Raw genomic sequence first — 1,044,670 nt, forward strand, 5'->3', positions numbered from 1 at the left:
ATCATGTTATGCTCAACTAACACTTTAAAGTCCTTTGATTCTCCTTATGTCAGCAGCATGCCTGCTAAGGCCCAGGGACATCCTTGAAGTGTACCATGTACACATCAAGGTAAGTGCTTAAGTACTGTGCTTTTTGGGAACACTTAATGGTGGCCCCCAACTCTCAAGGTATCTCTGACTCAATATCAAACATATTTTGATTTTTAAAAGCACATTTGAACTAATAATAGTCTTAAAGGCTTACTTTCTGGGTAAAATTAAGTTTGAAATCATCCAAATCATCTTCATAGCTGCAGGAAGGCAGCTGAACTTTGCAGAGCTAACAATGCTGTCTCTGTGCAAAGTGTTTAGTAAGCTAGAAGAAGGCAAGGGGTGAGCCCCGTGAGCAAGCAACAGCTCAGTGACACACAGGGCCCTCCAAATACAGAGCCAACGGGTGTGGTTACACCATATTGAAAATCAAGGGAAAAGATTTAATCTTTCAGATCCTTCTCCCTGCTTCAGTCCACCAACCTCTCTTGGCATATATTTTCTGTGCCTGTGGGAGTCATTTCAATATTATGAATCAATAATCAAGACACTTTATCATCATCATCACAATCATACACAGTGCCTACTATGAACAAGATGCTCAACATAGACTATCTCGTCTAATCCCCATCACAACTCTCTGAGGCAGGTATTATTATGTCTATTTTAAATTGAGGAAACTGAAGTTGAAAAGTTATATAATTTTTCCAAGATTATTCTGATAATAACTGGTGAACACAATATTTGAAACCAAGACTTGTGAGTCCAAAGGCCATGCTCCTTCCATGTATCTACTTGTATTTTCTAAGTGCCAGAGCAATTATCTGCACTTAAAAATGCTTGACAAATTGAATTTACTAATGTGGGTGATGTATGATTCTTAAAAAATAATAGTTTTCTCTAAAGGTGAAATTGATCAAAACCATTAAAAGCGAGCCTTTGGTGTAGTAGCTGTTAACATGATTGTCTTTTTTTATTCTCACCTCCTTGAAGAGTGAAATTGATGAACAGTGAGGATGCTGCTGTAACTCCCTAACTCAGTTTGTAGTCTGCAGGCAGAAGACTGAGTCTAAAGTGCATACCAACAGACAGCCTTTCTCTTAGCATTTTGCTGTTGCAATTAATCAGCAAATTACTGTAAAAACAACAGCTAATTCTACATAACATTCCTTATCTCTTAGACCAGGTTCATCTGGTGGGCTGGGGACTCCCAGGCCAATCCTGGCTCACGCTGATGCATTTTGATATCTGCTTGCTCCAGAGTCCTAACAGTGTGGCAGGGCCATTGGCACCAGGAGTTACAAGTATGTAAAGTAGCCAGATATTATATCTGACTCCTTTTGATGAGGAAGGTGGGGCCTGGATTTTTCCTCCTTTGTTACTGTGATTCAGGCAGAATCACCTTATCAGAGAGTAGCTAGCTCCTTCTGCCTGACCCAGGAGGAGTTTTAAAGCTACTCCATGCCCCAAAGTGCAGGAGTAAATGTAGAATATTTGTAATGGGACAGTATAGTCAAGTATTACCACGGTGCATCAGCAGGTGTACTACTGGTAGATTATTAAGTGGTTGAATGAAAGGGGGCATTTGGATTTCCAATGCAAAAGGAAATCCATTATTTTTCTTAAGTGCTTCCATCAGCTTCTAACGTGGTCAGAGATAATGGTTCAGGGGTGTTGACTATGAAATGCTGGTATTTGGTACAACTAGGGAGTGAGAGGTAAGCCCTATTTGGACTTTGACTAATTTGTTCTGGTATGTCATCCTTTTGTTGTTGTTGTTGTTGTTATTAAAAGTGTTTCATGCTCCATTCTATGTATATGTCAAAATTTCTTAATTTCCATGCCATTAGCAGGTCTTTTTTACTAATTCCACTCCCAGCTAAATTCACAAGATTATAAATATCAAATGTTTTGAAAATCAGTTTTACCTATCAAGTTCAGTGCCATCTGTTTTACAGATGGAGAAACTGAGTCTCAGCCCTATTTTTTTTCTTTTTCTTTTCTTTTTTTTTTTTTTTTTTAAGAGAGACAGGATTTCTTTGTTGCCCAGGCTGCAGTGCAGTGGCTCACTGCAGCCTCTAACTCCGGGTTCCGGTGATCATCCCACCTCAGCCTCCAGACTAGCTGGGGCCACAGGCACATACCACCACTCCCAGCTAATTTTTTAAAAAATTTTGTAGAGATGGGATCTCACTATGTTGCCCAGGCTGGTCTCAAACTCCTAGGCTTAAGAGATCCTCCTGCCTCACCCTACTGAGTAGCTGGGATTACATGCATGAGCCACTGCACGTAGCCCTTGGTTATTTCTTAAAGCCCTCCGTCCTAGAAAACTTGCCATGACCTTATAATTGGCACAGTGGACTTAAAGCCTGGCAGAATTTTTGTCATCTGGTGGTGATGGTTAAGAATGGGCTTGAGGAAATGGGGAGCTGCTGTTAAAGGACAGAAATCCCAAAGCATTGTGGCATGGAGGAGCTAAGCTCCGTGCTTAGGTTGGTATGGGGCAAAACAATAGCAGCACAGGAAGAGGCCAGTGCAGACATAGAGAAGACCATGAAGAAGTAGGCAGAAGTCGTGGGGAAAAAGCTGTGAAATTGGGGGTATGTGCCTAGGGACGGGGAGACCCCCTGCTATCCAACCAAAGTTTCTTACCAGCTTGTGCTCCTTTGTCCCCAGGGACTAAGTGGCATCTTCACCCACCCCTAGTTCCCATCCAGCTGAATCTACTATCTGATTACTCCCAAAATGCCACAGCACAGTTGAGAATATGGTATCATTGTGCAGTCTGTACCAACGAGCACTAGGAAGCATTTTCACGTACTAAGCTGTACATGTGTGTGTCTGTCTGTCTCAGAGGGCAAGAAAGGAGGGAGGGGGCTGGGGAATACATAAATAAAGTGCTGCATATAAGCTGACAGAACCAGTGACGATGGCTTCCTGGTAAATGCATAGGTGAGTCACACTGGAAACAGATAAACAGTGGCTAATCAATACCGTGCTGGGCTCAGACATAAGATAATTTGCATTTTCCTGACAACAAGAGATAATGTCTCCAGGTCAATAAAAAATACCCAGAAAATAAGATTTTTGCCCAAAGGTTTCCAAACTTCCTAGTTGCAAGGGCCCCTTATTGACCCCAGACCATAGTTCCTCTGAAGTAGTCAGGCCCACACAACTTTTAATACATATTTATGTTGGCACAACTTTGTAGTTGTTTCCACAAATAATATACAAATTGCAAAAAATAGTAATATTTTTATTTTATTCTCAATCATAATTACTTAACAATGGAGTTTATGTGCCTGCTGAGTACTGCACGACTTCTCAATCCTTGGAATCAGAATGGTCATGACCCCTTCATTTTCTGTTCCACCTCAGTTTTCCTGCAGTCCTTGCTTTTTGTCATAGCAATTGCCAAACACCTAGCTTTGCGAAGATACGATGTCATCAAATGGAATACAGCCTTTTATAATATTAAAACTGTTAACTACCTTGAACTAATACTTGGCTTGGTGTTCAGTGGACATTGAGAATCACTGTGCTTTCCTCAAAGATCTAAACTAACTCGGGCCACCTCTGCATAGTTTGGGAATGACAGCCATAGCCTCCTGTTCTGACCCTTCATGTATGTTACCCTAAGAAACTAAAGTGGACATTCAATCTGACTTAGCAAATCACATATTTGCATTTTGCTTCTTTGAAGTAGAGGAAGCAGTATAAAATCCACAGGAAAAGCATAGCAGTTTCTAACCCTGTGGTTAAAGATTGGTAACTTTTATGCAACCGATAGTAATTTTCCAACTTATCTAGTAATTTTCTGTTGCTTAAGTTATATACTTTTTTTTAATTCACTTTCACCCACTGTCATCTACCTTCCCAATTGAGTCATATTTTCCTAATTCTTATTACCTGTTTCTTTCATAGTCAACTTTGATGAGTCTTTCCTCATTAAAATAATAATATTACTTCAAAACATTCCAACAAAGGAACTGCCAAATTTTTGTTGAATATCTGCATAAGGAGCAGTCACATTTTAAATGTTATTTCTGCATTTGCATGTGAAATAGCATTCCACTAATCAGTGGCATTAGTGCACTTTTCACTCTGATAAAATTTCCTATGATGTTATCAGTCACTCTGCCTAAATGTAAAACAGCCACTGACTAGAAGTTATTTTTACTTATAAAAAAGGGGAGGGGACAAAACTTTTTCTAAAAAAGCACACTTAAATTTTTTAAATCATTTTGGTTTCATATAGTTATCAATACTTGAAGGAGTGGTTCGAAGCATTAGTTTTTATCTGACAGTGAAGGTGGTATTTACACCGGGTGCCTCTGTGCTCACATTTTCTCCGGTTTGTTTTTCCAAACATGGGAAACAACTTGAATGGGACAATGGCGATATACCAAGCAGATCTGAACCAAAACATGAAAGAAAGAAACAAAAAACTGTTCAACGTGACTTTGAAACCTATTCTGTGCCTTTCTCTTTTCTTTTTCTCTCTCCCTTTCTCCCATCATCATTCTTATATTTCCTTCACTTTCTAAAAGACAACTTTTAAATACACATTGCTAGTTTTTCCCAGTGGCTCTAATTCCAAATATTCTGTAACTTTGTCTTCATAAACCCAAAATTGTCAAGGCAGATATCCACAAAGATATCAAATTAAAGAAAAATCTCCTGGAGATATGAAAATAATATAGCAAGATCTATTGAGGGGGCCTAGCATGTCCCAAGTACTGTGGTAAATGCTTTTTACACTTTTTTTTTTTTTATTTTTACAACAAACCTTGGAGACCAATTCTACTTCTAGCTTCATATGCGGGAGAAGGAAATGCTTTAAGTCATACTGCTGGTATAGCCAACACTGAACTTTAAACCCAGGCTCCGACTTCCTACCTGTCCCATGGAAAACCCAGAGAGATTTGCTGCTCAGAGAAGCCTCACTGCCTCTGGCCCACACTGAGTTACAGTGGTGGTCTGGGGAGACTTATGATTATGATACATTTGATAAGAGGTCATTTGAGGAAGGAATATTTAACTCAAGATATTAGCTTCCAGAAAATTTTTGCTCAATTAATTTTTCTAATTGAAACAGATATAAGGTTACGAATAATTCATTTTACCCATGAGGAAATCAACTCAAATATTTGTGCAACAACTATTATAGACCAAACATGTTGCTAGGAAAAAATAAGAAACAAGCCAAAGAAAATGCCCTTGGGAAAACATATAGCCTTATGCAGAGAGAAGACTAACTGATATGATCAGTTAATCAACAATATAATGCAGTCTTTCTTGTGGTGAACACACTGTAGTTCCTCCAGGAGTCAAGAGAAAGGCAAAGTGAGGAAAGGGCGGAGGAAGATGGCTGAATAGAGGCCTCCAGCAATTGTCCCTCTGCACAGACACCTAATACAACAATTATCCACCCAAGCAAGCATCTTCAGAAGAACCAAAAATCAAGTGAGTGATCATACTACCTGATTTTAACATCATATCAGGGAAAGAGGCACAGAAGAGAGTAGAAAAGACAGTCTTGCATTGCCTATGCCACCCCACCCCTATCCCCCAACAAGTGCTATACCAGTGTGCCAAGTGGGGAGAATCTCTGTTCCTGGGAGAGGGAGAGTGAAGTGACTATGGTGCTTTGCACTCAAGGCCGCCCTGGCACAGGGAAACACACCACAGGGCAACACAGCACAGGGCAGAATTCTGCCAGTGCCGTGGAGGGAGAATTTTGACTGCCCTGACCACTGGGAAATTCTCCATCCCAAAACCTGAGTTCCCGCTAGCCCCACCAGTGGCTGACAAAAAGCAGCCTGGGGCCTGGACTAAACTCCTAAGGCTGTCAGGCCACAAAGGTTGCAGCCTTTGGGCAATTCCTGTGGCTGTGCTGGCTCTGAGCCAGTGGCCTTGGGGTGCATGTAACCCAGTGAGACACCAGTAGTTGCAGCCAAGCCAGTGCCTGTGTCACTTCTCCCAAAACTACAGACAGCATGGCTCAGGAAGAGTCTTCTTCCACTTGAGGAAAGGAAAGGGAAGAGCTCAGAGGACTTACTTTGGCAACCTGGGTACCGGCTCAGTCACAGTAAAATAAAGTACCAAGCTGTCTCCTGAAGCCCCTGAGTCTAGGCCTTAGTTCATGGATGGCATTTCTGGATCCACCCTAGGCCAGAAGGACACACGCTGCCTTGAAGGGAAGGATCTGGTCCTGGCAGGATTCACCACCTGCTCACTAAAGAGCTCTTGGCTTTGGAAAACATCAGAAGTAGCCAGGCAACAGTCACCATGGGCTTTGGGTGAGACTGGGCTGGCTTCAGGTGTGACCTGACACTGGTGGCCACAAGGGAGTGTCCACATCACTCCTCCCCCAACTCCAGCAGCCCAGCACAAAAAGTGAGGAAAGAGAGCAAGAGATTTTGCCTGGCAATCCAAGGAATTCTGTATCTTACCCAGTCCACCAAAGCAGTATCACTAGGAGTCTACAAGAGTCACAGTATTAGTGGGCTTGGGGTACCCCCGGTGCTGATATGGTTGCAGTGATCAAAGATTTAGATCATAACACTTAATTCCCTTTGTATATCTGGAAAGCCTTCTCAAGCCCACACTGTGAAGATCCAAATAAATACCCAACTCTTCAATGTCCAAACATTGATGAACATCCACAAACATCAAGAACATCCAGGAAGACATGCCATCACTAAACGAACTAAATAAGGTATCATTGACCAATCCAGGAGTGATGGAGGTAGGTAAACTTTCAGAGAAAAAAATTCAAAATAGCTGTCCTAAAGAAGCTCAGTGAACTTCAAGACAACACAGAGAAGGAATTCAGAAGCCTATCAGAGAAATTAAACAAAGAGATTGAAACACTTTTAAAAATCAAGCAGAAATTCTGGAGCTAAAGAATTCAATTGACAAACTGGGAAATGCCTCAGAGTCTCTCAACAGCAGAAATGACCAAGCAGAAGGATTAGTGAGCTTGAAGACAGGCTATTTGAAAATACACAGTCAGAAGACAAAAAAAAAAGAATAAATATTGATGAAGCACACCTACAAGATCTAGAAAATAGCTTTTAAAGAACAAATCTAAGAATTATTGGCCTTAAGGAGAAGGTAGAGAGAGAAATTGGGGCAGAAAGTTTATTCAAAGAAATAAGAGCAAAGAACTTTCCAAACCTAGAGAAAGATATCAATATTCAGGTACAAGAAAGTCATAGAACACAAAGCAGATTTAACCCAAACAAGACTACCTCAAGGTATTTAATAATCAAGCTCCCAAAGGTCATGGATAAAGAAAAGGTCCTAAGGGAAGGAAGAAAAAGAAAAAAATAACATATCAAGGATCTCTGATACATATGGTAGCAGACCTCTCAATGGAAACCTTACAGGCCAGGAGAGTGGCATGACATATTCAAAGTGCTGAAGCAAAAAGCCTTAACCCTAGAATATTATATCCTACAAAAATATCCTTCAAATATGAAGGAGAAATAAAGACTTTCCCAGACAAACAAAACCTGAGAGATTTTATCAAGACCAGACCTATCCTACAAGAAACACTAAAAGGAATTCTGCTATCTGAAAGAAAAGGACATTAATGAACAATAAGACATCATCTGAAAGTATACAACTCACTGGTAATAGTAAGGACACAAATATAGAATACTGCTATTCTGTTGCTGTAATTGTGGTATATAAACCACTTATATCTTGAGTAGGAAGACTGAAAGAGAAACCTATCAAAAATAACAACTTTTGAGAGCTAGGTAGTATAAAAAGATATGGATGGAAACAATAAAAAGTTAAAAGTGAAGAGAGATGGAGTTAAAATGTACAATTTCTTTTAGATTTGTCTTTGCTTGCTTGTTTGTAAGCAGGGTTGTCATATGTTTAAAATAATTGGTTATAAAATTTTTTTGCAACCCTCACAGTAAACTCAAATCAGAAAACCTACAACAGATACACAAAAAATAAAAATCAAGAAATTAAAACACACTACCAAAGAAAATCACTTTTAAGAAAGGAAGACAGGAAGGAAGGAAGAATGAAAGAGACAACCACAAAACAACAAGAAATCAAATAACAACATGGTAGTAGTAAGTCCTTACCTAACAATAGTAACATTGAATGTGAATGGACTAGGCTCTCCAATCAAAAGACATAGACTGGCTGAATGGATTAAAAAACAAGAGCAGACTATATGTTGTCTGCAAGAAACCTATTCACCTATAAAGATGCACATAAACTGAAAATAAGGGGGTAGAAAAAGATATTCCATGCAAATGGAAACCAAAGAAGAGCAGGAGTATCTATACTTCTATCAGATAAAATATATTTCAAGACCAAAATTGTAAAAAGAAACAAAGAAAGTCATTATATAATGATAAAAGGATATATGCAGCAAGAAGACATAACAATTCTAAATATTTATGCACCTAACACTGGAGTACCAAGATACATAAGGCAAATATTATCAGAGCTAAAGAGAGAGATAGACCCCAGTATGATAATTACTGGAGACCTCAACACTCCATTTTCAGCATTGGACAGATCACCCAGACAAAAAAAATCAGCAATGAAGTATTGCACTTAGTCTGCACTATAAACCAGATGCACCAATTAGAAATTTACAGAATGTTTCATCCAACAGCTGTAGAATTCATGTTCTTCTCCTCAGCTCATGGATCATTCTCAAGGACAGACCACAAAACAAGTTTGAAAAAATTCAAAAACATTGAAATCATACCATGTATTTTCTCTGACCACAAAGGAATAAAACTATAAATCTATAACAAGAGGAAAATTGCAAAAATTATACAAACACATGGACATTAAACAATATGCTCCTGAATAACCAGTGGGTCAATGAAAAGATTAAGAAGGAAATTTAAAAATTTCTTGAAACAAATGAAAATGAAAACACAACATATCAAAATCTATGGGATATGGTAAAAGCAGTAATAAGAGGAAAGTTTATAGCAATAAGATAAGTGCCTATATCAAAAAAATAGTAAAGCTTCAAATAAACAACCTAACAATGCATCTTAAAGAACTAGAAAAACAACAGCAAATCAAACACAAAATTAGTAGAAGAAAAGAAATAATAAAGATCAGGGCAGAATAAATGAAATTGAAACCAAAATTTAAGAAATGCAAAATATCAACAAAATGAAAAGATGGTTTTTTTGAAAAGATAAACAAAATAGACACAATTTTAGCCATAATAACTAAGAAAAAAAGAGAGAAGACCCAAATAGATAAAATCAGAGATGAAAAGGAGACATTACAACTGATACTACAGAAATCCAAATGATGACTAGAAACTACTATGAGCAACTATATGCCAACAAATTGGAAAACCTAGAAGAAATGGATAAATTCCTAGACACCTACAACCTACCAAGACTGAACCAGGAAAAAAATCCAAAACCTGAATAAACCAAAAACAAGTAATGAGATAGAAGCAGTAATAAAAAGTCTCCCATCAAAGAAAAGCCCAGGACCCAACAGTTTCACTGCTGAAATCTACCAAGCTTTCAAAGAAGAGCTAATACCAATCCTACTTAAACTATTTCAAAACATCGAGGAGAAGGGGATACTCCCAAACTTATTCTACAAGGCTTGTACCACCCTGATACCAAACCAGACAAAAGAAACAACAAAAAAAGAAAACGATAGGCCAATATCTCTGACAAACATAGATGCAAAAATCCTCAACAAAATACTGGCAAATTGAATTCCACAATACATTAAAAAGATCATTCATCATGATCAAGTGAGATTCATCCCAGGGATTCAAGAATGGTTCAACAAGCCATCTAATCTTTGACAAAGCAGACAAAAACATACTCTGGGGAAAAGATTCCTTATTTAATAAATGGTGCTGGGAAAACTGGATAGCCACATGTAGAAGACTAAAACAGGACACACAGCTTTCACCTCTCACAAAAATCAAATCACGGTGGATAACAGACTCAAACCTTAGGTGGGAAACTATTAGAACTCTAGAAGAAAATGTAGGAAAGACTCTTACAGACATTGGCCTAGGTGAAGAATTTATGAAGAAGACTTCTAAGGCAATCACAGCAACGACAAAAATAAATAAATGGGACCTGATCAAATTAAAAAGCTTCTACACAGCCAAAGAAACAGTCACGAGAGTAAACAGACAACCTACAGAATGGGAAAAAATTTTCGCATACTACACATCAGATAAAGAACTGATAACAAGAATCTATTTAGAACTCAGGAAAATCAGTAAGAAAAAAATGAACAACCCTATCAAAAAGTGGGCAAATGACATGAATAGAAATTTTTCAAAAGAAGACAGAAGAATGGCTAACAAACATATGAAAAAATGTTCAACATCTCTAATCATCAGAGAAATGCAAATCAAAACCACAATGAGTTACCACTTAACTCCAGTGAGAATGGCCTTTATCAAAAAGTCCCAAAACAATACATGTTGGTGTGGATGCGGAGAGACAGGAACACTCATACACTGCTGGTGGGACTGTAAACTAGCACAACCCTTATGGAAAACAATATGGAGATACCTTAAACAGATTCAAGTAGACCTACCATTCGATCCAGCAATCCCATTATTGGGCATCTACCCAGAAGAACAAAAATCATTCTATAAAAAAGACACCTGCACCCGAATGTTTATAGCAGCACAATTCACAATTGCAAAGATGTGGAAACAACCCAAATGCCCATCAATTCATGAATGGATTAGCAAAATGTGGTATATGTATACCATGGAATATTACTCAGCTATAAGAAATAATGGTGATTTGGCATTTCTTTGGTTCTCCTGGAGACAGTTTGGAACCCATTCTATTAAGTGAAGTATCCCAAGAATGGAAAAATAAGCACCACATGTACTCACTAGCAAACTGGTTTCCCTGATTATCACCTAAGTGCACATTTGGGAATAACACCAATTGGGTATCGGACAGAGGTGGGGGCTGGGGGGAAGGGATGGGTGTATACTTACGTGATGAGTGCGATCAGCACTGTCTAGGGAATGGACATGCTTGAAGCTCAGACTCGGGAGGATGGGGTGGCATGGGCAATATATATAACCTGAACTTTTGTACCCCCATAATGAGCTGAAATAATAAAAAAAAAAGAATGGTTCAACATATATAAATTAATCAATGTGATACATCATATCAACAGAACAAATGACAAAAAAAAATGATGATTTCAATTGATGCTAAAAAAAGCATTCAATATCCCTTTGTGATAAAAACTCTCAAAAAACTGGGTATAAAAGGAACTTACCTCAACACTATAAAAGCTGTATATGACAAACCCATAGCTAGTATCATAATGAATGGGGAAAAACTGAAAGCCTTTCCTCTAACATTTGGAGCAAGACAAGAATGCCCACTTTTAACACTGTTGTTCTACATAGTACCAGAAGTTCTAGTTAGAGCAATCAGACAAGAGAAAGAAATAAAGGGCATGCAAATTGGAAAGGAAGATGTCAAATCATCCTTGTTTACAGATGACATAATCTCAAGTCTAGAGAAACCTAAAGACTCCACCCAAAAATTATTGGAACTGGTATACAAATTCGGTAAAGTTTCAGGATACAAAATCAACATACAAAAATCAGTAGCATGTCTATATGCCAACAGTAAACAATCTGAATTCCTAGAACCTGAAACCAAGAAAGTAATCTCATTTATAATTGCTACAAATAAAATAAAATACCTAGGAATAAACTTAAAGAAATGAAAGAACACTATAATGAAAAGTACAAAACTTTGATGAACAAAATTGAAGAGGACACCAAAAAATGAAAAGATATTCCATGCTCATTGATTGGAAGAATCGGTACTATTAAAATTTCCATACTACTCAAAACAATCTACAGATTCAATGCAATCCCCATAAAAATACCAATGACATTTTTCATGGAAATAAAAAAATAATAATCCTAAAATTTACATGGAACCACAAAAGACCCAGAAGAGCCAAAGACATCCTAAGCAAAAAGACTGAAACTGAAGGAATCACATTACCTGATGTCAAATTATACTATAGAGCTATGTTAACCAAAACAGCATGCTACTGGCATAAAAACAGACACATAAACTAATGTAACAGAATAAAGAATTCAGAAATAAATACACACATCTATAGTCAACTTATATATATATATTTTTTTTTTTTGAGACAAAGTCTCGCTCTGTTGCCTGGGCTAGAGTGCCGTGGCATCAACCTAGCTCACAGCAACCTCAAACTCGTAGGCCTCCCAAGTAGCTGGGACTACAGGCATGTGCCACCGTGCCTGGCTAAATTTTTTTTCTATATATATTTTTAGCTTTCCAAACCATTTCTTTCTATTTTTTAGTAGAGATGGGGGTATCGCTCTTGCTCAGGCTGGTCTCGAACTCCTGACCTCAAGCAATCCTCCTGCCTCGGCTTCCTGGAGTGCTAGGATTAGAGGCGTGAGCCACCGCACCTGGCCGAGTCAACTTATCTTTGACAAAGGTGCCAAGAACATACTTTGGGGAAAGGACAGTCTCTTCAATAAATGCTGCCAGGAAAACTGAATATACATATGCAGAAGAACAAAAGATGCTTATCTCTCACCATATACAAAAATCAAATCAAAATGGATTAAGGACTTAAATCTAAGACCTGAAACTATGAAACCACTAAAAGAAAACACTGGGGAAAAGATTCAGGACATTGGTCTGGCAAGGACTTCTTGGGTAATACCTCCGAAGCATAGGAAACCAAAGCAAAATTGGACAAATAGGATCACATCAAGCTAAAAAGCTGCATAGCAAAGGAAACAATAAACAAAGTGAACAGACAACCCACAGAATGGGAGAAAATATTTGCAAACTACCCATCTGACAAGGTATCAATAACTAGAATATACAAGGAGCTCCAACAACTCAATAGGAAAAAATCAAATAATCCAATTTAAAAATTGGCAAAGGATCTAAATAAACATTTCTCAAAAAAAGACATACAAATGGCCAATAGGTATATCAAAAAAGTTCAACATCATTAGTCATCAGAGAAATGTAAATCAAAACTACAATGAAATATCATCTCACCCCAATTAAAATGGTGTTTATCAAAAAGACAGGCAATAATAAATGCTAGCAAAAATGTGGAGAAAGGGGAACACTTGTATACTGTTGGTGAGAATGTAAACTAGTGTAACCAGTATGGAGGTTCCTCAAAAAACTAAAAATAGAACTACTATATGGCCCAGCAATCCCACTGCTGGGTAGATAGCCAAAGGAAGGGAAATCAGTATATCGAAAAGACATCTGCACTTCCATGTTTATTGCAGCACTATTCACAATGGCCAAGATTTAGAATCAACCCAAGTGTCCATCAGTGGATGAATGGACAAAGAAATTGTGGTACATATATACAATGAAATATTATATAGCCACAAAAAAGAATGAAATCCTGACATTTGTAGCAACATGGTTGGAACTGGAGAAAATTATGTTAAATGAAATAAGCCAAGCACAGAAAGACAAATCTTACATGTTCTCACTCATGTGGGAGCTAAATATTAAAAGCAACTGATCTCATGGAGACAGAGAGTAGAATGACAGCAACCAGAGGCTGGGAAGGGTAGTGGGGAGGGGGAGATATGGTGGGTATGGTTTAGGGGCACAAAAATTTAGTTAGATAATTAGATAGAATGTACAATATTTGATCGCACAACAAAGTGACTATAAACAACAATAAGTCAGGGTATGCTCTAAAATAACTAAAAGAGAGGAATGGGAATGTTCTCAACACAAAGAAATGATAAATGCCTGAGGTGATGGATACCCCAATTCCCTGATTTGATTAATTCACATTGTTTGCCTGTATCAAAACATAACATGTACCCTATAAAAATTTAACAATTATTATGTGCCCATATGGTTAAAATAAAAATACATTTTTAAAAAAGAGAAAGAAAGGCAAAGTCACCATGGGGTCAAGCAGCCACACACACCTCTATGGACCACCTCCAGCCCTTGCTCTCAGTGCTCCCAGACTCTGGAGCCCCCCTCCTCCCTTCTCTGTCCACTGAAGTCCTATTCATCATTCAAAACCTGGAGCAAATACTCTGTGTTGTTTTCCTACTGACCCAGAGTCAGAATTAGCACCCCTTTCTTCATGCTCTTATTATACTTTGTCCATAAGACAAACCTCTGTCTTAGTTAGCACTTTATACGGAATATTGTATTTATTTACTTTCATGTCTCACCTCTCCACTAGACTGATCACTGCTCTAGAGAAGGCATCATGCCTTGCTCATCCTTTGCACTCCCAATACCTAGCCTTGGGCTTAGCAGCACAGCAGCCACCCACCTGAGTGTCTGATGCCTGAATTAATCAGAGAATGAATCATAGAATCTGAGTTGACAGGATCCTGTAAGGCAGTGGTCCCCAAACTTTTTGGCACCAAGGACTGGTTATATGGAAGACAATTTTTCCACAGATGCAGCAGCCAGGGTGTCGGGAGGAAGGATCTGACAGGAGACAGAGCTCAGGCAGTGATGTGAGCAATGGGGAGCAGCTATAAATACAGATGAAGCTTCACTCTGCTCCCCACCCCATCACCTCCTGCTGTGCAGCCCAGTTCCTAACAGGCCGTGGACTGGTACTGGTCCATGGCCCAGGGGATTGGGGACTGAAGCCGTAAGGCATTTGATTCCATCCTCTACCCTTCTACATGATCTATTAGTCTCCTGCTTATGATATCTTCAAAAATTTGTCATCTAGACTCTGCCTGAATAGAGCTGACTTTAGAGCTTGAAATGCTGGAAAGTGCTTCTATTGAGCTAAAATGTGCCTCTTCAGTTCCACCGCTAGCCATAAGTCTAATCCTTCTCTCTGTGATAACCGTTCAAATGTTTAAAGGCAGATGTTTACATTACTGGGTCAGGCCCTTGGACAAGAGCCACTACTTAAATCCTTTTCTGCAAAGTAAACCCAGGGCAGTTCAGTTCCTTGCCCAAGGCCTCCATGGTTAGCTCACAGCAGAACCAGCTCCCTGGCTAGACCTCCCTCTTCCCCCAGCAATGGGAGCAAATGAGTTCCTTCTTACTGAACCAGCCCAGCACTTTCAGTCACCAGCGTGTACCTGAAACTGCAACATCCTCGGCAAGGAAATACACACCATGCTCCTTTCGACACCAGGAGCCCAGTCCTCCTGTCCAGAACACCTCTTCGGCACACCAGGGCAGGATGAACACTAGTAGCCTCTCTCCAGGGAAATTACCCCTTCCCTGCTGACTTCCTCTCTAGTTTCAGTGGAGCCATGCTAGGAAAATTCCCTCACCCTCTATCTATCTCAGCCTAGCTCTTGGAAATGGCTCCTCGCCCTCCCCTAGCAAAAGAAGCCTGCTTTGTTTCCTGTTGTCCTGTTGAGGGCATGAATGTCATGCTATGATCAGACCTGCTGTCTTTATAGAGCCACCATGCCTCTGTGCACAGCTACAAATATCATATGTATATCTGCAATTCCCTCTCTTTTTTCTTAGAGTCTTTTTTCCCATAAAAGTGGATATTGTTTATTGAATGCCTATTCTGTCCCACAAAAAAATGAATAGCATTATATCTCATCTCGCAAATGAGGAAACTGAGGCCTAAAGTGGATAAGCCATTTTTCTATGTCACTAAGTTGATTCATGATAGAGCAGGGATCTGAAACAGATGTACCCAGCCCCAACACCCACATTTCAGCTGCCTCTCTAACCCAGGGTCACTCTACTCCTCTTAGGCCCAGGAGAGGGAAATTACACAAAGTTCTTGATTCTGTAGTGTCCATCAGGGTCTAACGCATGAATTCCCCTAAAAGGAATCTACCAGCTCTTCCCTAGTAAACACAATCCAGTTGCTATAGGAAGAAACCAGCCCTACAACAATTTTACGCAACACTTGAAAAAAAAGGGAAGCTTTTCATTTCATTCAAAAAATGTTTATTGAGTATTTATTATACTATGTTCCAAGTGCTGCCCTAGACACTGGGGACACAGCAGAGAACAAAACAAGAGAAGTCTCTATAGTTGATCTGCTTCTCTCAGTTTCCCAATTCTAAAAACAAAAGATGCATATCATAAAAAGCAAAAGGAGAGAGTTCATCTGTGAAACGAAAAATAGAAAACATTTAGGAAAACTATGTCTTTGAGGATGCTTCACTGTGCTTTTAAAGCTTACAGACTTGGGAAGATAAAAACTTTGCCACAAAAACATATTAGGGAAAAGCTAACATCACATGACTTAATGCTAAATGTGTGTGCTATTGACCAGAAATGCTACAGAAATTAAAAGAATAGAGGCTTGTTGATGTGAAAGGTAGAAGACAAAACCAGTTCTGGGAAATGTTTTTATAGTTACAGTAACTTACAGTTATTACACACTTACTATGTGCCAGGAACCATTCTAAGACACTTTACGGGTGTTAACTCACTTGATTCTCACAAAACACTGCAAGGAAGCTATTACCATTTTCTTCCTTTTTATGATGCACAGAGGGGCTACATAATTTGTCCAAGATCACACAGTAGTAGCTGACAGAACTGAGATGTAACTCAGGCAGCCTGGATCCAGGCCTTGGTGGCTTAACCAGTACAATCTATTGCCTCTCAGTATTCTTACACGTCCATGTTATTGCACTTAACAGGCGGTCTCGTGTCAGAAGATTCTCCAGCCTGTGCCAATGGTGACCATGCCACCTGCCCTGGAGATGAATCAGTACCAGATTGAGGGAGGACAGATGGTTTTCCACGCCTGCCTTTCCACCACAAACCCTCACTGGCAGCTACCCTCCATCTCCCACTGGTGACCATCACTGGTGACCAGCAAAAGAGGGACACACCAACAGCACAGTGGGGCCCTGGCGGTGTGCCAGGGGCTGGGATCACATAGGGCAGGGCTACAGCAGCACCTGTGGCCACAAGTGTCTTGGCTGCTGGTCTAGCTCCCCACCAGCAGCTGCTGTGTGGCTTCCTGTGTGGCACCTGTATGACAAGGGGACCCTTTCCTGGTCTGCTGCTCTCTTCAGTTCCAGGGCTAGAGAAGGGAGGCTGGCGGCAGCAGCGCACTCCAGAGTGCAAGACTCTGTCTACCAAAGGGTCCCAGTCCAGCCACTCTGGCAGAAGCCACAGCCTCGATCACAACTGCACTAACACCGTGCTGTGTGAGGGGCGGGAACATACCAAGCACCGGGGTTAACCAGTGACCTGGACATCTCTCTTCTCACATGCACACGCCAGAGACCGGCCACAGGGGATTCAAACTGAGCAAATCCCTTAATCTTCTAAATTCTTTTCCCTGGTTTGTTGAAGCAGCCGAGGATGGGGTGGAGCTTCTGTGACTAAAAAGTTCCACTTCATTTTCCCCACACAGGAGAACATGGCCCAGAGAGTCGCAGTCGTGGGAGCTGGGGTCAGCGGCCTGGCATCTGTCAAGTGCTGTCTGGAGGAAGGACTGGAGCCCACCTGCTTTGAGAGGAGCGATGACCTTGGAGGGCTGTGGAGATTCACCGTAAGTGGGGTTTCAACGGCTTCATTTGCCTATTGGAGAATGACTTAACGGCTGGGAAATGATACCTGTATTTCTTCCACAGGACTGGTGGCCCCGGGGAAGGTTAGAAATATTTGCTGAACAGGGGGCAGGAGGGGTTACTGAAATTGTAAAAGAAACAGGGCACAGGCTGAGCTTGGGTGGGAGTCACAATTAGCCGACTTACAAACTTTATCCAAAGCCAAGAGGGAGAAATGTTTCCAAAGATGCCCACAAAGTGTGGAAGAGAATGGAGTGACTGACACAGGCCAGGAGAGCCCAGGACCGGGGGAGCAGGGCCAGAACCAGGGGTTGGAAGCAAAGCCAGAGACTGCAGTGTTTGGGGTGACAGCAAGGATTTCAGCCTCTGCCTGCAGGACTGGGCTGCTTTTACCAGCTTCTTTGCCCAGCCCTGCTCCATCTGCGTTAAAGCAACATGGGGCTCAGTGCAAGATAAGTTCCATAATCAGGGTCCTGCTGCTCAGGCAATCCCAGTCCAGACCAAGGACAATCGGCAGTAAAGAATGTGAGTTTGGAAGCTTTTTTTCTTCCTGTAGCAAAAGAGAAGTAATATTTTCAAGTCTCAGAGGGCTAGAGTCTGAATTGGAGAGGGGAACAGAGGAACGAGGGCTGAGGAGAGGGCACTATGAAGCCCACCCTTGCCTGGCCCGGGGCCCAGTGGGATTGCAGGGGCCCAGTGGGATTTCAAGGTCCCTGTCTGAGGCCACTGAAACCCTGAACCCAGGCAGGGCGAACCCTCTCTGAGCTCCACAGCTCATCCAGGGAAGCGTTTGCATCCAGTCTCCCCAAAGCTTTTCTCTCCTTCCAGACAAAAGCATTTCCCACCATCTTCAAATGTGCTAAGGAGAAAGCTGTCAGAAACAGCAAAAAGAAGCAAGTTGTCAGATGGCCTGGCCTCAGATCCCCTGAGAAGCTAAGACATTTCTCTGTTACAAAAGGGTGGAATTTGAAAGTGGAATAAAGTAATTATTTTCTAGCTCAGTGGGTGAAGGTCCAGAGAGGCCAAGGTTACTGGTTTAGTCACAGTCCTTCAGCATAGGCAAGCTTGGCTCACATAAAAAACTGCATATCTTAAAATGTACCTAACCATCATGTGTGATCATCAATTCATGGAGACTTTCCAAAGGGAAGTAGGTAAAAGGGCACATCTGTTCCCAGGATTTAAACTGCATGTGTTCCCATAGGATAGCAGAAACCTGACACCTGTGCAAAACTCTCTCCCCTCAAGCCCTTTGAAGATATTACTAATCAAGCATGATACCTTTCTACTAATGAGCCTCAGAATCCTTCTTAACACCATATTACAGACAAGCATACCTAATGGGTCAGAGTTGGCAGGTGGATTGAAAGATGATACTGCCCTATTAAATTAGCAGAATTATTTGGCTAAAGTAATCTCAGTCAAAGCAAAAAGCAAGCCCAAAGACCAACAGCTATACTTAGTCTCTTGGGACACCAGACAAAAATGCTCCTTATTGGAAGTCATATGCTGTACTTGGAAAAAAAAAAAAAAAAAAAGAAACAAAAATGTTCCTTATCTAGATCATAAACACCTAAGTAACACTAAAAGTCATTTATCTAAGAATCACGAGAAATGAGTCTTGATCCAGCTTTGCCCAACTGGCTGTGTGACTTGGGCAGGTCAAATGCATGTAGCACGAAGCAGTGTGGGGAACACAAAAATGAGACGGATTCACTCTGCTCTTTGGAGCTGTCAGGCAGGTGAAAGAAGCCAAGGATCTCACAAGGCAGAAATAGTGCTGTGGCCATTTAAAGGAGTGTAGGATGAAAGCCACTTTGGGGAAGCCAAGGAAGCCTTCTTTGAAGAGATGGTGTGATGGGCTTTGAAAAATTTTAACAGGCAGAAGAGACGGAGCAGAAGATACCAAGGAGGGAACCAGTAAAGAAAAAGTGCTGGGTATGTTCAGAAAATGAAAAGTTATTGGTGCATGTGGCACATGTAAGAGGAGTAATGGGAGGAGAGAAGGGTAGCTGGATGTTTGGGCAAGGGGTTTACACTCAGTTTAAAAAGCAGTGGATAATAAGGAGCAAAAATAAGGAGATTTCTTTGTTTTATTACGCTCGTTTCATTTGCATGAGGGAAAGACCCAAATATGTTTGTAGGTAAAGGGAAAATACCTGGATGATAGGAAATGATTAAATATATAAATCCAAATTGGGGAGCGGAACTGCAGGCACAAGTGGAGGGGCTAGGCTTGGAAAGAGGGGGAGAAAAGAGACACACCTTCCCCAGAGACTGCAGGGGAGGGAAGTGAAGGTGGAAGAGAAGTTTGAGGTAGAGGAAAGAAGATACGAGAGCACGTGCACCAGAGACCTCAATTCTTTCAGGAAAATATGGCACCTGTGGAGAGGAAAGAGGGTGTGCAAGTGGTGAATGGGGTTGGAGAATTAGAAAAATAGAGAAAGTCATGAAAAAATATTACGGGGAATGTGATGGGACATCAAAAAGATAACTAAGAGGAGTATCGAGCAGTAGCCAAGGTAAAATGGCACCCAATTAACAAGTCATTCCACCTCTATCACTTCATGTATAAAATGAAAACGTGGACCAGCTTGAAAAACAGATAAAAGCTGACTTTCCTAACCCGGGGGGCTTAGGAAAATCCTCCCCCGCTTTCATTAGGCAGCCCTCTCTTGACACAGCAGCCTCTTTAGGCACCACTGTAATACTTCAAGATTCCTCCAGAGCCTGGTTGGAAATCCCTAAACTAGAGTGACCTTGAAGGTGCCTCAGCTCTAACATGCTATGAGCCTTCTGAGCCTTTCTAGAGACATCCCTTTCTCTTCCTCCCCAACACACATACACGCACACATACAGACATGCACACATGCATGCACACACATACACACACACCCCCCACAAAAGATTGGCTAGAGGTGTCTTTGCACTCAAAGTAGGTGGCCCATTCAAAACCTGCAGAATTTAAAATTCTGCTCTAGCAATGGCTGTGCTTGCTAGAAAGTAAACAAAGGGGGACTCTTGGTGCCTTACGGGGAAGGGATCATAATGCAAAAGTAGAGAGGAAAAATGCAGAAACCCAGTAAAACACATGTGGAGACAGTTTCCATTTCCAAGTAGGGAAAGGGTCCAAAGATTATAGAGATTATAAATTCCTGCTCTTAACCGGACACTGACAAGAGCTTGACTCTGGTCTCTCCCAGCTCCCACAGCCTTAAAGGAAAGAGGAAGCAGAGAAAGGTTGCAATGGAGAGACAGGACATCATACAGTGGGGAGGGGAAGGGGATGGCAACAGTTACAAAGAAAAGGGACACATTGGTAAGGAGCCACTTCTGACCCAAGTGGAGGCAGAATACACATGTGGAACGCTTCTCAGACTCTTGAGAGGGAGGGGAGGCCTAGGAAAGTAATGCTATAGGTTGATTATGTCAATTATAATAAAGCAATACTTGGGGAAACAAAATTTGAGAAATTGGCTTGTCACTAAAAATTGTTACTTTTAGAGAATTTTAATATAGAAAGGGACCTTGAGAAATAGTCTTCAGGTAAAACTATGCTGACATCATCTAGAAGTGATGAACTTTGCTGTACTGGTAAGAACACTTTCTGCCTCATCCTTCACATCCCTGTAACATTCTGGAGCCTAATAACTCTCTCTGGAATTATCTCCTTCCTTGTGTACATCAAGGTCTTTTCTTCTGCACATGCATTCCTTCATTTATTCAACAAACGTTTATTGAACACCTACTATGTGCCTTACATACCAAATAGTTCTACATTCACTGAGGGTAATGATGAAGTGTAAGAATCCTTCGCCCCTTTAAATCATTGAGGAATGGTTCCTCAGCTATTTCTCCTTTAGATTTGGTAAACCTTATTCTTTAAAAGCCTTATTTCTAAAACTTCAGTAATCTTGGAAGGTTTCCTTTTATTCTTATGTTACTGCCCAACTGAGTCCTTTGCCCACTGCCCAGTAAAGGACAATTATATTGAGACAGCAGGAGTTGTAGCAGAGAAAGAGTTTAATATCACACAGTGCCAGGCGAGGAGATGGGAGTAGTTTTTTAAATCCATCTCCCCAAGAATTTGGGGGCTAAGATTTTTTTTTTTTTTTTTTTTTTTTTTGAGACAGAGTCTCACTCTGTTGCCCAGGCTAGAGTGAGTGCCGTGGCATAAGCCTAGCTCACAGCAACCTCAAACTCCTGACCTCAAGCGATCCTCCTGTCTCAGCCTCCCGAGTAGCTGGGACTACAGGCATGCGCCACCATGCCCGGCTAATTTTTTCTATATATATTTTTAGCTGTCCATATAATTTCTTTCTATTTTTAGTAGAGGTGGGGTCTCGCTCTTGCTCAGGCTGGTCTCGAACTCCTGAGCTCAAAGGATCCGCCCACCTCGGCCTCCCAGAGTGCTAGGATTACAGGCGTGAGCCACCGCGCCCGGCCTGGGGCTAAGATTTTTAAAGGTGGTTTGGAAAAAAAAAAAGGGGGGCCAGGGAATTAGGTTTGTTGATTGGCTGGGGGTGAACTCATAGGGTTGGGAAGCAGAAATTGAGTTCTTGCCTGGGACGGTCCCTGAGTAGGGCATTGCAAGACTTGTTGAATTGGTTCTCACACATGGCCATTGGTCTGGTTGATGTCAGTTGGTCCCCAGAATGCAGAGTCTGGAAGATATCTCCAAGACCAGTCTTAGGTTTTGCAACAGCAATGTTATCTATAGAATTGATCAGGGAAGTCACAAATCTTGCCTCTGTCAAGGAGACGTGACACTTAAGCAGTGAGCAGTTACAGCAGTAGGGAGGTTAGGGAACAACGGCTGGTTAACTTTTAGCTATATCTATACTTCTACAGAAATCAGATGTTTATCACTATTCCTGCTTTATGGCCTTACATTATTTTAATATAAGCAGTTTCACATACATTCAGTAAACATTTTTTAATTACTATTATCCATTGTAGGGTACACCTGACAGGCCCCTACCCTCACAGGGCTTACATTCTTGGAGGTTCCCCAAATTTCCTCTGGAATTTCTGCAGCTCTCCTGTGATGTAAATGCAAGAACTGGACACTGTCCTCCCATGAGAGTCTGAGTCTCACCAGAGAGAAGGGTGACAAAGTAAAATGGGTGCTGGCTATTCTAAGGAAAGGAAAAAGAAGAAGGAAATAATTATTTTTGGAGACAGGAAGTGTGAATGTCATAAGCATAGAGAAAAGGCCTCTATATAGGAGGGACTTTTAATATCATTTTACATTTATTTTAAAAACAAGAAAGAAAGGACAAAACTTTCTTCCTATTGACTATACTCCTCCCTAAAGGACACGATGCTCAAGAAAGTCAGTCTCCATGGTAGTTGTAAAAGAATAACACAAATAACGGTTAACATTTATTGAGAGCTTCCCAGGCACTGTTCTAAAAGCATGACAGCTATCATTTCAGTTTATCCTGGGGGGCGATGTTCTATTGTTGTTCCTACATGAAGATAAGAAAACTGAGGCTGGGCGTGGTGGCTCACGCCTGTAATCCTAGCACTCTGGGAGGCCAAGGTGGGTGGATCGTTTGAGCTCAGGAGTTCGAGACCAGCCTGAGCAAGAGCGAGACCCCATCTCTACTAAAAATAGAAAGAAATTATATGGACAGCTAAAAATATATACAGAAAAAAATTAGCCGGGCATGGTGGTGCATGCCTGTAGTCCCAGCTACTCGGGAGGCTGAGACAGGAGGATCGCTTGAGCCCAGGAGTTTGAGGTTGCTGTGAGCTAGGCTTATGCCACGGCACTCACTCTAGCCTGGGCAACAGAGTGAGACTCTGTCTCAAAAAAAATAAAATAAAATAAAATAAAAATAAAAATAAAAAAAAAAAGAAAACTGAGACACAGAGAGGTTAAGAAAATTCTCAGGATTACTCAGCTAAAAATGTAGAGGTTGATGGCCAGGCATGGTGGCTCACGCCTGTAATCCTAGCACTCTGGGAGACCGAGGCGGGAGGATCCCTTGAGCTCAGGGCTTCGGAACCAGCCTGAGCAAGAGCAAGACCCCGTCTCTACAAAAAATAGAAAAATTAGCCAGGCATGGTGGTGCATGCCTGTAGTCCCAACTACTTTGGAGGCTGAAGCAGGAGGATGGCTTGAGCCCAGGAGTTTGAGGTTGCTGTGAGCTATGATTGACACCACTGCACTCTATCCTGGGCAACAGAGCAAGACTCTGTCAAAAAAAAAAAAAAAAAATGTAGAGCTTGAGTATGAACCCAGTCAGTCTGACTTTGGAGTCTGTGCTGCTAAGAACTACATCCCAAGCACTTCTAGAGTCTGTTTCACAACTAGAGGATCAGGCAAATCTTGGACTGTGGCTCATGGAGTCTCCCCAAGTGTCCCAGTGGGTGATGGTGACCTTCCCACTGTCCTGCAGGACCAAAGTGGACCAGAGAGCCAGAAACCCCTCTGTTCGTGCTCTTTTTCTTTTCCCTCACTCCACAGTTCACCCCTCCTTTCCTCTTTTTTCTCTTCATGAGTGTTCAGGGGGACATGTGCTTCCACACTTGGAGTTCCAGGGTAATTGGCAGACCCACACAGGGATGATGCCCCAAGTGTCCACAGCTGGGGCGTGAAGGGGTGTGCAGGGCATGGGGTCTCACAGGGCCTGGGAGTCACTGGGAAGATTGCTTACTGAGGCGAGCACTGGAGCAGGGCGCTCCAGACTCACCAAAACAAATCAGAACAGGCATGGACCGTGCTCTCTGTGTATATGCTAAATACTCCAGCCCTTCTATTTTTCCAGAAGAAACAATCAGTGGGAGGAAAGAAAAACAAGACCAAAGAGTTGGTCTTGGATTCTACCCTAAGAGCTAAATTTCCTTTAAGCTGCAATTTCTCATCCGCTAACATCTGTGATACATTATTTCACAATAGGCTTCAGTGTTTCCTGGAAGCTTTTCTTCCTGCGTTTATAATTGTCTTTCTAAATTGTGCAAAACAGAAGTTTTTCTTCCTCTATTTTTGTTTTTTTGTTCATTTGCTTTAAGATCTCATACATGGTTTCTGAGATTATTCAGTTCCAACAAGTCCCCAGTGAGTTCCAGTAAGTCTCTGATATTTAAACATGCCATTATAAAGTGCTTTCAATTTTTTGAACTATTTTTATGGAAAACTTTACAAAATGTATTATGCATCTCTCTACCTCCTTAATGTCAAATTTAGCTTTGTCTAATTGCTAGAAATCGAGACTATTAACAACAAAGTGTTATTTACTATGTGATATTCTTGGATGCCAGAGAAAGGTGAGGGAACTTCAACTCTACATTAATTGATCCCAAAATGTTTATAATTGATGTTTTTTGGCTTATACTGCAATTTCTTTCCTTGCTGTTTGCTCTCATTTATCAGTACTATGGCTCTTTATATCTATTTTCTTTATTCCTATAACCCCGAGGAAACTTGATTACTGTTTTAATTAAATCAAATCAACTTTACATTTAGTTCTAATACCCACCTTCAGGTCTAAGGATGTTCTAAAACCATGCTATCCAATATGGTAGCCACTAGCCACATGTAGCTATAGAACACTTGAAATATAGCTGGTATGACTAAGGAACTGAGCTTTTTTATTTAATTTTAATTTTAAACTCCATTCAGTTATTGTAGAACTTCTAAGTATATTTAGATCAACTTGGATATGTGAATCCACTTTTCCCAATGAAAACATAGCATTTGACTATATGTATGTAAAATACACACCAGATTTGGAAGACAGGATGAGAAAAAGAATGTAAAATATCCCATTAATACTTTATATTGATTACATGTTGAAATCACAATATTATGAATATACTGAGTTAAAATATATTCTTAAAATTATTTTCACTTTTTAATTTTTTAATGCAGCTGCTAGAAAATTTAAAAGTACAAATGTGGCTTCTGTCACATTCCTACTGGGCAGTGCTGCTCTGACGCCTTCTCATTCAAAGTAGGGTCCATGGGCCAGCAACATCTGCCAGAGAACTTGTTAAAAATGCGGACTCTCAGGCACACCCAGACTACTGAGTCAGCACCTACGTGGTAATAAGATTCCCTAGGCCATTCTTAACAAGATTAAGAAGCACTGGTCTAGAGAGCTGTACTTCTCAAATTGTGGAGGGCAACCAGGTTTTTTTTTTTAATTTCCAATTAATTACAGGCTATTGTTTGTCAGATATAATAAAAATAAATCATTTTTAAAAATTAAAATGACACAAATAAAAATGTATAAAATATAAATTCAGGCCGGCCACAGCAGCTCACACCTGTAATCCTTGCAATCTGGGAGACCAAGGCGGGATGATCACTTGAGGTCAGGAGTTCGAGACTAGCCTGAGCAAGAGCGAGACCCTGTCTCTACTAAAAATGTAAATAATTATTTGGGAACTACTAAAAAAAAATAGAAAAAATTAGCCCGGCATGGTGGTGCTCGCCTATAGTCCCAGCTACTCAGGAGGCTGAGGCAGGAGGATCATTTGAGCCCAGGAGTTTGAGGTTGCTGTGAGCTAGGCTGACGCCACGGCACTCTAGCCTGGGCAACAGAGGAGATTCTGTCTCAAATATATATATAAATGTATATATATGTATATATACACATATATATGATTTCAAAATTTGTATAGAGTCAGAAGTCATAAAATTAATTTCAACAAATATCATTGAATAAGTAGAAATAAGAGGAAACAATTACAAGAAAAGGACACATTGTTCTTTGAAAGTGTGCATTAGGCATTGAATAAGTAGAAATAAGAGGAAACAATTACAAGAAAAGGACACATTGTTCTTTGAAAGTGTGCCCTAGGCAACTGATACAGAGAATCACCACTGTACTTGTACCTTTTTGGCAAACAAGCAAAACATGTTTTGTGAAATAGCAGTTCTTCATATTAAACAATTACAGGCACACTTCGAATGCACATTGTTTATATTACTATCTAAGGTTTTTTTTTTTGAAGACAGAGTCTCACTCTTTTGCCCTGGCTAGAATGCCGTGGCATCAGCCTAGCTCACAGCAACCTCAAACTCCTGGGCTTACGCAATCCTACTGCCTCAGCCTCCCAAGTAGCTGGGATTACAGGCATGTGCCACCATGCCTGGCTAATTTTTTTTGTATATTTTTAGTTGTCCAGATAATTTCTTTCTATTTTTTAGTAGATATGAGATCTCGCTCTTGCTCAGGCTGGTCTCGAACTCCTAAGCTCAAGGGATCCTCCCTCCTCGGCCTCCCAGAGTGCTAGGATTACAGGCGTGAGCCACCGCGTCCTGGCCTTATCTAAGGTTTTTTAACGTGACAGTTAAGCTTGCTTCTTGCTTGTCAATTTTTCTAATCTACATTGGATGGATAACAGTGCTCTTCGAGCAGGGGCAAGATGGCTGACTAGAGACATCAGTCACCAGATTGTCTCAGAAAGAAGGAAAAGTTTTAGATTTAAAAAAAAAAAAAAAAAAAAAAAAGCTCAGGTGTGATTCTGAGGTAAAAGTGCCAGACCCTACCAGAGATTCTATGGGAAAAAGTTGCGGAGCAGAACAAGAAGGAACAAGATTTTAGCAGAGATGGACTCCCCGTGGAAAGGGTAGGTGGGGGTTTTGTTTCTCCCTCCTCACATCTTTGGCAGCTGGCAGACTCCTGAGCTGCTGGAGAGCTTCTCTACCCTCACAAGCCCCGAAGCTGCTGCCGCCAGTGAACCGGGAGCTTCCTGAGAACAAAGCACTGGGCTGCCAGCCGCCTGTGGCCGCTCCCCCTCCCACAGACCTGAGCTGAGGCGGCGGGGCGCTACTGCTTCTCCAGCCATTGTGTGCCTTTGTCCTCCCCAGGGTGCTTCAGCCCTTCAGTTTTTTGTGTCACTGGTTCCCACACAAATGTTTCCCAATTCCTGTCCAGACTGTAATAAGACAAAGCGGACACCAACCCACACTGAGAAAAGGAAGCCTATTCAATAAGCGATGCTGGGAACACTGGATAGCCACATGCAGAAAAATGAAATGGACCCCTAATCTCTCACTGTATACAAAAATTAATTCAAGAGGTATTAAAAACTTAAATGTAAGGCATGAAACCATAAAAATTCTAAAGAAAACAGGGAAAACTCTTCTAGATATCAGCCTAGGCAAAGAATTTATGATTAAGACCCAAAGGCAAATATAGCAACAACAAAAATAAATAAATGGGATTTTATCCAATTAAAAATTTCTACACAGCAGGGACTGCAAACTAGTGCAACCCCTGTGGAAAGCATTATGGAGGTATCTTAAACAGATTCAAGTAGACCTGCCATTTGACCCAGCAATCCCATTACTGGGCATATACCCAAAGGAAAAAAGGTCATTCTGTAACAAAGGCACAGGTACCCAAATGTTTATAGCAGCACAATTCACAATAGCAAAGATGTGGAAACAACCCAAATGCCCATCAATACATGATTGGATTAGTAAACTGTGGTATATGTAAACCATGAAATACTACTCAGCTATAAGGAATGATGAAGATACGACATCTCTATGGTTCTCCTGGAGAGAGTTGGAACCCATTATATTAAGTGAAGTATCCCAAGAATGGAAAAACAAGCATCACATGTACTCACCAGAAAATTGGTTTCCCTGATCATCACCTAAATACAAATCTGGGAACGACACCAATCGGATATCAGACTGAGGTGGGGGGTGAGGGAGGGGATGGGGGTATGCCTACACAATGAGTGCATTGCGCACCATTTGGGGAGTGGTAACACTTGAAGGTGCTGACTCGGGAAAGGGGGGGTGGGGAAAAAAATATGAAACTATTGTTTTTAACTTGCACTGTTCACTTAATAATTTGTCATGAATATTTCCCATATTATTTCATATCATTGTACAAGAAATAATGTATACATTATGAGGACATACTGTATCTAACAAGATATACTGTTAGACTCTTTGATTCTGTAAAATTAAATTGAAAAAAAAAAAAAAAGAAAAGAAAAATTTCTACACAGCAAAGGAAACTATCACCAAAGTGAATAGACAACGTACAGAATGAGAGAAAATATTCACAAATTATGCATCTGACAAAGGACTAATATCCAGAATCTACAAAGAACTCAAACAAATCCATAAGAAAAAATAACAAACAATCCCATCAAAAAGTGGGCAAAAGGGATGAACAGTAGTTTTTCAAAAGAAGATAGACAATTGGCCAAGAACATGAAAAAAACACTCAACATCACTAATCATCAGGAAAATGCAAATTAGAAAATTGGTTTCCCTGATCATCACCTAAATACATATCTGGGAACGACACCAATTGGATATCAGACTGAGGTGGGGGGTGGGGGAGGGGATGGGGGTATGCCTACACAATGAGTGCATTGCGCACCGTTTGGGGAGTGGTAACACTTGAAGGTGCTGACTCGGGAAGGGGGGGTGGGGAAGGGAGGGATATATACCTACATGATGGTGCAACGCGCACTACCTGGGGAACAGACACGCCTGGAGCTCTGACTTGGGAAGAAAGGCGATACATGGGCAACGTATGTAACCTGCAATTCTGTATCCCCCATAACAATAAGATGAAATAAAAAAAAAAAAAACTACAATGAGATACCACCTTACCCTTATCATAATTACCATTATTAAAAAGTCAAAAAACAATAGACGCTGGTGTGGATGCAGAGAGAAGGGAACACTTATGCACTGTTGGTGGGATAGCAAATTAGTACAACCTCTGTAGAAAACAGTATGGAAATTCCTCAAAGAAAAATGTAGACTTACCATTCAATCCAGCAATCCCACTATTGGGTATCTATCTAACCAAAGGAAATGAAGTCATTTTATCAAAAAGACTCCTGCACTCAAATGTTTATCGCAGCCCATTTCACAATTGCAAAGATGTAGAATCAACCTAAGTGCCCATCAATTCATGAATGTATAAAGAAAATGTGGGGGTGTGTGTGTGTGTGTGTGTGCATATGTACTACCCAGCCATAAAAAGGAATGAAATAATGTCATTTCCAGAAACTTAGATGAAACTGGAGACCATTATCCTAAGTGAAGTATCTCAGGAATTAAAAACCCAATACCATATGTTCTCACTAATAAGTGGGAGCTAGTAGATGAGTACACACAAGCACAAAACGATATGAAGGACATGAGAAACCAAGCAGTGGGGAGGATGAGAGGGTGGGTGTGGGATAAAAACTTACCTACTGGGTACAATGAACACTATTCTGGTGATGGGCACACCAAAAGCCCTGACTTAAGTTTTATAGAAGGTATCCATGTCAGAAAACACTTGTACCCCCTTAACATTTGGAAGTAAAAAATAATAATATTAAATATTTTTAAAAAGCAATGCTCTTTGCAGGAGATAATGTATATCTAAATTATCTACATAGTGATTAATAACATTCAAAGTAGAGAAACTAGATTCACAGAGGTATGCTGATTGGACTGGAAGAAGAGATGTCAATGCAATCTCAGCAAGGTCAGCATATTTTTTTTAACTGCTATCCAAAATGAAGCAGATAGTGCTGTATTTGTAAAATTCATCTTCAGTCTTTTATCAGTAGCCAGTTCAAATAATGTATACTGTAAGGTTATAGTTAAAAATACATTATCTTTCAATGAAATAAAATGATTTCAGATTTTACACTTTTGGATAACAGTTTTCAAACTAACCTTAAAATATCACATGTTATAATGCAGTCCTACTACACATGACTAGTACATAGCTCAAACTCTTCTCACAAATTAGACGAAACCAAGACTGATCTATGTTCTGTTCAACAAAAAGGAGTCCACATGCTTGAATATTGGGCAATGTCAAATTATTGTTATAAAAGTTTCTAAGTGCTTACTCTCAATTTCTGTATTTATCTTGTAACAGATTAGCAACAAACAGTTCATATCAGTACTGCTCTGTAGACTGCACGTGACTAGCACTGCTTTATACATTCCAGCAGGATAAAAGATCAAGATTTAGTAGTCCTTCTCAGAAGCCTTTTAGCACCCAGTTTTCGAGACATATTCTGGACAAGTGAGGCTGTCAAATTTGAGGACACAGATACTCAGGTTGTAGTCAACTCTTATCAGTTGGTGAGATCAGTAACAGTAAACCACAGAGATATGCTTATAATTTTATTCTCTATTATTGATGTATATTTTACGCAGATCTAGGTTCAAACCCTTTGGGGAAAGAGGGTAAGCCCACTTCATATGTGAGGTTTATGTTCTTGTTTCCACTTGTTCACATAAATGAAATAATTTTTATTTACAGGAAAAATGACCTATTCATATCCAAGATGGTAAATAATATTAAAGTACTAAGGACCTTCCCCTTGAAATCAGGAGAATAATTCTCATAATACCACCCAAAAGACACAGGCAATGTATATTAAATACATTACTAAAGATGCTTATTATTCAACCTTGTGGTAGCTTTCTGAGATGTTGATACTTGCTAGTTAACTGAGTCGAAACTGGGGGTGGGAAATTGGTTAGTGTTAAGCCATGCACGCAGTAGTCCAGTCTGAAACCCTTGACTGTTCCTCTCATAATCCCTAAATCTAATTGATCTTGCAGTCCTATATATTCTACCTTACTGCCTTCTCTCAAATCCCACCTCCCTGGGTTCTGACAGTCCTTGCCTCTACTTGGGCCCTCGTTAGCAATCAAGTGGATTAATGTTTCAGGTTCTTAACTCACCTCCTTCCTTTTCTTCCAGCCCCCTCTAATTCATTTCTTTGTAGAACCAATTACCTTTCCAAAATTTAATGTGAATCACTTCCATGTTTAAAACATTCAGTAGACTGCCTTAACCTACCTATAAAACCCAAATTCCTTAACTTTGGATACAAGATCCTTCATAATCTGAACCCCTCTTTTCCATAATCATTTCAAGAATATCTCATGAAACCAAAGTACCTAGCAATTGTCCATCATCCAAATACTACTTCCTGGCTCTCTTCCATTTCCATATTCTCCTGTACTTTGTAGTGATACTATGTGAATCGGGACAGGTGAGTTCATCCCAGGTTTATTTCTTAACATGCAATGAATGCTCATGTGTGGGAACTGTTTGTACAGGAACATGTTGAAGAAGGCAGAGCCAGTCTCTACAAGTCTGTGGTTTCCAACAGCTGCAAGGAGATGTCCTGTTACTCAGACTTTCCATTCCCAGAAGATTATCCCAACTATGTGCCAAATTCTCAATTTCTGGAATATCTCAAAATGTATGCAAACCAGTTCAACCTTGTGAAATGCATTCAATTCAAGGTAAGACAGGAAACAGCAATTAGTAGTCAGAAAGTATTTTCTTCCCTCTTTTCTATTACTTCTCTATAGCCCAGCCGTGGACTCTGTAGATGAGATACTGAACTGGCAAGATTAATGACACTTGCCTGGATTTCTTTTCCTGTTGTATTCACTCTCCACCCCAAGTAAATCTGAAGATAGAGGTGTAAAGATTCACATCTATAAAATATTAGCTTGTCATATTTACATCCAAGTATCCTAAGGGACCTAAAAAATGTCAAACCACATTTTCAGCTTGGGCCAAATGCCTGCACACATGAACACTGACCACTGCTACCAGCCACTTGGGTACTCTCTTCTTGACTACACATTTTTAGGAATGGGCATGTGCAATGTTCCATACAGAAGAGAACCTCACTATTAGAAGGAAATCTTTTCTAGATATTTTTGGGAACAGAAAAATCTTTGAATATTGCTCTTCTCCTAAGCCCTCTTTTTTCCCATTTCAGAGGTTGGAGACAGAAGGACAGCAACAAAGGAATATATTCTCTTTCTCCTCTTTCTTTTTTCCTTTTTTTTTAGGGGGGAGGCTTTTTTTCCAAGAAACACATAGAAATCCATGTATTTCCCTTCTCCTATCTCCCTCCCTATCAGAGATGGGAATGATAAGGAATTCATAGGGAATTACACACAAAAAGCAACATAAATGGAGTCATTGACCAAAACAAGTGGCAAATAAGAGTCACATTCACATTCACAATTTTAAAAGCTTTCCTAAAATGCTCCACTGTCAAGGAATATTTTATCCCACTTCCTTATTTTGCAAGAGATGCAGTAAAAATAAAGTACTATTAAGTGAATGGATATAACCCACAAAAATTTTTATAAAAAGTACATCAGAATTCCTAAATCTAAAACATTTTTTCTGCGTGCTGCCCAAGACCATTCAAAAACAATTTTTAGAAAGCTTGATGTTCAACAAAATTTTTAAAAGTACATACAAGCAGCTGTCTCTAAGAGGTGATCTGTGGTTGATATTTGTGTGGTTTTGTTTATCATTCTTCTCTATGCATTCCAAATTTTGAATGATGAGCACTTATTATTTTATAATTACAAATAAATTTTATTTTGAAAGGTTTAAATTAACTGAAAATTTATTTTTAGAAAGACAGAGTTACTAATACAAATGTAGAAACCCAATCAGCACTTTGAATATTATAAACCAAATAGTGAACCCATTAGGAGGGACTTGAGAAGCCTATCTTCTTTAAAAACTTTGAAAAGAAAGGCAGAAAAGCCTCTTGATCAGTGAATAATTTATGCTTTTAAATTTGATTTGTATTAGATTATTTGTACATATATTTCCTGAATCAAATGATCGTGCTCATGGATAGATATATACTCGATAAGAACAAAAAATAGACTATTTGAAATCTGGACTGCTCCCAAAAATTCAGGCCATAAGGTTAGCACTTTTCAATAGTTCTGTAGATCTAGGTAAACTTAACAACATATTTTGTAAAATCTTTTATAAGCTAAGATACTTGGGACCAAATTCATGTTTTTAATTATATAATACTCACATCTCTATTAAAGGAATTATTGTTAAAGAAACAGACTGTGAAACATAAAGCTGTATAACAGAAAGAATAATGAAAACAACTTCAGAAACCTAGGTTATAATCCTAGTTTTATCACTTGCTGTGAGAATTTGAAATCACTTAAAATCTTTGGAAGCCATCACTTCTCTTAGATACCCCTCCAAGCTTAGAATACTTCCACCCATGAAATCATGATTAGTCTAATAGCCTGATTAGGTTTCTAGGATTATGCTTATTCATTATGTTTAGTCTGTGCTCCAGAACTTTTGAAATGCCAAACTAGTACATCAACAAGCAAGCCCTTAATGGAAACTTGACAACTGCTAATCATATCTGCGATTCTTTTTTCTAGACCAAAGTCTGCAGCATAACAAAATGCCCAGATTTTACTGTCTCTGGCCAATGGGAGGTGGTCACTCTGCATGAAGGGAAGCACGAATCAGCCATCTTTGATGCTGTCATGGTCTGCACTGGTTTCCTTACTGATCCTTATCTGCCACTGGATTCCTTTCCAGGTACAGCATTTCCTGCAACTGACCTTGAGTTGTCTCATGAGAGCCATCCTGATACTTGACTGGTCTGGGAATAATTCCATTACATAGATAAAGATGAGAGGTAACAGGAGTTTTTTCTAACCAGCACTTTTTGGCCAGTTTTTGGCTTTCATTTGTGCCAGACAACTTATGAGGGTAGAAGAGCAAAATGGATAATTTAATAAGCAGTTTTATGCTTCACTGAGATTCAATGTCCCTCCTTAAGTGACTGGCAGCACTCAGAAACTCTTCTAAGACAGGGTGCTTGGACAAGTTCCTAGCCTCAGCAGTAGCTGCACATTGCCAAAGTTGAGTTTAGAGGTTCCAAAAGTCAATCCATGGAAAAAGGAAAAAGGAATTTGATTTTTTTGCATTTGTTCATTTTATATGAGCCATATCAATTAGCTAGATCAGAGGTTTATGGCAATGGATTAATAGTCAACAGAGAGATTAGTTTTAGGAGACAAGTTAAGACATCTTTGGGTTTAAGTTTCTTTATCTGGCTTTTGCAACCATGAGTCATGGTAATCTATGCCAGATTTTAACTGGGTTTCAACTCAAGGGAATAGAAAATGCAATGGTTTGGTTTATTTCATCTGTAGTAAGCATGCAATGAGTTAAAACTTTAGGAAACTTTTTTCCAAATCATCTAGATATGGCCTAGAGTGATCCAAGTGGATAAGACAACAGGTAGCCTCTACTGGAGGAAATAGTGTATGGAGTCCAGTGCAGAAATCACAGCCTACATATGACCTGGAGTGATAGTAATGCTCATTTTACAGTAAACTCACATACCTCCTATGATCACAGAAATATAGGATCTGCCCCCAAAAGTCACACAAGTCATGTCATATTAAGATAAAACATACCCTGAAAGCAACTGAGTCAATGTCCTCAATTTGAATAGATGAGCTTGAGACCCAGGAAGGAAGAATTCTAGGCTGTACAACAACCTGGCTTATAATCTTGGGTCTCCCACTTAACCTTTCTAAGCTTCTGTTTTTTCACCCATAAACTGAGGAATTTGGATCACCACAACCAACAGTATATATCACAAATCAAGCAAAAGAGCTCTACAAGACTTGCAGTCTTTCTTAAAAATCCATCTTACCAGCCACTACCAGTTTAAAATCCCTGGATAAATGATTGTTAAGGAGACTTTGAGCTCTAAAATTCTGTGATTTTAAACTTGAAAATTTCTCTCAACCCCACCATCTCCCTCCCTCTCTTCAAAACATGCTTAGTCTATACATATTCCTTGAGGGGGTTGTTAACTGTCAAAAAAATTCAAATTCACAGAAGATATTAAAAACATGTATCACAAGGTCTAGAAACAATTCCAAAGGAGATATTCTAAAAAGTCTAAGAAAAAATAATAGGTATCGCAGTTAGAATAAATTATAATTTCCCAAGATGACTCATTTATTCATTCAGGTGAATACATTCTGGTGTGTACTAACACAGCCACATTCACCTAACATAAGTTCTTACTCTGTCCTGTGAGATAAGAGGGGAAAGCATTAGTCTGATAGGAGATTCAGCCACAGAGCCTCATTTTTGTCCATTTGTGAGTCAAAACAGTCCTGAGAGATTCTAAAATAATATAAGATCCAGAGGTAATTTTATTATTCTCCTTAGGCTTTTCCAGCTCTCCCTTCTCAGCAGTTCTCTGATCCATATTGGGTTCCTGTCCTGAGTTAATATTTGAACTTGGTTGCATCCTTGCTAAATTCTAAATGCTCTGGACTGTGGTTAGGTTTTAACTAGGATTCATGTTAGATTTCTATTGATTCAAAGTGAGCTAACGAGCCACCAGGCCTTAGTCAGGCCACTTCCCACAAGCATACATATTTCTCCCCTGAGAATCTATAAAGGTCTTACCACTTTTTCTAGAAAAAAAAAAAAAGTTCTTTGATTAGCACATACTACTTCTGAATGTGTAACATGGCCTCGAGAGTATTTCCAAACACTCTCCATTCACATTTGATGTCTCAATAATGTTTGGCATCACTGACTACGATATCCTATCAAATTATTAATCCTTGTGTAACTAATGTAATCCCTTTTTCTCTGAGCCAACTGTGGCCAACTCAGCAAACTCAGCCTGAGTTACCGTCAGTCACCAAGGTGAACTATCAATGAACTTCCCCAACTCATGTGAATCTTTGCGAATAGGGACTGCATTTCACTTATCTTATTTCCCCCACATCACCTAGCACAGTGCTGGGCACATAGCAGATGTACAGAAATATTTGCTGAATAGAGGCACTAACTCACAGTTCCCTTAAACGTCCTTGTTCTTGCTCCTTGCTTGTGAAAAGTTTATCTAAATCAAATATTAGTAAATAGATTCTTATTGTCCCATTGACTTCTATCAACCATTAAAATGATAATGACTCCTTATACTTTTGCTTAATATTTCTTGATGTCACAATATTTTAGCTTAATTGTTAATCATTTAATAAGTAATACTGGAGGCCTAACTAGTGAGATGGAGTAATTACTCCCATTAAATAAATAAATAAATACCAGCTAATACTTTTTTTTTAAGAGATAAGGTCTCATTCTGTCACCCAGACTGATGTGCAGTGCTGTAATCATAACTCATTGTAACCCTGAACTCGAGCTCAAGCACTTGTACCACCTCAGCTCAGCCTCCCAAGTAGCTGAGACTACAGAAGCGTACCACCATGCCCAGCTAATTTTTTTATTCTTTGTAGAGACAGGGGTCTCACTATGTTTCCCAGGCTGTTCTCAAACTCCTGGCCTCAAGTTATCCTCCCACCTTGGCCTCTCAACATGCTAGGATTATTTCAAAGCGTTGGGATTACAGGTGTGAGTCACCATGCCTGGCCATCCTCTAATGTCTTATAAAGTTATGTATTCATAATTTAGATTTCCTCAAACTTGAGTATACTAGTAAAAACAACCTAAACCATCAGTCAAAAGAATGTTATCGACTGAAAAATGTTTATGTTTCATTCAGTTATCCTGTAAATGCTCCATTTCACTTCTCTTTCATTTTTCCTATAGGTATAAATGCCTTTAAAGGACAGTACTTTCATAGCCGACAATATAAGCATCCAGATATATTTAAAGACAAGAGAGTCCTTGTGGTTGGAATGGGAAATTCTGGCACAGACATTGCAGTGGAGGCCAGCCACCTGGCAAAAAAGGTACATTCTTGATATTACTTAATGAAGAGCTTTATCTTAAGATGCATGCCTCGAGCAAATAGTGTTTGACGCCATGATAAATGTTAAAGGAATAAAAATATTTAACACACACACACACACAACAGATTGTTATTTATTTTTTGTCAGATTTTCATAAATTTTACTATGAATTCCATTTGTCATCATTCCTCCAAAACCAACTTCTCTTGTTTCTTTCTGTCATTTTCCCAGCCATCCATCAAGAGCTACAGGACACATCTCTTCTTTACTCAGTGTCATAGGTCAGAAAATCCTGGCAATTTTTCCTGGCTACACTCTCCCATTTGTTCCTTCCTTTCCTTATTAATTGGCACCACCCTCATTGGGTTCACACGGTGAGGCTATTGCATTGTTCGCCTAGTAATAACTGTAGGAATCGTTAATATTTATTGGGATTGCTCCGTGGCAAGCACTGCACTAAATGCGTTTTACTGCATTACTTCAACCAATCATCAGAACAAGCCATTGAAGTAGGTACTATTAGTATCCCTGACTACAAATGAGGAAGCCAAGGCTTAGAGAGGTTAAGGAAGCTGCCTAAAAGTCATACCACTAGCAGATAGTAGAGCCAGTCCTTAAGCCCAAGTTTCTTTAACTCAAAGCCCAAACTCCTAACTCTGCCCTGCACCCCTGCAGGCCTACCCATAGACCATGCTTCCACTCACAAGCCATCCAGACCCAGCCACCGACAAATCCTCAGAAAAGGCTGTTCTCATTATGATACCCTCATATTGAAAAATCTCTAATAACTCTCCTTATCTGAAAAAAATAAATAGCAGATATATTAGCTCTGCATCATAGAGTTTTCCATAATCTGGTCCAAATCTACCATTTTGATTTTAACCCTATTATTTCCTGCATGGTCATCAGCTACAGCCAAGCAGGTCTACTCTGTGGCCCTTTCCAGTTCCTGCGTCATGTTTCTCCTTTGCTCACACCAGCCCCCTCCCTTCCACAGAGCCCTTTTCTCTTCCATTACAATCTACCTTCGCAGTCCCAGATATCTCATCCCAACACCAAGTGATCCCTCCCCATTCAGAATATACATACTATTATAAGTTGCAGTCCTCAGCTGGCACTTTTTAATTCTTAGTATTGCTAATTACCTTTTATAGTATATATTTTCTTTCCAACTATGCTGTAAACTCATAGAGAACCACTCAGCTAACTAACATATATTAGTTGTTGGCTTCTAACGTGCTGAATGTTGTGTCAGACACTGGAGATAGACTGACAAACACAACAGCAACAAAAACAAGATCCCCATTGTCTTAGAGTATACAGTTTTGGGGAAAACAAATGCAAATAAATAAGTACAAATAATTACACCAATAATTTCAAGAGTAAAAAATAGCTGTGAAAAAAAAAGATTGAGAGTATGTACTTTATGTTGCCTTCTGGGACTTTTCAAAAAGGACTAATGATTGATTCACTGATTGATAGTTTTATTAATTGATTTGAAGAAACTTAGCGATTTGGTGGTGTTATCCTGAAAGAAGAGAAAGGAGGTCTTGAAACAACTATTAACACAGGCCCACTATGTTATTAACCAACTATTAACACACGCACTATGACTTGCTGAGCCTAAGAATACTGAGTTATAGAAACACCCCCTGTATTTCTGGAGATAAGATTTGATTTCAGAAGTCAAATAAGGCTTTGCCTTAAAGAAAAAATAAATGTGTTAGTTCAAAAGCTGCCTCTCCTCAGGAGGGCGTCTCATTGGTCAGTGACAGCTGCATTTCAAAGAGACAGCTGTAAGCTGGGCCTATGGTTCTCACCGGTTTTGAAAGACAAGGCAGGCTTCACCTAGAGCCATAGGTTGCCAGAACTGATCAACAAAGGCTGGCCGGAGATGAGAGTTGATCAAATAGATATGCTAATGCCCAAGCCAGGCCCAGAAGGAACCATGTGGTTAAAGTAATTAGCACAAGGCACAGCCCATGTTGACTTCTGAGATCATCTGTGTCTCCAAGAACACAATTACCAGAGCCAAAATGTCTCTGTTTTTTGCTAAAGTAATAGCCTTATCATAAAACTTAGAAGTTTGCCCTAAGAAGATTTTGTAACTCATTGTTCACCTAGATAGAGTTAGTTAAAGGATCTGTAGTAGCCTTTTAGAAGACTTTGACCCTAAACCAAACTGCCTGTTATTATGTAAATAAACGGGAGCCTGTATCTGCCCTATAAATACCCATGTAAAAAGTTCAGTCTTTGTTATATCTCCGCGGGAGGGATATATACCTTCGGACATCCTCCCTTTGTCTGTCTTTATAAACCTTTACTTTATAAACTATATCTTTGGCTCTGTGTATTATTATTTTTTATTTCTGTTTCCTACTATTTTTTCATCCTTTGCGACAACCCCTGTCTGAGAGACCCGACCAGAAAAACCTCTTTGTGGTGAGAGTAGCTAACTCCCCGCAATGACTACCACATGTGGGTAACATATTATTATTTCTATTTCTCTAATCATTTGGAAATTTCTTCAATCAAAAAACATGCGTTGGGGTGTGGTGGTAGTGTGGTATCTCAAGCCTGGCAAATAATAAGTGCTCAATAATATGTCCTAAGGCATTTTAATACTCTAAGTACTCAAACCATTATCTCAAAAAAATAACCTTAAAATAGAAGCTAAAAGAACTTCTATACTACAGGGATGTATTTTGAGAGTGGCAGACTTTTAAGTGCCTTTCAATTCATGACACTTCTCAAATCTCTGGCAGGACCGGCCCTGCTCACCATGTCATACTGAGGGATCTCTCTGATTGCTTCCAGGTGTTCCTCAGCACCACTGGAGGGGCATGGGTGCTCAGCAGAGTCTTTGACTCAGGTTACCCATGGGACATGGTGTTCATGACACGATTTCAGAACCTGCTCAGAAATTCCCTCCCAACTCCAATTGCAACTTGGTGGATAGCAAGAAAGATGGACAACCGGTTCAGTCACGCAAATTATGGCTTAATACCAGAAGACAGGTAAATATAATGTATCTGTCTAGGGCTATTAGGAAGAAGGAGCCTCAATGTTTTCAGTGGCCTATACAAACCAAGCAATAACACAGCAACATGATCCCGTGTGAAAGAACACTTGATATGAAGTTGCTTGATAAAGGCCGGGTACAGTGGCTCAAGCCTGTAATCCCAGAGCTTTGGGAGGCTGAGGTGGGAGGATCACTTGAGGTCAAGACCAGCCTGAGCAACACAGCAAGACTCTATCTCTACAAAAATATATATATATTTTTTTAATTAGCCAGGCATGGTTGCACACACCTGTAGTCCTAACTACTTGAGAGGTGAACACAATAGGATCACTTGAGCCCAGGAGTTCAAGGTTAGAGTTGAGCCATTGCACCACTACACTCCAGCCTAGATGACAGAGTGAGACCCTGTCTAAAAAAAAAAAATTTTTTTAAAGTTATTTGATAATAATAGCTAACTCTTCTTAAATGCTCAGTAAGTAAATTATGTATTTCATCTTGCTAACAATCCTTTAAGGTAAGTAATATTATAATTACCCTTTTATTGTGGGGAAACTGCAGCTTAGCAAAATTCAGTCATTTTCCTAAGCTCATTGAGTAGTAAGTGAGCTCTGTAACATTGGCAAGTTACTAGAGCCTCAGCGGAAGCAATCAAAAGAGGGTGATTTGTCTGTGAATTTGTTGCCAAAAGCAACACACCTGTCATGTTTCATTGTGTGGAAAAAATTGAATCCTATAGTTGCTCTTCACAAGTTGCTTCTCTATAGCTGCCTCTCTAATGGCAGTGCCTTCTTGCCATTGCCAAGAGGACCTTGGTTTCAGTCTGTCCTTTCACTTTACAACCCATGACTTATCCCCTTAACAAGAATCAAAAGTTTTTATTTCCTCATTCATTAAGTTTCTACAATGAAAATCCATCATCAGTTCACACCCCAGCCTGGAGATCCTGTCTGGTCTCCCTCTGGTTTTCACTCTGGCCATGGGTCGGGTGGCGCCCAGGCCACCACTGATGGCATGCAGTCCCCCCTCCACCACATGCACTTCTGCTTTCCTCCTGCTTCTTCCCTCTCTTTATTGTCTCCCTTTTTTCCTTCCTTATTCCTTATCTACCCTCTTCTATCTCCTATGTTTAGGCTTCTCAGGGTTTTTTACTCCTTCCAGTAGAGGTTTTGCTACCATAACCTTTATCTAGCCTGGATGGCGGCTCATGGGGCTATAAAGAATTTGGTTTAATCCCATAAATATTAGAACATATGGAAGAAATCTGAGAAATTATAATCCCTTCTCTCTTAGGTTAATCATTTACCATTTCCCAAGTTCTTTGCATATATACTATTTCCTGTGCTCTTCATCCTACCCGGTGAACTAAGGGTGGAAAGTGCTAGTAGCCCCATCTTATAGATGAATAGGAGAAAACCTATGGGAACTACAAGACTTGCCCAAGCTCTGTTAAGTATGAACATCTGGATAAGAAGCCACTCTTACTACCTGCTATTCTAGTGCCAATTCTATTTTACCACATAGTCTCTTTCTGTGCTTTCCCCATAAGCCAAAAATGGCTCAGCTTATACAAAATCCACTCACAAATTGTTTGTCCTGTGATTCCAAAGGTACAGCCAGAAAAAGATGATTCTTCCCTTGTTCCTTTAAACACATGCATGTTTTCCTTACACAATTGCTTCCTAGGAAGAGAGACTATGAGATGGAGCTTCCAGTAGCTCTCATCAGATATAGAAGTCCCTGGTTTCTCTTGTAGCCCTTCAGTATTCAGCTCTCACTAGAATGGCAGTAACAGCTGAATGCTGAAAATCAGCAAGAGAAACAAAAGTGAGAGAAAGCTCTGGCCTCCTCCTCAGGCTTCCAAACTCTAGAAAATGGTGAGCATATTGTATAATCCTTCTTGGACATTCTTGAATCTACTTCCACAGAGGTACCTTCTCCCAAGTCTGACATTCTTGTCCAACCATGGGGACAGCCCCAGAATGAAGGGAAGGTGAGAAGGGGGTTGGGGGCCGGCTGCACTGTTCACTGGCAGATCCCTTCCCTATTGGTGTCTGTTTAGGGCTCAGCTGAAGGAGTTTGTGCTAAATGATGAGCTCCCAGGCCGCATCATCACTGGGAAGGTGTTCATCAGGCCAAGCATAAAGGAAGTAAAGGAATACGCTGTCATTTTTAACAACACCCCAAAGGAAGAGCCCATTGATATCATTGTCTTCGCCACTGGATACACCTTTGCTTTCCCCTTCCTTGATGAGTCTGTAGTGAAAGTTGAAGATGGCCAGGCATCACTGTACAAGTATATCTTCCCTGCACATCTGCAAAAGCCAACCCTGGCTGTTATTGGCCTCATCAAACCCTTGGGCTCCATGATACCCACAGGAGAAACACAAGCTCGATGGGCTGTTCGAGTCCTGAAAGGTAAGTGTATGAGAAACAGCAGGGCATGAGGTTTTGTTTTGCCATGTGACTTTAGATACCAGAAATGTTGAGACTGTTAGCCAGCTCCTATTAAAAGATGAATCTTTTAAAAGCAGGGTCCATTCTACTGTTCACTGAATTATACCATCATAATGACTTGTACCATCACCATCATAAATGATAAATCAGGGATCAAAAATATAAGTTGTATCTGTGTCTACCTGTTATTTCTTTTTCTTTTCTTTTTTTTTAAAGACAGGATCTTGTTATGTCACCCAGGCTGGAATGCAGTGACTATTCACAGGCATGATCATGGCTCACCACAGCCTCAAACTCCTGGCCTCAAGCAATCCTCCCACCTCAGCCTCCAGAGTAGCTGGGACTACAGGCGCACACCACTGCACCCAGCTACCTGTTATTTTGACTAAGACAAAGTAACAGCTGAAACCTCTGGCAGTTGACTGAATCAACTGGTTCAATTAAAATTTTAAAATTCAAGCAACTGAGTGATAAAATTCAGGCAAAGCCAGTGTGGGGTTCTGCCATATCAAATAACTAGGGAGACATCCAATGCTTATCTTTTCAGCTGATGGTGCTATTACCAGGATGATATATTACCAGGAATATATCACCAGTCAGCTCAGGCTCCCAACATTTGGCAAGAGAACAGATGAGTAGCTAAGTACTAGAAATTAAAGAAGAGCAGTAGTAAAGCATCTTTATCCATAAGTAAACAGCTAGACCTAAAATTAAATTGCATTTTTTTTTGTCTTATAGGTGTGAATAAGTTACCACCACCAAGCGTCATGATAGAGGAAGTTAATGCAAGGAAAGAAAATAAGCCCAGTTGGTAAGTTAACTACTAATGCTTTATGAAATTAGTAACACAATAGCAGAGAGGTGAGAGTTACATTGGAGGAAAAAGAAACATCTGAAACTTAGAGGAAAAATACTAGAACAGCCTGTTTAAGAAGAGAGGAGGGAGAGGAAAATTGAGAGTCAACACTTCAGACAGACCATGGTTGTCTAGCATCATCTGGAGTTTGGATTCCAAACCAAGTACTATATAGCTAAACTTCATCTGCTATGCACATTATTCCATACCTTATGCATAATCAGCAGGCAAACAATTGTGCTTATCCACTGTTACACTAGAAGTATCTGCTCATTCTTTCATTCAGCAAGTTTTTATCAGCTCTATGCATTTATTAATAAATGCAATTTATAATAATTTGCATTATTATTTGTGCAAATTTGCAATATTATAATTAATAAATAATTTGCAGTGTTAATAATTAATAAACAAATAAACTGTTTTTTGCTTTTCATTTTTAAATGGTTGGAAAAAAAGAAAAAGAAGATTTTTGTGATATGTGAAAATTATATGAAATTTAAATCACATTGGCCATAAATAAAATTTTATTAGAACACAGCCATGCTCATTCATTTACATGTTATTAATATCAATGGCCACTTTCATGTAACAATGCAAAGTTGAGTAATTAACACAATAATATGACCCTCAAAGCCTAAGGCATTTACCATCCGGCCTTTTTTCAGAGTAAGTTTGTTGACCACTTCTCTAGAGGAGAGGCTTCCACTTGTGCTTTGTTTTGTGGCTACCACTCAAGAGCCAGGGATAACAGGAGGCAGATGGCCAGGAAGAAGGGAGTCCTGGCCCTCCACTCTCGCTATCAATAGAACCAAAACATTTCTGATTTTATCCACTTTACTGTTTTATCTGTTTGGGGCTTTGATATAAATTTTCACTTGAAAAAAAGATTCTGTGGCAGAAAAAAAGTTTTCAAATCACTGCATTCAGGGAACTTGTTATCACTTCTCTCATTCATATATATTCCCAAACTTCCAAACTTAGAACTATTAGTACTACATGGTGTAAAATCTTCTTATCACATAGGTCAGCCAATGATTTTAAGGCCTCATACTAGCATCACAGGGAATTTCACCCTATGGATTTTTGTGGCTTTTTATATTATTTTTACATTAAAATCTATTTAATTTTTGAAAGATTTAGAAATTGTAAAATATGTTTTCCTCTAGAAATTGCTAATCATTTCACAAAAGAACTAAAGAAATTCTAGATATGAGTATTCAGAGCACCCACTGAAAGCCATATGTATAAGGTATCTTTTGAAGGGACTCATCTTCTATTTCAGAAACAGAATGAGACCATCAGCTAGCTATGGCATAAAGGGGAGAATACAGAAACCATTCCAAATTTTGCAGCAGCATTTGTTTGGGGGGGGGGCACTTTTACTTGTTCAAAGATTATCATTATTTTATTTTTTTGTCTTCCCCTTTTCCTCCAATCTTCCTTTTATAAAGGTTTGGCTTGTGCTACTGCAAAGCTTTACAATCTGATTATATCACATACATAGATGAGCTCCTGACCTATATCAATGCAAAACCCAACCTCTTCTCTATGCTTCTGACGGATCCACGCCTTGCTCTGACTGTCTTCTTTGGCCCATGCTCACCATACCAGTTCCGCTTGACTGGTCCAGGAAAATGGGAAGGAGCCAGAAATGCCATCATGACCCAGTGGGATCGAACATTCAAGGTCACCAAATCTCGAATTGTACGAGAATCTCCATCTCCCTTTGAGAGTTTACTTAAATTCTTTAGCTTTCTTGTTTTGCTTATGGCTGTTTTCCTCATTTTTCTATAAGTAAAAGATTGGCTAAATGGCAGACGCACAGAGTAAGTTTACAATGCCCTGATTCCTCTGGTACAGCAAGATGGCCTTCACAGTTATAAACCATATCTGAGTAGTGAGGGCCACCCTCTCCCTTCCCTGGCTCACCCCAGGGCTACCTACCACTGGTATTCCTGAGCCTCTCCCAGCTCCACTTATGTCTAATGCCAGAGGATGATAACTAAGATTTCTGTGCACTTGAAGGCTGTTGGAAGGTTCCAGGTCCACTTATAGAAGAAAGCTGTTCTTGACAGCACTCTGAGCAGTCATAATTATTTTCCACATAAACTATTTTCATAGATCTCAACTAAAACCCTCTACTTTACAAAAGATTGGATTGTACTGAAATGGTGCTTTTATGGTATTGACTGATTAAAAAAGAAAAAGGAAAAAAAAGGAAACCTAAAAATTGATTGTTTCAAGTGGTCTTTTATTCTCTTTTTAAGGGTCAGGGAAATAGAGATGAGGATGAGGAGTCTAAGAATAAAGCCCATGAAAGGAGAGGGGGTTCAATGAGTTCATTTGAGAGTTTCCAAAGGAATGTACCTGCCTGAAACTGATCATTCCCCTAGAACACTCTCTATAATAAAACAGGTGCTCCAGCCGGCATACCAAAGATCCAAGTCCGATCTACTCCACAGAAAACAACCACCTCCACAGGCTTTTGCAGCCGGCCTCCAGCAGCCACAGGAAAAAGACAGCCTGCTCAGATACTCCTTTACAACACTGCTCTGAGAGGCAGATAGAGCTGCCTTCTCTTAAAGAGTCAAGCAGAACCAACCAAATTCTATTGGAATTTATTAGAGAAACATCACAGCCAAAAGGTCTTTAATAGAAAGAAAGCAGGGAGGGAAAAAAGGCAGGAAAAAGAGGAACAAAAGCAAACTCATGTCAAAAGCAGTTTTGACCAAACTAGACCTAGCCTACCTCACAGTTACACCTCATGAAGATGTGACTCGCAGCCAGGAAGGATTTTGCCTTCACTTCACCTCACTGATGGGCTTAGATGGCAAACCTCACCTCACAGAGAGGTCGGTGGTTTGGTTGGAGAGAGGGGATGCAAAAACTGTGGAGTCAGGAAAGAGTAAGCTTCGTAGGTAAGTACAGAAACAGATCTCTTCTCCTCCAGTTTGGTCTGCTCACTCCTCGGTATCATTCCACTTCTTATCTTTCCCCAGTCTATTTCACTTCTTAGCATAGAAATTCATGATGAAAATTTTCCCCACCAAATACAATCTCGATTACTCCTGAAAATGCTTTTCTCTCCACTGAAGCAGAGTTGATGTTTTATCATTCCTCATGAAGCTGGCTGGGGAGAAGTTTGGTGCCCAAGGTGAGACAGGGCAACGTAAACTCCTCAGGTCCCAATGTCAAACCAAGAGGACACAAGCTGGCACCTGAACTTAATGCCATCTGCTGTATTGGGAGACTAAATATACAAATGGACAATGGCCAGATCACCTACAGCAACAGAGCTCTGACCCACAACCTCTGCAGCAACGAGCTCACAACAGCCAGGACTTGGTCAATGAGCACCAGCTTCTTTAATTTTTGCTCCTGCTTCCAACTCAGAGCCAACCACAGAGAGCCAGTAAGCTCCCCAAACCAGTCCCACATGATGTCTAATTTCTAGTTATCCCATCTCCTCCTTCCCTATGCCAACAACCTCCAGTGAAAGTACACCTGAAGCCCTCCTTTTCTATTATTATTTTTAAAAAAACCTGCGCACCTTTGAATCTATACCAAATATTAGTGATGGTGGCTGAACCTTTTGCTGTAGCAAGCTCTGTCTCTACTTATTTCAGCAGTACAAAACGTGTACTACTATAGCAATAGTTGATGTTGCACATTTTACACTACTTTAAAACTAATAAAGTGGCAACCACTATCTCATTTCATCCTCACAATAATAATTATGTGGTTGGTAAGGCAACTTTACTACACAATTTAACACATAAGAAAACTCAGACAAGGAGATGTCAATTGATTTGTCCAAAGTAACAGAGGTACCAAGTGACCGAGTCAGAATATGAGTCTCCAGAATATACATCCAGGGCTCTGTACCATTTAAGCCTATGATTCCCAATGTTCAAATGACTTCGTAAGTCTTAGTAGTGATATCATGAGAGTCATATTACAAGAATGTTGCTCCTTAAAAGTATATGTAGGTCTCTCTCCCTTTCTCACTTTCCCTATGAGTGTGTGTGGACTCGTTTCTCTGCCTGTCTCTCTGTTGATGTATTACATCTTTCCCACTGTGTCTGGGATTTCGTATCTTTCCTTTATATACACCTATATGTTTCTGAATCCACATGCATCTTTTTCCCTGTTTATCCCTCCCTCTTTTTTTATGCCTATGACTATGCTAGGCCTACTCTGTGGCCATATTATAGAACAGACTCAATAGAAAGAAAGGTTTCTCATTTTTGGTCTAGAAATTATTCCAAACACCATACTGAGAGACAGTATCATTTTTCCCATTCAGAAAAAGAAAGAGAACTAATTTAGTTAGTTCCCAGAAATCTAGCAAAGGAGGAAACATATAAAACACTTCAGTGCTGCTAACTCTGTTTCTTATAAACCTTTTAAATCAGAAGAATTTGTTGAGGTCTGATTTGTGGCCTAGTATGTGATCAATATTGGAAAAAGTTCCATGAGCTGATGAGAAGAATGTATATTTGGCTTTATTTGGGTGGAATGCTCTGTAAAGGTCTGTCAAACTCTTTTGTTCTAGAACTCTGTTTAAGTCCATTATTTCTCTGCTTATTTTCTGTTTAGAAGATCTGTCCAGTTCATTCAGTGGGGTGTTGAAGTCCCTGCGATTATGATGTTACTGTTTATCATGCTATTTAGATCATACAGGGTTTGCTTTATGTATCTGGGTGCTCCTGAGTTGGGTGCATAATGGCCAGCAAACATATAAAAAAAAATACTCAACATCTCTAATCATTAGGGAAATGCAAATCAAAACCACAATGAGGGCCGGGCGCGGTGGCTCGCGCCTGTAATCCTAGCACTCTGGGAGGCCGAGGTGGGCAGATCGTTTGAGCTCAGGAGTTCGAGACCAGCCTGAGCAAGAGCGAGACCCCATCTCTACTAAAAATAGAAAGAAATTATATGGACAGCTAAATATATATATATATAGAAAAAATTAGCCGGGCATGGTGGTGCATGCCTGTAGTTCCAACTACTTGAGAGGCTGAGACAGCAGGATCCCTTGAGCTCAGGAGTTTGAGGTTGCTGCGAGCTAGGCTGACGCCACGGCACTCACTCTAGCCTGGGCAACAAAGTGAGACTCTGTCTCAAAAAAAAAAAAAAAAAAAAAAAAAACCACAATGAGATATCACCTAATTCCAGTAAGATTGGCCTTTACCAAAAAATCCCAAAGCAACAAATGCTGACAAGGATGTAGAGAAATAGGAACACTCTTACACTCCTGGTGGGACTGAAAATTGGTGCAGCCTCTGTGGAAAAGAATTTGGAGATACCTCAGAGAGCTACAAATAGAACTACCATTAGATCCAGCAATACCACTATTAGGCATCTAGCGAAAGGAACAAAAGACATTCTATAATAAAGACATCTGCACTCAAATGTTTATGGTAGCACAGTTCACTATTGCAAGGATGCGGAAACAACCCAAGTGACTGTCAATCCATGAATGGATTAATAAAATATGGTATATGTATACAATGGAATACTACTCAATTATAAAAAACGATGGTGATCTAGCATCTCTTATATTCTCCTGGATAGAGCTTGAGCCCATCCTCCAAAGCGAGGTATCACAAGAATGGAAGAATAGGCACCACATGTACTCGCCATCAAATTGGCACTGACTGATCAATACTAAGGTTCTCACGCAGTAGTAATAGCAGAGTAAAGTGACTACAGTTATCAACAACGTATTGTGTATTTCAAAGTAGCTAGACGAGAGGATTTGAAATGTTACCAAAACATAGAAACATAGAAATGATAAATACTCAAGGTGATGGATTACCCAAATACCCTGACTTGATCATTATACATTCTATGCATGTAACAAATACATGTGTCCCATAAATGTGTAAAAACTTTAAAAAGAGAGAGAGATCTTAGGTACAGACTTATGTGTAGCATCTTTGGAACAGTATATAATACAAGAATATTACAAATCAGGTAGATTCTTTACTATATGGCTTTGGGTAACCTTGCTCTTTATGTGGAAAAAAATAAAACTGAGTCCTTACCACACACAAAGGTGGACTCCAGATGGATTAAAGACCTGAATGTGAAAAGTGAAACCATAACAGTAATAGAAAATACTGGATAATATCTTTGTAACCCAGAGATGAGAAAAACTTTTTAAATAAAACCTCAGAAGCACAAACCATAAGGCAAAAGTAAGAAGAACAATCAGTGAAGTTGCTTATATTGAGATAAAGGAATTATGTTCTACAAAGGACACACTAGACAAAATGAACAGAAAAATAACATATTAGGAAACAACATCTTCAATGTCTAAATACAACAAAAAATTATATCCATGACACATAAGGAAGAAAAACACCCATTCTCCTTGATTCATTCCTAAAACACGTCTGTCATACCTGAATGCTCATTATTTATGTAAGAGAAGAAAGTAAAGATTATGAAGCCAGTGAAAAAGTAAAGTTTAGCTGAGAAGCATTTTTTTCTATTAAAATGCTTGTGCCAATAGAGAATATTGCATTAACTCAGGTCACAAGTCATTGAAACATTCTACATGTTGCCAAAACTTTGGTTAAACGAACTGATTTTTTTTCTTTTCCCATTCATTTTTATGGCACTAAAAAAAATAAACAAAAAAAGGTCTATACTTCCCAAAGCAATCTACAGATTCACTGCTATCTCCATGAAAATCCCAATAACATCATCTTAGTTCAGGCGGCTATAAGAGAATACCATAGACTGGGTGGCTTACACAGAAACAATTATTTCTCAGATTTAGAGGCTGAGAAGTCCAAGATCTAGGCACTGGTAGATTTGGTGTCTGACGACGGCCCTCTTCCTGGTTTACAGATGGCCATTTCTTATTATATCCTCATATGGCAGAGAAGATGAGTTCTAATCTCTTCCTTTTCCTATAATCTCTAATTCCATCCTGGGGGCTCTGCCCTCATGATCTCATCCAAACCTAATTACCTCCTGAAGGCCCCACCTGCTAATCCTATGCCATTGGGAGTTAATATTATATTTCAACATATGAATGGGGGGATGCACAAACATGTAGTCCATAACAGGTATTTTTTACAGAAATAGAAAAACAAACCTAAAAGTCATATGGAACCACAAAAGACTCCTAATAGCCAAAGCAATCTTGAGAAAGAAAAACAAAACTGGAGCCATCATACTTCCTGATTACAAAATACATTACAAAGCTACAATAATTAAAACAGTATAGTACTGGCATAAAGACAGACATATAGGCCAATGGAACAAAATAGAGAGCCCAAAAATAAACTCATAAATTTACAGTCAATTGATAAATGTGCCAAGTATATAAAATAAGGAAAGGATGGTGTCACCAACAAATGATGCTAGGAAACTGGATATTTTCATGCAAAAGAATGAATATTGTCTTATGCCATACACAAAAAATCGATTAATTATTGATCAATTAATCCACTATTAATACAGCAGCTTAAATATTTAAGTGTAAGACCTGAAACTTTAATACTACAAAACATATGGGAAAAGCTTCTTGACATTGGTCTTGGCAACAATTTCTTGAATGTGATGCCAAAAGCACAAGCAGTAAAAGCAAAAATAGACAAGTGGGACTACATCAGACTGAAAAGCTTCTGCACAACAAAGGAAACAATCAACAGAATGAAAAGGCTACCTGCAGAATGGGTGAAGAGATTTGCAAATCATATGTTTGATGAGATGTTAGTGGCAAAACACGCGCACACACACACACACACACACACACAAATAACCTAATCAAAAATGGACAAAACATTTGAACAGACATTTCTGCAAAGAAGACTTACAAATGGCCAACAGGTATATGAAAAGGTGCCAGCATCACTAATCGTCAGAAAAATGGAATCAAAACCACAAGGAGGTATCACCTCTCACCTGTTAGAATGGCTACTATCAAAAAAAAAAAGAAAAAAGATAAAAAATGTTGGCAAGGATATGGAGAAATTGGAACCCTTGTACACTGTTGTTGGTGGGAATGTAAAATGGTGCAGCCTTTATGGAAAACACTATGGCGAGCCCTCAAAAATTAAAAATAGAACTGCCATATGATCCAGCAATCCCACTTCTGGCTATATATCCAAAAAATTGATATTGGATCTCAAAAATATACCTGCACTCACATGTTTACTGTAGCATTATTCATAATAGCCAAGATATGGAAACAACCTAAATGCCCATCAATGGATAAACGGATAAAGAAAATGTGGGATATACATACAATGGAATGTTATTCATCCTTTAAAAAGGAGGAAATACTGCTATATGTGATAACATGGATGAACCTGGAAGAACCTGGAAATAAGCCAGTCACAGAAGGACAAATACTTCATGATCCCACTTAAATGACGTACCTAAAATGGCCAAATTCATAGAAGCAGAGAGCAGAATGGTGATTGTCAGGGGCTGGGAGGAGGGGGCATATGGGTATAAAGTTTCAGTTGTGCAAGATGAATAAGTTCTAGAGAGCAGCTGTACAACATAGTACCTACAGCTAACAATACTGTATTGTGTACCTAAATAAATTTAAAAGGGTAGACCTCATGTTAAGTGTTTTCACCAAATGCAAAACAAAAACAAAAAACAAAGGGGCATAAGGAACCTTTTTGAAGTGCTGAATTTGTTTATTATTACCTTCATTGTGGTGATGGTTTCACAGGTGTATTCAATGTACAAATTCATCAGATTGTCTAAATTAAATATGTGAGTTTTTATATATCAATTATACCCCAATAAAACTATTTTTTTAAAAAAGAAAAGGAGGCATGCTGGTAAATGTTTAACAACTGGCTCAGGGTGGGGGGGAGCCAATTTGTACTGTTTGCCAACTTTCATAGTGTAAATATTCCCAGCATGACCAATATCATGTGATATTATTGAACTCAGAGTTGAAAGAGATGCACACATTCTCTCTGTACAAGCTAGTGCCAGCACACCACTAGATAATGACATTTGGAGGACAACTGGAGAAATTTTAAAGTAGACCACATGTTGGATATTATTATATTTATATTGACTTTCTTGGATGTGGTAGTGGTAATGTGATTGTGTAGGACAGTGCCCTTTCTTGTGAGATACATGCTGAAAAATCCTGATGGCATCATGACATTTGCAGATTACTTTCAGATGATTTGGCAAAAAAAAAAGAGTGTATGTGTGTGTGTGTGTGTGTGTGTGTATGTGTGTGTAGGGGGGAGAGAGAGAGAGAAGGTACCAAGAGGTTAACAGTCGGTACCCTTTATTGTTACAATAAGAATATGGATGAAGGATACATTGGTGTTCATTAATGAAAACTGTTCTTTCAACTTTTCTGTGTCCTTGATATTTTTCAAAAGAAAAAAGTTAATTTGCTGCCAAGAGAAGATTCTATATTAAAATCTGAACTTTGCAGCTTCTATTGAAAAGAGCCTAAAGCCTTGCAATATTAGGTTCATGCTCTCAAACAACATTTAGCTGAACTGAATAGACAGAGGATGAGCCTTCCAGTCAGATCTTATCTGGTTCACTTTCCTCATTTATGTTTTCTCACTCCTGTAGGCATTTGCATTTGGGACTCCTGGCTTAGAAATTGTCCAATGAACCATGTTGGAAAATGTCCCTAAACATAAAACCTAAGATAGTCTGTTATGTTAGCTTCCAAACATAACAGGAAGCTAAGGAAAAAAGAATTGTGCCTACTTAGTGTATTCTATTGCTGTCACTGCTTCTGTAATTATTGCCCTCTGTGGGCCCTAGGTGAATATCTAAAATAGAGAGAGAGAGAGAGAGAGAGAGAGAAGAGCTTTATGCTTTGTCAAACACAATTTACCAGCTCCCTCTGCTGACCCAATCTGAACGATGAACCTGCTTAAATTCCTTGTAAATCTTGAATATTAAAATCACACTTCTGGGTTAGAGAACTCCAGGCATGGAAGAACTTGATGAGGTAATAGTCATCTAAATTACTTTCTCCTTTGGACAGCTCCTATGATGGTTCAGATAGGAGTCGGGGTTTTAAGGTTTTTTCCAAAAGTAGACCGCCTGTTTCACTGAGAAAGGTGATTTGGCGCCCTCTAAAGGCTGCAATGAGAAGAGCGCCGCTTACCACATGCTTTGCATAAGTGTGAAGGCTTTGCCAGAGCTGTGACGTCTAGGAGGGTGGGCGAAAGGGGCAGGAGGAGTTTATGTCCTGCCAATCCAACAGCTGTGTTCTGACACATCATTTGGCCCTCCCTTGAGATCACGGAAGTATCAAGGTGTCGAACTAGACAACTTTTTTTCCTTAGTGAGTATATTTTCTGCTGTCATCAGCATGGCAGAAAAGACGAGTGGCTTTTGTTTTAAACTGAGAGCACGTTGATCAAAGTCAGCATTCTGTTTATTTTTCTTTTAGAACAAAGAATTTGGGTTTCGAGTTTTTGTTTGTGTTTTGTTTTGTTTTGTTTTGTTTTCCTGAGACAAACACTATCTTTGGCTATTTGAATTTAAGTCAAAGTATCTGCTCTATGAGAACAAGGTAAGTGTCCTGGATTTTTTTTTTTTTTTTTTAATGGGGAAATGTTTCCAGAAACTGCTTTTGAAAAGGATGAATATTCTGCTTAGAGAGTGCATTCCTTAAGAAAGAATGTGATTCTCTACTTCTGGAGCCTCTTGATTAAGGTTAAAGCAGTGGAATTAGGAAAGAGTCAGATAGCAAAAGAAAGTTGTAAGAAGACAAAGTTATGTTGTGGAGGGAAACAATCCAAAAGGAAGGTGTCAGTGAGAAAAATAGAATTGTAGGACTTCTAGTGACTCTAGCCTCACCTCTGATTTCATCTTATGAATGAGATGGGAGTGCCAGGCACTGGGAACCCAGACTACTCTGCCGATAGTGTGGCAGGTCATCGTGTAGCAAAGTAAGAGCATGGTGGGGTGACAATAAGAAATATAAGCTAATCAGATTCCAAACTCGAAGAAATCATAATTGATTACATGATTTGCAAAGCACCCAAGTCTCTCCATGTCTCGTAAAAGACTCGTACATTTGCAGGCCGGTCAGGTATGGGGTAGGGTTTTCCTGTTGTTCAGAGATTCAGTTCAATGTCTCCCCCTGCCGTGGAAGTAAATGTAAGCAACCTTTGGGCCACAGAGTTTCTTATGGAGAGCACTTCATAATTTACAAGAGAGTGCGCACACACCTTTGTTCTCCCAGTCCTTCAAGCCTGCAATATGCTCTGCTACCCTTGAGTTCACATCTATATTTGGAGGCAGGGGCAACAAGTACTTGGTTTTCAGACATAAAATGAGTCCTTTCGGCCAGGCGCGGTGGCTTACACCTGTAATCCTAGCACTCTGGGAGGCCAAGGCGGGTGGATTGTTTGAGCTCAGGAATTAGAGACCAGCCTGAGCAAGAGCGAGACCCCATCTCTACTAAAAATAGAAAGAAATTATATGGACAGCTAAAAATATGTATAGAAAAAAATTAGCCGGGCATGGTGACGCATGCCTGTAGTCCCAGCTACTAAGGAGGCTGAGGATTGCTTGAGTCCAGGAGTTTGAGGTTGCTGTGAGCTAGGCTGACACCACGACACTCACTATAGCCCAGGCAACAGAGTGAGACTCTGTCTCAAATAAAATAAAATAAAATGAGTCCTTTCAAGCTGGAAGGAAACAACAAGAAAGCCACTTTAACCCTCCATTTTACAAATGTGGAAACAATGGCTCAGAGAAATCAAGAATTTTTCCCAGGTGTGCATAGCTGGGTAGAGGCTGAAGCAGAACTGGAACTCAGATCTCTCAATTTCCAGTGTACTCACTCCTTCTTCTTCCTGACTTAAGCAATTTTAAAATGGCTGCTCCTACTTAGAAATTCATAGCCTGTAAATATGGACTAATTTTAAAAGGTACAAATTCCCGATTTGTTTCTACTGCCTATAACAGTCTCCAAGTCAGTCCTTAAAAGACAAGGTGTTTTGCCCAGTACCTTTTTACCCCACAGCCCACTCAGTGCATCTACCTAGGTCTGCAGGCAGGACTAGACAGAACAGGGGGTCTGCGAGTGTACATGCCTAGAACATGCTGCTATTGTGGGACTTAGCACAAGGTAGCGTGTGCATGTCGGCCTCTCTCCATATAGCAGCATCTCCTTGAGGGCAGTCACCATATCATTTTTTTATTTCTAAGACATTATTACTATTATTTAGTTACCAGGTCTTTTTTTTTCTTTTTCTTTTTTTTTTTTTTTAATTTAGCTACAGGGTCTCACTATGTTGCCCAGGCTGGCCTTGAACTCCTGGCCTCAAGCGATCCTCCCACCTCAGCCTCCTGAGTAGCTGGGATTACAGGCATGAACCATCATACCCCACTAGTTAATTATTAATATCTTCAGGGCCCCGCACTTGGCTCAGTACCTGCACCTAGAGGTACCCAGGGCACATCTGTTGAATGAATTACTTTGCTGCCAGCCTATTCATTTCAGCATATTTTTCACTTTACCAATTCCATTAGCAGCCAATTCTTTTATGTTGTAAATGCAAAGAAAGAGCACAGAAGAGATATGCCAGCTCCAGGCCTCTCTACCTAGCGGCCTGGAAACTCAAGTGTTCTTACTGGTGGAGACCATTTATTTCTGGTTAGAAGCTATCTAGAACTACTACTCCTCAACCTGAAGGAAACCACAGGTACATCTGCCTACAGGTGTCCAAACTTGTTGATGAATTTTATCTGTGTGAGCTGTCTTTTCCAGGGGAAGGAAGGAGAAAAGTACAGAGGTAGAAAATGAACACTGAGTAAATATTTTGTGCTAGGCACTTTTGTGTAAGTAATACCACTTTGTTTAAAGCTCAAACTTTCCTTCACCGTGGGTATTTTTCTTATTTAACAAATATGTATCTAAGGGTCTTTCAGTAGGTTGCTCAGACTCATACGGCTAGTCAGTAGCAGAGACAAAGTTCAAACCCAATTCTGCTGCTTCCAAAGTCCTTTCTCATTGCAGCCCACATGGCTCTCCCAACTAAATCAAGATTGTTAAACAGTCTAAGAGTCCAATAGGAAGAGCGATACATTTTGCAGTAGATAACAAAGTCGGGTATGGAGATCTCAGTCTTACAAAGGGCAGGATAGCAAATAAATTTGGGAAAAGGCAGCCCTAGGAAATCCTTCTGATCTCATTACAAGTCCATGAATCTGCTCCAGGATCAGGTGAGTCTGAGAGGTCCCAGGGCTCAGAAGTCTTTTGCTCCCTGTGCTCAATAAATCCACTTTGCTTCTGTGCCTGTGTCTTTTGATCGGATTAGGAGGCAAGCTGCAAAGCCTTGGGGGACAAAGTCCCACAAGCCCATCCCAAAGGTGCAGCAGCAAACCTGAGCAAAGGAGAGGGAAGAGGCTTAGGGAGGAGAATGACAAGACACTTCAGGCGCTCAGACCAACATATGCACGTCTTGGCTTCAGAACCAGAGATCCACATTCAGTGCAAACTCTGCCTCTTATAAGCACTGTGGCCTTAAGTTGTGTCGAATGATGATGTTATGTGTTCCCACATACTCAAGGGGGTTGCAGGGAAAAGCAACATTTCCAATTAAGTCCACTTGATGTGTCAAGGACTTTAGCATGACATAAACCTAATTTACTGGAATTAACTCATTAGCTCTTCTGAGATTGAGATATGTGGAAGCCCAAATTATAAATTCAAGAAAAACTAGTTCTAAATCCCCATGACACATCCTCCAGTCTCCCCTGACAAGTATGAGCACCCTCGTTTCCACCTGACCTCATCTGGGACTCCAGATGCTTCCATATGACTTTCCTTGGAGACTTTGTTTTCTATTATGGTCAGTCTTGCCTCTGTGCAGGGCTAAGAGCATCCCCTCAACCCACGTAACAACCTTATTACATGGCAGGGCATGGCCATGACCAGCTATTCTTCAGGACTCTGGATGCTTTGCATAAAAACTAACATTTCTGCTGACTGTAATTCCTAGGATTCAGTGGCCCAAGTTGATGGCAAAGGGTTCCTTTAATACCAAGGGGATCTAGGGTCCTGGGGGTGAAGGGGGGAGTCAAGATACTGGCTATGCTAGCTAATAATAATACAGGTGGAATATCCTTTATTCAAAATGCATTAGATCAGAAGTGTTTTGGATTTCAGATTTTTTTTTTATTTAGGAATATTTGCATTATACTCATTGGCTGAACATCCAAAATCCAAAATGCTTCAATGAGCATTTCCTTAGAGAGTCATGTAGGTGCTCAAAAGTTTTGGATTTGGGAGCATTTCAAACTTCAGATTTTTAGATTTGGGATGCTCAACCTTTAATAGCTAAATTTAACTGAGCACTTACTATGTAGCAGGCATACTTATACAACTCTTCCAACATGTATTAGTCATTTAATCTTCACAACATATCTTTAAAGTAGTTGTTATTATTATTGACAACTACTACAATCATTGAAAAACTGAGGCACACAGAGGATAAAGCCCCAGGTCACACAGTTTCTAAGTGATGAAGCCAGGACTTAAACCAAAACAGTCTGATTTCAGAGCCTGCATTTTTAACCAGAATGTGATTCTGCCTCCACTCAAAGATTAAAGAAGTGCATTTATATCACTGTAAAAGTTGAGTCTTGTGAGAAGGGATGCCTTCCAACTTTGTCATCTAAAGAAGCTCTGCTTGACCTTCCTCTAACAGAGCACACCATGGCCAAGAGAGTTGCAGTGATTGGAGCTGGTGTCAGTGGCCTGTCCTCCATCAAATGCTGCTTGGATGAAGACCTGGAGCCCACCTGCTTTGAGAGAAGTAATGACATCGGAGGACTATGGAAGTTTACTGTGCGTGGTTCACATCCTCCCTTCTCCATCAATCGTAATTTGACCATGTTCTTTATCTCTGCTTAGAGGCGATGGCTTCTGCCTGCCTTGGTGATCAAGTAAGGGAGCAAGCTCACTGCAGCAACACCAACAAGTGCATGGTGCAGTGCTAAACACTATGCAGGATGCATCCGATCAATCAGTGAGGGACCTTGAAAATGGATAAGGCCAAGGACAGTTGGAAGAGAGAGGAGGAAAGAATAAGTCTGATAGACAAACATGGTTTTGGAAGTTTACAATAATTTCTGGACCATGGACCTTCTATTATAAGATCAAGTAGCAGAGTGTCACATCAGGTGAACTGAAGGGCATTGGTGACTGTGGAGCAGATTACACTCCAGGGAGGATGGAGGTTGGCATCAGGGAGTGAAGCCCCAGCCCCCTGGCATTGCTCAGGTCTTTGGGAAGAGAACTGGCAAGAGTGAGGCAGGACCCTAGACCTTGGAAGTTCTGAGGGGCAGGGAAGTAGCTTTCATATTATCAGAATAGAAAGAACCTAGGCACTGATGAATCCTTCTGAGAAGTGGAATATGCACCCTAGGAGACTACACTCAGGGCCAGGCCAGCTGTTAGGTGACTTGAGCATCAGAAACAGGGGATGTAAGTGGTTAATACCACCTGCCTCTGGGAAGGGTTGGTCCTGGTTACTGGAAGTATTAATAGCAGAGTATTCGGTGGGGACAAAGGGATTTGTCCCATGGTGGGGTATTAGAAGGGGTCGGAGGATGGGAGCCAGGCAGGCACCAGCACTAAACTCCGCAGGGGGAAGAAAAGAACAACATTCATTCAATGTATGTGAATGAGGGAAGTCTCCATGGAAGAGATGGTATTTGATGAATCTTTGAAGGATGGTGAATAAAACAGAATACGCAAATGTGTATAGCCAGGAGCGGTCATAACCTTAGGATTATAGCACGCTAGAAGGAAAAAAAAAACTTTGTCTAGTATACTGTGGGCCTCATCTGGCCACCAAATGTCAATGTGAAAAGTATTGGGTCTGCTTTGTGTACCTTCTGCGTTTGACCCCATGGTTGGTTTGATTTCCTTCTCCTATTCTAAACGAATACAGATTAGTTTTAGAAAATAATATTGAGTTAAACAAAAGGAAAAATACAAATTAAATATCATCACAATACTCATAGGTCAGCACTATTAAAATTTCAATATAGGCCGGGCGCAGTGGCTCACGCTTGTAATCCTAGCACTCTGGGAGGCCGAGGCGGGAGGATCGCTCGAGGTCAGGAGTTCAAGACCAGCCTGAGCAAGAGCAAGACCCTGTCTCTACTAAAAATAGCAAGAAATAATTTGGACAGCTAAAAATATATATATATATAAAAAAAAAATTAGCCGGGCACGGTGATGCATGCCTGTAGTCCCAGCTACTCGGGAGGCTGAGGCAGAAGGATTGCTTAAGCCCAGGAGTTTGAGGTTGTTGTGAGTGAGGCTGACGCCACAGCACTTTAGCCCAGGCAACAGAGCAAGACTCTGTCTCAAAAAAAAAAAAAAAAAAAAAATCAACGCAATTTCTTCTAGTCATATATAGTACTCCCTCAGTATCTGTGGAGGATTGGTTCCAGGACACCCTCCCCAGCCCCAGCAGATACCAAAATCCATGAATGATCAGGTCCCTTATATAAAATGGTGCAGTATTTGCATATAACCTATGCAAACCCTCCTGTATACTTTAAATCATCTCTAGATTACTTATAATACCTAATACAATGCAAATCCTATGTATACTATAATATTTAGGGAATAATGAAAAGAAAAAAAGTCTGTACATGTTCAATACAGATGCAAACATCCTTTTTTTATTCCAAATATTTTCAATCCTTGGTTAGTTGAACCCACAGATACTGTGCTATTTTTTTAAAATGTTATTATAATATTAATTGTCATTCATTCAACAAGTACTTATCATGTTCTTCCACCAGGGTACGATGTTGAACAAGATAGACAGGGACTCCGCCCTCCTTATGGTCTGGTAGGACACAGAAACAGAAACAGAAACAGTGAACAGATAATTCCAACACCATGTGATCAGCTCAGTGTTAGAAGTACAGGGTTCAGTGGGGCCATGACAGCTACCTTATTCAGGGTCACGAAAGGCTTCAAAGTGACAGATAAGAAGGAGACTTGAAGGAGAAATGTGGCTTAAGAAAGATATTGCATTTAATTATTCCAATCTCACCAATGATTTCTAATAATTAGAGCATGGGCACCCAATGCTGACTTTCCTGAAACTCTTTCAAATTACAAATGAAACACTAACTGCTATGACCGCCCCCCTCAGCTGGACTGGCATGAGCCACCCTGATCTCTGTTCTCTTTCCCCTGTCTCCATCACCCCATCAAGCTAACTGTGCCTTCACCACAGGAATCTTCTAAAGATGGGATGACCCGGGTCTACAGGTCACTAGTAACAAATGTCTGCAAGGAAATGTCATGTTATAGTGACTTCCCTTTCCGAGAAGATTATCCCAATTTCATGAACCAAGAAAAATTTTGGAACTATCTCCAAGAATTTGCTGAGCACTTTGATCTCCTGAAATACATTCGGTTTAAGGTAAGATACCTGGGTTATGGAACATTGATGAATGGCGGCTGGTCTGTTCAGCAATCTAATGGAAATGTGATGTTTAAGTAAATGTTTTCTTCATTTTATCTCTCTACATAAATAAGGCAGGTAAGAAAGACTCCTCACTTCTGTCTGCTGCTCATGTTTTACTCAAATAAATCATTAAAACACTGAATTTCCTGATGCCTCTTCTAAATGTCAAACTCTTATTCAGGGTAAGGAAAGGAAAAAGAATTTTGTTCATGACACCCATTGGGAAGAAATGACTAGAAGTCTGAACCACAGAAATTATAATAGGGAAGGACTCATTTTCCTAAATTTTCCAAAGCATAATGTATTGTAACTCGTCTCTTTCTCACTAGGAATAAAAACTGTTTTTTCCTTCCAATGAATAGATTCAAATGTGTTGGGTCCAAGTCTATATTATCACCTTTGAGAATTTGCACAAGGTACTTAACTTTTCTGAGGAGATGATAAAACAATATTTATAGACTTCCTATCATGGGATTAAGTTAACAGACATGGTTATCATACCAGTCATAGCAAGAGGTCTGAAGGCGTTGGTAGGAAGCGAGTGTTTGTCTTTTGCTTTTAGACCACTGTGTGCAGCGTAACAAAGCGTCCAGATTTCTCCAAAACCGGTCAGTGGGATGTTGTCACAGAGACAGAGGGTAAGCAGGATAGCGCTGTTTTTGATGCTGTCATGGTTTGCACTGGACATTTCCTGAATCCCCGTTTGCCTTTGGAGTCCTTTCCTGGTGAGTCATCTCTTCTTCCTTTTTCTTTTTTCTTTTTTGGCTTTATTTTGTTGTTGCTGTTGTTTTGTTTTTTTCTTGTGTGTATGCCAGTCAAATGTAGCAGTGAGCGGGGGCTGTATACCAACTTTAGAGACACTAATGTTAGTAAGTTCTGATAACCCACTACCATCGGACCAGCCATAGTGAGTCACTTCTATCTGAGACTATGCCTACTCTTCTGGGTTCTTCTAGAAGAAAAGTTATTGATTTATAATTAGAAATATTTCCACATGATGATAAACAACTTTATATTCACTCTCAGAAATAATATGTACAAAATTACTTTGAAAAGTATAAAGCACTATGTAGGCCTCAGTTCTTATTATTTACTTACTAAGTATAAGTATTATTGTTTAAGCTTTATCATGTGTGTCTAATTCAAATTCAGTTATCCATCACATAAGGCTCAAAACTAGCAGATCTGTCATAAAAAAAAAAAAAAAAAAAAACGAGCTTTGATCTAATGAAAGTGGTTCTGTGGTGACTTTTGAACAACAGGGAGGTCCCTATCTGGATACCATAAAACAAGACCCATACCATAACCAAGGTCTCTTTTTCTGCTGTGACAAGGGGTCCGGTCATCATCTGTGGTGTATTTATCTCGCTTTGTAAACCTATGTCTTGCTCTTGTTCTATAATCCTATCTTGTTCCCCATCAATAAACTTTACCTCATGCTTGCCTTAAAAAAAAAAAAAAAAAAAACAAGCTTGATTTTGGGGATCGAATTACAGGTCATTTGAGTCAAGACTAACCTGTAATTCAAAAACTTAAGCTCTTTTTCACTAACTTGATGCATTAAAAAGAAAAAAGAAGGAAAGAAAAAAGAAAAAAATCAAAAACTTAAGCTGGGTGTAATGGCACACACCTGTTGTCCCAGCTACTTGAGAGGCTAATGCAGGAGGATCTCATGAGCCCAGGAATTTGAAGCCAGCCTGGGCAACATAGTGAGACTCTATCTCAAAAAATAAATAAATAAATAACAACTTAAAGGAGGTAAGAGCATAAGAAAACTTAACAAATTTTTTTAACAGAAATAAACTGAAAGTTATGCATGTAAAGGAATATATTCACTCCTCAAAATAGTCAACATAATAATAATCCATATACCTTTTAGACCAGGGCTATCCATAAAAAGGAGTTTTAGAAATTCCCTTTTGGAAATGCTTTTGACTTCAACAGCACATTCTTTCTAATATTAGTATATTTACTCATGATTGACAAATCTCTACTTTTTGAGGTCAAAAGGGACTATTTAGAAAGCTAAAAGCTTTCTGATGAGGGAAATAAAATTAGTCAAATGAAGATTATTGATATGTGGTAAAGCTACTCTTCTGTCATGTATTAGTGGCCCTAAAGGCAACTGATTCAGTTAAGTTTTGGAATTTCTTTGAAGAATTGAAAGAACTTTTAAGGAAGAAAGAATGTGAAGAATAAAACTTACAAACCTTGGCAAGAAAAAAAATGAAAAACAAATCTTATAAACACAATCACAAATTAACAAAAAAATTTATTCATAAAACTATGTTTAGGAATCAAGTGCTAATTCAATACATAATTTTGCAAAGAAGCAATATTGCAAATCCGTGGTCCCCAACCCCCAGTCGGCGGCCCGGTACTGGTCTGTAGCATGTTAGGAACCCGCCGTGCATCACCACCTGAACTCCCCACCCCCTCTTCTGCCCCTCCCCCATCCGTGGAAAAATTGTCTGCCATGAAACTTACGAACCAAGCCACACAGCAAGAAGTGAGCAGATGAGCAAATGCTTCATTTGTCTTTATAGCCACTACAGCTGTTCCCCATCCCCCCTGAGCTCTGCCTCCCCACCCCCACCACACCTCCCCAGGTCCCCGAAAAAATTGTCTTCAATGAAACCAGTCCCTGGTGCTAAAAAGGTTGGGGACTGCTTTGTAAATGGTGGTTGAGCTTCAGGCTTGCTGCTGGTCGGGGACTAAACACAATTGTACAGTGCTAAAGGAATAGGTAACCACCTTTTGTAACAATGTTCCTATGGGAAAATGTGTTACATGTGCCAAACTATTGATATGGATTCTTTTGGAATTTATTGTCTTGTCAGATTTAGGATGGCATACTCTTTACATCCCACTACCTTCAGTTCCACACAGGAACTATATCTTCTTAAGATTCCTTTTTTGGTTTTGACTAATCACCACAGAATCTTTCACAAATAGCTTTAGGACCTCTGTTGAAATTAATGTTTTACTTGGGAGCATGAACTCTTCTCTGTCTAGAAAGTATCAGAGCCCTTTCTAACCTGTCAATTAGAAAAAATCCACTGAAAACACAAGCTTTGCCTATAAGGTGTCACTACAACTATTTGAAAGTTGAAATCGTGACAAACAACCTTTTTTAGAATCTCTATTGTTGAGCTAAAGGAAAAAGCTGAGGCACAAAGTATAATTTTAACGAGTTCACTTAAGTCAAAGTGAGGACAGCTGCGTGGGAAACACTTCGAAGCTGCCTTGGGAAGTGCTCTGTTGCACCTTTGCTACAAGTAGGGTTTAAAGACAACAGGGGAGTAGGCTAATACAAAGGTTTTTGACAGAAATTCTCATTGGTTTACAGAAATAACATTGATTAGTCATTGGCTGTACATTGTTGAACTATAGGCTATGAGTTATGGTGTCCAGTGTATGACATGGTTAGGTTAATTCATGGCTACTTGGCATCAGTAAGTCTAGAGCCTACATAGGAAGTGGCTTCAAGAAGTGGTTACTTAGCTCAAGGGGGGAGTGAGCCGTGACTGCTGTCCCATTTCAATGCCTCTCTCGGCCTGATCATTTACAGGGAGCTCACATCCCTCAGATAAAAAGTTTCTCTTATTTCTGAATATAAATTATCTTTTTCTTTTTTCCTGAATTAGTTTTTGATTTACCAAATAGATCTCTTTTTTTTTTTTTTTTCTGGCACTGCATCGACATAATCATTGACTCAGAACTACCTACATATTCTATATTTTTTTCGTGCTAATGCAGTTACAGAGAACCTATCATTTGCAAGGCACTGTGTTAGGTCACATGAAAGATACAAACTCCATGAACCAAAGTTGAGCCCTCAAGTTATTCTCTCCAGGAAAACCTCAACAAATGGCTGAATGCCCCACTCTCTAATGCATTTGATGTATATGCTGTTCCTAGATCTTGAAACCCTCTTAGTGCTCCCCTTTTCCAATTCCTAATCATCCTTCAGATTTGGTCCTTTAAAAAAGATTACCTCCTCCAGAATACCTTCCTGGCTCAGTCCATGCTGGATGCCACACGGGAGCCATCACAACACCGCCTGTTCTAACAGGCAGCGTAGTATCACGCCTGACAGCTGAGCTCTGGAGCCAGACATCCTGAGCTCCCTTCTGGGCTCTGGTACTTACTCTACGGCAAGTTTCTTCATCTCCCAGCACCTCAATCTCAGCTTTGGTAAAATTGAATAAGAATATGGCTATGATCACACTGTTGCCCTCCAGCCTGGGCAACAGAGCAAGACCTTGTCTCTGGGGGAAAAAAAAAAAAGAACATGGTCCACCCTATGGTGTTTTCATGAGGTTTAAATTAGTTAATATGTATAAGGCTCTTAGAAGAGCACGTGGAACTGGCATAGCAAGGGCTAAACATGTTAGCTATTGTCTGTTTACTTAACTATCTCCCCACTAAAGGACAGATTCCTTGAGGGTGGGGACTGCCCTTTATCCTTACATTCCTTAGACCTAACATAACACCTTGGGGTATGTTGAAAGGACAGGTTGTACAATCATTAGCCAACTGCATTTCTTCTTTTAATACCCCTGTGGACCTGGTCTGTGGGACTTGTCCTAATCCTGCCCCTGGATTAAATGAATCCAGTTTCCACTTTGTGCTTCATAGTCTCCAAGGGTCAAGGTCATAGTCTGGTCTCCTTGATCACCTCAGACCTGACTCCATGGCAACATCACAGAAAGTGACACAGCACTTTAAATTCCTTTCATGAAATTGTCCAACTTCCAACTCCTAGCAACTGCAACTTCAACCATTTTTAAAAACTTTTTTAAAAATTTATTTGTATTTTTATTTTTTTTGAGATGGGGTTGCACTCTGTCACCCAGGCTGGAGAGCAGCGGCATGAACATAGCTCACTGCAGCCTCCACCTTCCTAACATGAAGCGATCCTCCCTCCTCAGCCTCCGGAGTAGCTGGGACTAGAGGTGTGCACCACCAACCAGCTAACTTCAACCATTTTAGACTCTCAAATTGGGTGTGAGGCAAAGGATTGCAAAACTGGCCTGCATAGCCGTTCTCTGCAAATTCAGCATAGCCAGTTTAAGGCCTCACTTGGAATGCAATAACTTGTTATTTTCCCACCTTCTGGGGCCTTACCAGGCAAAGAATCCTATTAAAACATTTTGTTATGTATTGTAGCCATTGAATAGATGTTACTGAGTAAATGAATGAATCAACGACTGAATGGTATATTCTAGAAAAGAGTTTAATCTTTATACATTAAAACTTCAAAATCACTTGAAGCAGTGGGGTAGGAGGCTATCTAGTCCCCTAAACTGCTGAGCTTCCCTCTCTGATTCATCAGTGCTCCATCTCACCTGTCACTGGCCTCATCACCACTGTTTCCTGTCACCTCTCAATTTCCACTGCTGCTGCCTCCACCGTAAACAGCCCTACCGCCACTGCTCCCACCATTTCTTAGTGTATGTGAACCCATGGCTTATGTCTGCCAAGGAGATAATTACCAAAAATAAATCCAAAGGAGAAATATTTGATAGCCTTTGTTACATATATAAATATCATAATAGCTATGCTTCTGTTGAAAGAGTGCTAGAAGCTTCACAAAGATTAGTCAGAAACAAGTATAAATAATGTAAGAATAAAGTGCAAATAAGCATATAATGTAAAAAAGCATTAAGCATATAATAAAGCATAAAGTGAAATAAGCAGAAAGTAACATGAACCCACATTACAAGCATGATTTTTTACAAAAGAACTTGCCACACAATTTCTTCTGTGAAAAATTTTCACTGAATTAAAATTCAATTTGTAAACATATTATATAAACAAATCACATTCTAATAGAATATATCTACTGGGTAAAATAACATGCATCGACAACTTATCTTTTGTTTTTTGAGATGCTTATTCAGTATCCAAAATAAGATGTCAAGTACATATTTAGATATGAGCATACTGGTCCCTGGGAGAAATCACAGTTGGATACAATACTTAATGTAGATGGCTATAATGACATGGAACTAAAAACAATCTAATTCTTGTTTAGGATGTTCAGGGTAGTATATAAGATGTTTCTTATTATTTGTGTGCAGTGAGTTTGATTTCTCAAGTAATTTGCTTTCAAAGGGAACACTCACATGGAATATAAGATCACCTATATTTTTTAACAAGGCAGGTTATACTAAATTTATATCTGGGCTCACAACATCCCAAAGGAGAAAGAAATCATACTCTTGTTCTACTTCTGCAACTACTGGTAGGAGCAAAGGGCCGCCATGTTTCCGGGACTTCCTTTTTCCCAGACCCTATCCCTGCATATTGGGAAATTACAGCTTTAGATATTTTGGATTTTCTGATCCTTACCTCCCCTCAGGAATCCATAAGTTCAAAGGCCAGACCCTGCACAGTCAAGAGTACAAGATCCCAGAAGGCTTTCAGGGCAAACGCGTCTTAGTGATCGGTCTTGGGAACACTGGAGGAGACGTTGCCGTGGAGCTCAGCCGAACAGCAGCTCAGGTACACCATCTCGGAATCGGTGCCCTCACGCCCGCCATCATTTATGGTGGCTGGAGAGAGGTATTCAAGACTATAAAACACATTGGCCAAGTGCTCAATTTTGCAGACACAGACTAAGCAAAAAAATCTCTGAAAGTCTTAAAGCCACTCGTGGTCCTCCTTGAACTATTTAAAAAGCCACACTTTATAGAATTGAACCATTTCCAAGAAGGGCCTGGGAAAATTGTATGGATGCCAGACTACTAGGCGTTTTTCAGAAGTGCTCCTTAAGGAACAAGACTAAATGGGCAAATTGCTCCATCTAGGCCAATTATCTTTTCTTTTAATACTCACCCTTTGTCATTCTGGCAAAACCTCCAATAAGAATAGAAAGGGGAGGTTGTTTTTCTGAATGTCTCCAAATTTTCTACTAGAAGTCAGATATGTACCTTATTTTAAGATAAAAGCAACCTTTACCTTGCCCAAGAAGTATACATAATAATTTTAGAAAGTCCAAGCTGAGATTCACAAATTAGAAATCTATTCCACTTTAACATAAATTATAGGACAATGATTAGACCTGTTAAGACTAGATTTTTGGCCGGGCGAGGTGGCTCATGCCTGTAATCCTAGCATTCTGGGAGGCTGAGGTGGGAGGATCGCTCGAGGTCAGGAGTTCAAGACCAGCCTGAGCAAGAGTGAGACCCCCGTCTCTACTAAAAATAGAAAGAAATTAGCTGGACAACTAAAAATATACAGAAAAATTAGCCGGGCATAGTGGCACATGCCTGTAGTCCCAGCTACTTGGGAGGCTGAGGCAGAAGGATTGCTTAAGCCCAGGAGTTTGAGGTTGCTGTGAGCTAGGCTGACACCACAGCACTCTAGCCCAGGCAACAGAGCAAGACTCTGTCTCCAAATATAAAATAAAATAAGACAAGATTTTTATTTAATTCAGTTAAAATTGTTTTCCAAAACTTCACTTCAAATTCTACATTATTTACATGGAACAAAATTTCTAGTTCAATACCATATTTCTAGAAATATTACAATTCTATGTTTATAATTCTAGAAACATAATAAAAATACTTAACAGATATATAGATCAGGTAAAATGAGTTCAAGAACAATGACATATGAACAGATAGTCATATACTGATTTGTGTACAAATTCACCAGTCCTCTGTTGTTAGAAGACCAAAATGTTATAAAACCATTCCAAACACATTGAAAAAAATACTACAAAATGATGGACTTATATTTATCCTTCTTGCTTTACTTTTTTAGGTATTTCTCAGTACTAGAACTGGTACCTGGGTTGTCGGCCGCTATTCAGAGGGGGGCTACCCCTTTTCTATGATGGTTACAAGAAGATGCCATAATTTGATTGCACAAGTTCTGCCTTCATGTTTCTTAAACTGGATTGGAGAGAGGCGGATGAATAAGAGATTTAATCATGAGAATTATGGATTAAGTATTACAAAGGGGTACTTAAATCTTTTTATTCAATAGAAAAATTAGTAAATCAGTATTTCTCATTCTATTTTATTCAGAACTTAAAATGTTCAATAATTGTAATATTGCTTTTGTTATCCTGTTATAAACTTATTACCCTAAGACAATGTCCATCAGGTACCACAGCAGTTCTTGAAATAGGAATATTCTCTGTCTGGTAACAAAAGCAGTAATTTATGAAACTAGAAATGATTCTTGAAAAATCAGAAAACTTAAATTGGCTTTGAGCAATCTTGAAATTACTGCCAGACAGCAATATGCCACGCAGCACCAGTGAGTGCAGAGGGTCTGCTCTAGCTAATCTATAATAAAGGTCTATTCTGACTGAGTGATTTGAGGTGTGAGTTTCTGATAGGAATTCCTAAAATGATATATTTTAATATACATCTGTATAGAGTTGCAAATTGGCAAGAAAAAGAAAACATTTGAAATGCATGTAAGGTCATTAAATGTGATTTTATTATATGCTTGTATGTTTGACCCAAATATTTTATATTTTCCTCTGGTAAGATGTTTTTTTTTTTGTTTGTTTGTTTTTTTGCCTGTGTTCTGTTCCTTGAGCTACCTTTCAACTTATAAAGAAAACTAATGGCAAAGGATGATTCGATATGTAAATTTTATAAAGATTTATGTTTTTATTTAAAGAGTTTCTTGCTAATTTCTTCTTAGCCTAACATCATTCCCTGGAGGCCTAGGTGATGTGAGACCCAAAATTGATCATAGAAGGGATTATTGTATACTCTATCCTGATGCTCTGAGAAAAAACATTGCTCCAGAAATTAGTTGCAAGAGATAGAGAATCTTAAACCCCAGGCAGGAAATAGTAGGTTTAGTCATTTTCCACCTGTCTTTTACTGGGAGTGGGAAAACAAAACATGTTATAAACATAATAAGTCAGGAAGATGACTGAATTAGACACTGGTCAATTCACTTCCTTGGCTTGGCAGGTGATTTCCCTGAATTTACTAAATCATTAGCTGAAGTTTCTCACAGATATAATGACAGTGAATAATTTTCTCCTCTGTGTCCAAGGAAAAAATCAAAATTTATTGTCAATGATGAGCTGCCAACCTGTATCCTCTGTGGGACAGTCACCATGAAAACCAGCGTGAAGGAGTTTACAGAAACCTCTGCTATCTTTGAAGATGGGACAGTGGAAGAAAACATTGACAGTGTGATCTTCACTACAGGATATACGTTTTCTTTTCCCTTTCTTGAAGAACCTCTCAAAAGCCTCTGCATGAAGAAATTTTTCCTATACAAGCAAGTCTTTCCCTCAAGTCTGGAAAGAGCAACATTAGCCATCATTGGCCTCATTGGCCTTAGAGGGTCCATCTTAGCAAGCACAGAACTCCAAGCACGATGGGCCACAAGAGTATTCAAAGGTACCGTGACTCTATTTAAAGCCTCTCTTTGAATCTTAAAATTAGTGTCCTGCCATTTAGCTAAAATCAATCAGCTATGAACTAAAATAAAGTAACAAAATATTTTTTTAAAGTAGTGAACAATTAATTGTATTTGTAATATGATGGGTGTGCTATGTCATTTAATGTGACTGAGTGAAAAAAGAGGTTTTGACTCTGGATGAAATAAATTTGGACAACAGAACATAATCAAATTTCTCAGAGTAGCTGAAATTATTGGAAGCCTCAGGATCCTGGTCTGTTCCAGGCTATTCTAGTCTAGTCTACTTACTCCTAAGTCTTTTTTTTATTTTTTTTTTAAATTAAAACTTAAGGGCACCAAAGAGAATACTCCTAAGTCTTTACATTTATTACTAGAGGTATAATCTTATATTGCTTCCAAAGAAAAATATTGGAATAATGCATCATGTAAATAAAATTGAGATCTGAGGTGACAGTAATCTTTAAGAAGTGCCCATAAAAATATTTTAGACACTAGAAACTACTTGCTGTCAGTTATGTAGTAAGAGCTCAGATACTGGAGTGAGAACTACCAGGGTCCAATCCCAACCTTGAAACTCATTAGCTTTGTAAGATCCTGTCTAAATCTCAATCCCTTCATCTGCAAAATGGGGATAATAAACCCTCTTTCTCAAGAATTTTGTAAAATAGGTAATGTCTGCAAAGCAATTAACACAGTATTTGACACACAATAAATGTTCATTAAGTGACCGCTGTTGCTCTTACTGTTGCTATCATACCTCTTGACAGTAGGGCAAGGTTTAGATTAGTAAGCGTTTTAAAGAATTGCAATTGTATTATTTTAAATATAAACAGCAATCACAATAGAGTCAACCAGCTGTCCTGTAGCAGAATTCTGTCCTTAATGAATAAAAACAATCTCCAATAATTTATAAATAACATTTAACATAGTACTAAGTCATGTTGACTTCTATTGCACTGTACAAATGTAATAATATCAATCATACTTAAAAACCTTATGTTCTCCTAAATTGACAAAAATTTTATTTGAATAGAGGAGGGGCCAATTAAAGTGCTTTCACAGCATTATCCAATTATATTAAAACCACAAAGACTCTTAAGAGTGTGTTTGTTTAAAGTATATTATGATGAGCTCCAAAATACTTATTAGAATGATAAAGCTAACAAAACAAACTCATTTTAAATAGATATAGATATAGATAGATATTTTTTTTAGACAGGGTCTCACTCTGTTGCCCAGGCTGGAGTGCAGTGGTGCCATGATTACTCACTGCAGCTTTGAACTCCTGGGCTCAAGTGATCTTCCTGCCTCAACCTCCATAGTAGCTGGGACTACAGGTGTGTGCCACCATGCTCAACTATCAAAACTCATTTAGATCATGCTATAGAAGTAATTGCATCCTTCTCCAGAGAGCTTCCAAGAGGCAATCCAGAAACCACCAATTAAAGTCTCACAACTGCTTGGGTTGCAAGACCCCATCTCTACAGCAAGACCTCATTTTTACAAAAAAAAATTTAAAAATTAGCCAGGCGTGGTGGTGCACACCTGTAACCCCAGCTACTCGAGGGGAGGCTGAGGCAGAAGGATCGCTTGAGCCCAGGGGTTTGAGGTTATAATGAGCCATGATCAAGCCTAGGCAACAGAGGGAGACCCTGTCTCTGAAAAGACAAATAAATAAATAAAGCCTTGCTAGTTTTTTACAGGATAAAGTGAGCTGTACACTACAGAGCTGAGTCAGTCCTATCTTGGGTGAAGGGTAAACCTACACCCTGGGGTCAGCACTAGGCACCTGGCAATGGCAGGACTGGCCAGAATGGGATGGTGAACAGAGTGGACTAGCAAGGTCACAAGTGGCCTGAGGTTGGGGGTGGGGGGAGGGACAGGGTTCACATTACAAGAGGGGGTATGGAGGTTCCAGGAACCCAGAGGACAGAATGGGATTCTGGACTCTGGGGCAGCTGGGCAACTGTAAAGAATGAGCAGGGTCCAAACTGTAAGGCAAGAACAAGGTTTAGAATTCAGAAGAGCAAGAAGAGCAGAGTCCGAGTGCTGAGACTGTCTAGGTGGGAGACTGGGAATGAGCTGGTCCTCACGGCAACTCCAGGGGACAGAGGCTCTGTGAGATGAGAGCTGCCAGGCTCTTTCCACACTTGGGGCTTCCCATATAACAAAAATGAAGGTGTGTCGAAGTCGGGTTACAAAATGGGCTCATTTTAAGTGTTTACATTTAGCCAACTAATAACTTTCACATACACACACATGCGCAAAAGTATAATATGAGGATATACATACAATATAAATTATATTGGATGGATAGATGATAGATAGATAGATAACAGGTAAATAGATAGAGGGGAGAGAAAGAGAGCAGATGAAGAGGGATGGGGCAGACAAGCTGGTGCAGGAGCAGGTGACTGGTGAGCATGGCGCAGGCTGAGGGCTGAGCCACGGAGGTGTCTGTCCTCACAATTCTGGCAGTAGAGTACCCTGGTTAAGCGAGTTAGGAGGGAGATTTTACCTCCAGAAAATTATTCTCTGCACTCCAATTCCATACTGAGCTTTGACTCTCATATGTTCCAAAGGGAGGCCAGAAATGAGAGGAAGAAGAACTTAAATATTACTAAAAGAAAACTCATGTGTGACTTAAGTGTTGTTTGTGATTTTTCTCATAGGACTCTGTAAGATACCTCCATCCCAAAAATTGATGGCTGAAGCTACTAAAAAAGAACAGCTCATTAAAAGGTATGCAATATAGCTTGCTTTAGGGAAAACTTACAAATATATTCTGTTACCCTAAAAAAGGATTCAGAGTATAAAATCCATTCCTAAAGAAGCAGGGAGGCAGGTTGGCAATAACTCTACATTAGGAATCAGAAGAATATGTTCTTAGTCGTAACTCTGCCACCGTTTAGACATGTAGCCTTAGACATGTCATATGGGGACACGGTCTTGTTGGTGGAACACAGAACCTGGCCCTCCTACAGGTGGCAACCCTGTCTTCCGTTGACCCCCCAAAATCCATTCTGTCTTCATTCTCTCCCCACATTTCAGGTTGTTCTTTCTCTGTATTTGCTGGTATCTCCTCTTCCTCACTCCTAAAAATCAGTGAGTGCCAACCTTTGTCCTGAGACCTCTTCTGACTTTGTTCACACCCACTCCTAGGTGGCCTCTTCCAGGCTGGGGCTTTAAATACCATCATATACTCATGGCTCCAAAACTTGTGTCTCTAATCCCAATCTTTCCCCAGAACTCTAAACTCCTAATCCAACTCTCTCTAGATAGCTCCACTTAGATATTTAACAGGAATCTCAAATTTAATGTATAAAAATGAACTCTTGCCTCCCTCCACTTGCCCATGAGCCCTGTAAATGGGCCACTCTGAGACTTCCCCCCATCTCAGTTAATGGCTACTCATTCTAGTTAATCAGTCAAAAATCTTGGAGTAATCCTTTTCTCCTCTTTTCCTCTCACACTCCACCTGAGCAAATACTGTTAGCTCCTATCTTCCAAGTGAATCCAGAATTCACCCCAGACCAGGCCACCAACATCTCTTACCAGGACACTTGCTGCTGCCTCTTCTCTGGTCTCCCTTCTTGCACAGTAGCTATTCTACAGTCTGGTCTTAACACAGCAGCCAGAGTAAGCCACGCCACATTGCCCTTCTCTTCAATACCCTCCGATTGCTTCCCTTTCACCCCAGAAGCCTCCCTGCAGCCTCTGCAGATCTACAGAGCACCCAGCTCTCTGTATGCCCCCACTGTCTACTGTTCTCCCACCTCATCCGCCCTGCTTCAGGCACTGTAGCCTCCTCCCTGTTCCTCAAACACGCCAACCACAACCCCTCAGGACATTTGCACTTGCTCTTCCCTCTGCTTGGAATGTCCTCCCCCAGATACCTGCATGGCTCAGTCTGTTCAAAAGTTGCCTCATAAAAGAGAAGCCTTCGATGACAACACTATATTATATAAAATGGCAACACACCTAGTCTCACCATTGCCCTCCTTTATATTTTTCATAACGCCCATTACCACCTGAGACATTACATATCTACTTGCCATTGTTATTGTTGTTTTTAATAGTCTGTTGACTTCCACCATTAGAATGTAAACTCTTTGACAGCAAGGACTTTGTTTTCTTCACTGTTGGATCCCCAGCACCTAGAATGGTGCCTAGAATGTGACAGCCACTTAATATTTGTTTATTTATTCATTGAATGGATGAATGATTGATGTTCATCATGAAAGTTTACTAACAACAAAAATAAGTCTAAATGAAACCTTCACATACACTATCCCCCTTCCTGTAGTAAGCTCAGTCCTGGTGTACCAAGTATGGCCCTCTCAACTCACAGTTAACATCAGTAAAAAAAATTAGGTCCTTGTATATGTGATGCTTTCTGATCATGTTCATTCATTCAACAACTATTGCATTTGGACTGATCAGACTTTATCTTCACATCAAATTCAAGAACCTAGGCCGGGCGCAGTGGCTCACGCCTGTAATCCTAGCACTCTGGGAGGCCGAGGCGGGCGGATCGCTCAAGGTCAGGAGTTCGAGACCAGCCTGAGCAAGAGCGAGACCCCGTCTCTACTAAAAATAGAAAGAAATTATATGGACAACTAAAAATATATATATAGAAAAATTAGCCGGGCATAGTGGCGCATGCCTGTAGTCCCAGCTACTCGGGAGGCTGAGGCAGGAGGATCGCTTGAGCCCAGGAGTTTGAGGTTGCTGTGAGCTAGGCTGACGCCATGGCACTCACTCTAGCCTGGGCAACAAAGTGAGACTCTGTCTCAAAAAAAAAAAAAAAAGAACCTAAAACATTATTTAAAACTTCTCTTCCAACTGCCTCCTTGTATCCTCTCTAACAAAATTAATTACTCTCATAGCTACTGTAGATAAATTCCTTTCATTCTTTCTTTCCAACGTAGGAAAACTTTCTCAAACATGGTTCGATTCCCAAAAAAAAAAAACAAACTGGTGGGAGGAGGGGTGGATCTGATAACTTGAGAAATGCAGAGCAGGAGTTGTTAATAAGAGTCATCCATCTTCTTCCCTCTCAGGGGTGTGATTACAGATACCAGTGAAGACAAAGTCGACTACATTTCCTACATGGATGATCTCGCTGCATGCATAGGCACGAAGCCCAACATCCCACTTCTGTTCCTCAAGGATCCCAGACTAGCTTGGGAAGTTTTCTTTGGACCATGTACCTCTTACCAGTATCGCCTAATGGGCCCTGGAAAATGGGGTGGAGCCAGAAATGCCATCCTGACCCAGTGGGACAGGGCACTGAAGCCTTTAAAAACGAGAATCGTTCCTGATTCCTCCAAGCCTTCCTCCATGTTACATTGTTTGACAGTTTGGGGGGCACCTGTCCTACTTGCCTCTCTCCTACTCATCTATAGATCACCTTTTTTGAAATTGGTGCAAGATAGACTACAGGATAGAATTCCCCCTTACCTAGGAAGTATTTGGCAAAGATGAATCTGATTGGTCGTGAGGGTGGCACCAAATCATATTAATTCTGTCTCCAAGTATCTTGTGTATCCCTGCTCTCCTCTCCATCGTAGCTGCTATAACCCAAATTCAGATCCAATCATCTCTTATCTGAATTATCATGTAGTCTTCCTCTTTGTTCTCAGTACCTTCTTTATTGCCACCGACACCATTATTCTAAAATAAATATATGGTCATCGTTTCCATCAAGGTCTGGGTAGGAATAAGGTAGCACTCAAATTAGGCCACAGATGGAAATTTTAATAGAGAGATTACTATATTTGAAAAAATTTGGGCAGAGTGTAGAAAATCACAGAGATTATGAAATACTCCCAGACTAGTAACAATGAGGTACCTTTACTATCCCCAGACCTAACGAGGTAAGAGAAGAAAGCAATTACTAAAGAGAAAGCCAGAACTGTGTAGAGGGGGCCACCTAACAAGAGCTGTGACCTTTAGCTGAACCATAAAGGCAGTGCACTGTGACTGCAAAAGTAGAGATCTGGGGGAATAAATTGAATAACCATACCCTCTTCCCTCCCTCTGATCCCCTGTCAGTGCTCCCCACTGCCAAACCCAACCGAAAGTCAGAGGCAAAGTTGCCAACTGACGTCGTCCATGGAGGTAAGCCTCGTGGGGCACAGAGCAGAGCACAGATAATGGAGGCTGTGTGTGGAGGGGCAACCAAAGCGATCGGGTTTGGTCATGCTGCCTTCCAGGATAAACTTCCTCAGAATTTCTGTCTTGGTTAGAGATAATGCTCCAAATTCTTTAGCCTAGCAGAGGGGGCCCTTCGTGATCTGAGTCCCTTTGCCCAACTCACCAGAATCCTCTCCTGCATCTTCCCCCCAATTTTAAGCCCTACCATCCAGCACTACCGAACTATTAACCTCCTCACTCTGGCACAAGCTGTTGCCTTTGCCAGGCATGCGGATCTATACCGTACCTGACTGGGAAGCTCCTGTTTGTCTTTCAAGAGACCCAATTATCTCACTGTGTGTGGCCTTCCCTAAATCCCCAAAGCAGAGTTGATCACCCCTGTGTATCAGCTGCACCTTGTGATGCTCTGGTATTGCTCTTTTCTTACTGTAATATTTTCTTTGTGAATCTGTCTCCTAATAAATGGTGAGTTCCTAAAAGGAACCATATCTTGTTCATCTGAAACATTATCTGGTCAAGTCACAATTTGGTAGAATAAATAAAATAAATAAACAAACAAACAAATAAATAAATAAAACATTACCTGGGCCAGGCACAGTAGCTCACACCTGTAATCCCAGCACTTTGGGAGGCCAAGGTGAGAGGATTGCTTGAGCCCAGGAGTTTGAGGTTACAGTGAGCTATGATCACACCACCGCACACCAGCCTGGGTGACAGAGCAAGACCCTGTCTCTAAAAAATAAACAAATAAAAATAAATAAATAAACTTAAAACACTTGATACAAAGTATTGTTAAATAACTATATGATAAATAAACAGTGGCTTCATCGGCTGGCATTCCTTGTCTGCTGGCTCCTACCTACATTCTTTTCTTCTGTCAAGGTGATAAAGTACCTCGAATTACCTTAGTCTTACGAACAATCAAGGGCAGTCCACCAACAGCTAGTTTTATAAGTAAAAGACAGTCTGTGTGGCAATGATAGCAAATATAACTATACAGTCACTGGGTGCCAAGTGTGCCAGTTGAAAGCAGTAACTCTAGAATGAGACCTGGATTACAGTCTCAGCTCTGCCATTATCTGCGAGGCCTTGGCTTAGCCTCTCAAGCCTCAGGGTCCTCATCTGGAAAATAGTGGTAATAACAGTACATACCTTACAGTGAACATTAAGTGAGACAATGCAGGGTGTTTGGTACATGATAAATTAACTATTAATAGCTGCAGAGTCAGAGAACATTTCCTACGCTCTGAATTAAAAGATTTGAAACTGCCTGGCACTGTTTCTTGCTGCATCATCAGGAGGCATGGCCTTTGCTCTCCACGGATTCTCTGGTAGCACATTCCAGCTAGGATCACTCCTTTGTCCTTGTGTTCCCTGTCACCACACTGCCATCCCCACAACCGCCGCCTCGCGCACTCAGATAGCCCATCCAGAATGCAGCAGGCAAGCATTAGCTCAAGTGTTAGCAGTGCACCTCCTGAGTCCATGTGTCCAGGTTTTTACTGACAGCTCCCCAGTAGAAGCGTACCTGATTCTAAATCTCCAAAACCAACTAAAGCTAATAGGAGCAATTTAATATTTAACCTATCTATACATGAGTTCATGAGGGAGAGAGTAGAACTGAGATGTCTTAATTAGCTCATCATAGCTTAGATCTATAATATTCCTATTTTTTCTACATAAAAATTTTCAGATGAGAAATCAAACACTCAGAGAAGTTAAGTAATTTGCCCTGGTTCACACAGCAAGTAAGAGATACAACAGGGTTGTGAACTCAAATATATGCAACACTAAAGCCCAGGCTGTCTCACTAGTTGCCTTGAGAAACAACTCCCCAGTTTGCTTCTTGACACCTCAATTTGCTTGTCAATAAAGCCCCAATCTGTACACGTCCTCCTCCAGGAAGCCTTCATCTCCCCACTCACTCCTCCTTCCTCTATACTATCTACATCTTGGACAATCTTCTAAATATTGTGTTCATCACATTTGCGGGGACAAGAATGACTTTATTTTAAATGCTAATGCGCTGTGTGACTCCTGATGAACCCCGAGTCTCGGAAAGCCTCCAAAACGTCTAGTTGATGTATTAGTGTCCATGTAAAAACACCTATCTCCTGTAAGCTTTGCCTTGCCTTCAAACAACCCTTCTTGTTGTCACATACCTCACAGGCTTTGACACTGGCAGCCACCTACACATTCCTTCCAGAGCACGTTTACTTTCCCCCGAGATATAAGCCCTGGGTCTGGGGGATTGTGGTGCAGAGATCTACCAGTCTTGCCATTATCCAAGACCACACTTCTGTCCATTTGTTCCCCTAATAAATTAAATCACCCTATACCAAGAAACTGGATTTGTGTACCTCCTTCTTTGGTTTCTTGGTTCCTTCGGCATTTGGGGGCTGCTTTGCATATATGGCCCTTTCTTGGAACATCATTCCATGACCCCAGTTCTCAAAGAACAAATAGTACCAGGAAAAGGCCACTGTAAGTGAATTTATTTTAAATGAGAATCAAAACTTCATAGTAAATAGTAGGGGAAAAAATTAGGTTTGATCAAGACTTCAAGTTGAGAAATAAAACCAAAAAATATGAAAATAAGTTTGCTTTGCCCTTTATTTAACCAAAGTTTTATTATAATTGGAACTATGTGCCAACAAGAATTGCCTAATTGTCTGACAACTTATATGACAGCAAGATAAAACATCCTCCACCTCGTACAACATTCTTTACATTTGACTTTCAAAGCAAGATTACAAGATTGGCCATTTTTTTAAATACTCACAGTTTTCACTCATTTTGCCAAGTAATTCAAATTTATATTCTTTCATATTCATATCACTCTTTTTTTAAATTCCTCTCTTCTATCACACTTGCCAATTATCTCTATGTCATTCTTAATTTTTTACATGATTTAACTCTGCTAGATTCAGATTTGCCGATGGCTTAGCAGTTCTCCAATAGTACCTTCATCAACTTCATAAAATCCTTCCTATTTTGCAGGATATATAACTTCACTTTGCCATTAATTTGCATTTTATAGCCTGCATTTTCAGATAATCATCAGAGACTGACCACAAAGGTATATATGAGAATGATATACACACACAGTAGACTCTGCTGTTGAACAGGGATATGTGTTTGAGAGAAAATAAATTTTTAAGTGATTAGTTCATTAATTCATTCAATAAACATTTATTGAGCAGCAAATGCATTCCCAGCACTATTCTAGACCATGGGAAAAAAAGCAGTGAATAAAAAGAGATAAAGCCCTTGACTTCATGGAATTTATAATACAATGCAAGAGGCAGAAAATAAACAAGAAAATGTTGCATAGTGATCAGTGCCATGAAGAAACAGTAGGTTTGAGAGACAGAGGGTGATATGTAATGTACAGTATACGGTAATACACCTGTACCTAGTTGAGTTCTAAACAGGGTGGGCACAGGGGAAACCTCAGCAGATATTTACTAAAGGAAGAAGTAAATAAAGGAATGAATAATGTTTCATTTTTAAAACAAAGACAGGACTTAGAGGTTCTACAAAACTCTGACAATTGAGATTTTTTACTATGATTTACAATTCTTAAAATATTTATGTATCCTCCAGAAGCACTCTAAAAGGCTTTTCCTAGAGTAGCATGCTGTCTTTCTGAATTTTCTTCTTTATCTGGCCTCCTAGTCCCCTGATCAACTCTCTAATCAGTATAGATCCTTTTGTGGAATCCATAATGGTTACAAATGGCCCTAACATGTGCTGGTCACTGACTTAGCTTAGTGGAATCCTCAGTACATGGCTGGGGAACTTTTTCATGTTGGAAAGCCACATTAATTTAGTTACAATCAAATAAGGCCACATTCAAGAAACTTCAATTATATATACTTAAAAATGCACATTATTTTGTAAAAATCTGACTACTATGTTCTTCATAATTTCAAAATTGAAAACTACTGGTTAATTTTAAAGCTAACTAACTTTTTAATGACTTTGTTGTGTCTGCTTTTGTTGGAAAGCATTAGAATATTTGGTTGCAGCGTTAAGGTCCACAGTTTCAGTTGATTCTCTGGATGGGTATCAGTCGTTTGTGACCTTAAAGTCATCTTGATTTGGGATAGTAGGAGAATGTAGACTCACAGCAATAAGTGGTTGCAAAGCAAGAAAGCATTTTGGGGGCATGTTGCCAAAGGCATGAATATTCTACTGCATTTTTCATATTTCAATGGATCTTTTTTTAGCATCAAACAATGACTTTAAAATGTCATCTACTGAGAGCTCAATCAATTCCATCTGCAGTTCCTTAGGTGCCTTGATGATATCAACCAGGTAAGGCTGACATGCTAATTTGAGTGTGATGTCATGACTCTCAAAGTCAGTGAAGCTTTCATTGTATTCTCCAATAAATAGGTCTATAACAGCTGCCTATTCTTTAAATGATTCCCATATATCATCCTGCTCATCCATACCTTTGCTAACTGGGGAAAAGCTTCATCCAAAGTCTCTTTTTGAAGAACTATTTTTTAAAAAGATAGCTTTTTTGGAAATGCTTGGATTTTTTACCACATATCATATATTGACTTAGTTTTACCTTGCAAAGAAATAGTCAAGTCGTTTTGATTTGACTTGATATCACACAAAAATGCTGCATTCCTATTGAAATCTTCTTTCAATAATTCACATTGCTGTTTTCATAAAATTTATCTGATCTCACAGAGATAAAATTTTGGCTAACACCTGTCCCTGTGATAGCCAATACACTTTAGAATAATATGGCAAATCCACACTTAATATCTCATTTTTCAACTTTAGCATGTTAAGAAACTGACAATGCCATGTTGCATTTGCCAGAATATAGTTAACAATAATTTGTTGCAAACTGTCATTTAAAATAGTAGCTTTAGCACAGAGATTTTGCTAATGCAAGATACAATGAAAAGAAATAAGAGCATCTGGATCTGTTAATACTTTTTTTTTATCTGTGCAATAAACCCTTCATGTTTTCCTGTCAAGGAAGGTTCACCATCTGTACATACACTCACTAAATTTACCAAATTCAGTACAATTTCATGACATTTATCTTGAAAGTTGTCGAAGGTATCTATTCCCTGTGTTCTGTTTGCAAGAGTGCCCAAAGCAAGTAACTCTTCATAGCAAAGAAAAATCTGTTACAACCCAAATGAAGTATAAAACCTGCACCAAGTCAGCCGTATCAGTTTATTCATCCAAACTGATTGAATAATATATATTTTCCTTTTAAAGTACTGCATGAAATTGTTCTGTTAAGTTGAAGGCTAATTCATGCTGCTGATAGGTTATGGCTCTCCTTCAAAGAGGCAGTTGTTTGTACTTTGAAATATTACCAAGGTCTAAGCATCCTACAACTTCAACAATGAGTTCTTTCACAATTTCTACATGACTGAATGGCTTCCCTTTTTTCTCCGAGTACATAAGCTACTTTTTAAGTTGCTTCAGTGGCATTATTTCCAGGTCTTATTGCTGCTTGAAAGAATTCTTTGCTTCTTGGTTTCATCTTTTAATTTCTGCAGTACAACCTTTTGCACCTCTCCCTCCAATTGAATATATTTGTGGTGTGATATGCCTCCCTATAACTTTTACCATGTTGGCACATTACTCATCTGACATGAAAATAATAATAATAATAATAATAATTTGTATGAGAGGTCAATTAGGTATGTATGCAAGCACCTATGTAAATGAGTGAGGGTAAATCACCACATTCATGAGACTTTTTAAATGTGTGTCATCTAGCACTGCAGAATTCTTTCTGGCATTTTTGCAATTTCAACCTATGGCACAAGTATGAACAAAGTTTGACCTGCAGGCCATATGCTGTCAACATAAACTTACAATGCAGCTTAGTATCCAACTTCAAGAATCCTTTCTGAAGTGGAGAAACTGAGATCTGCTTAGATAAACTCAGCCCAGACCTAGTTTGACCCTTGCTGATCAAGTATTTCTGATCAGGTTTCTCAGACAGGGAAGGACCAATCAAGTGCAGCAGGCTGCCCTGCTATGTGTACAGTCCGTGAGGAGGAGTAATTAGAAAATTCAGTCTGGGCGCAGTGGCTCACGCCTGTAATCCCAGCAATCTGGGAGGCTGAGGTAGGAGGATGGCTTGAGATCAGGAATTCGAGACCATCAAGAGTGAGAACCGTCTCTACCAAAAATAGAAAAAATTAGCCGGGCATGGTAGCATGCGCCTGTAGTCCCAGCTACTCGGGGAGGCAGGAGGATCACTTGAGCCCAGGAGTTTGAGGTTGCTGTGAGCTAAGCTGATGCCATGGCACTCTAACCTGGGCAATAGAGCAAGACTCTGTCTAAAAAAAACAAAATGAAAATTCAGTCTGGGCCTGGACTTAGGCCTTTATGAGGGTTCATAGTTCAAGCTGAAGCTGAAGCAGTTTCTTTCAGAGCAGCCACTATGAGCCTTGCCACCTCCCCGGTTGAGAATGAAACACAGTCCCTAAGGATGATCCATGATCCCATAACATCTTTAATATATTTTAAAGTCATTTTATCTTCTATCACTTATCATAGAATTCATATATTTAAACATAAAATTATAGTTTAAATTAAATAATGCAATATTAAGAAGGATTATGAGGCAAACCATATTTTGCAAGGTCATTCAAGGAAATTAAAAATAAACCAGCTGTAAAAGTTTCTTGTGCAATATTAAAATGTGTTCAAAGCTCAGCATTATAATTAGAGACTTCTGTTATGCAATTTCTGAAAATTTATCTCCTAAAAAGGAAACTCTTCAAGTGAAGGAGAAATCATTAAAAAAAAAAAAAAAAAAAAAAAGAGTAAGCTTCACATATTGCACTTTCTAGTTTAATAGTAAAACATATAATAACTTAAGAGGAAATAAATTAAGCTCAAAACATTTTCTTATTTTCTTGGACTAGACATATGCATACATGTGCTAACACATCAACCTCTCTGAACTGAGCTCACAATAAGTGTTCGAGATGACTCATGAGTCCCCATGGGAACAGTAATAAAAGCACCTACCATTCACTCTGTAAGAGAGAAACAGAACTATACCCCCCTCTACAAATGCACAGAGTTCACTGGAACTCCTTTTACTTGTACCAGACAATCTGGCCTCCCTCGACCACTCTCAATTAATTTTCAGGTATCTGGCAGGTAAGCAATAGTTCCAAAAGTCAAATGTGGTCTGGTGTGGTGGTTAGTGCCTATAATTCTAGCACTCTGCGAGGCCAAGGAGGGAGGACTGCTTGAGGCCAGGAGTTCGAGAGCAGCCTGAGCAAGAAGGAGACCCCCCCACCCCAACCCCCTTTCACCCCCCATCTCTACAAAAAATATAAAAATTAGCCGGGCATGGTGGCGTGCGCTTGTAGTCTCAGCTACTTGGAAGGCTGAGGTTAGAAGAATCACTTGAGCTCAAGAGTCTGAGGTTGCTGTGAACTACAAGGATACCACTACATTCTAACCCAGGCAACAGAGTGAGACTCTGTCTCAAAAAACAAAAAAGTTGGCCGGGCGCGGTGGCTCACGCCTGTAATCCTAGCACTCTGGGAGGCCGAGGTGGGTGGATCGTTTGAGCTCAGGAGTTTGAGACCAGCCTGAGCAAGAGCGAGACCCCATCTCTTCTAAAAATAGAAAGAAATTATATGAACAGCTAAAACTATATATAGAAAAAATTAGCCGGGCATGGTGGTGCATGCCTGTAGTCCCAGCTACTCGGGAGGCTGAGACAGGAGGATTGCTTGAGCTCAGGAGTTTGAGGTTGCTGTGAGCTAGGCTGATGCCACGGCACTCACTCTAGCCTGGGCAACAGAGTGAGACTCTGTCTCAAAAAAACAAACAAAAAAAAAAAAAAACAAAAAAGTCAAATGTAATGATCCACCAGCAGCAGCAAATACAATAATAGCCCAAAGCAGAGAAGAGGAGCAACCAAGAAGGAAGAAAGAGAGAGGCAGAAACTCCAACCAGAACAGTAGAGCCCTCTGGGTCATGTGGAAGGATTAAACCATCCTCAATAACCCCTGAGAACACCACCAACTTGAAAGAGAAAACCAGCCAACCAAATAACACAGCATTCTGGGACACCCAGCACAGGACACCTGAGCCCCTTGAGCAGTGATTTGGGTCTGAAATGCTGCATTATAGCATAGATGTATAATCAAGGCACTTTAGCTAAACTAAACCATCATCTTTTGAGAGTAAATTTGATTTCTTTTTTTAAAATGTTTTATTTATTTTTCAGCATAATACAGGAGTAAGCAGAAATGCGGACATTTTATGAAACAGAATACACTGTTTGCATTAATTTTTAAGGTAAATCAGGAAACTTCAAAGCAATTAGGCCAGTTTGGGGCTTTACTTCCATCTGCTCTCAAGCCCCACTGGAGTACTTTTGCTCACTGCCCAGGGCTGCGTGGACTTTACTAATACATTAATAGTCCAGCCAGAAAGTTTGAGAAGCACCACCCAAAGTACATGAATATTAGCAAACAGCTCCCCCTATTGACCCAGTTTTAAAGCAGCTTTTAAAAGCCGCCCTCCAGGAGGGAGGATTACCTCGGAGTGATCCTCCCGGAACATCAGCTGGTCCTGCCCACCTGCTATGCTCATCCCCATCAGCCTCCTATCACTGTGGGCTGTATTAATATCCTGCTAGGTATTTGATGAAATTATCCACTGTATCTTTCTGAGGAATCATTTACAAATGTCTATATGTTAGTAGATGAGTTGTGTGCCTCTGTTTCTCAGCAGGGGACACAACTGTCCCAGGTGGAGGGATTAGACTAGATCAGTGGTTCTTAACTCCCCTGTTATCTCAGATGCTACCTCAGGGGACCAAGGATACTTGAATGGGAGGAAAAACTAAAGTATGGCTTTCCCCAACTAGACCCACACTCCTGCATTTTTTTTTTTACATATTGGGGTACCTACTAATATTTTATTGGGAAAAGTGATACCCTGCCAAAAAATTGTAAGCCACTCATTCCTACCAACTCTAATAGAAAAGGATTCTATGTATAAATGTTAAGCTCAGCTTATTCTTGTCCCCGGTACTGCATCCAAGTGGAGATGCCCAGTAGGTAGCTGGATATTCAAGTCAGGAGCTCTTAAGAGACAATGGGTTTTCATAAGGAGAGCACTGGGTGATAGAAAACAATGCATTTCTGCAATAAATTCAGCAGCAATATGTCTTGGTGTTCTGTATTTTAACTGATGGCCAAATCCCTAAAGGCAATTCTAGGAGGAACCAAAATAGCCTAGTACAAGTAAGCAGGTACCTGATGTTCTGGAAGGACTGCATATCGTCGTTTAGAAATCTTCCCTGGGCTGGTCTGATGGTAGTGGGTTATCAGAACTTATTAACATTAGTGTCACTAAAGCTGGTATTCAACCCCTCACTGCTAAATTTGACTGGCTTAAAAAAAAAAAGAAAGAAAGAAAGAAAAAGAAAACTTCCCTAAATAGTATTCCTCTCAAATGAGATTTTGGAAAGAGTTTGGCTCCCTAGAGATAAGTGATCAATTAAGGGAGTTTCCCTCACACTTTGACGATCAATTCTGCTAATGTATACAAAAACATTTGGACAACTCTGAGAACCCAAACTTCTATACCATAGAGCTTGCCTGTAATATCTTTGGCCTAGAAGATTCTCTAAGCTCATATTACCAATTGCCCAACTATTAAAAGAAAGGGAAAAAATTCAATGACGTGCTTGTATTTTCATTTTTACAGTATACTTTGAGGTGAACCTTCCAGGTATTCCGATTGCAGTATATAGTCTTGGGTAATTTAATGAATTTACCTGCTTGTTTATTTTGTACAAACCAATTAACTTTTGGAAGGTACCTACTGAAAATAAATATATAAAATAGGTGTGGTCCCTCCCCTCATAGAGCTTACATTCAAATGGAAAGATGGAAATTAAACAAATCATCCCAAAATAAATATATAATTATGGATTGTGAAAAACATTTTAAAAGAACAGTCCAGTGAGAGAATGACAATGACCTAATTTAAGGCGTGAAGGGGCGTGTCAAAGAAGATCTCTATGAGAAAGTCAAGCTTAAACTGAGACATAAAGGATGAGTCAAAGCTATCCAGATAAACAGTGGAGAATTAAGGTGATTCCAGGCAGAAGGACAGGAGGTAAGAACTCCTTGAGGCAAAGGATATCACATTGTTCAGAACAGACCCTGTGGGCTGGACATCAGCAGGCGAGGAGATTGTCAGGGGAGAATTCTGAAGAGTCAAAGCCAAATACACCAAATAAATTAAGACCTTGTAGTAAATTAAGACCATGGTAAAGACTGCAGATTGTACTTAAGTGTTATAAACAAAAAGGTGACATGGTTTGATTTATCTCTAAAATTTAAAAAGTACTACAGAGGGATTTTATAACAATCACCCACTTTAAGCCTAAATTTGTTGAGTTTTAGCAAATTTGTACAGTTGTGCAACCATCACTACAATCACCCAGAAAAGTTCATTTATGCCGTCGTTTGGGCCTGTTTGTTCCCACCACCAGCCTGAGGCAACCACTAATCTGATTTCTATCTCAATAGTTTTGCTTTTCTAGAAATTTCATATAAATGAAGTTATACACTATGTAGACTTCTGTGTCTGACTTGTTTTATTTAGCACAATGTTTCTGAGAATCAACAATGTCATGTGTATCAATTCCTTTTTATTGCTGAGCAGCATCTCATGGTATGCATATAACACATGTTGTTCATCCATTCACCAGTTGATGGACATTTGGATTGTTTCCAGGTATTGGCTATTATAAAAAGGCTCCTGGAAAAATTCATCTACAAGGCTTTGTGTGGATATGTGCTTCATTTCTCTTGGGTAGATTCCTAATGGTAGAATTGCTAGGTCCTATGGTAAGTTTCTTTTTAAAAACCTGCCAAACTGTTTCCCAATTGGCTGCATGATTTTGCATTTCTAACAGAAATGCATGAGGATTCCAGTTTCTCTAGATCCTCACCAACACTTTTTATTACCTGTCTTTTCTATTTTAGTCATTCTAGTGGGGTGTAGTGATATACCTTTGTGGTTTTAATTCACATTTTCCTAATGAATAAGTGTTGAGCATCTTTTCTCTTCATGTGCTCATTTCCCATCTGTATATATTCTTTGGTAAATTGTCTATTCAAATCTTTTGCCCATTTTTAAAGATTGGGTTGTTTGTCTTATTACTGAGTTATAAGAGTTGTTTATCAATTCTGGATATGAGTCTTTTATCAGATATATGATTGCAAATTTATGCTTCCAGGCTGTAGCTTGTCTTTTTCTTTTCTTGCTGTTTAGGAATTTGAATAGATGGGGATAAAAGTACACAAGTTATGCAAGTTATAAAGCTATTGCCCTAGTATCAGCAAAAAATGTTGGTTTAAAAATGGAAGCAATGAAGGTGGTGAACTGAGAGATTTCATATATGTTTTGAAGGGAGAATGCATAGGATTTGGTGATGGATTGAATGTATAATGTGAAGTAGGTCTCAAAAATACTCCTATTTTTGGCCAGGCATGGTGGCTTACACCTGTAATCCTAGCACTCTGGGAGGCTGAGAGAAGAGGATCATTTGAGCTCAGGAGTTTGAAACTTGTCTCTACAAGAAAAATAGCAAAATTAGCCAGGCATGGTGGTATGTGCCTGTAGTCTCAGATACTTGGGAGACTGAGGCAGGAGGATCACCTGGGCCCAGGAATTTGAGGTTGCAGTGAGCTATGATGATGTCACTGCACTCTAGCCAGGGCAACAGAGTGAGACCCTGTCTCCAAAACAAACAAACAAAACCTCCTATTTTCATACTTACCAGCATGAATACAGATTGAATAAAGGCACCATTTTTTGATATAAGGGGATAGGATGAAAGTCAGATTTGAGAGTGGGAATGTCAGGAGTACGGTTTAAGAAAAGTAAGATGGGGGACGTAGTTTTGAGATTTTTGTGAGACATCCAAATGAAGCTATCCAGTTACCAACTGGAAATGGAAATAAGGATCTAGAGCTCAGGGATAACCCCAAAAAAGTATACATAATATTATATACATATACATGTAAATAATTTTATAGGCTAGATTCCTAGAAGTGGGATTGCTGGGCCAATAGATAAAATTTTGCTAGATGACACCAAATTGTCCTCCAAAATGGCTATGACAATTTATACTCCTACTCTTTTCAGTGCCCTTTCCCTTACATCATTACTAAATCTAGATAGTATCAATCTTTTTTATTAGCCCTATTATATAATTTCTATCCTGTACTATAATTTATAAGTGTGAAAAACAGAATCTTCATTTTGATTCACATTTCCCTGGTTTCTAGTTGAACAACTATTTAATTAAATGGGCCACTCATATTTCATTGTTATGATTTCACAATTCCTATTGTTTGATCTTTTATTATCATTATTATTAATGATCATAGGAGTTCTTTATACCTTGTGGTTTTGATTTGCATTTCTCTAATGATTAGAGATGTTGAACATTTTTTTATATGTTTGCTGGCCATTATTCTTTCTTCTTTTGAAAAGTTTCTGTTCATGTCCTTTGCCCATTTATTGATGAGGTTGTTTGATTTTTTTCTTGTTGATTTTTTTACGTTCTAGATAGATTCTTGTTATAAGCCCTTTATCGGATGTGTAGAGAGCAAATATTTTCTCCCATTCTGTAGGCTGTATTTTTGCTCTAATGATAGTTTTCTTGGCTGTGCAAAAGCTTTTTAATTTGATCATATCCCATTTATTTATTTTTGTTGCTGCTGTGATTGCTTTGGGGGTCTTCTTCAAAAATTCTTTGCCTAGGCTTATGTCTGAAAGGGTCTCCCCAACATATTCTTCTAGATTTCTTAAGATTTCATGCCTTAGGTTTAAAGACCTCATATAGCCAAAGCAATCTTTTTTTTTTTTTTAGATTAGTATTTTTTTTTTTATTTCAGTTTATTATGGGGGTACAAAAGTTCAGGTTACATACGGAACCACTGCTTTAAAAGGAAAGTGTAAACTACATCACATAACATTTTACTGCCAACTAAATTATATATCTATTGACCCAGATTTTCATGATGCTATTAAGCAACAGTTTCTGCATTAGCTTCAGCAGCTTCAGAAGCTATATGGAGCTAAACAGCTAAGTTCAATATTGATTCCTGACCACAGAGGTAAATGTCAAGGAAAGATCAATAAAAGCTGCAAACAATTTGATGTTGTTTCTAAGAGATTTCATCATAAGGTGATAAATAAGACAGACAATGGTCAATAATGGAAGAGCAGCACCTAAGTCTCTCCTGCTTGTCCTGTAAACTATTTACCTGAGAAACTCCAGCTGAAATTTGTCCAGGAGGAAATTTACTAGCAAGTATTTTAGCTTTAATAACTAGTGAATTAAAGGTCTATAATCTGTGAGGAATGGAGAATTGACCTTTAAAAAATGAAATAGATCACACTTTAAGTCCCACCAGATGGGACCATCCTAATAGGGTTAAAATATAAGCAAATGATACAAATTAGAAACCATTATTCCACAAGCTTTGAATATCTTAGAATTAGGAAATTTCCACCAGACACTTTGTTTATTGGGGCCCTGCTGCTCAAAAGTGTGTTCTCAGACACAGTCAGAAAAAGGCTTAGGGTTGATTTCCTCACTTGTTTTGTTTTTTTTGTTTGTTATTTTGCTTGTTTTAAGATATGGGGTCTCGGCCGGGCGCGGTGGCTCACGCCTGTAATCCTAGCACTCTGGGAGGCCGAGGCGGGTGGATCGATCAAGGTCAGGAGTTCGAGACCAGCCTGAGCAAGATCGAGACCCCGTCTCTACTAAAAATAGAAAGAAATTATATGGACAACTAAAATATATATAGAAAAAATTAGCCGGGCATGGTGGCACATGCCTGTAGTCCCAGCTACTCGGGAGGCTGAGGCAGGAGGATCACTTGAGCCCAGGAGTTTGAGGTTGCTGTGAGCTAGGCTGACGCCATGGCACTCACTCTAGCCCGGGCAACAAAGTGAGACTCTGTCTCAAAAAAAAAAAAAAATTAAAAAAAAAAAAAAGATATGGGGTCTCACTGTGTTGCCCAGGCTGGAATGTAGCGGCTATTCACAAGTGCAATCATGGCATATTATAGCCTTCAACTCCTGGGCTCAAGTGATCTTCCCACCTCACCCTCCCAAGTAGCTGGGACAACAAATACGTGCCACTGCTCCTTATTTGTTTTCCCCTATTGTTATATTTGTAAGAAAATAAGAGCTAGGATTTTGAGTTGAGTCAGTTCTTCTAGCATTTTCATTTAAACTAGAGCAATTTACTAAATACCTTCTTCTCTAAATCTGTAATATCAAAATAGCTGCCATTTATTGAGCAATTAGTTTATATGTACCACTCAACATCCTAAATGTTATACATTTCTTCTTACTAATATTTACAACAACCCTATTAAGTATCATGGTCTTCCTTTTACACATGAGAAAACTGAGTCTCAAAGAAGTTAAATAACTTAAAACAAGTGTATGGCATGGCCATGGTTCAAATGTAGGTGCAGCTGCTTCCAGAGCTCATGCTCTTAACCTCTGTACTATAGCAGCTCAAAGAAGGAAAAGAATGCAGGGCTAGGGTAATGGATGTTAGATAAGTAGGTTGTCATCCTTTTGTGGCAAGGAAACTATAAGAAAAGGGATTTTTATCTAAATTTCTCTAGGAAGAAATGAGAGGAATAGATGTTTATTTTTACTAAGCACAGGTACATGAATCACCCTACAGCTGTGGTGCTTACTTCACTTTAAGAAGTTGATGAGTAATTTAGATGATATTTTTAGATTTTTTTCTCTTGTACAACAAAAGGCAGGCTCACTTAACCAATCTAAGTTGACAATAGTTTGGACAAACTTTTCATCCTCCTACCATAATGTCTCAATTTAGTTTCAAACTATAAATAGAAAACAGATTTTGTCATCCCATATTATAGTGAAAGGGGAATAAACATTTGTTTAGTGTTGGTACAGATTACATTAAGTTCATTTTAAGCATTTTTTAATTTAATGCTATTAAAGGTAAGTGACATCTATAGCACAATGTATGATTTGGTTTTGTGATCATATGAGCAGCAATTATGAGCTGTGGGTGTTAACCAGATCTGCAAAAGAGATCGCGTCACGTTATGTATTTGGCACAGGGGAGGGGGTAAATATTCAGAGTGTATCTGATTAAAAACATAAACTAGAAGTCACATTCAATGGAAAAAAATAAATACTTTTCTGAGTGGAATGATTTTTTTTAAGAGTGGAATGATTTTTAAAACACAAGATGAAATCCAGGACTGCCTAACTATTAATACTTTCAGATAAAAATGCAAAGAGATTAGAAGAAATAAAGAAAAGGCCAGGCGCGGTGGTTCACGCCTGTAATCCTAGCACTCTGGGAGGCTGAGGCGGGAGGATTGCTCAAGGTCAGGAGTTCGAGACCATCCTGAGCAAGAGCAAGACCCCATCTCTACTAAAAATAGAAAGAAGTGATCTGGACAGCTAACAATATATAGAAAAAAATTAGCCGGCCATGGTGGCACATGCCTGCAGTCCCAGCTACTTGGGAGGCTGAGACAGAAGGATTGCTTGAGCCCAGGAGTCTGAGGTTGCTGTGAGCTAGGCTGACGCCATGGCACTCTAGCCTGGGCAACAGAGCGAGTCTCTGTCTCAAAAGAAAAAAAAAAAAAAAGAAAGAAAGAAAGAAAGATGCCAAGATGGATAGGTCTCATAAAGTGGCTGCACCTGTTTCCCCAATTCCAAGTCAGGTATCTGAGCTATCAAGTCTATAGGTAGGCTGAGCACAGCAGCTAACACCTGTACTCTTAGCACTCTGGTGAGACCGGAGACAAGAGGATCACTTGAGGTCAAGAGTTCAAGACCAGCCTCAGCAAGAGTGAGACCCCCCCCCCATCTCTACTAAAAATAGAAAAAATTATCTGGGCATGGTGGCACATGCCTGTAGTCCCAGATACTCAGGAGGCTGAGCCAGGGAGGATCCCTTGAGTCCAGGAGTTTGAGGTTGCTAGGAGCCTGGCTAACAACATGGCACTCTAGCCTGGGTGACAGAGCAAGACTCTGTCTAAAAGCAAAAGGCTATAGGTAAATCCCACCATGCAGAGATAAATCCCACCACCACCAGGAGAATGTCTCTTTGCCCTGCAGAACAGCCCAAACTTGTTAAAGAAGAAGAGGTTTGGATTCACACCTCTAAACTGAAACTATTAATAGTTGCAGGCCGGGCGCGGTGGCTCACGCCTGTAATCCTAGCACTCTGGGAGGCCGAGGTGGGCGGATCATTTGAGCTCAGGAGTTCGAGACCAGCCTGAGCAAGAGCGAGACCCCATCTCTACTAAAAATAGAAAGAAATTATATGGACAGCTAAAAATATATATAGAAAAAATTAGCCGGGCATGGTGGCGCATGCCTGTAGTCCCAGCTACTCAGGAGGCTGAGACAGGAGGATCGCTTGAGCTCAGGAGTTTGAGGTTGCTGTGAGCTAGGCTGACGCCACGGCACTCTAGCCTGGGCAACAGAGTGAGACTCTGTCTCAAAAAAAAAAAAAAAAAAAAAATAGTTGCAACTGATCTCATTAATCTTTTGTTTTCCTAAACCAGTCAAATATTTGATTCAAAATATCAAATCATATTCATCACTTGTCTTAACTGAAACTCTGTTTCTCATCTATAAAATATGTTAGGTTGAATGATATATTGGTCTGATCTTGCTCAAGAGCTATATGATTCTATAACAGTAGAGTTATAGAAAAAAAGTTGGCACAATAGCAGTTCCTGAGGGGAAAAAATTATTTCACCCAGAATAATTATTTCACCATGAACTGAGAAGCACAAACAGGTTGATGAATGTAAGAATAGCATCTAAATCGAAGGAGGTAACAAGTTCGGGGCATTCTGTACTTCCCAGCCCGCATTCAGAATATCATAATCTGTTCTAAGATATACCTTCTAACATGACACTGATAGAGTAGAATATGATCTGTGGAGGGTGACAAGGATGGTGAGACATCAGGATATCATGTGCTACAAAAAACCTCAGGAGGAGCTGAAGGGTAGGAATTGTTTGCTTGGAGCTCTTGGTGAGATTATTCTTCCCACAGCCTTACCACCAGAAACTACCTAGGAATCCAAACCAGAAAAAGAGGCTATAAATGGACTGATTACCCACCTTCTCCTAAGAGATCATCAGGACTAGTGTCATTATGCCTCACCTCCCTATTTACCTTAGTCATCCACAAAAGTCCAAGCTTCCAGGTCATCCATCATCACTGGACTTTTGTCCCCACAGGACACTGTCCATGCTGAGGGACCAATCTTTCATCCTTCCTGAACCACACAAACCTTCCTACTGCGTCCTATGAGACTCACAGATGTCATCAGCAAAATCCCCTCTATCCTCCAACCCTTCTCTGAGTGTTCTCTACTTTGTGTGGCCCCCAGCAGCCCCTGGAGTATACTGCTGCACCCAGATCCTTCTCAAGTGGATGATATTTTGGTCCACATTCAACATATCACAGTGCCTGGGGATGGCGTAAGCATCCTTGCTCCTCATTCTCACACGAAAATTAATTCCCCTCCCTACTCCCACAAAAACTCAACTATTGCGGCCCAATTACAGAACAGGGGATGAACACATAAACATACATACAGACACACAGAAAAAACACACGGACACACACAGACGGTAAAGACTGCAGTACGGAAAGCAGCAGTCGCTTTATTTTTATACACCTTTTGTCCAGCAGCTACTTCCTGGTACATGACTATCTTTAGAGCCCTGAGGCGACATGTTCCATTTCTTATGGAAATTGCTCAAGGGAAGGCAAACCTTTGCATCTTAACCTTTGGACCTCGTTACCCCAGTGCAGGACAATGAGACACACCTTGGCTATTTGCCATAGGAAACAGTTTGTCTATTTCAATAGGCCATTGACCTTTAGCTCCAAGAATCATTCAGCAGTCAATGGGCCGTGTCCGGACCCATTGACTTCTGGCCTCAGGGAGTGTTCTGGACCCTTTGACCTTTGGACCCAAGAAGCATGTCCAGCTTCGCTGACTCTGAGCTCAAGCCAATTCTTGCTCAGGGACAATCCCTACACTCAACTCTTGAAAAGAACATTCCATTAGACTCTTGCATCCACTACCTTTTCATTATATAATCATCCATCAACTTCCCATCACCCACCTTCATTCCTTGAAGATTTGAAACTCTCGGATTTTTGGTTCTCTCTCTACCACAATTGCTGTCATCGATCTAGGTGATTCCACAGTCTGAATATGAGCCAACCAATTCCTTGGCCACTCAAGTTCTTGACCACCGATGATCATTTCTGTCTCTGAAATCTTCAACCATCCCCTTCTCAGACCACCACTTTCAGCCACCCTTCCCCCTCATCAATCCTTCAGCCTTCACCAGAAATCCAGTCTGTGGACTCCACTGCTCTCACTGTCCAACACCACCCTCATTTCTCTGCTGACCTAGCTTATCCTCTACGGTCTGTCATTATAATCACCCCTTGCATACACCATCAACTCGCTTGCCCCTTGCTTTATTTTTCTCAGCTAGATGCAAAACTTGGATCTGGTTAAAATCAAATATCCGCCCACCTGGCACCAAGCATTTACACAAACTGGATGGTTAAATTAACACACAGTAGCACCAACTGGTTTCAACTTTAAAATTATGCCCGCGGGTCCCAAAGGAGTCCTCAGCACTGTGGAGCAATCTCACTTCATGACCTAGTAAATTCACTTTTGCTCTCACCCAGATGTCTGTATCATATTTGTTTCTCCCCAAATTTCTAAAGCCCATTCCTATCTTTGCTGTCTTTTTCTTGTCTTCCTTATGGTTTTTTTTCCCAGCTCTCTTCTCTCTGTACTTATCACTCTCTTCTTTACCAACTTACCCGGGCCTATGGTTTTAATTACCAGTTATATAGTGATGGCTCAAAGATTTATTTCTCTTCAGAGCCCCAGATTTGTATATCCAACTTCTTTCTCATCAGCTTCTCTTGGTGTCCAATATGCATCTCAAATTTAATGTAGCCAAAACAGATCTCTCTATTTCCTACACCAAAAACCCGCATTTTCCCCCCATCTCAATTGCTGAGTCACTCAAGCCAAGCACTTAGGAGACATCCTCAGTTCCTTTCTTTCACTTACCCCCCACATCCAATTCACCAGCGAGATCCGTACACGTCATAATGTATGAATGGAAACTGACTTCTTAAAGTCGTCATAACCACCACCTGAGTGCAAGCCTCAGCCTTCATGTCTGACCTAGGCTAATGCAATGGTCTGCTTGCTCCCAGACTTGCCACTTAGAATCCATTCTGCCCTCAGCTGCTGTAAAACATGCACTTCCCTATTCAAAATTCTTCAATAGCTTCCCCACCCACTTAGAATAGATTTCAGATTCCATATAAGGCCCTTCATGCTCTAGTAACCAGCTTAATGCCCTGACCTCAGCTCCTGCCCCTTTCCAGCCCTCTCACTCCACTGCAGCCTCACTGCCCTTCTTTCGGTGACTTAAACATGCCAAGCTTTCTCCTCCTCCCGGCCACTATACTTACTGTTCTCTCCACTTGGAATAGTCCTCAAATTTTGCTTGCCATGATGCTTTATGTCATTTAATTCTCCACTGATAGGTCACTTTCACCGAGTAGTCATTTCTTTTTTTTTTTAACTTTTTATCTTTTTCTATTGATTCTCCCTGTGCACAGAGTAGTCATTTCTGATCACCATATGAAAAACATCCCCATTCCCTTTATTCTGATTTATTGCCTGAAAATATCATATGGGTCTATTTACTTTTTTAAAAAAATCACCTATTTGACCCACTAGAATGTAATCTACATGATGGCAGTGTTTGTATCCCATTCACTACTGTCTCCCACACTTGAGAGGGTGTCTGACACATGGCCAATGTTCAATAAATGCATCTTGAATAGATGAATGGGCCATTATTTGGCGATTAATATGTGGGCACCTTTTTTACTAAGAAAAAGTGACTTCCCCCATCTCCAGTGATAACTACATGAATTAAGCATATGTTGAGTATTTTGACTATCTGGAAAAAAGATTTGCTTAAGGGCACATAATCTCTGCAGTGACAATTGTTGGACATTTTGACTGCCTGGTATATTTCCCCTCTTTCAAACAATAACCCCAAATTTCCTTTAGAGAAAGGACCCTCTCCATTCTTTGTTGTTGTTGTTGTTTTGAGACAGAGTCTCACTCTATTGCCCAGGCTAGAGTGCCATGGCGTCAGCCTAGCTCACAACAACCTCGAACTCCTGGGGTCAAGCGATCCTCCTGCCTCAGCCTCCCGAGTTGCTGGGACTACACGTGCGCACCACCACGCCCGGCTAAGTTTCTCTATTTTTAGTAGACGCGGGTCTCGCTTTTGCTCATGCTGGTCTCGAACTCCTGACCTCAAGCAATCCTCCAGTCTCAGCCTCCCAGAATGCTAGGATTATAGGTATGAGCCACTGCGCCCGGCCAACCCTTTCCATTCTGTGTAGTCATGATGAGACGATAAATCTACGTTCTCTTGTCATCTTACCCCATCACACTATTCTCTTTCTCTTTCTCTCTTTCTCCTCTCCTTTCTCCTCCTCCCTTCTCCACCCACCAAAAAAACCTAGAAGGTGGAATTACAGCACAAGCCAGAATAATGAGATTTTTTTTTTCTTCCAGGACTTTGTCCATGAATGTTTGTGACTAAAAAGATTGAAAATGTGGAAAAAAACAAAAAGAAAGAAAATGTGTTTGGAGGACATTCATTCCAGCCGCCACAGTAAGACAACCAGTGCTCCCAACCCTGATTTTCTAGCTTTCCATCATGCATACAGACTATCCAATATCCCTCCAACAAATTGCCTTGTGTCTGAAGTTAGTCAATTTAATTTCTGTTGCTTAAAACCAAAGGACATTATTACAAAATTGCCTGAATTTCTCCAGAGATGAATATGGTATAAAAAGATATTTTCCTCTCAGGTTCCAAGTATCAATATAATTTATTCTTACATTAATACTTGAACTTTCTGATTTCTTTTCCAGAATCTAAATCTTTTCTAGTGTCTAGACTGTTCAAGATTTAAATATATTTAAGAGTCTTCGTTGTTACCAATTCCTTGGGAAGAACTAGATTGACATAAAAACCACTCTTTGTCCTTTATATTTAATTACATATGATAAATACTATATAGAGTTCTCATTAAAATGAACCATAGGGAATTCTTAATTAAAAAATAATTTACACAATATATTTTTAAAATAAGTACCCCTAAAATAATCTTATGTATTTCCATCAGTTAATTTTTATACATATGTATATAAATACACAAATAAAGGCCCAAAATGATATATGCAAACTAAAAACAATAATTGTGTAGAAGGAAAAATCTTGGGAGTCAAGGATAACTGTAGCTTATGTGAACTTAAAAACATAGTTTTAAGGAGAAAATTTTAAAACATGTTCAGAGACAAAAAGTCTGATTTTGAACTCCTTTAAAACTATGCAAGTGCAGATAAGAAAGCTCCATGGGGTGACAATAAAACTGTAAAGGTTTGTATACTATATAATGATTATAGGATGACCAACCATAGTGGTTTGCCCAGGATGGCTGGTCATCCTGCATAATGATGTCCCTTAGAGTCAAAAACTGTGCTTCATCTCAAGTTTGGCAGAACTGCTGGTATGTGTAGTAAATAAAGTTTTGAGGGATGTAGTCATTCATATATCTGGGCATTGACAATTCAATCAGTCTATATGGCATTTATTCATTAACAAATAGTAATTAATCACTTATTGTGTGCCAGTGCAGTGGTATTTCCTACAGATTCTATAATAAGTAAGAAAGAATCCTTGCCCTCGAACACTTTAACATTCCAAGAAGAAAACAGACAAATAAGCAGGTAATTCGAATGCAGTATTAAGTAACAGATAGGTAAATGGGAGAAGATATGGGAGCACCTAGGTGGAGCATATAACCCAGGCTCAGGAGGGCAGGGAAGTTTTTCTGGAGGAAAGCACACAGGATAAAACAAAAATTGGCTGGGCACAGTGGCTTGAGCCTATAATTCCAGCCACTCAGAAGGCTCAGGCAGAAGGGTCACTTGAGCCCAAGAGTTCAAGGCCACAGTGAACTATGATTATGCCACTGCATTCCAGCTGGAGTGACAGAGCAAGACCCTGTCTCTAAAAAAATAAAAATGTTAAAACTAAAATAAAAAATTGTAAATGATGGAGAGTATTAAATCGTATGACAGAAAGTATTTTTCTTTCCTAGTAGTATATAAGATAATGGTGTATCTACATTGGTGGCATCTTAGATTCAATTAAATCCAGTATTTTTAAAAGGATCACTCCAGTTACTGTGTTGAATAAAGCCTGTAAGGGGGTAAAGGGAAAGGGGGACAATGAGGAAAGCAGAGAGATGATTCAGGATGCAATTACAGGAGAGAAATGATGGTGGCTGGGACAAAAGTTAAAGCACAGTAGAAGGGAGAGATTGTGTGATTCTGGATATATTTTGAAGGCAGTTGATGAAGGACTATAAGAACTGGAGTGTGAAAGAAAGAGAAGAATCAAGGGTAATTCCAAGAATTTTGACCAGTATAACTGAAAGAAGAGAATTGCCATTTCCTAAACCTTCATGTGCGTAGCCGTAACTTTGTCACTAATACTCTGAGTGACTTTAGAAAAGTCATTGCCCTTCTCTGAGCCTCAACATTCACATTTGTACAATTATAAGAGATTTATACTAGATCAGAGGTTCTCAAATTGTGTTTGTTGCCTCAGGAGGCTTCTCAAGAGATAGGAGGGAAGTCAGGCAAAGTGGATTACGGCCTTTATATATTAGGAGTCTGTGTAAGGTCTTATTTTAAAACTAGAATCAAAAATATTAGAAGTAACTATAGCTACCATAATTTCTTAATGAATTACACAATATAAAAGATGTAAAGTGTAATACAATAGCATAAAATGGGGGGGAGTAAAAGTATAAAGTTCTTGTGTGTGATTGAAGTTAAATTGTTATTAACTTAAATTAGAATATTGTAATTATACTTCTTTTTTCTTTTTTTTTCCAACATTGAGATGTGAAGAATAGAATATTGTAATTATAATATGCTTTATGTAAGCCCCGTAATAACCACAAAGAAAAAAACTCTAGTAGATACACAAAAGATCAAGAGAAGGGATTAAAGCATACCACTACAAAAATTCAACAAATCAGAAAAGAAAATACCAAGATTAGAAGAAAGGAATAGAGGAACTACAAAAGAGTCAGTAAACAATTAACAAAATGGCAATTGTAAATTCTTACCTATCAATAACTACTTTAAATGTAAATGGATTAAATTCTCCAATAAAAAGACACAGAGTGCCCAAATGGATAAAGAAACAAGATCCAACAATATGCTGATTGTAAGAGACACACTTAGCCTTAAGGACACACTTAGACTAAAAATAAAGTGTTGGAAAAAGATATTCCACACAAATGGAAACCAAAAGAGAGCAGGGGTGGCTATAGTTAGAACAGACAAAATATATCTTAAATCAAAAACTGTAAGAAAAGACAAAGAAGGTCATTATATAGGATAAACACATCAATTCATCAAAAAGACATAACAATTTTCTTTTTTCATTCATAAACTTTGCAGAGAAGTATATAACAATTGTAAATATATATGCACTCGATATTGGAGCTCCTAAATATATGAGGTAAATATTAATAGATGTGAAAGGAGAGACAGACTACAACACAATGATAGCAGGAGGCTTCTATACCCCACATTTAACAATAGACAGATCATCCAGGCAGAAAATCAATAAGGAAACATTGAATTCAAACTACACTTTAGAACAAATGGACCTAACAAACATATGTAGAAGAATACATCCAACACCAGCAGGTGCCTCAGAATGCAAATCATTCTTAAGTGCACACAGCACATTCTCCAAGATAGATAATATGTTAGGCCACAAACAAATCTTTAAAAATTTAAGAGCCAGGCACCCATGACTTATACCTGTAATCCTAGCCACTTGGGAGGTGGAGGTGGGAGGATCACTTGGGGCAGGATTTCAAGACAGCCAGGGCAACATAGCAAGATCCCAATCTCTAAAAAAATAAATAAATAATTAGTCAGGTGCAGTGGCAGGTACCTGTAGTCCCAGCTACTCAGGAGGCTGAGGCAGGAGGATTGCCTGAGTCCAGGAGTTCAAGGCTGTGGTGAGCTGTGATCATGCCCTACTGCACTCTAGCCTGGGTGACAGAGCAAGACTCTGTCTCTAAAAGAATGAAAAAATAAAGAAAAGCCCAAGACATGATGGCTTCACTGCTAAATTCTACCAGATATTTAAAGAACTAATACCAATTCTTCTCAAACTCTTCCAAAACACTGAGGAGGAAGAAATACTTCCAAACTCATTTTACAAGGAAAATATTACCCTGTTGTTCTGATACCAAAGCCAGACAAGGACACTACAATGAAAGAAATTACAGACCAATATCTCTGATGAATGTAGATGCAAAAATCAACAAAATGCTGGCAAACTGAATTTAATAGCACATCAAAAGGATCATTCACCATGATCAAGTGGGATTTAGTCTTGAGAGGCAAAAATGCTTCAACATATGTAAATCAATAAATGTGATATACCACATTACCAGACTGACAGACAAGAATCATGATCATCTCAAGAGATGTAGAAAAAGTATGAAAAAATTTAACATTCTTTCATGATAAAAACTTTTCATGAATTAGGTATAGAAGGAAATGTACTTCAAGACAACAAAGGCCACTTATTGTAAGTTCACAAATATCACAATCAATGGTAACAAGTTGAAAGTGTTCCTTCTATGACAAGGAACAAGACAAGGATGCCCACTCTTGCCACTTCTATTCAGCTTAGTACTGGAAGTCCTAGTCAGAGCAATTAGGCAAGAGAAAAAATAAATAAAAGGCATCCAAATCAAAAAGGAAGAAGGAAAATTGTCTATGTTTGCAGATGACATGATCTCAAATATAAAAAACTCTAGAGACCGCACCAAAAAAAAAAAAAAAAACCCTATTAGAACTAGTAAACAAATTTAGTAAAGTTGCAGGATACAAAATCAACATACAAAAATCAATAGCATTTCTATATAATAATAATGAACTATCTTAAAATGTATCAAGAAATCAATCTCATTTATAGTAGCACTAAAAGAAAATACTTAGGTATAAACTTAACCAAGAAAGTGAAAGATCTATACACTGAAAACAATAAAACATTGATGAAAGAATTGAAGAAGACATAAATAAATGGAAAGATTTCCTGTGTTTATGAATTCAAAGAATATTGTTAAAATGTCCATATTACCCAAAGCAATCTACAGATTTAATACAATTCCTATCAAAATTCCACTGACATTTTTAACAGAAAAAACAATACTAAAATTCATGTGGGATCAGAAAAGATCCGAAATAACTAAAGCAATCTTGAGAAAGAAGAACAAAGCTGGAGGCATCATACTGCCTGGCTTTAAAATCTACAAAGCTATAGTAATCAAAACAGCAGCCAGGCACTGAGGCAAGATGACCGCTTGAGGCCAGGATTTTGATGCCAACCTGAGAAACATAAGACACTGTCTCTAAAAATGTTCTTTAAAAATTAGCCAGGTGTAGTGGCACACACCATTAGTCCCAGCTACTCAGGAGGCTGAGGCAAGATCATTTGAGCCTAGGAGTTCAAGGCTACAGAGAGCTATGATCATATCACTGCACTCCAGCTTTGGCAACAGAGCAAGAAAGACCTTGTCTGTAAACAACAAAACAAATTTTAAAAAATAAATAAAAATAAAAAACCAACATGGCACAAAAGCAGACATATAGACCAATGGATCAGAATAATGAGCCCAGAAATAAATCCACACATTTATGGTCAACAGATCTTCTACAAAGTTGCCAAGATAACACAATGAAGAAAGGAGAGTCTCTTCAATAAACAGTGTTGGGAAAACTAGATATTCACATGCAGAGGAATGAAATTGGACCTTTATCTCACCTTATATTTAAAAATCAACTAAAAAAGGGCCAGGTGTGGTGGCTCATGCCTGTAATCCTAGCACTCTGGGAGGCCAAGGCAGGAGGACCGCTTGTGTTCAGGAATTCAAGACCAGCCTGAGCAAGTGCGAGACCCCTTCTGTACTAAAAATAGAAAAAATTAGCTAGGCATGGGCATGTGCCTGTAGTCCCAGCTACTCAGGATGCTGAGGCAGGAGGATCGCTTAAGCCCAGGAGTTTGAGGTTGCAGTGAGCTATGATGACGCCACTACACTCTACCTTGGGCAACAGAGCAAGGCTCTGTCTCAAAAAAATAAAATAAACAAAAAATTAAAAAATAAAAATCAACTAAAAATGCATTAAAGACTTAAATGTAGACCTGAAACTGTAAAACTACTAGAAGAAAATGTAGGGCAGATCTTCTCGACGTTGGTCTTATGAAGAGTTTCTTGAATACGACCCCAAAAGCATAGGCAACAGAAGCAAAAGTAGACAAATAGGACTGTATCAAAATAAAAGGCTTCTGCACAGCAAAGGAAAGAATCGACAGGGTGAAGAGACAATCTAGAGAATGGGAAAAAGTATTTGTAAACCATATATCTGATAAGGAATTAATAACCAAAATATATAAGAAACTCAAATAACTCAATAGCAAGAAAACAACCCAATTTAAAAAATGGGGAAAGGACCTAAACAGGCATTTTTCAAAAAAAGACATACAAAGGGACATTAGGTATATAAAAGGGGCTTAACATCACTAATCATAAGGAAATGCAAATTAAAACCAGAAGATTTCACCTCATAGCTGTAAAAATGGCTTTTAACAACAACAAAAAAAGATAAATATTGGCCAGGAGAAAAGGGGACCCTAGTACACCATTGGTGGGAATGTAAATTAATAGAGCCATTATGGAAAACAATATGGAGATTCCTCAAAAAATTAAAAATGAAACTATCATGTGATCCACCAATCCCACTTCTGGGTATATATATCAAAAGCAAATAAAATCAGTATTGACACAGGAAAGGAATTCCCTATGCTGGGAATTACTTGAAGTTCAAATGGGCCATTGGCTTCATATAAGAAAGAAAGAATTCTGAAATGAGCAGCCAGTATAAAGTGAAATCAAGCTTTCATTTAGGAAATACAGAAAATCTACTCCACAGAGTAGAGGCTAGTTCTCCCTGTGGAAGAGAACAGCTCCCATGGTTCCTTTAGTCCCTCTATTTAAGCAATGGCTTAATTATAGGCTAAACAAGGGGAGGAATATTCATGTTATTTCTTGGAAAAGGGCAGTGTTTTCCTGGAATTAGGATGTAGCCCTCCTTTTGACTAAACATGGTCAAACCAGAAGTGCCATGGCATCAGGTGTATTATGGGAGTGGGAGGTTTCCTTAGAAACTTTTATGGTAACGAGGGGTACAGGCACACACCACCGCACCCAGCTAATTTTTCTATTTTTTTTGTAGAGATAAGGTCTGGGTCTCAAACTCCTGGCCTCAAGAGATGCTCCCACCTCAGATGCTCGAGACTTCCTGACTCAATTAAGCAATGCTTGCCAGTTCCCTATCTCAGTAAATCAAAGAATTATCTTCACTCCCATGTTTATTGCAGCTTTATTCCCATTAGCCAGATATGGAATCAACCTGAGTTCCCACCAATGGATGAATGGACAAAGAAAATGTGGCATATAACACAACGAAATACTGTTCAAACTTAAAAATAGAAGAAAATCCTGCCATTTGCAACAATATAAATGAATCTAGACAACATTATACTTAGTGAAATAAGCCAGATACAGAAAAACAAATGTTGCATGATCTCACTTATATGTCCAATCTAAAAAAAGCAAACTCATAGTAGCAGGGAGTAGAATGATGGTTACCAGGTGCTGAGGGTAAAGGTAGGTGGGGAGCGGGGGGTGGGGGGGAATGGGTAGATGTTGGTCAAAAGATTAAAAAGTTTCAATTAGACAGGAGGAATAAGTTCTGGAGATCTATTGTATAGCACGGTGTCTATAATTAATAATACTGTATCGTATACTTGAAAATTGCTACAGAGTAGATTTTAAATGTTCTCATCACAAATATGATAGGTATGTGAGGTGACACATATGCCAATTTGCTTGATTTAATCATTCCACAATGTATACATATATCAAAATATCACATTGTACATCATAAATACAGTTTGTCATTTGTCAATTAAAACAAATTAATTTTAGAAAAAAGAAAGAGAAACAGAAATCTGCTAAAATTGAGAAAAAATTATGATCATCTTACCTAGATGACCTGTGAAATCATTTTTATTCTTGCCCTAAAGTTATATAATCAAGTTAAAATTGTTGATTTATAGGAGTGGCATTAGTCCAGCTTACCACATCACTGCTCCAGGGAGCAGATTGATTGACTGGGTTTTGTATCACAGCATCGGTATCAGTACAGTAGTGGTTACTCTAATAAACCTTTCTGTGTGCTTGGTGACAGAGAGAGAATCCAGGTTAGGATTACTCTGACAAGATAGTACTGGATTATTTTAACAATATTTCATTATTTATCTCTCCTTGAAACTAAATTTGAAGTTTCAGCAGGGGGTTTCCTTTGAAGCTTGTTCAGGTTTCAGTTCCTTTCATGCCTGATTTAAGTCTTCTGGCTATAAAGGCAAACTTCTGAGTTATCTGAGTGACTCAGCTCAGGTGAGTGGGCGCAAAAGAGAAACAGGAAATAAGTATGATAAGAAGGGCCAGATATACACCCAGAGGTCATAAGACTACGTTTGGTAACAACCAGTGTCTTTGCAGGAAGCCAATTTCTCCTAAAACTGCTACATAATTTTCAGGTTCATCCGGTATTTTAACACAATGTTTTACTTTGGCATGGTCTGTTCTCATGTGACTAAAGAAGCCTTGAGTCCTCTATTTTATCTGTGCTGTTTTCCCTATAAGAAAAATGAGGGTGAAAAATGCTAAACTAACTCCACCCAAATGGTTAAAGTAACATAGAGTTGAACAAAATTAAACTTATCCTAAGATAATTTGACATTAATATTATATAGGTGCTCTTAAAGTGATCCAAAACATTCTTTGTATGGCATGCATAATGATTAGGGTACTTATTAGCTGTGGAACTTGGACAACTGATTTAACCATTCTGTGCATTTGTTTCTTTACCTGTAAAATGGGGCAATAACAGAACTTGCTTCAGAAGGGTATAATAAGGATTAAATAATTATAGCACTTGGAATAGTGCAGAATATGAGGTAAGGAGTACACATGTGTACTAGCTATTATTGTTGTTGCTGTGTCTATCCTGAAGAGTCATCAATAAGATAGAGAAACATCTCCAAAAAAAAAAAAAAAAAAATCTTCCAACAGCCTATGGAAAACTACCTCGTTTGTTTCCACTGAAGCACTTATATAGCCAAATGCTTCCAGTGTTCAAAGGCCCTTATTAAAATTGCTGATACAGGATGTTACCTAGTGACACATCAGTACAAAGTACATGGCTTACCTTTGTCTTAAGCCCTCTGTTAAGGTCCTAAGGCGCCCTAATGGGGCAGAGTAAAGGTAAATTTGGCTGGGATTCCAGGAAAGGTCAGGTAAGTTGCTGAAATGAGCAGAGAGAAAAACAGTCTGGGAAATATTGGAACTGTAAGGGACAGTGAAAGTGGGGAAGTGTTGAACTCTTCCTTCCTCTCTCCCCTTTCCCCTGAATCACAGAGGATGGGAAAGGAGTTCGTTTTATAAGAAAACTTGAGCTGCTTTTTCCCCAGCCTGCCAGAGTGATCACTTTAAAATGTAAAATTTTAAATTCTCCTACTTAAAACCCTTCAATGCCTTTCCATTTCACCCAATACCGTTGATTATTATTTTGGAATGAATGAATGGGGGAGGAGGTCTGAAATGCTGCAGAAAGGGAGTCCTTAGAGATAAATGGGTTTATGAAAACATCGCTGGCAGAAATGACAAATACTCTGTCCGAAGTTGCAACCTGGAATTTTCTTATTATTTCCTCTCAAAGCCCTTACATTTTCTCCACCCTACCTTTCCCCATTCTCAAAAGAATTTGATCCATTCAGGACAAGGCAATCCAGACCCTCTGTTGAGTCGGTCCCAGTCCCTCCTTTTTCCCGCCTCAAGGAGCCAGTGAAAACCTGTCTCCCAAGTCAGGTGCCTTACACACTTCAGAGCCGGCCTGGGACAGGACGTGCCGGGGGATCCCTTACTATGTAAGCACAAAGGAAGCAACATAGCCCGACAGTTAAGAGCACAGTTTCAGGGATCCAAAAATCAGGGATGGAATCTTAACTTGACCACATCCAAGCTGTTAATAAACCTTTAGGAACTCAGTTTCTCAACTGTAAAATGGTGACAGAAACACCTGCTTGAGGGTTGTTGGGATAATTAAATGCCTGGCACATAATAAGTGCTCAGTAAATATTGACTATTATTGTTAGGTAGATAATGAGGGATTCTGGGTCTCCTAAAGGTGTTGTTGTTTTGGTGAAATTGCCCCAACTGGGAAGAAGGCCCCCACTTGGTCCTGCCCCACCCTAATCTCCCAAGTGACTGCCATACCTGGGGGGGAGGGAATATCCTACGAATCAGCCAAAGAACTTAATATGCCAGCTGCAAAAGAATGCAGAGGACTCTCTAGCCCACGGGCCAAGCAGCATAGGTACCACAGAGTCTGGAAATTGACCTAGAACAACCCATATACATAGTAATGCTACTCTTAACTGTCCAATCAAAGTGGTTCCATGGTGACATCTGAATCATGAGGGAGGTCCCAATCTGGGCACCTATAAAACAAGATGCAGGCCATAATCAAGTCCCCTTTTTGTGCCCTTCCTGTTGCTCTCCCTTTGCTCCAACAATAGGTCCAGTCATCATCTGTGGCATATGTATCATGCTCTGTAAACCTGTATCTTGCTCTTGCCCTATAATCCTATCTTTCTCTCCTCAATAAGCCTCATTTTCATGCTTGCCTTACTTTGGTGTGTCTGGTCATTCTTCAGCCAGGAACTGACATTTCAGACTAAAACGTGACATTATTAGTATTACGATCTTAACTCTAGATACTAGACACAAAACCTCCTTCTCCCAAATCACACACAAGAAAGTGGAGCACAAATGTCATATTGTCCTATTAGTCATGATAAAATTCAAGTTTGATACAAATATGACAATAACCATAGTTCCCTTCTGTTCTTCTAACTTCTGACTGTGTAATAATGTATTTCCTCTGGGCCAGGACAGCCTGCAGATTCAGTTAGGAAGTTAGGGTTCAGTTAGGGTTTCTACTGCTTCTATCATATCCATCCCCTAGCCCTGACCCCTACATCCTTCCAACTCAGTCCTTTTTCTCTCCTGGAGGAAAAGGGAATCTTTAAGGGTGGGGGTATCTCAGGCACTTGGATGTTCTCCCAAGCCTGTCCTGCAGCTTCCCAGTCACTACGAATGTTGACCTCCTGCACACGTCCCTCCCTTATCACTTGCCCCCGCCTGACCATATTGCTCCACAACAGCGTGGCTTCCTGTGAGCCATACCCAGGTAGATCTGCCTCCTTCCAGTCTGTCACTAGCTGTTTTCATTGCGGCTGGTGCTGAGACTGAGGCGGAGCAGAAACTCCTCTTAGGGGTCTACTCGGCCCCCGAAGCATGGAAATAAAGAATCTTGAGTCCCATCATGGGAAATTCCAGGCACCTAGCGAGCTTTCAAAAGTAAATGAACAACTTGAACAAAATAAGCAAGATGATAGTAACAATTGTCTCCCAAGCAAGCCAGAGTCACAAGGTGTTTTGGTTCCCTGTAGAAACTAAAAGGTAACATCCTTTGGGTTTTATTTTATTTTAGAGACAAGGTCTTGCTCTGTCACTCAAGCTGGAGTACAGTAGTTCGATCACAGTTCACTGCGATTTCCAATGTCTAGGTTCAAGAGATCCTCCTGCCTCAGCCTCCTGAGTAACTAGGACTCCAGGTGCAGGTCACCACACCTGGCTACATTTTTTATTTTTTGTAGAGATGAGGATCTCCCTATGTTGCCCAAGCTTGTCTCAAACTCCTGGGCTCAAGCAATCCTCCCGGCTCAGCTTCCCAAAGTGCTGAGATTACAGGCCTGAGCCACTGTTCCTGGCCAAAGATGACATCTTAACATCTGTTCTTGAGTCGTTTTTCAGAAATCCCCACCGAATGGAAAATGCAGACTATTATCACATAGACCTTAGATAAGGGTGAACTAAGGACTGAACTCTGACTGCCATTCTGTGTTCTAAATTTCTTCCTGAGGGGCCTGAAGAGAGTCACACCCACAATTATCAAAGAATCTCTGAATCCACCTATGATCTGTAAGCTCCCCTTTTCAAGATACCCCTCTTTTTGGACCAAACCAATGTAAGTATAACCTCCATGTATTGATTTACAATTTTGCCTGCAATTTCTGCTTTCCCAAAATGTACTCCTGCCTTTAAAAACCCTTGTTTGTAAGCTATTGAGGAGTTTAGGTCTTAACCATTGGCTGCCAGTTCTCCTTGTTTGGTGCCATGAAATAAATGCCCTTTTCTCCCACAGCAAACCTCCCCAGCACTGTTTGGCTTTACTGCGCCAGACAGGTGGACCCCAGTTTCGTTTGGTAACAAGGCCTAGCAGTATGCTTGCCATGCCCCCATTTTTCAGGTAGAGCTTTGCTGTTTCTCAGAGTTCTCAAGCGTCCCAGCCTGGAATGAAATATGGTCATCCCTTGCTACTGATGGGGAATCAGTTCCAGGACTCCACAGATACCAAAACTTGTGAATGTTCAAGACCTTTATATAAAATGTGCTCGCTTCGGCAGCACATATACTAAAATTGGAACGATACAGAGAAGATTAGCATGGCCCCTGCGCAAGGATGACACACAAATTCATGAAGCGTTCCATATTTTTAAAAAAATAAAAAAAAAAAGACCTTTATATAAAATGGCATAGTATTTGCTTATAACCTATACACATCCTCCTGTATACTTCTTTCCCCCAACCCCCGCCAGAAACAGCCAGGAAGTACTCCTGTATACTTAAAATCATCTCTAGATTATTTGAAATACCTAATACAATGTAAATGCTACATAAATAGTTGTTATACTGTATTGTTTAGGGAACAATGACAAGAAAATAGTCTGTACATGTTTAGTACAGATGCAAACTTTTTTCAACTATTTTTGATCAGCAGTTGATTGAATCTATGGATGTATAACCTACAGACACAAAGGGCTGACTGTACATATTTTGGGGTCTTTATTTCAGGTTCCTGACACAGAGCTCCTACATATTCTCCTTAGTGATAAAGGTGGTAGGAGCATCTTTTGTTATATTTAGTTTTTGCACAGAGCTCCTAAAACCCTTGGAATTTCTTTTTTTTTTTTTTTATTGATAAATCATAAAATATTTATTGGGTATTATCACATTATTAGCACTGAGATAGGCCATTTTTTCCTTATGAACTCGGAGTGTTCCCACTAGATTATTTTTTTTTTTTAATTTAATTTTACAGAATCAAAGAGTCTAACAGTATATCTTGTTAGATACAGTATGTCCTCATAATGTATACATTATTTCTTGTACAATGATATGAAATAATATGGGAAATATTCATGATAAATTATTAAGTGAACAGTGCAAGTTAAAAACAATAGTTTCATATTTTTTTCCCCACCCCCCCCTTTCCCGAGTCAGCACCTTCAAGTGTTACCACTCCCCAAACGGTGCGCAATGCACTCATTGTGTAGGCATACCCCCATCCCCTCCCCCACCCCCCACCTCAGTCTGATGTCCAATTGGTGTCGTTTCCAGATTTGTATTTAGGTGATGATCAAGGAAACCAATTTTCTGGTGAGTACATGTGATGCTTGTTTTTCCATTCTTGGGATACTTCACTTAATATAATGGGTTCCAACTCTCTCCAGGAGAACCATAGAGATGTTGTATCTTCATCATTCCTTATAGCTGAGTAGTATTCCATGGTATACATATACCACAGTTTACTAATCCAATCATGTATTGATGGGCATTTGGGTTGTTTCCACATCTTTGCTATTGTGAATTGTGCTGCTATAAACATTTGGGTACACGTGCCTTTGTTACAGAATGACCTTTTTTCCTTTGGGTATATGCCCAGTAATGGGATTGCTGGGTCAAATGGCAGGTCTACTTGAATCTGTTTAAGATACCTCCATAATGCTTTCCACAGAGGTTGCACTAGTTTGCAGTCCCACCAGCAGTGTATTAGTGTTCCTGTCTCTCCACACCCACGCCAACATGTGTTGTTTTGGGTTTTTTTGATAAAGGCCATTCTCACTGGGGTTAAGTGATATCTCATTGTGGTTTTGATTTGCATTTCCCTGATGATTAGAGATGTTGAACACTTTTTCATATGTTTGTTAGCCATTTTTATATCTTCTTTTGAAAAATTTCTATTCATGTCCTTTGCCCACTTTTTGATAGGGTTGCTTGATTTTTTCTTGCTGATTTTCCTGAGTTCTAAATAGATTCTTGTTATCAGTCCTTTATCTGATGTGTAGTATGCAAAAATTTTTTCCCATTCTGTAGGTGGTCTGTTTATTCTCTGGACTGTTTCTTTGGCTGTGCAGAAGCTTTTTAATTTAATCATGTCCCATTCATTTATTTTTGTTGCTGCTGTGATTGCCTTGGGGGTCTTCTTCATAAATTCTTTGCCTAGGCCAATGTCTGTAAGAGTCTTTCCTGCATTTTCTTCTAGAATTCTGATTGTATCACGCCTAAGGTTTAAGTCTGTTATCCACCGTGATTTGATTTTTGTGAGAGGTGAAAGCTGTGGGTCCTGTTTCAGTCTTCTACAAGTGGCTAATCAATTCTCCCAGCACCATTTGTTGAATAGGGATTCTTGTCCCCAGAGTATATTCTTTCCCGCTTTGTCGAAAATTAGGTGACTATATGAGGATGGTTCTATATTTGGATTTTCTGTTGTGTTCCACTGGTCTGTGTCCCTGCACTTGTGCCAATACCAGGCTGTTTTAAGAACCACGGCCTTGTAGTATAGTTTGAGGTCTGGCAAATTAATGCCTCCCATTTTGTTTTTGTTGCTTAAAATTGCTTTTGCTATACGGGGTCTTCTTTGATTCCATACAAAGTGTATAATTATTTTCTCTATGTCTGTAAAGAATGATGTTGGTAATTTAATAGGGATTGCATTGAATCTGTAGATCACTTTGGGTAGTATAGACATTTTAACAATGTTGATTCTTCCGATCCACGAGCATGGTATATTTTTCCATCTATTTGCAAGTTCTGCTATTTCTTTTCTCAGTGTTTCATAGTTTTCCTTATAGAGGTCCTTTACCTCTTTAGTTAGATATATACCTAGATATTTTATTTTCTTTGTTGCTATTTTGAAGGGTATTGAGTCTTTAATTTGGTTTTCCGATTGACTGTTATTGGCATATATAAATGCCTCTGATTTGTGTATATTAATTTTGTAGCCTGAGACTTTGCTGTATTCGTTAATCAATTCCAGGAGTCTCTTGGTTGAATCCTGGGGGTTTTCCAGATATAACATCATATCATCAGCAAAAAGTGAGAGTTTGATCTCTTCCTTCCCTATTTGGACTCCCTTGATTCTGCTCTCTTGCCTGATAGCTCTCGCAAGGACTTCCAATACTATGTTGAAAAGTAATGGAGACAATGGGCAGCCCTGTCTGGTTCCAGTTCTAAGTGGGAGTGCTTTCAGTTTTTCCCCATTCAGTATGATGTTGGCTGTGGGGAATTTCTTAAGTAATCTTTTGTTATTCCTAGCAAGCCCTTAGGATCACAGCAGAGTTTATGCTAATAAGGTAACTTAGGGTGGAGCCCCTGGGGAGCTTCAGGATGGGGCCAATTACTGGAAAGACCAAGTGAGATGGGATGAGCTTCCAGGTTGTTGAATACCTGGAGGTACTGGGAGGGATGGTGGTGCCCCCAGAGAGGGCGTGGAAGCCCTGTGCCCCCTCCCATACTTTGCCTTCTCTCTCTCTCTTCTTCTGGCTGGTCATTGTCTACCCAAATAAGTGACTGAGGCAAAAATCTCAATCAGTGGAGGTTTATTAAGCCAAAATTGAATATGCACTTGGGAAAAACAAAATCCACAGACAAACCTGTTGTTGTTTTTTCCAAAGGGGAATTTGGAAGCTTTAGCGTTTAGAGGCATACAGAGTGGAAAAAAGAGGCAGCCCTCCCATCTCCACCATGGTGAGGCAAAATGGCTACATTCTTGTGAGGCCCAGGAAATCTACATTTCATATAAGATAGGGAGAATGTTAGAAAAGAAAAGGTAAAAAGGGAGTGAAAGAAGCATCAATAACGTAGATGTCCCTGGGTAGGTGGAAGAATTGTCAGGTTTCAGTGTGAAAATGTTGGTTCTTAGTGAACTCATGGCTGAAGTATGACCACATGCACCAAAGTAAGGCAAGCGTGAAAATGGGGTTTATTGAGGAGAGAAAGATAGGCTTATAGGGCAAGAGCAAGATACAGGTTTACAGAGCTTGAGACATATGCCACAGGTGATGGCAACCAGACCCATTTTTGCAGCAAAGGGAGAGCAAAAAGAAGGGTGCCAAAAGGGACTTGGTTACGGTCCACATCTTGTTTCATAGTGCCTGGATTGGGACCTCTCTCGTGGCTCAGATGTCATCATGGAACCACTTTGATCGGACAGTTGGGAATTGTATTACTATGCATGCAGGGTGCTCTAGGTCACTTCTGGACCCTATGGTACCCATGCTGCTTGGCCGTGGGCTAGAGTCCTCTGCACTCTTTTGCAGCTGGTGCACTAAGTTGATTAGCGGATTCATAGGGCATTCCCTCCTCCCCCAGGTATGGAGAGGATTAGGGTGGGGCACCTTGGTCCCTCCTTCTGCAACTGTTACCAAAAGCTCCACCATTTGTCCTCGAGGCCACATCAGAAGAATGAGAACAAGTGGTTTGAGAAGGAAAGAGAAGTTTTTTGCCAGCAAAGGAGGAGGATGGAGACTCCTGTCTGAAATGCCATCGTCCTAATAATAAGCAGAAATACAGAGCTTTTAAAGGATAGGTTCTCAGCTTCAGGCAATTACTATTCAACTACAGTTGATGATTCTGATTGTCCCATCTCCACTGAACACAATCTTTTTTTTTTTTTTTTTTCAGTCTCCATAGAGACTGTCAAAAATTGCCAATGCCGACTATATTTCAAGTCGTCGTGGCGGGGTATTGGGAAAAGTTTTCAATTAGCAATAATCGCGCCTTGGATAAACCTCATTGGCTAGATACTCCCACTGCGCAAAGCTGAACACAATCTTGTGACCTCCCTTTACCAAGTCTGGGCTGGGCCATCTCCTGCTGCACAAATAACAAAAGACGTACCTTGCCCCTCCCAACCACTGGCCTGAGACAGGGATGCAGGCTTTTAGTACTCAAAAAGGAGTGGAGGATGTTTTAAAGAGACAGAAAATATTTTTCCCATTTTTTTCAGGCCATTCCCTCTGTTACATATTCCCCGCTCTCAATATTTCCCTTCCATATCTATGGGAGGAGGGGTGACTACTCTGTTACACAACCCTGGGGTAAATAACATTTCTCCCTCCTTCAGTCAATCTTCCCTCTCCAAGAGCAGATGCATTCCCAAATAGCATCAGCAACTCTCCTTTGGGGATCTTGCTAAAACTGTAGTAATTACAACCCCCTTATTAGTCCATTTCCTTAACCCATACAGAACAGTCTACATTTAGTCCGTCTCCTCCAGTAATTTAGTCACCCTTGTGATTTTGTAAATTTACTGAAAAACTTGAGAGGAATCACATCACATGCAGTAGTTTTCCTCCATCTGATGCCTCCACCCTCTCACCTCTGGCTCTACAACACTCTCAAAAATCTGCAATCCTTCTGGGGAACTTCTCCAGGAAGTGTGTCTTCCAGGAGATGCACTCAGACTCCATCCCTAACTTCTTTTCTCCTGGGGAGTGGGGAAAGAGAATTGCCCCCAGGCTGACGTGTCTTCTCCAGTGCCACTGAACTTGTGATGATTAAAAGGACCTGAAATTGTGCCAATTTATGTTCTGTATTTCCCTCTCTTTCTCATGTGAGAACTGCCTTAAGATATAGTGTGAGTTCTGTGTCCCTCCTTTTCTTGTTCCAGAAAGAGGTTTCCAGGTCTCCTAGATCCGTTTTATTACTTTCTTCTTCCCTCTTGTCACTAGAAACTTCACTTTCCAATTCCAATTTTTTCTTTTCCTTTGGCCAAGGCCAGTTGTAGGGGCCAAGGGAAAGCTTTCCCTTTGCCCTCTGATGTTTTGCTAAAAAAAATCAACTCACAAAAGGAGATTAATAAAAATTTATTAATGTTTACATGGGGGAGGATCACAGGGTGATTATCCCCATCCCAATGGGGCTGAAATACTTATACAGCCTTATTTCAAAAAAGAGGCGGGTGATGGGGAATATTCTGTTGAGGGGCAATAAATCATTACTAGGGAGAATGAGTGAATAGTTGGGAGAATGAATGGATGGGAGAACAGAGCTTAACTTGTAAATGGTTCTTTCTGGAAATTGAATGATCCTGAGAGACAGACATTATTTTGTGAAAAGGTCTGATCAGATCTGGTTATGTGCTTGGTCCTCTTTTCTGCAGCAGATAATGAAGTAACAGGGAAGAGAAGGAAAAACAATTGTTCTCCTTCATGGGTTCCTCCAGTCTTTATGTAGATAGAGGAAAATCTCCTCTAGCATGTGTTGATCTCTAAGGCTTTTAACAAAACACTCATTATATCAGGGAACCATATTTTGGAGTGAAGTTCCCTGTGCTCCTTCATGGTCTTGTAGCATAGCCAACTGAGAGGGTGGGGGAGGGTGGTCTCCTAAAATAAGGATAAAAGGGGCTAAAATTTTTATAAGCTTTATCTTAGCCTGTCATTTATATTATTTACCTAATCATATAAAGATAATCTCAGTTACATTTATGTTTAGCAAATACCTAACACACACACACACACACAGACACACACACAGAGTACCATGCCAAGCACACTAAGGGATATGCTGGGGTGCAGAAAGTGACTCTTCAAAATATGGTGCTTGGGCATGCTGAGAGCTTTTGAAAATTGAATGGCTTCAGAAATAAGCCTCACAACCAAGATCTCTCTCTGACCTTTCCCTGCCTCCCAGTCTCAGATTCTCCTTCCCCAACCACTGGGAGGCACTCTGTAATCTCCTCATCTGATTAAGAAAGGGTCTTTCCAAAAGAAATACAATTGTCTTAAGGCTCCCTCCCTAGGAACCTCATCAAGCAACCAGGAAAGATCAAGAAACAGAGAACAGAACAGAAAAGAGAGGGAATCCTCACCAGTCCAGTCAGACTTTTCATCTAGTCTTCTAAGGGCAGCTTCAAGAGATTGCCTGGGGGATGTTATCTACATAGTAAAACAGCCTTTGTTCAGCCCCTAGGCCTTCCAGATAGCTTGTCCCATTCGCTCTGGAAGAGAATCATTTACTAACCATTGCCTGAGCACTGTGCCTATTCATTCCCCCATAAACCCCCTGAAAAGGATATCTAACTTCAGTACTCCATTAGGCTGTTGTGTCATCGGCCTGTGATTCTCCCCTGTGCACATTAATAAATTTTGTATGCCTTTTCTCCTATTAATCTACCTTTTGTCAGTTGATCTTCAAGAGCCTTCAGAAGAGAAGGGGAAGCTTTCCCTTGGCCCCTATAGATACAAATGAAAATGTGACTGAGACTGTGGCTTGGAAGCTGATAGTCTCATAGGGAAAATAAGACACTCACAGAAAATAGAAAACACAAAAGCCCAAAGCTGAAAACCCCATTTTAAAAGCTCATATTTCTGCTAAAAGGGAGGGTGATGGTACTTTAAGACAAGAGTCTGCCATCCTCTTCATTTGCTGGCAAATTAATAAACTCCTTTTTCTTTTCCTCAAACAGCTTGTCCTTGTTCTTTGTTCAGCCATGGGGACAAGTACCAAACTTTCAGTAACAATAGGTGGCCTCATCCAAGTGCCTAAGGTACAAAAGTATAGATGCCATCCATCTTGGGCTTTCCAAAGCTGCTCCTAAGGGAGCTAAATGGGACAAATTGGCTTTCCAAAGTTTCCCAATTTTATGTAATCTTCCTCTATTTGATGAAAGCAGAAATATGTAACCATGCAAGTACAGAGAAGCTCTAAAAATAAAAATAAAAAAAAAAAAGAAATATGTAACCAAACATAACTTACTTAGTGATGGAAAAAAATCACTAGATCATGTGGGACAAATGTAACTTACTTTTTGTAGACTTTTTATATAAATAAATTTAAAATTAAAGAAAAATATCTTTTGTCAAACTGTCAGTCCTAATTTTGGGTCCTTTATCCAGAAGAAACAATGTTGATTTATGACTGGGGAGTGAATTGGGGCCTGGGGAAGAGGGAAATGAAGATAAAGTGTGAAAAATTGTTGTCTATAAGAGAGTATATTGCTATTCACACCAACACTTACTACGAACCTACTAAGTTCAAGAAAAATGCAAAGTGATGGGAGCAGATATTATGCCTTTGAGTAAAATAAGCTCCCTAACCTCTGAAAGCTGATAAAGGAGTAGGGAAGACAGTTTATACAAACATTTTTAATACAAAGTAGGGCATGAGAAGTGCTACAATTAAAGTACCCATTGTTTTCAGTAATTAGGAAAGAGAGAGTTCCAGTTCATTCTCCATACCGCCACCAAAATGAACTTTTTAAATGCCAATTTCAACATGTTATTCCCTGGCTTAAAAATCCTCAATGACTCATCAAAACCCCCATGAAAAAGATTAAACTTGGGCTTATACAGCACCTGTCTCATCTCTGAACACCCAACCATTCCACCCCATTATTCTGAATTATTTGCAGACATGCCCATTCTTCTAAGCCTCTAGACATTTGCACCTTCATTTTGTTTACAATCTCCAATTTCCTCTTCTTACTAAACTCCCAATACCTCCACTCTACCCAGCTTGGCCAAAACCCAAATCATCTCCTGAGCCCAGATGAAGACCTCGATCATTGTTGTTCAATCACACTAGGTATCACATAGTTAGCATAATTGTCTAGCAAACAAAATATATTTTCCCCAAAACTGTCATTCCCATATTGTCCCATTATTTCTTTTCCTCCCATACCTGTAGCCTCACAGCATCTCAAACTTGTAGAATGCTACCTCAATCCCTAGTCATAACTAAGATTCAGCTTTGGCTTAACCAATTTTTCCCCTGCAGCCTAACTGAGGTGGTTAGCCATTTATTCACCCTTCTTACCTAAAGTTGGGTAGGTGAAGTTAAGATTTTTTTTACTGCCAATAGAACTTCTAGGCCTTTATTCTCCCTGAAGTGTCACGGTCCTTTTGAGAGTTACTCTTTCTCTGACATCTGCTTACTTTCTATGCTCATATTTTTGGAATACCTGGGAGTCTTCAGTGACCATGTGGCTAACCCTTCTGGCACTCTGATTTTCTAGTTTCTTGATGTCCTCAACTTCAGTGATGTCTATTTCCACTTCATTCAACTATCTATTCTTTTTTTGTTTTTTCCAAAATATTAAGAGGGTACAAATGTTTTTGGTTACATGGATCACTTTTGTAATGCTTGAGTCATGGCTGTAAGTATGCCATCATCCAAATAGTGTTCTTTGTACCCATTAGATAGGTTTTGCCCCTCCCGTTCTCCTCCCTCCCCACCACCAACTATCCATTCTTGTGATCATGCCTGGATCTTGTCATTATCTGGAATTGCCCCATTGATTATATTCTAGACTATAATAACTCATCTTCTGACTGGCGACTCTCATCTTTCCAGCGTTCACTAGACAGTCCTTCTACTGCTTGATCCTTTCATTTCTCCCAATCAATCTGTTCCTGACCTTTTTTCCTTCTGAACCCAGGATACTCTTACATGATTGATCATTTGCACAATTCTTTCATGATTACCTTTGATTCTAAGGCATACCTATCCTTATATTCTGGATCAATTCTATGATTATCTTCTCTATTCCTACCTTGAGACAATAAGCAAAATTGGATTAAATGATACCATTATGCAAATGGCACCACTAAAAATTAATGACCTTCAACCTCAGCTAGGTCTTTTGCAATTTCTGTTATTCTCCTTTAAATATTAATCTAGGCCGGGCGCGGTGGCTCACGCCTGTAATCCTAGCACTCTGGGAGGCCGAGGCGGGTGGATCGCTGGAGGTCAGGAGTTCGAGACCAGCCTGAGCAAGAGCGAGATCCCGTCTCTACTAAAAATAGAAAGAAATTATATGGACAACTAAAAATATATATAGAAAAAATGAGCCGGGCATGGTGGCACATGCCTGTAGTCCCAGCTACTTGGGAGGCTGAGGCAGAAGGATTGCTTGAGCCCAGGAGTTTGAGGTTGCTGTGAGCTAGGCTGACGCCATGGCACTCACTCTAGCCCGGGCAACAGAGCAAGACTCTGTCTCAAAAAAAATAAATAAATAAATAAATAAATATTAATCTAAACCTTAGCCATTTTAATCAATTCCCCATCCCCTTCACTTCTATTAAGTGATTTTTATAAAATTTCAACCAAACAGCACACCTACAATTTTACCTAGATTCACCCTAATCCTCAACAAATTCCCTCCAATTTTGGAGGATGAGATATTCCTCTTTCTTAATTGCATTCCCTTTTACCCCATAGAGAATGCTGCCCCTTCAGTTAATTACCTCTCTCCTGTATTACTAATCTCTCCATCTAAATTAGCTCCATTACCTTAGCCCAGAGGAGTATCAAACTTTTTCTGTAAAGGACCAGAAATATTAGGAACTATTAGTAAATGTTTTAGGCTTTGTGGGTCATACTATGTCTGTCAGAACTATTCAACTCTGCTGTTACATAGCATGAAAACAGCCATAGACAATACATAATGAATAAGTATGGCTATGATCCATTAAAACTTTATTTATAGACAAGGAAATTTGAATTTAACATTTCATATGAACAAAATATTTTTTTCAGCCATGTAAAAATGTAAAAACCATGTTTAGCTCACTAGTGATACAAAAACAGGCAATCAGGCATATTTTGCCAATCCTGCCTTATCCTGTAACAATGGTCCTCGGAGTGAGGTCCCAACAGCATCAGCATCACATGGGAATGTGTTAGAAAGGCAAATTTTCCTGCCCCACTCAGACCCAGTGAATCAGAAACTCTGGGCATGCAACTCAGCCATCTGTATTCTAACAAGCTCTTTAGGTGATTATGAAACACACTCAAGTTTAAGAACTACTGTCCTATAAACAAGTTTAAGTCTCCCTGACTTTGCATCTCAAACTTTTTCTCCTCATTTCATCCCAAATTCCAAAATGATCAGTTAATCCTTGTTGTCTCCATTTTCTCACCATAATTTACCACTTGTTCATAAAAAGAGTAAGAATACCACCAAGCAGTTGTGAGAACTATATAAGATGACTACAGGTGGAAATTCCACACGGGGCATTCTTCACCTAGTAAAGAAAGGTGGGGAGGATTTCAATTCCACATGCCAGAAGGGAGAAATATGCAAGAAACACTACCTACCTCTCCATACACATCTTGCTTACTCCTTCCTCATCATGGAAGAAGAGAGTAAGCTGATGGGTGAGTCTGGGAAAAGGCATGGAGCCTAGTCTGCTTACAGGCCCAGCTGGGACCTATACAACTCCTGAGTGCAAAGTGAAAGAGGAACCTTCTCAGGGGAGCACAGTCCTGTGGAGCAAAGATTGGTGATTAGAAGACACCCTGTGGAAATTATTACCCTGTGCAAAAGTAATTGCGGTTTTTAGCATTGTTGAAATTTGCTATTTGATATTGGATACATTCTTAAATAAATGTGGTTATGTTATACATTATTTTAATGTGCATTTCTCATTTTATGTTTTTTTGCTGATGACTTATTACTTGCTGTTTATTTTATATTTATTTTAGACTATGGAAATGATTTTAGACAAAAAGCAAATTCTTATTCAAGTTCAAAATGGATCGCAAAGCAGCAGAGACAACTTGCAACATCAACAACGCATTTGGCCCAGGAACTGCTAATGAACATACAGTGCAGTGGTGGTTCAAGAAGTTCTGCAAAGGAGATGAGAGCCTTAAAAATGAGGAGCGCAGTGGGCAGCCATCAGAAGTTGACAACGACCAGCTGAGAGTAATCATCAAAGCTGATCCTTTTACAACTACAGGAGAAGTTGCCAAAGAACTCAACGTCTACCAGTCTATAGTCGTTCAGCATTTGAAGCAAACTGGAAAGGTGAAAAAGCTCAATAAGTGGGTGCCTCATGAGCTGACTGAAAATCAAAAAAATCTTCGTTTTGAAGTGTCTTTTCTTCTCATATGCAACAACGAAGAACAATTTCTCCATCAGGTTGTGACATGCCATGAAAAGTGGATTTGATATGACAACCGATAATGATCAGCTCAGTGGTTGGACCAAGAAGAAACTAGAAAGCACCTCCCAAAGCCAAACTTCCACTAAAAAAAGGTCATGGTCACTGTCTGGTGGTCTGATGCCAGTCTGATCCACTACAGCTTTCTGAATCCCAGCGAAACCATTACATCTGAGAAGTACGCTCAGCAAATCGATGAGAGGCACCAAAAACTGCAACTCCTGCAGCTGGCATTGGTCAACAGAAAGGGCCCAATTCCTCTCCATGACAACGCCAGACCGCACACGCCCCACCGCATATTGCACTACCAACACTTCCAAAGTTGAATGAATTGGGCTACAAAGTTTTGCCTCATCTGCCATGTTCACCTGACCTCTCACCAACCAACTACCACTTCTCCAAGCATCTTGACAACTTTTTGCAGAGAAAATGCACCCACAACCAGCAGGATGCAGAAAATGCTTTCCAAGAGTTTGTGGAATCCTGAAGCACAGATTTTCCACTACAGGAATAAACACACTTATTTCTCACTGGCAAAAATGTGTTGATTGTAATGATTCCTATTTTGATTAATAAAAATGTGGGTTTTTTGAATTTTGTTTTGTTTTGTTTTTTGAGACAGAGTCTTGCTCTGTTGCCCGGGCTAGAGTGCTGTGGCGTCAGCCTAGCTCACAGCAACCTCAAACTCCTGGGCTTAAGCAATCCTTCTGCCTCAGCCTCCCAAGTAGCTGGGACTACAGGCATGTGCCACCATGCCCATCTAAATTTTTCCATATATTTTTAGTTGTCTGGCTAATTTCTTTCTATTTTTAGTAGAGACAGGGTCTCGGTCTTGCTCAGGCTGGTCTTGAACTCCTGACCTGGAGCAAATCCTCCCGCCTCAGCCTCCCAGAGTGCTAGGATTACAGGCATGAGCCACTGTGCCCAGCCAATAAAGATGTGTTTGAGCCTAGTTATAATGATTTAAAATTCATGGTCCAAAATCGCAATTACTTTTGCACCAAAGTGATAGACTAAGATACACCTTCTCCAAGTGGACAGAGCCTAGGTTACAGTCCACAGGGACACTGCCGAGCCCTGTTTGTTCAGCTCCTGCTTGGCTGACTTTCTTTTGGTCTCTGCATTATTGGGATCTGTTAATTTCCTAAAGTCTCTCTGAGTAGCCCCTCAGCCTCAATAAAACCAGACAATCTCTTTGATAGAAACTTTTATTTATTTATTTATTTATTTATTTATAGGGGAGAGCATGAATGCAGTCCCCAACTACCACAAATTATGCAGTCGAGTTTCCCACATTTGGGGAAATCACGGGGGTCAGCATATCAGTAGTGCAATAGGTAAGTCTCGCCCTGGGAAAACCACCTTCATGATCATGGTATCTCCCTTGTCAGGTAAGTATTGATAGAAATTTTAAACAGTCACAGGTGTTCTATTGCCAGTGGAGCCTTGTACTTGCCCAAGACTGTCAGAACAATTTTCCCCAATCTTCCCATCTGCTGACCAATATAGCAATGAAAAAAGTGTTATAGCATATGTTGTTCTAAAACATAGGTGCTTGAATTTCCATTTTCTCTGTTTACTAAGATGAGAAATACAGTATTTAATGCAGATAGCAATCATGCCATCATCTTTGCTTGTGGAAAAATTACTGGGGGGAAAAAAAAGCAGCTCTAAGAATATGCCAAGTTAGAGCTACATTTGAAGTGCTGGTGAAATGTTAGAGGAAGTAGGAGGATTAGAGAAGTTCTCAAAAAACTGTAAGGAATAAGTAGCATTGTTATAGATGGATAAGGAGAGAAAGGAATTTCAAGAAAGGGAATAACATGAAAAAAGTCAAAAAAAAAATCTGGTGTGGGGAGACCACAGAAATATTGAGATTGGCATTGGTGAGCCTGCCTTGCTAGCCAAATCCTGAATCTTTATGTCATATAGTCATCCCTCAGTGTTCACAGGGGATTGGTTCCAGGACCCCCTGCGGATACCAAAATCGTGGATGCTCAAGCCCCTCATAAAAAATGCTGCAGTATTTGCATATCCTCCTACATAATTTAAATCATCTCTAGGACTATCTTTTCTATTCCTTTGTTGTAATAATCACCAAACTGGATAAAACGATGCCCATTTTATCCAATTGTAACACTTAATACAGTGTAAATGCTATGTAAATAGTTGTTATACTATATTGTTTAGGGAATAATGACAAGAAAAATATCTGTACATGTGCAGTACAGATGCAACCATACTTTTTTAAAAATTATTTTCAGTCCATGGTTGGTTGAATCAATGGATATGAAATTCATGACAAAGGAGGGCCAACTGTGTGAAATTGCATTTACCCATGCTTAGTTGAGTCAGGTGGCCTAACACACTGTGCAGAGTCCCGGCGGGGAGTAAAATTTACGTATGAGTTATCATTTATTGCCTGATGAGCTCATCAGATGAGTCAGAAACCATTTTCCTGATGTTCTTGTACAGAGTCAGATGGCAAATACAAAACTTATTTGCTTCCAACAATTTCTTTAAAGGAAAAAGATTATAAAAATAAAGCATCTTCACTTCAGAAAATTTGAAATATACCCAAAAATTATAAGAATGTCTATTTAAATCCCTCCAATCTCACCAAATAATGATGTGACAGTATTGCAATAACATTTTCTCCTGTCATTAATGATTCTTTGAAAGTATGATTTTAATGTAATTTTCTGTTAATGCATACATCAAACTATTTCTATTTATTTAACTATTCCTCTATTATTGGACATGTAGACAGTTTCCAAATATTCACTACTCCTTTGTAAATGTGTCTTTAAATATATCTCTTATAATTGTCATAGTCAAGAGTCCTAAAAATGCTCTTATAAACTCTATTAAAAACATAAAATAGAGCCAGAAAAAGTAGATAAACTATGTTTTTTGTATAATAGCTTAACAGTAGAAATCTGTAGACTCTTCTAAAAATAACACACACACACACACACACACACACACACATATAATATACGTTTTCAGTCAAAATTCCAGCATGATTGAGAGGAATATGACAAATTGATTCTAAAATGAACAAAGAACAGCTAAGACACAAATAACTAAGGTAGTTTGAAAAAAGAAAAGCAAGATGGAGAATTACCAAATATTAAGACAAACCACAGTCACAGCAATGAGAAGAATTTAATACTGGCACAGAAACAGACAAATAGATTATCCAATAGAACAAAGCAGGGAACCCAAAAAAATGCACATGTATATGGAAACTTCATGTATGATAGAGGTGGCATCTTTAAGCAATGAAGAAAGGGTTGATTATTTAATTAATGATGTTGGGAGAGCTGGTATGTGTAGTAAAACCCAGGTGGATTCCTACCTCACACCACACATAAATGTTAACTGTAATAGATTAGATACTTTAATCTGAAATTGAAAGCTATGAAGATAAGGAAAGTGTAGAAGAATATCTTTGTGACCTTGAAATAAAGTAGGAGTTAGTAAAAATTGCCTAAAAATCTCACCATTAAAGGAGAAATATGTGGATTTAAATATATAAAAACAAGGCCGGGCGCGGTGGCTCACGCCTGTAATCCTAGCACTCTGGGAGGCCGAGGTGGGCGGATCGTTTGAGCTCAGGAGTTCGAGACCAGCCTGAGCAAGAGCGAGACCCCATCTCTACTAAAAATAGAAAGAAATGATTTGGACAGCTAAAAATATATAGAAAAAATTAGCCGGGCATGGTGGTGCATGCCTGTAGTCCCAGCTACTCGGGAGGCTGAGACAGGAGGATCCTTTGAGCTCAGGAGTTTGAGGTTGCTGTGAGCTAGGCTGACGCCACGGCACTCACTCTAGCCTGGGCAACAGAGTGAGACTCTGTCTCAAAAAAAAAAAAAAAAAAAAAAAAAAAAAAAAAAATATATATAAAAACAAGATTTCTTTTCAAAAAATGACATCAAAGACAAAATTAGCAGACAAATGACAGCCTAGAATATATTTGCCACCTCTAAAATTCAGGAATTATTATGTAGAATATATACAGAACTTGTATAAATCAACAAGTAAAAGGCAAGAAATCCAATAGAAAACTAGGCAAAGGATAAAAATAGGCAAATAATAGAAGGAGGAATATGAATGTCTAATGAATCTGTAAAAACATGCTCAAACTCCCTAGTAATCAAAAAAGGCAAGGTATAACAATGAGGGCCAGCATGGTGGCTCATGCATGTAATCCCAGCACTTTGGGTGGCTGAGGTGGGAGGATCACTTGAGGCCAGGAGTTTGAGACCAGCCGAGGCAACACAGGGAGACCTCACCTCTACAAAAAATAAAAAAAATCAGCCACACAATGATGCACACTGGTAGTACCAGCTACTCAGAAGGCTGACGCAGGAGGATTGCTTGAACAGGAATTTGAGGTTGAAGTGAGCTATGATCACGGCACTGTATTCTATCCAGGACAACGGAGCAAGACCATGTCTAAAAAATAAATAAATAAAAATTTAAAAAATAAAACAAAATAAAAGTAAAATTGTAGCCTTCAAGTGGACAAAAGATCTGAACAAGATGAAGAGAAGATCTGAACAGATATCTCACCAAGGAAGAAATACAGACTGCAAATCAGCACATGAAAAGATGGTCAACGTTGTATGTCATTAGGGAATTGTGAATTAAAACAATAAAAAATACCACTACTCACCTGTTGGAATAGCTGAAATCCAAAAAACTGACAATGCCAAATGCTAGTAAGGATGTAGAGCAACAGGAATTCTCATTCATTGCTGATGGGAATGCGAAATGGCACAGTCACTTTGGAAGATAGTTTGGCAGTTTCTTACACAGCTAAACACAGTTATATCATATGATCCAGCAATTGTGCTCCTAGATATTTACCTAAATGAATTAAAAACTTGTGTCTACACTAAAACCTACACATAAATGTTTATAGCAGCTTTACTCATAATTGCCAAAAATTGAAAGAAACCAAGATATCCTTCAATAGGTATATGGATAAACAAACTGTAGTACATCCATACAATGGAATAGTATTCAGTGATAAAAAGAAACAAGCTATCAAGCCACAAAAAGATATAAAAGAAACTTAAATCACATTTCTAAATAAAGAAACCAGTCTGAAAGGCTACATATATATAGATAATTCCAACTATATGACATTCTGTAAAAGGCAAAGCTACAGAAATAGTAAAAAGATCAGTGGCTATCAGGGGTTAAAGCATAGGAACAGATGAATAGGTGAAGAACAGGGGATTTTTAAAGTGGTGAAACTATTCAGTATGACACCATAATGGTGAATAAATAACAATATGCATTTGGCAAAACCCATAAAACTATACAACACAAGAATAAACACTAATGCAAACTATGAATCTTAGTTAATATTGATAATAATGTATCTCTGGGCGTGGTGGTGTCAGGTGCCTGTAGTCCAGCTACTTGGGAGGCTGAGGCAGGAGGATCCCTTGAGCCCAGGAGTTCAAATCTAGCCTGGGCAACATAGCAAGACCTGTCTCTAAAAATATATATATGTACATATATACATATATGTATGTATACACACACACATACATATATAATGTATCAATATTGGTTCATCATTTGAAACAAATGTATCACACTAATGCAAGGTGTTAATAATATGGGAAACTATGTTTGAGGAAGAGGGAATATATGGGAACTCTGTACTTTCTGCTTAGTTTTTCTATAAACCTAATACTTCTCTAAAAAATAAAGTCTTTTAATTTAAAAAAAATTGCAATTCTCCCTAACTTTTTAACATTCTCATTTTGATATAATATAAACTTACAGAAAAATTTACAGAAATAGATCAAGACATTTCAATATACTTTTTACCTAAATACATCAGTTTGTAGTCTACCCTTTTGGCCCCATTTGCTTTAACATCCCCCCTTGTGCACGAATATATATAGAGATATATATATTACAGATACATACGGAGATATTCTTTATATTTCATGTATTCTTTATATGTTATTTATATAGTATATATAATTATAATATGTCATAATTATCCAAATCTGAAAATTAAATATTTCACCAATATTATTATCTAATTCACAGTCCATATTTAAATATTCATATATCATCCATTATCCCAATGTGTCTTTTATATCAATAGCTTTTTCTCCCTAATCCAGAGCCCAACCCAGGATTATGCATTGCATTTAGTAGCCATGTATCTTTAGTTTCCTTTAATCTGGAACAGCTCCTCAATCTTTTTTTTTTTTTTTGTCTTTCTTCACCTTGCCATTTTTTAATAGCTCAGACCGGTTATTTTGTAGATGCCCATCAGTTTGGGTTTGTCTGATATTTCCTTGTGATCAGACTCAGATCATGCATTTTTGGCAGGAATACTGAAGACAGTGCACATATCAAGAGGCACATGATTTGGGTTTGTCCCAGTGTTGGTGATGCTACCTTGATTTCTTAATTAAAGTGGCATCCATCAAGCTTCTCAATAAAAGGGAATTTTGTAAGGTTTGTTCATTGCTATGTTTCCAAAGTCTAAAAGAGTACCTGGCACATAGGATGTGTTGAATGAATGACTAAATGATTTCAGCTCTGTGGAGCTGAAGACAAAGAGGAAGAAGAAAGAGAAGGAGAAAGAGGAGCAGGGGAAAAGTGGTAAGATTATGAAGTAAATCATCAGTCAGTCTGCACATTTTGGGCTCATAAATATTATCCAGAACACTTGTGTTAATTTATATTGTCAATATTTTGAAATTTTCAGGCTCATAATACTCTTGCTAATACACCAAACATACTTTCTAATGTATTTCTTAATGATGTAGACTTCGCCTCCCAAGAACAACTCATTTTATTTTATTTTATTTTATCTTTTTGGAGACAGAGTCTCATTCTGTTGCCTGGGCTAGAGTGTCGTGGCGTCAGCCTAGCTCACAGCAACCTCAAACTCCTGGGCTCAAGCAATCCTTCTGCCTCAGCCTCCCCACTAGCTGGGACTACAGGCATGTGCCACCATGCCCAGCTAATTTTTTCTATATATTTTTAGTTGTCCAGCTAATTTCTTTCTATTTTTAGTAGAGACAGGGTCTCGCTGTTGCCCAGGCTAGTCTCGAACTCCTGACCTCGAGTGATCCTCCAGCCTTGGCCTTCCAAGTGCTAGGATTACAGGTGTGAGCCACCGTGCCCGGCCAAGAACAACTCATTTTAAAATGATCCCCATTCTTAAAAGTTTTTTCAACTACTTCAGGAGAAAGGTTCCCAAATCATATGTTAGCGAAGCCTCAGAGGTCTGTTTTATAATCAACTTTCATTATAGTAAGCCTCTGTGGCAAACTTCCTCTTATGTAAATATAATTTATACTATTTACCTGAAGAAATCTCTAATTTGGTTAACAGTCTCTTGCAATTATAAAACAAGCAGTGTAAAAAGAAAAATGGTCACATATTCAAGTAATGTGCTAAGAGAACAACAGAAAGAAATAAAATATATTACCCTAAAAAACTTAATTTTATCAACTAAACAAGCAAAAGTCAATTTTGATTGGTTCAGCACTTACAATAAAAAAAAAAAAGGAAAATTGTTTGAACCATTTTGTTTTAAATCATATTCTAAAAGCAATGTTGGAAGTAAAAATTTTAAACTTGATTTTTAGTCAATAGTTCCATTTTGACCTGCACAAAGAGGTGTTTTTCTTTCAACTTCTTTTAAATTTTACTGAGAGGTTTATTTTTTTTCTGACCCATAGAAACTGTAAGATAAATTTTCCTGAGAGACTTAAATACTCTCAGCTCTTAACAGTTTTTTCCCAGCTTCCTATAGTGAAAAATAAATAAATAAAAAAGCAGCCTTTATAATGAGTCTATGAAATGACAAAATGGCAACTCTTTGGGAGTCAGTCTTTTTAAAAAAACAAAACAAACAAACAAACAAAAATGAGTTTCCAGGCTAATTGCTTGAGTCCAGCAGGGATATAGAATTTGTGTGTAGTTATTTCCTACCTGCCTTTTAGATTTTATTATATAAACAGATAATGACACACCACACTGAATGATGGATACGTTTTTCTCTTATTTATAAATTCTTTCATAGGAAAAACACCATTCTTTTTGTCTGACATAAATTCTAAGTCTTCAAGATAAAAATCAAATTTATTTGGTGGTTTGTGCAATTTGGAGCTAGGTTCTTATTTTCTAAATGTTTCTTCATGCTTCTTTGTATTTATTTGTTTTAGAGATGAGGTCTTGCAATGTTGCCCAGGCTGGCTTCAAACTCCTGGGCTGGTCCTCCCACCTCAGCCTCCCAAGTAGCTGGGACTACAGGTGTGTACCACCATGCCCAGCTATTATGCTTCTCGAAACAAATTAATATTTTATAGACAAAATTATTTTCCCCCAGTATGATTAGAAAGCAAGTAAACCTACAAGTCTCAAACACATACTCACAATTTCAAAAATTTACCATATTGACATGGTCAAAAGAGGAATTCCATTTGTATTCGTACATCACTCAGGGCAAAAGTCATCTGTATATGAATAGTTTACATTTAATGATGACATCTCACCTAAATGAATGATTTTGCTACACCAAACACTCTTTGATTTACACCAATTTCCTATGTTTGTGCAGAACTATCTAACAAAAGTGAAATACATTCAAGTCCTTAGCCTGCTCAAATACAGCCAGAATGATCAGCGATTCACTCCTGAAGAGGTTTGTCATATCCAAGACCAACATCATGGTTTTCCATTGAACAATATGCATAATGACGGACGACTAACATCCGGGAATCTTCCTTTCTACACTTTCCTGAACAAAAAATCAACCACTTCTTTTCCAGTTAGACACAAGCACCACTCTAACAATTTCAGTTTGCCATTTTTATACATAAACAGCCCACAGGGAGCAGCACATAATAACATCATCCTCCTCTCACCTCCCACTCTCTTCTAAGGGATGAAACACTAAAGAAAGTGAACAAGTGGATAAGCCAATTTGAGACATTGTGGGTGAAGTTTGAAACCTGTTTGGGGATGCAAAAGTTTCCAAACTGTCAGACCCCAAAACCATGAAAAACCTTGGTTCTTATCTGAAAAGTCATGGCACTTAGAATCTATACTAGCCAGTTTGCACTTAACCATATCATTAGGTGACATTGCTAGTTCTCTTTCCAGATGAGTATTCAGTTTCTCGGTCTTTAAAAAAGATGAAGACCTTATTTTGCAAAATAATTGAGTTTCAGGATTTATTTGTAAATTATATTTTTATAGGTAGACCATAATTGAAATAAACCATTGGCCCTAACAATCTAAAGGCATTTTGCAGTAAATGTAATCAATCACTAGAAAATATTTAGTTAGGTCTACTTAATGCTTTGTACTCTGCTGTCTGAAAACATATTTATATTTGTTCACTTTTTTATTATCTGTTTCCCACACCAGAATGAAAGCTGAATAACTTCAGGGACATTTTTATCTGTGTTATCCATTGTATCTAGAACATAATAGAAGTTCAGTAAATATTTACTGAATGAATAAAAATGTGCCAGCAACTAGCCAAATGTTTTCTCCCTCCAGACATCCACCTGAGTGTATCTGTTTGTCATAAAATCCCAAACTGCTTTTCCCTGACTCATTGTAGCATTGCTTTACAGAGATTAAACAGCAGTTCACTAATAAATTACCTCAAAGATATTCCCATGGCTACAGTTTGCTTATGTCATCAAAGTTATTCCTCAGGGTTCTCACATTACTCCCGTGATACAAATCTGAGACATGTACAAGAGGTAACTTTCGACTAGACGATGAGTCTTGAAAAACTTTACAAGTTGTTAAATTATTACAGTAAAATCAAGAATCCACAGTTACTCTGACATAGACTGAGTCACCCCGGTTCAAAATATGAGCATCAACAGATGCACAGAAGTGCTGAGATAAGCTTGTCATTCTTGAAAGCAGAGCCAAACAGGGATTTTCCTAAGATACAGTCAGCCCGGAAGGGAATTAGGCAATTTTAGCCCATCTATTTCATCCTCTCTCTCTGCCTGCATAGTGATTCACATAAGCAGGAGCTGCTCTGACAGATGGTGCTTAATAGAATAATTGGTTCACATGTATCTAACCTGCTCTTAAGCACCAAACCTCCCTCTTGCCATCATCAGTGTTTCTCCTGCCCCCAAACTCACCAAGATTTCTGGATGCTTCTTCTCTTATCAGAGACTATCCTTGATGTTATTTTAACCTTGTTTCACTCAGATGGAAATGATAGGAAGTGCTTTCCAAACATGCCTGATCCTGAGAATCATCTAGAATATTGTTTTGAAATGCAGCTTCCAGAGAACTACCAAAATAATCACAGCTGCATAGATCAGCATCCTGAACCTCCTGAAAAGCATACAAAGCAACAAGAAAAACAAAACTAAAGCACAAAAATAAATATACAATTTTTACACCAATGTTCATAGCAGTATTAATCACAATAGCCAAAAGATGGAAACAACGCAAGTGTCCAGCAACAGATGAAGAGATAAACAAAATGTGCCAAATACATACAATGGAATATTATTCAGCCTTAAAAAGGAATGCAGTTCTGATACATCCTACAAAATGAATAAACTTGAAAGACATTATGCTAAGTGAAATAAGCCAGACAGAAAGGATAAATATTATATGATTCCATTTAAATGAAGTACCTGGAATACTGAAATTCATAGAGACAGAAAATAGAATGGTGGTTGCCAGGGACAAGAGGAAGAAAGAATGGGGACTAAATGTTTAATAGGTACAGAGTTTCAGTATGGGATGATAAAAAAGTTCTGGAGATAGATGGTGATGACTGCACAATAATTCGAATGTAATTAATGCCTTCAAACTGTACACTTAAAAATAGTTAAAATAGTAGATTTTTATGTTATGTATATTTTACCACAATTAAAACACAAATACATAAAACATTCCATTTTCACTTTTTTTTTTTTTCTGGAGACAGGGTCTCGCTCTGTCACCCAGGCTATAGTGCAGTGGCGTCATCATAGCTCACTGCAACTTCAAACAGAAGGTGTCCTAGGCTCCAGCTATCCTCCTGCTTCAGCCTCCTGAGTAGTTGGGACTACAGGCGCATGACACAATGCCCAGCTAATTTTTCTATTTTTTGTAAGGACAGCATCTCACTGTTGCTCAGGTGCTCAGGCTGGTCACAAACTCTTGGCCTCAAGTGATTGTCATGCCTCAGCCTCCCTAATTGCTAGGATTACAGGCATGAGCCATGCACCTGGCCTCCATTTTCAGTGAAACTAAACACATACAATCTGCAGATTCTAAAACACATATCAGCATAAATAAAAACAGCTGGGAGTAAACCAAAGCCATATGGGAGGAAGTGAAAAGAAGAAATCTGAAGGGTGGTGAGAGACCCTTCTTATATTAGAGCTCAGAAAATACTGGGGGTCCAAGGGGAATCACTTTCTAAAGGTAAAGGGCTCAGCCTGCCATTCAAAGGCAATGTCATTTGTTTGCAAAGGGTGTTGTGGGAACTGAGGTAAGCAAGGCTCTTAGTGGAAGCCCTCCTTGACATTACATGGTCCAAAGAAGTAGGCATGGAGGAACTATCTAAAGAATTACACACATAATCCAAACATGTAGGAGCAGTATATTTTTGGAGCAAAGGAGAGAGTCTTTGGGTTATAAAGACACAAAGGCAGGGAGTAGGTGGAGAGTAAGATGGCCAAATAAAAACCTGCAGTGATTGTTCCCCAACAAGAACACCAAATTGAACAACTATCCATGTAAGAAGGCACCTTCATTAGCACAAAATGCAATTGTTAGTGTCTTCAAAAAAAAAAAAAAGCACCTTCATAAGAACCAAAAATCAGGTGAGTGATCATAGTACCTGGTTTAGCATCATATTAAGTAAAGAGGCACCAAAGAGGGTAGGAAAGACAGTCTACATTGCCTACGACACCCCTGCCCATCCATCCCTAGCAGTGCCACACCAGTGCCAGGTGGAGAGAGAATCTGTGTGCTTGGTGGTGGGAGAGCAAAGTGATTGTGGGACTTTGCATTGGAATTTAGGGCCACCCTGTCACAGGGGAACACAACAAAGGGCAGAATTTTGCCAGGCCCATGGAGAGAGCATTTAGACCAGCCCTGGCCAGAGGGGAATCCTCTGCCCCAGCAGTAGGAACCTGAGTTCCAGCTAGCACCAACACTGGCTGACTACAGTGGCCTAGGGCCTGGAATAAATTTGAAAGGTAGTCAGGTCAAAAGGGCTGCAATCCCTGGGCAAGTCTTTGTTCTGCACAGGACTCAGAACCAGTGGACTTGTGGTGCATCTGACCCTCTGGGACAACAGCTGTGGTGGCCAAGCAAGTGCCTGTGTCACCCCTGCCCCAACTTCAGGCAATGCAGCTCAGAGAGAGACTCCTTCTTCTTGGAGAAAGAAAAGGGGAGAGTACAGAGGATTTTGTCTTACAACCTGGGTATCAGCTCAGCCACAGTAAAACAAAGTACCAAGCAGACTCCTGAAGCCCCTGATTCCAGGCCTTAGTTCTTGGATGGCATTTCCAGACCCACCCTGGGCCAGAAGGGAACCTACTGCCCTAAAGAAAAGGAACCAGGCTGTGGGGAGCGGTCTAGGCCTCCTAGTGTATCCGCCCAGGACATGCATAGTCAGGCCCTCCACCTATCCCTGTGGGACACGCTTGTGGGACACACCTATCCGGGGCTATAAAAGCAGCTTGCATTTCCTGTTCGAGGTCTCTCGCCATGTAACTGTTGTAGATGCCTCATTAAACTACTGCTGGAAGAACTCCAACTGGTCGTGTCGTACTTGCTGGCAACTGCGGCGCGACACCAGGCCTGGCAGGATTCACCACCAGCTGACTAAAGAGCCCTTGGGCTTTGAATAAACATCAGCAGTAGCCAGGTGGTAGTCACCTGGGGCATTCAGTGAGATTGTGCTGTCCTCCAGTGTGACCTGGTAAAGCCCTATCTGTGGTGGCCACAAGAGAGTGCTCATGTCACTCCTCCCCCAACTCCAAGCAGCCCTGCACAGAGAGTGAGACACCTCCTATTTGAGGGAAAGTGAGGGAAGTGAGAGATTTTGCCTGGTAATCCAGGGAATTCTCCCATAGTTTACCCAAGCCCACCAAGGTGGTACCACCAGAAATCTGCAAGAGTCACAGCATTACTGGGCTTGGGGCACCCTCTAGTGCTGATACAGCTGCAGTGACCAAACACTTAGACCACACATTCAATTTCCTCTGAATTCTTGGAAAGCCTTGTCAAGACGGACAGGTGAAAACAAGCAAGCCCAGGATATGATGATTGGAATAAATACCTAACTCTAGGCCCGGCGCGGTGGCTCACGCCTGTAATCCTAGCATTCTGGGTAAGCCAAGGCAGGTGGATCGTTTGAGCTCCGGTAGTTCGAGACCAGCCTGAGCAAGAGCGAGACCCCCCATCTCTACTAAAAATAGAAAGAAACTATCTGGCCAACTAAAATATATATATAGAAAAAATTAGCCGGGCATGGTGGCGCATGCCTGTAGTCCCAGCTACTCGGGAGGCTGAGGGAGTAGGATCGTTTAAGCCCAGGAGTTTGAGGTTGCTGTGAGCTAGGCTGATGCCACGGCACTCACTCTAGCCCGGGCAACAAAGCAAGACTCTGTCTCAAAAAAAAAAAAAAAAAAAAAAAAAAATCCAGGAAAACATGACCTCAGCAAATGAACTAAATAAGGCACAGTGACCAATCCTGGAGTGACGGAGATAGGTGACCTTTCAGACACAGAATTCAAAATAGCTGTTTTGAGGAAGCTTGGTGAACTTCAAGACAACACAGAGAAGAAATTCAAGAGCCTATGAGAGAAATTTAACTAACAGATTCGAATATTGAAAAAAATCAAGTAGAAATGCTGGAGCTGAAAAATTCAACTGACAAACTGAGAAATGCATCAGTCTCTCAATAGCAAAACTGATCAAGCAGAAGAAAGAATTAGTGAGCTTGAAGATGGGCTATATAAAATTACATAGTTAGAAGAGAAAAAAAGAATAAAAAAAGAATGAAGCATGCCTACCTGACCAAGAAAATAGCCTCAGAAGGGCAAATATAAGAGTTATTGGCCTTAAAGAGGAGGCAGAGAAAGAGATTGGGGTAGAAAGTTTATTCAAAGAAATAATAACAGAGAACTTTCCAAACCTTGAGAAAGACGTCAATATTCAGATAGGTCATAGAACACCAAGCAGATTTAACCCAAATAAGACTACCTCAAGGCATTTAATAATCAAACTCCCAAAAGGCATGGATAAACAAAGGATCCTTAGAGCAGCAAGAGAAAGGAAACAACATACAAACGAGCTCCAATATGGCTGGCAGCAAACTTCTCAGTGGAAATCTTATAGGCCAGGTGAGAGTGACAGGACATATTCAAAGTGCTAAAAGAGGCCGGGTGTAGTGCCTCATGCCTGTAATCCTAGCATTTTGGGAGACCGAGGTAGGAGGATCCCTTGAGGCCAGGAGTTCAAGACCAGCCTGGTCAATATACCAAGACCTCATCTCTACAAAAAATTAAAATTAAAAAAAATACAATAACCAAAGTGCTAAAGGAAAAAAAGACTTTCATCCTAGAATATTATATTCTGCAAAAATATCCTTCAAACATGAAGGAGAAATAAAAACTTTCCCAGACAAACAAAAGCTGAGGGATTTCATCAACACCAGACCTGTGTCCTACAAGAAATGCTAACAGGAGTTCTTCTGTCTAAAAAAAAGGGAGCTAACAAATAGTAAGACATCATTAGAAGGTAAAAACAAAACAAAACAAAACAAAAAAACCCTCATTGGTAATGTTAAATACACAGACAAATAGAGAATACTCTATTGTTGTATTAATAATTGTGGTATGTAAACCACCCATATATTTAGAATAGGAAGACTAAAAGACCAACATATCAAAAATAATACTAAAATGGGTGTAGTGGCTCACACCTGGAATCCCAGCACTTTGGGAGGCTGAGGCAGGAAGCAGGAGGATCACTTGAGCCCAGGAGTTTGAGGTTGCTGTGAGCATGGCACTCCTTGAAGACTTCAATTATGTAAATAATAATGTAACAACAAAATAATGTAACAAACAATAGTTAAAGATATCCAAGAAAACTTGCCTAAAGTAAATGAGGATGTGAATGCACACAGAAAGGGCCCACCAAGCATCAGAGAAAATTCACCTAAAAAGACATATCTTAGAAAAGGTTTTGGACTGAAATATCAAGAATTCTGGCTGAGCACAGTGGCTCATGCCTGTAATCCTAGCACTCTGGGAGGCCGAGGTAGGCAGATTGTTTGAGCTCAGGAGTTCGAGACCAGCCTGAGCAAGAGCGAGACCCCCATCTCTACTAAAAATAGAAAGAAATTATCTGGACAGCCAAAAATATATATAGAAAAATTAGCCGGGCATGGTGTCGCATGCCTGTAGTCCCAGCTACTCGGGAGGCTGAGGCAGAAGTATCACTTGAGCCCAGGAGTTTGAGGTTGCTGTGAGCTAGGCTGATGCTATGGCACTATAGCCTGGGCAACAGAGTGAGACTCTGTCTCAAAAAAAAAAAAAAACAACAACAAAACAACCTCCTCTGACAACCAGACAAAAGATTAAATCATTTATAAAGGGGGAAAAAGTCAAGATGGCCTCAGATTTCTCCCAGTAACATTCAATTCCAGAAGACATTGGAGGTTTGACTAGATCAAGATTTTACTGCTGGCCAGCTGAGGTGGCTCACACCTGTAATCCTACCACTCTGGGAGGCCAAGGCAGTAGGATCACTTGAGGTCAGGAGTTTTGAGACCAGCCTGAGCAAAAGATAGATTCCATCTCTACTAAAAATAGAAAAAATTAGCCAGGCATGGTAGCACACACCTGTAGTCCCAGATACTGGGGAGGCTGAGGCAAGAGGATTGCTTGAGCCCAGGAGTTTGAGGTTGCTGTGAGCATGGCATGGTAGCCCAGGCAACAGAATGAGACTCTGTCTAAATAAATAAATAAATTTTTATTGCGAAAATTTTTAAAAATCATGAAACAAGAGCATATAATTAACCCCATGAATACATCACTCACTTTAAATAACTATGAATATTTTGCCATTCTCCATTCTTATTACATATGTATTTTCCTACTTTTTCTTTTTGCTTTGTTTTGTTTGGTGGAATTTTTTAAAGCAAAATCAAGACATCATATCATTTTTACCTATAAATATTTGTAAAAATATCCCTAAGAGATGAGGATATTTTAAACAACATAATCATAATAACTTTATCATGCCCCATAAAATTAACAAGAAATCTTTAACTAGGCTAATTTCTAGTCCAGGAGAAATTTAACATCATGAAAGTATTCATTAACGGATGAGGTTTTCTAGTCATAGTCTTTCAATAAGGCCAAGACTTCAAAAGAGGGAGGTGGATTTCAAAACTAAAGATTGCAATCTCATTTTCTTTTCTCATTTTGCTCTTCAAATAAAATCTGGGTAGTCAGATTCCAGAAGAGGATAAAAATAGGCTATGGAGCAAAACCACTAATCATATCCTGTTACTTTCAGTTATCTGTTTCTTCCTGATATTTTTTTTTTTTTTGAGACAGAGTCTCACTCTGTTGCCCTGGCTAGAGTGTCATGGCATCAGCCTAGCTCACAGCAACCTCAAACTCCTGGGCTCAGGCAATCCTTCTGCCTCAGCCTCCCGAGTAGCTGGGACTATAGGCACTCGACACCATGCCCAGCTAATTTTTTTCTATATATTTTTAGTTTTCCAGCTAATTTCTTTCTATTTTTAGTAGAGACAGGGTCTGGCTCTTGCTCAGGCTGGTCTCGAACTCCCAAGGTCAAAGGATCCTCCTGCCTCGGCCTCCCAGAGTGCTAGGATTACAGGCGTGAGCCACCATGCCCGGCCCTCTTCCTGATATTTTAACACAGCATCAGTTTAATATATTTAATCATACTTTTTTCAGGGGAAAATATTTTAGATCAATCATGGAAAATTTTGACAAAAAGATAACTTAAAACTAAAGCAGGGTGGTTGTCAGCACCTGTATCCATAACTTTACCTGAAGCACTTGGCCTCTTGCAAAGTTCTGTGTCAATAGTCTATCCTATGACTCAACTATCTGCCACAGAGATAGGACAAAACACTCTCAGAAAACTCATACCTGGAAAGTAAAAATCACAAAACATGTATAACAATTGGTGACAGGTCACATTACCCTCCATACTAAAAACAGACACTAAGGCTAGGCATGGTGGCTCACGCCTGTAATCCTAGCACTCTGGGAGGCCGAGGCGGGAGGATCACTTGAGATCAGGAGTTTGAGGCCAGCCTGAGCAAGAGTGAGACCCTGTCTCTACTAAAAATAGAAAAAATTAGCTAGGCATGGTGGCACGTGCCTATAGTCCCAGCTACTTGGGAGGCTGAGGCAGGATTGCTTGAGCCCAGGAGTTCGAGGTTGCTGTGAGCTAGGTTGATGCCACGGCACTCACCCGGATAACAGTGTGAGACTCTGTCCTCCCCCCAAATTTTTTTTTATTCTTTCTTTCTTTCTTTATTTTTTTGAGACAGAGTCTCACTCTGTTGCCCAGGCTAGAGTGAGTGCCGTGGCGTCAGCCTAGCTCACAGCAACCTCAAACTCCTGAGCTCAAGTGATCCTCCTGTCTCAGCCTCCCGAGTAGCTGGGACTACAGGCATGTGCCACCATGCCCGGCTAATTTTTTCTATATATATTCTTAGCTGTCTATATAATTTCTTTCTATTTTTAGTAGAGATGGGGTCTCGCTCTTGCTCAGGCTGGTCTCGAACTCCTGAGCTCAAACGATCTGCCCACCTCGGCCTCCCAGAGTGCTAGGATTACAGGCGTGAGCCACCGAACCCAGCCCAAAAATTTTTTTTAAATTTTAAGGTGCCTGAGTTTATCTTTTAACAACAGTAAATACAAATTGACTATCTACCATATACTTTGTATATGCCAGGCATAGTAGAGGATACAAAATCATTACAAGGTTTTTTTTTTTTTTTTTTGAGACAGAGTCTCACTCTGTTGCCCGGGCTAGAGTGAGTGCCGTGGCGTCAGTCTAGCTCACAGCAACCTCAAACTCCTGGGCTTAAGCGATCCTACTGCCTCAGCCTCCCGAGTAGCTGGGACTACAGGCATGTGCCACCATGCCCGGCTCATTTTTTGTATATATATATTTTAGTTGTCCATATAATTTCTTTCTATTTTTAGTAGAGACGGGGTCTCACTCTTGTTCAGGCTGGTCTCAAACTCCTGACCTTGAGCGATCCACCCGCCTCGGCCTCCCAGAGTGCTAGGATTACAGGCGTGAGCCACCACGCCCGGCCCAAAATCATTACAAGGTTTGATAGCTACCCTTGGATAGTTTTTACATTCAATGTTGGAAAGACAAAAGGAAGTATCATATCCTGTGCTGAGAATTTTTTTGACATCATCTTATTCATTCCATAGAGCAATTCTGTAAGGGGGGAAAAGTATTATCATCTTTATTTCACAGGTGAAAAAAACCAAGGCTCAGAGAGGTTTAATACCAGCTAAAGGTTATATATTAGCAGAGTTTGGATTTTAACTTCTCTTCTTTCTGACTCTAGAAACCAAGCTATTGGTGCTAACATACTATACAGGCAAGTGCAATGGAAATTTTTATCCACTCAACATCCCCTCAAGTAGTACATAATATGCATTTACAATGCACTAGGCCCTGGCATAGATGCAAGTCATACTTGGAATCTCTCACCCTCCAGCTTCTAGTTTCATTGGGAAGATGTGTTACCAAAAATTCGGCACTTATCCATGAGGCCTAATATTGAGGACAAGCAGTTTGAGGAGGAAGGAAAGAGAGAGTTTACTTTGCTGGCAAAGGAGGAAATATGGTAGTCCCTCTCATTTAGAAAAAACCAATTTTCCTGAACATTCACAGAAATACAGAGCTTTTAAAGGATAGGTTCTCAGCTTCAGGCAATTACTGTTCAACTACAGTTGATAATTCTGATCATCCCATCTCCACTGAGGACAATCTAATAACCTCCACCTAGGATCTCCCTTTATCAGGTGGGGCTGGGCCATTTCTTGTCGCACAAATAAACAAAAGACTTACCCTGCCCCTCCCAACCACCAGCCTGAGGCAGGGATGCAGTCTTTAAAGACAAAATATTTTTGCCATTTTTTTCCAGACCATTCCCTCTGTTTCATATTGACTTTTAGTAGTGAGAGCAATGAGTATAATAAAGGGAAACTGCAGGATGCTACACAGGAGCCTACAACTAGTAACTTAAAATAGAAAAAGTTAGCTTGTCAACTAAAAATAGAAACAAAAAATTAGCTGGGCATGGTGGTGAGCACCTATAGTCCCGGCTAATCGGGAGGCTGAGGCAGGAGGATCACTTGAACCCTGGAGTTTGAGGTTGCTGTGAGCTGGGCTGATGCCGCCGCACTCACTCTAGCCCTGGCAACAAAGCTAGACTCTTTCTCAAAAAAATTAGAAAAAAGGATAAGGGGATTTCTGGCTAAATCAAGTTGATAGGATTATTGCTGAAGGTAGGCCAGCATGATAAGATATTGAGGATGGTTAAATACCAAGGTTGGGGGATTTTCGCCAAGTAGGATTCTTACTCAAACTGGGTTCTACAAGCACAGAGAGGAAAGCACATGGTCAGTGTAAGATTTAAGACCGGAGTCCACGGGAGGGGCGGTGCAGCCAAAAGTCAAAGCACCCTCCAGGGTTTCGGCACCAAATGTAGGTTTTTTGGATTGGCTGGCGCCAGAGAAAGAAAGATGAGCAGAGTTGAAAGGGATAAGTAAAGAGGCTTTATTGGGGTGCCTCCCGGGTGAGGGTAATGGGTCCCAAGAGAGGGGCCCGGGCGAGATTCTGGGGTCGAGAGAGAGAGAGAGAGAGAGAGATATCTCCGAGAAGTCGCATCACCCAGAAGTTTCGAGTGGGCTTATATATGTTTTTACGGCTGGGGGATGGGGGTTTCTTCGGCGGGAAGATTTTGGCGGGAAGAGTGAGGAATTTCTTTGTTGCAGTTTTAGGGCGGGTATTGAGAAATAGGAGGGGCCGGTGGTATGTGTGGACTCCAGGAACTGAGACTCTTATCAGGGTAACCATCCAGGTGTGGTCGTCCTTTAACTTAGCTGGGCCTTGCAGGCATTGTCCTTGGCAGGTCTCGTGGGCTTCTTTTTCCATCAGGGAGGGGAAGGGTGCCTGCCACCAGCCTGACAGTCAGGTCTACTCAAGCAGAGGACTCAGAGGAACCTGATTAAAGTTTTAGTGAAAGAAGAGTCTTTTTTGGGACTATGGATTCAGCAAATTGCTGAATCCATCTAAACCAAACAATGCTACTTTCTAGCTGCATGAATTTGGGGAAGTAATTTTTGTCATCTGAAAAGTAAGGGTAATAATACAAATTGTACATTTTGTGAAACTTAAGAGACACAACGTATATAAAGCACAGAACCTGATAAAAAGTTTGATAATCATTAATTAGCAATTATTTTAAATACATTAATTATTAAATTAAAATATTCATATTAAAGATCAAGCCTGAAGAAAATTTAAAAATATGCAAAAGCAGTGGTAAAAGCAGATGGAAAAGAGCAGTCGAGGCAGAGGAAGGAGCATGGGCAGAGGCCCTGAGGCACAAGAGGCAAAGCATCACATAACTTGATGTTAAGGTCCAGTCCTGCCTTAGAAAATAGAAAATAGAAAAATAAGAAAATAGAAAACCCTTCAGAGGAAGGTGAAAAAATGGGTAAGGGACAGACCAAGCCTCTCTGTAAATACTTTTGTCTTTATTCTAAGGCAATTGAAACAACTAAAGGATTTTTTTTTTTTTTTTTTGAGACAGAGTCTCACTCTGTTGCCCTGGCTAGAGTGCCGTGGCATCAGCCTAGCTCATAGCAACCTCAAACTCCTGGGCTTAAGCAATCCTCCTGCCTCAGCCTCCCCAGTAGCTGAGATTACAGGCATGTGCCACCATGCCTGGCTAATTTTTTCTATGTATTTTTAGTTGTTCAGATAATTTCTTTCTAGTTTTAGTAGAGATGGGGTCTCACTCTTGCTCAGGCTGGTCTCAAACTCCTGAGCTCGAATGATCCACCCGCCTCGGCCTCCCAGAGTGCTAGGATTACAGGCGTGAGCCACTGCGCCCGGCCTAATTAAAGGAATTTAAGATGAGGAAGAAACCTATTCAGATTCAAATTTTAAAAGATTACTCTAAAGGAGGGTGAAGAGAATTTCTGTTTTCACTTCTTGTGTGCGTGTCTGTGTGTTTGTGTGTGTATGCAGTCAACCAGCTAGCACAGTTTTTATAATTTAAAAAAATAATAAATGTAGTGATCAATATCATCTTGAATGTGGTCCTCGTTTCTCAGGCATATACAGATGTCAAAATTTATTGACTTGTATACTTTAAATATACACAGCATAGTGCATGTCAAATATACTTCAATAAATCCACTAAACATAATGAAATTGTTGAGAATAAGGTCACTTTGATAAAGACAAAGACAGGAAGATGAAATATAGCAACCCTAATAGTATAAACAGTCAATGCAGAAACAACAACCAGGAAAGAACCACAGCAGTGGTGTGTTAAATTGTTGCCAGGGGGCCCCTCAAACCTAACTTCTCAGCTCTCTGAAGCCTGGCTAACCCTTCAGAATTAATGAGACCTTCTCTGGTATCATATGAGGATCCCTTCCCGTTGGTGGTCTCTAGCAAGGGCACCTTATCAGGCAGATAGTAGAGACCAATAGGAGATTTAATGCTGGAGAAGCTTGGGACCACGATCCACATCTCCACACCATTGTAGCCACCATGTGGTGACCAGCTGTCCTGTTTCACCCCGGACTGAGAAGTTTTCAGGCTCATGGTATCTTTGGTGCTAAAACCAGGACAGCCCCATGCAAAGTGGAATGGTTGGTCACTCTACCAGCATCTTTTCAAGGTTGGAAATGTAATCTGGTCACACGTAGCTTCACAGGTGGCACTATTTTATTCATCATTAGAGTGATTGAGACTTTCCACTTAAAAGTTTTATATAGATAATATTGAATATTGAAATGAAGAGTTTCATTTCACTGCAATTTACCCAGGCTGTTAAATTCTTTGAGAAGTTTTTTCAATTCTCTTTCAGTCACCATTTGCCTTTTCTCTTCTTTCTATCAAGACTGTGCCCTATGAAGTTAACAATGGTTCAATCCCTAGAGTATTGTACTAACTCCCATTTGAAGCAATTATCTCACTGAAACTCTCAGCAACTAACCGAAATATTTCTGAAATAACCATTTAATTAATCCCAGCAGAAATAAGAATGGAGAATACAAAGAAACAAACAAAAAACTGAACTAGGTATGAGCTACTGATAACTACATAACACATGAAATTCTCTCTTCCACCAGAAGCCTAAATTTTATTCAAAATACCTATTCAAGGCCGGGCGCGGTGGCTCACGCCTGTAATCCTAGCACTCTGGGAGGCCGAGGCGGGTGGATTGCTCGAGGTCAGGAGTTCGAGACCAGCCTGAGCAAGAGCGAGATCCCGTCTCTACTAAAAATAGAAAGAAATGATCTGACCAACTAAAAATATATATAGAAAAAATTAGCCGGGCCTGGTGGCGCATGCCTGTAGTCCCAGCTACTTGGGAGGCTGAGGCAGAAGGATCGCTTAAGCCCAGGAGTTTGAGGTTGCTGTGAGCGAGGCTGATGCCATGGCACTCTAGCCCGGGCAACAGAGTGAGACTCTGTCTCAAAAAAAACAAAACAAAACAACAAAATACCTATTCAAAATACTATTCACTATATCTATTCAAAATACTCTTCCAGTTTTAATGAAGAAATGTACTATCCATCTTACTTCTCTTAATAAGGAGCAATAAAAGATTTGAAACTGGGTAGTTTCATTTATGCATTGTATACATAATAAGTTAGGCAGCAAATATATAAAGTCCCTTATACTTTGAGAAATGCTAAAAGGCACAGCCAGAGTTAAAGTTTTAGAAGTAATTATTGAGCACTGCATTTATATTCATCAGCAATATCTCAAGGACCTATTTTCTGGCCTAAGAAAATTAAGAAATCACCTTTTCTTTATCTTCAATTATCACCTGGCTATTTTTCATTTTAAACTTTTTATACTCTGCATTTGCTAGACCTGACCCCTTTCCCTTTGTCTTCTTCCCCTCTGATCTGTGCCTTTTATCATTACTCACTTCCTATTCAGGTGAACTTACAACCTAAGGCAAAATTGGGAACCAGTAAAGTTTGTTTTCTCTATGTCCTTCCTCTTTCTTCCCTTCTTCCTCAGTGACTATCCCAGATATTGTTCTATGCTCATGACAACACTGATTGGAACCCACAGCTCCACGAACTTAGTTTCTCCTCTCAGCTAAGAAAATTCTGGGAAAAGTGTGGATGGACAGTAAATCTCAGTTACTCTAGACTTTATTAATTTATAACGTAACAAATGAATAACACTTTTAGCCAAAATGTACCTTTTATTCAATTATAAAAAGGGTTTGCTGAGCCAATCAATAATAGACTGGTAAATAAAAATTTCCTACTTTATATGTAATGTAAAATTTTATATATAACATATACATTATAATATATTCATTTATTTTTAAGAGACAAGGTCTTGCTATGTTGCCCAGGCTGGACTTGAACTCTGGCTTCAAGCAATCCTTCTGCCTCAGCCTCCTAAGTAGCTGGGACTACAGGTCCCTGCCCCTGTGCCTGGCATTATAATACATTCAGTATATAACTTTTTATAAGTTGGCCAGAGGTAATTTTTTGAAGCACTGGCAATATTTTTCTTATCTTTATTAGCAAACTTGCAACATCTGTTGACATTTATAAAGTAAGAATACATTTTATGTAGTATTTGGACATCATGGCTTTCATTACATGAGGCTTATCATGTTTCACAGTTTCGTTGTTTTTTATTTAAAACTGGTCAAGCCTTTATTTAAAGGCTGTCAAGTGAAGCAGTGGGAGTGGAGAAGGAACAAAGGACTCTGTAACTGGTTGTGATCAATTAGTTGTAAACACCACTGCACTTGGACCAACCTGTTTTTGTTTTTTTGAGACAGAGTCTCACTCTGTTGCCTGGACTAGAGTGCTGTGACATCAGCCTAGCTCACAGCAACCTCGAACTCCTGGGCTCGAGTGATCCTCCTGCCTCAGCCTCCCAAGTAGCTGGGACTACAGGTGTGCAGCACCATGCCCAGCAAAGTTTTCCTATTTTTAGTAGAAGATGGGGGTCTCACTCTTGCTCAGGCTGGTCTCGAACTCCTGGAATTTATTCTAAAGAGAAGGGTTTACCTTCTCTCAATAAAACCATTAGCAAATAAGGCTGGGCAATCACAAAGAAAAAGGTCCTATTTGGAGAATTAATTTGTTTTCAGTAAAAAACTAGTTTGCCTGATTGCATACCATCAATTGGCAATTTAATAATGTTACCCTAAAATTATTGTTTAAAAAGCAGTACTGGTTCCAAGTCATTGTAGAAGTCCAAACAAAACAAAACAAAAAGGCAGTACTAAAAATTAAACGACAAACTTTCATCTGATCTGTCATGAAAACATTTTTGTTATGACAACTTTAGCTACACTGATAGGGTGTTAGAAGAGGTACAAATGATCCAACACAAAGTAAATTTAAAAAGAATATTATTTGGGGCCGGGCATGGTGGCTAATCCTAGCACTCTGGGAGGCCAAGGCAGGAGGATTGCTCAAGGTCAGGAGTTCAAGACCAGCCTGAATAAGAGTGAGACCCTGTCTCTACTAAAAATAGAAATAAATTAACTGGACAACTAAAAATATATAGAAAAAATTAGCCGGGCATGGTGGTGAATGCCTGTAGTCCCAGCTATGTGGGAGGCTGAGGCAGAAGGATTGCTTGAGCCCAGGAGTTTGAGGTTGCTGTGAGCTAGCCTGACTCCACAGCATTCTAGCCCAGCAACTCTGGGCTACAGTCTAGCCCAGTAAGACTCTGTCTCAAAAAAAAAAAAGAATATTATTTGGCTTTAGACATTGTACCACTACATGGAGATTTCAGTCATATTTTCTCCAAGACATTGGAAATACGAGGAAATGAAACTGGTCTCTGAGAGTTAGACTTTCAGATCACATACAATGAATAGGAGAAGAATAAGCAAAGTCAACTTTAAGGCACAAACTGGCCTGAGTTAACTTTAACTTGATTTTTATTGAAAGAATATTGCTAAGATGTTTGGGTAGCCATGGAAACAGAGAAAGTAATATGCAGGGGCACTTCAGAGCCAGTGACCATCCAAGTGCTGTCAAGGAGAGAAGGAACACAAATGAACAGTTCAGCAGGTTGTCCCTATTGTATCGGAGATCAATGTAGAAAACTAGAACCATTGGAAATTGAGTATTTTTATCTTTGGGACAAAATCATCCTGTTGTGAAGATAGATGTATCAAGAAATGTCTATGCATATAACTCCATTTATTCTGATTCTGTGCTAGTCAAGCAACACTCTGATAATGCCTTTGGTTTCCTGAGCAGGTTTGGCTACATAGAAAAATGCACTGGCTTTGCAGTTGTGAGTATTCAGGTGTATAAATTACAGCTCTTGGAAATTAATAAATTAATATTTTGCTTGTACATGTCAGTCTGATGACCTTGGTTAAGGTAAGCTCTTTGATTGCTGGAGGTGTTGTATATTGCTCAAGAAAGATATTTCTGAAACTAGGACACTAGACCAGATCCTAGAATATTGTGGCAAATTCACTAAACGCTTCCCTGTCTTCTTGGAACAATCAGGAGGCTTCCCCCGGCAATGACCTTATATCAATCAGCCAACTTTTCCATTTCAAATGATCACCGGTATCAACAGGGAAGGAGATATCTGTGATTTACCTCTCTCTCTCTCTCTCTCTCTCTCTTGAGATAAGGTCTCACTCTGTCAACTGGGCTACAGTGCTCATTGCAACCTCAAATCCTTGGCTCAAGCGATTTTCCTGTCTCAGCTTCCTGAGTAGCTGGGACTACAGGCGTTCGCCACCACACCTGGCTAATTTTTCCATTTTTTGTACAGTGGGGGGTCTCACTCTTGCTCAGGCTAGTCTCAAACACCTGGCCTCAAGCAACCCTCCTGCCTCAGCCTCCCAAAGTGCTAGGATTATAGGCTTGAGCCACCGTGCCCAGCCGATTTACCTCTCTTTATTATTTTATTTATCCTAACGTTGCTACAGTGACAATTTCATGAACATATATCAGCTCCTGGTGGGGAAGATAGCTCAGATCAGGATAGGAGGTAAGAAATCCTTTGATTTCAAATATGCCACATATAGTTAATAAAGTAGACAAAAGTTACCATTTACTACACATATATCACATGTTCCGACACAGTGTTATTATTATCGTCCTTCACTTCCAGATACACTCATCTACCTAGGTTACACTTGCCTAGTAAAACCCAGCATGGGTAAATTTTACTATCCATCTTCTTTGTAGCTGTACGAAAGAGCTGAACAGTGCTGGAGAAATCATGTAAATAAGCTGAATGGCTTATTTTACATCCATAATCACAACCTTCCAAAGTGCTCTCAGTCTGGGCATGGTGGCTCCTGCTGCTCGTAATCCCAGCACTTTGAGAGGCCAAGGAGGGAGGATCCCTTGAGGCCAGAAGCCCGGGCAACACAGGGAGACTGTAAAAAACGGCAACAACAACAACAAAAACCCTTAGTAGGGCTTGGTGACACCAGCCTGTGGCCCCAGCACTTCCGGTGGCCCAGGCAGGAAGATCGCTTGAGCCTAGGAGTTTGAGGCTGCAGTGAGTCATGATGAAGCTACCGCACTCTAGCCCTGGCAACAAAGAAAGACCCCGTCTTAAAAACAAAAACAAAAACAAATTGCTCTTAGTATAGCATGCCAGTCCTACTCTGTTTCTCACACTGTTACTTTTTCACTCTCTAACTTTTAAATCTTCTCCTCAAACTCCTACACAGCAAAACACACCAAGTCTTCACAGCTTGCCCCCTACTTCACTGAGAACATACTGCCAAACTGCTGATTGAACCAATTTACACATCCACCCACCAGATACAAGAGTGTTCATTTTACCTAGGCTTATCAACTTGTAGTCGGCAATTCAAGAGTTCTTTGGCCCAGACCCGGTGGCTCGCGCCTGTAATCCTAGCACCCTCGGAGGCCACGGCGGGTGGATCATTTGAGCTCAGGAGTTCGAGACCCCCCCTCCCCCATCTCTACTAAAAATAGGAAGAAATTAGCTGGTACAACTAGAAGTATACAGAGAAAAAATTAGCCGGGCATGGTGGCTCATGCCTATAATCCCAGCTATTTTGGAGGCTGAGGCAGGAGGATTGCTTGAGCCCAGGAGTCTGAGGTTGCTGTGAGCTAGGCTGACGCCATGGCACTCTAGACTGGGCAACAGAGCGAGACTCTGTCTCAAGAAAAAAAGAGTTCCTTGGAAAGGTCTCAGATTAAGGCTTTGCCTTTCTTCAGCAGTAACTCTGATTTTGTAGGAACTCCCTCCTTCCAGCAGGAGGCGCCATCGCCCTCCTGCAGGGTTGGGCCGCCACGGAGGCTTCACGTGATCCGGTCGTCTCTGCACCAGGGGACGGTCCTTGCGGAGATTTGCCTTACGTAGATAGCGTCATGACGTTGTACGTAGGGGCTGGCTAGCCGCCATCTTGCTTCTTTTTCTCTCTCGCTCTCCCTTTCGGGAAGCTGCGAAAGTGCTTTGGCGGTTTGTACATCCGCAGCTTCGGTTTTCCCAGTCCGGTGGCCCCTCCGACCACCCCTCTAACCCCAGGTTTCCCTCCCCCTTCCCTTGGCCAGAAGTCGGCGGAGCCCTTCGAAGCGCACAAACTTGACACTCACACTGGCCGGTAAGGAAAGCGAGGACGTCGGGGCCGCGATCAAAGAGGGCCCCATCGGGAAGGGCCAACGTGGGGCGGCCTGGGGCGTGGGAGCGCACCCCGACCCTGGCGCCCGGACACCGGGGGTCCGCATGGAGAGGGCCTCGGATCTGGGCATCTCTTTTCTCTTTGGTTACCATGATCTCTGTGTCTGGGGAAGTCGGCCTCCTGCTTGGGGAGCGGGAAGCCGGAGTCAGCCGCATGTGGTCTGCAGCGGGGAGCTCTGGACCGGTCGGCCTTCCTCCCACCCAGTCCCCAGCTCAGGCCCTGCGGGGGGCTTACGCATGTTGCCGGGTCATCGAAGGGGATTTCCATCCAGCCGGACTGGCAGGCACGCGGTCTTTTTTTCCAGTATGGGGAATGCGTCCACCATACAACCGAAGAGCTCAGCCAGGGCCTTTACTGTCTACTTCGTGTGTAGTGAGGGTGGGTTTTACAGTGAGCAGTATGTGGAAGAGTCCGGGTTAAAGACCTGATTAGGTGAGAGGCACTTCGGGGTATCAGGACCAACCCTACTTCCGCTAGGGAAGTGCTACCCAACTCCGAAGGAGGATTCGGGTAGTTCTTTCGCACTGTAGGCCGCTCCATCCTCTAGCCTGCGTGGTGAATCCCAGTCGGCAGCTACTTGTCTTTGAGATAACATTAATATTATTGGTGTTAGGATAAAGGCCCCACTTTAGGACTGAAGAAAAGGGCACGGGGCCAGTGGGGACATTGATAGAGCCTTCCTTCCTTTGCGCGGGAGGATTGTATTTAATAACCTTAAGGGGATGTATATATGTGTAGACTTGATTTTAGAGCTTTTGAGGGTCTGACATGCCTGGTGTTTGCTGGTTCGTAAAGCTACCCGATCTCCGCATTGGCCGGTCTTCCGTCTAGGTTCATAGATTGATATATCTCGTTAGGGTACTTAGAATTGTACAGTAGGCCGCTCTGCTGTAACGCTTTCGTTTGGAATGCACCAGAAGAATCGGAGGATTCTTGATTTTAAGTGCTTAATAGTTTACTCCTGCAGACAAAAATGATAGAGTGATATTAAGTGCCTACCAAGCCTAACTTCAGCATTTTTTTTTAAGTATATTTAACCTCCCGTGTTGGTAATTAAGATGCTGCTTTGACTGAAGCCATTTTTAGGTGTGTGTCACAGATGCACTGCAGCATCTTTTCTGGCTCACCTCAAATGCATTGGTCCCCTAAAAAATTAGGGGTAGATTGAATTTGAGTTTTGTCTTTAGCATATAGTCAAATAGTAATTCTCCTTTTCTGTAATGGAATTTTTTGAATATAGGCTTCTTAAGCGTTTATGGGGGGGGGCATCTGGTGAGCTTCTGTGTGTGATTGTTCTCCCTCCACCATTAGTTGACCTTTTACAATGTACTGAGCACAGTCAGCCCTTTTCATGCATTATCTTTTTTTTTTATTCCTACAAGTCTTTGAGAGAGGTGCTATTATTAACATCCCATTTTATGGTTGAGGAGATGAAATCTGAGAGATTAATTTGGCCAGAGTCACACAGCTGTTATTGGTGGTACTGTATAGATTCAAACCCATGCAGTCTAAAACCAAAGGGGATGCTCCAAACTATCAAACTGCCTCCCTGTTCCTAGTAATTGTATAAACGGTAGTAACTAAGGAAGATACAGTACTATTAACTGGTAGCTTTTCATTAGCTTGACTACAATGTATGAACATTGTTGCATATGAAGGTTAAAGTGTTGCAAGGTGTGAAAACCAGTTATATTTACTTTGGAGGTGGAGTAGAAGCTATTTTGTGTGTGTGTGTGTGTCCTTTTCTATTTAAAGGCCAATTGGGTACTTAGAAATAACTTGTAACTCCGTAGTGTCACAGATAAAATTTTTAAAATTTGAGATCTGGCCTATATTATTGGTAGAATGTTCGCTCATCTGTAAAATGTGGATGATGAACTTAGCACCTCTCAAAGCTTTGCTATAGGATTAAAAAAGAAAATGGATAATGTATGTAAAGGGCTTACTACTGTGCTCAGTACATAGTAAAAGGTCTACTAATAATGGAGGGAGAATGGTAGAATATTGGTAGAAGAAAATACTCTCTTCCAATCAGTAATATGCGTATTCTCCGAACAGTGTATATATTTCTTTGAATACCTAAGGAATAGTTTTTCTTTCTCTTTTTGTCTTTCTCATATACACACGTTTCTTTTTTCTTTTTTCTTTTTTTCCACCATATTACAGGGGTACAAATGTTTAGGTTACATATATTGCCTTTGTCCCACCTGAGTCAGAGCTTCAAGCATGTCCATCCCCCAGATGGTGCACACCCATTAGGTGTGTATATACCCATCATCTCCCCCCTTCCATCTGCTCGACACCCAATGAATGTCATCACTATATGTGCACTTAAGTGTTGATCAGTTAATACCAGTTTGATGGTGAGTACATGTGGTGCTTGTTTTTCCATTCTTGCGATACTTCGCTTAGTAGAATGGGCTCCAGCTTTATTTAGGATAATACAAAAGGTGCTAGATCACCGTTGTTTTTTTGGCTGAGTATAATTCCATGGTATACATATACCACATTTTATTAATCCACTCATGTATTGATGGGCACATGGGTTGTTTCCACATCTTTGCCATACATTTCTTAGAAATTCTTGTTCATGCTGTAGAGTAAATATCTCTAGGATCAGTATCTTGCTCATAGCTGAAAATACAGAAGTTCTGGGTCATTCCTATCTCCTATCTCCTCCCTCTTCCCACTCCACCGTCCTTACTGGTAAAATGTCTTTGAAGATTATTTTATGTCACCATCACCCTGCAAATCCCACCACTCCCCACTTCAATTTGTCAATCTGTTTGGTAACTTGTATTTTGGATGCTATTTTTGTCATATTTGTGAAAGACAAGTATTGATCATTGATAAAATGTTACATAAATTGGTACAGAACCATATTCTTATAGTGAAGGAGATCCAAAAGTTGTGGCTGAGTTATGACTAACATACTTTCATTTCAGTAAAGCATGATTTGTCACCTTACGAATAGAGTAATAAAAGGAAAGCTTATCTCAGTCTGCTAATTGTTGCTTAGAAGTCTGAGAGTTAATATGTTAGTTTTCTGAGTCATAACACTTTAAATTCATCAATAATACCATTAATGCATCAGTCAGAACATTTTTGTAGACAAAGGTATTCTATAGAGAGGATAACTTAAGTGAATTTTCTTTTTCTTTTTTTTAAGAGATGGGACCTGGCTGTTTTGCCCAGGCTGTTCTAGAACTCCTGGGCTCAAGTGATTCTCCCATCTCAGCCTCTTAAGTAGCTAGGACTACGGGCATGCACCAGCAAGCCTGGCTTAGTAAATTTTCTATTTTATGTTTTTTCCCTAGAAAAGCTAACTATAAACCTATCTTTATGCCAGTTCCAGCTATATTCTCTCTTCTTCTTCTTCTTTTTTTTTTTTTTTTTTTTTTTTTTGACAGAGTCTCACTCTGTTGCCCAGGCTAGAGTGCCATGACGTCAGCCTAGCTCACAGCAACCTCAAACTCCTGGGCTCAAGCAATCCTACTGCCTCAGCCTCCCAAGTAGCTGGGACTACAGGCATGCGCCACAATGCCCGGCTAATTTTTTTCTATATATTTTTAGCTGTCCAGATCATTTCTTTCTATTTTTAGTAGAGACGGGGGTCTCACTCTTGCTCAGGGTGGTTTCGAACTCCTGACCTTGAGCGATCCTCCCGCCTCCGGCCTCCGGCCTCCGGCCTTGGCCTCCCAGAGTGCTAGGATTACAGGCGTGAGCCACCGTGCCTGGCCTAGAGCCAGGTTCTTGTTAATGCTACCCAGGCTGGCCTCAGATTCCTGGACTCAAGTGATCTTTGCCTCAGCCTCCCAAGTAGCTGGGACTATAGGCGAGCATTATTGCACCCAGCTTTGACTATATTTCTAGTCCTTATTTTGGTCAAGATTAACAAAATTCCAGTTATGTTTTGGGGCCTGTGTCTGCATATATTTGCTGGCAAATCCAATCAAACAGGGCTATTAGTTTCAACAGGAAACTTTTGTCTGGTTGGCAGACATGATTGGCATATACTTATGAGTCTAAACACAAGATAGCAATGAAATTATTACTGTCAATGTGATGTACTCACCCCTGTGTGGTGCTGTTAGGTGCTCAACATTAAAGGAGGATGGGGTATAATCAGCATTTGTGGAGCATGTCTAGTATAAAAAACACTGTTGGGTGTTATTTACGTAGCTTCTGTTTACTAGTCTGTGCTCTGCTATGTCTGTTTTCCTTGTTCTCATCACCTTATGTGGTGATTGACATATACCTAGAGTTTATATATTATTGAATGAATGAGAGTTGGAAACACCAAAGAATAGACCCTCAACTAAAGTTAACTGATGAATACCTTATTGGAACAGAAGAAAATTATCCTGTTTTTTTTCCCTTTACCCATTCGAATAGTGTCACAGATAACCTTCAAAGAATTTGTGTTTATATAATATGCATTGTGAGATTTTTTGCATCAGATATACCTTATTTTTTAGCTTTATTCAACAAACATTAAAGATTCTTTTAATATTGTAAGGCCCAGTAAATAAGACAAATGTTAACTTTTGGTTCCCACTGCCAAGATGTTCCTGGTCTTAAGGATTAATATTAAAAGTTATCTTGTAATCTTTGGATTCATGCCAGAATACAAAAACAAAGGTGTGCAAGTGAAAGAGGTGCAGAAAATCCGGATACGGAAAATTAGTACACATTGAGTGCCCAGTTGATTACAAGTGAAGGCATGATAGCTAAGAGAGATCAAGAACAGTTATAATTATTATTTGTTGAGCACTTAATATGCCAGGCACTAAGCTAAGAATATTTTATGAATTATCTCTTAAAATCCATACCTAGGAAGAAGAGATTTAATTAATTTATTGATGGTTACTTAGCTAGTAAGTAGTAGAAGTGACATTTGGATTATTGATCCAGAGCTTGAGTGCTTAACTTAACTACGTGGGTTTCCTAGTGGCCAGTATTTCCCAAATTTAAGTCATTCAAATTTTTGCTTTACCTTCAAACCATCTATCTGTTACTTAATATTTTTCTTTAGTTAACTTGTAATTGAGTAAATTTAAAAGAAATATTTACATGATTATTTGGTTCCCCCCCACACACGTTTTTAAAATAAACATAATTTTAAATAATCCATCCATGGACCACTTAAAATCATCTAACATACCACCAGCCTTTGTATTCCACCCTTTTGGACATAATTGCTGTAAGAAATAAAAACTGGATACAGTCAGGCAACAGTTGGCAGTTAATGAAGGCCAACAGTGATGAAAGCCTAGAATGGAATAGATTCATCAAACAGGAAATGGCAGCATTACAAGGAATAGAGATGTAAATTAAAGTCTTATAACTGCATACTTTGGACAGCCATTTTCATGATGAACTGCAAAGGACTAGCTTTATTTAGATAAAGAAATAGAATGTCTAGGACAATCTATGGCAAGGGAAGAACAAGAAAAAATAAGTGAAGATGGAAGTAACTATAGAAATCAGGGCAGGGGAGAATACACTAAAAATAGGATTATTTAAGCTAAATGTAGCAGAGTTCAGAAAAATATGTGAGAAGTGGTCTTTGGAGTTGTCTGAGAGATCCTTGGTGACCCTGAAAGAATTTAGGCCAAGTTATGAGAGTGAAAAGTTAAAGGGAGGGCCAGAAAGTAGTGAGATTTCTTGATTTTTAGGTACGTTGAACTCTGGGTTAAGAGTTTAAAAACAGGGTTAGACCTTTTTGTCACTTTGTACCAGCTGTTATCTTTGGGACAAGTCACTTGGGTTAAGTTTTAGATATCATCAGTGAAATTAAGAGAATACCAGTTTCCCCATCCCCAGAGGACTGTTGCAAAGTTCACATTAAATATGTATCTTTATAGCTTGTGAATTTAATATTCTTTGATCTCATGTGATATCAAGACATGAGTCTTGACCATATTTAAAGCATGACAAAGGGAAAACTAAAGATAAAGGGAGGATAGGTTCCCTGTGAGTTTGGAAGATCCCTTCCAAATAAGCCTGCAAGATAAGAAATGGATGCATATATGTGGTTGGAGAATAATTATCTAGAAAAGTTAATAATTGATTTTTCTTCCTTCCTTTTTCTTAGTGAATAATGTGAAAGTATATGGCTGCTGTATATGGTTGTGCAGTTTGTGTATTACACAAAGATGCCGGGCTGAGGGAGGCAACAGGAACTAAAATTCAGCCTATACTCTGCTTGCAGAGTTCTGTGCCCTGGCTTAGGCCTCTCCGAGGAAACTGCCTCTGCTTCTCCCCTGTCCTCCAAGGCATTAGCCCCTCACCAAAAGATGTGCCTGTGTCTTCTCAGAAGGATATATCTTTCTATTTACGTGGTGGCCAGTGGATGCTCTGAAAGGATTCTTAAGGAGACATATTAAGGATACATTTTAAACAACACCAGAAACAGTTGGGAGACTAGAGAAATGTGCACTAAGGAACAAAAAGCTTTGAACTTTTTACTAAGATGGGTTAAATGGTTGGGCAAATCCTCAATTCTAATTTATCCAGTGTATTTTAAAGATGTGTATTGTAGCTTATTAAATATTTTTAGTAACTGAGATACAATATGTCAAATACCATATGTAGTTTATCAAATTTCAGAAAGGAAAGAGATATAAGAGTAAAACTACACTTAATGCAATTTATTTATTTTTTTTCTGAAGGGGTGGGAGGTTGTGAGGAGGGGTGCTCAGTTCTCAGTTTCCTTGAGGTTTTTTTTTTTTGAGACAGAGTCTCACTCTGTTGCCCAGGCTAGAGTGAGTGCCGTGGTGTCAGCCTAGCTCACAGCAACCTCAAACTCCTGAGCTCAAGCGATCCTCCTGTCTCAGCCTCCCGAGTAGCTGGGACTACAGGCATGCGACACCATGCCCGGCTAATTTTTTCTATATATATTTTTAGCTGTCCATATAATTTCTTTCTATTTTTTTAGTAGAGATGGGGTCTCAAACGATCCGCCCACCTCGGCCTCCCAGAGTGCTAGGATTACAGGCGTGAGCCACCACGCCCGGCCTCCTTGAGGTTTTTTTTATGTTTTTATTGTTGTTGTTGTTGTTGAGACAGAGTCTTATTCTGTCGCCCTGGGTGGAGTGCAGTGGCCTCGTCGCTCACTGCAACCTCCAACTCCTGGGCTCAGGTGATCCTTCTGCCTCAGCCTCCCAAGTATCTGGGACTACAGGCACCTAACACCAAGTCTGGCTGGCTTTTGTTTTCTTTTTGGTAGAGATGGGGTCTCACTCTTGCTGAGGTTAGTCTCAAACTCCTGAGCTCAAGCAATTCTTCGGCCTCCCAGAGTGCTAGGATTACAGGTGTGAGCCACCAAGCCTGGCCCTTAATGCAATCTAATCTTCAAAAAAAAATGCTGTAATTTTCCAGGTTTAATTAAAATTTAGATTTTTGACACTGCGACTATTTTAGCTTGGTCTGTATTTTAAGTAACTTTTTAATGTTAGGTTTAAATTTTATACATCTTAGTTGAAGAAGCACAATATGGGAAGTACAGAATTACTTCTGAAGGTTAGAAAAATGGAACAGATAGAGCGATTTTATTTTAAAAACAGGAAGAAGAAATTGAAGTGAGGTTTTTGACAGAGGTGAATTTTAAATTTATATTTAAAAATGGGATTTTTGGTGTATAGTTCTGTGAATTTTAATGTGTATAGATTTGTGTAGCCCCCATTACAATTAGGATACATAATGTAGAAAGAAGAAACATCTCCCAGCCATAGAACTAGAATCTTCTGGCAATTTGGAGGCAGAGAAAAAGTATCTTTTTTGCTGAAGAAAGAACTATTGAACATGGATGGAAAAGCCAAGAATAGCTTACATATGCTGATTGGTTTCCTGATTAGAAAGAAAAAAGTATTTTGATTGTACAGTTTTATTTATGATAAACTTGAACATGGAAAAGCAAAAGTAGAAGTACAGGAAAGAAAGAGGGGTGTCTCAAGATGGACATTCAGTGGTAGAAGAATAGAGCCAGTGACTTGGGAGGAGGGATGCTAACCAATTCTCTAGACTTTAAGTTTAAACTTAAAATTCCAACTTGAAAGGCAGCCCTTTAGTTGTGTGAAAGATTTAAAGTAATTCATGATTCTGGATTAGCATCTGGAAGAGAATAATTGTGTTTTTCTCTGATAACATCCAACTTACTTGTCTTGCAAAAAACAAGGTTGACTAAAACTATGCTGTAGTTTTATTTGTAATACATTAGCTTTGGAAATATTAATTACCATTTAATAAGCTCTTATTAAGCTATATACTATTGTAAGAACTTTATACAGACTTTGTTAATTAAATCTTACAGTAGTATTAGGTAAGGAAATAAAAATTTGTTGATATTGTGTAATTTGCCTATGGTCACTTAGCTACTAAATGTTAGAGCTGACATTTAAATAAAATCAGTTTTAGGAGAAGTAGTTGTGTAATTTGAACAATTATTTATTTTTTTATTTTTATTTTTTATTTGTTTTGAGGCAGAGTCCCGCTCTGTCACCCTGGCTAAAGTCCCATGGCGTCAGCCTAGCTCACAGCAACCTCAGACTCCTGGGCTCAAGCAATCCTTGTGCCTCAGCCTCCCAAGTAGCTGGGACGACAGGCATGCGCCACCATGCCCAGCTAATTTTTTCTGTATATTTTTAGTTGTCCAGCTAATATCTTTCTATTTTTTTTTTTTTTTTTTGAGACAGAGTCTCACTCTGTTGCCCAGGCTAGAGTGAGTGCCGTGGCGTCAGCCTAGCTCACAGCAACCTCAAACTCCTGAGCTCAAGCGATCCTCCTGTCTCAGCCTCCCGAGTAGCTGGGACTACAGGCATGCACCACCATGCCCGGCTAATTTTTTCTATATATATTTTTAGCTGTCCATATAATTTCTTTCTATTTTTAGTAGAGGTGGGGTCTCGCTCTTGCTCAGGCTGGTCTCGAACTCCTGAGCTCAAACGATCCGCCCACCTCGGCCTCCCAGAGTGCTAGGATTACAGGCGTGAGCCACCGCGCCCGGCCTTATCTTTCTATTTTTTAATAGAGACGGGGTCTCACTCTTGCTCAGGCTGGTCTCGAACTCCTGAGCTCAAACAATCCGCCCGCCTTGGCCTCCCGGAGTGCTAGGATTACAGGCGTGAGCCACCGCTCCTGGCCAACAATTTTTAAATATTGTTAAGTTCTCAAAAAGAATGCCCTGGCAATCACCTCATCAAGTAAATGTTGACACAACAGCTTTACTTTTTAAAAACAGTAGTTTTCAGTTCAGAAGATTTGATAGCTATATTTTTTTTCTGATTGTTAAGGCTCTTTTCTGCCCTGGAGACAGTCTCAGACTCTGTCGCCCGGGCTAGAGTGCTGTGGCATCAGCCTAACCTAGCTCACAGCAACCTTAAACACCTGGGCTTAAGTGATTTGCCTGCCTCAGCCTCCCTGGCTAATTTTTTCTATTTTTAGTAGAGACAGGTCCTCACTCTTGCTGAGGCTGGTCTTGAACTCCTGAGCTCAAGCAGTCCTCCCGCCACGGCCTCCCAGAGTGGTAGGATATACAGGCGCGAGCCACTGCTGCCCCAGAAACTTAATTCACATGTTTCAGTTTTCAAGAATAGCCGGAGCCCTTCTACCATCCTGATTAGAACTCCCAACAGATTTATTTATATTACACTTAATTTTTTTTTAAATGACCATTTTTAATGTTTTTGCTGTAGTGCTATTTGTAGTAGAGGCATTCAACATATGGTGATAATCTTAGCTTTACTATTATAGCAGCAAAGGTAGTCTTAAAACTATTTGACTTTAGAATTACTAGTTGGTTGCAACAATTAAAAGTGGGAGAGATCTTAGAAGTGGCCAATCCAACTTTTTACCTAAAGCAAGAATTATCTTTATAATATTTCTGACAAAGGATGCATCTGGTTTTTGCTTTTGCTTGTAAGCCTCTGGTAATTAGGAGGAGGTCATTGCAGTCAACCCTTAACATTCACAAGGCATATATCCTAAGGTCTTCTAGATTTCCAAATTTAGCATTCAAACCTCTTCACTTTTTCTCTTCATTTCCATCATCTGCACTAGCACATTTGGCTTTCTTTTCAGAGCGCTTTTTCCCCCCACAAAGAAATAGATATTTCTTTTTTATTTTTGGCATGATCATTATCTAAGCAAAGAAATAGATATTCCTTCACAAGAATTACTGTATTCTGCCCTACCCGCCCCCCAAAAGAAAAGAAAACCCCGCAGATTTGGGCCCAGTAGTAGGGGTAGGAAGAGAGATCTTAAGCTTATTTCCTAGAAGCACCCTTCTAGAAGCATACCTCATGGCACTGGATGCAAATTTTGTGCTTCAGCAAAATTACAGATTGCTTCATTTCACAGCTCTTGGGGTTGCTTGGCATATTGTTAAAGTAGAGAATGCTGTGAGTTTTATTTTAAGATAAATTATTTACACTTATGGATAAATTGAACTGTTTTTCCTTATATTCGGTCTAGTTTGTTTGTTAATCTTTGTCTTAATGAAGCCTGTAATTGAGCATAATACTCTAAACATAGTATGATAAACCTAAAATTCAGTGGAACTGTATGATTCCAGATCTGTACATTAGATTTCTAATACAGAAACAATTTTTATAAAGCAGTGCTGTTACACTACTAGCTGTCGCCGAGCTAGAGCCTTTTCATGTGAACAGTCTGGGTCTGTATTCTGCATTATGAAATTCAGTTTTTGAACTGAATATATAACTAATTATTCTTTTATTTAATTCTACCTAGCATTCCAAGACCTTTTAAAATCTTAGTCATTGAATACATTGTTATTCTTTCAGACGTATATATTCTACTTTCCAGGTCGTTATCCAAGTTATTGACAAAAGACATGGAAAAGGACAGGGCCCAACATATTATTCAGGCAACATTACTTCACATTGACCTCTTTTTTTTTTTTTGGTGGTTTGTTGTTTTTTTTTTTATAAACCATGAGATTAAAAAAATTTATTGCACACTTGGACTATCTATCTCAGGATATGTTGTGTTTGTTGCCAAACTTTCACATAAAACAGTGTCTTTGATTAGTTGATGCCAATGCCTGGCAAATACAAGTCCAGTCATGTTTACAGACTCAGGCATTTTTAAGGTATAAGTACACTTGGCATTCCATATCCTCAGGTTCCCCATCTGTGAATCCAACCAACTGCCACCTTAGAAAATTCAAGAATATAATAGTACCATTCATTAACATCAGTGAGGATGTCATCACACTCACATAGCCTCTGTACACTTCCAAGCATGAGTGAAAAAGGCAGACATCTTGCTATTATGAAAATAGTTTGACCATAAAGACCTCCTTGTACTTAGGCAATAGGAATACAGCCATAAATGAGCATTGTCCTTCCCTCAAGGAGCAACCTGAGGCTTTCTGAAACCACGTTCTTTAGATAGGAAATTATTTTCCACTTCATTCTGTGATTGTCATTTGTGTTAAATTTATTTAAGGAGGAGTTTGTAATAACTAGTACTTTGAGTATTCTCTTTTTAAAAATCAAGAACAAGGAGGGAAGTAAGAAAATCTAAGCTTTTTTTAAGGTTTATAGAATAATTTTGTAGGTGCTGATTGGCCTAGACTAGGAGTGTGTTTAATGTTTGGGCTTCTTTATTTTATTTTTGCATCTCTGAGAAATATATTTTTAGTTTTGCATGTTTTCAATTTTGTATAAATAGAATCATACTTTAATTTTTTTGATGACTTGATTATATTTAGCACAATTTTTATGATACCAAGCATCAGTTTTTTGTTTTTTTTTTTATTTCAGCATATTACGGGGGTACAAATGTTTAGGTTTTAGGTTTCATATATTGCCTTTGCCCTGCCTAAGTCAGAGCTTCAAGTGTGTCCATCCCCTAGACAGTGACACACTGCAGCCATTAGGTGTGAATATACCCATCCCCTCCTCCCCGCTCCCACTTGCCCGACACCCGATGAATGTTATTACTATATGTGCACGTAAGTGTTGATGAATTAATGCCAGTTTGATGGTGAGTACCTGTGGTGCTTCTTTTTCCATTCTTGTGATACTTCACTTAGTAGAATGGGCTCCAGCTCTGTCCAGGGTAATACAAGAGGTGCTAGATCACCGTTGCTTTTTGTGGCTGAGTTATAACTCCGTGGTATACATATACCACATTTTATTATCCACTCATGTTTGGTGGGCACTTGGATTGTTTCCACGTCTTTGCAATTGTGAATCGTGCTGCCATAAACATTCGAGTGTGGATGTCTTTTTTATAGAGTGTCTTTTATTCCTTTGGGTAGAATGGGCTTCTTTATTTTAAATGGACAATTTAGTTAAAATTTGAGTGATAAACAATTCTATGCTATGAAATTAATACAGTAATCTCCCTTGTCTTAGCTCATCAGGCTGCCATAATGAAATACTATAGACTGGGTGGCTTAAACAACAGAAATTTATTTCTCACAGTTCTGGAGGCTAGAACTCTGAGATAGGGGGACAGTATGGTTCAGTTCTGATGAGGGCTGTCTACGTAGCTTGCACACTTTATTCTCATGGCAGATATGGCAAGCTCTGATATGTCTTCATATAAGGACACTAATCCCATCATGACACTCATGAGCTCATCTAAATCTTCCAAAGGCCCCATCTCCAAATACCGGCACACACAGGCTTTAGGACTTCAACACATGACACACACCAGTCCATAAACACTCCCCCCCCTCTTTTTTTTTTTGAGACAGTCTCACTCTGTTGCCCGGGCTGGAGTGCCATGGCGTCAGCCTAGCTCACAGCAACCTCAAACTCCTGGGCTCAAGCGATCCTTCTGCCTCAGCCTCCCCAGTAGCTGGAATTACAGGCATGAGCCACCATGCCCGGCTAATTTTTTCTCTATATACTTTTAGTTGTCCAGCTAATTTCTTTCTATTTTTAGTGGAGACAGGGTCTCACTCTTGCTCAGGCTGGTCTCGAACTCCTGAGCTCAAATGATCCACCCGCCTCTGCCTCCCAGAGTGCTAGGATTACAGGCGTGAGCCACCGGCCCAGCCAGTTTTTATTTTTAGTCAGGAATGGGTGTGTGCTTTTTCTGCATCTACAGTCATGTACTACATAACTATATTTCAGTTAACCACGGGCCACACATATGACAATGGTCCAATAAGATTATATTAATAATACCGTATTTTTAACGTGCCTTTTCTGTGTTTAGAAGTGCTTAGATACACAAATACTTAACATCATGTTATAGTTGCCTACAGTATTTAGTACGGTAACATGCTGTACAGGTTTGTAGCCTAGCAGCAATAGGCTATATCATATAGCACAGGTAGGCTGCTATATACATGTATGTATGTCTAGTAGGCTGTAACATCTAGGTTTGTGTAGGTACACTCTGTGATGTTTGCCCAATGACAAAAACATCTAATGATACATTTATTAGACCATATCCTCATCATTAACTGACTTAGTGAGATGGTCATGTAGAATTTCTACTTTGGTTTGTTAATGTGATAAATTACATTGATTTTTGAATGGTAAACCAATCTTGCATTTCCAAGATAGATTTAAGTAATTTTTAAAAATCTTACATATTACTCACTAAGTTCCATTTCTGGGTTCTTTATTGTTTCGTGTAGATTTAAATTTCAATGTAGTGTAATTTTTCTTCGTTTGAAGGACTTCTTTGAACATTTCTTGTAGTACAAGTATGTTTGTGGTGAATTCAACTTCCTTTTTTTTTTTTTTTTTTTTTGAGACAGAGACTCACTCTGTTGCCCGGGCTAGAGTGCCATGATGTCAGCCTAGCTCAGAGCAACCTCAAACTCCTGGGCTCAAGCAATCCTCCTGCCTCAGCCTCTTGAGTAGCTGGGACTACAGGCATGTGCCACCATGCCCGGCTGATTTTTTCTATATATTTTTAGTTGTCCAGATAATTTCTTTCAATTTTTTAGTAGAGACAGGGTCTTGCTCTTGCTCAGGCTGGTCTCGAACTCCTGACCTCAAGCGATCCTCCTGCCTCAGTCTCCCAGAGTGCTAGGATTACAGGCGTGAGACACCGCACCTGGCCTCAGCTTTCTTATGTCTGAGAAAAGCCTTTATTTTGTCTTCGTTTTTAAAAGATATGTTTGCTACACATGCAATTCTAGTGATGTTTTTTTCTTTCAATACTTTAAGCATGTGGCTCCACTGTTTCCTTGCTTGCATCATTTCCAATGAGGATTCTGCTGTTACTGTTTCTTTATACATAAAGTTATTTTTTTTTCCTCTTGCTGCTTTTCAGGTTTTATCACTGATTTTGAATAATTTGATTATGATGGGCTTTAGTGTCATTTTCTTCATGTTTCTTATGCTTGGGCTCTGTTGAATCTCTCATCTGGGTTTGTAGTTTTCATCAAATTTGTAACATTTTTGGCCGTTACTTTTTAAGTCTCTTAAGCTCCTCTGTGTGTAACACCAATTACACATAGTTTAGACTGCCTGAAGTTGTCTCAAGGTTAATTAATACTCTGGGGTGTTTTTTTGTTTGTTTGTTTGTTTGTTTGTTTTTACTTTTTATTTTTAGCTATCCAGATCATTTCTTTCTATTTTTAGTAGAGACTGGGTCTCGCTCTTGCTCAGGCTGGTCTTGAACTCCTGACCTTCAGCGATCCTCCCGCCTCGGCCTTCCAGAGTGCTAGGATTACAGGTGTGAGCCACCGCGCCCGGCCACTCTGGGTTTTTTTTAAGTTATTTTTTTCTCTTCATCTTTCATTTTGGATTGTGTTGATGGCTTCAAGTTCACTATCACTTTGATAGTGTCTAAAATACTACTAATCCCTTGCATTGTATTTTTTTATTTCTGTAAGTTTTGATATTGTTATATCTTTCGTATCTCTATTTGTATTTAGTCTTTAGCTTGTTGAATATTTAGAATACAGCTGCAAAATAACTTTTAACCTTATTGTCCACTAATTCTAACATCTGTGTCAGTGCTGTGTTGGTTTCAGTTGACTGATTTTTTTTTTCTTTAATATGATTCCTATTTTCCTGGGTTTGCTTGCTTGCTTGAATGATAATTTTTGATTGGATGCTACATTGTGGATTTTACCTTCTTGGGTGCTGGATATTTTTTAATTTTTTTATAAATATTCTTTTATTCTGGAATTCATTTAAGTTACTGGGAAATAGTCAAGTCTTTACAAGCATTGCTTTAAGATTTGGTAGACAAGATCAGAGCAGTGTTTACTTTAGGGTAATTGTTAACCACTACTGAGGCAGGCTTTTCTGAGTACTCTACCTAATGCCCAGTGAATGGTGATGCCTTTTTAGTCTGGCTGGTGAGAACAGGTATGATTCCCCGTCCTTTGTGAGCTGCAGGCACTGCTCCCCCCCCCCCCCCCCCCCCGATCCTCTCAGGTGGTTCTTTCCTGGCTCTGGGTAGTTTTCCTTGAACATACACAGATTGGTACTCTGCTGAATACTCAGGGGGACCCTTTGCAGATCTGTGGCATTTTTCTCTTTGTAGAGCTCTCTTTCCAGTATTATATCCTGGCTATCTTAATCTCCCTGAATTTTTAACTTCTTTTTTTGAACTTAGAGACTGCCAGCCTCTACTTTAGTTACCTTCTCACTGTCATGGCCTAGGAAATTTGCAGGCAATAAGTTCAGGCAACCAGATGGCTCACCTGGTTTTCCATCTGTCAGGGATGCCTGTTCTTTCTTGCCTGGTGTTCAATGTCTTAAGCTGTTTTATGTAGAGAGAGTCTAGTTTTTTTATTTTTTCAATGTGGAAAATAAATCTGGTCCCTATTAAATGTCATCTTGGTTTAAAGTGTAAGCCTATTTCCCTTGACCATTACTTGGAAAATCAATAGGTAACCATGATTCCTTTCATTTTAGGCATCCAGACAGGAATTAAATTTTTTAAAAATATTTTTAAATAAATTATACAAAGGGAAAGTAAGTCGTGGTGGTACTTTTTCTGGGTTGCTTTTGATATTTTGTCTGAAAAGTAATCTTTTTTTTTATTTATTTTTTTGAGACACAGTCTCACACTGTTGCCTGGGCTAGAGTGCCGTGGCGTCAAACTAGCTCACAGCAACCTCGAACTCCTGAGCTCAAGCGATCCTACTGCCTCAGCCTCCCGAATAGCTGGGACGACAGGCATGCGCCACCATGCCCGGCTAATTTTATATATATTTTTTTAGTTATCCATATAATTTCTTTCTATTTTTAGTAGAGATGGGGTCTCGCTCTCGCTCAGGCTGGTCTTGAACTCCTGAGCTCAAACGATCCACCCGCCTCGGCCTCCCAGAGTGCTGGGATTACAGGCATGAGCCACCGCACCCGGCCTTGAAAAGTAATCTTAATTTTTGAACAGGTTGCTAGCTTTTCTCTCAAGTATATGTTGAATCTAATTGAGAGTTTCAGGGTGTCTTCCAAGTTTCTGAGAAGTAAGACACCAGAAAGCAAGTAGGTGGAATTAAACTTTGTTTTTTTTAGAGACAGTGTCTCATTGTGTTGCCCAGGGGCTGGAATGCAGTGGCAAGATCATATAGCTCAATACTACAGCCTTGAACCCCTGAGTTCAGGCGATCCTCCCACCTCGGCCTCTGGAGTAGCTAGGACTACAGGTATATACTACCACAGGAATGAACTTTGTTTTTGAACTATAAGTGCCACTCTTAACTGGTAAACCATTATAGTGGAATTGGCCTTTCTGATGTACCCAATTTTGTTCTTTATGGCTACAAAATCTGTGCCTTAGAAATGCATATTCTTTTGTCGCAGTAGGTATAGTAAGTCATAGTTTATCTTTTGATTGGTCTATCTTTTGATGACATTTATACTATAATATGTGTATTTGTGATTTACCGTTTTTTTTGTTTGTTTGTTTTTTTGGTATAGTGGGTACTATAAAACAAAAATAAGAGAAACTCATAAGCCTCTGAAAGCATACATTTGTTCTCTGTTCTAGGCTCTAAGTAGCTGAATCCTTGTCCATCTTTCTTACCTCAGAGTATATACCCACTATGTGTTTTGTTTACCTCATTTGGGAAAGAACATATACTAAAGGGCATGTGTCGACTAGTTTATTCATAGTGGAAGAAGAACCCTTTTACAGAATTTTGAACCTTAAAAAGGACTAATCAAAAAAGAATTTTAGAATTTATCACTTGACCTTTGACCTTATGTGGAACCTTTATTTTTGCTTTTAGGGACAATTTCTTTTTCTTTTTTTTTTTTTTGTGTGTGTTTGGAAGTTCCTTATAAAGGAAAATTTTTTGTTTTTATTTTACTTTTTGAAGTTTTTGGGTTTTGCTGTGTATATTTAAGGTTTACAATGTGCTGTTTTGATATACATAGTAAAATGATTACTACAGTTAAGCAAATTAACCTATCCATCAACTTCCATAGTTACCTTTGTGTGTGTGTAAGAGCACCTAAAATCTACTCTCACCAAATTTTCAGTGTACAATTCTGTATTATTAACTGTAGTTCTCATGATGTATATTAGATTTCTATACTTGTTCATCCTAAATAACTGGAAGGTTTACCCTCTGGTCCGCTTATCCCTATTTCCTCCCCTTCCCTGCCCTTGGTAACCACCATTCTACTCTGTTTCTATGTATTCAACTTTTTTCTTTTTGGATTCCACATCACATATAAGTGAGAACATGTAGTATTTGCCTTTCTGTGTCCTCCAGGATCATTCATGCTGTTGCCAGTGGCAGTATTTTCACTTTTTTTTTTTTTTTTTTTTTTTGGTGAGACAGGGTCTCACTCTGTCACCCAGGCTGGAGTGCAGTGGTACAATCATAGCTCACTGTAGCCTCCAACTCCAAGGCTCAAGTGATCCTTCTGCCTCAGCCACTGAATATCTGGGACTTCAGGCATGCACCATCACACCTGGCTAATTTTTATTTTTTGTAGAAAATGGGTCTTACCACGTTGCCCAAGCTGGTCTTAAACTCCTGGCCTAAAGTGATTCTCCTGCCTCAGCCTCCCAAACTGCTGGGATCACAGATGTGAGCCACCGTGCTCAGCCTAGAATTTTCTTTTTATGGTTGAATACTGTTCTGTTTTATTTATATTTACCATAATTTCTTTATCAATTCATCTGTCAGTGGGCACTTAGATTGTTTCCATAGGGCTATTGTGAGTTGCATTGCAGTGAACATGGGAGTGCAGATATCTCTACAAGGTGCTAATTTCATTTCCTTTGAGTGTATACCCAGAAGAAAGATTGCACGGTCAATATGGTAGGGTTTTGTTTTGTTTTAAGGAGACAGGGTCTTGCTATGTTGCCCAGGCTGGAATGCAAGGGCTATTCACATGCATGGTCATGGCGCACTGCAACCTCAAACTCCTGGGTTCAAGAGATTTCACCGCACCTCCCAAGTAGCTGGGACTAAAGGAACATGCCAGGCTCAGTAGCTCTATTTTTAATTTTTTGAGGACTAGTTCCATAATGGCTGTTCTAATTTATATACCCAGTGACTGTTTACGACGGCTGACTTTTCTGCATGCCCTCACCAACACTTATATTATCTTTTGCCTTTTTGTTAATAGCTAACAGATGTGAGGCCGTATCTCATTATAGTTTTGGTTTGCATTTCCCTGATGTATAGTGATGTTGAGCACCTTTTCTTATACATACTGATCATTGTTAGGTCTTTTTTGGAAAAATGTCTGTTCAGACCCATTTTTAAAATAGGTCATTTAGGGTTTTTTGCTCTTGAGTTGTGTGAGTTTTCTATATTGTTTGGATATTAACCCTTTAATATTTTCTCCTAATCATATGCTGCCTTTTCATTTTGTTGATTGTGTCCATTGCTGTACAGAAGCTTTTTAGTTTGATGTAGCTATTTATTTTTGCTTTTGTTGCATGAGCTTTTGATGTGGTATCCAAAAAGTCACTGCCAAAGCCAGTGTCAAGGAGCTTTTCCCCTGTCTTACAAATTTTATGGTTTCAGGTCTTACTTTTAGGTCTTTAATCCATATTAAGTTGGTTTTTGGGTATGGTATAAAATAGGAGTCCGATCTCATTCTTTTGCAGTTGTCCTAGCACCATTTATTGAATAGACTATCCTTTCCCATTGTGTCTTCTTGATGGCCTTGTTGAAAACTAGTTGACCATATTATGTTCTTGGGTTTACTTCTAGGTTCTTTATTCTGTTCCATTGATCTATGTGTTTTTATACCAGTACCATACTATTTTGATTACTAGCTTTGTGATATAATTTGAAATAAGGTGTGATACTTCCAACGTTATTTTCCTTTCTCAAGGTGATTTTGTCTGTTTGGGGGTCTTCTATGGTTCCATACAAGTTTTAGAATTTCTTTTTCCCCGTAAAAACTGGTGACATCGGAATTTCAGTAGGGATTACGTTGAATCTGTATATTGCTCTGGGTAGTATGGATATTTTAAAAATATTAACTCTTCTAATCCATGAATGTGAAAAATCTTTCCATTTGTGCCTTCAATTTCTTTTATCAACGTTTTACAGTTTTCAGAGTATAGATATTTCACTTTCCTGGTTAGATTTATTCCTAAGTACTTTATTTTTGATGCTCCAGTATTTTTGACAGGATTGTTTTCTTAATTTCTTTTTATATTAATTTTTTATGAAGGGGTGGGAGTTGTGGGGAGGAGGGGTGTTCAGTTGCCTTGTTTGTTTTTATTGAGACAGAGTCTGACTCTGTCACCCTGGGTAGAGTGTAGTGACATCATTGTAGCTCACTGCAACCTCCAGCTCCTAGGCTGAAGCAATCCTTCTGCCTCAGCCTCCCCAGCCTCCTGGGTAGCAGGGACTACAGGTGCGTGCTGCAATGCCCAGCTGGGTTTTTTTTTTAAAACTTCTTTTTGGTAAAGATGGGGTCTCACTCTTGCCCAGGCTAGTGTCGAACTCTTGAGCTCAAGCAAACCTTCTGCCTCGGCCTCCCAGAGTGCTAGGATTACAGGTGTGAACCACCAGGCCTGGCTGTTTTCTTAATTTCTTTTTCAGCTAGATTATTATTGGTGAAAAAAAATAATAACTGATTTTTCTATATTGATCTTGTATCCTCCTGCTTTACTGAATTCACTAGTTAGTTCTAATAGTTTTTTGGTGACGTATTTAGGATTTTCTATGTATAGGATCATGTCATCTGCAAACAGGGATAATGTTACCTTTTCCTTTCCGAAATGAATGCCTTTTATTTTGGTTCTTTGTCTAGTTGCTGTTGCTGGTGCTTCCCCATAGTATGTCAAACAGAACTGGTGAGAGTGGGCATCTTAGCCTTGTTCAAGATCTTAGAGGAAAAGCTTTCCGGTTTTTCCATTAATTATGATGTTACCTATGGGATTTTTGTAAATGGCATTTACTATGTTGAGAAATTTTTCTTCTGTACCTATTTTGTTGAGAGTTTTTATCATGAAAGAATGTTATGCTTTTTCTGTGTTTATTGAGGTGATCATTTGGTGTTTATCTTTTATTCTGTTAATATGTATCACATTGATTTGCTTATGTTAAACCAACCTTGTATCCTAGGGATAAATCACAGTTGGTCAGTGTATAATCTTTTTGATGTGTTGTTGAGAAAGATTGGGTATTCATTGTTTTGATATTACATAGGGAGATTTAGATTTGTTTTATAATTCTAAGCTCTAATGTTCTGTAATGGCTAGAATTAAATCAGATAGTCTGTAACTTTGTGGTTAAATTGTGTATAGTTGTGGTGTTCTCCCTTCGTTAAGAGTATGCACAAGCCGAACCTGCTATCTTATATTAGTTTTTGTTTCATTGTAAAATTGAATATTTTTATACATTTGCTTACTAGTATTATGTCTATAGTGAATTGTCAGTTCAAAGCCTTAATTCTTGTATTTCTTCAATTTGTTGAGTTCTTATAACATATACATTTTGCCAAATGTTTTTCTTTTCTCCATTGACTCTAAATTTAATTTTTTAACTACTGTTTAACTCTTGTGCTGGACAGAATGTTTAATTGGCTTGTTTCTTTTTCTTTCTTTTTTTTTTTTTTGAGACAGAGTCTTGCTCTTTTTGCTCTGGCTAGAGTGCCGTGGCATCAGCCTAGCTCACAGCAACCTCAAATTCCTGGGCTCAAGCAATCCTCCTACCTCAGCCTCCCAAGTAGCTGGGACTACAGGCATGCGCCACCGTGCCCGGCTAATTTCTTCCTGTATATATTTTTAGTTGTCCAGATAATTTCTTTCTATTTTTAGTAGAGACTGGGTCTCGCTTTTGCTCAGGCTGGTCTGGAACTCCTGACCTCGAGCAATCTTCCCACCTCGGCCTCCCAGAGTGCTAGGATTACAGGTGTGAGCCACCGTGCCCAGCTTGGCTTGTTTCTTAAAGCCTTGTTATGAAATGGATGCCTTTGTTCTAGTTAAAGTTGAAACTTTATTCAAAGCAAAGAAGAAATGTTACTGGCAGTGGGTTACATTTCTCAGGAGTACAGAGTGCTACGCTAGAGATAACCAGTTAGTAACTGAAGCCACAGGAGTTGATGAGATTCCCTACAGAGATGAGAAGGGAAGTGGGGCCAGTATGGAGGACATTAGAGGATGGAATGGGAGGAAAGATACTCCTTTTATTACAGCGATTCTCAAAACTACTTATACGTTAAAATCACCTGAAGAACTTTCTTTATAAAAAGAATTGATGCCTTGCCCTTCCAACCCCCATATTGGTATATTTGAAATCTCAAGGTAATTTTAATGTATAGCAGGGGTTGAGAATCACTGCTTAGAAAGCATCTTTTTATAGTAAGTTAGTAGGTCTTAAATTTTTTAAGTCTCAGAATCAAATCTGAAGAACTTGATAAAGCAGAGTGCTGGGTCCCACCCTTAAAGTTTGATTCAGTAGGTCTGGGATGGGGGCTGATAATTTGCATTTCTAACAAGTTTCCAAAGGATGCTGAGAACCACTGTAGCAATAGGTGGAGGAAGGAAAACATGAGTGTAGATACGGGTGGGCTTGTACATTTGATACTAGCAATTTTAACGAGTTCTTTTCTCATGATATTGCTTTCTAGAGATGATGTACAAAAAAGGTCTCCACCAAGAGTGTTGCTTGAGTAATAGTGATTGATGTTAAGAGAAGTCCAAGATTTGAGGATTCTTAGGTGTTAAATAACTTGAGAGCAAGTTGTCTTTTTCTTGATAAATTAGTTGTCTTTTCTCATCTGATGAATGTCTCTTTGAATCTTAATTTTGTCATAGAGTGAATATTTACGGTCCCTCTTTTGTCACTGTAAATGAATATTCTTCTTATATCTTTGTCCATGATACTGGTGAAAGTTGGCCAGCAGGATTTTGGGAGTATATCTCTTCATACCATCATCATTATTAACACTCTTGGGACATAATTAATTGTATGCATTCTTCTACATATGATACCAAATTGTGTCTGTATCAGTGTAGTTCTTTTGGTTGCAGGTGAGTCCTTTTCCAGTTTGTCTCAAGGAAAGGTGGTTTATTGTAAATGTATATTTGGAAAGCTAAGCAGATATCCACACTGTTACATGGGAGAAGGCAGAACAGTGTAATGGATTGAACCAGAAGCCTTAGTTTCAAATCCAGTCTAGTTTAATCTTCATATGTGAAACTGGGATACTAACTATACCATAAGGTCATAAGACTGAAATGAGATAATAAATGTGAGAATGCTTGATAAATTTTATGGGACTATGCAAACATTGAACATAGCATTTCAAATGCATATAAAATGACATCTCTATGTGTAGTGCCTATTCTCTAATTAACAAATGTAAAACCAATATATAAAATTATTTTTATAATGGTAAAGTCTACACAAGCTTCACTTTAATACTTTTTGCATGATAATAACTATTGTATACCATCTTTAATTCTCATGATTCAGTTCTCAATGTTTTTTTTTTAGCTATTCACAGTTTCTATGGTAGAATTATAATAACTACCTTCTCCCCTACTCTCACACTGGCCCCTCAGAAAAATCCCCTAGGTTGATATGTATATAACCTCATTAAATTGGAGGGAAATAATATGAGAGATAATTTGTGTCTTGTCTTCCTATTTATTAATAGACTAGCTTTGATTAGGGTGTACCTCCAAGATTAGGGTACATTAGCTCCAAAGATGAAGATTCTCTTTGTTTATATATGAATGTTCGTTAATATACTAATTATTTCGAACAACTTCTCATATATAAAGGGGCTTCATATGTGTTCTGGACAAAATGCACACCATTTCTTGAATACTTAATCCATAGCCATGAAATAGGTTATTTTTATGTACCTTGTTATGAGGAAGTGTTCTACCCTTTACAGAATGAGAAGAAAATACAATGTTCTTTCTATTCTAAACTCTTAAATTTAATAAAGATTTGGTGGGCACATATTGCCTGAAAACACAGGTATGCAATTTATAGGGGAATGATGTTGTCCTCCAGTCATTTGGATTCCATGCACATAAGCTGATGATATCAGTCATTTCAAGCCTATTAAACTGAATGTCTTTATTAAATAGTCTCAATAGGTTTATTATATTTGAACTATTCATCTCAACATTGATTATAACCCTCATTCTCCATGTTATAGTTAAGCAGTTATAAACCATAAAATGTTTGTCAAGTAGATGGTAGTTTATTATGATTTTTTGTGTATTTGTTATTGGAGCTTGACAATAATAAAGAGGTCTATGAAATTATCATTATGAGTTATTGATTGATTTCTTCATTTCTCAGGGGTTTTTTTTTCCCCAGAATTTCTGTGAACATTTGAATTTACTGAGTTTTTAGTCACTTAATAAATTCTAAAATTTTCCTTCTTATTTTTCTTTCTTATGTGCATCTTAAAGACTGGTTGTAAGGGGTGTGGCAGGAGGTTTTGGACTCGATGAGTTTCCACCGAAATGTCGGAGAAGTCAGGCCAGAGCACAAAAGCAAAGGATGGGAAAAAGTATGCAACACTGAGTTTATTTAATACTTACAAGGGTAAATCATTAGAAACTCAGAAAACAACAGGTGAGTAAAATCAGACGACATTTATGTTTTTCATGGTTTTGTTTTGGTATACTGCTGTTAGAAGCTAGGACAAATCTAAGTTAATGCAACCCTATTTACATTTGCCTTTTTATGTATACACACATTTTTCAGGGAGTATGAATTAAATATCTTATATTGAAAATTTAGAGCAAGGTACAGTAGCTCATGCCTATAATCCCAGCTACTTGGGAGGCTGAGGTGGGAGGGGTCACTTGAGCCCAGGAGTTAAGACCAGCCTGGGCAACAAAGTTGAGAGCTTGTCTCTTAAAACAAAAGAAAAGGAAAAAGAATAAAAAATTTACATTTTTCACAGAGCCCTTTAAAAGTATTTTTATTTTTCCCTATTTGTTGTGAGCAGAAAATAAGTAGAACTGTATGGCTCCAAAGGGGAACCTCAGTCAATGAGAATGAGAGGCATGAGGGTGGGGTATATATTAGTGGGTACTTACTATCTCTTTAATCGTAGAAGTCCTCTGTTTATTTCTTTCTTTCTTTTTTTTTCTTCAAACTTGGATACCTTGAGCCCAGTATATACAGTGAAAACTGGACCATGTATAGCACATTAGCAATATTCATTATGAACATAAAAGTCAACATATTTATTCTCTAACATTCTAAGTTTTGAGTTTGAAACATTCCCTGAAAAAATTTCAAAACCAATATTATCAAGGTTGTGGTTTTTTTGCAGTGTATTGGGTTGCATTGTTGAAATTTTTAAAGCATCTGTTTAATGGCTTGATTGTTTAATATTTCTATGCTGAATTGTGTTGCAGCTGTGTTGCTTGCTTTAAAAATTCTTGTTTTAAAATGCTACGAATGACTGTTCAGGAATTCCACTGATTCCTATTGTTTTTCTTATTGTTTGAAGATTAAAATGTGTAATAAAATAGATATTCTAAGAAAGTTGATGTTATTGATCTTTAGTTGCAGCTCGACATGGATTACAGAGTCTTGGAAAAGTTGGTATTTCACGGCGTATGCCTCCACCTGCCAACCTCCCAAGTCTCAAAGCAGAAAACAAAGGCAATGATCCTAATGTGAACATTGTACCTAAAGATGGCACAGGGTGGGCATCAAAACAAGAGCAACATGAAGAGGAAAAGTGAGTCAAAGTCTACTAAAGTTTGAAACCCTTCCCTTTCTTTGTAGGGAACTTAGTTGAGTACTTGCTAGGTGCTAAGTGTTGTGCTACATGTATTAGTTATTTCATTACCCTTTAAAGTCTTTGACTGTATAGTAACTTTCCATTAATTTTTTCCATGAGTGGATCAAGTGACAGTATTTCTAATTGTCAAGGTAGAACAGATGCCAGAATTGTTAATCACAACTTTGCTTATGTCATAGCCTGTATTAGGCTCCTTCCTCTCCCAGCACCACCAACTCAGACATTTTTTTTCTAACATGTTTGAATTGAGTCTGTTACCTATACTCCATGATGCTTAGGATGTGTATCCGCTTGATTCGTCATATATCTCCAGCTTTGAATTGAAACTGTGCTTGATGCATTGTAGGTGCTCAAATAATATTTGTTGAATAAAGAGCAAGAAAGCAAGGACAAAATTAATTGTGCTGTCTTAATCATTATTCTTTCAACAAATACTCAGCCTTTTGTGTGTCAAAGATTGTGCCAGGCTCTTAGTTAATTGAATGACCAAACCAAACAGTGGTAATTTTAAAAAATGAAATAAACCGTTGGCACTTTTTTTTTTTTTTTTTTTGCCTGTGTTTTGACTACTTGTGCAGAAGTTTATATATATAGACAGGGACTCTCTCTGTCGCCCCGCCTGGAGTGCAGTGGCATGATCATAGTGCACTGCAGCCTTGAACTCCTGGGCTGAAGCGATCTTTCCGCCTCAGCCTCCCAAGTAGTTGGGACTACAGGCACACACAGCCAGGCCTGGCTTTTGTGCAGAAGTTTATCAAGGACTTATTATTCTCTGCTTCTTAGTTGTAGTAGAATTAGTTTAGTAATGAGTCAGTTACAGTGCTAAGTGTACTAGCAAATATATTGCATTTTGTGAGTCTCTTAACTACTTTTTCATTTTAAAGCACTACCTCATTACAGGGATTGAATAAAACTATACACCCTTTTAAAATATCTTTTACTCATGGGAATGGACCAGGTAGGTTGCTGTTGCTTCTTTGAATAACAGTAATAAGTGCAGTGGTGAACCTGTTGATTGCCAGATGGAGCATTTGCTTAGCCTTAGTCCCCAGCAAATTCTACCAGTCCAGACTGTAGGTATGCATATACTGTTATTTCTAATGATAAATGTTCACTTCTTCAAAACAGATTTTTGGCAACTATGTTTAGTCATAAGTGTTTGTGGTTGGTTTTTTTTTTTTGTTTGTTTGTTTGTTTTGTTTTTTTTAACCAAAATGGAAAATAAGCAATGCTGTTATCTCCTTGAGTTACTCAAGGGCAGAGATGAAAGGGACAAAAAGAACCATAATTCATTTAAAGGAATGTTGCAGAGGGAAAACATTTATGGTAGATTTATCAGTGGGTAAATATGTAGTCAAAGTAATTTTTACACAAATGTACCTTAAATATATTTGTTTTATTTTATTTAAACACACAATATCTGAAATAATGGATTCGTATTTTTTTAAAGAACACCAGAAGTGCCACCAGCACAACCAAAACCTGGGGTTGCAGCTCCCCCAGAAGTAGCACCTGCTCCCAAATCATGGGCCAGTAACAAGCAAGGTGGGCAAGGAGATGGTAAGTGGACATTAGCTGGAGAAACTAGTTAGGCTTGATAGTTACTGAGCAGCCATGCAGGAGATAAGAGGTAGACGGTTTTGGTAGAGGCAGAAAGAGCATTTCAAAGGAAATACTCAAGCCTGAAAAAGTGATCTTTTAAAAATCTCTTGGGCTAGCCAAATTACAGCATCAAGAGCCATGTATGAATCAATGATAGTACTTAAAAGGGGAGTCTTTAAGATAGCCTCTGCTCCACATTATTTTATCTTTACCACTACATGTCTGGACAAAAGCTGTATCTTCAGCTCTTTGAGACACAAAAAGCACCTAGACATTGCATAGATTGCTAGAAACCATATTCACCTCCAACTATGCCCCCAACCTCTCCTGTTTCAAACATGTTGTCACAATTTCCTGGTGGAAAAAGAACTGGAGATTAACCGTAAAGCACAATATCTATAACATCCCCACTCCCCCAAGGAATGATAGAATCCCCAACAGAATTAATTTTCCCATTTGCAAAACAGGAACTATCTATAAAACATTCTATGGAAGAAGGAATTGAGGCCCTCAACCTAATAAAATTTCTTTTAATTTATAGAAGTATAAAAATAGGTAGATAGGTGAATAGGTGAACAATGAGGTGCTATCACTATCTCTGGTAAATTAAATGAAAGCAGTAAATTAAATGGTGGCATTTTAGTCTCATGTTGATACTTGCAAACTTCATTAATAAAATTCTGTTTCACTAATAAGATTTGAAGTAATTCTTAGAAGTTTTAGCAAAGGAATTTGACGTATATTGAAAATGTAAGGCGTCATAATAAAAGAGAAACTCTCCTCACTTGCCTGATCATCTTAAATGAGTCTTCTGGAATGGTATGTGGAAGATTCCTTCCTTAGATTTTTTATCTCCTCATGGCTGTTCATTAACTTTTCAAAGAATTGTAGATAAATTTAAAAGTTTTATGACTATGAATAGTCATCATTGAAATGTGGAATGATTTATCAGAAAGAGTCAGAGAGCTCTGTCCTGGGAGGGTTATTTGAATTATTTTCAGTATAAAAGTTACTTTTCATGTGTGTGTGTTTTTTTTTTTTTTTTAATCTGTAGGAATCCAGGTGAATAGTCAGTTTCAGCAAGAATTTCCCAGCCTGCAGGCAGCTGGGGATCAGGAAAAAAAAGAAAAGGAAACAAGTGATGACAACTATGGACCTGGACCCAGCTTACGCCCACCAAGTAAGAGTACTTTCTCTTTAATAAAAGCACAGAACGAGATCATATTTGTGATTTATCTTGTGATTTAACCTCCTGCATGCTATTTTATATATGCCTAGTTTGAAAAAGCAGACTAATATTATAGTTGCTTGCTATTAATATTCAAGTGTGCTTTTTGCACCAGCCGTATCACTATAACTTGAAAACTTGTTAGAGATGTGTACTCTTAGGCCTAACATCCAACCTTCTAAATCAAAATCTGCATTTGAACAAGATGCCCAAGTGTCTTATGTATATTAATATCTGAGCTTTGTCACAGTGGTAAAAGTTTTAGAGCAAACCTCCCCAATATATAACTTTGTAAACCATATACATTTATTAATTACTATATTAATATTCAGTAATTCCTTGCTTTCTGAACTCAAACTGAGGAAACAAGTCATTCTGGATAGTGAGGGATACTTTATGTACATTATAAAGCTAAAATTAACAGAGCATAAAATTTTGTTCTTAAAATGTCTTATTAATAGTTATAGTTTCATATTGTCATTACCAAATATCTTAAAGGATCCTATACACATGGGGAGATTCTTCTGACCATGTTTGTTTACAAATGTATATTTCTAATAATCTGACACATTTCACATTTTGGGGGGTTCATTTCAGATCTGAACAAATCTAAATCATCTTTATTTTTTAATCATCTTAATGTCGTTGGTGAGTTCATTTTAAGAATATATGTGTCAGCTGTGCTATTTTCTTGTTCGGTTGAATTTTCAGCAGTTATTTATTGCTGCATAACAAATTTGACAACGTAAAGCAACAAACTGAAACAGTGCTTATGATCCCTCACAGTATCTGAGGGCCACGAATCCAAGATCAGCTTAGCTGGGGGTTCTGGCTAAGTGACTTTCTCACAAGGCTGCAATGAAGCTGTCATCTGAGGCTGACTTAATTAAGGCTGTACTTCCAAACTCATTTATGTAGAGCTATTTGCTCTTTTTAGTATGTTAGCCTCTCGGTGAGGCTGCTAATTACATGGCTTCCCTAGAGTAAGTGATAAGAAGACAGATAAATATTCCCCCACCCAAGACACAACCTCCAGTCTTTCATAACTAATCCTGAAAGGGACATGCTAGCACTTCTGCTGTATTCTACAGGTTTCACAGACCAACCCTGGTACACTGTTTGAGAAGGGAGTATACTGGGTGTGAATACCAGGAGGTTGAGACCATTCAGGCCTTCTTGGAGACTGGTTGGTTACACAAGGTTCCTCACAAAACCACTTTGCTGTTTTATTTGGTTAAGTGTAGTTGAACCAGACAATGTCAGTAAATTGGCTCACCTGGATGTATGTAATTAGCAAGAATAAACTGAAAGCAAACAGATGAAAGCATCACTGTCAACCCTTCTAGGTTGTACAACTCTGACTTTCCTTCCCTCAGGAAACCTCAGGTGTATCTTAGCCTGAAACATGACCATCTGACATGGATCACATGAGAACAGTGATTTTATTTTATTTTGTTTTATTGTTTCTTTAAAATTTAAAATTGTGTCATCCTTGCACAGGGTCCGTGCTAATCTCTGTATCGTTCCAATTTTAGTATATGTGCTGCCGAGCACGAGAACAGTGATTTTAATCTTTCTATAAAATATTAGTGAAGTTTCATGGAGAAGCTCTAATATTTTCCTCCCACCCCAGTATTTGCTTGTAGTGGCACCCTCTGAAAGTATATCTCTCTGCTTTGGAAGCCTCTACTCTAGACTATCTGAACACCTTAAAAACATTGTTAGGGCCTAGATTAGACTTTATTTGCTCTTTCACTGTGCTTGCTTGCTTATATTTTTTTGAAATGTGCCTCATTTGTTTTCACTTGTTTCCGTTTTCAGACTTTTTTTTTTCTTTTTTCTTTCTTCTTTCTTTGTACCAGATGTTGCTTGTTGGAGAGATGGTGGTAAGTCTGCTGGCTCACCTTCTTCATCTGATCAAGATGAAAAGCTCCCTGGCCAGGATGAAAACACAGCTGGAACATCAGAGCAAAATGATATCCTCAAAGTAGTGGAAAAGAGGATAGCCTGTGGTCCTCCACAGGCGAAACTGAATGGACAACAGACTGCCCTTGCTTCCCAGTATAGAGCTATGATGCCTCCTTATGTGAGTGTTGTTCAGTGAACAAGCAGTCAAATAATGAGGTTTTTGATCTGGGGACCAAGAAGAGGATTGGAATGGGGAAAAGTTTAGGTCTTTATTTTCATTAACATCTAAATAAAAATTAATGTTTTTTTAAATTATGACTATAGGAAATGAATGAGGAGTATCAACAGTACTTGTGTTTTTATCATTAATAGGGATTATAGATGTTTTCTTATCACATTACATTCAGTGTTTCCTGAAAATAATTATTAGACCTATGGATAGACCCACTTGTTATTAATTGTTTTAACTTTTTATTATAGAAAATTTTAAACATCTACAAAAATATAATACAGTGAATCTGCCTCTTTCCCCACCCCTTTGGATTACTAAAGTAAATCTAAGATATATCATTTCATCTGTAAATATTTTAAGTTGTATTTTAAGAGATAAAGACTTGGGGAAAAATTCATAGTGCCGTTGTCACACCTAAAAAGAAAACTAATTTCCTAATGTTCTCAACTGTCACGTCAGTATTTCAGTTTCTCTGAATATCTCATAATTAGGACCCAGGCAATTACCATGCCTTGAGTTTGGTTCAGATTTGTCCTAAGAATCTTGTTACCTAGAGGTACTTCCATCTCTTTTCTTTGGACTTTATCTGTTACAATTTATTTGTTAACCTGTGAGGTTTCTCAGAGTCTAGATTTTGTTGATTCCATCTTTGCAGTTCCATTTAATGTAAACTTCTAACCCCTGCATTTTCTATAAACTGAGATTCGGTACCCTCATTCTTTTGTTTGCTATCAGTCTACTGTGCAGTTACACACATGTGCCTGAGTAAATACCTTTAGTTTTCAGAAGACCCATTACTCTCATAGGGAGGAAAAATCTAGATCATATTTATTTAGTTTGTGGTTTAACTCCTAAGTATTCAAGTTCTAAATATCCATCACATTTTCTAGTCCTTCATTGTATTTTTTTTTTTTTTAACAATTCTAGAGTAATGGAAATAAATGGTTAAATACCATTGCTTGTTAAATATTTTCTAAAAGGAAGTTTGGGCATATGATAAAGATATTATATACTGACTTAGCCTTAAAAATTATTCATAACCAATAACTTTTCTCCTAATAATTTTCAAATTATACTTCCAAAGGCCCTGGAACTTCCAAGTTTGGGGGTAAGGCAGGACGGAGAAGGAAGACCTAGTAGGCTTCATTCCCAATTTCGTTGACGGATTTTATTTGAACAAAGTATTCCACTAATTAACAAAAACAAAAACATTTTAAAACCACTACTCTATATACTGAGAATTTAAAGATTGTTTCTACAGTTAATTTTGTGGCAAATGCCAAAATTTAAGCATTAAAAATCACATGAAATTAATCTTTATGTCTGAATGATCAAAAGGATCTAACCCAACTTTACCTATGAAGATTTGCCTCCAATAGTGTATTTACTAACTTCAGTATAGAAGTGTGATGCAACTGGAAATTCTCCAGAGTATTCCCCAAACAAATAGCTTCCCCAGCTGAGTTTCAGCTGTTGCTTAACTTAATTAACTTTGCTTCAACCCTATTTAGGAGAAATTTCTTCTTTAAGATAGCACAATCATATAGACATTGCCTTTTTGCAAGTGTAAGGTAATTTTCTTATATAACACAGCCTTTTTTTTTTGAAAACCTAATCTTGTTTTTTCAAGATACAAATTATGTGTTTAATGTCAAGTAATACAATTTCATATTATTTACATAATTTGACCTGGATATGAGCAAATAATAAATGACCAAGTACTCTTTGACACTTCTTTCTTTCCAAATCATAGAATGAATCCCTTGATGTTCTTGTTTTTTTTTTGTTTTTTTTTGAGACAGGGTCTTGCTCTTTTGCCCTAGCTAGAGTGCCGGGGCATCAGCCTAGCTCACAGCAACCTCAAACTCCTGAGCTCAAGCAATCCTCCTGCCTCAGCCTCCCAAGTAGCTGGGACTACAGGCATGTGCCACCATGCCCGGCTAATTTTTTTTTCTATATATATTTTTAGCTGTCCATATAATTTCTTTCTATTTTTAGTAGAGATGGGGTCTCGCTCTTGCTCAGGCTGGTCTCAAACTCCTGACCTCGAGTGAACCTCCCGCCTCGGCCTCCCAGAGTGCTAGGATTACAGATGTGAGCCACTGCGCCCGGCCCCTTGATGTTCTTTGTCTACATAATCTATCTGATGTCTTCTTCTGAGTTTAACTTCTCAAAGCCAAATTTCCACAGAGAGCGTCATCTTGACCTGCTTGGGCCTCAGTTTACAATTCTTTGTTCAGTAACTTGATTGAGAATACACCTATCCATAGAAAATCTCTAAGTAGCTCTCCTCCTCCCTTACTCCCTTGGGTTGTGGACTATTCATTAACTTATCTGAGCTGAGTCCCTCTTTATCAACAAACCTACCTCCAATTAGTCTACTCCTGCTTTAGGATGAAGGCTCACATTATTTTGCCTTTCTAGTGTCCCACTTGATTGAGGCTTTGCAGTTTTCTGGGGTGCATGTGTGTATGTATGTTGTCAATACCCACAATCTGTTTTATGTAATTTTGTTAATGAGAGACAGAAGTTCTTCATATCATGTGCCCTAGTTATTACCTCTATTTGTAAAGACTTGGTGGAGGCAGTGGTCTTGCACATGGCTTGTTACTGAGGGTGAATGATCTATGCTAGCAGATAAAATTGATTATTAATGGCACTGTTCATTTTAATTATACTTTCTATAAATCTTAATTTCAGACCTAGGCCTCATCAGATTGATTCTTTTGTTGTTGTTTTATAACTGAGTTGCTAAATTTACTGAAATTTTTTTGTTCCCTTCATTCAGATGTTTCAGCAGTATCCAAGGATGGCATATCCTCCTCTACATGGTCCCATGAGATTTCCACCTTCTTTATCTGAAACAAACAAGTAAGACTAATAAATGATTAACCTCTGCAAGGAATATAATGCTCATTAAGATTTTCTGAAGGTTGAATGTATTGTGGTAATAGAAAAATTGATCATTTTTCTGTCCTCACAGTACAATTGCCATTAAATAACTGGCTCTTATAAGACAGAACAAAAATACTCTATTCCTTTAAAAATTTGATTTGACATAAAATTCTAAAATCTGAAAATCATAGCCCTAAAATTGATGACATTTGTTTCTTCCTCCTTCCATATTAGTGATGCCTCGAGCTCTCTTTCACTCTCACTCAGTGTGAGACTTGAGCATCCTCTTGAATGATGGTTTTTCTTAGGATTATATATTTTGAGATTAGTTTTGAGCATAAAACTGGGCTTATCACAAAGGGAAAAAAGGTAAAACTTTAGTTTTTACTTGATAATTTTAGTTATATTGATAATTTCTGTTAATATGCAATAAAAATTATTTATATAGATCCAGGGCTGTATCAACACTAGGTCACAAACCCATCTCATTCATTGATACCTTTTTCTCCCAAAACCTCACACAAATAATTTTCATGTGCATATAGAGAAAATTCATTTATATTTGCATTGCTTATTTTCTATTATTCTTTAGCATATGTCTGTTTTATTTTAAATCTTTGCTAATTCTTTGAAAAACCCTGTCATCTATTAAATATGAATATTTATATTGTGCATTGTCCTGTAATTATGTATTAGCATTAATTTTTTCATGCACAGGTCAGTGCAAGACATTTTGTATATCTGGGCATACAAAACACTAATGTTGAATTGAAATGAACTAAATTCCAATCTTTTAATACTCTCCTAATTTAGTATCATTAAAACTTTGTCTTTTCCCACCTTGACCTCCCCTTCCTTAGAGGCCTTCGAGGAAGGGGCCCACCTCCTTCGTGGGCCTCAGAGCCTGAACGCCCATCCATCCTTAGTGCATCGGAACTGAAGGAGCTTGATAAATTTGATAACTTAGATGCTGAAGCTGATGAAGGTTGGGCAGGTAAGAGGCAAAACTAGTTAAGTACTTTAAATTGTTAGATGCTTTTAAGCAGTTAGTCTGAATTTTCCTTAATTTAATAGGTGCTCAGATGGAAGTAGACTATACAGAACAGCTGAATTTCAGTGATGATGATGAGCAAGGAAGTAGTAGTCCTAAAGAGAATAGTGGGTAAGTTGTTTTGATATCTTTTTTACTAATGCAGTATGAAATTGTTATTATATAACATTATGCAGAGAATTATTTTTTTTTTTTTTTTTTTTTTTTTTTTTTTGTTGAGACAGAGTCTCACTCTGTTGCCCAGGCTAGAGTGAGTGCCGTGGCGTCAGCTTAGCTCACAGCAACCTCAGACTCCTCGGCTTAAGCGATCCTACTGCCTCAGCCTCCCGAGTAGCTGGGACTACAGGCATGCGCCACTATGCCCGGCTAATTTTTTCTATATAGATTTTTTTAGTTGTCCATATAATGTCTTTCTATTTTTAGTAGAGACGGGGTCTCGCTCAGGCTGGTCTCGAACTCCTGACCTTGAGCGATCCACCCGCCTCGGCCTCCCAGAGTGCTAGGATTACAGGCGTGAGCCACCGCGCCCGGCCCTGCAGAGAATTATTAATAGACATTTGTTCCTTGTTTATAGAATTTCTCTATTCTCTAAGAAGTTTTACTGAGTAGGAGGCTGATTAATGAGTCAAATTAATACAGTACAGCTAAGCAAGGAATTAAGATTTTATCTTTCTTAAGAAAGTACATTAAAAAAAGATATTGAGATACTTGCCATCTAATTGGAGATATGTTGAGAATCAGTATCAGGCCATTTTAAACCATTACTTGCTTGACCCAATGCATATTTACAAATTGGAGAATAATTCCTTGGGTTACCACAGCTTCTTCAAGTCTTTGATTTATTTATTTATTTATTTTATTTATTTATTTTTTTAATTTAGCAAACAGCATTAGGGCCTTGGAAAATGGGAGCTTTTTATCTCTTTCCTTCTTGGATATGTGGGCATCAGTCAGGAATATATGGGTCATTAGCAAAAAAGTCGAGCTTTTAAAATACATAGAAGTTTTTATGCACATATTGGTGTAATTTCTCAGCTCTGCATTGTGACATAGTACACTGCAGTTTCACAATCATTTGTGAGATGCCTTCGATTTGTTGCATCTTTTAAACATACTGTAGTTTAATTTGTCTTTTTTATTATATCAGAATAAATTAGAATGCAGCTAAATAATATTTCCAGTATTACTCACTTGAATCTAGATTAGACTTCTTGGGTGGAGGAAATAGAAAATGATAGGGTTATATTTCTTTGCGAGGTTTTGTGTCAAATGTGAATGTCTAGATTTGATAACTACTGTATTATACTATATGCCTTGTGATAACCTGGATAAACCCAGTTCCGAACTCATTATAGATACATAGTATATATTTATTGAATGAACAAATTAGCAACAATAGGTCACAAACCCATCTCATTGCCTGATACATTTTTTTCCCCTGAAATCATACAGGAGTAAGTTTTTTTTTAAATATATGGAGAGATAGTACATTTACTTAAAATACAGTCTGTCCACTGTACTTTTATTATTTCTTCTGCATTTTGATTCCTCAGTGACGATCAAGTTTCCAAAGCCTCTGAAAACACTGAAAACCGAAAAGAAGCAGATGAAGTTTGCAACACTAAATCATCGTCTCAAATATCTGCCCAGGCACCAGTAACAAAAGGTCCCTATGGGAAAGGGCCTTCATTTAATCAGGTTTGTTGGACTCAAGGGCGGTCTTGTCATTTTGGTACACACTATGGATGAATTAATCTTACAGTTAGAAGGGGGCTCAGGAAAGGGAATTGTGTATTTTTTTTTAATAGCCCTGGATCTACATCATAATATTGATTGTAAATTAATAGGACTTATCAGTATAGTAACTAAAATAATCAGGGAAAAAACTATCAAGAAAAACGGTTTTACCTTCTTTTCCCTTTATGACATAGCAGAGTAGAGGAATAAACTTGTTTTTCCAAAATAAAAGAAACATTTCTGAAGTGTGTGCTTTATGGTTAACTGAATATTTTATAAATACTAGTCAGTCTTTGTGCATGTAATAGCACACTGTCTGTGTAGGGAAATCACACATAGTGAGTGGGGACAACTAAGCAGTCTGAATCATTTTAAAGAACATTGTGAAAGAAGAGAAATATGTGGGCAACAGATTTACTTGATCCACTTCTGAGATGGTAAATGGTAGCAAGAGCTGCATTATGAACTGGGAATAAAAAAGGGCTGTTTTCAAGAGAGCCCACTTAACTCTGTATTAAGGAATCAGAGTATAGTCAGCGTGTGTTTGTTGAATTCATACAAAACAAATGGAAGAGTTTGTCCTTTCAGAGAGCTAAAAGGAGGTAGGTAACAATCTCTTTGAAAGGAAAAAAAAATGCTAGTAAGCATCAGTTGCCATACAGTGTGCTAAGTGTTGTATAGAGGGCACATAGTGAGTTCTTAGAGACTTAGTACTTGAGCTAATTTTTAAAGAAGCAGGAATTAGCCAGTAAATAAAAGGAAGAGAGCTATTCCAAGCAGTGGGAACGTGTACAGAGTAGAGAAATATAAGAAAGTGTGGCACATTGAAGAAATACTAAGTAGTTCCTCCCACCTGAGCCTCTTGAGCAGCTGGGACTACAGGTGTGTCCCACCTCACCGGGCTAAAATTTTTTTTTTTTTTAAGACAGGGTCTTGCTATGTTGCCGAGGCTGGTCTCAAACTACTGGCCTCAAGCAATCCTCCTGCCTTGGCCTCCAATGTGTTTTAGATGTTTCTTTTTTCTTCTTTAATAAATCTCATATTTTTAGCTTACCATTAAGAAAAAATTCCAGGAAAAGAATTGTGCTTACATAAATAAAATTTAGTAATTGGAGGTACACCTCTCCCCAGCCAGGTTTCCTGGGTCAGAATTCCAGAATTGCTACACTAAAATTCTACTGATTGCAAAATGCATTGGAAATTCTGACCTTATGGAAATGGCAGAGTGATTCTATAGAAAGTAGTTTTGCAGAGAGTGATATGCTTTTATTAAGAGAAATGGAGAAAGATGGTTTATTTTTAGCATTCTTGCAGTCTCATTGAGAAAATCAATACATTCAGAAATATTTCCAATAGATATCTGATTCTTACCTGATTTTTTTTTGTTTCTAAACAATGCTTCCTTATATAGGAACGTGGACCATCTTCACACCTGCCACCACCTCCAAAGTTGTTGGCACAGCAGGTAAATTTTAACTGAATGCTGGTTTATGGTGTATATGTTTTATTTGACTTTTTTTTTATAGAAAGGGGCCAAATATTTTTATTTATAATTTCTATGAACTAATTATCACCTTTTTACCTTGTGGTTCTTGGGTTTCTTTTTTTTCTTTTTTTTTTTTTTTTTTTTTTTTGAGACAGAGTCTCACTCTGTTGCCCGGGCTAGAGTGAGTGCCGTGGCATCAGTCTAGCTCACAGCAATCTCAAACTCCTGGGCTTAAGCGATCCTACTGCCTCAGCCTCTCAAGTAGCTGGGACTACAGGCATGTGCCACCATGCCCGGCTAATTTTTTTGTATATATATTTTAGTTGTCCATATAATTTCTTTCTATTTTTAGTAGAGACGGGGGTCTCACTCTTGCTCAGGCTGGTCTCGAACTCCTGACCTCGAGCGATCCACCCGCCTCGGCCTCCCAGAGTGCTAGGATTACAGGCGTGAGCCACCGCGCCCGGCCGGTTCTTGGGTTTCTTACTCTTCTTTTCCATCTTCATTCTCAGCTGATAAGTATGCTTCACATTTCACTAAGGAAATAAGAAGTACTTGGGAGATAAAACTGTTTTCCTCATTTTAGTGCCCATATACTTTGATTTCCTTCTTGTTGTCCGTGCTAGTAAGGACATACTTTTACAACCAATAAACTCCACAAAAACCGCTCCCTTAACACCACCCTACCCCACCTTCCATCCCCCTTTAGTGTCTACCCTATTTCTGTTCTCCATCACAGCAAACTTCTTTTAGTGAACTATTTATACTTACTGACTTTTGCTGTTCATTCTCTCATTAACCCTCTGTAGACATGCTTTCATCTCCCACTATACCTTTCAATTACCTAGCAGTAATGCACTGATTACTTGCTACCAACTGTTATATTTCAGTAGATCCCCCCTCCTTTTTTTTTTTTTTTGAGAAAGAGTCTTTAGAAGGTAAAACCAAAACATCTAGAAGAAAATATAAAAGATAAGTCTTTATGAACTTGGGACTGACAAAGATTTCTTATCTATGACCTTGAGCATGATTTAAAAAAGAAGAGAAATTGGTCAATTGGAGTTTGAAAAACATGTCCCCAAAACAAAGATATGTCACAGAAAAAATATTCCTAATAGATCTGACAAAGGACTTGTGTCTGGGCTATCTTAAAAAAACCCAAAACCTTATAACTCAATAACATGAAAAATAGCCCAACAAAATAATTTGAACATTTACTTTACAAAAGAAAATACACAAATGGCCTGTAAGCACTTGGAAAGATGTTCAGTATCTTTTTTTTTTTTTTTTTTTTTTTTTTTTGTTGAGACAGAGTCTCACTTTGTTGCCCAGGCTAGAGTGAGTGCCGTGGCGTCAGCTTAGCTCACAGCAACCTCAGACTCCTCGGCTTAATCGATCCTACTGCCTCAGCCTCCCGAGTAGCTGGGACTACAGGCATGCGCCACCATGCCCGGCTAATTTTTTCTATATAGATTTTTAGTTGACCATATAATGTCTTTCTATTTTTAGTAGAGACGGGGTCTCGCTCAGGCTGGTCTCGAACTCCTGACCTTGAGCGATCCACCCGCCTCGGCCTCCCAGAGTGCTAGGATTACAGGCGTGAGCCACCGCGCCCGGCCCAGTATCTTTATTCACTAGGGAAATGCAAGTTAAAACCACACTGAGATTTTGCTACGCACCCAAAATTAAAAAGACTGTTGACACCATGTGTTTGCAAGGCTGTATAGCACCTGGCACCCTTATACATTGTGAAACCTTATAACCACTTTGGAAAACAGTTTGGCAGTGTCTTATAAATGAAGCATATATTTACCGTATGACTTGGGAGTTCCACTCTTGGCTGCTTATGTGAGAGAAATGAAAACATACGTTTACACAGAGACCTATGCATTGATGATCATAAATGTTTTATTCATAGTTTAAAAAACTGGAAGCAACCCACATGTCCATCATTGGTGAAATGATGTGCCTGTAATGGAATACCATCCAGCAGTAAAATGGAGCAAACTACTAATACACATAATAACATCAAAACCATTACACTGAGCAGAAGAACCTAGCACAAAAGAGAATGTAACTTTATGTATCTATTTATATGAAATTTTAGGGCAAGCACAATTACTCAAGCTCAGGGATAGGGATGTTTAGGGTCACAGGTAGGAGGGGGCAGCGGAGTGATGATTGAAGTGACATCAATCATTGATGAATCTATGTCTTAATTGGACCAGTGGGTACACAGGTGTATCATTTGTCCAAACTATACTCTTCAAATATATGTATCACATTTCGTGTAAATTATACTTCAGTGCAGTTGCTTTAGAAAAATGTTTACTCTGAGTTTACTGCATAAATTAGGTATTTTTGTATATTTTGGTTTTTCAGCTTGTTTTTGGGTTGTAGATAAAGAAATTCATCACCAGAGAGATATAGTGGTTTGCATAAGACAGCACTCTTGGTAAATGATAGTCTGCATTCATTATTAAAACCATTTAGTCAGATGTATTCATTGGACGATTGCTTTAACTTTTGTCAAGATTTTGACTGAGTAACATATAGCTTTTAAGGTTTCTTCACCCTAGTATCTTTTAAAATTAGTATGTTTCAAAAACATTATTTTTACCTCCTTTATGTTTCAGCCCTTTATGTGCTTTTTTTCATTCTGCTTAGTTTTGCATAGTTGCTGGTAGTGATTTTAAACCTTGTAGTCATTGTTTTTTAACACATTAATGAAAATTCAATCATTGAAACTTGGATTGCTCATGTGTTCCTCCCACTCTTCACTGTGGGTTCTAGAGATGTTTTCTGGATCTTTCATCCTAAAGATAGAACTCTCTCTACCCAGGCTGATTTGTAGGAATTTCTTCCTTGAGTGTCGTTAGAAGCACTGCTTCCATCTTCTTCACTTGCTTCTTTGGTTCTCTGCTTTTTCCCTGTAGCTGTACCTTAATTTTCTCAGGGACCATGTGCCATCATTTTGGGTATTTTTTGAGACAGAGTCTCGCTCTGTTGCCCGGGCAGTTCACAGCCACCTCAAACTCCTGGGCTCAAGCGATCCTTCTGCCTCAGCCTCCCAAGTAGCTGGGACTACAGGCATGCACCACCATGCCCGGCTGATTTTTTTTCTATATATATTTTTAGTTGTCCAGAAAATTTCTTTATATTTTTTAGTAGAGACAGGGGTCTCACTCTTGCTCAGGCTGGCCTCGAACTCCTGACCTCGAGCAATTCTCCCGCCTTGGCCTCCCAGAGTGCTAGGATTACAGGTGTGAGCCACTGCACCCGGCCCATTTTGGATATTTATGGCCTTCATTTCTCCTTTTTAGGCACTTCAGTTCTGGCAGCTGCTGCTAAAGCATTCATACTCGAAATTCCTTTGTCTCTAAATTTTGAATTTGAGATTCTGTGTTGTACTTCTAATTTTATTCAACAAATACTGAGCGATCAACAGTCTCTGGCACAACATGTAGATAGGTACATGGTCTGTAAATATTGGGTGGCTGTATTAATTATTGTGTTCTTAGTTTGGTGAATTATCTAAATTTATTTTCCATCTTATGTGTTTTGATTGTAATGTGTATGTTTATCAGAGAAAATTCTGATATTTTTGTGCAGTTATTTTCCTTCTCCATGCCTATGATACCTAATGTCAGTCAAAAGTAGTTCTCATACTCAACCTGAAAACTTGTCTTAATATTTCAGCATCCACCTCCAGATCGACAGGCAATACCTGGAAGACCAGGCCCCTTTCCCTCCAAGCAGCAAGTACCTGATGAAGATGAAATATGGAAGCAAAGACGAAGACAACAGTCAGAAATTTCTGCAGCAGTGGAACGCGCTCGTAAACGGCGTGAAGAGGAAGAGCGAAGAATGGAGGAACAAAGGAAGGCAGCATGTGCAGAGAAACTGAAACGATTGGATGAGAAACTTGGCATCGTGGAAAAACAACCATCTCCAGAGGAAATTAGGGAAAGGGAGCGAGAAAAGGAACGAGATCGTGAGAAAGAACTTGAAAAAGAACAGGAACAGGAGCGAGAGAAGGAGAGAGAAAAAGAAAGGGAGAGGCAGCAGGAAAAAGAGAAAGAGTTGGAGAAGGAACAGGAAAAACAAAGAGATATGGAGAAGGAAAGAAAGCAAGAAAAAGAAAAAGAATTAGAAAGGCAGAGGGAAAAGGAAAAAGAACTACAAAAGATGAAAGAACAAGAAAAGGGATGTGAGCTGGAGAAGGAAAGGGAAAAAGCAGAGGAAAAAATAGAACCCAAAGAACCTGCTTTAGAGCCTGTGGTAGAAAAACAAGAAAGTGAAAACAACTGTAATAAAGGTAGGATAGTCTTATTCTTATATAAACTTTACCAAGGGCTTCAGGTTAGTTATACTGTTGGTGCTTGTATAATTTTAATATGTGTAATCAAAATAAAAGTGATTGTTTTAAGATAGCATTTGCAGTTAAAAAAAAAATGGGCTTGAGCCATGATTCCTTATTTTATATATGAAGAGACATCCCTGAAGCTTTCTCAGTTAATAGGTGAGCTTCAATTCTGTTTTGTCTGCAAAACTGTATTGGCTTCCTATTTGCCTATACTGATTCTTCCCTTTTATCTGACTCCATGACATTAAATAAAATCTCATTTGCTCACGTGCATTAATACCTTTAAAACTGAACTGGATTAGAGTTTAATAGGAATGTTGGATTGTCATAATTAAGTGACTACACAAAGTTCATAATTTCAGATTTGTTTTAACAGTTTAAACATGTGAGTCCCATGGTATAGTTGATGTGCTATTAGACTATAATTTCCTATAGTAATTATACTTTTTTTAAAAAGTCTTTTTCTAGATTTAACGAACGTCTTTATTCTTCTTCAGGTTGGTTTATAGACTAATGAATGACATTCGAAATAGTATAAAACCTTGACTAACCTACAGTAAAGTTCAGTTTTAATGGACAGCTTGAGTTAAAATAGAAATATGATTTTATTTTATTGTGTTTTCTGATGTAGAAATACTGTAACTTTCAAACCCCACATCTCATGCTCTTGTTACAAGACCTTACTTCTTGAAATTTTAATACAAATTTGTGTTATAAAATAAAGTTTATTTCTATTCAAGGTTACCTTCAAACTTGGCTCTTAATGAAAAGAGTATCTTGGCTGAGTGCAGGGACTGGAGCCTGTAATCCTAGCACTGTGGGAGGGCGAGGCAGGAGGATTGCTTGAGGCCACACGTTCGAGAGCAACCTAAGGAATATAGTAAGAACCCATCACTACAAAACAATAGAACGATTAGTTGGGCATCGTCGCACACACCTATAGTCCCAGCTATACTTATAAGGCTGAGGCAAGAGGACCACTTGAATGCAGGAGTTAGAAGTTGCAGTGAGCTATGATGGCACCACTGCACTCTAGCCCAGCAACAGAGTGAGACCGTATCTCAAAAAAAATAGTATGCTGTATCTTTTTTTTAATGAAGTAAGGCCTATATGGACCATTTCTTTAGTTAAGATTATCAGATTTCATAAATTTTCTTCATACTAATCACTCTAGAGAGACTTTGATATTGTTAGTGGGCTTTTATTATATAAGTACTTAAGAAGATTGTTCATAACACAAAAAAGTGAAATAAAATTGTTCACAAAAGAAATGAAAACCATTGTCATACTTTAATATTGATGAATGTTAAAAGAGGTGAACCTTAGGGAATCTGATTGACTAAGAGTTACTAAGGGGACTGTAGATAAAAAATAAGGAAATTCATTTTTTCATTTTTAAAAGACAGAGTCTCGCTCTGTCACTCTGGGTGGAGTACAGTGGCATTATCATAGCTCTCTGCAACCTCAAACTCCTGGGCTCAAGCAATCCTCCTGCCTCAGCCTCCTGAGTAGCAGGTACTGCATGCGTGTACCATGTCGCCCAGCTAATTTTTTTTTTCTATTTTTAGTAGAGATGGGGTCTCATTCTTGCTCAAGTTGATCTCAAACTCCTAAGCTCAAGCAATCCTCCTACCTCAGCATCTGAGAGTGCTAGGATTACATGCATAAGCCACTGTGCCCAGCCCATGTTTTAACTTTAATGCTGCTACTGAATACATGTGTTGACTCTAATTAGTTAATTTAACTTTCATTGGTGACTATAAGTAAATTAATTATTTTCTTTTTAATAATTGTTACTTACTGGTACTTTTATTTTCATTCATATTTTATATATTCTCATGACGATTTAATTTTAGCTACGTTTTTCAGTGAGATGTATCCATATGTTTTCTTTTTTTTTTTTTATTTCAACATATTTTGAGGGTACAAAAGTTTAGGTTACATATATTGCCCTTGCCCTCCCGCCCCCCCCCCCCCCGTGTGGTGTGTTTTTTTTTTTTTAATTCTGACACTAGACCCATAGATTTTTCAACTTAGTGTTTTCATGGCTCTCTTTTTCCACCAGTATTTTATTTTCCCTTTTATAATATTGTTAACATTGAATGTAGTGCAGGCCGTAAAAAATGTGGTCTGTGAATCTTTCCAGCATGCTGTTACATTGGCAAAATAAATTTCCTTTTAAAATACATCCCTAGTCAACTGAGAAAAGAATTTGTAACAAGCATGGCTTTGTAATTGTGACATGATATGCTGCAGAATGAATATGACTGGTTTTCCTTGGCATGGATTTTTTTTTTTTTGGTATATCTGTTCTCCTTTTGGTGTAGCATATGTGACATCCTGTATATGGAATACTATAATGACGTATATATTTGAAGATAGCTAGTGATCAGCCTGTTGTGTTAAGACTTAAGCTTATTAGTTTTCTTTATAGACAATAGTCCCTTGATCCAATAAGTAAATAAACAAATATACCAATGGGCTCTATTGCTAAGTATTTATAGGCCATTTGTGTTTTCACATAGGTTCTAATGAACCACAAATGAATATTGACAGTTACATTGATAAGTGATTGAAATAAATGAACAGCAGTATCTGAAATGTTTTATCACTAAAAATCAAATATGTATTTTTGTATGGTAAAGCATTTTGGTCTGTGGTCTGCCTCTATCTTAAGAATCCAGCTTTGAGGAAGTCTAAAGTCTTGATAATATAATGTTACATCATTGATAACTACCAACATTAGATAAAATAATGTTTTGGAGTGTTGGGGATGCTTTCTTCTTCATTAACTTCTGTATACCTCAGTCTGATCATTGCATTTCAATACAAAAAGCATGTATTTGATAAATGTTAATAGATGAACACCATTCCTTTCACTTCTTTTGACAGAGGAGGAAGCAGTTTTCACTAGACAGGACAGCAATCGCACTGAAAAGGAATCCACACCAGTGACGCATGAAATGGAACCAGAATCAGGGTCTCAGCCTCGGCCTGCTGTATTATCTGGTTATTTCAAACAGTTCCAGAAGTCTTTACCGCCACGATTCCAGCGGCAGCAGGTAACAATAAAAACATTTTATCTTGTATGTCTGATTGTAAAGGTTTATTCAGTAGCCTGAGAAATTTGACATGAAACCTGAAATACCTAAAGTATACAAATTTCCCTTGAAATTCTTTTTTCCTTTTTAATAAAAATTTGTTGGTGGGGGTTTTACCTTGACCTTTTATCCTCTGCCTCGTTTATAGACACCATCTTCCATTTTATAGGAGATAGATTGCACAATACAATGAAATGAGTGATTATTTACCTTGAGTATAAGACAAAATGTTGTAACTTATCCTTTTTTCATCTTGCCAACTTTTCACTATTAAATGTCTTGAATTCTTACTTTTCCCTCAAGGATTCAAAATAGGCTATTACTTTCTCATATGATTGATCATATTAATTTATTGTGTGGAACTAAAATCTCAAGATAGGAGGTCTTACTTTTTCAGGAGCAGATGAAGCAGCAGCAGTGGCAGCAGCAGCAACAGCAAGGTGTACTTCCACAAACTGTTCCTTCACAACCATCCAGTGGTACTGTCCCTTTACCACCACACAGACCTCTTTATCAGCCCATGCAGCCTCACCCTCAACATTTGGCTTCCATGGGTTTTGACCCAAGGTGGCTCATGATGCAGTCCTACATGGATCCTCGGATGATGTCAGGAAGGCCTGCTATGGATATTCCGCCGATTCATCCTGGTAAGTTGGAATTTGGCATTGTCTTATGGCTTACTTACAGTTTTACAGAATCAGAGTTATTTGGTTTTGGTCATTTTTAGTCTTAATTACTTTGAGAATTATAATCTAGTAAGAACTTAAATAAGACCTAGAGTTTTAATCAAAAAAGTATAAAACTTTCCACACAGAGTAGTTAAATATCCAGTACTTGAACCACCTGTATTGCGAGACTAATATACTAGTTCTCTTCTATTTTGTAAATGTTATTTAAACCTTTTGAGGTGGAAATTATTTTGTGTCTTATTAACAGTATCTGTTGTTCATTGCATTGTTTTTGTTCTTTTTTTTTTTTTTTTTTTTTTTTGTTTTTTTTTTTTTTTTTTTGAGACAGAGTCTCACTCTGTTGCCCAGGCTAGAGTGAGTGCCATGGCGTCAGCCTAGCTCACAGCAACCTCAAACTCCTGGGCTCAAGCGATCCTCCTGTCTCAGCCTCCCGAGTAGCTGGGACTACAGGCATGCACCACCATGCCCGGCTAATTTTTTCTATATATATTTTTAGCTGTCCATATAATTTCTTTCTATTTTTAGAGGTGGGGTCTCGCTCTTGCTCAGGCTGGTCTCGAACTCCTGAGCTCAAACGATCCGCCCACCTCGGCCTCCCAGAGAGCTAGGATTACAGGCGTGAGCCACCGCGCCCGGCCTGTTTTTGTTCTTTGATGTATTTCAGCATTTGAATTTTGTCCATGTGTTATATATACCTGCTTTTCAATTTTCTCCATCATTTACCAGACTAACACTTGAATTTCTTCAAAGGTTAGCAAAAAACCAAATGAATTAGCCATCTCTTTTGAAATCCATCAGAGTAAATGCAAATAATCCATTATCAAAATGCTATAGAGTAAAATTTAGGGATGATAAAAAGCTGATCAAGAATCAAGGATTTTAGAATTTATATTGATGTGTGAAATTTAAGTGACATTTTGTAGAATATTGATTAATGAAAGTAGGTTAATGGAATTTGCTATAAATATTTTCTCAAAAATGTATCACTGTTGATATAATTCTCATGGTGTTTGTATTCATATATGTAGAGTCACAATACTTACTAGTATGGAATTTATAGGCATAATCATTTCTTTCTTTTAAACTAAAATAGGGTGCTCTTGTGGTTTTGCTTCCTCAAAATTTTATTTATTTGTTTATTTTTTTGATACAGAATCTCGCCCTGTCACCCAGGCTAGAGTGCTGTGGCATCAGCCTAGCTCACAGCAACCCCAAACTCCTGGGCTCAAGCAATCCTCCTCCCTCAGCCTCCTAAGTAGCTGGGCGTATAGCCACACACCATGATCCATGATGCCTGGCCAATTTTTTCTATTTTTAGTGGAGAAGGGTTCTCGTTCTTGCTCAGACTGGTCCTAAACTCCTGACCTCAAGCAATCCTCCTGCTTCAGCCTCCCAGAGTGCTAGGATTACAGGCATGAGCCACCATGGCCGGCCTCCTCAATTCTTAAAATCAGTTTACTTAACAGTACTAATAAAATCTCATTCATAGAATAATCCTTAACATAATTTCCACCAGTCCTTCATAGAATTACAGTTTTACTCAGAAAAAAAGAATACTTTTTAGTTTAAGTATGGAGAATGCCAAATAGCAATTAATAATCTATATTCTATGTCTATCAAGATTTTGTTGGCTGGTCCGAAGGTAGTGGGTTATCAGAACTTATTAACATTAGAGTCACTAAAGTTGGTATTCAACCCCCCACTGCTAAATTTGACTGGCTTTAAAAAAAAAAAAAAGATTTTGTTTCTTTTATTTTTCGTAATTCTTACTTCATCTTTTTCTGAACCTGTGTTACAGGAATGATTCCTCCGAAGCCATTAATGAGAAGAGACCAGATGGAAGGGTCACCAAACAGTTCTGAGTCATTTGAGCATATAGCTCGATCCACAAGAGATCATGCAGTTTCCCTTTCTGAGCCTCGAATGATGTGGGGGTCAGATCCCTATCCACATGGTGAGCCTCCACAGGCAACAACTCCGAAGGCAACAGAAGAGTCTGAGGATGTAAGGTAATAAATTATTTAAATTAATGGACTAAGCAGAATGTTGTGGTAAAAAGAAAACTGTATAGTGTCTCTGAAGATCATTCCAATTTAGGACTGAGCCATAAATCTGATTTTCTTCTATTTAACATGCTTCATTTTATCTTTGAATGTATTTATTTTCCTGGCATTTCAGTATTGATTAGGGCATATTTTAACCAGGTTCTGTGCAATAAAAACTAGACACTGTAATGCAACATTAGATGTTAAAAATGGCAGATTTTTACTGTAGATGAGGCATGAAGAAATTTAAAAGTATCTACCATGCTTATGTAGTCTGGCTAAAGTGTTGATATAATTCTTCCACCAGTGAGATGTTTGTCTAACAGTAACTTAGGGAAATTTCCAAGACCAGGATAAGAAGTACTAATTTACAAAGTTACTTTGAAGTGGCAGACAATTTGTGTTGACTATAGTAATTTAGGTTCACGTAGAACTTCTGCCCTTTTACAGGGTATATTTTTTGATAACATTTTATAATTATTTGTAATTAATTGGGACAGATAGGCTTTCTCTAGTTTACTCTTTCATTCTAGATCAAAAGTATTAGTCTTGCTGGATTAGAAATTCACATAATCATGGTCTACACTTTGTTTTTTCTTAAGGAATGAACTTCATTGATTTCTAATTGTGGCAAAAAACACATAACATTAGTTCTACCCTCTTAACAAAATTTTAATTGTACAGTATAATACTGTTAACTGTAAGCACAATGTTGTACTGCAGATCTGTAGACGTTTTTCATTTTACATAACTGAAACTTTATTCGAACAGAAAAGCAACTCCCCCACCCCCCACACCTAGCCCCTGATAACCACCATTCTACTTTGAGCTTTATGAGTTTGATTACTTTAGATTCTTCATGTAAGTGGAGACATGCAGTATTTGTCCTGACTGGTTCATTCCACTTAGCCTAATGTCCTTAAGGTTTATCCATGTTGTAGTATATGACAGTATTTCCTTTTTTTTTTTTTATCCCTGAGTAATATTCCATTGTTCGTATACACTACATTGTCTTTATTCATTCAGATGTTGGTCAGTATTTAGGCTTTTCCCACCTCTTGGCTATCATAAATAATTCTTTACTAAACTTTTTAGAGAGAAATAAAGATGCTCTTTATAATTAAAATTAGAGGAATTATTTTGGTGTATTCTTACATGTGGATAAGATTGCTTTGTTAGTTTATACCTTTGAATTCTCATCATCATAGATCTGAAGCTGCATTGAACCAGGAGCAGACTACTGCTACTTATCCTGTAGACCATATAGAACATAGTCAATTGGAGGCTCATCCAAAAACGGACTTTGTCAGAGAATCAAGTGAGACAGAAGTACAAAAATTTTTAAGCAGATCTGTGGAAGACATTAGACCTCATCATACTGAGTCAAATAATCAATCTGCTAGTTTTGAAGTAACTGATCAAAAGACCTTATCTGTGCCTCAAGAAGAGCGGATTTCAGCTGTAGAAAGTCAGCCTGCCCGGAAAAGGAGTGTTTCCCATGGATCTAACCATACTCAAAAATCAGAGGAACAAAGAAATGAGCCATCTGCAGGCATTCCTAAAGTAACCAGCAGATGCACTGATCCAAAAGAACCAACAGAAAGACCAGAGGAAAAACCAAAAAAGGAAGGCTTTATACGATCTTCTGAAGGACCAAAACCTGAAAAAGTGTATAAGTCCAAATCAGAAACTCGTTGGGGCCCACGGCCAAGCTCCAACAGAAGAGAAGAGGGTAATGATAGACCTGTGAGAAGATCAGGTCCCATTAAGAAACCCGTACTTAGAGATATGAAAGAGGAACGGGAGCAAAGGAAGGAGAAAGAAGGAGAAAAGGTTGAGAAAGTCACTGAAAAAGTTGTAAAACCTGAAAAGATGGAAAAGAAGGATCTTCTTCCACCCCCACCACCTCCAGCACCGATTCAGCCACAATCAGTTCCATCACCAATTCAACCAGAACCAGAGAAATTTCCTTCAACAGAAACTTCAACTTTGTCCCCCAAACCATCTCAAGATACTGAGAAGTCTCTGGAACCTATAAGTAATGTTCAGGTAGAGCCTGCAATTAAAACTGTAAACCAGCTGACTGTTGCGGCACCAACAGTCAAAGAAGAAAAACAGCCTGAGAAAGTCATAAGCAAAGACTTTGTTATAGAGAGGCCTCGACCAGATTCAAGGCCAGCAATTAAAAAGGAATCAACTTTACCTCCTAGGACCTATTGGAAAGAAGGTAGAGATAGAGATTGGTTTCCAGATCAAGGATACAGAGGTCGAGGCCGAGGTGAATATTATTCCAGAGGTCGAAGCTATAGAGGTTCTTATGGAGGGCGTGGGAGGGGTGGTAGAGGGCACACTCGAGATTATCCTCAGTATAGAGACAATAAGCCAAGAACAGAACATGTACCCTCAGGACCTCTCAGACAGCGAGAAGAAAGTGAAACACGAAGTGAGAGCTCTGATTTTGAAGTCGTCCCTAAAAGAAGACGACAGCGGGGTTCAGAGACTGACACAGACAGTGAAATTCATGAAAGTGCAAGCGACAAGGATAGTTTAAGTAAAGGCAAACTTCCCAAAAGAGAGGACCGGTCTGAAAACAAAAAACCTGTAAAGCCCCAGTCTTCTTTCAAGCCTGATAATCATGTCCGAATAGATAATAGACCACTAGAAAAACCTTATGTGAGGGATGATGATAAATCTAAACCAGGCTTCCTTCCTAAAGGAGAGCCTACAAGGAGAGGCAGAGGAGGAACATTCAGACGTGGTGGAAGGGATCCTGGAGGTCGTCCATCACGCCCTTCCACTTTACGAAGACCTGCCTACCGGGACAATCAGTGGAACCCAAGGCAGGCAGAAGCTCCTAAACCAGAAGATGGAGAGCCACCAAGAAGACATGAGCAGTTTATTCCTATACCAGCAGATAAACGACCTCCAAAATTTGAGCGAAAATTTGACCCAGCCAGAGAGAGGCCCCGGAGACAACGTCCTACCCGACCACCAAGGCAAGATAAGCCTCCTCGATTTAGAAGGCTAAGAGAGAGGGAGGCTGCTTCAAAAACAAATGAGGTGGCAGTGCCCACAAATGGCACTGTTAATAATGTGGTTCCAGAACCTATTAATACTGTTGGGGATATTTCTGGGAATAAGACACCAGACTTATCTAATCAGAACTCTTCAGATCAGGCAAACGAAGAATGGGAAACAGCTTCTGAAAGCAGTGATTTCAATGAGAGGCGGGAGAGGGATGAAAAGAAAAATGCTGATTTGAATACACCAGTAGCTGTGAAGGCTGCTGGAGAGAATGTTTTACCTCCAAAGAGGGAAATAGCAAAGAGAAGTTTTTCTAGTCAGAGACCAGTAGACCGCCAGAATCGACGTGGCAACAATGGTCCACCCAAATCAGGAAGGAATTTCTCAGGTCCTAGAAATGAAAGGAGAAGTGGCCCACCATCAAAAAGTGGAAAGAGAGGGTGAGTACTTTGTTTTAGATAAAATTATTTTTGCATCTTGAAAGACGCTGAAAGTAGATTTCTTGGTTGAATTATGTAAGGAGCCAGTGTAGATAAAGGAGCAAGACATTGTTCTTCCCAAATGCTTTTCTGTTTTTAAAGTATAAGGATGCTTGAGGAAGAGAGGTTAAAAGTATCTCAGGAGTCTTCACCTGCTAAGTTACATTTTCCAAAAGAGTTCTCTTGGTAATTTGTAGCTTTGGGAAAATCTGTGTAGCTAGGGAGGGATATGTACAATGTCCTCATTTAGAAAGTCATGGTACTGTTGATAAGTAGCCCTCTTTTCTTCCTTAATTTCTGCTTGAAAAACTGGTGGTGTACAGATGTCCTACGAGACATTAATATGTTGTAACCATATACCGCATCGGTATGTACTGGTTTCTTGAGAATCGGTGTTGAACCTTAATGAAAAATTGTATTTCCATCTCAATTTGCAAATCTACCATAAGTAAACCATCTACAAAGAGGCCCAGAAAACAAATCCCTGCCCAAACACCAAGGCCACAGTAACATAATAGGCATGACAATGGATTTTTTTAAAAAAGAATTTTTCTAAATTATGCTGAATTTGGCCTATTCTTTTAAATATTAAAGTGTTGGTCATAGTAACTTAGTGTTGATTTCTTTAGTATTAGAAAGCATTATAAAGTAGCAGTTAAGATTCAGAACATTCTAGTTGTTTCTTTACTTCCACACCAGTAAAAGGAGGAGAAAGCAATAGCACTTAGCGTGAAGATTACTGAGATGGTAATTGGTAATGATACATGTAACATAACACCTGGCATATAGTAAGCAACTGTTATGCCCTGTTTTTAGCCCAATTCCCAGGTTTGCAATCTGAGCTGATAAGAATTTATTTGGACAATATGGTGTTAATCTGAGTTCCTTAGTTACATATACTTGCATTTTAGGTTGTTACGCTGAAAGTGTCTTAGTCTGTTTTCTGTTGATATAACTGAATACCTGAGACTGAGTAACTTACAAAGAAAAAAAATTATTTCTTACAGTTCTGTGGGCTGGGAAGTCCAGGGTTGACAGTCTGCCTCTGGTGAACACCTTCTTGCTTGTGGGGACTCTGAAGAGTTCCAAGGTGGCACGGCCATCACTTGATCCCAGGAGTTTGTGGCTGCAGTGAGCTATGATTGTACCACCGCACTTCAGCCTGGGCAGTAGAATGAGACTGTGTCTCAAAAAAAAAAGAATATTTACTGTAACTGAACTATTAATATTAAGGCTCAGGGGAAATCTTGATCTGATTTTTGTGCCAGTGGATAGGTAGTAACAACTTTGAACCTATAGAAATAGCAATGATTGATTATATAGTTAAAGTGAATGTTTTATAAGAGTCCCATGTAGAAGAAATGAAATCATTCTTCAGATGTTTGAGGTCATGGCCAAGAACTTGGTAAGTTCTTGTTTTGAGTAATACTCTAGGCTTAGATGAAAATGAATTGGTAAACACGTTGTTCATGTTCTATTTTATTTTTAAAAAATAAGCCTGGGCCGGGCACGGTGGCTAATGCTTGTAATCCTAGCACTCTGGGAGGCCGAGGCAGGCAGATTGTTTGAGCTCAGGAGTTCGAGACCAGCCTGAGCAAGAGTGAGACCCCGTCTCTACTAAAAAATAGAAATTAACTGGACAACTAAAAATATATATAGAAAAAATTAGCCGGGCATGGTGGCGCATGCCTGTCATCCCAGCTACTTGGGAGGCTGAGGCAGTAGGATTGCTTGAGCCCAAGAGTTTGAGGTTGCTGTGAATTAGGCTGACACCACAGCACTCTAGCCCGGGCAACAGAGTGAGACTCTGTCTCAAAAAGAAAAAAAAAAGCCTGAAAATTATTCTGTTAGGAAACAAAAACTGTAGGAATATATTTGGTTTGTGAAAAGAATTATTTCCATATTGAAGGTGGTTTTAAAATATATTCACATCAATATATAAATATGATCGTTTAAAAAACGTACATAATGTAAACATAGAATGCTTTTTTAAAATTTTATTTTTATGAGCTGCCCACTTTGAGAGAGCATCCAGTTTGTACATACTTGAACTTGCTTGGATCACAAATTTTCTACCATAAACAATGTTAATTAACTCCTTTATAATATGATAGACAAATAGATACAATAAGAACCTTCTCGGGATAATTAGAATTCTAGAATTTAATTGCTGGAAAGAACTCTAGGGAGCTAGTGTATTTTTAGGAAGCTCTCAGGTTTACTGAGGTTGCACTAAACAAAAGACACTGAGGCTTGTTGGTATTAGAGTTGGGGTCTTCTCTCCCAACGCTATCTCATCTTAGATTGAACTTTACAAACTGCTAATAAAAGCATTTTTCTTTTGTTCAGGTATGTGGAGGTAGTAATATTTCAAGTTATTTTTTGTAGGCCATTTGATGACCAGTCTGTAGGCACAACTGGTGTTGACTCTGTCAGTGGCAGCTCTGCACACCACCAGGAAGGAGCGCCTAATGGTACAGCACAAAAGAACTCCAAAGATTCTACTGGGAAAAAAAGAGAAGATCCCAAGCCGGGTCCTAAAAAACCCAAAGAGAAAGTAGATGCTCTATCACAGTTTGATCTCAACAATTATGCAAGTATGTCTTAGGTTCCTTTCCTTTCCTTTTCTTTCTGTATTTATTTGTTACATTTTAAAATGTGGATGCTATAACTAAGTCTTCTAAGAAGATTTAGACATTCAAGGTAAGCATAGAGGCTGATTATGAAACACTAACTGATTTAACTCAAACTAACACCAGCTTTTAGCATAGCCTTGAATGCTTAATACAATTTTTGTTAAAAGTTATCCAACAGAGTTTCACTGTTCTTCAAGAAAAAAAGGAGAAAACTCTACTTTCCCAAACATCTTTCTGGAAGCACAGAAAACCAAGGGAAAATGCTTGGTTATATCTGTATAGAGGCGATGTCTTTAAAAACAAATGACAGAAAAAAATGATATCTAAGATATGGTAAATAGAGAATAAATAATAAGATGAGAGGCAGTATTGCTATGAATAAATATTTGAGGAAAGTCATGAAGTACTAGAGGATCAAATGTGAAGGATAACACAAGCAATAAGAAAATATTGAATGAGAAAATTAACAAGGAATGTCTATGAATTGATATTTATCCATGTAAAATGAGCTATTTGCTGTTCAAATGAGACTGAAGCTGGGAATAATGAATGCAATTAAGAGATTTACCAAGTTCAGACCAGATAGTGATATGGGAAAGTTAGGTTAGGTACTGTTATTTCAGTAATAGAGATATAAGTGAGGTTTTCCTTTCATCTGGTTAATGGTTATTTATATATATTAAACTCTGATTTGGGCCTGGCTTCTGGACATTATTTCTTGACCAGCACTTCTCAAAGTGTGGTCCCCAGATCATTGGCATCATGTGGAAATTTGTAAAAAATACAGATATTTGGGCCCTACCCTAGACTTCCAAAGTAGCAGTCTTGTTTTAACAAGTTCTCTAGCTGATACTGATGCATGCTAAAGTTTGAGAACTACTAATCTAGACTATCATTTCATAATTTATATAGAGAAGAAACTTAGTTACATATTTAAGAATTTTTAGATTATTTAGAACAGTGGTTCTCAACAGGAGTGATTTTGTACTCTAGGGGACATTTGGCAATCTCTGAAGTCATGTTTGGTTGTCACAGCTAGAGATAGGATGGTACTGACATCTAGCGGGTAGAGGCTAGGGATATTGGCAAAACATTCTACAATGCGTAGCCAACGTAAAATGTTATAGTGCTAAAGTTGAAAAACCCTAGGGAGCTTGAATGCTAACTTTATGGTGGTCCATGAGAGAGACACTAGCATCCATCTAAAACACCACAGTTAGAAGAATGACAAGTGAAGATTATAAAAAGTCCACAAAACAGGACAAATTTGTTTTCCCAAATATTTGCTTACCAATTTTACTTCTTCCAAAGAACTTTTGGAATAGAAATTTCCCAAAGAATAATGTTATTCGATTAAGACATAATATAAGAAGAGAAATTAAACTTTTAACTCATTAAAGTTATATTTAAAAGTTAGTCATCTTTAGGTTGTTTTCCTGATAATATTGGTTAAATGATATCTCTTTAGGCTAAAGTGTTCAAAAGTACCAAATAAGAACAGAATATTGGAAACAAACTGAAAGTACTGTTCAAATTTCCATAACTGCCATATGTAGTTGAGTGAACTGAAGAAGTTAAAATGACCCAAGGCATAGGTATGAAGATAGATTTTACATACACACACACATTTTAGTGTTAAGTGGAAAACTAAGATGATTTTGGAATTATGATGAGATCTCTTCACCAATCTGAAATAATGCATGCATGATATCCTTTGAAATGTTCGATTAAGTCATTTCATTGAAGCGAGCACGTGCTCCATTTTACGGTCAATTTTTTTAAAAGGATTTAAAACACAAGTAGAAGTTTCTTAGATAAATCAGAATCAATTGTTTTTCCTTTTGAAATTAATTTTTAATTAATTTAGAAATTACTATAGAATAACTGTAATTAATTTCTAAAGAGTGAAAGTTTTAGCATTCATTTTTCATTTTCCTTCTCAGTCTTTACATAAATGCTAGTTTTTAGCTATTTAAAAAGAATTATTTGTAAATAGTTTTCCCTACAAACCCCTTCCTGGTTATATATTCTTGCCATCCCTCACAGGTTGTCACCATCCTACACTGTATACTTATTTTTCCTAAGAAAAATATCTATTTTTATTTTATGTGTATACCAAAATTAGAACATATTATATATTGTTTGAAAAATTAATTTGGTTAAATTGCCCTACCCTTTCTTGATATTTATTTTTATTGTGCCAGTGTCACACTTATAAAGAAAAATCACATCACCTGAATTAAATTTTCTTTGAAATATTATTTAATGTATTTAGATTTCTTATATTCACTGGGATATAATATAATTTTAAGATAGCCAAAATAATGGTCAGTTGGACAAAGGTTGAAAATTGATGTTGATTTATTCATCAGCTAGTTGATTCTGATGTGTGTTTATGCCACTTTGCATTCACATGGAACTTTCATGTACATTTCATTTATTTTTGAAAACTACACATTGTAGACAAGGGTCTACATAAAATAGTGACAATAAAAGTCATTAGACCAGCTATGTTCGTCACCTTAACCTTTGACACATCAGCTTCTCAGAGCCTATTTCATGTTTTGAAAAAGGGAAATAATAGTAATACCCACCTCCTAGAATACTAGCTAGATACAAATAAGATAAAGTGCATTGTAGATCTTTAAAGCACTGTACAGATCGGAGGCTGAGGGGTAGAATTTAAGTCACAGGATAATTTTAATTTATTTTTTAAAAAGCATTACCTTTATATTGCCTGCAGGAGAAAAAAGACCTATGTCATTCCAAACAGATTTACAACTTTTGTTTTTTATCTTATTTATGAAATCTTTTCATGAATTTATGAAATCTTGTTAAATCTTTCCAGTGAATCGCTAGCATATATAGGGTGGGAAATGTGTTATACTGTAAGTTATAAGAACTAAGTCTTTGGCTTTTCGTTGTTTTCTTTTTAAAGCTCTCCAGGACTAAAGATAAAGAAAATGCCATTTTAAATCTTTTTATTAACCCACAGGTGTTGTTATAATTGATGATCATCCTGAAGTAACAGTAGTTGAAGACCCCCAGTCAAATTTGAATGATGACGGTTTTACTGAAGTGGTATCCAAAAAACAACAAAAACGTTTACAGGATGAGGAACGTCGAAAGAAGGAAGAACAAGTCATACAGGTTTAAACCTTGCTTCAATTTGTTGCTTGTTATTTATATAGTTGCCAAAGTATATTAGCAGATGGTCAAGGTTTCTCTCTACTTGTAAAGTCAAGGTGGTATTTTAATAAAATACCCTAAAGTGTTCATAACTTTAATTGATTTAACCAGAATTCAGGTACATTTTAAATGGAATACGATCCCTGTAGCTCATTGTGTGCCTTAGAGCAGACCATCTTCACTTTAGCAACATACACTGTATGTGTTAGTGCTGGTTTACTTTATTTGCCACATGGCAGAGTTGAGTTGATTTTTAAATTGTCTTGGAAATCTGAATTCAAATGCTGTGAACCAATAGATTGCATATTATTGGCCTATAGCAGTTTCTTTTGTAACCTAAATTAGTTTGCTTAAATACACAGTATGAAGCAAGATAAGTTATTGAGTTTAATTGAATATAGCCCTGGAACCAGATATTTTCAGAAGTTATTTATTTATTTATTTATTTAAGAAAGATAAAATAGTAATACATACACCCTCTGTAGCATATCACACTAGCCACACTCTCCAAACGTCTCTGTGGCAAACATGAGTTGAGTGAAGACAATAAGTAGCCTTTTGTCAGCTCAGGTAGAGTTTTGCTGCCAATGAATTTACCGCAAACTTCCTTAGTTTTTGAATTTCAAACTTCTGGAAAAGAAACTGTGGACCTGTCTAAGCACTTGGTAATCATAAAAAATAAACAAGAAATTGTGGACCTGTATATCAACAATGTGTAATATATACATGTCTTTTTTCTCTATATCATCTTGGCTTCTCACAATTTAAAATCTATATAGCAACCGTGACATTTTTGCTCTATGAATACCTACTTTGAAAAGTTAAGGAGCTAAATTAGTAGTAGGTAGTTTTGTGAGAAATTTGCATTCATGAACTGTCAGCTGCGTTATTGATGAAAATGATTTCTACTAATTTTTTAAGGTCTGGAACAAAAAGAATGCAAATGAAAAAGGAAGAAGTCAGACTTCTAAGCTTCCTCCAAGATTTGCCAAAAAACAGGCTACAGGGACCCAGCAAGCACAGTCTTCAGCCACAGCTCCAACTCTAGCCTCAGTTCCAGTTCCACCTTCATCCTCAGCTCCAGTTCCAGCCTCAACCTCAGCTCCGGTTCCAGCCTTAGCCTCAGCTCCAGTTCTAGCCTTAGCCTCAGCTCCAGTTCTAGCCTCAGCTTCCGTGCCAGTTCCAGCCTCAACCTCAGCTCCAGTTCCACCCTCAACCCTAGCTCTAATTTCAGCCTCAACCTCAGCTCCAGCCGCCACTTTGGCTACAGCCACAACCTCTTCTTCAGCTCCAGCCTTAGTCCCAGCTCCAACCCCTATCCTTGCCTCAGTTTCCACCCCAGCCTCTGTCCCCATTCTTGCCTCAGCCTCAATTCCCATCCTTGCTTCTGCCCTAGCAACAACTTCAACTCCAACTCCAGCCCCAGCAGTGTCAGTCCCAGCTGCCCCCATCATCTCTACTCCAGCTGCCCCAGCCTCGGCCCCAACTGCCTCAGCCCCTCTTGCCCCAGCCTCAGCCTCAGCCCCAGTCCCAGCTCCTGCCCCGACTCCAGCCCCGACTGTTCCAGCCCAGACTCAGGCACAGACCCACAAGCCAGTCCAGAATCCACTGCAGACTACAACACAGCCTTCAAAACAGCCACCACCTTCAATTAGGCTACCTTCAGCTCAGACACCTAATGGCACAGATTACGTAGCCACAGGAAAATCCATTCAGAACCCACAGTCACATGGCACTCTGACAACTGAATTATGGGATAACAAGGTGGCCCCACCTGCTGTGCTGAATGACATCTCTAAGAAATGTAAGTGTGCAATGGAGAAGTGAGGGATGGGGAATGCCATAGGAATGCTAGGATTTGTTTTCAGTTCTATCTATATACTCAGTGTTTTCTAGCCATCTCATTTTTTTCTTCACAGGAAAAAGTAATGGTAGGCCTTTCTTAGCTTCCTTTCTTAAAATCTTGGTTTCTAAAATGCCATGCAACATTTGGGGGAACTTATACAGGCATACCTCATTTTATTGTACTTTGCAGGTGTTGCATTTTTACAAATTGAAGGCTTGTGGCAACCATATGTTGAGCAAGTCTGTTGGTGTCATTTTCCCAGTAGAATGTACTCACTTTGTGCTCTGTCACATTTTGGTAACTCTCACAATATTTCAGACTTTTTCATTATTATTCTCTGTGTCATTGTGATCTGCGATCGGTTATCTTTGATGTTACTATTATAATTGTTTTGGGGCACCATGAACTGCTCCCAGATAAGATGGCAAACTTAATTGATAAATGTTGTATGTGGTCCAACTGCTCCACCGACTAGCTGTTCTCCCATCTCTCTCTCCTTTTCCTCAAGCCTCCCTATTCTCTAAGACACAACAATATTGGAATTTTACTAATTAATAACCCTGCAGTGACTTTTATGTTCAATAGCTAGAAATGATTAAGCTTATTGAGGAAAGCATGGCCGAAGACGAGATAGGCCAAAAGCTAGACCACTTGTTCCAAACAGTTAGCCAAGCTGTGAATGCAATGGGAACGTTCTTGAAGGAAATTAAAAGTGCTACTCCAGTGAACGCAAGAATGTTAAGAAAACAAAAACAGCCTTATTGCTGTTATGGAGAAAGGTTTAGTGGTCTGGAGAGAAGATCAGACCAGCCACAAAATTCCTGAAAGCCAAAGCCTAATCCAGAGCAAGGCCCTAACTTTTTAATTCTGTGAAGACTGAGAGATGTGAGGAAGCTGCAGAAGAAATGTTTGAAGCCAGCAGAATTTGGTTCATGAAGTTTAAGGAAAGAAGCCATAACTTAAAAGTGCAAGGTAAAGAAGCAAGTGCTGATGTAGAAGCTATATAGCAAGTTATGCAGAAGGTCTAGATTTCATTAATGAAAGGGGCCACACTAAACAAGAATTTTTCAATGTAAATGAAACAGACTTTTCTATTGGAAGAAGATGTCATCTAGCCCTTTAATGACTAGAGAGGAGACATTAATTCCTGGCTTCAAAGTTTCAAAGGAGAGGCAGACTCTCTTGTTAGGGGCTAATGTAGCTGGTGGCTTTAAAACCAGTGTTCATTTACCACCCTGAAAATCCTAGGGCCCCTAAGAATTATGCTAAATATACTCTGCCTGTGCTGTAGAAATAGAACAAATAAAGCCTGGATGACACCACATCCATTGATAGCATGATTTACTGAATCTTTTAAACCCAATGTTGAAACCTACTGCTCAGGAAAGAAGATTCCTTGCAAAATGTTACTGCTCCTTGACAATGCACCTGGTCACCAGAGAGCTGTGATGGAGAGGTACAAGGAGATCAATGTTGTTTTCATGCCTGCTAACACACATCCATCCTGCAGTTTGTGGATCAAGGAGTAATTTTGACTTTCAAGTCTTATTGTTTAAGAGATACATTTCATAAGACTATAGCCACCATAGATTGTGATTCCTCCGGTGGATCTAGGCAAAGTCAATTGAAAATCTTCTGGAAAAGATTCTTCATTCTAGATGCCATTAAGAACATTTTTTATTCATGGAAGGAGGTCAAAATATCAACTCACAAGAGTTTAGGAGAAGTTGATTCCAACAGTCATGGACGACTTCAGTGGAGGAAGTCACTGCAGATGTAGTAGAAATAGCAAAAGATCTCAAATTAAAAATGGGGCCAGAAAATAATGACAAATTTGCTATAATCTTATGATAAAACTTGAGCAGATAAGTTGCTTCTTATGGATGACCAAAGAAGGTGGTTTCTTAAGATGGAGTCTACTCCAGGTGAAGATGCTGTGAATACTGTTGAACCGAGGTCAAAGGATTTAGAACATATAAACTTAGTTGGTAAAGCAGTGGCATGATTTGAGAGGATTGACTCTAATTTTGAAAGAAGTTATTGAATAGCATCACATGCTACAGAAATCTTTTGTGACAGGAATACTCAATTGATGCTGCAAACCCTATTGTTGTCTTATTTTAAGAAATTGCCACAACTACCCCCCTGTCAGTCAGCAGTCATCAATAGCAAGGCAGGACCCTCTACCAGCAAAACGATTATGACTCACAGAAGGCTCAGATAATTATTAGCATTTTTAAGCATTAAAGTATTTTTAAACTGAGGTATGCACATTTGTTAAGTCTTAATAGACTACTGGATAGTATAAACATATTATATGCATGGAGAAGCCAGAAAATTTGTGTGACTTGCTTTATTGTGATACTTGCTTTATAATGGCTGCCTGCAACCCACAGTATCTCTGAAGTATGCCTGTATTTTGGTATGTGAGAATCTCTGGAAGTGTAATATGACAATTCATTGTTTAATTTTCTGGCTATCATTAGCCAGACAATAAGAGATTAAGAGAAAAGATTAAATGGTGTAGAGATTATTAAGCTCCAAATTTTAATTGTCACGTTTCCTATGACTTCTTTTCTTCAGTAGGTCCCATTAGTCCACCACAGCCACCTTCAGTCAGTGCATGGAATAAGCCCTTAACATCATTTGGATCAGCTGCTTCAGCAGAGGTAGGAAGACACTTTAAATGACATTGGGTGGAATAGTGTGGCAGGTTTTTTTTAAAACCTTAGTGTGCCTGAGAATTACCTAAAGGGCAATTAAAATGGGTTACTGAGCACCATGCCCAAAGATTATGATTTATTAGATCTGGATTGAGGTCTGAGTACATTTCTGAAAAGTTCCCAAGTGATGCTATTGCTGGTACACCTTTAAATTTATAAGCTGCTTCTCACTTTTAGATATATTAAGGTTAAACATTTGTTTTCATTGTAGTCTCAAGAAAAGGCTTTATGTTACAGAAAATACAGATGTAGTTACTATTTTCTGAACTTTTCTCCTGTGTTTCTAGGTTGAATGATTAGATAGTATAGTTACTTTGAAATTGTTCACAGGAAGTTGCTTTTTCAACATAGTATCTCAAACATGTTGCAGTATTAGTAAATGACTAATTAGGTCAATGCTTCTTCACTCATTCATTCATTCATTCATTGAACATTCATTAAGCCCTTGCAATAGTATTCTAACCTGTGTGCTTACAAAGCCAGGACTAAGTACAGGTAAGAAGCTCTGCCCTCACACGGCTTCCATTGTAATGTGAGTTGAAACCAACAATAAAGAACGGATAGTATGTTTAATGGTGATTAGTGCTGAGGAAAAAAGCAAAGCAGGGAAGCTACATACAGAATTTTCTAAGGGGTGTGGAGGCAGTTTAAAATAGGATGGCCAGGAAAGCCTACTTAGATGACATTTGAGTTAAACACTTGAAATAAATACGAGAGCATGCTATTCCCATCTGAGGAAGAGTGATTCTTAGGTTCAGAGAAGAGCAACTACAAAAGCCAGGAGATAGGAGGGTCCCTAGTGTGTTTAAGGAAGTTCAGAGGGGCACATGTGAAGTTGAAGAGATAATAGAGGGCAGATCCTGTAGGTCCTTTGGAAGAGGTAGTAAGGCATTGGAGGGTTTTGAGCGAAGAAGTGGTCGGATCTGACTTTAAAATTATTCTGGGTGGTCTGTTAAAAATAGTCTGTGAAGGGCAAGAGTAGAATTTAACATGCTATTGATATACCCAAATTGTGCTAACTTAAACCAGAGAAGTGACATTAAAGGTCATGAGAAATGGTTAGCTGACAAGAGTGAGAAAAAACTGAGGAGTCAAAGTTAGCTCCAAGTTTTTGACTTGAGCAATAGGAAGGATAGAATTCCCATTAATTGAGATTGGGAAGCTATAAATGGATCAGGATTGGGGAGAAGATCAGTTTGGTTTTGATATATTTAAGATGTTACACATATGATGATATATTTAAGATGATTATATATAAGATGTTTATTACACATCTGCATACAAATGTAAAGTAGATAGTTGGATATAAAAGTGTGTGGTTTAGAAGGCATAATCCAGATTTTGAGGATATGAATTTGAAACTCATTAGCATATAGATAGTTAGATGAAGTTACCAAGGCTGAATGAGTTAGGAGAGTAATTAGAAAAGAGCATCAAAAATTAAGTTGCGAGGCTTTCCAACTCTGGGAAATGTGGGAGATGGAGGAGGTAAGTGATTGGAGAAGTGTCCAAAAAGGCAAGTGAACGATAAGTTCAAAGAAAAAGGGATTGATCAAGTGTGACAGATGCTGGTGGTAAGACAAGTAATGTAGGTGCTGAATTGACAGTTGGAGTTAACAACATGGAGGTCACTGATGACTCTGATAAGGACAGTGTTGATAGAGTAGTAGGTGTGAATCCTGAGTGAATTTTAGATAAAAAGAGGAAAAATGAGTACTGTCAGTCATCCCTCCATATCCATGAGAGATTGGTTCCAGGGACACCACTGCTACCCCACCAACTGCCACAGAGATCTAACAACAACAACAACAACAACAACAACAACAACAAAAAAACTCTCCAGGGACCAGGTGCAGTGGCTCACGCTTGTAACCGTAGCACTCTGGGAGGCCGAGGCCGGGGGATCGCTTGAGCTCAGGAGTTCCAGACCAACCTGAGCAAGAGTGAGACCCCGTCTCTACTAAAAATAGGGGAAAAAATTACCCAGGCCTGCTGTCATGTGCCTGTAGTCCCAGCTACTCAGGAGGCCGAGGCAGGAGGATCACTTGAGCCCAGAGATTTGAAGTTGCTGTGAGCTAGGCTGATGCTGTGGTACTCTAGCCCAGGCAACAGAGTGAGACTCTGTCTACAAAAAAAAAAGAAAGAAAAGAAAAAGAAACCTCCAGGGATGCTCGAGTCCCTTATATAAAATGGCACAATATTTACACTCTTCCTATATACTTTAAATCATTTTTGGATTACATGTATCACCTAATACAATGTAAATGGTTGCTATACTGTATTGTTTAGATAACAACGACAAGGGGAGAAGTCTGTACATGTGCAGCACTGACACAGCTCTCCATTTTTTTCACCAAATATTTTTGATCCACATTTGGTTAAATCCTCAGGCGCCGAACCCACAAATATGGAGCACTGACTCTAATGTATAGAGAACATTAGTGTAGTTTTGCTATAAAGGAATACAGAGAAAAATGGGGCAGTAGATGGCAATATAATTGAGATTTTTCAGTCATTGGTGAAGCAAGATATTTTGGTGATATCTAATTTTTCTCTCAAACTTTTTTCTTCATCCTCTTTATGTTCTTTACATTTTCTGGCTAGAAGGTGATTTTTTGTGTGTGTGAGTGCTTGTCATAGATGATTTTGGAGTTTTCTGCATGGTGAAATTTTGAATCAGCAAAGTTGACATTTCACAGGATGGATTGAATTCCCTACTGGGACCTTTTCTAGGATGACTCTAATGAAAAACGGTTCTTAATGATTATTTTATTTAAAGCTATTAATGCTACTTACACCAGCTAGCCTTACAAAAATTGGCATTATAATATTGTCTTCTTATCATTTTTTGTATTATGTATATTTTATAAACATTTTTTGTTTCAAAGGATATATACTTTTTTTTTTTTTTGAGATGGAGTCTCACTCTGTCACCCGGGCTAGAGTGCCGTGGCGTCAGCCTAGCTCACAGCAACCTCAAACTCCTGGGCTCAAGCAATCCTCCTGCCTCAGCCTCCCGAGTAGCTGAGACTACAGGCATGTGCCACCATGCCCGGCTAAGTTTTTCTGTATATATTTTTAGTTGTCCATATAATTTCTTTCTATTTTTTTTAGTAGAGACGGGGTCTCACTCTTGCTCAGGCTGGTCTCGAACTCCTGAGCTCAAACGATCCACCCGCCTTGGCCTCCTGGAGTGCTAGGATTACAGGCATGAGCCACTGTGCCTGGCCAAAGGATATATTCTTAAAACTAACAATCTCTGGTAGTCATGTTAACTGTCGGTCTGTTTTCCTATTCGGTTAACTATGTACAGCTTCTTCATATTTTTGTACATACAGTAGCCTTTGTGGTCATAAATTGCTACATCATTTTGCTCTTCTAATATTAATACTAACTGTACATTTATTAACTGATTACAGTATTTTAACATTGACTAAAGCAAATTGAAAATTTTATTCTAATTTACATTACTTATATTTGCCTATACAGACATGTATCACTTAACAGTGTTGATACATGCTGGAAAATAGATCATTGTGTGAATACGATAGAATGTACTTAAACAAGCCTAAATGGTACAGCCTACTACATACCTAGGCTGTAGGGTATAGCCTCTTGCTCCTAAGCTGTACAGTATGTTACTGTATTGAATAGGCAGTTGTAACACAATGGTATTTGTATATCTAACCATATATAAACAGAAAAGGTATAGTAAAAATGCAATATTATCTGATAGGACTACCTTTATATGTGGGGTCTGTCACTGACAAAATGTTGTCATTGTGCAGCACATGACTACTTGATAGTGAATATTTAGTTATTAAAAAAATCTGAATTACATACCTTGTTCATATTGTTGACATTATTACCTTGATAGATATAATGTTAAACTTATGCAGCAATTAACCATGTTCAGTTTAGGAATGCCAAAACTGATATGAAGTAGTGATTCAATTATTAGACCAAACCTATAGTTGAACTTTGTCCCTAGTTTTATTTTGCCATGAAAAGATTAAGTAGTTGTTAGAACAAAGCCCTAAGTCTAACCTCCTGCTCGTCCGTCTCCTACTACTGTTCCCTATACCTGCTATCCTTTAGCCTCAGTGACCTTTTTTGTTCTTGACCTTTACACTAGGTATTTGCTCTTCTGAAACACTTTCTGTGGATCTTTTAAATTTAGTGTCAATATGTCCTCCTCAGAGGGTTTCTCTGTCTACCAGTCTAAACTGGCTAATCTCTTAACCCTGTTTTGATTTTTGCATGTCTTATCTGACTTTTCAGTTGTTTATTTTCTCTACCCACTAGAATGCAAGTTAGAATGCAAGTTCTACAAGCTACATTGATTGCTAGCATCTGCCTAGCATAATGAAAGCATTCAGTAAACTATCCATTTAATTGGTGGAGTGATTGTACCCTATGTTACCAATCACAAAGTAATGTATAAGTTTTCATTTTATTTTTAAAGCAAACTTCTGAGAAGTAGATGACACTGATATTGCTATCTTTCTTTCCTATTCATTCATCTTTTGTTGCTTTTACATTTGTTTTCAATGACAAAACAACTCGAGGCTGTTATTTGCCCATGATCACATTTGTAAGAGCCAGGACTTTAAAAACTTAAGTCTTGGCTTAGTTTTCATTTTATCAGTTGTTTTCTAGTACAGATCCGAAAGTGGCTAAGGGAAAGTTCTAAAACATAATCAACGTCAGATAATCTCAGTTAATATGTAGATTGCTTTAAATGTTTCTATTATAGTTTTAAAGCTGTATGGTGCTACATAAATCATTTAGTCAAATCTGAGCTCTGTTTACTTTGATAGTTTTTAAATACTCTTTTACTAGGGAACAAAGAATGGTCAGGAAAGTGGAGTTGAAATTGGAATTGACACAATTCAGTTTGGTGCTCCAGCATCAAATGGGAATGACAATGATGTTGTTCCTGTGCTTTCGGAGAAGTCTGCTGATAAGATACCTGAACCTAAAGAACAACGACAGAAGCAGCCACGGGCAGGACCTATCAAAGCCCAGAAGGTAAATATAATTTATAATCCTTATATAATTTATGGAAGCCACTGACACTTAAAAAGAGCAAATAATAGTTCTAAAATTGAATTTAGTTTTTAATGAATGTCTTTGATCATGATGCATTTTTGTCATAAGCATTTGACTTTAGCTTCCAGATTTGAGTCCAGTAGAAAACAAAGAACATAAACCTGGTCCCATTGGAAAGGAACGTTCATTAAAAAATAGAAAAGTAAAAGATGCCCAACAGGTGGAGCCAGAAGGACAGGAGAAACCAAGCCCTGCTATGGTCAGAAGCACAGATACTGTCACAACAAAGGAAACCAAATCAGTCTCAGAAATGTCTACTGAGATAGGAACAATGATCTCAGTATCATCTGCAGAATATGGCACCAATGCAAAGGTAAGCAGCATGCAGTGACTACCAGTTCAATAGATGTAAACCATAGGAAGAACAGCAACAGTATACTTTTACTTTTTTTTTTCTTTTGACTGAGTCATACAATTCTATAGACTTTGGGTTGTTATTTCTACAGAGAAAATTTTATTTCACTGAGTGCATGTGTGATCCAAAGAAATTCTAAAGTAAATTATATTTCTTTTTGTGGAAATTTCTTCTACTTTTAATTCTGGACTGTTTGAGTAGTTTAAAGTGAAAAATTTCTACACAAAATTGGAATACTTTTCACTGGGTTTATAGGCTTCTAAAGATGGCTCTGTTTTACTTTTAAGTATGTTAATACAATTACAGTAAAGTCTTATCTTGCCCACTGGTGAGCAAGATAAGGAAGTAAGGCAGACTTTTAGTAACTCCAGTATAGCCAGTTTTCTTTCATGGGTGGAAGAGATCACTCTTTCTTTGGTGGAGCACTAGAGGATATTGACTTTGCATTTAGGAGCAACATTGAATGAAACACATATCTCTAGAAATACTCATTAAGGCAAGATATGCTGAACGACTATGGGCACTGATACTTGGGGGAACAGCAAATTTATGTTTGCCATCTCATGTCGACTCTGGGACATACACTTGCTAAGAAGAAAGGTGGATGTAATCTTTCATATTATTTGAATATTTTTCTCTTTTTAATTGTTGCTGTACAACTGAATTCACGTTGAGTAATAACTCATGATCCAGCTCTACCAAATTTAAAAACATTGTGACAGTAAATGAGTATATCCTAAAATCTAATTAATTACGAAGTAAGATCTTGATATTTGCTTACCTACATTGTTTCATTTTGAAGATGAACAATAATCAGTAGTTGTTTGTAAGCTGTAGAGTAAGTATGGGAAACACATAAAAAGTTCTTTTAATGACCTAGAGAAATAAATATTTGGTTCTGTTGACAACCTAGTACTATGCAATGCATTTTTAACAATGTACAGGAGTTTAGCAATAGTTGAAATGTCATTTTGATGGTGGGTGCATGTTGTGTTTCCCCACTGTTTATAAACTAAGGTTTGAGTGAGCTGAGTGATAAGATCTCCTTTTGCTTTCTTCCCAGAACAACTTTACAACTGTTAGGTTATCATTAGAAAGTGATCCATTAATTCAGTTTAAAACATATTTTTTTTCTGTTACTACACAGGAGTCTGTAACAGACTATACTACACCTTCTTCTTCTCTGCCTAACACTGTGGCTACTAATAATACAAAGATGGAGGATACTTTGGTTAATAATGTAAGTAATCAATTTGAGATTGATTGGCAAGTTTGGATAGGAACTTGGCTATTGTTATCTAGTACTTTTTATATTTTATTTATTCATCAAGGAAGGAGTTAGTAGATTTTTTTTTAGGAACACTGCAGTATAATTAGCAAAAATAGTCAAAGCTGAATTTTTTGTTTTTCTTCTGAAAGTCATCAGCTTTCCATTGAAGATCGGATTTGTGGTGCTTAGGCTTGATTTCATAAGCACTAATCCTATTAACCTGGTTTTGGTAAGAATTTTTCTTAGCACTCACATTTACAAATGCAACATTTTATTTGGTTGGTGATTTTGTTCTTTTTTTTCTTTTTTTTTTCTTGAGACAGAGTCTCACTCTGCCACCCAGGCTAGAGCGCCGTGGCGTCAGCCTACCTCACAGCAACCTCAAACTCCTGGGCTCAAGCAATCCTCCTGCCTCAGCCTCCCAAATAGCTGGAACTACAGGCATGTGCCGCCATGCCCGACTAATTTTTTCTATAGATATTTTTAGATGTCCATATAATTTCTTTCTATTTTTAGTAGAGACAGGGTCTCACTCTTGCTCAAGCTGGTCTCGAATTCCTGACCTCGAGCGATCCACCCGCCTCGGCCTCCCAGAGTGCTAGGATTACAGGCGTGAGCCACCGCCCCTGGCCAGTGATTTTGTTCTTAAATGAAACTTTTTTTTTTTTTTGAGACAGAGTCTCACTTTGTTGCCTGGGCTAGAGTGAGTGCCGTGGCATCAGCATAGCTCACAGCAACTTCAAACTCCTGGGCTTAAGCGATCCTACCGCCTCAGCCTCCCGAGTAGCTGGGACTACAGGCATGCGCCACCAGGCCCAGCTAATTTTTTCTATATATATTTTAGTTGGCCAGATAATTTCTTTCTATTTTTAGTAGAGACGGGATCTCGCTCTTGCTCAGGCTGGTCTCGAACTCCTGACCTTGAGCGATCCACCTGCCTCGGCCTCCCAGAGTGCTAGAATTACAGGCATGAGCCACCGCGCCTGGCCTGAAACCTTTTTTTATAATGCAGTGAATGAAACCTAACTCATTTAAGACAATTAGAAATAAAAGACAAAAGAAATATAGTATTATCAAAGAATCAGATATTTCTTTTTGAATTTTTTAAAAAATATGGCCAGCGTTAACAACAACATTCTTGTTGTAAAGATTGAGCTATAATGTACACGTATGTATATCAGAAATTCTTAAATGCTCTAATATCAGCCAATGTTAAGTCATGTTGTAAATTAGGCCATAGTTTCCCACAGCAACCATGTGATAATTCAATATGGCATTTAAAGTCGGTGCAGTCTATCATTTTGCTTAGTTCTCTTACTGATGCATGAAAATTGTAAGCCCAAAAATGTTGAGTAAATTGCCATGGTCACAGTATATTTTAGAAGATGCTTGTATGGTCCTTGTTTTGGAGATCAGGTATGGTAGAAATTTGGTCCACTGCTCTCTTTTTAAATGTAGCCCTTACAATAAGCAAAGGCTATCAGACTAAAATGTTGATCATTCTTTTCAAAAATATCCATTACAGATAAATACTTAAAGGTCTCTCACAAAGGGCTTTAACTATCATTTTGAGTTTTAAAATCTTTATTTTTGTCTTCTTATATTTTTTTCCTGTACTTTGTATTCTTCCCTCTAGCCTCAAGTATATGGAATTTTAGAAAGGTGAGCTGCGTTAGAGGTTGCTTACTCTAATTTTTGTAGTCAAGCTGAAGGATTTTTGATATGTAGCTGAGTAAAAGGAATGGAAAGGAGTAAATTACACATTTTTCTTGGTGATATGAGAGAGAGCTCTCTACAAGCTGATTAATATGATTTGTTCAACTCCTACCCCCACCTTTCTGAGAGCAGTTTAAATTTTTTTTTTTTTTTTTTTGAAAGAGAGTCTTGCTCTGTTGCCCCAGCTAGAGTGCAGGGGCATCATCATAGCTCACTGCAACCTCAAACTCATGGGCTCAGACAATCTTCCTGCCTCAGCCTCCCAAGTATCTGGGACTATAGGTGTGTGCCACCACGCCTGGCTAATATTTTCTATTTTGCGGAGAAAACAGGGTCTTCTTGGGCTGGTCTCAAATTCCTACCTCAAGTGATGCTCTCACGTCAGCCTCCCAGAGTATTAGGATTACAGGTATGAGCCACCATACCTAGCCAGTTTGCTTTGTCTTTTTTGGTTTCTTGGGTTTTTTGTTTTTGTTTTTCTTCCTGTAAGAAATAATGGAAAACTTGGTGAAAAAGACTTTTTTGCCCCTAATGTCAGTATCTAGATTTTGAAATATTCAATCAGTAAAGTTTTATCACACTTTAACTGCGGTTTCTTTTCTCACTTTAAAAATATGTGGAATATTACTAAGTTATTACTATTTCAAGAAAGCATATGATACTTTCTGCCAAGCTACCCTCTGACAATATAACTTGCAAAATATAAATAAGGAGAAAAGACCACTATTCTCAGAACCCTTAAAAGTCATTGAAAATAACCAGATAAGCATTTTAATGGCTTCTGTGTGATCTATAAGGCTAATTAGTTTAGTGACTTGTCGTCACGGATAACGGCTGGAGGAAAGAGACCAGTCTCATGGCAGTGTACCCAGGGTATATTTGAAAGCAGAAAGATTAATTTGGGTCAGTGAGCATTATAAATAGTCATCACTTTGGAATGATTCCACATTGTTGCTTACTTGTGCCATGTGTGGTGGTGATTCTGAAGTTAATGTAGTGTTAAAAGCAAATGTCCTACCTAGGAGAATTTTTAGAGCATTTTGAAATGTCCTTTTATCTTTCATTTAGTCTGTTTGAAGACTACATTTTATACATACAGCTTTGGCCTTTTTAACAAGTTATACTTGAAAATGGCATACTTATTGAGGCTTAATACACTTTTTTACGGTCTTCAACTGATATTTATTGGTTAGTATTACCGAATATTATAATCATTTTGTATCTTGAATGTCGTGAAGATTTAAATGCAGGTGGCATTTTTAATTATTCTGGCATAGCTACTTTGAAGATTTATAAAACAATCTCCATTAAGTAGTCTGTGGTATTAGAAATCTCCATTAGGTAGTCCATAGTATCACAAAATGATTATCTTAAAACTCCCAAGCATCTGACAACTAAGTGAACCATCAAAAGCAAACATGTAGTAGTAAATAATAAAATCCGAAGATCCAGAGACTTGGAAAAAAATGAGAAAGGCAGTGAGTTTCTAGTGTCTCCAAATTTCTGACAACATTGCCATGATTATTACTGTATCAAAATAATTTGTTTAGTGTAATGAGGTGGGGCTATAAAGTTCATACTTTCTTCCCAAAATTACTTTTTTTCTTGCATCTAGTTAGAGAAAAGTTGACTATATTGCAGGAAGCAAATTAATTCTTGCATTTTCGCAGTCATGTTAAATACTTATGATAGAACCTACAGGTCCCTCATATGGTGAAAGTTACATTCCTTAGAGTTTTACTGTACAAAGTGTGGCCCATGGACCAGCAACATCAGCATCATCTGGGAACTTATTTGAAATATAGAATTTCAGGCCTTAACCCAGACCAACTGAATCAGAATCTGCATTTAGCAGCACCCCCAGGTGATTCATATACATATTAAAATATGAGAAGCACTGCCATCTGAGTATATACCTTATATTAATATTTGATGCAGACCTGCTTATTCAGAAATGAAAAGGCAAATAATATTTCTCCTTGGAAGTTTTATCTAAGTGGTCCATAATTATCAACTATTTATAAACACTGTAACTCTCAAGTAATCAGATACTACTGTTGGCACTGATAAAAGATAAACACCACCCTTAGAATACTTTAGCATTATCTTTAATGGGGCTTTTGTAGCAGACATAGTTAGATTGTGATATGTGTTGCCTGCCTTTTCAGGTGCCCCTGCCCAACACCCTTCCCCTCCCTAAGAGGGAGACTATACAACAGAGCTCCAGCCTAACTTCAGTTCCTCCCACTACTTTCAGCCTCACCTTCAAGGTATGTACGACATCCATCTCTAAGGGTCCTTAATTACTGCATGCAAGGGGACATAAGTTAACAATATTCTTTTGGCATTTTTACTAGTTTTATTTGATAAGCAGCAATATGAGGCTGAGGAAATAGTCATGTCAAATTATACTTTGAATTTTTATTAGCTTCTTATACCACTTAGCAATGACTTGATATCCTTATGAAGTAAGGCCTATTATGCTTGTGAATATTGTCTTAAAAAATATAGGATAGCATTTACGTTCTGTGTTTGTGATAAATTCCTCTTAGAGATCTTAATAATTTTGGATATATCAGTTGTGTACAAAAAATACTAGCTTGGTCCTCTATGCTTTTTATGATTTGTTACCTGAATCCTAAATACTGATTATGATGGTTTTCTGTCTGTCTTATAAGTCATATGTGAATTGAATGAATGCAGTGTAGTGATCAGTTTCCTTTATGAGAAGGAAATTGATTAGTACAAGTGTGCTTCATAGTCAACATCAGGAAATTTTTTGTTGATTTTTATTGGATATTTTTTTGTTGTTGAGACAGGATCTTGCTCTGTTACCCAGGCTGTGGAGTGCAGTGGTGTCATCATCGCTCACTGCAACCTCAAACTCCTGGCCTTAAGCAATCCTCCTGCCTCAGCCTCCTCACTAGCTGGTACTACAGGCACTCGCCACCATGCCCAGCTAATTTTCTTATTTTCTGTGGAGACGGGAGTTTCACTATGTTGCCTAGGCTGGTCTCAAACTCCAGATTTCAGAGGATTACAGGTGTGAGCCACTGTGCCAGCAAGTTCAATACTTTTTTTCAAATAATGGGGTGAAAAGAGGTTTTAGTGCTTTTTATTGTCAAGAAGTTTTGGCTTATTTTTAATCTCCTATTATGTTTATAATTTTAAGCCATGTTAGAGCTTTTTTACAGTTGTGTTATTTGAAATTATTTTAAATCCATTGTTCACCTCAGGATTAGTCAGTGGTTAAAAATACACAAACATGGAATTAAGTGAGGATTTTTTTAAAGTCCATTTATTTATCTCACTGGTGTTTTTTGTTCATAAATCTAGGCAAGTCCTTAACCTCTATTATAGCAGGGCTCCCCAGTGTAGCACTGGTTGACAGTGAATCTCTTTGGTGGTCTTCAGGAGGGTGGGGCAGAACCTAAGAGGTTTAACGATGTGGCCAGTGTTTATTTCTGGACCCTTTCTAATTGAGTTCCCAGCCTCCTGACCACTTGTCCTTTTACCCCCCACCCCAAACTTCTTTGTAAGAGGCTTAACAGATACAAGTTTGAGACCACAAAATTTCATGATACAACCTCTGCTTTGTGTTATCCCTGTCTTTATCCCATCCTTACTGTGTACTGCCAATTCCTGTTCACCCTGTGCTGTTGTCTTGCCACTTGAATGACTGTCTCAATATGTATTCCTTTACTTTGTCTTATTTGTATGCTTTTTATCATTATACTGTTGAGGGCAGTAATCAAATTTCATGTAAGCAAATTATTTTTTTAAGCCAGTATTTCTTTAGAATACTATTCGACTTTGCCTTTCACTCGTCTTCTTAACATTCCAAGAAGAAACAATATATATATTTAGAAATAAATACAAATTAAATTACATTAGTGAAATACATGTGGCCTATATGTTATACAAGGTTTATTAGCTATAATTTAATAATTGATGTGTTCTCAACACAACAAAACTGGTGTGAAAGATATTGTACTCTACTATCAAATTGCTCAAAACTGCAAAATCTTAGATGGTACAAGTAAATTGCGTTATGGCTAACTTCCTAATTTCTTCCCAAGAATTTTATTTTAAAATAAAATACATTTGAAATCAACAAGTTGATTGTGAGAAAAAGAAAATACTTGTCTTAAACATAAAAGTATGCTATGTTTTGAATGTACAATGATGACAGTCATTAAGAAAAGGTTAAATTATGAGTGGCATGCATTTTTAAAGGAAGGCAGGGTAAAAGTGCAGTAAGTAACTATAAATTAAAATTTTAGAAATTGGTGCTTCAAGGACCCACAGACTTCCTAACAATGGTATAAAAATGTTAACTTGTAAGAAGCTCCCTCATGTAAGTCATCATAACTGATCTTAATAGATTATCTTGGTTTTTCCTCTCAGTTCAGTGTTTTGACTGGTAGTACTGAAAATCTCAAAACTGTGTATCTCTGTTCTCCTCTTGTTAAAGTAGAGAGGTGCAAAAGTAATTGCAGTTTCAGACCGTGAATTTTAAATCATTATAATTAGGCTCAAACACATCTTTATTAATCAAAATAGAAACCATTACAATCAATACATTTTTGCCAAGGAGAAATAAGGTTGTTTATTCCTGTAGCATAAAAGTCCGTGTTTGGGGCCGGGCGCGGTGGCTCACGCCTGTAATCCTAGCACTCTGGGAGGCCGAGGTGGGCGGATCGTTTGAGCTCAGGAGTTCGAGACCAGCCTGAGCAAGAGCGAGACCCCATCTCTACTAAAAATAGAAAGAAATTATATGAACAGCTAAAAATATATATAGAAAAAATTAGCCGGGCATAGTGGCGCATGCCTGTAGTCCCAGCTACTCGGGAGGCTGAGACAGGAGGATCGCTTGAGCTCAGGAGTTTGAGGTTGCTGTGAGCTAGGCTGACACCACGGCACTCACTCTAGCCTGGGCAACAGAGAGAGACTCTGTCTCAAAAAAAAAAAAGTCCGTGTTTGGGGATTCAGCGAACTCTTGGAAAGCATTTTCTGCATTCTGCTGGCTGTGGAAGCATTTTCCCTGCAAAAAGTTGTCGAGATGCTTGAAGAAATGGTAGTCGGTTGGTGAGAGGTCAAGTGAATATGGCAAATGAGGCAAGACTTCCTAGTCCAAGTTGTTCAGCTTTGGAAGTGTTGGTTGTGCGACGTGCAGTCGGGTGTTGTTGGGGAGAAGAACTGGGCCCTGTTGACCAATGCCGGCAGCAGGCGTTGCAGTTTTTGGTGCATCTCATCAATTTGCTGAGCATACTTCTCAGATGGAATGGTTTTGCTGGGATGCAGAAAGCTGGAGTGGATCAGACCAGCAGCAGACCACCAAACAGTGACCATGACCTTTTTCTGATGCGAAATTGGTTCATTGTTGTTGCATAAAGGAAGAGAAGACGACACTTCAAAATGACGATTTTTTTTGATTTTCAGTCAGCTCATGAGAAACCACTCTATCAAGCTTTTTCATCTTTCCAATTTGCTTCAAATGCCAAATGACCGTAAAATGGTCGACATTGAGTTCTTTGGCAATTTCTCGTGTAGTTTTAAGAGGATCAGCTTCGATGATTGCTCTTGGTTGGTTGTTTTCAACTTCCGATGACCAGCCACTGCACTTCTCATCTTTAAGGCTCTCGTCTCCTTTCCAAAACTTCTTGAACCACCACTCACAATACCTTCATTAGCAGTTCCTGGGCCAAGTGCGTTGTTGATGTTGCCAGTTGTCTCCGCTGCTTTACAACCCATTTTGAGCTTGAATAGGAAAATTGCTCAAATTTGCTTTTCGTCTGACATCATATTAAAATGATGTATAATATAACCACATTTAAGAGTGTATTCCAATATCAAACAGCAAATGTCAACAATGCTACAGCCACAATTACTTTTGCACCAACCTAATACTTGAAGATCTACATCTGTCCTCTCCAATTCAGAATCTACTATTAAGCCCTTGTAAATGCGACTAATCCAAATTGAGGTATACTGTAAGTGTAAAATAAAATAAATGCTTCATCTGAAATTTTCATATTAAAAATAATATAAAATATCTTAATTTCATATTGATTATGGTTTCAGTTATTATGTAGGTACTGCGTTGAGTTACATGTTATACCACCTCTTTGTTTTTACTTTTTAAAATGTGGCTACTAGAAACCTTAAAATTATATATATGGTTTGCATTTACGTATATGTCAGGTGAACATTGCTGAATAGTACTGCACTAGATAGATTGAAATAAGCAATTTTTGCCCTTTTAAGAAGCTAAGAGACTACAGCTAAAACCAGGGGCCACAAATGCCAATGGCTGCAGCCAGTACATGAAATGCTTGATGAGGTCTGGATGTGAAACAAAAAGTGTTTCTATTGCACCCAAATCTAAAACCTATCTAGTTACATTGCCTTTTAAAACCAATGAAGCATGAAACAGCCGACCAAAAGATGCCTGCTATCTTCCATGTGAGAAGCATTGACTTAAAAAGAATGAGTGGAGAGAATGGGTATTTACTTTGGGCCTTTCCTACTAGAGGTAGAGCCTTAAGTCAGCCTTAAAGAGGCATGGTATTTCCTTTCCTTATTCGTTGGTAGAGATAGGGGTTCATGTTTAAATGATACAGGAGCCGTGACTCTATAGTTTACAGACCTGTTTCCTAAAGCCATCAATTAGTTCTCTGTAGAAACACAATTAAACCCCAGTGTCCCCAATTTTAGTAAAGGAGCAAAGATTAAAAGGTCAAGTGAAAGATTTGGTCCAACCAGCCATGATTCTTGGGGAAAAAAATAAATAAAAGAAGAAAACAGAAAAAAAATTGAAGGGAAAAAAAGATTTGAAATCTCTAGGGTCTTAATGTTTTATTTTTGTCATTTTTGAAAGATTGTATTTAGAATTTAACTGTTGATACATATCTATCAGACGTGTGTGTGTGTGTGTATTAGTTCTGTATTAACATCATTTTTTTGCTATAAAAATGTCCATTTTATTGCAGATGGAGTCTGCACGCAAGGCATGGGAGAATTCTCCAAATGTAAGGGAGAAGGGGTCTCCAGTAACTTCCACAGCACCTCCAATTGCAAGTGGAGTCAGCAGTAGTGCCAGCGGACCCAGCACCGCTAATTACAATTCTTTCTCAAGTGCGTCTATGCCTCAGATTCCTGTTGCTTCAGTCACTCCTACAACATCACTATCAGGTAGAACTTTTTTGTACATTTAAATATCTTGAATTAGTTAATATTTCTTATTCTCTTCTCTTATTCACTATCTCCCACCCCACCCCCCCCAAAAAAGTATTTTTACAAAAAATGTCAGACTATGCATGAGACAGTTGTCGGCTATTTTATAGAACTTCTTGCTACTCTCACCTCTTCCCTTCTTTACCCTCTCCCAATTTTAGTTAGTTTGGCAAATATTTATAGCTTACCAACACAGATTTTTGTAAGCCTGCCCATTACAGATACTACAATAATTGATAGAAAAATGTCATTTTCCTCTAAATTTTTCTGTGAAGTTCACCTTCTGATTATCATTTGTACCTATATATAGATAGCTAACTAGATCAGCTTAGAAATAACATAGAATCAGACTGCTTTTCAATGTTCTGCAATCTGTCTAATTTAAAGGAGGTATTGACCTAAACTTAATGAAGCAGCTTGTATATTTTCTGGTGAAGACTTAGGGTTAGAATTTTTAGCCTCTGCTATTTGAGTGATGAATCCATTCATTTGGGTTTGGTTTCGTTTGGTTTTTTGTTTTTGGTTTTGTTTTGCTTCATTTAAGAAGAGTCCATCAGCGCCCAAAGTTAGAAGGTACTTTTCTTGCTTCCTTACATTTTTCTTAAATTTTTACTAGTATGTAATCTTTTCTTTGAGCTATCTCATTTGGAGACTTTACAGTTCTTAAAGAAACACAGAAGATGTTTCTAAAATGCTTGACTCTAAAGTGAACCCTTTACCATACGTGGAACTACGTTTCTTCTGTTGAAAAAGAAATTTCACGTTTTTTCAGTATTCTCTGCTATTTCCAAAGCAGTGGGAAGCTCCTTTTCAATAGATACAAAATATATTCAGCATAGAATTGACTATTTTTCGCTGGTTCTTATTCAATATTATTTTTCAATATTATGGCCTACTGTGCTGGTTTTAGGTGCCAAAAAAACTTGTTTTTGGATTGTAGAACAGTTTTTTTATGTTATCTGTAATTAGAAGTATGCATTAAGACAAACCCAGAGATTATACACTGCATTAAAATTTCAAATCAAACTGTATTCCACTTATGTCTCTTCCCTCTTTAAAATGCTTTCAAACATTCCTCAGCACCCGTTTGCCAAAGTGTCTTCACTGATGCTTACTAAAGTAGCTTGGGGCCCCGGTCGACTTGGGTGGGATGGGTGGTGTTGAGAAGGAAACAAAAGGAGAGTGTGGCAGAAAGATTCAGAAATAAAGGGACTAGGAATGTTGCTAGTTCTTTCTTTGGAACTCATCTACCTCCTTTCCCCAGGTCTAGAATGCCTCCACTCTCCTTGACTAGGATACTTTTTAAACAAGTACCTTCTTTCCAGTCATCCTACTGGTAGAGACTCAACTGGAAAAATAGAAACATTATGAGGTCTGAAGATAGCAATAACCATATCTTCCTTTTTAATGAAATGCCAGTATTGTCATTTTGGTCCAGTATTACAGTCATTATAGCTCACTGATCAATAGAACTAATTGACCCTCCAAACCTAAGTTTTTGTAGTTCCATTTATTCATTCAGTAGTTTGTCTTCATTTGTATTTAAAGTATTACTATATACCAGTTTTGGGGGGGCAGGGCAGGGAGAGAAATCATACCTAAAGTTTAAGTTTATATGACTTTAGAAGCAATTAAGATATCTCAGGGCCCATTTATAGTCATAATTATTCCTATGGTACAACACATTGTATGTCCTACTATCTAATGCCTGGTCATAGGGGATGAAGCTTCATGATTATATATCCTTTTTTCCTTTGTGATGATTAAAAACCAAATAATAATTTCAGGCTAAGCTATAGTAGCCATTTGGCACTCAGCCTTATTTTATGAGTCTTGTGTTTTGTTTCTTCCTCATTTTAATTTTCTACTGGTTATATTTTTTTCAGATTTTATAGTCTTGTTTACACTTGATGATAAGTGTTCTTTTCTTTTGTAAGCCTCCTCCATATCCACTTTTGGCATGAAGCAATATAGAAGTACATGATGGGTATTAATTTTCCAGTTTCTGATTGGTACTGTGAACAACAGCACTTTTACATATGCTGGTTTTTTCCCTTTATCTCTCCCCCCATATAGGAGCTGGTACATATACTACCTCTTCTTTGAGTACAAAATCCACAACCACATCAGACCCTCCTAATATTTGTAAAGTGAAACCCCAACAGTTACAGACGAGCAGCCTGCCTTCTGCAAGTCATTTTTCACAGTTAAGCTGTATGCCTTCCCTCATTGCCCAGCAACAGCAGAGCCCACAAGTTTATGTGTCTCAGTCTGCGGCAGGTAATATTTTTAGCATTAACATAAGACATTTAGAAAATGAAGACTTTTTAAAATGCTCTTTTCTATTCTTAGTTACCCTTTCCAGTTTAAATATTTTTTGATCTGCTTTGCAAATATGTTCCTTTACAGAGTTGAATCCTTTCTCTCCATGACAAGAATTCTGGGGATATCAGCCTTTGTATTATTGACAATTGTTTCATTCATATATATATATGACATTAATATTTATTAATATGCAAAATAATTTGCGTTTGACACTATTCTAGTCAAATTCCAAAAGATTTTATCTGAAATTTGCAATTGATAATAAAAATTTGAGGGAAGAGTAAAATGCAAAAAAACGAAAAAATTATTTAGGGGTGAGGTAAGTTGTCCTCCTGGATATCACAACGTTAATCTGAAATGTTTGAAAAATATTAAAATTCACTAATAATTTAAATTCCTAATCAAAGAACAATGAGTCTATTTCTTGCCTTTCATAGATAAATTGATAATACTTTAGCATCTGTTAATACCTGGTATCTATAAAGATACCAGGTATTGTTAATAATAAGCTCTTATGGTAATTGATTTAAGTGTATAAATTGGCGTGATTTTTTTTAAGAAGTATCTTAGAAAATGTATGAGTGCATACTGTATGATAGTTTCAGAGCTAGGAATCTCATGGATAAACTTAGCCTATTAGAGATATATGTATAAGGGTATTCATTGCAGTAGTGTTTATAATAGTGACTAATTAAAAGCAATATGTAGAATTCTCCAGAATATACTACTATATAATTTGTGCATTTGACATATAATTTTATAATTTATATTTTAATATACTTATATTTTAATATAAATATTACAAATACATAAAATATTAATACGTAAATTTATATTTTACTATATAAAAACAGCAAGTCACAAAATGGTATATATCATACATAGAAAAGAAATGCATTAAGAATCTATACCAAACTCTTTTAAATGTCAATTCTTTTGAAATATTTTCTTAAATTCTAGTAGGTAGATTTAAAATTGGAGTGGATTGCTGGTTCAATGGGTAGATTCATTTTTAGTTTTAGTAGATAATGTGAAATTTTACCATTGGCAAAATATGAGAGTGCCTATACCCCATTGACAGTATATGAGAGTGCGTATTTTTTTGTATGTTCACAAATACTTGTTATATTTAATACTTGCAGATACCTATCTACTAGAAGTTTTGCATCTTTTTACATTTGCATCTTTTCACATTTCTAGTTTTTCCATGGCTGCATTAGTTTTCAAAGGGCTCACTTAATTTGAAATCTGCCACAAAAACGTGGTTTTTATTTACTATTTGGAAAATTCTGGAATTTGTACACTCATTCCTGCTTGTTTTTCCTGATGGTCTATAGCACAAATTCCAGCTTTCTATATGGATACAAGTCATTTATTCAATACCCAACATGCACGATTGGCTCCACCATCCTTGGCACAGCAACAAGGCTTCCAACCAGGTCTCTCTCAGGTAAATACTGAAGCCTCCTTCCATCCTGTAAGGATTCTTTTGCATTTTAATGCTTGTAATAGGTATTTTGGACTATAAATAATAGACTCTCTAAAGTTATAAGCTACTCATGATTACCTTGATATGTTATTACCAAAATTGTAAAATTTCCTAAGCTTAGTGATTAACAATGTAGACTAAGTAATGTGTTAAAAGCAAAGTTTATTTTTTTCATGTCTCAAAGTTCTGTTTGGCTGGGCATGGTGGCTCACGCCTGTAATCCTAGCACTCTGGGAGGTTGAGGCGGGCGGATCGTTTGAGCTCAGGAGTTTGAGACCAGCATGAGCAAGAGCGAGACCCCATCTCTACTAAAAACAGAAAGAAATTAGCTGGACAACTAAAAATATATATAGAAAAAATTACCCGGGGCTGGTGGCACATGCCTGTAGTCCCAGCTACTCGGGAGGCTGAGGCAGTAAGACCGCTTGAGCCCAGGAGTTTGAGATTGCTGTGAGCTAGGCTGACGCCACGGCACTCTAGTCCGGGCAACAGAGTGAGACTCTATCTCAAAAAAAAAAAAAAAAAGTTCTGTTTTCCAAAGTATTGTGATTTGCATGTATGATGTTCATATATAATATGTTTATATCCATGTTTTTTTGTTGTTGTTGTTGTTTTCCATTGCATTGCAGCCAACTTCAGTTCAGCAGATTCCGATCCCTATTTATGCACCACTGCAAGGGCAGCATCAAGCCCAACTGAGTTTGGGGGCTGGGCCTGCTGTTTCCCAGGCTCAGGAATTATTCAGTTCTTCACTTCAACCATATAGGTAAATACTTTAAAGGTTATGTTTATAACATTAAAAGCACTATACTTGCTGAGTCTTCTTGCCATAATCCCTATTGCTCCTTCCTTCTTCCCAAAAGGATGACCATTTTATAAACTAAATTAAATAATTTTAAGCATATTGATTATATGTCACGAACCTTAGCTTCTAGTAATTTCAGACTTTATTGAAGAAAGTCAATCCCCTGGCTGGGCGCAGTGGCTCATACCTATGATCCCCCAGCACTTTGGGAAGCTGAGGCAGGAAGATTGCTTGAGGCCACGAGTTTCGAGACCAGCCTGGACAACATAGTGAGACCCCATCATTACGAAAAATTAAAAAATTAACTGGGTGTGGTGTGGCTCACACCTGTCATGGGAGGCCGAGGCAGGAGGATCGCTTGAGCTCAGAAGTTGGAGACCAGCCTGAGTAAGAATTAGACCCTATCTCTAAATAAATAAATAATAATAAAGGAAACAAAAAAAGAAAGTCAGGCCTCAAAGGTACCTGAAGAAGTGGGCAACAGCAACCCCATAACTACTAGAGATCAAAAAATAGCTGCTAAAGGACATAAAAGTTGCCATGTATGCCATCTGGCTATTAACAATTATAAATCTAAGTCTCCTGTGTGTAAGAGGTAAGGTGTGGCAGACAGGTAACCGCAGTGTATTAGGGGTTAAAGGGCAGGGTGGAATATAATGGAAGAGAAAGGAGTAGAATGTCAGATAAAGAACAGAAGTAGTGGTAATGGTGGTGATAGTTATGTTTTGTAGTGAAGAGTGTTTTAAAGATTCACTCAGATGTACTGTAAGTTATCTTTGCAATTAGGAAAATAATGAAAACCTGATTTTTGTTGCACTTACACATGCTAGGTATTCAGCCCGTCAGGTACATTAACTCAGTTTTGTCTTGACACAACCACTTAGGTAAATTAAGTCATCCATATTTGACATATGAGGAAATTAGGACTTAGAGAGGGGTGGGTTTTTTTACCTAAGGTTACACTATAGGTGGCAGAGCCTGGATAATTCAACCCTAGGTTTCTCTGGTCTCCAACTTAATGGTGATAGGTGAGTAGGGATAAGAGTCAAAGGGTGGGAGCCGCGTAGCATGGCATAGCTGTCATCCGTATTCATACTAATGGCCCTAAAACAGCAAAAAGAAAAATAAGTTACATTCAGGTCATAGAGTTTAGGAAGGTTGCAGAGCTGCGCATTTTCTTTTAGGAATTTGTTTTCTTTTGTTTATAGAAGTAAGTTCAGATAGAATGTCCATACTTTTTAGGTTAAACTTGGCATCAATTGATATAGCTTATTTCTTTTACATTACCATAAACAATTCTCCTAAAGAAGCCAGGTTGAGCTAAATAAACTTTCTCAATAGAGAGCAGAATCATTAGTAAACTTGATGTGTGTTGCTTTCACTTTTGCTTGTTAATGATTCTTCAGTAGAATTTAGTACATCTGCACCATTACTTTTATACCCCCCGTCTTACTCTGTCGCTGAGTTCGGTTGTTCCAAGAAATTTTCTCCCAGTGGAAGTAAAACTATTTACTCCAACTAGAAGTTAGGGGTAGTCTCTTTCATATTGTTAAAATTGGGATTATCTTGGAATTTGTATTAAAACTTTAAAATTTCTGACCCAGGAATAGCAACTAGATCTCATCTCACAAGCCAATCTCCTTTTAATTGGTGGTATTGGCTGCCTGAAACACTATTGAAATGTTTGCAACCACTTTCCAGCCCTGTGAAAAAGAGTACAATAATTAATTAGTAATGTCTTCCATTACCATGGGAAATGGAATAGCAGCACACAGACCTTCTATATTTGTAAGCCCCATTTCACCAGTTGTCTTGGAAGATGTACTTTTTAAGACCAGACCTAGTCAATAGAAATATAATGTAAGACAGATACATAATTATGGCTAGTGGCTACCAGTTTTGATTTTGAAAGCAGTTATGTGTATCCCTAAGCATGTCTTGCCTTCTCCCTAACTAACCTACTCAGCACAGTGTTTATCGGGGAATCCCAGTTGGTTTCTGTGAGGACAGAATAGTTTATAGCCATATGTTCATGTTTTCCTATTTTATGTTTGAAACATAAAATATAATACAGATACCATGAAGCTTACTTATGATCCTAAACTTGCATTCCTGCTTAATGGCTTTTGTTCCTGCCACATAGATCCGTTCTGACACAGCATAATGATATTTATTTATAATGTTATCTTTAACCCACTACTTTGGTTCAATTGCTTATTCTTTATCTGGGGTTAGATTCCAGCATTGTGCCTTCTTTTTTTAAACACACACACATACACACCTGTGTGGGTAATCCTGATGTGAGCTACTGCTCTACTTTATTCCATAGAGGTATTGAAGCCACTTTTATGAAATATATATATAGAGAGAGAGAGAGAGGGAGAAGTAATGAAATAATAAATAATAAAAGTCAGAGCTATTTGTTCTCTACTTGATCTTAGCCAAAAGGCTGAGAAGTAATGGGCTATTTGTTCTGGACAATCTAGGTAGAATAGATTGTCACCAAAGAGAAAAATGAGTTTGGTTCTGAGCTTTGTGGTGAACATTAAAGAGAATCATTCTCATTGTTCAAAAGGAAAAAAAACAACCCGTTCCTCAAGGAGAGCAAGCTTTTTCCTAGAACTTTTACATGTAGAGCTTCACTGTGTACAGGGCTCTAAATCTTGAAATGATCCTGAAACAAGCTGCTTTAAACACAGTCTGTATTCTCTGCTTCTTGATTTCTGTGCAGAGTAGGGTACAGTCAAGCATCACTTAATGACAGGAATACATTTTGAGATATGTATTATTGTGGGAACATCGTAGAGTGTATTATACAAACCTAGATCATACAGCCTGCTATACACCTAGGCTGTAGAGTATAGCTTACTGCTTCTAGGCTACAAACCTCTACAGGATGTTAGCCGTACTGAATCCTGTAGACAATTGCAACACAATGGCAAGTGTTTGTGTATCTAAACATAGAAAAGATATAGTAACAGTACAGTATAAAAGGTAAAAAATGATACACCTGAATAGGTCACTTTCCATGAATGGAGTTTGTAGGACTGGAAGTTGCTCTGGGTGAGTCAGCAAGTAGTGAGTAAATGTAAAGGACTAGGACATTACTGTACACACTGCACACATAGGCTACACTAACTAAATTTATTTTAATAATTTTTTCTTAACAGATTAACCATAACTTACTATAACTTTTTGACTCCTCTGTTATAACATTAGCTTAAGACATAAACACATTCTAAAGCTATACAAAAAATTCTTTGTCCTTTTTCTCTAAACTTTATTTTTAAATTTGAGATTTGTTTTTGTGGTTGTTGTTGTTTTTACCTTTTAAGCTGTTTTTGTTACAAACTAAGACACACACACACACACACACACACACACACGTTAGCTGAGGCCTACATAGAGTCAGCATTATCAATATCACTGTCTTCCACCTCCATAGCTTGCTCTACTGGAAGGTGTTCAGAGGCAGTAACATTCATGGAGCTGTCATCTCTGATAACAATGCCTTCTTCTCCCAGGTGTCTTGGTCCATGCTTGTAGTCCCAGCACTTTGAAAAGCTGAGGCAGGAGGATTGCTGGAGTCCAGGAGTTTGAGGCTGTAGTGAGCTGTGATTGCACCACTGCACTGGAGCCTGGGCAATGGAGCCAGACCTTGTCTCAAAAAAAAAAAAGGCACTCTTCTGGAATACTTTCTGAAGGGTTTGCCTGAGGCTGTTTTACAGTTAATTTTTTTATATATAAGGGAGTACACTATAAAATAACAAAGTAGAGTATAGTAAAAGTATAAACCAATAACATAACTATTATCACTGTCAAATATGTACTATACATAATTTTATGTGCTTGACTTTTATATGTGTTGCAGTACAATAGGTTTATTTACATCAGCACCACCACAAACACTTGAGTAATGTGTTGCAGTATGACGTTAGGGTGGCTATGACATCCTGTTGACTAAGCAATAGGAATTTTTCAGCTCTGTTATACTCTATGGGACTGCCTATGTATATGCTGTCCATTGTTGACCAAAACGTCGTGCAGTGCATTATTATACTTGGTCATTCGGTATGTTCATTCTTAAGATTTCCAGATTCCTGATAAAATTAACTTCTAACACAAGCATTTTCTCTTTAATACTTACGTAGATCTCAGCCAGCCTTTATGCAAAGCAGTCTGTCCCAGCCATCTGTTGTCCTTTCTGGTACTGCCATCCACAACTTTCCAGCTGTCCAACACCAAGAACTTGCCAAGGCACAATCCGGCCTTGCCTTTCAACAAACTTCGAATACTCAGCCTATTCCTATATTGTATGAGCATCAGCTTGGGCAGGCATCAGGACTAGGAGGTTCCCAACTGATTGATACACATCTTCTCCAGGTAAGACAGGGGCTGGAACAGTGTATTTCTATGCACTAGATTATTTTAAGGAAAAAAGAAAATATGTTAAAAGACACAATGAAAAAACAAAGCCTTCCTTTTTATCTAATGCTAAAATTACTAGATTGTTTTGAAGTCATAACCTCCATCTCTGAGAAATTTTTTCAATCTTATTGCTGTTTTTTTTTTTTTTTTTTTTACAAAATTTTTTCTAGGCTAGAGCAAATCTTACCCAGGCTTCAAATCTTTATTCTGGACAAGTACAACAGCCTGGTCAGACAAATTTTTATAACACTGCCCAGTCACCAAGTGCTCTCCAGCAGGTAAACTATGGCATGGTAAATTTCCTCACTTTTCTTTATTATTATTTTTATTGCTTTTGTTATTGTTTGGAAATTTAAATAGAACCAAGTTGGAAAGATGGAGGAGTGGTTTTCAAACTGTTCACTGAGGTATCCTGGGGAATTCCATTGAGTCCACTGAAAGTAGAAGGGGCTGCAGTCTCAGAACACCCTCTCCTCACCACCACCTCTAATCTGTTTTTTTTTTTTTTCCTTGTAACCTTTTCTGTTATTTTTTTTTTTAACTGGGTTTCCATGTAATAATTTATTCTTTTAAAAGAAGGGATTCAATCAATATAAAAGTTTGAAAACCATTGTCCAGAATATACAGTTACATGTATGTGTGACAGGTAGTTTGCTCATTAGTGCTAAAGGGAAAAGGAAACTCTAAAGACCATCAGACAGGCTAATATACATGGGATGGTGTGGCAGAGTATGATAGTATAAATGACAAACACCTTAAGTGTATGAATGCAATAATTTTCAGTGAAAAATGTATGGTTTTTAAAAACCTGTCTCCTCTAGTAATATCATTAATCAGCTTACTCTTTAAAAGTGATGGAGGGCTGGGGTGGGGTAGCAAGTCATTAGTCATTTTCTCATAACTGTTTTAGGTTATTTTAGGGAGTGATAATTCAAACATATATTGTTGACATTCAGATTAAATACAGTTTTTATATGAAAAATGAAATGTTCTTTTTCCTCCTCATAGCTCATTTTAACTAGACCTAAAACTGCTATAAAAATATCTATTTGGGAACTTGTGACTGCTTTCCTAAATTGTGACCCATGTATTTTGTGATTGACATGTCCTATGGGTAAATTCAAAGATAGTCATAATTATTTTGGTTGTACAGTTCCTTCACTATAAGTAACATTAACTAAACTATTTTGTTGTTGCACCTTTAATAAACAAATGGAGATACAGGTTGAGAATCTCTCATCTGAAATGCTTGGGGCTAGAAGTGTTTTCAGACCCCTTATACACACACACACACACACACACACACAATGAGATATCCTGCAGATAGAGTACATGTCTAAACACAAAATGTATTTGTTTCATATATACCTTATACACATAGTCTGAAGGTAATTTCAAACATTGTTTTTAATAATTTTGTTCGTGAAACAAAGCTTTGACTGCACTTTGACTGTGACCTGTCACATGAGGTCAGGTATGGAATTTTCCACTTATGGTGTCATGTTGGCCCTCAAAAAGTTTCAGATTTTGGATTTTCAGATAAGTGATACTCAACTTGTAATCACTAAGCAAAAGATTTGTATGCAAAGTATATTTGTAGATTAATGTACTCTATTTAAAATCGTACTCAAATGTATTTGAAGAGTTGTATATAGTTATAGGGATATCTGTACAATGGGTGTAAGCAAATCACTGCAGTTTCTGTTTGCTTGTTTTCTAGGTTACTGTACCTTTACCAGCATCCCAGCTTTCCTTGCCTAATTTTGGATCTACAGGGCAACCTCTAATTGCTTTGCCTCAGACTCTTCAGCCCCCATTACAGCATACCACCCCACAAGCACAGGCTCAGAGCCTGAGCCGTCCTGCACAAGTAAGCCAGCCTTTCAGAGGATTAATTCCTGCTGGAACACAGCATAGCATAATTGCAACCACAGGAAAAGTAAGTGAAAAGACAGTTGCACAGCTTATTTGAGAATTTAAGTCCTTATGCTCAGATATATGCATCTTTGTCTTCTGTAAAAATAATGCTTCGGTTTTTACCACTCTCCAGAAAATCTCAAACTCCAATATATTTATGTTTTATCTGTTTGCTACTAATGTGTTTGGCTCCATCTAGTTTTTATTCAATAGCAAAGAATTCACAAATTTTTGGGAAGAATTGGAATTGAATTTACAAAGTCCCTGAGACTTGTTTCATTAAAAGTTCATATGGACTGATAATTCCATAATATTTGAAGCCTAACTGGGACTTTTGTAACTAAGGTTCTTTGCCCTTTCCTAGATTCTGCCTTCATATGTAGGACATTAAACACAGCACTTAGCTTATGGAATTGAAGAAGTGTTAAGTTTATTTTATGCTTTTTCTCAGATGTCTGAAATGGAGCTAAAAGCCTTCGGAAGTGGCATTGATATAAAACCAGGCACACCTCCAATCAGCGGTAGAAGCACCACACCAACATCTAGTCCCTTCCGGTAAAATAGCCACTTAAATTTGTTTATGAAATTTTAAAGTAATTGATCACTGTTTGTTTGTTAAACACTTCATATGTCATTAGTCCTGTGTTAAGCAGAAAAGGAGTTATAAGACATTGAAAATTTTTAAGGTTTTAAATTATTAAGAATATATTTGTTACACAATATTTTAAGTAAATTATTTAAATACAGGGAAAATCTAGCTAGTATCCTTTCTCACCTCTGCCTGTCCAATGTCTCCCTCCTATCACAATGTTTGGTAACTCATCACAGTAAATTTTCATCAACTACCAAAAACAATGTCTGTAAAAGTCTAACAGCATTATTTACTTGATATTACTGTACTGACCAGTGATGGCTTCTTTCCAAGGGCTACTTCCACGAGTCCGAACAGCCAGTCCAGCAAAATGAACAGCATTGTTTATCAGAAGCAGTTCCAGTCAGCCCCTGCCACTGTGAGAATGACACAGCCATTTCCTACACAGTTTGCACCCCAGGTGGGCAAATATAAGTGAGAAATAAGTATTAATTACTTGGAAATGATTGCTAATCTGGCTAAATTGTAATCTTGCCATATGTTAACCAGATAAGAATTACAGTTTTTAATGAGAAACAGTTTCTGATTTTAGTAGTAAATTATGATATTCAAATAGTGTTTACAATTTATAGCTAGACCCAGGTAGTAGCTATTTAGTTCTAAAGCAGACAATAGCAATAGTTAAGATTCCCCACACAGCTCTCATAATTTATTTGAGTCCTTTTATTCCCTTTTCTCTTTTTTGAAAAAGTTAGCTTTTCAGCGAAGGGTCCCAGTGCTTGAAGTTTTATAGGTTTAAAGTGGGGTTTTTTGGTTTTGTTTTTTAAAGGATATCTATGTGCAGCAAGGTAAAATATGTACCAGGATGTTTTAATATATGAGTAAAAATGTTGACTTCCCTTCCCTTTGCTGATCATGTTGAAGGACTAACTGAAATTGTTAAGAACTCTCACAAACTAGAATTGGTTCCTGAGAAAACTCATTTGTTGAATTAGTATTAATTTTCTCTTCAGATTATGTTTGTTATAGGTGTGTGCCTTTTCTGCAATTGTGCTTTTTTTTAAAGATAACCTAATAGTCTTCCTATCCTACCTTCAGGATACAGCTGAGATGCTAGAACCAATTGAAGTGCCATAGCATGCTTTGCCTTATTTTTTTCTGTTAAACTCTCCAAGCATGGCCTGTTTGTTCTTTGTCCCCATTAATAGAATGGCACATCCATACACTTCCTTTCACTGGCAGGATGGGCACAGATATACTCTGGGATAAGCCAACCTGGTCTAGTTGGCAGGATTTTTTTTTAACAGTTCAATGTTGTATGTTTTGTTTTTTCACTCAGATTCTCTCTCAGCCTAACCTGGTCCCTCCATTGGTAAGAGCCCCACATACTAACACCTTCCCAGCGCCTGTTCAGAGGCCACCAATGGCACTGGCCAGTCAGATGCCTCCTCCGCTGACCACAGGCCTCATGAGCCATGCTCGTTTGCCACATGTAGCCAGGGGTCCTTGTGGATCACTATCTGGAGTCAGAGGTAATCAGGCCCAGGCTGCGTTGAAGGCTGAACAAGACATGAAGGTTAGTACAGTGTTAACAGCCAACAGATCAAGAATCTGTCTCTGAACCATGTCTTAAAAATGCCTCTGGACCATAACCATATATCCAGGCATTCATTGTCTTAGCAGACTTAACCAAGCTAACCACTTTTATTCATTCCCTTTTTTTCCCCTTCTCCCCCTTCCCTATTCCCATTCCCTCACCTTTTTTTTCTTTTTCTTTTTTTTTTTTTTCCCCTATTTTTGCAACTATAGTCAGGAGACAAATTAATGTTTTGGACTCTGTGGCCAAATGAATTATTATAAAATAAGTATTTGAGGGAGATCTGAGTTTAGATAGCACATTTTTTTGGAATAGCAAAAAGTAATGTGGATTATTATAGGCTTCCCCATTTTCTTTCATTTTTTTTTCCTTTCATTTTCTTCCCCCTCTTTCCCCCTTCCTTTTCCCTCCCCCAGCTTAAAATATAAATCATGGTTATGTGAAAACTCTGGAATGGGTGAGACATACTACCTATCTTCATTTTTCTTCTGTCACAAGTCATCAAAGTACAGTTTTCTTCTCAAACTGTTTTCGTACCCTTTTTTTGCCTGCCACTTGAAGTGGCTGTATTTCACAATGGATTGTGCAGTTGTAAATGAAGAACTCAGAAAAGCACTTTGGGATCCTTCATGATGAAAGGCACTAATAAACATGAGGTTTGCTAATGCAGAAGAGTGCCTTTAGGAGTCTGTGTGGGGACAGTTTTGTAGCATAAACCTTACCTGTCTGCCTGTACAGCCAGTTAAATCAGCTTATTTCTATTGTTACATTAGGCTTGACTTTTCAGAGTTCTTAGTAATTTTGTCTGTTTTGTCACTACATATATCATCAGATCAGACTAGAACAAAGAAATGCCTACTGCTTTCAAACAGGGAAGCGTGCATAGTAATGCTTTACTCTGAATTAGAAACATGTTTATGATAATCCTATTAGAGAATTCAATTGACGGGCTAAAGTTTCTTTCTGGATTGAAATCCTTTGTGTTTCTGATCCTGAGTAATCAAATCAAAAAGACTACTCTGCAGTAAAATTTTTGTTACATATTATCTACTTTTATTAAGGCTGTGTGCCTAGGATTTCCATCTGTTCACTACTATTAAAAATACTCGGCCGGGCGCGGTGGCTCACGCCTGTAATCCTAGCACTCTGGGAGGCCAAGGCGGGTGGATCGCTCAAGGTCAGGAGTTCGAGACCAGCCTGAGCAAGAGTGAGACCCCGTCTATACTAAAATAGAAAGAAATCATATGGACAACTAAAAATATATATAGAAAAATTAGCCGGGCATAGTGGCGCATGCCTGTAGTCCCAGCTACTCGGGAGGCTGAAGCAGGAGGATTGCTTGAGCCCAGGAGTTTGAGGTTGCTGTGAGCTAGGCTGACACCACGGCACTCACTCTAGCCTGGGCAACAAAGTGAGACTCTGTCTCAAAAAAAAAAAAAAAAAGTACTCATGAGTAAAAATTTATGGAAATTATTTGGCCTTGTTTTCCAGTTCTACTCCTGGCTCTTTGACACTTCATTGTCACACATTCCCATGTTGAAAAAGACATTAGAGTTTAATGATCTTAATGGGGTGGGAGAGGGTACAAGTTTCTGGAAAATTGCTTCAGATCTTTGGATAGTACAGATTACCTGTAGAACATGAACAATTTTTTATTATGTGCAAGAGGTATAGAAACTTAAGTTTTAATTATGTATGTTGCAGTGGTAAAGTTAACAGATTGACGTAAGTATATTCTTTGGGACACTTAGTCAATAAAACTAAGAAATTATTTTACCAGCTCAGAATGTGGTAGGAGCTATCAGAACTTAGTGATCAAGTGAAGTTGTAGTTACTAATTTCTGATGCTCTTCCCCTGCAGAAGAGAGCTGTGGGAAGAGGACTCAGCCACAAGACATTTGGTCCTAGGTGTTGGTAATGCCACAATATAAGTGCTTCCTTTTCATTTTATTGTAGACCACATTGATAACTAGAAGTTTTAAGTGTTACATGTATGTTTTCAGATTTGCAAGCAGGCTCCCTAAATAAAATTTGATATCAATAAGCTTTGTTCCAGAAAAGATAAACCAGCAGCAATTTATATTTTATTATTTTATAAGAGGGCAGACTTTGGAAAGGTGGTGGGAGGTGGTCCTATTGTTTCAAATGCTTTTTAAAAAATCACATGGAATGTTTCCAAAAATAGGAAGAAATCTGTGCATTAAAAGCTGAAAGATCGATGAGGTACTTTGGTTTAGGCCAAACCAATGTGGGGAAAACTGATTTGTGATTGGTAAAAGAATTTGAACTGAGGTTGATTTGACAGGCTTTGGTAATGCTTCAGCATTTTCAGTTGTTGTTTCTTATTTTTTAAGGCAAAGCAGAGAGCAGAGGTTCTTCAGTCCACACAACGGTTCTTCTCTGAACAGCAACAGAGCAAACAGATAGGAGGAAAAGCCCAGAAAGTGGACAGTGATTCAAGTAAACCTCCTGAAACACTGACCGACCCTCCTGGTGTCTGTCAGGAAAAAGTAGAAGAAAAACCACCTCCTGCACCCTCCATAGCCACCAAACCTGTTAGAACTGGACCAATCAAACCTCAGGCTATCAAAACTGAAGAAACAAAATCCTAAAGGCTGTGGTTTATTGCAGGGGATTGGGGGGGGTGGGGGTGGGGAACAGGGAGAATGAAGTCAGATATTGCCAGCAGCCAAAGGGGTAAAATGGTCTGTGACATTATCATGTCCAGAGCTTGGAAATGCGCAAGGGACATAGGAGCAATTTACACAGACACACAGCTGCTGCACCAGTAAAAATGAGGCTTTGCAAGCTTGCACCTACTATATGACATGTGCTCGGTTGTTGGCCATGTATCTTCAGTCAGAACTTATATAGAGATATGTGCACTCATTTTTGAGTGCATATAATTCAGACCTAAAAATCTTTATGGTTAGATGAAACACCAGAAATACGAGGAAAATAACACCGCAGAGGAATAGCTCAGCCTGAACAATGTGGTGGTCCCAGCTAATACATCAGATGTGGTTTCTTTGCTCCCTTATGGTCTTTGGATATGGTTGTGGTGTTTGCAGGCTTGGAGGTGAAGAACTGAAGATAACTGGTGCTGGATAGAGGAGCCTTATTTTTTATTATGGCAGCTTGCTATTTTTGTAACATGGTGATTGAGTTGAACACAATCAAAGTACAGTAGTAACTGATCTCCCCTTCCTGGATGAGTGCACAGATGATTAAATATTGATATCAGCATCCTTGAACCATATCCAAGTGAGCGATGTTTGACTACTGCTTCTCTTTGAAATGATGCTGTGTTTTGGTTGTGATCTGCAGCTTTGAAGCGCTACTTGGTATCTCCTTTTTCCCATGGAGCTCTCACCATTCAAACATGACAGATCTGGGAAAATACTAGTTAGGCTGAGTCTTGCTTGCCTCCACTCAGTCATCTTTGTATGAATCCAATGGTTCCTTCCCCTTCCCCCCGGTTTTTGTGGTTTGGTTTTTTTTTTTTGTTTGTTTGTTTGTTTGTTTGTTTGTTTTTTAAACGGTTTTTAGCTGATGTTCATGAAGAACAGTGAATACCTAGAACTGTGCCGTGAGTGAAAGGAAATCCTGTCTAAGAAGGTGCATTTCTTTACAGAGCTGTGTCATACCATCCTTTGGGCCCTCTGCTGGAAAAGTAGAATCAAGTCTCAAATAATGCCTTTTTAATTGTATCCTCTAGTATTATAGATGTAGGACAGTACTGTATCATACCTCTGTGAATGTAAAATATCTTGTACCTGCTTTATGATATGTAGTAGTGACTGTGCTTTATCAGAGCTGTTTTTAATGATGTTACTCTAGAATGTTTTCTTTCCAGATGATGATTCAGAAGCTAATAAAAAAAATGGTGCCAGGTACCACAACAGTAACAGAACTTTGCTGTTTTCTGAGGTTTTGTTTTTTTTACCTCTCCCTCCTCCCCCCCTTTTTTAATGGAGTGTGCTGATATCTCTATAATATTGTTCAGATGACTGCAGAACCTGGAAAAGCTGTTGCTGCTATTGATGCATAACATACTGCTATTATTGGTCTTTTTATATAAAAATATATATATACATATATATATATATAATTTGAATTTTTGGAAACTTTAGCTGTGCTGTCAACTTTGGAAAAAGTATCCCAGTTTACTGTGTTGAGTTGGCATTGTACAGAAATTAACAGCCATATTGGTCTAGAAACGTTAAACTTAATTTTTTTTTCCCATTTGTACAGGGGTAACGCACTGTATTAAATATGTAAGGTCTTATCTACATGGGTTTGATTACAGAAACTAATAAAGTATTCTCTAAATAATGAATCTTGAAGTTTCTAATCCATTCCTAAAATCTGAATCAAGGTCTGTCATGTACTAAAACTAGTGATCTAGAGTACATTGTAGAAGAGATTATCATCCAAAGAGTTGATTTCTGACTTTTAAGAACTCTGAAGCTTATTCAACCAAAGTATGTATTGTCGTGGAGGATAATAGTCATGGCCCCTGTTCTCAGGGTAGTCAAACTTTTAGTGAAAACAGCCTACCAAAGAGGAAAAGAGGTCTTCTTGATGATGTTGAATGTAGAAAAGAATTTCACCATTCTCTGGACAGAAATTAAAGGACCAAAAATAGATCTCAGCATTATTTACATTTGTATTTTTCATGTTTTTGTTAGCACATCCATAGACATCATCACCTGCTGAAGAAGACTGTAGAGCATTTGTTCTATCATTTACTCAATTTGTGAAAGTGAAGTACTGAGGGATTGTAATTACTTATCCTAAAATCCCATACATGGAACACACATGGCTTCCAGGCCCAGCTTTAGGAAAACTAGCCATTCAGTCACTAATGATATATGTGCCTTCTTTACTTGTGGATACTGCAATTCTTAAACATTCAAAATACTCAAGTACTGATAAGCCTTGCCTTGATTCAACCTTTTCAGTCTAAGGTTTTCTTCAAAATATGTTCTAAATTAATTAAAAGCTGTGGTTTATTGCAGGGGATGGGGGGGCGGGTATGGTGGATAAGGGTGGGAACGCAAACTTCTGCCAAAGAGGTAGAGTCACCACGTATTTGCCTTCTTACCAGGTCACTTACATTGTCAGTATTTTTTGTATTCTAGTCCTTAAGTTTAATACTCCTAAATTTTAGAGCCTAAAGGGTAAGCTACACAGCTTGCATAGTCTCCATTAGCAAGCAGGCCAGCAGGTATGTGCTGCTTAGTGTTCTTGTATAACTCTTAAAATACCACTAATATCTTGGGCCCTTTGCTAGGATTTACAACAAAAAAATGGCAACAAAACTGTAAGGTATTTGTATAAGTGTTTCTCCCTAGTTTGATCATACACATCTTGTCTCCCCGGATTCTCTGACATCTGACAAGATAGCAGAAAAGATGTTGCAGTTAATAGTTGACTGTACATTTGGTCACATAAACTTGTGAACATTCTCTGCCCCTTCAGCTCCCCTGGTAAGTAGAAGGTAAGGGGAGTCCAGGTCTTTGTCCTTAGTTAATAACAAATTGTGCTTATGATTGAAGAGTGATCAGTGGGGTGGGGTTTGCAAAATCCTTTAATTTATCTGTTTTCACTATACAACTTACAGAAAGCCAAAATCCAACAAACTCTTGGCTGGAGGTAAGATATAGAAGGTAGAATGAGAATATTGTAGGTTATGAAGAGATACGAGTAGATTCCTCGTCTGTCAGAGCCTGTTGGGGTCTGTCTTTTGTAACCGGTCACCAGTGGTTTCTTCATGCTGCCATTGCAGCATATTTCATAGCTTCAGTACTGACTTCACATTCACTTGCAGTCTTTTTTCTGCCATGTGAAAAAATATAAAGCTTTTTAAAGGTATTGTAATTTGATAGACTTAAGAATTATTTTGTATGTGCTTTAAGAAATTTTAGCCATAATATTTCTACTTAAGAAATGAAATAGAAAAGAACAGGACAATGATGTTTCTGAGGTTTTGGGGGAAGTTTTTTTATTTTTCTTTTTGAGGCAGGGTCTCGTACCCAGGCCTGGAGTGCAGTAGCCCAGTCATAGTTCCTAGCAACCTCAAAATCCTGGGCTCAAGCAATCCTCCTGCCTCAATCTCCCAAGTATAACTAGGACTACAGGACACACCACCATACCCAACTAAAAAAAATTTTTTTTTCTTAATTTTAAGAATAAGTTCTCACTATGTTGCCTAGGCTGCTCTGGGACTCCTGACCTAAGAGATCCTCCCGTGTCAGCCTCCCAAAGTGCTGGGATTACAGGTGTGAGCCACCAGGGCCAGCCTAGGGCAATGATGTCTTAATGTTACACTGGCCCACTTTAGCATTTACATGTTGCTTTTCAGTCACCCAAGAGAAATGTTTGGCCCTTTTTCTTCATCATGTGCTGGTCTTCATTTATACCCTCAAGTATAGGATGAGTTTGTTTTTGTTTTTTTGAAATATCCAAAGCACAAAAGACAGTGACAACAAATTCCTAGCCAGAGTGCTATTGGTTTTCAGCATTTCTTGGGGTGTAACAAGTACACAAGTAGAAGTTCATTTCTCTGGCAGAGTAAACCTGACATGGTGTCACTTGGATTCTTAAGTAGAAGTCCTCAGATCTTTATTTTTAGAGTGGTGGATGGTCAGTTAAACTGGAAAATCAAAAAGTATGGGGACCCTAATTTTTTTTTTTTTGACATAACTTTTCCATCCAATCCCTTTTGATAAAGGTCTGTGCCATTTCTTTGAGATACCTGCTAACTAGAGTCTTTTGTATGTACATCATCTGTAGTTTTCAGTTTTGTCTTAAATATGAGTAGAGAATTCCCTTGAATTTTTACCAATCCTTTCTTTCCCTCAATTTAGCAGTTTCCCCCATACCTAATTTGATAATTTTTATAGTGAAAATTGTAGGATTTGAATTATACACACTTAACTAAACCACATACTAGCTATATGGGCATCAGTCAATATGGGTTACTTAGCAAGTGGTTGAATAAAGTTTAACAACCACTAATTTACTCCGTATTCTGATGTAACAATTTATTCCTTTCTGTCGGGAAATTTTTAAAAATGTGCTATAGGACAAGGACAACTTAACTGAGGAGAGAGTTCTAAGCAAGAAATGAGGCTCTTGTATAATTAGGCAAGGAATTAAGTATTAACTATGTGCCAGGTGCTAGGAATATAGAAGACAATTTCTTAATATAGTCTTGGACATAAGGGGTGGAGATGCAGGAGTGGCTTGAGGTCTTTCAGATTTTCATCACTGATACCTGGCCCTTATTTCATGGATGCTTTAAGCCAGTGGTCCCCAAGCTTTTTGGCACCAGGGACCGGTCTTGTGGGAGACAATTTTTCCATGGATGCAGGGGTGAGGGGCATAGCAACCAGTGGGGAATGGCTGTAAATCCAGGTCAAGCTTCACTGGCTAGCCTGCTGCTCACCTGCTGCGTGGCCGGGGGGTTGGGGACCCAGCTTTAAGCCATCTGCCAGTCTAAGCTTCCCATTCTATTTATATATACTGCCTAACTTTCTAAATGATTGAAATCTTCCAAGGGTTTTCAGGCAGTCCTGATCTGGCCTTGTTTCTCACCATTTCTTGACACACTAGCTATAAGTAGTACAATGATATGCAGATTTGGGCCTTCATTGGTTTATGAGCAAAAAAAAGCAGAAGTCTACAGTTTCCTTATCTGAGCTGAAAAATGCATTAATGTTCAGTGAAGAATAGAGCAGGTGAGTTTCATTAAGCAGAGCTTGTGGTTCCAGGTGAATAAGTCTCAGGTTCAAGGATAGTGTAGAGGGATAGTGTATAATGGCCCTCAGGTTATATTTGCCACAAGGTGAGCTGTTTAATTTCAGACAGTTTTGTGGAATGGTATCGTGGTTTACCTAGGTCAGTGATTTTCAAGTTGGAAGTACACACTGTTCAACTGAATAGTTTCACTTTAAAATTTTGTTTGACTAAAGGATTTAATGGCTTAAAAAAATTGCCAATGTGAATAAGGTTTATTGGTTCCAGGGAGGAGCCCCCCTTCCAACCTCTAGTGTGAGAAGCTGAAAAGAAGATTGTAAAGCCACGTTCTCCACAGAAGCTGATCGTGATACCCACTGAGGGGATTGCTTGGCTCTTAGATTTCTGTAAGTTGGGAATATAAATGGTGTTGTAAAGTTTCCTTTTACATGGAAAGGAATTTCCAGTTACTAGAATTGTATCTCCAGCTTAAAGACTAACTGAACATCACCCACCTTCTCCCACCCTACCCCAGTAGCCCAGAATCTGGAAATAGTTCAGGCACTTGAATTTTTTTGCCTTCCTCCCAGATGTGCGTTGAGATGTAATCAGGCCGGCAGAATGGTCACTGAGCAGGCCTCGCCCGTGGGGGCAGTCACATCGCTTTCCACGGGGAACTAGTACGTGGGCACCTCTGCGTTCCGGTGCACGCATGCAGCACCTAACATGGCAGGCATTGTCCTCGCTAGGTCCTAAATGTTTAAAGCTAAGAAAGATGTGATTCCACCCTACAAGGAGCTCATGGTTTAGTCAAAGAGAACAGTAGGATGTGATAAGACAGTAGCGGTACTTGACGTGGTCTTCCGTCGTAGCTTAGGTTACTGAGGGAAGAGGACCTGGCCACTAGTGCCAGAACTTGCTCATACTACTCCAGTTCCCTACCCACACCCCTGGTTACAATGGCTTCTCCCAAGTGTGTGTTGATCAGAGGTCACAGATCACAAAGCAAATGAAAATGCTCTGGCCATCCTATGTCCAAACTAGCCTTTTCCTTAGTCCTGCCGTTTCTGCATTAAAATAGCAAACAATAAGAAACTGTTGATTCTAACCTTCGTGGATGACTTCAGTGGAGGAAGTCACTGCAGATGTCGTGGAAATAGCAAGAGACCTAGAATTAGAAGTGGAGCCAGAAAATGTGACTGAATTGCTATACTCTCACGATAAAACTTAGATGAGTTGCTCCTTATGGATGAGCAAAGAAAGTAGTCTCTTGAGATGGAATCTACTTCAGGTGAAGACGCTGTGAACATTGTTGAAATGACAACAAAGGATTTAAAGTATTACATAAACTAAGCTCATGTCTGTAATCCCAGCACTTTGGGAGGCCCAGGCAGGAGGCCTGCTTGAGACTAGGAGTTTGAGACCAGCCTGAGCAACATAGCAAGAACTGCCCCCACCCCATCTCAAAAAAAAAAAAAAAGAAAGAAAAAAAATTAGCCAGACAAGGTGGTGCAGGCTTGTAGTCCCAGCTACTAGGGAGACTGAGGCAGGAGGCTCACTTGAGCCCAGGAGTTAGAGGTTGCTGTGAGCTATAATGATGCCACAGCACTCCAGCATGGGTGACACAGCTAGACAGTCTCAAAAAAGAAAAGAATATTACATAAACTTAGTTGATAGAGCAGGGACATGGTTTGAGAAGATTGACTCCAATTTTTGAAAGTTCTGCTTTCAAAAGTAGATGCTACCGAACAGCATCACATGCTACAGAGAAATCTTTTGTGAAAGGAAGGATCAGTGTGGCAAACTTAATTGTTTTATTTTAAGAAATTGTCACAGCCACCCCAACCTTCAGCAACCCCCCCCATGAGTCAGCAGCCATCAACTTCGAGGCAAAACCCTCCACCAGCAAAAAGATGATGACTCACTAAAGGCTCTGATGATGATTAGCATTTTTAGCAATAAAGTATTTTTTAATTAAGGTATGCACATATTTAAGAGAATGCTTTTGCACACTTAATAACTACAGTATGGTGTAAATGTAACTGTTAATTTTTTTTCTTTTTTTAGAGACAGGATCTTGCTCTAAAGTCCAGACTGGAGTACAGTGGCACAATCATAACTCACTGCAGCTTCAAACTCATGGGCTCAAGTGATCCTCCTGCCTCAGTCCTCCCAGTAGCTGAGATTATAGACATATGTCACTACACCTGGCTAATTTTTTAAATTTGTTGTAGAGATGAGGTTTCGCTATGTTGCCCAGGCTGGCCTCAAACTCCCGGCCTCCAGTGATCCTCCCACTTTGGCCTCCCAAAGTGCTGGGGTCACAGGTGTGTGCCACCATGCATGACCTATAAACAACTTTTATATGCACTGGGAAACCAAAAAACTCATGTGACCTGCTTTACTATTGCAATATTCATTTTATTGTGGTGATCTGGAATGGGACCCGCAATATTTTCAAGATATGCTTGTACTAAGTGAATGACCTAAGAAAAAATCACTCAGCCTTCATGTCTGTTTTCCCAGCTGTAGCATGGAGATGATTCATCTTCCTCACAGAATTTTAATGATCAAATGAAATAAAGGAGTTTTTAAAAAAGTATACAGTGCCTGTTGTTTGGTTAGGCTGCAATAAGATGATTACTTAAATGCCTTGTTCAGTACACATCGCACAGACTGAACTAGCATCTGTGCTCTCAGAAACTGTAATTTCCTAGAGTTAAATAACTTCTGTAAATATGAGGTTTAGGTCAGTGTTTCTCTTTCCTACTTCAAATTATACTACACTCCTCAGAGATGTCTCACAGTAAAAGAAAAACCATGTTGGTGGACAACTTAGGCCCTCTCTCCATTTTCATCCACGAGTTACCATGTAAGATTTAATTTCAACTTCTAAAAAGTGGTGGTTCTCTTAAGAAAAAGCTTAAGACCATTTAATCCTTCCCTGTTTTATGGTTTTAACTCCCTTCTCATTCTGAGGTGCCTGCCTGTGCCCCAAGTCAGCTCTGGATTGTTCCCTGGCATTCCAACACCCACAGGTCTCTGCTAGTTCTAGGGCTCTTCGCGCCATGTGGGTCAAGGATAGTGTGATACCCCTCAACTCCAAATAGCAATCGTGTATTTATTTGTTCAGCAACTACCATATTTGTCTTTGGTCAGGTGCCACAGAAAACAGTGCAAAAGAGATGTGTACAGGAAGTTTATTGGCATTGTATTTGAGATCAACACACGGGGAGTAATAAGGTAGGATTAGCAAAGGGAAGAATTGATCTGAGACGTTAACGCAACAAAGGCCTCAGCCATCTTGTGCGAGGATCTGGCGACTGGATGCTCCTTCAGGATGAATCAGGCCTTGCAGACTTGCATCCTCACGCCGTCCCGTTGCTGCCCCAGGATGGGGGGGCGGGGAGGGGTACCGCATCTTGTGTGACATTCTCCCCAGCTGAGGACAATTCCTGGAAAGAATTGTGAGAATCAGAGCCAACGTTCCCAGCAGCTGGGGAAACGGATGCCTCAGTCCAGAACGGAGTTCTAGGTGGTGCCCCACCACAACCACCATAGCCTATCCTCATATCGCTCAGATACGCTGGCTTCGTGTGATAAACTAGGAGTAGCTCCTCCAGACTCTGACTGGTCTCTTCCTGGAAAAACTGAGGAAGAGAAGTGGGTAAACCCTACCATTGTAGCTGATGTCTGGGCCACAAATGCTGTCCTCTTCTACCTATTCTAGACTTTCCCTCACCCTCAGCCAGCACCTGTGCTGGTCTTACCCAGGCCCTAATCTCTGATGGGGTCTGAGCCCTTGGTCACCTTGCTTTTTTACAAGTGGCAGCTGCATTTGTCTATTCCTGTCAAAATTGGACAAGCAAGAACTAAGAGAGCCCTCACAGATAGCCTGAGAGCCAAACATATTGTTCCTTGGCCCTGTTTTACAAGAGCAGCCCTATCTCCTGGTGACCTGCAGTCGAGTTCCCCTACTGTGTGGTAACTTCTTTCCTTACCTGCTGCTCTTCTGGCCAGATAAGCCCAGGGTGACCAGATGGAAGCTACAGCTCAAAGGTCTCTTCCTGTGTCTTTGGTGGATGTGTCCCCCTTCTGCAAACAAGAACTTCTAAACCCACAGGGCTCAGAGTTGGCAGGGATGAGGAATTCCCCAAGTGGGTCACTAGGAGCGATGGGAAGACACTTAATTCCACCCTTGGTTCCATGAAGGGCAATCCATTATTATCTATTGCTGTGTAACAAATTACCCCCAAACCAAGTAGCTCAGGGCAACAAGTATTTATCACCTCACAGTTTCTGTGGGTCAGGAATACAGGAGGTGCGTCTGGCTCAAAGTCTCTGGTGAGTTAGCCGTAAAGCCATTGAACCACAACTGCAGTCTCATTGTAAGGCTCAAATGGGGGAAAATTCTTTTCCAAGATCCCTCACATGGCTGTGGGTAGGCCTTAGTCCCTGGCACATTTGTCTCTCCGCAGGGATGCCTCACACCGTGGCTTCCAAGCAATCCATCTGCGAGACAGTGAGAGAGACCATCTCAAACAGGTCACAGCCGTCTTATAACTTAGTGTTAGAAATGACATCCTATCACTTCTGACATATTTTATTTATTAGAAGCCAGTCAATACATCCACACTTGAGGAAAAGAGATTGCACGAAGATGTGAATAACAGAAGACAGTGATCACTGAGGCTCACCTTGGAGGCTACCTACCATACCATGTCTGCAGGGTATTAATGTTATCTCCAGGTTGGCCCCTCAGTTGTGTCTGCAGAAGCCATTCCATTGTGCTGCCAGGCTGGCAGCTTCCAGGGGGTGCAGAATGAGATAGGACCACTGGATTCCCTGGCTGTGCACTATCTTAGTCTGTTTGCTGCTGCTGTAACAGAAGATTACAGACTGGGTCCTTTATAAAGAAAAGAAATTTATTTCTTACAGTTCTGGAGGCTTGGATGTCCAAGAGCGTGGAGCCAGCATCTTCTTGCCAAGTCATAACATGGTGGAAAGACAAGTGAGAGCACAGAGCAAGAGAGAGCTGCTGTTATAGCAAGCCCACTCCTGCGATAACTAACCCACTCTTGCAATAATGGCATTAATGCATTCATGACCTGATCACCTCTTAAAGACCCCACCTCTCAACACTGTTGCACTGGGGATTTAGTTTCCAACACATGAATTTTAAGGGGACACACTCAAACCATAGCATGCACCCACTGCCACATCTCCTTTGTTGTAATGTGGGGTCCTTGGTCCAATGAGAAGTTATGCAGGACCCCGTGAGGGTAGGACCAACACTCTCTAAGCCCTCTGATAGTGGTGCTAGCTGAAGTCCTGCCCTATTATATGTAATATATGTCCATTCCAGTCATCAAGTGGTTGGGTGGTCTTCAAGTTGTTTTCCTTTCAAGCCTCTGACCAAACACCTGAGTCATTTACCATTGCTCATGAATTTGTATATGCTCTTGCCTTGGGCCACTCCTCTCTCCACATGAAACATATGGCCAAATGCATTGCCCAAAACTGCCCACTGGGACAATTTTCCCTTGCTGCTGTCATTTAGGGCCACCCCTCAGAAGAACTGCAGTGCAGCAGCTGTTCAGTTCTGGCTTGCACCCACATACTGAATCCACAGAACCAAACGAGTTTGTCCTCTTTAAGCTGACTGCAAGAGACCCCTCGAGCAAACACAGGGAGAAGCTGAGGGAGAGGTGCTGGTGCAAGTGAGTGCTCTTGTAAACCCGGCTGGAGCCAACATTCTCAGCAAGCAGCCGCACACGTACCAAGCGCTGCAGCTGCTTCTTGCGGTAGTCCTTCTCCTTGAGTACTGCCATTTTCCTGGGGGCTGTGTGGTGAGTTGAGCTATGGTACAGTTGCAATAAAGGTCTCAGTGGCTCCTCCCGGTGGCCCTCGGGAGTCATCCCAAGTTGAGGCAAGGGGGCTGAGCCTTCCCACCCCCAGTCTCCGGCCAGTCATTTGGGCAGGCTACGCTTTGTCTCTAGGGGAGGGGCATGAACATGGCTGAGTCATGCTGGAGGCGTTCTGCAGAGAGCTGTGGCCACCAGCTTGCCCAGCAGCTGGGGGAGTGAGTGCCTTGGCCCGAAAGGGGAGCTGGATGGAGCACCCCAGCACCCACCGCAGTGTGCAAGCCATCGTTGCTGGCGTTGAGATACAGCAGTGAAGGTAGCAGACAAAAGCCCAGCTCTTTTCTACATTTTAAATGGAGTAGTCAAGGAAGACGTCTCTGTGCAGACAACACTGAGCAAAGACTTGGAGGAAGAGAGGGATCACGCTAGGCAGATACTTGGAGAAAGAATATTCCAGGCAGAGGTAACAGCAAATGCAAAAACCTGGATTGAAGAGAGAGTGTCCCTTGATGTTCAAGGAAGGGTAAGGAGGCAGATGTTTGGAACAGAGTGAGAAAAAGGGAGAGTAACAGGAGCTGGGAGATCAGGGGAAGGAGGGGTAGGGGAAGAAGGCAGATTATACTGGGCTTTGAAGGCCATTGTAAGCTTTTTGGCTTTTACTCTGAATGAAATGGAAAGCACTGGAGAGTTGGGGCAGAGGAGTAACAGATGTAGTAGGTTGTATCTTTGTCAGTAGAGAAGCGAATGTAACTCAGGTTGGCACTCAGCCAAGCCAGTTCAGAGAGAGAAGAGGAGTAAAAGGAGGAGAGCTTCCCTGAAAGACTCGTAATCCCACCTTAGTGCTGATCGTCCTGTATCTCAGATATGCACATATGTCTACAAAAAATTAAACTGGTCTCAGACACTTTTCAATTTGGAGACTGAGAATAACCGAATCACATTCACGCTAGTGCCATAAGCTTTTGCTCTTGTAGAGTTGACAAGGTAATGGGACTTTTCTTGTATTTAATTCTTGTTTAATTGTTGTATCTGGAGCCTTGTCACTAAAAAAAAATCAGTACAGTCACTGTAGCTCTTCTGAAATTTACATGCGATAATTGCTTCTGACATATTGAAGCACAATGCAGAAATTTGCCTATACTTTGAAAATCCTTCTCAATTTGGAGACTTTGGGAAGCAATGACTAAAGGAAACAGGAGCACAGTGCTTCTGAAGATTCTGGTTCAATTTAAGTACTTGTTGGGCTCCCACTAGGAGCTCAACCCCGCCCAGCCCTGAGATAAAGGGAGGCAAACATAGGGCTTCTGATTCCAAAAAGTATGTAATTGGGTTTGGGAGGACAAGGTTTACACTGATGGTATTACATGAGGGGAAATCTCCATATCTATCCATTCACACACACACATATATAAAAATAGATATTCATTTCAGGGCTAAGTGTATGTATATTTAAATATGCACTTAAGCATTTCAAACTGCAAAATAAAAAGGGCAAAATTAGGGGGTTTTGCAAACATTTTCTCAATCCTCACAACTGCCCTAGGAGAAAGATAGCATTACTCCTCTTTTACAGGTAAGAAAACTAAGGCTCATGGAGGTTAAATTACTCGCCCGAGATCACTTAGCTCAGCAGCAGTAGTTGTGCAATCAATCCCTTCCATTTGAAAGCGGAAGCACCTGCCACTTCAGCAGGAGCGCTGTGAGTTACTGGGAAGCGGTGACGATAACGGTGGCACTGGGAGGGGCGGCATGCATGACTTCGCTTTTTAAAGTGAAGTCTACAGATACTAGGTCAAGGTGTCACATTTACCAGCATCTGAGCTATGCTTCCCCGCTGCCCAAGTGACAGGGAGCTCTTCCCCTGCTCTGCACCCAAGCCCCGCCTCCTCCCTGCAACATCTGTGGGAATTCCTCAAGGCCATGTCTGCAGGGATAATCTGTGTCAGCTGCCACTTCCTAAGAATGCAAATCAATCCCATTAACTCAAGTTCCTGGGAGAGACTGACTGCAGGAGGATATAAGACTAAAAGGGAGGAAGTTAACATTGGTGGTCATTTTTTTTTTTTTTTTTTTTTTGGCCTTTTCGGAGGAGGTGAAGTAGCTGATATGTGGATACAGAGTATATAATAAGGACATTCTGAACAAATCCATGACTTGAATTGTAGAAGTGGTTACATGCTAAACTGATCTGAGATTAAAAGGTAAGTCAGTTGGGCGTCCTCATAAGAACGAACCTTTCCAGCCAGAAGGCCAGGCTAGGAGCTCAGGCCGTTGCAATTCATGCTCTAAGAACAGCAGTGTCACCACGTGAGTGTGACCTGGTGTCCAGGAATGGGGATTCAGCTCCATTCCTTTGGACGTGGTTTGGCACCGAATCAGAACTTGAGGGTTGCTTGGCTCTGTGGTGGGGAGAGCATTGTCTTTGAAGCCAGGCAGACCCAGGTTCAAATTCTAGCTCTGTGCCTCCTGAGGAAGCTACTAATCGCTCTGCTGCTCAGTCTCTGAGCAGTCTCCCTGTTCATCCCGTGAGGATCATAATACCTTGTAGGGTTACTGTGATTTCAAATAAAATAATGTAGAAGGACATCCCGAGGTGGCTGGCACTAACTGGGCGGCCGCTATTATTTCTGTTATCAATATCAAGCCTCCAGTATCTATGTCACGTGCACATCGGGACAAGCAGCCTGGCCCCATGCCCCAGCTTTGTTTGTGTCCCTTGCCTGTTTGTTTTTTTTTTGTTGTTGTTGTTGAGACAGAGTCTCACTATGTTGCCCAGGCTAGAGTGAGTGCCGTGGCGTCAGCTTAGCTCACAGCAACCTCAGACTCCTCAGCTTAAGCGATCCTACTGCCTCAGCCTCCCGAGTAGCTGGTACTACAGGCATGCGCCACCATGCCCGGCTAATTTTTTCTATATAGATTTTTAGTTGTCCATATAATGTCTTTCTATTTTTTTTTTAGTAGAGACGGGATCTTGCTCTTGCTCAGGCTGGTCTCGAACTCCTGACCTCGAGCGATCCACCCGCCTCGGCCTCCCAGAGTGCTAGGATTACAGGCGTGAGCCACCGCGCCCGGCCCCCTTGCCTGTTCTTTAGAAGGCAAGTGCCCTGGGAAGGAAGCTCTGGGCTTGTCAGTGATGCCCAACAGCGCTGTGGGGAAAGGGCTGTGCTGGAGAGGCACCGTTGGAGGGGAAGCAGCACCGGACAGGGCCTGCCTGCTGTGCTACCTGGGGAGAGTCAGTTCACCTCTCTGAGCCTCCACTGCCTCCGCGTTATCTGGGGGTAACAATAGCTGCCCTCGGCTTCCCCATTGCATGACTGGAATCATCTTGCCTGTCCCACCCTATGGGCCAGCAAGGACCTTGCTCTTCCCACCCACTCATCAGGGCAGGTATTCGAGGAAATGTCTGCTCTTGACTGGGGTGGGAGCGGGAGAGGGTGGGGACGGGGCCCAGGCTGTAGGGAGGACCCACTGAGGACATGGCAGTGAGGGCCTCCCCAGCCCTGCCCTGCTGGCCCTAGCTGGGGCCTCCCTCCCACACCTGAAGCCTGTGTGCTGCCACCTGTTTCACATCACAGGTGCGGTGAATCTAAATCCCTTAAATCCTGAGGGTACAAGGCCATGGCTCAGAAGAGCCCCGAAGTCAGCGCCATTAATCTCCCCTACAAAGACCTGGCCTCTGAAGTGACCAGGCGCAGAGTCACTATGGACACAAGGTACCCTAAAGCTCTCCTCCGGCTCACTTGCGGGGGCGGGTTGGTGGGATGGAGCGTAAATGCTGAGCTCACTAAGTGTGCGAAACTGCAGGTGGCGCTGGTTTATGTACGTTTGTTCATCCGCTGCCGGGAGCTGCATTTCGCGGATGAGGAGACTGCCTTGTGGAAACAGACTTTTCTCATGTGGCACTTCGGCGGGGATGGTACCCGTTTGTGTATGTTCACCGCGTGGATGCTGGGATGAGTGTCACATCAGTGGCTCTTAATGAGGAGGTGGGGAGCACTTTGATGATGTGCTGGAAGTTATGAAAATCCATGCCTTTACAGACAAAGCCTGGGCACCTGGACTCCCTGAAGCTCACCCTCATTCCCAAGGAGGCTGTCGGCTCCCTGCAGGCAGGGACTGTTTGCCTTCCTTACCTCTGTGTGCCTGGTCCCCGGTACTGTGCTAGTGGACTATGAATGAACCAGCGACCCCTTAGGAAGAAGAGACGTAGCCAGCTTGCTTGACCCAGAGGAGAGGGGTTTGCCTGCAGATGGAGTCAGTAGCTGCCTGTGCTGCGGGTTTCAGCTCTAAAAGGCATCAGCTGCCTGAGACCTTTCCCCGATGGTAGGGTTGGCAGATAAAATACAGAAAGCCCAGTTAAATTCAAATTTTAGATAAACAAAAAAAACTTTTTGGTGTAAATACATCCTTGAAATATTTGTGACATACTAAAAATTAGTTTGTCTGAATTTCAAATGTAACTGGGCACCCTATGTTTTTATTTGCTACATTTGGCAAGCCCATGACGGCCACTGTGGGGATGCCCTCTCCTCTCTCTGGTCTTAAGTCCCAAGATCCACTGGGGTGCCCAAGACACCACATAAAGGTGTTTAAGAAAAATCTTAGACTCCAATTTATATGAAAACTGAACTCTTGAAATTGCCATTTGGCTGGGCATGGCACCCTCACTGCATGTCAGGAGGTCATTGTGGGATCTGCTCCCCTCTTGATGGAGGGATGGGGCTGCCAGGATGGAGGAGGTCACGGGGGCTTCTTCATTTACTTTCAGCAAATGCCAATATGTTGTAGTTTACTTGGGTCGGTTAAACCAATTGACAAGTTATATTGTCTAGTCTTGGCAAATGTAACCCTCAAAAGAGACAAGTGGCCTAAAAAATTTTTGCCTAGAAATCTTGGATTAAAATAATATTGCAAATATGAATAAATGACAAAAATTGGCACAGCTGATGCTTCTAGCTTGAGCTCCATATCAGGAACAATATGAGCTTGAAATGATGATCTTACTAAATCTGATAAGAAGTTAGCCAAAAGATCCAAAATTATTGACTTGAAATACGGTGTTCCATTCACAGTATGAATTTCCATCTAATATTGTTCACGATGCCCCTTGACATTAGAGTTTATTAGGATGTAACATATTAGCAAATTGATAAAAATTATGAACAATTCCTTAGTTACCATGCATGTGAGTGTTAAGCCTTTGCTGATGGGGTGCATGGCCAACTTGACACCCTGATTCTAGATCATGAGAGTGGGTGTTGTCTCCGGGAGGCTGCAGTCGCTGTGCTCAAACATCCACCGAGAAAAAAGATGGCACAATCCTGAGGCCTCTCCTAGCCACCACACAATCCCCTCCACATCCCCTCAGCATCATTAGGGATCGGCTTCAATTGGGAGATGGCAGCAGTGAACGTGGCCAAATCCCAACCTAAGTTTAGTTTCTAGTTCTGCCTTTCACTGGCCACATGACCTGGATGTATCACCTTCCATCTCGGCTTCCTCAGCTGAAAGACTTATTGTGGGGTATGGCTGAGAATCTGCATGTAGGTAGTTTCTAGCTAATTTCCAGTCCCTGGAACATAGTAAGTGTTCAGGGATCAGTTAATCTGAATCTGTGATAGTGTGACAGGGTAGTCCTCTTCCCTTGAAGGCAGGGTTTTCCCAGCCCTGAGGAGGATGGGAAAGCCCTGGTAGACTTCAGCAGGGGGGAGGAGAACCCCGCAGGCTGGGGATGGGGACAAGTTAGGACCGGACTGGCCCTGAGAATGGCTGGAATGCAATGAAACATCAAGACAGAGCCTGCCCCAGGCCGAAATGTACAGAGAGCTGGCTGGTGGGGGATGGAGAGGGCCAGCTGATGGGAAGACCTCCTGCTCTAAGCCTAAGAAACCACTGGGGAATGGCTTGGGGTGAGGGAGTGGTTCCCACAGGATGATTGGATCCCCAGGACCAATGGAGGCAATTGAGCTCACTCTGAGAAGAGCCGGCTCAATTAAAGTGTGCGTGGAGTGTAACTCATTTTCCCAAGGGGATGGCTCTGTTAGTGTGGGTGGAAGAGTTTGGAAGGATGTCTCTAAAATGTTGACTGGTTCTCTTTAGGTGCTGGCATATGGGGTGTTTCTTTCATTCTCTCTCTCTTTTTTTAATTGCATCTGTATTTATATTTCTCATTATTGAATCCTAACATTCCATGTGCCTTTCTTCCTAGAGAGGAGATCATTACCAAGAAAAGCGATGAAGCTAAGGAGACGCTCTCACGTCTGGGTTCGGAACAAGCCCTTTCTCCTGACGTGGCCCACCGCGAGGTACCTCCCGTGCCACCCCCTTCTCCAGCTGAGTGGTCCACGGACTCCTAAGCATATACAACTTCACTCACTTTGAAGTGGACTCTCATACGGAACTCCAGAAACCAGTCTCCGGGACATTGGCATTCCTGGGGTTGTCCTAGAAGGTCTTTGTTCTTTCCTATTTTTCTTCTGGAGCCACCGTTGAGCATTGTTTATTATCACTAGTGCACTTGCAGTGATTCTGGGTTTTTCAAGCCAAGTCTCTGGTATATATACAGATTTGATCTTTAATTTATGCTGTGCTATAGAATACTTGCTGGAGCCAGTTGGATTTGAATTAAAAATATTATGAGGCCTTGCTGTGTATTACCGAATCTGAATCAGCGAAAAGTTCAGACCTCTGTGACTTTAAAGATCTGAAATCCAGAAAATCCAGAGGCATTTGGATTTTCAAGACTCAGCCGGAGACACTACAGTTCTATGGCCCTTTATACTAGTTTACCAGAACTCTAGCCCCATTCCCTGTGCTGGTGCTAGGGTGGTTGAGTTTTATATGTATAACAAAGTCTTCAAAGTTTGATTCTAGGAGACTGAAGTGATTTTCAGACTCTACAACAAAAATTCTACCCTGAAAAGCAGCCAAGTGCAGAGTGGTTTGGTTGGGGAGAAGTATATTGCATGGGTCCCCTGCTCAAACCTGTTGGCAGAGCCCAAAGTACCTCTATAGAACTACTTGGGCTCTTTTGAATGGCTTAAAAGCATTAAAATTGTGATAATTCAGATGTACATATGGAAAATGTCCCTACATGCCATCTTTTATTTCACCTTCTTCATAGTGTCCTTATCAGTGTTGTGTCTGCAGGCTGCCCTTTGAAATATGCTCTGGTCCTCCTACCCACAGAGCCGTGGGCTGTGCTATTGTGTGGAAGTCAGGCTCCCTCCCTGTGGCCTTCTGTGGCAGTGTGGGCGGGGAGGGAGCCTGCCCTGAGCACCTGTCACTGCCAGCTAGGTGCTCAACCTACACATCGCCTTATCTCAGAAGAGGAAACAGACCGGCACCGTCCAGTAGACTAGCCACTGGCCATGTGTGGCTAGTTACCTTTACTTTCATTGCAATTAAAGTCAATCCAGTTCCTCAGTCATGCTAGCCACATTTCAAGTGCTTAGTAGCTTCATGCAGCTAGTGGCCACCCTGCTGGGTGTTGCGTGTATAGAACATGATCATCATTACAGAAAGTTCTCTTAGTGCTGGAACAGAGGTTAAGCAACATGTCCAAGGTCACACAGGGAGGGAAAGAGATGGGAAAGACTAACTCTTGTGGCCATTGTATTTTCAGTTTTGTTTTTGAGCAAATTCCAGGATGTTCTTTTCCGTTCATTTGTTCAAAAATAATATTGAGTACCTACTATGTGAGCCAGGCACTATTCTAGGGATACAGCATTGTATAAAACAATCAGTCCCTGCCCTGATGTAGTTTTCATTTCAGTGAGGGAAAACTAATAAAAAATATATGCCATGTAAACACAGTGAATTATACATCAGGAGGTGATGAGTATAATGGAAGACATTTCAAAATAAAACAGAATAAGGGAGATTTAGAAGTGCCTGAGGAAACAGTAGGTTTGTTGAAATTTTAAATAGGGTAGTCTGCAGAGGGAAAGACCAGTGCAAATGTCTGAAGGCAAAAGTGTGCCTGATGCATCCAGGGACAGTAAGGAGGCTGGGGGGCTTGGCTGGAGTGAAGCAAATCATGGGACATTAGTGGAAGATGAAGTCATAGTGGTGGGGAAGGAGGAAGATCACATGGGGCTTTGTAAGGACTCTGGCTTTGAATAAGACAGGAAGCCAAGAGGATTTTCAGCAAAAGGAGAACAGTCAAGCTTGCATTTTACTGGGATTCTTCTGGCTGCCATGTTGACAATAGGCTGTAGGGATGGAGGGAACAGAAGCACTTCCACTGCTATTGAGGGAATCCAGGAACAAGATGATGGCCATTTGGACCAGTTGCAGCTGGGATGATGAAAAATGTGGTCAGATTCTGTATCTATGTGTTTGAAGATGGAACCAACAAAAGATGCTGATGGATTGAATATGGGGTATGAGAGAGAGGGGTAAAGGATGACTCCAAGATTTTTGGCCTGAGCAACTGGAGTTTCCATCAGCTACAAGGAGAGCAGATTTGGGCCAGGTACAGTGGTTCATGCCTGTAATCCTAGCACTCTGGGAGGCCAAGGTGGGAGGATCTGTTGAGCTCAGGAGTTCAAGACCAGCCTGAGCAAGAGCGAGATCCTGTTTCTATTAAAAATAGAAAAAATTAGCCAGGCGGGGTGGCGCATGCCTGTAGTCCCTGCTACTCAGGAGGCTGAGGCAGGAGGATCGCTTGAGCCCAAGAGTTTGAGGTTGCTGTGAGCTAGGCTGACACCACGGCACTCTAGCCCAGGTGAGAGAGCAAGACTCTGTCTTAAAACAAAACAAAACAAAACAAAGCAAAACAAAAAATGCAGATTTGATATATCTTGGGGTCAGCAGAGGAACTCCAGCAATTCAATTTTTGTTAGTCTGATTTGTCTAATACACATCTAAATGGCAATGGCAGTGGGCAAATGGATATGTGGATCTGACGTTCAGGAGTAATTACTGGTCTGGAGATTTAAATATGGGGCCAAGGGAGGAACCAGCAGGATAAACGGAAGGACAGTCAGTGTTGGAGGAGGAGTCAAGGGAAGAAAGAGTTTTCTTCTTCCTTATGTTTCTTCTTCTTTCACTCTCTTCTTCCACCCCAAAGGCCGGAGCAGTAGCTGTTGGCGAGAAGGAGCAGGAGCCGAGGGCAGCTGGGCAGCAGAACTTGCCTCACCTGTCTGTGTGCCCTGCTGGCTCACCCTCCACTTTTATTCACACGCCTGGCAGCTAAGGGTGCTTAATAGGACGGGTGAGTTCATGCATCTGACCTGTGGCTTTTCTTAGTCTTTAAGAGTCTGCTATCTGTGGAGGAAAGTGGTAACACCCAGATGTGACGGGCTGAACGATGTCCACCCCCTAATTCACATGTTGAAGTCTAATTCTAGTAGTTTAGAATGTGACTGTCTTCGGAGATAGGGCCTGTGAAGAGGTGATTAAGTTAAAATGAAGTGATTATGGTGAGCCCTAAGACAATATGACTGTTGTCCTTCTAAAAAGAAGAGATTAGGGCACAGACATGCACAAAGGGAAGATAATGTGAAGATGCAGGGAAAAGACAGTCATCTATGAGCCAAGGAGAAAGGCCTCAGAAGATACCAGCCCTGCTGACACCTTAATCTTGGACTTCCAGCCTCAGAATTACAAGGAAATAAACTGTTGTTTGAGTCACTGTGGTATTTGTTACAGCAGCCCAACATACTAATACACCAGGAAAGAGACTTGAGATATCATCCTCTCTCTGCCCATCATTGCGTGTGTAGTCTCAAGGAGGATTGACTCCAAGGGGAAAAGAAAAGTTAAATTCTTGGCTTTGCTTTCCAAAGCATAGTCTTTAGAACCCAGGTTAGGGAGAATTATCTTTAAAGTGACGCCTTTAATTTTTAAGATTTGGTTCTCTTGGAAATCAAAAGGCTGAGCCCTGGTACTATGAACAATAACCAGAGAAGATAGACATAGACTATCCCATCCCTGCAGTCTGAATAAAGTCTGGGGGAGCAAGGGAACTTCAGAGAGAGAGCGCTTAGATTCTAAAGAGTTCCTGACAGGACCACACGTGACAGATGGTTGGGGCATGTGAAAGCAGAGGAGATTGTGCTGTTTCCAGGTAAAGCCAGTGTAACAGGCGCAAACCTCTGGGAGAGGTGGCCCTGCACCAGCAGGGGGCAGCAGCAGGAGAGCCAAAGCGAACCTGTGTTCCCACGGTGCAGGCGGGCCCCTGAAGCGTCCCCATATCCCTTGTGGACACAGCAGGCTAGACTAAAGCCCCGAGTCTGACAGGTCTGGCCATCCAATGAGGAGGAGCCAGACCTGGAACCGGATACGGGGACATGGATGTCAGCAGCAAATGCTGGAATCTGCACTGATGGCCAAAACCAGGTGTAAGAAATTGTCTGGATTCTTCCCCCGCAGGGCCAGAGCGTCCTCACCCTCACTGTCTCAAGCACAGACGCCACCTTGAAGAGAATGGGGGAGAGGAAAACCCTGAATTGACCGACAACATGCTGATGGAATGGAGTCCAGGCTGAACTGGCAAGACAGTGTTGTACCATTAGGTATGATGGCAACTGCAGGAATAAGTTCAGTTATTAAAAAATAATGCTATGGGGATAAGGGAGGAATGGGGAGTTATTAAGGGGTATAGTTTCAGTTTTACAAAATGAAAAAAGTTCTGGAGATGGATAGTGGTGATGGTTGTATAACAGTATGAATGTATTTAATACCACTGAACTGTGCCCTTAAAAATGATCAAGACGGTAAATTTTGTTCTATGTATCTTACCACGACTTTAAAAACTGGAAAAGAATATAATGCTATAAGGCTCGCCCACCTGAGGTTGTGGCTTCAGAAATTCATACCCATGACAACAGATAGGAGCCAAAGTGGAGCTAGGGTAAAGAGAGGATGAGTTGGGGGCTGGGAGACTGCTCAGGGAGGGCAAGGGCACCAGGAGATGGAGCTGGGAAGGCGAGGACGCCACTGTTTGCTTGGCGTCATTCTGGGCAACACCTCAAAACCAGGCACAAGCCTCTCAGTTACACACACACCACCTTTACCATCCTGCAATCACATCTCCCAGCCCAAAGGAATTATCTGATGGTTGGAGTCTAAATCTTTGCTTAAACAAACATTCCCACAAAGTTCAAGGAAAAGGATATTGGATAAGATAATTTTATTTCACAAGGCAAAGGGTTATGTAACACCCAACTGGATTCCATCTGAAGCATTAGAAGCCAGTTGTAGTAAACACATCTTACATATGTTCAGTGCCAGGCACAAGAACTGTTCTGCTTCCTTTAGACCTACTGCTTTTTATGGTGGCTTATGGTACCCATGCAACATGCAAGAGCAATGGTTTTCATGAAACTACCGTGCCTTATAGCTGTTGCCCCAAATCACCAGAAAACTTGAACTGTCTCAGTTAAACATCCCTTTAAATGCTGATAGAAGAAAAGAATATCTACTGTAATATGCAATCGTCTATACCCTCAGATTGCTATTCCTGCATAGTCAGATGGTGACCATGCACATTCTTTGGATGAATGAAAGCTTGGAAAGCAGAGAAGGCTGCCTGGGCACTGGCTGGCTGGCTCTGCCTTCAGTCTGCTCCACGCTGGACCCTGAACGTCTCCTTATTGCCTTTGCTGGTATAGCTTGGAGGCGTTTCATACCTTGGAGAGCTCGATGTCATAGGTGACCATGTTGAAGTTGTCCCAGGCAAAGAGCTTCTTCTCCAGGGGGTTGTAGTCGATCATGCTGCTGTACTTGTAGCGGTTCTTGAATGGGATGGCCAGGGTCTTGCTGCTCCCTGTGCCTGTGTCATAAGCGAAGTTGACCGTAGCGTCGGCGGAGGAGTAGCTGCTGACGGTGTACAGGGTGCCGCAGATGATGAAGGCGTTGGCCACCGACTGCTTGCGGATGTTAGTCTCCCAGGTTTGTTCAAGTTCCAGATTCTCTGGGTTCAGTCTGGAGAGGACGATGGCGCCTTTGGCCTCCTCAGTGCTGTAGATGACCCAGAGTCCACCCTCGTCCACAGCCAAGTCGATGTCTGTGTAGCCACCCCAAGAGTACGGGAACTGCCCGTGGTAGCCGGCTCCAGGGATGTCCCTCTCCGCCCTCACTGTCTCGGCATTCAGCTCGTACCTTACCACGGTTCTGGACCTGGCGCCCTGGAAATAGAGGCTCCCCTCGTACACCACGGCGCCTGTGCTCTCCAGCGGCCTGGGCAGCACGTGCACCTTCGAAGGGTAGCCCTGCGCGAACTGGCTCCGGAGGTCGTACTCGAACACCTGGCGCACATCCGTGCCCACCGTGTCGATCCTCCACGTGGTCTCCCGGGTGTAGGGGTGGGTGGGCTTGGGGTCTCGCATCCACACGCCGTACTTGCCGGTGATGGTTTCCGCTGTTCTCAGAGTGAGGGGCTCTCCTACCCAAACTAGTTCTCCGCATCCTAGTGAAGTTAAGAAAACAAAACACCACTTGTCCGTAGTCTGTCCAAATACAGTGACCCCGTGGAAGCACGGCAGGGCCGGCAGAGGCGAGGGCCCCGGAGACCGACCGTCTGGGTTTAAAGCCAGGCTGTGCGGCTCCCAGTAAGTTACTCAGCTCTCTACGTCTCAGTTTTCTCATTTGTAAAGGGGGATAATAATAGTGTTTTGGGGGCTGTTATACGTAATTATACACATTAAGTGCTTGGTATAGACCAAGTGTTATGTGATCCATCTGTGACTTGAATTAACGTCTACTCAGCACAAGTTGTGAGCCTGAAAGTTGCACGGGGGACTTCAGCTGCAGGCATAATTCTGCTTCAGCTGGGCAGGGACTCAGGGCTGTTCCGTATATTCCTCTGTGTGGCTTTCATGCCTGACTTATTTCATTATTAAAAAAATAGAAAAATAAGCTCATTATAAGAATAATTGACCTATGACAAAGTTTTTCAAGCCCTAACTGATGGGCCACATATTTCATAGATCATTTTAATACAATAAAGCCTGATTATAATTTTTTAAATGTAGTGAAGAAATGGTTGAAAATTTAGATTTCAGAGAATCATGTTTTAAATATTTCATAACCCCATTCAGTGTAAGTGGTGATTGTCAATAACATGGGTAGTCCAAGTTTCTGGAAGCCACAGTCTTAGTCTTAAAGGCAGACTTTCAGGAATGGGCAAATTGTACTTTTCCTAAGTGGCCAAAGTTCAGAAAACATACCTTTAGTGACAAATCACATGCTGAGATGGGGCATGGTGTACACCTGTCCCTAAGATAAAGCAATGAAGGAGCTACAGTAAAATGTAACTTCTCAGATATAGTTAATTCTGTGACAATCAAGTGGGTGAAATAAACACATCTCTCATCTTCGCCTGTTCAGCCCAGCCCAACCCAGCCTCCCATTTGTGGGTGGTAGGATGTACGGCTCTTGGCTCTTCGCTAGGGACAGGCTGATTCCTGCAGACCCGCCCTGGCAAGGGAACAGCGGGGGGTTCTGTTCTGCTCCCCCTCCCCTGCCTCTGCTCCCAGGGAAGTTACTAGTTTCCCTCCTGGGCGAGCGTTTACTCTTTACTGACTCCGAACACAGAACTAGACATGGATAAAGACCACATGGGCACAAAAGGGAAGAAAGCTAACTTCATACCATCATCTCCCTCTTCATTCCTGGGATGGCCAGAGGGACTCTCCTTCAAGATTCGGGAAGCAGGAACCTCAGTTAACTCTGACTTCAGTTCCTGGAAGGCCAAAGTGTCCAGATTCCATTTAGAAACTGTATCGAAAGAAAGAGACAAATTGTACTGTGAAAAAAAAAATGGCCCAAGGCTCGACTATGTTGAGTATGGCATTTAAACAGGCGTCACCAAAGACATCATGCTTGAGATTTGCTGTAAAACAAGAGTGAGTGGGGTGGAGGACGGGGAAGGGAAGATAAAACAGGATTGGACTAGCATCTTTTTAGATGTCTGAATTTCAGCAATTAAAAATTCAGTGCATGGCTGGGCGCAGTGGCTCACTAGGATGACCAGTGTAATCCTAGCACTTTGGGAGGCTGAGGCAGGAGGATCACTTGAGGTCAGGAATTCGAGACCAGCCTGAGCAAGAGCAAGACCCCATCTCTACCAAAAATAGAAAGAAATTAGCTGGGCAACTAAAAATAGAAACAAAAAATTAGCCAGGCATGGTGACGCACACCTGTAGTCCCAGCTCCTCAGGAGGCTGAGGCAGGAGGATGGCTTGAGCCTGGGAGTTTGAGGTTGCTGTGAGCTAGGCTGACACCAGGTTACTCACTCTAGCCCAGGCAACAAAGTGAAATTCTGTCTCAAAAAAAAAAAAAAAAATTCAGTGCATAACTTAAAGTTTTTGTCCTTGTCATATGCAAGCACTCCTATAAGAAGTAACATACTGAGCTTTGCATGCTCAGTTGAAATATTCTGTCAGATTCCTCTCACTTTTGCATAAGGAAGAGTGGGCGTGTGCAGGGTTCCTACAGGAGTTCAGGGGAGAGTGTAGGTGACGTTGGTGAGAAAGTAAGCGTTCAGTGTCACACACATCTGCATTGCTGAGGACTGTGGCCTTACGGCAGTTGTTGAATACGAGGATGAAGCAGTAGCCACAAAGAACAGGCTTGGCGTTTTCAGACGTGGGTTTGACTATTCAGGTATGGTGAGGCCGACAGCTCAGGAGACAACTACCACTGAAAAGACAGTTTGAGGCAAAACTGCGGAGACAGTAAAAAGATAGTGATTGCTGGCGGGGAAAGGATGAACAGGCAGAGTACAGAGGGCTTTCAGGGCAATGAAAATACACTGATACTCTAATGGTGGATACACAGCATTGCATATTTATCCAAACCCAAAGAATGAACAATAGCAAAAGTGAACCCAATTGTAAACTATGGACTCTGCGTGATTATGGTGCGTGGAAGTAGGTTCACCGATTGTGGCAAGCGTGCTGCTCTGGTGGGGGGATGCTGTTGGTAGTGGGGGTGGCTGTGTGCCGGGGGCAGGGGCACATGGGAAATCCCTGTACCTTCCTCTCCATTTTGCTGTGAGCCTAAAACTGCTCTTTAAAAAAGCCTTAAAAATATTTAGCTTGCTGTACTCACAGATTGCAAAAGGAGGTGGGTGCACCAAGCCCTGGGGGCCACGTGGGGAAGCGCCAGGGTTGCTCAGGCAGCAGAGGGAGCCAGGAGAAGATGTGGGCAAAGCCTTTGTTTTTCCCGCAGGAAGGTACAGGGGAGGAAAGGTAGGCAGGCTTAGGATTGGCGAGTTTGAAGAATTTCAGCAGGCTCTGGGCAGACAGGCTGTCTTTGGTTGTCTGGTGTGGCCAGGCGGGTGTCTGGTACTTGAGGTGATTAGGCCGGTGGGATAGTGGCCTTGAGTTTGAAAGAGAGAGAAGAGGTGGGGTTGTGGGCTCTGGATTGAGTGGTTTGCATAGGAAAGGAACACTCACAGTTGAGTCCTTCATTATCTGTAGAAATCCGCTGGCCCTGGGAGGGACAGGCCCTCCAGTGTCATCAGAGCCCGGATGGTGCGCATCAGAACAAAAAGACATGCTTACTTAGCAATGGGCCTTTTCTCTTGCTGCAACTGTCAATCAGTTTATGCCCCTTGAGTGACGTGGCTCCCAGATCAGATTTCTCAGGTGTCCGGGACAACAGGAGGGAAGTTGGTGCCTCACCTGAGCCTAGACTCCCACACAGCTGAAGTCAGGAAGACGTTTTGTGCCTCGTACCATTTGTTGGCTCAACTCCCTTGAATGTAGGTTTCAGGTACAGAGGATCACAGTGACACACTTAACCCTTCTGGGTGTACCATGTTCCATCAGTCTTAAGCCACACATTCTTTCACATTTGCCCATCTTCGAAATCAGGGTGGCCTCTTAGAGTTTCTGGGATTCAGCTTTGAAGAATTACAGTACTATGATGATTACAACTGCCCAGCTACCGTCCCTCCTCCCCACCCCACCCGCCTGTGTGTGGCTGCAGCTGTTCAACTAGCCCCCGTAAGAGCATGACTGCCCTGCAGCAGGTGGGACCTCCCTCCCCTGGGATACCCCTTAGTCTAGAGTGGGCCATGCAAGCCATTAGGCCCCTAAGCCACAATGTGGAGCCAACTGAGGACATCCTTGCCGTGCATCCCAGTGGGACTTCTCCACCCATGGAGTCAGCGCCGCTGGAGGCCCCGTTAAGTGCCAGGCTGTGCTAGGCGCTGGAGACAAAGGTGAATAAGACACGGTTGGTCCGTGCCCTTGAGAAACTCATACTTTGGCGAAGTCCTCTTAGCTGAGGAGTACCACGGGTTCATTCCAGCCTGCTTTGCAAACCAGAGTCTCTCGGACAATCCAAATGGGCTCTGGAGGGTCCTGGAAAGTCTGTTTAGTTCTCCAACCAGGGTACCCAGGGCAGAGACCGACCCACTAGGGCAGAGGGAGGTTCCCTAGAGCAACCTGGGACCTGTACCAGCTGCCTCCCTTCTCCCCCAGCACAGGCAACCACACACCTTTGCCAGGGAATTGGTGCTGCCCTGTGGGTGGCATGGGAGAGGGACAGTGAGCCCGAGCTTCCCTGCTCTGTGCTGCCAGGGAGAGCTAAGAGAGGGAAACTCCCTTCCTATACCAGGGGATGCCACAGCTATTTGTAACTACCCTCTCTGTCTTTGCCCTCCCATTGCCACGCCCTCTCTCGTGGGCCTAAAACACAGTGACGGGCCTCGGACCCCTGGCTGTCAGGAGCAGCCCACCCCTGCCTTGCCCATGCGACCTCCTGCATTGAGCAGAGGCTCCTACAGTGTGGCAAACCCTTGCCAGGGCAATTTCCCAAAATCAGATCATTAAGCATATTCCTTGAGATTAGCTGCTTTCCTTTCATTTGTACCTTTTTGTTCTTTTCGTAGTCACTGACATTTATTGGGTGTGTACTATGTCATTTGTACCTTTTCTTGGACCATTGCAGACTATTCCTCAGGACAATTTAAACTTCTTTTCTTCAGTCATCTCAGTTAACTCTCAGAATATAGGAGCTGGTTTCGGGCAAGGTGAGGTGAGAGAAATACTGCGGTGGCACCTGCACATCTTCCCCCAGCTCCCTGCCCTTCAGCTGGGGGACTCATGGTTGCCACACGAGGGTCACTGTGAGCCACCCCTCCCCGCATCCGGCCCCTTCCTCTGTGTATCTGGTACAAAGTATTTCATTCTGTGAATGTAGCTAGGATGGTTATTTAATTTAGCAACGTGCTGAGAAAACTATGCATATGAAGAAAAGTAGGGGTACATGCCTACAGGTCAGAGAGAAGGAAATTAAGAGTGTCCTCTTTAGCCACAGAGGGAATAAAGACATTGGAAACAAACACACATATAAAAACACAGGCATTGCACAGGCGACTTCCTTGCAAATAGCTGAAGTATGTTCTGGCACTGAAATACTGAAAAAACTCATTTTTGTGAAAAGGGATGATTCACAGGCATTTATAGCTCTTTTCACATTTCAAAGGATTTTTTATGTAAATTTTTATGTGATGTGGTGCCTGCAAAGTTTCAGAGAAGCAGAATGAGGTTTCAGGACTGTATTCCATACCAAATACAATTTAGTTATTACCTATTGGGAGCCAGGTGCTGTGCTAGGAGCTTGCTATTCATCACTTGTCCACATAACAGTCCTGAAAGTGAACATTATTCTCCACTTTTGCAAATGAGGAAACTGAGGTTCAGAGAGGTTAAGTCACTTGCCCACAGCTAAGTGGAGGGGCCAGGGAGTTGAACCTATGTCTTCCGAGGCCGTGGCAGCTGTGACCTCTTCTACCCTGTGGTGGGGAGGAGTGTCGGTCATAAATGTGTCGCTCTCAGGGCTGAGTGCACCCTTTCATGTACACTGTCTGGAAAACACGACATTGCTCCTTTGGAGTGAGCACAGCGCTGAGCTATCTCAGTAGAGGGCACCGGAGGGACAGTGTGGGAGAAAGAAGTTTTCTCCTGCAGTTTTCCTGCCCCGGTCTGGTCAGCTGTGTGGTGTGAGGACATTCAGTGGAGTCCTGCCCCAGCCACAGACCCAGGATGAGAGTCTCCTGTGGCCTCGCAGCCTCCACCTGGCCATAACCTTTCCACGGCCCTCTCACCAAGGAAACCAGAGTCCTGCGCAGGGACCACAGTGCTCTGACGGCCTCCTGCCTGCGCCTGCACGTGACGCCCACCGTGTCCCCACCCCAGGTTGCCAGGCGCCCTCCCCACCTGTGCTTGGGAGGTGGCCTGTTGCAGTGGCACACCAGCCCAGGCCTGGGCAAATCAGCCACCTTCTCTGCTGTCTGAGGGCTGAACCCCTTCCAAGTCTGTCCTTCTTCCAGTACCCTCCCTCAGCCCTAGGGTTCCATATGGAGTTTACTTACATCTTCGAGTTGCTCTTTTATCATTGTTAGTAATTTTTTAGATTTCTTTGAGATAGGGTCTCACTCTGTCGCCCTGGCTAGAGTGCCGTGGCCTCATGATAGCTCACTGCAACCTCATACTGCTAGGCTCAAGCAATCCTCTGCCTCGGCCTCCCAGAGTGCTAGGATTATAGGCATGAGCCACCGCGCCAGCCCCTAGTTAATGATTCTCTATAGTAAACTTCCCTGGCTTAACCTTCTGTGTGGTTTCTATCTCCTAATTGAAACTTGACTGCCACTGGAGGCTTTCCAAGAGCCTTGAAGATGCTGCTCAGCACTTTGGGGGGTGACCCACTCCTGGCGCTGAGTGAGGGTCCCAGTGGTGGCCAATAAACATGCAGCTCCCGGGCTGTGCACCCGGGGAGCCCAGGGTTCCCATTAGCTCTTCCTTTGCCACTGCCACAGAAGAGGTGGCACAGGTGCCTGGCTGGTGCCGAGTTCCTTGCCTGGTCCCAGCCCGGCCCTCAGGGCTCTGAGCAAGAAGCCTACAGCTCCCGCTGTCTCTCTCCCCCTCTCTTCCCTCACTGGTCGCAGGAGCCACGCCTCATGTGCTTTCCGTGGGGTAAGCAAGAACCACAATAAAACAAAATGTCAGGCAGTGACTTCCAGAATGACTGCAGGGCCAATTCCCAGTTGGCAAGTGGGATGGTTGAGTTAGGAGCCTGCTGGCTCCTGCTTGGTCATGTCAGCCAGGAGCATCTGGCAACAGTCAGACTCCCAGAGTGGAGCCGTCTGGCACGAGGACTGGAGCCTGCAGTGGAGGGGAGGGTGCGAGGCCCAAGGGCAGGAGAGCAGTCATGTGAGGGAGCCAGAAATGACAGCTGCCTAGTTCGGCCCTGCCATTTGCCAGCTGCGTGACTTTGGGCAAATGACTCCACCTCTCTGAGCCCCAGTATACTGAGCTGCACAAATGTCTAAGGTCATTTTGAAGATTGCATACAAAACTATAAATGAAATAGTCCTCAGCATAGATGTGACAAAACTAAAATTTCTCTGGAAGATTTCAAAATCACTAACATTTCATTTTGAATGTGGAAGAAAAAAAGATCATGAAAATATTAAGGACTATATTATGTCCGATAACCTTTTTAGGGCTTTTAGTTTTAAAACTTTTTTATATTAAAATTCAGTTCTACGATTCAAAGGTTCATGTCTATTACAAAATTCTGGAAATTTTCTGCATGACCTGCCCTTCTGCTTTATAGGCTCATATTCTAGAGAGCTCAACCTAGAAACTGAATTTATTAACTCACTTGCCTAGACACACACACACACACACACACACACTACATATTTAGGCAAATGACATAGTAATGAATTTTGTAGATATTTTCTATCACTGTCCAAAAAGTTCAGTCCGTATTACGTAAATGAAGAGAATGAAGGAAAAGAAGGATGCCAACCTATCTCCAGGCTGTCACAAACACTCTAGGAGAGTGAAGATCAGCTAATAGACTATTGTCCTGCATGCTGTTCTAACAGACGCCATCTCTAGAATCAATATGTGTTATACAAACATTATGTACATGTTGACATTTTGACCACTGAATGACATTTTAAAACAATAGTGGCACTCAAGCAAAAGCAGCCCTTTGTGGTTATAATCTATTTACCAGGGCGGCCACTCTGTGCCCAGCACCGTGCTGATGCTAATCTGCATAATCACCTGGTGAGGGATCATCATTGCGTCCTGCTGTGGGTGAGCAAGGGAATCTCCAGCCCTTCTGCTGCACACCTCTGGCGCCCCTTCCGCCCCTCTGCACATCCTGCCCCCCTTTTCCCAGTCGTTGCTATGCAACCTGCCTCTTGCAGTGATCACCTGCAGGGACCTCACTTCAGCCACCCTGACCCAGCTTCTCTGACTTTCTGCATAGAAAGTCTGCAAGAACCAGCCTGCGATATACCCCATGGGATAGCCCCTGGCCAGCAGGGTATCAGCTTCATAGATAAATGGTCCCCTCTTCTTTTGCATTCTACACAGCCCCTCTGAAGGGCTTGGTGGGATGGAACCTCTACTGCCAACTGTGGTGACCAACTTGAGAAGCATCCCCCTGCAACCCTGCTGGCTTTCCTTCCTTCCCTGTCTCACTCTCCCCAGTTCTCTTCCCTAGGGTCATGGCCCATATAAAACACCTGCTCACAAGCCCTCGTCCCTGCCTCTCTTCCATGGGGGCGGCCAATCCAAGCCAAGGGCTAAATAAAGGAGAAAGTGGGGCTTCCCTTGTGACAGGAATAACCAACTCTAACTTATCTTTTGGTAAATTTGAACTATAGATGGGGTAAGGAAAAACCTTCCTTCTCTTCATCCACTCAGCCTCACTAAACCTCTCCCCAACCCTCTACACCCCAGTTCTTGCCACTCCTGCATAAGAGCACACCTACATTTACATCCCAGTTTCCCTGAGTATCCCTATCCCCAAATCTAGGACCTTGAAGCATGTCTTTTGTTCTAAGCATTTTTCCTTTCTTTCTTTCTTTTTTTTTTTTGGCGCAGAATGAGGAGCAATGTTCCAAGCATTTCTATACCTTTCTGTCTTTTATCTTTAGGGTCTATACACTAAAAGGTCAGCTGGGGGTCTGAAGGTTACTGAACTTCAGGGGGAGAGGCCAGAATTCTAGTCCTGGCTCTGCCACTAATGGACTAGGTGGCCCTGGTCTAGCTGAGTAATTTTTCTGGGCCTCAGTTTCCACATCTGCAAATATGAGCCAGTGGTACCAGATGCTTGTGGGGTCCCTTTTCAGTTCTACATTCTTGTACTAATGTAATTTCCTGCTCATGAAAATGATCCACTACTAGAAAACAACTTCCAAGTTTGGAGTTCATTATAATGAGATATTGCCCTTATTTCAAAAGCAGAGTAGCTGGAAAGGAGAAAAAGAAATATAAAATTAGAGAACATATCTAATAAATTCCCAAAGACGTACTAAATGACCACAAGACAATAAAAAGCAAAAAAGTAGTTGCCTCTATTTTCATACACAGACACACACACACACACACACACACACACACGGGTTTTTTTCTTGAGAATGTAACTTTATTCCGTCAACAGTCTGGAATACGTAATGCTTCCTAACACTTCTGGTACTGATGATTCTTTCATTTATTTGTCTTCGCAGACTCAGGTTCAAATCTCAGGCCCCACCATTGACCCCTGTGCAGCCTTTGGCCCCTGACCATCTTAGGATCTCACTTACCTTCGTTGTAAAATTCCGAGTTGGATCTCTTCCAATTCTAACGAGCTAGGATTTAAAGAATCCCTTACATCTAATAGTTACTTCATTTGAACCCCACAAAAATTATTATTCACATCTAGCATTTTCTTTATCATATTATGGACAAGAAATTAAGGTGCAGAGGATTCAATAACTTGACCAAGGTCATACCCAGGCATTAGCTCTTAGGTTGTCTAGACTCATATCTATGTAGATCTTGCCTTTCATGCAGGGAGGCTTTTTAAAGAAAATATGTTCCCATAATTTTATTTTATTTTTTTTTTTTGGAGACAGAATCTCACTCTGTCACCCCAGGTCATCATAGCTCACTACCACCTCAAACTCCTGGGCTCAAGCAATCCTCCTGCCTCAACCTCCTGAGTAGCTGGAAGTGGCTGGGACTACAGGCGCGCACCACGATGCCCAGCTAATTTTTCTATCTTTAGTAGAGATGGGAGCTTGCTCTTGCTCAGGCTGGTCTTGAACTCCTGACCTCAAGCGATCCTACCACCTCGGCCTCCCAGAGTGCTAGGATTACAGGCATGAACCACTGCACCTGGCCTCCATAGTTTTATTTTAAAGATTTTCAAACCTATAGAAAAATTGAAAGAATAGTACGGTAAATTCCACATACTCTGCTCACTTAGATCATTCACTAATTGTTTAATATTTTGCCACATTTGTTTTACTTTTCTTTTTCTCACTTTCTATATTTTTACAGTCTTTGCTCAACCACTTGAAAGCACATTGCAGACATCCTGATGCCTCACCCCTAAGTCCTTGAGCATCTGCTTATAACAAGGGCATTCTCTTTTGTAACCACAATACCATTATCTCACCCAAGAAACTGAACATGAATATAATAACATAATCCAATGAGCAGTCTATATTCAAATGTCCTCAATTATCCCAAACCTGTCCCTCGTAATTTTTTTCCCTTGGATGAAGGAGTCAATCAAGGATCACGCACCCCGTTTGGCTAACACGTCTCTTTTAGTCTAGAGAAAGCCCTTTCTCCACTTCTTTTTTCTTTCTATCTTGACATTGACATCTTTGGCAAGTCCAGACTCCTCTAACTGTCCCATAACTGGATTCACTTGCTTGTTTCCTCATGATTAGAAAACTTATTCAATGGCAAATATTTGGGAGCACATTTTCACAAACAGTGACATAAAAATGGTGTTCTCCGCTAATGAGAACAGTGTGCCTTCTCCCCAACACACACACACACACACACACACACACGCACACACTCACCTTCAAGCAAGCAGGCAGGGAACAGGGTGAACAGAAGAGCATCTCAGAAAAAGTCACCTTAAGAAGTTGTCTGGTGACTTAAAAGCAGAGGTTCTCAGATTGGACAAAAAGTAGAAAAACTTCCAAAACAACAAATCGAGGGAACTGACAAAGAGTTGTCACTTCTTTATTTTGCAAAGGAAGGACATTAAAAAAACAAAAACCACTTATAATCATAAATCTATTGTCATTTCATAAGTAGAGGCCATTTTAACACCAAAAGGTAGAACAGTCTCTGAGCAAAGATTTGAAACAGGATAGTTTTTCCAAAAGGACAGTTGGTAACTTTCTACTGATCATATACATATACATCTCACCTGATCCTTATATGTCTCCTTTGGCTATGGACGGTGCAAACTCTCTCATGCATGGGTAGGCACAAGAACTCGGAATCACTAACCTAAACAAAGCTATCCGGAGCTAGATTACTAATAATATTTGAAAGTGATTTCTTTATGATCCTTCATTCATCTGTCTTGTGCTAGATGTGCAGTCTCTGGGAGAAAGGAGAGGGCGGGCAGGGAGGTCAAGGGCACCATGAACCATGTTTCCTGCTGAACTCAGAGCCCCTCCACTTCTCATTCTTACCTTCCCTGGAGCCTGGTGGCACATCCTGAGTGGTGTCTCCGGTCTGAGGACACTGGCCCCTTCTCAGCCTTGCTATCTCCTGGCTGCTGCTTTCCAACCTCCTGGCCAGATCCTCAATCTCTTGCCTCAGTCGCTTCTTCTCTTCCTCCAGGACAGACTTGTCTCGGAGGAGGTTGCTATAGGCAGTCTCCAGCTCCCTGGTTTGGGTTTCCAGCTGGTCCCGCTCCCTTCTCAGGGTGCTCATCTCCTTCTGCAGCCCCTCATGGGTCTCCTGGGGCCCAGCAGCCTGGCCCAGGGTCAGGTGGTGGAGGCGGCTTTCCAGGGAGCGGAGCCAAGCTTTGGTGGACTCCAGGTCTGCGCGCTGGCTGCTGCTGTCTCTCTGCAGGTCATGAATGACTGACATGGCCTGGCCCTGCTCGGGGCAGCTGGATTCATTGGGGCTGGCCACAATGAAGGTGTACTGGCATCGGCCACCCCGGTCGTTGGCCTTCCGGAGCTGTGCCGTCCTTGCTCCCACGCCCCATACCAGGCAGGCCAGAAGCAGCAGCTGGACAGCTGGCATCTTGTGCACAGAAGAACCTCAGTGCAGAGGCTGGGTGAGGCTTCCTCTGGAAAGCTCCGCTGCACTGCGAGGTGTCTGGGTGGGTGGCCCTGCTGGCTCCAGAGAGGTTTATATATACTGGGGAGCCAGCCCTGCGTAGGGGGAGAAAGAGGCGGCCACGTGAGGCTGGGTGGGGTGGGGCTGTGCACAGGGGGGTTGCCTCCACACTGCCAGCATGATTCTTAGAAAATAACCTTCCAGAATTCTGTTTAGAATTTCTTTTTAAAAAGGATGTCCCTCTTTATGCACCCCACACCCCAATAATCGTCCCTATGCCCCCACCCGGTTTTGCACACACACACTTACACATGCCCACCTCATCCAACAGGACTATTTGTGTGCTGATTTCAACAAGGATATATTTCTAGCTTATGTTTCCATTCACTCTGCAAACTTCATTGAGAACCTGCTCTGTGCCAGGCAGTGCTCTGGGAACTGGGGATATAAACGTGCCTAAGACAGAGTTCTGTCCCTGTAACAGGGACAGAGACAAATAACAGCCAGCCACCCCACCAAGCCTCAGGGAGCAGCATTCCTATAGAAGCAGTTGAAAGCAAAATTCTTCCCTCACCCTTGGCTTTCAAATAAGCGCAGGTATATCTTTGAGAGAACTTTCTAATTTCAGTCTTGCATCTTAGCACCAATGTCAGGGTTACCCTCTAGGCCAGGTCTTACTCTGTGCACATGCCGTGAACCTCACTGGTGAAACCTATGAACCCGTCTCAGAAAGATGTTTTCAACTGGATATAAAATATGTAAGATTACAGAGGAAACACATGACATTGAAATTATTAAAATATTTAAAAATTTGAAATAAACATGTATGGCTTTATTAACACATTAAAAACAAGATCTAACGGGGGTCTAATTTCATAGTAGTTTGGAGTGTAAATATTTCATGATATCTGCAACAACTATGATGTATTATAATATAAAATGTCTGTGATTTCTCTTAGTAGGGACAAAATCACAGGTATTTTTAGTACAATGTCGAGTTTATGGCTTATATCCATAATGGAGAATGAAATGTAAAATTCAGTTAGAAGGTAGTGAAAATAAAAATGTTATTTTTTCCTATCCAGATTCACAGGCTTTCTGGCACATAGATTAATAACTCCCGCTTTACATTAATAAGCCTAGGAGAAGAAAAAAAAATAGCAAAAATACCAAGAACTGTAGGAGTTTGTGCAAATCAAAATGTGGGTGGTAGCCCCATCAGTAAAATAATGTTTGCATTTGAGCAATTATATGTTGTCAATACTAATAACATCTTCTATACTCGTGAAGTAAATATTTTAGATGTGCCCTGGCAGACTCACCTCCAGAATGGAAAAACACGGTTTGCTCCAAAGATCCTATTCTTGTTTGATTGGTTCTAAAGTTAAGCCTGAACTTGAGACACTTACAAACAGGTGTCTTTTTACAGCTGACTAAAGGGTACTGTGCTCAGCTCCTGCATCAGATAGCTAGCAATCCCTTCTCGGCCTTTGGGCTAAGTTCAAGTGTACCTGAATCAGATAGCAAACATCACTGGAATGATTTTTTTTTTAAATATATCATATAGTCAGCAAGAACTAAGTTAGAATCTGTTCAGCTTTACTCTTAGGAATGTTTTCTTTCTGTTAAAAGGGCTGAGATCATCCCCTCTGCTGCTAACTCCGTGGAGGAAAAGAGTTCCCGGAAAGAGAAATATAAGTCCTCTTACAGTCTCCGGTTGTGACTTGTGACTTGCTCAGGAGTGCTCTGCTTGTAAAGGAAGAACAGAGCGCTAGAAATCAGGTCTCTTGACTTCTTTTGAATTGATTTTCTGTCCACAATACAGTCCTGCCTCCTAGAACCCAGAATCACGCAATCCAGAATTGCTGTGGCCTTTCCCGTCAGTTCCCGCTGCCTTGTAACTAATCTTTGTCTTTTCCGCCCATATGCTTTCCCTCTGTTTTTCTTCATGTCCCCTGAGCTGTTCCCCTAAGCGAGCTCTGTGGCATGCATCCGCAGTCACTGCTGAGCTATGTGGGTGTGGTCAGGGTGAGAAGGTTAACAATCCCTGGCATTTTTCACTTGCTCCAGCCCAGTTTTCAAATGCCAGGCAAAAGCTACCACCGGTCATTCTTTACGTTCTTCGCGGTTCCTGGCAAAGACCATAGGACATGCTTAGGGGGAGGAAGTGTAGCTGTTTGGTTCATTGAGTTTCCTCAGTCCTTGGGGCTCACCGTCATTTCCCCAAACCCAGGCTCTGCCGTGGTCGGCAGGGGCTGACGGGGCTCCCCGTTCTGCCCGCAGCGGCTGCCCCATCCCATCCCCACCCCACGCCCGCTCCGCTGCCCCAGCTCTCCTCCTGCCCACTCCCAGCTCCTCCCTCTCAAATGCCATCACAGGGAAGTGGTCACAGGACACTAGAGACACAAGGGCTCTTACAGATGAGAAAAAGACAGCCCAAGGAGGGAGAGGGACTTGCCGGGGGTCACACAGCCAAGGCATGCAGAACCAGGAAGAAAACTGAGTCTCCTAATTCTGAGGTTTGTCACCTTCTCGCGTGAGCCAAGTCCACCAAAGTGCCCAGTAGTTGCCCAGAAGACATAAAAGACTCCAGTCACTTCTTCCATGAATTAACGCTCTAGGAAATGAGCTCGCTTCCTAGATTCCCATTAAATAAAGGCTTTCAGTGAGCAAAACTCATGTACACCCTGGAGTTTTTAGCAGCTAACTTTATGAATCTGCATCCTTTCATGAAATACACTTATTCTCCTGAAAGCGGAGAAAAGGGCTCACGGGAAGCAACAGGAAACTCCCAGCCCCCCTGAACAGCACTAAGCATCCGGGCAGCTCCAGCCTGCCCTTTTCACCTTCCTGCGCTCAGCGCCAGCATCTCCCCTCCCTGCGGTCCCCACCTCCTGGAATTCTCCTGGCCGTGGAAACCCCTTTCTCTCCGAGGAAACACTGTCCACACCAGATTCTCCGTTAGCCTAGGTTCCATCGCCATTTCCTCTCTGGAGCCTGGAGCCAGGGAGTCGCCAGCTCCGATGTGCCAGGAAGATGCTCGGGGAGGGGGAGGGGGGGCGCGCGCCAGGCCAGCTGCAGCGCTTGATGTTGGAACAGGCTCCGGGCACAGTGCAGGCAGCAGGGGGCGCTAGTGAGGCGGGACTCTTAAGGGGAGTCCTGCACAATTATTCCGGCTCGTGTTTATTTCCCTTCTTTTAGCACTGTGCTTAACCTGGCTGGCTACTGAATTTCTTATGCAGGTCTTCCGTGAGACTGACTGCTTTCCTCACCATTCTGTCCCCAGTTTCTGGCAGATATAAGCGCCCCGTAAATTTTCAATGGATGTATGGATGGATGAATGAATCACACAGAAATAGAAAGCAAAAGCGCCCTAAGGAATGACAACAAAGCACCGAGTGGCACCAGCTTGTAGGCTGCTCAGGACACTCCCATCACCTCCCTGGTATCTGTCTGCTTGTCTGTCCCAGCTGGAGAGGAAACCTGGGGTGAGCAGGAGGGGTGCTTCAAGGGATTTGTTTTGGGGGCACACCCTTCTCCACTAAACACACACAGCCCCACATGAAATTATTTTATGTATACCTTTATTTCACTAAGGATGAGGAGGCTTGTGTAAAAACATAGTGAATAAAAAGTTACTTTAAAGCATGAAAGTGAGGACAAGGGAAGGGCCTGATGAGGACAAGCAGTCCTGGACTGGGCAGCTCTGGGCATCATCCCCTGGAATTGTGAGAGCATTTGTCACGTCCCTGCTGGTTTAGTAAATCTTTCAAATTCTTCATGATTAAGCACCAACTATGTGCTTGGGCTGTGCAGCACGCACGCACATATGTGCAAGACACAGCCCCCCACCCCTGCCCCAAGGAGCTTCCAGCTGGAGCATTGTGTGAGGTGACCTAGGTGCTAGAGAAGTCTAGAGAGACAGGCTTCACAGAGCAGTTGGCATTTGTAAAGGACCGACTGACAGTGGCTGAGGCAGTTGGTTGTGGAATTGGCTACAGGTCGTACACATCCGGTCTGTGTGTGGGGGCCACGGAAGACGAGTCTGGAAAAGTCAGCAGGGGGAGAACAGCGATTTCTAACGATTTCTAACCCATCCGGAGCTGGGAAACAGTATCTCTATATGCCTGTCTTTACAAAATTGTTATCCTATGTCTAAATTGATTATGTATTACATGTTTATTTTATACTTCAAATGATTAAAATTAATTATCTTTCAAGAGTTTTTGCAGATTTCTTAGGAAAACTGGACTTACAAAGGCAAATGCCTTAGGCTTCCTGTGGACGGGGCCCTGCTGATGTGACTAAAAGTTCTAGTTGCCTTTTAACTGTGTCTTCTGTTTTACTCTCTGTTCTTTCATTTTTCCCTTAAAATACCAGACTTAGCCCAGTGATTGTTGTCTCCTGCTGTAGACAGGGTGGTGTTACGAAGGTGCTCACCCACCTAATTGCCCTTTTATTAAAGCTTTCCCAGGCCCCATTTGCTTCCTGCATTTGGGGAATTTGGGTTTTGCTGTTATTTTTATGTCCTTTACTGGCCTGACCTTCCTGCACTTGCCTCCTCACAGTGATGCCATCTGGTTTTTAAAATAATGATCCACTTTGGGATCTGATCAGATTGTGCTTTTTATGTTTTTCTCATCTTTCCTGCAAGTTCACATGGAAGTCCCTTCCTAAGGAACAAATACTTAATTTTGGAAACATCTTTACCTGAGATGTTTTCCTTCTTCATTGAGCTTTGGTTCTCATCTTTTTTTTTCCCCCTGAAATTAAAAGCAAGGGAAAAGTTTATTTTTCATCATTATTTGCTGTCCTGGCATTTTTCCTTGGACAAGTGCCCATCTCATTTCTGTTTCTTAGCTCCTCCTCAATGGATTTACCATGTGTGATCTCACGTTTCCTGAAGAGTAGCTGCCATCAGGAGCCACATCAGTCGCTACATTAAGAGCAGACAGAGCCTGAAAACTTTGTGAGCGCTGCTATTCCTGCTTCCTGGATCTTTGTCAGCCTGCCAAAGACGCACATCTGACCAAGGGCTAAAGAGTTTACAGGACACTTTCACATCTCTTATCTCATTTAATTTTCACATAGCCATGAGGCAAACTGGGCAAAGATCATAATTCCTCCTTTATAAATGAATAAACCGGATCAAAGTGACTGATTTATTGAAGGCCACGTAGCTGGTGAATATAGCTATGTACCTATATATATGAAAATATGATGTCAATCTAAAATGAACTACAGAGAGACCGACTCGCTGAACAAAGAGTTTATTCGGGAATAGCAAGGAATTGCAGCTCTAGATGCGCCATGGCAAAGCACAGGCACGGCCAAGGGGGTTGGGGCAAGGGGAGACGTTTAAAGCAAAAAGGAGAAGTTTGTGCAAGCGGTTTTGAAACAGAGACCATCAGTTAAGAGACTTATCGCAAGTGGTGGCATTTGTTCATTGGCGGTACTGGTAGAAAAGGATCTTCATAGAAGTGGCTTAACTGGAAAATTCATTTGGGAAAGTCCTTTGTGGCAGTTCCTGTTACAGGCATGTGTGTGTGAGGCCTCTTCCTTCTTGGCCTCCTGGCTCTATTTTGTTAGGATTTGATATAAGTGATTCCATTTTGGTACTGACAACTTTTACTATATACATATAGTAAAATATACACATACATACACATAGCTGTCATGTAGCTGAATACAGCCTCCTAGCTCCATCACATTTCTACGTTTTATGCTGTTACAGGGAAGCCCTCAAGAATGAACTTTATTGAAAAAGCTCTTCAGATATTCCACCCAATCTATTGACTAGTGACTTGAGGACTAGATTTACCCAAACGTCTGTGGGATGTCAGCTTTGGGCTCGCCCCATGGAGTGAGATTATGAATCCCATACTGTGCAGGATCAGAGGAGAAACGGGAGCGGCTTCAGGGTGCCCCATGATGGTGCTGGTGGAGTGTCGGCCCAAGCCTGAGGGACTCTGAAGACTCATCCTGAGGCTATGTGAGGGCTGCAGGTACAAATCTTCCTTAGGTAGAGCTCAAAAATTCTGTCTTGGTTTCAAGGTACAGATCCTCACTCAAGTTCCCTCAAGGAAAAAGGAAAAAGTGGTGTGTGGGTGTTGGGGAGTCATGTAGTAAGTATTCTCCCAAACTGGAACCAGAACTGGGCTTTTAAAAGAAGGTCAAGTGGGCTCCTCTCCCTGCCTCTCAGGAGCCGTGGAATCTCACTGGTGGCAGCTCTGCTTCTGTGTCAGAGCCATTCTCCGCTTTCCCAACATCCACCTGCTGACCTCAGGTTCAGTCCCGCCCCTTAAAGCCACCCAGCATATGGCCTTTCGGCTCATCTCTGCTTCCTGACTCAGTCTCCCTGTCTCCCAGACTCCTTCCTGAGAGAGCTCTGATCGGCTGAGCTCCTTCCCTCAAGTGACCAGACCAGGCGGAGGTTGTCTAGGAGGCAGCTGACGCTCTGCCCTGGGACAGAAACTCCACCTTGATCCCTGAAATCGTGTTTTGTGGAGCGGGCTGGAAGTTATTTGGAATAGAAAGGCCTATGGGCAAAGGAGACGGCCTTAGGAAGAGTTGTGGGTTGGTAAGAGATAATCAGCAACTCTAGTTCAGTGCCCGAAAGTAATCTCTTCCTTGCCACGTTTAGGCAACGTGTTTCTCACCACGGAGGGGAAAAGCTCGGGACATCCATTCGATGACTATTCTTGGGCCCTCTCTTCCTGGCACTGTCCTAGGCATAGGAAAGGTAAATATTTCAAAGGTTGCTGATAAAGGTTGTGGGTGGGAAAGGAAAAGGGGAAGATAGAGACAACGTCCTGATGACTTGGGTTTCCCTTCTCACCCACACATAGGAAAACAAGAAAAATAGCAACAGCGCACGTAAAATAGATTTTATCTTTTTGTGTGTGTGTGTGGGGGGGGACTCTGCCTTCCATTTACAGTTTTCTATGGAAAAATGCTTCTCATGGCTTGCATCAAAGAAGAAAAACATACTTCTTAAATGCACTTAAAGACTATATTTTTAGGGGAAAATTGGAGAAAAGAAGATGAACAATCATTCAGGCTGGGCAGGTGTTAGAGCCTGGCCCAGGAGTCCGGGTGTGAATGAGTATTTCCTAAATCAATACATATTGAAAGCCCAATAGTTATTCAAGTGGGGATCTGCAAAATATTTTGATGTTTACAATAGCTTCTCATACATTAAAAGTGTATAAATTACTGATCAAGCACAATCCACTTGCTGTCTTTGGTGTGGAATCAAGACTGTTCCTGCTGTCTTGGTGATTAAATGAGCAGCGCTCAGTGGAGGGCGGAGAGTCTCAGAGAGCCCCGAACCACAAGAGCAGTGCATTGGAGAACAGGCTGAGACCAGAGCTGTGTACCGGGTCCTGGTGTGTAAAATCACAAGAGCAAAAACTTGGCTTTTGGGAAAGTTCACAAAGAGATAAAATGTTGGTCTGTCTCTTTAAATAGTCCCTTGTACCTGACATATTTTCACATACCAATTTTACTGACTCATTTTAATTTTGAAACACCTGACCACCCTGTGAGATAAGTACCATCAACCCTATTTTACAAGGAAGAAACTATGGAAATTAAGGGAATTTAATCCACGAAAGGGTTAAAACAGAGTCTATACTGCCCCATGGCATCCCCTGGTTCCTCCCATGTCACTGCTTACCTCTCTTTCACCTCATCAAAATGTGATAAAAATTTTTAGCTCCCATCTGTGTTAAGATTATACTGATTTTTCCTAGGAGACAATTAGTATAAACATTAGTTTCAGAATAGCATCTATGCAGAATGTACAGAAAAGCAGAATATCTTCCACAGAATGTGACAAAAGGTTGTTCAAATATGCCCTCTTTATTGTTTTCAGACTGAGTAGGAGATTAGTAACCAGCCTGAAATTGTTTTAAGTGATTATTAAATAACTTAAACCTTTATCCATTTCTTCCAATCCTACTTTTTACTTATTCCATGTATTTCTGCCCTTTCAGGAGTCATTATATTAGGCAGAAAGAAGATGGGATCTAGACATCTCTGCAGTCTGTTCACTCCTCGTGTTGCTGGGGGCACCAGTCGACTGAACATGCCTCAGTTTCCCCAGATCAGAAATGCCCTACAAAGTTCGTGTGAAGATCAGATGGCAGATGAGTGTGAGGCCCTTTGAGCTCTGCAGCAGGGTCTCTAATGCTCATCCCTACTCACCCTTACCTCTAGTGGAAGATGAAAGTCCCTCCTGCATTCACTTTAAAAAGCATTGCTGGGGTGATAGAAGAGTTAAGAATCATTTCTTGATAAAACAGCCACCATTTATCATGGCCTGATTATGCACTGGGTGCTTTACATATAGTGTTTATCCTTCCCATTATCCTACTAGATGGTTCATATTTTCCCCATGTTGCTACTGAGCATATTCAGTTTTTGAGTCTCAAAGAAAGACATGTTGGTAAATATAAGAGCTGGGATGTGAACCCAGCTTTTTCCCAGGGCTCGGGCTCTCTGAGTGACCGGTTAGTTCTTCTTATTTGACTGAAGTTAAGTAAACTTACTGGTAGATAATACCTCAGTGTGACATGTATTATTAAAGAGAGGGATCTCATTACTGGAACATTTTCATCTATTCATTTCCTTTCTGAATTCTTTAATTCCTCGGAGAACAGAAAATCTCTTCCCTGCAGATCAGTTAAATCCATGTAACAGATTTCAGTAAGCACAACTCAAAGGGTTTTTAATTAAGAAAGCATTACAATATAATTTATTTTTGAAGCTGGAACTGTGATCTCCCACCAGCAAAATTAAGTGATGAGAGATTGCCAAGAAGGCAAGCACACGCACTCACTCAAAGTCAACAATTTGGCTTTAAGTGAGAACAGTTTGTCCTTTAAAAATACAGTTCTGGTAGGTTATATCCAATTTTCAGGGGTCAAAATGTCTCAAGAGAAGGAACTATCTTCTTTGTGGCTTTTCAGCGTGTGTACAAGTGGAATAACATCAGATGTGGAGCTCAGGAGATGTCATTAGTGAGTGATCCCTGAGCGTCTGCCTGGGAATTATGTGCACTGCAGATTACCTGTGGACGTAGCTCTGGTCCAGCTAGCTCCCCTCCAAATGCCCAATCTCCCAGGTGAGCCGCAGAATCTAGCCAGCCTGTGTTTCAGGGATTCAGAATGATTTGGCTATTAGCACCAGTAAAACTGAATTAAAAAGGAAATCTGTTAAAAACAAACAAATAAATAAACAAAACCCAAGAATATAATGTGTCCCAAGTTAAATATAACTTCAGATTTTTAAAACTAAAAAAAAATTAACAGTTTATATGCTTTTCTATCCTTGCAGCACTTAATGTTGGTTCTATACTCTTTCTAGGATCTTGCTTCACTCTTGTTGCAGCCACACTGACGTTGCTGGGTCTCTGGCCACCTCTCTGAGTGCTCTCCCTCTGTCTTTGCTGGGTTCTTTTCTTCCTTCTGATCCACGTCTTGGGGCGCCCCAGGGTTCTTTCTACAGTTCCCTGCCTTTCTCACAATACACGCAGGTGCTTGGAGGGCTCATCTGTGGTGCCAGCCTCCAAGATGGCCCTCAAAGATCTCACCCCTGGTATTCACGCCCTTCTGCGAGTCTCCTCCCAGGTTGTACCAGGGTTGGTCTGTATGGCCAAGAGCACTGGCAGAAGTGATGGCATGTCACTTCTGAGATTAGGTTATAAATGACTGTGGTCTCCTTCTTGGGCCTCTCAGGCTTTTCTCCCTCTCCTGGATCACTCACCTGGGAGGAAGCCACGTTGCGAGCAGCCCTTGAAGAGGCTCATCTGGTAAGGAGCCAAGGCCGTCTGCCAACAGCAACGTGAGTGAGCTCAGAAGGGGATCCTGCAGCCCAGGTACCTTGGTTGGAACCTCATGAGAGACCCTGAGCCGTAACCACCCAGCCACAATGCTCTAGGATCCCTGACCCACAGGCACTATAAGATGGTAAACGCTTATTGTTCCAATCCGCTAAGTTTTGGGGTAATTTGTTACATAGCAGTAGATAACATATCATCTATTCTCATGTCGTCAACTACAACCTCCAAATTTAATTTTCCAGTTTGAATTCTTCACTTACACTCCAATCCCAGATTCACAATTGCCTGAATGTCCTGCCAAAAACAAAGCCAGTATCTTCTTCTCAGATCATCTCCTATTCCCAGTGGCTCATTTAAGTCCTTTCCAAACCTGTTCCTCCTTCCAAGTACCTACATCATTTAAAGGCACCGTCTTCCTTCTGGTCATAGAACCAGTATCTGCTATCTTTGACTTTTCTTTCCATTGCCCTCATGAACATCACCTGCCAAGTTTTTAAAAAAATATTTTAAAATGCGTATTAATTCATTTTATTTTTTTAATTTTCTTTTTAATTATGGGCATAATAGTTGTATATATTTATGGGGTAATGTGATGTTTTGATACAGGCATATAGTGTGTAATAATCAAATATGGGTAATTGGGGTATCCATCACCTCAAGCATTGATCATTTCTTTGCGTTAGGAACATTCCAATTTCACTCTTTTACTTATTTTAAAGTATACCATAACTTATTATTGACTATAGTCACTTTGTTGTGCTATCGAGTATTGTTCATTCTACCTAAATAACTAACTATATTTCGCACCCATTAACCATCCCCACTTTATCCACCCCACTACCATTCCTACACTCTGGTAACCATCATTCTACTCTCTGTCTCCATGAGATAGACTGTTTTAATATTTAATTCCCATATATGAGCGAGAATATGTGCGATTTGTCTTTCTATGCTTGGCTTATTTAACACTTAACACTTAACATGATGTTCTCCAGTTCCATCCTTGTTGTTGCAAATGACAGGATGTCATTCTTTTCATGGCTGAATAGTATTCCATTGTTTATATGTACCACAATTTCCCTATCCACTCAACCTTTGATGGACACTTAGGTTGATTCCAAACCTTGTCTATTGTGAATAGTGCTGCAATAAACATGGGAGTCCAGATATCTTTTCTATACACTGATTTCCTGTCTTTTGGGTATGTACCTAGCAGTGGAATCGTTGGGTCATAATAGTTCTATTTGTAGTTTTTTGAGGAACCTCCTTACTGTTCTCCATAGTGGCTGCACTAATTTCCATTCCCACCAACAGAGTACTAGGCTTCCCCCTTCTCCACATCCTCAAATAGCATTGCCTGTCTTTTTTATAATAGCCATTTTAACTGGGGCAAGATGATATCTTGTAGTTTCGATTCGCATTTCTCTGATGATTAGTGATTTTGAGCATTTTTCATATATCTGTTCGTCATTCATATGTCTTCTTTTGAGAAATGTCTATTTAGATCTTTTGCCCATTTTAAAATTGTATTATTTGATTTTTTCCTATTGAGCTGCTGGAGCTCTATATATTCTAGTTATTAACCCCTTGTCAGATGGGTAGTTTGCAAATATTTTCTCCCATTCTCTGCATTGTCTCTTACTTTGTTGATTGCTTCCTTGGCTGTGCAGAAGCTTTGTTGCTTGATGTGATCCCATTTGTCCAATTTTGTTTTGGTTGCCTGTGCTTTGGAGTATTACTCAAGAAATCCTTGCCCAAATCAATGTCCTAAAGCATTTCCACAACATTTTCTTTTAGTAGTTTCATAGTTTCAGGTCTTAGATTTAAGTATTTAATCCATTGTGGTTTGATTTTTGCATATGGTGAGAGATAAAGGTCTAGTTTCATTCTTCCACATATGGATATCCAGTTTTCCCAGCACCATTTATTGAAGAGAATTTCCTTTCTCCAATGTAAGTTCTTGGCACATTTGTCAAAGATAGGTTCACTATAGATGTGTGGATTTATTTCTGGATTCTCTATTCTGTTGCATTGGTCTATGTGTCTGTTTTTATGCCAATACTGTGCTGTTTTGGTTACTATAGCTCTATAGTAAAATTTAAAGTCAAGTAATATGATTCTTCCACTTTTGTTCTTTTTGCTCAGGATGGCTTTGGCTATTCTGGGTCTTTCATGGTTACATATAAATTTTAGGATTTTTTTTCCATTTCTGTGAAGAATGTTATTGGTATTTTGACTGGGATTGCATTGAATCTGTAGATTGCTTTGGGCAGTATGGACATTTTAACAATATTGATTCCTCTAATCCATGAGCATGGGATATCTTTCCATTTTACGTGTCCTCTTCCATTTCTTTCATCAATGTTTTATAGTTTTCATTGTAGAGAACTTTTACTTCTTTGGTTAAGTTTATTCATAGGTACTTTATTTTATTTGTAGCTATTATAAATGGGATTATTTTCTTGTTTTCTATTTCAGATTATTTGCTGTTGGCAACTAGAAATGCTACTGATTTTTATGTGTTGATTTTGTGTCCTGAAATTTTACTGAATTTATTTATCAGTTCTAATAGTTTTTTTGTGGAGTCTCTAGGTTTATCTAAATATAAGATCATATTGTCTGAAAATAAGAAAAATTTGACTTTTTTCTTTCCAATTTGGATGCACTTTATTTCTTTCTCTTATCTGATTGCTCTAACTAGAACTTCCAGTACTATGATGAGTAACAGTAGTGAAAGTAGGCATCCTGTCATGTTCCAGATCTTAAAGGTAAGGGTTTCAGTTTTTCCCCATTCAGTACGAGACTAGCTGCGGGTTTGTCATACATGGCTTTTATAGTGTTGAGGTATGCTCCTTCTATACTTAATTTTTTGAGAGTTTTTATCATGAAGTGGTGTTGAATTTTATTGAATGCTTTTTCAGCATCAATTGAAATGATCATATGGTTTTTGTCCTTTGTTCTGTTGATATGCTATATCACATTAATTGATTTGCATATGTTGAAGCATCATTGCATCCCAGGGGTGAATCCCACTTGATCATGATGAATAATCTTCTTAATGCTTCATTGAATTCAGTTTGCTAGTATTTTGTGGAGAGTTCTCTTTTTTGTGTGTTCTTTGTCTGTTTGGTATCAGAGTGATACTGGACTCACAGAATGAGTTTGGGAGTATTCCCTTCTCCTTAATTTTTTGGAATAGTTTGAGTAGGATTGGTATTAGTTCTTCTTTGACTATTTGGTAGAATTCAGCAGTGAAGCCATTGGGTCCTTGGCTTTTTATTACTCCTTCTATTCTTCCTGGTTCAATCTTGGTCACAATTTTGTTTTGGTTGCCTGTATGTGTATGTGTCTAGGAATTTATCCATTTCTTCTAGGCTTTCCAGTTTATTGGCCATCAAGTTTTGATGTTTCTGCCCTCAAAATGTCTCCCATCATCCACCTCAACTGCATTTCTTTACCAGCCTCTCAGGGGCTGTCCTCAGCTCTGGTCTCTAACTCTTTCCACTCATCCCATATACTGCTGCCAGGCTAATCTTCCCTATGCCCTACTTTCCTTCTGTCAGTTGGCTGCTCAAAAAACCCACAGTGGATCCCTATTGTTTAGGGAATGGAATCCTAACCTGGTTCATTGAAAGGTTGAAGTCAGAAGACCTAACTGGGAGTCAGAGCTCTGCCACATTAGTAAGCTAGAGAACCTTAATTTACTTAGCCTCTCTGAATCTCACTTTTCCTGTCTGTGAAAGGGGTCACAATTACCTCACTGTCTACTGCATAGGGTTGTTATCAGGCCCAAAGGAGAGAATGAATACAAAATACTATTTAAATGCACGGCATCTTAAGGCACTTATCACTGTTACCCCCACTCCCACCAAGTAATTAGAAGCTTGGAAAGGATAATAAGATGCCCTGCCACATCCTTGACTCCACACAAGCCCATTTTGTTTGTGTGGCTTTCTGGTTTCTCACTTTCCTCTATCTGTCCCTACTCACTCTATAGACTTCAGCTAAGTCTTTTTTCAACGGACCCCTGTTCAGAGGCTTCAACATGTACTCCTCCTCTGTTCTTAAACATGGTGATAAACGCATCTCAAAATCATCTTGAATCTTTTTTTTTTTTTTTTCTTTGAGACAGTATCACTCTCTTACCCGGGTGAGTGCCATGGTGTCAACCTAGCTCACAGCAACCTCAAACTCCTGGGCTCAAGCAATCCTCCTGACTCAGCCTCCCGAGTAGCTGTGACTACAGGCACATGACCACACCCAGCTAATTTTTTCTATTTTTAGTAGAGACAGGGTCTCACTCTTGCTCAGGGCTCAGGCTGGTCTCAAACTCCTGAGCTCAAGTGATCCTCCCATCTCAGCCTCGCAGAGTGCTAGGATTACAGGCATGAGCCAACGTGCCCAGCAATCTTGGATCATTTTCTATGTATCAGTCTTATCACCACCACTAGATTGCAAGTTACAATGCACTTTATGTTTTGGGTGATAATTATTTCTTACCATGCCTAGCATTGTGCTGTATGCTTTACATGCAATTATCTGTTGAACTTCACTGCAGTTCTGCAAGCCAGATGTTTTCATCCCCAGCTTATTAATGAGGAAGCTGTGGTTTAGAAATGACAAGAAATTTGCTCAAGGTCACACATTTAGGATGCTGTGGAGCCAAGATTTGAACAGACAACACTCTGGCTCTTCTGCTATGCCATGTGCTTGCCTTGCCCCTGGGTGGCAGTCAGGTGGGCAATATCAACTCCTTAGACATTGACCTGAGCTATGTGTACGCAGCCAAAGCAAAGTGGAAGATAGGACCAGAAAAATAAACGGAAGGGGAAAAAGAAACCAAAGGCAATATCTAAGGGCTATTACTTTTTTTTAAGATGGAAAAAACTTAATGTGTTTATATGCTGAAGGGAAAGAGCCAACGGAGCAGAGGAGGTACAAGCTATGACACTAATAATAGCTGACATTTATTAAGCTTAGCCATGTGCCAGGAGCCAGGCTAAGCACTCTACCAGGATTACGTCACTAATCCTTCATAACACTCTCATAAAGTAGGTACTATTATTATCATAATATTTTACAGATGAGGAAAGTAAGGCTTTGTCCAAGATCATACAATGAGTGGTAATTTAAAAACAGGGGCTCTGAACTGCTGTGCCTAGGAATGAAGAGGTAGACTCCTTTCCTAGGATGGAAGCCAAGCTCCTGTCTGACAAGCACCTAGTAAATACAGTACCAAGTGCTTTATTGACATTAATTATGGTGCTCATAGTATCCTTCAGGATAAGTCTGTGCACATCCCATTTTAAAGTAAGAAAACCAAGACTCTGGCTAGGGACTTGCTCAAAGTCTTTATCTTTTCTCTTTAAACACTCATGTTTAACATGAATTATAATGAATGTGGAGGTCTGTGTCCTCAAACCATCTTCAGCCTTTTTTCCCAACACTTCTGATCTAGTGAACTGGAATGAGGATTCCTAGCTCAGGAAAGTGATGCACTTGGGAGCAGTAATTTGCGAGTGTTTGTTTGAACAACTCTTCCCAAGAGGCTTGACTCTCCTCTTGTGGATCTGGCAGTCACGCCTTCACTTTTGACAGTGGGACTCTTAGTCACACTTTTAATGATAGGGGCATGGTACTGTTTACAAAACTCATTTCACTGAATAAGGCAAATGGATTTTTGTATTTTTTAAAAAATTATAATCCACAGAATATTTTGGTTTAATCATATACATTTTTTAAAATAACTACTCAGCAGTATAAAATCGAAAAAAAATGTTGAAAGAGTATAGGAAATGTAATATAAACCCTTGATGAATGAGAAGCTTGGAGAGAAGTAGAAAAACAGTCAGCATGTTACTGATTTTGCATTTAACTGACCAGCGATATGTATGCTGGTCCCCATTTTATAAAGCACTATCCAGAATGTACCTCATTTGCCCTTCACAACAACTGCTATATGAGTTAGAAATGCTGGTGTTTAACCTGGCTTAAACAGATGGAGGTTGTCTTTCTCAGTTGACAAGAGGCCTAGAGGTGGCTGGCATTCCAGGGCTGGTGTGGTGGCCCAAGAGTGTCTTCAAGGATCCAGGCCTCTTAGATCTTCCACGTCACCACTGTTACCATGTTGGCCCTGCACGCTCATGAGTGTTACCTCACAGTTACAGTTACCACGACTGTGTTCACGACTGGAAGGAGGAGGAACGGAAGGAGCAGACACCACACCGGGCATCTTTGCTTTCATTAGAAGGCAAAGCTTTCCCAACAAACCTTTCCTTGGCCAGAACTCTGTCACTTGGCCATCCTAACTGCAAGGGGGAGTGAGAAAGCAATGATCTGGTTTTTACAGCCTGTCTGCAGTGGAGGTAAGCAAGAGAGAAGTTCATCAATGTACAGACGAGGAAGCTATATGCTAGTAGGCTTGCTTTCATTACCCCGTCACAACGGGGCAGGTCTGGGGCACAGACCCAGCTCCCACGATTCCAGCACCCGTATTGTTTCCCCTGCACTACTCAGCCTCTCTAAATCCTGCTAAGGAATTAGTGCTAATACACTAAGGGAGGTGTATGTCAGGAAGAGGACAATGCTCAGAAATATATAGCAACGGGGCTATATTCCAAATGGATCACTTCTTAAACCAGTAATTTTATATTACTATATCATATGATATCATTATTAATAAAAATCATTCCATTTTTATAAGTATGACTAACAACTCAGCTTTAAAGATATTGATTGAAGCATTATCATTGCAAAACACTGCAGGGAAAACTTTAGTTTTCAACAACAGGAGATTGGTTAAAGAAACTGTAACATATCTATATACCACGAAACAGAATAGTCAGAAGCAAAGTTTCGATGAATATTGATATTTAACAATATTGTGTTGAATGAAATAAGTAAATTATAAAACTGTATATACATCATCCCAAGTCTTTACGTATATATTTTATATATAAAAACTAGAAATAAATATAGCAAAATGTTCATAGTGATTATATTTTGGTAATGAGTATATATGATATTTTGGTTTCTCTCCTTACATATTTTGTAATATAATTTAATTTTTAAATGTCAGGCTTATTGAAGGGATATTTACATGCAGTAAAATTTACCCTTTTTAGGTGTATGAGTTTTTACCAATATATACAGTTATGTAACCACTACCACAATCAAAAATCAAAATACAAGATATTTCCTATGCCCCCAAAATTCCCTTGAACCATTTTGTGGCCAATTCTTTCCCTCTAGTCAATGGCCCTTGGAAACCACTGATTTGACTTTTGTCTTTACTGTTTTGCCTTTTCCAGAATGTCATATAAATGAAAATATACAGGATGCAATCTTTTGTTTCCGGTCTCTATCAATTAGCGTAAATGCTTTTGAGAGTCATCCATGTTTATGCATTTATAAATACTTCATTCTTTTTTTTTTTTTTAAAGAAAAGTCTCTAGAGGTTAATGTTCATACCTTTTTATTAATGGGTATTATTCCATAGCACGGATGTACCATAGTATGTTTCTCCTTTCATCAATTGGTGGACATTTGGGTTGTTTTCAATTTTGGACTAGTAATAATAGTTTGCTAGGGCTGCTATAACTAAGTACTACAAACTGGGTGGCTTAAACAACAGAAATGTATTGTCTAACAGTTTGAAAGCTAGAAGTCCAAAATCAAGGTGACAGCAAGGTTTGTTCCTTCGGAGGACTGTGAGGAAAGGCTCCATTCCAGGTCTCTCTGTTTAGTTTGTAAATGGCCATGTGCACGTTCACGTGGCATTGTCTCTGTGTCTGCCTTGCATGTGATCACTACAATAAAGATGAATGATGTTATTTATCATATGTATTTTTCTTTGGCAAAATGTCTGTACACATCTTTTGCCCATTTTTTAAATTGGGTTGCTTGTTTTCTTATTAGTCATGAGAATTCTTTATATATTCTGGATATGAGTCTTTTAGCAAACATATTGTTTATAAATATTTTCTCTCACTCTGCAGCTTGTCTTTTCTTTTTTTTTTTTTTTTCTTTTTTTTTGAGACAGAGTCTCTCTCTGTTGCCCAGGCTAGAGTGAGTGCCGTGGCATCAGCCTAGCTCACAGCAACCTCAAACTCCTGAGCTCAAGGGATCCTCCTGTCTCAGCCTCCCGAGTAGCTGGGACTACAGGCATGCACCACCATGCCCGGCTAATTTTTTCTGTATATATTTTTAGCTGTCCATATAATTTCTTTCTATTTTTAGAAGAGATGGGGTCTCGCTCTTGCTCAGGCTGGTCTCAAACTCCGGAGCTCAAACGATCCACCCACCTCGGCCTCCCAGAGTGCTAGGATTACAGGCGTGAGCCACTGCGCCCGGCCTGCAGCTTGTCTTTTCATTTTCTTAAGAATGTCTTTTGAAGAGCAGAAATTTTTAATTTTGATAAAGTCCAATTAACCTACTTTTAAAATTTTTGCATCTTACCTAAGAAATTATTGCCTGATTCAACATCCCAGAGATTTTCCCCTCTGTCTTCTAGAACTGTTATAATTTTAGGTTTTACATTTAGGCCTATGGTCCATTTTCTGTTAATTTTTGTATGTGGTATGAAATATTATTTTTTTGCCAAATGTTAACAATATAAGATTTTTGGTTCTGGAAAGATGACATATAGGTACCAGACATGCTAGATAAAATAGGACATCGGCAACTTTCAATGCAAAGCTTGATTTACAAGAAAAACAAGGAAATCTCATGGTGTAAAAGATAAGGAGGGACCTGAAAGCAGGGTGATGAGTATATGAATCAACACTCTAGCTGTCTATGGGGGTGGGCAGGGGAGGGGTTAGGGTTTAGTTTCTTTTTTTTTCTTTTTTGAGACAGAGTCTCGCTTTGTTGCCCAGGCTAGAGTGAGTGCCGTGGCATCAGCCTATCTCACAGCAACCTCAAACTCCTGAGCTCAAGGGATCCTCCTGCCTCAGCCTCCCGAGTAGCTGGGACTACAGGCATGCGCCACCAGGCCCAGCTAATTTTTTCTATATATATTTTTAGTTGGCCAGATAATTTCTTTCTATTTTTAGTAGAGACGGGGTCTCGCTCTTGCTCAGGCTGGTCTCAAACTCCTGACCTCGAGTGATCCACCCGCCTCGGCCTCCCAGAGTGCTAGGAGTACAGGCGTGAGCCACCGCGCCCGGCCTAGGGTTTAGTTTCTACTGACCTAGGGACTTGAGGTTAGCAATCACCTGAGCACAGGCGAGGAGTCTTGGGTTCACTAAAGGTAGTTCATTAATAGTAGCTGAGACTCAATATATTAATAAAAGAGTAATGCCTGAATTCCTGAAAGGGTACATTTTCAGAGAAAGAATGGCAAGAGGAAACAAAAATCATTCACCAACTCAAGGAAATGACAAGGAAGCTTGAATTTGTCTCCTGAGAAGTCTCTTGAGAAATTGAAACTGTCCTACACCTTGCACAGATTTGAGGGTTAAGTTGTTAATACCTGAGTGGTCCAGAAATCCCCCCAAATTGATTACCTATAATACTTTTTGAATACTTGGCAGAACTGATGTAAAACGGGAGAGCGACTTCTAAGGGATTCCTACAGGAAAAAATATTCCTGCTAAAAAAAAGTTGCAATACCAATAAAAATTTATAAAACAAGGCAGAACCCATTAGGCCCACCACAGATGTCTGCTTACTTTGTGTGTTGCACCCAGCAGGCGCACATGGATAGTGATGAGAACACAGCCCCTGGACTTTTGCCTTGGGGTGGCCCCAGAAACCATTTACCATCGGCAGGAACCAGCAGGCACTGCAACAGGGGGACTAGAGCCCAAGAACTTCCTATTATTGTTGCAACAATAATATCAAGGGGAACATAAAACTTGATTTGAAAGAAACACAATCCTAAGAAAATAAGGCAGATTTGAAAGCTTTTTGAAAAAGATAAATCAAAATATATTGCCAAGATTGCATCATAGAGAAATAAAAAGATAGAAAAGAAGTCACTAGGAGGAGAGTTGACTTGCTCTTTTAAGATGTGGCTGTTTAGCTGTTTTTTCTTGGTAGAAAGGGGACTATTACAGGGCAAGAAGCTCTTTGGTTTTCTCCATTTTCTGAGCTGAAAAAGATTATATAGAGTAAAATCTTAAGAAGGGATTTGGACTTTAGGAGTATCAGGTTAAAAAAAATCTATGAAAGGCTCTTTTAGGAGAGAATTAGAATTAATAGCAAGGGGATTAAATGCAGAATATAGTTGCTGCGAAGGCAGAAGTGGTTAGAACCAGACAGAAGGCCTGTTTAGGCATCTGGTACTCAAACTCTAAGTGGAAGAAGTTTTGAAATATCTTTATGGAAGAATGGGAGAAATAAGAATTAAATGGTGATATTTAATGCTTGCTTTCTTTAAGTCTTACTAAAAATATTTATCTCAAGCGAAATAGTTATGGGGAAAGTGAGAAAGTCATGTTCATAGTTACACTTTTCACTGTTAAATCATACTTCTGATTATTTCAGTCACATCTGGAATAAGTTTACAACTGGGGGCCACTGCCAAATGCAAGGATCCAGCGTTTAGTTGGTAGTATCAACTACAATCACAAGTAGAACGCCAGGAAGGAAATCGTCAGTCTCTTTAGAGCTGAACTTGTGCTTCTAATTAATATAGTACCTCAAGTATCTCATCAAAATTTCCTTTCAAAAATAATATGAGCTCCTGGTGAATGGATAAAATCAGGAGATACTAAGGACTAGACAGAGGATGAGGGCCTTTAGCTAGAGACAATCTGTTTACAAAAACAGGCCTGGACTGCTTTTGAAAGTTATCAAGCCAGAGTGGTCTTCAACCAGTCTTTCTTATAATAAAATAAGGAAGAACTCATTCCAAATTTTAAAAGTAGATTGGTTAGAATTTTAGCTGCATTCTTCTGGGAAAGCTATTTTCTCTCCTCCTAAACTCCCCCCTTAAGTAGGGCACACCGTCCAGAATCCAAAACCTGCTGGCCAAGTTTCTAGGATAAACAAGACTTTGTTGTGGCTCTAGAATGAGCCCTGTCTTGAAAGCTGATTTAGTTTGGAAATAGGGGAGAAGGGAGAGGAAGAGTTCTTAAATAAAAGGAATACGGACTTTAAAAACAAACAATGAGGTTCAAAATGCCTGGATTTTGTTCCTGGCACTGGTATTTCCCCAGGCAACTTTAGGCCCTTATCCTACTGAGCCAACTTGGCGGAGCTGGGAGCTGGCGGTGGACCTGAGGAAAGCTCCAGTGTGAAAGCCATCAAGAAGTGGGACTGGACTGTGTTTACAGAAACGGTCTTAGAAGACAATATAAGCTTTTTGGGAAACCGGGAAACAACTGACATTACTTGAAGGAAAAATATAGAAGGAAAATGCTCCATGGAATAAATTAGATAGAAGAATATGGGGTTAAGTATTAATATCAGAAATAAAAGAAAACTAAGAAAATGGTTGACTTTTTGTTGTTGTTGGCTGATCTTTGTCTGAAATAGAGGTTTAAAAAATTTTTTCTTTTATGTTATGTTGCCCAGGCTGGCAAAAAAAAAAAAAAAAATTTTTTTTTTCTTTTAAATCCATCTTTATAATGCCAAAGAAGCCCCTCAACTCAAGGAAAATAAAATGAGAAATGAAAGCAAACAGGTTTAGTTTAGTGTTTGCCAGTAAGATTGAAGGTTAAAGGGAAAAAGTTGCAAAACAGTGATATTTTCCCAATTTCTTATAGAAGAAACCATTGTTCACTGAGCTGCTAACATTTTTTAATTAAGAAAATTATATTTTTTATAATACTAAAGGATCTACTTTTTTGCTCTTCACTTTATAGAGGTAAAAAATACTTTGACTTGTAGTCATTTTAAATGCTTTGAACCATAGTTCTGATGATTGCAACAAATTAATATGTGAAAATTAATGTGAAAATTAGTGTGAAAATTAATGATGTTTTAAAAATTGTATGACTTGATGTAAAAGAGTCAATGGTAACCTAAGTTTTTCTTAGTGGTGCATTGTTTCCAATCCCTATAAAAGATTAGTTTACCTCGGGTTTATCAACCTTAGCACTCTTAACATTTGGGACCAGTTAATTCTTTGAAGTAGGGGGCTATTCTGTGTATTACAGGATGTTTAGGGCCTCCCCTAACTGAATACCAATAGCAGCTATGAGAACCAAAAATGTCTCTACACATTGACAAATGTCCTGTGAAGGGTAAAATCATCTCCAGTTGTGAACCACTGGTTTATCTTAATAGTGTTAAGATAAACTACTTAAGAGTCACCTTCTAATTACAATAGAAATAAACTAAGCATATTTGTTTAATTATTATCCTCAAGAAACAGAGTGTTTGTGACAAAGTAACTGGTGTTGAGGTAATGCATATAAAGCACCTGGACTGCCTGGCACTACTTCAGCACTTAAAAATATTAGTGATGACAATGATGGCTTGGGGGGACGGGAGGGGAGGAAGGAAACCGAGAGTGGGAAGGTGATGAGGACGGGGCATATATCACACTTTCCATGCTTGGAAATGTGCAGAATCAGCCGACTCTGATTCTCACTTGGCACTAGGTCAGAGCTTAGGAGCTGGAAGGAGAGTGGAGCAGTCAGGTGGAGGTAAAAGAATCTGATGGGTTTTTCAATCAAAATATTGGTTTTTCTTGTTACAATTATCTCTAAGGCTTAACTTCCTTATACAAAGGGCATTTTCTGGTACCAATGAATATCTACTTGGCTTTGTAAAAAATACACACCCATCCAGTAGGATTCATTTCCAGGGCAGATTTAAAGAAAACAGATGTTATATTATTCACTGATTCAGTAAAGCTTTAAACTTCCTCATATTACATTTAGATTTACTGAAATCCACACCCATTTTGCATATAGATTCAATAAATATTTCATGCACGTGACGCACTCGATAAATGCTAATTTCATGTCCTTTTATTAAATTTCCTGCAGTGAATACTAGCAAGGGTGTTGTGAAGTAAATGTCCTACACTGTAAAGGGTGGACGAGAGATTCAGCAAAGGTAAATTGCTGTCCGGGATAATTCAGGTTATCTGACACCTGAGCACAGGTCTTTCTTTCCATGGGTCCAAGGCTCTTTCTGCCACCCACAGCTGCTCTTCATGAACTCGTGTGCTTAAAACGAAACACAGTCAAACCACACAGCTCCTGAGAAATGGCAGATGGCATATTTTCTCCTCACCCGTCTTTTGTCTTTCTTGTCTCTTTTTCTCTACCCCTCCCCCTTTGATTCCTTAGGCCTGTCAGTAACACTCTGCTGTTTGCTCATCCTGCTACAGGGAGCCAGCGTTGAAGAGGTTGTAGTGGACGGCATTGCACTTGGGACCCAGCTGCTTGCACTAAGAGGTACCACCTTTTAGACAGTTTTAATAGAAGTGATGTATCATTGGTTTTGCACCATCAAAAAGAGCAGGTGGGAGGGACCCTCAGGGATGGCAACAGGAGCTTGCCTTAGGGCCAGGTTGCTATCGGCCAGTGGGTATACGTGAATACAGCTATACTGGTTTTAAGTTAATGAACTGCTTCCTTCTCTTTGGTAAATAGTTGCTGCCCTGAGCCCTGGGCCCAGCCCTCCCACCTCCTTGCAATGCAATACCGATTTTAAAATATTTTGAATATCACTCTGCCTCAGGCTAGTGCTTTTAATGCTTTTAGCTAATAATTGAGTTCTGTATGGAAATATATTTTACTGAGCTTGCAGATCACACAAGAGGACAAATTTGCAATCATATGGGGTAAATGGCTGGTAAAAATGGGAAGAGATTTAAGAGATGTACAGTGGAAATATGGTATTAATTTCTCTGCCCTTTGACAGCGATGATAATCATCACCATTCCTCAGCTTTGATCTAAGGAGAAAGGTAAGAGGAGAAATAAGAGCCCTGCTGGAGGAGAAGGGGGTGCCTGGCATAGAATAGATGCTCAATAAATATTTGTGACTAATAAATAATTGAATACACGACTGAGTAAGTAGAAGTTCCACCTCACGATATTTGTTTTTGTGAGGACTGAATAAGATAATTAATCATTGCAACAAATGTAAAACATCTGCTCTGTGTCAGGTTTGGGCTAGGATACAAAGTTGAATCAAATATGGTGTTATCAACCAAAGACTATTAATCAATTTAGAACCGAAACATAAGGTTGAGAAATGACACACCTATGCAGCTAGGAATTGATGGGCCAGAGAAAGGTCTGATATTAAAAAGAAAAAAAAAAATGATACCAGTATAAGCAGAAGTAGAACCACCAAGCTTTATGGGATGATTCTCCCACTACACTTGGCCTCACTAAACTTACACTCAGCATGGAGTCCTTGCCCTCTGCTTTCTAACTGTGATCAAAAAAGGGAAGTCTTAGCACCAGATCACACGGAAGAAAAGAACTAGGCCAAGATGTTTATTTCCCTGGATTCCTCCCTGTAAGATCACCTTATGCTGGCTGCATCCCTTGACCAAAAGTCAAGGCAGCCCTCTCCACGTGACTTTGTCCTTCCAGGTTTTGGTGACCTTTCCCTTCCCTCATCCCTTCAAGCATAGGTGCTTTACTGTCCCTTGTAGTTTTTTAAAGCTCTACCCACACCTTCAGTTAAACTCTCCGTGAATTATTTTGAGTGTGCTACGACCTAATACTGATGCTATCTTGGCAGCAACTGATGGGACCAAGGAAGGTAAGAATTTTAGCTTTTACTGTAAGTACAACAAGAATCCATCGAAGGGTTTTAAACGGAAGAATGAAGTGATCTGATTCTTTTTTGAACTCTCAATTTTGACTTCTTTCTTAGCTGCCTGTACTATGTAAGTTTTCCAATAATTTTTTTTCAAGAAAAGGAGATGCTACACTTTCTGAACCTTTATATTTTTAAGAATATTGTTTGTGGTTTTCATATGTAAGTGACAACTGGTTTGGTATAAAATTCTTGAGTCACAGTTGCATCCTCTCAAAACTCTACAGATGCTGTTCTAGTGTTCGGTATGTGGTGGTAGAGAACACTGAGACAAGCCTCACTTTTGCTTCCTTGTAAGTAAAAAATTTTTCTGGCCTCGACGTTTATAGCATTTCCCTCTTCTATTTTATTGAATTTTTTTTTTTTTTTTTTGAGACTGAGTCTTGCTCTGTTGCCTGGGCTAGAGTGCCGTGGAGTCAGCCAAGCTCTCTGCAACTTCAAATTCCTGGGCTCAAGTGATCCTTCTGCCTCGGCCTCCCAGAGTGCTAGGATTACAGGCGTGCACCACCACCCCCAGCCCACAGTACATCTTAATGTGTCTTTTCTTATATTTGACAAAACCTTTTCTTTTTTCTATAGGACTGTCTTAAAATTTAAGTTTTAACCAAAAAATACAACTTTTTGATGATTGCTTCCATTCCACTCTTCTTGATTTCTTCCATGAGAACACTGTGCAATTCTTAATAATTGGGTTTTTTTTTTTTTTTGTCTCCTAGATCTGTTATCACCCTCCCCATTTACATTTTTGATCCTTTTCCTCTGTGTTCTGTGGCAGCTTCTTGAGCCTCTTTCACATTGTTGATTTTCTTCAGTCAATTCTACTCCTTACTGCTTCAGTGAAGGGCTTCATGTTTGTCTTGAAGTTTGTTTCCCGGCAAATTATTTTAACTTGTTCTCCTTTTAGCTGACCTAATTATCTTCATAACACATTTAAATATATTTTTATCTCACTTTTTCTCTCTTTATGACTTTTTGAATTATGAAGGCCATGTCTTTCATCCTATTGCAGATACTGAGGTACTCTAAAAGTCGATTTTCATTCTTACAGTACATCATTCTCAAAATTATGATTTTCTGGCCGGGCGTGGTGGCTCACGCCTGTAATCCTAGCACTCTGGGAGGTTGAGGCGGGCGGATCGTTTGAGCTCAGGAGTTTGAGACCAACCTGAGCAAGAGCGAGACCCCATCTCTACCAAAAAAATAGAAATTATCTGGACAACTAAAAATATATATAGAAAAAATTAGCCAGGCATGGTGGCACATGCCTGTAGTCCCAGCTACTTGGGAGGCTGAGGCAGGAGGATTGCTGGAGCCCAGGAGTTTGAGGTTGCTGTGAGCTAGGCTGACACCACGGCACTCTAGCCTGGGCAACAGAGTGAGACTCTGTCTCAAAAAAAAAAAAAAAAAAAAAAAAAATTATGATTTTCCTTTGCATCTTCAAGATAATTGACTCATTCATTCAACAATTATTTGAGCACTCACTATGATACTGTTACAGTGAGTGGTTTGGGATATATTGGAGAACAGAAGAGAGAAAAATCCTTCTTATGAAGCTTACATTTGGAATGGGAGGAGAAAGACAATAAACAAAAAACAATTAGATACTACAGAATGTTAGAACTTTTAAATGTTCTAGAAAAATAGAGAAGGAAAAAGGACTGAAGTATACTCAGGGGAGACTTCACTGGGAAGATGAGATCTGATCACAGACTTGGAAGGCATTCAAGAAAATGATTCACACAGCTACCCGAGGAGGGCTTTTCTGGCAGGGGACACAAGCAAGTGCAAGGCCTTACTTAAGGTAGGAGCATAGCTGGTATGTCCGAGAAACAGCGTAGAAGCCAGTGTGGCTGCAGCATAGCGAGGAAAGGAAAGGCGAAGAGGTCAGTAGGTAACTTGGGGATGCATCATGAGAGACCTTGTAAGCCACTGAAGGGATTCTGGCTTTTACTCCGAGGAAGATCGAGAGTTTTGAGCAAAGAAATGGCCCGATCTGATTACATTTTGAAAGAATTATTTTCACCATTCTGTTGATAATAGACTATGGGGAGAATGGGAGTGGTAGAAGCCTGAGATCAGTTAGAAAGCTACTGCAGTATTCCAGGTAAGAGATGATGACAGCAAAGGACTGGGTGGTCACAGTGGAGGTAATGAGAACTGGTCAAATTCTAGATATTCATGTATAGTATGTATGTATGTAAGAATGAATAACAGGGTCTCGCTCTGTTGCCCAGGCTAGAATGCAATAGCTCACTGCAACCTCAAATTCTCGGGCTTAAGCGATCCTCCCACCTCAAGCTTCCATGTAGCTGGGACTACAGGCGCATGCCACCACATTCAGCTAATTTTATTATTTTTTGTACAGATGGGATCTCACTATGTTGCCCAGGTTGGTCTCAAGCAATTCTTTTGCGTTGGCCTCCCGAAGTGCTGGGATTATAGGCATAAGCCACTGCACCTGACCTTTAGATATATTTTAAAGGTAGAACCAGAGGCTATCCTGATGGATTAGAGGTGGGTTGTGAGAGAAAGTTAGGAGTCAGTGTGACTACAAGGTTTCTGGTCTAAGCAACTGGAAGGATTCAGTTGCCATCAACTGAGATGGGACAGAATGCATAAGGAGTAGGTCTGGGGGAGCAGATTGGAATTTTGATCTGGACATGCTAAATTAGAAACGAATAATAATGAAGATGTCAAAAAAATTAATGGATATGAGTCTAAATTCAAAAAAAGTAAGAGACAAACTTGAGATTTGTCAGCACATAGAAGTCATTTCAAATGACAAGATTAGGTAAGATTACTAAGGGAAAGTGTGTAGAGAATAGACTAAGGGCTGACTCCTGGAGCACTCCAATGTTAAGAGCTGGGGAGAAGAGGAGGAACCACCATTGAGGAAGAAGACACTGACCCTTGGAAGCAGGTATTAAGGAGAAGAGCGTAATCAGCTGCATCGGATGCTGCTGCTGTGCAGAGATGAGGGCTAAGAAGGGACCGCTGCATTTAGCAATGCAGAAGTCACTGCTGACCTTCATAAGCAGTTTGGTGGGGTGTAGAGGGCAAAACTAGACTGAAGTTTTAAAGAGAATGAACAACAACAAAAAACTAGAGACAGCAAGTATAGCCATATCTTTCAAGGACTGCTGCCATAAAGAGGAACAAACACATGGGGTGGATGCTGGCAGGGGAAGTGAGGAAAACGGACAGCTGGAGGTTTTTAAGAAGGAATAAGCAGCAGCAAGTTTGTATGTTGCTGGAATGATCCAGAAGGATGTTATCTTTCTCCCGTTTTTACAGTGTTATGCATCTTTTTGGACCTCCCCAGATGAGATCTGGCCCTATTGTTCAATAGGGTAAGTGTACGGCCACTGGCCCTGCTCAGTTGGACATGTGGCCACTAGTCAAAATCCCTTCTTATATCCACAGCTGAAAAGCAGGGTGATATTCACCGATCCGCAACAGTTTTTAGCATTTAATGGGCATTCACTAAGTTTGGCTCTGGCAGATTTGGGTAGGATCTGACCTTCCTGCCTGTTTTTCTCACCTGTTTCATGGTTGGATTACATGAAATGCTATCATTCTCAGAATGCATTTGTCAGGGCACGTCCCAACTCCATTCCTGACTACCCACTTTATTTGTAGAGACTATCTCAGTGTAAAATGTACCCCCAATATCACCCCACTCCCACACCTTTTTGTAGTATTGAGAAGACAAAGTTTGGTGTGTGGGTACAGGAAGGCTGGAGAGAACGAACGCTACTCTGGTTGCCTCTAAAAGCCGCACCATGCAGCTGAGGGACAGGTGCCAGGTTTTTTGATGGGGACATGTAAGTTTACAAGAAATCTGTCAGCCTGCCTCTCTTTCAAGTAGCGCTGCTGAGGTAAGGCACGAGTATGCCACCAGTGGTTTTTTTTCTGTAATTGAGCTTCTGATTTTACACTGAGAAATTTCTCCCAGATTTCATCAATAGGCTGCCTATTAGGCATAATTTTTCGTGGTAGGATGATCCCTTCCCTTTTCTTATTTTTCCTCCATGTACTTTATTGAGAACTGGGACAGATTAAATCAGGAGTGATTATCCAAATGTTATTGTTAAATAAGATATGCTTTGAAGTTAAAGCAACAGGTAACACATATTCAATACGCCAAAGTGTTTAATTTTTGTTTTCTATGAAATAGTTTATTTTACTATTCACTATGGAGGGGCGAAAAATACATATGTGATATTAACACAAAGCACTAAACTTTGTAACACTGTTAAAAATGGTCATGAGGAAGTGAGAAGCCAGAGAACAGGGCACATGACATTTACATTTGCTCATCTCCCACCGCACATCTTAAAACAGCAAAGGCACTTATCAGAACGGCTAAACAAGAGTGTGGAATTTAAAATAATGACACATACCCGAGACATAAAATAAAGTGCTTGATTTTCTTGTAGTTTGATTTCTGACATTTCACTAAAATCTCTGCTGATTTATATAATTTACTTTGTAGCCTCAAGGTATTTAACAGATGACTTGATTACAAGATCACTTCAAATTAAAATAACCTAATGGAGTACTATAAAACAGAATTTTTCCATACCCGATTACTTTAAAAGAGCACTCCTATCTCCAGGCAAAGGCGAAAGGCCCCACCCTTAAATCAGTCACGGCATCTCTCCAGGGAGCACCACGGAGTCACTCTCACTTATCATTAGCACACTGGTGTCTTTGTGACTTCCCGGGCACGTTCATGCAACACATATTTAGCTGGCATCTGCCAGACACACGGCCCTGTGCTGGGGGAGATAGAAACACAGTGTGGTCCTGGCTTTCACAAGCTTCCATTTACCCTCTGTAATTGGGTCCGTCATGTTTTTCTTTCAATTCCTACTGACTTGTTCCAAGCAGCTTCTTAGAATCAAACAGGAGCCAGAAGAAAAGAGTTTGTGTTCCACCCCTTATTCTACTTTATTTCCAAAAAAAAAAAAAAAAAAAAAAAAATCAGAGTAAGACAAATATCTAACTTATAAAAAAGGTCCAAACCCTACATCAGTCTAAAAGATGGTGCCCTCTGTCTACAACATGGAAAAAAAACAACAGTGGGTGGATCAAGAAGTAGAGCATCTATCAGCGCCTTAGAAGCCACCGCCTCTTTACATTGCTTTGTGGCAATTTCCTGCTCAAAGATAAGCACTATGGTGCATTCTAAAACAAATGTATAAATGCTTTCAGATCAACTAATGCTCTTACTCTCCATTCGCAGAAAAACAAAATTGACTCCACATTTCCATGTGAAAACACAAAATTAGATTAATAGAACAGTCATTCTTGACTTAGTAATACTCTGACTTAATACACTTAAGGACATCTTCTAATGGCATTCGTTCTCAACATGGAAAAACAATTTCTTGCATATTCTTTAATCACAGTGTATACACAGAAGTAAATACAGAGTCAATGTGAGGAACAATGCTGACAGAGCATCAAGCATGTTTCAGAGTGTATTGACAAGGAGAGACTTCAATTTCTTTTTATTCCTGCCTCCTCAGCCCGTACATGTATAAATCATTTACAGTGTAACCACTCTTCACAGAATTGAAAGATGCCAATTTTTGCTATAAAAATGCTGAAATTATAATTTTCTAATGTAGAATATTGGAATGTACAGAAAGACAATAGGAAATCTATAGGAGAGCTAACAAGGTATTTGTACATCTGATGTGTATTAATTATCCTTCCTCCATTTTAGATAATATTCCATCTTTGATATTGAACTTTCCTTTAATCAAGAAATCCCCCAGTTCATAAAATCTGAGAGCAATTTCCAGTGGTCTTTGTCAGGATAGAGAAGCTAAAAGACCACAGGTATTACTGAGTTATAATCAGAAAGAGAAACCAATTAATCTGTATTATAATCACAAAATTGCTGCAAGGCAACAGGCTTCTGCAATGAAACATAAATTACCAGGGTATGTATTTAGGCATAAAATTAGTGAGTTAATTTCAGTGAGTATCAACTACTATTGGCAAAGCTACTTGGATTTTTCTGTTCATCTTCATTGTTGTTAAATAATGATAGTTTTGATGGTGATAAAACTTCATTTTTCAAGTGCAGGATGATCTGAGCTGAATGAGAAAAAGAGTGATTAAGGGAGGGAATGAAGGTAGGCCTGGCATCCGGTTGAACAATGTATTTTTCTTCTGTTTTTGATCTTAAGGCTCACGTCTCCAAGTTTACCACCAAAAAGTCATAAACATGCCAGCCATTACAAGGGTCCCAAGATTAATCAAGACTAAGGAAGATGAAATGATAAACTGTGAACCAAGCCACCACTGCTACAAAGTTATAAGAGTGACACCAGTATTCTCAGCAGCAATATATTTAGACACAAAGACAACTACATATATACAATATTGTCATAAATATTTCCTTTATTTTATGATTAAAATTTTAAAAAATAATTTTATGATGCTTTTATAATTATTTCTTTAAAAGTGGCATACTTTATTAAAAGAAACACTGGAAAATGGATTCTTTTTAAGAAATAATCTTCATCTACACTGATATATTTAGGGAGAAACCAGATTTCTACATCAACTAATGGAAAATGAACCACTTATGAGTCTAGTTCCAATCCAAACAAAGGGCATACATACATATTTTAAGACTTTCTCTGTCCACTCAGTTAAAACATTCCCATTCCAGAGCTAATAGTTACTGAAATTCTAAAAATGCTCATTTTCCTGGGTATCCTATTTTGTCAAAGGATTTATTAGCAGCTCAGATGCTGTTTACATTAATTGACATCTACAAAGAGTGGAAAGAAGAGACAACACTCCATTATATGTAAGACCTTTATCTCCTTTTTAATGCTCTAAGCAAACTACAAAATTTAGCAATTATATTTAGATCTTCATAACCTGCAGGTGTTTTGAGTGTCTCCTAATCTGCTTTCTCCCTTCAAATTTCTTTCCATTTTGAACAGAACATTTTTGCCTTCTAGTACTAGTCCTGTAGAATTTTAAAACAAAAAAACCCCAGATTCTATGTTTCTTTCATTTTGAATTAAAATGACCAAAGAAATAAGTCCTATACAGAATCATTTTTTCCCCGTTAAATACTGATAATTTCTACTAACAGTATCTCTAATTTACATATATACACACTCAAGGTGTCCAAGTGCACAAGTTTCTGCAGAATCACCAATTTTATTATAAAGTTTCCTCTGCCTACAGATTAGGGGACAATGTATTTTCACTCTGATTTGTTTAAACAATACAAAGAGGTTAGCACATTTTAAAGTTAACACATTTTATCAGTATAAAAACAGGCTGAGATTAATGGTGACTATCCAGCATTTGGTTACTGACTGATTAGCTTGTATGTAAATTACGTAGGCTCTTGACTTTTTACTACTCATGACTGTGGGTTGATTTGACACTTGATTGTGCAACATGCATCTCCCCAAGGATGATCAGAGAATACAACGACATAAAATTCAAAGCAGATGATTTTGCTACTTTTAGCACTTTGGTAAAAGGGATAGTTGAAGTTAGAGAAAAAGCTATTAATGAAAATAAATTTGAGGAATAAGTTACCTACAGGTTTTATTTATTCATATTAGGACTGACCGGTCCCTTATTGGAATTTAACTGAAAACAGACTGGACCATGATTAGTAGCTATATATTGGTCATTTTCAAACACTCCAATGACATTCTTCAATAATTTTATTATCTCCAGTTTTATGGTGCCATACTATGTTTTTCACACTGTTTAAATTTCCCATTTCCATAATCCAAATGCCAAAAAATTACTACACATTCCCTTATACAGTCAAAAATAGGTTTACTGGAATGTTTTTAGTCATAGCTGAAGGCAGAAACATTTACAACATTTAGCGCTTTTGTTACACCCATAAACATGTAGAAATTGCTTGCAAAGCAATTATAATGTGAAAAGAATATTTGTGCAAATATTGACAGATGGTTATGCATCTCTTTCAGCATAATGACTTGGTACTCTCCACAGTCTTCCTGACCCCCAGCCTCACCCAAACCTTAATGCAATAATGCATGTCCTTATGCCACTAAAAATGCTAGTATGAAATACTGTCATCAGTGTTTAGCTATATACACAAATTATGAACTGGCAAGTATCTAGTTTCAAATTAGATTCTTGGAATATGGCAAAATAGAGGTTGGTTATCTTCACCTTAAACATAATTATTAAAAGCACATTTTGTTAGACGAAAGGAAGATAATTGGACATTCTCAATGCTCCAATTTGAAATGATACTTGCCTCTTAGTTTCTTGAAAAAGAAGTTTTCAAAGTTATATACATGGGTTTCACTTAAGTTATGCAGCAATCTTTTATTATTACTGTCCCAGATCTTGCTTAATGAAGATCTCTGTCATCAAATCAAGTATGATATTTCACAACTATAAGAACTGTAAGAGAAAAAAATGAAAAAAAGTTTATCAAAATCAGATTCATATGCTGTGTTGGAGGCAATATTCCTAAATGTAGCTGTGTTCACTTTTAAAGAAGTGGGTAAAAAAGACTGAACTTTTATCTGAGAAAACAGATAACAAACGGGAAAGGAGAAGCAATACGTATCATAAAACAACCTAAACCTAAATGTCTAGCATCTTGATCACAAAAATTAATGACATAACCATATCATACAGATGCTAAAATATTATTTAAAAATGCAATGGGAAAATATTCATAATATATTTATTAAAGAGTATACATATCTTAGTTCTTAAAAAACATGCTTATATATTAATAGGAGAAGACTAGAAGTATATATAATAGTTATAGTAATGGCAGCTATCTCTGTGTGGTAAGATCATAGTTGAATTTTATTTTCTTCCTTATGCTATTTCACATTTTACACATTGTCCACACACACATAAAAATTGAAAGTCACTATAAACAATGAACTAGCAAATACTGAACCACTGCACCTAGGGAAGATACAGGATTAAATTCCTGTGAGCCTCTGGCTACTACATTTTTGTCAACCAATCAATACATAATCTTCCTTTATGTGTGTTTCTATTCGAAGACATTTTATCTAATACATAGTGTTGATTCAGTAACACTGAACTCAAGGCCAACAGTACCATAACTCATGCCTGAACAAAGCTTACCTAACGTGCTTATTTTTTCCGTCAAGACACAGCACAGCCTTTTTGTATTAAGCACTTCAGCACTATGCTTGGGGGACATTTTATACAGTGAAATGACCAAAAAACACAAAAATATGAAAAATGTGACATTAAATACACTACAAAAAGCACATATTTATGTTATGAGAACTGAAACTAAAAGGCAGAGATGGCCTTGTCTGATGTCAGCTGGGAACGTAGGGGTTGGGAGAATCAAATTTTCTCTACTCTCACATCTGAGAAAGCACCATGAGTACTGATTTAGGCGTTACAAATAAATTTTAGCTGGTAAATGAATTTGCAAATGCAGAATCTATGAACAATGAGGATCAACTACATTTTTTTCCAATAAAACTTTTTTCTATTTAAAAAGAAAACAGGATAATAGAATCTTTCAAATGGTTATTTTTAGTGACTTTCCAAATCTTCATAAAATCTCTGTAAACACAGGTAAAGAGCCCTTGAAAAAAAAGAGATATTAAAAAGAACATTAAGGAAAAAAGGAGGGGAAGGAGTTATGCTTTAGTGACTAGAATCAAGCTCAAATCCAGAAAACAAAAACCAAACAAAAAAACCATAATCTAGAGAATGTATCTGGATTTATTCTTCCAAAACAATATTACAAGATGTAAACTTGCATACTGGAAAGTTAATAATAAACAGAAAATGAATGTTTTGGACTTGAGTGTAAGGGTGGGTGTAGGGCAGGGGTTCCCTTTGAGAATCTGAAAAAAGATACAGACTCTCTCCCCCTAAAAATGTACATTTGCATATTCACATAAAATTTTATATACAATTTAAGAGCATTTTCAGAGATCTGTAGATTCTAGGTTAAGGGATCCTGACTCAGATCAAAAATTATTATTTAATTGTGGCATTATAAATACTAGGTCAACTGAAAATAAATTAAAAAGGGAATTACAATGAACTCCAAAACAAGTGATATCCCCAAGAAGTAATGATCCAGTAAATACTTACTGATAATCACTAGCAAAAGGATAACTGCAACCAAAGCCATGATGGCTTTTATCTACAACACACAAAAGGGCACACAAAAATATTAATGTTCAACTTGTTAATAAAGTTAAGACTATCTGTTGTGCTATTTGCATCACATTATACTAAATCATCTCAATAGATAGGCACATTCCTTGAAAAGTTTTCAAATTTCTTTTCACATGAACTTGCTGGCTGTTTTGCATCCTTTTGTAAATTATCAGAATTCCCCAAATTTGAGGGTTTTTGCTTGGTTGGATTTTATTGTTCAAGGCTATACTGCATAGTAAACAGTAACAATCAAAGCCTTTATGGGGGCCAGGCGTGGTGGCTCATGCCTGTAATCCTAGCACTTTGGGAGGCTGAGGCAGGAGGATTGCTTAAAGCCAGGAGTTTGAGACCAGCCTGAGCAAGAGCAAGTCCCTGTCTCTACTATACGTAGAAAAATTAGCTGGGCATGGTGGCACATGCCTGTAGTCCCAGCTACTGGGGAGGCTGAGGCAGGAGGATCACTTAAGCCTAGGAGTTTGAGGTTGCAGTGAGCTGTGATGATGCTACTGCACTCTAGCTGAGGCAACAGAGCAAGCCTTTGTCTCAAATGAAAAAAAAAAAAAGGCCGGGCACGGTGGCTCACGCCTGTAATCCTAGCACTCTGGGAGGCCGAGGCGGGTGGATTGCTCGAGGTCAGGAGTTCTAGAACAGCCTGAGCAAGAGCAAGACCCCGTCTCTACTAAAAATAGAAAGAAATTATCTGGCCAACTAAAACATATATTTATTTTTATATTTATTTATATATATATATATATATATATATAAATTAGCCAGGCATGGTGGCGCATGCCTGTCGTCCCAGCTACTTGGGAGGCTGAGGCAGTAGGATCGCTTAAGCCCAGGAGTTTGAAGTTGCTGTGAGCTAGGCTGATGCCACGGCACTCACTCTAGCCTGGGCAACAAAGCGAGACTCTGTCTCAAAAAAAAAAAAAAAAAAAAAAAAGCATTCATGGGCCTGGACCTTTTTGTCTATGACTTTACATGCTTATTTCTTATTTCTAATGTGACACCAGGAAAAATACATGATATTTTCCAACTTGTTCTGTCCAAGTGTCAGGATATGATAAATAACATAGATGGCTAATTCAAATGGTTCAATATATATAATCTAAGATAGCATAATTTATAGCACTTATTCTTAAAGTATATGAGAATCCTGTTAGTTTTCTTCTCCCCTTAGTTTCTTCTTGGTGGTTTTTATCTCCATTTTGAGGAATATATTTTATATTTTTCATGAATAACCTCATTTAGTAAGTAACTTGCCTAAATGCATTCTGTATATTAAAAAAGTTAGTTTAATAGCTGAGAGGAGAAACCTTAAGATTAGTTCTTGATCAGCTGCTTAATATTTTAAGCTCATATTAACTTTCTATATAAAATTGTCACACTCATAATTTATCTTAAAATGCATAAATTATAAATTGATTTGATTTTCTTGATGAATTAAAACCAAGCCTTGTTTTCATCATTTTCACAAATAGTTGATTAAAGATGGTTCACTCAGTAAAAAAACGAGTTATTACAAACAGATGAAACATTGTAATGAGTATCACTAATATTAACAGAAACCAGAAGTAGTTAATGAAATGTTTTTAAAATAGAACAGCTGACATTTTAGTGGTATTACATTCATGACAATAACAAAGTGACCCAGAGAATATATGGAAACTCTGCAATCTGGAAATCAGTGCCTATTAAAATTATAAATTATGATAACCAAAAAATGTATAAATAAAACTCAGAACAGATGGAGATAGGAGCTAAATTTTCAGTAGGTGTCTAGGTCTACATTATACTATAAAGTACTTTAATCTTTTTTTATTAACCTAAAACATTTCTAAAGTAATTTGGAATTTTACAGTAGGTTTTCCAACTTTACCCAAAATGTCCATTGATTTGTGCTAGGCTTAACTTTAGGAGATTTAAATGGAAACGTCAATATCAATTTTAAAACACCACAATAAATAGAGTTTTCTTCCTTGGGTTTCTAACACTGTGAGAGAAATGTTTACAACTCCAAATGGCAGTATTGTATTCATGCACATCCAAAGCTCTCCTCTTCCAAATGACATGGACAAAAATTTGTTTATCATTAAACATAAAAGAGCTTCACAGTTCTCTAGATACATAAAAGAGGTGTTAGTGATTCTCCCCACGCTTTGGATAATTTTATTCATTTATTTATTTTTAAAGCTAGGTTTACTGAGGTACACTTTACATAGAATAAAATTTGTATTTTTAAAGTACTTTTCATGGGTTTTAACAACTATATGTAGCTGTTAAACACCACCACCACAACCAAGTACAGGACATTTCCACCATTACCCCAGAAAGTTCCCTTGTGCCCTGTTGTAGTCAATCTCCAACCCCATTCTATCCTCCTTAGCCACTGGCAACCCCTTATCTGTTTTCTGTCCCTATATTCTTTTTCTTAAAATCCTTCCAAAATCACCGTTATGGAAGTCAATCTAGGTAGGCATGGGGCAGCAGCCCCAGATAAAAAGTAGCACAATTAAGTACTAATGGTGTGCAGTGAGATTGAAGAAAGCTAAGCATTAGAAAACAATAACAAATGGGAAATACTTGCTGCTCTGAATGATCTTTGCTAAGTTATAGAACAATGGTTTTCATTACATAGTTGATGCTATTAGTGATGCTCAAAGGTCCTCAAGGTAATACAGAGAACATTTACAAATATAATTCAATAGGCTTTTCCCCCTTAAAAGCACACTATTTCTCTGATTCGAACCCCATAAAATACCAAATGAAAATCTTTAGATATAGTTAAAAAAGGCTAGGCAAAATGCACATTATGACCATCTTTTTGTGGCTACATGAACGAGTCATGTATGTGGCGGGGAGAGAAGAGGTGAATGGCCCTTGGACCTTTTGTTCTTCCGAACTAGTCTACAGAACAGAAAATTTCTATAGAAACAGAAATTTAGTCTTTAAAGAATAAAGAATTTAAAATAGAAAATTTTGATTCTAAACAAGAGGGAGAGCAAGAAACATGTTTCTTTCCTCAGTTCTACTTCTGAAAGTCAGAGGATTCAATAAAAATACAGACAAAAATAAATAAATTCAAGGCAACTCTTGGAAGAAATCATTAGCATATGGTAAAGTCAGATTTAGAAAGCTATTGCTAAACTTGAAAATGAGAGACTAAAAATAATGAGTTAATGTCTAAGATTTTCAACAAAGCCAAAAATTATACCTAGAATCAGGAGAAAAAAAGATTTGCTCACATGACATGGAATTCACTACAAAATCTTAAACACTTTCTGTTTAATGATTAGTAGCCACACATGATTTAAGAGGTAAACTCACTTCTATGAAATTTTTTTTCCAGGAATATATCAGAATATAGTTATTCTCATTTTTTTCCTTGTTAAAAATTTCTTTTAGGCTGGGTGCAGTGGCTCACACCTGTAATCCCAGCACTCTGGGAGGCTGAGGCAGGAGGATTGCTTGTGGTCAGGAGTTCAAGACCAGCCTGAGCAAGAGTGAGACCCCCGTCTCTACTAAAAATAGAAAGAAATTAGCTGGCCAACTAAAAATATATATAGAAAAAATTAGCTGGGCATGGTGGCGCATGCCTGTCGTCCCAGCTACTTGGAAGGCTGAGGCAATAGGATCGCTTGAACCCAGGAGTGTGAGGTTGCTGTGAGCTAGGCTGATGCCATGGCACTCACTCTAGCCCAGGCAATAAAGCAAGACTCTGTCTCAAAAATAAATAAATAAATAAATAAAATAAAATAAATAAATTCTCTTATTTCTTATTTCTCTGGAATAATGTGGAAGAGTGGGATTTTTTTTTTCTTAATTCCATTTGCCATAACAAATTCTGACATATAAGCTGCTTTTATTTTTTTCCCCTTTTAATAGAAAATCCTATTTATTTCTAGCTCCCGCCTTATTTTTTTAAAAATCTCTACATAATGCTATAGTGGTTGCTCCAAAAAAGTACTAATAATAAATTATAAGGAAAATCTTTATTTGTTATAAGTCTAGAGGTAGCTAAGTTATTAATAAAATGTGGATTACTTTTATGAAGAAATCTACAAAAATATCCTTTCAGGCACCACTTGATTCCTTTAGTTATTCCTATCCCAAAAGTAATTAATTAATTCAACAAAGAATTACTGAATTTCTACCATATCTCATGTTCAAAAGATATAACAAGCCAGACAGCTGTAGTCCCTGTCCTCACAGAGGTTATACTCTAGAAGCCCTTTTTCTTCATGTGTTTGAATACCACTTGAGATGCTGACCAATTGATCCAGTATCTTCTGATTTACTTACTTTGCATCCACGCCACCACATTTGCCTTCGAAGTTGTTTGGATCTGTTGCTAAAAGCAGTTGCATTATCCGATAAGCTTTCTATATCACACAGAGGATGGAGAGAAGGATTAAACGACATAACAGGATTCTTTTATCTAGTCACACAAAGACAAGAAAATATTAATTTCTACCTCCACAAATTTATTCCCTTTTAAGCATGAAAACAACATCCTTCCTTTTCTCTAACCACAAACTCTGGAATTCTACATTGTGAAAAAAACAAAAACTAAACACAAAAAACAGCTGCAAATCAATCCATTTTTATTATAAGATTAAGAAAATCTTCCCAGGGCTTCAATGCTTATAAATAAACTTATGAATTCTAGTAAGAAAATATTCTTCAAAAATTCAAGTATTTGGCATATCTCTGGGAAAAAAAATTACATGTGGAGAAGGTTAAATTCTCAAAAGATATCAAAAGTGAGTGATTTTAAAGAAAAACAATATGAATTTTAAAAGTGATTCAGCAAGTTTTTTTTGGTTGAGCAAGTCTGTCAAGGATTAGTCAGGTATTCAGCCATTTGTCATTCCAACAATATTTCAGTGCTTAATATGTGCCAGGAACTGTTACAGGTACTGAGGCTAACATCTGTTAGTAAAGAAAAGTTACTAAGTTGCCACAGAAAGCATAAAATGAAAATATTAGAAAAGTCTGAAATAAGTGTTGAAAAAAGTGATAGACCTTGTGATTATGAGAAACACAAAGCACATCAACATAATGGGGCAAAAGAAGAAATAGCTATACTCTTAACTCTTCAACAATGTATTGTTAAATTCTCCATTCTCAAGTAATTAAAGAAATCATATGACAATAAGATGATTCAAAGTAAAGGAAGCTAAAATTAAGCCATTAAAATCATAAACTTAAGAATCAAAGGCCAATTTCCTAAGCCAAGATTCCTAAATGTTGGCTAGAAACGTGAGAGAAGACATAAACTAGCAAAACATAGATTAGTAATATCAAGAAATACATGAAGTATCTGTACCTGATTTGTCCTGTAGTTCATCTAGTCTCTCCCCTCTCTCAATTACCTTTGTAATATTTTCTTGCATGACATCAATAACTTCATCCACCTGATTCTGAACACTAGTTTAAAAAAAGATTAAAAAATTATTCTTCTGAGAATGTTTATAATTTTTGAAACTTTCATTAGACAAGATAGAGAACAGCAAATTCTCAGAGAATTATTCAACTATAAAATTTAAATTTAAGGCTTTGTAGCAATGTTCTTCCATTTGTGGGCTTGAGTACACAGATAATTAAAAACATTATATAAATTAAAGTAATATTTAACTTAAAGATAGTTTATTTTTAGCCCTGCTTCTGACTAGCAATGTAACCCATAAGCAAATTAAATGTACTGTCAGAACGCTCAGTAACTACAGAATTTAGTCAAACAGCTTGACTGTAAATAATCAGTTGTATTTTCTCTTCAACGGGCTGTGGCGGCAGCACATAGACACAGTTTATAACCTACTTTTGCTATATATTTCATATATGAAGGCTAGCAAAGGAGTTTGCGTAGGTATGTTAGAAGCATATGAAAAATATCTAGTTTCCAAAACAGAAATGTAAGGCTACTCCAGGAGACACTAGTGCTCAATGGGTATAGTTCTTCACTGCTCATCAGCTTTCTCTTAAGCATAAACAGGGCTTAAGACAACCGGGGAACACCTGGGAATATTTTGAAGTATGCTTCAGGAAGCAAAAACTTTTTGCTGTCCTTCAAATTGAAAATATTTTTACTCCTTATATTAGGGGATAGGGGCCTGTTTTTACCAAATTTCAGACTGTTCAATGAAGATTTAACCTAAACTTAAAAAGTTAATAATTAGTCCTCAGCTACCTACTCTCACTCAGGAGTTACCTCCAGAATACACAACACAGAAGTGCTTAATTATTTTGAGTGTCTAGTTTTCTTCTGTTGCTCTAACCACAAGACATTATCTTAAATTACTTGATAAGTCACAACAATGAAATATTTAAAAGGAGAAATAAAGTAAACTCATGGTTCTTGTAACTCAAAAAATGTTCAAAGCACAGGACTACTAGCAACTACAGTCACGTGTTGCATAATGATGTTTTGGTCAACAATAGATCGCATTTACAATGGTGGTCCCATAGATTATAATACTGTATTTTTACTGTCGCTTTTCTATGTTTAGATACACAAATACTTACCACTACGTTACAACAGTCTACAGTATTCAGTATAGTAACATGCTGTACAGGTTTGTAGCCCAGGAGCAATAGGCTATACCATATAGCCTAGGTGTGCAGTAGGCTATACCATCTAGGTTTGTGTAAGTACACTCTATGATGTCTGCACGACAACAAAATTGCCTAAGGATGCATTTCTCAGGACATATTCCTGCTGTTAAGTGATGTATGATGGCATACAAACATTAAATATATATTTAAATAAATAAAGATATGCAACCGTGTTTCTAGTAGGGGAAAGAAGTGTGTCAGTTATCACCTAGGGGGCTTTGAAAAAATGATCACAATACAGATCTCTATTCTGCTCTCTATCCCACACTATTCACCAAACTAACCCCATAAGTCAGGCTGAGGCATGGTCATGTGTAATTCTGAAAAAGAATTCTATTCTTTCCCTATCATTGAGCTATTTCTTCAAAAAGTTTGCTTTAAAAACAAATGAATTCAACCTGAGCAAGCTGATTAAAAAAAAAAAAGAGGCCCATTTAGACATAGGTGGAGTCAGAATTGCTCTCAGATTCAAGTAGCAATTGCTGTGCTACAAAATATTAATAGTCACCTCCCTTCCATATTAAAGGCATCATGTATACCCACTGATTATCCACACATAGACTTGAGGGTTACTCACAATATCCCAGAGTTCTGTGCCTCCCACACATTATTCCACTAAAGGATATAAGAATGATGCTCAACCAAGCTGGGACATGCAGAATTTTCTTCTGCCCAAAGGGATCTGAAAGTATGCCTAAATTCCTAAGATATCCTATTGCAACTCCTGATCACCTAAGCTGAAAGCTAAAGATGCTCACCCAATGAAAGAACAATGGCACAAACACCTATGCAACTAATTAATTTATCCAACAAATAATTCATGAACCTACTACATACTGTTTTAGGCACTGGGAAAACAACAATGAACAAAACAGAAGATAATTCCAGCCCTCATGGAACTTATGTTTGAACGTACAATGAATGTACTGCATTAACCTTAGAACTATGAAACAACCTGCTCTATCCCAGTAATTATGGTACTTTCTATTTACTTATTTACATGCTTATTTTCAGAATCTCTCCACTAGAAAATAAACTTGCCTATTTTGTTCACCTTTGTAGCCCCAGTATCTACAATGGTGCTTGGGGCAGAATGGGCATTCCATACATATTTGCTGAATAAGTGAACAGTTTGGGTACAAATCCTGCAAAGCATACCCAACTACTTGAGAAAGAGATATGAAGTAGTGAGTGTAGAGCCTTCCATTTAACTATAACACAGAAGCAGAGCTGTTGTACATCAAGAATCAATTTTGAAATCCCCAGGTAATTATTTTTCATTATGTGCAAGTGATGATAATTAACAGCCTAAAGTAAGGGAGTACAGCAAGACAGGAATGGACAAAATGTTCTACAGTTCCTACACATGATCAGATTATAGCTATTATGAATATTAATATAACTATACTACATGTAATTTTAAAATAAAAACAAAAAGCTGAAGAAATAGTTATAGAACCAGAATCTCTATAAGCAAAAGACTCCATGGATATAGGCTGATTAATTGGAACAGAACCCATACAATTCCAGATTCTTACTATTATAGATTATCATAAATCTACAGGTGTTACCTCAACAACATGGCATACATGTAATAAATCCCTGTTGCTAATGGGAACTCCTTGACATTTTAATTTTTCTACTAAGTGATTAGTAAATTATTGTTGCTATCTCCTTCACACATTACCATCTGCTGGTGTGACATTCTTAATACAGCTACTGTGTAACCCTTACTTAATAATGGAAAATCTCATGATTGTGTTTCTGTATTCCAAGACTCAGACCAAAACTTTCATAGCAGAAAATGATCTACTTATTTACTTGAATATGAAAGACAATTTTGTTTATAAAACAAGTGATAACATACTTCCCCGTGATCTTTTACATTTTCATAGCAGTTACAATCATCTGATTTCTATTTGCATTTCACATTAGTTTTATCCCATTATACACACTATAAATGCCTTAAAATCAGACTGACTGATTCATCCTTTTATTTCCCAGGTCATATGAAATGTGCCTGGTACAAAGTAAACATTCAACAAATATTTTCTATTCTGAGATAAACATCTCATTCATTCAAAAAGTGTTTACTAAGAAGTTATTAATATTATGCTAGTCATCATGGATATCAATATGAAGGTAATGAGCCTGATATTTTGAAACATTACAGCACGCTGGGAAAAAGTGATATCCATGATTATACTATTTTGTGTTAAGTGCTATAATGGAAGGAAAATGGTATGAGTCATGTAGCCTAAATGAATTCAGCCTTGACCAGAGATGCCATCAAGACCCCGGTACTGAGTTTTGAGGGGTCAAGAGTAAATTGGGCAGAGTAAAGGAGGTAGTGGATGGTGGGAAAGTTCTAGGCTAAGGAAATATACATAAGAGAAGGGAATATTTTAAGAGCTAAGTGATTAACTGGAAGTGGGTGAAGGGATTGGGGAGAGAAAAGAGTAGAGGATTCCTAGATTTATAATTTGAACATGTGAGCAAGTAGATGATGGCCATTTACTGAAGTAGAAAATTATGAACTCTAAGGAAAAGCAAGTTTGTAAAGAAGAGATGGAGGTTTGTATCATGACCAGTTAAAGGAGGCTGAAACAGTAGAAGAAAGAGCACAAAAGAAAACATAACCAGGAAAAGATAAAGACATAAAGAGAGGGAAAGACATTTTCAATACTCTTTTAAATCCTCTTAGGGCCTGACAGCACCTGTATTCCTGAAATGTCTCTATTCTAATTATTAACAGAGAAGCTGCATGCTAACCTGTAGAGATCCTGGGTTCTATATGCAGAAAGACTTGGGTTTGCAATCCAGCTTTATCACTTACTATTTATGTGACTTTGTAAGTCACTATGCTAGCCTGTTTTAGAATCATTACCTCTATCTTACTTGTGAGAATTAAGTGTGATAGTATTTTTCAAACATTTAGCACAGTGTCTAATGCTTACCACGTGCCAGATAAATGTCACTGCTCTTCCACTAAGAGAAAAATGTACGCTCTGCAACACACACTCACCCCTTATTTTATAAAGAAAATATTTATTTTCATAGTTAACATCCCCATCTTGTGGCCTTTTAAGGTACTATTGACAAAAGAAGTTTTAAAGTTATGTTGTATTTTTGCAACTACGTATGTATTGCTGTTAGATCATGGAACATTCCCTTGGGGGCCTTATAAATGTTAAGCTGGTTGGACCAAGGCTAAAGTTGGGAGATTCCCTAATCCTGACACAGAATGTCTACAATTGGCCAAGGTGGTATTTATAATGCCATTTTAAATTTAAATGCAAAGGAAACATTCCAAGGAGAATCATAAATTTTATGTAGGTATGTGAATATTTAAAATATTTCCCCAAAAAAACTTCCCTAAAAAGTGACGTTGGATATTTTTGGTGTGATTAATCTGTTAACAACATTAATAATTAGTAACCAGTCAAATTCGAACAAAGCAAAAATGACACTGATCTGTGCAGTCAAGAAATACTCTGTATTGAAATGTCACAAATCAAGTAGTGATAACATATCTTAACTAAAGAAAGTGTCCAGTGCTAGCAATTTTGGGTACTAAACTAATGTTGGGGATTTGTTCTTGGGCAAGGTGTATGGTAAGTTGTGCTCTGCTATCTTGGGCACACTGATGAGTCCAGGCCTTGTATAGATAAGCACTCATGAGGTTGGACTATAATACATAAAGGTTTACTTTATATATTTGATGACCGACCTTCTTCTAACTAAATCTGGCAAGACTATGGTTCTAGAGTAAGAACCACTATACTTACTCAACAATCCCTTACTATTCTAAAATTCTGTGATTGCCAAAGTTATTGTGGTAGTTTAATATACACATATACATATTCATGTGTGCCTCTGTATTTGGCACTTACTAACATAGACATATATTCTTCAATGCCTACTCTTTACAACTGGTAGTGGTTTGGGGGTTCAGCTGGAAAGTCATACTCAAAAGACCCAACAGCCACACTCCATACTAGGCTCACTTTGCAGAAGGATATCAGACAGGAAACAAAGCACACTAGAAGGACAAAAAACAGGTATGTCATCAGTGGAGTCCTTTTCTCCAGTGGCAGCTTAGGTATAAGAGAACAAGACTATGTACATGGATACAGAAGTCACTCTGGCTCAGTGTAGGAGAATGGCTCAGCCACTACTCATCAGTACCCTTGCAGGCATTGACATATGCTACACAGGCTTGAACCACACCTAATCTGAGTCTTGGCAGAATGCCTTGTGAGCCCCCTGCAACACAAGAGAATGAGTGGCTTGTGAGACTTTCAACTCCCTGTCTCTCTTAGGTGACTGTCATAAGACTGTTTCTTACTACCTCTCAGGTTCTGATGAAGTATGAACTTCCTGCAGGCTCTGTTGGCAAACTATAAAAACCACAGTCTAGAAATGGCTCCTTTGCAATAGGGTATCCCACAACTCATACTGCAGCCACTGGTCCCTTTTGTTTTGGTATCATCATTTTGTTATGTGAGACAATGAGCCTGAGAACAGTTTCCTTTTCCTATGTAAGTAATAAATGGTATCTAAGGCCGGTCGCGGTGGCTCACGCCTGTAATCCTAGCACTCTGGGAGGCTGAGGTGGGTGGATCATTTGAGCTCAGGAGTTCGAGACCAGCCTGAGCAAGAGCGAGACCCTGTCTCTACTAAAAATAGAAAAAAATTATATGGACAACTAAAAATATATATAGAAAAAAAAATTAGCCTGGCATGGTGGCACATGCCTGTAGTTCCAGCTACTCGGGAGGCTGAGGCAGGAGGATTGCTTGAGCCCAGGAGTTTGAGGTTGCTGTGAGCTAGGCTGACGCATGGCACTGTAGCCTGAGCAATAGAGTGAGACTCTGTCTCAAAATAAATAAATAAATAAATAAAAATAAATAAAAGTGGTTCCCAACATCATACCTGGGGAAAAAAAGATAAAAGTAGCTCATTGTATCTTTATTAGCCAAATCAGAGGCTTGAAGCTGTAGAGATTCTCTCTTCTGTTGGCCTTGAAAAAGTAAGCACCATGAGCTCTACAGTTGCAAGGAAATGAATTCTGTCAACAACCACCTGAGCTTGGTCACGAGCCTCAAGGGAGACTGCACTGCACGCATGGCAACAACTTGATTGTAGGCTTGTGAGACTCTGAGCAGAGGACCCACCTAAACAGCGCCTGAACTCGATCCAAGGAAACTGTGAGTGATAAATTTGTGTTGTTTTAAGCTGCTGAATTAATGGTAATTTGTTACACAGCAAAAGAAAATTAATATACTTGGTCTGGTACTCTAAGCAATTTGTTGGAACTTTGATTCTGTATCTCTAAATCCATTAGTTAGAATTAGGCTAAGTATGGACATATTTCTTCACACCAATAGTATCTGACTAAAGCCCAAGCATCTCACCAATAACAAGATACTCCATTACAGTACCCTTCCCACTATGTGCCAGCTGTACCCAGGATTAGCGTAGTGATTATTATCCTTGTTTAGATCCTGGACCTGGGCCATTCAGTTTAACTTCCCTAGTTAGTCTTTATAGCTTCGCCAGTTTCTAGGGCCTTCCCTCAAGTGATTCACGGCTTTGTCCATTCCTTCTCGCTTTGTGTCAGTATTCGTATCTTTCCTACATTAGATACATTCACTACAGCAAATTATCCATCATCTATCACCAAATAATATATATAGCAAAGTTTTAAACTAAAAATTAGCCATAAAATTTAAATCAATGCATGGATTAGGTAAGTAACAGATATGAAAAAATTCTGGAGGTAGATAAAAAAGATATTGTATATCAACACATTAAATCAATTATATAACCACTCCAAAAATGGGAATCAAGTTATAGATTTAAAACCAAAATGGACCTTTAGATTGCCCTAAATAAGTAAATTTGACATGAGGTGATCAATTTAAGAAAAGCCAACAATGCTGTATTTCCTTAGCTATAATTCACAGGTAGCTTTGTGAAAATAAAAAGGATTAGGTTTTTATAACTCAGTAGTTATATTTTGTCTACATCAGGGGTCAACAAATTTTTTCTGCAAAGGACCAGACATATAGCACATATTTAAGATTCTGTCATAAAATCTGTCACAACTTGGTCACAACCACTCAATTCTGCCACTGTAGCTCAAAAGCAGCTATAGATAATATGAAAACAAATGGGCATGGCTGTGTTCCCATAAAACTTTATTTACAAAATCAGGCTGTGGCCAATTCCTGGTCCACGTAGAAATATAATGATCATTTAAACAAATTACTATCTCAGGAACTTACTGCTTAATTTTATCATTTCTAGGTCCAAATCTTGGTCCAGATGGTCCCCTTCTGAAAACAAAAATATCGAGCACATATTAGTAATGATAGCACTTAAAAAAAAAACTAAAACAAAACACACACACACACACACACACACACAAAAAAGCAAGCTAAATCCTAAACATGGATTAGTCATTTATCATAAGGAACCATATTTTACTGGTACTGGTGGAACTCAATATATGTAAATATATCTTTACTTAAATGGTACTTACTGTTGGCCACAATTAACCTAATTCTTCTGAATGTTAAGACTTTCAGAGATATTAAGGTTTATATAATCCTTAGTTTGTTCTGATCATTAAACTCTGAAATACCATAGCAACTAAACTGCCATACCTTTATGGTCAATTGTAGAAAGACTAAAAGTGCAATTCACTTTGAATTTAGGCTATGATGAAATGCTGATGGATAGAGATAGCTAGAAAAAAAATTCACTCAAAACTAAAAATTTTCAAGTATAATTTTTGATTATTAATCATAAACTTACCAACATAGCACAGGGGAAATGCAAGAAATTAAGAAAATATTAACATTCTCAAATTATTTTCTCTTTATTAGAGTCAAGTATATATCACCTTAACCTATGCATTTTAATATTCTCAAAATGGAAACTTTTGGATATTTTACATAATTATTATCCTTCTGAAGATAGAGAATAAGGTGTAAACCACAAAACTCAAAAGAAACTAGTTCTCAAATTTCTAGACATACACAATTTTTAAAGGAGGTGAAAAAATACAGCTACTGATAAGTAAAATTTTTGGAGGAAAAAAATCAAACTGTCTACTGAAACTTATTTAACATAATTTATGAATATGAATATATCATTTTGCCTTAACTCAGCTTTTTTCTTAAAGTCTTTAAAAATCCAACTAAGCTTTAGAATGCTGGAACAGTATTCCATTCAAAAATGATGTTAGGCCGGGCGCAGTGGCTCACGCCTGTAATCCTAGCACTCTGGGAGGCCGAGGCGGGTGGATTGCTCGAGGTCGGGAGTTCAAGGCCAGCCTGAACAAGAGCGAGACCCCGTCTCTACTAAAAAAATAGAAAGAAATTATCTGGCCAACTAAAATCTATATAGAAAAAATTAGCCGGGCATGGTGGCGCATGGCTGTAGTCCCAGCTACTCGGGAGGCTGAGGCAGTAGGATCGCTTAAGCCCAGGAGTTTGAGGTTGCTGTGAGCTAAGCTGACGCCACGGCACTCACTCTAGCCCGGGCAACAGAGTGAGACTCTGTCTCAAAAAAAAAAAAAAAAAAAAGCAGCAGCTATGTTTGTTTCATCTATTAAGTAACTTGAGAGTTTAAAATAGTTATAGAAGAAAACAAAACCAAAAGCTGGTTCTTTGAAAATTAAAAATTGATAAACTTCTAGCCAGACAAATCAGGACAAAAAAAGAGAGAAGACATAAATTACTAATAGGAATTCTGTGTGTGTATGGGGGTGGGGGGATACATCACTAAAGACAAATGTACCATGGTTATATAAGATTTATTAAAGGAAGCTAAGTGAAGGGTAAACAGAAACTCTCTATACTATCTATGCAACTCTTCTGTAAGTCTAAAATTATTTTAAAATAAAAAGTAAAAAAATACCACAAAGAAAATTCTAAGACTAGATGGGTTCAATAGTGAATTCTACCAAACATTTATTGAAGAAATAATACCAATTCTACACAAACTCTTCCGAAAAACTGAAGATGACAGAACATTTCCCAGCTCATTATTTGGGGCCAGCATTAATCTATGATGAAAACCAAAGGTATAACAAGAAAAAGACATAATTATCAAGCAACCAGTATTTCCTACGAATACAGATGCAAAAATTCGTTAACAAAATCTTAGCAAATTGATTCCAACAATGTTTTAAAAGGATAATACATGATGATCAAGTAGGGTTTATCCCAGGAATGCAAGAATGGCTTAAAACTCCAAAACCAATAAACATAATTCACAGACAAAAAAAGAAAAACCATATAATCATCTCAATAGATGCAGAAGAAATATGTGACAAAATCCAACATCAATTAATGATAACCACTCTTAGTAAACTAAGAACAGAAAGAAAGTTCCTCAAACTGATAAAAGCTATCTACAAAAAAACCTACAATAAAAGTTAAACTTATTGGTGAAATAATGAATGTTTTTTCATAAGGGAAGTCAGGAACAAAGGAAGGACATTTTCTCTTAATACTTCCATTCAATATTGTACTGGGAGGTTCTAGCCAAAGCAATAAGGAAAGAGAAAGAAATAAAAGGCATACACATAGAAGGAAGGAAAACTGTCTTTATTTGCAGACAACATAATTGTCTATATAGAAAATACAATGGAATCTACAAAAACACTACTAAAGGTAACAAGTGAGTTTTAGTAAGATTGCAGAATACAAGGTTAACTTATAAAAACCAGTTGTATTTCCATACACTACCAAGGAATAAGAAATTTAAAAGAAATTTGAAATGCCATTTTTAGTAGCATTAGAAAGTATGAAATACTTAATGACCAACTTGACAAGATGATTCTAAAATTTATATGAAAATGCTTAGAACCTCCAATGGCCAAAAGAACTTGGAAAAGGGAGTGCAAAGTTGGAGGATATACACTATACCTTGTGACTTAATATAGCATTATAGTAATCAAGATATTGTGGTACTGATATAACATCGACATACAGAGTCCAGAAATAGAGCCACACATATAAGGTCAATAAATTTTTTATTATGGTAAATCTATATAACATAAAATTTACTATTCTAACCATTTTTAAGTGTACAGTTCTATGGCATTAAATACATTCACATAGTACTGCAACCATCACCATCATCCATCTCCAGAACTTTTTCATCCTGCAAAACTGAAACTCTATACCATTAAACACTACCTCTTCATTGCCCCTTCTCACAGCCCCTGGCAACAATCATTCTATTTTGTGTTTCTATGAATTTGACTACTCTAGGTACCTCATGTAAGTACCTATATTTTTCCTTTCATGACTGGCTTCTTTCACTTAGCACAGTATGTCTTCAAGGTTCATCCATGTTGTACCATGTCAGAATTTCCTTCCTTTTTAAGGCTGAAAGATATTCTATTTCTGTATATTCCACATATTGTTTATCCATTCATCTGTTGATAGACACTTGGGTTGTTTCCACCTTTTGGCTATTGTGAATACTGCTACTATGAATATAGGTGTCACTTAGTTTTTTAAAGTTATTTCAAGAACTTTAGGGAGCACTGACCCCATTCCTTTGGAGTCTTTGTTACCCAAATGGGGGAAAAAAAGGAATTTGATTTGGTTTGTCTCCCTTTCAATACACAGAGGCACAGGGTGCGGAAGTTGCATTTTAAACAAGTGTACTAATTTGGTTGTCAGGCCTTTTGAAAGATATACAGAATTATTTGGGACCTCTAGTGATACAATGTTAGCCTGAAGACTCAAGTGTTTCTCAAAAGGGTGTCTAACTTACATTCAGGTAATCACTTATTTATCCAAAGCATCTGGCTTTCTTTTCAATACTGAGTTCATTTTAAACAGGTAGCTACTGCTCCAGTCGAAGGCTTCTCACCACAGTGGCTCTGTAAGGAATTAGCTTTGTGACTCTATAGAAATCTTATCACCTGTAGAAAATTATCTCCCTACGTTATATGACATTCCTGCCAAAAATGTTACTATTTCCTGTTACTGGATTTTCTTTCTATCCTGTAAACTCTTTATGACTTTAATTAATTCATTAATTAATTTTTAATTATTTGTAGAGATGTAGTCTCGCTATGTTGCTCAGGCTGATCTCGAGCTCCTAACCTCAAGTGATCCTCCTGCCTCAGCCTCCCAAAGTGCTGAGATTACAGGGAGGAGCCACCACGCCTGACCCCTGTAAACTCTTTTTGTTCACTGCATCATAGATTTAAATTAATTTTTATAAAATGTTTGCATTTGAGAAAAAAAAAAACAGTCTCTAAAAAAAAAATCTCACAACATTTTAACAAAGTAAGAGGTTAATGTTTCCTCTCAGGCATATTCCTCTACATCAATCCCTAGTGAAAACTCCCACAACAATTTTGTTCTTCTTGACTTTACAAATATAAACCAAGACCTGTATGAGAGCCCTTTCTAATCATAACTATAAAGGATTGATCAGGTCAATTAATTTTTGACAAGATACCAAGGTAATTCACAATGGGGAAAGGGTAAGCTTTTCATCAAATGCTGATGGAACAACTGGATGGCCATATATATAAAAAAAAAAAATCCTTCATCCTTACTTCAACCATATACAAAAATTAATTTAAAATTGGCTACAGGCCTAAATGTAAAAGCCAAAACTAGAAAACTCTTAGAAGAAAACATGGCTGAAAATCTTAGTGACCTTGGCTTTGGGAAAGATTTCTTAAATGTGTTACCAAAAACCCCAAAAACAGTAGAAGAAAAAAATTCAGTAAATTGATTTCATCAAAATCGAAATTTTAATCTTCAAAAGATACTGTCATAACAATGAAAAGATTAAGTTACATATTTGGAGTAAATATTTGCAAAACATTTATCTGACAAAGAACTTACATCTTGAATATATAAAGAACTCTTACAACTTAATAAAACAAATTTTTTCTTTTTTCTTTTTTTGAGGCAGAGTCCCGCTCTGTCACCCTGGCTAGAGTGCCATGGCGTCAGCCTAGCTCACAGCAACCTCAAACTCCTGGGCTCAAGCAATCCTCCTGCCTCAGCCTCCCAAGTAGCTGGGACTACAGGCATGCGCCACTATGCCCAGCTAATTTTTTCTGTGTATTTTTAGTTGTCCAGCTAATTTCTTTCTATTTTTTAGTAGAGATGGGGTCTCGCTCTTTCTTGCTCAGGCTGGTTTCAAACTCCTGAGCTCAAACAATCCTCCTGCCTCGGCTTCCCAGAGTGCTAGGATTACAGGTGTGAGCCACCGCGCCTGGCCTTAATACAACAAATTTTAAAACGAATAAAACATTTAACACATATTTCACCAAAGAAGGTATGAGGATGGCAAATAAGCACACTAAAAGATGTTCAACATTATTTGTCATTAGGGAAATGCATATCAAAACCACAATGAGATGCTATTATACACCCTCTAGAATGGCTAAAATGAAAAAGACTGACCCTATGTCATGTTGGTGAGGATACAGAGTAACTGGAAGTCTCACATAACACTAGTGAGAATATAAAATGGTACAACCACTTTGGAAAACAGTTGTAAACTGACACCAACCATTCCACTCCTAGGTATTTACCCAAGAGAAATAAAATCATATGCCCACACAAAAACCTGAACACAAATGTTTATAGCAGCCTTATCTGTAAAAGTCAGAAACCATAAACAACCCAAATATCCACACACAAGTGAATGCATAAATGAAATGCAATATATTCATACAACGGAATACTACTTAGAAATTTTAAAAACCCAACTACTGACACATGGATGAACCTCAAAATAATCATGTTGTGTCAAAAAGTCAGTAAAAAGCCAGTCAAAAAGCCAGTCAAAAAGCCAGCATGATCTCAGTTATATAAAATCTTAGAAAATACAAACTACAGTGATGGAAAGCAGATGACTGGCCTAGGGACAGGGAGAGTGACGGATTACCAAGGATTATGAGGAAACTTGTGGGGTGATACCTATGTTCATTATTTGATTTTGGTGATGATTTCACAGGTGTATAGTAGTACAGTAGTCCTTGCTCATCCACAGTTTTGCTGTCCAAGATTTCACTTACTCATGGTCATATAACCAAAAATATTAAATGGAAAATTCCAGAAATAAACAACTCAAAAGTTTTAAATTGTACACCATTCTGAGTGGCATGATGAAATCTCACATTGTCCCACTCTGTCCTGCCTGGCATGTGAATCATCCCTTTGTCTAGTGTATCCATGTTGGATAGACTACCTGTCCCTCAGTCACCAACATCATCTGCTTCTGACATCCAACCCTCAACACTGTCACAGCTGCACAATCCAAGATCACTGGAAGCAGATGATCCTCCTTCAGACATCGCCAAAAGGTTAATAGTACCTAACCTTACATCAATGCCTACATCGTTCACCTCATTTTAAATCTCATTACTTAGTCATTCTATCATCTCACATCATCACAAGAAGAGTGAGTACAACATAGTAAGACATTTTGAGAGAGAGAGAGAGAGACCATATTCATATTAACTTTTATTGTAGTATATTATTATAATTGTTCTCTTTTATTACTAGTTAAGGTCATTAATCTCTTACTGTACCTAATTTACAAATTCAACTTTATCACAGGCATGTATGTATAGAAAAAAACATAGTGTATATAGGGTTTGCCACTATCCATGGTTTCAGACATCCACTGAGGTCTTGGGACATACACCACGTGGATAAGAGGGGACTACTGTACATATGTCGAAACTTATATTGTACAGTTTAAATATATATGCATTTTATTGTATGTCAATTGCACCCCAATAAAGCTGTAAAAAACTTACAGAAAAAAGTCCTCTTCTTCATCTGAATCATCTTCCAAAAGATTTCTCTGTCAAAAAAAAAAAAAAAAAAGAAAAAGACTTGAGTTTTTCAGATTCTGAGGGCTTAAAAATGTCATGGATGAGTAACGAAGTAAGTTTTATACTGGTGAAATTTCTTAACTCCAAGCTTCCATATAGAGGGAAGAGTGATTACATATCCTTCACTGGAAGCTAAAAAATGTGGGATATTTGCAGTCTTTCCAAAGAAATGCTCATAATTCCAGAATCCTCTAAATGCCTAAAAGGTAGAAGAAGGCTCACTGAAGCTGCTGTGGGAGTGAGGAACTACAGGCATTCAGCAAGTCCCCTCTCCTTTCTCCTGCCTTCCAGTGTCTCTCCATTGGCAGAACTTAAAAGGGAGCCAGGTGGCAAAGAAGAAACGTAGTTTGCGGAGTCCCACTACAGCAGCAAAGAGAAGAGTATAGAGTATAGAAGGGTAGTTTGGAGCTGAGAGACAAGGGCTTAATAATTGGCACGGCCCACTCAATCCACAAACAGACCTCTACATAACTTTGAGCTTTCAAACAAAAGCAAATTTATATTTTTATCTTATAAAATACAACAATCTGGCCAGGTGCAGTGGCTCACACCTGTAATCCTGGCACTTTGGGAGGATCACTTGAGCCTAGGCGTTCAAGACCAGCCTGGGCAATAGCGAGATTTCCATCTCTACAAAAAATTTAAAAAGTAGCTGAGTGTGGTGGTGCACGCCTGTAGTCCCAGCTACTTGGGATGCTGAGGCAGGAGGGTCACTTGAGCCCTTGGGCCCACAAGTTGGAGGCTGCAGTGAGCTATGATGATGCCACTGCCCTCTAGTCCAGGCAACAAAATAAGAGTATGCCTCAAAAAACAACAATCTTCCTTAAAATGAGGGTGGGCTCACCTTCTCCACAAGGGGGTAAGATATAAAGTTCCAAAAGGAGGCTAACAAAGAGCACAACCCAGACTTTTCAGACACATAAGAATTCAAACAGAATACAGGCTGAATATCCCTTATTCAAAGTGTTTGGGACCAAAAGCATTTCAAATTTTGGATTTTTTTCAGATTTTGGAATATTTGCATATATATAATGAGACATCTTGGGGATGGGTCCCAAGTCTAAACACAAAATTCATTATGTTTCATATATACCTTATATTTTATACACACCTTATACACATAGCCTGAAGGTAATTTTATACAGTATTTTTAATAACTTTGTGCACAAAACAAAGTTTTGACTGCAACCTATCACATGAAGTCAGGTGTGGAATTTTTCACTTGTGCCATCATGTTGGTGCTCAAAATGTTTCAAATTTTGGAGAATTTCAGATTTCAGATTTTGAGATTAAGGTGGTCAATGTGCACTACCTGTTGCAGGCAGAATAATGGATCCCCAAAAATGTCCATGTCTTAATCACCAAAACCTCTGAATGTGTTACTGTGCATGGTAAAAGGGACTTTGCAGATGTGATTAAAGATCTTGAGAGGAGAATATCACTATGAATTATTCATGTGGGCCCAATGTTATAAGAACAAGGGAGGCAGGAGTGTCAGAAAGAAAGAAAGAGAGAGAGAGAGAGGGAAGGAGACTTGAAGATGTTACACTGATGGTTTTGAAGACAGAGGAAGAAGCATGAGCCAAAAAAGGCAGGCAGCGTCTAGGAGCAAAGAAAGGAAAGGAAACAGTTTTTCCGCTAGAGTTTCCAGAGGAAGGCTGCTGGGATCTTGATTTTAGTCTCATAAGACTCATTTTGGACTTCTGGTCACCAGAACTGTAAGATAATAAATTTATGTTGTATTAAGTGAAACTAATACACCATCTATGGATCTTTTCTGAGGAAATTACTCAAGGAATTACAAGAGCTAAAAAGAAAATTAAATCATAACAAAGATCTTAAGACAGAGATGGATACAATCAACGACCCAAATAAAATGTGTAGTCAAATCTACATGGTTGCTGATAATGTGATTGCAAACTATAAGTTAAAACTACTGAAAAAGAAAAGACATAAAATATGGAGAAGCTTAAAAAGAGTCCAAAACTTTTCTAACAAGGCCCAGAAGTTGGAAGTGGGAGAGGGAAGTGAAAGTGTACCAACTTGCTCATTTTGATAAGGAGGAAGAGGAAATAGGGGTATTATGAAAAAATAAAACAATGGAAGGGGCATAATATTTGGTGTGTTGACAGAGAACACAGATTTAACAATACTATTAAAATATAAAGTTAACAACAAAAGAGAGAGGGGAAGGAGGGAGAAAAGGAGTAAAATTTCTAAATTGCCTAGTGGTTTGGGGGCAAAAAAGGAGATGAGGAAAAATTATCTAGCAAAAGGTGTAAGGGAAAAGAAGGAAAGTATAAGAAATACATAATGAATACCATTATATCTATGTATAATTAATATATAGCATATAATAAAGAATAAAAATGAAAGAAGAATGTATTCAATAGTCATTTAACAAGTATTTTTGAGCATCTTTTATGTGCTTCTGTGTGTACTGTTCTAACTTCCAGCTTTGAATAAAACAGACAAGGTTGGTGCCCTCAGAAAATGCAGTTGCGATAAATGCTATGTAGAGAATTAAAACAGTGATGGAACAGAAAGTGATGGGGTGACTGCATGAGATTAGGTTGTCATGGAAAATTGTTCTGAAGAGGTGAAATCTAAGCTGAGATCCAAATAACAAAGAGCCAGCCAAAGATCAGGGTGAAGACCATTCGTTGCCAGCAGAGGGCCCACCTAGCACAGAAAAAGTCCAAATATATTAGTTAATCACAGTAAATGTGAAAGGTTTGAATGTCTCTCTTTAAAATAAAAAATTATATGTGGTTAGGGTTCAAAAAATTCCAGCCAATATCTATTTATAAGAAAGTCACCTAAAACAAATGTCAAAGGATGGGAAAAAGGGGTAGAAAAAATACATCAGCAAACTAACAAAAAGAATGTTATAGTTAGCAACATAAAGAAGAATTTTAAGACAAAGCATTAAACAATAAGGGGACTTTACAATGATAAGATGCATAATCCACCAAAAAATTTAACAATGAATCTTTATATACCTAATAATATAACACAAAAATGCTCAAATTCCAAGAAGAAATGGATACATTCAAAATCATAGGGAGGATTTATCATACTATTCACAGAGAGAGAGAGAAAAACCAAAGACAAAGAATATATAGAACTTTGAAAATAAACAGTAAATTTTATTTTTAAATATCTAAAATATGGAGAAGCCACAAGGGAAATTTAATAAATTCCAAAAAATAGAAATTACATAAGCCACATTCTCTGGCCATATGCAATGGAAATTAAAATAAATAACAAAAGAAAATTTTAAAATACTTCTAATTAACTCTTTTTTTTTTTTTTGAGACAGAGTCTCTCTCTGTTGCCCAGGCTAGAGTGAGTGCCGTGGCGTCAGCCTAGCTCACAGCAACCTCAAACTCCTGAGCTCAAGCGATCCTCCTGTCTCAGCCTCCCGAGTAGCTGGGACTACAGGCATGCACCACCATGCCCGGCTAATTTTTCTATATATATTTTTAGCTGTCCAGATAATTTCTTTCTATTTTTGGTAGAGATGGGGTCTCGCTCTTGCTCAGGCTGGTCTCGAACTCCTGAGCTCAAACGATCCGCCCACCTCGGCCTCCCAGAGTGCTAGGATTACAGGCGTGAGCCACCACGCCCGGCCTAATTAACTCTTAACGTTAAAATGTAGGTAGAAGTTGAATAGACTATTTAGAAATGAAAGACACTGGGAACATGGTCACAGTAGTACTTAAAGGAAAATGTGACCTTAGATGATGCATTTATTTATGAAATCACAAAGATTGAAAATATATAAAATAAGTATTTAACTCTTTAGATAGGTAAGTTAATCCTAAACAACACACAACCCCAGAAGTCTGAAAGAAAAAGTTTAATTGGTTTGATTACATAAAAATGTAAAACTTTTCTATGACTACATTCAGCCCATCTGGTAAATTCATCCAGATTGAATATGCTTTGGCTGCTGTAGCTGGAAGAGGCCCTTTAGTGGGAATTAAAGCTGCAAATGGTGTGGTATCAGCAACTGAGAAGAAACAGAAATCCATTCTGTTAAGATGAGTGAAGTGTACACAAAGTAGAACCAATTACCAAGCATATAGGTTTGGTGTACAGTGGCATGGGCCCAGATTACAGAGGGCTTGTGCACAGAGCTCAAAAACCAGCTCAGCAATATTATCTTGTTTACCAAGAACCCATTCCCACAGCTCAGCTGATACAGAGTAGCTTCTGGGATGCAAGAATACACCCAGTCAGGTGGAGTTTGTCAATTTGGAGTTTCTTTACTTATTTGCGTGATTGGAATGAGGGTCAACCGTATTTATTTCAGTCAGATCCATCTGAGCCTACTTTGCCTGGAAAGCCACAGCAACAGGAAAGAACTATGTGAATGGGAAAAATTTTCTAGAAAAAAGATACAATGAAGATCTGGAATTTAAAGATGCTATTCATATAGCCATCTTAACTCTAAAGGAGAGCTCTGAAGGGCAAATGACAGAGGGTAACAAAGAAGTTAGAATCTGCAATGAAGCTGGATTTGGAAGGCTTATTCCAACTGAAGTTAAGGATTACTTAGCAATAAAGTTACCAAACAATCCAGAATTTCAGATAATCTGCCAACTTAATGATGTTTAAAGTACATTTGTTTTGCAAACTTTTTGCACACTTATTTCTACATGGTTTAAATTGACTGTTTTTAAAATCATAAAAAACTATAAAATTATAAATCACAAAAAACTGTTAACCCCCACCCCCCCAAAAATTAAAAACTTGAAGAACATAAGACATTGATGGGGCTGAGATAATAGCACCCCAAAATGAAGACCTCAGAAGCAAAATTTTTTCTCTGACCTCCTGTCCTCCTGTCCCTCATTTCCATTCTTCCCTGAAGCTATCCACAGAAACTAGATTCCTTCTTCCCCAAGGCGGGTCATAAAAGCCAGAATCCCTTTTCCCCAAAGCCAGCCATAAAACCTAAAATTATTCTGTGTAAAAACTGGCTATAAGGAAGCTATCCGATCTACCTTGTTTGACTGTAGGTCATAAGACTCCCATTCCAGTGAGGGTCCTGCCCCACACCCAGAAGAAGGAATTCATGCCCAGAAAGACCAAGAATCATCTACATAGAAAGGCCTTGCTGGGTTTCCCCACTCAGTCTATTAACACTAGATCATACCCTTTTGTCCAATCATATTTCTACATGGTTGTCCATACTTTGTTGAACCTAAGCATAAACATGGAAATTTCCCCTATATCTTTGGATCTTCATTCTGAAGGCTCTCATATATGCATATTAAATAAATTTGTATGTCTTTTCTCTTATTAATCAATCTGCCTCATGTCAATGATTTTTTGGTGAACTTTTGGGGGGCCAGGGGCTTTGGTCCCTACAACATCAAAAACAAGTTTAAAAGGTAAGCAATAGATTGGGAAAAAAATCTGCAACATACTTTCAGACAAAGGATCTCATATCTGTATTATATAAAGAGCTTTGACAAACCAGTAAGAAAAACAGAATTATAGAAAAACCGTCAAAGGATAAGAATAGATAATTCCCAATAGGAGAAACAGCCAATGACCACATGAAAAGATGTTCAAAATCAGTAACATTCAGGGAAATGTATTAATTCATCCTTCAATAAATATTTCTTGAGTGATATTCCAGCTGATAAGTAACAGACAATCATTAATGATGTAGTTTATTTGGCTTAGAGGATGATGATATTAAAGATAAGGTGTGTTTATTATAGTTGTACACTGAGAAGCACATATGAAAACCAATACATTTTCACATGTTCACTGAACAAACATGAGGGCTAGGGATACAATGTCAAAAGAATATAATGGGACACAATGAGATACCACTTCACACCCACTAAGCAGATGATAAGCGTTGGTAAGAATGCGGGGAAATTGGAATCCTCATACATTGCTGGTGGGAATGTAAATATTGTGCAGCTACTTTGGAAAATGGTTTGGCAGTTCTTTAAAAGGTTGAACATAAAGTTACTACAATACTCAGCAATTCTACTTCTAGGAATATACCCAAGAGAAATGAAAACATATTCAAACAAAAACTTGTATGCTAATGTTCACCGCAGCAGCATTCATAATAGCCAAAAAGTAGAAAAAATCCCAAATGTCTATCAACTGATGAATGGATAAATAAAATGTGATATATTAATACAATGGAATATTATTCAGCAACATGAAGGAATGAAGTACTGATACATACTGCAACATTGATGAATTCTGAAAACATGCTAAATCAAAGAAGCCAGTCACAAAAGGCTACATATTATATGATCCCATTTATATAAAATGTCCAGAATACACAAATCTATAAACAGCTGCCTAGGGCTGAGGGATGAGGAAAATGGGGGATAACTGCTAAGGGTACCGGATTTCTCTTTGGGATGATGAAAATGTCCTAAAATTGATTGTGATTACGGTTGTACAACTGTATAAATATATAAAACCCACTGAATTATGCATTTCATGGGTGAATTGTATGGTGTATGACTTATATCTCAATAAAGTTGCAACCAAAAAAGTACAATAGGAAAGAGGAACAAAACCTTAAAAAGTTTTAAAAAGTAATTTATACATTATCAGAACCAGTTATCTAACTTCGTAAGATGATAAACATCAAAAAGGAGGTCTCTAAACAAGTCAATTTTGTTCAGTTCTTGTGTTTAACATACTATTTTTACAATAAATTGTGGTAGCAACCAACCAACAATTTAAAGAGAAAGTAACACAGTTACAGTCTCATTAGTGGAACTTATTTAGACTATCCACTTTATATTTTTAAGTACATACATAAAACTCATTTTAAAAGTTTAACAGCAATTAGTCTATTGGTGGATTCTATTCCCCATCAGGGGAAAAAAACTGTAGAAAGAGAGTAAGGGGAGGACAAATGTTTCCTGTATTGTACTAAAAGTTACTTCTAAATCATAAGATGTTGGATAGAGTAAATAACATGAAATTCTGAGGTTGTGCAAAACAAGAGCATGTAAAACAAAATCAAGTAGAATAAAAGCTCTGCAAGGGAAGACCATGTCCTCCAATTTTTAGCACAGCACCTAGCACATAGTAGGTATTCAATAAATATCTGCTGAATGAATCAGGAAATAAAAGAAGAAAGTAAGGGAGGGCTTAAGGTTGCTGGATAAAAAGAGCAAGAACACTAATTCCTCCCCTCAATAAGTAGGCATTGAGTACTTATTCTAAAAGTAACCTATGTACAACATTCATATCTAATATTGTCATCTAAAATGCTGCATAATTTCTAGAATTATATATTTGTATAGCATGTTCTGTAATAAACTAGAAATTAAAGTATTATATAAGATAGTCTGGACTCTGAGACAATTCCTTTACGTGCAATCCTAAAATTTAAAAAGTTCTGAAAAGCAAAAGGTTTTGAAGGAAAACCTGACCTGAATTGATGTTAGCTAACTTGTTTATATACTTTATTTATATATTTAGTTAATCATACATTTCACAGAGAAATATTAATACTTGTGGAGATACTGGTCCAGACCTCAAAAAAGGCTGTTACATAATATGCTCTTTTTTTTTTTGGGAGACAGAGTCTCGCTCTGTCACCTGGGCTAGAGTGCCATGGCGTCAGCCTGGGCTCAAGCAATCCTTCTGCCTCAGCCTCCCGAGCAGCTGGGACTACAAGCATGTGCCACCATGCCAGGCTAATTTTTTCTATATATTTTTAGCTAACCAGCTAATTTCTTTCTATTTTTACTAGAGACGGGGGTCTCGCTCTTGCTCAGGCTGGTGTCGAACTCCTGAGCTCAATTGATCCGCCCGCCTCAGCCTCCCAGAGTGCTAGGATTACAGGCATGAGCCACCACGCCTAGCCCATAATATGCTCTTAACTATCTTTCTACAACCTGAAAAATTCTGAATTCCAAATATATTTGGTTCCAGAGTTCTTAATAAGATACTAAGTATTTGTATAAATTTTTTTCTGAAAAACTAGAAAGCTGTGAGAGTAATGATTTGATCAGTAATAGAAGTAGAATTGAGATGAGTCACCAATCTGAATAACATATACTTTTTAATATGTTTACTATGAAGAAAACAAGTAGGATTAGGATATAGTCATAAACTTTATATTTTTTCTATTATTTACAAAGGGAATGAAAACATATTTTGAGTCTTTCTTTTTTAAAGCTTAAGATTCTGAACTTACCCTTTCACTTTTCACAGAACCAGTGACATCATCATCATTTAGGTGGCGCTTGAACTTGGGAGGCATATTTTACTCCCCAAGTACTTTTTACTTCTCAGCAAAGTAAGTATTCACCACCTTAAAGAGAAAATAAATGTCATCAGATTTGAGACTTTGTGGTATAAGCTAAAGTACTTAAAACAGTTGCAAGACCCCGTATGAAGGGGCCTCCCTCTCTTTTCTGACTTTACTTCCCTCTCACTTGCTCCACTCCAGTGACTAGGGTCTCTACGCTTAGGCCTCAACACACAAGAAACAGTTAAAACCATGAAAAAATGGCCATAACTTCCCCAGGAGAACACAGGTAGGAAATGAGTGACCTAAGGTTTTTTATAAAATAAAAAGGCAGATGGTAGAGGGCAAAAATAGAAGGTGGTCTTTTGAAAATGAGATAGTAAATGCTTTATAATTTTAACTTGGAGTCAGAAGACGGGGGATGCTTCTAGCTCTCTTTTAGTCAGTTGCTTAAGCAATGATTCAGTTTCCTCATCTGTAAACTACTGATTTCTAGGCTTCTGCATGGAGTTGGGATGGTCAAATTACATAATACATGCAAAAACATTCTGCAAACTATAATGTCCCATTGGTGCTCCATGAAAAGGGGTGTTTGGTAAACACTGGTGTGATATCATAACTTATAGTGAGATATGTATGTTTGGTCTTTTTCCCCATTTTCTGATATACGGCTCCTAAAACCCTAGGAACCTCCACAGTGATAAGTGTCTTTTTGTATGCTTATGTGATGACTGATGGCTGGCAGCCCCTAGGTAGCTTCAGGATGTGGGCTGGTCACAGGTAAGACCACGGCATGATTAGAGGGCTGGGACTTTTAGTCCCACCCTCTCAACCTTCTGGGAGACGAGAGGGGCTGAAGGTTGGTTTCCAATGGCCAATGATGTAATCAATTACGCCCATTAATGAAGCCTCCATAAAAACCCAAAAGTATGGGGTTCGAAGAGCTTCCAGGTAGCTGAACACAAGGAGGTTCCTGGAGGGTGGCACGCCTGGAGAGAGCATAGAAGCTCTTTATTCATTCTTCCATAACTTGCCCTATGCATCTCTTCCATCTGGCTGTTCATCTGTAAAGTATTTCCTTAAGTTCAGTGAGCCACTCTAGCAAATGAATTGAATACAAGGAGTGGATTGGGGGAACCCCGATTTACAGCTGGTCAGTCAGAAGCACATAAAACAACCTGGGGCTTGTGACTGGCATCTGAAGTGGGGGGCAGTCTTGTGGGACTAAGCCCTCAACCTGTGGGATCTGATGCTATCTCCAAGTATTAATATATAGTGTCAGAATTTAATTGAATTAGAAGACATCCATATGGTGTCTGATGGAGAATCTAAAGCAGAATTGCCTGCTTGTTGGTGGGGAAAGAGCCCCACACATTTTGGGGTCACTGAAGTACTTTGTGTTGAGAAAGAGTAGGAGAAACTGAGTTTTTTTCCTATACCAAAACAATTGGGTTAAACAAAGCCAGTTGTCTTTGATGCAGAATGTCTCACAAACTTTTATATGCTAATATGCATTGTGACTTTCCAATAAAATGCTTGAGTATGCAACATATTCAAAAATTTATTGAGAAAAAGTTGTCCTATACAAATAATGAACTTTCAGTATTTTGGGCAAGATAGTGAATACGCAGCAATTCGGAATAGCTAAGATGTTTTGTAATACTATGTGCCGGGCACTGCGCTTAGTGATATACATGCAAATTCTCTTTTACTCTTTATGACACTTCTTTGAAGTAGGCACTAAGATACTAAGCGAAAACTAAGGTTTAGTAAAATAACTAACAGTGATAGTCACTTCACTCATTGAAACGGCAGAGACATAGGCCTAAATTAGTCAATGGCTATGCATTATCAGTTTTAATTATTTATTCAATTAGTTGCCCACTGGGTTTATACAATTCTGATCTAGAAAGATATTAATAGCACTTCTCTGTAATAACCCAGTAGCCCTCTTTCCTCTTCCATAGTAAGAAACACCTCTAAGATCTATAAATTATGTACAGTTAGACATCAGCTTGTTGGTTAATGTTATACACTAAAAAAAAAAAATAAACAAGTCCAGGGGCTAGTTTCATACACCAAATAAAAATAATATTTTAAGTTAGCTTCCTGTCAAAACAAATTGACACAAACACTTTTCTTTGATAAGAAATGCTTCCAAAACAGAATATTAACCACTTAACAAAAACCAAACTTTTGCTGCCTGAGTAACAGCTCCAGAGTTCTTCATTCTACAATATTTCTGTCACGTACATCTGGCCCATTTTATCCTTCATACTTTGATTTCAGTATAATTCATTCATGCAGAAATGTTACAGAATGCATGAAAAAGCAGATGACAAGCAAATAACTGAAGAACTTGAGCTTTCCTTTTAATTTTATCTGTATTTTATTCATATTTTAAATCCTGCAAAGGGCTGACTCAACATCCCAAAGCAAACAACAGGCAGACTTATATAACATCTTCATTAGACTTACAGTAAAGCTACAATCTTAATGATGAGCAAACCTTATATTCAGGTCCCATCACCCAAGGATCAGCCTGATAAAGGCAAGAAATCTATGTCGGGCAAACAGAAAACCCATCAGTAAAGCAGCAGGCAGATTAATTAGCTACCTTGATAAACTTTGATGTTATTTGCAACTGATTATTTATTAGCAACTGATGATATCTGTACCAAACAACTAGTAAAAATAAATCGGGCAGAAAGTAGAGTTGAACATATTCTGCCTAAGATTTCTCTTCCAAATAATACACAAGAATTCAGGTGTTTGTGTCTACATATGTATGTAAGAGAGCCATCATGATGTATTTCCACATTGAGGGTAGACCACCACTACACAATTCACTTAAAAAGTGTCACATCACCATATACTTCTTGTATCAACATACACCTAAAATTTCAGGTATGCATTTTTGGAAGTAGTGCGTTCTCTATTCGATGGCTTTGAATCTGGGCAGAGGCTTTCCTTTTCCCACCCTCCATTCCCTTTCTGACTTCTCTTCCTCTCATCAGCAGTCTCGCTAGGTGCAATTTCACAAAAATAAAGTGACTTGGATGGACACAGACTGGAGATGTTATTCACAAAACCTACCGATTATTATGCTTCACTCCCACCTTCCGGTCATTATAAACGCAGCAGGGTTGGAGCACTTTCTCCCAAGCCTTTAAATAAAGAAACGATTCTGTCCCCTCCAGAAGGCAGCTCCGTTCACCCCTCACACTCCATCTGTCGCACCAGGCCACGTCCCGATATCTGCTCCTAATTCTGGCCCTTCCTTCCCCGAGGTACCCCCTCACACTCCGGGTTGCCTTTCACTCTTAACAAATCTTCCCCATCCATGGCACTGTTCTCTTCCCATCACCCCAGAGCACCCCTCAATTCCAATTCTTCTTCCCTTCAACCCCCCCTCCCCCCCGCCGTCCCCCACCCGCACACCCCAGTCCTTGTCTTCCTTCCTCACGACAGCCCCGGCCGCAGCCTTCTCCCACTCAGGGGTCCCTCCCCGGGCCCCCAAAGCCCGCCCCACAGCCCGACTCGGACGTTGGGGGGCGGTAAGGTAGGGGCGTCGTCGTTTCCTTCCTCCTCACACCAGCCCCTCCCGCTGGGACAGGCCGGCGCCAGTACCTGTGGCTCCCGGGGAACTCCCGGCAGCTCTCCCGGACGGGCGGTGCTGGGCGGGAGGAGGAAGGAGCAGGAAGCGGAGGAAAAAGGCTGGGAGGGGGAAACAGTGGGCGCGGACCCGTCGTCGGCCGCAGCGCCACACCTGCGCCCCCGCTCATCGAGAGGATTGGCGCTCCGCGGCCTGGAGCCAGGCGGAGGGGGCGGGTCCAGGCCGCGGAGATCGTCGAAGGAATCGATTCCGCCGTCTGCTCCACACGGAGAAGTCCTGACCCGCGGGCAGTTTAGATGCTAGTCCTCAAGATTATGTTGTGTTTTAGAGAGGAACAACAACTGGTCGTCGAGGTCCCGGCAGGGAACCGGGGTGCGCGGAAGGCGCTCAGGGGAAGTGGCTGAGGCTCCGAGAAGTCATTCAGGGCGGAGGGCTGAGGTTCATGACTAGGGTTGAGGAAGCGTTTAGAAGGCAGCGCTTTATGCGAGGTCCGTCCTCGGGATAAGGAAGTTGAGTGGCAAGAGGAGGACGGCTCACAGCTCCAGAACCTGCTTCGGGTTTCTCTGTGGCCTTTTGTATTTGATCTTCTGTTTACAGAATCAGAGTTGCACTTGGAGAGAGAGATGTTAGGGTTATTAGTCCAGGCTCCTTCTTTTAGCTATTAGGAATATCCGGTCCAGAGAGATTTTCTTAAAGTCACACAGCTATCGTGGACAGATTTGGGATGAGGGCTCAGTGTTCTTTTCCCCGTTTCTCCTAGTTGTAATCTAAAATAACTAGGGCCATACACCTGAGCCTACAGGTTTCAGGTGGGAAATCACCCTCGCATGGCCATTGCTCTACTCTATCTCCCTCCTGCCATTTGGTATCATATTTAAACCTCCAAGCCTGCAGGAGCTGGCATAGAAATCCAAAAACAATTCCAATTTTGTTTTTGCATTCTCTTATTTGTTTATTATCCATTCCTCCCACGCCCCGCCTGGATTATTTTATTCACTCTTTTCTGTCATTTGTTTACTACGTATATTTTTAAACTTAATACAGTATCTATGGGTCCTTTGTTGATACAGTGTTTTAACTGTCTGAAATACTGTGCCAGGAACTTTCTAAAAATATAAAAATAAGAGGGAGTGTTCAAGAACAAGAGTAGACAAGAAAGGAGGAGGAAAGCTCTGGGGACACTAAAGGAAAGGAAAGAATAGACATTCTCTTACCAGCTGATCTTCTTTTGTTTGGTGGTTATTTTGACACACAAAAAAATGCACTAATTTATAGCCAGTCGTGGTGGCTCATGCCTGTAATCCTAGCACTCTGGGAGGCCGTCGAGGGAGGATCCCTTGAGCTCAGGAGTTTGAGAACAGCCTGAGCAATAGCAAGACCCGGTATCTACAAAAAAATAGAAATATTAGCCAGGCGTTGTGGCACCTGCCTTGTAGTCCCAGCTACTTGGGAGGCTGAGACAGGAGGGTTGCTTGAGCGCAGGAGTTTGAGATTGCAGTGAGCTATCATGAACCACTACACTCTCGCCTGGGCAACAGAGTGAGACCCTGTCTCAAAAAAAAAAATTGACTACCCCAGACTCCATAGATGACTCAGAAGTTATTTTTTTCTTCTACAGTTGTTTAGTATCTGTATATTTGTTTGTTATGAGGGGCTTCCCTGCCTTGGTGCCTTAGCCAATTAGAGCTTTAGTCAGTTACAGTCTCAGGTTTTGTACATTGACAACTTAAAGTAGGATTATTGAGCTCTATAGGCATGTCACTGTATAGCTTCTATGAATAATTCATTCTTTTTCCTAGTTTATTTTTAATCATAATTCTTCAGTTGTGCCAATTATTTTGGTATGATTGTTTAGGGGAGGGTAAGCCCCACCCTTTAATCACCTGAACAAAGTCCCTTTGACTATCCCCATTTGTGGAAATTTAGAAAATGTCATTTTACAGTTAATATGAATCAAATGTACCAGTAAGTCTGAAAGATTATAAATATTAATAGTACTAGCTTAGAATCAGAGCTCCAAGCAACTTGAGCTCTTTATTTCCTCTCCTGTTTTATTTTTCGTGAGCTCCAGTTATTCACCTAGTCCTCTAATTTTCTTTTCTCTTTTTCAACATGAGATCTTCATGGCCCTTAAGTGGGCATGGTGTCCTCTTAGCTAGAGAATCTATGTCTTGCCCTCTTCCAAGATTAAACCTCTGGGCTTCCTCTGGGATAGGGAAGGGAATCTGAGCATCTGACTGATTCTTAACTGGACTGTCATCCCTCCTGTTTAGCCCACATCATGCCCTCTTCCAGCATTACCTGGTGCTTCCAATTCCTGAGCCATATTCAGAGTTTAACTATATAAATCAGGTTGCTTCATGCCCTGCTTAGGATTCCAACTTCTCAAGTCTGCTGAGGTAATTGCCACTTGATTCATCTACTGTCCAGCTTTCAATATTTTGTTGCTTCCCATGAGGCAGAAAAAGAAGTGCAAATCAGGCTGGGTGCAGTGGCTCACACTTGTAATCCTAGCACTCTGGGAGGCAGAGGCATGAGGATCACTTAAGTTCAGGAGTTGGAGATCAGCCTGAGCAAGAGCAAGACCCCATCTCTACTAAAAATAGAAAAACTTAGCTGGGCATGGTGGCACAAGCCTATAGTCCCAGCTCCTGGAGAGACTCAGGTGGGAGGATCACTTGAACCCAGGAGTTTGAGGTTGCTGTGAGCTAAGCTGATGCCATTGCACTGTAGCCTAGGTAACAGAGTGAGACTCGGTCTCAAAAAAAAGAGGGTGCAAATAAGTTATGAACATGTGAACAAATGTTCAATATTACTCAAAATGTAAATCAAAATATACAATGAAATACCATTTTTCATCTATCAATGTCTGGAAAGGAAGGAGTTAAGCAGAAGATCTATCCGTTATCTCCTTCCATAGGGGAATAGGACTAGGCAAGCAAGCAAGCATGTGATTCTTATAAATATGGTAATGACAGACCTCCTGACAAACTAATTGGTATTTGCTAGCAGGAAAGTCTGTGTATCTATGGAATTCCTTTAGCAAGATGTCCCTGGGCTGGGATTGTTTATGGTAAACACATCAGGAATCTATGTAGGTTTGAGGGGTATGACTCCCTGGAAAATACCATGTAAGTTATGTGACTTAGCATAAAATGGAGATGTTTCATACTGAGTTGGCTCCCTACTTAGAAACCACATCTATTATCTTGGGCCAGGATGCTTCCAAAGCAAAAAGGACAGACCTGGAGAGTAGCACTGAGAGTCCTGGCCCTCTCCCTACTTTGTACCTTTTGATTACTGGTATCCTTGATATTATTAGTGAAGATACTGGGTAAGAGCTCTGATATGTTAGAATGTGATTTGACAATGTGATCCTTTGTGTTAGCTGAGTGGCAAAGATCAAAAAATTTGATAATATGATGTTGGGTGTGTATGTGATGTGCTGTATGAAGGGCAGGGTGGGAGGAACAAGCATTCTTCAACACTGTTGGTGGAAGTATAAATTGATGCATTGTGTTAATTTCATAGTAACAATATATGTCAAAATTTTATATGAGGTTCCTTTTGCTCTAACAATTCCACTTCTAAAATTTATCCCATAGATATATAGGTTGTATAAAAGTGTTCTGTAAAAATATTCTTTACAGGATTTTTGTAATAGTAAGACTGGAAAAAAAACAACCCTTGAACTGTCCCACAATAGGAAATTGCTGAAATAAGTCATGGTGTAGCCATTCGCTGGAATAGTATACAGGCATTAAAATGAACTAGGTAGAGCTACATGTGCCAGCATGGAATAGCTCTGGAATATGTTGCTGTTAGGTGAGAAAAGCAAGGTACAAAACAATATGTAGACTCTACTTCCATTTGAAAATCTCTTTCTCTCTCTTTCTTACACACACACACCCCCACACACACACACCCACCAGGAGGAGGACTGGAAGTCTGGCATAGAAAGTGTTGTGGACTGAATTGTGTCCCCTAAAAATTCGTATGTTGAAGTCCTAACCTCTTATGTGTCTGTATTTGGAGATAGAGCCTTTAGAACAGTAATTAAGGTTACATAAGGTCCTAAGGGTAAAACCCTAATCCAATAGGGCTGCTGTCTGAGTGTATGGGCACAGAGAAGAGGTCCTATGAGGATACAGCGAGCAGGTGGAAAGAGAAGCCTCACTAGAAACCAACCTTCATGGTACCTCGATCTTAGATTTTTAGACTTCAGAACTGTAAGAAAATAAATTTCTGTGTTTAAGCCACCCGGTCCATGGTATTTTGTTATGGCAGCCCTAATAGCCTAATACAGAAGAAATTTTTTTCTTGATGTGTGGTGTTTTGTACTATTGGAATATTTTTACCATGTGCATCACTATTTCAATTAAAACAACAATAGAGTCTCTTCCACTAAAATTGAGACCAGTTGGTCAGTTAATTAAAAAAGTTAAGGTGGTACATATAAAAATGACAAATATATAACCTTTTTATTTTGACTCAAATATATAATTATACATACATTCACTCGCCAGTCTTTGAGGTAAGCCCAAGACCTTTTATCTGAGCATGAATTTGCTGGTGGGAGCACACCCTTTCCAGTTTCATTTTCTCAAAAGTAGATCAAGAACTTAAAGACATCTTTCAAGCAATTTGAGTGCCAAGTCAGTTCAGATTTTGTACAGTTTTTTCTCCCAAAGTCTTACAGATTTGTCTTTCCCATACCTAGTTCTATAGTAATTTTTGTTTCTTGTTCGTCTTTATCAATTTAGTTTTTAAAGGAACAATAACTTTCTATTTGTATTGCACTAGTTTAAATATTTAATTAGATTCTATAAGTATAATAGGCATAAATACTTTAGGTTACAAATACAAATTGACTCTTGTAAGCATATAGCTCAACTAGTTTGGAAAGGAAGTTCACAGGTGTCTTATAGCTAACCATTAACCTCTCAAGCTCAGAGGGCCTTGGTGTTATGTAAATATGGTGTTAATAGTTTTGATTTTGAAACAATCTCAAACGTACGAAATGATAAGTCAAAGAACTCTTGTAAACGCTTTATCCAGATTCACTGATTATTAACATTTTTTTCTAATGTTGACCTCAACTCCAACTCATAAATGGATTTCATGACTCACAGTACACAAAATGGAAATAGTTCAGCCCTCTTTTTGTTTCCCAGCAGATGAAAAAAACAGAGGGCCAGAGAGATTAAGTGGCTTGTTAACATTTTGCTTCAATAGCTTTATTCTTTCTCTCTAAATATATATCCCTTGCGACTATTTGTTAGTTACAGACATCATGCCTCTTTATCCTTAAATACTTCAGTGCATATCTCCTAAGAACAAGAGCATCCCCTTTATACCTACAATTCTATTGTCAAATTCAGAAAATTTAACATTGATACAAAACTATTTTCTAATAAAGCATCTGTATTTACAGTTTGCCAGTGGTTTCATTTATGTCCTTTGTGGTGTCAGGTCTAGAGAGAGCATGGAGAGTAATGAGTAGCAGAGCAAGTGAATTAAGTGGAGTCTGGTTTTTAAAGACAGGTTCAACTGTAGTTTAATTTTTCTTAAAAAAATATGAGATAACCTGGGAACGCCCTGATTCCTTCCTCATGAAACTTTAGATGTGACATTGTAAGATGGACTCAGAGACGTGCTTTGTTTCTCTCCTAACTGTTGTTTATTGATGTAATGACGCATTGCAAGAATTTTATCTTGGAGACATTACCTCACACAAAGATGGCAACATTAAAGAAAATTATATAGTAATTCACTCTAACTATGTTGTAAATTTATTAAATATTTTACTACTTCTCTGAAAGTTAAAAATGGCTACCACTTATTAAATGCCTATTTATTAAAGACTATGCTTAATGATTAGCATATGTTATTTTATTTCTGTACAACTATGATGCTAAATATCATTACCTTCATTTTATCAACTTGGAAACCAAGGTTCCAGTGTGACATTATGTAATTGGTTCATGGTTAGAGAATGGCAAAGGTGGGCACATCAGTGAATATTGCAGAGCTATAAGCTTAAGATGAGGTAGACATTTTATCTAAATGGGCCACATGCTTTGCCCTTAAAATAGAAATTAGACAGTTTGTTTTTAAAGTTTCATATAGGTGGGGTCTGTCAAGTTCACGGTCTTGTGATGATTTCACTCAATTCAAGAGGATTTAGTCTGCTGAAGGTCAAATACAACTGTAATTTCTTGCTGAAGATGGTAATGTTAGGTGCTATACTAAAGTTAATCAATTCATCCATCAGATGAATTGAAAGGTATTCTTTTAAAGTCTGGGGAAACAAAGATGGTAAACAGTGTTTGCTGTCCTCCAGGAATTCACAATCTTACACAGAAACAAGACTAAGCAACTACAGTCATGAGCTGCATGACTACATTTCAATCAATGAAGGACCACGTGGTCCCAGAAGATTAAATGGAGCCTGGTGAGGTTGTAGCCATTATAGCACAACACATTACTCATGTGTTTGTAACAATGCTGGTATAAACAAACCTACGGCACTACCAGTCATATAAAAGTCTAGCACATACAATTATGTACAGTGCATAATGATGATGATAATAAACGACTATGTTATTGGTTTATGTATTTGCTATACTATACTTTTTTTTGTTTTTTTAGAGTGTACTCCTACTTATAAAAAAAGTTAACAGTAAAACAGCCCCAGGCAGCTCTTTCAGGAGGCATTCCAGAAGAAGACATTGTTATCATAGGAGATGACAGCTCCAGGTGTATCATTGTCCCTGAAGACCTTCCAGTGGGACAAAATGTGGAGGTGGAAGATAGTGATACTGATGATCCAGACCCTGTGTAGGCCTAGGCCAATGTGTGTGTTTATGTCTTAGTTTTGAACAAAAATGTTTAACAAATAAAAAAATAAAAAATTTTTTAAATAGAAAAAAACCTTATAGAATGAGGATAAAAGAAAATATTTTTATACAGCTGTTATAAGCTAAGTGTTACCACAAAAGAGTCAAAAGTTAAAAAGTTTATAAAGTAAAAAGTTAGGGTAAACTAAGGCTAATTTACTATTGAAGAAAGAATTTTTGTTTTATAAATTTAGTGTATCCTAAGTGTATTATGTTTATAGTCTGCGGTAGTGTACTACAATGTCCCAGGCCTTCACATTCACTCACAATTCACTCACTGACTCACCCAGAGCAACTTCCAGTCCTGTAAGTTTCATTTGTTGTAATTGCCCTATACAAGTGTACCATTTTTCATCTTTTATAACATATTTTTACTTTACCTTTTTAATGTTTATATATGGTTAGATAGACAAATACTTTCCATTGTGCTACAATTGCCTACAGTATTCAGTACAGTAACATGCTGGCTATATCACATAACCTAGACGTGTAGTGGGCTATACCATCTAGGTTTGTGTATATACATTCTATGATATTTGCACAAGAACTCAATCACCTAACGACTCATTTCTCAGAACATATTCCACCTTTAAGTGATGTATGACTGTTTTGAAAACTGAATAAAGTAAATTAGAGTCAAGTGAATAATAAAATATGTATATACATTTGTGCATATACACAAGTATATGAGTACCTTAGTAAATAAAATAGCCTAAAGTGATCTGTAATAAATATCAAAAGTGAATTACTTGTTGGAGTTTAATGATAAATTAAAACCACAAATGGAAATAAGTAGGGATGCTTCTCTGCCTTGGAACTAGCAATAGGAGAAAGCCATTACTATTCCTACACATGAACAGGCAAGAAAAGGGACTAGAGAACAAGGTGAGAGCTACAGTTGTAGGAGAGCAGCTGTCTGATGGAGGAATGTAGACATTGCTAATGCAGCCTTGACCTATTCCTCCTCTCACTTCTCTTGCGAACTAAGTGAACCTCAGAGGAAGACAGAAGCAAGATAATAAAGGCTATCCTTCAGGTTTATCCATGTTGTTGCAAATGACAGGATTTCATTCTCTTTTTTATGGATGAATATATGTATTTTTATATATAAATAAAATTCATTTTCTTTATCCATTCATCCACTGATGGACGCTTAGGTTGATTCTGTATCTTGGCAATTGTGAATAGTGCTGCAATAAGCATGGGAGTGCAGGTATCTCTTCCACATACTGATTTCCTTTGGATACATAGCCAGTACTGAAATTGTGAATAAAGGCAATATGGATGAACCTGGAGGACATTATGCTAAGTGAAATAAGCAAAGTGCAGAAAGACAAATACATGATCTCACTTATGCACACTCTAAAGAAGTCGATCTCATAGATTTAGGGAGTAGACTAATGGTTACCAGAGGCTGGGGAGGGGTGTAGGAAGGGGTGACAGTTGAGGGAGGTTGGTCAACGGGTTCAAAGTTACAGGTAGCTGGGAGGAATAAGTTCTGGTGCTCTGTTGCATAGTAGGGTGACAATGGTTAACAATATTATATATTTCAAAATAGCTAGAAGAGGGGATTTTGAATTTTCTCACCATCAAGAAATGATAAATGTATGAGATAATGGATATGCTGAATATCCTGATTTGATTTTTTTCAGTGAAGCACATTAAAATATTTATTCACATCTCCACTGTCTTAAGTACATATTTATGGACTGTCCAAAGGCAATTATTTCAGTACTTCTTAGACTCCTGGAAATTTTAAATGATCCAAGCATCTCTTGTGAAGATCAAATTTTCAAAGTCCTCACCAAGGACATCCTTAAGTCACCTTTGTGCTCCCAGATGGTATTCAGCTAGCAGCAGTCTATGCTTCAGGAATTCATCTTCTACATGCAAAGTTGGGATACTCAATTCCATTTCCATCAAGTACGGCACCTGGAAACCGTTGTAATCATCCATGCCTTGCTTCTTCATTGACTTATTTTACACTGAGTCAGGGTAGGCATAAACGCAGTTATATAGTGAGGCCTTTTCATAAATATTTAAAAAATCCCCCAAATCCTATATTCACAGGAATACAGTCGATGATCAATAAACACAAATCCACTGCCTGCCTATTTCTGGGCAAGGGAACGCAGACCACGTGGGGCAAGAATGTTGCCAAGGCCAGTTCATTCCTCTCTACCACACGGCCCACTATGTGTTCAGGGTCCAGGACCCTCAGACATCGTCGGCCTCCCCAGGCTCAGGGTGGTCGTACTTCCCACCACCATGAGCCATCCAGGAGGCTCCAGTGCAGGACCACCCACGCTTAGCATGGGCGACAGGAAAGCCTGTTTTTTTGTTACCTAATGTATGTAAATATGTACAATTATGTGTCAATTAAAGACAAAATTTTTTTAAAGTCTGCCCTTTTCTTTATGTGCACTTTTCTTTGGAGAGAATGTTGGAATTCTCAGAGCATAGAAATCCTCAGTTTCAATCGTCATCTCAGTGAAGAGGAATCCCAGGAAGAGTATGTCTAAGGAAAAGGGCAGAAATTAGAGGAATGTCTGCTTTTAGGGATGAGAAGATGAAGAGTGGTCAGTGAGAAGTGATCAGAATGGTAGAACAATGAAGATTGGGCAGTATAACAGAAGATAAAGGAAGAGTGGTCATTAACATCAAAAACTTCAGAGAAATTGGGGAGGGTGAGAACAAAGACTAGAAAAAGCCATTAGATATATTGACTCACTGGCCCTTACTGATCTTCAAGAAGTGTTACAGTAACATTATGGAAGTGGAAGCCATATTGTAAAAGTTTAATTTTCAGTGGAATTACAGATTATGGATTCCTCTTTCAAGAAATTTAATTGTAAGGGAAAAGGCATGCTGTGTTGCAGCTTGAAGTAGTAGTGGGGTCAAGGTACCATCAAATATAACCAAGTTATATTTATTAATGGTGAAGAAGAGGCCAGTGGAAGAATGAGATTGAAAATGCAAATCAAAAGAGAAACAATGGTGGGGTGATATCCCTGCCAAGGTGGGAAGATCAGGGTTTGAGAGTACAAGAGATGAATTTTGGCAAGATGAAGAGAGGATCCTTTCTTGGAGGCAAGAAGGAAAGAAGTGATTGATGATAAAGAGATTTTGAAGTGGAAAAGAGAAAAGTTGATTCCTCAACTCATACAATAGCTTCAAAAATAATTCAGTAAAAAAGCAAGGTCTTTTGCCAAGGTCAAGGAAGCAGTGTTGGAGTTGGGAGCATTAAGAAAAAGAAGTTTTTGAACAGCTGCCTTAGCAAATATGCTTAGTAAATGGTGAACAAAAGGATGGCTCAGCAGCTGTGAGGATCCAGGCTAGAACTGTAATTTTTAACTGTTTCTTTAAATCAAGGACTTTGTCTTAGACTCCTTTTTATCCTCGATGATACCTTGTACAGAACAAGCACACAGTAAGTATTTATTGAGTTTGTTTTTGAATGAGTGGAAAAGACATGAGAAAAAAGAAAATAAGGAAAGTGAAAGCAAGAGAGAGTGTTTTAGCCTTCCCAGGGGATGGCAATCCCAGAAGCACTTTGCTTGCTTAATGACCTTTAAAAGTCACCTTTTAAAATACTAGTTTCATTTCCCAGGCAGCAGAGTGGAGGAAATAATCTCTGCCTCTTTATTGTCTTCTAAGAATATCGCAAGCTCTTGGTAAAATATTATTTGCATACCCTTTTGGTCTTCTTATAGACAAGATAATATAGAATTTCTCCATTTTTATAGATTTGCTTCCCTGCTCTGAGGTTTTTTACTATAGATTGGTTAGCAAGAGTTTCGCCTATTGACATTGATTTTCTTTTGGCATTTCAAGACAATGGAAGGTGAAAGAAGAATATGCAATGAAAATTTATGACTTACAAAAATAATGTGAAGAAAACTAAGATGGAGAAATGAGAGGAAATAAGCAGTCTGATTAAACATCATCAGTCAAAGTCATTGTCTTTAAATAAATATTTATGTTGCAATTTTATGCAATCATTCCACTTCATCAGTATACCTAAAGTTGCATTTTAATTTCATAATCTATTTTCCTGGAGCCAGTTTGTCTTTGTACTTTACTCAAAAAGTATAAACAAGCAAAATACTTTAATTTTTTTAAAAAAGGTAATAATTAGAAAAGAACTTTCTAAATCATCTATGTCTTGCCATGGCATCTATCTAATTTTTCTCTATCCTATGGTAGATCACATGTCTATATTTGATCATTAATAATAAATCAGTGTTTTCTTTGGCTCTGGCTTTGTTGTTGTTTTGTGTAACACCAACCACTTCCTCTGTTTAAAATAACAAAGGAATAATTTAACCAGAGAACTTCATAGCGTCTCTTTTGTGACTCTGAATTTATAATATTAGCTTATAATGTATGCTTTAACATTAGACAAGTCCAGGTCTGACACATGGATTATGAGATTAACTGTAGGACATCTGTGGGGCCACAGCCTCAATGACAGTCACCCTTATGCAATAATTTTAAAGAAAACTTTTTGGCAATTGCTGTGTCATCATTTTCTTCCCCAATTCTGTATAAATAGAACAATAGCAAATTTTCCAACTATTTTCTAAAATGTCATGATAATAAATCTAAAAATATACCTGCCCTTATAATTATTTTGATGAATTCTTGAAGAATTATTCTTGACAGAGAACTTATCTTTATGTTTGGTACTTGTTTACTGCAACATAGTACTGAAAGGATGCTCCTGAGGATAAATGTCAGAGTTTACATTTTTAAAGTTTTATTTTTTTTAAGTGGGTGCACAAATCCTTTGAGTTTGCATTAGATCTCAGGTTCTGGCACTGACACAGGCCTCTAAACAGAGATGCAACTGAGGCATGCGCTGAGTCAGCGTCAGCACCTGTGTGCATAGCGACATTTCCCCATCTGCTCAGCAGTTGCCGTTGCCATATGCCCTTGATTTCCCAGGCTACTCTTAATTTCAGTTATTGTATTTTTTTGGTTCCAGAATTTCCACTAAAAATAGATTTTAATTTTCTGGTGAACTTTATCTTTTCGTCTATTTTCTTGAACATTTTAATAAAAGGCCTTGTCTGCTAATCTAATACCTAGATTGCTATAAGTTATTAAATTAGCTTATATTGTCTATTTTTTCTTAGCTTTTGGTCATGTGACTGTCTCTTGGCATGCCTAATAACTTTTTAATATTCATTCAATATTAAATATTGAGTAGAACATATTGAGTATAAAATAATTGAGTATTAAAAATTGAGCATAAAATATTGTATAAGAAAGAACATCCGGCCGGGCGCGGTGGCTCACGCCTGTAATTCTAGCACTCTGGGAGGCCAAGGTGGGCGGATCGTTTGAGCTTAGGAGTTCGAGACCAGCCTGAGCAAGAGTGAGACCCCATCTCTACTAAAAAAATAGAAAGAAATTATATGGACAGCTAAAAATATATATAGAAAAAATTAGCCGGGCATGGTGGTGCATGCCTGTAGTCCCAGCTACTTGGGAGGCTGAGACGGGAGGATCCCTTGAGCTCAGGAGTTTGAGGTTGCTGTGAGCTAGGCTGACGCCACGGCACTCACTCTAGCCTGGGCAACAGAGTGAGACTCTGTCTCAAAAAAAAAAAAAGAAAAAAAAATTAGAAAAAAGAAAGAACATCCATGTGATGCTATCCTTCTTTGAAGAAGATACACTCTTTCCCCTGCTGGGTAGATAAAGCAGTTAAGCAGAAAGCCTCTGAAATACAGTGACTTATGTTAGCATCTTGGCCTTCAAACCTAAATAGCTTCAGAATTCAGCAAGTATTTTCAGGGGAAACTCATATGAGTCGGGCTCAGGCTTCCACTTTTCCCTGGAATCTTGGCCCTCTAAGACTCCAATTTTGTCTCCCCAGCCCTCTGAGACCTCAGTTTTACTTCTTTTTTGTCCCTTGACAATGGCCCTTGGCCTTGGCAAAGCCCAAATGCTCAGCATCTTTCCCTACACCCAGAGCTACGAGTATCCCCAAGGGAAAACCAGCTGAAGAAGGTCAGGTCACTTTTATTTAGTTCCTCCTCTGGAATCTTGTCCATCCTCCAGTCTTGTTGCTTTAGCAGCTCTCTGATTGCTTCACAGAGATGTTTTAGGTACTTATCTAGCTTTTTTATTTGTTCTTAGAGGGAGAAAGGATCTGCCTCGATCTACCCATCTTACTTGAAAGTGGAAGTATATCCAAATCACTTTGAAAATGGTATGAAGAGATAATAAACTCATTTGCCAGTGATTGCACAGGTCAATGAGAGAGAGAGTTTTCTAAAAGGGACAGTTGCTTACATCTTCCCAAATGCATCTGGGTAGTCAGAGCTCAACATTACTTATAATAGGCCCTGACCAGGAAGTGAGCAAGAGTAGGAAGAGGATCCTATTTTTTTCAGGCAATAGAGGCACACTTAATCAGCACCATTAAATCAGAAATACCTGAGCCAGCTCACCTCCGGCCATCTAACACAGAGTTGGCAAGAAGACTAGAAGGGTCTCCTTTTACTCTATATTTCTATATGTGCATAGAGAGGCTGTATTAATCATAAACCTTTACATGCATGATATATATACATTTGTCATTGCACTTTCCCTTTATAAAAGCTGAGTGTCTTTACCTTTTCAATTTTTACCTTTTTTTAAGTAAAGCAAGTTCTACATCCTCTGCTGGCATTCATTTCAAACCTTAAAACAAAATTCATGAAAAGTTGGTCTCACAGTCGTAGTCACAATTCACTGAGTTAAAAATGACATCAGAAATCACAAGGGCTTCATTTTAGTTCCCTGCTTTAGGCAGTATGATCACAAGTGGTATATGAGCAATTATTTAGAAGAAATGGAATGATGTCAGCAAAATACCTTAAATAGATACATTTCAAACTTTCTTCGGAGGATGAAAAATTAAAGTGAAACAATAAGTCTTTCCCAAAGAAGATTAAAAAAAATGTAGTCAAGTTTTCCCAGAGCAAACTGGCCTTTCTGGTTTATTCTTTACATAATTACAAATTCAAGGTAGAACCAAAAATATAGGAATATAAATTCTCATGACCGTGAAGAATCATTTATGGAACTTCTATTATGTGACAGGCACTGTGCATAATTAACACATTATGTATCAAGAAACCCTTTGGCAATCTAGTGGGCTATGGAAATCTTAGAATGTTTCTAAATACATCAAAATAAAATATACAGAATTACAAAGTAACCCAATTATTTGAAATAATATTATCACATATTTTAAAAGTAAATTTGTAATATATTAAGATATGTGGTTTTTTTATTAACTTATTAAATAGCAAAATCTAATGGCAGGCCTAATGTTTGCCATAATTTTGAATTAGTAATGAGCATAAGTAATATTTCAAGACAGCTATTATTATAATATGATATGAAAATCTTAGTGATTTCTATTGGTAAAAAAATTTTAAGTATACCTAGTACTACTAAGGGTTTTTGTTTTTTTTTTTTTCCTTTTGAGGTGACCTACATTTATATTATAGAAAGAAATGCTAAATTTCTGTTAGAGTTTAGTGCAAATAAAGATGTAATTTTTTTCCCATCCAAGTTCACAGGCCCTCTGAATTCTATCTATGGCTTTTCAAAGGTCCTCAGATTTGGAACTCCTGCTTTAAGTATTTCATCCTTTTCCACAAGCTATAACAAGCCGTGGACAGCCTCAGGGTACTAGGAAGTTCTGAAGAAGACACAACTACTTCTGCATCTATAGATCCCAGGCAGGAAAGATCCTACTTGTTGGCAAGGATGCAATTCCTGACAAGAGTGCAGGTATTCTGCTTACTAGAGTACACATAACTCTGCCTTGCCCAGTGCCCTTGCACCATTCCTGAGAATCTTGAGGTTGGATTGACACTTAAAAGTCTTCTGGTACAATCAAAATATCCTGCCCTAAAAGGAATGGTTGAGTTGTTACTGTGTGTCAGGCCCAGTGCTATACATGCTACTGTACCTGATTCTCATAGCAACCCCACGAGGTACATATTCTTCTTCCCAGTTTATATAGATTCATTTATTTATTCAGAAAAAAATATTTACTAGTTGACAGTTTTTGATTTAAAAAATATATATAGAACATCTATTGTGTGTCTGTTACTACTAAGCTACATGTGTGGTTTAAAATACAGACACAGTTGCTATCCTTATAGACTTTCTATTTTAGCAGGAAAGACAGACAAAAAGTAAATAAATGCAATTACAAATTGTGATAAGTGTTTTAAAAAGAACACACAAGTGGCTGAATCTGAGATTTAAGAGGGACCTATTTCAAAAAACAGGATTGTCAAGAAAAGTATCTCTGAGAAGGTAACACTTAAGCTGAAACTGGAAGTATTAAATATGGAAAGGAACCCATCATGCAAAAAGCAAAGAAACAAGTATCCCAGGCAGAAAGGACAGCAAGAGAAAGAGCAAAGCCTGTTAGGCAGGAAAGAGTTTGGCATTTTTAAAAATTTATTAATTTTTAAATTGTGGTTAAAAACCACATGCAATTTACCATTTTAACCATGTTTAAGTGTGCAGTTCAGTAGTGTTCACACTGTTGTGCAGCAGATATCTAGAACTTATCTTGCAAAACTGAAACTATACCTATTGAAAATCAACTTCCCATTTTCCTTCCCTTCAGCTTGTGGAGGAAACAATTCTACTTTTTGTTTCTATGATTTGACTATTTTAGATGCCTCATGTGAGTGAAATCATACAGTATTTGTCTTTTTGTGATTGGCTTATTTCACTTACATAATGTCTTTAAGGTTTACCCATGTTGTAATATGTGACACGATTTCCCTCTTTAAGGCCGAATGATATTGCACTGTGCGTATGATATATACCACATGCTGTTTATTCATTCATCCCTCGATGGCCATTGGGGTTGCTTCCACCTCTTGGCTATTGTGAATAATGCTGAAACAAACATAATATGCAAATATCTCTTCAAGATTCTGCTTTCAACTCTTTAGGATATACGCCCATAAGTAGGTTTGCTGGATCATGTGGTTAGTCTATTTTTAATTTTTTGAGGAATCACCATACTGTTTTCCATAGTGACTGCACTGTTTTATATTTCTATCAACAGTGCACAAGGGTTCCAGTTTCTCCATATCTTCAACAACGCTTGTTATTTTGTATTCTTGATGATGCCCATCTGTAATGGAGGCAAAGTGATATCTCATTGTAGTTTTGACTTGTATTTCTTTAATAATTACTGATGTTGAACATCTTTTCATATGCTGTTAGCCATTTGTATGTCTTCTTTGAAGAAATATCTATTCAAGTTCTTTGCCATTTTTATTTTATTTATTTATTTTTTTTGAGACAGAGTCTCACTCTGTTGCCTGGGCTAGAGTGAGTGTTGTGGCGTCAGCCTAGCTCACAGCAACCTCAAACTCCTGGGCTTAAGCGATCCTCCAGCCTCAGCCTTCCGAGTAGCTGGGACTACAGGCATGCGCCACCATGCCTGGCTAATTCTTTTTCTATATATATTTTTAGTTGGCCAGATAATTGCTTTCTATTTTTAGTAGAGACAGAGTCTCACTCTTGCTCAGGCTGGTCTTGAACTCCTGACCTCGAGCAATCCCTGCCTCGGCCTCCCAGAGTGCTAGGATTACAGGCATGAGCCACTGTGCCTGGCCTCTTTGCCCATTTTTAAATAGTTTTTTTGGTTGTTGTTGTCTTGATTGTTTTTATATTCTGGACATTAACCCTTTATCAGATATATGATTCATAAGTGTTTTCTTCTATTTCACAGATTGCCTTTTCACTCTGTTGATTGTTTCCTTTGATGCACAGGAGTTTTAAGTTTGATGTAGTTCCATTTGTCTATTTTTGCTTTTGTTGTCCAAGCTTTTGATGCCATATCCAAGAAATCACTGCCAAATCCAGTATCATGAAGTTTCCCCTCTATGTTTTCTTCTTGAACTTTTATGGTTTTAAATCCATAATCCATTTTATTTAAATTTTGCATATGGTATAAGGTAAGGGTCCAACTTCATTCTTTTACATGTGGATATCTAGTTTTTCCAACACTAAGGAGTTTGGCATTTTTGAGAAAGAAGGGGCAGGTTGGTGTGCTAAGAGTTTGGTGAACAGGAAGAATGACAGAAGATGAGACTGGATCATGAAGGAACTTCAGGGCACGCCAAGATTTCAGATTTCGTTCTCAATGCATTGGGAAGCCACTGGAGAGTGACATGAACAGATTTATACTTTTAAATAATCATGATGTTCCTCAGAAAGTTAAATATAACATTTCCATATGATCTAGCAATTCTACTGCTAGGTATATATCCTAGATAATTGAAAACACATGTTCACACAAATATTTGTAAATGAATGTTTATAGCAGCATTATTTGTAATAGCCAAAAAGTGGAAACAACCCAAATTCTACCTATTGATGAATGGATATACTACATTATATTTATTCATACAATGAACTATCATCAACCACAGAGTGGAATGAAATACTGTTACATGCTATGACATTGATGAACCTTGTGAGCATTATGCTAAGGAAAGAAGCCAGTCATAAAAAACCACATACTATATGATTCTATTTATGTGAAATGTCCAGAATAGGCAAATCTACAGAAAGTAGATTAATGCTGTGGTCCCCAAGCCCTAGGCCGCAGACCAGTACCAGTCTATGGCTGCACAACAGGAGGTGAGTGGCTGGCAAGCAAAGCTCCATCTGTATTAATACAGCTGCTCCCCATGGCTCACATCACCGCATAAGCTCCATCTCCTGTCAGATCAGCAGTACCATTAGATTCTCATAGGAGGGAGAACCCTACTGTAAACTGTGCGTGTGAGGGATCTAGGTTGCATGCTCCTTATGAGAATCTAATGCCTGATGATCTGAGATGGAGCTGAGGCAGTGATGCTAGCTCCGTGGAGCAGCTGCAAATACAGATTATCATTAGCAGACAGGTTTGACTGCATAATAAATGCAATGCATTTGAATCATCCTTCCCCTCCCCGGTCTGTGGAAAATTGTCTTCCATGAAACCAGTCCCTGGTGCCAAAAAGGTTGGGGACCACTGGATTAATGGTCTTCAGGGGATGGGGAGAGGAGAAAATAGGACTAACTGCTAATAGGTAGGGATGATGGAAATGTTCTGAAATTAGATAGTGGTGAAGGTTGCATAGCCTCATGAATATACTAAAAACCACTGAAGTATACACTTTAAAATGGTGACTTTTATTTTATGTGAAGTATATCTTAGTTTAAAAAATGGTATTTAAGAAAATAACTTTAGCTGCTGTGTGGTAAATGGATTGTGGTGGGCAAGAGAGGAAGCAAATGAAACCATCGGCAAAGGACCTGAAGTCAAGAAGTTTGACCAAATTTATAACTTAAGAAAGCAACAGATCATTCTGATTCCAGATTCCATGTTCTTAACCTCCATGCTATATAGTTTCTGGCCAAGGATTCCCTCTCTGGCCAGCTATCTCCAAAAATACACCATCTACCATGTTGAGTCTTCAAACACTAGAACTGCTGCTTGGATGAAATTTCTATATGCTTGTAAAAACTTCTACTGTGTGTCAGAACAATGAGGATAAAGATATACTATTTAAAGATTAGAAGGATTGAGGACAGTAAAAAGTTTTGGCCCCATAATTTTAAATTCTTCTTAGGAAAAGGCCATTCTTGCAAGCCCCATGGCAAGAAAATAGTTTTAGTTTTAGAGATGGATTACATATAACTGTAACTTTTTTGTTGGACTAAAGGGAATTTTGTTCTCCTGGTTTCATTGAGGGCTCTGGATCTGAATGTTAAAAAAATACCTTGGGTGGAGTACTTAGTGAATTTATTTATTAAATGCTGATTTTAAATCCATTACCTTCGTGGTGGAAAAATATTGTTATGGGCTGAGGACAGATATCATCCAAAAATATGGGATATATGAGATGGCTCATGGGTGAGGGTGCTGAGTACTAGAGTTTAAGAGGAAAACAAATTGTTTTCCAAGGGTTTATTTTTTCTTTTCCTGCAGAGGAACTGATGTTCAGAATAAAAGTATGAAGAAAACATTGTAACAGTTGACCCTTGTAATTTTCCCCAGTATGTAGGTTGCAAAAAACAAAGATGGCCAAAAGTAGGCCTTGTAAGCCCCCTCATGTGAAGGTCCAATGTATCATGCACAGGCTGCAACCTTGGCACCATTCCCTCATCTTCCCTAGCTTTCCAGCTTTCAAAATGTTGCCACTGGCCCCAAAGGCAAGCAACTTACCATGTATGATATGCCCTATATAAATGCCTTGCAGTCCACGGGTGTGAGGAAACCAGTGCATCTACAGATGTCTCAGTGGCAGAGTAGGAAACTACTGAACAAAGGGACTTCTGGGAATCAAATATAATACCCAGAGGCAGTCATGGCTAAATTCACTCAATTAGTCATATATAACTTTTTCAATTATGTTTATTCAATTGGAGTTTTGCCTCAATTATATATATATAGGTAGGGGTATGTGTGTATATATACACATATACATTTAAGAAAGCAGTGTGTAATCATCTTCTAAGATAATATTAATTTACTAATCTTGTACAAGGCTGAAATTCTCCCAGGCAAAGGGGTCAAATCTGCCAATGTAAAAATTAACTCTGCACCCCTGAACCTCCTTTCCGTGAATTCAAAGTAATGTATGAGAAAAATTCTTGGCAAATTGCAAGTGCTATACAAACTGAAAAATACTATTATGATTATCCCAATCTTAAGAATCCAACATCAGCTTGAGAATAACTTCTCAGGTCAACAACAACGTCAAGAAAATGTTGACACCCAGCTAATAAAATGGTATAATATTACCCTGGGATGTTATGACTGCCCTCCATTATCCCAAGACACAGAACATTCATTTCTTCTCAAATGTGGAAAACAAACCCGTTTGCTAAGATTTCCAATATGAAATAGTTTCCAGCCTTATATGAGCCACTCCCTGTACACCAAGCAGCGATTCCGTTTTCAATTTTGCATCCCACTCATGAAACATTTTCATGTCTTGGACTACTAATTCAATTGGATACCAACAGAATGTGAGAAGGGTATGAGCCCTGGGATAGGTATGCAGGGTGGGGAGACTGGCTTTTAGCTCTGGCTCTGGATTTTAGTACCATCATGACTTCTAAATTCCTTTCAAGTAACAGTTCTACATATAACGCCTTTTTCTCCTTCCCCATTTCTTTCTGTAGACTATTTCCTCAGTTATCAGAGGCCAATGTGGAAGCCATTTTGAGTCCTTCAGTCTTTTGCTCCCTGTGTTCAATAAGTCATCAAGTGTCAGTCCTCCCGAGAACATCTCTCAGATTAGTTCTAACTGTCATGACCTTGGTGCTCCACTGGCTTCTAGTAACCTTGACAGACTGAAGCTAAATGATTGGAATAAAAGGACTCCTCAAAACCTGCTTTTGACCTCAGTTTCTAATTTTATCTTCTGCTGCTTTCTGCCCACTGTAACCTTCTGCCCCAACTTCTCATGTTTATGTTCTGGATTAGTTTTCTATTGTTATTGTAACAAATTACTAAGACCTTAGTGCCATAAACAATACAAATTTATTATCTTACAGTTTAGGCAGTCAGAAGTCTGACATAGTTCTTGATGAACTAAAATCAAGGTGTTAACAGGGCTGTCTTCCTTTTGGAGGCTCATGTAGGAGGGCGAGTTTCCTTTCCTTTTCCAGCTTCTAGAGGCCACCCACTTTCCTTGGTTCACGGCCCTCTCCTTCCATCTTCAAAGCCAGCAACGTCAGGCCAGGGCCAAGCCCTTCTCAGGCTACTGTCTCTCCGGTTTTCCCTCTTCCACTTTAAAGGACCCTCATGATTACATTGAGCCCACTTAGATAATCTAGGCTAATTACCCTATTCTAACATCAGCTGATTTGCATCCTTAATTACATCTACAGCCTTAATTCCCCTTGGTCATGTAACCTGACATATTCACAGGTTCTAGGGATTAGGACAGGGACACCTCTGGAGGAGTATTATTCTGTCTATAAATGCTCTCTTCCATCCTCTGCACCCTAAATAATCAGAGATGTTTTTTATTTCACATTCTTTATTTTGCAATTAATCTTAGCAACAATCAATTAATTGAATATTGTTACCAAAACCCTTATGAGTATGTTTCAATTAAGTCTAACTGCAAATTATATATACAGCAGTTTAGTAAATAGCTCCACAATATTGAATGGCTTTATCTAAACTCAGTTTGCATTTTAAATCATACTGGTAACCACTCTGGGGATCCTCATAAAACACAAAGCATTTTAACATCTAATTGGCTTAAATTAACAACCAACTATACTAATGATAACACATACCTATCACTTACATTTCATTGTTAAACCCTGAGGGAAATAAGTTTCCAATAAGTATTTTAAAAGACTAATGCTTGAGTCAAATGTTACAATATATCTAAAATATTTCTGTGTTAGTCATTCCCACAATTTTAGAAAACCTCTAGCATGTTTTAGCTTAAAGTGCTCTGGTTACTGCGTTCTTATGCTCAAAGAAAGGAGGCAGGCACAGATGGAGATAGGTAAGTCACTCTCTTGGCCTGAAAAATACTGCAAACAGTAATTATGTTGTTAAGGCATCAGATAAAGGGCTGGAGCCTTGGCCATGATAGAAATCACTTCTATTGTCTTTGCCAATACCATGCCCTCAATAGAAAGGATGATGGAGACAGGGAAAAGAAGTACCCAAAAGTTCTTGTAAAGGCTTCCAGACGGTGAACCGTGCTTCTTGGTTGTTTACCTTTGTCATGTTGGTAGTATTGGAAGAAGTTCAGCTGTTCAGTGTTTACCAAAGTAGTCAGATGATATAGTCTTTTTGTCCCTTCCTCAGGGAAGCCTTCTCTGGTCACCCCCTAGATCAGCAGAAGTCTCAAAGTTATCTGCTATCATGGAATCTTTTTTTTTTTTTTTGAGACAGAGTCTTGCTCTGTTGTCCGGGCTAGAGTGAGTGCCGTGGCATCAGCCTAGCTCACAGCAACCTCAAACTCCTGGGCTCAAGCGATCCTTCTGCCTCAGCCTCCCGAGTAGCTGGGACTACAGGCATGCACCACCATGCCCGGCTAATTTTTTCTATATATATTTTTAGTTGGCCTATCATGGAATCTTATACTTCTTCACAGCACTTATCACAACCCCCATTACAGATTATTTTTGTAATTGTTTCATGCGTCTTCCATGTGATTGCTTTGCTTACCACACATTCTTAGTTTCTAACACTGATTGGCTCATATTAGACAATTCAAATGTTTGTTGAATTGAATAAAGCCTTGGGGGGAGGAAGCAGAGGCTATGGTTGTGTGCTTCTTTGGTATTGTGCAGCACTTAAAGCACAAGTGATGCCCTCAGCTATCAATAAGTGGTTTCTGAAAGAACCCACATCTCACCCATTAGGAACCTTGCGTGATGTAGTAGCTGAAGCCATCTCAAAGGCTCCTTCCAGTTGTTTTTTTTTTTTTAACAAAGCTTAGTAATTTAGGATTTACTTTTGTAAAAGCATGTTGACAAATATTAAATGTTAGGTTTGCATCTTGAGCAATATAAATGCAGTTCTCCTTATTTTGAGTAGAAAAGAAACAATGTGAACTCAGTGAGAGAAGCATGAAAACAGATTTTTTTGATGTTACTTGTAAAGGGTATTTAGATTAATCTCTTAAAATCATGAATTTGGAACCATATTCATGTTGACTTATCTTTTAATTATATTTTAAAACAGTGGGTCTCAAAGTGTGGTTCCCAGACCAACATTATCAGCATCACCTGGGAACTTGTTAGAAAAGCAAATCCTCGGGCCTCGCCTCTGACCTGATGAATCAGAACTCTGGGGAGGAGACTCAGCAATCTGTGGTTTAACAAGTCCTGCAGGTGATTCTAATGCATGACAAAGTTTGAGAAACAATCTTTTAAGCCAAAATTGAAATCCACTTAAATCTATTTAACTATTAATAATCTACCTAGCTATCTCAATTCCAAGCCTATCTGCCCTCCTCAATGTGTATATTCCCCTGCAATTTACCATAGTGTGAAAGGCCCAATGATGCACATATTTAATCTTTTTAAAATAGTGCTCTTCACAGGAACTTCCTCAGGGTATCAGTGTAACATGAACATCTGAAAGTACAGTATGTTTATCAAACACATAAAATAAGCAGTTATAGATAACGTCAGGATGACAACCTAAGGAGGCCAATTATTAAAGCGAAAGTCTTAAAGTCTGCCTTCTGTGCTTTGGGGGGAGAAGGAAGAGCGAGGGAGCAACTCTCACTACCTAATTGTTACTCTTTCCTCCTGAATTTTCACTTTATTACGCTATTCATAGTGGAATCCTGGATTTGGGTGCAGAAAAAGTACAGCCAAGTGCCACCTTCCTCCAAATGAAACCTGAATTACACAAGTAAGGTGGCAAAGTACGACGGGGGGCAGTGGTGGTGGAAGGGATGCGGAAGATAACATGGTTAGAATGTGCAGTTCTCTTTTACGACGGACTGGCTCTGCTCATTGCCTGCCTCTTTTCTAATCTACATAGGTTTTTCGTTTCCAGCCCCCTCCGCGCTGTGCTCTTGGGTGGCTTAAGACCAGAGTCGGCGGCCGGGCGCGGTGTCTCACGCCAGTAATCCTAGCACTCTGGAAGGAAGAGGCGGGAGGATCGCTTGAGTTCAGGAGTTCGAGACCAGCAAAAGCAAGACCCCCCCACCCCCGTTTACTAAAGATTTAAAAAAATTTTTAAAAAGGTCAGAGTCAGTGATGAGGCCAGCTCCGAGAACAAGCGAACACAGAACCCCGTAAAGCCTGCGCGCTCCCCGGGGCGGCTGGATCGCTGAGCCAGGGGAAGGCCGCCCTCGCGCGGAGTCCAGACGCCAGCTTGGGTGCAGGGAGACCCGGCCTCTTCCGGTCCGCGCCCCGCCCCGCCCGGTCCCTCCGCACCGCCAGGAAGCGCTCGGCGCCTGCGAGTGAGGCGCCAGAAACAAAAAGCAGTGACCAATGAGTTGCCGGGATGGTCCGGGCGGCCGACCAATCACGAGGCCTCGCACCCGGATATGGTAGGTGGGTTCCGAAATCTAGCTCCCAAGAAGCGAGGGGCACTACACGTGCGGCAGGGGCTGTGGGCGCGGAGGAAGGGGTGAATGTGTATTAGACTCAGTGACTCTTGCGTGCGTTTGCTCTGGAAGGGTCATCCCTTTGGGTTTTCAGTGGGGGAACAAATCAATGTGGCTGTTTGTGGAAAGAATTCCCACTGCAGTGTTCCAGAGCCCGCGTGTGGGTGAGCCTCTCAGATGGTCCATCACGGCGAGTAGGGAGCCTTGAAAACGCAGCTCGGCGGTGGGAACATGAACCTCTTACCTAAAAGCTCCAAGGAGTTTGGCTCCGTTGACTATTGGGAGAAGTTCTTCCAGCAGCGAGGAAAGAAAGCTTTCGAGTGGTATGGAACCTACCTGGAACTGTGCGAGGTGCTACACAAATACATCAAGCCCAGGGAAAAGGTAAGGAGGGCGGCCCTGCAGCCCTGTGTGCTCGGGAAGGTGGGAACTGATAACAGGAATCTTGTCCTTGGACTGTGACAGGCGTGGGGGGCCCCTAGTTGGACGCATATTTTCAGGATTCTATGCATCATTCCAGCTAAAAGACAACTTTAGAATATTCTCTTACAGGTTCTCCGACAGCAATCTCCCGCCCCAGCTCATCCTTGAATTAATAACCCTACTTGGAAGAGTGACTTCTTTAGTAGTCCAATCTAGATGTCACCTTCTGACAATGTGCTCTTCTGGCACTGTGCACTCCTGTGGGACAGGCTGCACGTGTGGCTTCATCCAGCATGGATTTGTTTATCAAGTAGTTGCTGAGTGCTCATTGAGTTCCAGGCACTGTGCTTGGCCCTTAAGCTACAAGAGCATTAGGCATAAACCCTGCACACATTCCAAAAGTGAAACGTTTAAGTAAAATTAATAGGTTTGGTAGAGGTGGGATTATATTGGAGGTAGGGAAGGAGGAAGGGTAGAAAACTAACATTTGTGGAGGAAGCTTTTTGTGCCAAGCCTTATGCTGGATACTGTGTATGTGGCTGTGCAGTCTTCAAATTGTCATCATAAACTCCGGCGAGTGGTTATGCATGCATTTTACAGATCAGGAGACTGAGGCTTTGGGAGCCAGTTTTTGGCCTGAGGTCACATGAGGATTTAAACTCAGGCCATCTGGCTCCAAAACCTATGCACTTCTCTTTGTACCATACTTTTCCAGAGATGGTGACATAGGAGCAGAATTTCGAAGGATGAATGGGAGTTTGTTCCCCAGAGAGGAAGGCAACAATCTGTAGTTTAAGTTTAGCTTTAGAAAATATCTAAATATCATGGAATGGAATCTGTGATGGGAGTGAGATTTGAATGCTCACAAAGTGTAGTTTATTGTCTAGTGGAGCTAAAGGCATGAGTGGATTGAGAAAAAGGGTTATTACAGGCCTAGGATTTCAACAGTAAAACAAATAAGAGATTTCAACTGTAACCCTGTGTTTGAATTCTGTAACTTACTATTAATTCTTGTGTAAAAAACGAATATTTCAGAGAAAAGAACAACAATGAATAATTTGTGCAACACAAAGTCCATTCTCAGATAACCTGTATTGTGGCTGAATGTGGTTATCACTAGTGAGACTCTTGTGGTGTTTCAAGATGGAGTCCAGAATCAACTCTGTAACGTTGCTCTCTTCCTGACAATAGCATCTCCACCTTCTGAAAACATGTAACAGCCAAGGCAAGACTTGATTCCTTGAAGTGTCTGAAGCGCATTCCTTTGCCTGATCACCTCCATCTTACTCATGATTTTTTTCCCCAGGTGCTGGTGATTGGGTGTGGCAACTCAGAGCTGAGTGAGCAGCTGTACGACGTGGGCTATAGGGAGATAGTGAACATTGACATCAGTGAGGTCGTCATCAAGCAAATGAGGGAGCGCAACGCCAGCCGACGGCCCCAGATGAGCTTCCTGAAAATGGACATGACACAGATGGAGTTTCCTGATGCCTCGTTCCAGGTGGTGTTGGACAAGGGCACCCTGGACGCTGTCCTGACAGATGAGGAGGAGAAGACCCTGCAACAGGTGGACAGGATGCTGGCTGAGGTTGGCCGTGTCCTGCAGGTGGGCGGTCGCTACCTCTGCATCTCCCTGGCTCAGGCTCACATCCTGAAGAAAGCAGTGGGTCACTTCTCTCGGGAGGGGTGGATGGTGAGGGTGCACCAAGTGGCCAACAGCCAGGACCAGGTGTTGGAAGCAGAGCCTCAGTTCTCCCTGCCTGTCTTTGCCTTCATCATGACCAAGTTCAGGCCAGTCCCTGGCTCTGCCCTTCAGATCTTTGAGCTGTGTACTCAGGAGCAGGGCAAGCCTGTGCGGCTGGAGAGTGCCGAGCGGCTGGCCGAGGCGGTGCGCGAGCGGCAGCAGTATGCCTGGCTGTGCAGCCAGCTGCGCCGCAAGGCCGGGCTGGGGAGTGTGTCCCTGGACTTGTGCGATGGGGACACGGGGGAGCCACGCTACACCCTGCACGTGGTGGACAGCCCCACTGTGAAACCATCGCGGGACAGTCATTTTGCCATTTTCATCAGTGAGTTGGGATTGCTCCCTCTCTTCCTGGGAGGGGCTGGCTTACAGGGGCTGGGGCGTGGGCTTGGGCTTTGGTGGATGGGTGTGTCTTGGCTGATTTTATCTTGCAGGGGGTTGTACTTCCAGAGGATTAGACTAGTCAAGGCATAATGAAGGGGGAGTAATAGCTCTTAGATTTGAGGCTTTCTTCCTTTTCATCTTCCACTGCAAAGGCTTGATGACGTGTGAGAATGGGGTGGGTCGGTAGGGAGGAAAGAAAGTAGACAGAAATTTAGGCAGGTCACACATTCCACAGAGATGTTAGTTACTTTGTAGCATGGAGTAATGGAAGCAATGCTGGACTAGCTAGTCTAAGACATGGATTCTAGTCCCAGCTCTAGCCTTGGAGCTGTGGGACCCGAGGAAGTTGCTGTGTTTCTCTGCACAATGTAGAGAGCCAGTAGAGAGCAGCAGCTAAAATAGTGAGCTCCGGAACCAGACTGGGTTCCAGCTCTGGCTCAGTCACTTCCTGAAGGTGCGATATTGAGCAGTTACTTTTCTTTCCGTGCCTTGGTTTCCTCATCTATAAAGTGGGATTGTAACTCTCTTGTGTAGTTGTGAGAACTGCAAAAGCTCTTAGAAGTGGTGTCTGGCATGTGATAAGTGCTTTATAAATATTAGCTGTTACTATTGAAAGAAGTAAATGATACCAGATTTACCTTAATAAGAATCAAAAGACATAGTATGAAGAAATGTTTTCAGAAAATTCTAGACATTTGTGAAGTGTTTATGGTCATGGTATTACCATAATTTGTTTCCTGATGACTGAGGATTTTTCTGAGTATTTGATAATCCTAACCGTACACCTGTGGGAATAAGTAGTGCAGTGGATGCAAGCATGGAGTCAGGGGCTAGACTGCCTGGGTTTGAGTCCCAGCTTCACCGTTACTAGCTGTGTGAACTTCTGTGCCTCTGTTTCCTCATTTGTAAAAACGCACCTTGGGCTATTGTGAGGGTTCCATTAGTTTATATTTGTCAATTGCTTGGAGTCATGCCTGGCATTGTTATTACTGCTATTTTTCTTGCAGGTGCCTCCCTCCCTCCCCTACAGACATGCCCACACTTCTCATCTACCCTTGGTCCTGCTTCATGTCTGATGGGCTGCTTTGCTCTGGGCGATGTGCACTAGGGAACTGTGAACGAAAGGATCACAGTTGGGGTCAGTGCTGGTCTTGGACATGGACTGTTTCTCCTCCACATGGGCCATCGTATTGGTTGTGGACTTGAACATTCTTCCCTGGATTCTCTGTAACCAAGCCCCTTTTTCTAGTACCCCAAGGCCGGGAGACCGAGTGGCTTTTTGGCATGGAGGAGGGCCGGAAACAGCTGGCGGCCAGCGCGGGTTTCAGGAGGCTGATCACAGTGGCCCTTCACCGAGGTCAACAGTACGAAGGCATGGACACCATCCAAGCCGAGCTGTCAGCTAGAGTCATGGAGCTGGCCCCGGCTGGCATGCCTGCCCAGCAGCAGGTAAGAGAGCTTTGGCAGTAGCTTTCATGGGTCTCTGAAGTCCTATTAGCAGCAAGGAAGGCAGAGGGATCCTTGGAAGGAGCTAGGACTAGAGTCTGTGGCCCTAGTTTGATCCTGGAGGGGTGTCAGCAGGTAAGAATTAAATGGGCAGCAAAACACTTTCCCTCGCCCCAGGCAGTGAGAGGAAGGCAGGCACAGTAGCATCTGTGTCTGGGGGCCTCTTGGACTCCACAGAGGGCACGAAGGAGATGCTCTATACCTGGCAGGCTCTGACTCTTCATATTGCAGATCATTCCAACTGTGGTTTTCTCCTTTTCCACTTTGAACTGGACTTCTTTGGCTATTTTGCTTCCTAGAATTATCGTTATCTGAGGGTATAAACGGGAAAGGGCCAGAACAGCTCAGCATAATTTTCAGCATATTAGCATTACTGGTCTGGTGTTTTACTGTTAAGGAAACTGAAGGTTTTTGCCAAAATGGTGATATGGTATTATCAGTTAACACCATCTGTCTTGTGCTATCCTGGTCACCATGAGTAACTGACAGGTGACTTTACTTCAAGAACTTTATGGTAAGGAGTTTATCTGTCTTGATAGGTGGAAAAGTCAAGGTACCTGGAGGCTTGGTGCAATATAGTAACAGATCTGAAAAAAAGGACCCTGGCTTCCAGGTTCCTGGCCTGTGGTTTTGTGCGCTAGGCTGACTTGTGTTTACAGATGAATGTGTGTTTGATTCTTCCTGGCAGACTTTGGGGTTGGTGTCCATCAGAGAAACTTATTTCAGGGAGGCCCAGTTCCTCTGAGGGGCTTCATTTGTGATCTGCTCTCACCAATGCCTATGTCTGCAAAGTCAGGAGATACTTATGATTATTAAATACTCTTACAGGTCTTCAAAAAGAAATGGATGTAAAGATGGGGGAGGGAGTAGAAAAGTTTAGGGGGAAAAATGTCTTTTTTCCCCCAAAGTTTAGAAAAATGGGAAAAGAGACAAGAAGGACTAGGGGAAGGGAGAAATTTCTTCAAATTTGGAGTGGTTGTTTCCTCCATGGTTTTTGTTATCTTTATTCTTGTCTAGATTCCTTCTCATAATCACAGCCCCTTCCAGAGGGTTCCCTCTGGCTTTTGTTATCCTGGACTGTTGAGAGTTCTTTTAGAAGTTACTGTTGAGAAACTTACATTTTTCTTGGGCAGAACCAACTGCATATCACTAGTGGTTTGGGAGATCTTTATGTGTTCAGCTGATTTTCAAAAGGTGAATTAAACCTTTTGAGATCTGTTCAAAGGCCCCAGAAAAGTGCTTTAACAGAACGGCAAACCTTTGGAGTTGTTGTCCAGAACCTTGATATGGGGATTTCTCATATACACACAAAGGGAAGAGGTTATAATTTCTCAAGTTTCTTAATTGAGCTGGTGTTTTGACCACATCTCTGAATGTACTTTCAGGTGCCCTTTCTGTCTGTGGGTGGGGACATCGGGGTCCGGACCGTTCAGCATCAAGACCGCAGCCCCATGAGTGGCGACTATGTCATCGAGGACGTGCTAGGTGATGACAAGCGATTCTTCCGGCGGCTGATCTTCCTCAGCAACAGGAACGTGGTGCAGTCAGAAGCCAGGCTGCTGAAGGATGTGTCTCACAGAGGTGAGGCGTCATCGGCACAGTGGTGGGACCCAAGTGGCCATGGCTCAGACTCTGAATTTTGGGTGGCCAGAAAGACCTGGGAGCTTGGCTGAGATATAGGACAGACCTGGGTACCTGTGCCCTGCAACCAGTGTCAGTGTCTTGTCTTCCTGATAGCACTGTGTTCTCACGGGAGGAATGTTCTCCGTCATGGAAGTATTGGTGAGCGAGAAGGAGAGCATGTTAAAAAGTGATCTAGCATCTTCGAAAAGGACAGAGCCCAGGGCTCTGGGGGTGTGAGCGGTGATAAGCAGAGTAGAGGTGTGTGTTCTCTTCCTGAGCAAAGCCTGGCTCTGACATGATAAGGAGTGGGGGTGGTGGAACCAAATAAATGTGATCATTGCTTTAATGCCTTCAGTTTAAGGACATCTGTTTTACAAGTTGCTCCATTGTTTGTATATTGTATATTACTATATATTATTTCAGTGGGCCTCTGTGAGGTGAGCCCCCATCACCCGTCTCAAGGTTTTAGAGTTGCTGGGTACCTTAGAGGCCACCTAGTCCAGTGCTGTTCAGTAGAGCTGTCTGTGACGGGAAAATGTTTAATGTCTGAGCTTATACTATGTTTGCCACTAGCCACATGTGATGCTGAGCACTTGGAATGTGGCTGGTGTGACTGAGGAACTGAATTTTTAATTTTCTTTAATTCTCATTAATTTGCATTTATGTTGAAATGGCCACAGGTGGCTGGCTTGCGGCTGCACTATTGACAGTGTAGATACAAATCATCTCTGGGATCCCTTTAAGTGGTTTCCCAGTGCTGCTCAAAAACTCCCACTGATGGGGGTCTCAATAGTTGGTTTTACCTGTGTTTTTCACTGGGTGTGTATGTTTGTATTATAATAGCAATACTTGCTCATTGTAATCAATTCAAAAGTACAGATGTATAAAGTTAAAAAGTGAATGCTCCTCTCCTCCCCTTCTCCAGTGCAACTTCCCTTTGAGGCACAGGCACAGGGATCAGGGACGGAAGCTGAAATTAGCTCTCCTGATTCCCACGTGGTCCCTTTGCCTGACCACGCTGTCCTCATAGCAAGGCGTCTCAGAGGAGGGTGGAGAGAGAGAATTCAGACTCTTGAGGTCATGGATTTGCCCTGAGCCCAGGATCAGGTTACTCTCAGCAGAATGGTTCTTTCTTTAGGAGTTTCCCCTGGCCAGGAGCACCTGTGATTGTTGGGTTCCTGCCCTATTGTTTGGTAATCCTGGTTGCACATCTGTTCAGTTTCATCTCACTAAAACCTCAGTAAAATTGCTTAAAAGAATAATTTGCCCCCTTCAGTTTGGGTTTTAGGTTTTGTTCACCATTGTCAAGTTCCTTTCCTTTTTGGTAGCACTTTGTTTTCATGGGAGGAATGTTCTCCTCATGTAAGTATTGGTGAGCAGGGAGGAGAGCAGATTGAAGAGTGACTTAACATCTCTGAAAAGCACTCTGACCCCTACGCATCAGTTACCGAGGCTGCTGTGGAAAGCAGCTGATCCCTCGAAGACACACACGTCTGTCTAGTGTGATATCCTGGAGCAGTTCAGGGGGTAAGTAGAGGGAAAGTAGAGGGGGCCTTTTATAGGCTTCCACTCCTTCTGTGAACATATGTGTTCCTTTCGGCAGTATGGTAGGTAGTGCTGCCCGTGTGGCATAGTGGATGATAGGTGTTGGGGATAGGTGGTCGTAAGTTCAAATCCCATCTGCACTGCCTGCCGATTCTGTGCCTGCTTACTTAACACTGATGCTCAGTGTTTTCATGGGCCAAGAATTGAAATTATTAAAATAAGGCTGTTAGGTGAGCTAAAAGAGTAGAAGTCCTGGCATAATTGGCACAGAGGGGGTAACTTTACCTCCTTCTCTAAAGGAGTTTGTGAGGAAACTTTTCTCCTGTTAGTGAGTGGCCTTGCATATCTCAGAGGGGAGGTACTAGGGCTTCTCAGTTGAATTTTCCCAGACTTTTGAGTGTACTTTTGCCACTTCTCTTTTCCAACTTTCTTGTATCTAATATGTGTGTTAAATGCTTAACAGCCATCTCTCTGGGGGTAGGGACCCTGGTTTGTAACTTTTGCCAGTTTTTGTGGTATAAATAGCTTCACCACGGCCAATTTCAAGCTATCAACATGATGTCAACCACTTTGCAAAATTTCTGTATATTTAACAATTGGCTGTTTTGAGTCTGTTCGAGCCGGCTGCAGCACGCTGCCTTGCTTTCTGAGGAAAGCAAGTCCTACTAAGCATAGGACTTTATTAATCTGCATCTCTTGTGTAGCTCAGAAGAAACGGAAAAAGGACAGGAAGAAACAGCGGCCTGCTGATACTCCTGAGGACCTCCCTGCAGCCCCCGGGCAGGCCATTGATAAGAGTTACCTGTGCTGTGAACACCACAAAGCCATGATTGCTGGCCTTGCCCTGCTGAGAAACCCAGAGCTACTTCTAGGTAAGGGAGACGCCACTGCCTTCCACAGTTGGGAGCATGGAAGATTACAGAAGTAAACGATCGATGTCAGCTGTCTTGTAGTGAAGAACAGTGATTGCAACCTAACAAATGCAGATAATTTCATCTTTCTTCATCTCTGCTGTCATCTAAGTTAATGAGCATTCCAAGTAGCTTTTGCCTCAAACTCAATTTGTAATCTTGACATTGTCTTAAAATGTGTTGGCATCTGAGTTTTGTTTCTTCTATTTCTTTTTAAAATTAAGGTATATAGTCTATCCAATGAGATATGTAAAGTACATAGTGTAAGGTTTTGGATTTATTGGCACCAGAGAAAGAAAGACGAGCAGAGTTTTGAAAGGGATAAGTAAAGAGGCTTTACTGAGCGTGTCCGAGTGAGGATAACGGGTCCCCGAGAGTAGGGCCCGGGTGAGATTTTTGGGTCCCGGGGGAGAGAGAGAGAGAGAGAGAGAGAGAGACCCGAAAAGTCACCCTGCCCAGAAGTCTGAGTGGGCTTATATATGTTTTTTGGGCTGGGGGATGGGGGTTTCTTCTGCAGGAAGATTTTGTTGCTAAGAGGGAGGAATTTCTTTCTTGCAGTTTTAGGGCGGGTATTGAGGAATAGGAGGGGCTTCTTTTTTTTCATTAAGGAAGGGAGGGGTGCCTGCCACCAGTCTTACACATAGATTTTAAGTTCAGGTTGCTTTTTTCATATGTACATACCTGAGTAACTAGAGGGTACATTTAAAAATCATGTCTGGCTTTTCTATAATGCATTGTTTGAGCACCAGATGCAATTCTGTTTTGAATTTCTGCTTAAAAAAAAATCCATGGTATAGTTAGTGCAGTCATGGCCTTATGACTAATAGCAGGTTTGGATCTGATCATATTACCGAAAATGTTCATGTTTCTGTCTGTGATTGTAACTGTCATCACCCGAAGCCCCTGGATGTGCCTTCTTGAAACACCCTGTACTTTTGGTCTATCTTGGTGTTGATGTATGTCCCTAGAATCTCAGTTCTTAGATTTAATCCTCAAGGTCTGTCTTCTTTTGGTGATTCTTTTGTTTCTGGTCTTCCTTCGATCCACCTGTGGTTGCTGTGGTTTCTCTGTGCTTAGAGGTAGGATTTGGGCCTTTGTTTTCCTGTGACATATGGAACTGGGATGATTGCCCTTGCTTGGCTGGGCTAAGAGGGCAGCGTGACCTTTGAGTTGAGAGCTGGGCAGGGCACTGCCTTGTAATCATGAGCAAATGCTTGGCCATCGTTCCTCCATTTCCTAGAGGGAGTCCAATAACTGTTATGGTGAAGGCCCGATACCATGTCAGCTGAGTGCTTTGGGATCTTTAAGGGACCATAATAATAACACACTGGTGCATCCTCTGGATCTAATCATCATGAATCCAGGGTTGAGTTGTCAGATGTCAAATTGACTCCTAAATTTCCGGAATGAGAGAGAGAGGTTAGGTCTCTAAATTTTGTATCGCTTGAGTAGAGCCAGTGATCTGACTCCCTCTTTTGCCCTCCCTGAGGCTGGTACAAAATTTTCCAGTGAGCAGATGGCAAAGTGATGCTGTATTCTTTTCTTACAGAGACTCCGCTGGCATTGTTGGTGGTAGGCCTGGGTGGGGGCAGCCTCCCCCTCTTCGTCCACGATCATTTCCCAAAGTCCTGCATTGATGCCGTGGAGATCGACCCCTCCATGTTGGAAGTGGCCACTCAGTGGTTTGGCTTCTCCCAGAGTGACCGAATGAAGGTCCACATTGCAGACGGCCTGGACTATATCACCAACCTGGCAGGAAGGGGAGAAGGTACTGTTACTGGAGCATTTGAAGGGGTGTTGAGAGAAGATTGATCCAAGATTGTCAGGCCCGTAAGGTCCTCTAGAATTTACCTGTAAGAGGTTGGCATCAGCATCATCCCAGTCTTTCCCCTGTTCATTTGTCAATAGACTTATTCAATAAATGCATAGGGCCAACTGTGTGCTTTGCACTGTGTTGGGGGATGGGGCATAGCTACAAGTAAAATAGACTGTTCCTGCCCTTATGGTGCTAATAGACCAACATGCCTCCTTCTAACCTATAACCTTGTCACATCCTCACCATCCCAAGAAACCTGAAGTCTGTAGTTGGGTAAAGAAAGGGAGAAGAAAAGGTGGGATATGTGTTGGGTGTTTCTTATAAATCCTTCAGCTGGCGGTGAAGCCAGAAATAGAGCAAAATAGCATTCGTGTGGATCAGTGGTTCACAGCCTCAGGGTGCATTTGGCACAGTCTGTAGATGTTTTGGGGTTGTCACAAATCAGGGCGTGGGGGATGTTGCTATTGGCATCTAATGGGTAGAGGCCAAGGATGCTGCTACGCATCCTACAGTGCGCAGGGCAGCCACTGACGAGAGGGTTGACTGGCCCAGAATGTCAGTAGTGCTGAGGTTGAGAAACCCTGGTGCAGATGCTATTCAGTGGGAATTTTGATAGCTTCCTAGCTCTGGAATTAAGGTTCCATTTGCTCTAATAATTTGTATCCCAGACTTAGGAAAAGGGCATATTAATTTTCTCCAAAGTAACTAGAGACATTTACTCCCCTCATCCTTCCGCAGCTATACATATAGACTCCTGGTGACTTTGGTACTTTCCAGAGCTTGAGTCCCTCTGTGAGAAGGTAGTTAGGTTGGTTCAGTTCTTCTGGGAAGCTCAGGCCACCCTTCCTGGCCTGCTCGTTCCATAACAGATACTCTGGTTCTCACTGGATTAGAATATCTTCCAGTAGGGGTATGCCAAACCAGGATGCCTAGGGTGATGCCTGGTGTTGGGATGAACAGATGCTGCCTTCATTTTAATTGTGAACTGAATTTAATCATGTCAGTTTCACAGGATCCCTTTCTGATGCTAGGGCCAGTTTGGGACCCAAGCCCAAGACAGCTAATCCACGTGAAGCATTTACAACAGTGCCAGGCGTGTGGTGGGCACTCAGTCGAGCATGGTGCTGCTGCTGTTATTGTCTGTAGATCAGTTTTGAATGGCCCTGCCCCTCTTCTCTAACCATCATAACCTTTCAGATCATCAGAGGCTCAAGGCTACAAATGAGGGCCATCATTTTCCTTGGACTCCAGCGAGCCAACATGTTCTCTGTCTAAGAAACCAAAATCAGATCCATGCTATGAACAGTGATAAGCATGCAGTAGTCTTAACTAAATATTTACTAATTACTGAATAATTACTACCACAGTCTCAAAATTTGCTAAAAACATGTTTGTAGCAATACAGACCTACCTCTTGTAAAAACTATGTAACATTATAGTAAGGAGCAGATCTAATTTGTCCTCAGTTTGTTCTCACCCATTTAGCAAAATCGTTTCTTACTTGAGCCAGCTATTATTCTGTAACAACAAAGACAGCACTAACTCAAATTTCAGAACATTTTCTCCTGTGGACAACATGTGCTGTTTCCAGAGTTAAGTGAAAGTTACCATTTGCTGGGTCAGCTCTTAAAAGCCTAGTCAGCTGCTTTGTCTAGATCAATGGTTCTCAACTCTGAGTGTATTTAGAATTACCCTGGGGGGGCCTACGGAAAAATACCAGAGGCTTCCCATCTCCCTTCCCTTCTGCTCCCTCACCCTTGGGTTTTTGGTTCTTTTGGTCAGGAGTGTAACCCACATTCTTCTAAGCTCTGGAAGCTTCCCAAAAGGTGATTTTAATGTTCTACCAGGGTTGAAAACCAGTGGTATAGATAAACTCTTAACCAAATAATATCAATGGCAAAAGTGGACCCCATTAAAGCCTTTGGAAGGTGCTTTTAAATGTGGAGGAACGCCCCATTTTTACTGCGGGATGCTGAAGCTGATGACAAGGACTTCTCCGGTCCTTGAAGTCTGTCCCCTAGCAGGCAAACCACATCCTCCCTGTCATCCTTCTGACTTAGCCACCTGCCCACCACTGGTACAGAGTAGGTACAGTGTGGGAATGTAAATGGTGTTATTTTATCCAGAAAAGACAAGGACTCATTTGCTTCTCTTTCCAGTATGGCCTCACTACGATATCATAATGTTTGATGTTGACAGCAAGGACCCAACACTGGGAATGAGTTGTCCACCCCCAGCATTTGTGGACCAACCTTTTCTACAGAAGGTCAAAAGCATCCTGACTCCTAAAGGTAAGGAGAACAAAAAGGTTGGAAAGGGAGAAGGGAAGGGTCCTTTAAAAAATTTATCTTTTTAATAAAAAATGCACATAAGTGTAGCTCTATCAATTTCCCCAAATTGAATACACCCATTTGCCAGCACAAACACAGAACATTTTCAGCACCCCACAAGTCTACCTCTTGCCTCCTTTCAGTCACTTGTCCTCCTCTCAAAGGTAACTACTCTCTTAACTTCTGTCAGCACAGCTTAATTTAGCCTGTTTTTGCTCTTTATATAAATAGACTCATATGGGATGTACTTTCTTTTAAATTTTTTTTTTTTTTTTGCTCTGTCACCTGGGCTAGAGTGCAGTGCTGTCATCATAGCTCACTGCAACCTCAAACTCCTGGGCCCAAGCGATCCTCCTGCCTCAGCCTCCCAAGTAGCTGGGACTACAGGTGCATGCCACGATGCCCGACTAATTTTTTGCAGAGACGGAGTCTTGCTATGTTGCCCAGGCTGGTCTTGAACTCCTGGCTTCAAGATCTCCTCTCACCTCAGCCTCCCAAAGTGCTCTTTCACTGAACATGATGTTTGTGAAATTCATTCTTAGTGTTGTGTTTACACTGTTAATTTTTATTATTGTGTAGTATTGTATAACTACCACAATTCATTTATCCATTCTACTGTTGGTTTTTGGGTTGTTTCCTGTTTAGGTCTATAAATAGTGCTGCCGTTGGCATTCTAGTATGTGCCTTTTGAGGAATTGTGTTTGCAGATCTCTTGGGTATATACTCAGGGTTGTAATTGCTGGATGATAGGTTATGTGTATGTTGGCTTTCATAGATGCTGCCACGCCATTTTACAGAGTGGTTGTAGCAGTTGACAGTCCCACCGGCGTGGTGACGCCCCTACCACTTGAATTCTTCCTGAATGCCCCGGACTAGGTGGTGTGTTATTTAATCTTCATAGCAGTGCATTTTCAGATAAGAAAACTGAGAATGAGAGATTGTTGAAGGTGAAATAAGGTACCAGTTGGGGCTCCCTCACAGGTTCTTGTCACTTGAAAGCTGAAGTTCTTAATCCCCATGTTCACAGCCCCCGGTTCTGTTGATTTGATGTAAGGTACAGTGGTGAACTAGGTTGACTTAGAACTAATTGTCAGCAGTCAGGGTAACCTTGGCCCTGTTGGTTAATAAGTACTCCATGATGTGTATGTCAAGAATGTAACATCCCTGTGGAGTTGGTAAATTTTACTTTCTTACGGATATTAATTCTTTCTCAAAGCAATTCTTTGGGAAACTGAGGCATGGAGAATGATAAAATAATGTGTTAGCAGCACAGAAGAGCAAGAAATAAGGCTGAAGTTTTCTTATGGTTCCCATATTTTCTGTACTTTTTCCGTCTGCCTCTGTATGCTGTGCATTCTCCGCAAACTCACCGCCAGCATAGGTGCTTTCTCTTACTCCACCAGCCTCCCTGGGACGGGAATTGGTGTCTTCCTCAGAGCTAAGCCTTGTCTCTGACATGTCTCCTGGTCTGAGGTCATCTTGACTGTCCTTCCCACCCTGCAGGTGTTTTTATCCTCAACCTCGTGTGCCGGGACTTGGGGCTCAAGGACTCGGTGCTGGCCAGACTCAAGGCGGTGTTCCCCCTCCTGTACGTCCGGCGCATCGAGGATGAAGTGAATGAGATCCTGTTCTGTCAGCTGCAGCCCGAGCAGAAACTTGCCACGCCAGAGCTGCTGGAAATGGCCCAGGCCTTGGAGCGGACCCTGAAGAAGCCTGGAAGAGGGTGGGATGACACATACGTCTTGTCAGATATGCTCAAGACTGTGAAGATTGTGTGATTGCCGAGGCCAGGCAGTCCTCTCAGTTTCCTGCCTAGACTGCCCTTGGACTCCTGGCCTGCTAGAGATTGAAGAAATACAATGCACAGTACTTTTTAAGCCTTGCATTTTCCTTGGTGTCATACTTAACTACGTGTATGTCCAGCGAGGTGAGGTTGACTGAAGAGCTGGGAAAATAAAAGAACCCTTCCCATTTTGTCCTCTTTAGTACCACCTGGGTTGCTCATCTGCTTTCTGTACCTTGTCCTTGAGTAGGATTCCCTGCTGGAGCCTCTTGCACACGTTGCATTTCTTAATGAGCATGAGCCAAGCTCCTTAGGACTAAAGACAATCAAGTTTGATTGCGTCTATACTTTACTGATTTGCTTATTTGCTTATTTGCTGTATCCCTCTTGGATTTTTGTAGGAATGATCTCAAGTGAGACAATAGAACACTCTTATGCCAGAAGACTGTAAACAGACTAGGGTTTTAATAGATGTGAGATATTTGAGAGAGCATCTACTCTGTCTCTCAGATAGAGCTGCCAGTAAAATGGTTCCGATTTTTAGGAATCTGATAACCTGCTCCACAGTCTTAACAGCTTTTCTTGCCTACCCAGATCTTGTAGCCTAAGTCATTTGTTTCTGTTCTCATTGGAGGGAGTGTTTGTAGCTGCCCCCATGGCTATGTATGGCAGAGACCTGGCAGACTAAAGTCTTTGGTATTCATTAACTCACAACATTTGTTGAGTGACAGCTACATGCCAGACCCTGTGTAGAGAGCCATGGTGGAGATGAAGATGTTTAGGAATGGCCAAAAGACATGGAGTGATAATAAAAGTTAATGTGTTCTGGACACTCTTCTAAATGGTTTACGGACACTGTCTCATTTAATCTGAGATAAAGGATAGTTAAACCAAAACTATATCTAAACCCAAATCTTACTTGAGCCAAAGCATCAGTCTTAATCCATGTATTGAGACTGTTAAACCAGTGGTTCCAAGAGTGGCTTGAATTTCATCTCTCCTAATTATGCCAAGGCTGACTTAATGAGCGGTGCCATGGAAAATAGGCATTGTCACCATTTGCCACCTGGCTTATCTTCCCATGGGCCCTTTAAAATGGACTCTAGCCTCTTGAGCTGAAGTATATAGATGCTCCTCAACTTATGATGGGGTTACCTCCTGATAAGCCCATCCTAAGTTGAAAATACATTTAGTATCCCAGTAAACCCATCTTAAAAGTCAAACTCGTAAATTGGGGATTGTATTTCAAACTTAGGTTGTCATCCTTACAAGATATTGTCAGGCCATTAAAGAAAAGGGGAGTGAGTGCAGAGGAGTGTTTTTAGATCTTATCTATTAGAAATACTTGGTGCTCTTTCTTCAGGGGAGGATTTTCCCCTAGAACCATGTAAGGGAAAGATTATCCCTTTTGTCATGTCCTTGAACCCCAAGGGCCTCAGCTTGGCAAGTCCTCTATTTTCTTTCTTTCTTTCTTTTTTTTTTTTTTGTTGAAACAGAGTCTCACTCTGTTTCCTGGGCTAGAGTGCCATGGCGTCAGCCTAGCTCACAGCAACCTCAAACTCCTGGGCTCAAGCAATTCTTCTGCCTCAGCCTCCCGAGTAGCTGGGACTACAGGCATGCACCACCATGCCCGGCTAATTTTTTCTATATATTTTTAGTTGTCCAGTTAATTTCTGTCTATTTTTTAGTAGAGACGGGGTCTCGCTCTTGCTCAGACTGGTCTCGAACTCCTGACCTCGAGCGATCCTCCTGCCTCAGCCTCCCAAAGTGCTAGGCCTCTACTTTCTTATCTATAAGCGTGTGCAGTGTTGGGATAGGTTGTAGAGGCACAGTCTAGTCAGCCTGTCCTGCTGTGTTAGTTTGGAGCAGCACACTTGGCAGCACAGCCGCGCTGGGAGTTACCAGAATGATGAGGTCTAAACTAGATCCTAGGGGGAATGGTCTCCGGAATTCAGCATGCTCACTGCTGTGTTTACATGTTCACTGCTCACATCTGGAGGTGGGAAGAGGCACTTGGGTGATGATTGTTGCCTTAATTTTTGAAAGGATAAGTATAAAAGAAGAGGGAGGCTGGTTGTGTGTGCCTCTGAAGGCGTCAGAAAGACCAATGGGCTGAAGTCACAGTGGGGCAATTTCCAGCTTAATTTCCTACAAAGGCAGTCTGTACTGATGAAGACCAGTATGTTCACTACATTTGGTGGCTGCAGGCTGTTCACTCAAACCCTAGTGACTCCCCTCAGGTGCTTGCTGGGTTGTGAGGAAAGGGTTTTGTGTGTATAGACAGCCGTTGGCCTGTGTCCCATCTTTCCCACTGGAGAGCTGTTCACTTTTGCGCTAATAACAGGCAAGTGGGTCTTTATGAGAATTTTGCCTAACTTTAGGCACGTGAACTCTGGGAGAGGGGGAGGGTTGTAAACGTAAATGGGTGAAGTGAGCCAGGTGTAAAACAAAAAGGCTGGGATGAGACCTGTGGCAAGTCGGAGAACAAAAGTCCCATCTAAAGGCAGCAGCTGTTCTAGCTGAGTTGTCCTGCAGGAATGCTGTCCAAGTGTAGCTAGATCTTTAAGGGAAGCCAGAAATCTTGAGAGAGAGAGTCTGTGTGTGTGTGTGTGTGTGTGTCTGTGTGTGTGTGTGGACATCAAAAGGCCAATCCCAACACATCGGCAAGCCATAATTCAATTTGTGGGCCAGAAATTTGCATCTTCCATTATAGGGGATGGCTACAGAACGCTTAAGAATCTGGCATGTACCCAGGCTCTGGGTAAGCCTAAAGCAAGGAGCAAGCTGGTATCTGTGAGTCAGAAAAGTCTGGAAAAGGGATCTTGTGTTAGGACCTCAATTTTCTTTAATGGCTATAGCTGAGTGGCGATGGTCCCACCATCCTTAGGGGAGTGTACAATTTAACTTCCCCAAACTATCAGAGAACTGAATAAGAATAAATCACATGTCAACTTGCCTCCATCCCCTGTCAAAAAAAAAAAAAAAAAAAAACCAAGTTCTGCAACAGTGTACAATTGCCTCTTGTTCACCTCCTTGCCCTTGCCCCCCACCAGTTTTTCTGTGCTCACGTCTAGTCTTCTGTCATGGCTCAGCCTGCTAACTGGGCCACTTCTCTCGTCTTCTTGTGGTCAGACCAGTAGTTCTCATCCTTAGCTGCACGTTGGAATCACCTGATGTGGTAAGCAGAATAATGTCCTCCCAAAGATGCCCACGGCCTAATCCTGGCAACCTGTGAATATGTTCACATTACACGGCAGTGGGGGAATTAAGGTAGCAGATGGATTTAATGTTGCTAATGAGCTGACTTCAAGATAGGGAGGTTATCCTGGCTTATCTGGGCGAGCCCAACATACTCACAAGGGTCTTTGAATGTGGGGAAGGGAGGCAGAAGAGTCTGTGTGAAGTGAAGCAATGGGAGAAAGTCCAGATAGGTCATTGCTGGCTTTGAAGCAGGAAGGAAGCCACTAGCCAAGGAACCCAGGCAGCCTCTAGGAGTTGGAAAAGGTGAGATAACTGATTCTTTCCTAGAGCGTCCAATAGGGAGTGCAACTTCGCCAACACCTTAATTTTAGCCGGCAAGAATCATTTCAGATTTCTGAACTACAGAACTATAAGATGATACATTTGTGTTGTTTTAAGCCACTAAATTTCTGTTATAGCAGCTATAGAAAAGTAATATACCTTTATTCATATGCAGCCAAGTGTGAATATGAGCCTGGCATTGTCAGAGCTTCCAAATTTTCAAAAGAATCCAGAAATCCAGAGTTTATACCAAGCTTTAAAAAACACTTAGTTCTGGGCTCCCTCTGAGATTCTGATTTAATTGGTGTGGGGTGCAGCCTGTGTATCAGAATTTTAAAAGCTTTCCAGGTGGTGCTGTTGTGTAGCCAAAGTTGAGAACCCCTGGGGTAGTGGTTCTATGGATGGATGTGTTAGGCGGTAAAGAGGAAAGAGTTGCTATTCCGTCAGTGACCACTGGCTGAATGCTGAGATGCAAGCAGCAGCGGTCACTTCATAATTGGAATATGCTTCCCTTCCCCCTACACACTAGGCCCACACCTCAGCTCCTTGCCCTTTGAGTGGATGACAGTAGCGTGAGGAGTCAGCTTGCCGCATAGGGTGATTTCCTCCGTGGAGAAGCAGCCCCACTCCCCATTTTAACTGGGCCCTGAGCGTATATCCGAGGACTCCTTAGTCAAGTTCAAAGACTCTAGTAAACCATAGGTAATCCAGGTTCCCTCTTGTGGCTTGTCTTCCCATTTGGTATCCATGAATTTGTTAACAGCTAAATGGTCGATAAGAAATAGAATTGTTAAGTTGGGTTTTTCTTTTTTATATTAAATAGGCATTTTTCTGGAGAAGCTGTTCTGTGCTTTTGCAGAGGATACAAAGAGGAAAAACACAGCTCCTGCTCACCAACTAGCTGGGGAGACAGTAGAACCAGCTTTTTTTTCTTTAAAAAAAAGGTTTTAAAATTCTGATGCACAGGCTGCACCCCACACCAATTAAATCAAAATCTCTGGGAAAGGGTCCAGGCCCAAGTGTTTTTTATTTATTTATGTATTTTTTTCCTAAACATGAAAACTGACAAATTATAGCACATGAATGAATTCTGGAACCACGTGTGCATAAAGTGTAAGGGCAGCACAGAAGATGGTCAGATACTTACTTGCTAAGAGTCTCCTTAGATCCTCATTAGAACAGGCACAGAAGGGTCCAGCCTCACTAAAAACTGCCCCCTTAAAGTCATCCAAGGCTGGATCACTGTTTTGTGCTGGTTCCTGTGCTTCCCAGTAGATGGCAGTAGAAATCACATTTAAGTTCTGGGGTATCTGTAAAATTCCCCTTGGGAGAATGGCACTTCCAGGGGCTATTTCACCTGCACCGTATTTCATGCATCTTTCACCTTTCTCTCGTGAATGAAGAGAGGCTCCTACTTTGCCTGTTGTTCTCTCGCTTCACCCAGTACCCTACCCACTCTGCTCTCCCGCCATGACCCTGCTTTCTTGCCCATGAACTTGGGCAAGAAGTTTATCCAATCAAGGACATATCCAGTGGTGGAACCCTGCATGAAGCAGAGATTCCCTTGCTCCACATCCCTGATTTTGGAAATAGTGGCTGGAAATAGAGCAATGGGATAATGCTAACAAGATGTAAAACTAGAAGCATGTAAGCAATAAAAATGTAACAAAATGCATCTGAGCCTGAGCTGGCATACGTTCAAGTTTTCTGCCAAGATGGAAGTCATTTCTATCATATAATAAACTAGTAAATAATGAAAAGGTTGGTAAAAATAACATTTGATTGGAATAATGAATTTGGATATTTTTTATGCAAGCCTACCTGTAGTGGGTTGAATAGTGGCCCCTCCAAAAGACATGTTCAAGTCTTAAGCCCCAGAACCTTATAAATGTGACCTTATTTGGAAAAAAGGGCCTTTGCAGATGTAATTAAGTTAAAGACCTCGAGATGAGATGGGGTGGGCCCTGAATCCAATAGCAAGGACCAGCATGGAAGGAGAACCAGACAGAGATGGGGAGACACACAGGGGAGAAGACCACGTGAAAACAGAGGCGGACTGGGGAGAGGCCTCCACAAGCCAAGGAATGCCACAGATTGCTGGCAGCCACTGAAGTTAGGAAAGGGGCAAAGAATGATTCTATCTCAGAGCCCCCAGCAGGAACCACCCTGCTGACACTTTGCAGACTTCTGGACTTCATATTTGTGAGCAAGTTTCTTTTGTTTTAAGCCACTGAGTTTGTGGTAATTTGTTTCAGCAGCTTTGGGAAATGAATACACAGCCCAAAAGGGTTTTGTCTGTGCCACCCCGAGGAACCAGAGATGGCATGGGCTCTGGGCCCAGGCTACCCATAGATGTGTTTAGCTTTCACGGGACATTTGGTATAAACTCTGGATTTCTGGATTCTTTTGAAAATTTGGAAGCTCTGACAATGCCAGGCTCATATTCACACTTGGCTGCAATTGGTAGGCATCTGTGCCTTTTGGATCTGTCATGTCTGCTGCAGTCCCCACTGCTCCTTATCTGCTTCTTTCATGCATTTACTTTACTTGCCTGGTGCTGCAGGCAACTGAGCTTGTACCTACTATATATGCATCAGGCTTGGCAGGTTAGGAAACACAGTGCTCTTCTTTAGAGTAAGGACAAAGAAGGCCCTTATTTTGTGGCTAGTAGTTCTGGGAGTGTTTTATATAGCAGCACAGTTTAAAAGGTGGTTCTGAAATCTGGTGGTCCAACAAAACCACCTGGGGATCATTTTCTATATACAGATTCTGGACTGTATCCCAGACCTACTGTATCAGAATCTTGGGGGTAAGGGGTATAGGGTGATGGGGAAGGACAGAGGTGGAACCAAGGAATCTGCATTTTTTTAAAGTGCTCAAGGCATTCTGATAATAGACAGGCTGTAGGACAGCTGCCATAAGACATTATCTTCCAGCACTAGAAAAGGGAGGCAGTTTGAGTCTCTTATCCCACTGGAGACTTTTGAGGCTTGTTGTTTGTAAAGTCTTTTCTCATGAAAATTTGAATGATTTGCATATTTTATGGAGCTAAGGGTTTAAATTAAGTGGAGTCTTCTTTTTTTTTGAGACAGGGTCTTGCTCCATGTCCCCAGCTAGAGTGTAGTGGTGTGATAATAGCTCACAGCAACCACAAACTCCTGGGTTCCAGGGATCCTCCTGCCTCAGCCTCTCAAGTAGCTGGGACTACAGGCACATGTCACCACATCTGGCTAATTTTTTTTTTTTCTATTTTTTTCTAGAAACGAGGTCTCACTCTTGCTGGTCTTGAACTCCTGGCTTCATGCCATCATCCCGCCTCAGCCTCCCAAAGTGCCAGGATTACGGGTATGAGCCACTGTGCCCGGCATCAGATTCTATTTATGAAACCAAGAAACTTGGTTTCTATCTATAAAACAAGAGTAGGGAAACAAGGTAGATCCTCTAATGAAAGTACAAAAAATAAACACCTGATTAATATAGTGATATTTTATTTATCTAGGCAATATATTAATAAAAACTTTTTTCTCCCTTTTTTGGTGTTGGTGGGAATAAGCTGAGAAGATGGTCTAAGGGACTTGTTGGCCTGCTGACGGGGCCTGCGTTGTAGTGTACCATCATGTAGGCATAGAACTGGTTAGGTTGAGATTTAATCTATAACTCTGAAATAACTATTTCTAGTTTTTCTTCTTGAAAACAAGGCTTGGATCTCCACCAGTCTCCTGAGGTGGCTACATGAGTACCCGAAGGAAGGAAGAAGGAAATGTGAGGATATTTAAAAGGAGTTGTTAGGGGAAATATAGTTACCATTATTTTGGTCAAGAAAGGTTACAATATATTTGATTCTACAAAGCATTGCATATAGATGCAATTCATAAGGACTTTCTTAAATGATACCTTTATGTAATAAACATTTATTGAGTGCCTACTATGTTATCAGGTACTGTTCTATTACACTAAAAATATTATAATGAGTAAAAGTAAAGATAAAAACCTTGTATTTGATGGTGAAGAAAATGAAAAAATAACTTAATTAACATGTGGCAGGTGCTTTTCATAGGAAGTATGCCTGTTATTTGGACTATATTACTATATTAGTTTTTAGGGCACCTATATCAATGTGTCCTGCAGAAAAGCAAGGCTAACCTCCCGCTGATTGCTATTAGTTTATGGAAGCCATGAGGTACAATTTTCAAGTTAAGTTTCAGGGGTACCACCAACCAAATGTTTGGAGACCCAAGTGCTCTCCTTACAAAAGAGCTATTTTTTCAGAGCACCTCAGTGTCTACTTCCTCATGGGAGAATGAATGAGCCCTGGGCCACTTGAAAACTGGGCAACAGAAAGATTTCCTACAAAGGGTCCTTTGGATGAGCTAGGCCACCCCACCTATCCTCTGGTTATCACACGGCAGATGCAGGTCTTATCCCCAACCCAATGATGGTGACGTGACTCTTCAATTTTGCCTCCCCTGGCACAGCACAGTCATGGCAGGGAGGGCTGGCCAGTGAATAGAGACTGGGCTGATTCCAAGTCATTCACTCAGAGGGAAAAGCCAGGACTAGAACCCATGTCTTTAGGCTTCCAGTTCAGTTCTTGCCCCTTCACCATGCCAACCTTCTTCTCTTTGGGCACAAGAGTTGGGGACCCTAGCAACATAAAGATGTTAAAATACAATCTCTGTTTTGCTACCAAGTCAAGGTCGAGGGACTGAGAGTGGTTGTGATGCCCTGACAGAGTGCTCAGTAAGCCCAGGAGGTGAAGCAGCTGTGGAAAGGCACAGGGGTAAATCTGAGGGCGTAATCACCAGGGTTGCCGTGGTCTGGCGCTGCAGTCAGAGCAGAGCTCAGCCCACCCTGAGCTAAGGCTTCCAGGCAGCGTGTTCAGCCCTTTCTTCCTTCATAAATAAAGTCAATCCTTTTGGATATTCCTGAGGACCACAGTCAGATCATTGAAATGGATTCATCTGACTATGCCTACAAGGCTCTATAGTCTTTTTGGAGCCATTTTGAAGGTAAGCGTTTAGGGGAGTACTAAGAACCCATAGATAATCTTACTGTCAACGTATCTGAAAATGATGAGCAGAGAAAGCAAGACTCTCAAAAGCCAGAGTTTAAAGCTGATGAGGAGCTACTAGCTCCCAAGATAATTTTTATATTTTCCTAATGTGTGGTCTTAGATTCTTATCTTGGAGATAAGAATGCTTAAAGATAATTGTTTCAGCTTATTCCTCATGAGATCTTTTTCCAATGGATGTATCCCAAATTTCCTCATTCTCACTAGCCTGCGGGTACAAATGAGATCATATTAACTGTAATGACTCAGATTTCCTAAACCTCTTGCCCCACTTGCATATTAAGTCCCAAGCCCCGTCTCAGAACCCACGCCACCCCACTGCACACCCATTAGCGTTGGAGTTCAGTATGGCTTCTCAACCTGCTGCTCTGGTTGCCCTCAGCAGAGGGTTGCTTGTGTCACTGCCTCTGTTCTCTCCCTGAGAACCCTGGTTTTGTCTCTTGGCACTTAAGAAGCTGCAAAACACCAAGATGCCAGAATGGCAGTGCATCACCCCCCGTCCTCTTCATACCAGAGCCTTGCTGGATGCTGTACAGGAATGGGGAGGATTCCCGTCTCCCTGCTGTTCTGAGCTGTACTTCATCATGTCCTAAGACAGTGCTTGGGGGCCAGCCCAGGCCTCTCAGGGGCTGTCAGCTTCTACCTGCAGTATTCTCTACCCACCCTACACCCACGTTGCCCTAACAGATGTCTGCCCTACCCCCACAGTCAAAGCGATGTCCGCCAGCCTTGAGTGGGATGCCCTTATCAGACACCTTCACCTTCTCAGAATCTCCTGTGTTAGACTTCACAGCCAGAGGTCACCATGCAGGCACACAGCAACAGGAGTGGAGACTTTACTCTCTTCCTCTCCCCTCCGTTCTTTCAGCCTTTGTTAAGCACAAGCCACGTGCCAAACACTGTGCTAGGGCAACAGGGGTACAGCAATAAAGGACCTTGCATTCTGGTAAGCCACCAAATTGGATTAGGTTGCCAGAGTTGATGGCTCTGGGGATGAGGGTGGAGGAAAGTGAAGCCAGGCTGGCCTCCCTCACTCTGCCTGGCTCTTTGGGGGCATTTCCAACAGAGAGCTGCCAGCCTTTGGAAAACTGAAAAGCAAGGAGGACTGAGCAGTTAGCCTTCCAAAAATGGTTCCTACACAGCTCTGGTGAGAAAAAGAGTTCCCCTAATCAGGAATTAAGATGCTATTAGTGCATGGAAGCCACTATCTTGAGTGAAATAACTCAGAAAGTCAAATACTTGTATTAATAAGTGGGAGCTAAATAATGTGTGAACACAGACATGGAGTGAGAAATAATAGACACTGGAGACTCAGAAGTGTGGGGGGGGAAGGATGAGAAATTACTTAATGTGTACAGTGTACACTATTCAGGCAACCATTTCTCTAATAGACATAGCGATATTCAGGCTTTAAAAAAAAACTTGAGTGAGCAATGAACTTGTCCATTTCATCTACATTGTCAAATTTATTGATGTAATAGTATTTATAATGTTCCCTTATTTTCCTTTTTATATCTGGTCTAATCTATAGCAGTGATGTCACTTCTATCATTTTAATATTGGTAATTAGTGTCTTTTCTTCCTGATCTGTCTGACTAGAAATTTACCAATTTTGTTAATCTCAAAGAACTAGCTTTTGCTTTTATTATTTCTATTATTTTCCTGTTTTTTACTTGATTGATTGCTAATCCTTATTATTTTCTTCCTTTTATTTATTTTGTATTTCATCTGCTCTTCTTTTTATAATTTTTTAAGGTATAAACTGATGTCATGGATTTAAAACCTTTCTAGTCTTTTAACTGAAGCATTTTAGTGCTATAGTTTCCCTATAAATATTGCTTTATAGAAAATTTAGCTGTACCCCATTAATTTTCATATATTGTTTTGTTTTTTATTTGGTTCCAAAAATTTCTCAACTTTCCTTTCAATTACTTCTTTGACTTACATGTGTTATTTAGTTTCTAAAATTTTGGTGAATTTCCAGTTATCTTTTTGTTATTGATTTCTAATTTAATTCCATTTTGTTCAGAGAGCATACTTTGTATGAATTGAATACTTCTAAATTTATTTAGACTTATTTTATAGCCCAGAATATGGTTATCTTGGTAAATATTCCATGTGTACTTAAAAAAAATTTATTCTGCTGGTTTTGGATCAAGTATTCTATAAATGTCAATTTGGTCCCATTGGTTGATAACATTGTTCAAGTCTTATATATCTTTACTGGTTTTCTGTCTACTTGTTCTATCAATTAATGAGAAGAGTGTTGAAATTCCCACCTATAACTGTGGATTTTTCTAGTGGTCCTTGCAGTTGTATTAGGTTGTGCTCTATATATTTTGAAGGCTTGTTACTAGGTGTATACAAGTTTAGAATTGCGTTGTCCTTTAGATGAATTGACCCCTTTGTCATCATGAAATGATTTTCTTTATTCCTGGTAATATTTGTAATGAAATCTATTTGTCTGATATAAATATAGCCACACCAGCTTTTAAAATTTTAACCTATTTGTTTCTTTATATTTAAAATAAGTTTCTTAGGCCGGGTGCGGTGGCTCACGCCTGTAATCCTAGCACTCTGGGAGGCCGAGGCGGGTGGATCATTTGAGCTCAGGAGCTGGAGACCAGCCTGAGCAAGAGCGAGACCCTGTCTCTACTAAAAATAGAAAGAAATTATATGGACATCTAAAAATATCTATAGAAAAAATTAGCCGGGTATGGTGGCGCATGCCTGTAGTCTCAGCTACTTGGGAGGCTGAGGCAGAAGGATCACTTGAGCCCAGGAGTTTGAGGTTGCTGTGAGCTAGGCTGACGCCACGGCACTCTAGCCCGGGCACCAGAGTGAGACTCTGTCTCAAAAAAAATAAATAAATAAAAATAAAATAAAATGAGTTTCTTGAAAGCACATATGGTTGTGTCTTGCTTTATTATCCAATTTGATAATTTCTGCCTTTCAACTGGAATATGTAGACCATTTATACTTAAGATGATTAGTGAAATGGTTGGGTTTACATCTATCATCTTGCTATTTGTTTTCTATTGTCCCATCTATTTTTTTCATTTTTTTTTTTTTTGGTCTTCTTTTAGATTGGAGTATTTTTATAATTTTATTTATCTCCTTTTTTGTATTATCTGATGTAACTTTGTTTTGTTATTATATTTGCTACTTTAGGGATTCTAGTATACATGTTTAACTTATTCAAGTCTACTTTCAAGTGACATTATATTACTTCACATATAATATAAGAAACTTATAAAAGTATACTTTGATTTCTCCCCTTCCTGCCTTCATGTTATTTCATCAGACATTTTATATATGCATATGTTATAAACCCCACCCCATATTGTTTTCAATTTTGCTTTATACAATCAATGACTTTTAAATAGATTTAAATAATGAGCCAGGCCAACTGGCACATTCCCCTTGACCCAGCTACTTGGGAGGCTGAGGTGGGAGGATTGCTTGAGCCCAAGAGTTTGAGAACAGCCTGGGCAACAGAGTGAGACTCCATTTCTAAAAACAAAAAAAGAAACAGTATTTTATATTTACTCATGTAGCTAACATTTCTGGTACTCTTCATTCTTTTGTGTAGATTGAAGTTTCTGTCTAGTATCTGCTATCATTTTCTAGTATCACATTCCTTTGGCTTGAAGGACTTTCTTTATCTTTTTTTTGTACTACAGATTTGCTGGAAACTAATTCTTTCAGCTTTTTAATATCTGAAAATATCTTTATTTCACTTTTGGTTTTTGGAGATCTTTTCAGTGGGTATATTCAACACTTTTAAAGATTTTACTCCACTACCTTTGCTTACATTATTTATGACAAGAAATTTGTTATTCTCGTCTTTTTTCCTTTGTATGTAATTTATCTCTTTTCTTTTGTTACTTTTAAGATTTTCTCTTTACCTCTGATTTAAGCAACTTGATTATAATGTGTCTTGATATAGTTTTATTAAGGTTTCTCATGTTTGGGAATCTATGAGCTTTTTAGATATATGGGTTTATAATTTTCATCAAATTTAAAAAATATTGCTGTTATTTCTTCAAATATTTTTTACTATTTTTTATCCTTTTTTTCTTGTCCTTTGGTGACTCCAGTTTCACATATCTTTGGATTCTTGAGGTTGATGAGGTTGTCTCACAGCCATTGGCATTCTTCTTTTTCCCCCCTCATTCTATTTTTTCCTATGTTTCATTCTGGGTAATTTCTGTTTTGTTTTGTTTTTTTCTGAGACAGAGTCTTGCTTTGTTGCCTGGGCTGGAGTGCCATGGCGTCAGTCTAGCTCACAGAAACCTCAAACTCCTGGGCTCAAGCGAGTGTGTGCCACCACTCCCGGCTATTTTTTCCTATTTTTAGTAGAGATGGGGTCTCGTTCTTGCTCAGGCTGGTCTCGAACTCCTGACCTCAAGCAATCCTCCTGCCTCAGCCTCCCAGAGTGCTAGGATTACAGGCATGAACCATTGTGTCCGGCCTTCTGTTGTTATATTTTCAAAGTTACTAATGTTTTCTTTTGCAATGTTTAATCTGCCATTAATCTCTTTCTTTGTATTTTTCATCTTAGGTATTATAGTTTTCATCTTTAGAAGTTTGATTTGGGTCTTTTTATATCATATATATCTCAAATATATTCAGTCTTTAGTTTCTTAAACATGTGAAATACAGTTATAGTAATGATTTGAATGTTCTTGTCTACTAATTCTATCATCTGTGTCTCTTGTGCTTGGTTTTGATTGATTTTTCTCTTCATTATGAATATTTTTTTTTTGCTTGACATCCTTGTTAATGTTTGATTGGATGCTGGACATTGTGATTTTATATCATTGGATGCTGGATATATTTGTATGCCTATAAATATTCTTGAGCTTTGTTCCAGGACACAGTTAAGTTACTTGAAAATAGTTTGGTCCTTTTGGGTCTTACTCTTGAGTTTTGCTAGTCAGAAACACAGAGCATTGCTTAGTATAAGGTTGATTTTATACCATTATTGAGGCAAAATGCTTTTGAGTATGCTATCTCATGCCCCGTGAATTACGAAGTTTTCCATTCAGGATAAAAAAATCTATTCTTGATCTTGTGTGAGCTCCTAGCAATATTTCTTCTCATCTTTTCAGTCCTGTACTGAACACTTGAGAAAACCTTCTACCTTGTAAACTAATTGCTTGCTCTTTCTGGATTTTGAGCTGTGTCTCTTCCACTCACACAGTCTACCTGCCTACATGTCAGTTTCCACTTAACAGGACCATGACCTGGAAACTCTTTCAAGGAAGTAACCTGTCCCAATTAGAGGGCTCATCACATTTGTGTCCCATCTCTCAGTGATTATCGTCCTTTCTTACTGGATACTCAATGTCTTGAAAACCATTATTTCATATATTTTGTCTTGTATCTCAGTTGTTTCAATTGGGAGAGGAAATTTTGTTTCGACTACTCCATCTTCTTAGAAACAGAAATCACAGCATATAATTTAATCCTAATAGTAACCTCATTTTACAATGAGTATGTTTTTATCACTACTTTTCACGTGAGAAAACTGTGGCTCAGAGGGGTTTAGTTCTAAGCTAACTAAAGGTAAATGCAGGGTAAATCAAGCTGTTTCTTTCCAATGTCTGAGTTCTTTTCACTGTGCTAGGCTCTTGGGGTCATTTGGAAAGCATTCAGGAGTAGGTTTTAGGCCAGTCTCTGACTTCAAAGATCTATATGATCTTAGTCAAGTCATGTACGTTTTCTATGTCATAGAATCTAAGAGAACCTTTCAATTGTTCTGCCCCAGGACTACGTTTTAGGCCATTGCTGGCTTCTCTTCCTCTTTCTACATGTCTCATAATTTCAGCCTAGTTTTCCATCCTCATTAAAGAGATAACCCTATTCTATAAAGTTCTTCTCTTTAAAACTCCCTTCTCTCCCACGTGCTTACTTATTGCCATTCCTGGCATGCAAAAGGGTCCTCAGTAAATTATCACCGAATGAATGAATTGAATGAATGAATACATGAGTGCGTGCATGATTGGCTGCAGAGAAGGGTGCTGTCCTCCGCCCAGCAACCACAGCGGGAGAGCCCCAGGCCTCTGCAGTCACCAGGTACTAGTGAAATCCCATTAGCCTCAGTGATCCAGCATCTGGCCCCACTAGCTCAAGCAGAACCTTTAGCTTTCTTGAGACTCCTTCCCTCACCCCATAGCAGTATTTCTGAATTTATGAGCATTCATGAGGGAATAACTACCAAGTACATTGAGCTGTTGGGGGGAAAAGGCACTAACTATAGTTACATAAATTGAAGGTGGTAATTTCTTTGTTCCCTCAAGTCAGAAATCGGTCTGAAATTCTGATTGTACTACTTTTGGACTGTAAATGTCACCTGTTAGCAAGAAAGCTATGAAATTAGTAAAAGGATACTTTCCTTCCTAAGGCACCTCTGGCATAAATAGCTCCTGCTGACCAGGTTATGAGATGATTCAAGGCCCCTTCCTGGCATGCTCATTCATTGCAAGGAAACCGAGCACTTTCCTCCTAGGAGGTCCTTTGCAGCTGAGTGGGCTATGGAACAAAGGGGAGGGGCCAGAACAGAAAGTTCTGTTCCAGTCCCCCCAAACCCCTGCCCCACACATCTGTGCCCTATAGACAGGGCCACATCTCCATCCATTACTTGATTTCACAGAATGGTAAGTCTTAGAGGCTGGCCTTTAGGGTCCTTGAGAATTCAGCTCTGTTTAACTGCTATTTGTGGAGCACATGGTGTGTGCTAAGCTTAGTGCTCTTATAGAGGTGGTCTTTGGCTTTCCGTTGGGTGGAGATCTCACTCCTTAACTCCTCAGTCTGAGAAGAGAACACTCGAAGGCCTGGGAAGGTCAGCTTTGGAGAGAGATTGATAGCTCTAATAGCTTAAGAGCCCCTGATAGTTTTATGTATTTTTTTGTTCTGTACCTAATGGAAGAGACCCTGATAGTTTTAGAAGTGCCCAAAGGTTACCTACTCTTTATAACTGCCACCCACCTGGGTCTTGAAGATGCTATAGTGGTTGGAAATCAGTTCACGTAAATCGAGTGAAATATATAGTATTAAGTGTTTTACTTTGTATTTTTATTGCTTATTAAAATTCACATGTAAAAGTGGATGTTGATATGTGTTAGTCATAGCCACACATTTATCATTTCATCCTTCATTGTAGTTCTTTGAGATAGATGCTAGCATTTCTCCATTTTCCTCGGATGAGGAAACTGAAAAGGGTTAAGGGACTTTCCAAATGCATCAGAAATGAAAAATTAATTAAAAATTTCATCTGCTCATTCTAGTTCCATTGCTCTTCTCACTACACAACTTTCTCTCAACAGGCTCTGTATGGGCCAATAACATTTGTTTTAGCTCTTGGCTTTACCTGTCATTAGTAAGCAGCACAGGCAGCAGAAAAAGCACCAACTTTGGTATTAGATAAACCTTATTTTGAATCCCAGATTCATCACTTAAAAGATTTGTAACTTGGGCAAACTACTAAACCTCTGTGACCCTCAGTTTCATTACCTGTAAAGTGAGGATAAAAGTACCTGCCTTCCAGGTTGTTGCTTTGACGATTCTGGGTGATTAAGTGTATAAGTGCCTGGTACACTGAATACACTGGGGCTGTCTATTATTAGCCATATGATTCTCACTGTTTCCATGATGTACCTTCTCAATCCAGCTGAAGCTTTTCCTCCATAAAACCTCCCTTTATTATTTCAGTTTTCATGAATCTACCTTTTCCATGAATTACTTCAGTATTTACAATCTCTACTGTCCAATTTAAAATTATTTACGTACTGTTTTAAATTCTTAGTCCCTGACTAGATTGGTAAATTTAGGGGCCATTAGACAAGTTCTTAGATATCAGCATATTATGTGGTGTTGGATACATTCTAGATATGCAATAAATACTTGCTGGAGTGAGATGGCTTAGATTCTTTTGGGAGTAATTCTAGTAGTCATAGTAGGAAGCAGAAGCCAGGTTATCGCAGTGTCATTGGCTTGTGCCACTATGTGCAGCTCACCTCGTTGTAGAGACAATGAGAGAATAGAAGGCAGCTTTTACTATGAACTGGCACACATGTATCTAGAATGACAGGAAATTTTGGTAATGTATCTTCTCCCCAGTTTGCCCAACTTACAGTGACCTATACAGTAAGTCAAGGTAGCAAGAGACCAAACCATAAATCTCAGAACATCAGAGATTGAGTCTCAGATTCCTTCTAACTACCTTTGGGCTCTTGGGCAAGTTTTGTCAGCTCTTTGAATCCCTTTCCTCATCTTTAAAATGGAGATAGTAGTCCTTCATAGGGCAGATGTAAAGTTAAAATGAGATTTGTCAAGGGGAAGGGCCTAATAAATGTTAATATGCTATAAAATATTTTTTTAAATTACTTTTATTAAGAAGGATTTGGGGAGCTGGATGTGGTGGTACATGTTTAGTCTTAGCTACTTGGGAAGCTGAGTCAGGAAGATCACTTGATCTCGCAGTTCGAGGCTGCAGTGGCTACTATCACACCTGTGAATAGCCACTACACTCCAGCCTGGGCAGCACAGTGAGACCATCTCTCTCTCTAAAAAAAAAAAAAAAAAAAAGAAGAAGAAAGATTTGGGATTTGGGTCCTTGTCACTATTATTTGAAAAAGGCAGGCAAGAGTAAAAGGAAGGAAATGGAGCTAACTTGGAGGTACACAAATAATGCTGGTGCATTATCAGGGAAGAAAGTTGAGTGAGACAGTTTCTAGGGTGAGCACCTGAGGATCACTAGCATGTCTATGAGCCAGGTGCAGAGAAGGGGCCCAGTCAGAAAAAAGGTTTCCTTCTTCCTAGGCCTAGAATATTGAGGGAGCTCTGCATGGCTTGGGCATGTGGGGTGGAAGAGCAAGAAACAGGTATGATCTTGATGGTCAAGGCTACAGAAAGATCATGTAGAAGGAGAAGAACGTATGTCAAATCCATGGGCCAAGTGGGATGATGGTAACAATGACTAACTGATATTTACCAAGCACAGTTTGCACCAGGCACTGTGGTAAGTGTTCTATAGGCTGCGTCTCAGTTAACCTTCCAACAACCTCTGAGGTGGTGGTACTGCTAACCCCGCTTTTCTGGTGGGAAACCAGCGCTTAGAGAAGTTAAGTCACTGTAAGATAAGATCTTGTCCTGCCTGACTGGAGATCTCAGCTTTCAGCCACGGTGCTCCCCTCTCTCGAACCTTGTGAACTCCACTTAGTTTGTTTCCCTCCATTGACTTTGGAGTACAAACTACTTGTGTATGTAAACACACCAGGGGATGCAACGATTGTGGTCTGGATTGGAAGTTTGTCGCCCTGGAGAAGAGAAAGCCCAGGAAAGGCCACAATCCTAGAGAGACAATTGTTTGAAGACACACATCATATGCATGGGCGTGCGCGCACGCACACACACACACACACACACACGTGCATGCACGCACACACATACCGTTTTCTTTGATTCCCTGGATCATGGCAGCAAAACTTACCAAAAGCAGTGATGGGAACCCAGATTGGCAGAGAGCAGGGAGGGTGGTGAATTTTGGGTTGGGGCCTCCCTGCAGGAGCCCCATTTCTTCTCAGTGGTGTGGGTTGAGATCACAATCTGTTCTCTGAAGCACATTCCCTTCTTCCTGAGCAGTGCTTATTTCCAGAGCTCTGCAGGGCCTATTATACATCCTGACCAGCTCCTGGGAGGTGACCCTAATATTTCACTCTTCATATTGCTTATTAACTGAACATGACAGTGCAGTTGGACGGAATGGGCCTAGGAGAGAAAAAAGAGGTATTTTTTTAAGGGTTTTTTTTTTTTAATGGCGAAAATCATTTAATCTCAATATGAAAAAGAGATTTTTCCATCTATTCCTTGAATCTTTTCTTGAGTCACCTCTTTATGGGTACAGAGAAGAATAAGTGATAAGACCTAAAAAGCCAACATAAAAATGTAAATGTGATATATTATGATTATTACCAGAATAGAAATTCCAACAACGAAAGCCTCCTATGAGAAGAATGGATTTCAAAGTAATGTTGTGAGCTCCCCATCCTAGGAGTTTCAGGCAGATGCTGGATAAGCACCTGGTCACAATGGGGGCCTGGATTCTTGCATCGGACGGGGATATGGACTGCGTGGTGTGAAAATATGCTCTTCCTGGGGTGCTGACTGTATTACTAATAAATGGGGCCAAGTCATCTGGAGACTTTTCAGCTTTTATCTTTTGTCTTTTGTCCTTTCTCCCATTTTTATTTTCTTCTAGGAATGTGGCTGTGATGCTTGAAGGTGGGAATAGACATTTTATGACAAAAACCACTCGCTGAAGAAGGCAGGACAAAAAGAAGAAACTGTGTCCCTGGTGCTCTCACAGAGCCTGTTTACCCACCTGGATTCCATACATGGGGACTTTTTGTTACAAGAAAAAATAAACCACTCTCTAGTTAAATTATTGTGATTGGATTTCTGTCACTTGCAGCCAAATACACTCTTAACTGATATATATACACATATATAATATATATATATAATATAGTGAAAAAGATTAGAAGACCTGGATTCAAATTCCTTTTCTATCACTTATAATCTATGAGACATTAGGCAAGTTACACAGATCTGACTGAATTTCAATCTCCTCATCTGTAACAGATATTAGTAATACCTATTTTTCAGGGTTATTGTATTGATTAAATGAGATAATATAGGTGAAATGGTCTAGCACAGTGCCTGGTACACAGAAGAACCTCAATTTCCTTAATTTTTGTAGTTGGATATCTCCCCAAATGAGGCCTTGAGACTATTAAAACAGATGCTGGTTTTATTGAGGGGCAGCTTCCAGACTTGAGATGCACATTGAGTACTTGGGATGATCCATTGTTGGAGAAACAGTATTAGAACTTCTATTTAGATTTATTTTCATCTTTTAAACATTTTTCTGAGTATGTTTTATGTATAAGTATGTATGTATAAATATGGTATAATTTATAAATATAAAATTAAATACATGGGAAGTTAATCAAAAAGATTTGGAGACTACTTCAAATATTGCCTACATCATTATCACTTGTATTGCCTGTTAGAAAAGGAAATACCTGGGCCCCCTGAATCAGCAGCTCCGTGGTAGGTCCATGAAAACTTAAAAAACTGCTGAAATGATTTTTACATTCATTCAAGATTTAGAAACAATGGTTAGAGGAAATTCTCTTTATATTCCCAAGACACACGGTGCCAATCTTTTATAGAATTCCGGATCCTTAATACTTTCTTAGCTGCATATAGTAGCATAAGACTGCCATCTCATGATTACTGTTCGAGGTTATTAAGCCTAAACTTCAAATACACCTGTCTGAATTTGGACCTGCCAAAGGCAAAATTAGGAAGTAGGTAAAATTTGCCTTTTTGACCTTGTTTCCCTCATTTCAGGGTCACTAGATCCTCCCCCTCTTGCAGGCTCACCATGCCCTCAAAATAACTCAGGGTTTTGCAAGACCTTCCTTCACTCCTACTCCTGCTCTCTACTGAGACAGGATCATGTGCCCATAATCCAAGAAGTTCCCTTAAATCTCTGTGCTGCATAAACCCACGCCTGTGGTAATAATGGACTAGTTAAGGAGACAGTCTGGAATAACAAATGAAAAGAGCTTGGATTTTAGAATTATTCATATAATAAACATTCAAAAATACATACTGAAGTCTCATCATCTGATAGACGTCATGCTAGGTACTGTGGAGCTAAAATTAAAAGGAAAGTACTATAGTTCTTACTTTGAAAGAATGCTAAGGCTAGTAATAAATGTGAACATTTATTACTATAAGGTGACTGCTTTAGTATGGGTATGAACAGAAATATAGGAAAATATTGTTGAGGTCTGCTTAGGAAAGACAAGGATGCCTTCCAGAAGAGGCATCACATGAACTGAAGGATGAGGAGTTTGCCAAGATAGAGGAGAGTGTTCTAGGTAGAGAACTCAGCTGCACAAAGACCCAGAGCAGGAGAGAACTAGAGGTTTCTAGAAACTTGGAATGGTTTGGTTTTTCTGCAGCATTAAATGTGTGGTGGGAATGTCAGGAAATGTGAGTGGGGCCCAACCATGCCAACCAAAGGAGTTAGGTTTCATACTGTTAGCAATTGGGAGCCATGGAAGGGTTTTAAGGCAGAGAGATACTATCAGATTCGTGTGTTATAAAGATCACTCTAGCAGCAGAATGGAGGGCAGAGTGGAGGCAGCATTAGCCTAGAGAGAGAAAGACCAGGCAAAAGGGCTAGTGTTACTGACCAGGTGAGAGACGATGAGGGCCACAGAAGGAGCTGGTGGTCGGGGTGGAGAGGAGGGGATGGATTTGAAAGATAATCACGGGTTCGAATCAGTAAGACTTGGTGGCTGACTGGATGTGAGCAGTGAGGGACTCGGGTTTCTAGCTCCAGTAATTAGGTGAATGGTAGAGCCATTTTTCGGAAATTGCATTCTAGAAAAGGGGCGTCCTCCTGGTTTTGCTACTTGCTAACTGTGTGAACTTGAAAAGGTAACTGACTTTTCTAAATCTTATTTCTTTTTATCTATAAAGTGAAGTTGTGACCTTAGATGTAATGATATATAGGAGGCACTCCATCCATGAAGACTAACAAAAATAACAATCCAAGAAAATCATTCTTTTGAATGTTAAAATGTAAATTTTACTTTTCCCAAGTAATACAATGCTTTAGCATAGTCAAAAATGTATGCATCTTCAGAAATTCTTGAATTATGTGCGCATATATATATATATATATAGTGGCATTGGCTTGTATTTGCATACAGAAGCAGTGGAAGGATGTACCCAGGACCATTATAAGTAGTTACCTAAGGGTGGGTGGGAGCACGGGCTGGGAGAATGGGAGGATGAAGACAGGCACAGGAACAAGAGTTTTCAATGGGTCCCCTTTTATATTGTTGTGATTTTTGAACCATGGATGTATTACCTATTTAAAAACATAAAAATTCGGCCGGGCGCGGTGGCTCACGCCTGTAATCCTAGCTCTCTGGGAGGCCGAGGTGGGCGGATCGTTTGAGCTCAGGAGTTCGAGACCAGCCTGAGCAAGAGCGAGACCCCACCTCTAAAAATAGAAAGAAATTATATGGACAGCTAAAAATATATATAGAAAAAATTAGCCGGGCATGGTGGTGCATGCCTGTAGTCCCAGCTACTCGGGAGGCTGAGACAGGAGGATCGCTTAAGCCCAGGAGTTTGAGGTTGCTGTGAGCTAGGCTGACGCCACGGCACTCACTCTAGCCTGGGCAACAGAGTGAGACTCTGTCTCAAAAAAAAAAAAATAAATAAAAAATAAAATAAAATAAAATAAAATAAAAAAAATAAAAACATAAAAATTAAAGTCCTGGGGTGACTTTAATGGTATGAATTTCAGACAGGTGTTCAAGGTTCCCACCAAAAGGCCTGGGGTTCTTTTACGTCCATTCCTTTGCATAACCCATGTCTTTTCTAGAATTTTCCTCCCAGCCTTTCCCCTTGGCTAACTCCCACTTCACCTCAGATCTTGGCTCAAATATCACTTCCTTCTTGTTATCCCACTCTCCCTGCTGGCCCATGTTCATTAGATTCTCCTCTCCTGTTTTCTCATGTGATAACTGCAGCTGTGATTTTTCTCTCATTGGGCTATAGTTACTGATTTACTTGTCTTTCTACCCATTAGACCATGAGCCCTTGGAACTACACAGCTCATCATAAGTGTTCAAGAAATGAATGAATCCTACATAAGGTGCAGTGACCTTATGCCATGGACTTTTGGAGACAGTTTCGATTTCAAACATTTGTTCCTTTGTTACCTTAAGCACTAATCAGGCTGATTCTTCTTCCTTTTCCTCTCTCCTTCCCTTCCTTCTGTTACTGAAAGTTTGGCACTTGTCCCCGAGGCCGCATCAGAAGCACGAGGACAAGTGGTTTGAGGAGAAGGAAAGAGGAGCTCATTAATTTCCCAGCAAATGAGGAGGTTGGCAGATTCCCATCTCAAAGTACCAACATCTTCTTTCTGAGCAGAAGTACAGAGCTTTTAAAGGTTCTGATCAATGCCATCATCACCTAAAACAATCTTGTGACCCTGCCCAGGTTAATCCCATCTCCTGTGGCACAAAGAACAAAAGACACTCCCCTGCCCCTCCAAACCATTGGTCTGAAGCAGGGATGCAGGCCCTAGTTCTCCAAAAGGAGTGGGGCATGTTTTAAAGAGACATAAAACATTTTTGCCATTTTCTCAAGCCATTTCTTCTGTTACACTTCCTCCCTTCTTTCATTTCTTCCCTCTTTCCTTGCTTCCTTCTTTCTTTCCTTCCCTCCTTTCTTGCTCCCTTCTCTTCCTTTTTTCTTTCTTCCTTCCCACCCCCCCCCCCCCCAAAATACACACAGAGATGATCACCTATTTGTGTCTTAATTGTAACTGTTGAGGAAGGAGTGAAAATCTTTCAGCTATGATGTTGACATAGACAAAGGCAAAAATTCATTTTTATATAATCCCAGGGTCAAAGGGAAACCAGGGGACTTAGAAGAAATTCAGAAGCTGTTTCTCTAATTAGATTGTGAACTCTTTGAAAGCAGAGACAGTATCTTTTCCACTTTTGTATCCCAGACATGTTGCACAGTGCCTGGTACATAGTATGTGCTCAATAAATGAGTGCTGAAATTAATTGCAAAAATTAGTAGGGCATATCTTGTCTTCTCTTGAGAATTTTTGTCTGGAAATGAAGAACTCTGAATTTTGAAAATTAAATTAAATATACACAAAAGCAGGATAATGGTTAAGAGTGTAGAATTGAGGGACAGGTAGACCTGTGTTTAAGTTCCTTTTTCATTATTAATTATGTGGCCATAGCTAAATCACTTAACTTATCTGAACCTGTCCTCATTTATAAAACACACACACACACACACACACTACCCCACTCCCCCTGAATTTCCCATGATTATTAAGACAGTTCCATGGGATAACCAAAGTAAAGGCCTTAGCACATGCTGGACACCTGGTACTTGCTCAATGTTATTTCATTGAACATGTTGTGCTCAGCATGTTTCTAGCTATTATACTGAAAATTTTCCAAGGCCAGGCCAATGGCACAGGTCTTAAACTTAAAAAAGCTGAAGGAGCTTCAACCAAGAGAATAAGGTGCTAGGGAGGAGAGACTGCATTAGAAGATAGTCAGCTGAGGGTTCTTGCCTCTCAAATTGAGTTTTTTGTTAAAGCCAAAATTGGAAGACAGGAGAAGCAAGGCTTTGGAGTCATGGGCAGCAAGCACCACATAATGATTACAGCAAAGTGCAGTGCTGGCTGGTGGCCGTGTGCTTGTTATCTCAGAAGTGCAGCCCTTGTGCCCATCTGATTCATTTTCAACAATACACCTTTCTGTGGGTGGGATGGAGAAAGGAGGGATGACAAGATTTATAGGAAAGGAATGTTTTAAGACAAGACTAAATAGACTAATATTCCCAGTGTTTTTTAACTCATTGAGTGCCAGGAACCTGGATGAGGCAAAGCATTGGTTTATTAAGCTTTTATTCAGCTCAGCTTTTATTCAGCTCTGTTGACAACACAGTGTGTCTGAGTCACAGGGGGTCAAGTGCAGCTTCTCTGATGAGTCACTGTCTTGCTTCCACTAATGTCCCCGCAGCAGCTGGGGCTGCGTTGTTTACTCAGAGAAGCTACAGCTGTCTGCAGGTACAGACTCCTGTGTCCGGACCTCACCAGCAGAGCCAAGCGGGCTTCACGGGAGGAGCCTCTGGACTCCTGGAAGGGCATCACGAGTGACAGGCAGTAGGCTGCCTGACGTCATGTGATGGTCCTTTTTCCTCCGATTTGGTATCAAGACCAACGAGTGGGAGCCCAGAGGATTGAGTGAGAGTTAGAAGGAGGGAACAGGACTGACATAGATCACTCAGGATCCCAGCAAGACAGACGGCACATTCACCACGGGCCACTGAAGAGTGCTTAGCGGAGAGACTATTCACAAAGGCGTGGGCAGGGCTCAGGGAAACCCGCGGAGGACAGTGCAGGGTCTCAGGGTCTCTTCAAGCAAGCCTGAAGAAGCCAGGGGAGGGGAGGGGCTGCTGGAGTTGGCAGGGAGTGCAAGGATGGAGAAAGTCACCCCAGAGAAGCGGCGGTCACTGTCTCAGGGCCATAGTCAACTTAGAGCGAACCAACAGGAAGAGAGGCGGGGAACAAGTACCCAGCTCACTCTCCTTCCACCCTCCCATCTGTCGTCCTTCCATCGGCTAAATATACCTGGAAGCCGGAGAGAAGGGAGCTAATGCAGGCTGTGCAGGCAGCCCCTTGGCAAGAGAGCAGGTGGAGAAGCAAGAGAGCGGCTCCTGGGGCAAACAGAAGGAATCACTATGTAGCTCAAGTTGCTAGCTAGACAAGCCAGTCATCTTTTGTGGGTCTCCATTTTGTTCATGAGTAAAATGGGAAATCCCTCTAACTACTTGAAGGTGAATGAGAATGGAATGAGAGAATGTAGGTAAAAGCATCGGAAAAGCCCTGAAGGGCTTTGCAAATGTTGAGTATGACGTTGTTGAATAGCTGCTACTTTTCAAGGAGAAGGGAAGTACAAGGTTACCAGAGTGAATTCCTTAATTCCCAGTTGGTTCCCCAGCCTTGCCGAGGCCCTATGAGTATATACCTCACACCTGCTGCTGGGGAAGAGCATGGGAATAAAGGTGAGTGGGCTACAAAAAACATGATGGCAGATACAAGGCAGAGCCAGCGCTCCCTCAAAAGCCTGTCGTATGGTTACAAAGAAAGATTTGAAAGTATGTATATGTGTGTGTTTTCCTATATCAATATACAAAATGGATAAAAAGATATGAGATGTCTATCTATCATCTATTTATCCATCCATCCATCCATCCATCCACATGAAGTAATGCAGCCACATGTGCAAAATGGAACTACACAGATAGGAATGATTAGAACTGGATAGGAACAACGAGGAAGGCTGTTCAGAAGAATGGAGTTTTATGTTGAAAACTAGGTCTTAAAGTGCCAACCTACTGACCTGTTGGGGTGGTTATTCTCTGTCCAGGTTTAAAAGTAGATCTTTTCAAGAAGAGGATAAAATATTTGAGTTCTTTGAGTTTTTATCTTTGTTTATTATTCTTTTTATCTCCAGTGCTGGGCATGGTATTCTGGAGGTCCTCAAAAAAGTTTGTTAAATGAATCAGTAAAAAAATATATGGTACTTGTGCTACATTATTAAGTGAGAAAAGAGAATACATGTGATAACAGTGTCTGCCTAGAGCAGTGATTTCTATGAGAATTCTTCCAATGATGTTTGAAATACTGTACCATTGAAGGCAAAAGAGGAGCCATAGTAAATGAGCTTAGCATGTGCTTTAGATAAATGATTTGCATAAGATTAGTGTGTGCACAGTCTGCAATCTTAGAAATTTCAAGGCAGAAAATGACTGCTGTCTAGAAGATGTTTAGTTTTTTAGGAGCCTATGGCATGCCAGACATGCTTCTCCTAAACTTCTCTTCTGGAGCTCAGTAGGAAAAAAAGACAGTGAGGGTGGTGGTAGTCTCCTCAGATAGTTGTGAGGTTATTGCAAAGCTTAAAAACAGCGTTTAGCATTCAAGTACTTTTGCATAAACATTAATAGTCTAGGACTCGGGATATGGTGATGAGAGGGAAAGTTAAAGCAACATCAAACTTCTTTGGGCAAATATTAGCGGAAATGTTACTGGTGTGGGACTGATCAGCAACAGTGCTCTGGTTGCAGAAAGTGCTGGCTCTGAGCCCATGGGGCACAGCCCAGAGAACAGAGCCCTGGAGCAATGCCAAGCCTTCTTGGTCCTTGAGATAAGTTGTTAGCTGGTAGAAGCTCTTCAAATTGGCTAAAGGCTGTGGAGGAAAAAAGCACAGGCTGTACCTACTATCAGCTCCCTGCAGAAGAAAGAAGAGGACATGGCCCATTCAGAAGCCAGAGAGTCACAGAGAATGTTTTTTTTTTTTTTTTTTTGAGACAGAGTCTCACTCTGTTGCCCGGGCTAGAGTGAGTGCCGTGGCGTCAGCCTAGCTCACAGCAACCTCAAACTCCTGGGCTTAAGCAATCCTACTGCCTCAGCCTCCCGAGTAGCTGGGACTACAGGCATGCGCCGCCATGCCCGGCTAATTTTTTGTATATATATATTTTAGTTGTCCATATAATTTCTTTCTATTTTTAGTAGAGGTGGGGTCTCACTCTTGCTCAGGCTGGTCTTGAACTCCTGACCTCGAGCGATCCACCCGCCTCGGCCTCCCAGAGTGCTAGGATTACAGGCGTGAGCCACCGCGCCCGGCCCACAGAGAATGTTTTTGCTCATTCCCTCAGCTTCAGAGCTGTAGGCATGCAAGGCTGAAATCAGGCTTCTGGTGACCAAAGAGCTCATGCCATACTCCAACCTAAAACAAAAGACTGTTAAACCCTAGTCAAGGGCTATGAATGATGCCGTATGTATATGCCAAGGTGGGCCCTCCTTGTTAATTTTTTTCCCATATATTTTTATTCAGGTAAAATTCACACAACATAGACTTAATCATTTTAAAGTGTATAATTCAGTGGCATTTAGTACATTCACAAAGTTGTGTAACCATCATCACTATCTAGTTGTAAGACATTTTCATCACCTCAAATGGAAACCCCATACCCGTTAAGCAGTCACTTCCCATTCTCCCCTCCAACCAGTCTTTGGTAACTACCCATCTGAGTTTTGTCTCTAGGGATTTATTTATTCTGTACTTTAGACAAATGGGCAATATATGATCTTTTGTGTCTGGCTTTTTTCACTTAGCATAATGTTTTCAAGGTTCATCTATGTTGTAGCATGTGTAGGCACTTCATTCTTATTTATAGCTGAATAATATTCTATTGTGTGGATATATCACGTTTTGTTTACCCATTCATCAGTTGGTAGAAATTTGTGGTGTTTCTACCTTTTTGCTATTCTGAATAGTGCTGCTACGAACATTCACATGCAAGGCTTTTTTTGTATACCTGTTTTCCATTATTTTGGGTATATACCTAGGAGTAGAATTGCTGGATCATATGGTAATTTTAGTTTAACTTATTTTTTTTTTTTTTGAGACAGAGTCTCACTCTGTTGCCCAGGCTAGAGTGAGTGCTGTGGCGTCAGCCTAGCTCACAGCAACCTCAAACTCCTGAGCTCAAGCGATCCTCCTGCCTCAGCCTCCCGAGTAGCTGGGACTACAGGCATGCACCACCATGCCCGGCTAATTTTTTTTTTTCTATATATATTTTTAGCTGTCCATATAATTTCTTTCTATTTTTAGTAGAGGTGGGGTCTCGCTCTTGCTCAGGCTGGTCTCGAACTCCTGAGCTCAAACGATCCGCCCACCTCGGCCTCCCAGAGTGCTAGGATTACAGGCGTGAGCCACCGCGCCCGGCCTAGTTTAACTTATTGAGGAGCTGCAAAACTAGCTTCCATAGTGGCAGCACCATTTTACCCTCCTACCAGCAATGTATGAGGGTTCCAAATTCTCTACATCTTCACCAACACTTTTATTTCCCAATTTTTGTATTTTATTTTCTAGTGTGTGTGAAGTAGTTTCTCACTGTGGTTTTGATTCACATTTCCCTACTGACTAATGATGTTAAGCATCTTTTTTTTCTGCAGTGCATTTTAACTCAATGGGCCTATTCTAAACCTATATCCTTTTGACCTTGAGTACATCTGTAGCAGGATGTAGATGGCAAATTCTCTCACATCTAGATTTTGTTCAGCTCTCTTTGAGTCACATACAGCAGGCTAACAGAGCCTAATAAACACTCCTAGGTGACAGTGTGCATATGGAAATAGATGAGGAACTTTTTCAGAGATGATATTTATTAAAACTATGCTCTTAATGGAACATTTATTTTTTTGCACTGAAGTTTTATTTTAAAACCTGCCCTGGAAAGACAAATGGGACAAATAGCAAATCCTTCACTTTATGGTCTTGAGTATCTCTTGAAGTGGGGCAACCAATACCTGTGAGTTTCAGTCTTGCCTTTGTTGCTGAGTGACCTCTGACTTTTAACAAGACTTCCAACTCGTACCGTATGGTAAGACATCAATCCATGTTTCATTTCCCACTAGCTCAAGTGTGCAGGAGGATGATGAGCTCCCACAAGGTCCCATGGGAAACCCACAGATGAACTTGCTGTGATGAGGTTGCAAGGATCTTCTCACGTGACCCATCCATTTCGACATCTCCGGTATGGACTGGATTTCTCCTTCGTTAGGGCCATCACCTCTTTTTGATGCCAACTTCTTGAGGCAAACAGAAAGGATAGTGTGTGTCTCATTAGAAAGAGAGAAAATTGAGCATCCCCAGAATAGTCTCACATCACAGTTATGTTTTTTAGCTACAAAAACAGATTTACATTAAAACAGAAATGTGAAAAATGATATGAAAATAGAAACCATATTGTGTGCTACCTTTTTTAATAAGTAGGTTAGCTCTCTAGAATTGTTAAGTTTAGAAGAGCTAAGAAACTAAATAATTTAACACCAAGGTCTTCAACTGACCTGATATTGGCCCAGGTATCAGGGTGATGTCTGCAGCCAGGATCTGATTAGATTCTTCTTGCTAGGAATTTTTTTTCTTACTGTTAGAATTCAACCTCCCTTCCCTAATATTTAATCTTTCCTCTGATACTTAGGAACATTCTAAAATATTTTAAATTGTGAACTGAGACTAATTCTTTAGACAATAAAAAAAAATTAATCTCACTCTCAAGAACAATACTTTTCTAACTTTGCCAATCACACTTAGCTTTCCTTGAATTAACCACCCAGTTAGTAGGGTTCTAGCTGGAGGCCCTTTTGTCCTGAATGGAAATTGTCAGAGTAATTGTTTTTCCTGGAGGTAAAGTTATGTTAAAATGATTATCTTGGTATGGGGGGAAGACATTTAAGAAAGGTTGATGGTCTCCAGGTAGAAGGCCATGAGAAGGTTTCTAAAACATCATTGGATGAATCTGCTTTAGATGCTTAGGTGGTGTGTTTTTCTATGAATGAGTTACAAGGTCTTTCCAGATGTGGTTTTTATCTTTAGCAGGACTAGAGATTTTTTTCATTTCCCTTTCTCTGTAGTTTCCTGCCTCTGTGTTTTCATAAGTGGATCTTACCATTCTTTTGTGAGTCTGCATGTGCAATCTGCAATCACACTGATTTTGAGTTGTGGAAAACTGGTCTTAAGCATTCTGAGATAGAGGACATCAAAGGACAGGGACATATTAAGACTATATTGTGAGGTCTCATTCCTCCTTCTTGTGTAGGTATTGTCTCTTCAACAGAAATGTTCTCTTCTTCCTAGTAGGATTGCCAGGTAAATACAAGATGTCCTGTTTTGTTTTGTATTTTCCCTAAATCTGGCAACCCTACTTCCTGGGCACTTTGCTAGACTACACTTCCCAGTGTCCCTTGCAGTTGCATGTGGCCCTATGACTGAGTTCAGTCAGTGGACATGATGGGCCACTTCTAGGACTGGCACAAACAAACCTCCCTTGTATACTCCTGCATGTCCTTTCCCCCTTTTGGTTGGTTAGAAGGGAGAAAACTTCTAAGGTGACCTTGGAAGTCATGTGTTGAAGACAGCACAGCATGTATTAGACTTGACTGCGTGGAAGAAAGATCTCCTCACTAACCTGTTCACTTTCCCTGTATTGTTATGTGAGCAAAAAATAATATTTTATTGTTTTTGAGCTATTGTGCATTTTGGTATCTATTACATTTGTCGCTTAAGTAGCCTACTTAACCAATAAAGATATGTAGCAGGTAAAACCATTTTGTTGGTAAGTAAATTACTCAATAGAGAGAAAACTTAGCATGGAAGCGCTAACTAAATAAGATGGGAATTATTCGTAATTTCCAAAAGCAATGCTATAAGAGTGTCTCAGTAGGCCTTTGCTGTATAATAAATGACTCTAAAACTTAGTGTCTTAAAACAATGATCATTTTCTTATCTGTCTCAAGTTCTGTGGGTCAGGAATTTGGGAAGGGATCAGCTGATCGGGGTAATATTTATTGTGCAGTTCAATTCAATAGACATTTAATGTGGAAGGCCATCTTTACGATTTGTGCTTGGAGAGAAGTCAGAAAAGCAGGTGGCATGATTCTGGCCATCAGGAAGCTTATAATACTACTAGACTTGCATACCTTGATAGGTACAAAATAATATAGAACAGCTACTTAAGGTGTTAAAATCATTCATTTAACAAATATTTAGGCATCTTCTATGTGCCAGGCACTCTACGAGGTACTGGGTATAGAGCTGTGAACCAAACAAAAAAGTCCCTTATTTCATGAATGTTACTTTCAGGGGTGTGTGTGAAAAAGGAAAAAAAAATTAAAAAGTTAATTACCTAGAATATTAGAAGATGATAAGTGTTATGGAGAAAAAACAGGGAAGGTAAATAGGAAGTGTGTGTAATTAAAAAGAATTTTAAAAAAAGAGTCAGGATTTTACTGAACATGTTATAAAAGAGATTTAATCAAAAAGACTAAAGCCCATATCATCATCAGACTCCTCAGATTCTTCTTTCTTTGCTTCCTCTCTGGAGACAGTGAAGGGCCGTGGCTGCCGCTGGTGCAGCATCAGCTGCTGAGCGGGTGCACTGGCCCCTGCATTGCTCATGAGGCTCCAGATGTTGACACTGTCCAGGGCCTCTGCAAACAAGCCAGGCCAAAAAGGTTCAGCATTTACACCAGCTGCTTCATAAGGGCATTGATCTTATCCTCTGTGCGGTCACTTCATTGTCGTTCAAAATGAGGACCGAGTAGTCACAGGTCAACCCACGGCGGGGTGGAGGCCATGGTGCAGGTAAGTGCAGGGCTGGCACTGCTGGGCGCAGTGTAGTCGCAGGATAAGTTGAGGGCCTTGCCCCAACAAGGCCTTAGTTTCCTCAAAAGGGGTCCAGCACCTTGGTGGCTGAAGAGGAAAGGGTCATTTTAAGCACAGTAGTCAAGTGCAGTGTTCTTGAGAAAGGGACCGTTGAGAAAAGACTTAACAAGGAGGCAAGACGCTTAAGACTTTTTAAAAATATAACTTTTTCCTCAAGTTTTCAGCTATAGCAAAAAGTAGTTAGGTATTCCAGACTTAATATGAGCTGCCACCAGTACCCCTAGGACTTTCTGCCATTGTGTCTTCAAAACTGTAGTGCATTTCTGAATACAGTAAATCTTCTTTTTACCCGTTGAATATTTTTGAATGTCCTGACTCTACCAGCACCCATAAATGATCTCTGAAAGGACTGTTAGTACCAATAAATTTTTCGACTTTGAAACTAAAGTCGATATGGTAATATGGTGCATAGTTCTTGGGGGGAAATATTTCTGTTCACTTTACTTTCAGGTTAAAAATGTTCCTAACTTGCTTGCAACTTCCCTTATGGCATTGATCTTGTCGAGGGAGATAAACAGTCTATAGAATTCTCCAAAGTATTTAACTAAAAATGTAGGGCCTGCTCTGACAGGGCCCACATACTGCAGGGCTGTCTGGGCTCAGGGGGCGCTTGGCTGTACTGGATGTTATGTTAATCTGTATTGGATGAGGACCAATGACAGCAAAGTAAAAATGGCTTTAAAGCTTGGTGTTACTTAAGTTGTTTAATTGTAGTTAAGCAATTTCAAAAATGCTCCAAAGAAATGTGAAAGGACTTTTTGTCACAGTACTTAAGAAAATACAAAACAACCCCCCTCCGGCCCCCGCACAGAAATGCTGCAGAGTATAAAACTTGAGACATTTTGTAGGATGCCTGACAAAGTGTAGCCTTTTATCTTGTTTCAGGATGCATATTTATTACAAGTACTCTGGTTAAATATTGAAAACTCATATGCTGTAGTTTAGGATTTTGTCTTTGTAATTTACAGAAGTTATTGCAGAAAAATAAACTTGTTTCATTTTGCAAAAAAAAAAAAAAAAAAAAAACAAGGAGGTGAGAGGATGAGCTTCATGGCCATGTGAAGGGAGAGTGTGTCAAACAGAGGGAAGAGCAAGTGAGAAAGCCCTCACAAAGGAATGTGCTGGGTATTTTCAAGGATCCACAGGCAAATCATTATGGCTGTAGCAAAAGGAGCGAAGCGCGGAATTGGAGACAAAGCTGGAGAGGAGACAGGATGCAGGTGGGGAACCAGGAATGAAGGACCTTGTAGGTCATTGTAAGAGGTTGGAGAAGGGAGAAAACCCTTGGAAACTTTGAGTGGAGGATGACATGCCAAAGATTCCTTTGGCCTTTGCATTGGGAATAATTCATAGCAAGGTAAGAACAGAAGTAGGGAGACCAGAGAGGAAGCCGTGGTAATAATGCAGACACTATAGGTTGTTTGCTTAGACCAGGGTGCAATAGCAGAAATGATGAGAAATAACTATATTTTGAAGATAGAGACAGTAGGATTTCTTGATGGACTGAATATGTGGTGTGAGAAAAAGAGGGAAGTAAAGAATGACCACATTTTTTGGCTTGAGCCATGTGAAGGATGATGTTTTCATTAATTGGGATAGGTAAGAAATGTGATAGATCAGGTGCTGAGGGGAAGATCACATGTTTGTATGCTGATGGAATGGACCAACAGAGAGGAAAAATTTATGATGCAGTAAAGAAGAGAGAATTGTAGCTGAATAAAGAAGAGAGAGTAGGATCTCGTGCACATATGGAGATGTTGGTCTCAGCGGGAGTTTGGATGGTCCATCTACAGAATCACTAGTGAAGGAAGAGTATACGGTGCAGAAGCTGGTAGGTTGGTATTCGACATGAAGAGAGATAAAAGAATTTCTTTTCTGCTTGTTTCTATGTTCTTAGTGAAATAGGATACAATTTGTTATTAGAGGATAAGGATAAAGGAAAAGACATTGGAGGTCTTAGGAAAGAGGGAAAAAGTATGAAATCATCATTAAGAGAGTAAGAGAGTCAATGGACCATAAAAAGGCAGTAGCATTACCAGGTCCATTAGAAGATATTAATGGGAAATGACTCCTGTCAGCATGGCAGTGCATTTTTCTCTAGCTGTGTTCAGCAGCCTGGGTGTAGGCACAGAGTGGGAGAAGAGTTGGATTTTCCCAGGGCTGAGGTTTTCTAAGCAGGTATAATAAATTGAGAGAGAAGCAGGAGGGTGGAGGGCATATGCAAGAGAGGTTTTTATGATGATAGATCATGGCATTTAAACAGGATCAGGGAAGTGAGGACACGAAGTAAGGGAGGGACAGTGAGCAGATGGTACAATTAATGGATCGTGTGTCCTAGTGGTGCTGAAGGATTGTTGCAAATGGGCACGATCGGGAGTGAACTGGAAAGAGAGTGGATGGAGGTCTGAGTGTGGGGTGTTTGAATTTGGGGGGATGGGTGGTTGTAGGTTTTGGAAATGATGAAGACTAGGGATTGACCCTGGGAAGATTGGCTGAAGTAGGTTAGAGGATAAAGTCATTGGAGGAGAGGAGATCAAAGATCAGTGAAGGCAATGTTGACAGTATCATCAATGTGGAATTTAAATCACCAAGAATTAAAACAAACATGTTGTTAGAGAGGCAGTGAGTTATGAGCTAAATCTTTGAACCATGAGGGGAATGACCAAAAGGGCAGTCGGTAGACATCTACAACAAAGAGATGCAGGGATGATGATAGACTGGTGATATAGATTCAAAGCGTGACAATTTTAGGGAAAGGGGGAGAGAATGGTTTAGACACAGCAATGAGTAGTGCAAAGTATACTTTATCCCACTCTTAAGCCTAGGAGTTTAAGAGGCACGAGGAAGATGACAGCTACCGCTTGGCACTACTCTAGGGGAAACAGGGTCCTCAGGGGAGAACCAGGATTCTGTACTGACTTTGGAGAAAAGTTGAGGATAGAAGAGATTTTACTGCTAATGGACTGGGGCAGGGGGGCGGCGTGCAGAGGGCACAGTGGAGGGATTTCAGGAGTGGGAGAATGGGGAGACAAGACAGATACTTATGACAAACCCTCAGCAGAGCTTTATGAAAATAATGAAGGCCCCTTATGTAAGGTACAGATTATGAGAAAATTCTTTCCCTCATCTTCTTCTGATTACGACTGTTTTCCATGAACCAGGTCTCTGCCTGCAGCAAGTAGTGTGTCCCAGCTCTCTCCTCTCTGAAATGGAGCTGGCTCCTGGAACAAGGGGAGAAGCAGAGAATAAAGGAGCTCTCGGCCAACACTGCAGGGTGAGACACAGCTGTCAGTCAACTCTCTAGCCACCTGCCCTGGAGCGGGAGTCTCTGATTTTCTCCTTCTGCTTGGATGGAGACATCTGGGTACCTTTGGAGTAGGAAAGAAAAATCTTTGAAGATCTGGTCTCAATTGGAGGAGAGACTTGGCAACGGGGAACCTTCCCACCTCTCTGCAGCGCTCAGCCCCTTTGGGTTGTGGGAGAAACTGTCAGTGGATGGAGGGTCAACACCAACGCTCCAGCCAGACCCTTCTCTAACCAGCTATCAATGAAGATCGGTTTTTAAAAGAAAAAAAAAAGAGAATGAATTTTTATTAGGAGAGATGATAAATGGCTCTTCAGAAACATATGCACACTCAATCACAGAAAACATAATTGTTTTTGACTGTTTCATGGCCTCCCTGGTGGAGCTGCCATTGTGCAGATGTCAGTGGCTTGAAAGGGACTCTCTCAGTGTGTGTATGTGTGTGTGTGTGAGAGAGAGAGAGAGAGAGAGAGAGAGAAATTCTTGTTCTGTAGCGGGGTGTAAGCAGAGCACACCCTAATGCAATCAGAGACATCATACCACTGGAGGTGGCGTTCAGTCTTCCCAGTTGAATTTTTGTTTTCCAGAATATATCTCTTCAGCAAACTTGTTTCCTGGCCACTTTTACCACCAACAAAACATAAATAAGTTGTGTAAGAAGAAGATGGGCTCAACCCTGCCATTACCTTTCATTTGAGTTTTCTCTTTCTAGTCTCTCAGCACATATCTGCCAACATTTCTACTCCTAAAATAAAGTTATGTGGGGACAAAGGAAAAAGAGAAAAGAAAATAATTTCCTCAAGCTCCTTGAGAATGAGGAGATTCTGAGAGTCATAAAGGGAAGCATGGAAACTATTTTACCTGACAGAGTGACTAGTGCATGGAATAATGGTGTGGTGGTAAAATCTATGGTCTATAGTTTTGACTTTTTTCCAGGTTCAACTATGAGGCCTTGGGATATTGACTTCTCACAATGAGTTGCTCTTTGGCAGACTTGATAAAGGACTACTTCTTAGATCTGCAAATACTTTTCAAAAGAAGATGAGCAAGATAGCCAGGAGGAAGACCAGCAGGCTGAGGGAAGCTGCACAGGACAGGAGCTCTGCTAGAAGGACACTGAGGACAGGCTAAGGAAGAGGATCTGCAGGAGGAGGGCATTTTTGGAGATCCTTGGCTACAGAGCTATTGGGCTCCTTTGCACAATTTTGCTTAAGAATCTGGAAATTATACTTGTCCATGGCTACCAGGATCCTATTTTAAGCCCTTTCAGCTGTGCATGAAGAATAACAAAAGTTGCAAGGGAATTAAGCTTAAGTTTGTATTTTCTCCATCAAAATCAGTCTTAGCCCATTTTTCCCTTCCCTTAACTCCATGCTTCCTGAATGTTCTTGTCTATTTGTGAAAACTCATCTCACTTCCCATTACTGTATCATGCTTGATTTCTGGTGAATTGCTACTTTCAATTACGCTCTCAGGTTATTTCCGGGCTCTTCCTAAGAGTGAAAGATTCCACAGTTCTAATTTATCAGATGAAAGGCATCCTAAAATTGAGGACATACATGAACAGTAAGTTACATGATAATATTTTTATCACATAGTTCATTTTAAAATTAAAATTAATATAGAAAAATCTTTTTGGTAATTAATAAAGTATATTTACAATCCCTATTCAGGTTTGGATGATTATAAATAAAATATCTAATAGTCATTTGGTACCGTGCAGTTTACAGAATATTTTAGTGTCCATTATTTATTTGATTTCACAACAGATCTATGAATTAAGAAGGATAGACATTAATATATGCATATAACTGGTGAAATTAAGGCCTAAAAGGGTGAATCATACAACCAGTAAGAACTTGAATCCCAATCTGCTGACTCTAAGCAATGGAGATTGAAATAATTCATGTAAAAATAAAATCTGCTCTTGTTCATAAACATTTTCAGGACAATACTTTACCATGCATTTTCCAGTCTCCATATGAGGCTGGCAAACATGGGTGCTCTCTGTTACCAGGTTCAAGGTATTGTGAGGATGGTCCAAGCGTGGCCTATGGCAGCACATGAGTGAGCCTCTCTGGTGGTTCTGAGCTGTGTGGCATTGGCCAAGTCCCCTAATCTCTCAGCTTTCTTCATTGTAAAATGGGAATGCGGATGCTATTTGCATGTAAGTTATTACTTCAAAGGCAGTTGAGTTGATCTAATGAAGTGACCGACATGAAAATGGTTTGTGGATGTAAAGTATACAAAAGCCATGGATGTTGTTCCTCACCACCATCTAGGAAGGTCTAGGAAGGAGGGAAGTGAGGTTCAACTGGCCTCATGGAGCTCAGGGATGAGCTTTTCTAAAGTTTCTATTTCTCCTATAAAATGAAAGAGAGACCACGTGAAATGCACAAAGCTTGTCTTAGGACACGCTCACTCTGGGGTGTTTGTCAGGCCCTCTCCACTATTGTCTCCCTGGCCCACTCCTAGGTCCTCCTCCAAAGCTGACACTGCTGGAAAGTCATTTCTTCTAAGAGATAGTTGATAATTGCTTGAAGTCTTACACTCCTGTTCTCCAAGTACTGTTTTCCATCAATATAATACTCAGAGATCCCATAAGAATGACTCTATGCTGGTAGAATTTTGGAGTCATTGCAAGCTTCTTGGGGGTAGGAATATTTTTATTTTGGACTCCCAAGAGACAACATGATTATGGCTGCCTATTACCAAGACTTCCCCCACATGGAGACTGTCATACTCTGCATTACCATCATGTGCCATATGAAAGTGTATTATAAATCCCAAAGGGCATTTATTTTTATTAAAGTATAACTTACATAAAGTAAAATGCACCATTTAAAATACTGTACAGTTCAATAAGTTTTGACAAATGTATACAATCATGTAAGCACCACCACGGTCAAGATAGAGTTTCCACGTGCCCCTTGCAGTCAATCCCCTGCCCCACCCTTGGCCCCATGCTGTTTTGTGTCATAAGTTAGTTTTCTTTTCTCTAGAATGTCCTATAAACAGGTTCATAGAATTTGTAATCTTTTGTGTCTGGTATATTGTTGCCATAGATTATGACATATGCTTTAAGCAAACAAAATTCATCTTATGTACATACTTGCTGTATGAACTATACATTTGTTGATAATCTGCAATTTATTTATTTATTTTTTGTTTCTTTTTGTCGAGACAGAGTCTCACTCTTTCATCCTGGGTAGAGTGCAGTGGCATCATTGTAGCTCACTGCAACCTCCAACTCCTGGGCTCAAGCAATCCTTCTGCCTCAGCCTCCTGGGTAGTTGGGACTACAGGCATGCACTGCAATACCCAGCTAGGTTTTTTTGTTTTTCCTTTCTTTTTGGTAGAGATGGGGGTCTCACTCTTGCTCAGGCTGGTCTTGAACTCCTATGTTCAAGCAATCCTCCCACCTCGGCCTCCCAGAGTGCTAGGATTATAGGCGTGAGCCACCGCGCTTGGCTCAATAATCTACAGTTTAGTGTAGTGAAAGAACTCTTGGCTAACAATATCCCTTGTGACCATGGTGGCCTGGTATGTGGCCTTCTGTTCTTTAAGCAGAAAGAAATATTTTCCATTTTAAAATCTTGGTTATCTTTAGGCAGTTGTTAACTGCTAGTGAGTGGTAAAAATTTGGGGATAGGAGAGTTTGTGGACTCCCCTGTCTCTATTTGCACAATTATTTTAATCTTACATTATGCAACACTTTTGGTGCAGATAAGCTGGTGTGTATGTAAAGCAATTATGGTTCAATCAAGTGGCATTTACTCAATTTTTTAAATATAAGAGTAATATATGCTTACTGTAGAAAGTTTGAGAAATAAAAAGAAAAGGTCAAAAAAAATTTCCCATATTTTCATAGAGAATAACATTGAATTTTTTGGTACATTTATTAATATTTCTAGCTTTTTCCTAGACATAGTTTTTTTTACATAGCTATGATAATACTATATATAAAATGTTGTCCTCTTTTTCTTTCTTTCTCTTTTTTTTTTTTTTTTTTTTTGAGACAGAGTCTCACTCTGTTGCCTGTGCTAGAGTGCCATGGAGTCAGCCTAGCTCACAGCAACCTCAAACTCCTGGGCTCAAGCAATCCTCCTGCCTCAGCCTCCCGAGTAGCTGAGACTACAGGCATGCACCACCATGCCTGGCTAATTTTTTCTATATATTTTTAGTTGTCTAGTTAATTTCTTTCTTTTTTTTAGTAGAGACGGGGTCTTGCTCTTGCTCAGACTGGTCTTGAACTCCTGAGCTCAAACAATCCATCAGCCTCGGCCTCCCAGAGTGCTAGGATTACAGGTGTGAGCCACTGCGCCTGGCCTACTCTTTTTCGTTTAATATTTTATTCTTGGCATTTCTCTGTGTCATTGAAAACTCTTCATAAACATACTTTTAAATGTGCATTAATAGCTTACCTAATAAGTGCGTGTGTGTGTGTGTGTGTTTGTGTGTGTGTATGTAGATAGATGGAGAGAGTTACATAATCCAACAAATGAGATTTACAAAGCACTAGGGGATCTTCCCTTTAGAAAGGATCCTGTGTGATTCCTCAGTTTCTTCAGTATGTATGGACTGCGCTTGCAGCAGAACACAGCCATACCTACTCGACAGAAGGAAGCACAAACTGGCTGCTAAATCGGACTTAAGTGATACAGACAGTTCTTCCTAATCCTTTCTTAACACCTTAAGCTTTCCTACCAGTATTTGGGCTCTGCGTGTGTGTCAACTTAGCCATGCTTCTTTGAGACTACTGGTGAGTTTTCATCTGTCGGATCTCAAAAGGACAGAAGTGATTGAGATAGGAGACTAGAGTGGTTCTTCCAGAGTTATTTTGCTTCCTGATGGCAGCTGATGAAGAATATGAGCAATAAAATCTTTGCCTTCTCACCATCCCTCTAGGCTGAAGGACAGAAGCCCTGAGAGATGTAAGTGTCAACCAGAATGGCTACAGTATTAAGTCTCTGTGTCTATATTGGACGTTCACTGAGTTTAACAGAACTCAAAAGACACCTGCAGACAGGCTGATTGGCAGCAAGATCTAAAATACATTCAAGAGAAAACCTATGGAGAAAGAACTGAATGACCTGAATAGGTCCTAAATTATATATGGACTAATAATATTACTTCCCCAGTGATACATGGACAATATGACAAATGCTTAAAATTTTGGTTCAATTCTGCTTTATATTCATTGAGTACTGAGCTGAGCACTGTGGGAAATACATAAGATGTGACTCTACAGTAATGTGACTAAATTTTTAGAAACGTGAATTTCTAAGTCCACATATTCAAGTATGTGCTTTTCTTTGAGAGTTTAAATATTTTTCCAGGCCGGGTGCGGTGGCTAATGCCTGTAACCCCAGCACTTTGGGAGGCTGAGGCGGGAGGATCACTTGAGGCCAGGAGTTTGAAACCAGCCTTAGCAACATAACAAGACCCTGTCGTTACAAAAAATAAGAAAAATTAGCCAGGTGTGGTGGTGCACTTCTGTAGTCCCAGCCACTCAGGAGGCTGAGGCTGGAGTGCAGTGCAGCGATCACAGCTCACTGCAAAACTCGAACTCCTGGGCTCAAGCAATCCTCCTGCCTCAGCCTCTTGAGTAGCTAGGACTACAGGCATGTGCCACCATATCCTGCTGATTTTTAAAATTTTTGTAGAGACAGGGTCTATTTATGTAGTCCATTCTGGTCACAAATGCCTACCCTCAAGCAATCCTCCAGCCTTAGCCTCCCAAAATGCTGGGATTACAGGCATGAGCCACCACACCTAGTCCAGGATAGTTTCTTGAAGTGGGTGGGTGGGACCGATTTGAACACAGTTCTGGAGAATAGAGATGACATACATTGCTTCAGTGCACATGAACTTTAAATTTGTATAATGGTTACATATTTTCTGTCTAATGCATGGCTGCATTGTCTTCTATGTTAGAATGCAAAACACTTAGGGCAAGGGATAGTGCTCTTATCCTTTCGTATTCCTCATAGCATGTAGCAGAGTAAAGAATGTGCTCCTCAAGGTCCATCTCAAGTGTCATCACCTCTTCTCTGATGCTTTCCATGACCCTCTCCAGACAGAATTGTTACTCTTGATTTCCATATCATGTTCTTTTAAATAAACCCTGTGTCTTAGCTTACATGGGCTGCTATAACAAAATAACATAGACTGGGTGGCTTAAACAGCAGATATTTCTCGCAGTTCTGGGATGTTTAAGACCAAGGTGCCAGTTGATTCTGTTCCTGGTGAGGATTCTCTTCCTGGCTGGCAGATAGCTGCCTTCCTGCTGTGTTCTCGCATAGGGGGAGAGAGAGACAGAGAGAGGGAGAACAAGAGTGCGGATGAGCATGTGAAAGCTCTCCTATGTCTCCTCTTGCAAGGACACTGATTCTATTGAATGGGGTTCTAACCTTATGACTTCATTTAACCTTAATTACTTTCTTTCTCCAAATACAGCCACATTGGGGGTTAGGGCTTCAACATATGAATTTGGGGGAGGCACAATTCAGTCCATCGTACCCTGGAGCATATTACTTATGTTGTAATAATTTGTTTATGTTTATGGTCTCCTTAGATGTGATGCACTGTGCTAGGCATTGAGGATCACAAAGATAGATCTTGCCTTCAAGGAGCTTGTTGTATCAATTTTCTATTGCTGTTGTACACCACAAACTTAGTGTTGTAAAAACAAAACAAATTTACTATCTTACAGCATCGTGGGTTAGAAGTCTGACACAGGTGCCACTGGGCTAAGTGTCAGCAAGGCTGTGTTCCTTTTGGAGGCTCTGAGAGAGAGTGTGTTTCCTGGCCTTTTCAGGGTTTCAGAGACTGTCTGCATTCCTTGGGGGGAGGCTGGCGCATGGAACTTAGGACAGGATTGCAGCTGGGCATCAGAAATGAACTAGAATGAGGACACAAGTGCCGCCTAGAACTTTTCTCTATTTTTCCCTCTTCTCCCCTCTGTGTCTTTTTACTTTTCTCTTTTTCTGACTATCAGCATCTTTTGCATCTCCCTTCTATTGGTGAAAATGTTACTAACCATAGTTGCCAATTTTACTCCTCATAAATTCAGTCACTCAGACAAAGGGCAAACTCTCTCTTAATTCCATATTCCTGGGAAAGGGCTTTGATTGGTGCAGCTCAAGTCAGGTGCCCATTCTGGCACACTTGGCTGCGACCAGGGATCAGTTTTCCTTCATGCCTCTCTATCTTCATGGCTGCTCTGGCCACATGTGGTGCATAGAGGAGTGATTCTTAGAAAAGGCATCCTCAGCAGACATTCCAATAGGCATCCACGTTAGTGGAGAAGATGATGCATTCTGATTTGTTTTTCTTTCTCTCCTGTTTTTTTAAAAAATAGAAATATAATTTACAATGAAATGCATGGCATTTAATGTTTAGTTTGATGAGTTATGACAAATGTATACCCACATTCCAATCAATATATAAAACATTTCCATCACTCCAGAAAGGTTTCTCAGGCCTCCTACAGTCAATCTCCACCCCTCAAAGGCAACCACAGTTCCGATTTCTACCCTCATTGAATAGTTTTGTCTGTTGCAGAACTTCATATAAATGAAATCAAACAATATGTTCTCTTTGGGCTTTTTCATTCTACATAATTTATCTGAGACTCAGCCACGTTGTTGTTATATCCGAAGTCTACTCTTTTTTGCTGCTGAGAATATTTAATTGCGTGAATATATCACATTTGTTTATTCATTCACTTGTCGATGGACATTTTGGTTGTTTTCAGGTTTTTTTGTTATTATGAACATTTTTGTACAAGTCTTTTTGGGGTTAAAAGGGAATTTACAACGTTAAATACCAGAATTAGAAAAGATGAGTTTTACTTTGAACAAATTGAGTCTGAGGTACTTGCGGGACATTCAGGTAGTGAGTTCTGGGACGCAGTTGGAGTACAGTATGGTGCAGGGGAGAGAGATGGTCTAGCAATTTAGATTTCTGTAGTCTCTGGCCTTCAAGTGAAGTTAAAGCCATGGGAAAGTCCTCAGGCAGAGCATGAAGCATGAGACAAGACAATGCCCATATATTAAATCCTGAGGAGTATTGATATTTGAGAAGCAGATGAAAAGGAACCCTCTGTGGAGGCTAAGAGAAGCATGGCCATTTATCTTTGTTTCCGTCTCACCAAGTGCAGAAAGCCCCCACACAGTCACTTCTCAGCGTGCTAAATTTAAGAGAACGGGTGCAGAGTGCATAGTTCTTGACAGACCCTATAAAAGGAGATGCATTGGGAGGGCGAATGGCATGAGGAGTCTCACAGGCCAAATGAGCCTGGTATTATAGATTGAAGGGGTGGGGTGCAGGTAACCCCCACAGACTCTTTCTACCTTTGCTTATGCGGGGCACGGGAGGACGAGTCATTAAAGATAGTTAAGTAAGGTCAGTTTACTCCGGGCCTTAGATGGGGATTTCAGATTGAAGAATTTGGACTCCAACAGGCCGACCACCAGAAGAGGAGTCACTGAGGATTCTGGAGTAGGGCGTGACACATGAGATTTCGTTTTGGGGGGTGTACCCTGGAGATGCCGCCGCCGCCGCTGCTGGTGACAGTGTTGTGTTGTTACGGTGGTAGTGCTTTCCACCGGGCTTTGACTTGGTTACTGCAGAAAGGGAACAGCGCTGCCGGCTGATGACGATGACATGCCATTCTCTGACCTAGTGCTGTAACTTTCCTCTGAGCCTCCGCCGCAGAAGACGGAGGCCATGGCATCTGGCCGCAGCTGGGAGGCAGTGCGTGCGCGCCGCGGCCAGACTGCCCTGCTGGGAAGCCCGGGGCTGAGCGGCAGCGGGGCGGGGCGCGGGCGGGGCGGTCGCGGGGCCGGCCACGCCCCTGCTCGTCCGCGCAGGCGCGCTGCGGGCCGTTAGCTGTCAGGAGCCTAGCGGCGGGCTGGCGGCGGGATCCGACGTCTGCGCCAGGATCCGGCGAACTGAGCCCAGCGCAGCAGCAGCAGCAGCCAGGGCAGCGCGGCCCCGACTCCGGCCAGGTGGTAGAGGCTAGCAGGGACCCGCCGGCAGCCGGCCGCTCAGGCAAGATGGGGAACCGGGAGATGGAGGAGCTGATCCCGCTGGTGAACCGTCTGCAGGACGCCTTTTCGGCGCTGGGACAGAGCTGCCTGCTGGAGCTGCCGCAGATCGCCGTGGTGGGCGGCCAGAGCGCTGGCAAGAGCTCGGTGCTCGAGAACTTCGTGGGCAGGTGAGCGCGCGGGGCGCGCAGTGGGGATGCGGCCGGGATGGGGAGACCCCGCTCTGGGCCGCTGGAACGTGGACAGGAGACGGGAGCCAGAGGGTGGACCAAGGACTGTGGCGCAATGGGGGGCAGAGCTGTGGTGTCCGTGGAGCGGGCTGGGTCCTCCCGGCTCCGGGCATCCTCCGCGCCCCCCCGCCCGGTGGCCCTTCTGTCTGCCTTTCATCCTGCGATACAAAGCCATTTCCTCCCCGTCCTCCGGTCGGGGAGTCGGGGGAGGGGGTCCGCCCCGGGATCGACTTCCCCCCCACTCGGTGCGTGCCAGCCCCGGGCAGCCTCCTGCGTAGCTCTCCGGGCGCTCCCCGTCCCCCCTCTCCTCTGTTTTCCCTTCTCAACATCCCCCTCCTCTTCCTGTCACCCTCCCCGAGGCTCTTCGCGAGGCGGGGCGGGGGGGGGGGGTGGTTATCCCCCTGACGCCCCCTGCGGAGACCCTTTCCCTCTCGCCCTGGTCGCCCATCCTCTCAGCTGTCTACTGTTCGAGACAGTCGTCGCCTGCCCCTAGCTGGGGAGGCGGGGTGCGAGGAGAAAGAAATCGTTTGTTGTGGTGAGGCTTTATCCAGAGACGCTTCCCCACCATTCTCCTCCCGGGGAGTCGAAGAATAAAAGGTGGTGTGTTTGCATGTGCACCTATTCACAGCTCCAGGCATATGTCAGAACACCCGAGACACAGATTCTGCGGAGGGTGGACGTGGACTTGTGTTGTCCAGGTGCCATGTCATTCCTGCATCATCTCGGAATTGACCAGCATCTTTCTCGCACTCTCTCTGCGCCCCCTCCCCCAGCATCATCTTCGGTTCCCTAAGCTCCTATTTGTCTTGTGAGTCTTCAAGATAACATTATGAATCTAAATTGTAGTTATGGTTTTCTTCCTGACTCTTAATACAGAAAAAGCTGAAGAATTAATTTTTGAATTGAGAATCAGCATTTCTTCCACCGAGCAATTCATGAGGGATTAAGTTACCTTAATGGCCTTGCCTGAGGAGTGCAGACATTTGCTAAGAAAAGCCCATTTGAAAGCATTATGAAAGCTGAAATCTGTTCCCCAGTAGTAAACCAGGTAGAAATACACAGTAGCCAAGAAAGAGGGCTGGAGAGATTGTACTTTATTCTTTTTATTTCGCTTGTTAGTGACTTGGGATGCAGAAGGTTCCTGTTCATGTTCCTTTTTTCTTTTTTTGTTAGTGCTTGGTGATGTGTAAAATTTAGAGCTGGATATTCCCACATCACCTTTGGGAATGTTAGTATTCATAAAGTGCATATTCTTCTCTCTCAGATGATGCTCCATCTCTCAGATGACACTCTGCATTTTTTTCCCTGTATGAACCAGAAAGATAAGAAACCTAATAAAAAAGTAAAATTGCTGACAATTAGCTGGTATTTCTTCAGTAATTCACTTAATCACTTTGCCTTGGTAATTTATTTTGATTAATGAGGAAAGTGATGGTAAAGCATTTTGCTTACGTCATCTTAGACTTATGGTGAAGTGATGGATGAATTTTATGTTTTCAAACATATACGTATAACAGTTACTTTCTTTGATTTATTCCTAATGAAATTCAGTAGATTTAAAGTGTCATCCAAAGAGTGAGGTTTGATGACAGTATATTTTTGTCTTTCCAAACACCAGGGCATTCTATCATCATGCCTTTAGTGTTATTTAAATACTTTTATTTTTTAAACAAATATCTAAATATTAAAATTGTAAGTATTGCAGATGAAATTATTGTATTTTATGCATCTTTCATATTTTTACTTGTATGAGCCTGTATTATACATAAGTTCATTGTTTGTGGCCAGAACTTTTAAACCTAATGACAATTTTATGCACATATCTCAATTCTACTTTCTAGGTTTTGAAATCCTAACACTCTTCTTAATGCTATAATAAAATTGTACACATTCCCCTCCACTAGCTATATTCTTTTTAAATGACAATTTAAAAAAGAGATATAGAAGATTAAAGCTGGAACATTTTTCAAGATAGAATAAAAATAGGGACATTATAAATATTATAAAAATCAGAACACTTACCAGAATGCATTAGTAATTTGTTGTACTTTTAAAACTTTTACCAGTAATTGACTGTTAGAATGTCAATTCAAAGAAAAGGATGAACATAGAGGGAAAAGCTCATTTAATAGATATATAAAGCCATTATTATCTGTAGAGATGATACCTGCCTAGCAGAGCTTATATATTAAGGAGGAAATTTAATTAGAAAGGTCATTTGACTTTAATAAAGATTTCGGTCATTGAATTATTGAGGAATCTAATTTCTAATTATAAACCAACCTTAGGGAAAATGGAGTTTTCTATTTTGATAAGATATTCAGCCTAGATGGAAAAAATTGTATTCATATTCCACCATAATATTTTAGCTTTTTCTTTTTATTATCCAGGAGTTTTGCAATAAAGGTAAGGTCCTTTCTATTAAAGATGCAACTGTCCTCTTTTACATGTAGTTGTTTTCATTTTAAGACTCTGATCTAACATGCAGTTAATGAATGCAATCATAAAACAAGGGTTCATCACTTGTGTAAATTAATAGCATTTGCTCGTGATTTAAGCTTGTTCTCTTCAAAATAATGATGTGTTTTCTTAACAATACACATTTAGTGGACTAGCCATATCTTCTCCTCTCAGATAGTTTGTTTATATTGATTTTTTGACACCACTGAATGAATTTAGATGTGAACATGTTTACTTCATTTAACTGTAGCTGTAAAAACCGATTTTTGGATGACAAGTTTGAGATTGTTATGAATAAAATGAGTCATGAATGAACTACTTGTTTGTGGTTATCTTGGTGAAGTGATGAATTTACATATTAATGTGATATAGTGTGAGTAACCAGATTGTTCTTTTGATTGTTCAGGATGAGATATATGCTGGCAGTGAGGGGAAGCTTAAGGTCTAATGAATAGAAGCTAAGACCCATGGTCTGAATATAGGGGATACTAGTTGGCTTGGATCTGCCTATTTATTGGTCTGGTTTGTGTACTGAAGAATTGAATTCATTTGACTGTTTTCATTATATTACATATACATACTCATATATATATATTTACAGTGTAGTAATTATGATAATAATGGTTAACATTTATTGAGTGCTTGCTATGTATTAGATATGATTCTGGATGCTTTTACATGGGTAATCTCATTTAATCCTCATAAAACCCCAGAGAGGTGGGCACTCTTATGAGTTCTGTTTTACAGAAGAGGAAATTAAGATTTAGAGAGTTTGAGTAACTCACTCAAGGATCATTTAATTCAACATAGAAACAGTGGAGCTAGTATTCAACCAGAAGTGTTTGACCGCCATAACCTGTGCTCTAAAACCTCTCTGTACCATACTGTTCCTTTTATATTGAGGTTTACCATTTCCTCTGATAAATACTTTTAGCTTCTTCTTTCTTACTGCCTATATAAATGCTTCCTGTAAATAAGAAACTGATATATTAATAATTTTATTCATATTTATTTCTGTATGTCTACTTTGCCTCATTTCTCAGAGAATTTGAGGTGACCTTTTAGGCAGACACAACATTAGTTAAAAGAGAAGTATTTTTCTTTACTATATTAGACATTCTTGAAGAGAGGTCTAAAATGGAATTGAATTGTTTACTTAAGTATGTGTTTAGAGTGCATATAACTTGTTTATAGAGGTGTTAAGTGAAAACTGTACTGGTTGCTAATATGCAAACGTTTTTTAATGATATACGTGTTAGAAACATTAGTTCTTCAATGCTAATTACATAGGCAAAAGATTCCACATTATTTTATTTTAGCCTGAGTGGTAAATAGCCTTTCAATTCTATACACAAATAGAAAAGGTTTTGTGGTTAATGGGGACCAAATAAAAGATTTTTAAAAAGTGACTGTGATGATGAGAGTTCATTTCAATATGGAAATATTCAATATTCAAATGATGTGTATGTATTTTGTTGTGAGGTTTCTAATGATAGATATGTTGATAATTACAGTTGTTTTGAGGGAGAACCTTACAAGTGAGCCATTTGCTGTTGTTGAATGGACATAATCAGATAATTAGAAAAAATCTAAAAGTCATTAATATGGCTTAGACAATAATCTATTCTTAAATCCTTTGACTGATTTCAAGAGAGCATTTAAAAATTGAGTAGGTAAGAGTCTTCTAGTTACAAATGAGATTAGGCACAGTGTTAGTAAAATTTCTTAATTCAGAAATAGGTTTGTATTGAGGGGTAGGATTTTATTAAAATACCAAGGCATCTAAATTAGTAAATATTTTTCAAGAAATGGCTTATGGCCGGGCGCGGTGGCTCACGCCTGTAATCCTAGCACTCTGGGAGGCCGAGGCGGGTGGATCGCTCAAGGTCAGGAGTTCGAGACCAGCCTGAGCAATGAGCGAGACCTCGTCTCTACTAAAAATAGAAAGAAATTATCTGGCCAAGTAAAATATATATAGAAAAAAAAAATTAGCCGGGCATGGTGGCACATGCCTGTAGTCCCAGCTACTCGGGAGGCTGAGGCAGTAGGATTGCTTAAGCCCAGGCGTTTGAGGTTGCTGTGAGCTAGGCTGACGCCACGGCACTCACTCTAGCCTGGGCAACAAAGCGACGCTCTGTCTCAAAAAAAAAAAAAAAAAAGAAATGGCTTATAAGTATTATAATTATTAGACAAATGAGTGCTAATAATTAAAATGTGATAATTATTGAGAATCATGCTTCAGGGTTCCCAAGGGTCTGTAAATAAAGTATCAAAGACATGAACTTGTTTTCATCTAATAATAAATTGGTAGAATTTGAAATCATGAGGATATGTTTGCAGAATTAACATCATTTAATGTACTTTTAGGTTGTTACAAATTCACAGTTGGTGGGAATTAATTACCACAATCAAATTAATTCTTTATTATTTATTTTTAATTTAATTTATTTTACTTCAGAATATTATGGGGGTACAAATGTTTTAATTACATGAATAACTTTTGTACAGTTTGAGTCAAAGTTATAAGTGTGTCCATCACCCAGATAGTGTGCATTGTATCCATTAGGTGTGAATTTACCCATCCCCTCCTCCCCTCTCCCACCAAATTCTTTTTTTAATTAATGATATCTAAGAAGCAATATGGGCCGGGCGTGGTGGCTCACGCCTGTAATCCTAGCACTCTGGGAGGCCGAGGTGGGCGGATCGTTTGAGCTCAGGAGTTCGAGACCAGCCTGAGCAAGAGCGAGACCCCATCTCTACTAAAAATAGAAAGAAATTATATGGACAGCTAAAAATATATATAGAAAAAATTAGCCGGGCATGGTGGCGCATGCCTGTAGTCCCAGCTACTTGGGAGGCTGAGACAGGAGGATCGCTTGAGCTCAGGAGTTTGAGGTTGCTGTGAGCTAGGCTGACGCCACGGCACTCACTCTAGCCTGGGCAACAGAGTGAGACTCTGTCTCAAAAAAAAAAAAAAAAAGAAGCAATATGGCTAGATGAACTGGACTGGATAGGATATTTCTGTTTTGGAATTTACTTATGGTTAGCAGATACCAAAAAAATACACTTGACTTAACTTCTTTAAGAATGAAGGTTGGGCAGGCAGTCATCCGGAACCTTGCAGGAATAGAAACTTAATATTTAGCTATGTTAGAGGTAGGCTATTGGGTTCTCTATCCATGGAACATACACTTAGCATGTTAGGTGTTCTTAGGTAGTACCTTTTGCTAGGGCTAATAAGTGAAGTTAAATTATGAGATTTTACTTATTATTATGATTTATTTAATATTAGGAGGGCCATAAGAAGCCAGAAAGAAATAGATTATTTTTTCCTTTCCTACCAGAGCCAAATCAAGAGAGCCCTGAGCCAATGTACTGTATAGAATGATGGAATTTGGTTTTTTATATGGCCAAAGTTTTGTAGTTTTTCTAAAGCTAAGTTTGCTTTGCAATTTCTCACACTCAGCATTAATTTAAAAATCCTAATGGATTATGTTATACTGAACACATTTTTATAAAGTAGAGACAAGAAGGGGGCCAAACATTTGCTTAGCCCTTACTGAGTGGCTGGCATTGACTCTGTTATACACTTTTCCAAAGCTTCTCATTCCTTACCTGTTTGCACATCCCCGTGTCAACAGGGAAGCTCAGGGTTAGAGAGGCAAGTCATTTGCTCAGGATCACATGGCTAGTAAGTGGCCAAGCTGGGATTTAGCCCGGATATGACTCTGATTGGAACTCTTGAGAAATATGGGTACAGAAAGCCAATGAACATGTATTTATTGGGTTCTAAATATACTAAGTAAGACTGTACAAGAGAATATGAATGCATAGAAGCTGATATATGTATAAAAAGAGAACTGACAGGATAAGAACTTTCAGATGAGTATGTAAAATGAAGACAGTTGGATATAAGCAAACTAATTGAGATAAAAAATTTATAGCATGTCAACTTATTTAAAAAAACTCTAAAAAACTGCTATTCTGAAATTGAACTGGGGTATGAGTGGAAAGTACACAGTATATGAGTTTCCAGTGTCATTTGGCAGCCAGTATCATTTTAGCTCAAGCCTGCATGTACTGAAGTATCGATGTCAAAGTAGAGAGGTGGTGATCTGTGTCTCAGTGTCTGACTTGACAACAAAGCATTGAATTTAGACTGTCACTTTATCACAAAGAGATACTGTATATTAGAGAGGGCCTGAGAGAAGAGTGGGGGGGGAGGGGAAGAGGTTAGAGAGATTAAAAATATAAATGGATGCAGTGAAGGTTAATTGAGAGTGGGATGGATCACACCAATGGTTTTATAAGGACCTCCAAGGTACCAATACTTAAGGGAGGTGGAATTCTATTTTCTTTTTTAGGAGTAAGTCATTTAGTTAAAGTAGTAGACTAAGTTGACAAGAATGTCAGGGAAAATGTTCTAAAGGCAGACCTGAAAGTTGCACGTGTTGTTTAGAAAGTGGGGGTGGTAAAGAAGAATCGTTTACACTAAATGATATGCATTTCATGAATTAAGATTCATTTCCAACAAATTAGAGGGTTCATTAATATCACATTGCTAGGCATAGTGGTGCACACCTTTAGTTCCGGCTACTCAGGAGGCTGAGGCAAGAGGATTACTTAAGTCCAGGCATTGGAGACCAGCCTAGGCAATGTAGCAAGACTCTATAAAAAATAAACAAACCAACCAACCCCAAACCACATTAATTATTTTGTGTACGTGTATGATCATAGGTAGCTTAGGTTTTCTTCCTTTATCGGTAGCAAGGACTGGCATTTCACCAGGTTACTGTAAGAAGCTTTCCTCTGGCTTAATTTTTGCTAACTTCTCGGAGCTACATTAGGATACAGAGAAACCAAGAGATTTGCTCAAGGTCAGGAAAAGTCAGAGCTGGGTTTGGAACTTGGTGTTCAGAACTGGGAGGCCTGTGTCAGTTCATCATCTCTGCCTCCTCTTACTGTTTTAGAGAGCCTCCTTCTAGCCCTCACCCTGCCTCCTCCTTTTTCCTTTGGGTTGGACCAGTCTTTCCTCCTCCTTGATACTCCCCCCCATTACTCTTGTTGATAGCAGACTAGCAGTGACATTACCTTTTTTTTTTTTTAATTACAGAATAGTGGAAGGAGACAAGGAGCAGAATTTTTCTCAGACTTAGACTAGGTAATCTGGTTTAGACAGTATTCTCTTGAGTAAAGTGTGAATTTTAGGGAACAGATGGGCCGAGGAAAAGACTAAATGAGATACTGGGTGTTTTCACACATTGTTAATATTTATCTACCAGATGGGCATTAGCTAGAAAGTTATGCCTGGGGTGGTCACTGTCCTCCTGGCTTAAACCAAGGCAGGTTTCTGATAAGTTGCATATAAATAAATAATATAAATGGAAAAGTCACTGTTTAAAGAAATAGTTGAACTTTTAGGTAAAATAAGAGATGTATTTTTATAGCAAATCTGCATCCTTCAGTTTGCCTGTTTCCTCTTCCTGTTTTTTATATTTGCATCCTTAAGAGTACACTGAGTGACACTGTGGTCCATTAGTGTCATAGAAATTATTTTAACAGTTAATTTCAACAACAAGCATTAATATTGTATTAAATCCTTAGTGTTAATTAATAATAGAAACAGCAGTTGTTGAGGAAAATAATGGTATATTTAATCCCTGAATTATGTGAATGATACAGGATTGATTGCTTTAGATCTTGTTTTTCTTTAACGTCCCTGCTGAAAGTCCTCTGATTCTAGGGATTTAATGTGTGCCTCCGTGTTCCTTTGTGACAGTGTGTCATTTTCATTTCCCACTGCTTCAAGCTCATGATATACCCATGAATAGCATACACTTACATGTTAGAGGTAGGTAGGGCTTCTGAAGGACCTCACTGTTTGTCATTTCAGTGGCTTGGAATAGAAAAGACGAATCCATTCAAATAAATAATTTGATGGGTGACTAATCTTGGGTATAGTGTTTGTTTTCTTACATCCCCCAAGAAGTGAATCTTTGAAAAGGAGTCATGACGTTATGGTGATAGGGTGAAGGCTTTGCTGACTAGTGTTGAGTCCCGCCTCTGACATCTTGCTAGTAGCAGGGCTCCTCAGTAAGGAAGTTAGCCTCACGGGGCCTTAGTTTCTGCATCTGCAAAACAGGAATACAGACTTCATTTTTTTTTATCTATGTGTGAGTTCTAAGTAAGATAATGTCAAGTACCTGGCTCATAGTATGCAGTCAATAAATGATTGCTCTTAGTTTAAATCTTTTATTTAGACTGGACATTTTCTGAATATTTTAAAAACAAAGGTAAACTTAGGAGAGACGATATAGATGGTAATGTGTATTTGCAAATTCTTCTTTTTGTGAATGTTGGAAAATTACAGTTGCATCAAAATACTAACTTTTAGATCAGGCTAAATTAGGGTATATTTGGGCCTTCATTAAAGAAAGCATTGCCCACGGTTAGCATTACCACCGTGGTTATGTTTTTAGAGATAGGGTCTTGCTCTGTTGCCCAGGCCCAGGCTGAAGTACAGTGGCAAAATCATAGCTCACTGTAACCTTGAATTCCTGGGTCAAGCGATCCTTCTGCCTTAGCCTCCTGAGTAGCTAGGACTATAGGTATGTGCCATCACACCTGGCTAATTAAAAAAATTTTTTTGTAGAGATGGGGTTTCCTCTATGTTACCCAGGTTGGTTTCAAACTCCTGGCTCCAAGCAGTCCTCCCATCTCCGCCTCCCACAGTGCTGGGATTACAGGCTTGAGCCACTGTGCCCAGCACCACAGTGTTTCTTTCCTTTTTTTTAAAACCATATATACATAACGCAAACCCAGCTTGTATACTCTTCCCTCCCAAGAGTTCCAAAGCACTTCTCCATTTATCATTTCATTAATCCTTACAATTTCTGTGAGAGGATAGTAAAGTACGTTTTGTTAACTTTAATTTAGAAATAAAAACGATTAAGCTGGGGATAAGTTAAGTGACATGCTAGGGGTCACATGATGAATACTAGAGACAGTGAACTTAATAGAATTAATAACATAAAAATAATAGAATTATAATGAATTTTGCTGACATTTTTTTCAGATGTTCTCCTAGAAAACAGATTTAATAAAGGTATTTGAGATTCTGTGATACAAAGTAAACCATTCTTAGCATATCTTTTTCTTTTGGAAATGATAGATGAAATTGCAGGCAAAGATGAGATAGAAGGGGGAAAGCAACTTGAGGAAGTCCAGCTGGAGAAGCAGGACTACTTAGTAAAGTATGGGCTAAGCCCAAGGAACAGAGAAGATCTACAGCCAAGCAAGTGACCAAGAGGTAAGGTGTTAATAGACCTTAAAGGAAATACCAACATTTTTGTGGTAAATGTCAAAATAATACCCAGTGACTCTATTTTCAGTGGAAAGATTCATATTCTGGCTTGATTGACATGCCCACAACTTGTTAACCATCAATTTTTATCTCTGAGCTAGTTTACTGGTTCCTTTTGGAATACATTATATTTGTGTTACTAGGTATGCCTCAGAAGCTTTGTGAAAGAATAGCTTTGAGAATCTTATCTAGTGGAGGTTTAGAACCTCACGCACGTGTGTGTGTGTGTGTGTGTGTGTGTCTGTTTATGTTTTCTGGTTAACGAAACTGAAACTCATTCTTTTCGTGTATTGAAAAGAAGAGAAAAGGCCCACAATTTATTTTTATGGATCCTAGCATTCATGGTTCTCTGAGTCCTACTATCTGGAGAGCAACCACTGTGTGGTGAGACTTTTGCATTCTCATCTAGAAATACCGAAAGAACTATCTGAATATTGCAGTCTTTGAGGATTCAATTTAAGAAACTAGGCTGGGTGTGGTGGCTCACATCTGTAATCCCAGCACTTTGGGAGGCTGAGGTGGGAGGATTGCTTGAGGCCAGGAGTTTGAGACCAGCCAGGGAAACAGAGAGAGACCCCCATCTTTACAAAAAAATAGAAAAATTAGCTGGTGTGTACCTCTGTAGGCAGGAGGATCTCTTGATCCCAGGGTTCAAGGCTACAGTGAGCTATGATCATGCTATTTCACTCCAACCTGGGTGACAAATGAGACCTTGTCTATAAAAAAAAGAAAAAAAAAAAGAAAGAAAGGAAATTTACTTAGTCTATTTATTTAATTCTAAAAAAGATATTATGTACAATTGATGGGGGGGTGATACTTGATTAGAATTATGTACCTTGAATGTTATATTTTCCTCAGGGATTTTTTTTCTGTGTGTGTGTGAATCAATGAAGAAGGGAAGTGGCAGAAGGATCTTGAGTCTCTTGCTTGAAGAGCAAGGGGAGACGAGGAGGAGTGTGTATACGTTGTAGGGAGATGTGAAGAAAAAGACAGATGAGGTCCTGCTGCAGGAGTTAGGAGTATTTGTGAGTTAGTCAGTTTGGAGTGGGTTTGGCTTCCACCGTGGGAGGTGCTCCTGGGTACTGCTGGAGTCCCTCAGGTCAGCCACGGCACACGGTGGAGACTGGTGAGAGCCGGGTGTGGTCCGGTCTCTACCGTCACCTGCTGGTCTTCCCCAGCCCTCCCTGTCTGATTTCGAGGCGTCCTCCTCTGTAGTCCTTGTTTATACTTTGCTGCACAGGAATCTTACTGCACAGTTGATTGCCTTGTCTGTCTGGTCAACTATTTGCAGCTTCCATGGAGTCAGAAGCTGCATCTCCTTTGGCATTTTCCATGGCGCAGTGCTGGCATGCAGCAGGAGCTAACTGAGTGAATCAGCTATGTGATTCTCTGCAAGCCGTTTATCCAAGTGGAAACATATCTTCTTCATCAATAAATTGGTTGAAGGTAGTGGGAGGGGTTGGACCAGATCAGTGTTTTTCAAACTGTGGGTAGTGACCTATTAGTGGGCCATGATACCAAGCTAGTGGGTTGTAACAGCCTTAAAAGTATCTGACTACATAAGTACTGTTTTGTGAAAATTTTGTGTTAGTTATATATTTGTATTTGCATATTAGGCTGCAATATACAATGTATTTCTTACTATGGGTTATCCTCAACATTATTAGATTAAATCTGATATTACTTCTGTCCTTTATTTGGTGACTCTATATTTAAATGATAGGACATAGCTTTTTATTATAGAGGGCACAGTTTGCACAATATCATACTATTCCACCAGGATGAGTTAAAATGGAGAGAATTCTATTATTTTTATTTTGTTACATTAACTGTCTTTTAATTAAAAAAGTAATATGTACACATACTAAAAATTCAAACATTCCAAAAGGGTATACGATATAAATGTGTTTCTCCCACTGAGGTTTCTTATTAAGATGTTTCATTTACCTGTATAACTGCCAGATTACTTCTGGTTTTATATTTCCTTTATATGAAATTTACATGAGTTTTGAGGATAGAGAGAGTTTAATAAACTTATTTGTTTGTAGGTAGATGATAAAACCAATTGAGAAAGGATGTGTTTGAAAATTCCATTAGCAGATGGATTTGTTGGTTCATGGAGTTGTTTATAAAAAGTCATTCATATTTTGAGAGTCTACTATTTGCCAGAAATTGTACGAGGCTCTACCTGTGCAATAGTTCCTTAAAAAAACTTGGTGGCCCAGTAGGGTATGGGGTTGCTATGCACTGTGCTATTATCGTCAAGATAACCAGGCTAACAATTTTATGACAGCCGTTTGTTAAAAAACAGTGGGGTCATGAAGCTATCTCTAAATATTTGAGGAGCTGTTTCTAAGAAAGGGATTGTATTGACTGTGTCTCTTCCCAGAAGACAGAATTATAACAAATGGGTGAAAGTTGCAGGCAGATGGAGTTAAAGTTAACGTAGGGGAGACTGTTCAATAGAACAGTTTAAAAATGGAATGGATTGCCTGGGAGGTAGTAAGTGTTCCAGCACCCCCAGGGATTGATGACTTGCTGGCTGCTTGTCCTGGTGTAGTCGAGAGAGAGGGAGGTTGAACAGAAGGACTTTGAAGCCTTTTTTTTTTTTTTTTTCTAGCTTAGTCTATGATTTGGCTTGATGGATGCCAGGGGGGAAACCTGACTTTTAAAAAAATGTGTATTTTCTGTATGCTCTCTTGGTAGAGAAGAAATGACAAACATATGAAAGGGTTGAGACCTCCCTGGGTCTAGCCCTTCTAGGCCTTCAAAAAATTGTCATGGATATCAGTGTATGGATAAAATGAAACTGGAATCTCTCATGGAATGGCTAATTCCACGAAGCAGCTATGGATAAGGATGTTTTAGAGGTGAACTCTATCTATTCTACAAACAAAAGAAGTGAATAACAGCCCGATTTTAAAATCTGCTTTTCTTAACGATCCCAGTTCTTTTCGTGGTATACTAGTCTGGAAACTTAAAGAATAAACATCATTTAATCTCCCTTTTTATTTTTAAAATATTTTCCTATTTCCAATTTGTAATTTCTTTTTTTCAAAACATCTTTTAGGTTCACCTTTTCCTGTCTGTTCTCATCAGAGTCTCGGCTCTGCTCTCCTGACGCTTGGGTCACTCGGGCAGCGTGCTGCTCTCTGCCCTCCTCCGTTTCTTTTCCACGTGAATACTGCTGCTCTCAGCTGAATCTTCCGAAACACGACTGTAACTCCGTCCTTCTCAAGGAACTGCAGTTGCCACCCCCACCTTTTTAAATCCCTACTTGGTTTTTAAAACCTTCTACCCATCCAACTTTTGTTTTCCACTCTTCCCAGATGTCTTTTCATCTCACTTTTCTCTTCTTTTCTGTGTATGCAGCAGTCCTTTTTTTTTTTTAATTTTTTTAAATTCTTATTTCAGCATATTGTGGGGGTACAAAAGTTTAGGTTACGTGTATTGCCCTTGCCCCCCCTCCCCCAAGTCAGAGCTTCAAACGTGTCCATCCCCTAGACAGTGCGCATGGCACTCATTATGTAGGTGTACACCCATCCCTGCAGCAGTCCTTTATGGTTACTTAGGAACAAGCATGGCCTGAGTAGAGCAGGATATTTTGTGACCAAATGGGATTCAAGCAATCAGCCCATATTTGAATGCCTACTGTGTGAAAACTATTTTGGGATGGAAAGACAATGAAAAAGTATTTGCCCTCGACAGAGTCTGGTGTGGACTAGCATAGAGTGTACTCCAGGACTCGTGGGGTGTTGAGGTAAAGCACATGTACTCCACAGAGCCAGTCTGCCTGGGTTCACAGCCTAGCTCTGTCACTTAATAGCTCTGTGATCTTCGGAAATCATTAAACCTCTCTATGCCTCAGCTTCTTCATCTGCACAGTGGGATAATAGTAGTACCCACCTCATACAATGGTTGTGAAAATTAAATTAGTTAATACATGTAAATTACTTAGGACAGTGTCTATCACATAGTAACAAAATTATGTGTTCATGATTATTATTAATATTATTGGTGATGGGAGTTGTGACACAATTTGGGTGCCTTTAGAGGTACAGAGTATTGTAGATGATGGCAGGAGAAGAGCACATCTCTTTGGAGAGTCCAAGAAAAGTTTTCATGAAAAGAGGTAGGATTTGCAATGGGTATTAGAGGGTAAGAATGTGATAGATCGAGATGGGACCAGAGGCACAGAGGTAAGGATGTGTTTGAGGAACAGAGAATTTTCATTGTGGCCTAGGTGCCTAGAAGGGGAGTGGTGGGAGATAGAGCTGGCAGAGTGAATTGGGGCCTTTGAAGGATTGCTAAGATGAGGAATCGGTACTTAACTTCAGGAAGCAATGAGGAGCCATCGAAGGTTTGTAAGATGTTTCGGCGTGCCTGGAGTCAGGTTTTAGGAAGACTAAGTTGGCCACATATTCACTGTAGTGTACGTAGATGAAGGGAGACATCAGGGTGCCAATGAGGAATTACTGATCTAATGGTAATGAGGGGCTTGACCCATCATGTTTACTCATGGAAATGGAAAACGAGCATTTCAGAGACAGAGGCTGTGACTACAAATAGTGGGTTAGGAAAAGGCAGAGAGAGAAATCAAAAATAATTCCAAATTTTGAGTGAGTCCCTGGAGGAATGGTAGTAAAATTAAAAGAAATAAGTAAGTTTGGAGAGTGAGGAAATGCATCCTCACTGTAATTCCAACTCACAAATCTTTCACTCTAGCACCAAGCTCAAGGTCATCCATGATGTGCCCCATGTGAATGCCTTGTCTATGCAGGTTTTGATCTTCTCCAACGTCCTGATGACTTATGGTTGGTTCCACACTGTTTAGCACTTGAATGTTTGTGACTGTTTTATTAACATTAGGTTTGGGCTCCTCAGGCAGACCACAAGCTCTTCATTAGTATTCCCCACAGTATCTTGAATAATGCTGTTTTAGGTGCTGTTATGGACTGAATGTTTGTATCCCCATAAAGTTCATGTTGAAGCCCTAACTTCCAATATGACTATAGTTGGAGATGGGGGTGATCAGGTGATAATTAAAACCAAAGAGGCCACAGAAGTGGAGCCCTGATGCAATAGGATTGGTGTCCTTTTAAAAAGAGGCACCAGAGAGCTCCCTCCCCCTGTGTTTGCACACAGAGGCCACGTGAGCACACAGCCAGAAGGCAGCCATCTACAAGTCGGGAAGAGAGGCCCCCACCACAAACTGAATCAGCCAGACCTTGATCTTGGACTTCTATCCTCCAGAACTGTGAGAAATAAATTTCTTTTGTTGAAGCCACCCAGTCTATGGTGTTTTGTTATAGCAGCCTGAGCAGACTAATACTAGTACTTACTTTTTATTGAATTTTCTCTAATTAAATTGTTGACCTGACTTAGATGGGTTGGTACTGAGAGAGAGGATCATGGCTTTAAGTAAGAGATTTATTTTTACACTTATGAGATAGAATTGACTGATGAACTCTTAGCTTGATGAACTAATGTTCTTAGCCCACGTGCCTCCTTTTCTCACCTGTACTTCTTTCTTAATGATATAAATTTATGCCTGACTCTCCCATCTTAACCTCTGCCCTCGTCTGCTATTGACTTAGCCTTCCTTCCCTTCACAACTGTTGCACAACTCTCACTGTCTGAATGCAGGAACCAAAGAGCTTTGAATTACAAGAGATAATGACACTTTAAAGACGGGTCCATTGCAGCATCTCCCAAAGCCAGTATGTGGATATCTGTGTAAGATTGACCTGAGGAACTTATCAAATAAAGGTTCCTGGGCTCTGCTTATGGAAGCCACTGAGTGGGTCTGGAGCTAAGCCAGGGCAATCTGTGTTTTTCGGAAGCTCTCTTTATCCTCCTGATAAGCAGCCAGATATGGGAGCTATTAATCACCATTTCCACAATTCCCATTATTTCTGCAGCTGTGGATAAGGGATGCAATGTGTCTTACTTCCCCATTAGTGCATTGAAACTGCCCTTGCCAAGGTCACCAATGATCTCCAAGCAGCTTAATTTACTTTCCAAATATGTCTGAAATTGATCACCTATGCTTAAATCCTACAACCACTGACTGCGTTCAAGTTGTCATCATTCATCTTCTGGACTGTAGCAATAAACTCATAATGCTTTCCCCATCTATAACCTTCCAGTCTAACTTATACACAGACATAGTGTGATTGATATGGAATTCAGATTAAATCATGTGACTGTCATAGTGAAAACTTTTCAGCTCCTAATGCCAACAGCATAAAATCTAAGCTTCATGACATGTCACGTAAGGCCATGCCTAGGCTAGCCTCTCCAGATTACCTGTTGTTCTATTTTTTCTTTTTCCTTTTTTTAGAGACAGGATCTCACCCTGTCGCCTAGGCAGTGGCATGATCATAACTCGCTGCAGCCTTGAACTTCTGGCTCAAGTGATCCTCCTATCTCTGTCTCATGAGTAGCTGGAACTACAGGTGCACACACCACTGAGCCTTGCTAATTTTTTTTTTTAATTTTTAATTTTTTTGTAGAGACAGAGTCTCACTATGTTGCCCAGGTTAGTCTTGAACTACTGGCCTCAAGAGATCCTCCTGCCTCAGTCTCCCTAGTAGCTGAGATTACAAGTGTGAGCCACTGCACCCGGCTGTTATTTTTAATTCAGCTGCATTGCCTGCCCTCTACACACCCACCACACTGTTTCATTGTCTTTGTTCACATGGAACCCTCCTTAGGATACCATTATGGCCTCTCACCCAGCTGACTCTTACTATCTTTAATGTGGTTCTCCTTTCCTCTAGGACTCCTCAGCTGCTCCCACATCCTCATCTTTCCTAGGTAACTTGTCCCTCTTCTGTGTGCCCATAATTTTCTGAGCATTTTTCTAATGTTATGCTGACCACATTGTATTAAATTATCTTATCTGCTGCTGCCACAAAATTATGAGCCTCTTGAGGGCAGAATCTCTTTTATTTATTTGTTTATCTTCACTTTGAGTGCACAGTAACATCTGAATAAATACTGAATGAATTATCAACAAATATAATGGAGAGGTTTCAGCCTCTGTCATACCTGATTTATCTGCAACATATGATGTTTATTAAACACCCACTGTGTGCCAGACACTGTCCTAAGCACCAGAAGGACATTAGTAAGTATAAAAGCACATCCCTGTCATTGTGGAACTTGCAGTCTAATGAAGAGATCTACAAAAAACAAATAAAAATGTATGATTATAAATCAGTATGGATGCGTGACAGGAACGATGAGGATATAGTGATGGAACATGACAGAGAAGGACATATTAATTGGTCAGGGAGGCCTGTCCTATCAGGTGACATTTCAGCTGAAAGACAAGGAATCAGCCATGGGAAGAGCTAGGAAAAAGCATTCCCTGCAGAAGCAAGAGTATGTGCAAAGGCTTTGAAATGTCACAGAACTCCGTGTGTTGGAGAAACTTAAGATAATGTGTTTCTAAGGCCTAGTGGGAGGGGGAGGTATAGCAAGGAAAGGTGGCAGAGCTGAATTTGTTAGGCTTTGTCGGTGCCAAAAATAGTTTAGATTTTATCCAGAGTGCTATGGTAAGCAACTGAAGGAAGGATTTTAATTAGGATAGTGACATAATCTGATTTACATTATAGAAAGATCGCTCTAGGTCATTGTTGTTCAAGACTGTAGTCACTATTCCAGGTAGTTATTGTAACTGATGCTACTGAGAAACTGACTTTTTAATTTTGTGTAATTTAAAGTACTTTAAATCTACATTTAAGAATATAATAGATTCAATTATTGGAAAACTTTTAAGCATGTTTTGGTGCATAAAGATACTCTTCCAACTATAAATGTTATGAACTTTAAATGCAGATCAGGTATTTCTGGTGAAAATTTAGCATCCAAATTGAGACATGCTATCAAGTATAAAATACACACAAAATTTCAAAGATTTGCTATGAAAAAAGAATGTAGACTATTCTATTAAAGATTTTTTATATTGATTACATATTTAAATGATTATAAATTTGGAGAGGTTGGATTAAATAAAATGTATCATTAAATTTAATTTTATTTCTTTTTACTTTTTGTAATGTGGCTACTAGAGCACTTAGAATTATTTACGAGGTTCACATTATATTCCAGTTAGACTGGCATTATACTAGATGCTGTGAGGATAATGGGCTGAAGGCAGCCAAAGTAGCAGCAGGGAGATGGGTTAGGAACATTTGCAGTTGTCTAGGTGGGGGATAATGATACCTTCGATTAGGGGGTGACAGTAGAAATGGAGAGAGGTGTAAAGATTCTACAAATGTTTTGGAAGTAGAGTCATCATGACTTGCTGGTGGACTAGATAGGGAGGAGAAGAATAAAAAATGACTCTAAGTTTTTTAACTTGTGGCGGGATGAACAGTGTTGCCATTTCCTAAAATGGGAAGACAGAGGAAAAATTTGGGAGTTGGACATCAAGAGTATGGATTCAGGCATGTTAGAACCTGTAAGACATGCAGGTGTTTGGATATAAGAGCCTGGGGCACAGCAGAGATTTTAACTGAAGATATTAATTAGTAGTTGTCAACATATCATTGCTATTTAAAACCTTAAGACTGTATGCCCAAAACTATAAAATGTCATTGAAAGAAATTAAAGAAGGCCGAATTAAATGGAGAGACATCCTGTATTCATGAACTGAAAGACTTAAGTATTAAGATGACAGTCCACCCTGAATCAGTCTGCAGATTCAATGAAATCCCTATCAAAATTCCAGATGCCTTTTTTTGCAAAAATTGATAAGCTTTTGTTCTTAAAATGTTTATAAGTTTGCAAGGGATTCAGAGTGCCAAGTACAAGTCAGGGTACAAGAGTACCAAGACAATTCAATGGGGGAAAAGAGAGCCTTTTCAACAAATGGTGCTGGGATAGCAGGATATCCATGTGCAAAAGAATAAATTTGGACCTCTACCTCACGCCACATATATAGATTAACTCCAAATGGATCAAAAACCTAAATGCAAGAGCTAAAGCTATAAAACTCCTAGAAGAAAACACATGTATAAATCTTATTGACTTTAGATTTGACAATAGTTTCTGAGCTATCATACCAAAAACACAAATAACAAAAGAAAAAATAGTTAAATTGGACATCATCAAAATTAAAAACTTCTGTGCTTCAAGGAATAATATTAAAGACATGAAAAGATAACCCATTCTCTAATGGGAGAAAAATTTAGTCAATTATATTAATATATCTGATTAGGCATTAGTATCCAGGCTATGTAAGGAACTCTTATAAATCAACAATAAAAAGATAAATAGCTATTTAAAAATGAGCAAAGGACTTGATTAGACACTTTTTCAAAGAATATGTAAATAGCTAATAAGCACATGAAAAAATGCTCAACACTGACAGTCATTAGGGAAACACAAAACCACCTGAGATACCACTTCACATTCACTAGGATGGCCATAATAAAAAGGAGGGACAATAACAACTGTTGGTTGGATTTGGTGAGTACGTGGATAAATTGGAAACCTCATACATTGCTGGTGGGAGTGTAAAATTGTGCAGCCACTTTGTAAGCCAGTTTGGCAGTTCCTCACAAAGTTAAACATAATTACCACAATACCCAGCAATTAAACTCGTATCTATATACTATATACTCAAGAGAACTGAAAACATGTTTATACACAAAAACTTGTACACAAATGTTTATAGCAGCATTATAAACATTTGGACCCAAAGGTGGAAACACCTAAACACCTATCAATTGAGGAAGGAATAAACAAAATATGGCATACACTTGATACAATGGAGTATTATTCAGCCATAAAAAGGAATGAAGTACTGATACATGCTACAACACGGATGCACCTCGAAAACATTCTGCTAAGTGAAAGAAGCCAAACACAAAAGGCCACATATTATATGATTCCATTTATATGAAATGTATAGAATAGACAAATCCATAGGAACAGAAAGCAGATTAGTGGTTGCAGGGGCTAGGGAGAGGATGGAAGAGGGAATGACTGCTAATGGGTATGGAGTTTCTTTTTGGGGTGATGAAAATGTTCTGGAATTAGATACTGGTGATGGTTGTATAAAACCATGAATATACTAAAAACCACTGAATTTTCCACTTCCAAAGGGTGGCTCTTATGGTATTTAAAGTATGTCTTAATTAAAACAAAACCTTAGGACTAAGTTAAATGTCTTGGTGAAAGTATGTGAAAGAAGGGAAAAGAGAATCAGAAGAAGGATCCTGCAAAGGGGACCAAGAAGGAGGCACCAAAGAAGTAAAAGGTAGATCAGGAGAGAGGAGGGCAGTTTTATTCAGCGGTAGGAGGTGAGAAGCCTAACTGGAGTGGGCTGCGGAATGGGAGTAAACGGGGACGGAGTGTACGTACACCTCTTCTGAGAAGAACTTGGAAGAGGGTCTAGGGCAAAGGGAGGGTGCTTTTTTTGATGGGAGTTGTTAGAACATTTTTGTTTGCTGGTGAGAATGATCCAGAAGGAGAAGACATAGATGCCAGCAGAGAGGACAGGCGCACTTGGGACAGTGTGGTGGGTGCAGCGCAGAGGGTCTGTGGGTGGAAGGCCGCCCACAGAGGGGGAGGGATCCCCATCCACCGTGACTGAAAGGTCCAGGAGCAGGTGCAGACAGGAGGGGTGTGTCGATTCGGTGGGGAACGGTAGAGAAGTTGTAGTTTGATAAGACGCTGGCATCTGCTGATAGTAAGGTGGGAGGGAGAGGGAGGAAGAGGAGGAAGAAAGAGGAAAGGGGCATGTGAACTCAGCAAGGAAATATATTCAAAATATATACGAAGTTGCCCTCTTCGTAAGTCAACAACAGTTAAAAGGACTTGCCAAAATGCGAATTTTATCCAGCCACTCTACTGCTGGAATCCCCATTTCCCGGCTTCCTAGCATGCCGTGTTGCTTCCTTCGGGATCTGACACACGCCTCTGTCTGCTCTCCCTCCTGCTGCTGCCTCCATTCACCACGTGCGGTCCTGCTGACCGGCCGGAGCGTCCCGAATGCAGCGAGCCCTCTCGTGTCTCCGTGGCTTAGTACATTTTTCTCTCTGCCTGGAAGCTCTTTGGGTTCCCCTTTGCCCGGATAACTCTACGTACCTTTCAAGAACTAGCTTTCATCTCTTCTTGAAAGCCTTCCCTGAGCCCACAGGAAGAAGGTATTCACTAAATAAATGTATGTTGAAAGACTGGAGACATTTAGTATGAGACTTAATGAACAGATGAGCTCTTTGGACATGGAAGAATTATCCAGAGAGGCTGTTCTATATGTGCCAAAAGCCAAAGGCTTGTGAACTTAGGTGGTTTTCTGAGTTTATTTCCTCATCTGCAGAATGGAGATGATATACATTATCTCAGTTCCCTTTGCAGAGTTAACAAGTGGGTTTTAAATGTCCAGTACATGCACTCCTCAGTAAATGGTAGTTCAAAAAATAGTATGTAAGCACAGAGTTACATGTAGCAAAACATGCCTAAGAGATCCCATCCATTACAGGGATTGCAAGGACACCTGCTTTATTTAAAATGCTGCATTTTCTTGGCATAACACTTAAGATCAACTATAAAAACCTATAAGTGAAGGCTGTTTTTCCAAAAGGTAGTATTTCTTCAGAATGACTTGTTGATTTCCCAGTTTGGACCGTGGGTGGTGAATGGAGAAACACATTTGGTGTAGAAGGAAAATATGTATATTCAGATCTGCCCTGCATATTTTCCATTAAGGTCTCCAGCTGCCTGAGCATTACAGAGCTGTGCCAGTGAGGAGGACAAGACCTGCAGAGCTCATGATAAGGCTTGCCAGACTAGAGGACAAGCTGCCAGTTGTCTATGGAACAGACAGGACTTGTGGGAGCATAGCGTGTTAAGTGGAGGCCCCTGAGCTTACAAAAAGGGCTTTCCTATGAGGCTGGAACCAAGAGAAGCACAAAGAGGTCATAGTTTATGTATATGCAACAGACACCTCTCTTTGGAGTGGGGCACAACATTTATTGTTGAATTGTCATTGTGCAGCTTTTATTCAGTAACTTTTCTCCTTAAAAAACTGTATATAAGTTGAACATTTGTAAATAGTGTTTTCAATTGATTTGCATTATTATATTACAGATGCTTTAATTTTCTTTTTTTTTTTTTTTTTTTTGAGACAGAGTCTCACTCTGTTGCCCAGGCTAGAGTGAGTGCCGTGGCGTCAGCCTAGCTCACAGCAACCTCAAACTCCTGAGCTCAAGGGATCCTCCTGTCTCAGCCTCCCGAGTAGCTGGGACTACAGGCATGCACCACCATGCCCGGCTAATTTTTTTTTTTTTATATATATTTTTAGCTGTCCATATAATTTCTTTCTATTTTTAGTAGAGATGGGGTCTCGCTATTGCTCAGGCTGGTCTCGAACTCCTGTGCTCAAACGATCCGCCCACCTCGGCCTCCCAGAGTGCTACGATTACAGGCGTGAGCCACCGCGCCCGGCCAGATGCTTTAATTTTCAGTTTTGCTTGCCAAAAGTTTCTGATTTTTCTTAATTTTTTAAAAAATTTGCATAGCTTGGAGTTCCTAATTTAGAGTGAGAATCTTTTAGTGAGGCTAAATTGTTTTATAAAGAAATTAGTCATTCTTTAATTTGCCTTTTAAAATACAGACTTATTTAAAATCTAGCAGGTTTTCTTAATTGAAGAGAGACATTCTTGTAATTCATAAAAAGTTAACTATCTTCCCTGCAAATAAAATTGTTTTAAATTTAGATTTGTGTCCTGCTTTTCCACAAAGGATTTAAAGTGGCTTCTTACAAACCATATTCATTCATTTTTTTCTACAACTATTTGGAAGGTATTGGATGCATAAAATGAAACAATAAATTAAAATAGAAGTGAAAGTGACCAGGTGTGGTGGCTCACCCCTGTAATCCTAGCTCTCTGGGAGGCCGAGGTGGGCAGATCGTTTGAGCTCAGGAGTTTGAGACCAGCCTGAGCAAGAGCGAGACCCCCATCTCTACTAATAAAAAAATAGAAAGCAATTAGCTGGACAACTAAAATATATATATATATATACATATATATATATATGTAAAAATTATCTGGGCATGGTGGTGCATGCCTGTGGTCCCAGCTACTTGGGAGGCTGAGGCAGGAGGATTGCTTGAGCCCAGGAGTTTGAGGTTGCTGTGAGCTAGGCTGATGCCACCGCACGCTAGCCCAGGCAACAGAGTAAGACTCTGTCAAAAAAAAAAAAAAAAAAAAAAGGAAGTGAAGAGGCAGGACCAAGAAAAAACAGTAACTAAGGTAAGACCAAGAAATGGAGAATAGAAAATATCCAATCATAAAGATTATCATAATAACGGGACTGAACATATATAAACACCCTGGTAGTCAAGAAAAGTGAAATATGACCACATAGACAGTTTTGTTATTGTAAAGGAGTAAGAAATGTTTGTATTCATACACTTTCCTTTAGAGGTGAGTCAAAAACAATTTCTCATGTTTTAGAACAAGTATAGTAGCTTCCTTTCTCTGCAACCTCACCCATTATCAGAGTTTAGCTGGGTGGGTGACTTTTAGACCTTGAGCCTGGAACCCTTTCCCACATTTTCAGATGCATGTTGATATTTCAACTTAAATGTGCATACTTTTACCATAAGATTCATCATCTTCCCCAGGTAGGTCATTTCCTATATGTATAGATGGGAGTTACTATTCTCTTAATCAACAAACCTGGAGACTTTCATATTTTCTTCATCTCTACTCTGCTCATGTCTTGCTTTTTGTTGGTGCCTTTCCCTTTCTGTTGCTGTTATACCAGTTCAGGGCTTACTTTCCTATTGCCGATTTATCACATTAGCTTATTTTTTTTAACTTTCTTTGAGACAGGGTCTCACCCTGTCACCCAGGCTGGAGTGCAGTGGCATGATCATAGCTCACTGCAGCCTCAAACTCCTAGGCTCAAATGATTCTCCTGTCTTAGCCTCCCAAATAGGTGGAACTAGAGATGTGTGCCACCGCATCTAGCTAATTTTTAAAAAATTCTTAGTAGAGGCAGGGTCTCACTATGTTGTCCAAGCTGGCCTTGAACTCCTGGCCTCAAGTGATCCTCCTCCCTTGGCCTTCCAAAGTGCTGGGAATACAGGTGTGAGCCACTGCGCCTCGTTGCACAACAGCTTATTTAATAGCATCAATTCTTCCAGCATCAACCCTAATCAAAATCATCCTAAATACTCTTGCCAGAGTTCTCTTAAAGTACAACTCTAATCACTCCCTTTCCCTACATAATAAAATTCTAACTTCTTGGCATGATATTTAATGTTTTACATGACCTGGCCACCAACTGCTTTCCCACATAGTCTTCCACACCAGAGGTTACACACCGTAGGTACTGCTCTCTGAAACAGTCCTTGTACTTGCTCTCCTTTGTTCCTCCCATTTCAATTCAGTTCATGAAATCTTTACTGAATGTTCACTATATGCCTAAGGATTGTGCTAGGTAGTGTGGTTCCAGAGACAAGAATGATTCCTTTTTTCCTCAAAGATCTCACAAATGTATTTGGAAGAACTGGTAAGTCAAAGTTTACATATTGCTTCCTCTCTGAAGCCTTTATAATTCCCAGGCATAAATTAACTTTTCTTTCATTTTTTTTAAACACTCCTTGCATTTTTCAAACAGGGTTTATGGGCACTCTAAATATTAATTATTATGTTATATGCCCCATACGTTATAAGCTTCTACACATCACATTATCTATGTCCTTAGGTCTTTACACATGCCACATTCTCACTCTCACATAGTAGGTGTTCAGTAATGTTTTTGCAGGGTTGTGTATATGGTCAATGGGCTAAGATGACGACCTATAGAGCACGAGAAGCAGATATCATTGTCAAAATACAGTCAGTTGTACTTTTAGGGTCTTGTTTTAAAAGCTGCTTTTAGGCCTTATTTTAAAAGCTTAGGTGCATGTAAGGTTCTATAAGGGCTAAGTGTTTTTAAACTTTTAAACAATGTGTGTAACCGCACATACAGTGAGGCCTTTGAGGTCAGCAGGAACTCCACACAGCGTGTGGAGAAGAGCCTGGAGCACTATGGGCGGGGACGGGAGTCAGACCTTCAGGGCAGGCCTCCCCAAAGGATAAAGGAGCTGCAGGTCAGGCTTTGAACAGAATTGAAGCAAACTTGTATCCATGTGAGAGGCGATTGCTTTTGAAATTTGATATGATTCTGGCTAGTCTATTGTGGAAAAGGCTACTGGTTAAGTAGTTGAGAATACTTGGCTTCATACCCCTCTGTGATTGCTTTATTTACTAAAAACTTGTATTTTAATATGGCTGTTCATGCTTCAAACCTCAAATATTTGGAATATTGAAGTCACATCTGCACTGGGATACAGTAGGTCACATCCCTGGTTCCTCCAGTCCGTGATTCTTCTGCTGGTAGACAGCCAGCTAACATGCCATGGGGAGATGCAGAGTATGTGGTTTTCCTTGCAGATGTTAGCATAATTCTGCACTAAGGTTAGGTGCACTCAAATTACTTTTCATATACATATGGCATTTTCACTTATAAATGTTTCTGCATTTCCTTTGTATCTCTTTCATTTAAAGGTACTATCTTGTTGGAATCTACTCTGGAAATTATTCACAGGCTCTGAATTTACATGCTTGAGTGTCAGAGGACATCGCTGTCATCCGAGTGTTTGGTATTTGTGGGTCTTGCTTTAGTGGTACCTTTGGTCATATATCACATAAATGTGTTCACATATCTGTATTTACCATAACCTACCATATTTTTTCTATCAAAGATGCCACAATTTTAAGATGCAGAATTATTTTGTATATAGCTAAGAGAGAAAAAGAAAATCACTGTCAATTAAACTAAGTAAAATGCCTTCTTATGACTGAGAATTTTTGTTTTATACTTATTGGAAAAGTTCTCAGATTTTAGAAATAGATTTTTTATCATATCTCACTCTTGTGTGTACATAAACTGTAAGATGCAAATGAAATAAATTGGTGAATTATTCCCCAAATTTCTTCACATTGAATCCAACTCTTACTAATTCTCCTTCAACTCACAATTGTTATCCATGTTTTTCTACTCAGTATCATCCTCCATGCTATTAAGAAGGGTGTTGGTGCTGAAGCGTTTCTTATAAGGGTGCTTCTTGGCCGGGCGCGGTGGCTCACGCCTGTAATCCTAGCACTCTGGGAGGCCGAGGCGGGTGGATCGCTCGAGGTCAGGAGTTCGAGACCAGCCTGAGCAAGAGTGAGACCCCCGTCTCTACTAAAAATAAAAAGAAATTATATGGACAACTAAAATATATATATATATACAAAAAATTAGCCGGGCATGGTGGCGCATGCCTGTAGTCCCAGCTACTCGGGAGGCTGAGGCAGTAGGATCGCTTAAGCCCAGGCGTTTGAGGTTGCTGTGAGCTAGACTGACGCCACGGCACTCACTCTAGCCCGGGCAACAGAGTGAGACTCTGTCTCAAAAAAAAAAAAAAAAAAAAGGGTGCCTCTTGCTTGAGTGAGAGTAGTGTTATTTCCTAAGAGACAGGATCTCTTAGGGCTGACCAGTTTTGGAATTTTTTGGTCCTGCCCTAGGTCCCACCTCCCTGGCGAGGGTGTCGAGGGCTGTCCTGCACACAGCTGCTGGCATGCCAGGCATCCCTCCTCTCTGTGGCCTGCTCAGGCCAAGGGGCAGAAACTGAACTGCCCTCAAGTGCTTGGTACTAAGCCAAGTGATTTTTCCTGTTTTCAACCTTGACATTGCAATGTGCGCATTGCGTGAATGAGTGGAAATTTTTGAGCAAGAAATAGCTTCGTGCCAGATCTATTCGAAATGCTCAAATCCACCTATTTAATGGCATCTTCGCAGCCATGCATAATTGAGTTAGAGATGTCACAACTTAGACAATTTTTCAGGCAGAAAGAAAGGAGAATTAGCTCTCTTCTAAGTTAGTACTTTTTGGCAACCCTGGCTTGCTTTATCAAGCAAGGAGTAGTGTCTCTCTTTTGAAAAAAATTTTGATTTTTCTCTCTTTCATCGATAGAGCAGTTACAGTGTGAGAAGGAACAAAAAGATGCTTTTTTGGTGTCCTTACAATTTCTTAAACTACAATCGCAGGGCTAATTGTTCTTGCATGTGTTTTTAAAGGCTGTGTATCTGAACATCATGTGTCTGGTGTTTTGGGGAAAGCCATTTTGTGAATGCTTTTGGGCACAAACTATTGCTTTCCTGTTTGAATCAAGGTATGTGAAAGCATCTGCCACACAGCTCAAGTGCTGTTTCCTTCACCCTCCCACCTGGTGCTGCCCCCTGACCCCTGACCCCTGACGCCCAGCACATTGTCCTCTGCTCACTCAAAGCTTTGCCACATGGATCTTAGCAGAGTTCAAATTTCTCCCAAGTCTCCAGTGTGTGATTGTCAGTCTTGCTCGAGTTTGTGTCTTCAGGGGCATTCCTCGTCAGGGAAGTGAGTACTTATATCTGTCAGTTACAGTTCACTGTAGAATTGTGTTGGTTTACCCTTGGATTCCTCTACTCTAGTTAATACTAACCATGCCTTTCCTGTGCTCATATCCACATAGAAACTGAAACACCTGACCTGAAATTTTCTGGCTGTTTGTTTTCCCTTTTTCCATTTACTTAATTACAAATGGATTCACATGATGACTGACAATCATTAGTTCTCACTGAGGTATGATGCTGAGTTATTCCTGCTGAAATAATTCATTGCCCTGCCTTATTGTTAGTGTTTGAAAATTATAAGTAATGCTTATAGGCAATAAATGTTTCAGACTACTTCAAGACAGAAATTAACTTATTACCAACTGTGTTCAGTTTAATTTAACCTTCATCTAGTTAAAGGTGGAGACTGATAATTTTTACGTGGACTTAAGTTAATTTTTAAATATGGGAAGTGCTAATGTTTCCTATACTTTGAATCACAGTGGCTCATATCTGACACTCAGATTTCCTCACTAATCCTTTGGGTTGCAAAGTTGGGCACCCCAGGACAGAGTTACTAGAAGTGTGGAGACTAGAAGTGTGTAGGAGGACGTAAATACCCACCGAAGAGCTAGCCCTAACTAGGTCTGATGGCTTGCTTCAGGACCTAATTACTAACACATCTGCTATAAATAACAATATCTGTTTGACATGAATTACCCCTTATGTTCCTTACTGATTTAAAGTAAAATTTGTAACATAAAATTTTTATGGACTCTCACTATATTGTCACTAAGAAGACATTATTGAAGATAAATTTTAGGTGGGACTGATTACAAACTAATGTATTTATATTTTCATTGTGATCTAGCTGATGACTGGGGAGTCTTTTACTCATTTAGGAACCTCTGCAATCTCTCACGCACTATTCTGTGTTCTGCAGAAGGTTCCCTGAAATAGAAAGTGAAGAGTTGATCTTCAGTTAGATTTTATTGAACACCTATGATATGGTTATCGCTTTGCAAAATAGATTATACATCAAAAAGAGGTATAGAATGGTCCCTGCACTCAAAATTATATTCTTCTGGGAAAAGGTAAGACATGCCACAATAGAAAAACCACATAAGATTATAAAAATAAAATGTTACACTGAACATGATCAGGTACCCACCCTGGTTGTATTTGTAATGTGAAATCCAAAGGGAAATAATCTGTGTTGAAAGGTTGTACCTAAGAAGAATTTATGAAAGAAGTATCACTTAAGGTGGGCCTTGGAATATGATGGATTTTGGGAAGACAGAGAAGGGTGGAAGGCAGAGAGAAGGGTGTCTGGAGGAGGAATGGCATGAAAAAACACTTGAAGACATGAGAAAGTCTGGAATTTTTTTTTTCTTTTTTGAGATAAGAGTTTCACTCTGTCACCTGGGCTAGAGTGCAGTGGTGTCATCATAGCTCACTGCAACCTCAAACTCCTGGGCTCAAACGATCCTTCTGCTTCAACCTCCCAAGTAGCTGGGACCACAGGGGCACACCACCACGTCCGGCTAATTTTTTCTGTTTTTAGTAGAGACGGGGTCTCACTCTTGCTCAGGCTGCTCTTGAACTCCAGAGCTCAAGTGATCCTCCCACCTCAGTCTCTCAGAGTGGGAGGATTACAGGTGTGAGCCACCGCACCCGGCCTGAAAGTCTGGAATTTTTAGGGAATAGCTTGGCCAGGGGGTTGAGTATGTGCTAAAGATGCGAGATTCCAAATGACCTCAAATGGTAAATGTCAAAAGTTTGCAATGGATGTTGTCAGAAGTACTGGGACAGAGAGGGAGATTAGGGAGGAACCGGTATACATTGTCAAGGAATGGAGTGACGTGATACACAATTATGTATGTGCTCACCACTCTATACTCAATGCTTGCAGCTCCAAAAATAGATGGACAAAGGTGACTTATTTTGGCAACTCAAATTTCACAAGGAGCATTGCTGTCAGGGACCTGATTTTTCAAAATACTGAACAACTCTTCATAAAGTCCCCAACAAAACAAAGTGTAGTCTTCTCTCAACTTATGTGATAGTTACATTCCCAGAAAATTCAATGTATTGCCTAAATCCTTGGTGTTTATATATAAAACAGAATTAGGCTCCAGCTCAGATAATTTCACCTATATGAATATGTAGCAAAAGACTTGAAAATCATACAGGATGTGGGATCATTGTTCAGTGCATTGGACTCTCTCAAGAATTGCAGGAAGCTTAACATTTCTGGCCCCACAATCACTTGAAATATCCCCCCAAATTTTTAGATTATCCCTCCCCAACAACCACTGCCTTATTGTTATAGTAGTGGAGATATAAGTTATACATCCTGATTTCCTTTTTTTTTAAAGGAAGTTAAAATTTCACTTGTTTTATTTTTTACCTGCCAAGTAGAATATTTAAAATGTAGAGGCCATGTTTTGAGTGTTTTCTCCAGGAAGATAGGTTCTGTGGGTTTAAGAGGTAGTAAATTCTCCATTTATTCCAATGTAGCCAGCAGTTGCTAAGCCCCTACTGACTGCCAGGCACGACACAGGCATAAGCTCTGGCCTTTGGGCTCATGTAGCTGTCTGACGGGAGAATTTGAGAGATGACGAAGCATTGTGGAGGGTTGAGGGAAGGTCAGAGAAAACAAGATCTTCATATTTTGAGTTAGATCTTAAAGAATAATTTTAACAGGAAGTATAATTTTAACAGGATTTCAAGAGTGTACTGCTTTAGAACAGAAAGTTGAATTTGAAATGACTTTCAAACCATTTTAATTGTATAGACTTTGCAATGCCTGGCATTTTTTGAGATGTTAAAGCTTTGTTATCCCCCACCCCAAAACCATTTCTCATTTCTTTCTTTTTGCAGTTAATTTTTCTATTGTTTGTCTTTACGTATTTATATCTGGTCTTCCCAACTAGTTTATGATGATAGGAACTATGCCTTATACCCCACTGGATCTTCCACAATGCCAAGCATATTGGACTTTAGATATTGTTAAAATAATGTATGTAGGAATGAATCAGTTATTCTTAGTTGCAAATTGTTTCTGTTTATTCTTTTTTATTAGCATTTCCTAGGAAAAGTGAAGTCAGGACATTAGTAAAGAGGACACCGGGAGGATGGCCCCTCTAGTCCCCTGGCATGCCGACCAGGCCCAGCGTGCACTGTCTCAGCTCGTAGAATCGTGTTGTTTTTCTCCTATTCTCTTTTTTTAGAGAAAATTTGGAAAGTTAAGGTCTATTCTGGAAATTATAGAAATTTCCATTCAAGAGATCCTTCTTTCTAAAGATCTGTTTCTCATTCAGGTCCAATTTGGAAAAGATGTTCTTTCTCTTTTTGGAGTCAGTTGATGAGCAGGATTACAGATGTATTTTTTAGTAGTTTAGATCAAATTTGATAATAATTTATAAATTTGATAATGATTTGTAAAAGCATGTTATAAACTGTAAAATGTCACAGAAATTATTATTCTTTTGTTGTTACTGAGAATGTGGGGAAGAGTATATTCATAGCAAGGGTGAGGGGAGAATCATTCCTTCATCACTCTCAGGGTCTGAGTCTTGTGTTTGACATTATTTGTGAAGACATTTGATCACTGTTGTTAACTCACATTTTATTGGTGTAGTTATCAGATGGATTTAAATATTAATGTTTGGAAGATAGAACGGTGTCAGTCTTTCAAGAAGTCAAGGCAAATTACACAAGGTGAAGAGATCTTGAGTGAGCTTCCCCTGGTGTGAAGTTACCTAATTTCTATAAGTGACTCACTTCTCAACAGTAAAACAGTCTATTTCCCAAGGTGTTTATGAATTTCTTTAATGGGTTTGAAGGGCACAGCATGGTGCCTGGCCTGTGGTGGATGCTCCATCTCTATAAATGTTAGTTATAAAATATTAGTATTATTTAAAAGGTTATTTAAAAATATATATAAGGTTATTTAAAATGCTGGATTCAGCAGATATTTACTGAACACCTGCTATGTGTCGGGTACCATTCTGACAGCTAGAGAACAAAGCTCATAAAGCAAACAAGGATTCCTGCCCTTGAGGAGCTCACATTCTAATTGGGGAGATGGATAAACAATACACATAGTAAGTAAGTAAATTATGTGGTTGACTGCAAGATGATGAGGGCTATGGACCAAAGAAAAGGAAAAGCAGGGCAAGGGGGATCAGACACATGCAGGGAGGAAGAGGCAAGATTTAACCAAGGACTTGAGAAAGGCAACACCATTAACTGTGTCTCAGCTGCTTACCCAAGAGTTGGCCTTGCAAATGGCAAGGTGAATTATTGTGACTATGCCCGATGTTCTCAACTATTAGACTTGAAATGTAAAAAATTATATGGTTTTTCTTTTCTTTTCTCCAAAAAGTAAGAAAATAATGTTATCTTTTCCCTCAGTGACAATAAAATAACCGTTCCTAATGATATTATCAAATCTTTTCTTAGGAGTGATTTCCTTTACTTTCTAATGGATTCAGCTCTAATCCAAACCAGAGACACATTTACATTGAGTCTTTTGTTATCTGACATTATTACTGTGGGTGGTTTCGAAAGTAAAAATGTTTCTATTTTTCTTCTGAGTGTCACTTAAACACAGGAAAGGAATGTGAGAAGGCCTCTTGCTACAGCTGAAGTATCTATTAAAGTACATTATTTAGTAAATGGTAGACAGTTCTTTTCCTGGAACTCATTTGAAAATTTATCGTAATGTGAGCTAAGTTTTTTCATTTCCTAATCAGATGGTAGTTTTTCTATATTTTAAAATTGGATGTCACATCCACATATATATACACATAAGCATATATGTATTTTTCAGATATCTATGTTTTCAGATATTAAAATTGGATGCCACTAATATATGTACATGCACCTATATATACATATATGTAGATATGTATATATACGTACATATGCATATTTTAGTGATTTAGTTTAATGAATCTCTTAATTATTTGAAAGAATTTGGGAAAACAGCAGTTTTTATAGTAAATTTTTTTTTATTTTAATAGATTTAGGGGATACAAGTTGAATTTTGATACCTATATACATGGTATGGTGGAGTTTGGGCTTTTGGTGTATCTGTCACCCTTGTAGTGTACATTGTATCCCATAAGTACTTTTTCATCCCTCACCCCACCTTGTGAGTCTCCAGTGTCCATTATAATAGTCTGTGTGCCCTTGTATAGCCACAGTTTAGCTTCCACTTGTAAGTGAGAACATGTGGCATTTATTTTTCTGTTCCTGAGTTACTTCACTTAGGATAATGGCCTCCAGTTCCGTCCAAGTTGCTGCAAAAGACATTATTTCATTCTTTCTTATTGCTGAGTAGTACTCCATGGGTGTGTGTGTGTGTGTGTGTGTATATATGTTTATATATATCTCTCTCTCAGATTTTCTTTATCCATTCGTCAGTTGATGGGCACTTAGCTTTGTTCCATATCTTTTTGATTGTGGATTGTGCTGTGATAAACATATAAATGCAGATATCTTTTTGATATAATGATTTCTTTTCCTCTGGGTAGATACCCAGTAGTGGGATTGCAAGATAAAATGGTAGACCTATTTTTAGGTCTTTGAGAAATCTCCATACTGATCTCCATAGAGGTTGTACTAATTTACATTCCCACCAAAAGGGTATAAGTGTTTCCTTTTCACCACATCTGCACCGATATTTATTGTTTTTGATTTTTTAATAATGGCCATTCTAAGTGGAGTAAGATGGTATCTCATTGTGATTTTACTTTGCATTTCCCAGATGATTATTGATGTTGAACATTTTTTCATATGTTTCTTGGCCATTTGTATATCTTCTTTTGAAAAATGTCTGTTCATGTCATTTGCCCACTTTTTAATGGGATTGTTTTTTCCTTGTTGAGTTGTTTGAGTTCCTCGTAGATTCTGGATACTACTCTTTTGTTGAACACAGTTTGCAAGTATTTTCTCCTGTTCTATAGGTTATCTATTTATTCTTTTGATTATTTCTTTTATTGTGCAGAGGTTTTTAGTTTAATGGAGTCCAATTTGTCTGTTTTTGTGTGCGTGTGTGTGTGTGTGTGTGTGTGTGTGTGAGATGAGGTCTCATTCTGTTGCCCAGGCCAGAGTGCAGTGGCACAATCATAGTTCATTGCAGCCTCGAACTCCTGGGCTCAAGCGATCCTCCTGCCTCAGCCTCCTGAGCAGCTGGGACAACAAACACATGCCACTGTGCCCAGCTAATTTTTTAATTTTATTTTTATAGAGATGGGGTTTTACTGTGTTGCCCAGGCTGGTCTTGAACTCCTGGCCTCAAGTGATCTTCCTGCCTTGGCCTCCCAAATTGTTGGGATTACAGGCATGAGCCTCCATGTCTGGCCTATTTTTGTTTTTATTAGATTTGCTTTTGGGGTCTTAATCATAAATTCTTTGCCTAGGTCAATATCCAGAGAGTTTTTCCTAGGTTTTCTTCTAGGATTTTTATTGTTTTAGATCTTACATTTAAGTTTTCAATCCAGCTTTTGTTAATTTTTGTATACAGGGAGAGATATGGATTCAGTTTCATTCTTCTGCATATGGCTATCCAATTTTCCCAGCACCATTTGTTGAATAGTGTGTCCTTTCCCCAGTGTATGTTTTTGTCTTCTTTACCAAAGATCAGTTTTTATAGTTAAAGATTCTTAAAATTAAATTAATTGTGGCATTGTGCAAGTCAATGTTTTAGTGTTGTCTATGATAGTTCTTAGGTTTAGATGTTGCAGTAAGAAGGTATGCAGTAGTAGAGTTGATGAAATTGGATTTTTGAAAACATTTGAAACCACTGTGCTTTTATTGTCAAAATTCAATATTCACATAGTTCATTACTTGGCAAATGCACATGTATGATTAATTACCCTGGATGAGTTGCTACTCTTGTACTTATTAGCCACTTCTAGAGTTCATTATTGCTTTGTCTGAATTGTGTATACTAAAACTACTTAAAGAGTCAGTATTATTTCATTAAAATAAGTGTGCAGTTGTACCTTTCCTTCTTTGTTGAGAGACTCTCTCTTTTTAAGACAAGTTAGAATATAAGATGTAAAAATAACAGTTATATAAGCTATGTTTAGCCTCTGAAGGAGTAAAACCAAATATCTACTGGCAGTACTGTAGTATTTAGAAGCATTGATCTGAGCCTGGATACCTGGGTTCAGATTTTGCCTTGCCACTTACTGGCTGGGCAGCCTTGGACAAGTTACTTTAGTTTTCTCATCTGTGAAATGATAAGAATAATAGTACCTACCTTATAGAATTGTTTTGAGGTTTAAATGAGTTGCTATTTGTAAAGCTCTTAGGAGAGTGTTTATTAAATAGATATAAAAATAAGTACCCCAGCAAGTCTAAAAAAAAAAGAGTTCTTGTCTTTTAAAGATATCTACTTCCATCTTTACTGATGAAATGATGTGATGTCTGGCATTTGTTTGAAAATAATCTGGCGGGAGAGTGGAAAATGGCATGGTGAGAGCGTTAGATGGATCCAGACTGCCAGTGGGCTGACAATTACTGAAATGGGATATAGGTACATGTGGATTTATTACACTATTTGGCCTCCTTTTATATAAACTTGAACATTTCCAAATAAAAACAAATAAAAAACTTTGGATGAAAGATTGTTATTCATATGTGATAGTGGTAGTTCCAAATACAAGTACTTGTGGCTTTATGTTGAAATGTTTTTGCCTTTAGGATATTTCTTTTTATCTTTTCAAGGACTTCATTTAGAAAGTTAATGTTGCAGGTTATTAGCTAAGTTACAGAAATATCCTTCTAATTCTGGCATATTGAGAATCTGAACATACGTAATACTCTTTTCGGTTTTATGGTTTTGGAAAGTAAGATTGTTTTTTCATCTTCTGTGGGCCCACATTATTTTTTCCATTTACAAACTTAAATGATGCAAAGAAGAGTCTAGCATGAAATTGGAAAAAGTTAATGTTGAAAACCTACATCACAGACCTTTGCTTTGCTTTAGGATAGGTTCTGAAACCATAGAAATAAATTAAAATCATTCTAACTTTAGCCACATCTTCGCTCCCCATAATGTAAGTAAGTTTTCTTAAGGTATATTCTTGAAACACAGTATGTAAAACTTACAAAACACAGTATGTAAGTTAAAGAATATTTTAAGCCAAAGGATTTTGTATCTATTAAGCATGTTCCTAAATGGAATAATTTTATAAATCAAAGACTATTTTAAAACAAAAAATTCTAATTAACCTCTCATTTAAGTGTTTTATAAATCTGCCTGTTCATAAGTTGAATTTACCTAAGGTGAAGACCCCATTCGTTTTGGTCTTTTCTCCACAATAAATCTTTTTTTCTGAACTTACTGCCAAGCAGTGAAATTGGGCTACCTTGAGTTTTACTTCAACCTCCTTTCTATTTCTATCCTCTATAGATTTGCTACTTACCAGTGAAACAGTTAAAAAATGGTGCTAAAAGCCAAAAGTGCTAAAGAATGTAGATAATCTATAAACTAAGTAATCAAGTTCCTAAAAAAAAAATCAAGAATGGGGCTATATTGTCTGAAGGCATTATTGTCATGATTTTCTCACTTGCAATGGGGAGTAAAAAAATGTCTTTGGCTTTGATTTTCTCTACTCCCTGCTTCATTGCCACCCCAGTGGCATGTTCTCATTAACCCAATTCCTTGACCTTTAGCTATTGCACAGAAGAATTCAAATTCACAAGATGTGAATTGCCTCATTCATATCTGCAAGGTTTGAATCATGGTTAAGTTTCAGGCCGGGTGTCTGATTATGAACGGGCTGCAAGTCAGAGTGGATGTTCCTTTGTGAGGATCTGCACTTGCTAAGCTGCACTGTTTCATTGGCTTGTTTAGAGATTCGGCAGTACTTAGGACAGTGATTCTCAGCACCATTGTGGCACACCGTGCTGTCTTTGGCTGACTAATGTGGTTCTGAGAGAATTTAAATATACATTTTGCATTTAAAAATATGAGACATGGAATTATTAAGAAGAATGAAAGAGAAGATAAGATGTTCAACAATTTCTCAAAATGAGAATTGCCAACAGTTTGCAGAAGCTTTAATGAAATTTTTTAAAAACATAGATTCAAAATGAAAGCTGTGAAATCTTTTCTCCCTCTTAATCATAATTCCTTGGGGATAGGGACCTTGTTTCCTATTCTGTTGTATCTTTCCATAGCAATTAATAAAGTACTTTGCATGAAAATATTAATTTAAATTCCTTTAATTTTTTTGGAAGTTGGGAAAAACTCAGATCTGTTGGGGCTTTTTACCTCTTAGGTAGGACTGTGGGAATTTATTAATGAAAATGCTTGTAGCTGAAGCTGACTTCTCTCAGATACCAAACATGTTTCTGCAGAAAGATCTGCTGAACTACCTCTGGTTCCTCCATAAATTGGAGGGACTTGTATTAGTGACAGAGATAAAGCAAGCCCTATTCCATTGCTTTTCTGCAAAGATGAGAACCCAGGCTGTTCCATTGATCATCCAGGTGAGAGGCAGGCGGCCATGACTTTATTTTCTTTTATTTCATATTTTTACATGAAAAGGTATATCATTAGTACTTCTGAGGAATAAGAGGATTGTATTAATCCCTAGAGATACTTGGGTACTGTTGGGACCTTCATCAAATAGATTCTGTCTACCTCAATGAATGTGTTTCTGACCTTTAAAGTCAAGTTTTCTTGTGGTTTTTTTTTTTTTTGTTGTTGTTGTTGTTAAAAATAAAAAAAAATATGTGAAAAAATAGAAATATGCTGAGGAAATTATCCATCTGTTTAAATCCTCTGTCATTTCAGGAAAATGTTATGTTGTTCTAACCTTTTAAGAAGTTTCCTAAAATCCCAGTACAAAGCCCCTCATCTTTTCTGTCAGAGTGCATATAGCTGTGTAATAAAGTAAATGGACTTTATGTTAGTGCACTTAATTTTAGGCAACATCCTCATAATTCAATCTGCTGCTCCCAAATCCAAACTAATGTACTTTTGGCCTAAGTACTGGTTTGAATCATCTGTATTATTCCACCCATACTCAGTCCAGCAAACATATATTCAGGATCTACCATGTGAAAGGTGCTGTTTTAGATGTTCAAAGAAACAAGGGTTGGATGTAGTTAGAATGGCTTCCTTTGCTGTCATTTTCAGATATCAAATCATCATGAGTTTGAGTGAAAAATGCTTTAATATATTGAGTAACTGTGTTTTAAAAATCTGGGGTTCTTTTTGTTTATGCTCAGAGAAAAGAACTGAGAATTAAATGATATATTTTAGTCAATGCTGTCTAATGAAAATCTATACTACTTTAGATTATTTTGAATATTTCAAAGCATGAAAGTGTTCAGACAGTTGAATGTGTTCAAGTAATTGTCTTAATACTTTATCACTCAGGGGTCAGTTGCAGGTAATGGAAACTGTTCTAGCTATTTAAGAAAAAAGAGAATAATAAAAACAAAAGCATATGCCACAAGGAATTAGGTGCTTACCAATCTAATCATTGGAAGGGCTGGAGGATTAAACTGGGCCTCCAAGCATGGCTCCCAGAGGGACTGCTTCCTTTGTCGCTCTTAGGAAGCTGGAGACTCAGAAAGTCTATATGCCAACTGTTGTTTACAAGGTCACACTACCTTAGCCACAGCCAGGAGTCACAAAGCAATTGTTGTCTTCTGGAATACTCTACCTTAGCTGTGATTCAGGGATCGACTGCTGCTAGCACTGTTAGCTTCAGGGCTATCTGCTGCCTGCTAGGTCTGCACCAGCAACGTGATACCTTGAGTGCTGCTTCTCTCCTACTTACCTTGACTCTGAATTCAAATCCAATAGAAGTGCCTCTGATGGTAAAACCCAAATTGCAATTCAAGTCCTATGGAAGTGCCTCTAACAATGAAGCCTAAATTACATCAAGAATGTTAGTTATAAGGAAGTCTAGGAAATGAAGTTTGTAGTGTTCTAGCTTCCGCAGCATAGGAAGGCAAATAAGGAGACTGGAACAGAAGTTGAGCTAGCCAGTGTAGTGTATCAGCCACAGATGCTCTTGGGTTATTTCCTGTGATGGCTAGAAAATAAACTTAGAATTTGGCTGATTAAGTGAAGAAAATGATTTTCAGATGTATTACATATAGATCTTATATATTACATTTAGGTCTTCAAGTAGATTTTTAGAATAGATTTTTTTTTGTTTACATTATCTAAGTCTCCAGAAGAGCATCTAGTAGTTACATAGTTACATGTGCCAAATGGAATATAACAGTTCAGGTATCGCTGTGTACTTACAGTTTGAATCCCATATGTCCTCTCTTTAGAACTTGGCTATCTTTTAAAATTAAACTTTTCCTGCTGCTGATTATACCAGTGCATTTTATTGAGATTCTTTTTTGGCACAGCAAACATTAAGTAGAGCAAATGGAGCATAAACAATGATAGCTGAGTAAATAATGAATTTAAAGAGTCTTTAAAGGATCAGTAGCATACTCTTGAATGTTCTATGAAGTGAGTTTTCCTTGCAACTGTCAGGACAACTAGTCTAACCCGAGGTTAGTTACAAAACAATATGTAGAATATGGCAGTATTTTTATAAAAAATGTATGTGTAAAATGTCTAGGAAGATCTAAGATAAAATATTAAGACTGATTATTGCCAAGTGGTAGAATTAGAATTAGATTTGATTTTTTTGGTTTATTTATATTAAAAAAATTATAATCTAGTGAGCACATACTTGTATTATACAAAAATCATTACCAAAAATTTCTTCTGTGAGTTTTATCAACCAGGAGTTCTATCCAAAATACTTAGGCAGAATAAATGGTAAGGTAAAAAAAAAAAACCAAACCTATGTATCTTTTATTTCTTTGCTAAATTTGAGTAGGTATCTGGAATAGTCTTGAATTATTCTGTGGACAATTTATTGAGAAATATTTTTTGGTCGTGAATATAATTCACTACATTGGTACCTACCTAAGTCTCAGGGCATAATCATAATTATTTATTTTATTGAGGGCAGTTGTGATACCATCCTATGACTTTTTTTTTTTTTTCTTTTTTTTTTTTTTTTTTGAGACAGAGTCTCACCCTGTTGCCCAGGCTAGAGTGAGTGCCATGGCGTCAGCCTAGCTCACAGCAACCTCAAACTCCTGAGCTCAAGCGATCCTCCTGTCTCAGCCTCCCGAGTAGCTGGGACTACAGGCATGCGCCACCATGCCCGGCTAATTTTTTCTATATATATTTTTAGCTGTCCATATAATTTCTTTCTATTTTTAGTAGAGGTGGGGTCTCGAACTCCTGAGCTCAAACGATCCGCCCACCTCGGCCTCCCAGAGTGCTAGGATTACAGGCGTGAGCCACCGCGCCCGGCCTATCCTATGACTTTTTAAAATAATTGTGTAATAATAAAGTTGCAATCACATTATATTGATCTATTTACTTTTTTCAGTTAATTCTGTATGAAACAGTTCTTTAGTCCACTGAGATATCAAATCACCAACAAATTACCATTCATAGATAAGGTAGAATTAATTCTTAATGATGTGGCCTTTTAAAGATACAGTTAAAATTCTTTAATTTTGTGATCATGATATTTAATATGCATTAAATATAATGAAGAATATACTTAAGATATTTCCCCATATTTCAGGAACTTAAAATTTAAGGAAATGGACAATTAGGGCCTGAGAAGTGCGGTTATCAGTTACACTTGGGAAAATTTATAGCAGTGGGAAATTCTCCCACATAGAGCCAGGGTCTGAGAGCTGGAGTCAGGATGAAGATCAGGGCAAAATATAATTCTGGGTATTCTGCTGAAATGGCAGACTTCTCCACGCAGTATAGATATGCAAATGCTGGCACCAGAGTGCCTGACTTTGATGTGCTGCCAAGCACCTTTGGCCTCCAGTGGGTACTGAGTGGGAGACAGTCCAGGCTCAGCAAAGACGTCCAATAGCAGAGGAACAGGATAATGAAGCGGTTTGTCCCTCTCTCACCTCGGTTTCCTCAAGGAGAGGGTTTTGTTAATTGGCATGAAAATATTGCATAACATTTTAGGACTGAAATCTTCTTAAAATTTCCTTTAAAATAGTAAATTTACAATTATCATAGATTTTTCTCTTTGAAATGGATTTTTTTTAGATCTAAAATTAGTATTTTTTACTTTATTTTGAGATAATTTTAAACTTGGAGAAGAGTTACAAGAATTGCTTTAAAAAACTCTTGCATAGCAATTGTTAATGCTTTGCCATATTTGCTTTATTTCACTCTCTCTTTGTCTCTCCCCGCTCTCACACATACGTATATATGTTTGAGAGTTAGTGGGTGATATCATACTCCTTTACTCCTAAACATTTTAGCATGTATTTCCTAAGAACAAGGTCATTCTTTTATTTAGCCACATAGACATACAGTCCATATTCAAAATTTTCCTATTGTCCTAATAATATTCTTTAGAGCATATTTCCTCTTGGCCAAGGAAGTCAAGATTCCATATTACTAATACATTTAGTTGTCATGCCTCTTTAATCTTTAATCTGGAATAATTTCCTAGCCTTTCATTTTCTTTCATGACATTGATATTTTTTGAAGTGTACAGACCACTTATTTTATAGACTAATCCTTAATTTTGGTTTTTATCAATAACTTTATTATTTATTTATTTTTTTAATAACTTTATATTTTAATTTGGAAGACATGGACATATATAAGGAAGAAAAAATTCACCCTTGATCCTGCTGCCCAAGTATACTGTTGACATTCAGACATTTTTTCCTATGAATATACTTTTCTACATAATTGGGATCATTCTATACATACAATTTTTGTATATTATTTTGTGAGAATTTTCCCATCTCATTAAATGCTCTTTGAAAGCATATTTTTTGTAGCTCCCTAATATTCCTTATTACAGTTACACTATCATATATCTAAATACTCTCTTATTGTTGGATATTTAAATTGTTTCTCTTTTTCTATTAGAAATAACACTGTAAGAATGAATACCTTTAATCTATAAATTGCACTTTGATTCCTGTTTCCTTAAGATTACTTAAGCATGTGCATATTAAACAAAAGTCTTTTTTCATGATAGACTTTATCATAAACCAGTAATGAAAGTCTCAGTATGCACAAAAGTGCAGAACATTTCCCAGCCTGGCTTTTGAGTCGTCTCTCTAGGTAAGGCTTGCTTTCTCCCAGTGCATCTGTCTGTTCAGTGTGCTTGTCACATCATCTGTAGTGACAGTGTATTGTCATTTTCTCAGTCTGACTGCTGGGAGATCACAGAGCGCTGAATGCAGCTGAGTTAAACAGATGTTCAACTTGGCTGCATCTTCAAAGTCTTGTCTGGTTCCAGCTCCGATGAAACTTCTTTGGGAGACAGAGAGAGCTTCTGGTTGAAGGGATATCCCATAGTTTCCTAGTGGACACAGCAGCCCATGGACTCTGATTTGGTTCTGGTGTTCCCTCTGGAGATTTGTATCAATGATGGAAGAAGCAGAATTGGTTAAATCTGTTGCCTCCTAAAGTGGTTCTTTTTCTCAGAATAAAGAATATGCATTATCTCCTGTATGATGTTTTTCTGACACTCCTGTCCACCCTCCATTCTGGACCTAGCAGGGTTAATCACCCTCTTCTCTAAGTTATCCATATATTTTGTCCTTAGGTCTATTGTAGCCCTCATACTGTATTACAATTAATTGTATACAAGTCTGGCTACCCTATAAGGCTTTGAGTTTTGTATCGGTTAGATCTGTTTTGCCCTGCAATAAACCACCCCAAAACTTAGTGGCTTAGAATAACAGCCATTAATTTAGCTCGTGATTCTGTGGCATCAGCAGTTTGGGCTGGGCTCAACAGGGCTCAGCTGATTTCTGCTGGGACTCACTCATATGGATGGCTGCTGGGCCAGCTGGGCGCTGGCTGGTTTATGACTGGGGCACCTCAGTTATTCTCTTGTGAGCTCCTATCCTTCGGCAGGTGAGCTCAGACTTGTTCGGGTGATGTCAACAGGATTCTCAAGAGCATCATGAGGGAAAGTCCTCTAATGTGCAAGAACTTTTCAAATTTCTGCTTCTGATATGTTTGCATCTGTCCCATTGTCCAGAGGAAGTCATATGGCCAAGCCCAGGGTCATTGTGGGAGGGCACTGCCAAAGGGTATAGATACAAGGATGTGTGAACAAATAGGGCCGTTACTGCAATCGATCTATTAATACTACGTCTTCCTTGATGTCAGGGTTAAATCTTACCCATCTTTCTATCTCTAACTTTTGTCATGATGTTTGGCACAAGGTTAGGTGCTTGGGGAATGTTGACTTGATCTGTACAATTACCCGAGCCCTTAGGCGTCCTCTCAAACTTGGGTAAACTCCAGGGCATAAGGTGGGCATGGAGGCAATGCTCTTGTGTGCTGACTTCTAAAAGACTGTGTCGCTGGCTGTTGATGAAGAAAGTCTATGAAGAGAAAGTAGGTATGATACTTGGTAAAAAAGAATCTGGAGCTTGTTTTATAGAATCCTAATAACCTTTTTTTGTCTCCTATGCAAAACATATATACTTCTACTGTTATGTTGTACCTTCATTTTTATTTCAAAAGATGCCTCTAATGTTTATTTTAATCTGGTTTTATTATGTAAATAAATAGAGAGTGCACAGCCATGTTCTGGCCTGGGCCACCTATCTTCAGAGACAAGGCCTCTGAAGAATTCTTTGAAATTTCAAATAACTAGGAACAGTTTCACCCTTAAATCTAGGCAACGGGGGCCTTTGCCCTGGGCCTCGAATTTTAGAGGGCCTTACTCTGTCTTTCCTCTGGCTTCACTCTTTTTCATGTAGCTAGGTATTGGGGGGTCAAAGATGAGATAGGTGGCCAGAGATGTGCCCACCTAGGGCTTGAACTCTCCATCCTTCTAAACCATGTTCCAGGTAAGTGGGACCCCCAAATTCTCTGCCTACATGGCCTCAAGCTGCTTTCAGGACCTGTGTGACCCTCTTTGCTTTTCTCCCAAAGGCAGACTCCACAAGTGTGCACCCTTCTAGGCTCAAGTGGTGGCCAACAGGTAGCTGTTTGCAAAGTGGGTGTTAGGGGGTGGCAAGATCTTGGACTTTGGGTTGGGGTGCCTATAAGCTTGCTCTGGAGACCCCTCAGGGTGCGAGATGGAACTGGGATGGAAGTGGGATGAGATGGCAACAGGCCATAGGCTAGGGGCCCCTTTGCCCTGACTGCAAAGGTTGAAGGTGGCCTGGTCAGGGACCTCACAAGGCTGTTGAAAGTAGCGAAGTCTTCAGGGAAGCAATGGCCAGACTTGTCTCAAATTGCATTCTGGGAGTTTTGCTAAAATAAGAATGGCTTGTGGGATATAATGAACTTAAAACTACTAAATAGGTATTTAATTTACATTTTAGGGCAGCAAATGCATTTGGTGCCTCTTTTGTGTGATTATAAACTGAAATGTCTGTTCTTATTAATATTTGGCAAAAGTGTGAGATTGTAATCTCTCTTTTGAAAGAAACCTGTCAAGTTGTTAGGCTACTTTTCCTCCATCGGTAGTAGTATCTTTTATTTGTGGTCTAAGTGATCTACCTATAGAGCTTCAAAGTAAATCCAGTCAGTGCCAGGTGCATGTGACTTTAGTGCTTGTCTATAAATCAGATGGCAATTTAATGTGTGTATAATAGAGGGGATGATAGTAAAGGTTCATAATGAGGCATTTAAAATAGTTTTAAGAAGAGTCAGAGATGCAAAGTTTGAGGGTTCCTGATGTTACTGTGCCTAAAACAAATTTTAATGATGACTTTCTTTTCTCCACCTCCCCCCACTTTTTTTTTTTAAAAAGAATTCCCATGGCCAGTTGCTGCTTGTCTGAAAAATTATCTTTACCTTTATTTACATTAGGGTTTTAGGAATTTTTGAATTATATGGGAGTCCATAACAGAAGAGTTAGAATCAAAGCTTATTTTTTCTTGGCAATGGCTTGAATTTGAAATAAGAAAGGGCAAAAATACAAGTTTTAATCCTTATAACCTGAGGATTAGGCTAGGAAGTCATTAGTAGTGAACATGTGTCTAGTAATTTCATTTACAAGTTATTTGATTAATGACTACACTATAAACATTACTTCAGATGCACATAGCTCTCTTGAAGCCAATTTTTTTACAAATTGGCACACAGAGTTGTCTTCATGTTTTCTGGTTTAATGTTTGAAAGAGTCATTACACATCTCCTTACTAGAAAGATATTTCCCTTTGGTTATAGTAAAATTGTATTTTAATGTGATATGATTGAATAATAACACATAACCATCAAACACAAGGGCAGGAGAAGGTGGGATTATCAGGCAATTGAATTACTGGAGATGTTATTGCTGTGAGGGAAAACCCAATTACCTGTGGGTTGTGGACAAGAAGCTTCCTATTTCCTGTTGGAGATCTAAAATAATCTGAATTGATTAGATTCCAGCCAGTAGAAGTCTTCTGCTGTTATTAATAGAATCACTGGATTATGGAAACAAGGATTTTAGAAATCGTCTAACCCAGTACCCTCATTTTAAAAGCAAGGATATTAAGGTGAAAGGTCTCATGTCCAAGGTCACATTGTAGCCAATGGTTGGGACCAGAAGCCAAGACCATAGCCCTGAACTAGTGACCATTACTTCTAAATATAGATAGTGTATGATCTTTGTTCATAGAGTATACGTTCTGAGGGTAGAGTCCTTGAAAAGAAAAGTTTGATGTATAATATTTAAAAAGTTTTCCATAGTATTCATGGATGCATAAACTATAAAGCCAATTCTTAGCTTGTTTACAAGTTCTTTGGTCTGCCTTTATTATTGCCAGTGTATCTTAGAGTGGCAAAATCATTCCATTCTTTATGGCTCTTTTCTGATGATTTGTGGGAACCTTAAAATAAGGTAAACCTTATTTTTTTTTGTTTTATTTACTTTGTTAAATAGATAATTCTTTCACATGGCACAAAAAATCTCTGCTGGGTTTTAACATTTCTTTGATAATTTATAAACACATTTGTGCAACATACATATGTGTAAATGTGCATGCATACCTGTCAATATTAGAAAATATTTGAGATTTGTTTAATTAATTAATGTATTAGAACCAAATTGTTAAATTATCTTAAGGTGTCATCTGATATGTAGTTTCTTTCCATTGTCTTTTTTCTCAATAGGGATGGTTGGGACCTTCAGGATATATGTAAGACAAATCTCATAGGTGAAAAGCTGATTTTTGAAAGTCAGAAAGGATTTTGGTTTCATTATGCTCTCTGCAACCTGTTTTGTATTTTAGTATTCATAGGGTCAGGAAGTTCCTGGTTATCTCCTACTGAAGCATTCTTCTTTTTTTTTCTTAGTATTCATTTATTTTCTTATTCTGCTACGTATTGTTAGAAATCGGCTTGTTACTGTGACTATGTATTAAGAATCTAGAGGAATTTAAGAAACAAAAATTTTGTTTTTTTTAATCATTAGAAAAATCATTTGCTGGGGGATGGGCATACTTGTTGGGTGGTGCAAAGGCATTTATGTAACCAAAGTGTTTGTGCTCCTGTAATATTGTCAAATTGAAAAAAAGAAGGAAAAAAAAGAGAAGTAATTTGCATGTGAAGTGTGAAAAAAATGTAATGTTATATTAGAGTTTTGAAGCCAGGTCTTAAGTAACCTGTGGAATAGTGGAAAGATAGTGGAGCTGGGAATAAAACCAAGGTCAAATGAAATCATCCCCACTTAGAGAAGGTGGAAATAATGTGATTTCCCCAGAGAGGAAACTGCAGCTATTAGAAACATTCAAAAGTATTCTTAATATAGATTATAAAACTGGCATAGATATAAGAAATAGTAGTGATGAGAACTAGCATCCTGATGTCAGCTGGAAGTCTAATTCTGCAGCATAATGGAAAGAATGCTGAAATAGGCCCCAATTTCCATTTGCTTGACTTCCTGACCTTGAGTAAATAATTTAACTGTTTTCAGCCTTGGGATGATAATACCTGTCATTCAAAATTTCTAAGGTTATTATAAGGATCAAACGTGATAATACAACAAACAGTGCTATTCAGATGGGAGTTAGCATGAAGCCAGAGCATCTGATGCATTCTTGTCTTGTCTTGCCAACAGTGGTGTCATCTCTTTGAAAGTGGGCAAAGCAGTAGAAAGAATGCAATTCTGTATCTTGTAATGACTAGCAAAGACATCTTGGTGATGGGGTATTAAGGAATTTTGGGAAAAGGTGACCATATTAGAGTTTATAATATCAAGGCAAGGTAGTACTGGGTATCATTTTTTAAAGGTAGATTTTAAGAAGCTTAGAAAAAAATAGATATTTTAGATGGGACTGTGACTCATGAGGATAATATTCAATAAAAAAAGAAATTCTGATTATTATGAATGATTTAAATGGGAGAGACAGGTATATGGACAAGGTGATTTATCTTAAAAAACCAGTATATTTATATAGACAATTCTCTGAGCATAAAGTATATAGACAAATACAAAATGTCAAGGGAGGGGCATGTAACTAAAAAATACAAGAGTAGCATTTATTTAAAATGAGGTTGTTGACTTTCCAGTAACAGAATTGGCTTTAGTATACTATGCATTTAACAGAACAGATCACAAAGGTAGAAGAATGGCTACTAGCTACTCTCTCACTCTGAAGGGTTAGGCATGGTAGTGTCCGGGAGGCTAAAACTGAGACTTAGCTGAAGTTTATGAAAAGGTTAAGGCAAAAAAACATACAAAAACCAGTTAAAGACAGGAGAAAAGGTGTTTTTTTTTTTTTTTATTGAATTTCCTTATGGGAAGATAGAGGAGATAAGGCCATTGATTAGGGAAGATAGAAAAGCTTCCTTAAAACTATTCTTTACTGGAAATATATTAGTAGAGACTGACTGAACATTCATCAAGGATAATTGTAAAAGGTAAAAGATTGGGCTTTAAGTGGTTTTATTTCTAGCATTAATATCTGGACATATTTAGTGTAGCTGCCGTGCTTGTGTGGGCGTCTAGATGTGTTGCAGCTGTCCTGATCTGATTTCAAGCCTCATTTTGTGTTGCTCCAATTAGGACTTACCAGCCATATTTTGGAGATTTGTAGTAATATTGAGTGCTGAGAACTGGGATATAAGGAAAAATTGATGAGAAAACTACAAGTGTACCAGCCTTTATTCTCCAAACTATCCTTACTTATTTATAGTAGGATGAATGAATCAAATGATGATCTTGGGTATAGTTCTTCGTATATCTGTTCTCAGTGTGGGATCTACCAATTGGAGTGCTAATTGGGTGCTAAAAATAATTCATAGTAAATCTGTTTTCTGGTTTTATTTTAAGATTTAACTTTTTAAAGCTTTCTCCATTCTTGTACGGAGTACTCATTCTGTGAATTTATATAGAAGTAGCATTTCTGGCCAAGTAGAAAAATGACTAGTTGGTTCATTTTCCTAGAAAACTACCAGATGCTTTCCTAGATATAAAACATAATCAAGTTTATTTAAAATTGAGTTGGTGACTTTCCTATGTAAAATTGACTTTAAAATATGCATTTAAACAGAAGATATTAATATTTCAAAGTTAGAAAAATGGCTACTAGCTTCTCTTGCCTTTCTCTTTTTTTTTTTTTTTTTTTTTTTTTTTTTTTTTGTTGAGACAGAGTCTCACTTTGTTGCCCAGGCTAGAGTGAGTGCCGTGGCGTCAGCTTAGCTCACAGCAACCTCAGACTCCTCGGCTTAAGCGATCCTACTGCCTCAGCCTCCCGAGTAGCTGGGACTACAGGCATGCGCCACTATGCCCGGCTAATTTTTTCTATATAGATTTTTAGTTGTCCATATAATGTCTTTCTATTTTTAGTAGAGACGGGGTCTCGCTCAGGCTGGTCTCGAACTCCTGACCTTGAGCAATCCACCCGCCTCGGCCTCCCAGAGTGCTAGGATTACAGGCGTGAGCCACCGCGCCCGGCCTCTTGCCTTTCTCAATGAAAAGAATTCATATGAAATTTTTGATGTCAGTTGAATTAATTTATAAGGAACTTCCACTGGGGAAAGATATCATTAGTTTTTTTTTTACACTACTCCTGCAAAATACTTTTGGGAATTATAAAGGTGGCATAGTTCATGTTAGAATAGTAATAATAATTACTTTCAATTCTGTATGTGGGAGAGGTATAGAGAGCATGTATAAATCTATTTAGGAGGATATCTTTTTTTTTTCTTAATTAATAGAGACCAATCACAACAGCAAAAAATGAAAACAGTCATGCACCCTGCATTAAAGATAAAATAACACTGAACATAGTTTCTAAAAGTCACTCCACATGATTTTTGAGAAGTCTGGTCTTAAAAATACTAGTCTTAAAAGTCTGGTTTCTGAAAACCTTCCCTTACAATTGACTTTATATGGTTTTGTAACCAAATTGTGCTACAATGGCCCACAACCTACCCAAGAAAGAAGGAGCTTCAAAGTGAAAAGACCACAATGATCAACACATCAGAGCTGAGGGTCTCCCATATAAGAAAGCTGGAGGAGGTGGTTGATGCCAATTATGACATTAGAGATGGGGCTGGAGGTATAAATTCGGCAGCCATTATGTGTAGCAAACCTCTCAGCTCTTCTCAAATTATTTTTTTGAATAAATATTTTCTTTGAGAACAGTTTTAGATTTACAGAAGAATTGCAAAGATAGTACAGAGAGTCCCCATATACCCCACACCTGATTTCACCTATCCTTAATATCTTGCATTAGTATGGTATGCCTGTTACAATTAATGAACCATTGTTGATACAATTTTAATAATTAAAATCCATATTTTATTCATATTTCCCTAGTGTTTAGCCTATTGGCCTTTTTCTATTATAGGATCATATCCAGAATACCACATTACATTTCATTGTCATGTCTCTTTAGGTTCTTCTTAAGTGTGATAGTTTCTCAGACTTTCCCTATTTCTGATGGTCTTCAAGTTTTGAGGAGCAGTGGCCAGATATTTTGTAGAATGTCTCTTAATTGTGATTTATCTGATGTTTTTCTCATGAGGTTATGTGTTTTTGGGAGAAGGACCACAGAGGGAAATACCATTTTATCACATCTATCAAAGGTACATACTGTCAGTGACTTATCATTGTCGATGTTGCCCACCATCATCGGACTGACATAATGTTTGTCAGGTTTCTCCCTTTCTGTGCCGTATTCTTTGGAAGGAAGTCACTGTGCTCAACCCCACTTAAGGAAGAGGGGGTTATGTTCCACCTGAGAGTGCATTATCTACATAAGTCATTTTTAATTCATCTGCATGGGTGGTTTGTCTATTCTTCTCTATTTATTCACATCAGTATAAATTCATGAACATTTATTTTATGCTTTGAGTTATGATTTGTCAACTCACGAATGAGGGGATTTATAAATTTGGAAAGGAGAGCTTTAATTCTCACAGAAGGCTGCAGCCTGTAGGCAGCCATCTTGCCCTAGCCTGGGTCAGAAGCTGAGAGCAAGCACTTTGAGGGAGCAGAAAAGAGAACAGGAATTTATGCTGAATGGGGAGGCCGAATATAAATATTTAATGAGCTATAGGAGTCATAATACTTATGAAAGGATAAACATGCACATATGCAATTGAGCTTCTTGATGCTTCGTGGGTGCCATGTACAAAAAATTGTGGCATTAGTACAACCCGAGGGGAAGTTTTCGGTCCTCAGACAACTAAAGGTGAAGCAGAGGACGCAAAAACCCTCACTGTGCATCCTCCAGTAGACTGGCCAGAATCACTGCATGGTCGGTGGTCTCTTCTCAGAAAGCAACTCTGGTCAGTTGTGTCTAAACCACAAAAAAGGAGGAGCAGTGTTGTATTATTCTGCGTAGAGCTGGAGCCCATTCTACTAAGTGAAGTATCACAAGAGTGGAAAAACAAGCACTACATGTACTCATCATCAAATTGGTATTAACTGACCAACACTTAAGTGCACATATAGTAATAACATTCACTGGGTGTCAGGCAGGTGGGGAGGGAGAAGAGGATGGGTATAGACACACCTAATGGGTGCAGTGCCACAGTCTGGGGGATGCACACATTTGAAGCTCTGACTCTCTTGGGGCAAAGGAATATATGTAACCTAATCATTTGTACCCCAATAATATGCTGAAATAAAAAAAAGAAAAAAAAAAAAGAGAAAAAAAAAGAAAAAAAAAAAAAAAAAGAAAGAAAGAGGTGGGCAGTTGAGCAAGTCTTTCCAAAAGGCTGGCTTCTCTTTAGCCCCTAGGGAAGAAAGCCTAATGGCAGTTAACATGAGGGGGTAAAACAAGATGTGTTTGACTACCCATCCAGTTTTTAAAGTTTCTCTGGGGTCTCCTTGGCCAAGAAGGGGTTTGTTCAGTCAGTTGGGGGGCTTAGAATTTTATTTTTATTTCTCAAATTCAATGCTACTTTACCTATTTTGTTGCTCAAACTGTTCCCTTGGGAGCTGTTTCAGTTGACTCCTGTGTTTCTTTGATAAGCTCCCATCATTTTTTGTATGTGTGTGTATGTGTTTTGAGCACTTCCTAATTTTCTGTCACTACCAGATGCTCTAGGATTATCTTTTATATTTCATTTTCTAGTTCTAGAATCAGCTATTTTTTCCAAGGAGTCCTGGTTCTTGTTTTTGGAAATGATATTAGAAACCAAGATCTGGGCACTAGGTGTACTCATAGCTACTGGGATGTAATTGCTTCTAGGCTCTCTCAGCTGACAGAGCAAGGATAGATATATATGTGTATACTAATCCATGTCTATTATTTCTGTATGTAATTGTCTCTATCTATGTTAAGCTAAACACCAGTTTGTATTGATATCTCCAACTCTAATCCATTACCATATGGATAATTCTGGTCTCCTCCTCTTGCTTACCTGTAACTTCCAATGTTAACAGTGAGAAACTTGGCCCTCATGCATCCACTTGATTGTTCACTCCAGTATACATGTATAACAGTATCAGAATTGTTAACTGGTACCCCCAGGGGAAACAGCTTTACCAAGTGGAGTATAGTGATTAAGTGCGGTTCCTCTCGCCCTTATTCTTGTAGGCTCCACTCATTTCCAAAGTTACTTAGGTCAGCACTTCGCTCCCTTGCCCTGCTCCTTCACTGAGATTGTTTCATATATATATATATTTTTTTGATCTTATTGTTATGGGGGATACAGAATTGCAGGTTACATACGTTGCCCATGTACCGCCTTTCCCCCCAGGTCAGAGCTCCAGGCGTGTCCGTTCCCCAGGTAGTGTGCGTTGCACCCATCATGTAGGTATATGTCCCTTCCCCCCCCACCCCCCCTTCCCGAGTCAGCACCTTCAAGTGTTACCATTCCCCAAACGGTGTGCAATGCACTCATTGTGTAGGCATACCCCCATCCCCTCTCCCACCACCCACCTCAGTCTGATATCCGATTGATGTCGTTCCTAGATGTGTATTTAGGTGATGTTCAGGGAAACCAATTTTCTGGTGAGTACATGTGATGCTCGTTATTCCATTCTTGGGATACTTCACTTAATATAATGGGTTCCAACTCTCTCCAGGAGAACCATAGAGATGTCGTATCTTCATCATTCCTTATAGCTGAGTAATATTCCATGGCATACATATACCACAGCTTACTAATCCAATCATGTATTGATGGGCATTTGGGTTGTTTCCACATCTTTGCTATTGTGGATTGTGCTGCTATAAACATTCGGGTACATGTGTCTTTGTTACAGAATGACCTTTTTTCCTTTGGGTATATGCCCAGTAATGGGATTGCTGGGTCAAATGTCAGGTCTACTTGAATCTGTTTAAGATACCTCCATAATGCTTTCCACAGGGGTTGCACTAGTTTGCAGTCCCACCAGCAGTGTATTAGTGTTCCTGTCTCTCCACACCCATGCCAACATGTGTTGTTTTGGGTTTTTTTGATAAAGGCCATTCTCACTGGGGTTAAGTGATATCTCATTGTGGTTTTGATTTGCATTTCTCTGATGATTAGGGATGTTGAGCATTTTTTCATATGTTTGTTAGCCATTCTTATATCTTCTTTCGAGAAGTTTCTATTCATGTCATTTGCCCACTTTTTGATAGGGTTGCTTGATTTTTTCTTGCTGATTTTCCTGAGTTCTAAATAGATTCTTGTTATCAGTCCTTTATCTGATGTGTAGTATGCAAAAATTTTTTCCCATTCTGTAGGTGGTCTGTTTATTCTCGTGACTGTTTCTTTGGCTATGCAGAAGCTTTTTAATTTAATCATGTCCCATTCATTTATTTTTGTTGCTGCTGTGATGGCCTTAGGGGTCTTCTTCATAAATTCTTTGCCTAGGCCAATGTCTGTAAGAGTCTTTCCTACATTTTCTTCTAGAATTCTGATTGTATCACGCCTAAGGTTTAAGTCTGTTATCCACCGTGATTTGATTTTTGTGAGAGGTGAAAGCTGTGGGTCCTGTTTCAGTCTTCTACAAGTGGCTAACCAATTCTCCCAGCACCATTTATTGAATAGGGATTCTTGTCCCCAGAGTATATTCTTTCCCGCTTTGTCAAAAATTAGGTGACTATATGAGGATGGTTCTATATTTGGATTTTCTGTTGTGTTCCACTGGTCTGTGTCCCTGAACTTGTGCCAATACCAGGCTGTTTTAAGAACCACAGCCTTGTAGTATAGTTTGAGGTCTGGCAAATTAATACCTCCCATTTTGTTTTTGTTGCTTAAAATTGCTTTTGCCATACGGGGTCTTCTTTGATTCCATACAAAGTGTATAATTATTTTCTCTACGTCTGTAAAGAATGATGTTGGTAATTTAATAGGGATTGCATTGAATCTGTAGATCACTTTGGGTAGTATAGACATTTTAACAATGTTGATTCTTCCGATCCACGAGCATGGTATATTTTTCCATCTATTTGCAAGTTCTGCTATTTCTTTTCTCAGTGTTTCATAGTTTTCCTTATAGAGGTCCTTTACCTCTTTAGTTAGGTACATACCTAGGTATTTTATTTTCTTTGTTGCTATTTTGAAGGGTATTGAGTCTTTAATTTGGTTTTCCGATTGACTGTTATTGGCATATATAAATGCCTCTGATTTGTGTATATTAATTTTGTAGCCTGAGACTTTGCTATATTCGTTAATCAATTCCAGGAGTCTCATGGTTGAATCCTGGGGGTTTTCCAGATATAACATCATATCATCAGCAAAAAGTGAGAGTTTGATCTCTTCCTTCCCTATTTGGACTCCCTTGATTCTGCTCTCTTGCCTGATAGCTCTCGCAAGGACTTCCAATACTATGTTGAAAAGTAATGGAGACAGTGGGCAGCCCTGTCTGGTTCCAGTTCTAAGTGGGAGTGCTTTCAGTTTTTCCCCATTCAGAATGATGTTGGCTGTGGGTTTGTCATATATGGCTCGTATCATTTTTAGGTAGGTTCCATCAATGCCTACTTTGTTAAGCATTTTTATCATAAAAGGGTGTTGAATTTTGTCAAATGCTTTTTCTGCATCTAATGAGAGTATCATATGGTTTTTGTGGTGAATTACATTTATAGATTTACGTATGTTGAACCACCCCTGCATCTCGGGGATGAAGCCCACTTGGTCGTGGTGGATTATTTTTTTGATAAGTACTTGGATTCGATTTGCTAGTATTTTATTGAAAATTTTTGCATCCATATTCATGAGAGAAATTGGTCTGTAGTTCTCTATTTTTGTTGCGTCCTTTCCAGGTTTTGGTATCAGTGTTATATTGGCTTGGTAGAACGTGTTGGGGAGAATTCCATCCTTCTCAATATTGGAGAATAGTTTATGTAGGATGGGCACCAGTTCTTCTTTGTATGTATGGTAAAATTCAGGTGTGAACCCATCTGGACCAGGGCTTTTCTTTTTGGGAAGGTTTTTTATTGCTGTTTCGATTCAGTTCTTGATATCGGTCTGTTCAGGTACTCTATTTCTTCCTGGTTGAGCCTGGGAAGACTATGTGTTTCTAAAAATTTGTCCATTTCCTCCACGTTCTCCAGTTTGTGTGCATAAAGATTTTTGTAGAATTCATAGATTATATCTTGTATCTCTGTAGCATCGGTTGTGATTTCTCCTTTCATGTTCCTAATGGAGGTTATTAGAGATTTTAGTTTTGTGCTCTTGGTTAGTCTAGCCAGGGGTGTGTCTATTTTGTTTATCTTTTCAAAGAACCAACTTTTTGTTTTATTAATTTCCCTTATAGTTTCTTTGTTGTCCTTTTCATTTAATTCTGATTTGATCTTAGTAATTTCTCGCCTTCTGCTGGGTTTGGGATCGTTCTGTTCTTCTTTCTCCAGCTCTTTGAGTCTATTCGTTAGGTTGTCTATTTGCATGTTTTCTGTCTTTTTGGTATAGGCATTTATGGATATGAATTTTCCTCTCAGGACTGCTTTAGCTGCGTCCCATAGATTTTGATAAGTTGTATCTCCATTGTCATTTAATTCAAAGAAATTTTTTATTTCCATCTTGATTTCTTCCTTTATAGAATAATTATTCAGGAGAAAGTTATTTAGCTTCCATGACTTTGAGTAAGAGTGAGGGTTTCTGTTTGTGATCATTGTTACTTTTATTCCGCTGTGATCTGAGAAGATGCATGGTATAATTTCTATTTTTTTGTGTTTCATATATTTGTGATACAATTAGATTGTGTTGTTTTGTCACATTCTGCATTCCATTTTGGGATCCTCTGATGCCCCTAATTATTTTTGTTTAAATTGTATACATTAAGGTTTGCTCTTTGTGCTGTAAAGTTTTGTCAGGTTTTAGCCTGAACTGTCGGTTCTTAATGCGCTCATGGCCGAAGAATGACTAGACGCACCAAAGTAAGGCAAGCAGGAGGTGAAGTTTGTTGAGGGGGAGCAACATAGGATTATAGAGCAAGAGCAAGACATAGGTTTATAAAGCATGATACGTACACCACAGATGATGGCCAGACCCCTTGCTACAGCAGAAAAAGAGAGCTTGGTTATGGTCTGGGTCTTGTTTTATGGTGTCGGGAGAGGGACATGGTTCAAGCATCACCATGGAACCACTTTGGACAGTTGGGAGCTGCATGACCCTGAGTCTTACTGCACGTATGGGTTCTAGGCCACTTTCCAGACTTACGGTACCTATGCTGCTTGGCCCGTGATCTAGAGAATCCTCTTCATTCTTTTGCAGCTGGCATGCCAAGTTCTGATTGGCAGATTCATAGGGTATTCCCTCCTTCTCGAGGTATGGAGCGAATTAGGGTGGAGCAATTACACCAAGGCAAAGCACCTGCTTTCGTCCCTAGGAGACCCAGAATCCCTCATTATCTACCTAACAGTTTTATGGGTTTTAACAATACATGGTGTCATGTATTCACTATTACGGTAACATATAACCCAAGCTTTTAAAAATTATTCAATATTTGACAATTCTTGACCAAAAAATTCCAGCAATTATGGGTGATTCAATCTAATATAATTGAGATATAAGCCAATGTATTATTTGCGTGCAGGTATGTGAAATAGCTAAAACTTTTGATTAAGTGTTAAATTGTCATAAAGATATCTCATAATCTTAACTGTATGGTTATATTTTACATGCTTAGTAAACACTATGGCAAAACCCTTGCAATTTCTCTGATAAAACAGTCACATTAAATGGTTACATTCCTTAATCCTATCTTATTTATAGATTGATTGATTTAATCTTATTTTTTTTTTAGAAACAGGGTCTTACTCTGTCACCCAAGCTGGAATGCAATGGCACCATCATAGTTTACTGTAATGTTGAATTATTGGCCTCAAGCAATCTTCCCACTTTGACTTCTCAAAGTGCTAGGATTACAGGCATGAGCCACCAATGTCCAGCTCAAATTATTTATATTTTCAAAGAAGAGTGCATACTAATTCAAATATGTCCTACCCAGTATTAGAATTTTAGGCAGTGTTAACAATAAATTAAAAACTTGTAGACAGTGTGGGAAAATTTTGCTTTTTAGGGCAAAATTTGCTCCCTTGATTGTATCTTAATGTATTGCTTCTTCTCTTGTTTCATTTTTGAAACTTCTTAAAGTCTTAGATCTTTTAGACCATCTTAAAGTGATTCCCCAACCACATCTTCTACATGGAATAGGGTTACATTTCTTCATTTAACAAATACTTTTTGAGCATCTTCTGCACGAGTAACATTGTGTTAGGGGCAGAATTCCAAATTGTAGCTCAGCTACTTTCTGGGTGGCAAAAATGCTCTTGGAACCAGTGGCTCCCAGACTGCTGAATTTCATGGATCAGTTTTTAAAGAATAGGAATGAATGTAGAGTTGCCACCTTTTTATTTTGCCAAATTAGGACATTAAAAATGAACAACCAAGCAAAGTTTTCATCAGGTAGGATTTGTTTTGCTTCTTCTAAATGTCTAATTTAAAATTTATACTATGTACTTTTCTCTAATTAGAATATTTTACATATTTTTTCCCTGATCCATTTTTATTTGAAGTGGATTATTCTTAAACACTTTAGCTATTATCCTACTCCATAAATGTCAAGGATAGACCTTTAATGAGTAGAACAGATGTCAGGGATTTGACAGTAGTGAATAATCATGTCTATCTCTTGTCAATCTTTTGATTTTAAGTGAGGGAAATGCTGTGGAGAATTTCTTCTTTGGTTGAAAACCTAGATTAATACATGCTATGCCATAGTGAATGCTTAATGAATACCTGCTAAATAAATAAAAAAAGAATCTTCCCAATTATTTCCTTCATTAATGTGAAGATATAGAATCTAGTACATTGATAACATTGAACTTTCTGAAATACTTGTGTAACAAGTTCTACTCCTTTTTGTTTCTTTCCCTGGTTTGTCTCTCTGCCTGATTTTTTAATACTGTCTGTGTTAATATTGGCTTGTGAAGTCAATTAGACCAATTAGAAAAATACAGTTAAGCATTTAAATTACTTTTGACTGAATAGCTTTTGTTGATACATGCTATCAAAGAGTACTAATCAAGTTTCTAGGTTTGAAGTTCATCTTCTTTTACTTGTATTTGTGAAGAACCTTTTCTTTTGAGGTTGTTATTATTGTCTTTAACATTTTCAGGATTTAAGTCAGAGAGGGATATCCTATCTAGACTGTGTATAATATAGGTCAAATTACGAGGTTATGGCCTGTTAGGCCATACCTTACAATTATGTTGCATCTGGTAAGAACTTCATTTACTGTTAATCTGGCATTTGCTACATTTTATAGATGAAAACTATAAAAATGTAATTTTTATCTTAATTGATCATAACCTTTACTTTCTGACTTCGTCTTAGACTTTTTCTTAGTAAGAAATTTGTTTTAAAATTAGTGCATTTCTTATTATCTTTTTCATTTTGAACCTAATTTCACAAGTAAGCATTTTATTGAGCATCCCAAAATGTCCTTTTGCTGAGCTAGTTATTCTACAAATCTTGTATCATCTTCTGCAAGAACCAATTAAGACTTATATAAAAAATTTTATTTTAAATCTTCAGGATACAAATAAAAATTGAATATATTTATGAAGATTTAGAGGTTTATAGAATTTAATCAAGAGATGCCATTTCATTTTTTAAAACCTGTTTTTCATTCTTATTAAAGAAGGAACCTGTTCATTAAAGAAATATTTAGAAAACATGGATACGACTGTAAGAAAATAAAAAAAATCACCTATAATCTAGTTACCTGGAAATTAATGACTTTTAACATTTTGGCATAGATTTATCTTATATTATACTGTTATATGATTTAAAAGTGTGTGTGTATAAATATATATATATGGAGAGAGAGAGAAATCATACTGTACATTTGGATTTGTTAACTTGCTTTTTCACTTAATAGTAGAGAGTGAATTTTGTTTTCATGTTAACTATTCTGTTAAGTCATTCTTTTTTTTTTTTTTTTTTTGAGACAGAGTCTTGCTCTGTTGCCCAGGCTAGAGTGAGTGCCGTGGCGTCAGCCTAGCTCACAGCAACCTCAAACTCCTGGGCTCAAGCGATCCTCCTGTCAAGTCATTCTTAATGATTACTTAGTAATCATTGGGAGCTAAGTCCCCTCTTTTTAGATGTTTATATTATTTCCAATAACAATTTCATTTTTACTGTTGTGAATTCAGTGGGAGGTCATGTGTTTGACTTTTTAGGAGAAAGGGATAATGAGTGGTATTTGAAGCTAAGGGAAGTCTGTAGGGAAGCGGTGCCCTCCGAGCGTAGAGAACCGCGGCTCTGGGATGCCCATCTTAACTCGTCCGGGCGCTCTTCTGGCTGGGCTGCAGGCAGGCGGAGGCCTGTTTGTTGTTGGCCCAGCTAATAGAGCAGTGGCCTCAGTAGCGTCAGCAGGAACAGAGCGGGCTTCATCTCTGCCCTTTGTCTCGATTCGGTGCTGGTGTGTTTTCCCCGCTGCTGCCATGTGATGGCTCCTAAGCAGTGCTACACATAGATCTGAAACTCCTTTTGAAAGCTCTATTGTGAGATGCTGCTGCGTTTTGGTGGAGGGGAGGTTTTTGCTAGCGTGTTGCTTTTTGTTGTTTTTCAAATATGAATGTGCCGTCCTCTAAAGAATCCTAGGTAAGGAAAACACTGGATTTGAGGCAACTAAGATGAATTAAATTATCTTTTCCTCCAAACCTCCTGTAACAGAACAGTATTAGAATAGAAAAGTAAGTACTCAAATTTCCTTGTCTACTTTGAATTATAGTTAATTGCCATGGGAGAGGTGGGAAATGAGAGTGGGGATGGGAATCAGGGACGGTTTTCTAAATGAAATAATATTTGAATGAGGTGATAATGGTAACAGATGGCAGGAAGCACAGAAATGTGGACAATGGAAGTGACTCAGAGTTTGTTTGTTTATTCATCCATGAAATATTCACTGAGGGCCTATAATGTACCAGGAATTATACCAGACTTTGGATACCTAAGAATGAATTAGGCACGGTTCCTGCTTTCTGGGAGTTGACAGTCTGGTTAGGACAATGGAAAATAGACAAAACATATATAGTGGGCTCTATAGTAAAAATTTCTACAAATAATATGGAAGCTCAGAGTAGGAGTATCATAGTCTAGGCAGGATAAGAGAAGTGTTTTTGGAGGGGCTGACACCTGAGCTGAGTCTTGAAGGACAAGTGGGCAAGGGGAAAGGTACTTCAGGTAGAGCAAACTGCATGTGCAAAGGCAAGGACACAAGAAAGAAGATGAGATACGCAGGCATCACAAAGAGTTCAGTGTACAGCAAAAGGAGAGAATGCACAGTGGGGGAGGATTGGCAATAAATAATTTATGAGGGCTTGAGTTTTAGACAATAAGGGATAGGGAGAAAATCAAAGATGACTCCAAGATTTTTCCTTGGTTAATTAAGTGGTTGGTGGTGCCATTCACAATTATAGGAAATAAACAAGGAGGAGCAGATTCAAAGAGGACAATGGTGTATTCAGTTTAGGATATGAGTTTAGGGTGCTTGTGGTATATTGATATAACAAATAGAAGTCTGGAGCTCATAAGAGAGATTGGAGCTGCAGGTTCATGAATGGGGTCCATTACCAGGGGGTGGATGAAATCATTGATCGGGGGAACATGGAAACATGTAGAGTAAGAAGATGGCAAAGAAAACCTCAAGAAGGAATGGACAACTGAAGACACTGAGAAGGAGGAAAGAGGTTGGAAGAAAAAGCATGAGGAGAGGAGAGGAGAGAGAGATCAGCGATATCAAGTTTAGCTGAAAGAAGAAATAAGACAAATCCTGGGTGTCCCATCACTTTTAGAAATAAGAAAGTCACTAGTGATCTTGGGGAGAGCAGCTTCCAGGGTGAAGTAGGGGACTGACCTGAATTTCAGCAGGCAAGGTATGCATTAGAGGTCAGGGAGGCACAGTTTAAGAATTCTCCTTTAAGAAGCTTGGCTGTGGAGGTGATAGCAGGTGGGGGAGTGTGTGGAACAGGATGGAGAGAGAGATGGTGCTATTTGCCTGCTTTTTTTCCCCCCTCAAGATTGGAAAGCTGAAGTTGATAATATATGCCTGTTGTCAGTGCTTTGAAATGTATAGAGTTCAGTGCCTAGGAAAGACAACATTATTGTGGTCATGCCTCACCTGGTCAGAACTAAGAAATCCAAACTTTATTGTTCCCTGTAATTTTGACAGTAAAATCATCGTGCATTAGGTCATAGAAAGCATTTTCACGTTCCCGATTTTTCTATATAACCCTGAAAGAAGACAGTGCTGAGAGACAAGAGGTGAATGAAATAGGCCCTGAGCAGCTGCAGTGATGTAGCAAATTTCCTCTGGATAACCCATGGGTGAACAACTCAGGTCCTTGTCCAGAGCCACTCACTTCCACATAAATCTCCCTGACTGTATTGTCTGACATCTACACACCTTACAGAGGAGGATTGCAGACCAGGAGCAAGGAGAGGCATGGGTAAGGGCAGACACACTGATGCCGGGGAGAAGTGGTACCCAATATACCGATGGCAAAGGAGGAGACAGACACATTGGAAAATGCTTGCAAAGGGAATAATAATAATAATAATAAAAGCTCACAGTTTATGCAGGCTTACCAGGTCCCTCTTTAATATCTACTGAAGGCATCACTGTATTTTAACATGGTACAATAATTGGTGTTTCAAATGAACACTTCATCAAGAAATGTTAAATGCTTGGTATATTGTGTTTTAAGAATGTGAACAAGAACATGCTAATGGCATTTATAATTTTTCATTAAAATAAAGTTTTGACAATTAAACTGCTAGCTGGGGCCTTTCCTAAAGGGTCTCATTCTGCTGTCATTTTTTTGTTGGATGTCCAAGAGTTAGAGCTTCTTACATATATTGCTGAGAGGTAGAGCTGTGTAGAAGGTATAGAAAACCTCGTTACAGATGAAAAGAATGTCAAGGAAGCTTTATATATCAGTTCAAGTTGACATTTCCATAGTATATATATATATATATATATATATTTTTTTTTTTTTTTTTTTGTGAGACAGAGTCTCACTTTGTTGCCCAGGCTAGAATGCTGTGGCATCAGCCTAGCTTACAGCAACCTCAAACTCCTGGACTCAAGCAATCTTCCTGCCTCAGCCTCCCGAGTAGCTGGGACTACAGGCATGCGCCACCATGCCCAGCTAATTTTTTCTATATATATATTTTTAGTTGTCCAGATAATTTCTTTCTATTTTTAGTAGAGACAGGGTCTCGCTCTTGCTTGGGCTGGTCTTGAACTCCTGAGCTCAAACAATCCACCCGCCTCGGCCTCCCAGAGTGCTAGGATTACAGGCATGAGCCACCTCACCCGGCCCCATAGTACATTTTTAAAAATAATAATTTTAGGTCTGTATTGCTCTATAGGATCAAAAAAAGCTAAATAAATAGTCAGGATTTTTCAAAAATAAAGAAATCTATCTCATCTGCCCAACATCCAATTAATGTTATTCCTGGATGTGCTCTTAGGTGATGATCAGTGAAACCAATTCTCTGGTGAGTACATGTGGTGCTTATTTTTCCATTCTTGGGATACTTCACTTAGTAGAATGGGTTCCAACTCTGTCCAGGAGAACATAAGAGATTCTATATCCCCATTATTTCTTACAGCTGAGTAATACTCCATGGTATACATATACCACATTTCTGGATGTATACATACATAATGAGTGTGATGCGCACTGTCTAGGGGTTGGACACATTTTAAACTCTGACTTGGGGGGGTGGGGGGGTAAGGGCAATATATATAACCTAAACTTTTGTACCCCCACAATATGCTGAAATAATAAAAAACAAAACAAAACAAAACAAACCATGATTCTTCACACCTAGAGACACAAAAAGAACCCCATCTCAGACTGTATTCTGACCTTGGAAAACACAATAACTTTATTAGATTGGGAGTAGCAAATATTCATCTTTTTTATTCTAAACTATAGTGTTCTTTTTTTATATATCATTAGTTGAAATAGCAACCTATAGTATAATAGAAATTATTAAAAATCAAGTATGAGGCCGGGCGTGGTGGCTCACGCCTGTAATCCTAGCACTCTGGGAGGCTGAGGCAGGTGGATTGCTCAAGGTCAGGAGTTTGAGACCAGCCTGAGCAAGAGCGAGACCCCGTCTCTACTAAAAATAGAAAGAAATTATCTGGCCAACTAAAATATATATAGAAAAAAATTAGCTGGGCATGGTGGCGCATGCCTGTAGTCCCAGCTACCCGGGAGGCTGAGGCAGTAGGATCGCTTAAGCCTAGGAGTTTGAGGTTGCTGTGAGCTAGGCTAATGCCATGGCACTCACTCTAGCCTGGGCAACTAAGCAAGACTCTGTCTCAAAAAAAAAAAAAAAAAAAAAAAAATCAAATATGAAAGTTCCATTAGATTTCTCCAACCAGGTAAAAAGAAATGAGTATTTTAATTGTTCTTTGAGAATTGTCAGTGAACAAAATCAGACTTCTGTAAAATGAAAGTAAAAACGTTCATGATTGAATTGTGGTAGCCCTGTTGACTTTCAGGAAGGATAAGCCTTGAAACCTTCTAAGATCCAAAATTTCTGACGTGGGAGATGTTTTTGTCTTTTATAAACAAGAGTCTACAATCTGGACAATGGCTTAAAATCAAAGTAGTGACCTGGAGTGTTGTTGACTTGATAGAAATGTGTTCAGGGGTGATAATCTTTGCTATAAAGGAGAGCGGACTTTTTTTTTTTATTGATCAAAGGCTTAAATCTTTATTAGTTTACTAACGGTTGGCTCAGCAAATGTTTGCCACTGTCTTTCACGTTGAGATTTACTTGTGGGACATTTGATAAGCTTGAGGCAAAGTCATTATGTCAGAAGCAACATACTTTGATAATTGACTTATCTGCTGGTGGTGACAGGTTGTCAGATGTTTGTCAGGGACTGAATATTCCAGTTTGCCACATAAAAGTACTGTTACTTGTTGAAAACTGCTTGTATTCTTCTGTGCTCAGAGTGAAAATTTTCTACAACGGCTATGTTAAAAAAAACCTTTGCAAAGGGTTGAATGAGGGGTAAAAATAGGATGAGAGTGGAAGGAAAAGTCCTAACTGAGAGAAATAAGATGAAAAATGTGTCTGATTCTTAAAAAATATTTCATATGTATAGTTTGATGTCATAGAATGGAGAGTAGTAAAAACTGTAACTTTAAAAATCACTTTATTGTGGGTCTCTCCTTTGTACATGGCTACCTTTTTAAAGCATACAAATGAACAACCAGATGAAGAGACACATAGGGCAAAGTCTGGAAGGGTCCCAAGTGCAGGAGTTTCTGTCCTTGCGGAGTTGAGGTGCACCACTGTCCCAGCACTGGATGAGTTCATATTCATCTTCCTGTCTGCCTTCATGTGTTCAGCTCTCCGGAAGCTCATGAATTTTATTTTTCCATATGTAACATTTTTCTATTTACATTTATGCTCCAAGATGGATACTAACAATAATATCACCTTACTTCCCCACCCTCCAACACTACCCTACAATTTTTAGAGACCTTTCCCAGGGATTATCTTATTTATTAATGCATAATTCAAATACATTGGAGGAAGGCAAGCGTACTATTGCTATTTTACAAATGACAGAACAGGTAAAAGAGGTTCAGTAACAAGAGTTCAGTAACTTGTTTAAGGCCCTGTAGCTGGTGTCAGGACCAAACTCTTTCTTTCTTGTCATTCATTGCCTTTCAATCACAGCCCATTGTTAGTATGGAAATCGATAAAGATATTTTTGTTGGAAATGTTCATTGAACTTTGAACTTGAAAATTTAACTTATAGACATGTCACTCTGGGAAAATGGGGCTTGAGTAACCTTAGATTGAAAAGAGGTAGCAGCTAGAAATTCTACATAGACCTTGAACACTTTAAAATTTTGCGTAAAAATTGTTTAAAATATTCTATTATGGGCAAAATAATCACAAGGCTAGAATTTATTCTCCACTAGACATGAGCACTGCATTCATTGTATCCAACTGGTACTTAGTAGAAGAATAACTGAGTGAATTTTTATTGACCAAATTTAGAATGTGTTGAAATGAAAATTTGCTTTATGCTTGTAAATAATGTGTGACCCCTTCTAATGCTATCATAAAAAGATATATATCTTATATCTGCATGATGAGCTTTGTTACAACTGTTGTACCTAGCTATATGTTAAGGGACAGTTTGGCTTATGATATATCAAAAGTATGGGTTTATAATATAACGATCAGCTAAAATATATCCATAACGTAAGTATATATATATGTAAGTGCCTACTTGGAAATTATACTAGGTGGCTGTGATGTAGTTGGGAAAAGAAGACATAAAGTTACTTATATATCGGCCGGGCGCGGTGGCTCACGCCTGTAATCCTAGCACTCTGGGAGGCCGAGGCGGGTGGATCGCTCGAGGTCAGGAGTTCGAGACCAGCCTGAGCAAGAGCGAGACCCCGTCTCTACTAAAAATAGAAAGACATTATATGGACAACTAAAAATCTATACAGAAAAAATTAGCCAGGCATAGTGGCGCATGCCTGTGGTCCCAGCTACTCGGGAGGCTGAGGCAGTAGGATCGCTTAAGCCCAGGAGTTTGAGGTTGCTGTGAGCTAAGCTGACGCCACGGCACTCACTCTAGCCTGGGCAACAAAGTGAGACTCTGTCTCAACAAAAAAAAAAAAAAAAAAAAAAAAAAGTTACTTATATATGTAACAGGGCAAACTTACCAAGAATTTACTGTAGCAAGATAGGAAAATTTAACTTTATTGTCTGTTCTGCAGCATTAAGAAAAGCATACAGTTTATCCTTGGGGAAGGGAGGTTGTCTACAGCATTCCTAAAGAATGAATTCTCCTCATTCCAAGGAATTTGAACAGGCTCTTGGATGGTCCTAGAATTTATGGCCTAGGCTTTTAGGACCATCCTGTGTCTAAAGCCCTTGGGAAAACAACTAAACCCCATTACTGTTGTAAGATATTGGGAAAAAAATGCAGGTGGTCTTTAGAAGATTGGCCAATCTCTCCCAGGGAAGAAAGACATTTTCCAGGGAGAGGAAGTCAAGGATGGTCTGTTTTTTTGTGGGTAGTTCAAGCTGGTACTCTATTGAGGCAGTGCCTTGGAGGTCCTGAGGTGGGTATGGTTATGTGGGTGCTAGGGAGGACTGAGCACTGAGGCAATGACTTTGACATCTGTGGAGGTGGTCCTCATAGCTAACTTGGCACAGAGGCTAGGAAGGGTGGCATGGAGGGTAAGTAGTGGATGCTACCAGTGGAGCTAAATCACCTTCAGCAGGGCCACAGAGGACAATGAGCATCTCCAGGGAAGGTTGCTATGAGCCAGTGCCTATAGCCCTTGCCTAATATTTTCTTCATTGCATCACCTTTGGGGTCCTGATACTACCCAAGGGATAAGAGAAGAGCTCTTAAGCATGTGTCTGATGTTGGACCTCTTACTGATGTGGCTGACCATTGGCCTTCAAGTATGAACTGATTTGAATTTGAAAATCAAAAAGATGTGACATTTCTTGCATCTGTAGTCTAGTGGAGCAGTTCATAGCTTTGTGTGCATACATTCATACATATACACATACGTGTTACTGTGTATGTATTTCTCTTTAATATCTCCCTGGCCTTTACACATCCATCCTGAAATGTCCTCATCCTCATCTGACAACCTGGAAAGTGCTTACTCATTATTCAAAATTCATGTCAAATATCACTCTTCCTTTTTGAATAAGCAGAGAATAGGAAGTCTAAAAATAATTCTTGGCTTCTTAATTTGCGATATAGAGATAACGCCTGTCTTGCTTAAATCACAGTTGGTTATGAGGATTGAATGAAATTACTTGTATTAAAGAGACAGAAGGTATTTAAGGTTGAGAGAGCCACAGTAGCAAAAGCATGGAGTGGAGGATTTTGGCATGCATGGCGTGGGGTGGGGAGTGGGGGAGCCCTAGCCAGACCTGTCTCAAGATAGCTGAGGATTTTTTTCTCTCAGTGTGGTAGGGAGGAAAATAGCCAAAAAATGTTTACTTGATATGAGACTAGATTTAGGGGAGGATCTCGAAAATCAGAAAGAAATCTTTTAACATAATAAGTTAGTTATGAGGATTAGTTTTTTAATAGGTGAGGAAGGTATTTTCAGTAGATTTTACTTGGGAATGGTACGCAAAATCAATTTTATTGAAGGGTGAAGAAACAAGACAGACAGGAAAATCGATGTGGAGACTAGTAGATTGTAAGGGTGAAAACCATGCATAGGCTTAAAACTAGTCCTTATAGTCTCAGGACTAGAAACATAATAGGCTGTTTTGGAAGTAGAGAGTTTTTAACTCTAGCAGGTGTTCCACTGCTGATGTAGATAGAGTGTGATTTCAGTATATGAAGAATCAATGTACTGGGCTGACTTCTCTGAGGGAAGGGGCTGTTACTGGATGGTTCCATCTCTTCACGTGCCTGTAACATTGTAGCTTTCAAAAATTTGCTAAAGAAATGAATGATGTAGCTAGACAAGCATTAGTAAGATATTTTTAGCTGTAGTTCAATTGTACTCTGTTAAAAAAACAACTTTTAATTCCTTCCTATAACAGTTTAAATAACTTGGATCCATTTCAAAGGCCCAGAGACTCTCTGACACCTGAGAACTACTCTTCATGTCCCGCCATTATCTGGTCTTCTTACAGATTGTCAAGCAACTTTTGCACAGAATCTCATTGATAATGTGTTTTATCTTGAAGGTTTTGACACGATCCTGAACCCATTATTTTTGTTTTTTAATGAAAATACATTAATCTTTTACATTTTACAGATACCCAATTTATTTTGGAAACTATATGTTATTTTCATTAAAAGTTCTTAACTTCTGGCTCATGCCTGTAATCCTAGCACTTTGGGAGGCTGAGGTGGGAGGATCGCCTGAGTCCAGGATTTCAAGAACAGCCTGAGCAACATAGCAAGACCCCATCTCTACAAAAAAATAAAAAAATTATCTGGGTATAGTGACACAGGCCTCTAGTCCCAGCTACTCAGTGGGGTAAGGTGGGAGGATCACTTGAGCCCAGGAGTTTGAGGTTGCAATGAGATATGTTCACACCACTGCATTCTAGCCCAGGTGACAGTGTGAGACCCTGCCTCAGAAAATAAATAAATAAATAAAATAAAAATTCTTGGCTTCCAGGAAATTTCCACTACGGATGATTTCCTGGGTTTTTTGTATTTTACGTATGTCTCTAACACATAATCATAATTAAAAAAAAGAAAAAGAAGTCACATTTATTGGAGTCCTGCTATGTGCTTTATGCAAGTTATTTAGTCCTTTCAACACCTTTTCAAAGTGATGCTATTTTTATTTTATGGACCTGGATCATGAAATTTAGAGAGATGATGTGAAATATGCCAAGGTAATAGAAACTCCATGAGAGGTGGAGCTGAGATACGAACCCAAGTCATTCTGGAAACAAATTTGTCTTTGCCCAACCCAACTGCACTGCAATAATTCTAGATGGGCTGTATTTTTATGTATACCCAGAATATGACCACCTCTTACCACCCTTCGCTGTTACCACCCTGGTCCAGGCTTCCCTGGTGTTTTGCTTTTATTACTCTAACATTGCCTAATTGTTTTTCCTGCTTCTCTCTTTGACCCCTACAGCTTATTCCCAATAGCTAATGTGTGATCTTTTAAAAATGTAAGTCAGATCATGTCACTTCTCTGTTCAGAATCCTTTGATAGTGCCCCATTCCACACAGAGAAAATCCTGAGTCCCTGCAATGGCCCAGGTGATCTGGGCCCCTTTCTCTCTCTGACCTAATCTCCGATTTCTTCCCCTTGTTCATTCCTTACTCGCATGCCAGGCACACACCTCCCCAAATCTGCGTGGCTAATTCACTTACCCCTTCAAGTCATTGCTTAGGCTGGGCACAGTGGCTCACGCCTGTAATCCTAGCACTCTGGGAGGCCGAGGCAGGAGGATTGCTTCAGCTCAGGAGTTCGAGACCAGCCTGAGCAAGAGCGAGACCCCGTTTCTACTAAAAATAGAAAGAAATTAGCCAAACAACTAAAAAAATAGAAAAAATTAGCTAGGAATGGTGGTGTGTGCCTGTAGTCCAGCTGCCGGGGAGGCTGAGGCAGGAGGATTGCTTGAGCCCAGGAGTTTGAGGTTGCTGTGAGCTAGGCTGATGCCATGGCACTCACTCTAGCCCAGGCAAGAGAGTGAGACTCTGTCTCCAAAAAAAAGAAAAAGTCATTGCTTAAACTGCATTTTCTCAATGAGGCTTACTTTGATACGCTATTTAAAACTGCAACCCCAGTGGGACTTAAGACACAATAACGTAGGATATTCAAGCCTTTAATAAAATGCTTTAAATATCTAAAGCTCTCTGCTTCAATGTTCAATGATTAACTGTTTTTTATTGTTGAAATACAGAATTGGACTATATCTAAAATCCACAAACATATATATTTACAGTGTTTTCCAATCACTGACTGTATCTCATTGTAAGAAATACATTTTACATTGGGACCCTTTGTATGTGTATAAAATGGAAACAAAAGTTTTACAAACTAAGCATTTCTGTGTGATATACTCATATATTTTCTGTTGAATTCTGTTCCTTTCCTTTCCATTATAAAAATATGTTGGTTATGATCTACAAAATTGATTTCACAATTCACTTACTGGTTACAACCTATAGTTTAAAAAATACATGTAAGTTTTTAAGTATCTTAATTTCTGATCACAGAAAACATTGAATAGACATCTCTAGTATTCTCTAACACAGTATATTCTCTTATTTTGAAATTTCCTAATATGATCTTTCTTAAAAGTAAGAAATCCGTATTCCAGACTCATCTTTTACCATTGTTCTTACATGCAATGCTCCAGCCATATTTAATTCCTTGGCCTGTCCCTCCCTCCCTCCCTCCTTTTTCTTCTTTCTGCCTTCCTGCCTCATTCGTTCTCTTTCTCCCTGCCTTTTTTCCTTCCCTCTGATATTTTTGAGCACTTGCTAGTTAGGTGCTATGTGTGGTAGTGAGGAGAAAATAAATGAGATGGTTCTTGCCTTTCTTGAACTTTAAACTGGATACTGACATCCCCAGTTATGGAAGTGAAAGCAGAAAGCCTTACGGTTGCTTAGAAAGTCAGAGGTGGAAACAGATTCTGTGTATCTTGACTTCTAGCATCAGAGACTGGTAGAATTAGCAGAGGCCTTAGAAGACACCCCTTTAGTCCTCACTTCTTAAAGATATAGAAAGAGTCTCTTATAGATTAAATGGTGGGGTAAGGTCACAGCTGGAACCTAAGCTGGTTTCTTAACCAGTGCTCTCTCCAACCCCCCTCCTCTCTTTTTATTGCGACATCACCTGCCCAGATCCCATGTTGTCATATACTTTTATATGTAGTTTGTGCCGTTAAAGACCTCTTTTCAAAATGCACACACTGAGCTATAGACTTTTACCATTATTGGTTTTGTTACTTGAAATTATAATTGGAACAATTAGAGATGCATCAGTGGAAAGGCAATGAAAGAGGGCCATTAAGTGCTAATAAATGCCTCTCCTCATGGGAATGGAGATCTTTTCTTTTCTAAGTATTTGAGCTCTTTTCACTGCTGCTTTTAAGTGGCTAGAAATAACACTTGCCACACGCTTGTGGAATACTCTGGATGCCAGGGGGTTCATTTCGTTCTGTATTTGAATTGAACACACTGTAGTTGGAATTTGTGTTGATTCTTTTGTTTGTTTAAGCATTCATTCTATGTTTTGCATTAACCTTTTCTCGTGGCAGGCAGTGGAACAATATCGAGATCTCTTAGAGAATGAGGTCTTTAGGTAGCTGATGACTTTCAAAATAGCAGATGAAAATGTTAAAGTCATGGGTGTTTATTTTGGTACATTTTCCTTTTCATACAAAAAAAATCTAGATACACTAGCCCCCCGCTTATCTGTGTTTTTGCTTTCTATTGTTTCAGTTACCCACCGTCAACTTTGGTCTGAAAGTATTAAATGGAAAATTCCAGAAATACACAATTCCTAAGTTGTAAATTGTGCACGTTCTGAGTAGCATGATGAAATCTCTTGCCTTCCTGCTCTGTCCTGCCTGGGATGTGAATCATCCCTTTGTCCAGCATATCCTCGCTGTCTATGCTTTTTGCCCATTAGTGTATATATAGGGTTTGCTACTGTCTGAAGTTTTAGGCATTCACTGGGGGTCTTGGAATGTATCGCCCACAGATAAGGGGAGACTAGTGTACAGTGTGACAAACTGGATGTAGTCTACCCTAAAGCCACATGCCTATGGCTAGCAAGACATAATCACTACTCATCCATATGGAGATATGTTAGCCTCAGAAACAAATTTAGGTAAATAATTACTAAATGAATTTTAGGACAACTTACCACTGCTAAAAATAATGATGATGATGATGATGATGATGTTGATAATGATAATAATTAAGATGATCATGGCAATAACAATTAATATTTTTGACTACTTACTATTTACTAGATGTTCCTAAAAGTACTTCAATCTTCTTGTCTACTATTTAAAAATGCAAAATACTCTGAAAACCAAATATTATTTTTGTAACTCATTTGGCAAATCTTATATTGACCCAAACTCATTTACTGGCAGACTGTTCACAGTTTGTGTTTATTACTCCTTATGAGAATTCATTTGTTTTGCTACAGAAATATGCATAATTTTGTGTTTGATTCCAGGATGCTGCTTCAGACTCTGCTGGGGGTGTTATTCAGTATAAGTTTTATGCATCATTTTACCTTTCTAAAATCTGAAAAAGACTAAATTGCATATCACATCTGGCCACCAGCAGATAAAGGATTATATGATTGTATTGTTACCCCCCCAACCCCATCTATTTACAGATGAGGAAATTGAGCCATTAGTAGAGTGGATCAAACCCAGACATTTTAGTGCTAAAATCTGTGCTTTAAACCACCATGCTATACTGCCTTATAAAGAAGTGTTTAAAAGCATTTTACAGAAATAAATATTATATTATTTATTTATCTGATAAAGCTCCAGTGAAGATAGAGAAATTCAGATTTGAATAGAATTGTTCCATTAATATCTCTGAATTCTCAGCTTCCTATGTTAAATATTGTCTTAATCACTGATCGCCATGGATCTATTAGTAGATGTTGCCATTTCTACTACTCATCTATTGTTTTGGCTTCAACTACCTTCTGTGTTGATGACTGTCACATTATTATCTCCAGCCAGGACTTTCATCTTGAGTTCTAGCTGCTCCGTCTAACTGTGTACTCATCTCCATTTGGATATTCCCCAGGCATGTAAAGGTCAATGTGAACAAATATGAGCCCCTCATCTTCCTCCCCAACTTTTTTTTTTTACAATGTAGCATAGTCAGTGGTCAAGAAGAGCACAAATGCTAGAGTTAGACTCTCACGGTTTGAGTCTCAAATGTCACTTACTACCTTTGTGACCCTGTGCCGATTACGTGACTTTTCTGTGCCTCAGTTTTCTCATATCTGAAGTGAAAATAAATAACAATAGCACTTACCTCATAGGATTGTTATGTGATCAAGTAAGTTAATATATGTAAAGCAATTAGGCTGGTGCTAGCACATGATAAGCACTATATAAATATCACTTATAACCAGATCTTCCTGTATTTCCTTTTCTGGTTGTGATACCACTGTTTGTCCATCCACTCAAACTAGAAATGTGAAATGTACACTAATTCCTCCGTATCACTGCAGTTCACATCAAAGTGATCATTAAATCCTGTCATTTGTCTTCTCTCCATGTCACCCATTACTGCCTGGGACTTAAACTTTATTATCTTCTTTCTGAATAACCTAGACTGGCTGGCGACTAGTCTCCCTGTCTTTAGATTTTGCCTTTTCAACATTCTCTGTATAGTCCCCAGTGATTATTTTGAAATGCAAATCTGATCACTTAAAACTCTTCAGCGCCCTCCTGTTCTCACAGAAAACAAACAAACAAACAAACAAACACACACAAACTACCCATGAAGGCTTCTCAGGTCGGCTCCTGCTTCCTTCTCCAGACTCTTCTCCTCTCATTCTGACCTTCCTTTAATATTTACAGTTCCTTAATGTTCTGTGCTATTTTGGTCTTTCCTGTCTTTGCACATCCTGATTCTCTGTGAAGTGCCTCCTACCTCATGTTTCTTCTCTGAAATTGTTTCTGGCAGGTCCTCCAAGCAGAATAGACCTTCCTTGCTCTACATCAGTACTGCACCTTGTGTGGAGCTTAACCATAGCACCTGTTGCGCTTATTGTAGCATTCGCATATCGTTCTCCTCCAAGACTGAGCTTATTTATCTGTGAACGAATCAGCTACAATGAATTAACTTCTAGGAGACTGTGAGTTATATCTCCCATCTTCAGTCAAAGGCAGATGGTAAACATTTATTTACTGTACAGATAATCTGGTTAATGATCATTTACATCTATACTGAAGGCAGCCATTTCTTTAGTTACTTTATTTGCTGCCAAGGGAGAAAATTCCTTTTAGCTTTGGTGATACAGCAAGTATGCTCTCATTTTTCAGGCTTCCACAGGTCATTCATTTCCTAGTGGAGCAAAAATAGTATTATCTGGTAAGTAAGGTTCTGGAAGAGCCAATAAGAGCCAATAACGTCTCAATAAGAGCCAATAACGTCTCAATAAGAGACGTTATCAAGATGGTTCTTAGACCATAGTGTGGGAATTATTCTCTATTTTTTTGTCTGGGAGTCAGGAAGCCATAAAATAGCATTGACTTATTGGCTGAAGACCAACTGTTATGATTGTACAGATTAACACTTTATTGAGGTGTGCTGAGAGAGAAGAAAGGCATTTGCGTTGTAATTGCTGTGTGGCATCCAGAGAGAAGCACTCTCCCTGGCTAAAAATCTGTATAGTCCAACCATAAATAAGGCATTCAGGCAATAGAATGGAGTTAATTTAATTATGCTTGGTCTTACGATTTCTCAGCCTAGTGCGATGGCTCACACTTATAATCCTAGCACCCTGGGAGGCTGAGGTAGGACCATCACTTGAGCCCAGGAGTTTGAGGTTGCTGTGAGCTATGATGACGCCATTGCACTCTAGCCTGGGGGACATAGTGGAGACCCTGTCTCAAAGAAAAAAAAAAGATTACTCTTCTTATGCTTTACCTTGAAGGTCCATTTTGGATATATTTATTAGACAATAAATTTTTAATTAAAGTATAGTCTAAATCCAAAGTAATACTAAAGATACAGTCGCTATTTTTCCTGTATTAATTAATTAATTTAAAAAATAATTTTTAAATTTCATTTTGGCTAGTTGATTTGGCAGGTGAGTTGTTACATACTCCTTAGCAGATTCCTACTTCCATGGCCACCGTCCTGCTTACTCTATTAATTTAACAAAGTAATTTTCTCATAAGATATGCTTATGGGAGAAAACCAACCGCCTATTGCACAGAAAATAATAAAATTCAAGTGGATGACTGTGCTCAATGGCTAACGGATTATTTGAGATTGTTTGTGTCAGTGCCTTTGCTCCCTGTTGATGGGAGCAGGGATAAGAGCTTTCCAAACCATTGCAGCTTGTCAACACCAAGAGGACAGTTCAAATAGAGTTTGTGGCTCCTCATCTCCAAATTCCATTCATGAAATGTTAAAATATTGTATATAGGAACTTAATTTTTTTAGGTAAGAGAATACTACAATATCAGGGAAAGCACATTGTGGCCTATTATAGCACTAATAATAGTAACACATTTTTCTATGGTGCTTGGGTTTTAAAAATGTTGCCTAGGCCGGGCGCGGTGGCTCACGCCTGTAATCCTAGCACTCTGGGAGGCCGAGGCGGGTGGATCGCTCGAGGTCAGGAGTTCGAGACCAGCCTGAGCAAGAGCGAGACCCCGTCTCTACTAAAAATAGAAAGAAATTATATGGCCAACTAAAATATATATATATAGAAAAAATTAGCCGGGCATGGTGGCGCATGCCTGTAGTCCCAGCTACTCGGGAGGCTGAGGCAGTAGGATCGCTTGAGCCCAGGAGTTTGAGGTTGCTGTGAGCTAGGCTGACGCCACGGCACTAACTCTAGCCTGGGCAACAGAGTGAGACTCTGTCTCAAAAAAAAAAAAAAATGTTGCCTACATGTTGCATTTCATTTGATCTATACAATTTGGAGCATAGTTAGGATTATCTTGGTTTAGTAATAAAAGAAACTGAATTTCAGAGAGAATTTTGCCCATTCAGTGGTAGAGATGGTATTTAAAGCAAAGTTGTCTGTTGTTCAAAGGCTCATCCCCTTAGCTCACACAACGGGATTATGTGGTTTTTATTTTGGGCATATGGTTTTTATTTTGCTGGGTCATCAGAATGAGCTATATCTTTAGGATGCCAAATGAGCTGCTTACTCTTCAGAAGAGAAAAATTTCCCTCTAGTGTTTTATTGCATTTCAGACATTCCTGAGAACTGGAAAAGACTTCCAAATAGCAAGGTTTTGTTGTCAAATCTTTTGACTTTTAGTGAGGATGTATGTGTCGGAGGTAGTGCTGGTAAGAGCCATGAAGGGAGCCAGTAAGTGAGTTAAGAAGGGAGTTGAATACCTGAATCCATTTATTACTCTTAATGCAAAGTTATTTGCTTAATAAAAAAATAGATAGAGAAGGCCAGGCGCGGTGGCTCACACCTGTAATCCTAGCACTCTGAAAGGCTGAGGTGGAAAGATTGCTTGAGGCCAGGAGTTGGAGACTAGCCTAGGAGAGAGCAAGACTCCATCTCTACTAAAAATAGAAAAATTAGCCCAGAATGGTGAGCGCGTGCCTTCAGTCCCAGCTACTCAGGAGGCTGAGGCAGGAGGATCATTTGAGCCCAGGAATTTGAGGTTGCAGTGAGCTACGTACGATAGCACCACTGCACTCTAGCCTGGGCGACAGAACAAGTCTCTGTCTCAAAAAAAAAACCAAAACAAAAAACTGTAGAGAAAAGTATTAGATGTATTAATGTCTGTGAATTTACTTTGCAGCCAAACACATGATAATTATTTGCTATTTAAAATGTTTGATATATTCTATTTTGCTTTAATAAAAACAAAGGCATTGTTCAAAGGGATTGTTATAAATCTACAGTATAAATGTATGGTTATAAGCATGAGTCAAAGCAGGTCTGGACCTCTTTTCTTCCTTCTTTTTTCCCTCTGTCCTTCCTTCTCTACCTCTTTTTTTGTTTAAAGAAAATATTTTATTGATTTGTTAAATGGCCATTCATCATTTCTCTTTGGCATCTATGCATCCTAAAATCTCATTCATGGTCCTGCTAGCTCAAACAGATTCCCTTCATCTCCTTTGAGCTGGACTTTGGACTTTTGTTTTGTTTTCCCTTCTTTCATTTTGATCTTCAAATTAACCTCTTCCTTTTTGGTTCTAGGCATAGAGTAGGTGCTTTGCTCATTTTGATTAAATTTTAAATGATTATTGAAACCATCCAAATTGGCAATTATTCTAATATAGAATATTTGGAGATATTCTATATATGCCATATTCTAATATAGAATAATCAGAGAACTGGAGAACATTAGAAGTGTAAATATTTAGTTACATGTATTTAGATATATTCAAAATATCATCATGAGAAGAGTATTGTTCTCGCTCCAGTGTGGTTCATCTGTTCCTTTTCTTTAATGGTTTTCTGTGTGCGTGTCTTTATGTGTCCATTAGACTCCAAACTCTTGTTGTCTACCTAGAATGAATCCATGTCCACAGCATCTCCCTAGAACTTCTTAGTTTCTCAGTGAATTGTTTTTCATGAATAAATAATATCATTTATTTCAGGTGCAATTTTAAAGAGCAAATACAAATCTGTAGTTTCATTATTCTCTATTGTAGTAACATACAGTGACATTCTACATAAACATTAGCCTTGGAGTTAAGGAGAAAAGTCATTAACTTAGTGAAGAGACTTTAGTGTTATTTCCTCTGTTAGAATATACACTAGTACCTGTAAAATAAATTAGTTGTAGTAGGGGAAATTTTGCCTAATTGTATCTCTGGAACTCTCCATTCCAAAGTATCAGTGCAGCTAAAGGTTGGGTTTTGGAGCACTCTCACTGGCCTTTGCCTATTTTATAAGCTGCTGTTCATTGAAGTCCCAGCTGTGTTGAAGCTCTGTTCTGCCACATTTCTTGCAAAACTCATAGTATGCCCCATACCATTATCACCCACTGAATGGTTGAGTAACATATCTTGACCTGAGGCCAGTGTTTTTCAAACTTTGGTGAGCATCAGAATCCCCTGGGAGGCTGTTAAAAGTACAGATGCCACACACCTTCCCCTGCACGTTATGAATCTGTAGCTTCAGGATGGGTCCTGGGTATCTGTAGTCCTAACACTCTCTGGTGGCCCTGGAGCCACTTTTTGGAAAACACTGATGTTGAGTGAAAAGTTTGCTTTCAATGGAATTCTGTGATGATTCTTCTAAAAGTTGTGAGGCATTCTAAATGTATTTAAAAACTATGATATTGGCATGTTTATGATATCATTGGCATTGCAGAATTAGTAATAATTTATGTAGCATTGCAGATGTAATTTTATATGATACTTTCTTTGCTGTAGTTTTATTGGTCTGTATATTAATGTCATTTAAAGTATCTTTATTTATCAAAACCACCATTTATCAGGAATAAGAACAAATAAAACTCAAGTTGCAATATTTTTTTCTGCTGTTAATTTCTATAGACACAATATTTATTTCTACTTTATTCCACATTTTATGTGTCTTTTGGTTGGTGAAAATTTTCAGTACATTTAGAAGATACAATCTAATGTGCCTCTAGTAATGGTCAGTATTTGATGGTGGTAATGTTCATCTTAAGGCCAGAAAGAGTACTGAATTTCTTAATCATCAAAAAGAGTTTGAGGATTAATTTCATCATCAAATGTTTTTATTAATACTGATTCACTGAAAATCAAAGTGAATTGATAATACACAGAAACTTAATGCAAACTTTTATTTATTCTAGCTAAATGAATGAATGACATGTTCCAGTGAGGTCATTATGATAATTCATATGCATTAATATTCAATATAATGCCCTCTTCACTCTTTTTAATAAACTTTGCAAATACTTTTATAAGATGGGTCTAGTATTCTTTAGATACATTGAAAGGTTGGGAATTAGGAGAATTACTGTGGAACTTGACTTATAAATTTGTAGCTGATTAATGCCTTAATCTTTTATTTCTTATTTTTTTAGGGACTTTCTCCCTCGAGGGTCCGGCATTGTAACAAGACGACCTCTTGTGCTGCAGCTTGTTACTTCTAAAGCAGGTAATGAATGAGGTTGTTTACTGCATGGGAGAGCACATCCCACAGCACCTGTTGCCGCCATGCCTTGCTGTTGGGTTGTACCAACAGAAACGTTTTTGTGATCAGTCTGTGGGCAGCTGCCTACATTTCTCTCCAGAATGCTCCCTCCTTCATTGCTCTTTTAATTCTTTTGATTACATTAGATAATCTCATTTGCATATATTTTTCTTAACAACTACTATTTTGTATGCCCAGAAAATAATATTTGCTGATTGTAATCCATCTGTATCATTTTCCAGTACAGCATAACCACTAATACTCCTTTGGTATACTTCCATCCTGTGTACATGTGTGTATGTGTGTGTGTGTGCGCTTGGGGATTTTTTTAAGTCACAAAATCCCACAACCATGTAATATCTGTGTGTACGTGCATGTGTATCTAATTTATATTTATATCTAATGTGCTGTGCTTGCTCCTCTCCTGAACACCATGCTAATTTGATAGGCAAAGGAGGCTTTGTTTTCATTTTATTTCAGCAACTGGTGACATTGAACTGTTTTCTGTATTTATTTGCCATTTGTGTTTCTTCTCTTGTGAATTGGCTGCTTTTACTTTTCCCCATTTCTTCTTGAGGACTTTACTATATTTCCTATCAATTTCTTTGAGTGCTTTAGATTTAAGCACTCATAAAAATCATACCTCATAAGTTGCAAATATTTTTAACAGCTTCTTTGAGATATAGTGTACATACCATATAATTCAGCCAATTAAAGTTTATAATTCAACAGATTTAGTCTATTTACAGTCAGCTTTAGAACTTTTCTCTCACTCCCAAAAGAAACCCTATATGATTTCCCTCTTATCCCTTTCCACCACCTCCTTTCGCCCCACCACTCCATCCCTAGGTGCTAATGACATACTGAGTTCCCTATTCTGGACATTTCATATGAATGGAGTCATATAATACGTGCTCTTTTGTAACTGGCTTCTTTCACTTAGCATAATGTTCTCAAGGTTCATTCATATTGTAGCATGTATTGTAGCATGTAGCATGTATTAGAACTTCATTCCTTTTTAGGGCTCAATAATATTCCATTGTCTGGATAGATCGCATTTCACTTATCCATTCATCAACTGAGGGGCATTTGGGTTGTTTCCACCCTTTGGTTATTATGAATCATTCTGCTGCAAACATTCATACACATACATATTTCTGTGTGGACATGTGCTTTTTTTCTCTTGGAAATATACTCCATAATGTAATGGCTGGACCATATGGTAGCTCTATGTTTAATTGTTTAAGGAACTAACAGACTGTTTTTCAAAGTAGCTGTGTCATTTTACATCCCCACCAGCAGTGTATGAAGGTTCCATTGTTTCTACATTCTCCCCAACACTTATGGGTATGAAGAGGTATTTCATTGTAGTTTTGATTTGGATTTTCCTGATGACTAATGATATTGAGCATCTTTTCATGTGCATAATGATCATTTGTATATCTTTTTTGGATAAATGTCTATTCATCTCCTTTGTCCATTTTAAAATTGGGTTCTTTGCCTTTTTATTATTGAGTTGTAAGAGGTATTTATATATTCTAGATACAAATCCCATATTAGATATAATTTGCAATTTTTTTTCCTGTTCTGTAGTCTGTCTTTTCACTTTCTTGATGGCATCCTTTGAAGCACGAAAGTTCTTAATTTTGATGAAGTCTAATTTATCTACTTTTTCTTTCATTGCTCATGATTTGAGTGTTATATCTAAGGATCTTCTGCCAAAATCAAGGTTATAAAGGTTTATTCTATGTTTTCTTTTAAGAGATTTATAGTTTTGCTCTTACATTTAGGTCTTTGATCTATTTACAGTTAATTTTTTTATGAGGTAAGTGTCCAATTTTATTTTCTACATGTGGATATCCAGTAGTCCCAGCACCATTTGTTGAAAAGACTGTTCTTTCCCCATTGTATGATCTTGGCACCTTTGTCGAAAATCTGTTGACCATAAATACATGGGATTATTTTTGGATTCTCAATCTGTTCAACTGATCTATGCATCTATTCCTTGTGCCAGTCTCACACTGTCGTAATTACCCTTGCTTTGTAATAAGTTTTGAATTTGAGAATTGTGAGTCCTTCTACTTTGTTATTTTTTTTTAAGATTGTTTTGGCTACCCTGGGTCCCTTGAAATTCTATATTTAGAATCGGCTTCTTTTATCCCAGGAATGCAAGAACTGGTTTAACATCTGAATATCATTGAATGTAATGCATCATATCAACAGAAAGAAAAAAATTAGAGGATCATTTCGATAGACTCAGAAAAAGGATTTGACTAAATCCAACACCTACTCATGATGAAAACTGCTAGTAAACTAGGAATATGTAGAGGGGAACTTCCTCAATCTGATAAAAGGCATCTATGAAAAACACATAGCTAAAATCATACTTAGTGGTGAGGACTGGATGCTTTCCCTTTAAGATCAGGAACAATACAAAGATGTCTGTTCTTGCCACTTCTATTCAATATTGTACTGGAGGTCTAGCCAGGGCAATGGAATAAAAGAAAGAAAGAAAAGGCATCCATATTGGAAAAGAAGAAGTAAAACTATTTTTATATGCAGGTGATATTATCATGTATATAGAAGATTCTAAGAAATCCACTAAATAGCTATTAGAACTAATAAATTATTTCAGCAAAGTTGCAGAATACAAGATCAATACACAAAAACCAGTTGTATTTCTATATATTTGCAATGAATAATCCAAAAATGAAATTAAGAAAACAAGTCTATTTATAACAACATCAAAAATAATATACTACTTAGAAATAAATTTAATGAAAGAAGTGTAAAATTCATACTTTGAAAACTAAATCATTGTTCAAAGAAATTAGAGAAGATCTAAATATTTGGAAAAACATCCCATGTTCATTGATTGGAAGATTTAACAATGTCAATATTCCCCAAAGTGATCTACAAATTAAATGCAATCCTTGTCAGAATCCCAGCTGAAGTCTTTGGAGAAATTGTAGATTTAAAAAAAATTTTTTTTCTTTCTTTTTTTTTTTTAAATAAAATATCCTAGGAGCTGGTTGTTTTAGAAATTGTAGATATTTTTAACTCTTTTTTTATTGTTAGAAAACCTGTACTAAGTTTGAGTCAAAGGAATAGAAGTGCTGTCCATGGAAGTGCTGATTCAAGTGCTGTCATTTGAAAAAAGTGAGTTATTTGCAAATCTAAAAGGCAGCAGTCACTATTCTAGGCCCTGAAGATATGGTAATAAGTAGGACAAAGTCTCTGTCATTCTGGTGATTTATATTTTGGTTATATCATTTTTAACATGTAGAAGTTTTCCTCTTTATGGTTGTGAAATCTGCACATTTAGATTTAAAGAAAAGTGAATATTTAGCACAATATTCTTCCTTTTCATATTTTATAATATTTTAACTTTTAGTTCTTTACCTCAAATTTTCTTTCATGTATACTGAAACAATTTTTCTCAGTCTCCTTTATCTTATATTAAATTCCTATAACTACCACAATCTATTTCTGAATATCTTTCTGTGTTCTTGTAACAATTCCAAAGTGTTTTACTTTTGTGGATTTATAATTTGTTTAATATCTTATTTATCAGGACTGTAGTCCTCTCCCCTTCACTTATTTTTATTTGGGGGTTCTATTCTATTTATGTGGAAAAGTCTAGAAAAGTTTTGTAGAGACAAAACTATTGCCACTAGAATTATATTAAACCTATAGATTCATTAGGAAACAATTTATGTCTTTAAAATATTCATAATTTTTTTCCACTCCAAGGACTATATAATTTTCATTTGTTCAAATCTTTTTTTCTATTTCTTAGTAAATTTTTTTATGATCTTTATATAGTGTCCATGCATTTCTAGTTGGGGTATTCATATTTACTTTTTTTTGTTCTTGTAGTTTAAACAGTTTATTTTAAAACTATATTTTCAAAACTCCTCATTGCTGATCTATGTAAAATTCTGCTGCTTTTTTAATTTTAATTTTTAATTAACCATCTTATTCTATATTTGGCAGATTAAAATGTTTTAAATTGATTCCCTTGGGTATTTTAGTTATACAGTCATTTCATCTGCATTTCTTAATTTATTCAATAAATACTTATCATGCTTCACTTGACTAGCCTAAAAAAAATACTTATCATGCAAATACTGAGATGGCTGAAGAAAGAGACATGTGACCAGAATATTAATAAGCTTCTTTGCAGTGGGGACCTTTTGGTGAGTATAGACATGGGAAAAATATTCTTACATAGTGAGCTCCTTCAAGAAGGTATAACACATGCTTCCTCCCCATATCCTTTTGTCTTGTGCCTTGTAAGTCCTTAACCATTCTTTCTTTACTCCGGTTAATCAGTGAGGACCATACAACATACTCCACCTCTCTTTTCATGCAAAGTGGACTAGAAATTCTTTCCCCAGGGAAAATGTCCTGTTTCTGCAATTTTTGAGGTACCTCAAATGGGATTCTTGCATTACAGCACTCTACTGGAGCAGATGCCTGCTGAGAGCTTGGCTCATTTTTTGTCATACTAAGTGAATTTGCTCATAGGAAAATCCCATGTGACCACAGGCTTAGGTTGATGGAGTACCAATCAATGGCAGGAGGAAGCAAGCTGGGGTGTTTGTCCAATGTTGGTGCTGTTTGCTTGTGCCTTCGGATCTTAACTGGGATCAGTTCCATAAATAGGTCTTCCTTTTGATTGATTCACTCAGTGAATATTTATTGAATGACCACTGTGTGCCAGGCAAATATCACTGTCATCATGAGGCTTACATTCTAGTTGGGGAGAAATCAACAATAAACAAAACAAATATACAGAACATTGGGTAATGAAGAAAGTGAGCATTCAAGCCATCCTGATATTTGTGTAGACAGAGGGAAGCTAGAAGGTTGCAAACGGGGGCCAGTTATGTGTTTGAAGTTTAACAAGGAGGCCAGCAGGGCTGGATGGAAGTGGGGTGCGTGAGGAGGGTTGTACAAGATGGGGTAAGGAGAGCTACTGTTGCTGTAACAGTAAGAAAGCTGATTGGGGATGGTCTTGTGGGCCAGGGACCTTGAAAGGGAACATGATAGGAGCCACTGAAAGTAGGAGCCACTGAATGTCAGAGAAAGAAAGGATAGAGTGATTGAGGGACTGGAGACTGGATTAGGATCATTCCTTTATACATAAGGAGGATAGGGGGATACCTCTTCTATTGCAATCAAATGGAAAGAGGAAAATGTGGGGGAAGCTGCAGGTTAAGTCTGTAGTTTTAGTGGTAGAGAGTAGCAAGTTTCCTCATTTGATGACTTTATTTTCTCCAGGAAGTAGGAGACAGGTGTTTGCTGATAAGGATCATTTTCTCTTCTCATTTTCATTAGTCATGTCTTTCATTTCTCTTAGACATCTTAGTACGTGGGCCAGGACTTCCAAAACCATGCTTTGCTCCGAGTTGTGATGAAAATGCCTCTTGTGTTAAGCTATGCATATGTTATTTACTGTTTGTTTGTCCTGGTGTGGAACTGTTTTGTTCCTAATTTTTGAAAAGATTTTAAAGCATAATAAATAGGTGTGAAATTTTACTGAGTGCTATTTTGGCATTTATTGAGATAATCATTTAAGAAACTGTTTGATATGGTTGTTTCACCCTTTACATTCATAGATTTCTTATTTAAGCATCCTTGAATTCCTAAGGTATACTTGATTATAGTAACTTATTCTTTTGTCTACTGTTGAAGTAATTCCATTAGTTTATTTAGGTCATTTACATTTCATTCTCTATATATACTTCTATCAATCATTGTCCAAACATTGAATCAAAGCTATACTAGTCAGCATAAAATAAGTATAGTAACTGTTTCTCTTGACTTTGTTCTCTTAGCTTTTGTAATCTTAAAAGCCCAGTGATGCATTTTAGTTCTGCTTCTGATGGAGGAGGGGCTGCTAGCCTTGGTTTTTACAGAGGGTTATGCCTTTGACTCAGGAGTTCAGACGTAGCAGTCATGGGCAGTAAGAGCGAGGCAACGTTAGACTTGGGGCTGTGGTGGCACTTGGGTCCTGAGGCACGGGATGTCAGAGCACGTAGGGAACATCCAAAACCATGTGGATACGGAGTATTCTAATGCAGTGATTTTCCTGCCATAACTCTAGAAGCTTTTATAAAGGGACTGGCAGGCCCAGGACTGGTATTATGTAAGAAACCATAATAATTAGTGGCTAACATTTTTTTAGCATAATCAGCATTATCAGCACTGCACGTTTTTTTCTTTTGTTTAGGCTGGTCAAGTGAAGCAGTGGGAGTGGAGAAGGAACAAAGGCATCTGTAACTGGTTGTGATCAATTAGTTGTAAACACCACTGCACTCAGACCAGCCAGCACTGCACATTTTAATAATATTTTTATTTAATCCTTATGAAAACCTTCTGAGATAGGTTTATGGTTCCCATTTTAGAAAAAGAGACATAGCAAGGTTAAGCAATTTATCCAAAGCCACACTGTTGGCAGGAGTGGGGATTGTTACTAGTTTCTATATGATATTGTTAATATTGCATTTTTAACAGAGGAAACTCTGACTTGCTTTTATATTTCCAGAACATACTGTGTATTCTTATAGGGTATTTTTTATGTAAAGGAGCATGAATATGTGAATGGTAAATACAGAAATTATTTGATTAATTCATAATTACTGTATAATTTCTAAAACAATGTCCATTTAGTAATATTTAACTGCCTGTCCCTACCTACTGCTATATTAGTTGCTAAACCAAGCCAAAAAAGGTCCTAAGCCTTATTTAATATAATTTGTTACAGGACATTTACTATTTAGCACAGAAGAACATTCCAAGAAATCACATCATATTGTGAGGAAGGTGAGGAAAATCACTACTTCTCTTTTATTAATAAAGGTAAAAATTTTAGGAGATAGGGCCATGTAATTTGGTTTCAGAGAGGGGCATTTCTGAAGGTGTGGCTTGGAAGGATAAGAGCTGGACAAAGCGTTGATGAGGGGTTAGGAAAAGACTGCAGTGTCAAGAGCAAGGGGGCTGGGAGAGGGTCTTTGTAAGACAATGGGACAGTTTTCAGTGGGTTGTGGCTTCCTTCAGTGCTGTGCTAGAATGTTCTAGAACTGGCTTATGCCAGCTTCCAGGATCCGGTAGTGCACCTCTCTTCCCATCTCTGTATTTGGTGACATCATGATGGTAGCTGGAAACTGGAGTTGCTTACACTACCAAAAGTGGCAAAGGCTACAAATCAAAGCTGTTTCCCCCTAGGGAGCCAGTTGTTAAGCATTTACCAGCACGCCACTGGTTTCTTCCTTCTCAACACCTGATCTTACTGTTTACTGGTTAAATCATGTGTCAAACTGAGAAAGTAAATGTATCTGAGTGTAATATTTTTGATTTTTTACATATTAATGTGTCAGTGCTTTAAGAAATGATACAGGCCGGGGCTAGTGGCTCATACCTGTAATCCTAGCACTCTGGGAGGCTGAGGCAGGAGGATCACTTGAGCTCAGGAGTTTGAGACCAGCCTGAGCAAGAGTGAGACCCTGTCTCTACTAAAAATAGAAAAATTAGCCGGGCATTGTGGCTCATGCCTATAGTCCCATCTACTAGGTAAGCCGAGGCAGGAGGACTGCTTGAGCCCAGGAGTTGGAGCTTGCGGTGAGCTAATGTGACAACACTACACTCTACCAACAGTGACACAGTGGGACTCTGTCTCAAAAAAAAAAAAAAAAATTGGTCCATTTGGAATTTGATGTGCTTTATGAAGGACAGGGTAATTTTTCGGCGCTAGAATCTAAGTCACTTTTTGCATTCAAGATTAGTCCTATTAAGGACTTACAATAGTGAAACCTGTAGGTCATGGTTAAAGATAAATGTTTTTTTCTCCCGGAGAATTTTTCTATGTTAAAAGATTTCTCTAAATGCTATTGTATTGTTTACTCTGCTTTATTTCAAGGACATTAATGCAAGAAAGGAAGACATTAAAAATAAGAAATTACAAGATAGAAAAGTTAAGGGTAACTTTAAATTACAGAAGTATCCTTTTTTTTCTTTTTGAGACAGGGTCTCGCTCTGTCACCCAGGCTAGAGTGCAGTGGTGTCATCATAGTTTACTGCAACCTCAAACTCCTGGGCTTAAGATATCCTCCTGCCTCAGTCTCCACAGTAGCTAGGACTACAGGTGTGCACCACTATGCCAGGCTAATTTTTCTATTTTTTTGGTAGAGACAGGGTCTAGCTCTTGCTCAGGCTAGTCTCCAACGCCTGGCCTCAAGCGATCCTCCCGCATCGGCTTCCCAAAGTGCTAGGATTATAGGCATGAGCCACCGTGCTTGGCAGAAGTATTCTTTTGTGAAAAGTTTTCTTGCTTCTTCCTTTCTTGGATGTCAAATGTATTATTCATCAAAATTTGATTTATCTCCTTTATATTGCGTCTACTGCACCATGTAAAATGTGTCAGTATTTTAAAAATTGAATATGACTTATAGTTTATTAGACAATTTATTACTATTCACTATTTTGAATCCTTGGTTGGAGTTGCTATAAATAATTATTTAATAAAGAAAGATACCCAGTAACAGAAATCAGAAAACTTGTTTGGAGGCACCAGGTAAGTGCCGAGGTGATGTGGCGACACAGTTCAGGCAGCAGGTCTGAGCAGCAGCAGGCTTGTGAAGGTGGTGCATGACCGCGTTCTGGGAGAGGGGCCCCATGCTGGGGTTCATCTTCAGACCAGCATTGGGAGCACTGTTGGATCTTGGCGGAACTGAGCCTAAGGGTGTTTGAGGAAGTTGATTCCTACTACGATAGTCAGGGAATCATTAGTTCTGTAGAAAAATGTCAGCTTTTTACAGATGAAATATTTTAAAGAAGTTTGTAGGTTATTAATAGACTTTAAATCCTGATTTATGTACAATGAGCAGGACTTGTTTTCTAGTTTCATAAATTAGACTGATACATAATGGAAACACTCAAATATTATTTTGAATAACAACATTGAAAACATTTTAGAACGATATATCTTATTTTACATTTAAATGTTTGAATTTAGCACTTAAGTGCACATATAGTAGTAACATTCATCGGGTGTCGGGCAGATGGGGAGGAGGGGATGGGTATATTCACACCTAGTGGGTGTGGTGTGCACCGTCTGCGGATGGACACGCTTGAAGCTCTGAATCGGGTGGGGCAAGGGCAATATGTAACCTAAACATTTGTACCCCAGTAATATGTTGAAATCAAAAAGAAAAAAAATAAATAAATGTCTGAATTTAATTAAAATAGGTATTTTAGAGTAAGATAGTCTGCTTTTGCAGAGGATTAAATGTTTGTTTTCTTTTCATTATAACAAATTGAGCTCATGGTAAAAATAAACATGCTTCTGAAAACATTCTTTCTTAATTTGCAGCTTGACCTTGTTCTGTTTCAGTGGTAATTCCCTATTACCTTCCATATAAAGTGCAGGTTACAGGTTCATTTTTTAAAGTTCCTTGAATATAGTTATTCCTAAATTTTAATGTGTATAAGATGCACTGGGGGGCATCTTAAAGATGCAGATTCCTGGGCATCACCCTCAGAGGTTTTAATTCAGTAGGTCTGGGATAGGGCCCAGGGAAATGCATTTTAAAGGACTACTGCCAGGTGCTCCTATACCTGTTGGTTTTTGAATCACATTTTGAGAAGCACTCCTAGCAGTCTTATCTAATTCTCTCACTGTTGTCATCTTTTCTTTTTCTAGATACTTTTCCTTCTTCCGCTTAATAGAATCTTTTTTTAGGGTTGGGGGGAAATGACCTATCATTCTTTTTCTAATTGTCTAAATGTCTGGTCGTAGAGTCCGTATAGAAGTCTAAGTACTATGCCTTGAATATGCCAGGTGCTCATTCGGTGCTGAACTGTGTTCTCCTGCTGCCTGGGCATCTAGCTCAGACATCAGCACCCCTGACCCCAGCGTTTCAAGAACCTGAGGATCTTTGTAGACTATCAGAGGTTGAGATTCTGAACATCAAGTTTGGTTGTTATGTGACCAACCCATCTTCTAGGCATAAACATAGAAAGAAAAACCATCCCACTGAAATATCTATAGCAACAAGTTGTGCATATCCTCTGTCCCTGGGAGCTGGGCTCCTTCTCCTTGATATCTGGTAAGTCTAAGAATTTCCATTCACCCCAGGGATTGTCACACAGTTATCAAGCACATAATTTTAATTCTGGAAAATGGAACTATCAAAAATAAATTAGAATATATTTGGTGGGCAAGGTGGATAATGGGAATGTTGACTTTTCCAAAAAGTTTGAGGATCACTGACATAAAACAGATCAAAGGTATTTGTCTTTCTGGCAGATACTTTGGGTTACTTTTCCTTGATTATTGGATGCAATGTTATTAATAAATGAAACTTCAAAGGTCCTTGGTGGAAAAAATGCTTATTCAATGGCTAGAAATGCAGATGCTACATACAAGTATTAAGGTAGGACTTTGTCCAAACATTCCCACATTTATAACCTATTTCATTGAGAGGTCACATGGTTCTCCTTCTGAAATCTTATAAACCTTGTTTTTGTGGGGAAAAAAGGGTAATCGGTGCTATCTGGGACTTTCTTTCAGACCTACTTTAAATCTGATTCGATTGTGTTTTCCAGGTCACTGCTCTTTTAATATTTGCATAACTCAAGAAATTCGATTTGTCTTTAGTTTAAGCTTGGTTATTGGGATCCCACTGTGAATTACTAGTTATATTCCTTTCTTTTCATCTTTTTCTTTTAATTTTTCTGACAATAATTTGAAACTGCTATTTTTACCCATTTTCTTTCATTGCCCTTTTTTCCTTGGCTTAAACATTGGCCACAAATTTATTAATAGACTTAAAATTTCTAGTAGCTCAGTTATGTACCTTCCAATATAAAGTTAAGAGCAATTTTCACTCAACTCTCAAAATTTTGGGAAAAGTTAAGGAGCTGTTTTAAGCAAACTGACCCAAATTTTATTTCTTCACAGTTAGATGACTGCCTTTTAACAGCACATACCATTTCTGTTTAGGAGGGAAATGACTAAACCAAAGGTATTATATTTCTCCTCAAAGTAAATGAAGAAACAACATATTTCATTAGAACTACCACTTGTGATTATGTGGTTAAGGTGACTTTTGAGGTGGTGATCATTGGTTGTATTTTAGGTCTGTTTGTCTGTATTCTGTTTTAGGAGAAAGTTTGTAGCTGCCTCACGTTTCCAAACCAAAAACTAGAATTCTCTAGTCTTAGTCCGCTTTGGTCCATGTAATGTCTACTCCAGAATTATGTCTGTTTAAAGAGGTTGGATGGAAGAGAGGTAACAGATTCCTTAGTTTCTCTTTCTTTCTATCCCCTTCCCCAATCCCATCTTTAAAAAATGAGTTGTTTTAAGCTGGGTGTGGTGCCACATGCCTGTAGTCCCAGCTTCTTGGGGTACTGAGGCAGGAGGATCACTTGAGCCCAGGAGATCCCGGCCACAGTGTGCTATGGTTGTGCCTGTGAATCACCACTGCACTCCAGCTTGGGCAACATAGTGAGACGCTAGCTCTAAACAAACGAACGAACAAAAATGGGTTGTCTAGAAATAATTGCTATTGAAGAGCACTAAAAGATAAGCTGTAAAGTTGTTAATACCTGTTTAAATTTGAGAGGAAGAGGTGTCTTTTTATAGTGAGAAAAATGAATAGATTTGTTTTACATCATGCTTATGTCTATAGTCAACTAATAATTATTACTTACCTACCCCTTCCCACTCTCATTGTTTCCCCTTGGACCTCTAATAACATAAATCATGGATCATAGATGTCCCCTGTATTTGTATTTGTTAGATGAGTTGGAGTAGTCTGGAATGCATTTTCTCTGCCTTCTCTTTCTTGAGTGGAGGGTGGGGGGGTGGAGGTGGGGTGGAGCGGGATGGGGGGCCATGATTTATACTTCCTGCCATAGCCTGTCTTACTACTCATAAGATCTTGAGCAGTAGTCACTTGACCAGCAGGAAAGGAGGGGTTATTTCATCTACTGTTGAATGATGTGGTCAGTGAGTTTAAGAAGCTGGTTGTTAGGGTATCTGAACAGTATGAGAATAGACCATAATTGAGTTACTCTGCTGATTTATAAGATAGTTTTGTACTGCAGGTGTTTATGTTTCAAAGTTAACTAAATTCACATTAAGTACTTTTTAAGTAATTTGTGTTAGTTTAATGTTAACAGTCTCCTGCAAGCCTGGTGGCATTTTTTTCTCATTATTTTCCCAAGGTGTATTTATTTTGTAAATTTTTATCTTCGTGTTTTTGCATTCGTTCATTCATTTATTTTTTCATTAAATAGATTTTTGAATGCCTGCAGTGTGCCACACAGCAGAGAAATTGCCAATTTGTGTCCTACAGACCATGTTTCAATTGTTTTCCTGTTGCTTTCCTTTTGGGTAATATTTAAAGAGACCTGATTTTTTTTTTTAACCTCTGCATAATTAACACACTGGATGGAATTGTCTCTCTCACTTCAGTTTTTACTGTTCTATTATATAGGAATTTGGCATTATACAATACTTTACAAGCATTATAAAAATAGGACTTAGGAAGAACCTCTGTAAGGCATGTTGAAAGCAATTTGAGAGTATCTGTCCTTGGGAGAGTCTTTAATCTAAGGCATGACAACTGCAATTTCCATTTTAAATGTCCATTTGCCCTTATTGCTCTCGTGCACCATCAAAACCTTTTTTTCTTGACGTGTGTATGATATATCTAATTCTTCATTGTTCTATTTTAACATTTTCATTTTGCTATGTGCATGTCTCCCAATACCCATATTAGACACTATGGAGACTTGTCATTGATCATGTATTAGTGCACAATTCAGAATAAACATAAACATATTGAAATATGATACAGTTCTATTCTGATTTACAATGTAGGTGTAACCTTGAAAAGTTGACTAAATTGTTTGTTACCATCTAAATTGTGGGTTGCCCTTCAATACATCTTTTAATTGTTTTGTGTCCGTGCTATTGAAATTGTTATCCAGAAAAATAAATGCATAAAGAACACTTAACAAATGTTTATTGATCACCTTTCCTCATGTGAAAGCTAGATTTTTTAGGTTTCTGAGGGGCATACAAAGATCTACATAAGACACAGCCCCTACACTAAAAGGGTTATATTATAGTGCCCAACAGGTGAACATATGTTTGCACTGAGTATGGCCACGTGAAAGATTTACAAGGCAGGCTGGATATGGTGGCTCATGCCTATAATCCTAGCACTTTGGGAGGCTGAGTGTGGGGGTACGTGCCTGTAGTCCTAGCTGCTCGGGAGGCTGAAGGAGGAGGATCACATTTGAAGTCGCAGCGAGCTATGCTGAGGCCACTGCAACAGATGTTGCACTGCCTATGTGACACTGCAGGACCCTGTTTCACAAAAAAAAAAAAAAAAAAAAAAAAAAGAAGAAGAAGAAGAAGATTTACAAGACAAATACAGAGTAGACTTAGGTTGGCTTAGGTATTTATTCTAACCTGTTGGACACTACAGTATAACCAGTAAAAAGGTTAGCCACACTATTAAATACCTCCTGGATACTGTAATAGCAGAGGGTAAAAGTCATAGGTGTGATTAGAAGAACTTATCTGGCTGAGGAAGGTGCACGTACTACAACTGCAGAGTGAGCAAGAGTAATGGAGGGGAATGTTTAGAAGTCGGCCTGGAGAACATTCCCCTCAGGAAAAGTCAGCCCTCCTCCTTTTTGTGCTGCCCCAGCCGGGCACATAGATGTCTAGATGTCTATCGTGGAGTTCATCTTGGTGCATCCTTAATGATATATCTGTATTCATCCTACTGGGATGTCTGCTCCTCAAGGGCAGAGACCAGGCATGCGAAGCTTGACATCCTTGTCAATAGTATCCACGCTTGATGCAGTCTTTGTTTTACCCACACACTAGGAAGGAAAATGATTTTATTGAATGAATCCCTAACCAACCCACACACGTTTTCTATTTCTATGTCAGTGCTGTCTTTTTCTAAGTATCCCGAACAGCAGGGACCTGTTGATAAAACTGAGTTTCTGTGGTTAAAGAAAAGCATGCACATTTTTGCATAAAGGAGGGCTTATGATTAGGGATGATTTGATATAGTTTGCATTTTGTTTTTTTTTGCTTTTCTTTATATTGGGGGATGATTTCTTTGCATTTTGTTATAAAACTGTGTTTGTGTTTTTCAGTCATATGTTTGAATTGAGGATGGCTATGTAAAGGATTTACAAGACAAATACAGAGTAGGTGTAGCAAAGTTGGCTTGGGTATTTACTAAGCTGTTTGGGAAAGACATTTGATGTCTTAGATCCAGAATGTTTTTAAATGCTGCTTGCTTGATTTTGTTTTGTTCTGTTTTACATGGAGTAAGGCATTTGAGAATATTTTTCTGCTTGGAATCTGGACCTCAGATGTGGGATCCAAGTTACTGCTCCCTGAGGTGCTGGCACAGAGCTAAGCCTCTTCTAAGTAACCATATGTTAAGTCCTAGTTATTAGTTGCCCAAGTGAAAGTGGTAGAGATAACTAAAGAAAGAAGTAAAGTGCAAAACTAATAACACTTGTTTGAACAATACAACCTCAAGAAAATAAAATAATGTATGTGATGCACCAGTTTCAAGGGGGTATAATAGATAAATATTTGATGTTAATTGAAAATTTCATTCATTCATTTATTCTACAAATATTTATTGGGAACTTCTATGTACTAGATACATAATAAACAAGGTGGGCAACCCTTACCTTATGTGGCAAGACACACAAGAAACAAAACTAAGTAAGTAAATTACAGAGTATGTTAGTGTTAAATGCTATGGAATACAAAAGGTCAAGGTAAGGATATTAGGAGTCCTGGGTTGTAATTTTATGCAGTTTTTGTGTGTCACAAAGTCGTTGTGGAGCTGAGAGGGTGATCTACGTGGCAGTCTTAAGAAAGAGCATTCCAGACAGAAGCAAGAGCCAGTACAAAGCCCCACGGTGGGCATATGCCTGACTTACTGGGGAAAAGCAGGAAGACCAATGTGGCCTATACCATAGGAGATTCTTGTTTATATGTAATGTTTGAGGATTAGAGTGTCCTGGTTGATTAGTATTTTGGCTAATGGGGAATAATCATTTGTTCCATAAATGTATTCTTGATTTTTCAAAGAATAAAATTCAATAAAGTATATTTTAAGAAAAAAATTATTTAAAATAGGAGTCAGCAAGTTTTTTCTGTAACAGCCCAGATATTTTAGGGTTTGTAGGACACATGGTCTCTGTTGTAACTACTCAACTCTGCTATTGTGCCATGAACACAGCCACAGACAATACATAAACCAGTGGGAATGGCTGTGCTCCAGTAAACTTGATGGTCTCTGAAATTTGGATTTCATACAACCTTCAGATGCTAAGAAATATTATCCTTTAAACATTTTTCCATCCATTTAAAAAACAAAAACTACTCTAGTTTAGGGGCTGTACAAAAACAAATGTCAAGTTGGATTTGGCTCCGAGGCCATAGTTTGCCAACCTCTGATTTAAAACACAATTAAAATTTTGTTAATTTGCAAATGTTATAGGATTTCATAGTGCTCAAGGGACATTAGTCCAAGAACTACTTATTATTGTACAATATTGGAAATAGATTGTCTTGGTATAGGTTTATATTAAAGTTCAAATTTCCTGTAAGAGTATGGTACATCATTGTATATTTTGTTTCCAAAAAAGGATGATGCAAAATTGGAAAAACATCCAATTATTAGCATTTTTTGGTTCATAGGGTTTCATTTAAGTAAGAGACTATTGTATAGATAGATGGATAAATGTATGTAAAGAGTTCAGAAACAGAAGAATTAACCATCAGAAAAAACATTAAATCTGGTAAGATGACAAATTCAAATGTTTCAAAAAGGAGAATTTCAGAAAATGGATTTTTGGGCTGGGCATGGTAGCTTACGCCTATAATCCCAGCCTGGGCAAGATAGTGAGACCCCATCTGTACAAAAATAAAAATAAAAATAATTAGCCAGGCGTGGTAGTGCCCACTGTAGTCCTAGCTACTTGGGAGGCTAAGGTAGGAGGATCACTTGAGCCCAGGTGTTCAAGGTCGCATTGAGCTATGATAGTGCCACTGTATTCTAGCCTGGGTGACAGAGTGAGACGTTGTCTCCTAAAGGAAGAAAGAAAGGAAAGGAAAGGAGGGAGGAAGGAAGGAAGGAAGGAAGAAAGAGAAAGAGAAAGAAAGAAAATGGATTTTTGCAACTCAAACGTTATTATTGAAGTCAATTTCTTAAAGATCTTGGTTAATAAGTAATTATGAGAGTATATTTCAAAATCTATCACATCTTCATCCAAAAGTGGGGAAATGGGGAAACAGAGGAAGTTGACAGTAGCAGCAGAAGATGAACTAATGGAAGTTGAGTTGATAGTCTAAGAGGTGTTTTGTTTTTTTTTTTAATAATGGTTAGAAAGTTACTGAAAAGTGTTTTTCTAAAATTATTTTCATTTTCATCTTGCTCTGAAACAAGAGGCTAAATTTGGAAACAATGGGGTTTGGCAGTAGGATGGTGGATAACCTACATCATATGGAGTGACCAAAATTCCTTTCTGAGGAGGTGGCATTTCAGGTGAGATCCTAAGGGCTAGAAGGAGTGATACATGTAGAGAGTGGGGAAAGATGTTCTCAACAGGAGGAACTGGCAAGTGCAGGGGTCTGAATGTAGGGCAAAGTTCAGCATGCTGTAGGACCCTCAAGGCCAGCATGGCTGGTTCACAATGAGAATGAAGGGGTGTGGTGCCTCATGAGGCTGCAGAGAAAGGCAGGGGAAGATCTTGCAGGATTTGCAGTTTGAATTTTATTCTAATTACGGTGGAAGTCTCTCAAGAGTTTTAAGACAAGGACCAACATATTTTAAGAAGATTTACATTTTAGGAAGATTTCTTTGTGCTTTGCAAAGACCATATTGTTGGGAAGCAATTGTTGGGGAGGACAAACTTTTCCTTTACTCTCTCAGTTCAGTGATCTGGGGCCTGCAAATTAAACTGACAAAAGACAGATTAGCAAGAGAAAAAACAGATTTTTATTCATGTATGTATGGACATTCACAGAAAAATGTGACTCAAAGGGGTGGTTAGAATTTGGTACTTATATACCATCCTAATAGGGAAAGGGAAGCGGGCGAAGGGCACTTATGGGAAAACAAATGACAGTTTGGGAAGATAAATGGGCCTTTGAGAGAACCAATGGGAGATCTGATAGTTTGGGGGACAATGTCTGTGTGGTGTGGTATTTAGGGAGACTGGGGGCTGTGCTAAGCTAATGCTGATTGATAAACATCCTTTCTCTGCTTACTTGCTATTGGTTAGATGGTAAGGTAATTATGAACTTCTGGTAAGTGTGTGCTTGAATATGCCCAGTGCTATGTGGTTTGGTGGTCTATCCATTGCATGTCCATTTCAGTTGGTGCAGTGGTGGGATTACCTTGCAGTGGCAGCTATCAGAGTGAGACAAGAGGAACAAGGAGCAGGTAGCTGTTGCTCTGATGGCAGCATGGTGATAAGCAGGTGGGATTTGTGGTTCCTCTGGATCAGGGATTGCATTTGGACCGAGGAATCATTTCTTCTCTTTATATCTCCAGCTTTATTCCCAGTTTCAAAAGAGTTGTAATCAATAGGACTTTTGTGTGTGTGTGTGTGTGCATGTCTGCTGTCCATAGGTAAATTTCTTACAGCAGGTTTTGTGTATATGTATGTTGGGTAAGGGTGTGTGCATTATCCACCAAGCCTTCTAATATGACTGGGCTTAGATATTTTAAGAAAATAGTTGAAATGTTTTGTTTAAATTTCAGAATATTACGGGGGTACAAACAGTTTGGTTACATATATTGCCTTTGCACCACCCAAGTCTTGAAATGTTTTTAATTTCATCATAATAGGTTGAGAACAATTAGTCTTTCTCAGCAAATACTGGAGCTTTTTTATATTGATAATTTTAGGCATATTATTATAATAAGAGTAACTTCTATTTATGTAGAATTTCAGGATTTCTCTAGGATAACAGAGCAGTTAAACAAATTAAATGTTTCCTTTGGCCCCACCCCGCCATTTCTATATCCATTTTTCTTCCTTACCCATCTCATCTCCCCCAGGTGCCTGGGTTTTATATCCTCTTGCACTTGAAAGCCTTTCCAAGAGCATCTGATAAGTTCATTTACATTCAGATACAAGTAACTGATACAGTTTAAAGTTTTGAATATCCCGAAGGTCTTTGCATTTTAGCAGAAAAAGATGAGAAGCCCTACACGTTATAGAGATTAAGAATTTTCTGTTGGGAAGGGGAGGGTTTTTTGATTTTGCTTTTCTGATTGTTGTTTGTTTTTAATCTGTAGGGGCTTTTTCAAACTCTTACAATCACACCACCAGGGTGGCTACAGCTCTTGCTTCTACCCAAGGTTAGCACCTTAAGGTAATTCCATCTGCAGTAAGTTCAGAGTGCTTTATACATTATTTCTATTCATTAAAGCACTCTACTTGTAGTGAACAGATAGCAGTCCCATCTGTTTGACAGCTGATGAGACAAATACAACATTTTAGAGAAATAAAATAACATATTTGAAAGCACTTGGAAAAGTGTGAATGCATTATACAATTGCAAATTTTTATTGGTAAATTGCTTAAGAGCTGACAATTTAAGCAGACTCACTAAATTTTTAATCAAGGTACTAATGTATAATGGATAAGGACAATAGGAGGAGTTAATACTGAGATGTTTTAAGATTGAGCCAGGTTAAGAATTCTGATATTTCTTACTTTGGGAGGCCAAGGCAGGAGGGTCGCTTGAGGCTAGGAGTTCAAGTTCAGCCTGGGCAATATAGGGAGACCCCATCTCTACAAAAGATAAAATAATTAGCTGGGTGTGGTAGTGCATACCTGTTGTCCTAGCTCTTCAGGAAGCTGAGGTGGGAGGATCGTTGGAGCCCAGGAGTTCAAAGCTGCAGTGAGCTATGATTGTGACACTGCACTCCAGCCTGGGAGACAGAGTGAGACCCTGTTTCAAAAAAAAGAAAAAAAAAAAAAAGAATTTTGATATTTCTTTATTTGAGTTCCATAAGTTAAACTGTCATTTTTATGTTTTAGGGTTCTGGGTGCCTGAGAATGAAAGGGTGGTATGCTAGACTGTCAAATGACCAATGCCAAGGTGAAAATGTCCACATCATATAGATCAGCTTGCATCTGAATGAGCTTCTCATTGATCTCATCACTTTAGAGAGAAAAGGGATGGCAGCTGTTCACTGTTAACTCTGGTGATTGAAAGAAGTGCTGCCAAGGAAAACAACTACTATATGTTGCTGGTTTTGCTGGAAGCCCTGGTAACAGACTTCCTCCAACTGGCTGGTTTCCTGAAGGAGCCAAATTCCCAAACAATAATCTGACCAAAACACTAAATGGCTCTTGTGGTTAAAACAGAATCCAGATAGAGGAAGTACTAAGGTCAAGATTTGTAAACTACAGCTACATTATGAAAGCTATTCTACTTCCTCCTATTGAGGCACTCAAGAGTTTTGAAAAAAATGCAGTGTTAGGTGACTTCCTCAACGGTGTAATTTGTTTAGGTATATTGGTTAGGAAGTGCCTCAGAGTTTATCTGATTTTTATATTAAGGAAGATGTTCTTATTTGTTATGATTTTTCAAAAGAGAAAAACATCAAAGTTACTGAAAAACAGAACCATTTTTTTAAATTATAGGGAAATCTCAGGAATTTACTGATTTCATGAAATAAATAGCTTCTCCACTCATAAAATGTTTTTATATAGGAAATTGTGGAGTATATTTTAAATATTTTAAATAAGGTATTACTAACTTATGCAGTAACGAAGACATATTGCCCCACAAATACTTACTTCTAGTTTTAGCTCAATGTATGAGTGGAAATGTTAGACCTGGGTTCTCCATCCAGGGCCAAGGATCAGGAGTACACCAAGGCAGAGCGGAACTGCAGGTGCAGGCATAAAGAGGCATGCCAGGTAAACATGTGAGAAGATGCTCAACATCATTAGTCACTGGGGAAATGAAAATTAAAACCACAATGACATACCACTGTACACCTACTAGAATGTCTAAAATTAAAAAGATTGACCATACAGAGTGTTGACTAGGATATGGAGGGATTAGGACCCTCATACGCTGCTGGTGTCAAATGTAAAATGGCACAACGCTTTGGAAAACAGTTTGGCACTTTCCTAAAAAGTTAAGCGTAACATCTACCCTATGGCTCAGCCAATCCACTTTTAGGTACAGTATTTGCCCAAGAGAAAATGATGCATTTGTCCTCACATAGACTTGTACACAAATAGCCAGAAACTGGAAACAACCCAAATGAGGATCAACAGATGGATGGGTAAGCAGATTGTGGAACATCCGTACAATGGAATACAACTCAGCAATAAAAAGGAATGATAGACTCAATGACTTAGATGACTGTCAACGTAAATCATGCAAAGTGAAAGAAGTCAGACAAAAAAATAGTACATATCATATAATTCTACAGATGATCCCTGACTTAAAATTGTTTGACTTAAATATTTTTTTACTTTATGATGGTGCAAAATTGATTCGTATTCAGTAGAAACCATACCTTGAATTTTGAATTTTGCTATTTTCCTGGGCTAGTGATATGTGGTAGGACACTCTCGCAATGTTGGGCCGCAGCAGTGAGCCACAGCTCCCAGTCAGCCACATGATCACAAGAGTAAATAACCAACACTCTACAGTGTACTCTGTTGCCAGATTATTTTGCACAACTTTAGGCTAATGTAAGTGTTCTGAGCACATTTAAGGTAGACTAGGCTAAGCTATGATGTGCAGTAGGCTAGGTGTATTAAATGCATTTTGCCTTACAGCATTGTCAACCTATATTGGGTTTATTGGGACATGATCCCGTGGTAAGTCAAGAAACATCTGCATTTCTATAAAATTCTAGAAAATGTAAACTAATCTATAGTGACAGAAAGTGCATCAATGGTTTTATAGGGAGGAAGGGATTGCTAAGGAGCAGGAGAAAACTTTTGGGGGTGAAGACAATGTTCTTTAACTTGATTATGGTGATTGTTTCACAGGGATATACATGCGTATACTTATCAAATTATTCACATTAAATATGTGCAATTTATTGTATATCAATTATACCTTAATAAAGCTGTTAAAATATCATGTGTCCATCTACCATATTGCTTTGAATGTGTAGCTTAGTCATATGCAGAAACTTCTGCTGCTTATTATCATCATTATTATTATTATTATTTGGGTGGGGAAAGGAGGGTATGCCATTCATCCAGTTATGCTTTGATTTCTGTACTCTGGGTTTCCCAAAGACATTAGATAATACACACAATGTGACTCATATACACATTTTCTTAAGGTTAAATTCTCTTTAAGGTATTGTAAACTCTACTAGTTCCATACTGTTGAGTCCTTAGTTCAAATAGTAAGACTTGGTGGTTGCTTTATCAGTTCTAATGATCCTGGTGATTGATGTTCCCTCTTGTTCTTTACCTTAAAACATGATGATTACTTTGATAAAACTCATATTTTGATCTCAAGGCAAAGAGACATTGCTGATTTCATAGCCTTAGCTCTTTTGATCAATGTAGCTACCTGGTTATCAAGTGGCAAAAGTATTAAAATAAAAGCCAAACTTTGAAATATTTTACATGAAATATTTGTCATACTTGCCTTTCTGTTCCCTAACTGTGCTTATGTTTGGCAAGAGCATTCTCATTCTCTAAAGTTTTAATTTATTAATGAAGAAACATATTTCTGAATAATCGGATTTGTGAGGAGGCAGATTTTCAGCTCAGGCAGCAAAGCAGTATTGTAAGTAAATGGTACTGTTGATTTATCATGTGACCTTGGCTGATACATTGCATAGTTGGTCTTTAGTTTTCCCTTCTTTGACGTACAGCTAATGATGTCCTGAGCAAAGCACTATAACTTGACATTTCAAATCCCTAGGCAGTAGTCTCCCAAAGGATGCTCCAACTCTTTCCTTGCTAGATGGTGCATTCTTCACTCAGAAAGGGTCTCCTCTACCGCATACATAGGTCATGTGTGCAATGTAGGGATGGCTTGGGTGGTAAGGTAGTGGTGCCCAACTGGAAAGATGACTTTAAAATACTTTTAAAAATTTGATATCCTCTAAAAGTTAGCATACAGGAATCAATGTTTTCATCCTATTGTTTTTTTGAGTCAGGGTCTTGCTGTGTTGCTCAGTCTGGTCTCAAACTCTGGGGCTCAAGTGATCCTCCTGCCTCAGCCTCCTGTGTAGCTGGAACTGCAGGTGTGCATCACTATACCCAGCTCTACTTTTTTAAAAGATTAAAAACTGTGTTCTCTGCTCCAGATGTCAATCAGAACTATTTGTTTATTTGATACATCACCATGTACTTCTGGTATATGGTTGAAGCAAAAGCCATAGCCCTGGTGCTAGAGATAGATGGCTTTGTTGAGTGGAGAGATGAGGCAGAAGTGAGAATTCAGTGATAAACTGCACCGGGTCATAACTCTCAGCTTGAAAGGAAGTAAAGGGAAGGAGAGATCAAAGTGGGTTTGAGTAGTTAGAGCAGGTGCATTGGAGGCCCTGATCTGTTGTATATTTTAGATACATAGAGGGCAAGCTGGGTGATATTGGATTGTAGGTGGAGAGACAGAATTAAAGTTAGGTCTGAGGGTGGAATATGCAGGAGACAGTGAACAGATCTCTCCTTCCATACTGGTGATGGGGCTGACTTGGTACAGGGAGAGGTTAGAGAGAACATCGCAAACTTGATCGAGGAGTTTAACATGTTCTGGTGAAAGACAGAAAGCCATTGTAGATTTCTGAGTTGAGAAATCTCATGTTTTAAGAGTATATTTAAAGAATCCTATCTAGAAGAACTTAAAGCAATGTAGGCTAAAGTGAAATAGGTGTTGGTTGACAAGGACAGGGGCCGACAGTTTTACCTAGAATATAAATAGATGATTTAGGATCACTTAGGTTCCTAGAAGTTTATATTTCTCCCCAAAGCCATTAGGGCTTGGTTCCATCTTTCCAGTCTCATGTTCTTCTATGCTCTTCAGTCAACCCTTTATTTTAGCAGCAATGAACACGGCATTTCTCAGGCTTAACTTTCTGTCTGAAGTTCCTTCTGTCATCCTCTCTTCCAGAAGCACTTCTGTTCTCTTGTGGAGGGAGCTGCAGCTTGGATCTACCTCTTCTTTAAGCCTTCTGTAACATCCTCCTTCCCCTAGCTGTTTGTGGTCTTCCTTGTGCTCCATTGTACCCTATACAGGCTTCTCTAAGGGGCACACTGTGTCCTAACTTGGTGTTCAGGCGTTTATCTGATTGCTTTATCTAGTAGTCAGTGAGATTCTTGAGGGTAGAGGCCTTGCTTTATTTATACTTGTATTCCAAGTGCCTCATGATAGCTCCTGGGAAAGGCCAGTCATCTGTACAACTGCTTTTTGAATGAATGGGTCCCTTCCCATCTCTACTGAATGTTGAATTTGAGATCTTGTGAGGTCCTACTCAGTTTAAGCTTTGGTGGGTGCAAATACAGTAGAAGTTTGTATTCCATGAACATTTAATGACATGAAATTTAGTACATGCAATTTAAATGGATGGACTAGTACATTTATCAGCTATTTGAAGAGAGTTATTTGCCATGTGAATCAACAAATAACATACAGTTGCTTCTTTGCTGTTGTAGAAAGCAGAAAGGACTTTCTATGACTAGAACAAGTAATACCTCTATGTTTTAAAATAATTATGTTTTAAAATATTGATTCTGTAATGTACATTTCTCCTAATTAAAACATGGATTTTACTGCCAATCTGTGAATAAAGCACTCTCCTTTTTACATTGTTTTGCTCTGTCAATTCAAAGTTAGTTATTATGTCATGGCTTTTGGTAAGAAATGGGTGATGATTCTTAGCATTTCCAGGATAGTCCTTTTTTGGAGGGAAGGACTTCAAAGCTTTAAAATACTCGAATTCTGACTAAATAAAAATTGTCATGCAAGAGAGTTCTGCTTATGTAGTTTGTATTAAATGAAGGTATCTAGAGGACTAACATATTTATGCCCTTATGCTCATATCTAGTTCCTGCAGATTTATTTTTTTCAAATGTCATACGCTGGCTGAATGTGCTATTTGCTATCGTCTACAGATCACAAACTTGGCTGTCATTTTTTTTCTTTGTAATTAAATGCCATATGCACACTTTCAATTATGATAATTATATTTATGGTTTAGAAGTTCAGGGAAGTCATCTTGCACTTTTCATGGTACCAGGTATCTGAGCTTTAAATCGATGAGAACTTAGGGCAGAATTCAGCATGCCCTATGCTGAATTCTTTATTTTTATTTAAAATAACTTACTGCATCCTCATTTTTCTTACTCCATTTAAAAAATTTTAACTTAAAGATTTGCTAGTAGCCAGAAATGATGCCAAGAAGGTTTAGCTTTAAAAGAAATGTCTTCAGAATAAAAAGCATAGAATTCCTGTTTTGCTTTTTTTTTAATTTGCTTTAAGAAAGTATGAGATGTGGGATTTAGTCTCCTCGCTGCCATGGTCATTGTCCTTTTTCATATACTCTCGTTGGTTGTAAAGCTGTTGAAGCATGACATGCTGAAGCATGGAGCATACTGCCTGCAATACATGTGGCTTGACCCAGCACCTGGCTCAATTGCCCCTCCAGGTCTAGACATTACCCTGCAATTAATGTCATTTTAGATCACATTTTGGGGCAGAGATATTTTATTATTGGTTTATAGTGAACTTGCTGTCCATTGTAACTGCCAAACCGTTTTTCTTTTTTGTGCTTTGCCTGTATCCTCTACAAGCATTAAGAGTAGGACTTTACATTTATTACTGTAGCAAATCTCTTAAATTTGACTGATGATTCCAGTGTGGTGAGATAATTTTGGATCTTTATTCTTTTTCTCAACTTGGTTGCAGTTCCTCCTCTGTGGTTATAATAAGTTTACCGTCTAACCTCGTCCAAGTTCCGGGGGGCGGGGGAGTGGGAAGAACACTTTCCAGAACAGGGTCCAGGGCTTTCTGGAGCAGCAGGAGGGCCTTGTTCTCCCTCACATATTCTTGCCCTTCTTTGATTTCTGGGTGCAAAGGATATTGTTCCTTGGTGACAAAATGGAAAATGAAATCCTCTTAAGATAGCAAAGTGGCTGTCAACCCTGAGACTCTTAAGTCACTTTGCTGCTTAGTTCTCTCACAGTTGATATGTAGTTCCCTCTGGGGGCAGCTGCGTCTTATGTCTCATCACCTTCCATTTCTATTAGTATGCCTGCTCATTCTCAAGAAGGGAAGTTTAGTCCTGGGTGACAAGTCTAGAAAATTCCAAATCCTACCAGTGGAACATACCACCAGAAGGTAGATGATTTTTAATGAAAACATATTTTTATATTGTGGCATTTCAAGTAGGATAACTAGAATTGAGGAAACTGGGGCGACACTTTGTTATGCAATTTTTCCAGAGAAAGCTAAAAATATGTTCTCAGCAGAGAATTAATGAATTATAGTGATTTGATGCTAAGTGGTTCTGTTTTAATTAGGGATATTTAACTTCCTAATGAAATGTCAACACAATTTGAAGGTAGAGAAATTCTGTTAGAATAGCTTAAATTGATATTCCTTTTTTTAAACACCTGGCTCAGCATATTAAAATAAAAATTTGAAGTACTTAGATGTGTAATACTACAACCTTGTAGTTCTAGCTGAGTGGGCTTTCAGCTCTTCCTCGTCTATGAAAAAGTGAGTTGCTGGATGAGCGATATCTCTTAGCCAGAGAGTGGTTGCCGTAATCACACCGCCTGCACGACTGCCTTAGTTAGCGAACTGCTTAATGGCATGAAAGTATGCACAGCTGCACTTTAGAAAATTTGACAAATGTTCATTTATAAAGCATGATAAATCTGATCATTTCAAAAAATATAATTTTCTAAAATAGGATCTTAATTTTCATGATTACACAGGACAATTATAAAATAACTCATTTTTTCAATACATTTCATGTTTCAAACTCTATGGCAGATATAGGGGAGTCAGAGATGAATATGAGATGGTCTTGGCCCTATAGGAGCCCACATACCAGAAGAGAGTCAGAGACTTAAATATCACAATGTGGCCAATAAAATAATAATGCTATTATCTATATCCATATGCATATACATACATATTCCCCAGACCATAATCATAACCACAGGCATAACCATAACCATATCTATGATGGGACTATAGAGGAGAGATACCTGACCTAATAGGTGAGGAGTGTGGGTGGCATTGAAAGAAAATTTTCTGTTGAAAGGATGCCTAAGATGAATCTTAATGAGTAGAAGCTAGCCAGGCTAAGGGGTGTGTGTGTGTGTGTGTGTGTGTGTATGTATTTGTGTGCATGTGTCTGTGTGGGGGGGTGTCTTTGTGTTTGGGAGAACAAATAAAGGGCCGGGATATTCCTGGAAGTGAGTTGGTGCAAAAGCTCGGAGGTGAGAATCACTGTGACGTTGCTAGAGTAGTCACAGTGCCTGGGTGACTGTGAGGTTAGGGCTGGGTACAGGAGGAGCCTGTGCACAAAGGGAACTGCCAAAGGTGTTGGAGCAAGGGGATGGCACGGGCAGCTCTACATGCTGGATGGATTACTGTGATGACGATGGGGAGGATAGACGAACACAGCAAGCCCCAGGGTGCAACTGTTCAATAAACTGCCCAGATGAGAGAGGACGAGGGCTTCCCTCACTTGGCACCAGTGGTAGGGATTTAGAGGGAATCAGGAAATTTTCAGAAAGTAAAGTCAGATAGATACACCTGTCTTACATATCCATTGTTAGGCTTGTTTATAGGTACCCCATAGTTTCCGCTAATATTGCAAATCATATTTTTAAAAATTATGTTTTCTAATGAATTTTCATGGTGAAATATTATGTAGCAGTAAAACTAGTGAGCTGCAGCCATCTGCTGTAGTATGTCAACATCTACATGTCAACATTAGCAGCTTGACATTGAGGGAATAAAGCCAGTCCCAGGTGAATGACCTCATTTTTATAACTCTTGAAAACAAGCAAAACTATGTGTTGTTTAGAGATGCATATGTGTGTCATAAACCAATGTGGAAAAGGAAATATTAAGAGTAAAAACAAATGAAGGTTTGTTAATAATAAAAACAAATGAAGGATAGGAGGGAAGGACATGGGTGAATGCAGTGTGTTGGACAGCTCTGGCCATGTACTGGTGCTGGTTTTATTATTATTATTCATTATATATGTCCAATGTACTCTTCTGTATTATTTACTATATTAAAAAGATAATGAAGGAAAAATAGACATCCAGCTAGAAATAAAAGCAAGATATCCCCAGGTTTCTAGTTTGGGTTACTGGATCAGTGATGGTGTTATCAAATAAATAGAGAAAACTGGGAAATGATGAGTTGGATGTACTCGAAGCACATCCAATCAGATGGATATGCAAGTCTGCAACTTGGGGGAAAAATCTACCCTAGATAGCAGATTTGTAAGTCATAAATATATGGTTGTCTTTCTGACCAAAAAGTGAACACAATCACCAAAGAGAAATGAAAGAAAAAACAGTGACTATGAAGGGATTCCTGGGCAGCACCAGCACTGAAAGGGAAACCCCTACAGAGAAGGAATGGGTTGAAAGATAGGAGGAACACCTGGAGCAGGCACCCTGGAGGAAGCCAGGAGGGTGGCGTTTCATGAGAGGTGATTGTCAGTGTCAGATGCAGCCAGGCCACTTAGTAAGGTGGGGCCTGGAGTTTGGAAGCTTGTGCTGACCTTGGTGAACTCTGATTCAGAGCAGTGGGGGCAGGGCGGATTGCAGTGGGGTGGGGTGGCTGGTGAGCTGGAGAGCGGGTGCTGTAGAGGGTGTAGAGGAATGTGTACGGAAATGGAAGTGCACCGGGTTGTACAGTGCCCTCCCAAAGTCGTGTCTTCCTGGAGCCTCAGAATATGACCTTATTTGGAAACAGGATCTTTGTAGATGTAATCAGATTAAGATGAGGAATCAAGTTAAGACTGGATGCCAATGACTGGTGACCTTATAAGATGAGGGGAATTTGGATACAGACACACAGGGAGAATGCTGTGTGGCAAGATAGGCAAAGATTGGAGTGAGTGATGCATTCATAAGCCAAGGAATGCCAAAGATTGTTGGCAACCACCTGGAGCTACGAGAATGACATGGAACAGATTCTTCCCTAGAGTCTTCAGGGAGAGAGCATGGCCCTGCCAACACCTTGATTTCAGACTACAAGGCTGCAGAACTACGAAAGAATAACATTTCTATTGTTTCAAGCCACCCAGTTTGTGATACTGGAAACAAATGTAATAATGAGTGATAGCTAGTGTGAGATTAGGTAAAGAGAGTGCTCCATTTTTTATTGGATGGATGAAACTTAGTACATTTCCAGGACAAGAGAAAGAGTCAGGAGAGTGAGAAAGGATAAAGATAAGGGAGAAATAGGGAATGCTTGGTGGGGCACCGTCCTGGAAGTCCCAAGAGCCAAGGGTTCAGGGGCCCAGGCAGAGTTAGTTGGCTTGGAAGTGGAAACAGTGATGGGAAGAAATAAGGCAGAGTGGAGTGAGGCAGTAGTTAATTTTGTAGGTAAGAGAACAGGAAGTTAAGAAACAGCATCCTTGGTGGCTTCGATTTGTTTACAGAGGTAAGTTCTTTCGCTAAGAATGAAGGTAGGGCAGGCAGTTAAGTTGGAAGAAGCGGTGGAGGTTTGGGATAGTTGTTGAGGACCAGGAACCTGACCAGAGGCAACAATTGACGGCTGGTGCTCAGATTGCAGCTGAGTTTGGAAGCCATTATTTGGTATTGAAGATGTACCACACCCTTGTGAGACGTCTCCCAACAATGCTCAGACTTGCGAGTATTACAGCAGAAAAAGTGGCTTCTGGAGTTGGGGTTTTGTAAGATGGGTGGTGGAGAGACGGTGGTGCTAGGGAGAAGAGAGGAGGATGCTGGCGAGACAATAAGCCTTGTGAGGAGCAGTGCACTCCAGCCGGGCTAGAAAGGAAGAGCAGGGCCTGAGAGACTTTATGGTGACGGTGATGAGAGCGGCCATGATGTTAGCTAGATATAGCTACATTTGATCCCTGTGCTTTTGATGAGGTATGACCATTGCCGTCTGTGAACATTTACTATCTTATACTGTACTCAAAACTAAAGTGCAAATGGAAAATAACAAATGTTGGTGAGGATGTGGAGAAATTGGAGCATTCATACTTTACTGGTAGGAATGTAAAATGGTACAGCCACAGTAGAAAACAGTTTGGTACCTCAAAAAGTTAAACAGAATTACCCTAAGATGCAGCAATTCTAATTCTGGGTATGTACACAAAAGAATTAAAAGCAGGGACTTAAACGGATATTTGTACACCAATGTTCATAGCAGCATTATTTCTAATAGCTAAATAGTTGAAACAATCCAAGTGTCCATCAACAGATGAATGAATAAACAAAACATGGTACATACGTACAATGGAATATTATTCAGTCATAAAAAGAAATGAAATTCTGATACATGTTGCAACATAGATGAACTTTAAAACATTATGCTAAGTGAAATAACCCAGGCACAAAAGGAAAGTGTCTTAACCTGTTTTCTGTCACTTGTAACAAAATACCTAAAACTGAGTAATTTGTAAAGAAAAGGATTTTATTTCTTACAGTTACATAGGCTGAGAAGTCTAAGGTCAAGGGGCTGCATCTGGTGAACGTCTTCTTGCTGGTGGGGACTCTCTGCAGAGTCCTGAGGCTGCACAGGGCATCATATGGTGAGGGGGCTGAGTGTGCTTGCTTAGGTCTCTCTTCCTCTTATAAAGCTACCAGTTCTCCTCTCATCATCACCATTAACCCATTAATACACTAATCCATGAATGGACTAATCCATTCCTGAGGGCAGAGCCCTCATGATCCAATCACCTTTTAAAGGCCCCACTTCTCAGTACGCATTTTGGGATTAAGTTTCCAACACATGAAATTGGGAGAACACATCCGCACCATAGTAGACAGATATGATTCCACTTATATGAGGTACTGAGAATAGGAAAATTCATAAGGACATAAAGTAGAATAAAGGTTACCAGGGGTTGGAGGGAAGGGGGAATGGACAATTATTGTTTAATGGGTACAGAGTTTGTTTGGAATGATGAAAAAGTGCTTGAAATAGGTCTGGTTGCTGTAAGAAAATACCATAGACTGGATGGCTTAAGAACAGACATTTATTTCTCACAGTTTTGTGTATTAAGGTGCCAGCTGATTCTGTTCCTGGTGAGGGCCCTCTTCCTGGCTTATAGGCAGCCATCTTCATGCTGCGTCCTTACCTAGTGGAGAGAGAGAGAGAGAGCACGCAAAAGCCAAAGCTCTCAGGTCTCTTTTTATAAGGGCACTAATCTCATATCATGAGGACTCCACTGTCCTGACCTCATCTAAAGCTAATTACCTCCCAAAGGCCCCACCTCCTAATACCATTACATTAGGGGCTAGAGCTTCAACATATGAATTTTGGGAGAGACACAAACATTCAGTCTATAATGTTTACAAAAATTGTGAATGTACTTAATTCCACTCATTGAACATTTAAAATGGTTAGAATCACACCTATTAGACTGGTGAAAATTCAAGACATTGACAGTACCAAGTGCTAGGAAGGATGTGGAGCAATAGGAACTCGCCCTCATTGCTGGTGAGAATTCAGAATGGTACAGACACTTTGGAAGACAATTCAGTGGTTTCCTATGAAACTAAACATATTCTTGCCATGTGACCCAGCATTCACATTCCTTGGTATTTACCCAAATGAGTTGAAAACTTATGTCCCTTCAGAAGCCTGCACATGGAGGTTTATATCAGCTTTATTCATAATTGCCAAAACTTGGAAGAAACCAAGGTGTCTTTCAATAAGTGAATGGATAAAAAAAAACTGTGGCACATCCAGACAATGGAATATTATTCATTGTTAAAAAGAAATGAGTTATCAAGCCATGAAAAGACATACAGAAAGCTTAAATACCTAATACTAAGTGAAAGAAGCTATTCTGAAAAGGCTATATAATTTATGATTCCAACCATATGACATTCCTGAAAAGACAAAATTATGGAGACAGTAAAAAGATCAATGGTTGCTAGGGGCCAGGGGAAGGGAGGGATGAATAAGTGGATCACAGAGGATTGTTAGGCCTGTGAAACTGTTACAGCCCAGCCAGGTTGCATTGCTCGCTGCACAGAAAAGAACCAATACACTGAGACAGCTGTGGTTGCAGTGGACGAAGTAAGGAGATGGGAGGAATTTCTGAAATCTGTCTCCTTGAGAATTTGGGAGAAAGGGTTTTAAAGATGGTTTGGCAGGCAAAGGGCTAGGCAATTGGGTCTGCTGATTGGCTGGGTTCAGGGTGGAACCATAGGGGTGTGGAAATTGTCTTTTTGTGCTGAGTCAGTTCCTGGTGGGGGTTGCAAGACCAGTTAAGTCAGTTCCTCCGTAGGGGCCACTGGTCTGGGTGGGTCAGGCGATCTTCTGGAATGCAAGGTCTGGAAGATATCTCAAAAACTTAGCCTTAGGTTTCATAAGGGTGATGTTATATCTATGGAGAAAGTTAAGAATCTTTATGACCATCAGCTATGTGACTCCTGAGTAGCAATTATAAAAAAGCAAACCAGGGGACAATGGCTGGTTATTATTATTATTTTTAACTATGCCTGTGCCTTTGCAGAGTTTAGGCCCCTACTACAGTTCTTTGCCTTGCATCCCTTTATTAATTTATAAAGGGTGGTTTCAAAACTATTCTGTATGAAACTACAATGGTAGATACATGTCATTATATATTTGTCAAAATCCATAGAGCATACATCACAAGAGACACCCCTAATGTAAACTATAGACTTTGGGTGATAGTGATGTGTCAATGTAGTTTCATCAATTGTCACAAATGTGCCACTCTGGTGATGCATATTGATAGTGGGGGGGAGGGCTGTGCACGTGAGGCTGCAGCAGGTATATGGGAACTGTCTACTTTCTGGTCAAATTTTCTGTGAACCTAAAATGGCTCTAAAAAATAAAGTTTATGCGTAAGAAAATGACACATTTTATGTGAGATATATATTATCATAGGAAAAAAAAAACCAGATTTTTTTCAAAGATGTTCACTTTATTGAGAATACTTCAATTCATGGTATTCTGCCAGATAATTAAAAACTATACTGTGCATTTTTGAATGTGTTTTATTTTAAGTGTAACCAGTAGGTTGGATAAGCAGGACACAAGAGGGGCAGAAAAGCCTCATCTAGCTTGGTCTCCTCAATGATTTCTCTTCTCCAGGAACCTTCATTGTGTCATGTGTCACCTTGGCTCCAGTCACCCTCCATTGGTATGGGAAGCTTCTTGTTTTTCTGACTGATAGAAAACTATTTCTTTGCACATAATACTTCTGACACCAAATGTGCGGGTTTTCTACACCGAGTAATTGTCTAATTCTTTGTGGACACCACTTGCGTGTCCTGCAATTCAATTCAATTTAGGAGCTAACTACCCAGAGTTAGCACAGACTCCACACATAGGTTGAGGGCTCAGTCCCACATGACTGTCCCCAGTTCAGATGCCAATCTCAAGCAGTGGGTCCCCAGGTACCCACATTTCTGTGCAATTTAACTACAAATTGGGGGTTGACACAACCCCTACCTTGGGTTCAACGATTTTCTGTAACAGCTCGTAGAATTCAGGGAAACCCTTTACTTATGTTTATTGTTTTATTATAAAGGACATTATAAAGGATACAGATGAGCAGCCAGAAGAGGTATATAGGGCAAGGTCCAGAAGGGTCCCAAACACAGAAGCCTCTGTCCCCATGGAGTTGGGGTACACCATCCTCCCAGCACATGAATGTGTTCATCAATGTGGAAGCTCTCTGAACCCCTTCAGTTAGGGTTTTTATGGAGGCCCATTACATAGGCATGATTGACTAAATCATTGGCCATTGGTGATCAATTTCCAGCCCCTCTCCACTCCCCGGAGGTTGAGGGGGTGGGTGCTGAAAATTCCAACCTTCTAGTCATATGGTTGATTCCTCTGGCAACCAGCTCCCATCAGGAAGCTATTGTGGAACCCATCAAGAGTCACCTCCTTAGCATAAATTCAGATATGGTGGAAAGGGGCTTGTTATGCATAACAAAAGGTGTTCCTCTCACCCATATCACTCAGGAAATTCCAAGAGTTTTAGAAGGTCCATGTCAGGAACTGTGGGCAGAGACCAAATATATATTTCTCATTCTTACAACAGAATCATCTGGTCCATACAGGTAGTCCCTGTTGGAGTCCCCTTGCCCCTCCAGGTGGCCCTCCTGAACCACACTTACATGTTTTGGGGCAGCTTTTTTCCCAAGTGGTCCACCTCTGTGCCATGGGACTTCCGTATTCTATCCTTTGCCCTGGTGTTGGGCTGTGCAGGCTGGACAGTCTCCTCGAGCTTTCTGTGGCCTGAGTCAGGCACTGAAGCCTCACGGGCCCTCAGCTCCAGGATTTCAAGCTATCTCAAAGACCTCTCAGTGTGAGTTATGGAAGAGGCATCTCTCTTCCCTCCCCTCTGTGGACAGACGGTGGGGTTCACAAATCTTCACTTCTGATCCTTTTATTGTTATATTCTCAGAAGTGTTAAGGGGGCCCAAGAGGGGAAAAAATCAGTTCTGAGGCATTTCCTACGCCAATTCCACACATGGTGGCAGCTCATACCTGCAAGTTTCCATTGTAACTAAAATACCATTCCTTGAGGATGCAGCCTGTGTGGCGAAGTGAGCTCTGGACCAGGGTGAGATGACCTGAGTTCTTGTATTTCCACCAGTTTTTAGTTTTGTAACTTTATAAAGAAATCACTTTGTTGGGGCACAGAAAATGATTCCCCCAAATATGGCTTTTTGGCATGCTGAGTGCTTTGAAAATTAAAAGGCCTCAGAAATCAGCCTCAGAACCAAGGTCCCTCTCAGACCTTCCCCCGCCTGCCTATCTCTCTGATCCTTTTTCTTTTCTGAAGGACTGGGAGGGACTCTCTCTGGAATTTCCTTTTCTAACTAAGAAAACTTGTTTCCCAAAGAAACGCAATTGTTTTAAGACTCCTCCCTAGGTATCTCATCAAATAATTAGGAAAGATCAACTACGGAGGAGAAGAGACTGGGAGTTCTCACCATGCCCAGACAGACTTTTCCTCTATTCCTCCTAGGGCAGTTGCAAGAGATTACCTGGGTTTTGTGTCTGCATAATAAGACAACCAGTCTTCACAGCTGCCCACCCCTCAGCTTCCCAAAACTTGTCCCATCCAGCTTCCAAAGAAAATCATTTACCAGATGTCTGTCTGTCTCTCAGGTCCATACATCTCTCCCCTAGGAAGAGAGATTTGGGGCCTCAACTGGCCCCTCTCTGAGTCTCAGACTTCGTGTATGGCTTCTGTGTTTATGCACATTAAATAAATTTTGTATGCCTTTTTCTCCTATTCATCTGCCTTTTGTCAGTTCATTTTCCTGCAAACCTTTAATGGGCACAGACTACTTATTCCCTTTGATTATCACTTTCCATAAAATATTTTTGAAGATTGAATGAGATAGTGCAAAGGAAGGTGCTTTGAACGTATACATGTGCTAAACACATGAAAAATGCTCTGTTGTTAGTTGAAAGTACTTCCTCTGTGATTGAGGCTTCTAATCAACATGATTCTGTGATGACAGAAACTCAGAGCTTACCTTTTTTTTTTTTTAATTCTGATACTACAAAATAGTCTTGTCAAAAGACAAAATTACAGCAAATTTAAAAGTCTTAATTGGCTTTTATTTGCCATTCTAGAATCAAGCAACACCTCATTTTATAAAATAGAATGCGTGTTCACAATGAGCTGAGCAGAGGAGGTTGGTTTTATAGACAGAAAAGGGCTGAGGAAAGAAGAAACAGGAAACAAAAAGTGGAAAAGTGGACTGGTTGTTTCAAAGTTGCTTTCCTTGTAAAGGTTAAAGCAGAAGGCACTTCCTTATCATGCCAGCTTAAACTGGCTTGTTTGGGGATTTGGCTATTATCTCTCTCCTGATTTCTGGGAAGGTCAGATAAACAACTTAGTTTCAGCTTGGTGGCCTGGGACTGAAGCATGGGGGACTCCATTTTCGTTTGGTCTGTTGGGCCTAGTGCAGGAGCTAATCCCAACCCATGGCCTCCTGTAAATTTTATTTAACAATCTCAAGGGATTATTATAGTTGGAGTAGAAGTCTGTTCTTATGTCACAAATTTGTCCACTGAGCTATACTGAGGAAGCAATGGGACTAAATTTAAATTTGTTTTACATTTTTTATTGGAACAAATAAACAATTACTACATTGAGGTAAATTTCAACTACCAAACTGCAGAATTATGCTCCTGTGTTGTCCAAGTGTGTTGGTGGTTACCCCTGGCACTTGTAGGAATGTTTCTAATCCTGCCTTCATTTGGGTCATTTAGCTTTGATGGAGAAAAGTTTTATTTCTAGAAAAGCTGTAATAATCGTTATCATTATTTTACTAACTACATTTATACAACATTTAGTATGTACATGCTTACTAGGCACTTGTCTAAGTGCTTTGCATATATAGGGGTGGAAGGGGGTGATCCTTTTCCTCCCCATCATAAAGGTCATGGCTGACACAGAAGATAGGTTAATAAAGAATAGCATAATGAATTTACTAATGTGCATAACCATGGGAACCATACAAAATAATATGAGAACTTAGCTGGGTATGTTGGCACACACCTGTAATCCCAGGAGGCTGCTCAGGAGGCTGAGGTGGGAGCTCGAGCCCAGGATTTCAAGACCAGCCTGGGCAACATGGTGAGACTTTATTCCCTCCCCTACACACACACACACACACACACACACACACACACACGGGGCCAGATGGTGGTGGATCAGATGGTCGATGCTTAATACCCTCTTCAGTTGGGGAGAGGGAAGTAGGGAAGTGGGGAGTATAGGTGTGATTGATTTTCAGAGGAAATGAATGAGCCCAAAGAACAATGGCCTCGGACCAGGTTCCTCTGAGCTCTGAGGATGGTGACAGGAAGGTGAGGGACAGAACTTCACCGTGAACAAAGCTTGTCTCATTATGCAGATACAAAGCCTAGGTAATCTTCTGGAGCTGTCCTTAAAAGAATAGAGGAAAAGTCTGTCTGGACATGTTGAGGACTCCCAGTTTCTTCTCCTCTGGTGGTTGATCTTTCTTGGTTATTTGGTGAGATTTCTAGGGAAGGGGTCGCATTTCTTTGAGGAAGATGTTCTCTGAGTCAGATAAGGAAATTCCAGAGAGAGTTTCTCCCAGGGCTTTGAGGGGAAAAAGAGGATCAGAGGGAAGGTCAGAGAGAGACCTTGAGGCTTCTTCTTTAGTTCAGCATGTCAATTCAAGGCACCATACTTTGGGGTATCATTTTCTGAGCCCCGACACAGATACTGACTTATGTAGTCCTCATAGCAACCCTAGGAGGTAAGTGATATTATTATTATTATTCCCATTTTACAGCAAGGAAACTGAGGCACAGAGAAGTTACAGTTAACCCAGATAACAGTACCTACTTCCCAAGGTTGTTGAGGGTATTATCATGAAATTATGTATTTGAATAAAATCTTGGTATATGGTATATGGTATATGGTACAGGTTCTTAGTAATTTTAAATTTACTCTAAGACTGCAGTCCCCAACCACCGTGCGGGGACCTGTACGGGTCTGTGGCCTGTTAGGAATGGGGCCGCCCAGCAGAAGGTGAGCAGAGGGTGAGCAAGGGAAACTTCATCTGTATTTTCAGCCGTCCCCCATCGCTTGCATCACCACAGAAGCTCCGCCTCCTGTCAGATAAGCAGCGGCATTAGATTCTCATAGGAGCACGAACCCGATTGTGGACTGTGCAATGAGAGGGACCTAGCTTGTGTGCTCCTTGTGAGAGTGGTGGTGCTGGCGTTGGGAGCAGCTGCAAGTGCAGATTGTCATTGGCAGAGAGGTTTGACTGCGCAATGAATGTGGTGCGCTTGAATCATCCTGGGACCGCCTCCTCACCACCCCGACCCCCAGGGATTGTCTTCCATGACTCCGGCCCCTGGTGCCAAAAAGGTTGGGGACCGCTGCTCTAAGGGTCAAGAGTTAGTAATTATAGAAGTCCATGTGATGTTGGGGCTTGCACTTGGGCAAAACCACAGGTTTTGGCGGAAACGGATAAAAATAAGCACTTATTTTTATTTGGCTTAAATAGTTCCTTTCTTCTGCATCCTATTCTTTTTTTTTTTAATTAATTAATTAATTAATTTTTTTTTTGAGACAGAGTCTCACTCTGTTGCCCAGGCTAGAGTGAGTGCTGTGGTGTCAGCCTAGCTCACAGCAACCTCAAACTCCTGAGCTCAAGGGATCCTCCTGTCTCAGCCTCCTGAGTAGCTGGGACTACAGGCATGCACCACCATGCCCGGCTAATTTTTTCTATATATATTTTTAGCTGTCCATATAATTTCTTTCTATTTTTAGTAGAGATGGGGTCTTGCTCTTGCTCAGGCTGGTCTCGAACTCCTGAGCTCAAACGATCCACCCACCTCGGCCTCCCAGAGTGCTAGGATTACAGGCGTGAGCCACCGCGCCCGGTCATGCATCCTATTCTTATTTTCACTTTATCGATGGACTACTTTGAAGAAAAAAATTATTATATCTTGGAATAATTTATTAAACAATCCAATAACAAACTTAGCACTATTAAAGAATAATAAAGGTAAAACCATACATATTAAAATTTTTAAGTGTAACATTTTGGGAAACCTTGACTTCTTAGCTATATGGAATATTATTATTATCATTATTATTTCCATTTTACATAGGAAGAAACTGAGGCACAGAGAAGTTTCAGGTTAGCCGGGATAATAACATCTGTTTTCCAGGATTTTGTGGGTATTAACGGGAATTAACATGTGTTTATTTATATCCTGATTTACACAACAGATGTGTCTTAAGAATATGTGTATATAATAAATTTTTGGATCCATTTTTTTATTTTAAATGTGATAAATGAAAAGATTTTCGCTAAGATGTGTAATTACCCTCCAAATTCTCTGTGGGATAAGTATGAATTTTTATATGCAATTCCATCTTATGTGAGCGCTGTTTTCTAACATCAGCGTTTAAGGCAAAGATGAGGTATGGTCACACTTACCGTTGGGACCACTAGGCTCAATGCTATTTATATGGTGTTGTATACAACTATCATTCTTTCTGACTTTGCACTGGTCATGCATTGTTTATCAATGGGCCTCAATTAGTTCTTTGATTTCTTCTTCCAGGATGTTAAGTAAGAAGAATCAGAATTCAGTTTTGTTTTCTGTGGAAACCTCTTTCTCTAACAGGTTATATTAATAAAAAACAAATAAAGTGCTTGTCAAATTCAGTCATTACCTTTATGTTGATCATTTAAAAAACATAATAAAAAAGAATTAATCGCCAAAAAAATAATGATAAGAAGAACAATAGCCTACATTTTTTACATTCTTAGTATGCAATAGACTTATGCTGCATGATTTATGTGGGTTATCCTACTTAACATTTACCCACAAAGAGAGGGACATTCTATCTCTTACACTCGATAAATGCTTTATGCTTTCACTCATTCATCCTACAAAAATTTTTCTAATTGAATATTTGTTGTTATTTGACCAGCTATATACCCCCAATTTTCTTTTGCTTTTTCCCTTTGGTACTTTTGTTAATCATTTGTTTATAGTTTTAAATGTTTTCTTTTCTCTTCTTGGCTTTTCCCTAATTCTATGAATCTTCCTAAATCTAGTTCAGATTCTACCCTTTCCATAAATCCCTTACAGACCACCCCAACCTAAAAAGATCTCTCCCTTTGCAAAATCTACACAGCATTCATTTGACATTATTCATAAAGCTATTTTCTATCTTGAAATTTTGTTTAAATATTTTGCTTAATTTTTACAAGTTTGTTTTCATCTCCAGGTGAAATATAGCTTTTAACACTTTGTATCCCTATAGTAGTAGTTTCTTAAATAAGTAGTAGATTTTTGTATGGCCAGAAAACTCAACTCCCAATGGAAAGGATATACTATATTGCAGAATGGAAAACAGTCTGAGTTCTGTAACCTAAGACGTACAATGTGTAATTGAAGGCTTGCTCACCAAGGAAATAGAAAACCTTATCACAAAAGCCAGAACAGGTTTTGGGAAAGTGAAAATATAATATTTTTCTGTTATTAAGCTTCTTACTAAAATTAAGTCCAGACAGCAATAACATACTCTCAAGAATTTTATCCTGAGCTAGTCTCTACAACTGATTAGACCAGAAATCGAGAAGATGGCTCAAAAGAAGATTCTAAAAAGATCTACTACTAAAAAGAAGTTCTTAGAAAAAGATTTTGTTCCAGAGTGTTAGTTCATACTAAATGAAGAAAAACATGCTGGAAGTTCTAAAATGGTGAAAGAGACCAAGACCTCAGAGTCTTTGAAAAATAGTGAATAGTGGTTCACTTTTGACTTGGAATTGATCATTCATTCATTCTTTTAATCCTTCTTGTATCATACAGGAATGTTAAATTGAAGATGTAGAAAATACAGCCCCTACTCTCTACCTACTTTCATTATAGCATTGGAGATAAGACATATAAATAAACAGTTACTATGCTGTGGAATGTGTCATACAATGTTATATGAATATTCTTGATCATGTTACTTAGCCTCCTGGGGTTTAGTTTCCTCATCTATAAAATGAGAGCATTGGCTTTCATAGAGAATCTTTAAGTGGGTTTCTACCTGTAAAATCACATAAGTAGTACATTCACAAGGCTTTAAAAAATTTAGAGGAGAAAAGCATTCCTCACAGTGGAGCGATCAAAGGAGGCTTCTTAGTGGAAATGATATTTGAGTAGGACCTTTGTTAGGTTGTTTTGATAGGCATAGATTATAATCGCGATAATGATATGAACCATCTATTGAATGTTTGCTGTTCAGAGGGCAGTATACAGGTGCTTTAAATACAGTTTCCTGTGAGGAAGAGGGTGGAACATAATTATCTGTCAATACTCTGAAATTATTTGCAAAATTCTGTGTATATGTAAGTATGTACATTTTTATGGGGGAAAGTTCCATGGCTTTCCTCAGATGCATAAAGTGGTCCATGGCCCTGAAACGGGAACCATGGTGTGAAGAATAAGAGAGAGGATTACTGTATTTTGGGAAATCCTCATGTATACATATGTGTTGGGGGGGGTGGTAGGTGGAAAGAAAGAACAGTTGAGAACAAAGACGTAGTGAAAAGCTGAGAATTTGAACAGTTGAGAACAAAGAAGTTGTGAAAAGCCGGGAGGGGAAGGTTTGAAGTAGGAAGAAACAATTAAGGTGGGGTGGCTAACAGATTGTACCCAGGAGTCTGAATGTCTGGATTTGAATCTTGGACTGCCACCTCCTACCTGTGTGACCTCAGGGAAGTTGTTGAACCTTTCTGAGAGGAAGGCCTTTGCTATCTGGATTAGTTGTTATATGTTTATTTAAAATCTCTTTGTTTTTAAAATTAAGGACTTACTGTATGTTAAATGTCTTCTTTCATTTATTCTTTGATGTAATATAAATTTATTGAGACCATATAACTGGTGACTGGGAGAATTTTGGTGAATGAGGTAGAAGTAGCCCATTCTCTTGTCCTCACAGCAACCTTAAGCAACTGCTCTATTGAGACAGAGTTTAGAGATGTACCTCCCAGTTATAAGAATCTGTAATTTTGTTAAATTTAATATATTTATTAGAACAGGCATTCATGGGAAAATTCTTGTGCTTTGTGTATGTGTGTGCAAGTGTGGGCCAGAGGAGGAAACTTTTTCTGAGCAATATTACAAAGAATGCTATAGATAAAGATTCAAAAATTGTTTTGTAGAAATTGACAAACTGATTCTAAAATTCATAGTGAGATGCAAAGAACCTAGAAGAGCCAAAACAACTTTGAAAAATAACAACAAAGTTGTAGAATTAACACTACCTGACTTCAAGAACTTACTAGAAAACTATGATAATTAATAGTGTGGCATTGACATAAAGAAATAGAAATAGATCAGTGGAACAGAATAGAGTTCAAAAATGGATCTACACATACATAGACAATTGATTTTCGACAAAGGTACAGGGGAAATTCAGTGGAAAAATGGTAGTCTTTTTAACAAAAGTTACTGGAAAAAATTGGAGATTTACATGTAAAAAATGAACTTTGGTCCACACCTTCCACCATATACAAAAATTAAGTTGGCTCTGTTTATAGCTGATAGCAACTTCTAGGAATTTGTCATGAAGACATTTCAGGACGTTACCAAATACACTAAAGATCTTCTTTATATATTTAGATGGAATAGTGTTGGTGGCAACTCGTGAATAAAAGTGCATACTCAGGGTGCAGTGACTCAATCCTGGAATCCCAGCAATTCAGGAGGCTGAGGTAGGAGGATTGCTTGAGGCCAGGAGTTTGAGACCTTCTCTCTAAAAAAGTTTTTAAAAAATTAGCTGGGCATGGTGGTGTGTACCTGTAGTCTCTGCTACTCAGGAGGCTGAGGAGGGTTGATCGCTTGAGCCCAGGAGTTCCAGGCTGCAGTGAACTATGATCCTACCACTGCACTCCAGCCGGGGTGACTGAGGGAGACTGTGTCTCTCAAAAATTTTTTAAAAATGCGTACTCATAGAAAAGGTTTTTCTTTGTCAAGCAGTTGAGATATTATAATGTATCCAGCAATGCATATTGTAGCTCCAATACTTTCTTTGAAAAATGTTTTCAGTTACATCTTTATATACTTGAAGTTCTGATATTATTACTACTTAAATGCCATTTATAAACTTCATTCCTTGTGTCTAAGGTTCTGTGAGGAAATAATATTTTCATTTCGCAAATCTTAAATTTTCTATTGTATTTTCTGTATTGAAATCTAATTACTTGAATTTTCATGACAAATTATTATCATTTTGCTTTTAATTACTCTGTAGAATTTTGCTTGTCAGATTATTTGTTGTGTTATTAAAATAAGGAATGACATGGAATAATTTGCTATTTCCGAATTTGCACGTTCAATTATTCTTAAATAACATTGTAATACCGCCTCATTTAGAAACCTCTTTTTGGTATTTTCAGTTTCTAAATTTAGCTGGTTATCAAAAGGAAGCAAAAAAGAGCCTTGAATAGCCAAAATTGATATTGCAAAGTCTTTGATCTAAATTTCATGCATTACAATGTCCTGGCTTTATTCTGGGCTTTTCCAGTCTTGTTTTAGATTCAGACTATGTAAGCTGGGTTACTGGATTTCTCAGTCTAGAGTAAAATATAAAACTACAAGTTAGAATGGGAACATGGCATGAAAAACAGATGAATTGCCAGCAGCAAGAAGTGACATCTATAAACCTGACAGCAAGGGAAAAGACACAAGGAAAAAATAAAAACAAAAACCACAAAATAGCACAATTTTATTTAAAACAATTATTTTATTTTATTTTATTTTATTTATTTTATTTAAAACAATTTTTAAATAAACAAAGTAATATATAGAAAAATCATTGAAATAACAAAAAATGTTTAAATTATGTATAGAATACTATTTAAGGATATAGGAAACTATATAATACATACCCAATTTCTATCAATTCCAGTAGTAATTTGTACTTATGTTGCCCTTCCAACAGCTTTTGACAATGTCATACACTCTCTCCTTATTGAAATTTACTCTATTTTTTTTTGTTTTGTTTTTTATGAGGCAAAATATGGCTGCTTTTTCTCCTACCTCATTGGCCACTCTTTCTGTCTCCTTTGCCAATTTAAGGTTGCACCTACCCAAGGCTTCTTCCTAGTGTGATTTCATATTCTCCCTTTGACAGTCTCTTCCACACCATGGCTTCAGTTACAATGTCAACATCGTAACTCTCACATTTGTAGCTCCTGGGCTACACTCCAGACCATATTTCTAACTGACTGCTTGAAACTTTACTTAGATATTTCAAAGATATCTCAAGCTTAATATGTCAAAAGACATATTTATAATCATTTTCTTCTCCCCATCCACAAACCTCAAGCCTCTTCCAATGCTTGTCTGTTGATTGATTTATTCACTCATTTATTTATTCATCGATTCAACAAATATATAGAGAATGCCTAATAGATACAATTCACCGGCACTGGGGATACCACAGGGGCAAGATGGATAATGTTTCTGTTCTCACGGATTTCACATTTTAGTGAATGAAGACAGGCAATAAAAAACAAACGAGGAAAACTTCAGGTAGTGACTATGTGTACTGAAGAAAACAAATTGGACAATGTATAGTAATAGAATGTGACTAAGAGCTGCTCCTTTGCCTGGTCAGGGAAGCCTCTCTAAAGAGATGATATTTTGGATGATAGTAAATGACAGGAAGGAGCCACAAAAGCAGAGATCTGAGGGAAGAACATTCCAGAAGAGGAGCAGCTTACAGAGAGGCCCTGAGGTAGGCAGGGGCTTGGTGTGCTTGAGTAGCAGGAAGGAGGTCATTGCAGGGAGAGGGGACAGGGATAGGGACGGCATCAGAGAGGTAGATGAGTGGCAGACTGTCTCAGACTTTGTAGGCCAGGCTGAGGAATCCGGATTTTTCTAAATGCACCGGAAAGCCAATAAAAAGTTTTAAACAGAGGCAACACATGATCTGATGTATGTTTTCAAAAGATCTTTCCTGTTGCAGGGTGAAGAATGGATTCGGTGGAGCAGGAGTGGAATCAGGAAGAAGAGTTAGGCTGCTCTTACCGTAGTCCAGGAAGGAGGTGCAGGCTTAGGAGTGGCATGGCCACAGTGGAGGCAGTGAGAAGGGATTTGGAAGAGAGCTGAGGAAAAGAAGAAGGGATGCAAAGATGGCTCTGGTTTGGTGTGGGAACCTAATTCAATGGTGGTATCAATAATTTAGATGAGGAAGACTAGGGGAAGGGCAGGGAGTAGGTATGGATAATGGAAGGGGCGGGTAGTAGGGAATTAAGAGTTTAGTTTTGGGCAGGCTAATTTTGAGATATCTGTTAGGCATTTAAATGAAAATGTCAATTAAGCATTAGAATTAGATATGGACAAATCTGGAATTGCAGGGAGAGATGAGAGCTTGATTCATGAATTTGGGGGATATACGTAAAATTTTTTTAAGGCCATGAGATTAGATGAGATCACTTAGAAAGAGGATGGAGATGACAATGCAAGGAAGAAGGTCTAGAAGGAAGTCTAGGTGCAGTGTGATATTTGGAAGTATAGAAGAGAAGGGAAGGAACAGTGAACAAAGGTCACGGAGCAAGAGGAATCAGTGAAGAAGGAGAAAAATCAGAAAAGCTGGAATAATGGGAATCAGTGGAAGAGAATGTTTCAGGGAAGAGGACAATCATGTCAGATGATGCTGTGACTTAGAATAATTATCCATTTTGCAATTTTGGGCCAAGTGCTTGGTGTGCTTCTTACTTGTTTTCAGTATTTGGAATATAGTTTATCTCTTGATTATGTTTTGCATGGTAACTATGAATATGAAATAGAGTTGATTTTTGTTATACTCTTCAGGCTTCTTTGGAAAAAAATGTAGAACTAAATTGAGCTACGTAGGTATTACAGCTGCCAGATTCTCTGATTGTTACTTGGGATGCATATGGTAGAATATTCCATACAAGTCCCTCATCTCTGGGGAGTTCTTTAGAATGCTGGCCTTGCTCTCAGACACTAGCACTACTCATCTAGAGTCACTTAACCCTCACAGGTTGTTTTAACCTCATCCAGCATCCAGGCTTTAGGGCCAGCCAGCCCTTAGGAAAGAAAATGGTAAAAGCCATCATTGAGTAGCAAATATCAAGGTGGCATTGATATTGATCTCTCTTGACTCTGACTCCTATTCACTGGCTTTGGCTTTGTATCTTGTGAGAACCGTGCTACCTTCCATTCCATGCCTGAATCTGCATCTTGGTTTTCTGCCTGGTACCATCGGCTCATTTGAGTCTGGAGTTCTGTTTTGATGTCCTTCTCTGACTGGAGAGTACCAGAGCCCTGATCCTAAACCCTAGTCTCTGTGTCTGGTCTCTGATACCTGCACTGCACCAGCCTTTTGTCTGCTGTGAAATCTTCGCCCTCCCTACTCCTGCCCCACCCCATTGTTCTTAACCCTCCTACTGAGACCTCTGCCTTTCAGCCACTGCTGCACTCCTTGACGTTAATTGTTTGCTTCCTTAGATTTCCTTTTTTTCCTGATTGCTAGACTTGTTTACCTTAGCAACACAATTGAGTTCTGCTTTATATCTGGATCCTATATAATTTATATTTATAAATGAATTTGTAATTCATTTAAACCACAATTCTATGATTTGCCTTCAATTTGGAATGACTTTACGGCTTGATGAAAGCATTTTTTGGTTATTATTTTTAATTGATACGTAATAAGTATACATATTCATGGGGTACAGTATGATATTTCAGTACATGTATACTATGTGTAATGAGCAAAGCTCTGCAATTAGCATATCTATCACCTCAAACATTTATCATTTCTCAGTGTTGGGAATATTCAGAATCCTTTCTTCTAGCTATTTGAAAATGTTTAATAAATTATTGTTAATTATGGTCACCCTACAGTGTTATAGAACACTGGAGTTTACTCCTCCTGTCTAGAGGTAATTTTGTATCTGTTAACCAACCTCTTCCTATACACCCTTCCCTTCTCCTTTGCTGATAACCACTATTCTACCCTCTACTTCTGTGAGATCAGCTTTTTTAGCTTCCATGTATGAGTGAGAACGTGGAGTATTTATTGGAAGCATTGTTTTTTAAAACTGGCATTACTCAACTGTATGTACAAAGTAGACTGCTTTGTAGAAGGAAGAAATCTACACATGTTCTTTACTCTCAACACGATAGGCATTAGGGAAACACAGAAAAGTAAAATGTAGCCTCTGCCTTGGAGGAAATACGTTTTTAAATACAGTCATCCATAAATGTTCTTTACAGCCAGTGAATTCAGCTAGTTGCACTGAAAACTGTCCCTTGTTTACGTGACCCATGTACTCTATTTTCACTGGAGCCCTGTGCTCACAAAACATCGCTATTAACAGATTTCAGAAATAAGACTCCAGCTAAAATACTGAGGACACCAGTTCTTAGAATAAAGATGGACAAGGTGATATGCTAGTGCTCCATAATTATTTCTTTCTACTAAATCTTGATTAATTGAAACATGCGCATATTTTTCCCAATGTAAGGGCATATTGGAAATATTTAAATTCTTACGGTCATGCTGTGCTTTTCACAGATGATTGGAACGTTGCCCAAGCATAAACCATCTCATCCTTCCCCAAACAATTTGTCAGTTGTTTAACCTAGCATAATTTGTTTTTCATGACCAGTAGAAATGACAGTGCTAAAATGTTTTACAGGGAAATAAAAATAAAATAGTTACGGCTGTGATTTTTTGAATATTCTCCCCTTTCCTCTCTAATTATTCTTTGATATAAAAATGTATCTTAACCTTTGATTCAAATGTAGGATATTTTTAACACTGAGAAAGCAGGAAAAATATTTAAAACTAGTTTTATTTTGTGAAACTAAAACCATAGGAGTTTTATTAGAAACCAAAACATGAATTTCAGTAAGACGGGCTATACTGCTGCAAAATAGAATTTTGTAGATGCATCATGAGGGTTTCAATGGTTATACACACATAGTCTGCATCCTTTATATGAGCTTGTGGCTGGGAAATTTAATACACTGTCTATTCAGATTGATGCTGGGCTGAAGCCTGGAATTGTTTGAGAAAGAAACTATTTTGTGTGCCCATTACCGAGCATTTACAATGAAAGGAACACTGAGAACATGTCAAGAGAGCTCATGCCCCTGGAAATTGTACCTTTCTGTGAGCAAGAATATATCTCAAAACCGTAAGATGAGATTGTGTGAACCTACAGACATACTATAATAGTTTCCCATGGCATAAAAATCTCAGAAGACACACATTTACCACCTCTTAAAAAGTCTAGCTATTGATCAGCTAGGACAGCTTGTTCGATAGAATTTGGCTTAAATATTAGAATTTCCTTTATCCACAAACTCATGTGAACATTCTTTTTAGAGGTAAGTATAGTAAGTGATGCATTAATTTTGTGATAAGATTTCCATCTCTTTGTGTTTTGGAATAGCGGGGAGTCAAGCTGTGATTTTTTTTCAACCCTGCACTGCTAACAAAGTTTTATTTAGGAATTGTGTAAGGATATAAGCTGATCAGTGATCCCCCTTAATGGCAATTGTGGTCAACTGTGCAAAAACATTTGTGCCACCTCTGCTGTCCACCTATTTATGGTCTGCTTGCTGCGGGGCAGGCATCCCGTAACAGGGCTGGCTTACCTGTTGCTAGTGGAACTCACCTTACTGGTGAGTATAATCTTGTAGCTATGAATTGTAGAATAGTTATGGTTGCCATGTTTTTCTAACAGGAAAGTGGGATATGTAATCTGACAATGATCATTCTAGTTAGAGACAAGGGGACACAGACCCATGCGTCTCTGGAGCTAGGTAGAGGATGGGTTATAGACAGCCCCTTCCTGACAGCTCAGGTCAGCTGGTTTTGCCTGAATTTTCCATCCTGTAGGATGAATTCTTTCCCAGGAGCCTCTCTGGGTCCCACTGAAAAAAGTATGTTGTGGTCCCTGCCCTATCAATTTTCCTGATGTGCTGGGCAGTTCTCATCCCCAGGGATGGACATAGATTAGACCCAAGTTGACATCCCTGCTATGGTTACTCTTAGCTTTTAGGTCATCATTTAGAATCACTCTATGGATGTGTGTGTGTGTGTGTGTGTGTGTGTGTCTGTGTGTGAGACAGAGACAGAGAGAGAGAGAGAGAGAGAGAGATGTATTTTGTGAAAGAAGTAATAGTATTTATATGGTTTAACCAGTGAGTATGTATGTATTTATATATGTATGATATAAAATGACTTCAGATAAATATGCTAAATCTCCACTGTCACTGGATGAATCTCACACACTCCCACCACCATCAGTTCTACCTGTTCATCTCCTCTGCACTCATTGTTCTGCCTCCTTCCTGTTGCTATGGATGTACTGACTGGCATCTTGCTTTCCTTCTTTTTGGCCTCTCACGGCCTCTTGCCTAAGACATGGCTTCAGCATTGTCCCTTCTTGCTTCTGTATCACCTTGCCCTCAATACCGGACTGCTGGCATTAGCCTGTGAGCAGGCCATTCACTTGTCATCTTTACGAAACTCTCCCTTGACTTCACAGCCCTCTCCAGCTGCCCTCTCCCTTCTTTCCTCTCGTTTACAACAAAACTCCTTAAAAGAATTATCTATAATCAGTCTCTACTTCCCCTCTTCTCCTTTAAACCTCTTCCAAACAGGCTTTCACCCCTTGCCACTGTAACAGCTCTTGTCAACCTCCCGAAGGACTCTCAAGTTGCTAAATTCTGTGCTCCATTCTTAGTCCTCATGTTCCTTGACATGTTAGCAGGATTTGATGGAGTGGAGGATCTCTTGATTTTTCTCCTTCCTTTTCAGTCTTCATCTCCTGATCCCTGAACTTTGGAAAACCCAGGGCCCAGTTCTCTGACCTCTTCCCTATCTAGCTTTCTCACTTAGTGATCTCATCACTCACCTGACTTTAGTGAATCCCAAATATGCATCTCTAGCTTGATTGAACTGCTTCCTTCTCATGTATCTTAGCCCCAAATGCATTCTTGTGCTAATTAGGAAAAGCTGCCCTTTTCCTCAAGCACTTGACTGCCATCTTCAGGAAAATTTTCAAAGTAAACAGACAAACCTATGAGAAGACTGTGAATGTGAATCGTGTCTCCTCCAGCCGTGTGATCCTCAACCTTAGCAGTGGTTTTGTTTCTCCACTCTGGTGGGGTGTAATGGGTAACACAAGCTTAAAAGGTCCCAAACCAAACTCCTGATGCCCAACCCCCATCCCATCCCATCCCTGCCTCTTCCCTTCAGTCTATTCTATTTCAAAATCCTTCTGCTTGCTGAGGTCACACTCCTTGAAGTTATCCTTGATGCCTGTCTTTCTCCCACCCAGCTTTAATCCGTCAGTAGATACTGTTAGTTTTTTTTATTAGAGTTCAACCACTTTTCACCATCAGCACTGCTGCCAATTTGGTCCAAGCCCCATCATCTCTAACCTGGATTGTTCTGATCACACGCTTCCTCCTCACTCCCCATTGCCTGTTCCCAACACAGCAGCCATAGTTGTTTCAAAGCTAGGTCACATCACATTTGCCCTCTATCTAAAACCCTTCAAATGGTCTATCATCTCACTCAGAGTAAAGATTAAGGTCCTTAATATGGCCCACAGGCCCTCCAGATCCAGGTCTGTCCATAGCACTGGTCTCTCTTCCTCCCTCTGTCCCCTGCATGCCCAGTGCTCCAGCTACATGGACTGCCCTCTTCTTAGGCTGAGCGCACGTCTGCTCAGGCACTCTGCCCAACACCTTTGAGTCCAACATGGCTTGCTCCCTCCCATTCTTGAGTCTTTGCTCAATGTCACTTTATCATATCAGAGAAGCCTTCTCTGTAGAATGACCAAGCAACTTTCTGCCCCCAAAGCATTTAGTATCCCCCTACTGTTTTATTTTCTCCCTGGCACTTAGCATCTGGCACGTGCACACTGTTTACTGTTTTCCTTCACCTCCTTAGAATTCAAGCTTTGTGAGTCTAGAGACTTATTTTTTCCCTTTTACTGTATCCCAGTTTCTAAAACAGTGCTTGGCAAGTAGTAGGAGCTTAATAAATATTAGTCAGATAAATGACTACCAGCATCCCTGAATCTGCCTGCGAAACCCTATCCTTAAAAAGACACAAGGGTTTGAGATGGCCCTGCATGATTATAATCTCCCAATTCCAAGATAAAAGCCTTTTCAGGAGTCCAGGAACTAATTTAAACCACATATGAAAATTGCATTGATTTTACAACCTTCTGGAAGGGCATTGGTTTTCTGCAGAGAAAGCAAGTAGGCGCCATCTAGTGGCAACAAGAGTTCGCATTTGTGTTAACTTGAATTTATTGATTAATGACAATTGAAAATGTTGTCCTTGATCCAGAAGCTTATTAACTCTATGACAGTAACAATTGTGATTGCCATAAGTCCTCAAGTGTGCATTTTACACAAAATATATTGAGCTGAAAAAAATACAATTCAATTTCGTCTAAATTATTTCTGACTCATTTTTAATTATTAATTTTTGCTTGTTTTCTGGAATCTGACTTATTTTGTTCCTCATTGTTTTTCTTTTTTTTTTCTTTTTTTTTCTTTTTTTTTTTTTTTTTTTTATTTTTTTTTTTGAGACAGAGTCTCACTTTGTTGCCCAGGCTAGAGTGAGTGCCGTGGCGTCAGCTTAGCTCACAGCAACCTCAAACTCCTCGGCTTAAGCGATCCTTCTGCCTCAGCCTCCCGAGTAGCTGGGACTACAGGCATGCGCCACCATGCCCGGCTAATTTTTTCTATATAGATTTTTAGTTGTCCATATAATGTCTTTCTATTTTTAGTAGAGACGGGGGTCTCGCTCAGGCTGGTCTCGAACTCCTCACCTTGAGCGATCCACCCGCCTCGGCCTCCCAGAGTGCTAGGATTACAGGCGTGAGCCACCGCGCCCGGCCCCTCATTGTTTTTCTTATTGTTTTGTCCTCTACTCATCTTTAAACTGTTACATTCACATGGTACTGGCCTCAGCACTGAGTGGGTAATAAAATGAAGGCTGTATCTTCTGGGAATTTATATTCTAATACAAACAGCATCTGTGAGGATAAACATGTGAAAGAACATGCCAAATGATATGGTGATCTCTCCAGGCAAGATTTCTGAAGCCTGTTGGATCTTTCTTGTTGTAAATACTTCTACCATTAAGGGAAGGAACTTCCGGGAGACTCAGCCTGCTGTTTTTCAGAAAGTGGCATATCTCATTACATGGAGAAACTAAGAGAGAAAAATATTCATGTCCGTGCACATTGACAGGAAAGACAGAAGTTAAGTCTGTGTCTGACTGTCATTCTCACACCCTGAAAGCCAGGCCATTTCAGTTCTTTGGTAAATTAAAGCAGAAGCTCCTTGGTCGACTTTGGGAGTCTATGACCTTTCCAGTCCTGTGCAGCCATGGTGGTGGGGAATCTTTGCTCCCAGCAGGCCCGAGCAGTGGTCAGACAAGCAAGGAGAGGTGGTGAGAGAGGCCCCAGAAGGAGAGGAATGCTTGGAGCTGACACAAAGCTTAGTCCCTGGCCTTTTGACATGGAAGACTTTGTCTGAGTGGCTCTAGAAGGCAAAAGTTGGACCAATGGACTGTGACACAAAAGCAGGTTTCATACCAACGTAAACATTTTCCAATAAGAGTTTTTTTCCAGAAAGGTCCAAGTCTCAGTTCTCCATCAGTGGATGGGTCCAAGCAGAAGCTGATGACAACCTGCCACAGATTTGTTGAAGCATTTAAGATTCTCTGATTCTCTGAAAGACCTTTCCTCCTCCCTGCACATACTGAAATCCTCCCCAATCTTCAGGATTCAGTTCGTATCTCACTTCTTTTTTTGGGCACTGCAGCTTGAAGCCATTTATCCAATCTCTACTTTTCACATAATTTTAGTGTAGATCAGCACTGATTTCATGCTGCTTGTGTTAGGTTTTTTCCTCTGTGATACAATCATTAGCTCTTCAAGTTAATGCTAAGCTGCTTGAAGACAGGTGACCACATCTTGTAACTGTCTGCCTATTGGCCTTGCCATTTAATCTTCAAAGGTGAAAATTAAATGTTTATGGTGGAGAATGGTAGAAAGGCTACTAATAGTTGTCTCAGCTGGCATTTGGTCCGAGATGTTTAGACTTAGTCTAAGTTTGGCAGAGCAATTCTTCAGCTAGTTATTAGAGAAACTAAAATATTTGTTAAGACTTGTTCCTTTGTTAAAATTACACCCAAGTTTCAAATATAATAATACTGTACTAGCTTCCCTTTTAAATTGTGTTATTTTTCATATACCTGTTATCTCTGGATGTAGGTATAGAAATTGACAGTATTACAGTTGATAGTATGTTACTTAAATTTTAAAAAATACTAGTTTTCTGTTATTTTTGTGGTTATTTTAGAGTTTTTCCTTCTGTCTAGGTACTGATTTTTTTTTTTTTTTTTGGATTACACCTAAGTATTTGATGTAATACTGTTATCTTTTTTTCTTGAGAAAATGTCTTTCCACAAGTTGATGTAGTATTTTGAATAGTATGTTTTTAAGCTAAAATATTCCACGTTATTTCTTTTTAAAGAATTAAGCAAATTTGGTTTCTAATTCACCTTGCCTTCTGAGGATATATTTATATATCTTAGCATTTCATCCTGATGAACTGGTGATACTGAAAAGGGAAGTGCCGACAGGATTCGTAGGTATCCTAGAATGACTTTGACAATCTGGTGCTGTTATTTGTTTTTTCATTTGGACAGTCAAACTTCTCTTTAAATTATTTAATAGGCTAAGTGTTTTAAGAAATGCTTATAGTACTTAATTGCTTATCTGAAAATTAGCAAATTTAGCATTCACAGTATTTGTACTATGTTTACTATATCCAAGTATTAACTGTGATTCTTAGTAACTATTGTGCTCTGTCATTATGATGGTTGAAGAGACAATATTGGATACTTTGACTTATAATTAAAGAAACATGTTTCCTTATAATTATGGCAAAAAAATGCATGAATTTAGATTGTATTATTTTTGTCTTTTGTAGAATATGCTGAATTTCTACATTGCAAAGGAAAGAAATTTACAGATTTTGATGAAGTTCGCCATGAGATTGAAGCGGAAACAGATCGAGTGACTGGAATGAATAAAGGCATCTCCTCTATACCCATTAATTTACGAGTCTATTCCCCACATGGTAAGTAAAATAATAAAATTCCAATTTCTTCTAAAAAATTTTTACTACATTAATTAACGTACATTATCTTATAGAAGATACAAGATGTGCTGAGTTTCTTGGGTAGTGTTTGGACACTGCCATCAATGAATGGTGTGGTTCAAAGAGCTCTTTGAATATTTATGCAGAGTCAGGGGGAGATAACTTTAAAAAAATCAAAATTGAGTTAGTCATTTAAAAAATTTCCTTTATTTTTATTATAAACTTTTAGGATTCAAGAGGGGTATATATGAAAACTTGCATTTTTAATATCTTTAGTCTTTGCAGAAATCTTTGTGGTACATGGTACCGTGGTTTAGTCTTCCCCTGTTTGACTGCCTTGCAGCACTATATTTTCCTATTTATTTTTTTCCTGAGGAATCAACTGTGATTTTTTTCCACACAGACTAGCAGCAGGAACTTACAAATTAGGTAACCAATTCACGATATATGATGGGAAATAGCCTCTATTCTGACTAAATTTTTAGTGGGACAAATTTTCTTGTGTCATCCTCTACCTCGCTCTGTTGCTTTTGAAACAGAGCATGAATGACATAAGCTCAGTTATGACTTCCTAAAGGGACCTGGTGCCAGCACTTTGTGTACAGAGAGGTTAGACTGGAGTCATGTTGTCACTGACTCTGCTTGTATAGCCTGCTCGGTAAGCTCAGGGCTCCACAAATGGCTAACAGCTTTCTACTAGGCTAAGTGGCTAACCTTCTATAAATAGCATATGACACTTTTTAAGGGAAGGGCAGATCTTACCCTGAGAATTTCTATACCATTTGAAGGTGATATACAAGGCTGGCGGGCAGCATATGCATTTACTGTTCAGTGTTTTAATTATAACTCCCTAGTTACGGGTACGACAGCTCTCGGAGAAAACTGTTAGGCATGCAAATAAGTGCCTTTCAAATTATATTGAAGTGATCATTTGGCATAGCACAATCATATCATAAAAATAGAAAAAAATTAGCAAAATCATTTTGCATTCTATGCTTTTTATTCTAACACACTTGGGTTGGAGTCGTTCAGATACACAATGTATACAGCTGAACTAAGTGACAAATGATTCTTTATTGTTATTGTTTAGCACTGAAGGTGTGTGTAAGACTCTTATCCTTTCCACACAGTGTTAAATCTGACCCTTATCGACCTACCTGGAATAACTAAAGTGCCCGTGGGAGATCAGCCACCAGATATTGAGTATCAGATCAGAGAAATGATTATGCAGTTCATCACGAGGGAGAATTGTTTGATTTTGGCTGTTACCCCAGCCAACACTGATCTTGCAAACTCAGATGCACTGAAGCTAGCTAAAGAAGTTGATCCTCAAGGTAAGTGTGTGACCCTGAAGATGAGAGGGAATTAGTTTAAAATGTCAAGAGTTTTAGTATATTTAGAGGTAACACAAATTCTCATTAATGCTGTTAAATCTTTTGTATTTTAGATGCTGAAAGAAAAATAAGTAGAGAATATAGTTCAAACCTACATAAATAAATGTAAGAATAACTGAGATCTAAGTTCAAACCTACATAAATAAATGTAAGAATAACTGAGATCTAAGAAAATAGACACCTCTAAGCTTCATGGACTATTTTATTTCATTTTATTGACTGATTGAGACAAGGTCTTGCTCTGTCACCCAGGCTGGAGAGCAGTGGTGTGATCATAGCTCACTGTAGCCTTGAACTCCTGGATGCAAGCAATCCTCCTGCCTCAGCCTCCTGAGTTAGCTGGGATTATAGGTGGACGCCAACATGTCCAGCTAATTTTTAAATTTTTGGTAGAGATGGAATCTTGCTATGTTGCCCAGGCTGATCTCTAACTCCTTGCCTCAAGTGATCCTCCTACCTCAACCTCCCAAAGTGCTAAGATTACAGGCATGAGCCACCATGCCTGGCCTAGACTTTTAAAAAGTCAATAAATAAACTTCTGGTACAGCAGAATTCAGTCTTCTAATTATTATAAGAGTTACCTGAATATACTCCTAATGAAGAATTTTGTTGTGGTTTTTGTTTGTTTCTTTAAAATAGGAAGCTCTTTTAATGAATGTAAGATATTACTTACCTTATAATTGAGATAAATTGCAAAAGTAGGAATTTATCTGTTATTGGCATTTCATAATCGAGAAAAGTCCCTTTTGTATGTTGATTTTTTTTTTTTTTTTTTTTTTTTTGAGACAGAGTCTCACTCTGTCACCCTGGGTAGAGTGCAATGGCGTCATCGTAGATCACTGCAACCTCAAACTCCTGGGCTCAAGTGATCTTCCTGCCTCAGCCTCCTGAGTAGCTGGGACTACAGGCGTGCACCACAGTGCCTGGCTAATTTTTCTATTTTTAGTAGAGATGGGGGTCTTGCTCTTGCTCAGGGTGGTCTTAAACTCCTGAGATCAAGCAATCTTCCTGCCTTGGCCTCTCAGAGTGCTAGGATTACAGGTGTGAGCCACCATGCCCAGCCTGTATGTTGCTGTTTTAATTTTTAATTTCTCTGAACTGAGTAATGACAATTTATCTTCGGAGACCCCAGTGATGGGCCTTACTGTGTGTTTGTTTAAAGTAATTATGGAAGGGCATTCAGTGGTGTGTCCTTTCAATATGGAGATGCATGTTCTTCAATTCTAGGAATTTTTCTTCTTTTTAGTAATTAATTTCCCCCATTTTCTTTGTTCTCTTTATCTGTAATTTTTATTATTAGCATGTTAGAACTCCTGAATTAATCTTCTTTTTTTGAATCTTTCTCTTCTATCATCCATTTGTTTGTCTTTTTGTTCTACTTTTTGTAAGACCTTATCTTCTTCTAATTAATTTTAAAAGTTTGAAAATCATTTTCTTATTTTGTGAAAGTTATTTTTATTTTAAAAAATAGCATTCTGCTTTTGGTTTCACAAGTGCAATATCTTCTCTAAAAATTTTAATGAGAGCTTTTTGAGGTTTTCCTTTTGTAATCTACATTGTCCCTGAGTCCATTGTTTTCTGGGTGTTTTTGTTGCTGTGTTTGATGTGATAGACTTTTTTCAAATGTTTGATGATCTTCTGCTGCTTGTTTCTATACAAGTGGAGCATTAAAAAGGTGATGTATGTACATGAAAAGGATTCATTGACCAGTGGATTTTCCATAGGGTAATTGGGCTGAGACTTGTTAGGAGACTTCCTCAGCTGTTAGATTCTGTGAGTATTTTCTCTTGAGCTTGTCTGCTGTAAGCCTGATGTTTAGTGTCCTTGAAGCCAACAGTTGGTGGGGCAGGGAGTGGGAAGGAGGGTATGTAGACTTTTAATTGATCTCTCTGCTTCCATAATGGCATTCCTGAAGGTCTTCTTGAGCCTGAAGTCCCTTTGGCTCAACCTCTTCTGAAAGTAAATCTTTAGTATTCTGCTGAGGTTGAAGAAGGGTAGCTGAGTGGTTGTGTAAAATGAAGAAACGGATTTGGAATCTAACAGTGTCCTATATGAACCTTCAGCCAATTCTCCTATTTTCAGCTCCTGCACCCTGGATGTGGCTCTCTACTTCCTGAGCCTTTACAGAATTCTGCAATAGTGATTGGTTTGCTTCTTCTTGGCTTCCTCCAACCTCCCTGAGATTGGGGCTTGGAACAAAGCAGGTCAAGTCTCCAGATGGCTAGGTGAGGACCAACACCAGGGCTCCCTCTCCAGTGTCAGTGGCTTGGAATAGCCAGAGCATGGACTGGGATTGGAATCTGGTAATAAAAAATGATGCTAAACCATTCCAGTCTCCATAGCCTTGTTGTCCCACAGGACACTGAGCTGTGGTGGTCTGATTGTGATGGGGATATTAATAGTTCTTCCATCAGTGAATTCTAGTGAATGCAACACAGTCTCATTCCTGAAAAGTCCACACTTAGTCCTTGTGGAAAAAACTAACTCAGTTTCTCCCACTATATACTCTCATGGCATGCTTCTGACACCAGATATGTGATGATTTCTCCCCACCAGCAAGCAAGCAATCAATTCTTTTCTGCAGCAGACACCAGGTGTTGGGTGTCGTCCAACTCAATTCAGTTCTACACTGGAATAGCGTCAGATCACACTGGTTCAGGGCTCAGTCCCACAAGACTGCCCTCCACTTCCAATGCCAATCGCAAGTTCCAGGTTGTTTTACCTGTGCTTCTGACCAAGTGGCTATAAATAGGGTCCCCTAAACCCTTTTCTTGGGTTCTATTAATTTGCTTGAGTGGCTCACAGAACTCAGGGAAACACATTTACTGGTTTACAAAGGATATGGATAGAGAGATGCATAGGGTGATATGTGAGAAGAGGTATAGAGCTTCCATGCCCTCCCTGGGTGTGCCACCCTCTAGGAACCTCCACGTGGTCAGCTGTCTGGAAGCTCTCTGAACCTAGTCTTTTATGGGTTTTTATGGAAGCTTCATTATGTAGGCATGATTGCTTAAATCATTGGCCATTGGTGATCAACTTAAACTTCACCCCCTCTCCCCTTCCTGGAGGTCATGCCTCTTTCTTTCTAGTGACCAGCTCCCATGTTGAAGCTACCAAGGAGCTGACAGCCATAAGTCAACTCTTTAGTGTATGAAACAAATACTTATCGCTTTGAAGATTCCAAGGATTTTAAGATTCGTATCCTAGGAGATGGGGTTGAAGACCAAATGTATATTTCACAATATTACAGTCCAGATGAAGCTTGATGGAGGAATGCAAATGATACTACCCAATCCCTGACTCCTCTTTTGTCCTACCTCGGTCCTGCTTTCTTGAAATTGGTTCTTTTCTCAGATGAACTCTCCTCACAGGTGGCAACGGCTGTAGTTGCCCCTGCCTCACATCCTCACAACTTAAAATCTAGCAGAGGAAGAACCAATGGAAAAATCTTTTATTTGTATATATGATAACTTTTATAGGAAATATAAGCTAAAATAAAATTGGCCAACTATTAATAATATATCCTGTATCTGCAGTTCATCTTTAAGAATGATTTAACATATTCATGACATGTTAAATCAATGTTTTACCCCTCTTTACAGGTAGGGAATGATAATGGGCAGTGACTACATCTCATTCCTCAGGCTTTTCAAAAGAAGATTCAATTATAACATAAAATAGTAACTCTCACACGATTGCAGAACATACATTTTCTTCAAATTCACATGAATATTCTCCAGAATATGCCATATGTTAGACCACAAAACAAGTCTCAATAAATTTAAGAGGACTGAAATGATAGAAAGTATGTTCTCCAACTATAATAGAATGAAATTAGAAATCAATAACAGAAGGAAATTTGGGAAATTTATGAATATCTGGAATTAAGCAAAACACTCCTAAATAGCAAAAGTTGAAGCCACTGCTTTTTGACCAAAACTGTAAATATAAGGAAAACTAGGTCTTCAATCCGATATTTTAAACCTATTCACAGAATAACTATGGGGACACAAGAGGTACATGAAGATACTTATTTGTCCAGCCCAATACATCATATCCCTATATACCATATTCTAAACTGGAGTTGCACTAGGTCCTGGTTTAAGTCTATATCTCCTTCTTTTCTCTATTTTAATTTTCTACCACTAATAAAAACACACAATGTGAATCTTATTAGTTTGGGCAAGAATTCACCCTCTTCTTTCAAAGCCTCAGTGATTTTCAGGACTAGCTGAAGCCTCAACATAGATCACCATGCACACTCTTCAGGTAGTTTTCAGGGTGTTTAAGTCTGAGAATTAAACTGGAATGCAAAAACAAATAGCAAGGCCAGGCACAGTGGCTCATGCATGTAATCCTAGCACTTTGGGAAGCTGAAGTGGAAGGATTGCTTGAGGTCAGAAGTTCGAGACCAGCCTAAGCAAGAGCAAGACCCTGTCTCTACAAAAAAATAGAAAAATCAGCCAGGCATGGTGGTGTGGACCTGTAGTCTCAGCTACTCAGAAGGCTGAGGCAAGAGGATTGCTTGAGACCAGGAGTTTGAGATTGCAGTGAGCTATGATGACGCTACTGCACTCTAGCCACGGTGACAGAGTAAGACTCTGTCTCAAGAAAGAAAGAAAGAATGAAAGCAAGAAAGCAAGCAAGCAAGAAAGAAAGAGTGTTCTACAGATGTTTTTTAGGTAGGTCTAGTTAGTTTATAATGTTGTTCAGATCTTTTATTTTATTGTTGGTTATTCTATTATTAAAAATGGGGTATTGAAGTCTCCATCTATTATTGATGAACTATTTCTTCCTTCAGTTGTCTCAGTTTTTGCTTTATGTATTTTGGGGCTCTTTTTTTTAGGTGCATTTATGTTTGTAATTGTTATTTTTGCCTTCTTGATGGATTGACATTTTTATCATTATAAAATGTCCTTCTTTGTTTATAATAACAATTTTTGTTTTAAAGTGTATTTCATATGGTATTAGTGTAGCCACTTCAGCTCTCATTTGGTTACTGTTTGCCTGGTATATCCTTTTCCATTTTTTACTTTCAACCTATTTGTTTCTTTGAATATAAAATGTTTCTCTTGTAGATAGCATATAGTTGGATAACATGTTTGGCTTTTTTATACATTCTGTCAATATCTGCCTTTTGACTGGAGTGTTTAAGCCATTTACATTTAATGTAGTTACTGATAAGATAGAATTTATATCTATTATTTTGTCATTTTTTTGTGTCTTTTGTCTTTTTGTTTCTCTATTTCTCTATTACTGTCTTATTTTGTGTCAAATATCTATTTTCTAGTGTATCATTTTAATTTCCTTGTCATTTATTTTACAAGTTTTTGAAGTATTTTCTTAGTGGTTGCCCTAGGATTATAATTAACATCTTAATATATAACAAATTTATCTAATTTGGGTCAATGCCAACTTAATTTCAATAATACCACAAAATTTTGCTCCTGTATAGCTATACTCCTTCCCTTTCATATGTGCTATTATTGTCAAATTAGATCTTTATATATCACATGCCAGTTAACACAGATATATAATTATTGCTTTATGTAGTTGCCTTTTAAATTCAGATATGAGAAAAAGAGTTATAAACAAACAATATATATTTACATTATATATTATATTTAACTATGTAGTTACCTTTACGTGTTCTTTATTTCTTTGTGAGGATTTGAATTACCATCTAGCGTCCTTTCATTTCTGCCCAGAAGACTTCCATTAGTATTCTTGTAGGGAAGCTCTGTAAGTCAGGGATTCTTTCAGTTTTCATTTACTTTGGAATGTCTTAATTTTTTCTTTAGTTTTGAAGGAGAATTCTTAGTTGACAGTCTTTCTTTCCTCACTTTTAGCATGTCATCCCACTGCCTTCCAACCTCTATGGTCAAAATTTAGCTATTAATCTCATTGAGGATATCTCGAACATGATGAGTTTATTCTTGCTTGCTGCTTTCACAATTCTGTCTTTGTTTTTGTCTTTTGACTATTTGATTATGATGCGTGTAGTTCTCTAGGATCTTACTGAGTTTATTCTACTTGGAGTTTGTTGAGTTTTTTGGATATGTAGATTGATGTTTCAATCAAATTTGGGAAATTTTTAGCCATTATTTCTTCAACTATTCTTTGTTTTCCTTTTCTCTCTTTTCTTTCTGTGACTCCCATTATGTGTATGTTGGTATGTATGCTGACATGATGTCCCATAGATCTATAAGACTTTGTTCATTTTTCTTTATTATTTTTTCATTCTTTTCCTCATACTGAGAGAAACAATTCCAACTGACCTATCTTGAAGTTTGCTGATTTTGTCTGCCTGTCCAGATGGGCTGTTGGAATCTCTGTAGTGATTTTAAAATTACAATTATTTTAATTTTTATCTCCAGAATTTCTATTTGGTTATTCTTAAGAAATATTTAATGATTTCTATTTATTTATTGATATATTATATTTGGTGAATCATCATTCTCATACCTTTTTTTAGTTCTTTAGATATGGTTTCCTTTAGTTCTTTAAGCATATTTAAAATAGATGACTTAAAGTTTTTGTCTAGTAATTTCAATGCCTGGGCTTCTTCAGGGATAGTTTCTATTGACTACATATTTTCTTGTGTATGGGTCATGCTTTCTTTGCTTATCTTGTAACTTTTTGTTGAAAATGAGACATTAAGTAATATAATGTGACAACACTGGAAATCAGATTCCTCTCTTTCCCTCAAGCCTTTTTTTTGTTGCTGTTTATTGTTGCTGCTGCTGCTATTTGTTTGCTCAGTAATTTTCCTGAACCAATTCTATAAAGTCTATATTCTTTGTTGTGTGTAGGCACATAAGTTTTTGTTGCTGTTTGTTGTTGTTGCTGCTGCTATTTGTTTGCTCAGTAATTTTTCTGAACCAATTCTGTAAAGTCTATATTCTTTGTTATGTGTGGCCACATAAGTCTTTGCTCTGTTTTCTTAATGGTCAGCTAATGATTGAACAGAGATTTCCTTAAATACCAAAGCCAGTAAATTTCCCAACATTTACTGAAGGTCTCAGTGTGCATTTTGGGGTATGGCTTCAATGCTTAGGCAGGCAGTTTACAACTCTGCCTTAATCTTAGCTTTCTGCTTGTGTAGAGCCTCAAGGGCAGCCATAGGTGAGAATTTAGGACCTTCTCAGCTCTTTTCTGAGCACGCACAAAGCCTCAAGTATGTGTGTGGCTTTCTAGATTCTAGATTGTACGTATGTACACAATTTTCAAAGGCCCTTGTGGCCATCTTATTCCCAAGCTTTTAATTTTTTGGTCAGCCTTTTTCTTTGCCCTACCACTTGTTATCACTGCCTTAGGCAGCTGCAATGTTAAGCAATTGCAACTGGTTGTTTTTGACAAATGCTTCTTGGGGAAAAAGGCTGTTCACACTGGGTAAGCTCTGAGTCAGGTAAAATAAAGACAAGCTCATGAATGGGGAGTTTTGGGGAACTGCTAGACAGGTTAAATAATTACAGGTCTCCAACCCCATTCCATCCCTTCTAGGCATTGCCAGGCTGCTGGTTTATGCCATGATTGTGGGTTTTGGTTTTCAAGGCTACTGTAGAGCTGAGGAGAGGGAGATAGAATTAGGGCAAGTTCAAACACCAAATAGCTTATTTTTACTGAGATTCAGTTGTCTGACTTAGATAAATACCCCTCAGATTGTTGCAAGCCTTCGGTTAATTTCCAGAATTTTGAAAAGGTCAATTTTGACAATTTTTGCCAGTGATCTTTCTTGTTACCTTTATGAAGTGGCCTTTTTAGAAGTCCTTATTCCAGTATTCCCACTGATCTTTCTCGTGCCGATCTTTTACAACTGTAATAACCAGAAACCTTGCATGTAAAAGTCATTCAGATTGGGATGATGAGGGCAATCTGGTGTGACACTGTTGCCCTGTTGGTCTTCAGGACTGATTTGGCTGACTGTGCCAGAGGTCTGTTCTCACAGCCTCACTTACCGGGTTCCTGGAATTTTGCCCCTGGCTAAACAGGATGACCTATTTAGATAACAGAGCACGGTTCTTTATTCAAGCCTATCTGAATTTAGAATCTTATCTACCAAGGTACATAATTATGCAGTTTTCTGAGAGGTAGTCTATTTTAGGCAGTAACTACTTTGTATTAAATTAAGCCTATTTAACATAGGCCATTTTCACCAAAGCAGAACTTGGGTATATTTGAGTATATACTTGGAAAGGAGGTTCATGTTGATAAGGTAATTACAAATTATTTGCATAATGATATTCAAAATGAAAGCTTCTGTAAAATAAGTACTACTAATATGATACTGGGATATAGGGATATTATTTTTATATTTGATTATAAAAAGTTTCATGATGAAATTGTTCCCTCAGTATATGTAGAAGGTCAGGTATTTGTGACAGACAAAACTCAAGCTTATTTTTTGAATCATTAGTGAAAAATGTTTTCACTGAGAAAATGAAGACTTTTAGTGAAATTTCAAGGGGAATGGCTATACTATTTGAAACATCAAACACCCAGTCGTCAGAATTATATAATATTTTACATATATTTTTCTCTGTATAGTGGTATCTTTTCAAAGTGCTGTTACATACTTTGGCTTTAGTTTCACTAGGATACTGGAGGTTGGTTGGGGTGAGGTCCTGTTTTGAGGTGATGAAGTCTATCCAGGTGATACACACAGTGGGTGAGTAACATACCTGCAACCACACAGTATGCTTGTGCCAGCCCCGCTACTCCGCAGCTAGTCCTCTTTCTTCGTTGTCAGATCACTTCTCTATTAATTATCTTATTAAATGATATAGATAAAAAACATAGGATTTGGAAGCAGATCTGTCACATTATGGTTGTATGTCCTTGGGCAAGTTACTTAACTTCTTTGAACCTTATCGCATCTCTAAAATTAAATGAAATTATCATAAATCTTACCTCAAAAGGTTATTATAATTATATGAGATAAATTATTATAAAGATAATAATAAAAGATAACTCTAATTCTAAATGGCTAACCAAATACTAGTGATTATTTTCCTCTTGAAAAGATTTAAAGGAAACTCTACCAGATTTTATTATTTTATTTGTTGTGTATAATTTATAGTGTAATAAACGTAAAAGAAACCAATCAGTAAAATTCTGTAATCCAAACTACTGCCTACACCAATATGAATTAATGAGGCTTGATAACACTTAAAAAATAGAATTGTAATAGAATTATTTTGAACATTTTAATAATGTATCATAAATGTAAAAGGAATTTCAGATTCACCTGCAAATCGCTAGATTAATAGTAAGTGAAAGAAGGTCTTAGGTGGGATGGGGATTTGGAAGGATTTTCCTGGGCTTGGCTTGATGTGCTTCAGGCATTGTGCCAGCTGCTGCTCATAGATTCAGAGTAGACTAGGAGTCCTCACAGAGTCTCACCACAGAGATGGCATTGAGTGATTTCTCAAAGGAGCACGTCCTCCAGCTGTTTAGAATCCTACTCATATGCATTAACAATTCAGTTACTCCCTTTGCTAGTTAGTTCATTAATATGTTGCTTGACAGACATTTGTCAGGCATCTGTTGAGCCAGCAAAGTGCTCATGGTCAGTAGTGTAGATTCTATGTGCTGGACCACCTAATGGGACACTGTGCTAGGTAGGTGCTTAGGACATATTTCTGATTATTTTCTTGACTCTCATTTAAAATACAAACTATTGGTTTATATGGCATCTTTTCTTATGTGTTAGGTCATAGAAATCTCTGGATGATCAGCTTTATGAAATGAATGTTTTCACGTTTTAGGGGTGCAATTTGGCCACAGCATATGAGTTGTATAATAACACTGTGTGTCATATGTTGTGATTCCAAGTATCCTGCCAGCCAGGTGGCGTCACCCCTGTTTTATATCGGTGGCGCTGAGCTTGCTCACTGTCTGTCAAACAGCTGGAGAGAGGCAGAAGGATGATATGGAGCCCCATCTCAGATGCCAGTAGTGCTAATTCTTTCCATTGTGTCATCTACCTCTCTCACACCAACTCTGTTTTAAACACTTCATTCAGGGATAATCAAAAACACATTAGAATTTTTAAAAATTGTAAAGAAACCTGCATAATGAAATTTTATGGTGCTAAATGGTGAAACACTATTAATATTACATTGAATTAGGTTTTGCTTTATAATTCTATCATAAGGCAGAGATTTACTAGAAGATCTTGGCAGCAATCTATGTAAGAAACAGATCCCTTGACAAACTTAGACTGAACTTCTAGAGCAAATATTATAAATGCTGGGAAAATAATTGGTTTAGAAATTTTCATGTTTATATTCCTGCATGAATATACAGGTTGATTGATTACATGCCCTCAGCACTCAGTGAGAATTATCTTCAATTAATTTAATGTGATTTTCCTTTTGCACATCAGTTTTTAATATGACAACATTGCTTTAACTGATTTTAAAAGATTATCCTAGTTGCTTGTTCATTTATTCAACACATAATGGATGAGCACCTACTGTGTGTCAGGTACCATTCTTAGCATCATGAATACAGTGGTGAACAAAACATTCTCGGCCTCATGGAGTTAATATTCTAATGGGGAAAACAGATAACAGATAAACAATTAGTTTATTGTGAGGTTACTATAATGTCAGGTGCTATGACACTATAGTATTAAAAAATAAGTGCTGTGAAGAAAAATAAAACAGGATAAAGGGAGAGACTGATTGGGAATGCTACTTTAGACAGATGGTCTAAGGCAGCATTTCAGCAGAAAACTGATGAGATAAGTGAACAAGCCCTGCGACTCTCTGGCAGTGGAACATTCCAGGCATAGGGGACAGCAAGCACAAAGGACTGGGAGTGGAACTGGCTTGAGATGTTGAAGAACAGCAAGGAGGACATTGAGGCTGGAGCTCAGTGAATGGAAGAGAGTGGCAGGTCCTGCAATCTCAAAGGTCCGCAGGGCCCAGATCATGTGGGATCTTGCAGGTCATGACAAAGACTTTGTATTTTGTTCAAAGTGTTGGGATGAGCAGCCACTGGAGGGTTTTGAGGGTAGAGAGACAAGATCTGATTTATGTTTTCATAAAAGGTCAGTGTGGCTGCTGTAAGAAGAAAAGAGTAAAGAGGGACATGAGTAGAAGCCAGAAGACCAGTTAGGGTATTCTATCGAAGAGGTCCAGTGTGGAGAGAGAGAATGTGGCTTGGCATAGGAGAGCAATGGTACTGAAGGAAGAGGCTGTCTGATTCAAGATATAGTGTGCAAGTAGAGCTGACAGAGTTCACTGTCTGTTTGCTTTGTGTGTGTGAAAGAAAGAAGTCAAGGATGACTCCAAGGGTTTTAACCCAAGGAACAGGTTAAATGGTGATGTCATTTACTGAGATTGGGAATATTAGGAGAGGAAAATATTTAAGGGGGATCAGGAGTTCTATTTTGGACATGTAAAATCTGAGATGCTTTTTAAATACCCAAGTGGTGATGTTGGATGTAAGAGACTGGAGTTCAGGAGAGAGTTTTCAAGCTGGAGTTATGAATCTGGGAATTATCAGTCTATAGTGCTGTAGAGGGTTTAACTGTGTCTCCCAGAAAGATATGTCTAAGACCCAACCCCGCCCCCCACACCATACCTGTGAATGTGCCGTTATTTGGAAATAAGTTCTTTGCAGACTTTATTATATTAAGTGAAGGATCTTGAGATAAGATAATCCTGGATTTAGGGTGGGCCTTAAAATTCAATGACTGACATCTTTATAAAAGAAAAGAGAGGGGGATATTTGAGACACACAGATGGACAGGAAAGAAGGTCATATGAGGATGGAGGCAGAGATTGGAGTTGTGCTGTGACAAGCCAAGGAATGCGGGGAGCCGCCAGAAGTTGGAAGAGGCAAAGAAGGATCCACCTCTAGAGCTTTTGGAGGGAGTGAGTGTGGCATGGCTGACACATTGATTTTGGATTTCTGGCTTCCAGAACTGTGAGACAACAAATTCCTGTTGTTTTAAGCCACCAGTTTATGGTAATTTGTTACAACAGCCCTAGGGAATTAATTCAGGTCGTACTTAGAGCCTTGAGACTAGTTGAGCTGAGATCACGGAGGAGATGAAAGCAGATAGAGATGAGATGGGGGCCAGAGAAGGAGCCCAGAGCTCTCCGTACTTTCGTGATGTGAATGGGGGGAAGCAGAGGTGGTGGAGAAGTGGTAGAGAACCAAGTGAGGATGGTATTCCAGAGGCCAAAGAAAAAGAGGGCTTGATTCAAGAAGGACATTGTGATTGGCCATGCCAAATGCTGCTGAGAGACCGAGGAGGGTGATGCAGGCGGCCACGCGGAGGCTGGGAGGAAGCCCCGAATCACAGTGAGACATGGAGCCCCGGAGCTGGTGACTGCCAGGTGGTGAGGTTTCCCTCATGCTGTAATGAGATGGCTTGCTCCTCACCTAGAGGTGTAGAGGGCAGTGCACCCATATTTCTTTGTCCCTCTGGCTTGGCAATTTCCCCAGTCCTCACAGGCTGTCTTCAACTTTAAGCTTAAAGTGGTCCTCTGTGGGGAACTAGGGAGGTGCTGAGAAGCTGTGTCCATCCAGTCACTTGTGTTCATAGCTCATGAATCCTTTCCATTGATTGCTGGAAGATTCGGTAGTAAACAGGAAGAAAACAACCCTGAACTGGGTGCAGGTCATCACCACCCCCAATCTTTGTATGTAAATTAGACTGTTTTCCTCATCTAATGAAGATGAGGGCAGGGAATTGACCACTGGATTTGGCACATGAAAGTCACTGGTGATCTTGATAAGAAGGTTTGGCAGGAAAGTCTCTTAGAGAGGGTTCAAGAGAAAGCTGGATGTCAGGAAGCAGGGACAGGAATTGTAGACAGCTCTTTCAAGTTTCACTGTAGTGGCAAGCAGAAAAATGAAACACTAGCAATAGTGGTGTAAGATTAAGAGAATGGTTTTGAAAGATGAGAGATATTGTAACATGTTTGTGTGTTGATGGGAATAATGTAGAAAGGGAGATAAAATTGGTGACGGAGAACAGAGCTGAGATAAATGCAGGAGAATAGGATAAAGACAGGATCAATAGGTGAGAAAAATCCTTTACTTAAAGAAATGGAGATGAGATACAGGGTACTTGTGAGAGCTCTGGCCATGGATTGGAGAGGATTGGATTATTCTTCCATTTTAACAGTAGGAAAAGCAGAGGATATGGAAACAGATGAGGCTGGCTGGTGGTTTGATTTGTGGGGAGACAGCTCTTACCATACTGAGTTCATTTATGATGGCTTAATATCCACCTATCCTGGTGGGTTCTAGTCATCGTATAATGAAGACACTGTTTATGCTGCTGCTCAATGTACCTAGCAGTGTCACTGACATCTGCATGTTTTATAGACACTGCTCTACCCTAGCTGGGGGTTCATCCTAAAGAGACACTCCCATTTTCTGTATGGAAAGCAAAGGCATCAGTGGTGGTGTTGATTGATTACCTGAGCATGAGTTCATTACCCATGAAGACTGTTACTGTGCCTTTTATCTTCCAAGCACAGCAGTATTTCAGCATTGCCCATCAAGCTTGTCGTCTGCAACAGAGGGCTGTTCAAAGGCCTCACTAGGGAGGCAAGTGTGTCTGGAAATTCCTTTCATGGTGATTTATTTCATAACAAATGAATTTCATTTTTAAATCTAGCCTGACCAGAGGTTTTCCTGGGGTATAAAATAACCTCAAGAGGAGTGTTCGACCTCTGGCTGGGAAAGAGGGCAGCATCTTCTCTTGAGGTGACATTTGTGAATTGGGCCAAAATGTACCACTGAGCTGGAGGCAGACGTCTTTGTTTGTTTCATGGAGGTGTGTCCCTACATACAGCCTCCAGCTTGTGCTTTTTGATATCCCTCTCTCTTTAACCTGGAAAAAGTTAAAGTGTACAGGTGATGTAAACTGATATTCATTGATCTTTGGCAACGTTTAGCAGGTATCCACTTTTTGATCTGGTCATAGAGATGCCAGAGGTGCCGCTAAGTTGAACAGAAGCTTCACACATCCAGGCATCGTCAGCACTCAGACTATAATTAACATGTTTGTAAACTGCAAGTATAAGAGGATCCATGGGGGAAACTTAGTTTCCAGACACTGTCTCTGTACCTGTTCTTTCCCCCCAGTTGGGTTCCTATTTTACCTTGAAATTCTTAGCTTAAATATTTGACTGAACTAAAAAACTGCATAGATGTTAAATAATTGCATTGAGAGCACAAATTCTGCTTGATTTTAATCAGTTGATGTGTATGAAGATGTCTTATTTTTTAAGCAAAAAATAACTTAGTGTGTAACTCATAGAAGGCATGTTTTGACTCATAGAGGATATGTCTTCGAGCTGATTTCTAACATGAGTGAGACCCAGAAATTAGTCTTTTTTTTCCCCAAATGGAGAAATTGCTAAAAACAGAGGCAAAAACCAAAAGGTTTGTGGTCTTTGAAAAAATGGTTTCACCTCAGTTCTGTTCAATTCATCATTCTTTTAAATTGAGCACTTACTATGTACTAGGCTTGAACAAGAAAAAAGTTAAATGCCTGCTGTAAGAAAAGCAAGAGCCAAAAACACATATGCCCTTGCAATCCTGCATGATCAGAACTTTGATAGGAAATGTATGTAACATGTCACCCTGGTATTACACTTTGAAGTATGAGAATCACAGAAACATTTCAAATGCATGTTGCTATTGTGCATTGTACGTACTTGCATTTTAAGAGTTTCATGCATACACAATTCAAGTAAGTTTGTTAAATTATGTTATAATTCATCCCATTTGCAAAGAAAGTAGATCATCTGTATGTTGAAAAATGGGCTTGCCCAAGTGTAGAGAAAAGCTTCCATTTCTAACTTTGAAAAAGTATGTTGAGTCTTATTTATAATTGAAAATATGACAACAAGAACATTTGCTTTGTCTTATAGGCTTTAAAAAGATTTTTGTAAAAGTATATATTCTTTGATATGCTAAAATTTACTGTGAAAAAGAAGAGAATATGTTTAGAACTTGAATGTGAATGTATATGTGTGTAAAATTTGCATTATTTTTAACAATAGGAACAAAAGAGAAAAATGTGAAAGCAAAGTGCATGTGCTATTAAAATGGAGCTTGTTATTGTCATTAATGTGAAAGGCCCAGAAGACGTGGATTTCTAAACCTGACACGTTCATTCTTTTGCCACTGGGGGTCACTATAAAGACGTTGCTTGAACAAGTTTAAAAGTTCCCCGAGTTGCTCTTTGTGGAGTTTGAATGTAGAAATTTAATGTATAAAGAAACACCATTCATGAGAAAGACAAAAAAAAAAAAAAAAAAAAAAAAGAAAGAAAGCAATGAAACATATTCTCTCTTTCCCTGAAATTAATTTCAAATTAGTAATATGCATTTTCATTTTCTCAGGAATTCTCTTTATATTATATATGGCTAAGTATTGCATTGCTATTCAAGGCAAAAGTGTTTAATTAAAATGACTTTAATGTTACAGAATAATTGTGTTCTCATGTATTTCTTATTTCAAAATTCAAAGACATTTAAAACATAATAGTTGACTATGCAATTAAACCTTACTCTTCTTGGATTCTGATATTGACCGTGAGTGTCTAACATTTCCATTAACATAGTAGCTCTTTTAAAAGTTGCTATAAAAACATATTCGGCAAGCCTTACCCAGAATATATACTAGATCCATATAGTTACTTTGTGGGTAGTATAAATAAAATAAGACCATAAAAAACAAAACAAAACTCTTCTAAATTTCTGTAAAACCTCCATTTTCCCTGGCCGACATTCAGGACCCTTCTGTTCCCTCCCCTTCTCTCCCTTCCCTCCCTCTTTTTCCTCCTTTCCTTTATTTTTCCCTCTCTTCCTTCTATACAATATTTCTTGAATGCTTGTCACGTACCTTGGTTACAAGGAAAATCATTTCTTCCACTGAGGCAAGAGTGAAGTAAGAAAGTGTATGTGTAGATAGAGGCTTATTTTTAGCTATCTGGAGGGGTATCTGAAGAATTCATTGCCTGTGAACACAGACTTTTCTCTGTAAGTGGGTAGTAAGGTTAACAGCTGAGAAAGAACTGCAGGTAGGGGTGGGGTAGGGAGGATGGGAGAGGAGGGAAGACATTTGAGGAGAAGCACTGGGGGCCCTAACAAGGCCAGAGCCCATCTGCATAAACTTCATGGTTATGTGACTCCCAGAAACTTCCAACAGCTGGGGCTCAAGGGGGCAAATACTTGGATTGCTCCTGGGTCAGGATTTTGCAGAATGGGTTGGATGGAAGACAAATTGGGCAAAAGAGTTGAGGATATGAGCAAAATAATAATTGGAAAGATAGACTGTGAAATCTTTGGAAGAAGGGAAGAAAGTGAAGCCAAAAAGGACCTGTTCAGGGATGGGGTTCCAGGTGAGGTTGAAGAATAGCAATATATTCCTCTAAAGAGGGGAAAGGAAATAGAGAATAGAAATTTGTGGTCAGAAAGTAGAACATTAGAGTTTGTGATTTATAGCTGTAACAAATTCAAGGTATAAGTGTCCAGGATGTGGCCATGGGAGAGAATTGCTAAAATGGCATTCAGGTCAAAGCTCATAGAGTGGAAGCCGTCAATAGTCAGAGAACTGGGTACGTCATCCTCACGCACATTGCTGCTGCCTGGATAATGGTGAAAGTAAGTGTACTGAGGCATATCGTGATGCTAAGGTCTTCAGTAAGTGTGTGTGTGTGTGTGTGTGTGTGTGTATTGAATGTGAGTGTGTGGGCATTTGGTGGATCACAGCAACAAGGCGGAATAGAGGCTGCCAGATGATGTCAGGCTCCAAAACAATGCCTTTTTGTGAAGATGGAAGATTTTGGTTTGGAAAAGCACTAAGGAGTAAGAAAACTTTTTAAACCTCTACTCTTTTCCTCCAACCTTGGACTCTGTGAAACTTGGGAGAACAGTCTCCACGTGAGAAGCGTAAAGAAGAAAACAGGGTTTAAACGAAGGCGAGGAGGTGAGAGCTATTGTTTAGACACGAGCATGAGTATGTTGGAATAATTTGGTGACAATAAAGATGGTTCCAGATGGCACAGTGAAAGGGATTGGCAGATAGGCAGCAAGAGGAGGAAGTAGGCAGCATGTTGGAAGAAAGTACAAGCTGTTCTGCTAAAATAACAGAGAAACATTTCTAAGAAATTTTGCCTTAATAAGAGTTTACATTAATAAAAGCACAAAACATATAAAAATACATTTAAAAGCAGCACAGCCTGGTGGTTAATAGCACAACGCTGGAGCCAAACTGCTTGAGTTTGCATCGTGGTGCCACCACTTACTAGCTGTGTGGATCACTGAGCAAATTTCTTAATCTTTCTGTGCCTCAGTTTCCTCATTTGTAAAATGGGGGTGATAATACCTTCCTTATAGGACTGTTATGATCACTATTAAACGAGTTAATGTCTGCAAAGTACTTAGAAAAGTGCCTGGAACTTGATAAGCTATATAAAAGCATTACATAAAATAACTTATTTCATTGTTTAAAAAGTGGATTGGTGGTTTATGGGTTTCAGACTTATAAAATTATTTTCCAGCAGGAATTTCTATGATAAAAACTTTAAGAAATCAATTGTTGTAGCAGTTGGAAGTGTATAGCTATTAAACTTAAATCTTTCTCGGCAAAGTTAATCTTTGCTTTATACTTCCTTCTTGCCCTTTTTCCTTAGGGCTGCCAGTGCTACAATTTGTCCAAGGCTCTTTGTACACTGATGGGTTATCACTTTTATAACCTATTATGATGCACAAAGCCAGAACACCCTTTCAAAAAGCAGTTGTATTAACTATGCAATTGTGTGTGTTTTCCTTGTTTTTTTAAGAGCCAATTACAATTGTAATTGTAAAAACTCCCAGAAAATTACAATTTCTGGTAATGGTGCCTGTAGTGGTCTATATAATGCAAATCATGTTCCCTATTTAGTAGGTCCCAGCAGAGCCAATTGACTTAATGGAAACTTGCTGTAGGAGAAATTCCTGTTCAGGGAGAACAGATGACCATAGGAGTTTAGATTTGGCTTGGGAAGGAAGGATAACATTGAATGAGAGAGATCTGGTGGTATTAACTAGTCACAAGTTAACCAGCTGGAACCAGTTAAAAGAGTTTTCCTGCCGTTGCTGACAGAGTCCCCTGATGGTATTCTGGGCCAGGACATTTTGTGGTCAGCAGTCAGTGATCTGTTCAGGATTCCAGAGAGATTGCAGAGGGCTGTGTGTGGAGCGTGGTTAGTTATTATCTACAGTGTAAACTCCTGTGTGAGAAAGGTGGGAGTGGGAAATACCTCCAGTCCCAGGTCGTCGGCAGGGGCGGACTGCTGTTGGGCAGGCATTGTGCAGACCGGCTCTTGATTAAATCCTAATTGTGCTTTCTGGGAGGAACCCCTTTGTCTGTTCATTGTTCTTCCTGGGTTCCGAATTCTGGAAGTTTCTTCCCTGTTTCTCGTCTCTATGACATATCTGAAGTAGAAATGGGAATTGTGACCTTCCTGAGAGATGCACGGCCTTCACTGCCTGCCGTCTTCTTGGAAAAACTTGGCGCCATAAAGGTTGTTTTATGACTCCAAGGCTTTTTCAGGCCAGGCTTTGTGTTTCTTTGTGAATTCAATTAGTTTAAAAACTCAGCTTCTCAACTATCTGCTTCCAGCTAATTCCATGTACAAGTAGCTGTACCCAAAGATTTTCCCTAGACATAGATCTTAAATCTAGCTAATTCCATGTACAAGTAGCTGTACCCAAAGATTTTCCCTAGACATAGGTCTTAAATCTAATTTCTTTGTTGCCTTGCTGCCTTGCCTTCCCCCTCTTCTCTTGCAACTTATTGTGGTTGCCTTGAGGCTACCTGAGACAGTAGGCTTGGGTGGGGAGGTGCGCGTTGTGAGTGTAAAGTTTGAACTTGGCAAGTGTACAGCCGTGTACCAACACCTCCACCAAGATATGGAATGTTCCCATCACCCAGGAAGGTTCCCTATGTCACTTCCCAGTCAGTCTCTATCTTGGTACCCATTCCTGGATCCAGGAACCCATTGATCTGTTTTCTGTCACTATTAGATTTGTTTTTTCTAGAGTTTCATGCAGATGGAATCATACAGTAAGTATTTTTGTGCCTGGCTTCTTTTGCTGAGCATGATGTTTCTGAGATCCATCCATGCTGCTGCATGTTTCAGTAGGTCACTCTTTTAAATTAGTGAATTGTATTTCATTGTGTGAATATGCCGTATTTTTATGAATCCATTTACCTGTTGATGGATCTTTAGGTTATTTCCAGTTTTGGGTTATTACACATAAAGCTGCTATAAGTATTAATCTACAAGTTTTCTACTTCCTATGTTTTATTTCACTTGGGAAAATACCTAAGACTGGAATTGCTGGATAAATGTATGTTTAAATTTTTTAAGAAGCCACTAAGCTGCTCTCCAAAGTGGTTGTACAATTTTTATTCCCAACAGCAATATATGAATGTCTCAGTTGCTGTATGTGCTCACCAACACTCAGCATTGCTAATTTTAATTGTCATCATAACATCTGGTGCTGTTGATGTGCATTTCTCTGAGTACTGACACAGAGCATAATTTCATGTCCTTATAGGCCATTTGTATATCTTCTTTTGTGAAATATTCTATTCTGTACTTCTATGAGATCAGTTTTTTTTTATAATCGATTACACTTTTGAGTGGCATCATGCAATATTTGTCTTTCTGTATCTGGCTTATTTCACTTATGTCTTTTAGGTTCATCCATGTTGTAAATGACAGGATTTCATTCATTTTTATGACTGAATAGTATTCTATTGTGTATGTATACCACATTTTTTTTTAATTTATTCAACTGTTGATGGACATTTAGTTTGAGTCTGTATCTTGGCTATTGTGAATAGTGCTGCAAGAAACAAGAGCATCCAGATATCTCTTAGACATACCGATTTTATTTCTTTTAGATAAATACTCAGTAGTGGGATTGCTGGATTATGCGGTAGTTCTCTTTTTAATTTTTTGAGGAAACTCCATACTGTTTTCAATAATGGCTATGCTAATTTACATCCTACCAAATAATGCATAAGTGTTTCCATTTCTCCACATCCATATGTAGCATTCATTATTTTTAGTCTTTTTCATAGTAGCCAATCTAATTGGGGTGAGGTGGTATCTCTGTGTTTTTTTTCCTTTTATTTTTATTTCTTATTTTTATTACATATGAGTCTCACTGTGTTGCCCAAGCTGGACTCAAACTCCTGGGCTCAAATGATCCTCCCAAGTAGCTGAGACTACAGGCATGTTGCAACATGCCCAGCTTCAAAGTGATTTCAATTTGCATTTTCCCAATCATTATTGATGTTGAGTATTTTTTCATATACCTATTGGTCATTTGTATGTATTCTTTTGAAAATGTCTATTCAGGTCTTTTGCCCATTTTTTAAATCAGTTTTTTTTTTCCTATTGAGTTGAGTTCCTTGTATATTCTGGATATTAACCCCATATCAGATGCATAGTTTACAAATATTTTCTCCCACTCTGTAGGTTGTCTCTTCACTCTGTGGATTGTTTCCTTCATTGTGCAAAAGCTTTTTAATTTGATGAAATCTCATTTGTCTATTTTTTGCTTTCGTTGCTTGTGCTTTTGTGTTCTTATCCAAAAAAATCCTTATCCAGACCAATGTCATGAAGAGTTTCCTCTGTTTTTTTCTAGTAGTTTTTATAGTTTTGGATCTTACGTTCAAGTCTTTAATCCATTTTGAGTTGATTTTTGTATATGGTGAGAGAGAAGGATCTAATTTCATTCTTCTGCATATGGATATCCAATTTTCCCAGCACAATTTATTGAAGAGACTGTTCTTTCTTTCCCCAGTGTGTATTCTTGGTGCCTTTGTCAAAAACCAATTGACTGTCAGTGTGTGGATTTGTGCTGTCTGTTCTGTTCCATTGGTCCAGTTTTAGATTTATATTTAGATCTGTGATCTTTTTTTTTGTATGAGGTGTAAAGTAAGGGCCATAGTTCATTATTTTCTGTAAGGATATATAATTATTCTAGTACCATTTATTTTGAACATACTATTCTTTCTCCACTGAATTACATGGGCATCTTTGTCTGAAATAAATTATATATGTGTGTGTATATATGAATTTATTATAGGTTTAATATATATTATATCTATATCTATAATTCTGGACTCACTGTTCTGTTCCATTGGTCCATCCGTCTATTCCTATGACAATACCACACTGTTTTAATTACTGTAGATTTACAGTAAGACTTGAAATCACATAGTATATGGATTTTTTTTCATTGCATTGAATGTAATGGATATTTTGTCTTTTCATTTAAATTTTTAAATCAGCTTGTCAGTTTCTACAAAAAAATGTACTGGGATTTAGTTTGAGAATTATGTTAAATCTATAGCTGTACTGTCAAATGGTAGGCTTTATCCATATGTGGCTATTAAAATTTAAATTAACTAAAATTTAAAAATTAGTTCCTTTGTCACACTTACTGTATTTCAAGTGTTCAATAGCCACATGTTGTTAATAGCTCTGTATTGGAAAGCTCACATACGGTATATTTCCATTATTGTATTTAGTTCTGTTGAATAGCACTATTATAGACCAATTTGGAATGAATTGACTTAATAGTATTGAATGCTCTAGTCAATGAACACGGTATTTCTTTCCATTTATTTAGGTCTTCTCTGTAGTATATTATAATTTTCAGTATACATGTCTTGCATATATTTTATTAAATGTATCCCTATATATTTTAGATTTTTAGATGCTATTATAAATTTTATTTTAAGAAAAATTTCCAGTTTTTTGTTGCCAGTATATAGATACACAGCTTATATTTGTATATTGACCTTATATTCTGTGACCTTAATAAGCTCACTTATTAGTTCTGGTTGCCTTTTGTAAGTACTTTGAAATATTCCACATACATAATCATGCTGTCTGTAAATATTAATAGAAACTTTTACTCTCTACAATTTTATTCATTCAATCTATTCCTGCTTTAGCTAAGACCTCCAGGATAATGTGGAGTCAAAAAGTGAAAATAGACAATTTTATTGATCTTTTCAAAGAACCAGCATTTGATTTAATTGATTGTATCTTTTTAAATTTATATTCTATTTAATTCACTTCCATTTTTATCTTTACTATTTATAATTCTACTTACTTTGGATTTAATTTGCTATTCTCTCCCTAGCTTCTTAAGGTGGAAACTTATATCACTGGTTTTAAGCATTTATTATTTGGTAACAGTAGTGTTGTTTTAAAGCTATATATTTTCCTCTAAGCCCTTAGTTTAGCTACCTCGCGTACGTTTGATATAGTGAGCTTTTATTCTATTCAGTCTGAAATATATTAAAATTTCCCTGTTACTTCATTTTTGATTCATGATTATTTAGAAATAGGTTCTTTAATTTACAAATATTTTGGGATTTTCCAAATAACTTTATGGTATGAATTTCTGTATTATTTTATTTCTTTTAAATTTATTGAGATTTGTTTGATAGTATCATGTGTAGTCCATCTTGCTGAATGACCAATGTTCATTTGGGAAGAATGTGTATTAGTAGAATATGTAGAACAGTAGAATTACTGTTGTTGGGTGATGTGTTCTGTAGATGTACTTTAGGTTGAGTTTGTTGATATTAATAGTGCTGTTTAAATCTTCTATACCTCTTGATTTTTTTCATTGACTTGTTTTTTCAGTTACTGATATAGGAATGTTATATCTTTAACTATATTTGTAAATTTGCTCATTTCTCCCTTCAGTTCTGTAAACTTTTGCTTAGGTGTTTTTTATCCAAACTTTCAGTCTCTGCCTTTTAATTATAGTATTTAGATCATCTACATTCAATATAATTATTGGTATCCTTATATCTAAGTCTACCATCTTGCTATTTTGTCTTCTACATATGTTATAAATCTCTCTCCATGTAAAACACATGTTATATCTTCTACATATGTTATAAATGTCACCCAGAATGCATGGCTATTATTTTTTCTTCAAACAATCAACTATCTTTTAAAGACATAAAATGAGAAAGAAATATTCTGCATTTACCATTTCCAGAGGTTTTTATCCCTTTGAGTAGATCCGAGTTTCCAACTTGTATTATGCTTCTTTAGCTTGGAGTACTTCCTTTATGATTCCTTATAGTGTAGGTCTCTGACAACAAATTATCTCAGCTTTTGTTTGTCTAAAAAGTCATCATTTTGCCTTTATTTTTGAGAGAGATTCTCACTGGATATAGAATTTTAGGTGACAGTTCGTATTTTCTGCTAGCACTTTAAAGATGTCTTCTGATGTTCTCTTGCTTTCATAATTTCTGATGAAACATCTACAATTATTCTTATCTTTGTCTATTTTTTATTTCATTTTCCCTCTGCTATTATGATTTTATTTTTTCATTGGTATTAGCAGTTTATCTATGGTGTGCCTTGGTGTGATTTCTTTTGTGTGGTTGGTGTTCTTTGAGCTTTTGGATCTGTGAGTTTATACTTTTCATCAACTGTATTTTTTCAATTATTATTCTTTTTATTTACTCATTATGTTCATGGTTTCTTTTATATCATCGAGAGTTTTGTGCATATTTATAATGACTTGTTTAATGTCATCTATGAATTCCATTGCTTCTAGGGGAGAGTCTATTCACTGATTGTTTCCCCCTTGATTACGGGTCATATTTTCCTTCTTTTTCATGTGTCTAGTGGTTTTTGGTTGAATGCTGGATATTTTGAATTTTATTTAATTGAGTTGAATTTTACCATATTCTTAAAATGTGTTGGACTTTGTTTTACGAGTAGATATATTACTTGAAGATGAGTTTTATTTTTGTATGCTTAATTTTAGGGTTTTTTTTTTTGAAAGGGCAGGTCTATAGTAGAGTTTACTGAGATTTATCTCTTCTGGTATCTATTAAATGCTTCATATTCAACAAGGTCTTTTCACTCTAGCTGTTGGGAACTAAAACAATTACCACCCCCTTGTGAACTCTGGGAAATATTTGGCTTAGAGCTTCCTGGAAGTTATTTCTTGCCCAGCCACATGGAGCTACATCTTGTTCATGCATGTATTTAAACAAAGACTCAGTGGACCCCTGTGAACATTTCTGGAGCTCTTTCTTCTTATGGCTCCCTTTTATTTTGTACACTATCCTGAAAAGTGACTTGGTCCCCCTGAACTCTCCTTGGATTTTTCCTCCTTGCATTGTAGTACAGACAGTGCCTACAGGAGAGAGTGGACAATTATACAGCTTGCTTTGTTTCTCTTCTCTCAGCTGTCACAGTCCTGTGCAACCTATGGTTTAATGCCTGAAAGTGATTGTTTCATATATTCCATCCAGTTTTCTAGTAGTTTATAGAAGAAAGGTGTGCCTGAACTTGGTAATCTCTTATAGTCAGAAGCAGAAATTACCAAACCTTTTGTTTAACTGAAAATTCTTAGTGGACCTTTGTTGCTTAGAGCCTTTTCAGTCTCTTTTTCTATTGTTTGAGTCATAAGAACAGTTGGGTTTTTCAAAAGGAATAAATTAAAATTTTAGACATTCTCTAATTCTTTTTATTTCTGCTTGCAAAATGATAAATATCTTGAGTGAACTTATCCTTAAATCCCTTGCTTTAAGGATCAAGGAACAATCAAGAAAAATTAACATTCTGGATCTTTCCAACAGCTTCTCCCTTCAGGACACACTTAGTCTACCTTACAAGTTATCACATGCATCAGGTTTACAAAATATGCAACTACTGCATAACATGAATCTTCATCTTTCTAACTTGCAATATTTGTTTCCTTGCCACCTAACTTTACTAAGCCAGGTTTTCATTCTGGCAGGTCTCTTCTCGAAAGTACCATTGTTTCTGCTGTTAAATAGTAATAAGTGGAATCAAACATGTAATGGTACAAACAACAGTCCTAGGTGGATGTTCAAGGTGGTGTGGTGTTTCTTTTCCAGGATGTCATTCAAAGATCCAGGATCCTTCCATTCTGTCACCCTTAGGGACTTACAGACTTAGTATGGTCAGAGTTAGCAAGTGGAAGGCAAAAGAGGATGCAAGAGTGTATGTGTGTAGTTACATAGACCAACTCTAAAAGTAGCACATATCACTTCTGCTCATATTCTACTAGCTAGCACTCAATCACAGGCATAATGTAAGGGAGACTGCGACTCAATTGTAAGGGCAACTTGGAAATGTAATTGAGCTGTGTGCCAAGGAAGAAGAAAATGGATTCAGGTGGAGAAATAGCAGGAAGATTTAAATGCATGTGGATTCTTTTTCTTGTTTGTTTGTTTCTTCATGCCTTTGTCTTGGAATGTAAATTGTTGGTGAAAGAACAACTCTATACCTGAATTTTCTCACTTCCGAAGTAATTCTTTCTCCTTTCCCTTTTCCCCCCTCTTCTCTTTCTTCTTTTTCTCCTCTCTCTTCCTTCCACAAATATTAAATCTTCCAAATACTTTACTAGAATCTGGACTATATTGGTGAGCAAGATAGTATCTGCCACCACAGTGAAGGTAATTTTTATGTTTTCTATTATTTTTTTAAAATATTTTACCCAGTATCACATGCAGTAATATTACTTGGTGATTCTGAATATGAAAACAGTTATTCAGAATTGTTGAAAGTAACAAGAAAATAATGTTTATGGAAAACTTATAGAAAAAATGAAACTCTTCCTATTCATCACTGATTGCTTTCAGAAATAAAATATTCCATAATCTGTGCCAGACATTTATTTTAAATCACCCTCCCCAAATCCCACCAAAATCCAAAACAAAAAAATGTATCAACTGAAGGACATCTAATTTCCTAAGTCTGTTTTAAATTTTGCTGTATACATTTTTTACATTAACTCTATATAGATTTTTTTCATTGCTGTTTCAGTGTACACAGTGTTCCAGATTACTTTTCTGGCAACCACTAATGTGGTTCGTGACTTAGTTAGGTCCCATTTCTTAATTAGATGAAACAACACTGTACTTATAATTTAGTTGCATACATAAATAGAAGAAATGGCAGTGTTCTTATAGAATAATCATGTGCTGACAACAAAACTAGGTAATATGGTACAATGGTATCATATATTTTCTCTGGAATTTGTATTTCTATTATATGATCCTAGTAAAAATAAATGTTTGTATTTTTCATTAATTTATTCACTTAATAACTAAACATTTATTGAGTTTCCTCTGTTTGGCATGTGAATTGCTTAAAATGTATAGATTAGATGTAGTTCCTGTCCTTGAAGAGATCATGGCCTAGCAGGTAAGATTGACATGTAAGCAGATTCCCAGTGTTATTTAAGAACTATGATTTTAGGGTATGTAGGGAGTTTTGAGGGTACAATAAAAGGGCTCTGAATTACACTTGTGGGAGCCTGATTAAGGACCTGTAGATGAGGCCTGAAGGATATTTTGAAGGATGAGGAGGAGCTGACTAAGAAAAACGAAGGGAAGGCTAGAGCTGATGGGGTGGCATTAGGAAGGTGACAGAGAAAGAATACACAGTCCCATGGAGAACTGAAAGTCACTGTGTTTGACTGGAGTCTAGAATCAGAGTAGGCAGGGGGCATTGGTGAGAAATGAAGCTGGTGAGATCCCAATTTCTATTTATTGAGTAGCTTTTATGTATCACATACTTTACATGTATTATGTTATTTTTTATTTAATAAACTTTATTTATTAGAGCAGTTTTAGATATACAGCAAAATCAGGCAGGAAGTGTAGAGAGTTCCCATGTACCCCCATTCCCACCATGCACAACCTTCCCCACCATCAGCATCCAACACCAGCATGGTACCTTTGTTACAACTGATGAACTTACATTGACACATCATTATCGCCCAAAGTCCATAGTTTACATTAGGATTCACTCTTGGTATTGTACATTTTATGCGTTTGAACAAATATATAATAATATGTATCTATAGTTTCATACAGAGTAGTTTTATTGCCTCGCAAATCCTCTGTGTTCTGCCTGTTCATCCTTCCCTTCCCCTTAACCCCTGGCAAGCTTTTTACTGTGTCTATAGTTTTGCCTTTTCCAGAATGTAATGTAGTTGGAATCATACAGTGTGTAGCCTTTTCAGATTGGCTTCTTTCACTTAGTAATATGTGATTACTTTTTCTCCATGTCTTTTCATAACTTAATAGCTCATTTCATTTTAGTGCTGAATAATATTCCATTGCCTGGATATACCATAGTTTATCCATTCACCTATGATGGATATTTTTTATGCTTCCAAGTTTTGGAAATTATGAATAAAGCTGTGATAAATATACATGTGCAGGTTTTTGTGTATACATAAGTTCTCAGTTCATTTGGGTAAATATGAAGGAGTGGCAATGCTGGCTCGTTTGGCAAGAATATGTTTAGTTTTGTAAGAAACCAGTGAACTGTCTTCCAAAACAGCTGTACCATTTTGCATTCCCACCAGCAGCAAATGAGACTTCCTCTTGCTCCACATCCTTGCTAGCATTTGGTACTGTCAGTGTCTTGGATTTTCACCATTCTGATAGGTGTATGGTAACATCTGTTTTTTGTTTTAATTTACGATTTCCTAATGACATATGATGATGAGCACCTTTTCATATGCTTACTTGCCATCTGTTTGTATTCTTTGGTAAAGTAGCTGTTCAGGTCTTTTTCCAATTTTTAATTGAGTTGTTTGTTTCTCATTGCTGAGTTTTAAGGGTTCTTTGTATATTTTGGATAACAGTGTTTTTCAGATGTGTTTTTTTCCAAGTTGAATAAAGCTTTTAATAAAACAGTCTTATTCTTTATCAATGTAAATTCTCTTTTAAAGCAGTAGCAAAGGCACCTGTAACAAGAGCTCAAAAGGCAAGGCAATATCGGATAGTGTTTTTAAACAGAAGGTTAAAAATATAAATGTAGAAGATCTGTTTATATATTTGTCTTTCAGAAATAAATATTCCTCTTACCACCAGGTGAAAGGAAATATTTCACTTTCTGCTCTCGTGACTAAGGTGACAGGGGTTCCAGAAGAACCTTTCAAGATTATCAGGAACATCAGGATGAGGGCCATTTGTGCTGGAGATGCTCTGGTTCCAGCTGGAACTTGAAAGCAGATGTGGTTTTTTTTCAATTTTTTTCTTCCAGTCTGTGGCTTGTTTTCTTACTCTCTTGATATATATATGTGTATATATATATGTATGTGTGTGTGTATATATATATATATATATATTTTTGCTGAGCAAGACTTAAATTTTAATGAAGTTCTACTTATAAATTATTTCTTTCATGGATTATGACTTTGGTGTTGTGTCTAAAAAGTCATTGTAGGCTGAGCATGGTGGCTCACACCTATACACCTAACACTTTGGGAGGCTGAGGAGGTAGGATCACTTGAGGATAGGAGTGCAAGACTACCCTGAGTAACGTAGTGAGACCCCATCTCTACAAAAAATGGAAAAATTAGCTTGGCATGATGGCATGCACATGTAATCTCAGCTACCCAGGAGCCCGAGGCAGGTAGATCTTATGAGCTCAGGAGTTTGAGGTTGCAGTGAGCTATCATGATGGCACTGCACTGTAGCTCAGGCAACAGAGTGAGACCATGTCTTAAAAAAGAAAAAAATCATTGCTATGACCAAGATCATGTAGGTTTTCTCCTATGTTATCTTCTAGGAGTTTTATGGTTTTGTGGATCTCTTATCCACTTAATTTTCATGAAGGGTGTAAGATCTGTGTCTAGATTTTCTTTTTTTCTTTTTCGGCATGTGGGTGTCCAGTTGTTCCAGCACAATAGGTTGAAAAACCTATCTCTGCTCTATTATATTGCCTTTGCTTGTTTGTTAAAGATCTGTTGACTGTATTTACATGGGTCTGTTTCTGGATTCTCTATTCTGTATCATTGTTCTATTTGTCTGTTCTTTCATCAGTACCACACTGTCTTGATTACTGTAGATTTGCTGTAAGTCGTGAAGTTGGATTGTGTCAGTTTTCCAACTTTGTTCCTCCTCATATAAACTTTAGAATCATTTAGTGGAAATGCACAAAATAACTTGCTGGGATTTTGATTGAGATTTCATTGAATTTATAGATTTGGAAAGAACTGATGTCTGCAATATTGGTCTTTCTATTCATGAACATGTAATAATCTATTTAGTTCTTCTTTCAAATCTTTCATCAGAATTTTGTTGTTTTCCTCATAGATCTTGCACATATTTTGTTAGATTTAACTTTGTCATTTTTCTGGCGGTGTTAATGCAAATGATAATATGTTTTTGATTTCAAATTCTACTCATTCATTTCTGGTACATAGAAAAATTATTGACTTTTGTATATTAACCTTGTATCCTGTAACCTTGTTATAATTGCTTATTAGTTTCAGGAATATTTTTGTCAATTATTTTGGATTTTCTACATAGATGATCATGTCAACTAGTAACAAAAACAGTTGTATTTCTTCTTTCCCAAATCTGTAAACCTTTAATTTCCTTTTCTTATCTTATTACATTAGCAAGGACTTCCAGTACAATGTTGAAAAGTAGTGGTGAGAGAGAACATCTTTGCCCTGTTCCTAATCTTAGTGGGAAAGTTTTTGTAGATGTTCTTTATCAAGTTGAAAAAGTTCCCCTCTATTTCTGTTTTGCTGGGATTTTAAAAATCATGAATGGGTGTTGGATTTTGTCAAATATTTTTCCTGCATCTATTGATAGGATCATGTGATTTTTTTCCTTCTTCTTTAACTTGTTGATGTGGCAGATTATAATTAATTGATTTTCAAATGTCTAACCAACCTTGCATACCTAGGATAGATCCCATTTAGTCATGGTGTATAATTCTTTTTATTCATTGTTGGAGTTACTTGCTAATAATATTTTGTTGAGGATTTTTGCACCTATATTAATGAGGGATATTGGTCTATAGTTTTTTGTAATGTCTTTGTGTGATTTTGGTGAAGGGTATTGCTGGTTTTATAGAATGAGTTAGTATTTTCTTTGATTCTATCTTCTGAAAGAGATGGTAGGGAATCAGTATGATTTATTCTTTAAATATTTGGTAGAATTCATCAATGAACCCATCTAGACCCAGTGCTTTCTGTTTTTGAAGGTGGTTGTTATTATTCTTATTATTTAATATGAATAGAGAGTTTATTTGGGCCAAGGTTGAGGACTGCAACCCAGAAGCATAGATTCCAGTTTCTCTGACTATACACTCACTCTGATTAGCAGGAATTACAAGTGGAGTTTCAAAGACAAAGAAGGGAGACAATGAGTGGGCTGATAAAAAATTGTTTTTCATGAATTCTCATTGGTTTACAGAAATAAAATTGATTAGTGATTGTGCATTGTTAACCTATAGAGTGTGAGTTATAGTGTCTGGTGTGGCATTATTAGATTAATTGATAGCTACTTGAGGCAAAAATAAGCAGTTTCAAGAGATGAATACACACCTTAAAAGGAGGAGGAGGACATAATTGAGTCTCTCTGAGCATAATAATGAAAAGAACTTGCCATTATCAAATAAAAGTTCCTTTTTTTTCTCATATCCTATGACCTGGATTCACAATTTGGAGCTGCAACTTCAGGTTTTGGAGAGGTGGGGAAGCAGCAGGTGCTCTCTGTACATTTGTGGGCATTTGGGCAAAAGGGAGACGGAGCTGATATTCTCAGGCCTACTCAATGCACATGTGTGAGCCTGGCTGGGTTTCTGGGCCCCATGGTCTCTAAATTAGATACAGGCCTGAAGATGCACTTTGCTGCACAGTTTTGGGTAACTGGAAGCCTGAGAAGGAAGGCCCAGTAAAGTGAAGTCTGGTGGGCACCTTATATGTTTATATCATGTTTGGTAATTCTGGATCGTGTTTGGGAAATATAATTAAAAAGAAAATACTTTCCAAACCCAGAATAACTGTCCACAATGGTAGGACAGAAAGAAAACTGATTTATTTCACAATTAAGCCAGAATGTGAAGTAAATCACAGGAAATATGCTAAGAGACTGCAAAGACAGAAAGAAAGTCACTATAATTAATCCTCAAGTAGAAGACTTGACAGTGCCATTTGTCATATATAGTTCATCTTTGAATGTTATTATTAATTCAATTTCTTTTATACATATATATATATATGTATATAGGCCTCCTCCGATTGTCTATTTCTTCTTTTGTGATTTTGGCAGATTATATCTTTCAAGGATTTGGGTCCTTTTAGGTTTTAAAATTTATGGCTATAGAGTTCATAATATTTCTTTATTATTCTTTTAATTCTCATGGGATCTGTAGTGATTTCCCCCTTTCATTTCTGATACCAAAAATTTGTGTCTTCTCTCTTTTTTATTACTTAATGTGGCTGGGGCTTACTGATTTTTATTGATCTTTTCAAAGCAACAGCTTTGGTTTTGTTGACTTTCTTTATTGACTTCCTGTTTTCAGTTTTGTTTATTTCTGTTCTAGTTTTAGTTATTTTCTTTCATACTGCTTGGTTTGAATTTAATTTGTTCTTTTTTTTTTCTTGTTTCCTAAGGTGAAAGCATAGATTATTGACTTTAGATCCTTTTTTTCCTATTAATAATATGTGCATTCAATGTTATACATTTCCCTCTCAGCACTGCTTTTATTGCATCCCACAAATTGGGTAAGCTGTATTTTCATTTTTAAATTTTTCTTAAGATTTCTTCTTTGACCCATGTGTTATTTGGAGAAGTGTGTGGTTTAATCTTCAAGTATTTTGAGATTTTCCAGCTATTTTTCTGTTATTAATTCCTAGTTTAATTCCACTGTGGTCTAAAGGCAGACATTGAATGATTTTTTTATTCTTTTAAATTTGTTAAGGTGTATTTTATGGCCCAGAATATGGTCTATCTTGGTGAATGTTACACGTGAGCTTGAGAAGACTGCTTATTCTACTGTTGTTGGATGAAGTAGTCTATAGATGTCCGTTATAGCTAGTTGATGATGGTGCTGTTAAGTTTAACTATGTCCTTACTGATTTTCTGCCTGCTGTATATATACATTTCCAATAGAGGAGTGGTAAAGTCTCCAACTGTAATAGTGGATTCGTCTATTTCTCCTTGTAGTTTTTTCAATTTTGCCTCAACTATCTTGATGCTGTTTTGTTAGGTGCACGCATATTAAGGATTGTTATGCTTTCTTGGAGAATTGACCCTTTATCATTATATAATGCCCACCCCCCTTTTTTTCTGATAACGTTCCTTGCTCTGAAGGCTGTTTGGTCTGAAATTAATATAGCTACTCCCACTTTCTTTTGATTAGTGTTAGCATGATATATCTTTCTTCATCAATTTACTTTCAATCTATATGTGTTTTTATATTTAAGATAGTTTTTTTTGTAGATAACAATTCTAACAATTTCTTTTAATTGCATTTAGACCATTGACATTCAGGGTGATTACTGACATAGTTGGATAAATATCTACCATGTTTGTTACTGTTTCTATTTGCTACTCTTGCCCTTTGTTCTTATTTTTGTCTTCTACTCTTTTTCTATCCTTTTGCTTTTACTTAACCATTTTATGTGATTTCATTTTCTCTCCTTTCTTAGCATATCAGCTGTACTTCTTTTAAAAAAAATTTTTAAGTGATTGCTGTAGAATTTGCAATATACTTTTATAACTAATTCAAGTCTACTTTCAAATAACATTATACAGACAGTCCCCAACTTACGATGGCTTGACTTATGATTTTTTAAATTTACCATGGTGTGAAAGTGATATGGATTTAGTACTCTTCTTGGCTTACAGTGAGTTTATTGGGATGTAACCCTATCATAAGTCAAGGAGCATCTTGCTGTTTTACAAGTAGTATGAGTACCTTATAATTATAATAAAAAATCCTAATTCCTCCTTCCTGTCTCTTTTATCATTGCTGTCATTTATTTCATTTATATATAAGCATATGAATAAGAACAATGATCAAATATATTGTTGATATTATTTTGAACAAACTGTTATCTGTTAGGTAAGTTAAGAATAAGCAAAATAAAATTTTATCTTACTCATTTCTTCTCTGATGCTCTTGGTTTATTTATGTAAATCTGAGTTTCTGACCTATATCATTTTCTTTCTCTCCAAAGAAGTTCTTTTAATGTTTCTTTGCCAGGAAGATCTACTGTACTGGCAACAAACTCCCTCAATTTTTGTTTGTCTGAGAAAATCTTTATTTCACTTTCACTTTCGAAGGATAATTTTGCATGGTACAGAATTCTAGGTTGCTTTTTTCTTTCCTCAGCACTTTAAATATTTCACTTCTCTCTCTTTGTGTGTGCATGGTTTGGGAGGAGAATTTGTATGTAATTCTTATCTTAGCTCCTCTTTAGGTAAGGTGTTTTTTCCCTCTGGCTTCTTTCAACATGTTTTATTTTTGTTTTTCTGCATTTAAAATATAATATGCTTTTTGGGGCATTTATCCTGCTTGCTATTCTTTGAGCTTCCTGGATTTGTGGTTTAATGTCTGATACTAATTTGGGGGAAATTCTCAGTCATTATTGCTTCAAATATCTGTTTCTTTCTCTCTTCTCCTTCTGGTATTTCCATTATGCATGTGTTATACCTTTTGTAGCTGTCCTACAGTTCTTGAATATTCTGTTTTGTTTTTTCCCTCAGTGTTCTTTTCTCTTTGCTTTTCAATTTTGAAAGTTTCTGTTGAGATGTTCTCAAGCTTGGTGATTCTTTCCTCAGCTGTGTCCAGTTTACAATGAACCCATCAAAGGCATTCTTCATTTCTGTTATGGTGTTTTTGATCTCTAGCATTTCTTTTTGATTCGTTCTTAGCATTTCCATCTCTCTGCTTCCATTGCTCATCTGTTTTTGCAGGTTGTTTACGTTATCCATTAGAACCCTTAGGATATTAATCACAGTTGTTTTAAATTTCCAGTCTGATAATTCTAACATTCCTGCCACATCTGAATCTGGTTCCAACATTTGCTCCGTCTCTTCAAATTGTGTTTTTTTGCCTTTTAGTATGCCTTGTAATTTTTTTTTGGCTGGGCAGACATTATGTACTGGTAAAAGGAACTGTGGTAAATAGGCCTATAGTAAGGTGTGGAGTAGCAGGATTGAGTATGAATACTCCTATGGTTAGGGCTCAGTCTCTTAGTGAGTGTATGCCTCTGGAATGTGAACCTCACAAGTGCTTCTTAGTCCACACCCCACCCCCTTAGGTGAGATGGGATGGCTACGGTGGGCTAGAATTGTGTATTTTTCTTCCGCCACGTACAAGGCCTGGACAGGCTGGAGTTAGATATTTCCCTTCCCCCTTATCTGTTAGGCTCTGGGAAATCCCCAGTAGTTTAGTCTCTGGTTAAATAGCTTTTCCTGAGGGCAGACCCTATTAAGAAGAAGAGAATGTTCTGGCATGTTCCAAACTGGTTACTTTCCCCCTTTCCCTGCCAGAAGCATGAGGGGATTTCTCTCTGACATTTACTGTGAGAACTGTTAGAGCTCCTGAAGGCAAAACTCATAAAAGGATGGGGACCTCTCCCCCTCATGACTGGGTCCCTTTGGAGTTTTTAAGTCTCAGACTCATCTACACTGAGCCTCCAGCAAGTCATCAATTACAGTTTAAGTTTTCCTACCCTGGCCTTAGTTCCCATGGAGGTTTGTTCTGGTAAGCTGTGATTCTCTGTATTCACCTGTGTCTCCAAATTTTGGGGGGCAGAAGTTTGTCCTGTGATCTAACCTCTCTGACAGACCTAAGAAGGCTTGTTGGTTTTTCAGGTTGCTCAGCTTTTTACTTGTTAGGACAAAGTGGCAACTTCTAAGCTTCTTACATGCCAGACTGGAGTCCTATTATTTAATTTGAAATAAAAAGTTTGCCCCCTTTTTATTGATGAGTTAAAAGAAACATATAATTTGTCTTTCAAAAAAGGAAATCTTTTTTTATTGTTTAAAAGGAAGTCTTTTGAGAGTTAAAGGGGGATGTTATTAAATATTATCCAAAGACAATAAATATAAACTGTGATGTATGATTACCCTATTGATACAATTGTCTACTGATGAGGAAACTAATGTTACAGAGCTGCTAAGAAGCATGGGTGGGATTTGAACCCAGACAGTATGATCTTTGAGTCCTGCACTTAACTTCTATGCTATGGAAGTATACAATATTTGAAGTACCTTGTGTGTCTTTTCATGGTCCTCATCAGGACTCATCATTGTAGTTTTTCTTTCCTGAAGAGAAACATGATTAAAACACAATATCACAGTTATTTATTAGCTCTTAATTAATGAATAGTAGTTATTATTTTTTTAGAGACAGGATCTAGGTCTGTCATACAGGCTGGAGTGCAGTGGCATGATCACAACTTACTGTAGCCTTGAAGTCCTGGGGCTCTGATCCTCTTGCCTCAGCCTTCTGAGTAGCTGGGACTTATAGGCATATGCCAACATGTCTGGCTAATTTTTATAATTTTTTTGTAGTGGTGGCATCTCCCTGTGTTGCCCAGACTGGTCTTGACTCCTGGCATCAAGTGATCCTCCTGCCTTGGCCTCCCAAAGAGCTGGGATTACAGATGTAAGCCACCATGCCCAGCCTAGCTCTTAATTTATTATTTTTATTTTCCTTTTAGTAGGAGGGCAAGGATTATGTTAAATTATTCTTTATTGCACATATCATCTTCTAAATATGAATGTCATTCTCCTTCCCAGAATTCCAGACTTGGAAGAGACATCTAGTCAAACTTTTAGTTCTGTAGATAAATAGGCTTATATGATACAACTAAGTTGCTAAGTAATGTAGTTAGTCATTTGTAGAATCTAGCTAAGAATTGGGAAGCAAAAGTATATAGTGATTAAAAATGGAATTAGGTTGCTTGATTTGAATGCTAGTGTTTTGCTGTACAGGCTATGACCCCTTAGGCAAGTGTAGTTTTCTAAGTCTTACTTTTCTTATCTATATAATTAAAAAAAATAGTACCTATCTCATATAGGTGGTGTTTTGAGTCCTAGATGAGGCTGGTGCATAATCAGGGCTCAACATTGTTCTCTATTTTATCTGGGTATTTAGGTTTCCAGTGGAGTGCTGTAAAAGCATTCTGCCTTTGAAATCTCTTCTGGCAATGGCTTTTTGAGATCTATCAGTGTAGGTCTTGAGTCTGCCAGCAGGAGGTTATTGATTATTTCATCAAATGTGTAAAAGAAAATGCCATTTCTGGTATACCATTAAGTGTAGACCTGGCTGCCTTTTCAGGAATAAAGGAGTAGTAAAGAAAATACTTTCACAATCAACTTTTATTTTTATTAAAGCTATGAACATATATAGCTTTTTAAAAGAAGTAAGTCACAAAGGCTTTTAATAAAAACTATTAGTCCCTTGCCCACCCCTCCTGACTCTTGATTACTGATTTCCAGAGGCTACTACTTCAACCCTTTTAGCTCTTTCTTTTGGTACCTCCATATTTCTAGGTAATCTACTTATACTACTATTTCTTGTTTTTTGTTGTTGTTGTTGTTTTTTAGTTTGAGATACTCTCTTCTGACTTCCTACTGTAGAGGAGGAGGATTTTGCTGTGTTATATGGCTCTCTGTACCTACACATACACACACCCATATATACTTATCCTCCTCTATCCTACTAATATAATGATAGAATCATATTTGGCTAAATAAATTTTTATAATTTTGAAAATCTTATTCACAGCTAAGCTATGTGGTAAATTATGATTAAATTTTCTTTCCTGCATGACACTGTCTTCTTTGAGGTTGATAATTTTCTCTTTGTTTGTTTACATAGTTTTCTATGTGTCTATCACTAATACATTCCCAACCTCTCCTACAGAAATCTCAATCTCTTAGTACTTTTAAAAACGTTAAACATTAGATATTCTATCACTTTTGTTTTTTTCTTGGGGAAAGAAGACATCTCTTCGGAACTCTGTGTTCTCTCATTCCAATAGATACTGACTGCTTTCTTGGCTTTTCACTGGGATCTACACTATCCTGAAAATTGCCACCTTTTCTTGGTTGAACACCTACTTCCTGGATCTCATGTCCTCCTCTGTTGTTAATAGTTTACGTCCTTGTTTTGTGGAACACATCCTTTATCAGATTTCTAATAAAAGGTTAAAGGGAGGTACAATATTTTGAGATTTGCCGGTCTGAAAATATCTTTTCCTACGGTCACATTTATTGATAATTTAGAAGCTTAGGTTAAAAATTATTTTTTCCCTCAGCACTTTGAAAACATTGCACTAATTTTTAGTTTCCAGTTTGCTGCTGGGAAGACTGATGCTACAGTGATTCCCGATCCTTTTTTTGTGATAACTTTTCTTTTTTTTAACTTCTCTAGAAGCTTTTTAGGATCTTTTACTGTTCCCTCCCAGTGTTTTGAAATCTGAAAATACTGATGTATGCTGTATGTTGTGTGTGTATGTTTTCATTTTGTGCTGGACACTTGTCAAGTTCATTCATTCCATAAATTCATCTTTCACTTATAGGACGTGTTCTTTAATAGAATCTGCCCCACTCCTAAAGTGTTTCTGTTTGACTTTCTCTCTCTGAAATGCCATTTATTCAAATATCGGATCTTCTGGATTGTATCTCTAGTTTTTAAAACTGTTTTTCCTTTCCTATTATTTACTTTTCCTTTTGTTTTCTGGAAGAGCTCCTCAACTTTGTCTTCCAACCATTCTGCTAACATTTTTACTTCTCTCACATTTTTAATTATTGAGAATTTTTTTCGGTCCCGATGTTTTAAAAAATTTTTTTTTTTTTAGAGACAGGGTCTCACCACCCCTCTCTACTACTTTCAGAGCTCTTAGTTCCCCAGGTCCTGAGCCTTTCTGGTATGCTGTGATATAAATTATCAGCCTTGTGGGCTTCTCCTAATGTTGACTGTTTTTGAATGCAGTTTTCCTCTTTCACTGGTCTGTTAAGTTAGTTAGCAGTCAACCTTCTGGGTTTCCAGTTTCAAATTTTTTCTGCAGTCCTCTCCCATTCTCTTTGATCCTTTTGTTTCAAGTCTTTTTTTTTTCCTTTAAATCCTTTTACTGTGAGAAGCATTATATTTATCGGTTAAAAGCATGGGCTCTTGACCAGGACTGCCTGGACTCACAGCCTGTATGACTGTATGACATTGGGCAAGTAATTTAGTCTTTCTCTGCCTCCATTTTCTCATCTTCAAAAAATAGTTGTTGGACTATTTTTTAGAATTAAATGAGTAAAGACATACGAGGGCTGTCCGGAAAGTATCCAGCCATTATTTATAAAACAGAATGGTTACATGGCTGGATACTTTCCGGACAGCCCTCATATAAATCACTTAAAACCGTAGCTGGCTTAATAAGTATTAGCCACTATTATTTGAGTAATTTCAGGTAAAAGATAAATCTACACATTAAAATAACTACGTTTAACTGGAAGTCTAAAAAATGCATTTAACAATATGAATGACCAGGCAAATATTGTCCATTTCATCTAATGAAGAAAGCAAAGGACAAATACTGGGTATCTGATGTACTGCATAAAATGCCTGAGTTCTTACCTTATTCTGTTTCCTTGGAGATCATGTTTTCTAGCTCTTTATTGTACAGATGAGGAAAACTGGAGAGTTAAGTGATTTGCCTTTTTTTTTTTTTTTTTTTTTTTTAATTTCATCTTGTTATGGGGGATACAGAATTGCAGGTTACATACGTTGCTCCTGTACCGCCTTTCCCCCCAAGTCAGAGCTCCAGGCGTGTCTGTTCCCCAGGTCGTGCACATTGCACCCACCATGAGGTATATATCCCTCCCTTCCCCACGCCCCCTTCCCGAGTCAGCACCTTCAAGTGTTACCGCTCCCCAAACGGTGCGCAATGCACTCATTGTGTAGGCATACCCCCATCCCCTCCCCCACCCCCCACCTCAGTCTGATATGCAATTGGTGTCGTTCCCAGATTTGTATTTAGGTGATGATCACGGAAACCAATTTTCTGGTGAGTACATGTGATGCTTGTTTTTCCATTCTTGGGATACTAAGTGATTTGCCTTGAGACTAGAATCCAAGCCTCAGTTGCTAGTTCAGTCTTTTTTCCGTGGCATTGTATTTCCTTTTCTAAGGCACGGTGAATACTTTGAGACTTGTGAGTTTATTTTGGTGATAGCACTATGCTATACCTATTTTCTTCTTTTGATTTTTTTGACTTCAAGTGTCCAGAATGGGATCAATAATAACGCTTGGTTTATGATACACTCTCATCATTGGCCCATACATAACCTATGTGTTTATTTGCTTTTATTAATAATAATGTAAGACATAAAAATTTAAAGCATCCACATGAAGTGGAATACTTGGGAGGAAAATGAAAATGTAGAATTTCCTTTTATGCATGGTACAAAATAAACTCATATATTTAGAAGTGTTTTGGTGATATAGCTATTTGTTTTTCTCTCTTGGATTGAAAGTTATTTTAGGGAAGAGTAGTTTTGTACCTCTCCTCATCTCATCAAAATCACTAGACTGGTGTAGCAGTAGATTAGAAAACAAAGTAAGACAGGAACAGGAAAAGCCCTAGGAAAAGGGGCTTTACATTTAGCATTGAATGTAGCATTGAATGTAGCATACATGTCTCTAAGACTTGATAGTTTTCTCCAGATTGTGTAATGTTGCGTTTGTTTATGATTCAGGTCTGAGAACCATTGGAGTCATCACCAAACTGGATCTTATGGATGAAGGAACAGATGCCAGGGATGTCCTAGAGAACAAGCTGCTACCTCTTCGCAGGGGTAACGTACTGTGGTCTATACAAGACTCCTTTGATGAGATGGCATAGAGATGATCGGGAAGCCACTGGAAGGCTTGGTTTTAATGCCTCCTCAGTTGTAAGGAATGGATTTAATATTAGTTATACCTTTTATGGAAAGGCACTGTGTTCCCAAATGATGTATTAAAAATGATTCAAAGGGAGAATTATTTCTTAGAATAACAGGAATAAGAAAGCAGCAAAAGGAAAGGGTTTGAGGGAGGTTATAAATATTCGCCATAGAATGCATAATCATATACTATGCTCTTTTAAGTCTGATATTTACTCGCCTGCAATATGATAAAACTGCTAAGGGAGGTAATTCTCTTAAAATGAGCTTTTAAGGGTGAGAGACATTATTATCGTGCTGATGCGAAAAATTATCATTAGCCAAATCAGCAGCCTTTGTTAAGTACTGAAATTTCCTATTGAGTTTTGTAAAGGAACCCAGTCTTCAGCCCTAAAACTAATTTTGCCTTCCTTAGCCTGTTTGAGAGCCTTGCAGTCTTCCCAGAATAAGCAGCAGTAAGTGTCCCCAACTGCATAGGTTTGTGTTTTGTTTCAGGTTACATCGGGGTGGTGAACAGAAGCCAGAAGGACATAGATGGGAAGAAGGACATCAAGGCGGCCATGCTGGCAGAGAGGAAATTTTTTCTTTCGCACCCGGCTTACAGACACATTGCTGATCGGATGGGGACCCCACACCTGCAGAAGGTCCTTAATCAGGTAAAAACATTCTCTCGAGCAACAAGAACAATTATGAAATGTGTAAGTGATTGCTGGAATTGATGTTTCTTATTTTTAAATTTATTTTTTTCCAAAACAAGACATTCAGTTTAAATGTTAGAAATCTTAAAAATGAATATGAATACTTAGATCTACACTGTTACCATTCTCAGTGAGTAGAATTCACCTTAATATTATTGAAAGAATGGTGCTCAAAGCAGAAACATATACTTATTTAGGAGCAATGAACAGGGGGCATGTATGTTAGCATTCATTCACTCACAATATGTAGTTATCTTAAGAAGTTAGACTGATAGGGCTCTGAATAGTTGACCTCCTGGATCTGTTTTTGAAATACCAATCCATAATGGCAAGGTTAGATTTTTCTATTAAAATGTTTTTATGGCATTGTCTAAGATTGATTTGTTTTTCTTTTTTTAATGTTTGGAATCTTTTTTTAAATTTCCAAAATATTAAGGGGGTACAAATGTTTTAGGTTACACGGATCATTTTGTAATGTTTGAGTCCTGGCTACAGGTGTGCCCATCATGCCGATGGTTTTCATAGTACCCATTAGGTTGGCTTTCTCCCCCTCCCCTCCTTCCCAACCCCGCCCCCCCCCCCGGCTTAATTTCCACTGAGGTTTTTTTTTTATTTCTTAACTTGAAATCTTTAAAACAATAAATTCTAATTAAGTAATCATTGATATCCACTCATCTAAGAAGTTTTTCCAGATAACCCCTTTCCCTACAATAAATTAGAATTGGGCCTTCTGCTCATCCCCCTCCATGCACGGTGCACACTTCTTCCATAAAACCTCAGTGCACTTCCATAATATCTTCCCCTATTGGAGTTAAGTGTCATGACAAGTATCATCATCCTTGAGTTCAGGGCCCCCTTCCTCAATGATTTTCGATTACATTGACTTTATATCATCGGCAGCTTTCTTCAAAAATATTCTTGTAAGTTATGCTTCAACTTTTATCTATGAAGTTAAGTAGTTATCGAATTTCTGCTTGTTAGCTCCTTGAACGTATCAGTAGAGGCTGTCATAATATGTGCCATTGTACCTGAACCATTTAGGCAAAACAACTGAAGAAGTTTTAGAAAATAAAAAGCAATGTTATATTTCTATTTTAAGAGATGTAGCACAGACTACTGTAAATTTTTACCTTTTAATTAAGGGTAAAATGAGTATTTGGAAGCTATAAGGCGGCACTCTAGTCGTTATCATTTTAAAAATGTGAATATGTAGCCAGGTGCAGTGGTTCACACCTGTAGTCCCAGCTACTCTGGAGGCTGAGGAGGTAGGATTGCTTGAGGCCAAGAGTTTGAGACTGCAGTACTGTATGATTACATCTGCGAATAGCCACTGCATTCCAGCCTGGGCAACATAGCGAGATCCTGTCTCTAAAATATATATATATATATGTATATATTTATACACATATACACACATATATTTTAAATATATTTTAGAGAAAGAGCCACTGGTTTTGTCATGCAATAATCATAATATCTGACCAATCAATATATTCTGCACTGGTAAAACTTTTTAGAATACTGCTTCCACACTTGTATTGGCCTAAGAAAGATACAAATAAACTGGAAAAAATCTCAGAGGAAAATTATTGATATGATTAGAAATATAAAGTTGAAAATAAATTACGTTTTGAATACCAGAAAATCGAAGGAGATGATTGACTGGTCATTACAGGTGACCCCCAAGTTATGACATAGTTGGATTCTGGTTGCCTGAAAATTGAATGAATTTTGTACTGAAGAGCTTTTCTTTCCTGGATGATCTTTCTCTCTTTATTCCTTTAACTATCTTTATCCTATGTTTGAAACTGGGAGAATTTTATTGCTGATACAATATGTACGAAAATCTCTGACAGTTTATATGGAAAAAACAGCAAAAGGGCATGAGGTTTTTGAGGCATTGAATGAAATATCATCGTCGCTGAAGGGCAGAGAAAAAGGGAGTAGAGAGAGTTGCAAGAGTTGCAGTTGGAGGTGTGGGCAGTGGCTGGATCCTATAATGTTTATAGGCCAAGCTGAGGATTTTTACTCCTATCCAAAGAGCAGTGAGGAGACATTTAAGGTATCTGAGTAGGGGAAAAACATGATCAGATCTGTGGGTTAAAAAAGAATATGGGATTGCAGATAGGAAAATCAAGAGTAGACCAGTTAAGAGCAAAACTGGGAAGATCAGTTAAAAGTAAAAGAGAGAAATTGTGGTAGGTTGGTCTTGGTTAGGGCCAGTGGAGATGAAAGAAAAAGCACATTTGAGAACTGTGTAGAAAAATTGAGATTTTGGTGGTAGATTGGTACCGTTGGGTGATGGAGGGATGGATTCAAGGTTAACTCGAGCATCCAGATAGTTACAAAGTAACCAAGGTGGGGCACCCTGAAGGGAAGATCAGGTACTTGATTTTGGACACACTGAGGTTGAGGTGTCATTGACACATCCAAGAAGAGAAGCCTAGCAGGTGGTCAAACATGTATGCCCGCAGCAAAGACAAGAAGCCCTATTTGGAGACAATGTTTTAGCAGCTGCAGATGTTTGGATGTTTACTGAAGCCATGGATGGAATGAGATTGCTTTAAGAGGGAACATAGAGTGAACAAAGAAGAGGCCTAGGACCCAGACTTGAGGAATTTCAATAATTACTGGTCTGATGAGAAGGCTGGATTGTCCAAGGAAATGGAGAAGGTATATTTAGATTGGTTAGGAGAAAAATTAGAGGAGCTGGAGTCATGGAAGCCAAGGAAAGAAGTGTTTTAGAAAGCCAAGAGTAGTCTATGATGTTGCTTTGCTATGGAGATATAAGCAAAAGGTGGAAATCAAGTGTTTTTAGTATTTGCCAGCTCACGTGGCAGCCAGGTGGTTGCTGTTACTCTTAGATTTGGGTCCTTGTCTCTTGTGACATTGCTATTGGGAACGTGGTCCCCTCCATTCTTGTGTTGCCTGCTTTGTAGCCTCAACAGCAACACGTGCCAGGGACGAACATAACTGTGGGCAAGAGAATAACATAGTTATAAGCTACTGACAGTTAAATAACTGTAGATTTACTGAATAGATATATTCAGGTAACCTCAGATAAATGTAAAGATGATTTAAAATAGTTTCTTCAGCTAGTCCAGATATATTAGTTCTCTTTTTATTTTTATTTTTCCTGCATTTCTAGGAAGTTTATATTCTTTCTCTCTCTTTTTTTTTTTTTGAGACAGAGTCTCACTCTGTTGCCCAGGCTAGAGTGAGTGCCATGGCGTCAGCCTAGCTCACAGCAACCTCAAACTCCTGGGTTCAAGTGATCCTCCTGTCTCAGCCTCCCGAGTAGCTGGAACTACAGGCATGCACCACCATGCCCGGCTAATTTTTTCTATATATATATTTTAGCTGTCCATATAATTTCTTTTATATTTTTTTAGTAGAGATGGGGTCTCGCTCTTGCTCAGGCTGGTCTCGAACTCCTGAGCTCAAACGATCCGCCCACCTCGGCCTCCCAGAGTGCTAGGATTACAGGCGTGAGCCACCGCGCCCGGCCTATATTCTTTCTCTTGATTTCAAGTTCATTACTTAAGCCATTCACGCAGGTTATGTTTTTTTCTTTTAATTAGGACTTTCTTTTAACTGCATTGTAATAGAACATAAAGCAGAGAGCTAAACATCTGAGTTTTTATCTCACCTTTGTCCTTAATTAATCATCTACTCTCAGACAGTGTTTTGGAGAAATTTTCATTGTTCTGAGCTTATGGAGCCGGCTGATCTCAGTGGGTGCGTACGGCGGATGGTCAGGTCGTGGCGTCAAAAGCACAGACAGCTTTCCCTCACTGAGTTATGGACATTTTATAGTCAGTCTGGTGAAGGTGCAAGTCAGTGACCAACCAGAGTTAGACTGGGGCCTAGAGGTAGAGTACGAGTAAGCACCTGCCTGAGCTGCAGAACGTACAGAAAGTTAACAGCTGGCAGAGGCGTGTGGCACCCTTGACAACCTGAGCTCCATCAGTGTGGTGAGCCATCTAGTCTTGAGAACATCAGTCGGCACCTGTAACTCTCAGCTTCCTTCCTTTTTACCACATTCTAACTTAAGGTCCCTTTCTACAAGGGAGGTGATCTGACAAGTAAAATGAATCCATGCTAAGGTGTTCCTGGGCAGCCTCCTTAGTAACATTAGCTGCATTTTACTTCCCAGACATAAAGAGATAGCAAGTGAGTGACTCTAATTGAAGGAATTTTGAGCATCTCTGAAGGGCATTGGAGGAGAGAGGTGATATTTCTTCTCACTGTCTATCTGCACAGTCAGTCTCAAATGTAAAACTTTTTGAAGTTTTGAATGCAATGAAAACAGTGGAGGCTGATTTTTATCTCATCAGTTAAGTTTCAATCAGTTATATCTGTGTATGATTTTTTTTTTTTTTTTTTTTTTTTAGCAACTTACCAACCACATTCGAGATACCCTGCCAAACTTCAGGAACAAACTACAGGGACAATTGCTCTCCATTGAACATGAAGTAGAAGCCTACAAAAACTTCAAACCAGAGGACCCCACCAGGAAGACCAAAGCATTGCTGCAGTACGTCACCTTTCCCTTCCTTTGTTCAGCATTTCTAATTTCTTTGGTTTCTAATTTCTTCAGGTTTTTTTTTTTTTTTTTTTTTTTTTGCCTTAGTCTATTTGTCATGCTGTTTTCTAGGTTTAACAGAAGCAGCAAGTAAAATATATGTTTCATAGTCACCCTTGAATCTTCATGTTTTATTGAAGAATAACTGTGATCTTATTCTGTAATTACAAATTTAACAATCCCCATGCCCATTCCCGGTTTAATTGTGTTTTTAAAACTGGATTTGGTGAGTAAAACTAGTAGTGATGACTCAGCAGGATTTTTTGTCCTTAGTCTTAGAAGTGGGTAAATACAGATGAAAATGTCATTTGTATTAATATTTTTAGCTGTTTCTATTGATGTCAGTTGTACTTATTAACTTTTTATTTCAATTATTTTATGTAATTTATGTGCATTTTTCAGTGGAATGAAAAACAAGGATTTAGTTTTAAAAAGTACAGACAGTAAAGCCATAGTTAAATTTCTTTTTCATTTTTTGGCAATGATTTTAATGCAGACCTTTAAAAATGCAAATGTGGGAATCACCAAACATCTTTTCACTCCTTTATTATCTTTCCATCTTACCCTCAGGTTACTGCCGTTATCCTGAAGGGACATGGGGCAGGGTAGCAGAGTTGCCAGAGGATGAACACCTTGTTATATCTTATACCTTTATTCTCTTCCTCAGCCCCTCTGGCTCCATCTGTCCCTTTATCACTGTGCTGCAACTTGTGTCCGGTCCCTCCCAACCATAAGACCCCCCTGCCCAGCTTACTCATTTCAAATCACCTGAGCTCTACTGATGCTTAAGCTGAATCTTGAGGACAGGTAAAAATTAGCCAGGCAAAGCAGCAAGGCACAGAGAGAATGGTGTCCTGAGCAGAAAGAAAAACAAGTGTAAAGGCACAGGGGCATGGGACATTTGGGGAAGTGCAAATGGCTTCCGTATGGTTGGCTCGGAAGGCGTTTGGGCTGAGTGGTGAGTGACGGGCCAGACCATAAAGAATCTTGGGAGATGGGTTAAGGAGTTTTGATTTTATTATCAAGTTGTGAGGAGCCATTGAAAAACAAGGCCAGAGCTAGTTGTCGGGGGCCATGGAATCACAAATCTGTGTTGTTCTGGCAAGGTGAGGTCTGACTTTAATGGGGAGAAACCCCAAAGCAGGGTGGTCATCTAGAGGTGGCTTTGGTGATCCCAGGAGGCATTGCTCCGGGCTGACCAAGGCAGTGTGGGGGTGGGGATGGAGTGAAGAGAAAGAGGTTGGTGGTCCGAGGGATGTGAAGGGGGGAATGGCCAACAACTGGGGTTGGGGAAAGGGAGGCGAGCAGGGTGCCCTAGACTCCCTGCCTTGGGTGGTGCCAGCCACCATGAGGGGAAATTCAGAAATGCAGGAGAATCAGCAGGTTTGGGAATGAGAGGAGCTGAGAGGTTCAGTTTTGAATGTGTTGAGTTCAAGGCAGCTATGAGGAGATAAATGTGAGGTAGGCAGTTGGGCATATGGGCTACTCTCTTAATTAAGAAAAACTAATTTCTTGATAACCCTTGAAGCTATGGCACACTTGAGATCACCTAGGATGAGTGCATAGGATGGGAGGAGAGACTGAGGCTGTGATATTGTCAGGAGGAAGAGTAGCTCACGGAGTGTGCGGGGGCTTACCTAGAGCACCTGAACTAGGTGATTGTGATGTCAAGGGAGCTGAGGTTTATTTTGATTATTCTATGTAAAATTTTATAGCTTACCTTTAATTTTTTTTTTTTTTTTTGAGACAGAGTCTCACTTTGTTGCCCAGGCTAGAGTGAGTGCCGTGGCGTCAGCCTAGCTCACAGCAACCTCAGACTCCTCGGCTTAAGCGATCCTACTGCCTCAGCCTCCCGAGTAGCTGGGACTACAGGCATGCGCCACTATGCCCGGCCAATTTTTCTATATATATTTTTAGTTGTCCATATAATTTCTTTCTATTTTTAGTAGAGACGGGGTCTCGCTCTTGTTCAGGCTGGCCTCGAACTCCCGACCTCGAGCAATCCACCCGCCTCGGCCTCCCAGAGTGCTAGGATTACAGGCGTGAGCCACCGCGCCCAGCCTACCTTTAATTTTTGATTTAAATATTCTTTAAATATCATTTCATGGTTGCAACTGCATGAACAACATGCATTTAGAAACAAATATCTTAAAAATATTTATTCTAATTAAATGTCTAAAATAAATCTTAACAATGTGCATTTCATGTAATCACATTCTGAGTGCTGAACACAGTGCATTGTTCATCCTGCCAGTAGGTGCCACTAAGAACACCAGGAAAACGACACTCAGGAATAACTGTGGTAAAGCACTATGAGGAGGGCAAAGGCTTGTAACTTTAACTTGAGTTTATCCCTGTCACAATTACAGGATGGTTCAGCAATTTGCTGTGGACTTTGAGAAGAGAATTGAAGGGTCGGGGGATCAAGTGGACACCCTGGAACTCTCAGGTGGTGCTAAAATCAATCGCATTTTCCATGAACGCTTTCCTTTTGAGATAGTAAAGGTTTGTACCAAATGTTTTTTTTTTTTCTTTTGTTCTACTCATTTCCATATTCTGTTTTACAAAACTTGATAAAATATTATGTGAGTGGTATGGGACTAAGATAGTTCTTTGAACATAAACCTCCACACTCAGGTAATGAAATTCAAGAGAGAAATATTACTGATGATTCTGGTTTTATTTAATGGGATTTAACTATATTTCATATTATTTTAAGAAATACTAATTCAGTTTCCTATGGTGTTTATTTGTTATCTAACTAATTTAATTTAATTAATTTAAAAATATTTCTTCAGCACCTTCTATGCACCAAAGTTCTAGGTGCCAGTGATCAAAACAGAGAAGGTCTTTGCTTGTCTAGTGGGGAAAGGCAGAAAATTAACAAATAGACAAAATGAGAAAATATCATGTGCTTTTATGGTAACATGATGTGAGAGACAGGGGCTGGTTGAGCCACTTTTAAAGGGGTTTTCGGAAAGTTCTGTCTGAGTAGGGGACATCTAAACCATGCCCAGAATGGCATGGAGAGGTCAGGCATGTAACAATCAGGGGGAGGAAGGTCATTCAAGGCAGAAGCAGCAACCTGGGGCAAAGCCCTCAAGCAGGAAGGAGTGCGGCAGGAGAAGAATTTATGTGGCTGATGGAGAGGAGGGTGTGTAGTGGATTCTGGCAGGATGAGGTCTGATCTTGATGGGGAAAAACTCCAAAGCAGGGGTATGTAACGAATTTGGAGAGGAAAGAAGGATCCAGTTCATGCAAGGCTTTCTAGGTTGAGGTCAGATGTTGACATTTAACAATGGGAAGTTACAGGAGAGTTTCAAGCAAAGGTGTGACTCGATTTGGCTGATTATTTTAAAAGAACATTATGCCTGCTGGATTGTAAAAGAGCAAAGGACAAGTAAGGTCAGGAAAACAGTAGGGCCAGACTGGGGTGGATTCATTTTCTGTAGGACCTGAAGCTTCTACACTTTTGAAGGCAAGAGGAATATAAACTTAGAAACACACGGTTAGGCACAGAGTCTTGGAGGAGGCTAGTGCAAGGGAGAAATCCTTAAACTTCTTTAGCTTCCCAGTAAAAATGCCCTGGCAAGAGTGGGTGGAGAGAAATGGATGGCTTTGGAATTTTGGAGGTAAGGTTGATAGGGCTTGGATTGATATAGGGAATGGAAGAAGGAAGATTTGAGATGACTCCAAAGGCTTTGGCTTTCACAGCTGAGTGAATGGTGGTGCCCATCAGGTGAGGGAAACTGAAGAAAAGCTGTGTTTGTGTGGAGGTGTGAATCAAAAGTTCTGTTTTGGACATGCTAAGTGTAAAATGCCCAATAGGCAATTAAGTAGTTTTGGAGACTGTGCTACTTGCCTCGCATACAAAGAGGTGGATGCTTATGTCTTGGTGTGGGAGGCAGATGGGTAAATAGATAGTTTCATTAAGATGTGCTAAGTAAAGTGATAAACTTCAGCACAGAGTGCTATGGAAACACAGCCCACAGACTTAAGTCGCAGCCCAAATGTGTAAGGAAGCCAGACTTCCCAGCTGAGTTGGGGAGGATGAGCAGCTAGTTAAGCAGGAAGAGCTGGGGTAGGAGAAGGGGATGTTCCAGACAAAAAGGGAGGAATAAAAGCTCTGAGCTGTGAGGCCACAGGGTGTGGATAGATACCTAAAGCAATTCATCGTCCTACGGCATGAAGTGTGAGGAGGAAAATGGACAGACGGTGATGCTGCAGAGGCCAAGTCTCAGAAGTCAGGGGCTGAACCCAGTGTTCCCTGGATATCCCTCCCAGGGCTAAGCTCTGTGACACTTTGATCCCACTTCCAAGCAGATTTACGGTTCTTAGGACTTCTGGGAAATATTTGTGCAGCAATCTATCCTGTGTTGGCTTGGTGAAATATTAATTTTCTTTTATAAAGAGGCCTTGTGCTCCAGTGGTTAAAATGGCTGGGGACAAAAGACAGCCATTGTTAATTTCGGGACAGCTGTATTGCTGCTGCACATCAGGTGACACCCTCATTTATGTACTGGCCTTTGCCCTCAGATGTACTGTATTCAGCATAAGAATGAAGAATTAGATATTTCAAATGAGTGGCTAGATTTATGTCCAGAAGGCACGCTTTATGCATAGCACTCTGTATCTATACTAGAGTTAAAATCCGCTGCACTAAAACTCCCAGAAATCCCTAGTGTTCTATGTTGCCTTGAACTTTACATAAACAGATGTTTTGACCATCTGGGTTTGGGTTAGGAAAGACATGAGTATCCATTTATTAATAACTAAGTCAAGTTATTCTCATTCTGTATATTCAACAATATTACTACTCAAAGGAATTAAGTGTCATAACCATGGCTCATTTTGCATCTGCAGATGGAGTTCAATGAGAAAGAATTGCGAAGAGAAATAAGCTATGCAATCAAAAACATACATGGTATCAGGCAAGTATTCACATTTTTCTTGTCTTCAGTTCAAGCTACCATAAGAAAATTAATGTTTATAAATAGCTGGTAAAGTAAGCTTTTCATCATTGAACAGAATACAGAGGTGGGAGTAAGAAATGGGAAATCCTAGTTTTGCATTTCATGATAACTTCCTGCATTGTTGTAGTCAGTTTTTTCCAATTAAAAAAAGCAAAAATGCTCTCTGCACTCATAGCCCACACTGTGCACAACAGGGGATTCACAGATGAGCCTTTGGCTCTGTTTTCCAGGGACTTTTTCATTTTAGTGAGGGAGGCCCGATGTGCTCGTAAATAATCATTACTCACACAGAGAAAGGACAAATTAATTTTGACTGGAGTTGTGGAGCAAGACTGGAAAAGATTAATGAAGGTGCTTACTTTTGAGTTCAACTTGCCTGTGGAGAGAATGATTTCAGCAGGCCCAGGTGTGTTGTGTTGCATGTGCGTGCGTGTATGTGGACATGTGTATCTCAGTTCAGGCTGCTATAACAAATTGCCACAGACTGGGTGGCTTATAAACAACAGAAATTTGTTTCTCACAGTTCTGGAGGCCAGAAGTCTGAGTCAGGGTGCCAGCATGGTGGGGCTCTGCTTAGAGCCCTCCTCCAGGTTGCAGACTGCCAACGTCTCGTGATGCCCTCATGTCAGAAAGAGAGCTAGTTCTCAGACCTCTTCTTATAGGGGCACTAATCCCATTCGTGAAGATTCCATCCTAAGGACCTAATTACTTCTTGAAGGCCCCACTTCCCTAATGCCATCACACTGAGAGGTAGGGTTTCAACATAGGAATTTTAGGGGGAACATAAACCTTCAGTTCATAATACTTTCTCTGAAGAATTATGATAAGAAAAAATTATGTTAAAACACATTTCTTGAGTTCATGCACAGAGGCTAAACATAATTTAATGAGTGTATGTTAAATTGAAGCATCCTGAATTAAGGTAATAAAACTTAGGTTGCCTAGTTCATGGATTCCCTCACAAGCAGGAGATGTCCCTGTGTGTTGTCAGTTGTGGCTTGGCATTTGCCAAAAGGCCAGTTGAGGTATGTTGGAAAAAACCCTGTAAGTCTCAAATATTAATACTATGGGTAAATATGAGTTTATAAAGTGAAAAGGAGAAAACATTTATAGCTAAATCTCATGTTTTTCTTTTACTATCAACAGGATTTCTAAGTTCTGTATTTTATTTCTCCTCCATCAAATCCAGAATACATTTGGTGTAAAAACTATCTTGCTCTTTAGCTGAGCAGATCTAGTATTTGAACATGTTTACCTGATAAATCCAGTGGAACCAAATTTCATTTTTTTGTGTCATAAAGTATTTTAACTCAACTCAAAAGCAAATATGGTGCTTCTACTTGGCTTGTAAAACTCCTTAACAGGTACATTTTTGTTGATTATAAAAGCTCAGTACTTCAGAATTATAGATTTCTGATTTATATGCATACCAACAGAAGAGATTGGTTGTTATTATTCTAGGGTAAATTTTCTGTAATATGCATAAAGTCCTGGCTATAGTACCTACTAATGGTGTGATTATTTAGGCTCTTAAATATAATTCATTTGAAAATTTTTTTCCCCATTTGATTCCATTATATTTGAGTAGTAGAAACCATCTCTGCATGAAGAGCCTGATGGAAGAGATGTTTTATTTTTCTTCCTTGTTTTGCTAACACTGAGAGCCAGCCATGAGCAAGGGATTGAGGCAGTCCTTGTGGGGATAAATAGAATCACAACTCTCCCTACTAGGATAGTAATGGGACTAAAATATGTGCCTGGATGACTGCAATGTGGAATAAATGCTGAGGTTCAGAGAAGGAAGACCTCCTCAAGGGCAAGACTAGAGGAGTGTGGGCAAGTGGTTGCTTTTGATCTGGGTTTTGAAACACTGGTGGGATTTGGACAGGCTGAAACTGTGGAAAGGATGAAATGACTATCATAGGCAAAGGCAAAGACATAAAATATTAGTATGAATAAAGGCGATTGACTGAAACATAGGGTGCATGGAAGGAGAGGGAGGAAAACAACTACAAAGGAAGACTAGAGTCAGTGGAAAAGTTTTCATATTAGAATAAATGATTTGGATTTTATTGGATACCCAATGTGGAGAAATTACGACAGACAGCTTAATCACACTACATTAGAATAGAAATAGAGGTGAGCACAGGGTGCTAAGTAAATGAGAAGGGATGTTGAGTCCAGCTGGTATAAGGAAAGTAAGCGTTAAAGACATTTCCTCGAAGAGGTACTGTAGCATTGAGTATTGAAGAAAGAGAAGTTAATCAGATAAAGAGAGATGAGAAAGGAGGGGAAAAGCACCTAGGAAGGGGGAGGGCTCAGTGCCGAAGCCTGGAGCCCGTAAGGCTTTAGTCGTGGCCCACGCTCCGCATTCAAGGGTCCCTCTTATTGTAGCTTTTCTCTGTTGATCTTTTGTTTAAATTTGAGTAATCATTTTCACTTTTTATGAAACACACACGCACACACACACACACACACACACACATATATTGGCTTCCCTGAGCTCCTGCTCAGCATAAGAAAAACATTATTATGACAAAAGTTTAAATTAATTCTAGCCAAAAGGAAGGTACTTTTTATTTTGGTAATAATTTATAGTTTTTGTAAATTCATAATCTAGGCACCTTGAAATGTTGAAATTAACTCTTGGATCTTCTTACCATCTTCTTCCTCTAGCAGCCCAGAACCTCAGGCTGGGAACCACCAAGTTCACTGTAATATAGCTCTGTGGAAAAAATAAATCATATAGTCCAGAAACTCCACCATTTTAGTGTACAAATAGTGAGGCTCACTTGCTATTCCACAAAGGGCAAGAGAAGACTGCTTTTGGAATCTTTTAGAAATAGGAATTTAAGTTTAGGATACAATAGAAATATTGTAGCATTTCTTTTTATTGCTTTGAAACAGTGAGATAAGATAAATCACAGTTAAATATTCATTAAAGGTCATGTTGTATGCCATGTGAACATTTTGGGCCCTGTTTTTAGCCAGTGTTAATCTATAGGTGGGGACTTGTTATGGTTTAGCAGTAATAATGATATAATGGTGCTATGGGTAGAACAAATCACTCCATAACTTTTAAACTTGGTCTATTGCATGCTTAATTTAAGTGGGGTGTTAATTTAAACATTTTTCAAAAGATCATGAAATATTACTCAATTCTTTACAATCTCATGCGCTACTTTCTTTCTTATATTCAGGACAGGGTTGTTTACTCCAGACATGGCATTTGAAGCAATAGTCAAGAAACAGATTGTAAAGCTGAAAGGGCCTTCCTTGAAGAGTGTAGACTTGGTAATACAAGAATTAATCAACACCGTCAAGAAGTGTACCAAAAAAGTAAGTTTGAATGATTTAACTTTCCAGCAAGGGACTGTTAATATTTGGTTTATCCACCTTTCCTATCTCGTTGTGTGGTTCTTTTTCCCTGACAGCAACCCCTGCCTGACTTCATCATAAATGTTGTGTGTTTGCCCAAGGGGAAGGATTGTGGAAAGTACTGAGTGGGAATTGCTTTCATGATGGGCAGACATACTGTCTTCTATCATTTCAAATGGGGTTGCCTAGACCACAAAGAGTATATCTTAGTCAGCTATATTTTTTCTTATAGTCTTAAACAGATAAACATGACTTTAGGTGAATGCACCAAACTCATTTTTCCTATGGTGCATGGATGAGGGTAATTGTTAGGAGAAGCACTTGTTGATATTGTGTGTATTGGGAAGAAAATTCTAAATTATAAATGAATTCCATTTGAGCCTGGGCATTTTGAGAAGAGGCAGTGCAGTATAGTAGTTAAGAGCCCAGCCTCTGAGGTCCAATTACCTTAGAGCCAGATTCGAATCCTGGTTCTGATACTTACTTTCTTTATGACTGTAGGCATCATACTTAATCCATCTAGTCTTGTTAATTTATCTCTGAACTGGGGAAGATGATGATAATAATACCAACACCGCAGTGAGGATTGAAACAAGCTGATGCCTGATGCTATGGGGCACCTAACACACTGTAACCACAGAAAGTGCTCAGTAAATGGTGGCTGGTCTATAAATCACCACTTTAGTAGCAACCAGCATTCTCTACCCTGAGTATCTACCGAATCTCTGCTGTAGAGTGATGGGGAGAGACTTCCCAGTTTGGGGGACGCCTCACTGAGGAATATGAAGGATGTGTGCTGAATTCCTTGTAACATGAAAAGGGTACCTTGTAGTAGAAAATGTAAGAGGATTGGTAATGATGCCTAGGGTAGGGTAGGCCTCCCCATGACAGTTAACACTGGTATTTTGAGCATTTCTTCAAAGTGTAGATACTTCTGTTTTTGTTATTTTTGTTACCTTTCCCTTTACATATGGTTACTCGGGGTAATCTTTGTGAAAAACCAGTGAGAAGAAAGAGAAAGAATGAAAGAGACAGAGAATGAATATGAACATGGGTCCCCAGTTACCTGGCAGAAAAGCCCAGGTGAAGAAAAGATGTACATAGAGAAAGAAGCGAGCAGGCTGAATTGCTAGATGTGAATGCTAAAAGAAAAGGAGGAAGTGGAACTAATTTGGGAGCTAGAAGTAACTCTGGAGGTTCAGACCCCTTCTCTAGAGCTCTGTATTCTTCCACGTTGTTCCCTAAACTCCTAGTCTCTCTTCTCCAAAACAGAAAAAGCCACAAGAGTTAAGGATGGAGGGACAGGGAAAAGAATGCACACAAGGAAGAAAAAATCAATCTTTATACCGGCTCTCCATTTGGAAACTTGAAGCCAGTTAGTAATACTTGACATTCCTGCTGTCCTTGTTTACTCTTCAAAGTGCAACCTATCTTGTTACCTATACATTTAAAGCTCTCTTAATTGATCTCTTATCTGACTTACAGGATTAACTGATACTGCATTCTCCATTGACCATAAGGATTGCCACCCTCAGCCAGAAGGCTTCTCTTTAGGTTGTCCATGTACTCTTGTTCCTGCCAATTAACCTGTCTTTTTTTTTTTTTTTACGAGGCTCAGTTGTGTTTGCCCTCAAACCTGTTTATCCAGTGTATTTCTTATTTTAATTAGATACTTTAAATGAAGAGTAAGTAAGCTGATCAAATACAGAAAAGACTTTTGTGTTTTATTTCTATGAAAACTAAGCTGAATGCTTTGAAAAGATGTGATAAATGTTAGCTACAGAAGCTTTGCTATTGACTAGGTGTAGGCAGTATAATGGCAAAAAAAAGTGTGTGTTTGGGAAGGGGGTTTATAAAAATCTAGCTAGGTTCTGCATTGATGATTTCACAAGTGTCTTCAGGTTCTCTCTCCACTTGAAAGAAAGCAAAACTGGAAATGGTAGATGAAGGATGTGGTTTATGTAAGACAGAAGATGCATAACTCCAATCAGCAGATCCATATGCAGAGAGCAGCCCTTGGCCGTACATCAAAAGATTGGCACATGTGTGTACATTTATGTTTTAAGTTATATAAAGTGTTTATGGTATGTATGAATCATTTTTTTTTTTTATCATTTTCCATTTTATCCGACTTACTGGAAAACCAACAGTCAGTTCCGATGGCATGGGATGAGACAGCTTGTTCCCAGACACTTTTTGGCTTCTATTCTTGTTCTCCATCCTTTGAACCTCCCTCTCTATTATGCTCCCTAGATCAGTCTCCTATATGTGCATATTTTTACTGTCTTCTCTAAACAGTCTATAGTTTGCCTTAAATAAAATAAATAAAATCAAACCTAGCTTTTGCCCTGAGGTTATTGTTTACCCTGTAGCTTTCTTCAGTGAAGGATATTTATTGGCCTAAACCAGAAATATCTAAGGTCCTTGATCAGGCATGACATTTGCCTACTTCTTCTTTTATGGCTTCCAAGCACCATTCCTTCACCTTCCTGTAAAAATCTTCCATGAAGGCCAAGGTGGTACCAGCTGTGCCACCCCTTTCCTTATATTCACCATTCCCCTCAAGTCCCTGGTCACTCCCTTACGTTCATCAGGACCTGTAGGACCCAGCTTACATTTTTCCTCCCTATCCCAAATTCCCTCTCAACTTGGAAGACTTCAGTGTCCATGTAGAGATCACGTCCAACACCCAGCAGCTACGTCATTTGAGATCTTTGGCTCCAGTGGCTCTCCGGTCAGTCCATGCTAGAATCACACTTCCATGACCTCTTCTAGCCCTTATCATCATCAACAAATGTTTTACCAAGAAATTGTAAGCTCTAAATCTAGGGTTTGCAAAACACTAATCACCCCTTCCTGCCCTCTTTGGATTTTAAGCCAATTGGCAAATTAATAGAAGAGCTCTATTTTGAAAGTTTGAAATTTAATGTCCACTTTACTGCTCGTGGATCTAGATAGGGACATGTGTCTGGGACTTGCTGCTAAAGTGGAGCCTCCTGTTACGTCCTGTTCTGTCATTAAACCTCCGAGCACCTTTGGTGGATGGGTGGAGCAGACGCACATCTGCCTTTAGCTTTCCGATCTATGACTTCAATTCTGCTTGGATTAACTTTGCCACCTGATGAAACTCCAAGGCTGATAAAATTTACCATTTGTCTTTATTTCCCTTTCTCCCAGGTTCCTGAAGAGCTTGGAGATAATTGGCCGTTTGTGTGAATTGGTGCTGCAATATATTCAGTCTTCTGCCTTAGTCTGATCTTAAGTGCTTCAGTGTATTATCCATTCATGACTTCCTGTATTCTCCACAATAGTGACATTAAACTACTAACAATCTCTTCCAGTCACACTCATCACTTTCATCCTCACTTTCAATGATGATTTCACAGAGGAAGTAGGGGCCATAAATGAAAACGTTGATTCTTTTCTTCTAAGCCCCAAATGTACCTGCATTCACAGCTGTCCTACCTCCTTGTCTCCGTCTCGGGGGAGGTGGGACCCCTGACCAAAGCTGGCTTCCTTCCTGTACTCTCACCTCCCCAGGGCAAATACTCTTTTGATTCTTCTATTTCCTGAATCATCACCTTCTCCATCACATAAAAAAAATCAGTATATAAATGTATTTACGTCTGTCATGATTTAAAATGAAGCAGTGACAAAGACCTATCTACTGCCCTATTTCTTTCCTCTTCATGGCCAGACTTCTTGGGAAAACAATAATTTATGCTTTGTTATCTTTACTGTCTCGTCTCCAGCAAACTTCTCAGCAGAAATCTGGCTTCCACCCCACCACTCTATGGAAATGATTATGGCAAAGGCCAGCCAGAGTCCTGACTGCCAGATCTAATGGACACTCTTATCTCCGATGCTATATTCTATCCTCTTTTTGAAGCTGACACTCCTCTCTCATGGTTTCTCTTCCATCCTTCTCTTGATTTCCTCCTCCACCTCCTTCAAGTTTGTCTGCCTTTGCCTGCCTCCACACTGGAGTCCTACACCGCTTGCTCCTGGTTTCCTTCCTGTCTCATTATATTTTCTCCCTGGCAGATGACACCTTCTGTAGTTCAACTACCGCTTAAAATATTGGCCATTCCCAAATCTATACCTTCAGCTCAAGCCTCTTTGCAGAAACTGTCTATAGACTACTGCTACTACTATGCTTTTTCCTGACTAAGGCCCTAAATGTTTATTTTATTTTATTTTTCTTAACCTGAATCACTCTAGTGGCTTCCTAACTGATCTTTCTACCTCCAGTCTGGTCACCTCAAATTCATCCTCCCCACTGCTATCAAAGTTGGCCTTTCTAAAATACAGATCTATATTTTGCCTATATCCTTAAAATTATTCAATGGTTCCTCCGAGCCTTGAGAATAAAGTTCAAATCATTTGGGTTGTATTTAGTTTTACCGTCTGCTCTCTGAATACTTCTCCAGCTACATCTATGGTCACACTGCTTGCTTCAGCCATCGGAAATGATTTGCCCTATCCCCAGATTGTTCCTGCCTTTGGCCTTTGCATATCTGAGTCCTGTTTTCTAGAATATCTCCCTTTCCCTCCTGGCTCTCCTGGCCATCCCCTCTCGTTTTTCAGGTCCAGCTCAATTATCGTCTTTTCCTTAATATCTTCCTGGAGGGCCTCTGTGAGTCCGTTCTCCGTCTCTCTCCTTTCTCCTTTCTCGGTGTTTCAGGTGGTGTCCTATTTCCATCATAGCACTTACGATTCTGCATTGTGATTTGTTTATGTGACTATCTCCCATTACCGACTAACACTTTAGATGTTCTTTAACTAACGCTTCAGATGTTCTAAAGTTACCTCAAGGCCAAAGAAATATATACTTGGTTTTAAAAGAGTATTTTAATCATTTCTTTTAAAATGATAAAATTTAGGCAGGTTTTCTTTCAAACATGTATCTTTTTTCCTTATACCTCATTTTGATGTTCTTGACTTTTGGCCTCATTAGGTCTGCCTTCAACTTCTTTTATTTTAAAAATGGCGTAATTAAAATCTTTTGCAAAGCATAACAATCCTAATTAGAGTTGAGTATGCTGGGGCTTTACTACTTGCCCCCTTTTGAACATGAGCCATAGAAAAGGTGACTGTGTAATTTATTGTCCAATGCAGGAGATTTTAAGGGGGTGCTATTAATACTTTCACTGGAGTAACAGGAGTAAACCAAGACTTCCCCAGGCAACGTGGAAATGTAGAGCTATTCCAGCTATATTGTATTTATATATATATATGTATATTTCTCTTATAGCATTTATATATATAAACTTAAAGCACTGTTTTCATTTACAACTCCTCATGTTGGATGCCTTATGTGCAAAAACTTTAACTGTTTTTTTTCTTAAGCCACATAAATAAACATCAGTGAAAAACATATGGGATTTATGTGTGTTCAAACAACAAAGCACAAAGCTAGACTTCTAACCCGGGGGAATGCATTTCTTCTCAGATATTTTCTCACTGTTGTCTCTGGGGCACTGGAGGACAAGACAGGAACATTAGAACTCTATGAGCTATTTGGCGTCACTCCAGGGACATCTCAACTTCAGGATTTTTGTGGTGGGCATCGCTTTTCAGCTGCTTTTCTTTACCCTCTCTCTCCTCCAGTGCATCGTCACAGGGTGCTGAAGTTCTTTTCAGGAAGCACTGAGAGGAACAACTTGTTTTTTTAACCACAGTTTAGCAACTGTGCCATTTAATGGCCTCTTGGGAAACCACATTCTTGGATCGCCATCATACCAATTAATTGATTTTTTTTTTCTGCTTAGGAAAAAAAAATGGTTTTGCGAGAAAAAAGGATACCTTAGTTGGCTATTAGAAATACAGGGAAAGATTTTCCATTAAAAAGTACTGTTAGAAGAAATGCTGAATTTTGTGTCACGTTAGGTAAATAAATATTTGGTCCTGAATGCTCATAACTAAACAAGCAAATCCAAAGTCCTATAAGGCCCTACATGATCTGGCCCCACTTCTCATCTCATCTTCTGCCCCTTCCCTGAGCAAGTTCACTCCAGCTGGACTGGTTTCCTTGTTTCTTCAACAGGCCAATGAAACATGACTGTAGTGTCTTTGCATTTCTCCTTCTTGATGCTGGAAATGCTCTGCATGACCAGACCCTTGCTTCCTTCTGGTCTCTGTTCAAATGTCCCCTGATCAGAGTCTTCCTCTGACTTTCCTATCTACAGTTGCACAGCCCTCTTCCTAAATATACACACATGCACACTCACACACACACTAACACACATACCCTACTGTTCATCTACTTAGGAAACTTTATTTATCTTTGCAATGCATATGACTGCATGAATTATACTGTATATGTCTTTTGCTGTTAAATGTTGTAGGATAATAAAGAGGCCTTGAGCAATGTAAGAGCCATGAGAGTAAGAACTTGGTTTATTAAGCTCATCACTTTATTTGCAACCCCTAAAATAGCCAGACCTTCAATAATAATTACTGAATGAATAATGGAAAGAATAAATGAATCATGTGTCATTGACTTGGCAGGTAATGATCAATTTGGGTGAAGGAGGATGAAGGAGAATAGTTGCAAAGCATTACACCCAAATAAGACTTTCTTTTAGGTCCAGATGTGCTGTTGTCTTTATGCTATATAAAAAGACTTACATTTCACTTCCTCCAATGACTGACTGTCCTGTCAAACAAACTCTGTGCTGTGCTTAGCATGTAGTTGCTACCTCATGCAGCAGACTTTGGTACCCAGACCTCACATCAGGCTAGTTTTTAAGGGTTGAACCTTTTATTGGGTATTATAGGGAATTCTGGCCTGGGACTTGGCTTTAAAGGGATAGAAATCTCACCTTTTAGTCTTACAATTCATTAAAGCATTTGTAATCTTTATAGTTGACTCTTAATTTGTAATTTTCATGGCCCGTGATTTTCCTCCTACCTTCTGTTTTGATTTTTCTTCCATTTTAGCTTCTCATTAATATTAATATGTCTACCAGAGATAAACTTGAGAAGAGAGAGATGAAACCTGATTATGACTTTCAGGTATTGTTTGCCACATGTCAACCCACTCTGACCTCCTATTTGGATGTTTTCTGAATCACTTACATAAGACACCGTGCCTCTTCTGACTATTTTTCAGTTTTAATTCACCCAAGTTTGGACTTTTTGTTTTTATTCCTTAGCATTTGACAAATATTAATGACACTACAGTTCTCTTCATTTCTCTGTTTAAAAGTTTTTCCATCACATACCTCACTATTTCTTCTACTATTTGTAGAAAATATTTGAGGTTTCCAGATTTGAGATTTGCCCACCTGGAGAAGAACACTATTTATTTCTCTCTGACCACTTTACCCCAGTTCACCTGGTTGGAATCTGGCTCCTTTCCTCTTTCTGCTAACATCACTGAGGCCTTCCTAGACTTCTTATATGTTACTCTTAACATCCAGAGCACCTCATAAAGAATTTTCCCACCCACCCCTGTGTAATTTAGAAGAAACTCACCATTTCTTGTTTGCTTTACATTAGAATTGCTTCTCATCTTCGATAACCATTGTGAATGTACCTGTTTTTTTCTTTTCTCATAGCAAATGTTTTGTGCCCAGATGAATATTTTCTCATCTCATGAATAAATCCAACATTATGCCCTGCACAAATAAAGGATTACTAGGGATTTAGGGTGGGCTTTAATTCACAGGAAATGGTATAAAATTATTGTATGCTTTTATGAATTATAATTGCTACTCAGTTTGTAGCAAGTGGCCAACATTTGAAGGTTTATAGCTTTTTGATAAAAACAGAACCTGTATCTTTAGGTCAGCCAAACCAGTCAAGTTAAGTGATGTGCATAGAAGAAATTTTATTCTGGTTTTAGTTTATTTTTTTTAGTGATATTTGGTATGGAACTATGAACAAATGGTTACCTAATAACCTAAGTCTTTGCTAGAGGCATCAGCTTTGTTATTCTTGAAGCTGTAGGAATCTGCCTGGTCTCGTGGCTGTTTCAAGAGAAACATAATAGCATGGCTTTTATGATTAATTGTTAATAAATTTTATAAGTGTGTAATTTTTGTTTTATTTGATAGAAATGTCTTATGAGTGATTTTTTTTTTTCTCTAGGGAAAAATATGGTCCATGCATAAATTAAATTTTTATATTGAGGCTCCCACCAAAATAATGAAGCACTACCCTAAATAATATTTAATATATTGGACTTTATTAAAACATGTCTTGCTGCTTTCTATAAGAAAGTATATAATTAAAATTTTTGTCTTAGAATTAAATGTTAAAGGTTTTGTTTCCTATAGTCATATGTATTGTATTCTCTCCATTGAATGTTCCTTATTATTTAAGAATATTCAATTTGTAATTTGTAATTCAATGAAATTTCAGTGTAACAATAAGCTATTTAGAAGTAATTTTCCATTTAATAGATGTACAGCTTTGACTGGAAGTTTCACTATTATGTGAGCATCAAATTCTCAGACACCTTCTCATAGCAGGTTTAGGCATTTATTTCTTTGTGTTTTTCCTTTTTAAAAAATATTTCTCTCGTATGACTATATAGTCAATCTGCTACTTGAGACTGTGAGGTTTTTAATGTCAGGTTGCACAACATAAACTGAACATAGAGCTGGGTGATAGCAGCTGCCCAATGAATTACAGATGCGGTATAAATTTAGGAATGTAAAATTATTGTAACCAATAGCAACACCTTAATTCCTTGATCCTATATAAACTAATTTACAGAATATTTAAAAAATCAACAGAGAATAAAATCTAAAGATGGTACCTTCTAGATCAATATTATTCAGACGTACATGATTGGAATTTTGGTGATTTTTACAAAAAAATCATATTCTTCTACCTGTAGTCTTTTAATTCGACATCCAGAGCAAAAGAGACTGAAAATTGTAATGATTTAAATGGTTGAGGAAACTGTGATTGTACCATAAACAAGAAACAGAAGAAAGGTGAAGGAGCCAATTGAGTGATCAGAGTTGATTATGTTTTTTTTTTTTTTTTTGAGACAGAGTCTCACTCTGTTGCCCAGGCTAGAGTGCCATGGCGTCAGCCTAGCTCACGGCAACCTCAAACTCCTGAGCTTAAGCGATCCTCCTGTCTCAGCCTCCCGAGTAGCTGGGACTACAGGCATGCACCACCATGCCCGGCTAATTTTTTCTATATATATTTTTAGCTGTCCATATAATTTCTTTCTATTCTTAGTAGAGATGGGGTCTCGCTCTTGCTCAGGCTGGTCTCGAACTCCTGAGCTCAAATGATCCGCCCACCTCGGCCTCCCAGAGTGCTAGGATTACAGGCGTGAGCCACCACGCCCGGCCTGATTATGTTTTAAAGCTGAGTGAAGGGCCACACACGTCGAGCTGGAACTTCTTTGAATGAGCTAGGGAAGTGAGTGCTAGAAAGCCTACTCAGAAACTGTTTCGAATGTCAGTAGGATTTTTTTTCTTCTTTTTTCTTTTTTTCTTTTTAAGACAGACTCTCATTCTGTTGCCCGGGCTAGAGTGCCGTGGCATCAGCCTAGCTCACAGCAACCTCAAACTCCTGGGCTCAAGCAATCCTCCTGCCTCAGCCTCCCAAGTAGCTGGGACTACAGGCATGCGCCACCATGCCCGGCTAATTTTTTCTATTTTTAGTTGTTTGGCTAATTTCTTTCTATTTTTAGTACAGACAGGGTCTCGCTCTTGCTTAGGCTGGTCTCAAACTCCTGAGCTGAAGCGATCGCCCGCCTTGGCCTCCCAGAGTGCTAGGATTACAGGCGTGAGCCACCGCATCTGGCCAGGACTTTTTTTTTCTTTTTGCAATTTTCCTATATGTACCTTAAGAAGAACTGAGACTAGAGTTTTACATTTGAGAGCCAGCAATTAAAATCAGGGTTTTGATTTTTGCACTCCTACAACCAGTTCAATGTCAACCAGCTAGCAACCAGACCAGTTTTATTACTGCCTTCCAGAGATGCCTAGGTCTCACATGGCGTGGTGTCTTCTTTAGTGTTTTTCCTCTTTTCCCTCCATGAGGGCAGTTCTTCTAGTATGTTCCCTTTTCTTTTGTTCCATTGACTATTTGGGCTGATCGAGTTCCCAGTTGACCTAATTGTAGGTACAAAATTATGGCTCTGTCAGGTTCCTTTCCTGGTAAAATTGAGCCCAGGGTAGTAAGCTTGGGAAGGTCAGGAGACGCAGGCACACACATAAAAATCAATCTTCCTGCCAAAGCCAGTAGATTCGAGGCATTCTTAGATGTCTCTACTTCATGGGATACTCTTGTCATTTTGGCCTTTTTCTGACTTAATGATGGCCATGTACTGGCCTGGGGTCCTTCAGCTGTCGTCAAGTATTTAGTTTCTGAATAAATATTTATATTGCCACTCTTTGGTGGCTTTAAAAATAACCTTCTGTTGGAATTTACTTCCTAAATGTTGTTAAAGGCATCCCACTCCTCCTTGGTAGACCACTATTGCTTGTGTAGTTACTTCTCTGAAGCAGTGTGAGTCTATAATAATGTGGCTGGCATTGAAAAGCAAGCATCCCTTGATAGCTTGGGATGCTACCTGAGTTCAGGAGAGCAACAATAGCTCAGGTGGCCTAGGGCAGGCTAGTGGTTAGTGCCAGATATACTACTCAGGTTTACAATAGTGAAGAAGGACTGGTATTGATCAGCTATTCCTTCCACACTCTGAAGGCTTTTTAAGCCTCACAAAAAAATAGCTTGCAGTATTCTTAGAGTGTCAAAAGGGATTCTGGAGTGATAGAGCTTTCCCTAGAGAATGTTTCCAAAATGGGAAGTGGAAGCTCCATTTTTATCTTGCAATAATTCATAAATAAGCTCTCAAATGAGCATATACATCAGGATTCAGATTAAAAGTGCTAGTGAGTGAGGGAGGGATTAGTGACCTCATGAAGAGACACTGGGCTGTGACTTTTTCTTCTTGAGACAGAGTTTCACTCTGTTGCCCAGGCTAGAGTGCAGTGGCACCATCATAGCTCACTGCTACCTCAAACTCCTGGGCTCAAGCAATCCTGCCTCAGCCTCCTCAGTAGCTGGGACTACAGGTGCACACCACCACACCCAGATGATTTTTTTCCATTTTTAGTAGAGACGGGGTTTCGCTCTTACTCAGGCTGGTCTCGAACTCCTGAGCTCAAGTAATCCACCCACCTTGGCCTCCCAGAGTGCTAGGATTACAGGCGTGAGCCACCACACCTGGCCTGGGCTGTGATTTTTGAAGTAACCAATGCAGCTAAGGCAAGACAGCCAAACTAAGGAAGGTTTCTATGTTTTGATGATGTTGTCATAAAAGTATTCTATATCCACTGTAGAAAAGTTTGGAAAAGGCAGAGAAGTAAAATTATGCATAATTCAAAGAGTTATTGCTGTTAACATTTTGTAGTATTTGTGCAGATCTTTTTGGTTTTTTTTTTTTTTTGAGACAGAGTCTCACTCTGTTGCCCGGGCTAGAGTGAGTGCCGTGGCGTCAGCCTAGCTCACAGCAACCTCAAACTCCTGGGCTCAAGCGATCCTCCTGTCTCAGCCTCCCGAGTAGCTGGGACTACAGGCATGCACCACCATGCCCGGCTAATTTTTTCTGTATATATATTTTTAGCTGTCCATATAATTTCTTTCTATTATTAGTAGAGATGGGGTCTCGCTCTTGCTCAGGCTGGTCTCGAACTCCCGAGCTCAAACGATCCGCCCACCTCGGCCTCCCAGAGAGCTAGGATTACAGGCGTGAGCCACCGCGCCCGGCCAGTGCAGATCTTTTTGTACACACAGACAGTAGACTTGCATGCAGCATTAGGAGATTTAACATTTGTATGTCATCTTGTGATTATGATGGTTCCATGAAGTACTGCAGTTAGTTATCTTGCTAAGACACTAATGGGCATCATGCATATTATAAAACTGGTGTGCACAGTGATTTGTGCATTTGTAAGGTTGGGCTATATCCTTGATAGAGATCAAAGGTATATGGTGGTGTGTAACTGTGTGTGTATGAGTTTATGTTTTAGTCAATTTTCTTTTCTTTTTTCTGTTTTAGACAGAGTCTCACTCTGTGGTCCAGGCAAGTGCTGTGGCATTAGCCTAGCTCACAGCAACCTCAAACTCCTGGGCTCAAGCAATCCTCCTGCCTCAGCCTCCCAAGTAGCTGGGACTACAGGCATGCGCCACCATGCCCAGCTAATTTTTTCTATTTTTAGTAGAGATGGAGTCTCTTTCTTGTTCAAGCTGGTCTCAAACTCCTGAGCTCAAGCTATCCTCCTGTCTTGGCCTCCCAGAGTGCTAGAATTATAGGTGTGAGCCACTGCGCCTGGCCATGGTCTATTTTCTGTTGCTTATAACAGAATACTTAAAACTGGATAACTTATAAAGAAAAAGAATTTGTTTCTTACAGTTTGGGAGGCTGAAAAGTCCAAGGTCTAGGGACCGCATCTGGTGAGGGCCTTCATGCTGGTGGGGACTCCTCTGCAGAATGTCAAGGCAGTGCAGGGTATCATTCACATGGCAAGGAGGCTGAACTTGCTAACATGCTAGCTCAGGTCTCTCATCCTCTTCTTATAAAGCTTCCAGTTCCATTCCCATGATAGCCCATTAATTCATGAGTGGACTAGTCCATTCACGAGAGCAGAGCCCTCATGACCCAATCACCTCTTAAAAGCCCCACCTCTCAATACTGTCACATTGGGGATTAAGTTTCAACTAGAGTTTTGGAGGGGACAAGTATTCAAACCATAGCATTATGCTCATGTATAATCATATTATATATTTAATATCCTGATTTTCTTCACTTAGTGCCACAAATACTTTACCATGTTATTAGATATTATTAAAAATGTGATTTCAAATGGCTACATTATATTCCATAAGGGAATCTACCTTAATTTATTGAACACTGGATACTTAGGTGGTTTATACCTTTGTTTGTTTGTCTCATTATTGTTAATCCAACTGATGTTGTGATGAATGTTCTTATTATTTTAGCTCAGAATCCTGTGAGGTAATTAGGTTGGGGTGTGTGTGTGTGTGTGTGTGTGTGTGTTTATGGTTTTTGATATGTATTGACAAATTGCTTTCCAGAAAGATTGTTTGCATTGACACCCCTTCAAATTTAAAAATGTGCTAATATCAGTATACCTTCATCTACAATAAGTCTTATAAAAATAATTATAGCAATTTGCCAACATAATATTTATTGGAAAAAATTCTAATTGGAATTAATCTTTTCCTGGAACAAGCCATCGGTGTGTCAACTTTTCTCCATTTCCACTGCTGCCATCCCAATGGAAGTCACCATTACTTTCCTTCTGAATTGCTTCAGTACCAGAACTCCAACAGGCTTGCAAGGATTTTCCTGAGGTGGCCCCTGTCTACCTTTCTAGCTTTGTCTCAAGATCATCCTCCTTAGGTTCTATACTAACCTTCCTTTATTTCTTTTGCCACTCGGTGCCCCTGTCCCCTCCATGCCTTCACACATGTTCCTTTCCCTGGCAAGCTTCGTCTTCCCCGCAGCTGTTCTCACACACCTTTGCCTGACTCAGTCCTCCTTCTAGAGTAGGGCTCCTTAAACATCCTCATAGCAACCGATCCTTTTTCTTCCTTATGTTGAAAACAACTGTAATTAATCCACTCACTTTTGTAAACTATGTTTTTAATAATTACCTGTATAATTTAGATGGGGTAAGTGATTGACATGCATTATTTCTATAGTTTTGCAAAAAATGTATACATGCTCATTTATTAGGGGAGAATTAAAAAAATTAGAATAGTCTGTGGTTCATGGAATGAATCATCTTCAAAGAATAATGACAAGACCATGGGCTCTGGACTCCTAGGACTTGGGTTGGAATCCTGGACCCACCATTTATGAGCTGTTTAGTCTTGGGAAAGTTACTTGACCTCTTCTGCTTCACTTTCCTCCTCTATAAAATGGGGTTAATATTATAGTTAAATGCATCTTTTATGATTGCTGTGAATATTGAAGGAAGTAATTCATGAAGTCCTTATTGTACAGCCTGGCACATGGCAGGTACTATATTATATAAATGTTAGTCATTATCCTTTTCTTTATTCTCTTTTCCATCTTCTTTATCTTTGAACTATGTTAAGTGCCAACTCTGCAGTGCATAGAACTAGGTGGTATCTAGGGGTCTGCTTTCTTTCTAGGGAATTGCCCTGTGGATTTTGCAGTGTTTCCTCTCAGATAATAAGCTTACTTCTCATGATATTTTGTGGAACTTCTTCTATCATTCTGACATTCTTCTTTAGGAATTCATGATACTTCACTTCCAGAATTGTAATGAGTATCATCTGTAAAATAACACAATTTATCTCTGTTTCTTTTTTTGGTAGTATAACTTTTTGAGTATTAACACTCAAATCTGTTTTCCTTGACAGCTGGCAAACTTCCCCAGACTCTGCGAGGAAACGGAAAGGATTGTTGCTAACCACATTCGTGAGCGAGAAGGGAAGACAAAGGACCAGGTAAGGAGAGAATTTCCCTGGTGGGCAGGGAGCTTGTGGGAAGTGGAAAGTGTCTCTAATGCTGTCAGGTGGTCTCCAGCAGCCAGCCTATCCCTTAATGGGAAAAAAATGTAGTGGAGCAGACAACTACATTAATGAATTGTACATGTGTTACTATACTAATATCTTCTGTATGTTAAAAATATAAACAAATATAGGGCCGGGCGCGGTGGCTCACGCCTGTAATCCTAGCACTCTGGGAGGCCGAGGTGGGCGGATCGTTTGAGCTCAGGAGTTCGAGACCAGCCTGAGCAAGAGCGAGACCCCATCTCTACTAAAAATAGAAAGAAATTATATGGACAGCTAAAAATATATATAGAAAAAAATTAGCCGGGCATGGTGGCGCATGCCTGTAGTCCCAGCTACTCGGGAGGCTGAGACAGGAGGATCACTTGAGCTCAGGAGTTTGAGGTTGCTGTGAGCTAGGCTGACGCCACGGCACTCACTCTAGCCTGGGCAACAGAGTGAGACTCTGTCTCAAAAAAAAAAAAAAAAAATATATAAACAAATATAAAGCCTTCAGAAGAATGAAATTTGAAAACAGTGATATGAGTTCCATTATTTTTTTTTCTGCAACACTCCATGGATCATCAGATGCAAACATTCTACTTTGAAAACCACTAATCCAGAAACATTCCATATTTTTTTTAAGACAGGAGTTCTTAACTTTTAATGGCCCTGCAGATAGGCTCTAGCAGGTTCACAGACCCCTAAAATGTTATGCAAAATGTTTAGTGTTTTTATTTTTTTCTGAGAAGAATGGACACAGCTTTTCATCAGCTTATCCACAGAACCTATGATTGAAAAAAATTTAAGAACTGCTCTTTTAAACATTTCTGACTATTTTGTAAGTATATATGGTTTGTAAGGAGTGACCTTGAGATTGTCTTCTAATCCTAGTTCTGTGATTTAGAAAGATGATTTTTCGAGTGAGGATAATTCATTAAGAAATGTGAAGGATTAAATGAAAATGATAAAAGCTTCCTACATTTAAGTGGGTTTTTTCTTAGTTACTTATAAAACGTTACAATGGGGAAAAAAACAAAGGTTTTTAAATACTTCTGAATTCCATGACACAGCTGCACATGTGATGTTGTGGAGAGAACACTGGACTTAGGCCATGTGTTCTCCACAAAATAACAGCATGTTCTTGTGAAAATCACTTATTTGGACTGTTGTTTTCTCATGTACAACATTGGGATGTTGGTCTATATGATCTCTGGAAGCCTCTGTAAGTTAGCATTCTAAGATTTTGCGATTCTCAAGTGCGTTGGGGCGGGGGAGTAATGGGAGAAAAATGAAATAAAAGAGAGAGTGGAACGAACCCCAGGGAGAGAGGCACAGCACCCCCAGAGTGTGCCTGTGGGGCGGGTGGAGGGACAGAGGATGGAGGCTCCACAGGTTGGGGCATTCGTGAGTGACTCCAGTCACAGCCTTTCCTCTCCCTGAGCTGGGGGGTTCACTGTTACTACTTTTTTATTGTTATGTTTTGAAAGTTAGTTAACCACTATTTATAGTTTTTACTTGTTTTTCAACTTTCACACTCTTGGATGGCTGCAATAGCCAAAAGTGGAGAAAATGGGCCTTGTGACTTATTTGAGATAAACAAGTCAATATTAATTCAAGCGCCTGTGACGTCAAGGCCAGGGCCAGATATACAGCCCCGTGGACGGAGGTTCCTTCTCCCCCCCATCTGCTGTCTGGGCTGCTCCTGGGCCAAGAAAACTTAGGTTCTCAGGAATCAGCTGTGCTCCTGACCTTGAGTAAATGAGCTAACTTCTGTTTCATTGTCTTTATGATCTTCAGATGATAAGCTATCCTACTGAACTCTTAGAGAAGCTACAGAAAAATGACATTAAAAACACCAATATGGTTATTATTTAAACCATCTTTGTGATCACAGCTAAGTCAGTTGATAACTTCTTCCTACTTTGTGTTTTAGAATTTTTGCTTTGGCAAAATGACTTGTTCAAACCTGGCATTGTTGTTAAGATCGTGGGCTCCTGGCTCAGACTCCCTGCCTTTGAATTCAAGCTCTACCATTTACTTTCTGTGTAACCACTGACAAGTTACTTGATCTTTTGACACTTCAATTTCCTCATCTTAAAGTGGCACAATGATGGTAGATAATTCCTCATAGGCATTTTGTGAGGATGAAATGAAGTAATCCAAATATAGCTCTTAGTTCTTAATTAATTCTAGTTGTTTTTGTTGTTCCCAAGAGCTATGACACACAGCAGATAGGAGGAAGACTCGTCTTTCCTGATTTCAGGGGAAATCGACTTCCATCTGCAACTCAGGCACAGTGGTTTCTTCCTTCCCCAAGTGTGGCAGAAGGGGAGGGGCAGGCCTCTCCCTCCTGAGGCCACTCTCAGGCAGCCTGGTCCCACAGGTGTCACCCTCCTGCAGAAGCTACTAGTGGTCACCGCTAATATGGACCTGTGTGGCACAGCAAAAACATGCCTGCTGGTGGTAATGTGAACATGTCATTTGGGATAGGTCTCACATTTCAATTCTGAGCTCTCTGCTGCCTTGGGCAACATGGTCCTTTTGAAGTATCTGATCAGAGAGAGTGACCTGTTTCCTCAGGTCTCTGTGCCTGAACTGTTTTGAGACATTCTTGTAGTTTTCCTTCTGGGAAAAAAAAAAAAAAAATAGAGTTACTGCCAACCTCCACTCTGGAAGCTTTGTGGGGGGAAAAGTCTTCAGAATTAAAAATACGCAAACCCATAAATCTATCTGAGCTTTTTTCTTGAAGGGTTTTTGAATATCTCTGTGTGCCAGCTGTTACTCTAGGTACTTCCATACGTGAACTTGTGTGGTGAAGTGGTTGACTTTGTGCAGGATTATTGCGACCAGGATAGCTTTCCTTTTCTTCAACTAAATATGCAAGAACTGTGGGTGAAAAAGACAGTGGGAAACTCTGAGAAAGTGAAAAAATGAGAAAAAAATGGACTATTTTCCTTTTCATCTCCCACATGCGACCTGGCTCTTTTCCTAGAGTGAACACAGACTCCCAGTTTCCAGGAATATGAATGAGAACAGCCATAGCTTTATTTTTTTCCACTTTTTTCCTATATTGCAGTCCAACTTAATGTGTGTGAACATCCAAGACATTCTTGACAACCTTTGGCAATGTTGAGAATTATGTAGATATTTTGTTCCTTATGGTGGCAACAATTTGTGCTTAAATATTATAGTTTATTAGTATAAGCTCTTGGCCAAATGGATTTGGTAGTATAACGTTTAGTGGAATGTGGCTTTATTGTTGGGATAATAGAGGCAAAACTACAGCTAATCCACAATGATCACTCTTCCTAACTCTTCAGTTTTCTTCAAGAGATGAAACAAAAGTATATCTGACTATATGAAACTTTGTCATACAAGTATGATGTTACTGACCCAATAGCCCCCGTGCCTTGACTTTGTTTTTGGTAATGGGAGTGGATTTGGAGTGATCTTTTAAATCTTCTTTTAGCAGGTCCCCTTGTGACTCTCAGCAAGATTTGGTCAGATGACTGGTGGGGATTAGTCACAAAGGCAAAACCTCAGAGCCCATAGCACGGGGTATTGAGTAAGAAACAATAATAAGTGGCTGTATACTAATTATATGGGAATAAATTGTTCCCTTTAAAGTTAAGTTTTTCAAGCCTGGTAGATAGTTACAAAATGAAAGCCACAAATATTTATTGGACACCTATCATGTGTGTCATGCTAGGCTCTGGGGACGAAAGGGTGAACAAGACATAATTCCTGCTTCTATGGAGCTTACAGTCTCACAGGGAAGAGAAACATCACACACAAAAAAATTATATAATTATACAAATTCAAGTATAGGGTGCAGTATATATAATTATGGTGTATGGACTAAAAGTAATAGCATGATCCATCCTGTTCTTGGGTGAGGTTAGGAGGTGAGGATCAGAGAAAGCTTTCCCAAGGAGGTACCCACTGGGGAGCATTGTGTAGACTGTGTCTACGAACTGTTACCATCAGGACTCCGTGCACTCAGATGTTACCTTCAATGAAGGGAGGCAGTATAAAAATACTCCTTGTGGTCATCAAAAGTTTATTCAACAAAGTCAAAGTGCAGAGCTCGGGAGGTAGTCAGACAGAGATTTGTTGAGTCCTTTATTTTCCCAATCAAATCTCAGCACCCTAGAAAGAGATATGGCACAGTCGGAGAACAAAAGGAAACTTAGGAGGAGCTCAGTTTTGAATACTGCTGGAATAAAACCCTCTTTCTTATAGTTTCCCATTGTTCTGTTCCCTTCTTGTTCTCTCTCAGGCTCTCTATCCCCCCATTGAGGAATATTTTCCACAGGGGGACTTCCCAAATGTCTGACTTACAGTTTATAAGTATCTTATGATAAGAGTATTTGCATGTTGGCTGGGACATGCATTCAGTTTATTCCTTCACAAATCTTGACTGAATGCACGTGATGTTCCAGGCATTATTCTAGGCACTGGGGATGTGGCAGTAAAGACAGCAGATGAGGGCTGTATATGGAATGTGCAAAAACTTGCTATGTCAGCTAGAGGTGGTGCTACAAAAGAAAAGGCCGGCAAGATGATAGAGAGTAAAAAGATAATATTATTATTAATAATTTAGACAGAATGGGCAGGGAAGATCCCTCTGATGAAGTGATATCTTAGCAGAGAACTGACTGATGTTTTGATTTACTGATGAAGCTTACTGATCTCAAGGAGGCTTTGTATTCATTTGTATATTGCCTTTTTGAGTTGGTTGGTAAGATGCCTAGGGAGCTTAGAGATAATAGAAAAGGAGAGGAAAAACAAGAGGTGATTTTGCTACTTTGTGGTTAATTTAGGGTGTGTACAGAAGCAGGAAGCTCAGAGCAGCCTCTTATTGGCCTTCCTGCCACATGTCTGTTTATACATGCTTGCTCTTCTTTTGAACATTATGCCTACATTTTAGAGAAATAGAATAATTCTAGGTTCTGTGTGAAATTAGCAAATAGTGCATGCCTATAACTATAGTGCTCTTCATGTGGCACTTAGACTTACCTTCAAAGTAGATTTTTAACTTATGAATTTAGAGTACAAAATTATGAGTCTAATGAAGAAAAATTAATGTAGCTTTTCTAATGGAAGCATCCTTTTAAAAATTAAATGAAGGTAAATCATTTGTGGGCAATTATTGAATCTAATGTTTGAAAATTCTTAAGATGAGTTTTCACTGAAGTGTTTCTCCTTAACTTACAGGTACTGCTGTTGATTGACATTCAAGTCTCCTACATCAACACCAACCACGAAGACTTCATTGGCTTCGCAAAGTACGTGAAACCCTTGATTGTCGCATGCACTCCTCCTGCTGGTTTGTCTAGAACAAACATTGTGAAATTTTACTACAATTCCACCACCTTTTGAGAGTACAGTCTGTGTCAAGGTTAACTCTGAGTTTACCTCCTTAGGAGGTCTGGGCCCCATGGCCATGTGGTAGGGGTATTTATTGTTCTTTTGATAAAGTAGTTGGCTCTATTCAGCATATGAAGTCATATGTGTCTTAGATACTCATTATTTTTGGATGATGACCTGCACTTTGTACTTGAACTCCTGTAGATAAGCAGTAACAAATTCACATTTAAAAATTTGTTTGGTTGTTTGGAAACAATTTTTCATATTAATTTGAAATATCAAGTACAATTCAGAGAATATAAGCTATTTTAATTTTCCTAAATGAGAATATAAAGTCCTATTTTTAAAAAAACTTTCCTTTGTGAATTTAGATGTAATCTATTGGGATGAGCATTTTCTTCTCTTTAAAGTATTTACACTTTATATTTGCTTGTCCATATATTGCAATTCTTCATAGACGCTGTCATTTTTAAGACCTTGAATTCACTGTTTTTTCCCTGCTTGTTATTGGAACCAGTTTTTCTTTGATTTAAAGAATTTTGATTCTTATTCTAAGATATATTTTTGGCATGTAAGTGGTTCCAACTTCAAGTATATAATATAAAGCCTATTTTATATAAAATGTAAAATAAAAGAACTTATGTACTTTCACTTGAACTAGATAGTCAAGAACAGGGAAAAATAAAACACCACCAAATGTCAAATTTTAATTTGTTTTAACATACCCTGACTTAGAAGAAACAAATGTGCAGACAATGTGACCTAAGCTAAACTGTGGCCTGAGAAATTTATAGGCATGTTTTAAGGAGAAAGGCCCAATTATCCAACAGAAAATTATATCATTCTAAGCTTGGCTGTAGTTGTGATAGCCTACACACTGGTGTCAATACATTTTGTACCCAGTGAGTGAGTGGTAGGTTAGTTTTCCTCAACCGTTTCTGTCCATAGCATGTAAACTTGTTAGAACCCAGTTAGAAATATGCGCCCTTGTCTGGTTGTCTTTGCAGCCATGCCACCGACTCCAGTGTCCCCGTAGGTATCTGCTGCATAGGCATTTCACACAGACGTACCCCCTTCCCTCCTAGCCCTTGTGACTGTCATCATTTGCACTGCTTGTTTTCTTCTGCAAAATCCCCCAAGCTGTCAAGTCCCTTCTCGTCCCTAGCTGTGGAAGGGGCATCAGAGAATTCTTTACAGGTTTCCTTCACATCAGTGAACTCCAGGTGGCCTGGGCAAAGCTTTACTCCATGGGGGGAAAAATGAAGAAAAAGAAAAATTGTTTTTGCCTTTTAGGAGCTTGGCTAGTAATTGAAAAGTATAGAGAAACATATGTAAAAATTTAAACTGACACTTCTTACTTTGCTTCTTTGAGGAGTTTAAAAGACAAACCAATCCTGGAGCCATTAGAAATAACAGTAATACTGCCTTTAATGTTGATTTTTTATGGATTACAAATGCCAGTTAGGTTCTTATGAAAATATAACAGATGGAAATCTAAACTGAATAACTTACCAGTGACAAGGCTGTTGCAATGCTGCCTTGTTGTGGGGTCCCAATTCAAGGCGGAAATGTAGAAAAAGTCATTATCTGTCTGGAAAGATTCAAGGTTTGAACATAGTGTATAACCAGTGTTTCAATTTAAATTTCACCTTTATATTCTTCTTAAAATATTTTTTTCCTGGATTACGTTTTAAAACAAAACAAAACAGAAAACCAACAAGATATATGGGCTAGAGTCTATTTCTTTCCCAGCAAATTTCAGTATTTTCCACCTTAGAAGCTATTGGACTACAGTTTTATATTGATTATATCAATTTATAGGTTTTCAAAGACATATAATTTTTGAAATTTAATGCTTTCAAACACAGTCTTTTGATACAATCTCACTGCAATATGGATCACTGCCTCTGTCTTTTCAGCAGTGAGGTAGACCATGCACCCTTACCATGCCGGGGAGAAAAAAAAGCAGCATTGTTAAAACTGCTTCAGAAATCCAGCAAATTTGAACATTTCTCCTCTAAAATAAACTGCACACTTTAACCTGCTTTCAAAGGACTGGTCTGGGAGTCAGCAATCCGGGTTATTTTCCAGCATTTGCCACTGATAAGCTTTGGTTTTTGGCAAGGAGCTTATTCTTTCTGTATCTCAGTTTACTGATCTATCAAATGGAATAATAAATAATTCTCATATACCTTTCAGGATTGTTGGAAGATCAAATTAATGAAGTTATGTGGAAATGCTTTGGAAAACTGTGGCATAGTCTGTAAAAGTTAGAGTCAGTTTTTCTGTTTCTCTACACACACACTCACACATACACACAGAGGAATTTAATTACTAGATACACCATTTTACTTTGTAATGAAGGTTTTAATGATGTAAGTGTGATTGTCACTGGAATATTTTTTAGTTACTAATATCATTATCTCCAAATGTAGTATTTTGTTCTGAGACTCAGAGGTATTTTGGTCTGAGACTCAGAGGTAAATGTCCTTTCCATTTGTATGATGAGTTGAAGTACATTTCAGTGTGACATGGGGTAATTATGAAGATGAAATGTTCATCTCAAAATCACTTTGAAGGGTGTTGGTATTTTTTTGTGCTTTTAAAAAATAAAAAATGTAGTTATAGCTATAAATTTTAAAGTTGGCAAGAATGCTGTTTCCATCACGGAAGAAAAGTCAAGCCATATTTGAAGACAATTCTGTAAGTATTTTTAAGTTCCAAAAATAGATAATTAAGATCTAGGGTTGTGAAAAATAGGCATTTGTTTCATGAGATTTTTAGAGAGCTGCCAAAAGAGAGAGGGGACTGCATCTCAGATTTATAGGATGGTGATGTATGTAGTATTTTACAAACATAATCTTTTTCAACTGCAATGACTTTTGTTGTAAAAAAATTTTTTAAGAAAGGAAAACAAATTGCTAAAATTAGATTAATGTAATATTTAGTTTCATATTACTGTTCAGGACATCTCAAAATTCTTTTTGCTGTAGAATTTATTCTGCCATGTTGAATACGTGGAACTTTTTTTTCCATTTCTCAGTTATTTGTTAGATATGTACCATGTGTAATGTGTCCCAGTAAGTGCTGCTCTAGGCTTGCTTTGGAACATCCTGGCTTCTAAGAGCCCGGTCTTTCAAGTATAATATAGTTTCTGAACCTAAAAGTTCAGTATTTCAGAAGAAAACATCAACTTTCCTTGTGACTTAAGGGTTTTAATTTGTCATTCTTTCCTGTTTAAAAAAAAGTCCTAAATTGTATGTATTTTAAACATAATATTAATATAACATAATGAGTTTTTGCTACTTAAGAAAATAAGAACTGGTCCAATTGTTCCTTCATTTACTTCCCCTCATTCTTAGTAATCCCGCTATCTGAACAGAAAGGCAAGCTGATTAGCTGAACGCCTTGGGAAGTGAAATTTCAAACTCTTGTGCTCTTCTTCATTTGTTCCATAACACAATTTTCTTTCTGAGTTACTAGGATTTATGCAGTCTAGTGGTTTAAGAGAAAGATGGGCTCCAGATATGGGCTGTTAAATTAATATCTCTATGTACCACAAGCAGCAGACTATGGTCTGTTTTTCAATCTGCTGAGTAGGTTTCAACACCTGTTTTCTCACAGTTGAAGTGATACACTGTGCAGATTTCAGTTCTTGTTATATGAGCCCCATGAAAATTCTATGGGTTGTAACATTCATTATATCTCTTTCCTGATCCTCTGGAATGCCTCTGTTGCCATTTTACTAAAGGCAGTGCATTTGAACCTTGCCACTAAATTCCAGAGCAGTCTTTGTCTTTCCCTATACATTCTCCTTTTATTTTTCCCTGTTGTGTAAATTATATTCTCTTATAACAGTGTTTCTAGTTCCTTTTCTTACATGAGAATGTTCTGTCTCTTGTGGAATCAAAACTTAAGTATTAAAAAGATCCTTCATTTGACTCAAATGCAAATTTAAGAATTAAATGCTTGGTTGCTTACTGGGTTACAATACAGCTACTGTATTGGACAGCACAGCTTTGCAGTATGATGAATCCAGCTGATTGCTCTGGGACTTTTATTAGTGGGCCCTACTTTACATCAGATAGCCCTACTTTACCAAAACCAGATAAAGACATAACAAAAAAAAAAAAAAAAAGAAAAAGAGAGAGAGAGAGAGAGAGAGAACTATAGGCCAGTATGTCTGATGAACATAGGTGCAAAAATCCTCAATGAAATACTAGCAAACCAAATTCAACAACACATTAAAAAGACTGTTCGTCATGGTTGAGTGGGATTCATCCCAGGGATGCAAGGATGGTTCAACATTTGCAAATCAATCAATGTGATACATTATATCAACAGAACAAAGGACGAAAACTATATGATTATTTCAATTGATGCTGATAAAGCCTTCAATAAAGTTCAACATTCTTCAAGATAAAAACTTTCACAAAACTGGGTCCAGAAGGAACATAACACAATAACTACTATATACGACAGACCCACAGCTAGTATCATACTGAATGGGGAAACACTGAAGGCCTTTCCTCTAAGATCTGGAACAAGACAAGGATACCCACTTTCACCACAATTATTGTACGTAGCACTGGAAATTCTAGCTAGAGCAATCAGACAAGAGAGAGAAATAAAATGTATCCAAATTGGAAAGGAAGAAGTCAAATTATCCTTATTTGCAATAAGATCTTATATTTAGAAAAACCTAAAGACCTCACTGAAAAACTATTAGAATTAATAAATTCAGTAAAGTTGCAGGATACAAAATCAACATAGAAGAGGAAAAGGAAGTAGATCTCTTAGCTCCTGCTAAACAAGCCCTAGGGCTCAGATATATACAGTTAATTCTTTAAATGCTCTACCATTAAAGTATAAAGGAGGGGCCTTCTCCTCCCACTGCCCCACTCCTTAGTCTGTATGTTGCCATTTTGCTAATATTTTCTCCATCGTGGATACTATCGAAGTTTCTTATGATTCCAAATCTCCTGTGCAAAAGAAACAGTGATGGAGGAGGAGGTACACCCTGACATTTGCCATGGAATGGTCATCTCTGAGGGACTCTCCATTTCCTTGACGCATCTGAGCTCTCTTCCAGTTGACTTAGAGTCTGTGTTCCTTCTTCCTTCTTTCTAACCTCTCTTTTACTTTTTAGCCCACTATATTCTGTTGTCCACCACTCCACTCTACTGAGACTGCTTTTTTCCAAGACAAAGCAGTTAATCCAATGGACAATTCTGAATCCTTCATTTAACACCATTCACCACACTGTGTTGAAGAGATTTGTTCCTTTGCTTCAATAACTTCCTACCCTGTCCTGGCTTTCCTCTTTCTGTGCTAACCTCTCCTTCTCAATCTTCTTTAGGAGCTCTTGATCCTCTGATCATGGCTTAAGAAATGTTTTGGGTTTTTTTTTTTTTTTGCCTTTTACCAGTGTTCTTCCCTAGACATCCATCTTTTTTCACTCACTGCATTATTCCTGACCAATGTTACTCACTCCAGTGGTTTTGGTTGCCAACTTTATTTGATGACTCTAAATGTTGATCTCTATTCCAAAACTTTTTACTAGACTGTGTACTATATTCACATGCCTACTGGACATTTCTACTTGTCTATCCTAGAGAAGCTTCAACCCAATAGTACCAACTTAAACTTATCGTCTGCTCTTCTAATTGATACCTTCTCCATTGTTCGCACTCCCAGGGGATACACCTTCCAGTTGCTCAAACCAGAAACCTGAGTGTCATTCTGCACTCCTTGTTCCTCTCATCTTTCTCTCCCTCCATCTTTACCAAGGTCATTTAATTCTGTAATATCTTTTGAAATTGTCTATTTCTTTCTATCATCATTGCCACTACTAAGTCAGTCCTCTCTTACATGCGTTATTACAGAGATCACCCTGCCTCTGTCATGTTCTTTCTTATTCCTGCTGGGAGGAAGCAGCAGTCCCTAAATGCATCAGTCCTGAACATTTTTAGCACCAGATACCATTTTCATGGAAGACAATTATTCCATGTACCAGGGAGCAGGGAATGGTTTTGGGATGATTCAAGCACGTTACATTTATTGTATACTTTATTTTTATTATTACATTATAATATATAATGAAATAATTATACAGCTCACCATAGGTTGGGAACCCCTGCCTAAAGGTACCATACTCTTGCCTTAACACATGCCTATTATATTTCCTATTGCAGATGAACATTGATAGTCTGGTTGTAAATAACCCTGGCATCAAAATAGAGTTCTATAAATATTTTAAAGACACTACCATGAACTCTGTGCTAGGTAATGTCAGTGGTGAGAGAGAGGTAGACATACCAAGGTTAATGCACTGCACCATTGGCCATCAAGGAGTAGGCATTGTTGGAGGGGAGTTAGAGACCTGACTATAACACAATCCAGTTTGTATAATACAGACACAGACCAGAGACTTTAGAGGTTCATGGAAAGGAGAGAGAACTGGAGGTTTCTAAGAAGTCATAATTCAAATATGGAACTTGATTAGACTTTGAAGGCTGGGCAAGACTCCAGTAGTCAGGGGACAGGAAGGGTGGGGCTGGGTTGGCAGCTTCCTGTCTTCTCTGCTTCAGAGTCAATACTGCCCATTTGGGGGAGGTAATTTTTATTAAAATATTGCTTTGATCATGCCATTTACTGGCTCAGAGACATTGGATATTTTCTGCTTCCTCCAGTGTAACAGCCAAATTCTTTATAATTGGCCCAACATACAGTTATTGTACTAGATGACTTTTAAGGTCATTTACAAACCTGAGTCTGTGATCATATAATTCTGCCATAATAGTTTTACTCTCTGCAACTTCCCTACGTGCCTCATATGTCTTTCTCTTGGCTTTGTTAATACCAGTCTATTCTCTTGGAATGTAGTTGGTTGTCTTCCTTTATTAAAATTTACTTTTAAGGTTTTTGTAAAAAAATCTCAGATCATATCACACCAAAATGATATTTCTTGTCTCTGAACATTCAGAGCAATTACTACGCATAGGATTTATTTGATAGGCACACACACCCTTGGCATACTCTTCTGTTGTTTGAATCTTTTATCATGTATGTGCACAGATAAGGATAGAAGGGAATATGTAAAAAAAATTGATGTGAGATATAACATTATGGGTTATTTTTCTTTGTCTTCTAATGTACTCTTATTTTTACAAAAATTTAAATTTCCTGAGTAGTAGAAATTTAAAACATACTTATGTATGTTTTATAATGTTGTAGAGAAAACCAGGTAAGTAACTATATCCAACTCTATCCAAGGGCTCAAATTAACTTGTAAGTCTTTACACGTTTTCATGAACATGCTGTTAAATAAGGACTTTGAAATTCTTTTGGTTTAATTATTATAGCATACAGATGAATTATGATAAATGGTGTTTTCTAAGTAGGCATCTTATTTACTTTTTATTATGTTATTTTTAACTTCAAGTAGCTAAATACATCAGTAACAATGGTATGTTTGGACTTATGGGGCTAGTTGCTGCAGAAAGTTTTTTTTTTTTTTTGGATGGAAAGTAAGGGTAGCTTAGTGTTTGTTCTAACTCTAATATTTGAGATTGGCTTATAAAATAAATCTATTGTAATTTTCCTTCTGCATATTCTCACAAGTGCATTATTTCATTGATGGAAACTATAAGTGGACACCCTCTTTATCTAGTTTAGCTAATAAGCTGTTGAGAGTAACTTTGCATCTCAAAGGGTCTCGGACCTAAAAGGAACCTAAGAAACAGCTAGTTCAGTCCTTCATCCCGTCTCTTTGTTTCTGCTTCCGTCTGTCTGTCTCTTTCTTACAACACACCTATATGCATTTTACTGAGAAACTGAGTTCAGCTGAGAAACTGAACTCCACTGAGATCAAACTCTGCCCAAGGTAGCAAAGGAGTCATCAACAATCTCTGTGCCTTTTTTTTAATATTCAGCTTCTTTTCCCTTATGTGATTTTAAGGTGACCCATACATCATTTTAGGGTCCCCAATTTGTTCAAAGTAAACACCTGTGAGTCTCTCATAATTCTGAAGTTTTTACCGCTGGTCAGTGCTTTATTGAAAACATTTCCCCTTAAAACCTTAAAACACAATTATGCTTGGAAGAGATAACTGTAGCCCATGAAGAAGGCATGATCACATTCTAATAGTAGTTTTCCCATTTGTTCCTAGAAGGAAGGGAAGTCAGGAGGGCCCTGGAAAGGTGACATTTAGTGGAGACAGGAAAGAAGGAAGAGATCTGAAGCACTAGGCAAGTAGTACTTGAGATGCTTGGTGTGCCAGGGCATGGTGAGCAGCCAGAGGGCGGTGTGGACACACTGGATCCTGGGCACAGCCAGACATGAACTTCACCTCTCCTACTGCCTCATCTACAGAAACCTGAGTAATGTGGATTTGGATTATTCACAGAAATGACTGAAGAGAGATGAATGTCATAGTGATTAAGGGAATGAGCCATTTAACCAAAAGCTAGAAAAATAACAAAAAAAATGAGGAAGGAAGAAAGAAGCTGAAATTATATAGTAAATTACCAATTGAAAAACAAAAATACACACAAAATATCTTTAGCAAGAAAATGCTGTATGGCCCTTTACTACCCACCCCCTGCCCACCCTTGCTTGAATTAATATGTGGTTTTCATGAGTTTGAGTGAAGGAAAGCAGCTTAAACACATCAAAGGAGGTTTTAAGGAATTGCTATTTTGAACACCTGTTCTAACGTGGTGTTGATTTCTAACTTGCTACTGCACCACGACACCCTATCACTTTAAATAGTTGACTGATGGCTTTAGTCTACCTTTTCTCTATTTTAGGCTATTCCAATGCTCAACCCTACGTTAAAGAGGGTTGAGTATTGCTGGTCTTCCAGCAATACTTTGGTTATTCCCAGAATAACCAAAATTCATTGTATTTTTTTATATTGATAGGTGTTTACTCATGGAACCACAGAAAGAAAACCTATATTCTTTTGAGAGAAGGAGTAACACATCTCTTAAATGTGTGGGCTCTGGAGTTAAACTGATGGAGTCATGTCTGGCTTTTAACCCTCTGTGCTCATGTGTAAACTGGGGGTTATAATAGCATCAACCTCATTTCATTCAACAAATGTTTGTTGAAGCCAGCTATGTGCCAGGTCCTTTATTGCCCCTAGGGAAATAACAGACACAAACTGTAAATAAACTGTATATATTGGAAGGTGAAAAATGGCATAGAGAAAAAGCATGGTAAAGGGGGTGAGAGTCCTGGAGGAAGGGAGGGATACAGTTTTACATAGGATGCTCGGGATAGACTTTACCAAAAAGGAGTCATGTAGATGTATGGGGGAGGTATAGTCTAGGCAGCTAGATAGCCTAAATGCTCTGAGGTCTGAGTGTCCTGGGAAGTTTGAGAAAGAGCAGATGCCAGTGTGGCTAGAACTCTCCAGTGAATGAGATGAAGGGTAGGAGGAGATGAGTCCAGGAAGCGGAGAGTAGGGGTTAGTGGAGTAGGGCCATGTGGACTCCTGTGAGGACTTGGGCTTTTGCATTGAGTGGAATGGTGTTGATGACAGGAAAGGGTTTTGAGCAGAAGAGTGAGGTGACCCTTTTAAAAGAGTCACTTTAGCTTCTGTGTTGAGAGTAGGCGTCAGGGGGCAAGTGTGGAAGCAGAGACCAGAGAGTAAATGATCTCAGCCATCCAGGTGAGCGATGACGGCAGCTTGGGCTGAGCTGGGAGCCATGGCAGTGGTAAAAAGATGACTGAATTTTAAATATGTTATAGGAAGGTAGTCAGCAGCTTGGATGTGGGATGTGATACAAACACGAGCCTGAGTACTTGGAAGTATGGTATGGAGTTGCCACCAAGAAGGGGAAGACTATGGATGGAGCAGGTTTTAGGGAGGATTTCAGGAGTTCAGTTTTGACATATCAAGTATGAGATGCTCATTAGACAGCTGGGTGGAGATGTCGAGTTGTCGGAAACATGTACGAGTCCAGAGTCGGGCAGATAGGACCACACTGGAGATGTACCAAGGGAATTGTCGGAGAATAGTGGAATTCAAAGCAATGAGATTGGACAATATCACAAAGAGTTTGGGATATGGAATCATACTGCTGGGTGCCATCACTTACTAGCTGAGTGACTTTGGGAAAGTCACTTAGCTTCCCATGACTCAGTCTCTCCGTCTGTAAAATGAGAAGAATAAGAAGAGTAACTACCTCATAGGGTTGTTGTGAGAATTAAAATGACTAATATCTATGAAGCACTTAGAACATGGTATTTAGTCACATTCAGTAAGCATAACTTAATTTTCATTGCAACCATTCTGTATACCTGTGAGGCATCGCAGATATATCTACTCATATTTGTATCAATGTAGCAATGCGGCTTTTCTTCCAGTGCTGTTATTATATTTCTGATTTGTAATTATTATTTGCTATTAGGAGTCCCACTGAGTTGGTTTTGCCTCCAGAATTAAACTGACCTGGATTTTTGATATAGCTCTGCCTCAGCTGTTGATTTCTTTTTTAAAAAACTTATATATATATGTATATATATATATCTATCTTATTGTAGTATCTGTTACTTGTTCCGAAAAAAATCTTACGTGTTTCTTCAGTGCTGCTTTCCTTTGCTTTTCTCAGTGCTCAGCAGAGGAGCAGTCAGGTTCACAAGAAAACCACAATCGGAAATCAGGTAGGAATTACACAAGAGAATCAGTGCATGCCTTCCCCAAAGAATTTGAACTAAATCGCTTGATTGACGATTTTTTTAATGCAAATTAATCATGTGCAAATTTTGCTTGAAGTTCAGCTTTTCGTTTTTGTTTTGGTTTTGCTTTTAAAGTTTTTGGAGTGCACTTTCATTTCTTTTTGGCTATTTTATGCAGTTAACCATATTGATTTATTTTAAATAACTTTTCTGCTACTTGCTCTGCATTTCAAACTTGACTCCTCATGTCCTATTTTGCTTGCTTACATTACTCCTAAATTGAATTTAACATTGAATCTGTGAGTCAGTTCAAGGTTAAAATTTGGTGAGTAGTTGCATGAGCTTTCTGGGGCTGCTGACTAGTTCACACGTTTGCACAGCTTGGTATCAGTGAAGGGACAGCTCATAAAGAAGGCAGTTATTGGATTTAATCTCTGCCACACTAAATTATGGTTGGTTAATGAAGATGTTAATTCCTAAGAAGATCTCATCTTTTAAGTTTTTATGTTTTTGGGCTGACCGTCTCTGACTAATAGCGCTCTGCAGAGATTGTATTAACTCGACAGTTTGCTGTTTCTTTTATGTTTTATGTGATAATGAATATTTGCATTGTTATTTCTTTTCAAGTCAAAACAATGATGGTTTTATAGTTTTTTTTTTTAAAATGCAGAGGTACAATTATTGAACAAATTGAAACCTCTGCTCTAGATTTTTTTTCCCATTGTTTTGAAAGGAGAAGAGGTAATAACAGACTTTATTTTAAAAACTTTTTTTCTGAACTAAAGCATATAATTCTTTGCTATTTCAGGGAACCAATCTTCCGCCTTCAAGGCAAATTGTACGAGCTAAGTTCTGTAAGCTTTACCGTTGCTTTTTCATTTAGCTTCCCAAGGGCACAGTTTGTCTTTAACTGATTAACTCAACTAGCGCTTGCTACTAATTTTTTTTAAACTTAGGTTGTCTTGTCCGTAACACTCTATCATTGAAATAAAAATCCTATTAAGAGGGTTCATCCCTTCACTGCTAATAACTTGCTGTGATTGAAAAGTATGAACTAGTAAACTCTAAAATGCTGTAATATTAAACCCTTAACACTGTGGGTGCTTTGATATTTCTCTAATTTTAATGGGCCTTAAAATAATTAAAATCATTAATGATCTTCATCTCTGTCCTTTTATGCTATGTTGTTATGAGGTGTAAGCCTTTCTCTTCCTTTTATATGATAATATTTCCCAATAAGTATAGATGATGCTTCTAAAAGGTGGGTGAATATTGAACATCTGATTTTGTTGTATTTGTTAAGCCTAACAATTCCAATTATTTGTGTTTATTTTTTAAAAAAATAATGAAACAAGCAAAATTATATTGATTGACATTTTATATGGCTATGGACATTTTATGTTGGCTATCTTCTTTTTTATGAAAGTGTAGAGACACTGTCAAGTGACTAGCAATAGGCATTTAGAAAAAAATTACACTCTCATTTCTACCATGGATGAAGCAGGCTTATCCTTCTAACTGTGCACAAGTTAAAAATGAGATTGGAGCAGGAGTTAATTATTTGCCCCATGATGCTTTGGAAGACACAGTCTTTGGACCTTAGACATACCTGGGTTCAAATTCTGTTCTGCCACTTAGGAGCCATGTGGCCTTGGACAGATTGAGCCTGAGTTTGCTCATTTGTATGATGAGAAGAATAGAAAATACCTCTGTAAGGTGATTATAGGAATCAGAAATAATATACATAATGAGGTTTCCAGCTGAGGACCAGAAAAGTGTTCTGTAAAGAGTAGAAACCTTGCTCCCAGAAGGTAGGTGCTGCTTCTTGAAACTTTTGGGGGAAAAATATTAAATATAAGAAACTTATAAAAGTTATAAAATGAGAAAAATAAAGCACTTGGGAAAATTGGAAGCTATGACAAATTGTTCCTGATGCCTGCAATACCCATATTGTGGCTGGGTGTGGTATAAAGGATTTACCTACGAAAGTTTCCTCCTGGTCAGAAGCATCTATAGCTTATAGAAGTATACGCTATAGTAAAAGCAATAGTAAAATGGCAAAAATGCATATTTTCAACTAGAGGAAACTCAGAGGAGCTTTCAATTATATTACTTCCAAATGATAAAATCATGCTAATTGTATTTTTCTGGGTACTTCAAAGCTCATACATTATGGAAGTTTTATAATTAAAGGTAATAGAATCGGGTGAGTGTTATTATAGAATGTAGATCCCTTATTTAAAACCCTTGGGGCCATTTGAGGCCAGACATGCCTTGAAGGTAAGAATTTTTGGGATTTTAGAACAATAATACATGGACTATATCATGTATTACCCAACATTTCTGTGGGGTCAGAGGCAGCACCCTGTAATCAAACACATTCTATTTCTGCAGTGAAATAAATGGTCACACCGAGTAGACTAAATGGAAGATATAAATCCTCTCACATTAAATCAAATTTTGCTGCCAAATTTGTTTTTAAAAAAAAAGAAAAGAAAAAAAACACACACATAAAACAACAACTTTAAATTTGCAAGTAAGGGATATTGAACCAGAATATATTATTTTCCAGAATCATATTCAATAATTTATACATGATACAATATTTTTAAGGGATCCTTTATTGTTATTCCTGAATAGCAGAAATGAACAATAATGACTTGAAATTTTTTTCTTTATGAATTTGAGTATCTGATGTTGATTTGGGTATATATGGAAACAGTTTTACCTATTAAGGGCTCCAATCCAGGTGTTACCAAAAGCTCAGCACTTGTCCACAAGGCTGAATCAGAAGAACAAGGACAAGTGTTCTGGGGAGGCGGAAAGAGATTATTTTGCTGTCAAGGGAGGAAAAGTGGCAGACCTTCTCATCTTAAAATCCAAATTTCCTGAACATAGGCTGAAATACAGAGCTTTTAAAGGAGGGCCCCTCAGTTCTAGGCTATTGTGGTTAACTATTCCAATCATCCCATCTCTGCCAAAGTCAAAGCCTGTGAACTTTGCCTGCCACCCCCCCACTGGCACCATCGGAAGTTATCTCTTTTAACAAAGGACTTAACCTGCCTCAGGGATGCAGGGGAGGCTGCAGTTCCCAAAAAGAGTGGGGGAAGTTTTAAAGAGAAAGAAAAGTTTTTTTTTTTTCCTTAGGCCCTTCCTTCTGTTACACAGGGAGTCTTAAAGCCCAGCCCTCTGATTGATGCTGGCTTTTATGGTTGGTGGGGCTGAAATGTCCTGCAGTATCCTAGCAAGTGGTTCATCCATTTTGATATTTTTTTTAGGACTCCTGGTTGTAAGAGATTGCTGTGTAGCATCTGTTCTGAAATATTTTAGAATGATTTCAGGAAAGCAAAATGTTTTCTTAAAGTCTAAATCCCATTTGTTTTTGTCCATCTAAAAATTTAATAGTTCTACAAATTAATGTCAACTAAGGTGCAAAAAAATGTGAGCATTTCACCTAAAGTTGGACTGGTTAGAAATTTAAATTTAAAGTTCATTCATCTCTCCACTCATCAAGCATGTATTTGAAACCTATGTGTACCAAAATCTGTGGTGGGTGTTCAGAGAGCTTCACCCTCAGGGAACTCACAGCCCAGTGGGGAGGATGGTAAGTAAGAGGGCAGTCTGCCCTCTTTTCCAAGGCTAGCTCCTCCTGATCCTGCAGGTCTCACTGAAACATCACTTCTGCAAAAGGCTGTCCCTGAATGTCAGATCTAAAGTCACTCTCCCTCCCATTATCCATAGGTAATGTCTTACACTATCTATTATATTCTATTATCTGAAACAATCTTATTTATAATTTTTTGTCTTTCTTCACTAGGATCTAAGCTCCATTAAAGTTATTTTTGTGTTGCTGAAAGCAGTGGGGTATCATTATAAGGTTTTAAGCAAAATCATATTGATATTTTAGAAAGATCCTTCTGCCTATAGAGTGGAGAAAGGCTTTGAAGCAGGGAGACAAGACTGGGAAAAGGACACTAGTTAGGAGGCTGTTGAGAAGAGATGATGGTGATCTGGGCTTGGGTATTTGTGCTGGATTTGAGAAGAAAGTGATGAATTTAAGAGATATTAAGTATTAATAGGAAGAATAAAAAAAAAACCCTGTGAGCTTGATGTTGGGGGAGGGCTGGAGATTGTCTGCAATGTCATCCAGATTTCTGATTTAGGAACAGGTAAGATGGTGGTGCTTATCATTGAGAAAGTCAGGTTTGAATCCAGAGTCAGGAGGGGTAGCTTTTTGAGTGTGAAACACTGTGGAACTTGGAAGTAAAAATGTCCAGTGGGAAGTGGGATAAAAGTGTCTAGAGTCCAGAAGAGACGGAGAACTTTTTATTCCAAAGGTATTGGTCAGTCATGGAAGGATTTCCAACAGGAAAGGGTATCAACTGATTTATGTGCTAAAGATCTGTCTGACAGCCATATGGAGTGGGTTGGAGCAGTAAAACTAGAGAGATATGGAAATTGGTGAGGATGCTTATGAAGGAATTCAGATGAGCAAATGTTGGTAGCAGCAGGTGTGTAGGAGAAGGGACAGATTCAAAACATATTCAGGGGATAGTATTTGAAGGGTTGTAAGTAGTTTTGTCAGGGGGAGGTTAAGTCATCCTTCCAGGCTTATGGCTAAGGAGACCTACTGACAAAGAGAATGCAGGGGAAGGGAAGCAAGTGTCAGCAGAGATGGGAGAAGGTACTGATTTCAATTTGCGGTATGTTGTCCCTATTGGAGACATCATTAGGGTATGAGGTTCAGGACTCATGTAGTCTGGAGATATAAGTTTAATAGTTTCAATATATACAGTAGCTGAAGCCATGGGAGTAGATGAGATCACCCTCAAGGGAGGACGGGAGCATGGAAAGAAATATAGGATTTAAAGCATGATAGAAGAAGAACTGGAACAAAATGAGGAACTGAAAAGGAGTCTAAGAAGTGATGAGAGACACAGGAAAATGTGGAGAGTAGTAGAATAAAAGCTAAGGGGAGAGAATGTTTCAAGGAGGGAATGGTCAACAGTATTAGATGTTTCTGAGAGCCCAAGGAACTTGGAGGAAGTTGTCAGATAGTTGGACTATAGAATAGGTCCTGTGCAGTGTTGAGGACTCTCTGAAGGTCCAGTGATAGCACCAGTTCTCTTGATCTTGTGAATTGCTCTTCTACTTCACAGTTGGAAGGTAGCATAAGGCTGAGAATACAGACAATTGAATTGATATTCTGAGCTGGGGTTTTTCTAGGGAGGCAGCATGTATGGTCAAGAGAGATGATGAATTAGAGTTTTGGAGAGATACATGTTGAGGTAAAGGACTGTGTAATCTAATATAAGTGGTTTTGATAGATGTATTAATCAGGATGGGCCAACCAAGTAACAAACAACCCCAGAATTTCAGTGGCTTGGCATAATAAAAGTTTTATTTACCATGCTGTAACAACTCAGTGAAGGTCTTCAAGATGGGGAAGCATCTTGCTTCATGTGATCAGTAACAGACTGGACTTTGGAATACTCTTCATTCTTCCAGCAGATGGGAAAGAGACAGAAGCCTGAGTGAGGGAGGTCTTTAAGGACCATACTGTAAGTGGCACATATCACTTTTGTTCATAATGCATTGAACAGAACTCAGTCATCTGGGCTCACCTGACTGCAAGGGAACTAGGAACATATAATATGAACTTGGGTTCAGGAAAAAGAAAAGAGAAAAGAAGATGTTGACTGAAAATTGAAAGGAAATGGACAAGCTAGGGCACTGGAAGTTTTACTGAAATCAGAGAAAATGTGTGCTAGGATTAATGTGTGCTAGAAGTGATGAGGTGGGAAGTTGAAGTTAGTGGGTGGGATGCTGTATTTCAAGGTTTAAGAGTCAAGAGAATGTCACCTAAAAGTCAGAGGTGTTATTGGAATAAGAGAGAACAGACCCTGAAGGAATGACGCAACAAGTGGTAGCTACAGATATTTGTGCAACATTGCTGGTCTTCAGAACGTATGGAGAGCTGAATAGAAATGGGATGGAATCGCCTGGGTTTGAATATGTTAGAGGCCAGGAGGATTCATGTGACAGTTACAGTGTCTAATAATTCATTCCTTTGGCTTCAAGAGTCTAGGACAAGAAGGCATCACTAAAATGCTTCTTGGCCCCAGACTGTATCCAACTGAAATGGTATAACTGGGAAGACTTTTTCCTTAAAGACTAGTGTAGGTGCTTGCACCAGCCTGGGTATCAGGGTACCTCCTAGTCCCAAGCTTATTTTCTGTTTTGTTTGCCATTAATGTGACCGCTATTGTTCTAACTTTAGATTGGATTGGAGTATGAAATTTGGCTTTCCCCAACCTACAAGTCTCCAGGTAACTGGGTTATCAACCTTTTGCATTGTAGGCTGCAAACAGAAAAGACCTTTCCTATCCAAGCAGGGTCTCTTCCCTCTCTGCTTTCTGAAAGCTAGCTCTTGTAGACACTAGTATCTTCTTCTTAGGACTTCCTACAGGTCTCAAAATATTGCCAATGCATCCCAACATCCTGAAGTTTTTGTACAAAGTCCCCTAATTCTTCAACTTCTGTAAAGACATGGTTTGAGTCCCATGTTAAAAAGGTGGGAATTTAATCTATTATTTTACAACTGAGTAACAAGGATTGCCAACTTCTACCCTAAGATAGAGGGCTCCTTCCAGCCCTCCCTCCCTCTTTCCCCACTAGGCTAATTCCACCTTTTAGGGTCTGTCACTCTTAACTCCCACCCTCATCTGACTTCCTGGTACCAATATCTATACCAGTTAGGATTCTTTCAGATGTAAATGACCTTGAAAGAAAGGAAATTTAATGGTTTTAGTTTATGTAATTTCACACTTCAGGGATAGATTTGAGTACTGTTCAATCCATGGTTCAAAGAGTATCATGATGAATTGGTTCCTTTCTTTCCATATTTTTGGTCTGCTTCTTTGCTGTTGTGCCCACTCTTGGGCCCCAAAGGGTTGCAAGATGACTACCTTCAGTCCACAGGGAATTTCCTTCCTAGTTTGAATCCAGCAGAAATAAATCTTTCTCCCAGAATTTTCAGAAAAACTCCTGAGATTCAGTTTGATTGGACTGGCTTGGATCTTGTGCTTGTTCCTGAACCAGTCACTGTGGGCAGAGAATGAGATCTACTGATCAACTTAGGCCACATCATATGGGACAGGGGTGGCCCCTCACCAGATCGCAGGGCCTGGAAGTGGGGATGGGCTGCCTCTCTACCCAAAAGTCAGAGCTGTTGGAAGAAGACAGGATAGATGCTGCAGGAGGTGCATCACAGACGAAGGCAGGTACTTGCTGAGCAGTTTGTCTTCAAAACAATCTAATTTGGATAACAGGATTCTTGTTTATGTTGTCTTCTTAAAGGAATATAAATGGTTATTACCTCATTATTAAAACTCTGTGGTCTGTTTATTGATTAAATTTAATGATTTTTCCAATTTAGTCTCTGACTCCCCCTCCCCTGCTTTCCTTTTAAAAATACTCTATTGACTATACTAGGTCAGGAAGTAACATAGTGTAAGGCTTCAGATCTGGGACTGGGAAGTCAGCGTGTGGCCATGGGCAAATTATTTAACTTTACTGTTCCTCAGATTTCTAATCTATAATAATATGATAAAAATAGTAACTGCTTCATAAGGTTTTTATAAGTATTAAATGAGTTAATACTAGTTAGGTACCTAGGTATGGTTTTAGGTGTTATACATGCATTAACACAGTAACTCCTCCCAAAAATTCTGTGAGGTAGGTATTCTTATTATCTCAGTTTTATGGTAGGGAAACTGAGGCATGGAGAGTCCACATGTTGTGCCCGGTCACACAGATTGTAAATTGTAGCACCGGTATTCAAATCTAGACGATTTGATGGTACACCTTGTTCTCTTAATCAGTGTTTAATCACTACTTCTAATAGTTTGTAAATTGCATCAAGAACCTCATTTCATAGTTTCAATTATGCCAAACCACATCATTTAAGTTCATTTGCTATTTTTTATTATTTAAAACTTTTCTTATACCAAAGCTGTTAGCTTTGAAAGGAATGAACGTGGGTTTACATAAATTAATCTGATTAACAACCAAAAACTGTAATAGCTATCTGAATTTGTTTTCATTTTATCCCTTAATTCTATACAATATCTCCAAAGGAGCCAATCAATAGCTTATAAAATACAACAATCATTATTTCAATAAAATAGAGATTGGAGTCCACAAAAGCCACTCTTAGTTAAATATACAGCCTGTTAATTTAAATCTAGGGTTTTATTTGGAATAGCAGTTAAGATATGTGGCTTATGGTTTTTGCCAGACAAAAACACAGACTGACTTACTGTATTTTTACCAAGTTGCATCTTCATTGAAAGTTTAGAGCTTAAAAATCAGTGAGGAGAGCATTCTGTCTGTTCAAAATTACTTTCTAAAACCCTTTCAATAGGCAGAATCTAGCCCCACGCCTCCGCTGTGGTCTTTCCTTGGGGAAGTAGAGGCCTGGCCTTGTTTAAAAGAGCAACTGGTGAAACAAAGGCCTCTCTCCTCCTGCCGGGATCCTGCTGCTCTGTGGCTGCCGCTACCCTCTCTCCCTTCCTGCTTCCCTCTTTTCCTCCCCCTATGTCTTTTGTCCTCTGTCTGTCTTTTTTTTTTTTTTTTAAAGTGTGGTGTGTTTGATTCCAAGCAAACTAAATGCCTCTGTAGTTCAAATTCCCTGGAATTTTGGTAACATTTTTAAACTTTAACATCTCCCTCTTGGAGAAGCTATTATTTGATTAACCATTGTGTAATTTCAGACCTGAATGTTCCCCTGAATTAATAGATAAATGACATCTTGATGTCCTCCTGTTCATGACTATTTTCAATGCTTATGGACACTGGGGTTGCATCGTTTCCTTGGTCCTGGATGAGAAGCCCTCACTGTTTCGATCACCACTGCTTTAATTTCATCTCCACCTGTCACATAGGAGCTTTCACCTCATTCCTGTGCAGCCACCTGGGTGGTATAAAGGCTCCGTATGGGTTTTCACTTCAGCCCACAAGGAAAGTTGCTGGTTATCTTTCTCTAGGCAGGTCCATCAAAGGCCAATCCGAAAGCCTCCCCTCTGCCCTCCGTGTACGTGTACGGGCAACCCTGTCTGCTTCTGAGTCTGTCCATGGGGAATGCCAGCGGTCAGCTCCCGGACCTCTCACCCGGCTTTACTGCAGCTCCGTCGTGGTAGGATTGCTCTCGTTTCCATCCCTTCCCTGCTAGCTCATTCTCTAGTCCTTTGGCTATGAAGACTTGTTACACAGTTGGTTAGGATAGAGCTGTGTGTTACCCTAAAAAAGCAGAAGTCTCTCCTTAAGTTTTCATTAGTTCTTGCCTCAGTTCTTCCCTCATGTGCAACGTGTAGCTTATTTAGCACAGAGCATCAATGTAACATGTAATTTTGAACCTGTAGTTTTCATTTAAGTTATACAAGAAATACTGGAACACATTTTCATTGTGAAAAAGTTAAATAATGCAGATAAAGTAAATATATTCTTGACCCCCACCCAATCCCACTCACCTCCATGAGTATAACCATTGTTATCATTTCGGAGTATATACACACATACCCATACACACACAAGCGCATGTGTGCACACGGACACACAAAGACACACTGTGGTTTTAAAAAATAAGAATAGGCACATCTTATATATGTTTTACACTAGAATTTTAAGTGCCACAAAGGCAAGGATTTTTATTTATTGATGTATCCCTAATGACATCTAGAACCCAGAGTATAGTAGTTGCTGAGTAAATATATTAATATTTCAAGTTGAACTCACTTTATTCACTTAATGATACTTACTATAATAGGAATATTTTCACATAAATACATAGAAGACAACAAAATATCTTTTCCTGTGGCATAACATTATAGTATCCCACAGTATAGATGTGCAACACTTAATTTAACATTCCCTTAAGTATAGGTGTTTATGTTTCCAGTTTTTCCAAAACAGCTGAACTAATTTATAGACTCAACAACTATATATGTAAGTACCTAAATCCCTAGTATGGATAATTATATTTTTGATACCCAGGGGAGAGAATAATATATTGTTTTGATTTGCATTTCCCTTACTGTAAGTTGCAGAGCAACCTTTTACATATTTAATAGACATTTGTATCCCTTCTCTTATGAAATGTCCAGTGTGTTCTTTACCCATTTTAAGGGACCTTTGTGTTATTTTATTACTGATTTTTAAGATTTTTTTTATAGTTTGGATATTAATTTTGTTTGTGTAACATATGGTGCATTTTCTGCTTATTCATCACTTGATTTTTTTATTTACTGTATATTATTAAACAAAAAGTTATAATTTTGATTTAAACTATTTTTTAACATTTTTATGGTATTTGTATCTTATTTATATTTTCTTCCATGGTTTTATGGATTTCTATATTTAGGTATATAAAAAATGAAATTATTTTCTTGCTGATCACATACTTCTATCCTCTTAAACCATAGTCACTTATGTCCAAAACTTACTAGTGAGGAGAAATACTTTTCATGCTTATTAACCAGCAGTGTTCTTCTTTTCTGAATGAAACATTCATGCTTTTACCTATATTTTCTTTGGAACTTTATACTCTTATTGATTTGTAACAGAATTTTGATATAATAATGATATTGACCTCTTGTTATATTTATTAACAAGTTTTTTTCATTTTCTTGTATATGCTTTAGTTTTATTTATAAGGTTCTTGAAGTGAAATTTTAAAGAATGTTTTGTAGTAATATCTATTCTTTTTTCTTTCATTTCTTCTACCACATTCACTTTTACAAAGGTGGTACCCACTTCGAGAACAGTCAAATATTTACCCATGTGTTGACAGCATTTTTGTGAAGCCATTGTTGACATTTGTCTCTGTAATCCGTCTGGGATTTGTCATGGCACCTGGTACAAGGTGAGGCACTCACTTGGGGAGCAGAGTGTAGAGACCGCCAGGCTTCAGTACTTGGCTTTGCCACTTGCCAGCCATGGGCAAGTTACTTAACATCTCTGTTCCTCTGTTTCCTCATTTGCAAAAGGGATATGTTTATTGCATCTACCGCTTAGGGTTGTTGTGAGGATTAAACACATTATTTAACGTAAAGTACTGAGAGCAATGCCTTACATGTTGTAACAACTCGATTACTACTGGCTGCTATTATTATTTTATTCCAAAGGAGCAGATGTATAAATGTAATTGTATGATATGAAAGATTCCTGCTATCATCATTGATTTGCAGTGCTTCCTTGATCATATAATTTCAACAATAATAGTGTAATCATGATAACAGCTCACATTTCTTAAAAGCTTACCGTATGGCTAGGTATTGCCCTAGTGTTTCTTACATCAACTCTTGCCTGTGAAGCGGGTTCCCTTATTTCTCCTGTTTAATAAATGATGTAACTGAAGCTTAGAAAAGTTAAATAGTTCACCCTAGTCATACAGTGGAATTGGCATACAGTGGAAAGTGGCAGAATTCTGGCTTCAGCCCCAGTCAAGAATGAGCTCTTAATCTAGTCTATCTATAAGTTATTTATCCTGTCTCTCCATCTGTTGATTTTGTACAGTGACACACTTTTTAATTATTGCAGCTGTGTATCTAATATACTTTAATATCTTCTAGGTTGTTTCCTTTTATTACTCTTCTTTTACAATAATGCATTTTGCTTTTGTGGATTACTCATTCTTTCAGTTGACGATTAAAATCTTATCATATTCCAACCAGAGTTCTCTTTGAATTTTAATTGGCTATGTGTAAAGCCTATAAATTAATATGGAATGAAGTCTCATTTTTTTCACATCCTATTTTCCTATCCAATCAGATAGTTGTTTTTTCTGCTTATTATAATTTCCTGCTTTTTCCTTTAATATAGGTAAATGTAAATTTTTTGTTAAAATACTGTTATGTTATATTCATAGGATGTTTTTTAACTTATATTTTCTAATTTAAAGTGAAAACTATTGATTTTTAAACATTTATTTTATATCAGGTAATTTTCTTATTTAATTGTAATTGCTATCTTAACTGCTTATATAGTTGTATCTTTTAGTGGATTTTCTAAGCTGCTCTTTATTTTAATGGGAGTGCCTTAATTTTTTTACCATTAGTTTTGATGTTGAATTGCTTTAAAATATATTTAGTGTGATAAATAAATTCTTCTATTCCTCTGCATCTGCGATTCTCTATCACAAATGGGCATTGAATTTTATTAAAGTGATTTGACCATGGTCTTACATATTGAGCAAATTATATAACATTGTATTGGTATAGTTACTAACCATCCTTCCTTTTCTGATATAAGCCCTATTTGGTTATTGGGGGTGATTGTTTTGCCATTGAATTAATTTTTTCTATTATTTGATTTAAAATTGGTATATTTTGCCTTTGAAATAAAATTATGCTTTATTAAAAAAGAATGTGCAATACTATTAAAATTTCTACTAAAGGAGAAATGTCACAGAAACTGGTAAGAAAAGAAAAATTTTGTGTACTTTATTCCTGATCCTCTCAATTTGCTAGATAAGACAGGAGGCTGGTTCATTTGTTGAGAGCAAGCGGAGTAGGAGCTACGTGGAGGTCTTGAGAAGATGGGGAAACTCAGTGTAGTCACCAAGTGGAATGTGAAAGGGAGCAAGAGGACTTCCAGCTGTTGGCCGGCTGGGAGACTCACACCAGTCCACATGCTGAGACTCCTCCTGCACGGGGACGTCAATTTCCTTCCTTATTCTCCTGAGAGAACTCCAGATCTTTCAATGTAGCCATTTGAGGGTTTAGCAAAGGACAAATTATAAAACCTCATTGACTGTTAAGGTGCCATGGGATTGTCTGTTAGTGATGATGTCCATATTCTATCCTAGAAAGTTCTTTTGGAAGGATGCTACTGGCTCATTATCACAGTGAAAATAAAAAAAAAAAAAAGTAAATAGAAGAGAAATTCTTGTGCATATTTCCAATAGAGCTCTTTTGTTATTTTTGTTCCTTCTCATATTGAAATCAAATCCACTGAAAATAAATATGTCCCAAATTCACCAGGACCTAGGCAAATTACAGTTTCTGTCCATAGAGCACGGATCTTTTTACACTCAATGCAATACATTACAGAGCTTTCCCTGAGTCAGAATATTTAACCTAGGATCCTTACAATACAGAAACATCTTTATACTCTTAAGGTATTTGAAGGAGAGAGTCCTGCAATGTATATTCATAGAAAAGAAAGCTCTTGACCTTATCTGTCAGGCAGGGGGATCTTGTGGTTAGCCTTGTGGGCTCTACTCTCAGCCTCGCTCCGGACTCACGGCTCTATGTTGAGTCTCAGTGTCAAGATACCTAAATGTCAGAGCACTAATCCCGGCATTAGTGTAAATTGTTGGGACATTTTATCATACATTTTTAAAATTTTTAAATTTTGTTTTGTACTGAGATAATCCCACTTAAGAACAATCTTATTTTTTCCCTCAGATAAGTATATAGCTTCTAATCTTAGGGTCTCAGATTTACCATATAGTGGCTCTGCATGTCAGTTCAAAATTTCATTTGCCATAAGTCCCCCACCCCTTTGTGAAGTCCCTCCTTTTCTTCTCCTCCCACCCCAGACATTTGCATTGAGCAAGTCTCTCATAGCTTCTGTGGAATCATTTTTTTTACTTTCTCTAGGGAATAGTTTGTATGGTACAGCGAGATTGTGGTTTAGCTGGTGTAGTCTTAGTAGCTTGAAAGAGTTAATGCTAGTCTCAGATTTATTTGAAAAATTCTGGAAAGAACAAAGTGGTTTATTTGCCTAGCAGTGTATATTATATTTCCTAATTATATAAGTGCAGAAAATAAATAACATTGAGAGATAATGTCCTGAACAAAATGTAAACATGTAGAGTGTTAGCTAAACTAAGGAATGAAATGTCTTCCTCCCAAAGTTACTATGAAATTTCTTTGACTCAGCAACCAACCCATTCCCCACCCCAGGGAATTCCATTAAGCTGAATTATATGCAATGAACGTTCCCCATCCAGGAAATGAGTGCCCTGGTTTTGTAATTGAACCTCAGTTACTTGAAGCTTTGCATTGTGCTCTTGCCTCACCAAATAATTGGCTGAAGTTTTTGTCCTAAATCTTGGTGAGGTTACTTACACACTTAGCCTGTGATGGATGGGCCTCTGCGGGCAGATTATTAGATGTGCTGCCATTTATATTGCCTGGATGGAGCACTACTTTGGAAATGTCACATATAAATTAAAATGAGCTTGAGAATATAAATACTAATACTAAATAGAGTCATTATCATAATTTAAATAATTTCTAATGTCTATGATTATTTTTTGTTTGCAATATAATATGAATTCTTTATCTATGAGGTTCTACTGTCTCTGCCTCTTTTCTAAGTCTTAATTCGAGTGTCAATTGATTTATGTCTTTTATGAGAAAGTACGATCATAATGAAAACATTAGTTTAACAGCAAGTCATTTTATTGTTTCCTGCCCTAGTCTACTAAAAATGATTTTCTTAATTAAGGTATGAAATTTTTAGTGTACATCTGCGTCCTCAATTTTTTTCTCTTCAAAAATCTTTTTCTTTTCCAACAACTCTGGTCTTCCTGTTGACCTGCTATGAAGTGGAGGAGGGGAAAGGGAAAAGGAGGATTTGTTTTTTGAGAACTCAACTATCTATAAATGACTTCCTCTTGTTTGGTATATCCACTTGTAGGGTTTCATTTTCAAATGACTGGTTGCAGGATCTATGTCCTGCAGGAAGGAACCATGTCATCCTTCACTCATCCTGTGCACATAGCCCGGACACTGCTCCAAATATTATCTCCTATCACTTCTGGCATTTCTTGTGTGTCTCCTCTTCCTGAAGTTCATAATTCATGTCACTGATTTCCGGTGCATGCAGAGTCAGGTTTTAGAAATATGAGACAATTTTAAAATTACAGATGCAAAGCCTGGCTGTTTGAGCCAACATCTGCAACTAGTTTGTGGGATTAACAAAATAGCTGCTCTGGATGACTGATATTTACCAGGGCCTCTCCATTTCCCATCAGAAATCAGAATCCCTGTTACTTATATGTTCTGCAGTTTTCAATAGAAATGAGGAATTCATTTGTTACATATTTTATTAAGTTTCCTCATAGAGTATCTTAAGTTACAGCCAATTTTCAATTAGCCATGATTAAGGAGGTCAGGAAGAATGTGGGTAATTAAAATCCACAAATAATTAGAAGACTGACTTTAACCAGAAGTTCCAACACTCTCTCCTAAATTTTTGCTAAAATTACAAACAAGTGAAACATTTGATGTGTTTTTTTGTTTGTTTTGCTGCAAACAAAAAAAAAAAATCTGAACCTGTTACTCCTCAGTTTACAACCACTCAAAATTCCTTCTTTACATTTAGGATAAGGTGGAAATTCTTAACATCCATTATCCATTCCCTGCTTGTTTTCTGCTCCTTCTCTTGCCTCTTGCTCTTCTGAATTCTGTGTTCCAGCAACACTGGTTTTCAGTCAGTGGTCCAGGCTCTTTTCCCACTGGGACTTTTTGTGTGCTCTTTCCTGGGCCTAGAATGTCTTCTTGTCCATTATTGCTCAAATAACATCTCATTTACCTCAATTGAAATAGCACTTCCTTAGAAGTACTTTCCCTGACTTGCGCACTATTTTCAGTCCTCAATTGTATGTTCTTGTGGAGACATGCGCTTTTCCCACCCAAGTGTTGTATGTTTACTTGTTTAACATCTCTCCTACCCACTTGCCTGTAAGCTCTGTTAGGTCAGGGACAGTAGTTGCATTTTCAGTACTATATTCTCTGGATCTAACATAGAGTTTGCTCATGAGAGATATCCCACAAATTTCCATTGAATGAATGAGTTAAATATTTTAAAATCTGAAGTTAAATGACCAGATATGTAAATATTCTATAAAATAATGACTCTTAAAGTGTGATGTTAACACCGTCTAGAATATGTTAAAGCTGCTTATTAACTTTGAATATTACTTTTTGTCATTTAGAGGAAGAAAATTGGTTCTTAAATATGATTGTTACTTACAATTGTCATTTTAGGCTTGCGCATGGTGACTATATAAGTTTCCTGCCTAAATAAATATGTTACCATAAAAATTATTACATGTAGCTCTGAAATGTGATTCTGGATATAGTAAATTCCAATCTTATAATGAATCCAATTTAAGCTTGGTTAACAGTTAGAGCTCACCACCCAGTTGTGAGTTATATTTGAATGCCAGGAGGTTCAACTGTCATTTTAGATGGAAGAGTTCTTCCTTTATCATCCTTGACCTCTAGTCAGTAGATGTCTGTCAGACATTGTGACGACACAGTAAGCCTCCTGCACGTTTACAAATAGCGTTTGGTGCTGGCATTGTCCCTGGTTTAGAACCATTGTACCAATAATGTATTGACTGCCCTGTGATCTAGGGGAAGTATTCCAAAGGATCATAAAATACAGTTGGTCTTTACTTGATAATAATATCTACCATTTATTGAACATTTACTTGATGCCAGACATACTACTGAGTACTTTATGTATTTTCATCTCGCTTAATACTCATATCTACTTGAGTTTAGGATTGTTCCAATTCTTAGATAAAAAAATGAGGTATGGCTAGATTAAGTAATTTACCCAAGTTCATACAGATAGTAAATGGCAGAACTGACCTACAAACCCAGAAAGTCCATGCTTTCAACCAGTAAGCTATAATCCTATTGGGAGAATGGAAGCCCAGCAAACACAATTGCAGGTAATTCAATGCGAGATGATTTAAGTGCTAAGTTCAGACAGTGAATACAATAAATGTTCAGGGAAGGAAGAAAGCCGTGTGGGCTACTGGAGCTTCTTTATTAGTTATTAAAATAGTATCGTAGATAGGCTGCTTTTTTTTTTTCTGAGTGTTACATTGCCCAGAAACTGCTGTATGTATTTATACGTCTACCTGTCATCTTTGCACATTTAATATTTTAATAATCATAATAATAGCTGTAATTTATTGCATGGCTGTTTTATATCAGGCAGTGTGTGAAGTGCTTTCTTCTTCAAAAGAATCTTGCAGAGTATATAGTGTTATCTCCATTTTGATGGATAATAATAAAAATAGCTACTGTGTATTAAGCATTCCTTATATACAAGCCCTGTTCTAAGCACTTTACATTCATTATTTCCTTTAATCCTCACAACAACCTTATGGTCTAGGTAGCAACAGCTCCATGACTGAGGTCCCTGAGCACAGAGATGCTGGATAACTTGTGCAAGCCATCACATCTAGCGTGTGGTAGAGCTGGGATCTGAACACATGAAGTCCAGCCCCAGAGCTGGGGCTCCTCATCTGTTTGCTTCCTAGAAACAGTCTCAGAACGCTTTGTAGTGTCTCCAGGGCCGTGCGACTGATAAAGGTGGAGCTGGGAATCAGCTATGAAGTCCTGGCCCTTTCCACTCCTTTGGTACTTTTGACTCCTGACTCTAAGGGATTCTTTCGCCACAGCCTCTCTGGCCCCGAACCTCTTCAGTCTGTTTTCTAATAGGTGTCATTTATGAAAACGTAACCAATTCCTGCATGGCAAAGATCAATTTTTATCCAATAAGAAAAAAAATCTACACTGATGGCTTTCTTTTTTATCCCTGACAACAGAGAACAGTGTTTAACAGCACAGCCCCAGAGTCTGAGAGGAGTCTGGCTCCCCACTTGCCGCTTGCTCGCTGAATCATTCGTGGCATAAAATGCAGCCCCTCTGTGCCTCACAGTGTTCAGAGGTAAAGAGGAAGAGCAGCAAGGCTTGTCTCATAGGATTGTTGAGATGAGTGAGATTATCTATGTAAAGCGCATACTGATCATAGTAAATATTCATTAAGGATTAGAAATCATTTTTATTGTTATTAATAAAGCTGTCCTTTTGAATTCTTAGAATTGCACCAGGAAATGTTAATCTCTTCCTGATTAACTGAAAAGCACCCTTCCCTGCTCCACACAAACTGTGGGCACTCGTTATGCCACTTAGGTTGCTTTACTTTCTCATAGTGCTTATCCTCTCCAGATATGTAATGATAGGTTTATTGTCTATTCCTGACCTCTGCTCTCATACTCCCCATCCCCACTGGAGAATATAAGTTCTAGTGTCTAGAAACACATCCTGGGTACTCAACTCACATAGTAAGTATTCAGTAATCATCTATTCAATGGTGGAATGGATGGATCGTCCATCTTTGGTAATACCTAGACTCAGCTTATCTTTGGCTCTGAAAAGTTAGCACTTGCTGTGTAAATAAATGTAATGTTTTGATAATATTAACAAAATACCAATTCTTCTGGTTGGACTGTTTTCATTGGAAGATGCGGGACATTGCATACTTCCTCCCCTTTCCCAGTTTGTGTCATGATCTTGTTTGTATACTGGGCAGTGCTGCCTGCGGGTGGCATTTTCTGTGTTTTACCCTGGGTAGGCATGTCTCTCATGCACACACATGATCATCCTAAAGAGAACCCACAGGAGGTACTCACAGGCCTTCTCTTCCTTTGTTCATTTACTTCCTCATTCTTCATCCTCCTATCCCTTGCCTTGCTGTGGGCCTAGCTGTTTCCTGGTGCAGTCCCTCATCCAACACTCCTTTTTCACATTTCATGTTTGGTGCTGGTCCAAAGCCAGCACAGCATGGCGCGGAGGGTGAGAAGCAGGGAAGGGGCCTGAGGCAGGGAAAGGGGAGGTAAAGCCCCAACAGATATTCTTTCATTCTCCTGTATGTGAGGACCCTGTATTCTCATGGAAAGTGCCCTTAGCTCTATGAACCTACTGTTTTCTGAAGTCGATTTAGAACACTTTTGGATGTGAAAGTTGGGTTTTGTGGTCAAGTTTTCAGTACCAATATGTCAAAGTTAAAGGTGTGTTTACCTTGGGACTTCTCAGCATTTTAAATGTAAGAATGTGCATTGTACGGCTGAGAAAAGAGGATATGGTATTGCAGGAATTCGAAAGCTTATTTAGCCATGAAAACTTTTCTTCATAGAATGTCTTTCTGAACTAGTGTTTCTTAGAACAGACTTTGGGAAATCCTGCCTCAACCCTGTCAGTTTCTTCCAAGTCTTCACTGAGGCCTGATCCCTCTCTCTGTTTTCCAGCACCACATATATACATATATGAGAGCCATTTATATATCAAGGGTGGCTCTTACATTGAGGCTTTGTGACTCAGGATCCCACAAGTATCATCTTTGGTCTCTCTTTGAAAGCCAAAATGTATCTGGAGTGGAGGGAGGAGGAAGAGGTTGTTTATAGGAATGAGCTCTTTTGTTTTGTCCCCTTATAATTACTAGCAGGAAAATCCTTAGAAACGCTGAAAAGGGTTCTGAGGCATAAGGGCAAGGCAGGAGTTGCGAAGTGTGTTCACTTCCTCAGTAGCCCAGAGGGGGAAAGACAGCTGGGCCAGACATAAGCGACTGTGGCCCTTATGGTAAGTTGGTAAGCCGTTCCTAGGGACCTCGGGCTACGGTAAGTGGGGGTGACCAGCCGGACAGGAAAGTGTGTCTGTGGTTTGCACAAGGTGGAAGCCGCAGTCTCCAACAGCTATTTGCTGATGTCATCAATATCCTCACACCCTGCGCTGCCCAAATCCACAGAACAATCAAAGGTGACGAAGGAAGATCCCTGATTCTCTTACACTGGAAGAGATTTGAGACTGGAATCCACATTTGGATCTGAATGTGGAATGTGTTTTCCCTAGAACATTAGTATTTATGGTGGTGGGTTCTCTGTAAAGGATTGGCTGCTGAAATTTATTTAACACCTGAGTGCCTTGGACATCTCCTTAGTAATACTATTGTTATTCTTCTTCAGAGGTGTTATAAGGCACATAAATTTGGGTATAATTTCCCAGGAACCCAAAACCCTGGAATTGGGAATTCTCACTGCTTACATCAATAAATTGGTTTTACCCTGAATGACTGAATGCCAGCACATCTAGCTGCTCCCCTGAGGGGGCCAAAATTCCCAGGAACTCTTTTAAAACTAATTCTCTGATATATGTTTTCTTCATTGGCCAATTCTTGATTTTTTTTCTTTGCACTTTTGGAATAATTTTTTCTGTATCTAGAAGACATTGAGAAAGTGTTGCTTCATCATGTGAAGTTAGAGTTGCATGGGGGAACTTCAAATCTGTCACACCCTGCCCATTCCAATGTGGCTGCTCCCTCTCTCCATCGAGCCTCAGAAACAGCACATGGTGAGGTCCCTTAGCTGGCATGTATCAGCAGAGCCACAGTGGTTCTGCTATTTAATGCTTTCATACCAGTTACAGCTGGTTGCCCTGTGAGTGAATCCCTCTGACCTCCAACCTCTATCCTCCAACCTCCACTCTCTCCAGAAATTCAAGGCAAAGGCCTAGTACAGAGGGAGCCTCCACTACCCTGTTCTAGCACTGTGAACCCAGCATCACTTTGGGTTGAGTAAGCTAATGTCATACTACTTGTTGTACAATTTGAATATTATCTCTTCAGTAACACCAAACCAGTGAAAAATTTTTACTTTTTTCTTACAGTGGCATTTGACATTTCAGTCTTTTCACCTTAGTGGAAACATTCTCTTCCACTGACTTCTGCTGATGCAGTATTCTCTGCTTTCTCTCACCCTTCTAGCTGCCCACCACCCTGCCTTGTCTCCTTGACAGGTTCATCCTCTCTACCCAGACGTCACATGTTGGCTTCCTCAGGGCTCAGTTCTGGGTCCTCTTCCCTTCTTACTCAAGCTCTCATTTTATTTCACTTTCATTTTTTTTACTTCAGGATATTACAGAGGTATGAATGTTTTGGTTACATGGATTGCTTTTGTACTGTTTGAGTCAAGGTTATAAGTGCGCCTATCACCCAGATAGTGTATGTTGTGCCCATTAGGTATGATTCCACCCATCCCCTCCTCCCTGCTCCCTGAATGATTTCTGTTGAGTTTTACTTCCATCTGTGCACATGAGTGTTGATCTGTGAGTTCCAATTTAATAGTGAGTACATGTGGGTTTGTTTTTCTCTTCTTGAGATTCTTCACTTAAAAGAATGACTTCCAGTTCCATCCAGATTGTTTCAAAAGGTATTAATTCATTTTTTATGGCCAAGTAGTACTCCATGGTGTACATATACCACATTTTATTAATCCACTCATGAATTGATGAGCACTTAGGTTGATTCCACATCTTTGCTATTGTTCAATTGTGTTGCAATAAACATTCTAGTATAAGTATATTTTTTGAAAAAAGGACTTTCTTTCCTTTGGGTAAATACCCAGTAGTGGGATTGCTGGATCAAATAGTAGGTCTACTTTTAGTTCTTTGAGGAATTTCCATACTATTTTTCATAGATGTTGCACTAGTTTGTGGTCCCACCAACAGTGTAAAAGTGTTCTTTTTCTCCACATCCATGCCAGCATCTATTGTTTTGGGACGTTTTGATAAAAGTAATTCTCACTGGGGTTAGGTGATATCTCATTGAGGTTTTGATTTGCATTTCTCTGATGATTAGTGATGTATGGCTCAACATACATAAATTCATAAATGTGATTTACCACATAAACAGAAGAAAAAACAAAGATATGATCATCTCAATAGATGCAGAAAAAGTATTTGACAAAATTCAGCACCATTTTATGTTAAAAACTCTTAACTAAATAGGCATAGATGGAACATACCTCAAAATTACAAAAGCCATATATGACAAACCCACAGCCAACATCATACTGAATGGGGAAAAGTTGAAAGCATTCCCACTCAGAACTGGACCAAGACAAGGATGTCCACTGTCACTACTTCTGTTCAACATAGCGCTGGAAGTCCTGGCCAGAACAATCAGGCAAGAGAAGAAAATTAAGGGTATCCAAATGGGGAAAGAGGAGGTCAAACTATCATTCTTTGCTGATGATATGATCTTATCTAGAAAACCTCAAAGATTCTTCCAAGGGACTCCTGGAATTGATAAATAAATTCAGCAAAGTCTCAGGCTACAAAATCAATGTACTCAGATCACTAACATTCCTATACACCAACAGTCAAGTTGAGAATCAAATCAAAGACTCAATACCTTTCACAATAGCTACAAAGAAAATAAAATACCTAGGAATATATTTAACCAAGGAGGTGAAAGATCTCTACAAAGAGAGCTATGAATCACTGAGGAAGGAAATTGCAGATGATGTAAACAAATGGAAAAACATATCATGCTCATGGATTGGCAGAATTAACATTGTTAAAATGTCTATGCTATCCAAAGTGATTTACAGATTCAATGCAATCCCCATCAAAATACCAATATTATTTTTCACAGATCTAGAAAAAATAATTCTATGCCTCATTTGGAACCAGAAAAGAGCCCAAAGAGCCAAAGCAACATTAAGCAAAAGGAGCAAATCTGGAGGCATCACTTTACGAGAGTTTAAGCTATACTACAAGGGTATAGTAATCAAAATAGCATATGGTACTGGCACAAAAATAGAGACATAGACCAGTGGTGCAGAACAGAGAACCCAGTTATAACACCATCCACATTTTGCCATTGATCTCTGACAAAGTAGACAGCAATATACACTGGGGGAAAGAATCTCTATTCAATAAATGTTGCAGAGAAAATTGGATAGCCACATGTAGAAGACTGAGACGGGATCCATATCTCTCACCACTCACAAAAATTAATTCAAGATGGATAACAGACTTAAATCTAAGACATGAAACCATAGAATTCTAGAAGAAAATGTTGGAAAAACTTTTCTCGATATCAGCCTAGGCAAAGAATTTATGAAGAAGACCCCAAAGTCAATTACAGCAACAATAAAAATAAAGGGGACTTGATTTAAGCTTATGCACAGCCAAGGAAATAATCATTAGAGCAAATGGACAGCCTACAGAATGGGAGAAAATATCCACATGCTATACATTTGATATGGGGTGAATAACCAGAATTTACAAAGAACTCAAGCAAATCAGCAAGAAAAAAATTAAGCCACCCCATTAAAAACTGGGCAAAAGACATGAATAGAAGTTTTTCAAAAGAAGATAGACTAATGGCCAATAAACATTTCAAACTCTCATTTTAAGTTGTTCTTTTTCCGTAACCAGTTTTAATCATGCCCATAAACAACAATTCACAAATTTGCATATCTGATCTTGACTTCTTTATAGCCAATGGTCTAGTTCACATGTTCACATTTGACATGTCCACATTGAATTTATGCCTCATCTCCTCCTTAAGTGTAGTCCTCATCCTTTCTCTCAAGTGAATGGACCTCCACAATCTGTTTAGTTTTTTAAACTTGACCTTGGGAAGTCATCTTGGACACCTCATTCTCTCTCTTGTTCCATATCAAGTTTTCATTGTCATACTAATTTTTCTTCTTAAATATTCCTCAAATCTGTCCACTTCTCCATATGTACATTTCCACTACTCTTTTCCAGGTTATCATCATCTGTGATTTAGGATTCTGCAATAGTCAACTATCTGATCTCCCTGTATTCTTCTTCCTTTCTCTAATCTCTTTACCAAATCAGAGCTAGAAGGGAACTATTCATGATGCAAATGTCCTATTGCTGCCCCACTTTAAACATTTCAAAGGCTTCCCATTTCTCTCAGGATAAAGACCAAATTTCTGAACGTAAATTACCTGGGCAAGCAAGGCTTGCCTCCTTTCCAGGCTCGTCTTACAAGAGGCTCACTCTTGCTTTATGTTCTAGGGCCACACTGAGTTTGCCACCTCCGTTCCCCACTCCCACCCCACACCCTTCAGATTTTAACTCAAGTGCTAAAACCTCCAAGGACACCTCTTCTTATATGCCATGCAGGTCAGAGCTCTCTTAACATACAGAACCATTTCTTGTCAGCACCAACCACAGTTGTAATTTTACGTTTATCTGTGTGAGACTTTGTTTAGTGTCTATTCCCCCATTTGTCTATAAGCTCCATGAAGGTCAGGAACTATGCCTGTTTTTTTGTTTGTTTCTGGGTGTTTGTTTATTCTTATATTTGCAGTGTGCTATCTGACACACAGAAGGTGCTCACTAATTCTCTGTTAAATAATTAGTATTTACTGAGGGATTTTTTTTTTTTTCTCAAAGAAGCTCTCTGGATTATTTTTAGTGAAATACCCAAATTTTATTCAGGCCTTGATAATTATGAGGTATCTTTTCCTCGTGTGTGTGCCTTTTCATCCTTGAATGTGAGAAATAGATGGTGGACTTAGCTCTCATTCTGTTTTGTATCATTTGGAATCCCTTCCACATGGAGAGCCCATTAACTTCAAAGGAAGCTCTGCACATGGAAAAGATACACAGGGAAAAAAGTGAAAAAAGTAGAGCCCTGATTTTCATCATGGTTAATGGCCTGGATCTTGTAGAGGTTTAGGTGAGTAAACTCTGAGAATAAGCAGCTCACTCTTAGTGAACTCTTCAGAAATAGCTGTACGTATGGCAGAAATAATGCATAAATAGACAGTTGAGCAAATTCTGGGATACAATAAGAAAGGAAGAAATTCTTTAGGAATAATTTTTAAGAATCAAGATAATGCAAAGTCCTACTAAGCCACAGAGGCATGAAAAATGCCCTCATGTGAGCATGGGCTAATATTCTGGAAGAGAAAGTCAGTGGGAAGAGGTTTCATGTGCCTTTAGAGGGCAGATGGATGGATGATGATGAAGGCACCACAGAAGTAGTCCTTGTAGGTTTAGGAAGTCTAGAAAAAAAAAAAGGCAGGGAGGTGAGTCTCCTTTGGTTACATACTTAGATTATTTCATTAAATAACAACTTGGAATTCTGTTTAGCTTACAAAATTTTATTTAGGTGGTTACAATGTAAACTTATGCCACTGTTATTAGATAGAAGTTGGGTTTTACAGAGAAACCAGAAAGTTGTTATTTTTTTGGCAGTTATATCTTCAAAAATGGTGTTTGGGGGGATTTGATATGCATATTCAATATTGGTTCCTTATTTTTAATAAGTTTTTATTGCACTCTGTTAATATGTGTCAGTCAATTAAATCAGTTCCTTATTTAAAATAGTCAAACTTCTTTCATCATGGTGATTTCCCATATGTGACTCCAGAATTATTTCTTTTTATGTTGTGCTGTTGGGTTATTTCACTACCAGGTTGCTTATAATCTGCCTCAGTTTTTCAACATGCTGTGTTCATTATACATGAAAGGGAATCTCAAGAAACAGCCTATTTTAAACAAGCAATAATGTGATGTCAACTGCATTTTTAATAACTTCAATATTATAGGAAAATACAGGGAAATTGAAGGAGGAAATAAATATAACTTTATATCTTACCATCAATGTTTAATCACATTTTTGATATATATTACAGTCTTTTTTATCCTTATATTAAGTCTAACTGAAATAATACCATACATATAACACTAATAGGTACTGATCCAAATCCTTTTTTACCTATCTATATTAACTCATATGGTCCTCACAACAACTCTGTGTTACAGGTACCATTATTATTCCATGTTACATATGAGAAAATTGAAGCAAAGGGAGGTTGCTCCCTTTAACTCACCCAGTGTCTCCCAGGTAGCAAGTATTGAAACCAAGAGCCAATCCCAGATAGTCTGACCCTAGGGTCCTACTCAGTATTGGTATAGCTTGACAAAAATGTTTCTCTCACATTACGTATTAGGTGTTTTTGCTCAGTTTAATTTAACATCAGAGGATTATATCACAACTTGTTAACCAGCTTGCTGTTAGGCAAATGAGTTGTTTGTAATTGCTTGCCATTAGAAGACATACTGTAGCCCACATCCTTGTATGTGTTGTGGGTTAAGGGATGGGGCTCTGAAATCAGACCACCAGAAAGATCTTATTTCATTCAAGTGCTAAGAGGCTGAATCTTCTGAGTGTGCTCTGCAGAGTGGAGCAAGATGGCGGCCAGTGTGTAAGCTCCTACCAGGCGGGCATGTGGATTATAAGCACGGACTTGGCAGTTAAACAGGAGCATGATTTCAGTTTTCTCACCTATCACATGGGAAAGTGTTACCTCCCCCATAGGATTATTTTGTGGATTAAAAGAAATAATATGTATGGAGCTCTTAGCATGATCCCTGGCACCGAGTAATGTTTAGTAAATGTTAGCTATTGTTATCGTCAATTCCTAAAAACTGAGTCAAATTATATTCTTTGCCTATTTTAGATACTTATGAAACTCTGATTTCCTAGAAAGTTACAACCATGAAGGGAACACCCAAACATACAGATGTCACTGAGCCAATTTATTCATAGTAGTGACAAATTGATTTTGTAAAGTGTTGAAAACAAAACAAATATTTCATTGCATATTTATTTTGTGTCTTCATTTGATTATTCTTTAAATCCCTTTATATATACTTCACTTTATTTTCTTTTCACTGCTGCTTTATCCCTGTCATAAGATTAATTCATCAGATGTAAAAATATTTTTCACACTATATCCAGCCACTGATAAGACACAGCTGGGCATAGGTATGGTGGCCCTCACCTGATCATGGAGGCAGGGCACCTGGCATAGTTCCTGGTCCATTGTGGGCATTCAGGAAATACTGGTCGACTAGCTTATGAGGGTCTTAGGTGAGAGAGAACTTTGAATACTCTCCTGAATTGAACTTATCCCTCGAAACTGCAGGCATGACCATCTTCCTTCCTCTTTTAGCAGGTGCCTCATGGGCAGGCTAGCTCCCATGATGAGTGGGCACAAGAATGGGGGAGAGAAAGGCCCTGGGCTGAACTTCCCTATAGATCCTTCCATATTTACCAATGTGAGAAGGTACTTTACTCCTTCTGGGGTGGAATGAGTAAGAAAACAAGAGTGCCCCTCCATTCCCCACCCCTCAGTGGTAGTCCTCAGTCTTCTCCCACCTTTTATTCCATTGGGTTTGATCCTTAAGCTGGTGGTTAACCAGGGGTGTGGTTGGCCCCTCTTTGGGATAAGGGATAGTTTATCAGTGCTGCTCCTGCCTTCTTAACTCCACTCCTCCAAAGCTAACCATGTCTCTTCTGGACCACTAGTGGATCAAGGCAGTGCACTGATAAAATCCATTCCAAGGCCAATCTGTACCCAAGCTTAAGTGTTTTGTTCCTTATTTCATTTCTTGTTTCAAATTATTGTCAGCCAGGTTGTTTCCATAGCCTGTCAGAGATTCTGCAGTGATCAAATAATATCATTACTATATTATACATCAATAATAAAATGTCAATAAAATAGTCATGTCCTCCATGTAAATATGAATCCCTTCCTACTGTGAAGTTCTGAGATATTAAAGTCCAAAGATTACATTCCCAAAGGAGTTCTCAAAGTCTAGGATATTTGTAGAACAACAAATTAAAATCATCTCTCAATTCTTATTCTCTCAGCCTCAGCCAAAGAGGTTCTCTTGCTCAGGTGGAATCTGGCACCTGCACCCTGAGCTGGCCTCTAAAAGAACAGATTCTGGGCCTCTCAAGTTGAAATATTTCCTTGTGTTCCTTATTTCATAAATAATGCAAGGAGTAGGACACAAAAGATAGTCCCAGTGCTAGCTCCACATCAACCAAATTTAATAAAACAAATGAACTCCCTGCTCTTGAAAGTGATTATCTCAGGCCCTATTTATGTTCCTAGACCCATTTGCTAGGTGTTGCCACTGACCATGGCAGACATTCAGTGGTACTGAATCAGAGAGAGCAGACGGAGGAAACCTTCTTGGTTTTAGTCCTACCCGTCTACCAATCAGGTTTGTTTGTTTGTTTGTGAACTTATAAATGTATTGGAAAATATTTCTTCCTAAGAGGTTAGCTTTACCACTAATGCACTTAACCATCAAGGGAAAGCCATCTATACACATAGTCTCAGAGAAGAACACTTGAAATGTGCTGTTTGTTGCAAAGGATAGGAATTTGCAGAGACTGCAGCCCCTGCCACCCATCAGGATGTATCTGAGTTACCTTTTCCTATGCAACATATTCAAATTCTAGCAATTTTAACTTTCCTTTTGCTTTTGTGTTTCTCTTCCTGCTTCCTGTTACATAATTTCTTGGTCTAAGAAGCCTAGGCTTCCTAAGGAGACTTTCTCCTTCCTAAATAGTTAATCCAGAGCCAGCTTGAGAATGTTTGCTTGGGGACAGGACAAGGTGGGGTAAATCTGTAATTAAGCCACACTAGTTAAGTTTAGCTATCCAACCCCTTCCTTGCCCTGGGTTAGAGGACAGAATGGTACCGAGGGCAGCTGATCTGACCCTTCCTACCTAGGCCTGGCTCTAATAGATTAAAGCTAGAACCTAAAGAGTGCTTTGTGGTACATATGGACCTCAGCTACCTTGCAGTGTAAAAGTAGTAAATCTAGCTTCACCACCTAATGCCTACCAGGCCTGTATATGGGAAGACTCTTTTCTCTGTCTTGAATCCTGGCTTCAGGCATACCTTAGAAAAATCTCTGCTGGCCAAATTCAAGGACAAGTAGCATGCCTGTGCTTGCAAAGGTAGGTCCCTCCCTACCAACTGTGTGACTGGCCTGGCCTGTGCTTTTGATTGACCTATGCAGCTCCTCAGCATTTGCCCATGTAGGCCCTGCAGTGTGTGAACTACCCTTATAGAAGCAGCTAGTCATCTATTGAGAAAACCTATGTATAAGCTTTTGTAATCTAGCAAGATCAAACCATCAAACAGCCCATGGTTTACAACCTCTACCCAGGCTGTAGCAGTTAAAAAAGCCAGCTGCATAGTTGACAAAAACTTGCATGGTCAACTATAAGCAAGGTCAAGGTCAAAACCCCTTGCTCACAAAGTTCAGGACCTTGGCCACACTAGAACTTTTCCACATGTACTTTTTTCTCCCCATAATGTTATTCCTTGTCTGTTTATTAATTTTATGACCTAGCATGCTGGCCAGATGTCAGGGTCTGAACTGACCCCTAATGTATAGGTTTTGCCACTCTTGATGATGCCTGCTTTCTTACACCATGGAGGAAGCCAACTGAATACATATTCTCTTAGGGCAGGCTCAGCTCCAAGAGAAGAGGCTGGGCTATTCCCATCTTCTCATTGCTGCTCTTGCAGTTGCCTTCAAAGTTTCACTGTTTGGCAAAAGAATCTTGGGTGATATTTATGGCAGTAAATTTTAAAAAATGTTTTCTCTCCACCCGAACAAGTGAGAACATGCCCTTTCAGCTCTCAAGGTCCCTTCTAGTCATATAATTATGGGTTTCCTTGCTCTTGTTTACTTGGGTACTCAAAGCAGAATTTGATATTCAAATACTAAGAGGCTGTAAGTGGCTATTATAGTGAATGTTGATAGATTTGTTTTGACAATTTTAAATTTGAATACAAATTAATTTTACATTTTATCCTTCTCTGTGAAGGGACTCTACAACTAATCCTACTTGTCATTCTTTTCAAATTTTTAGTCTTTGTCTTCTCTTCTGCACTTACTTTCCTTTGTTTTCTTTTTATTAATTTTCCCTTAGCATTCTTACCCCTTGTGTTCTGACCATTTTACTTGAATGTCTGCCTTTTTCTATCTGTTTCCATGGTTTTATCTTCATTTTGTGGTTTCTCTCTCCCTCAGCTCCTTAGTGAAAAAGTGTATTAGGAATCCCTTCTTTCTAAAATCCTATTTGGAGCTGATTTTCTTTAGGAAAACAAATCTATCTGTGACAAATGTGATTTTTCTATTGTAAAAGGAATGGCTGGGATTGGATCACAGCTTCTTAAACTTTTTATGATAGCAACTAAATTGCTGACGGGGATCCGTACTGACTTCACTTTTGTGGGTGCCTAGGAAAGGGGGTGTTTGTGGGTGTGTGTTTGTGGGTGTGCGCTTTGTGGTTTGTGCCCTCACAGCAGGGTAGCTGTAATACTCTTCTTTTTCTCTCCAAATTAGAAAGCCTGTTGAAATGCAAATGACTGTAATGTCAGGAATAATTCTGAATCTTTTGAATCTAATTATTTTGATACCAATTCTTTGCTAATTTCATTTTTGCTGTTATTAGTAACTCATAATTTTCATATAGTTCAATTGACTATATCCATTGAAATAAATGACATTTAATAAATATTCTTTTGGGCTATAATATTAAATGCTTCTAGAAACAGTTGTAACAGAGGATCAGGTAGTTTATTGCATCATGTCAGCTTAAACTCTAAAACGTCAATTCTTGCCTTCGCTTACATAGTATCTGCTTTTTTTTTTTTTAACCTCATTGGCCCCTTAGTCCCTTTATCTTCTCATTGTCTACCTCTCTATTAGTGCCCCCAGCCTTATTTCTCTGCCTGGCCTAGATGGAATGGAGGATTATCTGAATTACTCACTTGCCCAAAACATTCAACATCTTTAATACCTCTGTACTCAGATTACTTGGGTTCAGAAATTCAGGACGTCCCATTTATCCTCTCCTTTTCTACTTGAGGTGTGCAGAATGCTGCTGGAAAAGATAACTATGCTGACCATGTCCCTGCAAGTTTTTGGTTTTCATCCTCAGCTTTCAGCCATTTTTTAAAACCAATTCTAGTGGTGTTCATGTTCACTCGATTGTAGATTGTCCCAGTGAGGCATCGCTACCCTCAGCCTTCCAGCTTCTCACCCACACTCTCCTGGAGATAATTTTGTCTCTTTCTTTGTCAAGACAAATGGAAAGATCAAGCACAAGTCTTCCTAAACTTTCTACTCTGTTCCTCATGAAGGACTTATGCCCACCCCCACTCCCCCAGCCTACCCCAGGCTCACACAATGGGTGGCCAGACTCTTCCCTGTGCTCTTCATCTCGTTATTCCCGTTGTCTTTGTCCTTTTATCATCTTCCCCGCATCACCAATATCTTACCCTCTACTAATTGTTTCCTCTCAGGCAATAAATATGCTGACTTGTTGCCCATACTAAACAAATAAACAAACAAAAAAGACCTAAAACCAAACATCCACAACCACCACTACTTTCTTTGACTCCGTGCCCTATTTTGGTTTTAACTCCATCTTCCGCCCTCCTCTGGGAAGAGTTCTCTTCAGTCATTGTCGGAATTTTTTTGCTTCCCATTCATTTTTCAACCCAGTGAACTCTGATTTCTCATCCCACCACAACACTGAAACTGGCATAGCTGAGAACACTGTGGCGCCCGCGTTGTACTGTCGTACCCTTTTCTGTGCTGAACCTGATGCACTTCCAACCACACACTCCTTGAAATTCACTTTTCCTTTGGCTTCCGTGACCCTTATTGCTTTTATTTCTCTGACTTTCCTTTTCGGACTCTTTTGTGACCACCTCTGAAAGGTTGGTATTCCCCCAGGGTTCCCCCTTGAGCCACTGCTCTTTTGCTCAGAGTTTTACCTGTCACCAGCCTGTATGCTGAGCACTGGCAAATCTATCCTCCAGTCCTAACCTGTCTCTTTTGTTTCAGAGGTTAGGTCCCCTCTGTGTGTTTCCTACAGCTACCTCAAACTCAGCATGGCCCTGACCAAATTCATTGTCAACTCTCCGCTCTCAAAAACTTTGTCCTTTTCCTCTATTCCTTCTGAGTTTTAGAATGGTTGGTTCTAAAAGTTGGAGCCCCAGGAGTTTCAGAATCATTTTCAAACAGCACACTGTTCAATAAAAATATAATGCAAGCCACATATGTAATTTATAAATTTCTGGTAGCCACTTTAAAAAATAAAATGAAGCAGGTGAAATTGATTTTTAAAATGTATTTTATTTAACCTAACATAGTAATATTATTTCAACATGAAATACATTTTAAAATTAATGATATAGTTTACATTTTTTTGGTTTAAGTTTTCAAAATTCAGTGTGCATTTTACACTTACTGCACATCTCAATTGAAACTAGTCACCAGGGCTCGATAACCACACGTGGCTAGTGGCTACTGTGCTAGTTCTAGAGTTTTTACCTTCACTAATTCCCATCTCATCCATTCCATAAGGCTTGCTGATTTATCTACTAGGTATTTCTTCAGTGGGCTCATTTCTTTTCAACCTTGTACATCATAGCTTTAGTTCACAGCCTGGTAATTAAGCTTATATAACCTAGATTCTTTGTCTCAGGGAACATGCAAGATCTATTGAAATGCAGGGCTACATAGTAGGACATCTACTGATAAGTATTTTTATCTATAAAATAAGAAAACACCTTATATTCATATTTATTATATATATTGGTGCCAGCACCCTTGATCTGTATTCCTAAGAGGTCAATTATAAAGTGATAAATGTAACAAATAAAATATATTTTCCCCACAAAATTTTTAAACAGTATTAAAATTATTTATTTCATCTTCATGCCATGCTTTTTTTTTTATTTCAAAGTATTACAAGGTACAAATAATTTTGGTTACATGAATCACTTTTATACTGCTTGATCATGGTTATGAATGCCTATCACCCAGACATTGTTTATTGTACCCATTAGGCAGGTTTTCACCCATCCCACCTCTCCCCTCCCCCTGGTTAATTTCTGTTGACTTTTACTTCTCTTTGTGCACATGTGTGCTCATTGGTTAGTTCCAATTTAGTAGTGAGTGCATGTGGTGTTTGTTTTTTCATTCTTTAGATACTTCACTTAGAATAATGGTCTCCAATTCCATCCAAATTGTTGCAAAAGGCAATAAGTCATCCTTTTTTATGGCTGAGTAGTTTTCATTGGTGTACATATACCACATTTTGTTAATCCACTCATGAATTGATGGGCATTTGGGTTGATTCCACATCTTTGCAATTGTCAATTGTGCTGTGATAAACATTTGAGTGTAGGTGTCATTTTGCTAAAATGACTTCTTTTCTTTTGCGTAAATACACAGTAGTGGATTGCTGGATTGAATGGTAGGTCAACTTTCAATTCTTTGAGGAATCTCCAAACTGTTTTCCATAGAAGTTGCATTAATTTGCATTCCCACCAACAGTGAATAAGCATTCCGTTCTCTTTGCATCCATGCCAGCATCTATTGTTTTTGGACTTTTTAATAAAGGCTATTCTGAATGGAGTAAGGTGATATCTCATTGTGGTTTTATAATAATAATATGCATCTCCCTGATGATTAGTGACATTGAGCATTTTTTTCATATGTTTATTGGCCATTTGCCTATCTTCTTTTGAAAAGCTTCTGTTCATGTCTTTTGCCCACTTTTTAATGGAGTTGTTTGATTTTTTTTCTCATTGATTTGCTTGAGTTCTTTGTAGATTCTGGTTATTTAGTCCTTTATTGCTGCAGTCCCCAACCCCAAGGTTGTGGACTATGGCCTGTTAGGAACTGGGGCCTCATGGCAAGAGGTGAGCAGCGGGTGGTGAACAAGCAAACAAAGCTTCATCTGTATTTACAGCCACTCCCCATCGCTTGTATCACTGCCTGAGCTCCACCTCCTGCCAGATCAGTGGCGGCCAGCATTAGATTCTCACAGGAGTGCAAACCCTACTGTGAACTGCTCATGTGAGGGATCTACATTGTGTGTTCCTTCTGAGAACCTAATGCCTGATGATCTGAGGTGGAGCTGAGGCGGTGATGTTAGTGCCAGGGAGTGGCTGCATATGTAGATTATCATTAGCAGAGAGACTGTACAGAGACTATGATAAATCAATTGCTTGCAGACTCACATAAAAACTGTATCAGTGAATGACAAGTGACAATTAAGCTGCATCTGCTGGCCGGCTTTAAGTCAGAATCTGACGCTTATTTTAGTTCTCACATGACCCACCCATTATTTTATTTACCACTTCTGTCTGTGCCTCTTTCCTGCACTGCACACTTGGTCTCAGTCACAGTTTTGGTAAGCCCACAAATTAACCCTAGCAAAAATAAGTAAAAAAAAAAAAAAAAAAGTCACTGGAGAGCTTCTTTGAAAGGGGGAAAGACTCTAAGACTGCCAACAAAATGAAAGCTGCATTTAAAAGAAAATACCAAGAGTCCTACTTAAATTACAGGTTCATTGCAACAGGTGATTTACATTCTCCAAGTCTACTTTGTATGATATATGGCAGCCGGCTATCCAATGAAGCCATGAAAATTTCAAAACAGCTTCCACACATGGAGACCAAGCACCCCACATTAAAAGACAAGCTTTTGGAGTTTTTCAAAAGAAAAAACATGAATACAAAGCACAGAAGCAATTATTGAAGGCCACCACTTCATCAAATATGTCTGCACTGAGGGCATCATTCTCAGTGACAAACTGCATTGCTAAAGCTAAGAAGCCCTTTACTATGGGTGAACAGTTGATGCTGCCTGCTGCTAAGGACATTTGCTGTGAACTTTTAGGAGAGGCTGCAGTTCAAAAGGTGGCATGTGTTCCTCTTTCGGCTAGCACCATAACTAGGCAAATTGATGAAATAGCAAAGGATATTGAGGCACAATTGTTAGAGAGGATTAACGAGTCACCATGGTATGCAATCCAGGTTGACTAGTCTACTAGCTGCAGAGCTATTCAAGTCTTTGAATGATTACATATCAGGAAAATGGTCGTTTTGTTTCAGTATGTGCATGGACAGAGTGCCTGTCATGACTGGACAGCACTGGTTTCACTAATCGGGTCAAGGAGGTCACTTCTGAATGTGAGTCTATGTACTGTGTCATCCACAGAGAAATGCTGGCTAGCCGAAAAATGTCACCTGAACTAAATGACATTTTGAAGGATGTGATTAAAATTATCAGCCACATTAAAGTACATGCCCTTAACTCATGTCTGTTCGAGCAGCTCTGTGAGGAGATGGACGCAGAGCACACACGTCTTCTCTTACACACACAAGTGACATGGCTTTCTAAAGGTAGATCATTGGCCAGAGTTTTTGAGTTACAAGAGCCTCTCCAGAGATTTCATTTAGAAAAACAGTCACCATTGGCAGTACATTTCAGTGACACAGAATGGGTCACAAAACATGCTTGGTTGTGTGACATATTCAACCTACTCAGTGAATTCAATCTGTCACTTCAGGGGAGAATGATAACTGTGTTCAAGTCAGCAGATAAAGTGGCTGCATTCAAAGCCAGACTGGAATTATGGGGGTGATGAGTGAACATTGGGATTTTTGACAGGTTTCTAACATTAGCAGAGATTTTGAAAGAGACTGAGCCAGGGCCTTCTTTCTCCCAGCTGGTACATGATTACCTATATCAGCTTTCGAAAGAATTTGAGTATGACTTCCCAACCACAAGAGACCCCCAAACTGGGAAGGAATGGATCTGCAACCCATTTGTGAATAAGCCAGGTGAATCGACTTTGTGCTAGGAAGAGGATCAACTGCTTGAGATTGCAAATGACAGTGGCCTGAAAAGTATGTTTGAGACAACTTGAAATCTCTATACGTTCTGGATTAAACTCAAGGCAGAATATCCTGAGATTGCCACTGAAAAGCCTACTTCCATTTCCAGTGTTTCTTTGAGAATCAGGGTTTTCTGCAGTGACAGCAACCAAAATAAGATTATGGAGTAGACTGGACATAGGCAACACACTTCCGGTGTCACTATCTCCCGTCACTCCCAGATGGGACCGTCTAGTTGTAGGAAAACAAGCTCAGGGCTCACTGATTCTGCATTATGGTGACTTGTATAATCATTTTATTATATATTACAGTGTAATAATAATAGCAATAAAGTACACAACAAATGTAATGTGTTTGAATCATCCCAAAACCATCCCTGTACCCCCCAAAGTCCCCCACCCCAATCCGTGGAAAAATTGTCTTCCATGAAACCGGTACCTGGTGCCAAAAAATTGGGGACCACTGCTTTATTGGATGTATAGCTTGTGAATATTTTGTCCCTTTCTGTAGGTTATCTGTTTGCTCTGTTATTTATTTCCTTGGCCATGCAGAAGCCTTTTAATTTAATCAAGTCCCATTTATTTGTTTTTGTTATTGCTGTGATTGCCATTGGGTCTTCTTCATAAATTTTTTGCCTAGGCTGATATCTAGAAGAGTTTTTCCCCAACATTTTCTTCTAGAATTCTTATGGTTTTGTGCCTTACATTTCAGTTCTTTATCCATCTTGAATTAATTTTTGTAAGTGGTGAGAGATATTGATCCTGTTTCATTGTTCTGCATGTGGCCATCCCATTCTCCCAGCACCATTTATTAAATAGGGCTTCTTTTCCCCAGTGTATATTGCTTTCTGCTTTGTCAAAGATCAGTTGGCTGTATGTAGATGGTGTTATATCCAGGTTTCCTGTTCTGTTCCATTGGTCTATGTCTCTATTTTTGTGCCAATACTATGCTGACTTAGTTACTATAGCTTTGTAGTATAGTTTAAGTCTGGTAACGTGATGCCTCCTGATTTGTTCCTTTTGCTTAAAATTGCTTTGTCTATTCAGGCTCTTTTCTGGTTTCACATGAAGCATAGAATTATTTTTTCTAGATTTGTGAAATATGACGTTGGTATTTTCGTCAAAATTGCATTGAATCTGTAAATCATTTTGGGTATTATGGACATTTTAACAATGTTGATTCTGCCGATCCATGAACATACTTTCAAATTTGTCTTCCTGTATTTATGTCAACATATGATTTATTAACACAATGGTCATATATATAATTTTAAAATAAATATACATGTATTAGGGATATGTACTTGAAATCTATTTTTGATACTGCCAGGGGAGCTAGATCGGTGAAATTCGGGGTCTCATTGAACTGGATCCTCTCCAGCATTACTTCACCTGCTCCTCCAGCCTCAACTTCATTCCCATTCACACCTTCTGCGCTAAGAGGCTCTTTCAAACTTTGTTCTTGTTTGTCCTTCTCTATGGAAAACAAATAAATAAACAAGCAGGCAAACAACTTCTTGACCTGACTAATTCTATTCCTCTTCCAGTCTCTTCTCCTCAAGGCAAGTCCATTACAACTTCCTGATTGTGTGGAGCTCCCCTTCTCTTGCTTGACGTACATTTCTTACTGCCGTATTATATTGAAACTTTCCTTTATGGGTCTACAAAATTCTTGAGGGCAGGGGATTGTGGCATGATCATGCTTTTTTCAGCTTGACATATGGTAGATTCTTCAGAAATATTTATTAAGCTAAATTCGTGGCTCTCCTTGGTGGAGCCAACCTGCTTTACCCGTAGATGAAATGGTGATTTCCTTATTGCAATTTGTGGAATATCTGGAAGACTTTTTCTGTATCCAAGGATACCTGATAAAATGAAATATTCCATATACTTTCATTAAGTACTAAGACTAGTATGCTGTTTGTAAGCCTCAATAGTGTGGGTCATGATCTTAGGATGAAATAATTTAACCAGCTCCTTCTTACTAAAAATTAGATGTGATCATGTGCTCTAAGGAAAATGAAGTTTTGATTGCATGTGTGCATGCAGGGGGTCTTTGAACTCCAGTGGGAATAAAAATCACCTGGGAACATGTTAAAATGTAGATTCTCAGGTTTCATATATATACATTCTGATTCATTCAGACTGATAAGTGGCTCGGAATGATTATAACATAGCTGGTAGAAATCATACCCTGAGAAATATTGTTTTCTTCTTTCTGAAGTAGAGAGTAAGAAGGGATAATTTTGAACCATGGAGAAAACTGCCTTAGTCTGGACCTGAGAGGGATTTTATGTGGAGGGCATAAAAGCGACAGCCTAAAAAGGAGAATGCACACCTGGGAGATGCTGAAACAGGGAAGCAGGGGTGGCAGGAACAGAGAGTGTGGAGAGGCTTGGAAGACCGATAATGAGGAGTTTGGTTTATTTCATAATTTTTCCTGGAGGTGGCCTACCTTCTTCAACTAGAAAACTAATAGCAATATAAAAAATGAAATCTGATTATTAGGGTATTTTCATCTTACTTTAGTAACTGACAGTCATTCAATAAGTAATTTTTTAATATTTCAGGATCTCTGGAATATTTAATGTTTCAGTATAGGACAACTTTTGACATTTAGGGCAATATCATACAATTCCGTATAGTATTTCATTTCTAATTCTATAACGACAAAGTTATCTAGCATAGAGGACATGGCAAACTATGCCATCTGGAAAACAGAATTTAACTTTTTAACATCTGTGAGAAAAAATACATTTTTCCTTAAATGCCATTTATAAATAATTTCTGTCAAATCTGTGATTTAAGTTGTTAATGTTTTAAAATGTAAAAGCTGTGTAAAGATTTTTATGAAGATACTACATGTTTTTTTCAGGATGGCAAGTAACAACTAGAAGTAGATGGATAAATAGAGGCCACTAAAAAAACCCCACACTTTTCATTTTAGTTTATTATTTCAGCTTTCTCCCTCAATCAGCCTTACTTGAGGGCTACTAACAAGGAGCTAATTAATTGGTTGGATTGAGTTTCTTCTTTTTACCATTTGCTGGCCAGTGTCTGGTGGAAATCCTAATGAGCTGCAAACCAGGCGAACAAATGGGCCAGTAGGTTGGAAGGGGAAAGAGGCAGTGGGCATGGAGAACCTATTGTTCATCCAGTCAACTAAACATGTTTTAGCTGTAGCAGCAGCGCCATAAACTCGCCTGGCACAAATCTGTCAGTCTGCCTCATTTCGTTCCTGTCTGTTTCAGTCACCCTGCTTCTAGTGTCCTTGAGTCTGAGATTTTGATTTCATTCATTGATGGGGGAGAGTTCCCTCTAGTCCTCTGCCCTTTTGGAAGATAAGTTCTCTTGAATAGCTTAATAGGAGTTGAGCTTGGGAGGAACTATATTGTTCTTCTTGCAATTAATATCTTGTTTTTAAATTCACTTAATCCAAGACCTCTAGTCTCCACTGGCTTATGCTGAACTGAACCCCTCTGCCAATTTCTGCTCTTGTGCAGGTGATTCGCAAGGGCTGGCTCACCATCAGCAACATTGGCATCATGAAAGGTGGCTCCAAGGGATACTGGTTCGTCCTGACGGCAGAGAGCTTGTCTTGGTATAAAGATGATGAGGTAAGCCACAGAGAGTGACTAAGTTTTCTTTGTGAAGTGTTTCTAATTTTATATTTATTGATATTATCGTGATACATAATGTTGACACACCAGTGGTTCCCTTTCAGAGAGATTTAGCTTGGAGTGGTTGTTTAAAAAGAAAACATTGTTTTTTTCCTCATAGATTTGAAATTTTATAATATCCCCCTCAAATTTCTTTTCTTGTTTATTTCTTTGGTGTAGTCATATGTTTGTGTACCTGAAGAAATGGAATTAGGGATCAGGAATTGGAAACTTCCTTGTTTATGATAACATCAAGGTACTGGTGGAGTAGAAGCAATTTACATTAAATAATGTGTTGAAAAGACCCAAGATCATAAAACATCTTAAGAGTAAAATTAATAATACTGATGCAGAGTTAATAAAGCATTTCGGAATTGTTGCTGTGACATTTGTCTCAGATGAAAGGCTTTTGAGAATGTCCACATCACTAGTCTTCAAATGAGTCTCAGATAATTACTAATTTTGTTCTTTGAGAACTTGATATCTATGTAAAAGCATGACTTACAGTAATTGTGGTATTCTGGTTCTTGTTAGATGTTAATAATTTTGGTCCTGTGACTTACCAGTCATGTAAATCTACAAAAGTGCAAAAAAAGTCATATTAGTCTCACAGAGACATTTAAGCACTAGAGGGTGATACCATTAAATTTGGGAGTATGCACGTAGAAATCAAACTATGTTTTGAAAATTTTAATAGCTCTTGTGTGACTTGAGAATTTTCTGGTACTTATAATGCACCATGCAAACCTTAGATAAGAATACTCTGTAGTAGCAAAGCTATGTACAGGTGACATCTAGGTTTTATTTGGCTATAAAGGGATATGTTTCAGAGTTGAGTCCTTCCTATCTTGGCTTGATTTCTTTTGAAAATATTGCAAGGCACCTTTGTCAATTCTTGGAGGAAGTTTCATGTCTTATATAGTTCTTCCCATTTCCGAAGAGATTTGTATGTAATAGTGTGTGGAAAACATATTGTGTGATTGCTTGATTGCCACTGAATTTTCTGCAATAAGAGAAATTAGATTCTATAGCAATGTCCAAACAAAATTGCCATTTAAGAGCCTATATTTAAATTTTTATATCACTGACCAGAGTCTAAAGTAGAATTGGTCATTGTGATCATCACAATGTGAGGGTTAGCAATGGTTTCCTCCTTGTACTGGCTGCTTAGATATATCTGTCATTCTGTGGGGAGCTCTGAGATACTTCCCTAGATATAAAAATAAGTAAATAGATTATCTTCTTTGCTTTTCAGTTGCTCTAAGATATCTTCTCTTAGATACATTTTTCCTAAGAATTTAGATTATCATTTATGTATATTTAAATACATACTAGTTTGGGGCCTTTTCTCAGTTATACATGGACATGCAAAAAATTTTACTGAGGAATCATAATAGTAATAGCTAGTTTTTTATTTTTTTTATTTTTTATTTCAGCTTATTATGGGGAGTACAAAAGTTCAGGTTACATACGTTGCCCATGTACTGCCTATCCCCCCAAGTCAGAGCTCCAGGCGTGTCCATTCCCCAGACGGTGCGCATTGCACTCATCATGTAGGTATACACCCATCCTCTCCTCGCAACCCCCTCCCCGAGTCAGCACCTTCAAGCGTGACCATTCCCCAGACGGTATTAATTAACTCATTTAATCCATATTACCACCTTAAAGGTAGGTACTATTAGTACTATTATTATCTGTATTTTTCAGATAAAACTAAAAAAAAATAAATAAATAAACACCAACCTTTTAAAGAGCCATTTCTACAGGACTCAGTTTCTCATATTACAGAACATTTTGTGTTCGCAAGGAAAACTAACTTCCCATGGTCACATAGCTAGTTGGTGGCAAAGCAGAAATTGGAACCCAGGCTGTCGGGCTCCAGACCCTATGCTCTCAACCACAAACGTGGGAAAGAATCCCAGAGATGGCTGGAGTTGTCCAAGTCAACCTCATCGCACAGAGGATTTATTAAGGTGATTTCTAGGAAACTCAGCCTTGACCTATTCCTGGGTTTTAGCACCAAAGCCATGAAAGACTCTGGAGTCACTACTGCTGTTGGAGTGTGGCTCTAGAGTTCTTTTGCCTGAGTATGTGGGTCCTGAAATAAGCCCATTAGAAGGCACATGATGCTCCCTGCAGGGAGGGAAGAAGACTTGAGAGCTTGGTGAGCTTGGGGTCACCAGTCAGCTCCTCCAAAGCCTCAGGATAACTTTTTACAAAATTGCTGCTGCTGAAGCTCCCTCAGGAGTACTTGATTATAGCAAATAGGAATAAATGTGTACAGTTATAATATTAACTGAGTTCCGTGAACATTTTATTAAAGGTATGTGTACGGAGGGTGGATCATTTTAGGAAAAAGGAAATGACAGACAAGGCTGCTGGTCTATGGGACTAACAAGCAAATATGCTAATAATATAGTATCAGATATTAAGTGTTAGAATAAAATAAGATAGGGCAATGATTGAGAAAGTGACGAGGAAGAGGCCTTCAGATTGGGTGATTAGATGCAAGTAGCACTTGAGTGGAGACTGAAATGATACACTGTGCAGAAGAGTTTGTTGAAGAACATTCCAGGCAGAGGGAACAGTAAGTATGAAATTCCCTGAGAAGGGAACCAACAGAGGCCCGTGGCTGGAGCATAGGAACAGTGCGGGAGAGAGGGGCAGGAAATAAAATCAGAAGACCCCCCTTGGGTGGGAGTCTTATCAGTCCTTACCCAGTGATTTGGACTTTACTTCAAGGATAATTAAAAACCACTAGAGTGTTCCGACAGGTTGTGACATGACTGGATGGACAGTTTAGGAAGATTACTCTGGTTGCTGGTTGTGTGTAATGGTGGGATGGGATGTGTGTGGGGAGGGAGTAGGTGGCAAGGATAGAAGGGAGACCAGCTGGGAGACTCTAACAGTGACCCAGGTGAGAGGTGAGGGTGGCTGCCCTGGGTCGTAGCTGGAGGTGTGGAGCACTCACTGTCCAGGGAGCGATCTGTGGGCTAGACATGGCTACACTGGAGTCATTAGCTACTGTTGCTCTTTCAGAACTCTGCTCAAGAAACAAGATAGGGAGTTTTCAAAATATGAATGCCTGACTCAAGAATGACTACAATCTTCAAATTGTCAAATTGTCTGTGTCGGCGGGGCAGAGCCTTATCCACCAGAGCCATCCTTGTTCATCATTATTTACCCCCTCACCACTTCTCAGCTGCCACGACCACGGGGACTCTCTCCCCTGCTCCATTCGCTTCTCTTGCCAGAGCTTCCTGCCACTGCAGACTGTCACTGGGCCTGCTGTCAGAGCAGAAGGGAGGGGCCAGCACTGGTCCTTGCTCTTTGCTAGTATTGAACAAGCAGTTATTAGTGTCTGCTGGGAGCCGAGGCTGGAAGGGAGAGTATGGGGGAGAAGATCAAGCGGGCAATGTCAGGAGGGTGGGGTTAGAGGCTATGATCTATCTCTGGCCTCCTGAACACTCGTCCTTGAACAGCAATGTGTTACATGATGCTTAGATTCCATAAAGGTCTTGCTGCCACGTAGGTCAACTACATAGGCATTAAACATGGTTCTGTGGGCAGCCTGAGAACCCCAAATTTAGAGTATCCCTTTGTGAAAATAAGCTTGAGTACTAACTCAATTTTTGGAGCCACTTTGTGGGTAAGTTGAGTGCTTGTACTCTTCCTATACACATATCAGCACCTACACAAATGGGAAATCCTGTTACATGACAATTTACCTTTCTTAATTAAGCAAATGTGACACAAGAAATATCATTAATTTAGTTGTAGATTCATTCATTTATTCAGTGATAAATTTCTATTCAAATTTTCATAGAAGACTGTCATATTTTTTAATGTGTTCTGTCTTCCTCCTACTTATATAATTAGACTGGTATGTTTTCATTATAATATAAATGGCTGTTTAATAAATAGCATATTACAGCATATGAACATAAGTATTATTTTAACTTTTGACAGGTTTATAATAAACATAAATGACTTATGAAATATATTTGTGATTAAAAATCAATGGCTCAAACTGTTTTTTAGGATAACATTAATTGACCAAAAGACCCTATAGAGTATCTGGTGCCCTGTAAAGGGTGAGGTGCTAAAGGGTGTGGATCACTATGACTAAACTGCCAGTGCTGGAGCACGTGACTTCACTTCCCTGAGCCTCAGTCTTCTCACTTATGAAATGGGAACCATTGTTCAACAAATCATCTCAATGGGATTTTTTTAGGACTCTGAGAAATCATATATTAGTAAGTGCCCCTGGTATCACCCTGGTATATTTATTCTTGCCATGGCAAGAAGCACCATACCCTCTCACTGTAATGTCCTTTGACTCACATATATTCTAATTTCCAAATTTTTCTCACGTCATGTTGTGAGATAGGACATGTGGGATCTGAGTTGTCTTGGCAGAAAATGAGAAGGTTCAGACATGAAGAGGAAACTGAGATCCCATTTCTTCAGTGAGACTTTCCATGCTGTCTCCTCTCTGGCTTATAGTTTCTCCTACATCATAACCAAGAATTTAAAGATGATCATACCAAATTGTATTGTACCTATTCAAGATGGTGGAGGCACTAGCATGATAACATGTGTAATAATTTTAAGCTAGAGTTGACGTGACTGTAATAGTAAGACCCCCAGCATTTTCCAGTTTCTCCGCATCTCGAATATATCTATCCACCATACTCTTGAATTTTGAATGGATGCATTAACCCCTTTAAGCATCTGTGGACTGCACTTTTTGAACCAGTACTCCACCAGACAATATGTTATTTGTAATGTTACTGATAGATGACGTTAATAGAAAGTTTTCCACCTGTGTCCTAGGCTATGTTAAATTTCCACACATTATTGTCAAGGAGTCTTTATAATACAGTGTAGTTATGATAGTCACAATTTATCTACTTGACTATATTTTATCCTATGACATTATCCCAAGATTGGGGCTTTTCTTCAGTATAAAAAGAAATAGGGGCCTGGGCATGGTAGCTTTTGCCCCTAATCCTAGCACTTTGGGAGGCCAAAGTGGGAAGATTGCGTGAGGTCAGGAGTTCAAGACTAGCTTGAGCAAGAGCGAGACCCTGTCTCTACAAAAATAGAAAAAAAGAAATTAGCTGGGTGTGGTGGTGCACACCTATAGTTGCAGCTACTCAGGAGACTGAGATGGGTGGATCGCTTGAGCCCAAGAGTTCAAGACTGAAGTGAGCTATGATTGGGCCACTGTACTCTAGCCTGGGTAACAGAGTGAGACCCTGTTTCTTAAAAAAAAAAAAAAAAGAAAAAGAAAAGTGCCTTTCACAGAGTCAGACTGTTTCTAAATAATCACCAAAGGGATTTTCCTGAGCCCTGCTGTCCCTTTCTCTAGATCATGCTGCAGTACTCCCAGACTCTGGAATGTCCTATATAAATGGCCCTGAGCTCATTTCTAGAGGTTACATGGGTCTTTTCATGGGTTGATCCTCCAGAGGACACTGTGCCCATGTGAACATCCTGAGGTGTGTAGGGCGGTGAAGGGGTGGCTGCTGGTGGGTAGACAAGAACAGAGCTTGGACGTGCAGACTTGTGTATCCATACACATCCTATTGTGCTCTGGGATGGATAATATTTACCTCCTTTGATTTCTATCAAAATATTAACACAAGAATATTTATCTCTGCTAAGAATTTTGGAAAGAAATATAGCCATTCAAATAACCTCAAATAGAATATTAGATGCCCTTCTGCATAGCAGTTTTTAACTGGTGGACATCCCGCTTGGATGTGTCACTAGCAGCTCTAGCCTTTGGCTGGCCCAGCCCAAGAACAGCATATTGGCTTCATTCTTCCTATTCATCCTCAATGCTGTCAGCCTGGAATGCCCCAAGCTCAAAGTGCTTCTCACTCTAGTGTGTGTGTGTGTATATATATATATATATATATGTCAGCTCATCTCTTAGCACCTAGTCTGGCCTTCACTGCAGGCTCCTTTGTGTATCCAAATTAGTCGAAATGCTCAACCAGACCAAATGGCCTTCCAGGTAACAAGAGGCTGCCTGTATAGCAGTCATGACGGTAAATAGCGTTCTTCCTGCTCATCATACCTGCTTGCACTCATGAAACCAGCTTTCTATCTGAATGATGTTCTTGGTGATGATCATCATCTTCTAATGATTAATAGTTATTGACTATAGTTTACCAGACACTGAACAGTTTATTTACATTCTCCATTTTAGAGATGAAATTTAAGGCTCAAAAACAATGAGTAACTTAGCCAGTTGCTCAGTGTCAGTGCTATGCTCTTAATTTCCTGAACATTTCCAGCAAATATTTTCTGAGCACCTGTTATATACCATGCATTATCCTACTCACTAAAGATAAAATGATAAGCAAGGAATTCATGTGTTACCTGCCCCTACAAAGGATATTTCCCAATACAGAAAACATACAAACAGGAAAACCTATCAGATATTGATTACAGGCCATGAAGAAAACAAAGCCAGTGATGTCTTGACATAGAAAGTATTTGGGATAGAAGTCACAGGTTGGAGGGACTTTAAATTGCATAGTTAAAGAAGATTTGTGTTAATGTCCTGAGACAAGATTGAGACTGATGAATTCAAGGGACAGAATTGAGCCCAGTGTGACTAGGGCAAAGAGAGAAAGGAACTCTAAGGATTAGGATTTTGTTCTTAGGAAGTATTTTTATTGTTGTTTGTTTTTGTTTTTGTCTATTTCTTTGTTTTTTTTCAGAGACAAGGGTCTTGCTCTATCACCCAGGCTGGAGTGCAGTGGTGCAATCATAGTTCATTGCAACTTCAAACTCTTAGGCTCAAGCAATCCTCCTGTCCTAGCCTCCCGAGTAGGTAGGACTACAGATGTGCACCATCACACTAGGCTAATTAAAAAAAATTTTTTTGTACCTACAGGGTCTTGCTATGTTACCCAGGCTGGTCTTGAACTTCTGGCCTCAAGTGAGACTCCTGCCTCAGCTTCCCAAAGTGCTCAGATTATAAGTGTGAGCCACTGTGCCCGGCCTCCTCTATTATTAATATATTACATTGGTATGGTACCTTTGTTAAAATTAATGAGCCAATATCAGCATGTTCATTATTATTAACTAAGATCCATGTTAGTCAGATATACTTAGTTTTTGCCTAATGTTCTTTCTGTTCCACAATCCCATCCAGGGTAATTTTCTTAATTTTTTGCAGAGACAGGGTCTCACTATATTGCCCAGGCTGGTCTCAAACACCTAGCCTCCAGTGATCCTTCCACTCTGGCTTCACAAAGTGCTCGGATTACAGGCTTGAGGCACTGTGCCTGGCCCACCTTTGAAGTTTTTAAACTGGAGAGTCATATGATCAGATTGGAATTTTTTACAAATCCCTTTGGTTATCTTGTGGAGAATGGATTGAAAGAGGGTAAAACTGGATTGTAGTGTTATTAGAAAGCTACTGCTTTTTATGCCTATTGTGGTCTATATAAGAGATAATAGTAGCTTGGGCTGGGGTGAGTTGATGGAAATTGATAGAAATGAATGGATTTAACAGATTCTTCAGAAGGTGAAAATTGACATGACAACTCATCACACATGCGAAGTATTCCTGCAAATTGTAAGCCTCTTTTGACCAGAAGCCATTATTTAGTTCACAGTCCTGCTACCAGGAACCACAGCACTGATAGGTATTAATTAAATATTGATTGCATGAAGGTATGATTGAGCAAGTAAATGAATAAGTGCAGCATAACAATTCATCATGTCTTGGCATATCAAGTGCTTAGATTAAGTTATTGAATTTCAGGGTAAAATTACTCCTTAGAGATAGATAGTCTTAGAATTTTGTTAATTTTCATCATTAAGGTTAGTGGATTTTTTTTTCTCCTTTGACTATATAAATGTAAATTCCTGGATTAAAGATTATTTAAGCAGAAAATAAATTTCCCAATGTAATTTTCACACAAAATATGTCGCACCATTCTTGGGAAGGATTCAGAAAGGAGCAAGGTGTGAGAATAAAATAGAAATTGTAATTTTTTTTTTCTATTTTTAGTAAAGACAGGGTCTCACTCTTGCTCAGGCTGGTCTCGAACTCCTCAGTTCAAGCAGTCCTTCTGCCTCAGCCTCCCAGAGTGCTAGAATTATAGGCACTAGCCACTGTGCCTGGCCTTGAAATTGTCATTTTCAAAGGACTTTTGGTCTAGATAATTTTACATTAATACTTTAAAATCAGATTTGGAAAAAGTGGCCTTTCTTTAACATATGTCTAAAATACGAATTTTAGGAGAATAGGATACTGTGATTCAAAGAGAAAAGAGCCTTATTTTTCTTAAAATCAATGAGAAATGTGTAAAAAAAGCATAAATATATAAATTTTAGCAAAGTTAAAAATCTCTAAAGAAAGGGAACTGCTAATTTATAAATAATAAAAGCACTTAGTCAATATTCTCTTTCTGTAGTCCAACATTAAGATTAAAATCATAATGGGATACTCCTAAGAAACCAGAATAATACAACAGAAGCATTTCCAGTGGAAATATACTAACCTTACGCTATTGAAGAAAATCCAACAACTGCATCGAAATAAGGACATTCTTTGGACTCTTAAGAAATTACAGGCCTCATTTTTGTGGGTTGAAGTGTTTGGATAGCTTGATAAGGAGATTATATAATTCCCTTATAGGGATATTTACTTAGTATTGTTTTTATTGTGTAGCTATAACAGATGACAAATGTAACTTTAGTAACTGAAAACAAAATGACAGTTGTATTCCTGGATGGTCAAAGTTGAGACCAAGAAGTTATAGAAATCTTCAGCTTTCTTTCCATTTTCACTACACTTTTTAAGATTGTGCGTATTTCCTGCTAGATCTGTGTGCTCCTTGTGGTGGAGAGGGTCAGCATCCACCCTGTGAACGCTACTCACACTCCTTCTTGAGTGGTTTTAGTTAGTCAAAACTTAGGTATTTTTACAAAAACATCCCAATGAATATTGAACTTTAACCCATTTATGTTACTTAAAATTCTTCTTGATCGTAGTTGTTTTTCACACACACAAACTACCTTGTGTTAAGTTTTTTAATGTAGGATTATATCATGCCACTATTTCCATGTTCTGGCATTATCCAATGTGCATTATCTTATATGCATTGTTTGTCGTACTCAAAAGTTTGTACTGGAAGAACAATATTACCCTTTATATTACTTTTTCCCAGAAGAGTAAAATTTTCAGATGTGTCTCATTTAATTAATTTAAAATGTATATAAAACAAAGCATTTTTTTGAGAGCTAAGTAAAAAATGTTTTTTTTTTTTAGAAAAGATATTACCCTTATGTTTTAGGGAAAAAGATATTTAAAATGTTATCCTGGAATGCCTCACTTTACGATGACTGCTGCCCTCCTAGTTTTCCTTTTCGAGTTGGGTCTCTTTAATGTTCTCTTCTCATTCTGAGAGTGATCAAGCACCCTCCGAGACTGCTGTGCAGGTTCCAATAGAATGATTCCATACATGCACTCCTGTGGGCGGCATTCGCAGCAGGTAAAGCATTTAAAATTGCGTGGAACTCTGTCAGTGTTCTGTGAGACATTGTGATATTGTCTTCTGGTTTATATTTTACATTTTGCGAAGTCTTATTTTATTTGGTAGTCATAGGGCTTTTATTTAAGGTGAAAAGCTGCATTGCACAATGTGTCTGGCAGAAGCAGAAGTGAATTTTAGCAGATGACGTGTTTCCGTAAGATGAGATTGCTGAAACGTGAGACATTTAGATTGAATCATATTTTCTGCTTCATAGTTTTGTCCCATCACTCAATTTTTTTTCTTAAAGAAATTATAGTGTCAGATTTGGTTAAAATCAGAAATTTTGAACCTTGTGGGGGCTCTTAGCCTTAAGACTAAATTTTTCATTTTAAAAATGAAATATCCAAAGACTATACTTTCAGGGATCATTTTTATAGTTCGTTAAAAATGAAATATCTGAATAAAAAATAGTTTGCTTTAGTTCAAAATGCTTAAAATGTCTAATTATTAAATTTAAAATGAGTTTTTAGTAGGCTTGTGTTATAATTTTTTAAGCTTGGCCAGAATCTTTCTAAGAAAGGTGAAAATTAATTTTAAATACTGAAGTTAACATATGTTAATGAACCAAATCAAAGTTGATAAATTTCTAATTTTATCCATCTTCCCACTTTTTACCCTTAAGTGTTTGAAATATTCATATACAAAACCAGCCCTGATAATTTCACTCTAGTTAACAGTACATAAACTGAAGTTTTGACATTTTCTCAAAAGATATAGAAAAATATACATTGCATATCTGTTACACACTTTCCTTGTGCTTTTGAGAATATTGAATTACCTGAACATCTCAAGAGTTTGAAAGTTTACAGTAAATGGAAGTATATATTTCAAGTGAATGCATCGCTCTGTAAATTCCACTTCTAGAACTGTAGCCCCTTCTTACTTAAACAATGACACAATAATAAATCTGTGTATATCAACACATTTGGAAATATTGTAGTTTCAACTTCAACTTTCCATATATCAACAGAGAAGAAGCAATTATTTTAATACATTTGAAAATTATTTTGGGAGTTTATTTATACACTTTCACTATGTTTTACCCAGACCCAGACTGGCAGAGTTTATTAACTCAAAATACTTGATCCTCTCGAATATTATGCTTGCTTCCTTTTTCTCCTTTCTCTCACCACTCCCCTTAAAAAAAAAAGTCACAATATAGAAAACTATACTTAGTTTATGGATTAAAATATTAGAATAATTTATTCTTTATCAAGCATCAGACTGAGGTTTTATTGTTTTGTTATATTGATTTTTTATATTGATATGGGGTTCTGCAAGCTGTGTATCATAAATGTCAAGGGTAGTGATTTACTGACAACAATTAGGAAAAGAGAACTATAGAAAGCACAGGAACATTTTCAGAAATGGGTTTTATTATATTTCATAGGCACCACTCACTTTACTTTTGGTGGGTTTTAATATTTGAATCAAAATAAAATAATAATATTAATACATACGAGTTAAGTATTAAACCAACAAATTAAAACCCCAGGCCCCCAAGCCCCTCATTTTGGTTGTAGCTCTTGGTGTAGATGCTATGGTGTGAGGGCTGCTTTCTTTCAATGGCTGGTTGTCATTCAGGCTGGGTTGTCATGTGACTGCCTGTCTGTGCCTGCTGTACAGGTGAGCGGATGTTCTGCACAGCAAGTGTAGACAGGCAGACACATGACAACTCTGTCCAGCCAGGCCCTTGGTTCCTTCAGGTTTCCTTTGCTCATAGACAGATACAATCAGCCTGTTTTCCAGATTTGGTGATTTTGGAGAGTAAGGGGAAAGGGAGAAAAACACACAATAGAATTAAACATTAAAACATTATGGAACTAAAAACAAGTTAGACTTTTGACTTTATTCAGAAAGTTACACTTATACATTTGTTCCAAATGTGCTAACACAGATAATTTGTGTAACAGAAAACTCACATTAAATTTTTGAAGAAATAAAAAGATTAAACACAAGGTTCATTCTTAAATCCAATTCATATTATTACTGGCCCACATGCAGTCAGAGTTCAGAGTAATTGAACCAGATGTTTTTCCTCTTCCCCAAAACTGCATATTTTAATACTGAAGTTACAGATAAAGACTATGTTTATACATGTTTCTTGTAGTAGATAAGTACCATAACCTTGCCCATGAAAAAGAAAATTATCATTTACATGGAAACGACAGCCATCTTCAAAATAATTAATGAGCCTAATGTATTTGGCAATCCAACCAGCTGACTTTGGTATCTGATGCTTTGATAATGGGATTTTGCAAGGGAATATATTTTTACCAATACTATCTTAAACAACAATAGCTTATTCAAATTTCTCATTTTCCTTTTAAATGCGAAGTTTCTAAGTATGGATGTGTAAATCAAATTAAAGGCAGTTGTGAGCTTAAGTTATCCACCGCTTAATTAACTACAGGGCCATGCCATGAATCAAAAGGGCCAAAAAGGATATGAGAAGGGTAAAGGGTTGTTACATTTTTGATGCTCAGAATGTGTTTTGGATATAGTACAATACAGTTACAAAATAGTACCTTAAACACAGAAAAGGAAATTTCGTTTTCAAATTCATTTTGGGAGATAGATTTTTCTTCGATCTCACAAACTGTAGGGTGCATATTAGTTTATTATCCAAAAATTCAAACTAGACCTTTTGGAAAATTTTCTTATAATTTGTATAAGAAAGAACTAATTGTATTAAATATGCAGATATAAAATTTAATTCTAGGGAGTTGAGAATAACTTTACTGATTATTTTAATATAAATTATCAATTCACATCTGTAGAGGTATTAAACAAATTGTTTTCCCTTTTAAAATCAAAATATTCAAATAGTCAAAATTCCAGTAAGTAGGATTTCTTAAAAAACAACAACAACAATAACAAAAAACACATTACTGTCCAAGGAGTATATACTTAGGAATTTTTTCAAAGAACTTTAAGGAAAACAAATTGTTACTCATCTTTAATTGTAAAATTCTGAGAAAATAGTGAATCGAAACTTTATGGAGAGCAAAACTGTTTTTAGAGACTGTGAAAAAAATGACAGTTTTCTATAAATCTCAACTTTTATGCAGTGATCAGATATGGTAATGTTTTAACAAAGAGTTGATAAGTGCAATTTTCTATGTATTTATGTAATTTTTCAAGAAAATAAATTTCTGATTCTGTTTCTGGCCATCACTTCAGAGTAGAGGAACTTTTTTTCTTTTCTTGACAGAATAAAAAATATGAGTAAATTTGGCTGCTATTTAAATAATTACAAGGTCAGAGTATGCAAAAAAGAAGTACCTTAAAATACTATTGTTTTATTGTTGCATTCAGTGCAACAGAAAGTAATTATAGAGTGATTCACTTACAAAGAATATAGTGGTAGAAATTAAAAATTATCATAATTCTGTATAGCTTTTCCTTTCTCTCCCATAAATTATATGATCCAGTTAACTCTGCTCAATTAAAGGAATGATGCATGCAACCTGAAAAAATAAAAAGAAATATTTGTGAGTTTATATGTTATGCTTTAGTATGAAGCAGTTTTATTAAAGCAAGATATAAAAAAAAATTTTGAGCCAGAAAAACCATAACAGTTTTTTGGGAGAAAAAAATATTGCTGAAAATGATTTTTCTTCATAAGGCTTTTGTACAATTTATGTTTCTGATTTTAAAAACATAATTATAGTGAGCATGCGGCATATTCACACTTCAGTTATGTTGAACCTGCCTCTAAACTTGTTAAAAAAGGTGAAAGATTGAAAAATACTTTAAGACTTTTTTTTCTATCTCCCAATCTATAGGGTAAATATTAGTTTATTATTACTTAAAATTTTTATTATTAGCTAAAATGTAAAAGAGCTACTTATGTTATTGTCATACCATGTAATTTTTAATATGGTTATTATACCTTATTTCATTATTATCTTTTATTTCTTAATGAAAAAAATGAAAGAAGAGAATTATCTTCTAAGTCTTCTGCAGTAAAATTAAACCAAAGCAACTCCATTGGTTGCCACGATAAGTTAGGAAATTGAAAATGAAGATTTAATTATTTTCCTTAATTTATTTCATTACCTATATTTATTAAAACTGATAAAAAATTCTTAATAAGAGATCTTTAAAAATGGGTAAATATTTATATCTACTTAATTTGCAGGACATCGAAGTAAAAAGGAATTTGAAGTAAGAAAGTTTCAATCTTAACTCAGGAATTTCCTGTCTCAGGTTTAAGTCTGACCTTCTAGTTATTTTAAGCCAGGATTTCTGAGTGATGGTCTCTTAGTTATTATTTGGATATTATTGTGATGGGTGGGCTATTCTTAGAGTAGAGTAAAATGATTGTTTTTGAAGAGCAGATCCCTTACAGAGTAATTGCAAGTTTGGGTTTCTCTTTAGTGAGAGCATGGATGCTTATGGATGAGTGAGTTTTTTTACATTATCAAGTTGTACTTTTTATGTCTTAACAGCTTACGACTTCAACCAAAAAAATGGAGAAAATTCTTTCATTAGGATTTTTATGCCTAAACTCTTTCCCACAGAGTGAAGTACTTGGGTGGTCTGTAGGCGAGAGGTGGGGGTAGATAGTATATTTTGGTCTTTTAAAAACATAAACATATTATCTGGGCTGAAAGCCCGAATGCCAAGCAGGAAGGATATTAAGCCTATTGACTAACTGCAGGAAAGTTATCACTGTGAAACTTGGTCTCATTGTAAACAAACTTTCTTTGATTTTGAGATCTATGGCTTAAAAGAAAAATAGGTTTGAAAACCTAAGTACGCTGTTTTATATTGATCCTCTTCCAATTAAGAAATCATGGTGTTGAATGAAGCTAAGGCTCTGAATCTCCTTTCTCTTAGATGGAGGAAAAGTTCTTTTTAACCCAGTACATAGTCTAATTTATCAATCATCCATATACTGAAATGAAAAATAATTATGAAATTTCTATGAAGTGCAGTTTGGACAGACCCTGCAAACAGTTTTTTCTTTATGACCAATATGCAATATTTAATTTTAGTACTTACACTTACCATTATATCCAGGGGTAGTTTTAGTTGAAGATGTTCACTGTTCGTTAGTTTCCTCTGGAATAGATTCCATGATTCCTAAAATATTTGTATATCTCCTTATAAAGTAATATCAAAATAAAATTAAACATTATTCTAATTACCCTGGCGATAGATTCGGCTGTTTTATGATGTGCGTGTATAAACATAGGCATACATACCAGTGCGTAAATTACCATCCTGCCTTTATTCAGCAGAGGTTCATAAAATGAGGTTTGACTTCTGATCTTTAATTTAGCTCATGCAATTTAAAAATAAGTACTATTCCTTTACATTTGTTAAAAGTTCGCCTCAAAAATGGGTTGTTAGGACTTCACCAAGCACATGCAGGGCTCCTTAGTTACCTCTTTACTATGTAATTCTTATATTTCTACTACTGTACTTATGCCAGGGGCACCCTATGTCCCTTCTGTCTCCAGACTAAAAGTCATCCTGAGGGAGAAAAGAGGTGAGGGACCAGTAGGGATTAGTTTCTTTGAAACAAAAAGACCATGTAACATGAAGAGAGAAATTTAAATTAAATATACATTAAATGAAAGCAAGTTATGAAATGCAATCATTTTAGAGTAAAAAACCAGAAAATTTGAGAAAACTTAAACATTGCCAAAGTATGTTGTTACAAGTACCTTGTAGCTATCTTTTCTCTTTAGTAATTGTTTCAGTTAGTAAAAAATGCATTTCTTGAAAAAATAAGTTCCTGTAAGTTACTTAATAGGGTTTTTTTTTTTTTTAGTTTTCCTATGTAAAAGAATCTGTATAGATTTTTAAAATCTCACTTGTTCTTTTAAAATAGTTAATATGGGACTCTCCAAGTCAAAATAGAAAATGAAAGAATGACTTTATTGGATCATCTAAGTAAAGATAGCTAAATTTCTCCTTCCTGTTTATATTTTAACTAAAAACCATGAATAGATGGGAATACTTACGTGTCCTTTATACAAGTTTTAGGGTGATCAGAGGGTCATTTTAAAATACATTGTTTTGACAAAAGAAAAACTTGGGGAACCTTTTGTAATAAATTGTCTTACAAAAGAGAACTTGTGTCAACTTTTGAATTGTTGCAAAATGTGTAATTTAGGAAAAGATTTGTTTAAGAACCACTCTAACTTTATGCAGTTTAAAGGAGTACAAAAGAGATTACATTTATTTTTCACAAAAGCCTATAGAGGAGAAGATGTTTTCATTATAGAATTGTTGAGGGGTAGAAATAAGTAGAGGTTGAGGGAGTTAGGGGTGAGGCAGTAACATTTTTTCAGAACTTTCTTTAAGGGAGACCTACCTCCCAAGTTCAGCACAGGTCACATTGCAATCCAGTCTATTTCTATTATATTCTCTATTAGGATTTCATTCAGCTTCAGGGTTTTCTTCCCTCCCACCTTCCTCCCCCTCTCCCACCCTCCTTCACCTCCAGGACAGCTGGAGACTGACCAAAGAAAACTTCTGCCTTCGTTTACAAATTCTTTTTTTATCAGTGGGTTTCTAGACAAAGTACCTTATCATTTTAAATGCTGGGAGAAGTAGAAGCGTTGTAAAATACAGGAAAGATGGCTCAGCTGAGCAGCAATTATCAACCACTCTTAGATTTTTAAAAGATGTAACACAGAGATATATATTAGGATATTTAAAGGTAGTGGTTTCCATTCCCTGGTTTATTCACTTGCTGACTCAATATGTTGTGGTGCCCAAATCTCTCTGGGCAAGTCCCATCTTCATTGTCTGGTGGGCAAAATTTAGGAGGTTCTTCTTTTATTGTTAGCTACCATTATTCCTAGTATTTATAAGTAAATATTCAGAAAAGCACCGTCCGTATAGCATTTAAAAAATAGCAAGTATTCTTTACCTTGGGGCAAAATGGATTTGATCCTGGTATGTTAAAAGTTACACACACAGCCCTCAACCACATTAGTTTCAAGTCTCTGAATTATTAATTTCAACAATTCAAAACTAGCTTCGTTAGGTTGTTCTTAAGTATCTGTAGTGAGTTTTTTCATATTTCATTTTGAAGTGGGAAAACCTTTAAACTTAAGGAAACACTTGAATTATCAATCTCCAGAAATCAAAAAGCATAAAGCATAGTAACTTGCTATATACCACACACTGTTGCTCTTTTAAAATTCAACCCATTGCTATCCACCGCACATGTACCTCTGTTTCTCTCACGTGGGAACACAAATCCCGGGCTTCCCACCCAGGTACCCTGGTCACAGACCAGGTGAGCAGTCAAGAAGGCCTTACCCCGGTGGTCTTCCCTCCGGCAGTTTTTTCTCGACGGTGTCCCCGAGGGCGTCTTGGTCCCTAGTGTGCAAAACCTGTGAAGAAAAACACTGGATATGAGATTCAAAAAAGGAGCAAACAAATGTCTTCTCCTTGGACACAGCCCATTTTGTCCCCAGCAGTCCGTGGCGTTGCTCTCCCTTGCCCAGTCTAACCAATGTGCAGACTACTGTACAACGGCATTGTCCTGAACAGGTAGTCTGAACACTGGGGCGACGGAGCAGGATCTCCAGAAGCTTCCTTGAAATCCTCTCCCAGTCCTCGGGAAAAGCCTCCCTTCCTGAACCAGGGGTTGCATTCGCCTTTCCCCCCTGAATTCTGCTGCACTGACTGAGACACACTCTAGGGCTGTGATTTCCAGTCTTGACGTGGCACATTTGCTGCAGACTGGGGAACTGGCAATGAATTTAGGACCAGGAAAAGGGGGAGGGCTGGGCTGGAGAGTCCATATATGGGATGATGTCACCCTGGGGAGGTTTGGGTATGCGCTGTGCCGCTGGAGAGACCGCTAGAATCGCCTGCTCTCAGACATGGGTCTGTGCATAAAATGGTACCAGATGTTTTAGTGTAATGTTAAGCAGTCATTTCATCTTTAGGCCAGATTTTTTTCCTCAACTGGGCAGGAAGTGGGCCCCAGTATGGAAAAGCTGTAAAAAAAGAGTCAAGATGTACAGTTCTGCTGTGGCCAACTGAAAGTGAGCTAGTGTAGAAGTACAAATTTACTGTCCAGCCCGGGCTAGAGAAGTAATTTGAAGATAGAGGGTAGATAAAATAGTAAACAGAAAGTTAAACACTGAAAGGCAGGGCTCATTTGGAAACCTTTTTGAGCTTTCCTGTGGTACTTTATTTTCTGGTATTTCACTCGTCAAAAAGGGCAGATAAGTTTCTCGCTCTCTGTCTCTCTCTCTCTCTCTCTCCCCCCCTCCTTCCCTCCCCCACTCTCCCTTCTTCCCTCCCCCACTCCTTCCCTCCTTCTCCCCCCCTCTCTGTCTCCCCCTCCCTTCTCCTTCTTGTCTCTTGGATCTGTCAGCGGCTTGCAGGCTGCTCTAGACTTGAACAGTAATTATAGCAACTTCCTGAAAGTGAAGCCCCCATGAAAAGTCTGGAGAAATGTTCTTTGTCATGGCCTCTACATGAGTAATTAGTTCCACATGTGCCCTTCCTAGTTTCCCTCAGCTATTTTGGCTGGCTCCCTGAAAGCTGTGCTATAGCTTGACCTAAAGAAACTTTAAAATTTGGATTTCAAGTATCCACTGTGAAATAACAACTCTGGTCTCCCAACAAATTTCCTCTGGTAGATCCATGCTATTAGGTATATCGTTGTCTTTCGCTGGTAATTTCTGATTCTGTTTTAGTGCTTTTGTTTTGTTTTCATGTTGTTTTGATGTCTAGTTTTATCTCTGGTTAGCTAAATCTGTTGAAATTTGCCAAGCACCGCTTGACCAAAGGTTATGAGATAACAGCCCACTGGTATCTACTTTTTTCCCCCCCTGTTGTGGCTGTTTTCAATTATTTATACTGTTGAATATTCTGGATGTACAGTTCTCTGACTTTCCCTCCATAGAATTCTAATTAAATTTAGAGTTTGCCTCAAACATGAGCTTGATTAATTGCCTTTCCAGAGATCATAATGTGAGAAACTTTCTAGGTAGCTTCCAGATTTAATTTTACTAACCAAACCAAGAAACTTAGCATTCTTTAAATAATTGCAGCCAGAGCAATTAATTTCTACTGGCATTCTGCAATACTTTTTAGAAGTACAAAAATATACCTCTTTTAAATATGGTGGGTTGAATATTTCAAAAACGCTTTAAGTGGGAACTGTCTTAGAGCATTCATTTTTCATAAAATGGCTTCTCTTAATGTACCACTAAAGAGTTGGAAAGTTTTGATAAGCCCTGGTTATCTTGTGAGGAAGATTGAATAATATAAAAATGAATTATCTGGCATCTGAGGATGGAACAAAGAGGTTCGCATTAGGTACATCATTCATAGAGAGATTTAAGTCATCAATAAAAATCAAAAGAATTACTTCATATCACTGCACTTTTGCTTCCATAGTTGTGTCTTTAGGCCTGTTCCATAGTGCTTGAGCAAGTCCAGTATGACTCAACTCCCTTTTTCTCTGTCACTGCTCGCATATTACTGGAAATAATGTTAAGTGTGACTAAATACGATCTAAATAGTCTTACTACATGTGGGTACCAACTCCATCCTTTTTAAAGTGTCTGTTTACTCACATTAAATCATCACAGAGAAGCCATGAACAGATGAGCCAATAGTGAGCCAGGAGACCAGCATTCCAGGTGTAGGTCTGCTTCTGCAACAAACGGTGAAAACCTTTCTTCTGCCCACTTCTATTTATATCAATGAAACACGCCTTGGAAATTTTTTGTTAAAGCAAATAAAAGGTGGTTCTGATCAGACTGTACTATGATTTCACCTTAGTTTGAACATCTATACTCTCTCAAATGGTTCTACCTATACCAAATAGGGATTTTAGAATGTTTTAATCAAAGAACTTAAATTTATACTTATCATTACAGTTTTTGAAACATCTTAAGTGATTTTTCTCCAGAAACAGCTGTGAAGGTTGTATTCCCCTTAGAACAGCGGTTCCCAAGCACCAAGGACCAGTTTCATGGAAGACAATTTTTCCATGGATGGGGATGGGGGAGGATGGTTCGGGATGATTCAAGTGCATTACATTTATTGTGCTGTCAGACCTCTCTGCTAACAATAATCGTATTCACAGCTGCTCCCCAGCACTAGCATCACCGCCTCAGCTCCACCTCAGATCATCAGGCATTAGATTCTCATAAGGAGCCACAACCTAGATTCCTCCCATGTGCAGTTTACAGTAGGATTCGTGCTCCTATGAGAATCTAATGCCACTGTTGATCTGACAGAAGGTGGAGCTCAGGTGGTGATGTGAGTGATGGGGAGCGACTGTAACTGCAGACGAAGCTTCATTCCCTGGCCTGCTGCTCACCACCTGCTGTGTGGCTCAGCTCCTTATAGGCCACTGACCCATCTGGTCTGCAGCCTGGGGCTTGGGGACTGCAGCCTTAGAATGCTTGTTCATCTCCTTGGGCTTCCAGTGACTAAAGTGTTTTAGAGTTATCTTTCCTTCAACAAGTATTTATTCCTGCCTACTCATGTGCTAGTCACAATACCAGGAACTCCGCATATGAAAATCAAGATCTGATTCCTGCCCTCAAAGAGCTCACACTTGTGTATAATGTTAGGAATACTAATCAGTGACCAAATTCATTCCAAAAAGTCTGTCATGCTGCTATGGAAAGTCCCTGGCATTGATTTGGAAGTGGCTTGATGACTTTTCCTATGTCTGTAAAGTTATCAGTTGACTTGAAGTGTGTTGGGCCCTGAAAAGCAAAGTTAGGCATGACAAAGACTGGACTTTGAGGAACTGAAATTATTTAACTGACTTATTTCAAAAGTTGTTGACCAAAGTGATTATTGAATCAATGGATGGTTTTGAATGATTACAAAATTTGCTCTATTTGAAAATGTTATGGAAAGGAAATGCTTTTTGAATCGGTTATCATTCCCAAGCTTGGCAAACTTTTATGACTTTAGAAATTCTCAAATTGAAATCAGGACTGAGGCTAGTTTCTATGTACTTACATAGGAGCAGGATTACTAGTGTTTACAGTTATATTGAGATATCCAGTATGCATATGTCTGCTAATATTTATATAGCTTTAATTTTTTTTGTTATAAGATTAATGCACAGTCAATATAAAGTTCAAATAACAGAGAAGTCTGTAAAGAGAAAGTTAGTCATCATCCCTTCCAACCTCCTAACCCTTTCTGTCTTCCCACATTAATGGTAACAGTTTGGCATGATTCCTTTACCACCTTCTCAATGGTCATTTTATAGCTTCTTTACAGATTACAAAATCCTTTCACCTATGATGTATTAGTTTCTTATGATAACCCCATAGTATAGATATTATTATCATTCCCATTGTAGTGATGGTGAAATCAAGGCTCAGAGAGGTTAAGCATAGTATTTCATGAGATTATAGTAACTGACAGAACTCAAGTTTTTTTTAACTCAGGTTTTTTCTAACTCAATGCCTGTGCTTGGAAGCGTATTGTCAGCCTACAGAGACAAGATTTTACCCTGGCTTCTTATAGCACTTGTAGTTCCTGTTATGAAAATGTCAATTATCTGCTGCCCTTTCATAGTTTTGTACTGAAATGTTAACTGAAATAATTGTTATTTCACATATTTGAATTTTTTCCCCAGATAGAATATATGTTAATTGAAGGCAGGGACAATATCTTTATGTTTTGTTGGATTAGCCCATAGTGGGCCATTCAGTGAACTGTTGAAAGAGTGGGTAAAAGCTTCATGGTATGAGGGCGGCTTCTGATCAAACCTCTATCATGCTAATAACTCAGAAATTAAAGCTGTCTTACTTTTTATCTTAAATGGAAAACACACTGTAATTTTAACATTTATTTATGTGGACTGCAGCTATGTACCAGGTTGAAATATTCTTTTTGAAGCAAATGTGAACATTGGGTCAACCATATTTCCTTGCGTATTTTTTGCCTTCTAATCTGGAAGCATCCTGTGCAGCTATCAGTCATACAATCTTGTGTGAAAAGCAGGATCTAACTAAGTTGTGGTGTTTCCTTTCTTGTTGTTTTCTCCTTCCCAGTTTGTAGCTGAGATAAAAATCTAGTTGACCTCAGTTCATTGCAAATTAGGGAAGATAGCCTCACTTAGTTTGGTTTTATGTTGTGTGAATTAGCACTTTTTTTTTTTTTTTTTATTGGAAGCAATGCAGTCCCCTAATCTCCTGCATTTCCTATTTTGTTAGGGCCAAAAGGACTAGGCTAGGAATTTGTTGTGGCAAAGATTTCCCCTTTTCTTCCCTTGCCTGACTCACAAACAAATGGCTGCCTTCAAATCACTGCAGCGAAGTGCCTTCTTAGGCAGCGATGCAATGTCAGTCTGTAAAATAGAGGAGAAATATTCCAGAGGAGTTAAGAGATTTTCCTTCAATGACTGAAAAAGAAGTTAAATTAGAACAGCTATAAATCATAAACTTAAAGCAACTGATTTTACAATCTTCAAAAAGCAAGAGGCACAGATTGTGAGAGAATTGATTTTAAAACGTACATTTACAAATGCATGTTTTGTTTTGCCTGTCTCTAAAATTTCCATTGCTGAGTCTGTTTATTTAGAAATCAGCTCCTAACAAAGCAGTATATATTTTATGGACATTCTTTCCTCAAATCAATTGAGGAAGATAATGTTACGTCTTTGAGTTTTACTAACCACTGGCGTGCAGAGCAGCCATTTTTATTTTCAGTAACGTAATACATTCAGCAGACAGACCTTGGAAACTCGGCTGTATTGAATACCAGTCACAGTAAGGTAAAATATGACTTATGACTCCAGTAAAATTTGAAGCACTGTCTTGAAATCTTTAGGGGAAGGCAAGATAAATGAATTAGAAGATCTGGCCTTTTCAGGCAGATTTTAAGTGAGAGCATACTAGGAATGCAGTCTGCTTCCTGCTTCAACTCTCAAAAGCTGGAGAATATCATCCGAAAGCTATGTGCTATGAACTCCGTTGAATTCCATGTTACAATCTGACTTTAAAATGAGTACTGGCTCACTTGGACGAGAGAAACATGGTATCATCAGGTCACTGACAATTTTAGAATTTTGACTCTTGATGTCTTTTGGCATCATCAATGTTTTATTTCCTTAGTGCAACTCAAAAATGAACATGTATGAGATCTCAAAGGAAAAAAAATCTGTATGTGCGTCACATAAAGACTCGGAAACCATTTTTTTTAAGGGGTAGAGAAAGTACCCTTTCTGTGGATGGGAGCGCAAGTTAAGCATATTGGCTACAATGAACTATGTGTGTGAAGGGAGGCTTTTTGCTTTACCAAGAATACTAGCAGTTATGCAGTAGGTCATTTTAGAAGCTCCAAGTTTTTTAGTAATGATAGGCATACTTGTGTAATACAAAGCATGTTGTCTTTATTTTAGGATTTTAATCCTCTGGAATGTGCAAATGGGAAAACCCAAATTACATGAATTTCTAAAAGAATTTGATCCAACATAAGTCTATTTAGTTGTGTATATTATAGACACTTTAACTGGCTTCTCAATTCTGTTCAGTCTCCAGAAAATTTGTTCAAATTTCCAGAGACATATGAGACCATATTAAAACACTTGCATTCATACCACTATTGGAGTTTGCTTTACTCTGACATTAAAAAAAAAGCACTTGGTATATAAATTGGTTCATGTTGAAAAGTTATTTACATGTTGCAAATCAGTACTAATCACATTTCTTTATAAGCACTTATATTATTTGAGTAATTAATCAACCAAAAATGGGTTCAATTTGTCACACAGAATCATATTGTATCACTTCAGTGCCACTCAGGACTATAGTACAAAAACTATAGAGAAAGGAATATATTCTGTTTTATGCTTTTAGAGGTTTGTTTTATTTCTTTGATACGTTTTTTTTGGGCACTTATTTTATGCCAGCCCCCATGTTAGTGTTTTTCACATGTGATATCGTTTAAACCAACAACGCTGAAAGGCAGGATTTCTCCTTGGTTACAGATGAAGAAGCAGAAGCTCAAGGAGGCTTGCAGTGTAGCATGAGTTCCCGGATCTAGGTGGTGTGGGTTTGAATCCTGGCTTCACAGCTTGTTATGATGCAACCTTGGCAAATTACTTAACTCTTCTGAGCTCTAGTTTCCTCATCTGTAAAACAGGGTTTTCTGAGGATTAAGTGGGTTAATGTGTGAGAAGAGCTTAGAACAGGCCTGACACCCAACCTTTGTTCGGTTCTGACCCCCGAGACCTGGCCTGGTGAATCCAAAGCTTAGTAACAGCAGGTACTACTCAGGAAGAAAGTATGTTATGTCCTTCAAGGTGTTTATAATCTCCTTGGGTAAATAAATCAGTATGTGAAATAAACAAAAATAGAATAAAATGCTTGATTCTGAAAGAAAAGCAACAGGATTGTTTTAAAACCACTTTAATGGCACTTGACTATTTAAGACAGTCCTTTGGACAATCTTTTTGAAAAGCCAATCATAAGTTTCCTCACCTTTGAGTTTATCTGGTTTTATTACAGACATATGGATAGATAGATAAATATAGATATATACACATTTGTATGTATGAATGTATGTGTAAGCACATACATGTTATGTATACTATATTATATATTATATACACTACATGTACCATCTGTAAATATATGTATACATTTATATTTAAACTAAACTGTATCATCTCTGTGTAAGAATTATTAACATCAAAATAAATTCTTTTCCCTTTTTAAAGTAGCACATGTTTTAAGCCTTGCGCTCATGCAGTGTTTTTTGTAACCTTAGAAGTTAATTTCAGTGGGCACATTTCAATCTCTTTTTTTCTTAATTGTTCCTGTCAGAGCTTTAGAGTAACAGTTGAAGATTAATGAGGAAATATTAGATATGAAATACCTTTGTAATTTTCCAAATATAACATTTAAGGGGATTGATTTTTACATAGGTAGAGCTAATCACTGTATTTAAAAACTACACACACATTTTGTATACTATTGGTTTAGTTTTGTTTGGGAAACAATCACTTTATTCTCAACCTTCTACCATGTAACAAAATGTTTTCCTCTGGTGCAGTTTACTTTGTGCCCATTTTACCTTAGGTTTTTCAAGAGGGAACTAGCCTTGGTCAGAATGGATTACTATTGCTTCTGAAATAATGTTTTGTTTTGCTGGAGAACTAGTAGATTTTTAAATACTTTTCTTTTCTTTGAAAGATTTGTACTCCCTGGAGAGTACTTGGAATGGCCTCAGGTACTTCCTGGCCAGTGTGTGTGTCAACTGCTGCATAGATGTTTAGAGGTCAACCTGCCTGCACAGGCATTGTCAGGGCCTCTGAAGTTACTGCTGAGAAGCTCACTAATTGTTGTTTGTTTTCAAGTTTTCTGAAGAGAGAAAGCAAGAGGGAAAATAAGTGGTATAAAAGGAATCTTTTGACTTTTCCAGAAGTAGTTGCCTTCTGCTAGTAGTAAAGCCAGTTTGAGGATAGTGGACTTCCCTCTCTTTTTTGTATGATTCTAGACTATGAAGTTTTCAGTACTACATTTCAATTGGTTAATTTTTGGAAAATTAAGTCCCTCATTTTTTTAACCTTTAACAAAGAGCAAGAAAGATAGTAGGAGTTGACTTTCCAGTAAATTTTGTTCTTTTTATAAATCAACCTTAATTTTAATTTCATCTTTGCCTTCGGATCATAAAATAATTGGTATTGGTCACCCAGCAATGCTATTATAACACCGGTTAGGTTGGATCCAATTTGAGTTAACGTCAACTCCAACTATTTTATGATTGTTTAATTTGATTTTGTTTAGATTGTATGTTGGGGATTCAGACTAATTTAGGTGAATGCCACTTCTGTTGCATTCCTGTACTATATCGTTTTCAGTGCATTTGCCCTGTGTATGTATATGCAGTTTTTGGAGTATATCAAATTCTCCACTTAAAACTACCATTGCCACAGGACATGTCCCCTTCACATTTAATATAGAAGAGTTTTAGTGAATTTTTTGTGTATTTGTATGCTGAAAGCAGCTGTTTGGAAAGGCCATTTTAAAAACTATTTTAACTACATAAGGTAATTTTCATAATGCAGTTCCCTTTGCTTACCAATATATAGTATGGTTGTGAAATAGTAGTTTTGAATTAATATTCATAGTCAAGACACTAAAGTCAAGTCTTTCAATGTCTAGAGCAGAAGATGTTTGGTGATTTAGTGTTTGTACAGATTTAATTAGTTAAATTTAATTTTGAAATTTCATCTGTCTTGAACAAATTCCACTTTTTGGAGTTAAAGGAAACCTTTGCTTTCTTGAATTCAGCTGAGATATCAGAGAAGAAGCCCAGAATTGATCAGTTCAAGTTCAGCCCTGCCATTTTCTCATTTGTCAGGTGGTATAAAGATACCTACCTTAGAGGTGGTTGGGAGGCCTGATTCAAAGATATGGATAAGATAAATTGGGAAGCTTTTGAAAACATTCTGCAACAGTTCATATGGCAACAGTTTGGAGAGCCGTCATGGCAGTGCCTTGGGGCAGGTGCTTATGGTGCTGTAGCAAATACCCCCTCCACCATTGGTGACTTTTGTGGTGCCTCTGACTATTTAAAAAGAGGAAGAGTAGAGAATCTTAATTAAACTGGTTACTTTGTCAAAAGCCAGTGATGTGATATTTGTTAATTTCCCATGCTATACTTCAGTCAAGTGATCAAAAAGCATTTAGCAAAATAGGTTTATTCATTATTTTTGTTCCTTTCTTCTCCTCCTCTTTTCCACCATCCCCTTTTCCCTCTCCACCTTTCCTCTGCTCAGTGTGAGACTTTCTGTAACTCACGGCTCTTCTCTCCAGCCCTTATTCTTCTTGTTTCTTTTTCAGAACATGGACTTGAAATCGAGCTATCAGTAAAAATGTGTGCTAGACTATTTAATAAGATTTTGTTTCTTCTCCTTAAATTTTCAATCAGATGAATTTAACCCTATATGTGCATTGCTTAAAAACAAATGGCTCCCAAGCTAAATTAAATTGCTTTTTTACTTCCATGTGGCCTCTAAAATAATTTTTCTATGAGCCGGTGGCTTCTGATTTTTTGTAAACAATAAAATAAACATTTAGAAGCAAAGAGAGAGAATGGTGGAGCTATAGATCAATTATACTTTTATTTTTGATCAGCTTTCCCATGACTGCAAAGAATATTGTATACCAAATATTTCCAGATAATAACAAGTGTAGACCTCATTGTCCATTCCATTCTGTCATTCATTTGTTGCTTGTGCTCTGCTGATTGTTCTTAAACTATTGTTTGACCAGAAAGATATCTTTCTAACTTGATTATAAGCTCCGTGAGGGCAGGGGTCATGCCTATAGTTTCTATTTATGCCCACAGTGGTTTCCTAAAGGGAATCAAGTGAATAAACATGTAGTGATCGATTTGAGATTTTCCTAAATGGAAAGAGTCAAAAAGGGATTTCTTCTTAAGTAAGAATCATGACCACTAAAAATAACCTTCCTAGATTATATTGCATAATTTTTATTTACCTATATAAAGACTTTAAAAATGCAATATAGAATACCACAATGTGTAGGCCATTTGTAGTGCATTTGAGAGTGTGTTTAGAATGTGCCACAAAATACTACAGATGCCATCTTACTTAAAAATCACTCAAGGAGGAATTTTTTAGATGAATGTCTGCTGGGAATCTACTGCCAGAAGAAATGTGGAAACCACATGATATTCACTACGTAAAGAAATCTGGTTTCTATTTCTGCACTGAATTTTGTGCGAGCAGGAAGAAGATAAACAAGCTGTTTAAAACTAAAGTGAATGGCAAAGGGATTCAAATTTTAAATCCCATATCATAAATGTATTTTGGAATTTGCGAAATCTAATCCCATTGCATAGGATCGTTTAAGAAGAGAGAAAAATGTGTTGAATCTTCCAGTATTAGATATCTCAGTGGAATGGATGAGTAATTTTGCTTCCTGTTGATGTGGTGTAGTAATGCAACGATAACATTGGCTTCAGTCGAAATTAAAATGAAAGTCTCATTCTAGTCTTGGTAGGCGGACATTATTTTGAGAATGAGAAGAGGGAAGGAAGAAGGAAAAACCTCTTTTTTTTTTTTGGTTAGTTTTAGATCATCCCTTTTAGAGTTGGGAGAATTTTAACCTAGTATTTCAATATAGCTATTTAAAACTCCATATATGAAAAGGCATATAGGTAGAGTAGATAGGAGGAGAAAGGTTGAACTGTTTTTATTTTCAGAAAAATATTCTAGAGGTTCTTTTTTAGTTTTCTATTTAATGACCCTTATACAGTTTAAGTATGTTATGAGATTGGCATTTAAAAGGGAATACATTGATTAAGATAAAGTGTATTGTGACTAATAAAAATGTTAACATTTGAAACATAAAGGCTGATCATTTAAATTATGATTTTCCTTTAATAAACATAATATACCCAGATCATACATACCCATGTTTAGGAGTGACAGACATACATTTCTGAATTCAGTAAGGATGGGCTTTGAAAAAAATCTGCAATCAAGATTATAAAATTAAGTTAATCACGTACTTAAGTAGATTAAAACTTTTCCTTCCATGCCTTGATTTCTCTCCTATTTTATGGTAGAGAAGGAAGGCTGAGTTAATTAAGGTTTATTTTATGTACTCATTTAATATGGTGCTTGGACTTTTTGTTTTGTTTTGTGTTGTTCTTTTAATTATCTTAACTTCCAATCTGAAAACTTTTAGCTGGCTACACTTAATAACAATACATAATTTACCTAAGCCTACACTCATAGCTACAGGGCTTTATATCTTTGGAAATTTCCATTTTTCAGATGAGATGTGCAAATCAATGTCCAGTCACTCCATTCATTTATTCTTTCGTTTACTCCATAAATATTTGTCAGACTCCTATGCTATTTGACTCTGTGCTGGAGACACAAAGGTAAAAAATACAAAATTCATACCTTCAAAGAGTTTGCTTGGGATGACTAAGAGGGCAAAAACAGTTGTTAAGAAGAATGATAATGATTTTAATCTTTTGAATAAATACACAGTTACACAAGTGTTCAGGTTTGTGTAAACATATTCCATGGTCTGCTTAGCCAATGCTAAATCAGTTTTTTTATTGTTGTTGTTAGGCAGTGAAGTGTGGTGGTTGAGGGCAGAGACTGTGGAGCTAGGCCCAGGTGTGTGTCCAGCTTTCCCACTTGCTTTGCTGCCTGACTTGTCATTCATGACTTTTTCCATCTATAAAAGTAGGATAATGATAAGAGTTTCTACTTCATAGGGTGATTATGAGGATCACATGGATTAACCTGTGAAATCTTTGAACACTTAAATATGTTAGCTTCAGGGATGATTTTCAAGATACTTAACAACAAGGACAGCCTGGGCACCAACTGGTAAGAACCGCTGTTGGCTGTATAAATTTCATAGGACGCCGCCAGCGTGTATGGTGTGGATACCTGCTCAGATAGCCTCCATTGGTATCATTGTTTCCACTGACAGCTTCTGAACCAAACCTTCTGCCTCATCCTCACCCCATCCTGCACCGGGACTGGGCTCTGTGGAACTAATAGACCGTGGGCTTCTAGGTGCATACAATTTATATTTTTGAAAATGTCTTAGTTTTAAGTACCTAGACTTATTTTCATGTTCCAGACAACTCAGGATGTTTTTCTTAGCTGATAACTTCTAGAAAGACACTAGAGCCAAGTCTTGGATTCTCTATTTCTTTTCTCTCATGTTGGTTGGTAACTGTTATAATGTAATATAGGTTTTCTTTACTCTTTTCTTTTTTTTTTTTTTTTTTTGAGACAGCGTCTCACTCTGTTGCCCAGGCTAGAGTGCCGTGGCATCAGCCTCGCTCACAGCAACCTCAAACTCCTGGGCTCAAGCGATCCTCCTGCCTCAGCCTCCCGAGTAGCTGGGACTACAGGCATGTGCCACCATGCCCGGCTAATTTTTTCTGTATATATTTTTAGTTGTCCATATAATTTCTTTCTATTTTTAGTAGAGACGGGGTCTCGCTCTTGCTCAGGCTGGTCTTGAACTCCTGAGCTCAAACAATCCACCCGCCTCGGCCTCCCAGAGTGCTAGGATTATAGGCGTGAGCCACCGCGCCCGGCCCCTCTTTTCTTTTTCTACTCCTCCTCCTCCTCCTTTTTTTCTGGGAAGAGAAAAATAATATCTAAAGCTAATTGCCTCAAATCATTTTTAGAAAGAGATTGTATACTATAAATAAATCAGTCCTTGTAGTAATTGGCCAGTAGTCTATGGTAAGGACAAAATGGACATGAGATCATTTAGAGAAAGTTAAAAGACATACAAGGTGCCAAAAACTTGCCCTTTTGTAGTCAGAGGACCTGATTCCCCAAACTGCCACTTACCAGTCACTTAACTATAGTTAATTCAGTCTGTGTTACGTTTTTCCATCTGCAAAATTGGGATGATAAGAGAACCTTTGTCATAGTGTTGTGAGGATTAAATAAGATGGTATTTATCAAGCACTTAGGACATACATTTCAGAGAATTCATTAATTTTTATGCTTGTCAAGCACTTAGGTATACAGTTGGCCCTCTGTGTCCCTCAGTTCCACATCCATGGATTCAACAAACCATGGATTGAAAATATTAAAAAAAAATTTCAGCTGTACTGAACATGTACAGACTTTTTTCTTGTCATTGTTACTTTAACAGTACACTACAACAACTATTTACATAGCATTTACGTTGTATTAGGTATTATAAATAACCTAGAGATGATTTAAAGTATGCAGGAGGATATGCCTAGGTTATATGCAAATACGAAGCCATTTTCCATTAGGGACTTGAGCATCCTCAGATTTTGGTATCTACAGGAGGTTGTGGAAACCATCCCCCACAGATACCAAGGGAAGACTGTAGTTAACATTCAATAAATTTACTTAATTTATTCAGCAGATATATAGAGTACTTACTATGTGCCAGACTTCTAGGCACCAGGGATACAGCAGTGAACAAAACAAAGATTCCTGCCTGCATGGCAATCTAGTGCAACAGAAAAACATATAGGAGGGAGAAGGAATAGAAAATCTGGGAATATAGTTCCAATGTTAAATAGGGTGGTTAGGAAAAGTGATATTTGAGATAATATTTGCAAGCAGTGAGGAAGTGAACATACAGATTGTTGGGGAAGAGCATTTCAGATGGTGGGAACAGCATGTGCAAAGGCCCTAAGACAGGAGTGTGCCTGGAGGCAAGAGGGGCTAGAGCAAGGTGAGGGGAAGAGTAGGAGGAGATGAGGAGAGTAATGGGGACCTGCTTAAGATCTGAGTGGTACCTTGATGGGCATGGAGAGTGGGATCAGGATGTACCAGTGAAGGCTTCTTAGAGGAGAAGGTAGACCTTGAAAATGTACAGTGAGGAAGTGGACGGAGAAAGGAGAACATTCCTGTTAGTGGGAAGAACATGAGCAAAGGCGCAGACAGTGGAAGAGATAGGCCTGCAGAACATCCAGGATAGCCTGTCTAGAACAGAAGGTGCGCAGCGGGAAGGGAGAGAAACAAGGTTGGAGAAACAGAGTGGGATCAGACAATGGAGGGCCTTGAAAGCTGGGCAGAGGACTTTTGGTTTCTACTGATTAAAAAAATCTTTCTAATCAATAGAAGAAGACCAATAATAAAATCTTAAATGCCAAATTTAAAATCCTATATAAAAATATATATGTATATGCACATATACATGTATGTATATATACACACCCACATACATACATATATAAAAGATCCTGTGGCATTTGTTTTCAGAAACAAAGAATTTAAAATGTTTTTATAGTTTTGATGTTTAATAAAGAAAAATTCTGTTACTTTCAAAAAAAGTATTTAACATCAAATATAAGATTCTCTAACACTCTACTGTGTGAGCTACAGTTAGAAACATCATGGCTTAATAAACTGGATGTGGCTTTGAATATTAAAGTCATCATCAGTTATGAATAATCTTGGATTGGTAGGAACATGCTGGGGATCTCGTTCTAATGGTTCCCTTCTTTATGCCCATGATCAAGCTTTAACCATAAGGGTTGTTTTGCTTGCTGGTACATATGCACGATCACACACTCACAAATAAGGTACAAAACGAGAGAGACAAATGAGTCAAGTCATCTAAATGGTCACATACTTGCTTTGGAAAATTATCTTGCAACTTGAGACCCATTGGCATTATTTATTAATTTCTGCCTCTTTTAACTTTCCATCCAGTGCCAAGCTATGCAAAAAGGTGATAGAGATAAGAAGCATCTCTGGAAAAGAACATGCGTGACCTGTGACTCCTGTTAGATTCCTCAGACTTTTGTCCTCATTGGCTCATACTGTTTTCAATGTAATGTCTTCAGAAGAAAGGGCTTTTGTTTAAAAATAAGTTTCTGTCACAAATGACGTCTGTCACTGTGTTTCAATCACAGTAAATTTATCTCACGCTGAGTTATCGTCCAAGACTGCCATGGTGAATACAACCTGCCCCACATAGCACTATCCACGTGGATTGGTCCTCCTCAGAAAGTTAGCATATCTATGAAGATGTGTTTTTACTTTCTGCAAATGAAGGAGACTCAGTGCTAAGTTGATTTTAATGAAATCTATTTTAAGAAATAGACAACGTGATCATCAGTTGTGTATAGGGTAGAACGTAAGGAAAATTTGATTCTATTCCTGGCTTATAATTTTGCAGCAGGAATTTGGCGATGTGTGTGCTCCCTCTGTTGCTGAGTTTCCTGAGTGTTTCTGTGAAATATGCAAAATAACAGCTAATGCAGTAGATTTTCACTAAAAGACTATACAAAGTTTTTAGCCTGATTCGTGCTGTAAATTGTGAATTATAGTCTTTTGTCGCTTAATGACAGGGATATGTTTAGAGAAATACATCGTTAGGTGATTTCATCGTTGTGCCGACATCTTAGAATGTACTTGCATAAACCTAAATGGTATAGCCTACTGCACACCCAAGCTATATGGTACAGCCTATTGCTCCTCAGCTACAAACCTGCACAGAATGTTACTCTACTGAATACTGTAGGCGATTGTAGCACAATAGTATTTGTGTATCTAAACATAGAAAAGGTACAGTAAAAATACTGTAAAAAATGGCACATCTATATGGGACACTGTACCACAACACCATGATTAGAGCTCACAGGATTAGAAGTTGGTCTGGATGAGTCAGTGAGTTGGTGGGGAGTGCAGGTGAGGGCCTAGGACACTACTGCACACTACTGTAGACTTTATACACTATACACTTAGGCTACACTTAAATTTATTAATATTTTAAAAATTTCTTTTTTTAATCACAAAGTAACCTTAGCTGACTGTAACATTTTTACTTTATAAAATTTAAATTTTTTTGACTTTTTGACTTTTTTGTAATAACACTTAGCTTAAAACACAAAGACATTGTACAGCTGTACAAAAATATTTTTTCCCTATATCCTTATTCTATAAATTTTTTTCTATTTTTAAATTATTATTATTATTTTTTACTTTTTAAACTTTTTTTGTTAAAAACTAAGACACAAACATGCACATTAGCCTAGGCCTACACAGGGTCAGGATCATTAATATCACTGTCTTCTACTTCCACATCTTGTCCCACTGGAAGGTGTTCAGGGGAAGTAACACACACGCAGCTGTCATCTCCTGTGATAATAATGCCTTCTTCGGGAACACCTCCTGAAGGACCTGCCTGAGGCCATTTTACAGTTAACTTTTAAAAATATGTCTATATGTATATATAAGTAGAATGAGTATATACTCTAAAATAACAATAAATAGTATAGTAAATACATAAACCAGTAATACAGTCATTTATCATCGTCATCATTATATACTATACATGATTGTACGTGCTATACTTTTGTACAACTGGCAGTGCAGTAGGTTTGTTTGCACCAGCATCACCACAAACACACAAGTAATGTGCTGTGCTACAATGGCTACAACATCACTAAGCAATAGGAATTTTTCAGCTCCATTATAATCTTACGGGACCACAATTCATTGTATATTCGGTCCGTTGTTGACTGAAACATCATATGTGGTGCATGACTGTATTTTAAAAATCCTAACAATTACCCTATTAATAGGCTAAAACACACTGTTTAAAACAATATAAACTTATCAATACTAACTTTGGTTTGGGGACTTGATTATTTACTCTTTTCACTGGTGATTTTAATGGCAGACTTCAGAATAAGTTTGTTAGTCTGTGGATGACACTAGGTTAGGCAATGCTGTTACCCTCCTGCATGATCCAAATACAAAGTGGCACTTGCAGTTCAGTCAAACAACGAAAAAAAATAGAATGCAGTTCAGAAGGAACAAATGAATGTCACGAGGGCTAAAGAGAACAAAGCAAAACCTGAATGTTATGATGGCCCATCTCTCAGCCTAGCTTCAGCATTGTAGGACTCTTATTGAGACTTCTTAAAAAAGTTTATCACAATATTAGAATGAAATATGAGGGATATGAGATAAATCAGTATAGACTGCTGCTGCAATGGGGTAAAGAGAAGACATGATATAAATCAATCAGGAATAATGCTTCCCCTCTGCTTGACATTGGTCATATTTGTTTAATGAGACATTACCCATTTTAATATATCCACATTTTAAGAGAAATATGAAAAATTTGAGAGGGTTATCACAGATGAGCAATTAAAATGATTCAGGGTTGGAATCTGGCAGGGTGTATGGTATAATCAGGGTGGCAGGGATTGGGGGTGAGTTTACAAAAGAAGGTGTTGTTTTGACTGGGAAAGAAGCTTAACATTGACTTAATGGCCTTATGGCCTTTATGTAAATTAGGTTTCAGTGTAAGAAGGTTGTTCAGCTGCAGTTCTTCTTCCAAGGGAAAGTAAACAAAATAAATTAGTATAAATTGCTACCAGAGACAGACTGAGCAAAAGGAAAAACTCCATGGACTTGATTGCTGTTAAAATCCATCACAATCGGTTGTGGATTTTCTCTCAATGATTAGCTCTTTAAAAATGGGGTTTATCCACTGGGCTTAGGTAATTGGTCATCTCATTTTCTAAAAGCATTCTCTAAGACAATATTTTGGGTAAAGTGTACCTGCAAAGGGATTGTAAAATTAGTTCTGTCTTTTTGTTGAATTTCTTGTTGTTTGTGTACTTTAAAGTATTCATTCAACAAACATATATTGGGCATGGCCTTAGGTTAGTAAATGTTTTTACAATGGTAGGAAACAGTAGTATGTGCTATTGTTGTCATTGAGAAGCAATGTATAATTTCCCAATCTCTGCTTTTGATTATTTATATGGAATTTTATATAATGAAAATACTTCAAACCTAATATAATATAATGGCATATCTGTTGTTGTTGCTTGATTATCAGCTTTGGGACTTTCCTTAGAGAATTCATGATTTATAAGTTAAAAAAAAACAAAAAACATCATTTTGTTTCAAATAATACACATAGGGGCTGCTTTCCAAACATTTGGCAGTAAATTCTGACCCCCTGATTAATGTCAGGTAGCTTCATGTAAGATGTTGTCATGGTGACAATTACTCAAAAACACAAATAGAACAGACCAAAAAGAGAGCTCTTTCTTACGTATTTCTCCTGCTTTAAAAATACTCCAATCAGGGGCAAGAAAGATACCTTTTCCTTGCATACTTTTTATACTTTTTGAATTTTGAACTATATGGAATGTTACATCATAATAGTAAATAAAATTTAAAAATAATTCAGTTTTGTTTTATAAATAACATCTCTTACAAATTCTTCTTTAGAACTTAAAAAAATATCAGATTTCCCAGATCGGTCTTCAGAACTTAGTTTATGGTATAACTGAAAGTTTGTATCCTTTGACCAACATCTCCCAATTTCCCCGACCTCCAACCTCTGATAACAACTCTTTTTACTCTCCTTTTCTATGAATTCAACTTTTTTAGATTCCATATATAAGTGAGATCATGTAGTCTTTGTCTTTCTGTATCTGGCTTATTTCACTTAGCGTGATGTCCTCATTCAAGTGGTCACAAATGGCAAGGTTTACTTCTGTTTTAAGGCTGAATAATATTCCATTATATGTATGCATATATATGTATACATACACACGCATACACACACATATATGTGTACACATACATATCACATTCTTTATCCATTTACCTGTTGATGGGCACTTAAGTTGTTTCCATATCTGGCTATTGTGAATAATACTGCAACGAACATGAAGTTGAGCCTTTATAATGAACTAACCATTTACTGAGTTTTTTCAAATAAGAAAAGAAAGGACAGTTTATAACAACTGAATAGTACAATAGTAGCTTCCTACTTCTTCATATAGTAATAAAGTGAAAGGGGAGAGAACTAGCAGTTTTTAATTTTTTTTTGAGACCTTGTTATGAACCAAAATAATAAAATGTGATATAAGGCAATAGGCAGTGTTAAAGTTTGTGTTCAGGTTAGAATGCAATTATTTGGTATTATGGCCAGAGAACCAGAAATACCCCAGTATTCAAGACCACACCAACCACTCACTTCCCTCATGATTTCTGAGGAAGGAATAATGGCAAAAAAGCAAAATATCACCTCATTATTTTCTGGGGATTTGTCCCCAAATCGCAGTGCAGAGAACTCGAGGCCAGACCACCTATCTGGAGCAACCACTTCTTCTGCGGTGGTGAGGACTATGTATCTTCAAACCAAAGGAGGCTTTGTCCATCCTAATGTACATACCCAAGTTTTTGCATCTTATCACACTCGAACCGCATGTAAGATAGAATCAAGAGAGAGCGATGCCTTTGGGCCAGGGGGACATGAGTCTTGGCACTAAAGCATTATACCTTGCCAAACACATGGCAGGTGTAAAACAGAGAGAAAGCTACTTTATGTGTACTGATCTCTTCCTATTAATCCCTTTAGTGAAGATGGCCCAATCTACCAAACAATAGCAGCTCCTCCTCCTGGTGGGTAGGGGCAGTGTGTGAGAAAGGTGCTGGAGAGAGTGTCCTTAAAGGGCACTTTCTCCTAAGGGCAATAGGCTTGGTAACTCTTTGTAAGGGTGGTCAAAAGCATATGAGCCACTGGATGGAATTGTAGGTCTACTTTTAGTTCCAAAAGGTTTGTTTCAAAGCCCAGAGCAAGCATCCCTCATATTTGTGATAATGGCACATACAACTCTTTGTCCTGAGGCTGAGTACTTGGTACAAACGCAACCTTGTCATTTTAACCAAGTTTACAATGTAGGCTGGAGATCCAGTTTCAGCAATTATCCACTTTCAGTCTATCTGAAGAAGCAATCTTAGGACATCTATGTATGTATGTATGTGTTAAAGACCTAACTGGTCTTTAACCTGATTAATCTTTCAAAAATACAGTTTTTATTGGGTGAAGGGTGAACAAGAACTCTCTGTCCTGGTTTTTCAATTCTTTGGTTAGTCTAAAATTACCTCAAAATACAGAAATTTTCTAAAAAATGGAAAATAAAAGACAGACCAAGATGACAATGTATTTCAGAAAAAAAAAAATAGGTGAGAGTATCTGTCTGTAAGGGATTAAAGATATTCCTACATGTTTTTTATATAGAGCTTTTATGCTACCACATTGCTCAAAAACTCTTAGTGACTCCTATAATTTATAGGATATATAGTTCAAATTCATTAGCCTTGGAATTTATAACCTTTTAACTCAAGCCCCAGTCTACCTTCCCAGTGTTATAAGTTACTATTATCCTGCTCCAGATCTCTGGCCAAGCTGGTCTCCTCCCTGACCTCCACCAAGATTTCCCTGTAGGATGCCCTCCATCTTTCTACCTCATGAAATCTGTAGCAATGTTTCAAAGAACATTTCAATTCTCACTTCCTTCAAGAAGCCTTCCCTCGCCAGCTCAAGGTAATACCTCATTCTTCTGTACTCTTAAAGCAAATATCACATACAAACCTTTAGTGCTTCTACTTATTAAAACCCCTTAATTTTAGTATTCATTTTATGTATTTATGTCTCATCTCCCTACTAGAATTTTTAAGCTGTTCCAAGTGAGACCCTTCTATAATTTTTGAATTCTTCACATTGCTTAAAATCTTTGTTAATTCCACAAACTTTTATCAATTACTTTTTATGTTCTAGGCACTGTGCTGGGTGCTTGGAATATGAAGCATAATAAAAAGATCCCTTAAGGAGGCCTTTCTTACTTCCCCCTGGCCATTTTGGAGGGTCTCTCTTCTGCGGGCTCCCATTGCATACTGTCCTTACCGCTGTCTTACTTAGAGGTATCACAGTGTATTGTTTGTTGGATTATGTGTCTGTCTCCTCCTCTCAACTGCAAGTTCCTTAAGGATAGGTACTTCCCGAACTCAGAATAGTACATGTATTAATTCATGGTATATGTGTGTTGAATGAGAAACTGCAGTTGAAGGTTTTGGTTAATTGGTGAGATGACTGTGACTGAGGTCCTCAAATAGGTCATTGGCTTTCAGGCAAAATGCTTAAGAATCACATTCTTGTGATTTACTTTCTCCTCCTCCAATCAATATGTATTTTTAATCATGATGTATACATCATCACTAAAGTGCCTCATAAGACTTACATATGCTGTAATATATATAGATATTACAGATAAATACAAGTTTTTTGAATTCCAAGAATGAATGTGTGTTACCAAATCTGTTATCTCTAGCAACAGGTATCAAGTTAGCATTAGACTCAAATCCCCTGAAGACAAGTAATACAGGTAATGCAGGTTTTAATCCATTTTTGAATCTCAAGTCTCTAGCACACGCAAGGTGCCTAGAACAGAGTATACACTTAATAAATTTCTGTGGAATTAATGATATGAATAATTACAATTCCTCTCCCTACCTACATTGTTTTTTCACCAGTCATTTTAATCTCTTATGTTTTTATCAAAGCTGCTAAAAAATAGAACAAGAATTTGAATTTCCTGCTCTTCCTTCTGCCTTTGTGCTCTAAAATCCTGAAATGGCAAAAGTGGTAGCTCAAAACTAAAAAGGAGCAACAAAGACTTATGTCACCCATAAATTCATTTTCAGGCCTACAGCAATGGCAAGGGATTGCATTCTTATTATTTTTTTTTTTTAGATTTTTTTTATTTCAGCATACTATGGGGGTACAAAAGTTTAGGTTACGTATATTTCCCTTGTCCCCTCTCCTCCCCCCCAAGTCAGAGCTTCAAACCTGTCCATCCCCTAGACAGTACGCATCGCACTCATTATGTATGTATACACCCATCCCCTCCCCCCCACATCTGCCCAACACCCAATTAATGTTACTCCTAAATGTGCTTTTAGGTGATGATCAGTGAAACCAATTTGATGGTGAGTATATGTGGTGCTTATTTTTCCATTCTTGGGATACTTCACTTAGTAGAATGGGTTCCAGCTCTATCCAGGAAAATACAAGAGGTGCTATATCACCATTATTTCTTATAGCTGAGTAGTACTCCATGGTATACATACAACACATTTCATTAATCCACTCATGTATTGATGGGCACTTGGATTGTTTCCACATCTTTGCAATTGTGAATTGTGCTGCTATAAACATTCGAATGCAGATGTCTTTTTTATAGAATGTCTTTTGTTCTTTTGGGTAGATGCCCAATAATGGGATTGCTGGATCAAATGGTAGTTCTACTTTGAGTTCTTTTAGGTATCTCCATATTATTTTCCACAGAGGTTGTACTAGTTTGCAGTCCCACCAGCAGTGTATGAGTGTTCCTATCTCTCCACATCCACGCTAACATTTATTGTTTTGGGACTTTTTGATAAAAGCCATTCTCACTGGAATTAAGTGATATCTCATTGTGGTTTTGATTTGTATTTCCCTGATGATTAGAGATGTTGAGCATTTTTTCATATGTTTGGTGGCCATTCTTCTGTCTTCTTTTGAAAAATTTCTATTCATGTCCTTTGCCCACTTTTTGATAGGGTTGTTTGATTTTTTCTTGCTGATTTTCCTGAGTTCTAAATAGATTCTTATTAAATTTTAAACTGAAAATTGCTCATTTGTACTAACAAAGAAAACCTCATGAATTTTTTTTTTGCATGATTAGGGTACTCACTTATTTATTGGACTAAACAGATACATAGTTTGCCTTCAAAGAATTTATCAAAATTAGTGTACTAAAAATGTAAATCCAGTCACAATTATTTGGCTCACATTGCTCCAAAATATCGCATTAAGAACTTGAAGTAGAGACTCTAAGTTTTTAAACTCTGCCTTGATAACTCATATTACCACAGTAAGATTTTTTTAATTGCAATTTCCTGCAAAGTGGAGATTAATTCCTGATGCTTTGAGGGTTTGGGTTCTTCAGATAAAAGACTACAAAGAGAAAACATGAACATACCATCTCCGGGAGTAATTATACTCTTTAGATTTCGTGGATATTATGCTGTTTCCCTGAACATTAGCACAGCTTTGCTCTATTTCAGAATAAAACAAACATTTCCTTATGGCTTTAACTATCTATATCATAATTCACTTGCAATAGCTTGCAGTGCATGCTACGTAAATACTTCTTTAATGACTGACTGAATGTCTTTTGATGATTAGCCGTTCAATACAGTCTCGCTGTCATTTTTTATCTTTTCTTGGAATATTAACTACACTGCAATGGAAAACCAAGGAAGCACAACTTCCCTTTCCTCATTATGGTCCATCATTTCTTCCCGTATGTGTTAACGTAGAGGATAAAAGGGAATCTTGTATATTTTAACAAAAGGTTTAGTGGTCATGGCAGGGTGGACGCTTTAAATAGGGCTGAATATGCAATTGTTCTATTATCAAGACAATTGTCTGATTGAGAACAGCTCTCTGGAAAAACTCCAAGTATGTGTCTGGATTACCACGGGGTGCTGGAGTGATTAGAATTGCTCATGAGCAACCAAATGCCCTGGCTTGTCTCCACTAAGCAATTGAAGTATATGGGATCCCTGAGAGACATGATTTAATTGAAAGTATTTTCTTCCTGTTCTAGCCTTCCCTGCCTCTTTGGAAGTATTAAATGCACAGCAGGTCTCTATACAGGAAGCCCTAATGCAGACATTAGGTTTGCAAGGTGTCCCTGGCCAACTCCGCATGGGACAGGCCCTTCATACAATCTTATTGCTTATAGGGTCTTGAATTAAGGAGTACTTATAGGCATTTTAAAATTAGTTATGGATTGTCAAGTTCTACACTCCAAATTGCAAAAATCAAAGGTTAATGACCCCTTAGAGAAGAAGTTTCCACTATTGTTCTAAGAGATGAAACTTGGCACACATTTTGCAATAAACATGGTTCTTTTGCATTTGAATTTTCAAAGGCACAAATATTTATAAGTCAGGGATGGTGAAAATAGTATTAATCTTTGGGTATATACCTTAGCTTTTTTCTTTTTAGTGATTATTCACATAGTTGAGGTTTCACCTGACAACGTTTCACTGTAAGTGTGTCTTGCTCAGTTATCATCATACAACTCCTGTTATAAGACAGAATTCTTCCCTGTTTTTGCAGTTTGTCTGGGATGAAACTCCATATTGAGGGACATTTCCCCAGCTCCAGATACTTTTGAGAAGGGTCTCTTCCAGTTCTCCTAAGTGAGCTGTGCTTAGGCCCTCCAGAGCTTGAAGGGGTTGAACATCTCTTTATTTGCCTCTTGGGCTCCTAAGTGCTCTAAGTCCTGTCTTCCCAGCCACATCTCTGTGACTGCTGCTTCTCCAAAGAAAAATATTCATTGTATTATCTTCATGGAATCATGAAGAGTCATATAATCTTTTCATCCTTTCCTCTGGGCTTTTTCAGTCTGAGGGAAAACAGATTTTTTTCTCAAGGGTATTTAGTTTTCAAATGATTAAGACATTCCCTGATTTTTGGCTTCAAGTTCTCTAAAGGTGATGCCTTTAGTGCCCTAATGCCACTGAGTCTTGATAAAGTTTCCTTAAAAATATTCTAGTTAACTCGAATCCTTGAATTTGGGGATAGGAAAAAACCTTAGAGCTAGGGTCACTTTAGAGAAAACTTCATGAATAAGACAGGCTTGCTAGAAAGCAGGGTTTTTTTTTATTCTTATCTCAGCATACCATGGGGGTACAAAAGCCCAGGCCATGCACATTGTCCTTCCCCCCCCACCCCCCTGAGTCAGCGCTTCAAACGTGTCCATCCCCTAGACAGTGTGCATCGCACTCATTATGCATATATACACCCATCCCCTCCCCCACCCACATCTGCCTGACACCCGATCAATGTTATTCCTAAATGTGCTCTTAGGTGATGATCAGTGAAACCAATTTGATGGTGAGTATATGTGGTGCTTATTTTTCCATTCTTGGGATACTTCACTTAGTAGAATGGGTTCCAACTCTATCCAGGAAAATACAAGAGGTGCTATATCACCATTGTTTCTTATAGCTGAGTAGTACTCCATGGTATACATATACCACATTTTGTTAATCCACTCATGTATTGATGGGCACTTGGGTTGTTTCCACATCTCCGCAATTGTGAATTGTTAGAAAGCAGGTTTGAAGCCATGGTCATAGGCTCATATTATTTTACTGACTGGGTGACATTGGACTAAGTTGTTATTTGATGTGAGGATCAGTTTCTATAACTGTGAAATGGTTTGTTGTGATAGTTAAATGAACTCTCCGTAATTTTGTTTCTTTTTCTTCTTTTGAAGAACTTTGACTTTCAGTTTTAATAGCATCAAAGAACTGAGGGTAAAACTTACAGCATAATGTTAGTTTTTGCAATATGTGAAGAAATCCCTTGCAGCTCTGTATATAAACTTAGTTGCATCTTTTTCTAAATATATTTAGGGAGACTATTTGGAAGGAGTTAGAAATCTATGCACTACAAAGCACATTGGCTTCTATGTAAATGTTTTTGGAGGGGAAGGATGAGGTAGTAGAAAAATATCACATGAAGAGATACTAGAGAGTTTTTTATTTTGTTCTATGTATGTTTTAAGTTCATATATATTGAGCATTTAATATATGTTAAATGCATTATTTTTAAGTTCTCTCAGTATCAAGTGGAGGTGCCATTAATATTCTGATTTGATGGATGAGGAAACAGGCTTCAGATGTCAGATACCTTGCTCCATGTCTCATAGCTAATAAATGGCAAAGCTGCTATGTGAACATAGATGGGTTGGATTCAAGCTTTTAACTGCTAAGCAGGGGGGTAGAGGTGAATGAGGTCAATAATGGAGCCAGTGTACCACTCACTAGCTGTGAAACTTGGAGTCTTAATCTCTCTGTGCCTCTTCACTTTCATGTCTACAACACATGAATGAAAGTAGGATTAACCAAGTTAATACATGTAAAGCTCATAGCATAGCAAATGCAATATAGGAAGAGCTTCAATGTTAATTGGTGTCGTCAATATTATAATTGTTTTCTAATGACAGTCATTTTGGGGTAATTTGTTTAGAATGTATGAATGGCATATCATAATGTTGTTTTTTGTTTGCTTTGTTTTTCTGGAGGAAAGTGCCAGGGAACATTTGAGTGGGCATTTTCTACATCTGACATCTTCTAGTCCTGCGGTCCCCAATCCCCAGGCCACAGACCAGTACCGGTCAGTGGCCTGTTAGGAACCGGGCTGCACAGCAGGAGGTGAGCGTCAGGCAAGTGAGTGAAGCAGTGAAGCTTCATCTGTATTAACAGCCACTCCCCATCACTCACATCACCACCTGAGCTCTGCCTTCTCTCAGATCAACAGTGGCATTAGATTCTCATAGGAGCACGAACCCTACTGTAAACTGCGCATGGGAGGGATCTAGGTCGTGCGCTCCTTATGAGAATCTAATGCCTGACAATCTGAGGTGCAGCTGAGGCAGTGATGCTAGTCCTTGAGAGTAGCTGCAAATACAAACAAATCATTAGCAGGGAGGTTTGATTGTACAATAAATGTAATGCACTTGAATCATCCCAAAACCACCCTCCCACCATGGAAAAGTTATCTTCCATGAAACCAGTCTCTGGTACCAAAAAGGTTGGGGACCACTGCTCTAGTCTGCCCATCTTCCCTGGCCTGAATTCTTATTAGACTGGTACATTGCACATTTTTGTAACCAAATCATAAAGAAGGAAAATTGCATTCCTGAGTTTCTAGGGCTCATGCCAACTGTGTCTTCATTTTTCTCTAAACTAAAATTAGAAAAAAAAAAATCTGAGGTGGTATTTCTACACTCTTGGGAATTGTGATATTATTTTTCATCAGCCTGGAGTTTTTAACTTCTGCCTATTCTTGAATTCATAATCTCCTTCTGTATCTTGATCTGGTATTTCTGTTCCTCTTTAACAAATAACTTCTAAGAAATAGAGATTGATTAGTTTTGTGTCTCAAAGGACATACTTCCATGTTCTCTAATGAGTCCAAAGGAAGCCATGAGAAACATCATATAATTTCAAACAGAAGAGGGTTGTAACTGGTATGAATTAACTACTGATATTGATTCTTCCTTCTCATATGTACTGTGTATTATCTTCATTCAAATTCAGCCATTTTGATTTTCTGGAAACGTATAATAGAATGGTTTCTTTCTAGTCTTAATGATCATGTTACTGAATAATTAATTATATTTTATTTAAAAAGTAGAATTGAATGCCACATGATAAAAGAATATGAGTAGAATATAAGATTGAAGTCACCTGAGTAAACAGTTACCATTGGGGAGGTATGCGTGGACCTATTTACTATAGTAAGGGAAATAGATTGTGTATTTTACCGAAAAGTCTTATTTACTTGTAATTTTCCACTGAAAATAGTTGAGTAGAGTAGCTGTATACTATCTACAACTGCTCTGCAAGACCTCAGTGCCAGCTTCTCTTCAGTGGAAAGTGAGGAGATGCAAACATGCTTTGGAAAACATGCTGATTTCAACCTTAGCCAGAAGAGTTTTGATGACAATATCTAACCATGTTTGTTAAATTGACTTAACCAATATTTATTGTGTAGTTGTCTTAAATAGTGCTGATTTCTGTACTCAGAAATAGGACAGTGGCCTTCCCCCACCCCAAATCTGTGAATAGCAGTTCTAGAGCCTTTATTCTCTCTGTTGTAGAAGGAGGCTGAGAAGGGCTGGGGGACTGTATTCTAGACACAAGTTATCTCCAGGATAGAGGCTTGGGGGCCTGAAAGAATGTGATGTGTTCAGGGATCTTCACATGTGACTGGAGAACAGCACCTGGTACCTGGTGAATAAGAAGTGCTTGCTATTTATTGAAGGAATAAATATTTATTGAAGGAATAAACAAGGTGCTGTGAGAAGATGATGAGAAATGTTTCTGGAATGTAAGGGAACAGGGCAGAGAGTTTGCTAAAGAGCTGAAACTCCATCAGTCTGGTAAGTGGTTCACAACCAGGGTGCTGCTGCCTCATGAGGAAGCCCACGCCCTTCATAGGTGCACCCCCAAGCCCTCACTTTCTCATTTCTGTTACATCTGCAGATATAGTAGTCCCCCTTATCTGAGGGGGATATATTCTGAGAACCCCAGTGGCTGCCTAAATGCACGGATAGTACCAAACCCTATTCATACTACATTTTTTCGATCTGCTAAGCTAGACGGCTACTAAGTGACTAACAGGCGGGGAGTGTAGACAGCGTGGATACGAAGGACGAAGGGATGATTCATATCCCAGCCTGGACAGAGCAAGATGGTGCGAGATTTCGCTAAGCTACTCAGAACAGCATGCAATTTAAAACTTATGAATTGCTTATTTCTGGAATTTTTCGCTTAATATTTTCAGACCCCGGTTGACCATGGTTGACCACGGGTAACTGAAACCCTGGAAAGTGAAACCGGGAATAAGCTGGCCTACTCTGCATGCTGTTGTACTCACGTCTGTCAGCTTTGCGCAGAGCTGGTGGATTGCGTGGCCAGTAGAGAGGGGCGCAACTCTGTGTAAACGGAAGAGAAGATGAAAGGTGTGACGTCATGCCAAGGCAGCTACCAAAGCAGGCCTGCAGAATGCGGTGGCGGTGGAAGCACTGCCGTCCTGAGCAGGCAGGACAGCACAAGTGGGCGGGAACACATCTTCTCGAACAGGCAGTGAGGCAGTGCTGAAGCGCTACTGAGGGAAGAGTTTAGAGGCATCTTCAGTTTTCCAAACTTGGCATTTTTAACCAATGTTGACCTTTTAATCTCTTCTAGTAATTCTATTTATCATTTGTGCTGTGCACGTAAAAACATGGCGAGCCACCGTTGTAGGTGGTGAAGAGCTCTTGAAGGTTGAGTGAGGAAATGATTTAACGAGGTTTGTGTTCTGGAGATATTATTCTGGTAGAGGCATGGAGGATGCATAGAAGGGAGGGACGCTGGGAGACAGGTTAAACATTTCAGAAGTGACCGTCACTTGTGTGAAAGACGACATGTGCTAGAACTAAGGCACGGACAGTAAAGACAGAGAGAAGGGATGGAAGAGAGAGAGGGTCAAATGGTAGAATTAACACACTTTTGATGAGCAGTTGCTGAGGGAGTAGAGAGAGAGAAGAGTTGGGAATGACACCAGGTTTTTGCTTTAAGCAAATGGAGAATAGCAGTATCAATAACCAAATGGGACTTTTTGATAAAAGCCATTATCTGTAACCTGAACATTTGTACCTCTGTAATAGTCTGACATAAAAAAAAATAAATAACCAAGTGGGGAATCCAAGAGAAAGGTTCAGGCTGTTAGAGGTAATAATTATTTCAGTTTGGGATATATTGAGATTCACACACATGTGAGCCATCCAGGCAAAGATGTCCGATTGAAAACACAGAACTTAGTCTCAAAAGAGGGCTCTAAATGCTGAAACTAACCAGGGAGAAGTCTAATTCCAAGGAGTGGTTTCAGGGTAAATTAAAAAGGGAATAAAAATATGGGTAGATTTACTTGTGATTAATAGTATTAAAATTTAGGGTAGTTTAGGTTAGTCTTAGCACTTAAAGTTTGCCTTTCAGAGGTTTAATATTCATTCATTTTTCTTGGTCTACAATTTTATATTTACAAAGTGAATATAAAGCTTGTTCATCCATAACTGGAGATATACCTACAGTTTAAGGTTTCTGGATGATACATGGCCTGGACCAAGCCAGCACAGTAGTATTCAGAGGCCAATATCTAAGAGGAAATTAGCATCTGAAATGTTGAACTTGAAATCATGATGAGGCAATAGTGATGCCATAATACTATGCTATAAGAAAAACTAGCTCTGTTTTAAAAATGATGCAATTCTTTACAAAATATGCTCTCAGGAAAATGGAGTCTATGCTTTCTAATACTAGAGAATATTTCTTAACAGCACTATAGTTGAACCTGAAACAAATTTTATGATTGAGTATAGAATGCATTTTTTTATCCTTTTTTTCCTGGGCTTGAGTCCATCAACTCAGGAAGGAAATATAAATTAATGGAGCATAAGTTTAAGTTTTAAATACAAGGTTTGAGATCTTTCTTACTTAACTGTGGGTCCATTGTGCATATGCTGTGTTTTGAAATAAATGTGTCTATAAGTGATTGGAGAAGATTTCAGACCAAAAAACACTTTTTTCCCTTGGCAGCATCTCAGACTTGGATACCAACTCTTGATTTTTGCTGTTTGGCTTAGAAGGAACTGACAAGTTACACCTTGTTGATTTATCTTCCTTGGCTGACATTTTTGAACAAATGCCTTAGTGTTATACTTAGAGTTGGTCTTGTGCTTAAGGTTTCCTTTTCTTACTGTTTAATATTACTATTTAATTTACCTTATATCTGAGAAAGAATGCTAAGGGATCTAGTCAGAACAATGTCTAATGAGGAAAGATTGGTAGACTGTCCTGTGAATGGTATGTAGACTGCAAATAGATAATTTATTTTCTCTTTTGTGTTTTCATAAATGGGTAGAGGATATTGCTTTGTTTCAGGTTTATTCTCTAACATTAAAGGAACTTACAATATGAAGTTATGAATATTAACAAACCTTTTTTGAATGAGATATTGCAAAATGGTTTGAAAATTTATTTAACTGGCTTTATGTCTTTCTAGGAGAGATATTTGAATAGTGGGATCACTATTAAGTTGTGGATATACTGATTGTTAAAAATTATTATTTTATTTCTTATGGAATAAATTTAGTTCATTAAAGTATGCAGCATTCTAACAAAATAAATAGCGGGGAATTATATTTATAACAGTCTACCTGTCTCATTGTCACACATTCTCTCCTGACATTGGTCAAGCACCTTCTAAATTACTGTCATTGTTCACACAGGAGACAAGGTGATGAGTATCACTAGATCAGTAGAAAGGTATTCTCACCCAGCCTGAGCAAGAGTGAGACCCCATCTCTACTAAAAATAGAAAGAAATTATATGGACAGCTAAAAATATATATAGAAAAAATTAGCCGGGCATGGTGGTGCATGCCTGTAGTCCCAGTTACTCGGGAGGCTGAGACAGGAGGATCGCTCAAGCTCAGGAGTTTGAGGTTGCTGTGAGCTAGGCTGATGCCACGGCACTCACTCTAGCCTGGGCAACAGAGTGAGACTCTGTCTCAAAAAAAAAAAAAAAAAAAAAAAAAAAAAAAAAAAAGAAAGGTATTCTCACTTTTGGAAAAATAACAAAAAGTACATGTCCTGACTGTGAATCAGTAATATTTTTATTTGCAAAGAATAATCATCTTTTAACCATTGTGTGTTCACTTTGATTTTCCTCCTTAACTTTTAAAAGTGATGATAAATAAACTGGTGTAGCAGGGAAATTATATATATTAGTGCCTCAAAACTTATTGATAATGATTTATTCATAAATTATTATTGAGTACTTACTATAGTTATAGATTGTGCCATGGGAAAAATAGGGAAGATGTAGGATGTAATCCTCATTTCCTGAAGACCTAACTGTATCATATGGAAGTATCCATTCATATATTTAATTTCATTGACATTAGAAAGCCCATATTATTTGAAGGAAAGTGAGTGGTATAGATAATAAGTACAAATAAGAAACTAGAGAAGGGAGAATCCTCTGAGAACTAATAGCAAGAAAGGAGATTTTATGAAGGAGATAGGAACTTAGGTGTACTTTTCTCCCAATACTTTACTATGAAAAATTTCAAACATTCAAATGTTGAAAAAATTTTACAGTGAGTACCAGTATACTCTCTATCCCACTATTGACCTTTTATTATACCTGCTTTAACACATATTTGATACATTTTAATGATAAGTGAAAATTGAACAGGCCTAGCTAAAAGTTTTGGTCATGTTATACCAGTGTCGGTTTCTGTAACTGTGGTAGACCAAATAATATCCTCTCCAGCTCTCCTCAGATGTCCATATTTGAATCCCTTGAACCTGTAAATATGTTATGTGGCAGAAGTGACTTGACACGTGTGATTTGTGAGTAAGTATAAGGATTTTGAGATGGGCAGATTATCTTGGGTTACCCAGGTAAATGCAGTGTAATAACAGGGTCCTCACAAGACAGAGGCAGTAGACTCAGAGAGAAGATATAGGATAGAAGCAGAAGTCATAGAGGAGAGAAGATGCTACAGTTCTGGCTTTGAAGATGGAGAAAGGAGGCATGGGCCAAGGAATGTAGGTGGCCTCTGGAAGCTGGAAAAAGAAAGGAAACATTTTCCCCTAGAGCCTCCAAAAGGAATGCAGGTCTGTTGACCCATTTTAGACTTATGATGTCCAGAACTGTAAGCTAATAAATTTGCATTGCTTTAAGCCACCCAATTTGTGGTAATTTTTTACAGCAGCGATAAGAAACTAATACCAACAGAATGTGGTAGGAAACAGAGTCAGTCAGTAGCCAGACTAATGAGCTTGGAAACATCCTTCCCAAGGTGAGCCTTCAACTCCAGCTGGCAGCTTGGCTGCAATCAATGGGAGACCCTGAGCTAGAGTCACCTTTGTAGGCCAATTACAGATTCCTGAGTGACAGACACTATGAGATTATTGCTTTAAGCTGCTTAGTTTGGGGACAGTTTGTTATAATTAATACAGAGTGAAAAAAGTTAGGTTAAGGAGAAATTGTGAAAAGTTTTAAATGCTAGGCTAATTGACTCCTCATTGGAAAATACTAGAAAGTTTTTGGTTTGGAAAGTGACCAACTCAAAATAGTAGCAAGATTTATCTATTTGTATATATTAGGGAAAGGGAGATTGGAGGGAAAAAATAGACATAGTAGTATTTTAGATAGTAATATTAGATATAGTAATGGAAGCTTGCTGTAGGGCTGTGAATATAGGAAGGGAAAGGAACCAACACATAAATCTAGAAAGAAACTCATTAGGTCTTGGTGACTGAATGGGCTCCAGTGAAAGGAAAATCGGGAAGTTTAAGATGGTGCACTTTGATTGTGAGAGAATGGTATAATTCTGAAAATGGAATATTTACAATAAGAACCACTTTCTTTAAAGTTTCTTAGACAGTAGTTCTCCCTTACCCAGTTTTGCTTTTGCAGTTTCAGTTACCTGTGGTCAACTGCAGACCCAAAATAGGTGAGTACAGTACAATAAAATATTTTGAGAGTTACATTAATGTAACTTTTATTACAGTTTATTGCTGTAATTGTTCTATTTTATTTTTCATTATTGTCATTAATCTCTTACTGCTCCTAATTCATAAATTCAACTTTATCATAGGTATGTATGTACAGGAAAAAACATGGTATTTGCAGGGTTTGCTACTATCTGAGGTTTCAGGCATCCACTGGGGGTCTTGAAATGTATCCCCTGCCAATAAGGGGGGATTACTGTACTTTCTGAAATTGAGTGGATAGGTAAAAATGCTCAGAAAGAAGTTTAGGATAAAAGGCTTCATTATCTACCTTGTGGGGGCCTAGAAATGTAAGATAAGAGATGGAATTGGGGGATGAGACAATAAGAGTAGGGGATGTAATGTTAAAAGGTATGTAATTGTGTGTTATAAATGGTTTTGGTAAAGACAAAAACAATCTAGGAGAAATATCTCCATTGGATCTTCCTGAAGGGTACATACATTCTCAGCATTGCCATATGGTAAATACTATAATTAGTTTCATAGGGGTTTTTTTGTTTTTTGGTTTTTTTTTGGTCATGTTTCTTAATGTACTCAATGAGTATACACTCATGTGTCACTTACTGGAGGGAATATATTCTGAGAACTGTGTAGTGATTTCTCTGTTGTGTGAATATCGTAGAGTGTACCTACATAAACCTAGGTGGTATAGCCTACTACACACAACTAGGCTATATGGTGTAGCCTATTGCCCCTAGGCTACAAACCTGTACAGCATATCACTGTACTGAATACTGTGGGCAACTGTAATGCAATGGTATGCATTTGTGTATCCAAACATAGAAAAGGCACAGTGGAAATACAGTCTTATAATCTTGTGGGCCCACCGTCATATATGTGGTCTATTGTTGACCAAAACATTGTTACACCATCTGTGACTATAATAGTCAGGTGTATAAAAGTAATCCAATTCTAGTTTAACACATTGGTGATAAAAAATACATCTAAATCTTGAGAAAGTATCCAGAGACTTACATTTACACTTACTTGTTTATCTAAAAATATTTATTGAGTATTTATTATGTGCTCAGGCCTGTATGAAATTCTGAAAGTACAATAGTAAATTATGTATGTATCCTACTAAAGTGAAGATGACAGAAGAGTAGGAAGCTGATCAGTAGGTTGAAGAGAATCTGGAAGTAATGGAGGGGTAGGATGAACAGAGGCAAAGCAGTTAGAGAAGCAAGATGGTAACATAGCACATGCCATAATGGTGAAGAGAGAGAGAGAGACAGACAGAAAATGCCCCCTGGTTTACTATGGCTTTAAACCTCTAAATTCTTAGAGGAAGTAAGAATTAAGTCACTGGGTTTGATCATTAGTCGATTGTCAGTGATTGTTAGGATTTCATTGTCACTATGATGATGACGATAGAAGCTAGATGCAGGGTTTAAGGGGGGGTAAATAATTGATATGAACATGCTTTGAAAAGTTAAAGGATAAAATAAGTATTAATTATAATTACCATCATTATTAAAATGATTGGCAGTATTCTATTAAAATAATATTACAACGGCTGAGTTCAAGATATCATTGAAAAGAAGGGGAGAAGTTTTTTTTGCTAAGGTTTATTTCAGCTTCTCTATAACTTACGTAAATTTTCTAGGAAAAAATGTGTACAGGCAAAATTTATAAATGTGTGTATTTTAATGATGCTGTGTTTGATCATTTGTATTTGGATTGTGTATGGCCTTACTTAGTTCTGGACTTATTTTCCCTGCATAGCTTTAAGAATATGGATTTAATAATTCTTTCAGATATAACCAGTAAGTAGTGAGTACTACTGTGTAAGAAGCACTTCTTCATATCCCACATCTTAATCTTCACAATAAACCTTGTCAGAAGTGTTATTACCTTTTTATATTTAAGAAAACTAAGGCTTTGAGAGGTTAATTAGCTTTCTGCTCATGGTGTTTGTAGCAGGGATTTGAATCTATGACTAGCGCTCCACAATTAGTAGATAGTAAGCTCAGGCAATAAAAATTGATTTGCTTAGATAAAACATAATTAATCGTATCTGTAAACATGTTACAAATATCATGTCTTAGAGTCAACTTTTGCATTGTTTTTGAAGCAGGATTGCCTTCTGTTACTGGGCCACGCTTGAATAACTTTGGCATGAACACGTGGCAGTTTGTCACGTGGGAATCAATCTAGTCTGTGGATTTGCACTATAATTCTGGCTAGTCTTAATAAATCAGTTTATTTTAAAAATAAGCTGTTATGTATTTTGGATTTTCAATATAGAACCATGAGCAAATCATCAGAGGGTTAGTATTTTTCATGGAGTCCAACATTTGTGCATTATGGTTGACCAGTTGCTTTGATAGCCTTTCTCCCATTGGATGCTGATGATGACCCTGTATAGTAGATAGGGCTGATGATATTCATCTTGTTTTACACAAGAGGAAACTGAGGCTAAAGAAGAATGTGTGATTTTCTCAGCAGCCTTCAAATATATTTATTAATATATAAAAAAGATTCTTTATCAGAATCTTTTCTGGCAAGGACAAGTGGATCCAATGCAGTACCTGCAATAAATACATTTTGTTGCTTATATAATTAGGAGCTTACTGCTAGACTATGGTTTGATTTAGGTAAAACTTCCCATCATATATCATACGTGAAGAAAAACAGAAGATTATAAAAGGTTTCCTTCTTCCTTTTTCTGCAGGGCCAGCATACGATTTATTTGAGCTGTAATTATTTTCCAGGGGAACACTCAACACTTTCCCAATAGCTGTATGTTTTGTGTTTTGTAGAGGGTTAGAGGAGAAGCTGCCAGTTTCCTTCCCATAGGGATGTTACCAACCCCAGAATTTAATTTAGGACATCCTGCTTAGTTATATGCATGCATGGAAATTTACCCCACCTATTTACCTTTGGCATGTGGCATTTACTTGTGAAAATATCACAACATCTGATGTTTATTTCCTAGTCATGGATGTAATGCAAGATAACATCAAACAAGAATAAGTTATCTGCTTACCAACATTTAAAAAAATAGTTATTTCATGTCAGTTAGCATTTACTGAGCCCTTACCAAGTGCAGCCATTTTGCTGGGCTCTGGGGACCGTAGCTCTTCCCTCACTGAGTTCGTTGTCTGTAAGCTCTACTCGTCAGGGCCGAGGGCTTCTAGTTTCACTTTTCATACAGTCGTTTGGAAAGCATAGGAGATTTCTCAAAATATAGTTTAAAACAAAGATGGTTTTCCATCATCTGTAAGATAAGTTGGCTCTTTTGGCAAAGATGATTTTAATTGTTGGCACATTTCCAGGACAAGGAATGCAATCTGTTGACACTCCCTTCAGAATGATCAGATGTAAACAATCTGTTGACATTCCCCTCAAAATGATCAGATGCCCAGCCCTAAACTCTCCATTGTACCTCTCGATGAATCCTTTTTTATGTTTTAAAACAATCAAATTTATATATATATATATGTATTATATATGTGTATATATGTATGTGTATATAGCTAGTAGGGTGTATATGTATATGGGCATATATATAGGGGAGAAATATATATATACACACATATATATCTATGTCTTGCTATCAGGGCAATTCTCTGAAAGGTTACACTACCTTCTTTATGTACAATGTCATTGCCATGATATTAAACAGAAATGAACTATGTGGCTGTGCTTTCCTTTTTAAAAATGTGAATGCATTTCTCCACAAAGCTGTTTTGTAGCTGTACTGCTATTAAAGCAGTGCCCAGCTCCAGGCCTGCAGACGGCTGACACACAATTAATCTCACAAATTTATGAATGCCAAAGCATGGAGCAAAATGAAAACAACTGGGGGAATGTTTAAGGGAAATAATTGGACCATATCCAGATGTGCATGTGTAAAACATCACCCCTTAACTCCTCCCCCATATCCTGTCTAAGACAGGATTTTTTTTTTTTTTTTTCAAAAATAAACTGGGGTTATTTGAAAGAAGTTGTGGTCTCTGACTGAAACTGAATAAGCAAAGCCAGGCTAGTCATAATTGTGTGTGTTCTTGGTATCTTTGTTTCTTAATTAACTCACTGAGTGCTGATGAATCAATCTGCCTATAGCTGTTCTTGGTAGCTGTCGCCACAACTTTATAGCCTCCATTTAAAAATAATATGTAAGGGTTTTCAAGAATGATGGTTGATTTCTTTGAGTTTTTGGTTGTCATAAGCTGTAACTTTTTACTATTAGAAATGGGCAACATTAAATTGTCTAGTGTGGAGAAGGTCATTAAGCTGTGAACTAAAGTCTGGTCAAGAAGAAAAAGAAATGAGAGAGCATTTTATGGATTTTTTTTTTTTTTTTGACAGTCCAGGACCAGCTAGGGAAGCAGGGGAGGGGAGGGCGGTTAGGATTTCTCTTTATGATGCTTAACTCACTAGATAAAGCACAAAAGTCATAATAATGTTGACTTTGTTGGTATGAAATTAATTAATTTAAGATCTGGCATCACTGGGATGTGAGAAACTAGAGGACAGGGGTACTCTGAATAACAATCTTTGCAGATTGATGTCCAACCACCAGATGTATCTTAGTGGTAGAGGGGAAGTAATAAGGCACATTTTCCCCCTTAAATGCCAAGAAATATTTCCTGAAACACAAGAGAACCAAATCCAACAATAAATCCAACTAATTTCAATAAAATTTCCTCCATAGGCTTGCTTTTCTCTTGCTCTGTATAAGAACAAAAACTTGATGAAATTAATTGCAATGAACCTGCTTAGATGGGCTTACTAAAGAGGATCACATCAAGACCTCCTGTTTTGCATGCCCCTCCCCCCAAGGCTGCCTGTGCAATCCGGAGACTTTCCCTGAGAATTGGAATTCCGAGACTCATTAGGCACAGTTCCAAAGATTGGATTCCTGATCTTATTCAGAGAGAGCAAACAGAAGTAGAAAAATTTGAATGCCTAATCTCTTATCCAATTTTGGGAAGGATTAAGGACCCCAATCCTCAAAATTCCTGCAGTTGGTGACTTTATTATAAGAACAGTATCAGCACTTTGTTTTGAAGTTAAGCATTGATTATGTGGTATCATTTCAATTGTGCAGGTAATTATTTAATTTAAAGTCTAATTTTCATATCATAATTGCTGAATATAATTTCCATTAAAAAAGTAATTAGTCCATTTTCTTAGTTTCTTTACCAAGAACTGGTAAAAATCGAAACTTTTTACGAAAGGGAAGTGGATGGGAAAAAGCACTGTCCTATGCCAGATGCCAAGAGAGTTAGGGGAAAGTGATGGACTTGGAGAGGGAAAGGAGATGAGAAGACCACTTCTTTAAATATGCGTACACATATGGCAGCATCTCTATTCCATGCCTACTATTCTCCTCCTTATCTCCACATACTAACCAATAGAGATATATTCTAGTTAACCAGATTTGGTTTCAAACATAAATAATTTCTGGGAAAGTTAAAATATATTGGTTTTACACATGTTATGAATATATAACTTCATGATGTTGAAAATATTCTGTATTATCCAAAGGTTTTTTTTTTTTTAAAAAAAAAAACAACATAAATTAAATTTTGATGTCATAAGTGAAGACTTGGTAAATAAATACTTAGAATTATTTGTGTGACAGTTCAAGGAAAATACAGTGATTTAGGGTTTTGAAACCTAAATACAGTGAAACATTGTAAACTTTTTTAGTAAGGGAGGTGCTTGGTATGGCAGATGGTAAAACACATCAGTTGCTTAAAATTATTGCCAATTATTTGATAAAAGTGTTCAAACTCTTTTTGCTAGAGAATCAGCAGTGTAGTAGGAGTTACTCTACCAGTACTCAAAACAACCACCACCATAACAATAACAGCAAAATCTGGATTCTTGGCTCAATTGTGACACTTAGTAATAGTTTGACCTTGGATTAGTTGCTTTACCTCAATTTTCTCTCTATAAAATGGGATTAGGGTATCTATCCTGCTTGCCTCCCAAGTTGAGAAGGCCATTAGGTTTAGGCATCCCTGCATCCGTTGTTCACAATGTTTTTTAAACCCTCCCATTAAAGGATGCTAAAAACCAGGGGAAAAACTCAAACAACTCCGAACATACTGATGCAGGATTTAGATATGTAGTCCAAATAGAGCATCGGACAATCTGAATTATTAAACAAATAAAGAGAATTGTCACAAAACAAATATGGCAAATATCATTACATCTACAACCATGTAAATTGCACAGCTTTTCTAAGACGTACTTGCTACATAAAATAAAATCCATCTGCAAAGGTGCAGCAGTGTTTCCACAGTTAGCAAGCTGGTGACTGAAAAATAGGAATTTAGAGTTACTTTTGTCTAGTAGTTGAGAAGTTTTCATTCTCCCTTCTAAACAGTCACCCTCAACACAGTACTGAGTGGCATAGTCTGGAGAGCGTGGCATGCCCAGAACGTCTCCCCAGGCTGGGTGCTCAGGGCCACACAGCTCTCTTTCAGAGATTCATTGTTTCTGTTAAACGTTCCTCTACCTCATATTGTCTACTTTAAAAGACATGTACTTCTGGGAGGGGTAAGCCCAGAAGTGGGAAAGGAGGAGAAATCGTCTAGAATTTATTAAACACTGAATGTGAGCCATGGGCTTGGTAGGTGCATTCTCCTTGTAGTCTTGGGTTGTCCCTGTTTTGCAAATGCGGAATCCGGATCTTAGAGAGATTTAGTAACTTTTCTGAGTCACTCCTTTAAGTGAGTGAACTGTGGAGCTGCCATTTAATCCCCCAGTTGGTCTGCTTGCTGGCAAGCCCATGTTCTTTCCTTTGCATCCGCTGCTACACCTTATAGTGAATTAATTCATGAGATGCTTTCCTCTTGATAACTGAGAATCAGAAAAGCAAGGGGGCACTGAGCATCTGAAATAGAAGAGTAGGTGATAAAAAAAAGGGGACAGGAGAGCAGAAAAAGAGGCTGCAAGGCTTTGTCTGTCAAAACACAGGGACAGGTCCTCTGCACGCAGTGGCAGGCTGGGTCCTGCAGATCAGTGGGTTTTGCTCTCCGCCTTGAGGGTGGACTCTGGGTACCAAAACTAAAATGGAATTGAAGGATGCTCCAAACGCCTCCTCCTTTCTTCACATCAGCGATGACATTGAAAGGGACCCCTTCAGTGTGTGAATACCTGAAATTAAAAGACTACAAATATGCATTTAGACTGTTTACTTTAGGTTTCCTGTTTACATTTGTTCTACTTTTATTCTCTCACCGGGAAGTAAAATTGGAATGAAGAGAGAAAGGAGCGAGCACAAGACAAAAGGAAGCGAAACTCAATTTTGAAAGCAGAGCCATTTTTACATTGAAGTTGAACTGTGGGTTTGAAACCTTCAGCTCTCTATTGGAAACCACTGTGGGTGGGGTGCGTCTGCAGCAGAGCTGCACCTAATTCATTCTATATGCTTGGCAGAGGAAAGGCTGAAATAAGAGCCAAATTCCAAAGGGTCTCTGAGGGAAGCAAGGTCACACACTACTCAGAGTTATATAGCAAATGGCCCGAAAAGAGGATTTTTAATGTGTTTGTGCACTTAGGAATCATTCTTCTAGAATTTTGTAATTGTTTAGCCATTTTGTGAGGTTCTATTGTAAATGAATTGCAAACACTGCCTCATAGCTAGATAAGAAAGACTTCTAAATTTAATCAAGTTAACTACGTTGATTTTATAGCTGGTTTTGAAACTGGAAATAAAATAATGTGGAAAAGTTTATTGATTAGTTCCACTATCATAATAAGCTTGTAGAAATGTCTTAGGAAACATATTTTCATTTTTTTTTTTTGTCTGAGGAATTTGGCCCATCCTCAAATAAAAATTGTTTTTTAATTCCAAGTGATCTTCTTATGAACAGTTGTTGGATCTTATATTGTTTTATAACTGGCTGTGCTGCTTAATAAAACTCATTTGCAAGGCAAAAAGGCAAAAATGTGAGAAGCAAGAAACTAAAAAGTTGTTAATCGGTAATTATAATAAATATGAGAATAAGCAAAAATGTCATTTTAACTCACTTTCTGGGAAGACATTCTAGAGTTTGGGGGATGACAGAACATCTTTTGGGTGCTTAGGGTCCAAAAAGGGAGTGAGGACTTTAGACTTTTGAAATTGTTTTTGCTTATAACCAATTTTACCTCAAAGTGTAGAGTGCATAAAAGTTAATTTAAATGTCGGTTACAAATTCCAAGAAATGTGGAGCTATAACCCAGAAAGACAACATGACCTAGGGAGCTGAGTAAGGGTTTGGGAATGTGAACTTGGTTGTTAACCCTGGGTCAGTTGTGTTGTGTTGTTTGTTTTTTTTAACTTTGTAGTGATGAAGTACAGTTTCTATTCTCCTGCCCACCTTACAGTGGTACCAACCACAGGTAAAATGGAATGTATTTTCTTCCATTTTAGTTCTGGGAAATAATATCGAAGGGTAATTCCTCCCATCCCCCTTTAGAAGATGATACTCGATTAGAGCAAAGTTTTGGTCATTTTTGAGAGGTTCACAATCTGGGCTTCTGCTTCTTTTGCTACAAAAGTTGCAACCTCTCGCTTCTTCAAGGAACTTCTTGCCCTCTATTGATGGTCATCCCAGCTGAAGGAATCAGAGTCAATTGTTGACAAAAGTCTTGAGGGCATTGTTTGTCAACCTAGAGATAGTCTCCATCTCTACCAGTGGTTCTTAAACTTTTGGGGGTCCTATTACCATGAATACAGTAAGAGTTATGGACCTTTTCCTCATAGTATTGTACACATTCATAAAATGATTTCCGAAGGTTCTCCAGCCCCAAAGACCATTCATGGTATGCACCACCACACCTGGATAATTTTTCTATTTTTTGTAGAGACGGGGTCTTGCTCATGCTCAGGCTGGTCTTAAACTCCTGAGCTCAAGCAATCCTCCCACCTCGGCCTCCCAGAGTGCTAGGATTATAGGCGTGAGCCACCGCACCCGGCCTGCTTGTTTCTTTTCATTGCTGAATAACATTCCATTATCTGGATGTACCACAGTTTGTTTACCATTCACCTATAGAGGGATATCTTGGTTGTTTCCAGGTTTTTGGAAAATATGAAAAAAACTGCTGTAAACACTTGTGTGCATGTTTTTGTGTGAACATAAGTTTTAAACTCATTTGGGTAAATACCTGGAAATGTGATTGTTGAATCGTATGGTAAGACTATGTTTAGTTTTGTAAAAACTGCCAGACTGTCTTTAGAGGTGCCTGAACCATTTTGCATTTTTACCATCAATGAATGTGAGTTCCTGTTCCTTCACCTCCTTGCCTCTATTTTGTATTGTCAGACTTCTTGGATTTTAACCATTCTAATAGGTGTGTAGTGGTATCTTGTTTTAATTTGCCGTTCCCTAGTGACATAGTGTTGAACACCTTTTAATACACTTACTTGTCATCTCTATTATCTTCTTTGGGGAGGTGTCTGTTCAGACCTTTTGCCTCTTTTCAAATCGGGTTGTTTGCTTTCTTATGTTAAGGTAAAGTGTTCTTTGGATATTTTAGATACCAGTGCTTTATCAAATTTGTGTTTTGTGAATATTTTCTTTTAGTCTGTGCCTTCTCTTTCCATTTTGTTAATAGTGTCCTTCATAGAGCAGAAGTTTTTAATTTAATTAACCCCAACTTAACCATTTTTTTTTCTTTCATGGGTTGTGATTTTGGCTATATATCTAAAAATTCATCACCAAACCCAAGTTCACCCAGATTTTCTCCTATGTTATTTGCTATAAGTTTTATAATTTTCTGTTTTATGACTAAGTCTATGATCCATTTTGAGTTAATTTTGTGACAGTGTAAGAGAGTGTGTACATGCAGTTTTTTTTGCATGTGGATGTGTAGTTCTTTCAGCACCGTTGTTGAAAGGCTATTCTTCCTCTGTTGAATTGCCTTTGCTTGTTTGTCAAAGTTATGCTAACTATATTTGTGGGGTCCATTTGTAGGCTCTCTATTTTGTTTCATTGATCTGTTTGCTTGTTTTCACTAATGCCATACACTGTTGGTCACTATAGCTTTATGGTACGTCTTGAAGTCAAGCAGTGTCAGTCCTCTGATTCTTCTTCAGTATCATGTTGGCTATTTTGGGTCTTTCACTTTTCCATTTAAATTTTAGGAGCAGTTTTTCAATATTCACAAAACAACTTGCTGTGATTTTAATTGGGATTGCATTGAATCTATAGATCAATTAAGGAGAATTGACATCTTAATATAATTGAGTCTTCCTATTCATAAACAGGGAATCTCTTGTCATTTGTTTAGTTCTTTAATTTCTTTTATGAGAGTTTTGTTTTCCTAGTATAGATCTTGTAGATATTTTGTTAGATGTACATTTAGTACTTATTTATTACTTTTTGGGTGCTAATGTAAATGATACTATGTTTTTAATTTCAAGTTCAAATTATTCATTGTTGGTATATGGAAAGATGACTGGCTTTTGTATACAAACCTTGTATCTTACAGCTTCCCTTTAATCACTTACAAGTTCCAGGAGATTTTTTTTTTGGCAATTGTTTGGAATTTTCAATATACAAAATCATGTCACCTTCAAACAAAGACAGTTTTATTTCTTCATTTTCAATCTCTATACTTTTTATTTCATTTTCTTTTCTTATTGCATTAGCTAGGATTTCCAGTATGATACTGAATGGGAGTTGTGAGAGGCGACATTCTTGCCCTATTCTTGATCTTAGGGAAAAGCATCTACTATAGTTTCTCACCATTAAGTATAATGTTAGCTGTAGGTTTTCTGTAGATGTTCATTATTGAGTTAAAGAAGTTCTCTGTTTCTAGTTTTCTGAGAGTTTTTACCATGATGTTTGTTGAATTTTGTCAAAATTTTTTTCTGCATCTATTGTTATCATCATATCATTTTTTGTTCTTGAACTTGTTGATGTGGCAGATTAATTTAATTGATTTTCAAATCTCAAAGCAGCCTTGCTTGCATACCTGGAATAAATCCCACTTGGCTGTGATGTATAATTATTTTTCCACACTGTTGGAATTGATTTGCCAAAATTTTATTGAGGATTTTTGCACATATGTTACCTAGTGATATTGGTCTTTAGTTTTCCTTCCTTGTAATGATTTTATCTGGTTTTGATTTTAAAGTAATGCTAGCCTCATAAGATGAGTTAGGAATTGTTCCTTCTGCTTCTATTTTCTGGGAGAGAGTATAAAGAATTGGTATAATTTCTTCTTTAAATGTTTGGTATAGTTTATCAGTGAAACCCTCTAAAATTCATTAGTGAAATCAATAAAGCCTGTTGCTTCACTTTTTCAAGGTTATTAATTATTGATTTGATTTTTTTAATAGATATAGGCCAGTTCAGATTATCTCTCTCTTTGTGTGAGTTTTGGTAGATTGTGTCTTTCAAGGATTTGGTTAATCAGTCTTTCAAATATTCTACTACAAACCGATGTATATACTTTTTTTTTTTTTTTTTTTTTTTTTGAGACAGAGTCTCACTCTGTTGCCCAGACTAGAGTGAGTGCCATGGCATCAGCCTAGCTCACAGCAACCTCAAACTCCTGAGCTCAAGCGATCCTCCTGTCTCAGCCTCCCGAGTAGCTGGGACTACAGGCATGCACCACCATGCCCGGCTAATTTTTTCTATATATATATTTTTAGCTGTCCATATAATATCTTTCTATTTTTAGTAGAGATGGGGTCTCACTCTTGCTCAGGCTGGTCTCGAACTCCTGAGCTCAAACGATCCGCCCACCTCGGCCTTCCCAGAGTGCTAGGATTACAGGCGTGAGCCACTGCGCCCGGCCTCATGTATATACTTTTTATATGGCATATTTCACACTTTATTACTTTATATGTATATTTATTTTTTACTATTAACTGTGAGAACTATGGGGTTCTTGAAAGTATAGACCGTGTTTTTAAATTTTGCATTGCTAAGACTTAGCACAGGGACTGGGACATTTCAATGAATTTTGAATGAAATAAACTAAATTTCTCTACCATATCAACTGGATGTAATAAATATGTCTGAGAACACAGCTATAAGAAGAAGAACATGAGATTATTGTTTGTATTATAAACTTTTTCACTTTACAAAGGACTAATCTACCAAGTCCTTTTAACTGGTTTGGTTCTGTGGTGCATTTTAATGTTGAACTACGGGCAATTTACTATTTGGGAGAAGGCTGACTGATTGTGAATCAGGGAAATCTAAAATTAAAGAGGAGTTTAATTCAAAATGATGATGTTTGTCACGGGAGGAAGTATTAATAGAATTATAAAAATGTGATTCACCCCTTTCTCTATTTCTAGAAATTATCTGTTGCATAAAACAGAACACACCTGAATAGACACAATAACTATATAACCTGAGCTCCACTGGGGCTAACTGATCATTAAAAATTACAAAACAGGAAGTTAGACTTGTAATTTAAACTTCTGCTTAGTCTTTGGCTATAATCAAATATTATGTTCAGGACAAAGAATGAGCTGGAGGGTCTCTTTAATCTCTGCTCTGATCTGCTAACTGCTATTGTCTAATTGAGGTACCTCGTGTTCCCCAAAGGATGAGCCACAAGCTGCTTTCTGCAGGCCCTGTGTTTGGATTGCTTATGAGCCCTCAAGTGCTACATCCGCTGAGACTCCGTGTTGCATTTCATTGATGTGTTCAGGCTCTTTTGGTCAGACAAACCAAAGCATAAACATTGTCCTGACAAGTCTGGGTTGAGGATCGGTTTTTGGTCACTAAACTGCCCAAGCAGGTTATTAGGGAACAACATTTTAGCAGCAGCAGCAAGTTGTTTATGTGATATCTGATCCTGGACATTTTGCATTTGTTTAACACTATATGAATCTATTTTTGAGATTTGTGATGATTATGGTAAACATCCAGATTTTCTTATGAAGTTGACTCTTGTGTTATTTCTCATAGAATTTATCACATTTTTTATCTGTGTTTCTTCTCTGTGGCTGTGTGTGAAGTTTGCTTTTGTATAACAGGATGTTTTTTCATATGTATGTGTAACACAAGAAAATTACCATGTGTGTTAAAAATAATGTTTAGCCTTGTTTTTTTTTTTAATTAAATAATAGTGTTCTGAAATGGGTTGGTACCGGAATATAATGTGTGTAATTCCTCAGTTACAAGGCTATATGTATAATGGATAAATTCAGATATAAGTTGGATTGCCAAATTTGTTTTTTACATTGTCTGTGATGTTTGCAAAGCTACTTCACCAGTTTGATTCTTGATTTCTGTCATTATAAAATGGATAAAACTGCGTGTCACATTTTTAATAGACATAAAGATTGTTGATATTTTTCAAGTAAAATGCCTTGTACCAAGGTTTTTGTTGCCATTAAACACACAGTAATAGTAAGTAAGTTTGACATGAGGCATTTAAAAAGAAACTAATTGAATTAGGGTTTGTATCCTAAATTTCGAATGCTTATGAGTTTAACATTTCTCCACCCATATAATATGGCCATTTGTGTCCTTCCTCCTTAGATCTCCACAAAAATAAAAATGAGCGTAACACTCTCTTACAGTTGGCTCATAAAGTATTAATATCTTTCTGCATGCTGAGGTTTTATTGTCATGAAAAAGATTTTCTTAGCAGTATGTAACATCTCCCAGTGCTGTGGCAAGTTTTGACAAGGACCATATGTGCTTCCTTTCTTTTGTATAATTGCACTATGTTGAGGAAACTTCACATATAATGGCTTTTGTGAATTTATTTTGAAACTTAAAAGTAGTGTGTGGTTTCTTTGGTTTGCTTTATTGTTTTTAGTGATGCTGTGTCTTCTAGAACCTTAGCTCTTTTGCATAAACTGATATAAACAGTTTAGTGTTCATGCTTAAAAAGAACACACCTAATAGTGTTAATACAAGACTGAGAAAACTGAGAGGACTGATGCAGTGTTCCTAAAATGGTAGTGTGGACACCTAACATCATTTTTTCCTATATTTCCAGCTTGAATTCTTTCCACTTCAGTAGAATAAAATTTCTATTCCCTTCTTGGGCATCACTACTTAACTTACAGACCTCTGAAACCCAGCCCATCCAAAGCTTACCAAAACTCAGTTGGTTTGTTTTTGCTTTCACCTCCATGCCCTGCAAACCTGTTGCTTTCCTGCATGTTCCCTTTCCATTAATGGCCTCAGCACTCACACGGTTCTCCAAAATTACACTTTCTCAGAGTCACCATGAATGTATCTTTCTCCTTCTAAGAGCACTACATTCAACTTGCCTTCAAATCCTGATGGTCCTTTCTCAAGTATAGCCCCTCCTCAACCCTCTGGCTCAGGCCATATTCTACCATAACTCCCCTGGACAATTACAGCAGCCTCCTGAATGTTCCACCCTCCTGAATGTTCCACACTCTGACTCTAAATCACAAATGTGATCATATCACTTCCCTGGGTAAAACATCTACTGCCCTTTGATTTTCTGCTACATAGAGCAATGATTTACAGATTATAAGTTTCAAGCTGTTAATGAGCAGTGAAATCAAATTAGCAAATTGCATTCAATTTTTTAAATATAATAGAAAAGAAAATGGCAGAGTGTATCACATTTTGTAAAGATATTGTTCTGTGAAACTCTGTCCTATTTGTACTTATCTGTATAAATATACATGTGTTTCATCTCTATTTTGTGTTTTAAAATGTATTTCTGACCATGGGTTATAGTCTTGGAAGTTTGAAAGTCATCAGAATAAGGGGTAAAGTTCAAACTTTTTATCAGGGCATACAGTTTCTTTTATAATCTGCCTGGTTTACTTTTCTGCCATCATCTCCAGCCACCTCCTCAGAGACGTGTATGCCTATTTACACTTCAAGAACTCACTATATTTTCCCTTGCATGAAGTTTGCATTTATGTAAGTGAGGTCTTCTAAATGGAGTAGCAATTGTCACACTTTTTGGTCTCAGGATCTCTTTAAACTCTTAAAAAAATATTGAATACCCCCAAAGAACTTTGTTTCATTGGACTGTAGACTCTATCAATTGATATGTAACATATTAGAAATTAAAATGGAGAATTTAAAAAATATCTATCAATTTATTTAAAATAATAATGAACCCATTATATGTTGTCCTAAGTAATATATTTTGTGAACAATGTCTGTTTTCCAAAACAAAATAAAATTAGAAGAGTGACATTGCTTTATATTTTTGTAAATCTCTTTAATGTCTGGCTTAATAGAAGACTTTTTCATATCTGCTTCTGTCTTCAGTCTGTTGCAATGTGTTGTTTTGGTTGAAGAATATGAAGAAAATCCAACCTCTAATAGATACGTAGTTGGGAAAGGATTAAATATTTCGATAACCTTTTCAGGTAATTGTGTAGATTTTCTTCTTTAATACTACATCAAAACTTAACAAGTGGTAATTTCTTAAAGGTTAGTTGCAATGTGGATCTGAAGCCCCATCAGTTAACTTTTCATAATTTATAACATTAAAATCTATTGGTCAATCTTCTTCGCACTTTGAATGGATCTTTTACTCATGCATAATTTTATAATATCTTGCATTGGTCATTTGAAAAATACTGGCTCTCTGATTGATACGTAGATCCTCAAAATGTCCACTCATTTCATTATACAACATCAAAAAATCACATTGGTTATTATCACCATTGCATCAAATAAGTCTTAAAGTACTGGGAAGCTGTCAACCTTACTGTGGAAGATATAAATGTTGCAAAATTCTAACTTTTACATAAAAGCTGTAATTTTAGGATTGGTACCCAATGCCATCAGCTGTTTTTCTTGACATATTATATAACTGAATCAAGATTTCATGGAGTAACCATAGTGTGTGATATATTTTAATTACTGTAGTTTGTCAGTGATTCTTTCAAGTAAAAATGATGTTCCATGAAAAAAACACAACTCAAACAGTCAAACAAGTGCTTCCCCTTTTCATTGCACAGAATAGTAAAAAGCCCCATACTAAAAGGTTGATATTGTTAAAAATTAATATTTATATAGTATATACTTAGATAAAGCTGCCTTTTTTTTTCTTCTGCTGCACATACCCGGTATTGAAGAATACAGTTACAAGTATAGTTGGATGCCACTGCTGTCTTCATTCATGCTAAGGCAGCAGTAGTTTTACCCACCATCATTTCTGCACCGTCAGTGCAAATGTCAACACAGTGAAAAAGACAAATAATGAGTTAGCATTATTATGAAATAATCTGCATCTCTTCTGTGCCCCCCGAAAGGGTATTGCTGACTCTCAGGGGCTGAGGTTTATACTGTGAGAACTGCTGACCTCAAGTATCTTTCCTAAACCCATTTTCTGCTTGGAAAATTTATATTCAAACTTTAAGATCAGGCTCAAATGTCCTGGCCTTTGTGAAGCTTACCAAAGCTCCCCAGGAATTTGTCACTCCTTCTCTGAGTTCCTGTTTATTGCAGCTGTTATCTCGCCCTTTGTCCATTGGGTGCTCCTGTTATGGGCTGAATCTTATTTCTCTACCACCCCACAAATGCCTGCGGGATGCTCAGGGTTTATCAAGGAGCAGAAGCCTGTTAACCCTAGTTACATATCCTGGATTTTGTTGTTCTCCCTCAAGTCTGGCCTGGGGTCAGAAGGGGAATAAACACTATGTACATTTTCCAAGGCAAGCAGGGACATTTTTCCAACATGTCTTTAGTGCCACATCCACAGGCATCAGGAAATAATGGTGTTGCTTAGGTTCTAGTACTGTGTTATGATAATGATATCATGAAACTGATGCAGAAACACCAAAATTACTTCTGTTCAATAAATGTGTGAATAATTCCTTTGTACTCTTTGGTCCAAACCTTACTATAGGTCAAGAGGTCATTCTAGGTAACTCCACTCTAACTGAAAATGCCCCTGAATCTACTAGTCTTATGTTATCATTGTATTTGATGAGACCTTACTTGAATATTTTTAAACCTCCATTTATTCTGTTTATTCAGGAAACATTTATTTAGCATTTACTATGTGCCAGGTGCTCAGGATACAAAGGTAGGCAGGACATGGACTCTGCTTTCAAGGTAACATAGTAGAGTAGAAAAATAGGACAAAGGCATTTGGATTTAGTCCTCAGATTTATACTGCCTTTATTTTCTGTAATTTGAAATTTGGGAGTTAAGTTTTGTTGTTGTTGTTGTTTATTTCTTTGTTTTTAAGAGTATGTTTTATATGAATGAAAGCTCAGATTATAAAGATTGTCTTAGATATTTCAGTTGTGTATGTCTTTCTCACCGTGTTTAAAACAGTGTCAAGTTTGTTATTTGGAAAGAAGAAAGGCTTCTAGAGTTTAAAAAAATTACCTTAATTAACATATCATTTACAAAAGTGTAGTATCTCAGCATTGATTTTAAACTTTGTATTGGATTCAGGCTTTTCAGAGAATGCAAAGAAAGTATGTACTTGTTTATGTGTAATATTTCTTTAAAAAAACTCTACATTTATTTCCATTTAGAGTTATACAGTAACAATGCTAACTATGCATAGCTTTATGCAGAAAGGGAAAAAAATCCTTACTTGTCCAAAGAATTTACTATTTAATTAATGAGGGTATAGAACAAGTACAAAAATGTTTATACAAACTCAAGTGGGAATTTTGACTGAGAGTATCTCAATTACAACTTGTAGTTCTTCCCCAAGGCTGAGAAGAGAGAAGACCAAAAGTAGCAGAAGCTACAAGGTAGATGTAGCAGAACTGTTGACTTTGTTCTTTAAATTTAAGAACTTAGTTCCAAGTCAGTCCTCACGTATTGTTACCTAGATCATTTTTTGCTGATGTGGTCATTAATTTTATGCATCAGCTTGGTGAGGCCACTGTACCCAGTTATTTGGTCAAATACTAGTATAAATGTCTCTGTAAATGTATTTTTTAGATGAGATTAACATTTAAATCAGTAGATTTTGAGTAAAGCAAGGACTCTCCATAATGAGGGTTTATCCAGTTAGTTGAAGGCTAAAGTTGAGATCTCTGAGGAAGAGGGAATTCTGCTCCCAGACTCATGCTACAACATCTCTTCCCTGGGTCTCTAGCTTTCCAGCCAACTGTGCAAATTTTGGACTTGCCAGCTGCCACAATCATGTGAGATTTATTTTAAGATAAAATCTCTGTTGGGCACAGTGGCTCATGCCTGTAATCCCAGCACTTTGGGCGACTAAGGCAGGAGGATCACTTGAGCCCAGGAGTTCAAGACCTACCTGGACTACATAGTGAGACTCCATCTCTACAAACAATAAAATATGAAAATAAAATAAATCTTTCTCTTGTGTTTATATCTTATTGGTCTTTCTTTCTAGAGAGTACTGACCATTACAGCTGGCTTGCCCACATATCTGGTCTTGTGTTAGTTTCAGGTATAGGGTGCTGCCTCCATCTCCTCTACTCCTTGACACTGCCAGGCTTAGGCTCATAGAAGTCATAACAACATAACATTTTCAGACCGCAATACAGATGTCAAAGCACTTGCACCTTTGTGCATGATCACTGTTTTCTGCAGAAGTATTCAGAAGCAATGAGGACTAGGGATTCATGGGGAGAAGAACATGTGTTCAACTACATGGATCCAGGTAGAAAGGAAGTGACTGGTGGAAGAAATAACAGAAGAGGGAAGGGAGGAAAGGCCTTGCTAGGGGCTGAATTGTGTCTCCCCTAAAATTCATAGGGAGAAGTCTTAACCCCCAGTACCTTCATGTGTGACTGTATTTGGAGACAGATCCTTTAAAGAGGTGATTAAGTTAAAATGAGGCCATTAGGGTAGGCCCTAATCCTGGTGTCCATATAAGAAGGGGAATTTTGTTGCTATTGTGAAAGGTATTGAGTCTTTGACTTGATTCTCAGATTGACTGTTGTTGGTGTATGGAAATGCTACTGATTTGTGTACATTGATTTTGTAACCTGAGACTTTGCTGAATTTATTTATCAATTCCAAGAGTCTCTTGGCAGAATCTCTGGGATTTTCTAAATATAAGATCATATCATCAGCAAAGAGCGATAGTTTGACCTCTTTTTTTCCCCCATTTGGATTCCCTTGATACCTAACTCCAGTGAGAATGGCTTTTATCAAAAAGTTCCAAACCCACAGATGCTGGCACGGATGCAGAGAGAAAGGAACACTTATACACTGTTGATAGGACTGCAAATTAGTACAACCTCTGTGGAAAACAGCATGGCAATTACCCAAAAAACTAAAAGTAGACCTACCATTTGATCCAGCAGTCCCATTACTGGGTATTTACCCAAAGGAGAAAAAGCCATTTTGCCAAAAAGACACTCGCACTCGAATGTTTATTGCAGCACAATTGAACAATTTCAAAGATTTGGAATCAACTCAAGTGCCCATAAATTCATGAATGGATTAATAAAATGTGGTATATGTATACCATGGTGTTCTACTCAGCCATACGAAAAAATGATGAATTAATACCTTTGTAACAACCTGGATGGAACTGGAGACCATTCTTCTAAGTGAAATATTACAAGAATGGAAAAACAAACACCACTTGTACTCTTTATTAAGTTAGAACTAACTGATCAGCATTCATGAGCACACACAGAAGTAAAACTCAACAGAAACCAAGCAGGTGGGAGCGGGGAGAAGGGAATGGGTGAAATCACACCTAACAGGTACAGCATACACTATCTGGGTGCACACTTATACTTTGACTCAAGCCGTATAAAAGCAATCCATATAACCAAAACATTTGTACCCCTATAATATTCTGGAAATAAAAGGGGGAATTTTGACATACAAAGAAGCATCAGGAACTCACACACAGGAAAGACCATGTGAGGACACAGCAAGAAAGCAGTTATCTGCAAACTAAGGAGAGAGGCCTCAGGAGAAATCAAACCTGCTCCATCAAAGGAGAAATCAAACATCCTGGTCTTGGGCTTCTAGCCTCCAGAATCATCAAAAAATAAATTTCTGTTGTTTAAGCTACCCAGTCTGTGGTGTTTTGCTATGGCAGCCCTAGCAAACCAATACAGGCTCCAAAGGTGCACATTGATTATTTCTCAACTTTACTCAGGGCTGCATGTGATTCTGGTGTATTAATCATTTCTGTTCACCAAGAAGCCCAGTCAGCAGATCTCAAGAAGTGCCTCGGGTAGGCTAGACTGGTTGGTCTCTGACTGGTTTAAGAGAGGCCAGCGTGATCATTGCTATTTGCATTAAGCAGGAAGGGGATTCTGCTACCTCTCTCAAGGGCCCCCAGTAATGTATTTCTGTTTCTGAAGGTGCTTCTGTCTTGGTCCAGGCTAATCCACAACTGTAGCTCCAGAAGGGTCTTATCAGCTCAGGTAGCAGCCAGCCATATAACATTACAGGGCACTTCAAACAGCCCACTGATTTTTTAGCCTAATATTTCCCAGGCCACCCCCTGCCCTTTTTTTTCATCACCTACAAAATGCAGTTACTGATGTCTGGGTTTAAATAGCTAAATATAATGGATTTGCAAAATTAAAATTATTTTTAAAGGCTATGAATTATGAGATGGTATAGTACAATCATCAAAGATGTACTACCCTTATTTGTTTGATGCTTTTCTATTTTAATGGCAATAATTATGTAATAATAATATTTTAGCCTTGTGTGCCAATCACCATTCTAACTTCTTTAAAGAGGTTAAATTATAAATATTTGTACATAGATTATCTCATTTGATTTTTATAATAAAAATGTGAGCTAGGCAAGTCAGGAATTATCCCATTCTGCAGATGAGAAAATTGAGACAGAAAAGTTCATTGTTTTTCCAAGGTCACCTTGCTGGTAAATGACAGAGCTTGATGTAGAATCCAGGTCTTTGGATTCCTAAATTAATGCTTTTTCCAAATCACTTATCTTGTAAATGACATCAAATTTATTATGTACGTAATTAAGAGTGAGAGAACTAGCTTTTTGCCTCTTTGGATTCTAAACAAAGACGTGTGGCTGGGCACTGTGGCTCACACCTATAATCACAGCACTTTGGGAGGCTGAGGCAGGAGGATTGTTTGAGGCCAGAAGTTCAAGACCAGCCTGGACAACATAGGGAGACTCCGTCTCTACAAAAAATTTTAAAAATGAGCTGGGTGTGCTGGTGTGTGCCTGTAGTCCCAGCTACACAGGAGGCTGAGGCAGGAGGATTGCTTGAAGCCCAGGAGTCTGAGGTTACAGTGTGCTCTAATCATACCATCACACTCCAGCCTGGGTGACAGAGGAAGACCCTGTCTCTTAAAAAAAAAAAAAAAGAAAGAAAGAAAAAAGAAATGTGAGAATTGGTAAGATGAGGAAAATGACATTTGCCTCCCTAAAGGATCACTAACTTTCAGACCTTGCAGGAAGGCCTGGGAATGAAGAATGGAGTCCAAGAACCACAATGTTTCCAACACCAGGAGCTGTGTGGAGTGGGGAACTGAAGGCAGCTGAGCTGGAGCTTAAGATGCCTGAAGAGCAGGAAGGGAATATTAAGCCAATGCAAGAATAATATAGAAAGTATAAAGTTACGTCTGAACAAATTGGAAAGACTATGAAAAGGACTCCAAGATATAACGTGAAACAAAAAGACTAGGAAAACCTTTTCTTTCATTTGTGTTTGCATTTGTAAGATGAATTAGATTTATGGAAGGCAAAATATGTCCAAAAAGAAAAGTTATGCCTTTTAGAGACAGAAGAAAGCAGATAACATATGACTGTGGAAAATCCGAGGCTCCAACATACATCAGCGTGTCCTTGAAGATATAAACTATGTCAGTGTCTATACTCAGACTTCATTCCTAGCCACAGCAAAAGCCAAGTGTGGGGGAAGTGTTTAGAGATAAACATAATAGGGAAGGAAATGGTTAAAAGCACTTTTTAAATCCAGTGAGTTTCAGCACTGCCCCTCCCAGCCTCTGCCAGGAAAGCATAATTATTGAACAATTTTCAAATTGCTATTGCAGCAAAAGGGCAGTCGAGTAGACAGAGATGCATTTTGTTGTTTGTTTCCAAAAGTTAAAAAATATTATCGTAATTCCTTTTGGTGATTTCAGCATCTGAGGAAGGATAGAATTTGCCCTATTCGTAAAGATACTTAGGAAGCAAAGTAGCATTATTGCTTAACCAATACCTCAGCTAACTAATTAAGGCTTCAGAAAAAGAAGACAGAGGGGGAGGCTTTCCTGATTATCATCACTCCATAATTACTAGTATTTTCCATAACTTAGGCGACTCGGCTGTCTAAGAAACAAAATCCAGCTGAAACTGAACCTTCTAAAGTTTTCCTTCTACAATTTTTTTAAGGCCCAGAGCAGGATCTCTGTCATACTAAAGTCTCTCCTGGATGTCTGGAAAAAGTCTTATAGTCTGGGAGGCATTCCAAAATATGTGCAGTGACCACTGCCACAGGCGTGAACTCCTTAATGCATTTTGCAGAAATCTCCACCACAATGAAATTGATTACTGTCTGAAAGGATTTTTTCCCCTTTTCAAAACAGCAAGCAGCTTGAATATGCTTTTCTTATGTTTTATTACATCCTTAAGTATCTCATGTGGACTGAATGTGACTGGAGAATGTTACTGCTGTGAGTCTGATATATAATGTCTAGTTTAAAACAATTTTTTTTTGCATTGATGGATTGGGTGAATGGAAAAGGAAAAACTCTGGATCTATGAAGACGACCCATACAAGATTGCATATTGATTATTAAAACTTGAGTTTCTGCACAGTTTTCCTCCTGCAGAAACTGAAGTAAGATCAGAGAATAAATGTGAAGAAATGGCTTTTCAAGGAACAGGTAGCAATTGGAAAGAAAGTGGAACTTGGAGTTTTGTGTGTGTGAGTCTGTCTGCCTTATGAGCATGGTATTTACGAGGATGAAGGAGGGGTTAGAGAGCTTGTTGCAAGGTTTTTACATAATCAAGATCAAATTGATCAAGTTCTTTAATGATTTCTGTCCATTGCATTATATCCAAAGACGTAAACTTGGAGCTAACTGGCAATAATTTGGTTTTTATTCACCCAGTGCAAATAATTGCTGCAGAGATGTTGCCAGGCTTGTTGCTAATGTCACAGAAAAAGTCTGATGAATCAGAAAAAGGGAATATATTGCAATCATAGTAAAGAATGAACAGGAGGGACATCAATTATGAGATTTCTAATTCTTGCTTTCATAGCAGTTTCCATATTCTTGCTAGAAGTTGGAAAGTTGCTCAGTCCCTGGTATCAATCACACCTCAGCTAGACAGCAAATTGGGGCTAGTTACTGCTGCTGGAAGACTTCTTCCTGACAATGATTCATGTGAGCCAACTGTCAGGAGTTCTGGAGTTCTTAAATACAAGCTGATGTATGTCTTTTATTGTTGTGCAGTCATTGAACATATTTCATATGATGGAAACTAGTTTTGCAGAAAAATTAACCTATTCCCTATCTTTGAACAAGGCTTCCCTCAGAAGTTATCAACTCATTCATGAGCATCGTGTTTTCTGAGTGTTTCATGTTTTCTGTACACGTGTGGTGAGATTCTTATTCTTACAGTGCACAGGTTACCATAGGAGGAGGTGTGAGATGTCGTTTAAGAAGCCCCAACCTTTTCCTTTGTATTTTCACAACAGGCCAAAAACAAGGCCAAAAAAAATGCATTTAACTTTTATGGCCTTAGAAATTATTTCTTAAACATCACAAAGTGATTTTGGTACATAAGAAGGGATGATCAGGTAATTTTGATTCATGTTGAGTACATGATTCTGAAGCAGAAACAGGAAAGATGCAGGGTGGAAGTTCTGCATGTCCGACCAATACCGGAGGGAGAGAGAGAGAGAGAGTACTTCTTGACCTTCAGACCTCACCTCACCAGTGTACCAAGTGTCCTTTCATATGAAATTATAATGTTTTGGCATCAGAACAAACCTTAGAGATCATATAGTCAAATACGTCTTTTATAGATAAAGGAAATGAAGGACCAGAAAGGTGAACTAAGTTGCCCATGATCAAAGAGCTACTTGGAGGAAGAAAATCTGAATCTCAAGAAGTGGGTTTGCAGCCTACCAAATCCAGTGTTCTTTCTTCTCTTCCCACACGCAGTCTCTTCTACTAAATTCTTCTTCCCCTGAACGAGAAGGGAGTGGCAGCAGTGACATCACTGTCATCAGGGAAGGGCAACAGTCGGCTTTTAGAAGGAGCCCCTTATACATAAACCTCTATACCTGCTTCAGAAATGATCTCTTTGTATATAAACTGTATTGACAGGTTTATTAAAAGGCATTGTTAGAAGAGGGCACAAGGGGGATAGAATTTGGGGCTGACAGTGTTTTATTTCTTGATCTGCATGCCAGTTAGTTACATGGGAACATTCACTTTGTGGAAATTCTGTGAGCCACGCATTTTGGGATACTTCAACAAAAAGTTAAGAAAAAATTTACAGATCAATTAAAAATTCACTGTTGGCATCAAAGAAATTAAATACTTTTAGAAATTATTTTGCAAGCATATTTTTTAAATTAAATATACAAAATTTAAAGCAAAAACAGCCATCATTGTTTGGCATGCCCAGAGTGTTTATTGTAAAGCAAATTTAATCTACTCCTTCAGGGATAAAGGTTTTCGGATGCTGGGTCCTTCCTTCATGCTGTGTAACTGCTGAAGGAGTCACTTAAAAACAAAAACTATTAGATGCTTATTACATCTTCACATTATGGGAATTATTCTAAATTAAGACTCTTTCAAAGTTTTTTTCTAATCTTCATTTGAATTTGTGATTTATATCTAAATAATTGAGAAATCTATTTCAGAATTTTATGGTAACCTGTTATAATTCTTATGGAGAAAAATAAAACTTAGAAGTTGGCCTGATTGGATAATATATTGTTCTACTTATTTAACTATTGCCATTAACAAAGAGAAGTTTATATGCAAATTAGATAAAAACGATTAATTCTTTCTAATAAATGTTTCTTTCTTATAAATGGAATTTAACTCCTTGGGCAAATGTAACATTATTCTTTTCATCTCTGTGATCGCTAAAGGTTTGGGGTATAGAGAGAGCATGCACACGTACAGACACATACACATGTCCGTGCTCCCAACACACAAAGCATGGGTTGAATATGTCTGTGACCTTTGTTCATGCTCAGATTTCAAGGCAAGATACGTGAAGTTTCCCACCTAAATATTTTCCCTCTGTAATTGGATATGTAGATATTTACTATAGCTATGGATTCCGGAGATGACATTAAACTTTCATTTCACTATTAGCAAACCATAATTTCTAATATTTTAAAAACTAGATAATCTTCTAAGCTTCCCAAGAATCTCACTTTATTAATTGAGGAGGCACATTTGTGGTTATTTATTACCATGATAATGGAATCTCTCTTAGAAAAACAATGTTCTGACTAGAATTACAGTCCACAAGCACTCTCACCCATATAGTGGTTCTTAAGATGCTCTTTCTCCAGCTTCCTCACACCTCACTCTGTTGCTACTATCCCCTGAAATATGGACAGGTGGAGAATTCTCTCTAAGCTTGGGAGTTTCTACTGATTTCCTTTTGCTGCTGCCTCTGTCTCTAAGAGGAATAGCAGCTCTAAGAAGCTACTTTCAGAGATCCAAAACAGTATGGTTCATGGGAAGCTGTGTATCGGTATGTTTGACATCTGCCAACCAATGGTGTTCAGGCCTTTACCCTCTGAAATATTTTAACACATGAACTGCCATGTGAGTTGCATTTAACTCATGCTAGTTTTGAGCTCAGAGCCTTGCGAAGCATATGTGACTCGCACATCTCTTCACCTTGGGAGCCGCGTGAACTATTTTTCAAGTTGCATATAACTTAAAAACAGAAAACAATAAAAAATAACAAATTTTTCATTGAATTAGAAAGGATCATTTTGTTTTCAAAGTTTTTATTCTATTTTTGTAATAAAACACGATGGTCCCAGGAAAAAAAAAATTTTTTTGTAGTGTGGCAGTAGTGTGTTAAAGCTCTGCTGGCTCTTTCTGTGTAGAAGTAAGTTAAGATTCAGCGGGACAAGGCTCTAAGGGGCTGGAGGCCTCCTTTCCATTAGAGATGCGTCACTTGGCAGACGTTTGGCTTCACACTTTATTTCCTTCTGTTCACTTCCTTTTATTACATCACTCATTTGTTCTGTTCTCATTCTGCCTTTCTTCTCGTGACTAGTTTTGTTTCTGAAAATTCAACTTTTATTTTAGAATATACTACATGCCAGAGAGTGTTCTATCCTCTCCTTGCTTTTTTACACACTACAGCAGATCAACTGAACTTTATTCTATAGTCAACTTCCCCTTGGGAAAAGGGCTGAGAGAAGTAGACAAAACTTATTAAAGATTTGTATGGGAGGTGGTGATGGGGGAAGGAAATCACAATGAGAGCATTTGGAAAAATACACAAACTACTTGTCTTCATATGTTTATTGTCATATTTTAAACTAGAATGGTCAACAACTATGTCTTTCCTGAATTATTATAAGCTAGTTTTATAGTGGATATCACTTTATATTTGTTCAGAGTATTTTAGATAATGAGATAGAGAACCTTTTTACAGTATTTTTATTCCTGCTGAAACTGAGTGTGGACTGTGATATTTGGTTATCTGCTAACTCTAAGAAGTATTGTGAGTGAGCTAAAACTCCTCTTTAATATGAAGCATCAGTAGCCATTGTCTAAAGTGGCTAAATCAAGAAGTGAAAGTATAAGCATATTTATTTAAGGGTTATGGGCCAGAAAATCTAAAGAGAAATTCCAAGAAATTTCCTCTTGAAGTAGAGAAGGCTGGAATGGGAGACTTGCTTCTCATCGTACCCTCTTCAGAACTCTTTCAACTGTTACCACATTACCGCATGCATGTATGATTTTGGTTTTAAAAAATTTAATTATTTCAACAAACTTGCCTTGAGTTTATACAATGTGCTAGGCACTGTATCTGGAAATGTAACAATTGAAACCTTCAAGGGTTCTAATATGGAAAATAGACTGGCAAACAATGAAGCATAATACAAAACAGCAGTATTAATCTAGTATTATGAACAGAGAAGAGAGTGACAACTGTTTTCCAACTAAGGGAGAGTGTGTATCTGTGGGTGTATGGCGTGATGGGCTTGTGAACTGTCGGGGAGGGAGGAGAGTCAGTCAGGGGATTCTTCACAGTGGTGCTGGGCCTTGTTAGAACCCATAGGCCTTGATCCAAGTAAGAGAGGTCAGAGGGAGATGGAAACAGGGGTGAATATATAGAAAAGTTCACGATGGAGAGCGCTTTTCCTATCCTCCCAGTACCCACGGAAAACCAGCCTGTAGCTCCTTTAATTTAAACCTGCCTTCCCTGATAAACAAGAAGCTGTTCGGTCCCTCCTCCATGGCAAGGAGTGAGGGTGGAGGGGAAGAAAGGTACATGTTTACACAGGAAACTTATGTCATAATTTTACTTTCAAAGTGGAAGACCCTCAGAAAATATACAGGGGCAGGAAATTTTTTCAAGAAATTCAGTATAAAGTTGACTTTTTCTAGATTGCCAATAAAATGTATGGAGTAAGTGAAACGTGGCTCATCTGACCAGGGTCCTAAAGGAAGCAAGCTAACTAAATCTCACAGGCGGTCTTTAAGGAGAACCCTAAACCGAGAATTCATTGCACTAATCCAGCCTAAATAATTTAAGAACATGAACAAATATGATGAGGTCATTAAAGAGAAAGGGTTGTCTGCTTCCATACCCATCTTGGCAGCTGTAGCAGCTGTGGTATCTCTTCACACACTCAAATTATAGGTTAAACCCTAAAGTTGAGTTTTAGGACTATATAGAAGTTTCTTGAAATACCAGTCTTTTTGATACAGCAGAAATAATAGCGTAGGAGCTGTATGCAAAATGATTACAATGGGGAATGATTAGATATATGGTGAACAAATACAATATATTATACAAAGTTAATACAAAAAAATTGTGGAGAATGGGGAAAACTCTCTAAAGAGAGCTCAACAATCAATGCTTTGAGCTGGTGTAGAGTTAAGAGTGCACATGGGAGAGGCAGGGAGGCCTCTGACAGGTGGTAGAGGAAGTGGTTGACAGATGAGCTTTGTATTTCTTGAAAACTTTCTCTTTATCTCAGTTCACAGAGGCGGATGGGAAAGGAACAGATGTCAGAAACAGCAGTGCTTCTCAGGGAAGATTAAATGGTAGAGGAAATGGAGATCGCATTACCAAATAAGAAGGAAAGGGAAAGCAGTGTGTCTAAGTGGAACTGGACAGAATGACCAGGTGGAATTTGGATCTGAAGTTTGCGGGGATATCATATTAAAGCAGTGAACATCAAGCTATCGCAAGGTGGCTGGTTGGGATTTTATTAATTGATGACAGTGATGAGTGCTTCCTTTATTTCTTAATAACACAGTGCCATAGAGGATAAGAAAATTAAACTTTTCATGTTTAAATACATATATTGTTTCATTTCAGAATTGGTGAAAAGTTGAAAATATTGTTGTAACATATTGGGAAGGACTAAGGTTTAGGAATATTTGGGAGTATGCAGGAGTTGATAGTATCACATCGTGTTACATTTCATTCATTTTTCTCCTTCACCCACTTCCCTTCTCTCCCTTTATTTCTTCATCTTTTTTCCTTATAGGGGCATGTGGAGGTATGGAAACTCACAAACAGTATCCAAAGAAAAAGAATTTATTATTAAAGGAGTTGCTCACATTATTATTATATAAGTAGGTATTCACTAAAAAAACATTTATATAAGAAAAGTATTCAGTTAGATTTCTGGTCTACATATTAAAGATCTGAACCAAAAAAACTTGAAGCTGGAATTTAGAAGACCTGAGCTCTAGTTCTAGTCTACCCCTAATTAGCACTATGACTTCAGGCAAGTTATAATATATACCCTCTTTGGCTCTCAGTTTCTTCAGTGGTAAGAAGACCTTGGATCATATGCATAATGTATGTTCTTAACGATTTGAATACCATAGTCTAGCAGGTAACTCTAGTTAAAGCAAGTGGCATTTACTTTAACAATGGGAAGGGAACGGATGCTCCAGGAGCTGAAAATTGCTTTGGTAAAGGAATTCTTGCCTTTTTATTCACTCATTCTATTAATGCTAATTAAATACCCACTATGATTTCCTATGTCTAGAAATGCTTTTCTTCCAGATATCATATTGTTCACTCACTTGCTTCCTTTAGGTCTTCACTCAGTGGTCATCTCATGAGGCCTTCTTTCTTCTCTGTTTTAAATTATGCATATGTGCACACACCCCACACACATTACACACGTCTCCTCTCTGGGATTCCCTAATTTCCGATTTCATGCTTTACTTTTCGGTATGACACTTATTACTTTCTAATATCCTAAAAAGTTACCTATTTATTTTATTATTTATATCCCAATAGAAATTAAAATGAGAGCAAGGATTTTGTAGCTTTTGTTCAATGCATAGAATAGCACTTATCACATAGTAGGCCCTCAATAATGTTCAATTCTTGATCAAGTAGCTGAGGGATTCTAGGCTGATTGTGAGTATATGATTGAAATGAGAATGGATAAGGAAACTAGGAAAGCCAGAAGTAGTAATCAATCCACGACAGTGATTTTCGAACATCTTGAGCAATAGGATCTTCGTTTCAGATGAAAACTTACATAGAAGCCACATGTGAAAAAGAAAGCACAGACCTAGTCTGGGGGAAGCAGGTGAAAAGAACATGGCCCAGCTTGCTTTTCTCCAGCCTCCTCAAGGTGATTTCTGAAGAAGTTCTCCATGGGTTTTCTCAAATTGTCCTAATTTCAAAAGTCACTTGGGACATTGGTCAAAATACAGATTCCCTGGCTCTGCCTCTGGAAAGGAAGGAGAATATAGCAAGAAGTTAGTGAGGGGTTGAGGTTCGTATCAAGGAAGGTGACTATAGATAACAGAGAAATGCAAGGATCTGGGAGGCTACGTAAGGAGACAGCTTAGCAAGAGGACGGAGGGGTCTCTCTTAGTAAAGCAATTTGAATGGCGGTCAGTCACTTACACTTGTCTTGCACATAAGAAAAAAAATTGGATCTTGGTTTGGGTTGAGAATCAGATATGTTTAAAAAGAGAAAAACAAAGCCATATTTAGGGGTTTGTTTTGTTGAGTTTTATTATTGACAATGGCGCCAAAGAACCAACATACAACCACTTGAACTAAATAGAACATTAACAGAGTTCTAAACATTCAAATATGTGATGAAGAGAACGTTCCACTGGTCAAAGATCTCAGAAGAGACATAACTCACTCATTCACTGAAAATTAGTATACAAACAAAATCTAGAAAAAGATGTATTCATACTCCTTGTTATTTCATATTAAGTATCGGTTTCTTTTTAAAAATTCTTTTCAGTTTTGTTTTGTTTTTGACACAGTGATTATACATATTTATGGGGTACAGTGTGATGTTTTGATACATATAATGTTCAAATCAGGGTAATTAGCATACTGTTCACCTCGAATATTTATCACTTCTTTGTGGTGAGAGCATTCAAGATCCTCTCTTCTAGCTATTTTGAAATATACAATACATTGCTGTTAACCCTACTGTGAAACAGAGGGTCAGAACTTATTCCTCCTAGCTAATTGTAACTTTGTGCCAGTTAACCAACCTCTCCCCATCCCTCCCCCACCTCCTCAGCCTCTTATACCAATTTCTTTTCCTGTTTTACTATCAACAAAACCTAATCAAATCATCTTATTTAAATGGTATTACTTCTCCAGACACATCTGCAGGCACCATTGTATATCAATTCTATCATGAAAAATTCCCATATATCCTATACATTTTCACCCACTAATCCCTACAGTTCTTTGCATTCATTGAAATTTGACTTTCCTCCGAGAACATCACATCCTCAAAACTATCTCAGATATAAAGTGCTGTTTTCCTCATTACTCTATCTCCTCTTGGATGTCTCAGATTCCTCAGCATCAAACTATCCAAAATGAAACTCATGGCTCCCACTGAAACATGACTTGTTTTCATTACTGCTCCCTATCTCAGTGAACATCACCTCCATGTCCAGTCTGCTGCCCAATTCCTATTAGTTTTATCTTCTAAATAGTTTCAAAATACCCATGCTCTTCTCCTACTCTCTGACCACCTTGGTCCAAGCCAACATTATCTTCTTTCTTAATTATTGTAAGTGCTTCCTACCTGTTCTTCTGTGTACTTCTGGCCAGTCTCTAAGTTCTTAGAAGTCTGCTGTAGGTGTAGCTCACATCAATCACTTCCTTGATATTCCCACTGACATCATCCCATTTCATGACTTTTTATCTGGCCCATTAGAGCAGCCAGCACTCCAGTTACCCTAGCCCTGCCATCTTCTACATACACAATATTTTAATGCCAGCTTAATCTTCATAAAGCATAAATGTTTCACAACTGCTTTGTTGCTTACTGGATTAAAACCAAACCTCTTAGTATAGCATTCTCTTTATCAGAAATACTGTCTCTCCATGCCTATGCCTGCCCAAATCTTGCCCCACCTGCAAGACCCTTGAAGCTTTTCCTGACCTTTCTTCAGAAGCCTGACAAAGTCTTTCTGTTCTTTGGACTCACATAGGCCTAACTTCCCTTCTTACCAGAGTGTAGACTTCCTTGTGAGCAGAGTCTTATCACATTTCTATCACCTTTCACGGTCCCTTGCATATAGCAAATCCTCAATCCATTTAATGAATTTTAGAACTTTTTATTTGAGTAGGTTTTTAGAGTGAGTCTCAGAAAAAGATTGAATTACAGAATTCATTTTAGTATTCTGGAGTTCCATAATCAAATGGAAACCACCCCTCAAATGAAAGCATAGCTGCACTCTATTTGTTTTATTTCAAAGTGAGCCAGGTCCTTTTACCACCAGAGAGGAAGAAAGGGGATTAAGCTGAAATGAATGTTTTGATGAAGATGAGGCAGATGGTAAATTGACCCATGGGAAGCAAAAAAAAAAAAAAAAAAAAAAAAAATCGACTTGCCACATGTTAGCAACAGAGACTCTTCATGATTGATGTTCAGTGACTTGGAAATTCTCTTCAGGGCAAACTGCATTTTTGCTGCTTACTCACATATATTTTGAGGCATAGATTAATTTCAAAACAAGAACTTAAAGCTATAAGGAACCTCAGACATCAGCTTAGTTTGTGGTTTTCAAACTTTTCTCTCTCTCCTTTTTTGTTTCTTAAGCATTAAAACTCTTTATTCAATCAAAATCTGCCATGAAATCCCGTTATATGAAGTAAATAAAAGTGGAGTTGTTTTGGTTAAAGCAGGGTGGGAGCCCAAGGTCCAGCCCTCTCTCCTCAGGGCTCTCCAGCTTCTGGGGTGGCCCCAAAGCACATCGGAGAAACTCTAGAAGGCTGGTGATCTCAGTGTGAACACCAAGGGTGTGGTCTTTCTTCTCATTTCTAACAAGAGATAACAGGTTCTGAGAAGTTACAGTATTGGCCAGAGGTAGAGCCAGGACTAGGACTCGGGTTTCCTACCTTCCAATGCAGCAGTCTCCTCCCATTGCTGCCTGCTCTGTTCTTTGGTGGCATGTGCGTCCTTCTAATCACCTCAACTTAGTCTTTACTGTTTTCCAGTGTCAGCACACAGGAACAAAAGGGCCTCTGAACTCCTTTGAGTATTTTGGTAGCTTCTACTCTCAACTTTTTATCTAGCAACCATTACTAAATGGCTGTATTTTCTGCCTTAACTCCCTATGCCATCTCTTAAAATGTTACTGTATTTTTTTCATATAAAAATGCATTAGTAAGTCAGTAACATATTGACAGGCAATTCCAAGAACGCTGTTTCATCCTAACCTTCAGGAGAACTTAGGATAATAAAGGTAAATATGAGGAAAGGGCTGAGAATTATATTTTGAGGCCAGAATAGACAGATAGGATTAAAAAGAGGGGAGATAGGATTTTTTTAAATATGAGAACCAAATGACTCACTTGGTTTAACATTAGAGGTGGAACTTAGAACAAGCTTTGTCAAGTCTATGTTTCCCCAAATGAAAACTACTTCATTGTAAGAATACTTTTTAGGAAAAAAGTTCAAGAATAGAAAGTTTAAAAAAACTTCTAGTATCTTATGTCATCATTCAGAGAAAGCCAATATTAACTCTTCCTTTAGACCTATGTGTCTTTCAACACAAATACATGAATTTATATGCTGTAATATAAATAGAATTATACTATTCAAACTGTTCCACAACTTGGTTGTTTCAGTCAAGAAAAATCTTGGGGCTCTTTCCACCAAATATAGCTATGTCACTCTATTTCATAGTTACACAGTGTTCTTTTGAATGGATTTGTCGTAATTTATTTTATCATCCCTCTATAGATGGTTATTTAGATTGTTTCTAGTTTTTAACTATTATTTTTTAAATGATATAATAAATATCACTGTGCACACATAATTGCACAGTGACTTAGCTACAACTTTTTTAAAACCAAACAATGGGTTCTGGACAAATTTCCACACCAGGACATATTGCTCTAGCTCATTCTTCCATGACTGCAGTATTTCATGCATAGATGAAAGGAAGCAAAATGTGGAGGCTAAGAGCATGGGCCCTGGAGGCTGCTTCCTGCCACCAGGCATATCACCTTGAGTGTCAGTCTCTGCGCTATACTCTCTTTATTGTTAAGCTGCAATGATAATAGTACTTGCTTCACAATATCATTGGAAGGATTAAATGACTAAAGATGTAAGTAAATGCTTAGAACAATAAGCATTCAATAAATGTTAGCTACTTTTAATATATACCATAATTTTATAGCTAGTCCCCAGTTGATGGACATTTATTTTCAGTATCTGAACAATAATGAAGCAAGTGATATTTCATATATATACACTTGTGAGAGTATTTCTTTAGACCATATTACTAAAAATGAAAAATGGAATTACTGGGTCAAAAGAAAGATACATTTTAAATTTTGATGTTTTCACATCCCTCTTCTCTAAGAGGCTTTGCCAATTAATATTCTAACCAACAGTGTGTAAAAATATCCATTTCCCCACATCTGGTCAATATTGGATATTATTAGCCTGATATGCAAATACACACACATAGATAGTTCTAATGTGTATTTCTTTGATTATTAGTGTTCAGTAACTTATGTTTTATTGACCATTTGACTTTCATTATCTGAGAACTGCTAACAATATCCTTGACTATTTTTCTATTAGGGTGTTCATTCATTTTTTCAAACAGATTTTTAAAGGCTCTCTAAATATTATTATTATTAACTTTTAGTCATATATGTTGACAGCACTTCTTCTCAAATTGTCATCTGTTTTTCAGTGTTGTCCATTATTTTGCCATGAAGAAATGTCTCTTATCTATGAATCTTTTATAGTTTCAGGTTTTATGTCAATTATCAAAAATTAAAAAAAAAAAAACCCAAACTCTAATCTTTCCAAAATTGTCACCATTCTATATTCTGAGATTTTGAGTTTGGGCTCATTTAAAAACTTTTTTGAGGGGGAAAGTGTAAATGGCAGGCTAGGTCTCCTAAAATTATTTTATCAAAAGCCTAATTTGTGGTGTAAAAGTTTGATTTGTAATGTCACCCTTATCACAAACCAAATTCACATGTTTCACTCTGCCTATGCTCTCTTCTATTCAGTAGATCTGCCAGTGGCCTTTTACAACAGGAATTTGATGTCTAACACTGTCTAATTGTTATATTTAAATTTTAATATTTGAAGGGCATATTCTCTCTGATTACTTTTGTTGTTGTTTAATTTTTAGAATTTTCTTGGCTACTCTTACTTACTTATTCTTCCAAATGAAATTTAGAATCATTTTGAAAAGTTACCTCTCATAGTATTGTATTGAATTTTTTCTCTAAGATTCTATTATAGTTAGTTAATTTAAGGCAAATGCAGTTCATTAAATATTGGGATTTCTATCCAATACTTTTTTCTTTATTTCAGCTTTGTTATATGTCTTTCAGCATAATTTTTATACATTTATTCATACAGGCATTGCATATGTCCTGCTAGGCTTATTCCCAGGTATTTTTTGAGGGGAAAGCCATGCCCATTTAATGATTGATTTAGAGTACAATCCCACAAGTTGAGTCTCCATTGTGAGTATAAATTAAATTTCTTTTCCTGTCAATAGTTGTCACCAAAGACCTCTTCTATTGCCACTTTCCACTATGGAACAGACTTTTTCCAAGCAGCTCAGCTCAAGCTATACCTCAGAGTCCTGTACACAATAGGTCATTCCAGAATAACATGTCACCTCTATGTAGTTTCCATGAAAAGCTGGTTTGGCCAAGATTTTGCCATACATTATCTAATGGGTTAGGCTTTTATTATTTTTCTAGACTTACCTAATAAACACAACTGGGCAAACAATGAGTGAATATTCAGACTCACTGGGGTAAGTAAAAACTCTAAATTCAATCAAACAACCATTATAATTAATTTCCATTCAACCAGCAAACAATTATTGAGACCTAGTATGTTCAGAATTCTAGAAATAGAAACATTTCCCTACTCTCAAGAAACTCATTATCTACTAGGAAAGATAGATATAAAACAAATAATTAAAATATGTGTTATAAAACAAATAAATCTGACAAAGTCAGAACTCATAGTCAAATGGCAAGTACTTGATGAATGTGTGTGTGTGCACATGTGTCTGCATCAGTAGCACTTGTAATCAATAGCACACTCTGACAGACACCTGCCCAGCTAAGACAAATTTCTGTAGGGCATGATCATGAACAACTTTTTCCCATTCTACATGGGAAAATGTTGTCTATAATAATCTGGTCAGGTCTACCCTATCTATAGGTTCTAACTTTAACAATGGCTTTTGGAATTTAAAAACTCAAGTGATTAACAAAATATTTGGGGAGAATGATTGAGTGCATGGTATGGAATAAGAACGGCATCCTTTTCATTACATAGGTATCTATAGATATGTATATTACAATAAAATAGATTATGATGTGATACACACATACACATGCATGTTGGGGGCCTGGAACTTCTAGCTTCTTTTCACCAAGAAACCAGTGAGGAGTTTCTTCTGTCACTGTCCAGATCATGCTGATTCTTCTCTGTAAGTGCCACACTGTTATCCTGTGCTGGTCTATACCAGGGCAGCATATCATTATATAAGTTCATTTCTATGTACAGAGAACTCTTATCCTTTGCCTTTACACTTGTTTAAAGCTCCCTCTGCAGTGTTACTGAAATGTTTGCTAGTTTGTTTTTAATTTTTATATTCTTTTTGTGGAAACAGGGTCTCACTCTGTTCTCCAGGCTGGTCTTGAACTCCAGAGCTCAAGTGGTCCTCCTGCCCTGGCCTCCCAAAATGCTGGGATTACAGGTGTGAGCCACTGCACCCAGCCTGAAGAGTGTTTCGTTTTGTTTTGTTTAAAATTCTTCATTGGGGAACTCAAAACTATGACTTCCTGCTTAACCTATAACTCTGGTGATGGCCCTTCCATGTAGTGGTGTTTTTTGTTTGGCCTGTGTTCTGAGAATTTGTGTATGCTGAGCTCTGCCCCGTGTGAGGATAAGCCAGATTTATTATTTTGTAGGGACAGAGCTCTTGATGGGGATACAAACTATTAATAAAAACCTGGTTTTTTTTCCACTGGATGAAATTATGGCTATGATAACACACCTGTGAAATTTCATTTAAGTCATAGGCCTCTCTTTCTCACCACAGCAGTAGCCCATGTGTTACTATTTTTATTTTAACCCAATTGATTTTGACTAAAGTTATGCGCCGTCTCCCACCTCCCCACAACATGTATGTGTTTACAAAAGTTTTGCGTGTTTTTTCAGGGGATTGATTGCTTTTGGAAACCCTTGGTGCTCTGTTGATTTCAGGAAAGAGCTCTTTGTTTAACCACTTCATGCCCACTATCACATAGGACCCACACTATGAGAAAAGTAGGAAAGATAAATGTACTAACAATGTCTTAACAAAATTAGAACGCCCCTTTAAGTGATTATTATTTTCTTACTCGCAGTTTCTTTTTGTATTACATCTCGAGGGTTAAACATTTCATGGGGGTTTCTCCCCTTGCCGTCCACGGTGCTTCTTCTACACTCCACTCTCCCTGTAGCCCACGTCAGCCCACTCTAAGCAGGCCTCTGCTCCCACTGCTCCACCAAACAGTGCGGCTGTGCTCATCCATTTCCTATGTCTTGTCACATGCAATGGTTACTTTTCTATCCACATCTTACTGTATGTCTTAAAAATAGTAAATATATTCTAATCCAGGCATTATCAGTGGACAATAAAAAGGAAAAAACAAGGAAATAGTAAATATAACTGACCTCTCCCTCCATCTTGCAACATGAGAACACATTCTCCTCTTGGTTTCCATAACATTTTGTTTTCCTGGTTTTTCTTACTCCAATTCCTTGATCTCCTTTGACCAGTTCTTCACTTCTTTCTTCTGCCTCTAAATGTTGGAATGGCCCACGCCTTCTCCTCTTCACTGTCCACACACACACACACACACACACACACTCCTGCTGAACTCATGCAGCCCTTTGGCTTTAAGTACCATCTATACGCCATATTTCTATGACAGAGTTATATCTCCAACTCTGAACTCCAGGCTAGGAGATCCAACTTCTCTCTCTATTTATATATATATATATAAATATACACGTGTATGTATGTATATATGTATTTGAATATCTAATCATCATCTCAAACTTTACTTTTCAAAACAGAACTCAACCTACATGTCCCACAGACTTTTTTTTTTTTTTTATCTTAGTAACAGACACTACCATTAAGCTGAAAACAGAAAGATCTCCCTTTGATTCCTTTATTTTTCTCACCACCTCTAGCCCCTACACAATTCACCCGCCCTAGTACCATTCTAAGACCCAGGTCTTCTTCCTCTCATCATCTTTACTTTTCATAATACTCTACTGGCAAGTATTTCTTTTCATCCTGTCCTTATTTTTCTAATCATCCCCCCAAAGGGACAGCTTCTAATTCACATAAAATATAAAACAAAAATGCTTATAGTTCCTAGCATTTTATATGTAAGCATAACAACATTAAATATAATTTCTTATAAGGGAAACATATAGTTGAGATTTACTCTAATACCAATGTACGGGGTTGTAGTGAGGAATAAATGGGTTGCAAAGTGGTTTATAAACTCTTAATCACTACAAAAAGTGATTGTACTTTTAATTCATTAAGAAGTTGCTGTTACCAGCACCAACAAAAATGAATTTGCCATATCATCAATTCAGTTATAGTCAATGGTCACGGAGCATGTGTCTTGTACAAAGCTGTGTGCTGTAAATATGGAGAATAATAAGTTACTTGGGGAATTCACTGCCAAGGAGGAGAGACAGATATGTAAGTAAGTAAACATGGTAGTAAAATAAGTGCAACAGCAAAGATAAAGTGGCGTCACCCAAGAAGGTAGATTGGCTGGAATAGGGAAGAGGGGAGGGCCGTCATTCGGTTGCTCAAGCCAGAGGCATAGGTGCTTTCCTTTATTGCCCCCTTGCCCTTCCCTTCATCCAGTTCCATTTCACATCTGCTGATTCTACTCCAGGGATTGTTAAATGTTCCCTGTAAGGGACAGATAGTAAATATTTTAGGGTTTGCAGGCCACATATCCTTCTCCTTCTCCTCCATCTTCCCTTTCTTACTCTTCCTCCTCCTCCTGCTCCTTCTCCTCCGCTTATTCCTCTTCATCCTTCTTCTTATAACCCTTTAAAAAGGTAAAAACCTCATTCTTAGTTATTGGGGTCCTATAACCATGAGCCAAGTCCAGACTTAGCCCTTGGGACCATATTTTGCCAACCACTGTGCTACTCCACAACCTGTTCCCAAACTCAACCACTTTTTTCCTCAACTAACGATCCTAGTTGGAATAACCACTGTGTCTTTCCTGAACCACTGTGTTAGTCCACTGTTTGGCTTCTTACCCTCAACTCGCAGCTCCACAAAGTAGCCAAATGATCTTTTTAATGAGACGTGTCCTGTCTCATGTCAAGAGAGGCTTCACAGAGGAACCTACACAAATAATGCATTATAAAATTTTCGTTATGGATTTTTTGGGCAGTGGAGTGGGGAGGGGAAAGGGATGGTACATCTAGAAAGGCAATATAGTTCTGAGTACTGTAGTTTTATTTTAAATGAATGCTATTACTTGTTAACATGGGCAGTTAAAAATAAGAAAATCTGAGATTTATCATTTTATGGTATCATTAGGGATTTCATAATGAGATATAATTATTCTGAATAATGAAACAGAAATTGATTAAACTTAGTTTTAAATAACCAGTAAGTGTTTAAGCTTAGAGCAAGTAAGGAAAGGTGGGGAGGAGCTAGAGGAAGATGAGGGGGAGGAGGAAGGATAGAGAAGAGGCTGGAGGGAGAAACAGAGTATACACTCTGTTATCTAGCATGGATAAAGCTCAATAGTTCTACTTATGTTGTTTCTCTCTCTTTGGCTTGCTCTGGGTCTTCAATGGTCTGGTCCTGTCTGTGTTGAGCTTATTCCGTGTCATTAGTGAAGTCTGGTGTGAAAATGGCCATCACCCCACTTCCTCACTATTCCCTTCCATCAGCTTCTTGAGGGTTTTCTGAACGTGATGCAGCTTTTCTTACCCTTGGTACCACCTTTTTCTGCAAAGTACCCCTTTCCTCTTCCTCTGTTTCACTCATTCTCTCTTCTTTTATTAAGGGTCCAACATTTTTGTGTGTTTTTTCCCTTGATATCCCTAATTCTAGCACTAGTTTAAGCCATATAACTCAGCATTTTACCAACCCAGCTTCTTAAAGGAAGCAGATAATTTGCAGCAAAAAAATTAAGCATAGTTTCAATTACACATGTCAATATGAATTAGATGCATATTGTTGAGATACTTTCAAGAGTTCCTCTTTTAAATAGTACCTTTTTTCCCCCTGAAAAGATGAAAATGCTTTCACATCTATTGCCTCTTTGTTCCCATAAAGTTAGGTTTATTTGTTTTATTTTTTTCAATTTAAGGATTGAGGTTGGGTATTATTATCTCTGTTTTACATACGGCGGAGCTGAATCACAGAGAGGGAAAGCAGTGTCTCCAAGGACACCCAGTGTGGCAGCCGGGCCCAGGCCCCCCAGGTTCTGAGGGCCAGGTCTGCTTTTCTCCTGGTCTTAGTGAGGGCAATTAGAAACTGAAGCAATTTCTAAGCTCTGCTCCAAACTGTTTATAAGTCAAGGTCATTTGTACCTATTTTGAATACATCAGCCCTTTTAAGAACATTCCAAATACACTTTTTCTAAACCAACATTTCTCAAACTTGCTTCATGTGCAATTGCTCTTTAAAGGAAAAGTCTTCATGAATTCTGAGTGGAAACAAATAATTTTTATTCATAATATTAAATGAATTTATTTATAAACATAATATTCTTAAGTATATACAAACAGAAAATTGCTTTATTTTCCATATCTACAAACATATAAATACTTTATGCTTACTGTTCTACTTAAAAAACAAACTAAAATTATGGTTAAACTCAAGCAGAACCATATTACTGAGAAACTTCAGTGGATCAACAACGTTAACGTGAGAGATGCTGTTCTTTTAGGAAACATCGTTAGCTAATCAGCAGGAATGCATTCTGGCTGCCAGGCACAGGTTCTTTTGAGCTTGGCATCCCTAGGCTACCCCATACTGGGAAACCCCACCATTCTCCTGCCACTTTTATCCTGTTGGGATGAAACCTCCATCCAGCCCCGGCAGCATGATGTCACTGGAGGAAAGCACATGACTGATTTATTGATGTCTGTCCCTCTCTTTTTTCATTAGTATACTACAAATAAATTACTACCATTTGGTGTAAACACAAACACAGGCACTAAAACTGACTGGCAGTGTTCAATTATAGAGTGATCTCCCAGACAATTCCGAAAATCTTTTTTACTATTTTTATTAAATACCAGCACAAGATTTCTTTTTAAATCTTACAAGATCTCACAGACTCTGGGGGCCAGGGGACTCCAGTTGGGGAAATACTGCCCTAACCTTCTTGCTTTAAGGCTTGGAGAGGCAGTTAGAGTTTTCACCTCTTGGACCGAGCAGTTACCACTGGGATGATTTAAGGACAACCTGAGCCAAGGACCTCACTCCTACCAGGTTGCTAAAGCATGTGAATGACTCTATCCTTTTAAATGGAAGGATCGAAGAACCCAATTTCAATGCAAATATAGTACCTGGGAAGAGTAATTAGTAACAATTGATTCCCTAGCGGACATCAATTTATTATAAATGTAATTCTGCAGGAAACAAAGTCTAGGGGGATGAGAAACAGGGTAGGTAGGCTTTGACATAATCATAAATCGGGATGTATTCAGTGCCTACTAGTATGGGGATCTGTAGAAATAAGCACACAGTCTCCATTCATGGTACTTAAAATCCAGTTGGTAAAACAGAACAAATGGAGTGAGGGGGGAGGAGAAACTTAGAAACTAGGCAGCAGCAATAGCAGCCGACCTTGGCCATCTTGGTCTGGAGCCAGCAGAAAAGCAAAGCTGCCTGAATGGAAGAGGTTGGGCTAACGAAAACAAACCTTTCCCACTTTATAGTTTTCTAGCCAGTCTTGAGACCCTTGCTCATTTTCTTTTTAAGTAAAAAAAAATCTGTCGCAAAAGACAAATGATTCTTTAATTATGGAATTTTCATTTTAATATTTCTTTCAGCTCTTGCCTTTCCCCCCAGTACTTTCCTTGGTCACTTCTGCACAGTCGGCTGCAGGAGCGCGAGGGAGGAACACGTACCATCTCCCAGCCTGCAGTCGCGTTTTCCCTCTCACTGTGTGGCTGAGGACAGGGTCCCACAGTGCTGGATTTCTTATACACCTTCTTTGAAAAAGAAAGTTAAAAGTTTAAAGGAGCTGTCACTGTTGTTTCGCTGCTTTGCACCCTCCTGGTTTGATATTGTTCATGTTCAATGTGTGTTTATCTATTGGGCACATAATTAACTTTCTATTTTCTCTTCACAGTTCAATAGCTTGCAAGAGTAAAAGCTTACCGTTTTAACTACATTGAACAAGGAACACCTTACTGTGTTTATGGGTGGGCAGATGATAGCTAAAAAAGCTTTCCCCTCCATTTCAGGAGTCCCTGAATGCACAGCCTCTGCATAATCTCATTTAAACCCCATCCCCTCTATGAGGCATGAATTATCACCTCCATACAGAGAGAAAAGAAATTAAGTAGCATGCTGGGGGTTCATACAGCTAGTGTCAGAGCTCCTATGTGAACCCCAGGTGTGCTAACTCCAGACCATATGTCATTTCCTCTCACTGCACAGCCCCTCACGGGGGTCCTCGCCAGTGGTCCTTGTCTCTCAGAAGCTGAGGATAGATGGGGCCGCTCTGGCTTTGGGCAGTTTTGATTCCTCCGCTATGATGTGCCTTCTCACTTCACTCTCCCGTTCTCTCTCTTCCCTCCACCCTGTCCCTTCTCCTGTCTCGTCCAAACTTTATTTATTTATTTATTTTTGCTTCACCTTTCCCCTAGAGAGCAGTGGACTGGCTAGGGATTGTGATTAAGAGTGATGGAAGAGGAGAACTATTCCAGTTCTTTTTCCCTTGTCCAGAGCCCTGTTTCTGCATGGAGACGTGTTTGAGCCAATAGTGGTGCACAGACCACCAGCTGTGCTTGGAGTGATCCAGCCAAATGTCATCTTAAGTCCAGGGCTGAGTCTCAGAAGGCACATGGAAGGGGCCCCTCTTCTCCTGCTTCATCCTGAAGTCCAGTACTTCCTGGAACACAGGGGAAAAGGCTCTTAACTAAAGAACAAGGGGTGTAGTGCTCAGCTGTGCTTTTCAGACTTATTTCTCTTTTGGAAGGTACCTCTTTGAATTATGCTAATATCAACAGAGGGAAAAAACAAAAACAGCTCAACAGTCAGTACAAAAGACTTCAGAAAACCTCATTAGTTTGATTGAATGCTCATGCCCATTGCCTTTCTCTTTAGTGCTGCCTGTTTTTGAGTGTTTCTTTGCTGAAAATAAAAGGGGGGAAGGGGAAAATTCAGCTTCGATTTTTTTTGAAGCTTGGTGACAAATGATTGGGGGAAAATTTAAATCATTCATCTACTGAGTTCTGGGAATTGTCAGAGGATTTTATTTGTACAATGCCTTTCTGACCCCCATTTTCTAAGAGAAGTGAAAATTATGCTGCATTTGTAAACAAGGTGCTTTTATTAAGTTGAACTTTTATGAACATATGGTATACTTAGCCAAAATAACACTTTTTTTATTTAACAGAAGTACACCCAAAGGGGCTAGTAGAATTTTGTATGGCTAATATGCACTTGAAAGCATGATTGCAGAATTTGTGAGGCCTCTCTTAAATTCACTCTGTCATTTACTGTGCAGCCACGTAAGGCAGAATTGAAGGATATTTGTCTTTGCATTTTAATAACAGGAATCCACATCATATAATATGCCTTTTCAGTTAAACCAATAACTCTTCCAAACTTGAAAGTTTCTCTTTTTAAAAAATATAAATTGCATTGCCTTGGAACACAAAAAGAAATGAGGAAAATGCAACCACTAAACATTTGAAATATGCTAATTTAAAGTGCTTGCAGCATAGTTTTGCCATGCTGAGTAAATTTTTTCCTTACTAGTAACTGAAAAAGTATAAAATACAAAGTAGGTTCCTCTACTTAGCTTACAAGTAGAGAAAACTTAACCCATGGAGTACACTGCTATTATAATTGTTTGTAATGATTTATGAACACTAGGAATTTTTTTTTCTGTTTTATTCTTACCTGTTGCATTATTTCTTGCAAAGCTGCTGAAATGCTATCCTTCTCACCCACACCTTGGATTTTCAATTTAAAATTTCTCATGCATGTTATTTATTATGTGTTTAATATTTTTCCTGGTTAAAGACTCTTTCCTTGAATGGAAGTCCTGGAAATTCAAAATTGCATAAATAAATTGACTCATGTAGGTTTTTATAATTATTTATGAAGTATTGCTGGTTAATGCTATTGTTCTGCTTTACTAGCTATTCATTTTTGCTAGGGCATAATAATATATTAATATGTTGACTATATGTTGCCACTGTATTTTCAGAATTCTTAATTGCCAGCAACAGAATCCATTCTAGCTAGTTTAAGTAGAAATGAATTTATTAAGAGGAATGCGTTGCTCCAAGAACCACTGGAAGAGCAAGATTATACAACTAGATTGAGTTACCAGGAATGGTTCCCAAAATGGAATTTCAGAACTGGGGCTGCCAGGGAGTTACTGCCGTCACCAAAATGGGGGGAGAGGTGCTGTACAATCAGGAAGTCATCATTGTATTGTAGCTTCTGGATCCAGATTCACACCACCTCTGCCATATTCCAGGCCAACAAAACAGGTGCCACAAACCATGTCTCTCTCTCATGTGATTCATTTCTGAATCAAAGTCTGGCATGAGTATATGTGATTGACAGAAACTGTATCTCATCTGGAGCCCTAGCTACAAGAGCAAGATTGGGAAGGGAAAGAGAGTTTTGAGTTGAACTTAAACATTACAAGGAGGTTGGCATAAGTGTTGAAGTAGCCCATCCTTAGAATCCACTCCAGTTAATTGCCTTGAACACGTGTAATCTATTAAGATTCTGTGTCATTCAGCTGCTTGGAAATTCGATGTGTTGGAGGAGCTTGTAGAATACAGGACCTCCCTGTAAGGTGATAAGGCTTTTTCATTGAAATGTCAGTATACAAGGCATTTTTTTCTGAGTCTATGAGTTTCCCACGGAAGGACAGTCCCCTCTGGCTGCTGACATTCTGGGTCAGGGCAGAAAAGGGTTTTGAGGGATAACATTTCAGTATGTAGACTGTCACTGCCACCCTTTGCTGTTCACCCTGCCTGGTATCTCAGAGTCTGAAACTTCTTTGGTATATTAATAATTTCTCCAGAGAAAAAGGCCTTTGTCTCCGGCTGGGAGTAGGAATGGGCTACAGTGGGTAGAAGAGGTGGTTCTGTGCCACCAATGGCTCATTACAGTTCTATATATGGACTCCCACCTGATCCTCCTGCTACAGCTCAACAGCTTGTGTGGAGTACCAGGTGCTTTCAGGACAGAATCCAAATGGGGTGGCTTCTCCTTCATTCTTTCCTGCCGTGGATATCTGGGGAATAACCCCTTCCTGTATGCTATGTCAGTGAGTGCTCCTCTGTCTGCCTTCTCCCTTCCAAAGCGTTTTGAGAATCTCTTTCCCACTGCTTTCTTTTCTCCCATTTTCTTTATCCTTGTGGATTAATATCTTTTTTTTATTCTTTTACTGTTATCATAGTGGATTTGGGGGAAGGAGAAGAGATATATGCATGTGATCCATCTGCCATCCTTAGCCATACGTTTTTTAAATCTATTCTGTAGTATGCTTGTCATTATCATCATTCTTGTACGTTACCAATTTTGTGTGTACAAATACATGTGAATATTTATTTAAATATAAGAATTAATACAGAGATCAAATATAAAGATTTAAGGACAAAATCTTTAATGTTTTCACTTTCAAATTATAAAATGCTTTTTTTAGTAGGGAGAGAGGGGAGTCCACATTTTGAGGATATTAGATGTGCCTGAAAATACAGGGTATAACAGATGCTAAATATAGGGGGGAAAGGTGGTATTGCCCAAGAGCACCATGAGAATGGAGAAGGGAGCCCTCCAGTGGGCTCCTAAGGCCAGACAGGCTTCCTGGAGGAGGTGAAAACTGAACTGGACTCCAAAGAAAGTGCAGGAGCCAGGGAAAGAGTGGAGCCTCCAGTTGGAGTGACATCAAGCATGAGTGATGATCCTTCTCCCACCAGTGGAGATATACTACTGTGTAGCTCCATTTCAGGATCTGGGTGGGCACGAAGTGGGCAGCCGTGAAGCCAGTGGCCTACAGACCACAGGGTTTTCTGGGGACTAATAGGACAACCCACCAGACTTGGGAAGTTTCTTTAGTGCTCAAGAGAAAATCTTAAAAAGAGCTATTTACTAGCAACCTGCTGGTTCACAGATGCTGTTTACTATTCAAAATGTAATGCTGATTAAAGTGGGGAATTAAAATCCAAATAAAAAGATAAATAGTTTATAATATGAGTTTCATATTTGTACATCCCTATAGTTGTAGCTTCTTAATAGCAATAAACACCAGATTTTAGTTTTCAGCAGCATGTGGAACTATTATTCTGGTACTCTCACTATTTTTTATAGCCTTTCATTTTTCTTTGATTATTTTATAAGTCAGTCATCATCTCTGAGTCCTTAATCTAGGCAAAGCACTATGCCAGCCCATGAGGGGACTATTCATATGTTAGTCGACATGTGTTTGCTAAATGTCTAGTGTGCAGTCAAAACTAATAAGGAAACAGTTTCTTCCCTCAAAGAGTTGGTGGTTTGGTAGCAAAGTCAGGACGCGGTTATGGAGCAACAGCAGAATAAGATACATAGAATGATTATCAACAATAATAAATACAAGTAATAATAGTAATAGATTTGCTCATTGCCTGAGGACTTTATCTTGTATTTGGAAAGACAGAGCATACAGACACTTAGTTAAAACATGTGGACAAAGTACAAAGTAATATAGTACAAACTAAGCCTGTGAGTGCTGTCAAGGGATCAGGCTGGGGCATGGGGCATCCTGGCAATGGCAAAGGAGGCCCTTGCAGTGCCAGCCACAGTGGGGGCTTCTGATGGTTCTAGAGCACTGCATGCTTGGTGAGTTTTGGTGAACACATCAAAGTGCCTAAGCAGAGACGCCAGGGTATCACAGGAGTAGTTTAAACTGGAAGGGTCAGTGAATTGCGCCCATGGTTCTGGGGGATGTGTTTGCTCAGTTAGAAGTCACAGGGAGCTAGATGGAGCTACATGCTGTAGAAGACCAAAGGCACATGGCAAAGCATCAGGTTCTAGGCAGACTGGGGGTCATGGCAGAGTCCTGGCACTGTGGGAACACCTGGAGGGTAAGGCCGGCAGGGGGACCAGGCTGTGGAAGAGGGATCTGGAAACCCAGGGCAGTGCATGAGTCATCCACAGGCATTCCCGTTGCATCTCTTGGGGGCGTCGTAGAAGCAATATCAGGGGGAGAGGATGAGTCTGAATAGACAGGTTTGCTCATAGCCTATCCCCTGCTTCAGCCAGAGGAGCTCCACTTTTTACTCTATTTAATATATGAGATTGTTGTCAGAATTTTTTCTTTAAAGGATTCCACTGACTTAAAAAAAAAAAAAAAAGACAAGTCTGCAAGTGGAATGGGGAAAGAAAAGATTGAAAAATGAGACCTACAATACTTTTAGAAAAAGTATAAAAATTAAGTTTGAGGCAGATGGAGTAATCTTTTGTAGGAATTTTGAGGTGCAGAGAAGCAGAGTGGAAAATAGGCAGAGATATTTCTGGTGGAGGAGATAGTGTAGAGAAAGGCCGGATAGGTTCTGTGTAGAAAATGAAAATGCATTTACTTTCCTAGGAAGCTGGAGTCCCGTGGCTGGGGCGGTGGGCATGGAGAAGAGTTCCAGTGTCTTCTGATGGGCAATCCAGTGTCCCTCAGAAAATGAGGTGGGGTGGGGAGTGTGATGAGTCCGTACACTTCCATAACTCCATGCCAGTTACTCAAAGCATGAAAGGCTGGGATTAACATATGGAGCCATCTCATTTTTCTTGGCCCTAGTCCCTACCCAGAAACCCAGGATAATGTCTCCAGTTTCCCTGCTTGCAAACATTCTGGCCACAGTGCATCAAAGAAAATAAAATAAAACTTTCTTGGAAAAAATATTGATCAACATTATTATCTCTTGAGCAATAAGCAAATTATGATAATTGAATGCCCCATGGTATCTCCTGAGTTTTCAGTATTTTTCAAAAACATTTGTAGCCCCCGGACAAGGAATCTTTTTAACCTAGACTAATCTGTGGGCTACTGCCCTTTCTTTGGACCAAGTTCTTGGTGGCATAGTCATTTAGTCACTCCCCCTGTGGCTGGCACAGTGGTACTGCCCGTGTGGTCTACACACATTGTTGGTGCAGGTGTGTTATAGGATTGCTCCATTCATTGACAGTGGGGTGGCACAGCACTGAGAGCGGATGAATTAATATCAGTTTCCCAATAGGAGAAAAGATAATTAACAAATTAGGAGTCTATAATATGATAAATATGATAATGGAGAATACACATGGAACATTATTGTGTGAATTTGAGAAGAGAAGTAGGTCAAAACTAGAATCTTTGTGCTAGTGAAGCACAGCTATTCTCAGCAACGTGGAATAGTCTCCATTAGTCTGTTGTGGAACCTGTTTCTAATCTGATTACTGATTAATCTGAGAAATATTATCATGTTTTAGAGTGTTAGAGCAAGCCAGTGAAGAATTATAACAAATATCACATATTTTAAAAATAAATTTTGAGCCATTACTGGCTATTTCATATATTTTTCTATTCTTCTTGTTCTTCTAACCTAATCTCTTTTATGCTCTGTCATTTTTGAAAACTTATCATCAGTTCATACCTCCTAAGAGCAAAATCTCTATTTGTTGGTATTGTTTCAAAGAATATTGGATTGCCACAGTAAATTTATGTTTAAGGTTAGTATGAATCAAATCAGGTATATTGATATAGGTTTAGAAAACTTCTAGCAAACTGTGTGTACTAAGCAGAATACTGTAAATTTATTTGAAATCAATCTTTAAAGCATTAAAAAATAATTTTTTGTATCACATGGGAAACTGAGAACCAAATAAAAGACTCAATACCCTTCACAATAGCAACAAAGAAAATAAAATACCTAGGAATATATTTAACTAAGGAGGTGAAAGACCTCTACAGGGAGAACGATGAAACACTGAGGAAGGAAATAGCAGAGGACGTAAAGAGGTGGAAAACCATACATACTCATGGGGCGCAGAATCAACATTGTTAAAATGTCTGTACTACCCAAAGTGATCTACAGATTCCATGCGGTCCCTATGAAAATACCAACATCATTTTTTTGCAGATCTAGAAAAAAATTACTCTACACTTTGTGTGGAACCAGAGAAGACCCCATATAGCAAAAGCAATCTTAATCAAAAAGAACAAATTGGGAAGCATCAATTTAGCAGACTTCAAGCTGTACTACAGGCTATAGTAACTAAAACAGCATGGTATTGGTACAAGAACAGAGACATAGACCAGCAGAAAAGAACTTAGAACCCAGATATAACACCATCCTCATATAGTCATTTAATCTTTGACAAAGCAGACAAAAACACACACTGGGGAAAAGAATCCTTATTCAATAAATGGTGCTGGGAAAACTAGATAGCCACATGTAGAAGACTGACACAGGATCTGTATCTTTCACCTCTCACAAAAATCAATTCACGGTGGATAATAGACTTAAACCCAAGGCATGAAACTGTAAGAATTCTAGAAGAAAATGTTGGAAAAACTTTTATAGACATTGGCCTAGGGAAAGAATTTATGAAGAAGACTCCAAAGGCAATCACAGTAACAACAAAAATAAATAAATGGGACCTGATCAAATTAAAAAGCTTCTGCATAGCCAAGGAAACTGTCACAAGAGCAAACAGACAACCTACAAAATGGGAGAAAATATTCACATGCTACACATCCGATAAAGGGCTGATAACTAGAATCTATATAGAACTCAGGAAAGTCAGCAAGAAAAAAAAATCAACCCCATAAAAAAATTGGGCAAAGGACATGAACAGAAACTTTTCAAAAGAAGACAGACTGATGGCCAACAAATGTATGAAATAATGTTCAACATCTCTAGTGATCAGGGAAATGCAAATCAAAATCACAATGAGATATCACTTAACTCCAGTGAGAATGGCTTTTATCAAAAAGTCCCAAAACAACAAATGTTGGCATGGATGCAGAGAGATAGGAACACTCATACACTGCTGGTAGAACTGCGAACTAGTACAACCTCTGTGGAAAGTAATATGGAGATACTTTGAAGAACTAAAAGTAGAACTGCCATTTGACCCAGCAATCCCACTACTGGGCATCTACCCAAAGGAAAAAAAAAATTCTATAAAAAAGACAGCTGTAGTCAAATGTTTACAGCGGCACAATTCACAATTGCAAAGATGTGGAAACAACCCAAGTGCCCATCAATACATGAATGGATTATTAACATGTGGTATATGTATACATGGAGTTCTACTCAACCACAAAAAACAATGGTGATCTAGCACCTCTGGCATCATCCTGGGTAGAGCTGGAGCCCATTTTACTAAGTGAAGTATCACAAGAATGGAAAAACAAACACCACATGCACTCACCATCAAATTGGTATTAACTGATCGACATGTAAATGCACATAAAGTAGTAACATTCATCAGGTGTCAGGCAGATGAGAGAGGGGAGAAGGGCATGGGTATATTCACACCTAATGGGTGTGGTGTACACTGTCTGTGGAATGGACATGCTTGAAGCTCTTACTTGGGTGGGGCAAAGGTAATATGTGTAACCTGAACATTTGTACCCCATAATATTCTGAAATAAAAAAATAAAAATTTAACATAATGGTATAGGTAGACCTATCATGTTAGGATTTATTTATTATGTATCGCCAATAGTCAAATGTATCATTAAGCAACAGATGCATATACACCAGTGTAATAAGTGTTGTGTAAACACAAAAGAATTTTGACACAATCCTTGCCCTCAAGGAGCTTCAGTCTATTATTGAAGAAGCAAGCTAAACATAAATAAAAATTGGAATCCTAGATAGCCTTTGACAAAAATTATGGAAAATTTAAAAGCTATAGAAGAAAGAGGTCTATGACATGGTATAATTAGCATGGTTTTCATGGAGGAGGTGGCACTTGACCTGAATTTCAAGTCCATAAGTATTTGTGTTTTTTCAGGGAAGAAGGCAAATAGAAGCAACACAAAGGCAGACATAGAAATAAACATGGCAATCAATCTAGACTTGTAATGATTTAGTAATCAAAAGCAATGCCAATCAGATAAGCATCTTATACAGTTTATTTTCATAGAACTTTTATTTGATTCTCAAATATATGTGACTATCAAATATGTTAATCAGCATCTGGCTTTTGTTATCAGACATTCTCAAATCAATTCAACATTATTTATAATTGTGCTGTGTAAATTTTTAAAAAATTATGGGCACATAATAGTTGTATATATACTTATAGGGTACATGTGATGTTTTGATACAGACATCTACTGTAAAATACTCAAATGAAGGTAATTGTATCCATCACCTCAAGAATTTATTATTTGTGTGAGGAACCTTTAAACTGTATTCTTTTAGTTATTTTAAAGTATACTGTAACTTATTGTTGACTATAGTCAATTTGTTGTGCTATCCAATATTGTTCATTCTGTCTAACTACTTAACTATATTTTTGTATCCATTAACCATTCCCACTTTATTCCCTCCTTCCCACTACCCTTCCTAGCTTCTGGTAACCATCATTCTATCTATCTATCTCCATGAGATCAATTGTTTTAATATTCAGCTCTGCCATATGATTGAGAACTTGTAAGATTTGTCTTTCTGTGGTTGACTTATTTCACTTATAATGTCCTCCAGTTCCATCCACGTTGTTGCAAATGGCAAGATTTCATTCTTTTTATGACTATATACCATTGTGTGTATGTATGTCAATTTCTTTATCCATTCATCTTTTGATGGACACTTAGGTTGATTCCACATCTTGGCTATTGTGAATGGTGCTGCAGTAGACATGAGAGTGCAGATATCTTTTTGATATACTGGTTTCCTTTCTTTTGGGTGTATAGCTAGCAGTGGGATTACTGGGTCATATGATACTTCTATTTTTAGTTTTTTGAGCAACCTCCATACTATTCTCCATAGTGGTTGCACTGATTTACATTTCAAACAACAGTATACAAGGGATCCCCTTTCTCCACATCCTCACCAGCATTTGTTATTGACTGTCTTTTTGATAAAATCTGTTTTAATTAGGATGAAATGTTATTTAATTGTAGTTTTGATGTGCATTTCTCTGATGACTAATGACATTGAGCATTTTATCACATACCTGTTGGCCATTTGTATGTCTTCTTTTAAGAAATGTCTATTCAGATCTTTTGCACATTTTTAATCAGATTATTTGATTTTTTTCCTATTGAGTTTTTTGAGCTCTTTATATAGTCTGGTTATTAATCCCTTGTCCGATGGGCAGTTTGCAAATACTCTCTCCCATTCTGTGGGTTTTCTCTTCACTTTATTGACTGTTTCCTTTGCTATGCTGAAGCTTTGTAGCTTAATGTGATCTCATTTGTCCAATTTTGCTTTGGTTGCCTGTGCTTTGACGGCATTATTCAAGAAATAATTGCCCATAGCAATGTTCTGGAGCATTTTCCTGATGTTTTCTTTTAGTAATTTGCTGGTTTCAAGTCTTATATTTAAGTCTTTAATCTATTTTTATTTAATTTTTATATATGAGGAGAGATAATAATTTAATTCTTCTGTAAATTTTCCCAGCACCATTTATTGAAAAGACTGTCCTTTCCCCTAATGTATGTTCTTGGCACCTTTGTAAAAAATAAGTTCACTATAGGTGTGTGGATTTATTTCTGGATTTTCTATTCTGTTCCATTGGTCTGTGTGTCTGTTTTTAGGCCAGTACCATGCTATTTTGGTTACTACACACCTCTGTAGTATAATTTGAAGTCAGGTGATGTGATTGCTCCAGTTTTGTTCTTTTTGTTCAGGATGGCTTTGGCTATTCAGGGTCTTTTGTGGTTCCATATAAATTTTAGGATTATTTTTTCTATTTCTGTGAAGCATATCATTGGTATTTTGATGGGGATTGCATTGAATCTGTAGATTCCTTTGGGTAGCATAGACATTATCATAACAATACTGATTCTCCCAATCCATGAGCATGGAATATATTTTCATTTTTTTATGTCCTCTTCAATTTATTTATCAATGTTTTATACTTTTCATTATAGAAATCTTTCAGTTTCTTAGTTACATTTATTCCTAGGTATTTTATTGTATTTGTAGCTATTGTAAATGGTATTACTTTCTTGGTTTCTTTTTCAAATTGTTTACTGATGGCATATGGAAATGCCACTGATTTTTGTATTTTGGTTTTGTATCTTATAGCATTCCTGAATTTATCAGTTCTAATCATTTTTTGTGTAGTCTTTAGGTTTCTCTAGATATAAGATCATATTTACCACAAAATACTTGAGCTCTTCCTTTCCAGTTTGGATGCCCTTTATTCCTTTGTCTTCTCTGATCACTCTAACTAGAACTTCCAGTACTATGTTGAATAAAAGTGAAAGTGGGCATCCTAGTTTGTTCTAGATCTTGGAGGAAAGGCGTTCAGTTTTTTCCCCCATTCACTATGATGCTAGCTGTGGGTCTGTCATATATAGTTTTTATCATGTTGAGGTAAGTTCCTTCTATACCCAGTTTTTTGAGACTTTTCTTCATGAAGGAATGTTGAATTTTATCAAATGCTTTTTCAGTATCAATTGAAATGATCATACAGTTTTTGTCCTTCGTTCTGATAATATATCACATTGATTGATTTGTAATTGTTGAACCATCCTTGCATCCCTGGGGTGAATCTCATTTGATCATGATGAATAATCTTTTTAATGTGTTGTTGAATTCGGTTTGCTTTTTTTTTTTTTTTTTGAGGATATTTGCATCCATGTTCATCAGAGATATTGGCCTATAGTTTTTTCTCTTTGATGTGTCTTTGTCTAGTTTGGGTATCAGGGTAATACAAGCCTTGTAGAATGAGTTTGGGAGTATCCCCTCCTCCTTAATTTTTTGGAATAGTTTAAGCAGGATTAGTATTAGTTCTTCTTTGAATCTTTGGTAGAATTCAGCAGTGAAGTCATTGGGTCCTGGACTTTTCTTTGATGGGAGACTTTTTATTACTGCTTCTATCTCCTTACTTGTTATTAGTTTATTCAGATTTTGGATTTCTTCCTGGTTCAATCTTGGTGGGTTGCATGTGTCTAGGGATTTATCCATTTTTTGTAGGTTTTTCAATTGATTGGCATATAGTTGCTCATAGTAGTCTCTCAGGATCCTTTGAATTTCTGCAATATCAGTTGTAATGTCTCCTTTTTCAGCTCTTATTTTATTTATTTCAGTGTTCTCTTTTTTTATCAGTCTGGCTAAAGATGTGTCAATTTTGTTTATCTTTTCAAAAACCCACTTTTCATTTCATTGATTTTTGTATTTTGTTTATTTCAATTTCATTTACTTCTGTCCTGATCTTTATGATTTCTTTTCTTCTACTAATTTCTTCTTTTTCTAGTGACTTAAGATACATTGTTAGGTTGCTTATTTGAAGGTTTTCTACTTTTTTGATGTAGGTACTTATTGCTATAAACTTTTAGTACTGCTTTTACTGTATTTCATAGATTTTGGTATGTTGTGTTTTATTTTTATTTATTTTAAGAATTTTAAAAATTTTCGTCTTTATCTCTTTGTTGATCCACTGGTCATTCTGGAGCACATGGTTTAATTTCCATGTGTTTGTATAATTTCCAGTATTCCTCCTGTTATTGATTTCTGGTTTTATTTTATTGTGATGAGAGAAAATACTTGATATGATTTTAATACTTGTGAATTTTGTGAGACTTGTTTTGTGCCCTAACATATGGTCTATCCTTGAGAATGATCTATGAGCTGAGAAGAAGAACATGTATTCTGCAGCTGTTAGATGAAACGTTCTGTAAATATCTATTAGGTCCATTTGGTCTATAGTGCAGATTAAGTCCAACGTTTCTTTGTTGATTCTCTCTCTGGATGATCTGTCCAATGCTGAAAGTGGGGTATTAAGGTCTCTAATTATCATTGTATTGGGGTCTATCTCTCTCTTCAGTTCTGATAATACTTGCTTTATATATCTGAGTGCTCCAGTGTTAGGTGCACATATATTTAGTTGGGTCTTGTTTTTGTAATCCATTCAGCCACACTGTGCCTTTTGATTGGAGAGTTTAGTTATTGATAGGTAAGAACTTACTACTAACATGCTGTTTTTTTATTTTTGGTTATTTTGTGGTCCTTTCTTTCTTCCTTCCTTGCTTCCCATCTTTCTCTCTATATAAATGATTTTCTCTGTTAGTGTGTTTTAATTTCTTGCTTTTTTATTTTTTATGTATCTCTTGTAGGTTTTTTTAATGCAATATCTTTTTTATTATTCATAATATTACTGGGGTACAAACATTTTGGTTACATGAATTACTTTGGTACAGTTTGAGTCAAAGTTATAAGTGTGTGCATCACCCAGATAGTGCTCATTATACCCATTAGGTGTGAATTTACCCATTCCCTCCTCCCCCCTCCCACCTTCTTGAATTCCATTGAATTTTACTACTGTATGTACATGTGAGTGTTGATCATTTAATTCCAATTTAATAGTGAGTACATGTGGTGTTTGTTTTTCCATTCTTGCAATAGTGCACTGAGGAGGATGGTCTCCAGTTACATCCAGGTTATTTCTTGTAAGTTTTTTGATTTGAGGTTATCATGAGGCTTGTAAAAACCATTTTCAACCAATTATGTTAAACAGAGGATAACGTAACTCTGCCTACAAAAGACAAAGAGAAATCTAAAAGAAACTCTATACTTAAATTTCATCCTGCTCCCCAGTTCAGACTTTTTTGTTGTTTCCATATATATCTTTTTATACTATCCTTTAAAATGTGGTTGTAGTTATTATTTTTGATAAGTTTGTCTTTTAGTACTACTCAAGATATAAGTGGTTTATACACTGTAATTGCAGCAGTAGAGTATTCTGTATTTGAGTGCCTACTGTTACCAGTTTGTTTTATACCCTCAGATGATTTTTTTATTGTTCATTAATGTCATTTTCTTTCATATTGAAGAACTCCTTTTAGCATTTCTTATAGGGCAGTTTTGGTGTTGATGAAATCCCTTAGCTTTTGTTTGTTTGGGAAAGTCTTTTTTTTTTTTTCTCCTTCATATTTGAAAGATATTTTTGTAGGATATAATATTCTAGGGTTAAAGTTTATTTCCTTCAACACTTTGAATATGTCATGCCACTTTCTCCTGACCTGTAAAGTTTCCACTGAGAATTCTGTTGCCAGCCACATTAGAGCTCTTTTATAGCTTGGTTTTTTTTTTTTTTTTTTTTCCACTTCCCTTAGGACATTTTCTTTATCTGTGATCTTTGAAATCTTGATTATTAAATGCCTTGAGGTAGTGTTGTTTGGGTAAAACCTGCTTGATGTTCTATTACCTTCTTATACCTGAATATTGATATCTTTCTCTAGGTTTGGAAAGTTCTCTGTTATTATTTTTTTGAATAAACTTTCTACCCAAATCTCCCTCTCCACCTCTTCCTTAAGGCCAATAACTCTTAGATTTGCTCTTTTGAGGCTGTTTTCTAGATCTTGTAGGCATGCTTCATTCTTTTTTATTTTTTCTTTTCCAGCTGTTTATTTTCAAAAAGCCTGTCCTAAAGCTCACTAATTCTTTCTAATGCTTGATCAGTTCTGCTGTTGAGAGACTCTGATGCATTTTTCAGTTTATCAATTGAATTTTTCAGCTCTAGAATTTCTGCTTGATTTTTTTTTTTTTTATTATTTCAATCTCTTTTTTTTTTTTTTTTTTTTTTTTTTGAGACAGAGTCTCACTCTGTTGCCCAGGCTAGAGTGAGTGCCGTGGCGTCAGCCTAGCTCACAGCAACCTCAAACTCCTGAGCTCAAAGGATCCTCCTGTCTCAGCCTCCCGAGTAGCTGGGACTACAGGCATGCACCACCATGCCCGGCTAATTTTTTCTATATATATTTTTAGCTGTCCATATCATTTCTTTCTATTTTTAGTAGAGATGGGGTCTCGCTCTTGCTCAGGCTGGTCTCGAACTCCTGAGCTCAAACGATCCGCCCACCTCGGCCTCCCAGAGTGCTAGGATTACAGGCGTGAGCCACCGCGCCCGGCCTATTATTTCAATCTCTTTGTTAAATTTCTTTGACATGCTTCTGAACTCCTTTGTGTTGTCTCGAAGTTCATTGAGCTTCTTCAGAACAACTATTTTAAATTGTCTGGAAGTTCACATAGCTACATCACTCTGGGATTGGTCACTGGTACCTTCTTTAGTTTGTTTGGTGAGGTTATGATTTCCTGGATATTCTTCATGCTTGTGGATATTTGCTGAAGTCTGACATTGAAGAGTTAGATATTTATTCCAATCTTCACAGTCTGGGCTTGTTTGAACCTGTCCTTCTTGAGAAGGCTTTACAGATACTCAAAGAGAATTGAGCATTGTGATCTAAGTCTTTGATCACTGTATCTATGTCAACACTGGGGGTGTCCCAAGCCCAGTAACTCTGCGACTCTTGAAGACTCCTGAGTAAAATACAGGAGAATTCCCTGGATTACCAGGCATAGTCTTTCACTTTTTTCCCAGAGAAAAGACTCTCTGTGCCGGGCTGCTGAAGATGGGGAAGGAGTGATGTGGGCACTCCCCCATGCCCACCACAGATGGAACTGCACCAGGTCACACCTAAAGCCAGCTCAGTCTTGCTCAAAGCCCATAGCAACTGCTCCCTGGCTACTCTAATGTTTATTCAAAGCCCAAGGGCCCTTTAGTCAGCAGGTGGATAATTATGCCAGGATTGGTTTCTTCCCTTCAGGGCAACAGGTTTCCTTCTGGCTCAGAGTGTGTCTAGAAATACCATCTAGAATTGAGGCCTGGAATCAAGGCTTTAGGATTCTATCTGGTACTTTATTTTACTGTGGCTGAGCTGGTACCCAAGTTGCAAGACAAAGTTCTTTATACTCTTTTCTTTCCTTTCCCCAAGTGGAAGAAGACTCTCCCTGGGCTGCACTGCCTGGAGTTGGTGACATAGGAACTCACTTGGCCACCAACACTGGTGTCTCACTGGGTCACATGTACCCCAAGTTCCACTGGCTCAGAGCCAGCACAGCTGCAGGACTTGTTGCAGGACTGCAAACTTTGTTGTCTGACTGCCTTTCAAATTTATTTAGGGTCCTAGACCGCATTTGGCAGCCACTGGAGGGGCTGGGCAGAATTCAGGTTTCTAGCTCTGGGGCAGAGTATTTCCCTCTGGCCAGGCTGATCTAAATGCTCCCTTGATGGGTGCTAGCAGAATTCTGTGCTGTGCTGTGTTCCTCTCTTACAGAGCAGCCTTAAGTTCCAATACAAAGTTCCATAGTCAGTTCCCCAGACTCACAGATCCTCTCTCTACCTGGTGCTGGTGCTGGTACAGTGCTGCTGAGGAGTGGCCTAGGAAATACAAGACTGTCTTTCCCACCCTCTTCAGTGGCAAAGTCCCTTGATATAATGTTAAATCCAGAGACTCCAGAAGTTCAAGGCTGCAGTGAGCTATGTCATGCCACTGCACTTCAGCCTGGGAATAGAATGGGACCCTGTCTCTAAAAATAAAAAAATTAAAAATTAAAAAAAAAAGGAAGAGAGAAGATGGCAGAGTGGAGGTGACCTCCTAGATTCGTGCTCCAGGAGAGGAAGGCATGGATCTCGGTCTGCCACAACGCTAGAGGACCGCTTCCCAACAAGAACAGTGGTGTGAATCCATGGAGAATCAGCATGGGACACAGAGAGCAAGAAAAGACTGAGGTGAATGGGAAATAAGATCGTGAAAATCTGGAGAGTGCGGGATGGATGATAGAGAGTGGAGCACGGGACGGCTGTACCCGCCTCACCAGCGAGTGAGGTGGGTTGAGCCCAACAGGAAAGCGGCTTATTTCCCCACTGACCTCCACACTCACTCAGTTAGGGATCTGCCTGAAGTCGGTGCAGAATCACTGCAGGAGACGTGGGGCTCTGCAGAGAGGAGACATTAGTGGGAGGCATTTTGGACCCCTGGAACTCTGTGCACAGACTGCGCCTGGTGGGGGAGGGTTTGCTCTAGGCTGCAGTGAAAGGCAGCTAGAAGACGCCCAACTGTCTGGTTTACTTGGTGGGTTTCTAGCCTAGAGACTGTGGGAGGCTGGGCTCCCTCAATCCCCGGCTCCTCCGGTCCCTGCTGGACCCTGACCATTCACCCCCAGCGCCAGTGATCTGCGGATGGGCAGCTGCCATTGTCGGGGTCCACAGCCTAGCCACTGCAGAGCAATTGGGTACCATGCAGCTCCCTGGGCGGCTCCCTCCCCTAGTCCGTGGACCCCCACTAGGAGCTCTACCTTTGCATGAACACTAAGTGCTTCCCCAGTAGCGAGGGAATGGAGTGTGGACCTTGCGGACATTGGGGCGGGGCAGACCATCGCCCTCGGGAGCTGCAGCAGCTGGGGTGCTGGGTGAACAAGGGCATCGCCCCCTCCCCCTAGCCACTGTTTTTCACGCAGAGAGAGGCAGAAACCACTTCTGGAGAGGAAGAGGCAAGGGAAAAGATGCTTTTCTTTCCATCTGCAATTAGAACAGCCCAGTGACTTAACTCATCAAACCTGTTTTAGGTCAAATTAACTCTCTGGGGCTGGAGCCAACAGGAGCAGCCCCCCAGCGGAGGTAGCAAAATCCCAAACAACACATAACAGGCTCCCCCTAGTGACAAAGGAAGCAACTCACTTAGGTTGCTACACAGCCTAAGAACAGCGCACACGGCCTGCCTCTATCCAGACTAAAGCTGAAAGAAGGGATCTAACAATTGATCCAGATGGGAAGGGCTCAGCAAAAGAACTCTGGGAGTATAAAGAATCAAACTGAAATCTTGCCGCCAAAGAGGAATACCAGCTCTCTACCAATTGACACAAACCAGATTCAAAATAGCAACATGTCACAGGAAGAATTTCAAATATGGATCATAAATAAGCTGAATATTATGCAAGAAAAAAATGGATACCAACACAAAGAAACCACAAAAAAAATCCAGGACTTGGAAGAAAAATTCACTAAAGAAATCGAATTATTGAAGAAAAATCAAACTGAACTCCTGGAAATGAAGAATTTATTCAGGGAGCTACAAAACACAGTGGAAAGTCTCCAGAGCAGGGTAGATCAAACAGAAGAAAGAATCTCAGAGATCGAAGATAATACTTTCCAATTAAATAAGTCAGTCACAGAGATAGAGCAAAGAAATAAGAGAAAAGACCATAGTCTACAAGAAATGTGGGATTATGTGAAAAGCCTAACGTGAGAGTTATCGGCATTCCTGAGGGTGAAGAAGAAAATATGCAAGGGTTGGATAAGCTATTTGAAGATATAATTGAGGAAAATTTCCCAGGCCTTGCCAAAACTCTAGATATACAGATTCAAGAAGCTCAAAGAACCCCTGGGAGATTCATACCAAATAGGAATACACCACGTCATGCAGTCATCAGACTGACCAAAATATCCACTAAAGAGGCCCTTCTTCAAGCTGTAAGGAGAAAGAAACAAGTAACATACAAAGGAAAGCCCATCAAAATTATGCCATATTTCTCAACTGAAACCTTACAAGCAAGAAGAGATTGGGGCCCCATTCTCACTCTTCTGAAACAGAATAATGCCCAGCCTAGAATCTTGTACCCAGCTAAGCTAAGTTTTATATACAAAGGAGAAATTAAGACATTCTCAGATAAACAAAAACTCAGAGAATTCACCAAGACAAGACCAGCTCTCCAAAAAGTACTCAAAACAGAGTTATACACAGACCAGCACAAGAAAGACCCACAAATGTAAAACTATTCAAGAGATAAAGATCAAAACCCAGTTATCACAATGGCTCAAGAGAGAAAATATAACAATGAAGTTCCACTCAACAAGATGAACAAAAATCTGCCTCACTTATCAGTTCTCTCATTAAATGTGAATGGCTTGAATTCCCCACTCAAGAGATATAGACTGGCCCAATGGATAAAAAAAATACAAGCCAAGTATCTGCTGTCTTCAAGAAACTCATCTAACCTGCAAGGATGCATTTAAACTGAAAATGAAAGGGTGGAAATTGATATTTCAAGCAAATGGAAGCCAAAAGAAAGCTGGCATGGCGGTTTTAATCTCTGATAACTTAGTTTTTAAATCAACAAAAGTAATAAAAGACAAAGATGGTTACTATATACTGGTGAAGGATACAATTCAACAAGAAGACATAACTATACTTAATATATATGCACCCAACTTAGGTGCACCCAGATTCATAAAGCAAACCCTACTTGATCTGAACCAATGATAGATAACAAAACCATAATAGCCAGAGACTTTAACACGCCACTAACAGTACAGGAGAGATCCTCCAAACAGAAAATAAACAAAGAAATAATGGATTTAAATAGAATGCTAGAACAAATGGGCCTGACTGACATCTACAGGACATTCTACCCAAAATCCACTGAATATACTTGCTTCTCATCAGCTTATGGGACATTCTCCAAGATTGACCATATCCTAGGACATAAAGCATGTCTTAAAAAATTTAAAAAAAATAGAAATTATACCATGAATCTTCTCAGATCACAGTGGAATAAAAGTAATAATGAACCCTAACAGAAATTCTCATTTCTACTCAAAGTCATGGAAGCTAAACAAACTTCTCCTGAACAATTATTTTATAAATGAAGAAATCAAGATGGAAATCAAAAGATTCTTTGAATTAAATGACAAAGGAGACACAACTTATCAAAATCTGTGGGACACAGGTAAAGTAGTCCTGAGAGGAAAATTTATTTCCATAAATGCCTATATCAAAAAGACAGAAAACTTACAAATAGGCAACCTAATGAATAGACTCAAAGAGCTGGAGAAAGAAGAACAGACCAACCTCAAACCCAGCAGAAGGAGAGAAATTATTAAGATCAAATCAGAACTAAATGAAAAGGACAACAAAAAAACCGTAAGGGAGATTAATAAAACAAAAAGTTTGTTCTTTGAAAAGATAAACAAAATAGACACACCTCTGGCTAGACTAACCAAGAGCAGAAAAGAAAAATCTCTAATAACCTCCATCAGGAACATGAAAGGAAAAATCACGACTGATGCCACAGAGATACATGATATCATCTATGAATTCTACAAAAACCTTTATGCACAGAAATTGGAAAATGTAGAGGAAATGGACAAATTTTTAGAAACACACAGCCTTCCCAGGCTCAAACAGGAAGAAATAGAATTCCTGAATAGACCAATATCTAGATCTGAAATCGAAACAGCAATAAAAAAACCTTCCCAAAAAGAAAAGCCCTGGTCCAGATGGGTTCACACCTGAATTTTACCATACCTACAAAGAAGAACTGGTGCCATCCCACATAAACTATTCTCCAACATCGGGAAGGATGGAATTCTCCCCATCACATCTTACCAAGCCAACATAATTTTGATAACAAAACAAGGAAAGGATGCAACAAAAAAAGAAAACTACAGACCAATATCCCTTATGAATATAGATGCAAAAATTCTCAATAAAATCCTAGCAAATCGAATCCAAGTGCTTATCAAAAAAATAATCCATCACGACCAAGTGGGCTTCATCCCAGAGATGCAGGGATGGTTTAACATACACAAATCTATAAATGTAATTCACCACATAAATAGAAGCAAAAATAAAGACCATATGATACTCTCAATAGGTGCAGAAAAAGCATTTGACAAAATTCAACACCTTTTATGATAAGAACGCTTAACAAAATAGGCATAGACGGGGCCTATCTAAAAATGATACAAGCCATATATGACAAACCCACAGCCAACATCATACTGAATGGGGAAAAACTGAAAGCATTCCCACTTAGAACTGGAACCAGACAAGGTTGCCCACTGTCCCCATTACTTTTCAACATAGTATTGGAAGTCCTTGTGAGAGCTATCAGGCAAGAGAGCAGAATCAAGGGTGTCCAAATAGGGAAAGAAGAGAACTAACTCTCACTCTTTGCTGATAATATGATGTTATATCTAGAAAACCCCAAGGATTCAACCAAGAGACTCCTGGAATTGATCAATGAATTCAGTAAAGTCTCAGGATACAAAATCAATACACACAAATCAGAGGCATTCATATATGCCAATAACAGTCAAACAGAGAAACAAATTAAGGACTCAAAACCCTTCAAAATAGCAATAAAGAAAATAAAATACCTAGGAATATATTTAACTAAGGAGGTAAAGGACCTCTATAGGAAAACTATGAAACACTGAGGAAGGAAATCGCAGAGCATGTAAATAGGTGGAAAACCATACCATGGTCATGGATCGGAAGAATCAACATTGTTAAGATGTCTATACTACCCAAAGTGATCTACAGATTCAAAGCAATCCCTATTAAATTACCAACATCATTTTTCACAGATATAGAAAAAATAATTTTACGCTTTGTATGGAACCAGAGAAGACCCCGTTTAGCAAAAGCAATTTTAAGCAATAAAAACAAAATGGGTGGTATTAATTTGCCAGACTTCAAACTATACTACAAGGCTGTGGTTTATTAAATCAGCTTGGTATTGGCACAGGAACAGGGACACAGACCAGTGGAACAGAACTGAGAATCTAGATATAAAACCATCCTCATATAGCCATCTAATCTTTGACAAAGCAGACAAAAACATACTCTGGGGAAAAGATTCCTTATTCAATAAATGGTGCTGGGAAAACTGGATAGCCACATGTAGACGACTAAAACAGGACCCACAGCTTTCACCTCTCATAAAAATCAAATCACGGTAGATAACAGACTTAAACCTTAGGTGTGAAACTATTAGAATTCTAGAAGAAAATGTAGGAAAGACTCCTTAAAGACATTGGCCTAGGCAAAGAATTTATGAGGAAGACCCCTAAGGCAATCACAGCAACAACAAAAATAAATAAATGGGACCTGATCAAATTAAAAAGCTTCTGCACAGCCAAAGAAACAGTCATGAGAGTAAACAGACAACCTACAGAATGGGAAAAAATTTTCACATACTACACATCCAATAAAGGACTGATAACAAGAATCTCTTTAGAACTCAGGAAAATCCGTAAGAAAAAATCGAACAACCCTATCAAAAAGTGGGCAAAGGGCATGAATAGAAATTTTTCAAAAGAAGATATAAGAATGGCTAACAAACATATGAAAAAATGTTCAACATCTTATAATCATCAGGGAAATGCAAATCAAAACCACAATGAGATATCACTTAACTCCAGTGAGAATGGCCTTTATCAAAAAGTCCCAAAACTATACATATTGGCGTGGGTGTGGAGAGATAGGTACACTCATACACTGCTGGTGGGACTGTAAACTAGTGCAGCCCCTGTGGAAAGCAATGTGGAGATACCTTAAACAGATTCAAGTAGACCTACCATTCGATCCAGCAATTCCATATTGGCCATCTACCCAGAAGAACAAAAGTCATTCTATAAAAAAGACACCTGCACCCGAATGTTTATAGCAGCACAATTCACAATTGCAAAGATGTGGAAAGAACCCAAATGCCCATCAATTCATGAATGGATTAGTAAAATGTGGTATATGTATACCATGGAGTATTAGTTATAAGAAATAACTGTGATATGGCATCTCTTTTGTTCTCCTGGAGATAGTTGGAACCCATTCTATTAAGTGAAGTATCCCAAGAATGGAAAAATAAGCACCACAGCATATTGGTTTCCCTGATCATCACCTAAGTGCACATTTGGGGATAACACCAATTGGGTATCGGACAGAGGTGGGGAGTGGGGCAGGGGATGGGTGTATACCTACATGTTGACTGCGATGCGCACTGTCTGGGGAATGGACACGCTTGAAGTTCTGACTCGGGGGGATGGGGGGGCTTGGGCAATATTTTTAACCTGAACTTTTGTTATAATATAACTTTTGTTATAATAATAAGCTGAAATTTAAAAAAAATTAAAAAAAAAAAAACCACTTCTTGTGGGGAGGTGGTCAAGATCGTGGACGAGAAGCAGCCTGTACTTGCACCTCTTAAGACAAGTATCAAAAGTTGCAGGTAGAGGTCCACCCATGGATGGACCATCTTGGAGACAGCATTGTGAATCATCAAAGAAGTGACTGGAGACATATAAATCAGGTGATCAGGTGATCTACTTGGCAAGATCCAGAAGGTATCTGGGGGAAGCATCCACACATGAGGACGGGTTAGGGAAGAGATCCACACCCCCCAGCAAACACTGAAATATGAGCTGCAAGAGGGCTTCCCCATCATAGCAGGCCTTGGAACTGACCAGGGAGCTCCTTGGAGACCATGCAACAGCATTGCACTAGAGAGTGGGCACAGTGGGTCCCACCGATTTCTGGTCCAGATTGCTGGAAGATACCAATCTGCATTCTCAGCCCTAAAGTGCCTGGTCTGCAGAGGGGTCGGCTCTACTGCAACCACCACCTCCCATTACCCCTTCCAGGTCAGGGAGGAAGTGGAGAGGGTGAGTGCTTTCACATGTACTATGATTGGGTGCCTTGCACTCCCTTGACTGCCCCCCCCATCCACCCACTGGCTGCCTCTCAAGGCTCCAAGCAGAGCAGGCACTCACTGGCCATCAGCATCTGCTACTGTCATCTTGCTGTCTCCATAGCACCACCACTGACACCTGAGTAGTACTGCAACAGCTGCCACAGATGGACCTGGGCTGAGGGAGAGCTCTAGCCACTGTGACTCCTTGGTGGGACGCCGTGTATCTCCTTGGCCCTGCCAGCTGCAGGTGGCCCAGCCCCACAGCCCGAGGAGCCACTCTGCCACCAGCTGTGTTCCCGCAATCTGCTCAGGCACTGACCAAGACCTCCAATCTGTCCAGGTGTCCACCAAGGTCCTGTGACTCATACAGGCACCTGCCAAGGTCCCACAACACATCCTGGTGCTGGCCAAGGTGTCATGATGCTCCCAGGAACCCCACCAACGTCTCATGACCCTTCCCACTATGGGCTGGAGGCCTATGACATGCCTAGGCATCTGCCAAGGTTATGCAACATGCCCACTGCCAACTGAAGTCCCATGATGCATCCAGGTGCCCAAGAAGATCCTGCAACCCACCTAGGCACTGGCCACAGTCATGTCACCCACCTCTATGCCACTTGCCCAGCCCCAGCCTAAGCTCCAGAGCAGACCACAAAAGTACCTTTATTTCTTCTCCTTCTCACTAGGTAGGAGAGTTCCCAGCAAGTGAGAACAGGTGTGCCACAAAGCTATCAGCCCTGAGCTGAAAGAAGAGTTTTAAGATGAGAAGAAACCAGCAAAAGAGTTTTGGCAACATGAGAAAAGAAGCTAGTTTGACACCCCCAAAGAATCATAATAGATCCAGAGTAATGGACCCTAACCACAGGAAATTGTCAAAATGTCAGAAATGGAATTCAGAATATGGATGACAAACAAGATGAATGGAATTGAAGAGAAAGTTAAAAACCAAACAAAGAAACCAAAAAAATATTTAAGGACATGAGTAGAAAATATACAAAACTCATTAAAGAGATAGACAACTTAAGAAACGATATAACAGAATGTAAAGAAATGAAAGAGTCATTTAGGGAAATGCAAAATACAGCAGAAAGCTTCAACAACTGACTAGACCAAGCGAAAGAATGAATCTCAGAACCTGAAGACAGGCTTTTTTGAATTAACCTACTCTGTTAAAGACACAGGAAAAGGAATAAAGAAGAATGAACGATCACTCAGAGGAATATGGGACTATGTGAAATGAGCCAATACACAATTTATAGATATTCCAGAGGGAGGAGAAGAAAAAGCAAAAAGCATGGAAAACCTATTCATGGGAATTATTGAGGAGAACTTCCATGGTATTACCAGAGATTCAGACGCAGGATGGTCATTGAACTCCAGGAAGATTCTTAACAAATAAGATAAATCCAAGACACATAATCAGCAAGCTGGCCCAAGTCAAAATGAAGGAGAGCATTGTACGAGCTGCAAGATGAAAGCCACAACTAACCTGCAAAGAAAAACCCATCAGGCTAACAAGCAGACCTCTCAGCAGAGACCTTATAAGCCAGAAGGGATTGGGGCCCCATTTCTAGTTTTCTTAAAGAGAACAACTCCCAGCCAAGAATTTTGTATCCTGCAAAACTAAGTTTCATAAATGAAGAAGAAATAAAGACTTTTCCAGACAAACAAACACAGGGAATTTGTCACTACTAGACCCGCCATACAAGAAATGCTCAAAAGTGCATTATACATGGAACAGCACCGTAGATACCTAAAGTGTAAAAATACCCCAAAGTTAAAGCTTATGGCTCTTATAAAACAATTGCAAAAGAGGGAAAAGAAAAGCATAAGGTTTCACAAAACATCATGAACAGAACAGTATCCCACATATCAATACTAACACTCAACATGAACGGTCTGAAAGCCACACTTAAAAGACATAGACTGGCTGAATGGATTAAAAAACACAACTCAATATCCTCTGTGCCCAGGAAACACATCTCACCCACAAGGACTCACACAGACTCAAGGTGAAGGAATGGAAAAAAATATTCCACACAAATGACAACCAAAAGAGAACAGGTGTAGCCATTCTCATATCAGATAAAATAGACTTTAGGTCACCAATGGTATAAAAGGCAAAGATGGTCATTATGTAATGGCGAAGGGAGCAATTCGACAAGGCAACATGACAATTCCGAATATATATGCACCTATCATAGGCGCTCCCAGATTTGTAAAGCAAATCCTAAAAGATTTAAGCAAATAAATAAAGAGCATCTTAATTGCCAGGGAATTCAACACCTCTTAGACAAAACTGGACAGATCATCAAAGCAGAAAATGAACAAAGAAACACTGGACTTAAACAGCACTTTAGACAAATGGACATAACAGACATTTACAGCGCCTACTGAATATACATTCTTCTCATTAACACATGGGACATTTTCCAAGATTGATCATATCTTAGGCCTCAACACAAGTCTTAGCAAATTTTAAAAATTAAAATAATACCATGTATCTTCCCAGACCACAGTAAAATAAATCTAGAAACCAATTCCAAGAGAAACACTCAATTTTACACAAAGTCATGGAAATTAAGCCGCTGCTGAATGATCTCTGGGTCAATGATGAATTTAAGATGGAAATCAAAAGATTCCCTGAACTGAATGACAAAGGGACACAAGCTTTCAAAGTCTATGAGATACAAAAAAGCATTCCTAAGGGGAAAATTGATAACTTTTAAGTGCTTTCATCAAAAAGACAGATCACAAATTAATAACCTTATATGTCACATCTTAAGGAACTAGGAAAAGAAGAGCAAACCCAAAATCCCAGCAGAAGAAAAGAAATAACAAAGATCAGAGCAGAACTAAATGAAATGAAATCCAGAGGGGAAAAAAAATTACAAAGGATCAATGAAACAAAAAGTTGGTTCTTTTTTAAAAGATAAACAAAATTGATATACCACTAGCCAAATTAACCAGAAATAGAAGAGAAAGGACTCAAAGAAGCTCAATCAGAAATGAAAAAGGAGACCTTACAACTGATACCCCAGAAATACAAAATATCACCCATGAATCCTAAAGATCCTCTAGGCAAACAAACTAGAAAACCTAGAGGAAGTGGATAAATTTCTGGAAACACACAGTCTCCCAAACTTGAATCAGGTAGAAATAGAAGTCCTGAAAAGATCAATAATGAGCAGTGAGATTGAAGCAGTAATAAAAAAAAATCTCCCAACAAAAAAACACCCCAGACTAGACAGATTCACAGCTGAATTCTACCAGACCTATAAAGAAGAGCTCATACTTATCCTACAGAAATTATTCTATAACACTGAGAAGGAGGGTATCATCCCTAACTCATTCTAAACGATTGGTACACACAGGCACAAAGAGATATAAAGGACATTAGAAACCAAGACAGGGGAGACTGGGAGGAGGGGTGATGTGGGATAAAAACTGACCTATGGGGTACAGTGAACACTATTCTTGTGATGGGCACACCAAAAGCCCTGACTTAAGCATTATATTATATTATTATATCCAATATAATAAAATCATTTGTACCCCCTTAATACTTTGAAATAAAACATAAATAGGTACTGTGATTGCTCACCTCATTTCTGATTTTTCTGAAGGTGCTTTCTAATGCAGTAGTTGTGGAATTTGGTGTTCCTGTGGTGGGACAATCATTGGAGGGTTCTGTTTGGCTGTCTTTTTCCTCCCCCTGTCCCACTGTGTAAATTTTTATGCCCAACATCATGCTAGGCATTGTAATACACAGAAATGAGGAAGGACTCGTGGTCTTATCCTTGAAGTAACAACCTTATCCTTTGTTGCCTTATTAGTAAGAAGAGATAAGCACAAATAAAATGATTAAATGTGTCATCAAACTAAGGCCACGCAACCCAAGTTTTGAATCTTCCTATACATGAATAACCAAGTATACAAAGGCTTCTGAGTCCTGTGCACATGCAGGAGCTATTCCTCCACACAACAGATCCTCTGCTCATACCCACTGTAGCTTCTTCCAGCACTCAAGTTATGTTGACGGTGCTCTGCCAACTAAAGACCATCACCGGACACTTGCCAAGCCCACACCTATCACTGATTCTTATTTCAAGTTCAGTGAACATATACTGTGGCCACCCCATAATTCCTACCTCCCTTCACCTTGATTCCTCTGTTTTTTACTACTCATCCGTCAGTTACTTCCACCGCGGACCACACTTTTTCAAGTGTAGATGCACCCTCTTTTGTCCTGTTTTGTTTCTCCTATTTCTTCTAACTCTTGCCAAGTTACTTCAGGGAAGGAACACTAGCACTTGCATGTTTCCTTTGTTTCTCTTTAAACAAAGAATCTCTGTCATCCTGGAGCCCTCTCATGCCAATAAGGCTGGTGACCCTTGTGTATTGAGGAAAAGAAAGATACCTACATTTAAATGTGAAGAAAACAATGGTGTTGAATCAGTGATACCAGCCTTTGAAGCTTCCAAAAATACACAGAAGTCCTTTCTAAATCTTCATTAAAAAAAAAAAAATGTTTCTCTAGAATTTTCCAACCACTTCCTTCAAAATGTCTTTTCAAGATAAAGTGTTTAAAATATAAAATTTAGAGAAAAAAATAAAATATCAAATTTTATATCTTGTTCATTGCAAAAACCATTCTCTACTTTTTTATTTTTCTTTGCAAATGTAACCAACTTAAGCAATAGCATTGACTGAACATTCTGAGTTCCAAATGAACAACTTTCACAGAAATTGTCAAATGTCATGCATAAACATAAATATTAAATGAGGATGTCTCATATGAGATATAGTTAAAAATGAATAGAACAAACAATACCTATTGTATTAATTGAAAGGAGAGAGATGAGGAGGTAACAGAGAGACAGACAGTTATAAGCTTGAAAAAACTGCACAGGATGTAGAACTTAAGTTGGAGTGTAAATAATAAACATTGTCATGGAAGAGGAGGGGTTGAAAGGGTATCTTAAATTGGGAAAAAGACTATTGGCAAAGGTCTTTTTGGTTGAAACAGAGACTTCTTATTCAGGAAAAATCTACAAATAAGGATCAGGCTAATTTGTAGGCGTAAAAATACCTACAAATGTCACATTAAAGAGTTCAGTGGATTTTTTTTCCATAAATAATGGAAAGCTATTGAAAATTAGGAAGGACTGTAATGAATCTCATAAAATAGTTTTTAAAAATTGCCCTTTCTGGCAATATTAGAGAAATTGGAAGCCAAAGATAATAGGAGACTACTTACAACCACATGCTTGTGAGATGCCAGGGACCTGGAATAATGTGGTGGGAATGTCAGACAAAGGGAACTATGAGAAATGCTTCAAACGCAATGTGGCAAAGTCTTGATGTAATGAGGGAGGCGAAGAAAGACAATGAGTCAGAGATAGTGAGGTTTCAGACTGGTGCCTGGAGAATGAAGAAGAAATCTGGTAACAGAAACAGGGAGGTCAGAAGGGAAAATCATTTGGGTGGCTGGGGAGAAGGAAAGAGATAAGTACATGAGGTTTGGTGCTGTTACTAGAAATTTAATGTGAGCCACATATGTAATTTTAAATTGTCCTGTAGCCACCTTCAAAACAGTAAAAATAAATAGGTGAAATTATGTTTTAAAATGCTTTATTTACCCCAATATGTTCAAAATATTATTTCAACATATAATCAATAAAGTATTAATAAGACAGTTTACTTTCTTTTTTTCATACTCCTTGAAATCTAGTGTATATTTTACATTTATAGCACATTTCAATTTAACTAGCTACATTTCAAGTTCCCAGTAGCTGCCTGTGGCTGGTGGCTACCATATTGAACAGCACATTATAGATATTTTAATAGAAATTGACAATTATTTAACAAACTTCTTAATTCAGCTAGTGGTAAGACTCACTGTATTTGAGAAATTATAATTCTGTATATCCTTTCTCCTTCTCTATTCCTTTTGTTTATTTTAGCTATTTCATATTCAAGATGTTCTTTTAGCAGAACGTCATTCTTTCCTAAAAGCACCAAGAATTTTAGAAATATTCATGATATACTGTTTTGTTGCTTGGAGTTGCTGTTGTCTTATTTAATTCTCTGTTTTACTTACAGTTTTAATTAAACCAATCAGTCTGAATATTTTTTCTCCTTCCTTTGTCAGTCTTAAAAGTTTTGATTATGAAATAATTTAGCAATGTGTCCTCAGAAACCTGGGATAAATGACATTTACTACTGTGAAAATTAAGACTGCATTATTTATGTTCCCTAGTCTGTTTATATGTGTATTTCTCCAGTGTTTAGTGTCTGACGTAAACTTGCTGGATTTCTGGTCTTTACTATATGCTGCTAAAGAATGCAGTACAAAGGGAGCCTACTTCTATAGAAAACAAGCCAAGGACATTGTGTTCCATCTTTACAATGAAATGCAGATTTCCTATTAAAAGGCCAATCCATCATTTCAAAAGATTGAATAGGATGGTGCATTAAAAAAATCCAGCTGCTTAAATTTAGAGCATTGAAAAATGTCCAATAAAAAAATGTTCCCTGGGTCGCAAGCATTTTCATTTGATCATGTATTGGGTAGATTTTCATTCAGTCTAGAATTTTGCCTGTTAGAATTCTGTCCTAAAATAGTTTGACAAGTGTTTTGAGCACGTTGTCCTCAACTATGAATTCCATTTACTTAAATTATGTGTTTGCTATTTAGAATATCCTTGTGTTTGCTAATGCATTATTAACTTTTTATAAGAAATACTGGAATATTCTTGGAGTGCTTCGCTTTTCATATTCATTCTTAGGCCTCTGCCTCTTCCATTTAATTTCTTTTGTGTTTCTTCTTTTCTTTGAAGATATTGTCTACCAGGACGGCCATTTTGTTCTCTAACCAGCTTCCTTTAATATTTTTAGTCATCTGTTTCATGCTGCCTTATTTTTCTGGCCAGAATGCCACCTTTTTGCTATTCTAATGTGCTCTGCTCAACTTTTTTCCAACTAATTTAGGAGTAAGAAGTGGCAAAGCCAGTGATATTCCCTGCAACACAACGTGGTACCCACAAACCAGCCAGGGAGAGCACAGAAGAGTTCTGATCCATGCTACTGAGCCTAGCCACAAATTCTCAAAGAAGTGGTCTATGTGCTTTAGGAACAAAAAGATTTATGTCAACACATTCGTATGGTGCATGTATTTCCCATGGGCATTAATAGTCATTTATTAAAAGTTACAGCTGTCTCCATGTCTCCTCCTCTGAGGTCTAGTCCTGCTCTTTCTCAGGAGTAGCACCAGAGATGTAGCCTAGGACCGTACAAGGACTGCTCTCAACACAGGCTATGCTAACCTGCCCCTGGTAATAGGTATTTACTAGATTTCTTAAGCTGAGTATTTGGCTCCCTCCTATTACACTGATTGTTAGGCATTTATACATAAAATAATATTGCCTCTGGTCCAGTCCCTAAAAGTAAATGTTTCCAATAATTCTTTGGCATTCAATATGTTTTACTAACATCAATTCAGTCCCATTTGCAGACCTCACCTCTCCAACGTCCATATTCTTCCTAAAGAATTGTTAATTTTAAAAGAGAATTTGTTCTAGTTAATTTCAGTCCGCTTCTAATGAGTTCTTTTTTTTTTTTTTCCAACGAGATCAACAATTTTATGGATTAATTCTTTTTCGGGATCTATATTTTATTCTAGACCCAAATGAGGGAAGTATTTTCTGTGCTTTATCGTAGTTTATGGGGGGTATTTCATACTAGGGTCCTTGTGCTTCCACTCTCCTGCTAACACTGGCTATAAAAACTGCTTAGGCTGCAAATAAAACATGAAATCAAATCCATCTGGCATTTCTCATTGAATTAGGACCAGAACATTTTTGTTAAATATTAACAGATGGCTAAATTCTTAATATCAAACTAACATTTAAAAACATCTAAGGGGACCCACATGAGGGGGAAAGGGTAGAGGACCATGTGTTTTCTCCATCTTGGAGCCCTTCCTGTAAACTTCCCACACAATTTTTCTGACCTAAGTGTTGAGAATCACTGGAGTTTCCTATCTCAGATAACTTATTCCTTGGTAGCTGGTGTCAAAATAGTGTTTGATAGTATCAGGATAATGTAATCAAGTGTTAGCTAACTCAGGTGATGTGTTGCTTTGGGAAGCTTCGAGATCTTTTATTAAAGTCAATTTTTTTTCTCTCCGCGTCCCCCCCTCCCTGCCTCCCCCGTCCCCCTACCCCCAATAGGAGAAAGAAAAGAAGTACATGCTTCCCTTGGACAACCTGAAAGTTCGAGATGTGGAAAAGAGCTTTATGTCTAGCAAGCACATTTTTGCACTCTTTAATACAGAGCAAAGGTAAGAAAATGAAGCAGTTTCTGTCTTCAGATTTTTTCTCTTGAAGTTCTACATCATCCAGAGATCATATGTGCAAATAGTTCCTTTGGTCACACCTTGAAATTTGTCAGCTCTTAGTTTTTTTTTCATTTATTCTGTATTTTGAATTTCCACATGGGTTATGGCTTTAAAAAATTAAAACTTAGAATAAAAAAGATGTTCTAGTATTAATTAGTTTATTTCTTGCTTTCCCAGCAGGGACCAAAATCATTCTTCATCTATCCTTAAAGCTACAATTCATAAAGCCTTTATTATTCTCATATATTGTCTACATACTGACAACTTAGTTATAATTTTTAATAGTATATGTCTAATATGGATGAATATCATTTAAGGTCTTCTTAAAACCAACATATTATATAATAATTAAATTCAATGAATAAAATTATTCAGTTAACATCTATAAAAATATAGAGTACTGTGCAGTTCTTCAAAGCACTGTCCACATTCATTGTCACTGGTTTTTGTAATAATTGCCCTTGAGGTTAAAAAGATAAAATTATAAATTAGAAAGTATAGGCTAAGAGACATTAACTGACTTTCTTAAGATCACAAAAGTAGTACATGGAGGAGCTGGAACTTGCATCAGGGCTTCATCTAAGTCCATTTTTCCTTCCACTCATATTTCTTCATGTGTGTTTTTTGTTTGTTTGTTTTTGGTGGGGTGGTGGGCTGATCATCATAGAGTGCCATGTTTGTTCATTGAAACTAAGCAGTGAAGTTAAAGAAGCCAGTGGAGAGGTAACAGAAAATGGCTGGAGAGCTGTAAAAGGGCTACAACTAGGCAAGCATAACAAAGGAGATTTTTTTTTTCCAAATGGAAATGTTATAGGAAAAAGCTAATTAATTTGTGTGAGTCAGTTATTAAGAGAGTGAGTCATTAGGTGGCAGGGTCTAATTTTAACCCATTTTTCCTGGCTGCCTTTTATCTTTATTTAGCAATGAATGAAGTTGCTTGATTAGGTTCAGTGACTGGCCCAGGGTCAATCACACAGTAAATTAAAATAGCATAAGAAGAAGACTTCTTCCCACATTCCCAGTCAGTTGCTCAGAGTGACTCATAATACAAAAATACTTAAAAAAACCACAAGAGCAAGCCATTTAAACAGTCAAGGGGAAAGAAAATTAAATACAACTTCCCTACCAAATACTAAAATGGGATTTTTTTAAAAGACTTAGTATTATTTGAGAGCAGCTTATGAAAACATCCTGAAAATGGTAAAGAATAGAAAGCTTTCCTAGAGAGAGCAGTAGTGAGTCTGCCACACTAGAGCCAAGCTCAGTACTAGTTTGCATGCCTTCATCAGAGCAGTGAGAACCAGGAGATCCTATAGCAATTGCCAGAGGTGTGCTCAGCCTTCTTGCCTGGAAGCAGACTGGGACAGGTGACTGCCAAACAGGAAGTCGAACGAAATTGAATCCGCGGTCAACCTGGAAAGTTCAGGTTATAAAAGAGCTAAGTACAAATTAAAAATAAGACAACGGCAGAGGATCTTTTTAGATGAAATGCAACTGATGAAATGTAACTTTGGATTTTAAAAAGAGCAAAAGTCACCAAAATAAGAAAACTCTGGACTTTAAAAAATCTAGATATTTTGGAATCCTGGAATTCTAAAAACATATCGAACTCTTCCACCACTCCACAGAGACCTCTGTGAGTACGTGGATGTCCCCAAAGATACATTTGCCATGTCTTTTCCTTTGAAATCTTGATTCCTTTAAATTATGTTTGTGCTGGCTAGGACCTCTAGTATAGTGTTGACTATAAGCAGGCATCCTTGTCTTGTTTCTGACTTTTAAGGAGAATTATTTTCAAATTTTTTACAGTTAAGTACTTTTTGATAGATACCTGATATCAGGTGAATAAGATGCCTTGTGTTCCTAGATATTAAAGTTTCTGTTTTCATTTTTAAATCATGGATGGGAGTTGAATTTTATGAACACCTCCACTGGGAAGATTATATGATTTTTCTTCTTTAATGTGGTGAAATATATTGATAGACCTTCTAATGTTAATCCATCCTTGATCTCTTGGTATTAAATCTAATTAGGTCATGACGTGCTATTATTTATTATGCATTCCTAGATAAAGTTTGCTAACATTGTAAAATGAGCAAGATTGGCCCATAAATGTCCTTTTTTGTAATGTCTCTGCTGGTTTTAATATCAAGGTTCTGTTAGCTTCACAAACCGAGGTGGGAATAAGTTATTGTTCTTTGGAACACTTAAGATAAGGATTAACTGTTAACTGACTATGGGAAGTCACCTATAAAATCAGCTGATAAATATACTTTTTAGTAAATACAATTTTAAATAGTAATCTAATATAATGATTATATATTTTAGGTTTCCTATTTTTTCCTTGGATCAGTTTGGATAAATTATATATTTTTTTCTAGACAATTGTCCATTCTGTTTGCTTTTAAATATATTAGCATCAAATATTTCTTAATACTCAATGTTTTTAAATCTCTGCTATATCTGAAATTTGAATGTTTCTTATTTCTAACATTAAGGCTTATCTTTTTTTAATGATCAATCTTGCCAGAGTTTTGTCTATTTTCAGAGAACCAGCTTTGCAGCTTTTGGCTTTTTTTGATCCTCTACTGTGTAAATTTTTTCTATTTCAATAACTTCTGTTCTCTTCTTTATTATTTCCTTCCTTGTATTTTCTTTGTTTTATTTATTTATTTATTTATTTTGGTCTTTTTATTCTAACTTCTTAGTTTCTATGTGTAGCTCATCAATTTTTATCCTTTCTTTTCTTATATATGCATATGAATCTATAGATTTCCTTCTAGGTAGGCTTTAGCTGCTTACTACAAATTTTGAAATGTAGTATTTTTATTATCATTCAGTTCTGTTTCCTATCCTTTATTATGGCTTTTTCTTTCAGTTATTTAGAGGTATGTTTCACATTTTATAGTACATGGAATTTTATTGTTTTGTCATTGTTAATTTCTAAATTCATTATATTGTGGTCAGAGAATATGTTGTAGTCCATGGTCAGTTTTCATAAATATTTCATGTATGTTTGAGAAGAATATACATTTACTGATTTGGGAGTGCAGGTTCCATGAAACTTGATTGAATTTGCTTATTAATTATATTTTCCAATCTCTATATTTACTATCTTTTTTTCATCTTGAGTAATTCAAACATTCAACAAGTATTTATTAAGGAGGTGTTATGTGCCAGGCACTGTTCTCTGCTTAAAATACATCTGTTAATAAAATAGACACAAAAGATTAAATATTTTAGATTACATTCTAGAAAGGGACATAGGCAGCAAGACAAATAAAAAGAATCCTACTTTATCAGAGAGCCATTAAAAAATCTCACTTTATGATTGTGAACTTAAATGTTCTATTAAGTCTGTCAATTTTTGCTTTATGTATTTTGAGGCCATTCTATGTTGTTATAATAGATTCACACAAATTTAAAATTATATCTTCCTAGTGACTTTTAAAAAAATTAATTTTGGGACAATGTTCTTTATTCCTAATAATGCACTTTGCCTTAGTATTTACTTTGTCTGATGTTACTATAGCTACACTAACTTTTTGGTTAATATTTTCCAAATTTTTTATTGATGCATAATATTTGTACATATTTACAGGGAACATGTGATGTTTTGTTACATGTATAGATTGTGTAATGATCAATTCAGGGTATCCAGGGTATCAGACACCATAAGTATTTATCACTTCTATCTGTTGAGAACATTTCAAGTCCTCTTTTAAAGCTATTTTGATATATAGCATTGTTGTTAACTACAGTCACCCAACTTTACTATTGAACATTAGAACTTATTCCATCTATCTAACTGTTATGTTTGTGCCTATTAACCAACCTCTCTTCATCACTCACCCCATACCAACATCCTTCCCAGCCTCTGGTAACTATCATTCTACTCTCTACCTCCATGAGATCAACTTTTTTAGCTCCCACATATGAGTGAGAACGTGTGATATTTGTCTTTCTGGGTCTGGCTTATTTCACTTAACATAATGAATGACATACATAATGAATGACCTGCAGTTCCATCCATGTTGCTGCAAATGACATGATTGCATTTTTTATGACTGAGTAGTATTCCATTGTATACATATGAAGCATTTTCTTTATCCCTTCATCTGCTGGTGGACACTGACATTGATTCTATATCTTGGATACTGTGAATAGTGCTGTAATAAACATGGAGGTACATGTTTCACTTTGATATACTGATTTGCTTTCCTTTGAAAATCCCCCAGTAGTGGGATTATAGTAGTGGATCCTATAGTACTCTATTTTTAGTATTTTGAGAAATCTCCATGCTGTTTTCCATAATGGCTATCCTAATTTATATTCCCACCAACAGTGTATGATGAATTCCCTTTTCTCTGCATCCTCACTAGTGTTTGTTATTTTTTGTGTATATGTCTTTTTAATAACTTCCTTTCTAACTAGGGTGAGATGATATCTCATTGTGGTTTTGATTTGCATTTCCCTGATAATTAGTGATGTTGAGCATTTTTTCATACACTTCTTGACCATTTATATGTCTTCTTTTGAGAAATTTCTATTTAGATCCTAAAGTGTTTTCAATGTTTTATTCTAGTAGTTTTATAGTTTAGAGACTTACATTTAAGTCTTTAATACATTTTGAGTTGATTTTTGTATATGGTGAAAGATAGGGATTTAGTTTCATTCTTCTGCATATGGATATCCATTTTTTTCCAGCACTATTTACTGAAGAGGGTGTTTTTCCCCAATGTACATTCTTGGTACCTGTGTTAAATATCAATTGGCTGTAAATATGTGGATTTATTTCTGGGTTTTCTATTCTGTTCCATTAGTCTATGTGTCTGTTTTTATGCCAATACCATGCTGTTTGGTTACTTGAGCTTTACAGTATATTTTGAAGTCAGATAGAGTGATGCCTCTAGGTTTGTTCTTTTTGCTCAGAATTGCGTTGGCTATTCTGGATCTTTTTTTATTTCATACAAATTATAGGATTTTTTTTCCCTGTGGAAAATATCATGGGTATTTTGCTAGGGATTGCAATGAATCTGTAGATTGCTTTGGATAGTATGGCCATTTTAATAATATTAATTCTTCTAGTCCATCAGCATGGGATGTCTTTCCTTTTGTTTGTGTTCTCTTCAATTCCCTTCATCAGTATTTTGTAATTTTTCTTGTAGAGGTCTTTCACTTCCTTAGTTAAATGTATTCCTAGGTATTTTGTTTTTATGGGTATTGTAAATGGGATTGCTTTCTTGATTTCTCTTTCAGCTAATTCACTATTAGTGTACAGAAATGCTACTGATTTTTGTATGTGATTTTGTATCATGCAACTTTATTGAATGTGTTTATCAGATCTAAGAGTTTTTTGGTGGGGTCTTTAGGTTTTTCTACATAAGATCATGTCATCTGCAAAGAGGGACAGCTTGACTTCCTTTTTCCAATTTGGATGCCTTTTATTTCTTTATCCTGCCTGATTTCTCTGGCTAGAATTTCCAGTACTATGTTGAATAGGATTGTTCAAAATGGGCATCTTTGTCTAGTTCCAATTCTTAGAGGAAAGGTTTTCAACTCTTCCCTATTCAGTACAATGTTAGCTGTGGGTTTGTCATATGTGACCTTTATTATGTTGAGGTATGCTCCTTCTATGCCTATTTTGTTGAGTGTTTTTATCATGAAGAGATGTTGAATTTTAGCAAATGCTTTTTCTGCATCTATTGTGATGATCATATTGTTTTTGTCCTTTATTCTGTTGATGTGATTTATTATATTTGTTGATTTTTGTATATGTTGAACCATCCTTACTTCCCTGGGAAAATCCCATTTGATTGTGGTATATTATCTTTTGGATGTGTTGTTGGATTTGGTTTGCTAGTATTTTGTTGAGGAATTTTGTGGCTATGCTTATCAAAGATACTGGCCTGTAGTTTTCTGGGTTTTTGTTGTGTCCTTCTCTGGTTTTAGGATCAGAGTAATTCTGGCTTCATAGAGTAAGTTAGGAGGAATTTCCTCCTGTTCTATTTTTTGGAATAGTTTGAGAAGAATTGGTATTAGTTCTTCCTTATAAGTTTGGTAGAATTCAGCAGTGAAGCTATCAGGCTGGGGCTTTTCTTTGTTGGAAGACTTTTTATTACTGATTGAATCTTGTTATTGGCCTGATCAGGTTTTCTATTTCTTCCTGATTCAATCTTGGTAGGTTGTATGTGTCCAGGAATTTATTCATTTCCTCTAGGTTTTCTGGTTTGTTTTTGGTTAATATTTGCTCAGTATATCTTTTTATTTCCTTTTGTCATGAAATTTGTTTATTTTTATTAAGTGTTTTTCAAAGTGTTTCTCTTATATCATATAGCTGGATTTGTTCATTTTTAATCAAATGTGAGATCTTTTTCTTTTAATCAGTGTTTAGCCAATTTACATTTTTTATTATTACTAATTTATTTGAATTTAATTTTAGACTTTCTATTTATCCTATCTTTTCTATACTTATTCACCACCACCCCCTGCATTCTTTTGCTTTACTTCAGGTTAATTAATTTTTCTATTGTTTAGAAGTTATATACTCTGTTTTTATCCTTTTAGATACTTTTTAAATATTTTGACATTCATATTTGACTTGCAGTTGGAAGTTAGTCTTTCTACTCTTTCCAAAATGACCTTAAAGCACTTTAACTCCAATAATCCCCTTCTGATTTCCATACTATTGTTACCAGTGTTTGAATTGCACCTTAATTTTTTTACCACCTTTTTAATCAATATTATAATTTATATAAGGTGATAATTATATACCCTTTAGTGATGAAAGGGTATGAAAGGTGATGAAAGTATACCCTTTAATATTATTGCTACTTGATTGTAACTCTCAGTTTGGTGTTTGTTTTCCTGAAAATGTTTTTATTTTACCCTCATTATTGAACAATATTTTAACTGGATATTAAATTATATATAGATAGTTATTTTATCTCATTATGTTGAAGTTGTTATTCCTCTGTATTCTGACTTCAACTCTGCTTTTGAAAAGTCAGCTATCAGTCTAAATGTTGCTCTTTTTTATAGGTAATCTGTATTTTCTCACTGGTTTGCTTTAAGTAAGATCTCTTTTGTCTTTTGCATTCTGAAGTTTCAATACAATTTGTTTGTGTGTATTGCTTTATGTGTATTGCTTGGGATCGTGCTCCTTAATCCTGGCAATTCATGATTTTCACAAATTCTGGAAAACTGTATAGTTGTCCCTTGAAGAACATTGCCTCGAACTGTGTGGGTCCCCTTATTTGTGGATTTTTTTCAGTAAATATATAAGAAAATTTTTAAAGATTTGCAATAATCACATAGCCTATAAATAATGAAAAAGTTAAGAAAAATGTATTTCATGAATGCATAAAATGTGTGTAGATACTCGTCTATTTTATTGTTCACTGCTATAAATATACATAAATCTGTCATTAAAAAGTTAAAATTTATCAAAACTTATGCCCACAAACACTTATAGACCATACATAGTGTCATTCACAGCTGAGAGAAATATAAACAAACATAAAGTTGTAATCATAACTTCATAAAATTAACTGTAGTACCTACTGTACTACTGTAATAACTTCATAACTACCTCCTGTTGCTGTTTGTGGTGAGCTCAAGTGTTGCAAGTATCCGCTCAAAGCACTGTTTGATATTAATCATCTCCATGTGAACAGTTCACCTCTCCAGTAAATTGAGTATCACAGTAAAAAGTGATCTCTTGCAGTTCATACCTATTTTTCATCATGCTTACATGGTAAGCATGGTAGAGTACTATATGGTACAATACCATAACCTTGAATAGTACCTTAGGACCCATACAAAGTGCCACCAGTGATGCTGGAAGTCCTCCCAAGAAGCAGAGAAAGTCATGATATTACAAGAAAAAGTTGAATTGCTTGATATGTACTATAGATTGAGGTCTGCAGCTTCAGTTGTCCATTTCAGACAGATGATTCATCTTATAAAGAGATGACGTAAACTTAAGATATCAATAAATATAGTACAGTACTGTAAATGTATTTTCTCTTACAATTTTCTTAACATTTTCTTTAGCTTGCTTTCAGAATATAGTATATAATATATATATAGCATACAAAATATGTGTTAAATGACTATGTGTGTTATCTGTGAGGCTTCCAGTCAATAGTAGGCTATTAGTGGTTAGATTTCAGGAGAGTCAAAAGTTACATGTGCATTTTCAACTTTGCAGGGGGGTGGTACCCCTAACCCCTCCATTATCCAAGAGTCAACTGTGTATCATCTCTTTGACTTTTGTGACTTTTTTGTTCTCTCTTGCTTGTCTTCCTAGAATTCATATTAGGCTTATCCTATACCATGTTGTTCCATTCTCCATGTGTTTATACCCTCTCTTTTGTGCCCCATCATGGGTCACTTTTTTAGTACTATCTTCCAGTTCACTAATACCTTATTTGTCTTTGACCAGGCCAGGATAAATTTGCATGTAATTTTTTTTTTCTAGTGGATAGATTTTTTTTTTCCAGTCCATCCTTTCTCTCAGTATGTGGCCTTTAGAGGGTCTTGGCTCTCACATAAATCCCAAGATTCTGTTTCCTGTTCTTTTATGAACATTAAAATCTGAGCATTTTAGTTACTGAAACTGATATCATTCAGTGGCAAAAGTGACGAAAAATGTTATTTACTCTTGGGTTTTTTTTGGGGGGGGTAGACGGGGGTGGAGAGGAGTGGAGATTAAGGATTTCTTTTATTTTGGAGACACCTCAGGCATTCAAAATGTTTTTCATCAATTCTAGATGTCTTGTAGCAGAGTTTTTAAATTTTTCCATTCTTCCATTTTGGTTGAAATGAAGTGACTTTTCATTACCATTAGACTGTAGAAACAAAAACTGTATGTTCCTGACTTCTACCAGGGGTGAAGACTATGATATTAGTGAACCTGGAATGCTAACCTGGGGATTAGTGTGTACACAGACGTGAATGTTTTACAAACCAGTGACAGAGAAACAGTGATCATTCTCACACTCTCTCATTTATTCTCTTAATAAATATTGATTCTCTTATCCATTCCAAATAATCTATTAAACATTTATTCATTATCAGCTCTATACATCAGTAAGGTACTCTAAATATAAGATGTGATCTTGTGGTGATGACGCCTGCAATCACAAGTTGAGTGTCATACATTCATTTTTCGCTGATTTTAAAACAAAATTTAAGAAATCAATGAATAATTTTTTTAAAAAGGAAATGAATTCTAGTTGGGAGATTATTATACATGAAATTAATGGGGTATAGTGTGTAAGGTAACATTTAACCAGATTATATGATAGTGTATTCCATTCTAGTTATTAAGGGCTAAAATAGTAGCCAGTATGGGATTTAGCCACAGCAATAGGGTTAGCATCATAGAAAGTGACCCTCACTGGGTCATGACTTGAATTGATGTAGAGGAAATAGAAAGGACTATCCTAAAGGGGGAATAGTATTAGTCAAAGCAAGTCGTTGGGAATGTTGCTTAATCTTTTGCCAGCCTCTTCTGAATGAGAAGAAGCTAATTTTAAAGGCAAGGTGAGCCATAGTGACAAAAATAAAAACATTTCTTTTTTGTCTCCATAGAGTTTATTGAACTGGACTTAACCATGTAAGTTTACGTATTTTAATACTCTGTGTAGAGGGAAAACCATACATTTATCAAAAGCTCATTTGCTTAGCATATTTCTATCAACTATGCTTAAATCGTATTCTTTTCACCACTTTCATTGTTTCTAAGATTCTGGTTCTATTTTTTTCTTCGGAGACAAGATCTTATAAGAAAATAAATATTCTTTTTCCTTGCCCTTAGGTGAATTTATCCTTGGTTAATTTAGAAGAGATTTTCTAAATACTTCCATTGCTTAGTACTTTTCGTCCCTATTTCCACGTCAGTGTTTTGGATCAATTTATTTATCCATTCAGCAGATGCATGTGAGATGCATTTGGCTTGGGGCTAAGAGCTCCTGTTTGAACATGAGAGTTGGCACCAATGTAAGTGTAAAATATCATGGCTTTTTAGGGTTCTCTGGGACCTTAGAGATGATTTTGTCTGTCCTCCTTATCTCACAGGTTAAGGAGCTAATACCTGTAAGAGTTAAATGCCTTCCCCATGTCACAAAAGCAGTTAATGACAGAGCCAGAAATGGGACACAGGTTTAAAGCTTCTAATCCAGAGCTGTTTCTGATACAATAGTTTATATATTAACTATGGAACAGGAATCCCACCTATTGCTTTAGTTGGAATTGCTCCTTAAAGAACAGCAATGAAGAGATGTTGAACTCCTTGTGTAGATATTTCAGTTTACTGTCAGGTTGTACAGATTTCCATGGATTGCATTTAGACTCATTTTTAAAGCCCTGTGCATGGAACTGACCAGCTCCTGCTACAGTTCCTGAAAAACTACTTTAGCCATTGCTATTTGTATCTCAACATTATTCCTAAGAGCTCACCCAGTTGCTATTTCAGGTTTCCGCTGTGAACTTTTCAGACAGTTATTCTGTGGTCCCCCATCATCAGGTGTGTGGGAATTGATACATTTAACATCCTTTTTAAGAAAGCCTTCAGTGTCCTGGTGAATTAATATGATCTTTATGAGCCTGGTGATCAGATTTTTGAGCCATTCTAAATAGCGTTTCAGTGCTAAGATTTTTGTAAATGGAAGAATTTGTTACTAGTTACAGTGACTTCAGTGCTTGTGGAGAATGAATTTCACACCCAGATTGATTTAGCCTACATAAATCCAGGTAAGAATATGCATTCCCCGGCCTTCCTCTGGGTCTTACAAAGAGTGTATCCTAGATACCTGGGGAGACTGATACACTGCAATACTTTGTTCTCACATTCATTGCATCACCAAATCATAAGTTAAAAGTTAAAAATCTAAGTTAAAAGATTCCTAAACTTCAATGTGGCATGGTCTAAGGCCAAAGATTAAAATGTTTCCCTCAGGGTTTTGTTCCATTTGATTTTGTTAGAAATACCCTATTTTCTCTGGTAGAAGCATATCTAGATAATGGCCTCACTGTGCTGATCTCTGTTCTCCCCAGGCAGGCCTTCAGTTTTAAGGTCATGCTAAGGCCCATTTCGTTCAAGGTATGTCAGCTTTGGTAGCCAGCAGAGATCCGTTTCTGTCCAGGGGGGTTGTAGGGCAGCCACATGGTATTTTCTGAGCACTCCTCGGGGTTGTCAAACCTTGTTTTCTTTTAAAATAAGGCATTCTTTCTTTGACGCTGCTGTGTGGCTTCAATTCAGGATATAGTTTATCAGCATTACCAAGTGTTTCAATTCACCTCCTCCCCCCTTTTCCTATAGAAAGTCATTTTAGGATGTTTCACTGCTCCACTTAGTCCCCAGCACATTGCTGACACTCAATAAATGTCAAATAAGGCCACAATATAGTTAATGTGCACTCTTTAGGTGTTCTGAAAAGAATGGCTCTTTATTCTCATTGTTGAGCAGTATATTTTTCCAATTGGTAGCTGGAAAGGAATTGGAGTCAGGTTTTCCATTTATATACATTTATGGCTGTTTCTTTACTAAGACATGCTCAAAGTTTAAAGTTATTTGGAAAAGTGTTTAAATAAATATGCCGAGCAAAAGATGGCATACAATGCCTTGTCTAAAAGGTCATGTCTCACTAAGATGTGGTTGTGTGTCAAATCTGTATTAAAAAGGAATCCATTACTCTTCCATAAAAAGGTACAGCGGAGGCTTATATTTATTGGCATTTCAGTAGGGCAAAGGCATGTCCTGCAGACTAGGGAATGAAATACTGTGTGGGGAACACAATGCAATTAAGCTTGCATACGGAGCATAAACAAGATACCTGGAGAAATTACTGTATTTCATTTTTATCCCACTGTCATCAAAACAATGTTTAAGACATTACTTCTTGGCTTTCAGAACACTGAGACTTATTTATCTTCTGAATATTCTGACTCAAGAAGATTTTTCTTTGTCAGATGATTCAGTCAATAATCAGTCTGCCAACCCAAGCTGAAAAATGCAGTGTGTGTTATCCTGCTTTGTCCCATGGAGTATGGGAGGTTGGTCATCTTTCCAGAAGGAGTGTTTGTGATACCCTTTAACTATGAGTGTCTGGTGGAGAAAAAAATCAGTTTGAGAGTAGAAACTATCACTCTCAGTTGACTTGTACGGTTCATTGTACACTTTCTGTAACTTCACATGTGATACAAAGGTTTGCTTTTCCTCATGCTTTATTCTTAGTAGCAAGAAAAAAGTCCACTAGATATGAGACCAACTGACAACTGATGTATTGTTCAGAGCAGAACACAGGTAAACTGGTAGCAATCAGGTGTCAGTGGTGTTACTATGAGAAACATTTAAACAGTGCGTTTAAGAAAGGAGGTGTTTTAAGTAAACATTTTAACACCTTATACTTCTTTCTATTTGTAACACAATGAAAGGTTAAATTAATTAAAATGTACTTAGGCCTTTGATATCTGTCTCTTAGACTCCTTTCCATGAGGAAGAGGCTGCTGGTCTCATTCATGGCTTTATCCCCAGGGTTAACACAGTACGTGACAGTTGTGCAAGCTCAGTAGCATGAATGGATGGATGCTAAATTTCCCCTCTGCTATAGGGAGAAGGATATAAATAATGCCAGTTGCTATAATAATAAAAAGCATTCTGTAGGTAAGCTCTAGAAGCCTAGAACTTCATAGATGAGTGGGCTGAAAATATATATTTAAAGTATATATTAAAACTCTCAGAGGAAATAGTTTGAGGACAAAAGGAAATATTTCATTTAAAAAGTAAGAACCTGAGAATATTCAGTTATATACAAACTGTATAAATTGGTGTTTGAATTAAATTGAACAAAATCCCATGATATTTTTCTTTAAGAAAACACAGTATAGATGTTTCACTATAAATCATCTCAACTTTGTTCCCATAATCTTACATCTTTTATTCAAAAATGCTTTAGAAAGCTACACTAAGTATTCTAAATCTTCACTTCTTTAACTCTAGCAAAGTGTTAACAAATTTCAGATTTTCCATGATATGTAGAACTTTTAAAAGCTAGGCAGGAGGAGAGCCAGAAAACAGAATTTTAACTCTCTGTTCACAAGTTTTCACTTCTTTTTTCTGCTAGAACTATTAAGGATAGTTCAGATGGATCAGACAGAAGTTTGAGGACTTTTGCAGTTATAGATTGAGTTCACAATATGGTAGTAATGTTTACCTCCCTCTATAAATCTAGAAAGATAAACCCTGTGATTTGGATAGTGTTTAGCAAATCAGTAAAAGAACATTTTATATCTTCTTTTTTTCTTTTCTGGAAACCATTGATTGGAGACAGTTTGTATCTTGAAAGCTGTTAAATCCAAATCTTTGAATCAGAGAACTCTGTTTTCGTGTCTGTTCTCTTCCTTTGTTCCAGTCTCTCACTGCAAAGATATTTGTTGTCATATGGTTCTGATCCTGTGTATTACAATAGTTTCCCAATTACTGGCTACTGCATCTTTTCCCTTTAAGAGTGTCTCTCTGCTTATGAAATAGCATTGTTAGGAAATCCTCAGAGAGGAGGGGGAAAACATTTTCAAAGGGGAGCCTGGAGAAAGATGGATTAGAGAACCAAAATGTCTGCCCATTTGATTTATTTGATTCACCCACCACACCAAGACAGAAATCAAATATAATTTGGTAATATTTTTGTTAACTAAGTCTGTGACAATTGATTTCACAGCTAAGATAAATTCTCATGAAAGCCAACAAAATTGCTTGAGTATGAAATGACTGACTTGAAGCAATCAATTAAAAAATTTTTTATTGGTTTTCAAATTAAACTCTGAAATGAAATAAAGTATGATGTCCTAGTTGGATGACTGTTTCTGCTTTTTCTGAGGGAGAGAAATAGCAAAATAGCAAGTTGGTGCTTTTCAGCTTTTTCAAATGTCATTAAAAGGCTTTGAAGGAATTCTTCATGCTTAAAACACCTGTGCATGGTCCAGATCCACTTTTCCGGGGGAATTAGATGTTATTCTCCTCAGGAGGCTTTGCATATTTCAAACAAAGGGATTGATAGGATAGAACCAGCAACTTTGATTCAGTCCCTTTCTTCCCAAGGATTTGAACTGGAGTTGTAACTTAAGCCATTCGTAGTGCCAGCAGGGATTTTGGTCAGAGTGTTGGAGGCATTCGTGTTCAGGAGGTTTCCGTCCAAAGATTGTTGATGAATGAGCCCAACACGGCTGTGTAAAGTTCAAGAACAAAAAGAAATTATGTCCTTCAGTGCAAGTTTACTTTTCTTCTAGGATTTCAGAACAAACACTTTGCCCTCTCCCCACCTATTTTCCGGAACAACTATTCGCTGATGGGCAATCCCCTCCCCCTACTGCCCTCTTCAGACAAACACTGTGGCTCGGGACAGAAGTGTGCCTCCATTTGGGAGCCATAAGACAGCCCCAGCTGCTGCTCATTAAGGATAGGGGCGCGATTGCTAGTTGTAAACATACTGCAGAAAAATACATAATCGGTTCTAAGATACAGGCTTTAGAGGAGACGCTGTAGTGGTAAATTGCAAGAGAAAGGCTAACAGATCATCATTCCACCTTAAAGAGATTGGTACAAATGATTGCTAGTTTTTATTAAAAAATTAGCTTTTCTTTTTGAAAACTAGTCTTTTGAAATAACTGGATTTAAGATATAAACTGGCCTATCCCAGGTTTTTATTTTAAAGAATGAGTTTACATTCCAGTTATTTATGATAAGGATAAAATTAAAGAGAGTTGTGTGCTACACTTTTTTAGCCAGTGTGGTGGTGATTTTGTGATAGCCTGGCACCCCCAAGCTGAAGCCAGCAGTGAGATAGCCAAGTGTTCAGGTATTTCAGACAGCAACCTGGGGAGGAGAGCTCTTAAGAAATGAATAAGCAGGATTGTGAAAATTTCCCTAGCTGGATCTAGCCTAAAGGAAATTTCTAAACACCCAAATTTCCTTGGCAGTCTTTGAGGCCTCCCAAGAACAAAAATAAAGAAAACTAAGGGCACGTTTTACTGACTATTGCAATAATCAGGTTTTTAGAGATGACCTGTAGAATACTGTAAAGCAATCTACACATTGAAGAAAAAACTTAAATCACACAGTAGAATAAAAAGAAAAAGTCCAAAGAGGGTTATTCAACTATGTTGCTGTTTAAATTCAGTTACAGTTGAATAATGTATCCGTGGTGCTCTCTGGCAGGCACAGCATTTTCCATTATTGCCGGTGTTACCATATGCTATCCTGTCGTTACTGAAGCAGTAACACCTTGCCGAGGAGTTCTTGAATTTGCAAAAAAACAAGTCAAAGCAACACTTAGATATATAACGCTACATGAAGATTATTGAGCTACCTCAAAGCATGCACTCAAGAATATTAATAATAAGCCTGGCTTTTTAAAAATATCAATTTAGAATTTTTGTGAATTAATGTGTGTGACATATTTTTATTTTTTCTCGGTTTACTTATGGTGGAACCAACTTAACCATAAAGAATGTCCTGAATGACTATACCTGCTGAGGGAAAATATTGTCAAAGTTTGAATTATATACCTTGTGTATAAATTATATTATTCTGCTTCAATTTGCTGCATTCGGAGGGAAACTATTTACTGACATGTGTAATTAATTTTAATTAACACACAGCCTCAGCAAAGGGAACTGACATGGCACAAGCCTTGGTAGGAAATGTTAGTCACACTCTGCAGCTAACTCTGAGCAGATGCATGGTTTCATAAAGAAAATATGTGCAAAGTCGAACTGTAGTGAGTTTTTCCCCTTTGTTTTCTTTTTCTAATTTTGAAAACTGCCTATGTTTATTTCTTAGAATCTGAGGGCAGTACTGTGAATATTACAGAACAGTTTCAAAAAGTGCAATTGCAGAGAATAGTTTTGTCTATTCAAACAAGTGTCTGCCTTTGCTCTCAGTGTGTGTTAAATCCATAGCTCATTAAAATCTTTTACAGGCAAAAGTAATGAGAGATATTGTATTATGCTACTATAGATCCTAGCCTGAGCTAATATTTTGCTTTAGAAAATAGATAAGTGCTTGCAATATGATTGCTCTATCAGTGCACTAAGGTAGTTAAAATATTTCTGCATTTTGATGATTACATTGTGAATTTACAAATAAATTAGCTACATAAGATCTATACCAATGGCTCTCAAATTTTTGGTCTTAGGACCCCTTTTCACTCTTAAAATTTGTTGAAGACCCCAAAAAGCTTTGTTTATGTGGATTGTGTGGATTATATCGGAATTTTGTGAACTGGTTGATTTCACATTGTCTCTTGAAATTGGCCATAGTGAGAGTATTCATACCTCAAGTATTGGCTAATGCTACAAATCACAGTTTTTCTTTTTTCCAGAAAGCCAGTTGTTAAATTATCAGCATACCACCAATTGTATCCATTGTTATAAATTAAAAAGGAGAAATTTTTAAAACACTCATTTATTAATTTCATTTAAAACTAACAATAATAAACCCATTTCATGTTAATATAAAAAGTATGTGTTTATGAAAAAATATACTTTAAAAAACCATTAAGAAGAGTGGCATTGTTTTTAAGTTTTTGCAAATCTCTTTAATGTGTAGTTTAATAGGAGTCAGCTGGATTCTCATATCTGCTTCTGCTTTTAATCTGTTGCAATATGTTGTTTTGGTTGAAATATATGAAGGAAATCTGGCCTCACACAGATACGTAGTTGGAAAATGGAGGACTATTTTAATAGCCTTTTCAGATAATTGTGGATTTTCCTCTTTGATACCTCCCCAAAACTCAACAGGTGATAGTTTCTTAAAGGTTAGCTGCAAGGTAGAATCTGAAATCATATCAAGGAACTCTTCATATTCTGCAACATTAATCCATTGGTCTATTGTGCACTTTAAATGGATCTTTTACTTATGAGAGATTTTGTAACATCATACATGTGTCATTGGGAAAATATTGGTTTTATACAGATATTACTGATTTATACAGATGTTTGAAATGTTAATGCATTTTGTTATACAGTTTTTAAAAATAGGATTCATTAATATCACCACCAATCTCATCAGCAAAAGGAAGCTATAAAGAGAAGCTGTCAGGTCCATGGTGATAGATACAAGTTTTCCAAAACTCTAATGCAAAAATGTATCATTGGCCACAAATAGTGGTAGTTGTTTCCCTTTAAGTGATAGGCTTATTTTGTTTATTTTTGAGAAAATGTCTACAAAAACTCAAGTTTTAGTAACCATAGATTGACTTTCAGTCTTTCAAGTAAAAATGGAATCTCATGAAAAAAGTGGCCCCTTCAGCTTTCAGCTCATTTGCACAACTTTGCTTGAGGCAAACACTTCAGGATGCAGCAGAAGTGCATTCCTGTTTTATGGTGTAGAATATAAAAATTTAATCTATAGAATATATTAATTTATAATTAATATAGAATTATCCAGAATATATAAATCTATGTTAAAATTTAATCTATAGCTTTAATAGAATTAATATTTTTAACTGCTTTATCAGGATATCCTTGATTGAAACTGGCTTTTTTTCTCACAACTGTGAGTATGTGGCAATGCAGAACACAATGACCATCGGTACAACTTTGTGACGCTGCCTGGGTTTGTGCAAGGGTACCACCCATTCTTGCTTTTACACCACCAGGGCAAATGTTAACACATCTGTTGCACCATAAACCATGAAGTTCAAAAAAATTATTCTACATTTTGACTACTTCAGTAACACTTGTGTTTGTTGATAAGCATTCATATAAATGAAGATCTTCAAGGATTCATTAGTACTAATACCAGACAAATATAATCAAAACAAGTACAGGATTCTTTAAATGTGTCCATTTTAAGGCAAAAGTATAATTCTGCAGGTGAGATTTTTAACTCATATTTTGTGGTAGCAGCTAAATCTTTAATTAGAAAAGTTACTCTGTCACTGGAAAGTGATGGTGATTTCGTCTCACTGACTTTTTCATCCAGCAGGCACTCAGCAATGCCAACTGCTTGTTGGTCTCTCAGCTACACTGTGCACTTCTCCAGCAGTGCAATGACCGATCCTGTCAAATGCTTCAAGGGGTTTTCAATGTCTACTTCAAAAAGCTCTAAAAAACAATATTTGGTTTGTAAGGAACTTATATCTATGTTTAAATATGTGATTCTTTTTTCTTTAATTGTTCAATGATTGGTCTCAAAATGATGCTGTAACTTATAATGCTATTCAAAAGTGTTCAGTTGCATAAGACAATAAGGTAAATTATAAACATCTATAAAGCCAAGGGAAAAACAGCCTCATCTTATTTTTGTTTTGTATTTACAGTTTTGCCCTGCTGCTTTGCATTAGCTTCCTTCCTTCTAGGAGTCAGAGCATTCTCTAATATGTCAATCTTACCTTCTTCAGCATCTTTACATGTACCTGTTGCAGTTAAGTGTTGAGAAAATTCATCACCAAATCTCCCTTTTTTAAGCCACTGAACCATCCTTAAACATAAGAAAAATATATTATGAAAATGTTTTCTTTTATTTTAGAATTGTTACATTCTAAAATAATAAATTTTAGATAAAAATTTTAGATTTAGAAAAGTTTTCTTTAAAAAATTAAAGTATTGCAAAATAAGACAAAAACCCATACTTAATTGTTGTGTCTCCATATAGGCACAAGGGAAACTTTAGTATTTCAAAATAATGGTTTATTGGATGATAGTGAGGTTACAAAGATTACAGCAAGTATAAACAACAGTGGCTATTAAGAGCACAGTAGAAGTACCAAGAACAAAGGAGTTAATCTCTGATGATGCATATACTACCTTTAAAATTTCTAGAAAACATGAGATTACATAAATTACCTTCCATTAATTGTTCAAGTGATGACATCATCCCATGTCCTGTAGCTTTTGGAAAACTCCTCTGTACTTTCATAACAGAATTAAGATGAAAAAAGGAAACTAGTATTATGAAAATAGTTTTGACCTGGAGAACCCCCTAAAGGGGTCTTGGGGACTCCTGGAAGAGTCTTGAGGATGCCAAAGGTCCCCAGACAATACTCAGAGGGTGAGTAACCTATACCGTGATGAAGACGCAGTTGGGCAACACATGACATAATGATTTAGTGCTGTTGCACCAGCGTAAGGTTTATTTTCATGCCTATGATGGGGGCACTTATTGCATAAGTCTGTTTGTTGTTTCTCTTAGTTTTGAAGAATCAAGAATCCGTGGATTACCAAATTAGATTTTCACATGTGCCCTCCACACTGTCTTGAAGCAAATGATGAAGAGAGAACACATCTGGAAAGTCAAACTCATCTCAAGCCAAGTTAGCAGAGGGATTTATCTTAGCAGTCAATAGCCATGTCATTCAGTCCTCTCCCACTCATCCCCCAAAATAAAAACCAAAACAGTGGTGGAATTACTAGAACATTTGTTTACTCCCTCATCTGCCATTGCTCTTTGATGGGTGATGATACAGGAAAGATGATGCCAGGGAGAGAAATCATCAACCAGCTCATCATTGAAAGGGGAAGGAAACACTGGAAATGTGTTGATGTCTGAGAATCATGTGTGAAAATGAAGATGTGACTAAGAGGGCAGCTCTAGCACCAAGAATATGGACCTATTCCCTGCTCTCTAATTGTGTTTAAAAGGGAAAGGGGCCTGGGCCTGTAATCCTAGCACTGTGGGAGACTGAGGCAGGAGTATCACTTGAGGTCAGGAGTTTGAGACCAGCCAGAGAAACAGCGAGACCCTATCTCTACCAAAAATAGAAAAAATTAGCTAGCATGGTGGTGTGTGCCTGTAGTCCCAGGTACTCAGGAGGTGGAGGCAGGAGGATCACTTGAGTCTAGGAGTTTGAGATTGCAGTGAGCTATGATGATGTCACAGCACTCTAGCCGGTGCCACAGAGTGAGACTCTGTCTTAAAAAAAAAAAAAGGAAAAAAAACAGGATCTCAGTCTCAAATGAGAGAGCCACTTTGGTATTCTGGAGTAAAGATATCTTATATACCCTTTCTTCATTCACTTCCACTAAGATCTGAAACATGATGAAAGACAAGAAATATTGAGCTACTGTTAGATGGATTTGTATCAAATGCTATATATCCCAAGGGTTATTTGGTTAACATCCTTCATCTTGAATCAAGACCATGAGAAATTTAAAATAGAGAATTTTTCTAAAGCACAGCATTTCAAATTTTCTGCAGTGAAGGATTTCTTTTTTAAATTTTCAATCACTTGCAGACTGATACATGGTCCTTCTGCGTGCATGAACAAGATATGCCTTCACTGCACCCAAACTGGTCTAGCCCCGATTCAACAAGACTAGTCCACTGATCATGGCTTGGATGTCATGGCAATGTCAAATTGCTACAAAAGCTTCTGACTTCTTATTCTCAGTTTTTGTACTTTCATCATGATAGACTGGGAAACAAGCAGTATTGAGAGCTGAAATAATGCTCTGCTGTTGGCAATCACAAATATAAGGCTGAATTCGCCCAACACACTGCCCAGTCGAGGTTAACTATTCCTAGACGATTATGACTTGCCATTTATTTGTGTAGCTGCGCCTGGATGCACAAGTAGAACTAGTTACAGTGGTATGGACTCAACGAGTAGAATCACTCAAAGTATATATCATTTACATCTCACAAGTTAGTGCACATGATCCAAATACTTATTTTGGCTTTTCCTATAAAATATAAAATGATATTAGATTATTGGATAGATCAAATTGCAATTAAGTGCATCTCTATTTTAACTAAGAGACTATCATCTGAATGAATATTTACAGAGCAAGGACATGTGGACTTATAATTTGTTACTTCAATTATGTTATCATTAATTATTTTCAACTTAATCTAACTTTCTCCTATTTGGAAAATATTTGAATTTTACTGCCATGCTGCATATCTACCCCTTTAGAGTGGCTTTCTTGTAATACTTGAATCATTAATGAGGAAAAGGCAGCTTGTCATCCAGGCTGGAGTGCAGTGGTGCAATCATAGCTCACTGCAGCCTTGAACTCCTGAGCTCAAGCAATCTTCCCACTTCAGCCTCCTGAGTGGCTGGGACTTCAGGTGATCGCCATCACACCTGACTAATTTTTTAATTTTTTGTGGAGATAGGATCTTGCAATGTTGTCCAGGCTGGTCTCGAACTCGTGGCCTCCAGCAATCGTCACACCTTGGCCTCCCAAAGTACCGGGTCCTGTTCTTTTTAAAACCACCTGATTTCTGTTTGCTTCTTCCTGCAGAGCAATTATTTTTGTTTTTCTTTTCCCATATGATTTGACTGGTCTAGAACTCTTTGAAAACAAATACTGGTTTCCAGCCTGTGGCTATACAGACAGTGTACTAAAGCCAGGAGATCTGAGAGTGCAAACTGTCAGGTCCCGTTGCTCCTTTGAGGACCTGGCTCCCTCAAGAACAATATAGTTACTTAAAATCTCCTATTATTAAAAGATAATTTTCATTTCCCTACAAACTTCTTCTTAAAGGGGGTTTCATTATTGATCCATTTTATGTTTAAGCTGGAAAAAATTAAGGAAGGTATGAAAGTTGTCTTATGGAGTTGAAGGATACACATTCTGTATTATCTTTCTAGAGGACCGAATTAGTAATATATGAAAGTGACTCAGAAAAAGCCATTAGCTAATTATCAAGAAGAGGTTTTTGATACTTTTAATATTTTTATGTATTACCTATATCATATTATGTTTTATATTTTTATCATGTTATAGCTTTTTAAAAATAGAATGGTGACTTGTCAGTTAGCAAGCCTTCCCCAATTGCCAGAGCACTTTAAGCAGAAGCTGGATAACAACTTATTGGTAGGTGATCATAATTTATCATCACTCTTGAGAGTAAAAGGGGACACTATTAATAATTACTGTTGGATAACACCTGGCAATAAACTAGGACTGTCTGGGCAAAAAGAAATAAGTTTTTAATCCTATCTGTGAATGATGTTGTAGAGAAGAGTCCTGTCTCATGGAGGAATTTGGCGCAGATGACCTGTATAAAACCTGGACTATATAAAACCTAGTTTATGCACAACCATTTCCTCACAATTTTTCTAAATTGTTTTGCTAATATTCCCTAAACAGGGTGAAGTCTGAAATGTATTATTTAAGCATTAGATTTTTAAATTATGTTTATCAAGATTTATGTGTAAATTTTGTTATAATTCTTTTAAAGCTTGTAACAAGGGAATTATCCTGTAATAATCACAGAAAATATATTTTAGCACATGTGTGTGGGTGCATGGGTGTATAAGCTCACTTACAAATGGTCTTGATGAGTAAAGGTTCATGTTAATTATAATTTTCCAGTCTTGAATGTGCTACCACTGTGTACTATTGATACCTTCAACTTGACTCTGAGATTCTTCTTATGAATTGAATGATCTGAGTATTTCCAGAATCAGAAATGGGGATCTTGTTTTCATATTAGGTAAACTGACGTCAATTATAACAAAAGAGTATGAGAAGTAACAGTTAGACGAAAGGCAAGGTAGTTTGTTTGAGAGGAAAGCATGCCTTACTACTCTATGAGTTGTTTGGGAGATTAAATGTGTGTGGAAACAATCAGTGGATCACTACATGTTTAAGCTTTCAAATAGCCATTGGCAAAAATCTGAACCATTGTAGAATTAAAAAAAAAAAATGCATTGTGTTTTCTTTAAAAAATATGTGGCTAGGGAACTTTCTTTGAGAATGTAGATTGGGGATAGAAATTATCCAACCTATGAGTACTTTTCTGAGCACCTGTTACGTGTTAGGCTCTGTGGTAGAGTCCAATGGATACAGAAATGGTTCTTTGCATTCATGACTCTAGTAGTGCATTAGGATGACATGGGTATTTCTATCAAAGGTATAGTTAACAAATGAGGTTTCTCAGGGTCCTAATTGCCTAGATTCCCAGTGCTTAAATCAATCTTAATATCTGTGTAAATAACCAGAAATACATTGCAAAAACTCATATTTTGCAGATCAGGCTCACTTGGGCAGGGAAAATACAATCTTTAGAAGATTTCACAGGGCTTTAGTAGTGACCAGGAAAGAAGCAGACTAATTGCAATGTGGGAAAATCTGAGGTGTCACCTTAATTTAGAGGAAAATGATCCAAATTCTATTTATATACTCTTGGATTCCAGTCAAATGCTGTGAGTGAACAGGACCTAGGTGTCTCTGTATACTAGTCCTGAAAGTATCTATGCAATGTGTTGTTGTGGTTAAGTAGGTATCATCAAGAACAGAAAACACCCTACTTAGGTAAAAAATCATGGTGTTTTATAACCTAGAGCATTATATATTAAAAACTTCTCAGTTAATTGCAAGAGAAAGTATAACTGGAAAAAAATCTTATAAGTGATAATTAAAATAATTGATGAGGAAAGAGAATTACCTTTTGTGATCATAGCAAAAAGATTAGGATACTTCATTATGAAAAGGTGAGTGATGCTTTCAAATTATTAATGTCACGAGATTATGTGACTATGATTTTCTCTAAAATTTCAAGCTACTAGAATAAGGAAACTTGGGTAAACATATAGGCTGTACTGAAGGTCTGTCAGTTACAGACTTAATGGTTACCTTCGCCCAGAGAGGTGGTACAGATACTTCAATTTATATAAAATTATGACCACATAAAAAATTAGCTTATTCCTGAAGGAAAGCATCTCTGAGCTCAGAGATTCATTGCAAGGAAAGCCTACTTTGCCATTTTTGATGTTTTCTGTTTTCTCTCATGTGTAGAATACAGTTGAGGTGAACACTAAGTTTGACCCAGAATTATACTTCTTTTGTACTCTGTCCAAGGTTTTAAACAATTAAAATGACAAAGCTCTTATGAAGACTGCTCTACAGCCTATTTTCCTTAGATGTATTAATATCTCTTTTCTTTGCTCAAAATCAATATTCCCGGTTTTTTTTTTTTTTTAGAAACTTACTACTGCTAAATATTATCACAATTCCCGATTTATAGCTCCAGCAAAGGGATGTTAATGTTGCACAATAGGTAAGGACTACAGTCACCTTCAGGGAAGCAGTCACTGTTCATTCTTTGCCATGCGGTGGGGGAGAAGATAAGTATCTGTGATTTACTAGCTCTTGTCCTCATAAACATCCTGCTAAATCCTGCTTTCAGTTAAAGATCAGGAGCATCAGCATGTGACTTGTTGCATAAGGGTACAAACTCAGCCATTGCACCATTGACTTCACTGCCTCTAAAGTTCTGTGGTGTTTCAATAACAAACCCCAGCACATGCTGACTAGAGAACCTCAGCAGACCACAGCGATTGACTTAATTTGGAGGTTAAAATGTTCCTTCTCTAGTAGTTTCTATTATCGGTGTGACTTTTCCCAGGACATGAGATCAGTCTCCCCATGTTTAACCCATGGGAGTTATATTCCAGTTTTCTGTTGATGAAATTTGCTTTGCTTATTTTCACTAGCAATCTGGTTTTATAAACATAATCCTGCCAGACCATATGTCATTTCTCTCTTTCAGTGTAGGAAATGAATGAGTGTATGTGTTGAGAAAAGGGATTGACGCTTCACCACCTTTGGAGGTGCAATTCATTTGTGAGAAAGCTTGTGAATAATAATTTTATGTCAGATTGAAAAATAACTTAGAGCCTTTTTCAATTTCTTTTAATTACACAGATGCTTATAGTAAAAGCTTATTCATTTGAAATACACAAACTTAAAAAATATTTAGTCGAGTAGATTTGCATACCAGACTAGTATATCCAATGCAGGATCTTCTACACTGTCTCTGAGTATGCACAGTACACTAGTGTATGGGTGTTTGCATTTGAATAGTTCCCACATCAGCACAAATTAATTCACAAAGGCACGTGTTTGGTCCATTAACATTGCTGTTGTCACTATCATCGGTTCTGATTTCCAGTGAGAGCCTGAGCACCTCAGTCACCAGTTTCATTGTGAAACTGCTAAGAGTCCTTGCTCCATGTAAATGCTGATGATCCTAAATGTGCATAGCCAGCTCTCATCATTTTCTTGGGCTTGAATACAAATCTGTATTCAATCTCCTTCCTACCAACCCCAATTTAAAACTGCACACTTGATTTCCCCACCCAAATATGCTCCTTCTCCAGTCTCCCAGGTGTTCATGCCAAAAACTTAGGCATCACCTTTGATTCCTCTCTTGACCTCACTCTCCACAACCAGTTTTTCAGAAATACATGATGGCTCTGCCTTGGATAGATATTTAGAATTCATCTTCTTCCTTCTTACCACCTCTGCCTCGCCAGCCTAGTCATCTGTTGCCTGGACTTCTGCAATAGCCTCCTCCTTGCTCTTGCCACCTTATAGTTAGTGTGCTCCTCACACAGCAACCAGAGAGATATTTTGAAAGAAATAGTTCAGATCATATCACACCCTTATTTGTGTTTTTCCATCAAGCTCAGAAAAAAATCCAAACTTATCATGGCTTACAAGGCCCTCCATTGTCTGGCTTCGGCTACTTCTCTGAACTCATTTCTGACTCTCCCTTGTGTTTGCCCTGCTCCAGTGATACTGACCTCTTTACTGTTTCTTGAATATGTTGAGCTTGTTCCTGTCTGAGAACCTTTGCATTCACCACGAATGTTCTTTCCCAGAAATCACCATGAGTCACACACACACCCCCATCAACTCATGTCTCTTTCCAAATGTCACCACCTCATTTTCTGACCATCCTGTCTAAAGAGGCACCTCCATCACTCTCCCTTTATCCTGCTCTATTTTGTTCAAAACACTTATTACTTTTTGATATTTTTATTCTTTTTTGTTTGTTTTCTGTCTCCCTTATTTGAGTGTAAGTTCAGTGAAGGCAAGAATTTAATCTTTTTTATAATTTATCTACTGCTATATTGTCAGTGCCTAGAACACTGTCTGGCATATGGTAGTTATTTCAGAATGAATAAGTGAGTAAGTGAGTGAATGAGTGAGTGGACAAATTTGATATTGCTTATGAATATCTTGGAGGTTGAGCGAAAAAAATCCAGCAAGAAGCAATCTTAAGCTTCAGCCAACATTTATTTAATGATAACTGCATGTTCTATCAGGATATAAAAAACAGTACTAAATAATTACATCGAACTTCATACTTTATATTCGATTTTATATATATTATTTTATTTTGCGAAATGTTTAAGAAGTCATTCAAAAAAATTCCAGGTATATACCAGGAGGAAACAAGAAAAGCATTTGTGAAAATCTCATAAAGAGAGCCACTGAAACTCAAAGTTATGAAAACTAATAGTATACAAATTTTACAACCACAGGCAGAGTGAGAGATGAGAGGAGTAGTTCAAGCATCAATAATGAAGTTACCCTGAAATACTGTGAATGGGTGAAAAGACTAGATGGGTGTAACACTCCACATCTGGAGACTAGAATATGAGAAGTTATGGTCCAAGACAGAAAATTATGTTCAGGGAACAGCCAGTTTTGCTTTGATGGAAAGAGACTGTCTCTAACTAGAAGTTATGAAAAATTGACTGTGATAATATTTGTGTGTAATGATGAAGAGAGTGAGATAGCAGAATTAAGTTGTGGGAAGTTTTAAAGCTAGGGAAAAGGAGCTCCTCCAGATTTTAAGAAAGGAACTGACAGTAGTGTGGAGAAGAATGTATATTTTAATGAAATACAATGTGTACTGAAAGGAGATGAGGTGAGACACACAGAGAGGAGCAGCCCAAGAGATTGTTGAAATGTTTCAAGAGATGGAAAAATGGCAGGGTTCCAGTTGAACCATCCACTTGAAATTGGTTTCTTTTCTCCATGGTCTACAAATTAATTATCACAATGGCAATCTCAAGAGGACAGTCACCGGGAAAATCATAACCCAGTGGAGATTAGGTAACCTGTGAGCTGACACCCCCATTTTTCTCAATGTAAGCTTGAACCATGCTAAACTGAAAGGCAGCACATTCTCTGGGTCAGCTCTGTGGCCCTACAAAGTAGTTTAAAGCCCAAAGTATTGATACACATTGGTTAGCACTATAAATTACTTTGTAAGTCACTATTGTACTCAATATAAGTAATTATTATTAGTTTTTAAAGTATAACAATAAACCTAATCTTTAAGATTTTCTTTATAATATGACTCAAGCTGGTTTGCCGTAGGGTAGCTGAGGTTTGCGTTTGATTTTCTCCATTGCTCATTCCATCCATCTCTTCTTTAGTCTTCCTTTTGTCACTTAGTTCTATCATTTGGAAATCAGGCCTTGTAAGCTAATCACTCTCTCCAGGGACATTTGCATTTTATTGATAATAATAATAATCACTACCAGATACCATGCTAAGCGCTTTGCACACATTACTTCAAATCTTTTAAACAACCATCCTAGACAGTACTGTCCCCATTTCACAACAACAAATTGAGCCTCTGAGAACTTGAGTGACTTGGTCCAAAGTCACAGACTAACAAATAGTTAACAAGTACCAGGGTTTTACTTTTTCTGCCTGATTTGAAAGTCTATTTGCCTTCATGCTGATTCTTATAGTAACCAATAGCCCTCAAGATTTAAAAAAATAAAACTGTCAGAAGCTTAACTGGTTGGTGAAAACACTGGTAGGGGATAAGGATGTTCCAGGTGGGACATCACTGTTCACCCTGCTCCGCATGTTTAGAAGTCAGTCACTCTGACTTCACCTCTGTCAGGAAGCATCTCGTGTTAAACCACTGTGGTGCGAGGCCTAACTCTACTTGAAGGTAGTCTCAGATTCCTTGTTTCTCCACACAGTTCCTCAGTCTTGTCTGGTAACTGTACCTCCAATGGCAACCCAACTGTGTCCCTTGTAAAAGGAAAGAAGAAAAGGACAGTCCTCCAGCTCAGACACCCAGACAGTTCATGAGACCGTCTTGAGCTTCAGGCTTCACCTTTGGGTGGGACATGTTCTCATGTCCACACAAGCTCCAGCAACCAGTATGGCATTTACCTGCACCTATTGCACTCTAGAGCTTCTTCCTTCCCAGGTTCCAGCCACCTTAGATCCTTGCTGGCCACTGCAGGAGACCTGATTATCAGAGCCTTGTTTATATTATCAGAAAATTCTTCTTATCCGTGTGCCACATTGTCAGTTTCTCCTAATGTTTTTTTTTTTCCCTTGGTGGCAGTGGCTAAAATGCAAGGGGCTCCATATTGCTGCAGACAGTGCTTTGCCTGCTGCTTTCATCTTGAAGATACTACCCTTGACCTTTTAACCTCGTCTTTCTCCTCTTCAGTCCCTTTAGAGGTTTTCTGCAGCCCTCTCCATGTCGCCTTTTCCCCTCTTTATTTGGCCCCCAGAATTGGGCACAGCAGTTAGCAGGACGTGCCCAATGCAGGGTACAAGGTGGCAGTTACCTTACATTCTTCACTTGTGACTGACTCTCCGTTGCTACTTCCTAAAGCCTTTTCAGTCATTCCTCAAGCATGTTCATTCCTATAGAGAACCAAGTCAACGTTGATTTTATTGAGATTTAGGAGGGTCATTTTCTAAGTTTAGCAGGGAAGAGGTAAATTTCCCTAGGAAAATGCTATGTTGTCTCCTTCCTCAGCTGAGTTTTTACAAGAGGTTGCCTTTGGGTTTTCCTTGTGGTTGAAAATGTGCAATTGCCTGTTTTGCAATAGGTTTTGTTCTGTGTTGCATACAATTTTCTCTTTTATGTATATTTTCCCCTTAAAATTAAATCCAGGAAAATGTGAAAGAAAGAGAAGTGAAATAATCTCACAGCTGCTAAGTTTTCCTGGAAGGCAAAGACATGTCAGTTTTAGTCTTAAAACATGAAATCATTGTTCTTTGAAACAGCTGTCTGGTCAAAAACTCCTTTGTAGTGTACATTTTAAACAACAATTTTTAAAAAACCACTAGGAGCTTTGTAAAGATTTCCTTTATCTGGGTTCTGAATTATTTTAGGGCTTTTGAGTAATTGTTAAAATGATGAAACTTACTAGAATAAAACAGATGTCTGCCTTTTGTTTTTAGTAGGAACAGGGAAATGTCATTGGGATATTGATATTTACTTGGTACCTTGACAGTGAAGTCTTAATACATGATTGTTAGTGTCTTTCTCAGCATTCCATTCAGCATCCTTTTTTCTTCATAATGCAAGAATATAAGCTTCATTAGAATAGAGACCTTGTCTCTCTTACTCACCATGTATCCTTCAGGACCTAGCACAATACCTGGCATATAACTTCTCAACAAAAGCTTATTAAACAAATAAATCAAGAAATGAGTACCATAAGAACCTTCATACAGAATGACAGGTCATGTAATCAGATACATAATCCATTCTTCCTTCTATCTTGTACAGAGACTCTTGGCGTGGAAGTTCCCTTCATAGAAACTTTGAGGTCAGAGATGTACCTCAAAATCACTACTGCTTTTATTAGTCTGTCATGGATCTCCCATTATTATTTTATGTAAATCACCTCTAAGATTGTTATATTTTGACCATCTCTTGGAGCAGCAAATTCTACAAATAAAAGATAGTTATAGTTCAACTCAGTGGATGTATAAGGCATTAAGGGAGCTCAGGGGAGAGCATAAATTAGGCTAACCAGGGAAGAATATCTAAGTCAAGCCTGTAAGGGGGAGTAGAAACTTTCCAGGTGGCGGAACAGTCAGTGGGACAGAGGCAGCAGAGCATGAGAGGCCTGAAGGGCTGAAAGGCATGCTGCGGCGCTCCTGGCCCCAAGACCATCACCAGCGCCATCACCTGTCTGCTCAAATGTCATTTAGGCAAAACACAGGTTGTCATTCAAGTGCTTGATTCTTTTAAACAGACAATATGATTTATTTTTTTGAAGGGCAAGTTATATCCATTCTGTAGAAAACTGTAGGTGCACCTAAAATGGGTCACTGAATAGCCAAGTTTCATGCAGACCAGATTTTTTACCAATTTTTTTACAGCAAGAATACTGATGTGCACGGGCAGACTTTGGACCATAAACAATTTTGTGCATCTGGTGGTGCTCAGTCCACCCCATCCTGACCTCACTGAAGGTTAGCAGTGAGGTGCTGCAGAGCCAGAATGGAGGTGGTGGCAAGTGCCCTAGGTGGGGGCAGGGGGTGCAACATGCTGGGTCTGAGCACATCTTGGCAGCCCTATTCACAAAGGTCCAAACTTCCCTGATGCACACAAGACATCTTTTGAAGCCTCAGACAGAAGAATAGCATGAAGATCTATTTTTTCATGTAAGAAAGACTCAGACAAAACTTTCCAAAATGAGTTTAAGGACTGACTTTGATAGAATTTGACATGATTTTTAAATGATGATAATATCAAGTGGTAATAATTTTAAAATGATTTGAGCCAGGCACAGTGGCTCACGCCTATAATCCCAGCACTTTGGGAGGCCAAGTCGGGAGCATTACTTAAGTCCAGGAGTTTAAGACCAGCCTGGGCAACGTAGTGAGTCCCTGTCTCTACTAAATGAATGAATGAATGACTTGAAAGGCTAGTTTTATGGGGAGCCATTGTCTCAAACCATTGGTACCATGGCCCCACCTTCCCTTTCATTCTTTTAAAATTTTCCCTGACCTTATACTCTTTAACAGTATCTAACACTGATAAACTTACATGGCCTAACCCCAGTCCCAGGCTCTAAGTATTCTCATCCAAGTCCCTCTGGGTGTTTGGGGGCTAACATCAACCCACAACTGTCCATATTATTTCACAATTGTTTTTTGGCTTCACGACCAACACTGTGCCTTCTGGGATTAGATGTTGCCTCCCCTGTGTTGACAGTTCTTCAAAAACCTTATTCTTTAGAACTTTTCAAATGAATTATTTTATATAATAATAACTGCTATTATTATTTAGTCATTAACTCAAATGAAAGGTCCCACATAGAGTGATTCTCAAGCATAACAAATATTGAAGGGAAGAAGCTAGGCTAGCACAGACTGGCTTTTCCTAGTGTGTGGCAAGGTGTGTTTATTCCTCAGATTTTAGAAATTACTGGACTTACCAGGTCATTACCATAACCTCTTCTGACCTAATGAGACAGACTGAGAATAATTGTGGCTCGCTCTCTGCTTTCTTCACCAGTTGCCTTTTATTGCATTCTAAATTCTTTCATTGCTTTGGGCTAAATGAAATTTGGATTGCAACAACAACTTTTTAAAAATTATATTGTAATATTGGCCAATTTGGCTGCCATTGGTTATGCCAAGTAGACACATGACCTGTGGCTGTTTGGCTTGTCTTCCTATGGGAAAAAAATTTAATGAAGCTAATAAACTGTATTAAAATAAAATAAACAAATTCACATGACACCCACCATCACAGCCACATGCAGTATAGTTATTATTTATTATCCTGAGACACTAGCTCCACATCTCCAACTGCCTGCTGGGCATTTTCACTCAGAAGCCCTCTGTCGCTTCCTCTTTAACCATCTGAAACAAAAGCCATCACCCTCCCTTCAAAGCCATTCCCCACTGTTGGAGTTCTAGAGGCTCAGTTAATCACACTCATTTTTTCCTCTGACTAGTTAAAATTGTTGCTGTTGCTGTTTTTAGAAGCAGCACACAGGAAACAAACCGATAAGGCATGAAACAAATGGATCTAGATCCATAGCCAAACGTCTTGCTCATACTTTAGCCCCCAGTAATGGCAACCACAAGCCTCTACCAGAGGGCAGAGCTCACCAGAACATCTTGGAATAGGAGAGAAATGCCTGTGTCCTGCAGGCACAAGCTTACCCAATTTCTCCTTTATAACTCACTGACCCAATCAGCCAGTCTTCTTGAGGGGAAGAAAAAGAAGGCTAAGGAAAAGGGCCTGGAGCTGAAGTCCCTTTAAGGGACCAGGAGATCCAGTTCCCACTAACTCATCCCTCCCAACTTCTCAATTTTTTTTTAGATACTTTCTTAGTTTATATAACATCAGGTTTTTTTAGCATTTGGATGTGAGGAAGGGTATTTAGATATTAAACATCCTATATTGTGAGAATTTCCCCCATTTAAATTCTAATCTACTTTCTTTGTGACCTTTTTCATCATAAATAAGATCCTCACAATTAAAACCAAAATTCATGCTTTCAGCTCTTTAGTCGTCCTGTGATTAATGCTGACATAGATCTGGCACTGTGGCCTTTGGCAGCCGGAGAAGGTCAGGACTAGTAGTGACTCAGCTGACTCTGCAGCTGCACTTACAGTAAATGTGTTTTGCAATGCTCTTATATTTAAAAATATTTTTCTACAAATTTTAAATTTTGTTTAATTTTAGATTTTTATTTATTCATTCACTTATTATTATTATTTTCTCTTCACTATGTCAAGAAAAGGAAATGGCATAGACCAAATAGTAAATCAACTCAAGTCAAAAAAAACTTGTCCCTTTGGCAATGGCAACAGCCAGCCTTCAATTTAAAATTGTAGCATTGATCTTTGAGGATGATATTGAAAGACAAGGAAAAATATGTCAAAGAAACAAAGGGTGCAAAGCTTACTCAGTCATTGGTGATGGCTTCACTCTCTCATCCATTCCTTGGAAATGATTTACGGAGCCCCAGCCCTGTGAACAAGAGAAACATGTCCCCTCCTCTCATGGAATTTGAACAAGACTGATAGTAAACGATAGTTACTTAATTACAACTATCAATTACAGCTCCTGTGAGAATTTATAATAAAGTGACCTGTCCATTTTGAGACTTCAGGAATGGTCAAAACTAACACTAGAAGAATGTGTAGAGATAGACAAGGTGAAGGGAGAAGGGAAGATGGTTCCAGGCAGAGTGAACAGCATATGCCAAGACCCTGAGGTACGGAAAAGCTTGTATGTTCCTGCAACTGATAGCTGGAACCTGATGACAAGAGTCAGGGGCCAGGTCATTTGTGACCCTGTAGGCCATGTTGAGGTTGTTTTATTGGTCTTTCCCCCTTCAGTGGGGAACCATTGAAGGGGAGCAACATGGTTAGGTTTGTCTACAGAATGGAAAGCAGGGGTGAAGCAAGTATAGGAGTGAGGAGGCTTTTGTTGTGATACAGATGAGAGGAGATGGCATCCCGGACTAGAAAGATTGCTAGAGGAGCAATTGGGGACTATTAAAGCCTGCATTGACAGAACTGACTGTTAAAAATGAGGTAGGGAGAAAGACACATCAAGAATGACACCTAGGCATCTGGCACAAGCATCTCGTTGGAAGAAGGTGCCATTTACTAAAAGGAGGGAACTTTGGAGGAAGAGAAGATTTGAGAGAGTAGATCAAGATTTCAAAATCGGAGATATCAAGAAGGCAACTGTAGCTTAGAGGAGAAGTCTAGTATTTATTTGTGAGTGGTCAGCTTATACATGGTATTGAATGCAAGTAGTCTCTTGATAGTATTCCTCATAGAAAATTCTCTTAGGGAAAAATCCCTACTTGGTAGTGATGGCTGGTTCTTTTAAAAGTTTATTAAATTCAGTTCTCTAAATTTTTTAGGAGTTTTGCATCTTTATTCATGAGTGAGATTGGTTTATAGTGATATATCAGAAATTTTGTTCCTTTTCTAACCCCAAGAGAAGTTCAAGGGGGAAAAAAAAAGATTCTAGGGTGGAGTAAGCTTGGGACATCCTACATAGCCTGTTCATTCCTTGGAGATTTACAATATGTATTATTTCATTATTATTTGAGAGGTCCTACATAAAAGAAGCCTTCCCTTAAAAATTGGAGAAAAAGACCTATGAAACTCTCTGAGACCAGAACTATTGTGAAGAAAAATTTTTTATTTTTTTTCCAATTTATCCTGTAGATACTGGTCAGTTGGGATTTTATTATTTTGATTTTATATTTCCTCTAAATTGTATCCATAATTGATATAAATTTACTGTCTTAAAAACATACTTAGCCTCTCTTATGATAATTTAATTTTCTGTCTGTTAACTACATGCCTCATTTCTAATTTTGTTTGTTTTCTCATCTTTTGTATTACAGTTTTCTGTTTTATTTTCTGATTCATCAAAGAATTAGCTCTTAAATTTAACAATGATGTATTTGGTTCTCCTTAATTAATTCCTAACTTTATAATACTCTATATCCTGGCTTGTTTATTTTTATAATTTTCCAACTTGTTAAATTCAAGGCTGACAGTGTGTTTTTTTGTTTGTTTTTAATAATAAGGCATACATGATTGTGATTTTGTCTGTAAATAGACTTTTGGCTGCCGGTCCTGAGTTTCAATCCTGTGTATGTTTTGTTTGTTTAGTAAACAGTATGTAATTATAGTTTGAGTTGCTATTTTGCTATTTGACACAAGTTTTTTTTTTTTTTTTTTTTTTTTTTAGTTTTACTTTATTTGAAGTGGATGGGTGGTTCTTTTATGTTTAACTTTTAACATAATTTGTAGTTTTATTGCACTGCTGGGGTTTTTTGTCATAGATATGTGAAATTAGGACTATTCTCTATAAGATAAAAAATAATTGTCCTAGTTTATTAAATTTATATTATTGATATCACAGTTTTGATTCTTAATTTATGATAATGTAAGATCTTTGTATAATTGGTTTATTGTCAGTAGTCTTTGAAGAACTTTCTATGCCAAGAAAAGAGTGATGAGAGTGGTCAGTCAGCCAACAAATATTAATGAGCACCTACTACATAATGTAAATGCTGGGAATATATTGGTGAGCATGTAAAGTTCCATCAGTGAACTTATATTGTAGTTAGAAGAGGCAAAAAACAGTTAATGTATCTAGTTTTACATATAGATAAGTGCTTTGAAGAAAATAGAATAAGAAAAGAATGAGAATGGGTGGGGGAGAATAGGACTTTTTAGCTAGAAGGGTCAGGGGAGGCTTCTCTGAAGGATAATACTAGATTATAGATGTGATTGAGGAGGCAGAATATCACTTTCAGCACCTGCAAAATCCTGAGGGAACAACAAGCTTGACATGTTCAAGAGACTGAAAATAAAAAGGCCCGGGCCGGGCGCGGTGGCTCACGCCTGTAATCCTAGCACTCTGGGAGGCCGAGGCGGGTGGATCGCTCGAGGTCAGGAGTTCGAGACCAGCCTGAGCAAGAGCGAGACCCTGTCTCTACTAAAAATAGAAAGATATTATATGGACAACTAAAAATCTATATAGAAAAAAATTAGCCGGGCATAGTGGCGCATGCCTGTAGTCCCAGCTACTCGGGAAGCTGAGGAAGTAGGATCGCTTAAGCCGAGGAGTCTGAGGTTGCTGTGAGCTAAGCTGATGCCACGGCACTCACTCTAGCCTGGGCAACAAAGTGAGACTCTGTCTCAAAAAAAAAGGCCAGTGTGGCTGGAACAGAATGAGCAAGAGAAGAGTGGAAATAAACGTTTGAAACTAAGGAGAAAAATGTGGGGGTAAGAAGTCTGGATTTTTTTTTCAACTTACAGTGAGAAGTCACTGGAGTATTTTAAACAGAGTAGTGATATAATATATGATGGCCATGCCAAATGCTGCTGCAAAGCTAAGTAACATGAAAATTGGGAATTGACAATTTGGGGTGGGGGGCAAGTTGTAGATCACATGACCTTGAAAACAGCTGTACCTAAGAAGCAGTAATATAAAGTCTTCCATCAAAGTAAAGCCCAGGACCTTATGGCTTCCCTACTGAATTATACAAAACATTTAAAGAAATAATACCAATTCTACTCATAGTATTTCAAAAAATGGAGGAGGAAGGAATATTTCCAAACTCATTCTACGAGGCCAATATTATGCTAATACAAAAAAACAGACAAAGACACAACAAAAAGAGAAAATTACGGGCCATTATCTCTGACAATCATAGATGCAACAGTCCTCAATAAAACACTAGCAAACCAAATTCAACAACTCATTAAAAAAAATCATTCATTATGATCAAGTGGGATTAATTCCAGGGATGCAAAGATGGTTCAACAGATACAAATTAATAAATGTGATACCTCATATCAACAGAAGTATCATTTCAATTGATGCTGAAAAAGCATTCAAGAAAATTTTACGTTCCTTCATGATAGAAGGAGCATACCTCAACACAATGAAAGCCATATACAGCAAACCCACAGCTAATATCATACAGAATGGGGAAAACTTAAAACCCTCTCCTCTAAGGAACAAGAAAAAGATGCCCACTTTCACCACTTTTATTCAATATATTATACTGGAAGTCCTAGCCAGAGCAATTAGACAAGAGAAATAAAGAAAGGGCATCCAAATTGGAAAGGAGGAAGTCACATTATCCTTATTTACGGATGACATGATCTTAAATTTAGAAAAATCTAAAGACTCCACCAAAAAACTATTAGAACTAATAAATAAATTCAGTAAAGTTGTAGGATACAAAGCAACATGCAAAGATCAGTAGCATTTCTGTATGCCAACAGTGAACAATCTGAAAAAGAAACCAAGAAAGTAATCCCATTTATAGTAAGTACAAATAAAATACCTAAGGCCATGCATGGGGGCTCACGCCTATAATCTCAGCATTTTGGGAGGCTGAGGCAAGAGGATCTGTTGAGGCCAGGAGTTTAAGACCAGCCTGGACAACATAGAAAGACCCTGTCTCTAAAAAAAAATTAAAAATTAAAATAGCCAAATGTGGTGACATGTACCTGTAGTCCTAGGTACTTGGGAGCCTGAGGCAGGAGGATAGCTTGAGACCAGGAATTTGAGTTATAGTGAGCTATGATTGTGCCATTGCAGTCCAGCCTGGGTGACAGAGTGAGACCCCATCTCTAAAGAAAAGTCATAATAAAATAAAATACCTAAGAATAAACTTAACCAAAGAAGTGAAAGAACTCTACAATTAAAGCTATAAAACATTAATGAAAGAAATTGAAGAGAACATAAAAAATGTAAAGATATTCCATGTTCATGGATTAGAAGAATTAATATTACTAAAATGTCCATACTACCCAAAACAATCTACAGATTCACTGCAATCCCTATCAAAATACCAATTACATGCTTCACAGAAATAGAAAAAAATAAATCCTAAAATTTATATGGAAACAAAGACCCAGGGTAGACAAAGCCATCCTGAGCAAAAAGAACAAAACTGGAAGAATCACACCACCTGACTTCAAATTATACTACAGAGCTATAGTAACCAAAACAGTGTAATACTGGAATAAAAACAGACACATACACAAATGGAACAGAATATAAACCCCAGAAATAAAACCATGCATTTATAGTCAACTCATTTTTGACAAAGCTGCCAGGAAGAAAGGACAGTCTCTTTAATAAATGGTGCTGGGAAAACTGGATATCCATATGTAGAAGAATGAAACCAGATCCCTATCTCTCACCATATGCAAAAATCAAATAAAAATGAATTAAAGACTTAAATGTAAAATATGAAACTATAAAACGACTAGAAGAAAGCATTGGGGAAAAACTCTAGGACATTGATATGGGAAAAGATTTCTTGAGTAAGACCTCAAAAGCATGGGCAACTAAATCAAAATTGGACAAACAGGATCACATCAAACTAAAACACTTCTTCACAGCAAAGGAAACAATCAAGTGAAGAGATAACCCACAGGATGGGAGAAAATATCTGCAAACTACCCATCTGACAAGGAATTAATAACCAGAATATATAAGGAGCTCAAACAACTCAACAGGAAAAAAAGCAAATGGTCTGATTTAAAAATGGGCAAAAGATCTGGATAGACGTTTCTCAAAAGAAGACATAAAAATGGCCAACAGGTATATGAGAAAATGCTCAACATCACTAATCATCAGAGAAATGCAAATCAAAAATATAATGAGATATCATCTCATCCCAATTAAAATGACTTTTATCCAAAAGACAGGCAATAATGGATTCTGGCAAGGACGTGGAGAAAGCAGAACCCTTGTACACTGCTGGTGGGAATGTAAATTAGTATAGCCACTATAGAAAACAGTACAAAGGTTCCTGAAGAAACTAAAAATAGAAATACCATATGATCCAGCAATTCCAATGCTGTATATATATCCAAAAGAAAGGAAAACAGTGTATCGAAGTGGTATCTGCACTCCTATGTTTATTGCAGCACTATGCACAATAGCCAAGATATGGAATCAACCTCAGTGTCTATCAACAGATGAATGAATAAATAAAAGTTGGTATATATACAAAATGAAATATTATTAAGCGCTAAAAAGAAGGAAATCCTGTTATTTGCAACACCATGAATAGAACTTAAGGATATTTTATTAAGTAAAATAAGGCAGGCACAGAAAGACAAATATCACATATTCTCACTCAAGTGGGAGCTAAAAAATAACTGAACTCATGGAGATAAAGAGTAGAATGATGGTAACCAGAGACTGGGAAGGGTAGTGAGGGGTGGATAAAGTGGGGATGGTTAATGTGTACAGAAACACAGTCAGTTATATAGAATGAATAAAATCTATTATTCAGTAGGACAATAGGTGACTACAATTAATAATAATTTATTGTATATTTTAAAATAACTAAAAGAGTGGAATTGGAATGTTCTTAATACAAAGAAATGATAAATCTTTTAGGTGATGGATACCCCAGTTACCCTGATTTGATCATTACACATTGTATGCCTGTATCAAAATATCACATGCACCCCATAAATATATATAACTATTATCCATAATGTTTAAACATTTTATTTTAAAAAAGAGCTATATCTATAGAGTAGCAGGATCACAACCTCACTGGGATGGACTGAGGAAAGTATGAGAGGGGAGAGAATGCAAAAAACAAGTCAAGATAACTCAAAGGAGTTTTGCTACAAAAGCAAATAGAGATGGAGGCAGTTCTTGGGAGTGGAAAAAGGTCAAGAAAAAGTGGATGTGGGCCTTGGTGTTTTTTCCACTTTTCTTTTTTCATATCAGAATATTACAGGGCTACAAACACTTTGGTTACATAAATTGCTTTTGTACTGTCTGAGTCAAATTTATAAATGTGCCCTTCCCCCAGATAATGTACATTATACCCATTAGGTGTGAATTTACTCATCCCCTCCTCCCCCCTCCCACCTGCTTGATGTCCAGTGAATGTTATTTCCATAGATGTGTTTTAAGACAGTTGTTTTTAAGGCATGCTAGTATACCATATGAGTGATCCAAGCAGTAGGAGAGGAAGAAATTATTGATGTAGAAAGGGAATGACTGTAGGAACGAGGTTCATGAGGACGTTAGAAGGGCCAGAATCCAGTGTGTAAATTGAAGGTTTGGCCTTCTGTTGCACAAGAGGAAGGCAGAGTCTGCAGTTGCAAATCTTGGGGATTTGTTGGAAAGAAGACACATCATTCTTATCTGACTGTATATATTTTCCCTATGAAGTATGAAGCAAGATTCTCAGATAAGTGTGAGTGGTGAAGAGTGTGTTGCAGATTTGAGGGAAGAAAAGCATGCAGTGATAATCATCTGGTACACTGAGAAAGCATATTTACTACAGAACTTAGTAGGGATGTCTGGAAAAGTTGGGTGCCTATTTGATACTTGTAATTACAACTGTGAAGTAACTGCAGTCAGCACAATTGTATAGTTATAGTTTTTTTCCTACACTATCAACTTGAACGCAGGGCCTGAGTAAGAAAATAATTCAATTGGAGTTTTATCAGGCAAATAAAATGATGAAAAGAAAGGGAGTTGGAGGTCTACAAGAGTGTAGTGATAGTGATGAACTGGATGTGCACAGAAATGAAGACATAAGGAGGGTGATGACTGGTGGGAACAGTGGAGGTCATTGTCCAGATTTTCAAAAAGGAGAAGAAAATGGAAATTTTGATTTATTATTATCAGTGTCTTACTATTTAATTCTATAATGGATGTAAAATGAATATTTATGATTATTTATAAAGGAAATCAGTGATCAATAGGAGCTTGCTTTGAATCTTGAAAAACAAATTGAACAAAGACAACTCTAATTTTTTAATAGATGTAATATGCTTAGATTTGATAAACTCTTTTGGAATATACCTGAGGGAAAGTAGAGAGACATGACTGGACAGTATATATATGATGAATTTATGACTAAGACTCAACTCTTCTTGTTGATACACTATGGGTACTGGCTAATGGAATGTGTAACTCTGGTATGAGATCATTTGAGGTCTGGCAGAGGTCTACAATAGGATTACCAATGACTCTGATAATGACATAGGAATATGATATCATTATAAATATGCACAGATTGTAAAACAGGAAGAATTATGAATAAATTTTTTGTCAGAATCAGGATTCAGACATCTGAGCAAACTGGAATAATGAGCCCAAAATAACCCAAGGAAATGTAATAATGCTAAATGTAAATTTTACTCTTTTTTTATTTCAAAATTTTAAGGCAGTACAAATGTTTTGGGTTACATGGATCACTTTTTTTTTTTTTTTTTTTTGAGACAGAGTCTCGCTCTGTTGCTCAGTCTAGAGTATATGGCATCATCATAGCTCACTGCAATGTCAAATTCCTGGGCTCAGGCAATCCTCTTGCCTCTGCCTCCCAAGTAGCTATGACTACAGGCATGCACCACCACACCCGGTTAATTTTTTCTATTTTCAGTAGACATGGGGTCTCGCTCTTGCTCAGGTTGGTCTCAAACTCCTGAGCTTAAGCAATCCACCTGCCTCAGCCTCCCAGAGTGCTAGGATTACAGGCGTGAGCCACCATTCCCAGCCCATGGATTGCTTTTGTAATACTTGAGTCATGGCTATAGGTGTGACCATCACCCAAATAGTGTTCATTGTACCCATTAGGTAGGGTTTGTCCCTCCCCACCTCTTCCCTTCCCCCTGCTTGATTTCCACTGAGTTTTACTTCCCTTTGTGCATATGTGTTCTCATTGCTTAGTTGTAATTTAATAATGAGTACCTGTGGTGTTTGTTTTTCCAATCTTGAGATACTTCACTTAGGAGAATAGTCCCCAGTTCCATCCAAATCATTGCAAATGGCATTCACATCCTTTTTAATGACTTAGTAATACTCCATGGTATACATATACCACATTTTATTAATCTTCTCATGAATTTATGGGCATGTGGGTTGATTCCACATCTTTGCAATTGTGAATTATGCTGCAATGAACACTTGAGTGCAGGTGTCTTTTTGATAAAATGACTTTTTTTCCCTTGGGTAGATACCCAGTAGTGGGATTGCTGAATTGAATGGTGGGTCTACTTTTAGTTCTTTGAGTAATTTACATACTGTTTTCCTTAGAGGTTGTCCTAATTTGCATTCCCACAAACAGTGTGTCAGTGTTCCTTTCTCTCTGCATCCATGTCAGCATTTATTGTTTTGGGGCTTTTTAACAAAAGTCATTCTAACTGGGATAAGGTGGTATCTGACTGTGGCTTTAATATGCATTTCTCTGATGATTAGTGATACTGAGCATTTTTTCATATGTTTATTGCCCATTTGTCTATCTTCTTTTGTGAAGCTTCTGTTCATGTCTTTTGCCCACTTTTTAATGGGATTGTTTGGTTTTTTTCTTGCTGATTTGTTTGAGTTCTTTGTAGATTCTTATTATTAGCCTTTTATCAGATGTATAACTTGCGAATATTTTCTCCCATTCTGTAGGTTGTCTATTTGCTCTGTTGATTGTTTCCTTCACTGTGCAGAAGCTTTTTCATTTAATCAAATCCCACTTATTTATTTTTGTTGTTGCTGTGATTGCCATTTTATTCTCTTTTTTAGCTATTGTGAATGGTATTGAGTCTTTGATTTGACTCTGAGCTTGACAGTTATTAGTATATAGAAATGCTACTGATTTATGTACATTGATTTTGTATCCTGAGACTTTGCTGAATTTATTTATCAATTCCAGGAGTCTCTTGGTGGAGTCTTTGGGGTGTTCTATATACGAGATCATGTGATCAACAAAGAACAATAATTTGACCTCCTCTTTCCTGATTTGGATACCCTTTATTTCTTTCTCTTGCCTGATTGATCCTGCTAGGAATTCCAGCACTATATTGAATAGAAGTGATGACCAGTTGGCACCCTTGCCTTGTTCTAGTTCTTAAGGGGAATGTTTTCAACTTTTCCCTATTCAGCATTATGTTGGCTGTGGGTTTATCATACATGGCTTTTATAATTTTGAGTTATGTTCCTTCTATGCCTCATTTAGATAAGACTGTATGTGTTCAGTACAGGAGAGGACTGCATTCATAGGAGATCATGTGCAAAGGACCTAAAGGCAGTGGTAATAATGCATAATAAATTTTTTTAATTTTGTATATGCTGCTTATATATTTACGTTATGTTGGGCATTATGTTGAGCAAGCTCTTCACACATATAATCTTATTTTTCATTGTAATAAGCCTCAGGTAGATGTTGTTATGATCCCCATTTTATAAAGGAGTAAACTGAGATTCAGAGAGGTCACTTTACCCAATGTCATAATACATAATAAATGGCACTAACTATATTTCAACAGGTGTCTGTGGACTTTACTATATTTTCTACTACATTTTACTTAACTTGCATTAGTAGAAGTTTATTATCCAGAAACTCGGCAGAAATTTTATCAAACTCTTTTTTTACATCTGGATAATATTGCACCTGGAGATTTGTGATCAGTTGCTGGTGTCTCATTTTCAGAAAATCATTTTAAAATAAAGCAAATGCATAGGAAGGCAAGTAGGATGCTGCATTATCTAGAAACATCTTCATATGAGAAACACTTGAAAATATTGACTGAAGGGTTGTCTCGGAGACTGAAAGACTTGGTGCTCACACACACACACACACACACACATCCACATATGTCTTTCTTATATGCAACTATGATGTTTATGAAAATGTTTATCAAGTCATTATCCTGTAAATTAAACCTATTTTAAATTCGCTAGATAAGTTTGCTATTTAAAGAAAATGTGTATTACCTCTTGTGAACATACATATAAGGCCAAGAAAAAAGGACAATTAACAAAGGTTCGATTTTACTGGCAACCAAGAACTGTAAATTAAAACAGCCAGTAGACATCATTATTGACCTTTCAGCTTAGGAGAAATGAGAAAGAAGTCATGACAGGTGGTAATGAGGACACTATCCTCCTCCTGTACTGCATGTGGTGAACTGTATACATAGCCTCCCTGGAGGCCAGTTTGGTAATATGTGTTAAGTGCCTTGGTTATATGCTAACCTTGTGGCCCAGCAATTCCACTCCTAAAAAGTTTTTATCAAATGATTTAATAATTGTGCAAAGAAACTTGTTCAAAAATTATTCTGAAACATTGTTCATAATTGCTAATGTTTAATATCTGGTCTCAGATCTTTGAAGAGCTGTCACAAGTAAAGTAATTAAAAGGAATTAAACTTCATATTTTTAATACCCAAAGGTTTTCTTTTGACATGTGAATGAAAGTTACACATATGGTCAAAACACAGGCTCATGATGTGATCTTATTCTCTCCAGTGTAAGACTTAAAAGCCTTTTACCTAAGGGGTAAAAATTTCTTATATTTCTTTTTTTGCCTTGAAGTGACTTCTATTTCTTTAAACTGTAAAATGCATAGATCAGCTTGGTTTCATAGTGGAGTCATTCAGAAGCTCATATCTGCATGATTGCAGCTGAAATAGACTAAACAAAAAAAAAAAATGCAGTCAGTACAAATTGCTGTGGGTTATCTATACAGCTACAGCATGTGGTGAGAACCTGGAAGCTTCATCGACAGAATTTATGAGACTTCCAGTAAATCAGTTCAGTTCAGTGTTTTCGACCTGTATCCAACTCTCCTTGGATGTCTAGACACAGCCTAAGATGAGACTTTAAAAATGGGTAAAAAATGAAGCAGCCAAAGCCACCAGAGGCCTTTGACCCTCTTCTAATGTTTCAACCAGATAATTATTTTCCCTCTCAAGAATTTGGCTATCCTTTAAGGGGAAAAAAAATTTAAGATTTTCCATGTGAAGAGCCCCTGAAAGAAAATACTCTGGAGAAAGGTCAGTGATAATGGGCCAAAGCTGAATTCTTCAGATCTGCTCAGAGAATGTGGAAAGTCTGCACTCTCTCTACTTTCCGTGCTTTCCAGCTGGCCAAGAGCTCCCATGACATTTGTCCAGCTTTGCCTTTCCCATACCTTTACATCTTAAAGGAATTCATACTGCACAGTGGAAATGCCTCCAATGGAAACCTAGTTGGTAGCTAAAAGCTAGCTGGAGAAGTAATTAGATAATTACAAACTGATAAATTTTGATTCCATCAAGATAATCCTTCATTCTTTCTGCTCTTTAGCAAAAATATGACTTCAATGTTAGCTGGGTGTGGTGGCATGTGCCTGTAGTCCCAGCTACTCGGGAAGCTAAGGACTGAGATGGGAGGATAACTTGAACCCAGGGGCTTAAGGCTACAGTGAGCTATGATTGCACCACTGCACTCTAGCCTGGGTGACATAGAGAGACCATATCTCTTAGGGGAAAAAAATTATATATGTATAATTTTAAATTTTCCAACACTAAACTTGCTTACTTGGAGAATATATTTCCTTTAAATACGTCCCACTTTTAATTAAAATTACTCATTCTATGTCTTGTAGTTTGTCCAAACTTTTATATCTTAGGTATTCTATAAAAAGTTAAGGATCCAGTAAAAAATGAAAAAGATGGCTTCAAAAATAAGCACTGTCCAAGTTCATTCCATTGTGCTTTCATTCATTCAGTTAGCAAATATTTGTTTTGTGGAGGCTATAAGCCAAGGACTGTGGTAGGTTCAGGTTGTGCCATTTATTAGCTATGTCGTCTTGGGAGAGTCCACTAATCTCTTTGAATCTGTTTCCTCATCTGTGAAACAGCTCTGCTACCAACTTTGCAGGATTGCTATGAAGATTTAAATAATGTGATTTATCTTTTAAAATGATGAAAAATTAGAAGTTTCTCTTTCCTCCTCCTCCATCCATTGCTGCACCCCATAAGTCATACACATCAGAGATGCAAAGTCTCAAACACACTGGAAAGTAGAGATGCCAGTCATCTATTCGCAAGACTCATAGAGTGAACATGGTTGAAAATATATCAGTGACCAATGCATGCTTTACTCTGATGAAGAAAAATGGGACCAAACAAGGAGACAACCAAAAGGAGCATCTACATTTCTTCACCTCATCAACTTGAGAAATGTGGATGCTGTACCAACCAGAAATTCAGAGAGACAACTCTCTACTGTAAGGCCAACTCAAAAAACAAATCCAAGTACAACTTTACAAATGGGGAAGTCCAGGTAGAAAATGCCTGATGATAAATATTTATTCAAGGTAAACATATATACCACATAAATAGAAGCAAAAACAAAGACCATATGATCCTCTCAATAGATGCAGAAAAAGCATTTGACAAAATTCAACACCTTTTATGATAAGAACGCTTAACAAAATAGGCATAGATGTGGCCTACCTAAAAATGATACAAGCCATATAATGACAAACTCACAGCCAACATCATACTGAATGGGGAAAAATTGAAAGCATTCCCACTTAGAACTGGAACCAGACAAGGTTGCCCACTGTCCCCACCACTATTCAACATAGTGCTGCAAGTCCTTGCGAGAGCAATCAGGCAAGAGAGCAGAATCAAGTGTGTCCAAATGGGGAGAGAAAAGATCAAACTCTCACTCTTTGCTGATGATATGATATTATATCTAGAAAACCCCAAGGATTCAACCAAGAGACTCCTGGAATTGATAAATGAATTCGGTAGACTCTCAGGATACAAAATCAATACACACAAATCAGAGGTATTCATATATGCCAATAACAGTCAAATGCAGAACCAAATCAAAGACTCAGTACTCTTCACAATAGCAACAAAGAAAATAAAGTACCTAGGAATATATTTAACTAAGGAAGTAAAAGACCTCTACAGGGAGAACTATGAAACACTGAGGAAGGAAATCGCAGAGCCTGTAAACAGGTGGAAAATCATACTATGCGCATGGATCGGAAGAATCAACATTGTTAAAATGTCTATACTACCCAAAGTGATCTGCAGATTCAATGCAATCCCTACTAAATTACCAACATCATTTTTCACAGATATAGAAAAAATTATTTTACGCTTTGTATGGAACCAGAGAAGACCCTGTTTAGCAAAAGCAATTTTAAGCAATAAAAACAAAATGGGAGGTATTAATTTGCCAGACTTCAAACTATACTACAAGGCTGTGGTTTATTAAATCAGCTTGGTATTGGCACAGGAACAGGGACACAGACCAGTGGAACAGAACTGAGAATCTAGATATAAAACCATCCTCATATAGCCATCTAATCTTTGACAAAGCAGACAAAAACATACACTGGGGAAAAGAATCCTTATTCAATAAATGGTGCTGGGAAAGCTGGATAGCCACATGTAGAAGACCCACATCTTTCACCTCTCACAAAAATCAAATCACAGTGGGTAACAGACTTAAACTTAAGGTGCGAAACTATTAGAATTCTAGAAGAAAATGTGGGAAAAACTCTTATAGACATTGTCCTAGGCAAAGAATTTATGAGGAAGACCCCAAAGGCAATCACAGCAACAACAAAAATAAATAAATGGGACCTGATTAAATTAAAAAGATTCTGCACAGCCAAAGAAACAGTAAGGAGAGCAAACAGACAACCTACAGAATGGGAAAAATTTTTCGCAGGCTACACATCCGATAAAGGATTGATAGCTAGAATCTGTTTAGAACTCAGGAAAATCAGCAAGAAAAAATCAAACAACCCTATCAAAAAGTGGGCAAAGAACATGAATAGAAATTTTTCAAAAGAAGATAGAAGAATGGCCAACAAACATATGAAAAATTGCTCAACATCTCTAATCATCAGGGAAATGCAAATCAAAACCACAATGAGATATCACTTAACTCCAGTGAGAATGGCCTTTATCAGAAAGTCCCAAAACAATAAATGTTGACGTGGATGCAGAGAAACAGGAATACTCATACACTGCTGGTGGGACTGCAAACTAGTGCAACCCCTGTGGAAAGCAATGTGGAGGTACCTTAAACAGATTCAAGTAGACCTACCATTTGATCCAGCAATCCCATTATTGGGCATCTACCCAAAAGAACAAAAGACATTCTATAAAAAAGACATCTGCACTCGAATGTTTATAGCAGCACAATTCACAATTGCAAAGATGTAGAAACAACCCAAGTGCCCATCAATACATGAGTAGATTAGTAAAATATGGTATATGTATACCATGGAGTACTACTCAACTATAAGAAACAACGGTGATATAGCACCTCTTGTATTTTCCTGGATAGAACTGGAACCCATTCTACTAAGTGAAGTATCCCAAGAATGGAAAAATAAGCACCACATGTACTCACCATCAAAGTGGTTTCACTGATCATCACCTAAGAGCACATTTAGGAATAACATTAATCGGGTGTCGGGCAGATGTGGGGGAGGGAGGGGCTGGGTGTATACATACATAATGAGTGCGATGCGCACCGTCTGGGGGATGGACACGCTTGAAGCTCTGATATGGGGGGAGAGGGGGTGTAAGGGCAATATACGTAACCTAAACTTTTGTATCCCCATAATATGCTGAAATAAAAAAAAAGAAAAAAAAGGTAAACACATAGAGTTCCATCTAAATAATTGCTTACATGTAACAAAATTGAATACAGAAGTAAAAAAAGATTCTTGAAAGTATAAAAATAATAATTCAGAAATAATAATCTAGGCTAGTATTTCCAGATAGATTAGGAAATACATGAGATAAAGTGGCAGCAAGTGAAAGCTGCTAAATTTCTTAAGAAGTCAGAAGTTGTTACTATATTCCTGAATTACATGTATACAAAAATGAATTCAAGAATGATTTGAAAAACTGAAAGATAACTGCTTAAAAATATAGAAGCCAAAAAGGCAGCCTATTTTTCAACATATAAACAAGGAAAACAGTAAAGAGCATTAAAAAAAAAAAAAGCAAAGTATATCTCAAAATGACAAAACTAAGACCAAGCATACAGCTATGGCAAGAAATAAACATGATTGAAACTTCCCTCATCATAGGTGATAATTTTCAGATTCATAGGAAAAATAAAACCCGATTATACTGTGGACATTTACAACAGAAAGGGATTTTTAACTAATAAAACAAATGTAAAAAAGTAAAAGAGACAAAGATATGTCAGACAAATGCACATAAAAAGTAAGAAGCCATTGAAATGAAATACAGAAAAAAATGTATTGTGTTTCATACAATATGTAATGAAATCAGGACAGAGAACATCATCTATAAACATAAAAAATGCCCAAAGTCCTTAGAGAGTATTAATGGAAAATCACTTTTAAATTATAAAATTAGCAAAGGTATTTTAAAGATGACATTCAATATTTATGGGTATGAGATTTGTTATTTAATAAATATTTATTGAATACTACTAGTGCTAGTCACTTTGTAAGACCTTGGGGTACAATGTAAGCAAATCCACTCATCCAAGTATACCCTTCCATTTTCTAGGGGGGTTGGAGCAGAGCCACAGGGCAACTTTCAGGTTCACTGCCAAGATGATGCCAGCAGGCAGACGTGCCTTTCTGTCCAGGCACTAATGTGTGCGATTCTTTCTGGACCCCTTGGCAGATGGCTTTGCTTGCAAACTCAGGGCCAAATGAGGCTGCAGCCAAGACCCTAGGGGGACTTGGCCATCTCTGACCTGACCTTGAACCCAGGAGGAAGCTTGGTGGATTAGCCACCAGGGTATCAATCTGCATTCTCAAAAGGACACTCCTAGGTCTTTTTGCTTTCTTGTTTCTTCTTTTCTGTGTTTCTTCTTTTCTTCTTCTTCTTTTTTCTTTTATTGTTGTTGATTTAATCAAGAGATGACTAATTACCCTTTTTCTCTTTTTTAAATTTGAGAGTTCAATTGTACTTTTATTTCATTAATTTACATTTGTCATCAATACATAGCCCTATTATTTCATGAGGCAAATTATCAATTATTCCTCCCACAAGAGAGATATTTCTTCTCCTCTTTACCCCCTTACCCACTTTTCTCATCAATTTGAAACCTCTGAGATTCCTTCACTTCCCCGCTCTACACTCATCCACCCACCATAGGAGACCTGAGATCATTTTTACTTCCTCCCACTGTCCCCCAAATTTTAGACCATTATAATTTCTATTGCAGTATGTCTCTTCTACTTTAAGAGTCCATATTCAGCATGATATTGCACATTCTTACATGGTCTATCATTTCTTATTTTGATTTAACTAGTCTATGGACATTGCAGGTTTCATTGCTCATAGCTGTTTTCTCTCTTCTTAATCTTTCCTCACCTTGAACATTCTCTGCAGGTTCATCTGGTGTTATTTTAACCCTCAGCCTGCTTTAGGATTTTCCTCATTTGGTATGTGGATGATGTCCTCACTGGGTGTAGGACTCCAATTCTACAGTCCTCTTAAGGGTCCACGGATGTTATTAATATTTCTTTGCCTTCTACTTTTTGAATGTTCAGTCCAGTACCAGTCTAATTCTTTTTCCTTCGTAAGCAAATTGCTGTTTCTTTACAGAAGACTTTAAAATGTTTTCTTTATCTCAGAGCTCAGGAATTGTATTAGCATATGCCTAAATGGTATCTTTTCTCACTAATTCCACCTGAAATTACACTTTTGATATACACTTTCTAAAATTCAGAGAAAGAAGTTTCTTAAAAACAAAACAAAAAAAAAGTTTCTCTCTCTCTCTCCTTTTTTAGAGATAGTGTCTCGCTGCCCAGGCTGGAGTTCAGTGGCACAATCATATCTCACTGAAGCCTGACACTCCTAGACTCAAGCAGTCCTCCTACCTCAACCTTTCAAGTAGCTGGGACTACAGGGACATGCCACTGTGCATGGATAATTTTTTTATTTTTTATAAAAACGACGTCTCACTGTGTTGCCAAGGCTGGTCTTGAACCCCTACCTCAGCCTCCCAAAGTGCTGGGATTATAGGCATGAGCCATCATACCCAGGGAGTTTCTCTTTTATCATTGTTTTTCTCCTCTCATATGCCTTTTCTTTTTCTGGAACTCCTATTATTATTTATGGGCTAGATGTCCTGGGTCTTTCCTTCATGTTCTCATAATTTCTCTCTCTTTATATTTTCTACTTCTATTAAATCTTCAAAGCTACCAATTCTAATATGAACTTTGATCCTTTCCTTTGACTTATCTATTCAAAATTTTAATTTAAAAATCATACTTTTTATAATAGTTCTAGGAAGTCTTTCTTAATGCTGTATGCAAGCCTTTTCAAGTACTTATTATTCTTCTATCTTCTGCTTCCCCAAAAAGTTCTTCTTAATTGATGGACTGTTGTGATTGCTTTCTTCATTCTTTCTCTCTTTGGCTATTAGACCACTTTAGGTGTCCTTTCATTTTCATTTGGTCATTGCAGCCCAGGTCCAATTGCTGAGTGCTTTGAGTGGACTGGACTCCTGAGCATGGGAAAACGCAGTCATCTTAGTCACCATGGGTCAGTAATAGGGAAGTTGCCAGTTATCTGTGGAGGCATCAGGAAAGGGCCTTTCTTCTGCATTAGGATAGAGAAAACTCAACCCCACCTCTTTAGGACAAGAGAACTGGCAACACTGTAAGATACTGTGATCATTGAGGGACAGTTCTACCAAAGGTCTGCTGTATGCTGGTTCTTGTTCTAGAGCTCACTTGCTATGGTCACAAAGCTCTTGTCCAGCCCAGAGCAAGAAAGTACAATAGCTGTGAGCTGTCTTGCTCACACCTACCTGAGTACCAGCCCTAATATCTGCTTGACTCAAGAAAAGCAGATGTGTTTGACCTGAGTGGGAAGAGGAGAGGAAATGGAGGATAGTTAAGCCATCATCTTCCTAGAATCCCCTGGGGATATAATGGTTAATGGTGAACATAAAAATGATATATTCCCTGTCCTCGTGGAGTTTATGGGCTAGTTGGGAAGATAGACATTAAACAAAATGTGAGAGAGAGGAAAAAAAAAAGAGAAAGAGAGAGGGAGGGAGGAAGGAAGGAAAGAAGGAGGGAATGAGGAAAAAGGAAAAGAAACACATAATTTTGAAACCATATATGTGATAAGTACTGTGAAGAAAACATAAATAGAAATGTGAAAAATGTGTGAAAGAGGAGCTGACTGGGTAGGAGTATCAGAGAAGTGGTGTGTGAGGAAGCCATGACTGAGTTGAGATCTCCCAAAAAAGTAAGGGTTAACTGTGCAAAGAGAGATGGAAAGAGAGCTCCAGGCAGACAGCGGCATATTCAAAGGCACTGGGAATAAGCAAGGCGCATTCCACACATTTGAGGAACAAAAGGCCAGTGTGGCTGGAGCAGAAAGAGCAACGTGTGCAAAGAAGCCAGAGAGGAAGGTAATGACTGGCCAGACCTCGGGGGCTTTGTAGGGTATCTTAGGGAGTATTGCCTTTTTCCTAAAAGCAGGTAGCCACTCCTACTCCAGAAGATCGTGAGGATTCGGTGCAGAGAACAAATTTAAAAGGGCCATAGGTTGCAGGGAAACCAGTGAGGAGGCTATTGTAATAGTGCAAGAGGGAAATGATGATAATAAGACCAATTTAAAGAGGAGGACACATGGCACACCTATAATCCTAGCATTCTGGGGGAGGCCGAGGTGGGAGGATCAGTTGAGCTTAGGAGTTCGGGACCAACCTGAGCAAGAGCGAGACCCCGTCTCTACTAAAAGTAGAAAAATTTAGCTGGGGTGGGGGAGGGGGCGGGTGGTCCCGTGCCTGTAGTCCCAGCTACTCAGAAGGCTGAGGCAGGAGGACTGCTTGAGCCAGGAGTTTGAGGTTGCAGTGAGCAAGGACAACACTACTGCACTCGAGCTGGGGCGATAGAGTGAGAATCTGTCTCAAAATAAAAAAAGAGGGGAGGACATTTTTAGGTAGTAAAATGAGAGAGAGGCGGTGAGAGACTGGAAGGTGTTAAAAATATCCTCAAAATAGTTGGATTTCACCACTGCTGCATGAAATGAGAACACTGCAAGAAGACCAAGTTGGAAAGCCCCAGTTCTGTTGCTCTTGTCAAGATTGGTTTCAGTACCCAGGAAGAGAAATCAATAGGCAGTAGAACTTTGGGGCAGGTCTAGACAGGAGATGTAAACATGTGAGCCATCTGACATAGATAGAAATCGAGACTCTTAGGCATCAGTGAGCACACCTTGGGAGAGACTATGGAAAGAAGAAAGATTGTTAATCTTGTATATTGCTAGTTTCTGTCTAAATTAGACTATCTTTTCTGGAAAGGTAATTGGGAATATGTATTAGTGTCTTAAAAATGATCATAGCTTTTGATCCTGTAACTCTATTTATAGGACTCTATCTTCAGAAAATAATAGTAGTAAATGTGACAAAAATTCATAGATTAAAATATTCATTTAAGCATTATTTATGATAGCAAAACCCCAAAAGAAATGATTTAATTATCTAATATTAGGAGGAGGTTAAGTAAATCATCATACATTTATATTAATGAGTATTATGCCATTGTAATTTGATCTCTATAGAGATTTGGTGGCATAATTAAATGGCCATGATATAACAGTAGGTGAAAAAGCAGAACACAAAATTAGTAGAGAGCTAGAGAGGAAAGCAGGGAGGGAGGAAGAGAGAACCTCAACTGTCTGAAAAATGCATAGAACAAGGGTATGAGAAAATAAGGTTCTCTCTAAGCAGTGGAATCTGGATGATTGTTACCATTTTTATGCTTTTAATTAGTTTCCAAATTTCTCAAAATATGCATGAATTACATGTTTTTGTATTATTTCCAGAAAAAAATAAAATTATAGTATTCTCCCATTTATAAATATGCACTTCACAGTCATCTCACCGTATTAAACACTGGTTATCAGTCTTGCCTTTTCGCATTTGATGAGCATTTCTGTTTTGACTATGGCATAGTCTCTTAGATTTGTAAGAATATTGCCATCCACCTTAAAGTTTTACGAGCTATTTAGTCATTGTTTAGACTTGCAAAATAGCTTCAGAAAATTGATCTAATTACTGGGCAATAACAAATTCCTTCTCCACAGCACAACTTCTAATCAGATGGCCCCCATTGTGTCATGTTAAGTACATTTGCATTTCCTTTTTTAATTGCTTAGCAGTACAAATAGTTTTGAGTTCTTTTGTATGAGGGTTTCTTAAACAAAAAATTATGTTATTAAATACATATACTCATTAATTATTTTTTTAAAGTTATTTTGTTTTCCTCCAGTGACTGTCAGAGAACTATCCATTTGGATTGTCATTTAAATCATCATTGTCTACAGTGATATAAAATCATTTCAAATTTGGCTCAAAAATGAAAGCACGATATTTTTTTTAACTGCAGGAATGTATACAAAGACTATCGCTTCCTTGAGCTGGCATGTGATTCACAGGAGGATGTAGACAGCTGGAAGGCATCTCTGCTAAGAGCTGGAGTCTATCCTGATAAATCTTTAGTAAGTTGGATGTATCTCTTATTTAAAAATTAGTATTAACCATGTTTAAGAAAATCTATTAACTCTATATACTATATGCCAGAGAAACTAGTTTTCTTATTGACTTAATTAATTTGGCACACTGTTAACTAATACTTTGCTTATTCTTTTTACATTGTTTTTTTCACATAGAAATTTTTTCCATTTGACTTCTATTTTAAGAAGTTAATCTGCATATTTGTTAAAGAAAATGCCCTAATCTGCCATAAAACATAATGTGTGCAATCTCAGACCAAGAGAAACATTTTTGTTTTATTTTAAAATTTTATTTTCTTCTATATGCTATTCCATATTTGTTATTGTATCAATGCAAGCAACATATCATCAATCATAACACTGATATTTCCTATTCCTAAAAATATACTTATTCTTATAAAAGTCTATCTCCTTTCCTTATGTCCACAGTTATACCTGTATGCAAACTCTGGTTAATGTCATCATGACTGTAAAAGAACAAAAAAAATATATTATATTGCTATTCCCACTTATCTTTATTAATATACTTCAAGTGTCTTGGAGACACTTCTCTCATTCAAGTTAATAAACAGACCTTCTCTTTGTGTCCTTTGGAAAATGTAATATTGCACAGACTAGTCTGAATTTAAACAGAAGTCTCACTGACATTTGCACACACGCTGTGAGACAGATTGCCGACGAGCGGATCTCTCCACTGCCCAGGTTCCTCCCCAGGACTAAAGTACTGAGGCTGAGCCTAGGGGAGTTAGTCCAGCTTGACTCTTGTGGTACTTACTTGGCTCTCGATCAGTTTATAGGACTGATCGTGCGCACGTTGGGTCATTTGTAGGTTCAAAATGGGGATCGAGTCTTTTTAAGAGAAAGTCAGAGATACGGGTGCAATGTGGGACAATTGAAGCATTTTTGAAGGGATTTCAGACCTGACCACATCCCTGCGGTTACACTGGAATTTAATAGAGTTCCAGGGGTAACAGATTGAGAATTCATACCAAAATGTTTGCCTCTTTGCTGTTATCTTCACTCACACATAGCCCTGTTTACCTCTTTCCTCTTACACCTGTCTGGTTGGCAACTAAAACAATGCATTTCCCACAACATGCCCTGTGCCTTCCAAATGGAAATTACATCAGATGCCTTCCCGTTGACACCCAGGTACACAAGTATCTGTATATGATTTTCATAATTGCCCAGTTTGTCCTCTGTTGTGTGCATACAGATTTGCATAGATATGTACCACTCTGAAGACTACATATATATTAGTATAAAAACCCAAGCACTACCTTTGCTCTTATTTTCAATTCTAATCATTATTTGTTAGTTACTCTTACCTACCCATTTGTGTTTAACTTCACAAATACTCTATATTAAAAATGCACACACATACTTAATTTTTTTATTCATTCATTCCACAAAAACTTTTTGAGCATGTGCTTTTTGCCAGGCACTGTTCTAGGTACCGGTGATACAGAGGTGAACAGTAAGGTCCTGTCCCCACGGAACAGATGTTAAACAAGGAAACGAATAACTATTATGTAGTCATCTGTGTTGAAGATAGCAATAGTTCTACAAAAAATTAGCTAAGGTAAAAGGACAGTAAGAGTGAGGAGCAGGTGAGCTTTATTTCAGTAAAGGTGGTAAGAAGACTCTTTGAAGAGTTGACATTTGAGTAGGCTCTTTGGGAGAGGAGGGAGGAAATGATATGAAAGTCTGGAGGAGATGTTTTGGGCAGAGGATAGCAAGTGCAAAACCAAGCTCAGTGTCTTAGAGGACCAATGAGAAGGTCAGTGTGTCTGGAACACCAGGAGGAAGGACAAAGGTGGTAGATGGTTAACAAAGAAGGTGGTCAGAGCCTTGAAGGAAATAGTGAAGAGCCTTTTGAATTTTATTCTAAGTGAGATAGGAAGCCCTTACTGGGTTTCAAGCCACTTAGTGGCATGATAAGATTTACCTTTTTAAAAGTTCATTATGGCTAGGAATTTCAAGAAATAGTAGAACATGTGGGTTCAAGCACAGACTCTAGTGTCAAACTACCTATATTTTTTTTTTTTTTTTTTTTTTTGAGACAGAGTCTTGCTTTGTTGCCCGGGCTAGAATGAGTGCCGTGGCATCAGCCTAGCTCACAGCAACCTCAAACTCCTGGGCTTAAGCGATCCAACTGCCTCAGCCTCCCGAGTAGCTGGGACTACAGGCATGCGCCACCATGCCCGGCTAATTTTTTTCTATATATATATTAGTTGGCCAGATAATTTCTTTCTATTTTTAGTAGAGACGGGGTCTCGCTCTTGCTCAGGCTGGTCTCGAACTCCTGACCTTGAGCGATCCACCCGCCTCGGCCTCCCAGAGTGCTAGGATTACAGGCGTGAGCCACCGCGCCCGGCCAAACTACCTATATTTAAATTCCAGATGCTCACTTACAAGCTGTGAGATCTTGGGCAGGTTACCTAGCCTTTTTACATTTTAAGATTCTCATTTCTAAAATGAAGATAACAATGGTCCTTTATAGGGTGATTGATAGGATTGAATGAGATAATGCAGCAAAGGCATTGAACGGGGTGGGCACAAATAAGCACTCTTTTTGTTTATAATAACAATTATTAGAATTATTACTACTATCATTTTTATCACAAACTATTTTCTTTAACAGCTACAGGAAGGTTAAAATACTGTGGATATTGTAATATAGCCCAGCGAGATTGTAAATACTTTATACTATTTTCTGTCTTCTAAATATGCTTGGTTATATAAAATACCAATTGTGTGTGTGTATCTTCCAGAACATGCAAATATAATGCTTATGAAAATGTTTTATTAAGTCATGATTTTATAAATGAAACCTAATTTAAATGCAACAGACAAGTTTACTATTTAAAAAAGTTATGTAATGCATCTCTTGTGAGGGAATAACTGTCTTGGAAAATCAAAATTACTCATTCCGCAGTAAGTGTTTGTAAGCTTAAAACTTAAAATGTTCTTATAAGTCTGGATTTTTATATGTCTATAACTCTATACCAAAAGGACAGTCAAATAAATATTTTCTATTTTTAATCAGAATATTCAATTTTAAGGAAATCTGGAGATATCCTACACAATATTTTGATTCTTTTTACATCATTTTTATTTGTTTATAAACACCCGTTTTGTGCAATTGCTTGGAAGATCAAGACAAAGGGTTTTTTTTTTTTTTTACTATAAACCAAAGGCAAGACAGGAAATTAAACTTAACAGTGCACCATGAATGTTGCTTTTGCTTAGTTTTCATCATAAACAGTATTTGCATTTGTAATGCACCCTGTAGTCCTACAGGTCATATTACATGATTGCTTGACTTTCAGATGTTTAAATGGTAGCTAACTACTGAAATCAATCCAGCAGGATGCCTATCTAAAGATTCCATTTTGTGAATACTCTCACTTATATTTGGGAGGAGGGAATGACTTTTAGGTAGTTCTTCCTAATGTAGAAAGATTTGATGAAAACAGATTAACCTAATAACAGATGCCTCTGTCTAAGTAAATTTTTAGGATTTGTGAATAATGTGTCATTTCTCTTCTGTATCAATAAACCATTGAGTTGACAACTGATGCCCTAATAACGAAACACTTACGTGTCATAGATGGACATGAGTCTAAACTCACCAAGGTCCGCTTTCTGCATAAGACACCTCCATTTTGACTGGAAAGAAATTTCTACATAGATCATTTTTTTAAATTGTATAAGTTTGACATCATTTAGAGAAATAGCCTTCACCTAAATTTGAGTGAAATGGTGTTTTGGACAAATTTTTTTTAGTATGCACACTTTTTTATAACATTCTCACCATATTTTTTTCCATCACATGTAAGTGATGGAATGTTTTTATGTCACTCATATCAAAATGCTCTGCTACCCCGTTTCTTTTGTCTCTCAAGTCATTTCTCTTTAGGTTTTCTAAAAAATCTGTCTCATTCCTTCCACTCCCTTTCCTCCCTTCTGTCTTTCCCTTCATCTGTCACTATTAAAATAGACTCCAGGGTCTCAAAGATAAAGAAAATGCAGTTCCTACTCAATAGGAATTCCAAGTCTAATGAAAGAGAGAGATGCAAATAATTACTCTACAATATGATAACTACAGTATATCACCATATGAAATGCGACAGCCCAACCATTTTCCCACATGTGTTTTCCAGTCACCTTCTATTTTCCCATGTGCAATTTCTAATTCCTTTACTCCTTTAATCTTTCTGGATCCAAAGCAAAACATAGAATTCTTACCTGAGCAGTAGAGTATATGGCCCTAAAGTAGAAATCAGAGTCCTGGGTTCGGACCACTGACTTACCCTGTGAACTTACACATAACTTCCTCTGTGTCACAGATTTACCATTCTGTCCGTCACCTGATATTTTGGAGCAGCCACATATTTTAAAAATATATTTAAATCTAAATTTGGATTTAGGAGAATTTTATTTTTCTTTTAGCTCTATTTTCTTTGGCCATGAAATTGAAATTATAATTACTATAAAGTTTTGTATAGTTAAATAAGTGTATAAGACTTTTACATAGTTTCAAAGTAAAGATGTTTCTAGTGGATTTATTGTTATTTTCACTGATGAGACTGAGATACAGTGTGTGTGTATCAATGGTTAGAAGCTACAATTAAAGAATTTTAAAACATTCTTTTGCTTTCTCATGTATATAAATTTTCCTATAAATATGATTACAAATAAATGTGAATTTGATTAAATATATAAAGACCATGATATAACAAACAGTTAACTTTTCTGGTAGTTTTGCTGGCTTGTAGTATGACTTAAATTATATATAAACATTAAGGAATTCCAAATTCAAATTCTTTGAAACATGATGTGTGCAGTAGAATGAGGTAGACTTTAAGTCAAATCCCAGTTGAATTTTGAGCCTGCCATTTATTAGCTGTGTGGCTCAAGCAACTTACTCAACTCTCTAGTTGTTTATTCTTCTCTAAACTCAAAATAGTCCCTTCCTCAGAGCGATTTTATAGGATTAAATGAAGATTTTTGTGCATCACAACTAGCTCTGCCTTCAACTGGGTGAATGTGTTCAATGCCCCATATCCGTTATTTTCATTATTCAAAGTCATTAATGTGTCCACGAAGCTGTAATTCCCAATTTAGTAGTCCTTTCCTTTCTTTGGAAACTAGCAGTGGGATTTGGGGATATCTGTTGGCTGAGGAAGCTGAGTTGTTTCACGGAAGCCCTGATGTGGCCTGGGGAGACAGGCCAGCCTTAAGCTCCATCAGCCAGTCAGGAGTGAGCAGAGAGGCTGTTGGGGAAGTGAGAATTCACAAGCTCGCCCTCAGATGCCTGCCAGCTGCCCAGCTGGAAACAGCAACCTGCATGCAGATCCACGCATGCCCCGGAAACAAATTTGGTACAAATTCAGTTTTGCATATTTAAGTCCAACACCTCAGGACTTTTTAAGAGGTTTCTATTAGCTGATATATAGAATAGAACATATATATATATATACACACACACACACACACACACACACACAATAGAAATATATATATTTCTCCCCAGTAGTGTATTTTTTCTTAAGAGATTAAAAATGATAGTAGAAAGTGAAACACCCTGGAACTTCACTATTGATTCTGAACTCAGGGCTTTCCCAGCAATAACTGATGTTTTTAGGACTGCTTTGCAGATTGAAACCATCTTACAGTGAAATCCTTTTGTTACTTCAGAAATTCCTCTTGGATAGACTCTAAATGTGAATTTTCCTCTGTGTCAAATAATAGAGGAAAGGGACTGTGTATCATTCTAGGGGGACAAGAGGAATGGCTGTGGACCTCCATAAATATTTATTAATGTGATGAGGACCACTCCTATGCTTTTATTCAACAGACTAATAATACAAGACTTAAAACGCCTGACGCTTAGCCCCCCTACACATAACTTTATTCTCAGGTTTTTCTGCAGAGCACAGAGCAGCTACATGGCCAATTCTGAATAGTCTTGGTTTTTCTTCAGTGGAAGTGCTTTCAGAGATCTAAACATAAATTGCTGCCACACGGCATAGTGAAGGGGATGATAAAGCATTTGTATTCACCATTCATGACTGTATGCCGCTCTCAGAGGAGACAGTTGGGAAATGATTGAATGAAACAAGAAATGGCCAAGCCACACCACGTCCGTCCTCTGCTTGCGTATTTCTAGTGTTTAAGGATTAAGGCCTCCTACTCTGTGACATCACTGTTGCCACTACAAACAGAACCATCTGCCATCGAGTGAGGAAGCCAGTCATTCCCTAATGTGCAGAAATACTTGGTTGAACTCCTGAAACTTATTTGGTAGATCAAAAGCTGCACTGCCGTGGAATGCAATAAACTCCATCTGTTTGAGGTATTTTCAGCAATATTGCACTTCTTTGGAGAACCAGGGTCCCATTATTCTCTGTAATAGACTTTTACTCCTGATAAAATTCCCAGTAGGGATCTTTATTGCCTTATTGAACAGTTGGCATAGTCTTTAGAAAGGACTCTCTTTTTCCCCTTCATTCATTCTTACACCATTATTTATGTCTCAGATAAGCCAGTGTGTTAACAGTTATATCATAGCAACTCACAGTGCCAAAAAACTTCACACCATTTTATCAGTGCCTTTAAATGTATGTTTCCTTTATTAAATATGATGGCCGTGATGGTCCCTGGATTAGGCATTTCCCCAGAGTCACCAATTGGCATTATTTTCTAGAAAAGACACTCTCCTAGGATCATTGCCTTACCGCTCTCCAGAAAATTTCTGGGTATAATATATCCCCCTCCACATCCTCTGCTTAAAACTAAAAGCCAGATCTGCGGCCTGACCTCTTGCTCCGCCCTGTTCTAGGTCTCCTCCGCAGATGCACACACTTTGCTCACAGCTCTCCAATCCTGCATCTCAGTGAGAAATTCCTTCTGGGCCCCTTGTGAAAAGAGTTCATCTCTGTTCCCGGCCCATACCCCATCCTGTCTGCCCCACAGGATCTGACCTTGTGAGGACTCGCCTGCCCCGGGAGTAATGAATCACCATTTTATTTTTTTAGGCCATATGTGAGTTAAACCGTTTGATATAAATCATACTCTCGCAGCTCTGGTTTGTAACAGGAGAGCCATTCGCCCACCACCCGCCACTGGCTGCTCTGGGTCTCTACCCGGAGTGTCGCTTTTAGAAATGACTACATTTTTGTGACTAACCTTTCCAGACCCATTTCTTGAATGTGGACCAGTGTTTATTTTGGCGGCATCCTCACTATACAGTCTTCGCTTCCCGTGCCAACCCAAGGCAAAACTCGTAATTTACAAAATAAAGGAATGGTATACAGATCGAGGTCGTAACTTGGTGTGCTTACCCTGTCTCCCCAGAACCACCCACTCCTTTCCTTTTTTTTTTTTTTTTTTTTTCCACCTTCTTTGAAACCAAGGATGCAGTGTTTGTTTAAAAATGCACTGGCTGATGAAATTTTCCACTGCTTGGCATGTTGGAGGAGGGGCTGTCAGGAAAAAGCAAGCCAACACACTAAATGCTCTGCCTTTCATGCTAACAGTTCACTTATTACCAATTCAAACCAACTCCTTTTGGCCAGGTTCCCGTACCCCAAGTATTCTGAGTAGAAAGAAAGGGGGAAAAATCTCTGTCATAATTTTCTGCCGTTATGAACGTATGATTTCATTTAACCTGCGTGGATCTTTTGACTTGCCCATGAGCTCTGGACGCTGTATGTATATGTATGGGATATCAGCGAACAGTTAAATTATTTATTTTGACGTTGCTCTCACAAGAAAAACCTCATAATTTTAAAATAATTTTATGTTTAACATATTTCTTTTTCTTTTCCTTGCGGCTACGCGCACAGGGGAACAACAAAGTAAGTTCTTTGTGCTGTTGCAGTCCCCACTCCACTCCCGCATGCCTTGACGAGAGTGTTCCTGTGCACGCTGGAATGACTGTCATCGTCACCGTGCACGAATCGTGCAGGGTGTGCACGTGTTGGGGGGGGGGTGTTTGCGCTACCATAAGGGCTGTTCTGTTTTGACCTTTTGGAAGGGAAACATATTAGAGGCTGTTATTGGGCAGTTTCAGAGAGGTTGATATTCTAAAGAAACAGCTGGACACTGAGAGCAAAGATTATGAAGACTTAATAATGAAGCTTCTTCCCCAGAAAGTGTATGGCAATCTGATGAAACTCAGTGCAGCTGAAGTTTTTGCCTAGAAATCAAAGCTCTTATGTTAATGTGCAGTTATAAAAACCCCAAACTGGAGTCTTAAATAGCAGCATGGCTGGCTTTGTTGATGAAACTGAACAAGATCAGAGCTCTGGCTTTGAAGGTGCCTTGAAATGGATGGAGGAGGGTGGGGTCAACATCTCACTTGGCTTCTGCGCCCCTGATGTCTTCCACCTGGATGGAAGCAGGAGGGTGTGGGGAGTCGAGGGGGAGGCCAAAATATGTATGATAGATTTGGGAAGCACACATGAATGGTGAAAATTATTTTAATGTTGTTATTATAACAATTTAGTAGTTCATAGAGTTGCTGGTTTGTTTAAATTTTGATTCAACTTTTCCCAAAGATTAGAACTACTTCTCAATTAAATTGGAAATATAATAATAGTGTAGTTTGGGAAGATGGTCTTAAGTTTAGCAGGGTGCTTTGTTTTCTTATTTTTTCTGTGGAGATATATTAATGCTTCATCCTACCAGGTGGCCCACTTAAAATGGGCCTCATTGAATACAATAAGAATTGAAAAGAATGTTATAGAAAGTTGGCCTGCATATTTAAACCAGCTGGAATTCATCAGAATTGCTATTCATAAGCCATACATAGAGAATGTAAAACAAATGTGGGAAATCTTGTGCAGTTTAATTTGATGGAATGTGCTATTATGGGATAAGTTGACATAGGTGGTTGGTATTGAAAATGTATCACTTTATAAATTTATATCTTGATATAACTGCTTATGATCCAAGTAATAATATTTAATAAAGTTAAAATATTACCAGAAAAGCACAAGATGGGCATTTGTGAAGGAGTAAAGAGGTGAACTCAGCCTACTTATGGTAAACGTTTTTAAAAAATAGCAGGTAACTTTTGAAACTGATTAAAGATTTCTTCTACAAAGTAAAGAATAATATTTGTAATGAATATTACCACTTAGAAAAAAATTTGGACAAAATATAAAAACTCATATTTTAGTTCTTATACCATATGATATATTTCAATTCTTGGGTAGGAAGTCTGTCTAATGTAGGTCCCTTGCATTACACTGAATCTCTATCTGGAATTTCATGTGCTTCATTTCTTGTTTGAAAAACAAAAATTCTTTAAAAAGTATGCTGGGCTAATTCTGAGTGCACTAATAGAGAGTCTGTGCATGCTGAAGACCAGGGAAGCAGCTGCTGACATTTTGGGGAGGTGCTAACTCTTAGACCACTCAAGAAGCATTTATGATTTGTCTCTTTCACTAGTGATTCACTCATGACTTAAGAACATTTGTAAAATTCCCAAAAGAAAATACTTCTCCATAGCAGGAGTCATCTATTTGTTGTGTCCTGTTTGATTAATTTCTTCAGGGTAATAAATATTCAGTTTAATACAGTTTTACTGATTTTCAAATCATTAAATACAATGAGCAATAAAATTCAAAAATTGTAAATTATCGCTCATTAAGGATGACTCTAAGGATGCTGCAGGAGGCCCTCCAAGATCTCCGGGCACCCTCAGTCACCATCTGCATCATGAACATTTGTGCACATGCTGTGGGGGCTCTTCGGGTGCTGGTTAGAGGTAGAGTGTCAGTTGAAAGGTGTCAAAGCTGCAAGCATTTAGTGTTTTGATTTTGAGTTACAGAGTGGATACTTTGGAGGTGCTGATATTTATTGCCCCATGCCTTATTTTTAATTGCTATGAATAAATATCTCTTAAAAATATATGCTTATACTTTTAAAATATAATCATTACACTGACCATAGATTTTGGCATGAAACGAGCCTCCTCAAATCATAAATAGCACATCTGCATGTTATTTTCCTGTAGCTTAGAATTTCAGTATAAATGGAAAACACTGGAATACAAGCTGTGCTGTCTCCAGAGTATAGATCTGGATTCTTCAAAAGAAGAATATGAGATTCTTTTTTCCCTCCTATGCTGGAATGCTTGTTCTGAATTGTCCCCAAGGCAACATACCTGACTTGTTGCCTGCCATATACGTGAGCCAGCTGTAAAGTGTGACTCATTTTACACTTGCAAAGGCGGATTGTTTATGTAGCGCTTGGCATTTTATTATTTATGATATTAACCAGACTCTAAAGAAAATGAAGTCTGCTCAATTAATGTTTCTTTAGATGAGCGGGATGGATTTATCTCCCACGTGCATTTAAGTGCAGAGCACACACACACATAATCTGGGGTGTGTGGAACAATCCTGCTATTCATTTTCTCAGGGACAACTAAACTAATCTGCTTCATCCGTCCCTAAACTCCAGGAAATCTAACTTCTATAATATATAGATGCATATTTAGATTTACATTATGAATGCATGATGGAACAAAATACCAAGATTCACATTTCTCCTTGAGCAATCATATGTATTTTGTTATTTCTCCTTAAAAAGCAAATATTCCTTTTGTGAGGAGATCACAGTTGCTCAGGAAAAATTTTCTTTCCAGGCCTATTACTTATTTTTCCCTTTGAAAATGTTTTTCTGTTGGCATAGTGATATTCTAAATTGCTTCGGGGAAAGTCTATCTCCTCTTAAGATGGGTTTCCCTGGACCACAGATTTTAAGTCAGTGTCTTCTCCAGGACACCCGAGTCAGTTTTGGGAATGTGAACAAATATATACAGTAACAGGGAGGTAGTTTTGTTTTTCAAATTTGTTTGGTGAGTACAAATGTAAATCAGAATGTCATTTTCAGAACTGAGACCTTCAGGTAAAAATTAATCTCAATGTTTTGTCCCAGAGAGAAGCTGTTTAATTTCCTTCCTTAATTTGGTAGCTTCTTTTGGTGGACATTTCTAGGAATTTAATAGGCTTTTAATTTTATTTCTTTATTAAAGACTTTAAGTTTCAGTTAAATATTTTTATAGTAAATTAGGCAAACTAAAGATACAGAAAAACCTAAAATGTAAGGAATAAAAATACTATAACAAAAGCTCTCAAATTTCTTAATGATATTGGTACAGATACATAAATGAAAACTAAAAAGAATCATAAGCCGGGCGTGGTGGCTCATGCCTGTAATCCTAGCACTCTGGGAGGCCGAGGCCAGCGGATTGTTTGAGCTCAGGAGTTCAAGACCAGCCTGAGCAAGAGCGAGACCCCATCTCTACTAAAAACAGAAATAAACTATATGGACAGCTAAAAATATACATAGAAAAATTAGCTGGGCATGGTAGCACATGCCTGTAGTCCCAGCTACTCGGGAGGCTGAGGCAGGATGATTGCTTGAGCCCAGGAGTTTGAGGTTGCTGTGAGCTAGGCTGATGCCACGGCACTCTAGCCCAGGCAACAGAGTGAGACTCTGTCTCAAAAAAATAAATAAAAATAAATAAATAAATAAAAAGAATCATAGATTCAGAAATTAATGCTGCAAAGAGTTTTCAGTTAAAAGAAAAAGCTACATTTAACCTCTTCCCTTATGAATCTTTTATTACTTTTGAAAGAGAAATTTATAATCACTCTACTTAAGTCTTTTTTTTTTTTTTTATTTCATCTTGTTATGGGGGATACAGAATTTCAGGTTACATACGTTGCTCCTGTACCGCCTTTAAAGGATTCTTATATATTTCCCAGCAGAAGTATAATGTTGACTATATTGCTTGGAGAAAAGGATCATTTGAAAAGGAGAAATAGAACATAAACATACTAAAACAGAATTTTTAAATTATACTTATCGGAGGGTTTTGATACTTAAGAAAGGAAGAATGAAAGGAAAATCAGATTTGAACACCTGTTTTTATAGCATTTAAAAAATACTTTGGGCTAGGCACAGTGGCTTATACTTATAACCCCAGAACTTTGGGAGGCCAAGTCAGGAAGATTGTTTGAGGCCAGGAGTTCAAGACCAGCCTGTGCAACAAAGCAAGACCCTATCTATATAAAAAAAATTTTCAGAATACAAACTTTGTCTGGTGATTTATCAACACATCCAGCAAAGGCAGTAGACATGGTCAGTCTCTGTTAGTGGGAAAAATAGTTATTACTTGGAGTACTTATTTTGGTGATCCATTGGATTCTAACAATCATTTACAAAGGTAGAGTTTGCCAATTCAAATCTAACCAAAAATGTATATTGAAGAGAACATATGTTAAATCCATGTTAATTTGTTATGCCTTTTTATGCCAAACCTTAAACTCCTAAATTATTTTCCTTGGTCATGTGTAAGAGAATACAGATAGCCACTGAAAACTTATCCTCACAACCTGGAAATGCCTTACTGATGATGTGTGTTATAATCTTGGCCAATGAAAGAAGCAGGGAGTACAGTGTCATAATGTACATTTCTTCTCTAATATTTAAAATGCATGACTAGAAGTTAGAACAATCTAAGCAGCTTAGATATAGTCAACTCAATTAGGATTATTCATTTTATTTGAATAAGGTATGTGCTTTCCCTGATTTTCTTAAGAAGTTTATCAAATGTATTGCCCTGGGATTTAAAGAAAGCCTGGTTGACTACATTTATGCATAATCCAATAAGGATATCGTTAAAGTAAAAAGAAAGGATTAAAACTCACTGGCCTCAAAGTGTTATTTTAGTTCCATGTGTATATAAAAATAAATTGTCTCTCAATCATTGCAACACCAGTAAACCTTTGGTTCTTTTTTGGCAAACCAGCCTTAAAGAGCATTGTTAATGCCTAGTTTTTGAACCCCCTGACTTTAATCATAACCAGTTGGAGGGAAGGGACTATTTAATAGGGGGTAGAAAACTTTGAGAAGCAAATTGGAATCTATATTATGTTCCCAAATTTATTGATCTTGCTAAATAGACTCTATAGGGAAGCAAGAATGGATCTGCTGCTCAGAGACCTCATAGTGGATGACAGTAGAGAAACTTCTGAAGGGTAATTAGGGTTTATTTATATATTTTTATTTTCTCTGTTGTTTCCAAAATGAACTTCTCTCTAGTTAACGGAAAATAATGTTTAAGATATCATAGCAGTTTTGAGATATTTTCTCTTGTAGTATTGTAGACGTCTTCTTTTTGTATGCTTCATGATATTTTCAGATGGAATTGGTTTAACACTGCTCAAAGAATAAAAGAATTTCTTTATACCTGTTTTGAAAACATGTTATTAAACATGTTATCATCAAGTATGATTTTAGAAGTTACATTGCGATAAGCTTTGTTTTGAAATTTAAGCCTTTACAGAGCATTTTTATCAAAAAGTAGGAATTCATTGGTTAATTTATCTTAATGTGTTTATAACACTGTACAGTGAAGTCATACAGAATCACTGCAGTAGAGAGAGCTTAAAAGCCTTCTTCTTATCTTTGGCAGAGCAACTAGGCAAAAACCAAAGTGAAAATGGATGTGATTGAAATAAGAAATAAGCTTGATTTAAAAGATATATATATATGTGTATATTTAAAAAATATACAATTATTGAATATCTAGTAAGCTACAGAAAATTAGAGATATATGGCCAAGTTTAAATGTAAAAAACCTATCTACTTACAAATGAGAAAACACACTTCAAAATGGATCCAAATGGAAATTAGTACTTAATTTACCAACTATTTGGAATATAACAGTGAAAACGTTCTATAGGAAACATTGCAGGATATAACCAATCCTATACAAAGAGAAAAATTAATAATTTTAGATGAAATTTTTTTAAATGGAAGTAAATAAATTTAGAAGATTGGAAAGAGAGCATCTAAAAACCTCAAGAAAGAAAGAAATTAATGATTAAAGTAAAAATTAATGAAATAGAAAATAGTAAAAGTATGAATACTTAAACTACATACAAATTTAAAGCATACAGAAGTCAGTAAACAGTTAAAAAGTGAAAGACAAATTAGTGAAATATTTGCAGCATAAAATAACAAAGGATTAAATATCCTCAAAATAGAATTGTTTCTATTCAATTTACTTTTTTAAAAAAGCAAAAACAAAACAAGACAGCTGGCCAAATAAATAGAACTTTATTTAAGATCTCCGCCACCAAAAAACGGCTAATAAATATATGACAAAAAAGTTCAATTTCACTAGCAACTAAGAATTGTAAATTAAAACAGCCAGCCAAATGTCATCATTGAGCTTTCTTCACATTAAGAGAAATGAGAAAGTCATGACAGGCGGTAACGAGGAGATTGTCCTCCTCCTGTACTGCATGTGGTGGACTGTGCGTACAGCCTCCGTGGAGGCCAGTTTGGTGATATGTAGTCAATGTATTGGTTATGTCTTGGTTTTTATCAAATGAGTCAATAATTATCCAAAGGAATTTATTCAAAGATGATTTTGAAACATTGTTTATAATTACTAATGTTTAAAAACAGCATCAATATCCATCATCGATAATTGGTCAAATAGAGCAGCAGTCCCCAACATTTTTGGCACCAGGGATTGGTTTCATGGAAGACAATTTTTCCATGGATGGGGAAGGGGTGGTTTTGGGATGATTCAAGTACATTACATTTATTGTGCACTTTATTTCTATTATTATTACATTGTTAATTTCTCTGCTAATGATAATCCATATTTGCAGCTGCTCCCCAGCACTAGCATCACCACCTCAGCTCCACCTCAGCTCCACCTCAGATCATCAGGCATTAGACTCTCGTAAGGAGTACACAACCTAGATCCCTCACATGGACAGTTTATAGTAGAGTTCCCACTTTTATGAGAATCTGATGCCACCACTGATCTGACAGAAGGCGGAGCTCAGGCAGTGACGTGAGCAATGGGGAGCAGCTGTAAATACAGATGAAGCTTCCCTCACTGCCCACCGCTCATCTCTTGCTGTGTGGCCCGGTTCCTAATAGGCCACAGACCAGTACCAGTCCACAGCCTGGGAGTTGGGGACCACAGAAATAGAATATGATACAGCAATTCAGTGAAATGGTATAAAGCAAATTTTTAAAAATAATGTTTATATGTATAAATTTAAATGGAAATTTTCATGATTTAATTTTAAAAAACCCATTGTGCACACCTTGGATAGCATAATCCCATTTCACTTAAAAAATTTGTAGAGGATGAGATTTATTTGTATATATTTGCACATAGAAATTCTGAGAAGATATACACAAAATTTTAATAGTATGAGCAATTTTGATTTTTGGTCCAATGCCATTTTCTCATTTTCATATGATAAATAACTATCTTTTGTGCAACTTTCAAAAAATTTTGAAATGCACCAAAAAGAAAAAGAGGAAGACATTTAAATGGAGGATGGTGAAAAAGAAACAAAATTATTAAATGATGAAAACTGAATATACAGGAGGGGAAATATATCACATAAAAGATATAGATTAAACTTTATAAGAAAGTAGATTAACTTTTATAAGAAAGTCAAAGATAATTGTGGACCTTAAGATTCCAGAGGAAATTAAACATCCGAGACTCTGCAGACCTGAGTGTTCATTATGATTATTTTTGTAATGATTTTTCAGATTTTAACTCTTTTCCCTTTACCCTGCCTATGCAAATACGTTATTTTCCTCACTGAATACATACTGTTGAGGGACCGTGTTCTGAGTCTCTGAATGCTCACAGTTCCTCGTTGCCTACGGCTTTCGATAGCGTCTTTGTTTCAAACCCTCAAGTTCCATAAGAGGAAGCCTTCCTATCTTGCTACACCAATCATTCTTCCGCAAGTTCCAGCTTTGTACCTGTCAGCACTGTTGCCCACTGTGACTGTGTTGTGTGTAATGTACAAATAATGTATATTGTCTGAGGATTTTCAGGGAGCCATTTCATGGCCTCATTTCTGGCCCTTGATTTTCTACTATTTGAAAAATCTCATTGATGTTTAAAGATGATAACATATAATATTAGTCTATCAAAAAGAATTCTGTAAAATTTAAATCTAAAAGTCCCCTTGAACCCATTCATTTATGTAACAAAATGTATAATCTGAAAGTTGAAAGCAGGAATTGAAGTACCAAGATCAGAATTAGAGTCCTATAAAGAAATCCTCCCTTTAGGGAAAAAAAGAAAAAATCCTTTTGGTTTCAGAGGGTTAGGCCACAAACAACCCCACCAGACACCTCCAGTTGGAACAAGAGCAGAAAGGCTTAGTGGTATAGAGTATCTGGCCCCTATGTACCATATTTAAGCACAAATACATTAAGGCTGATAATAGTAAAGCTAGAGACTTAATCTGACTCTAAAGAATAAACAGGTTTAGAAAGAAGCAAGTTGAAATTGAAGCGAACATTTGCCATACATATGACAGGCAAAGAGTTAATATTTTACTTTTGCCAAAGTTTAAAGAATTTTGCAAATCAATAAGAAAAGACAAAAAAGAGGGGGTGGTGTTTAGAGGGGAACTCAAAAGAGGGCTGTGTCAGTTCAGGGGAGGGCTCATGACAGGTAGGGTCACAGCGGTGGAAATAGTGAGAAGTGGTTGGATTCAAGATAGCTTTTGGCAGTGCAGCCAATCTTTTGATTTAATGATGGATTACACATGAAAAGTGAGAGAGAGAGTAAAATTAAAAAAGATTCTTAATAATGGGCACATGGTAGTGCCCATTAATAAGATGGGGAAAGGAGAAAGTGAAATGGAACATTTAGTTTTCACCATGCTAAGTTTGGGATACCTCGTACGCTTTAGTGTTTAGACAGGATAGGTTAAGTTACAATGCCATAACCAACAACCCCTCAAAAGATTTATTTCTTGCTCAGGCTACATACTCATCGCAAGTTGGCTGGGGCTCTTCTTGTTATTCTCACTTCAGGACCCACAAGGGTCGACAGGATTATCTCCAATCACTGTGGCAGAGGAAAGGAATGAGTGGAGAATCACACACTGGCTGTTAATGCTTCTGTCTGCACGTGACATGTCAATTTCACACTTCTTTCATTGTCCAAAGTAAGTCACATGGTCACAGCTAAGTTCAAAGGAACAGAAGGTACAATCTTACCAAGTTCTTTGAAGGAAAACCAGATATTTGTGTGACTGTCTCAGCATCCAAATGGAGATATCTTTTAGGCAGTTAAATATATAAATCTAGAGGTCAGGGGAAATTTTTGCAGACAGAGATTTGGAAGTTGTGAGGTATTTAAAATCTGGGCACCTACGGAGAAAGTGTAGAAACCAAAAATAAGAGAGTTGACAGAATATCCTTTAAAAATATAGAAGAGGAGAAACCAGCAGGAAAAAACTGAGAAAGAGCAGCCTGTGTGTGTGTGTGTACAAGTGTTTCTGTATAATTTATATACTCATATAAAAAGGTATAGGAAATGGGTTTGAAGAAGAATTAGGGATTATTCTAAATTTCTTTAGACACCTATGTATTATTTGTTGCTGCATTCATGTGTTATTTTTATAAACTTAGAAATACAATAAGGTAAGAAAAAATTTTATACCAAAAGTGTGTGTTGGGAGGTAGAGAGAGAGCAGTCACATTTCAGTAGACTGAACAAGTGAGTATAAGGCACTTTGTAGGAAGCTGGAAGATCAGATGAGCATGTTCAGGAACCCAGTTGGAAATGATAATTACTGCATAGAAGCTGTACACCTGCATACTGAAATTAAGCAATCTGAATGGATGGAGCAGGCAGATGAGTATCTCAGAATGAAACCTAAAGTACATCATTTATTTAGGACTCTAATTTTTTAAGAATCTATAAGTGAAGAGGACTCGCACATTTTAACTTAAAACTGTGTTTTTTTTACCTAAGTCACTTTCATTTTATTTGTCATGCTTCAACTTGATGCATATTGTCTTAGGCCAGAGTGAAGAATAGATTTCTCTTAATCATTGGGATAAGAGAGAATATAGTAAACAATGTTGTAGAAAGAAAACATAGTAGTATTTAAATAAGCATTTAGAAAATACATTCAGCTGCACACCAACTAATTGAGTCTGACTTAAGACAGAAGAGACTAATGTTATTTGGGAATATCTAATTATAAAACAAAATGGGATATTAAAGAATAACTTGGCATAATGACAACATATATTCTTCAACATAAAATATTATTATTGACCAAATTTTAATTGAAGAAAAGCTCTGATTGGGACATTTTTATTTTTCTCTTTGAAGTGATTAGCCATTAGTGTCAAAAATTTTCTCATTATATATCATAGTGGCATTAAAGAGAAGAATTGATGGTGCTTCAAAGAATTATGCCAAAAAATTATGAATAAAGGCCAATTTGAGGCAAAGGGCAAAATAGAGCTTTAAAGAAAGCATCAGCTTGTTGAAGTCCTCCTATCACTGTAATTAATCCTTGAAGTGAGAAACAGAAAACATATACGAGTCTCCTTGACTTGTGATGGGGTTACTTCCTGATAAACCTATAGTATGTCAGCAAGCATACTGAATGCTTATTGTGTTCACATCATCTTAAAGTCAAAAAATCATAAGTCGAACTATCGTACATTGAGGACTATCTGTATATTGTTTCCACTTAGATCAGTGGTTCTCAACCAGGGGCAATTTTGCTCCCTAGCGGACATTTGGTAACGTCTGGAGATATTTTTGATTGCCAAACTGGGGACTTACAACTGGCGCCCAGTGGGTAGAAAGAAGCCAGAGATGCTGCTACATATCCTGTGATTTCCAGGACATCCGCCACAACAAAGAATTATCTGGTCAAATGTGTCAATAGAATCAAAGGTGATAAACCCTGACCTCACTTAAAATAAGTATGCAAGATCCCCTATACCAACTTACCCTGTGAAGATGTCGCCTTGCGACCTTCATCAACTGAGCCCCACTCACTTAGGATTGGTTGAAGAACTGAAATCTGTTCAGACTGCAGAGGCCGGCTCCATGCAGCCCACACTTTCTGTCATGCTTCAGCAGTGTCTGCTTCATGTGAAAAATCCTCCCTGCGCTTTGATTTGCTGGTTTGTCTTAGGAACTAAGACAATAACCAAACAGATTTTCATACTTGGGCAGGGGATTCAGGGTCAAGGACTGTGATTGTTACAAAAAATTGCCTTTACTCACACTTTTTTGTGAACATATGTCTTTCATTAAATAAGAAACACCCAATTTTTGTAAATTTGGGAAACTTTTATGTGCTTCCATTAAAAGCCTATTTCAAAATTGGAATTTCATGAAAATAGAAAAAAGGTAAAATATTTCTGTATTTGAGCATTAAAACAAGATTTAAAAATAGACTCAGTAAGGAACAATTAAAATCTGAGTCTTTATCAAGAAAAACTTTTCTGATTTTCCAACCTTAACATCATCATTCTTCCTTTCCCATGTGGCCCAATAACTCAACTCATGGATTGTCAAACAGAAAACTTTCTTGACTACGTTATGGAATATATTGTCTGCCAAACAAGATTTAAAAAAAAAAAAAATCACTTTAATATGGCCAAGAGAGTAGAAGCTAGGCCCAAAAACACAGCTACCCACATCCATTTGCTCAGCCCATTCAGAGGTAGATATTTTCAGGCATAGAAGCATAAAGTGATACTTTGATTTCCTTCAAATGTGAGAAAATTACTGGTTTGTTATAGAAGCCAAGTCTTATAAGATTATTAACGGTTTTACATTTCCAATTTATGTGAAGTGCTGAGAGTTATAATTATGATGAATTACAGAAGTATAAAAGTATAAAATAGTATTACAGATTTATTGGATACAAATATCACATCAGAGCGTGGTGGACATCTAAATTTCAACTTGGGTTCCATAAAATGGCAAGGTGGTTGTGGTCCAGGAGTAGGTCTTTCATAAAGACAGTCTATTACAACTTTACAACTGCTTCACAAATAGGAAGGTCTCCTAAATAGCAGCAACAACAACAACGAAAAGCAGTACTTAAAGTTTTAGTACTAGACAGGGAACATTAGGCAGAGATTTGGCAGGAAACAGAGTTTTCTGTGTTGGTAATTTGTGTGGCATTCTGCTATGTGTTACATTTATTAGTTTATTATTTATTGGTTTATTTATTGTTTTTTTTTTATTGTCTGTTGTCTTAACTGTACTTCAGACTCTATGAAGACAAGATCCCCCTGTGGTTTTGTTAACTTATTATATCCTTAGAACTTGGAACATGGTGGGTAGTGAGTGAATATTTTAGAACGATTCGGTGGATGAATATAAATGATGGAAAAGGGAGTTGGAAACTGAACAGATAGGCCTAGTTTTGAGGTGAGAAGAAGGTGCAGTGCAGAGGAGGAGAATCGGGGAGAATGGGAAAAGAGGAGGGAAGGTGGTGATACTGACACAGGAGAAGCAGCTTCCAAGATGGTTAGCCACTCATCTGGTTAGCATGCCTGAGTCACCTGAAATACCGTCACCAGCTCTCTGCCGCACATTCACATTTTCACGTTGCCAGACTATTCACACACCTTATTCTTCAAGGCTAGGTACAAAAAATGATAATGGATAAGTTACTGGTTGTATTTTTTTTCCAGTATGTGTACCTTAAATCTGATTGAGCTTTACTAGCTTCTCAATCATTTTATACCATGGGAAAAAATTATACAAACGCCTTATAAGTTTTTCAAAATAGGGATTATACAATTATTATAAAAAGTAAAGCCCTCAGAATCGTTGTTTCTTCACCATTTCTCTCTACATTCCTGAGTCAAGGGGTGCTTCTCCTCCTTGCCAAGGCCATCTCTTCAGCATGTATTTAAGACTTTGGTTTATTAGTTATTTTTTTATTTCCATGCTCTTAGAATCTCATTCTCTCTCCTTCTAGCTTTTTCTCGTCTGCCTATATATATTAATATATATATACACACACATACATGCACACATACATATTTATAGGCAGAGGAGAAAAATAATATATATGCATATGTGACATATACACATACATATATGTGTGTATATGTAATTATATATAAATTTTCTTTTTTCTACCTTGATTTCTCACTCAAAAAATTGTATATTTCTCTCTTTCTCTTTACCACTAAGTATTTTGAAATTAGTTCATTTAATTCTCTCAACAATGCTGTAAGGCAGTGGTCCTCAAGTAGGGACGTTTGGCAATGTCTAGAGACATATGAGGTCTGTCCGGAAAGTATCCAGCCATCGTTAATATGAGAATGGTTTGCGCGACATCGATGTAACCTGGCAGCCAAGGCGAGTGGACTGGAATGCGCATGCGTGAACAATGACGCCCTCACTGTACTAGTCAGTGGGGTGCTAGACGCTGTTAAGTAAGCATGTGTACAGTGTGACCATCACATTCAAAATGACTGAGCACATAGAGGAACAAATCTGTATCAAATTTTGCATTACGCTTGAACATTCCTCCGTGGAAACTATTCGGATGACTCAGAAGGCTTTCGGGGATGATGGGATGAGTGCAGCACAAATAAAAGTGTGGCACAACACTTCAAAGACGATGGAGAATCTGTTGAAGGTGATCCACATTCCGGAAGGCCTGCAACAAGCAGAACACCTGAGAATGTTGAACGTGTACAGGTTAGGTTAAGAGACGCTGGCAGAGCTGTGTGAGGTCCCAAGCTGCCTGCTGTGAAGGGGACTGAGGCGTCATTGTCCTGTGTACAATGTTTCTTGTATCTTGTATCTTCTTCAGTAAATGTCTCTATTTTTCATATTCCATGGCTGGATACTTTCTGGACACACCTCATATTCATCACACTGGGTTGGGGGTGCTGCTGTCTAGCGGGTAATAGGCCAGGGATGCCATAAAACATAGGACAGTCCCCCACAACAAAGAATTACCCTCTAAAATGTCAATAGTACTACTGTTGAGAATCCCTGCTGTGAGGTAAACATTATTTTCTCCATTTTAAAGACAAAGAACGTGAGGCTTAGTGAAGGGAGCAAACTGGCCACAGGTCACATATCTAATTCATAAAGGCGTCAGGATTCAATGTAAACCCATATTTGAGTCTAGAGTTCACGTATTTTCTAATATAGACACTCAATTTCAATCTAATTTATTATTATATACAAATTTAAAATGAGCACCTTTGTGCATAATTCCTCATCTACATTTCTGATTATTTCCTTAGTGTGTATTTATAGAAGTGGAATGTATCAAAAGGAATGAATAATTATATATTTTTATAATTATAAATGATATAATTTATATGTATAAATTATATTTTTAATAATTATGAATTATGTAATTTATATGTATAAATTATGCTTTATAACTATAAATTATATGTCTAAATTATGTTTTTATAATAATAGGTTGTGTATAATTTATACATTATAATTTTGTAATTATTAATACTAATTATAAGTTTTTTGATTCATGTAACCAAATTACTTTCCTTAAATCCCTAATATCTTACCTACCTGTGTGTAGCCTACTACTATTATCATTTTCTTTTACCTTCTTTAATCATTGCCAGTTTGATAATTTGCCTTTCCCTTTTTAAAAAACAATTCCTGCTGCTCAGGGAGTCTCCTTTAACTGCACACCTACTGACCCTCTGATTAGAGGAAAAAAGGAGTGCAGAGTTGTAAAGTGCCAGTCTGAGCTCAAATTCCAGCTCTGCCACTAAGTAGCTGAGTGACTTTGTGCACATGCCTCTGAGCCTCCTTCTCTCCTCATTCATTAAGCAGAGCTTGATGACAATCCTCTACCTCATGAAGACTAAGTGAGTTAATATTTGTGAAATATGTAGAACAGGGCCAGGAAGAAAGTGAATTCCTGAAAGGCATTGGCTGTCTTCCATAGCACTATTTTTTGTAGTTGCATGGTCTTTTAAGCTTTGTGAAAGTGCCTTCCGTGATTCTGGATCTCGTAGTTTCTCTGACTCCCAATATCATCCTTATTCTCCAAGTATCACCTCTATTCCAAGCTTACTGTTTACCAAGGGCTTTGCTATTTGCTAAGACCCTGATAGGCATCAGGTGGGCTACCTACTGCTGAGTTACTGCTTGGCTTTGCATTAAGAATTTGTTCATGACCTGACATCTTTCCTCCAGTCTTCCCTGAGCACTGTATTCGCGTATACCCTACTACTGGACCAGTTCCTTCTAGGGATTACAGATTATCCTCTTCAGTAGTTCTCTGCTTTTATATTTTCTTAGATAAAAGTTCTATATAGCAGCATTTCCCAAGGTATGCTCAAACTATTTAAAGAAGAAGACTTGGTGATCAAAAACCTTCAGGATGCGTTGCAGTCTGCATCTCCCTTCTGCTGAGACAGAGTATATTAGCATTTTAAAGAATTTGAGAAATATTGGAATACAGGAACATGTAAAATTTTTTAACACCACAATTCCTGAACTTGTTTTATCAGATAACACCCCTTCACCCTTTTTTTCTTAACAACACTTGTCATCACCTTGCAGTGTCAGTGCTCAATGGGGAACACTCTTGCAAAATAGATGAAAGGGCCATGAGCAGCCACTAGCTCAGGGTTTCTCAAAATGGGCCATTTGCCCTGCATCAGACATGCCCAGATTGCTAGGTAAAAATGCAAACTCCTGAGCCAACCCAAAGTCTTCCTAATTTGAATATCTGGGAATGTTCATGTTAAACACGCCGCTGGGATAATTCTGATAACTTCTAAAGTTTTGGAGTTACTATGCTAGGCTAACAGCAGCCAGAGTGTAAGTTACAAAAGCTCTTAATAGTTCCCTTCTGTCACCATCAAGGAAGATTTTAAAACTATACCCTTTTATTTTACTGTGAGGCAGATTGATGTAATGGGGAGAATCATGCCCTAAGGCCAAGGTTTACCAGAAATTCAGCTTTCGAATCACAGCCTTCCCAAGTCCCTGTCAGCTGTGAGCAATAGCAAATCATGTTGCCAGCAGCTCAGGAGCCTGTGAATGGATTCTGTTCACAGCTCTGACACTGGTGGTGTGGAGTCATTCCGCTTCCTCATTGAAAACGACTGTTGGCGGTCCCCGGGCCAGAGGGATGATCTGGATTGGCCTAATACGTTTCTCCGTGGTGCAGGCTCAGAGCAGCCACAGGCCACCAGGTGTGCCCTGCGAGCTCATACCAGCCCGCTCTTTTCTGTATATTTGTTTGTTCAGAGGAGACATTACCATATCTCTTTGTAGTTTTGTGCTAAGCAGCTACGAAAAGTTTCAGGGAGTTTTGCAGATGAACCTAAGTGTATAACCAGTCGTTCATTATGCTTTTAAATCAGAATGAAAGTGCATCTGAACTTGACATTTGAAAATAGTCAGAAGTTTATTTGTGCAGGTATATACTTTTAGTGTTCTTTCTTTTAAACTTCTTGCTTTAGAATTATTCCGCTAAATAATATTAAACTATTCAAAGGTATATTCACATTTTCTCTCATTGTTGATTTCCATACTTTGTACTCTGCCAAGTTTGACCATGACGTTCACTGACACTTGGTTTTCTAAATAGAAAATAAAGTTTGATTGCCTTCAAAGGAGAGTTGAGAGGAACCCCTGTATTTGGTCATATTTTGGTATGTTAAATTGTTGCTTTTCAATGTTAAAAGACTTTTCCATTCTTGGGATTATTGTAGAGTCTACCTCTAACTAAATCTCCCTCATGACTTCTGTGAATATTGAAAGTTTTCAGCTGCTGCCCTTGGGGGAAGAAGACAGGGTAAAAATGCTCTTCTTGAAAGTTTTTACCCTAACTATTTTATCTATTTCTGTTTTTTCACCAATCTATTTCTAGAACACTTACATTAGCTCATATTGCCTTAGCAATCTCACCTCTGTCAAACACCCTTGCCCTTGCCCTGGCCTTGTTGTGAGCATTAGCCAGTCACCTGCTCAAGAACCAGTGGTACCCTAGCCTGGTAGGATATGTACTCCACCAGAATAGTGCAGTTTGTCATGCTGTGCTTACAGATCAGAGCACCAAGAGATGAAACAAACTCTTGGTGCTTAGCCATATTTTAGGTCAATGGATTCCTGAATCTTCCCCCAATTTGGGGACCCAGGGTACCTGCCTGGGTTTTCCTAGATAACCTCCCAGTCTCTGATAAATGCAGCCTTCAAGCCAGCCTTCTTTCATACATAATTCCTACTTGTTTTATCTGTTGTAGTTTGATGTCGTTTATTGCTTCTCTCTCCTCACATCAGTTCAGTTCAACAAGTTTTTATTGAGCACCTGCTAGGTGCTAAGAATAAAAGATTACTAAGTCAGTTATGATTTCTGTTCTTAACGAGTACGCTATTGAACAGAAACGTATAATAGAGGGTGATAAAGGTGTGTTCACGACTCAATGGCTCATAAAGGAGAAACACCTGGCAGCTTGGAGGGTGGGTAAAGAAGGCATTCTAATGGATGACACCTGACTTGTTGAAGTCAGGTGTGGGGGTACATATACCTGTATAATGGGCAAAGGATTGGGTCACCAAAGATGGTATACTTCATTCTGTGCTATGGAGAAGCTATGAAAGGTCAGAGTGGTACTTTATCAATATATTGTTCAGTCTATTTAATTTAATGGGAGCTGGGGGATCCTGTAGTAGTCAAAGGGAGAGGTGGTGAGAACCTGAACCAATGAGAGTTTTAAGGAATAGATGATGATGCAAATGAAAATGTGCCCCTCCTCAATCGCCCCCCTCCACCCCCCTTGTAAGAAGGAGAGCTTTATTGTTTGTAAAGGGTTCTCAACCTGCAGTGGCCATCTGACAGGCTGGGAAACACTACTCCAGCCACAATCCAGGAACACATGTTTCCTCCCCGTCCCAATCTTTTGGGTTAGATTCTTTCTGGGAATTTAGTATGTGATCAGAATCAGATGTAGGTTGACATATTCCCTTGCATTATGAATTGTAGGCTGACAGTCTCTCCTCCACAGGAGAAGCACCACTCTGTCCCCATCACTGGTCCCATCTTCTGTTTGTTCCTGTCTCCCAGACTGGTCTCCTTCCTAGCTCCCACTGGGCTGCTGTGCTGTGTCACCACTGAGGTTTATGCTGACCATCCTTCAGAGCTATTCCCGATTAGTCACTGACAAACATGGAGCTCTTACCCTGAGCTTTACAATCTGCATGGCACAAAGTGAAGAATAAATTTTATTAACCACTTTTTATTGATTTTTTTAGGTAGGATTTCCTCTCACTAAATCAATGCATTGAAACATTTCTATAGTTTTTTTTGTTGTTTTAAAGCAAGCATGTTATAGAAGTTGTGGTCTATCACAGTCTTGTTCTGTGCCGTATCCCATTGCCTCTCAGTAATCTGTAAAGCTATTTTTTTATATGAGCCATTTCCTTTGTTCCTTCCCTTTTACATTTCGTATTCTTTTTTCCTTACCTTTTTTGGGAAATCCTGAGAGAGTGTTTTAGAATGGGAAATTCTTAAAGAAACCTGCAAAATGTATTTTGTCCATTAAGTTAAACTCCATAGCAATAAACTTGGTTTAATGCGGTCAGTTTTATCACAGATCAGGCCTGCCCAAGGCAAGGGAGCTAAGCCAGTAATTTGGGAAGCTTTTGAAGCCACATGCACATGTATACATTAACCTCTGAGACTAACCATAATTTTAATTAACATAAAATAATCTAAAGACATGCTGATTAGACACTGTGTGGCTTGAACAAAGCATTCTGGGCAGGAGGTTGGGGAATAGAGAACCTTTGACAATGCCTATCCCCCAACAAACAGAGCTTTCTTTAATCATTTAGAACACATTTTATTTTGCTCAACCTTTTTTTCTTGCAAGACGTTCTTAGAGACCAAAAACAACAAAATTCCAAAAGCTTTTGCTAATTAAAAAGAAAGGAACTGAAACTGTTACAGATTATGTCAGCTAAACCCCACGTTTAAAAAAAAACGTAGAACTCCAGATCTCTTTTAAAGTATATGATTTACACCATATTCCAGTAAATTGATGCAGGCCGAGAATTTTTCATTCATCTCTCCTGTGTCATGTGGGGCACACGTAGAGCAGTTGGTTCTCCCAGGGACAAAGCAGGAAGAGCTAACTCAAGCCCATGTTGGTTTTTATGCGATGTGGCTTTGACTTTCAGAGGAGTGAAGTGCAGTGTGAATCACAGAAGCAACCAGCTGAAAAATCCTCAACCCTATAACAGAAAGCAGATTTTTTTCCATATTTTTTCCAAGTTTTTATTTCACATGCAAGTCAGAGATACAAAATATTCTATAAAATTGTAAGGAAGCTGCGGTAGTTCTTGCTGTTTGGGGATTTCCCAGAGACAATAATCGTGTTCAGAATGTTCCTTTTTTTGCCAAAAGGTTTATTATGTGGACTGAACGGCCCAACCAAACAGATAACAGCATCTCCATTTTATTATACATGTTATTTACTGGGGTTTCCCTGAAGAAAGCTTAAGAATTCTTTCCCCATGAGTCACTGACCAGTAATTGTTTTTTTAAAATATAAACTTTCCTTCAGCTGGTCAATTTGGAACATAGTCTTCTCATCTTCTGTTCACTTCGGGGCTGCTTCACCTTCATCTGTAAATGATCACGTCTGCAGCCAAATTGAGCAGCATGAACCCAGCCAATTTCTTTCCGTTTAGCACTGAAGTTTAAGAAATCAACAGCCTGGCCAGGCAAGATTCAGAGGACTCCATCTTCTGAATGTGACCTACATAATTATATTTTCATTGCTTTGGAAAAATGCGTCTCCTGAGTTTAATTTCTGTTGGAATTAACAGGGTAGGGAATTGCGCCCTTTTCTGCCAAGAATTGTCAGGGATCGCTGTGCCCAGGTTATATTACCCTTTTACTGTTGTGAGTGGGTTAGAAGGTGTTGCCTTCTACTCTCATTTTCTTATTGAACGAGAGGCTGCTAGTGGCTGAACTTTCTAATTAAATGTTGACACCTTAACAAATGTGTCAATATGAATGTTAATCAAAGTGAATTTTTCTCTATAAAAATGGCCCCATAATTGCAATCAGCCATTCTGAAGGAGAAATGTTGTTTTAGAGAATATTTCTAAACCCCTTCCCACCCACTTTCCCAGTGGCTATAAGAAGCCTGCTGCTGCCAACTGAGTGGTCTAGAGTCTCTGCTAATTACCTCCTTCCACAGCTTTTGATTTGGAGCCGAACTGATGGCGCCAGAGGCTGAACCACAGGCAGATCTACAGGCCCCTGATTTGCCAAATGGAATCTATGCAGTTTGTTTCTTTTCTCACAATTTTTTTATGATGAGGTTCAGCTCAAACTTGAAATAGACTAGGAATTACTTTGAAATATTAATGGCTGCTGGTTTAAATTTTGGAAAAAAAAACAGCCATGGGAATCCTCCACTCCATTGCCGACATATGTGTATATGCGTACCTGTGCTCACAAAGGGATACATGCAAACATATCACAAAATGGGTTTCTCTAAAGACTCATTCTTTTCATTATATTCCACTAAGTACATTCATACCGAAAACTTTCAGTATACTTTACATTTTAGAACTTTATAAAGGTTTTATTCTATTGTCTATTGATAGCTAATGTGTAGGGTCTCGTGTCCAAATCAGATGTGCCTAGAATTTTTGCTAAACAAGCTTTTAAAATTTATCTCAAAAAGCATAATTATATTCATAGAGGGAATAAGAATTATCTTTCTCAAAAATTCAGAGACATTAGCCTGAGACCCTAACAGTTAGTTATGTCTCAGTTACATAGAAGAGAATTAAACAAAAGTTTTAGTTTCATCACATTTAAAAATGTTTATTTCTTAAAACATTTTCTCAGCTGTATCTTGCTTTCTTATTTGAGGTTCCTTCAGAAAGGGAAATTGTTTATGCTAGAGAAAATAATGTTAGAAGACAAAACAGTTCTCAGACACCTGTGAGTTAAAGGCTTCCTAAGTGAACTAACCACTTTTCTCCCTACTAATTTGTCTACAAAAGCATTTGAGGTGGTATGGTAATAAGTCAAGCATTTCCAAGTCTATAGGACAGAGTGAATGGAAAGTTAGCTCTCAGTTTTTTAATTGAAGGGAAGTCAGAAAATTGTGCATAATTTTAAGGAGCAGATAATCTAAAACACACACACTCCCTAACATACACACACACACACACACACACACACACTATTAACCATTAGAATAAATGTTCTTCATCAAATACCAAGCTTTCAAGTATGGTTGTGCCACTTAATTCACTTACTCATTACTCAGACGTTCAATTAGCACCTTCTGCGTGTCCAGCACTATGCTTGATTCTGGGGATATAGCATGAAATAGTCCTTGTTCTCAAGGAGCTCCCAAAGAGGAGACTGATAAGGAAATTTTTTAGCATCCCTTTGTGTGATAATTGCTATAATAGTTATGTTAGGAAGTAGAGATGAGAGCTGCATAGTTATGTTTTCCTGCCAAGGAAAGATATGGATCAGAAAATACTTTGAAGAAGAAGTAACTTTTGAGATAACTTTTGAAAGGTACAAGAAGCAGGAAGAAGGCTGGGGAAAGGGGAATGGGTCCCAGGCAGAGGAACAGTATAAGAAAAAATTCATAGAAATGAGAGTGTATTTAGGAAACTGAGGTAGATGGCTGTGGCTGCAGGAAGCATATAAGAAGGTGTGCAGAGAAGGCTGAGGGATGGGAGACAGACACAGAGAACAAATCCTGCTGGGCTTTATGTGCTGAGGGCGGAAGGACTTTATCCCAAGAGCACTGTGGAGTCAGTGAAGAAATATAAACATAGGATCATTTTTATATTTTAATAAGAGTGTTATACTAGGAGGGAGAAAATATGTTAGGATATAGGACTGAAGACTAAGAAGCTGTTGCAATAAGGAATAAATGTTGAAGTGGGGACAGATAGACTTCTGCTTCCAAGAAAATGATGGGCCAGACACCTTCATGGACACTCACACACAATTATAATTGAAATGATTAATAAAATACACGAAATTTATTTCAAATGTGCTACCAAAGTGGATTGAAAGGAAAGAATCCACAGAGGCCATAAAAATGAAGTGAAAGGAAACCTGGGAGGTGAGAAATGTATAGGACTTGTTTTCATCCTGAGAATTTCACCCTCACTCTGAAGATCTTGTGCCTCCAACATGGTGCCGAAGAAGGCCTGGGAAACAGATACAGAGCTTAGGACACTACCAGTTCTAAGGAGTCTGACAGGAGACTGTCACACAAAGATAGTATTAGAAAAAAACTGTACCCTAGTCCAGGAATACACTAGAACTAACCCAGTGTCCAGAAGGATGAACCAAGGAAATTATATTATATTGATCTTGGCACTAAATGGAAGGGGACTGATGGTGATCTGCCTTTAGACTACATAACCACAAGTCTGCCCTCCTTTGAGTGTAAGATCTGGATTCACACTACATGTGTGTTATAAAAAAAAACCTCAAGTACACAATTTAATCCTCCTGGGTTAATAGTACCTCCAGAGAAACCAGCAGAAGCAAACATAAATTCTCTCTGGAAAAATGCAAATTTGACCCAGGCCTGAACTCCCTCAGATAGAGTTCCAAGGAAAATGAATAGCTCACAAGAAACAAAGGAAGGAAGGATATAAGGAAATAAGCCACTACTGAGAAAAGGAGAGACAACAGACTGTGAAATCAGACCTTTAAGATAAGATACTGGAGTATCAGGTACAGAAATAAAATGGTTAATATGTTTAGAAATGAAGCTTTAAGTATTAGCAGGGAAGATTCAGCAGATGGGAAGTAACTTCCAGCAATAAAATACAATCATTGAAATGAAAATTTCAATTAAAAGATTCAATGAAACAAATTAGACATAGCTGAATAAAGAATTAGTGACCTGGAATATCTATAATAATATGAATGCACTGACCAGAAGAAAGCCCAAGCCAAAATAAAACCCAGAAAGAAAAATATTGAAATCATATATTGAGTTAGATGAGGTCTAACTTATTTCTAGTCAGAGTTCTAGAAGGAGATGATAGAATGGGGAAAGACAGTATTCAAAGAAGGACCAACAGAATGTTCATGACAGCACTGATCATAATAGTGAAAATCTGGAAATAACCTAAATGATCATCAATGGAAGGACAAATGAATAAATTATAGTATATTTATACATTGGAATATTATACAGCATCTCAAACAAACTTCAATACATTCAACAGTATGCATGAATTAGCAATATAAGAAAAAAAGATTATATATGGTATATTCTCTTTTATGAAATTAAAAATAACTGATAAAAATAACTCTTTAAGACTTCATATAGATTCAATAAAACAATAAGAAAAGAAAAGTAGGGGAATGATAATTGTTCTTAATGATGGTTACCTTGAGTAGGAGAGGCAGGAGACCAAGTTGGTAGACAGTACAACACGGTACCATCTGAGTAGATGCAGTTATTAAAAAGTCCTAGCTCTCATTTTTGGTAATGAATTCACAGGTACATTATAACAGTATAAAAATAATTAAAATATAAATAAATAAAATCAGTCCATATAGTGATCAATGATGAAATTGTGCTATGAACCAAGGATTATGGTTAATCCAGTTCTGTTACTAAAAGTACATTGAGGAGATGGGAGGAGAAAGAGAGAGATTGAGAATTTTCTAAAATTGTGAAGTTTACCAATTCTCAGAATCAGGAAACAAAAAAAATCACAGATAGAGTTAAAAAATAATAACGATACCTAATAGCAAATAAATATACACACAGGCACATCAGAGTGAAACTACAGAATATTAAAGAAAAATAGATCTCAAAAGAAGCCAAAAAGATAGATTACCTACAAAGGAATAGAATTAGACTGTTCATCAGTTAACCTGTACAGCATCATTCAACAAATGTGTGGTATAGCCAGGACTCAGATCCATGACTTCTGATTCCTATGCCTGTGTTCTTTCTAATATTCCATCAAATTTATCACACATCCTTGCACAGTATTTCATATGCTAAAATGAATGCAAAACACGGGAAAAAACAGAATAAAGGAACCAAATAATTGGAAAAACTGGAAGAAAAGTTAGTAATAATCTGTTTAACATATGAAAAATTCAGTAAAACTGCTTAAGTACAGAAGAGACAAAGGAATTAACATTTGTTTAATTCCTAAGCATGTGCCAGGCATAGTGCAGGTGCTTTAAAAATCTCATTTAGTTCTCACAAAAAATATTTATGAGTTGGATTTCTTATTTCCATTTTATGGTAGAAGAGATGAAAGCTTGAAGAGATTAAGTGATTTACCCAGTTTCACAGAGCTGGTAAATGATAAATTCAAATTCTGGAGAGGTGCAGCCAGTCCCACCTGACCCCCATCTTCCCAGTAGCATTGTCAGTAAGTGAATAATGAAATTTATTTTACCTAAGGTGTCTCCAAACAGAATACTTTATCTGGATAACCTCCCAATACCATCAATCCCAATGTCAGGGGTTCCTGGCCCCAGAGACATGCCCAGGAATATTAGTTCTTCCTTTGCACTCCTCTAGACTTCTTTCCCCCTTGGATACTCTGTAAATTCCTCCACCACTTATTTGATCATCATTACGTTTTAAAGTGCTATATATTATTTTCTAATGGTGCAAAGGTTTTGAATCCTGGCTCTTACAGAAATTACTGAATCCATTTGAGCCTCAATTTCCTCATATGCAAACTGAGATAATAACACCCACCCTTCAAGGATTCTTGAAATGATTAAATGAGAAAATAAAATCCATAAAACTAAACTAAGGTTCAGTCACTGGCACTTAGAAGTTCTCAATAAGTGATTGCTGCTGCTGTTATTCGACCCTTCATAAGTACAGGGATAATTTTTATAGTCAGGGGTATTCATTTTGTCCTCCTAGTTTGCTTAGGAATATCAGTTTGTCCAAAGAATATTTTTTCCTTCAAGATTTATTATTCTTGAAGTGGTTATGTAAAAAAGTCATTTCAACAATACAATGATATGTGAAGAGGATTTTTATAATACCAGAGGTTAGAAACATAAAAGCACCAAGTCCTCACGTGTTTAGACAACTCATACTGAGGCCGAAAAAAGGGGAGGAGAGGCAGAAGAAACATTATACCGAATCAGTAAACATGCATGTTGTGTGACGTATGTCCATGTAATACTAATGAAATGCTAAATTGGTATACATTTCTGAAAATAAAAAAATGCCTATTCTCTTTTTAAATAGTGCAAAGTTGGTAAACCTACTAAGCAGGAATTTTCACAATATATTTTACCTTTCAACGAATGACTCTATCATTTTTTTCAAACAAAGAATATAATAAATAGAAGCTATGTAGAAGGTCTTCCTTCTTCTGGGTGAGTAGTGGCAAATTGACTTGGCGTTTCAGTCCTTCAGGACATTTTGGCATAATTATAACATTGCGAGTTGCTCATATTTTTCATACCCTTCCCTTTTATCTTATTTGTGTGTGTGTTTCTTGTAGGTGGAATATTCCTCCTACTAATGACTTAATATGCTGATGAACACAGAAAGCTGGATTTTTTTTCCTTTGCAAACCAACATTCTGTGCCACTTGATTATTTATGTAGCACTCAGGTTTTTTTTTTAGAAGATTGCTTAACTATTGTGGTATCACTAGAGAGGAAGAAAGAAAGTACTGTAGTTAGCTTAGGAGAAAAAATAACATGAAACAGTTCTCCAAGGAGCTCAGCAAATGCAGTAAAGTATCTAGATAATCTTTTAGAATATCAGAGACTTGGATATGCTAGAAGACTAATAGGAGAAGGAAAAAGTTTCGGTTCTCACTCACATTATACTTACTTTGTAAAAAGGATTTTGCTCTCTTTTACACGAGACACAATTCATCAAATCTTTTTTGTATCAGCAGGGAACTAATCTATTTGCATATACATGGAGCCTGGCGGTTGTTAACAGCATAGCATGATAGTGCTGAACAGTTCAGGATGCAGGGATAAGGAATATCATTCTATCATTCCCAACTGAAACAACATCAGAAAACGTAGGCAGGCTAAATAGAATTATCCAAAATGGAGCCTGTCTGAAATTCCAAGTCTCACAGAGACAAAAGTTCTATTCACCTCTTCTTCTTCCTTACGGCTGAAATTCATTTGCATCCGCTGACATCCTTAAATTATTGCCCTCCTGAGAAAGTCTGCAACCCTTGTAGAACACTTATAAACATTCAGTTGTTTCTGATCAGACCTATGTCATTTGTAGTTCCCCTGACTCCTATTTTAGTATCCCAGCAAAGAAAACTCACTGTCAGAAATATATCAAATGTTTACCGTCTAGAGTCTCCTGGTTTCAGGGACTTCCTATGGCAATTTCTAAAATGTAGGTATCTACCTTATGCTTTAAGGCTCATAATTCCAGAAGTCTGACTCTTATCTGACCTTTTAGAATGATAAATCTAATAGAATTTCTTGTGTCCCAGAGAAAATGCAGAATGAGAACTAGTGAGTTCTGAAACCTCAGCTACAGAGTAATTGATGGTTTTCCCCAAATATCTGTTAAAATTTTAATGTAAGGAATGCTAGGATTTTTTTTTTAAGTAAAATTGTTTAGCAACAAGAATTTAGCACTTTCAAAGCAGCCACATGGTGCATTGCCCTGGACTCCCTTAAAGATTGCTTTGCGGAGGCTGTTCAACATCTGTCAGCATTTTCTGCATAAACCATCGGCTCAAAAAAATTCTTCAGGCTGAAACTTGATATATCAGGTCTCAGCTCAGGAGTTTTTATGTGCTTTTAGGAAAATAAGTTTAGTTGTTTTCAAGTTAGTGCTATAGGAAAAAAAAATTCTAATATACCATTTTAAGACACCCTTTTACTTTATACTTAGGCAAAAGGAAAACAGATTTCTACCGAACTAAAACGAACAGGAACTATCTAAACAACAGTCATGAAGTTTTCTTCACACTGTATTGGTGAAGTAGGATGTCTTTATTGGAGCTATATGGCTGCATTTTTAGCAGGATGGTATATGGAACTGTGCCCAGCTTTAATTCTGGAGGTCAGAATGAGTCTACCACTTGGCAGCTGAGGATGAACAGCTTAAGTGACAAATTCCAATCCTTTAGCTTCCCAGATCATTGTATGGCCAGAAGAGACTAATACAATAAACAGCAGTTTGCCAAAAGGCATAGTGATCCACTGGTGGATTGTGGTTTTGCACAGCTTCGAGGTACGTTACCCTGATGTCTAAAATTACTTCTCAGAGTATAGCTGTGTGTGTGTGATACTGGACTCCATTCCGCTGGATGATCCCGTGTAGTCCACTTACAACAGGAATGCACTTTTGAACCTAAAGCTGTCATTAAAAATCTCACTGTGAGTGTAAGAATTCATGAGGAGTTCCAGTTTATTGGTTTGCAAAGATTTGACTATGAAGGTAGAGAGATTGTATTTTCAAATTGCCATTGCATTCAATATGAAAACAATATTATTTCAGTGAATGAAGTCCTGATATTTTTTAGTTGACTATTTGTAATGTGAACATTTTTCTCTTTTTATGTGAAATGAATGTTCACTGGAGATGGAAAGGCCTTCAACATACCAGTCCTTTGTACCAGTTGTCTACATTGCAGAACTCTTTGAACTAAAGAGTCCCTAAATCACTACAGCATAACCCTCGGGGAAACTAAAATCTCAAAAACATATAAACAATTAAAACTATACCAAAATTGAGCCACTGAGAACCTTAGCATACTTGCTAACCTTTATCTAACATAGTATTTTAACCAATAAGGGTGTATCTTTTGAGGCTATCTGAGGTGTATCTGTGGTTGTAGAAACAGCAAGTGACTTAGCTTCAGTAGTTATAGTAGTAAGGAAAAAATTATTGCCTCCTTCCTTTAGGGATTCTGGTGCACCTTTGGAAGATACAGCTTGAAACAATCAGTTCCCTGGGCCTCTGGCTTCTAATATATCTGCTCTTGCATCACTCTGGAAGGCCCATATGTATGATCTGCTCTCTGAATCTTGAGTGAGCCAGGTACCTTGGAGAACTTAAATAAATAAAAATTCAGTGCAGACCAAATAGTCTTGAAAATCCTTTCCAATAGATACAGGCAAACACTGTAGAGATCTGATCATTTCACTTTCCTAAAAATGTTCTATGTTTCCCAGTCAGCATAGTGGAAGAGACTCCCTGAGATTCTTCATTCTTTTTCAAATCCCTACCTCAAACCATTTCTCTTCTCCCTCCCTACCCATACACACCCTACTGCTCCATCTTCCAAGCAGCCATTCCCCAGTGCTGTAGATGTGCCACACTCTGCCCCAGTTCTGCACATTTGTACCTGTAGTTTCTTCTCACTGCAAGACCAACTCATTCATTCTAGACCTGATCAACATCTTCGTGCCTTTCAAAACCAAGACTACTATTAATATCTGACACACATTTCCTTTCTGTATTCTTTTGACTATTATTGTTTTATAATCAAATTTGTATTCATTTTTTATGACAGTCCTAAGGTTTATGCCTGTCTTGTCTCCAGCGCACTAATAATGAAATTAAGGTTTATAGGTAGAAAATAATACGGCAAATATCAAAAGCATTCAGAAAGCTAAGGGTTTTTCTTCAGAGCTTTTATTCATTTTTGTATCTAATGTTGAAAAAAGTCAAAATATATACAGAGTAGCCCCTAGCTGAACTATATCCATATGGCCCCTGACCTGATCACAGATTCCTCTATTTCAATAGGATTTTCTTCCCTGTAGATATAGGAAAATGCCCCAATTTTCCTGATTGATTGTGTTTATTGGATCAATGAACTTAGAGCTTAGAAAGCTGAATTTCAATTCTAGCTCTCCAATTGATATTGTATGGCCTTAGAAAAATTATGAAACTGTTTTGACTTTTAGTCTCGGAAAAAGGAAATTTGTGACCTGTGTCACAAAATTGATCTAAAGTACAAAACAAATTATATAAGTAAAACAACTTGAAAATTGTATGCCTCTACATTTATACAAAGTATATATTCATATATATATGACTAGTTCACAGTATTATCGTTGGCATCAAAGGAAGCTGGAAGGCTACAGTATATGGAGCTCAAATAAAACTTCGCCAAAAAATGGTTGTTGGGATGTAAATTGTTTTCAGTTCCAACCTCTGATTCTATTTATTCATGGTTTACAAAGTGTTTTGTAGGGATCAATAAATACTCTGAAATAGCTAATAATAGTGCTAACTCGTAGTAGTACTCATACCTAAATGTGTATGTGGGGGGTGTGTGTGTGTTATAAGACATTTTTGTTATAGAATATCTGAAGAAAAAGAAAAGGCTAAGCACCAGTCAGAGCTCTCAAATCTTTATTATTCTAATCTATAATAAGTCCACAAAGACATATAGAGTATGATTTCTTCTGGCAGTTTTTTTAGACTAGCTAATCAGACTAACATCAGCTACAAATATAATATTAAGGACAGTGTGACAAGTGCTCTTTTAAATGCCTAATTGAGTTCACAGTAAGATGAGAAATTCCTGCTTGACGAAATAAAGAGGGAGCTTGAAAGCCTATGGTTGAGCCACAACTGTTCTTGGGACATTTGTTATCCCTGTAGCCAACAGTGTGGGGTATACATAGTCATATGGGGATAGGAGAAAAGGCTTCAGGCCAGAACAAACTGGAACAAAGACCCCTGCAGCAAGCTAGGACCCTAAAAGAGCTACACCTTTAGTGAAAATGGAAAATCAAGAAAAATCCACTGGCCAGTAAAAGGAGAAAACAAGGAAATTTATTTGTCTCGGCCCGTGACTCACAGAAATAGGTAAGGTTATTTTATACTATCATCCAGTAAAAGGAGTCAGGGGTCCTTGGAGAAATTTCCAAACTGGAGCACAGAAAGTACAAGATAAGTCTGGAATATCTCATGGTGCCAGAAAGCAAGGAAGTATTCAAAAAATTGTAGTGTATATGTGAAAAGGATATAAGAGGCAAATTAAGGAGGCTCCCAATGACTAAATCTGGGACAATTTAAGCAGCAAAATCATGATAGCAATAGATTATAATCCTTAGAATAAAATGAGAATCCATATTTACATAAATAAATAATTGAATAATTAAATGAAGGAGAATGGAAAAAAGCTCTTCCTCACAATATAATTCCAATTAATAAATTTAGAAGAGGATGTAGAAATTTTAAAATCACCATTTGCAAAACAGCACAGTAATTGTTCCTCTTAAGAATCATATATGGATGTTAAAATGAGTAGGTGAAAGTATGATGAAAAACACAATATTCACATAGTCTCAGAACATCACCCATAAGATACATATTAATTCCAAAGGGGGAAAAATATAAACTTTACCATTTTAACCAAGTGGCCAAAGTTAACATCACTGATAAAGGGACAGATTGACATCGCATGGCTCCCGATACAATGCACCGAAAAAGATACACCATTTACGTGGTTTTCTTGCCAAAAATGAACAATTTGAAATTAAAAATGAGAAAACATCTGCTAAACTCAGATTGAGGAACACTGTACAAAACAACTAGTGAATGCACGCTTCAAAGTGTTAGAGTCATGAAAGATGAAAAAAGACTGAAGTATTGCCCCAAATTAAAGGAGGCTAAAGAGACATAACAACTAAATCTAAAGTATGACCCAGGATTAGATGCCAGACCACAGTATTGTAACATGTCAATTTCCTGATCTTGATCATGGTTGTGTTGTTTTGTAAGATGTTAACATTTGAGGAATCTGGTGAAGGATATACAGGACTTCTTTGCATTAATTTTGCAACCTTTTTTATAAGACTGAAGTTATTTCAAGATGAAAACTTTTTTTACAAATCAAAGATAAGGTTATGATCGTTTCCTTTGGTCCCTCCATCCTCCTTTCACTCTCAGGCCATTTCTCAGTTACCTCCTCTCCCAGTTCCATCCAGAGTCATCAATGCATGGCTTCAGCAGAAGGGGCCAAGCGCAAGGCTGAAAGGAAGGAAACAGTTTGAGTCTGAAGCACAAGGTTCCTACTGTGTCGAATCAGTGTGGTAGAGGCTATGAAAATGCCATCTCTTTTTTTTTTTTTTTACCTCCCACTCCTCTCCTTCCTCTGCCATCATAGTCCACATCCCAGACTGCTTTTAATCCCATTGGGAGGCTATACAGAGAGAAAGAAAGAAAAAATAATAATAATGAATGGCTGTGTTCTTTGGCACATGAATAATAGTTTCCTTTTCGGGACTTCAAGAATAAAAAATGAGAGGCTTTAAATCTTGCTAACTTGTGCAAGAATGTGCATGCGTATGCGTCTGTATTTGTGTGTAGGTAAAAATGTAAACTACCACTGTGGAAAGAACAATACTGTTTTTAAAATCTGCTAAAGTAAAAGAAATCATTATTCTTGAATAAGGCGTGTTAAAGGCCAGTGAGAAAAGGAAGAGCAGGTTATTTTGTTTAGAGCTGGATCAATTAGGAAATATCCTTTTACAGCTAATGCTAAAGAGAAAAGCTATTGTTGCCAAGATGTGTCTATCAAATGTTTAGGCTATCTCATCAGATGTGAGATTCGGTTTAGCTGTGTAAAATTGCTCTGTATTTTTATTTTAGCCAAATCTCTGCAAGACTGTCCGTCAGCTCCTTCCCCCACAAAGAATGAAACAGCAACAACAAGGACAACAAAACCTGACTGAAACAGCAGAGTGTATGTTGGCAGGAAGCCTCTTGCGCTCCAGCCTGTCTTTTCGAAGGAGTCTCTCTCAGTTTGATTCATTGCTTCTCACAGGCCAGCTCCAGGCTGCTTTCCTTAAGATAAAATACGTTGTAGAAGTGAAAAGAGAATATTGCCATTGGTAATCCCTTCTACTTAAAAAAATAAAAAGCAGGCAAAATTTCCATGCTCATATTGACTCCTTTCCGGGTCCCTTGTCCCAATTCCAACACACTAGGAAAGGGTGCAAGGAAAAGCCACAGACAGAGTAGTCGGGTGTGAATTCAGACCACATGACTCACTACTTGTGCTTCTTTCTGGAGCAGTCTGTTTTCTCTGAGCTGGCTTCATTCCGGTTAATCACTTGGCATGGTGAGATTTCACCAGGTTGTCCCTCTGGTAGCTCAGACATGGCCTGGGGCGTCACTGAATTTACATTAAAAATCAGATGAGTGTCTGGACGCCCCCCAACACACACACACACACACACACACACACACACAATAAGCATCAAGTTGTGCAGTTTCCTCCATAAGTGATGGGCGCTGCTGGCTGTTGATGTTGTTTTTGGCTTGAGGCCTCACAGACCAGCCAGCCGTTGTGTAAGCATGGTCTGTCTGAATTGCTTTGAGGCTGTCTTCTTAGAAGTCCTCTTGCTGTGCATTATTTTGCCAGCAAACCATTACTATTATTAGTTTTAAATTCCTCAGTCTACATTTTCTGTACTGTAAGATAGTGAAGTGTAGAGAATCGGAGCCCTATAAATCTGCAAGATGTTTTTTTGGTCTTTATAATTTGGAATTGACATTGGAAACCAGTCAATTATAAACAATTTATAAATTTTCTAAATTTAAACCACAATTTGGGGTGAGGGTTGATTACAAAACTGTTCTTCTCATGCTGTTATAAAAACTTATAGTGTGTGTGCCTTTTTATTTTTTGCTCATCATATAGTCTATTCAGAAAAATAATAAAAAAAAAACATTAAGTACCTTTTGGCAGAAGGTCAAAACCAGCATTGCAGGGAAGGCATTTAAAAGTCTTTTAAGTGTGGGCTATTTGTATAAGCAATAACTGCACATTTCTTATGACTGGAAGGACTATTTTCATAGTCTTTCATGGAAACATTTCTAGACAATTTCTGTGGCTCTTTTCCCTGAGCTCATTTATTTGCTTTTGCTTCAGAACAGAGCATTTTAATGAGCAGTTTTATGAGCCTAACCTGCGTTCTTCAAGCTCCACATGATTGGATTCCTGTTGCACATAACCTTTGCCCTATTTTCCATTAAAACACAAGACTTTTTTATAATCAACTTTATACTATGACCTTGGAGGAAAAAATGCAACAGATACTTTAGTCTACTAGTCAGCCCACTAAAATTAATATCTTTCAAAAATATTTGTTGTTTCCTTATAGTTTTTAAAATTGCACAGATTAAAATTTTGATCACAAATTCCTTTCTTTTGTAAGATGCTTATATCCTCATCTGTTTCATTCCATCACCTAGTTCAATATTACCATATCCCTTTGAGTAAATAACTCCTCTAGCTGTCTTTATAATCCACAGAGGCATGTACAAAGGCAAGATGAACCCCAAATCATTTTGGGAATGATTTAAAAATTTTAAATTTTAATTTTAAAAAATTTAAAAACATGCATTTAAAAATGCATTTAAAAAATTAAAATGCATAGTTTTCTGACTCCACTGGATCTTACATATAATAGTCAGTGTTAAGAAGTTCCTTCTATGGCAAAACTACATCACCATTTTGACTCCTCTTTGTGCTTTCATTCAAGGGTAGAACAACTATACATTTCCTTGATATTTTTGTGTGTAATAATTTTCTTTTCTCTAACCTGAAAATTCCAAATTTTTCTTCCAGGTTCCACTTCCAGTATTTTAATCTGTTTTCTTGATGTCTGGCTAAATATTTAAGCTCTCCCTTTCATTTGAACAGGGGCGCCCCAAACAGGATGCAGAGACCCTGAAAGGGTCTAGCCAGTACCAAGAACAATGGAGCCATTGTAGTGTGGCACACTCAGCTCCCCACTGGGTCATACATCCCAGCTATGTTTGCCTTTTAAAACTATACTATGGATTTAAGGTAGTTTGCTGTTCCTTGTAACACCTAGCTCTTTCTCTGCCCTGCTCACTTCAGCCAATCTGTCCTCATCTTATAATTCTGTTTACTTTTTCTTCTTAGGACAAGGAGGGCACTCTTTAAAACAGAGCCGAGTAAGTTTAGGGCAAATGAAAGGAAATCTACTTCACACAGCAGGTTATAAACTTGTAGAACTCATTAGTCCCAAAAGGTGGGACTGGCAGGAAATGTAAATGAATTCGAAAACCCTTTAGCCAAATTTATGAATGAGAGCCACAAATGGCTACTAAGAAAACCGGGGCCATGCCTGACTTTTACAACTGAGGTAAGAGAGCTGGTCCAAGCCCTCCCACAAGACGTCTCTTGAGATCTGCTGGGATGGCTGACCTTGGGCCTGGCCCATGATGGGATTTCCTGAGCATCCTGTGTCCCTTCTGCACTTGTGCTCAGTCTCACTGGGTCTCAGAAAAACCCTGCAAGCCCCAGCTTGGATAGGCATCTTTCTTTTTAAAATAAAGACTAGAAGAAAGCTCTGTAGCTTTTCCTTTCCCATTCAGCCATCTGCCTACCACAGTGCCAATTATGATTGTCAGGGAACGGTGACGTCTGTCCAGTGGAAACTAGCTGAGATCACATTTGGATCTTAAAACACAGATACTTTCTTTTATGTCAAGTCAGACTCTTCTTTTTCCTGGGAATTTTCAGGCTTGAGACCATAAATAGCATTTTTATTTCATCCTGTATTCTATCCTCGGTAGGACCTTCAACCACTTAACCCCTCTGCTTTTCCCCAGACCTGTATCTCTTTACTGCAGGGGTTCTCAAACTGGAGCACATAAAAAAATGCTAGTGCTCCAGGTCTCATCCCAGACCAACTAAATCACAATCTCTGAAGGTGGGGCCCAGGTTTCAGTATTCTTTAAAATCATCGCAGGTGATTTTCCTGGCAGCCAAGTTGAAAGCCTTGGCCTGACAGGTTGTATTAGGTTCTCTCCTTACCTGAGGAACCTGCTTAGCATCTCAGTGTTGTCTGAGGCATCATTCTGCAATGACCACCTCCCCATGTTAAATGTTTGTTAGTGATTGCGTGAAGTTCCCTGCACCAGTCAACAATGCTGGGTCTTTATGCTTTCTCTGTCCTTCCAACTGGAACTCCTAGTAGAATAAAATTTGCTGCACAATCTGGTCTGTTGAAAATTCATGATACCCAACACTTACAGGACCTTCCCCTCCGTTTACTCACCTCTTTGCTACCTAGCCCAGCACCTGCTCCAAATATGATCTTCCATCCTATCAGTCCCTCACTTTCCCTATAGCAGGAAAGTCACCTGTTTGGGAGAATATTGAAGCCAACTGGAAGAATTTGCTCAATACCCTCATCTTCACCTCAGCCAAGCATTCTTCCGCCATTTTCTTCTTATCCTCCTTTAAATCTTTAAGAAGAAAAATTCCACTTCCACTTATTAATTTAGTACCAACTGTGTGTGATGCATTAAAATACAATGGAAAATACCTATTAGAATGCAATTAACAATAATACTTGAAAAGAATGTAAATTCTTAATGATGATAAACATTTAATAATCTATATGTATATAGGAAGGAGAGATCAATTCTGATTAATCTGACTAGGGTGGATTATCACATAGGTGGTGACATTTAGGCCACATCCTGAATAATGGAAATATTTTAGCAGTCAGATATTAGACAAAAGGGTATTCAAATTCAAAGGGGCAACATGGCCAAAGGCACTACGTTGTGATGTACATGGTTTGATCTGGGAAGAGTGAACAGCCTGGTGTGGCTGGAATATGACACGGAAAGTGAATCTTCCTGAGTATTTCTCCTTTACCGATACACTGAATCTCTTTTGTTTTGTTTTTTTTTACAACCTCTCTAGTGTCTTTGGTCTTTTGTCTTCTAGCTCCTTTTCTAACTGCGCATATATACATGTCTTCCCTGCCCTAAAAAAAAAACGTGTGACCCAATCCTGGTGTCTTGATGAATCCCATGGCATTTCTTTCATTTCTCTGCCACACTCTCACAGTACGACTTATTTTCTTTCATTCCCTTTCCACATTCTCCACCTTACCCTCCTAATCCGGCTTCTGAATTTCCCTCACTCCTATCTGCACCCCCCCCCCAATTCCTGCAGAAAGGCTCCGTTAAGGATTCCTACATCACTCAGACAAAACCCTTGGCCAATCCTCATTCTATTTGGCCTCTTAGCAGTATTTGGCACTGTTGACGACTCCATTTTTCTTAAAAGCTTTTTAATTTGAAATAGCCTGGGATGTTGTATGATTTTTTTTATCTCCCCCCAACTCTTTTGCACTCCCCGTTTCCTTTTCTGGCACTTGCTCCAGCTCCTTAACTGTAGATATCCCGAAACACTGTCTTCCTCCCTTACTTGTTTCATTCCCGTTATTCATTCTTTCACTCTGAAAATATTGCACGCGTGCTAGGCCAGGCACCTTGCCAAACACAAAGATAAATTTGGCCTTTTCTGCACACTTATTGTTTTTATGCATGTTCTCTATTTTTGTGGCTCAGCTTCCACCTCTGTATGAAAGGTCTCTAAATCTTTATTTTCTGCTGTGCATTCTGTGATTCTAGTTGCCAGCAGATACGTCCTTTGCATCTACTCAAACACAAGCTACTAAAAAATAAACTCGTTTTCTCCATGAAAATCAATTTACCTGCCTCAGTTTATTTGCCTCAATTAATGAAGTCACCATGTCTGTCTTCTGGGTTGGGCATGTAAGCATGTTATTTTACTCTTATCCAATCAATTTTGTATCCAATCTATCACTATTTTCTGATTATTTCTTCTTTAGAATGCCTTTAAGATCCACTCTTACCTCTCCTTTTTATAGCCACCCACTTGATCCAGACTTTTATCACCTCTCTCATAGTTTCCTACCATAAACAGTAATTCATCTCTTTGCTTTCAGTGTCACCCTCCTTAAACAAATTCAGCCTGTGAACAGCTGCCATACTAATATTCCTAAATCTCTACTTGAGCACATCCTTTCTGGTGACGTTGCAAGCCCACCACATCCCAGTTCATCTCTTTAGCCTAACTCAGGTTCTCCACAATCTGACCACTCATTTCACAACTCAACCATATCTCCTTCCACTCAACATGCTTGTCACCATGCCCTCCCCAGTATTTTTCCAAACACATCAAGCCAATTTCTACCTCCATTCTTTTTGTTCCCCTCACCTGGATACCTTCGCCATGTCTGCATGCTCCAATATGACCAGGTCAAGTCTCACCCATTTTCTTTCTGTAGCGTTGTCTGGCTCCTGAAGCCTCTAGAAATCTCTCCTCTCTTGGAAAGCCAAATACTCTTTATCTTACCACTTAGCACTTATTATTACATGCTATAACTATGTCACATTGTTTTCTGCCTGCCTGTTAATTGGTGCCTCCCCTAAAAGATGGTAAACTGCTTAGGAACACAAATTGTGCTATGTCCCTCCTTTAATCTCCCAGGAAACCTAGTACATTTCCATAATATGTTAAATGTTTACTATATAGCATTAGTTTAACTGTAATAATTATTCTTTAATAAACTGGTTTAGACCAGGATAGACTCTACAAGTACAACAGAAAATTATGTTTACACTGTATAGAAAGGGATCATTTTCTGCTCTACAACATTAGTATCTAGTCTTCATGTCAATTTTGATGTAGATACCTTTTTCTAACTCGAAAAGAGTAAGTTAAAGAGTAATCATTGAGCCTCCAGATCTAAGTACCAAATTACAGGAAATATTGGGAGTGGAAGAACACATTAAATCATATGCAGGAGATGAAATTAGCCAAATCCACATGGGAGATGGGGTGGAAATGAGCCTATTTTTAAAAAAAAACAAAAACAAACAACAAATTACAAGAAAAAAAATGGAAGAGAAATCTGTAGATTAAAGTAGACCTAAGAGACATAGCTACCAATCACAATGTATGGATGTAGTTGAATTCTAATTCAAACACATAAGCTTAAAAATCATTTTTTTCAAAGACAACTGGAGAAGTGCAATGTAAACACTAAATACATGATAGTATTAAAAATTATTAATATTTTAAATATGATAATAGTATTGTGGTTATGTTTTCTAAGTGTTCTTATCTTTTAGGAATATTGAAATATTTACAGGTAAAATTATGTGATGTCTGGCGTTTTCCTTAAAATAATTGAGGAGTATAAATGGATCAAGATTGGCCACATTGTAAATTGTTGAAGTAATGAGCACCTAGAGGTTATTTTATATTCTCTATATTCTCTCTACTTTTACATATATTTAAAATTTCTCAAATGAAAGGATTCTTTTTTTTATTTTTATTTCAGTATATTATGAGGATTCAAATATTTTGGTTACATTTTATATCTTTGCCTCACCCAAGCAAGGATTAGAGGCATGCCTTTCCCCCTCTACAATGCTCACTGCGTCCATTAGTTGTGAGTTTACCCACCCCAAACCTCTAATCCCTGAAGAATATTACTACCATGTGAGCACCATAGTGTTGATCAGCTAGTGCCAATTTGATGGCGAGTACATGTGGAGCCTATTCTTCCCATCTTGTGATACCTCACTTTGGATAATGGGCTCAAGCTTAATCCAGGAAAATATAAGAGGTGCTAGATCACTGTCGTTTCTTATAATTGAGTAATATTCCATTGTGTACATATACCAAATTTTAATAATCCACTCATGAATTGATGGGCACTTGGGTTGTTTCCACATCATTGCAATAGTGAATTGTGCTGCCATAAACATTCGGGTGCAGATGTGTTTATTATCGAATGTCTTTTGCTCTTTTGGGTAGGTGCCTAATAGTGCTATTGCTGGATCGAATGGTATTTCTATTTTTAGCTCTTTGAGGTATCTCCAAATTCTTTTCCACAGAGGTTGCACCAATTTGCAGTCCCACCAGCAGTGTAAGAGTGTTCCTGTCCCTCCACATCCTCGCCATCATTTGTTGTTTGGGGATTTTTTGATAGAGGCCAATTTCACTGGAGTTAAGTGATACCACATTGTGGTTTTGATTTGCATTTCCCTAATGATTAGAGATGTTGAGAATATTTTTTATATGTTTGCTGGGTACTATATTGTCTTCTTTTGAAAAGTTTCTGTTCATTTCCTTTTCCCATTTATTGATGGGGTTAACGAATTTTTTCTTGTTGATTTTTTTAAGTTCTAGATAGATTCTTGTTATCAGGCCTTTATCGGATGTGTAGAGAGCAAATATTTTCTCCCATTCTATAGGCTGTGTATTCACTCTAATGGTAGTTTCCTTGGCTATGCAAAAGCTTTTTAATTTGATCAGATCTCATTTATTTATTTTTGTTGCTGCTGTGATTGCTTTGGGGGTCTTCCTCAAAAATTCTTTGCCTAGGCTGATGTCTGAAAGGGTCTTCTCAACATCTTCTTCTAGAATTCTTAAGGCTTCATGCCTTAGGTTTAAGTCTGTTATCCATCTTGAAATGATTTTTGTGAGAGGTGAGAGGTGGTGATCCAGTTTCAATCCTCTGCATATGACTATCCAGTTTTCCCAGCACCATTTATTGAAAAGAGATTCTTTTCCCCAGTGTATATTTTTGTCTACTTTGTCAAAGATTAGATTACCACATGTGGATGGTTTCATCTCTGGATTCTCAGTCCTGTTCCAAAGGTCTATGTCTCTGTTTTTGTGCCAGTACCATCCTGTTGTAGTTACTATAGTCTTGTAGTACAGCTTGAAGTCTGGTAGACTGATACCTCCCAGTTTGTTCTTTTTACTTAAGATTCCTTTGGCTATACGAGATCTTCTTTGATTCCATACAAAGCGTAGAATTACTTTTTCTAGATCTGTAAAGAATGATGATGGTACTTTGATAGGGATTGCATTAATTCTGTAGATCACTCTAGGTAGTATGGACATTTTAATGATATTGATTCTACCAATCCATGAGCAAGGTGGATTTTTCCATCTGTTTACATCTTCTATAACTTCTTTTCTTAGTGTTTTGTAGTTCTCCCTGTATATGTCTCTCACGTCTTTTGTTAAATATATTCCTAGATATTTAATTTTCTTTGAGGCTATTGTAAAAGGTATTGTGTTTTCAATTTGAATTTCGGCTTGACTGTTATTGGCGTATATGAATGCCTCCAATTTGTGTGCATTGATTTTGTATCCTGAGACTTTACTGAATTCATTTATCAATTCTAGGAGTCTCTTGGTTGAATCTTTGGGGTTTTCTAGATATAACATCATATCATCGGCAAAGAGTGAGAGTTTGATCTCATCTGCCCCTATTTGGACGCCCTTAATTCCCCTCTCTTGTCTAATTGCTCTAGCAAGGACTTCTAGCACTATGTTGAATAGAAGTGGAGATAGTGAGCAACCTTGTCTGGTTCCAGTTCTAAGTGGGAATGAGTTTCAATTTTTTCCCATTCAGTATGATATTGGCCATGGGTTTGTCATAAAGGGACTTGATACTTTTAAGATATGACCCATCTGTGCCTATTTTGTTAAGAATTTTTATCATAAAGGTATGCTAGGCTTTGTCAAATGCTTTATCTGCATCTGTTAAGAGAATCATATGGTCTTTGTTCTAGCTTTTATATATGAGGCGAATTGCATTTATAGATTTAAATGAAAAGATTCTTAAAAGTAGTCATTGATGTTAAGCAATTCTTGTTAAATATTTTTCATGTGATAATGGTATTGTGGTTATGACTTTTGAAAAGAAACTCTTATCTTTTAGAAATACTAACTAAAATATCAGTGCATGAAATAATAAAAATATAGTCATTGAGGTCATTGCATTTTTAAAAGATATAGTGAAATGAGAACACAAAAATTTTAAATCATCATTAAAAATTTTCATATCCCCAGAAATAGATCCACAAACCCCAAGGTGAGAAATGATACTGTAGAATTTTATGTAAAGCCTGCCCTGTGTTTTAACTGTTTTTACCTAAAGATTGCCCTAGCAAGTAAAACTGTGAGTTGCACATCCTTAGATGAGTGCATAGAGAAGAGTAAAAATAACCAATCACTGGGTGAGTAGTCATAATCCTTAAAGATACAGGATTTATCATGAGTAGTGGCTTTAAAACCCATTTTGGTTATATTCCAAGTAACATCAGCCTTCGGTGAATATGCATAAACACATGCGAAAGCAGACCTAGATTTTAAAAAACAAAACAAAACAAAAACCAACCAAATAAAAAACTAAGAAAACTCCACAGGCTTTCTCCAATATCAATTTAAATAGAAAATTTAATCTTAGCACTCTGATAAATTTTTCAATGAAACACTGATTATTAGTATATTTATCTGATTCAGAAGAAAGAAGAATCTTGTCTCTGTGCTTAGAATATTCATTAGCAACCAAATGGCCAATAAGTTAATATCAGAACCCAGCTGAAGGTATAGAAAGTCACAAGTTAGAAAATTGTTTGTGGGTGTTCACATTGGTAGCACACATACTAAGATTGGAATGATGTGGAGAAGATTGGCATGCCCCTGCACAAAGATGGCACACAAATTCAAGGAGCATTCCATATTTTTCTGAATGAGAAATTTTAAAAAGAGATATATCATAAAAAAAAAGAATCAAACAAAAATCTTGGAAGAATTCAGTGAATGAAAAAACATACAATTGAGAGCTTCAACAATAGACTAAATCAAGCAGAAGACAGAATTTTTAAACTTGAAGATAGGTATTTTGAAATAACCCAGTCAGACAAGAAGACAAAAGGATAAAAAAGAATAAAGAAAGACTATAGGACATATGGGACACCATTATGTGAAAAAATTATTCACAGTATGAGAATTTCAGAAGGAGAAGAGATAGAAAAAGGCATAGAAAACCTATTTAATGAAATAATAGGTGAAAACTTCCCCTATCTTGGGGAGAAATATGGGCATCCAGATCCAAGAAGCTCAAAAGTTTCCAAATATATGCAATTTAAAAAAAAGACCTTTCTGAGGCACCTGATATTCAAACTGTCAAAAGTCAAGGACAAAGATAGAATTCTAAAGGTAACAGGAAAAAAGTGTCAAGTCACATATAAGCGAATCTCTATGAGACTAACAGCACATTTCTCAGCAAATACCTTGCAGGCTAGGAGGAAATGGAATGATACATTCAAAGTACTGAAAGAAAAAAAAAAAAAAAGAAAGAAACCTGTCACCCAAGAATACTATACCCAGCAAATCTAGTCTTCAGAAATTAAGGAGAAATAAAGTCTCTCAAACAAGCAAAACCTGAGGGAATCCATCACCACTAGACGAGCCTTACGAGAAATGCTTAAAGGAATCCTACACCTGGAAGCAAAAGGACAATAACTATACCATCATAAAAACACACGAAAGTATAAATCTCACTGATAGAACAGATACACAAATGAGAAAAAGAAAGGAATCAAATCTTATCATGACAGAAAACCAACAAACTACAATGATAAACAGTAAGAGAGGAAGGAAGAAAGAAAGGATATACAAAACAACCAGAAAATAATTAACAAAACGACAGAAGTAAGTCCTCACTTATTGATATAAATGGATTAAATCCCCCAATTGAAAGCTATAGACTAGCTGAATGAATAAAAAAACAAGACCTAACTATATGCTGCCTATAAAAAACTCACTTCACCTGTAAAGACACACATAGACTGAAAGTAAAGAGATGAAAAAAAAATATTCTATGCAAATAGAAACCAAAAATGAGCAGGAATAGCTATACTTATATCAGGTAAAACAGACTTTAAGTCAAAAACTGTCAAAAGAGACAAAGTCATTATATAATGATAAAAGGGGTCAGTTCACCGAGAGGATTTAACAATTGTGTATGTGTATACATATGTGTATGTATATATACTTATATACAATATATATTTTTATATTTATAATTTATATATATATAAACAAATATATGTATATAAATAAACACCAGCACACCCAGATATATAAAGCAAATATTATTGGATCTAAAGGGAGAGTTAAACCCCAATACAATAATACTTGTGGTCTTAAGCACCCCACTGTCAGCATTGGACAGATCATGTAGACAGAAAATCAACAAAGAAACATTGGTTTTAAACTGTACTATAAGCCAAATGGTCCTAATAGACATGTACAGAACATTTCATGCAACAGCTGCAGAATACCTATTCTTCTCATCAGCACATGGAACATTCTCCAGGATAGGCCATATGTTAGGCCACAAAACAAGGCTCAACAAATTTTTAAAAATCAAAATTATATCAAGTATCTTTTCTGACCACAATAGAATAAAACTAGAAATCAATAAGAAGAGTAACTTTGGAAACTGTACAACTACATGGAAGTTAACCATGTTCCTGAACAACCAATGGGCCAATGAAGAAATTAAGCAGGAAATTAACAAATTTCTTGAAACAAATGAAAATAGCAACACAACATATGAAAACCTATGAGATACAGCAAAAGCGGTACTAAGAACGAAATTTATAGCAATGAATACCTACATCGAAAAAGTAGAAAGATTTCAAATAAACAACCTCACAGTACACCTCAAGAAACTAGAAAATCCAGAACAAAACAAAGCCAAGGAAAGAAAGGAAAAGAAGGAAAGAAATAATAAAGATCAGACCAGAAATAAATAAAAATAGAGACTAAAAAAAATACAAAGGATCAACAAAACAAAAAGTTGGTTTTTAAAAAAAGATAAACGGAATTGACAAACCATTAGCTAGACTAGCTAAGAAAAAAAGAGAGAAGACCCAAATAAAATAGTAAATAAAAAAGGAAACATTATAACTGATATCACAGAAATACTAAGGATCATTAGAGACTATTATGAATAACTATATACCAACAAACTGGAAAATCTATAGGAAATGGATAAATTCCTGGACACATGCAACCTACCAAGATTGAACCAGGAAGAAACAGAAAACATGAACAGGCCAATAAAGAGATTGAATCAGTAAGAAAAATTTTCCCAACAAAGAAATGCCCAGGACTGAATGGCTTCATTGATGAATTCTGCTGAACTTTTAAAGAACTAACACCAATTTTTCTTAAACTATTCCAAAAAATTGAAAAGGAGGATAATTTTGCCAAACTTATTCCATGAGGCTATCATTACCCTGACACCAAAACCAGATAAGAACAACAAAAAAAGGAAACTACAGACCAATATCCCTGAGGAACATAGATACAAAAATACTTAACAAAATACTAGCAAACTTCATCCAACAGCACATTAAAAAGATTATATACCATGATCAAGTGGGATTTATCTCAGGGGCACAAGGGTGGTTCAATATATGCAAATCAATAAATGTGATACATCACATCAACAGAATAAAGGACAAAAAGCATATGATTATCTCAATAGATGCAGAAAATGTATTTCATAAAATTCAATATCCCTTCATGATAAAAACTCTCAATAAATTATGTATAGAAGTAACATAACTCAGCACAGTAACGGCCATATATGACAAATCCACGGCTAACATCACACTGAATGGGGAAAAGCTGAAGCCTTTTCCTCTAAGAACTGGAACAAGACAATGACGTCTGCTTTCACCACTCTTATTCACCATAGCACAACAATAGCCAGAGCAGTTAGACAAAAGAGAGAAATGTGGATAGTCCAAATGGTGATGTGCTGTAACTGTAATATACACACTGGATTTCAAATACTTGGTATATTAATAATTTTTATTTTGATTAACTGATTACCTGTTGTATTAGTTTGCTAGAGCTGTCATAACAAATTACCATAGACTGGGAGGCTTAAGCAAGAGAACTGTATATTTTCTCACAATTCTAGAAGGTGGAAGTCTGAGATCAAGGTGTCGGCAGGGTTGGTTTCATCTGAGGCTTCTCTCCTTGGCTTATAGGTGTCCATCTTTTCCCTTTGTCTTCATATGGTCCTCCCTCTGTGTGTGCCTGTGTTTATATTTTCTCTTCCTATAAGGACACCAGTCATATTGGATTAGGGCTCACACAAATGACTTCATTTTAACTTCATTACCTCTTTAAAACCCCTATCTCCAAATATGGTCACATTCTGAGGTAGTGGGTGTTAGGGCTTCAACATATGAATTGGGCTGGGGGGATACAACTCAGCCCATAACACATGTCAAAATGATAATTTCTGGATACATTTGGCTAAATATAACATTATTAAAATGAATTTCAATTTTTCCTTTCTTAATGTGGCATACCAGAGAGGTGGCTTATATTATATTTCTGTTGGACTGCACTGGATTTTATTTCTCTGGGATGCTAAAGCACTCTGTCATCACCTGTTGGAAGAGTAAGAAAATGTTCTCATTTGCAAAAAGTTTGTCATTTTCTACTTAATTTCCCTTTTAGTACTCAGTTTTATTGAGGTATTGCTAATGAGCAGAAACATATGAAGAGGATTAAATGTGCAAAGGGAAAATTAGACCAGAGTTCTGTTTGGATCTTACTGTCTCTAGGAGCTTAGGTACATCTCTCTGCTTTAATATCTTCTTTCTGAAAAAGAAAAGAGAGAGAATAATAATGGCCAACGTTTATTGAGTATTATGTGCCAGGCTCTCTTCTGAATTTCTACACTGGGAATTTATTTAAACCATACAACAACCTTTTGAAGAGTAATAATTATTGTAGGTAGTAGCATTACTCTATTTGACAGAAAACTGAAGCACACAGAGGTTAATTAGCCTTCCCAAGATTCCAGAGTTAGTAAGCAGCAGAACCAACTGGTCTAACTCCATACCACCATCACTTACTCCCTCTCTGTACTTCTGTCTCAAAGGATTGTTGTGAAGATCTACTGAGATGATATGTGGAAGGCATTTAAAAATTATTAACTGTTAACGATTTTCTTTGTCTGCCTTCCTGGAAATACTTTAGATAAAGCTACTGTTTTTCTCCTTTCACCAGCAAATTTATATATCTTCCTTAGGAGCCTGATAATTTCAGAGCTAAAAGAAGTGAATATATCTGTGGGTTTGACACACTATTGAATCACAAAATCTTTGGAAAGAACTCTCAGAAGCCATCAGTTCTAGCCCCCCTCATCAAACTCATTGATGCTCTATTCTTTTTCCCTGCACGTCTAGCTGGCTTTGCTTGAATTCTTGCCATGAATTGGCACCCCTTAGACCTGTGCCAGTTCTGAACAGTTCTGACTTAAACACCTTACTTTTCTTACGGTCACAGAATGTTAGGGCTGAAGGGGCCTCTGAAGATTGTCAGTGTTCTTAGACAAAGATAGTAAAAGATCTGATATATTTGTTATAATAAACTCACAATATTTATTAGTAAGATTGTAACCCCATATCTTAATCTGATGTAGAAAACACTCCCAAGGAAAGACAGTCTGTCTGCAAGGGATCCTTGTAATTCTTTTTTTTGAACCCAAGCTCATAATTATGAATTTTGTAAACTCAGATGTCACTTATGTCATCATTTATCTCGATAAAAATGGTTCACTTCTCTTCAGCAGTTCATCTATGTCTGGCACTAGGATAAGTGCCTTTTCGACATTATCTCATTTGGTGATATCTCACCTGCCCCACCCTTTATAATTTATAAGGTGTTAAAATAACCCCCGGTTACAGGCCCAGAAATTAAGGCCTAAAGAAGCAAAGTAACTTCTTAACTTTAACTTTACTAAAATCACAAAGCTAATTAGTGACAGAGCCAAGATATAAATATAGGTCATTTGATTCCATAGTTCATAATCATGATCACTGTACTAAATTTTCCTCAAATGAAAGTGGATTGGGCATTTGGTGTATTCTGCCTGAGGCAGGTGGGTTTTTTTAAAACATATTTTATGAATTCTGCAAATATGTGTTTGATCTAGGGGTTTTCCTTATAGATTCTTTGATTTGGCAATTCTCCTACAGACTTGGTGGAATATGCTATTCATAGTAATGTGGAAAATATAATTAAATTTGACAAGACTTCTATTGAGATGGTAAGAATTACCATCCGGAATTATTTCATTTATTTATTTTGAGTCCTTCCTGACTTTAATCAAACATACCATGTTGATGTTATGTGAAGTTATCTTTATATGCTACCTTAAGCCAGGTGCATTCATTATGAGCCTTCTAAAAATAGGTGTCATGCCCTTTCTATTTTATGTATGTTCCCAGATATTTTATAAATGATTAAGGAATATTAATAGAAATTATATTGAATTACATGGATAATGTTGTCACATCATTTTGTGATTCATTTGGCCACCAATGCAGTATGAAATTTTGTGATGAGAATTTTTAAGAAAAGTCATTCTATTAAATTTTTCATTTAACTAAAACCTCTTTAATTCAGAAATCATTACATCTGTTTTAATTTGAAAGTGGTTTATTTGTATTGAATAGACATAAACAATTGGCAAAGGGAAAATCATAATACTCACTAATAATAATTTTAGGAATTCCAAAGCCATGGTAGGAAAAAAGAGAAATTTCAAAGGAAATGTAAAAACACGAAGTAATACACTTTCTTAGCAACATTTGCATCTTTAATCTAAAGATACCTCGTTGCTTTGTAAAGAAACATTTTGGTCATAAATATAATTATTTAGAATTATAAATTCATTAATATTTTTTAGTGATTGAAACCTGATTTCTGTTCCCAAACTACTTTAAAAATAGTCTAGAGGAAGAAAGCTTTTAAAAACCAACATCTACTTTTTCTGTTATACCTCAAGTCATACTTACAAATCTTACTAATATATCCCTCAGGACAATCTCATGTACTACAAGTTTTAAAATAGTGCAGAATTGTTTCAAATAATTATTGTATCTTTTTATAAAATTTACCTTAGATTAGTTTTAATTTTATTATAAATGCAACTATTAGTTGCTGCTTTTTAAGCAACTTAATGTTGCCTCTCTTAGTTTCTGCCACTTCATGAGAAGTAGACAAATCTGACAGCCAAAGCAAACACTGAGAGTAAGAGGAGGCGAAGACAGTTTTTTTTGTTTTCTGTACTTTACATCCTCCATGTTGTCAAACAGACAACTCTCTCTCGCGCGCTCTCTCTCTCTCTCTCTCAATTTCAGAAGGATAGAGAGAAGTAACAAGAAGAAAATAAACTCCAGATTCAATGGTCAGTACTCTTAGAATATAGATCTTTTTCCCATCAGTCTTATTCTCAATATCAGTAGTTTTAGCATCCTTCATATACTTTTTGTATACCATCTTCATAAATTACTTTTTCTGCAGACTAAAAGTTTGGCTAAATTAAGACAAGTTCCTTTAATTTTATTTTATTTCCTAAATGAGCGTGAGTATTTACAGAGACAGAAGAAGTTCTGTTTCTGGCAATTTTGCAAGTAGCTCTCCAACTTTGGGACATGTATCAATACATGCTGTCCGCTTGGTGACCCAGTCAGATGTGATCCACCGTCATCATCACATATGTTCTATCTTTGAATATTAGAAACAAGTTAGTTGTAATAGCCCAACCTGGCAGATTCCTTCTGATTTTACTTGCATCTCTCTTATTAATAGAAATGAATCCAAATTCTCTAAGATGGCTTTTAGGTTTTTTTTTTGTTTTTTTTTTTTTTTCAATCTGTATCACCTGGTAAGGCCATTGGGCCCTGGAATGTCTGAGAAAGGTGTACTTACTAATTCCACATGCAGGGATGGCTGAAAACGTTATCTTGAGGCCTTTAGGGGATTCTACAGTTGAATGTAGGTGACAGCTTTATCAGCTACAGTGTTTAGTGGATCTCAGGGAAATTTAAAACCCTTGATTATAGCTGTATTTTTTAAAGCGTCATCATTTTACCCTTAAAAGAAGTAATTCTATCCACAGAGTTCTACTATTGCATGTTTTTGTTAATAATGCATTGCATTTTTTTTCTTTTGTTTTCTACTAAGAATTTTCTGCATGTAAAGCAAGTATAATTATATTTACATTAAACTTTGAAAGATTATCTACCTCATAATATAAGAAAGAAGGAAGACCAACTGCATACCTATGCTGTTATTTTGCTATGTAGTGTATCTGTTATGACCTCCCATGCTGCTTTCATAATACTTGAATTTTATTGCCCCTGCTTTCTCCGGAATTTTATTAACTTTTCTATAGCACATCTATACCCATTCATGTAAATGTTTTTAAAGAACAAAACAATTGACAAATTTTGCTTTACAATATTTATGATTTTCTTCCATACTTTTTCCCATTTTTCAGTCTTTATAAGATGACCCAGTTTTTTATTGTGTAGACCCTATAATGCCATTAATACTCTGATTCTGAAATGAATGAGCTTTAAAGAATGTCTGCTAAACAAATAGTATAATGGTTGTAATAATATAAATGTTACATACAGTTATGCATTTTTAGGTAATGAAAGTAGAATTCCTAAAGCACAGATTACTCTTGTGTCATTTTTCCCCATAGTCTTCAGGTGTGATCTTCTCACAAATGAAACCACTAGGATTTTTCTTGTAATTGTAATATTTGATTACTTGAATATATAAACATTATGATAAATTGATGTTACAGAATTCGCAGTAGCAAAGGAATCACTCTGAATCAAAAAGAGCCTTCATCATGACCAACATAATGAAGAATTGTTTTATGTCTATAAGGCATTTCTTATGGGACTATATATGGTCATCCTAGTAGCATTTGGGAAAAACACATATTTTATCCCACAGTATTTGTAGATCACTTTTGATGGTGGGGTGAGCACCAACACCACCCTAACCATATCCTTCTAGCCTCATCAAATTGGAAGTGAATGTTTGGGAGTGGAAAAAGATTTTCAGTGAAAACATTCTCAATGTGGGGCTGGAAAATTCAAAAGTACATTACCATGGTAACACCATTTTCATAATGATCAACTGATTCACTAAGAAAAAGTTAAAGAATATTTTTTATTCTTTGTTTAAGGTAGTGGAGAATTACATAATAATAATAGTTGCTTAAAAGGGGGAAGGCATTGGTTATCTGGAAAAATCACTTGTGTATAGATTATTGGCCAATATTCCCCATGGGTGAGAAGAGATGCCACAACACGCCCTCCCCTTTTAGCTTTGTGGTATTTTATGTTTATATACTGCCAGGATACTTTCCATTTATATTATTCTACTTTTAAAGAATTGAAGTCACCAACCTTATTTAGATGGTTTCAATGGTCCTTAAATAAACCTATGACATAATCAAATAAGAGATTCAAGGAAAGGGAAAAGATAAAAACAAAACACATGAAAAATAGACATTCCAGTCAAGCCCAAAGCTTCTATAATGGATGCTTCAAGGTCTGGTGAGAATAATTTCTAATTCAACACTTTAATTCCCTCACCTGTTAAAGTAGTAATACTTTAAAAGAAAGCTTTTAAATTAAAATTTTGTAAAGCAGCCTGTTTCTTAAATACTGTGCAAATAATTTCTTAAGAAAGAAAGTTATAGTAATTTTTATAAACAACTTCACATTTAAAATGCTAGGTTTTTTTATTGTTTAAATTGAATTAGATTTCTCAAAAGGTATTTAGAAAAAAATTGCAATAGGAAGGCCTGTCTATTGTATTTTTCAGATGAAAGCTGGTTTCTACAATATTATTCACATTTTGTAAACAGCATCACTGAACCTGCACATAAAAGGTTAAATGTTTGCAGACCATTCTTTTTTGCCTCAAAGATCAGAGACAAATTACTATTTTTATTTTACATTCCCTTGATGAGGATAATGATAAACAGCTGTCACTTCAGTGCTTCGACTGCAAAGAATACTATTGCAATCCTATAATTTAAACAAAGAGAAAATACATAGTCATACACAGTATACATACAGAAAAAAGCACGATAGAGAATTTGATTAGAACTGGGGTTAGAGAAAAGGGAGCGTTTTCTCTCTGCAATTACTCAGTTAAAAGAAAAATTCGATCTATATACATTTTTTGCCATTCATCTTAGACATACTGGCAGGGGCAATTACTGTTTCTATCTAAAGTCAGAAACGAAATCAAATTTGCATTCTGAATTCTGTGACTCCCCATCATGTCTACTGTATTATCAGAATAGTAAAGATTTGCGTGCAAGCATGTGTCTATCAGTGTTGCCAAAAGCTAAAGAGAATTTCAAATTGTTTTACTGGTTATTTTGGAATGTCACTATTTTTTTCATTTAATGTTGAGAATTAAATCAACGTTTTCCGTTCACTCTGACGCTTTGCTTTTTAATTGCATCTGGCTTCAAAAGTGAAAGTCAATGTCTTTCGCACATTTTGATATGCAAAAAAGTAAAACAAGGCTAAATGTTAAGAATGGTGTAAAATGGGAAAATTCAGTGTTTCTACATGAAAATATGGATGATGATATAATTTTCATGGTATTTCATATTCCTGGAGGTTCATTTAATATATGCTATTTATTCAGCCTTTCTCTTTTAGCTGAATAATTTTTATAAATATCAGTACTTTAAAGATTTTTTTTCCTAGAAATTCTCTTTACACTTAGTGTTTTACCTATAAAACTAACTTGATATATTATGGATGTTTCATTGTTTCATAATACTTTCAGTTTTTTATACCTAAATAAAAAAAGAAATTAGTTTAAAATCACATTCATCTTCTATTTATTGAACAAATTTCAGCTCTCAGAGCCTTGACATGTTCTTCTATAGGTTGACAATAACCATGTCCTAAGGTTGTGGTGCAGATCTTCTATATAAAGTGCTTAGCACATTAACTGGAACACAGTAAGTGCTCAATAAATATTCCTGGGAGGAGGTAAATAGCAGGTTGATTCTGAAATGCCATCACCTCCTACTGATAAATAAAATAGCAAAATCCAAAAATATTTTAATTCAGAGAGACAAACTGAATTGTACTGTATTCAAATCGGAGGTTTATGTTGCTTTTTACAGATGTTTTCTTCACAAAGCTGTAGGTTGTCTGTTCTCATTTATATACATTAATTCCATAATCATTTTATCATCCTCATTATCAAGTGGTAGTAGATCCTAACTCATCAACTGGGGGTTTCTCTAGTCTCTGGTTTTCTCTAACAAGTAGGCATTCCTGGAGACCCTGAAATGCACTGGGATGGCTTCCTTGACTTTGGTAAACCCAGTTGTAGCATTAACCTCCTTTCCTTCTCTTCCTCCTCTGCACCAAGCTCTGTGCTAGGTGCTGAAAAAGCGAGATAAACAAGATCCTGGAGTCTAGTAGAGAGAGGAGCATAAAACTAAGCTGGATGTTAAATGACTGAGTACAAGCACAGCTGAAGTGTAGAAGTAGAAGCAGGAGTGGTGGAGGGCACGATGGCCATCAGGAGCTTGTCTAGGAGAGCAGATGGCGGAGCAGGGCTGTGAAAGATGAGAGGCCTTCGCAGGTGGGCAAAGAGTAGTGGGCAGAGGGGGTTCCCAGCAAGGGGAATAGCTTGCAGGAAACATGGAGGGATATGTGTGTGTGTGTGTGTGTGTGTGTGTATGTGTACATGTACACATACATCCTTATACACATGCAGTTTGGCATTTTATATTGCTTGAGTTGAAAATGTTTTATGTTCAAATTTTTCATCTTAAATTTTCATAGTGTGTGTTGAGAGTCAAGCAACTCTCTCATATTCCATGAATATTCAGAAAGGAAGGAAAGAGATTAACACTTGTAAAGTGCCCGTGAGGTCCTCTGCTAGGTCATTTCATATAGATCATCTCATTTAGCTGCCACAGGTTTTCCAGGTAAGCATATCCCCATTTTAAAGATGAAGAATCTGAGTCTCAGTTACATTAGGAAATCAAAGTGTGATCACACAACCACTATGATAGAGCCTGAATTTGAACCTAAAGTTTTCACATTCAAATACAGTATCTTTAAAATAGCATAGCAATTACCACTGACTCTTTGAATTTTGGTGCAGTGTAGAATGCATTTGCAGATTCAGAGTGGTTTTTATGCCCCAGAAAGAAGTCTGGAAACATGATTGGTTTTGTAGCTGCTACAGCTGGCTGATCTTTGCACTATCATTTTACCACTTTGTGGCCTTAGCCTGTTATCTATTTGTGCCAGCTCCTATTGTGCCTACATCACAAACTAATAATAAAAATAAAGAACCGCATAAGATTTTATTAAATTCCTTTTTTCAGTGACCAAAAACCATTTTAAAAGAAACAGTATAAGGGAACAACTGTCAATTTTGCAACTTCCAGTCAATTAGCTTGCTGTTGTAGCAGTAAGATGCTTCAGAAATATTCTCATACATGAGGTAATACTCTCAGGATTGGGAAATGACTTGAGCATATATTATTTTAAAGTGTTTTTTTAAACATAAGATATTTCCGATTGAGAGAAGCTTATATAAATGATTAGAACCAATTTCTATCTTTGTTACAGTGGATTTTGTGGGCTATCAATATGCCTTTCACACATGCATATTGGTTCAAAGGAGAGGCTTGTCATTTATAGATCCAGCTGATCTATTTAGCACAGTGCTTTGCCTAGAATTGATTGAAAGATTGAAAACCTGGCAGATTAAAGTATGTACATTTCCAAAGAAAAGTACTTCATGTCCACATTGGAAGCAATAAATTATTTCTCTCTTTTACATTCATAACTAAATCTTTCCAAATGCTAGAAAGTAGCCAGACCACTAACAATATCTGTATCATGTTCTAGGGTTTAGATGGTTCAACCTGACTTGAAATGGAGACCATTTGTTCTAAATTGATTTCAATGCCAAGCCAATAGGTCAGCCCTTAATGATGAAGATGCCATTCCAACCCTGCCTCTGGTGGATAAGCCAAAATTAATTAACTCAAGTTCCATAGTATAGAAAACAGATGCTTCTCTCGTGTTGTACAAATAAATTCTTTGTGTATGGATATGTTCTGTTTTATTCAAAGAATAACAAGTTGGAAGTTAAAATTATAAGTTTTTTACAATGGAGCCAGCCTTTAGTAGTGATGACAGAAGCATGAATTTACATAAGAAATTCCAGCAAGTGCATGGAAGAATAAATTATCATCTATATCTCTTATTTGGCTTTAGGCCAGCCTCAGAAATTTAGCTTTGAATATGGGTTGATCCAAATGTTGATCCATTCCAGAGCAGATGTAGATGTGCCAGAGCAACACCAAGGTTATTTCTAATCTATAGAATCCCCAGAGACTCCTCCCAGAGGTTTATATCTGCATCATATATTTGGATTCAGTTCTTTGGCCAGCTTGCAAATGGTTTAAGATTATATTGTTCTCTAGAGGTATGTTGTTAGGTACACTATTTATTTGGTTATTCATCTCCACATTCATTCAGAATCAGAATTCTTGTTTTTCCTAGAATGTGGCAGGCTGAAAGTAGAGTAATAACTGCAGGGCTCTGATCTCTTTTCAGAACTAATAGGTGGGAGATAAGATACAAGATGTTACCATCTAGTAGCATAAACTCCAAATATGCCTAGCAGAAGTTGATCATCTGATAATGTCTGCTATTTTATTTTCTTCTGAGTGAATATGAGATAATCCATGTTTTGTTTCTTTTCTGTTAGACTGAAAATGATGAGAATGGCCAAGCAGAAAACTTTTCCATGGACCCACAATTGGAGAGACAAGTGGAGACCATTCGCAACCTTGTAGACTCCTATATGTCTATTATCAACAAATGCATCAGAGATCTAATTCCAAAAACAATAATGCACCTTATGATCAATAATGTAAGTGATTATAAACTGTCTCTCTTTGATTTCTAACCCATCCCAGTGTGGAAATTGCACACATTCTCTTCAGAGTTTTTGTGATATTTTCCAGGTAGATGATATACCTATTACTGGGTTCATCATTTTCCATTACAAGTGGTAAGTGACTGACAAGTGAAAGAGAATTTAGGAAATGAAACTTAAAACTTCTAGCTATAGTATAGGGGTATTCCCATTTGGCTCTCTTCTAGAAGGGTGTGAATTTGCTCACAATAAAGTAGAGTAAAAACATCATATTCATGGTCATGATATAAATTAATTGCAAAGCCAACAATAAAACCAGGATCCCTGACTCCTAGACCTTGAGATTAAAGGCAAAGGATATATTTGTTCCTACACACACACACACACACACACACACGCATACACACACACACACACACACATACAATATGTTAATATGATTCTTTTCAGCTTCTAAAAACTATGGGATGCTATTTAACCTGGGAAAGGGCTTCTTGCTTTATACCCTTGGATACAAAGTCAGTGAACTTTGCTTTTCTAAGGTAAGGATGATATAATGTCAGATCTCAAAAGTATTCTGCTAGACTAGTCAACAATGGATCCATATTTTCTAGAATCTGTCTCTTTTTAAGGTTACTTACGGTAGTCAGGATATGATACTTTAATTATGTGGTCTGCTTTAGTTCTTTTGGTAGTTAACTTTTAAAAGTACAAATAATAACACAAGTTATTTAATATTTGAGAAATTGTCTTTTAGATAAGATAGGTTATAATGAGGTGTTTTATAGCAGGCTTTTCTGAATCTTGACAAGTGAAACACCAACAATTTTATTCCTAGTTATCTTTTAAGTACATATTTTTATTTAAATCAAGGATATATTATGAGCATTGCTTGTAAGAAATAAAAATTAGATGGCAAAGTAGTGAAAAGAGCCCAAAGCAGAATTCAGGAGAAACCAGGTTCTACAACCTGGTTCTACTACGGACTCTGCTGACCTAAGTCGAGTCACTTAACTTCTATGTGTCTGTTTCCTCCATATGTAGAATCATGGTACATTTATCTGACTTAGGGATTTGTTCCAGAAGATAGTATATATGAAAGTACTCTAAAAGATATAATTGTAAGAAATTAATATGGCTGCCTATTTAAGAACTATAAATAGCCCTCATCCATATTTCAAGATTTTTTTTTCAAAATTTTATTTCTAAATATACAGTCCATTCATTGTCCATGATCCCTTCATTCCTTGACTGTAAGAACCTCAAGCACTCATGTGAACAATCTTGTTTTTAACTTACTCTATCTTCATACACGTTTTGTGCATTCAGACAAGGTTAACAGGATGCTTTGAAGTATCAGCCAGCAGGTAGGCAATATATCGGGAATGTGGAAACTGAGTTTTATTCTTAAGCTTGACCAATGGCCTGCTCTGTGACCTGAAGCAAATCATTTTGCCCCTTTGAGTTGAAGTCAGTTACTTCTAAAGCTACAGTGAGAACACCAAGGTACCTCACAGAACTGTCAGAGATTATAATAAATGTGGCCATAAGGCATTTAGAAAAATAGAAAGTACTAAACAAATAGTCTGTGTATGTAAAAAATTACCCTCTTAACTTTACTTAAGTGAATTCAGGTTGTTTTGTGTGGTATATCCAGGCACTTGCTTATTTAAACATTTTCCTGATTAAGGATCATTTATCTTTTCACTGTTTTACCAAGTCATTAGTGCTGCCATCAGTTCAAACGCTGCTTTGCTCTGCACTATATTAAATCATCAGCACAGGAAATAGCACTTCCTGTCTGTAGCTGTGAGGAGTAGCTTGACACAAATTAGTTAGAAGAAAAAAACCTATTGTAAATCTATCCTACTTTCACCTTCTCAAGAAACACACACATACACACACACATAGGCACACACAGAGAAATGCAGAGGTAATTTCTCTCACTCCTCACTGCTCTGTTTAATTGCTTTAATGAACTGGCCAAACCCCCACCTACAGGATATTAACCTTGGAGGCAAAGCTCTGCTAGTTTTCTTGAGAGAGACCTCACGTAAGAGTCATGAGAAAGGGGACTTTGACTGAGACCCGATCTCCAAGGTCAAACCTTGAAGCAGAAACTAATAGGATTGTGAAGAAGGCAAACGTATCATGTAATGCCGAGTTCTTGCCAAACTATGGCTATCTTTGTTTAAAATGTAACTTTTTGCATCTACCAGAAACTAGTTTTACATATGTAGAATGACTGCTTTTCCTGAGCATTATTTTAGGTGCTTTTTTTAACTATATATATAGAAGGTATAGTTTTACATATAACATATTAATATGATATAACTTAAAGTTATATATAATTCTATATATGTAAGAATAGATATCTCTTTTTAAAAATGTATTCATATTCTTGTGGCGTCTCATTGTGCAGAGTGCCCCGGCCCTTCTTGTTCATTACGGAAGAGCCCCACGGAGGACAAGGAAGCTGGGATGCACTGGGCATGTGGCACTGTGCCATGTGTGCATGTTGAGTTTTTAATCTGATCTAAAGTGAAGAGATCTTCAAGTGAGAGAATTAATACTAAAATCACAACTAGAAACTAATAGTTAGACTCCTAATTCTAAATTCCATCCAGTTAACCCTGTTGCTTCTATAAATGGGTCTGGGTGAAAAAGCTAATTGTTCCTCCAGAACCAATAAATGCCTAAAACGGGGTCCTCTATTTCTTCCTGGTCTGTGGAAAGCAACACTGTGGCCTTTTCTCTTTGAAATGGGAATGGCTGCTCGGCCTTCTGAAAAAGAATATGTTTCAGACAACTTTCATAAAGTTCAGAATTTGGTGGGCAGTTTCCTTTGAAAGTTTACATTAAGTGTTCTGCCACTCAAGTCTCCATATGGAATTGTTTAAGAAGTTTAAAGCCTAGCAATAAATGCCTGGCCTCAGACATACTGTAAGCCTTTGTCTATTGAAATGCAGCAGCTGTTTCATTACTTAAACATACCAGGTAATAGCAGCACAAAGAAATAGCAAGTTTATGACAAACGGTTGTTCTGGACAGGCTACAGCCAAAGCAGCAGAATTTTGTTCAGAGCTTTAAAGCTAACGTACACATAACACCCCATGACAAGCTCATTTTGATGGTCTCTTCTCTGTAGCTCACCTGACCAGAAATTCTCCATCAGAGAATCAAAGTGGATCCAGCTTTATTCTAAAAATGTGCATAGCAAAATGGCACATAATTCTGTTCGAACATGTTGGACGACAACTCATTGGGTACCCATTTATTTTCCCCAGCTTATATTAATAACTGAAGAAATTAAAGCTCCAACAGGTTGACTTGCCTAAGACCACACGGCTGGGGGGCGCAGAGTCAAGGTCAAGATTCAGGTCTTCTCATTCATAGCCGATGTTCTCTCCATTTCAACATCAGATGATGCATGTGACAGGGTTCGGAGAACTCTAAGTCAGCCTCTCCAGCTAGAGGACTCCTACTCCTACAGGATACACATGGGTTATCTTCCTAGAAGGTTAATTTTACTTGAATATTTAATTAGGATTTGTTTGAATATGAGAAACATTGTTTTAAATCTTACAAACCCAGATAATATGAAATAGAATGTAAACATTTTTTGAATTTTTTGAAAAATCAAACCCGAAACCTAAAGACATTTCACACTTGGAGTGTGTGCTGCCTGAGGCACTTTGGTGGAAAATTAATAACATGTGCCCTAGTTTCAAAACTCACTGTAACTTTAATGTGTGTGAAGTAAAGTGTTATTTTAAATGTTCATTATTTGAGGGGAAAGTACATCTTAAATACCAGAGCTTTATTCTGGTATTTAGAGCATTGATTTTTTTTCACTGGCCAAGAATTCAGCACGCCACTCAAGAAAAAGATTATGACCAGGACCCCAAAATCCCACTATTCTGTCCCTGCCCCCAGCCTCCCACCATCACTCCCTGCCCACGGTGACACTCTCCTGCTTTCTTATACCATAGATTAGTTTTGCCTGTTGTTGAACTTTGGAATTATATAGTATGTGCCTTTTTGTCTCTAACTTTTGCTCAACGTTATGTTTTTGAGTCAAAAGATGTTATTTTTTAAAGAAGGAAAACTTCCTTGGTCTTTAGCAGAACTAAATCCCTGGGAAAAGCAAAGAAGGCTTAAGTAGGTATGAGAGAATTGTGAGATCTCAAAAGACCCACGAAATTCTAACCAAGCCTCCTCCCCCAAACTAAACAAAATTAAACTTCTCAATTAAACTTTGATATATGTATTATGTGAATGAGAGAGAGCGCTATGTTCCATACTGCGACCCTCCTCATTCTAGAAACAAAGAGACATCAGGGAAATGGTTTCCTGGGAAACCAAACTGTATGAAAACCCTAGAAATGTCGATTTGTGAAGGCTTTAAAATGGTCTTAGTCATAACAAAGAAGGTTTAAGATTGAAACATATCGCAGGTTGCTAGAGAAGGGTTAAAGTAAGAAAGGGAGGAAAACATGTGGAACGTTTTTAATGACCTCACATTCCTTTACACTGAGCAGAGCGGCACAGTGCAGTAATGCCTGTTTATCTAGCCTGGAGAGTTGGGCTGGAATGAGGTTTTGTGTGTGAGAATTTTTGCAAACCGTACAGAGATATATAGGTTATAAGGTGTTATAATTAAAAACATAAATATTATTTCAAATCCCGCATTCAAGTATAATTACTGTGTTATGTTCTGTGAACTGTTTTCTAAATGCTATCATCTAAAAGGGATCCACTTGGCCTCTAATTGTTGTGCAGAATCCTTGATATTTATATTTGTACCGCTGACATACAAACTGCTCAGAAAGTCCCTGAAGTGTCTGGGAAGTCCCCCTACCTTTGTTCCAAACTCAAGTTGTAGCACCACAAAGCCAGGTTAGTGGGAGGAAAGGAGAGGAGTCCCTCTAAAATTTGGCTTAAATGCAAAATAAAACATTAACCTAGTCTCTATATTTACGTCACTTGCTACCTGCACCGTTGCAATAGCTTTCTATTGTACCTAATGCCAATCTAGCCCATATACAGTAAAAATAATGGCTTTTGTTTATTGATCACTAACTGTATGCTAGGATCATGCTCAGCAACTTATATTCATTCTTTTACTTAATCTTCACTTGACAACTCTTGAGGTCGCTACTACCATTATCCCTATTTTACAAATGAGGAACTTGAGACTCAAAGAATTTGAGTTTTTTGCCCAAAAACAATAAATGTTAGAGCTAGGACTCAAATCCAGAGCTGTCTGATTCTAAAGCCTATGTTTTGAACCCACTGTGCTGTATTGCCATTTTCTCACAAGCTAATAATGCTCATTTTAGAACATTGCCAAAGCTTTTGCTTAGTAGGCAAGCTTTAGTGTGTAATATTTGGATGTGAAAGATTCAAGACAGATCCTTTGATCAGAATGCTGAAACAGGCCCTTATTTTACATCGTGGTTTGTTTGACAGTTGATTCTTAATTCAGATCTGCTTTAAATCTAGTCTTGGAAGAATATTCTTTTAAATTGTGTTTAATAGATTCTAAGTGATACTCCAGTAAGATGTAAAGCTTCAAAGGAGCTTAACCCAACTGGTGGTCAATGCCAGGAAAATTGTCTGGTTTTGAGTTCTGAACTGCACCACCTATCCAAGTGCATACCCAACAATGGAAAATTTGCGCAAATGTCCATGACTCTTTGGGTACCTGCAAGTGTGTTCAGAAGTGAAAAAAAATCTTTAAGGAGGGCAATGAAATATTCCTAAAGCCAAATTTACTACCTTTCCTTTAAATCTGACTTTCTTTCTTGACAATTGATTTTGTATTCTCCCACTCCCTCAAACCTCAACGCTTGAGGTGTCTTTGATTGTTCCTTTCTTTCTTCCTTGCCATTCACATCCAAACAGCACCAAGTCCAGTTGATTTTTCCTTTATAATGAAATTTATTTATCTTCCTTTGTAATGACCCATCTTTTCTATTCTACCGCAACATTGCTAAATTAAAACCTTTTATCTCATGAATGATCTACAATAACCTTCTAACAGATTTCCTTGTCTCCACTATTACCCTCGAAAATTCTTTTTCAATCACGGCCAGATTAATTTTCCTAAAACTCTCATTTATTGTTTCACTTGCTTGCTTAACATGTTTCCATGGCTCCCCACTGTTGAGTGGAAAAGTTCAAACACATTTTCCTTGGCATTCAAGGCCTTCACATCTGTCCCGGGTTTCCCAGCCAAATTTACCTTCCACAACCACCATACGTGAACCTTTACTCTAGCAAACAGTTCCCTGAATACATCTTGTATATTAGATTACTTCCACACTTAATCAGTCTTGGTTTACAAAATATGTGCAGGAAACACTTTTTATTTCACCACAATAAAGCTGTGATTTAGCTGAATTTTTTTATTAGTGGAATTATTTACATATTTTAATACCTTTAAAAGATTATGAAGCTATGTTTTAGACTCTTGTCATTTCTGAGTAACAAATTTAACTACAACCCAGGAATTATGAGTATCTGACAGGTGTTCTGTTGTCGGTCTGAATTTGTAACAATTAAATATACTTGTATTCAGTGACTCTAGATAAAAGGTAGCTTTCTCGTGTAACAGAGAAACTGAAAAATCCAAATTAGTTTATTTTGCTAGACTTAAGTTAATTGATATACTTGCTGCACCAGTCTAAAATAATAATGTTCAAACATAAATTGTCTTCTCTGAGCAGTCAATCACAGTGGGATAATTGGGTAGTGGAATGAGCACTAGACTTCGAGTCAAAAGATTTTGGATTCAACTTAATGCTGTGTGACCTTGGGCGAGTTACTTACACTCTCCAAACTTGTTTATGCATCTGTAAAACTGGAATCATAATACATGTTTCATCAGTGTGTGGTAAGAATTAAGTCACACAACTTGTCAAGGCACTTGGGACATTCCACAATTGACTCTCAACACTCAGTTTTATGTTTAATATTTCTGAAATGAAGATGCACCTTACACTTAGTAACATCTTGACATTCTGTCATAGTTAAATTGATGGGAGTTTTTTGTTTTTCTTAGTGGCACATAATATAGTGGGTTTTTTTTAAATCACTGGTGTCTTAGATTTGATGAGATATGGTGGTTGGTCCTCCCTCCCTTTGTGTTTTGCACCGTATTCATCCTCTCTGTTCTCATCCTGCCACAAAATGCCCCTCCTTTAAGACTACTCCTACATATTTTCACACTTTAATTTGTTTTTACATATCTGTTGCCTAGGAAACCTCATGTCACTCCTCATCACTGGTAACTAACTTCTATTGTAAACTTTGAGAAAACAAAGTGTATTTCTTTCACTTGTTTGTAAATCAACTTGCATATAGTTATATAAGGTTCTGTACGTAATACATATTCACTTACTGGTGCTAATTCCACTTTTGAGACAACACTGAAACTTTGACTCTTAATAATTTTCCAGTGACTTTGGTAAAGGCTAGGTAAAGGATTGGAAATGCCAAGGGATGGAAAACTTGTGTTGTTACATAGGTTTCTTTATGTCACTGCTTTCTCTTGAAAATGCTCTGCTTACCCCAGAGTATTTTCCCTCTTCCATAAGCCAAACAGCCTCGGACAATATTGCACACCTGATAGGCCCTGTGCGGGTGAGGGCAGGGTTTGGTCTGGCTTCAGCTCATCTAAGTTATCCTTCAGAATCGAGAGCCAGAACACAGAGGGAAACTGTGACTGGCACCAGTACTGGGGACAGGGAGGATAATGACAAAAACAAGAGTAAACAGATACATGATGCTTCCCTTTTCCTGGGGTGGACACTGGTGGACGTTTGTCCACAGTCTCTGAAGGCCACAGCCATGTTTATACCATCTAATCATTCATTCGTTACCACTGTTATTTTTCTATGGTAACCTGACAGGTTAAAGACTTCATAAATTCAGAGCTCCTCGCACAGTTGTATTCTTCAGAGGACCAAAATACGCTGATGGAGGAATCTGCCGAGCAGGCGCAGCGCCGGGATGAGATGCTTCGAATGTACCAAGCCCTTAAAGAAGCCCTGGTGATCATCGGCGACATCAACACAGCCACTGTGTCCACCCCTGCCCCGCCTCCGGTGGATGACTCCTGGATACAGCACTCTCGCAGGTAGGAAGACGGCCCCGCGACACCTGAGGCCTGCTGTGCGGTCCAATATCGTTTTCTGAGAGCGCTTTGCTAATCAGTATGAACCTAGGGAAAAAAAACTATTCATGTCCAGGAGGGAAAAGGTCAGATTATACCGACTCCCTGCAAGACCAAGCACAATGCATCCTTTCAATGGAATGTTGGGCAGTCATTAAATAGAATAAGACAAATCTATTAAGTCCTGAAATGAAAAGATAATCAAGTGAAGTTTAAAAAAAAAAAAAAAAAGAAGTTGTTCTAGGACACTGTGTTTTATGATGTATAAAAATACAATTTACATATATAGAGAAAACACACACTTGTACGGATGCAGAATCTAGTTTAAAAGGATGCACAAAGAAACTGACTGCCACAGAGGGAAGGGGTGGAGGGAGGGCAACTTTTCGCTGTTTAATCTTTTATAACTTTTGACTTTCATAACATATATCTCAGTTACTCAATCAAAAAAATAATTTTGAAAAAGGAGCCAGGAAGTTATAAAACTTTTTTGAAGACTAATTCACGTACAAAGCAGGAGTGGGCAAACTACAATTTGTCTTTTTCCTCAGGTCACCTCCTCCAAGCCCCACGACGCAAAGGAGGCCGACACTCAGCGCGCCCCTCACCAGGCCCACGTCCGGCCGAGGCCCGGCGCCCGCCATCCCCTCCCCGGGCCCCCACTCTGGGGCTCCCCCGGTCCCCTTCCGTCCGGGCCCGTTACCTCCTTTCCCCAACAGCAGCGACTCATTCGGAGCCCCTCCGCAGGTGCCATCTCGGCCCACTAGGGCCCCGCCCAGTGTTCCAAGGTAAGGTGCCGCAGAATTTGGTGGGGCTGCTCTTTGGTTCTCTTCTCATAGTAGGACAGACAGAATTTATTTGAAAAAGAAAACTGCAAAGATCTTATCTTACATGTTTGCAATTTTCACACTGGAGGGGGACCAAAGGAAAATTGCTGAGCCTGTTACACCATTTAAACACCATATGTGGTCACTAAAGTTTCTCATTTATCAACTGGCACAAAATAGGACCAAAGAAAACTGGGTCCCAGTGAATGACATTTTGGCAGCTGTTGGCAGAATTTGACTGAGGGCTTTGAAACAGAAGAGCTGTGGCTGGCTCGTGGCAATCTGTGTGCTCCCCAGGTCATGGGAGTTTCATGGGCTGGGGCCTGGGCTTCTCCATTACCAGAGGAATTCTAGAAAACCACTGACTTAAGGAATTTTATCCATCTGCCCTCTGAACTGTGACCCTTATACTGAATATTACTATAATTTTAAGGTAGGCCGAATAAAATTCCAGCTGATTAATCTGCAATTTTTTTAAAAAACTATGCATAGAAATTTTAACATAGACATAACGATTGCTGTGTGCAGTCACTAACCATACATAAGATAGCACATTGTACATTTGAATAACACATTTTGACAATAATAAGCAGATTTTCGGGCCTACTCACGAAACAATATAGCTAATAAATAATAGAACTGGAAACATAGTTGAAGCAATATTCTCCCCTTCATACATTTACAGTCAAGATACATATATAATGAGTATAATCACAGAGTTTTAAAGTATACAGTACTAAGAGATTTTCCCCCCTCAAAATCAGAAATTTAAAAAGGAAAGAAAATTATCCCATAGATAAAGTTAATTTTTTAAAATTAAATTCAGAGATTTACAATATTCACATGTTCCATGGACAAAAATCTGACTAGTACACATATTGCAAAAACAGAACTCACTGCCACCCGCCTGTGAAGGCCGAGTCACCTCATCCACTGATTGTGGCACTTGCATTTTATTTTGATCTTCAAGTTGTTGGATGTGATGAGGAGAAGAAGGGGGACTTAAACTAGTAAACAAAGGGTGGTGGAGCAGGAATAGCCAGAGATTTACAATCAGAAGACCTGGGTTGCTGCAGATCTTGGGCACCTCATTTAGCTCTGAGACAGGAGTTCCTCATCCTTGAAAGAGGGAAAATTCAACAAGGTTGTTGCCAGATCATATGAGATGAGGTATTTGAAGGAGTTTGACAAACTGTAAAGACTGTGGTTGTTACTACTATCATCATCACTTTGGTCCTAATCAGAGAGGATATACGTACTCTCAATCCCATTTATTTCTCTAAATTCAACAGGCTTAGCTTACAATTTATTTGGAACTGAGCTAAATTTCTGATACTAATAGTAATAATAATAGCCAACATTCATTGTGCTCTCAATATGTGCTAGGCATTGTGCTAAGAGCTTTGCTTGTACGTTTTTGTATAATGTTCACAACAAGCCAGTAAGACAAGTTATTGTCCACCTTTTACAGATGAGGCGCCAACGTTAAGCAACTTGCCCACAGCTGCTCAGCAGTCCCTAGTGGACCTGGGCTTCCATCCCGAGCAGTCTGACTCCAGAACCCAGTCTCCCACCCGTGACCCCCAGGCTTCTCAGCCTCCTCACTGCTGACATGTTTGCTGTGGGGCCCTTTCCTGTCTGTTGTAAAAGGCTTAGCAGCATCCCTGGCCTCTACCCACTAGATGTCAGTTGCACTCTCCCAGTTGTGACCACCGAAAATACCTCTAGACATCGCCAGTGTCCTTTAGGGTAGTAAAATTCCTCTCCATTTGAAAACCACTGCACCACAGTATTCAAAAGAATTTCTCTTCCGCATAACAAACATGAATTTCAGCATTGAGCCTCACTATAAGAAAGATCCAATTTATTGTTTTAGAAAACCTCTGATTGACTCGGAAGGTGTCTGTCATCGTGCCAGGAAGGTATGGAGGCCACTGGAAGAGGGGGAGTTGACAGTAGGAAGGCGGGAGTCCTGTACAGGACCTGTCTTTGTCTGTCTAGCTATGAGAAGGAACCAGAGCAACCTGGCCGAGCCGGTCCTCGGGAATGAACATGCATGTTTTGCCTGCTTGCTTGACTGCTCTACCTCTCAGTTTCAGAAAAGCTAGCTTGCCAATACTCTTCAGAAAAATCAACTTCTGAATGATTTGAATGCTAAATTGATTTGTTAAGCGGGGTGGAGTTGCGCTTGGTATTTTCAAGCTCGCACGCACGCGGCAGCCGAGCGAGAACCGGTAGCCTGAGCTGGATGGCAGCGCAGAGGCAGCGCTGCTGGACTCGGGAGCCCCCGGGCTTAAGGAGACTGCGCTGGGGCATTTATAAGACAACGGTTGCGTTATTTGAAATTTCGAGAATATCTCAAGTTAGAACCAGACTTAACTTGATCTGGCCTTGCAAAGAGTACCAAATTTAAAACAGAAATGAGAGTACAGAGCAAGAGAGGAAATTTGGTTGTTTTGTGCTGAGACTTCAAGTTTCCCTGCCAGTTCAGCGCATTGGGAGGGAAATCCCGGGGGTGGCGGGTGTCACCTGAGAGAGAGCAAGAAAGACTCTGTCAGGATCCCTATGCCTATTAAAGTTTAGCTTTAGATGGAGAATTCTGACCACATAAAGTCTGTTTTTAATAAAAGCCAGAGCAGGAATCCTACCAAATACAAGCCAGAAATGGGGTTTAGGATTTCAAAAAAGAAAAAGAAAGAGAGAGAAAGATAGAAAGACAGAAAGAAAAAGATTGAGGGAAGCTCTTGTTGAAACTTCACCTTGTTCTATTTATTTATATATTCTCTACTCCCTTCGTGATTTACTTCCGTTTTCTGTATTAAAAATTTAAAAAGTTGAAATGCCATTATCCATCATCTCCAGGAAAACAACCCTTAGCTTTCGGAGAAGGAAGTTTGATTTTTTCCCCCCAAGTTCTTTGCTTTCTTAAGGGCCCTTTCCCCTCTTTTATCTGAAACCAGAAACTCATAACGTGACAAGACAGCACAAAAGGTGTCCCACCAGCTCCCTGTTGGGCTTTAATATTACAACGGCAATAACTGAACTTTTAGAGGCAAGAGATTCTGCCATTCAGCATGTGCCTGTGCTTAGTTTTCTTCTGGATAATTCGTGACTTCATTAGCAAGTTATGAATTTGAGTTTTAAAAGCATATATACTTTTATGTTACCCTTACTCAAAGGTAATCAAAGCACTTACAACTGTACAGAAACCATGAGCATTCTGCTTTTTTAAAAAGTATTATTATTGCATCTTTCCATTCCGATATAAAGGGAGAGGAAGGAGAGAAGTGGTGGAGTCATTTTTGGCCCAGCTTTTCTCAGCTGCTCAATCTGTTCTGGTTTATGTACATGGAGCCTTTCAGCGAAGGAGCTGGAAATACTGCAAACTCCATGCCTGTTTTAATTAATTCCATTTGAGCTAAGGGAGCATCTTTATCCCCAAGAGATTCACTTGTATGGATGCTTCTGTCATTAGTAAGTCGAGTATACACAAATCTGGTATTTGTGGAACATTTTCTCTTGCCAGAATATCTGCATTGTCCCCTACCCACCCAGTGCCACTCAGCTTCTCTGAAGGGGTTAAACCTTGTTTGAAAATCCATGCCAATGTGTATTTGTTTAGCAAGATGATCCTAAACAGACATCGCCACCTCTTTGGGGTCACTATTCTCTTAATTGAAGCCCCTAATCTCCATCAGACATCAACTTTAGAACTGATGTAACTATTTTCAGTTACAGCTTCTTAAAATTAGTTAATTGGGAATCACAGCCTTTGATATTAACAGAACAAATTAACTGAATCAGAGTGTGTTTTTCCTGGCAATAACTGACTCTGGCATTATTTCACTCATTTGTCTTCCCCTCTTTCTTTGGACTAAGCTATTTTGCAATGGTCAAAAGGGGATAGGGTGGGGGGAAGGCTCTCTATCCCAGGAAGAACAAACTTGATTTACCTCATCACTCAATCTTCCATTCAGAAAAGAAAAAGAAAAAGTGAAAAATAGAAATATTTTCTTTTGACCACACTTGTTCACCAAGTCCAATGGTATCTTTTAAAAATGGCAAAACTGAATCATTCAAAAGGATTTGGCCTTAACTCCAGCTCATCTACATGACAGAAACCAACATGGAAACCAAGAAATGCTCCACTGAAAGAGTCTCTGGTGAGCCCCACGATGAAGCTGATGCCCCGCACTGCGTGGACAGCCCCAGGGCCCCCAGGGTAGCAGCAGGATTAGCCCAGAGTTTCCCACTATGTACACGTCATGACTGATGTGGTTTGCTTGGCTTCACGTGGTACACTATAAGACTCTCAATCCCACATATTCAGCAGTTTATTATGAAATCAACCATGACAAAGATTTATGAATCTTTCTACCTAAAGAGACAATCAATGCACTTATATTCTTTTCTTTATAAAGATAAAGGCCATTTAGTTCTCCTAACAATTTAGTTTAATTTTGTTTTAGTGTTTGACCTTGATGGCTTGCAGAACTACATCTCTTTTACATATTTTATATGTTGATATAATTGACAGTTAATACAGAATCTCTTTCACGTAAGGATAAGGTCTTCTTGTTTTGTTTTTTTAGCCAGTCCCCCAAATTTTGAATAAGAACAAACCCACAATTCTTATGAGTGTGTCTTTGCATCCCTCACATCAAGGTTTGGTGCCATGAAGGAGGAAGCTGCTGAGCCCTGAAGTCGTGGGCTAAGGGACGGACAGTTAAGCAACTTGTGTGACTAGCCTGTGTCTGATTCCCCTGCAGTCATGTACTGGAAACCTCCTGACTTACTCTCTCCTCAACTGCCCTCTAAAAGTATGACTTCTTTTAGCAGCTGAGTGTCATTTTGGGCAAATGATGAACTCACCTTGTGACTTCTGATGTCAGCCATGAGCTTTCTACTTTCCTCACCATTCTCCCCCTTTGAAGAGCAAATAAATAAATTTATAATTAGATATTCTGATTTTTCAGGAAACAGTTTTTATTTTTAGCAACTGGATTTAAAAGCAAGCAAAGATTTATAAAAAGTATAATTGCTAAGAATAGAAACAATTTTGAGGTATTCTTTTTGTTTTTTAATATTTAAGGCATCTCGTGAGGCAACTGTGTTACAAAATTTGTTACTGAAACCCCCAAATGTAATTAATAATTTGCTACAGGTTTAATGTGAGTTGTCATGATGCTTAAGATACTTTAAAGAAAATAGAATTTTGGCCACATAGTGTTCACTAAAGAAAATGTCCAATTTAATTTAAGCCCCTCAATTAAATATCCCATCAAAAGTTTCATTCCAATTTCCATAATGACTCTGGTGGTAACATAATATTTCACTGGGGTGAATCAATGGTTAATGTCAAAGTTTTTCATTCTTTAAGTCTTGGTTTCAATCTGGTTTAAGTGAAAGTAAAATTAGTTTGGTGGTTTCTTTCTTGGGTCTAGCAAACTTGAGTCTACTTTACACAAACATTTCCATCCTGCCATGCTTCAGATGACTGGCAGTCTGTTTAGGCGAGGCCCAGAAGCAGAATGCAAATGTTCCGAAGGTCAGAATTTGGGAGCTTTGCAGATGTGCCAAGGTAGACTTCAGCTTGCCTTTATGTTTTCAATGTCTCCCTTATCTTACTTTTCCAAACATCCTATGTTGCAGGAGGGTAAAAGGAAAAGGAAAATAAGAAGGGATCTACATGAGGCAAAGTACAAGTAACATAAATGCAGACAGGCGGCAGTAAATACAACAATATGCTGCTGTTAGCCCAGTGGTAACTGGCATTAAGTTAACCAAACACAACTGCTTCCACATCCCATGACAAATACTAGCAAATAGCTCTGTCGTTGTTCTCTTTGAGACTTTAAATTGCAAAGCTTCAACCACTATAGAGAAAGCCTTCCTGAGTTTCAGGGTACCCAGGCCTGTCCAGGGTTCCACCTGATTGATAGAGGAAGACAGCCAAGACAGGAGTCTGGCAAAGCAGCCACTGGCCAGTGAAAAATGCACAGTAAATGATTATTATTCTTCCTGTGGCCAGTCAGCAGCAAATTGTCACCAGTTGGAATCTGCTGAATGTTCCTATATACAAGTTGATGTCAGCTCAAAGAAGGGGGAGAAAAGTTCTACCCAGTGTAAGCAGACACAGACTTGTAGACACACACAAACTGGTACTTTAGTTTTATCACTGCACTCTTTTGTTTCCCTCACTGTAAGAAAAGAACAATTTTACAGGCAAACCTTCACATTCAGACAATTCCAGTTAGATGGTATGTTTTTCAGTGACTTTAGTGATTCACGGCACAACATCGTTCGTGGCTCTTTCACCTCTAAATTTTATCCAAGCAGCAAAGTGTAAGAATGAGCTGCTGGGGACTTTTTCCTTCTTTCTAAATCAGCTATTGTGAAGGATTAGAGTGAAATTTAGGTAACGCTTACTAGAGTTGCTTTAGCTGATAACAGCCAGGAAATTAAAAATGAAAATGTAAATGCTGCATCTTTTACTCAGTATGTGCCTTAACTGCCTACCTCCCACAATATAAGAAAGAGTTGAGGAGTTAGCTGAGGATTTGATGGCCTTGTCCACTTGTCATAACTTTATTGCTGCTTAAATGTAGAATTTTAAAATGCCAGATATTGAAATCCTTTAGCTTACTAGTGCCAACATATTGTAAGCATTGTCTGGGGGAACCTCTGAATCTAAACACATATTTACACCCTTCAGTTGCCAGATGAAATCCATCCGGCTTACCAAATGCTGTTGCCAAGAGAATATTGCACTTTTGGTCTGGCCAATATTTTAAATTTGGGGGATGAGAAAACTGTGTTGGTAAGGCATCGGATTTGAGAGAATCTGCACGTGTATTGATGCCACATTATTTAAGCATTTAGAGGAAGTTTAAATCACATGGCAACTCTGCCCCAAAATAGAATTTCTACACAGGGCAAACTCAGAAGCTGCAAGGTATTTAGGCAGCCCCATGATGGATTGGTACCACTGTCTTTTCCTTCTGGCTACTTTTCAGGCCTCAGAGCCACGTGATATAGATACAACCACAAATAGCAAGTGCTTTAATTTCTTGAATTATTTTTTAACTATTCCCATAAGCACTAGGAAATGTTCACGCCTGTTTTCCAGTCAAAATTATCAGCTCGTGTGACTCACAGGAAGAACACATTCCATCTAAGGATCAGAAAAAAATGTTTAATCAAAACGGCAAGTAGCAAAATTCTCACTTATAATCAATAACAAGGCAGGGCCTTCCTAACTTCATTTGCTCAAAGACATGGAGACATTTCAAATCTTCATAAAGTCAACTTTTTTTCCCCATTGGAAATTAATTTAAAAATGAGAAAATAGGACAGGGTGTAAATACTCTTGTTACTGCTCTTATAGAAACCCAGTAAATGTGCAAGTTAATATGAAATTTAGAAATAAGCTTCATTACTTACCTGCTGTTTTGGTAGAAGGGCTATTGTACCAACTAAGAAGAGAATAAGGTAAAGACCTGCTAACCTCAAAGTAGTTATACCACCACAAGAGAACCCATAAGCATCTATGATAATTTTGAAAACTAAGAGGAGGTAAGACAATGTGAGAAGGCCTTAGCTGGTTTCAAAATGATTTTGGAAATGGTCTTGTTTTACAATCAAATATACCACTTGCCTCCACCTTGTAAATATTACCTGTGTTTGGTTTCAGATTTTCATGAAGCAACGTTATCCAAATTTATTTTTGGTCTATACATTTAAATATGTAACATTTGTTTGTTTCATTTATCTCAAAAGATTATATATCTCATCTAGTATATAGCTCATCTCGAATGTGACCTCTTATAAGAGTAGGAGATGAAAAGGGCTTTTAAAGGCATTTTGTTGTCCAGAGAGTCTATAATGAAATGATTGCACATGGGAATGGATATTTATGTAAGATACGTTCTGCATCATGTGTATTTTTTTAAGTTTACATTAGGATTATTCTCAAAGCCAATTTTAAGAGTGAATGGAATTTTTCCCTCAAGTAAATCTGCCCTTAAGTATCATGCTCAAGGGCCTATACCACAAAGGCAGCCCCACTACTTAGAGTTAGAATGCCATTCACCAAGGAAAAGCTATAAAAACTGAGGAAAACATCTGCTTATTTTTTAAAACAACTAGAATTACTTTTTGCTTCTCAGTAGTGTTGGAAAGTATTTTTAATAACTACAATAATAAAACTTCATGTGAGGCAAATTGTACCTTAATTATTGCCTCTTGGGATGGAAAAATTAAGGAAACATTAGTAAATGTGTTAACTAGAGAAACCACTGCAGTAATTTCCTCCACATACCTAGGTCTAAAGTCAAAATAAAATCTGTGACCTGAATATTATTTGCATGAAAGCAGACTTATAGTTTTTAGCTCTAGCAATAGTAGCACTCAGGACTAAGAGGAACAGACCAGAAAAATCTCTGTGACTCATCAGTAGACTGTGGTTAACTTACTTAAATGTTCTATAATTCAGTTTAGGAATCTGTAATTAGGGATGTTGGTATAATTCCTGGATGTGTTTTAATATTTCAAACACTCTAACTTATTCCACCACCATCTTAATACTTAATGCCTGAAAAATTAATAAGTATATTTAAAATTTCTTTTAAGGCACAATATCTTTTAATAAACACATTGAAATTGTGTTTCTTGCTTTTGCTTACAACTTCGGTGTGTGATTGATTACATCTTAGAGATTTCCTTCCTTTTTTCTGTACCTTCCTCCTCCAACTCAAGACCTTTTCTCCATTTATGGCTATTTGATATATAGTTCATTCACAGTCTTCTCGGTGACTGAACACCACAAGAGGCCACTCGGGCCAATCACCATTGCTACTGAATTGTTCCAAAGTGTCATTCCCTGCCTAGGAAGAAGTTTCAGTAAAATATTCCAGTGGGTCACAAGGAGTCTTTGCAATTTATAAATAATTTCATAGTCTCTATAGACTGTTCACAGTTTTCCGTTAAATGTTATTTTTGTCATTAAAGTTTGCATTTCTATTTTTCCCTGTGGATGTTATACTACTTACTAAAGTTAAAGTGCCATTTTAAGGTATAAAAATATGTCGTTAGAATAATGAAGGTGACGCTGACCGTTGTCTTCAGTTCAGACAGCAATGGTGAATTGGAAAATCAAGGTTTTAGAATATTCCTCTTTATTGCATTTATCACATCCGTCCTTTGTACCTGAGTCCTCTGACTTCCCTTGTCTCTCAGCGGCGGCCTACACCCAAGCTATATAGAACAGTCTTCCTCCAGTTACTTATGTCAGACACCTGCTTTCTAGCTGTGTTTGGCAGGCCAGCAGGATGAGGTAATAATCAGGAGAAAATGTTCTGGTTTTTTGGCCTCATCCACGCACAACATTATTCAAAACAGTTCTCTCTGGGGAAGAACGGAGTTGCTTTGAGATCCCTTGGTCTAACGTTCTATAGGAGTGTGGAAGAAAAAAACTGTAAACACTTTTGATCCCTTCTAGAATAATAGAAAGATAAATGATATCTGCCTTGACCCATCCTTTCAGTAATGTTTACAGGCAGTTAGATATATGGGGAAATGAGAGCCTCTCATTTGTAAACATTGTGGCTTTACTCTCCCCAAGTCCAGCCGTCTTCTTAAGCATGGCCTCCATGGTCATTACCGCCCTATTTTCCTAAAAGCATATTTTGTGAACTATTTCTCCAGGATGATGGCAGTTTTTTGTAAGACACATGCCTAAAAGACATATGGTTTTCATAGATTTTCCGTCTAGACTGGTTTTATTTAGTGACTTTTGGTCTGAATTGGTCTAGTTAAAGTTTCTGTAGGAGCTTGTATAAAAGTTTAAAATGTGGGCATACCATTAAGGTGTAAAACAAAACGTTTGACTTCTTATTGGCAAGAGATTAAAAGGGATTGGTTGAAAATTTCCTTCGGGTTAAGTAATTCTGATCATTTTGTGTGCCCACTCATCCATTCCACCCCCACAACACTGTCCAAAATGGAAAGGCTTACCCTAAAAATCCGATAACTGTTAAATTCATATACTCCTCACTGTTTTCCTGAGTAAATTCTTTGTGCTCCAGTTGATGTGTGTGTGTGTTAGAAAGCTCTAATTCTTTCTGCAGACTCTTTACATGGCTCAGGGGACATATGATTCCTTGCCCTTTTAGTACGAAGTTTTACAAACACAGCATTTCTCTCATTTTAAAAAGCATTCAACAAGCCACTGAGTAAAAGAGACCAAACCCTTAGGAGTTTCGCAGTGCCTTCAACCAACAATGAAAATTCCATTTTAAAATGTGGTTCTTGAGCCAGTGTCAAAGACTCATTTAGAAACAATATGACACTTTCAGAGGAAAGGAATGACTTCTAGATGTGCCCAGAAATCAGTCTGTTGCTCCCTCTTTTGCAAGAGTCAATACTGCAGCCCCAGTCCAGCTTAACTGCACCAGAGAGGAGACTTGTAGATGGGAGAAAATGTGGGCCGTTCTGTCTCCGCGAGTATCATCACTTGGCTCCTTGCTGAGCATTTAATTGGACTTAGTCATATATTTGTTCACTGACATGGCAGCTTGCAAGGCACAATGCCTTTCTGTTTTTCTCTGTTTGCTTTAAATAAAAATTGTTTGTAAAATTTGAGCTCTAAGGCATGTTAGAGCTCCTCCTGCTGGGCTTTTTTAAAAGAAAAAGCTGATATGATAATTAGTAAATGGCAATTCTTTGTCTTCATTTTTACCACTTGGACTGATATAAGTGACCAAAAGAATATCATGTGGTATATTTAAAACTGACCAGGTATTAAGGTCAGGCAGTGACGAAATATTGGAATTACACAAATCTTCAAATTCCTCATGTTCTTTTTGTTGCCATTAAAAATAATAATAATAATAAAAGGAAATGGAATGTTAACTCTTCTATCACTATTTCTAGTTACATAGTTTCGCCCTATGAGGTAAGGCCCCAAGTCACATACTCACACTGGAAAGGTTCTTGCTGTCTCTCAGAAAGGAACAAAACGTGTTTTCCATCTTCCCAAAACAGAAATGAATTGGACAGTTTTATAGAGAGATTCAAAGTGTTGCCTTTTTCCTCCCTATCTGTTCTTTTTCCTTCTTCTTCTTGACTTGAGATAACAAAGGAATGCACAGCTCAGAAGTGGAAGCTGCCTCTTCCAGTAGCTGGGTCTCAGCACCTCCTTCCCACCCTCTCCTGTTTCCCACAAACGGGACAAGGAGTCAGCCTCCCACCTCTCCAGGTGCCTGGGGTGGGAATGAAGGGAAGGGTAGGGAGAAAGGCCAGAAGAAGAGGAAGAAGGTCAGGAAACTGTTTACCCCCTCCACCATCAATGGAAGTCGGTTTCTACAGCACATAAATTCTTAGAGGTCTCTTTGGGAATTAGAAAAGGCTGGGGAGGGAGGAAGGAATGAAGGAAGGCAGGGAAGAAAGGAAGGCTATTAATTCCTATTAATTCCTATTTAATTCCTTCAATAGCCATATGCTTATAAATCTCTTAAACAACCGCATGCTTTCTCTGTGTGTCGTTTCCTCTCCCGGAACCCCTCTGCCCTTCTGCGGCCTTGCCTCTCTTTCAGTCCTTTGCTCTCCCCAGGTTATCTGCTGTCAGTGATATAGTGTGGAGGCCAAAATACAAAAAATTAATCTCAAAAGTGATGCTTTTTAGAAATCATGTTTTAATATAACTAAAAATACTTCCAATTATCTGTTTTATGACGTTATTAGGATGTGGGGCAAAACAAGTCATTTGATATAAGACTTGTGATAAAGAATAAGACAATGCTTGATTTCTCAAACTGACAGTACTTTTTCTGGCTTTCTTTCCTTCACACACACCCTTTCCTATTTCTGCAATGCCAGTCCCCTCAACTTTCCTTACTTTCTGGAAGTCCTTCAAATCCCCCAGCCTCCTTCCAAGCGCCAGGCTAGGACTCTTGTGTCCCTGAAACTTCTGAAGCACAATCCTGTTGTAACACTTACCCTAACAGCATCACAGTTAAATTGTTAACTGTTAAATTGTTAAATTGTCTCTCCTCATCGCAACAAGAAACTCCTTCTGGGCAGTGATGATCTTTATTTCTGCATCTCTAACTCCTAGGATAGTGCCTAGCACATAAGCAGGATTTACTGAGGGAATGAAAGAATACAAAATGAGTTGGCTTACAATGCTTAATCAGAATTTATTTTGGAATTAGCCCAATACTTAAGTGTATTTTATAAAACAATTTAAGCACACATTGGAAACCTTGCATGAGTGAATGTTGTTGTAAAATTCTTTTTACAAATCATAGACTGAACAGAGTTAATGTGGGCAAATCATCCTTTAAGCTGCCTTTTTGCCACAACCACAGACGTGGATATATTAGTACCATACCTTTGGGTGAAATCCATGTTAGATATTTGGGACAATGTAAAGAAGGTGTGACAAGGAAGATTATATTATCATTTATCTCAGAGACTTACTTACATAGGATATTATATGTTTGTATAATCAAATAACAATTGTGGACTATTTTTCTCCTTATGTTCTTATGTCACATTGCATAAATGGATTCATATTTTCCCAGTGGCATACATTATAAAATCATGGGTTCGTTTTCACAGGGGAAAGAAAGGCTGGCTTTAATATGTAGCAAGAATCATATTAGAGAATTCCCTAAATCCTCTAAAAGGGTTCCAAGTCCTATGTTCTTTCCAACATCTACTGTAAACTATTCTTGGACAGTATTAGCTCACTCTGTTACTTAAGCCAAAAAGGCCAAAAATATACTGGATAGCACCCTATAGTATTTTTGATAATAAATTACAAAATACTATCTTCCATGTGGAGAAAATCATGACTGCTGTAGCATTCTTCTGAACTTAGCCTCATACCTTCTAGATATATAAAACCTGTTTGTTGAGCAAATGATCTAAAAAGAAGCAAAGTACAAGTATATTGCTGAAATTTAAAATACTGTGTCTCATAATCTGTTCTCTTAGAACAGACAAGAGGAAGTAGAGGTCCCGGGTCATTGTTGCCTCTCCATTTCACCTAGAGCTATGCTCTTAACAGATTTATCCCTGAGCCCATTCATTCATTCACATACATGTTCACCGATGCACTGACTAGGACGTTGCCTACTGTCCTCATTGCCGAGGCAGGTGCTGCCAGGCGAAGGCAGTAAGAAGTATAAGGGGTTCACATGAGGTTTAGAATATTGTTCAGATGATAAGATATACATGCCTCGAACTTTGAAAAATAAGATTAAATATTTCAAGTGAGTCATGAAGAAGTAAGGCCTTTCAATTCCTGAAAACCCAGAAAACAGTTTTTGTTTTCTTTTTGTTTTCCAAGAAATTTGTTAGATGTAGCCAAAAGAAAGGAGATGCCTTACTTCTAGTGGTTGAGTAAACATAACCCTTCATTTTGTTTCTTTTGGACTCATATCGTCAATCAGATTAAAAAGTTGGGCAAGTTGATACCAGATTCTAGTGGCTCTTAGATACCTAGGATGTATAACTCTCGCATGATCCTAAATGTAATTATATGTAAGTTGAATTTTTGAGACAGTTATATTTCAAAGCTTCAATTATATTTAATAAGTAGAATTTGTAGTATAGAAGCCTATTATATATCCTTTTATGCAAATAACTATATTCTCAGGCAGCTATCTTCTCTAGAAGTGTCAAGCTTTGTATGTCTTCTTTGAAAGCTTTCTTTTTAATTTGGGTCCACCTAACTAATTAGGTTGGATGTCAATAATACCCTTCCCAAATGTGAGAACTTAGAATGTACATTTAGAGAAGCATACCTTCAATACCATTTTCATAAGCAAATATAAGCTTCCCTAAACAAATAGTTGTTTTTCTGGTAATGATTAAGAAGCTCTTGTAGTGTGGTATGTTGGTCTTTACAACAGAAGGCTGAAACTGCTTTGGCCCATGCTTAAGTCTAATTCCCAAAGGTATAAAAGTGTTTCTATGACCATTTCTTCATCCTTCTTAACATTTTTCCAGCACTTTTCTTTTTGTTTTTAACTTTATCTGGCAAATGAATAGAATTGCTAATAAAGCAAGTTCAAAATCATTTATTGTGCCTTAGAACAGTGGTTGTCAAAGCATCGTCCCAGGACCAGCAGCATCAGCATCATGTGGAAACTTGTTAGAAATGTCCCACCCCATTAGAAACTCTGGGTGGAACCTAGCAACCTGTGTTTCAACAAGCCCTCCAGGGAATTCTGATGCAATTTGAGAACCATTGCCCTAGAACATGTCAATATAACTGCCCAACAGAAAGATTTCTGGACTGGGAGTCATGAGATGTTGGTGTAAGCACAGGAAAGGAATGAGACTGAGCTACATAGGCCCAGTCTGGCTCACACATCTACCAGTCAGATAATTCCCACTTCCCATTCTAAGGAGAAATAAGGGCAGGAGCAGAAAGACCAAGCCACTTCAGATTCTGTGTTATGCTTCCTGGAAGCAAGAAGCTAAAGGAAGGCTGGTTGCTATACCTACCTCACAAGCTGATGCACCAATGGAGTTTGCTCTGTTGAAGTCTCCCCTAACCCCTGTAAAGGTTGTCCTCACATCATGAACAGTCGGTACAAGGTAACCCAAAGAGCAGGCAATAAAATGAGACAAGAAAATAAATGAGGCATTCTTCTGTCTTATCAGTGAAGCCAGTTCTCCTCCACAATGCCACCCAGCCTGTGTGAGCATTTGACTTTCTCACAAAATTTGTCATTGTCCAAAATACTACAAACGGTCCACCCCTGCAGCTACAAATACAACTTGAAGTATTACATCTTTCCCTTTGATTTGGAAGCAGAAACATGGCTCTTCTATCATAACCATAAACCGCCCACATACAACACAGTGTTTCAATAAACACTAAATGATACAAGATGCTCCACTTCAATATAATGGGTTACTTAATGAAGCCCATCACTAAACAAAGCAACTGAGGAAAATTTGGTACAAAACAAATAATTTTGCTTTGCCTAAAACAAACTCTCTTGTGAGGTGAAGGTCTTTGGAAACTCTTTGAATGGTTAGGGACTGGACCAATAAAATGAACTTTAACCATAAACTTTAAATGTTTTCTGGTGTTGAAGTTGGCAAGTATCTTAGCATTGCTTATTAGAAAATTCACCCTGAACAACTTAATACTCCTCTTGAATTGCTTTCTAGTAGAGTTTTATATACAGCTTTTTTTGTTGTTGTTTGTTTTAGAAATAAAATAATGCTCGTTTCTTCCCCAAGGGTTGGGGGGAGCGCTTTAGGATTTTTAATTACTAAATAAGTACATATATGCATTCCTTTGACTGAAACTAGGCATATTTTGAAGCTGTCATAATTATTTTGAGAGAACATGATGAAAATTTTATTTTTTATTCTGTCAGTCATTCATGCACCCCCCTCCTATGCAGTGCTTAGTCAATGCAAGGCCCTGGACACACTCTCAAAGAGCTCATGATGAATAGGTTCTCCTGATTTAGTTACTTGAAAAAAATAATACTGTGAACCAACGGCAATGGTAACTTCTGGGATATGGTAGCGAATAAGACAAACAATAGACCTGGCACATAGCAGAAACATATGTCCTCCTGGTCTCCTGTCTTGCCTTCTTTCTACAATTGTCCATTGCTATTGTCCTCCTCTTGTCCCATCAGCATGGTCCAAGGATTAAAGAGGAGATTAAGGAGAATTTACTGTGCCGCCAGAGTATTTACATCTTTCTATTCTCTGTCCGTGCCATTGATCTCTTCCCCTCCATCCCCATCGTTTAATTTCTAGTTTTCGTTCACTCATTATAGACCTAGGTTCCCTTACAACTTCCAAGTTTTATATGCAGCAGTTACAATCATGTTTGCCCTTGCTTTGACCATATCACTGTATTTTAAAGCTTCCCAGACATATTCTCAGGCTCTGAATTACAGAATTGTGCCCCATTTCCCCACTATAGTGCTATAGTAAAACAACTTGTGTATTTTTCTTATTCCACTCCTCTTCCATTCTCAATAGATCTGAGCTCTTTAAAGTTATGCAAGATGATGTGGTCCACATAGTAGATGCTAAACAAATAATGCATGTAATATACAACTGGAAGGTCTGTCCCAGATCATCTAGTCTGAGTCTCCTGTGTCAGAGGTGAGAAAACTATAGCCTAGAGAAGTTTGGTGGGTTAACAATTGTACAATTTGGCAGTTGGAGCTGGAATCCACATCTTTTGACTTCTGATCCAGGACTCTTTCTATATAAACATATTGCCTCAAATATAAGCCTGAAAAATGCCCCAAAGGTATTGCATCTCTGACCTCACTGGACCTGCTCCCCTTGACCTAGCCTACACTCTAGCCTGGCTAAACATCTTGTTTAGGCACTTTAAAGTCATTCACTCATTTGTCCATTGTTCAACAAGTATTTATTCACGGCCTTCTAATCACATTGTCTAAATGCTGAATACACATAATAAATGCAAAATATGTGGTCTCTCTTCTCAAGGAATTTTCAATCTATTGGGAAGGCACAGGCAATAACCTAGTAAATAAATATATAATCGCAAGCAGGGGTAATACACAACACGAAGTGGTAGGGAAGAAGGCAGAAGAAGGGGGCAAACTGTGAGATGATCAGGAAGGACTGAGGAATGACATTTAAGCCAAGAACAAAAGGATGAGAGGAGAACCCAGTTTGCATTCCTTTCTCTCTCGGACACAAGCCATGGTACAAGCTATCACACATACATAAAATGATTTCCAATCCACCATGCCATGTTATATCCTGCCTCTCACTGAATTTGTAGCCTAATATCCACTTTTTTTCAAATGAAATCCCCTAATTAATTCCATTATTGAACCCTCTGGTAGAGTTTCCCTCCTTAAAGTTCAAATTCTGGCCAAGTCCCTCCCCTAACCCCCATAACTGGTTAATTGCTAAGAATACATTTCCATAGTTTATATGATTACTTGTCAAACTCCCTGAGGGCAGGGCCCTATTATTTGCTACTTATTCCAAGTACCTATTAAAGAGTTGAGCAATCAAACACTTTATGGGAGAGTGTCCAAGGATCTCAATCCTACCTGTCACTTTAGCTATTTTTTTTTTTTTTTTGCTATTACCATGATTTACTTGCAAATGCCCTTGTATTTATAAGACCAGCAGATATCATAAGCATTCATAAGTTGTTTTTTGCTTCTGGAAGTAACTTTCATTTATTCAGTTGTCAAACATCCATTAACTAAAAGGCAAGCAGTGAGCTAGACGTTGCAGTAATATGAAGATGAGTAAGACACAGAGCATTTCTAATCAGTGAAGATAAACATATAAGCATAATTAGAATTCAGTGTGATTACTAAATAATAGAGACATGTTGAGATGCTATATAGAAACAACTGTGTCCAGATAGAGGAAGGTAAGTCAGAGAAGGCTTTCCTGAGGCGAGTCTTGAAGGATGAACAGCAATTCCATAAGATGAACAAAAGGACATTGAGAACATAATTGCATGTAGCACCATGCTAAACACTGCACGAAACAAGTTAGGTGGGCATGGGCATGACCTCTGGCCTCCAGAAACTTCATATCAAAGGAGAAAATTATGCAGGTTCAAGATTTAGGACATAAGTTAAATAAATATGGCCATTTTAAATGAAAATGAACAGTATACTAGCAAAAGAACAGGGTTTTTTTTTATTTTATTTTTTTATTCTTATTTCAGCATATTGTGGGCGTACAAAAGTTTAGGTTATGTATATTGCCCTTTCCTCCCCACCCCCCTGAGTCAGAGCTTCAAACGTGTCCATCCCCTAGACAGTGAGAATGGCCTTTATCAAAAAGTCCCATAACAACAAATGTTGGTGTGGATGTGGAGAGACAGGAACACTCATACACTGTTGGTGGGACTGCAAACTAGTACAACCTCTGTGGAAATCAATATGGAGATACCTTAAACAGATACAAGTAGACCTACCATTTGATCCAGCAATCCCATTATTGGGCATCTACCCAGAAGAACACAAGACATTCTATCACAAAGATATCTGCACCCGAATGTTTATAGCAGCACAATTCACAATTGTGAAGATGTGGAAACAATCCAAGTGCCCATCAATACATGAGTGGATTAATAAAAGAGCAGGTGTTTTTCATGGTCATAAGTAAAAAGGAAATTATGGGAGGATTTTTCCTAGCAGAGAATTGCCAGAACATTTCAGGTAGTCACTATAGCCTTTCTGCAAGAAGATAATTTGTTTGTTTACCCAAATTAAATTAGTATTGATTGGTTTAGTTTTATTAGTATGTCTATAAAGTATCTCTAATTACACTTTTACAAATTGAGTGCCTACTTAATAATGAGGCTAGTACAGGGCACTAAATTGAAATGCACCTTCCCAGTGAAAGTGTTCCTGTAAAGCCTCAGGTGTTTTTCAGGTACAGGAGGCAAAAGGAACTCTACCAGTATCAATGAGTTTGTGCCAAAGTGGTATTTTCACCATTAATCAAAAATATCTATTCTGCTTTGATTTTTCCTTGACCACATAATTTTATTTTATAGCTCTGTAATTTTTAAACACTTTATAAATGTTTTCTTTATCTTTTCTAACTTCACTTCTTCCTGAGATTGGACATTCATTCAATATGATCAATTTGGTGTTTACAATACAGAAGAAAATTTCATGACATGACTATAATTACAGAAGGAGTCTTTCTGAAAAAATCAGAGAGTTTTGTCAAAAAGAGAGGTTTCAATTTGTAGAATTTTTTTAATTTGGAGGGGGTATAAGAATTACTTCCCAAGGTACCACATGTGAGGTCAAGTACACACATACACAGAAAAAAACTCATTAATACATTTAAGAAATAAATATAGGGGCTCAGGGAATAAATAATATTACCTGGTAACATTGAGACTCAAATACAGTGATATTTCATTATCTAGAGTATGTTTATTAATTAAACTCAGCTATCAGAAACACCATTACCAAGTGTACTTAGAAAGTGTGCAATAGTACTGATAATAATCTTTAAAACCCAAAATAGGAATTAGAGTTCATGCAATTTACTCGGGCACTTACACTGTGTCTATTTACACTTATTGTAGAGAACTCTAAAAGCCTTGATTTTCTGAGTTTTCTAGGACCCTGCAAATTAGAAGCAAAATATAGAACAGATTAGAGAAAGCTACTACTAAGGGCAATGAGAAGTGGTAACTAACATCCTGACAGAGAGAAAAAGAGGAAGAAAATTATATAAAGAGGAAAAAAATTCATAAACCATCATTGTCTGAGACTTATGCCTTATTAGTTCCTGGAGTAGGCATAGCATAGCACAGTTCATTGTATTCTACTGGCTGAGATATGTGCAGCGTATTTCAGATGACTTTCAAATAATTGTATATTTCTATTAATATTGGAAGGGGTGACTTCAGTTTTGAGAAAGATTTCCATATGAAAAAATACCTAATTTTTGTTCAAAACTGCTGAATGAATGAAAGGTGACAACGTTAAGATCATTACAGATTGCAACCACTCCTGCTGGCCTGTGTGTGCATGAGCATGTGCGTAATGGCTCTTTCTCAGTGTCCTTGGAACAACTTTCTGCTAGATATTCTACTTGTTTCTTTACCTTTCTCTTTCTCTCTTTCTAGCCGGAGACCACCCCCATCACCAACTCGTCCCACTATAATCCGTCCACTAGAATCCTCCCTGTTAGACTAAACGAAGTGTCTGCCATGGCAATTAATCACTAATGAATTATGCAAAAGCAGCATATTTGATAACTGTTGCAGTAAATCATGAGTAGTCGCATGTATGGACATCAGTAGGCAAGTAACCAGTTTTACTAATGCATTCATCACTCATCTTCATTGCTCATGGTATGTCAAACCTTTGGGGTTTGACTCCTAAAAACTGCTGACCCTAGAGGTGTTATATGTTGTATTGACCAAGGTAGGTTTGTATAGCAGCCCTATACTTTGGGGACCATTTGCCTACCCTGGCATATATTTAAAATTGCTTTGGACAAATTTTCCAGGCTATCTACCAGGTAGCTCATTAAACATAATCCTTAACAGATATGAGATGGTGGGCTTAGACCTAAGCCATACATACTTCTTTTCCCACATTCTGTTTAGGATGACAGTAATTCTGTTGTCTATTATTAGTACTACAACCTAGTCCATAATTATATATTTAGCTCCTCTTTCCTTACTCTTTATTTCATAAGACAGCTAGGAAGTGACTTTTTAAAATTAGGATTCCTTAAGAATAAAACTTTTCCAGAAGCATAAGGTAGTTTGCAAAGGAAAAGTCTGCATTGTTTGCTCTAGAGAGCTTCTTGTGCCAATGTGTTTTGCTTCATGCTAGAAGCATATGCAAAGCTTGTTTTTTGTTAATCAGTCATTGGCTAGTTAGTTTCAGAGTTCAAGGAAGAAGCAAAATATCACATCTCTAGAAGTGTCTGGAAAAATATAATTTCTCTATTCATTTTTATATTCACCTCCTGGTCAATTACATTGAAGGCTGACATAGAAAATGTTTAATTTTTCCAATCAATCTAATTTTGGGCATGGCTAACTAAATTTTGTTACTAACTTCAGTTTTATTATTATTTTGGCTGGAGACAAAAAACATTCTCTCTATGCTAATTTGTAATTCCCTTATGTAAGAATGTATCCTACCTTTTAAACAGGTTTAGTGTAACTTTCTATCCATTCTAGCCTTTCTTATTAAATCTTGAGACTTACTATGGGATAATCACATTTAAAGAATGGTACCTGAAATGAAAAGTCAGTAGAAGATGCCATAGTTTAAGAGAAGAGCTCACACTTACACAATTGTACTACTTCAGAGTCCCTATCCAGGGCACTTACTCCAGAAAATGGTATTAAAACATTGAGATCTAAAGCAAATTTGCAATATCTAAGATTTCTAAAATTTACAGTGCAGGATTAACCTAGAGATTCATAGTTCAGTCTTGAGGCTAAGTTTTGGACTACCTAGGACCAGATGATTAGCATGCAGGGAACAGCCAGCAGCCAACTGGAATTTTGTCTGCTAACTGTTCCCAGACAGCAGAGCAAGTATTCACTGACTAGTGGTGTCCCATGACACTATTTCATATTCTACAGAAGTAAATCAGGTTTCACCAACTGAAATGTCTCCCTTTGAAAGCAGCAAACATGATTTGTATGTTAACTTAACTTTAATTTCCTGTGTAGTTTATACCCAAAGCAGACACCCATAAAATATAAAGTAAAAAGTTTTAACCATTATTAAAAGAGAACTTGCCATGTTATAAGGCAGTGTATTGAACTTATTCTAAAGGGTTACAGCTAGCCCACTTATAATTGGAAAAAATCAGAGAATATAAGATTTATAAAAAGGGCATTTCAGTTTTTAAAGCTACAAGTGATTTTATAAAGAATATCACCATCCTATGTCCTCTCACATCTTATTTTTTTCCATTGAAAAAAATAATTCTCTGTCAATGGAACCAATGTGCAAGATACAGTTTGTATTTTTAAAAATAATGTCTCAGCTAAATGGAAAAATGCTAAGCAAAAATCCATAGTAAAACAAATAATCTGCAGTGAGATCTTTTCATAAAATTTTCTCTTTTTAGGATTCCCTTTGCTTCTTCCTTTGAATTCTCTAAAATAGGCAGCTAGCGGATTATATATTTCAGGGTTTGGCTTCATGCTAAATGTGGTTTTGAGTTTTGCTGTATTTCAAAAATTTCCTTCTGTTAAAGGAAAATATTGTGGATAACCACTGGTGTGTTCTTAGATCAGCACAAACCATGTCAAAAAAAATTGGAGATTTTTCCCAAGTTTCTTTCCACTGATTTTAGGCAGTAATAAACAATGGCATTTATCATCTTTGGCTTTTGCTTTTAGATTATATTCCCACAGTTGCATTCTCCCAATTGTCTCCCTTTGTGGGTACATTTTTGTTCTTTTTTACTCCTAAGTTATTTCCAATAGAATCCAGCCTACCCTGGAATTTCTTCAATAGTCACAATGGAGAATATTTTTAGTTTGATGCATTATGATGTCATATTATTAGTATGAATCCCCTTTCCCAAAGGGCTTATATCCTGCTAAAAGGAGATGCCAAGGTGAATTAAGTCTGAAGCTCTAGAATGTGCATAGTTTGAGGTGTAGCATGCACACCAGGCCTTACGATGGGAATGTAGCTTAATGAGCTTTCTGTTTCCCATACCATTTCTAACGTTTTGTGTAACTTCCTCTTAACTGATTGCTCTGATGTTGTCAACACAGTAGACGTAGCTCTATCATGTCTAGTATAATAAAAGTTCAGTGTTTTTAGGATTGGGGAAAATAAACTGTATATGTTTATTTGATAGGTAAATCTAGTTTTATTTGCATGCATATTGACTAATTGGAATAACCATTCACTCAATTATGGATTATTAAAATAGGATTGATTTAGAACAGGTATATTGCATTTCTAAAAATCATCTACCAAGGTTCCTTACTCTTCTGAATATTGCTTTTAGCTGTGTTTTATAACACAGAAGAGCAATAGGGTCTGCTTATTAGCAAATTTCCTACTTGTTCAGATACAGACTCATTCTATTCCAAAACATTATAATGAAACCAGTTCTTGTGATATAACTATAAGCCTTCTGGACTTAGAATTAAAAAGTAGTCACATAGATTAATTTGTGACTTTTTAGTATAGACTGTAGCCATAATTCTCAAATATGAATGGGACCTAATTACCAGTATGTGATAAATGTTAATGTTTTTTGTGTACAAACACATTTTCTATGCATGTGTCTCTGTGTATACAGTATACACATAGTCAATTTGTTTCTATAAGTACACGTATTTTGTGTCCCTTTGAGTAGGTAGGTTTAAAAGCACTGGTTAAAATGCCATGAGCATGAGTGTGATTGTATGTGCATTATATATATATATATGCATATGTATGGGTGTAAATATCTGTGTATACATGTGCTTAGTATGTGTGGATATGAATATATATTTTAAACTGTGCTAATATACGAGATAGCTTTGGCTGATCTGCCATAACATGTGATAACAGTGACTAATTTCTCATAACATACATGAGGTATACAAAATTTTCTAACTCCAGACTGTAGTCATTCTAAGAGGCACAAGGCTCATGACAAACATGGTAATGTCCACAGACATTTGTATCTAAATCCACAGCACTGCTATCTAACAAAGAATTGCCTTTGATAATATCATTTGGTAAGAAGTGAAAGATCTGGAGAACTATCTTTAAGATGCCTAATTAGAATTATAAGTTATTTTTGGATTGCTGAACTTAATCTTAAAAAGCTAAGTTGATCTACATAGTCCTTTTTTTCTCTATGATAAATGTAAAAAAAAAAAACAAATAGAAGTATATAGCAACATAATAAATGTAGTGGATTTTTCTGAGTATATTTGCTAAAAATGTAGGGGAGAAGTCTAATACTTAATACCTTGGAGGTAGGTCATCTACTTTTTCAGGAAAGCATTTTTCATTTGGCAAACATAATTATTTAAAAGGCCAGGCAAGGTGGCACATGCCTGTAATCCTAGCACTCTGGGAGGCTGAGGCAGGAGGATCACTCAAGGTCAGGAGTTCGAGAGCAGCCTGAACAAGAGCGAGACCCTGTCTCTACTAAAAATAGAAAGAAATTATCTGGACAACTAAAAATATATAGAAAAAATTAGCTGGGCATGGTGGCATGCTTGTAGTCCCAGCTACTCAGGAGGCTGAGGCAGGAGGATTGCTTGAGCCCAGGAGTTTGAGGTTGCCGTGAGCTAGGCTGACACCACGGCACTCTAGCCCGGGCAACAGAGTGAAAACTCTGTCTCCAAAAAAAAAAAAAATTAAAATTGACAGGAATCTCCTTAGAAGTAAGAACAAAGCCTAAATAGTAGGTCTCTGAACTGTTGAACTCAGTGAAAGAAGATAATGTAAGAGACTCAAGCCATGAGTTTTGTATCATTTCACCTAGAGAACTACTAGCTCTGAGCTCAGAGTTTAATGTGAATGAAGGTAGAATTTAGAGAAACAATTATTGGTTCACCATATCATTCAGTTGTTTCTAAAAAGCTCAGATCTGTCTTCTAGATAATCTTAGTCATCCTGTCTCTTTGGTATGTTTAAAATTATGTGGTGCTCTATATGTGAAACTTTAAGAATATTTTTGACGTATATGTAGTATATGCATTGCTATTTGTGTGTGTGTGTGTGTGTGTGTGTGTGTGTACGTAAGAATTTGTGTATGTGTGAGAGCAAAAGAGAGGAAACTCAAGGAAGAGTCTCCTGTTTGTCTTAAGACCTGTTCATACTGGTATATTGGTGAGACTTCTCACCTCTCTGGTCAAGGGTTTCACATGTGGCTCAGCTTAATTTCTTTTTTAATTGTTACCCTTGAATTCCTTATATTTTTGCTTGTTATGTAATGTTTTAAAATTATGAAAAAAAAATTACTTTGTTCAACCTCTTGCATTATCTTCTGCCAATTTGTTAAAAAGTATTTCTCCCAATCAGAAATTCCACCAGTATTACTTGATTTGTGTTTTATTGCATATGTACAGCCTTGGTTTTACTTGTTTGTCTGTTTCTCTTTTCTCCCTTTTTTAAGTCAAATTCCTCTTTTGCCATTTTATGAAGAAGGAATATACTAAAGCAAAATCTCGTCTTTTCTGTTGATTCTTTAATTAATATGAGCCAGAATACTTTTCACTGTCTTCTTGGCACTTTCAGGATTTCTTATTGCTGATATATGGACTCTGTGAATGGAATTTTTGAAGCAAGTTCCTAAAGCCTGTATCATTCTTGAAGGTCACATGTACCTATTGTGAAAATGTGAAGCTGTATTTCTGAACTTGAAATAAATTATAACATTTGAAGGATTCCCCCTTTCCTCATTCTTGTATATATTTGAATCATGTCTATGCATTTCAGTAATACCTGAGATTTCTAAATATTTATAGCTCTTTTGATCAAATTGGCTGAGCATTACCGAAGTGGAAAATGATAGCATTTTGCATTTTCATCATTAGTTTGGGGGAAGATGATATTTTTAAAGGGAGCAAATTTGTTAAATCAAAGGCAGGAGAGTGGAAAACATTTTATTCCTGATTTGCAGTCATTGTTGAAATAGATTGAAAAAGGACACAAACCTTGAACAGTTGGAGTGTATGATGAGACACTTGCCAAGAAGCACCATGACATTTTGCCATTGAAAAGGAAGTCTTCATGGAAAACCCTGGGAAGTAGGAGGAGGAAAGACGCTTTGCCCAAATATCAGTTCTAAAGAGGCATTTCTTAGAGCAAACAATTGAACTCCTGACCCAACACTTGGCTTCCCTTATTTCTTCATTGGGCATAGAGAATTTGCCCCTCTCAATTTCCCCACTATTAAGAGAATCTAAGAGTGTTCAGTAGTTACACATATCCCTATCCTGAGTTTCCATAGAATAGAGAAAGACTCTCCATTACAAGAGTTTTGATGATAGGTCCCTTGTCGATACATAGTCCCAGATTGTGCCATCCAAATGCAGAAGACAAGAAGAGGAGAGCAGGAGAGAAAATTGGTTTATTTTTCCTCTGTGATCAGGATGTGCTCATTGTGGTAGGATGAATTGGACAGACTGCTGTGTTAATTCACCCTTTCCTGTTGTAATTTCTTTCTCATATCAATACATTTTCCATGTGTGGAGCACCCATACCTTCCAGGGAAGCTTCTTATCTTACTCGAAGAGAGATTTTTAGATGAGAATCATGCTGTACATTTGTGTTTCATTTGTTTTGTTTTACCTGTGTGATTCTAAAGTATGTTAATAATATTTATAGAATAGTTTCTAAGGAAAATTACCAAAAACAAAGAACTTTATTGTAACTATTTGGCAAATTTCCTTTTGTATCTTATCAGTTCTGGTATTAGTGTAAATATCTGCTCACATTTCTTTTCAATTTTTTTTTTTTTTTTTTTGGCTGCTGGAACTTTAAATCTCATATTGAGAAATGTATCTGATGTTTGGGTTAGATTGACCTCATACTTTGCTTCCAAGCACTTCAACACACACTGCCACTTTTCAAACCCTTTACTGGTATTAGAATACGTGCAAGACATATTGACTGAAACTACAACCTTAATTCAAAGTTCCCCAAAGTGCACTCCCTGGTATCTTAAGAAGTTTTACACACACATACACCAAGCATTTTTCTGTCAAATATAGTTGGGAAATAATGACTAAAAATTAAATGTTTCTCTACTGAAAGACTGTACAGAAGCCTTAAAATCAGATTGCATCGTGAATCTCTAAGAGAAGAATGGTATCTACATGTTTCTCAGACTTATTTGACCATAAAAGCTTTCTTCATAGAGCATCTCACAGAACTAGTGTTCTGAGGCACATGCCTTAGGAAACAACGCTTCAGTGCTTTAAGCCAGAGGAAAAACCATTGAGTGTGATTGTCTCAGCACAGACTGTCACTAACAAAAACTTGGGTGATCAAATCAAATGTGGAAGCAACAAGAGCTCCCAACTTAAGACAATCCACCTGGAGCTCTGCTGCTTTGTCACAGTAGTGTCTGAGTTCCAAAGAGGAAAGTCAATAGGAATAGAAGGTGTGAAAGCAGATTAGAGACATACATGGAATGAGTCTTACTGAGACTTGTGTAGGATTCAGATAATTTTCTACTCTTTCTCTCTAACTCCCCCCAAAAGAGCTCTTTTAAATTAATTACATTACTCCTGTGAGATTATTTTGAAGGAAGTGGTCCAGGTTGATTTAAAATTAAAGATCATCAGAAAAGAATTTAAAAGAATACCTATTCCTGTTGCCTTTCTTTCCTCCCTAAGTCTTCAGGCTCACCCACTGCTCAGGGATATTAAGTTACCAAAATGATGGGAAAAGAAAGCAAGCAGAAAATGTTTTGTGAGATTTTAACAGAAAAGAAAAAAGCTATAAGGAAGACATTTCAGGATCTCACCAGAGGAATGTCACCATAAGACCAAATTGTAGCATTTCATGGTAATTCATTGTTCTTACTGAGCTTTTGTATGTGAGTTATGCCCATGTTCCACATACAGTTTTTCCAATCTCCTTACCTTACTGTTTTGGCCAAACAGTTCTGTTATGAAGTTATTTTTCAGAAAGCTTAAAAAGAAACCCTGAAATTACTATTCTGATTAGGTAGATTTGCTTATAAAGTGAATACTACTATGACAAGCTTTGAAATTTGTTAGCAATTCAATATTCCAATTCGGTACTCCAACTTCCATATTGGGGGTGGCAACAGTATGAGGTCCTTTTTGTAGCTCTACATGTAAGAAGCCCAAATATTTTCAGCACTTGTCTTTAAGCACTTCAGCACAGTGTAAGTAATATAGAAAATTCTGGAAAAGAAATAGCAAAAACCCACACTTCCCAGATCCATGATAGAACTAACTCTGACCACTAACTGGTGTCATCATCAACAATGCTTGATGTGAAGAAGCAATGTGAGGAAGGTTAGATACAGGTTAAGTGAAGATGAAAAGAAAAGACCTATCTGAGGGAGTAAGTGTCACCCTGATGTTTAAAGTGAACATTCTAGCTGTCAGTGAAATGTATTCCAAGACATAAAGTTTCTGATCCTGTTTCTGGATTAGCACACCAAACTAGCTCAAACAGGAAAGTGTTTTGGCATATGCTAACAGAATGTCCCTTCAGCACTGTAGACTTGCTGTTCAGTTTAATGGCTCACCTCCCCACCCTGCTGAGGTAATTAAAGTGTTCTAAAGCCCCTTCAGAACTCAAAAATAGTTTCTGTTTGCTGGACAGGTGATAAATCTCATTGAGCCTGACAGAAATTTAATTACACTTTCTTCATGAAAACACCAGGAATGCCCATTACCTGGATCGCTAAAGCTAAAGGTTTGCAGAACTGCCCCCGCCCCCCGCCCACAGTTGAAAGGTTAGGGACCAATAACAAGTCCTTCATCATTTAAATGGATGGGAGCCCTCCTTAATGTAGCCAGCTTAAATTGGACTGAAGAAAAATTGATCTTGGACTTTGGGGAAGGTAAGATCATTTTTTTACCACTGCTCAGAAATAGCCCAGTCAGTTTGGCTCCATTAACATCTCTCGGAAGATGAAAAAGAAGTTGTTTTTGTTTTTGTTTTTTGTAGACTTCATTGCTCCATTCACTGAAGTGTTACAAGAATAAGATGGAAGTGAATATGTTGCTGGACACCTGGATGAGTAACCAAAGAGTAGGGTATCGAGACCACCTCGTAGTTCTACAGCTTGCTGTAATGTTGAACTCGTTTACCCATTTGGTTAGAAAGAGGAAATTAAAGTGTAGACTTCTACTGGAAACCAGTGGGAAAGTTTTATTTGGCCTGCTGTTTTCCTACTTTCAGAGCTGTTCATTGCAACATATAGTTTGTTGTTCTATCTTCTTTAGCTGCATATCATCTTCCTGGCAAACACCAAGGGGCTGATGTCAAAATGAAGCACAACTCTAGACTATGATTTCACATTCTATGGGCCTAATGAAATGCAAGCCAGGCAAGGGATATGGAGAATGATCCAGCAGACCAGATTTCATTTACCCTGGACTCATTTGAGAATCAATCAGAATTTCAGTTGCACCTAGCTCTCAGACAGAGGGAAATCCTACAAAATCCTGGGGTCAACATGGACCAGACCTAGCCTCTTAGTCTCCCTAGGCCTGAATCCAGGCTATTACACATCAGGACTATTCACCTGGAGCAAATTCTTATTTACAAATCCTTTTGTCTGAGACCAACCTCTGACATTTTCTACACTGTGATTACCTTGCTCATTTCATCTCTTGACACATTCTAATTTCATTTAAAAAAAATTTTGCCTGCCATACTTCTATATCAACTCCCTCTTCCCTATGGAGATTTTTCAACATTCATTGAAATCTTTGGAAATAATTGAGTGCCACAAAATCAGGATTGGGAATCAAATATTCAAGTTGTAAAGGTATTTGGCTCTGGGACTATTCCCAGTTCTCCTGAATAAAACTGCACAGATTTATCATTCCATGATGCAAAATAATAAGATTTTTGAGTGGGCTCAAATGGCTCATATCTAGCACACTGCTGGTAGCCAGGAAAAGTCCTGAGAATTGCTAACTTTGCCATGTGGTGTTCTTTCATTGCCCCTGAATGTCTGCATGCGTTACTTTGGTTGGTGTTTTTTTTTTTTTTTTTTTTTTGGTTTTTTTTTTTTTGGTCTGATTTGAACTTGACTTTTGTGAGATATTTTTGCATGCTATTATTTGAATTTGTTTTATAATTTAAACATTGTTTCTTCCTATGCATCTGTGTTTTTCTTTTTGTTATTTTGTTTTGTTTTGTTTTTACTAGGCGACCCCCTCCTGCAGTTCCAGGACGACCATCCTAACCCGGTCATTCATCTCCTTTTGTTTCCAACATGTCTATCCATGGTATTTAAAAGCCTTTCATTTGCACTATATGTCATATGTACATAAAAACTTTTATTTTTGATCCATGTCTATAATAAAAACAAAGTTTATTCTGTATAAAAATGAAATGTGTTCTGTTTCTTTTTCTAAAGAAGACCCAAATTAACAGAAGGATTTGTTTCAATTAAAACCAGGTAAGGTGAAAAATACTCTATTTGATCTTTTAAGGAGCTTAATAAAAAAGTTCTTAAAGCATTGCAATTTAAAAAGGTCTTTGATGTAGAATAATCATCTATCTTCAACTGAAATTTCTGTCTAAGAGTGAAAAGATGAAGAAAAATTCTAGATGTCTAGAAAAGACACAGATGACTAAATAGTTTCAACTCACCTCCAGGAATCCCATTCATAATTATAATTGTAACAAAATATTTTTTCCTATTTTTATTGTTTTTCTAAACACTCTTATGGGAAATAAAATATGTAAGATCATGGAAGAAACTGTAGGTCTGAAACACATAAACATCACAAATTCTATTTGGCAAATTCAGGGGAGAAAACCCATATTCTTCACCATAAAAGTACAGGGCAAGGAAATGTTGCCAGCTTGAGAAGAAAGACTCTTCATGATGTCAGTAAAGTACCAGGAAAATGGAATCTAAGTTTGAGGGAAAAGGGAACTTTTTTTATACAACAGTCCTCAAATATTAATTCCAACTCTGAAAATTTAAGCTATCATTTTTTAACAAATATCCAAAAAATTTGTCCAAATGTTTATGATTAAGGTGATAATAGTACCTCCTGCCAAATATGTGATCTGAAGCCTTCCCAAAGGCCTGAGATTAAATTCAAGTTTTTCTTTTTTGAAAATTTACGTGGCCTAAATTAGAACTTAAAAATAGCCCTTCTCACATGAGATCATTTCTGAATGTGCCTCCCTTTAGCACTTTAAGATAGAAAACTACATGACAGGAGAGTCAAAAATCATTCAATAGGAATTTGGGTTCCACTTACTTCCCATCCGACCTAGGCAAGCCCTGGCAAAGAGAGATGTATGGAAGATATGGGCAGGAACCCTGGATTCCAAGATGGAGAGCCCTCATTAATCATGCTCTTTCTTTCAGCCATAAAAAAATCTTTTTTAAGGACTGAGTTCTGCACTCAAAAATGCAAAATCAGTTAAAAATTTCATATGGCCTGTTATATCATTTTTACTTGGGTCCCAGGTCCAGTGACTACCACTTAGAATCACTGGTAACCAAGAAAGTCCAAAGGCTCCAAAGCAAGGTATCAACTGAAGCTCTTGTATACCTGGAAGCAGTTGCACTGATGCAAAATAAGGCCCGGCATGCAGGCTTTTGCCCTTCCTTTCACCTTCAGCACAGGCATTTGATTTCTTAATCGATATTCTTATTGGATTGCATTCTCATCATATAGCATTCTCATCCTAACAGACACATGTTCCCAGATTATTTCATACCACCTCCCCAAAGAAAAAAAGAGAGGCTATCAATGGAAAGGTTTTCTCCAAATTCATCTTTTTTAAGTGTTTGGTACTTTTCCGCTTTGTCTTAAACATGAACTTATTTTTATACAGTGTTTCACAGTTATACACAGTTTAGATGTCTAAAGCTTAAATTGACCTGATGAATGATGAGAAAGGAAAACTCCAGTCATAGTAGAATGAAATGATAACCTTACTCAGTCTTCCTCAACAAAGAAGTGTGTTCCCTTCCTCATAGTCTGTAGACAAGAAAAGGCGGGGAGGGAAATCGAGGTGGGGGCAGGACCAGGATGCAGCCTGGAGCAAAATTAAACTATGATAAGGTTTGTTAATATGTATTTACTGTTGATAGTGTTTTTATGTTTCATAATGCACCCTTCCTCAACTCTCCCTACCTCCACCTCCACCCTCCATATTTAATAAAGAGTTGAAACGGTACTGCATTCTTCAGAGTTGGTCATAACTCAGGCTCAGGAAGAACCAAACTATTATACCTTTAATAAACATAATATTCCTTAAATATTTTCATTCTTTTGTTTATCCATCAAACATTCTTCAACTCATAAAAATGTCCTAGTCACTGGAAACACCAGAGAAGTAACAGGATAAAAGTAGCTTACAAAACAGCTAAGTAAGCAATTATAATGCAGTGCCATCATAAGGCAACAGTTTACAGGGAGAACTGTTACTCACTTTAGTACCTAAGCAGCTATTTGAGTTCTAGAATCTTATTACACACTTTACCCAACACATGCTAATGTTCTAGAACATGGTGATTTTGACTTCTGACAATGAAAGGAATAGACCTCATTTCAGCCAATCAGAAACCATACTTTTCATTCCAAATGGGATAAAGCAAGACTCTAAATCACACAGATGATGGTTGAGGAAAAGGCTATTGGTATCAGAACAGTGAAGTGCTCTGTTAGCTTTGCTTGACCCCTAACAGAAAGGCTTTGGATTCAGTACTCCACAGCAGCCTTCCACGGGGAGCAGTGAGGGGAGCCCGAGTTCCCCAGTCTCCAGCTGGAAAAACCCAGAACATCTAAGAGATGGAGAAAAGAGAACTAAAGGTAAGAAAAAATAAACAAAACTTCGAATCCCTTTCTTATGGGGTGTCACTGGTAAATAAATGTAAGCCTTGGGAACCACATATATATACATCCAGGGGTGTTGCAACAGACATCTGAGAAGACGAAAGCCAAAAGAAGGTAAGGAAATAACCCCTGCTGTTGCAGGCAATGACAGGTTTGGAGCCTGACATACTTCAATGTTCTTTATCCTATAGCTTAAAAAATTGTTGTATTGCCAACACCTGTTTTATAACTCAGCATTAAGTATGATAAAAAAAATCCTCAGAAAATTGATATTGAATTATTTAGTCCAGTTCCCTGTGATTCTGAAGTAAAGCTTCCAAAGCGTGAATCCATTTTAAAACCATGAACTTCACTCACAGAAAGTTAAGATTGCTGAAGGAGAAAAAAAACTTTCGTAGGCCTTTTCGATTACTACAGTCTCTACCTGAATAAATCACCTGGAGCTTACAGCACTACACCACTGTATGTCCCTCCCTTTAAAGAGATACAGCAGCTGCCTCCATTAACATAGCACAGACACTGCTTCCACTTACGATGGGCTATGTCCCAATAAACCCATAGTAAGTGGAAAATATCATTAAGTTGAAAATACATTTAATACTCGGATGAACCCAGGGTAAAGTCAAGAACTCGTAAGAGTTGAAACATCATAAGTTAGGGACCATCTTTATACACCAGTTGTTTGTTGTTGTTTTTAATGCTGCAAGTTACTACTGAATCACAATAGTGTCAACATTTTAGGAAGATCAAATTAGGCTTCAGGCTACCGGCTGAGTCAAGGCTACAGACTGCTACTCCCATACTGGGCATTTGATCAAATCAAATGTTACCATACTTTCACATCTTTAATGAACCTGAGCCGTAGCAGGTACAGGGTAAAGAAAGCATCAGCAACCCCAGCAGGCCGAAGAGACTTAAGGATCCTTGAGACAGTAACCAAGAAGTCACTAAAAAGGGTTCTGCCTATCAAAACAGCTGCTACCGAAGTACGGTTTTGATGCTCCATGTTACACTATCTAAAAATATTAGTCTTTCAGGCTCCTAAAGGCTGTATTTTCCTCCCCTGGTTCTTGTCCCTGAGAGTGCTTTTCAGAAAGCAATGGAGAGGACGTTGGAGCCAACCAGACAGTGCCTTCTGGTTTGTTTTTTTTTGTGTGTTTGTTTTGTTTAAGACAAAAAATACTCAGCTACATACACAAAAGCTGCCTGGGGCCTAAAAGATTGGGAGGCCCACAGTGTTCTCACTGACTAGAGTCTAAACGTCACCTGGGCCCGGCACAAGGTCAGGCCCATCCTGGAGCGGCGGGCAGTGAGCCAGCCGAGCCTGGGCAGGAGAAGCAGCTTTTCTAAGCCAGTTTTTACAGGGGCCTGAGGGACTGCAGTTTCCCTCGACCTCAGCATTCGTAAAATCACTTTGTCCCATTGTGCTAACAGCATTATGGTCAAAGAATTATAGGCCAGTGCGAGTCTGTTTAGGCAGAAGACCTGGGACTGATCCTAAATGTCATTTGAACCTCGATGACGATTGATACCAGTTGGTGTCAGAAAAGGTTATTTAACTTTCTAAGCCCCCTCCTCGGGCCCTTTTACCCCGCATTTCCTGATGGGCAGGAGTAGGCACCGGCACGACAACGTTGCGAGGCCCGTGGTGCTGAGCAAATGCCGGGCAGTTGGGAAACAGCTGATTCTTACCTGCCCTGCCCCTGGGGAATCATCCCGCTGTAATCACAGGAATATACCTGAGAGGAAAATGGTGTTTCGTTTGGTTGGTGATTGCTCTTGTTTCCCAAGGTAAACAAAGCAATATTGATGGCACCTGCGAGTTGCAAAAGCCAAAAGCATTGGCATGGTCTAAGCTAGCGTGGCCCCCGGAACAACGTCTCCAGCTGTTTCTGATTTGTCTCTGCCCTGCAGCTGAGCTCTCCGGCAAACTTCCCTGATTCTTCAGCAAAACTCCTTATATCGTCAACCTACCCTCTGGATATGGATTTCATAATCTTGCTCTCACAAAACCAGATTTTCTCTAAAAGCACTGCTTCCCCTTCAGCCTCCACAGAAGGTGGCAGCTTGGCTCCCGTAGCCCTCATGCTGTTGGGCCTGAAGCGGGGTAGTTACCTTATTTTTGTTTTTACTTTCAGATTCTTCCTTCCTCCTCCCTGAAACCCCCAGCTCTGAACCTCACGGCTTCAGATTATAGCACATACTACCCCACACTGTTGCTTTTAGCTACCAACCTCCAATTCATTCTCCCTTATTTCTCCGTGATTTCAGTCCTGTTTCACTGTCACTCCCCCCAGTGCTACTCCTGTCTTAATTCTTTCCATATACTTGTAGGTAATCCATTCTCACCCTGCCTCTCATTTTCTTGGACTTCACTTCTCCAATGGTCTTGCCCTTCACTCTACGTCAGCTACTTTTTGCAAGATTATAATCACGTCCATACATATATACCTTTTCCCCTCACCCTTCTCTCAATTTGATAAAACCACCACTCTGGGTAAATCCAACTCTCTACCTCCTGTGGTCTGCACCTGTGTAACTCTGCGTGGTTTGGAAAACACACACAAGCACACACACCGCCCTCTCAAAATCAAGCTAGCTGGTTTCACTTTAAATTCATAGCCACCATACTCAAGTGAGCCTTTAATACTACCAGGCAATTATACTGAGCATCCCTAGTTCATCCACTCTCCCAAGGTCCTAAGCTATCTCAGACCTTCTCTCTCCTCACTCCCTTGTCACTTGCCCCGTCCATCCTCACTCTCAGCTGATTCTTTGCCTCCAACTTCCCTGAGAAAATTAAAGCATTCAGAAGAGAACTTCCAAAGAATCTCATCACCTCACTACCCACTTACCTATGTTTCCATATGCTCTGACTTCCCTCGATTACCATAGATCACCTGCCCCTGCTCTTGTCTAAAGCCAGTCTTTCCATTTGTGCAAAAGATCCCATCTCCTCTCACTTAATCAAGGATTTTGCCCCAGCAGTTCTCCCCTCTCTCACATCACCAACTATCACTCTTTACTGTTTCATTTCAATCAGCATACAAACATGCCATCACTTCTGTCTTCAGTCCCCCTTGCAGTTTCTGTCCTATTTCCTGGCTCCCCTTTGAAGCAGAACTTTCAGAAATCTGTCTGAACTTGCTGCTCCAATTCCTTTTCTTATTCTCTCTTAAATCCGCTCCAAATAGGTTTTAATTCCCACTATTCCAACAAAAACCTGTTTTTTTCAAGGACACCATTGACCTTATTGTTAAATCCAATGGTCAATTCTCAGTTCTTGTCTTGCTTGATTTACCGTATTTTTATAGAAGCATAGTTGATCACTCACTCTCTCTTAAAACACATTCTGCACTTGGTTTTCAAGACACAAAACTCTTTTGATTTTCCCCTGCCTCAGTGGTTTTGTCATCAAAATCTTTTTGTTTGTTCTTCTTCTCCCCAACATTTTACTTTGGAGTTCTCAGTCCTCTTCTCTGTCTACACCCACTTCATTGGTGATCTCATCCAGTCTCATAGCATTAAATACCATTTATATTGCCAACAAATCCCAAATTTATATCTCCATTTCATACATCTATCTCTCAAATTCCAAGCCCATATTTCCTATTCTCTACTCAACATTTCAGCCTGGATGTCTACAAGACATGTCATACCCTACATGCCCCAAACTGAAGTTCTAATCTTCCTCCCCAAAATCTCCAGTTACCTTCCCTCTTCCCCCATTTCAATTAATACTACAGTCATCTGTCAATTTGCTCAAGTGAAAAACCTTAATTTATAACTTCTCTTTCTTTCACACCCTACATCTAATACATCAGGTAGCCTGTTGGCTTTACTTTCAAATTATATACAGACTATTTTTTGCCACTTCCTCTGCTGTCACTCTGTGCTGAGCCACCACCATCCCTTGCTTGGATTGCCACTAGAGCTCCCTAATGCTTCTTCCTGTGTCTATTCTTGTCCCACAGCAACCAGAATGAACCTTTCAAAATGTATGTCAGCTCTTAGCCCCGTTTTTCTCCATGACCCTCCAATGAATGACTCTCAGAGTGAAAGCCAGAATCCTTTTACTACCCTGCAATGTCGCAAATAATCCAGTCTCTTACATTACCTCTCTGACTTCATCTTCTCTCCTTGCTCACTCCACTTCAGCCTCTCCTTGCAATTCCCCAAGCATGCCAAGTGTTCTCTGTCCAGAGCCTCTGCAGCAGGTTTACCCTCTGCCTGGAATGCTCTCCCCCAGGCAATCTGGATTATTCTGTCACTTCCGTCAAGTCTTTGGTTAAATGTTACCTTTTCCATGAGACCTACTTGGACTCCCTTATTTAACACCATAACACTATTTTTCTTTTTTTTGTAACATTTATTACCTTCCATTATGTTTATTATCTGTCTCCTCCTGCTAGAATGCAAGCTCTATTAAGACAAGGAATTTTGTCTTTTTTATTCATAGGTATATGCCAAGCATATAGAACAATATTTGTCACACAGTAAGTACTTAATAAATATTTGTTGACAATAACTTCTGAGGCCACACATTATAACATATGAGTAGTAGAAAGTGAATAGAGGTAGGCCTAGGTAGACACTAAATATTTTGTTGGATATTGGGGAAGAGAATAAGGGATACAGAGGACAATAAGGGATTTGAAAAAGCACTCAAAGCAACTGCCTACCATTAACCTTTGGCCCTGGATGCAGTTCAGCTATCAGAAACGCAAAGTAGCAGCCCAAACTGGCAATAATGATCAGGCAAGTTCCTAACCCACTCTGAGTCTCCCTCTCCTCAACTGTAAACTGGAAATGAAATTCTTACAGGATTGTTATGAGAGGTAAACACAATAATGTCTGTTCAGGGTTTCTGTTTCTTCCTGATACAGGCTTGGGAGGTTGTGTGTTTCCAGGAATTTATCCATTTCCCCTATGTTTTCTAGTTTGTGTGCATAGAAGTTTTTGTAGTATTCACAGATGATATTTTGTATTTCTGTGGTACCAGTTGTAATGTCTCCCTTTCATTTCTCATTGAACTTGTTAGAGTCCTTTCTACTTCTGGTTAATCAGGCTAAAGGTCTATTGATTTTATTTATGTTTTCAAGGAACCTCTTTTTGTTTCATTGATCCTTTTTTTTTCTTTTTTTGGTTTCCATTTTGTTTAGTTTTGCTCCGAGCTTTGCTATTTCTTTTATTCTGCTGGCTTGGGGTTTGGTTTGCTCTTCCTTTTCTAGTTCCTTGAGATGTGACATTAGGTTGTTAATTTGCAACACTTCTGTTTTTTTTGATGTAGGTATTTAAGGCTATGAATTTCCCCTTAGGACTGCTTTTGCTGTACCCCATATACTTTGATAGCTTGTGTCTCTATTGTCATTCAGTTAAAGGAATCTTTTTATTTCCATCTTAATTTCATTATTGACCCAAGGATCATTCAGCAGCAGGTTGTTTAATTTCCATGACTTTGTATAAATTTGAGTGTTTCTCTTGGAGCTGATTTCTAGTTTTATTCCACTGTGGTTTGAGAAGATATAGTGGTATAATTTCAATTTTTATGAATTTGCTGAGACTTGTTTTGTGGCCTGAGATATGATCAGTCTTGAAGAATGTCCCATGTGCCAATGAGAAGAATGTATATTCAGTAGTTTTGGGGTAGAATGTTTTGTAAATGTCTGTTGGGTCCATTTGTTCTAGAGTCTCATTTAAGTTCAGTGTTTCTTTATTGATTTTCTGCTTCACTGACCTGTTCAGTTCTGTCAGTGAGGTGTCGAAGTCCCTGGCAATAATGATGCTACTTTTTATATCTTTGCTTAGATCTAGTAGGATTTGCTTTATGAACCTGGGATTTCCTGTGTTAGGTGCATATACCTTTAGAATTATTATGTATTCTTCGTGAATCCCTCCATTTACCCATTATATAATGACCCTCTTTGTCTTTGTTTTTTTTTTTTACCATTGTTGATTTAAAGTCTATTTTATCTGATATCAGAATGGCCACACCTGCTTACTTTGGTTTCCATTTACATGGAATATTTTTTTTCCATCACTTTACCTTGAGTCTGTGTGAGTCCTTGTGAGTTAGATGTTTTTCTTAAAGATAGCTTATACTTGGGGTGTGTTTTTTCATCCATTCAGCCTATCTGTGTCTTTGAAGTGGGGCATTAAGACTGTTCACATTCAGTGTTAGCATGGATATGTGGGATACTGTTCTGTTCATCATGTTAGATAATACATGTTGTTTTGTTTTCCCTCTTGTGCTATTGTTTTACAAGAGCTGTGACCTTTAACTTTTGGATGCTTTTACATTGGCGGGTGTCTATTGTGCTATTCCATGTATAATGCAGTTCTGAGTATTTCCTGTAGGGCAGGTCTAGTAGTGACAAATTGCCTTAGTGTTTGCTTGTCTAGAGAAGTCTTTATTTCTCCTTCTTTCATGAAACTTAGTTTTGCAGGATACAAAATTCTTGGCTGGCAGTTGTTCTCTTTAAGAAGACTAAAGATGGGGCCTCAATCCCTTATGGCTAGTAAGGTCTCCACTGAGAGGTCTGCTGTTAGCCTAATGGGTTTTCTTTTGTAGATTAGTTGTTGCTTTCATCTTGCTGATGTAGAATTTTTTCCTTCATTTTGACTTTGGCCAAGTTGATGACTATGTGTCTTGGAGATGTGCTATTCACTATGAATCTTTCCAATGTTCCATTACCATCTTGTATCTAGATATCTGAATTTCTGGTGATACAGGGAAGTTTTCCTCAATAATTCCCTTGAATACGTTTTCCATGCTTTTTGCTTTTTCTTTTTCTCCCTCAGGTATACCCATAATTCATATATTGGTTCACTTTAGATAGTCCCGTATTTCTCATTCTCCTTTATTGTTTTTTCTGCATCTTTGACTGACTGGGTTAGTCCAAGAGCCTTATCTTTAAGCTCTGAGATTCTTTCTTCTGCTTTGTTTAGCCTGTTGTTGAAGCTTTCTGCTATATTTTGAAATTCCCTAAATGGCTCTTTCATTTCTTTAAGTTCTGCTATGTCCTTATGTTGTCAAGCTCTTTAGTGACTTTTTCATTTTATTCATTGATATCCTGAAATGTTTTTGGCTTCTTTGTATTGCTTTTCAACTTTTTCTTCAATCCCATTCATCTTATTTGTCATCCATATTCTGAATTCCATTTCTGACATTTTGGAAGAAATAGAAATGCTGAACAGACCAATAACAAGCAGCAAGATTGAAGCAGTAATTAAAAAAATCTCCCAAAAAGCAAAAAAAAAAAAAAAAGCCCCAGACCAGACAGATTCACAGCCAAATTCTACCAGATCTACAAAGAACTGGTACCTATCCTACAGAAACTATTCCATAACATTGAGAAGGAGGGAATCCTCCCTAACTCATTCTATGAAGCCAGTATCACCTTGATACCAAAGCCAAGAAAGGACACAACAAAAAAAGAAAACTACAGACCAATATCCCTTATGAACATAGATGCAAAAATGCTCAACAAAATACTAGCAAACTGAATTCAATAGCACAGCAAAAAGGTAATTTACCATGATTAAGTGAGTTTCATCCCAGGGATGCAAGGATGGTTTAACATATGCAAATCAATAAACATGACTCACCACTTAAACAGATACTAAAGCAAAGACTATATGATCATCTCAATAACAGCAGAAAAAGCATTCATTAAAATCCAGAACTCATTGATGACAAAAACCCTCAACAAACTATGCATAGAAGGAATATATCTCAAGTTAATAAAAGCCAAATATGACAAACCCACAGCCAACATCATACTGAATGAGGAAAACTTGAAAGAACTGGAACAAGACAAGGGTGCCCACTGGTCACCATTTCTATTCAACATAGTTCTGGAAGTCCTAGCCAGAGCAATCAGGTAAGAGAAAAAAATGAAGGGTATCCAAATCAGGAAAGAGAAGGTCAAACTATCCCTCTCTACTGATGACATGATCTTATATCTAGAAAATCTGAAAGACTACCAAAAGACTCCTGGAATTGATAAATACATTCAGCAAAGTCTCAGGTTACAAAATCAATGTACACAAATCACTAGCATTTCTATATGCTAATCACAGTCAAGCTGGGAGTCAAATCAAGGACACAATACCAATTACAATAGCTATAAAGAAAACAAAATACCTAGGAATATACTTAACCAAGGAGATGAAAGATCTCTGAAGGGAGAACTACAAAACACTGATTAAAAAAAATCATAGATGACACAAACAAGTGGAAAAGCATCCCATGCTCATGGATTGGTAGAATCAACAGCATTAAAATGTTCATACTGACCAAAGTGATTTACAGATTCAATGCAATCTCCTTCAAAATACCAATGTCATATTTCAAAAATCTAGAAAAAATAATTCTACACTTCATTTGGAACAAAAAAAGAGCCCAAATAGCCAAAGTAATCTTAAGCAAAAAGAAAAGATCTGGAGATATCACATTACCTGACGTCAAGTTATACTACAAGGTATTATATGATGCAAACAGTATGATACTGGTACTAAAGTAGAGACTTAGAACAATGGAACTGAACAGAGAACCTGGAAGTAAAACCATCTACCTACAACCAACTGATCTTCAACAAAGTGGACAACAACATAGACTAGGGAAAGGAAGCTCTTCAACTAATGGTGCTGGGAAAACTGGATAGCCACATGCAGAAGGATGAAACAAGACCCATCTCTCTCACCATACACAAAAATTAATTCAAGATGGGTAAAAGACTTAAATGTAAGGCATTAAACCATAAAAAATTCTAGAAGAAAACATAGAAAAAAACTCTTAAACATTGTCCTAGACAAATAATTTATGATTAAGACCCCAAAGACAAACATAGCAACAACAAAAATATATACATGAGGCTTAAGTTAAATTAAAAAGCTTCTGCACAGCAAAGGTAATAATCCAACAGAGTAAGTAGACAACCTACAAAATGGGAGAAAATATTCACAAACTATACATCCAATAAAGGGATAATATCCAGAATCTACAAAGAACTCAAACAAATCAGCAAGAAAATAATGAACACCCCATTTAAAAGTGGGCAAAAGACATGAACAGAAGTTTTTCTAAGGAAATAGAAAGATAAAAAGAAGTCATTTTATCAGAAAGACACCTGTACTTGAATATTTATAACAGCACAATCCACAATTGCAAAGATGTAGAATCAACACAAGTGCCCATCAACTCATGAGTGGATTAAGAAAATGTGACATATATATATAATATATACCATGGAGTACTACTCATCCATAAAAAGGAATGAAATAATATCATTTGCAGCATGTGCACTGAATGGGGGATGGACACGCTTGAAGCTCTGACTCGGGGTGGGGGGGAGCCAGGAGCGGGGGGGGGGGGGGGGGGGAAGGGCAATATACACAACCTAAACATTTTTACCCCCACAATATGTGAAATAAAATATATATATATATTATTTGCAGCAACTTGGATGGAACTGGAGGCCATTATCCTAAGCCAAGTATCTCAAGAATGGAAAAACAAATACCACATATAGTTTCTAATAATTGAGAGCTAAACAAAGGGCACACACAGGCAGAAAGAGATGTTAAGGTCATTGGAAACCAAGAAAAGGGGAGGATGGGAGGGGGTGAGAGGTAAATCTTACCTATTGGATACAATGAACACTATTCTGGCAATGGGCACATTAAAGGCTCCACCTTAAGTATTACACAAGATATCCATGTAACAAAAACCTGTGTACTCCTTAAATTTTGAAGTGAAAAAAACAAGATAACATATAAAAAGAGCATAGCACACTACCAGGCACACACTGCGTGCTCTAAAATGCAGGTGCTGCTATTTGTCAAACCCCAGTGTGCTATTTACTTCCTGAATTTACAGAGACCTCAGAAGGTATAGTAATTTCCCATACCACAATTCAGCAAGAATTTCAAGACACTCATTGAATTTCATTATAAAAGGAATATCAATAACTTCCACAAGATGGCACTGTGTCCCAGCCCTGTATCCCTGAATTCAATGAGCTTGAAATATTGTATAATTGTGTAACTGATGCCCTCTGCTGACTTGTTTTCTTTTTCTTGTCCTGGAGCCTTTGGCTTAGAAGATATAAATGATGACTCCATATGCATCCTCATATATATGCTCAGTATGAAATTTTAAATCCACAATTTAAGTCAGCTGTCTAAAGTCCTTCAAAGTTTACAGTACTGACATAAGCATGCAGTCATGACACTGACATCAATATGATCTCCACACAGAACCACTCAGATGTGCATGCCTTCTAGCTACAACCAATCATAAATCAGCTGCATCAGGGCACAAAATAAAGTACACCTGCAAGCCTATAGCTCTACCTCTCCTTGATCCCTTCCATCCCAACATCAATCCTTAGCACCATTTTGTAGGGGTGGGCAAAGCTACCTTCCTATTCCTCTGTCCTTTGCTCTCACTTGCCACATCACTCTCCAGCCTTACCTATAACTTAGAGTGAGAGAGTGACAAGAAGCAGAGCTGCGTGCAGGGGGAGAAGGGCAGACAGCTTCTTAAGCAAATAGGTATTTGACAGGTTGGGATTTAATTCTGATGCTATTATAACCTCCCCCTCACTTTCCCCCTTACCTCCAACACACACCATAACACTCTTGAGAAAGCGAAATAATTATATTCTACTTGCACCCTTTCACTGTGGTTTAAATATAAGAGACTAACTAGATCACTGAATTTAAGTGATGAGTAACTTTCCAAAAAACTGCCATACTAGGCCATACCAATTGTTTTCTAGGCCTGAATCCCTATGCCAGCAGCAACCCAAAGGGGCATGTCACAGGTGAGCCTCATCATCCTTCTGATGGCAACACTTAAGGGCTCTGAATTTCTTAACATTTTCTTAACATTTATAGCTTTTTTATTTGCAATTTTTCTTAAACCTTTTTGGAATCCATTTTGGTTCCTGGCCTGAAAGACTTCTTGGAGTTGCATGCAAAAAGTGCATAAAATTTTATTTTCATTTGCCTTAAACTTACCCTGCTCAAATTGCAAAGAGTGTTGTCTCCTATAAGGCATGATTTGGTGAACAAATCAACATTTACTTTTACCCTTGGTAATTTTATAGGCAACAAGTACATCTCCTTTGAGCCTTCCTTACAGCCTGTGGTGTTCTATTCTCTAATCTGTTTTCATACAGCAGCTTCCTTTCTCTTTGATTCCTATAATTTTGATTATTCTAGTCATCCTTCTGTGTCCTACCTAATTCCACTGTAGCCTGGCTGTGGGGGCAACCAATTATGTACAAAGAATTCCAAGCACAAAAGCACTGGATTCTATTTATATTTCAAATACCATTCTAAATTATGCCCAGAAGGTTGAGCCAATGCCCTCTGAATATTATTAGTATGTATGAAATACTTCAGCCTGGATGTACCATCTCAAACATCTCAAACTTATTATCTACTTCACACACACACCTGACATTCTCACTTGTTTGTTCATGACATAATGGAAACACAAACCCATTCAAGTGATAAGCCCCAGAGTCATCCTCTACTCCTCTTCTCTCCCCACTTAAAATTACCAAATTCTCTGAAAAGCTAATCTGCCACTCATCTCCATGCCCACTGCTATCACCCTCAGTCCAGACCTTCATTTTTCACCACTATTGCCACAAGAGTTCTCCATGCTTAGTCACTGCTGACTCTGGTTATATCCTCCTCCCTACAGCCACCACTTTTCTACCTGAATTGAGTTTGGGGCCTCACCCTGCACTCTCACATCTACCCCACAACTCCCCACCCCCCACCACCTCCACACTGAACTTTTGCAGCCACCAAACTAAAATAAGATCAGGACTTAGGTACTCCAAATACTACACAGTGTGACAGGGAAGAGCTGAAAATGATAGCACAGACACATTAAAACATCCCACTGAGGAACTATTCTTCAAACTTTGGAGAACTTTCTGCTCAGCAACATGCATGCAGTTGCTCAGTGAGTTTGCTAAATTCAACAATTGGAAACACATTCAAATAAAGCAAATGTATTAAAACATAAAAAACAAAAACCACAGTTTTACACAACTCTTTACTACCTGCAACCACAAACACCTAGCCTTGCTCCTGATGTGGACCATGTAATAATTACGAGCCAATTCTGGCCACTCTCGAGGCATGAGAAAGCCAAACCCAACACAGGCAGTGGACATGTGCTTTGGGCTCCACAGGTGAGTCTCCGAGACCCTTCCCTCCCCATCAGCCAGTGTCCTTGGCTATGTGAAAGCAGTCTAACTGACCTTAGGGAAAACCACCCATTTTTATCATGAAACATAATATTCAGCTGCCCAAATAAAAGTCAGAAAAACAACATTAGATGACAAGAACTGAAGACAGTAGTTCAAAATCCTCTTCAAGACATTTGTGAGAAATCTTTGTTCAGAGAAATAACATTACTTCTTAGGAATACCACTCCCCTGATAATACTTCTGATTTGAAATTAATTTCTAGTGATAAGGGGATAGTACAGAAACTGGCCCCTGGTGAATTACCCCAGTAAAAACCATTATCTTGGTTGGCACCTGATGCATTTTGCACCTTGTCTCTGCTCTCTTCAAGTTTTCTCACATGGCAACTTAATAAAGACAATAGTTAATACTAACATAGTGCTGTGTCAGGCATTCTTCAAAGTACTTTGCATTTAACTCATTTAATTACAAATCTAGAGTCAGATATCTTTGTTCCCACTTTACAGATGAAAACTGAAGATGGCAGTTAACTAACCCAAGACTTGATAATTTACTTTCTCCTTAGACAAGCTGGATTGTTCCTCATTATCTATAGTATAGAGCCTAAATCACTAAATATTAATGGACCTCAAATTGCTACTCAAACTTCCCATTCCAACTTCTCCCCAACACCCCCTTCCCAAATCCCCATAACCCTGAATTCCCATCAAACACTTCCCCATCTTTGTGCCTTGCTAAGAACAGATGTGGCATAGTAGCAGTCCCATTTTGCCTGCAAATGTGTTTTCTGGTCTGATTAAACTTGAAACAAAATTTATTTTCATATTAAAAATCAGACTTACAGTTATTAGGATTTTATTTAGAATTTCATCTGAAATAAAGGTCTGAAGCTAGGCCAGAACTGTGAATAAAAACAATCAGTTGGAGCAAAGCAGCAGTTGCCCTCATTGGTCAGGGCATGCTCTCGGCAGTGTTTCAGTTGCCATCAGTCACACAAAGAAGGCCAAATTCACTTGCTTTCATTACTGACTTCATCCCTGAAGGCCTTTGACACGTTGCCCTAAAAACATCTTTTGCCTACTTAAGCCCCACCTATCTTTCAAGGGTGAACTCAAATGTCACCTCCTCTTACAAGCATTTCCTAAATATTCCAGTTGTACTTTATCTCCAGCCTCTCTGAATTCCCTTAGCATTCTGCGTATGTGTTATGACACATCACACTCTTCTCTGTAATTAGTGTGTACATGCTTGACTAAGTGGAAACTCTGAGTCAAGGTTAAGTGACCAATTCTGTGATCTTGGGCTATAAAACTGGACATAGCAACCTGTGTTCTAGGATTTGAGCTCTACGTTAAAAAAAAAGAGCTACATTAGTACACTGAACAGAGTACAGAGAAGTGACTTTCCACACACACACATTCTATTCACCATTCATTCCTCATGACCCTTCTGTCTGCCTTCTGCTTACAGAAAAATCATAAGACAACTTGATGGATGTGTTGTTATTTTTTTAATAGAAACCACATTACGTCATTTGTTACTGTGAATAATAAATGAGAGGTAATAATTCAAGAGGGCCCCAGAAAGCTTTTTCATCCACAAAATAAAAGAAAGGATAAGCACCTTCACCATCCAAGCATTTGGTTAATTTTTTTCTTTTGATCTCTGTTCACTCACCCACACCAACATGCTGCTTCCAGAATGGAACTCTGTTTTCAAATTTTATACTATTTAGGAGGCTAGTCTATCAGTTTGCCTTAATAATGTGATGGAGGTCCCTAATTCAGCTGAGGAATCTGGACAAGTCTTCTTTGATTTCAGCTTCATCCCAAGGTCCATGAATGTTTTCTTTAAAATGCTGCAGGCGAATGAGGTAGTAAGGACAGAGACATGAGATGGAAACCAGCAGAAGGGCAAAGAGTATGGCTCCCACAACACTAATGGACAGCAGGCCTCCCAAGGCTGAAAATGCAAAAAGCAGAGTGACCCCCACATAGCTGCGGGGAGTACATGCCTTCAGTTTCTTCTGTAACATGGGCCACAGGGCAAAAATCTGGATGGCAAAGGTCACCATGATGAAGGCATGCAGGGACCGGGGAAGGCGTGAGGCCAGGCAGACAGAAGCAAAGATAGCCATGTTCAAGGACAGTGTGCTGGACACAATGGCAGCATTGGCACCATAGTCGAAGAAGATGAGGTGGCCTAACAGCATGAAGACTGACATGGCATAGATGGTGTCAGTGCTGACAGACTCTGTCAAGGTCTTCAGCACTGGAGAAAAGCCGTAAGTGAAAGTAATGAAGACTAGAGCGCTCTTCAGGTCAGCCCACCGGGTCCGCCCACTCTTCTTCCGTCCTTCACCTCCATCAATAAGATCAAACAAAACATACCCAATCAGTGAAGAAGCCAGGCCAGTCCCAAAAAGCCAGTGGGGGGCCAGAAGACCTTCATCCATATACCACCAGATAACCACAAAAACACAGACACTGCACAACTGCTGTATGACCACACTAGACTCAAATACTACAGCCCAATATTGGTATTTCCGAGCATAGATGTTTTTCCGGAGTTCTTCCAGGAACCGCCGGTCCACATAGTTATCAGGGAAAGGCTGTCGCTCATACAAGACCTTCTGCCACTTGGCTTCCTTGGTGTTAGTTACAGGTTGTGCACACATTATCCCTTCCCTCAAACTCAGGCCAGTTCAGTCTCTTTCGCAGAGGTACATGTGGTTCTCATTCTTTATGAAGTTTTGAAATAAGACCTCTCTGGAAATTCCATGCTGTGGTTGATATTCTACCGACCTTTCCTTGTTTTCAAAGGCAGCAACCCAGGCTAGGCCTGCAATAGATGAGTTTGTTCTCTGAGACAGGACAATACAGCCAAGTTCCTAGAAAAAGAGAGACTATGAACCTATGAAAGTTGTGAAAGATCACAGGTCGCACTGAGTTAAAACTAAACCAATGCACTTTACTAAAAGTCTGAGCAAAATATATGTGGTGGCCATCTTATAATTTGGAACATTAAAACTGCATTTCAGGTTTTTAAATTATAATCCTTGAATAATAATAGGTATCTGTTAGCTATCACTTATTGAGTGCCTCTGTGTCAAGTACCCTATGTATCTCCTTTCACTTAATCTTCGAAACCTTGCAAGTTAATATTAAGCCCATTTTAGTTAAAAAAAAAAAAAAAAGCGGAGATTCAAATTGCTTAAGTACTTTGGCCTAAGATCCCAAAGCCTGTGCCTCACATCATATCTTCCTCTAAGCCAGTTCTTAACTCAGGGGTTCACATAGCCCTGCATGCCTATATCTGAAGTCGGTGCAAATTTACAGGGGTAGAATCCATACCTTTTATTGGGTTCTCAAAGGATGTTATTTTTTAAAGTTACTTATCTAAAGACAACAGTAAACTGCACAACACTGAGAGGCATGAGCTCTAAGGTTTATTTAGCCAAAACCAAGGACTCAAAGAAACTAAAGACTTTTCATCTATTACCTGAGTTTAACATCCTTTAATGAGCCGTCATTCTATTTAAAAGAGCGAAGCTCTTTGTGAGGATCGAAAAAAATAATCATCCCTTTTTCACAATGGGAAACTAAGAATCAAAAATACCCAGGTCTTCGAGCAAATCTGAGAAAAAAAAAAATCGTACTGCCGACCTTATTGCTTGCAGGAGACCACGACAGGTTTTGCTTTGCAAGCTACACACCCTGGAACCCCCTTCACTGCAGCAGGGACCCCAGCCCGGGAATCTCGGCCGCTGCCGGGGCTCGAGGGTCCGCAGAGCCAAAAGGGCAACGCTCGCCCGCAAGATCGGGAATAGGGCTGGGCGACGATAGGAAGGGTAGAGTGGGGTGACCCCAGAGGTGCCCTGTCACCCTCCGGGCCTCCCCCGCCCGCCGCCGCCCCTCACCCAGCTTCGGGCCTGCGGGGGATGGCAGAGGGGAAGGAGGCCCGGAAACTCTGACGGCCACACGGAACCCACCTGCCCGTGAGCTCCTAGGGGTGCGCGGCCAGCGGAGGGCGGCCGCCCGCCTCGTTCCCCATCCGGGGCGCCGGGGGGTTGCGACTGCTGCCGAGCACTTCCGGTTCGTCACAACCTCCGCGACAAGAGCGCCCTGCCCAGGCCGGAGGCATCGTGAGGTCGCTGCTGCCCCCTCCTGGCTGCTCGGAGAACCTCCGAGCTCCTCTTCCCGGAGACCTACCCCAAGAGGAGAGCAAATCCCCAGCAGAAAAACAAGGGGTTTGCCGTCCAAAGGGCTGGGTAAGGCAAGAGTAGACAGGCAGAGAGGCTGGGCTGCAGAAAAGAATTAATAACAGCCACTTTTCAGTAACCCAGGCGCTCGGCTAGGGACTTCCCATGCCTCCATGCGTTCATTAGACAGATACTCAGCGAGTTACCTTCAGGTATCAGCGCTGTTTTTGGTGCTCATGATACAGCAGTAAATGAACAGATAAAAATCCCTGCCCTCATGGAACTCTCTCGTGCACCGACATTTACACTGATAATATCAACTCCCTTTTCATAGTGGACAAATCTGAGGCTCAGAGAAGTTGAAATTTGTCCAAAGCCAGGTATCTGGGAAGTGGATGAACAGAGATCAATACCCTGTTGTCTATAGCTTCAAAGCTTGGTTCTTTGTTTGAGGGTGGAGGGCCCTGTGCCTGCAAACACAGCCAGAGGCTTGGGACAGAAGATTGCTAATATTCAGCTGAGTTCACGGAAATATTAGCAGATGTATAAACAGATGGACGTAATAAAAAGCAAAGTGAAACACAGAATAGTGGACACAAAAGTCAGAAAACATGAACCCATTTACTAGCTGTATGACTCAGGGCAAATCACACTATCTTCATCTGTAAAATGGAGATGACACTATTTGCTACTTTATGGGATGGTTAAAAGAGTCAAATATAAAATGTTTTGTAAAGTGTTGACTGCTATATGGCTGCTATTAGCTTACTTTGGTCATTGTTATGATAGCAGTGGTCAAGTGTGACAAATTATACAAAATGATTTCTTTCCATTTCTCTCCAGGCTTCTGTTCCAAAATTTGACAAGGTTCCTTGGCTTAGTGAAGCCAGCCTCGTAAACAAGCCACTAGTGCTCAGCCTCCCCAAAAGGTAACTGTTCAGCCACTGATGGAGAAGTCTTCAAGAAAGATCTTAGAGAAGATGATTTCTTAAGGCATGGGGGCAATTACCAGAGGCACACATCCGATCAGTTGAGAAACCCTAGTTGAGTGCTCACAAAACAGAAATGTCCTGAGTCTCTCAGATAAAAGTGAGAAATAGGTCTGGCTAGAAGAGATGAGATCCCAAATAACCTCCCTTTCTACCACCACCAACTCAACATATAAGAGAATCTTGCTCCTAGACACTGCCTCTAAAAACACGTCTATCCTCTTCTTCACCCAACTTTTCTCCTCTGCTTTAGATTGAAACTTTCAAATTTTAACCATCAAAAGTCTAGAACCAGAACTTCCCATCTTTATAGATGGGAAGTGGCAACTATCTGTATTTAACCTTAAGGCACTCTCCTCCAATCTCATAGGTCTCACCCGCTCCAAACAAACCACTATAGGACACACAGTTCTGTTTTTCAAATTTGGAGGAAATAACATGTATAGGGAGCATTTCAGCTGCCACTGAAATTGGGTTCACTCATTCCTGATGAAATGGCTCCTAGGTACGGTTCTCCCACTCTGGGAAGAGGGAGTGGCAGGAAGGGTAGGTGTGAGGCAATGTGGGGTGAACTGGAGAAACGGGAGGCCCACAGGGAATTCCACAGGCACGTCACAGACTGAGAAGGGTTGGCTCCCTGGCACGTGTGGCAGCTTGCTAGAAAGGTGAGACTCCCCAAAAAGAGCTTTTCCTCCTGTTGGTAACCTTGGTAACCACCATGGACCTTCCTGCCCAGGATAAGTGACTCTTGATGAGGGCTAGCCCATCACTCTCTCTACAGCCCCACTTCAGAAAAACATACCTTTGCTTTGCCTACTGCACCTTTTAACAAACCACATTCTCAGTAAGCAGTTAGACAGTTTTATGTATTTTCAGAACAAAATACACAAATGCTTTCAAGTGTTTATTTTTCAGTTTTGTTATCTTTATATAACTTTGAATATTTTTAAAGCAGGTAATCAGAGGTTCAATAAACCCAAAGGCTTGTTTAAGAAATAAAAACACCAAGTGGAATAGTTCTTACGAAGGGTTGTTAACACTTCAAAGATCAGTGTAAGGACAGTCTAGTATCTTTCACTTGGGGGTGGGGCACAAACGCCCATGCCATGACAGTCGGGTGGCATAACCAGTAGAGCTGGCCAGAGGGGGGCTGTAGCAGATGGGAGATCACCCCCTAGCCAAAGGGCACAGCCTGCCTCTACCCCAGCCAGCATGGCCTGCAGGTGTGTGAGTCCAGTGGCCAAATTTGCTGGTCTTTCTAACAATACCAGAAATCTGGATATTTTATGTGATGTTACTAGTGTTTGGCATCTAATAGAATAGCATCCCACCATCCCACACTACCCCCAGCTCCCTTGTTCCTTAGTTATAAACCTTTGGCAGAATGTGGGGAGCAGCGAGCAGGGAGCATGGCAGGCTCAGAATACGACAGGGCATCCACAGCACCTGTTCCCATTCACCGAGTGTCAGAGCAGACGATCTGTCACCAGCCAGCTGGAAAGGGAGGGGCTGGTTTTCCCTCCAGTCAGCCAAACTTAAGCTAGGTACAAGGAGACATTACCGAAGGTGGGCGGTGAAGCTCTATTCATCTTTATTCTAGGAGGATTTGGGCAGCAATCTCAACCCTTGTTTAGAGAAATGGAGCTTACCTACCTCACAAGAATTCTAAGATAACAAGACAGTACCCATGAGGTGCCCTGAGCTCTCAGGAGGACAAGACAGGAATCCCAAGTCTTTTGAAAGGATGGTTTGCTTAAGTCTCAACCATTCTTAAGGATTAGAAACTTCTGGCAGAAACTCTGGGCTCCAAGCTGTTTATTTGTAGCAAAATCTTTTTTCTGAAACTTTGAGGGAAAGTTCTCAATGTGCTTTAAGTATTACGTAGCCTTGGGCAAGCAGTTCTAATGCAGAACAGTCTGAAAAAGATAAAGGAACATTTAGTGCAATGAGCTCAGAGTACCCCCAACTTCGAGTTCTGGAAACCCACTTGCAGGGGTGGGGTTGGAGGAGCTGGGCCCTGACGGGAAGTGCCTGTACCGATCCACTTCCTTTGAGGATATTCTCAGGTTGGCCTGACAATGTTGAAGCCACACTCATCATCAGTCTCCAAAGCTCTTCAGGTCATGCAGAGTTTCTGTTTATATTAAGATTATTGTGCACTGAAGCAGCTCTAAACTGGCCTCCAGGCTTCTCCTGGTCAGCATTTGGGTGACAAGTCCAAGGCAGCCTGTCCTCATATCAAAGTTCATGAAGGAGCTGGGGTTGGACCCACCTCTCCTGGTCTCACAGGGCCCAGGGAAGTGGTGAGGAGAAATGAAACAATAAAGGCCTCATGAACACCAGACTTTTTGTTTTAAATGAACAATGGACAATGAAATCTTTCCTCATTAGAGAGCAGAAGTGTTCCTGGCAAAACTATCAGCCTTCTGAGTTTCCATGTCTTGCCTGCCCGGGGGAGGCACAGTGCTGCACACGCAGACACAGTGTGGTTACCAGCCCCCGCAGGCCTCGAAATGAACCCCAGTGGCAGGCGAGGCAGGTTGCAGGCAGGTCACCCTCTGGAGAGAACCAGTGTTGTTCCTGCAACATCACCACTTTACCTGCTAACTGGAAACAAAGAACGTTCCAGAGGACAAGAGTGGTGGAAGGGAGGAGATGTTCTGTGGGAGGAGACAGGGGGATCGTTTCAGTGTGCAGGGACACAGACTCCAAAAAGGCAGGCCAGGCACGAAAGGACAGGCACTGGTTAAATATCAAAAACTTTAATGCAGACCTTTCCGAGGAGGAGACCTGGGGTGCGTTTCACTTGTTACACATTTGCTTTTATGAACACTGTTTCCTGCCTTATTTGTACACTGTCTGATAATCCAGAACTAGCATTGGTTAGTGCAAAACAAAAGGAGCAGAGAAGCCAAAGTGACACAGGACAGCAAAACCATCTTTGGGGAGCTGCTTAATGGCCTGAGCCTTCCAGAATTGCACTGGGCGGCAGCTCGCTAGGGAGTGTCCCTTGTGTTCTCGCAGAAACAACCAAGGGCCTGGCTCTTCAAACCGGGGACTGCGGTTCTAACTTTTGCTTGTTTTGATTACTTAGAGTTCCTCATTCCACTGCCACTTTTCCAACTTCATCCAAGAAGGATGTGAATTTGCCAATTTTGTTTCAAGTTCCAGATGCCTTATCTAAGGTACTCAAATTTTCTTAATTGAAATAAAACCAATAGATGTCTAGGATGACATAGAATGTGAATACATGTTTTATCTGCTTAGGACAGCCTGGTATATCATCAGTGTTAGAGAAATATTTGTTGAGTGAAATAAATGAGCACCACCCCCTCACCCTGTCTCATCCCCCCCGACCCTGGCTCAAGTGCCCTAGAGCTCCAGTCCACTAGAATTAAGAATAATTCCTGAAAAAGGAGGAAAAATTAAATATAGAGGAATCTGCATCCCCAAGATCTTCAGGACTGCTTCTCAGCCTGTTTGGAACCAATCCTTGTTTCTGGAGTCTTTAACCCCTTCCCCCAATTGATTATTTCTTTTACATTAAAAACTCTTCATTTTACCTCTGCCTCCCAGAGATGAGCCGTGACTGGCTGCCGAGTGACACTCAGTGACACTGTACAGCACAGCGGCTTCTGGGGTACCAACAGTGCTTGTGCAGTCAGCACCTCCCTGACGTGGAAAGAGAAATCACTCATGATATGAGCTGTTTCCTCATCTGAAAAATTGCACATTGCTCAGAGAGCTGTTGCAGGCAGTGCCTGAAACGGTGCCCCTAAAACACACAGTGTTTGACACAGTGCCCTACACGGAGTGAGAACTCAGTAAATGTGAACCACAGTTATAGGAGCCCCGGTGTCAGTCGATAAGTGCTTACTGAGCCCTTTTCATTTGCTTTAATGTAGATACAGAGATGAGTAAGGCAGCTGCAGCCTACACAAGTGAGTGGGCAGATGGGACAGGGACACAACAGCCCAGTGAGCCTCAGAGAGGGGGCAAAGCACTTGCAGAAGTGGGAGGAAAGGTCACCTCCAGGTTGGGAGGGGCAAGCAGAGGTGGAGCGAGGGAGTGATTCAAGAGGAAGTTGGATCTGCAATGGATCTGGAAGATATTATTTTCACAAGTGGAAGGAAGAACCAGGGGAGGAGGAAGAACTGAAAAGGCTCTTAGGTGAAGGGAAGAGTGTCCGCAAAGAGGTGGAGACTGGGAGTGCAGGAAATGCTTGAAGAACATCGAAGGATCATGGGCATACCTGCAAGGGAAGCAAGGAGATGGTGGGCCCAGCTGGAATGCAGAGGACCCCAAAAGCAGTGAGGAGACATTCCTGGTTTTCAGTACTGGAGTGTCTGGATCCGAGCTATGCTTGAGAGTCACCTCTAACACCCTGGACAGGCAAGTAGATAAGAGTGGCCACCATGACATGCACTGGGTGGAGGTCAAGTGGGGAGGCAGGACTGGCCTGGCAATTGCTACAGAACCAGCAAGAAGCCTTGCAGTTCTGAGTCTCCCTGAAACTTCCTATTTAGACAGGCTCTCACTTGCTGCCAAACGCCTCCTGGTCCTGGGTTTGCTCTGGGTCTCTGCGTTGTGGCAACCTAGGCACCAAGACGCCAGGCACTAGCCTGGCTGCAGCGAAGGATGGGGAAAGAAAGCACTAATAATGACGGGGAAGCGACAGGCCACCCTCCAGCAGGGCTTAGCGTTTCGTGGCTGCAACAGTCAGGGTTGGCCACTAGATGACAGTGGAGAGCAACAGCTTCATGCTTCGTGGCCGGTGAGCTGCGGGGAGGCCACGTGGGTAGACTGAGTCTGGTCACAAATACTCTCCTCCTTATGAAGAGGAGAACACAGGTACCTCACCCTCATCCTTTGGCTGAGAGAGAGTCACCCTTGCAGATTGGAAAGGCAAGTAGGGAACCTGGGATCCTTGTTCTGTTGGGGCACCAGGCAGATATCTCAAGTCAGATCCTTGCCTGTCACACAGACCTCTTCAAATCTGCATCCAGCCCCCAGAGTCTGCTGTGAGCATGAAGGCCTGCATGTGTCTGCCTTGAGGTAAACACCGGCACAGCCCGCAGCTGCTCCTTTCTGGAAAGATACTATGCTGTGTCTCATGGGAGTGGAATGTCCTGTGGACACTACCTCTTCCTTTATCCTCTAAATCAGGGACCTGCCAAGAAGCTGCTGACAGTCCGAAAGTAGGTAGGGGCCCTGGACCCTGTGCCTAGGCACAAAGGTCCTGCCACCTGGCTCCCTTACCGTCACAGGTCAAAGAGCAGAACTTTGAACACCGACTAGCCAAGAGGCATTCCTCCGGGCCCAGGAGCCGCCCCCTGCCAGATGCAGGTGTCCGCGTGTGGGAGGCTGCTCCCTAATGAACAAGGAGGAGACAGGCTCCCAGACCCAATGATAGGGAGGAGGAAACAGACAACAAGGGAGGGAGACACACAAAAAACACAAAAAGGGAAACAAAAGGAGAGGCAGAGCTAACAAAGAAGAAAAACAGTAAATGAAGACAAAGAAATGAAGCTAAACATTTCCTCATTTAAACATTTACTGTGGAGAGGCCTCTTCATTAGTCACTACTTTCACCTGCCATTTCCAGGCATTGACTCATGACTCCTTGAGATGCTGAGAAATAGGAAGGTGCATCGTAATAGTTGGGTGACTGGGCCAAGAGGCGACTTACTTGGTGATCCACAGCCAGGCAAAAGCAGATGTATGTGGGTGACACGGAGAACTGCAGCTGGAGACCCCAAAACACCTCTGCCACTTGCTTGGGTTGAGTGTAAATCAGCTAGAGCTTCACAGTTATTAGTAGATTACAACTGTTGTCCTCCCCGAGTGCCACCACACCCTCTCAATCCCTGCCCCCACTCACCTTCCCCTCGCTTTGATCTAGGTTTGTTGTTCCAGTCTAATGAGTCAGAGTAAAGACAAAAACATTATTTATTTTGCTTTTAGAAGACCTGTTACAAAAAGCTCTGGCAAAAAGATTGTGTGTAGCACAGGCATAGATGGGAAAATATATAGGATGGTGACTACATACTTTCTCACTGCTAAGAACTCTTTTTATAATTTGTCTCCCATTGACTCTAAATTTTGAAAGCTCGTGACCACCAAGGAAACTACCTTATATACTCCTAAGTCCTTTTTATATTTATATTGTTTATATTGATCAAACACATATAACTACAAATATAATTTTTAAGGAGAAATAGTAATGGATACCATTGACCTAAAATAGTGATGGTAATAAAAATTAAATTTAATAAGCCTGGATGGTAGTTACATGGCTGGCTATTATTTTGTGTACATTTAAAATTTTTCCTAGTGAGCAGTAAGAGTGTTTTGAAATTATATTCAGCTTTATTCTTTAACTGAAATGGCTGGTATTTTCAGATAGAAGAAAAATGTGTAACTATCATTAGGTTTTTTTTGGAATATTGAAAATAATTCTCTGAGCACTGCTTTTTGGACTCTACGTGGTATAGAAATAATTACACCTTCATATGAGTCCTAAGAGTCCGCTCTTTCCCGAAGGAATGATAGTCTGTCTTGGACTCTTTAAGCTTTCTAGCTGACTGAAACGAAATACATGTGATATTGGACAAATCTCTTAACCTATCTGGGCCACAGTTTCCTCACTGGGTTACTTGAAAGACTTGAGTCAGGTGTCATATGAGGTCTCTCTCAGGTAAGAAATAGAAAGGAGAAAAGGAACAGAGGTGTCAAGGGGCAAGAAAGAAGCTGATCTGACAGTGCTCTTCCCGTCACGCTTGGGGGAGGCCCTTTTGTAAATCCCCATCTGGTGCTTACAGGTTCAGTTTTTATGTGAACAGGGGTGTGGGGGGGGGGAGAGAACATGGAAGGAGAGAGAGAGGGAGAGAGAAAAATACGTTTCTCTGTTTCTTTACCAAGGATTCAAGAAGGTCAAGGACTTGGGCCATGAGCCAGCTCTTAGAAACCTCAGCAGAGATTGTCCTCAGATATTAGGATGTTTCCAACCGTAAAGTGTGAGGAGCAGGCCTTGGCTTCTGAGGACTGGCTGAAATCTGCATCATGTCTTGGCCAGGCTACAGATAGGTTGCTGTCACTCTCCCATCACAACTGTTATCTGCTGTCCAGAGGACAGCTGCCTGGAAAATGAGAGTCCCATTAACATTTCAGTGCCTCTGGCTCTAGACATGAAGAAGCAGGGGCTTGTACTGTGAACCTGGATAATTCACTCTCCATGCCTGCTACTGCTGCCGAGCTGGCCTTAAGGAAACCAAGAGTGAGATGGGAATGCTGCAGAGGAAAAGACCTTGGTTTGGGGGCTGAGAAAGCTAGGTAGAATGGAGGAAATGAGGCCTGCAGAACATGGAACCCCAAATTGTTTGCATCCACTTTGAACTTGCCAATCACAGCTTCCTTCCAGGTCTCCCCAGTGTCCTCACCTCCTCTCCAAATACAGAGTAGAGAAGCTCTTCTTGGAGGCCAGGCTTCAGCCAATAGGGAGTCTGAGGTGGAGTACAGCCACTGATCAATGACTGCTTTTCACCTCTGCACATGAAGCGAGGACAGGATTAGAGTATCTGCCTTTTGTCTTTTTGTCCACAAAGACCATCATCACTGGGGAAGGAGAGGCCCAGAGAGTTTACATTATTGACCAAAGTTGCTTAAGCTGCTCATAGAGCCAGGTCTGGAATAGAGCTCTTTGGGCTCCCAGCCAGTGCTGTTCCCTGCACATTGAGTAGACTGAGTTGGTTGTAGTACAACAATAATGTCCTCTGACCTTTCCTTGAAGGCAGAGTGATGACAGTGATCTTCATGCACACATGTATTTTGTGTTTTAGGTGTACATGTGTTGATTGTGTCCATATTTACAGCTGATAAAATGCTTACAATGACTCATTCATTCAACCAACATTTGTTGAATATTTACTAGGCGCCAGATTCTGTGATAGGTTCCAGGAATACAAAGATGTGTAAAACATGGTCTTGCTCTTAAATAACTCTCAGACTGGTGGAGAAAACAAACACATTTAAAAAAAAAAAAAAAAAAAAAGGAGGAGGAGGATGACAAGTAGGGGAGTACAAAATGCAAAGAAAGCTACACCAAGTCCATGATGCAATCAGAGAAGCAGACACCCAACTGAGGTTGTGGGTGGAGGCAGGGAATGGTAGGAGAGGCAGGAGAAAGGTTTTCTGAGAAAAGTAACATCCATTCTGTGTCTTAAAAGATGAGGATTTTGAGGAGTTATTAATAAGCCCAGGTAGGACAACATATAAATCCTTTCATTCTTCAGGTTCCAAGGGATGACGGTCATCATGATTATGGTACTCCGTAATCACATTTACAGTTGTCATTAACCTAGCAAGATTCTGCTATGCACCTTGGAGATCGCATGGATATATATGTTGCTTGATTTGCAAAGAACTCTGAGATTCTAATCCCTGTGCAGTCTAGTAGTATCCTCATACAGAAAACGGAAGTCTGGAAAAAGTGAAGGAATTAACTGTGGGGAAGATAAGAACCTGCTTCTAACTCTACTGAAAACAAACCTGCCTAAGGATTCTCCCACACCCAGCTGCCCTGTCCAGGTCTTCCTCACACCTTAAGACTGAATGAAAATCCACTTCTAGAAGGCTTTCCTGAACCCTCCAATCAGAAGTGGTCTCTCTTCTGAAGCCCCAAAGGTATCATTGTCTCTTCTGTGATGTTTAGTGTGTCCAGCCTTGAATAACAGTTTCAGAGAAATGAGGGCTGGATGAGGAACCTGAGCTACAGGGGTTACCACAGCCAGGGTGTCAGGGAAGACATGGTAGAAAGTTGAATTGGCCTGAAGCCGAAGACTCAATATATACAGACACTTCCTCTCTAATCTCCTACTCCATCCCTCCTCCCACCAGACAATCTGGTCTGAAGCTGACTTGCTAGGTTATTTTTCCATTTTGTTACACAGTGTTTCCTGGGCTAGGAACACTCTGCCCTCTCCTTGTTCACCCCACAAACACCTACCCAAGCATTACCTGTTCTTTTAACCTTCCCAGACCTTTCCCTCTCAGCCCCACCTCCTGGTCAGTTCAGTGACCAGTTTCAGTTTCACTGTGGCCTCGATGTATTTCCACCATAGCACCTTCCACACCATCGTACTTCGTGGTACACAGTCTGCTGGGTGGTGAGCAGCTTGGGGTCAGAAGCTGTGACTTATTTATCTCAATGTCCCCAGTACCTAATGGATGGGCAAATAAATGAGTTTGTGTTCTTCTCTTGTCTTCCTTAGGGCCAGAAACTTTGCCTCACAATGCATGTTTGTTATTGAATGAATGAATCTAGTCATTCACACTCATACTTTGCCATATCAACCCACAACATTGTAATACTGAGTTGATTCTTTTAAATACCTTATAAAAATGAAGTATATTTTAAGTGTTTGTCAAAAGAATCCAACTTTGTCAATAGTTTTCAGTCCTCAAACCCAAGCGCCATATGTCTCTCACAGGAGGAAGCCACTGCAGACCAATCCAGCAAAGGTTACCGTAGGAGAAGAACTCAGCCACTCCCTGAGCAGCAGAGACACATTCCTCCCCTTCTTGTTCCCCACACCTCCTTCCTAAGCCCTTTCTGAACCTGCCCCAATTCAACATCCACCCTGGATGGGGCTCAGACCAGAGTGCCCATCTCTGTTTTTTGGAAGGCCCCCACCTCTTTGCTGCCCGAGGCACCCAACCATCTCCTCACCTCTCTGTCTCTCCTTCCCCTCAGGCCAGGAGGAACCAGAGTGACTTCATACTGCTCAGAAACCAGCAGCTGTGCTCCACATGTCGAGAAATAAATACGGTAGGTGCTGTATGGCAGAGATTGGCATGGGCACCCCCAGAGCACAGGACTACCCTTCCCCAACCAAAGCCCTGTGGAGAGGCACAGTGATGGGGCCTCTTGTGGGAAAGGCCTTGATAAAGGCTGGAAATGAGGAACTGTTGGTCCTGGGAGCATCATCGACTGACACAATGTGGTAAACCTTCCCCATTCCAAGTAACCCAAAGTGAACCAAGATAAGTGGGCCAGAGCGGAAGAGATGAGCCACTTCATCTACTGCACCAAGAGGCTCAGGAGGTTATGGAGCTACCTCTTCCCGCTTAGCAGCCCCAACACAAAACAGATGCACACACAATCCTTCTCCACCATTGCAAGAATGAAACAAACAGCTTAACCTTTGAGTTTATCATTAATTTAGCCAGCACCTCAGGAGAAAAGCTGGAGAGAGAGTCTATAGTACTTTCTAACTGGTGGGGGGTGGGGTGTCTGCTGCCCAGGATATGTGTAACTGGGGGTGGGGAAAGGTGGTAGGGGAGGAGTCTTAGGGAAAGAAAGGAGGATAGAAAGGGGAGGGAACAAACTCAAGCCTCTGCAGTCTGCAAGTTGCTGAAGAAAGAAGCCTGACTCAGGAGGGAAGCCATACAAGGTTGGAGTTAGGTCTTGGGTTAATTTAAGGATTAGGGTTAGAGTTAGGATGGTTATTAGGGTCAGGATAGGGATCAGGCTTGGGTTAAGTGTTAAATTACTTAAGTTGTTAGGTTTAGCGCAGAGGTTGGGGGAGGTTCTCTTTAACTCTGATATCCTATAATTCTCCTTTGACTTGGGGAGGAAGGCAGAGCTAAATGTGCTTAAGAGGAAGGCCAAGAAGTGAAAGAACAAGAGGTGATATGAAAGAGGCTTTCACTAAGTTCATGGCAAAAGTGCTTCATGCTAGTAGGATATGGAAAAGAGCAGCAGTCATGTAAAATTTTTCTGTGGAATTTGCAAATGTAACTGAGGCTTCTGGCAAAGCTGTACCTGAATGTTGCAATCTATGTTCATTTTCTACACAATTAGGATCACAGTGTTCTGTATTAGTACTGGCTGAAGTCTGGGAAACTAAGATTGGGATTTCTCTTGGTCTTATTCCTGGAATCACTTGTGTCCACGTTTGTAGTGCACTGATCCCACGCCTAGGCTGCCCCTGGCCAGTTGGCACACTTGGGAACATCAGCAGCTGCCCTCTTTCTCAAGACCTCATCTCTGACCTTTGCCCTTGTCCTGACCTGACAGGAGTGGAACCACATGCTGTAGTTTTACCCTTTGCTGCAGCTTCTAAAAGGAAGGTCCTCAAACACAAAAGTGCTTAAGGACCCTTCCCCACTGCTGTCAGAACCTGATGGGAAGCTACAGAAAGTAAGAAAATAAGCATGAAATACCCTTGCCTCATATTATGCAGTAGCACCTCAATGTCCTTCCAGGGGAAGGGATCGAAGATCTGCTGTGCTCACTATGACACCCCTCCTCTCTCAGCAGTGAGTTGAATGGAGATTCTGGGGAAGATATAAAAAGACCTCTAGGTACAGATGGGAACTTCATTAACATAATAAAGAGCATCTGTGAAAAACCCACTGCTGACATCATACTTAATGGTGAAAGACTGGATACTTTCCCCTAAGATGAGGAACAAGACAAGGATGTCTGCTCTTGCCACTTCTATTCCACATTATACTATAGGCTCTAGCCAGGGCAATTAACAAGAAAAAGAAATAAAGCCATACAGATTAGAAAGGAAGAAGTACAAATATCTCTATTTGCAGAAATTCGCACACACACACACAAAATTTGGAGCTAATAAATGACTACAGCTGGGTTTCAGGATATAAGATCAATATACAAACATTAATTCATTTCTGTATGCTAGCAATAAACAATCCAGAAATAAAATTAGTAAAGCAATGCCATTTATAATAGCATCAAAAATATACTTAGGAATAAATTTAACAAAAAAATTACAAAAAATGGACATCAAAACTATAAAACATTGTAGGAATAAATTAAAGACCCAAATAGAAAGAACCCTGTGTTTATGGATTGGAGCACTTAATATTATAAAAATGGCAATACTCTCCAAATTGATCTATAGATTCAATGCAACCCTTCTCAAAAATCCCAGATGCCTTTTTTTTTTTTTTTTTTTGACACAGAGTCTCCCTCTGTTGCCCAGGCTAGAGTGAGTGCTGTGGCGTCAGCCTAGCTCACAGCAACCTCAAACTCCTGGGCTCAAGGGATCCTCCTGTCTCAGCCTCCCGAGTAGCTGGTACTACAGGCATGCACCACCATGCCCGGCTAATTTTTTCTGTATATATTTTTAGCTGTCCATATAATTTCTTTTTATTTTTAGTAGAGATGGGGTCTTGCTCTTGCTCAGGCTGGTCTCGAACTCCGGAGCTCAAACGATCCGCCCACCTCGGCCTCCCAGAGTGCTAGGATTACAGGCGTGAGCCACCGCGCCCGGCCATTTTTTTTTTTTTTTTTGAGACAAAGTCTCACTCTGTTGCCCTGGCTAGAGTGCCGTGGTGTCAGCCTAGCTCACAGCAACCTCGAACTCCTGGGCTTAAGCAATCCTTCTGTCTCAGCCTCCCGAGTAGCTAGGACTACAGGCATGCGCCACCATGCCTGGCTAATTTTTATCTATATATATTTTTAGCTGTCCAAATCATTTCCTTCTATTTTTAGTAGAGACGGGGTCTCGCTCTTGCTCAGGCTGGCCTCGAACTCCTGACCTCAAGCGATCCACCCGCCTTGGCCTCCCAGAGTGTTAGGATTACAGGCGTGAGCCACCGCGCCTGGCCCCAGATGCCATTTTTGCAGAAATTGACAAATATATCTTGAAATTCATACGAAAATGCAAGAGATCCAGAATAGCCAAACAGTCTTAAAAAAGAAGAACAAAGTTGGAGGGTGTGTACTTCTTGATTTCAAAGCTTACCACAAAGCCACAGTCAGGACTATGTGGTACTGGCATAAGGATAGACATATAGATTCATGGAATAAAACTGAGAATCCAGAAATAAGTTCTTATGTTGACTTTTGTCAAGGGTGCCTGAACAGTTCAATGAGAAAAGAGTAGTCTTTTCAATAAATGGTACTGGGACAGCTGTATATCCACATGCAAAAGAATGAAGTTATACCTCTCCCTCACACCATGTACAAAACAGAACTCAAAATAGATAAAAGACCTAAATGTAAGAGCTAAAACCATAAAACTCTTAGAGGAAACCATAGATATATATCTTTGTGAGCTTGGATAAGGCAATGGTTTCTAAGATATGATACCCAAAGCGCAAGCAGCAAAAGAATATAGATAAATTGGTCTTCATCAAAATTTTAAACTTTTGTGCTCCAAAGGACATCATCAAGAACATGAAAGATAACCCAAATATTTGAAAATCATAGGATAAGGGACTGTACTAGATAAGGGACTAGAATCCAGAATATATCATGAACTCTTACAACTAAACAACAAAAATACAAACATCCCAATTAAAAAGTAAGCCAAAAATTTGAATAGATATTTCTTCAAAGAAGATCTACAAATGGCCAATAAACACATGAAAAGATGCTCAACATCTTGAAATGCAAATCAAAACTACAATAAGACACACCTTCCACCCACTACAATGGCTATAAAAAAACAATGGACAATAACAAGTGTTGGCCAGGATGTGGAGAAATTATAACCCTCATCCATTGCTGATGGGAGTATAAAATAGTACAGCTGCTTTGGAAAATAGCTTGGCAGTTTCTTAAAAACTTAAACACAGAGTTATCATATGACATAGAAATTCCATTCCCAGATTTATACCCAAGAAAATTGAAAACATAAGTCCATACATAAACTTGTACAAGAATGTTCATAACAGTAGCATTCATAATAGCTGAAAAGTGGAAATAACCTAAATGTTTTTCACCTGATTAATAAACAAAATATAGTCTGGCTATACAATGGAATATTATTTAGCCATGAAAAAGAGTGAAGTACTGATACATGTTATAACATGGATGAACATTGAAGAGATTTTGCCAAGTAAAAGAAACCAGACACAAAAGGTCACATATTATATTGATTTCATTTATATGAAATATCCAGAGTAGGCAAACCCATAGAGACAAGAAAATAGACAGTGTTTGCTAAGAACTGGGGGAAGGGGTAAATGAGGAATTACTGCTATGGGTACAGGGTTTCTTTTCGGATAATGAAATGTTCTGGAAATAGATAACGGTGATTGTTTTACAACTTTCTGAATATACTAAAAACCACTGAATTGTATACTAAGATTATAAAATTTATGATCTGTGAATTACATCTTAATAAAAAAGATTAACAATAGAAAAATATTTTTAAAAACAAAAAATGCAAAATGAATGAATCTCAGAAAAAGAAAATCTAAATAGTACCTGGCTTGTGCAAATACTCATATTTCTGTGTAACCTTGAGCCAGGAGCTCAACCATTTATTGCAGAAGAAATACCTATTGATGGTTATGGTAGTTAATCATCAGGGATATTTGCCTTGGTTTTGTCTATACTGTCTTTTATCACATCTCTGCTCCAAGCAGCTTATCTTCCCCTTAAAGCCCATGTTTTGTAGTCCTTCTGTTATCTACATTGCTCTCTAGTTAATAGTTTCAAGCCCTTAAAAGTAGGACTGTCAAACTAGACACACTGTAGGTAGGCATTCTCTAACACTTATATTAATTGGTTTCAAAAGCCTATTATATAATTCAGTTTATTTCAACAAATATTTATGGATTGCTTATCATGGGCCATGGGTAATAGCTACAAAGAAAAAAAAAAGAATATGACATAAGTCCTACTTTTAAGGAGTCAATAGGTAAACAAATAATGACAATAAAATGTATGGAATAGAAATAAAAATAAACCTGATGGGGAGTGAAGGGAAAGTAAATATCAAGGAAGTCTTTCTGGAAAAAAAAAAAAAGATGATTTGGGGTTTTCAAAAATGAATAGGAGTTCACCATGATACACTTTTTCTGAGAATCACAAATGCCATCTTTGGCAGCTTTGTTCTGATGTAGGCCCTGTAGCCCACTTCATGCATACAATAGTACTAGCTGGATTTAGGGACTTTAGAACAGGGATCATGCTATTCAGGAGGAAGTCGAGAGTTTCCTGCGTCTTTCCTTGGAGAAGAGCCAAGATGAAATTTTAAAATTTTGAAAAATGACAGAGTCTATTTCTGGCACATTCTTATCCCCTTTTAGGTATCTAGAAATCTCTCCTCGTGTTCTCACTGAAGCTTTGCTGCCCCCACTACCCCCAGATGTTCCTTGTTACCAGATCACCCCTTCTTCCCCCTCCTCCATCCTCCCCTCAGCTAATGAGTTAAGAGAACAATCTGATTAAATGTGGTAGGTGCTTGGCATTTGTGTACACTGAATATTCAGTTTTTTACTATTTTCAAGTACCTCTAAAGGTCCTTGACATGTTGTAATTTTCAACTCTGTTGTGTCATAAATTTAAATGTGAGTCACTTGATACAAGTCATTCACTGTGTAGACCAGCTGAACACCTGCACCCACATGCTTGTGATCATCATTTCATTGTCATAGCTGCAATAGTTTTTAAGAAATAATGAAAAATGCTTCTTAGTAAAAACACACTCTCTAAAGAAGACGAACATCCAGTTCCAGGAACAAATTTGAAAAATCTCAAGAAAATACCGTAAGTATTTATTAAGCAAAAATACTGTAACTGTACATTGATTTTAGCCCTTTACGAAGGACACAATTAAAATTTTCAACTGTGCTCCAAAGTGGGCTCATTCATTCACTAATTTGATCAAACAATATTTCCTAAACAGGCACTGTGTTGGGAGTTGGAAATACAGAAATAGAGACATGGTCTCTCCCCTCATGAAGCTGAAAGTCTTTCAGAAAAGCCAGACATTACAGACATTAAGCAAGTAAATACAATCTAAAGGTTATGAGTATTTTGGTAGAGAAGTTCAGGAGTCTCTGTGAAAAAGTTATAGTGACCGGAGACCTGAAGAGTGTGTGTGTAGGGGGGAGGGTATTTAAACAGATTTCGAAAGTTTACTCATCCTCGAGTATCTAATTTCAACTGATAACTAGGGAAGAACAAAGACCCTATGACCTGAGGGCAGAATGATACCCTCTGGTTCATATCACAGAAGGATGTTTGAGTAACTCTTATATCAAGTACAACTCAAGATCACTAAGGTGGTACACTATTTACTTAAATCAGAATGCAGTGTTGGGCAACGTTCTAAATGAGACTTTCTTGCTCAGGTACAACCAAGAACTATGATAATCCCAGATGATCTGAAACTATCCTTTGACAATTTTATGAGTCGTAGGTAAGTCAAAGATTTAAACCAGAACATGACTTTAATTCTAGTTATCTTTGAAGACACAGGATAGTGGACTGAGAAGCATAGCAAGTAGAATATTTAGGGAATGCTTAGGGAATGGGCTTTTTGATTAGTTCCACTTTCTGGTTAAAACAGATAATTAGACCAAACAAAATATTCACCTTTTTGCTCAAATGACTTTTGAAACTACTGTAGAAAGTATAGTCTTCCTTTTCACCTTCACAAGAACGTCATAAGGAATAAGATAGATTTCTTTGATAACTTGGGCAGAACTAAATACACATTCTCCATATAGATGGCATACTTAATTCACAAGATCTGGGAGATATAGATGGCATACTTAATTCACAAGATCTGGGAGATTACACATAACCTATCCTAAATCCAAGACATCCTCTGCTATTTTTAGTAACTAAAATTTTCTTATCAGTTTGTTTAGCTGTCATTTACAGCTTTCTTATCGAGATCAAGTATAACAGAAAAACAGAAATAAGATTCAGTGAGAATTCTGATTAGTTGGTTTTTCAAAGTTTTTTTTTTCCTGTATTTAACTATCAGACAGGGAATAAAGGACTCAGTCTTTACTTTATTAAAAAACTCAAAACATGGACTTACCTTGGATAAGGCATAAACATAGGCTGACTTGCCTTACAATAGAGGGCCGGAATGTGGACATACAGTCAGCCTTACATAGGACCAACCAAAAATGTTATATGTGATCTAATGGTAATATTTAATTTTTTTCCTCATACAGAGAGCAATAATTGTGGGAAAATAAATAGGTCTTTTTGTACCCTTATGTTGCACAGTGGGAGATGTTCTGATTCCTTTTATTACCTTAGGACCACGTGTTCCAGGTTGATGTACAAACTCAGATACATGGAAACCACGTACCTGGTGCCTGGCCCAGGAGGAAATGGGTATTTGGGCAGTACAAGCTCCAGCATTAATAATATTTACCTATGTTGACTTTGTACTTTTCAAGAACTTTTGGTCATCATGAAAGCATTTCTAATAAATGTTCTCTATAGACTTTAAATGAAAAACTGACTATCTAAAATCAGAGATTTCTGAGCAAAAGTTCACTCTTCTATGAAATAGACTTTTTTTTTTTTTTTTTTGAGACAGAGTCTCATTCTGTTGCCTGGGCTAGAGTGCCATGGCATCAGCCTAGCTCACAGCAACCTCAAACTCCTGGGCTCAAGTGATCCTACTGCCTCAGCCTCCCAAGTAGCTGGGACTACAGGCATGCGCAAGCATGCCCAGCTAATTTTTTCTGTATAGTTTTAGCTGTCCAGATCATTTCTTTCTATGTTTTAGTAGAGATGGGGTCTCGCTCTTGCTCAGGCTGGTCTCAAACTCCTGACCTCGAGCGATCCTCCTGCCTCGGCCTCCCAGAGTGCTAGGATTACAGGCGTGAGCCACCGCGCCCGGCCTGAAATAGACTTTTGAAATATTTTGCCCCCTTTTATTTGTCTTGAAAGTTTTATACTTTAGGTCCTAAATCCTAGAGCATTAGTTGGTTGTATTTTAAACAAATAGCTCTTATCCCTTTAAATAAGACTAAGGATTGAACCAATCCTAAAATCATGTCAGTGCCAACCAGAAGTGTCATTAAATTGGCAGTTGTATTTTTTTTTTTTCAGTGTAGTGAAGGAAAGTGTACGACTTCTGTTTGAGACTTAGCTAGAATGACTATAAAGCAAGGTCCTGGTTCTGTTTGTAGCATATAAAATCTGTTCTCATAGTTTTTGTCTCACAACATATATAGGCAAGTGAGATTGTCCTCACTAATAATTTTTTTACAGTGACTTTAATTATAGCCATTGCAGGAATGAAAATAGTGTTTGTTGAATGGAAGGGCTGAAAAAAAGAAGGAAGATAGGGAGGGAACAAGAGGGGAAGAAGAAAAGATATTAATAGAAGGATGGATAAATATTTGTTGAATTGTAGAATAGACAGATTTTAAACTATTCAGTCCTGAAAATACCCCTTCCCTGTTTGCCCCAACTGGATAATATAAGGGGGTTTTCTTTCTCTTTTTTTCAGTCCTCCAATGGTAATTGAATAAAATAAACTGGCTGAACTGGTCATATTTTTTGGTAGCAAAGCACAAATGATTGTGGAAGATCTTTGTGGAAGTAACAACCATGAAATGAGTGGAGAGCCTTAGATAGCACTTCAAAGTTTACAAATTTCTCAGTCTTTTGAAATTAAGCAATTTCAAAAACCACTTAGAAATGGTTTGGGCTCATACACTTTTTGGTTGAGGGTCACCTCCACAGCCTTGGCCACCAGGAGAAATAGGATATGATCAGGACATTTTCTCTAAAATTGGAAAATTATAACCAAAATATTTTCTCAGTTTTGCTCTTTTAGGGTAGATTATTGATCTGGAAAGAGTTGTTACTTTTTTTCTGGAGATTAGAGAATTCTTTCCTTAATATTTCCTATTTCAGACTATATAAGTTCTCAAAGGGATTAAAACATTTTCAAAATGAAGGTTTTATCAAAATCCATGAAAATATCACTAAGTAGAAAATATCACTAAGTAAAAAGGGCTTCAGAAGTAGTATCTTTGGACCATCATATCACACTGCTGTGAAGTGGCCTTCAACACCTATGAACCTATGATTACCAGTTTCATAGGTGTTGGATTCAGGAGACCATCTGTGTTTTAAAATGTATAAAGACACGTTCCTTTCAGCCAAGCCCTACTCAATTAACTAGTGGGTTTTCTTGCTTCTTCCAATCAGAATGAAGAGTCCTCATCAACCCAAAGCCCGGACTATACCTAAACCTTCCCATCATGACATCTCAGAAGGTTTGCTTTCTTTTGGAGTACATGTACATGAAACATACTGTACCCAGGGTAGTAGAATGAAGACTTTAATCCCTGAAATAATTTCTGAATTTCCTGAGCAGAGTCCCATTTTCATCCCTTTTTCTTTCACATGTTACCTTCTGACCTGTTGGGGTTGATTCCCAGCCCTCCCTTCACTCCAGCCCCACCTGTGCCCTCCTCAGGCCTCACTTGTCCCTCCCTATCACTCCCCTCTGCAGGCCCTCTCCACGCCACATGGCTCTGACCAATAATGCACCTGCTGAAGACCTTCCATGGAGATGGGGTGGAAACGAGATGAAAGTCCCTCCACAGGCAGTCCTGATGGTCCCGATCAACATGGGAAGGGAACTGCATCTCCTCACCCCTGGAATGGCTTCACCAAGGCCCTGAACCTTTCACCCCTCAGGCTCCCTAAAGTGTCCGCCTTCCTCCGGCAGCTGCCCAGTGCTATTCTTGTGTTCACATGCTGTTGACAGAAGCAAGGAACTCGGCTCTAGCCCAGGCTTCAGCGTTGACCTAAGTCTCATTCTTTAGAGAACACTGGGCTGGTGACGGTGGTAGTGGGCCATTCTTTGGGGTGATATATTTCAAGGGTTTAGTGCTGCACAGTCTGTCACTTTAGTGACTTTGTCCATTCTCTCATTTGCTCCCATATTAACTGAAGCCACCTGAAATTTTTCATTCATTTGATATATACAGTAAGGAAAATTAAGATTATTTTATTCACTTTATGCAGACGGGAAAATCTAAGCTCTATCCTGGGAGTTGGCAGGGGAGCTACAGCCAGAACTGAACTGGGAAGGCATCTAGAAAGGAAATTTGAGGATAGAAGAGATGTGTAGGGGGGATGCCAAAAGCGAGTACCAGAGACTGGAGTAACAGCCGAGGTTTGGAGATACCCACTCGAGTGCAGTGAAAAGCTGCCAGTCCCAATGAATCACTCTTTATGTATCCAAAAATACTGTCCTAGTTCCTGGCTCTCATTTAGCCAAAGTGGAACCACGAGCCTAGAGCTAAGAGAATCCACCTGATGAAAGCTCCTTACTCCACTGTTCTCTGATCTGTGACCACCTTATTCGCCTGAAGCCAAGGCAACACTAGGAGATAGGCATGTATAGTTGGTTTTAGGGTTATCTGTATTCATTCTGAGTTTCTCTTGGACAGGGATTTTTTCAGACCTGGCTTACAAAGGAATGAATCAACCACACACACACACACACACACACACACCCCCACACACATACTTTCTCTCTCTCTCTCTCTCTCTCTTTCTTACATGCTTTTTCCTCAGCAAAAATATTTATTTTCTGATCCTATAGGACAGTGTACCACTGTCTTTCACCAATTTACTAGCCCTGGGAGTATACTTCAATCAGCAGTTTAAGAGCTAGATGTGGTATGCATAGGAACAGCACGCAATATCTTGGATGCCCCTGGTTCTTGCCCATAGAGTCCATCCTAAGACAACAATCTTGGAGGTGGGACTGCAGGGAGAGTGGCTGTAAAACTGGCTAGAAGCTAAAGCTTGGGGAATCTACTGTTGATTCCCGTTGTGACTCTTCTGAGCTGACTTTGCTCTTGTGTGTGAACTCTGACGTCATGGAAAAAGCCTGGGAGCAATGAGACCTGGGTCTGAATCCTCGTCTTGCTGTATAGGCTTGGCCTCCATGTTCCCACCTGTGAAACCAGAGCAGTTGTTTCATCCCACTGAGAACTAGACACTCAACACAAGCAGCCTTCACCGTTGACCAACCTAGGAAAATGGCTGATACAGCCCTAGCCCCGCTGGTTTCTATAGCTGAGACACGTCCATGCTGCATTCTTGTTCTTATTGCTGAAGCCACCACCCACCTGTGCTGTGTACCCTGTGGACACGCTACAAATACCAAGTGGCTGATTCTTCCCAGAGAACATTACTGCCAGTGATTGTCTAAGTCATCTATTGGTCACAACAGTGATTTCTAGCATTTTTCAGGATTCAGCTAAACCTTACATATTATAAATAATCTTTAACAAGAACAAAATAAACAGAAAGAACTTATCTCCAAAAGTGATAGGAATTCCTTCTGGGTTCATGAATCTTTGGCCAGGTCCCAGAATCCCATGATACCCACAGGTTTCCTGGTCCCATTAAACATTGGTACAGATGCTAACCACCTGACTCAGGCCTACCACCTGCACAGTGGTGTGAGACGGCACAAAGACCACTGGGTTAGGGTTAAGGATATCTGGGTTTGGGTCTTCAGTCCATTCGTGCCGTAACCCTGGGCTGCTGTTTCCTCTTCATTATAGCAATGATACTAAACTGGGCCCAGATTTGAGATCTGGTAATGTCTCTAGCTCTCATTCAGCTGGACCTTGTTCTCTGGGGCTTGTTCCAGAGAATTCAGGGCTTCAGTGCCCTTAGTTATTCAGCAATTCCCAATGAGAAGGCATTATTCCATGCAGTGATTTGCTCTTCTTCAATCAGTATGTCTTTTGGCAAAATTGAATATTAACCAACTTTCTATAAATCAAATCATATTTGAAGAAGAGGTCAGGATGGTAAGAGGTCAAGATGGTTTAAAGAACCTTAAAATAAATTATTTCACAAAATACAGGTTTGGTTTATTTTGAAATGAAGTACTTTCTCTCCCTACTCTAGCCTTTTTGTAAGATCACATTTGTTTATTTTTTTTAAAGAACAGGACTATATGTATGTCCCTGAAAAGTCTCCTGAGAATTTAATCCTCTTTCCCTTTGATTCATATTACAACTCCAGACAGGTTTTACCTTTATAATTTAATTGTCAATGACTTCTAACATGTGAGTTTTGTTTCTAGGTACTTCTTTTGGCCTCTTTGATAAGATGCATAAAAGCTTAAATACCATAGGGGATAAGATGACTTTATTAAAAGAATTTCTTATGTGAATTTAGAATCTGTTTTATAAGGTTTGGTGGCCTTTGGTTATTTTGAGTTGCTTTAAGAACGGAATCTAAGTAGCCCTTGTCCTTCCTTCCTTTGTGCACTGTCCTCCAGAGAGCGTTCACTACAGACTGCCCATTCTGGGCCCCAGGACAGCTGCCTTCCATGGACTGCTGTCAGATGCCTACAAAACTTTGCAGGAGATGCAACCTACTTCCTTGCCCAAAAAAGAACCAATGGGCAAGACAACAAGGAAGTGAGTAGTCGGAGCTCACCACCTTCCAGAATCCCAGAGAGAAAACAACCTATCAAGCCACTCTCTGACTCTAGTACTTTCTCCTCCCCTTAAAAAGATGACTTAATTTTGCCTTCCTAAGAGTTGCTGGTATTCTAGCTCTTGCCACCATCTTCTTACTCACTTCTCCTAATGACAAACTGGTTTCATTTATATTATAAGGATTTATTGATTAAAATGGAACACGGTGAGTGTCTCTCATTTTATTTTGTTAAGGGTTCTTGTTTGTGTTAAAATAGACAACATATTTCTGTTTCTAAGACACAAATTTTTGGTGAAAGTTATCTCAGCTCTTCCTTTACAGCAGGGGCCAGAGATGGCTACAGAAGGTCCCTCTTGGTTTCAGCCTATTTAAGAATAAAGGACAGAAAGGGAGGTCACCCTTCCGTCATTATCTCTGTCAGTTAACTCTGGTAGATGACGGAGGATACTATGGTACAATGACTGGCAAGTGACTAGCTGTTGCGACCCTTAAGCCCAGGGCCTGTGCCTCGCCTCGCCTTCCTCACGTCACCTCCTTTAGTGCCTTGCATACATCAGATGTCCAGCTAATCTTGGCTCAGTCAGTTCCGTGCCAAGTGCTTGTGTTTTGTAGTTGAGCTACTTTATTTGAGGATATATGCCTCTAAATCGGTCCTGGGCCTCTAGATCTCTCCTGGCCCATGTGTCTGCAGTGAGAGAGAGACAAAAGAAAATTCTAGGCTCTCAAATATTATATTTATGGGTACATATATTCCATGCCCAGATCAGAAGGGTTTATATAAAAAAGGCCCCTTTTTCTGGTTCAAGCTGGTGTTTGGGAAAAAACAAAAACCAAAAAAAGGCTCCCTTTTTTCCGTAGGAGACAATGGTCTTCTGGTATCCCAAGATCCTGAGTAAATGGACACTGGACCAACACGTGAGAACCAACCTCTATGCCAAATGTATATGAAGAATGAACTTCAAAACTCTCAAACAAATGGCCTGGTGCCTAAATTGAACTCAATTCTTACACGGAAATGAACAAACCCAAACAAACAAACTAACAAAAAAAATAGAAAAACTTGATTGGTTGCCCTATATTCCTGGTAGGTTTGGTTTCAGAGAACTCCAAAAACAGTGCCCAAGAATTCTGGTCACATTTCAGATAATTGTTAAAGGACAGACACATCACAGATAACAGTGCTGTCTTCTTCTTCTTCACAAATTAACATATCCAGTGAAAGGATTGGAGTATACCTATACCCATGCATTAGGGGGTATACATGTTCCATACACAATTATTTGTAGATTTTGATATAATCTGAATATTCTGTGGCCAGTGAGATAGAATGCTTCCTAAATCTCAAGATGGCTTCATCTAGAGCACTTGGACATTTGTAAAATCTCATTAAAAAATAATAATAACATCCTGATTTTTACTAATATGATGACAGAAAAGGATGGTCTCTATCAGTGCTTCTTAATCATTTTGATCTTAGGAACATTTTACAGTCTTAAATATTGAGAACTCTAAAGAACTTTTAAAAATGTAGGTTATATCTACTGATATTTATATTAGAAATTAAAATGGAGAAACTTTTTAAACACTTCCATTAGCTGTCAGAGTGATGACATTATCACATGTCATGTAGCCTCTGGAAAGCTCTACTGTACTTGGGAGAGAAGAAGAATAAGGTATTATGTATCAATAAAATAAATAAGATTTGTAAAAAGAATAAGAAAGGCAAATAACATCTTAGTATTGTTATGCAAGTAATTGTGACTCACGGACACCCTATAAGGGTTTCAAAGACTTGGAGGAGTCCCTAGTCTATACTCTGAGAAGTTATGGTCTACGCGATGTACCTTTGCATTTCCAATCCTGCAGGGAAAGAGATGTCAGGTTGTTTTAACTCACTCATCTGAATAATCTGGCCCCTTGGCAGAAATATTACAGAAGAGGCAAGAGTGGGTTTTCAAAGTTTGATGATACTATAATAACTTCTAGCATCATTTAATTCCCTTTGCTCAGATTGTCCACTTAACAACTTTATAATCTTAATTTGATTTCTCAAATAGTGTCCCAGTGAGAATAGAGTGGATTGACCAGTTCGCACAAGAAGTCTAGTTCCCTTTGAACTCTCAATTATGTATATGGATGATTGTTAGTTTATTTTCTTTTGGTTAGTGTGAACTCACTTCCCAAAATCCGACATCTCAACTTGGATATAGTATGGCCTCAGCACACTAGCGATGCCCCATCTGCAGTTTTGTTGAACAGTTAGCCAGCTGGTGAATTTCCTCTCACTTTACTCCCACAACCAAATCCTGGAGAGTAATGGCACTGCAGGAAGAATTTCCTAATTTGAGTAGCCCAACTCTAACATACCTCTCCATATGACTAACCCAATGCTATCATTTCAATTTAAACTTGCAAAGAGATTTGCATTTATGCTGCCTGATTTTTATTTTCTACCAGTAGTAAAGTTTAACATAAATCATCTTACACCAAACTCTGCTTCTGTTTGCACTGTGGGGTCAAATGACTGACTGTTATCCCTCTTGGCCCTGTCTTTCCTGCACTGAGTTGGATCCTTGGAGGTAATAATCTGAGCTCATCAGTTATTTCACCTACTGCATATTCTTTAGCATCATCCAAAACTCTCATAAATGTGCCAGACCACTTTCTTCACTATGAAAATCTATGCATAATGTTACTCCTGATTCAAAGTCACATACAGTTAGATTAATTTTGTAAAATGAATAATCTTGGATATTTTTTTGTTTGTTTCAAGTCAAAAGTCTGATTTGCTGAAAAAAAAAAAAAAGAAGATATGATACAATCCCACAGACATGAGTCAGAAATACACCTACTCTTTCATCTTCCTTCACTCTAACAAGGAACTTAAAAACAAACCAATCTGCATAATTCCTTTACTGCCAGGAATGGAAAGAAATTCTGTATTTAGGAAAAGCCAAGCTGTAGATTTAAAAAAGCCAAGTATTTAATTGAAGGCCACTGTCACATCCAATCTCCAGTTTAACCTTGGGAAATCCTAGTCTCCACTGCCATGTGTTCTGCTCAGGGTCACTCATATTTTCCCTTGCCCATGACTGTCACATCTTATGTGAGGTTTGTCAGGGCCTGTTGCATCCTGGGGCTAGGGGCATCCCACATTGGAGTGCCCATGATCCTGAATATATCTAAGAACCATGTAACTCCAAGTAGCCTGGTTGTTACAAGTTTGGCAGAACTGCCTTGTTTCCTCCCAAGGAAAGCCCTGTTTAGAATGTCCTGTTTGGTGTAGTCACTCAGGTTGAGGGAGGTCTCGGTGATGAGGAAGGCACTACCCAACAGAGTATAGAAGACTTACAAGAGGAGGAAAAACCATGGGCCTTGTTTCTATTAATAAACCTATGATCTAAGTCTTGAGGAGTCAATGTTAAACTAGAAAATTTATTATAGAAATGGATAAATTTTAACCCCTAGAGAAAACTGGATGGTCAATCCTGTTCCAACCATGTCATTCTCAAAACCATCTTAATTTAGCACATTATTAAATACTGCCCATGCTTCATATATATAATTCTTGTCTCTCTAGAAAAAATGTGTAGCTAAATGCGGATAAGAACAGTATCTCATGTTGACACCCTAACCATGCAGGAGCTACCTGGCACATATTTGAGAGATATTTAGAATGAAAAAAAGTTCATTCCTAAGCAATAAGGAAAACAAACAAACAAACAAACAAAAAAGGAACTAAGGTCCCTGAATTTAGAGCTGTGAGGCTACAAAGGTTACAAATGTTTTAGAAATAGAACCCTGCCTCCTTTGAGAACTTACAATTTTGATTGGAGAAACACACAGAGAGAGAGAGAGAGAGAGAGAGAGAGAGGGAGAACGCGCGCATGTGCAGGACGGTATGTGAATAAGCATGAGTTATTATGCAAACTGAACACCCAGTGATCACAGCAAAAATGCTTTCCATATCACCAACCATCCAGCTCTCTGGACAGGAACAAAGAGGCCATTGTGTGACCCTCTCAGGAAAACTGGTCAGAGGGAAAAGAGTCATATTCACCCACACAGGATGTTATCTCATTCTTCATGAAGTCCCTGGCAAGGTGTTTAACTGCCCGGACAGTGAAGTGCAGAATATTGAAACCAGGCACTGGCAGATATAGCTTCTGTTTCAAGGAAAATTTGTTCCTAAACCTCTTGGGATTGTCCTCAGTTGAGTCCGAGTAGTAGGGATTATCTTGTGGGGATATCACACAGCCAGAGAGTCAGGAGACTCCTCCTAGATTCTCACGTTGAAAAAAATACATACACAGTAAGTATGCATAAAAACAACAAAGATATTGTAATATTAGTTGGCTCTGAGGGGTGGATCTGAATGACTAGAGGACAGACATTGCCCAAGAAAGAAGATTTTTCAGAGTACACCCTTATTCTTTGAATTCTAAACCACGTGAATGTTTCAGTGACTCAAACCAGAGAAAACTTTTCAAAGTTGCCAGAGGGCTAATGTAGGTGATACACTATCAATAATTGTTTGTTTTCCTGACATTTAGACAACATTGTCCTTGAATACTACAAGGTTCAGGCAAGCGTCCAGTTCAAAAAATAAATTTTATCTCTGGCCTCTGAAAGTTTCGCCACTGAAATGCTAGCACTGGCAAATAATAACAAAGTTTCATGCTTACGTCACATTTTAAACTTTTTCAAAACACTGTCACTTGTTTTTCCTCTCTCTTTGTATCTAATTTACCATTGTTCTCCTACCATTAAACAAAAGCAACAATGTTTCAAACAATGCTATCCATTTAAAAAATGTGGCTCTTCCATGGGGCACTTCTACATTCTTTATTTTATCAAAACAAGTGCACCTGGTTCTTTTTAAGGCACTGCCTGCATGGGACTAATCCCTCTTGCATAAAATCCTTGATATATTTGATAGCATGGACCGTATTCCCTTTAGTTTTTTATTTTTTAAACTTAAGATCCCTGGTTCTTTGGCCAGTATGACATGGCCCAGTCATCCTTTCTGGATCTACCCCAATGCCACCCAAAATATAGTATCTGGCTGGGTGCAGTGGCCCAGCCCTGTAATCCTAGCACGTTGGGAGGCCGAGGTGGGAGGATCACTTGAGGCCAGGAGTTCAAGACTAGCCTGAGCAATACAGCAAGACACTGTCTCTATAAAACACACAGAGAGAGAGAGAGAGAGAGAGAAGAAGAAGAAGAAGAAACGAAAAGAAAAATTAGCCAAGCATGCTGGCATGTGTCTGTAGTCCCAGCGAGTTGGGAGGCTGAGGCAGGAGGATCACTTGAGGCTAGGAGTTTGAGGTTGCAGTAACTATGGTCATGGTACTGCTGTGTTGCCCAGAAAACACAGCAAGAGAACATGTCTCAAACAACCAAACAAAAAGCACCTAGAGTGGAATCTAAACCTCCAGATGTGACCTGGCTGGCTCCTGGCTAGATGTGGCTATGGGACTCTTAACATCCCTTGTTCTGGATCTCCTACCACCTGAAAGTCAGGCTAAGATGGCATTAGTTTTCCTAGGAGCTGAGTCATATTCATTCTCTCACATTGACTTGCCACCAGCTAAAGACTTTTTGTCCTTCTAGTGAGAATTGCCATTCTGATAGCTTTCCTCCAGCTGCTACTTTTTTTAGAAACCTATATATATGACCCTATATTCTTCCTTATTTGTGTTCCTCTAGCTAGATTCCAGCCACTGACAATCTTTCCAAATCTAGATTCTGTCATTCACTGTTCCTTCCAAATTTGATAATCTGACCTTCTGTCTTTCTCTCAGTCTTTGATACAGGTGTTGAAGGGAACAGGGGCAGGAACCTGATCCCACGGAACAATTTTAGAGCCCTCCCTTTAGATCAGGACTTCCTAAGGGCCTATTCTTTCATCCATTTTTTATTGGTAAAATATTCACATATACAGAGTAAATATAATAGTACAAAGAACACCTATAAATCCTTCCACCAGGGTCTACAATTGTCAATATTTTCCACTTTTCCTTTACCTATATGTTGTTTTGCTGAATCATTTTATTTTTTAACAGTATGTATATTAACTTTAATGCTGAACTGTTTTAAAATAAAGACCTCATGACATTTTACCACTAAATAGTTCAACTTGCAATCGTGTAATACATAAGGCCATTATCTTACCTAACAAAATGTGAATAATTCCTTGTTGTTATCTCTACCTAGTCCATTATGATGGTTATGGCAGGTTTGTTCAAAGCCAAATCAGATCAATGATGACACATTATATTTTTGCCTCCATTAATCTAGGACTATACCCCAACTTCCTTTTTCATGAATTGACATGTTAAAGAGACCAAGATAATGTTCTGTAGAATGCCAAAGACCTCTTTTAAAATAGTACCCTTTGGCTGGGCAGTGACTCACACCTGTAATTTTAGCACTCTGGGAGGCTGAGACAGGAGAATCACTTGAGATCAGGAGTTTGAGACCAGCCTGAGCAAGAATGAGACCCCATCTGTAAGAAAAAATAGAAAAATAGTCAGAACTGCTTGGGAGGTTGAGGCAGGAGGATGATTTGAGCCCAGGAGTTGGAGGTTTCAGTGAGCTATGATGACGCCACTGCATTGTAGCCTAGACAACAGAGTGAGACCCTGTCTCAAAAAAAAAAAAAAAAAAAGTACTCCTCTTCATTCTGTTCATTTCAAATGCTGCTATCAAATAAGGGCTGTTTATTAAATAATTGTTAATTTTCCTTTTTAATTACAAAGTTATATGTAACTACCATTTAGAGCTTCTGGTAAGCATGAGATAACACTCTTACTGTATCGGGTTGATACAATCACAGGGATAAACCCAGAATTATGGTACTTTATAATTGTGTAACTTTGGTCAAGTCACTTAACCTCTATGGGTCTTGGTTTCCTGTGTTCCACAATGAGGATAAAAGTATCTCAGTAATAAGATTCTTATAAGGATTGATACAATACACACTCAAGGTTTCCATTTAGAGTCTCTGATCATAGGAGCAAACACATGTTTTCATTTAACATTTGGAATTATCCATATCATGGATTTGGAAAATCCTTATCATGTGCTGGTAAAGAAGGTGGTTAGATGAGCACTAATTACATTCCCTACTACATGTTCAATACTGTGAGAGAGACACATTTCATCCTTACAATAACCCTACAAAATAGACATCATTATCCTATAATATGAATGAGAAAATTGGATCTCACAAAGGTTAAATAAACACGTCCAGGTTCACACTAAGTTGAGAATTGAACTTACCTGTTTTTGAATACAGAGCTGGAGCTCCTACCACTACCCTACTCTGCCTCTCCAATTATGAACAATACCTACTTCTTGGTCAATAAACATCTAAGATTTCATATCACCCAATCACTTCAACCTTGTTAGAGTGAAATTCAAAGTAGTAATTCCCTCTACTGTCTGAGAGATAAAATTGGCTACAAACCAAAGCCAAGCCTTACCTTGTTGGGTTTTTCCAGGGTGGGAAATATCACATGCTTGCTGCAGGCAGAAGCCTCTGCTCTCTCAGCCTGTTAGACATTCAGGTTTATTGAAATGTGTCATGTCTTTGGAATGGGAGGGCAGGGAGGGGCCAGAAGGAGCCAGGTCCTGGCATGATACTTGCCCACCAGGGTAAACAAGGCTTGAGAGGCGGGAGGTGGAGGAGAGGAAGGAAGAGTAGGCCCAAAAGTGTGGCAAAGTCAGTGAACATGTCTTGCACAAGTTAGCCCTAGAGTTTGGGTCAGAAATTGGAGCCCAAATAAAGTGGAGAGTGCCCTGGTGGGGAGGGAGACGGAGGGGTGTGTATGTGTGTGTCCGTGCACACGTGCTCACATGGCAGGAGGTACTTGGAAGCGTCAAGAGCAGGAGTTCATATTCTTGCAAGTCTGGTTACCTGTGGTGAAGCCCAGCCACTGGACAAGGTTCAAGAGGCTGGATTCTGTCTGGGGAAAGGAAGCTGGCCAGAGCAAAACTGGGCAGCCCAGGGATTCTCAGTGGGAACATATCATGATCTGTGGGGAGGAGGATGATGTTAAGAATTATGTTCAATATTGAAATATTTTGTACATATGTACATATATATTTAAAACAAAATATTCTTGTTTTCATAATACAAAGTGACTAAAGTGAACCTAAACAGTCTTTTTAGCTAGTAAGGATACACAGAAGATGCACATCCAGCTATTAGTTATCTTTTGCCGATTAATGATTTTCAAGGAGGTTGTGAAATTTCTGTGTTAAACAAAAGAGGGCATCAGTTTCAATATTGAGAAACCCTTGGAGAGCAGAAAGGAAATAAGAAGTTCTGGGGGCAGACATTGCTGTCTCTACGGAGCAATGAGTTAGCCTGACACTTATCTCCATTTAATTCATTTTAATTCAATAAACATTCACTGAAAACCTACTAAGCAATAGGCACTGTGTTGGGTGCTATGGATACAACAGTAAATGTAACCATTTTCTGCCCTTGAGAAGTTTGTGCTCTAATTGGGCAGTAGAGGTAGGTTAACAGATAACAACAATAAAATGTTAAAAGTGCTTTGATAGAGGTGTGCAAATGGCACTAAGTGGGGTCTGTAGCCCAGGCTTGGGGTATGGAGGAGCAGAGAGGATGTCTTAGGAGACCATACATGAATTTTAAAGAGTACTTGGTACTGGACCTGGTGCAGAGGGGCAGCCTCTAAGCGGGTGATGAACCACAGTGGCTATAAGTTTGGGCTCTGTACTCACGCCAGCTGAGTTCCAGTCCAGACGGTACAAACTTGGGCCAGTTACTTGCCCCTCTAGGCCTGAGTTCCTTCATCTATACCATCAAGAGGGTATTTTTTTTTTTTCTTGGTGAAGACATTTATTTAATATGGGGGGTATGGTATTACTGTCTCTGTCAGTGTGTATAGAGTGGTAGGGAGACAACCAGAGGGACTTCTGTCCTGGAGAAGGAGGCTGTTCTGGCCCCAGGCTGGGGGGTGGGGAGCAGACTGAGGGAGCAGGGGAGGTGTGTAAGGGGAGTAGGGTGAAGCTCTGCACACATCCTTGGGACCACAGTCCAGGCCCACCCAGTCACCAAAGCAAGAACCGAATAAATAAAGTGCAACCATGGGGTTGAGGAAGGGGGAGAGGGAGGGCACCAGGCGTACCCACGCCCACAGCCCACATTCAGTGCTGCCAGGTCTGGCCCACCTCCCAACCACACCTTCTTGTCCAATCACCCCTACATCTGTCCCTTCACAAGCCAGGCAGGGCCCCTGTGCAGCTACTGGAGGTAGCGATAGGCTTTAAAGCAGTGGTTGCCAGCATCAGCCACCACCACGTGGCCATCCGAGGTCAGTGCGAGGCCCTGTGGGCCATACAGTGGCTATGCAGACGTGTTGATATAGGATAGGAAGGAGCCAGAACTGTCGAAAACCTGGATGCGACTGTTGCCCCAGTCGGCCACGATGATGTTCCCGTTAGAGTCCACAGCTACTTCTGTGGGGGCGTTGAACTGCCCATTGCCCTCGCCGTGGGAGCCAAACTTGAAGAGGAACTCTCCGTCGGCACTGTACACCTTCACTGAATGGTTGTGGAATCTACATTCTCATTCTTGTTGTTCACAGCCACAAAATGGGGCCCTGCAAAGTGGCGGTCAGTAGCCCCACGGCCCCCAAAATGGCCAACCAGTTTGCCATTGGGCTGGAAGGTGAAGACGCAGCAAGATTTGTTATCGACCACAATGATATGTCCATTCCGGTCGACGGCTACTCCCTTGGGGCCCATGAGACGGCCAGCTCCGATCTTGGTCTTGAACTTGCCCTCAGGGGAGAAGATGCTGACCCAACGGTTGTCATAGTCTGCCACGATAATGTCTCCATTGGTGTCCACTGCCACGCCTGTGGGGCGCTGTAGCTGCCCAGGTGAGCGCCCTCGGACCCCAAAACGGAACTTGAACTGGCCTTCATTGGAGAAAACCTGGATACACTGGTTGTTGCTGTCTGCGACGACTATGCGGCCGCTGCTAGCTGCGGACACACCTTGTAAATTGGTGAATTCACCCTTCTCCCTTCCACGGCTGCCAACACGGAAGACGAGCTCATCCTCGATGGGGTTGTCCTTCCGCTTGCCGCCTGTGCTGTGCATGGAGCTGGGCCTACGCACCGCCTTCTGGCGCACGTGGCTGCCAGGGCCTCCGGGGGACTTGACGCGGCGCTTCACGTCGTCTGGGGAAGGTGGCAGGTCCCCAGGACGCAGGGCGCGCACGCAGAAGGGGCTGCCGCGCACCGGCTGTCCGTATAGCAGCACTGAGAGGAACAGCTCGCCTTCAGTGCGCGCCGTGTACACCAGCTCATACGTGCCATTCTTGTGGTCCACCACCGGCACCGGAAGGCGCGTGCCATCTGGGCCTGTGATCTCGGCGCGCAACTCGGCGCTGCCTGTGCGCACCAGCCGCCCATCCTTGTCTTTGGTAGTGACGGTGAGCGAGGCGGGCTGGCCCACTAGCGCCTGGCGCAGGCCCTCGCCTGTGGCCACCGTCTCATGTGCTGTGGCGCTCGTGGTTAGCAGTGCGCCCAGGTTGAGCACCGATCACCGCAGCCCGTCAACCTCAAGGACCAGTTCCAGCTGTGCATTCTCGTGTGGCCGCTCCGGGAAGGCCTGCGCTGCCAGTGCCGCCAGCCGCTCTCCCATGTGCTTACGCACGAGCAGCACTTTAGGGGCCGAGCCCAGGCGCAGTGCCTGTTCTGCGAAGCTGCAGCTACTGCCAATGTGTTCCTGACCCTGGCGCAGTGTGTCTAACTGGGTCTGCAACACCTTCTGCTTGGCCCCACAAATGGTCTCCAGGTCGCTGACCAGGGCCTGCTTGCGCTGCTGCAGTGCTTGCTCCAGGGCCTCGAAGGCTGCGCTGATCTGGGCCAGGGCCTCTGCCTTGCGCTCTAGCAGCTGCTGGCTGATGCCCCCCACTAAGGCGATCGCTGCCGACAGCTGTGGCAATCGGCCGCGCACAGCCTCGAGCTGGCGCTGCAGGGCTGCCTTGTGCTGCTCCACCACATCCCGCAGCAGCACCGTCCCGTGCTCCCGGTGCTCCCCTGCACGGCACTCGCCACACATGGCTGTCTCACAGGCCTCACAGTAAAACTCCATCGTCTTGCCTTCATGGTTGGGGCAGGAGAGAGGGCGGCCAGCCACTGCACTGAGGGGGTAGGGGTCCTCGGGGTCATGGGCCCCATCAGGTGCCTGCTGCATTGCCTCCATGAGGCTGCTGATGAAGAAGTTGTTCTGCAGTGCCGAGACGCCCTGCTCGGGGAGGATGGACGTCTGCCGGCACACTGGACAGGACAGCGTCAGGCTCTGGGCACTTACCTCCTAGGATTGCTGTGAGGAGTAAATGAAATAATTATGTAAAGCACCTTAGCACAAAGCTCTCAATATATATAAATTATTAATTAATTTTTAATTTTTTTTTAAATTAACTTTAAATTCAATATGACCTGATGGATCTGAAATTGTGTTTGGGGGGGCTCTTAGTTGGAGTATTTTCTGTGCTTAGATATTCCCCTCCCATGCTCATTAAAGGTTTTTTGATCTCTTCATTTTGTTGACTATTACACAAGACAATGAGAGTGATTTATTAAGGATTGACAAATAAGGTAGGAATATGGCAGTGCTGGTTTTAAAAAGGAGTTCATGGTTAACAAACAGTTACCCCAGCCAGACCCCTCATTCATTCATGTATTCATTGATGCAATATTTGACTTCCTAATACATACTGAGTACTATGCTTTATGGTTAGTTTACAAAGATGTTTTATACACAATATTTCTCCATAGGAACTCACGACCTAATGAGAAAGAGATAGATAATGCATTACAATACCATATGATAAGAGTAATAGCAGAGGTATGAGCAAAATGTTTTGGGGAACCCTCCCAAGTACCATAATGACTAACACTGATTGCACATCTGGGAAGGTTTCATTAAGGAGGTAACCTTCATTAAGGAGGTAAACTCAATAAAAGTTTCCCAAGAACGTACCAGTAGGATGGGACAATTCCAGGAAGAGGAGCTTGCTTATGTAAAAACTCAAAGCATTGATCAAAAACGGCATATTCACACATGTAGAAGACTGAAACAGGACCCACACCTTTCACCTCTCACAAAAATCAAATCACAGTGGATAACAGACTTAAATCTTAGGTGTGAAACTATTAGGATTCTAGAAGAAAATGGGGGAAAGACTCTTACAGACATTGGCCTAGGCAAAGAATTTATGAGGAAGACCCCAAAGGCAATCACAGCAACAACAAAAATAAATAAGTGGGATGTGATTAAATTAAAAAGCTTCTGCACAGCCAAAGAAACAGTCACGAGAGCAAACAGACAACCTACAGAATGGGAAAAAAATTTGGCATGCTACACATCCAATAAAGGACTGATAACTAGAATCTATTTAGAACTCAGGAAAATCAGCAAGAAAAAAATCAAACAACCCTATCAAAAAGTGGGCAAAGGACATGAATAGAAATTTTTCAAAAGAAGATAGAAGAATGGCCAACAAATATATGAAAAAATGCTCAACATCTCTAATCATCAGGGAAATGCAAATCAAAACCACAATGAGATATCACTTAACTCCAGTGAGAATGGCCTTTATCAGAAAGTCCCAAAAGAATAAATGTTGGCGTGTATGCAGAGAGACAGGAACACTCATACACTGCTGGTGGGACTGCAAATTAGTGCAACCCCTGTGGAAAGCAATGTGGAGATACCTTAAACAGATACAAGTAGACCTACCATTTGATCCAGCAATCCCATTATTGGGCATCTACCCAAAAGAACAAAAGACATTCTATAAAAAAGACATCTGCACCCGAATGTTTATAGCAGCACAATTCACAATCACAAAGATGTGGAAACAACCCAAATGCCCATCAATACATGAGTGGATTAGTAAAATGTGATAGATGTATACCATGGAGTATTACTCAGCTATAAGAAATAGTGGGGATATAGAATCTCTTATGTTCTCCTGCGTAGAGTTGGAACCCATTCTACTAAGTGAAGTATCCCAAGAATGGAAAAATAAGCACCACATGTACTCACCAGCAAATTGGTTTCCCTGATCATCACCTAAGTGCACATTTGGGAATAACACCAATTGGGTGTCGGGCAGATGTGGTGGGGGAAGGGGATGGGTGTATACCTACATAATGAGTGCGATGCACACCGTCTGGGGAATGGACACACTTGAAGCTCTGACTCGGGGCAGGGGGCCGGACATGGGCAATATACATAACCTAAACTTTTGTACCCCCGTAATATGCTGAAATTAAAAAAAAATAATAAAATAAAAAAAGAAGGTCTTAGCATGCAGTAAAGAACTCAATAAATTATGGCTAATATTAAAAAATGGCATATTCAGGGCAAAAGTCATAGAAACATTATGTGAGATTAACAGGAGATTAGGCGGAAAAGGTAGGTTAACATCAGTATGACATTGTATGGCTGTGGATACTTACTCTATAGTGGGGAGAGAACTCTTGGCATGATCAGAACCGGGTCTAAGAAAGAACAAACACTGGAAGCTGAGTGTCAAGAGGAAAAGTGGACAAAAAGAGATCAGTTAGGCTTTTGCAATAATCTAGGCAAGGTTGGTAATCTTGATAATTTCCAGCTGCATATACAGTCTGGCCCTATGAAAAGAGGACTGGACTGGAGATTTGTTTCTAGCAGTCATCAGTTTAAAGGTGACATTTAAAGGTACACATATCAATGAGATAACTCAAGGAGATGGTAAAGTGTGAGAAGAGAGGGGTCCAAGTGGGCAGGCCTGGAGAATACCAGCAAATAAAAGACAATATAAGAGAGAGAAGGCAGCAATTTAAACTAAGAAGAAACCAGAAGTTGTTGTCCCAGAAACCAAGGACAGGAAGAGTTTTAGGAAATAGGAAGTTGTCAATGGTGCCAAATGCCATAATTCATATAGAAATTAAAATAGGAAAGAAGTAAAAAGAAGTGACCAGATTCCATAATTAAGAAGTTAGGAGTAACCCTAGTTAAAGTGTATTAGGGGCTCAAGCTGGATTGCAGTGAGTTGAAGAAAGAAGGATGTTTGGTGCTAAGGAGGAGAGACAAGAATGAAGAAAGGATTTCTTTAAATGTGGGGCAGACAGAGGCTTATTTGAAGTCAAGCCTGTGGACACCTAAGCACTCTACTGCTTTGTTTCTGTCCATGAGTTACTTTTTGAGATTAAAATGAGTGTGTTAAATATTTTTTGTGGTTTAAGAATCTCCTTGACAGCCTTTAAAAAAATGCATCCATTAGTGTTACCTGAAACCTCTGTGTTCACTGCATCCTGGCTCTTCTACCTGCCCTCTGCACACCCGCGCCAGAGGCTGCAGGGACTACAGGAGGAGTGAGGCGAAGCCTGCTCTCCAGCTCGGGCATCCTTCCAGGATCCTTCCTTCTGCTGCTCCAGTCCTCCTCCTCGCCTTCCTGACCCACTTGGCTTCATGACTTGGCTCCCACTTCTAGTGTCTCTGGAGCCTCAGACTGTTTACTTCGAGCCTGGTAACGGGACCTCCTCGGCATTGCAGACTAGGCCTAAGGCGCTACAGCCCTGGCTCCGGCTCTGGCCCCTGGACCTGCCACCCATTCACTCATTGCACATATATTTGTTTAATCCCCACTATGAGTTGGGTACTGTTATAGGCACTGGAAGACACTGGTGAAGAAGGAAACTGAAGTCCCTTCCCTTAATGGAATTTGCATTTAGTAGGAGAAATAAATAGTAAACAAATGGTGGGCAAGGACCTCAGGTGCCCCCACTTCCAGGGAAAGAACAGGGACTCACACACATTGAACCTTAGTTACGCTTCATAAACTCTTGGAGCCACTATCCCAGCAGTTTTCATTTTTGATGTGGCCCCTAAGGTACAAGACCTCACTAGTACCATATCCCTTCCCCAGGCATTCAGACTCCAGATGGCCCTGCAACCAATAATGATTGGCACATCCATCAGTCAAGTCAGGTTCTTATTCTTTCCTAACCGATTGAGGATTATGAACTAGTGTTCTTATTTGCTCCCATATCACCTCTGAATGGCTTTTCTCCCCTGCTGTGGCACTCTCATTCTGCATACTCATCTTGCATTCATCACCAAAGTGCTATGCTTTCCAGTTAATTACCATATATTACCCAACCTAAGAAGCCATAAATTAAAAGGTATACCACTATTTTATGTACTAACAGGGGAAAAAAATGCCAAATATGAGGAACTTAATAGGAGACCTCCACATAAAGCTGAGATACCAAAGGGCCATGACCTTAATACAAAGGTAAATGAGAAATAAATTCACCCCACAGAGTGAACAGTAAATAAGAAGAAAACAATCTTGCATGTCTTAGTCTTAGCACTAGTGGAGAGGGGAAAGAACATCTCACCTGAGAATTTAAACTGCAAGGTTTAAATACAGGTGGTTTAAGTTCGCACTACTGATGTGGTCCAAATATCCTCAATCTCAGAATTTAATTTGAAATGGTCTCAGGCTGACCAGTAGAACAAAAGCAAATCTTCAGAAGCAAGGTTGATAATGCCCAAATGATGGCCCACTTATTCTAGCAATAATCGAGAGCAGTCATTTCTAACACAACCAAAAGATGCCGGCCATCTGGTAGAATTCACTGTGTAGGAATTTGGACTATAGTCTCTCTTCAGTGAGATTAAATTATAAGGACAATACTTTGTCTATTGTGACTACTTCAAAGTTACAGATGGAGAAATTAAAGTTTATATGTCAAACTAACTACAGCACTGGGATGTTCATTTAGCCATTCCCTTTTTCCTGGAAGATCAGAACTGCCTGTGTCTGGCATCTTAGCTCAGCCTCCTTGGATGGTAGCTTTTATTAAGCATCATGCCAGCATCTATAGATAGGAGCCATCAGTCTTAATTATTGACAGACCCTCCCTAGAGCTCCTGGACTAATTCTGGGCTCCACAGTTGGAAATTACAGATGCTGGTAAAGGTTTCAAAAGGAAACATTAAAAACTATAGTAAAATAAGAACTTGGTGGGAAGGGTAAAATTCTAGGTTTTTCTATCTAGAAAACTTGGAACACCAGAGACATCTAGTCCAATTCCTGAGGCTGCATGGCAGGACTGCTATCCTATCTGATCTCTGCATGGCTTATCCTTTTGCATAATTCAAGTGTAAATGTCAACTCTTCAGAGAAGACCCCCTCCAGTATCTCATTCATAATAGTCCACCCACATCCCAGGATGCTTGCTCCCTTCTTCTGCTTCTGTTAGTCAGAGCAGTTATCTCTGAAACTGCCTGAAACTAGTAATTAATTGCTAACTTGCTTTTTTTCTTTCTTCCACTAGAAAATAGGAAATTTGTTCAGCTCTGTAAACCCCAAGCTAGAACAGTACCTGGCCCCAAATAGAAACTCAAAAGTTTTGTTGAATGAGTGAACAGTGAATTAATTAATGAAGAAAATTTAGTGCAAGAAAAATTATTTCAATTTCAGACAAATGGGATTTCGTATTAGGTTTTTGACATTTTCTCTGAGGAGCCAGCTGTCATGCATGGGTACCACAGCCCTTAGCATGTTGTCTGCTATATACAAGGCTCCCAGCAAATGTTTGCTGGATGAGAGAATGTAATATAATATCCCCCTTCATGATGAGCTTCCTTAATTATCTGGAAACTGATAAGGCTTATCATTAGGGGACAGTGATATACATGATGATATTAACCAAAAAAAGTTGGAAAATAAAAATAGAATTTTAGATCATATGAAAAATTGAAAGAGATGAAAGAGTTAAAGATTTAAAATAATGTTTTAAACATGAGAAGCGGAAAATCATCAAGACTGCGAAAGGAAGGCATAAGGACTTTAAAGATGGAGAGATTCAAGATGTCATGAGTGTCCATGTACCTCTCCTCTTCTTTGTTAAGTAACCAAGGCAGGTTATAAAATCTTCCTCTAGGACGGTTTTGAAGATAAGAGCACTTTCTCCTTGGCTGGTGTGCCTGTGGATCCACTCTGGGAATGAGGAATAAACCAAGTGGCCTTTCCAATGTCTCCTAGCCTTATGATACTCTGCATTTGGAGACTGAAAAACCACTCAATCATTCAGCAAGGTACCTGCTAAGTGCCAGGGAATAGTTAGAATCCTTTTGATTGCAAGTGACAGAAGCTCAATTCATATCTTAATACCTTAAGAAAAAATGGAAATGAACTTGAAGGATCTTGGTCTTCTCCCAGAGCAACAAGCCACAAGAAGGGCAGGGACACAGCAGACCCCAGGAATCACTGGAGCAAGGGACCTAATATGGGAAGGATTCCATCTCTATCTTTTTTCTCTGCTGTCTCTAGGTGTCATCATTTTCTTTCCCTGTTGCAGACTGCCTATTTCCTCATGGTGAAAAACCTGTCTATGGGCATCTTCCAAGCTTTATGCCTTGTAGATTCTGGCCACTTATGATCCCAAGCCCCAAAGATCTAGGAGAAGTCACCTGGCCCAACTTGGAAATGTACCCTATTATTAACTAATCAATTAATGACTATTCAGTTGGGATAACATAAGAACTCTGTAAGGATGAAGTGGTGGGGAGAGAGAGACATAGTTTTAAAAGTAAGTAGGTGGAGCTGAGCAGGCAATACCGTATACACTCATTATGGTCTGACACTCCACTGGGCACTGTGAGACAAAGTTGACTAAACCTTCATATCTACAAAATCAAGGTGTTGTCAACTGCTGCACTACACAAAAATGCTGTCAATGATATTCTCAGGAAGTCTGAATGAGATGCTACATTTAGGAGCAGCTGAGATTGGTATCTCTCTTTGAGAAGATTGTCCTCATTTTCTTTGTAAAAGGCACATCCTGTCTCTCCAGTTCAGAAGCTTCACCTGTCACTTGGGGTTAGTGATGACTGCAGAGGTGAAGGTGATAGTTGATGAACTGGTTTGTCAACTCACCTGGGTATAGAAAAGAGGTCAGTATGATACTATTGGAGATGAGCAGGATGAGCTGAGAAACAAGAGTAGGTAGAGAGAGGGAGAGAAGAAACGAAAGAGAGAAAGAATGTAGCTAATAGAATTAATGTAAAATTAACTCCAGTCCTCACTTCCTCAAAGTTCTCCATGTCTTCATTCCACTCAGGAGTGAGAAATATGGGTTCTCCTGAAAAACACTGAAAGGGCAAAATTTTTTGATGTGAAACTGTCTGATCACAGATTGTTCCTTTAGCTCCATGACAGCATGGCCGTGTCTGCTCAGCTCTTCCCCTAGAACAGTGTCTGGTTGGAAAGAGGGTATGAGACTGAATGAACTACTCATGTCCTAGTTTTGTTTCCATGACAATGGATCCTCAAGCACTGCATTTGGGGTCTCATAACTGACACCTTCCCAAGGAGGCACTGATATGTTTGGAGAAAGAATGGGGTTGGTTTGACATCAAATAGCTGGGCTTCTCAGAGATTCTCTAGAGGACTGGCATTTCTTTTAGAGATGGGTCTGTTTTCAATGCTTAAATAAACAATGATTCTTTCCAGATGGCTTGAAATAAAAATTTTCACTTTTTCCTTTAGAAAATGGCTATAAGACTGGTGGCAGGCACCCCTCCCCTCCCCTCCCTAATGGAAAAAGAAGAAGCCCACGAGACCTGCCAAGGACAATGCCTGCAAGGCCCAGCTAAGTTAAAGGACGACCACACCTGGATGGTTACCCTGATAAGGGTCTTGGTTCCTAGAGTCCACACATACCACCGGCCCCTCCTATTTCTCAATACCTGCCCTAAAACTGCAATGGAAAATTCCTTGCTCTCCCCACCGTAAATCTTCCCGCCAAAGAAACTTCCACCCTCAGCCCTAAAACCATATATAAGCCCACTCAAAACTTCTGGGCGATGCGACTTCTCGGCCTGTCTCTCGGGACCCGTGAACCTCACCCAGGGGCGCCCCAATAAAGCCTCGTTGCTTGCCCCTTTCCACTCTGCTTGTCTTTCTTTCTCTGGCACTGGCCAATCCAAAAAACCTTACAATGGCTACAGTCCAATAACTCCCAAATAGGCCTGTAACAAGTACGCCTGGTCATTTGTTAGTCAAATGGGAAAGTAGGGGGAAGTGATGAATTGGTGACAAATTGACTCAACCAGGTGGCCCAAGTTAGGAGCCATCTCTCCTCTCCCTGGATGAGAATGGCCATCCAGCATTGGAGGATTTCAGGGGAAGGAATGTTTTAGGCTTACCTGCAAGTCTAAGGACATGTGGTGAGAGCCATGGGGAAATGGAGGTGTTCAGAGAGACGAAGATGATAAACACTCACATTGAAATAATAATATCAGTGACTCCGAGATCCTCCATTAGGCTTGAAAGTAGAAACTATGACTTAAACATTTCTCTATCTCTAGCTAGCATGGTGCCTGGCATATAGCAGGTGTTTAGTAAGTTTTACTTGATTAACTGCATAAAAGTAATATTTGATATGTGTGAGCATATCTCAGGACTACACACAATCTAAAGTTACATAAAGATTTGTCCTCTAGGAATGAAAGAAATTCTTGTTTTTATTTTTTAACTATCCTTCATTTAACTCTGATTTGATTTTTCTTTTTTTTTTCTTTTTTTTTTGATTTGATTTTTCTGAACTGTGCTCCTTGTTAACTGGTAATTTGAGTTAAAAAAAAAAAAAAACTGGCCTCAAGGGTGATAAAGGAAATGAGTTTTCTCTGTCATAGTCCTCTAAAGGAGGAACAATTCACTCTGGGATCCAGACACTGAGCCTAGAATAGGGATTCTTGTAGATTCCAAGCAGAGTTCAGAATTGAAACAAACGGAAATGGCTTTCACAGTTATCTTTATTGAGAAACCATGCAACTGCCTCACAAAGGCAAAAACAGAGGTACAGTTAGTATAAAATTGTCTGTGCATTGTTTCCAATTTATAACCTCCCTAGACCTTATATGATTGAAATCTCAGGGTTTTCACAAAGTCAGATGTCTTGTGTGTACATGGAAATTGCTGTAGTATACTGGCTTAAAATTAAAAAACAATAAAGGAAGGATAAACAATGAGAATTAGTATTTGTCACTGAGCAACAACAAGGTATGTTTACAGCTTAGTGGCTAAAAGCACGGTTGCTGGTGGTAGCCTGACTGGTTTGTACACTTTGCTGCTACCGTATGGCTTTGGGCAAGGATGTTGTGAACCAAAATGCATTATATCAAGAAAAGTGCTTAAAATATATCTGGCATATAAGTGCTCAATAAATATTAGATAACCTTACCATTATTATTTTTTTAATGTTTTCTAAATCACAACTCTAATAAAGTCCTGCTTAAAATACTTCAATGGCTTCTTGTTTTCCTCCTGGATAAACTATTCTTTAGCATGGCCCATTGTGCCATTCCAGGACTGGCCTTTGGTCACTCATCCCCCGCCACTCCTCCCTGAACAAACTCTAAGCTCCAGCTTTACTTAGAATTCTTTGAAGTAGCTTCCTGTCTTACATCTCTGCACATGTTCTCTTCCTTCTGCTTGAAACTTCCTTTCCTTACATACCTGGCTAATATCCATTTGTCCCTAAACTAGCCCAGATATCACTTCTTCCAGGAAGCTCCCCTCAATGTGATCAGCTTGGCTTAGGGACAGCCCACCAGCTCTTACCTGTGCGGGATCTGCTGCATCATGTTCCTTAGCATATTCTGCTGACATGCTTTTCTCCTCTTTCTCCTCCATGGACTAGGTGCTCCTTTGGGGGAAGATATGTCATCTTTTTCTCCAATGTATCCCCAGGCTATATCACAGAGCAGGTGTTCCAAAAAATGCTTGGAACCTTAAAAATGGCTTAAAATGAGGAGGCTTAAAAATGAAGTATCCTATAAGCATCAGCAAAGGGAAAGAACTGAAACCCAAAATAAAGAGAAATAGAGAAAAATCTGCAATTGCCTCATCTCTCAACTCACTCCTGCACCCTCACATTGGAGGCCTAGGATTCACTCCCTTTCTGTTTTTCATTACCATGTTCCCCTTAAGTCACAGTCTCCAGTGAGCCAGGTCTTTGATGCTGTTACCTGATCCTGCTTTATTTCCTGTGAGTAACCACAGCACTGACTCTGATCCTTAACAGGAAATTCTAAGCATTCACCGTTTCAGGTTCTTTTAAGCTGATTATGGTTTTCAGAGGTAAGGGATCAGAGGCTTTCCATAATCTGGACAATACAAAGCCTGTCTGTTGAACTGGCCCAGCACTGGATTAATTAATAATAGCCAATTGTCTTTGCCTTTTCTAAGGTCCTAGAGAGCCCCAGTTAATTTCTTTAAATACCCCTGTGGGTGGAAACACCGTTCTGTTGCACATTGATTCAGAAAGTGATAGCTCAAGGCCATTCAGCAGATCAGTGGCAAAACCAGGCAGTCAGACTCCAGCTCCAGCTAACAGGGTCATATAACCCAAGTCAATCTCTTTTTCCCTTTGGCATTTTTCATTCTGGACACAGAGCTATGGAATTAAAAGTGGGGAGGATACAAGCTAAAGAGAAAATCATATATTTGAATGAGATTTAAAAATGAACAAATGATAAGTAGCAGCAATGTGGAAGGCACTAGCAAAAGCAAATTCCCCAAGTTACCCAAGGGAATTACCCTATGTTTCTTTTTTTGGCATGAACCCCCCCCCCCCCCCAGGAAACCAGAATAAGGATTAGGAGAGGAAGAAGAAGGTTTTTGAAGAGTTAGGGACTCTTCTGTCACTCTGTAAACATTTTATTTTGGGATGAATTGGTTATAAGCTTTTAAAACACCTTTCTTAGGATGTTTGATCTGGGCAAGTGAAATAGACTTCAGAATATTTCAATCTCAAGTGGGAATAGCCTTAAAGCTATTCACTCCTCTTAGCAGTAGGCAAAAGAATGGTCAGGGAGCTTCTCAAAGTTGGTGAGGTTTCCTCTAGTTCAAAGATTATATATCGTCTACCTCTATAGCTCTTATCCCTACTACAAGGTCTGTCACTTAGTAGATACTCAACACGGTTTCTGAAAAAACTATGAAGGTATGGCATAGTCAGTGAAGGAATCAAGGTCTCATTCTTAATTCTCAAAAACAAAAACATACCCTGCTTTGTAGCATTTGCCAATTTCTGTGGTGTAAATACTTCCAGCATGGCCAATGTCAAGCTACCAATGGCTGAACAACCAGTTCGCAAAATTTCTAAAAATTTAATTATCACTCTCACAATCAATAGGAGTCAAAACCACAGCTTGGCTGTCTTCGTATTCAAAGTCCTGACAGTACTGAGTGTTTTCACTGTCTTTAGCCCTCAAAGGGAAATACTGGATATACTGAAGTTGGCTTGGGAACAGAAATTCTGCAGTGTGATAAAGCCTCCTGCTTAGAAAAGCACATTGGTGATGTCCTATGGGAACTGCCAAAGGATGAAATGCCTGTCTGTCTCTAACCTAGTAAGAAAAGTCAAAGAAGTACATATAGAACCCTCTTCATGCTGCATTTCTTCCTCTAAGCAAAGGAGAAAGAAACTTCAGAATAAATAAACCATCTTCAATATGGCCAGGGTTTGCATGAACAATGAAAAACCCTAATTCAGGTTTAAATATATTCAAGTCACAGATACCAATTTAAGATATCTTTGTAACGTAGAGATTAGATCAAAGAGGGTTATTTCTAATTACTGTACCTAAACACTTATTTGTGATACACCAAAACACTTTTTGTATGTGTTTGGCAATAAGCATCACTCACCAAGACAAGTAGATCATTATTTCCATCCTCCCACAATTTATATCATTCATATAGTTTTTGTTAAAAGTTTCTCTATTTCTCATGCTGCTAAAGTAGTGCTTAGGATGAGTGTTCTATGATATGTGTTCCTTAGAGATACACAGTTTCAGCCCAGTGTGACTCATTTAATCCAATACAACCTCTTCACAATACACTCTAGACAGATTCAGAGGCTGGCACATGGGTTCTGGTTATAGGATTCAGGACCAAATCTGGGACCCAGGTTCCACCTGAGGCACATGTACTTCCTTCCCCAGTTCTACCCTGCCCTGGAGGTGGGAGTCTTGGTTGGAGGAGAAGATGACAGCCAGGCCAGCAGGTTCCTCTAAGGCACACACCTACTATACCACACAAACAGGCATCAAATAAAAGGCAAGTCTCAGCCAATTCTTCCATTTATACATTTAGTTCTATATCACTGAACTCAATCTACTTTTTGCATGTCTCTTGATTCTACTCTTGGTTTTCCTACCATTCACCTTGCTAATTGTTCCCTTCCTTCTTGCCTTAGCTCATTCCTTGGAATAATTCTACCATGTTTTCTTTTTTTCTCCTGGGTTGGCTCTTTGTAGTTTAGCATAAGAGTTAATAGCATCATCTGAGAAGTCAGGCAGTCTGGGTTTGTGCCTTGACTGTTTCAGTTGCTGGCTGTGTGACCTTGAGAAAGTGGCTTGGCCTCTCGGGTCCTCAGATTAGATCCCTCATCAGCCAAAAAAAAAAAAAAAATGTTTGCAATGAATCCTTATCTTATGAGTGTTGAGGCAAAAATAAGAGCACACTGTAAATGCCAAGTTCCTAGCAAAGGTCTCTGTGGTAGGCATTTAAATATGTTAGCTCTTCATAACATTAATTTTACCTTTGATATCATTGCTGTTTTCAGTAGAAGTGAAGTTTTCATGGCACAAGGTGATGCCCACAACTCCATCCTCAGCCCAGCTCTACCTCCAGAGATCTCCACAGCCAAGGTCCCTGAACAAAGTGTTGATAAGTGCTTTAGATGTGAGCAGATGCTTGTGAAACTGATGCCAAACCTGCCTCCAAGTATAAAACTGGGTAGTAATCTGTTCCTTGAGATGTCCTGCAAGTTTTTCTTGGATAAAAAAAAAATCCTTAAAGACTTTTTGATTCTGTTTGCCATGTACTTTGTTATTGCTGACATAAAAATATTCCTAGAAAACATACATATTTTCTTCAACTTACATTTGGTAAATACTGACTTCTTGGCCTTTAGAGTTAGTAATGGCCATTGAAAAAATGATGATAATGAAATGGTTTTGTTATTTATTTTCCCTCTAAAAAGCTGACCCAAAGTTAGGCAAGATGGCCTCTTGTACCTCTTATCGAAGGTCAGTCTGGAGTCCTGCTTTGAAAGCCCTGCCTTTTTTCCACTCCCTTCCATTTGTGCTGCGGAAGTAGCCAAGCTCCTGAAATAGGACAGATGCCATCTGGATTTGTCAGGTCTGCATGACCGTGCAGGCTACAACCATACTCATCTGTCAGGATCTGAGGTTTGAACTTACCTTCAAGGACAAAAATGCCTTTGAATTTGCCAAGGTACACGAAAAGAGACTCCATTTATGTAGTTATGTGTAGCTCTGTATGGCAGGGGACTAAATCATGCTTTCTAGGTTATCTGACAACAGACTTTACAGACATTTGAGAAATCTGAAACAAGCAGGAGAGAGCTAGGAATAAAGACCAAGGGGAGTACTTGGTGTTTCCCAATGGGCAGGAAAAGCTACTGTCCGAGCCATCACTGTTGGGACATGTCAGCAGCCCCTGATGGCACCACCTTCATTCTGTTCCACTCTATCTCCTTCTCCCCAAGCTCCTGCCCCCAGTGCTTGTCCCCTCTCTCCAATCACCCTGTAGTTCTGTTCCTGTCTTTAACTTCAAATGGGGAAGGACCACATTCAGCAAAAGAGTTCCTACAAGCTTTGCACAGGAGTCTGTATTCCATTTCCCTCAGATATTTGTCTTGTGACGAATTGCAACCTGCTAGTTGCCATAACGGCTGCTCAGAGCTGGCCCAACATTTCCACTGTTGAGTCATAAATCCTCAGCCCCATCCTTGAGCCGTAAATGTGTATTTTGTGATAGAAGCATAAGGATTGTGACCTGCAAATTTAAAGGAGGAGATGCAAGAATTGGAAGGTCCTCAAAGGTCACCTCATCCAATGCCTCACAGAGCTGTCCGGACTTTGATTAAATACCAAGTAACAAAGGTTGTCTCCTCGGAAGAAAAAGCAATGTCTGGGAAAAGGGATTGGGAAGCAAATAAACTTTTCATATATATCTTTTTGCTTCTTTTGAATGTCATGTTTTTGCATGTATTACCTATTTTAAAAGTTAATTAAATATTTTGAAAATGCCCTCAGCATGAAGAAGCTCATTCCTCCAAAAAGCAGACCATTGCATTTCAGGTGGCTGGAATTGGCAGAAAGTTCTTTCTCATGGTGAGGTGAAATCAGCCTCTTGTGCCTCTACTCCTCTACTCCTCCCCTTGGTAATAGTATGGAGCCAGCCACCCCTGTCTAATATAAAAAAAAATTCTTTTTTAATATTTGAAGACAAACATTCTATCTCCATTTAGTCATTTCTTCTTGAATGCCAGAAAGGTCACCCACTTTGCTATGTCAGATCTCTCAGCTGGAAAGACTAGAGGAAAACAAAGCTAATTTTGTATTTGTAAAAAAGAAGAACTTGTCCCAGGAATGAGATTCCCTTGTGCTGTCTTGTTGAATCTGGCCTCCATTGCTCACTGAAGGGTGATGCTTGGTAGGATCAAATTTCATGCCAAAGTAAGGAGGTAGCTCTGGTCTTGGTTAACTTTGTAGTCTTTGGTGGTGGTGGTAGGGGGGGAACTCCCCTTGATGGTGGACATCTGAGCTCCCTAGAAGCCTCAGGAAAACTTTATGAGCTTCCATAATATATTGCAACTCATTGTTTTTGTTGCAACTGGTTTCCATATTACTGAGGTTTTGCATAAGCTCTCATCTAGAAGTTTATAAAGTCAATAAAATCAGGAGACTAAATTTAGTGTTGGATTTGGAAAGCAATCATAGGCCTAGAACTCTGCACACAACGCCTTTCTTAATTTTTATATCATTTCCACAGGTATTGCCTCTCCTCCCCGCTTTACTCTGAGTTTCTATAACTCTGCTAAAATACAAAGGAAGCACCAAAACATGTACCCTGCCCTCAAGGAGCATATATTTATTTTAAGACTATATGTACCCAAAAGTAATGATGGGAGAATACAAAACAGATTGGACAATGAGCAGAGAGCAGTCAGTCACCAGGAGCAGCACTAAAATCACGGAGTCCTCTGTACCATGTGCATACACAGGTATCCCACCCAGGGCAAACTAATCTGCCTTCCCAGACCCTGACCATTACCTTCATTGCCTCTCTCCTACTGAAAAAGGACTCTGCTGACTTATTAGGAGATGCCCTTTGAAGTATCTGTCCAGTTGCAAAGAAATGTACCCCCATCCCCCCCAAATACTTTTTTCTCCTGATTTCCCTTATGATCAAGGATATACACTTGGGACCAACTGACAGGAGCAAGAAGAGGAAGTCTGCAATTATGAGGACTGAGAAGTGGGTACAGAGAAGTTTGTCTGCCAGGGGGATCTAACCCACATCTTGAAGGCTCAGATTTCAGCCAGAGTAAAGCTCACACTAGGAGGTGGCCAGCCCCATAGTGCCTTGCGTAGCCAGTCTGTGCCGTTTCCAACACCCTCATCAGCACGGGAAAGTCTCTGTGGAAAGCCACTCTTTCAGAGCACCTGCTATCTCATCAGACTTTTTAACCCTGGGAGGAACTTGGTAACTAGAAGGGCATCATGATGGCCATTGAGGCCTTCTGTGTAAGCCTGTGTACTCCTGCCTCTGCTCAGACACGCCTCTCCCCCATCCGTCCACCCTGGATCAGTTCACACGCTGGGCAGGCACCTCTTGTTTACTCAATCAATTCACCCCTGGTTTAAGCTGGAGCATGTCAAACGCTTCTCACCCCAGAGTTTACCACTAAGTGGAATGACTCAGCGAGAGTTTCCTGCCTTTCATTGTTCTCTGTGAGTGCAGAAATCAGGTCTTCCACGTAGGAAGGGCCCACAGCATTTAGCAGATGGTGCGGGCAGGGTGGGCATGCACAAAATACTGGTCAGTAAGGACTTAGTGATCACCCATTACCAGCCTGGCACTATGCTTGGCACTGGGAAATAAAAAATGAATAAAAAGCTTGTAACTTCCTGTTGAGGGGAGGAAGCAGATGATTAAACAAGCCATCAGGCAACAGTGTGATGAGAACTGGGGTTATGAGAGCCCCTAGGATCACACCTAATCCAGCCTTGGTGAGATGTGGGCTTGGAAGAGGGAATCAAGGAACCACCTGGGGGAGGCGACCTCCCAAGGGTGGAGTAGATATTAGCTGATGCAAAGACAGGGCATGGTGTGGGGACAGACAGGAGCTTCAGCAGCCAGCACAACTGCTGGGAGGTGAGAGAGAGTTTAAGTTAGAAGTGAATGATAATTCCTTGTATCTCAGAATATTTTACTTATAGCTAGAAAGTTCTGAGGGTTTAAACATCAGCTTTTCATGCAGTTTCATGAGGGTGATTAAATACCAATTAGTATTCACATTCAGCTCAGGTTTACAGAAAGCCCTCTGTCCTGATCTGGAAAAGAAAGCTTAAATTGTGTCAAGGTCAGGAAAAACAATGGCCCAGTCCCTATGCCTTACTTTCCAGCTCTAATGGAAAAACAAAGGCCACCAGCAAATGCAGATTATGTTGGAATGTGCTGGCACAGCTCTGGGGCTTGGGGCATTCTCTTTCCTCTCTGTCTCTCTCTTTGCTCTTTTGGTCTGGTGAGCTTGCAAACTGCCTGCATTCTTGTGAGCTGCCCCTGTCAGGGCTCACACAGGAGTCCCTGCTTAACCAGGCGCACACACACCATTGCTTTCGTGCAGACTCCCTCCTCGATGCCTCCCCCATGCCCACTTCTCCACCCACGCACGCCCTGGGGCCCTTAGAACTGTGGCAGCTCTCTGAAGACAGGAAGTCTGCAAGAGGGGAGCCCATCTCTTGCAGGAGGGCCTAAATGAGGAAAGGATATGGGATGTGATTGGTAGATCCTTTCCATGGGATTCAGAAGGAAGAAGGATGGTTTACCCTCTTAGAAAAACCCTAAGAGCTCTCAAAACAAGGGAGAAGACCTTCAGATCCTTGTCTCCACAGTAAGAGTAATAACATTCTTAGCTGCTCAAACTTAAGTTTAACAAGGATTATCTCATTTAATCCACACAATAATCTTATGAAGTCTTTACTGTTATTATCCCTCTCTGTGTCACAATTTCCTCTTCTGTAAATTGGGGACGATAATAGCACCTGCCTCCTAGTCTTGTAGGGATCAAGAAATAAATAGTAAATACGTCAGGACTGTGCCTAGCACATAGTAAGCTCTCAGAAAATGTTAGTATTTATTTTCATGAGGCATCTGGGGCAGAGAGAGGTTAAATAATTTGGCCAAGATCACACATCTGGTAAGATGAGGCCAAGATTCAAACCCAGGCATTCTGACGCCGGAGCCTACCCTGCTAAAAGCAGCATTTTCCACCAAGCTGCTCTGCTCCACAAAAGAATTAGAGTAGCAAGGAACCCATGACCTTGGAGTGCTAGAGAGAAGCTGGAGAATCCCTCTGGTTTGCACAAACCTGTGGTTCTTAAAATGTGCTCCCCTAGCAGGATCCTCAGCATTTCCTAAGAACTTATTAGAAATGCAGACTCTCAGGACCCATCCCAGATCCGGGGTGAGACCCAGCACAGTGTGTTTTAACGAGCCTTCCAGGTGATTCTGAGGCACACTAAAATCCCAGGAGCACTGGTGTAGACTTCCAGCTCCCGGTTATCTCATACTTACCATGCACCCAGACTCCACAGATGTGGCTCTCAGGTTGCTTCCACTATGTTATGACACTCTTCAACCCATCCCTCACCCAAGTTGGTGACAGAGTTTTAGAAAGGGCTTAGTACAGGGCTGGCCACAGAGATGGCATCGCGTGGAAGCCTCAGCTGCCTTCAATCTTGCATCAGGGAGCGGAGCAGATGGCCCTCCAGTAGCTTAGGAAATAATCCTCTGAAAAAATAGATATCTAAAATGTGAGTTAATTTTTGGCCATATGTCCACATCATCTGGGAGCCTCAGTTTGCTGAAACACTAGGTCCCAGGTGGAGAACATAGATTTGGTACCTGGGTTTTTGGTTTCCCCCCTCAATGCACTGAAAATATAGTTTAAGTGCCAGAGAAGCTAAAAAGAAAGTAACTAAATGAATTCTGCCCCTGGGGAGTGTATCTGTGGGATGTGGGGATGGGCAGAGGTATAGCAAAGGCCACTGAAGCTTTATAAACTGGGTGAGGTGAGATAGCTACAATGTCAGAGAACAATTTAGAGGTTTTATAACGACAGTTACAATAGTAACACAATTCGTCGAGATCAGGGAAGAGGAACTGTTGGCCCATGAGTGGGAGTGGGGAACCACCAAAACAATCTTATTTAGCGACTTGATATTCCATGACGCTTCCACCTGGCTAGCCTCCAGCTGCGCCTTTCCAGAGGTCTGTAAGGAGCATGATTGATTACTTAATACTGCCACTTATCAAGCACATACCCTGTTCCAGGCACTACTCACTTTGCATGTGTTAATTCTTTTAATTCTCGTAGAACTTGGGGGAAGGTGTCATTATTTTCATGCTTCTATTACCTGTAGATTTAAGAAAATTGAGGCACAGAGAAGTCAAGTAATTTGCCAAGAAATGAACAGCCACCAAGTGGTGGAGCTGGTTAGGACACAGGTATTGTAATTCTGCTTCTTCAGTAGAGTCAGTGTCCACTGCAGGGAAGCAGGAAAAGAGGGAGAGTGGGGAGGAGAATGTGATCAGAAACACAAGGCCCTCAGCTGATCCTGGAGCCAGATTCACTCCTCCATGCTGCCTCAGCCAAACACTGCAACATCAGTATTCTGGACTGGAGTTTGACACCTATGCCTTGCTCACCAGTCAAGTGACAATGACATATATGGACCTTTGCCAGGGAGCATCCTGAGACAGGTATCAAAGTCCAGCCCTCCAGCACTGTGTTATACCAACCGCAAGGGAGACTGGGGCTCAGGCTGTTATGGCAAGTGTTACAGCGAGTGGTCCCAAGGACAAACCGAGTGGCACACGGAGAGTCGGAGAATCAATGTTTATCCGCTGGCGGGCTCAGAGGGGTCTCGCCACCAAATTCTGAGCCCCGTCTATCTAATTTTTTTTATTTTTATTAAATTGGAGTGATTAAGGGGAGGGGGGTTTCAGGTGACAATGTCCGCCAGGTAATAAGTGTAGTGTCTGCACTAGACAACAGGATTAGTGTTATGTTGACATGTCAAATGTTAGGTTAGTGATATGTTAATGTACCAGGTGTTAGGTTAGTGATATGTTAATGTGGGTCCTCCGTCAGGAGTGGGGGTCTCAGGCGGCTGTTGTGTGTAGTAATAGATGGGAGTTTTTTTTTATCATTCCCCCCTTTGATGCCCTTATATGTCTTATTATAGGGCATCATTTCCTAGTGGGTGATAGCCTCGTAAGGCCATTATGTGAGCTGTTGTTCTCCGGGTTATAGTTGTTTTTATAAATTTAATAACTGTGTTGAGTATGTAGGGGCCTATAGTGACAAGGAGAAGAATAGTTATTAGTGGCCCAGCTAGAGGTAGTAGCCATGAAGTTTATTGTCTCAAGTCAAAACCTCAGGTTTGTTTTAATTAGTGGAGGGAATCTAAGTCCTAGCATAACAAGTCTCAGGGTAGGGTTTTTTTGTCATAGTTGTTAGGGCGAACGTCCCAACTAGGAGGACTGTAGGGACTGAAGTAAGCGTAGACATTTTATAATGAGCCAATATATTACAGTTAGAGATGTCCTCTGCAGTACAGTCCAATTTTCCGGAGTTATCCAGAGGAGTCTAATTTTTAGTAAAGTCATTACAATTCTAATGAGGGTCAGGGCCAGTGGTCCCATTTACTCCTGTTCAGTCCCGTTTAGTTCTGGGTGTGGCTGTCTTCGTTGGCAGACGGTTAAGTTGGATCTTCAGCGGGTTTCGCTGGTCCTGATGTGTAGTCTAGAGATCAGTTTCGTTGTCTGGTTTAGTCTTTTTTACCCAGGAGTGGTGGATCTACGGAGTGATAACCTGTAACTTTAACAGCAGTGGGAGTAATTAGTATCACAGTATGGGGACCCTTCCAGGTGGGCTCTAGGGATATTTTTTTTTCCAGTCCTTTACCCAGATTAGATCCCCAGGTTGGTGTGGGTGGATAGGGTGACCCAGGACAATAGGGTTTTTTTTTAGAACAGTGTGGTGGATATGGCACATAGTTTGGACTAAGGTTTGGAGGTGTGTGTTTATATTTAATTCCCCTAGTTGTCTGATGTCTCCCTTTAATCACTTGATGAGTAGGGGAGGTTTACCGAACAGGATTTTAAAGGGTGAATATCTTGTGGGCCCCGGTGTGCACCTGACTCTGAACAGGGCTAGGCTTAGCATGTCTACCCAGGGTAATTGTGTTTTTTGACATAGTTTTGCTACAGTGGCCTTAAGGGTCCAGTTCATGTGTTCTACTTTTTCTGAGCTCTGTGGCCTGTAGGCTGTATGTAGTTTTTATTTGATTTCTAGTGCCTTGGTGAGGGTTTGTATGACCTCCGCAGTGAAGCTTGGTCCGTTGTCACTGTCAAATGAGAGTGGTAGACCATGCTGGGGGATGATTTCTCTCAACAGAAACTTTGCCACTTCCCTAGCCTTTTTAGCCTGGGTAGGGACTGCCTTGACCCAGCCTGAGAAGGTGTATATCACTATCAGCAGGTATTTATAGCCCTGACATGGTTTTACTTCTGTGAAATTAACTTCTACAGTTTGAGTCAAAACCCCCAGAGTCACTTGTTTCTTTTCGTGTACAAATAGGTTAAAGTCTTTGGTGAGGTCCAGTAGTCCTAGTGTGGGGGCTCTTTTTAGTAAGTCTTTTATTTCTTAGAAAGTCCTTTTCTAAATCTCGGCCCATTTCAATTTTTTGTTTTTAGGCCTGCGTAGGGCTTCATATAGAGGCTTGGCCTTTAAGAAGAAACCTGAGATTTAGATGTGGTAGAATTTTGCCATGCCAAGGAATTCCTTGAGTTGTCTCCATCTGGTCGGCCTGAGAATTGTATTGATGGTGTGTTTACGTTCATGTGCCAGTGTCTGGTGCCCCTGAGTGATGTGGAAACTGAGGTACTTCACCTGTTGCCTGTAGATCTGTGTCTTTTCCCAGGAGACTTTGTATCCTTGTCAGTGAGCAGTTGGAGCAGGCAGTGGGTTCCCCATCCACAGTCTTCCCTGGTTGGGCTCGCTAGAAGGAGGTCATCAACATACTGTAGACGTATGTAGCGGGATTTTCTCGCAGAAAGGAGATGAGGTCAGTGGCTAGGGCCTCCCTGAATAGAGTTGGTGAATTTTTAAATCCCTGTGGTAGTCGCGTCCAGATGAGCTGGGTTTTTCTTCCAGTCTGAGGATCTTCCCACTCAAAGGCGAACAGGCGCTGACTCTTTGGAACAAGCCGCATGTAGAAGAAAATATCCTTTAAGTCCAGGCAGGAGAACCAGGCAGCATCAGGAGGAATGAGGCCTAGGAGGGTGTCTCTCGTCTCTTGGGTCCTCCTTCCTGTGGTGGGCCAGGTTTCTTGGCTGAGTTAGGTTTTCCGAGGACAGTGGCCAGGAGAGCGGCTTTCCGTTTTATTTCCTGGTCCTTTTCCCTCTGGCTTCTGGGTGATCAGAGTGACTTTGTTCATGTTGGTTGGTTTTCTGGCTCCCTCCTGGACCCCGTGGAGGAGAGCTTCCCGATATCTTTCGAATGTCTCTTATCCACTCAAGGAGTTGAAATCCCAATCCGGGTTGGTCTCGGGTGTTGTTCTCAGTGTCCACTGCTCCACATCTAAGGTCCCTGCTGGAGCCTGGTCTTGGAGTCACCTCCGGGTCCCAGCTATAATCTGGTGTCGTTCTTTTGTGTTAAAAAGGGTCAGAAGGAGCTGGTGGCAGTCTTCCCAAGTGGGATGGTGGGTCTGAAAGATGGATTTTAGGAGGTCAATGAGGGCCTGAGGTTTTTTGGAGTAAGGCGGGTGTGTTGCTTCCAGTTGAGAAGGTCAGTGGTGGAGAAGGGCTGGTAGTACAGGACTGGCTGCCCTGGCTGAATGGACCCATTGTCTGTAACCTGCATCACACCTCACGCAGGGGCATCTGGAGGGCTGAAGTTGGGGCCTGAGCTGACCATAGCCGGCGGGTGATGGGAGTGTCGGCACCTGGTTGGTCTGGAACTGGCAGCCGGGAGACTGACGGTGGCAGGGTGTCTGGCGGATTCGGGGGCACTTCTGGAGGTGTCACGGTAGGGTTGCAGGGGGGCAGTGGTGGCTCCTCTTCAGGAGCTTCCTGATGGATGGGTTTGTACAGTTTGGAGTCTCTGGTCCTTTGGGCCACAAAAATCCTGCTCTGTCCCTTATTAGCACAGGACTGGACCCAAGGGGGCATGGTCTGAGCAATCTCTAGCCATGAATCTATGTAAGGGAATTGGTTGGGGTGGCCGGGAGTCCCGGTCATAATTTTCCAAACTGCTCGCACGGTGGGGAGGTCTAGGGTTCCTGCTGCAGGCCAGTCAACCCCAAATGTGGGCCATTCGTGTTCACAGAAGGCCCTAAGTCTGCTGGGACTCAGTGTAACACCGTAATCTCCCGTGAAACTTTTTTTTTAAAGTTTTTTAACATGTATTTAAGGACAGTAGGCTTAGATTTTACACTACCCATCCTTAGACCCTTGAACAGCCTCGCAGTTTAACAGACAAAAGGTGGGGGGGGTTTCTCTCAGGTGTCCGCCTGGCTGCGTCCCTCATGGGAACTTAGGTGCGTCTTGGCTAAGCTGTACCCGTATAAACCCCAGGCCTGGTCACTCCTTTTAGGGGAGTGAATCACCGTTATGTCATAGGATGCCGCCACAGAATCGCAGGTGAGGACCCACTCAGATTCCGTAGCCGTAGCCGTGGAACCACAAACAGTCACTCTTCACAAACTCAGACAGGCAGAGGTTACACATTCCCACCCTGGGAATTCCCTGCACTCAGGAGGTGATCAAGCTCCTCTTCCGTCGTCTGACGGGCCTGACTCGGACGGGTCAGGGACCTTACCTGGTCCGATGTCTCCAGACCTGGCTTGACTTGTCCTTCTCTCCGGCATGTCCGGGCGAGTTCGGGACCCCACAGTCGCGGGAGCTCCCAAGGAGCGAAGATATTCCGCAAAAAGGCGGTTGGCGCCTGTTCGCTTTTGTTGCTGAGGTCCCGCCAGTCGCTGTGCCCATCCCCGAACTGGTGGCTTCAAGGGGCCAGCGCGGTCGGTTTCCCGGTCAGGAAACAAAAATGTTATGGCAAGTGTTACAGCGAGTGGTCCCAAGGACAAACCGAGTGGCACATGGAGAGTCGGAGAATCAATGTTTATTCGCCGGTGGGCTCAGAGGGGTCTCACCACCAAATTCTGAGCCCCGTCTATCTAATTATTTTTATTTTTATTAAGTTGGAGTGATTAAGGGGAGGGGGGTTTCAGGTGACAATGTCCGCCAGGTAATAAGTTTAGTGTCTGCACTAGGCAATAGGATTAGTGTTATGTTGATGTGTCAAATGTTAGGTTAGTGATATGTTAATGTGGGTCCTCCGTGAGGGGTGGGGGTCTCAGGTGGCTGTTGTGTGAAGTAATAGATGAGAGTTTTTTTTATCAAGGCAAGCACCCAGTTCTTGCAGAGCACCTGGCCACACCACGGGCAGTCTGGCTCAGGCCCTAGCTGCCTCTCTGCTCAGTAGGAAATGGCCACCAACCATGACATCCTGAATGGCCTGGGGAGGGGTGTTTATCTTCACGACTGCCATCTCAGCTGCGGAGACTGGGTTGGCAGGTTTATCCCCACCTGCTCACCCTTTCCTAATAGGCTGTCAGAGTTTCAGAGTTTTCCCCACTGAGTCTTTCCTTCTGGGCATTTTACAAAGGGAGGAAGAACCTTTCTGGTTTTCTCTGGGGAAAGGAAATGAAAAGCCAACAGGCTTCTCCCTGGGAAATTGCAGGCATGTGCCAAGGTTCCCAGAAAATTGCCAGCTCACCTCTCCTGACAAATAACCTTCAAAACAGCAGTGCCCTTGACTAAAAGCAAACAGCCTCTTTTTAAGGAACACAAGGTGTTCACAGGTGTGATCAGACTTCCTTCCTTCTGCAGATGTGGGACTATGGAGAGCAGGCCAGGGCTCTCATACTCATTTACAAAGCAGGAAAGTCAGATGACCCCTTCACAGAGGGGCTGCCTCATTTATACACCTCTGCTAACATCTGAGGGAATTGGTAGCTCAAAATGGGCACAGGACCCATGACTCATGATTATTGTGTGTGCTTTCTGAACAATGGGAGTACCAACCACGGATCAGCCCCATTACTGGGCAATGCTCAGACTTGTAAGTCCTGGCCTTTGAACAGTGTATGCTTTGTTTCCTAGTTTGAAGTCAATTTTAAATCTAAATGTATGGAGCAAAAAATCATGTTTTTTCCCTTTTGGCCAGGCTAACAAAAACTGGTGAGGATGCAAGGGGCCCTTGTTACCTGGACCAGGATCTGAGGAAAGGCTCCTTACCCAGAAGAGGACAAACTGTCCCTTTTACTGGGGCTGATACAGGCCCCAATGAGGGCTCAGGGAACAGATTAATAAGACATGAAGGCTCCTAAGAGCAGTGGGGCTTCCCAAAGGTACTAAGTCTCACCAGGGGCCTTTATCTTACCACCCAAACCATTGCGGATCAATTAGGCTAAAATCTACCAGTTCTTAAACACTTTCCCCTCCTCCTCAGGGAAGTCTTCTTCAGCTCTCGGTTCTGGAGAAAGTCCTGCCTTTAATTTTAGAGAGCTTTCTCATCACCGGGGTGTTAAAGAGCTCCTTTTTGAGAAGCAGATTGTGACTTCTCTCTAGCTTGGGCTTTTCTCCACAGCAGGCTGTGAGCCAAAAATTCCTAAGCCTACACTGGAAGAACCCCCAATAAACCCTGATACTGCTGCTGAATTCATTCACTGAGCAAATCTTTCCTAAGTGCCCTCTATATGCCAGACTTGATCGAGACCAAGAAGATACACTAGTGAACTAAAAAGACCATTATTCCTGCCCTCACAGAGCCCACATTCCAGAAAATGTAAATAAATAAAATAAAACATTTAATTATGGCATATTAGGAAATGATCATTGCTATGGAGAAAAGCAGAGCAGGGATGGGAGATAGCCAAGGAGACTGACAGCACAGCTCAAGGGGACCCAAATCAGGAGTGGGTTATTGAGTGGGGTTGTCTTTTGGCCTGAATTTCATGACTGCCCTTTACTGTGAGCACTTCCTAATGACTGCCCCTCTTCCTTTGATTCTTCTTCTGTTCCTCTCACTTCCTCCACCACCAAAAAGTGTGTCTCCTTTTCTATCCCCCCCAATTTTCCTGATATTCAGGCCCCAGCCTTTCCCCAGTTCCTCTGAAGTATGCAGATCTCTCCCTTCTCTGAGCTCCATGCAACACATTAAGCCATACAAGTGCTATTCGATTTTGTTTTCTATTGTTCTCTAAGTGCTTCTTATATATCTTTCTCAACTAATTAAAAGCTGTGGCAGAAGGACACTGGGATCCCAGCATATGGCTTTAACTATAGGAGGTGTTTGATAATCATACCAGGTGGCCTCAGTTGGCCCCAGTGCAATTTGGGAAGAGCCGACTCCTTGTTCCATTCCAGGAAGCTGCAGCCTTCTCTCCTCAAGCCCTGAACCACTGCTCCAATCTCTTCCAGCAGAAACTTAACTAGCATGCATCTGACATGAAATTGCTCAGCTTTCCTTCTCATCACCTCAAAATTAATCTCTATCTTCACCGTCTTCCTCCTGTTTAAGGGAGAATCATTGCTAATTATTGTCCACAAGAACTGCTTCATCTACACTTTCTCATGATGGCCACTCATATGCTCTGGGATCTTGTTCTCTTCATTACCCCAAAATTCTTGTTCATTCTCTTAGGGTACTGGCCTCTTCTTAGCATCCAAGCAAGTTGAACAACCCCATTAAAAATAAGAAAAAGTCCTGATTTTTCTTGTCAAAACTTTTTCTATTATCTTCTTTCTCATTGATTCCAAGGGAAAAGTAAATGAGTTAAAACATGGGCTCTTGAACCACATTGCCTATAGTTCTGTTGTTAATAATTGTGTGACTTTGGAAAATTTATATGACCTCTCTGTGTCTCAGTTTTCTCATCTGTAAAGTAGGGATGATAATAATATCTCATAGGGTAGTGATAGGATGAAATAAATTAATTTTTATAAACCACATAGCCTTCATATTTTAAGTCCTATGTGTTTAGGATACTAAACACATATAACAGTAAAATAAATAATTAAGCATTAGCTATTATTATTTCTTTCATTTCTTTTGTCCTATTTCTTCCCAAAGCTATCATTCAATGTCTGTATTCCTTTTATCACCAAATTTCTCAAAAGGCTACGAGAGAATGCAAGCTCTCCACTAATTGCCTCCATTTCCTCATGCCCCTTTCACTCCTTAACCCATTATAATATTGAAACTGCCCTCTTCAAAGTGGCCAACGGCTCCTTAAGCTGCCAATTCAAAATTTCATTTCTTTTCATTGACATCTAGTATATGACTTGGAATCTCTTCCTCCCTTTGCTTTTCCTGCCAAGTCTGCTTCTCCTCTGCCAGCTACTTTCCATGTACTCCCCCCCAAGGGATCTCCTTGGCATCTTCTAATACTACACCCTCTTCCTGTTGGTGTTATCCATGCTTCTGTCTTCAATTATTGCCTACATTCCATTGATTCTCCCATCTATGAAGTGTGGCATTTTCCACTGAGCACCAGCCATAAAGTCTGATCAATCAGACAGGTAGGTGCCCCAGCAGGTACTCATTTAGAACAGGTAAATCTCCCTCGCATGTTTTGCTTCAAGTCTCTGTTCCGGCACTCAGTTACAAATGTTAGAAAACTTAGAGCCTTTGTGGATCTGTATCTGAATGTGCCTTGGCATTTCAAAAAGCAGTTTTCATATCCCTTAGCTCATTTACTCTTCACAATTACCTTAACAGTATTATTTGATTAAATGATCTTGTAAGTCTTAATTTGGATAAGTCTTTTTTTCCCCAGACTGACAAAATGGGCATATTTTCCAATTCATTTAAGAAAGGGAAGAATAGCTCCTTTTTACAAAGGAAGAAAATGAAGCTCACAAAGATTAAGTAACTGTCTGAGGTGTTATAAAGATCAAGTGCAATAGCATGTGTTGTGGAGCTTTATGCATTATAAAACATCATATAAATGCGACATTTTCTTGATTACTAATAAAATGCTAAATTACTGGTGATACAGCAAATTTGGTAAATATCAGAAGAGAAATACAAAGTATACAGAAATACAGAGGTGAGGAAATCAATTTAGTTAGGGATGATAAGGATCTTGGAAGAAGAGGAGGATTTTAAAAGACGGAGAGAGTGGTGGAGGACCAGCTTCTCATCTCTCATTCTGGTCCACTACTTCTGTATTGGTCCTTGATACAAAGTGTACTTGAGTGATCCTTTCTTAGCACTTCCAGATAATGGCTGGATATTTCCTCTAATTGTGATAAACAGATATCATGCACCTTTCATAAGCATATGTGGACACAAACCCAAAAGGTTACCTTCTCCTCAGTGTGAAAAACCATCCAAGCTGCTCATAAAAGCTCATACCATACCAACTGCCTCATGCACAAGAAAGGTTAGGGAAAAAGAGAGTGTGCAGAATGATGAATTTCAGAAGCTTCATTGACACTTGGGCAAAGCCAAAATAAGTGTTCCCAAATCATGAAACCAAAACCAAAAGCAAATCCCCCAAATGATGGTATGATGAAAATTAGCTCAGACTCAGGTCCCTGGAGTGTGCTATTTGAAAATCACCCTGCATGCTGCAGCCTGTGTAATATAGAAAAGGTCTCATAGAAATCCGGGGATATTTTGGGGGAAGTCCGTGACTAGCATGGAAAGCTAGCTTTGAGGAGAGAACTAGTAGAATAGAGCCTTTTATCTCAGTCATGTTGGATCACTTTATTTATCACAAATCCAGGGTGAAATTTAGTTGGGTTGAACTAAAATGAATCCTTGCAAACTTCTTGAGTTATTGTGAACCAGGATATTATCTCGATTTAGGAAGAAGAAGGTAGTTCAGACATCTCCACTCTGAAGCAGCTATTATTCACACCCAAAAGATCAGCCATTCTTCTAAAGTTTGGTGTCCTGAAAGCCACCCCAATACTATCACAATGATGCACATGGTATGTGCAATTTCAATTCTGACACTTGCACAGAGATAGCAAGACAGAGGAATTAATTCTCTAACAAAATCAAGTTGAATGGATGTGAGGGTGATCTGGCTGCAACATCCGTCACCCCATTGATTGCCACGATTGATTCAGCTGATCTGGTTGGCTAGGCAGGTGTCCCCTTCCTTCCTCACTGCTCCATGTGTGTCCTTCCCAAAGCTGCAGGCTCGGTTGAAGAGAATAACCTTCCCAGATAAAGGAGGACTACACTTTGGGCAAGGGTATATAGGTAGTTGCACTCCCCCGCTAGAACCTCCAAACAAGCTCTCAAAATCAAGTTTGAAGAGTGTACAAGGTGTGTTTCAGTTTGGTGATCTTTGAAATGACCTGAGGCAAAGTCTAGCAGTTGCCAACTTGACTGGGCCTGAATGGAATGCACTCAGAGACTCAGTCCTCACCTCGTCCATATCCCAAGTGTTACACTGTCACTAACAATGTGTGATCATTATTTGAGTAAGTGATCAAGTCAGATTTAATTTGCAATAATCTTCTTTCTCCAGACTGGCAAACTATTTTCCAATTCTTTTAAAGGGCCATTGTGAGGGTTAGTGAGATTATGCTTGTACAGGGCTTTGAATTCCTGCTAAGCAGAATACTGAGCAAATATTGGGTGTAATCATTATTTAACCTGAATGACATTCTTTTTAATAGTTACTTGTAAGTAGTGATGTCATGAGAACTAGGCCTGAAGCAGGAATAGCTGTGAACTATCCAGCCACAAAAGTGAGTTAGTTAATGCTCCTTTGTTTAAAAAAGGAGTCACAGAAGTAGATCTTGCCAGTTTGCTCTGACAGTTATGAATAAGTTATGTCACATTTAAGTTCAGACCACTGAGAGGTCCTTTACATGGTGGGCTGGAGAGAGACCACCTTCTCTGCCTGAATGGTCAAGAGAGAGTATTCAGGCAGTGTCCCAACCTGGGCAGTTCTCCCAAGAAAGTAGACAAAAAGTAGAAGAAATGGAGCTGATTCCAGCTCCCTTAGTAACTTTATAATCTGTTGCAAATATAAGAAATCTTTGTTTCACCAATTGCAGCATTTGAATTAAAAAGTGAGGAGTGGCCTCTCCTAGGTCCCAAAGTCTGCCATGGGCTGCAGTGGATATAAAGGAGAGGGTGGGGAGAAAGAGAACTGAGTCACTAGTAGGGAATAATTCATTTTAAGTCTGTGGGTTTGGGCTATAAAGATCCAACCTCTTTGGGTAGGACTCAGTTAAGTCCACAACTTATCTCCAGAGTTTCCCTTTTCCTACTTCCTTGTGCACTAGTCCCTCCCCCACACCACCCCTAAGGAACACTGTCCTGGAATAATGGTGTCAAAAGAAACTCCTAAAGTTTCTCCCATGGCAGGACAGCTAGATGGTGGAGTGATGGCTGCCAGAGAGGTAAACAGGGGAAGAATCTACAACAGGGTACAACAGGAAAATGACATGTCTAGAATTTTTCTTTTCTTTCTTTTTTTTTTTTTTTTTTTTTTTGCCCCTTGCTTTGAGTTGAAAATGGAAACCTAATCTATGAAAGCAATACTATCATCTTTGTGGTGGCCACTCAGACCTCCGCAGAGAGTGTATCTGACTGACAGCCCCAGCGATGTCCCTCTGGATCCCCCACCGTGTTCACACGGAGGCCACACTTCCTGCAGGTGGTCCACAGCCACTAACAAAGCACAGAGGGAGTATGAAGGCAGGCCCAAGACATGTGTCCCATAAGGCGTGTGTGACTCTTCCAATAGGTGACTGTGGCTCAAGGACCCCACAAGCTTGGCCAAACCTTTCTTGGAACAAAGAGATTACAGGTCATGGTCCTTATCCTCAGGGAGCCTTTCATTGACTAGGTAATATGAGTTCCACAGATACAATGGCAGACAATAAGAGGAAGTATATGCTCCTAACACCATACCATAATTACTCATTTACATGACTGGTTCCCTGTCTGTAACTCAGCGGGATCAGTGTTTTTAAACTGTAAGTCAAGACTCATTAAGGGGCTGTGAAATCATAGCAATGAGTCACAACCAGCATTATTTAAAATGAAATAGAAGCGATCAGATGGCAACATACATAACAAGAATAAGTTTTATATTGTGAAACTTACTTATATAAAACATATACATACAAATACATGTATACAATGGATTGTGATGTAAAATATGCTTCTTACTAGATCACCATCAAGAAATTTTCAAAGCTACTGAACTAGACCATGTGCTTCTTGAGGACAGGGCCAGTGTCCTTTTCCAGAGCTGTGTCCTCAGTACCTAGAGCAGTGCCCAACCATACACAGGGACTCAACACATGGTCGTTGACTGTGTGTGAGGAATAACAAAAAGAGACAGTCACTTCATGGAGGGGGGGAGTCTGAGTTAGGCCTTGAGAAAAGGGCTGGGTTTAGAAAAATGGAGAGGAAGAGTATGCAGGGGACAGGATGTGAGCAGAGGATCAAAGGTCAGGATGCTCATGATGTGCTAGGGAGATTGAGCAGATGGTTAGATTGGCTTAATTTCCACCAATGTGGAAAGGAATTAGGTAGGAAGAAAAAGTTGGCCAGGGATTGATGTCAAAATGACCAGCAAGCTTCTCCAAGCATGATTTTCTGCAATGATAAAGTGATAAGATAATAATGATAATGATAAAATCATACCCAGCACTTATACAAGACATCTTTCAAAGGTCTTAAAGCTTGTTAAAATGCTGCATTATTCACCCTTTCAACAATTCTGTGAGGCAGGTACGGGGAAGTGTCATTATCTCCATTATGTAGGTAGCGAAACTAAGATAGAGGTAGTGAGAGTGTCTTAATGCCACGTCCCTGTGGTGAGCCAGCTGTGGTTCTTGGTCTGAAATACAGCGTTCCATTTACGCTACCTTTTCTAGGACCAGTTCTCCTTGGTAACGTGTGGGGAGTGGGGAGGGTCCAAAGTCCCATTCTGTGTAATTCTGTAGATGTTTCTTTTCCAGGTCGCTAAGAGTTACTGGATTTAAAGCCATGTCTCCACTTTGTCCCTTGGTAAGGTGGACGGGTTATATATTCTCTTCTAGTGTTATAGATATTTCTCACTGATGCCTAAGATGCAATCTTTGTGTCTAAAGGGAAAAGAGCCAAATGACACAAGGGCCTTAAAGTGAATTTCTAATCTAATATATATTCATTCTATTAATCTACTGAAGTCTTCTGTCTTTGAATTCCACTAATCTCTCTCTCCCTGAGCACCCCCGTGCCCCCCATCTTTGTACTGTTTGTACTCCATCCCACCACCTCCAACACCAATAAGACATGATGCATAATAATCTTAGACACCAATTACCAAATCTAGTGAAGGCAATTAAATGGCCCACAAACCTCCTCAATTAAAGCTATTGCCTTTAGCTCTCCATAGCCCAGTGTAGTAGACGGGACCTCCTGCCCAAGAGCTCCTTAGGTACCATTTTACTTACTCTGAGGGCAGACGTGAAGGCCAGCTATGGTTTCTCCTGATATACCCAGAGCTGAGTTGAATGGTGGCCCAAATTTTGACCACTTCAGGGTCAGCTGAGCTTTCTAAAAGATTCCTGGTCATACTGTACATTTTTATGCTTCGTAAGACCATTCAATATTCCATTCATTGATTAGATGCAGACCTCTATTGTGCCAGGCTCATTCATGTTAAGTCAACAAGATGTGTAACATATTCATTAGCCATGGCTTGTACTTCACTTCCTAGCTGTCTCTGAACCAAATTGGCCATGCTTGACATCAGGAGGGCATCATAATGTATCAGAAAGAGCATGAACTCTCAAGACCTGCAGACCTGGGTTTTCAGTCCCCAGGATGATGATGACAATGATAATATAGATGTCATCTATTGAGTGCTTACTATGTTCCAGGTGCTATGCCTACTGGCTGTGTAACCATGAACTTGGCCTGTAGGTGACCTCTATGAATCTCAGCACATCGCTTTAGTCTTTCTATATAGTGCCTAGCAGAGTCCTAGACACAAAGTACATGCTCAATTAGTGCCTGTTGACCTGATTTGACTGAACCTGCCTATAGCACAAAGCAGTAAGTTTAAAGTTGCTCCTTCCAAGCTCTATCTAGGACAAAGCCATCAGTGAGAAAAACAAACACTGGCCATAGGAATGGTTTCTGTAGTAGTTGAACACTAGTTGTTACTTCGTTTCCTCTTTAAGGACCTCTTCCTATTTGATAGAGCACCCTCTGGAGTTGAATGGACTTATAGCCTGGTCTAGTATTGGTGGGTGGGTCACACTTCTCAGGGGAAACTCCTAAAGATTCCATCAGGGCCCTGTTCCTCCCTTCTGACACCCATAGTGGCTGGCATGGGAAGAAATGGAAAACTGAAAGAAACCACCCATGTTTCTAAAGCCTAAGGAGGGAGATGGTCCCTGTGGGTTTCTTTTATGGAAAGGGCAGTGGAGGAAGTGAGGCAGTGCAGGGTCCTGTGGCCACTGCCAGGATGACATTGTGGCTACTCCTTTCTTTGCTAGCTCTCCTGCCCGTATATCCCAAGATCCAACTACTTGCAATTTCCTGCTTTTTTTTTTTTTTTTGCCCCTGGGCTTTTGTACATGCTATTGCTCTATCTTCCTAGAATGCCCTTCCCATGCCTGACTTCCTGCTACTTATTTTTCTGGGCTTAGCTTGGTATCAATTCCCCTCCTCTTGTAAATCTTCTTCCTCATCACCATTCCAGACTATGCTCTTCCAGTACCTTCCCCCATTCTATTACATCACATGTAATATTGTAATTGTTAATTCACATGGCTCTCTCCAGGATGATGATGACAATGACAATATATATGTCATCTGTTGAGTGCTTACCATGTTCCAGGTACTATACTTTATGTCATTAATTCTCGCAGTGAAGTAGGACTATCATTCTCATTTTATAGATGTGGAAAATGAACTTTAGAGAGGATTTGCACATATTTATATGGTTTACTATGTGAAAATTAGTTAAAAATAAATATGTGCAGGGTCAGGATTAGAACATTGATCTGACTGACTCAAAGTCTGTGATTTTGACCACTACATCATGGCACCTCCCATTAGGCTGCATACAGCTTAAAGGCAGGGACCACATCTTTCATCTCTGTATCCCTAGTGCCTAGCACAGTGCCTGGAATGCAGTAGCTGTTAGTAGGTGCTCAACAATGTGTT

General features: G+C 38.8%; 10 protein-coding genes, 4 non-coding genes and 3 pseudogenes across 37 annotated transcripts; 10 read left to right on the forward strand and 7 right to left on the reverse strand.

Annotated features, from left to right (window-relative positions):
• The first annotated feature begins 1,209 nt into the window (after positions 1 to 1,209).
• FMO1 (flavin containing dimethylaniline monoxygenase 1) lies at positions 1,210 to 45,695 on the forward strand. Of its 2 annotated transcripts, XM_069478334.1 has the most exons (9): positions 1,210 to 1,343; positions 17,428 to 17,565; positions 31,656 to 31,844; positions 33,777 to 33,939; positions 36,991 to 37,133; positions 39,951 to 40,150; positions 42,215 to 42,570; positions 43,348 to 43,420; positions 44,917 to 45,695. In XM_069478334.1, exons 2-9 carry the CDS (start codon positions 17,434 to 17,436, stop codon positions 45,257 to 45,259), a joined length of 1,599 nt encoding a protein of 532 aa, XP_069334435.1. In that variant the 5' UTR covers positions 1,210 to 1,343; positions 17,428 to 17,433; the 3' UTR covers positions 45,260 to 45,695. The 2 variants fall into 2 exon arrangements, with proteins under 2 accessions (XP_069334435.1, XP_069334436.1); XM_069478335.1 differs by lacking the exon at positions 31,656 to 31,844.
• Positions 45,696 to 53,717: 8,022 nt separating this feature from the next.
• Positions 53,718 to 77,321, forward strand: FMO4 (flavin containing dimethylaniline monoxygenase 4). Of its 2 annotated transcripts, XM_069480213.1 has the most exons (9): positions 53,718 to 54,005; positions 58,156 to 58,295; positions 60,712 to 60,900; positions 61,508 to 61,670; positions 67,313 to 67,455; positions 68,719 to 68,918; positions 69,979 to 70,331; positions 73,026 to 73,095; positions 75,417 to 77,321. In XM_069480213.1, exons 2-9 carry the CDS (start codon positions 58,164 to 58,166, stop codon positions 75,838 to 75,840), a joined length of 1,674 nt encoding a protein of 557 aa, XP_069336314.1. In that variant the 5' UTR covers positions 53,718 to 54,005; positions 58,156 to 58,163; the 3' UTR covers positions 75,841 to 77,321. The 2 variants fall into 2 exon arrangements, with proteins under 2 accessions (XP_069336314.1, XP_069336315.1); XM_069480214.1 differs by lacking the exon at positions 53,718 to 54,005 and having other exon boundaries at positions 58,162 to 58,329.
• A 32,100-nt stretch (positions 77,322 to 109,421) lies between these two features.
• Positions 109,422 to 109,528, forward strand: LOC138391000 (U6 spliceosomal RNA). The gene has a single exon (XR_011234645.1). It is a non-coding gene; the product is annotated as a U6 spliceosomal RNA (small nuclear RNA).
• Positions 109,529 to 113,776: 4,248 nt separating this feature from the next.
• On the reverse strand, positions 113,777 to 113,916 carry LOC138390970 (U4 spliceosomal RNA). Its single transcript, XR_011234622.1, has one exon. It is a non-coding gene; the product is annotated as a U4 spliceosomal RNA (small nuclear RNA).
• An 8,363-nt stretch (positions 113,917 to 122,279) lies between these two features.
• On the reverse strand, positions 122,280 to 122,443 carry LOC138390934 (U1 spliceosomal RNA). Its single transcript, XR_011234602.1, has one exon. It is a non-coding gene; the product is annotated as a U1 spliceosomal RNA (small nuclear RNA).
• Positions 122,444 to 148,768: 26,325 nt separating this feature from the next.
• On the forward strand, positions 148,769 to 243,391 carry PRRC2C (proline rich coiled-coil 2C). 11 transcript variants are annotated; one of them, XM_069480215.1, is made up of 35 exons: positions 148,769 to 148,954; positions 172,844 to 173,009; positions 173,955 to 174,132; positions 175,646 to 175,755; positions 176,852 to 176,977; positions 178,888 to 179,111; positions 181,954 to 182,036; positions 182,921 to 183,054; positions 183,135 to 183,222; positions 184,665 to 184,809; positions 186,260 to 186,313; positions 190,034 to 190,652; positions 193,593 to 193,762; positions 194,199 to 194,448; positions 196,289 to 196,499; positions 197,744 to 199,999; positions 202,427 to 202,635; positions 205,670 to 205,824; positions 206,785 to 207,667; positions 210,293 to 210,378; positions 215,275 to 215,463; positions 215,606 to 215,857; positions 217,047 to 217,139; positions 221,054 to 221,155; positions 225,878 to 226,079; positions 228,198 to 228,401; positions 229,784 to 229,896; positions 230,565 to 230,701; positions 234,892 to 235,123; positions 235,339 to 235,461; positions 236,889 to 237,107; positions 237,537 to 237,640; positions 238,011 to 238,137; positions 239,017 to 239,253; positions 241,629 to 243,391. In XM_069480215.1, exons 2-35 carry the CDS (start codon positions 172,898 to 172,900, stop codon positions 241,884 to 241,886), a joined length of 8,685 nt encoding a protein of 2,894 aa, XP_069336316.1. In that variant the 5' UTR covers positions 148,769 to 148,954; positions 172,844 to 172,897; the 3' UTR covers positions 241,887 to 243,391. The 11 variants fall into 11 exon arrangements, with proteins under 11 accessions (XP_069336316.1, XP_069336319.1, XP_069336317.1 ...); XM_069480218.1 differs by having other exon boundaries at positions 235,339 to 235,446; XM_069480216.1 differs by having other exon boundaries at positions 210,296 to 210,378.
• LOC138391095 (U6 spliceosomal RNA) lies at positions 178,481 to 178,579 on the reverse strand (annotated as a pseudogene).
• Positions 243,392 to 256,499: 13,108 nt separating the features above from the next.
• MYOCOS (myocilin opposite strand) lies at positions 256,500 to 259,237 on the forward strand. The gene is made up of 2 exons (XM_069479616.1): positions 256,500 to 256,594; positions 259,090 to 259,237. Exons 1-2 carry the CDS (start codon positions 256,500 to 256,502, stop codon positions 259,235 to 259,237), a joined length of 243 nt encoding a protein of 80 aa, XP_069335717.1.
• Positions 259,238 to 264,003: 4,766 nt separating this feature from the next.
• MYOC (myocilin) lies at positions 264,004 to 277,015 on the reverse strand. The gene is made up of 3 exons (XM_069478336.1): positions 276,355 to 277,015; positions 266,481 to 266,606; positions 264,004 to 265,296 (listed from the first exon to the last, which is right to left on the reverse strand). The coding sequence occupies exons 1-3, from the start codon at positions 276,914 to 276,916 to the stop codon at positions 264,512 to 264,514; spliced, it is 1,473 nt and encodes a 490-aa protein (XP_069334437.1). The 5' UTR covers positions 276,917 to 277,015; the 3' UTR covers positions 264,004 to 264,511.
• Positions 277,016 to 308,662: 31,647 nt separating this feature from the next.
• VAMP4 (vesicle associated membrane protein 4) lies at positions 308,663 to 343,287 on the reverse strand. The gene is made up of 8 exons (XM_069478337.1): positions 343,144 to 343,287; positions 339,460 to 339,576; positions 331,179 to 331,225; positions 324,646 to 324,696; positions 317,070 to 317,170; positions 316,043 to 316,122; positions 311,672 to 311,723; positions 308,663 to 309,967 (listed from the first exon to the last, which is right to left on the reverse strand). The coding sequence occupies exons 2-8, from the start codon at positions 339,523 to 339,525 to the stop codon at positions 309,939 to 309,941; spliced, it is 426 nt and encodes a 141-aa protein (XP_069334438.1). The 5' UTR covers positions 339,526 to 339,576; positions 343,144 to 343,287; the 3' UTR covers positions 308,663 to 309,938.
• LOC138389087 (proteasome subunit alpha type-2 pseudogene) lies at positions 335,157 to 335,879 on the forward strand (annotated as a pseudogene).
• Positions 343,288 to 367,092: 23,805 nt separating the features above from the next.
• Positions 367,093 to 382,201, forward strand: METTL13 (methyltransferase 13, eEF1A N-terminus and K55). Of its 2 annotated transcripts, none has more exons than XM_069478339.1 (8): positions 367,093 to 367,544; positions 368,890 to 369,649; positions 370,958 to 371,157; positions 372,600 to 372,795; positions 375,087 to 375,254; positions 376,843 to 377,061; positions 379,269 to 379,400; positions 380,943 to 382,201. In XM_069478339.1, exons 1-8 carry the CDS (start codon positions 367,392 to 367,394, stop codon positions 381,215 to 381,217), a joined length of 2,103 nt encoding a protein of 700 aa, XP_069334440.1. In that variant the 5' UTR covers positions 367,093 to 367,391; the 3' UTR covers positions 381,218 to 382,201. The 2 variants fall into 2 exon arrangements, with proteins under 2 accessions (XP_069334440.1, XP_069334441.1); XM_069478340.1 differs by having other exon boundaries at positions 367,136 to 367,544; positions 368,890 to 369,196; positions 370,967 to 371,157; positions 380,943 to 381,516.
• A 42,745-nt stretch (positions 382,202 to 424,946) lies between these two features.
• Positions 424,947 to 958,106, forward strand: DNM3 (dynamin 3). 7 transcript variants are annotated; one of them, XM_069478342.1, is made up of 21 exons: positions 424,947 to 425,267; positions 502,775 to 502,848; positions 555,702 to 555,851; positions 557,003 to 557,206; positions 596,846 to 596,944; positions 597,527 to 597,687; positions 602,124 to 602,266; positions 604,684 to 604,819; positions 607,178 to 607,245; positions 610,488 to 610,626; positions 625,054 to 625,140; positions 630,406 to 630,476; positions 641,179 to 641,230; positions 642,054 to 642,083; positions 679,963 to 680,076; positions 803,672 to 803,781; positions 857,052 to 857,163; positions 919,364 to 919,528; positions 927,451 to 927,677; positions 928,265 to 928,501; positions 957,925 to 958,106. In XM_069478342.1, the coding sequence occupies exons 1-21, from the start codon at positions 425,107 to 425,109 to the stop codon at positions 957,959 to 957,961; spliced, it is 2,577 nt and encodes an 858-aa protein (XP_069334443.1). In that variant the 5' UTR covers positions 424,947 to 425,106; the 3' UTR covers positions 957,962 to 958,106. The 7 variants fall into 7 exon arrangements, with proteins under 7 accessions (XP_069334443.1, XP_069334447.1, XP_069334448.1 ...); XM_069478341.1 differs by lacking the exon at positions 957,925 to 958,106 and adding an exon at positions 948,189 to 948,258 and having other exon boundaries at positions 425,107 to 425,267; XM_069478344.1 differs by lacking the exons at positions 642,054 to 642,083; positions 957,925 to 958,106 and adding exons at positions 865,032 to 865,043; positions 948,189 to 948,258 and having other exon boundaries at positions 425,107 to 425,267.
• On the forward strand, positions 906,322 to 906,427 carry LOC138391085 (U6 spliceosomal RNA). Its single transcript, XR_011234722.1, has one exon. It is a non-coding gene; the product is annotated as a U6 spliceosomal RNA (small nuclear RNA).
• Positions 958,107 to 974,308: 16,202 nt separating the features above from the next.
• PIGC (phosphatidylinositol glycan anchor biosynthesis class C) lies at positions 974,309 to 976,895 on the reverse strand. 5 transcript variants are annotated; one of them, XM_069478352.1, is made up of 2 exons: positions 976,813 to 976,895; positions 974,309 to 975,707 (listed from the first exon to the last, which is right to left on the reverse strand). In XM_069478352.1, the coding sequence occupies exon 2, from the start codon at positions 975,492 to 975,494 to the stop codon at positions 974,601 to 974,603; it is 894 nt and encodes a 297-aa protein (XP_069334453.1). In that variant the 5' UTR covers positions 975,495 to 975,707; positions 976,813 to 976,895; the 3' UTR covers positions 974,309 to 974,600. The 5 variants fall into 5 exon arrangements, with proteins under 5 accessions (XP_069334453.1, XP_069334452.1, XP_069334454.1 ...); XM_069478351.1 differs by having other exon boundaries at positions 974,309 to 975,730; XM_069478353.1 differs by having other exon boundaries at positions 974,321 to 975,658; positions 976,809 to 976,885.
• An 8,449-nt stretch (positions 976,896 to 985,344) lies between these two features.
• On the forward strand, positions 985,345 to 1,000,220 carry C8H1orf105 (chromosome 8 C1orf105 homolog). The gene is given in 7 exon segments (XM_069478354.1): positions 985,345 to 985,383; positions 985,385 to 985,459; positions 985,461 to 985,514; positions 987,759 to 987,833; positions 994,127 to 994,198; positions 996,973 to 997,033; positions 1,000,075 to 1,000,220. Coding segments are annotated over 7 exon segments (522 nt in total).
• Positions 1,000,221 to 1,009,444: 9,224 nt separating this feature from the next.
• Positions 1,009,445 to 1,011,565, reverse strand: LOC138389764 (tripartite motif-containing protein 3 pseudogene; annotated as a pseudogene).
• Between the last annotated feature and the right edge of the window lie 33,105 nt (positions 1,011,566 to 1,044,670).

This window comes from Eulemur rufifrons, chromosome 8 (assembly GCF_041146395.1).
Source record: "Eulemur rufifrons isolate Redbay chromosome 8, OSU_ERuf_1, whole genome shotgun sequence".
Taxonomy (NCBI): Eukaryota; Metazoa; Chordata; class Mammalia; order Primates; family Lemuridae; genus Eulemur; species Eulemur rufifrons.

Excerpts from the sequence above, each read along its gene's own strand:
- MYOC (XM_069478336.1), bottom strand. The coding sequence starts at position 276,916 with ATGCCAGCTGTCCAGCTGCTGCTTCTGGCCTGCCTGGTATGGGGCGTG. Across the intron at positions 266,607-276,354 it reads GCCACCAGGCTCCAGGGAAG|TTTCTAAATGGAATCTGGAC; the intron begins GTAAGAATGAGA and ends CTTTCGATACAG. Across the intron at positions 265,297-266,480 it reads GAATGAAGAGGGAGATGATG|GATGCGGAGAACTAGTTTGG; the intron begins GTATGAAGTTAG and ends TAACTTCACTAG.
- DNM3 (XM_069478341.1), top strand. The coding sequence starts at position 425,107 with ATGGGGAACCGGGAGATGGAGGAGCTGATCCCGCTGGTGAACCGTCTG. Across the intron at positions 641,231-642,053 it reads AAACCACAATCGGAAATCAG|GGAACCAATCTTCCGCCTTC; the intron begins GTAGGAATTACA and ends TTGCTATTTCAG. Across the intron at positions 928,502-948,188 it reads GCCCCGCCCAGTGTTCCAAG|CCGGAGACCACCCCCATCAC; the intron begins GTAAGGTGCCGC and ends CTCTCTTTCTAG.
- MYOCOS (XM_069479616.1), top strand. The coding sequence starts at position 256,500 with ATGGCTCAGAAGAGCCCCGAAGTCAGCGCCATTAATCTCCCCTACAAA. Across the intron at positions 256,595-259,089 it reads AGAGTCACTATGGACACAAG|AGAGGAGATCATTACCAAGA; the intron begins GTACCCTAAAGC and ends CTTTCTTCCTAG.
- FMO4 (XM_069480213.1), top strand. The coding sequence starts at position 58,164 with ATGGCCAAGAGAGTTGCAGTGATTGGAGCTGGTGTCAGTGGCCTGTCC. Across the intron at positions 60,901-61,507 it reads TGAAATACATTCGGTTTAAG|ACCACTGTGTGCAGCGTAAC; the intron begins GTAAGATACCTG and ends TTTTGCTTTTAG. Across the intron at positions 73,096-75,416 it reads AAAGAACAGCTCATTAAAAG|GGGTGTGATTACAGATACCA; the intron begins GTATGCAATATA and ends CTTCCCTCTCAG.
- PIGC (XM_069478352.1), bottom strand. The coding sequence starts at position 975,494 with ATGTGTGCACAACCTGTAACTAACACCAAGGAAGCCAAGTGGCAGAAG.
- VAMP4 (XM_069478337.1), bottom strand. The coding sequence starts at position 339,525 with ATGCCTCCCAAGTTCAAGCGCCACCTAAATGATGATGATGTCACTGGT. Across the intron at positions 317,171-324,645 it reads AGAAATGATAAAATTAAGCA|TGTTCAGAATCAGGTGGATG; the intron begins GTAAGTTCCTGA and ends TTTTTAAACTAG. Across the intron at positions 316,123-317,069 it reads TGAACTACAGGACAAATCAG|AAAGCTTATCGGATAATGCA; the intron begins GTACAGATACTT and ends TGTGTGATATAG.
- FMO1 (XM_069478334.1), top strand. The coding sequence starts at position 17,434 with ATGGCCCAGAGAGTCGCAGTCGTGGGAGCTGGGGTCAGCGGCCTGGCA. Across the intron at positions 37,134-39,950 it reads CCAGCCACCTGGCAAAAAAG|GTGTTCCTCAGCACCACTGG; the intron begins GTACATTCTTGA and ends GATTGCTTCCAG. Across the intron at positions 43,421-44,916 it reads AAAGAAAATAAGCCCAGTTG|GTTTGGCTTGTGCTACTGCA; the intron begins GTAAGTTAACTA and ends CCTTTTATAAAG.
- METTL13 (XM_069478339.1), top strand. The coding sequence starts at position 367,392 with ATGAACCTCTTACCTAAAAGCTCCAAGGAGTTTGGCTCCGTTGACTAT. Across the intron at positions 369,650-370,957 it reads TCATTTTGCCATTTTCATCA|TACCCCAAGGCCGGGAGACC; the intron begins GTGAGTTGGGAT and ends CCCTTTTTCTAG. Across the intron at positions 372,796-375,086 it reads GAAGGATGTGTCTCACAGAG|CTCAGAAGAAACGGAAAAAG; the intron begins GTGAGGCGTCAT and ends TCTCTTGTGTAG.
- PRRC2C (XM_069480215.1), top strand. The coding sequence starts at position 172,898 with ATGTCGGAGAAGTCAGGCCAGAGCACAAAAGCAAAGGATGGGAAAAAG. Across the intron at positions 183,055-183,134 it reads AGCTGATGAAGGTTGGGCAG|GTGCTCAGATGGAAGTAGAC; the intron begins GTAAGAGGCAAA and ends TTAATTTAATAG. Across the intron at positions 186,314-190,033 it reads CAAAGTTGTTGGCACAGCAG|CATCCACCTCCAGATCGACA; the intron begins GTAAATTTTAAC and ends TTAATATTTCAG.